The 1,153,433-nt window shown below is 45.6% G+C and overlaps 14 protein-coding genes, 4 long non-coding RNA genes and 1 other non-coding gene across 45 annotated transcripts; 9 read left to right on the top strand and 10 right to left on the bottom strand.

The window, feature by feature from the left end:
- The first annotated feature begins 140,462 nt into the window (after positions 1 to 140,462).
- Positions 140,463 to 143,313, top strand: LOC141569269 (heterogeneous nuclear ribonucleoprotein A1-like). The gene is made up of 2 exons (XM_074321804.1): positions 140,463 to 140,478; positions 142,691 to 143,313. The coding sequence occupies exons 1-2, from the start codon at positions 140,463 to 140,465 to the stop codon at positions 143,311 to 143,313; spliced, it is 639 nt and encodes a 212-aa protein (XP_074177905.1).
- Positions 143,314 to 199,028: 55,715 nt separating this feature from the next.
- On the top strand, positions 199,029 to 354,237 carry SRRM4 (serine/arginine repetitive matrix 4). 2 transcript variants are annotated; one of them, XM_074321011.1, is made up of 14 exons: positions 199,527 to 199,648; positions 287,149 to 287,220; positions 306,504 to 306,650; positions 313,056 to 313,142; positions 314,872 to 314,943; positions 316,986 to 317,012; positions 318,838 to 318,888; positions 322,052 to 322,150; positions 325,097 to 325,253; positions 338,319 to 338,623; positions 342,382 to 342,579; positions 345,245 to 345,355; positions 345,984 to 346,121; positions 347,850 to 354,237. In XM_074321011.1, exons 3-14 carry the CDS (start codon positions 306,526 to 306,528, stop codon positions 348,130 to 348,132), a joined length of 1,653 nt encoding a protein of 550 aa, XP_074177112.1. In that variant the 5' UTR covers positions 199,527 to 199,648; positions 287,149 to 287,220; positions 306,504 to 306,525; the 3' UTR covers positions 348,133 to 354,237. The 2 variants fall into 2 exon arrangements, with proteins under 2 accessions (XP_019609528.2, XP_074177112.1); XM_019753969.2 differs by lacking the exon at positions 287,149 to 287,220 and having other exon boundaries at positions 199,029 to 199,648.
- An 11,934-nt stretch (positions 354,238 to 366,171) lies between these two features.
- Positions 366,172 to 378,515, top strand: HSPB8 (heat shock protein family B (small) member 8). Its single transcript, XM_019753966.2, has 3 exons — positions 366,172 to 367,041; positions 373,246 to 373,309; positions 377,475 to 378,515. The coding sequence occupies exons 1-3, from the start codon at positions 366,672 to 366,674 to the stop codon at positions 377,632 to 377,634; spliced, it is 594 nt and encodes a 197-aa protein (XP_019609525.2). The 5' UTR covers positions 366,172 to 366,671; the 3' UTR covers positions 377,635 to 378,515.
- On the bottom strand, positions 373,855 to 669,079 carry LOC141569253 (uncharacterized). 5 transcript variants are annotated; one of them, XR_012492759.1, is made up of 5 exons: positions 668,925 to 669,054; positions 638,136 to 638,239; positions 599,247 to 599,341; positions 381,427 to 381,480; positions 378,623 to 378,969 (listed from the first exon to the last, which is right to left on the bottom strand). It is a non-coding gene; the product is annotated as an uncharacterized LOC141569253 (long non-coding RNA). The 5 variants fall into 5 exon arrangements; XR_012492758.1 differs by lacking the exons at positions 378,623 to 378,969; positions 381,427 to 381,480 and adding exons at positions 394,847 to 395,028; positions 397,349 to 397,463; XR_012492760.1 differs by lacking the exons at positions 378,623 to 378,969; positions 381,427 to 381,480 and adding exons at positions 405,644 to 405,857; positions 406,818 to 406,916.
- On the top strand, positions 465,882 to 592,610 carry CCDC60 (coiled-coil domain containing 60). Of its 2 annotated transcripts, XM_019753964.2 has the most exons (14): positions 465,882 to 466,397; positions 525,455 to 525,534; positions 553,159 to 553,329; positions 558,609 to 558,716; positions 562,289 to 562,396; positions 571,913 to 572,003; positions 576,425 to 576,659; positions 579,598 to 579,682; positions 582,965 to 583,036; positions 585,572 to 585,634; positions 586,243 to 586,365; positions 588,513 to 588,644; positions 590,764 to 590,953; positions 592,221 to 592,610. In XM_019753964.2, the coding sequence occupies exons 1-14, from the start codon at positions 466,308 to 466,310 to the stop codon at positions 592,320 to 592,322; spliced, it is 1,650 nt and encodes a 549-aa protein (XP_019609523.2). In that variant the 5' UTR covers positions 465,882 to 466,307; the 3' UTR covers positions 592,323 to 592,610. The 2 variants fall into 2 exon arrangements, with proteins under 2 accessions (XP_019609523.2, XP_074177832.1); XM_074321731.1 differs by lacking the exon at positions 588,513 to 588,644.
- TMEM233 (transmembrane protein 233) lies at positions 620,237 to 655,478 on the top strand. The gene is made up of 3 exons (XM_019753967.2): positions 620,237 to 620,519; positions 644,727 to 644,863; positions 653,480 to 655,478. Exons 1-3 carry the CDS (start codon positions 620,334 to 620,336, stop codon positions 653,484 to 653,486), a joined length of 330 nt encoding a protein of 109 aa, XP_019609526.1. The 5' UTR covers positions 620,237 to 620,333; the 3' UTR covers positions 653,487 to 655,478.
- A 63-nt stretch (positions 669,080 to 669,142) lies between the features above and the next one.
- On the top strand, positions 669,143 to 678,955 carry PRKAB1 (protein kinase AMP-activated non-catalytic subunit beta 1). Of its 2 annotated transcripts, XM_074321733.1 has the most exons (8): positions 669,143 to 669,270; positions 669,385 to 669,630; positions 671,921 to 672,084; positions 673,284 to 673,377; positions 673,645 to 673,759; positions 675,824 to 675,960; positions 677,306 to 677,374; positions 677,617 to 678,955. In XM_074321733.1, exons 2-8 carry the CDS (start codon positions 669,472 to 669,474, stop codon positions 677,692 to 677,694), a joined length of 816 nt encoding a protein of 271 aa, XP_074177834.1. In that variant the 5' UTR covers positions 669,143 to 669,270; positions 669,385 to 669,471; the 3' UTR covers positions 677,695 to 678,955. The 2 variants fall into 2 exon arrangements, with proteins under 2 accessions (XP_074177834.1, XP_074177833.1); XM_074321732.1 differs by having other exon boundaries at positions 669,194 to 669,630.
- Positions 678,956 to 684,108: 5,153 nt separating this feature from the next.
- On the bottom strand, positions 684,109 to 895,956 carry CIT (citron rho-interacting serine/threonine kinase). Of its 11 annotated transcripts, none has more exons than XM_074321905.1 (49): positions 895,933 to 895,947; positions 836,882 to 836,990; positions 832,535 to 832,676; positions 824,384 to 824,559; positions 819,189 to 819,290; positions 803,942 to 804,084; positions 802,919 to 803,012; positions 796,342 to 796,545; positions 794,749 to 794,902; positions 779,322 to 779,505; positions 761,944 to 762,049; positions 760,881 to 761,024; positions 759,479 to 759,598; positions 755,019 to 755,189; positions 754,683 to 754,733; positions 754,092 to 754,145; positions 750,611 to 750,751; positions 748,609 to 748,734; positions 745,153 to 745,248; positions 741,112 to 741,228; positions 740,039 to 740,148; positions 738,719 to 738,893; positions 735,014 to 735,211; positions 726,845 to 726,898; positions 720,161 to 720,358; positions 719,474 to 719,694; positions 716,867 to 717,002; positions 714,866 to 714,970; positions 709,845 to 709,985; positions 709,311 to 709,418; positions 707,398 to 707,560; positions 706,957 to 707,121; positions 704,001 to 704,138; positions 703,271 to 703,451; positions 702,487 to 702,578; positions 701,870 to 701,974; positions 701,465 to 701,634; positions 700,656 to 700,700; positions 700,133 to 700,213; positions 699,839 to 699,974; positions 698,252 to 698,391; positions 697,093 to 697,185; positions 695,417 to 695,525; positions 695,122 to 695,250; positions 694,443 to 694,523; positions 692,708 to 692,786; positions 692,395 to 692,574; positions 687,384 to 687,684; positions 684,109 to 686,548 (listed from the first exon to the last, which is right to left on the bottom strand). In XM_074321905.1, the coding sequence occupies exons 2-49, from the start codon at positions 836,975 to 836,977 to the stop codon at positions 686,525 to 686,527; spliced, it is 6,279 nt and encodes a 2,092-aa protein (XP_074178006.1). In that variant the 5' UTR covers positions 836,978 to 836,990; positions 895,933 to 895,947; the 3' UTR covers positions 684,109 to 686,524. The 11 variants fall into 11 exon arrangements, with proteins under 11 accessions (XP_074178006.1, XP_074178010.1, XP_074178007.1 ...); XM_074321909.1 differs by having other exon boundaries at positions 687,384 to 687,687; positions 707,398 to 707,515; XM_074321906.1 differs by having other exon boundaries at positions 687,384 to 687,687; positions 719,474 to 719,667.
- A 766-nt stretch (positions 895,957 to 896,722) lies between these two features.
- BICDL1 (BICD family like cargo adaptor 1) lies at positions 896,723 to 982,743 on the top strand. 3 transcript variants are annotated; one of them, XR_012492788.1, is made up of 11 exons: positions 896,723 to 898,015; positions 904,940 to 905,155; positions 956,829 to 956,945; positions 959,777 to 959,923; positions 965,418 to 965,597; positions 966,236 to 966,454; positions 967,573 to 967,716; positions 973,038 to 973,168; positions 978,502 to 978,622; positions 979,401 to 979,509; positions 981,307 to 981,442. XR_012492788.1 is itself a non-coding variant. In XM_019753962.2 (10 exons), exons 1-10 carry the CDS (start codon positions 897,587 to 897,589, stop codon positions 981,466 to 981,468), a joined length of 1,866 nt encoding a protein of 621 aa, XP_019609521.2. In that variant the 5' UTR covers positions 896,724 to 897,586; the 3' UTR covers positions 981,469 to 982,743. The 3 variants fall into 3 exon arrangements, 2 of the variants coding, with proteins under 2 accessions (XP_019609521.2, XP_019609522.2); XM_019753962.2 differs by lacking the exon at positions 979,401 to 979,509 and having other exon boundaries at positions 896,724 to 898,015; positions 981,307 to 982,743; XM_019753963.2 differs by lacking the exons at positions 967,573 to 967,716; positions 979,401 to 979,509 and having other exon boundaries at positions 896,725 to 898,015; positions 981,307 to 982,743.
- A 655-nt stretch (positions 982,744 to 983,398) lies between these two features.
- Positions 983,399 to 1,000,423, bottom strand: RAB35 (RAB35, member RAS oncogene family). 2 transcript variants are annotated; one of them, XM_074321916.1, is made up of 6 exons: positions 1,000,147 to 1,000,412; positions 994,931 to 994,981; positions 991,905 to 992,028; positions 987,212 to 987,336; positions 987,010 to 987,134; positions 983,399 to 985,704 (listed from the first exon to the last, which is right to left on the bottom strand). In XM_074321916.1, the coding sequence occupies exons 1-6, from the start codon at positions 1,000,196 to 1,000,198 to the stop codon at positions 985,576 to 985,578; spliced, it is 606 nt and encodes a 201-aa protein (XP_074178017.1). In that variant the 5' UTR covers positions 1,000,199 to 1,000,412; the 3' UTR covers positions 983,399 to 985,575. The 2 variants fall into 2 exon arrangements, with proteins under 2 accessions (XP_074178017.1, XP_074178018.1); XM_074321917.1 differs by lacking the exon at positions 987,010 to 987,134 and having other exon boundaries at positions 1,000,147 to 1,000,423.
- A 9,360-nt stretch (positions 1,000,424 to 1,009,783) lies between these two features.
- GCN1 (GCN1 activator of EIF2AK4) lies at positions 1,009,784 to 1,063,301 on the bottom strand. Its single transcript, XM_019727839.2, has 58 exons — positions 1,063,172 to 1,063,301; positions 1,058,846 to 1,058,948; positions 1,055,694 to 1,055,757; positions 1,055,042 to 1,055,173; positions 1,054,472 to 1,054,580; positions 1,051,696 to 1,051,794; positions 1,051,470 to 1,051,604; positions 1,050,643 to 1,050,711; positions 1,050,406 to 1,050,514; positions 1,049,408 to 1,049,482; positions 1,049,009 to 1,049,137; positions 1,048,492 to 1,048,542; positions 1,048,042 to 1,048,140; positions 1,047,653 to 1,047,826; positions 1,046,206 to 1,046,358; positions 1,044,892 to 1,044,984; positions 1,043,769 to 1,043,844; positions 1,043,466 to 1,043,625; positions 1,042,399 to 1,042,588; positions 1,042,179 to 1,042,303; positions 1,041,261 to 1,041,439; positions 1,040,859 to 1,040,952; positions 1,039,596 to 1,039,709; positions 1,039,312 to 1,039,510; positions 1,038,317 to 1,038,472; positions 1,037,695 to 1,037,876; positions 1,036,430 to 1,036,510; positions 1,035,449 to 1,035,592; positions 1,034,377 to 1,034,504; positions 1,034,018 to 1,034,207; positions 1,033,741 to 1,033,811; positions 1,032,910 to 1,033,075; positions 1,032,366 to 1,032,560; positions 1,031,059 to 1,031,305; positions 1,030,561 to 1,030,682; positions 1,030,087 to 1,030,201; positions 1,029,214 to 1,029,393; positions 1,026,825 to 1,027,045; positions 1,025,598 to 1,025,666; positions 1,025,261 to 1,025,399; positions 1,024,975 to 1,025,171; positions 1,024,690 to 1,024,832; positions 1,023,250 to 1,023,367; positions 1,022,902 to 1,023,117; positions 1,021,682 to 1,021,846; positions 1,020,231 to 1,020,392; positions 1,019,851 to 1,019,943; positions 1,019,492 to 1,019,635; positions 1,019,131 to 1,019,400; positions 1,018,780 to 1,018,893; positions 1,018,115 to 1,018,345; positions 1,016,190 to 1,016,383; positions 1,015,979 to 1,016,093; positions 1,013,495 to 1,013,591; positions 1,012,972 to 1,013,120; positions 1,012,398 to 1,012,505; positions 1,011,027 to 1,011,245; positions 1,009,784 to 1,010,495 (listed from the first exon to the last, which is right to left on the bottom strand). Exons 1-58 carry the CDS (start codon positions 1,063,187 to 1,063,189, stop codon positions 1,010,370 to 1,010,372), a joined length of 8,016 nt encoding a protein of 2,671 aa, XP_019583398.2. The 5' UTR covers positions 1,063,190 to 1,063,301; the 3' UTR covers positions 1,009,784 to 1,010,369.
- Positions 1,063,302 to 1,064,375: 1,074 nt separating this feature from the next.
- Positions 1,064,376 to 1,068,236, bottom strand: RPLP0 (ribosomal protein lateral stalk subunit P0). Its single transcript, XM_019727840.2, has 8 exons — positions 1,068,154 to 1,068,236; positions 1,067,789 to 1,067,890; positions 1,066,518 to 1,066,693; positions 1,066,318 to 1,066,405; positions 1,066,047 to 1,066,193; positions 1,065,746 to 1,065,931; positions 1,064,996 to 1,065,136; positions 1,064,376 to 1,064,608 (listed from the first exon to the last, which is right to left on the bottom strand). Exons 2-8 carry the CDS (start codon positions 1,067,840 to 1,067,842, stop codon positions 1,064,447 to 1,064,449), a joined length of 954 nt encoding a protein of 317 aa, XP_019583399.1. The 5' UTR covers positions 1,067,843 to 1,067,890; positions 1,068,154 to 1,068,236; the 3' UTR covers positions 1,064,376 to 1,064,446.
- A 2,904-nt stretch (positions 1,068,237 to 1,071,140) lies between these two features.
- Positions 1,071,141 to 1,115,038, bottom strand: PXN (paxillin). Of its 4 annotated transcripts, none has more exons than XM_019727841.2 (15): positions 1,114,841 to 1,115,032; positions 1,083,071 to 1,083,297; positions 1,082,683 to 1,082,798; positions 1,082,215 to 1,082,351; positions 1,081,900 to 1,082,101; positions 1,080,920 to 1,081,055; positions 1,078,560 to 1,079,453; positions 1,077,277 to 1,077,552; positions 1,076,694 to 1,077,008; positions 1,075,994 to 1,076,089; positions 1,075,553 to 1,075,723; positions 1,075,257 to 1,075,430; positions 1,074,544 to 1,074,625; positions 1,074,271 to 1,074,419; positions 1,071,141 to 1,073,278 (listed from the first exon to the last, which is right to left on the bottom strand). In XM_019727841.2, exons 1-15 carry the CDS (start codon positions 1,114,851 to 1,114,853, stop codon positions 1,073,012 to 1,073,014), a joined length of 3,255 nt encoding a protein of 1,084 aa, XP_019583400.2. In that variant the 5' UTR covers positions 1,114,854 to 1,115,032; the 3' UTR covers positions 1,071,141 to 1,073,011. The 4 variants fall into 4 exon arrangements, with proteins under 4 accessions (XP_019583400.2, XP_074177912.1, XP_019583401.1 ...); XM_074321811.1 differs by lacking the exon at positions 1,114,841 to 1,115,032 and adding an exon at positions 1,084,859 to 1,084,996; XM_019727842.2 differs by lacking the exons at positions 1,076,694 to 1,077,008; positions 1,077,277 to 1,077,552; positions 1,078,560 to 1,079,453 and having other exon boundaries at positions 1,114,841 to 1,115,038.
- Positions 1,086,644 to 1,091,704, top strand: LOC141569270 (uncharacterized). The gene is made up of 2 exons (XR_012492767.1): positions 1,086,644 to 1,086,964; positions 1,091,036 to 1,091,704. It is a non-coding gene; the product is annotated as an uncharacterized LOC141569270 (long non-coding RNA).
- On the bottom strand, positions 1,103,655 to 1,111,493 carry LOC141569271 (uncharacterized). The gene is made up of 2 exons (XR_012492768.1): positions 1,104,602 to 1,111,493; positions 1,103,655 to 1,104,281 (listed from the first exon to the last, which is right to left on the bottom strand). It is a non-coding gene; the product is annotated as an uncharacterized LOC141569271 (long non-coding RNA).
- A 13,298-nt stretch (positions 1,115,039 to 1,128,336) lies between the features above and the next one.
- LOC141569291 (U4 spliceosomal RNA) lies at positions 1,128,337 to 1,128,477 on the bottom strand. The gene has a single exon (XR_012492798.1). It is a non-coding gene; the product is annotated as a U4 spliceosomal RNA (small nuclear RNA).
- Positions 1,128,478 to 1,130,162: 1,685 nt separating this feature from the next.
- Positions 1,130,163 to 1,144,364, bottom strand: LOC141569175 (uncharacterized). Of its 2 annotated transcripts, none has more exons than XR_012492623.1 (3): positions 1,144,286 to 1,144,364; positions 1,142,013 to 1,142,142; positions 1,130,163 to 1,130,886 (listed from the first exon to the last, which is right to left on the bottom strand). It is a non-coding gene; the product is annotated as an uncharacterized LOC141569175 (long non-coding RNA). The 2 variants fall into 2 exon arrangements; XR_012492622.1 differs by having other exon boundaries at positions 1,144,207 to 1,144,317.
- SIRT4 (sirtuin 4) lies at positions 1,130,633 to 1,142,019 on the top strand. 3 transcript variants are annotated; one of them, XR_012492621.1, is made up of 6 exons: positions 1,130,633 to 1,130,687; positions 1,132,744 to 1,132,883; positions 1,134,493 to 1,134,990; positions 1,137,377 to 1,137,671; positions 1,137,759 to 1,137,968; positions 1,139,448 to 1,142,019. XR_012492621.1 is itself a non-coding variant. In XM_074321392.1 (6 exons), exons 2-6 carry the CDS (start codon positions 1,132,849 to 1,132,851, stop codon positions 1,139,453 to 1,139,455), a joined length of 1,029 nt encoding a protein of 342 aa, XP_074177493.1. In that variant the 5' UTR covers positions 1,130,633 to 1,130,687; positions 1,132,744 to 1,132,848; the 3' UTR covers positions 1,139,456 to 1,142,019. The 3 variants fall into 3 exon arrangements, 2 of the variants coding, with proteins under 2 accessions (XP_074177493.1, XP_074177494.1); XM_074321392.1 differs by having other exon boundaries at positions 1,137,776 to 1,137,968; XM_074321393.1 differs by lacking the exon at positions 1,132,744 to 1,132,883 and having other exon boundaries at positions 1,130,634 to 1,130,687; positions 1,137,776 to 1,137,968.
- Positions 1,144,365 to 1,146,797: 2,433 nt separating the features above from the next.
- Positions 1,146,798 to 1,152,836, bottom strand: PLA2G1B (phospholipase A2 group IB). Its single transcript, XM_019727877.2, has 4 exons — positions 1,152,678 to 1,152,836; positions 1,150,173 to 1,150,332; positions 1,149,546 to 1,149,673; positions 1,146,798 to 1,147,004 (listed from the first exon to the last, which is right to left on the bottom strand). Exons 1-4 carry the CDS (start codon positions 1,152,709 to 1,152,711, stop codon positions 1,146,880 to 1,146,882), a joined length of 447 nt encoding a protein of 148 aa, XP_019583436.1. The 5' UTR covers positions 1,152,712 to 1,152,836; the 3' UTR covers positions 1,146,798 to 1,146,879.
- Positions 1,152,837 to 1,153,433: the final 597 nt, after the last annotated feature.

The following is a 1,153,433-nucleotide window of genomic DNA, read 5'->3' as shown; positions in this document are numbered from 1 at the left end:
AGCAGGCTCTGATGCTTGTTGAGACTGCTCTTTATGTGTACCCCTTGTGGGGCTAATTGAGAGGTGCTCTGCTGCCGTCTGGAGCCAGCCTCCAGGTATGTTGGTTCTGGGGCCTCTCGGGAGGTGCTCCAGTGAAGGCCCACGTTGCCCACTGCCTGTGACCATCTGGGGACTCCCTGGTAGGAGCTACAAAGTGGCCTGTGGTTTTTCGCTGCCTGTGCCAAAGCCGGAGGCACACGGGAGAGTCCATGCTGTGAACCGAGGACATCCATCACCAGTACCAGGTTTGGGGTGGCTCCACAAAAAGCCAGGACACACTGAGTCCTGCTGCCACCTGCCAGCTCCCATATAATTCAGCCACTGATAAAGCCTTGTGCCGTATGCAGGTTGGATGAGGCAGGGTGTGAGGGAGTCACTATAGTGGGAAGCACTGTGGTCAGCAGGTTAATGCAGACTCTGGTTTGGTGCCGGTGCTGAGCCTGGAGCTACTCAGCAAAAGTCTCAGAGCACACCGAGGCCAGTTGCCTCCTGACACTGAAAAATATCGGAGTGAGGTGGCCAGATGGTTCAGCTGGTTAGAGCACGAGCTCTTAACAGCAGGGTTGCCGGTTTGATTCCCACATGGGCCAGTGAAATGTGCCCTCTACAACTAGATTGAAAATAACAACAGCTTGAGCTTGAAGCGGAGCTGCGGGTGGGTGGCCAGTTGGCTCAATGGTTAAAATGCGTTGCTACTAATACCAAGGTCACCAGTTCGAGTCCCACATGGGCCAATGAGCTCCGCCCTCCACAACTAGACTGAAAATGACTTGACTTGGAGCTGAGCTGCGCCTCCCCCGCCCCACAACTAGATTAAAAAAACAACTTAACATCCTGGAAAAACACACTGTTCCCCAATAATTAAAAATAATTTTTTTTTAAAGAAGCTTGTACTGACCACTCCTCGATGTACCTGTATTGCTAGGAGTCTGGGGAGCACAGAACTTTCCAAATCTTTGAGACACCCATGGGGTCTTCACCCTGTATCTCTAAGTTGTATAGTTGATAGGAACTGAAAATCCTTGATCAATTTATTGCCAACCTACTCTGTGCCAGGACCTGTGTGGGGCCCTGGTGTACAAACATGGACCCTGCCCTCTGGAAACTAATAGATTTCATATTGGTCACCCTGAGGCTCTAAGATCTTGAGGGAAAGAGAGGGTCAGATTTCCTCCCTGCTGTCTCCTCAGTTTCTAGAACAGAGCTTAGCACATAGTAGGGGCTCACAAATATTTTGAATAAAACAATGGGGACCAAAGACAAAGGAAGGGACATAGGAGAACAGCTAAGAAACATCAGAAGAGTGAATCTTCTGAATTCTGCTTCAACAGGGGGTGCCTGGCAAGGGTTCACTGCAGCGCATTCTCTGTGACACGCTTCCTCACACATGGCCTCACCCCCATGCCTCAAACTCTGGACAGCTCTCTACTAGGACCGGTTTCGGCTAGACAGAAAAACCGGTCAAGACCAGTTTCTGCTCCCAGAGGAGAGATTAGTGATTCCCCAGAACCTCAGACAGGCCTGAACCCACGTTCTCCTTCCCCAACTTGTCAGTTTTGCTTTTCTGAGAACACATTGAGTTTCTGGAGTCTGTTCCCTTGTGTACAGGGAGGACTCTACCTCTCTCCCCCACAGTGGGCTGCTGTGGGGTTGAATTTAACATCGTGGACATGGATGAGGCCGGAAGCTCGCACCTTTCTGGGGTTCTTTGATCTCTGAAATATCCAAGTTCATGTGTCATCCTAGAATCAATTCAGATCAGGCCTTGGCCGCCACTGCCCTAGGAAAAAAGGACTACCATGACATCTGTAGCTTTGGAAGTCCAAATGGCCGAGGTCTTGACAGGAACAAGAGTTTAAGATGATTTTCTGGGGAACCATTTATCTCCGAACTCCCTAAACTCCAGTCTGGAGGAAGGGAGGAAAGTTAAACACTTAGATACATGTGGGGCTCTGAACATTTCCTCTCTGGGGGCAAAGCTCTGGAGGGGTATTTGGGAGCAGGACCCCACCTTTAGTTTTGGGTTCTGTGGGTGACTCATTGCCCTGGTGAAACCCAGCCGTCTAGCTCCATCTCTTAATAGCCATGTAACCTTACACAAGGGACTTAAGCTTTTGACTTCAGTTTCTATGTCTAGGATAGGGGAATAATAACGGGTGTTTATAGAGCTGTTGGTGGGAGTAAATGAAGCACATATTATAAATCTGAGACTGGTGCCTGAGAAAGGCTCAATGTGTAGAGGAGGTAGAGGTGGAGGGAGAGAGAGAGAGACAGAGAGGGAGAGAGAGAGAGAGGGAGGGAGGGAGGCAGGGAGGGAGGGAGGGAGGCAGGCAGGCAGGAAGGAAGGAAGGAAAAGGAAAGAAAGTTAAAGCTAAAGGAGATGACAGCAGGCCTTGTGGAAATGTCCCCAATGCCCTCGTGGCATCCAGGCTGGAGAGAGCATAGACATGTGGGGGGTATGGTCAGGAACATGAAGTACAGCAAGTATCTTCCCAGTGACCCTGGGGTGCCATGGTCCCTGTCTCCCAAGTGGGAGTGGGGATTAGGAAGAGGGTAGGGAGAGAGGGAGACAGCAGGTCTGCAGGGCTCCCCCGGCCTGGATACAGGTATTGCAGCAAAGGAGGTGAGGACTAGATGAGTCTGTCCCATCCCAGGGGTCAGCCAGTGTGGAGGGGGACAGTGGCACAGGTGACATCACAGTGGGTGCCAGTAGAGGACACATACAGAGGAAACTACAGACCTGGCTGTCCCTCCTCACTGGTGGCATGGGGACATTTGCATCCCCCCCACCCCCCAGCTTCGCATCTTTCCCACTGAGAGGAAAGGAGTGACAAAAATGCAAATCTGATTTGCTTTAACCTGAAATCAATGAGAAAAATAAAAATTACGAACATGATTGAGTTTAGCTGGAAGTGACAAGATTAAATGTTCTGCTTCAGAGAGTTTGGGGGGCTCGAGACAGAAATTAAGTTCAGTGGCAGAACACACGCATGGAAACTAGCCTGTTTTCATTCCTGAGAAGGTGCTTAGAAATTCATAGTCACTACATTTGCAAAGGGCTTGGCACAAGGGACATGCTGCACAAATGGGAAATAAATAGAAATAATATTTTTTTAAAAGCTACTTCTGCTCATGGTAACGACCAGTATTTCCAGTTGCTCTAAGGGACAGGGGTTGGGGTGGGGGTGGTGGCGGCTGAGAGTCAGCCCAGGCTCCGTTCTCTCCCTCCTTCCTTCTGATTGGTCCCCTTGTTGGGCAACGCCCCCTCCTTGCCAAGTCTTGAGAGCAGAGTACAGAAAAGGCAGTGGACTCGGAGTGCCTGCCATCCCATAAATACTTCCAGTGGGAAGAGAGATTTATGGTGTTATAAATGCCAGTGGCAGGCCCAGTTTGTGTTAATAGCCTTATTAGTTACATTGCTGTAAAATCCAGATCACCACACTGTTTAACAGCTACAGTTCTGCTCAGCGGCATTAATTCCATAAATCGAGGCCCCTTGACATAAATCGTGAAGTCCCTGGGACCTGATTAGGAAATCCCTCCTGATAGGTTAGAGAGGGACAGAGGGCGTGAGGCCAACCAACAAGCTTCCAGCGGGAACGGTGCATCTCATGACAAAGCTGTCTCCTGAGTCTGTCACTGTGGGGCATGTCCTATCTGTAATCCCAATGGGCTCAGCCCTGCCCTTGAACATGGAAGGACTGAGCGGGATGGCTGACAATCCATGGGCAGTGACCTCAGAGCCCCATTAGCCCCTATAGTGCCGTTGTGAAAATTAGAAAAAGGTGTCCCCTACAAGTGGCTGCAGCATGGCTTGGTGGGAGGATGGCACTTCTGTGAACCCAGGTCCTTGACTCCATAGCACGTCCTCTTTCTAGTCCCTCCCCACCCTCCTTCCCTCCCAAATGGGTTCTGTGTGGGCTTGGGACACACAGCCCACACACCGGCTGCCCTCAGCCTAGAAATAGCCCGTATATAGGTTGTAGCTTGGACTGTCAAGTGTCCAATGTTTAAAAGTCCGGAGGTATCATGTGAAAATGCAGAGTATGAGTTTCTTCTTTTTTTTTTTTTGACAACGAAGGGGCACCATCTGCCCTCATTTGACTCGTATGTACGTCTGTGGCACTGTTGGCTGATGCAGCGAGTGGCTGCCTCTTTGCTGTGGGCTCTCAGGTCCTGCCTCTGCCTTTTGTACACGTCCAAGTCCACTTCCCTCACTTCTGTTCCCTGCCTGGCTCCTCTGTGCATTTGAGTCGGAAGCCTCTGCAGTGTCAGAGTTTCACTCCTTGTGGGTGTGTACCATTCTGAGAGGCCCTCTCCAGCTGGAGACCCTGCCTTCATGCTAGGGAAACCCAGCTCCGATGTGTTCCCTTGGCCGATTTTCTTTGCTATAAGATGGAGAGGGGGAGAGGGGGCGGGAGAAGGGGAGAAAGATGGTGTGTTAGTCAGCTAGGGCTGCCACAACAAAATGCCATTGACTGGGTGGTTCAAACCAAAGAAATTTATTTTCTCATGGTTCTGGAGGCTGGAAAGTCCAAGATCAAGACTCTGGCAGGGTTTGGCTCCTGGTGTAAACTCTCGTCTTGGCTTGCAGACAGCTGCCTTCTTCTGTGCCTCTTCTTATAAGGGCATCAGCTACCTCTGTCGGATGAGGGCCCAACCCTTATGAACTCATTTGACTGTCACCTTCTTATAGACCCATCTTTAAATGCAGTCACATTAGGGATCAGGCCCTCATGTGAAGTTTGGTGCAACCCCGACATTCAGTCCACAGCGGACAGATTGCCTTTTTTGGTTCCTATAGCAAACAAACGTCTGGTTCCTGTCAGGTGATTCCTGCGGTCCAGCTAATTCCTTGCCAGTGGGTTCTGTAGGAATCCCGATCCCTTTCTTTATAACAAACCCCCTTTGTGCCTAAGCTATCTTCCGTGGGTTCCTGTTACTTGGTGGGTACCTGCTACCGGGGTCACAGCAAGAGCTACACGTGATGGGTACTAATGCATGGTGGTTATGAGCATGCGTCTAGGAGCCAGCTGGCTTCTGCCACTTCATTATTCCCTACCCACAGGCAAGTGACAGACTCTGGCATCCTCAGTTGCTTCTGTAAAGTGGGGATGAAATAGTACCTAGTAGGCTGGGTTATTGTAAGGATTGAATGGCACGATGTGTGGAAAGTCTCAGCAGAGTGCCTAATACATAGTAAGCACTAAATAGATGATTGTTTATATAATCATGAGTTGTTGTTATCATTATTACTCAGTGGACCAGGCGGGCCAGCTCATTTCTAAGGTTTCTTTCTGCCAGTTCTGACGGCCTCATCCTGAGTTTTCACTTAGTCTCAGAATGGGGTTTTTAGAGTGTCTACCATGTTCCTGAAATTGTATCTAACATTTTGTGCAAAAGCGTGTTCTCCGGACTAGAGGAGTCCAGACTTTTCAACAGATTCTTAAAAGGGTCTGTGACACCCCGCCCCCCAGTCTCGGATCACGCATCTAAAATGTAAGGATTCCACGTATTTCAAGGTGACCCTGAGGAAGTAGAAGTCGATCCTCCTGAGGATTAGATCAGTGCTAAGACAGATTTCAGTGTAAAGCCTTCACGTGACCTCCTGAAAGGCTCAGCCGTCTAGGTCCACCATCAACTTTCTCAAAGCAGTTTAGCAGGGATGTGGCTCCCTCCCAGCAGCGTTTTCCCACAGGGAAGTAACAGTTTGGTGGGAGCGGCAAGGGCTGCGGTGTAATTGTGAAAGCTCAGCTTGATATGCGAAAGAGCCTTGTGGTGTGAGCCAGTGAGTGTGGTGATGGGAACCTCCCGGGATGAGGTCACAGGCTTGACCTCTTGTCAAGGTCTACATGGGATTTCAGGGGCATTTGTTGAAACCCTGACCCTGGAAAATGTGGACAAGGAGCATCATGGCCCAGAGTTATCTTCTGAGCGTCCAGTTAAGATCGGGTTGCACCACTCCACAGAAGCCTTTGGTGGCGGCCTCATGTTTCAAGCCCTATTTTCTCAAACTGGAGCACCCATAGCTCTGAAGATGGGTGACAGTGAACCAGGGGAGACAGAAAGCCACAGGGTAAACAGGAAGAACTTCCTGGAACGAACAACTTTCAGAGTTTTTTGGACGGGAGAATTTCTTAGACATTGAAACAACTGATGAAATCACACACACGCATATCCAGGGTAAGACAGGAGCTGCTGGGGACATTTTGCCGTTGAGGACATGGTTCAGAGCTTCCGAATGGACAGCCACTGAATGCTCTGCTGTGTACAGACACATTGGTGAAAAAATTGGAGATGGCCTCAACTTCAGAGTGAAGTCTCACACTTGTTAGCATCGTCTAAAGGGCTCTTCACAATTTAACCCTAATTGCAGGAAGCAAGATGGCCCCATGCAGCTGTAGGCTTATGATCTAGTAGCGGAGCCACACGGCAAAAGGGACTGTCATTCCGCAGTGGTTCGGTAGACAATAAAAGTCTCAGGGTTAATGTGCATTGACATTAATTAGATCACATGCACATCCCAAAGCAATGATTGTGATTTTGATTGGCCAAGCGTGGATCTGGGGGGAGTGGTCGTTAGCTCCATCTGAACCTCTCAAGGGCCGACAATGCAGGGGGTCGGTTGCTCCTTAAAGAAAATCAGGGTACTGTTACTGGAAGAGGGTGTGGATGCTGGGCAGGCCAAACCACAAATGAGGCCAAGCCTCACATACTGTATGAGGTCTGCTCGATCCCACAGCCCACACTTTATTTATATACACTCTCCTCATCCTTTTTATAGAGGCAGGAGCTGAGGTCAGACAGAGAAGGGCAAGGCCTTCCTGAAAGCCACGCACTCCGTTAGCAGCAGGGGTGAGTTTGGGACTTGGATGTCATGATATTCAGTTAAGGCGACACTCTGAGCTGTGCAGGAGACCGAGGAGCTCATTTGCTTGGCGAGCATGGAGAATGGTTATGGTGCATAGTGTCATAATTCCGTTTATTACCTTGCAAACATTAAGACTAACAGGAGGATAAAAAGCAATGAAAACTGATTGGATGGCTAATGGCGGGCAGCAGCCTTCAACCAAAAAACTGGGGCTGCTAATGTGCCTTTGCAGGTGGGTTGTCAGGATGTCTTCTAGGTGAGCAGAAGAGAGGCACCAGAACAATCTGTGGGTCTGGCTCAGTACAACCTTTTCCGTAGATATCCTCTTGCCCTTGTGGATCTAATGTGGCTTTCCTTTAAGGACATAGCTTCTCCTAGAGTCCTCCCAAGCGGTGGCTGTTTGTCTTGCACAGACCTCATACCCTTGGAATACTCTTAGAGGAAAGGTAGGTGTCCTCCTGTCTCATGCTTGCCCTTTCCCAGTCCTCCTTCCTCCTCACCCAGCTCTACATCTCCTGTCATCTCTTCATCACCCACTGTGTTGCGATCACCCCCCCTGCACTCACTCCCCACCCCTACATGCTAATGTAACAGCCTACTCACCATCAACACTTGGGTGTCTCATGAGCAATTCAAATTGGCTATGTCCAAAACTCAGTTCCTGATTTTTAGCCTCCCCCCACCTCATAGCTACTGTTCCCCAAATGTAACCTGTTGTGGTGAATGGCAACCCCGTCCTTTCAGTGGCTCAGAACAGAAGCCCTGAATCCTCACCTTCTCTCACAGTCCATCAGCAAATCCTATAGGTTCCATCGTGACACAGTGGAGTACTACACAGCAATGAACAAGAACAAGCTGTGAATACATGTAACAACATGATGAATCTCAGAGACATAATGACAAGTGAAAGAAGCCAGAGGCAAAAGAGTTCCGTCTATATGAAGCACCCTGTCCTTGTGTAGCCGTGCAATCATAACTCCTGGAAATGGAATTACTGGGAATCAGTGGACAAGAGCAGTTCAATTTTTGATAACTGGAGGGGAGTGGGCTCTTAAAAAATTGCTCCTATGCTGTGCACTTTGTATACATATTGGTATTATTACTGTTTACTCTTTTTACAGATTAGGAAACTGAGGTTGAGAGAGGTTAAATCACTTTTCCAAAATCATGCATTTGGAAAATGGCTAAGTTAGGATACAAATCCTCCCTCTTTTTGTGTTTAAGATAATGAACGTAAATCACTTAGTACCCTCCTTGGTACCGAGTCAATGTTGACTGAATATTGTTATTATTATACTTTTTGTTTTTGTTTTTTTCAAGGTATGAGAGTAGTATTGTGTATGATGAAATCAATAGGTATTTATTAAGTACCTACTGACCACACAGAGGGCTTGATGCTTGGGGGACAGCCATGAATACGTCAGATAAGGTCCCTGCCCGCCCAGAGCTCATAGTCCATCAGAGGAGACAGATTTTGGCCAAAGAATCCAACATGATGAGTGTATGGGTGAGAAATGCCAGTTGAGGGGGGCATTTGGGGGTAAGGAACCTTGTGGCTCCTTGTGCCTGGTAGGTGCGGCAAGCCTGGCCCTGCCCCCTCGCGTGGAGCATTCTTCAAACCTCCACATTAAGTAGAACAGTCCTGAGAAGTGATTTGTCATTATCAGGCCTTGGGGGCCTTTGCTAGGTTCTAAATCAAATTCAGAAGCTGAAGAGCCAGCCCTGAGTTTAGTGTGGATTTTACAGGTCAGTGAGGCTGAACAGCATATCCCCAGCTGGTGATAAATGTGTTGAGATCTCTCTCTGGCTCTGCCAAGGCCACTGTCAACTCAGTGTCTTCATTTTCCCAGACTGTTATGGAGAGGCTGGAAATAGTCATGTATTACTCGTCTCCATAGGGGGACGTCTATCAATCCCAGCTCTGACCCTGCTGGGTTCCCCATGTGCCCAAATCCACAGGGCACACTTTCTAAAGCTCAGTAGTCGTGTTGAGATGACATCATTCCTCAGTCAGACTCAGGCCTCCTTTTTATAAAAGAAAACAAATTCGTAACAGCCTCTTTACTATCCAGAAATGAATTTCACAGATAATAGAATCTATATATACACATACGTTCAAAAGAATCAATATAATGTCCTAACAGTATTATAACAGAATAAAGTGAAAGTAGTCTATAGTAAAATAGTATGTATTTCAATATGTAAATGCTTGGGTATGACGCTACAATAAAACATAATGATATAGCCAGATAATTGCTTATAATCACTGTGACTGTCGCAGCTACGAAGTTGTAGAGATGTGTTGTGTCCCCTACTGAAAAATATCACATACAGCGCTGCCGTCACGGACCTGATTTTCTGAAACAATGCACAACTTTTCATAAGATCCTGTACAAAGAAAAGAACAACCTTTGCCCAGTACCGTAGCACCTCGGTTTTCGAATGTCTCCGTGGACGAACATTTTGGCTTATTAACGCCGGAAACCCGGAAGTAAATGCTTCGGTTTTCGAACACGCCTCGGAAGTCAAACACCTCACGCGGCTTCCGCTGAGTGCAAGCTCCTGAGGCCTCGCTGTCGGCTGTTTGCCAACGTTTCAGAACTCGAATAGTCTTCCGGAACGGATTACCTTTGAAAACCGAGGTTCCACTGTAGTTGTATTCCTTTAAAATTCAATGTATACTGAAACCATGCAGAAAATAACTTTCTGTTGATATGTACAAAGGAGTTTAAGTTAGGCCCAGACGATTATGACAAATTTTTTTCTCAAGGACGTAAGGGTCTGGCAGGACACTTATGGGAAGGCATAGCACACCTCCACGCGTAGCCGCAATCTGAATCAGCCCTCCTCCGACGCGCATTTCCAGATCCCTCCCTAGGGGGCAGCACCCAGCCCACGGAGGACTTTTGCTTCAGGACAAAGGGTGCTTTTGGGCTCAAGGGCTTTTGTGAGACTTCATCGTAGAAACTGTTTAACCAGACAGTACATTTCTCCTTATCCAGTGCTTGCAGTAGGAGGTTTGTTTGTTTGTGGTTTTGCCTTTGTTTTTAAGGTAAAAGGCATTTCTCTGGGTGAGAAGAACTTCTTTTGTTCTCCTGGAGTCCACTGAGGGAGCAGAGATTTATTATCCCAAGCAAGGAAAGCCACAAAAATAAAAGATCTGTCAAAAGCACTAGTTATTTACTTAACACATATTTAATCATGGTAGCAACAATGGCTGCCTTTCTTTTGAAATTTTTATTGAGTTATAATTGACATATAACCCGGTTTAAGTTTAAAATGTGTTGCTTTGATACATTTGTGTGTGACCCCTGACCCCGCTCTCCCTTACTGTTTTTCCATAGCATTTCTCGCCTTCTAAAGGGCTAGGTAATGTACTCATTTATTAGGATTGTTGTTTGTCTTCTTCCTAGGATGGAAGCAACTTAGGGCCAGGATTCTTTCACTGTTTTCCTCATCGATACGCCTCACGTGCCTACAATGGTGCGTGGAGCATGGTAGATGCTCCATAAATATTTATTGGATGAATAAGTGAATTTCATGTAAACCTCATGCAAATCACCCTCCTGTGATGCTTTTACTATTCCCATTGTACAGTTGAGGGAACTGAGGCTCGGGCTATAAAGGGGCCTGAATCACACAGTGAGTGACCAAGCAGCATTTGCGCCTGGTCTCCTGACTCCCACGTCCTCCTTGTTTGATTGTGGCAGCTTGCGGGCGTGGTTAAGAGCATGGGTGCTGGGGCCAAACTGCTAGGGTTCAAATCCTGGGTCAGACTGTTCCTCGCTGTGTAGTAAGTTGCTCTGCATGCCTTAATAGAATCTCTCTAGGCCTGTTTCCACACCTGTAAAAATCAAACACCATGAAAAGACTAACCAATTAAACATAATGTGATCATAAACGCAGAAGTCACATGAGCTCTTTCCGACCCTTAGTTCAACATCAAATACAAGGTCAGGTCTTGACTTTTCTACCTTCAAAACATGCCAGTACACCTCTCAAATTGGTCCCATTCTCTCCATCTTCACCTCGATCACCCTAGTCCAAGCCACGCACATCTCTTGCCTGGACCATTGCAGTAGCCTCCTAACTGTTCCCAGCTTCCACCCCTTGCCTATGAATCATGTTCTACACGCCAGCCACGGTGGTCTTTTATGTGAACCAGATCACGTTATTCTCGTGCTTAAAACCATTACCTTCCTATCCGCTTGAGATCAAAACGTGGCCTCCTTACCTGCCTGCACAGCACTGCATGGCCTGGACCCTGCCTCCCTCCCTGGCCTCACTGCACACCACTGCCTCTGGCCTCTGTCACCGCCTAGGATGCACGAGGCTTTTCTGCCCCAGGGCCTTTGCACTTGTAGCTCCCTCTGCCTGGAATGCTCTTTCCTTGTCATTTATAGCCAGGCTCCAGTGCCATGTCCTCAGAGGACTACGGCAGCACAATGAGGCTTGGTGACGGTGCTGATGGTGGGCATTGGGGCAGGAGATGGAGCTGCCCTCCTCTCCTTCCGTGGCTACTTCTCCTATAGCTCAGGTCCGCCTTGTGTCTCCGTACCATGTGTAGAGTCCCATCCATCTCGGACATCAGACCTTGGCTAGGTGACAGACTTGGCTCCATGTCTGCCTACAAGTGAAACTGCTCTGAACTCCTCCCTGCGTTCCCCCAAGGAGCTTGTCTTGTTTTGCCAAGAACTGCTCAGCAATTGTCACTCAACACCCATTTAATCAGAAGCCAGCTGACCGTGGCACTTTCCTTTCAGTGAGTTCACTGTAGAGCAGGTAAGATGGAGCTTGGTGTTCCTCACCAAGGCTCTGGCACAGATTCAAGGGAAGGAGGTCACTTGGAGTAAGGGATCACCAACGACCTAATGGGTCCCAGCAGGCACCCCTAGATTCTGCTGTGGGTCAGGTCATCTAGACCAAGAAAGCCTCCCCTGCTGCTTCATTTCCAGCTGTGTCCCCAGATGCACCCTGGTCCTTAGCTCCTTATTCAATACTGTGTATTCTGCTTGGGAGGCTTCTCCTTCTAGCCACCTGGAAAATGTCTTCACAGGCTCCGAGGCTCTGCTCAAAAGGCACCTCCTCCTGGAAGCCTCCCCAGGCCTGCGACTGCATTTCTAATATGCACGTCTGCAGTTCTTTCTACATGCCTTTGTTATTATGGCATTTGTGTTAACATGCATGCAGGACTCAGTACAAAGACTGATTGAAGGGGAGTGCCACACAAATGCCAGCCATTAGGATGATGGTGATGGTGATGAGAGTGGTGACGACGATGAAGAGGAGAGGGTGATGGGTAATGATGGTGATGGCAATGCGATGATGGTGGTGACGGTGGTGATTGTGATATAATGGTGACAGTGATGGTGGTGATGATGGTGGTGATGCAGCAAAGACACTGAATTAAGCTCCAATTTGTTAATAGCAGATGTATGAAAAACTTACATGGGTTCCGACAGACCTGGGTTCAGATTTGGGCTCCACCATATTTTCAGCTGTGTGACCTCGGCACCAAACTCTTAACCTCTCTGAGCTTTAGGTCCTCCCTGTATAAAATTCTGATTGTCTCTCCGTTCCCAGTTGTCTCACATCCCCATGGTGCAGTGAGAGAGTACCAAGCAGAGGAGCTGGTACCTAAAAGTGCTCATTAAATGGCACACGTTTTTTGTCCCTTTCTTTTACTTCCTCATAGAATCTCTCATTAAATCCCAGGGAATAGCATATTCCCAAGAAAAGGGGTTGGGTCCTGAAATCTGTTTGCTTTGGCCTTAAAACTCTTTTTTCTCCAAATCAGAGAAATCTCTTCAGACTAGCGTAAGGGAAAAGTGGGGTTTGTTAACAGCCCACATGGCTGACTCAGGAAGCCCGTGGGGGAACAGGCAGCCTGGCCTTCCACGGCCCTGGAACCAAGAGCCAGAAAAGGTCTGGGACTAAAGCAAATTCGCTCTTCCTGCATTCTCTCCCCCAGTGGCAGACCTGGACAGACCCCTCTCTCCACAGACGTTTTCTCTGCTTCCTTGGTCACAAGGTGGAAGAGGGCATCCTCCTGGCTCCTGAGTTTACACCTTCAGTTGAATGGATGTGTCTGACCTAGCTCCTTCATTTCCACCCCAGGTTCCGGGGAAGGAGAATCTGATTGGTCCAGTTTGAGTGAGCTTTCTGCCATGGTCCACCCACCATTGGCTAGGAACTTTGGAGAGGAGGGCTTTAGATAGTATAAAAATGGATTCCAAAGATTGAACGGGGGTGCGACGTGAGGGACATTTTTAGAGAAGACAGACAAACACCAGACACGTTGCCTGCTACAGTGTGGGTTCAGATTTACTGCACACTTCCCAGGAGCCAGGCACTATACTAAGTGCTTCCTATGTGTTGTCATTTAATCCCCCCCACTTAGTCCTCTAAATCAAGCCCTGCTTTTATCCTCATTTCAAAAATGGGGAAACTGAGGCTCAGAGCAATACAGCAATGCACCCAAGGTCACATGGGTGGACCTGGCACAGCCTTTTTTCAGCTGCCCTTTCCGACAGGAGCTGCTTCCAGTTTGATGGGCTCTTGCTCTGTGAGTCTTGGAGGATGAGAGACTCCGTGTGTTGGGGAAACTCCGAATGCCTGATGCTGTCCGTCAGAAAGTTACAAACACCTGAGTTTTGATCACTCAGCATTAGCTATGCTGGTCATATCCTGTATTCCAGAACCGTGTTGAGAAATGCAATTCGTGGCATCCCAGGTGGAAAATTTCTGATTCTCTCTGACGGAGGATGCCAAGGAGAATTGGTCTCTATCCTGGTGGAAACATAAACATCAATCCTGAGAATGAAAGGGGAAAATGAGTCCTGGAAATTGATGGAAAGCTGGCTGTTTGGCATGTTGAAATTAACCAGGACTCTCCTTGTTGATGGCTTCTTGGGCTCTGTCTATGAGTTTCTGAGACACATTTTTTAATCCTCTTGTCATTTCATTTGACCTGGAAACGAATATAGATTGTTAGGCGCTCAGGCTGTAGGATTTACACACAGGGAGAATTGACCTGTTGGGGGCTGGCGTGGCTGTTCACTCACCGACCACACAGTTTCATGCACAGGTGATGGACGTGTCCAGGACGTTGGCTGGTACACAGCGGGTATTCAGCACATGTCCCTCTCCTCTCCCCTTTTCTCTCCTCTCCTCTCCTCTCCTCTCCTCTCCTCTCCTCTCCTCTCCTCTCCTCTCCTCTCCTCTCCTCTTCTCTCCCCTCCCCTCCCCTTTCTTCCCCTCATCTCCTTTCTTCTCTGCTCCCCTCCCTTCCCTCCTTACCCTCCCCTCTTTCCCCTCTCCTCTCTTCCCTTCCTTCCCCCTCCCTTCTTCTCTCCCCGCTGCACCTCTCCTCTCCATCAAACCTCATGGTATGTTTGGGAAGTTATCTGTCGCTACTGCCAGCTAGCAGAGGGTACTATGAATGTAACTAGTGCAAATTAACAAGAGACCATTCTAGGAAGGAGGAAGTAGTACAGCATAATAATATATTGCCCTGCATGGTAAATATCAGGGGTGCCAAAAAAAAATGCACACATTTTAAGAGATGTTATCTATGTATTACTTTTCAAAGTTGAATTGAATTACGGTAGCAATGTATAGTATGACGTTCACTCAAAAGATGGCGTTAATCAAATGAATGCTAGTGTCATTCATTGTATTCCAATGTTAATACCATTTTGTTCCTTTCTTAAAATGTGTATACATCTATTTGGCTCCCTCTGTATGTTGACAGTTAATGTCTCCAGGGGCACATTCCTCCAAATATTCAGCAACAAGATATTGAACACCAACTATGTACTTGACCCTGGGCTAGATGCTAGTAAGGCTGACAAGGATAATAAAAACTATAATGTAATAGCTATCATTTACTAAGCAGTCCCCATGTGCCAAGCATTGTGCTAAATGCTTTTTATGTATTATCTCACGTAAGCCATCCATAAACCCCAGACAATAGGCATTTTTACAGAAAAGGAAACTGAAGCTTAGAAAAAGAGGTCAAATAAATACATTCTTGAGTGGCAGGATGGAGAGCTAAACACGGGACTGTTTAGCTTCAAAGTTCATATGATTAATTTCAAATCATACGAGTAAGTGGCCTGGACAAATAGCTTAGGCAGTAGAGAGCTGTGACTATGGGGAATGATGCGAGTACCTGTTCTTTCCCCTTGGTGTTTCAGGTACTTACTCCTGGGCGTTTGGTTTTTAAGATTAAACTGTATGCCTCTTGGCACGCTGATTTCATGCTATAACATGATCGCAGGTCTGGAAGAGCGTATATAAAGCAAGAACGGGGACACACACACACACACACACACACACACACCTTTCTTAGTCCCTAAGAGTAAGAGGAACAGGGTGGCTGCTTAAATAAGTATAGTCTGGTGCACCCCACCGCCAGCATTTGCCCATGAATTGGATATTAAAGAGCCTGAATAATGTTTCACATTCATAAGGATCTTAGTTATCTATTTGTTTATTTATACCAAGCTTATTTCTAACAATATTCAAGGAGGCTTATAAAGATGCACCAAAAGCAGCAGAATAAAATGAAAATCAAAATAAATAAGACAAAGGAGGGAAACCACCCAGAAAACTAAGATGGGTTCCGGGAAGTGATTAATGCATGAATTACAAGGCACGTAGTGGTATCTTCTTGGTCTGTAAGCTTCCTGCAGCCAATGCAAAGGGGAAACATGTTAGTTACAGAATGCATAGGGTTCATAAGGCAAAAAAATCTGGTGGCTCAGGAGAGACACATCCATTATTGGTTCTAAGATCAAGAAGGCATTTTGTTTTTCTCCTGAAGCCTCCTAGAGCAGGCACTGTGTAAAGTAACAAACAATATCCGCCACAATGTTCTCACAGTACACACAATTTAATTTGACTGCTTCATATTACGTCCCACCAAAGTGCAATTCAGAAAAGTAAGAGGATCCTAGAGAGGGGAGGTAATACGATAAGATGCAAGTAGCCTGTCCATGATGACATAGGATGCTATTAAGCTCATGTTGTTAGAGCCAAAAAAAACAAAAACAACCAAGGAACTAGATAAGGAGATGATTTTCATCATGAAGACTACACAGGTAGTGTGAACATCTAGGTCAGGGTGGGAAAGTGGGTTTAATCTTGCATGGCACCCCCCAATTAACTAGTAGTAACTCGCTTTAGTCAACGGGATGAGAAGCATTCAAAGCTGTATCTGGGGGTGAACGTGTGCTGTGATTGATTAGTGATGTCTGCAGTGAGTGAGTGACACCATCTATGCTGGGCGTTTGTTGTTGGCATTTATGCTGGGATTGTTGTGGATGCTTGTTAAGGACCCTCGCTCTGAAGGACACCATCAGTCACCTTAGTCACCATGACCCCTTGCTTCGTGACAGTTTTGTTCCTCATTGATCCCATGTACATGGGTATCTCTTATCTTGATATACTTCTTAAATTAGCCAAATGTGGTGTTCCCTGAAGCCCTGGAGGAGATTCAGTGCATCCATCCTCGTGTCTACGTCCCGTCTTGCCTTCAGGAGTCTGGGGCCACAAGAGACATGTCAAGTCACTGAACTTCATCCTCTGATAAGACAGAGCTAGAGCTGCGAGAAGGGTGCTTAGCGGAGTGCTTTGGGCCAGGGAAGCGGCTTGGGGAGAGCTGGGTTTCTTGTGTGTTTCTTTCTTTTTTTTTTTTTGTTTTCAAATAATCCTAGTCCTAATTTGTACTCTTTTTTGTTTGTTTTATAAATTTTATTGGGGGACAGTGTGTTTCTCCAGGGAGTTGTCCTTCAATCTAGTTGTGGAGGGTGCAGCTCAGCTCCAGGTCCAGTCGCCGTTTTCAATCTTAGTTGCAGGGGGCGCAGCCCACCATCCCATGTGGGAATTGAACCGGCAACCTTGTTGTTCAGAGCTCGCGTTCCAACCAACTGAGCCATCGGGCCGCCCCTCTTGTGTGTTTCTGGAGTTCTGTTGTCTCCAAATTGGCAGGAGCTCTTCATTCTCCCAGGGTTTCAGCCCAGCCCCAGCCGCTTCCTGTTGGAGGGCCTGCCTCCGGAGTCCTTCACTGTCATAGGTGATCAGAATTGTGCCATCATTGTGACTAACGGGAAGGATCCCTGGCTTTCCTAAATCATCTCTCATGGCAATAGCCAGGAGAGAAAACCATGCTATTCAAGTACCAAAAGCCAGCAGAAAGGAATGCAGAATCATGGGTAAACATTTATCCTATAATTCATTCATTCATTCATTCAACACTTTCTGTGCACCCATCATATGCCATGGTATTTGTGTTTATTGAAGACACAAATATAAATAAGATACCTTCTCTGTCCCCTGAGCACTCAGAGACTAAGAAGGTAGACAGATATGTATATACTTCCCATGCAAAAGGGCAGTAAGGTTATGCTCAGAGCACAAAGGGGAGAATAATGAAAAATAATAATGGTCGTCCTTTACGACTGCTTGCTATGTACCCGGCACCGTGTGGACTGAGTCCGTGCATTAGCTTATTGAGTGTTCACAATAACCTATGAGATATGTAGGCTCAATTATTGTCCCCATTCTACAGGTGAAGAAATTGAGGCTTGTGGTTGGAGGTGCCGTGCCCAAGGTACCAAGTGGCAGAGCCAGTATATGATGACAAACCGTCTTTAGAGACACTGGTGGGACAGGCATACGTTAACCACTATAGACATTCTTGTTCATAAAGTGGGGAACGTGAGGCACAATGAGTCACCAGTCCTTAAAAATTCTGAAATCTAGCTGGAAACAAATGGGCAGTTCCTTGGTTCAGTCTCAAGGCCTGGCAACAATTCTTCATGATTCTTGGCTCCACCTTCCAGGCTCTTGGTTTCACCCTCTGAGGCCTCTTCCTTTTACATAAAAGGTAGTATGTGTTTGCATGGATCGGCTTTCTCAGCCCTCCTGCTTTGTACACTTTTGGTGACCTGAATGTTTCTTTTCTTTTCACTTTGTACTCTCGGTTCCTTTCATTTCAAGATCACAGTGATTCTTCAAAAGTAATTCACTTAAAAACTTCGTACATCTCCAGTGAATCTTGTCTAACCTAAACCAGCTTAAATTACTATGCTACCCTTCAAAGCTGGCAACTTTCCCCAGAAGGTCAAAGGTATCAGGGAAGAAACCACAGAGAAAGATGAAACCCTTGTTCTGTCTTTTTGTGATATTCAGAGCAATTGCAGCCATATTGCAACCATGAGGGGAGGGCCAAGAGAATTAAAGAGAAGTTGATCCAGGACCCTTATGTGGTTGGTCCACTGAAACAACCCCGGAGCCATGGATCCCTGTACTTCTTTCTCATGAAAGAAAAAGAGGCAACTACCCTGTTTTTGAAGCCAAAACAAGATGCAGCTGAAAGCATCCTGACTACTCACCCCCTCACCGTTTTTTTTAGGCTTGTCATGCTCCGCCTACCTGACCTTCTCTTGCCCAGCTACCGTGTTTCCCCAAAAATAAGACCTAGCCAGACCATCAGCTCTAATACGTCTTTTGGAGCAAAAATTAATATAAGACCCTGTCTTATTTTACTATAATATAAGACTGCGTCTAATAATATAATATAATATAATATAATATAATATAATATAATATAATATAATATAATATAATATAATATAATATAATATAATGTAATAATATAATACTGGATCTTATATCAATTTTTGCTGCAAAAGACGCATTAGAGCTGATTGTCCGGCTAGGTCTTATTTTGGGGGAAACATGGTAACTTCTATTTGTCCTACAAGACTCAGATCCATCCCTTTCCTGACCCCTCTTGACCTTCTTCCATGCCAGGTAAACAAAGGGCCCTTTCTCTTGGCTCCCACAGCTCCGGTGCTTACTTCTCGTCTAATACCTGTCACGTGTTTCCCTGAAAATAAGACTGGGTCTTACATTAATGTTTGCTCCAAAAGACGCATTAGGGCTTATGTTCAGGGAATGTCCTCCTGAAAAATCATGCTTGGGCTTATTTTCCAGTTAGGTCTTATTTTCGGGAAACACGGTAGGTCAGCACCTCAGATCCTTCCTGTCGAAAGCCATGGTTGAAATGAATAATAGTCATTATACGGGTATCATAACTGGGAGATTACTTATCTCTGTAATCTTATCCGACCCATAGACTGGGTTGTGTCTTTTTTCATCTTTGTTCCAAAGCCCACTGTCGGGTGCATAGAAGGATGTCTTGTAAATCCAAGTGTGGATGTGGAAGGTGCTTACTCTAGTTTCTCCTGGAAGAAAGACAGGCACGTTCTCTGCTCTCATCCACAGCACCTGGAAAGAAAAAAAGGAAGGAAGGAAGGAAGGGAGGGAAGGAAAGAAGGGCCTGGGTTTCTCTTGGCTGAACTATAGTTACTGTCTCCCTCTGAACTTCTTGTCCTGTGATGAGAACAGACACCGGTTTGTCCACTGTTACTTGCAGCCAGACACATTCGGAACCAAAAGGGAAGTGTGCTCTCTTTCTTTCTTATGTATGATTAATAAATGTTAACCATAGAAAAATGGAAAAGAAACAATGAACAAACACACAGTGATACACAAGAGCACCTAGACTAAAACTGATTGCAGGAGAGACGGGTCTGTCCTCACCAAGCCCGGCCTCCCGGGAAAGTGGGATGGTTCATAAGGAGAACCCCAGAGTCAGACGAAGGGGGTTCAAGTCCTGACTCCACCACACACATTTGGGCTTCACCCCTCTTAGCTTCCATTTCCTCCTCTAAGATGGGGATCCCAGGAGTGTTTGCCTCAGAGTTGAGTGGAGTAATTCATGAGTTGGTACATGTAAAACTCTTGGTCCATAGTAAGGGCTCAACAAATATTTGCTCTTGTTATTAGTAATTGCTGTGTGTCTGATAACGAGGTAAATGCTGTAAAACAGTCCCTTGCACAAAGGTTTCTGTTGGGAGATGCTGCCCCCACTTGCAGGTTCACAATGTCCAGGAAAGGGTCTGAGAACTTCTGGAGTGAATTGGGTTCTCTCTTTGGCTTTTACAATACAGTAGTCCCTCCCTGCTTTTCCACGGTCCGCTCCCCACGGTTCAGTTATCAGCGGTCAGCTGTAGTCTGAAAGTATTCAATGGAGAATTCGAGAAACCAACAATTTACAGGTTTTAAATTGTGCGCGCATTCTGAGGAGTGTGATGACGTCTCGTGCTTCTCACCGCCCGGGATGCGACTCATTCCTCTGTTCAGTGTATTCACACTGTATATGCCACCGGCCTGTTTGTCACTTTGTAGCTGGCTCGGTTATCAGATCAGTATCAGAGAGAAAGAGAAACCACACTCACATCACTTTTATTCCAGTTTATTGTTATAATTGTTCTATTTTATTATTAGTTATTGCTGTTAATCTCTTCCTGTGACTAATTTATAAATTAAGCTTTATCGTCGGTATTATGTGTAGGAAAAACATAGTAGTATATACAGGTTTGGTATGATCCATGGTTTCAGGTATCTACTGGGGGCTTTGGCACGTACTCCCCGCGGATAAGGGGGTCTCCTGTATGCAGCACATTAAAAGCTTGAGGAAACTGTGCGATGCAAAATGCTCCAGATCCTTGCTACTCAAAGTGGCATCAACATCACTCGGAAGCTTGTTAGAAATGCAGTCTCAGGCTCCGCTCCAGACCTACAGAATCAGAAGCTACATTCTCACTAGATCTCCAGGGGATTTGTGTGCTTATTACAGTGTGAGAAGGAAACATGTCTGTGGGGGATACATAGGGCATCTGAGCCAGAGTCTCAAACCATAAGGGGGGGACTCCAAGTCCTCACACACCTGACGCCAATCAGGTGTAATATAAAAAGGGTGGGGGCTAAATTGTTTGCTGTAGATTGTGAGTGTCATATAGATATAGAGATGGGAAAAGAGTAGGCTTGTGACAGGCTAGGAAGGCTTCCTGGAGGAGGTGAGCCCAAAGCTAAAAATCAGAGGACAGGAGTGGTGGGAAGAGATGGGGAGGGCACTGTGAGTAGAAGAGGAATACAAAGAAAGGCTGGTGCAGTGTAGACTCGCAGATTTGGAGAGGTTCTCCCTGACAGCAGCTTCCTTGAGAGGAAGGCTCTGCTGTGGCCTCTCAACCAGCTCAGGATCCGACTCAGTTGGCCCCTTTTGTCTTAGAGGCCCTTCAAAGAATGTCCAGGAGCTGCTACGCTCATATCTCCAAAGCCTCCACATTGGCTGAGAAAACCCTTTGGTGCAAAGATACCCCTAGGGCTTGGGTGAGAAGCCCCTTTCTACAGGTTTCTGCTGCTGTATGATTTTAGTAATATTTACCATTTATTGAGCTCCTGCTTTGTGCTGGCACTTTCTACACATTTTCTCTGATCTGCACACCAACTCTGTAAGCCTCCCAGACCCTCTGAGTAATACTGAGGAAAATGGGACAAAGTCCCTTCATTTGGGGCTCCCCCATCTGTCTCTCTTGGCAACAGTTAGGTCTTCATTCTTCAGAGCTCTCCAGGGCACTGCCCCCTTCCAACACACTGCACTGATGAAACTTGGGACTGATTTGTCTTGTTCCTTCCTATTATCTGTGACCTCATCCCTACTCCATTCTCAGTGAAAGAATAGTGAGACCAGAGACATTATGGGTTTTTTGAAGCCTCCTAAAGGTCATTAATCTGCACCAGTTTATTAGGAACTGGGTACTTAGAATCCCTTTAAAAGATTATTTGCGAGGGCTGTTTTCATTAGTGTGCTGGGTTTAGGTTTCTGTGAAATCATGCCCTGGAGAGCGAGTTGGAGGGAGACTTTCTTGTCAAAGGGAAAACGCGTTAATCAAGAGTACAATGCAGGCAGAAGTGGATTAAGAAGCAGGCAGTCGGGGCAGTGGTCCAACTTCCAGAGGGGCTGGCACATCCCTGGAAATAGGGTAAGATGGAGAAAATTGTGTTGGCCAGAGCGTCTCTCCGAAAGATTCCAGTGTGCGGTTGGAAGCAATACTTGGCAGAGTTGCTTCCATGGGGAATGGAGCACGCCGCCATAACAACACGAGCTCACTCAAGACTCCTAGGTAAGTGGAGGGTCATTGCCTGTTGGGTTTTGCCCAATAGGCTAGACAAGCTGGAGCTGAGTTTTCTGGGCAATGGGGCAGAGGTTCCAGGAGGTAGAGAGGGCTTGTTATAAACCTGTTAGGTTTGTTCATTCACTCATTTTTTCATTGCATTAATCTGTCCTTCAAGCATCTGTTCAGTAAATATTTATATAGCTCCTTCCTTGAGCCATGTACTATTCTAGACGCTGGGAATAAAACAATGACCTTAACAGACAAGATTCCTTTCCCCTAGGAACATACTAGTGGGGAGGGGGCTGATGATAAATAAATAAATGACCAAAGTACTTTCAGGTTTCACTAAGGGGTGGGCTGGCCAATGGCCTATGAGCTGCCCTTTTATGAAGACTCTGCTCAAACAGAAGAAGATGTGTCCCTCGGGCCAGTCAGGTCCTTTGTCTTGAGAATTCGAGCTAGAGACGTGGGCTGAGTTTGTCATTTAGTAGCTGCAGGAGGAAAAAAATCCCGTCCCTCTCCTGTCAGGTCTACCGTGGCCGATTAAAATAACAACGTCCACCCTTTGGAAAGTGCTGGGGAGGGGGTCAGTGTGTCCTTCCTCCTCATGCCCTCACCACCCAAAGTGGGCGAATAGGTGAGCTGTTGATGAATGTGGGAACAGGTCTGAATGCGGTGCGCTCAGTCTTTTCTTCAAGCGTGGGTTTCAGAGTTGCCCTGCTGTAAGGGACATCTGTCCTCCCTGCGGCTTCTGTGTAGTGAGGTGACCTGGTGTCCGCCTGCCCTGAGGACTCTTCTTGCTCAGCAGGTGTGGGGCAGGCTGACAGGGGAGCCCCACACTCTTTGTCAGGGGAGTGAGTCCCAAGGTCTAGACTATGGGAGAAGGAGTGGGGTTCTTGCCTCTGATCCCAAGTCTGGGCTTTGTTCTCCAGCCCGACGTTACCACCTCTGAAGCTGATGTCTTCTTCCGGATTTGACTCCTATGCCTACTTCTCAATTGGATCAGCACCCATGGGGGGAAGAGATATAACTGGAAAGTCAGAGACCGCAATGGAACAAGGAAGTTGTATAAAGAGCGGCAAGACAGAGAGAGCAGAGGAGTTGTGCTAACGATAGATTACTAGAGGGAGGGTACAAAACCACGCTGCAGCCCAGGGGTCGGGGGTGGGATGACAAGAGAACCCTCTCCCTAGGGCTGTTCTCGGAATCTCAGCCTGGCTGATTGTTCTTCAGTTCCCTGGAGAAGCCCGTCTCTATTCCGGCAGGCATATCCTTGAAACAAGCTTCCTGCTTGTGTGAGTTCTTGGCAACCAGAAGAACCTAAGTAACACGGAATGAAAAGGCTTAATACACAGCCTTCCTCCATCCCCAGAGATTCAATGAGCTTCAACCAGCCAACACTTTTGGAAGCCATAGCATATGCCAGGTCCTTTGCTAGACCTTGAAAATAATCAGACCTACTATTTATAGTGTTTTCTATGTATCAAGCACCTTTCCAAGCTCAACTGAACTCATGTCACCCTCCTAATACAATTCCATAAGTAAAATGATTCCCATTCATAGATGAGGAAACTGAGGCATAGAGAGTTTAAGTAACAAATTCAAGATCTCACAGCTAGGAGGTGGAATGTGTCTTCATTTGGATCCACCCAGAAGCAGCCCCTAAGACAAGGGTTTGAGTACAAGGAGGGGCGTGAAGGGGAGGGAGTTGGGGAGTGAGACAAGAAAGAGAAGGCAGCTACTCACAAGTGCATTACCAAGTAAAGCTGTTGATTTTATGGGCCACCTTGGCTGGGCTAAGGGGTGCCCAGATAGAGGGCAAAGCATTATTTCTTGTGTCTGTGAGGGTGTTTCTGGGAGAGATGAGCATTTGAATCTATAGTAAAGACGTACTCACCACTGAGGGTGGGCATCATCCAGTCCACTGAGAGCCTGCATAGAACAAACAGGTGGAGGAAGGGGATTTACTTTGCGCCAGGATTTCCAATAGATAATCTGGCTCAATCCCGATCGGAAATCTCCAGATGCAGGTTGTCCTTTAATTCCCATTTGCCCATGTGGAAGGTGAGTCTCCGTGAGAAGAGCGAGTGGATTCCGAGGTCGTGCAGCCAGGTGGCTCGGTGTCATGCAGGGACTCACATGGGGTCTCAGCTCCTGCTCCCCACATAAGAACACAGGACATGGTGAGGCCAAAAAGGAACACCCACGGAGCCATAGGTAGAGGAGTCACACCACTATAGTCTCGCTGGTGGCTGGTTGGAGACACAGGAAGCAGGAGCCACACGATCCGCAACCTGCCGTCTGCTTGTCTCTGCCAACCAACCTCACTTGCTAGCTGCAATCCACCGTGTGAAATAGCTACAATCCACTCTTGCCAGCTCAGCCACCATCTTCTTGCTAGCCCCCCATTTTCTGCTAGCGAAGCCACGGCAGTTATATTAGTGGCCAATGGCTCACTGGTTACAGCTGACGGCCAACTAGCTATAGCCGATGGCCATCCAATCACAGTTGATGGCCATTTACTACCCGAGTGAGCACCTTTCCATGTGAAGGCGAGAGCCTGGAAACTGCACTCCTGGCTCTGTCCCCACACACGGCCACAATTTGAACCCAGATAAGCTAACCTCTGAGCTCACGTTCGTACGCTTAAGTATATTATGCTCTCTTGAAAGGCCTTGTAGTTCACGCTGGAGATCTGAACGTGACTTTTTAGAACAGGGAACTGATGCAAGAAACTTTAGAGATGGAGCCAACAGACGTGGTGGCCAATCAACTAAATGTGGGCTGAGGGTGAGTGACCTGTGGGGACAGAGTCCCAGAGAGCAGTTTCCAGGCTCTTGGTGTCATGTGGAAGATTATATCTGATCAGCTGTAATTAGATGGCCATCTGCTGTGGCTGGGTGGCCGTCAGCTGTTACCGGTTAGCCACTAGCCACTGATATAACTGCCGCGGCTACGCTAGGGGGTTGGCTGGTTGGTTGGCAGAGAAGCGGACGGTGGATTGGGCATCATCCTGCCTTGTAAATACCAGCAAATGAGATTCTGGTGGGGGTGGGGGGAGATTTGGGAGTCTCAGGAGGGACCCTTAGACAAACAAATAAGCTGTTTGTGCTGTGTGTGTATGTTGCTTTTTTGACACCCGCACACCTGTTTTCTCTCAGCCCGCAAATGCCATAACGTAAGGAAGACCGTCCATTCAACTTCAGAGATGTTTATGCTACAGGGCAGGAAGCTCAACATCTCCAAATGGCTGTTGAGGGGGGGCTGCGGGGGGGGGAACGCCTGCAGATAGCGGCACGGAGCCCCTCCCACCCTCTGTCTCACTGTCTCCTTCCCCCACGCAAGCGGTAGAGGGAGAGCCCCGCGAGACCATCACAATGAAAACGCCAGCCTGTGTTCCACGCATGGAGGGACGTCGATGCACCGGAATCAGCTATTTTGCAACCTGTTTGTCCAGAATCTTATATCTAAATTATGTTCCTCAACATTTAATAAATGAGGTTTAATAGAATGCACTCAGGCGGCGCTGATGAAATCTGTCGTGGAAAATATTACGATTTCATTGTTTTTATATAACCTCCTTGGAACCTGCTTCTTCTTATTTCCACGCCTCCCGTTTTCAGGTTTTTCAGTCTTTGGCTTAGCTGTGGAGTCCGGTGAAGCCCCCTGGAGAGTGATTCCCTCTCTTTCTCCTCCATTACCCACGGCAGGGAGGGGCTGCGTGCCTCCGTCTAACCCTTGCCAGGCGAAAACAAAGTTGTAAACAGGTGTTTTAAAAAATAGTTGGTTTCAGATGAAAAATTTCTGTATTTGATCTGTCCTCTGTACCTACAAAGCCATGGTAGCACTTCTCCCCCAGGGAACGATGTTGGCTATTTCAGCACTGGTGACCAACCGGTCATCAATGTGGTGGAAATCCTGGGCTTGGAAGGGAGTGATGACGTCATCTCAGCCACAGAGAACCTTCTCTGTGCTGGGCACTGTGTGTTTCATCCTTATGACTACCCTCTGAGAAAGGTCCTCTTATTGTCACCACTTACTGAAGAAGAAATTGGGACTCAGAGACATTTAGTCACTTGCTCAAGTCACCCAGAACCGAGTGGTAGAAGCAGGATTTGAAATGAAGTCACTGAATTATTCAAAGCCTGTGGGCTTGGCTTCTTTACAACACTGCCTTCTGTTGTCTCATTTTATAGGTAGGGAAACTGAGGCTCAGGAAAGTGAAGTGTGGCTCATAGTTAGGAGCCCAGGTTCTAGAGGTCAAATTTGTGCTGTTTCATCTTGAGCAAATTATTTACCCTCTCTGAGCCTCAAATTTTACATTTTTGAAATGGGTTGTTGTGAGGAATTGGAGGGAATAGATGTAATGTGCTGAGTACATGCTTGCCACAGAATAAGTACTTGATACATAATAATTTTAAAAAGAAACGACAGTTTCATGCTCAGTTAGAATTGCACGTGGCTTCAAGTAACTGAAGACCTGACAAACTTGTCAGGGTTTTTATTTGGTCCATGAAACAAGAAGCTTGCTGGTAGCTGCTCAAGATTTCATACCCCACAACAACCTCGGAGACCTGGGCTCCCTCTAATCTTTCTGCTTTGCCCTTCTCCATTCTCGTAGTGTGGCTTTCTTCCTCATGGTTGCATGATGGCTGCCACTGCACCAGCAAGCATCTTGTCCATGATCCAGGCAAGGGACATGGCAAACCTTTTCTCCCCTTTTCATTCTGGAAGAGCTGCTCTTCCTAGAGACTTGTGTCTCCTCATTGGTCATAAGTACCTTGAGCTGTAAGGGCTTCAGGGAAGGTGAGGACTTAGCTTTCTTGCCTCTGTTGCGGAAGGTCTGTGAATGGCTATAGGGGATGAAGCCATAGTGTTGGACTAAATGTGTGTCTGGGTTGGGATTTGAACCAAGCTCTTACTAAAGCCAAAGCTGCAGGCTTTACCACAACTCCATCATTCTTCTTATTAACCCTCATGTGGCCTAATTGCACACGTGAAACCAAGGCCCCTCGAGGTCAAGTGACAGCCCTGTAGTCACTGGGTCACAAATTAGAGCTAAAACCAGTTTTCTGACTTCCAGCCCAGCCTTTTCATTGGGCCGAACAATTCTGTAAATGAGGATTTTCTATTTACATAAATTGAAAGCCTTCAGTTTTAAACACCAAGACCTTATTTTCAAAGAACTAGGACAGGATGTGACAGAGGCTGGAGGACAAAGTCATCTCAGGGGCAGTGCTGGCTTCAGGCAAAATCATTAAATAACCCTTCTCTCGCTTCCTGGTTTTCATACCCACAGCCCTTTGATGAGTCCTTAGTACCGCAGCTCAGCGCCCACCCTCACTCCCCGCTCTGGGAACCCTGTGACCAGGTCACTTACCATCCGTTCCCTTCCTGTGTCCTCATCCATGGAACTGCCTGCTGCTCTCCCAGGGGCACTCTTGTCACAAGGTATCCCCAACCCTGCACCCCTGTAGGCATCAGTGACACTGAATCAATCCATAAAAGAGCTCATTTGATAAGTGAACTGTGCAAATCTGTATAAGGACTCTCCTGAAAGGGCATTTGAACAGGGGCCTTTTATAGACCATTCTTTCCTCCAAGGAGTGATTCCACCAGCGCAGGTTCTGATTCAGTAAGAGGCTTTCCTGGGAGCTCTCCACCCTGGCACCTTTGGGTGGGGGCTATTTGGGGATGCTTCTAAGGGTTCTCAGAGCCTTCTGTCTCCTGCTTAACTGTCACCTTGTTGCTCTGTGCTGGCTGGGAGGTTGGGACAGGATGTGTAGGAGTTGCCCCCCACGGGTCACCCGACCTGATAGGGTTGAGTTAGAGATATTGCCTTCAGTGGTCTCCAGTCCTGCACCCCTGTAGTCATTGATGTCTACAGGGGTTACCTCCTGGGGACATTAATGGAGGCAGGCACACCGGCTGCGAGTGCCGAGGTGTGTTGAGGGATTGAGGTGTGGACGGACGAGGTTGGGCATCCCGGATGGTAGTGCATCTTTCCTTCCTGTGGACCTGCCAGTAGCAAATAGGAGAATTGCTACCTGCCCCGCCCCCAAACCTCCACCCTCGTTGGGATTGGCACTTCTAGTGGGAGTCCTATTGAGAGGATTTGGGATACTTGGTGGAGTAGGATCTTTCAAAAAGAAAACTTTTCCTCTGTATTTGTCAGTGTGGCAGTTATCAGCAAGGGCTCTAGAATCTCCTGCCTTAGCTCAAGTCCCATTTACCCCCCTTTACTCTGTGGCCTTAGGGGTAATTATAAAAATGATCTCATGTGACTATTGTGAGTTTTGAATGAGGTAATATATATATTTTTAGTACTTACCACATAGTAGGCGTTTGCATTAGTCAGGGTGCTCCGGATATATAGAAAAAGATTTCCTACGAGGAATTGGCTCAAATGATTAGGGAGGCTGAGCTGTCCCGAGATCTGTAGTCGGCAAGCTGGAGACCCAGCAGGGCCGAGGCGTAGTTCCCGTCCAAAGGCTGGTCGTCTTGTGGTGCAGGAAAAGCCAATGTTTCAGCCCAAAGGCAGGAAAACAGCAGTGTCCCAGCTGGAAGGCAGGCAGGAGGAGTTCCCTCTTACTCATGGGCGGCTCGGCCTTTAGGTTCTATTCAGGCCTTCCGTGGATTGCATGAGGTCCACGCACATGGGGTGAGGGCACTCTGTTTTACCCAGTTTACTGTTTCGATGTTAGTCTCACACAGAAACCCCCTCACAGACATACCCAGAGTATTGCTTAACCAAATGTCTAGGCACCGTGTGGCCCAGTGAAGTTGATACATGAAATTAAGCATCACAGCGTTCACAAATTATTAATCAGTATCATTATTTTTCTTTTAGACTGCACTTTAGTTTCCTCATCTCTATCGGGGGATAAGAATTCCGACCCTCTCTATCCCTTGGAGACGTTATGAGGTGTACCTGAGCGAATGTTCATGAAGGTGCTTGGTACCTTTTAAAGTGATACTTGACAATTCCAGACATTTTCAGGAATTGAAGGCAGAGGATTGGCCCAAATGACCTTGGGAAATCTTCTCTGCTTCTAGAATTCTGTGGCCATTGAAGAACATCAATTGTATGTTAAGCACCACCCATGGGCTTGAGGAGACTCAGAGAATAAAAAATATACCCTTATAATTTCATGAGGAGAATACAATCTTTGAGAGTCCGTATGTGCCTGGATTCCTGGCTGAGCCAAAGTGCAGCTTGGGTATATGGCACAGACTGGGTAGCTGCTCAGCAATCCCGTTTCCTCTTCTTGGGCTCGTCGGAAGAACAAGTGTCCCAGCTTCCTTTGTAATTAAGTTGGAACCACATGCCTGGGTTGTAGCCAGTGCAATGTGGGTGTCTCTTTGATGGTCCCTCCAGGCTTTCTCTCTCTTCTCACTTCTACAGAGACAGTGGAGGTCATGTGTTGAAGACTGCAGCAGCTCACGATGAAAAGAGCCTCGATCCCTGAGTTGGATCCCATCACTTGGAGGAGGGCTACCAGGAACGCCTCTCGATCTGCATAAACCTGTGAGGTCAGTGGGAAATACAAACACTGCACGAGCCTCAAGGACTGGAGTTCAGACACAATATACATACACGCGTGATAATGTGTGGGGAGAGAAGGCTCTGATAAGACGAAATTACAAAATGACAGAGGGGTCTGTTCAAGTGAATTTGCTGATCTGGGAAAAAATTCCATGGGCATAGTGACACAATCCCAGGAAAAAAGTCCTGGCATTGGAGGAAAAGAGTAGTTCTGGGAGGAAAAAAAAAGGTGTGGCTCTTACTTTTGTCATGCTGGACTGGGCACTGTTGAGAGAAAAGGGTTGTGTGTGTAACAATACTAATAAGTGAGGCAACACTGTGGTCCCAAACCCCAGTGCTATGGGGTCCTCCCGTGGGGACAGGGTGTGGGGTAAATTGTGCACAGTGGTAGGGAGGTTAGTGCCAGTCGGGAAGCTGAGTCCCCTGCTAGGCTCCCGTCCCAATCTAGAAGCTGGGAAGAAGCACTGTGGCAGCGGTGGTGGAAAAAGCAGCAGCTGCCCACAGCACTAAATGTGTCTGAGCTGTCACCCACTGGGGAATCCCCAGCTTCCAGATTGGGACTGGAGCCTAGAAGGGGGTCAGGGCTCTTCCCCCTGCCAGGGGTGAAGCTATGGAGCTGTAGAACCAGCTGGAGAATCCCGCCCTGCTCAGGTTACCATCCCCATCAGGCAGCATATCATTAAATGTGAAGTTAACACAGAGCAGCCCAAGCAGAGAAATACTGGCAGGGGAAAGGGGGATTTATAGCACAGAAATCACGGGGACACGAGCGGGCTGAGCCCTGCTGCCTGAGGACACCAGGAGATGGATTGTGGCTCTAAAACATCGCAGCAACGCCCAGCTGGTGGGGGCCCTTTGCTCCTCTTTCTTCCTTGTCCCAGACTGTTTGCCTTTCCAGACCTAGCTGGCAACTCCGTTCCCCTGCCATCTCTCTTTAGGAAATCACAGCCCTCATCCAGCACGGGTGTTCCATCTCTCACCGGCTTTTAGCTGCTTAGAATGTGAACACGAAGGGAAAATGCAATTTTAAAAAAAACTAACAACAAAAAACATGGCTGTAACTGATTTATTAATAGCCCATAATGCTGGTAATAGGCAATCTATAAGTCTGTTCTTAAGAATTTATAGGGCAAATATTCCAGAACCATATTAAAGACACCACTCATAAATGCCCGCGAGCCTCAATCTATTAACGGAGGTGGTAGGAGAATATCATTATCTGTAGGAAAACAGAGATCCTGCCCCCAGCTTTGAGTTCCTTAGATGCTCCAAAAAAGCACACAGTAAGTAAGCAAATTGTACGACACGCCATAGGCAAAAGTGTCCCGTGCATAGAAATCAGACGTTGGCTTTCTTAATATGTGTGCGCATGTTTCAGAAGGAGCCTGGGTTCGCGGGAGCACAGGGGGTGGGGGTGGGGGTGGGGTGGAGGGAGGGGTCAGGAAGTCCTAGCCTGTGAGGCCTGGATTGATGCAGAGGCTGAGAATGAGGTGAGGCATTGTGACCTTTTCCTTTCCTCTTTATTCCTTAATACTTAAAATAATTCTGAATATACAAGTAAAACATACGATTGGATATTTGACAAATATTCACAAGTGTTAAAAAATGGGGGGGAAATTACCCATAATTCAAGCGACTGTGGGTGACCTCCTTCTTTGAAATCGCCATTGCTTACAGAATGGTGAGTAGGCCACTTATATCAGAATTTCTGGGGATGAAGGATGGGGGCCTCCTTAAAAATGAAGATTCCCAGGCCCCACTCAAATCTGTGGAATCAGAATACCTGGAGGTGGGGCTCTGGCCTCTGTATCGGTAGCAAGCTCCCCAGGTGAGGCTGAGCGAGGCTGAAGTTGGAGAACTTTGGTGGTGGTGGTTTTACGTGATGGTTACCTCAGTACTGGTACTCAAACGGCAACTCTTCAAATCAGTGAAATCAAAATCACTTGGGGACAGCACTATTCATAAAAGCCAAAGCCACCCAACTGTCCATCAGCTGATGAACAGATAAATAAAATATGGTCTGTCTCCACAATGCTGTGTTATTCAGGCATAAAAAGAAATGAAGCACTGACACACGCTTACAGCGTGGATGAGCCTTGAAAATATTATGCTGAGTGAAAGAAGACAGACACAAAAGGACTCATATTGTAGGATTCCATTTACATGAAATGTCTAGAATAGGCAACTCCATAGAGACAGAAAGTAGAAGAGTGGTTGCCAGGGGCTGGGGGGAGGGGAGAATGGGAGAATGGGATACGGGGTTTCCTTTTAATGGGTGAGGACTTTCTTGGGGGGGGGTGATGAATATATTTTGGAACTAGATAGAGGTGGTGTTGGCGTTACATTGTGAAACACTAAGTCTACTGCATCGTACACTTTAAAGTGGTTAATTTTATGTTATGTGAATTGTACCTCAAACAAAAACAATCACTTGAGGAAATGAAAAAAAAAAATCCAGATTTCCTAGCTCTGTCCCAAGAGATTCTGCTTTAGTATATCTGGGGCAGAGCCCAGGACTCTGAATTGTGAAAGGAAACCTCCGCAGCAAGTTCTTATGCAAGACCAGGTTAGGGTGTCCCTGTCTGAGCTTGCATTCAAGCCATAAAGATCTAGAGAGAAGGCAGGGTCTGCCAAAAATATCCGCCACCTGCAAAATCAGTCTCCCGTTTTGCCCCCCTTGCCCACCACATAGGTCCACATGCTGGACTGACTGACTGTCTGTGTCCCCTTCCTGCCCAAATTCATATGGCGTCAAATTCATACTCGTCCCTAATGTGGTGCGTTGGGAGGTAGGGCTTTTGGGAGATAATCAGTTTAGACAAGGTCATGAGTGTGGAGCTCCCAGGATAGGGGGTTGGAGTCTTTATAAGAAGAGGAAGAGACAGGAGCTCGTTCTCTTTCCACCGTGTGAGGACACAGCAAGAAGGCGGCCATTTGCAGGCCAGGAAGAGTCCTCACCAGGATCTGAACCAATCGGCATTTTGACCGTGGACTTCCCAGCCTCTAGATCTGTGAGAAATCAATGTCTGCTGTAGAAACCATCCCATGTATGGTATTTGTTACAGCAGCCTGAGCAGACTGAGATGGTCTCCTAAGGGTCGACATTCCCACTCCCATGCCTTTGCCTGTGTAGTAAGTACACCCCGCCTGGTGTGCCCCTGCACCCCGCCCCGCCCTTCTTCTTGACCTCTCCAAACTTACCATAAAGCGCAGCTCGAGTTCCCACCTCAGAAGACTCCTAGAGCAGAGTCTCCTCCCTTCTCCAGAGCCGGGTATTTCATTATTACCTCCAGCACCTTGTGAGTTGAATAAGTCAGGCCTTGACTGCACTTGGCTTTGCTTCTTTCTGCATCTGGGTCTACAGGCTGTGTAACCTTTTCGTCATATGTTAGTTTTGTTTTAAAAAAATATGAGTTTCACACTTTTTTTGGGGTAAGAATTTATTGGTCTCTCTCACTCACCTCTGAGCTTCTCTAGGGCAGGGTCTCCACCTTGTTCACCCAGGGGTCCCCCCACTGGGCCCACACATACCCCAGCGGTTCTCTCTTCATACGGCTCTCATTTTCAACCAGCAGATCACTTCTCTTCCCCTCATCTTCTGCAGTAGTAACAACAGTGACAAAAAAGCAAAAGAGTGTTAACAGTTTGGTTTATTGGGCACTGATTGTGTCCCGGGCATTGTATCAATTCTTTACAAAAATCTTCTTCTTAGATCCTTACAACAGACTTCTACAAAGTCTATTACAATTATCACCATTTTACAGATAAGGAAACTGAAGCCCAGAAAGCAATTTGTCCAAAGTCAAAGATAGTAAAGTCAAAAATGATGCCGAATTAGAATTGAACTCGGCTCTGTCTGACTCCTCCCTCAGTCCATATTTCTAACCACTGCTCTCCACTGCCTCCCAGGGTCATTCCTTGTGCCTTAGCACTACTTGCCTTGAAAGCTATGGTTTCCCCATCATTCATTCATTCATTCATTCGTTAAGCAAACTGTGTGAGACACTGAGTCGTGTGCTAGAGGCTCAGAGGAATGGATGAGACAAAATCCCTGCCTATATTTGACATAGATTTCTATTGTTTCTTCATTGACCAACACCTACTTTTATTCCACAGTTCACTACGTTTATGGGGGTAACCTCTCCAGGGTACAGACAGTATGGTGGGGCCATAATTGGAGACTCTGCTGTACCCTGGTCCAGGGGTGGGCCTGTGTCATCCATCATCTCCTTGGAATTTGATTCTGAGCAGAGGGGACAAGGTTCTATTTCCATCCCTTCAGGGGTGTCATGCCTACATTCTACTTCCCGGCTCCCTGGGGCATCCTCGGTTTGTCTCAAGGCCCATTCTCCCATCCTTGGTTTCTGGAGCGCTGACATCCTTCCAATACCCTCCCTGGCTGCTTAAGTTAGCCAGAGGCTGTCTCTGTCACTCACAACCAATAAGCCCTGACCTGTACAGGTAAGTAGTGTGTAAACTGGGGGCACCTGGCAAGGGTACCAAATTCAGCCTGAAAGGGTCAGAGAGGCATCTTGGGAAAGGTAACATCTGAGCTGAATCTTGCAGGATGAACAGAAATTACTGAGATATAGAAGAGGGTGGGGTCTGGGTACCCAGGTGGAGGAAAAGGATGCCCAGGAATAGTAGCAAAAAGCAGCACCGTTGATTGGGTGCTGCTCTCACTTAGCCCCCACAATAACCTTTGGAGGTTGGTGCTCTCCTTGCTCCCAGTTTATAGCTGAGGCCGAGAGAGGCAGCGGAATTTGCCCAAGGCCAGCCAGCCAGTGAATGGTAGAGATGGGATTTGAATGTGGTTCTTTCTAGAGGCCCGATTTCACATTAGAGGTTCATGGTCAGTCGTGAGAGAGCCAGTCAAGGGGCCTTGTGCTGGGCTAAGCTCATCTCTCTTGGGGGTGTGGCTTTTCGGTCACGTGATCTCCATGTTGGCAACAGCCTGGGTAGTCCTCAGGGAGGCCTGCTGTGCTTACACGTGGAGCTAATGGCTGAGATGTTTTTATTTTCCTCGGAAAGAGCCATCATTTATTTCTTTTCAGGAGTGTGAGCAATTAGAGGAGCCAAGCAGCAGGCCGTTGGTAATTGCCTTTGTTTTCTATCTGAGTGCATCCTCCATTGTGGCCAGGCAGGAGGGGGTGCTGGGCATTAGATTTTGCGAGAAGGTGAAGGAGCTGCCAAGAGCAGAGCGATCCTGGAATATATCCAAGGGCAGGGCTAAGGAACGGAAGGAGGGCTTCCGGTGTGTGTGTGTGTGTGTGTGTGTGTGTGTGTGTGTGTGTGACGGAGGATAGAGGTGGGAGACACAGAGGGGATATTTCGGCAGCCTAAGATAAGTTCTCCTCTTCCTAGTCCCTTCCTTTCTTCCTTCCCACTTCTTCATCCAATTTATTCCTTTATTTTCTCCATTCTTATACAAATATCACAAGCTCTTTTTTGGAAATATTCAGTTAGGAAAACAGAAAAAAATAAAGTGGGACCCAAATTCACTGCCCTACACCAATCACTGTAAACAATTTGTGATTGCCCACTTTTATACTATTTTCTAATCTACCTTTAAAAAAAAAAAACAAGCAGTATATATCATAAATACCTTTCTATGGCAGGAAGTTTTGTTGGCTGCATTGTATGTATGTATGTATGTATGTATGTATGTATGTATGTATTTTTACCACTTTTTATTGAGTGTCTACTATGTGCCAGGCAGTGTTTCAGGTGTTGAGGATGCATCAGTGAACAAGAAGGCAAAAATCCCTGCCCTCTAATAAAAAGCCAAAGTCCTCGTGGTGACCTACAAAACCCTACACAATCTGCCTCTGCTGTTTATCGAATTTGAGTGATTGTATCACTCAGTTCTGCTTGATAGTAGTTGGAGGATGAATTACGTCACACCTATTTGGACTGACCGGTAAGCCAGGGGCCAGGGAGCATTTGAGTCCCCTCCTTTTTTTCTAGTTCTGGTTCAACTCTGACTCATGCAAAGAAACTAGGGACAGAACATGGGGATTGTAAAATGGACACAGTTCCTGCCCTCAGGGCGCTCACAGACATTTAGATACCTTAAAAATGTTCCCACTACTATTGTGTTGCAGTGAATAGTGGAGGATCATGTTGGCGGAAGAGGGGAGGAGATGTTGCCATTGTTCTGGGGAGACGTGGGAAGACGGACGACCTGTCATTCTAGGCCAGGGAAACAGCAGTGGAACATTATTCCAAGAGTCAAGAAAGCTGGACTTTGCTGCTTGTTCAGCCCCCGATTTTGAACTCCTGAGAGGATCTTGAGCGAAGCATTCTACCTTTCTGAGCGCCCCCAGAGTTCCCTCTGTAAAATGGGAACGATGACACGAGATCTATGAATCAGGACACTGTTTCCAAGTGGAATGGATTTTTTCCCTTGTTTAACCTAAACATAAAAAGCCAAAATGAGAGGCAGCAGCCCTTTATTTGGGATCACAAGGAATTGCAGCTCGGGAAGCACAGATTCAGACAGAAACCCAAATAGTGTCCCGATTACAGGCTAAGGGCACGGGGGTTTTTATGAGGATAGAAAGGGAATAATTACATAAATAGGAGAATGGCATTTCTATTGGTGCCAACAAGCTGAGTTATTCTTTAGCTACACATGGCTGGTTACTGCTTCTGTCTTCAGAAAGAGAGTTTGTAATCATCCGTCCTGGTGGCCAGGATGTCTGCTTTCCTGTTAGCTTTGGCAACAGTTGTTTGCAAGACACAGTTGGTTTGGCCCAGTCCAAAGTTATTTTTCCCAGTTGAAACATTCCAAAGGTTCAAGGAGCAAGACATACAAGGCAGTTCCTCTGGAATGGCTGCTCTGGCTCCGTAGTAAAATGGCTCCACTTATGTCAGATTTTCACAACCTCTGGATGACTGCTTCCCAGTTATGAGGATTCATGCCTTTTCTCCACCATCTGTGCTAATTACCATTTACTGAGCACCTCCTATGCACCTGGCGTTGTCCCAGGCACTTGACATAAGCTATGGAATTCAGTCCTATGAGGCAGGAATTATTATAAGTCTCCCTTTAAAGATATGGAATCCAAACCTCAGAGAGTTTGAGTAACTCACCCAAGGTCACACAGCCAAGAAGGGGCAAAGACAAAATACCTACACATGTCTGCTGAGTGCAGACCAGGTGTGCTTTTTTTTTGCTAGACATACTAAAGTAACCAGTTCTTTTTATTTGACAACGCAGGATGAAGTACAAAACTCTTCAGAAAAAGCTTAGCATTGCAAAACCAAGCATTCTGGAATGAAACGGTGAAAAACACATTTCAAAAGAGCATAACAAGGTTTTTTAAAAAAATGTGTCTCTTTTCATTGTTTTTCTTTTTTCCTCATTATGAAGCAATTCATGTTCACTGAGGAAATTTGGAAAATACAGAAAAGTATAAAGAAGAAAATAAAAATCACCCTAATCTTATTACAGAAGGAAAATTGCTGTTAACATTTGTTTTATATCCTCCCAGTATTTTTTCATATGCTTAAATGTACATATATATTTTTTTAACATAATTGGGATTGTCCTGCCAAATTGCTTTCCAGAAAGGTTGAACTAATTTACGATCCTACAGGCAGCGTTTGAGAGTGCTTTCTTTACTCTGGCCAGCATAGAGGTTTTGCTTTTTGTCTTTGCTAATGTAATAGGTTTAAAAGACAGTGTCTTGTTTCCATCTGCATTTCTCTGATTATTGAAAAGGCTGAGTTTTTAAAAAATTTCTTAGGCTTGTCAGACGTGTATTTATTCTACTGAGAATTGTTTTTCATGTCTTTTGTTTGTTTTCTTTCATCGGAGTTTTAATTTTTCTTTCATATTTCTTATTGATTTGTAAGAGCTCTTTATATAGGACAGAGTTTTAAAATTTGTCTGGAGGTAATTGGGAGAATGCATACATTCCCCTTGGTCTTCCATATTTTTTACAGTTTCTTTTTTAAGAAGTTGGCTGTTTGGCATCCTAATTTGGCTTATGATTTTGGGAAGAGCTAAAAAAGAGTTAAGTTTTTTTTAAATATTGTATTCAAATAGACTATTATTTTCCTTATGGTAAAGTTTACAATTGTGGATTTAAGACTTTACCCTATCACTATAGATCATTCACTAGTCCTAGTTTCTCTAGTTTACTTACTGGTCCTCAAACATAACTGCGAATTAGGATTGCCTGGGTTAAAACAACAACAAAAACAAAAACCCAATGCTTAGGCCACACCCAAGGGAATTAAATTAGAATCTCAGGGTTGGTGGGGAGGTGGGAGTTGGTCTTGGGCATCAGTGTTTGAAAATCTCCCCTGGTGACTGCAGTGGGTAGCTGTGACTGGACCACTGCTTTAGGCCCATTTTCCTACAGTGGGAAGGGTCATTGTAGGTAGTGACATAACCAGTATACATCAGTAATAATGCAAAGTCTAACCACCCCTATTTACCAAACACACAACATCAAAATGGATCTCTCTTCTTGGAGCAGAAAATAAGGTGTGATGAAGCCAGGCAGACCTTGGGAGGTGTGAAGGGGCCTGTTCTGTGAAGGGACATTCACTGGGTATTGTGCCATCCAGCCACCTTTGGGAGGAAGCTTGATGGGGGTCCTTCCTTCCAGGGTCTTGTTTGCATTTAGAACAACTGAGAGGACTGGATAAGTTGAATCTCCTTTTCTCATTCTTCACCCATGTTGAGGAAGTTCATGAAAACCACTAAAACCAAATATGCTTTTTTTGGGTTACTTTTGTCTAGGATTGCCCATGCCCGCATTTCTTGCCAGTGACACAAGGAATTAGAATTTAGTTATAGACTATCATGTTCTATTTTTAAAGGATGTGGGTCTGCAGCCAAGTTGGGGGACCTTCCTGAAGCCTTGTGGAGTCCCAACCACAATGACCTGTCAACTGGAGGCTAAACTGGAGCTTGTTTAGATGCATGAACTGTAATAAGACTTCATTCAATCTTCACAGCAGCAGGTAGCAGTTTTATTCCCATTTTACAGATAAGGAAACTGAGGCATACAGTTTAAGCCGCACAAAGCTCAAGGTCACCCATGCTGATGAAGGATGAGTGGAAATGCTGGCAAAGGATGGAATAATCGGCCTGCCTGTCCCTCAGTCCAACAAGCATATCTGCCAATAACAGATCGGTTACCACCTCCTTCCCCTTCTCATCACCTTCCTTCCCCACCCTCCACATGGGAGATCTGCCTCTCAAAGTCTTTTTTTCCTCATCAGAGGGTGACAGTGTTTGTCTCCAGAGTAGCACTTGGCTCTTGGCAGGTAATTACTAATCAGATGTAGGCAATCAAGCTGCATTTCCAACCCCCCACTTTCCTCCCCTCCTCCCCTCAAGGGACACCTTTCTGGGGGGAAGGTGACTCCTTCAGGAATTCAGATTAACAACAACAGGGGTGGGAAGTGGGAGAGGATGAAGAAAGGCATCAAACTCATTTGCAAATTGCAAATGACAAGGCATCTTCTGTGCCGGTTTGCTCCCTGCTATTTTCAGGGGTCTCATTTAGCATAATATTTGCATCTTTGGTGTCTTACCCGATAATTAGGAACAGAGACAAATTCTTCTTGTTCCCAGACTAAGGGCATTGGGGTGGAGAATCAAGGAAGCTCCAGAGACAGCAGTCAGGCAGTGAAACCTTGAAAAGTTATTCCCTCCAGCTCCCACCGTCTTGCTAAAATTCCCTGAACATGAAGACACTCTGAACCGGGGTCACTGCTTATTGTTTGGCTTCAGGGAGCCTCTGACCCCTCCGCAACTCTAAGCAGAAGTCTGTTTATGTAACTATTTGCAATTTCATCCCCCTGCCCCTCCCCCCCCCAGAAGTTCTGTAGCTTTCTTCAGTCTCCTACTCTGCAACTCTCCAATGAAGGAGGACTCACAGTGGGCATCTGTTCTTCTTCCCCAACATTCATCGGCCCTACAAGTCTCGGCATCTCGAATTTCTTTTGGAAAACCCGTCCTCCTCCATCCGTGCTCCATGTTAGGGCTGGCCAAAGGAACTCTCTGTGGCGATGGCCATGTTCCTCACAGTCCAGGCCTCTGCCGAAGAAGGCTGAGGCGCTCCTTATGGCTACAAGGATCCCTGATGGTCCACAGCTTAGTAACCTGCTTTCTTCCCAAGCCTGACAAATTCTTCCTCCCCTTCTCCCTCCCCTTTCTTGTCTTTCTGGTGGCTACTGCAGTAATTAGTCAATGGCTGAATATATTTGAATGCAAAATACCATTATCCGTGGTTAAGAGGTCTGTCACCCCTGGCCTTCTTGGGAGAGAGTGATTATGCTATTAAGGGCCACAACACATGGCCCAGGAATGACCATCCCATCCCAGGGCGCCTGCCTCCCTCTCCAGAATGGTCATCTTCTGACTCAGCTTCTTATGCCGATGAGGGCAAGGCAAAGAAAGCCCTAGGAAGCCACACTTGTAGTTGGGGAGGGTGCCGAGGGCCTCAGGACAATGCTGCCTGGTTTTCACCAGCCTGCCACATGTCTAGGCAGAATCCTGTTGCCTTCTAGAGGAGATCCATTTCCTATCTTTCTCACCGTTGGATCCGAATGCATGACTCGAAATCCTTGTTCTCTTTTAGACAATGTGACTCCCTGTAAGTCGTTCACCATTCAACTTTTTAAGGTCTCATCCATGCCTGGAATGGAATTTGACAGTAGTTAAAAGCACAGGCTTTGGAGTTGGTTGGGCATAATTATGATTACGATTCTGCCACTTCTTGCCCCTGTGACCTCGAACAAGTTATTTAACCTCTCTCAGCCTCAGTTTTTAACATTGCAAATGGGGAGAAATAGTGCGGCAGACATGGTTGGTTCCCTAGCCAACAGCCGTGCCCCATTTTTTTCTCATGTCCACCTCCCATGATAGAGGTTTAAAACACCCAGATATTTTCCCGGCCTCCCTTGCAGCCAAGAGTGACCATGTGTCTGAGTTTTCGATAAAAAGAAAGTTGGCATAGAGGATTATGGGAATGATTTTTTTTCTCCAATAAAAAAGAGAGCAGTACCTGAGGATAAATCTCCTGCTCCCTTTCCCCATTTCTGCTTTAAACACTGTTGTGTGGAGTCGTGATGTCTTGAGCTATGGTAGCCATTTTGTGACCACGAAGCAACAAACCTGTGTATAAAAACCAGCGTAATTGAGACAGGTTAGTTAGTATGATTGCTAGGTAGATAGGTAGAAGCAGAACAAGCCTGGTAGACGAATTTCATTAGAAGGCGCCAGTTCCCTTCTTCAAACTAGTTCCTTTCTCCAAACAGCTCCCCTTCCCCAAGCAGGCAAAAGAAGGTATAAAAGTAAGAGCTTTTGCCTCAGTCATGGGGCACCCCCCATTCGGGAACCCCTCCTTCTCAGGAGCTGCAACCTCTTCTCCTGCCTCGAATAAACTATCCTCTTTTTAAAACTTTTTGCCTCTCCCTGGTCCATGTTTCCATTCTTCAGCTTCACAAGACAAGATCCCGGCCCACACTCAGAAACTGCTAGCAGATCCAACATCACCTCCTTCACAATGAAGATGATGGAAGAGAAGGTACCTTGATGGTACCACTGAGTTGCTGAACCAACAGTTCAGCATCCAATTTCCTTGTTAAGAATGTCCTTATGGCTTAAGCCGTTGGTAGTCAGGATTCCTGTTCCTGGCAGCTGAAAGCATTTATAAATGATATGTCAAGCCCAGGGATTCAGGTTGTTGTGAGGAATAAATAAAATAATGTATGGAGAGTTCCTTGCACAGTCCCAAGAACATGATGGACATACAGTAAAATGGCATTTATAATGGGAGGAATAACTGCACTCCGAGATCCACAGGAAGCATTGGGAAATTTGTGATGTGCCAACGTCAGCCCTCTCTTCCTACCTGGATGGGTATTGGAATCATAAAATGTTAGCACCAGAAGGGACTCTTTGATCTGAAATTCAACTTAACCCCTTTACTTTCATAGACCAGAAAATTGGCTCTCAGAATGTGAAAGCGACTGTCCAAGGTCACATAACAAATCAGTGGAAAACTGTAGTAAAACTGGGGCTAAAGCTTGGACTTGGAGGCCCAAGTTCTTTCATGCACTCATTTGCCTTCCGTTTCCATTCCAACAAACTCAAAGGTTGTTACGGAGGGGAGAGATGGGTATAATATGAGACATCACGCAGAAAAAAAGTCTTGAAAATGTTGGGAAGCTGTCCTCATGAATAGAGTTATGATTCTTAGTGCAAATGGTTCATCATTTTGCTCTTTGGTCCTAGGAGTGGGAGGAGTCTAGGCTGGACGCTCTGATACCACTAGGTGGTACACCTATAGTCATTGGTTCACAATCCATTCATTGATTCCTTTATTCAAGAAATACGTACCAAGTCAATTTGTTTCAAAAGGAGCACAACAATATGACAAGGTGGTTAGATTGCGATGGGATGTAGAGGGGCAAGGATGGAATTGAGGAGCCCAGTGAGGAAGGAGATGACGGCAATAATCCAGGACAGGGTCTTGGACCAGCCGGAGGTGCTGAGGAGTAGCCAGATTCTGGACACAGAGACTAAGAGTTTTCAGCCAACATGAGGTTCAGGATTTATCTGCTCCACCTGTCACAGCTGTTCGGGTCATGGGGGCTCATGTAACTGGGATCCTTAGGTTCTGAAGGCAGCTACTAAGCACCTTGGCTCCTCCACGGGACTGCACGTGTCAGGCACCAAGAGTTATTGCTGGCAACATCTTTTCTCTCTCTGGCAGGGAGATCAGTGGAGGCTTTGATCTGAATTAGGTTACATAGGGTGCCATCATCCATCCGTCTTCCCCGATTAACTTGGGGGAGAATATGAGAGTGATGGTGGAAGGGAAGGCAGACCCAAGCTGATAAATATGAATCAGAACAGACTGGTTGGAGTCTCTGAGGACTCATCAGAAAGGAGAAGGAAGGCAAATAGGATTTGTCAAAGATGTTTCGGTGGAGAAGAGAGTGCAAAAGGCTGTCTTGTGGTGGGGGATTGATTTAGGAATTGCCCCAGTGGGCTAAGCCTGACTTAATGGGAGAACTCTGCCTGCATTCCCCAGACTTGGGACATTGCTTATGTCACCAGGCTGGTGGGAGAATCAGGATCCTGGAAATTCTACTGAATTCTGCAGTAAGAGTGGCTTGTATGGGCTGCCACAGCTGTTTGTAACACAGTGTATTATCCTGGATGTACATTAGATTCATCAGTGGAGACATAGAAAGAAGGAAGGGGGGGGGGGTGACAAAGGAAGGAAGCAAGGGAGGAAAGCAGAAAAGGAGGAAGGAGTTAGTTTAGGCCTCTAGCTCAGATCTACCGTATTGCAATCTGTTGGGCATCCAGGGATGAAACTCCCTGGAGCACGGACAGTGGAGCTCTGTCCAAGGTGCTGAATCCCCCAAGCACTCTTGATGCCTCTTCTTGCTTCCTTCACACAAATTTTAACAAATGTTTATTGAGCATTGACTACACCCCAGGTCCTGTTATAGACTCCAGGAATTCGACAATGAACAAAACTGACAGCCATCTTGGAGCTTATGTTCCAGTGGATGGAGTCGGGTGAGAAATTAAAAAATAGATATGTATTAGAAAGTGCTTAGGAAAAAAATAAAGCAAGGGAATGGAACAGGGAAGGCAGGATTTTCATTGCAGCTGTAGATAGGGTGGTCGGCTAAGGCCTTCCAGAGACTATGGCATTTGAATAAAGATTTGAAAGAGACGAGGGAGTGAGCTATTCAGATTTGCCTACAGTTTCACCCCAACCAAATGGTATTACTCATGTTTCCCATAAAATCCCTGTTCTTTTTCACAATGGTGTTTTTGCTTATGATGTTCCCTCTTCCTGGAATTTTATTCCCTCCAACTCCCATCACTTCTGTGTTCAAATCCTACCCTTTAAAAAAAAGACCTTATGTAAATATCACCTCTCTTGGGAAGCCTACAAGGGTTGTCCTGCTACCATGTTGCTGTGACTGCTTAGGTTCCCACCCTGGCTCTTCCACTAGTTCGGGAGTTCTACAAGGGTAGGAACTCTGCTTTCCTGGAATCACAATATCTACATTCAAATCAGATCAGTTTCTCTACTTGCTACCTCAGAGGCTTTGGACATTTGAGGCTACGGACAAGTCACTTCACCTCTGTGGACTCCTGTTTCTTTATCTGTAGCATGGACGTAATAATATTACCTGACTTCAGGAGCTGTTGTGATAATGAAGCACTAGTGCATCTAAGGCACTCAGCAAGGTTGCTGGAATATGGCTGGCGTTCAGTTAGTGGTAGCCAGCATTATCACTGCTTCTCCTCATTTCCCCTCTGCCTATCCCAGGTACGGGCATTTCATTTTTTACCCTGTAAAGTTTGCAAATCAACACATCTCTTTTCAGTCTTTCTCAAAGAGGGGTTTATCACCCCCCTCTACAGACTCAAGCAGGGGTTTATTAAAAGGCAGATTCCTGGGCTCTCTAGCCTTTCTGAACTCAGTGGGCGGGAGTTCAGAAATCATATATTTAAACAAAATGCCTGGGTGATTGTTGTGCACACTAAAATTTGGAACAACTGATGATAATAGTAGCTATGACATAGAGATCTTTAGAAATTATATATGTAATTAAATTAGTATATGTGAAATATCTATATCTATATCTATATATATCTGGCTTAAAACAGTGCCTGGAACACGCGGTGAGCCTTAGCTATTATTTTCTGTTTGCAGGCAACCTCGGTGACTAGTCAGTTCACATGAATTTGACCAGGGTCTCCCGAGCTTGCTTCAGAGGCCTCCTTGCCTTACAGCCTTGCTTTGCTCTGTGTACACAGCTGTTCTAAAGACATGAACCTCAGACAGAGAGAAAATGAACCCAAAATAAGCTTCAGGCACTTGCCCTACTGCTGCTGCTGCTGCTGGTAGGAAAATAGCATCATCTCTGCTCTTTAAAGGATTCCTCTGGCAGATGTACACACAGCTGTTCCACCTCCTTCCTGCAGGCAGAGAGCAGGGAGATACTGCCAAGAGTCCAGGAAACCATGCTATGCAAATAAGGCCCGTGATGCCTTGCCCCCTTCTCACTATTCTCCTCTTCTTCATCTTTATATCTCTCCAAGGAGGCTATGGGATGGGAGACATCTCTTAGTTCTAGGTGCTTCTAGAGGAGGAACTTGAGGGGAAGAAACCCCAAGCGGGGAGAACAGCCAGGAAAGGAGAAGGCGATGGAGAAGAGGAAGTCTGGGTGGATGCCGGGATGTATTATAGCAAGGTGTGTTGGTAGAGTTTCATTCCAGCAGCACTGTCTTCTGTGGGACCCTGGGCAAGTCATTTCACCTCTCAGATTTTTATCCCAAGCCAAACAGCACATTGTAGAGGACTGAGCATAAGCATTGGAGCCCAGTGTTTGTAGGTTGGAATTCGGGCTCTATCTGTACCAGCTATGTGACCTTGAGCAAATCTCTTCTTTACATCCTTAGTTTTCTCTAAAGAAAGACAGGATAGAGAATCTTTGTCCCGTGTGCCCAACAGGTTTATTGTAAGGAAGAAATGACCCAGTGGGTGTTAAAACACACCCTAACATGTGACATGCTGGAGATGGGTGAGGAGTCATTCATTCCATCCATGGAAACTTGATGCCCTTACTCCCTCCCCCCCACCCCCCAAGTCCAGTGCAACATTTTGCAGGACCAGAACACTTCAGACAAGTCACCAGGAGAGGACTCGCCTTCCTCTGGGGGCTGCCTGCAGGATGATCGAGTTGCAACACCCAGTTCACTCCATGAGCTAACAGGCTCAGGTGTGGACAGAGGGGAAGACGTGTCTTTAACCCACTGTGTCAATGCTGCCTGTTGGAGCATTGCGAGTAGCGGCAGTTTAGTGCACTGCTTAAGCGTGGGAGGCATAAGATGGCTCCAGTTTCAAATCTCAGGACTCTTGCTTACCAGCTGTGAGACTTTGGGCCAATAACTTAACCTCTCTGAGCCCCAGCTGCCTCCACATTTAAATGGGAATAAAAATAATTACCTCACAGCATCGTTGAGGATTAAGAGATAAAGTGTATATAAAATATTTTGCCCAATGCCTGGTACATAATAGGTGCTCAGTGAACAAATGCTAGCGCTTACTCATTCATTGACTTATTTTTGTGTCTGAGGGAAAGACAACCTTCTCGGGTTTGCCAAGTGACCCTGCAGCCATGAGGCACAGAGAACATTAGCTAGAAGTGTGAGGTGTGTTGGAAAGAGCCTCAGACTTGGGATTGCCATAGCCGGGGTGTGACACTTTAGATGTGTTCCTTCCTTTCTCTAAATTTTCATTTTCTCATCTGTAAAATGGGGGGAGGGGCTTTTATCTGTCTGCCCCACAGGACAGTTGTGAGGCTCCGATGAGTGACTTCATGAGAAAATGCCTTGCCAATTTGAAAGTGCCATGTAGCTGAAAAGAGCGAGCTTTGTGTGTGAGCCCTGGGTGTTTCCTCTTTACTACTCTGAAGCTTACTGTCAGCCAGGCAGATTAGACCAGGTGGAATTTGTCTTGGCAAAGGCCACACCCTCCTGAAACAGTGAGCTGCCCTGGCCTCTAAACTCCACCCCCTCTGACAGCATCATGTGTTGCACCCTCAACTGTACATGACTCTTTAAAGCTCCTCCCACTGGCAATTTACCTGAATAGCTGAGCCAAGACAGTCAAACTCCTTGAGAATAAATGCTATTGAGAATAGATTACACTCTGGCCTCCTCTGTAAAACACACCCCTCAATTCTCAGGGCTCCGTGAGGAAACAGAAAGCAGGGAGTTTGAAGAAAATTTAACGACACTGAATTCTACCCATAGAGAAGTGGGCAAGGTTAGGAGGACTAATGAGGGATGTTGAAACACCCAGAGACTAGCCATAGTTGGGAGCAGTTACAGGGCCTAGACTTGAATATACAAGGAGAGGAACAGGGTTACCAGATGCTGGTGAGAGGTGGAGCTGGGGAGTGGGTGACAGAAGCAGCTGTAGTTATAGAAGGACTTGGCCACAGTCAGAACTGCAGCACTGAGGTGGGGAGGAAGTGGGGGAGGCAATGCGAGAAATACCTCCAACTCTTTCTTCTAGCTTTCCAACCTCTCCCAGTGCCTCCCCTTCACCAAACCCATGGGGAAGCTAGAGGACAGGGGAGCCCATTGATGCTATCCATATGGATAACCAGACCACTCCCAAACGCCCCTTCCTGCTTGCCCTATTGGGCCCCTGACTCTTAGTGAAAGGTATCTTCTCCAATTTTCTGGAGCCATTTTAGAGCAGCGTTGGCTCGCTTGAGGACACCTGCTGAGAGAGTTGACACAGAAGGAAATGAAAAGTTCTGAGACAGGCCAGGATGTCAAATGCAGACTATAGGAAGAGCTGGAGTCTGCTTCAGGCATAAGCTGGGCAGTGAGCTCCTTGAGAGCAAGGTCAGTGAACACAGAGTCCAACTCTTCCCAGAACTCTTCTTACTTTTTCTTCATCCCATGCAGCTCGAGGGCATCTCATTTTCTTGGCTACGGCCTGGTGATTATGATCATGGCTTTAGAGTCAGACAGACCTGGCCCTTCCATTCCTGGCTGTTTAAACTGGGTGTGTTTGTTAACCTCTCTGAGTTTCGGTTCCCTCATGCATAAAATAGGAATAAATCTACTTTATAGAGTTGTTATGAAGGTTGAATGAGAGGCCAAAAGCAAGGATCTGGCCACCCAGAAGACTTGCAATATGATAGCTAGAATATCATACTGTTGCTGGCATATGACTTTCGCTGGGAGGGCTTCCATGGCTGGGGCACAGCCCCTTCCCAGCCCCCACCTCAGCAGCCTTCCCTCCACCCGATGCTCTCTGCTAGCCCTCTGCCCCTAGGAAGAGCTGCTGTCTGGCTCTGATTGCAGAGTGATGGGCAGGAGAGGCTGAAAGAATGCAAATGTGGCCTTATCTGAATGTGTGCACCTGCTCCTTTCCTTGAGTCCATTGCCAGGAACAAGGGCAAGCTATAGGCCCCCCAGGATTCCCTAGGCTTTTTCTGTCCCTGCTGAGTCTATGATATCAGCAACAATAATGATATCCGGCAATACTTCAGCTTTTCTATTTGTAAAGAGCTTTGATTTTTGTCATCTCATGGTCCCCTCACAATGACCCTGGATTATTATTACCCACCATATTGTACAGAGGAGGAAAACCAAAGCTCAGAAGGGTCATCAGGATTTCTGGTCAAGATGGTGTAGGTAAATGCTGTGCTTGCCTCCTCTCACAAGCACATCAGAATTACAACTAAACCACAGAAAAACCATCGTTGAGAATCTCCTAAAGTCTAGCTGAACAGAAGTCCTACAACGAAGGATATACGTAAAAAACCACCTTGAGACTGGTAGGAGGGGTGGAGATGCAGAATGGGCTGGTCCCACATTCATGTGTGACAGTTAAAAATTGGGAAGGATATCTCATCTGTGGAGGTATCCCCCAGAGGAGAGATAAGTTCCAGCCCCATACCAGACTCCCCATGTTCCAGTGCCAGGAAGAGAAGTCCCCACAACTTCTGGCTGTGAAAACCAGCAGCGATTGTAACTGAGTGAGATGAAGGGAGGCTGGAGTCCCACACATTCCTCTTAAAGGGCCACTGTTCACAGAGTTACTGATGGACTAATTCTCTCTGAGCTCCATCATTGGGGCAGCAGCTTGACAGGTACCAGGGACATATGGAAGGAATGGAATTATTTAGCTTCAGGACAAGGGCTCAAGGGGCAGCTTTCTCTCAGACAGAAGTGCTGGCAGAAAGCATTGTTCCTTTGTTGAGCCCTCCCCTCACCCAGCAGGTAGGTGCCATGTCTGAGTCTCCATCAACCTTGTTAACAGTATCCTGCCTGGGTGATTCCTTGAGACCCTGCCCCACCCAACTTGTGGGCCCACACAAGCTGCTTCCAGTGGCTTTTCTACACAAATGGCCTGTCTTGGCATGCTGTGGACTTTCCTAAAATCTCTCAAATGTTCACGAACCCCAAATAAGCAGCATCTGGTCTCACCATGCCCTGTACCCCTTGCTAAGCAGCTCCAAGCCTGGCACTACCAGCAGCCAGCCTCGGTTTGCAGCTTAGCCTCTCCCAGGCACCTCCAAGCACGGTGCGGGTGGTGACCATGTGCAAATTGCTTTGTGGCTCATTCTAGGTGGCCCCAGGAAAGCTATAGCTGAACTTGGACTGCAGCAGGACCCCTCCCAAGAGGCCCAGGGCCAGTATGCCTGGTGGCCAGCTTCCCCCAAGCCCAAGCATCACCCAGCTACCTCTATGGACAACACACCCAAAGGGCAGACTGGGCACGCACCAGAGCCCTGCTAAAGTGACTCCTGTTTTGTAGGATAAGCCACTGCATAATAGCTCCTCCACTGTAGTCATAGACAGTCCTTACAAACAATCAGCCCAAGGATCACCTCTCCTACTGATGTGCAAACAGCAACCAAGCCTCAGTTACAACAGAAGGGCACACACAACCCACACAAGGGACACACGTGGATTCCCTGGTTCAGGTGACCAGGGAGACTGTGCCACTGGGTTCCACAGGACACCTACTACATAAGGCCATCTATTAAGACTGGAAGACATAGCAGCTCTACCTAAGATAATATATAGAAACCAACACAGGGAGACAGCCAAAATGAGGAGACACAGAAACATGTCCCAAACAAAAGTACAGAACAAAGCTCCAGAATAAGAACTAAACAAAATGGAGACAGACAATCTGTTAGATGCAGAGTTCAAAACACTGGTTATGAGGATGCTCAGTGATCTCAGGGAGAACTTCAACAAAGAGATAGGAAACATAAAAATGGAGATAGAGAACATAAAAAAGAACCACTCATAAATGAAGACTAAAGTAACTGAAATAAAAACTATATTAGAGGGAATCAACAGTAGATTAGATGAAGCAAAGGATCAAACCAGCAATTTAGAAGATAACATAACAGAAAACACCCAATCAGAACAGCAAAAAGAAAAAAGAATCCAAAATAAATAAATAAATAAATAAATAAATAAATAAATAAATAAATAAGGACAGTTTAAGGGGCCTCTGGAACAGCATCCAGCATAACAACATTTGCATCATAGGGGTACCAGAAGGAAAAGAGAGAGAGCAAAGAATTGAAAACCTATTTGAAGAAATAATAATGGAAAACTTACCTAACATGATGAAGGAAATAGACATACAAGTCCAGGAAGCACAGAGAGTCTCAAACAAAATGAACCCAAACAGGCCCACACCAAGACACCCCATAATTAAAATGCCATAGTTTAAAGACAAAGAGAGAATCTTAAAAGCAGCAAGAGAAAAGAAGTTATTCACCTACAAAGGAGCTCTCATAAGACTGTCAGCTCATTTCTCAACAGGAACTTTACAGGCCAGAAGGGATTAGCATGAAATATTCAAACTGATGAAAAGCAAGGATCTACAACCAAGATTACTCTACCCAGCAAAGCTATCACTTAGAATTGAAGGACAGATAAAGAGCTTCCCAGACAAGAAAAAGCTAAAGGAGTTCATCACCACCAAACCAGTATTATAAGAAATGTAAAAGGGACTTATTTAAGAAGAAAAAGGGGGGAAATATGAATAATAAAATGGCAATAACTACATATCTATCAACAATTACTTTCAATGTAAGTGTATTAAATGCTCCAGTCAAAAGCCATAGTGTTGCTCAATGGATAAGAAAACAAGACGTTACATATATTGCTTATAAGAGACTCGCTTCAAATCAAAAGACACACACAGACTGAAAGTAAAGGGATGCTAAAGATAGTTCATGAAAATGGAAAAAAAAAAAAAAAGAAACAAAGACAAACAAACAAACAAAAAGACTGGAGTAGCAATACTTATACCAGACAAAATAGACTTTGAAACAAAGGCTATAACAAGAGACAAAGAAGGACCTACTAACCTCACTTCTGGGTATTTATCCAAAGAAACCTCAAACACTAATTTGAAGGGACATGTGCATCCATATGTTCATTGCAGCATTATTTACAATAGCCAAGGTATGGGGGCAACCTGGGTGTCCCTCAATGGATGAATGGGCAAAGATGAGGTGGTACGTATATGTGATAGAATATTAACTCAGCCATAAAAAAGAATGAAATCTTGCCATCTGTAACAACATGGATGGACCTAGAGGGTATTGTGCTGAGTGGAGTAAATCAGACAGAGAGAGACCAATGCCATATGATTTCATTTATATGTGGAATCTAAAGAACAAAATAAATGAGCAAACAAAACAGAAACAAACTCATAGATACAGAGAACATTTTGATGGTTGCCATATGGGAGGGGGCTGGGGCGATGGGTGAAAAAAAGCGAAGGGATTAAGAAGTACAAATTTGTAGTTTTAAAATAGTCACGGGGATGTAAAGTACAGTCAATAATATGAGAATAACTATGTATGGTGTTGGATGGATACTAGATTTATTGGGGTGATCACCTCATAAGTTATATAAATGTCTGATCACTATGTTGTATACCTGAAACTAATATGATATTGTACATCAACTGTAATTGAAAAATTAAACAAAATTATGCTTTTAAAAGGTGGGTCAACAGACTTGTCAAATGTCACATGGCTAATTGGTGGTGGAGTGGAGATTAGAACCCATGCAGTTTGACACCAGAATTTAAAGTTCATTGTACTGGTGAGCGTACTTCTGGCTGCAAGTAATAGAAAAACCTTGACTTAAGGTACTTAAATAAGAACTTGTGTGATGTCCCTAATGGGCAGTCCGGAGGACATTTGGTTGTGTGGTTCGTCAATCAGCATTTCAACAATGTTGTCTAACCTGGATTCTTTCCATGTCTAAGTCCATTGGAATCACCTTCAGCCTATCTCCTCTCAAAGTCACGTATGGCTGCTGTTGTTCCAGGAGTCACATCCACCTAGAACATCCAGGGAAGATGAGAGGCCTTCTCTTGATTATGTTTAAGAGCAAGGAAATATTTCCAGAAACCGTTGGTCAAAAACGAAGTCCTGTGTCCTGTTCCCAAACCAATCCCCTGGCGAGGAAGTGGAAATGGCTGAGACCAATTGGACTTGACTCCTGAGTCAAGCAGGGGAGGGAGAAATGGCCATGATGGGCAACCATCTGTCCTGTGCCTCCATGCTTGTGATTGCTATACTGTTAATTCTGGACCTGTGACATCATCTATCTCTGTCCAAACTAGGCTTCATGGTGTATAAGATCAATCTGGTGTGAGGACACTAGAGTTATGGTCTCAACCTGTCACTGACTTGGAGAATAACTGGGAGAAGAAGCTTTTCCTCCCTGGAGGGTATGAACTGTAGTGGGTGGGTACCCTGTCTCTGTGGTCAGAAAGCTTTGGTTCCCAATTCTGGCTGTGTGGTCCTGAGCAACCCCCACCCTGACTTCTTTTTCAGTAAAGGAGGCCTAGTAATGGTCTCTATCTCTAGACTATATCACTGTAGTCTTGAGATTATAGAGAAAACAGTGTAAAAGCACTGCACAGTGAGTGCCTTATGCATAGTAGATTCTCAGTAAAGACCAGGTAGTATTACGGTAGGTGTTCATTTTCCTCCTCTTGAGAATTAAGGAGTTTGGAGTCCCTTTGAGCCCTTAGGGTCCCTGGTTTGGTGTTTAGCCCTATGGCCAGCTTAAATCTCATTGCTCCCTTAGAAGAGAGGGGATGGCTGATATCCCTTTCCCGCTAGAGGAAACTTTTCCAGGAAGCCACCATGTTCAGCTCTATCTTTGCAAAGCAATTCCACAGGCTATGCGCCATGCAGAAAATCCGGCTGACATTTCCTTCCGCTTGGTCAATGTTATCTGAAGCTGGTGTGAAGGAGCCTAGAGACCCCAGCTTTTCGCAGACAGCAGCAGAGAGCTGATGGCATTTCCTCCCCACCCCCCCAAGGGGGCTGGGGACAGCAAATGACACTTAGGAGTCAACTGAGCTGCCCTGTGGCTGGTGAGTGGCTTGTGAAACTGTGGTCCTGGAGCCGGCACAAGAGTGATTGATTGGGACAAGCATGTTATCAACAGAAGCTTCCAGCACCAGGGATCCAGACTGGAAATGTCTGTGGCGTGTCTGCTTAGCAAGGAAGTGCCCTCCAATCGGGAGGTGGAGGCCCAGTCCGAAGTCCAGCCCTCCCCTTTGACCTGTGTGATCGTGGGCAAATCACCTTGTCCTCAGAGCCTCCGTCTTCCCACCTGAGCAGTGGTGTAGAGTGCTGCCTGGCTTCCAGTCCCAGCCTCACTTAACGTGTGACATTTGGCCTTAGACTTAACCCGTCTGGGCTGCATCTTTAAAACGGGCCCAAATCTCGGGCGATCTCTCATCTCAAAGTCCTTAACTTAATCATGTGCACAAAGTCCCTTGTGCCACGTCAGGTGACATAGTCAGAGATTCTGGGGATTAGGACGGGGACATCGTTGGGAGGTTATTATTCTGCTTATGATAATGCTGTCTGCTTCCACTGAAATAAAGCTCAAACCCAGCTGAATGGACCAGGACAGCGATTGGCCTCGGGGGGACATATGGGGACATCTGGTGGGTTACACAGCTGGTTACATGCCTATGATCGGTCTGTGCGTTCATGGACTTCCCCACTTATCATATGTGCACTTGTAAGAATATATGTTATGCTTCAGTAAAATAAGTTACTTAAAAAAACTGGGATCCGAATGGTACCAGTGTCATGAGCAGGTTGTGCATGTTGCATGTGGTGTGACATACAAAACGCTTATTCTTATGACAGGGAACAGAGGGTGATACCAACTGCATACGTTGTTCTGTCAGCAGACGTGTATGTGTGTGCGTGTGTGTGTGTGTGTGTGTGTGTGTAAAAATAGTCCATGCACAAAACATTAAAGGATACATTTTCATAATTCAGAGCTTTACACGAATCCCATCATGAAAGCCACTTTAAGGGAAAAGAAGAAATTCTTCTTTTCATTAAAATTGTTTTATTTGTATATGTTTATACGGGAACAAGACAAAAGTGGCGAGAAGCAGCTGTATGAACACGTGGTTTTAAAAATGTTAGATAATAAAAGGGAAGGAAACAGGAAAAATAATAGGATAATGTATGTGACAGAGAAAAAGTCCAGGCCCTCCAGGTACTTAAAGAAAATTCATACATGTTGACAATCGTGCAGTGAGGAACTGGGGCCGGTTACCACATGCTTTACAAAACAAGCTTCTAAGTCAATTTTACTCTTCAAAACCATCCTGTAAGGGATGTATTTTATTAGGTCAGTTTTACAGGTGAAGAGCTGGAGTTTCGGAGAGATGAAGGGAATTAGCCGAGATAGTTCAGCTAAAAACTGACAGCGCTGGTATTTGAACCTAAGTCTGGCGGACTCCAAAGCCCAGATGCTCACCTGCCCTGAACTCCAGGTGTGCATTTCCTACACCAGGCCTTCCCACTGGCCTCCACTGTAAAGTAGAACCATGGTAATTGGGGTGGCAGGGAGTTAGAGCCTAAATCCTTCCGTCCCCAGCCCAGGCGGAGGACCCACCCACTGCTCTGGTTTACCAAGGCTCCAGGCATCCCCGCCGCCTGGGCTGTGAATTCTCAGTGTCTCGCGAGAGTCTTTTAGGAAGAGCAACCATGTTCCCGTCTGGGCTCAGCTGGCTGCTGTCCGTCCCTGAAAAATCTGATGTCTGCCTTTCTGTTTGCGCTTGACAAACAGGGCAGACTCGGGTGCTGTGTTTTATTTAACCCAGTGTGAATGCTGGGAGGCTGGCAATGGGTTTCTGAGAGGCTGGAGCAGGGTGCCCAGGGGCCTGTCTGGAAGAAGCCTCTTCTGCCCCTCCAGCTGTTGGAAAGGAGATGAAAACATGTATCTTGGCTAATCATGGGAGAGCACAGATAGAATTGATTGAACCTTTCCCAAGTGCCAGGCTCTGTGACTCAGTGTAAAGCTTGAGCATCAGGAATTGGAAAAGCTCCCCAGGACATCGTAAGGGACCGCCCGAGTTGGACAGCACCAGTATTGGTGCAAACAGGGAGAAACGAGGCCAGACAGAGATGGGTGGCGCCACGGAATAGTGTCTGAAAGGGGTGGTTCTAAATGAGCAGGCTTTTTATCCTTCCTCTTCCTCTTCCCCTGCCCCTCCCTTTGTGCATTGCCATCACCATCACAGCTGCCATCCCCCTCCTCACAGCAACTATGCCATGTATTTAGCGCTTAATACACGCACTGTGTGGAGCTCTGACTACACCACCTCATTCTATCAGAAAATCTCATGTCAGCAGCTATTATCACCCCCATATGGGGTATGATAGGGGACTGAGCCTCAGAGAGGTTAAGTAACGTGCCCCAGGTCACACAGCCGGCAGAGAAAGGCGAAGAACTCAAACTTTGTTCTTCATTGCCCTCTTTTCTTCTTTCTTGCCTTTCTTCCTTCACATTCTTCTCCAATTTTCCTTCTTCCACCTCTCATTTTGTTTCCTTCAGTTCTCCCTTTCTTGGCATCTCCCTTTCTTCCCGCATTGATGTGAACTGTGAACACGCAGTGAGAACCACAAGGATGTTTGAGTTAAAGCCCGTGTTCTCAAGACGGTTTTAATCCTGCTGTGGAAATAATACTTTCATTCATTTGTTCACTCATTCATTTATTCAGGTTTTTTACTCAGCACCTACTGGGTGCCCCATACTGTCCTACGTACTAGGGCAATAGGAATAAACAAAGAAAACTCTCTGCCCTCGTAGACCTTACTTTCTAGTGGAACATACCCATGGGAAATACTATTGTCTTAGACTTCTCGGGCTGCCATGACAAAATGTCATAGACCGGGTGGCTTAAACAACGGACATTTATTTTTTCACAGTTCTGGACTCTAGAAGTTTGAGATCAGGGTGCCATCATGGTCAGTTCTGGTTAAGGCTCTTCCTGGCTTGTAGACAGCCACCTTCTCACTGTGTCCTCACATGGTGTGTGGGAGGGGTGGAGGGAGAGGGGGAGAGAAAGTGAAAACAAGTCCTCTGGTGTCTCTTCTTCTAAGGGCACTAATCCCATCGTGAGGGCTCCACCCTTGTGACATCCTTTAAAACCCATAACCTCCCAAAGGACCCACTTCCAAATACCGTCCCACTGGGGGTTAGGATGTCAGTATATGAATTTTGCAGGAACACGGTTCAGTCCATAGCAACTACGTAGCAGTGTAAGACTATATTGTAAGAGCTGCCACAGGGCAGTACAGACAAGGGGCATACAGAGGGAGCTGAAGGTGCTCAGAGGAAGAAAATGTGCGACGTGGGCTGGTAGGACAGAAGGTAAAGTCAGTCTGGAATAGGTAGTCTCTCTGGCCCTTTAGTGGTCTTGCATCTTTTTCTGCTCTCAACAGCATCTCAACAACACAGGGGCCCAGCTACCACTGTGTACAGACTCTGAGGTGTGCTCTTGTGACCTTCAGAGTCAAGATTCCTAGGCCTTTGAGGTCAAGGCTTGCAAGAACACTTTTTGGCGCCCAAAGACTTTTTATGAAAGACCCTGGACTTATTGGACTGTTCATTTTTAACCGACGCGAAAGTGGAAATGGGCCCCAAAAGCAGGCACCGGTGCCGTGTGCATTTTCATGTGGGAGTACGTAGGCGTGTGGATGCGTGATTGGCATGGGATGAATGAATGTCTGAGTGATTGTGGGCACGTTGCGTGTGTGCCTTTGTGTGGGACTAATGCACGTGTGCGTTACGTGTGTGTGCATGTACATGTAAGTCTGTGTGTGGACCTGTGTGGGCACGTGTGTACATGCAGATCATGAAAGGGTATCTGTGTTTGTGTCTGTTGAGGACATCTATGGGGAAGTTGATGAGATGAAACATGAGTGTCTGTAGGTCCATGGGGACAAATATAAGATGGATGTGAAAAAATATCCAACGTGTGTGTACACGTGCAATAGTCAGCTACTGCCACGTTCATGCTGTGTAGCAGGGGGCATTTAGAAGATGGCACGTGTGTGACAGACGGTATGTGTGTGTGTGGCTCTGTAGGTGTCCTGGGTGCATACATGTGAGGTGTGCGTGTGTGTCAGGGTGTGTCTCGTGCATATGCTTGGCTATGAGGTTGGCTCTGAGTGCCCATGTGTGTGGGCTGGTATGTATGTGGGGATGCATGCATTGGTTGTGTGTGTGGGGGGTGCACTGTGAGCCCCTGCATGCTGTTTAGGAGTGCGTGTACTTAGGTTGGCTGGGGGGAGAGCGAAGGCAGAGTGTGGGAGTGGGAGATGGCACGCGCTCCCCTTCCCCTGGCAGTCTCCAAACCCCCTCAGTCTCACAACGTGAATTTTTTGTAGCTAAGATTTTCTTATTTAGCATTTATGTGGCACTTTGGATCTGCAAAGTGCTTTGCAATCAGTTTTATTAGTTGTGCTTGTGTTATATATAGCAGCAGCCTCAGCTGCACCCAGAGACTCTCTCCAGAGATGTGAACCGAGCAAGGCAAACTTGACCCTCTTTCTCAAGCTTTGCCCGTTTCCCGGGCAATGACTGGTCTTTTGCGTGTGGACCGATGCGAAAGTGGGTTCTTGTTGGTGGTGATGCTGGAGGTGGGCTCATGTGGCCATGCCAGCCAAAGCTTCTCCTGATTCATGAGAAATCAGTGACTAACCACTCGACTACGTGCCTGGCTCAGCCCATACTTGTCTGGGCTAGTGGACAAGGGGCTATTTGCAAGCCTGGCTTCAAACTCCTTCCGTTTCTTGTGTTAACGCTCTTGTTCTTTGTAATTGCCCTAGCAATATGGCTATTAACCTGTCTTAGAGTGAGTTCTCCACCTCCCACCCCCCAAGTGGACCATGAGACCAGGACATAGGTGCAAATAATTTATTAGGAGGGGATCTCTGGAAGCATGAGCGAGGGAATGGACAAGTGATGGGGAAGGGACAAAAGCCAGGAAGAGGTGTGTTATTGAGGGGATTGCTGCTGTGGGCAACTGGACCTTCTTTGTATTATTCCCCTAGAGAACTGAGGAAGTGGGGTATTTAGTTATCCCCTCAGAGTTGCCCCTGCCACCCCATGGGTATGAAGTGCCCTACACATCTCGGTCGAGGCACGCTCTCCTGTTGCTGGAGGAAGTCCCTGGGTTGAGATGACAGACAGACAGACACAGACGCTCGAGATGGAAAGCTTGTGCGTGGAGAGGGGGTTAATGGCTGCCTCTACAAGTGGGCATAGGCAGGCCAAGGGCATGTGGGGTAAGGATCGACAGTGTCTGCCACACACCCCAGGACTCTAGCAAAACCTTATTTCAAGGTCACCCGTGACCGTCAAGGTCATACGTTCCATTCAGTTCTTGGTTCATTGTCCATATCCATTGCAGCAGTGGGCTGTCCTGACCCTCTGCACCTTACTGGTTTTTCTCTCTCCAACTGCTCTTTCTCTAGTTCTCTTTTTCCTTCCCCCAGACGTGGGTATTCTCACAATACCTTTGTTTTTTTCCTTGCCCAGACACAAGCTCACCAATATCCTAAATGATTGCCATATCGGAAGCTGTAGCCCCCACCTCCTTCTCCAAGCCCTGGCCCTGTGTTCACAGCTGCCCCGTTGAAATATTTCTTTCAATGAATCAGTTCAGCTACTCAAAGTCAACATATCCAACCCTCATGTATCATCTTTGACCTCAGCTGCTTCCTTGCGTCTCAAGTTTGCTCCAGAGCCAGTTCCATGAGCTCATCTGAGAACTCGTGGATACAGGATCTCAGGTCCCACCACAGACCCACAAAATCAGGATGTGCGTTTCCAACAAGTCCCAGGTGGCTCGCGGGCGCATGAATGTTTGATAAGCATTGGTCTACTCTATTGATCCACCAGATTTCTGTTGACGGTACCAGCATTTTAGCAATTACCCAGTCTTAAAGCTTTGCAATTATTCGAATCCTATGAGTAAGTGTCCACTAGCCTTTTCCAAACCACGATTCCTATGGGACCAAAGTAGCAATTAAGCAAGTAATAAGAATAATCTAACTGATATTGGTAAGGTTCAGCTGAATGAGTCTGTGACGATTCCATTGCACATATAATTTCACTTCAATACCTATTTCTGGAGGTCTTACTCCATGACTGGCTCCATGGTAAGCTGTGAGGGTGCAGTATCGAGCTAGACTCAGTCCTTACTCTCCAGGAATTCACAGTTCAGAGGAAGGAGACACAAATAGGCACTGGGTGATAAATGGAGGAGGCCTTGGAAACCAAAAGAAGGGTCCTAACACAGCCCCTGGGGTCAGAGAGGCTTCCTGAAAAGGGATATTGAGCTGGAAAGAACCTGAAGGAGGAATAACCATTCATACTGGGTTGAATAGTGCCCCCTTCCTCCCCAAATTCATGTTCACCCAGAACCTCCAAATGTGACTTGATTCGGAAATGGATTCTTTGCAGATAGAATGAAGTTATGATGAGGGCATGCTGGATTGGGGTGGTGGTGGCTAACAATCCAATGGCTTCTCTCCTTATGTGAGAAATTTGGACAGAGAGACACAGGGAGAACGCCACGTGACAACAGAGGCAGACGTTGGAGTGATGAAGCCAGGGAATGCCAAGGAATGCCAAGGAATGCCAAGGTTAGCCGGCAGCCACCAACAGCGGGGAAGGGGCAAGGAAGGGTCCTCTCCTAGAGTCGTCAGAGACAGCATGGCCTTGCTGACACCTAGATTTCAGACTCCTTGACTCTAGAACTGTGAGACAGTAACTGTGTTTTAAACCATCTAGTTTGTGGTAATTTGTCGTAGTAGCCCTAGGAAACAAAACTATGCCACTCAAGAAATATGTATAATTGCACAGTGGAAGCACAATGTAGGAAGCCGTGGTAGCCAGGAAAGGGGGGTGGGAGTGCACGCCAGGGGCATGGCAGCTGGGTTCTGAAGGTGGGGTAGGAGTTGAGTATGCAAAGACGAGAAGGAAGATCTAGGCTAAGAGAACAGGATGTGCCGAGGTTCTGTGGCTGGAGGATACCTGCCCCTGGAGGGATGGACAGGTCAGTGGGAGGGCCAGGGCCACTCCCCTCCCCACCTTCTGGCCCGTCCCTTCTCTCCTAGGAACTGTTGGCTCAGGGTGTCTGTGGATCCATCTACTGAGCACTCCTGTCTCCTTTTCTTCCTCCCCATCGTGCTTGTGGGGGGTGTCTGAGCCCTTGTCCTTGAGCACGGCCTGGAGTTGCAGGGAGAAGGCACAAAAGCGCTTTGCGCGGCCCTGTCCGACATCTTCTGGGCAGGGGAGCGGGCTCCGCTGTGAATGGGCCTCGGACAAAGGCATTGCCTGTGAGTACCTGTAATTGGAACATCCACATGTAATGCAAGGCACAAAGGGAAGATGAATGGCCGCGTTGTCTGGCTGCCTGTTGCTATGGTTTCTGTGGGTCTGGGAGGGAGCATGGTTACCAGGCAACGGGAGAGGGACCAAGACAAAGGGAGCTGGTGTGAGGGAGAGGTTTGGGGCAGGTGTGAGTGTAGGCAGGGTGAGGTGGGGAGGAGACAGAGAGAGGATGAGGAACAGACCCCGGCAGACACTGAGGACAGAGTGAGGGAGGAGACAGAGAGAAGGGGGACAGGGGGGCAAAGTAGGGAAGGGGAGGGCGAGGCAGAGAGAGACACAACACACAGAAAAAGACTTAGAGAAGCAGAGACATTAAAACCGAGAAAGAGACACCACACATAGAGAAAGACTGACAGAGAAATAGGGAGATACTCATTCACCCGTGGGTACCTGCTGTGTGCGAGGCCCTGGGCCCTCTGGAGACAGGGCTGTTAGCAAGACAGACACCATCTAGCAAGACTGACATCACTGGTACTCTTGGAGCTCACAGAGCCAGAGAGAGAAACCGCTGCTTTGATGAAGCCAGAAGGAAATGCTCCCTTTGCCCCTTGGAGTGACTGGGGCTTACTTTCCAGGCTGGTGGCTGTTTGAAGTGGGTGACCTCTGGATAGGACCTTTTCACCCTTCCTCCTGTTTCCAGGAAGTGTCTGCCAGCAGCTCCACCCCGAAGAGGCTGTTTGTACCAAGTGACTCTGGTTTAATAGCACTGGGTCTCTCCCCAGTAGCTTTCTCACTAGCCGCCCACCATGACGCTTGACTCTCCCACCCTTACGGCGACTGTGGACAAGTTACTTCATTTAATAATTATGTAGCTATAAAATGCTTTTACATGTGCTCCTCATTTGATCCTGGATGGTAGCTATAATCACTAGTCCCCCTATGAAGCAGTGGGCATGGGGGCCCCGAGGGATGACTCCTGGTCACTTCTCAGAGGGCTGAATACCGGGTTGGCCCCCATTACTGTGCCTTGGGCAGTGACACTCCTCCTGTCTTAGTTTCCTCTAGAAAATGGGGACCATAATAGTACCCATCTCATAAGCTTGCTGTGGGGCGTAAAGAATTTATTTTACGCAAAACACTCAGAATACTATGTGACACTGTTAAATATTAGTTATTATTTCTATTATTATTCTTCCTCATAGTAATTAAAAGTTGCTGGCTTACTTACTATGTGCCAGGCACTATGCATTACAGCCCTATAAATTAGGAGCTCTTAGCCTACTTTACAGAGGAGCAAACTGAGGCTTAGAGAGGCAAGATCATTTGTGCAAGGTCCCCTGGAAGTGGCAGAGTTACTATCGCGATCATCCTAAGAATGAACATAGTGGTCTGTATATGGTGCCACAGCCGCCAGAACCCAACACAGTCACCATTCTTTGGTTCTGTGCTCCGAGGCCCTCCCCTACCCCCACCCCCGAATCCTGGGCTGCATGTGAATCCTGGTTGGGGTGATGGATGAGCAGAGACAGCTCTTGCTGCAACGTAAACAGAGAAATATAGGTCAGTTCCAGCAGCTGACCCCCACCCAGCTTCCTGCTTGTTTTATTTCACAGCCAATCTCGTCAACTTGATCTTCTGCCATGAACTTCAGCTGTCCTCGGGAGGTTCTTGTGTTTCATGAATTATGCAGACTTAACAAAATGTGTGCGCCACAGATGAAAGCCTCTGTTCTCCGGACTGTGGAAGGCCTTTCTCTCCCCCTCTGGGTGTTTCTCTTCCTCTTGCTCTCGCAGCCTGCCTCTCTCGACCATGCAGAATGCCTTCTGTCTTCTTGTTCCATGGCTTTGTGTTAGTCTCACTACGGATTCTTTCTCACCAATGAAAAACACTTTGGGGGAATCCCAAAGGGTCCTGGATGAGCTTCTGGAAATTTCCCTGGGCAAGTTGAGTGGATTAGAACTCAGCATGGCTGGCTCTGATCATGTGGGTCAGGTCCAATCTGTAGAATAGGGGTACATTGGCTCTTCAGTCAAACAGAAAAGCCCTGATTTGTAGCATTTGCCAATTTCCACCCCCACTGTGGTGTATTTCAAACTACCAGTGTGACATCACTGAATGGGACCTTGGGAATAGATGCCCACAGTCAGCTCTCATAAGCTGGCTCCAGGACATGACTCTGGTCAGTTCCCATGAGCAATGTAGGCAAGTATTGTTATTGGGCTTAGGTTTGGGTCCTGACCCTGCCACTTATTAGCTGTGTGAATTTGGGCCATTGACTTAACCTCGTGGAGCCCCAGTTTTCTCATCTATAAATGGCTATGCTAATAGCCTTCTGTCTGGGGTTGTGGTCAGGGTGAAATGAGCTAAAATATGTAAAGTGTTTAGCACTTAATCTGCCACACACAGTTCAATAAATGGTAGCTGCACCAGGTCAGGCTGGGAAGGGCCTGCGTCAGTCAGGATAGGCTGGGTGTTGCTATAGTAACAGATAACTCCAAATCTCAGGGTCTTAACTTTGTTTTTCCTTCCTCTACTGTGACGAAGGTGTGTTGGCACAGAGGTCTTTGCTTGCCCTCGCTTTTTGGGAAAGCGGCTGAATGCTGCTTCCATGTTGCCATGTTTTCATGATCACCGTCACACGAAGAAGAGGAATGTGCTGAATTACGTGCTCTCTTTTAAACCTTTTGCCCAACGTGGCACACATCACGCCCACTCATATTGTATTAGCTAACGCAAGTGAATGGACATACCTAAATCCAAGAGGGTGGAGAGGAGGAACCCTACTATGTACCTGGAAAGAGAACCCATATTCTTGGTAGGCCGTCCTCAAGATTTCTCATAATCTCTTAGATACTGTTTTCTCTAGTGGCTCCTAATTTTTTTCATTAAGCATCTATTGTTAAAACTGAGCAGGGAGAGTAAGTGGGAAGCCCAGCTCTCAACATTTGCCAGCTGGGTAACCTTCGGCAAGTTACGGAACCTCTTTGGCCTCAGTTTCCTCATCTGTAAAGTGGGGGACATAGAGCTTTCATCTTTCAGAGTTGTAGGGAAGCTTACCTGGGTTAGTAAGCACAGGCACTGTAAGTGCTGTGTTAGGTACAAACTGTCATTATTATTAACCCACACCAATCCTATGAGGTTGGGACTATCATTACCTCCTTTTACAGATGGGGAAACTGAGGCTCAAAGGCGTGTCACTTGTCCAGACTCACACAGTTGGGAGGTGACAGCATCAGGATTGGAGTGTATATCTGTCTGACCCCAGTCATTCCACTTTTGAGGGGCCTGGCACTTTTTGAGAGGGAACCACCGGCCCCTCCCCTACCAGAGAGACGTCCTTGGCTGGGTCTGGGGGTTCTTCGGCAGACCAGGGACTATGGTGGCTAAACACAGCAAAACAGTGAACACTCATTAAAATGCAAACACACACGGGGTCCCTGCCTTGCCTAAAGGAAACGTCTCAATTAACACAGAAGACCTTGTTTTGTTCCAGAGCGACAGGCCGGTTTGCTGTTGGGATCAATTCAATTGTTGACAGTCAGCCCAGGGAGCTACATACAAATCAACAGCCAAGGTGCCTTTTGGCGCAGGCGAGCCTGTGCTCCAGCGGGGCTGTGCGAGCGGGGAGTGCACTCAAGTCAGGTCAGGTATTCCCATGCGATCCTTGGTAAGAGACCCATTTTATGTCACAACCAGTACATGGCATGTGTGCACATACGCTCACACACACACACACACACACACACACACACACAACTATTGCAGTGGGATATTTTGCAATCCACTCCATGCCATTCCATTCCACAAATGCTAGTTTTAATCTACTAAATCAACTTCAGAGCACCGTGAATAGGTTGCAGTCCACAGTTTGAAGACCTTGAACTAGACTGTGGTTGTCCCACCCTGTATGGGGGGGAGGTGTCCTGTGTTGCCAGGGGTTAAGGTCAGGTCTGCCCACAGGAGTGAGACAGACCCCAGCACTGCATGTCAAGTCCTACTGCAGCTTACAAACCCCGCCCTCCTCTCCGACCCTGTCCCCCCAGGTTCCCCCTTACGAACGTCACCCCAGCTACACTGGCCGCTTTGCTCTTCCTGTAATACACCAAGCACATGCCCATCTCGGAGCCTTCGTGCTCAGCTGGCCCTACTGCTCTGACCCTTCTGCCTCTCCAGTCTTTCTTCCTTCAGTCTGTCTGCTTATCAGTAGATTGTTCCATGACCCGCCCCCTATAAATGGCAGACCCATCAGTTTCTATATGATTACCCTGCTTTGCTTTTCTCTTTAACACGTAGCACTACTTAATACACGTTTCTGTGTTGTCTACCTCTCTCCACTCAAAGCACAGGAAATTTATTTAGTTTGTTGTTGTAGCTCATCATCTAGAGAAGTGCCTGGTGCAAAGTACAGACTTAAGTGTTTGTCAAAGGCACAAAATAAACACTTAGGAACTATTAATTTTTACCTTTTAGGTTCAATTTTTTTTTGTATATTCTCAAAAAAATTTTAATAAAACTTTATTGAGAAATAATTCGTATACTATATAATTCACTCATTTAAAGTACATAATTAAATGGTTTTTAGTATATTCAGAGATGTGTGCAACCATACCACAGTTTTAGAACATTTTTATCACCTCAAATAGAAAACTTGTTCTCTGTAGCTATCACCTCCCCAACCTCCCACCTTCCCAGACATAAGCAACCACTAATCTGCTTTGTGTCTCATAAATTTGCCTGTTCTGGTCATTTTATATAAATGCAAGCGTATAATATGTGATCTCTTGTGACTGACTGCTTTCACTTTGCATAATGTTTTCAAGGTTCATCCGTGTTGTAGCGTGGGTCCATACTTCATTCCTTTTTATGAATGAATAATATTCCACTGTGTGCATGTTACATTTTGTTTATCCATTCATCAGTTGATGGACACTTGGGTTGGTTTCCTATTCTGGTTATTGTAAATAATGCTTCCATAAACATTCTTGTACAGGTTTTTGTGTCGACATATATTTTCATTTCTCTTGTATAAATACCTAGGGTAGAATCATTGCGTCACAGGGTACCTCTATGTTTAACCATCTGAGGAACTACCAGACTATTTTCCAAAGTGGCTGCATCATTTTATATCCCCACCAGGCATGTGTCAGGGACCTGATCTCTCCACATCCTTGCCAACATTGTTATATCTGACGGTTTGATTCTCGGCATCCGAGTGGGTGTGAAGTGATAGCTCGTGGTTTTGATTTGTATTTTCCTGATGACGAATGAGATTGAGCATCTTTTCATGTTCTTATTGGCCACTTGTATGTCTGTTTTAGAGAAATATCTATTCAGATCTTTTGCCCGAGTTTTGATTGGGCTATTTATCTTTTCATTAACTCGTTGTAAGTGTTTCTCATATGTTTAGATAAAAGGTCTTTATCAGATAATGATTGGCAAGTATTTTCTCCCATTATGTGGTTTGCTTTTCACTGCCACAAAACTTTTTTAATTTGGTGAAGTCCAATGTATCTAGTTTTTCTTCGGTTGCTCATGCGCTTGGTGTCGTATTTTAGAATTCATTGTCAAATCCAAGGTCATGAAGACTTACGAGTATCTCTGTATTTTCTTCTGAGAGTTTTATAGGTTTAGCACCTACATGTAGATTTTTTGATCCATGTTGACTTAATTTTTGTGTGTGGCGTGAGGTACCTCACACTTCATTCTTTTGCACGTGGCTACCCAGTTGTCCAAGCACTATCTATTGAACACACTATTCATTTTTGTTACTTGGCTTGTTTGCTTGTTTAGTGACTCGGTGGAGTATTTCAGGGATGTGTACTCCGCTCCTCACTGCAGTGTGAAGCCTCTTCTGTTGCCTCTCAAGGCGGCAGCCTGGGCTCCGCCCACAGTCCCATTTGGATGACAGTGCTTTTGGCAACTCTCTTTGATTGTTTCTTTCCCTGACCACACCAGGAGAGCCTGTGAGGCAGGTGGAGCTGAGATGATTTGCATAACTATACTGATGCATATGAGAAGCTCAGAGAGGTGAAGTGACATGTCTAAAGCCATCCAGCATGTAGGTAGGAAGCAGGGCTGCCACTCGGTTTTCTGACCTGGAGTCTTGTGCTTCCACAAATAAGAACAGAATGGGCTAGGGAAGCTTTGCAAAGGCCAGCCCCAGCACTTGGGGACCCGGTCAGTAAGCTTACTCTGAGGGGTGTGTTTGTGTGTGTGTGTGTGTGTGTGTGTGTCTTCCCAAAAGCCACCAGCTTAGGGCCGTGGTTCTCAGACTGAAGTGTCTCCAGAGGAACATGTAAAAATCCAGTTGCCTGGGCCCCACACTCTTAGCTCTGATTCATAGACCTAGAAGGGCCCAAAACACCCCAGGTAATTCTCATACAGTTCTCCCACTTACCAAAACCCTTGCTTTAAGCAGCTCTTCTCAATCCCGGCTGCACATGAGAGTCATCTGGGGAGATTTTACAATGTGTAATGTCTAGGCCCTCCCCAGAACTACAGAACCAGAATCTCTGGGAGTGCAAAGAATTATTCCCCTATAAAGCGGAACCACAGGTTTACCAGCTCATCTACTCCCTCTGCTCCCTATGTTTCCTTCCTCTGTTACTTTGTATAAGTCTTGCTTTGCGTCTCTGTGTGTTTATTTTGTTTTCATCCCTTATGTTTCTTCTGTCTCTGTTTTTCTGTGTTTGTCCCTCTGTCTGTGTCCCCCTGCACTGCCCCCTCCTCTGTGTTCTGTGTCATTTCTCTGGGTGAATCCCCTCAGCCTCTCTGTGTCTCTCACTGTTCCCAGGGCGATTGCTGTGTGTATCTCTGTGAGTCTCTGCCTCTGATTCTTTTCTGTCCTGGCTGTCATTCTGACTCTGGGTCTCTCTTTTCTCCTGCCCACTGTGAATCTCTCTGTGAAGCTCTCTGTGCATCTCAGCCTGTGTGTGTGTGTGTCTCCATTCTTCTTTCTCTGTCTCCAGTCCTTTTCTTCTCTCATACAAAACCCCTCCCTTCCTCCCACCTCCTAGCCTGCCAGCAGCTTTCCTGTACAATAATAATAATAAAAAAACTCTCTGGTGGAGAAGCCTGAAATACCTGGGCCGGACCCAAGACCCCTACCCGCCTCAGAAGGCTCGGCTCTAATCAGCAGTCTCTAGTGGGCCGGTCCCACTCTCCTGAAGGGCTTATCTCAGCCTCCTGTGCTGCAGAGATAAGGTGGCCTTTGTGGCAGGGTTGCCTTGAGCATGACCCTCAAAAGACAAGATAAGAGAAGCTAAGCTGTAGGGATCCTGAAGCCCCGCCCTCTCACTCCCTCCAGGCTGAAAACTGACCTTCCGGTCACTGACCCTAAGTATCCCAGGGTACACACGAGGCTGATCTAAACAGCCCTTAGGATGATCAGACACTTCTTTTTCTGAGTTAATACTGCTAATTCATCATTAATTAAATAATTGATGTAGCCAATATTTATTAAACACCACTGTGTACCATGTTCGGTGCTGAGCATATAGCAGTAAAGACAAAAGATGCAATATTGTAAATCATAATAAATGAAATGGACAGAGTACCTAGTGTGTTCCAGGAGCTTAATTTATTTGAGGAACTTTATACCAGAATCCCTTGAGAAAAGACAACTGCCCCTTTTAGTGGAAAATACTTTAATTATCTGTTTGTAATTATTATAGCTATTAATTTATTGGAGCTATTAATACACTGGGCACTTAACTCCCCTGTATTCAGGAGTGATATTTAAAATGTTTAACAGATGATAAATTAACCAATAAATATATTTGCCTCACTTCTCATTCTATTAACAATTAGTTGCATGAACAGCAACTCTGTCATTCATTCATTCACGTACTCATTCATTTATTCTTTCTTTCAGCATGTTGTTCAGATCCCACTGGATATCAGAAAGAACATTGTTCGATCCTAGGCTCTCAAACACATGCCCGGAGAAGCCATGCTGGTCTGTGTTTCTAGAGCCTCGATGCTTTTAGAAGAAACCAGGAATCTGACTTTTCACATAAAACCTTCTCATTTTCATGTTGGAAACAAAGGTAAAACTTAAAAAACAAAAAAGGTCATTGCATACAGCAAGCCAAAAATCGATGGGGGCTGCCATGTTAGTCCGTTTGGGCTGCTGTAGCAAGCATACCACAGACTGTGCGGCTTACACAACAACATTTGTTTCTCACTGTTCTGGAAGCTGGGAAGTCCAGGATCAGTGAGCCGGCAGATCTGGAGTGTGCGGAGAGCCCACTTCTTGGTTCATAGATTTTTGGCTTGCTGTGTCCTCACCTGACAGAACGGGGAGGCTCTTTGGGGAATCATCCCATTCGTGAGGGATGATTCACTCACAACCCACTCACCTCCCCAAAGACTCCACCTCCTGATAGCATCACCTTGGGGGTTTAGGATTTCAACATAGTAATTTTAGGGGGACTCAAATATTCATTCCATAACAGCTGCCATTCCTGATTGAGAAGTTATTTCCTAAAATGGGAAGGGAATACGAGGAACTTATATTTACTATGCAGCAACGTTGCTCTGAAAATTGTACTACATGTTCTGTGGTGCTTCCTCGTGAATAGTCACTGCACAAATATCTCTATTATCTCGTCTAATCTTTTCAACAACCTCATGGGACTAGTATTCTAATCTCTGTTGAGGAAGATTGCCAAATTAAGTCTGCAGGGACCCACTATGAACCATAAGGAAGCTTAATATTCTAACAGAATTGGAAGTGAACTAAGAAGAGGAGAAGGCTTTTGAATTAGAGACCTGATTTTATAAGACCCACCAGGTGGTCTTAGAAAAAGCATCAAATAGCCAGATGTTTGTCTAAAAACTGTCCTGTTGTTGATTGAGTGTCTTCACTAATTACTTTAAATGTGACTGCTCTTTCTTGGAACTGTCTTGCTTAGAGAGTTTTAACATGCTGGTATAGGAACCTGGCTCCCCTGTTATGTAAAATGCATGTAACTCATAAAGTGATTCACTATTAATTAATTCATGTCTGTGGTATTTGAATTCAACCAAGCAACACCATGATTCCTCTAATTTCTGATCTCTCGGTGCTCCTGAGACAGTTCAGTTCTTTTACTGGATTGTCTGTAGGAGTTGCATCTCGGAAAAGACAATCAGAAAACACTTCCTTTTACCCCAGTTTTCTGTCAGTTTTGCCTGAAGGGAGCCTCCTATAACCCAGGAGTCTTAAGAATCTCCTGTACCTGTGAGGATTTCAGTAGATGAACTCCAAGGTCCCTGAGTACCTCTGAGTGAGGTCGTGGGCCTTCAAACCAAACCCATGGAGATGTTGTCTGTTCTAAGATGTGAACCCCACGGACGATTAGATAAAAGGAATTAATGGTCAGAGTCACTGGAAGGCCAGAAGCAGGACAGCCCTGTTCCTTAGCGGAGTGGATCTTAAATGCTGGTGCGCAGTAAGCCACCAGATTGCCTGTTCGAACACAGACTCTTGACCCTGTTCCTCCATCCTGATACCTCAGGAGAATCTATTATGGCAAAAGGCTAAGCTGTTGTATCAAGAGGTCCAATAATAACGTAGCTTAGAGGACAAAAAAGGTATTTCTCCCATAACATTAAAATCCAAGGCGAGTGTTCCTTATGTGTGGATATTTTGTTTCATGAGATGTGGCAGATTAAGGATGGCCACACATTTTTTGACATTCCTCTCACTGAGAAATGAGCTTGATGTCCCCTCCTCTAGAGTCTGGGCCGGCTCTGTGGCCACTTTGAACCACAGAATGTTGGGCCCAGGCCTTAAGGCTTCCATGTGTTTTTCTCTTGGAACACTCACTCGTGGAACTCAGCTCCCATGCTATGTGGAAGCCTAAAGCCTGTGGAGAGGAACTAAGGTTCCTGGCTGTCTCTACCAACTAAACTCTCAGCCAAGGGTTAGAACTGACTCACCAACCATGGGCAAGAATCATTATGGAGCCTTCCTTCCCACATGGGGGAAACCATCCCCATCAGTGCCTGCCCGAGTTGTAGATTCACGCCCAAACAATGACTGTTGTTTAAAGTGACTGAGATGTGGGGTGGTTTGTTGTGCAGCTATTGCTAACCAGACCACACAGGCACTCAGAGACTCAGGTTTCTTCCATAAGAGCCTCCCTGACCTTCTATAAACGTGTCATCTTCTGCTCAGTCAAAGCTGAATTCCTACCATGCTCAGGTTCCAGTCAATGGGAGAGGATGGAGAAGGTGCATCCATTTCTTATCCACATTGGCTTGGAGCTGGCACCCATCACTGCTGCTCACATTCCTTTGGTGAGAACTTGTCACATGGCCACATCTAATTGAAAAAAGAACAGGGAAATACAGTCTGTAGCTATGTAGCCATATCCTTGGCCACTAAGAAGAAAGGGGAGAATGGAGTCCATTGGAAGTCTACCAATCTGGACTGGGGCACAGAGATCTGCTTTTCTGCAAGCCCTCCAGCTGATTTTGATGTAGGTGGTCCAAGTATAGCATTGAAGAGTATGAGTTTTGAACTCAGTGAGAGCTGAGTTTAAAACTAAATTCTACCATTTACTATCTGGGTGACACCTCTGAGTTTCAGTTTCCTTCTGTATATAAAAATGCATGAAAAGTGTGAGCACAGAACTTGGTGCATAGAAAGGTCTAAAAAGTTGGGTGGAAGGAAGGAAGGTTTTTATCGCTAAGTGAATCAAGTGTTCCATTCTATCTTTTAAAACATCAATACACTCAGTTATTATACTTAAAATATCCCTTTTTACCCTCACATCAACCCTAGTCTTAGTCCCATTTTACAGACAAGGAAACTGAGACCCAGAAAAGTAAGCAGACCAAAAACAGTTAAATGTTGGTGTCAAAATTTGAGCCAAGATTTATTTCTGATGATGTTTGATTACAAATGCTATATTAAAAAAAAAAAAACAAGTAAAGAGGCACCGTTGATGGTTTAGGGGCAAGGAAGTGACATGTCAGAACTCTGTTGTGGCAAGATAAATTCAAAAGTGTCGCTATGAGATCTGTGGCAACTGGAGGCAGGGGAACCAGTTTAAGAATGAGGTGAGGAGTTTCTGAATGAGACTAAATGAAGTGGAGGCTAAGTACATTCCTGCCTCATTCTCTGCAGCTACTTATCTCCAAGGAGGCAATCCCAGATATAATAATTCCATTCTTCACTTGAGCATGCCTCTGCAAAACTGACTAGCCCACTCTCCCCCTCATTTGGGTATGGCTTCCAATGTTTGTGTATGGCTTTGGATCTAGACCCTGATAGGTGTTTTCTGTGTGTCTCAGTTTCCCCATTTGAACGATGGGAATTACAATGCCAGCTGTAGCTATTTCGTAGAGATTCTGTGAGGAAATATATGGGAATATATTTTGAAAAGATGAAGTCATCAACTTGGTGTTAAGATTTATTGTAAATTGAGCAAAACAAGACAGCAGAAAGCACTCATTTAAACTTCAATTTCATGATTGATTCTTTGTGTCTTAATTTTATAAATTAAAATTTTCAGATATTAAAGGGTGAAGTAGTGGAGAGAGATTGTAAGATAGATTTTCTTGTGTTGTGGTTTCCATGGTGACCAAATTTCGGGCATCAACCACTGGCTGAAGTACAGGTAAATAAGAAAATGATCGCAAAGTGCTTTGCACAGTGCCTAGCACATAGTAAACAATCACTATATATGGCATCAGAGTCACTGCCTACACCTAGATGCTTTCCATGAAGAGCATCATGGGAAATTCCCTTCTGTGGAATGCTTCAGCCTGAACATTCTGAGATTTTAAAAAGTTCTAAGGCCGTGAGACTTTAAGGGATGGGACTTAGATAATGAGTTTGATTTGTGGGATCCCCTTATTCTGAACCAACTGCACAATGGGGCTTTACCCATCCCAGTTCCTTTGTGCCCTGTTTAAGACAGCGTAAGAATATCAAGCTCAGCATATTCTCCTGTTTTCTTTTAGATGCTTTATCATTTTTTTCCTTCCACATTTAGATCCACAATCCACCTGGAATTGATTTTTATGTATAGTATGCGGTAGAGATCAGGATTCAGATTTTTCCATATGAATGGCCAATTGACCTAGCACCATTTATTGAAAAAGTCACTGTTTCTCCATCGCTCTCCAGTGGCACCTTTGTCATAAATCAAGTGTCTGAATGTGTGGATTTTTTTTTTCTGAGGGCTTTGTGCTGTTCCATTGGTCTATTTATCTTTCTTGTATCAAAGCATGCTCCATTAATTATTCTGGCTTTATAATAACTCCTGTTATCCAGTAGTGTAATTTATCTGACTTTGTTCTTTTTTTTGTGATAATCTTGGCTCTTTGATTTCCCACACATATTTTATAATTACCTTGTAAATTTCCACCAAAACAAGAAACTTGCTGGGATTTCGAGTGCGATTACAGTCTCTAGATCAATTTGAGAAGAAGTGACATCTTTACAATATGGGTTTATTTTTTTTCTCACAACAACCTTGTGAGTAGGTTCTGTTGCCATCCCCATTGATAGTTGGGGCACAAGAATGTGAACGAATCCAGTGACCGACCCAGGAAGAGAGGTGGCATGGTGTGCCCCATCTAGACCTATAGCTTTGACATGGTTTAGAATTACTGGCTCATGGTCATAATACAAAGCAGAGTGACTGTGGTCAGTTTTATTGTATTGCTTTTAAATTCCCTAGTAACCATGCACTCTCTTCCTCTTGGCACCAGGAGTAGACCACTTCCACTGCCCTTGGTAAGCCTATGATCTCCTCCTGCCAATCTTATTCCCCTATGCAGAACTTCAATTTGGAGATGAGCAATGTTGGTAAACAGACACTGGTGGAATCCATCTTTGAGTAAGCATGGGGGCAGACACGCCCATCTTTTTAGGGGCAGCAGTGGCAGGGGCAGGGGGCAGGGGAGGGGCATGGTGTTTCAAACCCTGAGTCAAAACGTTACCTGGGGTGTCCATACATCGTCTTTGCTGAAGCGATTACTTTGGGCTTCATTCCTGGCGATCTAATCCCCAATTATGATTCTTTGACCCTCATTAGCGAGACCAGAAACTTTTGGCTAGCATTACAATTTTTTTTTCCTGTTAAACTTGGTCGGAGTGCTTTGATTATGTAATTAAGGATCCCGATGGGTAGTGTCATTGCCAGTAGGATCGTTAGTCATGCCTCCTCTGCCCCACTTACACACTGCCATCTTTCTGTACCGCGTGCTAACCCAGATTTCCAGAATACCAACTCTTGCTCAGCCCACACCCGCCAGACACCTGCTTGTCGAGGGCCAATGATTAGACAAATACCAATTAGGACTTATATTGTCAAGCGGAAGGGTAAAATGAGTGGTGTCTCTGTTTGCAGCAACCCCACATTAGGAATGACTCCACGTGTTCAGGAGCCCTCCAACTCCCCTCTATTTGGCACGAGGTAAAGGATACCATGTGGAAGGAGCCAGCATGCTGCTGGCTAAAGGACCCATAAATCATGCTGTGGCCGTGGGGGAGCAGCTAGGCTTTCCCTGGAAAGGCTTTCTTGTCCAAGGTACCATTGGTAACGCAGTGATTTGCAATCATAATAAAAATAAAAGTAATAGGAAAACCACATAGAGGCAATTCCACTGCCTACCGGATTTTTAATTTTCTCGAGGACGCCAGAGGCAGTCTTGGGCCCATTCCGTCTCAGTGAGGCCCATTAGGAAAGGCTTGCAAAGTCCAAACTGCGTTTCCAGCCATTAATTAGCCCGACTTGTAAATAGGCCCATAAGATTAAGTTGGGTATGCTCTCCGGTCCCTAGAATGGGGTTGTAGTGTGCAAAGCATCAGATATCACTGCTTCAGTCATCAGTCTCCTGTCCTTCTCTCTCAGCTCAGTTCTAATCAGATGTTGCCTTTTTGGGGGTGTGGAGAGGGAAGGTACCGCACAACCAAGCACCGAATGAGAGTGGCTCTGAACCTCCCTGTCAGGCTGTGGGCCACAACCACAGGGGCGGATGGTATCTCACTCGTTTCCATATCCACACTAGCTTGTGGGTGTATCAGCCAGCATTCTTGGTGGCAAAAGACAGAAACCTAACTCTGGCTTTCTTCAACTAGAAGAGACTATATTAGGAGGATATGGGGGTGCAGGGAATGAATAATGGCCTGGAGGACCAGGTTTGCAAAGGAATAAGCATCAGGCATTGATTGCAGTGAATCCCCAGCAGCAGAAACGTCCGGTTTCACAACTTCACCGTCTCTGCATGCTTCAGTCATTAGCTCAGGGTTCCAAGGCCCCAGCAAAAGCATGTGACGAGAGGGACCCGAGTCATTCTCTTTCTCCTTTATGGCTCCCACAGTCGCTAGGGGCACTCATCCAGAACCACTCTCAATGGGAGAGCTCCCCAAACGGAAATCAGCATGCCAGCAGGAAGAGGAGTTGTAGACTGGATATCCCCCAGTGCCAAATGTCTCTCTTTCTGGTCTAATGTGGGCCATAAATGTTACATGTTGAACTGAATTTGCCACCTTCTAAGTGAGGTGTCTCCCCAAGAAGGAAGAAAGAGAAAATGTGATTTTTTTCCCCTTCTGCGTATGGACCAGAGACAGGTTACGATGTGCCAAAAACTATGGTAAACATTGCCCATACATGATCCTCGCAACCCTTGAGGTAGGAACTGTGACTATCCCCATTTCACAGATGAGCAAAATGCAGTTCACAAAGGTGAAGTCTCTTACCCAAAGACACACAGGGGGAGCACAGATTCAAACCTGGATCCATCAGACTCCAAGTCCATGCTTGTAACCATTCCACGTACTTCCTCTTCCGGCTTCTGCTTTGGGGCAGAGCACATGGTAAAAGACAAAAGGACTCTCAGTACCACAGACTTGATTGCGGCCTGACGGAATAAAGGAACATATCTAAACATAATATATAATAACGTGCTATCGAAAGTGAATGATGAGGCTGGGGAACAGAAAAAGGAGTGAGTGACAGGCAGGTGGGGACCAAGTCCTCTACTGTTCAGGTACGGGCGGCCATGGGCCATGGGGCGCTGTGGCACCTGAGCCTTTTGGTGGCAGGTACGTATGGTATGTATCATTTTGCAACTCTCTTTTTTCCTATTCAAAGGGCAAAAATCGGTTTTCCGAATTCCTTGGGAAGCAGTGTGACTCTTGGAGCCAGGTGGCGTGAGTTTCAATGGCCCGTATACTTGTGTGATCCTGGGTAGGTTACTTAATGTCTCAGTGCCTCCATTGCTCTCTGAGCTTAGTAACGAGAGAAACCCGCCTCCAGGGCTGTCATGATTATGGTATAGTCCCTTTTGCTGCTGCAGAATATTCCACAGCGTCACTACTCCCCTGTAGACGGATTAGATCATTTTCCAACTTTTGACGGTTACAGGCAAACTCGGTTCTGAAAGTCGTTGCGCACCCCTCCCTGTGGGCATCCCATCTATCTGCATTTTTCTCTAGGACAGATTCCAGGAAGAGAAATGTCAGTATCCTAGGGCACGGGCACTTTTCAGTTCTACTAGTAAGCACTGCCAACCTGCCCTGCCAAAGGTACGGAACCAAGTGCATCCGTCGTTAGAGTGGGATGGTCTAGTTTGTACCTGGTGGAATCTGCCTTTGAGGAGAAACCCAGCCTCCCTCTTGCTCATTAAGCCGTGTCTATTTTGGGAGCTCAGCTGACATCTCTGGCTGCGCCCCTCTCCACGGTTCCAGCTTCGTGTCCTCCAGCAGTTCCTTGCTATTGTTTTTCCTTCCTGACTCTTATTTAAGGCGGCCAAGCGCCTTTGGAATCCTGGGTAATCGCGGCAAACAGTGCGCAGATTGGAATGTGGACTCGGGGATGCTGAATGGAGCTTTTGTAAGGCGTCTTTGGCGTGATTTCAGCCTGAAATGGAGCACTTTGCACTCAGCCTAAATTGCTTCAATCACACCTGGCGTGCTGGGTGTGCGCTGCAGACAGGCTTTCTATTTTTCAGGAAGCGTTGGGCTGCTTTCGGTGGCTTTGGAAACAGGACACCAGCTCACCGGGGGAGAAGGGATTTAAGGTCGAGCACCGGGCTTCCAATAGTGCTTTCCTTTCCAGAGGGAGTAATTCCTCAAGGTAGAGAAAAGGGAAATGTAGTCACTTAGGGCCATAAACTGACCATCATAAAATTCCCTTTATTTTTTTTAAATTTATTTTTAGAAGTGTATTTGCCAAACAGAGGTTGAAAGAGGATCTAAACATCCAAATAAACACCTTAGCAGCTCCTTGGAAAAGATGCATTTAACGTTACCTTATATTTTCCCATTTCTTCTAAAAGTTTGCCCTTCACCCCTAGTTAAGGTGGCTGCATTTGGTCAGCTATCTCCTGGGGTACCTATTTCGCTCTATTTGCTTTCTCTGCCCAGAAAACAAGAAAGGTTTTGAAATAAATGTCTGCAATGATGTCTTGCATTCAGACGCTAATGAGATGGTGAGGCAGAGTATTAGGCACTCAATGTTTACATTCAAATGGAAATATATCATCGATTTTTCAAATAGGGCCTCCTATTCACTTTTTAAATACACTTATGGGACTAAAGCAAAATGGGGGAAAAAAATCACCACCTTTAAGTAATATTGGCTGAGGCAGCAACTTCCGGTGAGCTACAGCCCAAACTACATATAGGGATAATTGTTTCCACGAATGCACGAGTACACCAATGCGTCTTCGTTGTAATAAAAAAAAAGTGCATTTTATTTCTTCGTTGGGCATAGGGTTATTTTAGGCACTTTTTCTAATGCTGGTGATTGCTTAGTAAAATGACACTTCTTCAGGGGACAAGTGAAAACGTTGATCTTTCGAAATGAATAAAGGCGAGGTTCTATTAGTGTATTTCATTTGACCATTGCTAGATGGTTTGAGATGTGGGTGAACCGTGAGGGTTCGGGAATCTCAGAGATGTGGATTGGAATCCAAGCTCACCCATTTACCAGCTGGGCAGCTGAGGGTCTCTTTGAGTCTCTTCATCTACATCTGAAAAATGAAACAAAACAAAACAAAACAAAATGCTGAAAGAAGGGCTGCGTTATCAGAAAATGGAAGAAAACCCACTTTAGGTAATAATTCAAAATATTTTTCTATTATGGGGGTAACACGCTATGAATAATAATATTGACTCACCTTTATCGAGGGTTTATTGTGTGCCAGGCACTGAAGAGCTTTATTTGTAATAACTATGTAATTCTAAGAACTTTATTAGGTAGGTATTAGTAAGTAGGTACTAATATTATGCTGGCTTTAAGGATATTGGTTAATTTATTCAACAAATGTTTATTAAATGAGTTTGCATTCCTCAGTAAAGTAGGATTAGTTGGTTTGTGCATTGACATATTTATTGAGTATCTACTATGTACTAAGCAGTGTGCTAAATTCTGGAGCTGTGTTGGTAAGCAAAATGAGCCCCCATCCTTGCTGTCATGGAAATTAGAGTTTAGATGGGGAGGCAGATCATAATCAAATAATGTCAAAAAATGGGTGACTTGTTACAAAGTGAACAAAATGATAAGCATGGGAACTTATTTCTGTGAGAGCATCTGACAAAGAAATCTGCTCTAGACCTGCACTGAGATCTAACGGAGATGCTGGAATTAAGTGAGGACGAGGGCATGGGCGTGGGTGTGTCCCAGGCAGAGGGAGCAGCCCTTGCAAAGGCCTGTCGTGGGAGGAGCCCCACTATAGTGAGTGAGCCCCCCTCCCCTTCCCTTACCCATTTTGATCTCTGTCTCTCTGGTCCTGGACCGTGATAAGGATCAGGACATATTCCCAGCAGTGGGCAACGTTTTTCATTAAGTGGGTCACTGTGCTTTGTGGGGAAGAGGAAAGGTATGCTACAGCAGCTGGGGTTATGACCATAGTCCTCACTCTTGTTAGAAAACTTGGCTCTAGGAGCCTTGCCAAAATTTCCATGCATCCCTAGACGCGAAGAGACGAGACCCAAGTCAAAGTGAAGAGAAGTAACCAGTCGGGATAAAGCCTAAAGAATCAATATGGCGGCCCAATTGGCCGCTGGCAACATGTAAAGCCTTGAGGGGAATTGTTGTCGCAAACCTTGTGGAATGGTTACGTGACATAGTACAGGAATGATGGAGACAGGATCACGGAACTGTGTGACACATGTCCTGGGATCTTATTATACCGTATCCGACTTGAGCTGGTGCATCTCAAAATTGAAATTCCTCTCATGGGTGGTGAGTGTGTGTGCACATGCTAATGACTGAAAGTCTGCCAAGTATTTTAACACTTCTGAAACAAAATGGAATACAATTGCGAGATTTTGTAATTGTGATTGTTATTGATACTCTGCTTCTCAGCATAGAATATTCTTGTTAAAAGGCCCTGTGTTCTGCCAAGACCAGAACATGAGTTGGGGTATTGCCAGCCACAAGGTCCTTTCTCCTCTATGTGTGAGTACGTGTGTGTGCACGCGTGTGCACACACGTGCACTTGTGTGCATACATAAGGGTAAACACAAGGCATAGAAACAAGGAAGAATTTATCTGATTTGTAAAAGATCTCAGAAATCGCCACTGGAGCCTGCTTAATTGAGAAGTCTCCTTTCATTGAGGAATAACCATGAAATTGTTTTATTTTTCCCATTAACTGCTAGGAGGATAATCTCCGTTCCACTTCCCCACCCATGTCTTACTTTCCTGCTACCTGTTAAGCCAGTTAGGTCCCATAACTTTCCATCTCCTTGAGTTATGAAAACAGCCTAGTCGCCAGGCCATTTTTCAACTCCAATCTCATATTTTATTCTGATTTCCCCTTTTGCTTCCCAGCATTGGCTGGACTTAGGAGATGGATCTGGTCTGTCTCTCCACACTTTTCAGCTCTTTTTTCTTTTCCCTTCTGTATTGAGGTGGGAAGGAGGAAGAGGATATTTCTTTTTAATAGATTTTATTTTTTTTAGAGTAGTTGTGGGTGCATAGAAAAATTGAGCACAAGTCCAAAGAAATCCCATATACTTCCTGTCCCCCCCCATGCACAAGCCTCCCCCACTATCAACACCCCCACAAAAGTGGGACATTTGTTACAATCAGTAGATCCACATGGACACCATTGTCACCCAACATCCATAGTTTCCATTCAGATCACTCTTGGTGGTGTCCGTTTTATGGGTTTGGACAAATGTATAATGACATGTACCCACCATTACAGTGTCATATGGAAGAATTTCCCTGCCCTAAAAATCCTCTGTGCTCTGTCTATTCATCCCTTCCTCCTCCCTAATTCCTGGTCATCACTGATAATTTTACTGTCTCCATAGTTTTGCCTTTTCCAGCATGTCATATAGTTGGAATAATACACTATATAGTCTTTACAAATTGGCTTCTTTCACTTGGGAAGGTTCCTCCATGTCTTTTCATAGCTTGATAGCTCCTTTCTTTTTAGCACTGAATAATAGTCCATTTTCTGGCTGCCCCACAGTTTATTCATCCATCACCTGCTGAAGGACATCTCGGGGGCCTCCAGGTTTTGGCAATTAAGAACAAAGCTGCTATGGACCTCTGTGTGCAGGTTTCTACGTGGACAGAGTGTTCGGCTCCTTTGGGTAACTACCAAGGAGCGTGATTGCTGGGTCCTATGGTAAGAGTACATTTCGTTTTGTAAGGAGCTGCCAAACTGTCTTCCAAAGTAAAGTGAACTTTGCATCCCCACCAGCAGCGATTGTGAGTTCCTGTTGCTCCGTGTCCTCTCCAGGGTGAGGTGTTGTCAGAGTTTTGGGTGTTTGCCCTTCTAAGAGGGATAGTTCATTGTTGGCACATTTTTATTTGACATGTCCTTGTGAGCTGGCTGTCCTCTGTTCATTCTAACTGCTGTACCCATGTGGGAGCGTCTCCACGCTGGGGTTGGGGGTGGGGGGCTGTCCTCTCCCTACTGATCATTTCCACTGGCCTGGCTCACGGTCCATGGACTCCATGCAGGTAGATGGAGAGCCCCCAGACCCTTCTGGCGTGGATTCCATCTTTACACAGTGCTTTTGCTTTTGTTCCTCCTGGGCCTCAAGAGCTTCATAATCCCGACTTATACTTATGCTAATTTCTTGGCTGAGGATTTCTGTATCCCACAGGGGGTACAGAAATCAAATCCCACACCATGGTAGCTGTGTGCTTGCGATTCCCATTTCCAACAGGAGAAATCCCTCCCCCACGCCCCGTAGTAGATGCTTCACCTTGTATCCCTTTGGTCTGCCTGAGTTTGTCTTCATCTGCAGACATTTCTGAGGGTGCCGTTGACAGCTTTTCACCCCAAATACTTTCTTTTCTGCCTGAGAGCTTGTCTGCCTAAGCTTTGGTATAACCTGGAAGCACAAGAGAAGTTAACCCCTCAGAACAACCCTTAACCATTGGAGTTGATGGCTAAATGTCCCATCTGTCATCTTCCACGGGGTGATTCTGTGGTGTGTTATAAACAGTCTCCCCAGCAGGAGCCTCAGTTTCCCTGGCAGTAACTTGTATTTTGCAAACTTTACTGGCTTTATTCCTTTTTTCACTCACTTCTCCGACTGCCTCTATGCTTTCTGAGATAATCTCCTCAATACACAACCTGATCCCAAATCCTTGTTTCAGGATCTGCTTCGGAGGGACTCAGTCTGAGCCAACCAAGAGCTCAGGCAGAGGGCGCACTCATTTGCGGCTTTCCGGGGCTGCTGGGAAAGTTTTCCATTGTCTCTGAGAGGCCTGACTTTCTGCAGGGGTCTCACATCCAGCTCCCCTCCTTGCAGAGGCCCAGGGCCATGTCTCCTGTTGTCCTAGGGACATTAGAATGCCAGCCCTCAGCCCCTCGGGCTGTGTTCTGTGTGACACCCTCCGGGTTGCCCTGCCTTCACCCAGAGCTTCCTCCCATAGTGTTTAGTTCTCTTTTCACTTCTGCCCCCTTGGGATGGTCTGTTACGTATTTTTGAGTCTGGCTTTGTATTAATTTTTGTTTCTCATAACACGTGTGTGACAGGGGTTGTCCACATCAGGCAATGCTGGAAGTCTCAGTCTTTCCATCAACAGTACAGAGGGACACTTCTACTCACAGGGGTCACAGCAGTGGAAAAGCGGCCGTCTCTGCCCTCCTGGTATGTACATTCCAGCGGAGGGAGACCGATGACAAATGGGTCAATATGGAATATGCATACAGATCAGGTGACGATACGTGTTACGGAGAAAAAGAAAACAGAGTCAGGGAAGATGGAGGAGTAGGAGGGGATGGGGATTGATTGCCAGTTTACATAGGGTGGCCGGGGAAGTCCTCACTCATAAAGTGAGATTTGAGCAGAGACCAGGAAGAAAAGGGAGAAGGAACGAGGTGGCTCCCTGGAGGAAGAACATTCCAGGCAGAGGGAATAGTAGGTACAAAGATTGTAAGGCCGGAATATGCTTGGCATGTTCCAAGGTCAGCAGGGAGACCGGGGTGGCTGGACGGAAGGAGGGATGGGAGCAGGGAGGAGAAGAAGACAGAAGGTAGCTGGGGTCAGACCCTGTCAGGATGTGTAGGCCGTGGCAAGGGCTTTGGGTTGTACTGTGAGTGGGATGGGGTGCTGTGAGCAGAGAAGTGACATCACCGGACTTCTGCCTTAAGAGGAGTCCTATGGCTGCTGTGTTAGAAATAGAACATAGGGAAGCGAGGGTGGATAGGGGGCGTCAGTTGGGAGCTCATTGCAATTACCTGGTTGAGGGGCGCTGGTGGCTTGGATCAGGGTCGCAGGACCGAGTGTTGGGTAGTGGCCAGAATCTAGAAATATTTTGAAAGGTAAATTGCTGATGGAGAAAATGTGGGATATGATGAAAAGAGAGGAGTGAAGGGTGACTCCCAGGTTTTTTGTCTGCACCATTAAGTGATGGACTTGCCATTTGCTGAGATGAGAAAAGCGGTGGGAGGAACGGTTTGGGAGGGGGGCTCGGGACTTCAGTATCTCACGTGTTAAGGCTGACGTGTTCACAGGCATCCAAATGAAGACGTCACGGAAGCAATTGATCGTGGGATGGTGGGGCTCAGAGAAGAGGCCATGTAGCTCACAGACTAGTGAGGGGCACTGGTAAAGAGATGGCAAATTGTTCCAAAGGAACGTGTCGCTGCAACCCTGGAGTGAGTGCCGTGAGCTAGGGAAGCACAAGGAAGGGACACAGACTATGGTGTTGGGAAAGGCTGTTGGAGGAAGTAAGTGACCTTTAGGCTGTGACCTGAAGATCAAGCGGGATAAGCCAAGTGAAAATCGAGGGAGAACACATTTTAGGCAAAGGGAACAGCCTACGCAAAGGCCCTGAGGGAAAGGATAGCATGTTGCCATTTGGAACTTAATGTAGGTCAGTCTCAGTCAAAGAAGACAGGGATGGGGGAAGAGCAGAGAAAGAAGCACGCAGTGGCCGGGAGGCCATGTTGGGGAGTCTGGACTGTTCCATGAAGACACAGGGTATCACTGAAAATTTTTAAGCAGTGGTGGGGTCAGATTTAACAGATGCTGCTCCTCTAATGAGACCTCCCCCAAGGGGCATTTTGAGCCAAGTCCTTGAGCTCGTCTGCCTCGGTCCACCCCATTAGCCCCACTCCGACTCCCGTCAGGCCTGTCACATCTAAGTAGGTCGGGCCAAGCAGAGAAGTCCCCAGGGACTTTGTCTTATACTGGCCAGGCCCAGAGTCAGGGGGAGTAATTTGCGTGGACAGCCTGGCTTCTTGCATGAACTGGCTGCACTAAGGGGAAAGGTAGCCTGGGGTGCTCCCTAGGGCAACCTAAATGGAGTGTGTTGTCCATGAATTTTCTCAAAAAGCCTCAGGCTTTGGCAGGTGAGATTGCTGAAATCTGAGGTTCCAGTTCGGTGCTGATGACGGTGATTTTTACCCTGGACAGCTCTTTCTCTCTAAGTCACCAGATCATGCTAAATACTGTGGCATGTGGGCATTTAAAATGCTTGCGTATGTCGTTTTTTAGAAAGATCCTTAGACAATTTCTCTGTGGGTTCTGGAAGTAGAATAAATCTGGATATGGCAGATTGAGCACAATTGACTGAACCTCTGAAGACCCGAGTTCTTGTACTTGATCTGTCATTGACTATGTGACCTGGGCATGTCAATTGTCATATCTCAGTTTCTTCACCTTTAACGGGTTAAATTTGACAACTTAGGTGAAATGTACAACTTCCTCGAAGAATACAACATACCAAAAATTAACAGAAGAAGAAATAGAAAATCTAAATAGCCTTGTATCTATTTAAGAAATTGGATTCACAATGTGAAACTTCTCCTTGCCTTCCCTTCCCTACAACTACAGGTCCATTTTTATCAAATGTTATTTAAGGATCAAAGGATGCCAAGATTACACAAACCCTTTCAGAAAATAAAGAAGAAAATTGTTTCCAACCTGTGTCATCAGGCCAGCATAACTTACATAAGAAAACTCCGTTGAGGACATTATAAAAAAAAGAAAATAACAGACCGGTATCTTTTATTAACATAGACACAAAATTCCTTCACAAAATATTATCAAATAATATTCAGCAGTACATAAAAAAGAGGAGTTGAGTTCAGAACCACGGCCACGTTGCTTTCCACTCTCCCACATCAAACCCTTCCTTGACAGACATCATTAATCGATCGCTCAGATTTTTTCAGCTAAATCATTCTCAGCTTAGCTCTCCAGGAAGCCACTACCAATCAATGAAAGTAGGCATGTGAGAAGAAATCTATTAGACATCATTGAACTAAGTGGATTCTACCAATATAAGGCTGATATGCTATGATTCTATTATCCTATTAAAATTTTGAGGTCATCTTATTGGCAAGCATTTCCTTCATTCAGTGTGGGATGATTTACTCCAGATAAGACATGGAAGAGCAAGGGTCAGTTGTTTTGAGCAATTCACATGAAGGAAGACATAAAATATGAGATGCCTGTAAAGACCATAACCTTGTTTGTTCGCATGTACTGCTGTATCACCCGCCCCCATGCATGTTAGTGGTACACAATAACATCCAAGACTCTTGAATGAATGAATTTTGAAGGAAGCAGATAAGTAGTTCTATCTTCCTAGAATTGTTATGGTTACTGTCATCGAGTCAAGGATAACCAATCACAAATGATGAGATCCAAAACTGTTAGTTGAATGAATGAATGAATGAATGAATGAATGAATTCTGAGGGAAGCAGACAAGTAGTTCTATCTGTGTAGAGTTCTTATGGTTACTGCTGTGTTCAACAATGACGAGCAAATGATGAGGCCTGGGATTGGGGCCCAAGCCAAAGGCCGCAGTGTAAGGGTTGAACATCTATATTCTGATGATTCTTAAACTCATAACTTCAGTCTCGTCTCACCTCTGAGTTGCAGACACATCTGTCCAGCTTTCTTCTTGATATTTCCACCTGACTGTTTCAAAGATGTCTGAAGCTCACATTCTTCGATAGACTGTATTCCTGCTCCCCTACCCAAAGCAGTGTTTCCCGTTAGTGAACCCCACACCCATCCATCCAGTCATACAGGCCAGAAATTTGGAAGGCAGTCTGAATACCTCTCCCTTCTTCACATCCCACATCCTAATTAGCTCTCAAATACATCCGCTTTTCTCCGCCTTCCCCCACTGCCATTCTGGGCTTTGCTCCCACCTTCTCTCACTGGGAAGACTAATGGCTGGTGGGTCTCCCTACATCAGCTCTATCTCTGTCTACGCTCTTCTCCACATTGCATCCTGAGTAATCAGTTCAAAATGCAAAGTAGATAATTCACTCCCTGCTTAAAACCTGTTGGTGGCTTTTCAAGCAAACTCTGAACTGGTCAACAAAGCTCTGGATGACCTGGTCTCTGCTGTCCTCTAAAGCTGCATCTACACCACTCACCCCTTACTTTCTACGTGTCCATCCAACCGGCTTTTAGTTCCTCTAACACAACATGCTTTTCCCCACTTCTCAGCCTACAACTCTCTCCCCTCCCCCCTTTATTTAGTTAACTCCTACACAAGAATTCAGAATTTTTGTCACTTCCTTGGGAAAGACGTCCCTAACATTCCATCTCCACTCCAACAGGTTGTTATAGACGCTCAGAAAATCGGTTTCATTCTTTCATTTCTCTTAGTTTGTAATGGAACACGCATTAATGTGATTATTTGATATGTATCTATCTCTCCAAGTAGATTATAAACTCTATTTGAACAAGGATTGTATTTATATTTGCTTCTACTTTTTCCCCAGCACCTAGTATGGTGCATGGTACTCAATCGACATTCAATAAATCTCTGATGAGTGATGAATGAATGAGTGAATGAATGAATGAATGAATGAGTGAATGAATGAATGAGTGAATGAATGAATGAGTGAATGAATGAGTGAATGAATGAGTGAATGAGTAGAGAGCCCAGTTGCCTCTTGTAGTGGATTAGGGTTTCTCAATCTCAGCACTATTGACATTTGTGATGGGATAATTCTTTGTCGGGGAGGATTTTCCTGTGTGTTGTAGGATGTTTATCAGCATCCCTGGCCTCTACCCACTAGATGTCAGTAGCATCTCCCCTGCTGTGACAGCCAAAAATGCCTCCAGAGGTTGCCAAATGTTCCCTGGGGGACAAAATTGAGAACTACTGTGGTAAATTGTAGTAAGTATTCAAAATATTTGCTTGACATTTGGGGCTATCTAATTCTTTGTTGTCTGTGCATTGTGGCACGTTTAGCAGCATCTCTGGCCTCTCCCCACTGGATGCTACAGTCCTTCTCTAGTTAATAGACCCATTCCCTACAAAGCCCCTTTCTGTGTCCCTCCCTGTGGGATGAGTTCACTTCCTGTCTTACTGAGGTCCTACTTGGTCATGTGACTTGCTTTGGCCAATGGAATTTCAACAGCTGTGACTGTCATACCTGAGCAGAACCTTTCAAAGCCAACAGTGATTCCACTTGCGATTTTCCTCCTGACTCATGACTGAGAGTGGGGCTGCCTTTCCTTTGGTTCTGGAATAAAGAAGACATAGGGCAGAGCTAAAACCAATTTCAGATGACAGGTACTTCAGCAACAAATGAATGTCTGTTGTTGTAAGCCGCTGGTATTTTGGAGTTGTCTGTGACCACAGCATAATTTAGTGAAAGCTTACTGTTAAACTCTAAAGTGGTGGGCCAACCAGGACTCACTATCGGATGGTAATGGATCCCGTTGCATTCTCTGTTTTAGGACATGTGAGTGGTAGGTGAACAAAGGAAAGAAACACCACTCAGCTTCAGACTTCTGAGGTATTTATTCAGGTTCTTCATGAGGCTTCAAGAGTTTTGGACCCAGCATTATTGATGAAATAATTTAATCTTCTTCCACACGTCTATATATATCCTTTCAATAATCTCTGTTACCAAATCTGATCCTGCCCCTTTTTCGGTTTTTTTTTTTTTTTTTTTTTTTTTTTTTGCAACCTGAAAGAGCATGCTAAAGCAAGAATGTAAGCTCTCTATGAGCAGGAACAAATCTGTTTTATTCATTGAGATATCACCGGCATCGCGTACTGTTGCCTGGAATAGGTACTCATCCAATGTTTGTTGAGTGATTGAACAGCAAGTAGAGGTCACCAAATACTCCATGTGCTCTCCTACATTTCCCAGACTTCCCTCCTTGAGGTTGGGCTATGGCCAATGACCTATGAGCACAAGCAACACATGTTACATCTGGTCTGTGAAAGTTAAGGATGGGGGTGGGTTCTCCATTCTCTATCTCTCCCATATGTGGGGCAGGAGGCAAAGAACCCTGAGATGGCAGAGCTGCAGATGCAAGCGTCTTGGATCCCTGCTGTACCATTGCAGGGGAACTGTCAAGGACAGCTCATGACCCATATCCAGATTCTCATGAGTGAGAAATAAACTTTGTTGTCCTAATTCACTGGTTCTTAACTGGGGATTATTTTGTCCCCCTGGGTACAATGGGCAATGTCTGGAGACTTTTTTTTTTTCATGACTAGGGAGGTGCAACCTCCCTACCCCTCCCTAGTGGGTAGAGGTCAGAGATGTTGCTAAACATCCTACAATGCACAGGATAACAAAGAATCATCCCACCCAAATATTAATAGTGCCGAGGTGGAGAAACGCATTTTTAAGACACCCAAATCTCAGGATTTATTGTTACTGCAGCACAGCAGGTCCTTTCCTCATTAATATAACGAATGATTGACATATACTACACGTCTTCCTTCTTTAACTAACAGGATCTCTGTATTTTCCTCAGAGCTAGAGCCTTCTAGTGCACAATAAAGGAATTATAAACAAATTGAATAAACTAACTCCATGAGGAGCCAGCACATTTTCTATGTAGAAACAGACAAGTGGAGGGAACTGCAAAATCCAAATGTAGAGAGTTAGTGCTTTATAATTATTAAGAGGAGAGGTGGTCATGGTATGGTTGACCAAACCTGACTGTCTGCCTGTTTGTATAAATAAAGTTTTATTGGAACACAGCCACACACGTTTATTTATGTATCTCCTATAGCTGCTTTTGCACTACAAAGACAGACCTGAGTGGTTGTGACAGAGACTGTATGACCTGAAAAGCCTAAACTATTTAATGTATGGCCCTTTATAGAAAACATTTCCCGACTCCTGTTAAGAGCATGCATTTGAGTCCCAGCTCCAACACTTACTAGCTGGGTGACCTTGAGAATGTCATATCACCTCTCAGAGCTTTCGTTTTCTCATCAACCAAATGAAGACAGTGGCAGGCCCTGCCTCATATGGTTGTTGAAGGATTTAATGAGCTCAAATACTTTGTACCTTGCCTGGCACATAGAATATGCTTAATAAATGATAGCTATTATTATTAAGTTAGTACTATAAACAATGAATAATAATAATAAAACAAAACCTCCTTTTTGTGCCTTGGACATAAGTAGATGCTTCCCTGCAGACTGGCAGTAAGTTTTCTTCCTTCGTTCACAGGCGCTGTGGCAGCCCATACGGAACTGTGTTTATCTTGAAAGCACCTGGCAGAGGCGCCATGGAAGGGTCTGAGCTGGTGGAAAGACCCCATTTCTCAAACCCAGCTTTCTACATGGAATTATTCAAAGGGAAACCTTATCAAGCAGCCTTCCAGCTTGGTATCATCCATCTTCTAAAGGTAATTCAATAGCTTTTGGTAGCTGATGATTTATGGAACCAGTGGCCGCAGGGAGGTTGCTCTTTGTATTACAGCTTGTTTTTTATCAATGACCAGCAACCCACTGGCTGGAGCCAGAAGCAACAGGCTCTTTGTTTAATCCTGTTAACCCAGGCCATGGCTGCAGCCAGCTCCAGGCCAGCAGAGGGCCGCCGGCCACTGGGCAGATGAAGGACTTGGATCACTCTTGAGTTGAGAGCTCCCGTTGTTCAAGTAGGACCACTATGTCTGAACAGTAGTGGAGGCCTGTCTCCTGTACAAAGCTGCTTTAAGCCTCCAAACCTCATTTGATCAATGCTACAGTCCTGGGAGGGAGAGAATTATCCTTGCTTTACAAATGAGCCGCTGAAGCTGGGAGGTGGTTACTCATCTCGTGCCTGGATTAAGAATGCCACTGGCAAGTGCTGCCAGCTTAGCAGGATGCATATGTTCCTTGTGAGGCAGTCTAGGGTGTCGGCTGTCTCTGAGGTACTGGGCTTGGCTCTTGTCTCATTGCCACCTTCACATGCCAGGACAATCTTCATGAGGGTAGGGTCTTACCCTCTCCTTCTTAATTTCATTCATTGTGCCAGGCCTGGCATGTAGTAGGTACTTAATAAAGAATGAATGAATGTTTGTCTGGGCCTTTGCATATGTTTCCTCTTCCTGAAAGACCCTTCCCGTCCTCTTTGCCTAGTTAACTCCCGCCTGTCCTTAAGGTCACAGCTTCAGATGTCATCTTGTGTCAGTCGGTGTCTAATCAGGAAAATAGAAATCTTATCGGTTAATTTAACTGAGAAAATTTAATAAGGAGCCGGTTAAACACTTATTGGAATATGGAAAAGGTAAAAAGGGAACACTGAGGTCACAGAGGATTAGTTATCCATTGTCGTGTAACAAATTGCCCCACCGCTTAGCAGCTTAAAACAAGCGTTCATTATCATATTTTCCATGGGTCAGGAACCCGGGTATGGCTTAGCGGGATCTTCTGCTTCCAGATCTCTCACAAGGCAACAATTCAGGTGGCAGCTGGGGTTGGGGTCTCATCTGAAGGCTCAGCCAAGGAAGGATCTGCTTCCAAACTCACTCAAGTGGTTGTTGGCAGGACTCAGTTCCTCGTGGGCTGTTGGACTGAAGCTCTCAGTTTATCACGGGCTGTTGGCTGGAGGCTCCCCTCAGTTTCTTGCCATATGGGCCTCTCAGAGGGCAGCTCCCAGATAGCAGCTGATTCATCAGAGTGAGCAAGCAAGATAGAACACCCAGGACAGAGGCCACAGTCTTACCATTTAATCTCTGAAGTGGCATCCCGTCACCACTGCTGTTTCCTAGTAGAAGTGAGTCAGTAAGTCCGTCTTGTACTCCAGGGGAGGGGATCACACAAGGGCATGAATAGCATGGGCCACATCCAAGGCTGCCCCTCACAGGCAGAAGGAAGCTGATACTCACAGGGCTGAGGGACAAAGGGAAGAGGCGGAGGCTGTAGAATCTAGATGTTTGGGCCTTGGGGCTGAGAATGCCTCTGATGGGGTGGCCCTGGGCAGCGGAGACTGGTAACTCTGATGGGACACAGTGAGGCTGTTCCTGGGAGTGTGAGAAAACAACACGCGTTTGTGGGACCATCTGGACTGCCCAGGGTTGTGGGGAACCGCTGACACTGACAGGAACAGAATACGGACTGGAAGGAGAAGTCCCTTCTGCCCCTGGAATGGGTTGAATTGTTTCCCTCCCCCACACCCCAAAACTTCATACAGTGAAGTTAGCTAACTGTACCTCAGCATGTGACCTGATTTGGAAATAGGGTCATTAACAATGTAACTAGTTAAGATGAGGTCATACTGGAGAAGGGCGGGCCCCTGATCTAATACGGCTGGTGTTATAAAAAGGGGGAGATTGGACGCGGATACAGACATAGAGTCCCTGAGAACATGAAGCCGAAATCAGAGTGATGCTTCTATAAGCCAAGGAACACCAAAGATGGCAGCAAACCAGCAGAAGCTGGGGGAGAGGCCTGGACCAGCTTCTCTCTGGCAGCCCTCAGAAGGATCCAACCCCAATGACACCTTGATCTCAGACTTCTGGCCTCCCAAACTGGGAGAGAATAGTTTTATGTTGCTTCAGCCCCCCAGTTTGTGGTACCTTGTCATAGCAGGACTTGGAAACAAATGCGGCCTTCTGCTGCTCACAGTCTCCTCTAGCACCGTCTGTCTTACGGACCCTACCGGGCTGCGTCGGGCAAAGCAGACGTGTAGTTGCCGCCCAGCGTCACCACGCAGATGGAAAGGCAGGTGTGAAACTGGGCGATGAGGCGACCAGCACATACCTGTTCAGGGAAGGCTTTAGGGCCCCCACCACACAGGCCCTGTCTGGTCACCTGCCTCCTGGCTGTCCCCAGTCCTCTGTGATACCTTCTAGCATAGCACTTTCCACCTTCTCATAGTAACTGGTGATTTGTCTGTATTTACCCCTAGATTGGGAACTTCACGAGGGCAGGTGCTCTGTGCTATTTCCTCGCTGGCATCATCTGTATCAACACAGGCAACTATGCCCAGCATCCCATGTCATCCTCATGATAACCCCTCAGGGAAGATGATCTTTATCCCCATTTGCTTATGAGAAAACTAGAAATCAAAGGGCTGAAACAGCAGAACCAGGCTTGGGCTTTCTACCTTCCAACTCTTCCCTTCCCACCCCCTCCATTTTTAGAGCCACATAATACTAAAGATTTACAATATGCCAGGAACTGGGTTAAAAGTTATCTGCATATATTTCTCTATGTCCATATTTACATTAGGTGCATTATCATCGACTCCTCATTTATAGAGCAAGCATGGCTGATGGAGAGCTAGAAACCAACTTAATATTTCAGTTACACCCAAATCCACTGTGCAGCCAGACCGCTGAAAACCAACCAGTGTCCCTCCACCAAGCACAGATTAATACATTGTTGATACATCTAATGACTTGCTTAATTGATGGCTTCTGCCATGATTAGGGGACAGTTTTGTTTTGGGGGGAGGGAGTTATGATTATCAGACCCACGTCAATTAGCCTTGGAAACAAGAATGTAAATACAAAATGCTGTTTGTTTCGTTGCCCAGCAAAATAAGCACCTCTACTTGTAGCCAAAGCTTTAAGAATTCATTCGGCAAATATTTGAGCATGTGTCACATGTTTGGCACTGTTCTTATAGCTGTGGAGGATACAAAAGTATGAAACACATTTCCTCTCCCCAGGGAACTTACAGTGTAGTTAAGGAAAGGAGATACTGGACGCATGAAATGTTAATTAACAAAACGAGGCCATCTAGGGTAAATAGCCACTTAATGGAATGGACAATAGGAAAACGGTGCTTGTGGGAACTCAGAGGAGGGGCTGATAATGATGACAGTAATGAAGAAATTCGCCAGCATTTTATTGAGCATTTACTGCAGTCCAGGCACAGTGCTAAGTGTTTGTATACCTTAGCATTTTACAGATGAAGCAATTGAGGCTTAGTTGAATGACTTGTACAAGGTCACAGAGCCAGGGAATGACGGAGTGAGAATTTGATCCTGGGTTATCTCACACAGGAATGAGCTCTTAATTACCTGTCATTCTATATTCTGAGAGTGGATTATACTCTGAACTTTCACAGAAAGCAGTGAGTGTGTTGGGGGGCTAGGGAAGTTCATGTAAATCTTATAGTTGATGACGTGTAAACTGGGTTTTGAAGCATGAATAAGAGTTCAATAGTTGAAGAAAGAGAGAAGACATTCCAGGCAGAAGGAACAGCCTGTGCAAATAAGGTTTGTTCCTTATTTTTTTTCCCCTCTGTCCCTCGCTGTGCCCACCACACCCCCTTTTCTTAGCAATGGCCAGTAGAAGCCATCCTTACTCTCTTACCTCACTTCCCTCCAGAAAGGGTTTCAAGTATCAGGATATTCACCGTTTGACTCTGCTCACGCTGGGGCTTGATGCTTTGAGGGAGAGAAGCCTCTGCGATTCGACACCAGACACAGATCTCGTCAATTATTTTGAGCACTTGGAAGACGAGGTGGGACATCCTGTCTTTTCAATACATGTACCTATTAAAAACGTTAGGAACACGTTGTTGACTGAGCAATCCTTGGGAGGACTAAAGTGCTTATTGCCAATTTAAAAAAGGCATTCGGAGAGAAAACTAAAACAGATGGAAATAAATTGAATTTGCTGCCTTACGAGACCTTGAGCAGTGAAACCCATGTAATTGACCACCGGTCTTCAGAGGGAGGTGGGTGTGAGAAGGTGGTAGGAGAGGGAAGGGGCGCTCAGAGGAACATTTACAACGGAGGAAAAGATCATTTTGCTCCATGAGGAGGGCAGGAGCCCCCCGGAAGATCTGCTTCCTTCTGAGAGGCCAGAGGAAACCCTGTTAGGGGTGCCACACATACCAACCTCTCAGTGCTTCAGTTGCCGCACCAGTTAAGTGGGGGTAATGGCACCGAACCTTTGAGATCATAGACGATGACGCTCTTCCAAGTTGTCTGGACTGTAGGAGGAACTCTCCAACGTCAGTCATTATTAACACTAGTATTACGTTCGAGAATGAAACGCCAAGTTGCTAGGGTAGGTTGTCTAGATACAATGCGAGACTGCATGTGATGGATTGAGCGTGGAGGCAAGAAAGGGCAGGAGAAGATGCTAAACGAGGCTGTGATGGTCTGAGGTGGGGGGACTAGCTACCGTCTGACCCCAGAGGGAGCCCTGGAATATGGACAGTGCTGCAGAGTTGATGCTATCTGAGGTGAGGCGGCGAGTCTTTTTAAACCCCAGGTCAGCTGGTCATGGGCTAGAGGATGCCTTGGGGAGAGGGGGGGCCCGAGCTGGGCTTTCTGGGGCAGGTGGCTCCTCTTTGAGAGCGGTTCTCTCCTAGGGCAGATGTGAGCCTGGCAGCCAATACTCCCGGCGTCCAGGAGATGGATGCATTGGGCGAGTAGAGGGCATCGGGGTTGGGGGTACCAACGGGCTCCATTTCACCTGTCAGGGTGAAGGATGAGGAACGGAAACTGAACAAAGTGAGCGTGTCGAGCCTGCTTTTATGTAGCGTGAGGATGAACTTCTTGACACAAAGACGCAAGGAAGACCCCCCCCCGCCCCACCCCGATGTAACCCAGGATATTTCCAGCAGATTCCTCTTAGAGATCTTGACAGCTTCCAAAATCCCAGTTTCTCACCAGAGCCTATCTATGCTGCAAAGACAGGACACTGGTTGTTCTCATCTGTGAGTCTCGCGATGCAACTGCGGAGATGATGCCTTCGAGGCAGAAATCATGTCTTATCTTCCTTCGTATCCCCCATGGTACCAAGTGTAGTGCCTGGTATACAAGCGATACTCGGAAAGTGTGGTTGATTGACTCCCCTGGGCATTCTCGGGGATCCCAAGCTGCTGACCTTTTGGGGTGATTCGAGAAAGTGCCAGACTTCTTGCTCGTAAGGGCGTTTAAGATACCCCCACCCTCTTGATCTGGCCTCCAGGATCATTTCTAGTGACCCTCTCACCCACATTCACAAGCCTCACGCTCTTGTTCCGTGGTTTCCTACCTTTTGTTTTTCATTTTCTCACACAGTGGTTACAATCATCTATCCAGTTGTCTGGGCTAAACTCCTAGGAGTAATTGTTTATTCTTCTCTCTAGCTGACCCCTGCTCATCAAATCCAACCGCAAGTCTGGTTGGTGATACTTTCAGAATCTGGGGCAGACTCTGGCTCCTTTTCGTCCTTTGCTTTGCTCTCACCCCCTTCCAAGTCTCCTCCCCCTCCCTCACCCGTTACAGCTTCTGCCTCACACGTCTCTCTGCTCTGACTCTTGCTTACCACAGCGAGTTGTGTCTAGCACAGTGCCTGGCACACATGGGCTCTCAATAAATCCTTGTTGAATGAACGGGTAGGGATTGGCATGAGGTTTTCTTTTTGACATTAAAAAAAAAATTTCATGGATTTCCAAAATAACAGTCGATATTTTAGTGCTCTGTGCTTGAGAAACGCTTTGTTGTCCATTTCATCTATGAATTCGGTAATGCTTTTGAATAAATAGATCTACAGACAGTTGTAAAGTAATTGTCTTTGGGATGAGGCATTGGCAAATGGTATGAAAATTGGTAGATACCTTGCAGTACCTCTACAGCCCTCTAGGAGGCGGTGGTGCACGGATCGGAATCCACTACTCTGGTTCAACCAGGTCTTTTGCTTTTTCTACAGTTATGACTCATTCTGAGATTCTCTTCCCACCCGTGGACCTTTGTTCTGGCTGTGTCCTCTACTTGGAATGCCCTTTTGAATTTACCGCAAACTCTAGGTACACAAAGCCCATCCATCTTTAAAGTCTCAGCCCAAATGTCAACTCTTTGAAGCCTTTCTTCATTTCACCCAAGTGAGAAGACATCTCGCCCGCCTTGCTGAGCTCCCATACAGTTTTATCTGCACTGCCTTTATTTATAGCTGTGGGTGCCTGATTTAGAGATTTCATGAACCAATAACATTTAAAAATGCGGGGGGGGGGGGGGTCTGACATAGATTTGGTTACTTTTGACTTTGCCAAAAAGACCTTGAAAGAAACAAGTTTTGTTTTTCTTTCAGTTTCAGGTGTAGGATACAATGTAATAGTTAGACGTTTACACCCCTCACAAAGGAAACAAACAAGTTTTATCAACAAGAAACTTATTTAAACACAAAAAGAAAAAAAGGGAAGAGCATTGTTTCAAAATTAGGAACCATTTTAGCAATGAAATAAATTTAGTTCTATAAAAAATTCATACAGGGATGGTTGTCATTTTTCTCTTGTTTCTGAGTCTGGTCAAGAATTCATCACAGGTAAGCTCTGATCTAGAGAGGGCTATTTAGAAACGTTGTCTTCTAATTCTTGTGTCCCTGTTTCATCACCACGCCTCGCCCTCGCTGCTCACAGACGGGAAATGTTTCTAATTTAGCGCCAGCTCCCTGATAAAGCTTAAGCTGATCTTAGGCTATTTGAATGCACATCACAAAGGATATGGACCCGTCTCTTTCTCTGGGGTTTGGGTTCCTGATCATTTGGTCTCTGTACCACTGATGGTTAAAGAAAGCCCTTGCTGTAGAATTACCCTTTTCTGAAAGGCAAGGGGCCTCTTAGACTTTTGCCGACTAACTCAGCAGTGAAGGTGTCCATTTAGCCTTCCAGGAGGACATTGTCCATCCAATGTAGGGAGAAGAGGCTGTGAAGTTCTTGATTTGCAATATCAGAGTAGGTGCTCAGTTACTACTTGACACATCTCTGCGGATCTTGAGCTGCGTGACGTTGACTCTTGGTTTGGCCTTCTCTACTGAACCTGAGTCCTGCCAGTCTTGGCTTTAGAGTCCCAAGTACAGGTGTTCTTTGAAACAACGGCAAGACATAAATGGAGACCAAAGGGGGTGAGATTCTGGGTTCCTTCTAGTCACAGCACAGAGGGAGGCCTTGTGGTTCGCTCTGTGCTGCTTTTGATCACTGCTCTTTTCAGAGCCCTTGGGAGAACTGGGACAAAGACAGGCAGCATCTTCCCAGGTCAAGACCATGACCACAGACACCCCAGGAATTTCGGGGACAGAGCTGCCTCAAGGAGGCTGAATGCCTAGTACCCAGACTCTCTGTCTATGGAATAATGGATTCTCATTTGCTCATCTGCTGTGTAAATCACCAACGATGGGGAGTTAATCATGCATAGGAAATGAATCCTTTCTCTGAGTTAATGAGCACAGAGCTCAGAGCAGCATCTGTTTACTCCCTCTACTTTCAAATCTCTGGCAGTTGTGAACAATTAATTGTACCCAATAATCTCTCTTTGTTGTCAGGCATTTGGGGAAAAATTCCATTTCTCCCCAAATACACACATGCCACTGAGTAGTGAGAAAATATGCCTATACTCAGCCTCTTTGTCCACTTAAAAATGATGTTCTAAGAATCAAAAGATATATATATGAGTGTGGGGGGGGGGAGAAGGAAAGGGAAAGGAAAGGAAGGGAAGGGAAGGGAAGAAGAGAGAATCAGGAAGAAAGATTAAGATTAATTTTGGCTTCTGTTTTTATGAGTGCTGCATGATATACGAGTATCAGGCAGTGTACCAAATACTTCACTTGCAGCATCTTGTTTCCTCCTCATCATGCAATCACAGGCAGAGGTATCATTATGTTCTAGTGAAGAACACTGAGGTTCAGAGACGTTAGTCACTGGCCACGCTACCCAGCTAGGAAGTGACTGGGGGTGGGGGGGATTGGAGCTCGGGCTATTGTGCGTCTAAGGCCCAAGCCTTCGCTGTTCTTCTACACCTTCCCTTTCCTGTCAGGGGGAAACCTTACTCACCTTCAAGTCCCTGTTCTAAGGCCCATGCTCTGATCGCTTTTGGACAACCCCCAGGCAGAGGCCCTGAGGCTGTGCCGCTTTGCAGCGATGCGTGAGTCACTTCACTTCTCTGACCTTCCATTTCTTCATCTCTCAACTGGGAATAATTACAGTGCCTTCACATATGTTTTTATGAGGATTCAATGAGATGATATATATATATATATATATATATATATATATATATATATATATATAGAGAGAGAGAGAGAGAGAGAGAGAGAGAGAGAGAGAGAACAGAACCCTTCATCAGCCGTATTCTTATTACTCCTTATGGAACACTCACCACGTGCCAGGCTCTTTGCTAACCATAGTATATACAGTATGCATCGCTAAGTCTCAAACCATCCCAGGAAGTAGATATTAACTAATCAATAATCAATCCATCGTTTAGCAAATATTTACTGAGCATCTACTATGTGCAGGCATGGTTTTGGTGCTAGGGCTGGAGTCTAGTTGGGAAGACAGACAACAAGTAATACTTGTGTAATTAAGTGATGATAAGAGTTATGGAGGAATGTGCATCGTGCTATAAGAGCACGTAGTCGGGGAGGAGGTACCCGGCCTATTTTTAGAGAGGGGGGTCTCCAAGACGTTATTTTTTTGAGAAAGTGACATTTCAGATGAGTCCAGAAGTTAGACTAGAAGAAAGTCAAGGGAAAAAAGATGAAGGGAGAACATTCTGACCATAGAATGCGGTCATTGGATTCTTGTTGAACCAGCTCTTTCATATTTTAATCCAAAGGCGTGATCAAATGTGGGCTACTTTCAGATCTGTGGCAGACAGTTGGAGCTGAGGGAAGGGGGGCAGTTTGAAGCAGGGGTATGTCCTATTCAGATTGCCCAGACTATTTCCATGCAAATGATTAATGGTGTCCTCTGTTGATTTTATTCAGTGAATGTTCTACTCTCACCAGACCTTGGAAAGTGAAAGCTGGAAGGAAACTTTGAGGTCATCTGGGGCTCAGAAATTGAAAAAAGATTGCACTTGGGGTGGCAGCTGTTGTTGACTGGTAGTGTCTGCTTACAGTTTTCTCTTGGGAAGAGAGCCGATTCGTGGCACATAGTGGTAAGATTGATTAGTGATGTCTGTTTCAGGCACGGCATTGGAGATTTATGGCAGGTACTTGAATAGAGATCCAAGAAGCTATACACAGTTGGCATCAGAACTCCTCTTAGAGAGAAAACTGTCTTTGTCTTAGAATGTATTTTTATAAGCTGTTTTCGGTATTGAAGATGGAGCCCAAAGAACATAAACTATAAGACAGAACAAAATTGTTCTGCTTAATCAGTAGGAATTCAAGGCTGTGGATGAAGCAGGAGAGAGGAGGGGAAAGGAGCTTGTAAGAGAGGAGAGGCTGAGCCATGTGGTGGGCAGCTAAACCTCAAAGAGAAGAAAAGATAACGTGGAAACTTCCTGAAGCTAGAGCGGCCAAAGATTTCCAATCAGGACCCCTCATTTCCTAGTTTGCTTCATTGCCGTCTACAATTTGTTGACCCAAACTGACAACAAAAGTCAGTTTCACACAGTGACACTTGGTGTTGGTGGCAATTGGAAAAGCGAGGGAATGGGTCATTGTCTAGTATGAGATGCTATAATGTGGGGAAAAGAGAGAACACGTGGGATGCTACACCAATGATCCATAAACTGAACCAACTCAGCAAAATAAAGAACCGGAGATGGAGAAATACACACACGGCCCCCCACTCCGAACATTCCTGGACCAATCTGGAAGGAAGCTGGATCTGTCACTGTATATGGAATAAGGGTGTGGCTGATTTTTTTTAATTTCAAAGAATGGGGTAGTATCAATTGGTACCTGTGAGATACATACCTGTCTGTTTCCCTGTTCTAGCCTGTCTTCCTAATTTTACAGATGGGGAAACTGAGGCCCCGGTAGCGGGACAGAACCTAATGGAGGTCTCAGTCATTGGCTGCCAAATGAGCCTTCGCCTCCGAGGCTGTGGTAGGAGACATCAGGCCAGAGTAATGAGCCAGCGCCCTGTGTCTGCTCATCCTCGGTCTGCAGCACCAGCGTGATGTGGGCAAAATATCCTAGACTCTCAGACGCACTTTTATTTTTAAAGAGAAAGTTATCAGAACTTAAATGAAAGCTGTGTAGTCTTATGCATGTGTGTGTTGGGGTGTTTGGGCAGGTTATGGGGTGTCGTTGGCAATCTGGATCTGACCTGGAAGGAAAGGATGGTGATTTCAGGTGGTTCCATCTCCTGCTTTTAACTCCTACTGCATCTGTCCTCCCTGGAGGGGTCATTTCAGGAGAATGCCCTGAAACTTAGGTCTTACCGTGGGGGAGTCACTTAGGTAATGGTAATTTAGAGGAGCCAAAGGGCTGCCTACTGAGAAATTAGTTTCTCTCTGTGTCTCCCTGCGGTGCCTGACATTTCCACCAAAGTCACCCCTTTGGGATGAAAGATGGATATGCAAACATCTTTGCTAAAAAGGGAGCAAGCTCTGTACTACTCCCCAATGCCCTAGAAAGGATTCACGAGCAATAATCCCTCCAAATGTACTACTGTGTGCTTTGTAGACATTGTCATTTGAGCCTCATCACACTTCCATATCTGGAACGACAGACGATGCCCCCATTTTTCAGAAGAATTAAGTAAGTCCTGACAGATTGTGACTTGGCTGAAGCAACTAAGGAGCAGAGGTGAGAATCCAGCTCTCAGCATAATGACTCTCAGAGTCTTAGATGATTAGTTGTTTTACCTCCAAACAGGAGTACATTAAAAAAAATTTAATTAGAGTTTGATTGTACAAGTGATAAATTAGAAGAATTAGAAAATGGAGAAAACCCAAAGAGGAAACTAAATTTTAGCCATAATCCTACAAAAGGCTATCTCACTCTCAGTCTTCTTTTCCATAAGCATTATGGCTTTTTCACAAAAACAGAATAAGAATATGTAGAATTCTGTGATGTGGCTGTATCATTATTTAATAAGCTCTATGGTAGCAAGCATTTATTGAGCTTATTTGTTGAAAAAGCGACATGCCAAAATGATAAACTATATGATCAGGGTTAAAGCATGATTCTTATAATCCAGATTAACAGACTGCCAACAAGGTAGGGGCAGACAGGTCACCCATTTGTTCATTAACTAGATTGAATAGTTACTGCGTTCCAGGCACTGACCATGGTATGAGGGGTACAGCTGACAGCAGCATAGAAAAGGTCTCAGGAAGCTCATATATTGTTGGGTGGAGACAGATAATAAACTAATACATGAATGAGTAGATAGATGTGTGTGTATAAATATAATTAGATGGTGAAGGTGGTCTGAAGGACAACAAAGCCAGGTCAACAGAAAGAGTAGGAGTGATGAGACATTATTTTAAATACCCTCTTTGGAGGTGACCCTGGAGCAGAGACCGGGAGTAGGAAGTGAACCATATGAATATCTGAATGAACGATGGACCAAACGGCAAGTTCAAGGCAGGGAGGTGGAAAGGCGTTGGGGTCAGGAACACTCAAGAGCACGGTGAGCAGGGAGAGTGTCAGTAAATGTGGTTGACGAGGTAGCTGGGACCACACTGTGTATGCCCTTGAAAGCCACAGTGGGGTTTCTGGATGGTGGATGGGGACCTTTGGGAGGGTCTTCGGCAGATGAGCGAGGCGAGCTGATGTATATTTTCAAAGACTCACTTTGGCCTCCGTGTGGAAACTGAATATGGTGAGGGGCAAGAAGAAGAGCCAGAAGACCAGGCTGGGAGGGTGTTGTAATAATACAGGAGAGAAGTGGCTTGGACCTTGGTTAAGAGCTGAAGGGCTGTAAAAAGGGGCCGGATTTGAGATATATTGTGAAGGTCAAGCTCTCAGGACTTGCTGAGAATTGTCTCTGGGGATGAGAGAGGGAGGTGAGCAAGGATGAGTGAGCAACTTGGCAAATGGCGGTGCCACAGCTGAAGGGGGAGGGCTATGGGAAGAGAGTGGATGAGAGACGTTTGATTTTAGATGTACATTTAAGTTCCCTACTAGAGTCCCAAGTGGAGATCCTAACTGTGCAGTAGGATGTACAAGCCTGGAGATCAGGGGATGAGTTGGGACAGGAGATAGAAATGTCAGAACCATCAGTGCATGGATGCCCTTGAAAGCCATGAGACTGGAAAGGAAACTTACACTCTGGTGGTGGCTGGATGGGTCTTGATGGGAAAGCAGTCCCAGCTTTACCTCTAGAGAAAAGTGGAGGTCGGGAGCATAGAGCCTTCAAAGGAAGGTTCTAAGACCCCACAGAACAAGACAGAGAGGAAGGCAGGAAATTGAGAGAAAAAGGAGGCCAGGTGAGGGTGGAGAGTGGGAGAAGAGAGATAGGGCAATTATGTTCAATTGGGTAAAATGAGCCCAGAGGGGCCTGTTCTCTGCAAATAGGCCACGGCTGAAGGTTAATGCCTCAGGCCTAGGGAGCTAGTTACACAGACACAGGTTGTCATAGATGCCAACCGGTGCTTCCACACCTTGTGGCACAAGCAGGCCCCCCTCCCCCTCCCCAGTCCCTGCCTGTGTTGTCTATTAGTTGGTAAGGGTTTCAGTGCACCCTATAAATATAGACATCTCATCTTGCATTGCTTGCTAACTAAGATAGTACCCCTTATTTTATATCTGTGACATTTAAAAAAAAAATGCTTCTGAGGATTTGATGCAAGTTTGTGGGTAAACGCCAAGCTCTAGGAAAACCCAGCTTGATTTCTCACTCCCTTCTCTTCCCTTCCCTACCCTTCTTCCCTCCCTCCCTCCCTCCTTTCTTCCGTCTTCCCTGCACCCATGCATGCACCTATCCATCCACCATCCATTTCTCAATTCATTTAGCGAGTCAATAACTCTCATTAAGCCCTTGCTTTTTGGGCTACGTGTCAAGGACATGAAGAAAATAAGAAGCAATGACTCTTTAAAGGAAGTGGGAAGCACAAGAATTGCTCTGATCTGCTCTAGACAGACAGTGACAGCTTAATCTGTAATTCCCCCAAACGAGTCAAACCACGGACTAGCTGCATTATAATTGCTTGAGGACCTATTAAAAATACATGTTCCTGAACCCACCTCAGAATCCCAATCTTCCAGGGAGTACGTTTTGAAAAGGTCCCCAATTGACTCAGATACAGTCAGGTTTGAGAATACAGCTGAATGAGGTTCCAATGGGCTCTGAACCTCGGTTGCCTCCGATGGAAAATGGGAATGATTTCTAAATAATTCCACTTTACAGCATTGTTAGCATTCAATGAGCTCATGCTGGAGAAAATGGTCAGTTCAGTTGCCAAGTAGGTCTTCTGGATATATCTGGAGTCTTTCTTCTCCTTCTCCCTCTTCTTTCTCTCCTTCCACTTCCCTACCCCTTCCCCTCCTCTTCCCCCCCCCCACTCCTTCTTCTTCTCCTTCTTCTTTTTGAGGCATTAGCTGGGATCCAGAGCAGACAGCTGAATTGAGAAAGACCTGTCTGCTCCAATTAGGAGGAGGCCCACGGAAAGGCGATTGGTAGGAACAGGACTTTCTTTCAATAGAATCTTCTAGTTGAGAAAGTCTTTCCAGAAGTTTAGCTTAAGTCATGTCTGTTGCAATTGCATCACGCTATACTCTTCTCTCTTTTCCCACTCATGGGAATTCCAATTCTCCCGTTAGCCAAGCACAACTCTAACCCTCACCCCACTACTAGTATGTAGGAACCTCATTACTTAGGTACCAGAAGTAACCCATGGTTCAATTCGAGCTAATACTACACTGCTTGTAGTGTTTGTTTTTATTTTCTATCTTGATGACACTTGTGTGATTTCTACACACTATCAGACAACTAGTAAATCCATTAATTAATTAACTTTTTTGGCCAGTTTTGTTACATGTCTGACAGAGCCTTCACTTCCATGCTCAGATGCTAAATTCAGTCTAAGATAGCCCCTCTTCCCTGCTGGTTAGAATATTCCCAGCCCCGTTTCCCGCTCTCGGACAGAGTAGAGTCAGGAATTCAAACACACGCTAACGTCCTTCTGCTTTGTACAGGAGTAACTGAAAGTCTACTGCCTTTATATGCTGAGAGTAACATGAATTATCTTGTTTTTTCTTGACATATTCTCCTAGCAACTCACTCCTGAAAAACAAAAACAATCCACCTTTCACCTCAATTATTGGACTTCTAGCTTCTTGAGGTCAGTCACTGTGTTTCCTGTTTCTCAACTCTTATGCTCATTAGAACTTAGCACACATTCACCGATGCTTCAACAAACAAAACTGTACATGGTTTTAACATCAGGAATAATATAATAATGATGAAGTATGTTGCTATTATAATCATACTTCATAGCATTTTTCTAGCGCTTTGAAGTTTACTGACGCATTCCTTCACTATTTGATGTAACTCTAACATGTCACTTTTGGCAAGTGACTGATAATTAGAATCACCTTGGTTGTATTTCAAACATACACCTTCCTAGGACCCACTCCAGACCAGTTCAAAGATTGGAATAGGAAAGTCTGTTGTTTAGCACTCTCCCAGGGGAGTTTCTGCTTATGGAGGCAGGGGAACCACGAGCGTGGTGGCTGTGTGTGTGGGCTTGGAAGTCAGCCTGACCCGGGAAGGAACCCTGGCTGCTGTGGGACCACACGCACATCACTGCAGATCTCCAGGCCCTAGAGTTGCCCCATCTGTAAAATGGGGCTGAGGAGACCAATACCAGGAAGATTACATGAGAGCACATGGGTGCTCAGTAAGCAGACGCTGTGGCAGTGATTTATTTTCCCTTGTGGCACCATAAAATAGTAGCGAAGGCCATATACTGGGGCTCAAGCCCTGTTGTTTGTACTTATAACCCGAGTTGCCGCTGAGTCTCAGTTACCTCATCTGCAAAATGGCAATGATGGAGACATGTATCTCACAGGACTCTTTTGAGGATTAAACGAACTAGTTATGAAACGTGGGACATTAGAACAAGACCTGGCACCACAGCAAGTTTTACATCCACTTTTGTAGCGGAGGATACACATAGCTGCTAAGAGGGGAAATGAGACTTCAAACCCCGTCTTCTCAGCCGTAACTCTGGGTTCTTCCCACTCTACTAACTCTTCATGCCAACTTTCCTCAGACTGTAAAACCAGGTCAGTGAAGGCTCAGTTCTGTTTTTTGCCTCGAGGGAGAAAAGGATCAAGTCTTCCTCCCCCACATCCCATTGCCAGGTCTCCTTCCCTCCTGCAGCCCTTCCTTCTTCTCTCTTCCCAGAGCTGGGCCCCCTACCCACTTTTCAGGAATGTCAGCTTTTGGGTCCGCCACTCAGAGGGTGCCCAGTCCTAGAACAGAGTGATTTGGGATTCCCGACTCGTCCCTTCCTAGCTGCTGGAATCCGGGCAGACACCGGAACAGACTTATCTAATTAGTGGCCTCGCCTCCCCTGGGGCTTGGGGCTACTGATGCATGGCTGCCACATTTCCCAGGCTGAGACAAGAGGCCTCATCTTGACCAGCAGTCAAGGCTTCCCCACAAACACCTGAGAGAAAAGGGGTTTTCCAACTTCTGGAGCAGGGAGTCGGAAGCTGGGCAATGGAGAGTCAGAACCAGAGCTTACATGGATGGGGCTGCTGAGGACGTTATCTCCCCGCTCTGAGCCTCAGTGTGCTGACCTATAAAATGGACTCATAACTGGAGCTACCTCCCCGGCTCGTCGGGATTCTGTGCATAGAGTGATGATCTCAGGATCACCTGACCTCTACCTCACTCCTCACTCCCGCTTTTTCTCCCCTCTCCAAAACTCTTCAATGATTTAGTTAGAGAGGGAGACTATAGCAGTAATTAAGAGCATACACACTGAAGTGACCAGCTTAGGGATTGATCCTGGCCCTGCCTTTTTCTGCTCTGCTACCTCGAGCAAATCACTCCCCAGGCCCAGTTTCCTCATCTGTAAATTGGAGGTGATCATTCAGACCTGCCTTATATGGATGCTGGGATGCTAAAGTGGGGTCAAGTAGGTTGGCACATAGTAGTGCTCAGTCAATCTCCAATATCAGGAACGTGAAGCGAGCATGAGAATGGATTCCCAGTCCCATCCCAACATTCCTTTTTTTCGTATGGATGATAAACGGTTTTCTCTCGCTGGATCCTCCTGACCTAAGTACTTGGACAGCTTCAGGATTCAGCTCTTGGGGACCCTCCTCTGCAAAGCTTTCCCTGAGACTTATCCCCCTCATGCTTTTTCTTCAGCCTCCTGGGATTCCTCCATCCATAGTTCTTTGCACTTGGCATTGTCTGAATCCGCTGCTCTCCTGGACTTAGATTCCCTGGGGCAGGGCTCCTGTGTTAGTATTTGTGTTCAGCACCTCGGATAGCAGCTCGTACCTCTTTGGACGTTTGTTTTTGTTGAAAGAATGAAGACAACTAATGACCTGAAAGCATTTTTTGACCCTGATCAACAGAAAGAAATGCATTTTACACTGCGACCTGGTCATGGGTGTGTGTGTGCACACACAGTGGGAAACAAATGTTCCTATTTGTTTGACATTCTCTTCATATTTCATGACATAAATGCACTCTGATGATTTTTCTTCTCATCTCGCCTTTCTCTTCTCTCCTCACCTATTTAATTTTTAAAATTTTGTCTGCGATCTCTGAAATTCATTCCAGAACAAGTTGCCCTGGGTTGAGAAGCAGCCTCTTGTCATGCTAAGATCGTTGTGGACCACGGGAACAGTTGAATATGGGTTTGGACTCTAAGTCCACCTCTTACTGGTTATGTGCCCTGGGGACATCACCTTAGCTCTCTCAGCCTCAATGTCTTCATCTGTAAAGTGGAGCCAATACTTTACTTACTTCTTAGGTTTCTTGTGAGGTTTTAATGAGTCAATATCAGTAAAGGGTTGAGCACAGGGCCTGACATCTAGTCAATACTTGGCAAACGGTGGCCATTATCACAACCACTCTTGGAATCCTTGTATGACTGTACCCTTTTCCCTCCCAACCTTCCCAGTTCTCCTTCTTCTCTTGCGCTTTTTCCTTAGTCTTACTTACTTCTCTCCAAGGCCTACCTCACTGACGGTCATCTCTCCACACTCTGAAGCGTAAAAATGAACCATGAGTTCACGGTGTTGTAGGCTGCCTCCAAAGCATGCCAGGGAGGTGATTTGATGAAAGACAGCAGAAGTCCCATCATTTTGACACAAGTGGTGAAGGAAATACCCAGGGGAATAGAATCTGACATTTCTGTGATTCCTCCTGATGCTGGTGGGAATTATTCAAAGGTGTTAATTGCTACACCCGATCGAATCGCTTCTCCAGCAACTTGATGGAGCCCAAGGACTTCCCTTCCACACCCTCTGCCCCCAGCCATGTCAGTGCACAGGACCCAAGACAACATGAAGGGGAGAGTGGACACGAATACATACGAGGTCGGACAGTGAAGGTCGTGAACTTGCTGCAACGATGTTGCTAACCTTTTTTGACATCAGAGGGATTACTCATTATGAATTTGTACCAACTGGACAAACAGGTAACCAAGTTTACTATCTGGAAGTGCTGAAAAGGCTGCGTGAAAAAGTTAGATGACCTGAACTTTTCGCCAACAATTCATGGCTCTTGCATCACGACAGTGCACCAGCTCACACGGCACTGTCTGTGAGGGAGTTTTTAGCCAGTAAACAAATCACTGTATTGGAACACCCTCCCTACTCACCTGATCTGGCCCCCAATGACTTCTTTCTTTATCTGAAGATAAAGGAAATATGAAAAGGAAGACATTTTGATGACATTCAGGACATCAAGGGTAATACGACGACAGCTCTGATGGCCATTCCAGAAAAAGAATCCCAGAATTGCTTTGAAAGGTGGACTAGGCACTGGCATCAGTGCATAGCTTCCCAAGGGGAGTACTAGGAAGGTGACCATAGTGATATTCAGCAGTGAGGTATGTAGCACCACTTTTTCTAGGATGAGTTCGCGAAGTTAATTGTCAGACCTCAGTTACCTGTCTAAGGACCACAGATACTTAGCCATCCCCCTTAAGCCCACAATTGTTGTCAGAGAACAGGTCACCGAACTAAGTTAGCATCACTGCAATTCTGCCCCGCTATACTACCCCCTGGGCATGGAGATTACCTCACTCACAAACCAGTGCTTCTGGAATGAGCAGAGCGAGGCAAAATGGTTCCACCTCCCTCGTGGAGCATGGACCTGCACCATCACGGTATTCATGTGGTACCTCTTAGCATGGGGCCTGAGTCTGGAGGACCTGGTTCTAACACAGACTTTGCCACCAACCAGCTATGTGACCTTGGCCAATTAGCTTCATGTCTCTCTTCCTTTATTTCCTCATTGGTAGAATGGGAACATTCATGCTATTTAAAAATACTCCCCATTTTGTCATGAAATAATGTCAGTTAAGCATCTGACACTTTTAAGTCCTAAATAAATGTCATGACCATCATCCTCATTGTTGCTACTGCTGTTGTTTTAATTAGTGATAATCACACACGAACACATTAGCTTCTGAATGAGGAGCAGAGTATCTCTAACGTGAAGAGTCCTTGAGATACCACGTCCTCTTGACAAGAGGGAACCCAGCCATTCCTCTGGAGTGGCGGTCTCGGGGCCTTGTAGCAGAAAGCTCTAGATGCAGTGACATGTCCTTGAACTTTGGCCTCCTAGGAAGAAGGAAGCAGTTCTTTCATTCTGAGTACCAGGGGGTTTCTAACTCCTACTGAATTGGGCTGGAATAGAAATAATGGCTCAGAGAAGAAACACATACCCTCATTTCCACTATGGCTTCAAACTTTTCTCTCATCCCCCAAATTGGACCGATATCATTGCTATCTGGCCCCCTTCCCTTGCACTATGAGATTAAGGCCAGATGACAACTTATTTTACCCCAATGTCAAGGGCAGGGCTCAGTTAGCTCTTAGCTTCATATATCATGACTGAATCTGTGACCCCCCTGCTGCTCTGGCATTTGCTTTCTCTCCTTCACCATTGCCCCAAACTCAGCCATATTTTTATTTAACGAATTAGCTTAAAGAGCAGAACTTTAGCAAGCTCCCTCTCTCTCTCTCTGTGTGTGTGTCTCTCTCTGTCTCTGTCTCTGTCTCTCTCTCTGTGTGTGTGTGTGTGTGTGTGTGTGTGTGTGTGTGTGTGTGTCTCTCTCTCCCTTAATTTCAGCAAATTTAGAAATGGGGTGGCCCTGTTATCTACAAAGGCAATCCTGTCTAAGTAGAGCCATTTAGCATTTACATCTTCTGATGATCTAAGACAAAAAATTTTATTTTTTGCTTCTTTCATTTAATGTTATATTTGAAAGATTCATACACGTTGTTGCATGTGTTACTAGTCTGTTCATTTTGATTGCTGTGTAATTCATTGTATAAACACACACACTGCATTTATCTATCCTGCTGTTGATGGGCAGTGTCATAATTTCTTTACACGTTACGGTTGTTGGTGCCATTTTCTATTATAGATAATGATACATGAAGTCTTTACAGACACCCATAACAATCTGCCCAGCACACATTCCTAGATGTAGAATTTTTGAATCAAATACTATGGCCATATTTTAAGCTTCCTCCAGAATTGTCCTAATTTGCACTTTCACCAGCAAAGTACATTCCTATCTGTGTCCTCACACTCTTGCCAATGCTAGCTTATTTGCATTTGTTTTAATCATGCCAATTTGACAGGAGAAAAGATATTCTCTCCAGATTGTAGGAATTTCCATTTCTTTGAGTATAGCAAGGCTGGGCATCGCCCCTCCTTTCTGTTAATTGGCTATTTGTGTTTATTCTTTTATGGATTGCTATGTGTATATATATATACACACACAGATAGATAGATAGATAGATAGATAGATAGATAGATAGATAGATCGATCCTTTTGCCATTAAAAAGTTGTGGATTTTAATAACAGTTCACACTAGGGCTCAGCTCTGGTGAAGTGTCAATTAGACACATTTCAAGTTGAAACATTTGGGAAATACAGGGTAAATGGGAGAGGGAGGGGACTTCTTAGTGACTCATAGGTTTCAAGTGGATGTGCCAAGCAGAGGGTAATTTGGAAGTGCATTGTTAAGAAACCAAAGAGGACAGTTGTGCATTCAGCCCCATGCTGGGGGGAAAACAATGCTTCCCAGACCAGAAGTCATTTGAGAACTCGGGATCCTACTCTAATTGAATCTGCCTCCCATTTCCTTTGTGCCCAAAGAGTCTCTCTGATTATGAATGCCTGGGCTTCAGGAGCCAGATGGGGGATGTGGGAAAGGAGAGAATATGTGTCGCTTGGCTCGACGCTTAGGATTTGAATGAGCAGCGTCCTAAACTGAATGATACGTCTTCATTTTGTTGCCCCCGTCCTCGTCCTTTCTTCAGCGAACATTTCTTGAGATCCTACTATGTGCCAGGTAGTGTACTGGGTGTTAGAGGTCTTCTATCACCCTCACCCTGCCGTGTTTCCTATCTCAGCAATCGGCAACTTTATCTTCCCAGTTCAAGGGAAGAAGCTGGGGTTACCGTGACTGCTTTTTCTGCCATATGTTGCAGCCTATCCATCAGCGAATTCTTTCAGCTCTTCCTTTAAAATATATCCAGAATCTGTAAAATACCCCAAATTTCCATCAACAAGTAAATGGATGAACAAACGGTGGTACCTCCATACGATGGAATACTACCCCAGCATAAAATGCAGTGAACCATCGGGGCACGCCACAGCATGAGTGAATCTTAAAATAATTATGCCAAGTGAAAGAAGCCAGATATAAAAGAGGACTGTATGATGCCGTTTATGAAAAATTCCAGAAAATTCCAGGGGCTTCATATAGTGACAGAAAGCACATCAGTGGTCGCCTGGGGATGGGAGAGGCAGGGAGGGATTATTAAGGGGCACAGAGAGACCTTTTGGGGGGTAGGTGGGTTCATTACCTCGGTTGCAGTGATGGTTTCACGAGTGCATACCTACATCAAAGCTGATCAAGTTGTATTTTCAAGTTTATTTGCAGTTTGCTGAATGCCAGTTCTACCTTAATAAAGCTATTAAAAAACATACCCAAAATCTGACCACTTCTCACTATCTGTGTTGCTACCACTTCATCCAAACCACCACCGTCTCTCAGCTGATTAATTGAAATCGCCCCATGACATACCCTTCTGGCACCTGCCTTTGCTTCCTCACACTCTTCTTAACACAGAATCTGGAGTGATGCTTTCAATAGGAAAATGAGGTTATTTCACTCCTCTATTCAAAACCATACAATGGCTTCTCATGTCTTTCCATCACACCGAGAGCACTTATCACTGTCTGCCATTCTGTGTACTTGCCGAGTTTATTGCTTCTCCTCCCACCACGGTGACATAAGCCCCATGAGAGCAGGTCCATTTTTCTTCACTGCTATATCCCAATGTCTACAGCAGTATTGCATCACATAGATTAATATATATTTGTTGAATGAAACAATGAATATGGTATAGACTCTAAGAGTTTCCAGACTACTGAGGGAGACATATGTAAATACAGACAAACCATAGGGCAATAAATTCTATGATAAAGAGACTCCCCATGGAGGCACTTAAACCATCTTGGGGGGGGAAGTCAAGGATGGCTTCCTGGAAGAAGTGGCATCTAACCTGAGACCTGAAAATACATAGGATGCCATGGGGAAGAAGACACCATTCCTGCCTTCATAGAATTCTATTGTATGAGCAAATATATAGGTATATATCATGCCATGTGATAAGTGCTTTATCGGGGTAAGCATGGGGTCTGAAGAGCAGAGAGGTGGGGAGCTAACAGCCAAGAGGAGAGTCTGGCAACACTGCAAAGTTTCTTATGGCGAAGCTCTTCCTGGTTGGGATGTATCCATATCCTTTCACACCGTCTCCAGAAACCTGCATTTGGGAGACTGTTGCCTGGAGATAGACTATGGCCGAAGGAACCAATGAATTGACTCAAGATTTGGGAGCTAACCAGTCATCGTTGTTCCCTCTCACACTCGCTTCCTTTTTATGTAAATTCTACTGCACCAGTTTCCATCTAGTCCAGTCATTCTTCACCTTCGCTGTGCATCAGAATTGCTAGGAAGCTTTTTAAAAAAGATGATTGGGTCCCCCCCAAACTGATTAAATCTAAATCTCTGGGGGAGGAGCTAAACATGGGTATTTAAGAAAACACAAAACAGAAAAACTCACTGTGTAACTAGAGAACGGCAGATGTGATTCAAGGATCAGGGAGATTTGTCTCACTTGGAGTTCAGTCGTTCATTTATTCCTTCATTCATTCCCAGCTCAGGGCCTCTGCACTTTCTTTTCCCTTTGCCTGGAATGTCCTTCCCTTGGTTTTTTTTTCTTTGCACATCGACTTGCTTCTCATTTTATAAGTCTCAGGGCAAATGTAACTTCTTCAGAAAGGCTCTCTCTGATCTCCACTCTCCATCTAAAATAATTTTCATCCACTCCATCCACCTGGCTGTTACCTCTCTATCACCTCACCTGGTTTATTTCCTTCATAGCACTTATCATGCCTTGAAATTATCTTATTTCCTGCTGTATCCTTAAAGAAAGGAACTGTTTCAGTAAAGAATGAAAAGGTCTGACATACAGAAAGCACAGTGCCCTGCACGTGGTAATGATTAGGAAATTGTTGCAATTACGGTGTTTCCCCCAAAATAAGACCTAACCGAAAAATAAACCCTAGCATGATTTTTCAGGATGACATCCTCTGAACATAAGCCCTCATGCATCTTTTGGACCAAAATTTAATATAAGACCCAGTCTTATTTTTGCAAAAACATGGTATAATGAGTGGATTAATGAATTATTTGGGGGTAATATACAAGGCCTAGATGAAAAGGATTCTCTCTGGCAGCATAGGAAATATGAGAGACTGTTTTTTATGAATCATTTTGATGCTAAGCTCCCTGAAGGTAGGGGTTGTGTCTTGTTCCATCATTGTACATCCAGAGCTTAATAGTGCCTGACTGTGCTAAGATGCTCTGATTTAGCGACTCTTTGGTTGCAAGTAGCAGAATCCCACTCAAACTAACATAATCAGAAAACGGAATTTATTGGAAGGACAGATGGGTGTCAGAGAATTCAAGGAAGGGAAGGAGGTTGGGCTTGCAAGGAGCTCGAAGCAAAATATGGAAAATGACCAGGAACCCAGCAGTTTTACTCTGTGTCTTTCTAAGGCTGCATGGTGTCTCTTCCCTTCTCTTAGCAAACTGATTTTCTCTGCTCCATGAGCAGATGGATGAACCCAGCCCAAGGTTTATGATGCTTTCCACTTCAAACATCACACAGAGATTGAATGACATCTTCATTCTGAATTCCCAGGGAAGCAAAAATTTGATTGGCTTTAGCGCCTGTCAGGCATTCACACCTGGCCCAATCAACTGGAGCCAGGAGTGGGAGAATGACATCATGTGGTCTGCTGCTCTCGAGTTTGGGAGTATCTCTTTGCAATATGGAGGTCTTAGCTTAGAGTCTCCCCTGCAAGCAGAGCTTGAGAGGATGGCTTGCATGCAGGTAGTTTGATTGGGAAGAGATCTGAAGGAACAGCAGAGGGGGGGCTTGGAAGAGTGAAATAGGGAAGGAAGGAAAGCCAGTCCAAAGGTGTATTATTAAGCAGATGTGGGCAGTAGAGGCTCATACTCCACGGAGGTCCTCTGAGCACTGTGTAGAATGTACCTCAGAAACGCCCTGCTGAGAATGAGAGAAGGAAGAATTTATCCATCAGCTCTTGGCCTCCACTGATCAAAGGATTGCCTCAGGGGTGTCACCTCTACCTCATTTCCAGTGGCGTACATACACCAGCATGGCTCTTAGATCAAACCGTAGAGCAGAAACAAGAGGTACATGGAGCAGCTAAAGCAAGGTGTATACCTGTGAGCAGGTGAGCTGCTGCAGCAATGGCTGGAGCATAGAAAGGCAGACCAGGAATATGTGAGATGGAGCAAACAAATGGCCCAGCACAGAGGGATAACGGGCAAGAACAGAGTGAAAGGGTGGGCGGGATTCATTCATATCTCTGCTATCTGCTCAGTGAACGTCTTCCAATTGCATAAAGCGATGAGAAATGACGGAAAGCTTCTTGGAGGAAGCAAGAGTTGAAGGCCTCCTTCAGTGTCTGAAGGCTGAGTCCAGAGGCGAGCGGATAATGACCGTGTGGCCTCAAGTTTTCTTCTCCTGAGGACGACCAATTTCACTGACAAGCCTGTGATGTCCTAAGGAAGGCAGAGGATGTTTCCCCCATTTGGGGACGAAGAGCAGAGCTGGGGGTGCTGGCACCTTAGTATCGATGCTGTGTCAGCATCAGGTCAAGTTTCGGCTTTCTGTCAGCTTTACGCCCCTGCAGGTTACATGGCTACAGTTAGACTCCAAGCACATGTGAAGTACCAACTGCCCCTCCGTTTTCGTACTCTCTCCTCGGTGTATAATTCAGCACAGCGACTACAGAGGTTGTTAAAACCAAAAGCAGTTTCTAATTTTGTTTCATTATGAGTATGAATGCAACCCTCAGGACCCATCCCTCCAGCCTTAACTAAACGTAGTCTTTGAAGCTAGGAAGCGATGAGATAAAGCTCTGAATGGAGACTCCAGTTGGCAGAGGCCTGGGCTGACTCAGCCCCGAGAAACCCGCAATCAAGAAATCAATAGAGCTTTTTCAGAGTTGCCATTATCCAACAAGGGGGAAAATTTCAAAAATAAATTGTGGCGTGGCATAAAATCAGATTAAGTAGATAATGGGTTTGCTGACTTCAGGCCATGTTGGGGACGGCACCCGGAAGGAGAGAATTAGTGACTGAATAAGCTAAGTTCTCTCCCTGCTTGTGCTATGTAAGGGTTCACTCTCTGAACAAGAGAAGACAAAGGTGAGAAAACAAAGCTCCGTTTCTGTTTGAACTTCACCCCAAAGTCGACCCAGCCTGCAGTCTAGGGTCAGCTCACCATTGTTTGTGGTGGTCTTGCCAAGGGTCACGTGTTCTCATCAGTCTGCACCAGGCTGTGTGACATTGCGCCCGTTATTTCACCTGTCTGTGAGCCTCTGTGTCCTTATCTTGAATTGGGCTGCCTGTTGACTGAGGCTGGAGGAGAGTTACTCACCAGGGAATTGGTTATGATGTTAGAACGGGAGAGAATGGATGCTGGGCTGGAACAAGCCACAAGCGGGCACCAGTTACAAATCCGGCTGTCATTCTGTCTTGACTCCGGCATTTCTAGAACCCTCAAACATGTGCCCACTGAGGTCCTCTGTGGTTAAAGTTAATGCACGTACTCCCAGAGCCAGGTGGCCTGATGGAGTCCGGAGAACAAGTGCAGGAAGAATGGAGCTTCCCCTCAGGGAGTACTCACCTGCTTCTCTGCTCCCCTGGGCTCTGCTCCCTACCTGGTTTCAGAGCCAGTTGCTTCTCTCTACCCGTCTTAGGCAACCTCTCTGGGCTTCCTCTCTTGCCTGCTTCTCCTGCCATTCCTCCCAGACCCACCTGACTGTCCCCTCTTAATCCTGGTCCCTCCTTTCTGGTTAAGTCAGTGTTGTTTACAATGATACTCTAATTGTTGCCCAAGATATGGCTACCCCCAAAATCAACATGGATGCTTCATGTTGGCTGGGAGTCTATTCTAAGATATGCTCCCTCCTAGCACCAGCTGCAGGTCTTCTGAGTGGGTGTGGTTGATTTTTGTGGAGGCAGCTGTAGGGAGCACCAGGCACATCATAAGCCGTGTGAATGGAGCGCTCTGGAATTGTGCAGTGCACAACTCCGCTGACGGGATGAAGCAGCTCTGCCTTCCGCAGCTGAGAAGGAGGAAGATGCTTTTCACAATGTTTGCAAGTCACTGCAAGACGTTTGCAAGTACAGTTGGTCCTGAGGCCCAGTCTTGCTCACTTATGATGTTCTGTGATGCAAGATTCCTTCACCTACTGTGGTGGCTTTGGAAAGTGTCAACTCGGCCAGGCTGAACTACATTTCCCAGAATCTCCTCCCTAGTGTGTCTCCAGAGCCACAGGCAATATTTCTGTGAGGGATGTGACAGGCAGGAGTGAAGCAGCAGCCGTTTTGTTTTTCATCCTGTGGGTCAGGTAAGGCACTTTTGTAGCTCGCACATGTTGTCTGGGGTTCACCTCATAGGTAGGGGGACAGCTTCCCATGGATCCCCCTTCAGGCTCCTAGGCCAGGTGTGTGTTTGGTCCCATGATGAAGGCTACAAGCTTCTCTTTAAGGGCACCCACATCATCAAGGTCAGAGGCAGTAAGAGCCGACATGGGTTCCAGTCTTGTGTCCTTGTGGGTTCTAGTTTGTGCTCACGGATTCCAGCTTGCCCTTCTCTCCGCCACTTCCCATCTATCTGCCCTCCGGGACTGCCCTGCAGATTTCAAATTCTAGCCTCAGATGCAAAGAAAACAGCCGCCTTCCGGAGACTGTTGAATCAATCACAACTGAGTAAGTTCACGTGCCTGGGACACATTCTTTAATATATATATACTCTTCTTTGATTGCTTGCTTCTTTGACTGGATGCTGACTGATTCACCTACCGTGTGAGTTATAGTCCTAAAAGATGCATTCCTCCAAAGGACAACCTTTATGTATATACTAGGGGGCAGGTAGTTCATCTAGGAGCTGATCCCAATAAAGGAGCAGGGAGACTGAAATCAGGAAACAATGAAAAATCAATGAAGAATTCATTATTTACAGGCTGCTACTATGGGCAGTGGGGCTCCCCTCCGCTAAGCCATCTGGGAAATGTGCAGACTGCCTCCCAGAAGTCTCTGTTGGAAGCATGGGAGGCAGGAAAGCTGAGGTCTGGTTCCCTCGCCCCTCTGAGGGTTGCCCTGAGGCTGTGAACTGCCCCACACTGTCAGGATTCCCCTGCCGGAGGCTGAGTGGGCTTTTGAGCTTTAGGAGAACCATTCGGGCAGAGAAGCAGAGAGGTTCTGGGTTCTGGGCAGGCTCTTGAACTTGAATGGTGTTGGTGTGCCCTGGCTGCTGGGGTCCCAAACAGGGGTGAGCAGGAGGGCTGTTGCTTGGGTGTCAGAAGCATCCACTGTCCCTGGCAAAGCTGTTGTTTGCAAGAGCAAATCTCATAGATGGTACTGGGTCAGGACAAAATGATTCAAATGGCATTAAAGGTATGTTTGAAAGCCAGAATAAATAAAAGTTCCAGAGTTTTCTCGTGTTAAAGCTCTGTACACACACACACACACACACACACACACACACACACACACTCACTTTTCCCTGCTCTCTACCACCTCTTTACTTCCTAAAGTACTTTCTTGCATTGTTCAGAAAAAACATTTTCTGCAGCCCTGTGCTCTGCTCAGGTGGATGTTTTTGAAGCTTTTCAGGTAGTCCTTACAGGCAACTCAAATGAGGGCTATGAAAGAGCCCATCCATGGGTCTTTTAAAACGAAAACAACCCTTCACGTTTAAATAAAAATAAAACACTGGTATACACACGTGAAAACGTGGTAGCTCAGCATCTTGGGCGCAAGTGCATGACTAGCAAAGGGTTATTGATGATCGATTCACAGGCAGGGGTCAGAGGTCAGATAGGTTCGGGCCATGCCTGGTAATTAATGTCTGCGTTTGGTTGTCATCGGGTCAACTGCCATTTCTCATGCCCATTTGCCCACCCGGTGGCCTTTGCATTTTCTTTTCTACTCCAGGATCAGTGACAAATCAAATAATCTGTCCTCATCTCAGTTTGGGACTCTGCTGCGTGTCTGTGTCAGGATTGTGCTACCTGAGAGGCAAGACAGCATTCCCAGTGGGAAAGTCCCCGAGAGGGACAACTTCTTAGACACACAGAGTTTCCATTTTCCAAATGGATACTGACTCAGATATCCAAATGGGTTTCACTGGGTATCACTTGATACCCAGAACCTTCCTCCTAGATGAGAACATCAGTGGTCCTCTCCATGTAACAGGTGAGAACCCTGAGGCCCTGAGAGAAGAGATGAATTCCCCAAATCCCAACAAAGCGTTTGTGGCCTGACACCTAGTCGGCCCTCAATAATCAGTTGGTTATATTGATTAGCTATCATGGTTAAGAGCACAGGCTTTGGAGTCAGCCTGGGGTTATGCCCCTGACTCTACTTATCACTAATTAAGTGCTATTGGGTGGATAACTTAACCTCTCTGAGCCTCAGTGTTCCCAACTGTTAAGTGGGAATAATAACAGCCCTTGTGTAGGTTGTCGAGAGGAGTTAATAAGACCAGGAGTTGTGGAGAATGTTTGACAGATCGTAGAAGTAACATGATGTTGATGTTGGTGATGGTGACGATGATGGTGATGATGATGGTGATGATGATGATGGTGATGGTGATGGTGATGGTGATGATGATGGTGACGATGATGATGATGGTGATGGTGACAATGGTGATGATGATGGTGACGATGATGGTGACGATGGTGGTGATGATGGTGGTGATGATGATGATGGTAATGATGAGGATGATGATGGTGACGATGATAGTGATGGTGACGATGATGATGATGATGATGATGGTGATGGTGATGGTGATGGTGATGGTGATGGTGATGGTGATGATGATGGTGATGATGATGGTGATAGTGATGGTGATAATGATGACGATGATGATGATGATGGTGATAGTGATGGTGATAATGATGACGATGATGGAGAATTAGCCTGGGGCCTTAGGTCATTCTGCAGTGACCTGACCTCTGAGAGTCTGGCAACCTTCCCACCCACTGGCAAGTAGACAGGAGCAGAGGTCTCCCAATGCTGTTTTCCTGGCTCGCTGATGATTGTTTCGTATACAAGCCAGTGTTTATTGATTCACCATTGATCTTTGCATGGGGCCAGGGAAATTCTTGGGCCATGGAGACAAAGGCAGCATTTTCCAGCCCACGGGGTCCCAGGGGGGTGTCAGGGAGCATCACCTGCTGGCTTGAATGACTGGCCTCTGCCCTGCTTGGGACAACTTCTTAATCAGAGCCAGCTGCCCCCGATGGCCCCTCCCTCAGGTGCCCCTTTATTGCTTCCACCAACCCCTCCCCTGCTGGCTCCGTCTGACCTTTAATAAGCGCTGCTTTTGTGCAGAGCCGCTGATGACTTATTGTCGAGTAAGCAGCTCCCCAGGGCAAGCTGCCACCCCAGCCCCTGGCCTCACCGCAGCTTGTAAGGGAAAATTACATTTTGATCCACATTTCCCATTTCCGTTCTCTGTCACCTAGCTGTGGAGACAAAAGGAAGGAAAGAATGTTTTCTTGTCCCCACTCTTTCTATTGTCTCCTCCTGGATTATGCCTACATGTTGTTTTCTCTCCTTCCTTCCCTCTTTCTCAATTCTGTCCTGTTGGTCAGTTGGGGGTGATGAAATAGCCTGGCAGGACTTTCTTACCTAGGTCATTAAAGCCCCAGAGGTGAGGGCAAGACACCACCTGAAAATCAGCAGATGGGCTTCAAAAAGAATAAACAAGCCAGCCTTCCTCAGGTCGTGTGTGACTTCTCCAAACGAGATAAGACTCTCCCGTCAGGTTGTTCTTACCACATCTTGTACCTCTTCTTGCCCACCCCTTTTTAAAGGAGATAATAGTCACAGAGCAAAAAATCCACCCTTTTAACCATTTTAAAGTGTACAATCCAGTGGGTTTTAGTACCCTCACAATGTTGTGCAACCATCACCACTATCTAATTCCAGAATATTCTCATCACCCCACAAGGAAACTCTGTACCCATTAAGCAGTCACTCCCCATATCCCCTGGCAACCATTAATCTACTCTCTTTCTGTATGGAGTTGCCTATGCTGGACACGTCATGTGAATGAAATCATGCAATATGTAGCCTTTTGTGACTGGCTTCTTTCGCTTCGCGTGGTATTTTCAAGAGTGATCCATGTCATAGCATGTATCGCACTGCAGTCTTTCCCATGGCTGAATAAGATTCCATTGTATAGAAATACCGCATTCATTCATTGATGGACACTTGGGTTGTTTCCACTTTTTGGCTGTTAATCAATAATGCTGCGATGGACATTTGTGTAAAAGCTTTTGTTCTCTTAACTAGGGATGGAATTACTGGGTCATCTGGTAGTTCTGTGTTTAACTTTTTGAGGAACAAACTGTTTTCCATGATGACGGTACCATTTTACATTTTCAGCAGCAATGTGCAAGGGTTCCAATGATTCCACGTCCTCGCCAACACTTGATCATTTTCATTTTTAAATATTATAGCCATCCTAGTAGATGTGGAGTGGTATCTCTTCTGGTTTTGATCTGCATTTCCTTAACGACTAAAGATGCTGAGCAGCTTTTCATGTGCTTATTGACATTTTGTATGCCTTCTTTGGAGAAATGTCTATTCAGTTCCTATGTTTACTTACAAAAAAATTTTTTCCCCTCCACTGGTGTCGTTGAGCTGTAAGAGTTCTTTATATATTTAGATACTAGACCCTTATCAGATATGTAATTTGCAAATATTTTGTACCATTCTTTTCACTTTCTTGATAGTGAACTTTAATGTACAAAATTTTTAATTTTGATGAAGTCCTATTTGTCTACTTTTTCTTGTATTACTTGTGTTTTAGTTTTCACATTTAAGAAACTTTTGCCTAATGCAAGGTCATGAAGAATTATACCTACGGTATCTTCTAAGAGTTTTATAATTTAACTCTTACCTTTTAGGTCTTTGATCCATTTTGCGTTAATTTTTGTATGTGTTAGGTAGGGTTCCAACTTTATTCTTTTGCTTGTGGCTATCCAGTTGTTCCAGCACCAGTTGTTGAAAAGACTATTCTTTCCCTCCATTGAATGGTCTTAGGACCTTGTAAAAAATCAGTTGACCATAGACACATGGATTTATTTCTGGACTTTCAATGTTTTTCCATTGATCTATATGTCTAGCCTATGCCAGTACCCAGTTGTTTTGATTACTGTAACTTTGTAATTGGTTGGTGCAAATGTAATTGCGGTTGCAAAGGTTAAAAGTAATTTGTAAAAACCCCAATTACTTTTGCGCCAACCTAATAGTGAGTTTTGAAATCAGGAAGTGAGAGTCCTCCAACCTCATTCCTCTTTTTCAAGATTGTTTTTCCTAGTTCCAGAGCCCCCTGTTGGGCTTGTAGAGACTGTGGGATCTGCATTGGGGTCTAATGCCTCCTCCTACCCATCGAGCTTCCCCCCTTTTTTCTTTCCCCTGTGTAACTCCTTGGTAACCCTTTTGCATTCCTAACTCTGTTCTGGTGTCTGATTCCTGTGGAACCCAACTTGCAGACACTCCCCGTGTCTGGCACATTGGTTGGCACATCTGGTTGGAGTTCTAGAAACATTTCCAAACAGAGAGAAGGAGGCCGTCCTTGGCGGGGAGCTTTGGGTACACAAGAAGACTCCAATCCTGTTGTTCCCATCACGCTATACATTTTCATTACTTATTCACATAGTATGGTGGCCATAGGACAGACAGACCTCCAGGAGGCATCACCCTTTAAAGAAGATTTGGTCCGAGAAAGCCTGTTGATAGTGGGGTGAGACAGGATGGTTAGAGGACCTGGAATTGTGTCCTATGAGGAACGAGAATGTATGTGACTTTGGGAGAATAGAACTCCTCAGTGTGGACCAGCACGGCCAGAGCAGAGTGCGAGAATCGGGGCAGTAATAGGAAATGAGGTCTGAGACTTGACTCCAAATGTCTGGAAGGTAAAGGTTTTCTTCTGTGCTGCTCTGTAAGGGAAAACTTGAATGCCAGCTCCTTTTAGCTTTAAGACCTGGAGGCAGGTCTTAGCTTAAATGTCACTTCTTCCAGTTTGCCTCCTCGGAACCTCCTCCCCTCCACTTCCAAGACTGGATTAGGTCATCTACACCCTGTCACACTCTGCACGTCTCCTTTGAAGGCTTTTGTGAGGGCAAGTCATGGTCCGATTCATCTCCTGGTGTTTTCTCAGCACCAAGAACAGCTCCACACTCCCAGGAGGTGCCTAGGTATCTTCAATGGATGAAAGAAGAAAAAAATGAGCCAGTAGGTAGAAGTTAAAAATGGAACTGATGTGAATTCCGTTACAACACTATATAATATCGATCCATACCCAACAGGGAAATGGGCGGCTTCACGGTGCTGTACATGGTGTACAGACTCGAATCCCAGCCTTTTGCCTTCAGGTCCCATGAATTTCCATGACACCAAAGCTTCCTTGAACATGTGATCTCAACCATCCCACATTCCTTTTGCTTCCCTCTGGATCTTCTACGAAGGGGGATTTCAGTTGTTCTCTGAAGGGGAATATGGTGGAATAGAATTGTTTTCCCATCTGCTCTGAAAACAAATACAAGTCAGAATATTTAGGAGCTACCCAGAAGAATACATTTTTGGTCCTCTCAAGGGCTCATGTATTTATTTCCTTAATAACATTTACCATTTATTGGGCACTTACTAAGCATGAGACACTGTATTATAAACGTGACTTATCATTTGCAAATTCTCAAAACAGCTCTGCTAGGTGGGAATTGTTATTTCTCCAATACGAAAAATCCCTGGTTTTCCCGAACTGCCTTGGCCTTCAGAGCCCATGTCCACCTTCTAAGGAAGCCCCTGTGGACATAGAACCAGCTCAGGGGAGGCATTCTACTGTAGTATCAGCACACTGACCCCAGGCTACGGAGCCGAGTGTCTTCTCACCCCGTTCCTTGTGCCTCAGATGATTCTGATAAATCGCCCGAGAAACCAGACATGACATTTATGTTTGACTTAGTCCCACAGCCATGTAACATCCGGAAAGCTCCAACAAGCAAAGGTATGGCTCTAACTTTATTATGGGGTTTTTGTTTTTACAGTTTTGAATACAGGGGAGTGACATTCGGAAGACTCTCCTAAATCATTGGACAGAGATTCAATTATGTTGACAGTCATTTTTGTTAACTGTCCTTTGAAGCATGCCAATTTTCAGAGAAGTGGTTACCCGAGTATGCTTTTTTAAAAAAGTCTCTCCCTAATCAAGCAAGCTTTAGTTCCCTGAAAATTTCAATGGTGGGAAAATTCCAGCCTTGCAGCCTAGGATCTTCTCTGAGAAATTGGGCTATGCTGTGTAAGGTCACAAGTGAAAGTGTAAGAGTCCTGATCGATTTTCTTTTACATAAAATAAAGCAAAGGTGGCATCTAAAATGAGGGAACTGTCAGAGACAGGTCATGCATATTAAATTATTGATGATGGGTCATGAATAAGTAATCTTCATGCATCATCCTTGCTGCCCCAGAAAACGTATGCACCTACCTTTGCACACTTACAGGCAATTGGTCAGAGTGGGGGGCATGAGAGCTGTTCATAAGGAAATCCAGTCCCAGGGTCAAGGTACATACATTGAAGTCACAGGTGCTTTAGTCAGGTTGCCTTTGATCGGAGCCAACAGAAACCCCTCCAAGCTAGCTCAAGTGCAGTTGTGGCTTTGCTGAAAGATGCAAGAAGTTCTCATGGGAATCCAGAGAAAGCAGAACAGTGCGCCTCAGGAAGGGCAGGGAAAATACCTGGAACTAACAGGAAGATGGTTGCAAAGAGACTCTTCCAACTGCTTGCTGTGTGTCCTTGGGTGAGTTACTTCACTTCTTTGTGTCTCACCAGGGGAGATGGTACTGCATGTACTTCTGTGTCAAGTATTCAATGGGTTAATGACTGTGCCATGCTTAGCACATACGATCTGATCAATAAATGCTAGCTGTTATTATTATTATCGTTATATTTTTCCTACGTTACTTTTGTGCAACTGTTCCTTCTTCCTTTAGCTTCCTCACTGCCTCCACCTTCACAGTGGTCCCCGAGTCAACATGACCTTCTAAATTCTAGTGCCTGTAACCCCCTAGAAACTCTCCTCTCCTTCTCTTAGTTGAAGTTGTTAAGAGGGAGAATCTGATTGACTCATCCCACCCAAATCACAGGCTCCTGCCAGCCCAGGGCTGGGATCCTTTCAGGTCAGAGACTCTCCCTGCTCCTCGTGTCAGGGGACAGGGCCCCTCAGCAGAGCCATGGGTCGGGACTCTCCCACTAGGGCGCAGAGGTGAGCAGCAGACATCTGGCACTTGTCTAGAAGCTCAGGTGAGATCACCTCTGGCTGGAAAGTCAGGGAAAGTCTGCAGTGGGCTTGTGGACAAGATTACATGTGGGCAGCAGTTACCAGTGTGAACTTGATGTGGTACTTAGGGATAAACCAGCCTGGGGGCTGCAACTTACTTAGGAATGGAACAGAAAAGAACTGTGTATGTATGTGTGTGTGTCTGTGTATGTGTATGCATGTGTAGAGAGAATTTGATGAATCTAGGTGAAGGATATATAGGTGATTAGGAAACGGTTCTTTTAAATTTACTGCGGGTTTGAAATTTTTCAAAATTGAAAAGAGAAAAATCATAGCTAAGATGTTTACCAAATAAACATTTTCATAATAAATGCAAATAAATATATACGTATACAAAATGCGTAGTGAGCAAACCAGCTCAGGACTCAGCAAGTCCCAGATTTCCTTACCTACTCTGCGAGTCATTTTTTTTTTCTCTGAGCCTCTGTTTCAACATCTGTGAAATAGGCTCATACGACTGCCTCCTCTTGAGATGGTTCATTCATTGATAGATATGCCAAGCAGTGCAGATAGTCAGTGGGTAGGCACTGGGGCAGTTGTGCCGGTTATGGGCAGCTAGCACCCCCTCTCACTGGTTGGATTGTCCCCAATGTTAAAAATGTTCCAATATGGTCCTCAAAACCTGACAGACAGTGGGAGCCAAACTCATGCACACTGCTTTTAGTACCGTCATCATTCTCATGATTATCTTAACATCTCTCCTGAGCCCCACTGGCCTCTCTACCCTCGAGACATGTAAAGAATGAGACTTCTGGAATAACTGCTAGATCGGGGTTAGGGGCAGGTGGCTACAGCACTGGTGTTTTAGGCACTGGGGGACAATGCTGTCCCAGTGTGAGGTAGATGAAGAGATTTGAGTAGCATTTCAGGCTGGGGCACAGTGTACTACTCCCCTGACCCAGAAGAGATTAGCTCTGCTTGCAAACTAAACGCTGGTACAGGGGAGAGGGAAGGAGGCCCTCGGATACAGCTGAAGGATGGACACGGAGTCTTGGGCCTTCATCCCTGGGCTAGAAGGAGGAGGTGTTGGGAGTGGAGGGAGAGAGGCACATTCTTGAGTGGCCCCCCAGGCATATGGGGCTGATTCGGGAGGGTATTTAAAAGTGCTGGTGCTGTTGGAATCTCATGCTTTTAATCTTTCTGTTGTTGGTCAGCATCCTTTGAAATAAGCTTGATAAATGTTTGTTTAAACCATAAATAGATGTATAGATGGATATATAGGGGTGAAGGGATTCAATAGATGCATAGAAGTACGAAGTGTGAAATAATTAGAAAATCATTGAGAAAATGAACAGCTAAATGGCAGAATATTTGTTTCTGCCCCCCGCCCCCGCTTTTCTGAGATATAATCGATGTATAACACTGTACATTTAAGGTGTACAATATGACAACCTGATACAACCATTTTGCCACAATAAGGTTGGTTAATACAGCCTTCACCTCGCATAATTACCACCTTCTGGTGGCTGGGGTGGTAGTGAGAACATTTAAGACCAGTCTCTTAGCAACTTCCAGTATATAACACACTGTTGTTAACTATTGTACACGTTACTGTACATCATGCTGGCATTAGGTTCCCTAGAACTTATCAGTGGACGTTTATGCCATCGACCAACATCTCCCCATTTTCCCTGCCCCCCAGCTCTTGGCAGCCACCAATCTACTCTCTGTTTCTGAGTTCGGCTGGTTTAGATTCCACATTTAAGGGAGGTCACACAGTATTTGTCCTTCTCTGACTTCTGTCACCGAGCACAATGCCTTCCATGTTCCATGTGGTTACAAATGGCAGGATTTTCTTGTTTTTGTGGCTGAATAATATTCCACTGTGGATATATGCTACATTTTCTTTATCCATTCATCCATCGACAGACACTTAGGTTGTTTCCATCTCCTGGCTATTGTAAATAATGCTGTTATGAACATGGGGTGCAGAAATCTCATCGAGATCGTGATTTCACTTACTTTAGATGTTCACCCACAAGTGGAATTGCTGGGTCATAGGTAGTTCTATTTTTAATTTTTCGAGAAACCTCCATACTGTTTTCCATAGTGGCGGCACCAATTTACATTCCCACCAACAGTGTACAAAGGTTCTCTTTTCTCTACATCCTCGCCAGCCCTCATTATCTCTTGTCTTTTTGATAATAGCCATTGTAACAGATGTGAGGTGATACTTCATTGCGGTTTTAATTTGCATTTCCCTGATGATTAGTGATGTTGAGAACCTCTTCATGTACTTGTTGGCCATTTGTATGTCTTTTCTGGAAAAATGTCTATTCAGGTCCTCTGCCCATTTTTTAAATTGGTTTATTGGGGTGTTTATTGTTTTTTGTTTTTGTTTTTGTTTTTGTTTTTGCAATTGAGTTGTGTGTGTTCCTTATATACTTTGGATATTAACTCTTTCTCAGATACATGGTTTGCATTTTCTCCCATTCTGTAGGTTGCCTTTACATTTTGTTGATTGTTGCTTTTGCTGTATAGAAGCATTTTCTTTTGATGTAGTCCCACTTATTGATGTTTGCTGCTGTTGCTATGCTTTTGGTGTCAAACCCAAAACATATCCTTGCCAAGACCAATTTCAAAGAGCTCTTTCCCTAGGTTTTCTCCAAGGAGTTTTATTATTCCAATTCCATTACATTTAAGTACTTAGTTCATTTAGAGTTAATTTGCGAGAGTGGTGTTAGATAGACGTCCAATTTCATTAATTTGCATGTGAATATCCAGTTTCTCCAGCACCATTTATTGGAGAGACTCTCCTTTCCTCATTGAGAATTCTTGGTTCCTTTGTCACATATCAGTTGGCTGTGTGTGTGGGGTTTTTGTCTGTCCCGTTGGTCTACGTGTCTGTTTGTATGTGGTCACTGTACTGTTTTGATTACTATAGCTTTGTTATTAGCGTTTGAAATCAGGAAGCGTGAAGTGTTGTTCTTTCTCAAGACTGCTTTGACTATTTGGGGTCTTCTGTGGTTCCATATGAATTTTAGGATTGTTTTTCCTATTTCTGTGAAAAAATGCCATTGGAATTTTGATAGGAATTGCATTGAATCTATGGATGGCTTTGGGCAGTATAGGCATTTTAACAATACTCACTGTGTAGATGAATATTTGAATCAGTAAGTACCTGAAACAATTAATTGGGAGAATGATTTAATGAATTACTTGATGAATAACAAGAAACAACAGTGAAATTTATTGGGGGAAGCATTGATTAATAACATTAATAAGTTCCAGGTGTACGATTCTGTAAGACATCATCTGTATATTGCATTGAGTGCTCACCGCCCAAAGTCTCGTCTCCTTCCATCACCACATGTTTGACCCATTTTACTCTCTTCATCCTCCCCCTGCCCCCCTCCCCTCCGGTAACTGCCGTACCATTGTCTGTGTCTATGAGTTTGTTTGAGAAACAACTTTTCTTAAAGGATTCCGAAGTACCAGGCACTCTGCTGAGCAATTTACATACAATTAATCCTCATTTAATTCTTACAATAACCCTATAAAGGAGACACCATGGTCATCCCCATTTTATAGTTGAGAAATTGGGGTATACCGCGGTCAAATAACTCACCCGCGATCACACCGCCAGGAAATGACGTAGCGAGCGTCCTAGTGAATACTTTAATCTCTACCTTAACCACTATGGTATATACCATGAAACTGAAATGTGTAGACTTCTTTTACTCTATAGACAGAGGTTATCCCAGCACCTCAAGCCAGCTTAGAGATTTATTCATTCATTCTAAAGCTATAGAACAATGATCATCTACTATGTTGCAGGCATGGTTCTAGGCAGCAGGAATACATTAAGGAAAAAGCAACCACGGCTCCAACATACATAGCTTATGCTTTTGTAGGGAAGCACCAGCAATAAATAAATGTGTGTATATTTCCCTACTGAAGCAAATGTTATGAAGAAAAAACACATAAGGGGTTATAGAGTGATGGAGTGGTGGTGGTGCAAGAGGGAGCTGTTTTAGAAAGGGTGTCCAGGGAAGACCTTCCGGAGGAGGTACAGAGAAATGCATCATGAACAATGCATTGTGCAAAGAGCTATTTCAGGCAGAAGGAACATCACATGCAAAGGTCCTGAGGCAGGAATGGGTGTTGAAAGTTGGAAGACTAGCAAGGAGGCCAGCGTGGTCAGACTGATGTGAACAAAGGGGACAGTGAGAAGAGATGCAGTCAGAGAGGGAAACAGGTGCCAGATCTTTATCCTGGAAGCCATCCATTTGTCTTGGGCTCTCTTTTCTCCTGGGGACTCTGGGCATGGCGACTCATCCCAAAGCCCCACCCAACAGAAAAGAAAATTGACAACAATGTATATATCCAACAGTAGGGGATTGGCTAAGCAAATCCATTTACTGTAACACTTTGGGCCATCAAAAATAATGCTGGGGAGAAGTAATTGCTGATGTTATACCAATAATAATGGTAGTTACTCAAACATCTATTATGCAACAGGCTCGGTGTTAATAACATACATATTTTACTTCCTTTAATCTTCTCAGCACAGGGAGCTCAATTCCACTTTTGTCCCCAGTTTATAGATGAGGAAATTAAGGCTTAAGCCTGTTGCCAAGAGAACTAAATAGTATATGGTTCGGCAAGAGTAAAATGCAGGTCTGTCTGATTACAAAGTCCGTTAATGGATGCCATCTGCCTCCCATTGGAATAGAATTGTGTTGCATTGCTAAGTGAGGAGCTGGACCTGGAGAACAATGGCGGTGGGTGAGGCTTTGCTACCAACACCGAGACCTGAAATCACCCATGTGTCCTCAAACACCATCTCAGGGGATGGAGAGCTGTGCCCATCCTGTGTTTGGAGGTAATTTCAGTGGGAGGTAACTCCCAGGCCTGCTATTCATGCATGCATGCATTTATTCGTATAGGCAATATTTACTGAGCACTGACTGTCCAGCCCTGTGCGAAATGCTGGGAACTCAGCAGTCAGGACAAAAACCCACCTCTGCGAGTGCATGAAGTGGAGTCTCCAGGGAAGACAAACACTGAACAAATGTTCCGATGTTTGAATGTGACAGAAGGTGAAAATGCAGGCTGCTGCAGAGACACGTAGGAGAGGAGCTAGCGGAGTCTAAGAATTCAGGAAAGTCAGCCCCAGGAAGTGATGTTAAGCTGAGAATGAAAGGTTGTCTAGGAATGAACCAGATGCAGAAAGAGGAAGAAGAAAGAGTTTCAGGATGAGAGGTGCATATAGAAAATACAGAATGTGGGGGAAAGCAGGGTGCTACTTACCAGCTGAAAGACATATGACATGCACACACGTGACAGAACCGGCCACGGGATGAGCTGAAGGAGAAACCTCGGCCAGAACCAGGGGGCCCAACAAATCACATCACAAAGTTTGTATGTTATCCTAGGGACGATGGGAAGAAAGCTGCTGAAAGATTTTACTAGGAAAAAACACACAACTTTTATGTTTAAATGACATCACCAAACAAAGGCGTTTAGAACTGAGAATGAAATTGCTTCTTGGAATAAAGGATGTTTTTGTGATAACGTGTTGTTTCATTCAACAAATATTTATGCAGCGTCTATGACATAACAGACGCAGCTCTGAGTTTTGGGGAAATGGGGGGGAACAAAGGTCTCTAACTTTATGGCGTTTACAGTCTAGTGGGGAGAAAAGGACAATAAATAAGAGAATACTCAGAGTTACGGAGAAAGGCGAAGAAGAGTAAAGGGCTATGCACGGCCAGGGAGCTGAGCTGAGGCCCTGCAAGCGGTCAGAGAAGTCCATCAGAAGTTGACATTTCAGCAGGGACCTGGCGGAAAGGAGGGCACAAGCCAGACCTCTGATTCCCCAGACCTGCTAATGTCATCTCACTTCCATGGACTTTCTGGGTGGCCAGGTTGGGTTAGGAGACAAGTGAGGCTTTGGAATAGTTAGGAAGGAGGTTAGCCCCCTTGATCAGTCGGACCCCTGACCTTGGACTTTTGACCTTGGATGTGTTGCCCTTCTGTGTCTATGGTACCTGACCACACATGAAATGTCCAACCACACGGTTCACATGTAATATTGAGCTGAGCACCAATAATTATTGAACGGTTGCTTTAACTTTATGTCATGATCGCTACTCTAGTAGATGCATGGATTTGAAAACAGAGATGAGCCTGATCAAATGCAGGGTGGAAGCAAGGCTGCTGCCGGAGCACGATGACAGCACTGTATCGCTGAGATGGAAATCTCCCGGCGATATACCCGGCATCTATTAGGGAGCGGGGCCCAGGGCTCTGCTCATTGATCAGAGCCTCCTGATAAAGTCTGCCGCCAGGACGGCGGTGTGTTCTTTCTTTCTTTTAAAAGCTATAAAGCTATATCATCGTTTTTATCGATCCCTTCTTCTGTTATCATCAGAACATACTCTTTCAAAGTCACTTCCTAAGCTTCCCCTCGCACACCGTGTCCTGTAGCCTTGCATTCAGGGAGGCCGTGGCTGGGAGTGAGTAAGACTGGAGGGATGGTCATTTTCAGGGGGTTTTGTGAAAATGCTTCCTCGGGATACACTGGGAGGAACATTGCTCTATATTTGTGTCTGGCTGATTTTTTTCTCCTGCTGCTTCCTCATCCTGGATTGTGCAGTGTGCAGGCGTTCTGGATTCTGCCTTTCCTTTAAGACCTGCATTGGATGTCTTCTTTTCTATAATATCTATCCCAACTTCCCCAGGTTTGAAGGCATTTCTCTTTTTTCTGACTGCCCACTCAATTTTATCTCTCCTGCCTCATGGTACCTTCTATTATAGACAATGGACTAAATGTTATAGACTAAATGTTGTCTTCTAGAACTGTGAAAGTAATGCTGAGAGGATGTATTGTTACCTTCTAGAACTATGAAAGTAACTAGATATAAATTATGTACTATACAAGGTCAGACAATTAAGATCGCAGACTCATCCTAGAAAAAGTGCTACATACCTCACTGCTGAATATCACTACGGTCACCTTCCTAGTACTCCCCTTGGGAAGCTATGCACCAATGCCAGTGCCTAGTCCACCCTTCAAAGCAATTCTGGAACTCTTTTTCTGGAATGGCCATCAGAGCTGTCATCGTATTACCCTTGATGTCCTGAATGTCATCCAAATGTCTTCCTTTCAATATTTCCTTTATCTTAAGGTAAAGAAAGAAGTCATTTGGGGCCAGATCAGATGAGTAGGGAGGGTGTTCCAGTACAGTGATTTGTTTACTGGCTAAAAACTCCCGCATAGACAGTGCCGTGTGAGCTGGTGCATTGTCGTGATGCATTGTCGTGATGCAAGAGCCATGAATTGTTGGTGAAAAGTTCAGGTCGTCTAACTTTTTCATGCAGCCTTTTCAGCACTTCCAAATAGTCAACTTGGTTAACAGTTTGTCCAGTTGGTACAAATTCATAATGAATAATCCCTCTGATGTCAAAAAAAAAAAAAAAAAAAGGTTAGCAACATGGTTGCAACAAGTTTGGGAACGTAATTGTCAGCCCTGGTATATTACTTTTGTGGTAATGCAGATAACATGTTATATTATAATAGAGACAGCTAGCATACTTTAGAGATGTCTTCATTCATCCATTCAACTATATTCTGAGCATCTACTATGAACCAGGCAGTGTGTCAGCTATTGCGGATACCGCAGCGAGAAACACCGACGGGGCCCCTAGGCAGAGAGCCTAGAAACTGTTTGTCTCTTCCCTCGACTGCAAATTCTTGGCTCCTCCCCCTACATTAGCGCAGTCACCCCTGAACAGAACAACCGCAAGGTTTTCCCAGCCCACAGGCTGAAGCGAGGGCCATCTTCACCACACCTGCGTGATCCAACTTCTGTCTGTGACTGATGGTTAAACACTCTCCCCCGGAAATCGACTTAAATCTCTTTGTGGATTTTCATTGTTTAGCAGCCAAGCCGTGATCGCCTCCCCTGGGTTTGTACATTTGTCACATTTGTAGCAGCTGGACTAAAGTCTTATATATTCATCTCCTTCAGCTAATTTTTTTTTTTTGGATTTGACTGCTTTTTGAAAATTCGGTTTCCAAACGAGGAAGCGTTATAGATTCCTCAGTGATTTCACAATTTACGGCCTTCCATTCATCCATCCATTCATTCATTTGCCAAGAATTTATCTGACACCTCACTAGGCACTTGGGCACGGGACTGGCTGAAGCCTCGCCCTTCCGGGTGCTCAGTACATGTTGGTGGAATTGGGGTCACCCTGGCAGATACTCTCTGGTTCTGGCTCTGGGAGCGTTCTCTGTGCTTCCCTGGTGGTGGATGTGTGGGTATCGTAGAGCCCGTCATTTCTGTCATCCAGATGGAGGCCGATGGTGCGTTGACTGGTGTTGAGGCAGGGCCACCAGCCACATTAGAGCTCCATGATCGTCACTGCTCCAGGGTGTGTCGTGCAGGACCAAAATCCTGATGTGCCAACACGGGAAGAAAGGGAAGCAGATTTTTACATTTGCAATAAAACTCCCATCCATCACACCAAGATGTGGAGCAACTGAACTAATATCTGAGCTGTAAGATTGCACTTTCTCTGACTTTCCTGTCAATAGGAAATAGCTGTGCATAGCAAATCACCAGCTGAGGCAAACACTGAAAGCCAAGGGAGACGGGACATAAGAAAGGCCACAGAAACATCCTGTCAACCTGCCCCAAACGTGCTAATTACGTTTAAGGCTGTATTGGGCACGAGGTATATATTAGATCCATATCCATTCTTCATCCCGTTGGGAATGTTTCCCAGCCAATTAACGTGCTCCAAGAATGGAACAGGTGTAGTATCATTCTATCACTGATAACACCATCCGGGTAATAGTTACCACTGTGATCACAGCAAACACTCGTGCAGGTCTACCATGGGCACCAAAGACCATATACAGAGGGCGCCCAAAAAACGTATACACAGTTTAAGAGATGTGATCTTTGTATTACTTTTCAAAGTTGAATTGAATTATATAACAATGTGTATTATGACATTTGCTTGAAAGATGGCGTTAATCAAATGAATGCTAGCATCCATTCATTATATTACAATTTTAATACAGTTTTTTTCCTTTCTTAAAATGTGTATACATTTTGGGGGGCACCGTGTGTGTGTGTGTGTGTGTGCATATCTTTAATTCCTTACACCACTTGATAGAAGAGGTGCTATTATTATCCCCATGTGACAGATGAGGAAACTGAGGCACAAAGAGGATCACTAACTTTCCCATGTAAGTGACAGGGTTGGGAACTGAGCCCAGTTCTGTTCTTGGATACGCAAGGCAGGTGAACTGCCAGTTGCATCATTTGCTCACCAGGATGTCACAAGCTGATAGATTCCAGGGCCATTTGCTTCAGTCGGTCGGGTTGGTAAGATCAAGACTGGTAACTAGTCGATCTCAGGACCTCGATCTGAACCAAACTGGTGGCCAGGTCCTCTTTTGATGCTTAGCTCCCTGGCGGCTGAAGGAATGCTGAACTGACCTACAAGTGGGCCCCATAGGTTAATATGCCCGTAAATTCCAAGAGCCCGCCAACACTGATGTGAAGAAGACATAGTCCCCGCTCTCAAGCAGCTCAAAATCCGGTGGTGCAGATGGGGGATGGAGACAGGTTCTGGGAGGGGGGTCTGCCTCTAGCTTCCATAGGTCTGTGGGGCCGGAGGAGGAGCCACACACCTATTCTTGGTAGGATTCACAAAAATTCTATTGTAGGAATGATCTTACTCAAAGAACAGGTTGGGTGCCTGTCTTCTTGCCAGTTGTGCATTCATTAATTGCTTCCTTTTATAAAGCCATCAGGGAAAGATTCAGACCTCCAAGGAACAGAAGTCAATCCGTATAGCTTTTTCCCCCCTTCAACAAACCCCTTTCTTTTCTACTCGAGGTATCATTAAGAAATAATCAGATATTACCCCATTGGTTTCTCAACTGTCCACTCACAAGGCTCTGTTAAATGACTTCAAGGGTCTAACTGAAAGGAAGCACCTCCGTCTCCACTCCCCTGCCTTGGTCTTACAAAAATGGGACAGAACAGATTCATCCAGGTCAACTTCTTTGTTCACAACCTGGTCACTAGTTCATGCTTCCTCCCTAGGAGGGGTGTCCTGCCCTCCGCTTTGTATCCAAGATGATTGACAGTGATGGCATCCAATTACAATTTTTTATTTCTATTTGGACACTGAGGGGCAGGCTTCCTGTATTGCTGTGATAGAAATAACTAGCAAACATGCGAACATTTTTTTATGACCTAAAGCAAGATGAATGTAAAGGCTCATGATTTTGTGTTTTCCCTTGTTGTAACTCATAGAAATTATTCCATGGGCATGGAATGGCCCGAGCCTTAAGGTGCTATGATCCACAAGTGACAGTTTATCCAGCTTGGTATCTTCAATGAAAAAAAAAATAGAACAGACACATAGACACATAGAATAGACAATAGACACAGAAAATGCCCAGAGTTTTTCACCTGCTGAAACAAGACTGTCCCAGGGTCCCCTGACATAAAATCTAGGAGGAGGGGACTTCTAAGCCAACACCTGAAGGATGAGTAGGAGTTAGCAAGGAAGAGAGAAGGGATAAGAATGCCCCAAGTAGAGACGATGTACCTGCACAATCCTTGAGGGAGACATTAACCCAGTGTGTCCTCAGGTGTAACAGTGGTTGGAAGGTCGAGTGCAAGGAGTGTAAACGAATGGGATTGGTGAGGGTAAACAGGAGCCCGAAGATGGAGGAATGGCCTTGTAATAATAATTCTGATAATGTGAAGAGTTCCAGAACAGAGATGGATTTGATGAGGAAAGATTTCTGCTTTATGGAAAGAGTTCTATTTAGGGAAACACTTCAAGCATTTCTTCTTATGTGTTCAAATTCCCATTTTGTGATCAGTTTCTGATTGATACATTCATGTCAAAGAGGGTCCTAGCTCAGACGCCTTCGTTATAGTCTAGTATTTTCACAGGAGCACTAGCAGATGCCGTGTTATCTATAATTGGAGGTCTTCCACATCGCTGATGCCATGTGCATTATCAGCGTCACATTCAAAGTAACCCAGTCCACTTGTGTTTCCTTTTGCTCCCAGGACTTGCTTCATGCTCGGGTGGCTGTGGTAGGACAAGGGCGTGTCTTTCCACTGGCCCTTCCGTGACTGAATACTTTGGCCTCTTCAAGAGGAGACCGTGGTGGTCTGAGCCCTTGAGAAGGGCTTTTCTTATTAACCAAGGATTTTATCAGAGTCTACAGAGCTGAAGAAAACCAACAGCACCCCTCCCAATTTTGTGGAATGATGGGTTAATATTATTTCTGGAGGAGCGGTGGGCAGAAGACACATGTTACGAAGATGTGGTCATGGTAAGTCAGACCACATATGAACTTTGTATCAGTCTCACTGCATAACAAACAACCTCAAAGATCAGTGGCTTTAAACAATGAACATTTATTGCTGCTTACTAGTCTACAGGTCAGCTGGGCAGTTCTACTGATTTAGGGCAAGATGGGCTGATCTCAGCTGGGTTGACTCATGAACCTGTGGTCAGACTGCAGTTGGCTGGAGGCTTGCTACTCTAGGATGGCCTCACTCACTATATCATGTTTCCCCGAAAATAAGGCCGGGTCTTATATTAAGTTTTGCTCCAAAAGATGCATTAGGACTTATGTTCAGGGGATGTCATCCTGAAAAAATGATGCTAGGACTTATTTTCCAGTTAGGTCTTATTTTCAGGGAAACATGGTAGAAGTTATCTGGGCGTTGGATGGGGTAACTCAATGGTAGTGACTGCACCATGTATCTTTCGTCATCCAGTAGAGTAACCTACGCTTGTTACAAGAGGGAGAGTGGAAATGTATGTGCACGATCTCTTGGAACTGGCACACACTTCTGCTGCACTCAATCAGCGAAACCAAGCGACAGGACTAGTCCATAGCAAGGCTTGGGGGTGTCTCTTGGTGAGAGGAGCTGCAAAGTCACATCGCAAGGGTGTGGCTCAGGGAGGAGTGACGAATTGTGGGTACATTTGCTATTGATCTACCACAGACCTGAAGGGAGCAAAAGGTTTCTGAGAGACATAAAACCTGTGTGGTACGTTTCGTAACCTATGTAACTGACCTCGTGGATTTTTGACAAAGCTATTACATTTCTGTAATTTATAAGAGATTTTTTGAGCTCTGGGAAGGCCAACTAGGAGGGTAATATACATCCTCTCTCCCCCCCATCCTCTCTTACCTCCCCAGTGCTGTGATGACGCCCACTTTGTGCCCCAGACATCTTTACTCCTTGGTTAACTATACCTGTGTTTGACGGAGTCAGTGGGATGAAATCGGCAGATGGAAGGAGGATGCCAGGATGTGTAGGAAGCAGCAGAGGAACAAACCCAGACTGTTGCTCTGCTTCCCGACTCGCCCAGCTGCTGGTCCCCCCTCCAGATGGATGAATCAAAGCCTTTCCAGAGAGCTCAGCTCGAGTCTGCCATTGCCACGCAGATATTTAATATGGGAAAATTTTAATCACGTTTGTTTTCCCATGTTTCATCCTAACGACAAATCATTTTTAATGGGAGACTAGGGGGTGGAAAAAAGATGTAGCAAATCTTGGCTGACGGTTTTATCACCAGTCTCAGGTCTCTGGTCCCAGGGCTGAATTTGCCACCAACTGCAAATCATCTTGTGTGAGATTCACAGGAAATGGAAAAAGGGACCGATCTGAATTTCTCCTGCAGGGCCAGCAGTGCTCCCTCACCCCCCAGTAAGAATTTGGAGAGATCTCTGTTCCAGATGTTTCCCCATTTTAATCCTCTCCATAACTTGTAGGGTAAGGAAGTACTCTCCCCTTTCGGCGTTTATGGAAACTGACACTCTGACCCAGTGACTTGTCAGAGTTCACCTCGCTAGTAAATTATGGAGCAGGGGTTTAAATCCAGGGCTGTCTTACTCAAGAGTCTGTGTTCACCACAGCTCCATGCTGCTGCTCTTTGCAAATCACAAAACATTTCCAATTTCTTCATAGTTATACTTTCTAAGATTTGAGAGCTCCAAAATTAATCTCCCTTACAGAAGTCTGTTTTTCTAAAGCATGCTAACATATATGGAGACACTCACTTCCCCATGGATAAATGTGCCATTCCAGGTCCCATGTATGGATCCAGGTTTCCTCGTCACAACATATACACAGGGTCCCTTACCTCCCACATAGAAGATGGAATACTATGAACCCTTGCTCTGAGACCTCTCCTAGATCACCTGACACATGTTGGTCTTTGTGGTATAAAGACCATTGGTTTTAGGACTCCAAAGGAGACCTGGCTTTCTAAGATGGAATCATAGTGGTGAATCCTCTGACCTTTTATTTTATTTTATTTTTAAATTAAATGTATTGGGGTGACAATGGTTTGTAAAATTACATAGGTTTCAAGTGTACAATTCTGTAATACATCATCTTTATATCACATTGTGTGTTCACCACCCAGCGTCAGGTCTCTTTCCGTCACCATATATTTGACCCCCTTTATTTTATTTTTCAACTATACTTACCTTTTACTTTTTGTGTTTTAAAGAGTTTTATTAAAATATAGCTAACATAAAATATTATAATAGTTTCAGGTGGACATCATAGTTATTCAACAGTACCCACCTAGCACTGTCAGAGTTATTACCACATTATTGATTATATTCCTTATGCTAAAGAAGTGATCAGCATGGTAAGTCCAACAACCATCTGACACTGTACCATGCTCTCACAATATTATTGATCTTGTCCCCTTTTTTTTAATTAGAGTTGACATTCATCCCAAATGCCACTCTGTATCTATGAGTTTGTTTCTGTTTCATTTGTTCTTAGTTTCAAGTATACAGCATAGTGGTTAGTCATTTATATAATTTAGGAAGTGATCCCCTGACTAGTACCACCTGGCACTATACATAGTTATTACCATATTATTTATTATATTCCCTATATTTTACATCCCATACTGTTTTGTGACTACCAAGTTGTATTTGTTAATGCCTTCACCTTTTCACCCTGCCCCAAGCCCCCTCCCATCTATCACCCCGATAGATCTAGTACCCATCTGACACCATACCTAGTTATTACAATATTATTGACTATATTCTTTACGTTATACCTTACATCTCCATGACTACTGCGTAACAACCAATTTGTACTTTATAATCCCTCCCCAACCCCCCCATCGGGCAACCATCAAAATGTTCTCTGTATCTATGAGTTTGTTTCTGTTTCATTTGTTCTTTAGATTCCACTTATAAGTGAAACCATATAACATTTGTCTTTTGCTGTCTGACTTATTACACTCAGCACAGTACCCTCTAGGTCTGTCCATGTTGTAGTAGATAGCAAGCTTTCCTTCATTTTTATGGCTGAGTAATATTCCATTGTATATATGTACCACCTCTTCTTTTATCCATTGATCCATTCAGGGACACCCAGGCTGCCTTCATATCTTGCCTTATGTAAATAATGCTGCAATGAACACATGGATGAGCACCTCCTCTCGAAGTAATATTTTGGGTTTGTTCAGATAAATATTCAAAAGTGGGATCACTGGGTCCTTCTTTGTCTCTTGTTATAGCCTTCATTTTAAAGTCTTTTTTTGTCTGGTGTAAGTATTGCTACCCCAGCTTTTTGCTTGTTTGTTTCCATTTTCATGAAATATCTTTTTTCCATCCCTTTACTTTCAGTCTCTGTGTGTCTTTCGATTTGAAGTGAGTCTCTTGTGAGCAGCATATGTAAGGGTCTTGTTTTCTTATCCATTCAGCCCCACCCATCTTTTGATTGGAGCATTTCATCCATTTCCATTGAAAATAATTGTTGATAGGTATGTAGTTATTGCCATTTTATTATTCATATTTTTTATTTCTTTTTTTCATCTTAAAGAAGTCCCTCTAAGATTCCTTGTAATACTGGTTTGGTGGTGATGAACTCCTTTAGCTTTTTCTTGTCTGGGAAGCTCTTTATCTGTCCTTCGATTCTAAATGATAACTTGGCTGGTAGAATAATCTTGGTTGCACGTCCTTGCTTTGCATCACTTAGAATATTTCCTGTCAATCCCTTCTGGCCTGCAAAGTTTCTGTTGAGAAATCAGCTGCCAGTCTTATGACAGCTCCCTTGTAGGTAACTAACTGCTTTTCTCTTGCTGCTTTTAAGAGTCTCTCTTTGTCTTTAACCTTTGGCATTTTAATTATGATGTGTCTTGGTGTGGGCCTCTCTGGATTTATCTTGTTTGGGACTCTCTGTGCTTCCTGGGTTTGGATACCTATTTCCTTCACCAGGTTAAGGACGTTTTCTGTCATTATTTCTTCAAATAGGTTTTCAATTCCTTGCTCTCTCTTTTCTCCTTCTGTTACCCCTATAATGCCAATGTTGGTATGTTTGATGTTGTCCCAGAGGACCCTTAAACTCTCCTTTTGGATCCTTGTTTCTTTTTGCTGTTCTGATTGGGTGTTTTCTGCTATTTCTAAATCACTGATTTGATTCTCTGCTTCATCTAATCTACTGTTGATTCCCTGTAATGTAATCTTCATTTCTGTTATTGTATTCTTTATTTCTGACTGGTTCTTTTTCACGTTCTCTATCTCCATTTTTATGTTTCCTGTCTCTTTGTTGAAGTTCTCCCTGAGATCACTGAGCATCCTTATAACCAGTGTTTGGAACTCTGTGTCCAGTAGGTTTCTTGTCTCCATTTTGTTTAGTTTTTTTTCTGGAGCTTTGTTCTGTTCTTTTATTTGGGACATGTTTCTTTGTCTCCCCATTTTGGCTGCCTTCCTGTGTTTGTTTTGATGTGTTAGGTAGAGCTGCTATGTCTCCCAGTCTTAGTAGAGTGGCCTTATGTAGTAGGTGTGCTGTGGGGCCCAGTGGTTCAGTCTTCCTGGTCACTTGAGCTGTGCACTCCAGGTGTGTCTCTTGCATGGGTTGTGTGTACACTCCTCTTGTAGTTGAGCCCTGGTTGCTATTTGCACATCAGTGGAAAGGATTGACCCTCAGGCTCATTGATTGTGAAGACTATAGTGGAGAGTTGCTGTGCAGGGGCTGACTACAGAGCAGGATCTGCCTCAGCAGGACTCTGGTGCTGCCCAATCTGCCCCTTGGGTGTGTCATTCTTGGAGGCAGCTGGGTGATGCTCCAGCTGGTTTCAAACCAGGCCACTTGGGGCGCCAGCCCCAGGACCACCTTGAAGGGGATCCACTACAGGTCAAGTTCAGTCACAGCCTATGCCCCACCTGGGGCCATCCGGCAGGAGCCACAAAGAAATCCGTAGATGGCTGCTGCCAGTGCTGTGCTTGGAAGCGCCTTGAGAGGCCAAGCTGCAAACCAAGGCCGGCTGCCACTAATGTCAGGCTTAGGGCTGCTCAGCCAGAAGTACAGGACACACTCAGGCCAAATGCTGCTTGTCTGTGTTCCACGAATGTTTGAGAGACCCTAGGAAAGTCTGCAACATGAGCTAAGGCAGGCTGTTAATTAGAAAACGCCAGTGGAATTGGCTCAGGTGTGCCTGAAAGTTGGCTGGGGTGGGGTCTCAAATCACCAGGGCGTGGCCAATGAGTGGTGGAGACTCAGCTACAGCGGCCACCTGCGCATGCGCACTGGGAAGAGGGCGGGCTCAACAAGGAAGCAATGGCCTCCGTCAGTTCCTCCGCCCAGGAGAAAGCTGCCCTTCCAGCCCCTGTCCCAAGCCAGACAACTCAGTTCCCCACCAAATGTTCCTGCCGCCTTCCCAGGTGCTGCCCCAGCGCTGGAGCTCAGAGTAAGTCCTTGCTCGGTCCCTTTAAGAGGAGCAGCTGGGACCCTGGCCACCCTCCGTCTCGCTCAGTTACAATCTCCACTCATTTTCACAACCAGATATTATGGGCACTTCTCTCCCCGACACTGGAACCCTGGGCTGGGGTTGGCTGGGATCTGTCACTCCTCGGCGGGGGTGGAGGGACCTCCACAGCTGAGCTATCCCTCCTGATTTTTAATGGTCACGCATGGGTGTAGGGCCGGCCCGTTCTGCCCCTCCTATCAGTCCTGAGGTGGTATCTTCTGCACGTCCTTAGTTGTAGGGCTTCAGTTCAAGAAGATTTTAGGAGATTCTCAATGACGGATGTTTTGTAGTTTAGTTGTAATTTTGATGCGGCTGTGAGAGAAGGTAAGCACAGCGTTTACCTATTGCGCCATCTTGACCAGACTGTAGTGACCTTTCAAATCACACAAATAATACTCTACTACATCTAGAATATTTTAAAGCAGTTCCAAGATATAGCATTTCCTTCAGAAGCACTTTAGTGACTATCTCCAACAGATGAAGACTTTTGAAAAATAATATTCACAGTCATATGGCCCATTGTATCCTTAGCTTATTGAGTTGTGAAATGGCATGAAAAACCCAGAAAGTTCATTAAAGAGAACTCGCGCTCCAAGATGTAAGTGAAGAGTCAGGAAGTATCGCTGTGAAAATCGAAGGGTAGGAGAGTTGCAAGCAGAAGGCAGGTAGGTCAACAGCAGCAAATGTTACTGAGGGGGTCACGTAGGATGAAGCCTGGAAAGTGCCCATTGAATTTGGCCTTGAGAGGTCCCCAGGGCTGTCTAGAGCTATTTCAGTGGAACTGGGCGAATGAAGTCCAGGGTGAGAAAGTAGCAATGATGTATAGACGACATTTTGTAGAACTCTGACAGAACAGTAGAAGCTTGGGGGATGCTTCTACTCTTGGAGGGAGCCAGGACTGAGTGAAAGTTCTCTTAGGATGGGGAAGCATGAGTTTCTTGTTGTGAGGGAAGATCAAGATAAGAGAGTGAGCTTGAATGTATAAGAGAGAAAGGACAACTGAGGGAACAAGGTCTTACTGAAGTGGGGAGAGTTGGTATCAATAGAATGAGGGAGGAGTTGGCATTAGAAAGAAGGGAGAGCTGTTCCATCATCGGAGACATATTTTTTTAGCTGTTCTTGTGTGCCAACCACTGTCCTGGGGGATAAATGGGACACAAGGCCTGGCTTTCTTTTCAAGGTTTTCGTAGTCTTCCGGTTGTGAAGCGCCAACTCAGCAGGCAGTTACGGGCGCTGTGATACATGGTCTCTGAGCAAGTTGTTTAGAAAGGGTTGGAGAAGAATTCCTGAAAGAAAAACTCTGAGCTGAGACTTGAAAACTAAATACAAGTTAGCTGGGCGAAGGGGATGAGGAAAGGGTGTTCTTAGCAGAAGGAACAACGTGTGTGAGTCTGGTGCCAAAGCAAACGTGGTTCACCCTTTACCCTCAGGAGGAACCAGCATAGCTAAGGATGGCTAAAGATGCAGGTAAGTTTGGAAGCGGAAGTCAGAGTTGCCAAACTGCCTAATGAATGGCCTGTTGTGTTGGAGACTAGGAGGCTGGGAGAGCTAATGGAGGTGATAGAGATACAGTGATTAAGGGCTGTGAGAATGAAAACGAGATGAATGAATTTATTATGTGTTTGAAAGGCAGGCATTGATTCCACCCTATGTAGAATGTGTGTCTACTTTCACCTCCACCATCATCAATGAATCCCAGTTGTCCTCACATTTCCTCAACCACGGAAATAGCCTCCACATTGGTCTCTGCCCACCCATTCTTGCTTCCTCCAATTCCTTTTCTATGCATCAGCCTTTTAAATAAATAGCACAACCGTCCTGCTTAGCACCCTCTGATAGCTTCCCATTGCACTTAGAAAAAAACACCTAGACCCTTTGCCACATCCGACAAAGTTCTGGGTGATTTCTCTGCACAATTTTCCAGACTTATCTTGAGTCTCGTCCTCTCTTTGCTCCAGACACTGCCTTCTTTCAACCCTTCCTCAGATCTGCCTGCTATGCTTCCTCTTGCCTCCCAGCCTTTGCACATATGGCCTCCTGTGTCTCGGTCACTCTTGTGTCTGTACGATCTCCCAAACCTTGTAACCACCCCTAGCCTAGTTCACCCTGCGTAACTCACTCTTTAGACCTTAGCTCAATCATCACCACCTCCAGGAAGCACTCCGTGACCTCACAGAATAGGTCACATGTCCCTCTTTACAGCACGCAGGGCATGATAAACCTCTTCATTGTAGGCACTTTATACGGGAGCAATTTTACATTTAATTGCCTAACTATTTGACGGCATCATTCTCAAGCATTACTGTCAGATCCCCGAAAGCAGAAATGGTGTCTGTTTTTCCCCCTTCATCATTATGACCCCAGGACCCAGCACAGGGTCTGACACACAGTGAGCACTCAATAAATGCAAATGAATGAATATGTGAATACGTGACTATTAGTAGGCCTTAAAAAACCATTGCGTCCTTCGCTAATCTTTGTAGAGCTGTTGATCCAATCCAGTTTCATCTGAGCATGTGCAATCTTTTTCCCCCAAACATGTCCACGTGATGATTTTCCTCTTTGGTGCAAATATATCAACTCCTCGCAGGCCCATGCACGTGTGTTGGTGTGCGCAACCCCCCCACCCCACCCCTCCTCTCAGTAAGCACACTGTTTAGACAAGAGACAGCAGACACGTTCTCATCAAACCCTTGCCTGCGACCAGGAGGTGAAGCAGCCCTCATGGCTGTAGCACACATGTTTATTGATGATGCAGATTAAACTTTAATCATATTGCACAGTTTCAATTTCCAATTGAAATTGAAAGTCTGAGCCACGTATGGGTTTTTATTACCTTCCACTTACGCGGCTGATGGAAGCGAGCGGAGGGGAGCCATCTTCTCCGGCCTCAGGTGGGGTGACTGGGCCATAAATCAAATTAATCCTGCAGTGCAGCGGAGGCAATGCACAAGAGGCGACGAGAAGGGTTCGGAGCTGTTTCATGAGTGTGGGGCTTATTGGCGGGGCATGGTGCATGAGGTGAGGGGCTTCCGACATGGAGAGAGGCGTTTCTACCTCCGCTTATCGGCTCGGCGTGTGCCAGTGGCAGGCATTTTTATAAGCAAAGGAGAATGCTATTCAGCCATGCTTTCAAAAATAGCTACGCTGGCAAAGGTTCTTCTTGAGAAGATTATGACTCTTGAGTGTGTTTTAACATGTGAAACCCTAAGAGCAGCAAACCCTGCTGAAAGGGATGACGTTTGATGTTTATTTAACATTCGATCGTAAAGAATTTTTACAAATGTACTCAGTATTACTGTAATAACACCTGTTGCTCAAAATGTGGGTATCAGTATTCTCCCAAATGCAGAATATCAATGTCTGTGATTTGTAGCTGAGCTTTTATTCTCTATTAGAAAGATGTTTTCCATCTATTTGAGCAGACAGAAGTTGTCTTAGGCATCAGGCTGATACTGAACCAAGAAATAGAAGTTAATCACGCTGTCATGCCCAAGGGGAGAGTAACAGCAATAAGTAGCATTTATTGAGCACTTACTGTATGCCAGTCTCCGTGCTGAGCACTTTCTTACCTAGTTTGCATAACAACCATCTGAAGTAGGGATCATTAATAGTGAATATGTCTTTTCTGTCTGTGGACGCTGCCGAGGAAGCATCGTTAATGTCACCCCTCCCGCAGTGGTCCTGTCTAAGACAGAGTCTCCCAAAGAGCCTGAACAGCTGCGGAAGCTCTTCATCAGAGGTTTGAGCTTTGAAACAACCGAGGAGAGTCTGAGGAGCCATCCTGAGCAATGGGGAACGCTCACAGACTGTGTGGGGATGAGAGCCCCAAACACCAAGCGCTCCAGAGGCTTTGGGTGTGTCACCTATGCCCCTGTGGAGGGAGTGGATGCAGCCATGAATGCAAGGCCACACAAGGTGGATGGAGGAGTTGTGGAACCAAAGAGGGCTGTCTCAGGAGAAGATTCTCGAAGACCTGGTGCCCACTTCACTGTGAAAAAGATTTTTGTCGGTGGTATTAAAGAAGATACTGAAGAACATCACCTAAGAGATGATTTTGAACAGTATGGGAAAAGCGAAGTGATTGAAATCATGACTGACCGAGGCGGTGGCAAGAAGAGAGGCTTGGCTTTTCTAACCTTTGATGACCATGGCTCCATAGACAAGATTGTCATTCAGAAATACCACACTGTGAATGGCCACAACTGTGATGTAAGGAAAGCCCTGTCTAAGCAAGAGATGGCTAGTGCTTCATCCAGCCAAAGAGGCCGAAGTGTGACTACGTGTGAAGTACTCATTTAGCACATGGCAAGTACCCAATATTTATTAGCTGTTTATTGTTGTTGTCATTCCATTGTACACTTAGGGAAATGAAGATCCAGAGAGGTGAAGTGGCTCGGCCAAGGTCACAGAGCTAGGAAGTGGCACTGCTGTGATTTGACATCAAGAGGTCTGACTTCAGTGCCTGGATCTTTACCCACCATGCACTGCTGCCTCCTCACCTAGAAACCCGTCTCTGAAGAAGAGATCTGTGAAAAAAACCCACCTGGGTTAGGGGTGGGGACAAGGTTGAGACGATAACTGGGGAATTCCGTGTGGATGCGTCAGTGGAGGAATTTGAGGGCTCATGAGAAATTGAAGGGCTGGGTAAATAGCTGGCTGGCTGGATCCGTAACTTGGTCATTCTTTATAAGCTGTTTGAGGGAGGCTTTTAGGAAGCAAGAATTAAAAGACACAGGCTTGTCCTTGGGGGTCTTGGTCTGTAGGGGCATCCAGTGTTTCACACGGGTTTTGCCCAGTGCCTCAGTCTGTCTGCTCCACTGCAGACGCTTGCTTTGCCCAGATACCTTTCCCAGTATAAGTACTTCCGTGAGGACAGCTTCCCACCCAGCCTGTTCCCTTTTGTGGCTTCATTTCTGCTCAGCTCCATCAAACACACTGTGACGGAGACTGCCTGCATTCCATCTCATGCCTCTTTAAAGACTCTTTCTTCACCTAAGACCAATACCTAACAAGTCAGCACTGGAAAATCCCCATGCCACTAGCAGGTAGAGGAAAATGAGGAAGGAAGAATCTAAGCTAAACCATCTGAAATCTCAGCAGGATAACTAAAGATGATAACTTCGTCAACCTGAGTTCAGATCATAGCTTCCATGGTGTGCTGGGTATTTCACTGGGGGCATCAGCTGTAACATTACCACAAGCCTTCAGGGGAGGTGGAATAATCCCCATTTTCCCAAAGATTAAGCAGGCTCAGAGAGGTTAAGACACCTACCCAGAGTCACACAGCTGGAATCTCAGAGCACTGATATGTATGTCTGATTCCAAAGTGCATGCTCCTTCAACTATGCAACAATTGCCTTTCCTTTTTAGTCTTAATTTTAATTTCTTACCTTTTTGAATAACTGATGTCCGCAAATGTTACAAAATCCAAAGGTGCCGTAGTATGTAGAGCAAAATCTCCTACCCACCTCTATCTCCTGGTCCCAAAGTTTGACCGTGAACATTCTTGGATTGGAAGAGGTAAGAGGTCCATGGACCTTGTCCTTGAGGAGTTTCCTGGTGAGCTGAGTCCCAGGGAAAACACCCCAGAGGCAAACTTACTGGACAAAGCAAAGCGGTGTGACAAGTTCCTTCCAAGCTGGGCACAAATGCTTTGGGAGAAGAGCCAGAATATTTCTGGATATTAGAGAGAAAGAAATCATGGATGCCTACATGGATGAGGTAGTGTTTGACTTGCTTTTGACGTATGGATGTGCATAAGAGACCAGAAAGGAAGATTTAAGAAGAATGTCATCAAGTTTATGTGTTTTTTGCCCCGGAGTCTTCCCAGAGGCTGTTTCCAGTTACTTTCGCAGCTTCCTTCCCCTCTTACACAGCCAATTCCTATTTATCCTTTAAATCCCAGCTGGAATGTCCTATCCTTAAGGAAATCTTTCTTGATAAACCATATTAGGTTGGACATCCATCTTCCCTGAATTTGTATTTGTTTTCTTGGCACCTGGTGCATTTTTATGTATAGTACCACACTTTTATTGATTTGATTAATTATCTGACTGATGTCTGTCCTTCTTTAGATTGGAAGTCCCATGTTAGCAGGGGTGGTATCTACCTTGGTCCTTTCTGCATCTTTAATCACACAGCTGAGTCCGTGAACACAACCTGGGTTTAATCCTTGCTCCTGCACTTGCTAGCTGAATGACCTTGGGCAAACGACTGAAACTCTAATTGTTACATGTATTTTATAATAATAGCCACCACTTTTATAACACTTCTATATGCCAGGCCCCAATATAAGTGCTTCTGCATGTATTAACTCATCTAATATACATAGCAATCTTATCAGTAGGCACAAGTATCCCCGTTTTACAGATGAGAATACTGAGACCCAGTATGGAAGATATACTTCTCAGATAGCCTCCTATGGTTCCAGTCTCTTAGAATCCAGGCCTGTGTGTTATCCTCTCTTTTTTTGAGAGTGAACTCGACTAACAACTTGCTTCTAACCAGTAGAATGTGGCAAAGATGATGAGATGTCTCTTTTCTGATTAAGTTACAAAACATTGCGACTTCCATTTTGCTAGCAGACTGTTTCAATTGGCTTCTCAGCTTGCAGGCTTTGATGAAGCAAACCTGCCATACAGGAACTGAGGCCAACAACCCAACAACACTCAAGGAATTGAATCCTGCCAGGCTTGAATGAACTTGGCAGCCGATACTCCCCTAGTCAAGCACTGAGATGACTAAAGCCCTGGCTGACACCTTGATTATAACCTTGTGAGACATGCCGAATAAGAGGACCTAGCTAGACCATGCTCCAAACCGTGAGGTCAGAAATGTGTGTGGTTTTCAGCCACTAAGTTATGGGGTTATTTGTTACACGGCAGTAGATGACTCATACAACCAGAAAGCTTCAGCCACTTGCCCAACATCACACAGCTAGTAAGCAGAGGACCTGGATGTGAACTCAGGCTCCAGAGTTCACACTCTGAAAACCCCATTCTCTACTGCCTTACTGGGATACAGGGATATTCTTCTACCTACTTCAAAGGTTAAGAATTAAATGATGCCACGAATGTAAAATGCTTAGCCAAGCACACGACACATCGTGAGGGCTTAAAACATGTCAGCTACAATTATGATTATCTTTATTGTCATTTGGTATCTCCAAGACACGAGGAAGGAAAGCGGTCAGTCCCATAGACACAAAGGCTGAAAAGAGTCTCAGAGGAGCCATAAAGAGAATAACAGCCCTTTGCCTTCATTAAGAACCATGAACCACCACTGCTGGGGAGGCTGAAATGGCAGCCCCTGGGTGACCCACAAGTGCAGGCAGGTTCCCTTTTCCAGCCTGACCACCTCCTTCATAGTGTCTCCAAGGAATCCCCTGGGAGCAAAAAGGGAGGAATTGTGTGAAAATAAGCAGACGTCATAGCTGGACAGGAAGAGGCCTGAGGATGCTAAAACACACTCCCAGGATGCTGTTGTCCTCGAGTCAGGGCCTCGTGAGCAGAACTGGTCCAGGCTTGTTGAGGCTGCTTCCCTCCCCATTTTTCTGTGGGGGTCACAGGGCAGAGGATGTTTCTAGAGGCTGTATCCCAGACAAACAGCCACCATCATCCTGTGTCCGTCAACCAACCCTTCCCAGGGAGTGGCTTGGCCTGCTATCGAGGGTGAGGACACCCAGGTCATGTGCGGATATCTGTGCCTCAGGGTCTATGCTGGAACAACCCCATCTTTCCCTGCTGAGTGTCTCCTCTACCCCTCATACAGAACACGTCACTTCCTTCACTTCCGGTCCCCAATGTGTGGAGGTTGTTCCCACACCAAGTAGTTCTCCACGGCACCACTTGAGTGTCCTACAATTGGACTCAATGCTGACACTACCTTCCTGGAGACAGTGTCACATCCCACAGAGCTCAGTCCCACGAGACGGCTCCCACCCACTTCAGATGCCCATCACAGAGAGTAAGTTCCCAGGGTCCCCACAACTTCTGTCCAATGTGGTTACAAATCAGAGGTTCTCATGACCCCCTCCGTGGGTTCAATTAATTTGCTAGAGCGGCTCCTAGAGCTCAGGGAAACACTTACATACATTTACCGGTTTGTTAAAAGATGTGATGAAGGATAGAGATGAACAGCCAGATGAAGAGGTACATGGGGTGAAGTTTGGGAGGGTCCCAAGTGCAAGAGCTTCTGACCCTGTCGATTTGGGGTGCATCACCCTCCTAGTACACAGATGTGTTCACTAACCTGGAAGCTCCCTGAACCCTGTAGTCTTGGGGATTTTTATCGAGGCTTCATTACGTAGACATGATCGGTCATTAACTGCATTTTCAATCCTTCTCCCTTCTCAAGAGAATGGGCTGTGGGGCTGACAATAGCAAGTTTCTAATCATGGCTTGGCCTTTCCAGGGACCAGCCCTCATCCAGGAGCCATGCAGGAGCCCACCCAGAGTCTCCTCATTACAGAAAATGATGCTCCTATCACCCAGGAAATTGCAAGGGTTTCAGGAGCCCTGTGTCAAGAACTGGGATCGAAGACCGACTATTAGGACAAAAGATACCCCTAGGACTCTTATCACTTAAGAAATTATAAGGGTTTTAGGAGCTCTGTTCCAGGAATGAGGGACAGAGACCAATATATATCTCCTATTATCTCACAGGCACCCAGAAAAAGTGGGGAGGACGTGCTTCATTCAGAGGTCTGTCTTTCATTTCTCTAATCATAGTAGATTCTGGTGATAGAAAAGCTGTAACATTATTAACAGGAAGGACTAATATTCAAACATAATTGGAATGTATCCTTCCCAAGAGCAGGAAAGTGGGAAATATATTTTGGCTCCCTCTTTATCTGCCCCATCGGGAATTTTCATAAAGTTGACATTTATTCAATGTTCTTTATTAGCTTTCTTCAGTTAGTTTTTCAGTGTAGCTATCGTCTCTGATTCTACACTTTTCCTCTCCCAATAGAGACCGAGTTTTCTTCTTGGAATGTATATATACTCTAAATAATTTAGGATTCTTGATATATGACTACTGGCCTTTAGGAAAACACAGACACACACATTTACAATCGTATGAGTATCCAAGAAATTCAGACTGTTTGACAACACTGGTGGCGGGTCTGTTGGTAGCATACCTTGAAATGTCAAAACTTATATCCAAAGAAGTCAATGCCTGAATTCTTCCCTTATTTGTTATTCCTTCTACTTTTCGTTATAGTGTGCGTTGTTATGGTGATGGGCAGCTGGAATATTGAGAGGCCCTTGGAGAAAATATATAATCTATGTGAACCGATCCATTTCTAGGTCAGAATGAGGATGGCAAGTAGTCTCCTCCTCTAGCTCAATCAGTAAAGCATCGTAAGGTTAATAACATGTCTAAATGTTACTTGATACACACAGCTTTGTCTTTTTTAAAGCTCCTGGAATGCTGCCAGGTCATAGCCGTGGGAAGGGGAGGGTCTTTCAAACACACAGGGATGTAGGAGGGGTTGGCACACTCTGGCCCACAGGCCAAACCCAGCCAGCCACTGTTCTGTAAATGAAGTTTTATTGGCACGCAGCCATGCCTAGCTGTGTGTGTCTTGGGTATGGCTGCTTCTGTGTTATAACAGCAGAGTTGAGTAATCGTGACAGAGACTGAAAATGGCCTGCAAAGCCTAACATATTTACTCGCTGGCTCTTTAAGTAAAATTCTGCCAGCCTCTGGCAGGGTCATGGCGATGGCAGAAGCGGGATGCTGATGCAATAGCCGTGTAGAGAGATGATGAGTTCAGGAGACCGGAACTAATATCTCATCCTCTTGACTAACTGGCTGGGGACACTCGAATATGCCTCTGTCCTCCCTTGGTCTAGCTCCTCACTTGTGCAATGAAGATACCTCTGTCCTTGGCCTTCTTTCTTCCCCCATTTATTCCCAGAGGGGGGCTGGTGATGTATACAGAGCAGGAGCTGAACAAAGGTTTGTTGAGTGAATGTGCGTCCAACATTATTTCTCATGGAGTCGTCGTAAAGTTCAAATGGGATAATAGTGCACACAGTTTGAGAAATATAAGAGGCTTCACCTGAGAGGCTATTTTAGACGGATCCATTTCTGGCTTAAAGCTAGGGCCCGAGAAAATTGGAACCGGCTCACGTGTTCGTCAGCTCGGTCTTTATGTACTGGATTCTCTTTGTTTCACTTTGGTTCTTTTGGTTGCAAGAAGCAGATTCCTTCAAGTTATCTCAAAAACAGAGGTGTATTATTAGGACAACTGTGCAGTGTAATTAGAACTAGAAAGCTGTCAGGACCTGCGGCTGCTTTAATAACGAGTCTCTCTTTGTGCTCTCTCTCTCTCATCCTCTCTCTTATTCTCTCTAATTATTTCTTTAACTCTCCTTTCTCCCCATTGGCTAGTCTCCTCACACTCTTCATCTTTTCCACTCAAGTAGAAGTGTGGTTTATTCATGGTTTGTCTTTCGTATCTCAAGGCGTCTCTTCACCCTCAGCCCCTCTGCCATCTCAGTTTCCCAGCTTTATAATTTAGAATGCTTCAGAGCAATCTGATTGGCCAAATATGTCATTTCATCCCAGGTCACACAGGTCAGTAGTCATTGGCCAGATTTTGAATCTGCTGTGTTTCCCTGAAAATAAGACCTAGCTGGTCCATTAGCTCTAATGCGTGTTTTGGAGCAAAAATTAACATAAGATCCGGTCTTATTTTACTATAAGACCCGGTCTAATATGATATGGTATAATATAATACCGGGTCTTATATTAATTTTTGCTCCAAAAGAGGCATTACAGCTGACAGTCCGATAGGTCTTGTTTTCGGGGAAACATGGTATCGTTCTTAGGTCACGTGGTCTACACATGGCCCTGTTAGCTGGCAGGGTGGGCGGAGACTGTTGAAGCAATGGGGTCTATGAGACAGACAGTTTTCCTTAAATGGGTGTGTAGGGATAAGTGCTGACCTGTATCCCTAATATGACTCTCTCTCTGCTCCTCTTTCCTTTTATAGACTGTCTAACACCAGATTCGGTAACGTAACTTAATATTACCTTTGTAGCACCTGCTTGGTGGCAATTAAAGGAGGAAGACCAATTTCACAAACCTCCAATTTGTTTCCTGTCCCGTGGACCATTGGAAAGCAATGATATTTTCAGATTGGTGTCTCCACAATGTCCTTGATGTCTTCCCTCTGTGCAGCCTGTGAGTTTGGACCATTACGTAGGTATACGGTGGGGATCCCATGGCTGGGCACCTGGACCCTCTGGGAAAAGAGGCAAACAAGCTGGGCTCAAGGAGGACTTACGTCAGGAAGGCCTGTTGAGTCCTGTTCATCACGTAGAGTCCCTACCACCCTCCCTAAGGCTGAATTGAGTAGGATCTTTTGATTTGCTTGAGGTTGAAGCCACGCAAAATAGGCAAAACATTGGTTTCCTTTGCCTGGACTTTCCTGTCATTGTCTTTCTTTCCTATTTTTCAATTATAGTTGATATTCAGTATTATTTTATATTAGTTTCAGGTGTACAGAACAGTTGTTAGACATTTATGTAATTTACGAAGCGATCCCCCGATTAGTCCCCACCTGGCACTATACGTAGTTATTACAACATTATTGACTATAGTCCCTGTGCTGTACTTTACATCCCCATGACTGTTTTGTAACCATCAGCTTGTACTTCTTAATCTCCTATCATTTTCTTACCACCACTAGGACTTGTCATCCTCATAATTCTACCCTAATTTCTCTCCCCTCCTCTCTCTTACTAGATACTGAATTCTTTTGGTTTACTTTCCTTGGAAGAGGCCAGCTCATAAATGTGATAAATTATCTGTGTTATTGGATGAGAGTTTGGAAGTTCAGATGATACCTTACTTGTTGCTCTTCAACCCAAAAGGATCAGTTAGAGATCTTGGATTCAAAGACATTAAAACAGACTCAGGCTAATTTAAGCAGAAAGTGAATTTATTAGAAGGATATTAGATCATAGAATGCATGAGAAGGCGGGAGAACCCATCTCAGAAAAGGAAAGAGTGCTCTGGTATGGGGGCGTGGGGGAAGTGGACAACATTCTTCAAAAGGTGTCACCCTGGAAGAAGTGATGCAACCACTTTTTCCTCCTCGTGATATTCCATTCAAGATTCAAAGTCACAGCAGGAAAGGGCTGATCTGCTACACTTGGGTTATCCGCTCTAGTGTGGGAGGTAAAGTGCCTTGACTTTTGGTATTATTAAGACTACACACGTTGAACGAGAGGAAATTCATCCAAAGCTAAAGCTAGAGGGAATGGATGCTGGACTACCAAAAGCCAGCAATACAATGGAAGACTACTCAGCCATAAAACAGGATGAAATACTGCCATTTGCGACAACATGGATGGATCTTGAGATTATCATGCTAAGCGTAATAAGCGTAATAAACTTTTTCTCAACAGAAAAAGTTGAGAACCATATGATTTCACTCATATGTGGGATATAAAACCGAAAGCAACAAAGGAACAAGACCAACCAACATACAAGAACTCATAGACACAGACAACAGTTTAGTGGTTACCAGAGGAAAGAGGGGGAGGAGGTGGTAGATGAGGGGAAAGGGGGTCAAATATATGCTGACGCAAGGAGAACTGACTCTGGGTGGTGAACACACAATGTAATATATAGATAATGAAGTATAGAATTGTACACTTAACACCTATATACTTTTACTAACCAATGTCACTCCCAATAAATTTAATAAAAATTAAAAACAAAACAACAACAACAAAAAACCCCAAAGCCCACACATGTCTTTTACTCCAAAGTGGAGACTGTGATAGTAGGTTCTCACAAACCAGAGGGCGGGGGCCCGTGTGGGCAGAAGACTGACCCATTCAGATCGTGTCTTACCGGAATCAGATTGTATGTTGTCAGAACTTCACACATTGTGAAAATTGAGTGGTGTTCTTTGCTCCTAAGACAGTTTCTGTTCACTGAAGCCAGAGCAGCACGTAATCAGAGCAGAAAGACATTTACAGGCTGTGATTTGATGAGTTCTTTGAAGCCTCCCCTCCCTACACTCTCCCTTTAGCCTCTGGCCACTTCCTGATGCCGGGAGTCACACCGTGCATGAGTCATCGCTTTGGATTCAGTACAGTCATGCCCTGAAAAGCAACATTTTGGTCGGTGACGGACCACATGTACGATGGTGGTCCCATAAAATTATAATGGAGCTGAAAAAGTCCTATCACCTAGCAACACTGTTGCTATGGTAATGTCATAGCACAACACAGTACTCATGTGTTTGTGGTGATGCTGGTGCAAACAACCTACTGTGCTGCCCGTCATATAAAAGTATAGCACAGACAGTCATGAACAGTACATACTATTTGATAATAAATAACTGTGTTACTGGTTTATGTATTTACTATACTTTTTATCATCATTCTAGAGTATATTCTTTCTACTTATAAAAAAAGTTTGATCTAAAAAAGTGTGCTGTGTGATGACAGCACAGCCTCGTACATCTCGTGTTTACCACGTCTCTTGATGGCATCATTTTCTCTTGTGCTTGATTTAATCTCATGTTTTTTTTCCATTGTTGTCCCTAAGCGCACAAAACCCACTGCTAATGTTTCTAGTAAGGGGCCATGTCAAGTAATTGACCTGGAAACAAAATTAAAAGTTATTAAGGATTATGAAGGTGGAAAATCAGGGATGGTTTTATTGCTCACCAGTCAGGTATGTCCCATTCCACCATAGCTACAATCTTGAAGAACAAGAATAAAATGATGGAAGCTCTTAAGGGAACTGCTTCATTTCAGGCAATGTGACGAACAAAAATGTGAGAAGGGCCTGTATTATATGGAGAAACTTCTAATGACCTGGATTGAAGACAAGACACACAGAAGGGAATCCTCCTCTTAGAACCATGATGATCATGGCCAAAGCAGAAAGTTTATTTGCAGTGTTGCAAGGAAAGGCTGGACCTTACTATGATGTTGAGTTCACTGCTGGCTCTGGGTGGTTTAAACAATTCAAGAATTGTTATTCATTACATAATGTGAAACTGAGTGATGAGTCTGTGCTGATGTGAAGGCAGCTGACAAATTTTTGGAAGCTCTAGATAAGCTGATTATGGAGAAGAATTACTTGCCAGAGCAAATATTTAATACAAATTATTAAAACAGATGCCTGAAAGGACTTTCACCGTAAGGAAGCCAAGTCAATGCCAGGTTTCAAGGCTTTTAGGGACCGGATAGCAGTCTTGCTTGGGGACAATGTTGCAGGCTCACATTGAAACCCTTTGTGAGCTGGCCCAGTGCGAACCCCAGGGCCTTCAAGCTCATCCAGCATGCACTGCCAGTGTCCTGCAGGAGCGACAAGATACCGTGGATGACCTAACTTCTCTTCTAAGATGCCCTTCTGAATCGCAATGCCAGCAAAATGGAGAAACGTTTGGAGAATAACATACCTTTCAAGATTTTGCTCATCGTTGATCATGCTTTCAGACATCCTTCTTTTACCAGCGATCTTCATCCCAGTATTAAAGTGATGTTTCTCCTGCCAAACACCACCTCTTGGAACCAACCAATGGACCAAAGACTTATAGCAGCTTTTAAAGCCTCCTACCTGAGGAGGACCTTTGGCCAGACTATTGCTGCAACTGAGGATGGCACAGATGCGGTTCTGGAAGGATTACATTTATGACTGCATCAGGAGCCTTCCTTGGCTTGGGATAATGTCACCAAGGAGTGTATAGCATCTGGAAGAAGACACTCAAGAGGTTCATGCATGACGTCAATGGATTTGCCAAGGATGAGGAGGTTGAAAACAAAAATCAACAAGGCTGTGGCTGAGCTGGCAAATGCCTTGAACCTGGGTGTGGGTGAGGATGACCCTGGGGGGCCCTAGAGGTGGTTCCTGAGAAACTGAGTCATGAGGAGGCATTGGAACCAGAACTGGGACGCACAGCTGAAGAAGAGGCAAGAGAAAAGGAATCTACAGGAGAAGGAAAAGAAGAACCGTCCAGACAGTTCACGGTGAAGGGGTTGGCAGAAGCTTTTGCAGACCTCAACAAGCTCCTTAAAAAGTTTGAAAACAGGGGCTCCAACATACAGGAGAATGTTCACGGTGCATTAGCAACTTACAAACAAATGTATGATGAAAAACAGAAAGAAATCAAGCAAACCACCATGGGCATATTTCTGAAAAGGGTGCTGTCTTCTCAAGAAGAGCCGCAGGCAGGCCGTTCAGGAGGTTTTCCCGAAGAAAGTCTTGCTGCCCTGGGAGATGAGTTCCATGCGTGTGATTGCCTGGAAAGACATGCAGTGGGATAAGGTGTGGAAGACGGTGATATTAGGGTCCTGACCCTGTGGGGCCGAGGCGAACGCGGCTGTGTATTTGTTTTTAACAACAACAACAACAAAAAGTCTAAAAAGTAAAAAGCAAAAGGACACATTGTGAAAATAGGAATAAAGAAAGAGGATAGAAAGAAAATATTTTTGTACAGCTGGACCCTATGTTTGTGTTGTAAGCCAGGTGGTATTACAAAAGTCAAAAAGTTTGAGAAATTAAAAGTTCATGGAGTAAAAGCTACAATAAATTCAGGTTAATGTATTTTTTTTTAATTAAATTTATTGGGGTGACAATTGTTAGTAAAATTACATAGATTTCAGGTGTACAATTCTGTATTACATCATCTATAAATCCCATTGTGTGTTCATCACCCAGAGTCAGTTCTTCCATCACCATATATTCGATTACCCTCTGGCAACCACTAAACTATTGTCCGTGTCTATGAGTTTCTGTTTCTCATTTGTTTGTCTTGTTCTTTTGTTGTTTTGGTTTATATACCACATATCAGTGAAATCACATGGTTCTCTGCTTTTTCTGTCTGACTTGTTTCGCTCAGCATTACTCTCTCAAGATCCATCCATGTTGTCACAAATGTTCCTATATCATCTTTTCTCACTGCCGAATAGTATTCCATTGTGTATATGTACCACAACTTCTTTATCCATTCATCTATCGAAGGACATTTTGGTTGTTTCCATGTCTTGGCCACTGTAAACAAAGCTGCAATGAACATTGGCGCACACGTATCTTTATCTCTAAATGTTTTCAGATTTTTTGGGTAGATACCCAGGAGAGGGATTGCTGGGTCATACGGCAATTCTATTCGTAATTCTTTGAGGAACCTCCACACTGCTATTGAAGAAAGAAAAATATTTTTTTTTAATAAATTCAGTGTCGCCAAAGTGTCCAGTGTGTATGAAGTCTACAGTCATGTCCACTCGTGACCCAGGCTTTCACACCCACTCCCCACTCACTCACGGACTCACCCACAGCAACTTCCAGTCCTACAAGCTCCACTCATGCTAAGTACCCTATACAGGTGTGTCGTTTTTTTATCCTTTAGACGGCATTTTTGCTGTATCTTTTCTGTTTAGATACACAAGTGCTTATCATTGTGTTACAATTGCCTACAGTACTCAGTACAGTAATATGCTGAACAGGCTTGTAGCCCAGGAGCCACAGGCTGTTCCCTGTTGCTTCACGGGCTTTATCATCTAGGTTTGTGTAAGAGCATGCTGTGCTGTTCACACAATGACAAAATCACCTAACACGCACTTCTCCGAAGGTATCCCTGTTTTAAGCTATGCATGTATGACTGTATTGCTATCTCCAGTCCCCCTATCCATACGACACATGCCTCTAGAAAGGGCAGCATCTTCAGTCCTCAGCATCTGAGATGGAACAAGTTTTTGGCTCATTTACATTAAATCAATTCAAGACCACAAACACTGAGCATCTGTAATATGCCAGACACTTATGCTGCATGCTAGCATATGATAGGAAACAAGACAGAAGCAGTTGCTTAACTCATGGACCTTATAGACCAGCAGGAAGGACAGATGCATTAAAATGTAAAGATAATAAAGTGACAAGAGCTTTGAGAATAATAGGTTCCTGGAGGGAGTAGGGAAATAGGCATTGAACAAAGGGGCTGGGGGAAGATGAGGTGAACTCTGGGGCTTTTTGGGGTGCCCTGCAATTCCTCCGTGGCCCACGGGCTGCGGAGCGCTCTCCACGGTCCTGAAACACCTTGCCCGGGATGTTTTCCACCTTCCCCTTCTTTGGAAGCCCAGTGTAAGGATCCCAACAGAGAATGTTGGACCTGAGACCTGCAATTAGCACTCTGGCAGATCATGTGTTTGAAGAAAACCCTTGGTCATTCTAAAGACTGCCAGCCTGCAAGGGGTGAGGTGTCCCAGGCTGCTTTCCACAGCTGTTTGCTCTACATCTTGCAATAAAATATTACATTCGTATCCTTTTTCTTTCTGCCAGATCATTAATTCTCATTACTTTGGCATCTAAACATCTTTGCATGAATATCAGACAACTGAGTTTTGGGGTGAGTGGTTATAAAGAGTCTGTCAAGGCTATGATATATGAGTTTAAATCTTTTCTTGCCTTTTTTTTTCCTTTCAAGGGGTCTATTTTCCCCTTTTCATATTCCTCCAAGTATGAAGCTAATGTGGTTACAATAACAAAATTAGCTCATTGCTTGCTAACTGTTAATTTAATTTTTAATTGTCCATTAAATCAAGCGCTGGGCTGTTTATATTTCAATTTTTAATGTCAGGGAGTTAAATTGCTTTCCAAATGAAGGTTAACAAGGGAGGGCTGCTCCTGACTCAGGAAACAAGTGAAATCATGTGGAATCATAAGCATGGTGCCGCTGTTTGTGGGGTACTGGGTGGAGTGTCCATTAAAAGGAGACAAAAGCCACAGCAGTTTCTGCAACTATCTCTTTCGAGAGTGTATCTAAACATGAAGAATTTGGATGATCATAAGTATTTATTGGGTTCTCACTATGTCCTAGATTCTAGCTAAGTGCTCTAGATGCATTATCTCACTGATCCCTTACATACATTTTATGGTGTAACTTCTATTCTTATCAATATTTTATATATAGGGGAAGACATGCGTTTAAGCCCTGAATTTGTAACTGGCTGAGCCAGGAACTGACCAAAGTCTCTCTAGCACTCATTTGAGGACTCTGAACGAACATGTACTGCCTCAGTTTAAGATGGTGCTCTGAGGAAAGAATGGGAATAGACATAAAAGTGGGAAGACCGTGTAGTGTAATAAGAAGGGTCAGGACTTGGGGGGACCATCCTGGATTCCCCAAATATTAAGATGAAGAATTTCCAGAGCAAGGTGATCTGACAGGTCCCTTTGGGTTGTTGCATTCTCAGATTCTGACATTTCACCTGCAGCTAACAGCTATTAGTAGGTGAGGTTCTCATGGCCAGAGAAGAGGTTGGCGCTGTAGGCATTTCTGCTGACAAAAGCAGAGAGGTCACAGTGATTTTTCTCTCCTGAGTTCGTTTTTTTTTTTTTTTTTCTTTACAAAGAAGCTTTCTCTGGTTCTTTGTAGAAAAAAAATGCAGAACATGAGGTCTAGTGGCTGAGCTAGTTGGGCAACTGTGTTCTGTAGGGTGTGTGTGTGTGTGTGTGTGAGAGTGTGTTGTGTGTGTGTGTGTGCGTGCATGTGTGTGCACATGCGTGTGTGTGTGTGTGTGTGTGTGTGTGCGCGTGTGTGTCTGTTGAGCAGCAGTAAGTAAGGGATCTGGGAAGCCAGGAGGAAAAATATTGCCGAAGAAAGAGCCACCGGGGACAAAAGCCACAGCAGTTTCTGAAACTATTTCTTTTGAGAGATCTCAGGAAGAGAAACACTCCAAGCTCTCACCTCATCAGCTAACCCCTGACTGGGGATTAGATAATAGATAGCTGAGCTCTAGAAAGCTCCTTCCTTCGTCCTCTTCCTAGTTCTCAGCCTCCCTCTTCTTTTCCTCTCTTCCTTCCCCCTCTCTCTTCCTCCCTTTTCCCCTCACTCTCTTCATCCCTCCCTTCCTTTCCTCCTTCCCACTAATGAATTCTTATTGGGCCAACTCTGATTCAGGCCCTGTGTTAGCTGCTATGGAGACAGTGGTGCAAAGAGCAGCTCTCTTCCTGCATATTGGGAGCTCGCAGTCTAGAAGTTTCCCGGATGTTAAATATGGGAAAAGCATATTGTGTTCAACTTCCATCTCGGGAGGTAAAGTCTTTTCCTCTCATTCTGACTGGAGTCACAACTGAAAGAGAAAGTATACTATTGCCAGAGACAATCAATCAAGTTCACAGTTTTTCTAAGAGTTGATTCTTCCGTGACACCTTAGAAACATCAGAGCATAGAGGTGAAAAGTATGGTCTCTGGAGGCAGACTTCCTGGGTCCACATCCTGCCTTCTCCATTTCTAGCTCCTAGACCTTGGACAAGTTACTTCAGCTCTCTGTGCCTCAGTTTCTTCATCTGTAAAATATGGATGAGTTTCTATCTCAGAGAATTGTTGCCAGTATCACAAAAGTCAATATTTAAAGTGATTAGAAAAGTGTCTGGCACATAGTAAATGCTAGGTAAATGTGTGTTAAATGGACAAAATTTCCTTTGCATATCCCTACATATCCCCTGAACTAGTAACCCTCTCAGACTTCACTGATTTCCTCTTGCACTTTCTTGCACACAGCCCCAGGGTCTAATACAAAGGTAGTGAGACCTCCGAGTGAGCTTCCCCCTTTCTCTCTTGTCTCCTCTTGAACAGGCTCCAGGCACAGCCAGCCTTTGGTCTGTACCAGGAATGCCCAAGGACATTTGATTTGTAGAATTCTTGGAAACACTGCTGGACAATCGGGTTGCCTGGGTGACACGGACCATTTCCTTGTATGGTCCGGATTTTAGCTCCTGGGAATTAAGTGTGTATGCTCTGAACTATGCCCCTAAGGAACAGTTTGTATAGGTATAGAGTGTACATGTTCAGGAATCTTAGCGGGGGGGGGGGGTTGGGGGGAGGGTGGTGGGGGGGACGGCAAGCCTGCCTGGGTCCCCAGGTGCCCCTCTTTTTCTTAAGAAGAACATCAGGGAAGGTCCAGAAGAATGAATGGATCCAATAAAGCTAACACTGGTCCCGTCTCCCCCAGGCTCTTTGAGGCCCATCCAAGGGCTTCTGAAAATCAATTGAGTCCTAAAAGGAAACAAGAGGAGCAGTCAATGGGCCTTGGTGGTGCTGGCTAAATTCCCACTGTGATTAAATCTCATATTTTACCCTGAGCTGGGATGGTTTCCAGAGACCAGTTTATGAAAACAGCTACATTGAGCCAACTCTGTTTTCCTAAATAACTGAGATTCAGAGCTCTTTTCTGACTTGGCAGGGGCTCAGAGAGGAAGGGGCGCTCCTCGGTGAAAAACATACTAGCTTAGAGTCTGATACTACCCAGTTTCCCAGATTACTCCAGGAGATGTGCAGAAGGAGGCGTTGTCTTTAATTAGAATGATCTAGTAGCATGACCATGGTTTTGGGGGAGAGACATCCTGAGTTTGAGTCCTGGCTCTGCTAGTTATTAGGCAAGTGACTTTGAGAACGTCACTAATCTCTTAAAGCCTTAGCTTCTTTATCTGTAAAATGGGTATGTTAGTCAGCTTAAGTTAGTTATACTGTGGTAACAAAAGCCCTGCCCCCCCCCATCTTGACGACTTATAGCAACAGAGGTTTATTTATCACTCATATTATATTTTTGCTGTGGTCAACTCTCCGCTATGTCTGTGGTCCTTCTCCATGTAGATTCCCCGTTCTGAGATCCAAGATGGAGAAGCATCCACTTACTATCTTGGTTTTGTGCCTAAGGGTAAGGAATTATGGCAATGTCTCTTCAGCTTTTGCTCAGCTGTCTTCTTACTCGTGCTCACATTCCATTTGTAGTTGGGGGGTGGGGTGTTATCTTTCTCCCACAGAGAGGCGGTGTAAACCACGTGGCAGTAAGCAGGGTCATCCAACCCCCTTACAGGCAGGGTAGCAAATAATTTGGAACCATAATATAGCCTATCAGAATGAGATGATAATACGCCCTTCCTTCTTCACAGGATAGTTATGAAACCCAAATGAAATCGTACACATGAAAGTTTATTACAAACTATTAAGTTCTGCGTTCATGCTAATTCTTACTCTTTAATGCCAAGTTCTCTGTGGGTCTCATGGAGGTTGAATGGAGACATATTTTGTGCATTTTTCTATTCGTATGGAAATCTATTTATCTTCAAATATATTTCCCATGTGTTTTGAGGGCTAGCAGGATGATTTCAATATCCATTTCACCCCATCCAGAACTTTTTATAGAATCCTAGAATCCAAAGGGTTTAGTTAGTTTTGCATGCAGATAAATGCTCAGCCCAATATTTTGGAAACTCATGATAAAGAATTGTGTCATTGTCTGGCTTTGTATCACTAAGAATGACACTCTCTGGGATGGAGCTGGGCTTTGTCAGTTGGGATAGGACCCCTTATTGTCAACTACTCATTGATGGATTCTGTTCTTATTCCTGGAGAAGACATTTACATAATCACATCAGGACTGGCAAAAACTCCATGGACAATTGATTAGGAAACTGGAAGAGGAAATGGAGACACATGAAAATGCCAGGGAAAAAAACTCAGTTAAACTTATCAGAAGTCTTCATTAGTTAATAATTTACTCAATAAATTAGATTGAGAGCCTACTATATGTTAGGTAGTTGGTATTCAAATAATTTGCTCATCTGCTTGTTTATTCACTTATTGGACAAATATTTATTGGTCATCTACTATGCACCACATGCTATTTTAGACACTGGAACTGTATCAGTGAACAGAACCCTCAAAATTGCTTGTCATTAGGGGGCTTATCTGTTGGGGGGGCTACTCAAGAGACACGATAAATGAAAGAAATAAGCAAGTAAAATACATGTACAAAATTAAGAAAATAAGAAAGGACAATAGCGCGTGTGGAAGAAGGGGCTGCCATTTTAAATAGGGCATCTGGAAAGGTCTGATTGAGAGGGTGATATTCGAGAAAAAGACCTGAAAGGAGATGAGGGAGCAAGCCTTGTGGGAGAACAATCCATGCAGAGGAAATAATGAATGCGTCCTCTGTGAGGTGGGAGCCTGGCTGGGGTGCTGGAGGGAGGGAGGGCAAGGAGGACAGTTGGGACCGGTGTGGCATGAGCTGGCAAGGGAGCAGGAGGTGATGCCAGACAGGAAAGCAGGAACAGGGGCCACCTCACAGAGGGGCTTGCAGGCCATTGCTGGGACTTCCATTTTTTTCTCAATGAATAAGAAGCCCAATTTAAGGTTTTGAGCAGAGGGCCAACAAGAACTGAATTACAGTTTTTCAAGGTTCATTCTGGCTGCTGTCTTGACGATGGACTGAAAGGAAGACAGGGCAGAATCAAGGGAGACCCAGGAGAAGACTAACGCAACCGTGTAAATGAGAAATGGTGCTGGGTCCGGTCAAGGCCGTGTGTGGTGGTGATAACAGGTGGGTGGGTTTGGAATAGACCGCGTTTCCCCAAAAATAAGACCGAACCAGAAAATAAGCCCTAGCATGATTTTTCAGGAGGACATCCCCTGAACATGAGCCCTAATGCGTCTTTTGGAGCAAAAATTAATATAAGACGCAGTCTTATTTTGCGGGAAACACGGTATTAATATATTTTAAAGTAGCTGACGTGATTTGTACATGAATGGGATGTGAGGTGTGAGAAAAAGAAGAGTAAAATCGGGCTCTTGCTCTCATGGAGTAATAGACACCCAAGTATACAACCGTGAAGCAGAATGAAATGTAGACATAATGAAGATTCCTTCGCTGATTTTAAAGGATGAGTGGGATTTTCCCAAGAGAAAAAGAGGCTCTACAAATAGCATATGCAGAGAAAGGGAAGGCATTCAATGTTGGTGGAGGTCAAATTATGAGAAGTGGTGAGAGATGAGGCTGGAACATGGTCAGAAGCCAAACTTTGGGGGGTCTTGTAGGCTAACTTGAGGAGCAAGGGCCTTTTGTCTCAGGTGCTACCCCTTGCTTTTAGCAGCAAGTGACATGGTCAGATTTAGACGCCCCGAGCTGGCGCCCTGCAGTGTGAAGAGCGGATTGGAGACAGAGGCAGAAATTGAAGCAGATGTCCGAGTTCGGTGGGTCCTGAAAGGAGAGGGGATGAAGCTTCACTCGAGGAAACAGAACTGGGTTGACAGGCTTTGACATCCGGTCCTCAGAGGGGTCTCAGCCTCGAGAAAGAGCAGGACAGACTCCTGAAGCAATGCTTCCAGGATCGTGCTTCCCGGGTGTCCCACTTTCTTCCATATAATATAAGCTTCATAACCTGCAGGGAGGTTTTGCAGCATTCACGTGAAATTGTGCGGAAAGTGACCATTTTGAAGGGCCAGGGCCAATTTAAACTGTAAAAGCGTGGGGCATGCAAAGATACTGCGGCAGTCCCCAGATTCATATCTTCAGCTACTTACCCACAAGAGAAAAAAAAAAATCAATTTTCTCCAAATATGTCTGTTTAAAAAAAGCAAGGTAAGACACTGATTGGCTCTGTCTGGGTCACATGTCAACCCCTAGGCCAATCACAGTGATTAGGAAACTATGGAACGTGATTGGCTCATGCTGGGTCATATGATAACCCCTGGGGACCTGGAGAAAGTATGTCTAAACAGAGACGGAGTTGAGGAAGCCCCTACTAGGTAGACACTTATCAACAGCGTTCTTTTATGAACAAAGCTCTCCGGAGGGACGTCGCAGAAGAAGTGAAGACTAATGAGTCAAAAGTCCAAACTCACGTTCTTAACTGTTTCTTGCCTGACCACTTAGGCTACATTACAATCACACAGCTATCATTCACTTCCAAATTAAACCATGAGCTCTCAAGCTGCAGAAGCTTTTGGAGGATAACCTGCCCTTTTCCGACTTGGCCTCTTCCCAAACTCAACACAAATCTCTCCTCCTCTGTGAAGCATTTCTGTCATCACCAAGGTGTATTGATCGAGTTTCTCGTCTGTGTTCCTGTGGCAGTTTGTTCATACCTCTGCTATCATGCCTGGAATATTTCTTGTACTTACCTGCTTACTGTCTGCCTCAGATCTTTGCTTCCCAGACGGTGAACTTCTGCTGGAAGACGATGACTATATCTCACTCATTTTTGTGTCCAAGTTCCATGAACAGTAACAGGCACATAATAGATACTCAAAAATAGTAGCTCCAAATGATGATTTCCTTTTGCTGTTTATACAAAATCAGCACTTCATAAAGAACACTAGCCCAGTAAGATGAAATGTTAATATTTAGAGTGGATATATTTCTTTTGTAACCATCGCAACTCTTTTAGGAACACAACCCCCTCACGCCACCCCCGTCCCCCAAGGCTTACTTTATTTTCACCTGTCCAATCAGACTACTTCATACCCCTGGCCACAGAGATTGAATCAGACATGGGTCCATGACCCAAGATAGGCAAATGGGGGGAAAAGTCTTTTCTTTCTCTGTTTCATAGATTTTAAGCCTGAGACTTTCATGGAGCAATATTCCCGTGAAATGAAAAAGCCTAATAATGAAGCAAAACAGAGAAGAGATGTTCAAATAGATGAGGAGAGAAGGGGGAAGAGAGAGACTAAAGGAGGGAGGGAAGGGAGAGAGGGAGGAGAGGATAGATAATTAGATGGCATAATTTGAACCCCTGGACGCAAGTAACCTTAACTACATACATTCCTAGGATTTAGAGTTACATGAACCAATACATCATCTTTTGCTTAAGCTAAATTTAGCTGGGCTTCTGCCATTTGCAGCGGAAAATATCAAGATTAACAAAATATTATATCTGTCTCTTAGAGAGGCACAAATCCTATAGGAATGTAAAAGGCTCTGACAGGTCCTGCAGGAGAGAAATCTGTTTCACTTTGTTTAACCAGATGTCTCCCAAACTTTTTTGATCACCGATTCCTTTTTTTGCTAGTAACAAGTATTAATACTTGTAGGTCTACTATTTCCACACTTTGTGAAATACGGAACTGGAACATTTGCTAGTGAGGCTAAAAGACCAATAATGCAAAATGAATTTAACTAATATGCAGAGGGACAGGATCCATATTCAGGTCAGCTTAATGGGGAGAGAGCTAGCATACTGAGTTAGGGGAATTCTCTGGCCCCAGAAGCCTTTTCAGCGCTTGAGTTTAGTATACCAGCAATAGAGTAATAGTAGTATCAGTACTACTAATAGAAATTAAAACGACTAATATTGTCAGGCACTTACTATGTGCCAGGAACAGTGCAGAGGCTCAGAGAACTTGCGTGAATCGCCCATGGTCATAAAGCCAGGAGGTGGAGAGACCAGTGTTTGAAGCCAGGTCTGGCTGACATTGAGACCTGTGCTCTTTGCCATTAAAGGTTCATCCTCGAAAGCTGGAAAATACATCATCTAACCAGATGCATTGGATATCGCTGATAACTGCCGCTTAATTGGCACATCTACATTTCCAGTCAAAGAACCTCCTCACATTTTAACAAGCACATTTTCCACTGTACCCTGGCCGAAGCAGCTCGTGTGGATTATAAATATGGGCTATTACCATTATATTGTCATTTGTTTCAGTGCTCAATGGACCCAGTGTTTGCAGTTTCATAGAGGTACAGTGCAAAATAGAAATTTCAAAGGGAAAAAAACCCAAATCTAGCTACCCTCTGGACACTGCTATTTGGAAGGCGAGACTGTGATGTGAAGATAGGAACTGACGTAGGGGGATGTCTTGTCCGTCGGTAGATGCTGACTCCATAACAACACTGCACTACTTTCAATGTTATCACAGGAGGACCTCCCTCCTGCGGCATAAGAATCCGCTCAACCCTGACTCTGGTGAATGGTGGTCAGAGCTTGGCTTGATTACTTCCAGGGACAGGAAAGTCACTACCTGATATGTTATCAGTCACAGAGAAGAGGCAGGTGCATCGAATCAAGCAGAAGGGAGACCTACCTGGTAGGGATTAGGGACAAGACATTGAAAGGGAAGGGCACTGAATGAAAAGTCCAGGACTTTGAACTCTGGCTCTGTCATCTACAAGTGGAGTGACTTTCTTGGATCATCACTTAATCGCTCTAGGCTTTAGTCTTCTCCTCCGGAAATGGGCAAACAGAGCTTGCATTTGCCATCTGAGAAGGTGCTGGTGAGGGTGTAAAAATTCTGTTATGTGAAAGCACTTTTTAAACTCCTGAGTGCCCATAAAAGTGGCCCATGAGATGGCCATGCACTAGATTATTGATATTGGTTACCTGGGGAAGCGCAGGGAGGAGTGGAGAGGCATTAAAATTAAAAAAAGTATATTTCTAAAAGTCAACAATAAAAACTGCATGTATTATGTGCTCCATTTACATAAAATATACATATGTATGTATATACATAGAAAAATACACAAGAGGATGTTTTTGAAATGCTAGCAATTTTAGGTGGCTTTTACCTTTTCCCATTTCCTTTGCTATGTTCAAATTTTTACAATGGACATGGATTATTATAGTCAGAAAAGCAGAAGAAAGAAAACAGCACTCTTGATTTGGGACTTGGGGCAGACACAGAGGTACCTTGCTCAGATTGCCCCCTCAAGAGGGATTCACTGCCCAACTCTAAGGATTGTGGGTAGCTGACAGCCTCCCAGGTCACACTCTTTGAGGGGGGGTCCCAGCCAATGGTTAAACAAGAGAGGGATCAATGCCCAGCCTCTTCTGGCCAGGGTGACCTCTTTTTCTTCTTCTTTTTTCTTCTAAACAGCTTTATTGAGCTATAATTGATAGACAGAAAGCCAAATCTGTTTACTAGATAGGATTTGATGAGTTTGGACACATGTATATGCCCTGGAAACCATCACCATAATCAAGGTAACAGGCATCTCCTTCACCTCCAAAAGTTTCCTTTTATGTTTGTTTGGTTTTTTGGGGAGTAAGACCACTTAACTTGAGCTCTAACCTCTCAACAAAATTTTCAGTGCACGATCCAGCATGGCTGACTGTAGATACTGTGCGATGTGCCTATAGCGTATTTGATCTCTAGAACATATTCGTTTTGTGTAACTGAAACTTTATGCCGATTGAACAACAACTCCCCCTTTCCCCTCCCTCCAGCCCCTGGTACATCATGCTGAGTGAAATAAGCCGGGCACAGAAGGACTAATTCCACTTATGTGAGAAACCTAAAATAGTCAAACTCATGGACAAGAAAACAGGGTAGACACTTCTAAGGGGCACTTTTTGTTCCAGGAACACTGGGAATGGATGCAGGTCAAATCCAACAAACAATGTCCGCGGTCCCTGTTAGGATTCTATGCTGGGGGTGCTAGCAATGAAAGGAGGGTTGTAACCCAGTGAGGAAAACACTTTAGGCAAATGCAGGTCCTGAAAGTCAGATCAACGAGAGGGACTCCTCACTTTGGGAAATCAATCAGGAAATGCACCCTGTCTTTCTTTTGTATAGTGCTCTAGTATGTTTTAGTGTTTGCCTCAGGTTATCAAATGCACATCTGTACATGAAGCCATGGATGTGTGTGCAATGAGAAAGGAGGCAAGGTAGTAAATGAAATTCCTTCTAAAATAGAGAAGCTGTTGTACAGCTGCACCCGTGTCTCCTTGGTTCCTGTTTGGATGATCTGATAGGGCTAAACTGGAGACTTGTAAAGCCCGCCACCCCAGGGGGCACAGGATAACCGACCTCATCACAGTATGTACGATATTCCTAAGATTAATCAAGAGCGGGTCTCTGGGATCAAAATTGGGGAACATTTGTAAAGTGGAGGAGCTGGGATTTGAACCCAGGGAGGGTGGCTCCAGAATCCATGTCATCCAAAGCAACAGAGGTGATGGACTGGGAACTCCCAGGAGAGACCAGCCAGAGGAACCTGCCTATTCACATAGGATGATTGGGAGGAAGTCACTTCTGCAAAAGCAGCCACATCTGCCCAGCAGCTGGCAGGAGTCCCAAAGGAAACAAGCCTTGTTTATAAATCTGGCAGACATGATATAAGTGGAAGTCATTAACCTTGATTCCCTCGCCTCAAGTCCTTGGAACACCGGGAGTGATGGAAGCTGCCCTCCCAAGATCCAGAGCTCAGGCCCCCAAGTGTGTGAGACTCTCAGCTCTTCAGAGCTGCTGCCTGGGGAAAATCATTCAGCCTGACCCTCTGCCCCAGCTACGGATGAGCCCTCACAGTGAGGGGCTAGACCTCATAATGAGAGAGTCAGAAACACAGACCCGAAGGAAACCAGAGACCTGGTCCCTGCCCTCAAAGAGTCTGAAATTTATTTGAGGACGCAGCTCACATCAGCACATGAAAACCAGTTTTGAATATTTATGAGGCTGCCTAGGATTCTGTGTAAACAAACAGTGCATGCTGAGTACTGATAGAGACAGCCTGTCTTGGAGCGGGAAGGGACCTTGCAAATTCTCCAGTGCAGGGGTCACTTAATGGTGACTCATGAGCTGAACTGGCTTGTAGATGTGTGTGTTTGCCTCATACGGTGTTCTGTTTTATTCTGATTTTCTTTGAGCCGACTTTTAACCTTGGGAGAATGCCTATGGAAAAAAAAAGGGTTGGGCTTCTCTTGAAGTACGCAATGTGGCAGCCCTGGACTTCCATTCCTGCATAGCAACACCTGGTTAGCGCTAAGAAGATCCTCTCCAAAAAGGACATATGCTCTTCAATTTGCCAGAGTCTTCACCAGTCCCTATTGCCTCCCCAGCTCTGAGACCCAGTGTCATTTGCTATGTATTTTTGCACATGTGCTTTTGTTTTCCTTATAGTAGAGAAATCATTCTCTATTGACCTGCTTTTCTCACATAAATAAATGGCCTGTGTATTCAGCTTCTGAACATATGACCCCAACATGTAATGAAATAGAGGCTCAGAGAGAGAGGAAGGCCGATCTCTGGGCTCGGTTCGAGTGAAGAGGCCTGGCGGCCTGGGTCTGAAACCCATCACTAGCACCTGATGACTATATATTCCTGGGATGGTTGCCTCAGCCCTCTGAGCCTCAGTTGGCCCATCCATAAAATGGACACAAGAATAACCATCTTACAGGGCTTGTTGTGAGGATTAAAAGAGAAAATTCCATACACTCTTTATAGACTCTATAACACTCTTTATACACTCTTATAGACAGAGAACCATGATAACATGTTTGTTTATACAGTGCTCCGAATGTTCTAGTCTTTATAGTTTGCATTTAATGTGGGCCTCAGACCACTGGCCATTGGCTTACTTAAATCTTTGCAATGCTGGAAAGAACCTTCAGCCTTTTAAGACTTTTATTTGCCTCATCTCCCCTCTGTTTAGCTTGGATAACAGAAAAGTTATACTTGTGTCCCTGTATCATCTGTGCTTTAAATAAATCATTGATGCCTCTTCCAGGGCATATTTTTACAGGCACATTCCCCCGAGTGCTTGAATCAGAGCAAAGAGCAAATCATTTCTTTTTATGGCCAAAAATAACAATGAGTGGTATTTCCTGAGCTGTTATCATGGGACAGGCAGAGTACAAGCCAGATCTTTCACCCGCATTTAAAGTCACAGTGGCCCTATGAGGTGAGTGTACTAAGTATCCATTGCTATGTAACAAATCACCCCAGAACTTAGCATCTTAAAACAGCAATAAACATTTCCTACCTCACACGTAAGTTCTGCTGGTCAGGAAGGTGAGAGTGATTTAGCTGAGTGGTTCTAGCTCAGGGTGTCTCTTTAGGTTGCCGTCTCATCTGAAGGTTTGAGTAGGGCTGGAGGATCCTCTTCCAAGGCGTTTCATTCACATGGCTAACGAGTTGGCATTGGCTGTTGGCACGAAGCTTCCGTTCCTTGCCATGCAGACCTCTCTCCATATGGCTGCTTGAGTAGCTTCATGGCATGATGGCTGGCTTTCTCAAGACTGATTGATCCAAGAGAGAGCAAGCCTCCAAGGCAGAGGCTGCAATGTCCTTCATGGCAGGCTCAAAAGTCACACTTCAGCAATATCAATTGGTGGTATAAGTCAGTCTTATTCATTTTCAATGGGGGCTGTATAAGAAGTTGAATGTCAGGAGCGAGGATCATTGGGGGCTATGTCGAGGTCTGGCTAGCCCAGTGAGAATTCCTATCACTCCCATATCAAAAACAGAGCAACTAAAGCTTGGAAGGATTACATACCTTGTCTAAGATTTCGTGGACAGTGTTGGCAGAACTGGGATTCAAATCAAGATGTGTCTATTTATAAATATGCAAATGTATACTCTGAACCCCTCAGCAATACTACATCACAAGTACTTTTCAAAACGGCAAAGCACTCTGCAGACACATTCTAGTAGTCGACAGGATACGAGTATTCCAGGAATAGGTATAATTTTGCTGATGAGAAAGAGATCATTCATTCATTCATCCATGCATTCATTCATCTATGTAACAAATGTCCATAGAATGCTTTATGTATACTAGAATCTGAGATAAATGACTTGGCCGAAATCACACAGCTAATAAATGGCACAACAGGACACAATCCCAGGTCTGTATAACTCCTGATACAGTGATCTTTTCACCACCTATCAGGTTGTTTTGAATGTATTTTATATGTCTTCAGAGCATTTTGATGAGGCCCAGGGAAATGAAGTGACTTCCTTCGGTCCAAGAGAATAGACTGGAGAAAGTACCAGCTTCTTCCCTCTAAATGGCTCTGAGCCCTGGAGCCATTCAGACCTGCAAGAAAGATTCAGCTAGAGTCATGCACGATTTGTATCTTACAGAATTTGTAATTATGAGCATCAGGTCTTAGCCCCCAACATTTTCCAGGCTCTAATGAAAAATATTGTTCTATAAGGCCAACAAGCACGTGAAAAGATGCTCAACATCACTAATCATTAGGAAAATGTAAGTCAAAACCACAGTGAGATATCACTTCACTTCCATTAGGTTGGCTACTATAAAAAAAACCCTCAAAATAACAAATGTTTCTGGGGATATAGAGAAATTGGAACCCTTGTGCACTATTGATAGGAAGGTAAAATGGTACAACTGCTAAGGAAAAACAGTATGGCAGTTCCTCAAATAATTAAAAATAGAATTACTACCATGTGATTCAGCAATTCTACTCCTAGGTATATACTCAAAATAATTGAAAGCAGGGACTCAAAGAGATACTTGTATAAGCACATGTTCAGAGCAGTATTACTCGCAGCAACTAAAATGGGGAAGAAACACAGGTGTCCATCAATGGATGGATGGATAAACAAATGAGTTGTGTTGTATCCATACAACGCAATGTTATCCAGCCTTAAAGAGGAAGAAAATTCTGACACTTGCTACAACATTGACAAACCTTGAGGGCAGTATTCTAAATGAAATAAGACTGTCACCAAAGGATAAATACCGTATGATTCCACTATATGAGCTTCCTGGAACAGTGATTCATAGAGTCAGAAAGTAGAACGGTGGTAGTGGGAGGGAGAGTGGTGAATTGTTGTTTAATGGGGACAGAGTTTCAGTTTGGGAAGATGAAAAGAGTCCTGGAGATGGATGGTGGTGATGGTTGCACAACAATGCGAATGTATTTAGTGCCACTGAACTGTACACTTAAAAATGGTTACGATGGCAAATTTTATGTTGTGTGTATTTTACCACAATTAAAAAATACATTGTTGTGTCATTCAATTACATCTTGAAGTCATCCCAAATGGCAACCCATCTTACGGGACAAGGAGCAGAGGCTCCGAGATGCTAAGTCACCTGCTCAGAATCACCTAGTTGGGAAGAGACAGAGCTGGGTGATTTAAACTCAAATCCTTTCCACTAAAATACACAGCCTTTTTTATTCTTGCTCCTGGATTTGCGGCCAAAGGGAGGCCTGGTAACCATTTCAGCATTGCTGGGGTACCAATTTGTCAGTCACCGAATGCTTTGGGGAGGCAATTGGCTTTTATGGCCTGATATCAAGCTGGGGAGAAGCAAAAGCTGGGGCTCTAGGATCCTTGACTGGGGACAGCTGAAATCAGAGCAGCATGTCTGCTGTGAGCTAGTTCTCTCGAAAGCATCCCTGGTGGAACTTGGTTGCACAGCTGAGATAATTGGCTAGCCTGGGAACACCAGGAAAGACATTTACAGGTCCAACTGCTGTTGATGAATATTTTCCTGCGCCAGCTGAGCCAGATACCTAAGCTTTAAAAACTGGACAACTATAGTCAAAGCCAATCCTCACAACCAATCAGCCTGAGAGTCAGTCCCGCCCCTTGATGTGCAAACAGCAACCAAGGCTCAACTACAACAGGAGGGCACACGCAACCCACACAAGGGACACACCTGGAGCACCAGCTCAGGTGACCAGGGAGACTGGGCCCCTGGGCCCCACAGGACAAGTCCTACATAAGGCCACTCTACTAAGACTGGGAGACATATCAGCTCTACCTAATAATAGAAACAAACATAGGAAGGCAGCCAAATTGGGGAGACAAAGAAACATGTCCCAAATGAAAGAACAGAACAAAACACCAGAAAAAGAGCTAAAACAATCTACTAGATGCAGAATTCCAAACACTGGTTATAAAGATGCCAGTGATCTCAGGGAGAACTTCAACAAAGGGATGGGAAACATAAAGATGAAGAGAGAAAACATTAAAAAATAAGCACTCAGAAATGAAGAATACATTAGAGGGAATCAACAGTGGATTAGATGAAGCAGAGGATCTAATCAGCAATTTAGAAGATAAGGTAGCAGAGATCACCCAATCAGGACAGCAAAAAGAATCCCCAAGATTGAAGATATTTTAAGGAATCTCTGGAACATCAGGCACACCAACATTCACAATATAGGGGTACGAGAAGGAGAAGAGAGAGAGCAAGGAATTGAAAACCTATGTGGAGCAACAATGACAGAAAATTTCCCTAACCCGGGGAAGGAAATAGGTATACAAGCCCAGGAATCACAGAGACTTTCAAACAAGATAAACCCAAACAGGCCCACACCAAGACACATCTAATTAAAATGCCAAAGGTTAAAGACAAAGAAAGAATCCTAAAAGCAGCAAGAGAAAAGCAGTTAGCTACTTACAAAGGAGCTCTCATAAGACTGACAGCTGATTTCTCAACAGAAAACTTTGCAGGCCAGAAGGGATTGGCATGAAATATTCACAGTGATGAAAAGTTAGGACATACAACCAAGATTACTCTACCCAGCAAAGCTACCATTTTGAATCAAAGGACAGATAAAGAGTTTCCCAGACAAGAAAAAGCTAAAGAAGTTCCTTACCACCAAACCAGCATTATAAGGAATGTTAAAGAGACTTCTTTAAGAAGAAAAAGGGAGAAAAAAAGGTAAAAAATATAAACAATAAAATGACAATAACTACATATCTATCAACAATTACTTTCAATGGAAATGGATTAAATGCTACAATCAAAAGACATAGGGTAGCTGAATGAATAAGAAAACAAGACGCTTACATATTCTGCCTACAAGAGATTCACTTCAGATTGAAAGACACACACAGACTGAAAGTAAAGGGATAGAAAAAGATATTTTATGAAAAAGGAAACAAACAAACAAAAGTTGGAGTAGCAATACTTATACCAGACAAAACAGACTTTAAAACCAAGGCTATAACAAGAGACAAGGACCCAGTAATCCCACTTCTTGGTATTTTTCTGAAGAAACCTGAAACACTACTTCGAAGGGATGTGTGTATCCATATGTTCATTGCAGCATTGTTTACAATGGCCAAGATGTAGACGCAACCTGGGTGTCTATGAATGGATGAATGGGTAAAGATTGAGGTGGTAGATATATATATATATATATATAATAGAATATTACTCAGCCATAAAAAAGAATGAAATCTAGCCATCTGTAACAACATGGATGGACCTAGAGGGTATTGTGCTGAGTGGAATAAGTCAGACAGAAGGCAAATGCCATGTGATTTCACTTATATGTGGAATCTAAGGAACTAAATAAATGAACAAACAAAACAGAAACACTCATAGATACAGAGAACATTTTGAGGGTTGACAGATGCGATGGGTGAGAAAGGTGAGGGAATTAAGAAGTAGAAATAGTTACAAAATAGTCATGGGGATGTAAAGTACAGCATAAGGAATGTAGTCAATAACATTGCAATAACTATGTATGATGTCAGATGTCAGATGGGTACTAGATTTACTGGGGTGATCACTTCATAAGTTATCTAAATGCCTAATCACTATGTTGTTTACCTGAAACTAATATAATATTGTATGTCAACTACAATTTAAAAATTAAAAAAAATATTAAAAACTCCCAGACATACTGGGACTTACTATTGTTTAACTCGCAGGTAGGAGGGAGTGGTGAGTGGTAGTATCACCGTGACTCCAAGAAATGGGATAGGAGGGGACTGGGGGCTGTTCCCTTTTTCTTCCCTGTCTTCCATGCTTTGTGCTTGTACTTTCCACCTGCAGTCCCTTGCTGGGAAAAGTGACACTTTAATTCAGAACAAGAGAAAAGGAGGCTAAGCTTGGCTTAATGAGAAGTGACCGGGGAACATGCTGGATTAACCAAGGGAGATTGTAAAGTGCTGTGTAAATGTCAACTGCTGGACCACTAGGGGTGGGAAGGCATATGAGTCAGTCTGGAATCAGCAGTAGCTCCCCGAGGTGAGGCCGAGTTAGCAGCTTTGCAACCCACTGTAATTTGGGACTTGCTGGATGCTGTCTGAAACAGACAAGTAGGTTCCAAAAAGAGCTCCCACACTTTTCTGAGCCTGGCAAGTGCTTCTTACTGGTTACAGTTCTGACACCAATTCCAACATGTGGGTGTCCCCCACGACACCAAGCAATTCTCTGACACCAGCTGAGTAGTCCTGCAATTCAACTCAGTTTTGACACGATCTGAAATTGATCCCATCGATGAAGGGTTCAGTCTCACAATAATGCCTCCACTTCAGATGCCAATCGCAAGCCCAGTGTGTGACCGACTGGTTACAGATCAAAGGTTTCAGTGACCCTCTCTTTGGTTTCAATTAATTTGCTAGAGAAGCTCACAGAACCCAGATATTTTACTTACTATAGTATCAATTTATTATGAAATGATATAATTCAGGAACAGCCAGATGGAAGAGATGCATAGAGCAAGGAGAGGTGCTTCTCTTTCCCAACCTCCATGTGTTCGCCAATCTGGAAGCTCTCTGGATCCCTCCTTTTGAGTTTTTATGGAGGCTTCATTACGTAGGCGTGATTGATTAAACCATTGGCCATTGGGTATTGAACTCAATCTCCAGCTCCTGGAAAGCAAGGGGTTGGGGAAGTGGGACTAAAAGTTCCAACCTTCTAATCACATGGTTGGTTGCCCTGGAAATCAGCCTCCATCCTTAGGTTATCGAGGGGCTTTCCAAAACTCACCTCATTGACATAAAAAGAATCACCATATCACACAGGTTTACAGGGATGGGAACCCTGGTCAAGGAAAACCCAAGAAGATTTTATTTATGGAAAACTTATCCATTTCCTGACTCACCAGAGCCAGGACTCATGCTGAGTGTTTTCACACGCAGGAGGCTGAGGGCTTTGGAGCCGTACATGTGCAACTATGGATCGGGCATCTGTCCTTTGTTAGCTAATTGAACTTGGGTTTGCCGCTCGACCTCTCTGGGCCTCATGTTCATCATGTACAAAAGGGGTTCATAATGCCTATCTGATGGGTATGTTGGGGAAACTAGAGAGGACTCACCCCGGGCCTGATACACAGAGCACACCCAGTACAGGGAGTTTGTGAATGTCATTGCTTCTATCATCTTCTCCGGGGGGTGTCAGAATCCCAGTGTTTGTGAGAAATAATCAATCCCCGATGGATCTAGAGAGCAGCACAGAGGGTAGGCTTCAGCAAACCTTGTCTGTAAAGCGCCATGTCGTAAATATCTTTGGGTTACAGGCGGGGTGGTGTCTGTAGCAACTTCTCAGCTCAGAAACAGCCATAAGCACTCTGTGGACACGTGAGCATAGCTGTGTGCCCATCAAACTTTGCAAAAACAGGCCCGTGGCCATCGTTTGCTGGTTCCTATCTTACAGCCCTTTACTTTCTTGATGACCCGATCGCTTGTCATCTTGTGTTCCAGCGAGCGGCGCATGTGCCTTCTCTTTCCATTTGACTGTAAACTCCTGGGAGTCAGGATGCATTCTGGAATTGCTCTTGTGATCTTCACTTTCCTGAAAATGGGGAACTCGTTGGATCAGCATTGTGGGTGTGCTTACCATGGGATGCGGGCCAGTGGAGTGGTAAAGAGCATAGCGTTCACATTCTGGTGACTTTGGTCAAGTGCGTTCACGTCCCTGAATCTCAATTTCCCGGAGTGCGCACGTCCTTGGGTCGTTGGAAGGACTGAAGAAGATGATGCCTGAGGAAAACATCTCTTTCTTTCTCTGGGCCTCAGTGTTCTCATCTGTAAAATGGCAATAGGAAGATGTGTTGCAGGGCTGTCACGAGGTTCCAGTGTGACAGTGAGGTTGAGACCGCTTGATCGGTCATGTAGGATCTCTGACAACAGAGCTACTTTTAGCCTCGTCTTTAGTACTCTCTCCTCCTCCTTCTCATCTCCTCAGTAAACCCCCAGCCCTCACCTCTCCCTCCACTAACCCTTTTAGACAAAGGTTTATCGACCTTGGCACTACTGTGTATTATAGGAGATTTACTACCATCCCTGGTCCCTACCCATTTGATGCCAGTAGCACCCAGCCCCACCCCCCACCCCCAGTTGTGATAGCTAAAAATGTCTAGCGACATTGTCAAATGTCCCCTGGGAGGAAAAATTTCCCCCTGGTTAAAAACCACTGCATTAGAACAAGCCTAACACATATGGCAAGGCAAAATTTTGGAGGAGGCAAAAGCTTTGGAGGCGTCTGGGTTGTTGTGTTCTGTGCCGCAGAAGATACACAGGAAACGATTACTCTCTCTGCAGAGACTCTAGTGTAGTAGTGTGACCTTGGTCAAGGACTTAAACTCGGTAAGCCTCAGTCTCCTCCTAAGTGGGCGTAAAAATTCCTATTCCCCCAGGATAGGGGTGTGGGACTCTATGGAGTAATATAAACAAGTTGCTAAGCACACAGTAAGTGCTGAGTAAATCATAACTCTTCTTTTGACTGTGCTTTTGTCATTGTGGTAATTGATGCTATGTTAAAATTCCCTTCTCCCTCTGGAATGTTGAGTTTCTTTTCAACACTCATAGCACAATTTGCAAACTGGAATGAATGGACTGGATTTGACCTTCAGACACGTTTTCTTTGGCCTGCAATGTGATTTTAAAATGTTTGACTCCTTAGCTTACATTTAAACGTCAGCAGATTTCACCTAAAGTTCCAGATTTAAGGCTTTTTTTCTGGACAAGTGGGCAACTGGCCGTGCTGGAGCTGCAGACCCACTTGGCAGCAAGTAGCTGGGGCTGGTGGCTGCCACCTCCCGAAACTGGGGCGTGTGCTCTTCTGTTCCCCTAAAGCCTCACCAACCCCATTTCTACTTCACTTAATGGCGTCGATAGGTATTTGCGTTTGCAACTCCTGTGTCTGGAATTCTTTTTCAATACATTCAGAGCTGATGATTCTTACCCAGCTGTTTTAGTTTCTTAATTAAAGCTGAGCCTTCTTTCCAACCGGAGAGGGTGAGTCACTTACAACTCACCTTGTCTAATCTCAGTGTCCCTTTGAACTATCTCACACTTGACAAAGTCAGGCAGGACTGTCTTCAACTTAAGTCTGGGGTCTGTGCATGTCTGAGGTTCTGGGACCCCCATCCTGTCATCTCTTCGTGTTCTCCTGACCCATGTCCTCTCCCAATCCAATCTCCCCCAGCAAAACCAGAACTGGCAGCTTCTCGGCAACCGTTTATCAGAAGTGAGGAAATAACAGCTTTTAACCACGGTTCTTATGCTTGAAGACTGTGATCAAATTCCAAACCATTTCCAGAAGTGCCCCTTGGGGTCCAGGGGGAGACGTGGTTTCCATGATAACAACTGCCTTGCTGTCTCTGGCTCCCATCCCTAGGCAGGGAAGCGGATCTTACCTCCCAGTGGTGCTGGAGGAAATTTAACTACAAAAACCTGCCGGGAATGACATATACAGAGACAATCGCACCACCTTGATGGGGACGTATAATCAAATGCGTTGTCAATGACTGCAGCTGTAACAGACAGCCTCGCCAAACGGTTCCCTCCAGACACCTCTCCCAGTTTGCCTGGGACAGTGTGCAAACCGGCGAGTCGGAACTATGGATGGGAAGAAAGATACAAGTTCTTTTCCAACAGGGTTCTATCTCTGGTCTTAAGTGCTTTCACAGGCGTGATAAAACACTAAGTAGACAAAAGAGAAACCAGGAGATTAAACTAGGAAAGGCTGAGGTGGTAGGGAAGATGCTTCACAGATCTAAAACGATAATATATGCAAATTACTTGGAATGCTCTGCTATCGAGAAAGCACCCATATTAGTGATAATATTTATTATCATCTGATTGGCTCTGCTTCAGAGGCTGCAGTGACAACCTCTGAGCAAACATCTATGAAGCACTTCCTCTGATTTATGGCCATGATCTTATTTAATTCTCAATCATACCTGGGTATTGTTATTGCCTTTTTGAGATAAACGAGGCTCAGACCCATTAAATAGCTTGCCACACAGCCCATTCGTGGCAGAGAACAGCCCCAAACCCAGGTCTGTCTAATTCCACAGTTCGTGTTCACGAGCACCTCACTTCACTGCAGCCCCATAATTGTGTCTGGGTAGAGAACAGTGTTAAGTTTATAGGGAGAGGCAGAGGAGTTTGTGAACTTCTAAAGGCAGTGGATATAGGTACCTTACCTACCGTTTTATCCCAGTGTCTACTGCAGCACCAGACATAGAGTAGACACTCAACAAATATTTGTTGGATTAATGAGAGAGCCGTGATTAATTCAAATGGATGTATCTCTATCCGTAGACTTTCAGGCAAGGCAAAGAGATATGTTTCTATCATAATTGTCTGTTTAAGTTTCTCTCTCTGTCTCTGAATCGTGAACACCTGTGTCTGTGGGCATTTGCTGGGGCTGCCACAACAAAATACCACAGACTATGTGGCTTCACCGTCAAAACACCCTCTTCCTTCTCTTCGTTCCCCTCTTCCTCTGTCTCTTCTTCATCTGTTTCCTCTTCTTCTCATCTTCCCTCTTGTCCTTCCAACAGCTACTGTATATTTATTGCCATCAGCCTGCCTCTGTATCAAGAGTGTTACAAGTATTGTTCCATCGAATCCTTACAACGGCGCTCCCAGTCCATTCCATTCCATTCCCCAACCCTACCCTCCACCCCAATTTACTTATGAGGAGACTGAGACTCTGAGAGGTGAAATCACTTGCTCAGGTCCCACAGCTTGTTACCGGGCAGAAATGGGATTCGAACTCAGGTTGTCGATGCCGAACAAGCCCATGCTTAGAACACAAGAACAAACAAACCTAAATGCCTGCATGGAACATGTGGCAAACTGAAGCGCTCTTGCCCCATGTGGAGGAGGCTCCTGCTACGTATTTCTAGCTGAATGCTGCCAGGTGGGGGGTCTTCTGATTGTTCAAGAGAAGCTGATAATTCAAAGCTTTATGTGAAATCTCTTGGTTCTTAAATGTCAGCAACTAATTGATTTTTTAAAATTCTGTAAGTCACACATGCCTACAGTCGCATTCAGCCTGTGGATCACCAATCTGTGACCTGTCCTGGAAACATGCACTAGAGTGTAGCTCCTGTGGGCATGGAGTGTCAGGACACCCATCCGTTCAGGACAGATTCTGTGAGTTAGATGCGTCTTTGTCTTCTGTGTTACCCCATGACTCACACACAAAACTATGGCTACTGTCAAAGGGGAAGGTCCAGAGAACCTCCACATAGCATCCGGTAGAGTTGCACTGTGAGTGTAGTAGCCAGTAGTCACACATGGCGATTTATATTTAAATTAATTAAAATTCCATACAATAAATTTGGTTCCTCAGTCACACTAGCCACATTTTATGTAGTTTGTAGCTCTATATCGACAGCACAGGTAGAGAACACTTCCATCATCACCTTCTACAGGACAGCACTATTGAGAATCAGACTCTGGACCTACCCGCCCACCCCCCCTCCTTTCTGTTCCCTAATCCCCTAGGGAAATCTCTGCTGGTTACAAGGGAGCTTGTCTGGAGGGAGAACCGAAAATCATTTCCTATGTGTTGATGGTGGAAGGCTTCTTAATCAGCTCCCCTTCCTCTCTCAGTAAATATGTCCGTCTTTAGTGCCCTTCTGGTGACTTCTGCCTGCCTCTGATTGGTTCAGAATCCAGTCGTTCTTGGGAAGTATTTCAGAACGGAGGAGCAGCAAGCCCTTGGAAGAGGTGTTTCGAGGGCGCACATGCCAGCAGTCTATACCTGGGAACCTCCACCCTCATGCTGTGTGTACTGCTGCTTCTGCAAGGACGTTATTAGAGTAGGTTAGCCCAAGTCAGTGCTAGCTCAGTAATGGGAACGAAAATTAAACGGAGGCTCTCAAATGCATCAAGGAGAAAAGAGTTCTCGGTAGGGAATGTAGAAGAGCTACTAGAAGGTGACACACTTGAAATTAATGAGGATTCAAAAATGCTAACGTTACCACATTTTCTATTTTAAGGATTCAACGAGAAAGACAAAGGAGAGAAGTTGGAACATTCACCAGCTATGAAGAAATTGCTAGAATAGTTATCAGCCAAGAAGTAATTAGAAAAGACTTGGAAGAGTTGAGGCATCTGCAGGGTTGGCAGAAGGTAAGGCCTGGGTATAAAATGTATCTGCCAAATCGCTCCATGATTCAGGACGTGGGTGGGTGGGGAGCCAGAATATGAGGGGAGAAGAAAGACAAAGGAAGAGCTATCTTTGCAGAAAGTTTGCTTAGGATGGCCATCCGACATGGTGACAAGCAGACTTAATGACGGATTGGAATGAGCCTCGTGAAAAGAGAGGAGTGAACTTTTTCAAGTGGTGCAAAACTAATTGCAAGAGACACACAAGTCAATCAGATGGAGATCAAAATGCCAGTTTTAGTACTGATTAAACAAACAAACAAACAAACAACAACACAACCTCTTTTGGAGGCCAAAGCTTGCTAATACTCTTTTTAACTGAACTTACTCCCAACCCCAACTTCAGGGCTTAGCATGTTCACTTCCTTCTTCCAGATGCACTGATCAGGTGGGGTAAGCGCCAGGAGTGTCACTTTACTGGAGGTCCCCCTATAGGGAAACATGAGGAGGAGAAGATAAATGTTCCTTCTCCCACACTCCCCCTTCCCCCTCAAACAATATCAGGTTGTCTGAAGAAAGTGGCGTATTGGTTTTAAGGATATGAGACAATCATAATTACAAAATCATCCGCATCTGAGGGAAATGTATGGGGCCGCCTGGTCTCTTTCTCTCTCTCTTTTTAGGTTCCTCGTTATTACATTTTAACATGGACAGACTTACTGAGGCTCTTCAACCTCATGGCCAACTCTCACCCTCACAGCTCCTGCTTTCTATGGATTGTCATATTGACTCTATGAGTTAGGTGCTCTTATCATCTCTCCATTTTACTGACGTGAAAGCTGAGGCTCAGAGGTGGTAAATACCATGGCCAAGGTCCCTCAGCTAGTAGATGGAGGAGGCAGGACTTGAACTGAGGCCCGTGCCCTTAACCACTGTACTCTATTACTGCCCCAGGACAGACAGAAAACCTGACTGACGCAGCGTCTGTTCTTTGTTTCCATACCAGGCTGAGAGAGGAGTGTGTGGGTGAGTCCACAGGGATTTACAGACCTGTCCTATGCAGCAAAAGCTGGAAACCTCTCCCTTCTGAGTTGTCTGTGACAGCTGTGCACCAGGCAGTGGATGGCTGAGAGAGGGATGCTAGAATCGGGTCAATATTCAAATCCCAGCTTAGCCAGCAACTTGCTCTGTGACCTTGAGCAACTCACGTCTACTCTCTGAGCCTCAGTTTCCTCAACTATAATTGGAGAGTGTCCGTCTCATAGGAATGTTATAAGAATTCAGTGAAATACTGAGCGTTAAAACGTACCAGAGTGAACACCAACTAAGCGCATCTTGTTCTTTTGTTATAGAGGAGTCAGAGTAACTAACGCTAAACTTCTCATGTTTTACCTAATTATGACCAGCCTTTTCGTGCTGTTATGTCTTTGTCCACCATGTTCCTGTTACCAGGAATTCTCTTCCCTCCCTTCTACCCAGCTCCCTCAATTTGATGACCACCCCCCACTTGTGTGCCAAGACCTAGCTCAACTTTTTGGGAGCCTTCTCAGATTCTCCCAAGGAGAATGAACTGCTGCCTCTGCAAATCTCTGCTAAGTCCCTCTTCCATTCTCTGTTAGAATTCTTAAATGATATTACAGCGATCCGATGACTTGTCTCTCTTCCCAACTCCCAACTAGGCTGGAGCTTTTCAAAATTAGAGAACCATGAATGAGTCATCAAAATGCTCCCTCATTTAACAGGGACACTATGTTCATTAAACATTCAACACGTGTTTGAGTACATAAGTACGTAGTATATTCGTTATCTATTGCTCCTTTACAATTCACCCTCTTAAAAGTGTCCTTATTATCTCAGTTTCTGTGGGTCAGGAGTCTGAGCATGGTTTAGCTGGGTCTTCTGGTCCTGGCCTCTCGCAGGTTGCCATCAGCAATGACCCAGGGCTGCCATCGTCAGTCATCTCAAGGCTCACCTGGAAAGGACTCACTTCCAAGTCTGCTCATGTCATTTTGGGCAGGATTCAGTGCCTCGCAGATTGTTGGACTGAGGACTCACTTCTTTATGAGCTGTTTCCTGGAAGCCTCCTTTGATTCTTTGCCATATGGGCCTCTCCACAGAGCATTTCACAACATGGAACTGCCTTCCTCATAGTGAGTAAGAGAAAGAACAAGAAAGAGTGCCAGCAAGAGTGCTAACAAGAGAGTCACTGTCTTTTATAACCTGAGCATGGAAGGGACATACCTTAGCTGTATTCTGTTCATTAGAAGCAAGGCCCTCGATCCCTCCCACACCAAGGAGAGGGGATTACACAGGGTGTCGATATCAGGAGGCAGAGATCATTGGGAAACACATCAGCAGCTGCCTGCTACCCTTCAACATGCAGAAGGGAACAGAGGGGAGATAAAAGAAAAGAAGGAAATGCCAAAGGAAGAGGATGAGGAGGGGATGGGGAAGAAGAAATAGGAAGACAGAAGAGAAAGGAAGAGGACAGAAGGGGAGTCAATCGTCAAACACTGATTGGACCTCTTTTGTGTTCCCAGTGAAGTAAGACAAGAGACACACATCCGCTGACATGGCTCCTCCCCGTGGGTGGGTGTCAAGATGAAAAGATGAAACACCCACGTGAGGAATGACTACATAGCAACTCAAGGTCACCTGTGGGATAGGCTACGTGCTTCATCAGACCCCGAGTGTTAAGAGATTGAGATGAAGCTGAATTCATTGTGGCTGGTATGCTGAGAAAGGTGAGATGTGAGATGGGGCTTGCCACATGGGTAGAGTTGGGCGAGGTAACAGCCTAACAAGGAGTGAAGAACGGTGGAAGAAAAGGTTCAGAGGTGAGAGACTTCTTAAGTCAAAGAGCCTCCAATGTATGTGCCATGGAGGATTCCAGAAGGGCGTTGTTGGGAAACGAGATTGTGGAAGCGGATGGAGACCGGGCCTGGAAGGGTCTTGAGAGCCCACACGAGAATTCGGAGTCCCACTTGGTGGACCGCTGGGAGTCTGTGACGGTGCCTGAGTGGAGGCAGAATTGAGCAAGGTGGCCACAGAAGCACTGGCTTTCCATTCCCAGCTCTACCACTTACCAGCTGGGAGAAGCTCCTTGGACAAGTGATTTAAGTTCTCTGAGACTCGGTTTCTTCACCTGTAACATAACATCTCCCCTTGTGTTTGTTGTGAAGATGTAATGAAACAATGCTGTAAAGTACTTAGCATAACGCCTCTCCTACAAGAACGCTCAACAAGTACTTAAATAGTTACTGCTGCTATTATCATTATTATTTTTTTTGAAGTTTTTTTTATTATATATTTTCCCCATTTTTTTTAAATTAAATTTATTGGGGTGACAATTGTTAGTAAAATTACATAGTAGGGGGTGGGGGGCATGATACTCTGAGAGATGGGGAATTTCAAAATGTCCAAGTCTTCCTTCTAGTGGCAAATCGTTCCTTTGGCCTTTTCCCTTGTCTCTTCCTGGCCGTGCACCATGACAGATGAGCAATGGGGACCTAAAAGTGACAGATGTGTCCATCTAGGATAGGACAAAGAGGGGAGGGGCAGAGGGAGGCAGGACTGAGGAATGACCCCACAATGCCTGGAATCATGGCCAATGGAGCTACAAAGGTTTAAGGACCTGTCTTTACACAATTGTAATTCTGAGGCGAAGGTGAAGGCAAGATCCCAGGACTGGCCTGGGGCACGGGAACAGTAATTCTGGTCCAGAGGGAGAGGCCTGGCTTTCTTTTCAAAGACGGGAGGGTCCTTGGAGATCAATGCCATGGACATCCTCCCTTGTACTGTATTGTTACTCTTTGAAGGAGGTTGTCGCACAGAGCAATGGGGGAGAGACACTGGGGGCGGCGGAGGGGAGGCTCAGACTTAAATAAATTAAGATCCTGAGCTCTGGAGTGGAGATGTTATGTCCTTAAGTACGTTGAGAGTATGGGAAGTTTGTTTACTTTTTTGCATCCATCATTTTGCTCCCCCCCCAAACTTCTTTAAGCATTTTTATTCATATAAACTGTGCCTCCCTGGTGTCTCTCAAGCCGCAGTTCTTTCCTCTCCCCTTCTTCTCATCAGAACTTGCCGGTGTTGGGTTACATTCTCTCCAATTCTTTTTACTCTATTATCTTATAAAGCGGTGGTTCTCAGACTTTTAAATTTCAAGTGCTAGTGCATTTGCAGTGAATGCACTTGAAACTTCCTTGTTGAGACAGAGACAGAAATACAGGTAGGGATACAGAGACGTGGATATATATTTCAACACAGAGGTTGCTAACTCTGTATTTTGCCAAATACCTTTTAAAATTTGTTCCATAAAGTTTTTTTTCAGTCCACACAAAGAAGAAAGGATAGTTTCAAATAAAAGGCAATCCCTTAAATGCAGTAAGTTTAGTTTTTTGAGAAACTCGCCTATGCCGACTTTGGTGTGTATGTGTATAGACTACCTTTTGGAAGCTGCAGTCGTAAGTAATTTATGCCAAGGTGTTAATGGTTTGCTAACACGTGCATTTAGGAAATATCAAGCTCCTCCTTTGCGTTAAGCCCTGTGCTAAGTGCGGGACCTGTGGAGATGAAGGAAACTTAGCATCTGATGCCAAAAAAGGTTCAGTCTTGATTGAGAAAACATTTGTGAGCCATGATCCTGATTCTAGTATAAAACCCCAGAATGACATGAGCGTTTCTGGCAGTTTAGGCAACATGCTATGGATGCTATGGGGGGCGCCAACAAGAAAGGTGGCGAAAGTTTCACAGGTGAGAAGGAAGGGGAGGACATGCCAGGCAGAAGGAACTGCCTGGGGAAAGGTAGAGAAGTGCGATAGGTAAGAGCTGCCATTTGTCTTGGATCTGCAGTGTGCGGAGTGCTTTCATGTCACCTCATTTTCATCGCACCAGAAACTCTGTAAAGTGGATATTATGATTCTCATTTTCACCATAAAAAAGGAGGCTCGGTAGGGGAAGTCCCTTGCCGGAGATCACATAGTAAGAGGCAGGCATGGGTTGGAATCTCATCCCGGCTGACACCAAAACCCACGGATGTAACCCCGGGAACTTCCTCAGGAAGATTTCAGTGGCTCCCTGCTCTGACCCATGTTCCCAGTCCTGCTCCTCAGGAACAGAGACAGGACACGCAGGCCGACGTTAGATTGTCCATAGGAAATGTTGTCAAATAAAACACAGGAGGTCAACAGACCAACTCATTTCCATTCCAACCGGAACTTTCAGAACCGAAGAGTGATTTGAGTAACAAGGTCTTGCTTCCCGTGAAAACTCAAGTTCTCACACTGGATCTCAGTGAAGCAAGATGGATTTACGTCAGCCCCTTCCACTCCCCTCCCCCCCAAAGATAAAGGAGTCTGTCTGTTTTACTCAAGGATATGATCTCATATATGGAGAATACCATGGAACGGACTGGTTTCAAATGTTGCAATGTCCCTAAGAAGACAGGGCGGGCTGGGTGGTTGTGGGGGCAGTTACAAGAGTCCTAGACTTTCTCAACTTGAGGATTCTGTAACCCCGTGAGGGCTTTTTAGGGCCTCCCATCCCCATTTTCTCCTCTTTCTAGGCAGCTGAACCCCCGCTTTACCTCCCATCTCAAGAATAACTTCGTAGGCACGGTGCACCCCACCAGTGGGAACTGGGAGGGAGTACACTTTCAGAGCACTTAACAGTGCCAAGAGTGTCCCTTTCTTCTCTTCTCCCTGCGATTTGACAAGCAAGAGGGTTGTTTAATCACAGAAAGCAGACTGAAGTGGAGTTTTTATCTAGAGCTATTCACTTAAAGGGATCAAATTTGGGTTGCCTTTGAAGAAATGGAAAAGAGTGGCTTCTTTCCCTTCTTCTTTTCTGTTCTATCAGCTTAGAAAAAACAACAACAACAAAAAGACAGTTTGAAGGATGAAAATGCTTACAGCATGGAAAAGACAGAGAATTCCCTGTTGGTTATGGAGGCATAATCAAACCTTTTGGGTTAATGAAACCTAATGCTGTTCTACATAGTTTCTTTTTTGTTCTAACATTTTTCTGCAAACCCTCTGACCCAGATGGTCACATTTTTGCCCTTCGTTTTGTAGGGACTGCCTAGTATTTGAGGTCCAATAGTTAAGCTAATCTTAAGATTGCTTGGAAACATGGGCTAGGGTATATGGAGCAAAGGAAACATCAAGGCAGACACGTTGCATGCATTATCTCATATGTTCCCCCCAACAGTCCTAGCAGATAAATACTGCTCTCCCCCACTTTATAGATAAGGAAACAGAGGCTTATGGAGGTTCAGGCCAGGTGAGGTAAGATGAAGGCTTTGGAGAGGCATGGCCGTTGGGTAGGTGTTAGAAGGTGGAGGCTGACTCTGCTAACTTCACACCCACTGAGAGACTGTTGATTCGCCCCGGTTGCACTCTTTGCCTTCACAATGACTCATCCTTACGCTAATAATATTAAACCCAAAGCTGCTATTGTCACGTGAGTATTTTTCTTCTCTTCTCTCCATACGGGATGATACAGAACAAATGAAACGCTTCCCACCTTCCTGACAGTTCAGAAGGAATAAGCCAAATAAGGCAACTTGCTCATTAGAAAGTTGATTATCAGGATTTTCAAAATACAGGCAATGCGTGATGTGTTGGTGCTGGTCAGTGATGGGGCTTGCTGACCGCTTTGGAAAGGTCCCTGGATCCTCACCTATAGGCTGCATCTGCTTACTAAGCGATGAAAAACGTTGATAGGAGGCCATCGAGGCAGGCTTCAGACACCTGCTTGGTTTGGTGGATGACTTGCTGCCGTTTTTATCCACCATACTACAGGCAGGGGCCTACTGGTCTACCAGGGTCAGAGCTCAAAATACAAAATGAAGAGTTGGACGGGGGTTCGGTGAGGGCTAAGAGGGGAAAGGATTCGGGTGGTAATGACCAGCTATGCGACCCCACTCACCAATCAAATATTCACGCAATCACTCAGTCCTATTTTTCAAGGCCCCACTATGTGCCAGGACCTGTTCAGGGTGTCGATGTTATAGCTATGAACTTGACAGATGCTATCTTCCAACAAAGAGCGTTTATTCTAGTAGATGGGAGGGGTGCCGACACGTTATTCATTATGTAATCAGAGTGCACGGCAATTGTTTCAAAGGAGTTATAGGTGTGTGTCATGGGAGGGCGCTGACATCAGGGGCAAGGTCAAGCTTGTCTTCCCCAAGGGGGGAGATTTTGAGTTGAGAGCTGAAGCATGAATAAGAATTAACTAGGTGGGATGTGGGTGGCAGCGGAGGTGAGAAATAGTGTCTCTGGCAGAGAAGACTGATGTGCAAAGTTTCAAGGGCGAAGAAAGAACAGGGTGGTATGTTCCCCCTCTATTGCTGGACCCACCACCCCAATGTTTGTGACGGTCCCTCGCCTGTACAGAGCGAGCGCTCACCAGTGGAAGGCTGAGATCCCACCTCCAGCTCCCAGAGATTCCTCCCTATCTGGGGATCTGGAATCCTCTGGAGAGTGGTGGAAACTCAGTAGCTTTATCCCAGAATAACGCACATAGACACGGAAGCACACCCTGTGGGAGAGCCTCAGGGCGTTCATCCATAGACCTCTGGCTTCCAGAAAAAGTACAAATGTCTTAGTGCAACATTCAAGCCCTTTCTGTATCTCCAGATATTCTCTGACTGCATCCCAGTCCCAATGCCCACCCACTGAGCTGCTTCTGGAAAGAGGCTCTCTTAGCTCCTGTGTCCCTGCCTCAGCCTCCACTCTCCCCTCTGCCTGGGACCCTCTCTGCTCCCATCTCCGCTCCTGGATAACTCTTATTTCTCTTTCACCACTCTGCTTCCTCTCGGAATCATTCCAGAACGCCCTTGCGCTGGACCAAGAGCCCCTCTGAAGAGCTTCCCCCATGAGAGGGCCAATCAATCTGAATTCTCGTTTGCCTGTTTAATGGTTTGCCCCCTCCTATTGGCTTGGGAGGGCGCAGGCTTTGGTTATAGTTAGACCCGGTGCCTGGTACAGCTATGTGCTCCAGGTGTTGCTCAGGTAATAGTTCCTGAATACATTAATGGCCTGCCCTAATCTTGCCCCCAAATCTCACTTCTTAGCCTGATAGTTGATTTGCGTGTGACCTGAGCCTCCACGCATGAACCCAGACTCCAGCTGACTTCCAGGCAGGGGTCTGTGGTTCACAATTGTCATTTCACTGAGGCCTTCCAATTCCCATCTCTCTGAGCAACAGGAGCTGCTCTAAGGAATCATTCACTTCAAACAAAGCCCACACGGCAGCAGCAGGCCCCTGGTTTCTTCCAGGAGAGTTTGTGGATTTACTCCTACCACTGGGTCACTCCCCCTTACTTCAGACCCACTGAATAGCATTCCTTCTGAGCTGACACTTACCAAACACTTAATCTGGGTCAGACCAGGCCTAGACTAGGCTTTTTAAAACCAGCGTCCATGGCACCACAGGGGGACTAGTTAGAAATGCAGAATCTCTGGCCCTATCTCAGACCTCCAGAATCATGATCTGTATTTTAATCAGATCCCTAGGCAATTCTTAGAAAGCACTGGAACACACCATTTTTCAATTTTGGTTTGCACATTAGAATCACCCAGGGAGCTTAAAAGCAAACCATGACAAAAGGACTGGGCACAGTCTGTGACCAATTGAATCAGAATCTTTGGGAGTAGAGCCCAAGAATCGGGAATTTGAAGAAGATTCCAGGTGATTCTCATGTGCCACCTAGGTCCAGAATCACTGGGATTCCACAGTTCAGCAGCATCACATCACCACCATCATATCAATTCCCTATGAGGCAGGTGCTATTACTGCCCCGTTTTATGGATGTGTAAGTCGAGGCTTAGAGAGCAGGTTGTCTCTTACCAAAAGTCACAAAGTTGGTAAGCGGAAGAGCCAGGAATGTATATCCAGATCTGTAGGCTCCACCCCTAACCCACGCCCTTCACAAGGAAGCTTTTCTACTTCTTGCTGTACTAATGCTTACGTTTGTTTCGTGGGTGGGGAATCTTGTTCCTCCAAATTTTGCTTTTAATTTATCTAGGAGCAAGCCTTCCTTTTCCAGAATTAGCCCAGAGTTCTGAAGGCATGTCCCCATCAATTTTCTTGGCTTCCTAACTTCTCCCACGATGGAGGTGCCTTCCCCCGAGGCCCATGAGCAAAACTGTTTTGATTTGATTCCTGTTCATGGCGGGCCTTCCTTCTTCCACTCTCCACTGTTCACCCAGCCTGTTGGGCTTACATTTGTAAAGACTTGATTGTGCCCTTGGGCCAGTATTAGAAAAACTGACGGCCAAGGAGTGGACCCTTCCGCCCAGGGGATACCCAGCTCTGTGCCTGTGGCCCTCTGGTTTCTTCCTTCCCTTGGTTACTGTCCCCCATCGGGGATTGATTGGTAGAGCATCTGGGAGGCTAGTTACACCTTTAGCACCTCCGCAGTGCTGTATGACCTCAGGCAGATCCTGAACCCACTCCAGCCTTCTGTTCCTTGACATGTCAAGTGAGGGGCAGCTTCCTCAAACAAGGAAACATACTCGTAAGAGTTACCATATGATCGAGCAGTGACACTCCCAGGCGTGCGCCCAAAAGAACTTGAAGCCGAGGGTCAAGCACGTATGCGAACACCGATGTCCGTAATCACATTATTCGCAAGAGTCAAAAGGTAGACATAACCCCAGGGTCCGTTCATGGGTGGCTGGATGGGCAAAAGGTGGGAGATGCATAAAATGGAGTATTATTCAGCCTTCAAAAGAAATGAAATTCTGAGCCACGCTATCACGTGGACGAATCTTCAAAATGTGTGCTAAGTGAAATAAGCCAGACACCAAAGGTAACGTACTGTATGCCTGCGCTTGTATGAGGTCTCTAAAGTAGGAAAATTCATAGAGACAGAAAGTGGAATACAGGCTCTCGGGGGCTGGGGATGGGAGAGACAGGATTAGTGTTTAATGGCTACAGAGTTTCGGATGCTGGGAAGGTTCTGGAAATGGAGAGTGGTGATGGTTATACGACGCCATGCATGTATTGAACACCACTGAGTTGCATACTTAAAAATGGTTAAAATGGTTACATTTTAGGTTATGCATATTTTACCACAATAAAAAAGGCAAAAAAAGGGGTGAGGGGAGTGTGGACAGGTGGATCTGTAAGGTTAGTGATTCTGTGAATTTAATTTTGACTTTCCAGGATGGGTAAGAAGCCTCTGATTTCGCTTTTTATTTTAAACACTCATTTAATACCCGCCCACCCTCCCTTTGGGGCTGGCTCTATCATACCCAGGGCAGCGCTCCAAAGTGCTTATTTCTGGTCTGATGTGGGTCTTTCCCACCATTCTGTGGCAAAATGAGAAAAAGAAAACAGTACAGACGATGCTGTGGGTTTTTCAGCAAGTGAGATTTAGTCAATTTAGGAGTAAATTCTTTATTCTGAGATAATGTCTTTCTCTTTCCTACATTTTGGGTGCAAAATACACTTCCTTTCTTTTTTGAAATGATCATGATAATTTATGATAATTGATTCTTTAAAAAGCTGTCTACATTTGACAAAAAAAAAAAAAAACCCTCACGGTCTCTATTTATTTCATTTATTTATATGTTAAAATGTATGCTTCTTTGTAGAAACCCAACATCTAGGAATGTTCATTTCTAACTTAGGAGGGGTCAGAAGTCCGAGTGGGGTGGGTGGACGGGGGACAGACGGAGGTCAACACAACTTGAGCAATGGCTAAGGACACTCATTTGTGGCCTCCAAGTTCAGGAGGACCCCCTCATCCTCCCCTCACACCTGCCGTCCTGCTCCCCACCCACCTTCCTCATTGTTCCCCTTCTCTGTTTTGCCCTTCACACACTCAATCCACTTGGGCTCCTTCCCTTTCACGGGCTTATTTCGGCTTCTGAGCTCATTCTGGGTTTTCCTTCTGCATTACCTCCTCCTCTCTCCTCTTTGCCTCATCTTATTGTCCTGAATAACGTTTCAAACCTGCCCCTTTCTGGGCGCCGTCCCAGGTCACCCACCTGGTTGGGCGCTCCTGTCCTCTGAACTCCCTCGGTGTCTGTATACGTTGATGACGGTGGTGGGCGTTGTCATGGGCGTCATGCTGTTTTCATTTACGGAGTTTATTGAAAGCACCCACTATGTGCTGGAACTGTGCTGGGAAGCGGTGATGCAAAGGAGTGCCCGAGGCAGACTGCTTCCTCCTTTCTGGAGCGATGTTTTAGTCGAGGGAGACAGACAAGGAACATACAAACAGGATGACTGCAGGTGGAGAGAATGTGTAAGAAAACAGGCGGATGGGGAGAGGAACAGAAGGGCTGTTTATGGTGGGGTGATCAGAGGAAGTAGCATTTGAACTGAGATCTGAATAATGAGAAGGGGTTCATATTTTTTTAAATCTGGGGGTCGAATGTTCCAGGTAAATGGAACAGCAAACGCAGAGGCTTAGAAGCAGGAACCAGCTCAGCAGTTTTGAGGACCACGTAAGGAGGTAAAAGCAAGTGTCACGTCATGCTATTCTCACAGTTCCTCAAAAGCTCCTTGTCACCCTAAAGATAAAACCTTGATCACATAAGGCTTCTCCTGATCTGGCCCCCACCCTCCTCACCACCAATACTTCCGATCACTCAACCACAAAACCCTGTTCTCAGGGTTCCTCAGACTTGAACTTGAATTAGAGTCACCTGGAGGGCTGCTCAAAGCACAGATTACTTGGATCCACCTCCAAGAGCCTGCGTTTCAATAAATCTGGGGCGGTACCTGAGAATTTGCATTTTTATCCCTTTCCCAGGAGACGCTCCAGCTGTTGGTCTGGACTCCACTTTGAGAACCACAACTATACACTCAGCTCCGTCTTACTTCTGGGTCTTTGCACTTGAGAGCTGTCTCCCTGGAGTGTCCCCTCTCTCTCCCTGCCTCCTGGGCCTGGGTAAGTCGTACTTTGGGTCTTATGTTTCCCTGATGCCCCAATACAGAGACGCGTGCTCCTTCTGTGTGCGTCCTCAGTCCTCTGAGTTTAGTCCATAATATCATTGATCACAGCAGAGTCATTGCCAGTCTACTCGTCTGGGCCCCCCATAGCCCCCCACAGATTGTGAACCTGTCAAAGGTAGAGCGATTGTCTGACTTTTTGCTGAAATCTCAGCACTTTGTACAATCCCTAGCACATAGCCTGTGCCCAGTGCATTTTGTAAACGTGTTATAATCATTAGAAAGAACACGTAACTTGAATGACTTTTCTAAGACTCCTCTACACTCACTGTGGTTTGGGGGCAGGGCCATATTAAGTGGTCCATTTAATATTAACTCTGCCTCCTTCAGATCAGGTAGAAACCCACAAAGCTGTCTGTCCAGGTCACATCTACCTTCCTTTCTTATTTATAATTTACTGGAAGCAGAGAGTCTGGCTGTTGTTTCTGAGTTTCTCCACCTCCCCATCTCTCAGGAGATGCTGTCCACCCCCAGAATCACCTGGTATTGTTGCCCAATGGTCAGCACCATGTTCTTGGTGTTTCTCGAACGTGGGTTCTAAAGATACTTCAGATGCCTCTGACTCGGCATGACACAAGGTAAGTGGAACGGTTAAGAACACTGCTCACTAAGCCAGAAAGACAATTACAGCCACACCGGACCTTTAATAGTGAAGTACCTCCGTTCCACTTGCCGCATAGGTGCTCTCTGACCCCCCTCCGGAGCCCGTTGTCTGTGCTGTCCTGGCCACGCCATCCATCTGCCTGGAACCCAGGCCGCTGTGTGTCCAGCAGCCATTTGCTGAGTCAGCTCCGTACCATGCTAGCTGTTCCCTAGTTTGAATATCACTCCTGGGCTCAGAAAGACCTTGATCTAATCTCAGCTCTTCCATTTACGACTACCCACGTGATCTTGGGCAAGGCTCTTTGTCCCTTTTGAGTCTCAGTTTTCTCATATGCACAAAGGGGGTGGGGGGGCCACCGTAATAGCTTTCCCTTTGGATTGTTAGGAGGAGGGAACAAAATGATGCCTGTGAAGAGGGTAATCCCACGCAAGGCAGGCAGCAAAAGCACAACACATGCCCATTTCTGTTATTATTCACATTATTGTTATGAGTATTCTAAGCAAAGAAAAACATAATCTACCGAGTGTCACCCCTGGTAGGACCCTTGGGGGTGTCCAAGCCCAGGAATTGACATTGAGATGGGGTGGGAGTTGGGGAGGGGGATTAGATGTGCACCATGAGGAAGGCTGGGTGAGACGCTATTAGGAGTGGTAGGTCTGTGGCCACAAGGAGAGCATTGGCCTTTATCTGCAGTCATTCAAGTTCTCTGCTGTTAAATACCCTGTGGGCATCAAACAGAACACATCTGGAGGCCCGACTCAGCCTGTTTGAGAACCCTGACAGCCCAACCCCTTAATTTCACAGATGGGGAAACTGAGGCTTGAGTCAGGAGGATAGGAATCTCCACCCTTCACACCTCCGCCCTGCCCAATTGCCTCTGAAGACCCCTTGAAGGAGATGGAGTGGGGAGTCAGAAGCTTATTTGCTCAAATTCCTGAGTAGTTTTATTTTTCAAGTAGCATTTATCACTTTTGTAAAACCAAAATTCTATGGCACGTTTATTTAAATCCCCAAGAAAAGTCACAGGGAGACTCACTCTGGGCATTCTGGCTGTAGGCTCGGGCTGCTGCGAGAGGACAATGGGGAAATGTGTGGAAAGCGCTTGTGCAGAGAGGAAAGACCAAATGCTCCAGAAGTTTTTCTGGGTGGCGGGTTGTCAGCAGCCTGGGTAGAATCCAGCCTGCCTGTAAGGCAAACTCAGTTTGCAGGAGGAAAATGATGCATTAACAACCATGGTCACATCACAACAGACTATCGATTTGTTTGGTAATTATTTCAGCAACATCCAATCCAGAGGCAAGGAGAAAGGGAGTGGCTGCTGCAGAGAGCTATACCCAAAGTCCCTGGCTGCCTTCAGACCTGCGGTGTCTGCAGGAATGTGAAAAGCTCTGCTTTTCTCTTTCGTGTCCTCTTTTTCTTTTTTTCTCCCAAACCAAAGGTCAGTTGCCTTTGTCTTCCACTTCAAAGCATTCCAGGAGAGAATTCTGTATTCCTTTCAGTAGAAAAGAAGTAACAGACAAGACAAAGTAGCCACATTCAGAAGTCGTAGCCTATCTTGAAAAGCAGAAGGCACTGGAGGCGATATATAATATGCACACAACACGCACACACGCACACAAACCCACGAAGTCAGGTGAGCTATGACAAATGGAGGGTTGCTGTTAGATGCAAAACTGGATTCTCTTAGGCAAGTTCTCTTTCCGCCTTCCTTCTAGAAGAACACAGATTGTGTGTCCATATTTAAATATCATACGAGCTTCATACAGTAGATGAGATGACCACGGTGTGTCTATGTCTAATGCATGTTGCTAACACCTTTGTACAAAATGGCCGTCAAGTCAAATCCTGGCAGTGTCCCTTTCCCGTCCTGGAAGTGGGGGTGTCCTGCTGGCTATCTTACACAGGTGGGCGCTCTGACGTTAGTGGTTTGACTACTACTTTAGGATTTCAGCTTTGTCTCACCTGTGCTCTTGCTACTTGCACTTTTTAAAAAATGGAATAATTCTGAACAATAAACTTTTTTTTTTTTCAAATGGAAAGATACACCAGCCCTAAAAGATTTTAGAATTATATATGGAGACGGTGTTTGATGCCCACAGGGTATTTAACAGCAGAGAAAAGAGGGTGGGCAGGACAGGGTGTCTAGATTTGTCTGAATATACCTTTTCGGAAGTTTGGACTTCAGAACCACGTCACTATTTTACATAATTAAAAAACAAAGTTATGTTAAGACGCAGTCCCCCTAAAATCAAAAGTAAAAGTAAAGATAAACTTCGATGTGATTCTGTGACTTTAAAACACAGTGATTCGAATATACACCCAAGTGAGGGGTTAAAAAAAAAACCTCTTAAACGGATTTCAGCAGCCACATTAGAGGAGGTATTATACCTGTGATTGTTCTGAGAGGGGAGTGTGTGTATTGTGGGATAAAGGAATTGGGTAATTGTGTTGGTGTCACTAAACTTGGATTTTGGGCATGTCAGAAAGGAGATACAAATGTAAGATTTATGAGAAAAACCTGCAACCCTTATTTGAGCTAGAAATAACAGTAACAACTCCTGTGTTTCATCTTAAAATTTCCTAGGTTTCTACTCTAAAAAGTCTTAGAAACAATAACTAACCCCGTAGAGATGAACGACCCTGGCACCCACTCAAGGGAATCAGTGCTATTTGGAGAAATGGCTGATTCTAGGTATGGGGCAGGAAATATATAAGCTGAGGTTGGACCATCTTGACATATCCGAAAGAAAGCCATCAAAGGCTTCTAGGGTTGAATTTAAGGACTCAGGAACCAATGGAATAGACTGTCCTGGCTAAGTGTGGGACAGTTTGAGCATTAATAAGAATATTAACAGCAATTAATTGAAACACATTATATATTTAAATCTAGAGTTTCTCATAAGGATGAAAAAAACGCAACACTCAATAGTGCCTTGTAAAGATGTTAGTGTACCAACTCATTTTTTTTAAGCTAATAAATAAAGGGACAGGATCAAGTTTTTATTCTGTTTTTTTCCTATACTAGTGGTGCCCTGAATTGCCCAAATAGTTGATGGGGGAATATTTCTCTATAGAAGTATCCTAGCTAATACATGAAAAATAAATGATGGATTAGAACACCACCATTTTGCAACTGCTAATAAATTAATAAATTAGGCAAAGATCGTCAATGTCAGCTAGCATCAAAAGAAAAGAAAAAGTCATACATTATTAACCTCCTGGTGGAATTTCTTTTGAACTTAAATCTTATTAAACTTCTAGATCTTACCATCATTTAACAGGAAATAAAGGATGCAAAGAAACGTGTTATTAGTGCCACAGGTATGCGATCAGGAAAATACAGGTTATGGGAAACTCTACTAGATAAACAACTAAGGTTCTTATCAAAAATAGAGAAGAAAGAGAGGTAGAATGTGTGTATGTATCTGTGTATGTGTGTGTGAGGGGAAACTTAGATTAAAGGACACTTAAGGAGGCCTATCAACCAACCACAGCGGATGAGTCTTATTTGAATCCCAATTCAAACCAACCAACCAACGAACAAACAAACACTGACAAGACAATTGAGGGAAAGTGGACATTGGATATTTGATGATACTAAGAAATTATTGTTAATTTTGTCTAGTGTGATCATGATATTTCAGTTATGCTGAAAAAAGAAAGGGAAAAAAAGCAGTTCCTATCTTTTAGTAGTGGCTATCTCAAGAATGTGTTGAGAAGGATTCTGAGCTCTTGTCCCAGACAGAGTGCTGTGATGGATTAGTGATGTCTGCCATTGGTGGAGCACAGAGATAGGCAACAATTGTGCCACATATTTGTATTTACTAACCAGCATGTTCATATTAGGTCTCAGTTCATAGGGTGGACTGCTTGCATCTGGGAAAACACAGAGCAATAAATACCCTGAAGGAATGAGAACAAGATAGTTACATTTTGATAAACTGATGGAGGGACTGAAGCTTTAGTCATATTGGAGAAGCCAGACCAGAAGTATAAGTCATATGTGGCACATTTGCTGCTTGTCTCTATACTATGCCAGTGGCAGACATCACTAATCCATCACAGCACTCTTTCTGGTACATGGCCTCAGAATCCTTCTCAACACATTCTTTAGATAGCCACCAATAGTTGGTTTGAATTGGCTTTCCAGATTTGATAAGGTGGAAAAGGGACAAATGTTAGGCAATGGGGACCTAAAAGGTGAATTAGACTGTGAAATCCTTTAAGGAAGGGACAGTGCCTTGTTTATCATTGGAGCCTCCATGCCCAGAACTGTGCCTCACCAAATTTAGTCATCAATTAATGATTACTGAACCAGATATGGCCAAACTGAAGATACTCACAGGTGATGATTCCAACAGCATCAGCAATAATAGCTACATTTAATGGGCGTTCGCTATATGCCAGACACACTAAGTGTTTTACAGGTAATATTTCATTTAATCCTCACAACAACCATATGAAATGTGCACTAATATTTCCAATTTGCAGATGGGGAAACTGAGGCAGAGGTTAGTAACTAGCTCAAGGTCATCCAGCTAAAAAGTGCAGAGCTGGGCTTCATACCCTAGTTCTATCTAACCCTAAAGGCTATGCTCTTAACCATGCAAATAATAACTGTTATTTTTTAAGTAAACTATGTCCCAATCACTGTTCTATGACCTGTATGTGCATTAATTCCTTTAATCCTTACAGCTAGTCCACAAGACATTTAATTTTTATGGAATCTTTATATTACTAATGAAGAAACTGAGGCAGAGACAAGGGAAGTCACTCCTCCAGGATCACACAGTTGGGAAATGGCAAAGCTGGGATTTGAACCCAGGAAGTCTGGCTTTGAGGCTCTGCCTTTATGACTCAAGACTCCCAATTTAGAAATCACACTATGTGCTTTTCAGTATTTGACTTATGGGTGTCTGAGAGGTTTTACACAATCCGGGGCTGGAATGCTTGCTATCCTAAGGACCCCCAACTCCCAAGCAAAAACAAACTGTATTTTTCACAGACTTCCTTTGCTTCCTACAGAATCACCTTGGGCAAATCACTTGACCATCCTACATCGCCACTTCCTCACCTTTAAACCAAATAAGGGCAGCTTCACGCTCCTCACCTGGCTTCCCACTACTGTTCAGCCATCAAAAGAGGTAATGTTATGCAAATGAAAACTTTATCAACGTTGCAGAAACTTAGAACCGGAACGGGCTAGGAAATGTCGATCGATCTTGTGGGGGTAGGATGCCGGAGAGTACCTTTTCTGCGCGGGTGACTCAGTTCTGACCCCAAATGTCATGACTAAGGATGGTTTTAAATATCCCAGGCTACTTAAGGAGCCAGCTCTCAAAGTCATTTAAAATGACAACTTCAGGGTGAGAAATAGGGCGTGAGAGTGATGGAGGAGTGGGGGGATTTGGAGGGAGGGAGAAGGGGAGAGGACAGGTAGACACTTGTCTCCATTTTCCTCTACCTCCAAGCTCGCCAGCCCTAACCCCACCTCCTGGCAGCCGCCACCCACGTGAAAGAAACCAGCAAATGCATCTTTAGCGGTCGACCAGAAGGGGTCGCTGCAGAGCGAGCAGCGCTCCCAGGCACTCACGTACATCCAGATACACATACATCTGAAAGTATACGCGCTTCTAGACCAATACTCAGTTACTCCAAGGTTCTTTTTTCTTCTCCTTCCCCATCTTGTTCTCTCTGCGCTCCTTCTCCCCTGTCTGTCCCATTCCCCTCCTGTTCCCTTTCAAAGAATTCCTGAAGTTCACATCCTTCTCAGCATCAGCAAAAACCATGCGTTTATTCTTGTTGTGGCCGAGATCCGTGCCAGGCGCTTGAAGGCCATTGACTCTGTTAGGCCTCCTTCCGGGAGTTTGCAGCCTGGGGAGCGGGAGTAGCAACTCTGCTGAGATTAAAGAGCTCCGAGGGAGAGATGGGGTCCTGCAACTACCTCTTTTTTTTTTTTTAACGAAAACCCTGGGGGTGGAACTAGCTAAATTCTGCCAAGACTTTCTGTGTCTAGGGTTTATTTGTGATTCTAAGTTTCCAATTTGGGGGGTTGGGGTTGAAGGAAGCGATTAGAAAATGGAAAGAGAGCTCGAAAAATTACTCCCCTATAATCCTCAGATTCCCCCCTCCAATCTCTCCCCCAAGCGCTTTCTTTTCCAAAACGGACTCCTCTCCTGAGACAAGCTCTGTTAAGAAAAGTGCTGCAGCCGAATTCCCCAGGAGTGGATGGGGTGGGGGACTCCTTCCTTTGGACGGGTTTGGCAGCGGGGACGTTGGACTGGCTGGCTGTGAGGTACAAAAGCCTCACCGCATGCACAGATGTAACGCTGCGACCCTCTGCGGGCGGGGGCGCGGCTCGGCAGATGGCGAGAAGCCGAATTGGTGACGGATTGTCCATCAAAGGGCACTTTCTGGGTGGTGGGGACCTCCCGGCGCCCAGGCACAAAGAGGAATGCAGAGGACCCCCCCTTTGCCGACCTCGGCAATCCCTCCCTGAAGTGACGGGGGGGGGGCAGGTTGGGCGGATAGGTTAAGTTTTTTACTCCCCCTTCCATAAGAAATCCGCTACAAGACTTGCGAAAGGGCTGGGAAGGGAGGTGGCCAGGCCCAGATCACACCCAAGAAGGAGCGTTGGGCGAGGGGGTAGGGAAGGTCCGCGACAGTCGGGAGGAGAGAGGACAGGCAAGCAGGCTCTTTAGCCTGGTTCTGTTCGGGGCGCTCGGATTGCTTCTCTGAGCGGTCAGCGCTGCACCTCTGTCGCTGCGGGGCCTTGGTGACAGGCGCACGCCCCGCCCTTTCTCCTCCCAAGACCTGCGGGCTTTTGTTATGCAGATGGCGGCAGGAGGCTGAGCTGGGGAAGGAGGGAGTTGGTGGGGAGGAGGAGAGACGGAGAGGGGGGAGGAAAGTGCTGCTCGCGCGACCAGCCTCCTCTTCCAACGTCACATTGTGCGAGAGACAAAACCCGGGCGCGCCTGAGCTCACACGCGCACGCACACACGGACGACCCCTCGCCTCTTCTCTCCTGGCGCTGCCGAGAAAGCCAGCCCTGCCTTTCCTAACTGGGGCACGGAAGCTCAGCAAGCTCAGCGCGCAGCCTAGAGCCAACCCAGAAGCCGAAGAAAGCCAGCGGACAAGCCTTCTTTCTCTCCTGCCTGCCCGGCTGAAGCGCCCCATCCCCCCGCCCAGAACCTCGATCTTTCCCACCCCACCCCACCCCTCTGGGTTTCACCGCGGACAGAGCCCGGAGCCGGGTGTGCCCCGTTTGGAATCAAGGTTTCAGCACTTCGGACAGCGCCCGGACGCCCCATCCCCTTTGGGTTGGCGATGGCGAGCGTTCAGCAAGGCGAGAAGCAGCTTTTTGAGAAGTTCTGGCGAGGAACCTTTAAAGCTGTGGCCACCCCGCGTCCTGAGAGCATCATTGTCGCCAGTATTACAGCCCGCAAGCCGCTGCCAAGGTAATGACCTCCTTCCTAAGAAAGGGAATGCCTGTACCCCAGAGCCCGGAGGGGTGGTTGCAGCAGGCAGCTGGGCCAGGGCGCCAGTCTTTCCCCGTCACTACTCGTTATCTCCCGCTGGAACATAGGAACTAATTGATTCTATGAGGTGGAAGCTGGTGAGAGGGGATGGGAGTCTTTATCTGGGAGCAACGCTCAACTGTCTGCTGACCTGGCAGCTCCTATTCAAGAGGTTTCGCTTGCTTAGGGTGGGTGGCGTAGGTGGGATACGACTTGACTGAGAAACTTTTCTTGGAATCATAGAGCTCAGAGCACGGGTGTGTGTGGGGGGTGGGGGTGGGGGAAGGGTGGGTTTGAGGTGGTTGGGGGTGTTGTACAAAAAGAGATGCTGAGGGTTGAACCAGCTCAAGCAGTGTTCTATACTCAGCTCAGAAACTAGCGAGCTCTGAACGTTTTGACAAAAGCCCATATGCTGTTCCCTCAAATACACCCTAAACAGCATCCTCCTCCATGCGTTTCTGGTTGCTGTTGCTGCCGAATTCTCTCCTCTCCAGCATCCAAAACCAGGACTCTGAGCTCAAGAGTCAGCGAGGAGCCTTCCAAGACCACAAAGATGATCTTGGAAGTTTTATTTGGTGTTTTCCAAAAGAATCCGATTGCTTTGAACTCAGGCATAAGAAGAGATGCTTAAATGGTGGTGGAAAAGTGTGATGGGGGGTAGAGAATAAGGGAAGCAATGAAAGGAAGGCAAAAGGAGAAAGAAGAGGATGTGGGGTGAAACGAAGAGAGGGCTGAGCAAAACAGAAGCATTCCAAGACGTAGAAAACCCAATTCTTTCCATAAATCATTTAATTTAGAGGAGTTTGAGAACGAAAGAAAGGAGCCTGTGCCCTCTGTCAGGGAAAATGAAAGCAGTATGAAAACTCATCTCATGCTGGTATTCGATGCTGGTTTGGTGGGAGAAAAAAAAAGAAAAAGTGGACCAGGAGAGACCACTTGGAGCATTTATTAATCCTGGCAGGCTACAATAAGGGAGTCAATGGAAAACATGTCGGGCAAAGTGCTTCAGACAGAATGCCTGGGCTGATACAACTGCATGTGAACTTTCCCGTGGGTGGAGGGTGGAGGACGGATGGGGGAATCATACCTAAAATCCAACTCAGACTGAAGAACTTTCCGTGGTGTGATGAGGACCTACCTCATCCAGGTGTTTAGGAAAACGGATGCCCCACGTTGGCAATGGGTAGACTGACTAGAAACATGATGGGCCAGCAGGATGTGGCAGGCAGGCTGCAAGCCGCTGCCGCCAGTATTTGTGGCTGGGAGGGAAGAGACAATCCTGAGACACTGGCTGGAGAAGGGCAACAACACCAAATGCCGTCAAAAGCTGATGTTTCTCTGCTTGGAATGGAGGTTCTTTGTGGAGAGTTTTGACGTCGGCGGTTCTATCTTCCTGGGTTTCTGCCATCTATTCCACCTTTGGCTGCACCTACTGTTGGCAAATTACATGCTGTGCTGGCCAGAAAATATGCCCTTGTAGAAGGGACTAGAGGGAATTTCGTTGGAAACTAGTGTGGCATTAGGTACGGAGTCTCCCGCATAGTTCAGGTATGCAGGGAGAGGAGAGCAGATTCGGGTGGTATTTTCACTCAGAAAAGCATACCTGAGGTCCACCTGGCTTGCTACTTTCACTCTTTGCCTGTCAGTCTGTTACTGTCATGCCCTTTTCTTGGTCATATTCTCAATCGTATAAATTGCCCACAAGATCTCCCAACTCTTATGCTTTTTGTATCTTTGTACAAATCCTAATGTAATCCATCTGAGACTCTTACAATAATATACTCAACCCTCCCAACACAGGTGTCGTTTCACTCCTGGTTATCTTTTCATGTTCTGGGTCTCCTTCCCCCTGGCAACCAGCCCTGAGGTGAACGTCTGAGCCATAAGCCCCTCGCTCATGTCATGCTGGAAGGATTCTTTTCAGTACTTCTGTAACAGGTGTGGTCTCTGTGTAGAACAGATTTCAGTTTTATAGCTGTTACTCCTGGTTTGGGGCTGAGAGTGAGCAGGGAGCATTTGTATTCAAGTCTTCAGGAAAGGCTGGGTTTGAGTTGTCTTTTAACAGACTGTCTATCAAACTTGAATCATCCCCATTGTCGCCAAAGCCAGCCACATCTAGTGATGGTCAATTTCCACCTCCTTTTTAATGTCCTATGCTTACTTAAGGGTGGAGGTACCATGTTTCTAAAGCAGAGTTTTTAGGAAGGAAAGGGACAGAGGAATCAGCTGGCCCCAGTGGCTTCCTCTAGAGGCAATGTGGGGACTTGGTCTCATCAGAAATGTTGTTTGGGTCCATGAGTCAAGTCCAGCTCACAGTCACCAGATCTGCCCAAGTACCTGTCTGCAGGGAGAGGGGGAGGGGCCAGATGAACCACCAGCCAGTTTTGTTGGTAACACACTTAATATTTGTTTATAGATCAGGGCTACACCCTGAATGAATTTCCCTGGGATATTTTAAGTCTATCTCTGAAGATAATTTAGTACCGGGAGAGGAGCTTACATTCAATTCGTTGATTTCATAGCACTATGCATACATCATACAGCAGCACTCCAAGCAAAGCATCCCCTAGTCCCCTCTCCCCCTCTGTGAGGCATATTTGATGAGGCAATAGCTTTATAATGTATCAAATTGCAAGCAGATGTCTGACTCAAATGTCAGAACAGTATAGCAGGGAGGGAGGCAGTATATCAGATCTGTGAAGAGCTCAGCCCTGAGCTTCAGACAAACCTGGGTCTACCATTGAGCTGAGTGTCCGAGACAAGTGGCTCTACCTTGCTGAGCCTGTTTAGTCAGCTTGGAAATAGAAATCGTCATCTCAGGCAGGGAGTTCTGAGGACTGAGTCAGGCAACGTACTTCCTGCAGTGTGGGGGGCGTAGTGATTGTTTATTAGACATTGCTTCTAAAACAAACAGCTCAGAGCTTTGATGGCCAAAGGAAATCAACAATTCCTTCCAGTGTTGTGTTCTTGTGGCCACCCATGTCTCCTTACCCCCCTCACCCCCCGTCATGCTGACAATAAAAATTGTGGGATTGCAACTCCTGACAGGTAACTACTCAGAGATGAAACTAACACACAGGAAAGTGGAGTGGGAGTGTTCCCATAATTCCCCTCCTTGAGCGAAGGTGAGCTGCTTTCTGATCTGACTCTCTCAGTTAAGGGGTGGGGGGCTGCTGAAGAATCAATCATCTGGATTCAGAGTGGATTCAGAGCATCCTTACGGAGTTTTTTTTTAGTGTGTGTAGGTACTGCCCTGCCCGTCTAGAGAAGGCCCAAACTCCTTGAAAATCACAACTGGAATCCCTTGTTCCATCAAATCGAGAGTGACTATATAATTTATGGTTCCTCTAAGGAGTGAAAGGGGTTGCTGTGACTCGTTATTCCAGGATGGAAGAGCTACCAGGGACAGTGCCAGGCAAACCAGGCTGTAGGGTTCACCATAGCCACACCTCACCCTATACCAGCTGGAAGAGAGCCAGCAGGAATCGATAATATACTTGGAGTGTAAGAGACCTCCCCCTCTTTTGTTCCCACCGAGCAAGTATAGTCATTTTCCCTGGCATTAATTCATTCTTTGTTAATTGCTTAGTCCAGAAAGTTTGTACCCAAGAAGTTTAGGCTCAACGGGAAACCTAGAGGTGAGGCCAGTTCAAACTGTAATAATCATATAGATGAAGAGTAATAGAGGACTTTATGAATGTGTGAAAATTCTAATTTGTAATTAGCATACCAGTTGTTTGTGGATACATGCACGTTAGTTAGGAAAGTGCTAGAGCGGTTGCCCCCTTCGAGTAGAATAATCATTCCTTTTCCAATTCTTTTGGCAAACTATTAATTTTCTTCGAAAATCATTTCTATGTAGAATAGCCCAGAAGCAGACGTCAGCCCAGCCCTTGTCCAAAGGGTCATAAATTCCAAACTGTGGGAGATTTTACTGCAGAAAGGGAAAGATGGCCAAATTGTAAGTCAGGAGAAATGCCTTTGAAACATTTAATTCAAGACTGCCCCTCATGCCAAGAGATCAGTTTAGCACATTTATGCTGGCTCTGTCCTCAGGGAATAGGGTGAAGGGCTGTTGGGAGGTGATTTCCTGACAGCCAGTGGTTAAGAGCCAGTGGACCGAGGGGCAAAGCAAACGCCTGCTCTGGAGATGAGTGAATGCTTTCCTCTGGGAAGGGCGTGTTATTGTTTGGGTCCGACCTCTCTCCTTCTGAAAGGTGACATGTGTTGAATGGTGTACAGGGGTCAGTGGAGGATCGCATCGTCAGTCCGTGGGACACTGCAGTGTTTACTGGGTGACCGTGCTATCTTAAAGACACAGGCTGCCGTAGATGGTCAGTGAAAGTTGGATGCATTCGTTAGATGAGTGCATCTGGTCCAAATCCAGCCTCCATTAGCTCTCTTCCCATGCCACCCCCAGTCCTGACACCCTGGGGATTCTGATCAATGCAATCCAAGAGACACACACAGCAAATAGATCGGACTCCCGCTAGTGTCAGAATGAAGCTCCCTGGATACAGACGTCTGGCTGGCGGGCGAGTAGACATGTCGGCCGGTGTGGGGGCTGGAGGTTGGAGTAAATGCCACCTGGAAGGGCTTTCCAGGCCTGTGGATCTCCATGAACTCCACCCCCACTCCAAGCCACCAAGAAGGGGGAACAGTCCTAAACGCCTAACTCCTCTAAAGAAGCCTGGGTCACGTGCCTTCTGCTCCCTGAGCGTCTCAGGCATGCTGCAGGGGCACAATAAATTTAAAAACTGTCCTTTCTTCCAGAGAGGCTGGATTTACTTTTCTGTGAGGTGGAAGATCGCGCAGGGGCTTAATTGCTTGTTACTAAGACTTCCTGGGAGGGGTGAGAGAACATTTCTGAGGTGGAGGAAGCAGAATGGTTAAGAGCTTGGGCTCCGACATTGGATCTACCCAGGCTGAAATTCTGTTTTGGTGTTTCCTAGCTTTGGAATCTGTGAGTCACTTCACCTCTCTATGCCTCAGTTTCCCCCTCGGTGAAAACTCAGCTGATGGGGTTGTAGTGAGGAGTAGATGTGATAATTCCTATAAAGAACACGGGCACACTCCTGGCACAGACCCAAACCTCTGTAAATGGCACCTTTGTTACTATGACGTGAGCTACCTCACGCGACGCAGTAGAGAGAGAGTGCAAGCCCCTCCCCGCCTGGGCTGGGGTTGTCTGGTGGTGATGGTCAGGGTTCCTTGGCTTTGTCACTTGCCCACCTCAGGGCTCTGGATTCATTTTTGACTATGGTGTTGGCGTTCCGTAAAGAGCCACTGGATGGATGTAGAGCTGTTTAAAAGATCTGACAGGCCCCCATGGCAAACTAATCAAAAGGCATGTTTCCTTTCACTGTTTGTAAACACTTCCTGGGTATGTGACCTTTGGCAAGCAACTTGACCTTCTCAGTCTTGGTTTCTCCCTCTACAAAATGGGGCTAATAATAGTAGCCACCTTCTAAGAGCTGTGGTGAGGACGGAAAGAACTGATTTCTGGAAAGTGCAGTTTGGCACACAGTAAGGACTCCATCAACGTGAGCTCTTACTATTAATAATAAATTACAGTTTTTATCATTACCATGTGCCAGGCCCATCAGGAAGGAAAAGATGAATGAAATGCAGTCTCTCCCTTTGGGGGCCTCGGCGTTTAGTGGAAAGGTCTACGCCGACAAGAGTCCATGTGACAGGAGGCAGGCAGTCTGAAGTACCATTATATAGATGGGAATAAAGAAACGGGGATGTGGAAAACCAGAGCAGGGCGAGCCCACCCAGGAGGCAGAGTCCTTTCTTATCACACAGTTACCCTCAGTCATCTGATCTGTAAAATGGCAATTATGCTTTCATGTCATCAATTTTACCAATAAATACAAGGAACGATCAGAACAAATAAGGCCTTTCTCCCCAGGACAGTCTCAAGAAAGATCTTTTCTTTTGCTAGAAGGAAAGCAGTTTAAACTCTCTGGAGGGGACCTTTTCTGCTGGGGGCCCATTGTCAGAGCGAACGAAACAGGGCTGTGGAGAGGACGTGCGCATGTAACATAACATTTCCAACTCCTCTGTCACGGGCTCGAGGATACAGGCTGGCGTGGGCTGTAAGGTTTCTTGTCCCTCATGGTCTAGCTCTGGCTCAAACGAAAGCCAGTCTGTACTCCTTGAGCCCCCTCCGCTGCTGCGGGGATCAGAGTCAGCTGACACATGTCGTGGAAGGTAAAATAAGCCACAGGGGATGGAGTGCACAAAGCGGAAGGAAGAAGCTGCATGTGGCTAAACAATAAATGTGTACTTTCATTCATTCAACGACGTTATTGAGCTCCTATTCGATATAGCGGTGAACACTGAGAAGTCCATCCCTGCTCTCCTGGTGGAGAAAAGTAATAAATGCAGAAACAAACAAATAAGATAAGATCAGGTGCCAATAAGGGCTTTAGAGAAGGAGAAAGCAGGGGCAAGGGGTGGAGTGCGAGGGGCAGGGGAGGGGTGGGGGGAGGCTGCCTTGTTGGATGCAATGGTCAGGGACCCAGAGGGAGGGAGGGGGGAGGGAAGGAGTAAGCCATGGGGATAACTGGGGGAAAGGGTTTGAGACAGAGGGAACAGCAAGTGCAAAGGCCCAGAGGTAAAAGCCTGTTGGCTGTATTTAAAGACTAGCAAGAAAATCAAGGGTGAGTGAGGGGGAGTCGGACAGGAGATGAGTCCCTAGATGTAGGCAGAAAATAGATCAAGCAGGGCCTTATAAGCCAGTTAAGGGCTTCCTGGGTTCTCAGCTCCTAGACTGAGGGCAGGGAAAAGATGCCAGTGGGACTCCAGCCTCTCAGTCAGGATCCCCAGTCTGACCTGCTTCTCTTGCTCTTCTCTCCCAGGGATGACTTTGAGTAGTAATGTCAGAAGCTTAGCGGGGCCTCCATGTGTTATGGACAAGCATGAAATTTACAATCTCTCTGATTGTGATCAATCAGATTAGGAAATTGAAAAAGACACTGTTTAGACTGCCAAATAGCAGCGGCAAATCTTGTTCCTATGGCGGGGAGTGTTTGATGTATCTCTCATATTCATGCGTGTAAATCTAGATTGTTCCTCTTACCCAGCAGCGCCCCCCTTCACTGCACACCCACACACCCTTACACTACAGTCTGCTCTCTCTCTCTCTGTCTGTCTGTCTCTCTCTCTCTTCCTCTCCCTCCCCCAGCATCTCCATTTGAGATTTTGCTGAGGGAGCTCCCATATGCCACAGCCTGTGTGCGGAGCTCCGTGAAATAAAACACGGAATTAAGATGTCAGAGAGACAAAGCCAAACCAAATACAGGAACAATGCCGAACCCTAAAACAGTCATTAAATAATTCACGTCTACATGTGTCTGTTCAAAACAAATACTAAGATCCTCCGGACACAAATGTTTCTCATCAGGAGAATCCCCCAGTTGTTGGGTTCCCAGCGCTTACACCCCGCTGACAGCTTCACTGAGCAGAAACACCAGCAAATCACCATTCTCTGGCTTCATTAAAAGTTAAGCTCAGGCAAGTGAGCTGTGATTTTTACAAGACAGTCACCACTCCTGTGGGAAGAGAGGTGCCATCTGGGCCTGAAGTGTGTGCGTGCGTGACGTGTGTGTACCCTCACTCACGGTGGGAATGGGTTCCGTTGTTATGTGCCCAGCCCTGTGCTAAGCACATTTCATCTGTTCGTCTCATTCCATCCTCACAGTAACTCGAGACGACAGGTATTTCTAAGACCCTGTTCCACAGAGGAGGAAACTGAGGCTCAGCGAGTGAAAGTGACCTGCTCAAGGGCACGAGGCTGAATCGAGTCAGAATGGGGATAAGAGCCAGAGCTCTTAACTGATCTGTTTATAGCCTGGTGCACTTTGCAGAGGAGGAAAACCTGAGACTAGAGAGAAGAGGCGTGGCTTGTCTAAGGCCACACAGTTTGGAAGTGGTGAAACTAGGATCTGAACTCAGGCCCACCCGATTGCATCTCTGTTCTCTTCCATTCACTGTGGTTTGGCTCTTAAGGGTGTGGGTGTTTTTCATTTGTTTTGCTCATCTTGTTTTATGTCCAATCAGTTTAGGCAATCTCCATTGTTCCGGCCTCAGACCACCCTCAGGAATACTGCCTTCCTCTGTCCTCACTCTCCTTACCCATTCTCCATGTCTAGCCAGAGGAACCTCTTTGAAAGACAAGTCAGATATATGAGGATATATATATATATCCCCTCCCCCATCTAAAGACCTCCATCATTAACCCTTGGTTTGTAGAATACACAGCTGACTCCCTGCCAAGGCCTGAAGTCTCTCCAGGTCCGGCTCCTGCCCACCTTCCCAAGAACATCTCTAAAATGCTGCCCCGCACTCCCTCTGTTCCTCCTGCACCCTACTCCTTTGCTACTCCAGCTTTCCATGGCTTTCTGCCGCACGGCCTTTCCACATGCAGCCAGAAAAGCTCTCCCTTTGCCCTCGTGCCTAGTTTACATCTATTTCACTTTCAGGTCTTAGCTCAAATGCTGTTTCCTTAGGGAATCCTCCCATAACGCTCCAGACTAGGTCACACCCCACATTACAGATTTTCTCATCACTGCAGTATCCCTCTTTATTCTCAACACCTTTGTAATTTTATATTGATTTGTGGGATCATTGATTAACACGTACCTTTCCCAACAGACTGGACGTGTCATGAGGGTGGGACAGTGTGTGGCCATTGGTGTATCTCTTTCACCTGATACACAGCAGAGGGGCCAAACAAATGTTGGCTGAATGCATGAATTTTAACATTTCTCCTCATCAAATCACTTTCATGCCTGATAGTCTGAACCACATGGAATTCCCAATATTCAAAAACAGCCATGTTATTTCTTTCGAGAACTGTTTGAATTACTGAGGGTGGAGACCATTTCTGTCTCGTTTCTTGCTGCTTCTGGGCACCTAGGGCGGTAGCCCATGGTCAGGGATCTTTAAATATTTGTTGAATGAATAATTAATGAGGGCAGGCAGGCGTAAGCATATGGTACAGATGAGAAAGCTCAGAGACCTACAGAGGTACAGCATCACAATTTTAGAGCTAAAGGGGCCCTTGGGATCAGCCAGTCTCCTCATCTCCTCATTTTACATGTGGAGAAATGAGGGCTATGCTTTCTAATGAGCGTAATGTATTGGATCAAGAGTGTGCATGTATAATGTATAAGTAAATACACACACATGGGGGTTTCCTTCTCAGAATTTCTTCCTGAGAGACACGAGACCAAAAGATCTTTAGGGCCCACCGAACTCGCGCAGCGTCTTGTTTTGTGGTGGGGGAGACTGAGAGCCACGAAGAGAGTTTGCCCAAGAGCCTTAGCCTGAGTCGGCCTGCGTGAGCTCTGGGTGCAGTGAAGTGGTGCAAGGTTCATGTTTGAACTCCCTGCTGCGATCTGGTGACCCAACAGGCACCACTCTCTCTCCCCCCGCCCCTGAGAAGATGTCCATCTGGATCCAGCCTGTGGCTGGCAGAGCAGGTGAGCAGCTCTGGCTGTTTGTGGGATCATATTTCAGAGCGTCCAGCTGATAAGGAGGCTTTTGTTTGGGCAGCTTCTCGTCCACAGCCAGGTGGCTGGTGACTCAGGGTCGCAGCCCGCTCCCACAGGGGGCAGGTATCTGAGCAGGGACGCCGATTGGGCACAGGGCCACCATGTGCCATGGGAACAGTCATTTCCAGCAGAAAGCCATTCTCAGACTAGCACCAAAGTGGTTGGCTCTTTATAAACCAGCGTCACTTCACTGTGGCCTTTTGCCTGCAGTCAGGATGGGAGGGGCAGAGGGCACCTTGAGGAACTCAAATGCAGCCTCGTAGTTTTACAGATAAGGAGACTGATGCACAGGAAGAGCACGGGGCATTCCATGGTGCCTCCGCAGGCTGACGTCAGAGCGACAGCTGAAATATGGGCCACTTGACACCCACTTCTAACACACCACGCTGCTCAGAGTTTCTTGGGGAAGAAGGCAGAAAAATTCGTTTATTTCCAGTTGACACATAGGAAGGGCGAGTGAAGTTCAGAGATGTGAAATGACTTGCCCAAAGTCACATCGTGAAATAATGATATATTGTTATTATCGCTGCTGTTGCAAACAGTTACGATTGATCTCATTTGATCCCCTCAACAGCAAGTGCCAATTTTATGTCCATTTTGCAGATGAAGAAACTAAACCTCAAGGTCTTACAAAGACTGAGAATAAACCCCGGGTTGTCTTGTCTCCCAAGTTCAGTGTCCCCATCCCACTGGGGGACAAAAATCTCTGACCCCAGGAGCTTGTGCACTGAGCATGGATCCACCAAGCAGGGGAAGCAATGGCATGACCCTCTCCAGTCGTTGACCAGCCTGCATGGCCAGGCTCACCCCCATGAACCCCGCCTTATCACTGAGTGTTGCAGCCTCACACCCTCACGTCTGCTCCAGTACGTGCTGCATCTTTTTCCTAAGTGGAGACTCTCATAGAGTGACACTCTATTACTGGTGATGGGACCCGTACCTGCAAGAGGAAGCCAGAGCTCAGGAATCTCAGGAAGAAACATCATTGTACCTCGTCACTGCAGGGGCCAGATGGTGGGGAAACGGACCCCAAAGTGCAGTGGGAGGAGCATGAGTCTGGAAACCTTCCTTCCCTGGGGAAGCTTATGTATGACCCCCAAAGAAAGGACATCTTGGCAATTACGAGAGTTGGAGGTGGCCTTAAGAGTCTTGTAGTCCTGCCCTCCCTAACTCTTCCTTTTGTGGAAGGACTCCAACAGCCCACAATAGTCGAGTAACTTGCCTATGGTCTTATAAGCAATCAATGCCATAGACGGTGGGTTCATTGTAAAGCATCTGTGGGTCTTAGGAAAAGAAAAATTGCTAATAGGATTGCCATCTACTGCCTGCACCCATCCACACCCCAGAACGCTGGCTGCTCCACCCTGGATCTACAGCATTTATGTCCTGTTAGCAAATCAGCTCTCAAACTACCCCCAGTGGTGGTTTGAAAGCCGGAGCTAAGAGGTCCTAGGTACCTTTGATGTTTCTTATGAGAAACACAAGCACATCCCCTTGTGGTTTGGGCAAGATGCCATCAACATTTACTACTTCCTGCTCTGTCCCAAAGAGCCTGTTGTCTTCCCTTAGCTTGGGACATGTTGGTGCTGTGCCGTCCTGCCACCCACCCTGCCCGGCCCTTCCAGTCCTAAGGAAGGCATCAACTCCCATTCACCAAACAAATGTTAGCGAGGGGTGTTGCATAGTTGGATGCGTTCTGGCTCTGAGGCTAATGAACTTGGGTTTGAATTCTATTCTACTGTCTACCAGCTATATTACCTTGGACAAGTGATTCACTACTCTGAGCCTCAGTGTCCTTATTTGTGACATGGGGACAAAAATCTCTACCTTGGTTGATTGCTGATTCCTGGGGTGACTATTTGGAATGGCTGGACAGTCAGGCACACGTTCAGAAGAAAATCAGTCTGGTGGAGGGAAGGAGGCAAAGAGACACAGGGATTATCCCCCTAATCAAGAACCCTAAGTCTCAGAGCTCATGGGTTCCATTCCCTATTTTAGAGATGGAGAAATAAAGGCTCAGAGAGGGGAAGGCACTTGCCCAAAATCACACAGTGAGTGAGAACCCAGGTCTCCTGAGTCCCAGGGTTCACTTATCTGCCTCAGTAACCTCATAAATGTCAAATTTTCAACTTCATCTGTCTAAGTTTTAGTAATAGTGACAACAATAGTTTGAATGCTTACTATATGCCCACCACTGAGCAAAATGCTGTATGTGTACTATATCATGTAATCCAGTCAACCATCCTTTGAGGTAGTTAGATACCATGACAATTTCCATGTTGTGGATGAGAAAATTAAGGATCAGAGAAGTAAATAACTTGCCTAAACTCACACAACTAGATAGGCCAGAGAAGTGATTTGAATCCCATGTTTGTAACTCTTACTAATTCTTGTTGGGAATACCTGCTCTGCCAATCTCCTGGCAGGGGAAGGAAAGATTAGAAAAGTTAGGACCATCATATAGAAACAAGGAAGTTCCTGACACGCTGGTTCCATTTCTCAGCATGTGGCTCCATTCTGCTCCATCCTGGTGCTACCCTGATACATGAGAGGGAACAGGGCTCAGGAGGTATGTCCCCTAAGACTGCCAGTTGTTTTATTTTTGGGTAAGCAAACTCACTGAGGGAGTTTGATACCACATTAATGTGGCAACCTTCCTGGAAACAAGTTTCCCCAGGGAAGAGAGAAAGAAACAAAGAGAATAAGCCTTTCTTGGTTGATAAATCTGGGGCTTTTAATTGCAGTGCTTACCCATGATAACCCATGTAGGTGCAGCGATGATGCAATCATGGGCATTCTTCACAGGTACAATGCTCCATGTTTGCTGAGAACTTGATTCACACATCCACCCACCCATCCATTCATCATATATTCACTCATCATCTATTCCTGTATCCATTTATTTATCCAACCACTACCCAGTTATCCATCCATCTACCCTGCATCCATCCATTAATCAAGAAACCTTGCTTTCATTTATTTGTTTATTCATTCATTCTCCAACTATTTTTTTCTCCCATTTATCCAGTCACCCACCCATGACCCACCCACCCAACATTAATTTGTGCCTTTCTTCATCATTTTCCTATATTTATGGTAAAGTAAGGTTTATTCATTTTATTTAACAGATGAGAAGAAATAGCATCTCAGATAACTTATTTTCCAAGACCTTACAGAGATAAAGCCTGATTGAAGTTAGTCTCCCAATCTTAACTCTTTCCAAAACACCTACAACATTGTGGTCCCAAAGAATTTAGGCGTCTTCAATTTGCTTTTCTACTATGAGATCTTTTGCTATGGATATTTAAATGCTTCTCCATGTCCATGTCTATCAGAAACAAAGAATCACAACTGGCGTGATCCTCTTTTGATAACTTGTGCAAAGAGATTCCACACATCTCCCTTCAGATTGTCTCCCATACCTTCAGCTCTGAGCTTCTACTATGTGCAAAACATAATAATGAATACAATCTCCTCTGCCCTCAAGTTGCTTACATTCTAGGAGGGGAGACATGTCTATAAATAACTAGCAGTGAGCAGGCAGGACAGGAGTTAATATTCTCCAAAGGGGAATTAAAGTCTGAACAGGTAAAGTGACTTGCCCAAGGTCATACAAGTTAGTTGTCATGCTGTGCAATTTTAGATGTCTCCTAGTCATCACCTAGCTCTATGGCCATTTGTAGATGTTATTTCACTGTATCTTCACCCCAGTCCTATGCGGTAGGTACCATGGTCCCCATTTTGTAGATGGTAGAAGTGAGGTTCAGAGGATTTAAGCACCTTGGCCAAGGTTATCACCTTATAGGGGTCAGAGTTACGATTCTAGCCCAGATGTGCTCGCTGCCATAGCCTTCTCTCTTACCCAACACTCTGTTCGCCAGAGGCGAGACATGGACCACAAGATGTCACTTGTGAGGCCCACCTGTTCTCCTGCTTTCAAGTTTGGAAATGATCACTTCCGTGCAAGCTTACTCCAAGGCTGGGTTCAGGTAGATGAGGAAGGGACTGGCCGGCAGGGAGGCTGAGCTCAGGGCTGGGTGAGGGGTTGCCCAGGGTACTGACAGTCCCCTCCTACACTGGGAAATGACTCAGAAGGAGAATCAGCCAGCAGGAAGTGCCTTTTATGCTACGAGTGCTCTTCCCAGCAAGAAGATTATCAAACCGCGTATGACGTGGGAGAACCCTTCAAGACGAGGAGATAAGAGATGCTGGTAGTTAACCGTGTGTTTTGTTGACCAGAGCTAAATTCACAGATGGCAATGGCAGAGGACCATGAGCTGAATCACTGATGATGGGGAAGGGGCTGAAAGGATAGGTATTTGTTAACTACCAGGATTTCCCACTTCCTTGCACTGACTTGTACAGTGATTCAAAACAGCCTTACATGGTAAGTGAGAACACAAGCCCAGAGAGGTTATTTCACTTGCCCAAGGTTGCCCAGCATGGCAGAGCTCTGGCTGTTGACCATTAGTTCACACAACACGCTACCATGGTAACATCCATCATTCCTGCCTACTGGACACCATTCTCATCTTCAGGAATATCTCTCCCCTCTCCTCCCCTCCCCTCCCCTCCCCTCCCCTCCCCTCCCCTCCCCTCCCCTCTCCTCCTCTCCTCTCCTCTCTTCTCCTCTTCTTTCTTCTCTTCTCCTCTCCTCTCCTATTTCAAACCCAGAGGCAATCTTTTTCTACTCTAGCAAAAATTTTTGCCTTTGTGTTTCTTCGAGACCTTCTCTAAGTCCATCAATCCCCTTCCTCAAAAGGCTTTGACTTTTCCAAAAAGCAGAATCTAAAAACACTCTCATGTTCTTCCTGTTTTCAGTCCTGACACAGGCCTCGCCTGATGCCATGAGAGTAGAGCCCATGATCTGCTTCAATGGCAAAAAAGAAAAGGGGAAAATACAGGGAGGAAAAAAAAAATCACATAGATCAATATCAAAATATCATCCCATCGCACACACAATATCTCTTTTAAGCCCCTTAAGCGTCTGAGATGGCTCCTGTTACCATCTCCCATTAACAGACGAGAAAGCGGAAGTTCAAGGAGGTTATGTGACTTCTCCAAGGTAACAACAGCTAGGAAGTGGATCCAGGGTTCAAGCCCAAGTTTCTAAGGCTCAGGAGTCAAGATTTTCACCACCATGTCCTGCTAACACACTACCTGTGAGAAAAAAACACACATCAAAACTGTCCAGAGAGGAGGAGTGACTTGTTCAAGATCGTTCAGCAGTTAAGCAGAATGGGAGCCAATTTGGGGTTCAGAGGCACGTCGATCAGTACCTACATGGAATGGGTGCCCCCTGCATGTACCTGGGCCTACGCTCAAAGGAGTTACACTCAACACCCAATAATAAATGTGCAGAAAAGAAAGAGTGTCAGTCAAACTGCAGACCTACATGTGTGCATCTGAGTGGATAAGGACAGGATGGTGGGGGTGAGGGAAGATTCCACAGAGTGTCAACAGCTTCAGTTAATTATTAGGGGTTGCCGGAAGCCCTGTGTTGAGATGGCTTCTGGGGCTGTATCTGACATCAGTAGCAAAGAATGTGTTGATCGATTAGTGATGTCTGTCATTGGTGCAGGAAAGGGAAGTGGCATGGTGCATGCTAGATATTTATCTTTCCCGGGAAGAGAACGTTACAGCTTTTGGAAGGATCAAATCAAGTACCAACCACTGAATACTTACTATGCTGTTGGTGCCAGGCTCTTGGCCTTCATCGTTATTTCAATTAATGTTCATCAAAGGACACCCCCACATTTTACAGATGAAAACACAAGAACTTCAGAAAGGTGAAGTCACTTGCTCAAGGCTAAAGAAGCTAGTCACTGGCTAATCAGCTCTGATAACTACTGTTAAATACATAAACCATTAGGTTGATGAATAGAAATGTCAATAGAAGACCAATCCTGGAACCTTTTAATTAGTGTGTGAATGTATATATTTGGCCAGAGGGCATTGTCTTGTTTACTTCCACACACCCAGGAGCTAGCACGAGGCCCAGGACAGAACCAGTACCCCATTCATATTTGCGGAAAACTTTGAATGGGCACTGCGCTACACACCCTAGGAGGCGTGGTTTAGAGAATAAAGAGATTTGGCTACGATACTAGGAAAGCATCTAGTTCAGTGCTTGGCACAAAGTAGGTAAACAATAAATCTCGGTGAAGACAGGGCTCAAGGACCAGCCTGCCCACTACTGATTCACAAGATGCCACACCAAGCAGACACATCTGATGATCTCCTGAGGCACGTCAGGCAGCTGAAGCAGGACAGAGGAACACGCGGGTGTCCTGCTCCAAGGGAGCTATTTCTGGCTCTGTGTTCTGCCAGGATGCCGGGAGCCGGCAGGAGCTCTGCAACTCCAGTCAGGGCAATGCCAGCTCCCTCCTGCCTGGAGCACCTGAAGCCATGGAGGAGGGGGAGGCAGTGGGATGGGTGGCGTCAGGGAGCCCAGTCTTCTCCTAGTGCGTCTTTCCCCAGCCGTGTCCCTCCTTTGTTACGTTTGGGGGGTGACTTATCTGCAGAGTTGGCGTATTGCATTTTTAAAGAGTTTTACATCATGAAATCACTGTGAGGTGGGTAGACTTATCTTTTTTCCATTTCACAGATGAGAAAACTAAGACTGATAGAGTTCCGTATAGTAACAGTAACAACTACACCAACAGTGTAAGTTGGACATTGTACTAAGCATTTCGTGTATACTAACTCATTAAAGCTTCACCGTGCCCCAGGAGATGGGGAACCTTATCTCTGCTTTGTACATGAGGAAACTGAGGTTCAGAGCGGTCTGGACTTCATCAAACCCAGTCCTGTTTGATTCCCAAGCCCATGAGCTTAATCTCCACGCAATACCGCCTCCTTGTCAATCAACGAATTCACTTATTGAGTAATAACCTGCATTGATGCAGTGTTTTCCATTTTCCAAATACTTTATGTTTATCTGGGCCTCTGAGCTGTGCTCTAATGCTATTCGGTAGGTAGAACAGGGATTCTTTTCTCTTGACAGCTTTTGACACATCAAAAACGGTACCTAGGCTTGGGAAGTTACTTTCTGCTCTGCACTGTACTCTATAAAGTATGTAGGACATATGATGCTTTGAACAGTACAGCAAAGTCACCCGTCCTCTACTCTAGTTCACTTCCCCAAGCCTCGGTTTTATCACCTCTAAAATGGGGGAAATGATTTTCTTCCAAGATTCCAGGAGGCATTGGAGATGATCATTTGGGAAAGAACCTAGCCCACCTGGCACGTCACAGAAGCATCCAGTGACACACTGCGGAGTCTGCCATTTTGTAGGAGTGAGCAAATGCTTCTCCTTCTGCTTCTCTTTGAGGACAGGAATACAGTGACCGGCTCGAGTTCACCTCGTCATCTGTAACTGAGCAGTAGCACCAAGTTTATTCTTCGTATCTTCTTCTTATCCTGGTCACTGGAAAGGAAGAGACTCCGACCCAGGAGCCATGGAATCTCTACTGTATTTAATCCCAGTGGACGCTGTGTTTCTGGTCACTGGTCCTGGGCTAAAGACCTCAGTGTGTTGATCTCCACTTGGGCAAAGCCAGTGCTTTCACCAGGATTGGGTTAAACTCTTTCTAGGTGCAAGAGGCATCTCTGGGGAAATAGAGGCAAAAAGAAGAACACAGAGAATGTATTTCCCGTTGGAACATAGATGTTATGATTACAAGTCATCTAGCCATTCACAGCCCTCTTTGGAGGCTGTAATTATGTTTGTACTGAGCGTTCTCAAGAAACCGCTAGACATGGAGGCATTTCGCCAGAGCCTAAACTAAGTAGAAGCTTAGCACAGTCCATAGTCATGGGATTTTTTTTGACCAGTGAGGGGACCTGGGAGGCCAGTACCACTGGAGAGATGGGGACTTCCTTACACCTCCCATCTTCTTTCTTATGACTCCCTCAGACCACTAGAATCTATACCCAGCACTCCTCTCTAGGAAGCATATTCTGTGACTCTTAACAGTGCCCGCTGGCTGCATGGCTGTTTGGACTCGAAGAATAGGCAGAATGGATGCCATCTTGGATGTTGCAAGAAGGTCATTAAATGGGAATAGTGTAGCTAGGGTAACAAGATTGGCACTATAACAGACAAACCCTCGGATCTCAGTGGCTTCCTGTGATCCAATCGTTTCTTGTTCATATCTTAGTCCTATGTGGGTTGAAGGAGGGTTTTTCCATACAGAGACCCACCTCCATGATATGGCTTCAAGGTTATGTGGCGTGATCCAGCTGGAAGATGAGGAAAGTGTACCAAAGTGGAGGGGTCCTACTTGTTCTTAACTATCTCAGCCTGGAAGGGACCTGACACTTCTATTTACGTGCCATTGGTGAAAGCCAGTCACAAGGTCCCACCCGAGTGCTAAGAGAACTGGAAAGTGTAATCTATACCATGTCTGGATGGAAAGGGAAGGCTCCCATAAACAGAAATTGCCTTTCATTCTTGGAATCACATACTAGGGTGAACTCTGAAGCCTCTCTGATAAGTTCTTTCTCCATATGTGAGGAAGAGAACAGGAAAAATAACGGTTACTATTTCTTGAGAATTTACTATGGTCCAGGCACTGTGCTAAACTCTTCACATGCGTTAGCATGTTTCATATACGAACTCTGTCAATGTCAAGTATATATTGTAATTCCTGTTTTATAGACCAGTAAAGTGCCAAAGAGAGGAGGTAATTGATCAAGATCATGCAGCTGGTCCCTGCTGGAGCCAGGATGCGAACCGAGGTCGAATTCTAAAGTCAGGGCTCTCTGGTCATTAGATCACACTGCCTGTGGGAAGTACAACTTTCAAAGTGTGGTTTGGAGAAGCAAACGTGGTGATAAAGTATGAGGCCAGTGCCTGGCCAACCGTCAATGCTTATTAAACTAGTTACGAACAAAGAAAGCAAGAAAAGAAAAATCTCAACTCTCAGAAAGTTTCTCCTTGGTCTTTGGGAAGTAATCTCCCCAGATTGTTTTTTCCTTTACAAATTGTTAGCTCATTTATTCACTTACACGGGCAGTAACATATTTATTGAGAGTGTTGTATGTGCCAGACGTGGCACTGGACCCTTAGGATGTGACAATGAACTAGATACAGTCTCTGCTCTCAAGGAGCAGAGTGAGGGGATGGGAGGGCTTCATCCTCCCCAAATTCTGGGGGATTCTGAGAAAGGACAACAGCATTGTCAGAAACTTGGGGTCTGATTGGCCATTTGCTGTGGGATGGACACCCAGTGGATTGGAAGGGTCTGTTTCCAGTTCCTAGGGTACACCAAGTCAGGAATAAGGGACTGTAATATTTTTATTTAGAACTTTCTAGAAAGTTTTTCCTTTCCCTTATAGGAACAGAGCCTTACCTCCATACCAATGAGGACCACAGTAGACACAGTTATATTTCTCAGTTACTCCAGACACTATAATAGATGCAAGGCTAGCATATGATTCTCGGAGAACGCATCTCAGCCCTTCTGTGGGATGAGGTGCAGGGAGGGAACTCTCACTGGCTCTGGTGAGAAAGGCCATGCTGGACAGGCATAGTAATAGTAACACCCAGCATTTGCTGAGGGTTTGCCCGAATGCCCGGTCCTGTGCTAAGCACTCTCTAGGAGTTGTATTATTTAATCCTCACAACCACCCAAACAGTGGGTACATTTTCATCCTCCTCATTTTACAATTAGAAACCTGGGGCTCAGAGAAATGACAGCACTCATAACGGTTACAAGGCTCACAAAGAATGAAGCAGGGTTTTGAATCCCAGGCCCCTAACTATTATACCACATTGCTACCCATCATCTCTGTGTAGCTAGATCTGGGTCCCAGAGACGAAGGGAATTGGGGTAAAGCCTGTGTTCAGAAACCAGGGTTAAGTGGAGTGAACTCACCCACCTGGGCTGCATTTTCCGTCTCTCCTTACTCCCCAATCACAGTGTCATCCAATCAACACCCTAAGCTGCATGGCTCTGTCCCCTCACAGATTCCAGCAGCTCCCCAGCCTCCAGAGTTCTCTGGCACCCTTGATTCTCTCGGGGAGATGCCGCAAAAGATCGAAGTTAGCAATTGTGTAGCTTACTGACTATCAAAAATGAGGGCAATTTTATGTATATTTTCGGTTTCTATTTCCCCTAGTTCAGGGGTGTCCAAACTTTTTTCAACGTTTTTCACCAAGCGCCATATGCGGTAAAATACACAAACAGCCGGGCCACTCACTCGAGGTGAAGTACGTATTGCCTCACTTGGTTTATTTAAGTAAACTAAATATACTTTTGGAATTTGCTGCGGGCCAATTAACAATGGATCATGGGCCGCAGTTGGCCCGCGGGCTGCAGTTTGGACACCCGTGCCCTAGTTGCTTTCCCTCAAGGGTTTGGGATTGTGATGTAGGTGAGCTGGGAGGCCACCCCTAAAAATGAGATATTTTCTATGCGTGGATACCTAGATGTGGCTAAGGCAACATACCCAGCACAGCTCCAGCAGGAAGCCCTCTTAGTGGGCAGTGGGGAGACCTGTCCTCCCAGGTCACTTCTGAGCTTGTTGTAATGGCCTGACGTCAGTCACTTTGATGGATGCCCTCCACTTTCCTATCATTGGGACCTTTGGACCTCTCAACCCCCTGGCCCCTAAGTCTGGCGAAGCAAACCATCATAGAGAAAGTGCTGAATGATCTTTCTGTTCTCTCTACAGAGGGGACAATATTACAAAATTGTCATATGAAGAGGCAACCAGAATTGCAGCCAAACAATCTAGGGAATAAAGTAGGAGAGTAGTGTTTCAGGCTGTTAATTTAAAAATATGTTGTATTCTAGGTTTGAGGTGTTGGTGGGTTTTCTCAGCTTTTAAAAATGTATCGTGTGTTACTTATCCTCTCATTCTAAATATTCACTTTGGTACCTATTTTCATTTTTGAGATTTCATATACTTTTTCTTAAACAGGCACCCCCCCCAAAAAAAAATCCCCTGTAAGTTTCAGGCCCCCACACCTGTCTATGTCCCTGGTTCTAAGATTCTGAGCTCTTAAGATTCACTGGTTTTTATGGTCCATGGAACCAAGGTTTGTCATCAGCTCAGCCCTTTGGGGTCACTCTCGCCTTCCATTGGACATTGTCCATTAGGACATTTGAAACCTAGACTTCACAATCCTAGAAGTCCCCCCATTGGTCCCCCAAACATGTATGGACCAGGACTGTGAATTCTACATTCATTTGGGTTTCTCTGTGTTTCCATCCCACGGCTGACAGATGTGATGAGGGAGCTAGGCAGGTCATGGTCAGCCAGGACTGCTCCTCCCGACTTACAGGCAAGGAAACTGGCCCCAGTGTAGCAGCCACTGGTCCGAGCCTTCTCAGCCAGTCAGCCAACAGCCAGGACTCAAATCAATGAACAGAAGACCTTTCCTCTACTGGCTGCTCCCCAGGGAAGGTCCTCTGCGTCCTGCTGAGGAAGAAGTGGGGGATGATTTCCAGTGCCTGGAAAACACAAATGTCCCAGTTCTGACCACGCCACAGCTTCTTCCAGGATCTAGTTTCCTTTGTCCCCTTGGCGGCACCCCAGGCTCCCCCTCCATTATGATTTCGCTGTATTTCAGAGACACCCAACTGGTTTACCCAAAGATGACAAACACTGCTAGCAGCGTCATAGTCCCTGCGGCTGCAGATTCCCCTGTTTGCAGATGCACAAAAGCCTAATTCAAAATAAACACCATGAAAGTTTTACAGCAGTCTTCCCCATGTAGGCTCTCCAAACTCTAGCTGACTCTGGGGAAGAGGAGAGGGGACTGCCTTCTGGAATTCTCAGCTAGAAGCTCTGGGTCCTTAACACTTTCCTGTCCTGAGCCTGGAGAGGATGGATCCAAGTCTGTCAAAGCTGAAGGGGCTCCATTTTATAGATGGGAAAACTGAGAGCCCTTCTGAGATGATAAATGGAATAGTCTCTGGGGGAGAGCATAGTGTGGAGGTTCCCAAACTTGGCTGCGTCGTGGACTCAATCACCTGGGGATCTTTAAAAAATACTGATGCTTGGGCCCCACCCATGCCAGACATTCTGATTTAATTGTTTTAAGGTGATACCTGGGCGTCATGATTTTTTCAACGCTCCTTAGGTGATTCTAATGTGCAGGACTGATTGGGAACTGCTAGCACGGTGGTGCGGGGTTCGCTAGAACTCTATTTGAATCTTAGTTCCGTCCACTGCTTCCTAACTGTGTCCTTGAGCCAGTGATTTCATTCATGTGAGTCTGTCTCCTTCATCTGTAAATTGATGCTAATAGTAATATCTACTTCAGATAGGGTCAGAGTGGGAATTAAATGAGATAATAATATACGTTGAGTGCTTAAAGCAATGCCTATCATGGTGTAAGTGACTGGTATATATTGGTTTTATTATTGTTATTGCCGTTTTATCACTAATATATATCACCATTCCAAGTCCCCAGGTCGGGAAAGGGAAGATCGAATTACAAGTCCACTGATGGATGAATTAATATTCGGGAGACCTGATTCTTTTTATTTTTGCCTGTTCTGATAGCAAATGAGCTGTGTGACCTTGGGCGAACCTCTTAACCTCTCTGAGTGTAGTTGCCGCACTTGCCAGATGGGTCTCACAGCTCCTGGCCATCTACTGTCCAGAGGAGTTGTGAGATTCCAATAAGATAATGGATTCGAATGAGCCTTGAAAACTGGAATGCACCAGAAGAATTTGAGATATTATGATTATGAAGGCCATTTCGTTCCCCTCGTGCCCTGGCTGGCCCATCTGTTCTGGGAGCTTCTGGGTCTCTCTCTGCCTCCTTTGGCTGGCAGTCCTGAGCTGCTTGGCCTGACATTTGGGCAGTTTCCAGGGAGGATCCTGTCCCTACTCCATCTGCCCCTCCAGTTAACTCTTTCCTCTCCAGTCTTTTGGTCCACCAGGACCAATGTCTGCCCCTAGAGTGTGTGGTGATGGTGTACAAAGAGATACTCCCCTTGTTCTTTTTCCTGGGATCGGGAAGTAGCCAGGGCTTTTGGATTTCCCACAATGGAAGAGCTGGAAGGTCCCTGAGACCTTCTTCAGAGACCAGCAGATGAGGCAAAGTGGAGCGGGAGAGCTGGGATCCGATGGCCTGCCATGTGCTGTTCTCCTGCCCACCTCCATTCTTGCCCATTGCCCTGCACTCTTGGTGAGGGGCCAAGAAATAGGAGCCTCATTTAGCTTGTTTCTCTTGGAGGAGTTAGTGCCTCTGCAAGGGTATCAGAGCACGGGGGATTTGCTGCTGCTTCCCCCAGGAGCCTGGGCTTTCTCCCAAGGAGAATTTGTGTCCCTCAAGTCACTTGGCCCCTCTGAGACTCAATGTCCTCAGCTATACAATGGGAAAACCACCACCACGTCTCTTGGTCAAATGCGACCAGAAGTGAGAAGGTTTGTAACCTCTATTGCTTCCATGCAGATTGCTGCTGTGGGGATGGGAGGGAGATGTGATGATTCTGCCAGGCCAGGTTCCCTGGCTGGAGACAGAGGCCAAGGCAAGGGCGTCTGGGCTGCTCTGAGCGGTGTGTGCACTGGGGTGGAGGGTGGGGGGCGGTTGGGAGGAGCCTGGGAGAAGGCAGGGCCTGCCTGGGATTGGCAGCTGCTGGCCTGCTGGCAGATGGTCTCCTAAGTGGGCCACCCCAGGGTCAGCTTTATGGATTTGCACATTAACCCTTCCCTCCCCAGCAGCCCTCCCACGGTGGTTCTTTAGGACTTTGACCCCATGCGCAGGAGTGCTGGGTCTCTAACTGAACTGTGGACTTCACCCTGGCTCCCATCTTGTCACTCCCCCCACTGCCCCACGAGACAAACCATCCTTTGCGTGTGTCGGGCACCATGCTGTGTGCAGTGGCTGGCTCTGGATCCTCACAACACTCAGGGCTGGGCAAGACTGATGACAGAACACCCTTTTAATACTGGTCCCTGGGATGAATCCTAATTCATACTCCAAAAGTGAAAGTATCACTGCACAGAGCAACCACCATGAATATTTTGGAGTTTATTGTTCTGGGATCACCAACTCTTATTCTCTCTCATTTCCTTATCTTACTCTTTCTCTCGTGCGCTATGTCTTAATATGGAATGATGCTGGGCACGTTTTGTTTTATTTATTTATTTATTTATTTTTAAATTTTTATTTATTTATTTATTTTTTTAATTAGTTTCAGGTGCACAAGACAAAGCAAAACTTAGACGTTTATCATTTATATCCCTCACACTGTGTGAACCCCCCTCCCCCCATCCACTATCCCTCTGTACGTTCCCAAAACCTCTCACCTTCCCCTTATCCCCACCCCCCCGCCCCTCTAGCAACCCTCTGTTTTTCCTCCATGTTTCACATGGATGGACCTAGAGAACATTATGTTAAGTGAAATAAGTCAGAAAGAGAAAGACAAATACCATATGATCTCACTTATATGCGGAATCTAAAGAAAAGAATAAGTGAATGTTTTATTTTTTTAATTTCAGTCTGAGTGCCTTCCCATGTCAGCAAATATCTGTTCACCTCATCATTTTTAATGCCTGTTTAGTAGTACATCACAGGCATTTGTCAAAAGTAATTTCCCTTCCTCCATTGTTGGCTGACATCACAGGATAGAGGAGGAAACAAATTCAGAGAGGTTCAATGACTTGCCAAAGGCCACACAGCTTGTAAATAAGCTTGAACTTGAATTTTGGTCTTGGGGCCTGAAATTCAGTTCTTTTTTAGGGTAAAAGAAGTGAGGGGTTAAGAGTGCTGCTTCTCTAAACCATTAGGAACCCAACTTCACTCAAAAGGGTGTCCAGACAAGACTTGTTTGTTGATTGTTCTGTTCGTTCAGTTCTGGGTTAGAATCTCTCTGAGCTTCAATTTCTTCAGCCATTAAATAAAGCTATGAAGACCTAGCTTATCAGGCCATTGCGAGGATTAGATTAGGTAAGAAATTTTCTGTCCAGTAGGTGATACATAGTGGGGGCTCAGCAAGGAGGTTAACACTATGCCCTTGCTGCTAGACTTTTTGGTATTATTACTTACAAGGATATTATTAATATTGTCTAATACCTATTAGCATTATCTAATATCATCTAATGTTATCTAATATGTAATAATATTAGAGCTGTAATAGTAGTACTAGCCCCAGTCCAGGGTCTGTAAGACTTCCAGCAAGTCCCTTCTCCTCCCTGGGCCTCAGTTTACCCATCCGGAAGCAGGGTGCTGTCCTTGATGATTTCTGAGGGTGATTCTATTCCCCCCTCCTAGCTCCCTGTGAGGACACATGTTAACCCCTTGTGGGCTGTGAGCTGGTCTTGGCTCCCCTCCCCCACCAGTCAGAGCCAACTGGCCGCCCCTCCCCCACCAGCTCTTTGGGCCTTTGACACTAATTGATATGGAGTTTCCCTCTCTAATCCTGCCTCTGCCTCCAGGGCCCTTGTTCCTAGGGCATCTGCTTGGTGAGAGGAGGAGGAGGCAGGGCCTACTGGCACCCGCCTGTCTGCCATCTGCTCCCCTTCCCCTCCCCCCTCTCAGTACCACCAAGAAAAATCTGTAATGAATCCATGTCCCTCCTCCCCCACCCAAGGGGGTGGGGTGAGACCAGGCACATGCTGGCTGTGCACACACACACACACACACACACACACACACACACAGCTTGTAGACACGATTATTCTCAAAGCTTTTGTGAGGCCCTCCCAGGCCTGCTCCAGCTGAACAGCTGCCGGGAGGCTCAGGACCAGGATCCTAACGGGAGGGGAACGTTCATTATCCAACCGAATGGCACCTTTGGCAGCCCCAGGGGCCTGGACAAGATGGGGGCGGGAGAGGTGGGCCGGGGAGAGAAAGACAATTAAATAAGAGAATCAGGGGCAAGAGAGGGATGGGACACACTCGCTAATGGGGAGCCATGGCAGGAGATTCACAGCAGCTCCCAGCCTCAGAGAGTGGGGGGTCAAAGAAAAGATTTGGAAAAGTTACGATTTTCTTCTATCCTGAACCCATCCGCTCTGGGTGACTTCCTCTCACTCATCTATGCCATCAGGGCTGCCTTCTAACGCCTGGTGTCCAGAGCAGGACTTCGGACTCTGCACAACCGGCTTCTAACTCTCCTCTGCTCCTTGCTGGCTGTGTGACCTGGAGCCAATGACTTCACCTCTCTGAGCCTTGAGGTTCTTCTGTGTAAAATGGACATAATAGTAATAGCTACTCACAGGGTTAAATAAGATAAGATCATTTATTCAAAGTGCAACTGTTTATTGAGTACTTGTTGCATACCAGGTACTATGCTAGGAGTCAAAGACACGAGAGAACCTATGACAGATTGGGGGGTGTGGGGGTCGGGTGGGGGTCGGGAGATACAGACAATAAACAAGAAAACCAACTAATAAAAACATGGATTGTGAATAGGACCCAAACACCCATTGCTTCAAGCAACTTTTCCAGGTGTTTCCGCTAGTGCTCAGGTCAGTCAGAACAATTTTTTTCTCTTTAGCTTGGTTAGTTTCTGAGCTGATGTGTGTCTCCTTTCGCAACTCTGTGCTCTTACGTTTCATGACTTTGCCAGTGGGAGTATCTCTGCATCAGAACAGCTTCAAGCTACCCATCTTCCCAGCACCCAGCACATAGTAGATGCTCAGAAAACATGTCCTGGGGTGAACTGCTCAGATACCCTACGTAAATTAAGTGGTTGGAGGTAAAAAGTACCGGCCCTTTCGTAGAAGGCCAAAGAGGGGCTTATCCACTTTAAACACTGCTGATGACAAGTGTCACTGCTGAAGAAAGGGAGTGGGGAGTGGGTGGATGTATAGCTTTATCTCTGCGGCTTATGTATTTCATGAAAATGCTTTTATAAATTACAAGATTTTCCCCTGTATTAGTTATGTATATAAACATTAATTTAAAAGAAATAGGTGGAGGGCTCATAAATTGCACCTCCTGCCTTCCCGCGGGATTAGGCAGGAGCAGTTGCTCAGAGGGAGGAACACGTGATTAGAGTCTCAGTCTTCTCATCTGTAAAATAAGGAGACTACTGCCTCCTCCAGGCAGGCTGCTGTCAGTCTTAGGCATCTTGGTGCAAATGGCATGGGCTTTGAAATGAACAGATCTGGTTTCAGATGTCCACTGGGCATCCTTGGGCAGACCACCTCCCTTTCCTAAGCTTTTTCCTCATCAGTAAAAGGGGAATGCTGACAAGACCCCCCCTCAGATGTTGGATTTGCACCTTGGGATTACTTAAGATAATAAAGCGTCAGCAGTGTCCTGATATGGTTAAGTGTTCAGTAAATGGTAGCTAGGATGCTTTTGGTTGCAGTGTTTGTAAACTGTACCTTAGCCAATATCCTGATATAAGCCAATAGTATTTACATGGGGAAGAGGGTCAGAGTTTTTCTTTTTCATTTCCCTGGAAGGCCAGCTGAATGGGCACGATTCATTCATTTGTGCAGCAAGCATTTACCATATGCTCACGATGGGCCACTTCCTTTGGATAGAGAAAAAGCAAACACAAAGTCCGCCCATGGGGAGCTCCAGTACTCCATCGTCACCTGGCATCTGAGCTGGGACTCACCAGGTGTCTTCTCATCAGGGTTCCCATGACAAAATTCCCAGGAGGACATCCCTGACTTAGCAACATTCCTTGGGGACAGAGCTTTCCGTGAACTGTACTCTGCTACCCATCTTCCCTGCCTCCATTGTGAGCCTTCTCCACCTGTTGTTCTTTTCCCACTTTGGAAACGTAGGGCAAATTGATCGTCTTAAGAACACCGTTTTCTCTTTATCCACCAGCAACCCTCTCCGCCCCCACCCCAGGATGATGTTTGTTTGCAGCTGCAGCCCTCCCTTCCTTTTCCCGCTGCAGGCCTGCTTACTGGACCAACGTCTTCCTTCGATCCCACTATGGCCTCCATCTTTCCTATCTGACCCTTGATTCTTGACTGTTTCCTGGCAAAGTTCCTGTATTGTTTTTTGTCATCTGTTTCTCACTTAGGTGCTTAGGCATTTCTAGTTTTCTTGTCTTGTTGATAATACCTCCCCTGCTTAATGGTTTCCTCTGTTGACCTCAGCTAGGTCTCTGTTTACTCCTACCCAAGAGGGAGACTGACGCAATTACCTTCTCAACTTTAGGGAAGGTGTGAGAGAAACCAGGTATTTAATAGCGTGGACCCAGAAGGCAATGTTATGTACTCCCAGCATGCACTGGGCTACAGGTGGCATTAACAGAAGGGCAGGTGAAAACTGGATCAGCCTCTAACATCTCCAGATATACCTTCATGGTGGGGAAGCATCATTATCATTTTTTTAGCTAAGTAAGTGACATGATCTCTAAGAATATCAGCTCGATGTTTACGCATGACTTACAAACAAAACCCATGACTTACAAACAAAACCCATGACTTACAAACAAAGCCCATGACTTACAAACAAAACCAAGTTTGGAACCAAACAATGAAGCTGCTTACTTCTCTGTACCAGGTTTGCTCCTCCAGAAGCATAAAGAACATCAACAATGACAATCCCACCCACAAACCCATAGCATCTCCAGTTCAGTGATGAGAAAATCAGGCCCAGAGAGGTTGAGGAATTAACCCAAGGTAACACAGGCATAAATAGAACATCAACTGGGGTTGGATTCAGATGATCCAATTTCCAGATTTCAAGTTCAGTACTGAATCATCTGCTTTTATGCTAAATATTTTTAAGCAAGTTTTAATCATAAAAGTAACACATGGTAATCGTTTATCAAAAGCACCGCAGAAGTATACAAAAGTGAGAGTCCTTTCATCTTAATTCTCTACTCCCGATGGAGGAAACATACTTGTGCTATCGTGCCTTCTTACACATTCTTCCAGAAGCGTTTCATACGAAAATACAATACGTTACACTGGGAAACTTGCCTTTTCTTTTTAAATTTGCACCTTGGGTACAAATTTATTATATTACTATACTTAGAGCTGCCCCGTTCTTTTTGTAAATAGCTGCATTGTATTCTATTGTATACACATATCCTTTATTTAATCACTGTTCTCTTGATTCACAATCAGGTTGTTTTCAGAATTTTTGCTAAAACAATACTCCAATAAGCATTTTCATATATCTTTGCCCACTTTGGGGATATATATTCTATAAATGGAATTGTTATAAATTTCTAGAAGGAGATATTGCCCAATTGCCCTACCTAAACTCTCCACTCTCTGTTCCCTAAGCTATGAAAGTCTTTTTCCCTGACCTTTACAAAATCCGGGGTGATCAAACCCTTTCATCTATGCCAGTCTATGCTTGTTTTAATTTCCCTTCCTTTTATCATGAGTGAGGACCCACATCTCTGCATCTTTATTGGCCAGTTGGGAGTTTTCTGGATTGCTTTGCTTCTTCATCCACTTCCTGGAATTGGGTCTTTCTTTTCTTTTTTAATTTAAAAGAGCTCTTTGTATATTAAGGACATTATTCTTCTATCTGTCACGCGTGTTGTCTCTTAAACTGTTTTGTTGTGGTGGTTCTTTTCTGATGAGGATAGAGATTCAGAGGAGCCTAAAAAAAAATACTGTAAGTAGCTTTTGGAGAAGGGACAGGAAGTGAAGCTAGATTCTAGCTCCCTCCCCAGGCTTCGCTCTCTACTAAGAATGACTTGCTGGAACAGATGGAGAGTCTGAGTCAGAACAGGTATGAGAATCTAATCTCTCCTCCTGCTGGACCTGGGTTCAAACGAGGGCATGCATCTAGAGGAAAGAAAAAGCGTCTGCAAGGGGCAGGCCACTGTTTCCCAGATCCAAGCTCCGGTTGGCAGCCTGGTCCCTTTTCCCAAAATGCCACTCCTTGTTTTTAAAGACCAGACACAGGTAGCATAGGGCCCACAGGAACCCTATAATTTTAACATGTAGGAAGGCACAAGAAGTGTGTGTGGGGGGTTCCTTCTGGGACTGTTCAGCTTCAGAAGGTGGCGATGGGATGGGCATTCTCTGCTTACCGAGCACATCATGGCCACTGGCTTTTTGGTGAAACCCTCCAACCTATTACACGGAGAGTACCCTGCTACCCCGCTTCTAGTCTGGAGAGACCCTCAGACATGTGCCCAAATTCTGCTCAAGAAATTTGTCGAAGACAAAGCAATTGGATGTTTATTGCAGCATTCATGTAATTGAGAAATTAGAAACACCCTGAGTGTCCAACCATGGGACTTTATAAATAATAAATTGGGACTTACCCAAAAGATGGAATGCAAGGAAGCAAGGAAGAGGGATGCATTGGGGCATGGAAGAAGGACCAAGGTGTCTGCTCAGTGAAAAATGCCCGCTGCAGGTGACATGTGTACAGAATAATGCTTAGGACTGCAGGGCCACCTTGGCGCCCACAACATGTAGTCGCTCCATCAGCAAATCCATCAGGTATAACTAGAGGCTGAATGTCTTCTTCTCCATCCCCACGGCCACGGAACTAGGCAGAACTGCCATTGTCTCTCACCTGGACTCACAGGGACGGTCTCCCCGTTCTCCCACTCGCGCCCCTCCAAGCTGTGCTGCATGCGGCCACCGCTCTTTAAAATCAGGCCAGTTGGTGTCATTCCTCTGCTCAAAACCCGCACTGCTGCAGGAGGAATGAAATCCCAAGCTCCTGGCAATGACCCTGCCTCTTCTTATTCCTTCCTGTCTCCCCACGTGCCCCCTTCTATCCCCCTCCCTGTGCTGCTCCAGCCACGGGGGTCTCCTTACTGGCCCTCCAACACATTATGCTCAGCCCAGACTTGGGGGCTTCCTACTTCACCCTGGGCTGCTTCTCCCCCAGGTTTGTGCATGGCCAGGTCTTCTGAATTCTTCCAATTTCAGCAAAAATGTCACTTCCTCTGTGAGGCCCTCTCTGACTACCTGTAATGGGTTGAATAGTTTCACCTCCCAACCCCCAAAGTCATGTTCACCCGAAACCTCTAAATGTTACATTATTTGGAAATAGGGCCACTGAAGATGTAATTTAAGATAAGGTCATACTGGAGTAGGCTGTGCCCTGAATTCGATATGACTGGTGTCCTTCTAAAAAGAGAAGAGACAGAGACACAGAGGGAAGGCGGTCAGCGGAAGGCAGAGGCCGAGATTAGACATTGCAGCTGCAAGCCAAGGAACGTTAGCGCCACCAGAAACTGGAGGAGGCAAGGCTTACTCCCCTAGAGACTTTGGGGAGAGGATGGTCCTGCCAGTGCCTGGATTTTGGACTTCTGGCCTCCAGAACTGTGACAGAATAAATGTCTGTTGTTTTAAGCACCCCTGGTTTGGGGTGCGTTATTATGGCGGTCTCAGGAAACTAACAACCCCCCCCCCCAACATTTCCCAATACAGTAACACTTGGACATTATTCTCTGTCAGAGGACCCTTCATACAGATGAACAAGATGTGGTCTTTGCTCTCAAGAGTTCAGGGTTTAGTAATAGATTGTGTGTGTGTTGGGGGGGGGGGGGGTTAAGAAAAAAGAAATAAACAGACTGTTGCACTTCCCCAGAAGAAACTAAGTATCAAATCAGGAATTATGAAAATCATACAACTCAGACTTTTTATTTATTTTTTTTTGTCTGCCGGGAGACTCAGACCCAAGTTTGTGAATTAACACTAGGAACCCTGGGAAAGGATATGCCTTACAAATCCGTGCTCTGTTTTCCCCTCCATCACTTTAACTACGGAGTGTCATTTATTGTTCTTAATTCTGACTTTGCATTCTTTTTTGTATTTTTACTTGCTTCACTGTGTTTTGAGGGGCATATTGGCAGAATGCAGCCAGGCAGCCCACGTCTGCATCCCAGCTCTGCCACTTACTGGCATTGTGACCTTAGTCAAGTTACTTCACGTCTCTGTACCTCAGTTTCCTCATCTGAAAAATGGGGATAAGATAGAACCTCATAGGGTTGTGGTGAGGATTGAATGAGATAATATTTGTAAATACTTTGGCGTCTAGAACATGGTAAGTACTATTATGCTTGTTAAATAAATAGCCAACTCTAATATCCTCAATGAAATAAAAAATTCCTTAATATGGGAGACATACCATCTACAACCTAGACTACGTGCTCCTTGGGGCTGTTTTATTTCACTTTGTATCTCTAGCTCCTACGTCTGGCACATGATAGCTGCCTGGTAAATCTTGGATGGATGGATGGATGGATGGATGGATGGATGGATGGATGGATGGATGGATGGAAGAAACCTAGATCTTCCAACCATTAAGTGCATGATAGTAGACAAGGCATTCTCCCTTTCTGGACTTCACTCTCCCCCATCTGGAAACTGACACACCTCTAAGGTGTCTTCCCGTTCTAAAGTTCCCTGCTTCTATGCCCGAAACGGCACATTCGCACCCATTTCCTTGGGTGAGGCATTGCCCTGTCTCTGGGTGCTTTCTTCTGGAGCTTTTCCCTTAAGACTAGGGACGTTGGTGTTTGGGCAGAGGATTCAGCACATGCTTGGTGGGCAGGCAGCTGCTGTGCTTCCTGAGCTGGGAAAGCAGGGAGGGAGGCAGGAGGCAGGGTGGAGAGGTGGAGGGTTCTGGGCAGCAGTGTGGAGACATCTGTGAGTGTGTGTGGCTCTGCAAGTTTTGAAACTGGGAGACTAGACTCTTGGGAACTTGGAGAGTCTTAAAAGCAACAAAGAAGGAGTCGAGTTCAATGAAAGGGGAGTCAAGTGTGGTTTCTGGCATCCTTGGGGGGAGGGGTCCATCTCATCTTCGCTCTAGCAGAGGCCTCCTTCACCCCCATGCTTCCCACCCTTGACAGGCTCAGTCATTTCAATAGTGAACTGGTTCTGCTTCACTCCTCTCAGCCCCTGAGCTCCCACCTACTTACCAAACTGCAGCTCTGCTCTGCACTCAGGCTAACCCGGGTTCAAGTCCTGACTCTGCCACTTACCAGCTGTGTGACCTCGGGCAAGTTCCGTAACCCACCTGAACCCCGATCTCCTCATCATTAACACGGGGGAGAATGACTCAGTAGGGTTTTTGTGAATAGTAAATAAAATAATGTCAACAGAAGGCTGAGCACAGTATTAGGACATAGTATGAGTTCAAAACATGATGGCCATTGTATTAAGTTGGTGCAAAAGTAATTGCAGTTTTTGCAATTATTTTTAACCTTTTAAACCACACTTAAGTTTGCACCAACCTAATAATTATCTTGAGGAAAAGAGAAGCAGAGAGAGAGACACACACGCACACAGAGACAGAGAGAGAGAGAAGGGCAGGGAGGGAGAGAGAAATGCATTTGTTCAGACACCCAAAGAATGAAAATTGGAATGAATGGGTTTAATTGAAAATATTGGGAGGCCACTAGTATTGAAAAAAGCCCTGTGCTCAGTACTCCAGAGTAACGGAAAGAACCACTCTATCTAATAGGCATTGTTGTAATCTAGGAATTTTATATCCTAGATTTATTTAAAGTGGAGCGCCCTTACTCTCAAGTTCCCTAGGAGTCATGAGAATCTTGCTGAAGGTTTTGAGGCATCCCTCTTGCCATCTCTCACCCCCAGCGGTGGCTAAAGTTCGTGTGTCTCCTTTAGGATGGTTTGGATACAAGAATCTGAAACTTAGTCAGTGACACTTGAGTAGAAAGGGTTTATGCCAGGAAAATCTCCAGATCCCAATTGCTCCGAATCCCAGATTCAGCTCCCAACTCTCCATAATCTTCCGGGTCTGCTCCCCACAACCGAGGAACTCGGTCTCCTGGCCCCAGTTCCATACCCCCTGAAGAGAGGACCTGATTGGCAAAGGTGATGTGTAAATCAATTTGACATAAATCAAATCCTAATTTAAATGCTCTAGAGGCCAGCTGCTTAAATGTTTAATGGAGGCTTTAAAAAAAAAAAGTTGAGCACAAAATCTTTTGTGCAACGTGACCGATCTAAGCCCTAATCGAAGATGTGTTGACTCTCCCTGGGTTAAAATAATGGGTTTTCTGCAGGTGGAGGCTGCCTGGAGACTCAAGCAATCCCAGAAGTTCCCCAGGATTTCAATTTCCCCCAAGCATTTTCTCACCACCCACCCACCTCAGCCACGTTTGTTTTCATTTTTCCGCTCTCAGCCCCAAACCCCAAACAACTGCATCGTCTGTCTTCTCTGACAGCAGCTGCGTTTTGGAACTCATTTTATTCAGTTTTTTGCACCACCCCCCCCACCAAGTTCAGCTCCTTTCCCTGCCTGTGACCATTTTGCCTCTGTCTCCCTGGGGTCAGACTGCTTTGCTAGAAATGCAACAATTGCCCCAGCAGACATCCCTTCTCCAGCTATTTTATTTGAGGAGTAGGGCTCTGTGATTGTTGGTCATTTCCAAGCTAGAAGTGGGGTATTGGAAAGAGGAAGGAAATATTTATACCAACGATCTTGCGGAATGGCAGGGAAGCAAAGGGTCGGAGAGACGTCCTAAACTAAAGGTTTTGACTCCTTCACGGGGCCTGGGATGCTTTGAGAAGCTGGAAAGCCATTGCACTCTTTTTCCCAGAAAAATCAGGCACATACAACAGCACCAGGGCTGCTGCTGAACCCCAAGGCACCTTGAATTAGGGAAGGGAACCCCTTTCTCTGGGTGGACTTCTGTCCCCACTTAGCCCCTCAACAGAGTAACCCTGTGCAGGTAGCAACTTGTACCCTGAGGGTGGTGGCTCTGCATGGACTTCCTGTCACATGGCTTCTCTCCAATTCAGTGCACACCCTCTTCATTTTACTGATGGGACCCTGAGGCTCCCTCCCGGTGGGCAAGTGACATTCTCAAGGTCACACAGTGAGTCAGTTGCCTAGGATGAACGTCTTGACTCTCAGTCTTTCTTATTTTATCCCCTGCACCCCAGTACACAAACCCTCTCACCTATCTCCTGATTAAACAGCCAATTGATTCTCCTCCCTCTACTCAGAGGCAAAGGACCAGCGTGGCAGATAAGCATCTGTTGTCTAAATATCTAAATTAAATCCTCCGCAGAAGTTGCTTACATGGAAGTGTTGGTAAACCCAGTGGCCCCAGGCAGGAAAGAGCTATTCCTCTTATCAGTACAGTCTGGGTTGAATGATCTATTTCCAACAGTGAAAAGAATGAAATCCTGAAAAGGCGAAGAGTCTGGATGGAGGGGGTGTGAGTCGGGGCTGGTGGCATTGAAAAGGTGGGGCTCAGAGGGGAAGGCTGTCCTGAAGGGATGTGTTAAAGACAGGTCGGTGTGAAAGCACAAATGAATCACCCAAAATAGATGAGACTTCTCTTGGTGATAATTGCAAGCGGAGCTGGCGGGCTGGCGAAAGGTTTTATATGGAAAGCACAGGAAGGAAAGAGCTGGGGAAATAAAGAGGATTTTATTTTGGAGCCATGAATGCAGAAGGAAGGAAGGGGCTTTTCTGTGTTTTGTTTTGTTTTGGTTTTTTAATAGGTGCAAAGATGATCTTTCCCAAAGAGAAAACGGTCCTCTTGGGTGGACAGGAAAAGGAGAGGTTGGCACCCCCGTTCCCGCAGGGGGCACTATTCTGGCAGCAGGAAAGGATTCACAGAGACAGTGGAGAGCAGCCATGAGTTCCCATGGTTGTCAGGGTGACCTTGCTTGTGATTCCTCTTTCTCAGCTTTAGTGTTCTCATCTGTACAATGGGAATGCGTGAACTATTCCTATAGGTAACAACACTGATGGTCCTTACAACAATGGACCTTACAAAAAAGCACCTCCTGTATGATTCCATTTATATTCAGCACCTAAAACAGGCAAAACTCATCTGGACGTCAGAAAAGTCAGGAAAGGGAGATGAGAGAGTGACCAGAAGTGAGTATAGGAGGGGGACGCTTCTGGGTGTTGAGAATATTATGTTTTTTAATCTGGTGGAAATTCACCGAGCTCTACCTTGATGACCTGGGGACTCTTCTGTAAGTTTGTTATAGTTTACTTAAAAGTTTACTTTTTTAAAAAAAGAAAAAGAACTGATATTGTGTTCAAGAGAACCAGTAGGCAATTCTTGCTTCTAATTCAAGGCAAAAAAACAGAAGAGTAATGGCAGAGAGGCAGAATGATAATCAGGAGAGAGCAACTGATTTGTAGCTAGGGGAGGGGTGTGCTTTCATCAGTGTGTGGGTCCAGAGGGTAAGGACCCTTGGACACCCTGCGTCAGCTGGAAAGGGAGGAAGGGGCCTGAGCCCACCCGCACTTCCTAAGGACCAGAGATCTGTGAAGGAGGGTGCACACCACTGCCCCCCAGTGGCCACTGATGCCAAAATCCCTCTCATAGAGGGCTTGGCAACTCGGGCTATTGTCTTATTCCACCTGAGGCCCCATGCCTGAACTGAAATGAGCAGAAAGGGATGTGTTTGAGATGCAATCAAACAAGGAGAATGCTTGGTTTCTTTCTCCTCTAGAGAAGCCTCCTCTCGACCCTCTGTTGAAGACTTCATGTTTATTTGCTCATTAAGAAAAAAACAACAAAAAACTTTTCAAGACCCACTCTGTGCTGCAGACTGTTCTAGAGCCTCGGGATTCATCTGCAACCAAGGTTATCACTGAGTGGGACCCAGATTCTAGGTGGGTGTGTTGACCTTCCCAGGACTTCCTTCGCAGGGAGAGAGTCCCTAAAGCAGCAGCAGAAATTGAAACTAGGTCTCCCGACCACAACATTAGTCAGAAGTCTGTTTGATTTAGGGAGGGAAGCTTTACTGGACACAGATTTCATACACCAGGGAGCTGAGGTGCTAGCCACAGCCTACCTCACATTGGCAGAGGGATCATGAAATTTATCGAGTATTGTGACATACACCTCAAACAGAAGCCCAGAGAACCGGTACTAATAATCAAGGTGTTTTCAGTTGCAGATCTCAGAAAACACAACAGGAAATGGCTTACATAATAAGAGACTTGTATTCTCCCACTTCACAGAAGTCCCGAGGGAATGCTCGTTCATCCAGCAACTCATCTGGACCTCAGATTTGGCACTGCTGGTCTCAGGGTGTTTCCCCTCACCACTGCAAGAGGGCGGCAGCCCCTCCAGGCACTGCATGTAGACGCAATAGGACAGAACATCCTTTCTCATGTTCTAGTTTAGGAACAAGGGAAGCCTTTCCTCTGACCTCCCAGAATTATCTTACATGCTTGCACCCAAACCCGTCACCGGTGAAGAGAATGGACTTTCCATGATCATCTTCAGTCAATTGAGATGTATTCTGTGGTGCTACGGGAGGGGGGGCGGGGGAAGCCTTTCTACCCCTCTTCTCTTCCCCCAACCCAAATGCCTGAACAGAATAAGGATGCAGGTGAACAAGGGTGCCTCCTTGGATGGCCAAATGGAGAGCAGCTGGATGTCTTTGCAAAGGCCTGAGCGCTGCAGACAGTTTAGCATTTAGTGGGAGGGTTACTCTATTCCTCCGCCACTCCGTGTAGACCAGCCATTCCCCTGGGTGGAAGGAACCACAGAGAGATCCCATAAGGCATAGCAGCTCCTCTGGTCCCCGCTGAGAGTCCAGTGATAAAGAGGTCCCAGGTCTCTGGTTCCTGAAAGCAGCTAGCGTGATCTCAACGTGCACGTTGGATCATGTCATGCGGCTGCTTAAGCCCTTCCAACCCCTTTCCATTCTCCCCCAGAAGGAAACTCCAAATCCTCATCTTGCCACCCAAGGCCCTACATGATCTGGCCTCTACCTCCACCTTCCACATAAACTCATTCCATTTTCCCTCTCATCTCTTTGCTCCTGCCTCACTGGACTGCTTTCCCTTTCTTCACTGCTCCAGACCCAAGACATAATAGGTGCTCAATAAATATTTGTTGCACGGAGAAATGTGGTTCCCCAGCCAAAGTTTACCTCTTTTCTTCCACATTCTAGGTAACTCCTATTTATGCTTCTTCCTTAAAAATTCCTTCTCTTCTTGCAAATGAAATCCTAGAATTCTCTTTATAGAACCCTAGACTTTTCTGCTTATATTTACGTGGTTATTTGCTCCTGTTTTCTCCATCTATTTGTGCATTTCAAAAGGACTGTTTGTCTTTCTGTCTTTCCTTGGCTCTATTCCCGGTGCCTGGTCCACCAGGGGGCTCAAATATAATACCTGGAGCCCTGGGAAAGAAGGCAGTCTGCCTAGCGTCATCCAGCGTGTCGGGGCTGACCAGAGCCAGAACCGAACTCTGCTGGCTTCCAGCCCCACGTTCTGGCCTGCAGCTGGCCCCTCCTCGCTCAGAGGTGCCGCAGCCTCGTGGTACATCTCCATGTAGTTACCAAAGGTGCCCTCTCTGGGTGGTTGAATTCAGGGCGATGCAATCTGCTCTCAGGACACACAGAGTGGTGTAGGGAATGTGGGCTGTGTTTCAGCCCTTACAAACCTTCTAAGCTGGTACCTTTGGGCGATTCATCCATTGCACACACACAGAAGCCCTGCTCTTCACAAGCCCCTGCTTTGTGTGTGTTCTACTCCACACGTTTCCTTGTATGTCCTGGCTGGCCCCCTCCTCCACCCGGCAGCTTGTCAGCTTTGATCTTTTAATCCAGGATTGGCCAGAGCATGACTGACATGCATTTAAACTGAGCCTCCCCGGGGCTGAGACCAACCTGCTCCTGCTGAAGCACGCAGGGACAGACAGGCTGGCCCTGTCTCTAAGCTGGATTAGACTCTTTTCTGATCTCTCTACGTGCAAAGCAGACCGATGTCGGGGGGTGAAACAGGCACGGCTTTCAGGGCCCTATCGAGGACTCTCTGTGTCTCCCCAGCCATGAACCGGGGCCATAGGAGGAGAAAGGGACCATCAGTCAAGAAGCACTTAGCGGGTGGCAGGTCCTGCTCCACGAAGAGCTCGCATTCTCGGTGGGGAGACATCGGAGTCAAAAATTACCGCATAGATGAGGAGCGCTTTGGTGGGGGTCTGGGAAGAGTGCTGGGCATCTAAAGCCAAAGCACGTAACCTTGGTGTGTGTGTGTGTGTGTTTGTGTGTGTGTGTGTGTGTGTGTGTGTGTGTAGGGCAACAGAGGATAAAGAGTTCCAGAAGAAATAACACTTGCACTGAGACTTGAGCCAAACAGGGGTGGGGTAGGGGCCGTGCTGGAGCCCAGGAGCCTGTGTGCCGAGAGCAGGGAGGAAGGGGGAGCTGTCCGTAGTCCAGGATGGTCGGAGTATCGAGTGCGAGGGGTAAGCAGTGAGAGACGAGGCTGGACAGGTGAGCAGAGCCCAGAGCACAGAGGTGTTAACTCCATGAGTCCAGGTTCTCCTAGAAGCAGACGCCAAGACAGGCTTCCATACATAAGGATTTTACCTGAGACCTAAATGGTGGTAGGGTGCAGGGTCAGGGAAGGCTGGGAGAGCCTCAGACTTGGAATGAAGGAGAAAGGGGAGGAAGAAAAGTTGAGTGGAAGCGTCCTGGCCTGCCATGCAGGCTGGGAAGGTTTAGCAACGTTTTTTGGGGCACCCTCAAGCCAAAGTTGGCCATCAGAGGGGAGCGTGCATCCCTACCTTAGTATTCTGGCCACTCAGCTATTGACTGGAAGAAGCACATGGGACATACGAGGTCAGACAATTAAGTTCGCGAACTCATCCTAGAAAAAGTGCTACATACCTCATTGCTGAATATCACTACGGTCACCGTCGAAGTTCTCCCCTTGGGAAGCTATGCACTGATGCCAGCGCCTAGTCCACCCTTGAAAGCAATTTTGGAACTTTTTTTCTGGAATGGCCATCAGAGCTGTCATTGTATTACCCTTGATGTCCTGAATGTCATCAAAATGTCTTCTTTTCAGTATTTCCTTTATGTTCGGGTAAAGGAAGAAGTCATTAGGGGCCAGATCAGGTGAGTAGGGAGGGTCTTCCAATACAGTGATTTGTTTACTGGCTGAAATCTCCCTCACAGACAGTGCCGTGTGAGCTGGTGCATTGTTGTGATGCAAGAACCATGAATTGTGGGTGAAAAGTTCAGGTTGTCTAACTTTTTCACACAGCCTTTTCAGCACTTCCAAATGGTAAACTTGGTTAACTGTTTGTCCATTTGGTACATATTCATAATGAAGAATCTCTGATACCAGAAGCTTAGCAACATCGTTGCAATAAGTTCGCAAACTTAATTGTCAGACCTTCGTATGACCTTCCACAAAGGTCAGAGCTCAGCATTGGAGGACTTGGGTCAATTATGCTCCCTGTGGTTGAAACTCTGGGAGGTACATTCTCATGACCACCTCATCTGGGTTTGATTTTATTCTAGGGAGAATGGGAAGCCACAGAAGGTTTTAAGCAATTAGTGTTATAAAAAAAGAATCACATTAGTGGCTGTGGAGAAGATGAGTAGGATGAGATCAATAATACTATTTTTTTAAAACGTGGTGTGGATCTATTGTAGAGGTTCAAGAAAGAGATGATGTTGATCTGGATTTGGGGGCGATGAAGAAATGGACAAATTGAAGTTATATAAAGAGGCAGAATGTTTAGAATGTGGTGGTGGTGTGTGGGAAGTGGAAAAAAAGGACCCAAAGAGGAAGAGACAGAAAATGAGGGACCATCTATCAAGTATCACATGTGTGCTAGATGTAGCGTGTGGTACAATGAGCTCATTTAATTTCACAACCACCCTGTAAATTGGGTTCTAGGTAGTGGCCTGGTGAACCTCCAATCCATCCCCACTACTTCAAGCTAGTCATAGTAATCCAGTCCTCTCACCTGCAATTGTTTTAAGAATGGGTGTGTGACCCAAGCTATGGCATTGACATATAAAGAGAAGTCTGCTGGGGGCGGGGGATGGGAAAGATTTCTCCTTCTTAAGAAGGGGGTCACATTCAGAGATGGTCTCTTTTCCTCTGGATATTCTGGTGTCTGGCTATGACATCTGGGGCTGCCAGCCAACTTGAAATCACAACAGGGCAGCCTGAGAGCACAGCCCTCACATCAAGGAGGGGAGAGCAACAAGATGGAAAGAACCAGGGCTCTGAATGATATCGCTGTCACTGAAAAAACCAACTCTGGAGCTCACCCGAGCACTGGGCTTCTTGGAGTTAAGATCATATATTTCCTTAGGATTCGCACCAATGTGAAACAAGATTTTTTGTTTCTAAACTCATACAAAGCATGATCCCTGTTTTATAGGTCAAAGAATGGCATTGTAAAAATCACAGGACTGACAGACAGCAGAGTAAGGCTGCAGTGCCAGGTCTTCTTGCAAGATCTCTTCTTTTTGTCAATGAACTTTCCTCTTTGATGTCAACTCAAAATACCTGATCGTGATAAAGCTAGAGGTCTGACCCTGTGTGATATTAATATACAGGGCAATGAAAGTCAGATGTGCAAGCATTAATTGTGCCCTTGCTGTGTACTCTGCATGATGCAAATCATTGTGGAGGAGGTAAAGGACTTAGATATTAGCTCTGCTATCGAAGAGGTTAGGATATAACAGGAGAAATGAACATAATTGGAGACTAGAATAATAGATCACCTTTAGGGAGTGCTAATTACATGCTAGGCAGTTGGATAAGTATTCTATATATCTTTTCACAGTTTATGTCTCACAACAACAAACAACGGAGTATTTACTATTACTGTCATTGTCTCCATATACTACAGATATGGGGGCAGAGACAGGCTCTTAACTCACCCAAGATCACAAAGCTGGTATAAATGGAATTTAGGATGGTCTGACTCCAGAGCCTGTCCTCTCCACCACTATGCTATGCTGCCTCTCCTAACAGATACTGATTTCTGCAAGTCAGCATGAAGCCAGGTGGTGTGTGTACAGGATGGTAAGAGCTGAACTTAAACGCACACGTGCCCGTGCTTTGCACACGCTGCCGCTAATCCTTAGTGCTTCTCACACGTGAGCATGCAGTGGAATCTCCTGGAGGGCTTGTCAGAGCAGATTGTGGGGCCCTAGCCCCAGTTTGCGATTCCACAGATATGGGGCAGGGGCTTAGCATTTGCCTTTCTAACCAGTGCCCTGGTGATATTGAATATCGGAGACCACACTGTGAGAGCCCCTGCCTTAGAATAACTCTGTGAAGGAGGGATCACTACCCCCATTTTGCAGGTGGGGAAACTGGTTTATAGCAGGCAACTCATCTGCACACACCTTAGAGTGGGTAAGTGCCAGAGGCAGGATTCGAACCTGGCCCAGCCTAGCTTCAAGTCCACGTTCTACTATTGTACCATGCTGTCTCGAGATAGACGTGCATCCCAAATTCAGGAGGAAAGAAGACTGTGGGGGTGCTCAGGGAAGGCCTCCTGGAGGAGAAGGGCAAAATGAATTTAACTTGGCCATCACAGACTATAGCCATGACCAAAGGAACACTGGACTCACCACAGAATAGCTGTACAAACACTCTTGCCTTGGATTTCTACACAGTGGGAGGGATTGTGGTAAAGACGCAGTCAGGGTTGCTTCATAAAAGGGAGGCCTGGGCAGAATACATATCCTGGAGTAGGAAAATAGAAGACATCTCAGAGGCAGGAAGGGACTGATGAGGGAGACCACCACTGGGACAGATAAGTACAGGTGGGGAAACACGATGGCCCACACCCAAAGCTGAGCAACAACTTATAAAGTCTTTTCTTACGAGAGGGGGTGGGTAGGCATTACATCATCCCCATTCATTCTCTCGTGTGAGAAGGAAGAACAGGGTTTGAATATCCTCCCACCAGAACCTGCTCCCTTATTCCCACTCTAATTTCCTTCATCAAAGCAAAGGACAAGGACAGCGATTTCTCTTTTGTCATTGAGTGAAAAATGCGTCTTCATTCTGTGAATGAAGGCACTGGAGTTGTTAAGCCTCAGGGAAACAATGAAGACATGAAAACGCAGTGTTGGGAGCATACATTTCAGAAATTATATGCAAAAGAGAGAAGGTGTATTCTGTGTGGTTGCCAAGGTTAGAAGTTGGGCCAATAGGTGGAAATTCCAAGCTCAGAAAGAAGGTGCGAGTCACCCTTGATGTCCTCCATTCATCCAGTCATCGAGGCATTTGATAATCGTCCATGAGGAGTCCACAGTGTGCCAGGATGGTCCTAGGGGCTCGGTGAGTCAAACAGAAATGGTTCTTGGCTTCCTGGTTGGCCAAAAGCCACCTTGGTACAGCTCAGTCTTAGTTTTTGAAGTTGAAGTATTTTAAGTTCTTTGTCAGCGAGATAAATATGGATGGTCATCAACTCACCCTTCTCCTACACGTTCCTGCTTCCATTGGAATGAAACTTGCCCAACAGGCCAAAATTCTATCCCTCAGAGCCTTTTCTCCTCCAGGGAGTGGAGCCTCGGATTAAATGCAGACATGAATTGTCTAGGACACAGTAAGCGGGCTGTGCCAGGTAAACCTGGTAGGAGCATATTCTGACGTCGGGGACGTGTTTGTAGGTGAGGACGACCTCCCAGCTAACAGCCCATCCCTCAAGGACCCACACAACTATCCCAAGGCCCATCTGGGGTCGGAGAGAGAAAATCCATCAGCCACTCACGACAAAGCTGGGGAGCTTTTCAGCTCTCTAATGGGGTCATTAGCTGGGTAACAGATGAAAGTGAGTAGTGACAGAAGGGCAAAGGTAACTGAAACATGAGAGAAAAAGACACAGTGAGTTTCCACATTCTTTCAGAACACATGTTTTCCTCCAAATTCCCTCTACTGCCCAGCATTATGAAATGTCAGGAGCCAAGGGATTTGTAATGAGCAATTCAATGAACCTCGGGTATGCCACAGGATGAGAAAGGACCTAGCCACCAGGGAAGGGTGACAGATTTCGAGAAGACAGCAAGCTAACAGCTGTTGATGATATCACAGGGTGCTTTGACATGATTCTGTAAGCCCAGGAAATCAGGCAGAATGTCTCGTGGGAAACAAGGGACCGTGTTCTCAGATTAAAGTTTAGTTCTGGTTTAGGAGTTTATTCAATGGTTGACTTGTATTAATCACACTTGCTTTCTGACTATAAAAAATAATATATGTCCATTGTGGAAAGTACAGAAAAAATAAGAAAATAGAAATCACCCCAAGTCCCATAATTTAAGGATAAATATGATTAACTTTATAAAAAATATATTTTTTTTTTCAGTTACAGTTGACATTTCATATTATTTGATATTAGTTTCAGGTGCTGTAGCATAGGGGTTAGATATTTATACAGTTTATGCAGTGATCCCTTTTTATTGATGTACCTTTTGTGTATGCACATGCGTATATCTTTTGCAAAATGAAAATCATATTTTCAGAGTTTTATAAACTGTTTTTATCACTTAACAATATGTTATATAATTTTATGAGGTTTTCCTCCATATTGAAAGCTCTTTTTCATGAATATTATTTTACAGTCCACATTGCATGACTAACTAGGTCAGGTTGAAACATATAAAATTAGTGGTATTCGACCTTTTTTAACCTACAGAAATGACAATTTCATATGGTTCACCTGTATTTTAATTGATTTCTCCAGCCTGATAGTCACTGACATTTAGACTGTTCCTAAATGTTCTCAGTTATAAAAATTTTGCAGTGAACTTTCTGTCCAGATCTTGTGCACACACCCGGGATTATTTCCTTATGGTAAATCTACTACTTAAGTGCAGCTGTGTAACAAATTAATGCAGCACAAGTTTAGCAGCTTAAACAACACACGTTTCTAACAGTTTCCATGGGTCAGGTTTAGCCGGGCCCTCTGCTTCCTCACCTCTCACAAGGCTGCTATGTAGATGTAGGCCAGAGCTGCGGTCTCATCCGAAGGCTCAACTGCCAGCGGGGTGAGGGTGGGGGTGAGGACGTGGTGGGGAGGTCAGGGGGTAGGTTGGGCTGCAGTATCTGCTTTCAAGTTCATTGAAAATAAATGAACTCGGGCAGGATTCTGTTCCTTGTTAGCTGTTGACCTGAGACTTCTCTCAGCTCCTTACCAGGTGGATTTCTCCATAGAATGGCTCACAGCATGGCAGCTCTCTTCATTAAAGCCAGCAAGAGAAAGAGTCTGCTAGCAGGATGGAAGTTACAATGCCATGGAACTTAATCACAGATGTGACAGACCATTAGATGTGACATATTCTGTCGGTTAAAAGCAAGTCACATCCTGCCCACACTCAAAGGGAGGGGATTACACTCGAATGTAAACACCAGGAGGCTGGGGGGGGAGAGGGGGTCACTGGGGGTCATCTTAGAATCTGCCCACCACATTCTAGCATTACTATGTGAAATTATATGAACCGGCTTTTAGAGTTTCGAACAGTGGCATGAGTTTGTCTTCCCACTAGAGGTAAATGAAAGGGCCTAGCTGTCTGCAGTCTTGCCAATGCTGCCTGTTTTCATTTTTTTCAAAGGCTTTTTAATTTGATAGGGGAAATATTGTATCGCTTTTCATTTGTATTTTTTTCAAGAAAATTTTTTTTCACTTATTAACTAGTGATTGTGTTTCTTTTATATATTCCCAATTCATATTTTTTGCCCATTTAAAAAAAAACACAACCCTTCTCACTGTTTTAATATAACAAGGGTTTTATTAACCATTTTTCAGGCACATTTTGGATGCTGTTTTTTAGGTTTTGTCATTTGTTTTAAAATCTTGGTTACAAAACTTACAAAAATATTTGATATTTTACATGGTCAAATGTAACAATAATTTGCCTTACGATTTCTTCTTTTGCTCTTAGTCCTAAAAAGTCCCCCTTACCCCCAAATCAGATAATCACCTACAGTTTATTTTTTATAGTTATTTCATGGTTTCATTTTTTATCTTTACCTCTTCGATCAGGTGGTTCATCTTTCCCTCACCTGTCTCACCTGGGTGATGGTGAGATAGCATCTCAACTAGTGTAGATTCCTGACTAGGAGCAAGGGACTCCGAGAAGGGGTGTTAGAGTCTCTGTTACTATAGTTACGAGTAGTGTAAATTACCTTTACATACCGATCAACCAGCGAGATTTTGCCACATTTGCTTCATCTTTCCTTTTTCTTTGTCTTATTTGCTGAAGTATTTTAAAGAAAACCCTAGAAATCATGTTATTTCATCCCTACATACTTCAGAATGCATCTTCAAGAACTATATTCTTTATCTCCTTAGATGTGTTTTGTGGTTCTTTTTCCACCTCACTGGATTGATTTTTCTTAGTTTACTGATTTTCCATTCTTTCTTATATAATAAGAAAAGCATTTAAGACTATGAATTTGCTTCTGAGTACAGAATTAGCATCACATGTGAATTAATTTGATATGTAATATTCTCAATACCAATATGTTCAACGTTAGCTACGGTTACAGTTTTGATTCTTGGTCTACTAACTACATAGAATAAATACATATGTTCATAAATATCCTTCTGGTTTTCTTGTTGAAACATTCTAGAAGCAATTCTAGTTTTGTTGCAGGATGATCTAATTTTCAGGTAGGTCCCTGGGAAGCAAGATCTGAGATGGAAAGTAGCATTCAGGGGATTTATGAGTAAGTGACCTTGGGTCGTGACGCTTGTGGAAGGGACAGGAAGGAAGTACTAGGAATGAGCAGAGGGAAAAGTTGACCTACAAAGGGTCTCAGTGGAGGCCTCAGCTGACCCCACACAGAAGCTGGCAGGAGTTGTCTGGAGTTGGGGGCTTGAAGTCTGGCTTTTATTTCCCACATCAATCATGGAATGCAGGCTGCCTCAGGCAGGGACAGTGCTTTGGACCCCAATGTAGGCAGTCGCTGACCCTGCGGGGCTGCCAGCTGAGTGCTATCTGCTGGCAGAACTCCCAGGAGCTGGGAGAATCCACTCTTCACTCCTGAAGGTGCATCTCGGCAGGGCAGCGCAGCCCCCACCCCAGTTGAGAATTTCTAAGTTTGGGGATTTATCTTTTGTAAATGACCCACCTATGTTCAAGAATCATATTTATTCTTCAGAAGACTAAACATCTAATACATATGTATTACTCACACTGATTGTTACCTAGTACTTGATTGGTTGAGGAGTGTCAAAGCATTCTAATAAAATTATGATTTGCCCATTTTTCCTTTCTTTCTTTCTTTCTCATTATTTTTTTAAAGTTTTGCTTTATACCTTCGAAACTGCACCATTTAATACATAAATAGCCACAATATTGTATCTTCATTATGACTTGACTCTCCGCCCCATACAAAACCCCCTCTGACCATTTTTTCCTTTTCCCCTGAATTCTATGTTATTGATATTTTCACCCCTGGTTTCCTTTGGTTTGTCTGACATATCTTTGGCCATACCTTTATTCTCAACGATTTTGTGTCATTTTCAAGCTGTATCCCTTGTAAAAAGCTTCCAGCACATTTGGATTTTTCTCTTTGACCCACAACTGAGAATATCGGTGTTTTAAGTGGAATTTAGCCCCTATTTGTAACCCCAATTTACATATCAATAATAGTCATAACCAATAGAACATCTTATTTTGTCTTATTTTAATATTCATTTCCTGTTTTTTACTATATGAATGATATTAGTTTTTTTGATTAATTTCTTACTTGGCTGCAGTATGTTTTTGGATAATTTTTTTCAGAGTATATAAATTACAACATTTAGCCCTTTCATTTTTAAATTACGGACTCTGTTCTCTTCAGTTGGAATATCAGCTCCATTGAGTATGTAATTCTTGAATCATGATATTTTCCCCTTGAAACTGCATTGTTCATTATATTTCATGTTTTAGAGGAGAAGTTTGAGGCCTGCCTGGTTTTTTGTTTCTTAGTACCGTGTTTCCCGGAATATAAGACTAAGCCGGACCATCAACTCTAATGCGTCTTTTGGAGCAAAAATTAATATAAGACCTGGTATTACATTATATTAATTTATTATATTTATTGTATTACATTACATTGCATTATATTATATTAAAGACCGGGTCTTACATTATATTAATATAAGATTGGGTCTTATATTAATTTTTGCTCCAAAAGTCACATTAGAGATGATGGTCCGGCCAGGTCTTATTTTCGGGGAAATATGGTATTAACTTTTTTCCTCTGCTTTGTTTGTAGAATTGCTTCATTATTGAAATTGGAAAACAATTCACCAAGCTCTGTAGGTGTTTGTCTCTTCTAGTTCTTTCTTTCTTTTTTTCTTTTTTTTTTGCATGTGATTGCCTGAAACCTATGTATGTCTCTTCTAGTTCTTTTTTCCTGGAACTAGTTAGGTCCGTTTGATGGGCAGCTAGAAATACTTATTTAGCTCAGCAAAGTTTTCTTCGTTGTATCTTGGTGCTCTTGCCTCTCCTCCTCATTCTCCCACATTGGATGTTATGGATCCATTCTCTGTGTCTTTATTTCCCTGTCTCATTTACCTGTTCTGAATGAGGGGAGATTTTCTTGAGCTTATCTTTGCATTTTTCATTTGATCCTCTGTAATATGCAATCTACTGTTTCATTCTTCTACTACAATTTTATTTTTAATTCAAGGAACATATTTTTATTCCCATGGCATTCTTTTCCGTTTTAAAGATACCCCTCTCTGATGACCTCTTCTAGTTATGTGGACGCAGCACCTTTTTCCATCTTATCAAGAAAATTGCTGAACCTTTCTCCTTATGGTAACTCGACATTGTGGAGCCTTCGTCTGTATCCCCTGCTTCTGAACTGTGAGTGTTTTTCATATGGTCAAACATCGTTGTCTGTGGGCTCGTGTTATAGAGTGAGGTCCATGCATATCATAAGCTGGAGGCCTGTATGGAGTCTAAGAGGGATTTAGTAGATCTTCGATTGGATGTTTCAGGCCAGATGACGGGAAAAGGGAGACATTACATTTATTGTAATTTTCCTTTTCACAGATTCACCTGCTTAGAGAGATAAGAGAGGCAGTCAAAGCCAAAGCCATCTTTGGCAAGGAGATCTGCCTGTGGGAAAGGTTTGCTTTTTCTTGTTTGTGGGGAAACCAGAAGTGGCCGCAGTCTTTGGTCAGCAAGATCAAAGCAGGGTTCCTTTTTCACAGTCCAAGTACGAATCGGTGCCACTGTGGGTTGCACTTGTGTGGCCAATGGCTCCACTTCAATTTGCAAAGATACTGGTGGGTTCCAACATTGTCCCTTGATGACTTCATGGCCCACCCTGGCTTGCAGCCAGGTGTTTGTAAGGCCCAGCAGCGTCTTTCCATTTGCTTCCAGACCCATTGTGCTGACACACAGAGGCTTCAGCTGAGTCTGGGCTTTCTTCCACACTCGCTCTGTCAATCCTATACCTTGCTGATTGTCTTCAATGTTCCCCTGGCTGTGAGAGTTGCCCATCCTTAGCTTCTGGCAGAAACAGTGTGTTGTGGTTGAATAAAGGACCAACAAGGTTTCCTGTGTATATAGTCTGCTGGTCATCTCAATGGCACTTTGGGGACTGCAAGGGGAGGGAGGTGGGCAATACCCTTGGGGAGTTCTTGATTGCCAGTTTGATCGTGAGTAGTGCTCAAGGAATCATTCTTCTAGTTTAAGGGTGAAGGAAAGGGAAAAGAAGCAGTTGAGTGCAGACAGGCAAGGAAGCAGGGAGAAAGAAAGCAGACATAGAACAGGAAGGAGAATGACTTCACAAGATGGCCTGTGTGCCCGCGTGTGCCTTATGCTGCTTCCCATAGCTCCAGCCAAGTCTGTGTAGGGTTCCTAAGATGGTCCAGGTCCTCTGATGGCATTTGAAGACCATGGAGACGCCAAGGCTGCTGTTTGGGGGTGAACTCCTAGGCAGGCTCCTTCACTTCTGCTACCCACTCCTCTGGAGAAAGAGGGCACCCAAGGGATTTTTTTTTTTTATTTTTTTTTGTCTCATTCCTGAAAGGTCTTAGAAATGGGTTGTGATGGGAACAGGGGCTATAACAGATGTCCACGCCCCCTGCTGGTAAAAACAAGAAGTAACTTCACCTCTTCCCCCGCCACCACCCCATTTCTTGAGTCACTGGTTTGGCCTCTCTTGGGGGTAGGAGGATAGGGGCAGAAGGGGAAACGGAGGGAGGGAAGGAAAGAAGGAGGGAGACAGAGAGAAAGGGAGAAAAATACTCCAGGACTTAAGGACCAGTGTCGGAAAATAGATTTTCCTATCCAGAATGCAAAACAGATAGTGGGGCCTTGGAAGTGGGCCTGGAGGGGGGATTAGGAGACGGGGAGAGAGACAGGGCCCCACTAACCCTTCAGAATGAGAATTGGATTTCTGTTGCATTTTTTATAGATGTCTCTGTGCCTTCTCGTCACATTACAGTCTGGGTGAGACAGCATCCCAGGCCCTCCAAGGAAAATAGAGCTGCGTGAACCAAGATTTCATTGCCAAGGGCCGCGTTATCACATGGAATTTCTTTATGGGTCAGCATGGCTGATTTATTTATATGGGGACCCTGTGGGTGTCTGTTAGACCTCCTACACTGTGATCGCCATGGGGTTGGTGGCACACGGTGAAACCCCTGTAACACATTTGCTTAAAAGAAGGAGAAGGGAGGCGTGAAGATATAGCTGGGCTGCTTCTGAGCATTCAAGGCCTGAGTCCAGGGCTGGCAATTGAAATACCTGGGTTCTCTTTCCATCTCCAGCCATTGCCCGATACATCAACGTGGGCAATAGCATCACCTGGCTGAATCTCAGTTTCCACAACTGTAAAATGAGGATAGTCACATCCCCTGTTGGTCCAGCAGGTCAAAGAGGGATGATGGTGGCTGAAATACTGCAGGTGCGACTCCCATGAGTAGTACATCATAATCCTATTATAGCCATTTACTTACTCGTTCTACAGACATTTATTGAGCAACTACTATGGACCATGCGCTTTGATGGGTGTGATCAAGGTGGGCCCATCCCTGTCGTCGCTGTGTGCAAATTCCAGTGACTGAACAGACAACTAGCCTTTCTCCCCTGGCTTGCTTATAGACCTGCTTCTTTATTCTTCCAATTCAAAACGTTTGCCAAGATTTCTAGGTGTTTGCCTTTTCTCATTATTTATTCCCGGAACTTGCTACGTCTATTTGATTTGCCAACAGAGATTGTTCTTCAGTTCAGCAAAGCGTCTTCATTATTGCTGCATGCTCGCTTACAAGGAGTTATTAGACAGTATCGAGTGTCCTGAATCCATGCTCTACATCTCTTCTTTGTCTTCTTGGTTTTCATGTCTTCATGGACTGTTACAAGGGTTTGGAGTCACAACAGGTAGCATCTGCACCTTCGGTTTGGGGCACACGCTAACAGTTGCATCAGATCAATTCTCATGGCTTCCCCTGCCCATCTCGGAGCCCAGGGAAAAGGACACTAAAAATCAGTGACGTGGTCAGTGTTGCCACACAGCACAGTGCCGAGAAGGGACCCTGTACGGTGTAGGTGTGGAAAGTCCGGGTCCCACAGGACGCACGACTGTCCCCTGGTGGGCCTGGCTGGGGTAGCTAGTTCCTAAGTGATGTAATTACGGGTAACTTCAATTTCCTTGTTTCTTTCTTTCTTTCTTTTTTTTGGCATGTTTTACATGTCCTATAATTTTCACGTTTTACCACCAGCGTGACTATTACTATTATTATTCGTTTGCTATATCGCTCATCACTTCAGAGTTGGTGCAGGGTGACCTCTGCTGAGGATTTTCCCGGTTTGGACACTGAAAATTCCACATTTCAGGAACTGCCCCCTCCTTGCCCCCCTCAGTCCCCGGACAAACCGAGATGGTTGGATGTCCTAACGATGTGATGCGTAAATGGTGGCAGATGAATAACCAAATGAAAAGCACAGTGCTGCCAGGAACTCGGGGAAGCTGCAGGAGAAAACGTCACCTGCGTCTGAGGCTTTTTATTTTATTTTATTGGGGAACAGTGTGTGTTTTCAGAACCCATCAGCTCTAAGTCACGTCGTTGTTTTTGTTTTTCAATCTTGTTGTGGAGGGCACAACTCACTGGCCCCTGTGGGAATCGAACCAGCGACCTTGGTGTTATAAGTGCTGCGCTCTAACCACTGAGCCAACCGGCGTCCCCAGGACTTTGCGTTTGATACCGAAATTACATCCTGGAAATTGAGGTCCACATTTTCACATGTGGCTGGAGGGTGAGGCAGCTTTCGTCACCCATTCAGACATGGGAGGAGACAGCGTGTAGAGCATATGCATTTCCTTTGTGTACAGTGACCCACCCCTCCTCCCCCCCACGCCAGGAAAACATGATGTGGTTATTGCCATCCTCTGGCCAATTAGACTGACCATCTTTGCATGGAGAGGAGTGAGTATGGGGCTGGAGAGGAGGCCAGACATGAGAGAGTGGGTGCAAGTCACCTCCCCCAAGGGACAAATCGTACATGTGAAGAACGGAGGGACAAGCACCTGTCCCAACACCAACAGCAGTAAGAACAATGGTAAGAGCAGCTACCCTTCACCGATTGCTCATTGTGACCTACGCATCATATGAAAACTTCTTACGTGTATCAGCTTCTTTGACCTTTATGATAATCCTCAGTCTCTGAGAGGTACTCATATCACCTCCATTATTCAGATGAGGAGACTAAGGCACAGAGAGGTGAAGCCATGTGCCTAAGACACCTAGCTAGTAAGCGCAGAGCTGGGATTCAAATCCAGTTCTGTCTGGGCCTAATTAGGTGATGGGAGTTGTAATCACAAATCTACATCTGCGTGACTTTGGTTAGGCCCCTTAACTTGTCTATGCCTCAGTTTCTTCATCTGTCAAGTGAGGCTGATAACCCCTGACTAACCTTACGAAGGTCTAGTGAAATGGTAGAGGTGAAAGCATTTTCATAGTGTTACTCATATAAATTATTTTCCTATGGTTTCTATAATACCAATGACATTTCCATTCGAGAATACAAGAACGAACCATACAGGTTCAAAAAACAGGCCTGTGATATGGAGCCCGTGGACATTTCTTACTCTTACACAAGCAGAGTAAGGAGCTAGGGTGAGGTTTGTCCCCAGACCACGATTCCTGTTCTCTTTGGCTTCTGTAGGATGCCTCTGTGTTTTTAGAAGGATCTGAGGTACAGTGGGCACAAATGGAGCCCAACCATTGCCTCATTTGATTATTGATTGAAAAATCACCTCGTGTTGAGATTCCCATCTATAAAATGGGATCATGGGACAGAGGTAGTTAGATGCTCTGGAAGGTGGTCAGAGGGTAAAGATTGTTCTCGGTGAAAGGAGAGAGAGTAAATACCGTCTGTCACAATGAGCTGACCTCTGTCTGCTCAGCATGGTTTGGCCCTACTAAGGGCTTGCTCTGAGGGGCAGGGACCACATAGTCTCTCTAGGACCCTCACCTCTAGGAATCTTTGATGTCATCTGCCAGCACGGGTCACGGAACTGTAGACCTGAGAAGCTGGGAATGACCCTTAAAATCACCTGGTCCAATGCCTTCAACTGGCAGATGGCCAGAATCTTAGAAAGACTCCAGGACTTTCCCAACAACATACAGCCAGTTAGTGGCAGAGCCGAAAACTGGAACTCAAGTCTCCTGACTCCCAGTTCAGCACTCTTTCATCTGACCAACTGCCTAGAACATCGGTTGATTCCCAGTTTGGAGAAACGGGGTTGTGCAGTGGGGTCAGTGGGTGAAAAGAGCTGCAAGCAGGCCTGGTGGAGATGGAAAGAGAAAGGGTCTGAGGCTGGAGAAGAGAGAGAGAAGGGTGAAAGAGAAAAAAGAGCGATGGGGAGGGAACGAGAGAAGGCAGTGTGATAGAGAAACAAGATTTGCAGTAAATGTGAAGGGTGCTGTGGAAATTCCTTTTTGAATGGCATTTAATTGGTTTATTAGTGTAATTCAGTTGCAGTTTGATTTGATTCAGACCTCCGATGTGTGTGATCCACCGCCCACCAAGGACACCGCCAGCTTTTACAAACAGTAACAAAGACAGACATGAGTGGAGGAGGTGATGGTGGGTGATGAAGAGGGGAGCGGGAGAGAGAGAGAGAGAGAGAGAGAGAGAGAGAGAGAGAGAGAGAGAGAGACAGAGAGAGAGACAGAGAGAGAGAGAGGGAGAGAGAAAAGAGAAGAGAAGAGAAAGGGAGGACAGAAGGACTGGAAGAGAGAGAGACGGAGGAGAGAGAGAAAAACTAAGGAAAGAGAAGAGATGCAGAGAAAAGGGATGAAGAACAAGAAGGAAGGCTGGAGGTGGAGGGGTGTGACAGAGTGATTCTGAGAGGAGCGGGAGGGAAAGCAAGGAGCAGGGAGAGACTGAAGAGAGAGGAGAGAGAGAAGAGGGCAGGAATAAATACAGCAAAGGGGAAGTTAGAAAAACCTGGGAGACCTAGGAAGTCAGAAAGCTACCAGTAGGGATGCTCAGAGATGAGGAGAGGCAAACGCAAAGAAAGGGCAAACAAGAAAGGTAGAAGATTGGACACGGGGGAGAAGGAAAAAGTGTAGGGGAACAAGGAGCTGCAAACACACACACACACACACACACACACACACACACACACTTTTGTCTCCAGCATCTCTTGATGCCCCTGAGGACCCATTGGCTGGACGTTCTCTGGACTCCTGACACTAGGGTAGCACCAGGATCTTACCACCGCTGTCCAGGCTATTTCTGGTCCCCAGAAAAGGAAACGCTTCTACGTCATTGGCACTATCCCCATCTGGATGACGGGGGTCAGTGCGTAGATGAGCAGCTCCTTGTGGGAACCTTGGGAGACGAGGCGAGTGGGGCTGCAGAAGCACAGACTGGTAGCATCTCAGAGCTGCAAAGACCCAGAGTCTTTGGCAGATGGGGAGACGGGGGACCCAGGCAAGAGAACAGAGTCAGAGGCAAAGCTTCCAACCCTGCTTGTCTTGCCTCCCAGGTCAAGCTTGGAGCCCCCACTGCAGGCTATCAGAATAGTGTCCCATGACTGTGGCCACAGGATTTGGACCCAAACAATCCCAACTGTGTGGCCTTGACCAAGTCCCCTCACCGGAGTCCCTCTTTCTGCAAAAATGTAGTCCAAGGTTGTCCCTGTGTCATTAGGGTTGCTGTGAAGAATCAGGAAGATAAAAGTACGTGGCAAGGAGCCAGAAAAGGCCTGGCGTATTGAAAGTGCCTGATGTATTCTGATGTTTATTATTAATAAAAGCAGGTACCTTAGACCCCCAGCAGAGGCAGGTGGAGGTTCTCCAAAGCTGGGATGGGTGAAGGGCAGGATGGCAGTGTGGTTATGAGTGGGAACCCTATAAACAAGGATGTCTGGCTTTGGATCCCCAGCTCTGCCACTGAATGAACTTGGGCAAGTTAACTTCCTCGCTGTGCCTCCGTTTCTTCACCTGTGAAACTGGTTTCTACCTCATGGGATTGTTCATGAGGATCACATGTGATAATACAGAGGAGATTCCGAGAACAGGGTCTGGACCATCATCGTAGGTGTTACACATGTGTTCGGAGGCTCCCACTGTTAGCATGGGTGTGAGGCCGAGGGCGGAAAGGGGGGCACGCCCACAGTCACGCTGTTGGTGCAGAGCCGGGACTAGAACCCAGAACTGCCTGCTGGCTTAGGACTTCCCAAGACTCCGAATCCTGTTCAGGAATCTTCCCACATTGCCGTACTTTCCAAAGCTGCCCTACCCACCATTGCCCGTACCATGTGGTCTGTTCCTTCTGAACTGACCTTTAGCCACATCTTTGATTTAAACACCTCATTTTGAGGAGAGAGGACAGAGTGTATTGCAGCCCAGACTTTGGAACTCCCCAGCCTTCGTCACTGCCCCCCCACCCCATCTGCACATAGATATACGCACCCAGACACACACACACAGACACAGCCTCCCCCTCCATCTGTTATTACAGAAGCTAAGTTAACATGGCTGAGAGTAATCAGCTGGGAACACACGCAGGATGTATCCCTAATGCTGGTTCCAGGGACCTGTAATTTTCATCAGTGACACATGACTTTTTATGGAAAACTGGAAAAAAGCACGCACAGCTGATGAGCTCTAATTCTGAAGAGCTCCTGTCTTGATTGGGACTAATTACTTTTATAAATAAAATAATGAATTTGCCCCGATGGGGCAAAGAGGCCTGCTTGGGCACCAGTAATTATCCCAGGACAGGTTCTCATGACCCCTTCATTTCTTCTCAGCCTGGCCTGAACAGGGTGAGAAAGAAGCAGCGATCCTGTGTCAACTGCATGCAAGAGCCTTGGCCATTGCCCCTGGGGAGAGCAGGAGGAGGTGGAAGGCCCAAGTGTGACCCCTTAACCAGCAAAAAAGAAATCTCTTGGCTTCTATCCACATTGAAGCTCACCCAGGGAAACAGAGTTGAAAGGGACTCTAGAACCCTGGGATGAGTCTGGAAGTTCAGAATTGAATTCCTGCTGTGTGACCTTTAGCAAGTTACTTAACATCTCTGAGTCTCAGGTTGTCAGCAGGGCCTGGAAGGATCATTGTATGGATAAAATGAGATAGCCTGTGAAACATCCTAGAGTTTAATGGACATCTTATAAGTTATTTATGTTCATATATGATTCTCAGCCTTGTCATTGTGAAGTTAAGGCCCAGGATGGAAGAGAATTCGACCAAGGACACAGTCAGTTTGTTGGCTAAAGTGGGATCAGAACCCAGGGTTGTTGTTGTTGTTGTTTTGGGGGGAGGGGGGTCCATTGTTACTGCTTTTTGTTTGTTTGTGTTTAATTTCTCCATGGTGCCAGAACTCTTTGTTATCCAATCTCTCTTGAAATATCCAGAACACTAATGATATGGCATCCCTTTAGCCTGAGTTATCTGAATACAACTTGGCTTCTATTGCACAGGTGTAAGGAAGCAGCATAGTATAAACTGTGGGGATTCTGCACTCACATAGTGCAGTATTTTATGACTTGGCTGCACCGTTTCCCTGCTGGATGACCTTAGGCAAACCTCTGGAATTGTTCTCTGTTTCCTTATCTTTGAAATGGAGATAATCGTGGAATCTATCATATATTTCATGAGATACTGTCTATAAAGTGACATTTAGCAAGTATGTGTATCAGTCAGTTATTGCCACAATAGTGCTGTGTAACAAATCACCCCAGAAGTCAATGTCCTAAAACATTACTCATTTATTCTCATTCACACATCTGCAGGTTGACTGGGAGCCAGCCAGTTTAGGTTGCATCTAGCTGGGTGTGGGTTTAGATCTGCTTCACATGCATTCATCTCCTCGGACCAGGTGACTGCTCAGGACAAGTTCTCATGGGATGGTAGAAATGTAAGAGAGATAAGCAGGCATACGCAATGCCTCTTAAGGCCTCAGCTTGGAATTGGTACACTCTGACTTCCACTCACACTCTAGCGGCCAAAGCAAGTTAAATGGCCAACCCCAACACCAGTGGGGTAGAGAAATAAACCCACCCCTGAGGGAGGAACTATACAGTCACGTGAAAATGGGTTGCACACAAGGAAGCAGGAACAGAGAATAATAATACAATCTGCCACAATATACAATAAATGCTATCAGTCCTTACAAGAGACAAGCGCTTGAATTCAATGGCTTGAGAACTAATACTGCCTTATGTGTGCATAGCACTTCACAGTTTCCAAAGTTTCACTTTCTCAAATGTGCTTATATGTTACCCTCACCATGATGCTGGGAAGTAAGAGTTAGAGTCCCCATTTTACAGTTGGGGAAACTGGAGCTCAGCGGAGTAATGAATGGAGCTTGAACCCCTATCACACACCAGGAGAGTGTGGCAAAGCAGAACCTGAATCTGGGTCCCCCAACTCAGCCCCAGATCAGGGCTGGGTCTATGACCTCGTAGGAAGGACGTAGTTCCCAGTGTCCTTTTCTTCTTCTTTCTCCTTCTCCTCTTCCTCTTTCTCTTCCTCCTCCTTCTTTTTCTTCTTCCTAGAATCAGATCATCAAGATATATTCAGCCAGCCCATGTGATGGGTGAAGGAACGAGAGAGAGCAGCAAGAAAAAGCCTGAACTGTGGGCTGCGGGGGTTTTCCTCACAATCTTCCCACAGTAGAATTCTCCAAATACCTCCGAGTGTTCACGAGTATGAGACTGGAGCCAAAGAGAGCTGGGCTCAAGTCCCACCTCCAGCTCCCGTTTGTTATTGACCTTGGATGTGTGAATTAACTTTTCTGAGCCTCGGTCCCTGACTTGTAAAATAAGGATGATAATAATACCTATTGCATCAAGAGGTTGTGAGGACCCATTCATTTATTCACCACCACCCCCAAAAAAATTATGGAGGACCTACTATGTCCCAGACATTGTTCCAGGTGTTAGAGATGTAGCAGTAAATATAAGAAAGTGTTTGGCCTCATGGAGGGCAATGTATTGACTAAATTCTAGAGGAAGGAGAGAGGCCACAGGCAGATATGCAAGTAAACACACAATATTATAGACGGCGGTAAGTGTTCAGGAGAAAAATGAATCGGGGACAAGGGATTAGGGAAAGCCTGCATTGTGCGGGGCCCTGCTTACCGTCTACATCATGTTACATCACTGTTTAAGGAAAGCCTCACTGATGAAGTGACATTTGAGCAAAGATTTGAAGGGAGTGTGAGAAAAATCCAGGTGACATCTGGGGGAAAAGCTTCGCAGACGGATGTGCAAATGCAAAAGCCTGGAGGTGGGAACACACTTGGCCAACATGGTGGGAGCAACTTGGGAGAAGAGAATGATGAGATGAGATCAGAGAGCCAACAGGGGCCAATTCGTGCAATGATTTTTGGTGATTATTTGATTTATACTTTGAGTAGAGATGGGAAGCCTGGATTGGAGGAGACGAGTGACACAATCTGACTTCCGTTGAAAAGGATCATTCTGGCTTTGGGGTGGAGAATAGACTTCAGGGCACCAGGGCAGGATTTAGCAGGATAATGCGTGTGGAGAACTTCATACAGAGCCAGGTATGTTTCAAATGGCCAGTAGCGTGTTAGTCTGGTTGGGCTGCCCTAACAAGAGACCAGGGGGCTTAAACAACACATGTATTTCCTCGCAGTTCTAGAACCTAGAAGTCCAAGAGCAAGGTGTCGGCAGGGTTGGTTTCTCCTGAGGACTCTCTCCTTGGCTTAGACATGGCCACCTTCTTGCTGTGTCCTCAGGTGGTTATCCCTTGGTGCCTCTGTTTTTTGTGTCCTCATTTCCTCTTCTTAGAAGGCCACCAGTCAGGCTGGATTAGGGCTTTCCCACATGACCTCATTTTACCTGAATTACCTCTTTAAAGGCCTTATCTCCAAATACGGAGGTCCCGGGGGTTAGGACTTCAGCATATAATTTGGGGCGGGTGGGACACAAATCAGCCCGTAACAAATGGTAATAAGAAAAGTAATAATAAATGACTCCTGTTATCCTCAGGGCCCATTTAGGATGTCTGTCGTCTAGGCCAGTCATGTACTCTTCCTATCTGAGCAGCACCTCCCGGGACTGACACAGGCTTTGAGCTTTTCCCAGCCCACACTCTTTAGTCCATAAATAATTATTAAGTGCATCGTCTGTGCCAGGATACCGTACTGAGCAAGTAGAGGCAGGTCCCTCAGCGCTCCTTTGTTCCTGACATGACGTGGTTTTCAGAACCTTCGCTGTCTTTACAGACCATTCTGGATCTGTCCCAGATCTCCTTTCAAGAAGTCCTTGCTCATCACCCACCTGGGCCAGGCCCTGTGCCAGGCTCTGGTGATGCTATGCCTAGCAAGACGGGGCTCTGCTGTCAAGGAACCCCTGGGGATTTGTTCTGTGTAGCTAATCACATCAACAAACTCATTCTGACACATTAGTGGGTGTTCATATATTTTCCTCTTGGGATCACATATGTGTGTTTTACAGACCTTGTCATTCAAAGGCGTGCCTGTGGTGGGGTTTTAGGCAGAGCGACAGGCCTGGAAGGGAGGTATCTTTCGGCATGTGAACCCAAACACACGCTGTCGTGTATACTGGCTTTCTTGCTGGTGTCTACTAGTTTGCTGAGAACAGGAGTCATAGCTGTCATTTCTCACTACATAACCAATTATGGCATCGTGGTCAGCACATAGTAGGTGCTCAATAAATATTTGCGGAATAGATAAATGGACCTCAAACGGCACTGTCCAATATGGTAGCCCCTCACCACCTCTCGCTATGTATATTTAAATTAAAAATTAAGCTAAAGTTTATGATTAAATGTATTGTCATGTACGACTCAGATTAGAAATCCATTTCCTGAGTCACCCTATCCCCATGTCCAGTGTTCAGTAGCCATGTGTGTTTGTGCTACTGTCTCGGACAGCACAGATATGATACATAGGACATCTCTGTCATCACAGAAAGCTCGCTGATCTAGAACAGTGCTCTCACCCAGGAGCAATTTTATCCCCCGAACGACAGTTGGCAGTGTTTGATGTTTTGGGTTGGCACAACTAGGGGGTTGCTACTGGTCTCTAGAGGATAGAGGGCAGGGATGCTGGTCAACATCCTGCAGTGCCCAGGACAGCGCCCCCTCCCCCCCGCCAAACAATAGTACTGAGGTCCTGATGCTACTCTATGGGTGACAGACACACATCTACAATACGTAACGGTTTGCAAACTTGAGTTCTCCTATATAATTCCCCCAAATCTGAGAAATAATTAGGGCTAGCATCATTCCTTCTTTATGGGGGAGTGGAAAACAAGGCTCAGAGACGTGATGTGTCTCAGAAGGAAGCAGAAATGGAACTCATGGGTGCAAGTTATGGGGAGCCTATTCTTTCTCAGTTAAGAAAAGATTCTTCTAACGATCATTTTTCCCAAAGTGGAAGGAGTGAGCTTCCCCTCATTGAAGGTATTGTGACTGGGATTACTCCCTGGAGCATTAACCCCCTCGACCACAAAAAATGTTTCTGTGGCCACAAAGTTTTGATAAAGGCTGCGTTATACTTTCCCTTCCTGGATCTTCACACCGCTGTTAACATGTTAAAGGCTCTGATAAGTCCTGCAGCAACAAATCCTGGTACTATTTGTTTAACCTACTGTTTCTCAATCCCATTTGAGTACATAATTCCATCCCCATGCCATGATCAGAGGAACAAGTAAGTATTAATGTATTCTAGAACCAACGTCCAATAGAGCACATTTTCCTAAGTGCTGCTTTCTAGCGTCGTCAGGCATGGAATGAAATATCAAACAATCCCTTGGGTCTGCCTGTACTGGATATCTGTGTGACCATGGGCAAGGCCTGGTGTTTGGGAAGAGTCGTTTGGTGTGTCTGGATCTGGGCTAAATGACTTACCCAAGGCCGCACAGCTAAGATGTACATTTCGGAGCTTAGCAGTCATTTATTTCATTTATTGATCATTTTCCTCTTTCTAACTCTTGGGAGTCTATTTGAGTCAGTGTGAAGTCTTTCTCCCTAAGAGTCTGAATCAGATGCAGTGTGCCCCAATCAATGTTTTGTACCATATTCCCAAGGAGAATTACATCACCTGCCTTGTTTAGAATATATCACTGTGGCAACCGTGTCTGGTCTTGTGGTGTGGACATAGATGGCTCCTGTGTAGCAGTGGGTGGGTGCTGGCTCATCCAAAAGAAAGGGCTAGGGCAGTGAGTTTTAGCTGATAAGGACCATGTGTGTCTGTTGGGTGGCAACTGGGCAGGTGTTTATGTCACATGCAACACAGTGTTTCCAAGACTCACCTGGGGAAAGACCTTTATGAATTGAATACCTTTTTTTTTTTTTTTTTAAGCTTAGCTGATTTCCAACCAGCCACCAATGAAGAGGTCATCTAGGGTGCCCAACTGTTGAGAGAGAGAGGGGACATGATGGAATCCGGAAAGGGAGGGTCCTTAGAGCATACATAAATTGGAGTTTGGGCTGCTGTGTTTTCCAAAGTTTTGGACCCACATTCTTTTTCTGAGATACTTTAGGTGGCCCCATGGACACAGCATGTAATAGCATGGCGAGAAAGCAATTGCCCTTTGAATTCACTTTCTGTCCTTCCGATTGTCAAAAAGTTGCCTCAGTTTGGGACGACTATGTTTTTAACATCTCTCAAGACATGCTAACCTTCCTGTCTTAACAAAAGAAGGAGCAGGGATCAGGTTCCCAGCCTGGGGCAGGTGGCAGTGCACAGCTGGAATTTCATCATATTCTTGTACTTTCCATCATATCTATTTTTAAGGCTAGCTTCTATTTCTGAACAGGACACTTATTTTCCATTTACCGTTGTGATGTGAGGTTTCCTTTTTTAACTAAATGTATTGAGTCAAAAAGCAAGGCAATTTTCAAGAATCATATTAAGCAAATACTAGTACAGGACACACTTGCATCAGTGAACAAAAATCATGGTTGGTCTTGTGTGAGCCGCTGAGGTTTAGGAAATATGTTTTGAGGAAGATATGGCTTTGGAGAAAGCAAGTTGGGATTATGTGCCAGCTCCATCATGTATTAGCTATGTTGTCTTGAGCAAAGCTTTTTGACTCCCTGAGCCTCAGTTTTGTAGTCAATTAAATGGGGATAGTAAATTCCCTATCTTATATGGTTAATGTGAAATAATCATATAAGGCACATAGTAGGGGCTCAAAAAAGTGGAAACCCCCACTGTGCTTCTTTTGTGACTAACATATCCATTTGTACACATGGTGCCTCTGAGGGTCCCAGGTTTGGGGTAAAACAATTTATTTCTGATCAACTTTCCAATAATAATGTTTACGGAGTATAGTTCACCCTTGAACAAGGTGGGTTTCAACTGTGCAGATCCACTCATAACTGAGTGTTTTCAATTGGCCCGCACAGTTATACCCACGTTGTTCAAGGTTCCACTGGCAGTTGGGAATCTGTGTATGTGGAGGGCTGACGTGGATTTTCAACTGCGTTTGCGGTTAGTGCCCCTAACCCCCACCTTGTTCAAGGGTCAGCTGTACTCGCTCTGTGCCAGACACTGTTTTAAGCATTAACCATATATTATCTCATTTAACATCCCCAGTGATTCAGCAGGGTAGGGCATATCACCCCACTTTACAGATGGGACGCAGGTGGTATGTACCCTACCAAAAGTCACACAACTAGAAAGCAGCAGATGCAGTGCCCAAGCTCAAGCAGCTTGCATGCATGCTCTTAACTGTTCTCATGGGTACCAGAAGCTCTTCCGTTTTGTAGATTTGCAGTAAAGTGTTTTGCTGTTGATGATGTGACTGGTTGCATTGGTTAGTAGCCCTTTGGTTACCAGGGACCCACACCACACCAAAGCAGTGCCAATAATAAAGAGGATATCTTGGTTCTCATAACTGAAAAGTTGAATAGCTTCAGGTCTAGCTGGATCCAGGACCTTAACCAATGTTGCCCCACTCTTCATTTCTTAGACAGCCTCTCTGCTTGGGGTGACAAGAAGGCTGCCAGGAGCTCCACGCTTTCATCTTACCCTTCAAAGCAACTGCTGGCAAAGGAGGTCCTTTCTCCATGGTTTCAATAAAAGTTCCAGAATTGACTCTCACTGGCTCAGTTGGCCTGGTTTGGAAAGGTACCTATGTATGAACCAATTACTGTGGCCAGGGGCATGTGATGCTTTGATCGACCAGGGCTGGCTCATATGCTTGTCCTTGGAGCTGGTGTGAGGTACCTTTGCCTGAATCAGACGGACTGAAAGTAGAGAAGGAGATGGTCCAGAGAACTACCTGCTGCTCATATGTTAACAGCAGAGAACAGCTGCTCAGCAGGGAGAATTATGCCCGCTGTGAAAGCTTACTTTCAATCTTCATTGGGAAGATTCATGGGCCAGGGGTCTGTACCCGGCGGGAGGAGACTGAGGTTCCCTCACCTCTGCACCCCTGGTTTGCTCTGTGAGCTTGGACAACCCCATAACCCCTCATGTGTCTCCGTGTCTTCAGCTGTTAATGGGACAGTGACGTCTTGCCATCACACTTTGCAAGACTATTTTAAAGAGCGGAGCACATGCAATGGTGTTATTTATAAATGTGATTAGCACCGTGGCTTTTTTTCCTCCATGGTTTCTATACAAAACACACATTACTCCAAGTTTTGTTGTTTTCCCAATGGCTAATACCCCCCTCAAAATCCAATTTAGCCAGTTCCTGTTGGATTTTTAAGACCTGCCTTTACCTACCCCCCATCAAGAATAAAGTGGCATGTATTTGCTATGTACTTTCAAGTAAGCAGTTGCAAAGAAATTGAGTGACATCTCACCAAGATGTCCACGTGCCAAGATACGGCATGGCAAGTATTTTGCAGGGAGCGTCTCATTGAGTTGTCCTGACAACCCTGTTCTGTTGTGGGTAATACGAGGGAGGGAGAATAACACAGGACCGATGGTTTGCGGTTTGTGGAGCTGAGTGCAAATGTTGATTGTGCCTCTAATACAGCAGGACCATGGCAAGTCATTTAACCCCTGAGCTTCAGTCTCCTCCTCTGTAAAATGGGAACACAGAGGCTATGTCGTACGGGTGTGGGGCAGACACAGTGAGCTGATGGATACAAGGTACTTAGCACCGGCCTAACACCTAGTGGGGAGCTCCCCCAGGTCACACAGCAGGCATCCATCCCAGCCCTGCCTGTCTCGGGACCATGCCGTACTACCTTACAACAGAACTGCATCTCTGCATGTCTTTCAGGGCCATCTAGGGGTGCCCTTGAGCTTCCAGCAATTCAGGGTCTCTGGCCCCTCCAGTCTATTCAGCTTTGCTCTGTATGTCCACTCAGGCTATACATTGCCTGCTGCAATGTCCTGAAATAACTCTCCTCTTCCGGCCAGCCCTGCTCCCAGCCTCCCTCCCGCTAAGCCCAGAATAGCCACATACATCACGGCTCGAAAACAGCCTGCAGGATGCTTCCTCCCCTGTGATGATAGCTCAGCCTTGTCTGAATGCCGGCACAGCCAGGGCCATGGTGCCTGGTGCAGCCTCAGTCAGCCTTAGGTATGCTGTGCTGTCATGCAGAGATGTCGCTTGACTTCACTTGCAAGCAGATGTCATAGTCATTATTGTACCTGGTGGGGGGTGTGGCAGGACAGATGATGTTATCTCACCTTGCCAATGGAGAAACGAAAGACCAGTCACAGGTCCACCGCCATGGTCATATGTGACATTTCCATGTGACGTCACTTTTATTAAGAGAACTGATACCCCTTGTCTCACTTACAGTCTCCTTGCTGTGGCCTCAAAGCTTTGCCAGCTCTGGTTGCTGCTCACAGTTCTGACCGTATCTTACTCCCTCCTTCCTTTTCCTATTTTGTCCATGTTCTTCTCACCTCTTTTCAGTTCTTGAAACCCACTAAGCTGTCTCTCTCCTGCCTCAGGGCCTTTGCACATGCTGTTCTCGCTGCCTGAGATGCTCTTTTGAATGATTTCCTTCTTGCCATTCATACTTTCTAGCAAGTCTCTCCTAGTCTCTCCCACACTTCCTTTCCCTGTTTTGCATATATCACAAGTTATAGTTCCATATATTTTCCAGGACACTTATTTCTTTAATGTCTATCTCTTATGCGAAATTGCGAGCTCCGTTATAGTGGAGACTTTACCTATCTTGTTCACTAAGATTTCTTCAGAGCCAAGAACAGTACATGACCCTTAAGAGGAGTGCGGTACACATTTTTGAAGGAGAGGCATCTTTGATGACAATGTGATATGATAAACATCACCACCCCTATCCAACGGCTGACAAGGTAGAGATGCAGTGTCAGGGCTTTTCCAAGGTCACTCTCGCGGCTGGGAACAGCACATCCATGAAAATCCAAGTCCCCAGATTTTCAGTCCAGGGTTCTTTCTCCCCCAGCAACAGCTGTTTTTAGAATAGGGACATGACCAAAATGTTCCCTCAGGTGATGCTAGGAAGGACTCCTGGAAAATAGACTCTCTGAGCTAAATCTTGACTTATAGATAGACAATCACCAGGAAGGAAGCTGGGGAAGGGTATTCCAAGCAGAGGGAACAGCAGACACGAAGAAATGTAACTGTCTCTAGTAATCACTGAGCAGGTAACAGATGTATCCTTAACTTATTCATTCATCTATTCACTTTTGTGTGCGATATTTACTCGAGATCTGCTACGCTTCAGACATTTTAGGGGGCACTAGAATTACACAGGTAAAAAAATACCACAAGACACTAATAATGCTAGTTAATCTTTACTGAGCCCCTATTGTGTTCAAGACACTGTATTAAGTGCCTTATGTGGACTATCTCATGTTGAACCCTGATAATATATATATATGTCACAATTCCCTGAGATTGTTACATGAGTTCTCCCCATTTTACAGAGGGGTAGGTGGAGGCTTAGGGTTCAGTTAGATTGAGTAACTCCTCACATCACTCAGTGCATAGTTGGCAAAGCTGGAATTGTAATCTAGGCAGCACCAGTCAAAAACCCAACCTCATAACCCTTTAGAGCAACTCCCATAGCTCTTCTCATATGTAAGCACGTACATCAGAATATAGATTTCCAGAAATAATGGCATGAGCTTTCCTCAGAAGTATGAGCTGCTGTCGGAAATCACTTCCCCCTCCCCACCTCTTCTGATGTTCCCTCAAGTTAGACACCAGCCAGCCCCATTCCTCTGCCTCTCCTTCCCTCCCTTCTACCTTTTTCTTCCTGAGACTTTGTCCTCTTATCACCTTTCACCTCTCTAAGATTGTTCTGCCCTCGGGAGCCAAATTCAGTACCATCCACCCCACCCGCACCTGTCTCTGCTCCTCAGCGGGCTCTCCAGTGGAGAGGTCTGTGGTCACTTTTTCCCCTGAGCCGTGCCAGACATGGAAAAAGTTGCCTTCGAATCCTGCAATTACCACTCCCTAGATTGCAGCTATTTAGCTGGAGACACCTCTGCCCAGCCCTCCTCCGTGTCCAGCAAGCACAAGGCCTGTGAACAACAGAGCAGCATTTCAGAGCTTCTCCTCAGCCTTGAAATTACTTCTGTTTGGCTCTTAAGAAACATTGATTCTACCAATTAGGTCTCCCTTTCCCTACCCACTCACCACAGCTTCTACTTCACATTCATTCTCCTGCCAACTTTATTGAATAGACTCAGAGTGATTTGTTCATTTATTCATTCATTCAATTCATTCATTCATTCATTCATTCATTCATTCATTCATTCATTGTGACAGGCACTGAGCTAGACTCTGGGGCTACAATACTGAGCCAACCAGATAGAGATACCAGATAAGAACTTACCCTGGGTGATGGATGCAATAGAAGAGGGATACTTAGCAAGGACACTGGGAGCTAGGAAAAGTTTCCAGAGGAAGTAATAATTGGGACAAAACTTGACGTATAAGCAGGCGTTAGCCAGGAAAGAGAAGAGGAGTAGTGTGAGGTGTCCCCAATATGTGCAAAGGTGAGAAAGGGCGTGGCCCACCTAGGGAAATGCCGCATTGGCTAACGTGCGGGGTGGAGGTTGAGAGTTGAAAGAGAAGGAGCTGGGGAAGGTAAACGAGGGGATTGTATCCTCCTGAGTATCATACTGGGTAAGACCTCACCCTTAAGGCAATGGGAGCCACAGAAGGTTTTAGGCAGTTTCATCTTCTGTGTGTCTCATGTCAATCAAACCTGGCTCTGGACTTGTCTTTCTCTCAGGAGATATTTGTCCTCAACCAGAGCAGACCCTGGAGCTCAGAGCATGCTAGATTCCCAGGCTAAGCGCCCAGCCTCTCTGGGGAAGGGAGAGAGGGGGTAAGGTCCCTTTATATTGGAGGTCAGATGGAGATTTGAGCTGATTGGATAAAATGAGAGGATAAGTGGGATCTGAGATGACTGCAGCCTGAAAACACCTCACACATCAGCTCATGAGACAAAAACATTTTCCCCCTGGAATGAATCCACTTTGGGGGACAGAGGGACAAAACAGAAAGAAAAAAAAAACAAAACAAAATTTAAAACTGCCCAGGAGAAATGGCTATTGATATGACACTCCTACCCACACTGATGGACACTCGTGGGCAATTTTCCATGTGTCCATGAAAGCGTTCCCACATATCTACATGGCATAGATAACTGCATATGTGTGTTTTCACATACCCTCATCCATATACTCAACTCCCTGAGGATCTTTCTGTACCTCAGGTGTTCTTTACAGGGGTCAGATCTCTGCATGTTCTGCAGTCATATCTGGATTTGTTGTACACACACACACACACACACACACACACACACACACACAAGGCAGAGTCAGTCCTTGTGCTTTCTAGAGCCTACACAATGCAGAATATCCCAGGCCCTAAGATATCCAATCACGTTTCAGTAGCGACTAAGGAGTGAGGTCTGAGTGAGCTGACTGGGAATTAGTTGACTTCCTCGATGCATTTTCTGTAACTTCTTTGACAAGAACCCCTCCCACTGTGGTCCAGAGGAGCATAAGATGAGGGCAGGGACTGCAGCTCCATAACACTCAACTTCCCATCCCATCCTCAGCCCTGGAGAATGACTCCCATCTGTTGGAATCTCCACATCTCACATTCCACTGTCTTCCAGCTTCCTGAAGGACATAATGACCTCCAAAGACAGGTGTCTGGGTTGAGATCAGCTCACTCCTGATTTTATCAAACATCTTATCAACCTTAGCTCATCGTCTGACATGGGAGGAAGGAACATAATTCCCTTGCCAACTAAATCCTGGCCACTGGCTAATTTGCTTTAAGAATGAAGCCCTATACTCCATCATTTCAGTCCCCCACCTCCTTCTTAGGATACCCTACTTCCTGGTCTCATCCAAGCATGTCTGCTCCCTCCTGCACCTCTTAATGTGGAGTGTGTGTGTGTGCAACAGTATGTGTGGCAGGGCTGTGTATTCAGTGCCAGAAAAGTCCTTGAAGGTTGAAAGAATGAATAATGGAAGGAAAACAACAATCGCCACCTGGTCGAGCCCCACTCTGAAAATTCTTCAAGATGGACTCAAAAATAGCAATGTTTCCCGCATGTTAATTAACGTGTTCCAAAGGCGGGGTCAGAGTGTCCTTGAGATGTGGAGGCTAGAAAGCAAAACGGAATAGCCCTGCGTGTGCACTTGAGCGTGTGGGAAGCGCTTCTGCTCAAACCCAGGAGCTTGGCTGATTCAAGCCCCTGAGAGCCCGACTGTGGTTCAGCACCGAGGACAGAGGCCGCTGATTAACCGACTGAAGGCTGCGACGGTGAATCCTACGGAGACACCCCGCTGCATCTTTACCTGTAGATCCTTACCTGCCCCCCATCCTTACCTGTAGAACCTCTGAGTTACATCACCTTTCAGGTTCTCTCACTTTATGGGAAATGGGTGCTCCTGAGAAGTTGTGTGTAAATCTATAAGGGGATCAATTCAGAAACATATTTATGTATTTCCAATAAATCTTCCAGGAGGATGAGGTAGAAATGCTGATACTTTGGCCTCCCTGATTTCTGAAAAGATAGATGTGTCCAGAGACAGTGTAACTCAGTGATTAAGAGAACCGCAGGAATATATCAAGGTCTCCTGGCCCTGTTGGCATTTGGGGCTGAATAATTCTTTGTTTGGGGAACTGCCCTGTGCATTGTATGGTGTTTGCAGTATCCCTGGCCTCTATCTACCATTGTGCTTCCCCAGTTGTGACAACCAACGTCTCCAGACATTGTCAAATGTGGTCCCCCCCTTTGCCCCCCGAGGGCAAAATCTCCCACCTTCGTTGAGAATCTATGGAATAGATGTATCTGAACTTGAATCCTGGGTCTGCCCCTTACTAATGGCTCTGGTTCATTGGCTTCCATCGCTTCATGGCTCTGCTTTCTCATATGCAAAATGAAAACCACTTTAAGATTTACCTTGTGGGGATTCTGTAAGGAGCGAATAAGATATTCCTTGTCAACGTATTTAGCATAACGCTAGGCACATAATCAGCCTTTAAATGATGACGGTACCAGTAAGGTGGTTGCCGCCATCATCATCATCGTCGTCATCATCATCTTGGCCATTTAACTCCAGACATTATGCTGTCATATTTCTAAATCGTTCATTCAGAAAACGTTCCTGGTATCCACTAACTAGCCGGCACTCTTCTAGGTAATGGCTATTTAAAGATGAACAAGTCATAGTCTGTTTCCCCAAAGAACTAGAAGTCCTGGATTTGATCTCATGGCCATAAGTACATGTGACTCCCATGGGAATGTATGCGTGATGCTTGACCATGCGTCTGTCAGTAAGGACAGGCTTAGTAGCAACTAAGTGCGACAGTAACAACCAACCGCCAAATGTCAGGGGCTTAGAACAACAAAGGTTTCTTTTCGTGTTCGTACTATATGGTCCTCATGGGTTAACAGAAATTTCTGCTCTGTGTTGCCCTCTCTCAAGAGCCCAGACTGAATGGACCTCCACCATCTGGAGTGTGTGTAGTTACGAGGGTGGGGAGAAAGGGAAAAGGGTGAACCGTGCACTAGCCTTTAAAAATGTCTACCCAGAAGTTGCACACATCGATTCATTCTATACTTTGTGACTAAAGCAAGTCATGGCCTCCTCCCTATATTCAAGGGCCAGATAACTGCAATCCCACTGTGTGCCTGAAAGAAGAACAGGGATGTTAACTAACAGCCCGAATAACGACCACACAGCCATGTACAAGTACCAGCCATTGGTCTGTAGGGGGATGTTGTGAGTAAGAGTGAAAGATTCTGTTGAAAACCCTTCCCAGTAACCGAAAAATCTTGATAGTACATCCTCCTGGTAAGAGTAAGGAACATGATCACATACAAAATATGGCATTGTGTTCTCTTGAGCATGGAGAGGGAGAGAGAGGAGAGAGGAGAGAGGGGAGAGGGGAGAGGGGAGAGGGAGAGGGAGAGGGAGAGGAGAGGAGAGGAGAGGAGAGAAGAGGAGAGGAGAGGAGAGATTATTAGTGGAAGTTATGGGTCTGGCCTCCCATCTTCATTTCTAAGCCACAGTGTCAGGTCGCCAGAATTTAACAGGTGATGACACTGGGTAGATGCCTAAAGTATCAAAAGAAGAGTTCATGCCTTTCAAAAGAAAACAAGAAGCAAAACAATACCCCTACATCTGGTTGTTCTTATTATCTTCTGAAAATAATTAACAAGGAAATTTTAATAGGAGCAGGGAGAGCCCAACTCTATTGATTTACAGCTCAAATTGGGCTAATTCACATCAAGGCTCCATTGGCCATTTCATTTTGGCTTCTAAAGATTCCATTATTAATTCATTTCTAAAGTGATCTCTCTTACTCCCAAGGGGTATATCCCAAAGAACTACGTGCTTTTAATACTCCATTTGATTAAAATTTAACAAGCTATGTTATTGGCAAATAAACTATTTATCTCAGTGCTGTTACCAATGCCAAACAAAATGTTTTGAACAAAGGAATAGAATCGACACACTAAAGAGATTGTCATTAATAATTCACCATAGCCCAAAATGCCTGCATACACTTATTTTTTCCAGTGGTGACATTAGAGTATATATATATATATACCAGAGGAGTCCGCCAAAGTTCTCTGGTTTCCTATTTATCAAAAGGGGAAAAACCAAGAAATTGAATTAAGTCTCCTGTGGTATAGTGAAAAGAACAGTTAAGAAAACTTGCCATACCCCTGCTGTTAACTTGCTATGTGACCTTACGCAAGCCACTTAACCTCCCTAGCTTGTTTCCTGTCTTGGAAAATGAGCCTAAGGAAACTTTGCTTATTGAAAGCTCAGGGTTTCGTCAGGATGAAAGGAGAGGAACGATGTAAACATGCTTAGGAAATGCAAATAGTGCTTCATAAATATCAGAATTATATTGATAAATGCTTTTTTTCCTCGCTTCTCAAACCAGACACTGATTAATCTGGCAGAGATTTGTGGAAAGGGGGGAAAAGGTCATTTTGCCATTTTTTTAAGGGGGAATTTATATTCTCAGAGGTTGGCTTCAGCTGGTACCGAAGACGTTGATCTGAGCAAATTGCCCCATCGCCCCTCAGGTGCCCTGCTCCCCTGCGAACCATAGTTGATTTGTTTAGCATTTAATTTCTGTATGCCAGGAATCATGCCAACCTCTTCATATATATTATGTATTATCTCACAAGCACCCCCATGAGATGGGTACTGTTAACACTCCCAGTTTTCTAGAGAAGAACATTGAGGTTCACAATGCAGTTACTTGTCCAAAGCCCCTCAGGTGATAAGAGGTAGGGCCAGGTACTGGGAGTCCGCTTGGGCTCATTTCCAGAGCCTGTTGTCCAGCACCTCGCTCCTTTGGATTTCTTGTTGGTTGAGGACATGCTACTCTTTGTTGTCCCCTGCCTGCCTCCACTAGGGTGTAGACTGCCCTGGGTGAGTCAGGGCCCCTGGCTGCAACATGAAACTATAAGCAAATTGGATTTCTAGAAGGGCACAAATGCGAGATCCACTTGACTGAGGGTTGTTTTCTCCGTTGAGCTTCCTAGTAGCTAGGACAGTTTTTTTGCCCAAAGTAGTAGGGTTTAGAAAAATCTATGGGTAGGTGGTTGGATAAATGGATGGACGGATGGATGGATGGATGGATGGATGGATGGATGGATGGATGTTTGGATGGATGTTTGGATGGATGGATGGGTGGATAGATGGATGTTTGGATGGATGGAAGGATGGAAGGATGGATGGATGGATGGATGGATGGATGGATGGATGGATGGATGGATGGAAAAATGATGGATAAATGAATGAAGGGATTTCCCACTTAATGGATGGATAAATAGATAAGCTGTTTTAGGAGCCATGAAGAAATAGCCTCCCATTCCTGTCTGCCTCTGAAGTCTTGCTTGACAAAGAGTAACCTCTCAACACGTGTGACCGAATTTTTGTTATCACTCACCAATACTAGCTGCTTGTCACTTTAGTGGTCCCAGGCTGTGGGTGCTCATCAAAGATACCATTGTTTTTAGTCTCAGTCCTAATGTGTTATTGGCTAAGTGCTGGTTTAAGCTTTTCCTCTGGGTAATAATGGCTATTATTTATTGAGCCTCTCTTATGTGCCAAGTACTGTAATAAGCCTTTTATCTGATTTACTATAAATGCACAACAAACTCACAATGTTGTTATTGCTGGCCTCATTGTATAGACGCAAAAAAAATGTGGGCGAGGTTAATCCAGTTCTACCCAGGTTAAACAGGGGCAGACACTGGATTCGACTCGAAGGGAATGTAGCTGCAGAGTGGGTACCTTTTCCTCTCCACTGTTGGCTCTCAAAATGTGGTGCCCACATCAGCAGAAGAAGTTATCACCTGGGAGCTATTTAGAAATGCAAATTCTGGGGCCCCAGCCCAGACCTACCAAGCCAGAAGCTCCAGGCGTGGGGCCCAGCAAGCTGTGCTAGGATACACCCTCCAGATGTTTCTCGTGCACACTCCGCTTTGAGAACCACTGCTCTTGTCTAGACATGTTGCTTCCTTAGATTGCAAGGATGCATTTGTACCGAATCCTCCACACCTCTTCACGTGATGTTGCTTGCGAGTAGCAGCACTAACTGCATTTCGGGAAGGACCTGGTGCCGAGGAACAAATTACACAGTCCTTGCCTTCTTCCTCAGCCCCCATCATCTCTTGTCAGGAAACTTCGAGGTCCTCCCACCTGCCTTCCTACCACTGGCCCTGGTTCCCACTCCACACTGTTCATACCGCCATCCATAGACTGAAGCCAGGGGGTCTTTCCAAAGAGTGGACCTGACCGTGTCACCCCCCTCCCGAGAGCTTCCCATCGAGAGTCCTCCCCACTGTTCTCAGAATCCGGTCCAAACACCCACCCGTAGCCTGTCAGGCTCTGTAAAGTCAGTGCCTGCCTGCCCTTCCCATCCCAGTCTTCTCTCATTCATTTCTTTCTGCTCCTGCCCTCCCACTGCATGTCCACTAGAACTATGTGCTTTCCTTCATAGTTCTGTCGCATTGCCTACCTTTTGCCTCTTCCACTGAACTGTAATCTCCATGAGGGCAGAAACCATATCTGTTTTTCTCAACATCCTATCCCCAGGGCCTAGTACTACGCCTGACACATAGTAGGTCCTCAGTAAACATTTGTACCGATAAGACCTGGGCGCCCTGTATTTTTAATTATGATATACTTTCTTGTGACCTCCCTAATAAGGTCTGTTACCTTTTTTGTGAATCTATTGGGTCAGAGCTTGGGCTCTAGAAGCCAACAAGCCTGGATTTGAATCCCACTCCCTCCTCACACAGCCTATCTGACCTGGGCATGTGATTTAATTTTTCTGAACCTCCGTTTCCTTACCTGTAAAATGGGGGTAACAGAGTAGTTGGGGAGATTAAATGAGACCATACACGTGAAGCTCTTAGCGTAGCCCCTTGGATATTAGGGCTAATGACCTGCTTTTATTACATCCGACCTCCCCCGCTGTGTTGCAAGTTCTTGAAACGGCTGGTGGCACATGCCTGTCCAGCGGATGTTCACCAACTACAGGTTCACTGGGAATGTCCAAGTGGGGATGAGCCTCGGACCATAGCAGCATATCCTGGCCTTTACGTGTCAGACTCCAGATTCAGACTAGGAGACACCTAGCGCCTCCACTTCTCAGCTGCCTGAGCTTGGGCAAGTTCCGGAACTTCCCCATGCCTGTTTTCTCATCTGTAATCCTGTATTGGCAACACAGGTCCCATGTCACAGCTGATGCAAGGATCAAATGCACTGACAGCACATAGGACAGTGCCTGGCGTGAGCCAGCCCATGGCAAGCACTGAATACCTTTTAACTGTCGCCATTGTCATAAAAACCACCATCACTCCTATGTCCCAGCCTGATTGCTGGAGGACAGAACGGGAGAAAAAGCAGGCTTTGTGCAGACTGCTTACTCCACAGCCAAATCCCCTCTTCTACTTCTTTCTCTTTTCCTCTTTTTTCTAAATGGGCCGTTCAGCAAGCACCTCGATGGCGTGGGTCTCCACAGTAGGGGTGGCGCCTCCTCTGAACGCCACTTTCTTTTCCTTTTGTGTATGTGCAAAATCACCTTGAAGAGCTGCTGTTTCCATGGCTGTGGGAGTTTTAGATATTTATCTCCCATCTGCGGGGGACCCCTGGGCACGGTAATCCACACTTGGCATGCCAGCGTTGTCTGTTGCTTTAGATCAGAGCCGACTCCTTCCAAGTACCTGCCATGGAGGTGTCGGCAACCGCTGATGGACTTCCAAAGCTCATCGATAATAGGCACTGCTCCTATTAATGGATCCTAAGAGGAAGGGAGGCTTAGAAATGGAGAGGAGAGATGGCTGGGAGAAGGAACGAGAAGGTCTGGAGTCTACGAGAAAGCCCCATGCAAGGCTTAGGGTGGGGGAGGCAATACCTCTCCCCCAAGATACCACTGTGGGGTGTCTTTTTTTTTTTCCTGCCTGTATAGCACTGTGGAACTGGGAATTGAAGGTCTGAGCTAAGCCCAAAGGATATTTGATTGGCTGAGGGAGAGAAGCCCAAAGGATATCATTTGATTGGTTGAGGGAGAAAATAAGCCACAGAGCCCTCAGGCTTAGGGAGATATCCTTGGGGGGAGTTCAAGGTGAGGTAAAAATAGAAACAGGAGAGCTCCAAACAGTCAAGTCAACACTTAAAAAAATGAAGGCGGAACAGGTAGAACAAACTGAGCCTGTTACCTACGGTTCCCACCCCTTGCTGGGCCCTGGAATCACCCATCCAGACACCCTCCTATAAATATAGCTACCAAAGCCCACCTGTCCCCCACCACAACCTATTGGATCAGCATCCCCCCGCGTGGGGCCCAGGAATCTGTATTTACAGAAAGCGCCTACCGTGATTCTGAAGTAGCCCCCTCAGCACGGGCTGCGGACACACATTTGGGAACCGTGCATTTTGTTGATTGAAATGCAGTCCCAGCAGCTGGAGATCACGGTGTCAGCTTCACGACACTCGCCGAACCTGGGCAGGGCTGAGCCTGCATTTTGGAACCGGGAAAGAAAGAGTCCTATGTGAGAAAGGAGAAAGTGGGTGGCGGGTTGTATCTTATGTGCAAAGGAAATGAGGACCTTTGTGGATGCTAACCTTCGGGGGCAATTCCTGAAGCACCCCTCATCAATGAGATGTCAATCAGCTCTCTTGCTTCCTGGCTGGAAGTGAAAAGGATAGCACTAGGTTACCAGTTGTCACCTAGGTTATCGTTGCTTGGCAAGGCTAGACCCAGGTGTGGCTAGCTCTGTGCATTCCCACTTTTGAGAAAAGAAGAAACTAGCCTCTCAACTAGGGACTCACAAAATTAAATACCTACCAGGGTCGTGGGTACCGTAAAGAGATGAAGTGAGCCAAGTGGGGACTCGGATAAATTAGGGGGCCACTGCTACCTAGATCTGCCCGATGGCTGCCTTGAGGAAGCAATGCGGGTCCCTCGTCTCCAATCTTGATCTTTCTTGAAACTAAAATGTGTACATAAGATGCCTGATTTTGAAATGTCTGCCATGAATTTGACTTTTTGAAAATTAATGTGCTACCCAAGCAAAACATGTCTGCCAGTGGTTACCAGAGGGTAAGGGGGAGGGGATGGGAGAAGAGGGTAAAGGGGATCAAATATATGGTGATGGAAGGAGAAGTGACTTTGGGTGGTGAACACACAATGTGATGTATAGATGATGTAATACAGAATTGCACACCTGAAATCTATGTAACTTTACTAACTATTGTCACCGCAATAAACTTTAAAAAAAAAAAGCAAAAAAGCACATAAAAATGTGCTTAACATCATTAGTCATCAGATAAATATAAATTAAAACAACAATGAGATATCATTTCACACTCACTGTATTGGCTAAAATTTAAGACTCACACAAAAAAACAAAAAACAACAGCAATCAAACAAATCAAAACACATGTCTGCTGGCTTTTTTCCTACAGGAACTTTTTCACGCACGCAAGAAAACAAACAAAACCTGGACACTTTCTCCCTGCCCCCTAAATGGATAGGCTTTGGACTCACCTGTCCACTCAGCAGCTATTTACTGGGCCAGGCACTGTTTAGGCAGCGTGGGTTCAGGGGTGAACCTCAACTCTCTGAGCCATAGATTCTTCCTATTTTAGAGCTGGGCTGTCTTAGAGTTCACCGATGGCTCTAGTTTCCAACATGCATTCTGTGACCTGTCTCAGGCCTTGCCTTGAAGAGCGAGGAGGCTGAGAGATCAGGTATTCAAATTACCAACAGAAGCGCTCTGTTGATCTGTTTTATGTGGGGGAGATTTTCAGGGGGCCACCAAGTCGACACGCGGGAAAACCAGGGACCAAGAGGACGACGTGATGTGTCCCAGGTCACACACAAGTAGTCGGTCACAAAACCAGGAAGAGAAGCCTCATTTCCTGCCTTCATAAGAGCTAGGATGGGCTGAGAAATTGTTGCTTTAATTCCTGTTTGGGCTGTTCCTTCTTCTGGTGCAAAGCTCACGCTTCAACCATCCCCCTGGGGTCGGACTGCGCCATGTCTCCCCTACACCTGGAATGAGAACCAGATGACAAGAGACGGAGTGGTGGGGTCTTGGGACTCGTCCTCCCTAGCCTGACTTCAGAGATGCCAGACTCCATGTCTCTCCTCCATCTGCCTCTCAGAGGCTAAGAGATTAAACAGAGGGGAGAGGTACTGGCGTGAGCTAGGAGCTGATGGAGCAGGATGCATGGATGCCGCCTCTCCTGGAGGGCTGAGGTGTGCCCTCCCCAGGACTCAGGACCTCTGTGGCAGACCGTATCACACTGATATCATCAGTGGCTTCCAGGCCTTCCCTCTTACAAGTCTAGTAGCTTCTTTAGCTCAAAGCCTGGGGTGTGTTTTAATCCTGTGGCTCCAAACCTAGCCCCAGAGCACGGCACATCAAACATCTATTGGTTGAGTGAAGGAATTAATAAACACAAATGCATGTCACCATGACAAAGGGGAGGCAGGATAGCATGGTTAGTGGTTAGGACCACAGACTTTTCTGTCAGAAACAGACCTGGGTTAGAATCCTGGCTCTGGCCTTTTCTAGCTGTGTAACCTTGAGCAAGTCGCTTACCTGCTCTCCCTGCCTCAGTGATGCTGTTATGAGAAGTAAATTTATCAGCTAAACATGCTAATAATTGACTAACAATAGACTAACCTGCCACCGTTGTTATTTTTATTTTTCAATGTCTGTTCACAAGATTTTTTAGGGAGAATTTACATACAGTGAAATGCACAAATCTAAGCATACAATTCAGAGAGTTTTCACAAATGCACACACCCCTGTAACCCACACCCCATCAAGAAAATTTCCTCAGGTCTCTCCTTAATCTGTCCCCAACTCCCAGAAGCAATGACCGTCTTTAGGCCTTCTCATGACAGGTTAGATTTGCCTGTTCTAGAACTTTGTGAAAACAGAATCAGACTCTATGCCATCTCCGTGTTTTACGTTCAGTTTCTTTTACACTGGTATTTGTAAGATTCATCTCTGCTATTGCCACCGTTATTACTTGTCCTTTTCTTTCTTTTTTTTATTTTATTATTGTTTTCAGTTACAGTTGATATTCAATATTATTTTATATTAGTTTCAGGTTTACCACATAGTGTTTACACCTTTATATAATTTATGAAGCGATCCCCCTGATTTGTCTAGCAACCACCTGGAACTATATATAGTTATTACAATATTATCGACTATATTCCCTATGCTGTACTTTACATCCCCGTGACTATTTTGTAACTACTAATTGGTATTTCTTAATCCCTTTACCTTTTTCACCCAGCTCTCCTACCCCCTTCCCTTCTGGCAACCATCAGTTTGTTCCCTGTATCCATGAGTCTGTTTCTGTTTTGTTTATTCGTTTCTTTTGTTCTTTAGATTCCACATATAAGTGAGATCATATAGTATTTGCCTTTCCCGGTCTGACTTGTTTTCCTTAGCATAATATCCTCCAGGTCCACCCATGTTGTTGCAAATTCTTCTTGAAATGTTTGGTAAAATTTACCTGTGAAGCTATCCAGTCCGGGACTTTTGTTTGTTGGGAGTTTTTTTTTTTAATTATTATTATTACTGATTTGATTTTGTTAGTAGCAATTTGTCAGTTCAGATTTTCTGTTTCTTCTTGACTCAGTCTTGGGAGATTCTACTCATATGTTTCTAGGAATTGATCCATTTCTTCCATATTATCCAACTTGTTGGCATATAATTGTTTGTAATATTTTCTTATAATCCTTTGTATTTCTGGAGTGTCAATTGTCACTTCCCCTCTTTCATTTTTTATTTTATTTATTTGGGTCATCTCTCTTTTTTTCTTGTTGAATCTTATTAAAGTTTTATCAATTTTATTTATCATTTCAAAGAAGCAGCTCTTGGTTTCATTGATCTTTTGTATTGTTTTTTCTAGATTCTATTTTGTTTATTTCTGCTCTGATCTTTATTATTTTCTTCAACTCACTTTGGGCTTTGTTTGTTGTTCCTTTAAGTGTAAGGGTTAAATTGATTATTTGAGATTTTTCTTGTTTCTTGAGGTAGGCCTATATTGCTATGAATTTCCCTCTTAGGACTGCTTTTGTTTTGTCCTATAGCTTTTGGGTCATGTTTTCATTGCCATATTTCTGAAGGTGTCTTTGTTTTTTTCCTTGATCTCGTTGTTGACCCATTCATTATTTTTCTTAAGTGTATATTAGTTAATTATTACTGAGTGACAAATTACTCCAAAACTCAGTGGTTTACAGCAATCAACTTCCATTCACTGAAAATTTATGTTAGTCAAAAATACAAGAGAGGCTTAGCTGTCAGGTTGTGACTTACAGTGTCTCATGAGAAGGCAGACAAAACAAAGACCAGGGTTGCTAGTGGCATGTTATTTAGCTTCCTTGTGTTTGTGCGTTTTTCAGTTTTTTTTCTTGTAATTGATTTTGAGTTTCATATCATTGTGTTCAGAGAACACGCTTGATATGATTTCAATCTTCTTAAATTTATTGGGACTTGTTTTGTAGCCTAACATGTGGTCTATCTTGGAAAATGTTCCAAGTGCACTCGAAAAGAATGTATATTCTGCTGCTTTGGGGTGAAATGCTCTAAAAAGTAATCAATGAAATCCATCTGGTCTAGTGTGTCATTTAAGGCCACCGTTACCTTGTTGATTTTCTGTCTGGAAGATCTGTCAATTGGTGTCAATTGGTGTTAAAGTTCCCTATTTTGATTGTATTACTGTTGATCTCTCCGATTATGTCCGTCAATATTTGCTTTATATATTTAGGTGCTCATATGTCGTGTGCATAAATATTTACAAGGGTTATATCCTCTTGTTGGATTGATTCCTTTATCATTATGTAATGTCCCTCTTTGTCTCTTATTATAGCCTTTGTTTTTAAGTCTATTTTGTCTAATATTAAGTATTGCTAGTGCAGCTTTTTTTGTTTGTTTCTACTCACATAAAATATCTTCTTCCATCCCTTTACTTTCAGTCTGTGTGTGTTTTTCAAACTGAACTGGGTCTCTTGTAGACAGCACATGTATGGGTCTTCTTTTCTTGTCCATTCATCTACGCTATGTCTTTTGATTGGAGCATTTAATTCTTTTACATTTAAAGTGATTATTGATAGATATATAGTTATTGCTATTTTATTATTTGTATTTATGGTCTTCCCCCACCCCCTTTATTCTTCCTAAAGAATTGCCTCTAGCATTCTGTGTAATACTGGTTTGGTGGTGATGAAGTCCTTTAGCTTTTTCTTGTCTATGAAGCTCTTTATCTCTCCTTCAATTTTAAATGACAGTCTTGCTGGGTAGAATAACCTTGGTTGTAGGTTCTTGCTTTTCATCACTTTGAATATTTCATGCCAATCCCTTCTGGTCTGCAAAGTTTCTGTTGAGAAATCAGCTGACAATCTTATGGGAGCTCCCTTGTAAGTAATTAGTTGCCTTCCTCATGCACTTTGAGGATTCTCTATTTTTCTTTAACCTTTGCCCTTTTAATTATAATGTGTCTTGATGTGGGCCTGTTTGGGTTCATTTTATTTGGGACTCTCTGCACTTCCTGGACTTGCATGTTTATTTCTTTTGCCAGGTTAAGAACAATTTTCAGTCATTATTTCTTCAAATAGGTTCTCAATCCCTTGTTTTCGCTCTTCCCTTCTGGTACCCCTATGATGCAAATGTTGTTATGCTTAATGTTGTCCCACAGGTCCCTTAAACTATCCTCTTTTTGGGGGGATTCTTTTTTCTTTCTGCTGTTCCAATTGGGTGTTTTCTGCTACCTGTCTTTCAAATCAGTGATTTGATTCTCTGCTTAATCTAGTTTGCTGGTAATTCCTTCTAGTTCATTCTTCATTTCATTTACTGTATTCTTCATTTCTGACTGGTTATTTTTTTATGGTTCCTATGTCCTTTTTTACACTTGCTATCTCTTTGTTGAAGTTCTCACTAAGTTCCTTGAGCATCCTTATAACCATTGTTTTAAACTCTGTATCTGGTCGGTTGTTTGCCTCCATTTCATTTAGTTCTTTTTCTGGAGTTTTCTCCTATTCATTCATTTGGGACATATTTCTTTGTTTCCTCATTTTGGCTGCCTCTCTGTGTTTGTTTCTATGTATTAGGTAGATCTGCTACATCTCCCCAACTTGGCCAGGTGACCTTATGTAGTAGGTGACCTTATGTAGTAGGTGACCTGTGGGGCCCAGCACCATAATCTCCTTGGTCACCTGTACCAGGTGCTCCAGGAGTGTCCCTTGTGTGGGTTGTGTGTGCTCTCCTGTTATAGTTGAGCCTTGATTGCTATTGGAATGTCTGTGGGGTGGGATTGACCCTCAGGTTGACTGGCTGTGGGCTTTGGCCATATGTACAGCTTATGGGCTGCTGTGCAGGGGGCTTACCCCCTAGAGTAGGATTTGCACCAGTGGGCTCTTGTACCTGTTGAAACTGCCCTTTGGGTATGTTGCTTGTGGGCTAATTGGGTGGTATTCTACTGTGGTCTGAAGCCAACCTCTGGGTATGTTGGGTCTGGGGCTTCTTGGAAGGGGCTGTGGTGTAGGCACAGGTCAGCCACTGCCTGTGACCATCTGAGGACTACCTGGTAGGAGCTACAAAGCAATCCGTGGTTGGTTGCTGCCTGTGTTGTACCTGAGGTCTCATGGGGGTGGCCACACTGTGTACTGAGGATGGCTGCCACCAGTACCAGGTCTGGGGTAGCTCTGCAAATAGCCCAGGGCATCCCAAGGCCTGCTGCCACCTGCCAGTTCCTGTAAGGCTCAGCTACTGATAGAGTCTTGTGAGGTACATCAGTTGGCTGAGACGGGGACTTAGGGATTCATCAGGGTGGGATGAGTTTACCAGGTTAATGTAGATTCTGGTTTGGTGCCAGTGCTGAGCTTGGAGCTATTCAGCAAAAGACTCAGAGCACACTGAGTCCAACCACTGCATGTCTGGGGCCCACATACCCACAAGAATTGTCCCATTATTAAGTTTCAGTGAAGGTCTTGGCATATATCCTCCCATCAGACTTAGAACTCCTTGAGGGTGGGCTCCAAGTATATAGGTGTTTGCCTTCTTGGCACTTAGCCCATGTCTGGCACATAGTAGATGCTCGGAAATTATTAGTTGAGTGGGTGACTGAGTCTTAGGTGAAAAATAAGGGGTGAAGGTGACTGAAGTATGTTCTGGGTGAAAGAATTGAGGAGTTAGATGTCCTCTCGTACAAACCCAGCATTTTGGTTGGGAAGGGCAGCAGAGACAGAGAATGCAGCTTTCAGAGTTAGATTCAGCAGACTTTGATCCCTGGTTCTTACCATCTGGAAAATCTTCAACTTCTCCAAACCTTAGTTTCTTCATCTGCACAATGGGTACTAATATTAACACCTTCCTCACAGGCTTGTTTTGAGACAAAAGGAGGTAAGGCCTTCGCAGGCACAATAGTAACAATTCAATAAAATATAACTATGAGTATTTGTTTGTGCTGTTCTGTCCAGCCATCCTTTTTAACAAGTGGGCTTCCTTTCTCCCTACGTATTCACTCCAAACTCACGTAGCAATGGGACTTGTAAGGTGGGTGAGGAATGGCAGCCGTCACAGAACCTGAGACGCAACTGACCTAAAACTAGGCCCCTCCTCTCACCTTCCTTCCTTACATGCTCCCCAGGCAGCCTTTCACGTCGGCAGCCTTAGTCCCAATCTCACATTTGAGGGAATGATAAGCAGGGGAGGCAGAGAGGGAAGACATATTTTTTCCCCTCAGGCTGTTGGGGAAGGGAGGGTGAAACTGTGCTCTCTGAGTTGATTGATGTTGCGCTTGGGGATCTGAATTCTCTGATGTAATTACACTGTGTGCTCCGTGCGATAAGGAGATTAATCAGTCCATTACACAGGGGCTGTTTTACCCACAGATGGAAGTAATTGAACGGAGACATCGGACATCGCAGGGTCCCGGTCAGCCAGCCAGTCTGCTCCAGTTAAAGGCAGGTGGCTGGCCTCTGGGCAGCGAGGCCATCGTTTCCAAAGAGGAACAATAACTATTGTTACTACCACACACCAGCTTGTTTTGAGTCCCTTTTAGGTTCAAAGCACATGGTGTGCATTATCTCATCTAATCCTCACAGTCACCCTGTGAGCTGGCCCCATTGTATAGAAGGAATAACTGAGGCCCATCTCCTTTAAGACATTTGCCTGAGTCACGGAGCTAGTCAAAATTTATATTTGAATCTAGCTCAGGCGGATTCACAAGTGCCCACAATCATTATTGCCTCCAAAAGGGAATAAAGAAATGAGATGGGGCCAACAGCTAACAGCCATCTTATCTGAATATCTGAGTGAACAGGTGAGACAAGAGGCCTTGTGTCATTTCAGCTGGACGTACAAAGAAGGAAAGACTATGACACTCCAAGGACAGAATTGAGTCCAGCAGCTCGTTTGCAAAGTGAATTGCCTGTCCCTGAAAAATAGGGAAGTGTAGTGATGAGTATGAGGGCGGTAGTGAAACACAACTGGGTTGGAATTGGATGGACTGTGGTGCTCATTTCTGAACATATGCAAATACCAAGTCAGCACATTCTACACCTGAAACTAATACAATGTTAGTATTGTCGGTTATACCGCTAAAAAAAACAACAACACTGGATTTGACTCTGGCGTTACTACTTAATTGCTGTGTGACTTGAAGAAGTTGTATCACCTCTCAGAGCCTCCATTTTCTCATCTGAAAACCGGCATCACAATACCACCATTATAGGGTTGCCATTGGCTTAAAGGAAACAATATATGTAAAGTGCTTTTAAAAAAAGAGCCGGCACAGAGTTCGGGCTCATGGTTAGTAATGCGGTGTTCCCCTCAAGATAAGACCAGGTCTTATATTCCATTTTTGCTCCAAAAGACTCATTAGGGCATTTTTTTCAGGGGATGTCTTATTTTTTCCATGTACAACAATGTACATTTATTCAAATACAGTCATGTCATCTTCTTCTGTAACATCGTCATAACATACTAAATGCGTCCATCTTAATTGGGGCTTATTTTGGGGTTAGGTCTTATTTTGGGGGAAACATGGTGCCTGCTGCTGCTGGTAATGTGTGGTGGCGAGGTCTTGTGTACCTTTCCCACTTAGGTTAAATAGGCGTCTTACCTTCCTTTCCTCTGCGTGCCAAGGAAAAGAAAAACAAAAATTCACGTTTTGTGGGCATTGTTGATGTTTCTGGCTCTGTCTAGTCCCCTTTGCTCACATTCTCATTCAATGCTCACGATAAATAGTTCTAAGAAATATGTGTTATTCTCACCCTCGATGGAGAGGTGGAGAAACTGGGACTCAGAGATGAAACAGATCGGAAGCACCATCTTCATGCGCTAACATGGGTCATGGTGTTTAGTACAAAAGATCATTGCCACACATTTCAGTAAACATTTATTAAGTGCCTATTAACCCCTATGTGAAGACTGCGGATGCAGAGATAAATAAGACCCGTTCCCAGTGGGCTCCCAGTCAGGTCGGCTGGCAAATCAGATCTATAAATTATTTAAATGGTCTAAAGCAGTCGTTATCACTTCTGACTCTGTATTCAAATAAATTTCTGGGAGGAAGGAGGTACTTTTAAAAAATATCAAATATATATATATATACACACACACATATATATGCCCAGGCCCCTGCCCCAGAGGTTCTTTTTAATGGATCTGAGATAGTCCTAGACAACGGCATTTTTAAAAATCTCCCCCGGTGATTCTTATGGGAAGCCATTGTTCTAGAGACCTAGCAGGTTATTTAAAAGCCCTAAATAATCCTACAAATAAGCCAACTAACTCACCCCCTAAACTATGACACACCAACTCCAAGGAAAGTTGTGTTCCTTGGCCTCCTGATATCGTAGACACAGGAAGAGTGAGGATAACGAACCCCCCATAGGGGACAGAAGGGAAAATTTTCTCTAAGGCCAAGCAGTGCGGGAGCAGCTCAGAGGAATCTGGGATTGAGAAAGACTGCAGGCGGAGGGTGCATTTGAGTGAGTCTTAAAGGAGGAGCAGTGATAGAGTCCAGTGTCACTTCTGTAGAGACCAGTGTCACTTTGGCAGAGACCCATGTCACCTGTGTAGAAACCAGTGTAGCTTCTGTAGGGGCTGATGGGCTGTGTGAAGGTGAAACGGTCACCATTCCTAATCTCCAATTGAAATAAATGTTACAGGCCAGCCCGGTGGCTCAGGTGGTTGGAGCACTGTGCTCCTAACACCAAGGTTGCTGGTTTGATTCCCACCTGGGCCAGTGAGCTGCTCCCTCTACAGCTAAGATTGTGAACAATGGCTCTCTGCTATGAGCAGCCGGAGGTCGGCGTGGGCTGCCATGAGCTGCTGTGAGGAAAAAAAAAAAAGAATTTAAAAAAAAAAGAAACAAAGAAATGTTAAGTTGGTCCAAACCTTGAATGCAGTTAGTGATTTAGTGATTTTTGACCTTTCTCATTCATTAATAAAACATCCAACGATTTTTACTGAACCCTTACTCTGTTTCTTGCCAGGCATTGTTTCATCTTCAGAAAAAAAAAAATAGTGAGCAGGATTTTAAAAAATGATCAAATTTCCTGCTATTGATAACCACTCATTGATCAGCATGTGTTATGAATGACGTGATGATGATGATGGTGATGGTGATAAGCTGCCATTTGTTGAGGGTTTACAATGTTCCAGCCACTCTGCTTAGTACTTTGCATGGATTAACTCATTTAATGCTCACGATTGCTATTTGAAGTGAGTATTATCATTATTCCCATTTTACAGATGAGAAAACCAAGGCTCAGAGAGCTGTAGTAGCCTGCATAAGGTCCCAAGCTGGTAAGTGGCGGAGATCAGAATTCCAGGAAAAGCAACCTAGTGTAATTGAAGACCCCAGCCTGTTATAACTGATGACTCACAAGCAGCAAAGACTCACAAGACCCCTGCCTCTGCTCTGGGTCAGCCCCATTATTCACGTGCTTTGTCACTTCAAGCGAGTTATACTCCCTTTCTCTCAGTGCCTCAGTTTCCTCATCTGTGAGTTAAGTCTTGGAAACTCTCAGGTCTTAAAATGATGTGATTCAAAGATGTAAAGTACAAAAATATAATAAGAGCGGTTGGGGGAAAGGAAGTGGGGGATGGTTCTGCTGATGGAAGGTTTATTTCGGGAAGTTGTCGAGGTCTGGTGTTCAACCACCCCAAGGAAGTGTAAGAGTACATCTGGCACTTTGCTGATTCAGAGGTACGGCTGGCTGGCAGGGAGATGGGACCCAAATGCACTGAGAATCTGTGTAATCAGAGAAAATGTCTCTGTGATTTGCTATTATAATTCTCGATGGCAAACTCTGGGACTCCAGCATCAATACTAATAACTGGTTGAAGGCGGTGGGGGCTAGGAATGAATTAAAATTTTTAAACAACTGCTTTTTGGTAAAGCACTGCTGGGAAATGTTCTGGGCTCCTAAATTTAAAGGGGGTATTTTTAGTACCTGTAATCAAACTGACTTGCGTAAACACATCTGCTGGAGCACTAGGCATCAAAATGTCTCTTCATTTCACATCTCTTGCAGCCCTCCTGGGACTGAGAGAGAGTGTCACTGATTTCCTTCCTTTCATTACGGTTTTCCAAATCAAATGAACGAGGAAGTCAAACTGAATATTTTCTGGTGAAAGTGTCTGGGTCCCTGCCTACAGAGTGGCAACAAAATTCTCAAACTTCAGGGAGTATAAGGATCACCTGGGAGCTTTGTATAAAATGCTGATTCCTGGGCCTTGCCCTCATATTCTGGAGGTCTGTGAGGGCCCAGGATTCTGCATTTTACACAATGTGCCTGGTGAAACGGGTACAGGTGACCCATGGACCATGTGGAGGGTTACTGGGCTGGGGCAGACGTAGGATGAGATTCTTGCTCCATCATGGACCAGCTGTTGACTCTGAGCAAGTTCCTTCCTCTTTCTTGGTATCAATGATCTCATCTATAAAATGGGATAGTAATGGCACCTACCCCGTACCTTTATTGTGATGATGAAATTCAACATATTAGCTTCGCACAGGGCCAGGCATGTCATAAATGATCCACAGATGTCCATTATTGTCATGAGTGTTCGTGATAACTACCAGGAAATGTTCTGACTCCTTTCTGACTCTAGGGTCCATGTAGGCAAAGTGGGAATAATTATAATCATACCTTAAAATCAGCTTTCATTCAAGGGTCGTGTACTAAAGGAGAAAATGTCTGCAAAGCTCTTAGCACACTGCCTGGCACATAGTTAGGCATCCCATAAGTATTTTTTGAAAGGATGAATGAATGAATGAATGAATGAATGATTCAACACTTGCTGTCCACAAACTGCAGACAGTAAGATGATTTAAAGAGAACGTCCCCTCTCCAGCGCCGTAAGGTGGGCCTGTAGCAGAACCCCCATGTCCAGGGCTCTTGGTCACTAGGCGCCTCATTTCTTCTTGTCATTTGTGTCTCTCATTACCTCTAATCCTAATGTTACTCTAAACCTCACCTGCTCCCAAATGCACTCTGTCTTATCCATCCGAGGAGCAACTCACTGGGTCCGGCTTATTGGAGGGACTCTGTAGATTCTTCCCAACCTACAGATCACATGGGGACTTGGAAGGGAAGCAAGTAGGGTGTCCGTTATCCCTGCACCTGCCGAGCATCATATTTGTGACTCTGGGAAAGCCACAGCTCTTCTCTGGGCCTCAGTTCCATCCTCTGTGAAAGGGGCTGTTGAGGGAATTGATTCATCCCTCCTGTCCTGGTGGTGTAAGCATCCCTCTGCTCACCTGTCGGGCACTGAACTATGAGATACTGTAGGGAGAGCGCTCACAGACAATTATCATTTCAGGTCATGCTTGCCATGAGCAGAAGAAGCACAGCTCCTCTGAAAGCACAGAAAAGTGGCTTCAAACCCAGCCAGGTGAGGGGGTGGTTGAGGAGGATGCAATGTCGGGACAGGTGTTAGTCAGGTGGGGAAGGGAGGGAAGGGAGTTGCAGATAGAGGGAACTGCATATGAAAGGGGAGGGAAGGCATGAAATCATGAGCACAGGGAGGTTTGGGGGAAGGCCATTGGGTTGGTACGCTTGGAGCGAAGGGTGTGAGAGAGGAAGGCAAGGGCTGGAGAAATGATGAGCTGGCAGCAGGCCAGGCCCGGCCCTCTGAGCCACGGTCAGGAGACTGGACTGCTCTCACCTCGACAAGAAGCCAGTGAAAGGATTTAATCAAGGAAGGGACTCAATGAGATGTGCTTTAGAAAGAGGCCCTTAGCTGCAGTGGAGGAGAAATATTGGAAGGGGAGAGACAGGAGACAGGGAGACCAATTAGAAGGCTATAATCCGGGATCTGAATGGCAGCGATACTTGTCAGAGTAATTTCTTTGAGGCATTTGGTTGCTGATTGCTGGTGATCTTCTCCAGCCCCGTGTGTTTGCAGCAACTCAGAACTGTGCAGAGAAAAGCCATTTAATCACGCGCGCCACTGCATTGCACCCTCAGCTCTGCCCAGTGGTCACATTCTTTGTCAGGAGAACTGTGAGTGATACTGCAAGGAAAGGGGACCCCAGGGCCAGCTACCCCTCAACAAACTCCCAAAGCAAGCATCCAGTGTTGTCACATCCTTAAAAAGCTCTGGCTATTCGGCCTGATCACTTCTAGTTGTGACACTGTCAGGATCGCCTCGTCAATTACTAGTCAAGTGGGGTAATGGGCATTTCATTAGGAGCCTCTCGTTTCAGATACACAAGGCCGTATATGAAATGAAATGTGCTGGAGTTATTTTTTTGTTTCAGCCAGTGATTACGCGCTGTAATTAAGAAGCCATTGTGCCTGATTTCCAATCTTTTTTCTTTATTTAAATTTAATTGATTTTCTCCTTGATTTAATCAACCCAAATTCAGCTACCTGGTGCTTCTCTCCATTCAGATGCTCAAGAGACCTCTGGTGCTTAAAGATGTAGGGCCATGCCTAGAAAAAGTGGGGTGTCCGCTGGTCCCAAGCCTCCACCTTTGTTAGCTGGTGTGAGGGGTGTCAGCATGTTAAGCAGCCAGGTGGTTCAATGTAGAGCCAGAAAGGGAGGAGGGAGGGAGGGCTGGTTTCAGACCTTTGACACCTGGCGCTGCTGTGTGATCTTGGGTGAATTATTTAACCACCGTGTGCCTCAATTTCATCGTCTTTAAAAGAAGAGGAATTACAACGTCCTCATTGCATTCTGATAAACATTAAATGATGTGTGTGTGTGTGTGTGTGTGTGTGTGTGTGTGTAAACTTAAAACGATGATGGAAATATAAGTTCTAAAAATATTACTTATGTATTATTATTACCATATCATTGCCTACCCTGTAACTCATTTAATCCTCTGTGGGGTTAGGTTATTCCCATTGAAGGTACAGAACTGGAAGCTCACAGCTAGTGAGTGGCTGAGCCTAGATTCAAGTCTATCTCTCACTATTCAAAGCTCACACTCATGTACTCCGTTCTTCCTACCCAGTGGCTTCTTTCTCCCCATGTAGGACATAAGGAAACAGGTGAAATTAAGTTCTTTGGCCAAGGTCACTCAGCTAGTGGCTGCAGAATCAAGACCTGAGACAAGGTACTCTTGGTGCAATGACCATCCCTTTGTCCCTCAGCTGTCAGAGAGGGCAGGCAACTTCTGCAAAGCCACACAGCAATTAAGAGCTATGCAATACCCTAAATCTGCTCATTAATCCTATGGTTCTCAACTTTTTCCCCCCAAACAATCCAGACATATAACAGAATTTGTGCACACACACAATATCCCCCCCGGCCCCCGCCCAGGCATAGACCAAAGATCACATAATGTTAACATTCTCAGCACACAAACTTAATTCCAGTCCTTTCTTTCCTGCTCAGGGACACATAGCAGAACACAGCTCAGGGTAAAGAACTCTGTTGTAGGAGGACTCTTCAATCCATCCACTTATTCATTTAACAAATATTAAATGGGCCCTTACTGTATACCAGGCACTATTCAAGAGTCTGGTACATAGCTGTGAACAAGGGAAACAAACAAACAAAAAAAATCCCTGCCCTCATGAAAGTTAGAGTCTAGTGGAGGGGTGGGGGTGGGGAACTCATACAATGAACACAATAAACATGTGGTAAATGGTTAGATTCTATTACAAGACAATAAATACTACAGAGGAAAATATAGCAGGAAGAAATAACATACATTGACGAGGGGTTGTGACATTAAATAGGGTTTACATAGGGTTGTCAGGGAAGAAATGTCACTGAGCATATGACATTTGAGTGAAGACTCGAAGATGAGGGAGGAAGTCATGTGGATATCCGGAGGAAGAGTGTTTCAGGCAGTGAAAACAGCATGTGCAAAGGTCCTGAGGTATGATTATAATTGGCATGTCAGAGAAACACTAGAAGGCCGGTGGGGAAGCAGTGGAGAGAGCAGGAGAAAAGAGGAGGGATGGGCCAGACTGTGTAGGCCTTGTCATTCGTTTGCCTTTAGGGGAGCCACTGGAGAGCTTTGAACAGAGCAGTGCCATAATCTGGCTTCATTTTTTTTTTTTTTTTTTTTTTTTTTTTTTATTAATTAGTTTCAGGTGCACAAGACAAAGCAAAACTTAGACATTTATCATTTATATCCCTCACACTGTGTGAACCCCCCTCCCCCCATCCACTATCCCTCTGTACGTTCCCAAAACCTCTCACCTTCCCCTTATTGGCTTCATTTTTAACGGGATCCCTCCTGCTGCCTCCTTGGGAATAGATTGCAGGAGGGCGAGGATGGAAGCTGGGAGACCTATGAGGCATTTACAATAATGCAGGTGACAGACGATGGGGGCTTAGACCAGGGTGGTAGCCACCTAGAAGGAGAGAAGTGATGGGATTCTAGGGATATTTTGAAGGTAGCATCCAGATTTGCTGATAGGTCAGACCCAGGGTTTGAGAGAGAAGTCAAGGACAACTCCAAGGTTACCACTTGGAGCTGCTATTAACTGAGAGTATGAAGACTCATGGGTTTATACATTTATTTTAATTGGAAACCATGCGCAAAGTTTCATCTTTAATAATCATTAGTAACAAACCCATGACAGAGCTTACAATTGATCATGACAGATCCGTGTGTCACGCTGTAGCTGACAGTCCCTGTGTCGTTCTGCAGGGAGACCTTGCTCCCACGAGTGGCGACCGGCTTGTTGGTCTCAGGCTCAGCCTCGTTATTGCACAGGCATTATTTAGAGTGGGCTGAACTCCAGTGGGGCATCTCAGAAGGGCTCTGCCGCTCCTCTGAACATGAGCCAAGACCCTCCATCAAAAGAAGGAGCCCTGCACCCTGTCCAGTCTCTGTCCCCTCTGCTGTCCTTTTCATGTGTGAAGACAGACAGTGGAGCCCCTCCCCCTCCACTATGGGGGTGGAGCCCCCTTCCACCCCCAGCCTCATCACCCTTTTCGCTGTGTCCCCATCTTCCTCTCAGCTGATGTACTTTGCAAAAATGTGGCCCTGAGCAGGCTTTGGCTGGAATTGTTTGATTGCTCTTCTCAAAGGCGTGGCTGTCTGGTGAGAGGGAGAATGTGTTTTTAACTCCCCCCTTCTTTTAAATCGCAACAAAAGACAAAGTCCTATTTTCTTCCTGAGACTGTTCCAGTGCATAAAGGATCCGTTTCATATGCTAAGCCAAACCTGCCTGGCTGGTGATTCAGCCCCGGGCTGTGGTGGGATGGAGGCTTCGCTCCTGCCAGCCTGGCACCCAGGGGCCCAGCCTGAGCTCCTCATCCCTGTGCCCGCCCCACTGTGGCTCTCCAGCCAGAGGACGTGGCTCTGGCAGAATGGGATTCCCAGGAAAAGCCCTCATCAGAGTAGCCTAAAGCACAAGATATCAGGGGAGCAGGGGACCGCTTTCTATTCCGCCACTCACTGGCTGTGTGACCTGGAAGAGGTCAGATATCTTCTCAGAGCTTTAGCGGAAGAAGGGTTTGACTGGGGGGATTTAGCATCCTGCCCGGTCTCTACTCCCTAAGGATGCTTAGCAGAGCAGAAGCTCAAGAAATGTCTGGGGAAGGAGAGAAAGAATGCAGGAGGCAAGGTGAGAGATGTCACTTCTTAATTAGGGAACACAGAGCACTTACTATGTGCCAGGCACTGTTCCAAGAGCTTTACAAACATTCACTATTAATCCCCGAAATAACCCCATGAGGTTGGCACTATTGTCCACCTCTTACACGTGGACATCTGAGGCCCAGAGAGGTGAAGCTGATTGCCCAAGGTCACAGAGTGGCAGGACCAGAGTTTGAACCCAGCAGGCTGGTGCTAGGCTGTGTGTGTAAGTTCCACGCTGTGCTGCATCTATCAGGGAGAACGCAGGGCGCCAAGACGCAGGGGCTGTTCAGGGTCCTGAGGACGTCAGGTGGTTTGATGTCACAGAACATGACACACCTGGGCAGCTCAGCCCAGCCCATGGACCTCGAAGGCCATGAGAGCCACGTCAAGAAATCTGGACTTGCTTCTCAGGGCTCAGCGGAAGGGAGTGATACGATCGAATCTGTGTTCTGGAAAATAACCCCGCCTGCTGTGTGCAGAGTGGGCTGGGCAGGGCCGGAGTGAAAGAGGAGGCTGCTGCAGCTGTCTCGGGGACAGATGACGATGGCTTGGACTGGGGAGGGGCAGTGGAGATGGACAAGACATGATGCTGAGATGCTTTGAAGTGAGAATGGTGAAGATCTGCTAATGGGCTGGATGTGAGAGTCAGAGAGAGGAGGGTCCCGGGTAATGGCCAGCTTGCCACTGGGCAAGGAGGTAGAGAGTGGAGCCGGAGGACACAGGTGGTGGGGCAGTGATGTGTTGAGGTTTGGACAGGTGAAGTTTCAGGTGCCTGTGGTATTTCCATGAGGAGAGACAGAGGAGACAACTGGGCGCTGGAGTCTTAAGGTCAGAAACGAGAGACACCGGGATGACCATATGCCCTGGGTGCTTCCTATCTGTGCCCATTTTGACCCCCAAAGTGTCCCAATGTAGCCAATAAATTATATGGTCACCCTGGACATAACTGGCCCTGCCACAGGACACATCTTGATATCAAGAACATCTGGATCCAGCAGATAGTCTTAGCTGGAGACAAGTAAAAGTGTGACCATACTAAGCATTTCCTAGGGAGGCAGTTTCCTTATGGTCAAGGAGTGTTGGGCCAGTCTAACGCCCTTTGCTTCAATCCTACCACACACACTTCACCCTTGTCTAGGCCTCAGGTCCCACCCCACCAGGGAGATTTACACAGGGATCAAAGGCTCTGTCTATCCCCTACCGATCAAATGGGTAAATGGTGAAATCAAACCAAATTGATGAATTGTTTTAATAGTATGGCCTTTCTTTTCCATTCAAACCGTCTTCCAAAGCAACCCAAGTGGCCAATACTTCCCTCCATGAAAAGAAGGACGCTCTACTGCAAATCTACAAAGGCAAGTCGACAGTTGGGCTTACGCAAAAGTACGTACGAGGCAGCTTTTCCACAACATCCAGTCTCTGGCTCTACACACCAACCCCAAAGCTATGGAAGGACACACAACTTTCTTGTCCCATCGCATGGTACTTTCAGAGGCCCAAAGTAGGAGGCATTTAGTGGGTTCTGAGGGCCCACAAGTGGCCCCATGGTGCCCAGCCCAAGAGGCACTATGGTATATGGGGCATGGATTCTGGAGGCAGGCTGTCTCATCTCCACCACCTATTAGCAGGCTCCCCTCTTGCCTCAGTTTCTTCACTGGTACAATGGGGTTGATAACTGCCCCAGCCTGAAATAATTGTGCTGAAGATTATTGGAACAAACAAATGCAAAACCCCTAAATAGTGCCCCTCACATAGCTGGTGCTCCATGAATATCCACTGTAATTATTGTTGGTAGTATTAGCAGTCAGCTATAATCTAACACAAAAATGGATTCAGGTTGAAGAAACCAGGAGAAGGAACAAAGAGGAGAGGAATGGAAACAGGGTGTTTTGGCTGCCGAGACCTTGCTCAGAAGCCCCCAGGGGTCCATGTGATGACATTTCATTCAGACTTTTTTCCACTGGAATGAGAAATGCAGGTTATGTGTCAGAAATCATTGCAAATTCCAAATTAGTGAGGTTTCATGGTCTGCGGAAAGTCGCTGGAGGGAAAATTGGTGGACGGGGTGTTTTTTAGCTGTCAGAGCAAGCTGGCTGATTGATTGTCTCGGTCAATAGACTGTGCAGACAGCAGCCGGGGAACCAGGCACAGGCAAGGGAATAGGGAGAAGATGGAACACCAGGCAGCAGGGAGGAGGTGGAGATGTGGCCAGTAGTAGAAAGGGACATCGTTACACCGCACGCTGGGTAGATGCAACCTGGATGGCTTAGCCATACTCAGTGTGGAGGCCAGGGATACCCAGCCACAGTTCCTGGAGAACTCTGGGCTCCCTCGCTTGCTGTGTGTCCTTAGGCAAGTCACTCTACCTCTCTGAGCCTCAGTTTTCTCATCTAAAAACAATGCTTACAATACCTACCTCAAGGGCTTCTTATGGGACTTACATGAAATAATAGGTTTTAAATGTTTGATGCGGTGTTCAGCACACGGTAGGTGCTCAATAAACATGAGGTCCCTTTAACCCAGTGAGTTGGGGAGGTTGGCTGAGTCCATGCCTCAGCCTATGGACTCAGAAGCTGTGTTTGGAGGTGACAACTCTCATCCTTGAATTGGGGGCTAATGAGACAAGTTTTAGGGACTGGGCCCTATTGTGCCACCCCTGATATGTTCAAAAAAGAGGTAAAAAGATGGGGATGACTTAGACCCAGAGAATAATCTCACTCACCAAAATCTTGGAATTGGACAGGCTCTTTGGAGGTCATTGGGGCCGATCCCCTGTCTTCAGGGCCCCAAGCTATTCCAGGCAGATGGGAAGCCACACACTGCTAATGTGACTGGGAAAGGATAATTCATAAAGTTCCTCACCAAGCAGAAATTCTTTGCCACATGGGAGCTACTTTCAATAATAACTGCAATTATAATTACAATAATAAGACATCGTGCTTAGCTTAATAAGTATACATTTCTCACAACCACCTCAATGCATAAGGTATTATCCCCATTTTAAAAATGAGAAAACTGAGGCTTAAATAGATGAGGGACCTTGCTCAAGGTCATGCTGCAATATATTGGAGGGATTTACAAAGAGCTGCCAGAGCATAGTGGCGTTAAGGATTTATTCCTATGGGGAGATGGGCAGTGGGAGTCAGAAAAGGCGGGTATGGTAGTTGAGCCAAGCCTTGAAGGATGAATGAGGCTTCTCCTGACAGAAGGGAAGAGGGATCAGCTTGAGGAAAGCCAGTGAAGTTGGGAGCCTGTGTCCTAAAGCCTGTTTACAATGAATAATTACAATTACAATGACAGCGAACATTGATGAAATGCTTTCTCTGCACCAGGCATCGTGTTAAGCATTTTACACGCACCACCTGCACGAGCTGGACACTATCATTAACCCCATTTTGCGGAAGAGAGATGAAGTGACTTGCCCAAGATCACGGCTTGAAAATGCCAAAACCAGCCTGCCTGATTCCAAAGCTCCTGGTGGTTCCTGGTTGTTCAGTCACTGTCTACTGTCAACAGAGAAACCATGGAGTTTAGAGAGACCCCTGCCTGTGGGGTAGGGAGGGGCTGTCCTGACACCTCCAAGCCAGTTCCTGCCACAACCATCCTCCACCCAAGTCCTCTTGAAACCAAGGGGAACCCATCAGAGTTGGTGGGAGATAATGAGGAAGCAGACTGCCTAATAAAGATAAAGCTCTCTAATAAACTCGCAATCCTGTAGTAATGGGTTTGACTTTTAAAAGGCAGATAAAAGTCCCAGTGGAGGGACAGACCTTTCCCATCAACTCCTTAATTAGAATTACTGTGGAAGAGCCATTTCCTACAGGTGGGACAGTTGGCTGCCTGGGCTGGCATTGAAAAATGGTCACTTCCGTGTAAATCCAGACATCTGCTCTCTCCAGAGATCCCTCTCTCCCTCAGGGATCCTTTGTCAGAGGAGAATGGTATTGGCCAAAGATGGGTCCTCTGGGACAAGCCTAAAGGAGGGTGAATGGAAAGGGTGTGATTTGAGAACTCGCTGGTGATTGGTGCCGGCGCTGCAGAGGCGGAGTCTTCTTCTGAGAGCTTTCTGCTGATTGGTGGAGTTGGCGATGGCCCACCCTCTCCATTCACTCTGCCTCCGCTGTTACTACCATCAATCATCATCATCACCAAATAACATATTGGGTATTTATTGTGTGCCCGGGAAATGTGCTAAGCATGTTACAACTACCTTATGAGGCAGGTAGTATTAACACTCCCCATCCTCAGACAGGAAAACTTAGTCTTGATGACATTAAATAACTTCCTGTGCGTCAACACAGCCCGGAAGTGGCAAAGCAGAGATTCAACTCCGCGTCTGTCTGACTCTGGACAATACAGTACTTAACTATGGTTTTGCATTTAGTAGTTTGATAGAGAAAAAATTGGTCTGAGTGTATGTCTTTGATGGAATCCATAAGAATAATGCCTGAATCCGGGATTTGGGTGCACGTGACTTATGGAGGGCGGGCATGGTCTCCCGGAGAAGGGAGTGAGGAAGCCGGCTAGGGCGGGGGCAGAAAGCTAGGGACAGATGTGGTTTCACCTGGAGTGTAGCCTCAGCCTGATGCCACAGGGCGCTCTGGAGTGTGATTTGCACCATAGAATCTGCCCTACCTGCAGGTAAGGGGGCAGGTATTTGTAAGCCTACGTGGGTTACTCGTGGGCTATGGGCTACCTGCCCTCCCCCCGATCCAGAGATGGACATAAGCTTCTGGAACAGGGCACCTGTGAGGCGTTTGCAGCCAGCTTGTACCCACCTAGGATCTGACCAACAGCTTCCACTGCAGTTGCAGGAGAACTGAGTGGTCACCCTGCTTAGCCCCTAACTTGCTGAGTGCCCTTGAGTGTAGCACTTGACCATTCTGGACCTCAGCTTCTTCTCCAGGCTCAGGTTCAGTGTCGTCCAAGGGCTGGCCCAGTTCTGACAAGCTCTGACTCTGAGCTGGCAACACAGCCCCTGCCCCAGCTGGCAATCTCTGTTTCTGGAACCCAGGAGCAGAGACAGGCCCCTCCGGTGGTTCCAACAGTGTGAGGCAAGGCGCCTGACAGCTTCCTTCGCAGAAGCCCTTTATCTCATTTCTCTGCTGTGTTATTTTAAAACTAACGAGCCCAGACCTCAGGAGCTCACTGCCTGCGCGCTGCCTGCCATCGAGATTTGTGACTTGTCTGTGCTGTCCTCTCTGCAGATTTTTAGCGGCAGCTTACTCTCTCCTTGTTAGGAATTTTCTTCCAAACTTCAGCCTCAGGAAGGAGGTGTGTGTGTGTGTGTGTGTGTGTGTGTGTGTGTGTGTGTGTGCAGGAACATGGAGTCCCAGTTGAGCCATACTCAGAAGTCCCCCATGCCTCTATCGCCTATAGTTTAGCTGAGGAAAGGGTTTGGTGAGTGACCCTGGGAGGACAAGGGGAGAAAAATTCATCCCTGGGCTATTGAGAGAGAGAAGGAAGCCAGGACACAGCATGGAATGGGAAAAGACCATTCATTTCTAAGTTCAGAAGAAACCACTCAGCCTGGCGGTGGGCAGCCATGGCCCCAGTGTAGGGAGGAGCTCCTGGGACAGTCAAGGGCACTCCAACCTCCCTGCCCTTTCCCTTCCCAGAATCCCTTGCCTTGGGCCGTTTGAGGAAAGGGGATCAGAATGAGCAGTGTGAGTCCTCAGAGGCAAGTTTTGCAAGTAAGGCTGGAAACCTGTATAACCTGTTCCTGGAAAGTATGGATATTTAAAGGACCACCCTGTGCTAGAAACTGTCTAAGCACCGGTCATGCATCATATCAGTGCATCCTCACAGCAGCCCCTGAGAGGTGCATATAAGTTGTGATTTCACCAGAGAGGGGAAGAGACTTGCCCAAGGTCACCTAGCAGATGAGGGAATGAATGAATAATGAACGCGTGAGTAAGTGACTAATGAATAGATGAATTCATACATAAACCGTAAATGAATCATTGCATCTAAACGAATGAATGGGAGGAGTCAGACACCTAATGAGTATATTTTAAGAGCCAGTCCACGTGGCTGGGACACTTCTATTGAGCCATCTTGTTATCCCAAAATCCCACTGGTACAATGCCGTCAGAGCTTACCTACCTCTCCAGTTTCCCTCATTCTAGCCAGGTGCTCCATCGTACGCCCTGAAAGATCCAATCTCCTGGCTTGAAATACCATGTAAATGCTAACATCTCTCAAATTCTTCCTCCCAGTGCTAATGTCGTCTCTGAATTCTGGTCCCTGTACCCACTGCCTCCCTGACATCTCCACATGGATGTCTAGTTGACATCTGAGAACTAACATGTCCAAAACCGAGTTCCAGAGAACCTTTCCAAAGCACCCTCCTCCACCGGCTGCTGCCCTGGGCTCATTAATTGGCAGCTTCATCCTCCCACTAGTTCAGACCAAACACCTCGGAGTCCCCTGTGACCCCTCACACTCCACATCTAATCCATGAGCAAACTGTTGATTCCAACTTCAACATATGTCCAGAATCTGACCACTTTCTACCCCTATGGAGTGTTAACACTTATCCCAGCCACTATCTTCTCTCATGTGGGGTGTTGCAATCATCTTCTCACTGGTCTTCCTGCGTTTATCCCAACTCCCTCGCCGTCTACGCTCAGCAAGCTGCCAGAGAGACCCTTTAAAACCTAAGTCAGATTATATCCATCCTGTGCTCAGAACACTGCAACGGTTTCTCATCTCATTCAGAGAAAAAGTCAAGTTCTTCCAACAGCCTACGAGACCATCCATGAGCTGGTTTCTCATAACCTCTCTGACATCACCCCTTGATCCCTCATTTCTAGCCTCAATGCATCTAGTATGTTCCTACCCCAGGGCCTTTGCATTGGCCATGGCTTATGCCTATTGTGCTTGTCTCCCAGGCATGCACAAGGCTCACTCCCTCATCACCTTCAAGTCTTGCCCAGATGTTACCTTCTCAATGAGGCCTTCTCTGATCACCCATTTAAAATTGCAGCCCCCTCCCAGCAGCATGCCCAGGCTCCCTTCTCCTGCTCCATTTCTTTCCTCTATAGCAACTCATCGCCTTCCAACAATATCAACACTTGCCACTTAAAACGATGTGGATTTTCTGCTCTCCCCCTCCCTCTGCCCGTCTCATAGAATGCAAGTTCCACCAGGCAGGGATGTTTTTCTGTTTTGTTCTCTGTTGTGTCTCCAATGCCTAACAGTGTCTACATATAGTAGATGCTCAATAAATATGTGTTGAATCAGTGACTGAATGAAGAATAAGTGAACAGCTCCTGACAGCACTTTATCCTCTCAGCTCTTGAACGAAGGCTCCTCCTACCCTGGGCTGAAGACGTCCTATCAGGCGGAGGGCTTCTGCCCTGTTCCCAGCATATCTGGCTCGCTCTGCCTCCTCCAGCAGCGGCTGGAGTGATGCCCAAAAGGAACTTAGCACAGTTTCACTCATGCCAAGAAAATACAGTCAGCAACTTGCCCTCCCTGGAGAAATCGAAACCCCGTCTGCAATTCCAGCTGATACGAAGGTCCTGAGGACGTCCTGGGTGAGAGATGTTCTTCTTGCCCGCGGTGACACAGCTTGGCAGAATCAGGGCTTGAACCCAGGTCAGTGGGCCTCCAGGACCTGGGCGCTTTCTCAGCATCACCTAATTACCGTCTGCAACCTGTTCAAGTGGAAAACCATGACGTTTTGGAATTCAGCCATTTCCCAAGTGAGGGCAGCCTGCATTTCAGCCAGTCCCAAGAATGGAATCCAGTCTCCCTCTCAGCCATTTGATCCCTCACTAGGCAAATAGGCGATCAATAGGCCAGCCTGTGGAGGGAGAAAGGAGGGGGTGATCTGGGGTTGATTGGAGGGTTCTGTGATGAGCGTTCCAAAGCCAGGCAGGTTGGGGGCCTGACCTCCTTGGCTGAGCTGGTAGAAATGCTGAGCTGATTTTTCTCCATATGGTCCTTTTGTCCTTTGAGCTGGATTTAGGAACTGGACCGTTTTTGATATACAAGAGTGTTAACCACACACACATAACGGGGGTGCCAGAAAAATGTAGACAAGTGGACACTTGGGTCATTGTTGCTCAAGCAGTTGTGCGCTGTAATCAGAACTGGACACAGTCTGGACGCTGTCGGTAACCACTTTGAACGCCACTTATTGCAAACGTCAAACGTGACTTGTATTCTTGTATTCATCTTTGGGGATCAGTTATAGATTATTACAATGTTACTACAGTTTTCCTTTCTTAAAATGTGTGTACATTTTTTGGCCCCCTCAGTACATACCTGTTCACACACTCGCTCTCGGCCCTGAGAACTGAGCTAAATCTTTCACATCAGCTGCCTGAGGAGAGTGTGTGCTGATCTATGTAGGCCAGCCCTGAGGGTCAGGGCCAAATCCTCTGTAAAGCCTATAATCTGGCAACTCAAAGTGTGGTCCATGGACCAGCAACGTCACCTAGGAATTGGCTAGACGTGCAGACGCTCAAGCCCTAATTCGGAGCAGCTGAATAAGCACCTGCTTTCTTACAAGGTCCCCAGGTGATTCCTGGGCACGTAAAGGTGTGAGAAGCACCTGTCCACGTGGCCCGGAGGATCCAGCCCGTCTTCTTTCCCAGTCTCAACTTTTTTTTTCTGCTTCCCCATGTTCATTGCAACATTCTTTACAATAGTGTCCACCAATAGATGAATAAAGAAGTTGTGGTATCAATATATATAGTCAGTGGATTATTCGGCCATAGGAAAAGGAGTCCCTGCCCTCAGAGGCAACATGGAGGGATCTTTGAGGGCATGATGCTAAGTGACGTAAGCCAATCTCAACTCTCACCTTCCACCCTTCACCCCAACTGTCTCTTTCAACTTACTGCCTCCTCTGCGGTTACGTGAAGTCCACTGCTGTGTCTTGGGGCCACTTTGCACACGGCTCACTGTATTCCACTCCTCGGACCAATTTCCATACATCTTTCAGGAAGCTTTCCCTGGCCATGTGCTCAGATTCCCCAAGCTGCATTAGGTGCTCCCTCTGTGGCTCCCAAACCCTCTGAGCCCCTCCCCAGCAGAGAACTTGCTATACCACATGGTAGTTCCCAGCTGACGGCTCCGTCTTCCCCATCCAGGCCGGGAACTCCTTGATGGCAGAGACAAGTCTTAGCTACTGTTGGGTCTTTGATATCTGATACGAAGTAGGTATTCAGTAAACACCTGTTGACTGACGAAGGCAGTGATGAGGGAGATACCAGCCTCATAAATCTTTCTCTTCTCATTTAGTTTCTCCTAAATGATCAGGACTGCCCCCACATCCAAGTGATGCCATCCCAAGGGTGTCTCTGGAATTCCCTGTCTTTCCCCAGGCTCCTGTGTGTTTTCCAGCCATGAGAGCAAAGCTCAGTCACAGCTCCTGCTGATTATGCCCAGCGAGGCTTACTTACCCTGGAAAAGGACTTGGTAGTAAGACCTCAGGTCAGGATATTAACAGGTCCAAGCTGAAGTCCCGGCAGCCCAGGCACAAGTTAGCCAACTCCATCTTGCCTCTGGGCTGGGTCAGCCCCATGATAAGCCTTGGGATGCAGCCTCTTCTGCAAACACAAAAGGTTAAGTCCCTGTCCTGCAGGGAAATTACCAAGATTCCCCATATGCTCCTACGCATTACCTTGCAATTTCAAAGCGTTTTCTAGGTTGCTCTCCTTTATCCTCAGTTGACTCTGATAAACTGAGAGGGCAGGATGTTCTTGCCACTTACTCTTCTGGGTCTGTCTCAGTGTCTCCGTCCATACAGTGGGGATGACCATGCCTGCTCCTGGCTTTCTTTGGAAGCTTAAATGAGATGATGAATGAGAATTGCTTAGCTTGGTGTCTGGCGCGGAGTAGATGCTTGGTAAGTGCCAGCTGCCGCTGTGATCAAGTGACGCGGAAAGAGCACGGGACTGGGTCTCAAAAGGCCATGTTTTCAGCCACAGCTCTGATGTGAGTCACCTGTCATGTGGCCTTGGGCAAGACCCTTTGCCTCATGGGGCCTCAGTTTCCCCACTCTGTCAGAGGTGCGCCAGGGCTGGTGGCCCTTTCCACTCTGCTCCAACATTGTTTCTCTCTGATTCCCCAAGTGGTGTTGAACTCAATCTAATGCTTTTGGGGCCCCGGGATCTACACCCAATCCTGGGCTGAATGAGCATTTGGTTGGGAGAGGGGTGCTTTGATGCAGGAAGCAGGGATGTGGCTTGGGAGTCAGGCTTCTTGGAGAGTTTTTTGGAAAGTTCAGCCCTGACTCTCTCAGAGGCTGGGAATCTTTTGGTTGCCATGACTACGGAGAGCAGCAACTAAGCTCCAGGTCGCTGATTAGCAAGAAAGGAGCGGGGAGAGGCCTTGAGGAATTCAGCACTCATGGCTCCCTCCCTTCTCCATGAAGTGGAGCGTGCAGGCCCTTGACTTCACTGTTTTAGCTGTCCCCTGAAGATCTTACCTCCTTTTAAGTATTTTTTTTTATGCAACATCGAAGGGCTGCGTGGTAAAAATGGGGCAGCTGCCGGTACTCAACAAAGCTGGAACACAGTTTTTCTTAAAGCCTTGCAAGGATGCAGAGGTAGAGGCTGGGAAGGAAAGCAGGAGGGGCTGTGGGGGGAGGGGTGGTGCCAGAGCTGAGGTCTGAGTCTGCTGACGTGCTGTGTAACTTCAGACTGGTCCCTTTCCCCTGGGCTTCTGCTTCTTTACATGTAAGGAGAGGTGGAATCTGATCTGTGGTTCCCACGTGAGATCGGTCATCAGAATTCATTTGTTCGTTCATTCATTCAACAAATCTCTATCAAGCAAAAAACACACTATGTCAGGCACTCTATCCCTGGGGATTCCGTGGTGAGAAAAGAGATTAGTTCCCATTCTCCTGAAGCTTACATCCCAGTCCAGAAAACAAATGCGAAGCAAATAAACATAGTAACAAGTGCTCTGTAGGAAGTCAGCCTGGGCTACTGTGATGGGGGCAGGTAAAAGGAGGAGCAAGGTTACATAGAGGGTCAGGGAGGGCTTCTCTGAGAAGATGGCATTTAAATGAAAGGAAGGAGCCAGCCATGCAAAGAGCTGGAGGAACAGCATGCCAAGTGGAGGGAACAGAAGGGGCAAAGGCCCTGAGGAAAAGCAAGGAGGCCATGTGGCTAGAACAGAGTAAGGGACAGGGAGAGGGGTAGGAGACGGGATTCAGAGCAGGGCAGAGGCCAGATCAGACAGAGCCTTTTAGTCCCAGTCACCAATTTGCATTTTATTCTTGATCCCATAGGAGGAGGAATTAGCTGAGATGTTTCTTTAAGATGCAAATTCTGCGTTTCACTCCTTTGAGACTCTGATTTATTGTGGCTAAAATGGGACCTAGAAATCTGTATTGTTAAACGCTCTTTGGGGGGCTCTGATACTGTGCCAGGTTTGAGAAACCCCAGACTGTATGCTCCCTGAGTCTCTTTCAGTTTTAAGAAAACTGAGAAGCAAAGTGTTGGAACATCTTGCAAGAAGATCTTAGGTGTTATATTATGGAGGAGTCCTTTCTTCCTTTCCCCACCACTCCCTGTCTGCCTGGTAGAATGAATTATGTTTTTGTTTGCTTTATAATCTCAGGTGGGGTACGCCCCACCAGGAAGGTGAAGCCAGAGCTGTGGGTGAAAAGGACAGTCTACCTCATCAGGGAGGGTCAGGTTGTAAACTGCAGCAACACCGTTATACGGTTTGATATGTACTCATCAAAACATGGCCAGGGGCTCCCCATCCCTCATTCTGAACCCTGCTGCAGGCAGTGATGAATGAGGCGTTGTCCTCGCCCCGAGCCTGTCCCCCAGTGCCTGGCAGTCGCATCCACCATCTTTCCCTACACTGCAGATAACCCATGCCTCTGCTCCCTCCATTAGCACAAGTCACCAAGACCTTCCGCCCAAGGCCAGCCCAACTCACCGCGTATTTATTCACTGCCAAACTCCTCACATCAGCTCTCCATGTTTGCCTATTGGAGGGTTGCCTCTGGTTGCCACAGATTGGTGTCTTGGTTTCCTGCAAGGTCCCGGACAGTCCAAAATCCCAGCCTCGTGTGTGTCCAACTCAATGCTCTGCTGGGCCATACGATAAGCTTACTGATCGCTTTTCCTAGAGAAACACGGGGTAGATTAGAAAAGGCATTGATTGCGCCATCTAAGTAGACTGAGGCATTGGCTCATTTATTTCCACCAACTCTAACGTAAAGGGATTAGCTCAAAGTATTTCTAAAGCTTTTTACTAGCTTTTTGAAACAAATGTTCTCTTGAGTCAATGCATGTGCTCTTGCATTTATTTATTGAACAAATGTTGCTGAGTGTTTACTAAGCAGTGGGCGAGGGGCCAATAAGACATGATCCTTCTCTCAAGTAGCTCATAATTTAGTGAGAGAGACGACAGTGAAATGGCAACAACATATTATTAAGAGCTGCGGTAAGAGTGGCAAAGGGACTGTCGTATCATAGAAAAGGGGTTAGATCTCCCCAAAAGTCTCCTTCCTTCAGCACCATCTCCACCTCATCGGTGGTGGCTCCATCCTGCCAGTGGCTCAGGCTCAAAATCTTGGAGTTATCCTTGACCGTGTTGACTGGCAAAAAATAACTCTCCAGAAAATCCACCAAAAGAATGGTTTATTTGGGAAAAGAGAAAGAAACAAGGTCACCCCAGGAGCGTGCGGATGCACACATCCCACTGGTGCTCCAACCTGCAGCGCAGGTGAAGGAAAAGAGCCCCAGTCTAAGATGGCTATTGTATTTACTAGCATCCCTCCTCCAGAAGTTACCACAAAGTTTAACCGGAAGTCAGGACTAGAGCGTTAACAAGGGGCCCAGCTCCACCCATAGTCCTCCCAGCTCTGTGGTTAAGCATCTTACCCTGTTTCCCCAAAAATAAGACCTAGTCGGACCATCAGCTCTAATGTGTCTTTTGGAGCAAAAATTAATATAAGACCCAGTATTATATTATATTATATTATATTATATTATATTATATTATATTATATTAAAGACCAGGTCTTATATTATAGTAAAATAAGGAGGCCTAAGTTCTTCACATGGGCCTCTCCATATGGCCACTTGAGTGGCCTCAGATTATTGTTGCTAGCTTCCCTTGGAGTGGTCAATTCAAGAGAGTGAAGCAGAAGCTTTGTGACCTAGTCTTGGAAGTCACACAGTATCACTTCTGATGTATTCTATTCTCCATAGCTTATTCTATTCATTAAAAGTGACTCACTAAGCCCATCCAGTATTCAAGGGGAGGGAAATTAGGCTCCATCTTTTGAGGATGGGAGTGTCAATGACTCTGTGAATACATTTTAAAACTATCATGAACCTCAAGGTTAGTCCCTAATATTTTAAGTCTCTACTCCCATTACTTCCTCAGAAAGTCCTTTCCTGATTAGTCTATATAGGATAACAGTCACCCTCCCATTTCTTAGTCCCAATACACTGATTTATTCTCTCCATAATTTATTACCATCCAATAAGCCACGTTATTACTTGCTTACGTGTTTCTCACCTGCTCCACCATGATCACAGGGGACATCTCTGTCTTGTTCATTGCGTCCCCTCATTTCAAACTGGCCTGCACACATTGAAGACACTGAGGGAACTGGAGTTAATGAATGCAGGTTAGCCTAAGCCAGGACAAGTATGGGAAGAGGCAAGCCTTGCAGGGGACTGGGCAGAAATCACAAGCCTTGAGTTGTCTGAGAAGAGCGAGGACAGCATTCCGCATGAATAGACTGGCAGGATCTAAGGCATGGACATGGGACCCTCATAGTAGAAGAGGTGGGGCAGGGAGGTATAGAGAAAGCTGAAGCTGAGCATGGTGTATGGGAGTTCTGGAAGCGTGGAGTTGACAGTGAGGAGGGAAGCCCTGACTACAATGTTCGTTCTCCCTGGGTTTGCAGTCTCCCCCAGCTCTCCTTCTAAAGCTGCACCATAGTGGCTGCAGAGATGGATGTGTTTTGCTGCCCTTCCTTTGGTATCGACTGGGCTTGGCCTGCTCTCCTAGCAGCCCTAAGGAGCAGGGGGCTTATCAGATGCATTCATCCCGAGCCATAAAACCAATCTTGATGCACTGGCTGCAGGACTTTGGTGCTGATGTTTCTGATCGATGCTTGACCTGGACTCTGCAGGCAGTGTGAGCAGGGAGGGGCGTCTGCTGGTTGGTGCCAGAACCACCTGTGTCTCAGACTCCTGAGTCCTCCTGGCTAGGAGCCCGGAGATTTGAGTGATAGTCTCTTCAAAGACTGAGTATGCAACTTCCTTTCCCCCTCTGGCACTCACAGGAGGTGGCACTCGGATAATTTCCGTATGTTCAGAGCTCATCTTAGATGAAGGAGGGAACCTCAGGCCTTCATGGGAACTGCATCTCAAGTAGGTGGCCTCACACCTGCTAGGGACACCAAATGGGAGATTTGATTCATGGGGAAGTAAAGGGAAAGGACGCTGACACTTCTTAGGTCTTCCTGTTTACTTCTATTCTTTTACCTCCACAACAACTTAACAATATATGGACTGATGTTATTCCCTATTTTATGACGGAGAAAACTGACTCAGAGAGGTTGAGTGGCTGGCCCCAGGTCCTATAGCTACTAAATGGTGAAAACAGTATTTGAATTCAGGTGTCCCTGTACCATATAAGTCAGGGAAATGGAATAGAAATAACAAAGGGGAGTTGTTATCAGGCTTTGATCTCAAATTACGCCTTGAGGAAGGAAGTGACGTGCTGGTTTTCAGCCTCTCCTTGTGATTTAGTCAGGATAGGGCAGGCTATGCTGCAGTAACAAATGAGCTCCATCTCAGTGGCTTAACCTAAGGTTTTTTTCTATCATGCAAAATCTGATGTGGTTCAGGCATCTCTCCTCCACCAAATAGCTTCACCTTTCAGAGTATGTGGCCTCCAACATCCCTGTGACAAAGCAAGAGCTGGAGAAAGCACACAAATCTTACTGCATCAAAAGGAATTGACATATGTCACCCCCCCATTCAGAGACCATTGGTCAAAGAAAATCTCGTGGCCCCCAACCTAACTGCAAGGGAACCTGGGAAACTAGGACATCTATGAAAAGCTAATGAACATTGAGTCTGTATCATATGCTAATACATTTGCCTCCTTATTTCTGCCCCTGTAGGACAGAACCTTTGAGCAGCCCCATGGTCCCAGCTCAGGATGGACCCTCGGATAAGCTGAGCCAGCATCTGGCCACTGAGGCTCTGGGCACCAACAGCTGGGAGAGAGACAAGACCTGCCGGGAGTTCAGTCCTGCCAGAGCACGCAGGTGAGATGCTGCCCCCACTTCTCTCTTCAGTCCAATGAGAAAGTTCAAGTTAAAGATGTAGAAATGACGTTTGTCTCTCTGGCCTCCTCTTTCAGAACTTTAAATCAGGGATCAGCAAAATTTTTCCTCTAGATGACCAGGTAGAAAATATTTTAGGTCTGTGGGCGAGATGGTCTCTGCCATGCCTACCAACCCTGCCATTGTAGCACCAAACAGCCACGGATGACATGTAATCAAATGGACATAGCTATGTTTCAATAAAACTTCATTTATAAAAGCAGGCAATGGGCTAGATTTGGCCCATGGGTCACCGTTTGTTGCCCCTGCCTTAAATGACAGAGTAGTTCCTCTCCATTTTAATGACACCATGAGCCACTGACTCCCAAATCATGACTTCAGCCCAGATCTATGTCCCGAGTTCCAGATCTTTGCATTCATCCCTTAGTTCCGTTATTCAACCGGTATTTCGTGAGCACCTACCACGTGACTGACCCTGTGCTGGCATCTGAGGATACAGGATTTTACTGAGGCTTGAAGAGGTAAAGTGACTCACCCAAAATATGGCAGCCAGTAAGTGGCAGAAGAAAGTTTTGAACTCTGGTCTCTTATATCCTAGACTGGAGTCTTATATCCTAGACTTAAGCCTGCCACATTATGCTAATGTAAAAGCTGAGCTATCCCCCTACCTTCTACTTATAGACTTTGTGCTAGACACATTCAAAACCTGGCCTGCCTTTGGCCTTTTGAGAATTGATTCTCTTTATAACACTGGCATATAGTCTGGCTTCCCTGACTGGTTGAAGCTTTATTTCTACTCTTCAGCCAAATCACCACTCTTCTCGCTGCCCTGAGCCTGCATCTACCCACCCCACAGTGACAGACAGAAAATGAATCTCGTGTCCTTGTCAGCAATACCCCCAGAGACACCCTCTGCCCCCTTATGTTGAATCAGGGGGTGTCAAACCCATTTTACAGATGTGAAAATTGAAGTCAGTTGGTAGCAGGGCGAAGGTTAGCCTAAGGACGGCTGATCTGATCCAAATTCTCTTCTTCTATCCTGGAGTTCTTGGGTCATGAAGGTAGGGGTTGTAAGCCATATTGGTCACCCATTTGAGAATTAGATGAGTGCTGCCCCCAGGAAAACTGTATATGCTCCAGGAATGCTCCCCGAAGCAGTGTTCTGTTTTAAAGGATTCATAGCCTCTGAGGCTGATAAACAGGGACCTCTGGTTGAGAACTTAATTGTGAAGAAGTGGCTTGAAAAGCCAGGGTGGCGTTCACAGATGACGTCCACTCCTCTACCCAGTCTACTCCTTCCAGGTGTGTCCGTTTATAGAGCCATCATTGTTTAGTGCTGCATACGTACCCTCTGCATATTTGACCACTGGCTACTGAATTGCTGTATACATAACCACTGCATACTTAACTGCTGATATTTAACTGCTGCTGATATAACTGCGGTGTACTTAACCACTATTCTGGCTTTTCTAGCCCCGCTGTGAGGGCACACCTAGGAGAACTAATGCCAGGAAAGAAAGAGGTAGAGGAAATACAGACCTACTTGCATAAAGGCACTTGAGATTTATGAGGGGGGTGGATTATCTACCCTTGCAGACCTCAAATCTATTCAAAATTAAGGGATTCTTGGTTTTACCCTGTCACTTAAATCTGAGTCTAGGATAGTAGTTTCCAAACCTAGGATGCTGGGGTTCCAGAAAGACGTGGGAGTAATTGACTGAAACAACGAAATCTTTCTCTGTTTTATAAGACACACTTTTACAGTTCCAGTTAAGATAGAGGAGAAAGTAAATGTTGTGTTCACCTTTTCCCAGGACCACATTAAAATTACAACTAAATTAGAGAATAACCATCATTGAGAATCACCTGAAGTCTAGCTGAACAGAAATTCTATAACTGAGGATATACAGAAGAAGCTACCTCGAGACTGCTTGGAGGGGCAGAGATGCAGAACAGGCTGGTCTCACATCTACATGTGACTGTTAAAAATCAGGAGGCAAAGCTCAACTGTAGAAGTTCCCCTTGAGGAGTGAAGGGTCCCAGCTCCACCCCAAGCTCCTCAGCCCTGGGTTCCAGGGCCAGGAAGAGAAGTCCTGAGTCTCCATCAACCTGGCTAACACCATTTGCCCTGCCTTCATGTTCCCTGAGACCCCACCCCACTCAACCTTTGTGCCCACCTAAGCTGCTTCCAGTGGCTTTTCCATACAAATGGCCTGTCTTGGCTCATGCTGCTGACTTTCCTAAAACCTCAAAGGTTATAAACCCCAAACAAGCAGCATCTGGCCTCAGGGTGCCCCATACCTCTTGCTAAGGCAGCTTTAAACCTGGCACTAGTGGCAGCCAGACTCAGTTTGCAGCTTAGCCTCTTCTAGGCACCTCCACACATAGCACAACTGGCAGCCATTCTGTACATCACTTTGTAGATCATACCAAGTGGACCCGGGCAGGGCACAGGCAATGGCTGACATTGGCCTGCACCAGAACCCTTCCCAAGAGGCCCCCAAACCAACATACCTGATGACTTCTTTCAGACTACACCGGAGCACCATCCAGCCACCTCCACAAAAGACACACCAAAAGGGCAGCCTGGGAAGGTACCAGAGCCCCCAAAGAGCGAATCCTGTCCCATAGGGTCAGCCCCTGTAAAACAGCCCCTCCACTATAGTCATGGTCAGTCCTCACAACCAATCAGCCTGAGGGTCAATCCCTTTCATTGATGTACCAATGATAATCAAGCCTCAACTACAGCAGGAGGGCACACAGAACACACAAAAGGGACACACCTGGAGCACCTGGCTTAGGTGACCAGTAAGACTGCACCACTGGGTCCCATAGGACACCTCCTACATAAAGCCACTCTACCAAGATTGGCAGACATAGCAGCTGTACTTAATACACAGAGATAAAAACAGGGAGGCAGCCAAAATGAGGAGATGAAGAAACATGTCCCAAACAAAAGAACAGAACAAAACTCCAGAAAAACCAACTAAATAAAATGGGGACATGCAATCTACCGAGGCAGAGTTCAAAACACTGATTAGAAGGAAGCTCTATGATCTCAGTAAGAACTTCAACAAAGAGATAGGAAACATAAAAATAGAGATAGAAAACATGAAAAAGAACCAGTAAGAAATGAAGATTACAATACCTGAAATGAAGAATGCATTAGAAAGAATCAATAGTAGTACAGTAAATGAAGCAGTGGGTCAAATCAGCAATTTGGAATATAAGGTAGCAGAAAACACCCAATCAGAAGAGCAAAAAGAAAAAAGAATGTTTTTAAAAAATAGGATTGTTTAAGGGGCCTCTGGGACAACATCAGGCATAACAATATTTGCATCATAGGAGTACCAGAATGAGAAGAGAGAGAGCAAGGAATTGAAAACCTATTTGAAGAAATAATAATGGAAAACTTACCTAACATGATGAAGGAAATAGACATACAAGTCTAGGAAGCACAGAGAGTCTCAAACAAGATGAACCCAAACAGGCCCACACCAAGACACATCATAATTAAAATGCTGAAGGTTAAAGATAAAGAGAGAATTCTAAAACAGCAAGAGAAAAGCAGTTAGTCACCTACAAAGGGGCTCCCATAAGACTGTCAGCTGATTTCTCAACCAGAAACTTTGCAGGCATAAAAGGATTAGCATGAAATATTCAAAGTGATGAAAACTAAGGATCTACAACCAAGATTACTCTACCCAAAAAGCTACCATTTAGAATCAAAGGACAGATAAAGAGCTTCCTAGACAAGAAAAAGCAAAAGGAATTCATCACCACCAAACCAGTATTACAAGAAATGTTAACGGGACTTCTTTAAGAAAAAGATAAAAATATGAATAATAAAAGGACAATAATTACATATCTATCAACAATTACTTTCAATGTAAATGGATTAAAAGTTCCAATCCAAAGATATGTGGTGGTTGAATGGATAAGGAAACAAGACTCTTACATATGATACCTACAAGAGACTCACTTCAGATGGAAAGACACACACAGACTGAAAGTAAAGGGATGGAAAAATATATTTTTATGAAAATGGAAACAAACAAACAAATAAAAAAAGCTGGGGTAGCAATATTTATACCAGACAAAAAGACTTTAAAACCAAGGCTATAACAAGAGACAAAGAAGGACCCAGTAATTTCACTTCTGGGTATTTATCTGAAGAAAACCAAAACACTAATTCGAAAAGACATAAGTATCCATATGTTCATTGCAACATTATTTACAATAGCCAAGAGATGTAAGCAACCTAAGTATCCATCAGTTCACAAATGGATAAAGAAGAAATGATACATATATACAATGGGATATTACTCAGTCATAAAACAGAATGAAATCTTGCCATCTGCAACAACATGGATGGACCTAGAGGGTATTATGCTAAGTGAAATAAGTCAGACAGAGAAAGACAAATACCATATGATCTCACTTAGATGTGGAATCTATAAAAACAAAACAAACAAGCAAACAAAACAGAAACAAACTCACAGATACAGAGAACATTCTGATGGTTGCCAGATGGAAGGGGGGTTGAGGGGATGGGTGAAAAAGGGAAGGGATTTAAAAAGTACAAATTGGTAATTACAAAATAATCACAGGGATGTAAGGCATAGATAGCATAGGGGACATAGTCAATAATATTGTAACAACTATGTATGGTGTCAGATATGTACTAGATTTATTGAGATCATCACATCGTAAGTTATGTAAATGTCTGATCACTATGTTGTACACTTGAAACTAATATAATATTGTATGCCAAGTGTAATTGAAAAAAAATATTTAAAAAGTAAGACACAGTTATAAAAGTTTTTTGTTGGTTTGTTTTTTTTGCCTTAGGTATTTCTCCCTTAACTGTTTTAGGGTTGTTGTTTTTTTCCTCTCAAATTCCTGGCAGCTGTTACACTGGGCAATGTTTATATGAAACAAGATGATTTCATCAGTGGTTAAATGATTTCATCTATTCATCCTTCACTTGGTCACTCACCAAATATTTTTTAGGCTCTTACTCTGTGTCAAGCACTCGTTGAGGAAAAATTTGGAAGTGGCCTCCCACATTTACACAGGCAGCCTGTTTGTTTCCTGGAAATGTGTGCTCTGTCCTTTATAACGTGTAAGTGTAGTTAAGTAGCTGAGTACTTAATCCCTCTGATATTTATTTTTAACCTGCTAAAAGTGACTCTTGAAAATGTTCTAGATATAGCTATACGATTTTTACACGGGCAATGCAGAGATCGTCACATAAATTGTAACCACTTTATCATTACTTTTCTACTAACCGTAATGATCCAGATTCTTAGAATGGAATTAAACGTGGCCGCATTTTATGATGTTCTGTGAAGAGTTGGGTAATTTCCAAAAGAATGGCTACACAAACAAATTTGAGAGTGCAGCTGGTTTTGTGGAAAAGTTCTCAGGGTAGGACTCACACAGGTCTTGACCTCAGTTCCCAGCTCAGACACTTCCTCACTGTGCAGCCATGGGCAAGCCTGTTCAACTTTCTGAGCCTTAATTTCTTCATCTGTAAAATGAGACAATTAAAATCATACCATCCTCAAAGTGTTTTTGTATCAAAGTATATAAAACGCTTGGCACATAATAAGTGAATAAATGGTAGTTGTGTTATTCCCAATCATGACATTAATATTCTTATTAATATTACATTTTTCCCACTGTGGTCCAACTGGGTTGGCATGTTTCAATTCCCAAACAATTTTCCATCCCAACCATCTCCTTTTGCCATGGGATAATGTTTTTAAAAAATCCCCTGGAGTCTGCCCCAATTATAAAAGGAGATAACTTGACTTCATTTAACTGCAGCCTGAACATTTGAATTTAATTGAATGGGAAATAATTATTCCTGAAGAGCAGAGGTTTTTGAGGTTCTGTGAGGCAATATAAGATATGTATCTCATTACATTAGACCTCGGCAAATATACTTTTAATAATCAGCTGCTATTTAACATATCCGCCTCCTATTAAATTTCCAGCAGGAACTACAGACAAGATGTATTGGGGAGGGAAGGGGCTGGACTGCTGAGTAATTATTTAAAAAGTGATTTATTTACCGAGGTGAACCATTTGAAAATTCAATAATAAATCTATTAAAGAGCAGTTAACCTCTATAATTCTGTTTTAAATAATCAATTGGTGTTTGGGTAATGTACAGCGTCTGTCTCATTAGGTCGGCATTAACTCTTTATTTGAGGCACTTAATCTGAGGTAGGACTGAATCAGCCATGAGGTGGTAATTAGGTATTTGCTATGGGTCCTTCAGCCTCCAAGAAACCGGGTCCTTCTTCCCCAGCTGCAACAGCCGTGGTTGGGTGCTTGGGGAACCCTGGGTCCTCTAATGCCTGACTCTGCTCCCCACAGTGCCTCCCGCGACAAAGACTTGACGCCACCACCTTCCTCCAGGGGGAAGAAGAAAAAGAAGAAATCCACCAGGAAGAAAAGAAGGAGGTGAGGGACCCCCAGAGGAGGAGATGAAACCTTGAAGATGGGGGAAGGGACAAAACAGGGGTAAAATGGGTTTCGGAATCAAACAATGATTCCCCTTGGGTTCAGATTCCCTCTCTGCCTCTTAACTAGCTGTGTGACCTTAGGGAAGTCACTTCACCTCTCTGTGCCTGTTGCCACTTCTGTAAAGTGGTGATAATACCTACCTCTTGGGGTTTGGTGAGAATTAGGTGGGGGAAAAAAATGGAGAAGGAAAGAACTGTCACAGAGTCTGACACATAATAAAGAACCAATTAATTGGAAACATAGTCGTAACCATAAGTATTGATTTCTTTCTTTTTTTTGAGAACTGTGTTCTCCATGATCTCTTTTGCCCTTGACCACAATCAAGGGGCAGGCATTATTGTCCCCATTTGGAGATGAGAATATAAAAGCAGAGAGAGGGGCTGACAGAAACTGCAGGAGCTTGATTCCAGGCTCCTCAGGTGGTTCCACCACACCCATCTCGCAGGTTTAATTGACAAGGATAATGGATTTTATATTTTTGCCAGCTATTGATGTTTTTGTACCCTATGAATTATTTTTCTATGTACAAATTCCTTTAAAAAACTTCTTTTTATTTAAAGATTTCCAGATTTTCTTCTAGGCTGCTATTCATCAGGCTGAAAGAATGTCCAGAGTTCCAAACCCAAAAGGGTGGGCAGAAACTTTAGAGGGGCGAGTAGAAAATCACTCCAAACCTCAGAGGCAGTATTTGAAGAAGCCTGCAGGGGGCAGCAGAGAGGAGTGTCTGAATGGAAGCCCCAACTCCAGGTTCTCTGGGACCTTGTTTCCTAGACAACCCGTTAGCCTTGTTCTAAGAGGACAGACCCAAAGAGGACCCAAAAGGGAATGTGAATGAAGACCCTGAATTCCAGCTATTGTAGGATGAGTGATGGAATTGGGCCAAGTGGCTTGAGCTTCCTGGTCTTAGGGGTGGGCATGCGAACACTTTAAAGCAGGAAACCGCAGGCATCAGGCCTCACTAGCTAATTCATCCGTACATTCAATAAACGTCCACTGGGCACGTGTTTGGGAACGGGCAGTGTGGCTCTCTAAGAGTCAGGCTGTTCTCAACCCTGCATTTCCCCCTGCAGACAAGTTTTGTTTGAGCTGTAAAATGTGTGGGTTTTTTTTTTTGTTTTGCTTTGTCTTCTGAATTGATGGCCAGCATCTAAAAGCCAGGAGATTTCAGATGAAAATATGTTTTCCTGGCGACTTCCATTGAAAAGGCAGGTGTTCTAGAAGTCCCAGGCCTGCATTCCTATATGGGACCTTCAGGTGACCTGAGAAGCAGTGGCCCCTTCCGTCAGGCGCTCTCTAGTTCACCACCATCCCCACCATTCCCTACTGTCTGACACTCAGGCCGCTGCATTCATGTATTCTGAGAAGCCCCAGTTAGCACTGAGTTTGAGCCTTGGTATTTTATCAGTGGGGACATAACAGACCCAGAGAGAGGAGTGACATCTCCAAGTTAACTTCATGAATTGGTGGCAAGGTCGAGATTGGAACTCGGGTCACCTGAACCTCAGTCTGACGTTTAAAACAAATGCAAGCTCATATCAGTATTGGCGTTATCCTGTGTGTGTTACTGAAAGAGGTGAGACCTGCATGGGGGCTTGAGAAGGGTCTCTTTGAACCCAACCCTGGCTTTTGAGAACCTCCCTCTGAAGGGTCTCTCCCTCCCCCGCAGGTCCTCATCATATAGCCCATCACCTGTCAAGAAAAAGAAGAAGAAAAGTTCCAAGAAACATAAGCGACACAGGTATGGTCCTTCCTTGTCGGCCAACAGGATGACCCAGGTAGGGAGGAAGTTGGGAGGAGAGTGGATGGCACCAAGAGGTCATTTGGAAGCATGTCATTTCATTGGTGTAAAATATTTACCTGTGAATTGTTCACTATTTGCATCTAGTATACGTACGTTGGGAGGACCAGAGGTCCGCTACGGCTCGCTCAGGCCAGAGGGGACTTCTATGATAAGGAGACAGGGGTGTCTCAGGGATCAGCCAGGCCTCGGGGAGGGTCTGGGACCAAGGAGCGGAGAGCTGATAGGACCCATGCAGGATATACAGCTCCCCATTCCCTGTGGGAGACATGGCTGTACCCTGTTCCCATCTCTCCATGTTGCAGGCCCAGCCACGAGAGGACAGTGAACCTCTGTCTTGTCGCTTATTCCAAATTCCCAGGGAAGGCCTCTCTGGTTGGTTGGCTTAACTGTGTCCTCGAGGATGGGATCATGCAAAACATGGCCTCTGGATTGTCCACGTATGTGGACAGTTAAAGGGCATCCTGGACACATGTTCCAAAAGGTGCCCAACACACACACACACACACACACACACACACACACACACACGTATGTTTATGGGGGGAAGAAAAAGACTGGAAGGATATACACCAGAAGACTCAATTCTGTGATTCATGGGCCCAGCCAACATTTTATAATTGGGAGATTTTGCAATATGAAAAAATCAAATTTCTCAGTTCCTCTGTGAAATCAGAAGCTCTGTCTTCATTGAACCAGTTTTCCCACAGGCAACCCTGAGCTGGAGCTGAGGAGCTGCTGTGCGTAGAGACGGAGCGTGGGTGCTCGGCTTGCCACAGGCCTCACTTAGCCGGCTCCCCACATCTCCGCACATTTGACAAAGCCTGCTTGGCCCCTGGGGACAGGGAGTTTGAAGCTCCCTGTATAAGTTATTTGCTGTGGTCCACTGTGGGTAGGGAAAGAGTGGTTTATATTTTATTTTTGCTTATCTCTATCTTCCAATTTTCGTACGTCAATAGTAGGTTACTTGTGCAGTGAATCACGACAGGACAAAAGATCAAGGAGTCCATTTGGGTTTTCCCCCTGCATCTCACCCCTGGTTCAAAGTTGCCCCAAAGCAGCTTTTCCGAATCAAGGGGTGTGGTCACATGTCATCCGTTGTTGCCAGAATGGTCTCAACTCAGTTTGGTTTCACTGACTTCGTCCACCACCTGCCCAGATGTTCTGATTGATGCTGAGTTTGTGCTGATTACAAGACATGGACCGACCAATCAGTGAAATGTTGTGTTAGAAACCTTTGCTAACATGGAGTCCTTTGTAGAGGCAATGGACTTCCCATGACTGTGGACTGCCATCTTGTCACCTTCCTATACTGAACAGTTTGTCCCAGGTTGGGGGACTTTTCCATATATGGACCATGGAAGCCAAGTGACTTCTCACTCAAGGGTTTCTTCACATGAGAAAAAGACTTTGCCAGAAGGTTAAAAACAGGCTTTTTCCGCCCGTTCCAGTTGGCCCAGGGGTTGGAGGTTTATCAGGAAGGAGGACCACAAAATGCGAGGCTAAGAGGCGGAAACCTGACACCCATCCTTCCCAAAACCTCACTTACTGCTGGTCCATCTTCTCCAACTTCTCGGAATGTTTGGTTCATGATGGTTGACTTTTTTGGAAATAGAAACGAGGGGTAGGATATGTATTGAGATTACTTGTTTTCTCTCCTCAATTAACAAGGCTTCAGGGTTAAAAGAAAAACTCCCATTTTTCACATCTGTTTGTTGAATACCCATCATGTGTCATGAATAAGGATTCTGGGCCCCGGGAACAGAACAGTGACGAAAACCCAGCCTCTGACCTCAAGTTGCTCACAGTCTAGACGGGGAAATTCATCCCAGAAAGAGAAACCTCAAACTCATCTATATTTATTTTCTTCCTTTCCTCTCCTCCTCTCCCTCCTTCCCTCCCTCCCTCTGTTCCTTTCTTCCTTCCTCCTTTCTCTCCTTCCCTCCCTCCCTCTCTCTCTTCCTTTTTTTCCTTTCAATCAGGTCATTCTCCAAGAAGAGAAGGCACAGGTAAGAAATTTGTCACCTCTGGTTACTTGCTTCAGCTGTCTGTGGCTCCTGGGCTCAGCTCTCGGCCCCCACCTCTGTGTTCTTGGGGACATCCTCTTCATCTTCCTATGTCTCAGTTTCCTCCAAAACGAACATCTGGGCTGGTTTTCCTGAAAGTTCCAAGCCAGCTTCCAACATCCATCAGGGGTGATTTCTCCAGACCCAGCCCCTACCAATGGCCCTCCCTGGAAACACTCCCTACCCTTACCAGAGTCTGTTGGTTTTACCACTGATGGAAACCATGGGTTGGGGCATCTGGAGACATATCAGCCCCAGCCACCCTACCAAAGCCTTCCCAGATCCTGGCCAAGGGACACAGGCCAAGTCCTACTATGCTGGAAACACTGGGGAGCACAAATAAAGCTGTCACCTACGGGTCCTCCCTATAAATTGAATCCTGCACTAAGCCCCTTCCACGTGTGTGCGTGTTTAATCCCCATTTCTCCTCATGACCACTTGTGTGGTGGATATGTTTGTTGTTCCCATTTTACAGATGAAGAAACTGAGACTCAAATTGTCACCCCAATAAATTTAATAAAATAAAATTAAAAAAAAAAAAGAAACTGAGACTCAGACAAGTGAGATGTGACAGGCATGCTCACAGACACACAGTTAGAAGGGCAGAGGCAAAATGCAACCCAGATCTCTCAGACAGGATCAGGACACTCGGTCTGTGGCTTCTTAAATAAGAATAGCCACAGCTAGAGCAGTTGGGAGAGTGTAAATCCCTTTCATTCATTCAATTAACAAGTAGACGGTGGTTACCAGCGTCATCCATCCATTCAGCCCAACAGCCTGAGCAAGGGAAACTGGGTCTCCGAGAAGACAGGTAACATCCCCAAGGTCACACAGCAACTATGCAGTGAAGCTGGGACATGAACTTGAAACATTCAGTGAGGTCCTGGGCTCTTTCACTGCCCAGGCTGAGTCTCAAACATGGAGACAGATCCCCGCTCACGTCAAGGTATGATTTCAGTTGGATGAAATCAATTTTCCCATTCCCAGGACCTCGGCCAGTAATGCATTCTGGGTGACCCCCTGAAGCCAGTCTGACTTGAACCACCAAATAGTTTTCACCTTCTGGGGCCTCGATTTGATTACGCTGGAACCCCAAGTCATGATTGTCCATTCTATCCATATCCTAGCCCTCTGACTTAAAAACAAAACCAAAAACGATCAAACCCAGAGACTTGAATATTCATGGGCAGAACATTTCAGAATCTGCCAAGCTTCGTGAGGCTTCAGAGAATCTCCTTGAAAATTCCATTCTCTTCTCTTAGAAACTCCTCTGACAACAGCATGGGCTCTGGAGAGCCATGGTCTGGGGCCACATCCCAGCTCATCTGTGTGATTCTGAGCAAGATTTTTTGGGCTCATCTGAGGCTCAGTTTCCACATCTGTAAAATGAGTAGTTATTATGTTGTGTCTGTACCCATCGGGTGCAGGGAGAATAAAATGAGATTATTGACAAAAAGTATTTAGCAGCATTTCCACCCTATAAGAAAGCCTTGAAAATGTCAGATGTTACTCTTCGCTTTATTACGACTGTTATCATTCATCTACCAAAGCTGATCTTGGCGTCCCGCGTACCCCAAGTCGTGTCTCGAGCTGAACTTGCTCGGTAAAAAATTCAGCAGCTATTGCTCTGGTCTTGGGGATGATTGGTGTCCGTCTGCAAACTGTCTGGATCTAATGGCCACTGTGTGTTAAGCATTTTAACTATTTGTTTATTTTATCTTTAACTGGAATTTGGCAGCTTTCAATTAATTGGCCATTTCTCGTTTAGCTCCTCCAGCCCAAAAAGCAAAAGAAGGGAAGAGAAGAGGCACAAAAAACAGTAAGTAGAGACCACCTGGAATGTTCTGTCCAGTTGGGGCGGGGGCCTGTCCTCTTAACAGCCCAAGTGTTAGAGGTACTTACTTAACAGGAAGAGGGAAAGCGTGGGTGGATGAGCGGGAAGGAGGAAGGGAAAGACAGACCCGTGTGTGGACTTGTTGTGTGGGCCTGGGGCAGCGTGAGTGCCGAAGCTTGTGTATATGACGTGTGAGTACGCATGTGTGTTTGTGTGTGCATGAAAGTTAACGGTGTGTATCGCTGTGCCTGGCGTGCCCACTGTATGTGAACCCTATGTTCCTGTGCGTGAATTGTATATTTATTTATATGTAGCATGTGATGTGCACATTGTTTATAAATGTCTATACATGTTTCCATCACGCAAACATTTGTGTGAACTGTGTGCACAAATGTATTATGCATTGTGGGTAATTGGTGTGTGTGTGTGTGGTATATATTTGTGTCCACACGAATGCATTATATATTCCCGTGTGAACGTGTGCAGGGTACCTGTAGGTGCACCGTCTGTCGCTGGGTGTGAATTCTATGCACTCTGCGTGTGCACTGCTTATGGATCTGTGTGCATGATGTGTGTGGAGGGTGGGGGTGGTTTTTACCTGTGCACAGGTGTGTGCTGTGTGTGCACGAGTCGTTAAGGGAGCATGGTCGCGTGCATGCACATGTGGGAGCGTGTGCGTGAGTCCGAGACTTGGCTGCCAGGGCCTAGGGCATAGGGATATCAGTGCAGCTCCTGCCTGCATCTTGGAGCCCCCGCTGGTTCATGGTTTATAGCTGGTAGAAATTCAAATCAGCCAGTGCTGCCTGTGGAGTTCAGTTCCCAGCCAAATTAAAAGTAAATTTGGTTACAACCCACCTACTTTATACCCTGCAAATGTTAGTGTGTGTGTTTTCCAATCAACTAATATTTTATCTCCTGCCAAGAAGCTTCTAAAGTGAGAATCAAAGGCAATGGGATGAAAGGTAGTTGGTTGCTAGGGAAGGAAATGGGAGGCAGGGGCCCAGGGGGAGGGCACTCAGATTTGCTGCTCCAAAGGGTCTCTTCACCCAAGGTCAGTGCAAAGGAGGGCATTTCAGCCACTACCACAGGGCCTGGAGACAGTTCCAGAAGGAAGCAGTAGAGCTTCCCGACCATCAGCTTGTTCAATTCAATCAAGAGGCAATTATTGGTCATATATTGCATATGCTTTCATGCTAAGCACAGACATGTTCTCCGGGTCCTCAGCATGTCTTGTCCAGTGGGGCTGCAGTGTAGACACCCACTGAGCCAGGGGCTAGGCTCAGACCTTAACAGCACTGGGATGGATCGCCCCTGAGACCAGGATTGCCTACCTGAGGACAGCAAGGTTGCCGTCCTCCCCAGTGCCAAGAGCTGCATGAGTCCCAGAAATCGCTAGCAGGACATAAGAAAGGTCATGAAAGTCAAAGACAAGAGACAGGAGAGAGAAAAGCAAGGAAATCAAGGTGGCCCTGAAATAAATACTTGCCGAGTCCCACATCAGGACTGCTTCTAAACAGTGACCACCGGGGTGAGTTCACCGCCTTTTATTCAGCATCCCTTAGTGAGGCCCGAATGCACAGCACGTCCTGTGGGGGGCCCAGGACAGAAGTGACCCAGGTATTCATCCCGCCTCGAGGAGCTCACCCTGCAGAGGGGCAGGTCACAGCACGGCGGTGGCAGATGGAAGTGCAGGGTGCAGGGGGAGCCCTGGTGCTGGAAAGAGGGCTTGTTGGTGAGGGCAGGTTTCTTGCACGAGGGGTTTCTAGGCTGGGGGTGAGGATGCAGGGAACCATTCTAAGCAGCAGGTGAGGCAAGTGCTTTCAACTTCCTGCGCCTCAGTTTCTTCATCTGTGAAATGGAAATAATAAGAGAACCTACTTCATAGGTTGTTATGAAGAATAGATGGGTTCATTTAAGGAAAATGCTTAGAACACAGTGCCTGGCACACAGTCTGTGTTAGATACGGGGTACCTGTCATCCTCATCATCGTCATCGTCATGAGAACACCATGGACTGGGAAACGTGTGAGCCAGAATACAGGCAGCTCCGAGTTCTTGAGCCTGCCAGGCCAGGAGCTGTCAGGCAAGGAGTCTGGAGAGCCAGGCGGGAGGTGCCTGCTGAAGGTGCCTGGGGTTCAAGGTCAGACTTTGGACTGAGGGCAATGGGAGTGTTTTAAGCAGGGAAGGGACATGGTCTGATTATCACATCGCAAGAATCCCTGAGTCCTTTTTTGAGCTAACCTCCTGGTAGAATCAGCTCTAACTCCCACTGGCTTCCTGGCTGGGCCCAAAACACTGACGTTCCTTGTACATCCTTAGTGACCACTACCACTGCCACTGCCACTTCTGAGTCACTATTATTATTTAGAGAGCGCTGACGTGACCTGTAAAACTACCAGTGGTTGGAACAGTTGTTACTATAACGTGTGCTGTTGACGATGTTTGTAACTCACCCTGAAAGTGGGCTTCTGACTCCACGCTAAGAATCTAGGCTTCATTTTCTAGGTCTGAGGTTACAAATTGGCAACCCAAAGGCCTGATTTACTCCGCAAATGTGTTTTGTTTGCCCCAAACAATGTCATTTTTCAAAAACATGAGCTTCCATTTAAAACAGTCTGAAGCTTCCATTTTTCCATACAAATCTGAATTTCTACATTTGCTTGAAAAATTAGACGGTGCAGCAGCACACGACTATTCTGGGCCAAGCTGCTCCTTTCTCTCACCCGCGCCCGCCCGCCCTTCGGTTTCTATTTCTTTAGTTCCTGACTGATTCCCACCTTATGGTATCTGACTGGCCTGTGAAGCTGTCTGAAACTGAGGCTCCTGCCTTAGGCGAGGGAGAGGTGACACATGGAGGTGGCATTCCTGTCCAGGGCGTACTCGGCAGCAGACCTGCTCCCAGCAGGGTGGGAGGCTGAAGCATCCAGGCCATCGCCTCCACTGTCAGTATGGCTGGTTAGACACCCCAATTACCCATGTGGCCAGCTGGGGTGATGGGAGGGGTGAGGAGGGGTGAGATGACAATGTGTGTCACAAGGTCAAAATCAATCTCTCTCTCTGTCTCTCTCTCTCTCTCTCTCTCTCTCTCTCTCTCTCTTTTTCTCCCCACACACACTCTCTCTCCTCCTCGTCCCCACCCCCACCCCAAGATCACGAAGCCGGCCCCGAAAGTCTCACCGCCACCGCCATCACCACTGCCCCTCGAGGTCCCAGAGCTCGGAGTCCCGTTACTCAAGCTGTGAGAGCAGGTAACCCCTCACCCCAAAGAGCCTCCTCACCCCAGCCACCGCCAAGAGCCCTTCCACGAATCCATGACTCCATTCTCATGAGGAATGGCCCTACCTGGCACTGTTATCACTTCCCTTTAGAGAAAGGGCTGCAGACAAAAGGGGCTTGCTGTCTCCACAGTAAGGACTTGCTAACGTATATGCTTCCTAAATGCCACTAACATGGCACTGAGGTGCTAAGCACGCTTACTCTATCAACTGCATGCTTCCCTCAACAACCCTATCAAGTGGGCACTATTGTTATCCCCATTTTACAGATGAGGAAGCTGAGGCACAGAGAGGTTAAGGAACTTGCTCCTCGCTTAGCTACTAAGTGACAGCTAGGATTGAACTAGTGCAGTCTGGCTCTGGACTTTGCACTCTCACTAAGGGTTGCTCTAAGCACAGAGAAGCTAAGCAATCTATGAAAGGACACACAGCACAAACCACCTCATTCCGAGGCCCTTTCAAGTCAGGTTTCTCCTAACCTGGACCCGCTCTCTGCTGACACATTGGCTATTCCGGCCTGAGAAGGGGAGGAGGGTTCTTCTGTGGATGAGAACAAAAAGAAGAAGCTTTGTTGGCATTGGTTTGCAGTTGGTTGTCCAGTAGGAATTACAAGGCCTACTTCGTGGTCCAGGCCAGATTCCGGATATCAGAGGCTGCTTTATTCTTTCTTCTCACACTTGGCTACATGTCCAGGGAGATTAAAAAAATCTCTCTGTCCTGGTGCCAATGGATCCCAGTTAAATTGGTATGTCTCCAGGAAGGAGGGGGAGGAGAAACAGTGATCTAAGCCGTACTCCGTGCCAGGGACTCTGCTGCAATTTCAAATACATTTTTCTCTTAATCATCCCAGTAACCCCCTGAGTTAGTCCACGCCTTCTCCACTCTGGCTGAGCTTTGCAATCGCCTTGGAAGCTTTGAAAAATACCAGTGCCTGGATCTCACCCTCTAGACATTCTGATTTGGATGAGGTCGGGCCTAAGCAGCGAGACTTTTACATCTCCCCAAGTGGTATGAACGCGGAGCCCAACGTGAGAAGTATGGAAGAAAGAGAAAAGCAGCCCCTGACATCTGTGCTGGTTACTGGGAGGCTTGGTGTTCCCGTTGAATAGCAACAGTTTCAAAGAGCAGGGACATATGACAAAGCCACTGTGTGACCCTGACCTCTCTAGAATCAGGCCTGAGCCCCGACGAAACAGAAACTTTATGCAAAACACACAAGTGACCCAGCATCTCTCCCTCCTGGCTAACATGAGTGACAACTGCTTCTTTACCAGTGATGGCCTTGGCCTTGGGCTACTCTCCCCTCTTTGTATATAAGATTTGTAAAGACAACCAGTCAGAGAATTACCTCCACTTTCTGACAGTATCCAATCCAGAACGAAGCCCCAGTTCCTTCAAAGCTCCCCAAAGTGACCTACCACATGCCCACATGGGTTCTTTCTAATATTCTCATAGGCAGACGTCCTACGCTTCCCTAGGGTGTACAGTCTCCCTCACGGCAAGGAGCCATAAACATGCTTGTTCAACCACAGGCGTGTGCCTGGTAACTTTGTCTGGAGGACACTGACTCATTGAGCTCAACTGCATTACTGACGTGGCAGCTGGCAAAACTGCGTCTTGGTGGGCAAAGGGATCTGAGCGAGGTCACGGTGACTGGCAGAGCTGGGACGGGCACCCAGGTCTGTGACTCAGCCTGAGCCCTTTGCCTCTAGCCCAGGCCGCGTCAGCTCTCTGCAGGTAGCCCTGCTGGCCCGGGTCAGGGGGTGGTGCAGGAGCTGCCTGCAGACTCTCAGGGCAGCGCGCTCTACCTTCCCCAACTCACCTCGTAGGGAGGTGACCCCAGCCTCTGCCCTCCTTCTGCTGTCACCTCTCGTGCTGGTGGTGTTGCTGTCTGAACTCCCCCGTGCCTGCCGAGCTGAGGGACAATCCAGCAGGCATGGAAGCAACCTGAGGGCTGGCCCTCGGACCACACACCCAGTATAAATGATCTGGAGGCCACAGAGCAGAGAGGGACACTCTAGACCAAGAACCACGGGCATCGGTTCCCACAGGGGTGGAAAACTGCCCTGACCCTGGTTCTGCCACTTGTAAGCTGTGTGACCTCAGGCAAGTTCCTAAACATCTCTGAGCCTCAGCTTCCTCATCTATAAAATGAGAAAGCAATACCTGCCTTGTCTATGTCTTCAAGTTGTAGAGAGGACGATGAAAGCACCTTCAGAGAGGTTTACAGGTGCCATGCACATCAGTAAGGTTTATTTTTATTACCACGGGGGCTCAGAGTGAAGGGGCTATGTGGAATCCAGGAGACCCTTTCTGAAGAGTTAGATTCCTTTGGTTCCGCTGCAGACACAGCAGCCAGATCTAGGTCTGGCGGGCTTGCAGGATGCAGCCATGTCATTTTTGTCAGCCATATTTTTTCAAAAGTTTTGGGTGACAGTCAACAAGATGCCTCTGTTTCACAGATGGCGAAGTCACATACACGAAGACACACAGAAGTACGCCATTATATTTATAGGCAAACACATGAAAACACAGATGGACACGCCCAGACATACAGTCACATACAGACAAGGACAGACAGAGACAATCACAGACATGGGAAGGGCAATCAACTAAATCAGGATAGGGACCTTTCCTGTCTTCACAGCTGCATCCCCAGCTCCCCAAACAGTGCCCAGTATGTGAATAACATTTGTCAGATGAACAAATGAGAGAATGAATGAATGAGTGAATGCATGAGTGAGTGAATGAATGAATGAGTGAATGGGCAGGTGGGTGGGTGGATGGATGGACGTACACATAGTTCTTACGAACACACTCAAGCACACGCTATAGTCCTCAGATCCTCTGGGTCCTTCAACTACCCCTGTGCCATGCTCCCCTTCAAAAGCCCCTCAGGTCTCTCTCCCCTGACCCCAGGCACCGCAGCCAGTCCCACGAGGAAGGGCGGAAGTCCCACCGAAGGCACTCCCGCCGCTGCTCCAAGACCCTCGGCAAGGCCAGCCCCGAGGCCCGGTCCAGCCAGCCACCCAGCCAACCCCTGCAGATGCTCAGCCTCCTGCCAGCCAGAGGTGTAGTAAGTATTACGCACAGCCTCCTCGGCCAGCCTTGGTCACAGCTCTGGGGGGAGGTGGAGGCACAAGTTCAAGGCAGTTTGGGGCAAATATCCCACTAATTTCAGACCTCATTATTGATGAACCAAATGGTCATTCGCCAGCCTTTGGCAGCACTCGGCTTGGGGATTTGGAGCTGGGAGTGGGTGGTTAGAACAATGAAAATATCCAGGTTTGTTTGTCAGGGGACTTTTGACAACTATGTCTTGGTCTCCAGAGTGACGTCTGCAGGGATGGATGTGCGAGGCACCGTAGGAGGTTTCCTTGGGGAGGAAGGAGGAAGAGGGGTCTTGAGGTACCAGAGGCAGCTTTTCAGGGAAGTCCGTATCTTTGATGCCAGCTAGTCTGTATCTTTGATATCTTTCTGTCCTCTCATCTGTCCTCTCACATGTCTTGGGGGGTTGAGGGCACAGCTGCTCTCACTAGCACCTTCCACAGATGGGACAGAAAAACTGAGACTCAGAGAGTTAGGGTCTGGGTAAAAACCACAGAGCAAAGCAAGAGCACATACAATTTAGCAACGTGGCATTGACTGGACTCACGCAACGCTCCCTTGGGTCAGCAAGGAGGAGCTGGAATGTGGCTTCAGACAGTTGGACACCAGGACGTTTCCTGAGCAAGGGGATTTGGAGTTGGATCCGAACTCAGGTCCCTGCTTTGCCACTTCCTAGCAATGTGGCTTTGGGAAAGTCATTTGTTCACTCAGTTTTCTCATCAGTAAACTTAAAATAATACCAGTTCCATACGAGGTTGTTGGTGACATCCAATATGACAAAGTACGTGACGGCCTTTTATAGACTCGAAAGGGACAAACAGAAGGAGATTCAATGCTGATGTAGTCTTCACAGCTGACAGCTAGGCAGGGCCCTGTCTTCTCTAGCTCTGAGCAAATATGAACATTTCAGAGAGCTGCTCTCTCAGAAAGGGTGAGGTAGGGGTAAGGAAAAGCACGGGGTGCTTGCCAGGAGGTCAAGGAAGAGAAGGTGATGATAGACCCTAGTTGGGTCTGGTTGACACAGTAGTTTTCTGCAGGGCATTCTGGGAAACTCTTCTTTACCAGTCAAAGTACCCTACATCACCAAGGTCAAATTTTACCGAAACCCTCTGCCTAGCTGAAAGCATTCAGAACTCTCCCCAGCCCTCTTCTTTGAAGAGAGGCCTGTGGTTGCTGAGTATTTGCAGATGGAAAATGCCCACCTGCAGCCTCTCCTCCCCAAACTTCCTATGAAAGGTCTCCCCAGTATGGCAGAGTCCAGAGGCCTGGGTTCAAGTCTTCTTGGCTTGACTGAACCTTTTACTCCTTCTAGCCTCAGCTTCCTCACCTGAAAAATGGGCGTGATTATCTCTTATCTCCCAGGGGAAATGTTGAAAAGGTAGAAATAAATTTAAAATACGAGCAATAAAAGGGGGAAGAATGTTTTTAATTCACTGAAAGCCACCCAGTCTCCCTGGTCATGGGATTTGTGGCAGCCTATTTGGTGGTCCCAACTGACCCTAATTTAAAAATGCCATGGGGAGCAACTGTGTTTATGTTTGGGCACCTGCCTGTGATGGTTTCCTAACAGGTCAGGTCTGTCAAGGTGTTGAGGGGGAAAAAAAAAGTGGGGGCTGGTTTTCGTATACCAGCTAGTGAGATACCACATTGGCTATTGGTTCTTGAAGCCTTGATGCCCCAGTGGGTCTAGCCTTTCTCAGAATTGCTGAAAGCTCATCCACACCTAGAAGGCAGAGGCCCTGAGAGCTCCTCTAACTCAGTGCCCTGATTCCAAGAAGAGAAACTGAGACTCACAGAGAGAAATGACATCTATGGGTCATAGCAAGTCAGAGTTGTTAAAAACACGGGGCTATGAGTCTGTGGTCAAATCGTGGCTCTGAGTTAGGGATTGTTACTTGAACCTTTTGGGACCACAGTTTCCTTATCTGCTAAAAAAATGAAGACGTTACCTCTCCAAAAGCCTTGTTGTTAGGACAAAAGCAAAGTAACGTTGTAAACTGTTGAGCCCAGCGCTTGGCCTGGGGTGGGGGGGCAAAACCCAGCAATTATTAGCGGGTGTTCCAACGAACAGCATTCCAGATGTTGGCTCTACACTTACCAACTGTGGGACCTTGAGCAAGTTACGTAAACTTGCTGTGCCTCGTTTTCCTCTAAATCTGCAAAACGAGGATGATAAAGAGACCTGTCTCATAAGGGTATGTTATGAGGATTTCATGACTTCATGTGCATAAACCTTTTAGACAGCAACAGGCACGTGGTAAATGCTATTTATGGTTGATGCTAATGACGGTGGCAGCAGTAGTAGTGACGCTGGAAAGAGAAATAGTAGCCGCAGTACTGGTAATAGTAATGGTTGATAGTAACAGTACTAGACCCAATAAGTTCTAGACCCAGACTAGTCAGTGGATGAGTTGAGACTAGAGCCAAGGACCCTCCTCTCCCTGCCTTCAGTTTCCTTCCATCCAAGACGGTGGCTGCAGCCTACATGGTTGGTCCCATCCCACTCATGGTTGCCTGACATCTGGGGGCCTTGGATGGCCCCCAAGTCTGGTCCTCTGAGTGCCCTCCACGCTAGACCCTTTCTCATCTTATCTCCTGAAAAGGCAGAGTTGGAAGAAGGTGGCAAGGCGGACCAAAAATTTTCCTAGAGTCCCGGCCCCAAGATTTTCCTGAGCTCTCTGTTAAAGAGAGCAGCAAAGTCTGTCACTGAATGACCCCTTCGATCATTTGTTCCAATCTCCCATTTATCTGCTGAGCAGCTATAGGTAGACCCATCAGAGCAGGTAGATCTGTCTATAAAGAGTCATCTCTGCGTGGCTCACAGGGTCCGGTGGATAAGGAACAGTCTGTGCCTTCTTAAGAGGGAGACAGGCAGGTAAAAACTGTAAAGGACAATACACAACAATGACTGTGGAAGGTCAGCAGGCAAGGACGGGAATTAGGGTTAGGGTTAGATGAGGGCAGAGGAGGCAACCACTAACTGAGGAACTAAGGGGAGCAGGAGTTAGCCAAAAGAATCAGGAAATGAAGACTGGAGTCGGGGATGGAGACAGAATTCCGGGGCAAGAGATGGGGCTTTGGCGGTGATAGGAGCCTGAGAGCGAACGGTCTTCTATGCCTTGGTTCCTGTCACACGACATTGCAGGCATTTCATATGCACGGCTCTTTAAAAAATCAAGGACGGGTGCATCACATCAAGGGGCAAATTTGCATACATAAATATGCAAATTCAGGGTCGTGTCTTATTGAAATCCTACTTTGTGAGCTGAAGATAACCTGAAGCCCTCTTGCTAGGTCTGAGCCCAAATCCAAATGGAGGCCCCCAAGGAGACGATTTAGGGACCCTTCACAGCCTCACTCATGTCCCTCATCTCCACTCAACCATCTCTGTTCAAGTCATTAGGGAGACAGAGATGAATACAAGACTCCCCCTGAACTCCAGGGCTCACAGTCTAATAGTCAACAGAATGCTGCAGTACAGTGAGCTAAGTGTTGTAATTAGGGCTGAGATTGAGTCGGCGAGGACCAGTTCCTCCTCAGTTGTTAAAATATTCAAATACTTGCACATCAGTTGATAAATAGACCCTGTCACCACCCCATCCCCTAGTCAACAAAGCCATCTTTTTTCTCCCCTGGTACTTTCTGGACCTTGTCACAGTCCAGCAACTAAAGAGTGATACCTGACAGCACTCCAGTTCCCAGGCCAGCTACCTTCAGAAGGGGCTGTACCCACCCTTCACCAGTTGCTGAATATTTTGAATATCATCCCTGATGGTCACAGAAGCAAGTGCAATGTGTGTGCAGAAGGACCTCAGAGGAAGGAGCACACAGTGTTGTCTTGGTGTCTGAGAGGGCTTTGCAAATAAAGGAACATTTGAGCTGGGCTTTGAAAGATGGGTAGGAGTCCATTATAATTGAGATGGCTGATGAACAGAGGGAGGGGGAAATACCGCTATGTGCCAGGCAGTGTCACATACTTTATACTGATTTGTTTTTTCTCTCTCGCTCTCTCATCCCCTCCACAAAAACAGTTCTTCGAGGTAGATGCAATTATCATCACTATTTTTCAGATGGAAAAACTAAGGCTCAGAAAAGCCAAGTGACTTAGGCAGGTAGCCGATTGGGAGAAAGGGGAGCTGTTATGAGTTATGGCTTGTGCCTCAGAAGCCCTTTTCCTGTTGCATGTAACTGGAGAGGGAGTCTGGGAGGGGGCTGGTTGAGATAGAAGCTAGACCGAAAAAGAAGGGCAGTCTCCTCTTCTTCTCCTTCTGCCTCCTGCACTGGCCAATAGTTGCCACATACTCCTTGCTGACAAAAATCTGCACAGATGCCACAACAGAAGGAACATACGCAGAACTTGGGGTCCATTAAAGAGGGTCTCATGAAATTTGTCAGCAGGAAGAGACCATAGAGGGTAGTGATGAAGATACAGGCTTTGGAGCAGATCTGGATGCTCTGGACTTCTTGATTTGGTCTCCTTGTGAGACCCTGGCTAACAGCAATAACTAATGCTTTCTGAGCACCTACTGTGTGCCAGGGGCTAGGCTGAATTCTTCACACGTGTCATCTTATTTATCTCTTATAATAATCCTTCAAGGGAGCTTCCACGAATATTCCGATTGTACAATCAGGAAACTATAGCCTAGAAAACTTAAGTAAAAGGCAGCTATTAAATGGAGAGATTGAGATTCATACCCAGCAAGTCTGACCTCAGAGTCCATGTGTGTAATTCCATGACCTCCCTTGTGTCATTTCACTTTGCTAAGCCTCAGTGTTCTCATCTGTACCTTGGGCTACTCACCATAACTACCTCATAGGGTAGTTGAGAGGATGGAGTGAGATAAGGTATTTGTTCATTTTAAAATATGCACTAAGCACCTACTGTGTGCCAGGCACCATTGCAGGCACTGGGTGAACAGCAGTGAGCAAGACAGACAAGGTTGGTTCCTACCCTAATGAAGCTTCAGTTCTGTGTTAAAAAAATAGTCCAGTGCTGGGGACATAACCTTCAATATACGATAGTTGCCACTGTTATTATTTGTCGTCCTAGTGGTTTTATTAAACTTATTAAACCCAGACACATGAGGTTTGTGGAGTATCTCTTGCTTCCAAAAGCTTAATCATATCTAAGACCTCAGGTGAACTTCAGAACAACCCTAGGAAAAAGGCAGGATGGCGATACACTTTCCATTATGTTGACAGGGAAAAATGAGGCTAAGAGAGAGGGTATGGGTGGCCCTGGTCTTCGGACCCCTGACGTAGGCTCTTGCACATTCTGCACAAGCCTCCGAGCTCTCTGTCAACAGGAAGACTAAACATCCAGTGTCATTCACTGCAGTTTAGAGAAGAGAGGAACCAGAATGCAGAAAGCAGAAGAACGAGACTTGGGGATTTGTGGGACTGGTGGTTTTCTGTTTTTTCATGGAAAGTGGCATGGCATTGTCAACTTGTACTTTTGTCAAGTCAGGACAGGAGGGGAAAACAAAAGAAAGAAAGAAAGAAAAGAAAATCACCATTTTCTATGACACAAGTTGACATCTTAGCCCCAGAAGAAGGAAGTAGGACATGGCCTCAGAAGAAAGGATAGCCTTTAAATCAAGTCCATTTAGCTGGATGAAAAACTCACTACATTGAACTTAGTTTTCTCGTTTCAATTTGGGCGGGTGAAAAGTTTGTCTAACTGGATCCATGTAGAGATTTGTGAGAACCAGTGGGCTGGGGGCCAGCAGAGGAGCTTCAGAGAAATGGAGAAGCTAAAGCCACCGTTCCCGATGAGCTCCTGCCCGAGGAGGCGGCCAGACCACCTCCCTGGGCCAAGTTCAACTGTAGTGCACAGCCTGGTGGGATAGCGCCAGCCCTGAAGGAGTGTGTCCCCTTCCTACAATGCCCAGCAGGTCTCCCCGTCTTTCTCCATGCCCCGCTCCTCTCAAATGAACTCCCAACAGGTCAATGGATCCATTCTTTTGCTGATTAGTTTGCAAAGGAAGATGAACAACAGCGAGGAAAATAAACTTGATGTCTTAGTGAAACAACCGGATTTTTTTTTTAAGGAATAACCAGAACCCTCTAGCTAAAAGCTCTGCCACACAGCTCTATATTCACATGAGATTTTCCAGTCCCCCATATGGCAGGGAAGGGGGAAAAAAAAATTTATAACCGTCTCTCTCCATGGGGCCATTTGAAGCTCAGTAAATGGACTTGTTCAGTTTAATTGGAATTCTCGTCTTGATTATATTTTCGTAACCTATGAGGCTGTGCTGCCTCTTGATCTCAGAATTCAGCTGAAATTAAATTTTAAAGTATAAGTGAGAGGTTGTCTTTTTCCCCCCGTTCTTGATTAAATAATGATTTGAGACAAAAACAATAAATAACAGTGCGGCTTCCCTGGAGGGCTGAGAGTGACTCCCAGTGAAACGCCAGGAGCTGGAGTTCGTGGTGGGGGGATTTCATTACTTACTGGAAAAAAGCTCAAGTGTTAACATCGAGTATATCAAGGAACAAGGAGATGAGGCAAGTTTATGAGTTCAAAAGAAAAGAAAATTGGAGCTTTACGTTGGAGGGGGCAGAGGGAGTAAAGGGGAAATATTTGTTTGCTTTCTCTCAAATTGTGAAACACAATTTGTCAAAAAAAAAAAAAAAATCTGAGCTTGGCAATCCTGATCCAAAAGGGAGGGCTTATAATAATAGCTCTGGAGTCTGGGATGTGGCTTAATGGCTCTGGTCTCCTGGTTCCTTTCCCTGACAAAGGCCAAGAGGGATTCAAAGGGTCCAGATGGGGACATTGGAGCAATCCATGTATTAGGTTAGTGCAAAAGTAATTGCGGTTAAAAAGGTGAAAAAATAATTGCAAACACTGCAATTACTTTTTCACCTACCTCGTTCTGAAGGGGGAGATGAAACACCCAGAATGCACTGTGTCTGTTGTTTTCAGCGCGATCAGATTAGCAGCATACACTTAGTGTCACAAATTTAGAGGTCTCGGGGGCCAGGCAGCTAATAGATACAAGCAATGGAGACCCCGTGGGGCTTGGGGTCAGGAGAGCTCCTGCCTGTTGAAAAGCGGCAGCTGCCGTGACTCTCAAGGTGATTATTGCCAAGCAGGAATGTGGACCCAGTGTTGCCAGATCTTATTTTTTTCAACACAGACTAGAAATGGGATTGTTGTGCCCCACTTGGCAATGTCGACAGTTAATTCAAATTTACTATGGAGCATACTAAGTGAGCTAAAGAAAGTGTATCTGAAACAAAGCATAACTGGGTGCGTCAGTTTTCCAGTGGTGATTTGGGGGTTTGAAGCTGATTCTGTCCATTTATATCCCTTCACCCTCCCCATTTCAGGGCACACAGCCAACCTCTACCTCCCAGACAATGTTCTCTGGCCGCCAAAGACTGTGCTTGGCCGTGTGGCACGTTGGACATACCAGAGAACTGACCCCCTCTGGGTGCAGCCTTCAAGCCGTCAGTGGTGGGGACCTGGTGTACAAATACCCCCAGGTTGGGACTAACTCTGGAGCCAGTACTGGCTGCAGGGTGTGTGTCCTCCAGCCACGATGGCAGCTGATAACGCATCTTCTCTCCCTCATCTCGTTTCCCTGCTCCTCTACAGAGGTTCCGTGCCCTTTTGCATAAACTAGCGCTCAAATTCCTGTCTCACTCGCTGAGAGAATCTATGTTAAGACAGATGTTATTTCACTTTGTGATTAAGCATATCTTACAGGGGCTGAATTTTTATTCCAAGCCCCAAAGGCAGGGCTTTGTGAAGACGTGCAAGGAAGGGCAAGGCTGAGACGGAGGCAGGGGTCAGAGTGGACCAAAGAAGAGAGCCCTGGTGTGAGGGTTCCCAGTCTTACATGGGGGCCCCAGGTACCATGAGGGTGCTGTCACTGGACACCTGTGGGTCTGGGTGACTCCTCGTGAGTACCTTTTGCAGCCAAGCTGGGAGTAAAGCGGCAGACAACAGTTACGTGCCTAGGAGAGAAATTCCCAATGGATGAAGAAGAGGTCTTCAAAGATGAACTTGGAGAGGCCCGTTATCTAAATGAGCAGACAGGGAGGAGCAGTGGGGAGACGTCCTGTCACGTCAATGTCAAGTGGGCAACCATTTGCGTCTTTCGCACCAGAGAGAGTATCTGGCTAGGAGGGAGACCCTCAGAGACAGGAGGCCAGAGCAAGAGATGGAGGCCTCTGTTGTCTGCCTGTGGCAACATCCATGACTCATCATAGTTGCCATTCCCCCCCCACACACACACACACACAGTCTGTCTCTGGGTCCCCTCCACTGTATTTTTCCTCCTCTTTGTGTGGGGTGAATGAAAAGCTCTGGAGAAGGTGGAGTCTGAGGCAAGAGGCCATTAAACTATCCAGACATCTCTAATGAGTTTATTAAAATGTTCCTGTCCTCTGGAAATATAGACAGAGCCTATCAAGACATAAAGATAAAACCAAATAGATTTCAGCTGAAAGAAGCAGGAATGAATGTCTGCAGGCTACCACGTCCTCCCTCTCCACCCACTTCCCATCCCGAGGTAATGCTCTAAGCAGGTCAAATAGAGTGAGAAGAACTGTATTCAGCCCCTGCCAGGGATGTTATATGATGCTGGCTGTGTCCTGTGCCTTGGAGTGAAACTCCACCTTCCCTCCACTCACGGAGCCAGTTGTGACGACTGACCTCGCGGATGCCTCAGCCCAGAGAACAATGTCTTTTTTCTAATTTGTCTGGCCAGAGGGGGTGTCTGACCTTTTGATCATCCAAACAAAGTCACTGCACAGGCCAGCAGCCCGGCTGCGTGCACACGGCCAGACCCAGTTCATCGTTTGACCTACAGAATAGCAGAGGGTGGAAAGGAAGTAAGGAGATCCAGCACAGCTGGTGTCAAGCCGAAGGCTTCTCCGGTTTGGAACTTCTCACCCTCGCCTGGAACTTACGCTGCTGAGAATCTGTATAGATTGAGCCCCCGTGTGCCCTCTCTAGGGGTCTTGGGTCTGGAAGAGAAGCAGGAAGAAGAGCAGAGAATATTCCTTCTCTCTGCCATGGGCCTGGACCCAAAACCTGATTCTACAGGTTCTGTCTAGCTCACACACACACGCAACCCTGAGCTGGTCTCAAGAACCCAACCTTCAGCGAAGGGTCCAGCTCGTTTCCTAAACTATTTTGAGTATCACAGAAGCCAGTCCCTTCTTAAAAATCCATCACCAAAGCTGGCAGTCACCCAGTTGGAACCCTCCAGGGCCTGACTGCCCAGCTGTCTACCAATGAATTAAGTTTGGATGAGTCCAGGCTTCCAAGCTCGGGCTTTCAAGGGACTGTGGGGTATCTGTGTCCATTCAGTAAGATTTACTGAGCACCTACTCTGTGCCAGGTACTGGTGGGTACTTGGGTACAACACTGAACGAGTCTTGCATGGCTTCTGCCTTCAACAAGCTCCCTCCCACCCAGATGGACAGACAGCCAATAAAACCTAACAGTGCTGTGACACACAGAAGGCATTTGGGAATGAGTGAGTGAATGAAAGATTCAATGAGTGAAGGAAGAAAAGTTTTGTGCTTCCCTGGCCTGGGGATAAGAGAAGGCTTTCTAGACAAGGTGATGTGTAAACTGCAGGATGAATATATTTAGCCATGTGAAGTGAGGATGAGAGGAAGAGTGTTCTAGGCAGAGGAAGTGGCGCGTACAAATGGCCTGGGGTTGGGAGAGCAAGATGTGGTTGCAGAACCAAGAAAGCTCTTCAGTCACTTGGCTTAAGGTTGTGGGGGAGGGGTGTGTGTGTGTGTGTGTAAGACACGAGGTTTGTGAAGTACACAGCGCTGGGTTGTAAATGGCATTGTCGTTCCCATCAAAGAATGTAGATGCATCCAAAGACATGGGACTTTTAAACAAGCATGAGAGGTTGGTATTTTCAGGCACCAGGGTCAACCCAATGAGAACATTTGCATTATCTGGTGATGATGGAAAAGCACAATGCTTTGTAGAGTTCTCAGTTCTAATCACACAAGTTGCATGTGGATTTTGGTGATGGTCAGGTAGAGACACTGAGTATGGGGCTGAGAAAGTGGAAAAGGCAGAGGCTCCTTCTATCACAACTAGTCCTGAGGGGCCCCACATTGTTGAAATCCTTGCCCATGGGGACCCATGATGCACTAGGACAAATGCTTTTAAATTAATAGTCAAGGCTGGGAACAGCTAGTCAAGGCTGGAGAGAGAAAGGCTCAGCCTGGATGCTCCCAGGTAGCAAACCATGAGATAATGGGACCATTGTACTCAAAGTCCCCTTCACTTGAGCCTGGTTCCCTCCAAGAAGAGCTTGCCTGGTTCATTTGTGATGTCCTGGCCACCCAGCATTCACCGTCTCTGAGGCAAAGATTCTCTGAGTCCATTCCTGGACCAAGCCCCAGACTGAGACCTCAGGTTTCAGGGTCTAGCCAGATGGCATGCTGCTTTCTCATTCCTGACAGAAGTGGTAGAAATACACGTTACCTTTTCCACTCCCAGAGGTGGAAAAGATATGGCATCCAAACTGCAAACAGGAAGACAAAAAGGAGGCACTGAAATGGGAACAGAGTCTTTACATTATTTTTTTAAAAGTCTCATGCTAGAAAACTCTACCAGAACAACCTTATTTTGAGGGCCCTTCTCCCAAAGCAAAACCAGTCAGGTCACCAAGCAGGTAAAGCAGCAGCCGTGCTGAGTAGAACTTAGTAAAGCTGGACCATTCCCTTGTCTGTACACAAGGCCTCCTGGGAGAATCTGTAAAGGAAGCCCCACCTCCCCAGTCCAGGAGCTGACATCCTGAGCTGTTTGAGTTATCTCTGTTATTCTTGCAGTTCTGGTGTCTCTGTGTCTCACCCTCATGATCGACTGCTGAAAAGGCAGAAATGGTTCCTTAAGAAAGGCCCCCAAATCGCCCTCCGTTAGGTCCAAGGTACATGGGATAGAGTGGGGAGGAGGCAGGTTCTGGATGGTAAGACCTCCATTGCTATTTGTCAGGTTCGGGGCAAGCGTAGGAAGGAAGCCCACATACTATGTGTCTAAATGTTTATAAATCAAGCCAGCAAACTTACATGAAGTATGTTCTATCTTGACAAGCATACCCTCAAAACTGTCTGAAAAGTCAGATTGAAATTTAGAATCTCGGACCCCTGAGAGTGCGAGGCCACAACCTGGCAGTGTGGGGAGAACCTACGTGGGGCCCTGGCCCCTCCCTTTCTCCTCCCACCTTTTGCACCAACCAACACCATGATGGGCCTCCCACATATACATGTGGACACCTCAGCCTAAACATCCAAGTTCTGTCCAAAGAGCCAGACTTGGATCTAGGAGTGTGTACCCTGAAGCATGGTCCATCCCCGGGAGAAGAGATCCATGGATGAGTCTGCAGAGATCCTGGAGGGGGCTCAGGGGCCATTGAAACAGAATCCTGGGACCTCAGGTATCCAGACAGTACTCTCAGGGAGGTGGTTTCCAGGTAGTGCCATCTTGGCCACACAGATTTCTGGCCCCGTGGAAATGGTTATCGCTGGAAGAGGACCAGGGCAGGGGTGCCTCTTGCCCACACATGGTACTGTTGGTGGGGCCAGAACCAAACCCACTGTGTCATCCCAGCCGTGAGACCAGTCTGAATGTTGAAAGAAAACCATCCTTTGTCCTTCTAAACACACCACTGCCTTCCCAAGGGAGGGCTCTCCATCACCTCCTTTTCTCCTTCAGTCCTACCTAGGTCAGCCCCGAGCAGGATTCTGGGAACCCCTCCTCCTTCCCAGTCACCCCAAAGCCAAATCTCCAAGCCCCTCCCAAAGCCCTTTGTTGCAAGCACACCCTCCCTGTGTCCCCTTGATCTTGACACCTAGACGGATGCAAACTCTAGCCCCCATCTGCGTTTTCGGCAAGGGTTTCTTGATCTGACATGGGCATTAAGGGACAGACCGGAGGTTAGTGTTGATAGCTTGAGGTCCCCTTTCCTGAGAAAAACCAAACGGAACGGAGCCCTTCCCTGTCAAGAACACTGAAAAACCCAAACTCAAAAAGTTCAGGGCCAAGTGTGAGGATGTGCAGAAAGGTGTGTGTGTTTTCTTGTCATTTGCGACTCTAATGATGGACTCACGTTGCCCGCTCTTCCCTTTCTCTTACACCTTACCTACCTACTAAAGGAGGAGTTCTTGCTTGGTAAGTGGATATGATCCGCAAAGACATGAGAGAATTTATTAGAAGCCACTCGAGAGCCTTAGCTTCCTTCTCCAGGGGGAAAAGGACACGCACAAATATCCGTAGAGAGCTTTTTGTTTGTTTTCAGTCAGACTATTTGACTTCCTTGTGTTTTTTTTTTGTCCCCTCTTTCTTTTCCCTTTTAGTTGGAAACTGCTAAAATGTCATTTTGTGACCTCATAGTATCATAAAAAAAAAAAAAAAAAAGACTTTCTATTTAAAAACAAAAAAAAAATGTTTATTTCATTGCTTTTCCCCATGTGATATTTGTTTAGGGTTCTACTCAGACAACTTTTTATTTAAAAGAAAAAGTCCAATTCATTGAGGATTTGGTTGAAGTTTAAAATTTTGACGTTATCTCCTTTTTTTTATTTTTTAATTTCCAAGATATACATATATATATATATTTTTGAGGCCCATAGCCCCATTTCTTTTTCCCCTTCCCCTTTCTTTATTTTTATTATTGTTTTAGGTTAAGGGTGTTTACACCCCTCCCCCTTCTATTAAGTTGTCTCTTTGGTTTGAGTTAAGTCATTAGAAATTAAATTTTGTATAATTTCCTTTTTCTTTTATTTAATCTGAATCGCATGCTTTTTCTCTGCATGATACCTAAATCTTCCAGTTATCCTAGCAGGGGGTAAAAAAAAAAAATCTCCTTTCTGTGGTATTCTTTCAGGAATTTGTGCTTTTGTTTTTTGGCGTCTCTTCTTTCCTCTCTTTTCTCTCTCTTTCCTTTCGTTACAGTGCATCATGACGGTAAACATTTCTTGGTTATTTAGACACAGCCCACAGGCCCAGCGCTCAGCAGTGTCCAACGGGTGTTTTTGCTTTCAGATCACTGGGTCGGGGTCTGCTGCTGACCTCTTTACCAAAACAGCCAGCCTGCTCACCACCTCCCGAGGACGCTCCCAGGAGTATGACTCAGGCAACGATACCTCCTCACCGCCCTCCACGCAAATCAGCTCAGCCAGGTCACGGGGTCAGGAGAAAGGGAGCCCCAGCGGGGGTCTAAGCAAGAGCCGGGATCTCCACAGTGGCAACACCTCTGATTCAGGGAACTCCTTCACCACCTCCTCACCCCAGAACAAGGGGACCACCTTGGAGCATCTTTCCCCCACCAGCAGGGGCAGAGACTCGAGGTCAGTGTTCCTGGACAGAGGGAGGGAGGCCTCCTGCCTTAGTTCTGCCATCTCAGTCTCTCATCCTTGCCCTGCACTACCCACCAGGCTTCCCACCCAGAGAGAGAAAACTCAACTCAATCTGGCATAATTTTTGAAACATCCAAGGATATTCAGCTTTACATACAAGTGCATCCAGGGGCTCAAAAAATACATCCCTGGGAATCTGTCTTTCCCTTTACATCTCTTAGCTCTGCTCCCCCCTTTATTGGCTTCATGCTCAAGCAGACCCTCCCAAAGCATGGGCAAAAATGCCATCCAGCTACCATACAGTGTGTTTAGCCAGCCAATGGAAGGAAAATGCCTCTTTCCCCAAATTTCAGCAAAATATCAGGGCAGGTGCTCATCGGCTCTGCTTGGCCCAGCTTGGGTCATTGGCCCACATTGGACCAATCACTCTGACCCAGGTGACGCTGTGTTCTTAGCTAGAATTTGTCACATGCCACCCTAAGGACTCTTGAGTAGAGTTTTCCCATGTACACTATAACTGGGGGAGGTCTGGTTCTTTGAAGGAAAAGCCAGGGTAGTGATACTGGGAAGAAGGATGGAGGCTGGGCCGGAAAAAACAGATGTTAATTTTACCAATAATCTCAGGAGAAAGTCTAACATTCATCTGCATCACTGTCATTCAAAAATATACCACAATATTTACCCAAATGCACCAAAAATGTGTGGCCATACTAAAACCTGCACACAGATATTTTTATAACACCTTTATGCATAATTACCAAAACTTGGAATCAACGTAGACATCCTGTCAGTAGTTGGAATGGATAAATAAACTGTGGTCCATCCAAACAATGGAATATTATTCAGCACTAAAAAAGAAATAAGCTATGGAGCCAGGAAAAGACATGGAGAAAACTTAAATGAATATTACTAAGTGAAAAAAGCCAATCTGAAAAGGCTACATACTGTATGATTCCAACTGTGTGACAATCTGGAAAAGGCAAAACTATGGAGACAGTAAAAAGATCAGTGATTGCCGGGGGTTGGGGAGTAAATAGGCAGAGGACAGGGGGTTTTTAGGGCAGGGAAACTATTCTTTACAATATTACAATGGTAGTACATATTATACATTTGTCCAAACACATGGAATATACAACACCAAGGGACAACCCTAATGTAAACTATAGGCTCTGGGTGACAATGAGGTGTCAGTGTAGGTTCATTAGTTGTGACAAATGTCCCACTCTGGTGAGGGATGCTGATAGTGGGGGAGGCTGCGCATGTGGAAAGTGACATATAAAGGAAAAAACTGTATTAAAATTACGCTGATGGGAACCACGTTGAGCACCTCTTGTAATTTTGCAGAAGTCCAAAGTGACTTGTGTTCATCTTTTGTTATCAGTATATAGTAAGCATTACACTTTTAATACAGTTTTTTCCTTTCTTAAAATATGTATACATTCTTTGGCACCTTCTGTCTATATATCTCCCACAGGACAATTTTAGGCCAAGGGAGAGCAAGCTATCATAGAACACTGGGACTTCTCAACTTTCCTGCCCATCCCAAAACACATGCTATCAATAGATGCTGTTTTCCTGCAGAAAATGCTTCCGTGCAGCTGCCTATGAACCAGTTGTAATTCTACTACTTCATCAGCCCCTGACTCTTTTCACTCAAGAAATCACAGCCACATGCTAATGACTGTGGAGAATGTCACAGTAACAGCTACTCCAGCCCGCTGATCACTTACTCGTCACCATTCATTCAGTTCCTTATCCCTCAGCTGGTGACCAGGCACCTCCTGTACGCCAGACACGAGCTTGGTGCTGGAGATGCAAAACTGGTGTGGTCCTTCCCCTCAGGAGCGTGTAATTAACGAGGTAGATGCAGGAGAGCTGGGAAAAGATTTGCTGGTGCACTCTGCCATGCCAACAATGGGGTCTTCCTTCTCCTGGGGGTGGGGGCCTGCTTTTGTTCACAGTGGCCAAGGTTTCCGAAAGATAGCCAAAGCCTTGGCATTGAAGCAGTTCACTGCTTCTTTAAGGATAGAGCACCCTTTGTCCCCAACACATAGCCACTTCAGTCCTGGACAAACAGCTTGGCATCCACACATAGACCTGGCCTCTGATTTGTCTGCCTCAGGATATCCCTAGTCTCAGTTCACACCCAGGCTTGGCTGGGAGCCAGGGCTGGGTCACAGCAAATGTCAGTGTCTCTGAGAACAGGCAGTGACATTCCCAGATGGGAGGAGAGGACACGTGTCTAGTGATATATCGCTAAGGTGCAAGAAAAACTGAGAATAACAACAACAACAATAATAAAGGCAGCTAATAATTCTGGAGCCCTAACAAAATGCTAGGTACTATGCCGCGTGCTTTCCATAATCTTCCTTAACTCCTCAGAAAACCTTTATGGAATAGGTGCTATTATAACCCCTTTTTAGCTGATGGGGAAACTGAGGCTGAGATAGTTGAGAAACTCGGTTCATGAGGGCCAACACCTGTATTTAAACACAGATCTGTCCCCAGAGCTGGAGCTAAAGCTTAATCTACGTGGACAGCCAAACTAAATAATTTAGACCCAGCCTTTTACTTTGAGATATAAATGATCTTTAAATCCATGGCATTTATGTCATGTCAGCTCTGAGCAGAAGGCTGAGTGGGAGAGGCTTCAGCTCCCATTGTCAGTGAGGTAGGGGGGTGGCGACATGGCAGAGGTATGGGCTTCAGAGCTGGACAGATCCAGGTTTGGGAACCTGAGTGCCCTTGAACAAATAACTAACCCTTCTGAGTCTTCTCTGTAAACTGCGGATAATAATAGTGGCAGCTTCAGGAGGTTGTTGGGAGGACTAAATGAGGTCACGCTTATGAAGTGCCCGGGCCACTAAAAGGCTCAAAGTGTTTATTCCACAACTATTTATTGATGATAGATATACACACACATATATATCAGTCTCTGTCCTAGGTGCTGGGACACAGCCTCTGGAGAGTTCTGTTCCCAAATTGCTCAGTGTCTGGAGGAGGGAGAGATAATTATGAGACCAAGTGAGGTCTTACAGGGATCGGGGAGGTATAAGGGCTGGGGGCACCCAACCAGACTTAGGGGGTGTCAGGGAAGGCTTCCCTGAAAAGGAGACGTCAAACTAAAGCCCGAGCCATGAGTAGGAGTTGTCAGGTGAAGAGGGGAGGAAAGAGGGTTCCAGGAAGTGGGATTGTTCTAAGGCCTGGAGACCAGGGAAGGAACGGGAATATTCCAGGAGGAGCGAGTAGTCTGTTATGCCTGGAGTCAAGCGACAAAAGTGCCAAGAGCTGAGCCTGGATGCGTGAGCAGAGGCTGGGTCACGATGAGCCTTGAAACCACATTCACATGATTTGAACTTGACCTTTGGCCCAATCCAAATGAACCTGTCCTGACTGAGACCCCAACGGGAGCCCAGCACAGCTCTGGGCAGAGTGGGAATATAAAGGACTGGAAAAGACTCAAAAGGGAATAACTCTTTCAGCATGTGACTTGATGTTGTTTACCATCACACCCCTACCCGATGACCTAACCACTCTGAAGTGTCCCTGTGGCATGTGTCCCACTCTACCTCTACTCCTAAACCTGTGACTGGGGAAGTCTTCCCAGAGGTAGGATGGGAAAGGTGGAAAGAGGGTTCGGAGAGCACCGCAGCCTAGGCAAAGGTAGGGAGGCGAGGATCAGCCTCCAGACGCCCCCAGACCATCAGACTGACCGGTGCTAACAGATTTTCTCCCCTTCCCCCGCCCAGAGGATTTCAGTCACCGTGTCTGGAATGTGCCGAGGTGAAGAAGTCCGATTTGGTCCCATCCACAGCCCGGAGCTCTCCCATGAGAGGGTGCTCCCGCAGCTCCTCCTATGCCAGCACCCGCTCCTCCAGCCACTCTTCCCGCTCCCCAAAGGCCTCCCCCAGGTACACCCGGAGCCGATCCACCTCCTCTGGGAAAAGGTGAGTGAGGTTTTGACCTTGGCTTTGTAGCACTTTCCTCCTTAGGAAGCTGTTAAGGTAAACCAGAGATGTCCTTTGACCTTGCGTGTGGGACAGACTTGAATTTAAATGCCTATTTACCCTTTCCTAGCTGGTGGCCTTGGTCCTCAGTTTATCTCTCTGGGCCTCAGGTTCATCAGCAAAATGAAAACAGTAACAATGAGCAGTCCTTGGAGCATAATAAATATTAGTTATTATTGTTGCTATTAGCATAAAGATGAGCTCATGGGTGTCAGTTCGATTCTGCTGCTTAAAATATTACCACAAACTTCGCATCCTTAAACAAGTATTTATTTAATTCCTGATTTGATGGCTCAGCAATTTGGGCCGGGCTCGGCTAGATGGTTCTTCTGTTCTCTCTTGGGCTTGTGCATGTGTTTTTCATCAGCTGGGGGCTGGCTGGTTTGGATGACCACAGCTGACCCATCTGCACTCCGAGTGGTCTTGCTTCCTCCAGCAGGCTTGTCTGGGCTTCTTTACATGGGGATGGCAGGGTTGCAAGAGACAGAGTAGTATGCAAGGCCGCTTAAGGCTTGGAATGGACGTGACATCCCTTCTGCCATTCTATTAGCCAGAGCAAGTTACAAAGACCAATCCAGATGCAAGGAGTACTCCTCTTAGTGGGAGAAGATTGAAAGTCACATTTCAAGGGGCAAGGATACAAGAAGAAGAAAAAGAATTGTGCCTATTTTTGCATTCTAACACTCAGTCACAATAGTAATTGGCAATTGCTTGATTTTTCTCATGTGGAATAATAATGTAGCAGAATGCACAGACACAAGACCTCAGGAATTGGAAGATTCCATCCATTCTAATTAACTCATGGCTTCCTGGAGTCCAGCTTCCCTCTACAAACACAAATTCCCAACAGCAGTCCTACTGTTTCTCTTTTGCAATCATGTCATTAAAAAATAGTTGCTTACTTAGTTGGTTACTTCAAAACCAGTTCATTCAAAAAAAAGGAGACAAGGCAGCTGATAGGAATGTTCAACACGATAGAGTGACATAAAAGAAGAACAAATCAGAACTAAAAGGAAATTTAAGTCACGAGAAAGGTGAAGTCCCAAAGGCATGTCCATTTTGTATAGTTGCTTATGGAGGTGGGCTGCAAATGTGACTCTGAGCTCCCTGGCAGAAAAAGCAAAAAGGGAAATTGCTCCATTAATTGTGATCTTATTAACAAAAAATAATTGAATGAGTTGCTCAGCATATCAGTTATTTCTGATTTGTAAGTTTATGAAAAATGACCCATATGGCTCCACAGGAAAAGGACATTATGTGGAATAGTGGCTAGAAATGCCTGTCATCCTTTCAGAGTGTCCAGAAGCATGTTTCATCTTGACTCTTTCTTATAACGTCTCTCAATGCATAGCCAAAAAGCAAGTGGGCAACAGCAAATGTTCCAGGGGCCCTAGTCAGACACTGTCCCAGGGCACAGAGACTGGAGGAGCTATTCCTTACCCACACTTCTTCCATCACCCTGGGCAGCATGTCAGAACAGAATCCCAGAGCAGTATTTAAAGGTCATGGTTATTCTGATTGCCTAAGACAGCAGGAAGGGACTAAAGAACATCTAGGTGAAGGCAAGACATACATAGCAAGCCTTCTTTTCAAATCGGAAAGAATAGATAAGAAACCATTGGTGTTTCTGTGAAAGAAAGCTGGCAAAGGCAGAAAATGAGAGTCACTACCCATTGGGTCACTACCCATTCCTGTGACCACTGCTGATATCACTAGTCCATCGCAGCACTCTTTCCCACTGAACACAAACACAGCCATACAATCCCTCTCATTGGCAGGCACCACTAGTAGGTCATCATCAGCATATACGAAATAAACGTTATTTGAAAGCCTGACTTGAGGGAGATGAGAAAGAAGGGCAGGTGTCCCTGGGAAACTGGTCGAGAAACAAAGGCAGTAGTTCTCTAGAAGCGGGAGGCATTAGCAGAGTGGGGGGAGGACTGGAAGTAGGATAGGGGTTTAGTAATTCGGATGCACAACAATAGAGTCTAGCAGAAGTCAAGAGCACTTTGTAGCCAAACAGACCTGGGTTCAAATCCCTTACCAGGTGAGTGACCTTGAGCAAATTACATCACCTGCCTGTGCCTCTGTTTCCCCATCTATACAACAGGACTGATAATAGTCCCTAACCCTAGGATGTGCTGAGGGTTAAATGAGATAACGCACACAAAGCATTAGCTCAATGTCTGGCACAGAGTAAAATATGTAATGTGATAATACAGATACGTCATAGCTCACATTTCCTGTGTGCTGGCTAAGTAAGTGCCAATATGCCAAGTGAGTTACCCTAATTTACTCATTTAGTTTACAGTTCTATGGGGTACTTGCTATTATTACCCCCATTTTATAGAGGCCCAGAGAAGTGCAATCACCTGCCCAAGGTCACACAGCTAATACGTGGCCAGGATAGTAAGAACTGAAAGGAGTAAGTTGTTGATATCATTATTAAACACCTGAAAGGGAGGGGATTTCACTCTCCAGTGTGGGCCTGGTCCTTCTGACACAAAGAAGAAACCCTGGAGACCAGCTGAATAAAACGCTAGACATCCGGGACACCCCTGGCAGCGCTCAGCAGGCTCCTCAAGGGCGATTTCCTCTCCTCCAGGTCCTACTCGCGCTCTCCCAGCTACTCCTCTAAGTCTGGCAAGAGGAGCCCGCCAAGCAGAAGCTCTCGGTCCCGCCGCAGCCCCAGCTACTCGCGCTACAGCCCCAGCAGGTACGGGTCCCGCCCCTACGGACTAGGCCCCGCCTCTCCGGCCTCCGCCCCGCCTCCCCGGCCTCCGCTCCGCCCTGATCTGCCGCTGTGGTCGGGTCCCCCTGACTCACCTCAGCCGAGCCTCCCTAAGCCCCTCCCCTAATCCCCTCAGGTCAAGCCCTGCCGGAGTAGTAGGAACGGGATGATTGTTCAACATTCTTGTAGTTCCCTTTGTTTTAGCTGGAGCGGCAACGAGGCCTCAAATACATCCTGGTGTCCTAACGTACCCCCACCCCAAACGCTCCTACGGCCACACCCTAGCATTCATATCCCCACCTCACACACCCCATACTCCCCTCATCCCTATATTCAGAGCCCTGTATTGTTACACACCAGGGCCCGCGTAACGATCACATCACCCCTGCACCCCTGTAATGCCCACCCTCAAAGGCCGACACCCCTGCACACGCCTGGCCCCATCCCCACGGTGCTCCCCCAAGCACTCATCTCCACAGCCTCGTCATCTCCCCTCCTGCCCAGTGGGGTAGAGGCCGTGGGCAAGGGGAGGAAGTGAGTGCCCCTCTCCCACACGCTCGCACAGAAAAGCCAGGCCAACCCCAGCTCCCCGGTAACCCCCGCACCCCTTCAGGGAGCGGGACCCCAAGTACACTGAGGACTCGCAGCAGCGGGAGCGCGAGCGAGCGCGTCGGAGACGTCGGTCCTACTCGCCCATGCGGAAGCGCCGGAGAGACTCCCCGAGCCACCTGGAGGCGAGGAGGATAACCAGGTGAGGCCGGGAGGACGCGCGGTGCCCAGCGTCACCCTCACTCCCTCTCCCTTCCCACGCGTTCGGGCCTCAGGCTCCGTCCATGCCTCCTGGGGTTGGATTTCCCCCCACTCGCAACCACTGAAATTATGTTTTCATTGAAACACCTCGGGGCCAACTCAGGACGCCAGACCACCCTGCGGGGCCTGCAAGGGGCGGGGCAGTGGAGGCGGGGCCTAGGGCAGGGTGGGGAGGGGCTAGTGGGGAGGCCAGGGGAAAGGGATGGGGCCAGTCGGAGGAATAGTGTGTGGCTGAGGGGGTGTGGCCAGAGTTTGGATCCGGAGCTGGGGCCCGGGAGGCCAGGCTGGGGAAGAGAGTGCGGTCCGGCGGGGAATGGGGGCCAAAGCCATTGGACAGAGCTTTTGTCTGGGGTGGAGCCGGGCAGTGGACAGACCTTCCCCTTTAGCCCTCCATGCTCATATTCCAGGCTTAGAACCATCCGGAATTAAACCCTGAACCAAGTGTGCAGAGGGCAAACAGGATTGTTTAAGTGCCACAGGGACGAGGAGGTGGGTAAAGGAGAGAGCGCTGGATTTGGAGTGGAATCCTGGTTGTGTCACTTTCCAGGCACAGGAAAAATCTCTTCACCTCCAAAACCTCATTTGGAGGTTTCAAAATATTGGAGGAAATAACCCCCAGGAGTATGAGGCTAAAATGAAAGGAAACGAAGAGATGTGAATGTACTTTGTAAACAGAAGTGCAGAACGCTGGAACCAGGTGCCATTGTTTAGGACTGAATGGTCAGACTAGGTGACAAGGTTTCCTGTAACTGGTCAGGTGTTAGAAGAGAAACATGAGGTCTGAGTGGACACAGATTTCTCAGGCCTTGAAAGCTGGGAGAATGGCTGAGTGCTGCTCTAAAATTGTCTTTGACAATCGGTTGGGCTTTTCCACCTGACCCTCCAAGGGTCAGCCACTAGGCCCAGAGACCCACAGGAAGGAGGGGGTGGTTGTCCTGGCTGCCCAGTGCCTCCTCCTTGGAGATGGCCTGGAGGAGGATAAAGAACTTGTACCCCAAACAATAAGATGGGGTAATGGTGTCACCTTCTCCCTGGCACACAGGAAGGAACTCCTACACCCACCGCGTCATTGAGGCCTACTTGGGGAAGGGCTGAGATAAAGAGAGGGGCGTGTCCAAAAGGCTCTCTGGTTTCCTTGGTGGACCCCAAACAGTCCATCTTGATGAACCCATTCAGTGTTTCCCAAACTTCAGTCACCCACTGCTTTTGCCCCATCTGCGTATTACGTGTACGAGTGTTTACTTTTCTTTAAATAGATTTGCCCCTTTTTGGCACAAATGAAATAAATGAAATACATTTATTTCAAAAGGAAATTTGATACACTACAGTAAATGGAAAATCAGCCTCCCTTGCCATAAATAGAAGGTTCTAGTAAAAGTAAAAAAATAACAAAACCAAACTACATGAAAGTTTAGATGTAGAATTTGTTGCCAGCTGGAGCCTCTGAACCCCAGGCTTGCTGCGTTAAAAAGTGAAATTATCGCTTTCTGAGACTTGTCAGCACTAGGCTGAGACCGTCTTGATGTTCTCAGAACTGCAAGGGAAGAATTTTTTCCTAAGGGACTGGGGAATGGAAGGACACTGCTTTCCCTTGGGACACAGCTGACGCTCCCAGACTCCAGGCTGGGAGGAGTCTGGCCCTCACGCATGCTCCTTCCGGTCTCTGCAGCGCCCGGAAACGCCCCATCCCCTACTACCGACCCAGCCCCTCTTCGTCCAGCGGCCTCAGCAGCACCTCCTCTTGGTACAGCAGCAGCAGCAGCCGCTCCGCCAGCCGCAGCTACTCCCGCAGCCGGAGTCGCAGCCGGAGCCGCAGCCGCAGCAGCCGGAGCCGGAGCAGGACCCGCAGTAGCAGCAGCTCCAGCTCCCGCAGCCCCAGCCTGGGCTCCCGGAGCCGGAGTCGGAGCCGAAGCTACAGCTCAGCAGACAGCTACTCCAGCACGAGGCGCTAAGCAAGGGCCCTCCCTTGAGCCAGCTGCCTGGGGGGGAGGGGCCCTTTAACTCTGCCAGCCTCCTCCACTTCCTGCCCACCCTGCCTTCTCCTTGGTGACAGACATTGAGGGCTCCTGGACCTGTCCTTCGTGCTCTCCTGGGGAGGAGGAAAAGAGGGTACAGGGGCTTTGGCCTCTACGTCAAGTTGCTAGGTAGGAGCCTCCACCAGCACCACCTTGGGGCTCAACTCAGACCGGGGCATATGGAGAGAACCACCCTCTGTTGGCACAAAAAACCTCAAAGTTTTGTAAGAAGCAATGGGTCCATGACTCCAAAGTTTGGGCCTGGCCAGGAAAGTGTAGTCGGGTCCGCTAACCCACTGCTCACAAGATGCTATGGAAAGCCAGTGGTAATTCATCACACCTGCCCTCATTCTCCCCTCATTCAAGCTCATGGCTGCACGTTTATGGACGCCCCCCCCCCATGGGGATGGGGAGGTAGTGAGAGGAGACCAATGGCAATTCAGTTCCAGGAGAGGAGGTCAGGCCTTTCACCTCCCCAGACAGGCCAGAGCAAAGGCTAGCAGGCTCTTCAAGTCCAAGAAGAGGGGACGTATATGAGTAGGGGACACGGATGTTTCAGTTGGTAGTTGGGTCTTCTGATCATGAATGTAGAAACAAAAAGGAAGAGGTCAGTCCGCTGCTCCCAAGTATCTCAGCGTGGTCAGGAAAAGGAGCCCAGTAGATTCTAGCAATGGAGAGGTCATCACGTGGCACACACCAAATGCCTCTTGGCTGTTCACGGGGACCTTACAACCTCGCTGAGAAAGGACACAGTGGACAGTCGGGACAGCTTGGTCTACAGCCCCACTTCCCAAGTTTGCCTCAGCCTCACTAGCTGGCATCAACTTAATTCCACAGGACCATCTGCTGAACATTCCCAGTGCCGTGGCCAGCTGCCAGTCCCCAGCGCCAGTCAGTCTGGCCTTACCCTCCGGTTGGCGCCTATCTGCCCCCTCCCCACTGCCCAGACTGCCACACCCTGGATCCTACCCATTGTAGCCGAGCACCGACCCACCCTCAGCCTAAGCCACCCCCTTTGCCTCTCAGGAATTTTCCCAAGATGGGGCACAGTAGCTCAGGTTTTAGGAGAAAGACCCAAATCCAGAGAGTCTGGGAGTCTCGGATGCTCGGTGGCCTGGACTCCCAAGGTTTCTTGTCAGCCTAAGGAAGCCCCACCTTCCTTTCTGCCCTCACCCCACCTTCCCCCTGGCAAGGGTTGAGCCGTGAGGGTAAGTTGATCTGTTAACACACAAATACCAGCAGCTGCTTCATCCACAGATGGCGCTGAGAACAGGGGAGTGAGGGAGAAGGTCCCTAAAATAAACTCTTGGGCATCCCCCTCACCAGCTGACTGGCTTTCCAGAACCTTGTGGGTGAGTTTCAAGTTTGTGGTGGCAACAGCAGCAGGACAGGGCATGGAAGGCGGTGAGGTGGGGACAGTTGCCAGCTCTGGATACTGGGGCTTTGGAGAAACAGGGACCAAACGTTTGTTATCCCTCACACCCCAGGGAAAACATTTGGAAAAACTCCTTTTTCTTAGAAGCAGTGACCCTCCGCTCCCCAATCTTTCCCATCATTATCAGTCTGTTAGGCCAGAAACTACCCTGAAACCACCCAAAAGTCCTTTCTCCACCAGAAGAGTGGAGCAAGGCGGCCCCTGCCACAGTGGAGGACCAGACCTTCCCATGATGCCGTCTGGCGCAGACCTGGGCCCTGCCCACCAAGACTTTTGGATGCCAACGCTGTCACCAGAGAAGGCTGGATGGCAGGTGCCGGGGACAGGCGCAGGTGCCCTGGGAGGGCATGTACAGCAACTGTAAATATCCCTCTCCCCCGCCCAGGCACCCCGAATGGACTCCAGTCTCCCCTCATGGAAACAGAGGCTTCCCGGAGCCATGGAACCTCTTTAGCAGGACAGCAGTGAGAGGCCGAAGAGCCTCTCAGATGCCTTCGTTCAAGCAACTCTAGGGGACCATTTTGCCTGGGTCTGCTAGCAAACCTTTTATTTATTTTATTTATTTGTGTTTATTTATTTATTTATTTATATGATCTCTCAGTTACCATTAGCAGTATTCAACTATTTATTTATTTATGTATTTATTTATTTATGTATTTATTTGGAGACGTTGTGTGTGTTTGTGTGTTTGGGGAGGAGAGGGGACTTCTCATTATTTTTGTGCTTCTCTCCTTTTTTCCCCTGGTGTCTCTATGGATGGGGTTTGAGAGGCCAGATGTGGGAGGGGATGTGGCCTTGGCCCTGAAGGCAAGACCCACTAAGCTCTACTCAGCCCGGGACATCCTGGAAGTGGCCCAGAAGCACTTCGGCCCCAAGGTTCATTTCTCTGCCCACCGTGAGGTGCAGGCCTCTGCCTCAGCCCCCTGCTCACCCGCTGCCTCACGGAGGTATCGGGGAAAATGAAAACAGCCGAGAAGCTGATGAGCTCAGTACTGAATTGACACAGTCAAGTCACAGCTTACGTCGGGGGTGGAGTCTGAAGCAAGCTGATGAGGCAAAAGCTGCAGAGTCCAAATCACCCAGTGGGAGACAAATGTGCTGTCGCACATTTGGGAGACTGATGTTGGGAGACTGGTGAAGCGTCCATTAGTACTTATTGAAGTAGCTGCCTTGTGCTCCGGCGGCCGTGGTGCTTGAAAAATGACACCTGGTTCAACAGGTGGGATCGCACTTGGAGTTCATGAGATGCTCACATGATGAGAGTAAGGCAAGAATTAAGGTGACAGAGGGAAGAGAAGATGCACATCTTGATTTCACTCTTACTCCAGGGCATACATTAGTGGGCAGGATCACTCACTTGCTTTTCTGAGAATACCTACATGGTTTCATGTAAATTACTCCAGCTTCTGACGCCTGTAGCTAATTTCTCCCCATCCCCCGAGATGCTGCTTTATTCCTTGTGCAGTGGACACACGCTGCCTTGTGACGAGGTAGCAGCCATCCTGAGAGAGACACACAAACCCAAAACAAAAGTCTTTTTCTGTGATCTCTTGTCCTATCAGGAGAAAAAAACAAGGTATTTCAGAAATTAGGGGGAAGACGGTAAAAGTTGCAGCTAGAGATTCCCAGCAAGAAGGTCATTTTGGAACCCATCCTGGGAACCAGGACGCAGACAGAGGCCTTTATCAGTCCTGCCTCTGACCAACTCGCAGTGCCTTCCAGCTGCTGGTTGGAGACGACACCTGCTCTTTCCAAAGTCACTATTCACTGCCTTGAAATGGCCAGCTTGCCTGGTCCAGCTTTAGGTTTGGTGAGATGTTATTTCCCTGGCAATGTGACTTTACCCCGCCCAAACCCAAGCAGGGGGAATCAGTCCCCCGGCCTGGGGAAACTTTGCAGGAAGCCTGCATAAATGCCTCCTGGGGGGAAACCCTTACCCCTCCCTCTCACTTGGTGTGCGTCTCTGATTTCCTTTTTTAATTTATTTTTCCCTCCAGAACAAAAACTCTTGTTAGGGCACTGGCAACCTCGCTTAACCAGAACCCTTAACCCCTGGCATCGCTATTTCTTTGCCTACTTCACCCTCAGTACCTTTTGCTTCCAGGGAATGAAGCAGACCACCTGACCCCTGCTCATGGGGGGGTTAAGTTTAAGATACAATATGGAAAATGGGGGATGTGGCTGCACGCAGCCCTTTGACCTTCCGGCTGTGGCTATTCACTGGATGAGTGAACCTGGGCAAATTGCTCCCTTTCTCTGGGCCAAAGATCCCACCTTTGAGAAGTGGAGGAGTTTTGGAGATACAATCCAAAAGGTTCACTTGCGGCCTGGGTAGTTTTTCCAAGGCAGAGTGAATTCACTGAGATGTAGAGCAAAAAGGAAAACGTCCTTAAACATTTGTAGGCAGTACTCATGAGAGTTAACCCCTGAAAGCAGTATGTGAATTCCCTCTAGTTAATTAAGAAAAGCTAACTAATTCAAAGCCTCCATCCAGGAACATTCTAGCTCTTCCAGGTTTGACTGCATTCCTATCGCTACTTCTTCCCTTTCTTTGAAGGAAAGTCAGTCTTTCAGAAGCAAAACAAAATTAAGATGTTTGACAGACACAAGGGTCTCAGTCTTAGAGAACCCCCATCACTTCTATTTACTCAGACCCATCTTCCCAAAAGGCTTTGCTTGAAGTAGCCACAATTCGGGGTGCTCCCAAAGATTTGAATGTACTTTTTTTTTCTTCTCAAGTCTCACTTCCATCTTTTCTTTCACTGTATTCTTTTCCATGAATATCTTGCCTTGCTTTCCTCTCCAGCTGAATATAAAATTTTGTCTCATAAAACAAAACAACCAAAAAAAAAAAAAAAAGAAAACGCCACAGAATTCCTCAAAACACGCCCCCTCCTGTGTTGTCCAACTGAGTCCAGCTGAGGAACTATGCTAGCTATAATGTTATCAAGCAATGCTTTCTGGACACCTCTTCCTTCTCACTTCTGTACCATTGAGCCAATGAGACTGCAAGCTGTCTTCTCCCCCTGTCTATGGCTATTGATTTTTGTATTTTGGTTTTGTGTTTTTTTTTTAGTGGTGGTTGTTTTGCATTGTAAATACCATGATGGGGACCCCCTCATCAGATCATGGCTTACTTATTTAATAATTTATTTCCTATTTATTGGGTGATATTGGGAGCGGAGAGGAACTTCCCCTGAATTGCTGTTGGAAATCGGCCCATCTCCCAGCCTCTGGTAGAGCTGTGTGCAGCGGGGGCGTCATCTCCCAGGTAATGAGAGCTAGAATCACCGAGCAAATTGGAATTGGCAGAAACGGAGGCTTCAGTCATACAAATTAAGCTCAAATGGAAGTAAAACACTGGTTATCTCCGGGAAAACCTCATTTAGATGGAAATTAATTGAGGAATAAAATGCCTGTGCACGAACCAACTTCTATTAAAAAGTCACAACTTCTTGGAAAAAAAAGAGAGAGAGAGAAAGAAGATTTTAATCCTTTTTCTCTAGCCAAGAAAAGCTATGCCTCATCTTCTAATGAGCTGAGTCAAAGAGAATGGAACAGCATTCCTTTATGGGTCTCTTGCCTGTGTGTGTGTGTGTCTGGATGAAATGGAGGGGGTCTCAGGCCTCAGTTTTATCATCTGTAGAATGGGGTTTGGCCTAAGTGTTCTTGGCAGGGTGGAGGGAGCAGGTTCTAACTCTAAGGCCAGTGAGCTCCAACTGTCAAGACAAATAGTCCTATGTGTCCTCTCCTGCCTGTAGATTAAAGAGTGTCTCCTAAGGAAGGAAATGAAAAATGGCATGGACTTCATTTGCAGGGTGAGGTCACAGCAGCTGAGTCCTACAGTCAGATAAGGGGGCCCTCCAGGTGCTACCACCTTGATAACTCTGTGGCCTGGGGTAAAGCCCTCTATATTCAGCTTGAACTTCTCTCCAAATCCAGCCACCCAGAGTCATCAAAGAAAAGACCAGAATGGCTTTGCCGTGCTCTGGGTGTCACCACTGTTTATTGTGTCAGGCCGTATTTTACACAATTGTTCAAACAAAGCAGTGACATAGGTCACATAGCCATTTCTCAGATGAGAAAACTGAGGCCCTGGAAGGCGGGACTGACGTGCCCAATCTCCCTTGAGCTCAGATCTGTCTGACAACCTGCCCCACACTGTCTTGGGAGCTGTTTCTTGCTGGGGCTATGCTGTGAGGACTTCTCTGCTCGTGCTGTACCTTTTCTCTCCCAGTCCCGTTTTCTCAAGCAGTCATGGCCAAGGACCTAGCAGAACCTACCACATCAGCCTGGGGGTCTTGGTGCTCCCCAAGACCATTTCTCCATATCGGGGGCTGGAACTCCCATCTGGAAAACCCCAAACCAGGGGACCCACCACCAGCCCAGTTCAGCCTTTGCAGCCAGCCTCTGCCCGGAACAGCCACACCAGAAGGGTGTATCCTCCTGCATCTGGGGACCCTGTCCTCTACCCAGTGACACGTCAGCCATGGCTTGTTTGATTTCTGATGGTCACAGCTAAGCGAACCTTCCCAGGGTTCTCAGCCTTCAGCCTGTACGAAACATGTCTCTGTTCTAATAAAAGGTCCCATGGTATGGTGTTCTCATACATGGCCCAGGGTCCTCTGTTCATTATGGGGAGAGGCAGAGGGAGGGGGAGGGCGGCAGGGAGACAGCACGTGGGCCGCATGCCACCGTCGTCACCTTGCTCACAGTTTCCACGGATGCCTTAGGAAGCCTTTTCCTCTGCACTTTACATGCACTATGTTAGTCTTCACCACAACCCTATGAGGTAGGTATCAGGATCTCCTTCCTATAGAGAAGGAAACAGAGGCCCAGAGAAGCAAAGTTACTCGGCCAAGACCAAGGAGTTGATGACAGGATCTAGGCAGGCTGACGCCACGCCCCACTGCTCTGCTCCACAGCACCCCAGCTTACGTGACGAACAACCAGTTCTCTCGGCAGAATTGTTTTTCTCCAAGGCCTTGATGGTCAAGAGGACGTAGAGCGTAGGGTTCGGATTGGGGAGTCCGAAGACGAGGTGTAAATCTAGACCCTGCCATCACTAGTTGTGGGACACTGAGCAAGGATGTGTGGGGCTTGGTTCGCTCACCTGTGTGTGGGGACAGCAACAGTTACCCCCCTGGGCTGCCGTGGGAACAACGTGGAATGGTGGCTCTAAAAATTCAAATTAAAAAATGGGTGCGTGGAAAGCACTCAGGGAATGTCAGTGAGCAGGGTTACCATGGCCCACGTTGACGCTGAGCTCTGGAAGTGGGGCGTGAGGCTGGCCAAAAATAGCCCACATGGAACTTGGGGGCCCCTGCAAGGCCCTGTGGAGGCCTCCAGAGATGTTCCCAGTGCCCAGCTGAAACATTCTTGCACTGGAGAGCAGGGGCTGAAAGCACCCCCTGCGGGAGGCAGGTGAGGGATGAGGATGGGGTTAGGTCTGTGGGGTACGGGGCGAGCCCCATCTACCACTGTTGGAGAGCAATCTCCTAATTTCTCAAGAGAACCTGAATGTTTAGATAAAAATCTGACTTTGAAAAATTTGTAACTCATTTTTTTTTCCAAACACTATGTGAGTCAGAACTATTACACACACACACACACACACACACACACACACACACTCACACAGAGATAATATATACCGTCTCAGGGGCCAGACAGGAGGAGGTGTCTGCACCCCACACCTCACCCCCACCCCCAGGGCTAGGGATAGGTGATTTCAACCCTTGTCTACTACACAGTTTTGTCTACACCTGAGTAGGTTATCAGCTGAGGAAGAAAGATGCAACAAAACAGGTTCCCACTATCGCCCCCCGCCCTTGCACCCTACCCTTCTGGAAATCTCCCTTGGGAATCACTGGGACAAGATAATGTCCCTGGGGTAAATCCAGTGCTATCGACCATTATGACTATCACCCCCCCAACACACACACACACAGATTATTTTCTTTCCAAATAGAGTAATGCAACAACCATGTCCCCTTCTGAGGCTTCACCAATGAAGAATAGTAATAATACAATAATAATAATAATAATAATAATAATAATAATAATAATCTTTTATGTATTAGCATCTGCCAAACCCTCTTCATACACTTGTTTCATTTTCATAACAACCCCATTTAGTTCCTCCCATTTGACAGAGCAGAGAGTTGAGGCTCATAGAAGACCACATAGCTAGTGGATATTTGAACCTCGGTCTGGGGCTCCAGGGCATTTCTGCTGCACCCCTCCAGCTCTGAAGGTATGAGCCCCAAAACTCAGGGCTAGCCCTCTACAAGGGCCGTTGATGCCCTTTTCCAAGAAACGTGTCTGCCAGCAGGTTGTTCCCGTGACACCAGTCATCCCTCAGTGACTCACGGAGGAGGCGTTGGCCCTTCTATCTCCTGCTCTGGCTCCCAGTTACAGGAATTGGTGGCATGTGTTCTTTAGCGGTTGTTCTGAGCAGGTGCCCCACCCCCTCCCGGCCTCCACGGTCCTGGCCGCAGGGGAGAGAGACCTGCTTCCGGGGATGTCTCTCTTTCAGGCCAGATGGACAGCTGCCCAGGGATGGAGCGGAGGCAGGATGCAGCCAACACCCTCAGCTTCTGCAGCCCCAGGGGCACGCACAGCCCTTCCACTGGGGAAAGGCAATCAGACAAGCAGTGCAGTGGGAAGAAAATAAAACTTCCTAAGAGTAAAGGGCCAAGACCCCCAGCCCTGCTTGCTTTGTGACCTCAGCAAATCAAACCCTCTCTGGGCCCAGATTATTCCACTTGTTAAAAAAAAAGCTGGTTGATGTGGGCCAGTGGTTCTCAATCCTGGCTATGCATTAGGACCACCTGTGACCTTTACCTGGTTCCCACCCTACCCACATATAAGGAATTGCTGAGGGTGAGATCATACCAATATGAGGCCAGGACTGAGAAGCACTGAATGAAATGTCATCTGCTGCCCAGGTCTGGGATCCTACGGTGTGCTACAAGCTGCCATCATGGTGACAATAACACCAACGACACCACCACCCAACACCTACGAAGGGCCTGCTGTGTGCCACACAGGGTTCTGAGTGCTTCACATACATGAACATAAATGATGTTATTTCATCCTCACAACATCCTTATGAGAAAGGTACTAGTTTTATACCGATTTTACAGATGCAGAAACTGAGGCTTAGACAGGTTGCCCCACGTTACACAGCTAGTAAGTGAGGGTGAGTCCATAGGGACACCTCAAACAGCCTTGGAAGATCAAGGGTGGCGTGGCAGAAAAACTGACAGCTAGGCTGATGCCTGGGAATTGAGGAGAGTTGGCCAGGCCAGGAAAGGGGGCTCAGGAAAGAGGAGAGAGAAGAGGGGATCCCAGGGAGGGGTGACTGGGTGTGTGCGGGACCAGAGCAATGATTTCCATCTGCCTAAAGTACCTTTCCATGCCCCGCCTACCCACATGCTCCTTCCATCTGTAATTCATTTGTTTACTTGTTTACTGCCCATCTCCAAGAGGACAGAGCCTTGTTGCCCTTCTTCATCCCCATCCCCTATTTCCAGCAGGGAGGCCCCACCAGGCCAGGTGGCTGACAAGTGATTAAATCTGCCTGGAGTTGCCAGCTGTGCTCTCTTCCAAGTCCCGTGCATTTCTGAGCTGGTTAATTTTTACTTTATGTGGGGGGCAGGGAGTGGCTAGGAGGGCTGTGGCAAAGCAGTGACATGTCCCATACAGGGACTCTAAGGATCCCTCATGCACACACTCTTCCCACTCGGGGCTGTATCCCTCCCTGGGGGTGAAAGAAGGCAGAAGAGGGGGTGAGACAGACAGATGTGAACCCCTGCTACTCACCCAGCACTGTGCAAGGCTCTGAGGTATATTCCCTGAGATTAGAGAATGGCACGCTTTTAAAAGGCAGTGGCTGAGAGAGAGGGGCGTCAGAAAGACCTGGGTTGGAGCCTGAGGGCTACTGTCTTGCTGTGTGTCAGTGTGTGAGTGGCTTAATCTCTCTGAGTCTCAGGTCCCTCATCTTTCCAACGGGGATGATAAAAGTACCAAACTCATAAGGGTGCCATGAAGATTAGTAGAGGTGATGCACGTAAAGCACTTAGCCCAGTGCCTGATGGTTAGTATTGTTATCGATACTAAAAAGTTGGGGGACAGGCTCAGTTGCCTAGGTAAGCTCATGACAAGTTTTCCAGGGGGAATGCAGGTCACCTGGAGAAAAGGTCCAACAGCATCTGGTCTCACCTTTCATCACCTCGAACACCAGATTCTTAAGAGAAGCACTCCCGGCTGCTACCTCCATAAGTATCTCCTCCACTCGGAAGAATCTAGAATCTCCTAAACACTGGGCAATTGCCCCACATGTATCATCAATAGTTTCTACCGGAGTAGTTCTAACATCAGTGCACTAGGAGAAAGACACAGGGCACTGTTTAGGTGTTTCCACCCAGGGTGATGGGTTTCCACTCCCTCTGACTCCTGGCTCTAAACCATTCTATAGCTATGGCCAAATGTGGACAAATGACTCAGGGCACTTTTTGTTTCTGTCTTTGTTTTTTTCCATTGCCAATGAAATTTGTCAAATGCTTGCTCAAGGTGTAACACTGAGTCCCTTGGACAATCTACTCTTGAATCTAAAACCAAAATAAACAACACCAACCACATCAGACACAGTCATATTGCCAAATGGAAAAGGGTTGGAATAGGTGTACACACACACCTCCCCCCCCGCCCCAGAGTGTGTTTCTTCCCTTCAGTCTTCCTCATCTCCAACCCTATTTCTAAATTAAGTAAACTTAACCAATAGTAGAATAATAATGGCTTCCTGAGTTTGGGCTCCACAGAGTCTGAGAATCATTTGCAATCCCATACAAAATTTTATATGTAAAAACATCAGCATTTTGAGGCAGAGAAGTACATATTTCCCACTAGTTTCCCAAAGGGACCCAACTTGGAATCTTCTGCAAAATCTGCCTTGATATGGCAGAGTTTCTAGTTGTCTCACATCTGTCACTACCCTTTTGTCCATAATAATAGAATCCCTCAGTTTTTAACTGGGTTCATAGCTACCCAGAATAAAGACTGCATTTCCCAGCCTCCCTTGCAACTAGATGTGGTCATGTGACTGACGTTAGTCAATGAGCTAGAGGCAGAATTTTTGTGTGGTAGCTTCTAGAAATTTCTATAGAAGAGATTACTTGTGTGCTTTTTCCTTCTTCTTTTTTCCCTTCCTTCTTCTTGCTGGATGGAATGTGGATATGGTGGCTAGAACTCAAGTAGCTCTCTGGTCCATGCGGTGGCTTTGGGAATGGAGCCCACAGAGACGAAACAATAAGATGGAAGGGTCTCAGTCTCTGGGGATCGTGTGGAGCGGGGGCACCCCGTGCCAACACCAACAGAATATCTCCGGACTTTAACATTAGGAAGAACGAAACGTCTCTCTTGTTTCAGCCACTGTCATTTTGACTGTTATTCACAGGTGAAGCACATGTTATACTCATATTCAGGGTGAAACTAAGACGATGCCCCCCAAAAGATGTCTTGTTTAATTATATCTCTCCTTGTCCATCTCCGTATACGCTGCCCAGCGCCTCAGACTTTCCTCTTCCTCCCAGCACAAACCGTGAGAACCCTCTCAGGCAGAAACCTCTCAGGCTGAATCCTCTCAGGCTGAATCCTCTAAGAGCCGTCATTGGCAGACCTGAAAACAAACAAACAAACAAAACTGTTTCCAAAGTAGTTGCCTGGTGTCATGGTTACCAACTGGTCAAACCAGCTCTGCCCTGACCTCAGAGATATCTGGGAAAGGGCAAGATTACAGGCATTCCAGCTCTCCCTCCCCCAAAGGTCTCAGAGCCACCCTCTGCTTAAGTGCCTCATAATGGCAGCTACATAAATGTCCCAAACTGTGTGGACGAGGCACCGTGTTCCCACCCAGGTCTCTTGGCAGAGAAGGAGATTGGTTGACCAGTCAGAATAACAGGAGTTCTGAGAAAGTTCTTTTGAAGCAATACCAACCATCCCAAGAGGACAGAATCAGGAAGACGGTGCATCAGAATATACTTTAGGTTACACTGTAATTACTGCAATAAGTCTGGAATGTCACAGCCTTGAAAGAACAAAGCTCTGTTTCTCATCTGTGTCCACTGGGGGCCAGCAGGGGCACTCTGCTCTTTCATGCTGTAGGAGACCATCCTGCAAAAGGAAGAGAAATCACCCAAGGACGTGCCCTCACGGAGTCAGGGTCTCCCACGAGCTAGTCCACGAAGCGCTGTCACGTGGCAGTCACACACATCCCTTCTGCTCACAACTCCTTGGCCACATTCGTTCCATGGCTCTGCCCACCCACACAGCGTCAGGAAGCGCACTGTTACCTACCACCTACCTGCCAGAATTTTACTGTGCTAGGTGTCAGTGACACAGCCTGAAACACAGCCGAACGTCCCTGCCTGCCCCCAGCCTTCATGCAGCTTATGGTCGAATGGAGGAGGCCGATAACAAAAAATAATAGAGGTGTAACGTGTGTCATTTAGTGGCGAGTGGCTATGAAGAAAAAGAAGCCAGCTGAGGAGAGAGAATGTGACTGCAGATCAAGTGGTTGGAGAAGGTTTGCCTGAGTAGGTGAAATTTAAGCAGGGGCACAAATGAAGGGAGAGACCAGCCATGTGGCAATCTGGGGGAAGGGTCACAGGTAGTGGGGACAGCACAGAGGGTGGGATACGGGGTGGGGGGTCCTCTGATGGGAATATGCGTGGCTCTTCTGTCTGAGGGACAGAAAGGAGGCCACTGGGGTTGAGCAAAGGAGTGGATGGTAGCACGGAATCGGACCAGAAAGGTAGCTAGGAGCCCTTATTTGTTTATAAAACTTTTCAGCCTCTAACATTGCCTTGTGGCTTGGTTATTTGTTTATTGACAGATGTGACAGCAGAGGCTTTTGTCTCAATCACCACTTCATCTCCAGCCCCTCAGCGAGGGCTTTGCACATAACAATTAATAAATGTGTAATGAATGAATAAGTGAGGCTTCCACTCGACCACGTCTGCTCCTCCTCATAGGTCCACCGGTTGGCACCACCGTCTGCCAGCTGCCCAGGTCTAAACACCGGGCAATGTATTTGATACAACCCACCGCCATCCAATCACACGGTCAAAATGCTTCTGCTTCTTTACTATATCGAGGATTATGTCCACCCTTTACCTCTCCTCAGCCAACAACCTAGCCCAGGTCGCCATCTTTCCTGGACCCTACAACAGTCTTCTTTGCTGGGCTCCCTGAGTTTTCACTCCCCACAACACGTTCTCCACAAGCAGCTGGCGATTTTCCTAGAACTCACATTTCATCACTTCACTCTCCTTCTCCAAACAGTTCAATGGGTCTTCAATGTGTTCAAACAAATCTAATTCCTTGGGTGGGGGGGGAGGTCTAAAAGGTTCTGTGTCACCTGGGCCACGACCACCTCCCAGCCTGTTTCCCTCTCACAGTCCACACAGACCACCTGTGAGATACGTACTAGGAACACCCCCATTGTACAGATGGCAAAACAGAGTTTCAGAGAGGCTAGGTGACTTGTCCAGACCAGCACTGCTAACAGGATTCAGACCAGGTTCTGTTTAAGTTCTTACCTACCACGTTTTACTGTCTTTCTTAAACAGTAAATGCAAGCATTGTCACTTCTTGAAAAATCTGGTTAGTTGAGCTATAGGACACTAGCTGCAGAATAACTATTTGATACATGAAACAGGGTCTCAGAAGTCCTGATAAAGGTTCAGGAATAAGGAATGGGGCCCCTTAGAGCCCTTGACTGGGGGCGTCCATCTTTGAAGATGGGTGGAGAGGGGGTGAGATGAACCTCGCACCCAGAGCTGACCCTAAACTCCCTTATCCTGGGGCACGTGCAGCCAAGAGGCACTCCCATCATGTCCACTGAGCCCGTCCCCTGCCCTGGCTCTGAGCAGCTTTCACGTTGGTAACATGCATGGATCCCTCTGGTTGACACGGAGATGGCTTGTCCCAGCCAGCCTCCAGGCTCCCAAATGTCAGTATGTTCCTGGTGTCATTTGTTCTACTGAGAAAGTCTGGAAGGGCTGGAAGAAACTTCCAGAGGAGGAGGCCCGATGAGAAGATGGAGGGAGGAGTGGGCTGGCGATTGGAAGGTCAGCTGAGGTCTGTTGGGTTGGTCTGGGTTTGGAGAGCTGGTGCTCTGGCCGGGCATACAGTGGGGACCAGATGGCACATCCTCACTGGGCAGCTAAGAGTACAGGCTTAGGAGCCAGTCAGCTCAGATCTGACTCTGTGCCTAGACTTTTCTATATAAATTGGGGTTAACAATATACCACTGCCTCATAGGCTTGCCATGAGGATTAAATGAGATAAGGCATGCTAGGGCATTTAGTGGAGCTTGGCATATGGGCCTCAAATAATACCGGGGATCATTACTGTTTTGTTGATTTGGTTGTTATTCACAGAATCACACCGTGGTTAGGAGCACAGACTCTGGAGCCAGATGGCCTGCATTTGAATATCAGCTCTGCCTTTTAGTAGCTGTGTGACCTTGAGCAAGTTATTTAACCTCTCTGTGCCACAATACTGTCATATGCAAAGGGAGATAATAATAGCTATCGTAGAGCAATTTGGGTGAGGATGAGATAAGTTGATATGTACAGAACACAATTGGTACGAAATGTTCAATGTTTGCTATTTTTATTGTTATTTTGATTATTAGAATTATTTTTACAGGTAGTCAGAGGAAGTGATCCCCTGGAGAGAATTTTGGAGACAGTAATAGGAGGGAAGCTAGAGCTCAATAAATAAACATAACCTAGGACTGTGAGGACATAGACCTGTTTAGGGAGGGGCCATGTGGATTGTTTATTTTATTTTATTCATTAATCATTTGTGTTTGTATGAGTGTATGACAGAAAAGTGAGCTCTGGGCTTGAAGTTCAGACAGACACACCTGGGTTCAACCCACGAGCTGGCGACCTTGGACAGGTCATATCATGCCTTAAGCCTCAGTTTCCTCATCTGTAAAATGGGAATGAGGATAGTATAAACCTCGGGGGCTGTTTTGAAGATTAAGTAAAAACATGTGTGGAAAGCATTTAGGTTGGTGTTTGGCACCTCCTAAGTGTAATTGTGGTGAATATTCCAGTGCTGTTCTTGTGTGTAGTCTGTCACGTGTGAGCGAGGCAATTTGGACCCAGGATTGCCAATATGACATCATCTAGTCTGCCAAGATCTGCTGAGCACCTGCAATGTACCAGACACCCTTCTAAGCACAGGGGCTGCTGCTGTGAAAAAGATACCCAAAAGTTCTGCCTTCAGGGAGCCAAGTGTACTGAAAATTCCATTAGTGTCATCCATAGGGGGGTCTGAGAAAAAGAAGGAAAAAGGACACGAGTCTACTTACCCCCTATTTGCTGGAGGATGTGTTGGATCTGGGGGTGTCCAAGAGAGGGAACTTGGAGACAGGTCTTCCTGGATGAGGAGCCTGAATGAATGTCGGAGGCCACCAGAATCTGCCCCCACGCCCAGAAGAAGAGTCCCGAACCCCTGGGATTGTACATAAAACATTAGGCAAAAATGACGTGCAAAAACCCATGCCTTCCAGGGTGTCCCCGAAGCCCTTCCTTCAGCCTTTGGTTACGGCTGGGCCTGCAGGACAAGGCGTGTGAAGCTGAGGAGGGAAGGAACTTGGTTTCGTACTTCAGTGAAAGCCCCGCACACAGCGGGGCAGCTGACCAACCTGTGTCTTTGTCCTTCCTGGCACTACCTGTGTGACTTTAGGCAGCTGCTTCTCCTCCCTGGGCCCCAGTGTGCAGAATGCAGGGTGATGTCACCCTCCCCCTGGGCTGTCTGTTTGAGGATTAATTGTGGTACTTCCCACATGTAAGTTCCAAGAGAATGGAAGCCAGGGGAACCCTTGTTCTAGGCCCGAGGGGTCTAACGTCCCTTCTCATCTCCTCACAGTCTTTCCTTCCCTAAGGGAGACAGGCCACCTCCTCTTCCTGGCCTCTCCCTAGCCTGGCCCCATATTTTCACCTGGCTGATGACAGCCCATGGGGTTTACTGGCCTGACCATCTTCCTCATGGGCGAGCTGACTGCTCTCCAGGTGGCTGGGTCAGGAGGACAAACAGCTGCCTCCCAGCTCAGTTTCCCAAAACAGAAGGCTGGCCTGACCTACAAACACGCCAGCATCCAATGGCGAGGGGGACAGCAGGCATGTGAGAGGATCACTGGGCCCACCTGGGCAATATAGTCCCCTTCTGGTTCCCACTGGGGGCTCCCAAGTCCCACTGGCTCGGGTTCCCATCCTCAGCCAGCTGTGTGGCCCGGGAGAGGTGGCTTTACCTCTCTGAACCATAAGGATTCAATGAGGTCATAAATAAAAGTGCTGAGCACAAGGCCTGGCATACAGTCAGTGCTCAATAAATGTGAGTAGTGCCTATGATTCTAAGAGGCCGTACAGCAGAGGGATCCGTAGCCGTACTGCCAAGGTTCGGATCCCAGCTCTGCCACTCATCAGAAACTGTATACATGGGCAAGTCACATCATCTTGCTGTACCTCAGTTTCCTCTTCTGTAAAATGGGGATAATAAAAGTCCCTTCCTTGTAGGGTTGTAAGGAGGATTAGATGAGTTAATATACATAAATTTAGAGTGCTTAGAACAGAACCTGGCAGATGGAAAGTGGCAGATAAATGCTACTGATTGATATTTCTGTTTTCTAGCTGCACACCCTCCCCAGGGCCTCGATCCTGTAAGCATTCTGGAAATTAGAGGATGGAGCTGGCTATTGAGGTTGTGTTCCCCACATTCTCACCAGGCTCCGTGAGGTTGTGGAAGGGAAGCCTGGAGAAGAAGGAAAAGGAGGGTCTTCCAGAACCCTCCTACGGCAGACTTCCCCATAAACAAACACACACTCACCACCCCACCCACTCAAATCCACACAAAAACTCACTCGGGACACGCCGCCCCCAGCCCGTCCCACCCACGCAGAAACCTCACCCCCGGCCCCAGCCCAGGTCCCAGCTTTCTCCTCTGCTTCATGCAGGCATTCTTCCCCATCCTGGCTCCAAACCCAGGCCGCCTCGCCCCAGCAGTGATTACAGAAAGAGCTGCGGCGTCTGTGCCCAGCTGTGACGTCAGCCCGAAGCTTCTAGCCTGATGATCTCACCCTAAGTGGGGACCCAGTTACTGGGATGTGTGTGTGTGGTGGGTGGGGAGGGTGCCTCAGTCTCCCTCCCTCGGCTGGAGGGGGAGGCCAGTGAGGGCCTGCGTCATTCAGCTCTGCAGGGATCTGAGGTTCAGAACAAGCCGGGTTCCCTCCCCTGCGGTATCTGTGTGCAGGGGCCAAACCCTGCGCCTCCGTTCTTTCCTCACCTGCAAAATAGGGGTGGTGATAACACCCACCCTTGTTGTTGTGAGGGTTAGTGAGATAACGTCTACGACCTGCTCACCACAATGGCAGGCACATAGGAGGCAGTGAAGGATGGTGATTGTTGTTGTTTGCCATATTATTATTTTTAGCAAACTGCCTCATGCAGGCCCTGCTTAACATCCACTCGATTTCTCAGCCAATGACTCATCGAATTCCTTAGCACCGCCCCCTCCCCGGGAGGAAGGCAGGGCTGAGACCCTGAAGCCCACAGAGGGAGAGTGTCATGCCCCAAATTGCCCACCTGTTGGGGCAGAGCAAAGACTGGAACCCAAAAGCTCAAGGAGCCTTTTGGTCGAAGGACCATTTGTAAAGTCATTCTCCAAGCCACGTGGGAGGGCCAGGAAAGTCTTGAGAACAGGTCTTCAGACCAGACCCCCTGCCTGGGAACCATACCTTTTTCTAACTATCACTATTAACAGCCACAATGGTTATACTAAACGCTTCCATTGCTGAACACAGACTATGGCTGTCTCCTCATCTGTAAAGTGGTAACACCAGTATCTGTATATCTCTGATGCTGGTGAGGCTGAGGCGAGTTAATATTTGGTACAGCACCTAGAACAGGGCCTGGCACATAGCAAGCGTTAAATAATTGAGAACTCCACATTGAAAATCTGAGTGCCAGTCTGCGAAGGGCTTAGGGGGGACGGCCTCATGTATTCCCCATGACACACCCATGGGCAGGCTGCCATTGAGTCCATTTTACAGATGGGGAAACTGACAGCTCAGTGCTGGTGGGAGGAATAACGTGACTGCCCTCAGATGGTACTGAAGGCAAGCTCTGAGAGTTTGTAACTGAGGATTGCAACCCAGAGCCATCTGCCTTCAATGCCACTGGGCTCCGGGCTTTTTCCTCCCCCTCTGCAGGAGCCCTTTCCTCCCCTTCTGCAGGTCCCCAGCGCGGGAGGCAGGATGCAGCATGCTCAGGGAAAGGTATTTGCAGAGGGTGACCTGAGCTTTCAGCCAGGCGAGGGTTATTAATAGCCAGGCCTTAGTGCCCTGCTCCAGGAGGGCGGGCTCTGGAGGAGAGAGGGGGAGGGCGGAGCTGAGCCGTCAGGGGGAGGAGAGACTTGTCCAGAGAGCCTGGCTGCGTTGGAGGAGAAGGCCCCTCCCCGCCCCCTGGGAGCCCAGCTGTTCCCTCCACAGATTCTCCAGGGCTAGTTCATCACCTCCGAATACTCCTGTGACAGGAGGCGCTTACAAAACCCGCCTCCTGCCCCAGCAGCAATAAATAGAAGACTCCCAGCCCAGAAGCAGAGAGAAGTTTCTAGGGGTTTATTAAGCTCCCGGCTTTACTCTAGACCTCAGCGACTCTGGCTGCCAGCCTGGGCGGCCTGGGAGGACAGTGGCTGACTGATTTCTGGTGAGGCAGTGTGGAGAGGGGCCCTCTGGGATTTGGCTGGACCAGCGGAGGATTGCCTTTGGTGGCTGGAGTGTCGTTAGGGGCTGGGACCCTAGCCTGGTGTGTGCCTTGGTCCTTGGCAGTGGATGGTTCGGCATTTTCTGAAACTGAAGAATAAGCTTGGAAGGCTAGCCTACCCATATCACCTTGCTGTGTGACCTTGGGCAGGTGGCTCTCTCTCTCTGAGCCTCCGTCTCCCCTCCAGCTCAGCAGCCGCTATGGCGGATGGTCAGATGCCCTTCTCCTGCCACTACCCAAGCCGCCTGCGCAGAGACCCCTTCCGAGACTCACCCCTCACCTCCCACCGCCTGCTGGATGACGGTTTTGGCATGGACCCCTTCCCCGACGACTTGACTGCCCCTTGGCCCGACTGGGCCCTGCCTCGACTCTCATCAGCCTGGCCAGGGTCCCTGAGATCCGGCACATTGCCCCGGGTGCCCACTGCCACGGCCAGGTTTGGGGTACCTGCCGAGGGCAGGAACCCCCCACCCTTTCCTGGGGAGCCCTGGAAAGTGTGTGTCAACGTGCACAGCTTCAAGCCAGAGGAACTGATGGTGAAGACCAAGGACGGATACGTGGAGGTGTCTGGTAAGTGGGGGGCAAGAGGGGGAGAGAACCCTCAGCCCTAGGAATAGCCAAGAGGACGTTTCCTTAGAGGGGAAGCTATGACAACATGACACAGGTGACTTCAGGGCTCAGGAATGCAGCCCATGGAGGTTATCTTTAGGGAAGAGCTCTCCGCTCCTGGCTTCCAGGAGAAATCTTAACCTGACCTGGCTTTGGGAACCTTGGGGTGCTGTTTCGTCAGAACAGGCAGGAAAATAGAAACCACATCAGATATTCTGACAGAATTTCATAGAAAGAAGTGAAACTAATGTAGAAGGAAAAACAGGACAAAGAAGAAATGGGGTTCATTGCACCCAGCATCACACATAGTCTAGAAGGATGTTTCATGCTGAGTGTTGAGTGTGAGTAACCAGCACAGGTTTCAAGTGAAATGCTCCTTGTCCCAGATAAGGAAACTGAGGCTTAATAGCCATTATAACGACACTAATGGGTATCCTTGAGAGCTTGCTCCCTGCCAAGCACCACAATTCGTGCTTTACCTAGAGCATCTCAGGGAATACCACCAGAGGACAGGGGTCTTATTTGTGTCCTCTTTTTACAGATGAGGAAACTGAGGCACTGAGAGGTTAACGTAACTTGCCCAAGGCCACCAAAGATTCAAACCCAGGCTGTCTGGGAACTGGGAGGCCAGAAGCAAATTGATGATTTATTGAGTCCCTATCAGGGGCCAAAGCTGGGCTAAAACTTTTATGTCCCTTCTCCCAAATAATCCCTACTCTAGTCCCGAGAAGGAGAGGTATCTAGTCCCATTTTGCAGCTGAGGCTGAGGCCCAGGCGGGACTCATCCAAGGTCACGCTGTGAGTCAGCAGAAGAGTCTGGGCCTGTCCACGACTCCAGGCACAGCGCTTGTGTCACCGTGTCCCAGCCTGGGAGAGGGAATGCTCTGGGCAACAGTGAAGAGGAGACTGGAGTCTCAGCCCCAGTGCAGCTGGGCAGCAGAGGAAAAGCTTTCTCGCTTCCCTCCCAATTAAAGCTCCATTAAACAGAACATGTTCCCTGCAGGCTTTCCAGGCCCAGAAAATCAATAAAAACCATTGCAAACACAGGCTGGGCAGGAACAAGCCCTGGCAGAGCAGCGTTCAGGGGGAGTTTCAAAGCCTGACAGAGCAGAATTATAAACATCAGAAGCTCCGACGGGTGTGGTGGGCCAGGAGACACCTTGGGGCCACGTGCTGATGGAGGGGGGTCAGCCAGGGCTTTCCGAGTTGGCTGGGGAGCCAGGCAGGATTCTGGGACTAGCTCTACCACTAACCAGTAGGATGTGCGAGTTATTTCACTTCCCTCTCCTTTGTTTCATCTGGAAATTGGGGTTCAGAGGGCTACACAGCAAAAGGATTGTTGTATTAAATGAGGTGATGCATGCGACGTGTGTATATCATGCCTGAAACACAGTGGGTCAGTATTGTTGTTGATGTTGTTTTATTAAAATGCCAGCCACATAGTAAGGCCCTAATACATCCTAAATGGCAGCTAGTCTTTGATACCTGGGTTCATATCCTGGCTCTGCTGTTCACTCTCTGGAATGATGCGGACAAGGAAGTCTTTTCACTGCTCTGAGCCTCAGTTTCCTCATCTGCAGAATGGGGATCATAATAATATCTATGCCGTGAGGCTGTAGGGAAGACTAAATATATGCAGACAATATATGATAATAAATGCAGTGTCTGTAAAATGGAGCTAATATGATAGTGCCTGCCTGGCACTCTGTAAACAGATTATTTCTCTTCACTACTCCCTTCTTTGTTTTAACTAGGATTCCAGAGTCTTCCACCCCAGGGTGGAGGGTCCCCTATGCCCTATGGTCCCTCCAGGAGACGTCTGTCCAGCCCTAAGGTCTTTCTCTCCATTCTTCTTTCTAGGTGCTTCTTAACAAGTGGGGTGTGGCAGTTCCAGGCTGAGATCCCAGCTCAGTTTCCACTTGTGTAAAATGGGGTTGTTGCGGGACTTAAGACAAAGATAGACAAAACCTATAGTAACATTGTACAATTTTCGCTTGTAAAGTCCTCACAGGTCTGCACTTAGCAACCTCCACTTGACAGAATGCAGATCCCCTGAGAGTACAGCCAGACCCTTATAAAAATGGTTTAAAAGATCAGATCTATATCTAGGGCTCCATTGAGACAGCAACTCTCGAGGGAAGTCAGATAGATGTCAGAGCCAGTGTCCTACCTTACACCCGCAGACAGACCTCTTCTTCTTCCTCAAGTACTTTGTGTGGGATCCTGTGCTAAATGCCGACATAGGCCGGCGTGCTGGTTCTTCCCATGGACTTCTAAGGAAATATGGGTAGGTTTGTTACACCCATTTTACAGATGAGGGCCGAGGCCCAGAGAGTAACTCACCCGAGATCACCTGTATCTCCAGGGCCCACTGTCTGAAATTCAAAGCCAGGCCTCTTTAGTTCCAAGTCAGGATGGCTGGATTTGCTTCTGATTGTATGGCCCTGGGCAAATACTATCACCCCCTGGCTTCAGCTCTACTATTATCTTACGAAGAGGTGAACTAGATCAGTATTTGCCAAACGGTATGTGATAGGATGTCACTAGCCATCTGAGAAATGGAGGAGGGAGGGAGTCCAGAATTCTAGAAGGTGCCAGATGAAACAAAATTATAACCATGTGTCCTCAGTGCAGGACTTATCAGAGCCTTGAGTTTGTTAATGTAGTTTATGAATCTCTGAGAGACAGCCCTGTCTTATCTGACCATGTATGAGTGTCTAGTTCTAGGGAAGTGTTTGGATAATGCTGAACTAGAAGATTTCCATCATCATGCCTCACACACCCTTACCCTTACCCTGCTACCACCAGCCAAGAAATATCGCTTTCATGGGCCACTGGACCAGGCCCTGGCCAAGGAAAGGACTGGAAAAACCCTGAGGCTTTATTCCCGCCCCTTCGTCTTAATCCCAGGGCCTCTGCCTCCTCTGGAAACAGCGCTTTCTTTCTTTAGCTGGGCCAGTGGCTTTCCCTGAAGGGCAGATGCCACCGTCTTGGCACCTATATTTCTCGGAGGCCTGTTGAGAAAATGGTATCTGGGGCCCTGTTGCTGTCCCTGGCCTCCAGATGAGGTTTTTAAAAAATCTTTTTAAGTCATACTAATTACTTTTTTCTGTTTACAAAAAAAAAAAAGAAATATTTCCACGTAGAAAATATAAATAGGAAAACAAAATAAGAAATTAAAAATCACTCAGAATCCTTAAACTGCCCCAATAAATATTCAAATAATATGTAAATTAAGCTCTAAAATGCTCCTCTTAGCAACACCTTCTTTCAACCAGATTAGGCCCCCCTTTATGGAAATCTTGGAGCCGGCCCTCCCTCACCCCAATACCCTATTTTCAGAGCATGGACAGGGAGGGTTGGCTTCTGAGGAGCAGTCCTTTCCCCAAACATCAAAATAAAATATAAGCGTTTACCTTCACACAGTATTTTTACAACTTATAAAGCAGTTCTGTGACTCACTCTCATTTGCTCCTCACAGTAACCCAATAATTAGGAAGTTGTTGTCACCTCCATTTTAGAGAACAATAAACTGAGGCTCAGAGAAAAATAGGGGTGTGCCAGGAAATGTCCAAGCGAGGCCTCAAGTCCCAAACCCACATACTTGCCTTTGAACCTTTGCTCCCACTCTTCCAAGCTGTGTGACCTTGAGCACATCACTTAAACTCTCTGAATGTCCGTTCCCCACCCACAACATGGTAATAATCAAAGTACCTGCTTTCTAAGGTTGTTGTGAAAATTAAAGGAGTTGATATCGGTGGGGTGCTTAGAGCCGTGGCTGACAGCAAGTAGGGGCTGTATAAGAGTTTGCTATTATTGTTCTTATCATCATCGTCCTTTTAGTTATTCCCAGGACACCAAGGGTGTAAAAGGGCTGAGTCAGAGGTACTGGCCTGTCCCCAAGGGAAGCAGGCCTCTGGAGGCCCAGGCTTCGGGGTGGATGTCAGGGAACAGAGAGTGCTCCTTTGGGCATGGGCCTGGGTTAGAGCTGGGCAGTTGGTGGTCATGGACTTGGCAGGTCAGAACAAACTCTCAGAGCATCAGCACATTCACAGAATGGCATGTTCTGCTTAGCCAAACACTCCCGTTTCAAAACGGATTCCTATAAATGCAACCCATTCTGTCCAGCTGGTGGGAAAATACATGGATGCAGCCTTGTTTTCCTAAGGGCAATTTAGTGATCTACAGATCAAGCCTTAGAGATTCTAGAACTTGGAATTTATCCCAAAGAAGTCAGTGGGCAAAGACCTAACAACAAGAATGTTCAGTGCAGTGAGATTCTTTTTTTTTTTTTTTATTATTCATAATTTTTTTAAATTAAATTTATTGGGGTGACAATTGTTAGTAAAATTACATAGATTTCAGGTGTACAATTCTGTATTACATCATCTATAAATCCCATTGTGTGTTCATCACCCAGAGTCAGTTCTCCTTCCATCACCATATATTTGATCCCCCTTACCCTCATCTCCCACCCCCCACCCCCCACCCCCCTTACCCTCTGGCAATGGTTTGGTGGTTGCCAGAGATTCTTTTCAATGGCGGAAACCTCAGTGCCCAAAAGCCGGGAGTAGCTAAATGAACTTCTATAGCCTCACATTGGAACGCTGTGCAGCCATTAAAAATCCCGTTGAAGGCTATTTGCTGTAATACGGAAATAGAATTATCATGGGTTAGCAAGACATAAAAACAGGTTTTAAGCATAATGTACAATATGATCCCATTGGCTAAAGTACATGATATACATCTACGCTATATAACATTTACGCCTTTCTAAGCAACATAGAAAGAAAAGTCTGGAACATTTACAAAAATGTTGCCAGTGGTTTCCTCAGGGTGATGGGATTATGGGTGGTTCTAATTTTTTTTTCCTACATTTTCTAACATACACATGCATTATCAGGGAAAAAGTTATTAATAGAGGGATAATGAATAATAAAAAGTAATTAATAACGTAATTACCTATAAATTATCAGCTTTTAAAAATCTGGACTGTAGAAAGACACACTATCCTACAAGGGTATTTACAGTCTAGATTCCCAAGCTTCTCAGAAGGTTGTTCCTATGTAAATGAGGGTTTTTGGCCCTGGCACATGGCCCCATAAATGAGGACTATAATAGGAGCCAAATGGCTCTGCCAGGCACTAATTCTTTGCTTAAAGAGACATTAGAGACAATCTCTCCATTTAAAAAAATAAGAGTAGGGAGGGGCCGAGAGGTTCAGAATTTGTTATATAAATTGCAAAATGATACCAGTTTGGGCCCAAGCCTTTCTGTAATTTCGCCTTTTTTCCTTCCTAAAGAAAGAAAGAAAACCCTTCTTCCTCCTGCGCCCTGCAGGAGGTGGGGCAGGTGGAATTTCACATCCATAGTGCATAATATGTCATTTCTTAAGGAGAGTCCCCTTTGCAGAGTCTGGGTGGTTTTTGTTAGCAGACTGAAGCTTTATTTCCAGGCAGTTCTTTCAGTACTAGATACAGCTAGTGTGGCTCAGAGAACTACCATGTTTCCCCGAAAATAAGACCTAACCAGAAAATAAACCCTAGCATGATTTTTCAGGATGACATCCCCTGAACATAAGCCCTAATGCGTCTTTTGGAGCAAAAATTAACATAAGACCCGCTCTTATTTTCTGGGAAACACGGTAATTGGAAGCTGGGATGGGCAGAGAGGCATCAGATCCCAGTACTTGGCTTAGATTCAGAGCGAGCTGGGCTGGAGCCCAGGGTTGCCAGGAACCTGTTAGATGACCTTGGGCCCATCTAGATCATGATCTTGGACCCTTCAATGGGTGTCAGTTTCCACATCGGTAACCAAGGGAGAAAGAAGCCCGTCTTCCGAACCCAGAAAGGCTTCTCTGAGTGAGAAAGCCAGCTAGGTGGTAAACTCGCCCCACTGTTTGCTACCACCGATTCTGGGATGTTAGCCTCAGGGTTAGGGGAGTGGGGTCAGCTAGTCCATTGCCTTATTTCATCTTCACAACAGGCTGGAAGGTGGGATCAGGTGAGAACCCTTAAGGCCTAGATACCTGCAGCCTCTAGATCAAGCCCCAAGTCACACAGTGAGGGAGGGGTGGGCCCAAGAGTTGAATCCAAGCCCGAGTCCTGAACAGTGGATGTCCAAAGGGACTTAGATGGTGACATGTGGCATTCCTCTCCCTTCCAGGCAAACATGAAGAGAAGCAGCAAGAAGGTGGCATCGTTTCCAAGAACTTCACAAAGAAAATCCAGTAAGTAACCTGGCAGTGTGGATTGCAGGGTGAGGTGGAGGGGGGCAGTGCCTGGGACCTAAAATCTGGAGTCTGTACCCTTTTGGGTATCTCTCCTGGGAGACACCCCCTGGGGCAGGGAATTGAACCCTCACCCTGAAGGGGGAAAATGTTGCAGCAGACCTGCAATAGGATCCCAGGAAGAAGAGCACGTAGATTGTGCCATCTTGTCTGCTTAGCGCCCTGTGACATCAGTATGAACAACCCCATTTGGTAGACAAAGAATCCGAGAATAAGCGAGAGGCAAGCTGGCTCGTCCACAATTCCACGACACGTGGGGCACTTACCCAGCCACATGGTGTGGCTGAAGGAGGATGTCCATCACCATCAATAAAGCCCCTCCCCTGATGCCCCAAGTGCCCTCGTGGCATGTCCGGAAGGATTGTTGCTGTAACTCTCCCATGGCCAGGAGAGTGTGTACCTTCTCTAGGGCACCGACGAGAATTAAGCCGGAAGGTTTCCTGACACCACTGCTTCCTACCAGGAGGGGTTTTGCGGCTGAGAGATTGGGACCCAGGAAGGGCAGGTGTTGCTGAGGGGAGTGAGGAGGGCTCAGGCTGGAGGAATGATGAGGGCAGCCGACGACCACCAGGCTGAGCCAATGAGTCAAAGCCACGGAGGCCTCATGGAGGTGCCTGTAGGGAGAAGAGACACAGGGACGTGCTGGTGACTGGTGGTTCATGGCCACATCTTCTCCCTATCGGCATCCCTCTGCCACGTGCGCTTCCGGCCCCAGCGTCTTACCTCGTCATCGCTGCCTGTAGCCTTTGTTTGCAGCGAAGGTGTGCAGAGACATCACCCTCCTTATATTTGGGGGAAACTAAGTCTCCCAGAGGTGAAAGGACATACCCAAGGTCCTTACGGTTAAAATTTAGAACAGCCCCAAATTGACCCCTGAACTCTGAGTCCAGGGCTCATTCCTGAGCAAGGAATGCCCTTTCCTCATCTACAGGAGGGATGGGTGGCGATTCTAGCCTTGCAACTGAAAATGAAGTGAGTGCCTGGCCCAGCAATCGACACACAGTTGCTCCTCATAAGTGGTGTTTTGTTATTACTATTATTGTTGTTATTGAGTCTTAACTCCACCCCTAGCCCTGGTGGAGATGGCCTGTGTCTGGAGAGGTGGCACTAGCTGAATTCCAAGGCCTCTTTCAGCTTTGGGATCCTGCAGTCCTGTCTCTCTCTCTCCCCCACCCCCCACGTGTCCATTCTCTGCCCAGCGCCTCCGGAGTTCTGGGAAGCCTGTGGACATTTCCTGATAAGGCAAATGCCAAACAGTTTCTCTGCTCACTGGCTCGCCTACCATCCCTGAGCCCCACACCTCTCCCTGATCCAGCAGCCAGATCAAATGTTGAGAAGAAGGGAAAGAAAGGGAAACGGGAGCGGGAAGGAGCTGATGTTTCTTTCAAGAAGCTCAAATAAGGTCTCAGGATGGAGTCACAGACAGGGCACAGCTATGAAAGGAACTGAGCTGGAAAGAAGTCAGCAGATTCATCATTTAAAAAAGACGGCCGTGCATGGATTTCGCCATCTCTGAGGCCTCAGGGAAGACAGCTTGCTGGGAGTTACTTGACCAGATAGAAATACCTGAGGTTGCTGAGGCAGGGCTGCTATTCAGCTGGGACCCAGCAGCTGAACTGGGCTAGTTGTCAACAGTTCTGGACTAGCCAGTGCCCTGAATCCCTCAGGTGCCCTCCCTAGCCAAGAAGCCATCTTGAACTTGTCCCCAGGACCGTCCAAATCTCCCCAATTCCAACAACTAAAGGATCCCCAAGGACCGTCCTCCATCACTATGGCATGAATCCATCCATTCTGGTTGGTCAGTGTCCAGCTGTGCCAGTTGTCCAATATTCTGAGTCACACCCCTGGGTGTAGCAAGTCCTGGCTCCATGAGAAAGTGAGTGGGTAGCTTAGAGCTTCTGTTCCTGCATTTCCTCCTGGACAGATTGTGATGGGGAACGAGAGGACGTGTGTAAGGCATTTAGCATAAGGTATAGACTCGGTGCTCAGTCTGTGGGGACTAATCTTATTAAAACCTCCAACCCAGGTCACCTGGTGAGAGACCTTGAACAAGTGTATTCCAACTTCTCGGCCTCGGTTTCCCCATGTGTAACACGAGGCCATTGTCCTGGAGAATCAAGAAGATTCTTCTGGGCTCTGACATTCTATGGTTCAATGACACGGCAACTTGTGCTAAAATATTCACTATTGTCCAGGTGCCCACTTTTGGGCCAATGACTATAATCCCAATGTAGGAGCTAACATTTATTGAGCACTTACTGTATACCAGGCACACATAATTCTCATATCACCCGAAGAGGTAGATACTTTTGTTACCAGGTTTTCTCTACATAAATATAGGAAAGGGAGGCGAGACCACTAGCCTAAGGTCACACAATCAGGAAGAGTCAGAATTTGCATTCAGCTCTGCCTACCTGCAACGTCCATGCTCTGGACCATGGTTTCCCTGTCACATTGTACCAGGTGTCCATTGAGGTGGCACGCAAACAGTTAAACAGAGCTGGCCCATCCCAGTGCGGGGGGGGGGGGGGGGGAATAGCCAAGCTTTTGGCCTTTCTCTGCTGTAGAAGCTTGACTTGGCAGCCCTCCAAGTTCCCTCTTTCTCTTCCACCCTTCTCAGCAGGCCCCTTGTTAATCTCTGTGGCTCCAATTTGGCAGGCGTCTCCTGGGTAGGTGCAGCTCATGTGGCTACAGGTTGCATTCACAGCAGAACACTCCCTGGCTGCTCCAGGAAGCGCCCTACCCATGACTCTGAATGGGCTTACGTCACTTCTTGGTTCTTTCATCAAGACCTGTGAAGATGCATTTACAACAGGCAGACCCAGCCTGCGCCAGGAAAATGCTATGGCGCTGGAACCTTCCGGCCTCTCCCCATGGTCCTTTTTTCAAAAGTCTGGAACCAGAGAAGCAGTAGAACATCACAACCAGCTCCTCTGGGTTCCGATACCAGCATTCCAAGCCTATTCCCATCGGCTGCTTACCAGCTATGTGACCTTAGGCAAATCACTTCACCTCTCTGATCTCAATCTCCTCATCTGTAAATTGGGGATAGTAATTGAACTTGCCTGATGGGACTATTGTTCATAAATAACTCAGATGATGCAGGTGGGGTCCCTGGCACATAAAAAGTGCTCAGACGGCCCTAATTTTCATTATTTTTATCAGTAACGACATCCCACTTAGGCTGTCCACATGTCCTCACAATTCCAAGAGTTTGTTGAAGAAACTATGTCCCAGAAGTCTTGTTCACCCCCCCAAAATCCAAAACTCATAAAAGAGCTGTAGAGCTGGAAGCAGATTTGGGGTCAGAAATTCCATCTTTGATGCTTTGTCACTCACTGATCCGGTCTTTGATTTCCCCAAGTCTCTAGTAAGTGTCCTGAGCGACGGGCGTATTAATTCCTACCTATTCCAGGCCTATGATAAAGCTCTAACCAGGTAACACCCATGAAGGTGTTTTCGGAACAAAATGATCATCTCCTGCTACAAGATACTTACGAGGTGCCTCAAATCGTGACTCATTCTAAACATCGTAGCGATGTTGCCATCTGAGGTCTAGCCCTGTGGCCAGCCTGACCCCCTTTATCTACCAAGTTGCCTATTTCCCCATTAATTCCACCAGTAATTGTGTTTTGTAGTGAAGCACTCGCCAGCAGGCACATGGCAAATGAAAATGTGTCCCTAACTGATGCTGTACAAAGGGATGGTTGCGGTGGCCATTTCTGCCAGCAGCTGGTCAGTTGTGGGTGCTGAGCGGAAACCTGAACACTTGGGCCACAGCTCCCTTTTCAGTTACTGTTGGAGCAGCGTTTTACCATTTGCAAAGCATCTTCAGATTTCTTTGTCTCATTCTAGAGCCTCAAATATTGTACAGGTTTAATATTATTATCTCCATGTTGCAGAAGAGGAAACAAGCTCAGAGCAATTGAGTGGCCTTCCCAAGATCACACACAGAGCTAGAAAGGGGCAGAGCCAAGATTCAAGCCCAGCATTGTATATGGGCCAGAGCCTAAGCTCTTACCAAAAATAATTTCTTTCAAATGAATGAAAAGATGTTTAGGCCGCGTTAAAATAATAAATGAATAAAATCTTGTGCTTCTTCTAGGCTTCCTGCAGAGGTGGATCCTGCGACGGTATTTGCCTCACTTTCCCCGGAGGGCCTGCTGATCATTGAAGCTCCCCAGGTTCCCCCGTACTCACCGTTTGGAGAGAGCACTTTCAACAACGAGCATCCCCAAGACAGCCAGGAAGTCACCTGTACTTGAGACCCCAGTCTTGGCCCGTCTTTGTTCCCTCCCCAACCCCAGGGCTTCTCTGATTCCAGGGTACATACATATTATTTTAGCTGAACTCATAGATTTAGGGTGACTAAAAGGTTGGGGGACGGGGGTGAATTGACCAGTCCCTGCATAGTGTAGTGCTAGGTTTTTCCACAAGAGGGCGCAATTGGCAAGTCATGCTCAGTTGCGTTAGGCCAAAATGCTGGGAGTTTTTCTTTTCTTTACCTTTTCTATCTTGATAAAAAAATGTTGCACATTCTATAGTTGCAAAACAAATAAAAGGGGACATAACATTTCACATTGTACCTTACTTTGCAGTGACTGCAAGGTTTGTTTTTCTCTGGGGACCTCACACCACCCAGATTTCTATTCTGGGCTCCCAACATCCCTGCCTGCCCCTTGGTTGGTTGATGGAGCCCATTAGCTCACCCCACTGTGTTTCTCCAGCCCTAGCCTATAAAGGGTGAGAGACAGGTCTTCCATCTCCAAGTGGGGTTCATTCAACAACCACACGAAAACAAGTAGTGCCTTCTGCCCTCCGCCCAGGAGTTTATAGCATGTTGCCAAGCAGACACTCCCCGAGGACTCTGGAAGCCCCTCAGTTTCTCTTCTGGCTAAAGTTCCCCCTTCCTTGTGTCTCCTATGTCCACATCAGGATTTTTACAGAGGGGGTTGTCTCCAGACAGCTCCATCAGGAACCAAGCAAAGGCCAGACAGCCTGGCAGGCAGGATAGTGGTATTGTGTATAGGGGTGGGACGTGTGTGTCATTGTTATTTGAATTGTGCTGTTGTTTAGGGGAAAGTAACAGTAAATAAAAATAATAATAACAATAATAATAATAGTAATAAAAGAGCTGATGTTCTTAGCCATGTGTGTGTTTTTTAATTGGGGAATTAAATACTACACCACTTAGATTTTCAATATCAATTGGGAATGCTTGTGGCTGCAAATTAACACCCGATGAATAGTGGCTTAAATGACATAAACATCTATTGTCTAACCTTACAAGAAGTGTAGATATGATTTCACAGCTTTTTTTCCAGCTGTTGTGCCACCCAAACCCGGAAGTATTTCCACCCTTTTTCTCCTCCATCTCTGACAAGTCTACAAGGTCTGTCCTCATGTTTGCAAGATGGCTGCAGCAGCTCCAACATCTCATCCTCATAATGACAATGTATAGGAAGAGAAGGCAGGGGTGAAACGGTCTTCTCATCTGGCATTCTCTTTTATCAGTGGAAGGTCTTTTCGAAAAGCTCTCAGCAGACTTCTGTTATCTCATTGACCAAAACTGGGTCATATGTCTATCCTGAAGCCAAGCCCTGGCAAAAGGGAAAAAGATGGTCATGATGGGCTTCGACCAATATTGATTTATCCTCGGAGGCCAGAAACACTGCTGCCTACACAAAACAAGATTCTGTGAGGAAGGAGGAAAGGGGCATAGCAGCTGTGAGGGGCGTCAACAGTGGTGCAATGGCTGCCACAGACCACACCGCCAAGAGCCCCGAACCCTGAACGTGCTGTTAGGGAGCAGGGCTGCCGGCGCAGTGCATCAGCTAAAACTCTTTCTGTGCCAAGTGCTAGGAAACCCGACTCAAACTGATTTAAGCAAAAAGGGGTAATTATTGGTACACGTGGCTGAGAAGTCCAGGATAAAAGTTTCTTTCAGAGCTGGAATGATGTCAACAGAACTCCGTTTCTCTCCATCTCTTGGGCCTGAGGTGTTGGCTTCATTCCCAGTGTCCCTGTTGTCCCCTGCCTCCCCCGCTCCCCACCCTCCATGCCCCCATGTTCCTTCATGTCACCACAAGATGGCTGCAGTCACTACAGCCTTACATCTTCCCATGTGCCAGTCCCCAGAGAGAAAAGCCAGTCTTCTCTCATAGCTTTCGCCATATTCCCAAGAGTCATTCTTATTGGACCAGCTTGGGTCATGTGACCACCCTTGAGCTACAGCCCACAAAATCAGTGCTGTGATTGGCTAGACGTGAGTCTCCTGCTCCATCCCTGGAGCCAATCCCATCTAATCCCCACAACACCCTAGGAAGTAGATATTAATTTTACAATGAAGAAGCTGAGGCTAAGAGAGAAGAGGTGGTTTGGGTAAGTCACGTGGTGACAGCAGAACTGGAAGCTAGATGTTTGCTTTTGGAAGAGTTAATGAACTGCTGCTGGCCTGCTTTTCCAGAGCACCTCCAACCCCCCAGAAGGCATCAGAAGTCAGTGAATATTTCCTGAGCACCGACTCAGCTAGGTGCTGTGCTAGGAGCCATGGATATAGAGACCACAACTCCTGCCCACAGGGAGGTCACAGAGCAGAGGCAGGTGGAGAGAAAAAACGCCAGGCCCTCACTAAATCCTAACTGTGTGCCAGACACCCTGATAAGGGACCTAGTGTACGATAGATTCAATTGCCCTACAATTCTGTGAGGTAGATTCAATTCTTACCTCCATTTTACAGATAAGGAAACAGACATGGAAGAGATAAGTGCACTGCCCCACATCACACACCTGGCAGGCCACAGGCCCAGGCAGTCTGATGCCAGGACCTTCACTATGAACTATTAGTGACCCTGTCCGCCTTTCTCCCAACAAAGCAAAATGTAAGTGTCCCTTACGTGAAGCCTTCCAACTTGTGGGGAGAGAAGATAAATGATATTTCAAGTTGGGGCTTTGCAGGTGTGGGGGCGGGGGGACGTGAGGGTCAGGGATGGCTTACAGAGGAGGGGTTCCTCCTGTCGGGTTTGATGACCGGCAGGGTTGTAGGACTTGAATAAGCAGGGCTGGGTGGGAAGGTGCCGCACAAGTAGAAGAAAACACATGAGCCAAGGCGAAAGGTGTGTCCCTTTTAAAGTCCATTGACGGCTCCCCATTGTTCAAAGGATCAAATGCCCACGCTTGAGCTTGTTTGCAGGACTTATGATGCATTTGGGGAATCTGTCCTCAGATTGTCTCTCTCCACCCGACCCCAATCTCTCACCCTCGCTCTCCAGCCCCATCTAACTTCTCTCTGTTTTTCCAACCAGACAGGCGCTCTCTTGCTACCAGAACCTTGAATACACTGTTCTCTCTCTCCCAAACACTACTCTCCCACCCTCTTCACGGAGGGTCTGTCAATGGAAGAATGTCCAAACTGGTAGAGAATTTTTATAAGACTTTATTTGAGCCAAAACTGATGACGAATTCCTGGGAAGCAAGATCTCAAATGCTCCCTAGAATGGCAGTTTGGCAGCTTCTTTTATGCATTTGAATTAAGGAGCGAACATAAGGAAGATTACATGAAGGTGGGAGAAAGCAAGGTGGGGACTGGATTACAGGATCGTTAACAAGATTATGCGCTCTCTTGATGGGGGTTACATTTATTTCAAAAGTGTGTTAACCTAGATGCACAGAAACAGTGGACAGGGCTTACTTTAAGGTAAAGATAAACCTTTTACTAAAATGATTATATGCCTGGAGCAGAACTACCCACCATGACCTGCCCAGCTAGGAATTTACAATAAGATCACCCTGTGAGGTTACCTTCAGGGGAACCCCTTTTTTGTCCACAGGCCTCAGTTGGGACTCTCACCAGGCTGTCTAGAGCCCCTCGCCTTCCCCTATCCCCACACAGCACGCCTGGGTATTTGTGTAACAGAAGAAATAATAATAATAGTCATAAAACGCCAAACTGACTCTAGCTGCTCTGCTTACAAGGGTGGGAGAAGTAATCGTTCAAGCCAGGGGGGAAATCCCTACTCATTGGATGTTTGTTCAACAGATATTTACTGGGCACCTACCATGTGTAAGGTACTGTACTAGGTGCCGGGTTAGTTGCTTTCCACTCTGGGAGCCTGGTGAGAGAAGGAGGAAAACAAAGTTGTTATTTCACCAGTTCTAGCCCACTGAATGGTGAGACCCCAAGTGGGTAGCGTGGAAGGGGTGCCCAGGCTAAGGGCATTGAGGACCACACAGATTTGCCCAAGCAGGGTCTCTAAGGCTAAGGGGCCTGGCAGTATAAAAGTGGGTGGGTAGTTGGGGGTTGCCCTGTAGTGAGAGGTGACCAGTGAGGAGTGCCAGGTGGTAGGTGGACCCAGAACCTAAAAAATGCTGCACAATATTCAATTTTCAACTCTTTGCACTGTGAGATAAAGCTCATATGCCAATCCAAAGCTTAGGGAAGTTGTGCACCCACGGATGCTTTGTCTGGGTGGTCTGGGGACAACCCAGAGTGAAGTGAATGGAGAGGAGAATTCTCCATGGGCAGGAACTTGAAGTGAGAAGGGACCATGAGAATGGCCCTTCTGAGACATCACTTTGTTGGGTCACTGGACAGAGGTGTGATTCCGTTTTATTTAAATAGCTCAAGCGAGCTGGCCTGTTCCTCGGATAGACTACAGATCTCACAAAGGCAGAGACCGCATTATGTTGGTCTTTGCTGTATCTCTGACTCCTAACACAGCTCCTGGTACGTAGGCATTTCGTACTCACAGGATGCACGGATGAATGGATTGAACAAAAACATCCAAATTTCTTTCTATAATACCTCCTTCAAAGTCCTGCATCATCTGACCCCTGGCACCTCCCAGCTTCATCTCCCACGCTCCCTGTCTTTTCACCAAACACAGGCCTCCTTTCCATCCCTTAAACACACATGCTCATTCTCACCCCAGGGCCTTTGCACTTTCCATCCCTGTGATCACAAACACTCTGCCCCCAGCTCTTTGTCTGGCTGTCTCCTTGTATCAATTTCCTCAGGTCTCCCCTCAAACTCCACCTCCCCAGAGCAGCCTCAAAATAGCCCCCAACTGATGACTGACTACGAGATACATCATACAGCTGTAATTGATTCCAAAACACTTCTCAGAATTGTGCCTTCTTGGTTGCAAACACACATGCTTATTAAAATCGAAGCTGCCCTCAACACACATCGCATCCATAGATACACCCTAGAACGTAAGCTCCCAAAGGGAAGGGTTTTCTTTTTCTGTCTTGTCCACCACTGTGTCTTCTATGCTAAGTGTGATAGTTGGTGCCTCCAGTGATAAGTACATATTGAATGAATAGATGGATGGATGAATGAATGGCAAGTGTGAGTCACCCTGGGAAATTAAGCCAAAGGCATGATCTCAAACCCCAGAAACCCAGCTCATTCTGTTTGGAGAGCTTCCAGCTAGAAGACACAAGCTTTGTCATCCAAATAGACGACTGGCCCTTCCCAAGAGCTCTCCAGCAGAATGACAGAGGGATGTTGTTCTGGGCCCTCATTTTGCTGCTGCTGCCGAGACAGGATATGCAGAACCTGCTTCCCCCCTCACACTCCCTTGACCCTGCTGCCTGGGAAGTCTTATTTGCAGCCCACCTCCACTCCCGCATCCCCAACTGCCTGCCTGCCAGTGGCTGCCCATGGTGATATATGGAGATGCCTTGATTTGACCTTGAAGGGAAGAAACAAATTAATGTGTCTCAAAATAAATTCCGGGAATCAGTGCTGGCTTCTCCTCCACCCCCTCCTCTTGGTGCCTCATGAGTTGTGCATCATAATGTGAAAATCAATACTGTCTCTTAAATGAGCCAACACCGGGGCTGGCAGGGTGTAGAGCTACTGGGAGGTCCCCTCCCCGCCTAATGTCCTGGGCCCAGGAGTTGTGGGAAAGGGGTGGGGGGGCTCCAGGCTTGCTTCAGGCTCTGCTCTCTGGTTGCTGAGGGCTGGCTGAGTCACTCCGTCTGCAGCGAGGTCAATCCACTCAACCCCCTGCTCCAAGGCCTCCTGGTGGGAGCAGATATGGGCTACCCCGTGGCTCCTGAGGGAAAGAGAAGGGCAGCCACCCGGAACAGTTTTGCCAAGGCCACTCTCTGAGGATAACTGGGATATGGGGAGAGGAGGAGACTGCAAGGCCAGCCCCCCAGCTCAGCAATTCAATGTATAGTTACTGAGCACCTATGCGGGGCACTGATGCAATGGTATGCCCAGGGACACTGGTACCAGGTGCCCAAATATGGAATACTTCAGTGGCACTTGATAAATAGCACTGCCTGAGCCCCTAAGGTGCCCCCAGTGCCCTAGGCTGTGTTGAGCATGTGATTTTATTCTGATGCTTTGACATCTGGCTCCTTGCTGATCCTGGAGGGACTGCCTCCCCCCCCCCCCCCCCCCGCAAGCGGGGCTAATTCCTAGAGATTGTAAAGGACTCACCTGCAAGCACACTTTCTCATACAAAAAGCAGCTAATCCAGAGCCCACATCCTTTATCATGCTCTCACTCCCAGCCTACACTACCTGCCCTAATTATCTCCTGTACGCTGTACCCACTGAAATTGTCAAACTAGCCAATCCTAAACCTGTTTACGCTGCCTCACCTCTTCCTTCCCACAGAAACCACAATAAAGGCTCTTATTCACATTTCCCCGCATTCCCTCTGCCTCCTGGCCGACCTTGGTGCATCCCCATGTGGCCCCCATGGCAAGGCAAAGCCCCCTCCTCCTGGATCGGTGCGTGTAACAAGCTATCTTTTCAATGGCAATCGGGGCCTGACCTTTTGGCCTTGCCGTAACTGAAAAATAATAAAACCTACATGTTAAAATGTAGACATCTCCCTCCCCATTCCTCCTCCCCACAACCCCTTTAGGAACCAGCAGCTGCCTTTGGACCCACCCTTGGCGTTTCTGAATAGTCAGGGGCCTGGCCCTCCTCCTCTCCCCAGCCTACTGTGTGTCAGGTACAGCGCTGGGCCTTGGAGAACAAGACAGACGTGGGTCTCGGCCCTCGTGGGTGTCATAGGGGTCTCAGACAGTAAGCGAGTAAGTAAAGAAAACAGCAGGGGCCAGGGCAGGACCCAGTGTGGGCTCTGAGATCCCCGAGCAGCAGGGCCGTTAGAGATCTGAGTTCTGATCCCAGCTCTGCTGCTCGCTTCTGTGTGTGACCTTGTCACTTGACCTCGGCAAGTGTTTGTTTCCTCATCCACAAATGTGGGTGGTGGCAATGTAGGGCTGAGGATTAGACATTTGCATGCAAAGCGCTCAGCCCACTGGCGCCAACGCAGAGGAAGTCCACAGTGGTACCGAGCAGTGGGTGGCCTCCACCTGGCCCGCCCCCTGGAGGCTGTACCTATGACTGACGCTCTCCCAGCACCTGCCTCCCAGTTCTCACTGTCTCCATTTGGGAGAAGAAAAGCGCTAACTGGAGCATTGAGGGGGTTTTCGATCTTCCTTGTCAGAGATCTCGAGGTAACCATGACACCTCATGTACACAATCCTAGTTGCCAACCCCCACGCTCTGCCCAAGAATGAGGGTGTTCTTATAAATCAGGAGAAAAACTGCAAATATGACTTCGGGATCTGGATGACATCTTTTGAAAAAGAATGCCTTTAGCTCCTTAGCAGTCAGCACCGTTCCTAGAACATAGCAAGTGTTCAGAATATCATCTATTATCATCACTGTTACTGTTATTGGTTATACTGCAAAGCTGTGGAGAGGATACATGTTAAAAAAGAACACGGTGGAAAGGAGGGCCAGAGAACAGGCTGGCAGCAGACTGCAGCATTTTCTCCCTGGAAGACTTCGAAGCTGAAAGGAGACACAGCTGCTGCCTGGCTGGGCTCACGCCTTTCCCTATCAGGCCCCAAGGGGAGGTGTTCGGGTGCTCTCCAGGCTGGAGCCCAGATGCCCAGCCTCTAGCACCCCTCACTGGCCCCAGGGGAAAGTGAAGGGTGGGGAAAAACCTAGCTCATGCTCTAAAATACTTTCAGAGATCCTCATGTTATCGTCTGGGTGGGACTTGGGCATGGATACTTATTAAAAGCTTCCCAGAGTATTCTAATATGCAGCCAGGGTTAGAAACCACTAGAAAATTGGGTGCTGGGATGGGGGCTACACAGAGGAGGCTTGGACAGCGTGGGTGGGGTGGGAGTAGTTACCGGAGGCTTCTAGGAAGAAATGTTGAAGTTGAAAGCCGGAGGATGAGTATTAATAATAATGACATTATTAAATGTTTATTAGCTGCAAGGCGCTGTCTACACTCTTCACATCCATTTTCCCATTTAATCGGTAGCTAACCGGCAATGATCCAGAAATGTGTCCAAGGTCCCACAGCCAGGAAGTGGCAGAGAGTCAGTTCCAAACTCAGGCAGACTGGTTCCAGACCACTGTGTTTGCTAAACCAGGGAGCAAAATTGGGGGAAGGGGGGGAGAGGAAAAGATCAAGAGTGTCTGCCAGAGGGAATAACACAGAGATTTAGTAGATGTGTGTCTTTGAAAAATGTTAATCTCACTCAGAGCCTCAGTTTCTTCATCTGTAAAATAGGAATAATTCATCGGCAGCCTGACTATCCCCCAGAGGGTGGGAAGATGAACAAAAGAGTTTGTAAACCAAACAGAGCTATTGGTTAGTGATTATCACCATCCCAGCAGTGAGGGCAGAGGAAAGGCAAGGACCAGCTGTCTTGGAAACATTGCCTAGTGACCTGATATCATGGGACAATTTCATTTTTTGAATGCCTGTTTGTGTTCCATCAGAGCTGCGTGACAGACTGGCTTGTTCGGGTTCTAACAGTGACAACTTATAAAATCCACAGCGGACAGGATGACAGAGTTTACTGCCAATAGCTGCATGCGCATACACGATCTAAGCCAGCACAGACACAGTGTCGAAGGACAAAGAAGGTCTCTGCAGAAGTGACAGGAATTGAGAATCTCTGGGTGTGTCCAAGATTTCACGCTAGATCAGCAGTTCCCAAGGTGAGTTCCATAAAAAGAAAAGGGCATGGGGGTGGCTTCTGTAGTCAAATAATTTGGGGAAATGCTGGGTCAGACAAACTTAAACATTCTTCTTCAGCCTGGTGATGTGCCCTGCGTAGCTGCAAGAGGAAGATACAGCTGGTAGCTCTTGTTCCACAGCAGATGAGCCTAAAATTGAAGGCGTACAATAAACAGCCATCTCTGAGATCACAATATTGACGTATGTGATGTAACAACGAACCTTTATCATTGCACCGTTTCTAAAGTTCGGCTAAGGTTTAGCTGGGGAGTTCTGGTTTGGGTGTCTCATGAAGTTGAAGATGTCAGCCAGGGCTGCAAATCATCCGAAGGTCTGATTGGGGCTGAAGGGTCTGCTTCTAAGCTCACTCTCATGGCTGTTGGCTGAAGGCCTCTGTCCTTCACCGTGTGAGTGTCCTCATGACATGGCAGCTGGCTTCCCCCAGAGCAAGGGATCCAAGAGAGAGCATACAGCAGAAGACCACTATGTCTTTTGTGATCTATCCTTGAAAATGTCATGGTATCCCTTTGGCTATATGCTATTGGATGTCACCGCCATTTGGAACCTATAGTGGATGAGAATTTATTCCGAGCCAAGGGAGCTGGGCTTTTATACTCTCACACCAACACTCATTGGCTCAGGTCTGCCCTAGGGGTGCATGGGAGGGGGATATAAACTCCCCCATGAGGATAGAATATCAAGCTCTTGACCCCGTGAGCAAAGTAACTCCAGTCGCCCCTGGGAGGTCCTGCAAAAAAAGTCACAGGTGCAAACTGCTGGAAACAAGAGTACCCAGAGGCCAGGCGGGCATACACAGAAATGGTAAAAGGCATCCAAGGAGACTGGGCAGAGCAACAGCAGTGTCTGCCGCATTTATACTCATGCAACACTGGAAATGACAAAACGGCTCAATTATAGGGGATTAGTTGGACAAATGATGGTCCATCCATACAGTGGAAAAAAATATGCAGCCATTATGTACCATGTTCCGGAAGATGATTTATTGTCACAGAAATAGCACATGGGGAAAGCTGGCCTCAAACAATCAGTATGTATGATACCCCATTTAAAAGAAATATACATTCCTATTTAGATTTTAGTTGTTTTAAAGTGCCATTTTTTTTTAAAGGTGGGTATTCAAGTTATTTATTTTTTCTTTGTGCATTTCTGGGTTTTTCAAATATTCAGCATAGAGAATATATTGCCTTTAAGACAAGAAAAGTAAATCTAGGTGTTAAATCTAAGATCTGATTCTCATGAGGGACATCTGGATGTAATACTATATATCCGGATGCAAATTTCAATTCCCCTCCTAGCACATGGCATTTGTGTGGCTGTGTAGGGTCATGGTCACGCATACGCACTGCAGCTTGACTGCCCTGGTTTGAATTCTCCTCCACCGCTTATTAGCTGGGTGACCTGGGCAAATTTCTTAACTTCTCTGGGCCTCGGGCTCCTTGGCAATAATATATGGGTGGTGACAGTGCCTTGTAGAGTTGTGGTGAGGAATAAACAAGTTAAGATATGTAAAATACTTAGAGCTGGCATAGAAAAAGCACTTCAGCATGTAGACCTACCTTCCTCAACCCCGCCCTCATCCCTAATTAGTATGAATGGCTAAGGTCCTGATTTGCTCTCCCTCTTCTCCTCAAAGCTTTCCTGTTCTGCCTTCCGTTGCATCCCATTGGGATCCTGCCAGGTACAAGTGAGTAGTGATGAATTAACCAGCTTGCCCAATCACATTCATTTGTGCTCAAGTCTTACTTCCCCCAGGGAATGCCTTTTAACCCAGTTCCGGAAGCTCCAGGGAGCCCTGTGCAGGCAGGCCTGAGGAGTGTACACCTGTGGCTTCCACCTGGTGACATCCATGTCCCTTTCCTCGGGTCACAGCCCCTCAATATCTCTTTGGGGTATCCTCACTATTATGTGCAGTTTCACTAGGAATTTCCAGCACAGGGCCCCCCCTTCCTTCCCCACCGGTGGGCACATGGCCCAAGCTAAGGCAATCAGGGCCCAGAGACTTGAGGAGGGGAAATATGTGAAGCTGATTCATCCCCAAGACAGTGCCCTGAAAAGATGTCCAGTTTCCTTGCTCCCCAGATCCCCGGAGCAGCTCCATTCCTGTCCTTCCTGGAGTCCAGGGCTCAGCTTTCTTTCAATTACAGGAGGTATCCCATGTTCTTTTCCCATTATATTAGGTCAAGTCCATTCCTTTCACATGAAAACCAAGAACACAAGCTGAGAGAGAGATGGATATGGCGGCTGTGGGGACAGAGCCCCAGAGAGCAGTTTCCAGGCTCTCGGCCTCACGTGGAAAGGTGCTGGTTCGGGTAGTACATGGCCATCAGCTGTGACTAGTTGGCCATCCGCTGTTACCGGTCAGCCATTAGCCACTAATATAACTGCCGTGGCTAAGCTAGCAAAGGGTGTGGCGTGGTGGCGTGGCGTGGCGTGACGTGGCGGAGTGTGGATTATGGATTGCAGAGAGGCGGATTGCAGCTAGCAAGTGAGGTTGGTTGGCAGAGACAAGTGGACGGCAGGTTGCGGATCCTGTGGCTCCTGCTTCCTGTGTCTCCAACCCAGCCGCCAGCGAGACTATAGTGGTGTGACTCCCCCATCTATGGCTCCGTGGGTGTTCCTTTTGGGCCTTACCATGTCCTGTGTTCTTATGTGGGGAGCAGGAGCTGAGACCCCGCGTGACATCCCTCATGACAGTGGCTGAGTAGCATCTCCCACACCGCCTATCCAGTGACACCTGAGTTCTAATCCAGTCCAACCATTAACTCCTCCTGGGACCCTGGGCAAGACCTCTCCCCTCTCCCTCTGTTCCTCTGCCTCCTGGAACCGTCCCATAAATGCAGCAGTGTTGGGGATCCTGTCTGAAGCCCCCCTTCTCCCTGGGATGGACACACATTCCATAGCTGCAACAGCCTCTAATCTAACATACCCAATCTGTTTCCAGTCCAGATCGGCTCTCCAGAGCGCCAATACCTCCTAGACATTTACACCCAAAGGCTTCTCAGACTCCACACGTGCAAAACAGAATTCAGTATCTCTCCCTGCAAACTGCCCCCCTCCCTCGCTTCCCCCGCTTTAGGACACCATGGCATCAACAGACACCTCCCCCAGGAAACCCAGAACTCTCCTAGGTTTCTCTGTCCTTCTCAGCCTGTCACCAGGCAGTCATCTGACATCCTCTGTATATGAGCCCTCCTATTTGTCTAGCAATTGTCCCTCTACAACATCCAGTCATCTGTTATCTGTTTATCCCTTAACCCTTACAAGTCCAGGAGGTGGGTGATATTATCCCAACTGGAAGACATGGGGAAACCAGAGAACCGAAGCCATCTATCCAAGGTCACACAGGAAGTAGGAGGCTGACCTGGGATTTGAGCCCAGGGCTGTCTGAGCCCGTAGCCTGTGCACGGTCCTCAGGACTCCCTCTTGTCCATTGTGCCCACATTCAGAAGGGACAAGATTGAAGGCAGTCAATCTCTCTGACCGGTTACTAAGCTTCGCAGTGCAAACAGCAACAGTGTTGTTCATGAGCTCATCCGTTCCACTTTGCTCCACCCAGTTCCTAATCTGGGCTCGTGACCTTGCAACTCATCTCCCAGACAACGAGGAAGATGCAACAAACAGAGGTGGAGTTGCCAACTTGGACCTGAGCTGCCCGGGCAGAATGATGGTACAAGCCCAGGATGTGGGGCGGGGGGTGGTGGTGCTGACGTCCAAGGGCTGCACCCCAGAACCTCCCCTCTGTGTAGTTAGCAGCATGTGCCCCTACTGAGCCAGAGGAATCCAACATCCAATCCTGGCAGGGCCACCAGGAGCTGGAAGCATTGGGAGGCTGGGAACACGAGCACAAAGCCCTCACTGTGTGGTCCTGGGTCCTGGCGAAGGTTCAGGAGACTCAGCATCCACACCTGGCCCTTTGAATAAATAGCTCTGCCTCCGATCATCAGGAAATCCTAACTCCCAAGTGTACCCATCACCTGAGCACCTCTCACCTCCACCTGGATCTGAGCCTCTTAACAGCATAGGCTACTTCCACCCTTGAACCCACAGTCAACTTCTTTTTAAAATTTTTAAATTGTGGTAACATGTATAACAAAATTTGCCATTTGAACCGTTTTGACAAGTGCATCCGAGTCAGTGACATTAATTACACTCAATGTTGTACAACCATCACTGGTATTTATTTCCAAAACGTTTTCATCACCCCACACAGAAATTCTAGAAATTAAGCAATATCTCCCCTATTCCTCCCTCTCTCCAGCACCCGGTAAATTCTACTCTACTTCCTGTCTCTATGACTTTGTCTACTCTAGGTATTTCATACAAATAGAATCATGCGATTTGGCCTTTTGTGTCTAGTTTCTTTTACTCGACACAACGTCTGTAAGGCTCATCCATGCTGCAGTGTAGATCAGAATTTCATTCCTTTTTATGGCTGAATAATATCCCATTGTATGGTCGTACCCTATTTTGTTTATCCATTCATCTGCTGATGGATACCCCCCCCCCCCAGTCAATTCCACTGCAATAGCCAGACTCATTCTGGGGAAAACATTACTCAGACGATGGCACAACTTTACTCAAACCCTCCAATGGCTCCTGAATTTGTTCAGAGGAAAAGCTATAGTCCTTATTATGGCTACAAAGCCTGAACGGATTCTCTCTCCACATACACACTCCATTACCTTCCTGCCCCTCTGACTTCATCCCTTCCTGCTCTTTCCGTTTTTTGCCGTTCCATGAACTCAGGGCCTTTGCAATTGCTGTTCCTTCTGCCTGGAATGCTATTCCCCTCAGACATTTGCATGGCTGCTGACCCCCTCATTTCCTTGAAGCATTTGCTCCAATGTCGCCTTCTTTACGAGGCTTATCCTGAACACCCTCTTTAAAACTGCCACCTGCCTCTCCTTCGTCCATCATCTACTTTTGGTATCATCTATTTTGTTCACAGTATTTGTCACTTTCTAATATATTATACAGTTCATCTATTTATTGTTTTCCTTGTTTCTGATCTGCATCCCACCTCTAGAATGTAAGCTCTAGGAAGACAGGGATTTTTTTTTAAATCTTTTTGCCTGTTTCATCCATCAATAGATCTGAAGAACCTAAAACAGTGGCTGGTGGCAGTAGGTACTCAGTACATATTTGTTAAATGAATGAGTGTGGGTTGAAACAAGTTGCGGCAGTTCTCTGAGCCCGTTTCCCTATCTTTTTGAATCGGGGATTATGATTCATCCCTGGGACGGAGGGTGACATGGTGGGGATCATACCAGATCGTAACTGTCACCATCCTTTGTAAATCGGAAAGTACTGTGCGAGTAAGAGGGGGTGGAAGAAAACGGATCTCCATAGAATGCCTTCGAGGCCAGAGACTTTCCATGACGCATCTCATTTTATTATCCCCATTTTATGGATGAGGAAACTGAGGTTCAGAAAAGTGAAGGAACTTCTGCCACAAGATCACACAGTGTGAACGTGTCAGGGAGTCGGAGCTTCCACCCAGCTGTCTGACTTTTTCTACAGTTTGCTTCCAGCTCTCGAATTTGATAAGCCTAAGAGGAAACTCCCTTTTCTCCAAGGACCAGCTCTGAGCCCAGGGGAATACTAATGAGGACGAAGATATAAATAATAGCTAGCTTTTATTAGAAGCTTCCTCCCTACGTCAGGTTCACTTTACCATGTTCCAACTGCTTTACATATGCTATCCTCACAAGACAGCAGGAAAGAGGGGCTATTATTCCCTCATAACAGATGAGGGATTCAAGGATCAGAGAGGTCAGGCCATTTGCTTGAGGCCACACATCTAACAAACAGCAGAGACAGCACTTGAGCTCAGAGCTGTCTGACCCGTGGCATCTTGAAAACGTCCATGGTCATTGAGATGCGGTTTCTCTAATGCTACATACGTGTATGCTCCCTCCACCACATACACATGACTCCATCATCACTGCCAGGTGCCCGGTGGAAGCAGACCCAAGAGGGTGCTCCTGTAGGTGGGATGGTGGGCATTCTACAAACCCCTGGTGCTCAGCCCCTCAGTGTAAGCAGCGGGGTACAAAAGGAACAGGCATTGATGGGAGCTGGGGTGGGAATCCCACGGGGCTGCATTGCCAACAAAGACAAATGAACGAACCACTCAGCAAACCAGGGCACTTCCACCCCAGAGCAGAACTGTCACTGGTAAATAAATCATCGAAGCTCCACGCCGGACGTGCCAATTTCAGCAGGAGAAGATGAACACATTTATCTGCCTGGTGACACCTTGGCTGTCTTCAGGCACTGAGGGGTATGAAAATATTCCCCAGCATGCACTCTCCCCAGGACTGGATCCTGGGTGGTGCTGGTGGGATGGGGAGAGGGTATCTCATGACAGAAACCGTGTTTGTCTCAGACTTCCCACAGTGGCCCAAATGCAGGACCCTAACACTTTCTATGCCTTTTAAAATAGTCATAAAGCAATGGTTAGCACGCTTTGAGTGATTACTGTATGCCAGGTATTGTGGTGAGGGTGTTTTGTTGTTGTTTTTTTTACTATACATTATCCCACTAACTGGCTAAAAATAAAATATTGTTGAGGAGTCTCTGTTGCGAAGGAATATGACTCTTTGGAGGGTGTCTATTCTTTAGAATTATTCTCAAGCATTAAATAACGCTTATAAAAGGTGATCCGGCTCCAGGTCATTTCCAAAGGGCTTCACCAACCTTCCACCATTTCTGATCTCTGGCAGTAACATCCACCACACCAAGACTCTCCTCTGTGGTGGGTGGGGTGGGGGGAGAGAGAGAGAGAGAGAGAGAGAGAGAGAGAGACAGAGAGAGAGAGAGACAGAGAGAGAGAGAGAGAGAGCGCCCTGGGAGAGGGAAAGGGTGCGACTGACGCCCAGGGCACCAGGACCTCAGAGCCAAGTTCCCACCATTCACAGGAGCCGGGTCACACTGTCCTGCCAAGTTCCACCGCCCAAACGTTGCTGTCTTGGTGGAATGAAAGCTACTACACTCCATCGTCCCTGTGAGGGGTAGACCAAACCCTCCTGTGTCTCTGGAGGTGTCCGTGTTAAATAAACGGAGTGGAGCGGGAGAAGGGGGAGGTGCTGTGTGGGCACCTAGCAGATTTGTTTCACACAATTCTCAAAACAACCCCGTTTGGCAGAGGAGCCTAAGAAGGTGAGGGCACTTGCCCACAGCCTCATGCCATTGGCGGGATATTATTGTAAGATGTCCCGACAGGTCTGCTATCGGAAGTCTCCTGAGCCCTGAATGGCTGGGAGACACCACAGGTGACCCTTCCTCAAAGATCCGCCTGCCAAAGCTCTGCGAAGTCCTGTCCAAGGACACTTGGCCCTGAGACCAACATCCTCGTAGCCCCAAAGTGCTTCTCTATCTCTCACCTCTTTGCGGACAGGGAATAAATCACTGACAATCAGAAATCTGCAATAATAAAAATGATGTGAAGTGGTCTTTATGAATAGGATTATCATAAACGAAAGGAATTGGTTTTCCAAACAGCAGGTACAATATGGTCCCATTTTAAAATTGCATAAAATTAAAAGCTCTGGGGGGAAAATATACTCACTATTAATAATGATTTTTTTTGGAGTAGGGGAAGAAAGATTTAAGGGTGATTTTTATTTTATTATTTAGCTTCTACACATTTTCCAATTTATCAGCAAGGTACAGGTGGTGTGCATCTTACTTGGAAAATAAAGAACAAAATAATTTCCTCCCCCTCACAAGAAAGAATGAAGTGAATATGTCTATAAACGGGAAACTTCTACAAAGTTTCTGGGAAACAGTGCAGATGCATCATTGGCTAGCATTGTTCTCCACGGTTCTTTGTGCTTAGTTTCGGGGAACATAATACAGCCGGATCTGAGCTCCAAGCAATCACGTGATGATAGAACAAACAAATAGACAAGAGAGCACCAGAATTTCCATTATGTTTGTTACCACATGGCATAGAGAAAGGAAAAGGGGCATGTCCCTTGTGACTCACACTTTCCTCTGTCTGCTTTGCCTGGTTCCTCTAACACCCAAATGGACATGCCATCCAATCCCCATGTAGCTCCCGGATTCCTTCACTCCAAAGCCCCATCCATTCAGGTCCCACTCGCAGGTCCCCACCTCAACATCCGTTTCTTTGTTCACTGATTCAGTGGTGTTCACAGGAGGCCATCTAACTTTGTGGGAGAACGTACAGTCCAATGGCCGAGCCAAGGCCATTCAGCTGGACTGAGTTCTAATCCCACTTTGCCTAGGTTCAAATCCCTCTCTGCCTGAGTTCTAATCCCACTTTGCCTAGGTTCAAATCCCTCTCTGCCTGAGTTCTAATCCCATTTTGCCTAGGTTCAAATCCCTCTCTGCCTGAGTTCTAATCCCACTTTGCCTGAATTCAAATCCCACTCTGCCCTTGATGAACTAGATGGTGCTGGGCAAGTCGCTTCACGTGGGTGAGCCTCAACGTTCTCTTCAAGAAAAGGGGAGAATTTTCATAACCAAGTTTTGGGGGTTGGCAAAGGGAAATCATGCTTACCAAGCCCATGGCAGTGTGTCGCTGCCAACCTGAGCCCCAGCTCTTCCTTTTCTCTTGTTTTTCCTCTCATGGAGGCGACCAAAAGGGTCAAGGTGGTACCTGGGGACACAACAACGTTTTCTTATCCTCTGAGGGTCCAAACGCACCTCCTAACCTTCTAACAGAACCTGTTGACCCACCTCTGCCACAGCAATGAGAGCCGCATGGCCCCAGACTGGCACAAGAGGCCTCAGACCACCCCTGGCAAAAAGCCAGACCACCAATACACTAATTTGATATATTTGACAAAAATGTCTTGAAGACTAGCTTTCTTGAATATTTTCAATGAATGTGAATATGGTCTTCTTCTTAATAAATTAGTCTTGATTATATTCAGTGAATATCTTCTCAGCAGCATTTTCAGCTCAATTTGTCTAAAGCTAAATATCATGGGAGCCGTTTAGCTTTTTTTTATGACTATCTTCTAATGAAGAATATATTCTTGAATATCTTAAACTGAGTCTTGAATATGATTAAAACATCTTGAATAAATTTTTGGATAAGAGGATTCAAGAAGTATAAATTCACTGAATATTATCCAGCAAATTAAAATAGCATATGTATAAAAAAAATGCAGTCACTGACTATATTCAAGAGGAGTGTGTTCATATTCATTAACGATATTTGATAAGAATTTTCCTTCAGTAAGGTTTGATAAATTGGAAAATTTGACGAATTTGAGCAACTGGATTTCTGAGGGAACTACGTATCATGGATTTGATTTTGGGTAGATTGGCCAAAGTCCCTCCAAGGCTGCTGGGGAAGGCATCCAGAGAGCCTCCTATGAGGTCTGAGGGAAGTCCACTAAGATTCACCTCCCACTGTGGCCAGAGCCCTGACCCTCTGGAGCCCTTCACCTTCTGGAGTACCCCCATCCTCTCTGGACTCTGAGGTCAGCCCAATTTAAAAGGAGCTTTCATTCTTTTCAACTCACAGCATTTATTTATGCTCCAGGAATGTGGATTATGGACTAAGAGCCAAAACTCAAACATGTAACTCTGGATTTGAATCCCAGTTCTGCCACTGGCCATCTGTGTGATCTTGGGCAACTGACATAACGTCTCTGAGCTTTAGTTTCCATTTCTGGAAACAAAGGTCAAAATAGGGGCAACTCTAGAGAGTTATGGGGAAGATTCCATGAGATAATCACATAAAATGCTGAGCTTAGTGCCTGGCACATAGTAGGAGCTTCATACATGATAGTTTGTATTATCATTATTGTTTATCTGAAAAATTTGCTTCTACCGTTGGGTAAGTCCCTTCGTGTCTCTGGTCTTCCTGCCCTCATCTGTAAAATATAAAATGGTAGAGGTGGACTAGATCCACAGTTCTCAAAGTAAGATCCAGGGATGCCAGCCCCCCCCCCGCCCCCACTTTTCAGGGGTCCACCATATCAAACCTATTTTTATAATAATAAGATGTTATTTAATTTTTTCACTCTCCTACTTTCATGTGTGTAACGAGGCATTTTCTGGAGTCTACACGATCTGTGACATCACAGCAGACTCAGAGGCAGCCATGAGAATTCAGCCATCTTCTATCGTTAGAGATTAAAGAGCTTTTCAAAAGTGTAAAGCAATGGCCCTCTTCTCACTTACTTTTTTGGATAACATAGTTATTGTCATAGAAATATGTTGTTGTTGTTGATAACGTTTCATGGGCCCATTATTGTTGTTTTTAAATGGATTTATAAATAAGTATTGTTAAAACTTGGCAGTTTTAATTTCCAGTATGGTACATAATGATAACCACACCAACACAGTCTTTGGGGTCCTCAGTAATTTTTAAGAGTGTAAAGGGGTCCAAAGACCAAGAAGTTTGGGAACTGCTGGATTATGTGCCCGGCAGTCATTATGTCGCTCATTCATATTCATTCATTCATTCATTCATTCATTCATTCATTCATTCATTCTACAACAGATATTAGCATGTGCTTCCGACGCGTATGTGCCAGGCGTTTCTAGGTGCTGGGGATCTAATGAAGACTAAGATACAGTTCCCAGGAGGGAACAGATGGACATGAGTGTCCATTGAGTGACACAGACACAGATCTTGTGATGGTCCTTGTGAGGCAAGAGGAGGGGGAGACATGTATTGGCTGGGGCAGGAAGGGGATGGCCCCCCAGGCGGGGAGACCAGTGTTAGCAAAGCACGGTGGCGAGAATGTTCAGTTTGGTTTGCTGGAACACACTTGGCACAAAGAGGAAGACTGGAGCAAAGAATCAAGGTGAGCATGGGGTGTGCACAGGAGGTGAGGGTCCAAATGATCCCTGCCTTTGGGCCAGGTGAGATCAGTGCCTTAGAGAGAGGCAGCCTGAACAGACGTGGCTCCTAAATACCACAGGCTAGGTGGTTAAACAACAGAAATGTATTTTCTCACAGTTCTGGAGGCTGGGAAGTCCAAGGTCATGATGCCACCAGTTTGGTTTCTGATAACACCTGTCGTCCTGGCTTGCAGACGGCTGCCTTCTCGCTATGTCCTCATATGGCCTTTCCTCAATGCATGGGCACAGAGAGAACGTGTGAGTGAGAGCTTCTAAGGGCACTAATCCTATCGGATCAGCGCCCGCCCCCTCATTTAACTTTAAATACTTCCTTAGAGGTCCTGTCTCCAAAGGAAGCCACACTGGGGGTTAGGGCTTCTGAGGAGGACACAAACCTTCGGTCCTTAACACAGCCATTTCATTTCCACTTATTACCACCTCCCTGCTCTGAATTCTACTATTCACACCCCACTGAGAGAGAAACTGCTGGTGGTGAAAACAAAGCTTCCTCCCTCCTACAGGGGATAGAGAGTAAAGACACATGTGAAAAACATATTCACTCAAACTGCAAATATTTACACACTTGGCCAAGCCTTTGCTGATGGTCCCACACAAATGCAAACAGACACTCCAGAGGCTTTATTACTGCCTTCTTAGTTCACTGAGCTAAACATAGTGGCCACCGAAATACATTTATTAGTAGTATGATCAGAATTTGTTTTGTTCATCAGACAAAATCATTGTAGGATCAGGAGCCTGTGAACCACAGAAACACCACAGGGGAAGCCTAAGCTGGTGGCTTTTCCTCATTTCTTTCACAGAATCTACATCACTTTTCCCCCTTAATCGTATGATTTTTTTTTAACTACATAAAAATGTTTTATTGAAGGTGAATCAGAAACTCAGAAGACAACAAAAACCACCCACATTCCTCCTCTGCCAAGGAGATAACTACTATGACATTTCATTTGTTTCCCTTCAACGTTCATATGTTGAATATATAGAGATATTATTAATATTATTATTGTTATTTTAGAAAACTGGGATCAAGCGTGGATTGTATCCTCCTTTTTTTATTATATATCATGCTGATATCATGCTGATATAATATATATGTATATATATCATGCTGATATATAATAATAAACATTAGCGTTGGTTTTAATGTGTACTCACTCTACTGTTTCATTATATGGATGTCTTATAAGTTATGTACATTCCTATTGATACACATTTAAATTCTTTCTAATTTTTCACTTTTATAAGCAGAGCGGAAACAAGCAGTCTGGTAACTAAATATTTGTCCTCAGTCATGCTTTCTTTCTCAGGATAAATTCCTAGAGCCAGTATTTCTGAATTAATGGATATACACAGTTTTGCTAGTATTGTTACATGTCCTTAAATTGCACACATATATATTTCACTATCAAAATGGAGAGTTCTTTCCTCTCTTTCCTTGATCCTTGTTGGAAGAGATCTTTGGAAAGACAGAGGGAATAGTCAGAGGTTTTTTTTAAATAGAACAACACATCAATGTTATACTAAGAATTAATTGATTATTACATTGGAATTACATCACATATATTTAACTAACTTGAATTCAACTCTTTCATTAAGTACAAAACATTATCGATTTTAAGAGCCACTGTTATTTTATGTAAAATTAAGAAATAAAAAAAATAAAGCACTTCCAGTTAAGCACTACCCACTGCCATAATACTCTTATTATGGCATTAATTTGTCGCAGCATTCCTTGTTTGAAATTTCCTTCATCTATTTTGAGTGATTTGGCAATTTCTCTTACCTTTTGGTGGTATATAAAATGAATCCTTTTGCACATATCTCAGTGACAAAATGCAATACAGCCTCAAGAAACTTTTGGGTTTTCTTTTTAGAGGTTTAGGAAAGATTTGGTAGTGCCTTTGCAAGAAAATACGATACTGGAGTCATTCCCCAAAGACAAGGATTAGCTTCACTAATACCCTCTCTCCACCCCATGGCTGTCTGGAGGCCTTTCTGCGCTCACAGAAACTTTCCATTTTAAGGCCAAATCATATCATAGCATAATCTTTTTGAAGACATTTTAAGTGGCAATTAAAATCAACATGTGAGGGACCGGCTGTGTGCGTAACTCCGTTGAAATGACGACAACAGGAGCAGCTCCGGCCAAGTTTGTGTGGGCACAGGGAAAAGAATGTACACACAAAGAGCGAACACAAAATGCCAACTACGGACACGAGTCATTAATAATGTGCCAATATTGGTTCATGAATTGTAACAAAGGTACCACACAAATACAAGACCTTAATAACGGGGGGTGGGGGTGTTGTTTGGACAGGGGCATATGGGAACTCTGTACTTTCCGCTCAATTTTTCAGCAAATCGAAAACTGCTCAAAAATTGTCTATTAATTTAAAAGCACATAACCTTAAAAACCCATCAGGCAAAAACAACCACTGTTCACTGTTCAGTGGTTAAACTTCTAGTCTTGTTTTATGCAAATGTATGTTGAATGAGAGCACCCTGATTTAGGTCATGCGCATTTGTAAGAGCTTCATTACAAGGGGCCAAATTTTCCCCCAGAAAGATATTAAATTCCGTCCCCCACAGAGAACATGACTGCCCACCTCCCTGTACCAAACACCGATACTCCACCCAGGTCCAGAGGCAACCACGTGGCTTCTTAACATTTGTTTTATTTCCTCCCGCAAGTGTCTGGAGCTTAGGACCCGCTGTCGTCTGTACCTAGTTGTACGGGAGGGTACAGGAGATGGAGTTCACCTTGGCTGCAGCAGCTGAGCCCCAGGCCTGGCTATCTCCAAAGACCGCAGCTGCAGAAAATCTCAGAAATGGAAACCAGGAGGACCTTGAGGCAGAGGAGGTCTGGCTTTTCTCTGGGATGGGATTTTTGTCAGTAAAACTGTTGAGTCTTATAAGGTTCAACTCCTCACACTCCCACCTCTGCCCCAAACTCTGGCCCTCCTGGGACAATACCAGTCAAAGTCAATTCTGTAGAGTAGCACACACAATTCTAGCCCGAAGGCAAGACGCCCAGAGGTTGGGAGAGCAAGGCAGGCATCAGACTGACATTTTGGGATCACAGACCTGACTATATATGATCCTGGATAAATAATCTTCCCCAAACTGTAAGGTTAAAAATAATCCAAATCCTCAAGAGTGTTGGGAAGAAACCTAAAACAGAGCAATGGAGACTGTAAACTCCACTGCTGGCATACAGATCCCGACCCAACACTTCGTAGCTGTGTCACCTGGAACAAGTTACTTAACCTCTCTGAGCCTCAGTTTCCTGATTTGTAAAATGGGCATAGTAATGCTCACGTCATAAAATTCTTGGAGGAATTAAGTGAGAAAATCCATGTAAAGTGCTTAGTATATTATCAACCCTCCATAAAAGAATTTGTTATGAATATTCAAGAGCCATTAGGTACCAGTGAAGGTCCCCCTTTTGCATATGGGGTGACTGAAGCCCAGATAAGGTAACGTCTTGTTCAAAGTCACACAGGGATCCTGCCTGGAAGTTTGGCTTCTGAAGCCCCAATCCAACGCCCTTTTGGCTGAACCCCAACGGCCCCTCTTGCAGGATGCAAAGTGCTGAGACCATGACCCTCTGCCACTTCCTTGGCTCGGTTTCACCTCTGGGGACCTAATGAAACACGGGGTGGGTGTGGTGCAGTCAGCATCTCAGACGGTAGCTCTCCAGCAGAAACATTATTTACGACCTGAGTCTATTCAGCACAAAATGTAATCAATGGATCAATATTGTGACACAACTGTCAGAAAGCCGGGGACTGGCTGGGAGGCACCTGGTTGCTAAGAATGTTCTTATCTGTTCAGTTTCTCCTTTGGGAAACTTTTCTAGTTTCTCCTTTTGGGTCTTAAAGAGCCAGAGTCCCAAAGTGGGGACCAGGAAGTGGGGACCATGGATGCCCTGGGAGGGGCAGCTGGACTCGAATTCACAGAAAACCCGAAAACCTTTTGCATTCATCTCTTGTCACTCCCTAAAAGGACGGCTAGCTGTTTATATTCTCTGAGGATCGCTGTGGAGTCCCAACTCCGCACTTTTGGTCACTAGGGTCCCCCCACCTGGAGAACCATCCCCCGCCAGATCTTTCCAGCTTGTCTCTCCGCTTCCACTCTGACTTCCCCTCCCCGGGTTCACAGAATGACCCCAATAGGGGGCGCTATGCCGCACTGCCCAGAACCCTTTGAAGCAGGAAGGGTTTATTTCCTGAGCTATCGGTGGAGAGCTGCGTTGCCCAGGGTCGCGGTCCCTTTCCAAGACAGCTGGTATAGAGACTGGTCATTGCAAGCCTCCTCGCCCCATCTGGAATAACTCTGAAGGCCGACCCCTGGTTCAGAGCTTCTGATGGGGTCAGCTGAGCCCTGCTTTGGGATATATTGTACCCCAACGTCTCCTTTTGCCCAGTCTCGCTTCCTTCACTTCCTTTCTATGAGTGTAGACCCCAAGAGTACCCCTAATAAATTTCCTGCCACTGTTCTCTGTCTCAAAGCCTGTTCCTTGAGAACCCAACAGCCGGAGTGATCCTTTTACACATAGATCTAATTGTGTTGCTTCTCCATTTAAAATCCTCCTATGGCTTCCCTTGGCACTTAGAACAAGATTCAAATTCCTCAGAAGGCTTGTCAGGCTTCCAGATCAGTGCTGTCCAATAAAACTATCACGCAAGCTGTACATATCTGTACTGCATTAAAAAAAGTAAAAAAAAGAAAATCAGGTGAAACTAATTTCAAGAACATATTTTATGTAACCTAATATCAAAAACATCCCCATTCGCATGTATAATCAAAATAAAAATATGAATATTTTACATTCTTATTTTTTTCATACTAGGTCCCTGGAATCTGGTGTGTTTTTGCAATTATAGCACATCTCAATTCAGACTTGCCACATTTCAAGTGCTCAATAGCCAACCCGTGGTTAATGGCTACGAAAGCGAAAGCGGGCATGGGGGCTCTGCTTCCCGCCCACTCTCATCTCTACTATGGTCCCTGCTGCTACCTGTGCTCACACCTCCCCGCTTCTCTCTGCACTCCTTGTATACACCAACCCCATTTGTGCCTTGGAGACTCTGCACCTTCTGTATCCTCTGCCTGAAGGTACGTTGCACAGCTGGCTCCTTCTTCTCACTTAGGTCTCAACTCAAATGTCACCTCCTCTGAGAGGCCTTTTCCTGATAATTTTATCTAAAGAAGTTTCCTTCCCCCACCATCATCAATTAACAACTCCTGCCAGCTTATTTTCTGCATAGCACTTATCACCTTCTGAAATGATCACAGTTAATGCTTGTCTATGCATTTTGTTGTGTGCCTTCCTCTGCCAAAAGATAAACTCCAGGAGGCCAGAGATTTGGGATTTGGGAGCTGTTTTATTCAATGTTGCATTGCTGCGTGGACCCAGGACAGTCTGTCATTAACAGGAAGGAGGCTAACAGTTTTTGTAGGTATGCATATGTGCCACACACACAATGAGCACTCACACTTGGGTCTAACAAACATTTCTGCCTTCATGGAGCTTATATTCTAACGGGTAAAAAGGACAATAAAATAAATAATGTATATATACAAGTAAAATGGTGATCAGTACTATGGAGAAAAATCAGGGGACGTGAATTAGAGAGTGTCAGGGGGTGAAGTTGCCATTTTAAATGGGGTGGGGTCATGGGAGTCCTAGATAAGAAGGTGGCATTTGAGTAAAGACTTGAGGCGGTCAGGGGATGAGCCACATGGATATCTGAGGAAACAGTGTTTCAGACAGAGGGGTTAGCATGTGCAAAGGCCCTGAGGTTGGAGCATATGTGACAAATTTGAAAAAGACAGAGGTTAGTGTGGCTAGAGAAAATGAGCAAGGAGGAGAGTGATAGGAGATGAGGTTAGAAGTGGGTGCAAGTTGGGAATCTTATATGACTTGGTAAGCAATTCCAAGGACTTTAGTTTTTACTCAGAGCATATGGGAGGCCACTGGAGTATTCTGAGCAGAGAATAACGTTTTTACAGCATTCTGGCTACTGCTTTCAGAATATACTGAAGGGAGCAAGGGTACAGGTGGGAGACTATTAGAATAATCCAAGTAAGAAACTAAGGTGGAGCAGACCAGGTCCAAGACTGCAACAGATACTGCCAGTTTTTAACAAATTCCATTCTCCCTTTCTTCTATACTGTGTTTCCCTGAAAATAAGACCTAACCGGAAAATAAGCCTAGCATGAATTTTCAGGATGACATACCCTAAACAGAAGTCCTAATGCTTTTTTTGGAGCAAAACTTAATGTAAGACCCGGTCTTATTTTCAGGGAAACACGGTAGTAATAGCTGATCACATGGCTGTCCCACTGGGGACTACATTTCCCAGCCTCCCGTGGGGCAAGATGGGACCATGTGTCTAAATTTTAACCAATGGAATGTGAATGAAAGTAATGTGTTTAACATCGCTACCTTTACTTAAAAGAAAATTGTGCACTGTGTTATTTTTCTTCCTCCCCCTTTGTACAAAGGCATGAGATGCAGTTGGATGCAACTGAACCATGCACATGAGGACAAAGCTACAGAAGAAACCTGGGTACCTGAATGAGGGTGTGGAGCAAAGCCTGGCATATTCTGAACCAATCACTCACCTCAGGATTGTTTCATGAATAAGAAAGAAACTTGTCTTCTTTAACCCACTGCATTTGGGGTTCTTTGTTACAGCAGCTTAACCTTTACCTCAACTAATACACAGACTTTTATGGCCAATTTAGCGGTATCAGGAGTGAATTACAGCACAGTGTGGAATAGGAAACAACCTAACATGTAATACGCAACCATCTCCATCCTTAAAGCTCTTTAACTAAGACCCTGCAGGGAGTTCTCACAGACTGTCTTTCCCATTAGGTCCCTGCCTGATATCTTTTCCGTTTATACATTCACACTCCCCCTGCTGTACACACTTTGCCCGTTTCCCCATGCGAGGGGACGTCTACAAAATTCTATTTCATTTTGTTAAGCAAATGAATACTTTTTCCATCTCCATTGCAGACAAGCTCCAGGACCTTCCTTGGCATTACTCAAAATTCTTGGTGGGGTATCCTCAGAAAAGAAAGACGCATCTAGCTCAGGTCTCCCTCTTAACACTAAGAATTAGCAGACATTTTTAAAATCACAGTTTTCCTGTCATTTGTCTCATAGTAAATTTGTTGGTAGTTCTTCCTTCCCTAAAAACACCCTCAATAAGCAGAAGGGAAGGGGAACGGGGTGATGCAGGAGAAAATATACTTTCCTCTGGCCTGAGAAAACCTTAGCGTTTGCTCCTGGGGTTTTAGATTTCATTTCCCATTTACTCAGATGCAAATATTTATACAATGGGCACCCCTAGATATGCATCCATATGGTTCTTTCTCACGTACACACACTCAGGCACGCACAGACATACAGACAGCTGAGTTATGCAAAAGACCCTGGGCTGTCCATTCTGTTCTTTCCTGCTTTCAAACGCCAGCTCCCAAATATGCTCCCCTAGTCACCAGCTCTGTGTCCTTGCCACTCACTGATACTTTGGGTGTCTCACCAAAATTCACAATGCAGTCATTTTGCTGTCTCATTTCCTCCCTGCTTTTATGGGCTGTTACGTTCATTAATGATACTGTGAAATGAGTTGTAAAATGCATCAGAAACAAGGCCCCGGGTTGGTGACAGTCAGGCTTTGCTATCATATCAGACAGGGCCATCTTCTCCCCATGAGATGGCCGTGGTCGGCCAAGTGTCCACACCACATCACCCCTGGCAAAGTCAATGGAGGTAACATGGCACATGGGATTGTGGAGAAGGTCTCCAAGGCCCAGCTCAGGATCTGACCAGAATTAACCCCTGCTGCCTCCTGGGGAGGGAGGGGGGGAGGGAATGGAGGGGAATTAGTGAGGTTTTACATGTGTTTTTTTGTGCATCTCTGTATAGACACATGTGGATGCATATTTTGTATTGACTGGGTGAGTTGTTATATGCTTACAAATAGTGTGTGAGAGAGAGAGTGTGTGTGTGTGTGTGTGTGTGTGTGTGTGTGTATTTATATATTATTGGTCCCTGCTCATTTCTCCAGCCCATCTCACACAGTTTTTCTTCCGCTCTATGTTCTAATCACATGCTCCTCTTAAATTCCTTAATTCTCTCCAATCTCTCTTCCCTCTCTCTGACATTCTCTTTGCTTCTTTCTTTGTCTCTCTTATTCTGTGTGTCCCTTTCTCTTACCCTGCTTCTCTGTCCCTCCCTTTCTCTCCCCACCCACCAACCTTCTTCCTCTCTCTCTCTCTCTCTCTCTCGCTCTCGCTCTCGCCAGGGGCACGGGATCTTCATTCAAGACTCATGGAACCCCCATCACTCCTTGGAGCCCTCGCCCTCTGCTCCCCATCGCTGGTGAGGTTGGTACCCTGTCCATCCCTTGTCACACGCCAACACATGCCTCTCCATCGGTTGCAAACATCTGACTCACCACGAAGACGCCTTCACTGTAGCTTGGCCTCAGGGTGGAGCGGGTACAAGATAACGGAGCCTTTGGTATGGCCACACTGAATCCCTCGTAGCATAATAATCCAGAGAAATCCTTGTCCCTTCCTCTCCTGGAGTTACATTATCAAGACACCCCTTTTGTTAGCATAGCTTTGTTATGTACCTGATATTGTTTCTATACACTTATTTAGACGCATATTCATTTCTACGTGCACACTTACTTCTGTAAACACGTGTGGGCTGCTGCTTCCCACAGTATGTGTGCTACATCATTTTAAAATACATTGGGTACATGGATGTGACCCTGTGTGTATGTGGGCATATTTATGAGAGGATATCTGTGTATTAAAGTGTTTCTTCTAGGCCTGGAACTATCCAAGACTCCATATGATCTCACAAGGACCTTACAATATAGGTAATGCAATCTGCATTTTATAAGGAGGAAATTCAGGCCTAGAGCGGAAAGTCTTTTAGCCAAAGTGACATAGCTACAAACTTAAGTTATTTGTTGGTGGTACCACCTCCATTCCCACACACATCCCCTTTACCACTTGTGGGGACAGAGCCAGGAGTGCAGTTTCCAGGCTCTCTGCCTCATGTGGAAAGGTGCTCACTCGGGTAGTAAATGGCCATCAACTGTGGCTAGTTGGCCGTCAGCTGTAGCCAGTAAGCCATTGGTCCCTAATGTAACTGCTGTGGCTACGCTAGCAGCAAATGGGGGCTAGCAAGAAGATGGTGGCTGAACTAGCAAGAGCGGATTACAGTTAGCATGGAGGATTGCAGCTAGCAAGTGGGGTCGGTCGGCAGAGATAAGTGGATGGCGGGTCACGGATAGTGTGGCTCCTGCTTCTTATGTCTCCAACCCAGCCCCAGAGAGACTATAGTAGTATGACTCCCCTATCTATGGCTCTGTGGGTGTTCATTTTTGGCCTCACCATGTCCTGTGTGCTTATGTGGGGAGCGGGACCAGAGACCCTGCATGACACCCTGCATGACACCCTGCATGACACCAGTACACACATCACCCAACCACTGAAGATGCTGTCTGCTAACAGCTCACCACTGCTCACCCTGCTCAAAGATGCCCGGAAGTCTGCGTCCCTTCCCGGGGGATGATGTGGGGCCAATCATGGACGGATGTGGGGGTGTAAGCGCCCACCAGCTGTTACCTTACGGGACAAGGAGAGAGAGAGAAGCAGATTAAGGCAGAGGCACATGTCATTTCAGGACAAAGAGAGTCTGAATCCCCATCTTTGGCTCGGCTTTTCAGGATCTTGATCTACATATATTTTTTAAATTTGTATTAAATTTATTGAGGTGACGTTGGTTAGTAAAATTATGTAGGTTTTGAGTGTACATTTCTATACTACATCATCTATATATTGCACTGTGTGTTCACCACACAGAGTCAGTTCTCCTTCCAGCACCATATACTCATATTTGACCTCCTTGATCTACATATTAGTGAACAGAATTGGAACCTAGGTTCTGGCCAACTACAAAGCCTGGGGACTGTCTTCCACGCCACACTGCATCCTCCCCTGGTGTTTGTGTTACAACTCATGTTCAGCGGGGCTGGTTTTCCTATACCTTTCTCCAGAGGCAGCAATGAATGGGAATCGTTTGTTTGTCTAAAAGCGGAGTGGAAGCTAACTGTTTTAGACTGTGAAGCAGTGTAATGGACACTGCGCCTGTTACATTACATTTTATGGTTTTATAGCAATTACACTGCATTTTATGGTGTCATAACATATTACATTTTATGGCTTAATATCAGCTTTAATACAAGACACCACGGCCAGCGAGAATTTTAAAAAGGGGAGGCTTCTCCTGGTGGGATGGTAATGGGCTTTCTGCATGACAACACGCCTTCCAGCAGGAGGCTGGGGAAGGTGAAGCAGGGACCAGATCTCCCTCAAGCCTCCATACTACCTCATCCTGTGCCCCTCAGTCAAGCCTGGCTTTCTCGCTAGGGGTCCTTGCGCAGACTAGTTGAACAGATGCTCTGGGTTTCCAGCATCTCTCCCGCACCCATTTCCTTCTCCACACAACAGACAGGATGAGCTTTCTCCAGCACAAAGCTGATCTGACACCACCCTGCTAAAACCCCTCTAGAACTTCCCATTGCCTTCAGAGCCAAGTCCATACACAAGTCCAAACTCAGCCTGTGGTTTGAGGAGCTGCATGTTCTGATTCTCAGCCACGGCTCATCCACCCCCCAGCCCCATGCATCCTATGCGAAAGCCACAACGAGCCTCCTGCCATTCCCAAATGTGCTGTGCCCCTTTTCACTCTCATGGCTTTGCACATGCTGTTCCTTCTGCCTGGAATCCCTTCCTGGATCTTTCTCTTTCTTTGCATTCATTCAACGAGTATTTATCGAGCACCTATAATGCCGGGCATTGTTTGGACTGCTAGGGATGCAACAGTAAATGAAACACTTAAAGTCTCTGCTCTCATGAAGCTCACCTCCTAATGGGGAGAGGTGACATTGCATCAGCTGTTCAAAACTCAGCTCATGTCACCTCCTCCAGGAAACTTGTTCTGATAGCCCAGATAGTGAGGTATGCATTCCATGCCAGTGCAAGAACACTTAGCATCACCATCGTAGTATCTGTCCCCCTCTCTGCCTTCCCCGAAGGCAGAGACAATGCCTTACCCATCTTTAATTTTGCATTGCCTTCACCAAGCAAAGTTCCTGGTCCTTGGAAGTTAACCATAAGGTGAATGAATAAAGCAAGAGAGAATAAATGATTAGTGTGATTTAGGGGTGCCAGTGAGAGTCCACCCCCACCACAAAACATCTCCTGCACAGATGCCTCAAATCCTGCCAGCAGGAATTCATTACTTTGGGTTAAGCATAGTCCACTCCCAGCAGCTCTTCTGAATGCAAATGGCTCTGAGAGTAAGATGTTTGCATGAATTATTCCATCAGAACACTTGGGAGCTGCTTGGAGAGCACAAGACTTAAGTGAGCTGCTGCACTGGGAAATAAAGAGAGGAGAAAAGAAAGGGGGCTTTGCCCAGGGTTCAGGCCTGTCTGAGCTCAAGAAATTGGTTGCGCATGTCGACAAATACATTGACTAAAAAGCTCTGGCAATCTTAGTGCTATCAGAGAGGTGGTATAAGGCAATGAAAACAGCTCTGGGCTAGGCACCATGTTCCAGCTCTGGTTCTACTACTGATTCGCTGAGCAAACTTGGGCAAGACCTTTAGCCTTCCTGGGCCTCAGTTTCATGAACTATAAAACAAAGAGGTTAGGCAAGATATGATCAGAGCCTTTCAGGAGTTAGCAGAGTTCAGTAGTTCAAATTCCAGCATTGCCTTCACCAGCTGTGACCTTGGACATGCCTTGGTTTTGTCATCTATAAAATGGGTCGAAGTATAAAAAAGATACATTCCTCAGAGGCTTGTGTAAGGATATAATAAGTTTATATGGATAAAGCAATTAACACAGAAGCTGGGATATCATAAGCACCCTATAAATGTCACTTATTATTAAACAAGCCAAAGGGTCAACATTGCAATTTCTGCAAACCACAGAAGACCAGAGCTGGAAAAGACTCTAACAAAAATAATAGCAGACCCGTAATCAGGGGCTCACCATGTGCCAGGCACTGTGCCAAGGGCTTTATAAACACTGTCTCCTGTGAGCCTCATAGGAACCCTGTCACACAGGCTACTTGGTGAATTCTGGATTCTCCAATCAAGCCCAGAGCAGGTGAGTAATGGGCCCAGGTACACACAGATGGTAAGTGGCATGGCCAGGGTTCAAGCCAGGATCTACTTGATGCCAAAGCTTTTCATCCAATATGGTACATTTTCAGCCATTCTTTCTTCAAATATTTTTCAATCCCACCTTTCTCTCCTCTCCCTCAGGGACTCCAATTACACATACCTTATGCTGTTTAATGTCCCATAGCTGACTGATGCTCTGTTCTTTTTTATTATTTTTTTTATCTGTGTGTTAGACCTTCAATAGTTCCTATTATTAAGTCTTCAAGTTCATTAATCTTTTCTTCTGCTGTATCTAATCGGATATTAATCCCATTCAGTGTATTTTTCATCTCATACATGTCGTTTTCATCTCCAGAAGTTCAATTTGGGTCTTTTCTATGTCTTCTGTATCTTTACCTAAGATTTTCTACTTATAGAGTACAGTTAGAATAATTGTTTTAATGTCTTTGTTAGCTAATTCTGTATCCATTCTGAGCCAGTTTCAATTGACTGATATTCCTCCTCATTATGGAGTGAGTATGTGACCCAATTGTGGCCAATGCGTTGTAAGAAGAACTCTGCAGGGAGACACGTGGGAAAGGTTTCCCCACTCTTAGGAAAGAAGCCCATTTCTCTGGATGTGACCATTTCTGGATGGGACACCAGGAACTGCTGCCTTTATTGAATACTTACAGTGTACCAGACCTGTGGTAAATGTCTGAGGTCATGTGATCCTAACAGAACACCTCTGAAGTATTTATTACTGTGCTGCCCATTTTACAGAGAAGGAAACTGAGGTTCAGAGTGGTGAATGCCCTTTCCCAAGGTTACACGGGTAACACAGGGCAGAGATGGGATTGGAAGCCAGGTCTCTCGGATTGCAAAACTAGTGACCTTAAAATTCTATTCTATGCTGCCTCTTCGTAAAAAAAAAAAAATCCTGAGCCAGATGAGGCCCTTTCCTCTCACTGATCCATATTCATGTTTCTCAGAGCCAAGTAATTGGGGCTGCCAAAGGATGCCGAGAAGCCATCCTAATGAGCTTGCTCAGCTCCTGAAACTGCATAACCTGCTGGGCCGTGGGGCCTCTTCTGTCAATATTGACGTCTGTCTGAGACACTCGGAACCTTCCATGGTCGGAGGAGCAGCTGCTGCTGAGATTTAAAGGGAGAAATGAAAAAGAAAAAAATACAGATCCTCTCAACAAACCTACCACTTGTCAAGGCAGACCCCACAAACCCCTGTGCATCTGGGGAAACTGGGGAGGACAAGGCTAGATTAGTTGCCAGCTGACCTGCAAAGTGCATGGCTGGGCTCCTGCACCCAGGGTCTGCCCACCTGCTTATTCAGCAGGCCCCTGGAGAGCTGGGGAATCTGCTCTGGCCAGGAGAGGGTGCCTCCTTGCCAGGTGTGCTTCTGGGGGAGCTGAGATTCTAAGTTCCTGGACCTGCTCACGTGCACTGCCCACCCAGCCTGCAGCCCTCTGGAGGGCTAAAGACATGTTCCGGAAGGGCATATTTCTAGGGGGTAAGAAATCACGTGTTGGAACAAGTCCTCCTTTCAAGAAGGATGGTACAAGGGAAGGGGTACGGGCTATGGAGTCGTACAGTCCTGGATTTGAATCCCATAATAAGCAAGTTATCCTCTCTGGCAAATGGGATTTATTCACTCCACAAATATCCAGGCATCTGGAGGCAATGACAGTACAAGGTCACAGGGATATCAATAAAATGCCAAGCAGAGAGCCTGGCATGTCCTCAAGCAATGCAGACACTCCAGCTGCTTCAAGCAGGTGTCACCACCCCATGGCTGTCTTGTCCATAAGGCAGTAACATGGCTGTGTAAAAAGAGCCTTAGAGACAGTTTGCCATCCAGCTCTGGCACAGACACTGTCACACAACCTTGAGCCATTATTCCGCGGGATGGTTAATTTCATGTGTCAACACGACTGGGCCACAGGGTGCCCAGACATTTCACCAAACATTGTTCCAGGGGGTTATGTAAGGGTATTTCTGTATGAGATTAACATTTGCACCAGTAGTCTCAATTAAGCAGATTGCCCTCCCAAACGTGGGTGGGCCTCATTCAATCAATTAAATCCCTGAATAGAATAAAAGGCTGAGTGGGAGGGAACTGCTTTTGCCTGACTGTTGGAGCTGGGATATTGGTCTTTTCCTGCCATCAGACTTGGACTGAAACAGCCGTGCTTCTTGGATCTTGAGCCTCGTGGCTTTTGAACTGGAACTTACAACTTTGGTTCTTCTGGTTCTCAGGCCTTTGGACTCAGACAGGAACTACACATAGTCTCTTCTGGGTCTTCAATTTGCCAACTGAAAATCATGGGACGTCTTGGCCTCCATAATTGTGTGAGCCAATTCCTTATTTTATATATAGAGGGTGCCGGAAAAGTGTATACACATTTTAAGAAAGGAAAAAACTGTATTAAAATTGTCATACTCTTACCCTCTCATTTGTTTGTCTTGTTCTTTTGTTGTTTTTGGTTTATATACCACATATCAGTGAAATCACATGGTTCTCTGCTTTTTCTGTCTGACTTATTTCGCTCAGCATTACTCTCTCAAGATCCATCCATGTTGTCACAAATGTTCCTATATCATCTTTTCTTACTGCCAAATAGTATTCCATTGTGTATATATACCACAACTTCTTTATCCATTCATCTATCGAAGGTGATGAACACACAATAGGATTTATAGATGATGTAATACAGAATTGTGCACCTGAAATCTATGTAATTTTACTAACAATTGTCACCCCAATAAATTTAATAAAATAAAATTAAAAAATAAATTGTCATACTCAATATATACTGATCACAAAAGATGAATACAAGTCACGTTTGACTTCTGCAATGACAAGAGGTGCTCAAAGTGGTTACCGTCAGCGTCCAGACACTTCTGATGACGGCGCACTACTGCTTGAGCAACGTTGCCCAAAGTGTCCTCTTGCCTACATTTTTTTGGCACCCTCAGTATATCCTATTGGTTGATTCTCTGGAGAACCCTGATAAGACATCTCACTTCCCTAATTCTGTTTCATCACCTATAAACTTAGTGGAATTGTGAGGACAGGCAATTACAGTATCAATTACAATATAGTTTGCAATGTGCTATGAAATGGGTAAGTGTCGGGGGCTCGGGAGCCCAAAGGAACACATGATCCACTCTTAAATAATAGCTTCTTATAGGAAGAGAGTAGATAGATGAGTAGTTGATACCAGAAGAGGGTATGGAAAGGGTTTTACAGGAAGCGGGAACAGCATATGCAAAGGCCAGGAGGCCAAATAGTGTGTGGTCTTATTGGAACACTCAACATAGCTCGATATGTCTCGTGGCAGGTCGCAGGGCCCTCTTGTGTCACATTAATAGCTTGGGCTTTATCTTGAAGGCAGCGGGAAGCCACTGAAAACTTTTTAGGCACAGCAGTGACATGCATCTGTGGGGCTTTAAACAATGTATTTTAACCTCGCTGATTATCACTCTCCTTGCCACTGACATGAAATAGCTCCCTCCACCTGTCTCACTGCATCTTTGTGAAGATCGGATGCAGTTATGTACCGTCAAGTGCTTTGTAACTCATTGCGTCCTTGGCAAATAGAAGGCAGGATTCTCAACCAATAAGTCAATATTGTTATATCAACTTCAAGGCTTTTGTGTCCCTATCAGTTTCTCTAACCAACGCCACAAGTCAAATAAGATAATGGGGTCGGAATTTACTTGGCAAACTCTACAGCTTTTGATTAAAGGCGGAGATTTGTTAGTTGCTTCCCTAGCATCTGTGTTAATTTGGGTCTTCCAAGAAAAAGATGCTAAAATGGGGTGAAACATGCAAGAGGTTTATTAGGGGCAATGTCTGTGAGAGATGGGGCGGGAGCCAGGAGAGGCAGGGAGAGCCATCATCTCGATGCAAGTCTGATCCCACGTGAAGGGTAGAGAGAGGAAAGAAAGAGAGTGGATGGGAGCATCTTAGATTGCTATGCCATTCAGCGAGGCCACTAGGGAGTCGGTGAGCCAAAGTCACCTGTCGGGGGAGTCCCATGTCTCCTGGGAATGAGTCTGCCTTAGTATTCCTTCTGCACTCAGCCACTGGCTGGGTGTAAGGGGGCAGGTGACCTCTGCACAGACATGGTGATGGATTTCAGAGCACAGCAGCTGAGACCCTCAATCCATGATGCTTCCTGCACCCAGAGATCTGAGAGGTGCATGCCCCTGGTCATCACAGTATCCATTAACCCTTTTGTGACTACGACCCTGATTTTTTTTAGTAATCTGTTCCTTTTCTGCTCTCACCCCACATGATCCAGGCCTGAGATCCAGGCTGCACCTATAGCTTGAATAAAACCTAGATGAGTTGGATATTTGTGCTGCATAGACCCCAAATCCCCACTCCCCAAAATTACGTGAGCTAGGATGTCAGTCCAAAGATCAGTAAGGAGCAACAGTGGCCTAATTCATTTGATCAAACCAGTGAACAAAGACATAGGATCTGGTTCCCATGTGAATATGTGGGCCCCAAATTATTCAAATTATTTTACTGGACTGTGTGCGGAAGATGTCTGTCCTGTGACTGCCCAACCACAGAGACTCCCTCCATCCCCTGGCTAAGAGATGGGCCCAGGCAACCTTCTTCTTGGCCCACGGTCGATTGGACCACTCCTGATTAGATCTAACCCACCTGATCCCATCTGATTCAAGGCAGCCAGTGATGGACTGACTTGTGACCACACAGACCTTAACCTGGTGAAAAAGAGATGGTTTCAACCATTCAGTCTCTTTCCTGGAAATTTGGACTAAGGTGGACCCAGAGACTGAAATTTGGACTAAGATGTGCCCAGAGACAGATGTTGGCATTGAAGTAGCAAGGTCACGAGGTTGACTTCTGGCCGGGGAGGTTCTGATGGGCCAGGAGCAGGAAGAGGTAGGTTCTAAGGAAGCAGAACCGTGCATAAGCACAAGGCACAGTAAGTGGAAAGGGCACAAAGGGAACCTGCGGAGGAAAGAGGCCAGGCCAGGAGAGAACCCAGCTGCTCTGGGACCTGCTTTACTACCCAAATGTTTCCATCCCATTGCTGGCTACAATTCACAGATACCCCTTTTGGAAATAACGTTTTCTTTCCTGAACAGAAAAAGTAATGCATTATCACAGGGGGGGGGGGGGAAATCAAGAAAGCAAAAGCTCAGAGAGGAATATAAAAATAACCCCCGTTCTCATCTTCTCAGAGCATCGCATTTTCTTCTAGTCTTTCTTTCCAGGCTCCCATAGCCACATATATTCGTTCTCCATAAAACTGTGATTATACTATTCACTCAACAACCTGTCATTCTTTATGTCTTTCCCCCAGTCAATAAATATTCTTCTCTAATATGCTTTTAAATTATTTCATAGCATTCCCTCCTAAGGATATGCTGTCATTAATTTCTATAATTCCTTGTCATTGAACAATTCGGTTTTTCAAGGGAATTTTTTTCCGCTTTGCTTTTGTAAATAACGTTGCAAAGCCCACAGCTGTAGCTAAATCATTATCCCTTTATAATAAATTATTAGAAGGCAGATTTCTGGGTGAGTGGGCACATATCTCCCTTAAATCTTTTGATAGATCTTGTTAAATTACATCCAGGAAGGTTGCAAAAATTTATATACCCACCTGTAATGTATGAATGTGTTTGGCCCAAGGAGGTTTTTGATTGATTTTACCACATCCTGGAGACCATAGGGCGGGCTGACAATTAAGTTTGCGAACTTGTTGCTACGATGCTGTTAACCTTTTTTGATATCAGAGGGATTACTCATTATAAATTTGTACCAACTATACAAACTTAGTTAACCAAGTTTCCTGTTTGGAAGTGCTGAAAAGGGTATGTGAAAAAGTTAGACGACCTGAACTTTTCACCAACAATTCATGGCTCTTGCATCACGACAATGTACCAGCTCACACAGCACTGTCTGTGAGGGAGTTTCTAGCCAGTAAACAAATAACTGTATTGGAACACCCTCCCTGCTCACCTGATCTGGTCCCCAGTGACTTCTTTCTTTACCCAAAGATAAAGGAAATATTGAAAGGAAGACATTTTGATGACATTCAGGACATCAAGGGTAATATGACGATAGCTCTGATGGCCATTCCAGAAAAAGAGTTCCAAAATTGCTTTGAGGGGTGGACTAGGCGCTGGTGTCAGTGCATAGCTTCCCAAGGGGAGTCCTTTGAAAGTGACCGTAGTGATATTCAGCAATGAGGTATGTAGCACTTTTTCTAGGATGCGTTTGCGAACTTAATTGTCTGACCTCCTATCTCCACTGTGTGGCATGGTGTCGTGGTATACAGCAGGCACTCAATATGTGTTTGTTGACGTAAACTGAAGTCACAGGCATGAGTGAAGAGTCCTTTTTCTCTTGAGCTACACTGAGGGTCTTGTGCCCTTTTCAATCACCACTGGTGGCACATGACACACTTCCTGGCATGCTCTTCTTTGGGAAAACCACTTCTAATTTCATCAGGGAACACAAAACCCCTGGGCAGCAAGCAGGCAGATCTAAGCCAGAGACCCTCCCATCTTTGAGTTCATGTCCTCCCAAGAGTAGAACCTGTTCTTTCCTCTCTCTGAAACCCACTACTGAGTAGAGAAAGACAGGGAAAAAATCAGACAGATGGAGAGCTCATTAAAACAATCAATTATTTCAATGCATTTGGACGTGACAAAGGTACACCAGGGCGTGTGTGTTTTTAATAAGGCCTGTGCCGGGAGAGCAGCCGTGGGACCGACTGGCAGAGAATGAGACATTGCTTTCTAGACGGCACCTACTGTGATAATGTTACCTGCCGTTAACGCTGTGGCAGAAAATAGACACGGAATCAGAGAACGTTAAATCTGAGATAATGGGTTTTTTAATTGTTTTCAAATTTTGGATGAGCGTTTTAATTGAAGTGGTGGGGAGGTTAATATAACTTTTGTGTTTGATTATCTGGCAAGGAGAGGGGGGAATGAACAAAAGTAGGGGAAATTGAGGTAGTCTTTTTTAAAAAAAACAACCTCTCATAACACAGAGCATGATAAATTCCATTTCTCTACAATTGTTTTTATTATATGTGGCAGAAGCAAAATGATTTCTGTACATAATTAGTACCAAGATGAGAGAAATGCTGACAGTCTGAGCTTTTAAGTTAACTCTCTGCATACTGAGAAGGAAGGGAAATCGTCGTTCTTTCAATAAATTGTTATGAAGAATCCAGAAGGAGCTGGTATTTTGGAGTGGCCACTATTGACAGACGGAATGCTAGGCCCTTCCTGTATTTTCTTTTTCCATCTCACAATTACTCTATGAGAAGTTTTATTATCCCTCTTCCACAGAGGAGGGGACTGGGCTCAGAAAGTTGAAGTGACTTGCTCAAGGTCATACAGCCCGTAAGAGAAGGCTGGAGCTCTGACCCAAATCTAGTCGTCTCCAGAACAGCACAGAGTCAGAATAACAAAATGGAGTTACACCTACCTGGATTCAAATCCCCCTCTCTCATTGCCTCTATTTTATTTTCTATAAAATGGTAATAATAACGAAAAATAATAATAGCACTTACCATCGGGGCTTTGTTTTTCTTCTTTTGTTTTGAGGATTTATTGCGAAAGTGATTATCCAGTACTTGACATGGTTCCCGGAATGTAGCAAGTGCTCAATAAAACATTAGCTGTTAGTATTCACAGGACTCTGACTGCCTTAGTCTAAAACTCCTTACTATGTTCAAGGTCCTACAGGTTTAAGCAGTTGTTGAAACCTTGGTTCCCAACTTCAGGGAGTTTACAGTCTGTTGAGATAATGGACCAGGATCCCCACTTTTCCAGACTACTTCAGTCTGTGAGTGGACAGAAAGCTCGTGACCAAACACCCTCCCCCAGGTTTCCAGGATTTCCAATATTCTATTTTATCATCCAAACATGCCCACCTGCCCCTCTCCCCACCCCCACCACAGATCTCAATTCTTTATTTGCGAAAACATGATCCCTTTCAGCACCTAGAGAAGGATCTGTAATATTAGACTCCATCATCTGGAGACAGCGATGTGGGAAAAGTGAAACAGAAAGTCTTTAGCAATCATGGAAGGTTTCACTCTTCTGCATTTGGAGAAACTCTCTGGCAGGGCTTCAGGGAGCAGGTGGTCTGAGGTGCTCCGTCAACTCACTGGGGATGGAGGACCACTCCATAGCTACCGTCTCCCCAAAAATAAGACCTAGCCAGACAATCAGCATCTAATGCATTGTGGCTTTGTCTTCTCATCTCTACACCTCTCTCCATGCCGCTAGGATCCCGTCTCATCTCTTACACCTATTTCCAGCTCCCGCTTCTTCCCTGATCGGTTCTCACTGGGTCTTCTCTCCTGGTTTCTCAGTTCCTATCAGCCCCTTGATTTTCCTCTCTTCCTGCTACTCAGGGGAGTGGTCTAGACCTGCAGTTCTCTGGGATCCCCATTCTGTCTCCACTGGCTCTGCCTCACTCCCTGGAAAAGCGAATCATCGTGAATCACTTCTTCCCTGGAAGTGATTCCAAACACCAAAAGCATCCCTGACAACATGCACCGGTTCCAGCAACGGACCTTTTCAGAGGGAACAAGGTTCCAATCAATTTTCATTTCTTCCAGGTGAGAGAGGAAGTCTGTTTGGTGACTCGGGAGCCCTCCACGAACCTCCTGAAAGAATTCACTGTGGCTTCTACTTTTCTGCGCAGATGAGCTGCCGGCTTCTCTGTGAACTCAGATCTTTCTCCAAATGATTCCCAGAAACAAATGCTCCCAAAGGCAGGGGCAGGTCCTCCTCTGTGTGCTGGCATCCATGATAGAGCCACATTCATGAAAAACAATGACAAAGTAATGATGGCAATAGTAATGGTTGACCCTTAATACCTGGGAAACACTAACCAGGTGCCAGGTCCTAGACAGATATAGTAGCTTATTTTACCCTCAACACATCTCTTTGTGGTAGATACTATTCCCCCATTCTATAGAGGAGGAACACTAGGCACAGGAAGGTTAAATAACTTCCCCAAGGTCACACAGCCAGGGAGTGGGGAAGACTAGATTTCAATTCTGGCAGTCTGGCTCCAGCTAGTGAACATACACCATCTGGCCCAACACTGGGCTCGGTAGTAGGAATGTAGAAAAGAACAACAGAAGACACAGCCCCTGTCCTCATGGAGTTTATGATCTATGGGGTGGGCGAGGGCATTACACCATTACATGTATTAGGTTGGTGCAAAAGTAATTGCGGTTTAAAAGGTTAAAAATAATGGCAAAAACCGCAATAACTTTTGTACCAACCTAATACAAATCAGTACATTCTAGAAAGGGAAAAGAGCATGACAATCCCTTTGGGCTTCCTCTTAGAATGAACAAGAGCTTTAAAATTCACTTTCACGAGGACCCACAGGTAGCTTTTAGATCACAGAAGCCTGGGCTTAGACAAGCCAAGTGACTATTGTTTCTTGGGACGTGCTATGTGCCAGGTACTACATGGCACGATTTATGCCCAAACTCCCTTCAATCATTACAAAGAGGGAACTATTTTTGTCCCTTCTGATGGACAGAAAACTGGAACTCAAAGAGGTAGAGGGACTTACTCGGGACTGATATTATAGATCCAACTCTTTCTATCATATGATAGATTTCTCGACCTCAGCCCCGTTGACATGTTAGGCCAGATAATTCCTCATTGTGGGACTGTCCTGTGCATTGGTGAGCAACGTCCATGACCTCCACCCACTAGATGTCAGTAGCGCCCCCTACCCAGTTATGACAACCAAAAATGCCTCCAGGCATTTCCCAGCGTCCCCTCTGGGAAGAGAGAAATCACTCTTTTTTGAGAACCACTGCTATAGATGCCCACCCATCCCTCTCTCCAGACTCTGTTCATTCATCTCTGACTACTGAACACCTAGCACAGTATCTGTCCCATAACAGCTGCTCAACTAAAGTTCGTTATATGAAAGATGGAAGAAAGGAGGAAGGAAGGAAGACAAGAAGAGAGGGAGAAAGGGAGGGAAGGAAAGAGGGAGGCCTAGGTTCACTCAGTATTACTGAAAGTGTATAGATAAATCAACCCAAATTGATTTTGTTAGTCAAATTCTATTTGAAATACCCTGGGGAGAAGTCGGGGTTTTAGGGAGTCTTGTGAAAAATTCTTACATGACACAAGCAGTCTTCCTGTGATATGATTCAGTACACACACAACCACACATATTCACGGAGCACACACAGGCTCATGCACGCATGCGCGCGCACACACACACACACACACAGATGAAACTGCCCAGAGGGTTTGGCTTTCCTACATTAAGTTTACCTAGAGACCACCATTCAAAGTGCAGTAAGCCAAGCCATCCTTGCTGTCTCCTAGAAGAAATCCAATCATGCATTTGACAAAACACCCCAGCGATACCTCCAAGCTTCTTCATGGAACAATATTTATCAGTGATTGGTTGTTATGATGACCAAGAGGGTCCCAGTTGGTCTGGGTAGTTTGTCGCCACCCAGGCTCTCCCCATTTCCAGCTCTGCAGGATGTGGCTGATAATACCATAATCTCCTCAGCTCAGAATTTCCCTGGGCTTGGGCATAGCTTTCCCGTTTGTACATTTCAATCAACAGAAGCATCAGTGTTTCCAGGGCAGATGTTTCCTGTTGGTACTTTCTAGGTCCTGAGCGGGTGGCCCTGTTAAAGCTGTATCATTGGACAAGCCCTTCACTCGAGGTCTTTCTTCCTGGATATGAGCGAGGGGAGACAGGGAAGGCAGCATGGATGTCAAATCCAGGCAGGAGAGGATTGTGGGACCTACCGTCTTCCATGTGCTTCCAAATGAGACCAAAACGTGTCCTTGTGTTGGGTGCTTGGGGAAGAGCATGGCACATACGGGGACTCAAATCCCACTTTCAACACTTACTAGTTGAGTGACTTTGGAGGAGCTACTATAGCTCTCTTGTGTCACGGTGTCTTCATTTGTAAAATAGAGACACTAATTTTATCTGCCTCAAAGGGAGCTACATGTATTTTTGTTGGCCAGTTCCAGGAACTGTTGTGGTAGGCAGTTCTTCTTAAAGCGAATGGGAATCCTAGAAAAAGCAGTGTGATCTGCTCAGGGAGGTGAACGTCACAGTGATTTGATTTGTGACATAAGGAATTGACTTGCCAATTGACTTCTAAGTCACCTTGACTTAGAAGGGTGTGGGGCCGTGAAACTTTCTTCTGTCCACCTACTTCCTGTGATAACACAAGGGAATTCCCATGCACTCTGGACAATACCAAGGATTGGGTCACTTCCTTTATTATCTGGAGGTTGGGCTCTATGTTTTGAAAGTGCATAAACAGCAAGTTCCTGGCTCAGAACGATCTTCATGAGTTTTCCAGTGTTTTTCTAAGAACAGAGCTGGTAGGTAATTATGAAGGGTAGTGGGAACATTCTTGAGACTTCTAGAGAAGCCTGGTATTTACAGTACAAGATTTAAGACAAAACCCTGAATTTATGTTTTGCTACCACAAGTCAGTCTGTGTGACTTTGGAAGTGCCACTTAACCTCTTCAAACCACTGTGTAATGGACACTTTGGGTTATTTCTCCAGATCACTTCCCCCTGTCCCACCAAGAGCACTCACTCACATTTTCCAGTGGATAATCTTCAGCTCTATTGTTCAGCGCAGTGGAATTCATCCCAACCTCAGCTCTAGGGTGGACACTGATTTGCTTAAACCAATAAGTGCATCTATCCATCAGCCATTGTGATTGGTTGAGGGATGGACACCTGACCCAGTTCATACCAATAAGACATAAGGAGAGGATGCTGAAACAGACAAGTGTTCTGCCCTCTATGAGACATGCCAGAAGAGCTCATCTGTCTCCCTTTTGGGCTCTGTGATGTGAGGATATGAGAATAAGAGGCCACTAAGAGTCAACCTCAGGATGAAGCCAACAAAACAGCAGGCAGAATCATCCAGAAACAAAGCCATGAACTCCTGGATCAAACCATTCCTGAATCAGAATATCCCACGGCAATCTAATTATGTGAGCCAACAATCTTACCATCCCCTCCAATTTATTTTTTCCTTAGGCTAGTGTAGGTTGAATTTTCCGTTGCTTGTAACCAAAACATTCCCAACTAGCATACACTGCTTTCTCTGCCCCACTCCCTCTCCAAATTTCTGGAAGAATGAAGCAAGATAATAAGGTATGTGAAAATGGTATGTAAACTGTAAAGCACCGTACCAATTAGGTGTGATAAAAATCAAAACAACTATTATCATTGCTTCAAGGACTTCATAGCTCAGAATAATCCAATTTGCAGCAGATGTGGACTATTTCCTTTCATTCCTCTGAAATATATTAGTTTCATTATGTTGAAATTATCAGATCATACATTGATAATGGTGCTTAATGGGGCTAACAGTATTATTCTCCAATAAACAGAAATGTATATAATTATTAACTATGTTAAGATTCCTTGTATTCACTGATACTAATTACACCCACGCCTTCATCAGTGAGTCCAATCTGAGTGACAGTGGACACCCAACTCTCATGGAGAGAAATATGAGGGCTCAACATCTGCACTGACTGACAGCTGACAACCGTTGTTTGGAGAACACAGTCTCCTCAAGCTCCTTGTTGGACTATCTTCCTCTCCATCCCCCCCTCTGACATTCTACTATATTACCGCTGTCAACCTTTACAAGCCTGATCATGTTGGAAAATCGGAATACTCACCCCATTTTACAGATGAGCATAACATCGGCACAAAGAGTGAAGGAATGTCTCTAAGGTCACACAACTTGGAAGTAGCAGAATCAAAAACCAGAGCTACGGCCTTCTCTCCACTCAGCATCCCTGACTGCTACCACTGTGCGTCTCTCTACTCTCTCACAAGAAAGGATGGGCAGACACAGAAAGAAAAAAGCCCCAGATGCTCTAAAAGCTGACTTTGGTGAAAGGCTTATTAAATGTGTCTGGACAAAAGGCTGCCCCATCACTCCCTTCTTCCTTCCCTCCCACCTTTTTTTCCCACTTCCCAGAGGAACTTGATTAATCCATTAGGTTTAACCTCTCTTTAACTTCCTGATTAGTTACATTTATAAAACTCCATTTGTTTTTGCTTTCTCATCAAGCCAAGTCAACACCCCCAGAAAAAGAAATAGGCCAATTCTCAGTGCTACTGATTTACTGTAATTTCTGAAAATCAGACCGAACTGAGGAGAGACACGACTGGAATTTCAATTCCTCCTGTTCACATTGCAGGGCATCTTGCTGAATAGGAGGAAAATGTAACAGAAGAAAACTCAATAATGGCAGGATCTCAGATTTGGCCCAGGTGGCAAAATACCAAGCCTGTTAATAAAGCAGATTAATAAATTCTATAATTTCCATCTCCTGGCTGAGTAACAAAGCTACAAAGTACAACAACAACAACAACAACAACCAAAACTAAAGCTAAGAGATTATACATTTTTATTGGCAAAGGGAAATACTCAAAATGATGGTATTGGTTTCCTGTCTTCCATTTCCTCCCCTAGAGTCTGTGGTTCACACACAGCAGCTGGAGGGGATATTTAAAAATTAAATTAATTTTCATTTTGACAAAAATAATACATGGACATAGTTTAAAAGCCAAATTTGATTACAATATTTATAACAAAATTTCAGTAGTCCCCTCTACTTTCTCAAACAACGTCACTTCTCAGTCCTGTTTCACCAACCTAACTACATTCAATACTTTGAGCTGTCTTTTCTGATCTGTATCTCCACATTTTAAACCTTTTATTTTTCCTAGAGATAATAATTGCCTCTTGTTTTTATTTACTATGTACCTACCGTTCGTTTTTCCTAAAAAAAGTACAATTATAATACAAAAATCGTAGTACTATTTTGCCACATGCTCAAATGCATCATGTAATCTACCTCTTCTTTCTTCCTTCCTTCTTTCTTTCCTTCCTCCCTCCCTCCTCTTTCTCTCTTTCTCTGTCCGTGTCCTTCCTTCTTCCTTCCTTAAATTCCTGTATTGTTTACGTTAGTGAAAAATTGGAAATTTGAAGCCTTCTTTCTAAGCTTTTATTATGAAAATTTCAAAACCGGGTCAGATTCCTATCTGGTCACCTTTGGAAACGTCCACAAATCCTGACTTAGAAAAGGAGATGCTCATAAGATCATGGTATCCGGCCAATTCACACCCAAATTTCCCAACGTCCTGCAACCAGTAGTGTTACATGAATCTTAGGAGTTTCAGCTTGGACATTCCAACCTGTTAACAGTGGTGAACCCGCAAGCACAGCTCCTAAACCAGTACTTCTCAAATTATCCAAAAAAGTAATCCGTTTTCCCAATCCTTCATAAGCCAATACTTGTGTGGTCTACACTCTTTTCAACAAGATGAGTCAGCTGATCACACACTTGGATGTTGTAAAAATGTTAAATTGCTCTATAAGTTTATGAATGCTTAGCCTTGATTCCTATTTTTATCTCATCATGGCAAATAACAAACAGTTCCTGAACCAGTGTAGCCTCTATCAACATTTTTGGCCATTCATGGAGTGTGCAGCCATCATGGGTCCATGCTGTCCCGGCATCTGTTTCTTCCTCTCACTACTTCCCAGCAGCTCTTAATTCTCATCTGGGGACCCATATTGCTCTGGGGAAGATTGACACCATCCCTGGCTACAGGCACGGAACGTGTGACCTAAGAGAAGCCAATCAGTGCATTCATTCTATCCCTATAACTTCAGTGATTGATTCCAGGGTTGGCATGTGACCCAAAATGGTCCAATTGGCCGACTGGAGTGAATGTCAAAATAATTTCCTTGGAATAGTGGGTAAAGGCTACTCTCCCCCTTGGATTTGTGGTGTGTGGGTATGAGCCTGGCTCTCCAGCAGCTAATTTTGCTACCATGAGGCCAGCCCATCTGAAGACAAGGACACAAAGGATGGCAGATTTGAGAAAATGGTACTGAAAGGAAATCACAGCCCAGAATACATCATGAACCTCTGGGCCAAAATATGCCACAGCCCACCTTATAGCTCGACACATCTTTTTTGTTAAACCAGTTTGAGGTGGATTTTCTGTCTCTAGTAACTGAGAGCTTCCTTGCGATTCCTTGGTTGTGTGCATTTTGTTTTCCAACAGGAACCTATTAAGTATTTACCATGGGCCAAACACAGTGTTAAGTCTAGGAAGAATACTTCTCACAAAATAGATTGTGAAATGAGTCCAGAGAGGGATGGTGGCTAATATAGCTGGAAGCATTCAGAAATAACATCTGACTCACTTCAAGAGTCCTATATAATTTTAAGATAATATTTAAAGCTCCGATGTTTGCAATTTCTTTGCAAATTACTAACTTTGCAATTAAAAATTACAGCAATTTTAAGGTTATCCCTAGAAGGACAGCCTGACGTCTCTTTGTTACACTATCTGCTATTTTCACAATCTTTGCCATTTTTGCATATGATCGATCCATTTTTATTTTAATATTTTTAAATGGATTCACTTACAGAACTCAAATTATTTCAAGAGGAAACTTCTATAATATCACTATAAGTGGAAAACTAGCATCACATGACATGAATAGAAAGTAATCATAAAATAAATTCAATGAAATTATAAAATGTTACTGAATTCTGACTATAGTGATTTGACCAAAGCCCTGACCAGACAATCCTGTCTTTCATAAAAGGGGGAAATTAACAAGTGCTCAAAAGGTGTTAAACGCATCTGAGCACAAATACTGAGACTTCCTCTTTGCTGTGTTTAAAGGGGTTGAACGGAAATTGACAGGGATAAATCAATCACCAATAAATTTACTGTTAGTAATGTTGCTTCTGTGTATAACTGCAGTTTACCCCCTTTGCACAAATGTGTGACCCTTGCCACTCTCTGAGAAACAGTATCCTGACCAAATCCCATTTTATAGCTGAGCAAACTGAGAACTTAGGCAGTGGAACTCTTCTGATCCCCAGCCTGCTCAGCTCCCAATATTCTATAGTATTTGATTACTTTCATTGGATTCACATCGTCATTACCTTCTAATGATGGCAAGGGACTGTTTTTTGTTTTCTTTAATTTACAGCCATGATGTCAAATTTCCTTTTGTAATAAGCTTTGATTTTTGTTAAAACTTCCCACTGTTGAGACCACCTTGACACACGGGCCTTACCAAAGCTGATGGCTCTGAGCCCCCCTCCACCACCACCACCACCACCACCACCACCACCACCACCACCACCATCACCACCACTACCACCACCACCATCACCACCACCACCTCACTCCCTGAAGCGAGAACAGACACAGAGGATTTCCACCATCTTCCACTGCCCTGTACTGGAGTCCCCAGAAATGTCCCATGATTTGAATTCCTCCCACTCCAAGCCTGAAGGGAAAAACAGAAGCTGGGGTGCAGAGATTTCTCTAAAGTACTTGACATGTGAGACTGGATAACCCTTTGTTTTGGGGGGCTGTCCTGTGCCTTGTAGGACGTTGAGCAGCATCCCTGGCCTCTACTCACCAAATGCCAACAGCACCCTCCCTCTAGTTGCAAAGCCAAAAATATATCCAGGCCCTGTCCAATGTCCCCTCAATGCAAAGCCATCCCTGGTCAAGAACCACAGCATTATTCTGCACGGCTGACTTGTCCCTATCCCAGCCCTCCAAAATTTCCCAATAAACATGAAATACAGAGCATTCCTTTGCCACTAAATTTGGGGTCATTGAAGATCACTATTTTTTTACGACCAGGATAAAAATTTTAAGAAAAACAAGGGAATAATATCAACTTCCGGCCGGCCACAAAGTTCACTCCTTTTAGACAATTCATGTATACTCCCAGGCAAAGGAAGCTTACGTGGTGGCAGCTTCAATGGGTCCTCACCCCTGCCCACCACCAGGTGCTGTCCCAGCACCACTAAGCATGGATGACAGACGGGGGCTGCTGGAGTGGGTATTTTATTTTCTCAGAACCCTTTGCATCTTGACTTTGGAAATTTAAAACCAGGGGCATTTCCATGCGTCATCCTGGCATTTGGCATCTGTTCATGGCAAGAGTGTCGGTGACTGAATGCTCCACCTGAGAAAGCATGAGTAGGACTTAGGATCCCACAGAGCGATCTGCTCTTTAGGAATCATTAATGTTAAAAATATAGATACCAAGTATGAACGAAGGAATGAGTGATGTATATTTATCCACACATTATAATAAAATTCCATTGTTTTGTTTTGGGTTCCTCTACATATAGGCCCTGACAGGAGAAATAAGGCGCAAGGAGTTTATTTGGAAATGATCCTAGAAAGCACAGTGAGGCATAGAGGAAAATGAGACAGGAAAGAGAAGACAACAATACAGGATACCATAATGAGCTGGTTACTACTATGGCCCAGGGGGCTCAATCCTGCTGGAAACTTCTAGCAGACACTGTAGAACACGCTTCAAAGTTATCCCATTGAGGGGCAAGTTAGCTGGGATACCTCCACTTGTTCCTGTTTCTCACTGGTTGAGGCACACTCCTGAGATGTCACTCATCTAAAGGGGTACCAAGCAAACGGTCCTGGCCAGAGGACACCCCGAGGCTGAGAGACACAGGAAAGCATCAGCGCATACCAGAAATGTCCACAGACAATCTAAGGGGTAGGTCTAGGGGATGCAGGCGGGTACCAACAGCATCTGCTCGGATGAAGCACAGGAGGACGTTTCTGCACCTGGCCTGCCACCCTAGACCAGGACAGAGTCTCTGGGATGGCTGTCACAACCTAGTCTTCCTATCTCCATTGGCCCAGAGTAATCTTCCTAAAACACAAATCTATTTCACCCCCTCCTCTTAAACCTCTCTGGGCCTTTAAGATGAAGCCCCTACCTTTTCAACAACCCAATCTCACTTACCTCTGTGGTTTTATTTCTTACCATTCCCACCCCTTCTCCACTGAACTACCTGAAATCCCCTAATAGAGCACCTACTCATTCCCAAGCATTGGGGATGGAGAAGACCGTAAGATACACTCTCTGCCCTCACTGAGATCACTGCAGTCTGTGGTGCAGTCTATCAGGGTGGAGGGAGGCCCGGGGGACCAAGCTGGAACCTGGGAATTCCAAGATGGTGTGTGTCCAGGAAGCTCCCATGGAAGGAACACATCACCTAAATGTCGTCTACAAATACAGATTCACTTATTTTAGGATGAAGCCTTTCTCCTCTGGAGTTATCCAACAGGAAGTCCAGGATGGGACATGGGACTGTTACGTTTCAAAGGCGTCTCTCCTGATGGGTTTAACAGGTGGCATGTGGACACTGGCAGCAATGTGAGGGTGGCTGCACTGGAGGGAACCAAGAGGGGAAAACGAGGGTGCAGACTTTTGCCTCTTTCTGAGCAGCCTCCACAGCCCCGGCTGACAGCCTCCCCAGGATCTGCCACCCCAGCCCAGCCCTCTTAGGATTCTTGCAGACCTTCAATGGATTAGCCTTCGAGGAGGCTGGGCGATGCCCAGAGTCTAGACACAGAGGAAAAGTGGGGAGTGGGAGGGGGGATAGGTCTACTTATGCGGGAGCCATTTTCTGTTCCATAAACATATCTCGAGTAATCAGCAGTGATGAGCAAGAGGAGAAAAGAGCCTGCCTGAGAGTCTAAGGGTGTTATGATCAATTAAATGCCATCTCTCCCAGCATTTGCAGAGGGGAATTTTAAGGTGGAATCGACTTTAATTTGGCAAAGGAAACACGAAGTGTTTTTTCTTTGGGCTCCAAAATACAAGCATATCTGCTGTGCCTACGTCACTAGCTTCACAAAGGGTATATACACTCTGAGTATTATCACCTCTATATTTTTAGAGTGAATTAAAAACAAACAATCAGCATTACTCTCTCAAGATCCATCCATGTTGTCACAAATGTTCCTATATCATCTTTTCTTACTGCCGAATAGTATTCCATTGTGTATGTGGTATATAAACCAAAAACAACAAAAGAACAAGACAAACAAATGAGAAACAGAAACTCATAGACACAGACAATAGTTTAGTGGTTGCCAGAGGGTAAGGGGGGTGGGGGGTGGGGGGTGGGAGATGAGGGTAAGGGGGATCGAATATATGGTGATGGAAGGAGAACTGACTCTGGGTGATGAACACACAATGGGATTTATAGATGATGTAATACAGAATTGTATACCTGAAATCTATGTAATTTTACTAACAATTGTCACCCCAATAAATTTACTAAAATAAAATTTAAAAAAAACCCAAAAAACAAAAAACAATCACACTTCTCTAAGTTCTGAGGGTTTACTCTGGGCCGGGTGTTCTGCAAATATGATTTCTAACTTCGTGAAAACCCCAGAGAGATGGGCATTTTTAACTCCACTTTACAGGTAAGGAAATGCAGGCTTCAGGAAGTGAAGCAACTTGCCTAAGATTACCCAGGAAGTCCGAGGCATAGGGTCCGTTTTCACAACTATGCCAAGTTGGTATTGCTGCCATGTCTCATGGCCAAAGTCAGAGACAGGGCTGGGGAGCTACAAATTCACCACTCTTCCAGAGGACAGAGCTGGCTTAGAACGAGACCCTCAGGTCCCAGCCAGACTCCTTCTCCAGATTCACTGTAAGGCCAGGCTGGACGCCATGATAAGCAGGTCCTTCCAAACTCCCACACCCTCTGCGTGTCCGTGGGCTTGGCCATGGCCCTGTTGCTACGTAGATGTAGATCATCGGAGTAAAACAGCAAGGTAGACAGTATGTGCTCTAGAGCCAGACTGGCTCCACTTATAAGCTGGGGGACCTTAAGCAAGTTATTCAACTCCTCTGAACGCCACTTTTCACATTGGTGCATTGGAGGTGATATGTACTCTGCATGATCAGGGCAAGAGTCAATGTGACGATGTGCATTAAGTGCCTGGCCCAGAGTGGGGACTTATCACGGTGAAGCACCTCCCTGCCCCTTCTCTATCATCCTTCCTGGACCAGCCCCATACTTGGGGTCCTGTCTCCATCGTGCAGTAACACTGGCCTCATGGAGCTGCGCTGTGTTCACCATGGGTCAAGTCTGTGCGCTTAGCACAGCCACACACACAGCTCATAGTAAGCGCCAATGAGAATTATTGTCATATCATAAGCACCTAGAAGAAGACTTGATTGCATTATTATTGCTTAAAATACATCCCTATCCTCCAAAGATACACCTAATGCATTTTCACATATATTACAGATACGTAGAATAAGAGACAGAGAGCACGTTGTACTTCTGCCCTGCGTGGTCCACTTTACTTCCATATCATGGACCTCTTTTTGGGTCCATAAATATCCATATGCATCATGGTTTTAAAGAATGATACAGTGTTCCAGAGCATTTACAAATCCAAACCTTGGTTGTTGGACATTTAAGTTTACAGTCGTTGTGTTCTTTCGAAGAAAGCTGCAATAAAACCAGTGCCGCTAAGCCACTGTGCACATTCATACTTTCATTTATCAAACACAGTTTTAAAGCCTAGAAACACAGGCATGCCACAATTTATCATCTAGTCCTTTATTTAAACCAATGTCCCGCTGTTGGACATTTAGGTTACATACACTTTGGGGGCACCTATAGATAATATTGATATGAATATCTGGATGTCACATCTTACCTGATTATTTCCTTGGGATAAATTCATAAGGGGAATGAATGGAGTCAGAGGAAATCTGTATTTTTAAAGGCTTTGGACACACTCGGGAAAACTGTTCCTGGAAAGGGATGTGGGAGTTGATTCACCCACCATCTTACTCCGTCACTTGCATTCATTCAACAAACATTTACTTTGTTAGGAGGGGCTCCTAAGCTACCATTTCCTTCCTTGCTAATAGTGCAGTGATGTACCCAGGACCCAACTAGAGGTGCCCTGGAGGTCTACCCCTTGGCTCTGCCTGCCTCTCTTTAGGCTGTGTGACCTCGGGCAACTGCCTTCACTTCCCTGAGCCTCTGTTTCTACCACCTCATCAACCTCCAGCTTTATTGGGACGATCACAAGAGAAATGAGATTTGAAAGAGCTTTGAGAACTGAACAAATACATAGTAAGACTTATTGACAACACAAAGGGAACGTTTCGTGCAGTATTCTTATTATTTTGTGTTTGCAAACATTTTAAGTTTGCCTTGAGACTCCTTATTAGGTTTTCTTAACTCTCCCCTGCTGTGCTGACTAAGACACAGATTGAATATCATTTTTTAGGGATAAAACAAGCCCGAGAGACTCTGTGGCTTTCTCGAGACACATCAGGCTTGCAACTGCTACCAAAGTCATCATGAGCCTGCTCTTTCAGCCGTATTTCCTTTTTCTAGAATAGCAGCATAAAAATGGCTATTACCCCAAAAAGATGCACTTGTATTCATAGTGAATCAGATGGTACCAGCAATTTAAAACGTAAAAGCAATTTACCATTTCATGCTTTGTAGCCAAATAAAATGCAGTGATCCTTTCTTTCTCTTTCCAGAAGACCTGGAATTCTCTCTGAGAGTTGGAGGGGAGGAGAGAGAGGGACTAAGACTGCAGATTGCTTGAGCCCTGAGATTGCTACTTATTTCTGTTTTCCCCATGGCACTCAGCACAGTTCTAGGCCTTATCGAAGGGATCTATTGTGCCAAGGACGAAGCGTTCGTCTCAAAGCCTAAAACCTACAACCTGAATGGCTTTGCTGGTTACCAGCTGATCAATCAACACATAACTTATCAGTTGCCTACAAGATGTCAGACATGGCGCTAGGTGCTGTGCAGCTTTGGGCGAGTTAGTTCACCTCTTGGAACCTTTGTTTCCTCTTCTAGATAATGAAAATAATAATTCATACCCAACATGAGGATAAAAGGAAAAGCTGTGGAGAAAGGCTTGGTCACGTGGTAGGGGTTCAAAGACAAATCTGAATCTGAGTAAGATCCATAAAATGAACATTCAAATGACACAGTAACATCTCTTGATGCAAATATGTAGCTGTGCATGCTATGTGGAGGCACCCATGAGGCGCACCCCAAAACTTCGACAAAACAAAGTGTGACTGTCCTCCTAGAGTACCACTTCAAAGCTCGTAAATAAGTAATGCAGGGTCAGTAGCAGACAGCACAGCATAAATGCTTATGTCCCCCTCCGCTTGCCCACAGCAGACATTGCTAATCAAGCACATTGATAAGGATTGCCAGCCAGACATAACCAACAGAACAAGGTTGACTAGTGTGATGAAAGCTAACCAACACCAGATTTCATTGATCAGAACACAATTATTTCAAATAATCCTCCATGGAGGGTTTTCTTCCTGCAGTTGCTAAAACACAATGCCCCTTTAAAGACAATGTTGGAGAAGTACCATTTCCTCTGCACTGCAGGTCACCAACAACCCTTTCAAGAGTGATCTGGTAACCAAAGGGCTGTAAAAGTAGCTTCTTACAAATGCTATGGAATGCCAGAAACTCCTAAAGTCAGAAGCCACCCAAGTTCAGGCTCGTGAAAGACTGGGCTATGGTCCCAGCTCAATCAAAGTGGCCCTCTGTTCTGCCCTCCACCCCTCCCCCAAGAATATGTCCCGTCCAAAGAGATACTAGCCTTTCTACTAGATATTTGACCTTGAACAAGTTGTATAACCTCTCTGTCCCTCAGTTTCCTGAACTGTAAAATGGGACAATAAACAGTATCTACCTCACAGAGCGGATGAGCACATTAAATGAGATGATGTGTCCAGGTCCTGGCACGTGGTATGTGCACAGTAAACTTTATTTGTTATTGGCTAGTTTTATTATTAAGCACTTGCCAAGTGCTAGGCACCACTGAGCCTTATCTTAATTGTGTCTTGAGAACAATCATAGGAGGCAGGTTTCGTGTTGTTGAATTTTTCTCAAACTAATTGCTGTTGATTGATTTGCACAAGCATATGGTGTTTGTTGATATAAAGCATTTAATGATGAGTCTGTTTCATTCCCATGCCCACACATTCTTTCCGGGCAGGCCTAGCCCAGCGCTACAAGAACACTATGTGGTAGCTATTACGACCTGCATTTTACATAGCTTGAAACAGGTGGTGCAGCAATTCTGTTGTGGCGTCAAGACTTGGACCGTGTGGTGCCAGGAGGCCTTCTGTGGTGCCAGGAGGCCTCTATCCTCCCCACCCCCGGCACGTACACTTTAAGAGAAAACAAAGACGCAAAAATCAAACACCACCGGAAACCTAACATTTGTGTTCTTATTATGTACCAGGTCATTTCCTATGTTTATCTTCTCTGCTTGGGGTAATTGCCACAACAGCCCCATGTGGTAGCTACTATTAATATCCCCATTTTCCAGGAATCCCAGAGATGACGTGAGGACGAAAGGAAATAAGGGGCCTTGAAAACAGTATTCCTGGCTTGAGCCCCTCCCCTACTCACTAGCTGTAGGAACTTGGGTCCGTTAAGAATCCTCCATTTCTTTGTCTTAAAGATGGGAATAATTACCTCTACCCCACAAGACTGTCATGCAGTCTTTTGTTTGCTAAACGTGTATTGAACATCTAATGCCAAGAACTGAGCTATGCACTTGATATAAAGCATTCATACCATTTATACTGGAAAACAAACCATGCATCATCTCTGACTTCCGGGAGTTAGTTCCCTGTCCAGGCTTAAATGAAATTATTTGTATTATATACAACTCTCAGCACAAAGCCTGGCAAATAAGGCATGCTTCGTAATAGTTAATATCATTACGACTACTATTATTGTGGCCCAGTCAGGATTTGATCAAAAAATCTTTTTACTTCAAAATCCTCTGCATAAAGAGAGGGTTTTGTAGGGGGCCACCATGAGACAGGAATAGAAGGGGACTTGGGATTGGCCAGAGAAGACTTCAAATGCTACATTTTTATTCTGTGCAATAGCGATCTGCATAACTCCTAATACGTTCCAAGCATTTCAGGTCTTCTCATTTTCATTCTCACCATCCACCCCAGTCAGATGTATACATGTTTTTAAGGTTCCATAAACATATCCCTCTCTGTAGGAACAACTGTATGTTCCCTTGAAATGTGGACCCCGTGTGTTTGATTTGCCTGGAAAGGTGTGGAAACCACCCAGACACAGTGCTAATGGGATGTGACAGAACTCGCAGCTTTTCTGGGCCTGGAAGGAAGAATGTTGAGAAGGGGAGCTTAATGAGCTTCCACCCACATTTCAATTATCCTAACGAGCTGCCAAAGGAAGCCCTGTTTGTGGCACTGTATTCTGGAAACTTTTGACAAGCTCAAGAGGAATCTATCTGGGTGGAGGCTAAGAATGCCTAAGGAAGGAACACAGTCTTCCCCTGGGAGAGATGTAGACACAGGACAAGGCCAAGCAGGCAGTCAGCGTGGTCACGTAGAATTTGAGAGGGACTTCCGCTCAAAAATGCCTCCCTCCTTAGCTATACCAGTACAGTTGTGTCTGCTGTCATCTGCCCCCTTAACACTGCATAATAAACCCATACAAATCCTCAGTGGCAAACGATGGCAAACCATTATTTTTAATCACAAGTCGACGGGTCAGCGGGGCATAGCTGATCGTCTGAGGTGAGTTCAGTGGAGTTCGGACATGTGTCTGTGGTCAGCTACGTGGCTTTGCTGGTCATGGCTGGGCTTTGTCACGTGTCCAGGACAGCAGGGCTGACTCAGCTCTTTTCCACATGCTCTCTCATTCTACTCTCAGCCCTGTTCACAGGGCAGCAGGAGGGTTCCAAGAAAAAGGCCCAAATCACGCAGGGTCCCTCAATCCCAGGCTCAGAAAAGGTATAATGTTACTTTTGCTGAATTCTCTTGGTCAGAGTAACCATAAGGTTGCCAAATTCCAAGGTTTGGGAAATAGACTCCACCCCTTCATGGAAGGGGCTACAAAGTCACACGGCAAAGAGGGTGGATACAGGAAGACCACTGATTGGGTCCATCAGTGCAGTCAAAACAGTCACAACCATCACTGAACAGCAACTGTGTGCCTATTGGACACACATGAAAGAATGTTCACATGGGATGTTTCAGCTGAGACCCAACAGGCCAAGAGTAACGTGAGATGTTCAAATGCCTGGTATTTCCAAGCAAGATACTGGCCTTGCAGAGGCTCCGGGTGAAAATAGTTTTGTAACCCTTGGTCCAACACCCACCTCCAGGGTATAAAAGGTTGAAGGTGGGAACTGGGGAAAGAACTGTTTTGGAGGAAACCGTCCAGTGTGAATGAGTCTCAGTCCCTCCTGGGAAGGGGGAAGGTTATTATTCCTGACCACAGCCTTGTGAGAGGAACTTAAGGGGAGAACTCTAGTTTTCTATGTGTTCCCTGGAGTCTGGGGGACTGGTATGTGACTCAGACCTACAAAGTATATAGATTAGCAAACTGGCTGCAACCTGTCAAAATCAGAGGATGAGGATAGAAGGTAGCAGCGGAAACAGACGCCACGTCCACCTTGCGGTACCAAGGATGCATGGGTTTCTCATGAGTTGAATAGATGTGCAGAAACCGGGATGGAGACATCTTTAAAAATCCTGCCCAAAATGAGCAGAAAGAAGCACTGACGTCTACAACTTGGCATGGGAGCTCGAAGGAGGCATCATACAGGGGAAACTGCAGAATCCTCACCACGTCAGGGGACTTTGCCATGTGGAAGCCGTTAGCGGGAACTCCAAAGAACACACAACACACCTCAAAGAATAGACTCAGCTTTGAACACCTGCCAAACCCAGAGAAACTTTAAATGCCAACACCAAACTGTGATAAGAAAGGCCTTTTCTGCCCTTATCATTCTCCCTCTCTTCCTTTAGGCCTTTGGCCAGCAAGCAAGAAGGTGGGGACATTGGGAAGCCAACACAACTCCTTTCCCAATACCTGAGCTGAGGGAGGGGCAAAGCAGGGCTAATGATACCTGTGCTCATAGTCCACACCTTTGTTTGAACTAGAGAAAGGTGCCCCCCTGCAAGAAACTTTACTGTCTGAAGTGTGTCCTATAGACTGCATTAGTTAACTATTACTGCATAACAAATTTCCCCCAAACCTAGTAGTTTAAAATAACAGCATTTATTACCTCCCAGTTTCTATGGGCCTGGGATCTAGGCACAACTTAACTGGGTCCTCTGGCTCACGATTTCTCATCAGGTTACAATCAAGATGTCAACTCGGCTGTGGTCTCAGCTGATGGCAGGCCTGGGGAAGGATCCACTTCTAAACTCATTGACCTGGTTGTTTGAAGGCTGTGGGCTGGAGGCCACACTCTTAGTTAATTGCCATGTGGGCCTCCCCTAGAATTATTCTATAGGGCAGCTTGCTTCATCAGAACAAGCAAGAAAGAGGAGCAGAGAGGGCACCAGCTAGATGGAAGACAGTCTTTTATAATTGGATCTCAGAAGAAGCTCATCACTTTTACTGTATTCTGTTAGTTAGAAGCAAGGCACTAGGGATCACACATGGTATAAATACCAGAAGGAGGAGATTACTGGGTTGGGGGACATCATAGAAGTCTGCCTACCACATACATTGATTTTATTAGCAGAACACACCATTGACCAAAGATCTATTATAATAAATAGATACATCTTCAGTGTCTATAATATGAACAATACCCACTAGTCTTTTTTTTTTCTCTCTCAATTCATCCCACGGACTTTTATTTTCCTGTGTTTTTTTGTTTGTTTGTTTGTTTTACAAATATGAATGCATTGTTTTAGTCCTTATTTTTACACGAACACTGCAACCTCTGTACGTTCTTCTGCACCTGGCTTTTTATGCACGCTCTTTAGCATTGAAGCCTAACCGCCGTCCCCCAGATGCTGAGGTATAAAATGCATTGTGCAAGCTAACAGCAAGCACGGTCAACACCTCCAAGCCACCTCACCTCCTCAGTCCCACGTGCCCCCGGAGCCCCTTCCCGAGCTGTTTCTGGTGAGGCCTGTTCTCCCCACTAGTCTTATTGCTATACAACTTGCCAGTCATATGTGGTTGCCTGGAGGAGATGCTTTCACATCTTTTTCAAATGTTTTATTGATAAAGTTTTCAGCTATTTATAAAAGCAAGGGAAATAGTAACATAAAATAACAAAATAACCACGGCCATTCTTGCTTCACTTATAGGCTAACCCTCTCCCTGCAAGTCACCAGTGATGGAATAGGAAATCTCAGACATCACATTCCTTATTGCATCTTTAGTAATTCAGCATGAATCTTAACATACCATATTTACCACTACACAATTAGCAAGAATTCCTTCATTTCAGCTACTCTTCAGCCAGTGTTCAAATTTTTCCAATTATCTCAGAAATGTCCATTTTTACAAATGTCCGTTGGTGTGTTTGAAAGAAGCTTTCACTTAAAAAAAACAACAAACTGAATTTTAATCATGACTTAAGAGTTGGCATTTTAATTACTGAGACGGAACTATTCTGTGAGTGAAAATGACTGCAGAACATTTTACTATCCAGGAATGACCTGTAAAGTGACAGAGGTTGCTCCAGATTTTACCCAGGGGCCGAGAGAACTCCTGCTCTGCATGGCTTCGTCAGTGGACAGTGGAGAAAAGAATGAGGCTGCTTTCTTGCTTGTTCATCAGGATGGTGACCCAACAGGCTATGGCTAATCCTCCCTCCAGTCCTTTGAAGGTGAGTGTTATAATCCTTATTTGTACAGGTAAGAAAATGTAGATGCAGGCGAATTAACTTGCCTATAGTCACCCAGCTATTACTTGAGACAGCTGATACTCCAGCTCAACTCTGTTTGACCTTCCCAAGGGGCTCTGGGAGCAAATTATAAACTAACCCAGTCATACAGCTCCTAGGACATGAAAATACTGTGAATGCCTATTTGCTTAACCATCTCGCCTCCTCGTGAAAGCCTTTATACGGGATGTTGGCAAGAACAAAACCACATCTGCAATTCATTTTGGTTTCCTAGTACATGGCATGGAACTGGGTATGCAGTAGGTGCCTAATAAATGTAGCCTATATAAAGTCGGGCTGGCCTGCTTCAGCCCTGAAGCCGCCATAGCACAGACCCCTAGGCAAAGAAACCTCTGTTCTGCCAGCCAGCCAACCTGTCTGATAAGCAATTTGACACCACTGCCCGAGTCACTCTCAGCTTTATCTCAGCTCCTGTCCCCTTGACAATGGAGGCAGCAAGGAGCAGTAGAGGGGGGTGAGTGAGACAGATTCAAACTCACCTGAAAACATTCGATTTTACTTGGAAACTACAGGTCTTGAGAAGAGTCTGGTAGAGGAGTTCCCAGCACTGTTTCTTTTGATGGGGCAGCTCTGACCAGGTAAACTGCATCATTCGTTCCACGAAACCTTCTCCAAAGCTGTCTGAAACCATCCATACAGCCCACCCCCTTCTCTTTGCCTGAAAAACTCCTTCAGGGCTCAGCATAAACCTCATTTGCTCAGTGAAGCCTTCTCTGTCTTCCCAGGTAAAGTTGTGCCCCTCTTACATGTACCTACCACACGCTCCGTCTGTCTTTCCCTCAGAACTATAATAACTCTATAAAGCAAAGACTGCATCTATTTTGTACGTGGAATGAGTAGGCACTCAATAAATACTTCTTGATTGATTCTTTTTTTTTTTAATGAAGCCATTTTAAAACTGCATTTACTGGAGTTTCTTTAAACGTATCAGAAGCCAGAGGCATTCCATTCATAAAACAGAGCAAGACTTGAAATTCACTTTCTTCTCCCCACTGCTGTTCCCACAACCCACTCCACCAAATTCCTTTCCTCTGTTTTGTAAAGTCCCTAAATCTCCAAATCTTACCATGCCAGCTGTTTTGTGTTCTCCATCTTTCTCTTTCCATGCAACTTTCTCTTATTCACTTTGCCCTTGGGTGTCCTTTGAGTTTTTGCATCCACCCGGTATCCAGATTCCAGAAAGCAATGGACTAGAGGCTGACTGAATAACCCTACCTCCTTAGCAGGTGGGGCAGGATTGTAAACTTCTGAAGGTATGGATTTTTGCCCATGTTGTTCCTTGCTGTGTTCTTGGTGCTGAGGAGAGCGCCTAGCACATAGCTGGTGCTCAATCAAGATTTATTGGTGAAATAATATGTATTTTGTCATATTTTGTTGTTGTTGTTATTGTTAAATGAATGGATGGATAAGTAACAGGATGTATATCCAGAGGAAAAAAGGAAGCAAGGAAAAGATAAACAAAAAATATTTTCTGTTTGGATGTCTACGATGGGAAGTTTGCCAACCAAATAGTCGCACCCAGTAGAACACAGCCCCGGGTCATTCTCAGACTAGCCAGGCCATCTGCTGCTGACTCAGCAGGAAACAGCACTGGGGACACGGGCAAGGTGCAGCCTGGCAGCAGTGGCAGCAATTTAGCTGACAATTTCCTTCTCTGTTTCAGCATAATTGAATTAGCATCCATGGAGACCGTCTCCCAGACATCCGCAAATGCAATACTGTGGAGCAGGTGCTGTAATTCATCTGGCATAGGAGGCCCGGAATTGCCATCCAGTCCCGCACCTCGTTGCTTTGTGTGTGCTCGTTAGGGGAAATGAGGTGGATGCGACAAGCCTGGGAACAATTAAGATCTTCCCACTTAGGCGACCCCCAGCAGCAGCGCCCAAGTTCTCCTGATAAGCACCCAGGTTTGCTCAGCTGGTGAGCATGGCATTCCGGAGATGCTTTTGAATTCTGAGCAATGGGTACCCATTCATTTTGCTCCAGCCACGGATAGTTAGGGCACCGTGGAAAGAGGACTTACAGGGACAGCCTTGAGATGGACCACCCAGAATGGCATCCATAACGGAGAGAGCCACGACCAAGAGTCCTGGGGCTCAGTCCCACTGGGTAGAGTATTTCTCAAGACAAGTCTAAGCAATGGGGCTTAGACGGTGGGCCAAAGTCAGGGCAGGGAAGACAGCACCCAGCTTTGAGTCCAGAGGGCAAGTTAAGACTCCATGCTGGGAGGATTGAGAGCAGGATGAAGTGGGCAATAGAGAATGGCGTTGGGCAAATGACTCAGAACTAAGGTCGTTAACATCAAGAGAATGTTAGACTGAACATAGTTGGAGTCTTGGGGTGGCCCCTTAAAGGGCTGTGTTTTACCTGCTGGAGGGAATGGTTGACCGTTGCTGAGGAGCAGAGTGGTGTGGAAGAAAACGCAGAGTTTTGGAGAAATACGGATCTCAGGTTGAATCCCAGTCCTGCCATGTTCGATGGTTTCCCACTCCCCTCAGATCTTCTGCTTCCTCAGTGGAGAAAAGAAGACAGCCATCTTGCAAGATTTGGAGAGGTTCAGGGTTGTGCAAAGAACTGGAGGTATTTTATACGTAACGAGACTTTGTCCCGTCTTCCTCATCTTCAGAGAAAACCCCCAGACATATGGGTGCTGATACTGGCAGGTAGAAGTGGGCTTTTCAGCTCTAAGGTGGTGAGTTCTGACAGGGCACGGACAACTTCTGCTGCTGGGTGACACACTGTCCCCATTTGGACTGGGTCCTCTAAGCAGGCCAAGAACAAAACTTCTTTTCATGTTCCAAAGAGAGGCACAAGACCCCCAACAGGACTGGCAAAGGGGACAGTCCAACCCTGTTTTGTGACCCTTAGCTTCTCACGTAATTCAAGGGTACAATAGGGTTCAAGCTGAAATGTGGGAGAGCAGGGGATTGCAAGGAGGATTTCTTCAGAGAGAGTTGGTGGAGCGCTATGAAATTTTTTCTCCTCAACCCCGTGGGGGAGAGAAGGGGTGTGTTCCCCTCACTTGAAGCTTAGTGGGAGGAACTCTGAGGAGAATACTTGAGATCAGAATTTGTGTCTCCTGAAGATTGGGGGACCCTATGGACTGGAGTGTGACTTCTGTCTGAGAAATCTAAGGGACTCAAGGCTGGCTGAAGGGGGCTGCAGTCTGGCAACAACTAGAGTCCCACCAAAAACCAGTTTTTCTTGTGGGAAGTGAGGAAGAGGAAGAGGGGAGAGGAGAGAGCAAGATGCTTCCCCTAACAGACCTCCTGGAGGGATGATGACACCCCCATGTGTGGTGGTGGACCCCAGAGAACCAAGGCCAGAGGGACCTTCATTCCAGGACAACAGGAGAGTGCATATCTAGTGCCAGAGAACTACAGGTGCCCGATGTGCATCCAGGGTCGCTGCACACAGGTGTACACTCCATGCACTGAACAAGGGCCCTGGCTCAGGAGGGTGCAGGTTCCAGAAATGCAGCCCGGCTTTGCTCTTGGGGTGGGTACATTCACCTTCCTGGGAGTGGCCAAAACTGCAATGAAGTCTTGGTTTGTTGTCCTGAGGGTAACAGACTCCATCTTGGGCCTGTTTCTTTTTCGCAACAATCATCATTATTTTACACTGACATCTTCTCATTTCCTCACAGTTATGCTCAGACAGTTCTGGTTCTCTCACAGAATTTAGTGCAAAAATGGCCAGATCATTTATCTACTGAAGACGTTTCCCGTTTTTGGTACAAATCCTCAGTTACACAGTCTGTAGACACTGTCAGAGCTGAAAATACTTTTTCATTATGAGATAAGGAGGTCTTCCTGTCCCTTCTGCAGTCTCCTTGGGCTCTCAGTCTGCTGCCAGCTGGTCCTGAGGGGAAAGCATGGTCCTTCAGCTTTAAAGCCAAAATCAAATTTAGCACCCCAGTTCCCAGTGGAGCAAACCCAACATTTTCATGCACTTCCAAAATGCCAAAAAGAAGAGTTGCATCTTTTGTTTCAAGGCAATTTCTGCCAGGTCAGTTTTCTACAGAATAATTTATTTGAGCCTCAGTTGTTCCATCTGTAAAATGGAGCCAATGATACTCTCCTTCCTCCTAGGGTTGCGGTGAGGATGGATGGGTGACCAGAGAACTCGAGTCATTCACACTGTTGCTTCTACCATCTCCTGTTGGGTCAGTGGAGGAAATCAGTGGGTCTAGTCCATGATAGCTGGTGGCCAACATTACATCCAGGCTGAACTGATCATATCTGTTCTGTTGAGCAAAACTGACTCTGACACTTGATAAATTCTGTTGATCAAATCCCCATCTGATATGACTGCCGGGTTCTGTTTTGTGTTGATTGTTTAACCATTTCCTAACTCGAAGCTACAGAAAGAACATTAAAGGGAGGCAGAGGGCTTTAGGGGAGTAAAAGGGCCAGGTCACAGGGTTTGTGGGCGAGAGTGCTTAGGGACAAAGTTAAAAGGAAGCAGCACAGGATCGCGAAGGTGAAGAAGCTGGCTGCCAAGGGGAGGTGTCCAAATATTCTCCCCTAAGCATGGGGAGAGGAATCAGAACAGGAAAGAGTGCCTTTCCTTTGTCCAACTCCACCAAGTGACCACACAAGGAAAAGGGTGCATTTCTGGGGTGGAAAGTCCCCAAAGAAGGAAAAAGGAGAGGTGAGAAGACGGCACCTCCTGCAGCCTCAGTCCTCCCATCTGTAGAATGGGAACTATATCATATAGTGATTGTGAGGCCCTCACACAGGACCTGATCCACAGGAAATGTGCATGCTGTCCACACTCCTCGCCTCGTGGGGGTCTCCCACCTCATCCTCACCACTCTGTAGGAAAAGCAAAGACCACAAGGCCCTGGAATGGTGAAAGGAAGGCTGCCACTCCTTGCTGCCACGAGATGGCGGGACCCCAAGGCCAGGGCTGGGCTTTATTCATCTTTTTCCCACAGTGCTGGTCCCATGACAGACAGTCAGTCAATAAATGTTTCTTGTGAAAACTCTCTCTCACGCATACCCCCCCACACCCCCACACCCCCCACGCACACATACATGCATACCCACACATGCAGGACATGAAGGAAATATATCAGCAGGTTCCCCCGTTATCTCTGAGCTGTGGTATTTTATCTTCCTTTGTGCTTATCTGCATTTTTTGACTTCTCTAGAATGTGCACAAGATTTTGAAAGACACACACCCCACCGGCACTACAGGTCCAACGAGTACTACAGATTACCTCTGGGAAGTGGGATGGGAAGAACTAGTTAATCAGGGGAGGGTTGTTTTTTTATTTCATTTGTTTTCTTACTTTATGTACATTTTTGTGTGTTACTTTTGTAATTTTTTTAAAAGAGAAAAATATAAGCCATGTGGCACGTGATGGCAGAAATAGCTTGAATGTTGGCATGAGAAAGCCTTGCCTTCAAATCCTGCCCCACGCACTCCATCACCTCTCTAAATCTTGGTTTCTTCACCTGTAAAATGGGGGTAAAAATGCTACTCTGTAGAGTTTGTTGTAAGGATTAAAGATAACGTGTGCAAAAAAACAAACAAACAAACAAAAAAAAACACCTCTCCGCATATAGGAAGTAATCAATAATTTAAAGCAGTTGTTGAGGGCATATTTAGGCGTTATTTTTGTCTGTGGGCTTATTCTATATAAACAGATTCTTCTTTAAGAACTGATTTGGTGAAAAATAAACCTTTACTGATCACTCAATCAAAATTCTACATCACACTATGGTGAAAACACATTAGAAAAGTTAAGGCGCATCTGAAATAAAATATGTTTCCATTCTCTAGTATTAGACCTGACCCCTTGGGCTCCCTCCCTTAACCTCAAATCTTGGACTCCTGCAAGATGGGCAGAAAAATCGGGCATGTTTTGTTTTGTTCACATTTAATTTTTTCTTTTTCTATTCCACCACAAAGTTTTCCTCTGCCTAGAAAATTCACCCCTCGTCCATCCCCAAAAGATAAGCAGGAAGTGAGCTCCACCCCAGATACACAGGCAGAGCTGAGCGAATCTTTTCCCTTGTCTTCTGGAATTCACTCACCCATGCACCCACATGCCCTCCACACGCTCACTCGAACCTTCTGCCGAATTTCATTAGCCATTTAGGTTTCTGTGGTGCTATTCTGAGTCCCTTATTTCCTGGCATTGATTTAAAGCAACATTTTCTCACCTCTGTTGGCATGTTTCCATGAGTTACAGGCTTAAAAAAAGAATTACAATGGATTTTGTCACAAATTGCCTAAAATCAAAATATTTGGTTTCATCTCCCATTTCATTTCCAAATGATGAGCTGTAGCTTCTTGTCACACCTGTTAGGAAGGACTCTGAAAGCATTCCCATGCAAAAAAAAAAAAAGAGAGAAAAGAAAGAAAAAAGAAACCAAACAACCAAAAAGCACTATAACCTTATCAATTACTGTTGTCTGCCAGGTATGTGAGATCAAATGCTGGTGACATATCTGACACCCTAAATCTAATAAAGCACTTTTCTCCTTTCACTCCAAAGAACAAACCCGGTGGGAACGCCATGTGGTACAGTGTGGCCATAACAATAGCTATTATTTATGGGGTGCCACTACAAAGTAAGGGTTTTCCATACATAATCCATCTTAGAGCAACTCCCCAATTATCAGGACTGTTTTGGTTGTAAGTGTCAGACAACCAACTCACACTGGCTTAAGCAAAAAGGGAATCATTTGGACTCACGTAATTAAGAGAACTGAGTTAGGTGCTTAAAATCACAGGAAATATTTCAGAAACCAACCTCAGTTAACCGGCTCCAGAAACTTAACTCTCTCCAGCTCTCATTTTTACTTCGCTCTATTTGTCTTTACCTGTTGATCACATTTCCTCCTTCTACACACAGGCCAACTCTGTATGAAAAGGAACATGGCTATTATTCTCCCAATGGATATAAAGTGCTACATTTCCCCAACATGTGTATATCAATCTCAGGAAAAAACTCTGATTGGACTGTTTGGGTGACATGTCTATTCTTTTGACCAATCACCGTTGTCAGATGATTTGACCAGAATTGGGTATAACCCCATTCTTTGGGATAGAATAGAAGAAAGGGTAATAGAATAAAGGTTTAAAAGTCTTAATAGGCAGATAAAAAACAGGGCCGCCACTATGAACAGTTGCACGGGTTGCACGCTGCACAAGAGCACCAGCTGAGGGGCTAAGAAGGGAATAAAACCCTGCCTGCGCTCTGTTCAGCAAACCACAAACCCCGGCCACAGATGCATCTGCTAGAAGAAGGGAGCCTTTTTCTAATTCATACCAAGGTGTCATATGGCCCAGCAGTATCCCTGAGCAAAGCAACAGCAACCGCAGGCTACTACAATCTCTAGGAAGTAAATAATGATTATCCCATTTTTAAGATAAGAAAATAGAGGTGCATAGAGGCAAAGTGACTTGCTGAAGGTTATCCAGCAGGAAACAGTAAAGCCAGGATTGGAACCCATGACTGTCTGGCTTCAAAGTCCATGTTTCTCCCATAAGAACCCACTCAGCCACATCTGGGAAGAGTAGGGCTGACCAGGCTCCTAACAGCATGAGGAAGAAGTGAGAAAAGTGGATTCTTTGTGCCTTTTCTCTCTGAAAACCCAGCTAACCCCACAGGGACAGACAGTCTAACCAAGAAAGCCAAGCAAGGACAAGATATGACACTTCCCAAAAACTGTTTGCAAACAGCTTGAAAGTCATGGTGTGTTCCTTCAACAGATAATTTCTTGCTTGGAACAGTGTGAGAAATTAGATGCAATCTGTTTTGATTTCTTCCCAATGTAGGACACGCTTTAGTGACCAATCTGAAGACATACCAGCATCCTTCTGTCTGGAGGATACGTTAGCTTGGTTTATGTCTCTGTTCATAAAGGACGTTTAAATCATCCCACAGGGAAAGTGGCCCAGAATTTATACAGCAGGCATAGAGACAGGCTGAGCTGCCTCTTCCTGGATATTAATAATAATAATTAATAATAATAATAACCATTCACTGGGCATTTACTGTGTGTCATGCCTGGTGCTAAAGACATCCATCACCACACAGCCCTATTAAAAAGTCCGGGCGGGGGATGGGAGGGTATTTTGGCTCCTCAGCATCTATCTGAACACCCTTCTTGTTGGAAAATCCTTCATGGGGAGATTCTTGGTAGGAACTTGACCCATTCCTACCACAGAATCAAAAGAGACCAGACCCCAATATCCTTCCAGCACATTCCATTTTGCTTACATGAACCAATGTCTATTTCTGTTGTTTGCATCCAAGCACCTGCTACACAAAAGTGTTAGCAACATTTTTAGACTCTGAGACTCTATGAAAGCACAAGACTTGGTCAAAAAATAAAAGAAAAGCTATAGAAGGGCAGAGCCGAGCTACAGGAAGACACAAAAGGCATAATGCAGTCAACATCAGCGTAGCTTTGTAGGCAGGTGGGCTTGGCTAGGAATGTCAGCGTCATCAACAGTGCTGGGGGACCTCTGACAAGTTCCTTAACCTCTCTGTGTGACTCCATTTCTTCATAAAAAAAAAAAATGAAGATGGTTGTATCAATAACATGGGATGAGAGCATTAAAAGAAATCATGTTATGTATTGTTCTCAGCACAGTGTCTGGGACATTTAAAGCACTTAAAACATGCTAGCTGTCGCATCTGTTATCATCATTTGTGTTCATTAACCTCTTTCTATCACATCATGTTACAAGTGAGGGTTATCTGACCATCGGGTAGGGTTGTTTGCTTTATTTCTGTCACCACTTCCACCCCCAGAGACATGGTTGAAGGAAAGTGGAGGGTGAATAATAATTCCACCAGGAGTAATATTCCACACCTTGACACGGGGGTGACTTTGGAAACCTGACATACACTCTGGTTCTCTCCATGTCTCAGGAGGACCCTGGCACACAGACCAGCAGACGCTCAGCCTGCGCTCATCAATCACACTAATGACGATGGATTTCCACCCCTTTGCAACTTGAGCACCAACTGCCCGGGGTTTTATCACCATTTCAGAGCAGGCCAACCCTACTCCTGCCCGTGACGGCCTTTTTTTTCTTACTCCGTGTCACCCAGAACAGAGCCAATTAAGGAATTCATTCATTTCTCCACCCTCCACCCCTTTAATTACAAACAGTGCTGAGAGTTGAAAAACACAAAACAAAAGACAGATTTCTTTAGCAAGGATATAAACAAGATGATCAGAAACAAGCATTCAGAAGCCCTTAGCTCCTGGGAGAATTTTAATTTGCTGACCCCTGCCTTTCAGGAGTCTCGGGTCTTTTCACATAATTATGAAGCCCCAAGGGTTTCATCTGCCTGAGGTATTTGTTGGCACACTTCATCACCCTGGCTCCTGTTCGCATTGGCCAATTATAAGCATCTCCATCGGGCCCTTAAACCAGGCATGTTTGAGACAATGCAGGAAGCCTGAAAAAAATTCTCTTTTCCTGGTGAAATTTTCCCACTACAGGCCACCCAGAATGGCTGAGGTACATAAACAGGAGGGGGAGGAGGCAAAATTACATTAGCATGCTTTTGGTTCCAAATCATTTAACCTCCTAGCAAAATGGCATTTAGCCAATAAAAGGGACTCTATTGGCTCCTGTCACTAAAAAGTCGACTATTAATGCTACCTTCAGGCATGGCTCAATTCAGTCTCTCTCTACATCTCTCATCTGTTCTTGTCTGCATTGGCTTCTATCTCACAGAAAAGATGGTCCCCGGTACGCTCAAACTTCCAACCTAACAGTTCCTAGAATTGAGTGCCATTGGATCAAGGTTGGTCATGTGCCCACACTTGAACCAATCAGTGTGACTGGAGGATGAAATACACAGATTGGCTAGACCTGGGTCACATGCCCAATGCTGCATCTGGAGTATGAGGCCAATCTTATCTGAACCATATGGACTGACAGTCAGAGGGGTAAGTCCCCAAAGAAAAATCTGGGTACTGTACCCAGAAGAGGGGAGATGGATGTTGGGCAGAGAAAAACGACGGATGCCCATCAGAGTATTGCTCTGGGGTAGGGGTTGCAGAACACCTCACGGTGTTATAGGGGAACCTTGCAATGCTCCTTTAGCATCTGTTAAGGTTTGAATTGTGTTACCCCCTCCAAATGTGTATGTTGAGGTCCTAACCAACAGTATCACAGAATGTGACCTTATTTGGAGATAGGAGTCTTTACAGAGGTCATCCTATTAAAATGAGGTCATTAGGGTGGGACCTAATCCGATATGACAAGTATCCTTGTAAGAAGAGATTAGGACACAGACACATAGACAAGGAGAATGCCACACGGACCTGAGATGACCATCTCCAAGCCAAGGAGAGAGTCATGGAACAGATGCTTCCCTCGTGGTCCTAAGAAGAAACCAATCTTGCTGACACCTTGCTCTTGGACTTCTAGCTCCCAGAACTGTGAGACAGACTATCCTGGAACATTCAGTCAAGTCAGCACGAAAGTTGCAGCTTGTTCTGTGCTGCCACCATGGGCGCCGAGGTCTGTGCTGTGCTTGAGGGCAGGTGCACAGGGCAGAGCAGCAGCTGGAGCAGAAGGATGGGAGCTGAAGCAGGGAGAGAGCAGTGCCTCGTGGGGAATGGGAAGCAGTGGTCCAGAGAACCATGGTTGGCTGAAGTGACAAGCAAGATGAATGTGTGAAACATGCATGTGTTCCCCACTGGGGGAAACCTGGCTTTACAAAGGAAAATGAAAAGAGAGAGAGAAAAAACAAAACAAAAAAACAGAAAGCAAGGAAGAAAGGGAAAGGGGGAGGGAGAGAAGCTTCTAGAAATTGAGTGGGATGGGAGCTTGAACATCACAATTAAGGCCTTAAAAGGAAGAGTGGCATCACAGGCTGGTAAAATCTGCGGCCTACCGGTGAATGAATGAATGAATGAATGAATGAATGAATGAATGAGTGATGAACCATGTGCCCCGATGCTGGGCTGAGCCCTTTCACGGCTCATTTAATTTACTCTTCACAACAGCACTGAGGCCAGTATGATTATTTCACTTAATGGATGAGGATATTGAGGCTCAGAGAGGTTAAATAAATTACTCAACGTCACACAGCTAGGAACTAGTACAGTGAGAATTAAAGCAGACTCTGCTTCTTTACTGCTATTCTCAAGCTTCTTAAGAGGTGTTGTGCAGAACACCATACCCAGAAGTCTCTGTTAAAAAAGGGGGAGAGGGGGAGGAAGGTGGGAAGTTTAACCAAATAAAATTGGAAAATGCAGTATATTATCACCCACTTGCAAAGTCTTCACGTGCAGCAGGAAGCGGTAAGAGGCTGTTATATTTGGCTGCAGAACAAACCAGCCTATGATGGGTCCCTGTATGTGCCAACTTGGCTAGGCCATGGTACCCTGATATTTGGTCAAACTCTAGTCTCCATATTACTGTGAAGGTATTTTTTAGATGAGATTGACACGTAAATCAGTAGACTCTGAGTGAAGCAAATTAGCTTCCATGGTGTGGGTGGGCCTCATCCAATCAGCTGGAGGCCTTAAGAGAAAAAAGGCTGATGTCCCTGAGAAAGAGGGAATTCTGCCTGTGGATGGCCTTCAGACTCGAGCTACATCAACTCTTTCCTGGGTCTCCAGTCTCCAGTCTGTCAGCCCACCCTGCAGATTTTTAACTTTCCAGTCTCCACAATCACGTGACCCAATTCCTATATCTCTTATTGGTTCTGCTTCTCTGGAGGACCCAAACTAATATGCAGACTGAAATTAGCTGTGTGACTTTAGACAGGTCTCTGAACCTCTCTGGGCCTCAATATCCCCATTTATGCAACCCAGATATCCTCAGGGATCCTCTTTCCTTTAAGGTCTAGACAAGATTGATACAGACACCCTTTGTACAAATTGTAGAAAATCTGGGGCCCTCCCCAAGATTTCTGCAAATTCCCAAGTGGGGCTTTCCTTTTGTTCTTAGTTAGCAGGTAGCAAAAGGCCTATGGGGATCTGGACCTTTTGTTAAGTTGCCCCAGGCCCAATACTGGTGGCAGCTGACTTCGGTTCACAGAGAGGCCACCCCCATATGCCTCCAGGTCTAACACAGGCAGCAATTCATTACCAAAGCTTTGTAGCTCCTACCAGGTAGCCCTGGGCCAGTAACAGGCAAGGCTGAAATTGGCCTGCATGGGAGGCCCTCCCAAGAGGCACAAGAAACAACACACCCAGAGGCCGGCCTCAGACCGCATCAGAGCATTACCCCATTAGCCCCACAAGTGGCACACCCAAAGAGGGGTGGTCTCAAGAGGCACAAAAGGCCACTTGGGCGAATCCCCCTCTGAGGGGTCAGTCCCCACACAGAAGCTCATATGCTGTTGGTGTAGGCAGTCCTCACAGCAAGTCAGCCTGAGAGTCAACCCCACCCACTGAGGTGTCAAAATCAATTAAGGCTCAACTACACCAGGAGAATACATGCAACACACACAAGCAGCCCCTTGGACACATACACTGGTGATCAGAGAGATTGTGTCACTGGACCATAGAGGACACCTAGCTACATAAGGCTATCCAGCAAGGACTGGGAGACATGGGAGATCTACCTAATACATAGTAGCAAACACAGAGAGGAAGTCAGAATGAGGAAACAAAGAAACATGTCCCTAATAAAAGAACAAGAGAAAACTCCAGAAAAAGAACTAAATGAAATGGAGGCAGCTAACTTACCAGAGACAGAGTTTAAAACACTGGTTATAACAGTGCTTAAGGAACTTAGTGACAACTTCAACAAAGAGACAGTAAGCATAAAGGACATAGAAACCATAAAAAAGAACCAGTCAGAAATAAAAAATACAAGCACAGAAATAAAGGATACGCTAGAAGGAATCAATAGCAGATTAGATGAAGCAGAGGATCAAATGAGAGATTTAGAAGATAAGGTAGCAGAAACCACCCCAATGGGAACAACAAAAATAAAAAAGAATTAAAAAAAAAAATGAAGATAGGCTAAGGGACCTCTGGGACAACATCAAGCATAATAACATTCGTGTCGTAAGAATACCAGAAGTAGAAGAGAGGGAGGGCAAGGGATTAAGATCCTATTTGAAGAAATAATGACTGAAAATTTCCTTATCCTGGTGAAAGAAACAGACACACAAGTCCAGGAAGTGCAGAGAATCCCAGACAAGATATACTCAAATAGGCCCACCCCAAGACAAATTACATAATTAAAATGGCAAAGGTTAAAGACAAAGAGAGAATCCTAAAAGCAGCAAGAGAATGACAGCTAGTTACTTACAAGGGAGCTGTCATAAGACTGTCAGCTGATTTCTCAACAGAAACTTTGCAGGCCAGAAAGGATTGGCAGGAAATACTCAAAGTGATGGAAAGCAAGGGCCTAAAACTAAGACTACTCTACCCACCAAGGCTACCATCTAAAATTGAAGGAGAGATACAGAGCTTCCCAGGCAAGAAAAAGCTAAAGAAATTAATTACCACCAAGCCCGTAACACAAGAAATGTTAAAGGGGCTTCTTTAAGAAAAAGAAGGGGGAAACAAACAAACATCAAAATGTTAATAATAAAATGACAGTAACTATGCACCTGTCAATAATCACTTTAAATGTACATGAATTAAATGCTCCAATCAAAAGACAGGATAGCTGAAATGATAAGAAAACGAGACCCATGCACATGCTGTCTATAAGAGACCCACCTCAGATCGAAAGACACACGTAAACTGAAAGTAAAGGGATGAGAAAAGAAATGTCACACAACTAAAAATTTGTTAAAAGCTGGTGTAGCAATACTTATATAGACAAAATAGACTTTAAAACAATGACTATAATAAGAGAGAAAGAAGGACATTACATAATGATAAAGGGATTAATCCAACAAGAGGACATTAACACCAGTAAACATCTATGCACACAGCATAGGAGCACCTAAATATATAAAACAAATATTGACTGGCATAAAGAGCCCGACAGTAACACAAGCAGAGTAGGGGACTTGAACACTACATTGACACCAACAGACAGATCTTCCAGACAGAAAATCAAAAAAGAAACAATGGCCGTAAATAACACAACAAATTAATGTGATACACCACATAATACGAAAAATAAAAACCATATGATCATATCAATTAATGCAGAAAAACCACTTGATAAAATCCATTTATGATAAGAACTCTCATCAAAGTGGGAAAAGAAGTAACACATCTCAACATAATAGACACCATATATGACAAACCACAGCTAACATCATACTCAACAGGGAAAAGTTAAAAGCATTCCCCTAAGATCAGGAACAAGATAAGACGTCCACTTTCACATTTTTATTCAACATTGTGCTGCAAGTCCTACCCACAGCTCTCAGAAAGAAAAAGAAATAAAAGGCATCCAAATTAGAAAGAAATAAAACTGTCATTATTTGCAGATGGCATGATATTATATAGAGAGAACCCCCAAAATCCCACCAAAAATCTATGAGAACTGATAAATGAATTTAGTAAAGTAGCGGGATACAAAATTAATATTCAGAAATTGGTTGCCTTTTTGTACACCAATACTAAACTATCAGAAAGAGGAATTAAGAAAACAATCCCATTTACAGTTGCATCAAAAAAATAAAATACCTAGGAATAAATTTAACCAAGGAAGACCTATACTCAGAAAATTATAAGACATTGAAGAGAGAAAGTAAAGAAGATACAAATAAATGAAAGCATATACCATGCTCATGGATAGGAAGAAGTAATATAGTTAAAATGTCCATACTCTCCAAAGCAATCTACAGATTCAATGCAATCCCTATCAGAATACCAATGGCATTTTTCACAGAACTAGAATAAATAATCCTAAAATTTATATGGAACCATGAAAGACCCCAAATAGCCACGGCAATCTTAAGAAAGAAGAACAAAGCTGGAAGTATCACGCTGCCTGATATCAAACTATACTACAAGGCCATAGTAATCAAAACAGCATGGTACTGGCATAAAAATAGACACATAGATCAATGGAACAGAATAGAGAGGCAAGAAATAAATCCATGCCTATATGGTCATTTAGTCTATGACAAAGGAGGCAAGAATATACACTGGGGTAAAGACAGTCTATTCAATAAATGGCGCTGGGAAAACTGGACAGATACATGTAAAAAAAATGAAACTGAACTATCTTCTTACTCCATATACAATAATAAATTCAAAATGGAATAAAGATTTAAATGTAAGACCCAAAACCATAAAATTCCTAGAAGAAAATGTAAGCGGTAAACTCTCAGACATTACCCTTAATAATATTTTTATGATATATCTCCTCAGACAAGGGAAACAAAAGAAAAAATAAATAAGTAGAACTATATAAAACTAAAAAGTTTTTGCACAGAAAAGGAAACCATCAACAAAACAAAAAGACATCCTACTAAATGGGAGAAGATATTTGGCAATGATACATCTGATAAGGGGTTAATATCCAAAATATATAGAAAAGTCATACAGCTCAACACCAAATAAACAAACAATGCAATTTGTTTCAGGGCAGAGGACCTGAATAGACATTTCTCCAAAGAGGACATACAGATGGCCAATAGACATATGAAAAGATGCTCAATGTCATTAATCATCAGAGAAATGCAAATTAAAACCACAATGAAATATCATCTCACACCTGTCAGAATGGCCACTACCAATAAATCAACCAACAACAAGTGTTGGTGAGGATGTACAGAAAAGGAAACCCTTGTGCACTGTTGGTGGGATTGAAAATTGTTGCAGCCAATATGGAAAACAGAATGGAGGTCCCTCAAAAAATTAAAAATAAAGCTATTAGGGTGGTGCAAAAGTAATTGTGTCTTTTGGTTATTTTTAACCTTTTAAATCGCAATTACTTTTGCACCAACCTAACACCTTATGACCCAGCAATTCCACTCCTGGGTATTTATCCAAAGAAATCCAAAACACTAATTCGAAAAGATATATGTACCCCTATGTTTACTGCAGTACTATTCACAATAGCCAACATACAGAAACAACCAAAATACCCATCAATAGATGACTGGATAAAGAAATTGTGGTGTATATATACAGTGGAATATTACTCTGCCATAATAAAGAATGTACTATCACCATTTGTGACAATATGGATGGACCCAGAGGGTATTATGCGAAGTGAAATAGGTCAGGCAGAGTAAAACAAATACCATATTGTCTCACTTATATGTGGAATCTAAAGAACAAAATGAATGAACAAACAAAATAGAAACAGACCCACAGACACAGAGAACAAACTGATGGTTACCAGATGGGAGGAGAGTTGGGGGCTGGGTGAGAAAGGGGAAAGGATTCAGAAGTACAGATTGGTAGTTACAGGCGAGTCATGGCGATGTAAAGTACAGTGTGGGGAATATAGTCAACAGTATTGTAAATACTATGTACAGTGCCCGACGGGTAGTAGACTTATTGGGTAGATCACTTCACAAATTACGTAAATGTCTAACCACTATGCTGTATACCTGAAATTAATATAAAATAATACTGAATGTCAACTATAATTAAAAAAATGGTCACGGGGATGTGTAGTGCAGGACGGGGAATATAGTCTATAATGTTCTAATAACTATGTTGAGTGGGTAGTAAACTTGTCAGGGTTATCACTTTGTGAGTTATGCAAATGTCTGAGCACTATGTTGTTCTGTATGCCTAAAACTAATAAAATATGTATGTACATAAATGCAAATATATAAATATAGATAAATGCAAATATATATATATATAAATGCCTAAACATATACATAGTACATATATAAACGTGTAAAACTAATAAAATATATATAAATGCAAATATGTAAGTATATATATAAATGCAAATAATTTCCAATAGAAAAGATAACCCCAAAGATTGCAAAGATTTATGTCACTGGACTTGAACATGTTTGTTTCCTATCATTGGCTATAAATACCTAGCCTTTCAAAACCTCTTTGGTTTTACAACTTACTGGTTCTCTCATTAAACAATAGATTTAATAAAACTTTTGACACGTGTTCATTAACAGAAAAAAGAAAAGAAAAAAAAATACACCAAGTGTCAATGACATTATTTAAGGCCATGGACCCAGCCATGCCTGGTGCATTTAATTTCACAAGCAAATAAACACTCCGAGCTTATTTTTTTCTTAATCCAATTTGAGTTTTATTTCTGTCACTTGCTCCCGAAAGCAATCTAATATTAAACCTGACTGAAAACTTGTGAGGGTAGATGAATTTACAGCACAGCAATGCAAAAAATATCATTTCAATATGAGATGTTCTTGTTTCTAGAAGTTCTTTTGTTTTGTTAACTCAGGTTCTGCCCGCCTCTGGCACATTGCTCAATGTACTCTATTCCAAACACCTGTTTATTCCTTGGGTAGAAGGGTTCAGCTACTGCCACCGCAGCACCCTATCCCCCCACAAGCATATAATTGTATTCCTCCAAAGAGAATTTTTTTCCTGAGGGGAATTTAGGACCAACTATGGAGAAAATAAAATTTTCACTCCTCTGCATATAAGATGAAGAAGCTGGACAAGACTTCCTCTGTGGTTCCTATAACTTTAAAACTCTGGAGTTCAAAATACAATAAAGCCATTAAAATTGTGGCCTAGGAGAATGTTTTTCAAAATGCAAGTCGCAACCCATTAGTGGTCCTGGAAATCAATTTACTGAGTCATAACCAGCATTTTTTAAAAAATGAAAGCGAATAAAACAGAAAATAACAGAGTACATAATACATAATAGAGGTGAGTAGTGGTTCATGAAACTTTTATTTCAATTATAAATATAGAGGTACTGTACACGCACTGTACTGGATCATAGTTTAAAATGGATTTCTCACTGTGGTACCAAAAGTGTGAAAGCTGACAGTGTAAATCAGCATCCACTGACAGGGAAAGATGTCAATAATTTTTGTCAAAGAAAATAACAAAAGGGATAAGATATAAATGTAGATGTATCTGGAAAAAATATGGAATTGTGTATATCAAATGCTAAATTATTATCCCTGGGTGGAAAGATTATGGTGTTTTTCATTTTCGTGTGTATACTTTTTATGTTATCTAATTTTTAAAAACAGACATGTTACTTCCACAGTCAAAAATTTCTTCAAGCTTATTTTTATTTGGAGAGGTAAGTGTACTTCTAAAAACCCTCTTAAAAATATATCCAAAAGAAATACATCCAAATATTAACAAATGCTATTGTTTTTGGTTAACTCGTGTTTTATAATTTCCCCACAACAAACAAGTGTTACCGTAAAAATAAGAAGGGAAAGACTTGTTTTAATTTCGTGTTTCTTCAGTGGGAGACAGAAGTTTGCAAACAAAACTGGGAAATCAGAAAATACACTAAGGGGTGGGCCAGAGTGAGGGCTTGAGATGGGAGGGTATGCAAACCCTGTGAATGGATTTTCCACATCAGTGAGTCCCTTTTCTTCTTTTAGTTACTGTCTGGTGAAGGTATATGTTAGAATGCAGCCATTATATATTCCAAATGTCATACTCCTCGACACCTGTTTGAAAGAGCATATTTCAAGTGTCACTGAAGCTAAGAGAAAGAAAAGACAGTTTCTACCAAAGTGGCAGGAGTTGGGTGACTGCAAGACAAGAAACAGTCGTGTATTTCAGAGGTTGTCCTTGAACAGGATGCAGACAGCAGCAGAGGACAAAACCAAAGAGAGGAGGCAGACAGAGTCTCTTCAAGGAAGCTATTGTCAGGAAATTGAAAAATTGGGCCACACCAGCCAGGTTGTCTAAACAATGACGCCCGAAAGAAGGCAAGAGTGGGAAAATGGCCTCCCAAATGGTTAGCTGAATTGTGAGCTCAAAATTATAAGTTATATAAAGAAATTATAGGGGGAACCTAAGGGGCTGGGCAGGAGAAAAAGGAGGGAGAGACAGAGGAAACAGCAGTGGTAAACTAAATTCTTAGCTGTCACTTTTCAGAAGAGGGGGAAATGCAGCATGGGGAAGAGATGCATTTGGGGTCAGATAAACACAAATATATGGACATTTCTATCTTGCCTTCGTAATCATCAGTCTAGGTAATAATCATCTAGAATGCTCAGCCCTCTGGGGAAAAAACTGTTGTGCCCAAGCTTTGTGCCCTGAATAGGAAGCCATTTGTTCTTCCCTCTTCTTTTCAGAGGACACCGCTTTTCTCTTTGCTGCTGTGTGTCAAACGGGGAACAGAACTGGCACTGACTTTTATTTGGGTATTTTTAAAGTAGTGCATGAGTATAGGTTGGGGGAAAAAATGCAAACAGTACAAAAGACTATCCGGGGTAAAGTAGGTTACACGTTATGCTAGACATCTCCCGCTTGCCCATCCCCTGCACCATCCACTTTCTACTTGCATGGCGCCGAGAGGCTCTCATGCCCTCCAGCTTCTAGGTGGGTTGAGCCAATGGGAGGCGCTGGCAGGAGATCAGAGGAAAGGAGCAGGGTGTGTTTAGGGCATCTTCCTGCAAGGTTGCCTCCCATTGGCTGTATCCCTCAACTACAAATCATTGCTCCTATCTAGGAGGCCTTCATGATGTGATCTCTGTCCTTTAAGGGCGGGTCACCACTCCCATTGCCCACAGAAATGGTCACAGCTTCACTAATTCTAGCCCTCAGTTGCTGCACTTTCTCCTCTGGTCCACTATACCCACACCTGTGAAAATGGCCCCTTTGTAAACAAACGCTCCTTGTATCACCTTAATTTGAGTCTGTCATCTGTGTCCTGCTGGGCCCTGCCTCTCACACCCTCCATTTCTAATTCCTTCCCTCCATGCTACTGTTTCCACATTTCAAGGTAACCACTGGTACAATTTCCTTCTAAGGTCTTCCTCTCTCTCTCTCCTCTCACTCTTTTTTGGCTCTCTCCTCTCTCTCCCTCTCTTCCCTTCTCTTTCTCTCTAATAAAACGTTAGCATATGATATATTACTTAGTTCTCATCTCTTTTGTTTTGTAAACCTAATATATCTTGAAGACTGTGCTGGATATTTTCTATTCACACAACTTCTGCCTAGTCCATTCCCTTCCCTTTCCCACCAGTCTCTGGACTTCTGGAGGCGGCGGCCTGTATGGACTGCATCAACGGGCTCCTTGCCCTGTTACATCTAGTTGAGCCACCCTCATGGAAGGCCCATTGTAGATTGGAGGTACTGGCAATGGAAAAGAAGGTGAGAGGAAAGTGAGCTTTGGGTATTTACCTCTTCTGCTTCCGCCATGCCAGGTTGCTATGGTTGGTTGCTTTCCTCTTTAGGAGGCTACAGCTCTGCTGTTGGACAGTCCTTTTCTACAGGGACTTCTCATTCTGCTATCTGCTCCCTCCCCTGGTCCCTTCAGGTCCAGAGTTGGTAACACCTCCCCACTGTCGCCAGCCTTGAAGTACTACACAATCTCCTGCTAGGTTCCACTAACTCTGCCTACACCTTTGTAAATAACCCCTTCATTAAACTCTCCTCAATTATCTCCCTTCGACTGTCACCTTGTTCTTCCTAGGACCCTGACGGATGTCTCACAGGAGTACTTTGGAATTACCTCATTCTTTTTTTAACAACTGAGAATGTAACATAAATGATTTTACCAATTACCTATTAATCAATCATTTGAGTGGAAATTCAGACTTATTTACAACCTACTATGTGTCTGGCAGATATTTTGTATAAAATATCTCATTTGGTCCTCATATCCACCCTGTGGGATAAGTATGGCCATTGCATACATTTCTGAGAAGAGGAAACTGGGTGATTACAGAGGTGATGATAAGATTCAAGGTTATATATGTAGTACATATAGACACTGAATTTGAACCTAGGTCTGACTCCAAAGCCCACAGCATACTGGATTGTGGTGTGAATCTTAAGGTCTGCCCTCAATAACAAATGTTGAAAACTTGTTTTATTTTTGTAGTTGTGACTTATTTTTAAATAAACTTACTGAGGTATACCATACACACAGAAAGATACACAAATCATAATGCACAGCATTTAATGTTCACAAAGTGAGCACGCTCATAGAATCACCACCCTGACCAAGAGGTAGAATATTATCAACAGCACAGAACCTCCCAGGCCCCCCTCCCAGTTACCATTCCTCCCTCTTCTCCAAAGATAACCTCTATTCTCTTTTCTTCTTGGTCTAATACCATGGTATACCTACCTAGAGAGTACTTATCTTCAGCTATTTCACTATACAGTTATAGACTTTCTGGCCAAAGTGGAATAACAGGAATGCAATGCACTCTTCTGCCTGAAAACACACACACACACAAATCAGACAACATATATGAAACAAGAGTTTTGAGACATTAGATATGAAGCAATGAAAGACAGTAATCTCTGAGAGACAGTTAACAAACAAACTAGGTGAGTCCTGAGATTGCCTCTGTTTATTGAGGGTGAGAGTTTCCAGACTGCAGCACGGGGCATGGGAATGGCAGTCACTGCATGGAGGAAATAAACCTGGGCATTCAGGGAGGCCAAGGCATCAGAATTCATAGGGGAAGAATACTGGGAGACAGCTGCAAAGAAAAAGAACTCAGGAGACCTGCAGAAGGTTCCCCTTGAGTCTCCAGCTGAGTACTGACCAGTGATCGCATGTGAGGAAACTAACTGAGGCTATGAAAGAGCCACCCACAAGGACTCGAGGGGGCAATATCCTGAACTCACATGGGGCCAGGAATAGTGCCTGCTCCCACTAGCTAGACTGAAAAAGCTCACACTCTATGGGGGCATCACCTCGGGTACTCAGAAACATTTTCCTCAGTATAAGGGCAAGGTTAGCCCTAGATTAAATCTGTCTAATAAGCCTTAAGCAAGTCTTGAAAGGATCAAACTCAACTATGTTCCAGAACAAAGTTCATGAACATTGATTGGAATACAAAAATACCCACCCCCAACAAGGCAACATTCACAACGTCTAACATCCAATAAAACATCATCAGGCATTAAAAAAGTAGGAAAATGGGACCCATAATCATATGAAAATCAATCAACTGAAACTGACTCAGCTAGGATATCAAAACAAATATTAAGGGGAAGATTGAACATGTTAAGTAGGGGCATGAAATATTAAAAAACAACCTAAATTGAATCTCTAGAGATAAAACCTACAACATCTGAAAAATACACTGGATGGGATTAATGAACACTGAAGAGCGAAAGATTAGTGAACTTAATGACATAGTAATACTTATTTTCTTGAACACATTAGTCCCAGTTATTTTAAAGTTAGTGTGTGATAACTTTTATATCTGGATAACCTTTGGGTTTGCTTCTATTGTTCCTTGTTTCTCTTGATCTTTTGTTATCTGGCCTGTCTCCTACTTATGGGCAATTTTTTATTAATTGCCAGACAATGTGTATGAAAATATACATGTAGAGAGATATTTTGAGGCTCTGAATAATATCATCACCCTTCAGAGAGGAATACTTTTGATTTCTGGCAGTTAGAGGAGGGAAGATCACCTTAATATTATAGTCAGAGATTGAGTTGATTTGTAGCTGGCCTTTTCGTCTTTGCAAAAGATGGTCCATTTCCTGTTTACCATCATAGTGGATAGCCAGCCCATCAGTGGATTCCACCCACAAGAAAGAAGGGAGGAAACTTTCAGGAGGACAAAGAACTTGGGAGCTAATAATGATAGCTGAAGTGTATTTTGTATGTATTATATGTTATGTTTGTCACCTAGCATATGTGTTAGCATGTTTTTTCTAATGTATGTAGATGATAGAGATATATAGACAAAAAGATAGATAATTATGTCATTTAAACCCCTACTGGTCCTATAAGTTGGGTGATTTGATTTTTATTCTTCATCATGAGAAAACTGAAGCTTATATAAATTAAGAAACTTGCCTACAGTCACACGGCTAACATACAAGATTAAAAATCAGGATTTAAATTCCATTCTGTTTGGCTTCAATACTAGGCTTCCCCTGCTTCCCCATCCTACACTGCTTTTCTGCCTTTCAGTTGAATTCATTCTCAAGTCCAGCTCCCATGATCCTACAGTCAGATGTCCTGCCTCTTGTGTGGGAGTATACTTGTAACCCGCAAGTAGAATTTGGGGTGACTGCAGGAAATAACTCTTCAGGTAGAACAGAATTATAGTAGGCATCTCTTTCTAATGCAGGTGACAAAAATCTCAATTTCAAAATCTCCAAAATCAACTTTAGGAAGATAGTAACACCAACCCCAGCCACAATGCAATGTTATTCATGGACTCACATAAGTAGAAATTTTTGGATGGTGCTAGCCTCAAGCCCACCTGAATCCAGCCACATAGACAACTTTCATCAGAAGTCAGTTGGCCTGATTTTCCTGTGGCACAAAGAATGTCCTGGTACAGAGCCCATTTCACATCCTTCTAGCTCCATGACCTGAAAGGAAGTCCCCTTTCCTTGAAATGATTCTGATTGGCCCAATTTGGTTGACATCCTTATCTCTGGTCCACTCATGGTGGTCAGGGGGATCTGGGGTTCTCTGTTGGCCAGGTGTGGTGATAAACTTACTCCTGTGACCCTCACAAAAATCCCATGATCCAAGTAGGCTAGGACTTGTTCCCCAATGGAAGTGTGGATTCTGGGCAGAAAAAAGCAGCAAACGTCCACTACGTGAGGTCCTGGCTCTGTGTCCTGGTACTAGGGCCCCACAATGAAGGATGGATGACCAGCTAAAGAGAATCTCAGGTCTCTGCAACCAACAAAATGCCATCCCACCCAAATGGAACTACCTGACTGTAGAGCCAGGACGAAAATAGACTGGTGCCTGTTTAATACCAAGGAGCTGGTTGCACAAACTGTTGGACAGCCAGGAAATCAGAACTCCATTTTTGCAAGCACTGATTGAAAAACCATGATAAAAAAATGCATTGATAGACATGGGAGGCTGTTTGTATCTTGTTATGTGAAAAAGCAGCTCACAAACAGGATGCACGGCAGGGATTCCTATCCCTACTTGTGTGTTAGATTCACCTGGGAACTTTATTTTTATTTAATTGACTATTCACTGATGCCTAATGTTTAATTTTAAGTCGCTGACTCTGCAGAGCTGTGTGGTAGTCTTCTATTAGCCCAGTCAGGGGGGAGAAGGAAACAAAGCTGGAGCAAGACGGGTGCTGTATTTGTTTTCCGGGGCTCCTGTAACAAATGATCACCAACTAGGGGGGTTAAAACCACACAAATGTATCCCCTTATCATTCTGGAGCCAGAAGTCCAAAATCTCAGCACTGACAGGACATGTTCTCTCTAAAGACTCCAGGGGAGGACATTTCCTTGCCTCTTTCAGCGTCTGGCTATTGCTGGCAATCCGGGCGTTTCTTAGCATGTAGATGCCTCACCCCCATCCCTGCCTCTGTGTCAATGGCTTTCTCCTTGTGTGTCTTCTCTCCTTACTTCCAAATTTCACTCTTACAAGGACAGAAGTCATGAGATCAGGACCCACCCTAATGCAGCCTGACTTCATTGAACTTGATTATATCTGCAAAGACTCTTCCCCCAAATAAGATCACATTCAAAGGCTGTGGGGTTCAGACCTGAGCATATATTTTGGGACACAATTCCACCCATACAGGTAGGAAATCAGCTAGAGTGTGTCCTGAACAGGAAACTGCAAGCTACTTTGAAATCCATGGGAAAACCTGGCAGGGAAGTATTTTCCTACCTGACATGGCGGTTTGAGACGTCTTATGTGGATGTTAATGCAAAGGCTCCCCCCAAAGGCTAGAAGTGAAAGTCTTCTGGGTGGCTTGGAAATCCCACTTGTCTTGGCAGAGTTTGCAGAGATAATCCCAGGTCGTTCTGCTGAACTGAACACACACACACACACACACACACACACACACACACACCTTTCAGTGGAAGACCATCAAGACAGTGTGACAGAGTGCTGAAATACATCCCTGAATTTGGAATCATAAAACCTGGGCTCCCAGGCAACCTCCACCACTATCCCAGTACTAAATCCCAAGGGTTTCACTTTCCACCTTGGAACATGGGATTAATGATTCCATGACGCCCATCTGTCTCACTGCCCAGCATGCTGTGAGGTGAAGCCGTACAGATGGAGAGCATCACCCATGCAGATACCTTGGACCACATCCTAGATTTCCAGTGGGGGAAATTCACAAAGAATAATCCCGGAGGCCGTACTCCTCCACTATGGGGTCTGATGCACCAACGTAAGGAGAGAAAGAGGAGAGGGAGGTTGACATTATATTTTCTGCTCTTTGTTTACAAAGATCCAAAGTCACCTCCCCCTCTTGGGGTGTGGTTTGGAGGATGGGATAGGAATGGGATATGGGGCTCAAGGGACAGGGTAGCAAGCAGGAATTCTTCCTTAATCTGATGAAGTACAGGAATCCATGGATGTGATCCAAATATACGTTATCCAGTGTTATTTCATCAGGGAAGCCATTCATCAACAGACTGCCAGCTACCAAGTGTCAGGGGAGCTCCGAGTTTTATTCTTGCCCCAGGCCCCATAATTTGTAAACCCAGTGCTGACATTTCAGTAAAAATACCCAGAAGGAGTTCTTTGGGCGCTAGAGGCAACACGGAAAAGTATTCTAAAGATACTCAAAAAAATGATGAGTTTTCCAATAGGTTTTTTTATGCCAAATATATGTATTAATGACTAAAATGCGAGTGCTTAGCAGATTTTGAGATTTCACTTTGGCTACCCCAGTTCGTGTCGGGCACGTACCAAAATTTTTCTTCTATTTCAAATGCCTTCAGGTGCCTTTCTTTTTGGCACATTGGGGGGAGACAATGCCTGTCACTTCATGTCTTTCCATTTATATTTTGCATAAATCAACGAGGAATTCAGAATGAAACAATCACTCCATATCTTAGTTGACAAATATTTCGCTATTGGGGGGATGTGCTTGCCTATCTGAAAACATGTTGGCCTTTCCGTGTTTAAGGAACGTGGAGAATACCAAGAAACTCCTTGAGATATTCGTGAGAGCAATGGTAAGATGGTGATGGTGGGGCAATGTGATCGAAGAAGGTAGCTAGTCCATGGAAGATGAGGGAAGGAGAAACATCAGGGTCTGACTCAGGTCTGACCGCCTGGGTTAGCTCAGCCAGCGCTGACCTAGGTTGGGTTCTCCAGAAGCAGACCCCAGAACAAGGGTTTGGATAGAAGTGGTTTATTTGGGAAACCATGCAGAACCAGAAGAGCAGTGGGGAAGCGAATCAGGAAAAGGAAAGAAGCCAGTGCTGGGTCATCGGTGAGCAGGCAAGGGCGTTGTCCCTAACAGTCCTGAAGAGGATCTCTGGGGAATACAGGACCTGTCCTACCTGAGGGCTGTGGAGGTGAGAAATCTATCCACAAACTCCCGTTTGTCATGACTTGATGTCTATTCTTGTAGCTTTTAACTTCTTGCACATCCAGGCTGTTCAGCTCAGAGATAGAAAACATTCCTATAGCCCTGTGGTTCCCAAAGTGTGCACTGAGGCACCCCATGATGCCACAGAAAATTCACGGGAGAAGATAGGGATATTTTGAATTTGTGAGGGAAACACAGTTGACATCCATCCAACACGGTGTGTGCTATTAGCTTGAGGTTGCTCAGTGTGTACGGGTTGATTTGTGTCCCCTCGAAATTCATATATTGAAGTCTTAACCCCCAGTACCTCAGAATGTGGCCTTATGTGAACCGCTCCCATACTGGGGAGCTCATTCTTTCCCTATTTCCATTCCCCTTCATGAACAGAAAAGGGAAATAGCGAGCCTTGAGCCCTTATTGGGTACCAGGCTCTATACAATCATCATTTCTCTGAATTCTTCCAACTATATAAGGTGGGCATAACCCTCACTGTTCATAGACATGATGAAATTGAGGCTCAGATGGGTGAAGTGACCTGACCAAAGTCTCATTACCCGGAAATGGCAGAGGCAGGATTTGAGCACAGGTCCTTTCCATTCCAGAGCCCTTTCTGCTTCCAGTTCTCACATGACTCGGACAGGTGGGTATTAATAACAAAAGAAATAAGCATGAACATTTGTTGAGCACGACTTTTTTGTGCAGTGTTGTGCTCCCCATGGATTAGCGATTTGGTTTTTCTCATAGTCCTATGAGATGGTCATGGAGGCTGCTCAGCGGCCAAATCAGACTGTCTTCAGAGCTCACACTTTTTAAAACAGTGCTGTGCTGTGGATTTCCTCATTTTGAGCCCAAACCCTCTTCCTATTCTTTGGGCTCATATAGAACTAGTTGTTGCGTCCTTCGCCAAGACCGTCCCTCACTGCCATGTGAGGACAGCCTGTTGTTTCACTCAGGGCTAACCATGTCCCATTCCGTTCTGTTTTCTTATCCTCTCTCGTCCCCAGCACCATCTTCTGCACACGATGTAATGTCTCTGCATCCTCTCCAAGTGCTTGCTCATTGCTAGTGTTGCCCACAAAGGAAGCAGGGGACCAAAACTTCCTGTGAAAGGGAAGGTCAGACTCAGTCTTCAGACAATGGCAAGAAAAATAATGACTTCCAAGCGTCAGCAACTGGAGCTGTGTGGCTAGACATTCTGTATTCTGTGCAGGGTCATCTAGCAGCAGATACCTTCTAAAGAGAAGGCGGGGGGCCATTGTGTGGCCATGATGACATCATACTCCTCAGCCGTTCAAGGTTGAGAGATGAAACATGAGTTGGGTTGATCCAGTGTGAAATAATGCCAAGGAGAAAGCATGCAAATCAGAGCACGTGCAGTCAATCTTCTGCAAGCTGGCAACCGACCCCACAGTGTTATTGAAAGAATTAAATAAATTAATACATTTAAAGTGCTTACTAGAGCACCTGGCACAGAGCAAGAGATCAATAAATATTAGTTGATATTAATATCTGCTGTAAAATGAACATTGCACTGTAAAAGTGACTAATTCTTCCTGGGGATGGGGTGTCAGGAAAAAATGATAGTTGCCTCTTAACCTGGACTCCTCATGTGCTCAGTGTTTACATACGCTATCTGTTTTAATCCTGGGGTAAAGTTGTTTTCCTCGTTTTAAAGATACGGAAGCGAAGGCTCAGCAAAGTTAGGCACTTATCCTAAGCTGTGAGGCTAAGTGGTGAAGAGCTTGGGATTTAGACATCAAACAGGTCTGGCTTTGAATCCCAGCTCAGGCACTTTCTGTGTGACCTTAAGCATGTCATTCAATCTCTCTGTGCCTCAGTTTCCTAGTCTGTGAAACAGAGTCATAAAATACCTTCCTTAAAGACGTTTTGTGAGGATTGAGTTAATATATGTAAAAAAGAGCAGTGTCTAGCACATTCTAAGCAGTCAGTAAATGTCATACACATATATACATATACGTGTGTTGGGGGGAGGGTGGGTGTGTGGAGGGGGGCTTTGAAGGATGAGTAGGAGTTTGTCAGGTAGGAAAAGAGAAATAGACATCTCGGGTTAAGATAAATGCGGGGCTAAAGGGACACATGAGCTACCCAACCCAAGACACAAAACATCACTAGTGGTTAGTGGCAGGACAGAGCAGGGTTTGAAAATAAGGAGTCACTTGTTGTTAGACAGAGAGAAAGGGTCGAGGTCCTGAGGCTTGAGAGAAGAAACCAGAGTTTGCAGAAAGTGGCTCCTTGGTCAGTAGCCTGCTCCTGCCATTATCCCAAGAGCCCGCGAGAGTTCACAACCCCGCCCCCATCAAAGGCAGCCAATGAGGAAGCCCGCTACAGCGTCTCGTTGCCAGGCAACCGACTTGGTCCAGCCTCGCAGTTTGCGGCTGCTTTCTTTTGCAGTGGGAACCTGAGCCGCTTGTTGGGACTGCCTTAAAATGGGCATCTGGGGACCCCTCCATGGGCCCCCCTCAGACTTCTTCAGTGGAGTTTTATTTTTTTAGTTCATATTTTATTTTTGTTTATGGGAGAGTCAGATACTCCATTTCAAAGAGAAGGAAAGCTCACAAAAGTTTGTAACTTTCTAAAAAGTGAATAATTCCAGGTTTTCCTTATCGACCCTGTCTGGACTTCCTTATCCTGTTGGTTGGACCTGGATGACTTGCTTTCCATTACTGCTGGGTCAGAAAAGGTTTGGAGTCTCTGTAACTGACACTTGGGAATAAGGGTGAAATTGCTGGAGCCCCTCACACCAGTGGTGGCTGAGGTAGAAGCTTCTGGAAAAACTCTTCCCTTGGGGGCACAGACGAAGCCTGAAGGATTTCCAAGATGACCAAGGTATCAGCCACCAAGAAGATGCAGAATTCTCCCACCTCGGGGGCCCTCTGGCCCTTTTTTGCTTCAGAACTTCCGTCACAGGTAAGTCTCCCCACTTTGATGGAACCAATCATGTTTTCATGACCAAGTAAAATAGGAATTAGCCTCCAGACCAACAAGGGACGGGGGAAAAGAGAAGAATCATCGTGTAATTAAATTGTTGAGACACATCCCTGTTACTATCAATGGTTGGTTTCTCGTAAAGAATGAAAACAGCAGCCAGAACGGTGAGCTGGGCCATCCTATTAGCTAGTAATTCCAAAATGATGGGCTAAATCGGCAGTGACACTGTAGAGCATCAGAGAAAAATGAAGATGAATTGTAGGTTTGCCGTTGCAGAAATTTTCAGAGACCGCTGGGCTCGAGGTTCGTGCACGTCCTCTGTCTTACGAGAGGCTGCAGAGCGCCCAGCTCGGTTTGGAAGCCTGATTTTGCCACTCACCAGCTATTGACATTAGACAAGTTGCTTAGCCTCCCTGAGCCTTTATTTCCTCGTGTCTGAGAAATGAGAACAGGAACATCAAGTAGGAAGAGATAGTGTGAGGACTAAGTGAAGTAAGATATGGAAATTGTTTAGCATGATGCTAACACTTGATAATGTGTATGTGTGACATGAAATACTGTTGGTGATTCGAAAGACAAAGAACAATCCTCACTATGCATTTAATGACTAGAGTCAAGTGTTTCTGGTTTTGAATGATTGTAACAGAGTAGGCCAGTTATGTCTTTGTTAAGTGTGTCTGTGTTGTTACATCCATTTTTCACCCGTGATTGGCCAGAGTAGGTGAACAGTGAGAGAGAGGGTCAAAGGTCACACTGGATCACCTAGAATCCTGTCCTAGGAACGGGGACCTGGGGGGAAGTCAGTGCACAAAAGGGAGCTTAAAACTCAGCTGTGCTTACGTGGGAGTCCAAAGTGTTCCAGAGCTATTTTCTAAGGGTTAACATCGTTATTCACCCCTCGTCGCTCAGCCCTCTTAGTGAGCTCATTCTGCAGGATGCAGTTGTCACATGTCTTCTTTCATCGCAAAATGCTACACAGAAGTGGGTTCCATCCGGTGCAGCCCTCTCTGGGACTGAAACCCCCCGCATAGCAGTGGGGGGAAGAGAACATGGGAAAGAATGAGGAGCAAGGTGGCTGTTTCAGAAGCAGAGGTGAGTGTGACAGCATGGGCAACGGACCCAAAGAGCCTGGACTTGAACCCTGGATCTGCTGCTTAGCAGCGCTGTGACGTTGGGCAAGTTGCAGAACTTCTCTGCTCAGCGTTGCCGTCTGTAAAATGGGGCTATCATAGTGCCCCCTCGTGGCTTTGCTGTGAGCATTAAATGGTATGTCTGAAGCTCCTACAACAGCTCCCGGCTCACAGCAAGCACTCCCTAGATTTCAGTTATATTGTGATTTGATTCATTTAGCAAACATTTATTGAACCTTTGTTTTGTGCTCAACACATGCTCTTGTAACAGATGAGACTTGCCTTTAAAAATTTCACAATCTAGAGTGTGCATGTTTGGGATGGGGAATGAAAGAGATAAGACAAGATAATTATAATGCAGGGTGATTAGTGATATGCTGAGGAAGTATCCGTGGGTGTTGTGGGAACTCAGACTCGTGTGTGTGTGTGTGTGAGAGAGAGAGAGAGAGAGAGAGAGAGAGAGAGAGAGAGAGAGAGAGATTGAGATGGAGATTTGAGGGAAGAAGCCAAGTACCCAAGTAAATGTAATCGTTTTCCACCTTGCGATCGGGAGGTGAAGAAAGTAGAGGAAGATACAGAGATACAGAGGTTGGAATGATATCTCTTTCTTGGGAGGCTGGTAGGTGAGACTCAGGGAGGTCAGAAGGGGAGAAGGCATCCAGAAAACTGTGGGATGAACTCAGACCTCAGACACAAAAGACTCATGTATATCCTGCTGCGCCCCACTTTCTGGGAAATAATGAAGACCTCCAGGTTTCCCTGGTTTACATCTGAAGGATCACGCCTTTCGCATTTCAGTTTTTTGAGCTACCATAAAGCACTGATTAACCTAAACCAGGCTAACTCAAAAGTGACAAGCCATAAGAAAACGTGTCAAGATTACGATCAATTTCTGGTGTCACTCAAACCAAGAAGGATTGCAGTGGTGATGACAACAATGATGACAGTTAACATATATTGAGTATTACCACGTGCCACATTCTGAGCAAAAGTCTACGTGTGATATTCCAGAACCTTCTACAATACTTCAAGGTGTGAGCTGTTCCCTCCTGAGACAGATGGCAACACTGAGGTTCAGTGAGGATAGGTCCCTTACCCAAGAACACCCGGCCAACAAAGAATCGAGCAGGGATTTGAACTAGGATCCATCTGGCTCCAGGATCCGAGCCTTTTCTGCCTCGCCATGCTATCCACGCAGTGACAGTGGTTAGCAAGCGTCAGGGGCATACACAGAAGGCGTCAGGCACAGTCACTGGCTTCAGATAGTTTTTGTTTATTTTGAGGGGGGTGACATATAAAAAGAGAGTAACCAATGCCAGGCGGCCAGGTCACTGTCCAGTGCGAATTGTTCTGGGGCATGATCAGGCTCCGTAGACGATGCAGGTGAGGCCACAGGGGGCTGCGTGGTGATGCCACTTACTCCTGACTCCACCATGCACCTGTGTCACAGGTGACACTTTGGAAAACCCCTCAAAGGGGTCCGGAAGTCCAATGAAACGAGCTACTTTCCTTCTCACAGAGATGGAGGTTGCGACATTATAACTAATGTTCCTGTGACACTCTGCCTTGTACAACATCTTCATGTAGTTTTTTTTCAACAGAAGGAATATGAATAATATATGCAAATCCTCTGCTTGAATGTCTTCTCTCGAGGAAACCTGTGGGGCTCTGGCTCCCTAATCAGTTAGAGAATTCCTTCTCCCTTTGCTTCCCAAGGAAGCAAGAGAGGAGTCTAACGGGATTAGCCGCGGTTGGAGGAGGGAACAGGACATGTATAGATGGCATGGACCCACATTTTCTTCCTTGGAAAAGCCAAAAAAAGAAGAGGGACACTTAGCACACCTCCTCCATACTCTAGAATGGAAATGCAGAAATGGGATTTGGCAAAAACTATAATGGCATGGAATTCTTTATACAAGCTGTGTCTCTTGGTGCCTGAACTTTCTATCTCACTGTCATTGAAAAGCCAGACAGAAAGCTGCTTCCCTAATTTGTGCAGATCCTAAGACATCCAGGAATGACGCTGGGTGTTCTGCTCATACCCTCACTAGCTTAGTGATTAGAAGAGCAGATTCGTAGCAAACTCCATGGGTACAAATCCCAACTCTGCCACTTGACTAGATGGTGTGGCCTTGAGGAAATCCATGCCTCTCCCTGCCTCAGTTTCCTCAGCTGTGAAACAGGCACACCGTATTTTATCTAATCTAAGACATCTTTCATTTCAAGATGCATCATAATTTCCTTGTGCCGCAAAGAAAGAACACTGTACTGATTACACTATAACCTGTTTCAATGATAAAATGTGCCCCAGTTTCAGAGCTATTAAAATGTGGAAAGATGTGCATCTTAGAACAGATGACACACAGCTAAAAATACTCCTCTCTCGTAGGGCTGTTGTGGGGATTTGATGAGCTGATATGGGTGAAGCTCTTAGAACAGAGCCTGGCACAGAGAAAATACTATGAAATGCGAGCCATGATGACATTTTGTTTAATCCTTTTATCGACCCTATGATAGAGGTGTTGTTATTAACCCCTCTTGCACCAGGGTAGACTGAGCCTCGAGGAGCCCCACTGGCTGGTTCTCTGTTGAGAGGTGAGTTGTCACGTTCGGGGAGGAAGGGACAAATTAGGCAGAATTCCAGGTATGGACATGACCTTGGCCGGTGCATCTCTGACCCCTACCTTTGTGGTGAAAATGGAGATACTCAGAGAAAGTCTCAGAAGTCCAGCCCACTGTCACGCAGTCAGCTGCCCTGACTCAGAAACGGGAACCAACATATTTTAGAAAGATTTCCCCCAAGAGATACTTTGACTCCCAGCACAATATGTTTCCCCTGCGCAAATGAAATGATTTTCCTCCTTGTCCAGATACAAGAAATTGTGGACCAAAAAGGTAAACGTACAGGTGACTCATTGCTCTTTGTTCAAAGTGGGCTGGATGCTGGGTGATTTTTCTGGCCTCTAATCACTGAGACCACGCCCCCTGCACTGAATCACTGATTACCCTAAAAAAAATAATAATAATAATAAAAGATCTAACCACCACATGAAACCCAATTCTGAAGAATCCCGGCCAGTGGCAGCCTTCATTTTTATATGACACACGACTTAGGACAGGAAGATTACCAGTGAGTCCTTCTCTTTCTTCTGGCTCCATTGTGACGGCATGAGACAACTGCAGAATTCACGTTGTTGTTTTGGTTTGTTGTTTTCTTTCTGCCCTCATGCTTTGCACTGGTAATGCTTGCCTAGGCAAACCTTGCTGTGTCTAATTGCAGGCCCACTGGCTCCCCACCGTGATAAATCAGGATGCAGGCAAAGCATATGTTCTTTACCTCCTGATACAGAAGGAACAATAGGCACTGTCTTTACATTGGACAGAAGGAAGCGAGCTCTTTGTCTCAACTGTGAACAGGCAGATGCTGCACAAAGGGGAGCAGAGGGTGAGGGAGGGGGACGGTAGAAGAAACACATCAGTCTACCTGATGTGAGGTAAGCTTAGTGACTCGGTAGGGGCTCTGCCTTTGAAGTCAGACAAAGGTGAGTGCAAATCTCCTACCTGAGACCTCTCATCTGAGGTTCTGTGAAGTGGGTTGACTAGGAAGAGGGCCTATCCATAGATGTTCTAGAAGGAGGAAATAAAATAATGCATGCAAAACCACTGAACACAGTACTCAGTACACAGTTAGCCCGCAGTAAGTGATGACGGTGGTTATTATTCGTACTTGTGCTGCTCTCTCTTCTCTGAGGATGTGAGTGCCACAGTCGCCATTTTGAACACAGGGTAGGCCGAGAGATGAAGCCTGGAGGAAGCTGAGTATTAACTGGAAGGTCACAGAATGGGGTCCATCATGAGCAAGGCCACGTCCCAACCTAAGGGGCAGAGGGAAGAGGCAGGTCTAGGGCTGTATCTTTAGAACTGGTGTGAGAATGGATTTCCATGAAGGGTGACGTAGGTGCCTAGCAGGAGAGGGTTCATCCTGGTGGCAGAAATGCTTGCCCCCGTTAGAATCCTTAGTGACAGAAAAGGGGGGGGCCCTGATCCCTTAGGTTTAACTCTTAGCCCAGTCCCATTACTCAGTTTCAATCTCACGGGAACCAGAGGGAAGTGAGAAGAAAAGACCATGTGTTATCAGTTAGGATCGCATTTAGCTGCAAGGAAGAGAAAAATGAAAAAGCAGTGACATAAACACAATGAATTTGTTTTTCTCATCTAAGAAGTCTAGGCATTGGTTCAGGAGCTCACGAATGTCAGGGCTGACAGATCCTTTTACCTCCCGATCCTCACATTCCAACAGAAAGGAGAGAGGGAGAGCTACGTTTGCCGCTTTTAGGAGGCCAAGAAAGGCTTTCCTGGCCCCTTCCCAGCATTATTTTCTCTTATGTCTCATTTGCCAGAATAGCGTCACCTGACTTTTCTAACTGCAAGAATGGCTGGGGAAGTGTGTCTCTAACATGAGTGTGGAAAGCAGTGGCAAGGGGGACAAGTGAAGGTATTGGAAATGAGTATTGGACGGACCGAACAGCCGTGACTGGCACAAATGATTTCACAAAAACTCAGACACTGGCTCTCCCAAGCAACACACTGATGGAGAGTAACCTGAAAAAGAGAGAAATCCCTTACCCTACACAACAACTGCTTGGGAATGTCAAGCGCACTTATCCATAGTGGTACTTTAAAAAAACAGCACAGTATCCATGAGGGGGGGGCGGGGGGGCGGCAAGAGAAGAGTAGAGGCTCCCCATGAGAACATTCATTCCTTCAACTAATGTGTATTGAGCTCCAAGAATGTGCATGATTTTAGGTGTTGGGGATACAGCAAGGAAAAAAGACAATCACTGGAAACTCTCGAAAAATATATACTTACAGGGAATAACCTGAAAATAGAGCTGAGACAGTGGGATGTGTGCCATCTTTACTCCTGTGACCCCCATCTGTTTCCACAGTTTGTACGTGGCGGGGGGCGGGGGTGGGAGTAGGTCTCTTTCCACAGTTGTGCAAATGTGTCTAAACTCCGGTTAGACAAGCATTTGCACAACTGTGGAAAGAGACCTACTCTACCCCCCTTTCAGCATTCCCACAGCCTCCAAAGACTCAGCCGTCAGCTGTTAAATTTAAAAGCTGCAGAATCCATGTGGGGGTTCGGTGGCAAGTAGCACTTATATAAAATCTGACAGAAGCCAATTAAACCCTTCTTGGACTGAATAAACCAACATATTTTTCTCGGCAATCTTTCTGACAGCTAAATTCAAAATCATCATTGCTGGTAATAGGACACCTTCTATCAGGAGATGGTGGCATTTTTCCCTTCGAAATTCCTGTTTTCAAACTGTGCTGAGAAAATTTCTTACGGGGCTCAATTTTGATCTAATGTAGTTCTGCCTAAATTGGAATTTATGCAATCGGTAGTTTTATTTAATAACTTGAAAATTAGCCATGTCTAGCGGTCTGCTTGCAAGCCTGGAAGCGCCTTGGGGTTTCTGTATTTCACGAAGCGGAAAGATGATACAGTTGGGGTGGTTTCTGGGATGGGTTCAGTGTGGTCGAGGGCTTCAATGGGTCCAGGTGGGTCATAGCTCAGTGGCAGCAATGACAGAGAATAATACCCCTCTGCAGCCTGGGACACAGTCAGGGTGACCTCTGAGGTCTATATTGAATACCTAGCATGACAGACATTTGGGGTGCACTAAAATGAACCAGACCTGGGGTCTTGTCCCAAAGAACCCACAATTCCATTGGAGAGAACATTCATAAATAACCATGAATCGAGATAGTAAATAAGAAGTACCAAAAAAAAAAAGGCAAAAAATATATAGGAGCTTGGCGATAGAAATAAGTTGTACCGTGCAAAGAAATGTACAAATGTACACTGAATCTGTCTAATCTGAATCTTCACTGTTGGCTGGATGTAGTCTCATCTTATACCAATGAGACGCTGAACCAAAGCTAGAACTTATCATCTAATACATCGGGGATGGGGGCGTATCACCATTCTCCCCCCAAGAAACAAGTCCTCTCTGGCACCGTCTGACAAAATGTTCCCCCACAGAGCTCTGGTAAACCAGTCTTTTAATACTCTTTCTCTTCACATACAATGTTGCCCAAGTTTTCCTATCCCTTGGGATTGTCAAATTAGGGAGGACTCTGCTCCAAGAATTCCCACTAAAGCTTTTGGTAACTGGAAAGGTCTAATGTGTTACTTCTTTTGAGGCTTTGAGCTTCAGCAGAGCAGGCGCCTTGGTCCTCTAGACTTTGGGGGCCGACAGGCTGTCCTGTGCATTGTAGGATGTCGAAAGTTTCTGGCCTCTGGCCATTAGATGCCAGTAGCACTCTCCAGAGGTGACAACTAAAAATGTGTCCAGATATTGCTAAATGTTCCCTGGGGGGCAGAAGCACCCCTGGTTGAGAACCACAGCAGTGGAGGACGACTAAAGTCCTGAATACCTTTCCCTGATCGAAGGCTTATCTGATGGTGAAACATTCCCCATCTAAATAGACGACACAATCGTGTACCCACATGTTCAGGCAGAAACCTGAGCTTCACCTTGGCCTCTCCCTCTCCCTCACCCCTTATGTCCAATCAGCTGCCTCAGGGTCACTGTTCTACAGACACGCCTCCTTCCCCAAGGTCACTACCTGGTCAGGGCACGTCTCTACCCTGGACTATTCAACCTGTCCCCTACCTGCCCTCTTTACCTTCAATCTGACCTTCTTCCAACCCATTCTCTTTCAATGCAAGTACGATACAGTCATTTCCCTGGTGAAAACAATTAAATGGCCCTCCACTGCCCTCCAAATGAAGATTAATGTCTTTACCGAGGTTTAAAAGGCTGTGCATGATCTGTTTCCTGCCAACTTTGCCAGCCCCATCTCTCATTACTTGGTCTACACAGAAGCCAAACTCGTTTTCGAATACGCCATGACCTTCCTCTTCTTTCTCCTTGAATGTTCTATCTCTAGCTCTCCTTTTCCATGGCAAGATGTGTTCCAGAGCTCTGAACAGCGGTGGGGCACGCATGGCCCTCACCAGCCTAACACCAGCTCTCTCGATACCTAGCTGTGTGACTTTGGACAAGTCACTCAACCTCTCTGGTTTCTTCATCTTCGTGTGCATAATCAGGGAACCTAACCTGGCAAGTTTTGGATTCCCTCCTTGCCCTGTGACTCTTAAAGAGCAAATAATGGCTACCACTTATGGAGCATCTATTACGCACCAGGTACTTTACATACATTATTGAAATCAACTCCTCAGTCCCATGGGACAGCTACTCTCATTATCCCTATTTGTTGAGATGAGGAAACTGAGTCTTGGAGAGGGTGTATACCTTGTCCAGAGACACCCAGGTAAGTAGGTGTTGGAGTTAGAATCTGAATCCAAGACTGACTGACCAGAGAGAGACTGTGCTCTGAAGGTGAGCCTGGTTGGCTGCAGTAAGAGGGACAGTAGACAAGTATCTTTCTAATGGGGGCATCTGCCGGGGTGATTTTTAAAGAGTAGATTGAAAAGTCTGTGGCAGAAAAAAAGCAAAGTGCCAATTTCATCTGCAAGCAATGCAAACAAGCACGTAACTCTGTCCGTGACCACAGCCAAGGGCACTGGGATTTTCTTGAGCTCTCGGTAAAATTTGCTAGTGAGCTTTTCTGGAAGAGAAACAGCTAATGATGGGGTGGGGGGGGCGGGGCTGTATGTGGCTTAGACTCATCTTTCTGAATTATGCTCCTCTCAATGAAGATTTATAAGCCATTTCTAATTAAAATCACATTTCTAAGAAAGGCATAGTTTGATCCTGGGTCAATACCCTGCCAAAACCTGCTAGATAAAATGGAGGGGAAGACAGATCTAGCTAATGAGGAATGAGTTTCTGCGCTGTGTGTGGCTGCAATGTTGATCATTGTAAACAGCTTAATTGGGTTGAATAATTTGGGTAAATATCTAGTTAAATGGATTCAGTCCGAATCCAAGCTCTGACCCACTACATTTTTTTTTTTATTTTCTACAAAAAGAAAAAAAAAAATACCCTGCATCATAATTGCCTATGCATTTGTCTGATCCCACCACTAGGCTTGGAGTTCCTTGAGGGAGAGGACCATGCCTTGCTCATGAGCCTATCCCCAGAGCCTAGCACAGTGCCTGGAACTAGGGAGTTCATTCAGTGTTCTCTCGTCTTTATTCTCAGGACCAAGAACCTCTCTCCATACTGAGTGAGGCAACAACGCATCCCCCAGTTAACTGTAAATTCCATCTGGACAAGGGTCCACACATGTTTTATTCCCAGGTACATGCTGGGTGCTCCATAAATATGGATAACATCCCAGTACCTGCCATGTGTGTGACCTTGGGCAAGTGACTCTCTGTGCCTCAGTTTCCTTATCACCCACATGGAAATAACAAGTTCCTGTTTCATAGGGTTGTTGGGAGGATCGTTGAGATGATGCCAAGAAAAGCCCCTGGCACATAGTAAGTGCTCATTAAATGTTATCTCTTCATATTTCCACTTAGGGGTGGAAGCTGTTGGCTCCCAAATATCAAGATTACCACATTTAAATACTGACATTTCCAGAGATGATAACTCTCATGCTGATCATTTCTTATGCATTCAGGAAAAGGCAGCCCAAAGGGTAACATGATGAAAATGTTGCATTTCTAAGAGCCCTTGAAGAAAATGCCCGACAGGCAATTAGCACGTGACTGTCGCCTCTGTTGCAATTGCTTATTAGTGGATCTCATCCTGTACATCAAACTATTTCTCTGATATTTTTAGACCTTTTAAAAGAGGCCTTTCAAAACGCAGGAAGCAATGCTTACTGACGAGGAGCGAGGAATCTGAGAGAACATGAATCGGGCATCTGCATAGAGGAAGGATAAATGATGGGGTGGGGGAGCATGCTGCGAGGTTCACGGGACCTTGACACGCAGCCTGGATGATCTGTAACCCTAAAGAGCACCCCCACCTTTCCCCTCTCTGCCCCAAACCAATAAATACCCCTTTTCCTGTGGCTCCAGGGCTTGAGATTTAAACTGTATCAATAAAAGCACCTGACGTGGGACCCAGGCCAGGGAGCGTTGCAGGGTCCTGCCGCTGCTTCCTGCTCTGTGGCCTCAGTCTGTCTGCTTTGCTTTCCTGATGCTGAGTTTTCTCACCTGTAATTGAATCTTGAGGAGATTCAAGATCACATTTATAAGGACTGGATCCAGAGTAATAACTGAGATGGATTTATGATTAATGTTATCCCACCTTCTGGTGTCTGATACACATTTTCCCAAGCCCCACCACCACCACCACGTTCTGTCGTGTGTCATGACAACCTTAGTCTTTTGCTAATGAAAGAAGGGGTAGTACTGAGGAAAAAACCCTGTCTCCTCATGAATAGTCATTCTCTCAAAGTTGTCCCAGGGATAGCAAAACGAAGGATGCTTTTGTATCCTCTGTGAAGTTAAAAAAAAAAAAGGTCAATGTTTTAAAGTTAACTAATGTTTTAAAGGATACATTATATATATAAATGGCACCTGATGGTGATAATAAAAATAACTGGCATTATTGGTTGAGTATTTACTCTGTGCCATGTGCCATGTTAAGCCCTGATATGAATTATCCAATTCCATTCACTCTACAATGTTAAGAGATAGGTTTTATTAACCCCATTTTGCAGGTGAGGAAACTGAGGCTAAGAGAGGTTCACGAACTTGACCAGAGTCCCACAGCTAGTTAGTGGACCATCTGACGTTCAAACCCAAATCAGGTCAGAGTGCAAAGTCCTCATTTTTAACCATCACGTATTACTTAACAAAGCAAGAGTCTGATTTTATTTCCGGGGATGGGTGGATTGAGGGAAAATATGTCCCTCCTCTCAAAAGAAGAGCATAGAAAAGGAAAACCACCTACTTTGAGGACTTTGAGAGGATAGAGAAAATACTGACTGCATCGCATAGCCGACTCACTTCCAGCTCACTCACCAAGGCCAAAGTACCAGGGAGTGTTTGAGGACACACGCCACTTATCCCAGAAGTCCCGAAGTCAGAAAGTGACAAACACTCACAGGACTCTCTATCCACTCCAGCCCACCACTAAAAATCTCACGAACCTTGATCCTACCTTTTGTAATGTCAGTAATCACAAAAGTAACCTGTCCATTGAATAAAGCCTGGGATCCGATCAAAACATGAATTTATTTTTGCCTCTCACTGCTCCCTTCAAATATTTTCAGTGGAGGAAGCTTTCCTCAGGCCCCTGCTTAGAAACAAGATATCCGGTGCCTCTTCTTGCGTGGCAGCCAGTCTTGCAGTCTCTTTAAGTCACAAGACACAGTCGTGATGAAATGTCAGAAATTAAAAGTGTTGATCCCCAAAATTAATATACTAAGCAGCACTTCAACCTTCCTTCCTGGAAAAGACTGTGTTCCCTTTTCCTGCCTTCTAAGGATGGCTTTATGCAGGCCACCTGCCACCAGGGAGGGAAGCATGGGACATGCCCCCTTCTTCTACCCATGGAAATGCCCCCCTCCCCTTAGCTCTCTAACTGCAGAGGCTGGAAGGGAACATAGGGGCACAGGAAGGTTCTTTCTGGTGCTGTCATAAGATATGTCTAGTCTCCCAGGACCAGATGTCTAAAGCTGGCTCTCTCTCCTGTATGCACTTCCGTTGGCTCTTCGGAAGGTCTCTGCTACAGCCTTCTGATCTATTCCACTGCTGTCCACTGTCTACCAGCTGTGCTCACCCCTCAGATTCTGGTTTACTAGTAGCCGATGCCCCCCACCCCCCAGACTCCCAACACTGGGGTCTCCCAGGCCTCTGGTGGGAGCTCTTGCAGGCAGAATCCCAGGCTGATATTCCTGCCTTGGGTGTCACAGCTCGTCCCCAGGTTCCACGCACCCTTGACACCCCACTGAAGACAAGCACCACTTCCTAAGCCAGCACCAGCTACTCTCTGTCTCTCCGCCCTGCCCGGAAGTACTCCCCAGCCTGACTCGGTCCTCTGGAGTTTCCAGAGGGGTGTCAGAGCCCAGCCCCGCAGACCCCCAACTGCAGGGGGTCACATTTTAAGTTTTTGAGCCGTCAGCCCCATGGAGAAAGCCTCTCTCTCATTCTGTTTGAAGTGAGGGATAAGCACCCTTCTCCCTTTGGGTCAGGATTCAAAGCAGCCCAGCAGCTACTGCTGAAGAAACGACTTCACAAATCCCTCTCTCCCTTTCCACTCTTGTTTTTTATATTCTCCAAGTGGAGAAGAATCGGGGACCCACTCTCCTACAGCTACCTGAAGATTCCTTCAAGGCGGTCTTCCTCACTTTGATTTGGAGTTTGATGCCGATGGCATCTTGGTGCCTCAGTCTATACTATCCCACCTATTCCACCTGCTCGTGTGTCTTGTTACCCTACCCCTCACTGAGGGTGAACCTGTGCCAGGTGATTTCGAAACATTGTCTTGAGGCCTTAGCACAACCCTGTGAGAAAGGTGTTATCACCTCCATTTTACAGATGAGAAAACTGAGGCTCAGAGACAAAAAGTGTTTTGTGTGATGGAGAAGCTGAGACTCGAAACCAGGCCGGTCTGGCCCCAAAGACCCATTTTCCCAGCACGATACTCGGAGCTGCTAATGTCAGCCGGGGTGCAGACCTGGCTTCATTCTCAAGTCTCCAAGGTCAGTTCCAGACCACGTTCCTACAGCCAGGGTCCTGCTCATTTCCAAAGGCTTCTGAGCTCATCGGAAGTGACAGGAGCATTCTGGGAGAGGATGCCACACTGTCGACAGAAGTCACATCACATCAGCCATCTCATGGTTACTCACAAAGGTGTCCCATTTCCTCCTTTTTGACATTAGAACACATGGAAGGAAGCCAAACCCCGTTGTCCCTTGTCTGCCGATGAAGACAGATCACCCCTCCTGGCACCTAAAGGACCAGAGTTTAATCCACAGTAGGAGCCTTAAGGAAGCGGCGGGCATATTGGTCAGAGGTCAGACACCTCCTAAGCTGCCAGCCCTCATTCAGGGAAAATATAAAAAGATGTCACTCCCCAGAAAGCAGGTTTTATTTCACTGAAGGTTTGGAAGCTGCATATTAAAGATGTCGCCTCTCCTTTCCTCTCCCTCCCCTCCCCCTCCTCTCCTCTCCCCCTCCTTCCTCTCTCTCCTCTTCTCCTTTCTCTCCTCTTCCTCTCACTCTCTCCTCTCCTTACTCTCTCCTCTTCCTCTTCCTTCTCCCTCTCTCTCCCCACCTCTTCCCCTTTGTATCATGACACTTAATATTTGTTAGCTCTTCCTGTACTTGGTGTTTTTTTTAGCTGAATTATTGTAACAATTTTATCTGTTTAAAAAGAGAGAAGTAGACAGCCTGACCCAGGGAAGGCGGCTTTGCAGACCCACTGCTCAGCCGTCTAATCCTGCAGACTCATTAATGTTTTCTTTCTGCCCCGGAACGTAAGAAAGCCTGTTCTGTAATTGTGCACTTTAGGTAAACAGATCATTAGATAAGATTGATAACAGCATGGCCCAGGCAATGTTTTAAACCAAAAGCAGACAAGCACGAGGGTGTCTCCAGTTGTAAACGACAGGACCACAATTCGTGCAGTTTCGGCGAAAGGTATTTTGGGGTTTTTCAGCATACATGGCCTTTTTCTGAAGGCTCACTTTTCTGCTTTCACAAAGAAAAGGGAGGCTTTCTTTCCAGCTAGACACAGAGCACAGGGCTTCAGGCGAATGGGGGGGGGTGTTGTTTTGATAATGAACTTGATATTAGTTAGAATTCATTAATATAGACCACGCATTGTCATTGCAGTTAATGCCTTCATATTACAAAGCCTCGTTCTCAACAAAGCATACTACTGACTTCAGATGAATGAAAAAGAAAAAAAAGAGTAGATGGCACAAAGGCTTCCTTCCTTCTTTCCTTCCTTCCCCTTTCTTCGTGAATCATTTTTTGCTTTTTTGTTTTATTGATTTATTTTTAATCAATGTTTGGGCGTATCATTTAGAAACTATAAAATGCACACGTTTGAAATCTGCAGTTTAATGAGACTTGACAAAGGTATGCGTCCCCATAGCCACCACCCCATCCAGGACAGCAGTTCCATCCTCCCACAAGGTTCCCTCCTGTCCCTTTGTAGTCCATTCCTTCCTTCTACCTCCAGCCCCAGGCCACCACCCATCTACTTTCTATCTACTTTCTGTAGATGAGTCTTGCCTGCTTTCAAATTTCCTCTAAATTGCAGCAGACAGGCTATACTCTTCTGTCTCTGGCGTCTTTCATTCAGCATGTTTCTGAGACTCAGCCATGTTGTTGGGTAGTTTGTTCCTTTTTATTGGTGACTTGCATTCCATTGTATGAATAGATGAGAATGCATCCATTTCCCTGCTGATGGATGGACATTTGGGTTGGTTCCAGTTCTTCTTCCTTTATTAATATCTGAACTTGTCTGAGAAATTTGCTGGTGCGTCTTATAATTGACGCCCATCCTGGTAAACAGAGCACAGTCCCCACCCTTAAGTAAGTCTCAGCCTGGAGGGGGAGCTCGTGTTGGAAAAGTAATTTCAAGCATGATGAGTGTTGCACAAAGGCGAGCATAGGCCGTTATGGGAGCAAACAGCAGGAACAGCCCGTTTCGTCCAGGGCTTCAGGAAAAGCTCCCTGAAGATGAGACTCAAGGATGACTGGGAGTGAATGAAGTGAAGACTGAAGCTGGGGCTGGGGTGTGATAGAAAACTCGGTGGGCGTGGAAGGCTGACAAAAATTAGTGCACCACTAAACATCTACACAGTGAGAGAATACTGCGATAAACATTGAAAAATATTATTTCATCTCATCTTCAGAACAACTATGAGAAGTATATTAAGCTCCATTTAGCCAACGAGGAGCCCGAGATTCTGGGAGATGCGATATAATAACTTGTCCCAGGTGACACCAATAGTGGTAAAACAGGATTCGAACCCAGTTCAATCTGGCTCCTAAGTTCTTGGTTCTCCCTGAAGCCAAGCCTGGTTAGATTGATTTCAGGGGAGATGGAAAGAAAGAGACAGATAAGAGAAGGATCAACACATCCCTGGCATGTAACAGACACTAAAAAATCTATACATATTTATTAAATGACTAAATGTCTAAGAAAGGGAAATACTTTAGCATATTATTTGTATTTCCTCACTTGTACTTACTACATTGCTTGAAAATAAAAATAAAGAGACATGACTGCCAAACTTATCAAACCCTACTCATTCTGCCCTCACAATGTCACATTATACAAATGCAGACTGTGTGTGTGTGTGTGTGTGTGTGTGTGTGTGTGTGTGTGTGTTGTGGTCAGAGGCAAGAGCTAGACTAAAGTGGAATCAGAGAAATACCAAGAGGTGTTTACAAACTCAAGGGCAGAGGGATCTGTCAGTTAACCAAAGTGAGATAAATAAGACTGCCAATTAACTTCAGACTCCCAGAAGCAGTGAGCAGAGAACGCTGCCTGAACAAGAAAAGCATAGCTGGGAGCTTCCATATTGGGTGCCGTCTGCATGGAATTTGTTCCCTTTTCCATAGAAATGTGTGGTATCAACTGGGAGGTATGATTAGAACACCAACAGAGGCTTACTTTAATGGGAAAAATACAGGCGGGTGCCTAACAGCCAACAGAGATCAGAGATGGTCTCTCTCCAGTAAACTCACACACTGCAGAGCCCACAGTCTGCTTACTAAGTAAGGGTATGGGGCTGAGATCACCATGTTTCAAAGACCCAGACTTCCCACCTAGGGTCCTGGCCTCACAGTAATAGCAAAAGCTAAAATGCACTGAGAGCTCACCTACTATAGGCTAATTGCATCAAGGTGCAATTACATGACCTCACTCATTTCATTCTCAAACAAACATAGAAGGGAGATGCTCTTATTATCCCCATTTTAGAGATAAGAAAACTGAGGATAAAGAGGTTTAATGACTTACTCAAGGGTGTGGAACCAGGAGCCCCTTCACCTTTCACTGAAGCCCTTGGTTTTAACCTTTGCTCCACACCTTGTAGGGGAGAGCGAGCAGGGCAACACAGGATGTGGCATAGGATGACAAACTCTCCCCCACTGGAGGGCCTGAGAAACCCCACTCCCATGTAGACATAGAAATTGTGCTCTGGGCGGGTAGAGGTGTGTATGTGGGGGGTGGGGAAGTGCCTCCTCCATGAGGAAATTTAAGTAAAGAGAATCTTAACATTCTTAGAACACGTTCCCATTCTCCTAATTTTACATACAGGAAAACTGAGGTCCCGAGCAAGGACAGTGGGGCATTGAGGGTCTCTTAGACAAATATCATCTTCAGGGACCCACCTCTGTACCTGTTGGATCAAGGGGAGCCACCCCAGGAGACGTCCCCTATGTGATAATAGAAATAATGGCAAGCACACCTAGTGTACTCACTGTGAGCCAGGTACTGTTCTAACCACGTTGACAAAAATTAACTGACGTAGCCTCCAAACAACCCTAGAGGGAACGTACTCTCATCATCTCCACATTCCATATGAGGAAACAGGCAGAAAGAGGTTCAGGGCTTACCTGCGGTCGCTTAGGCCCCTGGTCCCACCCTCTGAAGTCAGTCCATCCCTGACCTTTTGCACAAGGGCCTTCTACCTCTCCAGAAAGAGCCAACAAGTCTCCTCCTTCCCTGGTTCTTCCCTGGTCGCTCAGAGTTTTCCTTTCCTACATGATAATTCCACATCGTACATCCCCTGAGTCCCCCAAACTCTGCACTTGCCGTAGAGGAGCTTCACATCTTTCCTCAACAATGTGCAACAAGAGATCCATTTTAGTGTTTGTGTGCACAAGCTCAGGAGGCAGGCCTGGGTCTGAGTCCCAGGTTTGCCCTTAACTGTGACCTTCAGTAAGCTCATCCGATGTAGAGGTCAACATGTGGGCTCTGCCCGAATATCTAACAGCTGATGAATGAATAAACACGGTGTGACACAGCCACGTGATGGAATATTACTGACCATCAAAAAGGAATCAGGTACTGATACATGCAACATGGACGAACCTTGAAAACATTCTGCTAACTGAAAGAAGCCAGTCACAAAAGGACACATACGGAATCATTGCCATGTATATGAAATGTCCAGAAGAGGCAAATCTACAGAGACAGAAAGATTAGTAGTTTCCAAGGGTGGGAGACTATAGAATCATGGGTGATAATGTAAAGAGTTTCTTTTTGAGCTAGTGAAAGTGTTTGAAAATTGACGGTGGTGACGGTTGCACATATCTGTGAAGATACTAAAAACCATTGAATGTGCACCTTAAATGGGTAAATCGTATGGTGTGTGAATTATATCACAATAAAGGCATTGAAGAAGGAAGGAGAAAAGGAGGAGAGGAGGGGGAGGGGAAGGGGAAGGGAGAGAAAAAGGGGGGAGGAGGTGGAAGAGGAAGATCAGAGCAAGATTACCTGGGTTCAAACCCCAAGTCTGGCACTTCATAGCTGCACAGCCTGAAGCTAATTGCCCGAGCCTCGCTTTTCCTGCCTAGTAACAGCTGAGGATGAGAGCAAATGATATAAAACGTGTTTAGCAACGGCAAGGACTCTGGACCAGCCGTTAACCCTTTTGCTGCTGGATCGAGAGAAGGTCCAGGGGGGTTGAGGAGACGGCCTGGGGTGGCCCAGTGGGGGCACAGGGCATAACTCTTTGGCAACCAATAAACAATTTCACGTTCAGACTTCTGAGCTGCAGAGTTTGCAACCATGAGAGAAGCCACCTAAAATTCCGTTTGTCATCAGTGGTGACCGAAGCCTTGACTTCCCGAATACATCAGGGCGCACTCCGGAGCACTGTTTTCAGTGCGGATAATTCCATGTAATTAACATGAGTTCCTAAATGTGCCCAACTGGGGTTTCCATGGTGACTCCCTGAACTTAATTAACGTGGCTGGGTCTGCTCCTCCATTCAAGCTAACCTCACTTACTCGCCTTTTTTTTTTCTTTTTTTTCCTTTTTTTTTCTTTTTCTTTCTTTCTTTCTTTCTTTTTTTTTTTTTTTTTTTTTTGTGGCCTATAAACAAATATTTATTTCTCACAGTTCTGGAAGCTGGAAGTCCAAGATCAATGCACTGACAGATTTGGTGTCGGGGGGACCTGCTTCCGGGCAGCCTTCTCACTGTGACCACATAGGGTGGAAAGGCGCCATTTTATTTTTCATTCCCTAAATTTGATCTGTGCTAATTATCACTCCTCCTCTCCCCGTGTTAACCTGATCACTTTGCAGTTATTTTTCCTCGTTCTTGTTCTTTCTTGCTTTTCCTAATTAATATCCTGAGAGGAGAAAGAAAAGAGTGGGGGTGAGGGGGAGAAACAAATCCTGTTCTCTTTGGTGACAGAAGAAGTAGGGAAAGGTGAAGCCTCAGCCTCCCAGCCCACAGTGACGTCTTGGCTGACAGAACTCGCCACAGCTGCAGAACTAGAGAAGCAGGAGATAAAACCAGGCGGGCAGGTTTGTACAAGGAGATGAAAACTACACAAGCATGACCTTATATGGGGCCTTTCTCGCCTCTGCTAGAGGAATGAATACTCAATCCAGGCCCAAGAAGTCGCCATATTTGGAAAGATACCAGCGTAGGTTTTAAGAAGATTTACAGCGCACAAAGCTCCTCGGCTTATATCTGAACAGTCTCCCACTAAGTCCAGAAAGGGGTGAAAATTACCAACGGAGAGCTGACAGATGGCATTCCTCAGTGGGATGAAGGAGCTTTCCAGTTTTCCTGGGTTAAGAAACACTTGCATCACACTGTATTTCTCAAAAATGCAGAGCAGGTGAGGTTCAGAAGGTGGCAGGGGTTTAAAGCCAGACGAATCCTTGGAAGCTAACGTAAGCTCCCCTGGGAATCAGTCTCACCAAAGAAAAGTGATGTGTGGTGGTTAGGAACATGGACTCGCCAGCTGTGCAACCACAAGCAAGTTACTTCACCTCTCTGAGCCTCAGTATCCCCATCCATAAAATGGGGACAAGAATAGTACATACTGGAGGGGTTGTTATGAGGACACATGGTCAGTGTTGAAGCAAGTAGTAACCATCCTCAAGTGTTAATTATTACTGTCCTCTGCCTCCCAGGTGCCCAGCATCAGGGCAGAGAGTAAATGGTTGTCTAATGAATGAATGTGATGAAATGGGCATCGGGAGGCCTGCCAAAGGCATCAGTAAGTGCCTCTGTTATGCAGACTTTTGTCTCTTAATCCACTTCCTGAAAACAGGGGTTTCAAATTTAAATGCCTTCGAGGGTCACGCAGGAAATACATGAGTAAAGGCAGCTTGGGGATGAGGACACATCTTTCTCTGCCACACACTAGGCAAGTCCAGGCCAGACACAGCCTGGAGACCCCATCAGGTCACTCAACCTGTCGAAAGCTGCCTGAACTAAACCTAAACCTGCTTACCTTCTGCTTCAGTGCAACGCCCCCCCCTCCCCCACCCCACCCCCCGCGCCACTGACCACCCACCCCCACTGTACCTACGTCATTCCGAATAACACAATCCAGTTTTTAAAGTTCAATTTCTCTCTAACCCTCCGTGCCCACAATGAATTAAGGAAAGCATATCAAATATAATCACGCATTGTTGTGAAGTTCTTGGCAAAGTGGCCGAATGAATGTCAGGCCCTGTGGGCGCCGGTGGTGCATGGTCCAGCTGGGACCACGGTTTCAGCTGTCATGATAATGAATTGCCGTGCTCACTTAGGCTTGGGAATGGATCCAGGACACAGTGCTGGGCTGAGAAAAGAGCTACACAGCAAAGGTGACACCTTGTAGCTCATTTACAAGGCAACAATCCCAAACACACATCACAGTTGGATGAGTGAGAGAAGGTTCTTTTCAACACAGCTCTTTAAAACTGTACTTGAGGGTCTGAAATCTATTAGAAGGGGTCACGTGGGTGGCGCATTCCACTCCTCCTGCCTGTCTCAGCCACGTCCCTCCATTGGCCTGGGACTTGAAGAATGCAGGTGTGGGTAAGAACAACAGGGGCCTGGAAGTGGTGGGGGCTTCGCCAAACACTCGCGCTCCAACCGTTTGGTTTAAAGTGTGTGAGCAGCTTTTTCATCAGCGAGAGCCCTAGAAGCTGATGCCTCGGCTCTGGGGCATGTTGGCTCTCCCTACCTGTTTGTATTTCTTGAAACATCCTCATATTTTTTCATTAAGCAACTATCCCTGGGAATCGATTCCTTCTATAGGAGAGCAAGAGCGTGGGGTGGTGTCTACATCAGCAAAACAGATACGTACTTGAGATAATTAACAAAACATGCAGTACCCCCCAAGTAATATCTGTGTTCAGCGGGGGCAGGAGGGTGGTGGGGCTCAAATCCAGAAAATTCCAGGGGTTTGGCTCCAGAGCTCAAAACTCAAATATAGCTCCCAACCTATTCCCAAGGCTTGGACAGAGCAGTGAGTGGCTCTACAGTTGTGGAAAGGAAGGGAAGGGAAAGGATGGAAGGGAAGGGAAGGGAATGGAAGGGAAAGGCAGGGAAGGGAAGGGGAAGAAAGAATGACCTATGTGTCAGGAAAACTGCCTTTATGTCAGAACTGGGTTAGAATCCCAGGTCTATCACTTACAAGCTATAAAATCTTGGTCAAGACACTTGCATTGCTGAGCCTCGGTTTTTCCCAGTGTCAGAATCTCAGAAGTTCTCCTAAGCTGCTATTTATATTTTCTAAAACAAGCCCCAGCATTCATTCATTTCTCCCAGCAGCAGTGCTTTCTTACCCCAAGGTCCCTCCTTGCTTCAAGGAACAGGCTTTTCGCTAGACCTCAAGAAAAAGACTGCCTCGGAATTCTCCCTGCTGTGGAACCTGGCAGGGTACTGGCCTCCCCGTTTCTGGGAAGCTCCCAACGGCTGCAGCCACAATTAAAATGCACTTCTGTTGAGCCCGTGTGCTGATCCCATCCAGGGACCCTCACAGACCTGGCGGTTCAGGGTGGGAGACATGAGGACAGAGTCCAGGAAGGCAGCTCAGCACACTGTTTGAGTCTGGGTTTTGAAGTTAGGCCAACCTGGGCCGGACGCTGGGCTCTTCCTCTTGCTGGCTGTGCCTCTGTGCCTCTCTGAGTTCTCACCTGTGAAGCTGGACTATAATGTCAATCTTTCAAGAGGCTGTGAGGTTTTAGAGCCAATGCATAAGGAGTTTGGTGATGGGGAGATATCCTCCCGTAGCCATGACTTGTGTAGTTCCCAGGGAACACACTTCAAGAGACCCTCTGGCAAAATCTTAGAGATCAAACTGACACGTGAAGAAGCCTCCGCACCACGGAAGCCAGGCAGTGCCTTGGTCCTCGCCTTCACCTCAGAAGTGCTCTGTCGTCAGCATCCATCAAAGAATCCCCACTCTGACAGATATCTTGGTGCTTGGGCCTTTCTACCATGTCAGCAGGCGTGACACAGATTTCATACAACGTCCAGGCCACGTTGCCCAGAGGTTGCTATACAAGCCACCAGTGGTAAACAGGATGATTTTATAAGTGCAGCCACTTTTCCTCTTAATGATTATATGTTCATTTGGATTGTGCATTAGGAAAACGCTAACAAGTGCTTCGAAGGCATAGTGTCACATATATTATTGCTTAGGAAGAAACTAAAAGTAGGTACGGTTTTTGGTTGAATGCTACTGTCAAGAAAAATATGAGTAGTAAAAGAGGTGGTGCGTGGATTCCACAGTAGACCGTGATGATTGTATGTGAATGACTGAAATTTTGGAAAACTTGGAATCAAGCAGAAAGGAACATGTCAAGTGTAAGCTGCAGAGCAGGTGGGTGGCAGTGTCTTTACAAAGTCCTGAAATGCAAGCAACGTGACTGACCTTGACCCAACCCTAGAGCAACTTTGACTCCCCAACACTAAATGGGAAGCTGAGACTACACCTCCCATTTCTTTCCAGTCCTGAAATGCCCAGCATAGAAAACGCACTCAATAAACAACTGCGGTTCTGATCGCGGCGCTCCAGAGGAAGTGGCTGTGGCCGACTGACCTCACACAAAGCTGGGTTCCAATCCTGTTCACCCCTACCAGCAGCTTTGAGCCCCCGAGCATGTTACTCAACCTCTCTGAGCCTCAGTTCCCTCAGCTACAGATGGGGCTTTTCATCAGACCAGCCCTGCTTATGAATTCTCAGGCAATTTCCTGAGACGCTCACTCCCATGTACAACCTGCTTTTTCACATGGGACTGTGCACCTGGCCCCGGGTCGAGCATTTTCTGCTGAAGTCGAGCAGTGTGATGGGCTTGAACCACACTGATGAGAGTTTAGACGCCAGCTCTGCCACCAAAAATCCGTGTAACCTTACGCCAAGTCTTCTCCCGCTGGGGGTCTCAGTTCCTTCATCTGTAAAGTGGAAGGGTTGCCCCCTTCATGTCCACAAGTTCTCCTTAAGAAAAGCTTGGCTCGGTCCCTTTTTGAACCATTCAGATGTTCCTAAAATATGACTGTTCTGACACCACAAAGACCAAACGTGGGTAATTGACTACATTTTTCACATTTCATTTGTCAAATAGACAGGCTTTAAGTACATGGATAATGAACTCAGAATTCCAAATGAATTTCAACCAATTCCTTTCTCACTCTCTCCATGAGGCAAAAAAGGTTTCTTTGAAGGAAATGAGAAGAACGCCATCTTTTTTCTGCTGAACACCTGTGCTTGCCCAAGGCTGAGTGGTGGGAAGCTGATTTGCCACAGGGAGAAGACACATGCTGTAGAGGGGGTTTAATGCGGTGATTAGACACACAGGCTGGAATTCCCAAAGGCCTGAGTTCAATCCTACCTCTGCCACTTACTGTCTGTGACACTTTCATCCAGTTACTTAAAATCTTGGGGGCTCCCTTTCCTTGTGTGGCTAATAACACCTATGTCCCTGGGTTACTGTGAGGACTGGACATATTGAAATATTAAGTACAATGTATTACACCACTCCTGCATGGCAACCATGAAGAACACTACTCTGTAAGGTTCGAGGCTCTTATTATCCCCATTTTATAGATGAGAAAACTGAGGCACAAAGAGGTTAATTAACTTGCCCAACTTCAGAGGTCATAAGTGGTAGAGCTAGGAAAGGCAGCATTGTAGAAATAATAAATGCATAGGTAATTACAATCTGGGAAGAAATACTGTTGAGGGAGGGTGGGGTTTAGGGACAATGCATCCTGGATATGGGTCTATACAGATAGAAACCTGCCCCAGTGATGTGCCAGTAAACAAAACACAAACAAACTCTTGCTTGTACCATTTGCCAATTTCTGTGGTGTAAATACTCCCACTGTGGCTGATTTCAAGAGACGAACGTGACGTCACTGAGCACAGAGCTGGGGAGGAGATGCAAGCGTCAGCTCACAGACTGTCGTCACTCTCAGAAGCTAGTAAACCATTTTTTCTTTTTTTTTTTGTCCCCACCTGACTCCTGATCATTTCCCTGAAAGAAGCCCTTGGCTGTCCTTCCTGGGCCTCCTCCCTCCACCTCAGCTACTGAGTCATCACAGAATGTGCTGGTGCAAATGAAACGCGTCCACAAGGCCCCCATTAAGTCTCCATGAGCAGCTCATGGAGGGCTGTGTTTGACTTGGTCAGTCCTCGTCATAGGGCGTGGGCTCAGGAAGTGGGGGAACAGTGTCCTTCCCTGACCTGAGTGGCTCTCTGCACCCAACAAAGACAGTTCTCAGCAGAGTGCACAGCAGTGGAGCTGCCCAGGGAAGTGGCTCTGATGTCATTGAAATGTCATGTACTTCCAGCGCACGCAGAATGCCAGGTGGGCGGCTGCCCAGGCCTGGGGGCAGGTTTTCAAAATGAATCAAGTCCACAGCTCCTTCCTTCGAGGGCCACTCCCTCCCTCAGGACTCTAATGTAAAGTCTGACAAATGGAGGGCCGCCCAATTAACTTGCCTATTGTCTCCTAAAAATACCTCTTCTCCTGGCTTTCCTTTGGCAAGAAGAGCAGAGTGGTAATCAGATGGAAAGGTCACATTATACCAAGAAATGTGACTATGTTGGAACAGGGCCCAAACACCCCACTCCCCCACCCAGATCCGTGTGTTGGACATATTTCCTCTCTGCATTTCAGTCATAACTAAGAAAGCATGGCCGCCTTCACAGAAACCCACGTGCTGCTACCTCAGTGAGGTAAACTGCTGTACAGCCTGGGGGCTGTACATGACCACCTTGCTTCCTCCTGCCCCGTCTTTCCAGGAATACCTGCAGATATCCAATTAACCGAAATGAAGGTGCCGACTCAAGTAGTCATGAGGGTTTGGGGCCTTCAGGAAGCAGGGATCAAGACAGAGGTAAAGGGCAAGAGATTTGTTGGGGGTAATCCATGTGCCAGTTCAAAAGGAGAGGGCGCAGGACTGAGCAGGGAAAGCCTTCAGACGGTGAGGAGGTTCGGGGTGAGAAGGGAGGAAGGGTTGTTGAGCTGAAATCGCGTCTGACTGCAATGCAGCTCTGAGAAAGTCTTGGCCAGCCCCGTGGAGAACTCTAGAACAAAGGGTGTCCATGGGAGGAGTCGCACGTTGGGCAGAAATGGCCAGGCCCTAGGACCTTCACAGCGCTCTGTCACTGACTGGGGCTGTCCGGGCAGTGAGTGTCCTCAGCTCTAGTGCTTTGTTCTTCAATAACTCAGGAGACTGACCTGCGGAGACGGCAGGAGTCAGCCCAGAATGCTCGCTTTGTTGGGTCCATTCTCAGTCCGCCTTAGGTTCCTATCCTGCAAGCAGTTTGCCCCGTGTATTCCCAACAGTGGGGCCACACTTTGGCAAGGGGTAGCCGTAGCTGGGGGTGGGAGTGACTCCCCCATTTCGGAACCTGGGGGGTGTTCTGTAGCTTCAAGGACTAAGAGCTAGAGAAAGACCTAGCCATGCTCTGGGCAGGAGAGTATCTGCAGGCTGCTGGATGCAGACCAGCCCCTCAATATCCAACCCAAGTCACAAGAGAAGAAGTAGTTCCCAATTGTCATAAAGCCTCCTCTCTGTGGCCCGCGAAAATCTGGGGAACTCAAATAACCAGTGCTGTTTTCTTTTCATTCTCGGAGTTTACGTGCACAAATAATAACATAAATACGTGTACATTAACCTTGTAAGCAGTTACAATATTACAAATAAGGTTGACGTCATCTTTGACCATCATCCCAAACCAGTTCTTACCCCAGGAGTAGGTGCTAACTATTTAGCACATGGATTCCTTCCATAGTCCCTCTTTTATGCACAACTACCATGTTTCCCCCAAAATAAGCCCTACCCCGAAAATAAGCTCCAGTTAAGATCGTCAGCCAGACGGATGCATTTAGTACATTATGACGATGTTCCAGAAGAAGATGACATGACTGTATTTGAATAAATGTACATTGTTGTACATGGAAAAAAGAAAGACATCCCCTGAAAATACACCCTAATGCATCTTTGAGAGCAAAAATTAATATAAGACCCAGTCTTATTTTCGGGGAAATATAGTATAAGACCCCGTCTTATTTTCGGGGAAACACGGTAGTAAATGGGAAAACCTGGAATCCAACCCAGGCAGTTTGGTTCCAGAGTGCTTCTGTTTTACCTCTACACATTTTCTCCTACATCAAATGTAACTAACTCTGTGAACACAGGCTCTTAAATGCTTTGCCAAGGAGCATAAAGAAGCAACTCACTGCACGCCAGACACTGTGCTAACTAAGTCCATCTTTACAAAAACCCTGTGTTGGGGGGTGTTATTGGACCCATTTTATAAACTGAGGCTCCGACAGATGAAGTAACTGGTTACAGAGCTAATATTAATAATTGTCAGAGATGGGATTTGAACCCAGGTCTGTCCATGTCTTAACAAAGATGGCACCTGCCTCCCAGGACACTGCTGAAGTTTGATCTCCCTCCAACAAGTGACAAGTGCATTGCTGAAATTTGATTTCTTTTGCCAAATTCCTAAGACACCGGCCTAGATAACATCACAGGCAAAGCCCTATGCGTGGGCCAAGCTTAACACAGGCTTGTCGAGGTAGCAGGCAGCGGGCTTGCTGGACGTGTGCAGAGAGCCAGGCCTACTGATGAGATCCCCCCTCTGTACTTGATGGCAAGCCACGAATCTCAGATGTCAGTAACCATCAATGCTCAGCGCAGAGCCAACACATTCTGGTGGCTCTGGGACCCGGGGGCACAGCGACCAGACAAGCCGCTTTATTCCAGCAGTTGTCCACTCATTCTGGAATCCCCCAGCTCAACCTGGCGAGGTCATACCAGACAGTGGCCAACGGCAGCACTGAAGGGGGGAAGGAAAAAAAAACTGTAGCAGGAGCTGGTCCAAACCTTTGCTAGGAAGCTAAAACTAGCTGTTGCTACGGATGGCCACAGATCATGAAATGCATATGCCACCATAATAGGTCTGTGTAAAATCGCCCCATGTGGGGTGTCCTCCAAGCCACTCACAATTAAGCCTAAGTGACGACATATAGAACATCATTTTCCAGGTGGAGGACACCCAACCCCAGAAAGTGTTGGGAGGGCTGGAATGGGCTGAAGGATGGCTACAGCTGGCATCTGGAGCCATTGATAGCCCCACGGTCCTCAAGGAGTATTGCTTGGGGACCCACAGGACCCACTGCACTGTTCTGGGATTTGTCGATTACAGGATTAAAGAGACAGCACAGCAGAACACGGCACAGCACCTTGGTTCATCCCCACCACAATTCTGTTACACAGACACTCTCGTAATCACATAATGCCTGGCACATAGTAGACCCTCAATGCAATGTTACTTAGACTCAGCCTTCCTGGAAAATATTTCCAGTGAAATGTGCAAACAGATCAGGTGAAGATTTAATTGCCACAGTAATGCACAGTCATTCACCTGCATCTCGACGCAGATGGTAATTGACATATGGGAGGTGGGAGACCTTGAAAGGTGATGACTGGTGTGAACTGACCCAGGGAAGCTCCTGGAGGAGGTAATAACTTAAAAGTTAAGCAGGCAGGAGCCTGAACACCTTGCATGAATACAAAGCAAAGCTGGAGTTGAGAATGTGCAGGAGGTGAAATGCAGATGGCGAATTAAATGCAGACATGCATAAAGTGGACAAATGGAAAGTCAAGCCCAGCTCTGGACGGTACGCCAAGGTCTGTATGAGGAGGCACGCAGGGAGGTCCCTCTGACATGGGCAAGAATGGAATCAGACTGTGAGACAGCAGGAAGTGTTCTAGCTCCTATCTCACACACATGCTCTAGGAGATGGCCAAGTATCTCAGAGGCATTTTGGAGACTTCCAAGTGTTCGATCTACATCTCTTGGATGCTTACCACTGTGGAGTTTGTGACAGAGGAGGAGGACAGAGTGTGCCGAGTGCTGTGGGAGCACCTAACTGGTGAACGGGGTGGAGGGAAATGTGTTCAGTATCTGTGAAGACCCTGAAGCACGAGAAAGCAGGAGAAGCTCAAAGAGGTCCGCGATGGCCCATACTCCAGGGCTGGCCCGCAGGAGGCGTCCAGCAAGGTGTGAGTGAGTGAGTGAGTAGAGTGTGTAAGGGAGGGCAGTAGAAGATGAGGCTGGACATGTACACTTTCACTAGCCATAAGGTCTTTGAAGTCTGCTACAAAGAATTTTGACCTTGACCATGACTTCCAGGGGAAATCATGGAAACATTCTAAACAACAATGATGTGATCATATTTATGCTTCTCCAGAAATACTGGGCCACTGAGCTGTGACTACCTCACCCGCCACCCACCGATAACCTTCCAATGTCAATAGGAAGCTTTATCTCTCCTCTGTGCCATGAGACAGCTGAAAATGCCCCAGACCTTTGGGAATTGTCTCTCCTTCCCTATCAGCCATTCCTCCAGCTGCTGAGGAGTTTTACACGTGGGGGAACTACCTTGTACCTGCCTGTGGGCCATGTTCTGGAAGCTCAGCTCGCAGGCATGGCTCTGGGTGGGGACGGCACTAGACCTTTCTCCTAGGTCAGCAAACCAACTAGCTAACTTACTATTTGCTTTAATTTTGGTTTCTGCAAAAGCAGAGCCTGAGACAAGGATTTGAGTGCAGGAAGTTTTATTTGGGAGGTGATCTCAGGAAGTAGAAACGAGGGAGCAAGGAGAATGTGAGAGGAGGAGGACAAAACAATAAAGCGTGCGTCACTGAGCCCGTTACCATCGTGGGCCAACCAGGGTGCAAGGCCCCCTGGGAAACCATTGCACAATGGGAGGAGGGAGCATTTATCCACTTGCTTCCATCCTCCATGGGTTAGGGGTTGCCCCAGAGGTGGGCACTCCTGCAAATCTGCGGACTGCACCTTGGGGGAGCTCAGCAGGCTCCCAAGGCTCTGGAGAAAGACTTAAGGCAGAAAGTGCAAGTGCTGGAGGTGGGGCACTACCACAGGGCCCAGGAACTGTCCCCACCGCTGCAGCTGAAGTTGGAGGCAGGCCCAGAGGAAGCAGTATGTGCCACTAAGTCCCATTTACCGGCCATTGACCACGTGCCAGATACGTTAAGCCACACTGAGATATGTGTTGACCCATTCAACCCACCCAATGACACTGGGAGGTACATTTTACCACTCCATGTGCCAGATGAAGACACCGAGGCTTAGGGAAATTAAATAATTTATCAAAGGCCACAAATCTGGAAGTGGTTGGATGAAGAGGGACTGAAATCCAGATCTGCTTTTGCCACCATAACATCTCTTCCTGGAAGTTCTAGAGAAGTCATTCTGGCTCCATTTACATTCTCTGCTTCTGAGATGGGACACCCTCCAACCACATAGTCCCACCCTCCAAGCCACAGATGATTGGACCAGAGGAAAGCACCCGATACAAGCTACACCAATCAGATTCTCTTATCTGGGAATTTGGACTTTGGACACTGATCCAGACCAGCAGCGGGTACAGAGAGGAAAGTCCAATAAACTCCAGGGCTGGGAACGCCATGTTGGCACAGCGATCACGGGCTCTGTAAGGGAACCAAAGGAGCCAGGATGCAGAGAGGAAGCATAAAGAAGCAGAGGTGCAGAAATAGCAGACCTGAGCTCCCATGCCTTTTTGAAGAGCCCCAGAGAGAACGAGTAGCTGAGCTTTCCTGCCAGTAGATTCCTTTTTCTGTTTTGTTTACTTGAGTTGGATCACTGTGTTTCCATTTCTGCTAACCTCACATCCCTGAATAAAACACAACCTAAAAAAGACAAAAATCATACAAGAGGGCACGTTCACGAGATGGGTGACCATTTTATAGACAGAGATGATGACCTGGGCATCTGTGGGTTTCTCTGTAATCTCTCTGCCTGGCCTCTTTAAAGAGACAAAGATCGTATGCAGACGAGGGAGAGTAATGGGAGGAAGGTGTCAAACGCTCCTCCGCTACAAAGTGAAAGATGCTTCATTGGGGGTTTGGTATCTACTTCTTAAAAATAGAAAAGGAGCACAGCCCAGGCCTCATCTCTCACCACAGCTTTACCACGAATAAAAGCAGCCAGATGATGGTCTTCCACATCCGGTGATATTCCCACTTCATTTTTCACCCCTCTGTTGGCTGCAATGTAAGACAGCTCGAGAAGAAATTAATACTAGGAGTCGCTGACAGCAGATCAAAGCTGAAAGACAAATTGCTCATTACAGTTCAGGGAGCTGGAGCCGGGAGAAGACAGCCGTACCATCCCCTGCCAGCTCCAGGCGGTTCCCACCAGTGACTTATCTACCACCAAGGACCTGCCCTTGGCTTCTCCCTGCCTGGGAGGTGTGGGGAGGGGGGGCGGGGGGCTACAGAGGGTCTGGTTCTGGGTCAGCAGCCCATTCGGACCTCCTCAGAGCCCCTCATCGGCCCTGTTTGTACCAAGTCACCATGTCACTGGTGCGAGCAAGACTTAAGCTTTGGACAAGCTGCCTGTGTGAGTCAACAGCCACCTGCTCGTCCTGGGCCATGGTGGTGGCGTCCGTGGCAGCAGAGCTAACAGGAAGGCAGAGCACCCTGGAGCAATGAGAAATCGGACGTGGAGAATCCCCGCTGCCCGCCTGGCCTTGCAGCCTCTGTCCCTCTCCTCTGCTAGTTTTATTTCTGGCACCTTGACCATTTGACAGTCAGAGATAGGGAGTTGTGTGGGTTGAGTCCCACGCACGCCCCAGACCCAAACGGCAAATAGGGGCCGATGTCCAGCCTGTGCTGCATTCAGTAACCACGTGCCCTGGCATGGACTGCATCTATTTGCAGAAAGGGCTGGCTTTTTCTAAATTGCACAAAGGTGCTGCTTGGATTAGTGAAGGTCCTGGCAATATTATGTTTTAGAGCTAGTGGCCTGTTTGTCGGCCAAGGAGAACATAAGCTCCATGAGGGCAAGGACTGTGCTAGAAATATTCCATTTGCCTCTCCGGGTCCACCTGCCGCCCTTCTCCTCCCCGCCGCTCCATTCCCTGGGGTGGGGACATGAGCTGAGTGTCCTGCTTTAATGAGCTCCCCAGCGCTGAGGCTTATGGTTGGATTTAGCCAGTAGAAGAGGCCATGGGGAGATCAAAGGACAGGAGGAGAGAGAGGGCGGAGTATCTGTTCCCTGTCTCTTTTCTGTAGTGTTGGGTGGTGACTCTGTACCAAAAGCCACAGCTCCCGCCCCATGGAGTGTCCCTCTTTCAGTTCTGGTCCCAGCTCCCTCACGGTGTCCTGCTCAGGCGTGAGGCTGGGAAAGGCTCCCTCCTGTTGCACACCCAGGTGTTGCACTATTTCTTTCAGGGTTCTTTACATCGCGCCCACCCCTTCGTAAATTGTCCCTTGAGTCAACTCTCCTCAAATTCCCAATATAAATACACCATCTCCTTTCTATCAACGAGAATACTTTGGTTAATTCACTGCTGTATCCCCAGCACTTAGAAGAGTACTCCGCACAGAGCCACCACCAGTATTTGTTGAATGGCTGAATTCTGACCCCCAACGTGGGGACAGGTCCTTGGTTTCCTGGCACTTTGTCAAAGGCCCACTGGCATCCTCCATTCAGCTACAGCCGGGCTGTTGAGAACTGGTCATCAGGACTGTCCTCCCCACCTCATCTTTCTGTGCCCAGCGGACCCCACATCTCCCTGGTCTCAACCATTCATTGTACATGACAGCTAGACCCCCGTCTGAAACATTTTGCTTTTCTCTCCCGCTGGGGGGGCGGGGGGGGAGGGTAAAAAGAATAAGCGACACACTTAGAAAAGCATCCTTTTGGATTTTCAGAAAAATATTTCCTGTCACTCTCCTTTTCTTTACACCCATTCGCCAGACCTCTCCCAAATGAGTGCCAGCGGGTGCCCCCTCACCAGGATAATTCCACTCTGAAAAAGCGTGGGGCCATACAGCGCGACCGAGCTGCTCAGTCTGGGGAGACATTGTGTGGCCACAACAAAGGCTCATGGCTTTCCGGGCAGCCATTTGAGGGCTGTTGAGCATAACGACCAGCTGGCAGCATTCCAGCCCCAGAGACTACAGTCGCCTCCCTCCAGGGTTTTGCAGAAATGACAGTGTCAGAGAAAACAACGATTTAATGGCCACATGACAGGAACCCTGAGACTAATGGTACCCAACCCAGAAATCAGAGCCAGGCAAATGGAGGCAACAACAAGAAGGTAATTATGAGGCAGCCTGTGCCTTTCTCTCTGTCATTAGTGTCCGTCCAAGCATTGCAAGGAAGCCTCTCCCCTCCGGAAGGTCAAGTTTATGTGGCGCCAAGTAGTTGGAAGACACGAGCTGGTGCTGGTAGACGCAGGGCAGATTTTTCTATAAAGAATTCTCCAGAATTATACATGGAGCGCCCCATCCACACGTCTCCCTCCGCCCCCCTCCCAACACACACTAATTCAAATGATGCAGCCCTTCCGCTTTCCACACCTCGTTCCCACAAAGCTTTGTTTAGACAGGCGAGAAAAAATGACACTGCCTCCTGAACAAGTAGCTTTTGATTAAAAACACTGAACCTCTGCCCAAGTAATTGTGCCACACGCAAGACAAACATTTGAGAGCCTGAGGAGAAGTTCCTCTTTGTTCCCAGGAAGCCTGAACTAGTGGTTAAAAAAAAGACCTCTGGCTTGCAGAGTTTGAACAAAACTTCTAGCACTTGCTATATTTTTCTATAATGAGCATGTGGGATGTGTCCTATACGTTATTTTTAATGACAAAAGTCATAAATGGAATCCATGTGTGTTGCCACAAAAGGCAAGTGCCATAGATAAAAAAGCAAAGTGTCTTGACGATCGCTTCCTGTCCATCTCCCATCTCTGGAGATGATACTTTTATGTGTGTGATTTGGTTCCGCCCACACTCTTCCTCTAGAGGATAAATGTATATATATGAATCTTTACCCATACTTTATTTTGAGGATGATTTTGTCATAAATGGGTTTCTACTACATGTATTCATTATTTTACAATTTTTTAAAACTTAAGACGATGTCTTGGAGATCTTTGCATGGTGGAATTAGTGCATAAGAAACGTATTGATTTTAATGGTTTCCTAGCATACAGTAATGTTCCCAAACCACAGTTTATGTCACTAGGTCCCTACTGAGGCACATTCAGTGACTCCTGACATCTCATTGTTACATGCAGTGCTACAATAAAATACCTGTACGTTGTCTACTTGGACATGTGGGTCCAATTAATATATGGAAGAGATAATGATATTAATTGGGATACTTTGGGCTGCAAATAAAAAAAGACCCAATGGCTAAACACCAAGGGCTTGATTTTCTCATGTGAATGAGAAGTCTAATGTAGGTTCGTTCCAAAGATGGATAATTCAGGGGCTCCATGCCATCATCATGGACCCAGGTGCTTTTTGCCCATGTTTACGCTCTGCCATCCTCAGTGAGTTGGGAAGGCCTCCCCCAGTGGTCACGTGATGGCTGGAGATGTCCTAGGTAACATGTGCAGGCATATCTTTAACTTCCTCTGGCCCCATCAGCCAGGACTGGGCTGCAAGCTAGCACACTGGTCACTGGCGAGGGGAATGGAACCACCCTGACCATTCTGATGCCTCTGGGTCTTGGAAGAAGAGAGGGAGAGAAACAGGATTTTGTTCATCCAAGTGCCCTCCAGAAAATACCAGGTCTGCCAAAAAAAATGTATAACCATTTTAAGAGCTATTATCTATGCTCAAGCAGTAGTTCGCCGTCATCAGAAGTGTCTGGATGCTGATGGAACCACTGTGAGCACCTCTTGTAACTGCAGAAGTCAAACGTGACTTGGATTCATCTTTTGGTATCAGTATCTATTGAGTATTACAATTAATACAGTTTTTTTCCTGTCTTAAAATGTGTATACATTTTTTTGGCACCCTCTGTAGGCACCAATTTGCCACCTACGGATAGTACTTGAGTACTAGTTTCTCCACATATTCACCTGCCCTTAATAAGGTGTTTAAATTTTCACCAATATGATGGGGAAACGGGATCTCATTGTTTTCTTGCATTTACCTACTTTCTAACGACATTGACAATCATCTTTAGATCTATTGTCTGTTTGTATTTTCTCTTCTGAGATTACCTATTTGTATCACTTGCCTTATTTTCTACTGGATAGTTTGCTGTGTTTTTATTGATTTTAAAAGGTTGTTCAGAATAAAGAACACTTAGATTATCTCTTTTTGTTCTTCTATGGAATCTCAAGCGCTTCTATAATAGTCCAGGAAACAATGGAAGAAATTCATGTCATGGGAAAGGATATAGTGACATGCTTTCTAAACTGTGTGCTTCAGAACAAAAGTGCCTTGCCAGATGTTAAAATGCAACTCAGAAACACCACCTAAAATGTCTTCTTTTAGCATCTCGCAATGCAGAAACCGCACAGGGACCAGCTCTGTTCTCATCGTGACCACTTCCTAGCTGTGTGACCTTAGGCCCATCATTTCACCTCTCTGAGCTTTGTTTTATTCATTGTAAAATAGTCCTTACGTGACTGTTAGGGGTGTAGCAGATGCATTCATGCCCTTCCTGTATCCTCTTGGCTCTCACCATGCTCATGTACCTCCATGGCTTCCTACAGCAGCACTCACGGCTGTCCACCTGGGGTCTGGGGCATTCCAGAAGGGGCAGAAAGGGGCCCCAAGAGTGGCCCTCCTCCAATGGCAGACAAATGCTGGTGGATAAGACAAATGCGACAACTCGGAGGCACAATCTATACCAGGATTCAACAAACTACAGCTCACGCACCAAATCCAGCCCACCATGTGCTATTATAAATAAAGTTTTATTGGAACACAGCCACACCCATTTGTTTACACATGGTACATACTGCCTGTGGCTGCTTTCACACTATAAGGATAGAGCTGTGCAGCAAATGTATGCCCAGCAAGGCCTAGAATATTCACTGTGAGCTCCTTTCCAGACAAGGTTGCTTACTCCTACTTTATATTATCCCCAGCAGGATGAGCCCAGGTTGCCCCAAGTGGCAACCTGCTTGCTCATTAGCACGCTTTCATATCCCTGTCTCACGTCCTTACTTTCTGGGATCACCTCCCAAATATATGACTTATGCTCAGAAAGCTGTAATGCCCTAGGCAGACTTGGAAAAGAAGTAGACAGAATGGAAAAAGGCAGGAGATGGCAGACTATGGTGGGTCTGAGATCTAGGGTGACGACACCTCCAGGGGTAGGGTGCCCCCTCTTTCCTGCCCCAAATCAATCTCTCTCTCTCTCTCTCTCTCTCTCTCTCTCTCTCTCTCTCAAACACACACACACACACACACACATGCACCACATGCATACACACATGTACAGAGAGCTTGCCACTTGCTTGGGGCGGTGTTTTTGCTCACCTTCCCATTAGTGGTTGGGGACCTGCAAACTAAGTGGAAAATGCAAATGGGGAGAGGAAGGTGCTTTTCTGTCCTCTGCACCAAGGAGGACACGCTGACTCTTGTCTGGTGAGTGGCCACGGGAAAGAGTAGAATTTCTGCCCAGGGAAGCATGTCTGTCTGGTCTGTAACCACACATATGTCCATATATAAAATAAACAGGTCATCAGACAGCTCCCCAGAGAGGGAGGGCCTTCTAATGCCTCACTGTTACCTGCAATGCCACGATAATGCCACTCTCAAAATTCAGGGGACAAGGCGAGCGTGTCATAAATACACCCAGCATCTTCCCACCTCCAGACCTCTGCACAAGCTGCTCCTGCTTCTGGAACACTCCCTTAATAAATGCGCTTTTGTCATTACTTGGGTCTCAGTGGAGATATCACTTCCCCAAAGAAACCATCCTAATCCTCCCTCCAAGTGTCCCCGCCATCAGTAGTTGCCACGCTTACCAGACTTTTCCACTGTGGTACTCACCATGATAACTAAATAAACGTTAGTTTAATATCCTCCTCTCCCCACCAGACTATCAGCATATACACTTCTCTTGGATGTTAACATACAAGTGGAATTGCTGGATCATATGGTTATTCTAGTTTTAATTCTTTAAGGAACTGTCACACTGTTTTCCACAGCCGCTGTACCATTTTACATCCTGCAAGGGTGCCAGTGGGTTGCTTGGCATGACTGAGTGTTCAAGACACCTACCTGTCACTCTACTGCTTTGTTCCACTGCCGGACAAAATTTTGCAAAGGGTAGACAGAGGCCAAAACTCAGGACGCGGCCCTGGAAACACTCAGAGATCCGTGATTTCAAGAACAGCTAACTCAAGCCCTCTTGGTCATAAGTAGCACAAACCCTTTCGGAGAAGCTTGATTGAAAGGGGCGGGGATTTATCCTGAGAACAAGGGGTGTCAGCAGCGGAAGGTGCAGTGCAGGCTGCTAACAGTGGTCTCACGACTAGGGATATCATTGGTCTCTTCCCAACCCTTCGTCTTTCCCCACGTCCACTCTCTGTAGACCAGCGTATGTGGAAGAAGGCAGCTGCTCCCAGAGACCACGCCTTCCCCTGGACAGCTCTGAAGTATGCGACACAGTTCCACCCTCTTTACCTCCGCTGCAGGCAGAGGTGACACCTGGCCCCCACTAGGCCAATCAGCTCTTCCCTATGAATTTGGAATTGAGGCTGATTGCTCGTGGCTGCTTTTCTCCTCTGGAAATTAGTGATGATAATAGTGATATTTGCCTTGTAGGATTGTGGTGACATTGGATAAGAGAACTCATGCCAGGTCCTTAGCCCAATGCAGGGTACTTCGCACGTACTGGTATTATCCCTGTCATCCCAAATACTAAGTCCCCTAGCACAGGGCCCAGCACAGAGGGGTGCTCAATAAATATTAATTGGATAGATGAACGAATGAATGAATGAATGAATGAATGAACGAATGAATCTATCAATCAACAAGAGAATGCCATAGGCTGCCGTCACACAAGCTTTTTGATGATGGTCAGTTACAGCAATACATGGACTGCATGGTTGTGTAGAACTTCTCTTTTCCAAACACTAGACTTTGTGTCCTCAATACAGCCACGCTGAATATCCCCCCCGCCCGGGATGGCATGTTAGGAGGTGCAGGTGCTATCGAAGGGTTTTGAGTGCTGCCAGGTGCTCATGACACATTTTATAGGTCGTTAAACCTCTAGTTAGACAAACTCAATCATGTGCATTCGTTAAAATGAGATTTGGGCCATTTCAAAGATTAGGCTCATAGTGCAGGAAATATGGTTGAAGTTCTCCGTTGTCAGGGAGGAGGGGGAACTGGATTCCCCCGTAGCGTCGGAGTGTTCCACAGCGCATTTCTCCTTTTACAGTTCGTATGGTCGGTCATTCTCTCTTCCAAACGAGCCCTTGTTCTGCTTTCACTGTCCCTAAAGGGTACTGATTTTGTCTTGAGTCTCCACCTACACCATAGGCTCAAAAATGCACATCCTGGAGATTTGTGCCTCCATTAAACAGGGGAATGTTTATATTTTTAAAATGTGGCTGCAAAAAAAAAAAAAAAAAACCCACAAAAATAAATGACTTTTGCAACGCACCTTGAAGAAACGCACACAAACGTGATGCATCAGCTTGGCCCCGGAGAACAAGTCCCAGTGCAGTGGTGCTGGTGGCATTTCCTCCCAGTGGTTCAGAAAAGAGCTTTTGATGTGCTACCTGTGTCCACACCTGGGCAGGTTTCAAGGGGAGAGAAATGTCAGTCCATAGCTTCCTGCTTCTGTGTGACATTTTCCGTGAAGGGATTCAGCAAGGAAACAGGACTCATTTAATGGAATTGCCCTCAGAGGTATGGACGGGATGACAAAAGGTCAGGTGGCCTTTTCTGGTCCAACCGGGGTACAATGGAGCCATCATGCGCCCTGAGGGAGAGTGCACTCATATGCACCTTCTTTGGTCTTGAAAACAGTGTTTCATAGTCCTAAAGCATCTGGAACCTAACCAGTTTAGAGCCTCAAGACCCCAAAACAATGACACGTCCTTAACAGGCCCCCAGAAAATATGTTTGGATTAATAATTAGTCCTGCTAGACAACACAACAACAACAACAAACTAGATCCCATTTACCGAGAGCTTGCTACGTGCCAGGCACTTTATGTCCACTGACTAATGGTCACAACCATGCTGCAAGGCAGGGTTTAGGAGCAGCGTCACCTTTTGATAGAGGAGAACATAGAAACTCAGAGGGATCAAGGACTTGTCCAAGGTGACTCCACCAGGAAGCAGAAGACTGAGGATTTGAAACCTATGTGTATGTGACACAAGTCCATCCTCTAGCCTCCTGTCCCCTCCACACCTCTTTAGCTTCTTACGTTCACTGCCTCCAGTTCTTCCTGCCTGTCGTGAAGGAAGCAGAGGGTCATTTCGTGGCCGGAGGGGTCCACACTCACGGCATCCACCCACTGTGTGGCAGTCCAGGCAGGGACCGCACTTCTTGGCGCCTGCTAAGCCTCAAGAGGCCTCCAACTGCTTCCCGGAGCCCCCTGAAAGCACAGTCGTACTTTTAATTGCTCCCAGAGGTGGCAGGCTTCTGGCTGTACAGAAAACAGTAATTCTCATGGGTGACCAGGTCATGGTATGTGTGACAACATGGGCAACTGGTCTCCCCAAGACTGATCACCTTGATCCTTCCTGTCCTTTACGTTCTGCCACCTCCCAGCTGTTGCATCTTCAAGAAAATGGTATCACTTCCCTCCATCTTTCATTACATGTTCCATAGAGTCATTTAGTTAACCCCGAACATTAGTTGATCCCTGACGAAGACCAGACCATGTAATCTCAGGAGCTCACAACTGGTATGAAAGCAGATGCATCAAACAAATACCTTTAGTGTGTGAGCTCAGTGTTCCAAGGAGAGAGACTCGTCTGATGTGTTATGAGAACAAACTGAGGTAGGACTAACATGGCCAGCAGAAAGGGAAGGCAAGAAAGGGGTGCTTGGGAAGGCTTCATGGTGGTGGGGACATTAAGTCTTGAAGGACGAGGAAGAGTTTTCCAAGTGGGAAAGGAGACAAAGGTCATTTCCTGCAGGAGACAGAATATGTTCCCTGGGGTACGCATGTTTCAAAGGTGTTTAGAGTGATTGGGAGACAGGGTGGGTGGGGGCAGAGGTGCAGCCAGCAGATGCCGTCATGAAAGGCTCTATAGAATACCCTGAAAAATGGGGACTTTGCTTAGAGGTGATTGGGAAACCATTGAAGGTTTTGAGATGAGTGACAGTAAGGTTTATTTTATAGAAAGGTGCTATATCAGTCTCCTAGGACCACCATAACAAATGATCACAAATTGGGAGGCTTGCAACAACAGAAATGTCTTCTTTCACCACTCAGGAAGTCAGAAGTCCAAAATCAAGGTGTCTGAAGGGTTGGTGCCTTCTGGAGGCCCTCTGGAAGCATCCGACCCACGCCTCCCTCCTAGCGCCTGGGTTGCCTGCAATCTTTGGCATTCTTGGCTTGTAGGCACATCACTCCAATCCCTGCCTGCGTCTTCACGTGTTCGTCTTCTCTGCCATCCTCTCCTTTTCTTATAAGGACACCAGCCAGTGTGTTTAGGGCACTCCCTAATCCAGTATGATCTCATCTTAACTAATTACATCTGCAAAGACCCTACTTCCAAATAAGGTCCCATTCTGAGGCTCCAGGGGGACATGACTTTTGCGGGGGGACCCTATTCAACCCATGATAGATTGTGAAGAGGCAAGAATGTCAGTGGGAACCCAGCCGAGAAGCCAGTTCCACAGAGAGAGAGCAAGAGGCCTGGATGTGACAGTAGAAGAGGGACCCCTCACCACACCAAGGACCTGCTCACAGGGGTCTTTTCTCAAGTGGAAGGTGGATATAACGACACAGTGAGTCCCGCTGGAAGGGACCTTCAAGATCAAATCATCCACTTTTCCCCTGTTTACCAAGGAAAGTGGTCACAGACGCTGTGAAGTGGTGGAACCAGTATTTTATATGATAATCTGTCTTGAGGATCCCTTTATATTCTTAAAATTGTTTAATGCATACTGGCTCTTCCCAGTAAGGTTTCGTTTAGATGGGGCCTTCCGGAGCCGAGGAGCTTATTAGCAGAGCTCATAATTGTCTTAATAGCCAACATTTATTAAGCACACACTAAATGCCAGGTGCTCTGAGAGATGCCTTGAATTTATGAGCTGTGATTCTCACAACGTCTCTGAAAGGAGGGCCATGTTACACATGTCTTCATTTTACAGGGGAGGAAATTGGTGCTCAGTGAGATTATAACTTGCCCAGGGTCTGCAGGTGGTGAAGCGCTACTGCAATCCAGGGCCATGGGATGCCCAAAGCAGTTAATAATAATATTAATAATAATAATATAATAATAATCCTACATTAAGAAAAATATATAGGATTAGGGAAGTGGGTTGTGCAAATTTGATGAATTCACGTGGCCTCCGTTAATCTTGATCCCAAAGAAAGAGTCTCCATGTCCCTAGCTTGGGATTAAGAACGAGTCCTGGAAGCGTGATGACAAACGGGTCATCCCCCCAGGCTGTGGGTGGCTCCAAAGGAAATGCACTTAGGACCCAGAAGGACACCCTCCTGTCAAGGGAGGGGCCAGGGCTCCAATTTAATTGATCCCCATCTCCCTGCCAGCATTTCCCTTGTCCTCCCGTCTGTTCTGTTCGAGAGAAGCCTGTTCCTCTCTGGGGACGAAGGGACCTTTTCAGTTCTAGTTTATTCAGAATAAAGTTCCTTCAAACGAGTGGCCAATTTCTTTTTTTCCCTTTGAGCCCGATGTGCGGAGCCAGCTGTTATATCAGGAAACGCTGCCAACAGGGCCCGTTGTGCCCAGATCTCATCTGGTGTCTGCTTGAGCATTGTGTGTGTGTGTGTGTGTGTGTGTGTGTGTGTGTGTGTGTTGTTTTTTTTCTCTTTTAATACTTCTAGGGATTTTGCCTTTTAATTATTCTTCTTCAAAGGGAATCTGGGACTGGCAGATGCAAAGATCAAAGCCTCCAGAGGCGCTGGGTCCCTCCCTAACAGGCCCAACAAGACTTCAAGGACACAGAGGGCAGGCCAGGGCGGAGGGTGACGCCACCATCAGCCTGACTCACCTCAGCCCTGCCTCATCCCACAGCTTCCGACGCATCTGCCTTTGCCCATGGCGGCTGCCTCTGGGCGCCCTGACCAACCTACTGGTCCCCTGGGTGAGGCCAGAGTAGGAAGTTGCCTCTGGGGTATAATCTGAGGATGGAGCAGCAGGTCCTGGCCCTAAAACATTCCCCAACACACTAACCCTGGCACATACCTGAAATCACACCATTTACGAAGCATCCCATTGGGTTAAGTATTGCCTACATCCTGCATCCTGTTTTTGGTGTGAAAATGCGACTAGGCTAGATGAGACCTTATGAGACCCCCCCCCTTAGTATACATCCATTTACAGGTGGGTTTCCACAGGTCAGAGCAGCATGAGGAAGTTTGGCAACTTGGGGTGGGGGTCAAGGAACAATTCATGGGAAAGAATAAATACTTAGACACCACTAGAGAAGGAAAGAAGGAAGCCAAAAGTTATGATGCACCTACTGCTATGTGCCCGTCCTTTCCATATATATTATTTCTACTTTCATAACAACACTCAAAGGTTGGCATTATCATTCACATTTTATAGTTGACGCACCCAAATCCATCCCAGCTGAGTCAAATAACCCAGTGGTTATTAGAATTTAGCAGGCATAAGAATCCCTGGGAGAGCTTACTGGAGGTGCCTGAGCCCTCCCCCAGACGTCCTGGTCTTGCATGTGGCCCATGAATTTGCAGGTATAAGCGCCTAAGGGATGCTGATGGAGGTGGCTCAGGACCACAGTTTGAGCAGCATGGGTCTAGTGACAGCAATCTTAGTCACCTAGCCAATGACTGGCTCAAGTGATGGGCCAGCCCAAGCCCATTTGGGCCAATGAGACACGAAAGGAGACTTGCCAGGAGCTTCTGGGAAAGAAGCCTTCAGCCTGATTGCTACCAGTAGCCATTTTACAAATGTGAGAGGCACATGTCCAAGGATGAAGCTGATTCTGTGCACAGCTGACCCTGCGGGCCGCTCAGTGACATGACACAGCCTCTAAGCCAATCCTGAATCCTACTCTAGACTCCCTCTTCTATGAAGTAATAAACCTCCTTCGTTTTTAAGCCAGGGTGATGGGCTTTCCTGTTAACTTGCAGCTTGAAGCATTCTAACAGACATTATTGTCATTTTCAAATAAAGAAAGAAAGGTTAGATCCAAGACCAAATTCACATAGCTGGTGACCCAGGTCTGTGCAATGCCAAATATGCTTCTAATTTGTCACACTGCCTAAGTGACTTTTTCTCCAATACCTGATGTGATTCCCCATCTACTTTGGCCCAAGGATTGGGGGCCATAACCACCCAATCTCCTATTAGCAAGAGGTTAACACTTCCATCCATCCTTCCTTCCATCCATCCATCCATCCATCCATCCATCCATCCATCCATCCTCAATACTTCCATGCATCCATCCATCCATCTGTTCATCCACCCACCCATCCATCCGTCCCTTCACCAATCATTCATCCTGTGCTTGCTGCATGTCAAGCTCTGTGCTCAATACAGGTGATTCGCGGGAGGACAAGTTTTAGTCTTAACCCTGAATGAGCTCAAATCTAAAGGAAGAGACACCCCTATGATCTCAGCATCTCCTTCTACATTCCCCAGACTCTGGCATTGCATTCAGCCCCTGATGCCCAGATGTCCAGTCCTATTTACTTGGCAGATAATAAAAGCCCAATCTTCTTTTATTCAACTCAGATTTATACACCTTTGGAAAGTTGGATTTTTTTATTTTTTTTTTAACATCAGGAAAGCAATTCAAGATGTTCAGTAACGGGGATTATATAAATATTCAACCATCACATTTCCATGTTTATAGAGCATCAAAGTGCACTGCACATTATAAAACTTCTAATTAATCCTCGTAATGCTCTGGTGTCATGAGTAAAGGGCAGATAATAACCCTATTTTATCGATGGGACCTACAGCCACTGTAATTCAGCGACTTGCCCGTGGTCATGTGGCAATGCACCTGCATTTTACACCTTCATTAACAGTACAGCTTATTAATTATAACAATTACATTAACAACTAGCATTTATTGAGAGACCCCATAAACCAGCTCTGTCCTGAGAACCTGACACACATTAGTGCACTGACTCTCCATCATAAGCCTGTGCAGTAGGCTCTGTGCATGATGAAAATTAAGCTCAAAGAAGTGTTGTGTTTGCCAGAGATCCTGGCCAGTGACTGCAGATCTATGTGACTCCAAACCACATGATTTACTGCACCTGCTGCTGGCATGCAGGTGAGGACTGGTGTGGGCTTGTCTGGCGTCTTCTGCGGCTTTACTGTGTGACCTCAGGAAAATGCTCAGCTTCTCTGGGCCTTGGGTTGCACCTTGGTTAGTGGGGCAGGGAGAGTGCAGACTTTGGGACCAAACTGCAGTTTGGATCTGAACCCCACCTCTGTCCCTGGTCAGGTAACTGGGGGAATGTACCTAACCTCTCTGCAAGTTCATTTTCTACTTGTAAAATGAAGTTAATCACAGTCCTATCCCACAAAATGTGTTGCAAGGGTGAAATGAGTTAATATGTGTAAAATGCCTACAACAGCACCTAGCGCTCAGTCAGCATTCAATAAATGGCCATTTCCGTAGACCTGTCATGTGACGGAGGGGCTGTGTTGGGTAATCTCTCAGTTCTGATGTTCTTGGATGATTCTAAACGGCTGCCTATGGATTTTGGTTTAGCCACAGGGAAGCAGTATAACTCTCCTGGGGTACAGTTTGGGGTCTTCCAGACAAAAATACTTGCCATGTGCTAACAAAATTATGGTCAAGAAGACCCTTTTAATTTCAAATGCTAGAAAAACCCAATTCAAAGTGGCCTAAGCAAAAGAGAAAGTTGTCTCAGGTAAACAGAGCCCATAGGTAAGTCAAGCTTCAGCTTATAATACCTGCCTCTCCTTCCTCACCACTCCCCCAACCCTGCCCCATTTGTATGCTCCACTTGGACTGAACCATCTTCAGTATCAAGTTCTCGGTCACCTCCACATCTTTGCACATGCCATTCCTTCTGCCTGGAACACCATCCTCCTTCCTCCTCTTTTAGACCCCTCCTAGTCCTTCAAGAATCCACTTGGACAGAGAAGTCACTTCCTTCATCCATGACTGCCCCTCTGCCCTTGCTTGGGCAGAAGTGCGCAGCCCTCAAATCCGCAGCCTATGTACAAGGTGTGATTAAAAAATATGGTGACCGTTTAAATTTTTAAAATTTTATTATAGTAAAAGACACATTGCCATTAATCCCCCTCAAAATACACCCCCTCGCTTCAAACACACTTATCCCATCATTCTTGCCAATTTCTGAAGCAGTTCTGGAAGTCCTCTTTCATGAGTGTCTCTAGTTGCGCTGTTATGGCTGCCTCGATGTCCTGAATCATTTGACTTTGGGGAAGAGCCAGAAGTCACATGGTGCCGGATCCGGTGAATAAGGTGGATGAGAACATACTGTTATGTTTTTATTTGACAGAAATTGCCATATACCAGAAGCAATGTGTGACATAGAGCATTGTCATGATGGAGGATGATTTACAGCACACTTTGAAACACACCTTCTCTCAACCGTAGCTCACAGCCAACTGACTGCACCAAACAAGTTGAAACTTGTCACACACTGTTACTAAGGTTCAATGTGCCACTTCCCGTATTGAAGATCCCTGCCTTTCCATTGGATGGCACTCGGCAGCAGCAGTCACCGTATTTGTTGATCACAACAGAAAAGCTCCATGTCACACATTGCTTCTGGTACGGCAAGTTCTGTCAAATAAAAACATTGTGGTGTGTCCTCATCCACCTTATTCACCGGATTTGGCACCATGTAACTTCTGGCTCTTCCCCAAAGTCAAAATGACCATGAAAGGTAAACGTTTTGAATCAATTCAGGACATGGAGGCAGCTATGACAGCACAACTAAAGACACTCACGAAAGAGGACTTCCAGAACTGCTTCAGAAAGTGTCAAGAATGATGGGATAAGTGTGTTTGTAGCGAGGGGGAATATTTTGAGGAAGATTAATGGCAATGTGTCTTTTACTGTAATAACTTTTTTTTAAACAGTCACCATATCTTTCGATCGTACCTCATATGTACCATGGATGGTAATTTGCTTGATTGTCTGACTACGCCCATGTGACTCTGAGGGGGACGTTTGGGAACCTAGCACTGAGCTGGCATCCTCAGAGGAGCTCCGTAAACTTTTTCTGAATGAAAAAATATCCAATACATTCTGGACAGAGGGGATGATTCACAGATAAATCCAAGAATCAGAAGAACCAAGAGCCAGGTACAGAGTGTGAGACAGAAACGAGAAGGCCCTACAATTGTCAAGAGGCCCCAATGTAGATGGAGACAAGTAGGTCTTCACTTCAATCTCAATCTCAACTCTAGATAGGATCTTAAGCCAGCCCAAATACCATGTCTTAGAAAGACCTAGAAGGCACGCCCAGTAGGGCCCCTTTGGAACAAAGACCTCCCCACCAAAGGCACATCCAAGATGGTTCTGCAGAAATCTTTGCAGTTCCCACACTGAATCTTCTGCTCAAAAACACAAATGCTCGCTCACCTACTTCTCTGCTGTTTGGGCCACCTCCCTGTAATTTGTACTAGGAACTGGCTTCTCCCCTGTTTAGCCCCAGGAAAGTGTGAAAATGAACATCTGGCACCATTCAGGGCATCCAGGCTTTCTTTGAAGAAGGGCTCTCTGTTCAGGCTTTCCCATTTAAAAATAATAAGTAGATTTAGCTTATTATTTTCTCCACCCCAAGCTGCCAGCCAGTCATGCCCGGTCTCTACTCGGCCCCCGAGAACCATGTTTGCTAACTATGAGAAGCAAGGTGTTTTGCTTTTTCAAACAAACCTGAACCCCAATTAAGTTTCTCAGCAACGTGATACTCATTGGTGGCGACCATGGTTTCTCACCTAGCATTGTTATTGATTTGGTCAGAAGTAATTAAGGAGATAATTCTCACCCAATTACCTTTCCCTCAATTTCCTAAGGTTGCTAAGTCCTCTCCCCGGCTGCATTTTCTTTTCCAAATTAATTTTGTCTTCACTCCGAACTGAGAATGGATATTTGTGTTTGTTCATTTTCGTGGGAAGCAAGTGGGGCTCTGTATTTTAATTCCAGCTAGAGCTCTCAACTTCCTGTAATTTGCTTTTTTAAGTTAATGTAAAACCTACACAGGTTTAACAGAAAACAAAACATGGGAAGTCTTCGACCAAAGAGGAACCCGTTCCTTGTCTGCTTCTCCCTCTGGATACCTCCCCCCCAGGCAGCAACGAACTCCTAACACTTTTCGTTGTGTCTCCCAGCGATCCATCTCTCCAAATTATTTAAGTTTCACCTCAGTTTCTCAGTTTATACGTGTAAGACTTTAATGTCTTTCTGCTCTGAAAGATCTGGCTTCTTTTCATCCTTACACACTCCTCACCCCCAACTCCCATCCCCCCAAAAGTATAACAGCATTGCCTTCAGTTCCTCTACTGGTTCATTCTGTAACTTTTAGAAAGACATTATCAGGGCAGTGAAACTCTTCTGTATGATACCATTAGGATGGTGGATCCATGTCATTACACATTTGTCCAAACCCACAAAACGGGCAACAGCAAGAGTGAACCCTCATGTCAACTATGGATTTGGGGTGACCACGGTGTGTCCGTGTCGGTTCATGAAGTGTAACAAACGTCCCACTCTGCTGGGAGACGCTGATAATGGGGGAGGCTGTGCCTGTGGGTGGCGGGGCATGTGGGAAACCTCTGTACCTTTTGCTTGGTTTTGCTGTGAACCTAAAACTTCTCCAAAAACAAAATAACATCTTAAAGCAACAACCACCACCACCATCTAGGTTACACTTGCATTTCTCGCCCCTCTCAGCACAGAGTGTCTTTGACCCCTTCCTTGGTAGAAGGGATTAGCTCCTCTTCAGCTGGCCACATGTCTGTTACTACTATTTGCGTTGTCAAGACTGAGAACACCCACATTCTGCTCTGGACCCGCAATTCCATTTTCCAGGCTTTGTCATGAGTTGGGTGTAAATGTCGAAAATCAATTAATGTTACAGTTTTGTTTTCACCCCTTCGTCCCCTCACTCAACAAGTAACTGCCAAGAAACCACTCTGTGTTTGGTATTGTGCCAGACCCAAGATGCAGTGTGACAAGGTCACACTCCCTGCATGCATTGCGAGGCTAGAATTTAGAGGAGGAGAGAGAGAGACACACACAATTTACAACATAAGCATAATAGCTGCCTACATCGGTGGTTTTGAACTTTATGTTAAACATACAAATATGAAATATCATACAGAGGTAAGCCGAATACAACAAAAAATACATCAGATGGAAGCTGCTTGACTTTCTTGTAACCTTGTTGATACAAGCAGAGCCTTGGTGCTGGAGCCTCAGCCCACCTGCCTTCCCCCACGGACCCTCAGGCTGAAGCCAGAACACTAGAGGATTCCACAGACCGGGGAGCGTGTCCCTCCTGCAGGGACGGACGAAACACATGTGGGTTGCAGCTGTGTTTCATCTTTGGAATGCTCCTTCACCAATAGGAAGCCTTTGCAGCACTGGATGCATTTGTCCAGGACACACTGGCTGGAAACACCACTCTGAGGACAGCTGGGAACAAACATCTGCTCATCGTGAGCGGGGCCAGACCAGTCACCACGATACCAATGGGGCCGGCGCAGGGCCATGGAGTGGGGTATTCTGACTGTACTTGGCATGAATGTCCCATCCGGGTAGGGAGGGGTGTGTGTGTGTGTAAGAGGGGGGGCGTGACAGCACTACAGGCCACATTGCCAAGTGCACCGGGAAAATCACAATTATCCAAACACACATGCATGTATACACACCAATTAAGAAAGTCCCAGATTGTTCTTCTATTGACTTACTTTGCAAACAATTCAATAGTTTGTTTACTGAATGATCACCATTGGGTCTCTTTCCCTGACTACATAGCCTTGATCTGTCACCCGACCCTCCATGACTTGGGGTTTTTTGAACCTGTAAAATGGGCATTTAAGAACATGTATTTCTTAGGGCTCTAGCCCAAAGTAGCAGCAAGTGGCAGGACTGGGATTTGAATCCAACTCTGTCTGATTCTAAAGTCTGTGCTTTTCCTGTACACTTGAAGCTGAAGCTGAATAATAATGAATGTCAACTACGAAGTGGAATACACCATTAGGAATAGAGACAGTGGAAACGTAATGGCTGTGTGCAATGTCAGAGGGGTAGTAGATGGGGGGTTATCACGATGAGGGATATAAATGATAAATGTCTAACTATTACATTGTTTTGTACACCTGAAACTAATGTTTTTTTTAAATAAAGTCTGTGCTTTTCAGTACTACAATCTACTGTCTCCTGCGGTCACTCAGTTATGGGAAGACCTTGCTGCAACCAAGGCATGCTGGGGCCAATTCAGGCCCTGAAATGGGCCAGCGCTTTTTCCTCGCCAATGGAAAAGACTGATCTATGTGGCCCAAGCACTCCATTAATCCTGCGTCCAGGCCCTAAAGAGAAATTAAATGAGTTTGTGTAACCCACGTCACCCGCTGTTCCTGCGGAAAGCTTATTCCTCCACGGCTGTGTGTTACTTATCTATTGCAGTGTAACAAGTTACTCTAAAACTTAGTGGCTTCGGACAGCAAACATTTATTAGCTCTTAGTTTCTGTAGCTTACCTGGGGGCCTCTGGCTCAAGGTGTCTCTGGATGCCACAATCAAGATGCCAGCTGGGAATGCAGTCGTATCTCTCTCTCTCTCTCTCCTTCCCATATTTCCCACCTCCCTCTCTGACACTTAATTCAGTACCTCAGACCTTATTCTATTCCATCCTATCCTCCGAGCTCCAGTCCAGTATCAGATAACTGCCTCTAGGCCACCACTGATGCCTCTGGTTCCAGGTTCAAAGACTCATGAGCTTGGTGTCATGTTTTCTCTGGCCTCCTATACACCCACAACACTCTGGCACTCTCAGGTGCATCGGTTATGGAGGGTAATTGGTGCACAAACAATACTGCCATTTGTGTGAAGGGGGGATGCTTGTGATGGGAAAAAAGTGTGTGTGTGTGTGTGTGCGTGTGTGTGTGTGTGTGTGTGTACTCTTATTAAACTATCAAATCTCTCTAGAAGGATACACAAGAACTTGGTAACACTGGTCATCTCCAGGGAGAGAAGAGAATGGCTTAAGGACAAGGTGGAAGTAATACTTTATAACTTTCATAACTGTATACCCTTTTGTATGTTTTTAAACCATTTGAAAATACTACCTATTCCAAAAAAAACTAAAACTAAAACATGAAATGAAATAAAACTAATGCCTCATCTTTGGTCCTTAGCTAGGACTCTCATCTCTAATCTTATTTTGCTGAAGCGGCTTCTCCTGGCTTTTCAGAAGCATTACCAGCTTTGGGCACGTTTTCGCCTGTGTGTGTTGGGGGGAGGGTGGCAGAGGAACTTTCATCGCCCGTCCCCCTCCCCCATCCTACTCTACATTCCACGTCCTCATGAGTCCCTCTGTTAGAGACATTTTTCCCTCCACTTTTTGTGTTCAGCTCAGTGTGCACCTCTGAACCTTCGGCCTCAGGCTAGGTTTGGTGCCTGCACTTTACCACATTGTAATTGAATTGTCCATTTCATACCTGTCTCCTCTACTGGACTCTGAGCTCTTTGAGGACAGGGTCAGCGTCTTGTTCAGTGTCATATCCCAGCCAGTTTTTTAACTCACAGGAGGTATTTAAGAACGATTTCAGCTAGTCTTGCCCTTCATTCAAGCTCATGATATGGTCCACGTAACTTGGCATCGAATGGCATCCTGCACCCGGCATCACAAGTCATATCGCGGTAGCTGCAGAGTCACGTGAAGGCTCATTCCAATAAGAATTCAAGCCCCAACCAGCTCTTCCGCATCTTGGCTCTTTCCCCCTTCACCACTGCACTGAAAATGGAGCTAATAGTTATTAACCAATGGGAGGCTGGGTTTCTTCGGGCCTTGCGGGGGTTCACTTGGATTTTGCAAAGATGGCCAACTTCATCTTCTTTCAGGGAGAGAGAAAAGGAACTGAAGCCACATGGGGACTTAACCCCTAGCTCACATATGCTTCCCACCAGGATACTGACAATATGAAAAGGGATTGACTTTCTTGGATCACAACTTGTTTCATTTCTCTAGGATGAACTGCCAAATAGTTTGTTTCATTTTCAGGAAAGGAAGTAAAATTATGGTGTAATAAGCAACGGAGGGAGCCCTTCAGTCAACTAGACTGGCTGAACTGATTCAGCTGGGTGACCTCAAGCAAGTTATTTCATTAATCTGAGTGTCAGGTTCCTCAGTCACTTTAACTTTGGGGGTCATCATGAGGACTCAGTGAGAAAAGGCAGGTAAAGTGCCCAGCATGGAAGTGGCAATTGTGTGTCATGATGCTGCTTTTCCTTGCTGGGACCATGGCAGACATTGCTAATCAGTCAAATAACTCTTTTCTGATGAGATGAGACTGCAGGGAGCTCCAGAGAGCCACTGCTACTAATGGGTAGCCTAGCACATTTCCAGACACATGGAAGGTGCTGAAAATGTAGGCACTATTATAGTTGTTAAACAGAAGTACCGTTGGTAAGGTTGTTGTTACATCCTGGGGCCGGTGTTACACCCTGAACCTCCTCCAAGACTCTGAACAGCAGCCCATATGGAGTCCCATTGGCTACTGGTGCCCAATAGCTGGACTGCTGGCCTCTCATATCTAGTCTTTCAAAACAGTTTATGAGTTTATGAGATGAATGTATTTCATTAAAGTTTCACTCTCTCTCTCTTTCTCTCTCTCTCTCTTTTAAACTGGGTGGATAGCACATTCGCTGCTGGCATGCCAACTCAATCCCAGAGATAATGGGGGCTCATTGAGGTTGGTAGCCAATTTCCATTTCAATCAAAGTGAGAAAGGTGTGAAATCAGGACTTGATTGAAAGCTATGGCGTCTAGCGCCACCTACTGTTACATTGCTGCATCGCCACCATTGCTGACTCAGGGTTGTGGGTGGCCTTAATCCGCCCTTAATGAGTTTATTTGGGAATAATTTTGTAATCTCACTCACATTACATTTTTTATGTACAATTTATGATTCAATTTCATAAAACTCCATATATTCATGATACAGTGACAATGATAGAACCATTTCCTTGGTACGTTTGCTTCACAAAGCCCTGTGTACTAAGCACGACTCTTAGTTCCGTCGCAACTCTTAGATGAAGACGGGGCAGGTGGTAGGTGCGACCCCTGAGGTACAGAGAAGGTGACTGACCTGGTGTCACACAACTAGCGGAACGAGGAGCTGGGACTCTGAGTCCACATCCTACTGTCCCCCTGCATCTGTCACTCCTCCACCCCTGGCTCTCACCTTGTCAAGCCCCTCAAAGCACAATTCCCACTCCAACAGTGCCAGTGCCTAATGTAGATTTCACTGGAAGTTGCATGGAAGAGATGGCAGGGAGGGTTACACTGCATCCCATGGAAGAAAAACCTATAAAACAGTCCTTTAAACTTGCACTCCCCCCACCCCCCCGGATGCCAGCTCCTCCCTCCCCTGGCCCCAAGGCTCCCTCCATAATACATGACTGTCTTTATTAACTGGAACCATTCATCCTCTCTCTGTGCTCCTCCAGTATCCATCTTTCATCCTCATCTTCCTTCTCAGCAAACCAATCACCCGCCTTAGAAAACAGAGAGGATTTAAGACACAAATGATGGAATGACATCTTTCCCTCTGACATGACGCATTGGAAAAGACTGTATTTTCAGGGAGACTTAATGGCTGAGGACCCAAGTTTTAGATACAAGGAGACTGGATGTGTCAGTCAGAAACAGGAGAAACAGGACCAATAGGATGCATGCAGGCAATAGGGATAGATAGATGAAGAGATGTATTATAAAAAATTGGTTCATGCAATTGTGCCAGGCTGACAAGTGCCAAGCTCGGCCGTTGGCAGACTGGAACAGGGAAAGCTAGTAGGGTAGCTCCAGTCTGAGTCTGAAGGCCTAAGAACCAGGAGAGCTGATGGTGTGGGTTCTAGTTTGAAAGCCTGCAGGCTTAAGACCCAGGAATAGTCAATGTTTCAGTTCAGGGAAAAAAACGGATGTCCCAGCTCAAAGGCAGTCAGGCAAGAGAAGCTCCATCTCACTTGGGACAGGTCAGCCTTTTGCTCTCTTCAGGCTTTTAACTGACGGGACGAGTCCCGCCCACGTTAGGAAGGGCATCCTGCTTTACTTAGTCTATCAATTTACATGTTAAATTCATCCAACAACATCCTCAGAGAAACACTGCATGTGAATGAGGTCACTCCTTCCAGGTTATCCCTATATAGGTAGGTACCTGCCTTATATACACAACTTATGACCAAAACACACACACACACACACACACACACACACACACACACACACACACACACACACACACACCCTTCACTCTCTCCAAAGGAAGTGCCCATCATCCCCATAAAACCACCAAAAGCTTAAATATCGGCGTGCAAGCTAAGCAAGATCTCTTTGATCCTACCTACTCTCTGCCTACCTCGTTCTTTGTAGCTTCTCCATAATAAGTCTGAAACTCATTCGTCCTGTTCTTTGCTCTTCTCACATGGCACGTGGTCCCCCCTCCTCCCCTATCACCCCCCCCCCCGCCCGTGGAACACCCCAGCTGTTCTCCTGACGTCTGTATCAGCCCAAGCACATTTAGCAGGAATTCATTTCCATCTTAATCTGATTCTAGGAAGTAGATCATATTTTAAGAAATAACAAAGACGGGTTTGGAACATTCTCTTACAAAAGACAAGAGAACAACAGATATTTAAAAGATTGGCTTTCTGGCCATAACCTTCAACAAATCATTCTGATTTTCTGTCATATGAAAATTTGTATGACAGAATTTAGCAAAATCCAGTGGGCAAGCTTTGGAGGTAACATCTATAAATTCATAACTAGCAACTTCTATCCCTTATTTAACCCCCACTATGCAAAATGGAAAGGCAGGGGCAGACAAAGTAGTGGATAAGAACACATGCTTTGATGTCACTTGAACTTGAGTTCAGATCCAGATTCTTCCACTTAATAGCATGTCATTTTCACCTTGTGAAGCCTCAGCTTGCTCCTCTATATAATGGGAATAACAGTATGGCAGGGTCTAAATGGAATCCTGTAGTTCAAAGAAGAGCAATTCAGGATCGTGTCTGGCATGGAGGTGAGCAATAACATGGTTGGTAGACACCCTTAGCTGTGTTGCACAGATGTGGAAATAGACTCCGGGAAGGTACGTAACTCACCCAAGATTACCGAACGTCTAAGTGACAGAGCCAGAACTCCAACCTGGGTCTGTCAGACGACAAAGCTCTTTCCATTCATTCCTGCCACCTCCCACTTCTGAGCTGTCACATTAAACCAAACCACTTCCAAAGCTACTATGTAAACAGTCCCAGCACATGAATAGTAAATGTGCATATACCTGCCCAAACAATCACCCCCACCCCATCCTCACTATGAGTCTGTGCTCTCACCTTCCCACACACATTTATCAGCTTTTAGCCTGACACATTACAGAACATCACACAACATTTCTCACAGTCCTGCTCTCAAAGACCCATTTACAGATCAACCAGAGAAAGGACACGTGTTGCACGAAAAAGACAGGGCAGAGATTGGACTTTATTTCCCAGGAAACCAAAAAATGGAGGCATCCCCCCCACTCTGCAAAGCAATGGAAAAGTGGAAAGCTCACAGAGCCAATGGTACTCCCAAGGGAAGCAAGAACAATTAACTAGGACGGCTTTTAGGAATCTGGGCTGGGAGTAGTCACAGAAAACAAGACAAAGGATATCCAAAGAGATGGTGCTGGGGTTATACTTGGCTTTTATTTTCTCCCCCCGCCCTTTTTTTTATCTTTTCCTAATTTTCTACAATGTTCATTAGTTTCAAAACCAGAATACAATCTTAAATGGAGAGTTGAATTGCAAATGTGTTACCTACCGTGTTTCCCTGAAAATAAGACCTACCCCGAAAAGAAACCCAGTTAAGATCGTCCGCCAGATGGATGCATTTAGTACGTTATGACAATGTTCCAGAAGATGACATGACTGTATTTGAATAAACGTAGATTGGTGTACATGAAAAAATAAGACATTCCCTGAAAATACGCCCTAATGCATCTTTTGGAGAAAAATTAATATAAGACTCGTTCTTATTTTCGGGGAAACATGGTAAGTAGCGAGATGTATTAATCAGTGTCAGTGGGGAGGAAATATTTAGCACCAGTTTGTTTATTAACGATAAGGCCCTATAGGGTGTGGGACACAGAACACATAGTGTGATGCAAGAGGAAGTGGTCTGCAAAGATAAGGAATATGCAATACCTCCCAAGGGAAAGAAACTGGGAGAAGTAGGAGGGTTCTGGATTCCCTAGAAATATAGGGGTTTTGATTACGATTCAGAGGGAGAAGGAGAGGGAGAGGGAGAGAGAGAGAGAAAGAGAAAGAATGATCCCAATTCTGGATAAGCCTCTAAATCACGGAAAATTCTGGGAATCTCAGGCTTAGGATCAAAAGATAAGGAATATATAAAGTTACCATCAGCAAAGGCGTCCTTGATTAAAGGGAGAACCAGCTTAGTAGTTCAAAAGTAGCTGGTCAGTGCCTGAAGCCAACGCATTTATAGAAGCTATAACCATAATCATTTGTTTTTGACCCTCTTTCCATTTCCTGCTCCCCACAGGGGGCTGATCCTTGCAAACTACATTTCCCAGGTGCCCTTGCCAGCTGGCTTCCAGGTGGGTTCAGCCAATAGGAGACGCAGCAGGAAATCACAGAGTGAGAGAAAGAAAGAGAAGCCAGGGCATTTCTCCCTCTCCTCTCTCTCAGCTCTGGTGGCACCTCCAACTGAAACCAGCTGTCTACTCCATGAGTCCAACTTCTGCCAAGGTGGCTCAATTCCAGAGCTTGTGAGGACCACTTCATCCCTTAGTCCCACCAGCCCTGGAGGTGGTAGAAGCTTCCTTTTTGCTAATCTCTAGCTTTTCTTTGTCATCCCCTACTTGGCTTTTTAGCTCTTTCAACCTTTGTAACTGCTCCCCTATATTAAATCGCCTCTATTGAACTACCCGGCATGAGCTCTGTTTTCCTGCCTAGACCCTGCATGACACAGTGTATTACAGTAAACTATTAACTTACATGATTCCAGACATTTAGATTCTCCATTTAAACCAGCATTGAAATCTTACATTTTGCTTATACTGGTAAAATTAGCCAGAATTGCTTTACAAACATGAAAAACCCTATTATTTTATTAGACAAGCAATATATGCAAATTATTTTAAAATTAGGAAGAGATAACCAAATTAAAAATTGCTGTTTACATATAATTCAAGCACCCTGAGATAATATTGCTATTGACAATTTGTTATATTTGCTTCCAGCCTATAATATAATTATACATATTCCCTGCCATATATCAATATTTTAAAATATACCTTGTTTCAGATGATATAAAGTTTTAGAAATTATGAATATAAATTTTAAAACTCTCTATAATCTAAGTTCTTTATATTTTATAACATGCATTTTAACTTGAAATTGTATTTCTTTCCATATCAATAAGTATACATCTATAGCGACATTAAATAATTGCACCAAATTCAAATGCATCGTATGCCTCTGTCTAGATAGACCGTGACTTATCCCCCCAACTGTCTATTGCTGGACATTGAGATGTTTTTCACTGTTATTCACATTTGCTATTATAAACATCCTCATGGGTAAGTCTTTTCATCCTTGTTGTATAATTTCCTTGGCCAGAAATGGAATTGCTGGGGTAAAAGGAAATGTATTTTTCAGGCTGGTCATACATATGGTGAAATTGCCATCCAACAAGTTTGTAGAGATAGTGATTCTTGGGTGCTTTGTAAACTTTTAATTGTGTTAATGTCACGTGGTGTTTGTAAATGTCCTGACAACCAGAACTCCCTCATTCAATGCCAGTTGTCACCACTGGCTTATTATAATTGTAATTAAACAACGGTCACAATGAAAGTGGTTTCCTGAGAATCTACTGCAATGCTGACATAATTGCAGGGTTTGTGGGGAGAATCTTGTCCTGCTCAAGCTCTGTGTCAAGTTGAGGGCACAATTTGGCTTTGCTGCTGTAAACTGTTCAGCACCAATTCCGGTCAATACAAATGTACTCTTTTATCGTAGTGTGAATCCTGCTGTATAGACAACTATCGCCATGTGGGATCTGGGGGGAGAGAGGGAATGCTTGAAATGTAGACAGTAGCATAGCTGCTGAGGAGGCTGTAACTTGAGACATTTAGGAGAGTGACAGGGTACTGGACTGTGACCTTAAGCAGGGTTTCAATCATGGATTTCATATTGTCTGGCAGGGAAATGTGAGTGTGTTTGTTTTTCCTGTGTTCTTAAGTATATTTAATTCACAGTGTCTTTTAAGAAAGTGACTTTGGTCCTGAAGGAAAGAATTAATGGGGTGCTCAAAAAAAATAGAGGGATGAGATAGAGAGGCCACCTTGATTTCAAATGTTTGATCTCAAAATGGTCAGTCTCGATGCTTTCACTGCAGGATGCACCAGAATGGAGGTCATCTGAACTTGATGCCCCAAAAGGGGAAGTGGTGGGGAAAGAGGAGTAGTTACAATAATTCTTGGTCGGCTGACTGCCGTGGCACACCCCAGGGAGGGACATATCTCAGAGAGAAATCTTGTGATTGCAGGAAAAAGAAAAGCCAGTTCGAATTGGTTTAAATAATAAAGGAAATGTGATGAAAAGTCTAGGTCCTTAGTGAAGCTTGATTAGTTCAGCAAGGCAGCATGGGACAAGTTTTTCTTTGACTCTCCTTTCTGCTTTCCCCCACACCTTCTTCAGCTGGAAAATGGCTCCCCTCCTGGGCACAAAATGGCAGCTACCAACTCCCATGAATGTCTGCTCCTCTGTTCGTAGTCAGTGAGGAAATAGAACTTCCTTGCCTGTGCTTCCTTAGAAGATCTAGGAATCATGCTTCCTAGAAGCCCCAGGAAAATGTCTGCTTGCATCTTATTAGCCCAAACTGGATCCCACGACCATCCCCAGACCAGTCACTGTGAAGGGGGATGGGCTCGGCCATTGGGGACCACCCGCTGCCAGTATCATGAGTATCTTAATGGTGCAAGAAAGTGTAACCAGGGACCTGGTATCGAGAGGGAGGGTGAAGGGATAATGGGGGAGGGAGAAAAGCAAATGTCTATTATGTAGAAGTGTTTTCAAGTTCTCCTGAAAATCCTTACATTCCTCCTTGGAGGTCTGTCTCTCCACCCACTTCACCCGTCCCTCAAGACAAAAATGATAGATCTGCCATCAATTTTCAGCCCAAGGGTTGAAACCCTTTAGTGTACTGAGATGAGCAAGACAGGTTCCCTGCAAGTCATTCTTAATAATAGCTAAAGAGATCAAGTTTAGAAATGATTTCCCTGTTTTATAGCCAGTTGAGCTTCTTCCAGGCTAGCCCAGATTCTTTTGTTTTGCGTCCTATTACTTAAGTTAGTGGGTGAGAAGAAGCTGCAATGATGGGGAATGACCACCGACTCCCAGCCTGCTCCTGAGCTGCCTTGCCCAGAACATGTGCTGGGGGAGCCAGGAGGAAAATGGCTGAGAATCAGACCGGCCAGGACCAGTCCCTTCACTCCACGGCAGACTCCACATTCCATCCCACTGCCCAAGCACAGATGTCACTCGCCTTTGATCCAGCCACACGCCTTACCTCCCATGTTCCATTTCAAAGGCGCAGAGAGGCAGGCATCCAAGCCCAACTTCATTTCAGAGAAAGTGCGTGGTGGTGGCTGCTGGGGAAACACCACGCCTCCTCCTCGCACGTGTCTGTCCATATTATGATTTCTGTTCACGAGTGTCTGACCCGTCCTCACTCTGCCTTCTTTCCTCAGAGTTAACCCAACCCTACCTACCACTCCTGAGACGGGGCTTCCAATCAGCCTTAGTCAAACTTCACTTGGCCGTTGAAATTTTTTAATTGTTTCTCTTTGTTTATTATATATCTGATGAATACTTATTGCAAGGTAATAGGAAATTCACATAAACAAAGAAAAATAAATAAAATTTGCCATGATCCCACCCCCGGAGAGAATCACTGCCCTTGGAGGTATGGCTTCCCATATCTCTTGATATGTGTACATCCACATAGATCATTAAAAAACAAAACAGAATCATCTGATACATATTACTTTGTGACATGTCTTCTTACTCAAATATATGTGTGTGTGTGTATATATATATATATATATATATATATATATACTTACATCATTATATTGTCATTGCATTGAATTGCTGCACAGTATTCTATTGTTTTGCTGCATCATAAGTGTTTAAGATGTATAGGCGGTTTCCAAGAGTTTGCTCTTAAATCAGCATCCTAGTGAAGAATTTGTTGGTGAACCTCTGTGCCCACACAGGCATACTCCCACAGGACGCTTGACAACAGAAGAATTGTTCGTTCCAAGGGCACACACACGTGTACAGCATTGACTGTACAGCATTGACTGACGAACTGCCCTTCAGAACAGGCATCACAATGTACCTCCCTCCAGCTGCACCTGAATGCATTCATTTTCCCGTAATTTCTTGGCCTTTCCTTTTATTAAAAAAAAAAAAAAAGAAAAAGAAAAAACTCCTAATGTTGTAGGAATTTAATTTCAAGACAGGATAATCCAGATAATAGCCTTGTTATTGTTCCACCAAACTGATGGCTGAGAAAAGTGACTTTCATATTAAAATACAGTTCATTTAACTCTCTTCTTTATGTTGACCTGGTATCGACTTCTGAGTAATGAGTTTAAGTCTTGGGAGGTTTCATCTATGGCTGGGCAAGGCAAATGAATATAGTGAATACAGGAAGGGGAAGGAAAAACCCAGGAACAATTACCTGGATAATTCACTCATAAAATCCCGCTATGGGGCCAGCGAGGGGGGAAAGTACAGTTGCATCTTTACATTGACGAGCTTCGGCTCTCCTAATCAGCCACCTATGCTGCCAACACTGATTATTAACATTTAATTCTTTGCTTTACGTTGAATATAATGCTAATCACAGAAGACTCCATTTTCCAATGCTTGTTGTAAGTCAGAAATTTGGCAATTAGTTTAATTATCACAAGGTAGGAATTATTCCCCTGGTCTGCTGAAGCAACGGAGGCCCAGAGAGGTTGAGTAATTGGTCCAAGGTCACACAGCCAGTCACCAGACAGAACCAGGATCAGAGCGGAGGTCTGCCTGTCTCCAAAGCCCTTGCTATTTCCACCACACCAACAGTCCCCCTTTGGTATAAAGGATGCTGTGCTGCCTAGAACCACCCCCACCCCCAACCTGATCACACATCTCAGATAAACGCAGGAGCCGCCTGCAGCCTGGTTCCACTTGTAACAGGTGCACTAACACTCTTTTCTTTCCCTTCTTGGCTTCCCTTCAGGTCCCAGAGAAGCCAAAAAACAGCATCAAGTATATGGACAGGGAAATAATAAACCTCAAAAAGGACCTTTCACGAAGCCGGTGAGTAAGGCCCGCATGGAATAACCCATGGACGACCTGACAGGGCTTAGCAGGCTATGGGGTGGTGCCTACAATCCTTGCCAAGCCCCACTGGCAGCCGCCCAACCCCAAACATTAAGCAGAAGACTTACAGGAGGGTAACCCTGTAAGGATCCACTTCCTGGTTGGACTTTTCAGAGTACCTGTATCAGACTTACAGCCCCATTCATGCACACACCAGTCCCCGGCCTAGAATTCCCTCTGCTTTCCTACCTGGACCTGAATCCAACTCAACAGAGTTCCCATATACCCCAGAAAAACCTCCCATCTTTCCTCCAGGGCTTACAGCATGGGAGCAGAGAGTCAGCTAGACTCGGTCTCAGATACTGGCCTGCGACCTGCTGGCTCGTGACACTGGAGGTGTTCCTTAACTTCCCTGAGTCACTGTTTCCTTACCAGTAAAACGAATATAATATGAGGCTGTTAGAAGGGCTGGGTGAAATAACGCACATAAAGTGCCCCTGATACAGCCTTGAATACAGTGCCATATATATCCATCCCGCCCCACCTTCCTCCATGATAATATGAGCAAATTCAGGTCTAGGACCATATTTTATTTATCCCTGTGGGGCAAGATGAGACTTGTTTTCCTCTCCCCTTAACTATTTCTTGAGACCTGGAATGATCCAAGGTGGGATCGTAAATGGGGCTCTTGGCAAAGCAACTCAAGGCAGAGTAAGTGATGGAGACTCGTTTAGCACAGCACATACCAGGATGTGCTAAGGGGGGGATGCAGGCAGCACGGATGCCTGTTTGTCTTATGTGTCTCCCACTCTGAGCCACATTGCAGCGAGACGTTTCCTTCCTTCACCTCCATCACCTACAAGTTCCTCCTTCTCCTCTGCTCACCTGCGTCTCCACCCTTGCCCAGTCCAGCAGCACAACTGGATGGAACTGGATGACTGAGCCCAAGAGGAGGCAGGAAGGTGTGGGCATTGAAGGTGGGGCAAAGGAAAGGGGTGAAAGGGACCAAGGGAGTGGTCAAGACAGGGCCGCACTGACCGCAGGTGGGATGGCTGTGACGGCCCTCGGAAGTGACGGCCCTGGACATCCACTATCTAGCAGAAACGTAAGGTAAGAGCCACGCATGTCATTTAAGATATTTGAGTAGCCACACTAAAAGCAGTATAAAGAAACTGGGGAAAACAATTCTAATAATACATTTTAACCCAATATACCCATTATCATCATGTAATCAATATAAAAAGTATGAATGATACTTTATATTCTGTTTTGAATACATGATGAAAAGTGATGAAAAATGATGAATGATGAAAAATCCAGCTTATATTTTGCCCTTAGAGCACATATCTGTTCGGACCAACCACATTTCAAGTGCTCAATAGGTGTCATGCCCTGAATTGTATTCCTTCCAAAATCCTTACATGGAAGCCCTAACCCACAAGGTGACTGTATGTGAAGATAGGACCATGAAAGAGGTATTTCAGGTTAAATGAGGTCATAAGGGTGGGGCCCTAACCCAACAGGACTAGTGTCCCTACACAAAGAGGAAGAGGTGAAAGACCCTGTGAGGACACAGCAAGAAGGTGCCATCTACAAGCCAAGGAGAGAGGCCACAGGAGAAACCACCCCTGCCAACTCTTTGATCTTGGACTTCCAGCCTCCAGAACTACAAGAAAATCAATGTTTGTTGTTGAAGCCCCCAAGTCTGTGTAATTCTGTTTTGACAGCCTGAGAAGACTAATATAATAGTCAGTGTTGGGACAATCCTACAAAGTATGTCCCCAGCTCAATGGGGCTGATGAAGCTCAGTCTCAGAGTCTCACATGGAGCCACGTTCCCAGGGGAAATCACCTCTCCAAAACATGCCAATCCCATGGCCCCATTTCCTGATATGAAATGAGGCAAATTATTAGCAAAAAAAAAAAAAAAAAAAAAAAAGTTGTCTTTTCCACTTCCTGTTTTTTCAAATCTGCTTCACCTCCTATTAGAATCTAGCCCGCCTTGAGCCCAACACCTTGACTATCTCCTAGACTTTTATTTAATACTTCGGCCCTCTTATAATTCAATTGCACCATCCCTGGTTTCATGGCCAATTTAACATGATGCTAAAAAGAATAAAACTTGAACTGCTTTCCTCTTCACCCGTTCCTCCAGATGTTTGGTGGCAATAAGCAGCTCGCTATGCCTTTACATGCCCGATTTCTCATAGCGCAAGGTGACAATGGGGCGTCTGCACAGGCCCAGTTCTTTGACTGGGCTGCCTGTGGAAGCCAAACACATATCTTCCTCCCAAGCTGCCAGTGCTTTTTTACTGGGAGTGTTTTAAGGAAAATAAACATCTCTGCAAAAACTGAAAACAACAGAAAAGTTGAACCTGAAGCCGTGATTTACCCATGGTAATGTTTACTTAGGTGGAGACAATTACAAAGAAACAGTGATGAATTAATCTCCCTCCCCCAGTAAGCCCAGCAGGGTACAGATTTGCAAGTGTTTATGGGGTCTGAGACTTTGCTCTCTAGCTACAGCTGATAAACGGTTGAAGCAAGGCAGTTAGAAATAACACAGGTGGATTTGGGCAAAGGAAGGAGCTTTTTTTTTTTTTTTTGTATGGGGTTAGACATTTCTTGGTCCTCCTCAGTTTTCTGTGCTCATCGTTTTCTTCAACAAATATTTATTGAGTGCCAGGTATCGCCAGGTGTACACCAGGTATCACTGTACTAGAGACACAGCCGTGAACAAAACAGACAAGATTCCTGTGAATGAGAGACAGTGATGCGTATTATATAATAGGGCAAAGGCCACAAACAACAAGTAAATATGCAGGATTTGGAGGCGTGTTGGCCGCATACTGGGATGAATATGACACAAGGTCATGTACATATATAGCACAGTGATGGGGAGACAGCTGCTACTTGAGCTAGAGTGGTCCGAGGAGGCAGTTCTGTAGAGGGGATCCTGGACCTGATACCTGAGTGGTGAGAAAGAACCATTCACACAAAGATATGGTGGGGGGCATATTTCAGAGGACAACAGGTGGATGGGGACCAAAGTGGGAACAAGATGGAAATGCTGCAGAAACAGAAAGAAGGCCAGTGTCGCTGGAGCAGAGTGAGAGAGGGTGAGAGAAGCAACCGATGAAATTAGAGAGATAAAGGCTGGGTCACACAAGGCCTAGGGTCTCATAGGCCATGGTGAAAAGTTGGGGTTTTAGTCTAGGTGCAATGAGAACCCATCAGAGGGCTCTGAACAAGGGAAGGATATGGTCTGATTTTTAAAACAACACCCCATCTGCTGCATGGAGACCAATTGGAAGACTACGGTTAAGGGATGACGATGGCTTGGACAGGCAAAGAGCAGCGAACTGGAGATAAATGGATGGAGTCAGGGTACATTTGGAGCCGCAGGACTTACTAGTGGATTGGATGAGACAAGGGGAAAGGCAGGATGAGTGTGCTACAATGACTTGTTTTTATCTCTGCCTCCCTCACTAGGACATAAAAGCTGTCATAGCCTAGAGTATACTATGTCCACTGTCATGGTCCCCGAGTGTTTACTGATGGGATGAATTAATTCTCTTGTCCATCCCTAGAACTTAGCAGTTAAAAATAAAGGGGGAGGCCTGTATATTAACTTAGTAGAGGAAGTGAGTCAAGGAGATGCTTTCTACATAAAGTTGTGGGATAAATCAGCTGATGAGATGGTTAGTCCATTGCTATTTCCATCGGGCCTTTTAGATGAACTCACTGACCTCTCCCTCTTCCACTGCCATTCAAGCAGGCGTGTCCGCTCTGGTTTATTGGTGAATGGCCTGTGGCTGGAAGGAGAAGGTACTAACATAATCCTAAAACAGAGCCAGCCTGTCCTGTGACTCCTCAGAGTCTAGCTCAGTGCTTGTCCTACAGCAGGCACTCAATAAATATGTGCTGAATCTTATATGTGCATAACATCTTTAAAATCTTCCCTGCGGCAAGCAGGGAAGGTCTTGTTGGTCCATTTCTCAGATGAGAAAACTGAGACTCAGAAGTTCAGAGATTCACCTGAAGTCATTGTATCAGTTAGCTATTGTCACATAACAAAGCACCTCAAAAACTCGGTGACTTACAATAATAAGCATGTGTTAGTGACTACAAGTCTACAGTGCAGTTGGGAGTTTCTCTGGTCTCAGCTGGGCATCCTTGAGCATTTGTAATCAGCTGAGGTTTGGGGAAGTGATTTTGCTGATGTTGGTTGGGGCTCCCTCGTACATTCGGAGGACAGCTGGCCAAAGGCAAGTCTAGGACGGCCTTGGCCCAAACCACGTGTTCTCTCATTCTCAAGCAGGTTAACTAGGGCTGTTCTCATGGTGGCAGGATTTTGAGAGAGAATGCAAGTGTGTGAGACCTTTTGAGCTTTAGGCTAGGAACTGACAAAACATCACTTCCCCCATATTCTTGGAGCCAAAGTGAGTCACAAATCCAACTCAGATTAGAGGTGGGGAAATAGACTCCACTTTTTGATGGGAAGAGCTGCAAAGTCACATTGCAGAAGGGTAGAGGATGGGGGTCATTTTTTTCAATCTGCCATAGTCAGATAGCCAATTCGGAACCAGCCTTTGAGACATGAGTTAGTATTACTAGATAGATAGATAGATAGATAGATAGATAGATAGATAGATAGATAGATAGATACACACACAATCACTCTTGAGAATGTAAAATGGAAACCGAATCAAGAATCGAGCAGGTAGCAGTGAGAGCAGGAGTTTCAAGCCAATTAGGAAGGGAGGCCAGGGGGCCATGGAGAGCCGTGTGGAAGCCAAAGGGAAAAGGGAAAAATGATGATGGGTGAGCGGATGCTATAAGTAAAGACGGAGAAGAAACCAAATGGGAGGTTTGAGGAGAACAGAACAAGCACAAAAGAAGAAAGTCCTTGAGTAATCAATGCCAGTATTCAACCTGAAGATTTTCGGACTCCTGCTACTGTGGTTCCTAAAGCTAGCTCCTGGAGAAAAGCTCTAGTTGCTCTCTGTATGAGGTTCTGATCTTGGATTCCCATGAGATTTGTTCCTAGCCTCTATGTGAGGACATGTACTCTTACAATAAACCCCTCTTGATCGGGCTAGCGTGCCAACCAAGGAGCCTGACTAAAATGATGTCTTAGTTCACAAAGATAGAGAAATCAAGAGGAAATATGATGCTTTTATCATCTCACACCATTTCTTAGGCTGTTTTATGAATTAATGGCATTTTATAAGGAACATTCACTTTGAGGTATGGTCTGTGCCTGAGCTAGGAGGTAGAGTGAGCTTCTCCCAACAAGAGATGAAACTGATAATTTAATAAAAGGTCCAGGATGATAGATGTATATGTGCCCCAAATCCTCTGTCCTGTGCCCAAAGCAGACATTACTAATGGATCACAGCACTCTTTCCGTTTGAACCCAGACTTGATCTAAAAAAATCCTCTAAACTAGAAGACCCTGGATTCAAATTTAAGCATCAAAATATCTTGAAGCCTTGAGCCTTTCGTTACAGAGCGGTTTGCACAAAACTTTGTTTTCTGAGATTCTTTCCCGGATGACAGGCAGTGTGCTCACTCTTACAGCCAGGCTTGGAGGGCTCACGTAGCATAGCTGAAGGCTTTGGAGTCAGCTCTGGGTTCAAATCCCAACGTTACCAGTTAACAGCAGGGTGGCCATGGAGCAAATCACTTCACTTCTGTAGACCTCAGTTGCTTTATGTGTGGTATGGGATATAACATACTAGGTTATTAATAAATGCCTGTTGAATGAATGAATGCATGCATGCTTCAGAATTCCTCTGGTATTTCTAGGCATCAGGCTGAGGGGACAGGAGGAAAGGTGACTAGATGTCTCCTTGAAAAGATCACGTGGCCAGGCTGAGCCAGGAGGGGACCTAGCTCAGAGCAGTAATCACAGGCCTGCCTTCTGTCCAATGAGCCCTGCAGGCTTTGAGCCTCACTGCTTAGGTTCAAATCCCAGCTCCTGCACTTACAAGCCACAGAGGGATGAACAAGCTGCCTCATTTCTCTGATCCCCAAAGTGGGGATTGCAAAAACACTTTCTCCCTCTCACAGGGCTGTTGTGAAGATTAAATGAGTTAATGCATACAAAGCACTTAGAACGGTGCCTGGAACGGATACATGGTAAGGGCTCAATAATTAGTCGCTGTGTGTATGACATCATTCATGTTCCCCAAGTGACTATAACTATTTTACTGATGTGAGGATGATCTCATCATGGATTGGTCTCTGTCCCCAACCATGGGGCTACAGCCAGCATATCACACCCGAACCCCAATCTGAACCCTACAAGGTCATGTTTTCAGCACAACTGGAGCAAACAGGATGGGAGGGAAAAGTCAGGATAGATAGCTCCTAAGTGGAGACTGCAAATGCAGCTGTTAGTACAGGATTTCCATATTCATTTTAAATCTCTTCCTATTGGGGTTGTTCAACAAGCCATTACTCTAATGGATGTAGCCACAGGCTGGACAATAAAGCACTAATCCACCACTTAGCGTACAGGCCGCCTGCATTAAGCCCTGCAATTTTGCTTAACTTTTTATTGAAATATAACATAATACAGGAAAGCACACAAGTCATTAAGCACACAGCTCAATAGATTTTCACAGAATGAACACACCCACGTAACCCACACCCACATCAAAAAGGGAACATTACCAAGCCCCCCCCCGAAAACCTCCTCACCTCACCTCCCCGTCACTACCCCACCCCAAAGAAAATCACTCTCCTGATTTTGAAGATTTAGTTTCTCCTGTTTTGAACTTTACATACGTGAAATTTTGCAGTTGGCCATCTTCGAGTATCTGGGTTTTTCCACTCAACATGTTTCTAAGCTATCCACACTGCCTCACGCAGTTGGGGTTCTTCTCTCTGTTTCTCTACAGTTTCCATTGCTAGAACACAGTGCAACATATCTACCTAGTGCTGACGGACATTTGGGTTGTTTCCACTTGGGGGCTGTTATAAACAGAGCTGCTGTGAGCATTTTTTTACATGTGTTTTGCTGAATCTATGCATGCACTTCTGTTGGGAATATACCTAAAAATGAACCTGTTGCTTCATAGAGTTCACATATGCGCATCTTTAACAGACACTACCAAACAGTTTCCCAAGCCCTGTATTTTAAAGGACTTTTTAAAAATACACAAATAAAACAATCTTGGAAAACTACAAAATATAGATAAGTAGAGATAAATAAATAATAGAACCACACACAATTACATCACCCAAGAATAATCCTTATTCATATTTTTGGCATATCAACTTTCAATAATTTTCTATATATACATGTGTATTTTTTCATTTTAAAAAAAAAACCCATTCTGCATATACCATTTGGTAACCTGATTTTTATTTAACAATAGATTATACATGTCTTCCATGTCTATAAATACACAGCCACAACTTCATTTCTTAAACTTTTTAGAGTGAAAATGTTCAAATATCTATAAAAGCAGACAGAATAATATAATTAACCTTTATGCGCCCATTACTCAGATCAATGATTATCAACTCATAGCCAATCTTATTTCGTTTATATATCACCCTCCTCCCGTTATTTTGAAGCATTTATCATTTTATCTGTAAATACCAGCGGTACCAAAAAATGTATATACGTGACTTGTATTCATCCTTTGTTATCGGTATATATTGAGTATTACAATTTTAATACAGTTTTTCCTTTCTTAAAATGTGTATGCATTTTTGTACCCTCTGTCTTTAAACAACTATCTAGAGAAGAGCTCTTTCTAAAACTGTTACCACAGTAATATTATCACATCTAAAACAATTGCAATAATTCTTTAATATCAAATATCCACTCAAGCATAACAACCATCTTCATGGTTGTGTAATATTCCATTGTAAGAATGTATTATAGCATGATTTATCTAACCAATCTCCTAGCATGATTTATCTAACCAATCTCCTATCATTGGACTTCTTGGTTGTTTTCAATTTGTTCTCCTGTTATATAAACAATACTGAGATGGACATCTTCGGAGTTACATCATTATATACTTCAGTTCCTGAAGATAAATTCCTAAGGTATGTAGCTTTAAAGTTTTCAACTGCTAACTGAAGTCCTCTAGATTTACATTGTGTTTCAGTTGCTGAAAAGTAGCAAGTTCATAAATGCTTAAAACAAAACGAACTTTTCTCATAAGCAATGAAAGAAAAGCAAGAAATAGGGTGTGGGAGGTTGAAAGTACTTCAGACATGACTTTTGCTCTTTCCACTTTGGCACAGTCACCATCAGCAAATAAGCAGTTTCTGGAAAGCAAGACGAAAACACAAAGGTTTCATGATATTACACCCCTCTAAATGTACTAGCAACGTCCAGCTGAGCCACAGACAGAGCCAGCCGGCCTCAGCGAGACCATTTCCCATCCCCAGGATCCCTCATGTAAAATCTTTGTCCTACTCAGCACTTCCTTTAATCCCAGCCCCTCCGTAACTGATTATTTTCATGGTTTCCACTCAGATGAGCCATTGCTGATGGTTAGAATCCATTCACCTTTTTCAGGTCAGGTGAAGACTTTTTCCCGAACTTTGACCACATCTTGGTCTCATTCTTCCCCATAATATTAACTGACATTTTAGGGTCATGATTTCATTTAAAAGTAAAATGAGATAAACATTAAAAAGCCAGAAACCCTGCAAGTTCACCAAGCTCATCTCAGAACATCTGCACAAGGCTTAGGAGCAGTACTCGGGATGCTAGACCGAAAATCATCTTGCAGCCCACTGTGAGGAAAGGGCCACTCTGTCGCTTGTCCAACCCACGACCCACATGAGTACGAAGCAATAATAATGCAATGGCAGGCAGTTTAAACCCTAGTATTCCAAAATTAATGCTTGGAAATATATTTCAACAGGTATTAATGTCCTCATGCCTCTATTCCAAAAGTACCAAGGAACAAAGAATCATCTTTAAAACCAGTTTCCCAGTCACCTACCCCTCACCTGCTCTAACATACTGACAGACAGTAAGATATATCATGGCTTTTGGAACCAGCCTGAATCTTGGCTCTACCACCAACAAGCTGTTTCAATATGGGCAAGGTACCTAATCTCTCTGAGTCTCTTTGCCCTCGTCTGTAAAATGAGGATAATAATAAAATCTACCTCACAGGGAAGTTAGAATTAAATGAGTTAAGACGCGCACAGCTGGCACTTGGATTATGTCAGTGTTAAACACACAAATACAACCAGAACAGCCAGTGTTTATACCTCATCTCAACTGCCCGACCATGCCACTGGGATTCTGTCCACTCTTTAGGGGAGATTTCCTTATTACCTTGTTCCTGTCTGATTGGAAAATCAGACGCTAGAAAGTACACAGCTAAGGAGCTTAGGATGCTATACTTTGTCGTTTGCCTTGAGAGACAAAGCACTAAGTACTTTTCAGACATTGTTTTCAAGATAACAGTAGTTAATAACTGGAAAGCATTCAGAATAGTTGCCACAGTAAGTGTTGGCTCTTATTATTAGTGTTTTTCTTATTATTAATACTATTGGACATAGAGTCAACAGCTTGACTCAATGGGAAAAGCCTGGATAAGAGCTGAACCAACCTATGTCCTTCTTCCCAACCCACAATCCTATCAACTGAGGGGAAAATGAGCAACTACATCATAAAGACCATTTCTTTAGTAACATGAACGAGGCTACACACTCAAATCACACCTTTTATTTTTCCAGTTAGCTACATGAGCCATCACATGAATTACTCGCAAGAAGTCTAGTGTCTCTCTCTAGGAGTTTCACCTCCCCTTTAACTGTCCAATGAACAGAAGGTTTATTGGTTACCTTCCGTACTCAGGGAAAGAAGAAGTTGTCCCTGTGTGCTCCAATGGCAATGCTTCTCACTGCCACAAGGTGTCGCTGTAGAGAACAGATCCTTCAAGATCATACTGGCCTTTCTTCACTGACATCTCACTGATCCACACCATTATAGGTCTCAAAACCCATAAGGTTTGATGAGACGCCTTCTCTCAGACCATCGGGCTACCTGCATAAGGGAGGTTACCTTTAGGGGCTCCAGGATGCCCCATTTCTGCTCAATATGAGAGAAGCCGCCCTAGTGTCTACCCAAAGTGGTTTTCAGACGCTTTTCTTGCTGAAAAGCTTACAGGGAGATCACAATTCTTTTTCTATGAGGCACTCAGGTATATTACAAATAGGACCATTTGTGACAACATGGATGGATCTTGAGATTATAATGCTAAACAAAATAAGTCAGACTGAAAAAGCAGAGAACCATATGATTTCACTGATATGAGGTATATAAACCAAAAACAACAAAAGAACAAGACAAACAAATGAGAAACAAAAACTCATAGACACAGACAATAGTTTAGTGGCTACCAGAGGGTAAGGGGGGAGAGGGGTGGGAGATGAGGGTAAAGGGGATCAAATATATGGTGATGGAAGGAGAACTGACTCTGGGTGGTGAACACACAATGGGATTTATAGATGATGTAATACAGAATTGTACACCCGAAATCTATGTAACTTTACTAACAATTGTCACCCCAATAAACGTTAATTTAAAAAATAAATAGATAATTGCCATCCTACAAAATAATAATAATAATAAGAAGAATTCCAATAGGTGGACGATAATGTGGAGTGACATGTTTCCCCAAAGTCAGGCTGCACCACAGCCACCCCTTTCCATCCCCCACTGGACTAGAGGGACCTCCTAGAAACGTGGCTGGACTTTACCCTCCCAAGGTTGCCCATGAAACAGAGAACAAAGTCAGCAAGAATGCTCACAGAAGCACTTTTCTGCTCTGCTAAAAAACGCAGGACGGCCAAATCAAACAGCCTGAGAAGTGTCAGGAATGATGCTTCAGCACGTCCCCTCGGGTTGCATCGGAGGCAGACAGAATTTGGGGGGTAGGAAATTCTGAATGTCTTTACGTTGCTCTGTCAGGCCCCTGGGTCCCATTTAAAGAAAATGCATGACCTGGCCCTTCAGCACATCTGACTGTGGGTTTGGCTTTAGGAATCGCCCTGGGTCAGATCAGCTCCAAACGAGAGCTTCCTGGCAGAACATGGGTGCAAAGTGAAAGAAACCAATTAGAACACTGTTTTGTAGGACAGTCTTTAAATCAGACGAGTTTACTAGGGAATCTATTCAATAAAGCCAGAGCCAAACCACTAGTTAAAGCGGAGATCTGAATCTCCATATCTGCCTTGAGCGCAGTGCCAAATTGCACATTAGTGGCAAAGCAACCCTGAGATCTTGTGAACTGTTCCTGAAGGTCTATGTTACCCAGGCACAGGACTGGGGTGGGGGTGAGGTGGGGGGAGGCAGTATATGCCCAGGGCAGGGCTGCCCCTTTGCACAATTCCAGGGGCTATTATTCACAATGCATGCTCCAGGGTGAATGGTAATGCAATTTGCAGAATATAATGTTAGTAATGCCTCAGCCCTTTAATGGTAGTTCCACAAATATAAAAATAAGAGCTTAAAGAGCTGGGGGCAGGGCAGGTAGGAGAGAGAGAGAAAATCATAGGCCAAATTATTGGTAAATGCCTATGGTGGTTTGCAAACTAGATACAGCATTAAAAAGTGTGTGTCCGGGCCTATTTACCTTTTACCTACAAGACCCCTCTAGTTCTTTGAGTTTGCACCTATCAGAAATGTTTGGTGTAGAAAAGGGAGTAGGAAATTACCAGGTAAAAAGCATATAGGGAGTCGGGAGAAGTATCCTAGGCAGAGAAAACAATCTACAGTCGATCACAGTCAGGACAGGACCTGGAAGGTTGGATGACGATAGAGGCCTTTCCCCAAGTTCCTGCTCTGTCAGGTATGGGGCTAGGAATCGATATAAGATCATCCGAAATGCGAGAGGAAGATGAGAGATGACTGCTGAATCCCAGGGAGCAGACAGTTAAGGGTACAGCTTTCAGATGCTGGGTGAGTGGGAGGGAGCTGGCCCGTGGTCCTGGGCAGAGCTTTCACATCTAGGATCTCTCTGAATGTACATGACAAGGACCAGCAGGGTCAGACAACCACCCCACGGCCAGGAGGCCATCAGAAGCTTCTTCTCATGATGTCAGGCAAGCTCCGAGCTGGGAATTCAGAAAGGATGCCTTTGACCTCCCCACCCCCATCTGCCCCACATCTCAGACGGGTCTGATTTCCCCTGTGCTGACGCTTAGTGAAAATGCCACTGCAAACTCCTAAGGAAATCTGGGTCTCCTGTACGTACTCCCCGCCATCAATCAAGCAGAAGAGCGTGGGTCAAAAGACCATCGGCTAGTGGTCTCGTGCCTTATTCCACCGTCTGTTGTCGGTCTTGAAATGATAAGCCAGGAGTGCTCTGGAAATAGCTGGTGCACTCTAGCAAAAGCCTCTCTGCCTGCTAATGCATTTTTTATGTCCACACTGGCAGGTCCATGAAGAATAATCCTCCCATTCCTTCCATTTAGCCATTAAGCACAATAGGTAATGGTGGGTACTGCAGGGTGTGTGTGGGGGGGGTGAGGGGGGGTGCATTCTGGATTCAGACAGACCAGAGTGCAAATCTGAGCCTTGCCGCCATCTTATTGTGTGACTTTTGGCAAGTGGCTTCAATGGGGGGAGCCTCAGTTTCCCCGTCTTTGAAATTGTAGTACCTGCCTTGTAGGTCTGTTGCAGGGCTTCAATAAACTAGTGTGTGGGGCACCAGGGCCCTGCCTGACAGACAGAAAGTGCTCTGTAAGTCGTGGCTATCGTTAGGAGGATTTTCCAAGCCTGCGTCTTCCCCAGGCCTTTGCTCTCAAGGATATGTAACTTCTTCTACACCCCCCTGAGCCATAATTTGCTACTCAATCAGATGGGGTAAGTAGACAAGAGCAGTAGGGAGGCGAGGACAGAAGAGGCACATCGGACTGCTTCGCGAGGCAGACCTGCCAATATTCCCTCCCCAGCGAGGTTCAGAACTCTTAATAACAGTTGCCTAGAAACCAGCGCCATGGTGGGCTTCTGCTGCCTTCCAGAAATCACCCTAATTGGGATGCATATAGAACTATTTGTTGACACTTGGCAGGTTTTTATTCGTTTTCTTCCAGAAGAGATGCAGTGCTCTCCTACAAATGCTGACTCACATTAATTAAAGAGTAGCCCTGGGCCCAGGCACTTTTAACCACATAGAAGCCAGTGGAGATGGCAGCCTCGGTCAGTATCCTCTGACAAAATGGCCATTTTAGGTCACCGTCATGATGTTTGCATTTCAGGATGTTTGCAAGGTCTGAGGTGACTTCTGGGGGCAGGACACTGTGTGAACAAGGGTGTGTGTGTGTGTGTGTGTGTGTGTGAACAGTGAGGTCATATAAAGCTTACAAAGTCCAGGAGACTGTACCATCAATCAAAGCACAACATGTGGGCACTGTGTAACTTGATATTAAATGCTGGATCTGTGTTCCCTTTGGCAGGGGGCAGGGGGCAGGGGTCTAAACATCACTTGTAATCGTTTGGCATAAGGTAGGTCAGAGACCGAATTTCAAGCTAAAGAAATAACTTTCCCGAGAGGCACGCGGGGAGCCTGCTTCATCTGATCACTTCTTCCAGAGCACATTATATATTCAGGTTCCCCGGTAAAAATATACATCTATAGATTTCAAAGGCATCCATTTATCTCTACCCCATTTGGATGACTCAGCTTCTGCGCAGAAAACATCTGCTCCATCCAAAGAGAATGTGAATGCACCACATCAAAAGTTGGGTGGCATCACTGGTAGGTGCCCCCAACTAGGCAGGCATTTCATTAGGACTTGAAATGCAAGACTTTCAAATGGTTTCGATATTCACACAATAAATGTTTTTTGAGGACTCTTTATGTGCTAGTTCTGGGGACACAGAAAAGATCCAGAAATCGTCCCTGCCCTGAAGGGGCTCAGTCTGAGGGTGCTGGGGGGAGGAGGGTAGACCAGTCAACCAGCAGTTCACATAGCATGGACGAGGGGTGCTGAAGCCAGCCTGAGAAAGGCAGAAGTAACTTCCGGTGGGGGGCGGGGTTCAGCAAGTTCTAAAGGATGAAGAGAAGTTAGCCAGGGGAAGGGGAAAAGAACTTCCAAGCAAGGGAACAGCAGGCACTGAGATGAGGAAGAACATGGGTGATGTAACAGAATCTTTGGTATTGCTAGTGCATCACATGGCAAGAAAGAGGCTAAGGAGATGGGACGAATCCAGCTCGTGCAGAGAGAGCCCTGTGGGCTGGACTGGGAAGCCTAGAAGTGATGTGCGCAGTAGCAGAAAGGTTCAAAGGGGTAAAGGGGTCCTAGGCGGGGAGGCCAGTGAGGAGGGAGTGGCAGTTACCCAGGGGAGAGACGATGGCAGCCTGACTTTAGACATTGGCAGCCAGGATGGAAAACTGGCCCCACAGAGAAGTAGGGTCCTGGGACAAAGCAGGGCGAAGCCAGCAGGGACAGAGGGGGACTTAAAACAGAATGTGCACTTTTCACAGGATGTGTATCTTCACATGTAAGAAGCTGACTCGGGCGCCCCATGAAGGATCAGAGGGGCCGAGCTACGGCGCGAAAAACGTTTTGGTCATTCCATTGCCTACATTTTTGAACTCCAAACCCCGAGCTAAGCATGTTATGCTTTTCAACAACTTGAGCTGTGCCCAAGGTGGCAGAGGGTTTATAAGCGAGACCACTGGACTGGAAATCCAGAGAAGCCATTATAGTCTTGGGTCTGCCTCTGACTTGCCATGTGACACCTCTCCCCTCTGGGCCTGTTTCCTCATTTGCAAAACGAGGGCTCAGGGCTTTCCCCAAGGTCTTCTCACCTCCAAAATGTTCAGTCTAGCTTCTGACTCAGGTCAGAACAATGATTCCCAATGCCACACTACGGGCACCAGGAATGGAGGGCTCTGGGCCCAAAATGCCAATTAGAGTGCAAATTCTTTGAAGGCAAAAGCCAAATCTTTTCAATTTTTATCTCTCACCTCAGCCTCGCATAGCACCTTGTTACCATGTCAATGTCCAGTAGAGATGTCAGGAAAGAAGAAATTAAAGGAGTTGCATTCAAAATGAGGCAGGATACATGGAAGTAGGATTGGCAAGCAGTGAAGAGATTTACATGAAACCCTTACTGACGGTAAATTTGTGAATCATGAGAAATATTGCCTGAAGATGTGGCCTCTAATTTTAGAGATAGCGAAGAATAGAATTGACCTTCAACAGGAGATCAAATAATCAACATAATCCTTCTTCTTGGGTTTTCTTTTTCTTCACTAAATCAACTCCACATTTTTTTAAATTGGTAATCCAAAATAATATTAGGTCCCCGCTATATGCCCCCAAACAGGAAGGGGACAGAAGTCATGAGTATAATATGGTGTCTGCCTTCAAGGAATTTAATTTCTAGAGATTAGTTTAAAACTGTAAAGCTGCTTCGCAGAGAGATAATGTGTTTTCATGTTAATCTCACTCACTACCTACTCATCTGCGTGTGTACCCAGCATTGATGAGAGGCTTTCCTTTTCCGATTGCGGCCCTTTTCAATTTGTAAGACTTGATTAGGTGTAAGGACCAATCCTTTCTCTTTATGAAGCAGTTTTGAATATCCAATTTAGAACTGCATTCTGTGTTGGCATGACATTTTTTTTTTAAATGCTTTCATGTCTATTTCCTCATTGTTCACCTTTCACAACAAGTCTGATAAGACAATATTATTTCAAAGAACCGACGATCAGGAAGACGTGCTCAGGCCTGGGTTCCAGTCCAGTCCACGCTCCACCCCACCTGGGTAACCCTGCACAAGTCACGGAACTTCTCTGTGTTTCAGTTCCCTCACTGAGAAATGGGGCTCGTAACACCACCACTAATAGTTGCCGGGGAGGATTATTTTCAGAAGCCAAAGAGATCAGTAGCCAAAAAGCTTGTCTCACAGTTACTGCCACATAGTAATTATTCACATTCTAGTTGTGATGGCAGAGGTGGTGGTGGGATGGTTATTCCGAGTTAATGGAACAGAGTGGTTAATAATTCTACCTAAGTCACACAGTCAGTTGTTGGTCGAGTTAGAATTATAACCCGGCTTTCTAACTGACAGTAATGTCCGTCCACTTTCGCCTAAACCCATATACTGTTGTCAGCAGTGTTGCCCTATCCACCAGCCTGTGATGTGGGTTCTTTCGATTCTTCTTTCTATACTTTCCTCCTCCTCTTTTTCCTCGTTCTCCATTTTCTTGAGTGAAAATCTGAGCTAGAGATTAATAAAGGAAGAACCCAGAAAAGAAAACCACTTAAAATAATTAGAAGGTTTCTGCACGTCATTTCTTTTTCAGCAGAGCAGAGGTTAATTCCCTGGCCCTTCAGCCTAATAAATTGCATTACTTCCATGGTAACCAAGCATTTATCCTACCACCGCCATGTATGGTAGATTCATAGGCCTTTCTGAATTATTGAGCAATGCAATTTACCAAATCCCCAAATAACCGCGGTCCAATTAGACTCTTTTTGCCGCCACCCACAGGGAAGAGAACCTCCCAAGCTCATCACGTGAACCAAGCACCACTTCCCAGAAGCCTGTGGGGCTTAGAGCCAAACCACCATCCTGACTGTGTGCAAAGCAAGAGAGATGTAACAGCAGTCACGGCTCTGATGGTGGTGGTGGCGGCAATGGTGACAACAATGATGGCTGTGACCATTTATTGCACACCTACCTCCAATGTGCCGGGTACCACGCTAAGCGCTTCTCATATATGAATTCCACAATATCCTAGGATGGGCATTCATTGATCCCAATTTTACAGATGAGAACAATGCATCTCAAAGAGGTGAAAAGGACTCACTCAAAGTCACAGACATGGAATGACAAGGAAACTATGACCAGTTAAAACGAGAACAGACCTTTTCCAAAACCAGTGTATTTTCTTCATGCAACCCTTTGGAATCAGGGCTACCTAGGTTTAGTTTTTGATTTTATTTTATTATTATTATTTTTTAAGGAGGGCGCAGCTCACAGTGGCCCATGTGGGGATCGAACCGGCAACTTTGGTGTTAACAGCACCGCGCTCTAACCCACTGAGCTAACCCCCTCTACCCCCCACAGGGCTACCTGGGTTTAAATTCCAGCTCCACCAGTTATTAACCCTACGGTCACAGACTAACTTCTCTGAGCCTTAGTTTCCTCATCCGCAAAATGATGATAACAATATCTACTTCACAGGAATGAGGGGCAGACTCAAGGCAATCATGCATAGAGAATGCCTCGCTCAGTGTCTTGGTGGAGACATCACCTTGCACACACCACCACCCACTGCCCCAGGCAGCATGGCTTCTCTCCAACACCTCTGCTCTCCCAGCTCTCACTCCTTTCCGGCTCAGATCCTCCTGCTACCTATTTCCCAGCTGCCCCGGGGCACCCTCAGTGGAGACTCTCCCAGACCTACTTCTCTGGGCAGAGTTTCATGCTTCGAAGTTTCCTTGCCTCTTTCTCATTATCCAAACCAACCTCTCCCATTATCTTTCCCTAGTTGATGGCCAATGATTTAGCCAAAGATGACGGCATTTTTAAATGTGATAATCATGAGAGAGGAGTCAAGGAAAAAAGAGGTTGAGAGTCAGAGACAGATAGAGTGACAGAGAGACTGCCAGCTGGGACTGCCTTCTGCTGTAGAGTAAACAGAGCCCTAAAATTATGACTTAAATAAATAAAGGCTTACCTCCCTGTCGTGCACGGAGGCCTGCTCGCCGTGCCATTTTTCAGGCAGGGCGGCCTGCGGGGTCTCTGCTCCCGCTCCCCACACAAGAACGCAGGATATGGTGAGGCCAAAAAGGAACACCCACGGAGCCATAGGTAGGGGAGTCATACCTCTATGGTCTCACTGGAGGCTGGGCCCACCGGACGCGCGACCTGCCGTCAGCCTTTCCGCCAACCGACTGACGACTCTCCTCCACTCTGTTCCTCTCCTCTCTTCCGCTCTCTTTGGCTCTCCTCTTCCGGTCTCCTTGGCTCTGCTCGGCTCTTCCTCGGCAATCCTCGGAAGTCCTCGGCTCTCCTCCGTAGCCGCAGCAGTTATACCAGCGGCCAATCGGCTAACCGGCCACAGCCAACAGCCAATCAGCCACAGCCGAGCCAGCACCTTTCCACGTGAGGCCGAGAGCCTGTAAACTACTCTCTGGGGCTCTGTCCCCACACTCCCTCACATAAAAGTTTACCTTCTGGAGGAAGTACTGGTATGGTGGCTTCATCCAGGGTCCAGGTACCTTCTATCTTGTAATTCACTACCTTAGTATTTGCTTCCATCTGCAAGGTTTCCTCATACTCACACAACAGCTGCTGACACTCCAACCATTATAGCTAAGTTCCAGGCAGCAGGGAGGAAGGAGAAAAAAAGGCCAAAGGGAACATACCATCCAGCTGTATTAACTCCCCTTAAAGTCTTCCCAGAAGCCCCTCCCACTGACTTCTACTTGTACTTCATTGGCCTGTCCTACCTGCCAGAGAAGCTGGAAAATGTAGTTTTGTTTGTTGTTGGACTTTTTCTGTTGATTTTTGTTTGTTTGTTTGTTTGTTTGTCTGTCTGGTGATGCCCCAGATAATGTGGTCTGTTACTAAGAAAGCTAGGGACATGGATATGTGGTAGGCAACTGGTACTTTCCACCATTCAGAGGAAGGGAGAGAGGTAGGAAAGGAAGACCAGCAAATGCGGATCGCCTGCTCTCTGCCAGGCACTGTCTCCAAGGAGTCCACCGCCCAGTAGAAAAGCAGACAAGCAAACAGGCGATCGCCATGTGTGTGATGAGCATAACGGGAAACACATGGGCAGAGGGAACTCTAGGGACACAGACAAGGCACTTAACCTAGCCTGGAATTCGGGGCCTGGGGGCAAGAATGGGATTGAATGTTCAACAGTTGACAGTTTTCCCCAAGCTTCGAAGGAGAAATAGAAATCAGTCAAGTGAAGAAGCAGAAGAGGGTACTACAGGAAGAAGCAAAATCACGTGCAATCTTGAGGGGTAGAGAGATGCAAACAGACGGCCGGGTAAGCGGTTAGGGATAAACCCAGATCTTAGAGGACCTTATGCGACGGGAAGCAGTCTGGACTTCATCCTGAGAACAGTGGGGAACCATTGAAGGGTTTGGAGCACTCTGATGGGAACGGTGAGTTTTGAATTTTAGAAAGAGTCCTGTGGCAGCCAGGTGGACAATGGACTGGGAAGGAGAAAGACCAGGTAGGAAGCTACTTCGCATAACAGAAGTAACAGTGATGGTTTCTGGCTAGGGTGGTGGCAGCGGGAAGACAGTCAGGTGATATTTAGGAAGTAGAGTTGACATCACTCATGATGGATTAATGGATATGAAAGGTGTAAAGGGGACTAAAGTAATCGCTCCAGTGTACAGGTGAAACAAATTGTTTTGCCGCCCTAGAGTGACTCCTGAACAGCACACATCCTTGGCCGAAAAACTCTCCAGGTTATGCCTTCTTCCAACTCAAACAGCATCTGCTAGGTGTGTGTTCACCCAGACCTCAGAAATGCCACCTGAATTTTGCAAAGGAGCCACAAAGAATACAACCGGAGCAGCTCAAGTGACTTCTCCATCGAGAGTCAAGTTTTCTGAGCCTTTATCACGGTCCCTGTAGCATCTTTCTTCCATCTGATTTATGATCAAAAGGAATCCACGCATGAATCCTTGTTTCTTTGGGCTGAGTCATTCAGAAAGGAGAGAAATCCACCTGGAACTTTTGGTCTGAGACGTGAAATCCTGACTTGGCAAAGATCCCACTGGTGGGGATTACAATTAGCAAATGACCTAGGGATGGTAACAGAATTCACCCGTGAGTTAGTAAGAATGTGGTTGCAATAAGCACGGAGAATATGTTTGCAATCAATTTGCTGTACACACAATATGCTACCAGAGCAATCTTTTGTGTATGCAGTTGACCTTTATCTCTGGCAATCTTGTCCTATAAAGAAGAGTGAAATCCTCCATTGCAAATCATTAGCACTCAGGAAATTATTTTAATTTGCATGCTGACAAAGATATTAACTTGTGTGTGGTGGGGGGACGATACAACACATCCTTTTGTCTGAAAGGCAGTTCAAAATCGGTGTTGTGACTACAGTTGACTGAAGTTCAATTACTGTAATAAATGTATTCCAAATTTCATCTCAATTGCATTTGCATTTTAATGAATGATTCTCACCTTCTTGTCAATTTGGCAGCCAGGCTAGATTTATTAAGTTATTGTATAAACAGGGCATTCTAATGTGGGAATTTAAATACAAACTATTTGCTCGGTGTGCGTTTGAATTGGGGCTGCGTTATTAATTTGCCTGTTGTATGAGTTGTCTGAAAATTCAAGAATTTAAAGCTAGTGGTTCAGACCCCTTTGTTCCATCCTGGTTGCCTTCTCCTCCTCTGAAATCAATATGTCTGGGAGGGCTGACACAGCAAGGTGTGAGCCAGCCAGATGAAATAAGCTCTCCAAGCCTCCAGACTCCACAAACTGGGGAGAAACTGAATTATTTGCTATTATTTGAAAAACAGTAAAATTTGTTAAGTGAAAATTTCCCACATAGGTAATTCCCTCCTGTAAGCGCAGGACATCCCTGAAATAAGATTGCTAGGAGTGTTTGTTCATCTAAATGTCATTTTTGCCTTTCCTGTTGAAGCACTCCTAGCTTTATAGCCCCATATTTCTTGCAGGCAGAGACAGAAAATGTGAGTGAAAACCACCTGGATACAGAGCCATAATATGATTAAAAGTTGTTTGGGTGTTTTTTGTTTTTTGTTTTTGTTTTTTTTTTTAGTTCATCTGGGCTGTTGGTTTTTAACAAAGTTATTTGTGGTGGTTAACCCCATACCCCTCATAAAAGAAAGGTTGAACTTGAGTTGCCTTCGCCACCTCCCAATTCTTCCTAACTCCGCAGTTTACCTGCACCTGTGAAGAGAGCTAGCCAGTGTCTGTTTTAGGTGACAGGCAGTCCTAGTTTCCTGGAGGGCTCCAAGGACAGACGTTGATTCAGGTAATGGGAGACTTATTGTACGCAGAGCGCCCTCAAGGCTGAGACTATCTACTTACTACAGATGAGTTTAAAGAACTTTCGGAGATAAACTGATGGCTGGTGTGTGTTCAGTTTTATTTCAGACTTATAGCAAGAGAATCGGGTTTATAACAAAACCAGTTCAAAGATTTCTTTCTGGAGAGAGCTTCGGTTTTGGTTTTTAAAAAGGGGAGGAGGTGGCTAGACCGGAGGAACTCAAATTTCAATGACTATGTGAATCACCTGGGAGTCCAGTTAAAATGTAGATTCTCATTCAAGAGGTCGGAGTGGGCCCCAGATTCTGCCTCTCTAACAAGCTCTCAGGTGACACAGATGTCGCTGGCCCAGGGGCTACACTTTGAGGAGTAAGGAGCTAGGTAGCATGACTCGAGCTTTATTATGAGTCTGATGTGCCAGCTGTGTGGGAAAGTCTAACGCCCCAGAAAGGACTCTTAATCTCATTAGAGGATATCAGAAAATCGCTCAAATATTTTATCAGACATGCTAGATACTTCTCAGAGGGGCTGTTAATTACCTTACGATCCAAGTTCTGTTCCAGACAGTCTTTTCTCAGGTCTGAGGCAATGTCTTTCTCAATACCACATTTTATCACACCTAAGAGGCACTTTTTTTTTTTTTTTTTTCTTTTCACATTTTAACATCTCTGAATTGGAGATGCAATGAACAATCAGGCCTAATTTAATTGGCATGGGTTCTTCCCTCTTTGTGGTTCGTAAAATAATAGTGTATCTTACAATGGATGATGTATTGATCAGCTATTTTCACCATAGTGCTGTGTAACAAGCTGCCCCATAACTCAGTAACTTTTAGTATTTCTTCCTTGTTTGTGAGTCTGTAGGTAAACTGGGGTTTGGCTGACCTAGATTGAGATTAGCTGCAGTCAAGTCTGTTCCATACTTTTCTCATTCTGGTTCAGTGAAACAGTGGTTTTCTTTTAAATAAACCTAAATGAGCAGGCTTATTTCAAGCTTCTATTCAAGTCATACCTGCTAACAACCCATTGACCAAAGAAGTCACACTGGTGAAGCCCAAGGGGATTACATATTACCTCTGAATGTAGGGGACAGGGGAGGAAGTGAGTATTTGCCGAATTGGGACCTAATCTGCTCCAGGTGGTATATGGACTGGGTAAAACATGGTCTACAGAGGACAAAGTAAGCCACCCGTTTCTCTTGTGCAGACCTAGACATCGACTCTGCACAACAGCCCAGAGATCCATAAACTCTAAGCTTTAAAGCTTCCTACTGAATGTGCTTGTGCTTGTGGGCGGAGAGACAGAAATTCTGCAATCAGCCCTACCAGCTTCCAATCCCTGCTTTACCACTTTCCAGCTCTATGACCTTCATCATTTACTTAACCGTATCCCTCTGTCTTCTCATCTGTAAATCAGACCAACCTCTCAGGACTGTTAAGTGAATTGACGATAAGACTAGTAGCTCCCAATCACAGAGGCCTACGTTCGAGGCACCACACGGAGCTCTTTACGTCCTTTAATCCATTTCATTTAATGCTCCCAACAGCACTTTGAGGCAAGAACTAACATCTGCAGATGAAGAGACTGTGGTTCAGAGAGGTTTCAGGCCTGCCTAAGGGAGTGCAGAGTAGAGAACCCACCAAAGGCTGTCCCCTTCAAGTGCTGCACATACTAGCCCTGGGGTCTGAAAGTGCTTGGAAGGGAAACCTGGCTGCTCTGTTTCCTTCCATCCCTGTCCCTTAGGTCTTTCTCAGCCAAGCCCTGCTGTGAGCATTCCTTTCACCAGAGTGAGTGTTCTGCATTCATCAGCTCACACAGACTCATGTACAGAGAACATATGTCCCTTAAAAATAAAACCCCACCCCCATGCATTGGTTAAGAGGAAGTTGTGCTGGGTAGAGGAAACTTTCCATTTTATAATCTCCCTCTTCCTCCGCTTGCCTGCCGCAGTTAATTATTTTCCTCCCCATCGTTCCTCTTGCGATGTTAGCCAGGGGAGTTTTACATCATGGAAAGCAGTGAACAGGGGGCCCCCAGTGAGTGGATGTAAAGGCAAAAACCGCTCTTCCCTGCAAATAGCTCCTTCACACAAATAGCCTGGTGATCAGCAATAATGATGAAGAAAATGGAGGGAACATACAGGGAATTAAGTGGGAATTTGCTAAAATATTCAGCATTTTTAAATGGGCCTCCGTGATACCAGGGGAGCACTTCACAGCTCGCTGAACGAACATCCCGCAGACTGAAGTTCCTGGAATAGACTGGTGCATCTGATATGAGCGCCCAGACCCTCCCCCGACTCTGTGCATCTCTCACCAGGTCTTTCCAGAAGCTCCAACAACAGGGAGTCTGGCTGCCTTGGTTGAAGAGGGGCTGCCATTCCATGGAAGACTTGCTTGCGAGAGCCCTCAGACTGGTCAACCCCGACTCCCCTATCCCGTTCTGAGAGTTAATTGCTAAGACAGGCATTTGTCACTCTATTTGCATCTAGGGGTTTGTTACGGACTTGGCTTTGTGCAGTGTCCTCGTGTACAGCTCCTTGAAAGAAAGTTCTTCCTAGTGCAGCACCAGGAATAGCTAGGCATCATCTGAACAGCTTTTTAAAAATCATATGGTCATTAGGAATCACGTGAGGGATTGAGTTTCCCTCTTTGCATTGGCCATTAGGAGGCTCACTAGATCAAGTGGCCTAGGTTTTCATACTTGTCTTACCTGACTTTGTTTTCTGGTTTTTCCTGCCTTTCTCACTTTCTTTTTTCTGTCTCTAATACTTTTTGGAATAAGGTCATAAAGCAGTCAAATAAATCTATTACCAACCTCTTAATTACTACCAAAAAATAGATAACTAAGATGCAGAGGTAAAGACTGAATTCTTGGAGGATGCATTCACCTTTGTAATGCCAGTGCCTTGAGCAGACCTTGACACCTAGTAAGTGCCTAACACTGAATCTGACACATGACAGGTGTCCAGCCCAGGGCCTGGATCATAATATTCAAGCCCCTTTGATTTACTGTGGCATCAGCCTGTCGCTTATTATAAAATTAATAAGAATGCTGTTAACTGCCACGGTCAAAGAAAACAGAGTTAGACTGTTCCACAAGTGCAGGTAGGCCTTAGCTATGTATCACACTGGATTAGTTTGCTAGGGCTGCCACAGCAAAGCACGACAATCCAGCTGGCTTCAACAACAGAAATTTACTTATTGCCTCACACTTCTGGACGCTACAAGTCCAAGATCAAGGCGTCGGGAAGACGGGCTCCTTCTCAGGGCTGTGAGAGAGAATCCATTCCATGCCTCTCTCCTAGCACGTGGTTTGCTGACACTCTTTGTGTTCCTCAACCTGGGAGAGCATCACCCCATTACTACCTCTGGCTTCACATGGTGTTTTTGTGTGTGTGTGCGTGTCTGTGTCCCAATTTCTCCCTTTTTATAAGGACACCTGTTACATTGAATTAGAAGTCACCCCTATTCCATATGACCTCATCCTAACTAATTATGTCTGAGTGACCCTGTTTCCCAATAAGGTCACAGTCTGAAGTACTGGGGATTAAGACTTCAACCTACGAATTTTGGGGGGTCACAATTCAATCCATAGCACATATATTTCAGGATCTAGTTGGTTACAGGTTTTGCAGGGAAAGACGGAGACTTTTGTCCAGTTATAGACTGAAATCAGAGCCCAACGCTCACTGAGCCAACTGGGTCGGCCCAATGGCCCTGCAGCTGCCCCCACTGTCATGTACCATCACCACACATGACAAGTATTCTCGGCGCCTCCCCCACACTTCTGAAGATCGTTGTCTGTCCCACGACCTGGCAGGTCTCACTGACAGCCCAGCCTTTCACTCCATGAGAGAATCTAAATAACAGCAAAGAAGCCCTCACAGCTAAAGGGGAGCCCCCTGACACCTGCCAATCAATAACAAGCCACCCAATTTACCCAAGGACCTCCACAGTCAATGAAAGCGATTTCCAGGACAAGCCGGTGAGATTTTCCTGTGGAAGGCCGACCAGCCCCACCGAGAAACATCCTGACGCTCTACAAACCAGCCCAGTGTACAGCTGGACTCAGGGAATCCACTACCTGGGTTCAGACCGCAGCTCTTCTCCTTTCCAGCTTTGTGACCTGCCCTTTCTGGACCTCAGTTTCCTCATCTGTAAATGTAAATGATAATCACGGCACCTACAACGTAGAGTTACTACGAGAATCAATAAGTTAATTCATGCTCCCACAAGTGAGGGGATTGGGAGAGCGGGGCACAGAAATACTGGCAGGCAGGGTCAAATTCTGCCACAGATGTGAAATTGCATCATTGCCTAGTTCAGTAAAAAAGCCTCTTAAGTGGATGAGTTGCTGCATCTCAAGAGCACACTGGAGGCACTTGACAAGTGTCATTGAAGTCCGATGGCAGAGAGGGACCCCTATAGCTCTGTTCCCAACGTCCTGCACATGAGGATACTAGACTGAGTCAGTCAGTAGAGATGAGCTTCGTAATGGAAATGGTAAAAGCTTCTGCCTCCTAGAGTAGCACCCTGGAGTAACGCTGTGGGAGGCAGGTGCCCAGGGCAGCCACACCACCTGGTACTTCCTAGGTTTTCCAGTCTGGGACATGGCAGTGTCCTTCCTTCCTTCCTTCCTTCCTTCCTTCCTTCCTTCCTTCCTTCCTTCCTTCCTTCCTTCCTTCCTTCCTTCCTTTTCCCTTCTTCCCTTCCCTTGTGTTTTAGAGTAGAACCTTTCTGTCAAACAAAAGCCTTAAATAGAACCCCAATATCTAAAGCAGGTAACTACAACATTTTAGTAGCACAAAATGTACTATGTGATATCACATAACATTTTATTCAATGAAAACTAAACTTTCCTTCATTTAACATTGTACTTGCCCAGGGCCCTTGCTCCTGCTCTTCCCCTGGACGTGGAACACTCTTCCCCCAGACCCCTGCGTGATTCACTCCCTCCCTTCCTCGCATCTCCCCCCAGATGCCACCTTCAGAGCTGGCCATCGATTTAAAGGAACTAACACTCCCCACTGCTGGCAGCCGCCCTCCCCACGGCCCGGTTTTATGTTCCTCCACAGCATATAGCCCGTCGTCTCCAGTTTACTTCTTTGTTTTGTGTCTGTCTCCACCCCTGTGGAATACAAGTTTTGCAAGGGCAGCACTTTTGTGGCTGTTTGGTTGGTTGCTGTATCTCAACACCTAGAACAGTGCCTGGCACATAACAAGTAGTCAATTAATTGCTGGTGAATATTTGATAACAATACCACGATTCAAGGCAAACACACATCGGAAATTGGGTGGGAATTAATGCAATAAAAAAGAGTCTGGCTCCTTTTTTGACATGTGACTGTTGACAGCTTTCCAGCCCCCCACCCCCCTCCAGTCCTCCCCAACATCCGGACAAGCTGATAAGAAAGCCCAGGTGCTCCTCTGCGTGCTGGCGGGGAGCTCGAACCGCGCTGCAACTAGGGAACCCTCGCCCCGCTCTGCTCCCCATGCACCGTCAAACCCTAAGCTAGTCACCCCTCAAGCTGATTTCAGCCCGTGCTGCCCAGAAAGCCTCAGGATGTGAGTGATAAGTCACTTCATACCCTTTCGGGGCCCGTGTGGTGTCAGTCTCGACCTCTGGACCAAATTTGGAGTCAAGGGTCTCTGTGCAGTAACACAGCAATGAAAACCCGCAGCTGTCCCATCAGCCCCAGCTCCCAGGTGAGCTCTGCATTTCCTTTGTTTATGCTACATCAAGAAAATCCTCATTTGTGAAATTAGGGAGGGGGGGAGTAGTAATGGTTTTCTTTCTACTGTGTTTCCCAGGAAATAAGACCTAGCCGGACAATCAGCGCCTTTTGGAGCAAAAATTAATAATAAGATCCGGTCTTGTTTTACTATAAGACTGGGTCTTTATAATATAATATAAAATAATATAATATAATATCGGGTCTTATATTAATTTTTGCTCCAAAAGACGCATTAAAGCTGATTGTCCGGCTAGGTCTTATTTTCGGGGAAACACAGTATGAGGTTATCTCGCAACATCAGGACACTCTCTAATGATGAGTGGATTTGGAAGCCTGAAAGACAGACAGAGCATTCGGGTGAATCTAAGAGAAAGCAGCCTTGGCCGGGAGCCCAGGCCACATAGCACCCGCTCTGTCGATTACCATGGATGAGCCCCTCTTCGGGGCCCGGCACCTCGCTGACCCCTTCCCCTGCATGAAGGAATCTGATCCTGTGGGGTGCAAAGTGCTACGCTCATTTCCCAGCACCTAGCAGAGTGCCTGGCACATAGTAGGCACTCAGTAAGTACTTGTTCAGTGATGGAGTGATGTAGGAATAGAAACCTGGAGAGGTGAAATAATTTGTTCAAGGTCTTTGGTAAAAGCTGGGTCCAGAATTCAAGCTCAGGTCTATCTGATTCTGGAATTCTAAAGGTGGGAAGGCTTCTGCTCTGCAGGCATGAGAGTTGCCCTTCAGCAATTAAGCAATTAGCAGTCCCAAGACAATAAGACAGTGTCTTAATGGTTCTCTCTCTCTCTCTCTCTCTCTCTCTCTCTCTCTCTCTCTCCCGTCCCTCCCTTCCTCCTTCCCTCCTTCCATCTCTCTCTAGTTTTTTGATAAAGTCCGTGAAGATAGGCCGCGGATATTTCACCATACTGAGGGAGGAGAGTGTATTGAAAAAGAGACAACAGCAAGTTCAGAAACTGAAGGAGGAAGAAAGACATAAATTCCAACCTGCCAGAAAGATCTCAGAAATCCATTACGGGGATATTCTTTTGGCGTAAGTAGGTGTGGCTCCAGTGGTCTTAGGAAGAACCACGGAGAAGGAACGCTGCCTGGTTGGGCTGAGGGATGGCAGTTCTCTCAGGGAGGGAGCCTCGTCTCAGGGGTCAAACAACGACTTGCCGTCTGGTCCAGCCTACCTTGCCTACCTTGCCAGCCTCACCTTCTGGGAGACAGTGGAATATCTTCTACCACATATGTCTGTCCTCATATCTGATGCCAAGAACTACACAGGACATCCCGCTGGTCCCCAAATATGCCTCTTTCCCTTTCCCTCTCCCTCCCAGGCTCATCCCTATCTCTCAGCCTTTCCCCGTGCTGTTCCTTGGACCTTCAATACTCTTCCCTACATCCTCTTCCAATTAAAGTTCTACTTATCATTAAAAGCCCAGCTTAAATGCCGCCCTCTCCTGGATTTCAGCCCAACCACCTCAAGAACCCATTTGGACTCTGGGTTCCCATAACATGTTTTATGCTCATTCGCTTTAATCCACATCAACATTCCAGACCTTCACCCAAAGCAGGGAGACAAAAAGTGTTTGTTGGTTTATTGACTAAAGTGGCCCCGCCCCCTTTTTTTAAATTTTTTATAAAAGTCTTTCCTCTCATTGGGAAAGGGTCATCATCAAGTCGATCCATTACGAAACATCCATGCATATAACAGTAGCAATTATAATAATAATAACTCAATAATTATGAGCGTCTACTATGTGCTTTATGCACATCTTTTTGTCCAAATTTCAAAACATTCCCATGAGATAGGTCATATTACTAACCCCATTTTAGAGATTAGGAATGAGACTTAGAGAAGACTCCGGTCATAAGTTAGAAAGCATCATCCCTGAGTCCCACACGGCATGACACCGAATTCCATGGACTGCGCCCTGCAGCCTGGACAAAAATCCTGAGATCCTTAGCTCGTGCAGACTAGATGAGGCACAAATCAGGGATAGAAACGAGGTGCGGAGGGAGGTAGAGGGGAAATACACGGTAGAAATGGCGGCCACTGCAGCCACTGTCCAATTAGAGCAGCGGTCTCAGCCCTGGCTACACGTTAGAATCCCCTGGGTAGTTTTTAAACTCCCAGCACTCAGAATGCACTGCAGACCAATTACACCAGACTCTATGGGGGTGTTACCGAGCCGCAGTACTTACTAAAGCCCCCCTAGATGATTCCATGGTGAAGGCAGTGTTGGCAGCCATTGTACTAGGGCTGTCTTCAGGGACCCAAATTGCCAAGTTGCTGGCTAAAGAGGAAATGGAACCCACAGCAGATACCCCGTCGACTGCACCATTTCCCAAACTCTGTTCTTCACAACGTCACCTTCAAGAAATAGGAATAGGAGTACGTGTTTGTAAAAACAAAATTCTACTGATCCTATCAGTAGAATTACAGAATATGGGACCTTTCTGTGTCTGGCTTCTTTCACTTACCATAATGTTTTTGAAATTCATCCCCTACAGAAAGCAGATTGGTGGTTACCAGGGGCTACGGGAGAAGGGTGTGGGTGGGGGGAGTGACTGCCTAATGGGTATGGAGTGTCCTTTGGGGGTGATGAAAATACTTTGAAACCAGGTTGAGGTAATGGTTGTACAACCATCTATTCAAATACCATTGAATTGCACCCTTTAAAACCCTTTCAAACAGTAAAGAAAGACCACTCCTGCCATATTTTTCTCCTTTACTCTCAGACCACAAACACATTCACAACACTTCTGACACCAGGTATAAGGGTGTTTTTTTTCGCCACACCAAGCAATTCCCTGCAACACCAGCTGGGGATCCTACCACCCAATTCAATCCGACACTATCAAACTGGAGACAGCGTCAGATACCACAGGGTAAGGGCTCAGTCCCACAAGAACGCCCCACCTCAGATGGCCATCACAAGTCCCAGACTGTCACCTGTACTTCTGACTGACCGACCGGCCACAAATCAGGGTTCCCGTGACCCTCTCCTTGGGTTTCATAATTTTCTAGAATGGCTCACAGGACTCAGGGAAACACTGATTTACATTTACCAATTCATTGTATCATAAAGGATACTGATGAACAGCCAGACGAAGAGGTACATAGACAGAGGTCTGCAAAGGTCCCAAGCTTCTGTCCCCATGGAGTTGGGGTGCCCCACCCTCCCATTATGTGGATGTATTCACCAACCCAGAAGCTCTCCAAACCCCATACTTTGGGGATTTTTATGGGGGCTGCATCAGGTAGGCGTGATCTCTCATGAAAGTTCCAAGCATCTAATCCTAGCTTGGGTCTTTCTGGTGACAAGCCCCCATCCTGAAAGCAACCAGGAGCCCACCCTTTAGAACAAAAGACCCTCCGATTACCCATGAAACTCCAAGAGATTTAGGAACTGTGTGCCAGGAACCAGGGTCTAAGACCAAAGATCAGAACAAAAGATGCTCCTAGAGAGATTATCACTTAGGAAATTACAAGGTCTTGGGAGCTCTGTGCCAGAAACCGGAGGCAGAGACCAATATGTATTTTTTTCTATTATTTCACAATGCCCATCCCCTCAAGTGTAGGGGATGAAAAGGGAATCTGGGGAGAATCCCCAGAGCTGTAACTTTTGAGCAGGATCTTTACCACTGAATGGGAGGTCCCCGGTTGACAAAAAAGAGGTGTGATTACACATATCCATATCAGCCCACCAGAAATTCCTGCAGCCAGCATTTCCGGTTAGGAAGCCCAGGGCTGAAGAAGGAGGATGTGACGGTGTTTGTCCCTTGCCAAGTCACAAACATTATTTTCAGGGTAGGAAAAAAAAAAGCTCAAGTCATGACTTAAGCCACCTCCATCCAGCCACTCAATGGGCCACCACTGATGTGTCCTCATGGGCCCCTGAAGGGGCATGTGATACAGAGAAGGCATCTCCATGAGCTGGGGGAGGGTGCTCTCCATGACGGTCCCAGGAGCTCAGGGCAAATTCTACCTTCCCTGAGTCGGAAGATGCTCGTCGAGTCCGCTACTCTTAGTGACACGAGCCAGCTGGCAGCCTTTCCCTGGGATAAAGAGAAGGAATGAACTCGTGGCTCTTTTTTGCAGGAGCTGTGCTCAGATGAATGAGCAAATGAAGAGGTGCTGGGAAAGGGGGTGGCCTCTGTTAAAGAGCCTCTTGTGGCGACTTAACTAGTTCGGTTGTAACGTGTCCCTCGTTTGCATGGGGTTTTTAATCCATGGTCACAAGACACAATTCTCCCCCCTCTGATCCATGTGTCGGTGTGCGAGACGTGGTTTATTTAAAGTTTAATAAGTTTAAATATGCACGAGATGGCTCCTCTTGTAGACATCAGTCTGGGTATGCCCTGTCTGGTGAGTTCTAGGAGCTGGACAGGGCTGGTTATTAAAACATAACTGGAGGCCATGACTGCAACACAGCCATGACACGCAGGCAGGTGGGGAGGCAGGGGTTATAAAACAGCATTGACAGACTGTCTGCACCAGTGAGAGCAGTGGTGACGAACACAGGACGGGGTTCATGTTCTGACTTCACCCATAAGACTGTTCCACTTCGGGCAAGTCTCTGTACCTCTCTGAAACTCCTTTTTTTCACCCACACGAATGGCGCCAAACTCCCAAGTTTGTTGTGAGGGTTACATGAAATAATGCTTAGCACAGAGCCTGGCATCTATTAATTCCCCGGTGATTGTGAGCTATTATTATACAGTAAAGAGAATGCGCTCTCTCTGGGTCTCAATGACCGAAAATCCTCAGATTTATGGCTAAAAATCTGAATTTCCAGGCAGTCTGAAAAGCATCTCACACATCTAAGAGCTATGCTTCTCTAATTCCAATCACAGAAGCATCAAAAGTGTAAGTGTTCGTCCTTAAGTACTTTTTTAAACAAGGTGTTTGATCTTGTGCATTATAAAAGCAAAAGGGATTATTTTTCTCCCCTCTGGATCTAAGACCATAGGATCAGTTCTTTCAGACAAAAGTTTTAAGTCTGACAAACGATGCAGGCGCAAAAGAAAATCAAGCATGTCCCAAAAGATTTCTGCCTGCAAGCAGGCCTTCCCACTGCGCTCAGTGACCTCGTTTTTCAGCTGCAAATTCAGCTGAAAAGGTGAAAAAAAAGAAACGGGTAGAACTTGTCTTATTATTGTGGTTGAGAGAAGACATAAAGCCAGAGATGAAGGAGTGTCAAATCTGGGTTAATTTCTACATATTCTAAACCACCGGGGGAAACCGTTGAGCCAGTAAAACCGGGCACACGGAGGTATGTCTTTCTGCTTGTGGCTTCCTCAGCTCTAGGGTTGAATCAAGAGCCCACAGACGTGGAAATCAGGGACCTCGATTCGGGTCCTATTTTTCAGTTCACTCTGTGACCCCAGGGTTCTCCTCACATTTCTAGGAGGAAGGTCCATTCCTACTCTGTGCCCCACTTGTCTTCTCTGCCCCCACAGTAGGTCATTCTCAAAACAGCAGCCAAAGGGATCCTTTGCAGATACAAGGCAGATCGTGCCGGCTCAGAGTCCTTTACTGTCATTCAGAGAAAAGACCAAAGTCTTTGCAATGGTCCCCCAGGCCCCTGGTCTCTCTCCGCCACCCTCTCCCCTCTCTCTCTATTGCTCACTCCACCCCAGCCACACTGGCCTTCTTGCTGTCTCTATAGCCCACTCCCACCTCAGGACATTTGCATGTGTTCTCCCTCTGTCCAAAAGGCTCTGCCCCCAGATATCTGAATGGCTCACTCTTACAGTCTGCAGATTTTTATCATATGCCATCTTCTCAGGGACACCTTCCCAATCACCCTGCTTAAAATGGCAACTCCCAGCACTTCCAGTCCTTCTGAACCCCCTGCTCTGCTTTTTTTTTCTCCCCGTAGCATTTATCACTAGTCAGTACGGGGAGGGCAGGCCAAATCCAGCCCCCAGGCTGATTTTGTGAATAAAGTTGTATTGGAACACTGCCATTACATGTTGTTTACATACCATCCATGGCTGCTTTGTCCCACAAAGCCATAAATATTTATCTGGACCTTTAAGAAAATGTATCCGACCCCTAGTCTAGTATCTTAGCATTCACACATTTTGCCTACCATCCTGTTCATTCTCTTTGCTCTTCCACCACAATATGTGCTCCACGAGAACAGGGGTGTTTAAATGCTCTGTTCACTGGCTGCATCCAGAACCCTCATCTCTCAGGTCATCATTATTGCCTGGCATGTGGGTGGTGCCCAGTCATATCTGCCAAGTAACCCCTGGCAAGAGGTGTTTAAAACTGCCGCCCCTTGTTCACTCTGTTTCTCTCTGCTTTTCCTTCAGCACGGACGATGACGAGAAGAGTAAGAAGGGGGGGCATGGAGTCATATTTCGCCCGTTCACCCCCATACACAGCTGCATCATTTCGCCCTCGCTACCTGAGGCTCACGTGTAAGTAGAGCTCACCCCTGGCTCAGCCGCCTTGCTAGCTTCTGAAGCAAAGCCAAGGTGAAATGACTCAACCAGCAAGAGCGTATCAGGAGCTGAGGAGCTGTTCCTTTGTCCTCTAGAAAGAGACACGGAGCCTGGAGCAGACAACACTATTTGGCGTATAAAAATAACAGAAAGCAGACGGGTGGTTTAGAGCTAAGTGGCAAATCAGCTGGGACTGAGTCATTCCATTCTTTCCCAAGCCAGACGCTGTAATGTCAAATAGTTTGCAAAGCCTGATAAAATCTGTCTCCAGCCTTTGCCAAGCGTGTGCGACAACACCTCAGCCAGGGCTCAGGGGACACGTTTTCCCCAAGACTCAAGGAGCCGTTTCCCAGAGAAGCCCTGCGGTCTTCTGACCTGAGGCATAAACTCCTCACTGCAGGTGTAACGGGCTAATCAACCCTCCCAAGAACACTCGCGCTTTCTAACACCTTGACATCTTGTTCCCCTTGTGTCTGTGCCAAAGAACTTCAAGCCCAACTTTTTCTTTTTTGCTGGTTGGCACTTTCCAATGGGAAGATTTCAGACACAGAGATGGAAGCTTCTGACTTTAGGGCAGGATTTGTCAACCTCAGCATGATTGACGTTTGGGGACGAGAAATTATTTGTTGTGAAGACCTGTCCTGTGTATTGTGGGGTGTTTGGCATACCCCTCCACGGCCTCTACCCACTAGATGCCAGTAGCACCCCAGCCCCCAGTGTGACAACCAAAATATCTCCAGACATTGACAAATGTCCCCTGGGGGCAAAATCGTACACCCACACACACCCCTGCCTCCTCCCCCTCCCTGTTGAGAACTACGGCTTTAGGGCAATGAACACGGTGCGAAGAATTTGAGATTTCTCTGTCCACTCATTTGTCAAATAGTTATTAGTTCCCTACAGCGTGCACAGTAATAATGGAGCACCAGACAGGTCTCTCTTGCAACTACTTAAGCTTGCCATTGCAGCATGAACGCTACAACGAGTGGATGTGGCTGTGTTCCAAAGAAGTTTTATTTGCAAACACAGGCAGTTGGCCCACTGGCTATAATTTGCCAACTCCTGGGCTAGACTGAGGGCTGCCCTCTCCTCTCCTTGGCTGTTAAAAGGCTCTGCTGCATTTGATGACCGTATCAGTGACCTACTACTGTGTTCCAGACCACCTCAACACGGGGTGGCTTAAGACAGCAACCATTTGTAATTGCTCACAGGTGTACAAGTCAGCTGGGTTGTTGTACTGGCCCAAGCCCGCTCGGTAGATCCTGGCTGGGCGTGTGTATGTGGGTGCACCCGGCGGTGGGCGAGCTGGAGGTTGGCCCATCTAGGATGGCCTCATTCACAGGTTGTTGGCGATGGTAACAGGGGTGGCTGAGCCACGTGTGTCTCTTCATCCCAGCCCGGGTTTGTTCACCTGGAGGTCATGAAGCTTCCAAGAACAAGAGCCTAAGCACCCAGTCTCTCGAGGCTTAGGCTCAGAATGGACACAATGACCCTTCCACCACCTTCTACTGGCCAACGCAAGACATCCGTCCAGCCCAGATACAGGGAATGGGGGCGAAGAGTCCATCTCTTGATGGGGGAGAGGCAAAGCCACACTGCAAAGTGTGTGGACGCAGGGGTGGAAGGGTGGAGCGTCAGGGCATTTTGTAATCAGTCTCCCAAAACGCATCAGGGCAGGGCATCTTGGTCAGTTCTCAGATTCTCAGTCATCCCATCAGCCAATGTGGAGCACAGCTGGTCAGTCCGTTCAATCGCAATGTCATTGATCCCCAAACCAGCTGAAGATTCTGAATTGACTGTAGCGGGATCAATCCTGCCATGTCAAAGGAGATTGGACCTTCATCTTTACAGGGGAAAACGAAATGGTGTCTAAGAATGAGAAACAGCCACTCCTGTCCTCTCTGAGATGGCTGACCAGTCCCTCACAGGCTTTGGTGAGCGACTGTGCAGCGAGAGAAGCGTCTGCCATGTGTGTCCAGGTTTGCCCCTGGCAGACAGCATGGAGCGCCTGGAATGCCTTTGCATGCAGTTCTCCAATTTCTCTTAGTGAACAATCAAAACATCACTGTCTTCTCGGGGATGCTTACGCCTACTCGTGTTCTGGTTGGGATGGCAGTTTCCACAGAGTGGCCACTGGGAGCTCGCCCTGACTTCTGCACACAGGGGTTTTCTCAGCAGGCTGTGTGCAGCCAGGCTGCAGGGGCTCTAAGCTGGGAACAGCAGAGGGGACACCTCTCCAGGCCTTTGGCACCTTCCCGGGGTGATGGTGAGGGTGACGTGTGGTGTCCGGCACAGGGCCAGGCACATGGCACAGCAAGCGGCGGCTCTTGTCGAAAGGCAGCACATGGCCCAGCGGCCAGAGCTACGAAAATGTGGTTACCTACAGGGACCAGGGTGGTATTACGGGGGAAAGAGACAACACCCAGAAGGCTTAGAGGCCCTTTACATTACAAGTGAGGAAATAGTCAATAATTGGTAGAAGGGAGGAAAGGTGGAAAGAGGGGGCTCCGGAGAAGAAAAAAGAGAACTGCTGACTCTGGTTTTCCTAAGACCTTGTGGACATGGCCACCCCAGTACCTGGGGAGGGGGAGTGGGGTGCATAGGGGCCGTTCCCCTTCAAGTTGAGTGAAACGGACACCTCTCAAGGGATTTCCAAGATACCCAGGGGTCAGCTCCACAGTTGAGCCCCAGGGCTTGGGCTCCACTTTCCAAGGTGGGGCCTTCCTGGAGCAGGGTGGGTAGATGCCTTCCTGTCCCTCTGAGCTCAGGCCTGGGAGCCCTGGGGAGTATCAATCAAGACAGGACGCAGTTTCAGAGAAGAGCAATTACACAGGTTCCTAATGGAGGCGTCCTGCCATTAGCGCAGGGGGAGAAATCGTTTGGGGAGGGTGTGGGTGGGTGAGGACTCCACCTTGTTTCCAGGAAAAACACTCGGACTGCAGGTTAACCCTCTGCTGACCTCACTGTCAGGGTGACCACTGTGTTGGCTTCGTCAGCACCTCGAACAAGCAGAGCTCAGGCCCATGAAAGCACAGGCTCTGGGGTGAAACAGACTGGGGTCCAAATCCTCATTATATCCTCAGGGTCAAATCCGAGACTGACCTCTGGCCACTCACTTTACCTCTCTGAGCCTCAAGTCTCTTGCCTGCAAAGAGGACACCATCATAGTACCCTCCTTCTACGGCTGTTGGGAGCATTCATGAGATATTCATATCCCATCTCTGTCACCAACAAGCTGTGTGACCCCGAGCACACTGACTGCACCTCTCTGAGCCTCAGTCTCCTCTTCTCAAAAATATGGATAATGACTCATACCCCAGCAGGCTGTTGGAAGAATTAAATAACATGTGTAAAGTGCCCTAGTCAATGAACACCTCACGGGCCCACTGCAAAGGTGTAATGAGCTGATGCATGGGAAACACACGTGCCGAGAACACAACCACAGCTCTCTAACTGGGAGCCAGCACAACTCCTCTCTCTGGCGCCATCACTGTGAAGAGGGCTCTTCTGACAGGATCCCACGGTGCTCTCTCTCTCTGTCTTTGCAGGGAACCCCTCTTCCGGCAGCTCTGTGCCCTCCACTGGCTTCTCGAGGCCCTGACGATCGACCACACCCACCACACCATGAAGCCCTTGATCACCTGCTGGAATCCAAAGTAGGTCTCAGCCCTTCGACCGTAACTAGCAACAGACTTGGCAGTGGGGGAGGAAAGGCCTATTGGTTCTTCCCCTCCATTTGCTGCTTTGGGGGGGTGGGTTGCTCTAGGAGTTTTCCTACGTGCTTTGTGGGATCCAAACGGGGTGAGCTGAAGCCCCGCACATACAGTTGTGGGAGCCACTGTGGACCTCTCCTCCCAGCACCTTTTCCTAACTCCACATTCGGTGACATCACACTGGAAGCTTCACATCAACCAGCCATGGTGGGAGTACTGACACCACAGAAACCGGCCCGCATGCCACTGGATGCTAAGCTAGCGTTCTCTCCGCCTTTCTTCTTGGAACATGTCTCCCACCACTATTTTTCACTTGCTCCTCTTCTTTTTCCTCCTCTTTCCCTTTCCCTTTGTTCTTATTTTTCTCCTTCCTCTCAAGGAATTCTTAAATTATAGACACGAAGTCGGGCAATGAAATTCGTGAACTTTCCACCGTGTAATCTCCACTTGGACCCAAGGGAGTACTCAGTGTTCTGGTCCCTGGAGAAGCTGGTTTCACTCAGGTAGAAGCTACAGGATACGTTGTCTAGGCCAAGAAAAGTGTGCGCTGCGTCCCCACCAGAGGGGAGAAGCCTTGAGGCCACTGCTGCAGGAAGTGCCCTGCACACACAAGGCAGAACAAGGGACAGGCAGGCATGGAACGGCATTGGTTCTTTAAGGAGAGTCCTGTGGTCTGCAAGGATGGAGCCAAAAAAGGTCCAGGCTCCGACTTGAGGAATTGGATTTGCTCTGAGAAAATCCCAGGCTGAGTTAAATGAAATAGTTCCCCCTTCAATGGGAACTCCCACTCCCACCCCAATAAGCTGATATAGGTGCCCTCTCACAGTCTTGTCTGGCAGGTGGATTCTGTCTTCTTTCTCTTCCAAAATCCTGAATTGTAATTCACGCCTTCCCCCTGAGGACATTTACCACCCATCGCCCAAATCCCCATCCTTCTCACACCTTTCTTGTCTCTTGTACCAGAGCACAGATCAATGAACCTCAAATGCAACCAGAAATATAAATCATGCCATCTAGCGGTAGACCAGCAAATCCAATTAATTCCACCTTTTGGGCTGGGACAAATTTAAAATTCTTCCTTCCTTTGGTATACAAGGGTTTATAACCTTTCCTTAATTTTTTTAAGCAGTAGAAATACTTTAAAGAAAAATGGAAACCCCAATAATGTAAAACAAATTTTTCCAAATGGAGCTTCTACATGAAACAGGAGGCTTGGGGGGTCTGGGAGACCTGAGACCCCTCCCACCCTCCCCATGGCACCTTAGTCATTTCCCAAATATTTTCGTGGCTCGCAGAATTTGTTTGAAAACCACAGCCTGAAAACATTTCCCACAATGTTTTCTTTAAAACAAAACTGCTGAAGTGATAAATGAATACAATTTATTCCTACTGAGATTTTTCAGATCTTCAGAAGTATATCAAGGATGAAAGCTTTTATCCTCCCTGACCCCCCCATTCATTCTCCTCCTTAGAGGAAACTCCTTTTGAAGGTCTGAGGCGTGTCCCTCCTTCAGATCTTTCCAATGCCTTCTCCTTATAAATATATAGAGAGATGTACAATTATTTTTACAGAAATGGGATCCTATTCCACATAGTCTTCTCTGTGTGATTTCCCTCCCCGCCCCCCCCCCCGTTTTACAAAGTCTTATGGACATCTTCCCATGATGGTATGTACAAAGTTTTCAAATTTTTGAAACAGTTTCCACATTCCTTTAATAGAACACTTGTAGAGAATTCTGTGGCATAGATGGGCCATAATTTAGGTAACCATTTCCCTATTGATGGTTCTCAAATTTTTGCATTTCATATAGTACTGTACAAAGCATCCCTGTGCATACATTTTGTGCCCAGTTGAAAATGATTCTGAGAAATGGAATTTCCAGGTCAAAGCAACATCTAATTTTTTTCACAGTTGACTGCTTAGATTCTAAGAAAAAGGCCCTTCAGCCAGTGGACGTCTAGTAGCATTTCATCTCCCCAAACAAGCTACCAGCGGCAACATTTTTGCCTCTGACATTTGGGCACCCATTCTCCCCAACGGAGGCAAGAACATAATGTAGAACTTGGACTGAGAAGATAAAAAGAACCGTCTTTCTTGCCTTTGGTTGGTTTTAGAAATGTGACCACACATTGTCACCTGCACTGTAAAAGATACAGTGGTCCCACTGAGAGGAGTCGAGGTTCTACTGTGATTGGCCAGGGCAGAACCTGAACCAGAACTTCAGCCAGACCTGAAAGAAACCTGCAGCCCCAGAAAGATTCCCACAGGAAGTCAGAATATTTGTTGGGGTTTGTTTTTTTCCTAGTGAGCCATTTGCTCCTGATGCTGATTTTAGTTTGGGGTCAATGCACTCATTTGTTGGTAAATGTTTAATAACCAGACCTCCAAGGGGGAAAAGCCATGCTTTGTAGCCGTGCCAATTTCCATGGTGGAAATAGTCCTGCCGTGGCTGATGCCAGGCTTACCAACATGTCACTGAACTTGCAGTTGGGAAGAGAGGCACAGGCTCAGTTTTTGTGAGTCAGTATGAGCCAACTCCAGCACCCTGCTATTTGGGATTGATTCAAAATAATTTTACGAATCTGAGGGTGGGAGATTGGGGTAAGGGGATTCCAGCTCCCTAGAAAATGCCAGAAAGCATCTTTTTAGCTAGCAAGAAAGGAGAGGGATAGCTTTCTTCTCTTTAATACTTAATCCCTGTTTATGATGTATCACCCTTTTGCCACAATGTGAATTTGCCCAAATCTTCAAATGAAATTTTTAAAGCCCAGAAGGATTGAGTGATGAAGACCAAGGGCTCTAGCATCAGATGGTCCTGGATGAGTCCGGGCCCTGCCATTTAACAGCTATGTGACCTTGGGCGAGTCACTTAACATCTCCGGGCCTCTGTTTCTTCATCTATCAAATGGGTTCCTTCCTGAAAAGAGTTGTAAGGATTACTCAAGACCAAGTACGTAGAAAATTCAGCCCAATATCTGAGAACACAATAAGTGTTCACTAAATAACAGCTATTCAAGATTAAAATCCCTATTTCAAAGAGCAGTTAGCGCTATGATTATCAATGCCATTGAGACTTTGGCTGGGAAAGAAATGAACTTCTGAGCAGAGTTTTACCAACAGGTAAGATCCGTGTTCACTGGATGAGTAGACAAACATACAGGTAGGAAAGAGGCTACCTGAGGTCAACCCAAATCTTGTAAAGATAAACAATCCAGGTAATGACCCCAAGAGGGAAATACAAAATTTTCAATTCTCCTGACTGTGATTTTCTAAGTTTCCACCATCTACCAGCCAGCATCTCCTATTATTAAAGCCTTCAACACATAAACCCTGGGCACTGACACCCACCATGCATTTTCCAGAAGACAACACCTGTCCTCTGGGACACAGAGGTCCCAGAGGCTTCATTTCTATCAGGTACAATGATGGCTGTCGATCCAATTCTGCCCCCTTATGGATTGTAGAGTAAGAAAGTGGGGTGGTTCAATACCTCAACATGGGCTTTTTGCAGGCAGCAAAATTTACTACCTGGCAGCTACTGTGTTGCAAACAATAGACGATCTTTGCGAGTTGCAGGAAGATCCCATATTTAGATGGCTGGCTAGCTGGTTGGGTGAATGGACAGATGACAGCTTTTAAGGTATCCTTAGGAGTTACATCTGAGTTTCCGCTTTATTTGCAAAATAATAATAATAATAATAATAATAAAACAATAAAAGAAGAAGAAGAAGGCCTTCCCAATTTCATCACGTGGCAATTCAAACACATTATCATTTCCCAGCATCCTCATTAATTCTACTGCTATCAGAGAGTTTATTTCAATTGACAAGATGATCGGGTCTACAACAGAGCAGAAACTGGGTCTTCTCTAATGAATGTACTTATTACTCAGAGTGAGAAATGCAAGGCTCTGATTAGGCTAAGGAAGACTTGCTTTATCTATAAAGACCCCCAAGTCTTTATCCAAACCTTTGGGATCAGCTGTGTTTCAGGATTCTGACTTTTTTTTCTCTATTTGTCATTTTAGAAAGCAAATATGGGGCATCTACCATGCAGAACATCACATTCTCAGAGGGGGCTGGGACAGCATCCTGTCATCAAACACTGTATTTCCACAGGGAAAAAAATGAATATTTACACTAAGTACATTAGTAAAGGTAAATAAAAGGTATCAATAGCCTGCCACCAGTTCAGGTCCTGTTTTGCTGCCAAATAAGTTATTAAACAGTTGTTTGGTTTTCAAGACCCTTTGAACTTTGGAGAAGGGGTGGTGACCGTGTATTCTCTTATCAGAGACCAGCTTCCCAAGGACTGACTAGAAATGACCGGACCTTTACAGGGAAGCAGATGAGACCAAGTGTAAACAAGCATTGCAAGCCTTAGCGTCACCTTTTCCCGTCCTACTCTCCTCCACCCTGCTGCCATCTTCCCTAGTCCCACTGGGCAAGAGTGGGGCAGACCCCTGGCCAAGAAGGGGAATAAAGAGTTACTGATGGACCTTCCAGGCCAGCTACAGGGGGAAGGGACGGAGTTACTCGGCTTGAGTCTCCAAAGTCAGTCAGTCATGTGCTCTCCCCTGGAGCTATGCATAGGGCTGTCCCACAGAGACACCGCTGGACTTAACTGGGGAGCCCAGCTGGGTATAATCCCGATTTTCATTAAGAGAGTCCAGACACTCAAGGGCTGGGCTGCCCAGGCACAAAGAACCCACCCCTCCTTTAGAAAAACATAGATGGCGACAAAGCAACCACCCTTTGACATTTCAAACATGACCCAGGCACCTAAATCCAATTACTGTGTTATAATGAAAACAGCTGGCATTTGAGTGCTTTCTATGTCAAGCGCTGCTCTGGGTATATTACCCCACTTGAGACTCATTCTAACCGACAGAGGAGGAAACTGAGGCACAAAGAATTGAAGTAAGTTGCTCAAAATTGCAGAGTTAAATGAGAGCTAAGTTGGAACTTGAGCTCAAGTAGACCACGCTGCAAAGCATGTGTGTTTAACCACTAAATGATTGTTTTCTCTGTTTCTAGCTAAAGTCCAATAGTCTTCAATTAATTTAGGGAACAATCTAGTATCAAAAATAAAAAAAGAGCAACTCATCACAAAGTAAGATTTGCCTGGGCACCCAGATACAAAAGGGACCCCAACATACCAAGATAATACGATCTATAAATACATCATTTTCTTTTAAAAGAAACAATGAGAAAAAGGCCATTCTATACTTACTGCTTTGCAACTCAATTTTTGTTAATATATGGGGGACAGCTCTCCATGTGAAAACCTTTTTTAATGACTGCAGAGTTTATCAACCTGTTCTGCCAATTCCCCTAAGATCTTTAAGTGTTTGCCAGGTTGTCGCTCTAGTAGAAAAAAAAAATTAGCAATGTTCTGAAGAACACACATAACAGCAATTATTATATTTAAGTTGCTTTCCTTTGTTATGCACCACACCCCTCCCCAACTCTGGAAAGTCTCCTTTTCATCAAACCTGCTCTTTTCAGGCACCACTGGGAAGAAAACAGACAACATCCCTGCTCTCTGGATTCTATCCTAGGGGAGGTGGGAGGGGCAACAGCTAATAAATATGTAATAAGCAGACACTTTGAGATAGCACTAAGTGTCATCAAGAAATTGACAGGGTGATGAGATAGTGACAGGGTGGGGGGACAATTTTTAAGTTGGGTTGTTAGGGAAAGACTCAGAAGGTGACAATTGAAAGCAATCTCTGAATTCGCCCCCCCTCCTCTCTGCACTGGCTTAGTCACATTTCTCCACCCCTTTACTGACGTGGCATCTCTACAGCAGCGAGGGGACTTGGCAGGAGTATGGCGTGCACCTGTCACTCGGGGGGCAGGACAGGCGTCCTGGGTGGGAGGGCCCAAGAGCTCTGATCACTATCTATCTCCTCCCTGGTGTAACTTCAGCAGTTCCCTCTGTTCTCCTTCTCGGTCGTGGATGTACGACCACCTCAGAAATGAGACGACAGGTTTTCCCCTCTGAGAAGCAAGTGTTTCACCCTACACGCAGGTCCAGAAAGAGGGAAGTATTTGAGAACAATTACTCTGCTGGCCACTGTGAATAAACAGCTTCAAGCGACCACAAGCAACAACATGTGCTTGGTGGAGAGAGTTAAAAGAGAGGTCACAGTGCTCAACACACTCTTCCCTGGGTTTATGGCCGATGGGATCCCCGAGAAAGCTTCAGCAGGTGGAAACTGTGGCCCAGAAATTAGCCACTTCTCCCGCACGCTCTGCCTGTGTCTGGTTCCCACCGCCAGCCCCTCCTCCAAGCCACACGAAGATCTCTGTTGAAAAACACATGTTGCTGTTAACAGCCCAACTGTATTCAGTTCTCTGTACAAGGCACCCCGCCAACTTCTTCACAGGCTCATGTCATTTTTACCTTCACGGACACAGCTAATGTTAGCCTGCCCCCATCTTATAGATGAGGACACGGAGGCCCCGAGGGGCTCAAGACCCTACACAAGCACACACCTAGGAAGCAGCAGGGCTGGCGGAGGGCTCAAACGGCCAGGAGGCCCAAATCTTAAATCTCCTCTTCACCACCAAGAGACTCCACTGGCCCGGTCCTGACGCTCAGAGCGACTGGCCTGAGGTCCCAGATGGTAAATCAGGAGCATCGATTCGGTTGCACTAGGTTAAGGCGCTGTGATGAACAACCCCCAGCTCTCGGCGGCTTGACACAACACAAGTTCATTTCCTGTTCGCCCTACTTGCCATCAACACTGGGACTCTGCTCATTAGAATTACACAAGGACCCAGGCTGGTAGGAACTGCATCTCAACACAAGCTTCCGCCATCCCTGCCTCGAGGACCGGCCCACCCACGTGTCACTTTCAGTCATGCTTTTTTTTTTTTTTTTTTTTTTTAACAAAGCAAGTCACAGTGCTTCAAGGAGTCCGGAGACCTGGGCCCATTTGGTGAGCAGCTCTAATGGCCATCGGGCCGAGTCATGGAAAGGAGCCCCCACTTGCTTTGCCCTTTTCCCACAGGGGTGGAGTCAGCCCACTGGGGACCAAAAGGCTCCTGTGGTTTATTTCTTTTCCTCCTCCTATTGATCTTCCCTTTTGGTTTATTTGCTACTGAAAATGAAACATCAGAGAGTGATTCTGTCTAACCAGGCCCTCTCTGTATCAATGGCTTTGCAAGAGCAAGGGCGCCGGCTTTTTAAGATCTCTGGGAGGCTTGTTGCATGTTTAGCTCATTTAGCCCACCGCCTGAAGCTGCGAGAGATTTCAGGTCATCTTGGAAGCCGGTGTGATCGGAAAACCTCTGTCTTCCTGATGCAGCCTGAATATTTAAGATTTTGAAAGCTTGGCGGGGACCAGATTTAATTTTACAAGGGGAAGAGGGTTGCTTTTGAACTTCAAGCAGAAGGCTGGAGGCACAGCAGGGGCTGCGTTCGCAAAGGGAAAAAGAAAAAAAAAAAAGCCCTGTGGTCTTGAAAGGAACGTTCTAAAGCGGAAACGCTAAAGCTTCCAGTTGGGGAGCCTTAAATCAGACTTCAAAAGTGCCACTAGTTTAAGTACTGTTTATAGGACAGAAGTATTGCTGCTCCTTCCTCTGGCTGGATTTTAAATATTCCCTAATTTGATTACTCGGGGGAGAGGCAGGCAGAACCAACGTTAAATGAGCTTCACTGTTAATTATTCAAAGGGCTTTTTATTGTGTAATCAAACATAAAGTCCTACAAGAAGCTTGGAGGCACATTCTCACCCCGCCCTCCCCAGCCCTACTTCCACCTTGGCGTGTGGGTGCATTTCTTGCAATGTGAGCCAGTAGGTGCTCAGAAAGGTTCTGCCAGGGACGGGTACACAGCCCCCTCCCCATTGGGGCTGGTAAAGGCCTTTGATTCTGCTCCTCACATCCCTGTGCCATGTGAAGCCGGTTTTAAACAAGATGGAGCTTGATCACCTTTTGCCTCCTACATCAGGGCATCTCCCCCAACCAGTGGCACTTGGCAGCCCCTGAAAACTCTAGACCTCTGTCAGTGCCTTCCTCCATCAAACTGGTCTGGCCATCTCCTTCCCTCAAGTCGTTGCTCTACGCTAGGTGACAGGCAGCCAAATGATTTAAAGGATGCCAACCATCTAAAAAGTCCTTTCTGCAGAGTAAAAGGGGATAAAGAGATTGGATGGATGGATGGATGGATGGATGGATGGATGGATGGATAAATGGATGCCAGGAAGAAAAGAGATCAATAGACTGATCAATCAATCGATCTACAGGTAGACGTAGTTGACAGAGCACACCTTGAGTCTTCCTTCTTGCTTATCAACAGACATCCACCGCCCCATAACACAAATCCAAAATCCAAAAGGCTCTGAAAACTCAGTTTTTCCATAACTCATTTGGCAGCAAAAGTTCATATGAACCAAACTGATTTGGTGGCAAAACTTGACTTGAAGCTAGTTAGAGTCTTTATTTATCCCCCAGTATGAATATTCATACATATCCTTGCAGAAATATTAATGTGTTTGATTACAGGATGCTGCCTTCAACCCCATTGGAGGGACTATATTAACATACGGAATTTGGTCATATATCTGGTCCCATGGGTTTCAGATAAGGGCATGTCACCACAGAGCCAGCTGGGGTTTCAGTCTCATACCCAGAAAGTTCCCTACCCATAATAGGAGGATCCAGGTTTTGTGGGATCTGAAGCTTATTTGAGGGGGAGGCTGGCGCTTTAAGAAACAGAATACAATATTACAATATAAAAAGTTAGGGACAGCGCCTTGGAGGGCCCCTTGCAAGTGACGGTCATTCAATTCATTGTAAATATGCATCATGGTAAGAGTGACTTAAGCCCCCACCCTGAGCTTGTTTTCTCATCTGTAAAAAGGGATGAGAATGACTGTATCACAAGGTTTTTGTTGATATGGTTCAGTGAGAACGCACAGAAGCATCTTGCATGTAACTTCACATAGAACTTTTGCTCAATAAACTCCCAACCAGTGCTTTTCATTGTGGAATGCACCCCCACAAGCTCCACCCAACCGCACCCAATAATTCTGTGTGTTACTTAGAAGTGTCCCTGATGGTGGGACACTTAGGCACCAGAGCAGGCAGAGATTCAAAAATGAACGTGGTTTTCAATTCACCCCCAAGAGCAACCGCAGACCTGCCCCGGAACCTATGAGAGCATCTGAGTCCAAAATGCAAATAGATGCAGAACGCATATGAGTACAAATTATCCCACCTCCCTCAGCCGCTACCCAATTAGCAGTGGTCTCTCCTAACCTCGATATTCACTCGAAAGACCCTGCAATGAAGGACTGTCCCTCCCATTTCTTCACAAATACAGGAAGGGAAAAAAATTATAACAGAGACCAGCCACCATCCATCGTCTATTTATTGCATTTCTTAAAAGAACTTGTAATAAACCGAGAGTCTGGCAACGGAAAACTCATTAAGCTGTTTCTCACTCAGGGACCCAGGTGGAAGCAAGAGCACGATAAAAAAAATCAATAAGGACAAGTCCATGGGACAGAGGTGGGAGCACTTCATCACAGCGCCAAAGGTACCAGACAGCAAGCACATGACCACACCGCCTGGTTACCAGCCCCAACTTGTGTTAGAGGCGATTGTGCCAGTCTTCTCTCTGATGGGATTTTGCTTTCCTGGTTGGTTCTCTGTATGAAGGGAAGTCAGAACCATATGCTGTTGGATGGTTTTCATAAATTTTAATTAAAATGGTTATCTGGGGATTATAGGAGAAATGACATTTGGCTGGACACCACTTCATGGAGAAGGAGAGCGGTAGGAAGCTGAGGAGCTGCTTAATAGGGTGTCACCAAAAGGAAATGGACTCACCTCATTCTGTATTTTTAATCAATAACAGTCATTTCTCTCTCTCTCCCTCCCTCCCTCCTTCCCTCTTAACTCAGGCAGGAACTAAGAAGTAAGTGATTTCAACAGACAGGCTTTTCTACAAACTAGAACATGTGTTTATTAAGAGAATATCAGAAGGTCTATTCTTTGCACCCAAAACTATCCTTTATCTAAAATCTCCCAAATTCATGCACTCAACAAACAAGCACCATAATAATAATAACGGCAAGAGATGACAATGAGCTACACCAGGGGTAACGGAGAAAGCACACAACTAGAGTGTCTGCTGAACCTGACCCCTTACCCACAAAATGGGTATGATGCCAGTCCCTGTCTGCCTCCCGACGTTAGTAAAGAACCCCAGAAACAATATGCAAACTCCCCCTGAGGACGTTCAAATGCTGAGCATTGTTGCGGGTATGTAATTTTTAGAAGCACTTTTTAACATAATTGCAAAGGGTCAGGTTCTGTGCTAAAAAAAGAAAAAGAAAAAGAAACAAGAAAAAAGAAAAGCTAGGCTGTCCTCTTCATAACCCCATGGGACACTATTCTTATCCCCAGATGGGAGCGGAGGAAGTTGGGGCTCAGAGAGGTTAAACAACTTACGTGAGGTCACACAGCTGAGTAATGACAGAGCCAAGAGTTCCTCCTGAGTCTGTTTATCAAACACTGTTTACTAAACACTGAGTTTTCAAATGCATGTTCTCCAGGATATCATGATTATAATTGCCCCTCATGAAGAGTTTCACCATTTTCTTGTTTTTTCATCAAGGTGTGCATAGCTCTGAGAAGTAAGAGCATTTGTTTTTATCACAGAAAGTTGCTATGGAGATAGCATGTGCATCTGTCTCCAGAGATGCCCTGAAAAAACAGCAGGAGCCACAAACCTTTAAAAAAATGTCCTTCAAGAATATACACAACAAAAACTGGAGGAGGGGAGAGTGAAGCGCTGCATTTGAACTCACAAAATTGAATTCCCCGGGCAAGTTTGTGGGTCAAAGTCTGGGCTGCAACGTGGTCCACTCTGAGAGTGGAAGAGAACTACATTAGGAGACAGGAGACCTAGCTCAGCCACTGTGACTCAGTTCCCTGGGTGGCATTGGACAAGTCCTTTCATTTCTCCTGACCTCAGTTTCTCCACCTATAAAATGAACACTTTGAAGGAAAGGCTCCAATGGAAGGAGCACTGACTCTGGGTGGTGAACACACAATGGGATTTATAGATGATGCTATTACAGAATTGTACACCTGAAATCTCTGTAACTTTACTAATAATTGTCACCCCAATAAGCTTTAATTAAAAATAAATTTAAAAAAGAAAGAAAGAGAGGCTCCAATCAACTCACATAGCAAGTGATATTCTTCTGTATATGTAGAGCTTGCTGGTGCCAAGGCAACTTGAGCAAATGAAGAAGACAAACAATCAGGCTGAGTAAGGCAAGAGGGAGTGGTGACAGAGTGGAGTCTGTGGCAAAGAGGAATACTCTTGCACAGCTAAAGGGAAGACCCTCTGCTCAGAATTTGCTCATTTTGCCCTGTGAGAATGGGAGTCCAGAGCTTATCATTTTCAAGAGAGGCCAATAGCCTCCGTTTTTATTTGAAAAAAACCTCCCCAATTTGTAAAACTCTGGGCAGGTAAACATGTTTCTCCATGGGCCACCCATTTGGAACCCCTGCTTCTAAGAAAGTATAAGGAATCACTGTAGTTCCTACTGAGGTGGAACACAGCAGCTGGTTAACACCACTCCTGAGTGAAATGCAAAAAGCAGAGAAGAAACATTTGGGGATTTAAGTCAATTCAGAGAAGAGTCAGTCCAATAAAGGGCAAGCAAGATGCTGAAATTGCCTGTCACATTTCCCCCGCCACATTTTACTTTTCTGCCACTCTTAATTAATCAGAAGTGTCAGCCCTTCACTCTAGATTTCCTGGCTGAGGTTGTTAATTGAATTTTAATTAATGGAAACTTTAGAAGCTCAAGATAATCCTAGCCCAAGGAAGATACACACAGAGCTCTGGATCTGGGAAGCCCTTCTGAGATCATCCCAGTCCCTCCTCTTTGTTTTATAGGTGGTGAAACTGAGGCAAGGCAGAGGACCCCAAGGCCTCCCTGAGGTCCCCTGGCACTGAGTCCAATGCTCATTGCAAGACTCCAGGCTGTCCGCATGACACAATCTGTCTAGCCTTCAAAAAATGGCATGGATCTAAAGAGGCTGGTTTCCAGAGTCAGGAATTCATATTATGCCAGATGAAAGAGGAAGAGGCAACTTCTACACGCATTACCCCCCAGGGTGGCAGGGAGTAGAGGGGCTTTCCACCTGTCTGGCAAGCTCTTGACCAGTTGCAATGTCAGGACAAGGGGGACATTGGATCAAGCTCCTAATTTATCCAGGGAGAGAACATGCCAACTTTTGGCATTTGCTTTTGCTTTAACACAGTCGTTTTGTAACCCATACGTCCCGTTGGAAATCTGGCTAAATGCAGTTCAAACTCCAATTGCCCAGCAGGTCACACTCTGAAGTGTTCCATCATTTGTGCAGAATTCCACTGAAGATTAGGGGTGGGAGTGGGACGGGTGGTGGGCGGGTGGGGAATGTCACAGGAGAGATCACATCTTAAGCCCCACAGCCTTTCCCATCCCCCCTCCTCCCTCTTCCTCCACCCGCTACTTCCCCTGTGCAACCAAGAAATCCCTCCCCTCTTCTAATGCAGGGAAGTTCCACCCATACTCAGGGCTCTACAAGGTAACCAATCACAAAAATTACTTCTGATCACAAACAGTGGACTCCCTGAAATGAATCCTGCTGGATACAATTCTCTCCACCCTGTTAGATATTTATCAAATGTTGGTGTGGCTACTTCTCCCTATCTTCTTCCCTACGGTACCAAAAACTATGAGTTTCATTGAAAGAAGACCTCAGTCTGCCCTGCAGGAGCTTTCATTTTAAATCTTATCAAATAAAATTGTTTCTATTAATTGAGTGTAAACTATAGCCCAGGCCCATATTGAGCTCTTATCCTGGAGCAGCTGAGGGCCTACTCTTCTCCACTGTAAACCTGGTATTTTAAAAGTCACAAAGAATCAATAACACTGGATCAGGGACACGTTCAATGCCACTGTAAAAGGCTTTTAAAGTATTTTTAAGCAAGACATAATAATTAGCTTTGGCATTAGCCTGACCTGGGTTTGAACCCTGGCTGCACTGCTTGCTAGCTATGCAATCTTAGGCACATTAGGAAGCCTTTCCAAGCCTTAGATTGTGAGTTAAATGACCACATGACTCCACACAGTGCATTCTGGAGTGACACCAGTTATGCAAGAGGATTTGTGTGTGTAACACACACACACACCCTATACCTGGTCCTCTCTGATGCCTTTCATTTTCCAGAAATGCACGTTCCCCTCGCAGGACTTCCCCTACCTACCCAGACCTTCTAGGATTTGTCATCCAGACCTTCCTGTGCACAATAACTATGGGTCTTCCCCCAAGAGTACCCCCCCCAGACAAATCTACCTCCCTCCACTCCACCTCCTAAATGTCAGGCTTAGAATTTTCTCCATCTTGTCTTCTTTGGAAAACCCACATTGACACAGCTCTTCATTCTTTGAGGCCCAGGCATCAACTTGGTGAACAACAAGTTGATACATGCAACCTGAGGTCAAAACCAAGAGGCAGAAGTCAGACCCGTGCTCTGCCACGGGTTAAAAATCAGTTCCAGTGATTATTACAGAAGAAAAGTCAAAACCTGTTCTGGGCCGTGGCAGTGTCACTGGAACTCGTGTTTGGCTTCCTGTGGTGACTGCCTGGGCAGCCATGGCACTCACTGACTAGAATAAGTCTCGTCACATTTACTTCAAAGACTGCACATTTTTAAATGATCTCCGTTTGTGACAGAAGGTCACTCCAGACTGAGGATATATTTCACAGTGATCAGAAAGAGCCTAAAGGAATTTACAGTCAGAGCCAGGCTTTCCCTCCCTCCATCCCTCCCTTCCTCCCTTCTTCTCTCTCCCTCCTTCCCTTCCTCCCTCCCTCCCTCCATCCTTTCCACCCTCCTTCTTCTTTCTCTCCTTCCTTCTTTCTAATATCCCTCGTTCTTCTCTCCTTCAGAAGAAATTCAAAATTCCTGCTCCACGTGCCACGAGCCGCAAACCAAGCCGGCGAGGCTCCATCCTCAGTCTGTCCCGGACTAGTGGGGGGTCATCTCCCCAGAGCAGCATGGTCTCCATGAACCCTGGCTCAGATGAGCCCCCAAGCTCATCTGTTACCCAGGCAACAGGCACCAAGGACGTTGAGGACAATGAGTCGTCTTCAACCAAGGCAGATGAAGAACCTCTCCATGTCAGTAAGTCCTACCTGAGATTTGACCCATATGAGACCTCAGCTACGTGATGGATGGAGAGAGAGAGTCCTCCTTCTCCTGCCCCCTCACCTCTCCCTCTGTTTATACTTTAACCTCTATCCCATTTGTCACAGCCTCGACGAAAGGAGATTCATTTCCCAGACTTCCATTGCCTTCTGAAACCTCCTTGAATTGATTCTGAATTCATGAATCCTATTCTGAGAGACACATTATTGGACCAAGGTCTAATTTCCAGGGCTGGCTGCATAATGAAGTCTTTGTGGATGCAAATCCCTGGGGACAGCAGGTTGTGGCCTCTGCATGGACGGATTCCCGCCCCGAATCAATGGCAAGAGGATTCCCGAGAAACCAAAGCTCAGGTCGATCCTCCTGCCAATCTTGAAGCTCCCAGTCTAGGCGAACCATTAGAGGAGAAATTCACTTAGATAGCAACTCAAAAAGAGGGGCCCTATGCCATCTAATGTTCCCCCCTCAAGCCAACCCCATACAACAAAAGACATCGTCTGTTTTCCTTCAAACAAAGGAAGAAGTGGATTTAGTCTCTTAACACTGAGCTTCTTAGGCTGGACATGGAAGATAAAGTCAGAATGTTTTTCTTTGGACAGGATTTGGTATTTAAAAACACAGGACGCCACTGTCTCTAGGCAATGGCTAATGACACCCCCATGGCTCTGGGAACCGAGAACTGAGTAGGTGCCTCTGCGTGGGGGCTTCCATCACAGGACCGTCTTCCTCAGAGAAACTCTATTTTGTGGCATCTGCCCCCTTGCCAAATAATTCCCTTCTCCCAGATGGTCTTGAGGAGTAGACAGAGCCTCAAAGCCCTAAGGCTTAGTTCCATTCCACACATATCCCACCTCGGCTAGGTGATGGATGGAGGTTAGTATTGGGGGACGCAATTAATGCCCACAGGCATTATTGCTAAGAAGAGAAAAAATTATGGGGTAATAAGGGATGTGTGGAGCTTCAGACATGATTCTGTAGGAAAGCTGCCCAATAGGCCAGATCAACGGGGGTCATTTGCTGGTACCCGCCCAGCCCTACACTGGTGGGGGAGAAGTCAGATGTTGCTGCGTGGTTACCAGGAAAGGGAAAGAAAGTGGAGGAACTAGATACAGCTCCCTCACTCACAGGCATCTGGACACACCCCAAGGATTCTAGGATGTGTGGCAGAAGGGGAGGTGGGCATGACAAGACAAAAATATAGGTCACACTCAGGTCAAATGGAATCATGACCACAAATGACTAGGAAAATATTTACTTGAGAATGAGGAAGGGAGCGTGCAAATGGCTAAATGTTGATGCTTCACATAGTCTAGATGGGTCCAAGGTCACTGAAAGGAATGCCCTTTCCCTGGCACCCAACGACTGCACTCATAAGCAAAGCTGGACACAAATGACCTTGGGAAGCCCTGGGCTTCACCCTTCCTGGTATGGCTTTTGAGACTGCGCTTGAACTGACTACAGGCACCTATGAAAGGTGAAAAGTTTCTCCCCTGGCATTGTCCTCCTTCGTTGATATCCCAACTCTAACCCATAGTCTCTCAAATCCTTCCCTCTTTTTCCTCCCTCAGCATTCACTTATTCATTCAGCGATAAATAATAACTGCGACCCATACACGACAAGCACAGAGCCAGGTACTTGCAAATCTGTATCCATAGAACACGCTTAGGACTTCCGCTCTCCCCTTTTCTTGAAGCACACAGCTTACTCCAAATACAGTTCATTTTTTAACTTCTGATAGTGTCATTGTATGCGTTTCCTAGGGCTGCCGTGACAAAGTGGCACAAACTGAGTGGCTAACTCGTACAACAGGAATTTATTGTCTCGCAGGGCTAGAGGCTAGCATTCAAAATCAAGATGTCAGCAGGGCTCTGCTCCCCCCTGAAACGTGTCAGGCAGAATCCTCCCTTGCCTTTTCTAGAGTCCGGTCCTGGTTGGCAATCCTTGGCAGTCTGCCTTATAGATGCATCATCAATCCAATGCCCGTCTCTCTCATCCCACGGCCATCTGCTCCCAGTGTCTCTCTCTCTCCTCCCGTTACGTTGGATTAAGAGCCTGCCCCACGCCAGTAGGACCTCCCCTTAACTAATGGCGACGTCTGCAATGACCCTGTTTCCAAATAAGAATGTGAATACCTCACATTCTGAGGTCCTGGAGATTAGGGCTTTGACATATCTTTTGAGAGGACCCAATTCAACCCAGAATCGTTGGGTCCAAAGAAATATTTCTCCGCTATGTGAAAAGCAACAATATTAAGTATGAAACAAAAGTCAACCAATACAATGAGGAGTGATGGGTGCCTTGGAGCTGGAGCGTGCACGCCGGGCTGAAGGCACAGCCAGCACGTAGCTGGAACAAGCCCCATCTCAGATTCTTGCCCAGGGAAGCTGGAGGTCTGGAGTTTTATGTGCAACCTTCCAGTTTTAAAAGCTTGGCATCTACAGCAAAGCAAACCAAACATGTCTGTGAGCGATATTCGGCTGTGGATCACCCACCTGGAACTTCAGGTCTATGGGATCAGAGAGGGCTTCCCAAACAAGAAGATGTCTTCTTGGAATTGTAAACAGTTCTCTCTGGCTACAGTAGGGTTTAAAGTGGGGACAGGAGGTGGAAGCGAGATGACACAGGCCAGAAGAAGAGCAGCCACATCTTACAAGGCCTCAGAGGCCATGTAGAGGGATTTAGATGGTGCCCAAAAGTCAAATGGAGAGTCACTGAAGGGTGTTAACGAGGGAGTGACACGGTTAGATTTACCACCTGCCAGACACTAGGAGCTGCCTCTTCTGGATCCCGAGCTAATCCCTCAGCTCCCCAACACTCAGAAGCAGAGGCAGTATTAGGCTGGGGGCTGGGCCCTGCCCTACACAACCCTGTCTCAAGAGAGCTCTCCAGACAGAGATCTTTCCTTCCCGTCAGATCTGCAGAAGCTCCTGGAGATGGTTCGGGGGGAGGCCCGGAGGACAATGACGATGGATAACTGGATGCCAAAAAAACTGCCCAGGTATGTTCTTTTGATTCCTGGGGCAAATAAAGCCTATCAGAATAATAGCGGTGACGTTCACAATAGCAGTTCCCAGTTATTGAGCATTTTCTCTGCGACAAGCACTGAGCAATGTACTTTTTTCATGTGTATCATCTCTCCGGGTTCTTACGTGCACCCTACGAGGCAGGGTACTATCATCCTTATTTTACAAATCAGGAAATGCAGCTCAGAGAGGCAAAGTAACTTGTGTGAGGTCATCCAGCTAATTAATGGTAAGACCACGACTCGAATTCAGAGCTTTCTAATTCCAAACCCCATTCTCTACCACTCTGCTATGCTGCTTCCCAGGACTTCTCAGGTTAGTCATTCATTCGGTTAGTGAATATTAACACATATGCAGTGGCAATATACTAATTATAAAGGAAAAGTGTTCTGGAAGGAAAGCTCAGACCCGTGAGAGTAAATAATAGGGGTATCCGATCTCATCTGGGATGGGAGCGGGGATCAGAGGAGGTTCCTCCAAGGAAGAAACTTGAAGCTGAGATTTTTGAATGAAGCATGAAAAAGAGCTAGACAGCCCCCGTTGAGGGTGGGGCAGGCAGGGGACACGGCAGAACATTACAGGCAGCTTACATGCAAACATGGTGAAAAGGGACCAGGGCACCTTCCAGGAACTGAAATGCAGCCAAAAACGATGGAAAGAGGCATCCGTCTGTCTGGGGACCGTGGGAGGCCACCGCAAGGGTTCTGGTGTCTATCCGATGTGCAACAAGAACCCTTTGAAGTTTCCAGCCGACCCCCAACGTGATTGGCTGACAGTGTCGGACTTGAACCTGAAGTGTCTTCCTTCCAGTGGGAAGGAAGCCATGTCCGCAGCGCTTCTGACCTCTATAAGCCTGGGCGAGCCTCGGCGCGCTGGAGCCAGAGTTCCCAAGTGTTGGTCCCTCTGAGGAAGCACATTGTTTCCTGAGAATAAACGAGGCAGGAGAAGGGGTTCATCACTGCCTTCAGCCCGCTGGGATGCCGGCTATGACTTATTGGTGATTGTTATTACCATAATTACAGCTCACCCGGCACTCTCACATGCATCACACCCCGCCCCTGCTATGAATGATGAATCTGTCTGCGGCTGCCTCAACTCGCGTCAGGCTCCAGAGGGTGGCACTTGGCAGGCACTCGGAGACAATGCTGGCCCTTCAGGCCCTGGCTGCCGTGCCTGATTTATCAGCATTAGACACAGATGATAATGATGAAGCACCAGCTCCGCGAGGCTTCTTCCTTTGTAGGAACTCACAGTGTGACACCGGCTTTAGAGTCAGACTGTCCTGGCTTCAAAACCTGCTACCGTTGAGTAAGTCACGCAGCCTTTCAGTCTCAGTTTCCTTGTCTATAAAATGAGATTGTGTAGCATCAAAGCATCTGCCTTGGAACCAAAGAGACGAGGGTCGATCTCCAGTCTCCTCATTTCATTGCTGTGTGATGTTAAGCAAGTTGCTTCACCTCTCTGAGCCTGATTCCAATTCTGTAAAATGAGGCTCATGAACAACCTATCCCAAAAGGTTGTAGTGAGGATTAAATATTATCCTGGTAAAGTATTATTATTGTTATGGAGATAATGTCTATCTATTTCAATGAGTCATTTCAAGCAGTTAGCGAGATAATGCATTTAACATATTAGAACGTGCCTGGCATTTTGTAAGCACTCACTACAGTGGCAGTGGTGGTGATGGCTGTTACTTTTATTTCACATGTAGTGTCCCCTGGAATCTTCGCAGCATGTTGGTGAGACAGGCTTATTACCCATTACCATTGTCCAATCTCATAGATGGAAAAGAATGGCAATGAGTGCCTTGCAGAAGGTCGTCAAAGACAAAGCCATGCGAGAACCTGGTTCTCACAAAATTCATCACATGGCCTCTGCATTCACTTTAGTGATAAAATAACCATGGTTACAGAGTAAGAACCTGTTCAAGTTTCCCATCCTCATCATTTCCTCCAGGAGAAAAATCTCCCTAATCTCTCACTAAGACAGCAGATACTGAAGGCTTCTTTGTGGAGCTGCAGAGACAGGGAAAGCTGCAGATTTTCTTTTGCCCTCCTCACTTTAGAATCTGTACACCTGAAATCTATGTCATTTTACTAACAATTGTCACCTCAATAAATTTAATAAAAATAAAAAAAATCTGGATTCCCTTTTCACTTTGGACATCAAATCTGCTCCCATTAAGGCTGACATAGAATTTGGGGGGTTTTAGGAATCTAAAAGCCAACCTGCCTAGCCTCCAGCCTCAAGGCCAGACAGCCCTATATCATCTGTTGTAGTCCATTTAAGCTGCTATAACAGAATACCACAGGGGTGGCGGTTAGCTCAGTGGGTTAGAGCGTGGTGCTAGTAGCACCAAGGTTGCCGGTTCGATCCCCGCATGGGCCACTGTGAGCTGTGCCCTCCCTAGAAAAAAAAAATACAAAAAACAGAATACCATAAACTGGGTGATTTATAAACAACAGACATTAATATTTCCCAGTTCTGGAGGCTGGAAATCCAAGACCAGGGTGCTAGCAGTTTCACTGACCAGTGAGGGGCCTCTCCCTCATAGATAGCTGTCTTCTCATAGTAACCTCACACGGTGGAAGGGAAAAGCTAGCTCTCTGGGGTCTCTTATATAAGGGCTCTAATCTCACTCATGAGGGCCCCACCCTCCTGATCTAATCACCTCCCCAAGGCCCCACATCCTAACCATCAACTTGGGGGGTTAGGATTTCACCACATGAATTAGGGGGGACACAAGCATTCAGACCATAACATCGTCTAGGAAGACAGCCTTTCTTAAATTCCCATAGCAGTGTTTTCCAAATGTCCCTAGAGATCAGAATCAGCTGGGGTGCTCGTGAAAAACACAAATTTCTATCTCATCCCAGACCCACTGAATCAGAATCTCTAAAAGAAACTGTATTTTTTACTAGGCATTATTTCACAATGTGCTCAGAAATTCTAAGGTTCCAAATGTGCTCTCTCTGCACACATGAATCAAAAGTGCATGAGAGAGCGAGAGAAAAAGAGAGAGAGAGGTTTTAAACGCAGCTTCTGGGGTGGGGCCCCACTCCAGGCCTAACGTATCCAAATCTCTGGGAGCGGGGCTCAGGAGTCTATATTCTTAGCAATCTCTCCCAGCGATTCCTATGCCCAGTTAAGCCTCAGGAGCCCTGTCTAGAAACAGAATTCTTCATCCTCCTGCAGATAACTGCCTCAGGAGCACCGTAGGTTTGGTGCCTTATTAAGAGACTCATCTTGCTTTGCAGTATCTTGTCCACCATCAGACAAACCAAGAGCGATTCTGCCTATAAAGACATGCAGACCACCCGCAAATCAAGGTAGGAAGGCCTGGGGCCCACAGCAGGGGGGTTGGGAGGCACCCCACAGTTCCAGGGACCAGGGCAGAGATGCTCCTCACTAAACTGTGGAAAGCAGGGTGGGGATGGGGGACTTTTTCCTTCTTCACTGGAAATAAGCCCCTTAAATCCCGGGGCTGCAGCGTGAGTACCCAGGCATTTCTCCCCAACAATTGTACACCACACCGTTAAAATCCTCCAATAGTGGAGGGATGAAGTAGAGACGATGCGTTACAGAACTAGTCCTTCCCTCTTTACTCGGGTGATCTGTCGTGAGGGAGAGGAGAACTGCCCCCATTTCATTTATTCATAACATCCCACCATGTGCCAGGAACAGCGCTAGGTTGGGGGGATTCAGCAGCAAATAAGACAGACGCAGTGTGCACTCATGGATCTCACTGTCTGGACTGGGGTGATAACTTTCTTTTGTGCCATGAACCCTTTGACAGTCTGAGGAAGCCTATGGATTCTTTCAGAAAACTGCTTTTAAATGCACACTGTAAATTACAAAGGTTTACAAAGAAATCTATAGTAATATACACCACGATAGTAAAATCAAATTTGGATGCAGTAATCTATGAGCTTCTTCCGCGATGCCCTATACAGCAAGACTCGGCAGCAGCTCCAGTAACTACTGTAATTTTGGATTCATGTGGAGTGTGAATGATTTTTCAAAGTATCTCCCGCAATTGTAATGGGATGTGCATATATCTGTGGTTTCCGTTTCCTTTACAGGCTATTTAAAACAAAGATGTAACCTTTTTTCCATCTGTATTTGTGGACTCCTTGAATCCTGCCCATGGTTAAGAATCGTTGGTCTAATGGGAGAGTCATGCATTTATCAAATAACCCCACAGACTTAGCCATATACTTGTGACGAGGGAGGGTTCTGAAGAAGTATGGAGGATTGGCTGCATGGTGAACACCAGAGTCCTAACCAAGACTGAATTTGACATTTAAGCTGAGACATGAGGAAAAAGAATTCTCCTCTAGCCTATGACTGGGAAAGGCAGGAACAGTGTTGCAAGCTGAGGGAATAGCATGTGCAAAGGGTCTGTGACAGGAAGCAACTTAGAGGCACTGAGCAAAGACCAGTATGGCTAAACATCAACGAGAGCCAAGGAAAGGGGAGACTGAGACAGGCAAGAGGGTCTTTTGTTGTTTGTTTGTTTGTTTATCACAGCTAATAATACTATTTCCCTCACCTCTCACCTCATCCCTGAGTCACACTGTCAGCTCTAGAAAAGAAGAGAGCCATCTACAGGAGGAAGGTCAAAGCCAACATGCTCCCCAAAGGATTCATTTGTAGGTGTGGGGCAGCTGGTTGGAATCCAACACAAGGCCTTCTGGGTACTAGTAGTGGGGCTCTGCATCCCAGCTAGGGGATAAGCATTTGTTCCATCACTTGCCAGCCCTAAGACCTCTAGGCCCAGTCCCATGAGCCTCTGGGAAAAGCAGCAAAGGCCACGACCTTTCCTATGGGTAGGGGACTGGGAAAGTGCCAGGCCTGCCTCCTTAAAGAAGTCCCACATGTCACAAGGCCAACAGGGAAGGGCTAACGACACATCATAGGGATAAGAAAACAGTCTGACCCTCTCGAACCACATAGATAAAGGAATCAAGTCAATTTTTGAGGCCTTTTTGGAAGAAGCAAAGGAAGACAGGGTGGGAGAAAAGGTGCTAGACCTTGGTGCTGAAAGCCCAGGTCACTAAAGGAGGACCTGGGAAAAGGCATAGAGGAGGGATGGGCATGAAAAGGGAGTTTGTCCCTCTCTCACCAGGAACACTGTCCAGGCAAAGTCACAGCAGGAAACAGCCCCCACGTAGAAAGGGTCGAATGGCAGTCACAGACGAGGAAGCTGACAATCCAGAGTCGCATTACTCGCTCACAGACGGAGGTGGTGGTACCAGGGCTGGACTCTGAACTCAGCTCTGTCTGCCTCCGAAGTCAAGTGAAATGGGGATTCAGCTCAAGGGGCCAGTTTAGAGCAAAGAATCCTTGAATGAAGAGGCAGTCGGGGGTCAGGGACACCCAAGACCACGTGACTAGCAGGACTCAACCAGCCCTTCACCAAATCTGCTCTCACCCCCGGTCAAGTGCTGATGGGCGTAGAGAGGGGGATGGATGGGTCCACGATGAGCTTATCCTCCAGGGAGAAACCAATTTTATATGAATGAAACTGAGATCCAGAAAATAGGTCATCCCGCCAACATGCAGAGGCAGAAGGTCAACGCTGGATGCTGGAGGAGAAGAGTCAGAACAGGCAAAACGTGCTGCAGACCACGGGACACTGTAGCATTTGGTGGAAAAGAAACAAGGCCTCTCCAGGCAGCGGGTATGGTAGCAGCAAAGGTGGAGAAGTGGGAAAAAACACACGGGGTTCTATGGTGCTTTGATTAGAAACCACCTCCCTTACCTGAATCCGGGAGGCCAGCAGGTGTCACGGGAACCCTGAAGGTGCCCTTTTTGTGAAAAGCGGGCTCCGGGCAACTTGAAACCCTCCCTTTGTGTTTCAGCGACAGATCCAGCAGTACAAGCGGAGGAAGCCACAGCCAACCAATCCAGAAGAAGTCTAAAAGGTAAGCGAGTGGGCAACGGAAGGAGCCAGGCCCCAGGGATGGTGGCGACCACACCCTCTGACTCCCCAGGGGTGTGGAAATAACCCAAGGCAGATGAGGCTCCTGTAGCCACAGACACTAGTGAAGGACAAGGGACTCCTGGGGCAAGGAGCTCATGGGCCAGATGCCAAGGGCCACACAGACAATGGCAACAGATGCTTCCGGGGTGCCAGGCTCTGGGCAAGGCAGTCCGTAGTGGTTATCTTGCTTGTTCCTCAAAAGCAGTCCTATGAGAAGGGAACAGCATCCCATCTACAGAGAAGCAGACTAAAACCTGGCCAGAGAAACGTCTTGCTTTACCCACATCATGAAGGGTGGCCCTGGAGTTGGAACCTAAATCACCCAGCTCCAAATTCCAGCTTCATCTCGTGGTCCTGAACATTTGCTGGACTCACACGACCCGATCTCTCCCTGGGGGCTCATGGAGTAAGGCCTGCCCCGCAGCCTGGTGGTGTTAAGGTCTGTCCTTCCTCCATCCAGGGGATGCCGGGGGAGGCTCCAGAGCGCCCCGCCTCATGGGTCTGTCCCTTGGGCCCGATGCCCCAAGCCCTTCTTCTCTGTGTCCCCAGCCGCACCACCCGTGACATCAGCCACTGCAAGAGTGAGGTGTGTACCACCATGAGGGCCAAGTTTTACAGCGTGGCCCAGGAGGCCGGCTTCTGTCTCCAGGACAAGATGGAAATCCTCATGAAGTAAGGCCACTCGGACATCATTTCACTCAAAGGACAGTCATCTGGCACCTACTCGATACCCACTCGATGCCCAGGGCTGGGGCTTTGAGAAGAACCTGTTCCCTGCCCTCAGAGACCTCAGAGCAGGGGTGTCAAAACTGCAGCCTGCGGGCCAACTGCGGTCCGCAATCCACTGTTAATTGGCCCGCAGCAAATTCCAACAATATATTTAGTTTACTTAAATATATTTAAGTATATGCCAGGTGAGGCAGTACGTACTTCACCTCGAGTGAGTGGCCCGGCTGTTTGTGTATTTTACTGCATATGGCCCTTGATAAAAAAACGTTGAAAAAAGTTTGGACAACCCTGCTTTAGAGCCTCTCTTGGAAAATACAAGCAGAAACAAAATAATGGAAATACGGAACAGGTGGAAATGATCATCACTGCCACACAGGCAGAGAACGGGGTGCTATGAGAGAGAAAGCATGAGGCCCTAACTCCGGTTGGGTAATCTGGGAGGACCTCTCTAAGGAGGAGAGCTTAAGGCTGAGCCCTGAAGGAGGAGGAGCGGGTGAGGTGACAAGAGGGTAGAAGGACATTCCAGGCAGCAGGAAAGGGGCACAGACAGTCCTAAGGCTGAAAGGGACATGGAAAGTGTGAAGAGGACAGAAAAGTGGTGGGTGAGAGCTGCATCGTGCACAGCCATGAAGGTCATAAGTTAAGACTTGGAACTTGATTTTAAGCGTCCCAGGAGGCCGTTAGAAACGTTTCTGTTCTGACAACCCGGGAACCTCCTTCCTTCCCAGGCTACCCCCTGAGTACAGTGAGCACTCACCCCAATGAACTCATCCCTTCCGGGAAGGTCACCTGGTGACCCTTTGCTTTCTCTGCGTGCATGAACTACCTGCTCTGGGCCACGGATTCGGGGATGATTTGTCCCCCCTTTCTGGGAGCTCCCAGTCTAGTGAGGGAGACAGACAAGTAAATATACAATTACCACACAGGGTGATGAGGGTGAACAGGGGGAGTAAGCAAGGGGGCTAAGGGAACACAGGAAGAGGATGTCCTGCCTAGCCTGTGACAGCAATCAAAAAGGTATTCCTGGAGGAAACGGCATTTTCAGTTTAATAAAAATAGACGATATGTCCAGGCACTTACTAGGTACCAGTCATGGGTGTTAAGAGCTTTGTGTTTATTTATAATCCAGTCCTCACAACAATCCTGTCGAGTAGGTGCTATTATTAGACCCATTTTATAGATGAGAAAAGTGGGCTCAGAGATGTCTCTTGTCGAAGGTCACTGCATGGTTAAGTAGGAAAGGTGGAATTCTAAAGGTGGAAGTCACACAGGAAAAATAGGATGGTAGAGAGTTCCAGGGGAAAGCACCAGCAAAGTCCCAGAGGCCAGAAGGGGCACAATGGGCCAGGATCTGCCAGTATAGCCAGGTGTGGCTGGGACTTAGGTTGCTTGCAAGGTAATCAGAGATAGAGGCCAGATCATAAAAGGTCTTACTAGCCTCGCTGTGGAGGTTGAACTTTATCTCAGAGACTTTGATCATGAGCCAAAGCATAAAATGCTGCGAGAAAAGGGATGGGAAGGATGGAGATGAAGGTGGAAAATGTTGTAGGAGCTGAATAATCCAGAGCCTTGGAGGGCAAATTACTCTGAGGGCTTTATTCTGACTAAAATGGGAAGACGTTGAAATTCATATATAGGTGAGTGATATGGTTATATTTATAATATAAAGTCTCCTTAGAAAGATAGGACATATACACAAAATGCTAAGGGGAGAGGGAAGAGAGGAATCAATATGAGTTAAAAATCTATTATGTGTCTGGCGCTAAGCTCAGCACTTAACACACATTATATTATTTAAACCTCACCTCTGAAAGCTAGGAACCTTTATTATCCTCCATTTTACAGATGAGAAAGTTATGTAAATACAATCAAAAGTAGACAGAAAATGAGCACTGACTTTTTAAAAAGTGACTGTATTTGGCAAGGAATGAACATTTCAGAACCTTGGAGAGAGCTGCAGCCTCTTGTGGCCAGAGCCCGACTGTAAATTAAAGAGTGGCTGGGATGGTTAAGAAGGACCTTGTGAAGGAAAAAGTGTTTAAGTCAGAATCTGATTCTTCTTCCTCTTTTTCATACAACCTGTAATGCAGGCGCCAAGAAGAGAGAGGTCTCCAGAAGTTCCATTCTTTTGTCCTTGTCTCGGATTTTAAACAGGATATAGCAAAAATGAGACATCAGGTCTCCACGGTAAAAGGAGATGCAAACGAAATTGCAGACCACTGGTAAAGATCCTGAGAACCAGATAAGATGGTCCTTGAAGGGAGTGAAGGGAGGGCTGTTGTACAAAATCACATTTGATCCTATTCTCCCTCAAGACATAGCGAGGCATCGCTCCAAAACTGTCCTTGGCTACCAGTAGGGCTCCCCAAACAGAGCACACTCAGGCAAGAGCCCCTCAGTTCCTAAACCACAAATAATCCAACCAGCTCTGTTTTCCATATTTATCTTGTGTTTGATTCAGACTTGCAAATAAGGACAAACTTGCCAGCCCCTAGGGGAGCGGCAGATGAGGCAAACCAACCTGAAAACTTTCCAAGTCTGCAGTCTCTGGGATGATTACTCTATTCCCCAAATAATTTAAGACCTTAAGGATACACAACGAGGAGGGCATATCCTGGGAACACTGTGCCCCAGCACAGGGCTGACAGATAACAAAGAGCAACATGAATTGAGTAATTATTGGATGGCAGGCACCACCCTGAGCAATTTTCAAAAATTATCTATTTTATTCCCGACAAAAATCCTGAAGGGCACATATTAATCCCCACTTTACAAACAAGGAAACTTCGGGATTTAAACCCCTGTCTGATCCCAGTCTTTATGCTCATCTGCAACACAGAACTGGAGGCTGATGAACTGATGTCACGAACCTATCGTATTTTGCCGTATATAATGCACAATTTTTTGCCCAAATTTGTGAGTGAAAAATAAAGATGCCCACTATACATGGGTGGTACTAATTCCATATCTATATACATACATATATATGTGTTTAATTCTTTTGTTTATGCTTATGAGTTAAAAATGTAACTCTAGAAATCAATAATGATATCCGTATGCAAAATAATACCCTAGAATATGATCATTGGTTTTGTTAAACTTACGACAAACTTGCAACAACAGAGTTCTTGGCCTTCTATGATGCGTCAATATCATAAATTTGTTGCCAGTACATAAAATTTCTTGTACCTTGTTTCTGTTGTTGTGTTTTGTAGTTATTTGTTACATAAAATTACTTGTACCATAATAGGTTAAAATTCCTTTATAATACAAAAAACAGTACCTAAATGTAAACAAATAAAAATTTGAATTAAAAAAATAAAAGGTTTTGTCCCTGAAAGATGGGGCCAAAAACGTGGATGCGCATTATACACAGGAATGTGTTACACACAGCAAGATACGGTAATCCTGGCAGGGCAAGTAAATCAAGACCTAGGAGTAAGATGAGAAAGTCTAAAAATGTACCCAGAATCCCTTCCGTGATTTTTAATAATGTGGAATGGGAGCTTACAAAGAGACATAAATACATATACAAATATGTATCGTAAAATATAAATGAGCCCAAAATGTATGGTGGATAATCAATTTCTTCTTCAAATTTTCCCACAATGGGTACATATATATCGGAGAACTAAAACCTTTTTTTAATAAAAGAGATGCCATCCTCCCCCTTTTTTAGAGAGACGCCTTAGACCTTGATCCCACCCGAACCACCTCCAAGTTAGAATTGACCCTGTTCCCACCATCGTGAGACTGGATCACCACACCACTCACACACTTTGTCACAGCACGCAGAAAGGTTCTCAAAACCCACTGAAACACACAAAGCTGTGGCCAAAGCTTACTCACCATCGGGGCTGTGGAAAATACATAAATACTTCCTCCTCCTCTCCTCCCCCCACCCGCTCCCCCCTCTTCTTCCATCTGGTGTGTGAGAGCCTCTTGCATGCGGGAGGGTATCCCACAGATGTATCCCATGTCCTCCCTGGCCTGATTAATTCTCAAAAGTGAAGCTTCAAAATCTCAGTGTCCCTTCGTTTCTTGTAAGCTTTTCACATTGTCTGTTTGATAGAAAAATCATATATGAGTCTCTTTAAAGCATGTCTCTAATTTGTTTCTTTAATAAGATGCAAATCATGCTCCAGCTTTTACTACCCTTAAAAATTAATGGCTTGCCTGACCTGGGGGCCCTTTACCTTTAGGGTGGAGGAAAGTCCCCCAGATAAAGACTGATGCTGCCCTGGGGACATCACACACGTGGTAGAGAGAGTTGAGGACCTGAGGTGCACAGACCTGCCTTCCAGCAGCTTCCTAACTGGTCCTCTCTTCTTGAAATTGAAGGTATTTTGATCTGCTGTCCAAACTCCCTGAAGATCTGAAGAATTTCCGCCCCGCCAAAAAGATCCTGGCAAAACTGCAGAAGTTTGGGGAAAACCTGGACCTGAGGATCAGGCCCCACGTTCTCCTGAAGGTGCTACAGGACCTGAGAATCTGGGAACTGTGCTCTCCAGACATCGCCGTAGCTATCGAGGTAATGACCATATCCTTTCCCCTCACAGTGCCCTGGGTACCCTCCTTAGGTCATCCTTCAACATCCAGGGTGCTGGGGACACAAAGAAAAAGACATCAAGATCCCTGCCTTCAGGGAGCTTATCATCTAATAGAAGAGGGCTTGTCACGTGACCTTGTCACATGCAAAGGCCCCAAAGCAGAACAGAACTTGACTTGTTGGAGGAACTCATGGCAGTCAATGGGTTTGGAAGAAAGCAAGCGAGGAGGTAGGTGGGGATTACAGAGGTCAGTCTGCTCAGAGGGAAGTTCCTAGTGCATCAAAGGCATCAGTGATGGCCGAAGGGGAAGGACTCCACACTAAAGTGTTAACAGATAAGGGTGTCACTTCCTTCATTTTTATCCGATGGCATATATACATTTTAATGGGACTTTCAAAGCTCAAGATAAAGAAGTAACTCAAATGGTGGCATTCTCAGGACTCTTGATGCCTTCATGCCAGGCTGGCTCTTCCACCGGCTGACCTGGGTGTGTGTATATGGGTGCAAGGTCAGCAGTGGGGGCAGGAGATGACCCTGTGGATAACTTCCTACATCCAGACTCCACTCCCTGCATCCCAGGAAGCTCTTTCAGGAAAGACTCCGTCTGGCTAGTCCAAAACTAACTCTAAGGCAACTATCCTACCTCCCCTTGCCACTTATGGGGGGTGTGGAAAAGGCAATCTCTGAGTAGTGAAGAGGAGGGGGCATATGGAGGCTTCCCCCATTTTCTGAGGTGAGTTCACAGCTCTGGTAGGTAAAACTTAGCACGCTCCTCTCCCGGTGAGAACATCGCGGGGATGTCTTCATCTAGAATCTGTGTGAAACTACATTCGGTGTCTCAACCCTTTCCTGGAAGGAAGCCCATAGTTGTCATCAATTCTCAAAGGGATCTGTGAACCCAAAGAAGTTTAAGGACAAATGACTTAAAAAGACATTAAGGAGTAGAAAAGAAAGAAAAATGCAGACAGCTGGGTTTGCCTGCTCTCCCCAAATTTCTCTGGGTCAATAATAACAAGAAGGGACTTAAAATGAGCCTACTGAACCAGGAAGCTAGGAAGGGATCTTTTTCTTGAGAAAACCACCCCCAGCGTGATGCTCAAGGCATGTGAACACCCAAGTCGCTGGAGGCACTCTGGGGCCACCAGCCTCAGTCACAAATCCTCCAGGATCTTGTGGGGGCTGGGGAGGCAGGCGAGGAGTCTGGCTTTCACACTCAATCTGAGGCTGCCGCTGTATTTGCCCCCGCAGTTTGTGCGAGAACACATCATCCACATGCCTCAAGAGGATTACGTCAACTGGCTGCAAAACCGGATCAGCGTCCCCATCAGGCCCCACAGTGCCCGGATGTAGTCTGGGCCAGGGTCGACCAGCTGTCCCTGTGGAGGAGGGCGAGTCTCCACTGTGTTCCAGCTCCCTGCCTACTCTCGTGTGTACTCACGACGATACAGGAAGGGTCCATAGGATACATGTGGAGGCTGCCTGCTGGCGACGATCTACAGGGAGATCCTCCCCGGCGGAAACTCGCCTCAACCTCACACCCCAGGTTCCACCTTCAGTCCTCATTAGTCCAGCCTGACTCTGCCCACTCCCTCTCCAGATTCCTTCACCCTGTTCCTCTTCCTCCAATTCTGGATAATAAAATTGAGCTGAATGTTTGATGTCCAGCTGCGAAAGCGTTGGAGCTGTGGCATTTGGGTGTGGTATTCATATTCTAATAACGGTTACCATTTATTGAGCTTTTGTTATTCAACAGGCCCGGCGTTGGGCAGTATTATTACCTGATAATATCATTTAAATCTCACAATATCTTGGTTAAATAGGTGCTGATGTTATCCTCATTTCACACCACTGAAGTTAGAGTGTATTTCTCAACATTATATGTACAGCCATGAATGGGTAGTTGGGTAGGTGGGTGGGTGGGTGGATGGATGGATGCATGCATGCATGGAACAGCCCCCAACACAAACAGTATGCAAGAAAATCTCATCTTAGGAGTCCTCATATATGTTCTGGTGGTCTTGGTTGCATAAGGAAGCTTAATTTCCTGTCATCTCAAAATGTGTATGGGCTCATTGTCATTGAACCTCTTGTGAGCTTGAACTGACGCTTACCTACACTCTCACTAAGCTGTGTGACTTGTAGTCCTTTTACCTCAGGACTTAGTAAAATGAAGAGTTTAGCTGGAGCAGGAAATCAGAGGGAGACTCCTGTCCCATGAGCGCTCTAGATTCATAGAAATCTTGGATGCACATTTGGCTTTGCACTAGACATGGCATGGCGACTGTGACAAACTGATATATATCTCATATACGAGTATATATATCAAATGTCGGCTGACATTTAGTTCCTCTGGAGAATCAGTGCAATGCTGCCAAATTAAAGCAAGTACAAGAACAGTCCAGGGAACACAGGGCTGGGAGTGGTGGGGGTGGGGGCATAACTCATACCTGAAATGTCAGTAAAGGCTTTCTCGAGTGGGTGATGATACCTGTAAGCTGAGCAGGAGCCAGCGGGAAAGGGGTAAGTGGACAAGGAGGGCGGGGAGAATGTTCCAGGTAGAACAGCAGGAGAAAGGCCTAGAGGCAAAAAGAAACCATGTCATTTGAGGAACTAAACATGAGCATGGCTAGACCGTAAAATCAGGTTGGCAGTGTAGGGTTGGGCGGAAGGTAGAAGTCAGATTTTCAGATGCCTTCTAGACCATCGTATAAGGTTTAGACCAACTTACTGGCAATTGGGAGCCATGGAAGGATTTAGAGCAGGGGAATAACCAAATGTGCATTCAGGGAATAAAATGGCACGGCAGGGAGCAGGGAGATCAGACGGGGCTACGGCAGTGACTGTGGGGACAGCAGTGGCAGCAGGCAGGGGAGACACTGAACGGATATTTAACAGGTGGTAGCAGCAGACCTGGGTGTGGTGGGTAACAGTGGACAGAAGGAAGGAGTGCCAGGAATCACAGTCTGTTTCCCAGTTTGGACCATTGGGGGGAGGAGGGTGTCTTGAATGTACCAGGAGGAGAGGGGGAAAAAGAAAGTTCAGAATGAGAAGCTGACGAGTTCTGTTTTGAGCATGTGGTGTGGGAGATGCTTGTGGGACAGTCGAGTAGAAGGATCTAAAACTCAGGAGAGAGGGCTGCACTGGGGACAAAAACATGACATCAACATCCTATGGGCCATGATGGTTAAAGTGGGCAGATGGAGGAGAGGCTAGCAGAGGGGAGAGAGGGCCCTGAGGACAGCATCACAGTCATCAAGCGGCCCACTCATGGTCTAGCAATGACGGAAGGACTGCTTTGTTCCAGACACTGTACAAAATGCTTGACACATGTATCTTTGTGATCCTGCAAAGCAGAGCTCACCCACTTTACAGATGATGAAATGGAGGCTCAAAAAGTGGTTTGTACTCATGTCCAGCTGAGTCTGAGTTCCCTCCCTTCCCAAACTGCTGCCCTCTGACCCCCAGCCTCACCGTATGAGACGAGGAGGTCACAAACGTTATCTTGCTTTGAGAATCATGCCCAAGGAAGAGCTCTGACGGCGGGGCTTCCTAGCATCATGTTAACTTCGATTTGCATCGCAACCCCCAGTTTGCAAATTAGATAATACTCCAGTGTTATCATAGCAGATGCTCACAGCATCCCTCTGAGGGGAGCTTTGTTATAATCCCCATCTTACAAGTAAGGATGCCCAAACTTAAGGTCATTTGCCAACAGCCACATAGCCGCTAAATGGCAGAGCCAGGTCCAGAATGTGTCTGTCTGTCTTGGGCAGGGGAGATGCTGAAATCACAAGACTGACTCCACCTCATGGCGTGCCACTTTCCGAGCCTATTTCTCAGAGCTACAGCACCATCTAGTGGCTGATATTAGTATTCCGCTCCCATCATGCTTGCCCGCGTAATATTACATAACCTGCCAAAAAGGAAGGCAGCAAGTATTACCAGCAGCAAGACCTCCTCTGCTTAGGTGGTCTTTATTTATGCAAACAAAAGAAGGTTTTATACTACTGCAATATGTTAGGGACTAAGGGGAGGCAAATACATCACCTCCCAGCTCCCACAGAAGAGCCACAGGGAGAAATTTAGAGGCTTTCGTCTTGGTATTCAAATTGGTCATCTTGGTGGGGGTCAGAGCCAGAGCTTCAGTAACACTACATTTTTAAAACCATTTACATCATCCAAATGGCGAAATTAACTATGCCCAAATCTTTCCAAAGACGTGAAACTCTTACCAAAGATATAAAATTTTCTCACAAAGAATTCGAGACGAGTTTTGTGGAAGGGAAGACACCCCCCAAGGTCAAGCAGTTAGAGGACATGACCCAGTTTAAGGTGTTTCACGAGGCACCTTCATTTCCAAAGTCCCAAGAACCTAAGAACAGAGGTGGAAAAGAAAAACTGGCAACTGGGGACACTTTCACCTTTACATGATTTGAAGACGTTCGTGGGAACAGGTGTGTGAAGGTGCAGAATGATTCACACTGATTGGAAAACAAGTCTGGGAGGTGGCAACTGGGAGGCGGGAGCTGAGGGAGGGAGATGTGCAGTGTGGTGGGTGGAAGGTGGGGAGGCAGCTCATGGATGTTTGGGGAATGTTTGAGCCAGGTGAGACCTTGTCATCTACTTGAGCTCGAGTAGCACCTACCATGTGCCAGGCCACGTGAGAGATGCCGGAAGTATAAAAATAGAGACACCTTGACACGATGCTCCAGGACTGTGCAGAAAGGTCCTATAGTATGATGGTTAGAGAGAAGGTTCTGGTGTCAGACTGAGAATTCAGATGCTAACTGTGCTCTCACCAGCTGTGTGACCTTGGGAGGTGTCTTCACTTCCACATACCTCATCTGTAAAATGGGTACACCACTAAGGAATCAATGAGACAGCATGCGTAAAGCATCCAACTCCCAGTAAGAACTCAATCAATGTTAGTTATGACAACATGGGGGTGTTGACAGAGAAAGTGGTGCAGACAGCGCACACAGAAAGCCACCTTCCCAATCTGGCAACTCAAGGCAGGTGTATCAGGCAACGTCTTTAGACCCATGCGATGAAATCACATTCTGGCTAATTTAACCCTGAGTTTTTACACGGCTACCTCCAAGAACATGAAGGGCTGATTGCCAAAGTCTAGGTCACATTATCACATGCAAGCTGCAAGAAAGCTTAAGAAGTTAAGTTCTGATTTTTCCAACTTTTATAATAGGAGGAGGATTAATCTCATCAAGTATAAGAGTCTCAAAAAAAAAAAAAAAAAGGAAAGGATTTCAGATGCTAGCCACAAGAAAATAGGTAAAAGTGTCCTCTAGAGAAAGCTCCCTGGGATAAGTACCAGCTTAGCTGAGTCAAACCCAATCCACATCCCATATTTTACCACTGAAGAAACTGAGAGGAAGACTCTTCCAAGGCCACAAGCTTTGGAAAGAGGAGAGGACAGGGCTGGGAATGGGAGCAGCGGGGTTCAGGAGGGGACCCAGAGGAGATCTTTGATGAGGTGGCGAGAGGAAGATGCTGAAAGCCTCAGCCAGAAGTTGCTGCTGGGTCAGAAGTGGTGGCAGCAGGGGAGAAGCGTGAACAGCGTTAATCTCCAAGCCTGGGAAGAAGCTGGGACCCAGCAGAGGAGGGTGGTGTATGATAAAAGATCTGTCTTGTTTTTATCCCCAGTTCCAGGGACAGAGCTTCTAAACCCTTGGAAGTTCCCAAATGAGAGGACTATCTTTGTCCTTCATGATGGGGCCCTCAGAGTATTACCATTTGCAACAGCTTGGATGGACCTAGAGGGTATTATGCTAAGTGAAATAAATCAGAGAAAGACATGCCATACGATCTCACTTATATGTGGAATCTAAAGAACAAAATCAACAACAACAACAAAAACACCAAACAAAACAGAAACAGACTCATAGATACATAGAACACATGATGGTTACCAGATGGGAGGGGGCTGGAGGGCTGAGTGGGGGAAAAAAGTCAATCCCTGAACTGTTGGATTGATGAGCACAAGGAGCCATTTTTTCCGGAATTGTTGACTATAAGGATAAAAATAAGCCAAGAGTTTCTGAAAACCACCACACACAGAGAGACTGCCAACAAAGAGAGGAAAACCAAGCTGAAAAATGCAGTAACCGAGATGATAAACACTGGTTACATCATTTGAACACCTGGATCGAATTAATGTAACAAGAGAGAGAAAAGGAACGTATGGACAAGCATAGCCAAATTCTAGACACCCCTGAGGAAGCACCCATCCTCCCTCAGCTGGTAGGGCAGTAGTGGGGGGGAAGGGGAGTTTATCATGAGATACATCATGCAGGTAAAGCTAAGAGAAAATCCTGAGTTAAACCCACAATATCAATCAAGAGGAAAAGGCTTAAGAACACAGATGTTTTATCACTCAGCTTTGCAGCAGGTGTGAAAGTGCCCATTTGGATTTAAAAGAGCATGAAATAAATGTAAGGTAGGGGATGTTATCAGAGCCAACTCTCGTGTGTCTACTGTGAAAAGAGGTTCTGGGTAAGTGAGCGTCTTAGCTCCACAGTCTCCAAAATGGGGAGGTGGGGGTGGGTGGTACATAAGATGACCCATTGGAGACCAGAAGAAAATACTGGGATGTATATTTATAGCTATCTTGTTTTATTTTAGTACATGCTATATACTCGTAGACAATGCTATAGTACTTTCAGGTGTACAACAGAAAGATTTGCTATAAATATATATTGTGAAAGGATCACCACAGTAAGTCTAGCTCACGTCCCTCGCCACACATAGTTACAATTTTTTTTCCTGAGATGAGAGCATTTAAGATCTACTCTCTGAGCAACCTGAAAATACAGCAGATCCCCAGTGGATGCCTGAAACCGCAGCGAGTACTGAACCCTACATATTCTGGGTGTTTTCCTCTGCACACAAACCTTTTCATGTAAAGGAAGCACGTCACAGCTTCCCTCTGCCATGTCGGGATTGCCAGCCTCACCACTCTTGTGCTTTGGGGCCACTATTAAGTAAAATAAGGGTGACTTGAACACAAGCACTGTGGTACCCCGACAGTGGATCTGATAACGCAGCCGGCTACTAAGTGACAAGGGGTGGGAGTGTACACAGCATGGACGTGACAAAGGCAGGAGTCACGTCCCGGGTGGGTCGGAGCGGGACAGTGCGAGATTTCATCACACTACTCAGTGTAGCACGCTATTCAGAATGGCACGCAATGTAAAACTTACAAATTGCTTATTTCTGGAATTTTCCATTTAATATTTTCAGGCCGTAGTTGACCGTAAGCAACTGGAAACTTGGCAAGAGAAAGCACACGTAAAGGGGGACAACTGTATACACTCCAGTATTGTGAACTATAGTTACCATGCTGTACTTCGTATCCCCAGGACTTTACCTTATAACTGGAAGTTCGTACCTTTGGGCCACCGTCACTCAATTCCACCCTCTGTATCTGTGAGTTCGGTTTTTTTCAATGCATCTTCTAAAATCTCCTGCCATGTTAATTCTAGAACACTGGGCATGCCTCTGAAATCGGCGTTGCTCTCTCTGTACCCCAGTGATGCTCTCGGGTACCGGGAGATTTGCCACTTGAACTTGCACTAAATCTCCAGACACCGGCTTTTCTCACTAACCCTTCCTCGGCCTCCCCTTGGCTCTCTGGCTTCTCTCCAACCAAACTGGGCTTGCCAAGAGAAACAATGGGCCAAACTCATTCAGTTAGAAAGGTACTTTTACATAAAGTTGTTTTCTTTATACCTTTGTCGCAGTTTAATGGTCACATTTCCAAATGGCTGAGACTACCCGGAAGTCAGATGGCCCAGCACCTGAATGAAACAGCGAGAAGCAACACTCCGCAATGTCTTTTAGTCATCGCCATGAACGGGCTCTTCCGAGCACCTTCTAATCATCTCTCTTAGCCATGATAACAAAGGGTTGATGCGTCAGGGGATCCTAGAGGCTAATAATCCACCTCCAACAAGTTTTACTTAGGGCGACACAGCTTTGCCGAAACGGCGGCAGCTTCTCCCTGGTGAGCAGTCCCCACCGGCGAGGGATGAAAACGTACACAAACCATAAACTTCATGCTTTCTTTTTCTTTATACCAGAACTCATAAGAGGATCCCATCACGCATCCAGCAACTCTAGGGCATCTGAAATGCCGTCTCATTTATATCCCTATTACTTACACTGTACGATTTCAGAAACCACTGATGATATAAAGCAGTTTCCTTTTCCTTCTCTCTTCTCCAAGCTAACATCATTTCACATTTCCAGAAAACTGACCTGTGAACAGTAGGACGGCTGAGTAGGGCCAGCCAGGAAATGGGCCAGATGGCAAGATTGAGCTCTTTTCTCTGATGGGACCTCAGTTTCCGCATCTGTAAAATGAGAGGGTTAGATCATGAGGTTCCCCAAACAAACATTTCTACAAACTAGGCAAGTAATAAGAATAAATGAATGGGACTGGTGTAATATAATGTGCCTGTCCCCTTTGACAGGCATTTAGTGAGAAAGGCACTGGGAGTGGACAGATAGATCAGCTGTGGTCCTTCCTTGGTGATGCTCTTGGCCTTGGGAGGGAAGCAAGTACATGGACAGGTACCAACAAATATGATAAAAGCTATGTTCAAAGTACCATGTGAATCCATAGGCAGGTTGAACTAACTCTTCCTAGATAAATCCTGGAAGGTTTTAGAAGGAGAAGCCATTTGAGTTGGGTCTTGGAAAGGAAAGTGTTTTCTAAAGAAGTGGAAAGAGAAGGAGTGACATTCCAGGTAAAGGAAAACATCTGAGCAAAGGCACAGAGATCTGAAAGACAAGGACGTATTTGGGAGAAAAGAAGGATGTTTGTTACAGATGGAGGTTCCACGCATGAAGAGATGGTGAGAAGACAGTCTAGAGCGGGGAGCTGGAACCCAATCACAGAGGCCCTTGTGGACTTATTTTGAAAGTAATGAGGAACCAGGGACATGTTTCAAAATGTTGAGAGCTGGGACATTTACATTCCAGAAGCTTCATTCTAGCTGCAGGGTGGAGGATGGGTTAGAGCCTCACTGTGCAGGAGGGTAGTCGTTACTCAAGTCACAGTTCCTGAGCATATCAAATTCGGCTGGTCGAAATGGAGACATCTTGTAACCATAAAATACACATGGCTCTTTGAACACTTATATGAGAAAAGAAATGTAGAGTATCTCGCTAATATTTCTTAATATTGATTACATATCCAAAGGATAATATTTTGGGTTTGTTGGGTTAAATAGAATATCGTATTGAGATTTAATTCATCTGCTTCTGTTTGCTCTTTTAATGTGATTCGTAGAAACTTTAAAATTACATACATCTGTGGCATGCATGATAATTCTATTGGACAGAGTTCAATGAGAGGCCCTGAAACCGAAGGCAAGAAGACCAATGAGGAGACTTTGGAAATGCCCAGTAGAAAACGCGAGAGAAGAGGCATCTGCAGGGAGGTGGATGGGGCCAGAGCATCAGAGGGAGACACTCAGGCCTGTGTTGCAGGGTGTAGTGCAGTGTTGCAGTTGCAATGTTGTACATTAAGAGCACGGACTCTGGGACCAGAGAGCCTGGTTCTAATCCTGGCTCTGACATTTACCGCCTGTGTGACCTTGGGTAAGTCAGTTAACCTGTCTGCTGTGCTTCGGTGCCTTCAACTGTCCAATGTGGGAAGTCACAGCATCTGCTTCAAAGACTTGTGAGGATGAAATGAGTTCATTCATAAGTCTCACACTCAACACTTGAGTATCTGGGGCGTTCTTACAACTCCGGATGCAGATATCCTGATTTCATTGGTGCAGGGTGTGGCCTGAGTGTCAGGACGTGTCTAAATCACCCAGGTGATTGGAACATGCAGCAACGTTTGTGAACCACTGACTTAGTATAGGTAGAGTGCTTAGAACAGTGTCTGGCACAGTATAACCAGGATTTAAGTGTTTGCTGTTATTATACTTTTAATGTCTTGAGCAATTTATAATACATTTAAAATAACAACTGACAGCCTACTATGTGCCACTAAATGCCATTACAGGAGCAAGACGTCTTCCAAGTTAATTCACAGAGCTCACGCTGAGCATTTCAACACCTCCTCCCTGGTAAATACAGGTAAGCCAGTTGGAGATCAGGGTTGGCTCTGACAGCTCATTCAGCAGTTCCTGCTTTGCAAAGCCTCAGTCAGTGAAATAATACAGCCCATTTCCCAAAACACTTAACTTCAACAGCAAGGTTTTAGTGTTTGGCAACACCCAAGCAGAATGCAATTAAGCCTTGGAGCTCTGCACTGAGTGTCTGCCTACCAGCTGCAGCCAAATGGGAATGGAGTGAGGTGGGGCTCCACTGGGTATGGACTAAGCCCATCTGTGTCTCAGGCCCCCGTGGTGGGAGACACCTCACTGAGACCTGGCTGAAAATGGTGAGGGACCTTGAGAACTCAGATGGTCATCAGAGAAGGAGGCATGGCTGGGCCGAATGAGGACCGGAAGCAGAGAGCTAGTCAAGTCATGAAGAAGGGTCCTACTCTCTTGGACAGAGCTGGAAGAATTGAAGCTGTCTCGTTTCTTATTCAGTTGAGCACCCACATTGTCTCCGGCCCGATGGATGCTGATTCAAACAGTAATCACTGTTAACATTTACCGGGCACTTACGATGAGCCAGGCACTATCATAAGCACTTTACATGCATCATTTTTTCAAATATCCATAACAATTCTATTATCATCACTGTATAATGAGAAAACGGGGGCTCAGAGAGGTATGGTGATTTGGTAGCAAGTGATGGAATCCCAACTCAGACTAACTTAGACTAGAGGGGAGTTTGTTGCCTCGAGGAATACAATATAAGGCTGAAACAGCAAGCTATGGGGGGACAAAGCTGCATTTGGCTCTCTGATGCAACTGGCACCAGGGGCTCTTTCTTTGTCCCTCCCCTCTTCTCTCTGCATCATTCATACCCTATGCTGCTGCATGCCCACTTCTTACACAGACAGCAATATGCTTTCTGGCTTCCCCCAGACTCTCCTCCTCTGTTCTGGTTTTAAAAATCCTAGGGAAAAGCTCTGATTGGCTCAGCTTGGGTCAGCTGTCCACCTTGAACCAATCAGCAGTGACCAAGAGAGTGAAATGGAAGAAACATGGCAGATCGTTCAAATCACAAGGGTTGGAGTTGGGGGAAGAGAAAAGGAAAACATTTTCTCAAAAGAAGGGTGATAGATGTTCCCAGAAGAAAGGAAAAACAGCCTCTCATAGTCCACTACTTCCAAGAATGAAAGCCAACAAGGCTTTTAAGGAGGGAGGAAAATGATTCCTCCTTAAGGTTATACCACTCTGAAATTCCTTGGAGAATCTGGAGTTCAGACCACCTATGACAGTTCAATTCAGTTTAACATTAATTGAACTTTCATGGTATACTAGCATTATGTTGCAAGGTGGCACGTAATGAGCTCAATAAGTATTTGTTGAATGACTAATACAAAGATGAATAAGGTATGTAGGGTCCCTCTGCCCAAAGAATTTACAACCTAGTAGGGGCTGAAGGCAAGGAAACAGTGCAAAAGGAACATAGCGCTCAAAAAAATTAAAGATCACGTCGATTTGTGAACAAATGGAGGGACAACAAGAAAAGTCACCAAGGAAGGTGGTACCATTTACGATGGGCCTTGAAAATGGAACAGGGTTTCAACAGAGGGAAATGTAAAAGTATCCACCAAGGAATGTAAATTCATACAGCTGCTATGGAAAACAGTATGGAGGTTCCTCAAAAAAATTAAGAATTACCATATGACCCAACAATCCCTCTCCTGGGTATCTACCCCCAATAATCTGAAAACATTTATCCACAAAGATATTTGTGCTCCGATGTTCACTGTAGCTTTATTTACCGTGGCCAAGACATGGAAACAACCAAAGTGTCCTTCAACAGATGATTGAATAAAGAAGTTGTGGTATATATACACAATGGAATACTATTCTGCCATAAGAAAAGATGAAATGCTGCCATTTGGGACAACATGGATAGAGCTTGAGATTATTATGCTAAGTGAAATAAGTCAGACAGAAAAAGTCGAGAACTATATGACTTCACTCATATGTGGGATATAAAACTGAAAGCAACAAAGGAACAAGACAAACAAAGAAAAAAAACCTCATAGACACAGACAACAGTTTAGTGATTACCAGAGGGGAAGAGGGGAAGCGGGTGGTAGATGAGGGTCAAATATATGGTGATGGAAGGAGAACTGACTCTGGGTGGTGAACACACAATGTGATATAAAGATGATGTAATACAGAATTGTACACTTGAAATCTATGTAATGTTACTAACCATTGTCACCCCAATAAATTTAATTTAAAAAAGAAGAGTGCCCACCCCCCGAGAAGAGCAAACTGTGAGCCAATGAATGGAGGTAAGGACGGGGAAGCCATGCTGTTGGGTTTGGTTTTATTGTGGTAAAACATAGATAACATAAAAGTTTCTGTTTTAACCATTTTTAGGTGGACAATTTATTGGCATTAATCACACCGTTGTACAACCATCATCACGACAGAACTTTTTCAACACTCCAAACAGAAACATTAAGCAATAACTTCCCATGCCCTGGAACATGGCAGCCTCTAGTCCACTTTCTGTCTCTATGAATTTGCCCATTGTATGTATTTCATGTAAGTGGAGTCATATACTATTTGTCCTTTTGTGTCTGGCTTATATCACTTAGCATCAGGTTTTCACAGTTCATCCATGTTGTAACATGGACCAGAACTTCATTCCTTTGTATGACTGAATGATATTCCATTGTATATAATGATACTCCATTGTATATAATGATATTCCATTGTATACATATATATGTGTGTATATATATATGGAATATATATCTGTGGAATATATATACACCACATTTTGTTTATTCATCCAGTGGTGGACACTTGACTTATTTCCATCTTTTGGCTATTGTGAATAATGCTCCAATGAATACTGGCATACAAGTATGTGTTCAAGTCCCTGTTTTCAATCCTTTGGGTATGTACCTAAAAGAGGAATTGCTCGGTTGTGTAGTTATTTTAAGTTTAGCTTTTTGAGGAACTGCCAAACTGTTTTTCACAAAGACTGCACCATTTTATATTCCCACAGGCGACGTATGAGTGTTCTAATTTCTCCACGTCCTTGCCAACACTTGTTATGTTCATACAGATATATATGTATACACACACACACACACACACACACACGGTGTCAAAAAGTGTATAGACATTTTTAGAAAGCAAAAAAAATTATCAAAATTGTAATACTCTATATTTGATCCCCCTTACCCTCATCTCCCACCCCCCATCCCCCACCCCCCTTACCCTCTGGCAACCACTAAACTATTATCTGTGTCTATGAGTTTCTGTTTCTCATTTGTTTGTCTTGTTCTTTTGTTGTTTTTGGTTTATATACCACACATCAGTGAAATCACATTTAATTAAAAAAAAATTGTAATACTCAATATATATTGATAACAAAAGATAAGTACAAGTCATGTTTGACGTCTGCAATGACAAGAGGTGCTCAAAGTGGTTCCCATCAGCGTCCAGACACTTCTGATGATGGCGAACGACTGCTTGAGCAACGACACACTAGAAGCAACCTAAGCGACGTACGTGCCGTCATAAGGACACACAGTGTGGTACAGCCTACATGATTACCTGCTCTCATCCGTAAGCTAAAGGTGCCGATGAATAAACGATGAAACAGGAAGATGTTCACAATATAGTCAGTGAACAAAAAAAAGGTCACAACACAGAACATCCATCATGATCCCATTTTTTAGGTAGATGGTTAGATATGAAGGGAAAGAGGACAAAAACTGAGGCAAAAAACACCTTGAAAAGCGTGCACATGAAAATGTGAGTAACGATCGTCTCTTGCTAAACTCGCCTCCTACCCATTTGCGCCATGCCCTTATCACCGTCTGAAAATATCTTATTCATTGCTCATCTGTTCATAAGTTCCAGGAAAGAGGAAGTCTGTTTCATTCTCCCTCTATTCCCAGAATCTAGAATCTAGTCATAAGAGAAGCTCCATAGATTATTTTTAAATCAAATCTCTGTGATTGAATCCAACTTTTCCCCTCTCACCTATACTTTTTAAACATATACAATGAATTTGTGACTTTCATTGTAAGAAGAAATAGCAAAGAAGAGAGACACAAACAGGCATCATTCTTACCGCTGCCAACACCATCGCCACCACCTCTGCCCATGCCACTGGTTCTTTGATCACGGCTGTTAATCCCCAGAAGGACCTTGCAGCCAGCAGCTCACCAAACACCATTACTGCAACACCAAGGTGCTTTGCTCAGCCGGTGAAGCCACCCAATGCCTCTCTTTCCTTCCTCTGGCTTCCTGGTCTCCACTTTATCCATCTGAGCCCACTCAGCACAAGTGGTGTGATTAACACCATCACACCCCCATGGGCTCAAGAGCCCAGAATAACCGGCCACCCGTAGGGCATACACTTGGGAGAACATTTCCAGGAAGTAGAGGTCACCAATCTATACCCACACTTGTCCTGTCTTCAGCCCCTCACTTTCTTTGTCCCCAATCCTGTGGACTATAGAAATCATTATGAAACACGCGAGCTGGCCAACGTTGGAACAGGAACCCAGACTGTCGGCAAGGAAAGAGGGCAGCCAAGTGCCCACTTGGAGATTCATCTCACAACTTTGGGATTAGCGCCTGCTTTCGGGTCCAGGAATCCCGAACCACAGACTAACCACCTCTGGGTTGGAATCCCTACAACGTGGGTAACAGTCACGGGTCACTAACAAGAAAGTACTGAAGTTTTAGAATAATTTAATATGTATAGTAATTGTACATAACTGATTATATATAGTAAATATGTTTGACTATATGATGTACTATATAAAGTACATATGAGGTCTGACAATTAAGTTCGCGAACTTGTTGCAACGCTGTTGCTAACCTTTTTTGATATCAGAGGGATTATTCATGATGAATTTGTACCAACTGGAAAGTTAACCAAGTTTACTATTTGGAAGTGCTGAAAAGGCTGCGTGAAATAGTTAGACGACTGAACTTTTCACCAACAATTCATGGCTCTTGCATCACGACAATGCACCAGCTCACACGGCACTGTCTGTGAGGGAGTTTTTAGCCAGTAAACAAATAACTGTATTGGAACACCCTCCCTACTCACCTGATCTGGCCCCCAATGACTTCTTTCTTTACCCGAAGATAAAGAAAATATTGAAAGGGAGATATTTTGATGATATTCAGGACATCAGGGGTAATACGATGACAGCTCTGATGGCCATTCCAAAAAGAGTTCCAAAATTGCTTTGAAGGGTGGACTAGGCTCTGACATCGGTGCATAGCTTCCGAAGAGGAGTACTTGGAAGGTGACCATAGTGACATTCAGCAGTGAGGTATGTAGCACTTCTTCTAGGATGAGTTCGCGAACTTAATTGTCCGACCTCATATATATTTATATAGTACTATGCACTACATATATTATACATGCTATGTAAAATTACATACATCATCATTATATTTTACCATATACACCTGTTTGTGTAGATAGAGTACATTCAATCATTCATTTATTCATTTATGCTATGAAACTGGACCCCTGATGTTGTACCATCTTGTAGGCTTAAAGTGGAAGACAAACCCCTATTTTAAAGCCATCAGTATTTTTTCAGTTGCTCCTCAGATAGAGGTTAACCTCATCACAGGAAGAAGAGGAGGGAAGCCTCCTGTTTGTTTGGGGAGAATCACGCTTGGGGCCCTCAATTTAGCAAAGCGAAGCAAAGGCCTCTTCTGAAAAGAACATCAGTGAGGGCACAGATGCATCTCTCTAAAGATACTTCTGGGTCCTCATGGAAGGAAGGATTCTCCTCTCTCTCTGCAACAAAGTGGGAGTTGGGGACTTTGACCCTGATTTGGGGAAGAGATGGTCAGATGCAACACCGATTGTGGGAAACAGGCTGACCCCACAATACGTGGCAACAGAGGGGGGCAGCAGTTGGAATGCCCATGAGTACGATGGATGAACCCTGGGGGTTACCCTTTCTATGATATACTTTCCTCCTCTGACTTCCAGGCTACCAGGCAGCCAGTAAAAGGTTTTGGGCTATGGCAATAGGATGTCCCACAGGTAACTTAGGAGCTGGAGCCCAGAGAAAGACCATTAAAACAGATCTGAGGAACACGGCATTCCTTAGGGACTCCCCGCAGAAATACCTGGGAAGGGCAGCCTGGTACATGACTGCAATTCCAGTGCCTCAAGAAGGAGAAGAACTCAAATAATTGCAATGCAATCATTAATGGAAGATGGAGAATCACTCCCAGGACATCCGGGTTACAACAAACTCACCAGAATTGGCGATCAATTATGTGTTCAGAACTAGAAAGATAATGGTGAGCAAAATGGACATGGTCTCGAACCTCACAGATATGACAAATATTCAACAAATATATACAAATATGAAGTTGAGTCTGTGAAAGTGTCAGCCAATTTTTTCTGTAAATGGCCAGATCAGAAATACTTTAGACTTTGTGGGTGATATGGTATCTGTCACAACTGCTCAATTCTGTCACTGTACTGGGAAAGAAGTCACAGACAAGGCAGAGGAAAACAGGCACTGCTGTGCCCTAATAAGGCTTTATTTATGTGCACTGAAATTTGAATTTCAGACAATTTTCACATGTCACAACATGTTTTTTCCAACTACTTAAAAATGCAAAAATATATACAAAAATAAGTGACAGGCTGGCCCGTGCCACTTTTCGTTTTTTTAGTTTGTCTACCCCCAGGTTGTAGGGTGAGCCTAAAATATACAGAATAATAATTTAAAATAGCATATGGTTTTGAGAAATTGCAAAGCATCAGGTACTATGTTAAGTATGCGTCACTATTACACTATTACACTTACAAGTTGGCTTTCCAGGGGACTTTCTTGAGTGGGAAAGAAGTTCTTTTCCAAGAACTTAGCGTAACTATGTCACCCTATGAACACCATCCATTATATCTGTCTCTTATTAAAGAAAGTGTTGAAACAGCTGCCCTCGCCACCTCCTCTCTAACTCACCAAATTCAAAGCAAGACGGAATCATTAAGTCCAATCTTGTTACTTTATAAAAGAAAATGAGTCTTGGAGGGAGTTACAGAAAATGCACCCAAACACAGCAGCCCCCTGTCACCTCTCCTGGCTCAGTTTACCACCATTTCCCCCCATCATCCCGTGACCATCCAACGTCCAGTCACAAACTGGCAAATGGGATCACAGGAAATCAGATGGCCTAGCAACACCAGAGCGTCCTGCTCAACAAGGGAATATTTGGTTAAGTGTGACTCTGTAGGGGGAAGAGACGAATTTAACAGGCAGCTGGGCAGAAAGCACTGCTGTTTATTGATGGAAAACTGTCTGCGAGAGTAAGAGCTCTTTAAAGACCTTTGAAGATATTTGGCAAGTCCCAATCCCAAAAGCTGCTGTGTGCTAAGAAAAGACCCATGGGTCTCTGACAACTGAGCAGCCAAAGGTTACCTCCCCAGACGCCTCTTAAGGGAGCAGCATGAAAAGTTCCCCATCCCAGGAGCATGCGTGGGCATGAGCTACCACGTCTTTAAGAGATGCCCGTCCTCCAGATGTTAGTCCAGCCCTCCACCCCAGTCCTGTAGCATCTCCTTTAGAGCGATTTGCACAGTTGTCATTAGTTATTTGCATGTATTTTACACCCACAAGTTCCAAGCAGTTCCAGGCACATGATAAAAATGTCTTGACCACAATAAGGTATCACCTCACACCTATTAGGATGGCTACTATCAAAAGAAACTGAAAAGAACAAGAACTGGTGAGGATGTGGAAAAACTGGACCCCTTATGCATGGTTGGTGGTAGAATAGTGCAGCCGCTAAGGGGAAAAAAAGTATGGCAATTCCTCAAAAAATTAAAAATAGAATTATCATATGATCCAGCAATTCCACTTCTGGGGATATACCCAAAAGAACTAAAGGCAGGGTCTCAAAGAGATATTTGTGCATCCCTGTTTATAGTAGCACATTCACAACAGCCAAAAGGTGGAAGCACCCCAAGTGTCCATTGATGGATGAACAGATAAATAAAATGTGGTCTATCCACATAAGGGAATATTATTCAGCCTTCAAAAAGAAGGCAATTCTGACACAGGCTACAACGTGGATAAATCTTTTTTCTTTTTTTTTTTGTCTCCGCCCTGGATAAATCTTGAAGACATTAAGTGTAGGTGAAATAAGCCAGTCACAAAAAGACAAATACTGCATGATTTCACTTACATAAAGCACGTAGTCAAACTCATGCAACCAGAAAGTAGAATGGCTGTTGCCAGGGGTGGGGGGCGGGGAAATGGGGAGTTGTTTAATGGGCACAGAGTTTCAGATTTGTGAGATGAAGAAGTTCTGGGGACCCGTTGAACAATATAAATATACTTAAGACTACTGAACTGTACACTTAAAAACGGTTAACTCCGATGGTACCCCAATACCAAATGGTTGAAAATATTTACAGCTCAGAAACAATTTCATGCTCCGTTTCCTGGAACTGCGCTGCCTTGTTCTGGTTTTTGTAAAGAAAACAAGCAAACGGAGCACCTCATAGTGCAAATCATAAAACAAAAGGATGTGTGCTTCATTACATACACTTTGCAAAAAAGATCAAAGGGACAGAAAGAAGACAAAGAAGTGGACGGGATTTGTGGGGAAGGCAGTAGATGGGGATAGAAAGAAAAGGGTCCCACATGGGCTCTACTGACAGTGGTTCTAAATTTCAAACACCCACTTTCACTGTTACTCAAAAGAACCATAGATATTTCCTTACCAAAAGCATGTTGTGTCTTCATTGGCCAAAAAGATCCAGGAAAGTTTTAATCCTTAATGCATGAAAATTTCCCAGGAGCCCCAGAGGAGCCTTTTTGTTGGGTTGTGATAGAAAGCCCACCCCTTCATGTATAATTGAAGACATTTAGGACAGCATTACAACCCTTTCTGCTTATCCACGGAGCTGCCTCCAAATCCTCGCTAATGTGCAGTTCTCCCAGGAAGCTCTTCTGAGCAATTAAAAATGGCTACTCTGCTGCCTAGCGAGAGTCTGAGCTCATCCCGGCCTTTGCATGGATTGCAACAGCACATTTAGGAGTTTCTGACTTCAACTATAATCATTCTACAAACTTTTCTCAAACTGCACTTGCTAAATATGTAGGTGAGGCTCATTAAAATTTGTTCCCAAATAACACAAACGACATGATTGTTTTTTGAGAAGTATTTCCTTTTCATTTATCCAGTTGATTTCTAATTTGCCAAGTGTAGGAAGTAAAACTATGTTATGTGTGGTCCCTACCCCACAGGAACAAATCTGCTTCTGAAGAGTTAGTGCTGGAATCCCGATCTTCCACACAGAAGACCTACTTTAATTTATAGCAAATACTGTACAGAATGAGGTGTTATTTTGCATCACAACTGGGATATACACAGTCTCCAAAAATGGAGGGCAGACATGGTTCCTTATCACATGGTGTAGTTTAAAGCGGTGTTATTCAATGGGTGGTCCACAAACCAGTATTACCAGGAGCACCAGAGAGCTTGTAGAAATAAAAAAATAAAATAAAATAAAATAGAATACAGCAAACAACAACACTGCTGTAGAGCAGTAATGTTCAGCTGGAGTGACTCTGCCCCCCAGGAGAGAACAGTGGATGTCTGGAGGCATTTTGGGTTGTCACAGCGGGGGGTGAGGGTGCTACTGGCATCTATCTGGTGGCTAGCGATGAGGGAAGCTGCTGAACGTCCTGCAATACACAGGGCAGCTCCTCCACAAGAAAGAATTCTCCAGTCCCAAATGTCAACAGTGGCGCTCTTGAGAAACTCTGATTAGAGGAAAGTGAACTAGAAATAGTGCGGTGGGAGCAGGGAGAGTAAAAATGAAGTGTTTTAAGCTGGGAAGGAATAGAGGAAAAAGGAGGAGACAAGAAAACATTGGCACAAGAGTTAAGGAATTTGGGCCGTGATCGTGGGGACTGTGCACCCTCAGAGAAGTCACTTACCCTCTCTCCATTTCATTTTATACATCTATAAAATGAAGGGGGAAAGACTGAACCAAATGAATGGGATTCCTAGCCCTAAGGTTCTTGTCCGAGTAGATGCATTGCAACTTAGGCAGTGCTGCCCAAGCTTGAGTAGTCCATAGCTCCCCTTCCCTATGGTTGCCATACCTGAGTGTCCTCTTGGCTATTTACGCGTTTTACTTTAATTAACGTATTTTAAGATGTGTTTTCAATGGAAATTTTAGGTCACTATTGTATATTTAAAGCCACTCCTACTTGCTGAAACTGGAAGTAAACACCATGAAAAGAAAACAATGTCTAGCTATTACCATTTTTTTCCCAAGACTTTGAGCCTGAGGCCAGGTTTTCCCTTGGTGAAACGGGAGATGAATGAGGGTTAGAGGGGTTCACGTCATGTTAGCACCGGCCTGAGACTCTCTGTGACACCCTAAGTGATTTTACATCCCACCAGTGATGCCTTCGTGCTTTGAAAGACAGTGGCAGGGCAATCGAGAGGGCAAACTTTGGAAGCAGAACCATTTGGGTCCCAGACTTATTATCGCCATGATTCACTGGCTGTGGGATGCTGGGGGGTTCCTAATAGGATCTAGGGTGTTATGGTAGGCAGCCCCTGAGATGCCCCCCCTGAGCTCCACCTTCAGGCATTTATCCCCTCCCCCTGACTGTGTGCTGGACCTACTACCTGCTTATAACTAATAGACTTATTGGGGGGATCGCTTTGAAAATTATATAAATGTCTAACCACTACGCTGTACTCATGAAACTAATATAAAATAATATTGAATGTCAAATGTAATTGAAAAATATAAGTGGAGTGAGATAATTAAAAAAAAAAAAACATTATTGGCTAAAATTTTGACATCCTGGAAAAAAAATTTGAGAAAATCTTCCAGAATATGAGGAAAAAAAGAGATGCAAAATATGGTATAAAAGCTAAGAGATATAAAGGTACAATTCAGGAGATTCAAAGTTCATCTAATAAAAGACCCCAAAAATAAGAATAGAAAATGCAAATGAGGAAATAATCAAGAAATAATAAAATCATCATCTCAATACATTCGGAAAGGCATTCAATAAAATCCAACACCTATTCATGATTTAAAAATCAATATACTAATGAACACTTTCTTAACCCAATATCTATTAAAACAAACAAAAACTAGAACAACTGATTATAAAACAACACTTTGAATTACCCAGGCTTACTGCTGTTTATTCTGACCAAATCTCAAAAAAAATACACATGCAAAATTATACCTTAAAGTTCTAATAAAACAATATGGGGAGCTCAGCCTACCAGTTTTTACCACATCATACAAAGTCACAGCAATACGAACCATGAAGTACTAGTATAGGAACTGGCTGCCAAACAAATCCAGAATCATAAACGCTTTGGAGAAACTAGCTCATTATTTGGACAAAAATGAAGTTGGACCCTTACCTCAGACATTGACAAAGGTGAACTCCAAATTCCTTGAGGACCTAAATGCCAAATGTGAGCCAGAAATCGAATACAAGAAATTGTCAGAGAATCTTTGTGTGGCCTCTAAATGAAGAAGGATTTATTAAATGAAATCCCAAATCTCATACAAAAAGTGGAAAACTGATAGTTCTGAATACATCAAAATTAAGAATTCCTGATTTTTTAAAAAAGCCACATAGTCAACAGGAAGATGGCATCCTGAGAGAAGATGCTTGCAACATATAAAACTGACAAGGGATTAACCCTAGAAAATAAAAGAAACTCTAAATAAACAAGAAAATGTGTAAACTCCAATTTTAAATATCAGGAAAAAAATGCTGACAATTTGCACGTGGGGAAACCTAAATGGCTGACAAATAAATGAAGATATGCCCAATCTCAGTAGTAATCAAAGAAATAAAAATTAAGACAATAAATGGCAATTTACTCCCATCAGACTGCAAAATAAGGTAATAACAGGAATCTCCACGCATTCCTGGTGGGACTGGAAATGGGTACCATCATTCTAGAGAACAACCTGGCACTTTTTGGTGAAAGTAAATCTATGTGTGCCCTAAGGCCTAGCAGCTCCTCTCCATAGAAACTCTCACACAGAACCGGAATCTGAGGATTCGTATTGCAACACTGTTGTGGGGAGCCAAAGACCACAGGCTGTCCATCAATGGGGGAAATGTCACCAGAAACAATAACAGATGCATGCTTTGGAATACTATGCAACAGTTGAAAGGAATTAACTAAATGTACATTCAGCTGCACAAATACATCTAAAAATCATGACCTTGTTTTTAAAAAGAAATAATGATATCGGTTGCACGAGAGTGTTTGTATCATTTAAACACATATATACACACAAAATAATAATATCCATTTTACAGTGATACACATGTACCCAGGCACATAGATCGAACACATGTGAATGGGTGCCTATGGCAGGGGCAGGATGGCAAGACACAGAAGTGGAGTGAGAATATGAGAATGGAGAGGTCAACAAACAAAACAAGGGTAGAGCCTTGAATGGGCCAATGATAATATACATAAAATGAACTGAGGAGTATAACTAATTCAGCTCTCTGGACTTGAGATCAAAATACCACGTCTCACAAGGAAGAAAACTGGGCCAAAAATAGCTAAGAGAATTTTGAAAAAGGAAAGCAAGGTGGTTGGGTTTGTCTTATCAAACATTAAGAGTTTTTATAAAGCTATAGCAATTAAGACGAGAGTGTAATAAAAACATATCCCAGGATGACAGCTATGTGGTGGGTATGGAAACAAATGGCCCAAATTAAAACAGGAAGTCAGAGAGCTCTAAAAAATAAATAATAATAATAATAATAATAATAATAGATAAATGATCTAATTATTGACACAGAATCTAGATGAACTTGATGAAATGGGATGGCACGTAATACAGGTAACAATAGCTATAGAGTTACTACAATACACTATGTCCTCTCCCCTTCCAATCCTCCCAACTTTTATTAAGTGTATCTCCTTTGATTCATTGTAATGGCACAGGATTACGTCCTCTATAAATCCAATCCCACAACTTGACTCTGCAGTAAATGATCTATAGTTTGCTGGGCCTGGAAGTAGAACATTCAAGATAGTCTGCCATGTCAGATGACAGGGGGGAGACAGGTGGAGAGTGGCTCTAGAGTTCAACAAAATATACCTAGCATCCCTTCTCCAGCCACCCCATCCAAAGTACCCCATGTCCCCAAGTCACTAGCACAATATCCTGTTTTATTTCCTGCATCACAGATTGTAAGTTGTCTTCTGTGTTTGTTCGTAAGAGTAGGTATTATGTCTCATTTGCCACTATGTCTCCAGCACCCAAACTAATGCCTGACACTGGTAGATTCTTGAATAAATATTTTTGAATGAATTAGACGACTTAACTAACAGAGTGTGATACAGGTGGACAAGACCACAACATCTGGTTTCCTTAATTCAGGTATCAAATGATATACTCCACACACAGAAACTCAGCTCTCCCTCTGTATCAACACATAAATACAATTCTTACCTATTCCACTTCAGTCTTCCTAACACCCTCTCCAGCCCACACCTGCCCATTTATTGCCTCCACTTCCCATTATTCCAGGTTGCAATTCCACCTGTCCACTTTCAGCCTTTCAGACCTTAAGTGCTTTGCAGTCCAGTTTCTTTGGAAATGATTCTGCATCAGGAGTCCACTCCTGGAGATTATACGTTTGGGGACCTCTAGTGCAGTCAAATAGAGACCTGCTTTGAATGTCTCCATTTCATCCCAAGAGGCCAAGGGACTGTCCTTGGTAGGGCGGTGAGAGAAGGAAGAAAGGGCCTCAGGTTTGTGAGCATCTCTAAAATTCCCTTCTTTCTTATTTCTAACACAAAAGATGACAGCGCTCCAAAATTACCCAACAAGAGAAAACCAGTTAAATTATCATAAAATTATTAAAGTCATCAGAAATGATTCGGCAGAGGATCACAATGTGGGAAGGGTTTAGCACAGAGCACTGAGCTTTTCTGAAAAGTCGAGACACAAAACTGTGCATACTATCATTGAAAGTGTGTAAAAACGTACCTGGACTAGAAGATAGAGGTAATGGAAGATGTCAATGGTTAGTCTACTGGGGTGTGAGTGATTTCTCATTATCGATAATTATATCATCTATAGCTATAGATATATCTAGATGATGGATGGATGGATGGATGGATGGATGGATGGATGGATAGATAAATCATCCAATCAGCAAAGTGATGTTATGGATACTGCCCTTCTCTGCTACAATGGAGGACAAATGGGAAGAAGATTGCATTTTAAGTCTGAGAACAATTGTGTTCTCTGTCCCTCTGTCCTGAAGTGGTCATATTAAAAGGAATGGCTTTAAATGCTTACAGTACACAATCTGTTTCCCCTCATACTCTCTCTCTCCTGTTTTGCATTTTCCCCCCTTGTGAGGGGATCCAAGTTGTTGGAAACTGGAAAGATAAATGGTTTTCTAATAATATTAGCCAAAAAGATACTGTTCTTTTGTAGCAAACCCCTGAGACCACAGCAGTTACTTTATGACTCCTAAAGGCTGGTACTTGAGACTAATGTGAAATTTGGCAGCAACCATACTCGACCTCTTCCCATTCCTAAAGATCTGGAATGTGTCTCTTGCATTTTCACAGATCAGCAGAATCTCGGTATCTACCAAGCCCTCTCTCCTTCCCTCTCCCTTCCTCCCTCTTTCTCTTTTGGAATCCTAGACATAGTAGCTAAGATTTAAAAGCATAGATTTCTAGTACATGCTTATAGATTCACTCCATTGAAGGTTATAGATTTGGAGATCCACGTGGCCTCATTGGGAGATTGTCCTTTGAATCCATTTCATTTCATCTCATGTGAATCATCTCATTTCTGTAGTCCACTGGATTTGTGATTGTTTCTTTGGCCTAAATTTTAATTTTACCTTCGGTACATATCTTATAATACAATGTCTCAGCCAGCCAATGCCAAGCTGGGTTTTCTCGTCCGTTGTAAAGCCAGATATCTACCCTTTGTAAGATCATGAGTCACAAAGAAGTGATCACATGTAGGTAATTTGGGTGCAAAAGATGTCCGTGACAACATTTTTCATAACAACAAAAACCCACTAAAAAACAACCTAGATACCTAATGATCAGGAAATGGTTACATAAATAACGTAACCATTACTTAATAGCCATACGACATTGAGTGAGAAAACGCAGGACACAAAACTGTATATAACCTCATTGTGTTGAAGAAAAGTATACACATATAGAAAGAACTGGAAGGAAATAACCCCTTATTTTTGTGGCGGTTACCACTGGATGGTAGAATCGAGGTGATATCGCTTCTCATTTATGCTTTTCTTCAAAGCATAAACAAATGAATGAATATATATTACTTTTACATTTGGAAATAAAACTTTTTTCAAAGGTCAAAAAAGGTTAGTTGCTGCATCAGGATCCACAAAGCTACAGCAAGTCTGTTCCTTCTCCTAGACTGGCTATTAGGAAGTCACTTTCTCTTCTCATTTCAAAGAGGCAAGGTGTTGCCACATTATTAAAGCAATCAGCCACTGGGGTTCTTTCAAGAGCAATAAACTGACCTCTCAAGAGAAAATGAGTGAAACTCAGGAAATTAGAGCTGGAGGCCCCTACTGAGTGGCCTAATGCATCCCTCAAGAGGCAGTGCCATATACATTACACTTTCTGGTGTGGGCACTCTCTTTTCCATTTAATTGTAAATATTTCAAGTGATTGCAATTTCACTGCTACATTTTAGACCAGTCAATAAGCTATTAATCCATCTTCCCTGAGCAGAATATAATAATTCCAGCAAACTTCAGAGGTGTCTACCTAATTCTCTTGCCTGGACCTGCTAGCTGAACAAGTACCTTAGACTTGGTTCAAATCCTGGCACCTCCACTTTCTTATGTAAAAGACCTTACAGAAGACCCTTTACCTCTCTAATCCTAGGTGTCCTCATTTGTAAAAAGGAAACGTCTCCACCTACTTCACAAACGGTGCTGTAGCAATTAAATGAGATGATGCCTCGAGAGAATGCATTGAGTGCACATAGAAAGTAATCAATAAATGCTCTGTGATTCTGGAGTGTTGTACCAGTGTTGACCAGTTGTTTTCCTGGCACAGGAGATGGGTTCTGCTGAGTCACCAACCCCTTCTTTTGTATTTTCGTGGATGACACGAGTGGCTTGGAGTGGACAGAATAGTTCATGATCTTGAAACAGCAAAATTCCACTGGGTACCCAAATCATGGGCTTACCCAACTAAATTCACCAGCCTCAGGTCACAAACATGGCTCAGACAATCCCCACTGAGCTTTTTCACCATTGATAAGAGCTGCAATTGGAACACTGGTCATGGGGAGGGGAGAAAGAGGATGGGTAAAGGGTCGTGCCTGAGATGGAATCAATAGGGTTTGATGGATCTTTCAGGTAGAGGCTGAGGAAAGAGAATAATGCCCCCAACTTCCTAACTTAGATGACTGAATGCACGGTTTTGACTTAACAAATATCTACTGAGTACCTACTAAGGGCCAGGAACTGTTCTGTGTGTAGAGGGGGAGAGGGGGGCACCACAGTAAATGAAACAGAAAAAAAAAATCTTGGCTCTTGTGAATTGCCGTTCTAGTGGAGGAGACAGACAATAAATAGTAAACAAGTAAATAAACAATTTCTTCTTGTGATAACTGTGATGAAAGAAATCAACAGGGTAATGGACGGAGACTAAGAGGATGGTAATGGAAGGACTCTCTCCAGAGGTAACACGTGAGGTGATGGGTCCTGAAAGATGAGAAGGAAGATAGGAAGGGAAGCATTACAGGAAGAAGGAACAGCGGGTGGAAAACCTTGGGGTGGGAGAAAGCTTATAAATGGAGGGACAAAGCCTATATAAATGGAGCATAGTGAGAGGAAAGAAGGCTGGAGAAGTGGGAAGGACCCACTGGCCAAGGGCTGAGCCTTGAGAAGCAAGCTCCTGGGGAAGACACTTGGATACCTCTGACGTGCTGGATATGAGGTGCTGGAGGGGGTCCTCAAACTAAACATCCAGGATTATGTCCTTAGAACTAGAGACAGTATTTGCTTTGGATTTGAGAAAATGCTTTGTTGCATCAAAATCATTGGGGAGTGTACTAAAAATACAGATATCTCAGGCATTAAAAATACAGGTTTCTGGGATGCCACCCTGGGAAGTTGTAATTCAAGTAGGTCTTGGTCAAGATCTGGAAATAATTTTTTCTTCAATACTCCCAGGTAATTAATTCTGATCCAATCATTCAAGAACTATTTCTTGCATTCCTACCATGTGCCAGGACAATTCTAAGTGCCAGGGATATGGCTGTGAACGGGTTACGGGACTTACAGTCTAGAGAAAGAACAGTCAGCGAACAAGTAAACAAAGTACAATAGTGATACACGCCACCAAAAAAAACTGGTAAAAACACAGAGTAATTATGGGAACCGACACTAGATAAATCTAAAGAGAAGTACTCCCAGGAAGTAACATTTGAGCTGACAGCTGAGACACAAGGAGCAGCCTGGGGGAACGGCATGCCAGGCTGAGGGAACAGCCAACGCAAAGGCTTGTTGAGAACTCAGCAGATGAATCTAATTCTTTGGTTTATTCCCACGTGATTAACCAACCAAAACGGACAAGGCATGGTGGAGAGGTGCTATTTCATCGTTATGTGCTCAGTCTGCAAGCGATCCGGCAAGCTATCCTAAGCACATACTGTGTACCAGGCACGGTGCCAGGTGGTGACACAAAGATGAGCAAGAGGGTCCCCTCGCTCAGGGAGCTGCAGTCCGGTAAGGGAGGCAGATCACTCAATTAATATGGCCCCATGAGATACGTGGAAACATCTCAGACGATCAGGTCATGTTCTGAGAAAGCAAAGCGCATGACTAACAGGAGGAGGAGGATGGGAGCAATTGTCTTGAGGCTGTACATGATGATTTGCATTTCTTTGCGGCCTTGCCAACTTAGCGCATCTGGATTTTGGTGAAATATTTGCCAAGGTGGATACTGTATCTCAGATACTGTATAACGACTACGTTTTGGGGAAATAGTGTCCTAATAATAGCTAACACTTAGGGAGCACTTAGATTCACCTGGCTCAGCATGCATTCTCAAAGCCTTCACAAGGGCCCTATGAGGCAGAGACTCTTCTTAGCCCCCTTTTTTTGAGATGGAGAAATGGGAGCTCAGCAAGGTGACTTTCCTGAGGTCACTCAACTCAGATGTGACAGCTCTGTCTGGGTTTGGAGTCTCAGTTCTGGTCCCCACCCCCTTTCATGAATTATGTAGATACTGATGCAATTGCTACCCTCACCCTGGTTCCCAAAGTGGATTCCCTCTCTTCTCCCCATCTCCATTATCCACCTGGGTTGTCTACACCAGCCAGATCTACCCGCTTCTCTGTCCAGGGGCCCTGTAGCTGGAAAAGTGGAGAGGAGATGGATTCCTTGTTTCCACGCTTGGGAAAAATTGGAGGCACCAGGGCCAGTCCTGGCTGGGCGGTGCCCACTGCCTGGCTAAACTGGACTCCAGTCTCCAGAGGCCCCTGGGCAGCGTGGAAGGGTTGGGCTCAACGCTAGGCACTTTGCTCCCTGCCCACCTGTGGGGGAAGAGAAATCACTTGGGCTCAATGTTCAAGATCTGAGTTGGAGAAGGGACTGGGGTAAGCAAAGCAAATGAAATGCCCCCTGAGCCAGACAATTAGGTCAATTGTTAAAGTCACGAGGAAGTAGGAACTCTGGCCAAATGGATGGAGTTAGGTCACCCTCGGGTCTTGTCTAAATGAATTCAAATTCAGCTGCTTACAAAAAAAAAAAAAAAAAAAGGAAGGAAGGGCTGGTCATCTTTAGCCCAAGGGCTGGCCAGCTTGCTTTGCTTCTCGCTTCCCGGAAACTCTTCTCCTCTTCCCTAGAACTCCTTTTAGGCCGGACTTAGAGTGAAGTCCGTGTCTGTCCGACGGTCTCTGGGTGTGTCCGCAAGGAGTGCCTTTCTCCCGTTTCTCAGGCTGACAGGCTCCCTCTCCTCCCAGCCGCCTCCCCTCACTCCCTCGCTCCCTCCCTCCCTCTTTGTGCGGAGGCTCTTGGCCCGGGTCCCTGAGCCCGGGCGGGTGCCAGGAGGAGTGAGGTCACGTCTCCCGTGAGCCTCGCTCCGCTGGCTTTTCAGAGCCTCGCCAGGAGTCGGCGGCCAGAGTCCCAGACTGCGCCGACCGTGCGCTCCTCCTCGCCCTGTGCCGCCGGCCTCGTCCATGTCTCAGTACGCCCCCAGCCCGGACTTCAAGAGGGCTTTGGACAGCAGTCCCGAGGCCAACACTGAGGATGGCAAGGCCGAGGAGGACGTGCCCATGCCCAAGAACTACCTGTGGCTCGCCATCGTCTCGTGTTTTTGCCCCGCGTACCCTATCAACATCGTGGCTTTCGTCTTCTCCATCATGGTGAGTGGGTTAGGACCAGGAGCGACACGGGAGTGGGGCATGGGTGGGGTTGCGCCCCTCCTGGAGACCCAACACGCTCTCCACGACTCCCGTCCTCGCGGCCCTGCGCGCCAGGGTTGTTTGTCCTCCGCACCTCCTCCTCACCTTTCTCAGGCCCTTGGAAGTCTCCCCTCAACCAGTTGCACCTCCTCTGCGCTTCTTGTGACGATCCGAGCCTTCACCAAGCGTCCCCCGGGCTGGCTTTCCCTTCTGTTCCAGCGCCCGGGGTGCACTCTCTCTCCAACCCGGGGAAGTTCCGCCGTGGACTTTGCGGCTTCTCTCCCTGCCGCCGACATTCCTGGGCACTCGTCGGGTTCTTCCGACCCCGCTTTTTCTAGAACCTCAATGCGCGCCACCTGGGCAGGCAACCGCACGCTGCATACTCGGCGCGCGCAGGCGCTCCGTGCCCTCCTGCCGCGCCCCGCGCTCTGCTCTCCAGCGCGCGGGGTTCTTTTAGCCTGTGGTCTTTCTGCTGAGCCCAGGGCGCCGCCTTGGCCCGGCTCTGAGGGTACTCAAGCGACTCCTGACGTCCTCTCCTTGACCCCTGGCCCCACGTTTTGGCACGCCCTCTCTGGGCAACAGTTCCTTCCTACGCCAGCACCCTCTTCGCGGATCTCTGGGGTAGCGCTTTGGCACCTCTTTCCAGCGCTCCCGCTCTCTCTCCAGGCCTTCCTTGGGCGCACGCTCGCCTTATACTCTTTCTACTCCAGCATTTTGTAGGTCTCCTTCATTTGCGGCGCACGGCCCCTGTCCCCGCCTCTCGTGGCGCCCCCCAAGGGTTCCCAAGCGCTCCTCCGCTGCTCTGCCCTGGGCCCGGGGTGCTCCCGGGAATGCATTGGGGACTCCGCGCGCCGTGCGGCTCTGCGCGCGGTTGGCGAACTGCGCGCCTCTCTGGAGGGGGGGCAGAGGGTTCGAGTCCGCTCTTCCGGGGCTCGCCTCCGCGGCCTCCTCAGCCCTGCTAGGAACTCCCGGCAGAACCCCACCAGGAGGGCGGCGAGCGCCCGCCAGGCCCTCGCCTTATTGACTGGAGCAGCTGGGCGGGGGTGGCGGCGGGGTGAGGTTCCCACCGCCACTGTCCCGGGACAACCCTGGCAGTGAATTCCCTCCCCCGCCGGCCCACCTCCTTTGCAGTTGAGCAACGGAACTCCCCAGCCATAGACGGGGAGAGTCCGGATTCAGATAAGAGAAGATGGAGAGCCACTGCTCTCCCCCCCCCATTCAAGTCTGTACACACTTGCCCGTGGGCGGCACCACATTCGCTTCGTGGAAACCCACAGACCTCATGTGCACACGCAACTCGCTCTTTCCCAAGCCCCGTTTGTAGGCTATCTGTACCATCATCCAAGTGTCCAGCCCCAGACGTTCCCACTGCTTGGGTGCAAACCCCAGTTCCACCACGTGCTAGCTGTAAGAGCTCCGAAATCACTGCATCTCTCTTAACCTCCGTCTCTTTGTAAAATGGGAGTCATCATAGCTGTTTTTCTGGGGGTTGTATTAATGCGATAATAGTTGTAAAATGCTTCAAACAATGCCCAGCACAGTGTTATTAAATCAAGTGTCACTTCCTGAGGACTTCTCTGATCCCCTCCCCCCCACATACAAGCTCTATTCTGCCTTCCCTGCTGCTTCTTGCCCAAAGCACTTCTCTCCATCTGATATATTATTTTACTTATTAATATGCTTCCTGTCTGTCCCCCCTCATTAGAATATAAGCTCTGTTAGGGCAGGGATATTTGTCATGTTGTTTGTTGCTGCATCTTCCCCTAGAAAAGAATCTGACAGATGGTAGATGCTCATTAAATATTGTGAAATGAATGCACGAATGAATGAATGAATGAATGAATGAATGAATGAATGAATGGTGTTAATAGCTCACGATGTCTGCTTCCACACCCCACCGCACTGGAGCCCCGGAAGCCACCTTATCAGGTTCCTTAGGACCAAACAGCCAGTTTCTTTTCTTCCTTCCTCTCCCAAGATATCCGGTCTTGGGTTTTTTGTAACACAGTTGGGAAGGATGTCACAGTCTAATTCCCCAGGCAGTAGCAGACTCTGGCTGGCATTGGTGCCCATACTCTATCCTGGTTTATTAATGAATCCACAGCCAGTTCACCCTTTTCCCAGAGCCAATAGAAAACTGCCTGCAAAGCCTTTCCCCCTCATTGATGAGATGAACTAACACTCCAGCTGGTGGTGACAGGTTGAATATTAATGATACCGCATGGCGTGTCCTAGGGGATAAGGTCTGTACCTGCTTTGAATAGAAACCTCTTTTTCTGACCCCTCGCCTCCCCAGTCCCTCCTCAAAGCCTTTTGAAATAGTTTAATAGCAGGAGGTCATTCTACTGCCAGAACTCAGACCCTGGGATCAGAAAGTTGATTCTGGGCAAGTTTCAAACCTTTTCAAAGCCTTGGTTTCTTCATCTAGAAAATGAAAATGGGACAAGTGTTTTAAGTTGAGCAAAACTGTTGTACAGATGAAGCAAAATACAGCCCGCTGCATCGTGCTTGGTACACACAATAATTGTCAGACAGATGGATGGGTTTGGTCCTGGAAACATCACTATGTCACATAGGAAAATAAACAGAACATCGAATAAGTGAAACCCAAATTCCAGAAACAGCTCCCTACACCTTCCCCACTGCACTCCCTCTAAGGGACTGGAAGTGTTTTCCCCCTGACATAGTACAGATCTGTACTTGATGAGTTTCCTGCTAAGACTTCAAAGTCCAAGGAACCCAGAGGAAGGGAAGGCTGTGCAGGAGGACGATGGCGAGCCAGCTCTGCCAGGTGTGCCCTCTCCCTGGGGTGTCTTGCGATGTTCCATCCTAGCTAAATCTCATTTAGCTGGAATTGGATCAATTCAGTCACACCAAAGCTGGGAGTGGTGCCATTCCTCAGGGAGGCATTTGGAAATGTGGTGGAGCCTGTGTGGCGTCTCAGTGATTTGGGGCCCTCCTGGGACTTGTTGGAAAGGACCAAGAGTACTAATCTCCCCCCCATTAAGAACTGGCCTACCCCAAACATCAATGGCACCCCGAACACTGTAAGATAATGCAAGTGGATGGAAACATAGATGTATGGAAAATATTAACAAGGCTAAAAATAACTAATTCCCAGAACTGAAAAAAAGAGCCATCCATCTCAAAACAATCGATATCTTTCTTTATTAAACCAAGCCTTCTATAAAATTACAAAGTTGGAGTAGGTGCTGGGGAATAATAGAACTGCTGTGAAAAATATCCATTGGAGAAGTGTCCTTCAAGCTGTGGGTGTCTGTGATGTTTCCACCACCCCAGTCCTGGGGGTTGGAAAGCAATCACAGATGAGAATTGATATAACATGGCGGTTGTATCAGAATGTCGGTGGGTCAAGCATTGCCAGCGGCGGGGACACAAAAGTCTTTGCTTCTCCATGTACTGAAAATCTATTTGTTGGAAGTGCACTGAACCTGTATTCCATTTCCAGAGACACATATCACAAGAATTCTTCCTAACCTCCCTCAAAAAACACTGGGTTACTGCTAGCCCACATTGCACGTGCATGTGAGATTGAAACTGGCACCCGTTCTCCATTCTGATGCAGCCCTGCACATGATGCAGGGCACACGGCTTGGAAAGTGGAGCCCAGGCTGGCTTTCGGGCCCTACTCATCAGGCTCCCAGGTCATCTGGGTGCATCCCTGAGTATCTGTTTATTCCACCTGAAAGGAACCTCCTAATTGCCATATGGCTTTTGACCCTGGAGAAAGGATGTTTGTTCATGCAACACATATTTATTGAGCACCTACTATGTGCCAGGCTCTATTCCAGACTTTGGTATACTCCTTTACCTCTATCGAGTGGTAAATAAGATCAAGAAGGTTTCTGCCCTCCTGGATCTGGAAGAAGAAAGGTTCCAGGCAAGCTGCAGGCGTGCTGGCAAATTTAGATTGAGTTCGGCCTCTGTGATTAGTTTTGTAGCTAGAATTTGCTACCTGACTCAAGAGACTGGAATTGAGTCCATACTGAGCCTCCATTCTTGATGACGTCATTTGATACAACCATTTGCACAACTGAACCAATCTGGTCCCTCTAAGTGTGGATACAAAATAACCAATGACTTTTGATTGAGTGATTTATGAGACTTCTTTCATCAGAACTTCTTCTTCCTACAGAACCTAAAGACCAACCATTGAGATTCAAATTATTTTCTGCTATTTGTTATGTTTGTGATTTCATGCAACTGTCTCAACCTTTGTGAGGCTTGGTTTTTCAACCCTGTAAAATAAGGGTTGTGCTATGATAATACCTACTCATGCGCTCTTGTGGAGACGAAATGGTAAAAGTTAAATGTTTTCACCTTAATGCCTAGAACACAGCTAGAACTCAACAAGGGCTGATAATGATGATGGTGAGGATGATGATGAGTATATTTTAGGGATACAAGCCATTACCTTTTCCAGTAGCAGTTTTTCTGTTTTTATTGAGACTAGTAAACTTGATAAGAATAAAAGCAATGGCCAGTAAACAGGTCATTGGAATATATAACTGCTGCCGCCGAAAGGTAAATATTAATGTTAAACTGAAACATGTACAAATAAACCAGGAAGACTTTTGGGTTAAGCATGGAGTATTGAACACACCTGTTTTTCTGCACTCCCTTCTGAAACCACCGAAAATGATAGTAAGTGAATTTGAAAGGATACAAACACCCAAGGACAAATTAGGAGAACAGAAAAAGAAATGAGAGGGGTAACAAGATATTAGAAGATGGAAAATGGCTAGTGGAGCCTTGACTAACTTGACAGAGTAGATGACATTGAACTCTAAACCCTACAGGAGGAGGAGCCAACAAAAAGAAAGTCAATTTGCCCTGCAACCCTCTATAGAGAGTCTCAGAAATTAGAGGTACCCACTGAAGATATCACTTTTGAAGGAAGAAATAAAGGTAGGACTGAAGATAGAAGGGATCTTTGAAAGTCTATTTAAGAAGTCATTAAACTACCAGAAATCATCTACCACCCCATGTAGTAGGCGCCTACTTCCTTAATAACCCTGATAGAAGATGTAAGGCTTGCTCTCTGGTGAGACTGAACGGAGTGGCTCTAGACACCAGGCACAGCTGAGAGTGCAGTTAGGGGGCCATGCTGAAAACAGAGGATTAATGGAAAGTCTGCATATTGAACAAGGAAGCCTCGTCACCGCCCCCTCCTGACACCTTTACCCTGGCACCCAGGAAGGAGATTGGAGAATTTCTGTCCAAGGATTGGAATCCAAAAGAAAAATCCCACAGATACAAACATTTGGGAATCTCCCAGAGAAATGATGACGTACCCATCCAATCACCCCAGTATGCCCACCCATTGGCAAGCCCCATCCATCATCATGCATAAAACTCAAGAACTTTTTCAGGAGCCGGCCCGGTGGCTCAGGCAGTTGGAGGTCCATGCTCCTAACTCCAAAGGCTGCCGGTTTGATTCCCACATGGGCCAGTGGGATCTCAACCACAACGTTGCCAGTTCAATTCCTCAACTCCTGCAAGGGATGGTGGGCTGTGCCCCCTGCAACTAACAACGGCAACTGGACCTGGAGCTGACCTGTGCCCTCCACAACTACAATTAAAAGGACAACAACTTGACTTGGAAAAAAAATCCTGGAAGTACACACTGTTCCCCAACAAAGTCCTGTTCCCCTTCCCCAATTAAAAAAAAAAAAAAAATGAAGAACTTTTTCAGTGTCTCACTTTCAAAAATGAAGACGCAAAGATTATCAGGCATTTGAGAAATTCTTCTGAATTAAGAGATCCGTGGTTTACAAAAAAAGTAATGAAATATAAGGAAATAAATAATAAGACAAGTAAGAAGAAAACTTCAACAATACGTGATCAACACCTCAGAGAAATAAGAAACTGTGTTGTGTCCACAAAACAAGAACAGGTAGGAAAAAAAAAAAAAACAATCAGAGGAGCCAAACAGAGCTCTCAGGAATTAAAAATATGAGGGTAGATATTTAAAAGGAAAAACAGTAGAAGGATTAGAAGTTAAAATTGAGGGACCCTCAAGGAAATAATACCAAAATCAAAAAGATGGAAAAGATGGAAGCAACTCAAACATCCATTGACAGATGGATAAATAAAATGTGGTCTATCCATGCAATGGAATATTATTCAGCCTTTAAAAGAAAGGCAATTCTGACAAATATTCTGCTACAACATACAGGAACCTTGAGGACATTATGCTAAGTGAAATGAGCCAGTCACAGGACAAATATTGTATGATTCCACTTACAGGAGGTACCTAGAGTGGTCAGATTCAGAGACAGAACGTAAAACTGTGGTTGCCAGGGGCTGGGGGTTGGGGGAATGGAGAATTACTGTTTGATCGGTACAGTGTCTCAGTTTGCAAGATGGGAAAGTTCTGGAGGTAGATGATGGTGATGGTTGCAAAACAATGTGAATGTACTTATTGCTGCTGAATGGTACACTTAAAAATGGTTAAAATGGTAAGTTTTATGCTATGTATATTTTACCACAATAAAAATATAGAGGAAGGAAATATTCCTCCAAAAAGAAGAAAATAGTCAAGAAAATCTGAGAGTCAGTCCCAGAAATCCAATATCTAATCAGAAAGTTCCCCCAAAAAAGAACATTAAAATGAGGAAATTATATAATAAATACATAGAAAAATTTCCAGAACTGAACACATGCGTTTCCAGATTAAAAGGGTCACCCAATGCCAAATAAAATGAGAGAAATGAGATGTGCACCAAAGTATATCATAGTCAAATTTCAGTTACTTAAGGATAAAATTTCTCTCCAATCCTACAAACTTTCAAGAAGAAGAAACATGACACATATGGATTCATAATGGCTTTGGAATTCTCATCAATTATCTTGAAAGCTAAACAATAGCGAAAGAATGACTCCAAAATCTAAAGGAAAATTATTAAGAACTTTGAGTTTAAACCCATCCAAACAATCATTCAAGGGAGAGGAAAGAATAAAGACATTTTCAAACATTCAAGTTCTAAAAACAAACAAACAAACAAAAAAGCACCCTGCCATATACCTTCTCTCAAAAAGCTATAGGAGGACGTGCTCCCCCAAAACAAGGGAGTAAATCAAGAAAGAAAAGACACAGGATCTAGAAAAAATGGGACCCAACACAAAAAAGAGGCAAAGCAAGGCAAAACAAGGCAACAGGTTTCAAAACCTGCAGAAGATGCGATTGATAATGATGGTTGGTCTGAAGCCATTGTCAAAACCCATTATCTGGCTGTGGGCTGGCACAGCAAGCCACAGCTCTTCCCCAAGCCTAACCACACCTGCTCTAGAAGACAAGGTATGTGGTCAAAAAAGAAAAGAAATACCCACAGGAAGAAAGACATACCAAGCTGGGTGTTTTTCCATCAGAGCTATGTTTCAAGTGGATTTCAATTAGGTTTAGAGGGGAGATTTTCAGTTTGTTTGGGGTTTTTTGGTTACCAAGGCAGAACTTGGAAATAACAGGTTTGGGTCCAGGCAGCTGACCCAGGAGGCTTAACACCGCTCACAAGTTGGAGCTCTAAATATTGTCATTCATTGGGTCTCTCAATGGGACTTAACCTTCTCTAGCTCTTTCCACGATTGTCAGCTAAGAAATGGGCTAGTGATTGGACCCATAATTGGACCCTATGACTTATTTCTTATGAATCCCTGAGCTTGAAGCTCTGAAGAGCAATAAGATGGTCCCACATGATAAAGACCTGACTTAAAGTGTGTCATTGTTGGAAAGCTCTTTGATAAGATACCCAGAGATGTTACAGACATGAGTGTCCCCCAAGCAGCCTTTGCCGTGTCGACTGCTTTAAAGAGTTTCCCCACGATGTGACAGAGGGTGGCCACTGACATTTGGCATTTGGGAATCTAGAATTTAAACTACTATTGGAATCCTTTCAGTCCTAAATTATTGGAGGTACAGGCTACATCTATTTCAAGATGTTAACCTGTGTGTTCCTATAAAAGAAAATACATTTTAAATGCCATTTTATTTTACTGAGGAAATGATAAAATGGTTTTGTCATAATATAAAGTGGGAGATATAGATAAAACAAGACTGACCATTAACGGATGGTTGTTGAAGCTGGGTTAAGGGAACATGGGGAGTCAGGATATTATTCGGTCTATTTTCTTATGTTTGAAATTTTCCATAATAAAAAGTGGGAAAAAAAAAAGAATGAAAAAAGAAGTCCAGACAGAACCTCCCTCCCACAGTCACTGAAATTGCCCAGATAACAAAACAGCAGCTATTAAATGAATTGGCAAAACAGGCTATGGTTGAGGTAGAGTTTGTCATTAATTAATAAGAGAAACTATTTCTGGCTTAAAATGTGTGAATTTTAATAATGACTTCAGAGGAAACCTTCAAATACTCATGAAGGGGAGGCCATGTAGGAAGACTCACATCCTGGAACAGCGCTTCTCAAACTTGAACCCCTCAAGGATCTTTGCAAAATGCAGAATTCACTCCTCTTTCATAGCTCAGCTGGAAAATCACCTCCTCCATAAAGCCCTTCTTGATTACCCTGTCCCTCACCTTAGACTGTACCCTACTATACTCTGCACAGAGTTCTCTTGGAGCACCTTCACTTCTTTGCACTGATTTGTTTATTTGAGCCCCTGGAAGAGTCTACTGTTAGCCTCAGCACCTAGCACAATGCCCAGCACATGGTCAGTATATAACAAATGTTTGATGAATGAATGAATGAATGATGAATGAATGGCTACAGAGGCCTAAGTTTACTCCTATTTTATCTATAAGGATTTCTCTCCTCCACCCCCACCCCACCCCCGTGTTCTGCGTTTCTGCTACAATTTTCTTGGAAAATATGCAGAAGACCCAGGCTAATGGCAGGGTCGCTGAGAGGTTTGGCCCGGCTTGGTTCCCAAGGACAACTTTCCTGGCTGGCCTGGGGCTTGCCAGCATCGGCAGCCCAGTGGGTCCACCCTCGGAAACTGGTCTCTCTTCTCTGCTTGCTAGCCCAGGGCATCACCCTCTGTAATTCAAAGCTGCTCTTCCAGAAGTGTGATGTCCTCAGGGCAAGAACCTGAACAGATCTGAAAACCTCCCATTCTGCAAGTTCAAGAATTAAGTCAGACTTTCCAAAACCATGCTTCTCAGACAACTGGCTCTGCCTGATGTTACCAAGTTTTACCAAAAAGGGGGCAGAGAAGAGGGGGATGAAGTTGAGAAGTCAAGGGCTAAGTTAAGTAAAAGTGAACTGTTTCACTTCCTTTAAGGGTTCTGGAAGCCTTCCACCCATCACTGTGCCCTGTGGCTGTTCTGTGGAACAGTCTGGCATTATACTGACCATGTTGCCCAGGACCCTTTGATCTTAAGGCTAATATGCCACAGAATACACGTGGGCAATACTGTCCTTAGTGATTCATGGGGTCTCACTTCTAATGAGTTGAGTCATTGTTGTTACAGGGGTATTGCAGGGTGTTCCAGCCTCACATTCTTGCCTTGTAGACCCACCTCTCCCCTTTTCTTCCAACACAGGTGTTTCTAATGGGTCTCTCTAGCCAGACTTTTGCTGATGTTCTTCCTCCCTCATTCTTTTTTTTCTTTCTACAGCTGATAGTCAGAAATTTGTCCTTCTGTTTCCTTTACCCTTTAGATCACATCTCCTACTCCCCAAACTGAAAGAGAACTCCTATATTTAACTCCCTCTTCCGATCACTTCATTTGTTCTTTGTTCTGGATAATTTTGATAGTTTGCTATTGCTGTTGTTATTATTATTACCGCATTTGTCCACATGTCTTTACTTCTCAAAGCATTTTCATATAGACACAGTATCACTTGTTCCTTGTAAAACCCCAGCAACATATGCAGAAAGTTGTTCTCCCCATTTACCCATGAGGAAATGGGGCTCAGAAAGGTGACACTGGTGGATGAAATCAAACATGACAGTCCTTGCCCCCATGGAGTTTACAGTCTAGCCTCTTGAAGCATTACAGTCAGACCATTATGTCTTGCCCTTTTGACAGGAACAAGCTCTGAAGTTCTGAAAGCTTTTTCTTTTAATAGATCTGCCCCATCAATATACGCAGCTCATGTAATACTCTCAATCAAGCCTGGCAGAATTCCTCTTTAGCTTTTTTACTTTAATGATAGACAGACAAAAGGACAATTCTCACTTTGTCCTTGAAGATATTTATGGGAGAAATGGCCCATAAGCCCAAAAAGGACAGAGATAAGCATGAATGAATGAATGAATGAATGAATGAGTGAATGAATGAATGAATGAATAAATGGTGACTATGAGGAAAATGCACCTGGTGATCCGCAAGCCCCGTCTGTGGATTCCCAATACTACCTTTAGGCACAGAAACTTAGGAGTAAGAAAAATCTAAACAAAAAATCCCAAAGTCATCTGAGCGCTCAGATGTTATTACTACATATTTGCCAACTGCCCACATCCATCAAGCTATTTAGAGAAAGCCTGCTGTCTAGGAGTTTGGGAATCTAGGACAATACGATCTACATGAAGAGGTTCCTTACACCCGGACAAAAGTATCGCAGACTATGTTCAGGCATTGATGTAAGCCTACACAGAGCGTGTGTGTGTGTGTGTGTGTGTGTGTGTGAGAGAGAGAGAGAGAGAGAGAGAGAGAGAGAGAGAGAGAGAGAGACTGAAAGAGAGAAAACCTCACTTCCCACTGGCCAAATATGTACTAAAGTGATGATAAAGATGACGAAGGCTTTCAAAGAGAGAAGAGGTGTTTTGAAGAAAAGGGAACATATTCTAAAATTAAGATTTCAGTATTGACAACTTAATAGATAAAAATATTGGCATATTTAGCAAACAAAAATAAAAATACCAGGAATAAACCTCAAAACCATGCAAGAGCTATACAATGAAAGCTTCCCCAAGAAATTAAAATTTAAAAATAAAAATTAACGAATGGAGAGGCATGACATTACGTATTTGATGTTCGTCCCAGTATTAATTACGAAGTGAATTATAAAACGAGTTCATAAACGTGAAGCATGTGCCTGGCAGAGAGTAACTGCTTAATTAATATTTGTCACTCTTGTGGTGTAAATGTGAAAAATTAGAGATGGCTGTAAGAATTGATTCCAACATAGACTAAATTAAATATATACATGTATAACAGGGAATGTTATATAAATTTTAAAGCATGCTTTTGACAAACTTTTATAATGCAGGGAAAGGTTTACAGTAAAATATCAAGTAGGGAAAAAAGACAGAACATAAAGGTGTTTGTGCAGTGAGATTCCACGTTCTTTATCAGTATCCACGTACCCATATCCACGCACTCACACTCATGAACAAGCATGGGGAAAGTGTTCCGAAACGTCTACAGTGATCTTTTCTCGGGGGCAGGATTATGGACAGTTATAATGTAAAGGTTAAGAGCAAAATTCTGTTATCAGGCGCCCCAGGGTTTGAATCCTGGCTCCACTGCTTTCTGTTATATGACACCAATGAAGTTACTTAACTTGACCTTGAGTTTCCTCATTTTCACATTGGAAATAATATCACCTACCGCCAAGAGATGGTTGTGTGACTTCAATGGGATAATATATGCAAAGGACTGGAAAAACCTTAGCTATTATAATTTCAAGTTTGACTATAAGTGTTTAGTATTTTCCAATTTTCTATAATAAACGTTTAGAGCTCATTTCTAGTCAGAAATAAGGATTTTTCTAAAGGTAATAAAAAGAAAAATCTTCAGAGAGAAGAAGGAAGGGGTTGGGACATAAGTGGATTCTTCTCCACCTCGAAGGGTGATTCTTGCTCTAAATCTATGTTCTTATCAAGCTGAAAGGTCAGCTCTATAGCTAACTCGAGACAAATGCTGTTCTATTCTGATGTTTTGTTCTAGCCCTGAAAATCTCCAAGGATAGAGAAAAAACAGCTTACTGCATACAGTTCCTGCCACAAAGTAAATGCTTGGAAAATGTCAGAAGTTTTGTTGTTTTGGTTCCAATTTTACTGAGTTTTTACCTAAGCAGAAGCTCACTGCCATGGCCAAAAAAAAAACACCCAATTTTTTTTTATTGAGACATAATTAATATGTAATTCTGTATAAGTGTAAGGCTTACAGCATGTTGATTGGATACTTCTATATATTGCAGTATGATTGCCATTGTAGTGTTAGCTAGCTAACACCTCTGTCACGTCACATAATTACCATTTCTTTCTTGTGGTGGGAATAATTAAGATGTAGTCCATTAGATCTTTGATGTTTAGAAGTTTGGTATTTATAATAGAGTATTCACTACATAATCACTATACTGTGTATTAGATCTCCAGCATCCATTTACTTACTAGTTATAAGTGTGTACCTTTAAACAGCATCTCCCCAATTCCTCCATTCCTCAGCCCCTGGTAACCACCACTCTACTATTTTTACAATTTTGGCTCTTTTAGATTCCACGTATAAGTGATATCATGGAGTATTGGTCTTTCTCGGTCTGACTCATTTCACTTAGCATATAATACCCTCTAGGTCCATCCATGTCGTCACAAATGGTGATATTTCATTCTTTTCTGTGGTAGAGTGTTAATTCCACTGTATATATGCACCACAATTTCTTTATCCAATTGTTTATTGCTGGGCACTTAGGTTGCTTCCATATCTTGACTATTGTGAACAGCGCTGCAGTGAACATGGGGACGCATATGTCTTTTCGAGATAGTGTTTTGGATTTCTTTGGATAAATACCCAAGAGCGGCATTGCTGGGTCATGTGATAGTCCTACTTTTAATTTTTTGAGGAGCCTCCATACTGGTTTCCATACTTAAGCCCACTTTTCTGTTCTGTCTCTCCGCCACCTAGAAGCCACCTGATGCTCCTGAGATAAGTCCTTCGTGCTTTTGAAGGACATGTGGCTCATATTTTCCCTTGAGTCACACTAGCTCCTCAGCGAGTAGCTGCCAACAGCGGGAAATGACAGACACCAGACAGAATATCTCCATCACTTCAAACATTCCATGAGGCCCCAAAATCTCTTCTGCATTTGTGTTGGATTGTGGCCAAGTCCAAGGCCCATTTTCAATGAGAAAGAAAATGGGTATCTATCCAGAGAAATCCAAAACACTAATTTGAAAAGATATATGCACCCCTATGTTTACTGCAGCGCTATTCACAATAGCCAAGACATGGAAACAACCGAAAAGCCCATCGGTAGACTGGATTAAGAAACTGTGCTACATTTATACAATGGAGTATTACTCGGCCATAAAAAAGAATGAAATCTTACCATTTGCAACGATCTGGTTGGACCTAGAGAACATTATGCGAAGTGAAATAAGTCAGATGGAGAAAGACAAATACCATATGATCTCACTTATATGTGGAATCTAAAGAACAGAATAAATGAGCAACTAACCAGAAATAGACTCAGAGATATAGAGAAAAAACTGATGGTTGCTAGATGGGATGGGGGTGGGGATGGGGGAGAAGGTGAAGGGATTAGAAAGTACAAATTAGTATTAGTAACATTGTAGTCACAATACCGCCAAGGGGATGTGAAAGACAGTTTGGGGAATATAATCCATAATGCTGTAAAGATTTTGTAGGGTGTCAGATGGGCACATGTCTTATTAGGGAGACCACTTCATGGACAGTGTAGGTGCCTGATCACTGCACTGTACACCTGAAGCTGAAGCTAAATAATATTGAATGTCAGCTATAATCGAATATCTATATCTATATCTATATCTATATATATATTTACGGGATGTGGAGTACAACATAGGGAACAGAATCAAGGGAATTGTAACAGATATATACGATGTCAGACGGGCAGTAGACTTGGGGGGGCGGTTATCACTTTGTGAGGGGTGTAAATGTCTAACTATTACATTGTTTTGTACCCCGGAAACTAATTTTTTTTTAAATGGAGGGGGCAGGGGGTGTGGCAATAGACATCTGCATGGCCAAAGACAGAGAGAGCCTTCTCGTCCATTTATGGCCATCCCTGGCTCCTGCCGCCATTGTGGAAAGCTGGCTTGGTACCAGTTAGCTCTGAAGTTCAAAGAGAAAAGCTGGGAAAAGGGATTCAGATGCGGGAGGAGCACTTTAAGCCAACACAAAGAAACATCACTTAACATCACGTCCCCTGAGAGAAGGCGCACGGCACCTGGGAAATTTTCTGCCTCTATTTCTCAGAGGAAGAAAGCAGGAGAGTGGTTCTCCCACATGCATTCAACATTTTTTGAATACTGACCATGTGTCAGATGCTGTGGCGACCCTGTAGATAAAGGCCAGCTTTATACGGCTGACATTTGGGGCATCTGTGTTCTCGGTGACTAGAAGCTGCCGACGTGTTGGGTCGGTGAATTAACCGCTCTTCTTCCCCTCAAGAATTCTGAACCAGTTAAGAAATATGACACAGGAAACCAGCAGATGAGCTGTTTGGAGAGTGTGGCTTCAGATCCACAGCCAAAGGGATCCACTCTGCCCCCAAATTGGGCAGAGACCCAATCTTCTATGGGCAGCACAGCCTTTCCCTGCTTGGCGAATGAGACAGTGAAGGTCCCAGCTCTCTGCGAACTTACATTTGAGTGAGGGAAAATGGACCATGCACAGGTTAGCACACAAAGAAGATCATTTCAGAGAGTGGTAAGCCTGGTGAAGAGAATAAACAGGGAAGTATGAGAGAGGACTAGTGGGGGGCAGGTGATGGAGAAGAGATTCTACTTTAAAAAGGGCGCTCAGCAAAGGATGAAGGATGAGAACAAGCCAGCGTGGGAAGATCGGGGCTGAGCCAGGATATGCAAAGGCCCTGGGGTGGAGTAAGCTTGGTGTATTCCAGGGACATACACTATGACATCTATGTCAGCTACTTAAAAAGAGTTTAACTCCCCCACGAATAAATCCCAGAATAGGCCACAAAACAGAAAGTTAAGATGCTGTTATCCAGTGGGGTGTCTGTCACACAAAAGCTCCTAACAGACCATTATTACTTCGCCCTGGTTTCAAGCCAACCTGCTCCCACCTTTAGCACAAATCCTTGGTTTCCTTCTACTTCAACCCTCATTCCAAACTAGAACAATGACTCGAAGCTAATGTGGTCACTGAAGAAGCAGGATCTATTTCTGTCCGGGTCCCAGTTTCCCTCGGCGTCCATGACCCATGAGTGTAAACGGGACTTACGTGAATGAACAATAACCCAGGTTTCACGCGTTCTTGTCTCTCCCTGCCAAGCCAACGCCTCGCAGAATTCCTTCCCATATTTCTAGGCGGTGTGTCTCACATGCTCACACAAAAGTCTGATCTGTCAACAGCTGCGGTGCCTGGCTGCTGCTCCCAAGCTGCTTCTAAGCTGCTTCTAAGCCCTACCACCGTCTCTTGCCAAACCTCACCAACTTCTCTGCGCTCCACCACTGGGGCACTGGAGCCCTCAAGGTGCAACAGCTCTGTCGCTAGGTCTGGCTTCTTAAAAAAGAAAGAGAGAGAGAGAAAGAGAGAGAGAGCGAGAGAGCGAGAGAGCGAGAGAGAGAGAGAGAGAGAGAATTGTACAACAATATACTAAGTAATTTTTAGTATATTCACGAGGTTGTATAATCATCCCCTCTATTTAATTCTAATAAACTTTCACCAGCCCAAAAAGAAATCTCATACCCATTAGAAGTCATTCCCTGTCCTTCCACCCTCCCAGCCCGCCCCTGGCATCCACTAATCTACTTTCTGTCTCTATGAATTTACCCATTCTGGACATTTCATATAAATGGAATCTCGTATTATGTGACCTTTCATGTTTCCCTTCTTGCCCTCAGCATAACGTTTTCCAGGTTACATGGATATGGTGTAGCATGCATCGGTCCTTCCTTCTTTTTAAGGCCGAATAATATTCCATTGTATGAATAGACCAATTTTGCTTGTTCATTCGTTGATGGACATTTAGGTTGACTCCATTTCCTTGGCTATTATAAATAATGCTGCTATGAACATTCACGTACGAGTTTTTGTGTGAATATACGTTTTCAGTTTTCTTGCGTATACACCTAGGAGCAGAACTGTTGTGTTGTATGTTAACTTTACGTTTAACTTTTTGGGGAACAGTTGCCAAAGCAGCGGCACCATTTTCCATTCCCACAGCAGTGAAGGAGGGCTCCAGTTTCTCTACATGCTCAGTAAGACTTGTCATTGTCTGTCTTTTTCATTCTAACCTTCCTAGAGGGTATCTTGTTGGGGTTGACAGTTCCCTAATGACTAATGATGGTGAGCATCGTTTCATGTGCTTATTGGCCATTTGCATATCCTGTTTGGAGAAATGTCTATTCACGTTCTTTGTCCATTTTTGATTGCGCTGTTTGTCTTTTTGTTGTTGAGTTGTAAGAGTTCCCTTTAAGGAATGCAAGGGATGCTAAGGGTCAGGCCCTCCGTTAAAAGCACTGGAAATAGAGTTGTGAGTAAAAAGAGACACAGTATCTGCCCTCATGGAGCTCCCAGTCAGGTGACAGAGACAAACATTCACCAAGTCAATAAGCAACAGAGTGAAATAACTGAGTAGCATCAACAGCCATGAAGGAATCAAACAAGGGCTGAATCAGAGCATAGGTCAGGGGACCTATTTAAGATGGGGGGGCCTGAGAAGGCCCCCCCGAGGAAGCTGACCAGTAAGCCAAGCCAGGAAGAATGAGCAGGCACTGGCCACCTGACAGAGAGGGAAGAGGGCTCCAAACAGAGGAGAGGACCTGGACGAAGACGGGGGACAGGAAAGAGGGAGAGGTGAGCAAGGGGAAGGCTCCAAATGACACTGGAGAGGCATGGGGGCGGGGACGGGTTTTCAGCAGAGGCCACTCGGGGCTCCCATCCCATCCACCCACACAATTGACTTCTCCTCTCTTCCCATAGGGCGTTATCAGGTATCAGGAGCTTTGCAGGAAAGCTACTTCCCACTAAGGTGTCACTGGCGGTTAAGGTTTCACTCTGTTACCCATCCGGGGAACAGAAATGTGCTTTCTGTGCCACACCAAGGAAAAGGGGGACCTCATGACAGAACTCTGGGCTTTTATTGAGATCATTTTCCTAAACACCGGGTGCAATCCTAAGGGAGAGACATTGGGCAAGGGGAATGTGGAAACATATCAAAGTCTATTTAATAGCTCATTTGTTTTCCTCTTCATCAATCAGCATATGACATAATAATATTATCAGTATAATAGCTAATGCTCATTGATACTATTTCCCAAGCACTGCTCTAAGCACTTTATGTGTATTAACTTGTTCAATCTATAATGTACAGGAAGCCAAAATAAAAAAAAATAACTGACAGTCTTCCATTGTTATCATTTTGTGTTTGGGGGCTAATTCTGTTTGAGTGTGAATGTGGAGATTCTGAGCACTTTTGGTCGTAGGTAAGAGCAAAGAAAATGCACATATTTTGTGAGGGGAATCAGTGGCACAGCTTAAAGATACCGTTTGCCCTATTTTTTTTTTTTTTTATCAGTGGCCAAATTTTTATTTAGTTAGACTCAAGTCAGCTACCTGGTGCTGGTATCAACAGTGCATTAAATCTAGCTCTTAGGTTTTTTGGGACGTAATGAAGTAGTTATTGTGAGGGCTTTTGAACTCACCATCTTTTGCCGAAGCTTGCAGCCTCATTAGAGAGTTGTCTTTGAAAGCAGAAACATTTGCTTCCTTCTCTCTGTGCGTCAGTTCTGCGTGTCAGTTTTCTCATCTGTAAAATGGGGGATACGTTTAAACTATAATGTTGACGTGATAATTCATTATTTTAACTAACATAGCCCCTGGCTTCACCTCCAGCCTCATCTCATCTCTCTCTCTCTGTCTCTCTCTCCCCTCCCTCTTTCACTCCTACATTTCACTTACACTGGGTTTTCTTGAATACCTTCAACAACAAATTATTTCCCACCTCTGGGACCTTTGCACTTGCATTGTCTTGGCCAGGCTTCTTCTTTCCCCTATTCTTTGCAGGCCTAGCACATTCTCAAGTCTCCAGGTCCCAGCCTACCTGCCCTGACCTCAGCGAGAGCTCCCAGCCAACACCCCATTTTTCTTGCCTGAATAATATTCTGTAATCATCTTGTTTATTTGCATATTTCATTATTTATTTTCCATGTGTACCAGAATGTAAGCTCCATGAGGGTAGGTAGCAGTGCCTGGCACATAGTTGGTACTCAATAAATAGTGTTTGAATAATGAATGAATGAATGAATGAATGGCTATTCATCTAGAGCAGTGGTTCTCAATTCCCCTCAACCTGAGATCAGATTCAAAAAATACTGATGCTGGAGTCCCATCCCCAGGTCTGGGATGGGGCTTGGGTAAAGAAATTTTTTAAGCCCCTCCAGGTAATTCTAAGGTGCAGCCAGGGTTGGGAAACACCAACATTGAGCAATATAACTTTGGAGGGTTTCCTTTTAAGTCGCCACCTGGTAGCCATCCCACAGGCGACACTGTCTCATCTGGCATCATGTGGGACGCAGCCAAGAGTTCTGCTCTAAAGACCAGGGGGAAAGGATGAAGCACGTTCCGTTCCGTCTTTTCCTGGCTCAGGGCAGTGGAACAGCTTTACCACTTGGTGTAAAGTGTTGCAAATTCCTAGTACCTTAGAGCCACTGGTGTTCAACTCCAGTGATCAAAATGTTTGGGTCTCTCCTTGGAAATACAGAAGCCAGGAGTTGCCTGTACTTTCTGACAGGTAGCCAGGAGTCTTAGCAGCATGGCCTGGTGACACAGTCTTGCTGCACCCCGCCAAAGCCTTCTTGAGGTTGGGTGGAGAAACAGTTGTCCTCATTTCTGGCTCCTGACCAACCTCCCTTCAGTGGGTCCTTGAGTATCAAGTGTCTGTCCAGGGAAAGGATGTATAAGTGAGCTTAAATAACGAGATATAGTGACCCTGATGTCATTAGTATTTGCTACAGGAGAAAGGAACTTGCCCTCTTTTCTGTCGAAATGTGACCTTCGCTGGCTCAAGGCCGCCGACCAAGACCTGGAGCTCTAATGAGTGGGATTTGTAATGACTGTTGTATTTTTCCAGCATCAGCGCAGGCCCAGCGAAAAGGGAAAAGGCACCGCTGGGGACTCCTGAGTGCCTTATACAATGTGTGATGACAGCACATTTGTTCTACATTCTGAGAAAGGTGCACTTGCCTCACAGAGGAGAATAAAAACTGTAAAGAAACTAAAAGCCCTTTCTAATACTTTGCACGGTGAACAGAGACAGGAACTTGCATCTAGCACCTTAAAATAATGGTGGTTGTGCAATCTAATTCTGAGGACTCCATCCTAAGGACAGGCTCGAATGTGTACAAAAATATATGACGAAGAATGTGCACAGCAGCCTATGATGTAATCGCCACAAACTATAAATAAGTGAAGTGTCTAGCGGTGAAGGGCGACCAAGCCATTAAAAAGAATGAGACAACCATTCTCACAACTTTTCTGTAAGTCTGGAGCTATTTGAAAACAAAAGGTTACCCCCCAAAATGCGCCATGACAAATTAAGATTTTTCCCCAAGAATGCAAGAGGGATGCAAGATTAGAAAGTCTATCAGTAAAACTCATTATTTTAAATGATGAAAGAAACAGGAATGAGACAGACCTACAAGCACTGGCTTAGAAAGTTGCCCACCCTGTATTAAGTGGAAAAAAGTAAGTTGCAGGACAAGTATAGTATGGTAGTATTCATATTTTTGGAATCAAGAGAAAAAGAAAACCACACACACACACACACACATACACACACACACACTTCACCAAGCTGGCTATGTGACTTTGGGCAAATCACTTTAACTTCTCCATGTCTCAATTTTCCCATCAGCAAAATGGAACAAGAGAGCACCTGCCTTATAGAGTTCTTACAAGGACTAATGAGATAATCCATGAAAAGAATTTAATACAGCGCCTGGCACATAATAAATGCTCAATAAATGTTATCATCAGCCTTACTAGTTTATCAAAGAAAGACTCAGAAGCTGAGACATTTAGAAAAGAAAACTTACTTGAAAAGAAATGCAAGGGAGTCCAACTTCAAAACAATCAGCTCGCCAAATGAAAAGCGCAACACAAGTATTTAAAGGAAACAAATGCAAAATTGCCAAGGTTACCAAGTTTTATATTAGTCTGTTCATGATTTTAAAAAAAAAAAAGCAAAACAGTATCATTCTCAAAAGATTACAATATCCACAAAAGAAGTGACCTATGTTTAGGCATCAACATCACAAAAGGCACAGATGAACTTGTCCTTGCCAAGGCTACGGGAAATACTGTTTTCAAATTGGAGGGGTGGGTGCAGGCTCGACAGACAGGCCCTGTTTTTCTTGGTGTATCGCAGGGTGCAAATTGCTGTTTCTTTCTCCTGAATGCAACACATAATGTGCTTAGTCATAATGAAAGCAGGAGAAAGGGTAGTTTTCCTTTCATATTACTTCTAGAAAAAAATCCAGAAGCAAATGCACCAACTGCTAACAATGCTTATCTCTGGGTAGTAGAATTGGAAGAAGAGCTTACTAGTTACTCTATGTTTCTGTAGCGTTTGAATGCTTTTCATGTTCACAAATTACATTTCTACTTTGTAAAAGAACTAACAGGATCATACAAATTTGAAATATCTAAGCCATCCCGTTTCTTTCTAGTTCTTCCACAGCATAGTTTGCTTTCTATGCTCTTCAGAACAAAATATATAAACCATGCGTTTTCTCTAAAACCCTTCAGTTTATAGCATCTCGCGAGAGAGCCAAATATGCTATTCCAATTGGGAGAGGAAAAGAATTGGAGAGGGGGAAACCAGTCCCTTTCTGCTCCATTGTCAGATCTCCACCCTGAAGCCTGAGACACCCCCCCACCCACCGGTGAAGTCCCGTAGAGTGAAATATTACAGTTCTAGAGTATCCACCCTCATCTCTCCCCCCACCCCCATCCTCATGTTTACCCAGATTTACCCGTGGGCAGCCCCTTCTCCAAGAACCAGAAAAGGAAAACTAATTCATCAGAGGACCTATGGGGAGACGAGAGTCCACAGTTGATACTGAAAGAGGCTTTTCATCTGTTTTTCAAACCAACCAAATCCTGGAATGAGCCCCAGAGAGATGCTGGTGTGCAGAGAAGAGGGTCACACAGGAGATGCCAGCTGGCAGCAGGTGATGAAGGTTGGGCAGGGTTTGCCCCTGACTTGCACCCAAATCCCCCACAGCCAGGTCACCAACATGGCTCTGCTGACCTGCAGCAAACAAGTTAAGTGGCCCAAGGACACTCCCCATGACCCCCCTCTCATTGGTGCTCCAGGGTCACGCTCAGGTGATAACTGTGCCTGTTCTTCCCACTTTTATAGTCAGTACTGCTGAGAACATGAAACTGCTTTCTCATCCGAGCAGCCAGGGGTTGACAATGTTTGGGGACAGAGGAGGTTTCATTATTTTTCCTCTGGTTACAGCAACCCCAGTGCACTGCCACGACTGATCTCAGAAAAGGGTTTCCCAAGGTACCACAGTAGAATCGTGACCAGTTTAAGAGGGTCTGACTACACCTAATTTGAAACTGAATTATGAGCTCAGAATTTGGGGTTCTGGAATTCTGTGCACTGGCTTTGACTGTAAAGACTCTAAATTTCTCCAACTTGAGTCCTGAAAGATTCTGCTCCAGCATGGGGGAGAGTCTGATCACCTAGGGTTCTGACAAGGAGCCCAGATGATCGTGTTGCACCCCAAGGATCTCAGCTTTAGAGGAAGAACAAGACAGGCAGTGGCAATTCACAATTAAAGCTAACGTTTATCGAGCATATATGACGCGCTGGGCCAACGCTCACTGCTCTGCATGCATTAACTCACGGGCTTCTCCAATATGGAGGAAGTGCTATGACTTGCCCTCAATTTACAGATGAGGACACCGAGACCTGGAAAGCTAGATAATTTGCTCTAACTCTCACAGCTGGTGAGACATGGAATTTGAACTCAGATCTCTCTGGGTTTAGAGCCCATGCTGTTATCCACGTCCGTAGGATAAATCTTAAGGCAGTGAGCATCTTGATCTTGCAGGACATTAAGGATCATCACCTAGACCAAAGGTTTTCAGTCCTGAGAAGCTTTAAAGAAAGAAAAAAAAACCTGGGGCAACAATCCAGGCATCCATCGATGGATGAATGGATAAACAATATGTGGTATATGCATGCAATGGAATATTACTCAGCCTTCAAAGGGAAGGAAATTCTGATACACGCTATAGCATGGATGAACCGTAAGGACATTATGCTAAGTGAAATAAGTCAGGCACAAAAGGACAAATATTGTATGATTCCACTTATATGAGGTACGTAGAGTAGTCAGATTCACAGAGAAAGGAGAATGGTGGTTTCCAGGAGCGAGAGGAGGGAAGAATGGGGAGTTAGTGTTTAGTGGGTACAGAGTTTTAGTTTGAGTTAGATAATGGTGACAGTTGTATAATGATGTGAATGTACTTAATGCCACTGAATGGTACACTCAGAGTTAAAACAGTAAGTTTTATGGTATGTATATTTTACCACAATTTTTTTAAAACACTGATGTCTGGTGCCCACACTGGTTAAATCAGAATTGTTCCAGGATAGGGCCCAGCTACCTGTATTGAAATAATAATAATAATAATAATAATAATAATAATAACAACAACAACAACAACACTAGCAGCAGCCAGGTGTTTCTAACGGGCACCCAGGGTTGAGAACGCCAGAATTCTGGAACTCACCCTGCTGCAGCCCCTCACATCGTCACAGGTTCCCGCTCTCCCATTCTCGTAAGAGGGCTGAAAGCAAGTACTCTTCACTGCCGAGTCTCCTGGCCTGTTGCTGACTAAGGTGGCCTGGATCCAAGAATTAATGGAAGGTTCCGGAAGCAGAAAGCTCTGTGGTATACTGGGTGTTTCTCTGGCTTGTAATTGTCTGCAGAGGCCTAATCCGCCTTAATAGTCCAGGAAGAGGAATGCTTATTACACAAGTGCTGTAATTTCTGGAGGAAGAGCAGAGGTTCCCACTGAAATCTACAATCCATGGCACTGATTGATTGAGTCCGTCTTTCCATAACTCATGAATGCGTCTTCTCAGGCTTTGGGCTGTAGCACACCTTTGGGGGGGTTCTCCCAGTGGGAGTTATGACAGAGAGGCTTATTGTACAAGAGAAGAATGGCATCTGGCCTTCAGCTCAGCAGCCAGCGTTCTCTGAGCACCTCCATTTTGCCTGGCACCGGGCTGGGTTCGAGGGGGACCCCAATATGCCCTTAACGAACTCACATTCTGTAGGGAAACAGATACGTTCATTCGGCCTATATATCTCTTGAGCTCCTACAGTATACCAGACACTGCTCAAAGTACTAGCAACAAGGGCAATATTTAAAATATTTAACAAGGGCACAGAATCAGGAAGGATGCTTTGGTGGGGTCTGGGGAGTTGCTGGATCTCAGGGAGGTCTGGGGGAATTCAGAGGAGGGGCCAGGATGGCAGGGACATTGGGCGGGATAGCGGCTGTTTACCAACCAGTACAGAAGTATTTCAATATTTTAACATCTGGGAAAACCATATGAGTAGGTACCAGTGAATGACAGCTTATCTTGCCACAGAGGTGAGCAGTTGAGTTAGGTCCCTGACTTCATGGATCAACCTTCTAGTGCAGGAGTAGAATTTTTTCCATCAAGGACCAAACGATAAATATTTCAGGCCTTGCAGGCCATAAAGTCTCTATCCCAGCTACTCAACCTTGCTGTAACACAAAAGCCGCCACAGACAATAGTAAACAAATGAGTGTGACTGTGTGCCAATAAAACTTTATTTATAAAAACAGGCTGGATGTGACCCATGGGTCATAGTGTGCAAACACCTGTTCTAATGGATGAGACAGACATACCGTTCATCCTTTCATTATACAAATATTTACCAAGTATCTTCTCCATGACAAATACTGCACTGGACTACCGTGCTGAACAAGACAGATAATGGTCCCTGCCCGCTCTTACACTCGAATGGGAGAGGCCAAATCAATCCTTCTCATATGCTATGGTAAACACTAAGATAGAAGTAATCAGGAAATGCGGAAGGGGAAGTTAATACCACCTGGGAGTTCAGGGAAAGCTTCCTGGAGGAGGTGATTACCTGTTGCCTGCTCCAATTGGCCTGAAGAGCACATGTCTTTCCTTGTGGGTTATCTGTCATCACCCACTCTTCCCTTGTGTCCCCCAGTCTCTGAACAGCTACAACAATGGAGATATCGAAGGATCCAAGCGGCTTGGGAGGAATGCCAAGTGGGTGGCCATCGCCTCCATCATTATTGGCCTTCTCATCATCGGTGTTTCTTGTGCAGTTCACTTCTCAAGGAAGTAAGTAGGCTTTTTTTTAATCCCTCCAGATGTAAAATGCCTTTTCTTGAATTCCCGTTGGAATCTGTTAGGATAGGGTAGGTTATGCTCTGGTGACAAATAATCCCCAACAAAAGCGTTTTCATTTTTTCTTCACTGTGGTTACATGGGCCATGTAGGTTACATGGGCCATGAAGGCTCTCTCCTCCATGCAGTCATTCAGGGTCCCATGCTATCTGAAGCTCCACCTTTTTGTAGCTGCTCTATCTAGAACAAAAGTCAACAAGCTTTTCCTATAAAGGGCCAGGCAGTAAATATTTTAGGCCTTGAAGGCTATATGGTCTCTATCACCATCTCAGTTGCACTTACTTAAATCTGCCATTTTAGCACAAAAGCAGCCATATACAATACGTACACGAATGGGTGTGGCTATATTCCATAAAATTTTATTTACAAAAACAGGTGGCTGGCCCGTGGGCCAAAGTTTTCCAATTTCTGATCTAGAATATCAGGCCTCCTCAGGCTGAGGAAGGGGAGAAAGACCAGAAAATTACACATGGGTTTTCACTGCCTCAGCTCTGGAGTGACAGCTGTCACTTAGGCTCACAATCTGTTGGCTAAAATAAATCACATAGTTCCACCTAACTGTAGGAAAGTGGGAAATGTGGGAGAGTAAATGGGATATTTAGGATTATTACTTGCTCTTACCATCTGATCTGATTTTACTACATGATTTTACACTCAACTAGCCTAACTGTTCTTAGTTTAAGGGCAGAAGAGTCACCACATATTTTTGGTATCACCAACGAGCTCTCATCTCATTAGGAGATGGATGCTGTTGATATTTACCTCTGGAGCTGGACAATTTTATTCTGATTTCTCCTGAGAAATTAGCTGATATGGGCTCCGTCTGCTAGATTCAATGGCATTTTCCATCAGAGCTTTGACAGAGGGCAAGGTCATGTGATGGACAACCAAGACTCAGAAATGAAGATCCATCTCTGTGTCACTGTACAATTTGCGGGATTGTAGAGGACAACTCTGAGGAATCCTTTCGCTCTTCTGTCAGAGCAGCATGGGTATTCCTAGACCATTTCCCTCAAGTTAAGAGGGTCAGACTCTTTGGCTGGATTTCATAAGGGTGGGGAAGGATTTCACTGAGTGGCTGAGGGAGGAAGGGGACACCCTTTAGCCTGCCAGATCAGCCAGCCCAGCCTTGGCAACCAGCAGTGTAGTGGATGTCACAGTAGGTCAACTTCCTGTCATACAAGCCAGGTCCAGGAGCAATCAGGGCAGTAGGATGGAGGAGACGCCAAAACAGGAAGTGTCACAAAGGGGAAAAATAGATGGCTTTGGCCAAAGAGAGGATAAAAGGACACTAAAACATCAAAGGAATCTCAAGGTTTCTTGTCTGAAAGATGACAAATGGATGATGATGGCCTGTGAAAAAGACAGTTGGGGAATAGATGTGAACACACCCAACTTTATTCTTTAAGGAAGGCTTAGTGAGGGGGGGGGAGGGCGGGGAGAGAGAGAACACGCATGGGGCTGTGGAGTATGGTGTTAGTGGTGCAGGTTTCATACCAGACTTCCTGGGTGCAAGTCCCCACCACCACTATTTACTGTGAAACCTTCAGCCAACTGCTTAAGGTCCCTCAGCCTCAGTTTCTTCCTCTGTATAATGGGGATTATAGTAGGACCCATTTAATAAAGCTATTGTGAAGGTGAATTAAATGATCCATAGAATGTGTATAGCTTGGTGTCAGTGGTACACCAAAAATACCAGCCATTTATTAATCCTATTGTTACTACTGTTACCAACATGACTGGGAGAAGACCTCAGGATTTAAGATGCTACTAAGTAGAGTTCAAGGCTTTGAACTCGTGAGCCAAACTCACAAGATGGTGTTCCAGGGGAAGGCCAAGTCTTGGCCTAACTACGAGGGACTTCTGAAAATACCTACTGCCCAGATGAGTGTTTGAGCTAAGTGGGTTATAATAATAGCGGCTGACACTGACATAGAACTTAGCATATGCCAGGTGCTGTTCTAAGCTCTTATGTGAATTAATCCTCCTTGAATCTTTACAGCAACCCCATAAGGTAGGTATTATCCCCATTTCGCAGATGAGGAAACTGAGGCTCAGAGGCGTGAAGAAATCAAAGACTTGCCTAATGTGTCACAGCCAGTTAGTGGTAAAGGCAGGGTTTAATCCTGGGCTATCCGGTCTGAAAACTGTGTTCTAAACCACAACACCACACTGCCTCAAAGCCAACAAGTCCCTTCTAGGACACTCAATAACAAAGGCCAGTAGATGGCACTTGCCTTGTGGTTACGTCTAGAATTGATTTTTATGGGGGATAGGATGGTGAGGTTGCAACCTACAAAAAAAAAAAAAAAATTGATGAGTCGGAGCCAAGGGTAACAAAATCAAAAGACTTCAGGAGTTAGGGACTAGACATGGATGAAGCAGCCTGATTGTAGAACAGTAGGGAGTGGTGAGGACTGTGGTGAATCGGGGGCACAATTTGAAGGGAGAAGTCACCCCTCTGCTCCAGCCAATTGTTACCACTTAGACTGCAGACCCCACATGGGGCCCACCTGTCAAAAGACATTAGAAAGCTGAGTTTTCATTTTCAAATCTCATTTTTAGATGTTGACAATCAGTTCACCTTCTTTAAATATGTGCTAAGGGCCAAAACCAAAAAACATACAAAAAGCACATCAGCAACCTGGAGATATCTACTTGCAGTTTCCGGTAGACAATTTGGCTTGCAAAGGTCCGTTTGCCCATGAGATACCATCCAAGCAGTTTTATAAGGGACCCAAAAGTCTTCCTATATGGGGACTTTGTCCATTATTAATATTTCTATCTGGAGACAAAGCATTGATGTACCTATGCTTGTGATTGAGGTTTTGTTAGTAGTTATAAAATATGAGAGTGGGTCACCTCTCCATCCCTTCTTCCTAAGAGGCAGTGTTTCGCAGTGGTTAGAACCCGGATTTCAGCACCATTTTTACCAAGATTCAAATCCCAGCTCTGCCACACAGACCACCCTGGCAAGTTATTAAACTTTCTGTGCCTCAATGTCCCTAACCATAGAGTGAGGATAGGATTACTTCCCTATCTGGATGGTCAGGTTCCTTTCAGACGGATACCTTTCCCTCCAAGTGATCAAAGAACACGAAAATGTTTGCCAGAGTTAGAATCCATGGGGAAACTGAAATGGAAAGCCTTTGTCGTGTGTGTGGGTGTGTGTGACTGCGCGCGCGTGCAAGAAACTAGAGAATGGAATCAATTCTATCTTCTGCTAAGACCAATCACAAGGCCAATTTCTCAGTAATCCTTTGAAATAAAATTCTCCAGCCCCAGGAGGAACTGAATGACAAGGCAGAGGTTCGGAAACTTTGGGCTGCGTACCTGCTGCCTGGGGAGGTTTAGAAGAAGTTGACATTCAAGCCCCATTTCAATGGAGTCCAACTCACTATGTCAGGCGTGAGGCCTGAAAATCTGCATTATCCACCTCTGCACTCCCTCCTGGGCTGTGGATACAGGTGGTCAGCAGAACATTCTTGGCCAAACCCTGGGACACTTCCTCCCTCCGAAACGGAAAAGGAAGAGCTCACGAACCGGAGCCAGCCGTTAACGGAGTGGTCAGTTTTCATTACATCAGCAACCAACCTCACCATCCTAGCGTGTTATATCTAACTCTGTGCCAAGGAGGGGAGTCAGGTTACCACCTAGGAGATGTACCCACAGGGAGGCTATTTTGTAACCATCCAAGCGGCTGGCTGCCAGGAGGGAGGGACTGGGAACATCCGACCTTTAGCGCTGACCGAGCTCTGAGAGGAGACAAAAGCCTTGATTTGAATATGGGAGTTTTCTGAGTCCCATTTAAAAAAAAAAAAAAAAGCTGTCTGAAGTACGCTATTCCCTTTTAAAAATCATCAGGTCCTTTCTTTATCATCAGGATAAAGAAAAAATTATTCTTTATCCGTATCAACAAAACAGTAACCAATCTCAAAGTCCCTGCCTTTTAAAAATTATTTTTAATCCTTATCAAGAAAACTAACCAATCTCTTCTCCCCCAAATGATCGAAATCCCAGATAGTTAATTTTCTTGGATAGGCTCAGGTCACGATAGTCTTTACCCGAACTCATAAAAATGTCTCATTCATCATCATTTTACAGGATATCTATGTAAGACACGTGGTGTTTGTGGAGCAAAGAAAGACAGTTTTGTGACAACAAACCCACAAGAGCTGGGAATCCCTGAACTAAAATATTCAGCTGTTTTGGAAAGAATACTGTGCTGACAGAGAGAGGCAGGCACGCCCCCACCGTGCATTAAAAATGCTTGTTTGTCATTCTTAGAAATAAGAGCTTTCATGTTCCAAGGTTTCCAGATGGAATCAGAAACTTGCAATCTCTCAGAGTCAGAAAATTCCCTGCTTTCAAGTTGCTGGGGAAAATGGAGAAGCAAATCACACAGCGGGGAAGCATTTAAATATTGCAGCTGTCTATGTATCAATCCTAATCATTCAAGTCCCCGCCGAAATCAACATGTCTGCAGGCTTCTACTTTCTGGGGGTGCCCTGAGAATTCGCACAAAGGTAGGTTGTTCTGGTTGGTTCTCAAAGCCTCAGAGCCACCTATGGCAGATCAGCTGAGAAGCCTGTAAAAATGCAGATTCCTGGGCCCCAATCAAGACCGAGTGGCCCTGAAACATGCATTGTCACAAGCACACTAAAGTTGAAGAACCACTGTTGTAGGGCTTTGCATTGAGTGGAGAACATTGCCTGTGTGGACGGATGCCACAAAGCAGGACATTTTTACATTCCTCGGGTACTGGTAGAAGCTTCTGTGGTTGCTGCTTCCTCCCTACTCCCTAGAAAGTTTGTTTACACACCTCCCAAGATTCCTCTTCCTTGTCTCCTCATGGTCAGGTTCATGGTCACGTGTCTGATGCTCAGTGGAATTCAGTGAAACTTCCTTAGCCGCAAAACCAGTGGTCCATGACAAAGCTTGGGTGTGAGGGAGATAAGTGTTGTCGGCCACAAAGATGACAAATGACATTCGGTGGAGCTTTGTCTCACGCAGGGGTGTGGTTATAACGTCAGGTCACAAGGTGAACTTTGAGTGTAATCAAAATTAATCTTGGCAGCATGCACAGGAGGGTACCCTACTAGAGACTCTCACACCCTGCCTTTATCAGCCCATTAGGGCCCGTGGTCCCTCCACTGCTGGAAGAGACGACATTCCTGGGGTGAGCATCAGCTGTAGTTGGCGGTAGGTTCACACACTGGAACCACGCTCTGAGTGCACACAAAAGGAATGGGAGTCACATATCCATCCATTCTCCTGAGCACTGAGCCAGGCAGTGGCCGGCCTCTCCAACCCCATTTAAATAGCTGCTTTTTTCTTTTGGAGCAACATGAATAGTTCATTTGCCATGAGTTAAACACATGAACAATGCAATTCCACTGAACTTCCATCTCTGGGTGGTCTTGTAGGTATCTAAATCGCCAGGCACGCCCCCCACCATGTATTAGAAATGCTTGTTTGTCATTCTTAGAACTAAGAGCCTCCCTCTTCCCAGGTTTCCATTAAGGAAGAACTTGACCTCTACACCAGGTTAAGGGTCCCCACAATCGTCTCCCACTGGCAGGCATGGAATTAGCCAATATTAACCTATTCTGCACTAGTAAAGCTTCTGTCTTGTAAATGGATGGGAATGAGTCCCTTTCTGGCCTCAAAGTAACCTTCAATTACAGTAGGATTGGAAGTAAGCACATATATCAAGGTGGGCAAGAAGACGTTGGCCTTTTTGCGAAAACATAAAAACAAATGCATATTTTTTTCCCCTGTATTATTGGCTGGAGTAAGGCTTTCTATGGATTGTTTAGCCCAGATGTGTCTTTAGAGAATTTCTGTGATTCCATGGTGAAAAATGGGGACCATTACCTATTTCCAGAAGGTCTCTTTGTTGGTTCAGATAAGTTGTAAAGATAATTTACAGCTAAGTCATCATCAACAATGGGAATATTTTTGCTTTGAAAATGATATAAATTGGTGGACACTGACAAAGGAATCATCAGAATAAACATAAAAAAGATGTTCAACCTTGCTGGTCACCAGGGAAACACAAACTAAAGCAACAACGATATGCTATGTATTTTTTGTCGGCCAGATTGAAACAGTTTAAAAGATGGAGACTATCAAGGTTGGCAAGAGTGTGAAGAACTGGATACTAATGCTTTTGGTGGAAGAGTAAACTGGAACAGACTTTGGGAGGTCAATTTGGTTGTATCTATTAAACTGTAAAATCTATGTCCTCGCACCCAGCAATCCAACTTCATAGTACCCACCCTACATACAGGTGCACAAAAAGGCATGTGAACTAGTAGTTCTGTTCCCTTCGCTACACATTAGAACCACCTGGGAGCTTATCAATGCCCAGGGCCCAGCCTGGACCAGTCAAATTAGAATCTCCAGTGATGGGGCTGGGCACAGATAGGTTACGGCTCTCCAGGTGATCCTAAATGTGTAGCCAGGGCTGAGGACCAAGGATGGGCAGTGACGTTCACTCAGCTGTTTTTGAAATAGGGGAAATTTTGGAACAACCTAAATGTCCGTCAGTGGGAAAATGGTTAAATACGTGGTGGTTTATTTGAAGGATAGGCTACAACACTGCAGCTCAAACACGGAACTCTCTCCCTTATTGTGGCTTTATAAGGCCCTGCATGATCTGGTGGCTGCTTCTCCCTCCTCAGCTCCCAGCACACTCCCCTCAACTCCTCCACTTGTGACACAAGCATGCTCCTGCCACAGGGCCTTTGCACTTGCTGGACCCTCTGCCTAGGATTTTCTTCCTCCTGAAATCCACATGGCTTATTCCCATCTCTCCTTCAGATGCCAGCTCATGTGTTACCTTAGGAGAGGCTACTGCTGACCAACTGTGCTACAACAGAACCCACCACCCCGCTTCTTCTTCTTCCTTCTGTCCCCTTATACTTTCCTTCCTAGTACTTACCACTCCCTGAGAAATATCTATATTTATTTATATTAAAATATATATTTATATATAAATGTACATGAATAAATTTAATATATAATTTATATAAATTATATTTAAATAAATTTATTTAGATATTTCTTATAAATTAAATATTCATTATAAATTTATATTATATATTTTATAGTTATATTAGTTATACAGAGGCTGCCAAAAACGTATACATGTTTTAAGAAAGGAAAAACCTGTATTAATATATACCGATAACAAAAGATAAATACAAGTTACGTTTGACTTCTGCAATTACAAGAGGCACTCAAAGTGGTTACCGTCAGCGTCCACTTTGTTTCCCCCCATGGTTTTAAATGATTTTAATGTTTCAAACCAACTGAGCATTTCATACACCAATTTCCTTTGCCTTTTTAAAATTAATAACAATGCCTTTCATGTAACTTGGTTCTTTTTTTCTTTTTTTTTAATGTATATAGTAGCCATTTTGGTTTTTTGTGTTGCTGGTATCATTGCAAGATACATACAATCCCTTTATGGTTTTGTCAACAGAATATCATTAGAAAAGTTTGGCCTAGAATGGGAATCCTGATTTTTTTTATAGTTAAACATTTATCATTTATATCCCTCACACAGTGATCCCTCCCCTGCCCCATCTACTGCCCTCTGACATCGCACACAGTCATTATATTTCCACTGCCTCTATTCCTAATGCTGTACTCCGCTTCTTGTAACTATATATCGGACACTTCTGATTACGGCGAACTACTGCTTGAGCAATGTTGACCAAAGTGTGACCATCGCTTAAAATGTGTATACATTTTTTTGGCACCCCCGGTATAGAATACATAATTATAATTTACATATTAATATATAGTCACATGTATTTTTATGGTCAGTTTCCTCCTACTGGAATGAAAACACTGGGAACATTTCCATTTCTGTCACTGCCCATAACAAGGGAACATAACACTTCAGGGTGCGTACTTTGCAGCTAGACTGTTTAAATCCAGATTTAAATCCAGCTTCTGCCTCTAATAGCTGTGTGCCCTTGGGTGCATCTTTTAACCAATCTGTGCCTCAGTTCTGTCATCTGTAAAATGGGGATAAAACAGTACCTCTCATAAGGGTGGTGGTAGCATCACAGCACCTGGAGTAGTGCCTGGCATGTAAACATTTATTGAATAAATGAATGAAGTTACACACACACACACACACAGTGTGTGTAACTTCATTCATTTATTCACCCCTTTACGTGAACACGCTCACAAGATGAATTTCTAAGTGCCTATTCATAGACTCAAATGCAGAGACAACAATGCCAAATGCCAATAGTGCTACTAACCCTTAAGGAGGAGAATGAGACCCCGAAATGCTCAGCAAGCATTTGGCTGCATCTGCATCATTTGGGTTTGGTTTTGGTTTTTTTGCATGTGCCACATGTGAAATAAAATGTGTCTAAACACAATGTTTCTCCAAAGTGCTTAGACTCAAAAGGATGCAAATCCACTAGTCCACGTCAGACTAACAGCCATGGCAGAAGGAAGGCCTGGGAGAGAAGGCCAGTGCCCCGCCTTCCTCTCTTTCTCACTCTGTGTGTTTGCACCCCACAGAGCCTGAGCACCCGGCGGCTGGCCTCAAGCATGGAGGACGGACCTCATCCACACGCACCCCAAAGGCGTTTCTGAGGAATGGATCCTCGACTTTCGACTGTGAGATCTTTTCCTCCAGGACTCTCCAGAGGCAGGTCCCTGGCAAATGAACTGAAAAAAGAAAGGTCCAACATGAAGGAAAACCAAGCAGCACAGCCGTATCAGCCAGAGCCATTGATTTAAAAAAAAAAAAAAAAATCAAGTCTCACTGTTTCAGTTGAGCAAAAGCCTTTGTGTCCATTCCTCTTCTCCAGAGGCAAGCCTCGGGACATCGCAAGACTTTTAATGGGGGGCGGGGGAGGATTTCCAGATTAGGGGTGAGAGGGAGGGTCTAGGAAGAGCAATGGATGCTGGTGTTTGCAATGTCAAGTACAAACATTTGCAGCATGTTTCAAGTTATCTAATAGAGCTAAATTTGTGCTTTTTTTTCCCTTTTTTTTTTTTTTACATGTTGCCACTTCACTTCAATCTTCAGTAGCTCCTCCTCCCTCATCAAAAGCTCAGACGCAGAGGCTTTCTGGTCTTCTGTCGTGGTCTCACTTTTCTTAATGGCCGCCCTCCCTGACTGGCATTCACCTTTGGTCAACTTGAACTCAACTTCACTTTTCGCTCAAGCAGATGTGAAAACGTACTTAGCGGTCAATTCTAGATACACGAGCACCTTCCCCATCCCAGTTTTGGGAATAAACTGGCTGTGTTTATGGAAGGTGCTTTTGTTTTTTCAAACTCTCTCTCTCTTTTTTTTTTTTCTTTCTAGCAAGTCTTTAGTTTTCCTGGATGCCACTTGGAAATGCCACCCACTGTATCTGTTTTCTGTCCAGTGTAAACCCTTTAGGTGTGACGGTACAGGTTTCATGGCGCTATTATTCTGCCCGCCAGAACACGCTGACCCAGTGTTTCCCAGACTGCAACACGGACGTACCACGGGTGGTCCACAAGATAATTTTTTAAGTCGTTTATAGACACTGAATCACAAGGAACATTTATTTCCCCTTCTCTATTCTTTTTCAGTCCTGATTACAGCAAGGAGAAAGTCTCTGTCCAGTGCTCACACATCCATACCACCTTTCTGATACTTGGGCTCTTTTCCCTTCTTAATAAAGAAGGAGCAGGCCTCTGGTTCAAAATGTTTTGTCTAGACGGAATTTAATAACATGGTTTTGTGTTTGTTGTAGTTCTTTCACTAATTACCTTCCATTTATGGTTTCCACTGAGGGATATGTTATGGTATCATTTCTGTTCAACTAAATTTACTCAAAGAAAATATCAAACGATTAACACAACAGGTGATATGTATATATGGCAAAAATCACTTCCAAGAATTAATATTAGAAACACAGTGATAATGAACTTTCCTAAGCAAGAGAAAAGGCAGCTTGTTCTAAGCGAATGAACATGAAACTTAGAGTTAAAACACCTGAGTTCCAATGCCTTTTTTTTTTTTCTGCCACTAACTATGCCAACTGATTTTAGGCAAATTTCTTAGCCTCTCTGTGCCTCGAATTTCTTCATCTGGAAAATGGAGATAAGAACATCTGCCTACTTACCTCGGTGTTGCTATGAGAATTAATCGCCATAATAAATGTGAACGCCCTTGGAGGGAAACTCTAAGTGCTATAAAATACAAAGCATTGTTCTTAGATTATTATGAATCTCAGGCATTGTTAAAATCCTGGACCCTCGCAAAAAATAAATGTTGATGGACATCAGACTCCATCTGTCATTTCATCCAGTTGTCCGTCATGAGCCAGCACTCGCCCCAGGAGGACACTGAATCAGGGCCACAAATTCTCAGCACACAGAGATCCTTGCGCCATTCCAGTATATCAGATCCTCATTTCTGTTCCTGACATCTTGGCTTCTGTTTGTTTGTATTTGGCTCCCTGATCTTTTACCCAAGTCAAATGCAAAGTGTTGCTACTGAGAGGCAGAATAAAAATGGTTTTAAGTAAGCCTGTTACCGTGGTGTGTACATTGTATTTTCTTGAAGTTGCCGACCTTCTAGACACTCTCATAACCAAACTGGGCTCCTGGATGCCAGCCCCAGCCTGTAGGGAAGACCATAGAGAGGCCAGGGTTGGAGCTAGAGAGACATCAACTCGGAACTAACTTATGGCCTGAAATGCCCTTCTAGGAAGCACTGTAAATACTGGTCCCACTAAAGTCACTAAGTGAGATAGATATCTGGGATCCAGAAGGGGCTGATGTTTGCTGGGCCCCAGGGCCTTGGTGTTCAGCATTATGAAGAACTTCTCCCTAATTTTTTTCCCAGCTTCAACTTCCTGAGTTCATTTTGGTTTCATAGTGGCACGACGGCTGTCAGTCGCTTCAGGCTTCATCCCACCAGCTTAGCGATGCCTGTGGAAAGAAACTGTCCCTTCCCTATTAGCTAGAGGAGGGAAAAAAGGTTCAATTCAAAATAATGTGCAATTGATTCAAAGCTGCAACCAACCCATCAGAATGGACACCAGCCATTCACAAAGAGGTGTGGCCACGCTTCCAACACAAATCGATGCCGTGGTCAGAGGTGTGTGGCGCCCGCTTTAGCCAGGCCTGGGTCACAATTCAGCCAGTGGACCTCAGGGTGAGGTCAGCTCCACCCAAACTTGACGGATTGAGGGTGTGGGAAGGGTGGTGTCCCAAAGGAAACCGGAGTGCTTTTACCAGGAGAGACCGACGCTGAACAGGAAAAGAAAACACCAACCACTGTCTGCATTAAGCATGCAGTATCTTTCTATGCCTGCCACACAGGACAAAAGTAATCTAATAGCTTTTCAAACAATTTCCCCATTCCGTTGTCACTCTTGTCTATTTCCTCCTTCAACCAGAGCACCGTTCAACCGTAGAAACTGGGCTAGGCTTTGGAGGTTCCAAAATGATAAAGAGAGACCTCTGGGAAGGGTTCACAGTCGAGCAGGGGAACAGGCACGTATGCAGTGAGAAGGCAACATGAGAGTGCTAAACCAGAGGCAGGAACAGTGTCATGCAGTCTCTGCATGAGGAAGCATTGGCTGTCCCCAAGGGGGGAAGCCCCGGGGAGAGGTTTCCCTGTCCCACCGCTCTGTGCATGGCTAAGGCTGATGTGACTACAGCTCTTGACATTACCCAGTCTTTGCCCACAAGTTATGGGCAGAAGCAGATGCAGACATAAAATCGCTGGCCTCAGCTCCTGTATCAGCAAATTATCTTTGGCGTACACCAGGACAGCTGCATTCAGCAAAACAGTATTATGCGTGTATCTTGATACGTAACCTTAGATCTGGGCTTCTAAATATAAGAGACAGTTTTGGGCCACTGACTACAACAAAAAAAAATTATTCTAAGACAACGTCCACATTCATTGGTTACTATCAATCCTTAAAAAATATTCATGGATATTGAATATTTGAACCTGGCGAGTTACCCTATAAAAACAGGTCTCTAAACCAAGACACTTTGAATACTGGTTTGGACAAATACAAGGAGAGCTACCATAAGGACGACTGCAAGCATCACCCATCATCCCTAGCGAAGCCGCAGAAAGAAGAAATCCCCTTTCCAACAGAGACTGATTTGTTTATTATTTGTTCCAGTAGAGATTTATTTATCAAGGGTCAGGAGAGGGAAGTACAACGACGCCCTGTGCATTTTGGGGCTCAGGCATTTGAGTTTCATCTGTGTACCTGTTCCAAAGATGAGTGGCCCGGTCAAACCTCTGATGGTCCAGTTACAGCATTCATCCCTTTCCTGTCCAAGTGGACACTTGCCCAGTTCACTCATACACTGGCTCACTGAGGTGCTCTGCCATTTAGATCTCCAGAGCTGTCTGCTCCTGGCACTGTCACCAAGTGTTGATTCCACCAGGTTGACATGCAATCCTCTGTTCAGGGACTTGCTGTGCTTCCGAGGGAGAATGTGGATAGGAGCTTGTGCGAGGCCAAATCCCGCCTCTGTAGAGGTAACAAATGGCCTGACGACCGGCATGAAAGCGGAGCTCACGCACATCCCAACACCCTGTAGGTAAGGTAAATAAATATTTCTTGAGCCAGTACCATAGCCTTCTTACAGATCTCCCTGTGTATCAGTTTCTGATTGATGCTGTAATAAATACTATAAACTTGTGACTTGGAAACAATCCATACTTATTATCTGACAGTTTGGGAGGTCAAAAGTCTGAAACGGGTCTCACTGGGCCAAAATCAAGATGCCGGCAGGGTTGTATTCCTTTCTGGAGGCTCTAAGGGAGAATCTGTTTTCTTGCCTCCCACGTTGCACAGGATGCCCACATTCCTTGGCTCCTGGTTCCTTCCATCTTTAAAGTCAGCAACGGCCACTGGACTCTTTCCCACAGTGCAGCACTCTGGTTCTGACTCTTTTGTCTCCCTCTTCTGCATTTAAGGTCCCTTGTGACTGCACTGGGTCCACTCAGGATAGTCTCCTCATTTTAAAGGCAGTTGATTAATAACCTAATCCCATCTGCGACCTTAATTCCCCATTGCCTTGTAACCTAACATATTCACAGGCTTCAGGGATTAATACGGGACATCTTTGGGGGATCATTATTCTGTCTATCACGCCCTCCTTTCACATTCATCCCCTTACAGGGCACCCTGGGTGATCTCAAAACCTAAACTGAACCACTGCTGAATCCCATCCCACCCACCCACTGGGCTCCCATGCAATGAAAAGCCAAACGTTTAACCATGACTCAAGAAGCCCTGGCTGCCCCAGATCTCAGCACCCGCCACGCCCCTCCCTCACTCTGCCATAGCCACACACTGGCCTTCTTGCTGCTGCCCAAACATGCCCAGATCATTTCTGGCTCAGGGCCTGTGTATGTGCGACTTCCTCTGCCCAGAACACTGTTGCCCAGATTTTCACGTGGCTGGCTCTTCCTCTTCCTCCAGGTCTCAGCTTCTTGGAGAGGGCTGACTGAACCCCCTATCTAAGGCAGCCACACTTCCTGCAGCCCCTCCCTATCATGTCACCCTGTTTTATCTCCTCTGCACCTAGAGAAGGATGTAGCACATGGCAGATGCTGTCTAAATATTTCCTGGATGAGTAAAAGGCTCTTCTGCCCTGTGCCCTTCCTAGCGAATGTCCGCTCTTTTGCTCTGGGTTAATGCCTCTTCTTCAGGGAAGGCTTCTCCCACATGCCAACTCTTCAGGAAAACAAGGGTGTCCCTTTTGTGTGCTCACACAGCCCTGCAGTTTTACCTCCAGGTCTTACCACAATAGTAATTAGATACAGTAATCAATTGTGGAACGGTCGTTCAATATCTGTCTAGCCCAGCAGACGACCCGCCCGGGAGAGCGGGATCCGTGTTCGTCTCTTTCTCCTCTGCTTTCCTGGTGCCTGGCATACAGAAGGTTTTCACTAATTCTTTGTTGGATATAAGAATGAATAAATATATAATGAACCAGGGCGCAAAGCAGGAAGAAATGGAAAAAGAGAACGGAACCAAAGGTTGCTCCATCACCTTGGCCTTGTTTCCATTGTGAGCTGGCAGATTTAAACCTGAGTTTTAAAGGAAGATGCGACTCACCAAGGACTCGGTTCAAAGTCCTGTCCCAAAACATTCTCACTTATTCCTTTATCACTTATCATGACGGTTTAGAAAAAGGAAGTTATGAAAATCCACGTACACCCAAAAGTCCAAGATCGAGACCCAAAGGAAACCCAGCTTGTGAGTGGCCTTTCCCCAAGGCCTCCTCTGAGGCTGGGCTGCCCCCTAGTGGAAGCAACGGAGAAAGGCACTTAGGGTGTCCCGGTGAGGAATGGCACGTTGCTTTGCTTTTTATAACCCTGTGTGTTTGTGTAACCGGATCCAGAAACGACCCAGAGGGAAACTGCACAACTTGGATAAAGAAGCAATAGTTTCCGGAGTAATCACCTTACAATAAAATGGAAACGGAACTAACGCTTTTTAAAGATCATATTGTGCCCCCGCACAGTTCTAATTACTTGGCAAACTGAAACGCTACTATTTATTGTCCACCTTTGATAAACAAGGAAACTGAGGCATGGGAAGGTTAAGTAACTCGCCCACGGGCCCATAACTAGAGAGTGGTAGAACTAGGATTTGAACCTGGGTGGGTTGGCTCGAGGGCCTCAGCTCCCAACCTTGGCAGGACTTGCCAGCAGGCACCAGTTCTAAACACTCAAGTATAGTCTGTTGCTTTTGAACCAGACTTTTGGCTGATTTCCAGGGTAATTTTCAGGCTAGATCACTCTAGGACTTACTTCAGGTCTTAAAATTCTCAAAAGCAATGCAGATACAATTATTCATGTCTGATTTTTAGAAACACCAAAGGCAGATAAGATAGTAAAAGTCCTAGTAACTGTGGAAGACAAAGGCTGGCTCAGTCCAACCTTATTCTTCAGTCTCTATATTCTGCAATTCTAGACTTAGCTCTTTTGCCCCCCAAAAGCTGCTTAATCATTTTTTTAACGTAGGTAACTATAAAAATAATACTATGGCAAATATTATGGCTTGTTAACTGCTAAGTATTGTGCTAAGCCCTCAAAATACACTTTCACTCAATTGTCATTAATAACCCTAGCTAGAAACACTACTATTCATTTTTGCCTTTGAAGAAACTGAGGCACAGAGAAGTTCAATTACTTGTTCAAGGTCACACAACTGCAGTGTTAGTATTTGAGTCCAAGCAATTTGATCCTAAAATCCATGTTCTTAATCATTACACTTGACTAAGTCCCATAAACCATAAACTGACTCTTATAGTTTATTCAAAACTAAGAAAAAAATAACAAGACTACTTTATACACATAATAGAATGAAATGACTTAATTGCCTGTTACCCATTTTCCCTAATTAGCTGTAAGCTTGACATAAATGTGTGTGGGCTGAACTTTTGGGGGCAGATTTGAGTTAATTACAACATATTTTCTGTTTGGAATCTCATCAGATATTTAAGAGGCCCTGAGGTCTCACCTCTATGTCTGAAATTTATTTTCAATAATTTATATCCATGGGAGAGAAAACAACTGCATTCCTATTGTTTAAAAATCCGAGCTAATCGGAGCGTATGATTTAGAATGCTCTTGGTTGCAAGCAACAGAAAATTGAATTGACATAAACAGTAAGAGAAGTTACTGCTTTTCATAATGGGAAATTTCAGACTGAGGACAAACTTCAAGACTGATTTTCTCCAGCAGATCATGAAGTCAGCAGACTATGGCTCTGTTTCTCTTTAATTCTCTCAGTTCTGTTCTCCTTTGTGTATTATTCTTTGTTCTCAAACTGGTTTCCGTCATGCATGGGGGGGGGGCCTCAAGGTAAAAGTTTTCTCATCGATATCCTGGGAGAAGGAAGGCCTCTACCCAAAAATATCAGACAAAAGGCCCACTCTTCATTCTCACTGTTAATACCTACGTCATAGGACCAGGCCTGAATCCAGGCTGGCATATGCCCATCCCCGAAACAACTTCTGTAGCAAGAAGAATGGGGTTATCCAGTCAGGACCTGGAGTTGTTCAGTAAATATTAGCTCTCATTAATTTTATTATTATGAAAATAAGATTTTGTTTTGTACCCAGGCAAAGTATAAGTAGAAAGACCAATAATGAAAAGTTGGTCCACCCTGCTCATAAATCAACACATGCATAGCAAAACAATGAGATTCCATTTTTACTAGTCAGGCTTCCAAAAAAATTTTAGAAATGTAATAATGCTCAGTATTGACAAGGGTGTGATAAACCGTCGTCCCAAACATAGCTGCTGCAATATTTTGGGGGATATGTTTGATAATTTCTAGCAAAATTTTAAAGGTATGTACTCTTAGATCTAGTGATTCTATTGTTAGGAATTATTCCCACTATTTTGCTCACAAAACTACACTAAGAAATGTGGCTTAGTCAGGTTGCTATACAATGGTAGTGTTATTTGTGAAAGTCCAAGCTGAGAAACAAAACTTCCATCAAGAAAGACTGTTGAAGGGGCAGCAAGATGGCTCAGTTGGTTAGAGTGTGAGCTCTGAACAACCGGGTTGCCAGTTCAATTCCCACATGGGCCAGTGAGCTGCACCCTCCACAACTAGATTGAAGGACAACAACTTGGAGCTGATGGGCCCGGGAGAAACACACTGTTCCCCAATATTCCCCAATAAAATTTAGGAAGGAAGGAAGGAAGGAAGGAAGGAAGGAAGGAAGGAAGGAAGGAAGGAAGGAAGGAAGGAAGGAGGTTGAACTCTGGCTTCCAGTGACGGAGTAATTATAATGGACTGAGTCTCCTGCCTGTACAGCTACAAGCTCAGGATCAAATATTTTAAATGCGATGGCCTTGAAAACAACCAACAGCCTGCAAAAACTGGAAAGGAAGTTCTTTCAAATGACCCTTGAAAAAAGGGAATCACCCACTGGCTTCTCTTTGAAGGGTCTGCAAGTCTGCATAGCACACAGAGAATAAAACTCAAGCAGAAAGGAACAGTCTTACTGGGCTGAAAAATCATAGGTTGGGGTTTGGGGCTCCCAGGGTGGCTGGAAATTGAGGGGAGAAATCCCAGAAAAGATAGAGACACCGAGCAGGGGCCCAAAAATGGGAATATAAACCCCCCTCAAATCCTTGGCTGACTCCTAAAGTGCACATGTGCAACCCTGCAGGGGAGGAGAAAAAAGCTGGAAAGTTTAAAGAAGTGAGCAGAGATTTCAGCAGCTGCTCATTGCTAGGGAGGCAGAATTTGGAGTTCAAGTTCCACCAAATGAGAGGAGCTTGGTAGCCCCTGAGGTGAAAAACCAAAATAGACCCAGACAAATGAAGCCTAAAATTATGCTTCCATAGGATAAAGATGAGTCACTAGCAATTAAACTGCCAGGTAAAACAAAACCCAACACTTTTCTGAGTAAGACAACAGAAGCCAGAGTCTCTGCAATACATTATCCACAATGTCCAGTACAACATTTTAAAATCACTAACCATGTAAAGCAGCAGGAAGGCATTATTGTCAAGAGAAAAAGAGCTAATAGAAACAGACCCAAAGATAATGCAGGTGTTAAAATAAGTGGGCAAGTGCTTTAAAATAACTGTGATAAATATGTCAAAGAATCTAGAAGAAAAGATTAATATAGTGAGGGAAGAGATGGAGAATTTCAGGAGACATATGGAAACTAAGAAAAACTGGAAATCTTAGAACTGAGAATTATCAATTCTGAAATTATTTGTATGGAATTAACAGCATATTGCACAGTGCAGAACAAAGGATCAGGAACTTAAAGATAAATCAATAAAAATTATTCAAACTGAAGCAGAGCAAGAAAACGATTTAAAAACAAAATAGAGCTTCAGTGATTTGTAGAGCAATATCAAGCATTTGCCATATATGTAATTGGATTCCTAAATAATAGAAGACAGAAAGACAAAGGGGGGACAGGAGAGGGGGAGAGGGGAGAGAGAGACAGCATTTAAAAAATTCTTAAAGAAATATCGACTGAATTTTTTCCACATTTTATTAAAAATATCAGCCCACATATTTAAGAAGCTCAAAAAACCCTGATCCAGATAATGTCATAGGAAAACACACATGCAAACTGCTGGAAAGCAACGATAAAGAAAAAATATATAAAAAGCAGCCAGAGGGAAAAAAGATACATTACATACATGGAAACAATAGTAAAAATAATTGACTTCTCATCAGAAACAATGGAATACAGAATACAGTGGAATGGCAATTTTAAAATACTGAAAGGAAAAAGAACTGTCAAGCTCCAGTGAAAATATCCTTCAAAAATGAAAGTGAAATAAAGACATTTTCAGCTAAACAAAAACTTAGAGAGTTGTGGTTGCCAGCAGATCTGCAGTACAAGAAATGCTAACGGAAGTCCTTTGGGATGAAGGGAAATGAAACCAAAAGGAAATTAGTATTTATGAAGAAAAATAAAAAGTACTGGAAATGTTAAATGTGTGAATAAATAAAAAGACAATAATCCTCATCAAAATCTCAACAGGACTATTTGCAGAAACTGATAAGCTGAGTCTAAAATTTATATGCAATGGCAAAAGACCCAGAAGAACCGAATCAATTTTGAAAAAGAAGAGCAAAGTTGTAGGACTCATACTGCCTGATTTCAAGACTTACAATAAAGCTACAGTTATCGATAAAGTGTGATATTGGTGATAAGATAGACACAGAGATGAATAGAACAAAAGAGTTGAAAACCAGACCTGCACATCTATGGTCAATCAATTTCTGACAAAAGTGCAAAAGGAATTCAATGGGAGGAAAGCATATAGTGTGTTCAACAGATGATGCTGGGAACAACTGAGCATCCATGTTCCAAAAAATAAACCCCAACCCATACCTCACACCACACATCTAAACTGACTCAAACGGATCATCGATCTCAATGTAAAACCCAAAATGATAAAACTTCTGAAGAAAATATAGGAGGACGTGGAGAAACTGGAACCATTGTGCACTGTGGGTGGGAATATAAATTGGGGCAGCCATGATGAAAACAGTACAGCAGTTCCTCAAAAAAATTAAAAAACAGAATTACCATCTGATCCATCAATTCCCCTCCTGGATATATACCAAAAAGAACTGAAAGCCGAGCTCTGAGATATTTGTACACCCATGTGCATCGCGGCATTATCCACAATAGCCAAAAGGTGGAAGCAGCCCAACAGTCCAACCATGGATGAACGGATAAACAAAATGCGGTATACACACGCAATGGAGAATTATTCACGCTTAAAAAGGAAGGAAATTCTGGCACTGCTCTAACGTGGGTGAGCCTTGATGGCTTTATGCTAAGTGAAATACGCCAGTCACAAAATGACAAATACTGTCATTCCACTCAGATGAGGTACCTAGAACAGTCAAATTCATAGAGACAGAAAGTAGGATAATAGTTGTCAAGAACTTCAGGGAAGGGGTAATGGGGAGGTATCGTGTAATAGGTACAGAGTTTCAGTTTTGTAAGATGAACAATTCTGGAGATGGATGGATGGTGCTGTCGGTTGCACAACTATGTGAATGGACGTGACGCCACTGAACGGCACACCTAAAAATGCTTAAAATGATACATTTTATGTTATGTACATGTATTAATCATGTTTTTTATTTTCTATATTTCATGATGCTTTGACATCTTGGGGCCTCAGTGACCAGGGAGAGACTGCCCCTCCCAAGGTTAATCAACCTCTACCGATAGTAAATGACTTGCCTGGAATATGCAAACCAACCAATCCAGAGCCCATACTCTGAACCACCTCCTCTCTCTGGCTTTTACCCTCCAGGAGGCCTCTGTCCTAATCATCCCAGGGCCAGGTACCAGACAACTAGGGGCCATCCCGTACAGCCCAGAGCCCACCAAAATTAGTCAGACTATCCAATCCCAAACCTGCTCAGCTGCTTGCCTTTCCTCGCCCATTCTTTTGCTCAGAAACCACAATGACGGCTTTTTGCACATGCTGTCCCCTCACTCTGCCTGCAACCAACCTCAGGGTTCTCTCTTGTGGCCCTGAGAGGCCTGGCATAACCCCTCCTCCTGGGAACTGACAGGAATAAACTATCTTTTCAACGGCAGTCGTCTCCTGATCCGTTGGCCTTACCACACGTGAACAAAATCAAAATCCTGGGTATATTTTACAGCAGCATATTTTAGCACAATTTTTAAAACATAAATACTGTTTTGAGAGTATTGAGAAAATAGAGACTAAGTCGCATATGATACATGTATGCTACAGGAGTTTAGCATGGTGGTTAAAAGAGTGGAGACTCAGGAGTCAAGTTCCCTTCATTTAAATGCTGGTCCACCAAATCCTAGCTTTGTAATGTTGAGCAAGTTACTTATCCACGTGCCTTAGTTTCCTCATATATAAAGTGGGGATAATAATAGAATGCACCTCGTAGGGCTTTGTGAGGATTAAATGGGTTAAAACAAGGACAGAGCTTAGGACAGTTCCAAGAATACAGTAAGCACTCTATAAATGTCAACTATTACTGTTACGGAGTCTGCAGCCATTTGAAAAAAAAATGGAGATCTGTATGTGTTGACATTGAAAGATATATTGAGGGGAAAAAGTCCCAACTGTGTCCATTTTTTAAAGGAGAGAGATATAAGCAAATACTTTTTCTGGGAAAAGTTACACAATTGTAACAAACAGGGCCCCCCAAAAGTATATGAGACACTCTCGTATACTTGAGTTTTGAGGGAAAGGAAATAGGGATCTAGAATAAGGTGTAAGGGAGACTTTTGTTTTTTATTCAACACCTCTTATGCTACTTGAAGTTTTTACCATGTTTATTCATACCTGAAAATGCAGACATGTAAGTTCTTGGAAGATCGTGGGAATATTTCTCATTGTTCTTTATTGCCTCCTAGTGGATGATGGGGGCATTGCCTGCCACAATCACTATCACTGCTGTTAACCTTATTCACTATTTAATAAGTGATCCCACCTACTTGATTTAGTATCTTACACCAAGCAATTCATGACCTCCAACTTTCAAATGTCAGTGAGTTTTGTAAAAATTAGAAACATGGATCCATAGTTATAAAAGTCATAGATGTTACAACACAACAACAACAAAACACCATCTAGTTTGACTTCTTTGCTGAGTGACGATTCCAGCTTTATATTTATAATCTGGATCAGCCTGACCCATTGGCTTGCCCCAAATAATTTCACCCTTCACCCAATGTTCTGTCCATAATGCCCACATTTCTGCATTAGTCTGGCTGCCTGCGTTTGAATACTGGTTCCATGACTTCCTAGCTGTGTGACCTTGAACAAGTCACTTCACCTCTCTGAGCTTCAATCTCCTCATCTATAAAATACAAGTGATAATAATAATAGAACTCTCACAGGACTCTTGGGGGATTATGAGTTGATATACCAAACACAATGCCACACCCATAACAGGGATTGATAAACAAATTTCACTGTTAACACCTACAGTCTTCAAATCTCAAATTGTCACTTCCTCCGGGAAACTTTCCCTGAATTCCTGACTAAGTCACATCCCTCTCACTAGGTCACATTTCTCCTTCCTAGTATTTGTCACAGATGACCGTTAGATGATTATACGACTAATGTATCTATCTATCTCTTCCCTACTAGATCATAAACACTACACGCATGGAATGTGGGTCTAGTTTTGCCCATCATTTTATCCCCAGGTCTACCACAGTGCCTGGCAGCCAGTAGTTGCACCACACATAATTACGGATAAAGAAACGAATTAATGAAGTTAGAAAACTGGAGGCCTCTAAAAATTAAATGTTAACTAGAACAAGTGTCATGACCCAGTTAGGTTCTGATGGTTGGGGTGGAAGGGTCGTCTTGCAAGACAGTGTGCATAAAATGAATTGGAAAAAGATAAACTGTACACCTCTACCATCTGTCCTAGGACCAGCCCCGGGTTGGTTTGTTTTACTTAATCGAGGCCAGGGCCACTGCTAGTCCCTATGGTGTATTTGTCCAAATTAGGAAAAGGCACCCGTTCCTCCAGGCAGGTGGAATCTCAGAAACTACTTGCCTCCTTGGGGAGGCATTCCTTTGCAGGGTACAGCTGCACAGCCCCAGTTAATGGGCTATCTCATTGGTTGAAAAAACACAGAAAGCATCCATGGGATATCAGTTATCTTATCCAAGCCAGAGCAGAAGTCTTGAAACTTTCTTCATGTGTGAAAGCATCTGCATAGCTCAGATTAGGGGTGTACAGCTCATGTGTTCTTCCTTATCTCTCAAGTAGTGTGGGAGAGACCCCAAAACTCATCATCTTCATGTCCTGACTATTATGAGCAAGAAAAACAGCTCAAAGAATGCATCCTGGTTATCCGTTGGCCTAGCCTGAGTCCCTTCTGGACTCCCAAAGAACCCATTGCCTACCTGTAGTATTGCCTTTCTGCGAGTCTATTTCCACCTCTACTCTATGGATCCTTCTCAGGCTGGAAACCATGTCTTATTTTGTCTTTTAATAATTGTTTTTAAATTACGAAAGTAGTATATCCTTGAGATAGAAAAGTTTTCAAATAAACTGAAGAGTGAAAGTTCCCTTTCTATCGGCTCCTTTTCCAATCCACGTCTCTTCCCAGAGGGGACCACTATTAACAGCGCGTTGTACGTCTTTCCAGAACTTTCAATTTGCCAACCATAATGAGGCCAATAAAAGTGCTAACGTTTATTGAATGTTTACTAAGTCGGGTGCTATGCTAGGCACTTTTTGTGCATGTTCTCAATTAATTGGCAAAACAAGACTATAAGGTAGGTGATATTTTTATTCCCCATTTCACAAGAGAGGAAACCAAGACGATGGTTACTAAGTGGTAAAGCCAGAATTTGAACGGAGGCAGGCTGACTCTTAACCTCCACTGTTCTGCCACTTGCTTTTAGGATTTGGAATGTCATAGGCACTTCTCCATTATTACCCACGTAATCCTCTTTCCTTTCCCCCTCCCCTTTTTTCAATATTCTGTCTGCTTTATTTTTTTATTTCTTCCTTTTCAAAGCTTACTCAGTATTCCATAAAATGGAGTATTTAATTCATTAAGCCATTCTCCTGCTGACAAACTTTTTAGGATTTAGCAGTTTTTCACTTCCTTAATTCATCAAACCTAAGATTCCAATGATTGTAAGAAGCACCCAGTTTCAGAGAGATTAAAATGTGCATCTCGGAATTAATGTATCATGGCACTAGACACAATGCTGCAAATGAACACACTTGCATATAATTTTCATGTGTTTCTGTAGAAGTTTCCTACAAGTAAAATTGTGCACCAAAATAACGGTGCGTTTTTCATTTTCATAGATGCTGCCGAATTCCCCTCTAGGAGGTCACATCTTAGTCATTTGTGTCTCCCATTTTACTTAGCACAATGTCTTGGCACTTTGTAGGTACAAAATAAATGTTTGTTCAGCGGACAAAATGCATGACCAGGCCCAGCAAACGCAAAGCATTTTGAGATACTCACAGGCGAAAACAAAACAAAACAAACAAAAAAACCCCACACAAGGAAACCATGACAGTGATACGAGTAGAATATTTTAGTACCACATGTTTACACACTTGCTGAAGCACTGGCTACAGTAAATGACAAGCGCTAATAAATAAATGCATTTTATGCAGAATGATGTGTGCAGAGTGATTACAAAATATCTTGCAAAATTACCTCTAAAATGGCTGTGCACTCACTTTTTAAAAAATACACTAATAACTCCAACATTTTACAGCGCCCAAGCGAGACACGGGAAACTTCCAGGAATCTTATGGTCTGTCATTTTACACTCGAGGTGATTCTAAGGCACTCAACGGTGTGAGAACTAACGCATTACAGGGCTTTAACGAAAGGAGTCTCTTAATTAGATTTGCCCTTTAGAACGAGCCCTTTGGCTGTACAGCGTAGAACCTACTGGAAGAGGGCAAAGACATCTAAGATCCCTAAATACCGCAGCATCACTCACCCCTGCGCGGGGAGGGCGGCCCAGACGGTCGGCGCGCTGCTGCGCCCCCTGCCGGCCTTCAGCAGCCTCGTTCTGGGTCGGCTAGCTCTGCCAACTGCGACTGCGCACTCCAAGGCCCAAGGAGGCCGCCTCACGGGGCCTGCGACCGCGCCAATCCTGACCGGAAACGGAAGTAAGGGAGAGTTAGCCTCGTGCGCTCCGCCGGCCCAAACCCTCCTACCCCGTGGGCCCCGCCGCTTTGCGGAAGTGCCGGAAGCGGAAGTTGCTAAGAGGTGGGGGGAGTTGTCGGGGAGACTGACGGGTTGTGTTCGCGCTCCTTGAGTTCGCGCCTCCGCTACGCGAGCAGGTAAAGGCACGATTGTGAAACCTTGCCAGTGGTGCTGATCCGGCTCAAACCGGATCCCGGCCAGGAACCCTGACCCAAGCGGTGCGGTACCCGGTGCTCCGATTCTTTCCTTAGGGTCCTTGTGACTCCCTGATTCCGGAAGTCCCCTGTACTTTCCCTGGAGTGAAGTCCGGCTTCCAGGTGTCCCGGAGACCCCCCGCCATGGGCAACACGAGCAGCGAGCGCGCCGCGCTGGAGCGGCAAGGCGGCCATAAGACCCCCCGAAGGGACAGCTCGGGGGGCGCCAAGGATGGGGACAGGCCCAAGATCCTGATGGACAGCCCCGAGGACGCCGACCTCTTCCACTCGGAGGAAATCAAGGTGAGGAGAGGGGGGGGAATCCGATTCCCTTGACTTATGTTGAGATCTAGATCCCCGCCACAACCCCTCGAAAACTCATCATCAGAAGTGGGAGGGAGGCGATACTTCACCCTCTGCGCTTCAAAGCCAGATGGCTCTGTAAGATCCCTCGTAGTCCAGGAGCCAGTGTCTAATTACCGATATGAGAAAGTCACCCTGAGGGAGGAGGAACTCCGTTGAACATCATTAAGGAGAGAGCGGCTCTGCGACAGTTTCAAATTCTTAATTAAGATCGTGGAGCTAGAAGTAGTAGCCCCGGTCTCTGCTTTTCTCTCGGGTATTCTAATTTGACAACTTTGAGAAACCGTCCCTCCCCTTTAGGAAGACTGGCAGTTGTTGTAATAGTTGTTTTTGCAGTTTATTGTCCATATTGGAGATAAACCAGAGCTCACACAAGAGGTCTTTATTTCTGCCTAATATTTTTGGTTCACCCTGCTTATTTAGAGCGGGCACAGAAAAGTCATTGGACTTCTGGGGGTCAGTGGGTTAAGTGAACTGTCCGTCTGAACATTTTTGCTTGGCCATATTTGAGCCTCCTGCTGCAGTCTGCTTTAACTTACCAAAACTCTGAAGATGATTCTAGACTCCTGTTTCAGCCACATTCCTGTTAACCATCTGATGTGGTCTGTTTCCAACTGGGAAGCCTGGTCCAAGGACACTTAATGATTCTGGCAGCTGATGTGTAATGTGGTATAGCTTAAAAAGCAAATAATAATAATAATAATAATTCCTTAAGGACAATGCAACAAAGTAGATTGAGGGAAAATGAAGGTGCATACCCACCCCTTCCACTCAGTCCAACATATTCTCTGTTAGTATTCAGTCGTATACTAATCATCATTGTCCATTAGGCTTATTGCCTGGCAAATCATTCCAACTTGACTCACATTTTTTCTCAGATGTTGGGCTGGGTGATCACATTATTATCTTACATCCTCATTCGGACCTTGGCTCTAATATAAAGAGTCTGCTTCTACTTGGCCTTCCATCCTGTGATTGAACTTGCTTTCTGACTCTGTTACATTCCTATGTGTTATTCCTAGGAGCTATGTGCAATTGAAATCCTGTTTCTCCAACGACTTGACATCCCTTCCCTGAGAAATCATTTTGGCCCAAGGATGGCTGTTTAAGACATCATCAAAATGAAACTATTTTCTTCAAGAAATATTTGTTGTTCTGTTGCTGTTCCAGAACTATAAGAAATGTCTAGCATACAGATGATCTGTGGAGGATGATTTTCAATAGTCCATTATCATTTCCTCAGAAGTTACTGAAATGGTGTAGCAGAGACACTGCATAGAATGCCCTAGATAGCAAAAAAAGAAAAAAAAACAAGTCATGGATTCTTTTAACTACACTAGTTTACCATTTTGGCTGTCGTTAGTTAGCACATCCTCGATGGAAAGTGGTTCTGGTCTGTTATTCTTAAATCTGTAGGTCTTTTTTAAGCTCAAAGAATGCAGGCATTTTTTAAGATATGCTCAGGTCAGTATTTGAAGTAAAGGTGCTCGAAGGCTGCTAGGCAGGCACCTTCAAGGGTCTTTCCCATCCTGGGATTCCTGCTGTTTTAAAGTCTTTGCCTTCTGATTCAGAAAAATATAAAAGATCCAAAGCCATATATATTTCACCCAGAGTTGAACGTGTTTATTTCTCTTATTCTGGAACACCTCAGTTATACATCACTTCCTACACTAGAAGTTCCTTTTTAACCATAATGAAGGTCAGTCTTTGTCTTAATCTTTTTCTCCAGCGTGGACGACTCTCAGTGAATAGTTTTTCCCTTCCTTAGAATCTGGATTTGCCAATTTTCAAGCTGACAGCTCTGGAATTACCCCTAATAAATTTTCATGTATTTCAAATCTTGCCTAATTAAGGAAAGAAAATGACCTTTATTAAGCTAGTTTTGAATTCATTGCAGCCTTCTTCCAAGTGAGTTTTATAGTTTCTCCTAGAATCTTAACATAGCCCTCTTTCAGTTAAGAAGAGTAGCTAATAATTTGTAACACACTTACTATGTGTCTGATACTATGCAGAGCATTTTGTGGACTTTCTCAGTCTTCACAATAATCTTAAATAGTTTCTATTATCTCCATTTTGCAAGTGGAGAAACTGAGGCACAGCTGGTCAGTTAACAAGCCTCAATATGATCCTGTGTAGTAACCACTGCCTCTTTAAAATGAATTGTCAGTGTTGGGGTAACTATAAGCTCATTAGCGACTTCCTGTCCCTGAGTAAACTGCTCTATTTCTAGGCTCCAGAGAAGGAAGAATTCCTGGCCTGGCAGCATGATCTGGAAGTGAATGATAAAGCCCCTGCCCAGGCCCGGCCAACTGTATTTCGATGGACGGGAGGCGGAAAGGAAGTGTACTTATCTGGGACCTTTAACAACTGGAGTAAACTTCCCCTCACAAGAAGGTAACTGCCCCGGGGAGTGTACACGTCTTAACCCAGAGATAATTCTGTTTCTCAATGATCTCTGCAGGTGGATGGAAAGCGATGTTTTTATAAAATGAATGCTGAGTGGAAAAATAACCTTGCCGAATAATTCATAGGGTTCAGATCTCACACCCAAGTGGTCTCTAGGTTTAGAGCACACTTAGAGAAAACATCTCTTGGTTACAAGTATTTCTGTTTCACAGACATCTTCTGCTTCAGATAGTCAGCTGTGTGTTTGCTCAGGCAGGACTTGTTCTTCAGAGAGAGAGAAATCTATTCCTAGTATAGGGGCGAGAGCACCAGGCTGGGAATCTTCGAGGCTGGGATTTGAGTCCACATTGGCAGAGCTAACCTGAGCCTCAGTATTCCTATCTGTAAGAGGGAATATTGGGCCAGGTGATCTCTGCGGTTCCTTCTAACTTTGAAAGGTACATGTTACGTAGGCAACGTTAGCAAGACTACACAGTAAAACAACTTATTGGGAAGCCTAGCATGGACTTCTGTCTGAAATTGTCAGTGAAAGAGCATCTTCGCTAGTGAGTACTTTGATGAAACGGAGAAATCATTCCCTGCTGGGCCAGGCTTGATCATTGTCAGGGCACTGCCTGCTTTTCTAGCGCTAACGTTAGTGTGGAGGGAGCTGCTGGGCACAGTTACAAGTCACTTCAAGTCAGGGCAACAAAACAGTCAAATGGAAGAGGTTTTCTGGAACCTCTTTAGTAGTTACGCCAGCTTCTTTGGGGAACTATTTGTGCATCCTATTAAATTGATCCCCTCTCCTGCCCAAGGCAAACTGACGGTGAAACTTGGCAGCAGGCCGTTGATCCTGTGTTGCCAGCCTCCTTGGCATCCAGTCTGCCAGGTGGTGGTTCGCTTGCAAGTTGACAAGGACAAGTACCTGTTTGTTGACCTTTCGATGTGGGTTGACCTAGGCTTGTAGGTTCCTGGTATTGAAGCAAAGGAAGTTTTCAAGAAAACCTCTTGCATTGCTGCTGCTTTGTGCGTCTTCTAGATTGAGATCATTGTATTGAGTTGTCTGAATTGGTTAAGCATGTTTATTCTCCTGCAGCTTAACTCTGGGTTTTACGTGGAACAGTTTTGTTCTATGGCTGGTTCTGTAAGTAAGCTAAGGGGGCAGCCCGCCCCGCTGAAAACCTCCGCTTCCTTTTTCCTCGCAGCCACAATAACTTTGTAGCCATTCTGGATCTGCCGGAGGGAGAGCATCAGTACAAGTTCTTTGTGGACGGTCAGTGGACACACGACCCTTCTGAGGTACTTCCTCCCGCCCTTGGTCTGTATAAGCCAAACAAGTCACCGTCCCGTAGAGATCTTCGCCAGGTCCCTCTGTCCCACTGGGAAAAGTCCCTGTGTGGCTGAGCTAGACAGCAGTGCTCATTGTCAGGCCCCTGGCATACTTGCCCAAGAGGAGCAGGTTGGCTAGCCAGGAGCTGAGCCCCTCCAGCCAGGAATTCTAAATCCTCCAGAGAAAAACCCCGAGGCCTTCCACGTTATGACGTCTGCCTGTCTGTCTCTTCCCAGCCAATAGTAACCAGCCAGCTTGGCACAGTTAACAACATCATTCAAGTGAAGAAAACTGACTTTGAAGTATTTGATGCTTTAATGGTGGATTCCCAAAAGTGCTCCGATGTGTCTGGTATGAACAGTTATTTTATACCACGTGTGTGCAGGTGGGGGCTGCGCAGTCTAGAAATACTCTTGTTTCTCTCACCTCTCACTCTTGAGCTCAAGCTGCCCAATCGGGTGGATGTTTGTAGCTCCCTAAAGTGCCACAAAACTAATTCCTAACTGTGTCAGGTCAGGTTGTTGAAATCTAGCCCCGAGGGGGCAGTAAGTCCTTTTGGGGGATGAAGGGGGCATCTCCAGCATTCAGAGAGCAGACCATTGAAATGGAACCAGAGCTTGGTCTCGGGCCGGGGCAGGGCCCAAGAGGCCCGGGAGAGTGGCCGTGGGTCAGTGGTGAGCCAGTGCCGGGAGGCCTGCCAGCTCCCTGCCTGCTCACAACCCACTCGGGGTAGTCAGCCTGACGGGTGATAAACGGACACCTCAGTGACCTTGGCCGTCACGGGTGTGGTACATTAGCACCTTGTTGGGAGAAAGGCTCACCACGGCAAAAGGCTACATAGCACAACCGGCTCAGTACAACCCTACTAAAACTTTCTCCTCTTTTAAGAGTCATCCAATCACATACCTTCCAGTAAATTGCTTTCCATCCAAACCCATAGGAAGAAACTGCCTGGAAACATGATACGTACAGGTCAGGGGCAAGGATGTGTTGTAATCTGAAGTGTCAACTGCAGGGTTTAAACTTCTTGCGGGGGTTAAGCGATTCCTGGACCCCTATAGGAGGCAATGAAAAGGTTGCCCAGGACGGCCTGCCAGTCTAAGGAAATGGACTCAGTTGCGTTCACAGGATGATTCTGCAGTGTCACCTGGCTAGGCCTGGAGGTTCTGCCAGCCCCATCCCTTCTCAGCTCAGAAATCAGTGGGAAATCGACCTTGCTGGGCTAGCTGTGGCTGACAAGTCAGGTTGTTGAGTAGGAATGCCAAAAATCACGTTCTTCTCTCTGGCTAGTTGCCTAATTTTTTGAAGAAATCATTTCTTTCTTTTTCAGATAGGTGGGCATTGAATAGAAGAAATGCCCAAATATCCTCTGCTTACCGATAAATGTAATTTGAGGCCATATACCAAAGCTTTTAGTCACATTTCTGCAGCATAGATCACCTGGGAAAAGAAAACTGACCCCTCACTGCTGGCAAACCAACTTCAGGCTCTCTGTAGACTTCTGAAAAGACACTTTCTTAAAATGTATATTTCCTCCTAATGGCTCAGTTTTCTGCACTTAATTGCTTTTCTCAGTTTCCTGCTGTGATATGGTTGGGTCACGTGAAGGGAGCTTGTTCTCTAGAAAATGATGTTGAAGGAACTGGCAGAGCCGGGCTGTGTCAGATTTATTCCAGACGGCCACGGACGGGGCACCCAGCCCCATCCTCGGTGTCCTTGGACTAACAGCTCCGTCCCTTCCCGCTGGCCAAATATCACTGAGTGAGCTGCTTCTTAAAGTTAAGAAACACTGGGCTTCTAGAAGCTTCTTTGTCTGTATAATTGAGATACTCAAGCAAGAGTTGGAAAGGAACCGGAGAGTGATGGAGTCTTTAGAGATCAGGTTTTCAGTTTTGTTTCGTTTTGAAATGGGCTGGTGCAGTGCCTCGCATAACCTGTTTTGGCCACTGCCTGTGTATAAACAGGCTGCTTTATCTTCTGTTTTATTCTGGCTGGTGGCGCTCATAACTTGGGGTTACCCCCTTCCGCCTCACTCGAAGCCTGAGCTTTGCAGTTTTTGCCAGCTCGGCTTGAAGCAAGAAGTAGTTTTATTCTGCGGCGGCATAGCAAGTTAGGCTACTGGGTACCACTTCCTCCTTAGTCTGCCGTCTGCCCCACACTCACTGGCTTTGCCATAGCTGCCATCTTCCATCACAGCACCTGAGTTCACTGCTGAATTTTATGCCAGTCACCCAAATTCCAGAAGGGTTTTCTCATGGCCTCTGCTCTTCATGCTTGAGGCCTGTATATCCTTCAAGAGAACGTAAGTCTGTATTGAGGCAACAAGAGACAGGGAACCCTAGACAGTGCCATCAATTAAATGAGACTGCTTCTAGAACTGATTGTCAAAGTAAATGTCCTGTCACCATCTCCCAGGAGAGCTGTCCAGTTCCCCACCAGGACCCTACCATCAGGAGCCCTACATCTCAAAACCAGAAGAACGGTTCAAAGCGCCACCCATTCTGCCCCCGCATCTGCTCCAGGTCATCCTGAACAAGGACACGGGGATTTCTGTGAGTACACAGGTGTCCGCCCATTCCATCCTCCATGGTCATGTTCCACTGCTCCTCTCTCTATCCACCTCTCACGAAACAGCTGGTGAAAAAGCTCAGTGTCACTCATCAGGGTTGGCTGCCAGAGTCCACCTCTGATGCAGGAACACGCCACACTCGCAAGCTGTTCCCGACTGTGGGGGCTGCCTCCCCAGTCCACAAAGCCTTTCACTCCTGCCTCAGCCTAGGCCCCATTCCTTTTCAATTTCATGACAAGATATCCAACTACCCCTGCTCGATAAGCTACATAATAGAATTCCTCATCTCGCCCCAATTTTTAGAATCTTGTTTTAATCACCAAATCACTTTCAGAAACATCACTGCCCCTGGATCAAAATTTGGGGTATCTGGGTAACACACACTTCCTCTGAGGTCAGTATTACCTGCAGAAAGAAGCGCGGATCCTCCTGGATCCTGAAGAACGCCTCATTCTTCCCTTGTGATTTTTCCACTCAGTTTAACCTGAATAGCCAAGCACCCCAGCTCTGGAATGCACGGCCTAAATCTTGAGAGTCTAGAGGTCCTTCAGCTTTGTCCAAGCCACCACCCAAAGGCACATGGTTATAAGGTGGGGATCACACGGCGCTGTGGCTCGGGCCCCACACAGAAGTGGGTGCACGGCCTGAGATGAGCTGCGTCCATATGCGTGCAGGTGACCCCTGCAGTAGCCGTGGTGTGTTAGCCAGGCACCCTCTGCTCGGGGCAGGTCTCCCCCTGTATGGAGAGTGTCCAGGTGCACACCTGACAGCTGAGCCGGCTTTTGCCCTATGCCTTTTCTGTTTGGAATCAGAAATGGTCAAATTGAGGAATAGACATGGAAAAAAACACCCAGATTTCTGGTTTCTCATAAAAAACTGGAAGGTGTGGCAACATTAAATGCCAGTCCTTTGTGAGCTTTTGTGGAGTAACAGTGCCTCTCCCACTCCCCCAATCATCCATTTCATTCTTCAGGCACCGTATCTGAGTCTTACAGACACGAGTTTGCAATCCACTGCTCAGGAGCATGTGGTGTAGTTTGTATCTTCCTGACCCTCCTGTAATGAGAGGACAGAGCCATGGCCAAGGTAAAGCCTGACCAGAGACACGCCTGTGAGCCCAGCAGGCATGCAGGGAGTACCCCATAGTTGATCAGTGAGGTGTGACCCCGCTCACCTCGCCCGTCATCCTGGACAGGCCGTTTCGCTGCCTGACAGGAACAGGTGGTCCTGAGAGCCCACCTACTTTCCTTTGCTATCTGGACTGTGAAACCAAGCGGGAAATCTTGATTTCTAAATCCTAAATACTGACGTCTTATGTTCCCACACAGTGTGATCCAGCTTTGCTCCCTGAGCCCAACCACGTCATGTTGAACCACCTTTATGCGCTTTCAATCAAGGTAATGACATGTCTGCTGCTGTTGGAATGTGTTTCTCAAAGTGTGCTCCGAGACCCCCTCCCAACAATTACAAGTTCTTACCTAAAGGGCGGCTTCCATGACCGGAGCCGACCCACAGGCTCCAGTCCTGAAGGCGGGCCCAGGAAGCTGTTTTTATTAAGCCCCCGGGGTGATTCTCGTGCACTCTAAAGTGAGCCCCCTGACTTATTCCTGTCCTTGACCATTTCCGCTCTCTTCCTCAGGATGGAGTGATGGTGCTCAGCGCGACCCACCGGTACAAGAAAAAGTATGTCACCACCTTGTTATACAAGCCCATATGAAGAGCTGGGAGCCAGCAGTGGGCCCCGGAACAGTTTGTACCACCAGGCCCCATGCAGGCGTGCTTCCCACTAGAGGGAATGGACTGTACATTTCTCATTTCACACTCTTCACATTTCACACCCGCCCTAGTCCTACTTGAAGGTTTGTTCCAGGAACAGCAGCTCCTGAAACGCCTCGGTCTGTATCGGTCATCCCAACGCACAGTGGCTGTGAATGGAGTTGAGGAAAGCAGGTCTGCAGCTCCCTGAGGAGCGTGAGGATGGGTGCAGTTCTAGACATCTGCTGAACTGGTCATGGAGATTTCTCTTAAGCCAAAAATCAACACTAGCCACTCTGCTAGTAAAAATCTGGGAAGCAGGGACCGAGGCCACATAAAATCTCTAATTGAGCATTTTTAGGGCCATCGACTTGTTGTTGTTGAGGCCTGGCTGTGGCGCTAAGTGTAACAAGTACAGTGTTGGTTTTGCCTGTCCTCTGAAATCATAGCAATATTATCTCCTGTTCTCTGCTCCTGGGAGGTGTAATTTCTGTAGGAATTAGAACCTGTCTGATTTCCAGATGAAGTTTTACAATTGTTATTTACATTCGTATGCACTAAGTTTTATTGTTTTGTTATTTTTTTAACCAGAGGTGGCTGACTATACAGCCTTAGGGCAATTTTCTAATCACCCGAACTAAAGATTATGTGAATGAACAGTACTCAGCAATAATCTGTTCTCAGAACAGACTTTGAAAACCACAGCCGGATTTCTCCATTAAGCTGGATGATCCTGTGACCATTCACTGGAAGGTTGTCCAGCTTTTTATTCTAATCGTGATGAGGTGACAGTGTTACCGTAAGGACTTTGGAGAAGCACTCTACTCTAGCCTGTGCCAGCTTGCTCAGAACCTCTGTCCCTACTTAGCAAAGAAGGCTGTAGCAGTTACTGTTGCCTATTCTGGAAGGATCTTAGACCTTGACAGCAGCCTTCTCCGTGTGTCTCGGGAAGACATCCTTTGGACCAAAGCGAACCTCTCTGCACTCGGCCTGGTTTCCAGGGAGATGCCGCAGATGTGCCCATTAGTGCAGCTTCCTGTCCCCGAGGCAGCAGCTGTCACTCGCTGTGCTCCTGCTGCAGGACGGAGGACTGAGCTTCCTGGTTTCCAGTGCTTGTTTGGTAACCTGGAGTCTGGATACCGTTTTTGTTACTGTTTTCAAAACACTGAATTACTATGACCTTGACATACCGGTTTCAATAAAGCTTTGTAAAGATAATGGGACATGTGCTTGGAGAAAGCTTTGATTTTTTTTCTCAGTCGTTTGCAGAAGAGACTGGAACTCTGTTCCAGCGGTTATTCAGTGCAGTGCATTTGAATCATTTTCACATCTCAGCACATGTTGGAAATGGTACCATCCTGTGGCAGTCGGGTGAGGCTCCGGCTGCCCCATGACTTAGGGCCATTCTGTGACCCACTGGTTATGTACAGAGTTTGGAAGGCTATTAAGGGGCCTGCAAAATCGAGCCCCTCTGAAGCACTCAGTCCTGAGGGGAAGGTGAGGAGAGGTAGCAGTGAAGGTTCCTGGTTTGGATGGTTGGCGGAATCCCTGGGCAGAGGTTTTGCTTCCTCTGGCTCATCAACAAGCACTGCAGGGGAGCCTGGGGTGTGACACCTGCTGGGAAGACTCCAGGACGCTCTGGAGTCAGAGCCATCTCACCAGCTAAAAGGGGCTCTGTCCCAGTTACAGGTGTCCCTTTAATAAGCCTTTTCTTCCCAGGAATCAGGAAACAAATGAATTTTAGGGAAAAGGGAACCTCCCGGTCATCTGGGCCACTTGAGGTAGAGAGTAACTTAGAAAGCATTTCAGGGGGACTAATTAGCTGTCTCACCCTAAAAACCCAAGTGATGTGGGAACCTTAGATTTTAGGGACTGTAGGAATTCTGTAAGTAGACTAAGGAAATATGCAAAAGTCCTCTTCTCCAAAACGATAAAATACTTTTTAAAATACAACTGAAAATACATAGCCAAGCTCAAAAGTATAAAACGGGTATATTCAAGCACCAGAAACAAGAAATCACTGCCATGTGGGTGAGTGGTGAGCATACCCCTAGGCCCATGGTGAGGCTTGGCAGAGGGTAGTGGGGCCAGAACCCAGCAATGGGCCTCCACAGCCAGGATCTGACACCCACAGCTGGGTGGGAAGGCCCCCCACATGAGTTGGCGCAGAACAGCACTGCCATTCGTGTAAGCAGGATGAGAATCTGGTTGCTGGTCTCAGCCACGGCTCAGAGAGAGCCATTAGCCCCAGGCTGCATGGGCAAACAGCAAGAAGTCGGAAAATCCAACCTGCAAATTGGGCTCTACCCACAAAATTCAGAAGAAGCCAAGCTGAAAATCCAATGTAAAAACTAATTTGGAGCCAGTAAACCGGTAAGAGTCCTCCACAGCCCTGAGGTCCCGGGGGAGCCAGCATAATGACTGATGGTGGAGGGGTGCAGGCATGACCACAAAACAGATGTGGCAGCATTCTCCACAGGTTTGTGTATCTAAAAGGCTTCATTTTCTTTGAAAAGCAACACACAAGGATGTCTCCTGTGGTCCAGAATTCTGCTCATAAACCCAAGTGAAAGACTATCCCGAGAAGCTAAAGGTAATAGAGACTGATTCACAGATGTGGAAAAGGAGAGCCTGCTTTGCCCAAATCACGGGTAAAGCCACACGTAGGACTGAGGCGTCTCATGACCGGGGTTCTATATGAACATTCCCATTATGGATGAGGACTGATTACATGTGAAAGCTTCAGTTGCTTTTGAATGAAGATAGATATTTGCCCTCCAGAAATTTATATACAAGTGAATTTATGGAGCCAAAGGTAAGGACTTTAAATTCCTAACATGTAAAATGGTACTGCGGGTAAACAGAACCATCTATCAACATACTGAAACCAAAGATCAAACGACCCAGGGCAAGGCTATTTCCTTCCCTCTGGCTCCACTTCTTACGGGTGTAACAGGGAAGTCAGCGCTCCGAGACCACGGCAAAGCCTGAGGTCACCCGAGTCTGCTGTCCCTCCAGCATCCCCTCCCAGTGTGCACACAGCCGAGATTAGGGACGTTGATCCAGGTCAGTTGCTAACTAGCTGAGTGACCTTGGGCAAATCACATGACCGCTCAGTCTGATTTCTTCCCCTGAAAAAAGGAGAGGGGTTAGACTAGCACTAGATGGTTGCTAGAGCTTATTTCATGTCACATTAGGAGCCACAAAGCCTTTCACCAGGAATGGGACGTGGCCACAAACAGGAAGTCAAAGGGCCAGGGGAGAAGAAAAAAGTGCCAGCATCTCAAGCTCAATGAACAAACCTCAAAGACTCCAAAGGTCAAGCCTGGAACCCAAAACCTCAAAGTGATACCGTCCACAGCTCCAGCACTGAGAGAAAGCTCAGTTACTTCCAGACGAGCATGATTTCACACCTGAGCGTGCACTCAGTCTGCCTGACAACCTGGCTCTCCACCAACGTTTACAAACGGTTTGAATGAATTCATGAAGACCCAGGCTATGGACCACTCATCTCCACCCAGCTTCTGAAGAGTCCCTCCTTAGCACCTGTTTATCAGCAAATTAGTGGAGAAAAACTAGAGCCTTCTGCCCTGGAACGCCCACTGTAATTGTCTTCAGGAGAAAACAAGGTTAGGAACATACTCGTATATGCATTTCTTCTAAAACCCAAGTCATCCCAGCTAATTGGAAAAACACCCACTACGGTCCTCCTGAGAATTGTCACTGCTGTGAGCCAGACCCTTGGAGAGGATCCTAAACGCTGGAATGGCCGGAGCCCAATTTCTGGGGCTGGCCCTGTCCCTCAGATGAACCGCTGGGCTCTGCCAGAAGGGTCAGCTCCCCAAACTCTTTTTTTTTTTGCCCTAAATACAGCTAAAGGGCTGTTGCCTGGATAAGGATGCCATCCCTTCCCGTTAACCTTTTCTACCTGCCCTGGAGTGAATTCACCCATCTCTTCTAGAAAACATCGGCAAGTGAGAACAAGAGACAGCTCCTGTTGTGCGTACCCTGGGTGGTTCTCTGAAAGACAGCCCGAGCTGTGTATTGTAGTCAAGTCATTTTCAAGGTTCTTTTCCTCTAACAACCCCTTCAAGGCAAACAGAGTTCCATTAATCATTGATAGACTCAAGGGAAAGCCAAGTGACCAACGCTGTACTTTACTTCCACTGCCCCCACCCTCCCCAGCTTCAGGAAAATAAAGCCTCACCATTTGATTAGGCAAGTGATAAACCATTTTTCTCTTACAAACACTGTGTGCCTCGAGCCACAGTCTGCAATACTTTGGACATCATAAGCAATACTTAAACTGCCACGAAAGAAATGTGACTAAAACAGGCCAAGTTTCCTCGCTTTGGTACTATTGACACTTTGGGCCTGATAATTCTTTGTGGGGGGTGGGGGCTATCCTGGGCATTGTAGGACATTTAGCAGCATCCCTGGTCTCTACCCAGTAGGTGCCAATGTGGGTACACCCCAGGTGCACCAGCCAAAATTGTCCTTGGAGAAGGAGAGCAGAGTCACCCCTAGTTTAGAACCACGGGAACAGGCCAATTTAACTGTTGTACTATGGGACTGAAAGCTGAGCGGGTGCCACCCCTGTGGGCCTAGCTTTAATGCTTTAGACTTAAATCTGCATGTTTTCTAAAGCAAATCATATTCAAGAGACCCAATTCTGAAGATAAGCTGACTATTCAGTTCTATTAAAAGCAAATCATCAGGAGCCGGCCCGGTGGCTCAGGTGGTTAGAGCTCCATGCTCCTAACTCCGAAGGCTGCTGGTTCGATTCCCACATGGGCCAGTGGGCTCTCAACCACATGGTTGCCAGTTCAATTCCTTGAGTCCCACAAGGGATGGTGTGCTCCGCTCCCTGCAACTAAAATTGAACACGGCACCTTGAGCTGAGCTGCCGCTGAGCTCCCGGATGACTCAGTTGGTTGGAGCACGTCCTCTCAACCACAAGGTTGCTGGTTTCGACTCCCACAAGGGATGGGGGGCTGTGCCCCCTGCAACTAACAACGGCAACTGGACCTGGAGCTGAGCTGTGCCCTCCACAACTAAGATTGAGAGAACAACAACTTGACTTGGAAAAAAGGCCTGGAAGTACACACTGTTCCCCAATAAAGTCCTGTTCCCCTTCCCCAATAAAAAAATAATGAAAAATAAGAAAAAAAAATTTTAAAAGCTTTAAAAAAAGAAAAAAGCAAATCATCTCTGCTTGGCCTAAGTCTCCCAATCCTAACGTTTCATGGTTATGAAATTTGCTATGCAGTCAGCCTCTTTAGTCTTGTGAAAATTAAATTGTAAGAGCCAAAACGTGACATCTAATTTTGTACTTAAGACAGGAATAGTAGCCTGGAGAGCTGGGCCTTACTTTATGGTGTGGCTAATTTGTCAGTTGTTTCTTTGAGGTCATTCCTTAGGTCCAAAGAACCTTTCTGGCACATTCCTTTGGAACAAATCATGCTTTTGAAGTATTTTGTGGCTGACAAGAGTCCTTAGGACAATAACTGAAATGGTTGATTGGTAGTTAATGGACTTTTCCTACTATTATAAGAAAGGTTCCAAAATTTTATTGGTTCATCCTCTGAATTACGTATTTCCATTCTTACAGTTAGGACCTTTGGCACACTTTTATCCCCAATAGTAAAATAGAAAAGAGGAGCAGAACTGCAACTATGGTTCCTGTCACAGCCATGTCAGATACGACCCTGTAAGTCAGACTTTTTGATTATGGTCAGATTACTTCCTTGGAAAATAAAAATCAAAGACTGAAAGTAACAGGAACCAGACAAAAAAAAATCACCATTTGCCAAAACTGCTGTTTTTGTCTAGATCAAGCAAAGTATTATTACTAACTGAAAAATAGAAAACATTTACCTTATAGACTAAAAATTCATCTAGTTAAAAATAGAAGTATTTACATTTTAAATTACCTCAATCTGAACTCCTCCCTCCAAAGAAATCTACATTATTAAATTCCCCACAGCCTTATCATAATGGATGAGAGAGATTTTAAGGTGACCTGTTTTCCTGATTCGAGCGGCATTCTAGGACAACTGGGTAAACCCATTCTAGAATGATCCTTTCAAAACGGCCTGGCTGCTTAAGGAGCTTTCTGGTTCTCAGTCCAATAGTGACCTCAATAAACACTTCATGGTTCGTTGGAAGTAGTAATTTTGACAACGTCACTGCTGGAAGATAATGGCGCCAGTCTCGAGTCCAGAAGGGCAGGGTGCTCTAACGTCTGTGTGACTCCCACACCCCCAGAGAAAAAGCCTCCTCGTAAAAGCAGTAAAATTCCATGTCATGATAACACAGGCCAGACTTAGGATTTTTATGGTCTCTCAAGAAAGGAAGAGGTCGTTGCACTGAAGCACACATTTTAGATCATTGCTTTATTTCACTATTGTTCAACAACAAAGTTCATTCCTCTCAAGGTGGATTTTGAATTTTTCCTTGTGTACTTTTCCTCGTTCTGAATAAAAAAGGTAATGAAGAAAAAGCCTGTACTTTTGGAGACCTAGAATCTTATTTATGCTGATAAGCTTTTGACTGCAATTTCGTGTTACAATATTTCCTGCTGGCATCGCGGTGGTCACACGGGGCTCCCCACCCTCCAGTGAAGATGGCGTCCACAACCACCACCGTTGAAACCAAAAGTAAGTGTTGAAAAATGCACCTTTTACAATAAAAAAGTAGAAACCAATTCAATTTCCTTTTTTTTGTTTTTGTTTTTTACGAATATAAAGTTTCTTGTAAATATGTACAGTCTTTTGAGCTAGTTCTATCGCAGGAAGCATTTCACAAATGAGACACACGATATACACTTTTGGGGCTCTAGAAGCCCCTTTCTCATGGAGATCCTAAATGAAATGCCAAGACTGAAAGACCAGTTTTCAGTGACCTTTCCAAATACTTGTGGACCAAGAGACAAAAACTTCAGCAAACATTCAGTCAGATCTGCCCTTGGGGAAGGAGGGGATGCAGTGTGACCCCAAAGACTAAGCAACGCGTAAAACACGACAGCATGACACTTGCCAAGGGAGCAACAACATGGAGGATCGTGGGCGTTTCAAATGAGAAAGCACTTAGGTTAAGAGACGAGCAGGAAGGAGCTGGGATTTGGGCCAGGTTGCAATCTGGAATGTGGCCTGAACTGTGGACACATGGATTGAAACACGTGCATGTTCACCTGCTGCGGTGGGAACAGGTCTACCTGTCGGCTTGCCTCAGATGTGCCTTGGTGGGTGGAGGCGTGTCTGAGAGTCGTGGAGAATCCGAAGCAAGAGATGCCTTGTGGGAAATTAAAGGCAGAAATAAGGCCGCTAGTTAGCTTGCCAACTGCAAAGCCTCTAAGTTGGTTCTTTACCAGTCCCCAGGGGTTTCGCACTCTGACAGGGTCGAAACAGTGAGCCGCACTGCACCTAAGGACGTCCTGACCCCAGCAGAGGGGGGAGAGTTGAGCTGCGGCTTCCTCCTCAAACTTCCTGGTCTTAGTCTAGCCCTAGGGAAAGGCTTGTGTGGGAAGTCACAGTTTCGTAGGGTAGAACCGTGCTGGGTTTTGTGTGAACAGAGTCATCCACGAGGGAGTCGGCAGGAAGCGTGAAAGTGTGAGGTGGTGGTTTGCTGAAATCCTTCTCTGGTCGTAAGGCTTGAGCGTTTGGTTTTTTTGTTTGTTCAGTGCTACCGACTGCAGCTTGTTTGTGGCCAGTTAGTTGGCAAGTCGTCTGAGGGTCTCGATTCGGCGGAAGCTATGGGGTGGTACTAGTACATTGGCAAAGCAACCCAAGGGGGGCAGCCAGGTTGGGGAGCAGCACATGCAGTGAACCGCCATGCAGAACTCCCAGACGGGTCTCTTCCCAACCCAGGGGGGCCCGTCACAGACAGGAGGTGGGCGCCCCGGTCCCCTCCCGGGCCCAGAGACCCATTAATGCTGGGCTCAGAGCAAGTCTATTGCATGCTTTCCTGGCCAAAGCTACATGGAAAGCAGGGACGGCAGGCTGGGGAGGTGACGCTGAGGGGCGGGGAGGGAAAGCTCCTCGAGGTCCCTTGGCCCCAAGTCACTGCCTTGGAGCTGAGGCCCGATGACCTCCATACATTCTCAGCTGGTGGGAGGGGAAGTCGTCAAGGCCATAAAAGGCAATGAGAACAGTAAACATTTGGCTAAGATGTTACCCTGGGTAAAACAGGGCCATCGGTGAGGATGGGTTAGAATGAGAATGAACTATGTGAGTGCGGGAGGCTAGCCAACCAGCGGGGACTCTTCCACGATACATTTTAGTAGCAAAGACCTGATGATGGTGTGATCTAGCTAAAAATGACTACAACAGGAAATACACTGCTATTCAAATCTAGTAAGAATTCTGTTGTCTTAAAAAAAAAAAAAAAGAAGTAGGAGGAGGGAAAAACAAAACAACAAAAAAACCAAACCAACCAACCCTAGGATCTGAAAGTAGCTATTAATTAGGGTTCTAACCAAGTTGTAGTCAGGTCCGGTTGGTTTTCTCTGATGAACTGGTACAGGCTGGAGCTGGGTACAAAAGGTTATGAATGCTTTGAAAGAGTAACAAAGTGTGGAGAGGGTGGCTGCAGGAAGGCGCTGACAGCTCCTAAGGGCCTCAGTCCCCTGCACCTCCTGGATGCAAGGGTGTCCGTGCTGAGGCGGGGCTGGGTCCAGCTGTGCCGTGGGTGGCAGAGCAGACAGGCGCTGGGATCCCCTTCAGCAGAGTTCCAGAGTGTGTTTGGTGTTTTCCTGCAGGTTAAGATGAGGAGTCGGTTTTTCTGACTGAGATTTATACTGAAGACTGGTCCCAGACCTAGGAGCAAAAGGAGGAGGAGGGGGTTAGCCACCAGAGGCCCGAACTGCTGTGCTCTATGCAGAATCCAAACAGGGACTTAGCAGTGCCTGGTCCCTCTCGGCCATTCATGCTGAGTGCTCTGCAGGTGGCACCAACTAGCAGAGCCAACCCTCAAAGCTGGGAGTCCATCAGGAACTGAAATTCACGGAGAAGTCCTCAATGTATTTCTACTGCTATACACACACACACACTTTATCAGTCAATCAGATGAGATAAGGAAAAACATTTAGATGGCTTTCTTCCTCTCTATACCAGCAGGGGTGCCAACAGTGACGTGCAGATGACATCAGAAGAAAAATGCAATCCAGAAAATCAGCTTCCGGTGACAGAAAATTCAAAGTCCTTCTAGAAGGCAGCCACTGTTACCAGTTTCTGTGTAGCCTTCCAGAAAAATTCTGGATGTACGTGTGTATATTTGTATGTGTGTCTGTTTGGTAAAGGTACGGCATAGAAGGTTTTGTCTAGTATGTTACCTGTGTTTAAGAAGAAGAATTGACACACACATGGCTTGGATGCATAGACTGTCTCTAGAAACTGCTAACCCCGGCTGCCTCTGAGGAAGGGACTGATACACTTTGGTAACTATTATGTTTTGAGGTACACACTTATACATACACATTATCTATCCATTTGCTTAGGAGGCTTCCTCCTAAATCAAGTACATTTTCTTCCTAACCTCGTCATATGACTCACAAACTCTGAATGACAGTAATGGAGTTCCTTTTCACAACAGTGCCCCTGAAGGGGCCTCAGCTCCCCAGGTCACCCCTCTGGCCTCCGGATGCGGCCTCACCTTGTTGACCTGGGACAGGGGGGTCCTCACGGCTCCCACAGGCAGCCGGCCCCTGCTGCTGTCTTCGAACAGCCTCCCGGGGGACCGCTCCCGCCGAGTGCTGAGCATCCGGCCGGGGGACTTCTCCCGCTCCAGGGGGCGGCCCGGAGACTTGTCCCTGCGCAGCTCGGTCCGCCCCTCTCGGTAGCGGTGGGGTGTGCTTGGCTCTCTCGGGTGGCTGGGGCCTTCGGGTGGCGCAGGACTGGAGGCCACGCGCTTGGTGATGTGCTCGTTGTACGTTGGCGGGCCTCGCTTGTTGGGGCTGCTGGCAACAGGAGAGGGAGGGGGCGCTGAGGTGTCACAACCCCCAAGGGGCATTTTCCTTTTCTGAGCAATCCCCATGCCCCAGTCTCACCAATGATCAGGAGAAAAACCTCCCGCCTGGAGTTCTTCAGGCTTTTAGTTTGTGTTATTTGGGTAGGGCGGTCAGGGAAGAAAGCAAAGACGACAACAAAAGAAAATCAAGCTTCCTGGTCTTGACAACAAAAAAAATCAAGCTTCCTGGTCTCGGAGCAGGCTTTTATTTACTGAGCACCTACTGTGTGCCAGGTCCTGTGCTAAGCTCTTTTGATGCATTATCTTGTTAAATCATCACAACAGTGCTACAAGCTGGGAAAAGGCAAGACTCTCACTGTACAGACAAGAAAATGGAGACACAGACAGGTTGGGCGGCTCGCCTGAGCTAGTGAGCTGCAGAGCTGGGACTCCAATACAGGTCAGTCTCAGGTCATCATCTTCATACTGTATCCACTGACCTAGTATTTTCCAGAGCCTAGAACGCCCAGGGGGGTTAAGCCTGCTACAAGGCCCTCGACACAACGAGCAGTTTTGAGAAAGCCTGTACTCATCACTGTCAGTTGACTTATCTGTCCCATTCCTGGGCCTGGTGTTTGCTCCTCCCTCCAGGTGGCTTTCCAAGAGTCTTTGTGGTACCCAATGATGATGCGAGAAGTGTAGGGATCAGGCCTGATATAATTAGGAAACTGAGCAGGACAGACAAAACCTGAGCAGGGCTGGCTCAAAAAATGTCCCTGATCCCAAAGATTGATGGTTAATAAGCAAACAACTGCACACACTGGGGCCTTCTTGTACGACGGGTCCTACCCTGCACCCAGGCCTGGCCCAGGTATTCTCGATAAAGATTTCAACAGACATGGCCCTAACCACCTCTCTGAAGAAGCAAGGTCCAGAAACGAGGCCTTCTGAGTCAATTCCTTCCTACCCCAATGAGCAGAAGAAAGAGTACTCGAGTCCTCACATCTGAGCACGGTAAGTGCTGGGAAAAGGCAACCTACTTAAAATGGGAACAAAATTTTATAGTGAATACTACTTGGAGACATGTTTTTCATTGATTGGGGCTTTATCTTGGAAAGTAACAGTAGAAATCAGGAAAATACATTTATTTTATCCTCGATATTTTTAAACTCTAAATTACAAACACAGTTATATGCTGATTCTCAGAATGAACCAAGTATAAATCTCATACTGATTTATTTTGCTGAAATTTTCTCAACAAAAATGTATGCTAACCTATAATATGACATTCTTTACGTCTGTGTTGGACTCATAAAGTCATTTCTTCAGAAATATTTGAGAGTGTCACTGGTTTTCCCAGAGGCCTAGCTTAATCCTTGAAATTTAAATCCTTCTCTTTGGAACAGGTTATCACTTTATCGACTTGTTGATGTTTCCCCCCTTCAGTTATTGGTCTAACTCCACCAGAACTTCTTTTGTCAATGCCCATAACTGAAAGCAACTGAGCAGCAAAGATACCAACCCACTGGGGAAGAGAGACCCTCGAGCAAGCTTGAGGGCCAAATCCAGACAGATGCCCGTTTTTATAAATAAAGTTTTATTGGAACACAGCCATGCCCAGCTGGTCATGCACTATCTCTGGCTGCTTGCCCACTACAGCAGAGTTGAGAAGTTGAGACAGAGACCATATGACCTGCAGAGCTGAAAATATTTACTATCTGGACCTTTACAGAGAAAGTTTGCCAATTCCTGCTCTACAGTAAAATGGAGCAGAGATCGTTTTATAAGTGGTCAGTTCACTGTGAATAGCTTCATGCCTTTCTCTTGCTTCCCGATGCAACTCTAATTGTGGAAATTCAGACAAGTGTTCAGAAAGCCAGAACCCTGTGTTGAGTATGCAGCAATCGAGTTGAGATAACTCAGATTTCAACAGCTTGAAATCAAGGTTTGTATTCATCTCTAGTTTTGTGGCTTTAAGATATGGAAGACAGATTTAAAAAAAAAAAAAAATGAATTCCAAGCAGGAGAATTACATTAAGCTTATTTGTAATGGAAGAGAAATTATAAAATGTGTCCACAGGGGCCCGTCATAAAGCAAGTGAGGGAGCTTACTGCCCAGGGGAAGAAAGATGGCTCAACAAAGGCCATTCGAGATGTCGGCTTAGATGAATGGGACGAAACACCCATCATTCTAGGGCGAGTGGGCAATCGTCCATCTCCGTGTCCGTTAATAACCGATGATCGACCACATCAATTTTATGTTTCTTGCCAAGAGTTACACGTCCCGCTCTGCTCAACAGACCAGGGCAACGTGGCCCGCAGTGAATCACACTTGGCCATGCTGGCCTTGTACATTCTGAACTGCCCAAAGCAGTCAGCAGCAAAAAGACCATTTTAGAAGCCAGGAGACAACGAAAGACTAACTGCTGATTTTCCAGACGTGCCTGGCAACTGCAGGAAAGCAACAACATTATTTCTTGTTCACAGGACCTGGAACCATTTTCGATCACAGAATAAGTAACTCATTACAGAGACTCCAGATAGCCTCAAAAGGAAGGTGCCTGGCCACCTAACCGGTGAGGCAATGCAGGGGGGAAAAAAACCATAATTACAGTACTTTGATTTCTTCTTGGCATGAATTGGGAACTACTTACATAAAATCTAGACATTTTCAGGGGACGACTAGAGACCTTTAAGCAGTCACTCTTGAGAGAGAGTCAAGCCGAAAAGAGTTGGGAGACGCTGGCTATTTGGCACTTCTGGTTTTCCAGTAAGTTCCTGGTATTAAAATCATCCTGACCAAACATTTCAGACTAAGGCCTATATTTCAGCAAAAAAGACAGACTATTTGTTAGGACATAGTCTCAGAATATTAAATTGATGACTCTTTTTCAGTATCTAAGCATTTTGTAATGTTAGAGACGGCTCCTCCACCAAATTGAGAGTCGCTTCGGAATAAAAACAGTGTCTTCTTCATCTGTGTAGCCCAGGTCCAGACACTGTGTTTGACACATGGTAGGGGGCCCACATAACTCTTTATAGACACATGAGGTTTGGAAACCAGTCCAAAAAATGAAAATCCTACGTCCAGTAAACATTCCCCTGGGTTAAATGATCTCAGACCTTCCTAAGGACCAAGAACTTAAACTTACACATGTCAAACCTACACATCAACCTGGATCTGGCTCCTAACCCTCTGTGTCAAGGCCAGTCCCACTTCCACACACTGCTGGTGGGATCACAAAAGGGTACATACAGCCTCCAGGGAGGGAAACTCGGCAACATCTCTCAAAATTATAAACTCATAACCAGTGTCACCCATCAATTCCTTTTCTAATTATGTATCCGACAGACAGATTCCTAAGCATCCAAAATGGCATTGGCAAAGTCATTTATACAGCAACAGACGAGAAACCACCCAAAGACCCGCTGAGAAAGGAGCAGTTAAATAAATGAAAGTCATGGGAAGGCATACTATGGAGGCATAACAAAAAAAGGAAGAAATCGTTTTTGTAACTGACGTGGAGCAATCGCTAAGATATTAAGGGACATGAGTATGCAGGGTGCAACCTATCACCTGTGTGAAAAAGAAGAGGAAGAGCCCCTCCAAATGGCAGGGTAAGGACCTCCCCACACCTGTCCCTCCACAAAAGCAACAAGAACACTGACAAAAATTGTCAATATCAACTTTTCTGGAAATGAACTAAAGGCTTGCCACAATTCGAAGAGTATTTATGTAAGAAAAACAGCTGAATCTCAGTAAGAACAACAAGCTCTGTGACATTTTTCACTCCACCTGTCCCCACGCCTCTCCCCTGAGAGCTGCAGTAATGTTGAAATCAACAGCCTTGTAACCAGCCACAGGAGCTGTGAAAACCAGCAGCCTCGCCGCCACTGGAGGGAGCCCCTCAGAACCGAAGCTCCCCAGAAAGGACCCATCCCCAGAAAATTGTCACAATCTCATCTGTCTGGCTACTCCTCGGAAAAGACTATTCTCAGGGCTGGTTTTGATTTGGCCTGACTCAGGGCTACGTCACAAGAACAGCCCATCCCCCAGAAACTTCAGTGGCAGCACATAATAAAGAACACAAACTTTACCACGGAATTAGTCTAGGAGAGTAAATAAGTAAACAGCAACAAACCCAGGGAGGGAAATCTGATTTCCAGAGTTGCCACATCATATTATTTGAAATGTCTGGCCTCCAACAAAACATTACAAGACATGTAAAGAAACAGGAAAGTATACGCAGGACATCATTTCTTCCGGGAAATCCTCCCGGGCCCCCCTCTGAGCTCCCACAGTGCCTTAACCGACCCCAATGCCAGCCTCGTCCTCCTAGCCTTTTGCGTGTGTCTCTCCCCTGGGGTTTCATCAGGGAAGGATGCATCTGGCTGACTCACCACTAAACCTCCCATAACAAGCCCAACGAGCCCAGTAGAATATCTGCTAAAACAATGAATTCCTAATTCCTGCTCCATTCCAAACAGAGCCAATCAAAATACCGAGCAGAGAAAGGCCAGACATTTCCTTCCGCCTTTTATAAGGGGGCATTTTTAAATACTCCTGACACTTACTGTGACTATGTCACTTCAAGGCCGTATATCTCAAAGAAAGGAGCTTGACTACTGGGAAACCTTCAGCCAGCTTAGCAAGACTTCCTCTGCTTTGCAGCAAGCACTTGGCCCCCTGTAATGAGGCAGAGGAAGGGCACAGTACCTGCGGGAAGTGGAAGGACCCCGGTGGTGGTCAGTGCCAGACTCCTTCACGAGGTTTCCTTTGCAGCAAATGACCCTTAATTTATCCTGGTACGAGGACGCCAGGTAAATCGCTCCCGAGGAAATTGCAGGGCCCAGGTAGCGTGGGTTTGGGATTTCCAAATACGCTCGGGCAGGGGTCCTGCGGAACACCAGACGAGAGTTTACATTGCAGGTTGCTTACATCCCTTGGCAGGATACGAAGAAACACGCACCCGGCCTCCACACCCAACCCCCACCGCCGAGCTCGGCAAAGCCTGGCGGGCAGTGCTTACCCCAGAGAGGAGCGCGCCTGGATCTCAATCACTTCAAGTGAATTGAAGTGGGTCACAAACAGGTAGGGTTCTCTGTAGGCTGGGTGGCCACCACGCAGGAAGAGCGTGAAGGAAGGGATAAAAGAAAGAAAATCAAAACCTGGCTGCAATGCATCCTTGAACCCAGCAATCCCACGTAAAGGAACTGATCCTACAAATACGTCCACGTATAACTCATGCAACAAACACACCCCGGGGACAGGAGGCATGTTTGTATTCATTCACTACCATGTTGTTAAAGTAGAAGATGGTAACCAACTCAAGGGTACATTCTAGGGGATCAGTGAAGTAAATCATGGTATATCTATGGAATTCTGCACAGCTGTGAAAATGCATGAAGACGCTCCCCATGTACTGTATGGGAAAAACCTGAGGTGCACAGTGCACAAAGCAAGGTCCAGAATAATGGATAGAGTATGCTGCCATACTGATAAAAAGGGGGGTTACAAAAGGGGGGAACAAGAGTATATTCTTTTATGTCTCTGTATTTTCACAAAGTACTAGAAGAATAAGAAACTCTTAATCTTTTTTTCCCTTAGGGAGTGGGCAAGGAGAATTTGGGAGACAGGTAATATGGGTGAGACTTTTCACTGGATACCTTTTTAAATTGATTGTATGCATTATCAAAATATTTTTTAAAAGACTGGGTTCGTAGATAATTAGGTATTTCTGGTCTTAGTACTACATATCACAGTGTCATTGAAACTAGGATCTGATAGGAGCTGTTTTCTGTCTTAAAAGAAAAAAGGAGATTATCACTCTTATTCCTTGTGGTAAACTATTGCTTTGGTATTAGACTATTAGTCGTGCCTGCTGGTTCTCAGGCCCCCATGGAGTCTCCTGGCTCTGAATATGGACTGGCTCTGTGGCTTCCTTTAAACCATAGAATATGGTGGAAGCAAGAAGACCTGACAGCTTCTGCTTTTGCACTCTTGAAAGAAGCCCTCTCAGAGGGGAACTGAGCTCCCACCAATTGCACCAACTGCCCGCCATGTCTGTGAAGCCATTTGGGACTTCCGAGTTGTCAGTGCATCCACTGACACCGCACGAAGCAGAACTGTCCAGTCAACCGCAGAATCATGGGCAATAAGCTGCTGGCAAGTCACTACGTTTTGAAACTTGGTATGTGGCAATAGATAAATGAAACAGCCTTGAAAGGTATTTCACCCGTAATGCAGTTTTAGAAGTCACACAGACAGGTATGTACGTAATTGTGTGTGTGTGTGTGTGTGTGTGTGTGTGTGTTTACACTTTCACTCAGCAAGTCCCCTGTTAGGACTTATGAGCAGAGGATACGATTTGACAAGTTCATAAAGATTAGTACAAGATGTTCATCACAGCATTGTTTACACTTACAGAAAGAATGGCTGTGATCTGAGTGCTCTGCCGAATGAGAGCTGATAACACAGAGAAGTGCTCAGCTATGCCATGGGCACTATGCTGCCTTTGAAATGATTTAACTCAACTCACAGAGAACGGGTCCTTTCTAGCATGAGAGCCTAACAAACGCTTCACTGGGTTTGGACGATGCAGCTTTGCCCCGAACACTCATTCAGGTGACTACTTCATGTGGTGTTTGGTGTCTAATGGAATCCACAAGCACAGTGCTTAGGCCAAAAAGAATCCCACCAGCAGTTCTTTCCCAGGACACACGCGGCTACCAGAAGACCGCCCCCCCACATCTCGCCTTACTTACCGAAGGCCAAAGGTAAGCGACTCCACTTGAGATCGTCTGTGCGGCTACGTCTCCCATAAGAATCCACGAACACCCCAAATTCTGCAAGAGTCAGAGCCCGGGGGGGAATCAGCATAGCCAGGCAGGGAGTGTCCACGACACACATTTTGATGGAAGAAGGAATCAAGCCCAGGGGACCACTGGCCAGATTTCACTGGCTCATTAAAACCTAAGGACCTCTGCTGAGCCACATCTCTGTGATTTGTTTAAAAAAAGAGAGTTGAAGGGAAAGGGGGGTGGGGTGGGGAGGAAATAGGAAAAGAAAAGGGAAAAGGAAGGAGGACGGGTGGGGAGAAGGACCGGGAGGAAGGGAGAAAAACAGAGACCCAGAGATAGGCAAGAAGAGACAGACAGACCCGGAGATTTGGAGGGGAAAAAGGAGAGGAAAAAAAGAAGGAAGGAAAAGGGGAGAGAAAAAGGAACGAAAGGGAGAGAAAGAAGTGAAGGACAGAGAAAGAAAGACCTGCCTGCTCTTTGGAGAGAATATAACAGAACTGTACCAGGCTAGCGCCCTGGCGGGGGGCAGGGGACCCCGAGGGGACCTTGGTGGCAGCTGGAACCCACGCCGCCAGCCCCCGTGGACCCAGGCTGGGACACCCGGTGCCCTTGAGCGCTCACACAGCAGGGGGCGCCAACTCACCGTGGAAGCAGAGCAGGTACTCCTCCCGCTGCCCTGCGCCATTCACCTGCACGATTGACACAGGGAAACTGTTGGAAGACGAGGCGAACACAGCCGGCGCCAAGGAGTGGTCGTTCTTATCCAGGAACTCTGTAAAGGCAGGTGAGAAGCGGGGCTTCAGGAACAGGCCGCAGGTGACGGCAGGGCCGGAGCGGTGCATGGGCTGGGAGCACGCGTGGGCTGGGGAGCACACGTGGGCTGGGGAGCACGCGTGGGCTGGGGAGCACGCGTGGGCTGGGGACCATGCGGGCCCTACCCTCAAGCGTGTACTGCTTCATGTCAATTTCGTAGAATTTATTGGTTCCGATGAGGATACTGTAGTTGGTGAAGTGGATGCAGCTGCAGGGCTCTGAGGTCTCTATCTCCTGAGACAGACAGAGGGCAGAAGAGGAGATTGTGACTGTTGACACAGGGCAGCCACATTTCTGCCTTGGGTATCTAACTGAGCCTCATGGACAGTCACCACTGGACTTGTTCAAGGGGTCGGTCACACAAAGCACATTCAATTTCCTCACGTCCACTGAGGACGGATGAACCCTTTGCTACCTTTGGGTCTTTGTGACGCCAGACTAAGAAAATAAGGTCAAACTGTGGCCAGACAAGGGTCACAAACAGCATGTCAACGAAAAGGTAGCATTGAAAAAAAGAGCTTTAAAAAGACAGCATCCTTATCAGAGGAAAATGCCTGGAAAAATACACCAACTATTAACAGCGGTGGCTGGAGGGAGTGGCTTTAGTTTCCTTCTTTTTTCCAGCTTCTACATTTCTATTTTGAACCTCTATTACCTATGTAATTATTACCATCACCATTGTTGTCACCGATCTGACTCATCTGCTTCCTAGTTTCTTCCACGTGCTTTCAGCCAATCCTAATGGCTTCAAAAACCTAGACAGGCTTATTCAAACTAGTGGCTAGGGATTAGAAAGAAGCAATGATTTATGAGAATTCCACTGAAGCTAACAGTTCAAATTCTAATCGGCATTATCATAACCACTGAATACTTATTGGATTACCTACTAAGTATGAAGAAACATTTCGGTAGCATGGCATAATGAAATGGTAGGGGAAAATCGCACGTTAGTTTTGGTCTCAACTTTGTAACTTGGGATCTCAGCCAGCCTCAACTGTCTTACCTGAAATTGGGGATTGCCACCCTTGCTTCTCTGAATTGTTGTGAAAAGTGTAAAGTAGGCAGCTCAGTGGCTGGCACCAGTAGGTGCTCAATAAAAACACAAAGTAAACTGACAATAGCCCATCCAGGATAAGACAGTTTCTCTAACAGGTAATGACCCTTATATATTCATCCCTCGTTTTACTTTTGAGACTAATCATGAAAGCACCTGAAATGAACCAGGCTTATGATGGGTGGAACATTCTTTGGCTAGAGACAACAGACAGCCTTCTCCAGAAGCAATACAAAAATAAGGAGCTAACGTGTAGCTTGTCCACACTGCAATCATCTTCACAACTCACTCAGCTCTGAGGAGAATCAGCTCCCTAATTACATACTGAAACACTGGCTTTTCCAAAGCTTATTAATAGAAACTTTTAGGATCTGAGAAAGATTCTGGTAAGTGCCACCAGGGACTGACAGCTTCTCAGAGAGATCTCTTTCCTTTTCCTCCTGGTTCAAAAGAAGCGTCTCCTCCATCAGCCAGCGTCCTTTCTGCCTTAACAAAAGGCTGGGTTCACTAGGCTGGCTGGAGAGGCAGCTCACAAACAGGAGAAGGAAAGGGAGAGGGAGAAACTGTAGCTATCAGTGGCTCTGGAGCTTCCTCCAGGAAGGAAGGCGTCTCTATATATAATATAACGAGGTCACCCAGGCTGAAGGACTGTACGGTGAAGGGACCAGACACACGCTGTCCCCTAAGCCAGCACACTTCCCACCCCAGCTCGCAGGGAGAGCAGGACAGGCGGGGCCTTGGACTTACTTTCCGAATGCAGTATTTGCTGAGGTTTTCGTTGTAACGGAGAATGACGACTTTGTTGGGCATGGCTGCACAGATGCAGAGCCCGTTCTCGATCTGAAAAGCAATTGGGGAAAAAGAAGCATGTCACTGGTGTATATACTGACCCGTAAGAAAAATAGGAAAAGAGCATCAATTTAGAGCCGGCTGTTTCAACCTTGGCACTACAGACCCTTTGGACCAAATAACTGATTATGATGAGCCGCTGTTCCGTGCATTACAGGATGTTTAGCAGCAACCCTGGGCTCTACCTATTAGATGCCAATAATGGCCAGTTATGACAACCAAAAATGTCTCCAGACATTGCCCAATGTCCCTGGGGGGCAGAATCACCCCTGGTCAAGAACCACTGACTTAACAGAGATGCAGAGAAAGGCTCAGGAAATCCACCTGCTCACAGACACATTTTCTGCGTATGTATCCTTTGCTGGAGATAGATTCTTTTGACCATCTTACCCTCAGGGAGGGGAAAGGCAGTAGAAATTGCTATAAGAATTTAGAGGAGGTTTTGGTCCAAAGAGAAAAGTTCTTAACTAAGATCTGTGTATACAGAGTTCTACATCAAAACTTTCTTTCTAGAACAGTTGAGTCCTTCTGACTTCACCTTGTACAACTAGATCTTTGTCATTTCACTAAGGGTGAAAATCTTATTGCTCAAATCAGTCCTGAGGTGAAGGTAAGCAGTTGGCAGGGTGAGTAGAGGGAGATGGGATGTGATAGGGGAGGAACACACAGGAAAATGCCCGTTGTTGGTAACGTTCTATCTCTCGGGTTGGGTAGTGAGTTTGTGGATGTTTATATTATTTGTTAAAATTTTATAACTGACATATATACTCCATACCTTTTTTTTATATTTCAAACATTATCATGAAATCAACTTACAATTTTTTTAAAACTGGTTTTTAGAAACTGAAATGCACATTTCTAAGTAACCCATTATTCACAGAAAAAAATTCATAAGAAATTTTAAAATACGTGGAATAAATAAAAATTTACAGAGTGCAACTAAAATCGTAGTTAGAGGAAAATGTATAGCCCTAAAATGTTTGTATTAGAGAGAAAAAAAAGACCTGAAAATTAATGAGCTAAACATTCCGCCAGCTGAGGCTCTGAGAGAGCTTACCTTGCCAGCAGCAAACAAGTGGCAGCCCTTGACAGCTTCAAAAATGTTGGGCGAGATGTCCGGCTGGGCAGGAAGGTGAGACTGTGCCAGGGACTGCTTTACTTTCTTCACGTCAACAAGACACAGAGCCCGCTCTTCTCCTAAGGAGAAAATGAACAGCTTCTTGGTCAGTGGGAGGCCGTTAAGCAAAGTCACGGGATGGCAGTTCTAATTCTATTCACAAATAAAAGCCAGCAAAGCCACACGGGTGGACTACGTTTTCCACAGATTCCTATAAGCACCGTTTAGGCCCAAGTTTTAGATCTAAAATGAAAGCATTTGGTGTCTTAGTCAAAATTCTGGGAGAAAAAAAATTCTGCAGACATGAAATTGGAGAACATGAACTGTACTTTCAAACATGTTCCCCACCAAAGTAAAAAAAGAATGTGCTAGGAACCATGAGGGGACCTTTTATATAGTTGTGCTACAGCAAGGGTTAAACTCCCTGGATTCAAAACTGTACCATGTGAAACTATGCCGTATGAAGCTATAATAGAGGGTACGTGCCATTGCCTATCTGTCCAATCCCACAGAATAGACAACACCAAGAGCAAACCCTAACGAAAACTATGGAGTTTCTGTGACAATGACACATCAATTAATGAAGGTTCATCAGTTGTAACAAATGTCCCGCTCCAGTGGGGATGTTGATCGTGGGGGGAAGCTCTACGTGTGTGGGGGAAGGGGTCTAATGGGAAATCTCTGTACTTTCTGTTTAGTTTTGCTGTGAACCTAAAATTGCTCTAAAGAAGAAAGAAAGGAGGCAGGCAGGAAAGGAAGCAAAGGAAGGAAAGCAAACAAGAAGAAAGAAACAAACAAAGCAGGCGAGCAGAGGAGAAGAGCTGAGAGTGCAAGAAAAGCCAGGTGCTGACCCTATTACTTCAGGCCCTGAATCCATCCAGTTGTGCCTAAAACAAGACCTAACTATGGACGTTTCAAATGTTGAGCCAATCAACTACTGTTTTTCCCTTTAAAAAAAATAAATAGTACCGCAAATAAAGAGAGAGAAAAAGAATTTTGCCATGATTACGCAAGAGAATAATGCCCTTGTTCTGAAGTGATACACTGAAGAACTTGGGGTCACAGCTGCAACTGACTCTCGGTTCAAAAACAGTGATAGTGTGGGCACATCTCTGCAGGGGTGGGGGGGAGAGAAAAAATGTGGCCAAACATGAACATGTGCATCTAGAAGGGTCTCTGAGAGGTCAAAGAGAAACTAGAGACAACGTACAACAGGGCAGGCAAGCTCTCAGAAGGTCATGGCTCACGGTGGGATTCACGTGATGAGGACAAAGGGTCTTCACGTGGCACAATGGTGAGATGTTCCTTGGGGCTGTCAGCCTGTGCTATCCTGGACCCCAAGGAAACGGGACTCTGAACAAAGAGAGCCATCGGCTTGGGCAGGCACAGGGACTCAGAGAAAAGAGCTGCCTCTGGTCCAGCCTGCCAACAGGAGGGCCAACCCCCGCATTTCACAAGCATGCCCTTCGCCTTTCAAACAGTTGTCCTTACAAGTGAAGAAACAGTGCCACGGCCTGGGCCTCCCACCTGCTATCATGAGTAGCTTCTCCAGGTCCTTGATGATATAAATTTGGAAGACTGCTCCAATGCCTGGGACGTGGGTGAGGGAGTTTTTCAAGACATTCAGTGCATAGAGCCCTTCCTCGGTGCCCACCAGCACCACCTGCGAGGGCAGAAGTCCAGAGGTAGAACATAAGCATCATCTCGTCACCATCACAACCCCAAATGGTAAGGGCAACAAAGCCGACGCAGCCCTTTCCTTCTTGACTGCATGTGGCTGTTGCCAGACGCCAGCTGACAGTGACCAAAATAGGTCATTACCTGGTCGCTGAAGGGCAGTGTGCAGTTCATGTCTAGACGGTCATCACCTTCCAGTTTCAGCAGGGAGTTTCCAAGCAATTTCTTTTCACATGTGAAAGAAAAAGGAGAAAGAAAAAGAGGACATGGTGAGCTTGAACTATTCATGACTACCCAGCCAGAGAGACAAAAGCAAGAATGGAGAGAAGTTTAACACCCGGAAGAACGCGAAGTTTCTCCTGAAAAAAGCTCAGAAACCGCACATCTGCTCATCTTTTGATCTCAACTCAAAAGGCAAGACGTGAATCTTATTGCTACTTCTGGGGTGGTTGTTAATGAAGCATCAGAGTTATAACTCCGCTTGGATGTAGAAATAAATGTGTAGTAGACGTAGAGAGATTCTTGGGCAGGAGGTCAGCTGAAGCTAAAGAGGTGTCACCTGCAAAGGGTTAATAAGCCACATGGACGGCTCCTTCCCCTGCAGGCTGCAGCCACAATACAAAGCAGAGCGTCAGCAGCAAACCAACAAGCTTCTGAATCTCTTTACCTGAACCCACGCAGGCAGAAGCTCGTAGGAAATACAGTCACGGCCCTATTGCACACATATTAATGTGGATTTCAGTAAAAGGTTTACACGTGTAACAACGAACAGGTCATTAAAACAAATCTACCCAGTGAGCAGAGCTCCTTATCAGGAGGCTCCTGGTTAACGATTTTCCAATCCTAACAAAGTGTTTATTAGGAGCTGAGTGTTTGAAAAGAGCTGTTGGGTCTTTGGTGCAGAAAAGGCCAATGAGCAAAGAGCCCTGTTTCTATCCTGGACCGTTCCAGGAGGAGTGCTGCCAATCAAAGCACACCTACGTTTCTAACATCTTGAGGATGAGTAGGATTTCAAACCAGCCTACGGAAGAGCAAATCGTGTGGCAGCAAGTGAGAAGGTTATGAAAGGCCTCCCTGAGGTAGGCATGGCTGGCAGCAGCCTTTTGTGCTGCATCATGACCAAAGTGCTTGTAACTTAAGCCGTTAAACCGAATAAACTTATCAGAGTAAACGAGAGAGGATTTCCTTCTAAGCACACGAGCTGCTGTGTTGCTGTCGTGAAGGTCTCTGGCACCCCACGAGTTGGCTGACGGTGCTGACGCCCCCATTCTAAAGGGCTGTGGCGGGAGCACCTGTGATGCCAGACACGCCGCCTCAGAGCCTGTCTCTCTATCACCACAAAACTCCAGGGCATGCCAGTCTCCAGCTGTCACCCTCCAGAGAAGGAGGCCAAGGGACATCATGGCAGCCAGCAGGACTCCCACCAGGTCAGCCCACTTTGCAAAGACAAGCTCCAGTGCCCGTTTTCATACTCACAGCATCGGCTTCTGCTTTTTCCCTAGAAACTCTCCCACCTGCGACAACTGATTCTAAGGCGGTGACCCAGCGCTGTTTGTCGGGGAAGCTGGGAGCTAGCAAGTAGAGGGTTCTCCCAGGCCAGCAGGTGGTGTGGGGGTGAGATTCCATCTTCAGTATGTATGGAACATCTAGGAGATTCGACAGAGAACACAGGGTTGGGTGTGGATTTCCCCCACTCCCGCTGGGACGGAGGGCCCTGAAATAGCAGAGATTGTGCCAAGTCCCAGGTACGGCGAAGACAGGGGACTTGAGATGGGTGGGCCTGCTCTGCAGGCCAATTGCCCATGTGGCCCCCCTCCTGCCCATGCTGATGTATCAAGCTCAAGCCCACCTCCGGGGTGGGGCTCCCCCACGTCTCCTCACCTGCTTTGGCTGTATTTGCAAGTTCAGAAGCACCAACGGCGCCATGAATAGATACGTCCCCGTCGGGAAGGCACAGCTCAAATTCTTCCACCGGCCTCTGTCCAGCTTGGTGCAAACAGGAAGGGCAGAAAGAAAAACCAAAGAACAGGAACAAGAACAAGGGGGAGAAGAGAGGAGAAGAGAAAGAGGGGGAGGGGCGAGAGAGACAGTATGCGTGGAAAGACAGGCAGGCACACGAGAACAAAGGAGGAAAGGGTGTGCAGAGAAGGCAGAGAGGGAAGATAAAAAAAAAATAATGTGTGTCAGATGAGTAGCACAGTCAAATTTCTGATGACGATGCGGATTTATGGGTTAGTTGACTGAGGCAGAAGTTCTCGGAAGGTGTATTAGCAGGTAGAATCTTCGGGGCAGCACCCTGCAGGGTCTTCAGAGGGGAGACCTATAGACGTGAGTATCGTACCAATAACCTTTAGCGAAGTCATTTGGTTTTTAATTTTCAAAAATGGAACATCGCAGAAGGCTTGCAACGCAGTCCGAAAAATAAAGCCTTCACGCCGAGACTGGGGAGACCTGGGTCAACCGCGTGCAATGAAATTCCCCCTGAACCACTAATTTACCTTCTCTGGCTTCATTGTCATAAATGAGGACTTTCGATCCCTCCAGGACAATGTACTTCCGGTCCCAGCCTTGCTGTCCTCGTTTGTTATTCCTGGGAAAATAGAGATGGAGGAGAAATGTTTGAACTTGGAAGAATCGGGTGGGAGGAAGGGGGCGGGGGTGGGGAGGAAATCCTAGACAAGACTTCCCTAGAATTCCCTAGAAAACACCAGGGATGGGAATGGCTTGTGGTCTTCCATGCCCGTGTCAGGAATGAAAAACTTCCTTCCACCCCTCTAGGTTCTATGGCTGGCCTAGGAATTCAACTGACATCAGACAGATGAGCAGGAAACAGGCATACACATTGTGTTTTACATGTACGTGGGCATTTCCATAAGAGAACAGAGGTCCCCAAAGCAGATAGGCCCAAAAGCTCGTCTACTCGGTCGAACCGAGTCATCACTGTGAACCAGTGACTAAAATGCACAGGGGGGCTATAGAAACATGGGGTTACTTTAACAGGGCCTGTCTGCAGATTTCTCTAGGCTGGCCTGGACTCCCCGCCTCTGGTGACTAAAAGGTGTCTTTTCCCCTGGGATGTGGAAGGGCAGTTTTGACGTGGCAGTTTCATGTCCTCCTTTCAGGAAGAGAAAGGGAGGTCACAGTGTCCGTCTCGTGCCTGCTGTTTTCTCAAGTGCCTTTAGCTCAAAATAATCTCTATCCCAGAGTGGCCTCTTTTGGGGTAGCATGTTCTGTCACTCTTCACCAGTACCCGCCCCAGCCCGAGCCACCCTGCAGTGATACCTGGGCACCTTCATCCACCCTTCCAGGTGCAAGCTGCTGCTGGGCTCCTTGGTCTGGAGACCTGGGGAGTTCATTTTGTCACGGCAGAAGGCCTCAGTGAAGTGCATGGCATATTCGGCGGGCAGGCCACAGGTAGCTGGCAAGCACGTGGAGCACTTTGGATGACACATCACCTGACATTCTAGGGCAAAGCAATGAACAACCTGAAAAGCTGCCTGGTGGATCCTGGACCATTTCCTTCCTCCAGCAGCCAACCCCCTGCCGGCTCAGTCAGCTTGGCCCTGTCATCCACGTAACACCTAACTTGCCCAGGAGCCAGGCTCCTACAGAGAGAGGAAATGAGAGAGCCAAGTGTTCTCAGCCCCATTTTCCTGGTTTCTCCCAGGCTGTCACAAACAGGTGTGTGTAAAGGATACATTTGCACGTTTCAGTTGGAGCAGGCACACAGCCTAAAGGTAGGGTGAGACCAGGTGGGTGAAAAGAAGGCTGGAAATTAGCAAAGCCCAAGGCATTTTGCACAGGGAGTTGGAGACATGAGCTGAAAACAGGTATAAACTCACTCTTTTCACGGGAGAAAAATAGCATCCTCCCACTGAAACTAAAAGCTTGCAAATGAATGCACTGCATGAGAAGGAATTTAAAACGGAAAAAAAAACCACCTCCACTGGATAGACTTCTTTAGATGGAGACACACAGGTGCCCATGACGAACGCACAGCCGCTGCTCTTACCGAGACATTTGGATGCCTGGCGTCCAAAGTGCACAGTATCCAGACACACAGCACACTTGGTGGCTCGCATGTTCAGTCCTACGTTAAATCGGTGAGGAATATTGTGGTGCATGCGTTCCTTAAGACGCCGACTGAATTCTGGAGGAAAATGTTTAAAGCTCATTAGAGTGCTGCAAATTATACCATCAAGAAAGTGAAACGACAACCCACAGAACGGGGAAAAACAACAACTTGCAAATCAGATCTCTGACATGGGACTATATAAAGAACCCTTACAAATTCAATAATAAAAAGACAAATAACCCAATTTAAAATGAGCAAAGGATTTGAATAGGCATCTCTCCAAAGAAGATCAACAAATGACCCACAAGCAAATGAAAAGATGATCAATTTCATTAGTCATCAGGGAAACACAAATCAAAACCAAAATGAGATACCAGTTCACGCTCCCTAGGAAGTCTAGAATTAAAAATATTGAAAATAAGTGTTGGTGAGGATGTGGGGAAACTGGAACCCTCATACATGGTTGGCGGGAATGTAAAACAGCATAGCCACTTTGGAACCCAGTCCGAAAGTTCCCAGAAAAGTTAAACAGGATTACCATATGATCCAGAAATTCCACTCATAGGTATATGCCCAAGAGAACTAAAAACATATGTAGCCACAAAAATCTGGACACAAATGTTCATAGCAGCACTATTTATGATAGCCAAAAAAACGGAAACAACCCAAATATCCATCAATGGATTAATTGATAAACAAGATGAACTATTCATACAATAGAATATTTATCCAGCCATGAAAAAGGAAGTGCTAATATACGCTACAACATGGGTGAACCTCAAAAAAATTATGCTCAGTGAAAAAAGCCAGACACAAAAGGCCACATGTGGTACGAATCCATTTTTATGAAATGTCCAGAATAGCAAATCCATAGAGATACAAAGCAGAAGTGTGATTCCCAGAGACTAGAAAGAAGGGGAAATGGGAAGTGACTGCTTATGGGGATAGAATATTTTGGGGTGAAAAAGGGTGGGGCCAAAAAAATGTTCAAAAATTAGAATGTGACGTTTGTACAACCTGGTAAATGTAACAAAAAAAAACACTGAATTGTACATTTCAAATAAGGAGATAGTGTGGTATGTGAATTTCTCTCAATAAATAAAGTTGTTCAACTACTAGACCAGGTTAATTACTGCTTGGGAAACTATTAACACTAACAGATGCAGCTAGATTTATATGAATGAACTTAAAATCTCCACTACCTGGTCATTAGGAATTAGGGTTCTTTAAAGAACATTACCAGTAGGAGATTGACGATGTGATAGTATAGATGTTTGTGGGCTTTTACAAAGAAACATATGCTTTTAAGTCAAATGACTGTAAATATTTTAGTCATGAGCACTTTGTGTTCCAGATGAAATCATGTATCTAGAGCATCTCAGAATCCAGTTTAAAAATCACTATTATGAATTACAGAATTTCTAATTATTAAATATAGAAACTGACTGAAGAATTCTCCCTTTATGTCGTCCTTTCATGAATAACCTCCTTTTGTGAAAAACCCAACTTTTAATCTTCAAAACACCGATTCTTATGTTAATATTCCTGTCTGTTAAAATTCAGATTGATTTTTTTTTTCATTGAATAGGCCCCTTCTCAATAATAACCTTGAACTAATTAAAGGCAGCTTTCAATGGAGAGAAAAGCTCAGGCTCCAAATTTCTGAATCCAAATTGTGTTCTCCATATAACGCCATCCCCCTCCGTCACGAAATTGGAAGGAATAAATAACATGCACGCACTTTGAAACTGCTCGCGTGCGACACACCCAAAGGAGGTGCTTAGTGTCACCAAACTACTCAGGTGACCACTACTCAGTGATCACTATGCAGCTGTGTCAATGGATGCCAGGGCCAGAAACCACTCTTTCCTGTGTTACCATCACCATTTTGATGTCTTTAAGAGAAAAGCTCTTTAATGCAGGGTTATATAAACACAGGAAACATGATGACATCACCATTAAAGAAAAACAACAACAAAATGCTATCCAGATTTACACCTAAAGTAGGTTTGATGGTGATACCATGACGCTAAATGACAGCTCTACTCCATTCAGCCTAAGACTTTCCAAACCACCTTCCTTGGCCTCGATGTCCTTTTCATCTCTAGGCGATCAGAGTACTTTTGAGACCACAAAGAAAACTCCTTACACTGTTAGTAGGAATATATTAGGTTGGTGCAAAAGTAATTGCGGTTTAAAAGGTTACAAAAATTGCAAACACCGCAATTACTTTTGCACCAACCTAATAAATTGGCAGAAACTATCAACACTCAAACTGCACATAACCTTTAAACCCAACGATTTAGTTCTTAAGAACGTATCCTACAACCAAAATGCCCATAGAGGGGCGAGACGTGGGTGTGTATGGTAACAAACAATTGGAAATAACCTAAATGTCCATCAATAGGGGTCCGACTTCATAGGTGAATCGTATACCCACACTGTGGAATACTATGCAACCCTTTAAAAGGATGAGGTCCACCCACGTGTGTGAATATGAAGCGGCCTAAGATGACATTCTAACTGAAAGAAGAAAGGTGTTTTGCACTGTGTAGCATAGTGTGCTATGATATTTACAAGAGAACAAAGGGCTGAGAAAAATATGCTTATTTTCTTATACTCTTTAAATGTAATTATATAAGATATATGGATAATATAGACATGCAATTCCATGCATGAACTATTGCTGGAAGAATACAATGGCTGATTCTGGGTAAGGGAACTAGGATTGGGGGGGATGGGAGAAGACTTCCTGCTCAGTCTTTATCCCTAAATATTATTACTTATCATTTTTACCATATGTTTGCGTTTCTTAGTCGATGGGGGGGGGGAAAAATGTTGACCAAAAAAAAAAAAATGTTGACAAAACCCAGATGGCTGCTTGGGAACATACCCTCTGGTGTTGAAGACTCCTTTCTGCGGCTGGATGGCGGGGCGAGCAGGCTCATGGCACTGGGCTGGTGCTCAGGCGACCGCACGATGGCAGACATGGCAATCTGCTGCCTCGCAGTGGCTGGAGTAGATGGGTGAGGGTGGTCTGCCGCTTTCCGGTGAGCAGCTGGGGAGACAGTTCAATGCCTTTCGATTAGCCGGGCCATCTAGAGGCCTAAGCCCAGCGGACTGCCCCTGGGCTATCTTTTCAAGGACCCCAAACCAAAAAGACACGCCTTGTACCAAGTCGGCCACACCAAGGATGCCGTGAATGTTTCAGACTTGGGATGTGCGGACTGAAAGCTTATGGGCCATAAATACTGATGCTGAACGAATCCCGGCCAATCTCCTTGAGATCGGTCCTCCGCCTTTTCACAGCACTTTGCACAGAGAGCCTCCCTACCTTCCTCCCGGGCGGACCGGAGCTCGATGCGGGTCTTCTGAAGGGCTTCCTCTAGCTCTGCACAGCGAGCTTTCTCCTTCTCCAGAGCCACCTTCAGCTCATTGTACTGCAGAGGAACCTGTGTGGGCAAAGCAGGGTCCTCTTTCCGTCGACTAAATAAACCCTAGCAATGGAAACAGAGATATCTCCTAACTCCTGGAAACTGGCACTTTAAACTAGCTAAAGGGACTCTGACTCGGGAGGGGCACACCACGAAAGCCAGGAACATACTCACTGTAAGCGGATTTAGTGAAAATGGCATGTGAAGGGGGGAAAGGGGGGAGACTGAGTCCCAGCCCATTCCAGCCGGCTGGAAAAAAAAAATAGGGGTGCGGAAGTTTTCACCAAGAGGGTTAAAGATGCTTGAATTGCCACCACCTCTTCCTTGATCATTCCCAAGAAGGAATCCACTTCCCGATTCTTTACCCTCATAAAATGGAAGTGGAGGAGGGAGTCAGGAGAGATGGTTCAGAAATCACTCTTGCCTTGAATTTGTCTCATGATGCTTGGTTACAAGACACAGAGAAGAGTGTTTAAAAAAAAAACAAAACACGGAGTTTGCTAAAATGATGTCAAAACAAGGGACTTCAAAAAAATGCAAATGGAACGTGGAATGTACGTGGAAGAAAAAAAGGAAAACAGAACAATGTGACTGAAAAAAAGTAACAAACAAAAAAAACAATGGAAACACCCTAACTACATCAAGTGACATAATCCGATAACAGTCCACTGCTAAAATAAAAAAGATTAAATATCATGAGCATAACCAGCACAGACAGTCACACAGCATGCAAGACACTCCTCCCCGGCAGCGACCACTTAGGAGGTGGCTGCTTCCGAGTGTAGCTCTCCTCCCCTTCAGCGCTGGGAACAAACACTGACACCAACTGCCCACTTCTGTCCACTCCTCATTATTCTAAGTCATCAGAGGCCCTTCCTGTAAAACTGCTGCCACTGCTACTCTGGTGCAGGAATGGCTTTGGAAGGAAACTGGGAGCTCCTCAGAGACCTTTTAAAACTGAGAACACTTGGCTAAACCCAGTAGGAGGGCTTCTGTGGTTTAGGGAAGCGTGTTTTGGGCTTATTAAAAGAAATCTTCCCATGTGTAGCTATATATATAAAACCTTGTCCATAGCTGTTTCTTCATGTCGGGTTTTTTTGGCGTTTGTTTTTTATTTTGTTTTTAGCCACAGTTTTTAATTTGTCTGTGACAACTTTCAGTGGATGCAGCAGTGCTCGGTGGAGGGTATACGTGTCCAGTTGGGCACTTAAGGCAGATCACTTCAACTCTCTGGGTCCCAGTCTGTTCGTGAGCCAATCAAAAGGACTGGCCAGATGACATCTAGTCTTTTCTAGAGCCCCATACATGTGACCTGTAATCTCTCTAGAATCTTCACACATGGCCTGTAATCTCTTTAGAGCCCAATACACGTGATCTGTAATCTCTCCAGAGTTCCATACACTTGATTTGTAATCTCTCCCGAGTTTCATACACGTGATCTGAAATCTCTCTAGAGTCCCATACAGGTGAGCTGAGAACCCCTCTGGAGTCCTATGTATTGACCTGCCTATAAACCTTTCTCTCTACTACCACCCCTGCCCCAGCTGCTTAGGAAAAAGAAAAATCACTCCCTTAACAAAGACAGGCACAATTTTAAAGGCCATGAACATAGTTTGTTACATACTTGATAATGATACCCTCTCTTTAAGGGCTATTCTGATGCTCTCAAAACCTATTTTTCAGCCCCCAAATAAGAAAATGTACATTTTGTTTTCTTCGATGTTCCTTGGATTGGCTATCACCATGGTATTCACTGAATCTTAATGATATGGCAAAAATGTCAACTCCCCACTTTCCCAACACTTTGACCCACCTTTTTCTTTTTAGCAGGTTGGTCCATTTTGGCTTGCAGAAAATCAATGAGTTTGGTTTGTTGAGAAATAGTACCTTCCATTTTCACCTTTTCATGAGAATAGAGAACCTAAAATTCATGAAAACAAAAACAGCCTCAGACCCAGAAAGAAGTGTGCTTTTAAATTTGGTACTTTAAGAAAATTAAAAAGTTGTTAGGATGCTAGCACGTGAAACTTCAACACAAGCACACAGGTTCAATATTTCTTTACTTCGTCTTATAGCAAAAAAAAAAAAAGAAAAAAAGGATTGATGGATGGATAGGGAGGTAAAAAAGTAAAAATAGCAAGTGGTTAATAGTAGAATCTAAAGGGTAATCATAATAGAAATTTTCCAACGTCTCTAAATGTTTGAAAATTTTCGTAATGAAATATTTGGGGGAAATACACAAGAGCGCACAACATAAAGATCCTGGCCATCTCACTAGATGGCTTTTAGCCATCACGCTTGGCCTCCACAGACGATTTTTAAGTAAATTCCCTTTGCCAGGTCTCACCTGAATGTTTTCTAGCTGATATTCCAGATCGCTCCTTTCTGTCTTCAGCAGATCAGCCCGATCTAGAGCTTCTTGCAGCCCTTGAGTCAGACGGAAAATATGACTCTTCTGCAGGTCCATCTGCTGCTGTAACTTGGCTTGCTGGTGGGAAGAAAGGCCAGAGAAAGGCTCCGTCCGTACCACTCATAACACGACTCGTTCCCATACTGTTCCTATTACCAAACTAATTTCAGGCCTGGCACCAAAAGTCCAGCTTCTGAAATCATCTCATTCCAGAATTACCAATTGTCTTCTAGTCCAAAATGATGTATGCACGGTTTCAAAGAATTTGCACAGAAATCGCTGATGGCCAGCAAGTCACAGGATGCCCTCCATACCAGGAAGTCCACGCTGGTGGGTCTGCCTTCCCAGTCAGAATTGCAATTAAGGGTACGTTGGTACTTTAGAGTCTGAGCTATCCACGTCAACATCTAAGGCAGTGCAACTTAGTACCTTGACAACTAAGTTCCAATTTGTCCTTATTTTTCGTTTTTAGGATTTCAGTTATGAGAAATCGCTTTGCCCGGCAGTGTGGAATATACAAAGGGGATCACATCACCTCTACCTTATAGGGCACCTCATCAGGATGAGGAACCCCAACAAGCACACCAATAGCCATAATTGTAGAAGATATTTTTACAGTGTGGAGAGGAAGGAAGAGGAAGACCCCAGATTCAGTACAAGCATTGGTAAAACCCAGAAAATAAAAAACTCAATTTTGTATATTGGAAATAGTTTTGTGCTGGAAATCTCTCCAATTTTTATAATGGAAGTCAACCGAAAAATAGGGCAGGCTATCAAGACACTGGTTACATGGCTCTCTCTCCTAACATGCTTGTTTGTAAAAGGCAGGAGAGAGCAGCTATCCGGACGAGACACTGCTAGGTTTCATCCAACCCCTGGGTTACAGCCTAACCACACTTGCTGTGGCCCAAATACTCTATTCCCTGGCAGCCCAAACCCTCTACAGACTTAAGGACAAGTTGCTAATAAAGAGCAATACACATCAGCATGGGGGTTTTCTAACAGACAATGTTCTCAGGCCCAGCAGGCCGAGAGCCACTGACCTCAGAATTCGCTGGCCCTCTCTCTCCGTCTTACTGCACTTCCCTCCATCTATGTTTTTCTTTCCATTTCTACTCCTCACCTGCCTTTGCTCTTGCGAGGTAGCTGATTCCTTGAGGCATCACAGTGTCAGAGAACGAAGCTGGGCTTTGGAAGATTAGAGACCCTGGCTTAAACAATGACTTTAACATTTATTCGTCAATGACCATGGGCATTTCTTACTGCCTCTTGGAGACTCAGTTTCTTCAACTGAAAGTGGATGTAATAACCCCCCCCCCCCCAATCACGGGGTGACATACTGAGCACCATGCCCAGCATATAGTAGGTACTTAATGAAGTTTCGTACTATCTCCTTTGTCCTTCTTTCTTGCCCCATCCAGTTCAGGTGCTCTCCTCCTCTCTTCCCCATTTGCCTTTCCTGCTACAACTTACTCTGCCAGCCCCTCCCCCATCAGCCCTCCACAAGGCAAGAGATACTGTTACTAACCAGACATCACCTGGCCTGGGTGCCAACCTGGAATTTCTGAATCAAACCACAGAATCCCCTAAAATTAGAACAATAATTTTAAAAAAAAGGAAGGAAAACAGCTAAGACACCTCTTCAAGGGAGCTTTCGTCCCCTGTGGCATAAGCGATTTCTTCTGCAAATTACTCTCTTTAGTTTCTTCCCACTATTTCAGGACAACATTAATTACTAGGCAGGAAGCAGAGAAGCAAGTGCTGGGGACGAGACTCTGTTTGGTGACAACCAGGCCCAAAATATTTTTCTAGAATAAACGTACCAACTGTCCATTAGCTTTCCAAGAAATAGGCTGCCCATTCACCATAATAAAAAAATAAGTAAGAGTGACATTTGCAATCAATGAATTGTTTTTCAAACCATGTATACCTGCTTCCCAGGGAGAGGCAAATGGAGGCTATTCCTGGTTAGTGTTAGACTACAAGGAAGGCTTTAGCTATGGGCTTAGATCTGTCCAACAATTTTATGAGGGTGACAGGACACTGGGAAGCAATATGAAGGATGTGGATGACGGAAACCAGAGCGTAAAACCACTCAGGTGGCTGAAAGGATGTGTCAAAACCAACTAGAGATAGTTCAATAGGGTGGTGTTTTAAAAACAAAACTAAATAAATACAGAACATAAAGATGTAAAAAAAAATTTTTTTTTTCTGGAAGGGCAGGTGGCAACTTAACGGGTCAATGGGTGTCAGTGGTGTGATAAAACCACCCAAAGTACCCAGGTCGTCGGCAGCGATTTACAGAGTCCAGAAGGGAGGTGGAGATATCCCACTGTATTCTGCTCTTCAGACCCCATGGACTCCTAGAAACTCTCTTTGGAAAGATAACTGTACCAGAAAAGAACATCGCCACCTTGAAATGTTTCATTTGGAAAAGACAAGGCGATTTGGAGTGGGAGAGCTATTTAGATATCTAATCAGCAGCTGGAGATAATAAAAGGAGTTACAGAATTGTTGCAAGGACTATATGCATTATTTCATGTAAAGTACTCAGGAAGGCACCTGGCACATAGTAAGTGGTAATTAAACGTTATTTTGATTAATAATCAAGTACTTTGAATACTGATCTCCTATTTTGTTGGAAATATCAGACTACTCTCTACTTTCAAATGTTTCAACCTAATAGAACCAATGGATGGAAGTTATAGGCTTTAGTTCAAAATAAAAAGAGACTTTCTAAAAAGTAGAGTTTCTGAAAAATGGGTTGCGATGTCCAAAGTCACTGTTAAGTATTTAGGCCAAGGTTTAAGGAAGTGAGGAATGTTGGGAAAAGGACTCTCTTCCTTGGACAGGAGATGACTTTGACCACGATTAGCAAACGGACTTTCATCTCCAGCATTACTTCCAGTGAACTGATAGTGGCCGTACTGTGCCGTGCCGAGAAAGCTTCTGAGGCCATCTCGGGCCCACGAGGAAAGATTTGGGAGACAGATCCATTAGTAAAGTCTGCCAGGGGCAGGGATAAAGAGAGCAGAGGTACAAGTGCTGGCAATTTGGACTAGATGACACATCAAAATCCTTTCCAGCTCTGAGACTTTGATTCTGGCCTCGTTTACGAATGAGTCTCTGTGCCTAATGAAGAGAGCGGCTGGGTTGAGCCCTTGGTCACGTGCTTACAGAGCGCACACCACAGGCAAGGATCCTGGCCATATCCGGACAATAAAGATCATTCTTTGTTTCACAGTGATTTTGACTGTCAGTGAAATCTGCCTCCAACTCAATGTCAGCCAGATGTCTGTGCTCAAACATCTATCTGTGAGGTATAGACCGGGAAACCGGAAATGTTCTCATGTAGTTTAGAAGTGAGAATCAGGGGACTGAATCAGGATTCCAGCTGTCTATTCCTAGCGTTGTCACTGACTCACCATGTAACCTTGGACCAAAGTATGGAGCTGTCAACCTCCCTTCCTCAGGAGGAAAATAGGACAGGCGAGATCACTGATTATTTCTGTTCTTTCTGTTTCCAACAGGTGCCTATTCATTCCTGATGAAAGTCTCTATTTGACCACCAGATAGACTTTTAAAGTTTCTACTGTAGTGTTCTTAGTGCTGCCTTCGGTGAACTTCCCACTGATGCATATACCTGGGGCGCCAAAAAAATGTAAACCAGTGGACACTTTGGTCAACATTGCTCAAGCAGCAGTTTGTCATAATCAGAAAAATCTGAACGCTGATGGGAACCACTTTGAGTACCTCTTGTCATTGCAGAAGTCAAACGTGACTCACATTTGTCTTTTGTTATCAGTATAGATTGAGTATGACAATTTTAATATAGTTTTTTCCTTTCTGAAAATGTGTATACATGTTTTTGGCACCCTCTGTATTTAATGCACTTTATTTAAAGCTTTTCATTGTTTATTTAAAACTTTTCATCATATCAAATTTAGCCATTTTTAAGTGTACAGTTCAGTGGCAATAAGGACATTGACATTGTTTTGCTACCACCACCATCTCCATCTCCTGGATTCTCCCAAACTCCCACCCATATTTTTTAAAGTATCGTTCTCTCAAACATTTCATACTTACCTGCAAAATTTTTGACCCATTTTTCAAACTTAATGGCATAGCAAGATTATTTCTACCAGCAGAGCCCTTTGGGGACTATGGGTACCATACAATAAAACCTCAATTCAGCAGAATAGGTACTCTGGTTAATTGAACTGTCAGGCTCACTGTGGGTTAAACAGAACACTCTTAGAGCCAACTTCTCATGAAATATCTTTATAAAGTGCGTTTGTCCTGGTGGGTCAATTCTAGTGAACAAAGCAGAATCATTAATGATCCAACACAGAGGGCTTTGGTTGGGAGTTGGAAGTAGGTATCACTTTAATTACCAATTTTTAGATCTCTGCTAAAAAGTACAGCAAATAACATAAGGGATGGGTTTAGGAGATCAATTTGAGCTTTTCATTTGATGTCTCAAAAGCAGAGCCTAATTTTTTTAATTGAATTAACTGAATGTTCAAAAGTTTTCATGAAATTTGGTACTCTGCATAATCTGATCAAGTCTCTGCCCTGTGCGTGAAGCTATTTTGCATGGATGTTTTATCAGCCTGAAAACTTAATATGCTTTGGATATTAAGGGCAATTTAACTCAACATTCATTCACCCACATATTTAATAAACTTCCACTTGGCACATACTCACCATGGGCTCAACACACTATTAAGCACCATGTGGGAGGACACAAATGACAAAGAGACCGTCTGGCCTTCCTGACAGTCTTTGAATGTGTTAAATACCTTCAAGAAAGTATTAACTGACCACCTTACTCTTCCTCAAAAATTCCAAATGCAAAATCTGAACATCGAATTTGGATCTGCTCACTTGAACACAACAAATTTTCACTTTTGAAATTCCACCTGGCTCTATTTACCTGGTGTTTTACACTCACTCACCTCCTCCAGAAGCCTCTGTTTGAGCTCGCGTTCAGTCTCCAGTTTCTGTTGTAAACTGCGGGCATTCATTTCAAGCATAGCATGTTTCTTCTCCAGATCGTTGAGCTGCACATTTGGAAAAATTGACCATGATACCACATTTAGAAATGTAGGATGCTAATAACTTTTGCAAATATCCACAAACCTTCACATGTAAAGAATAATCAAGTTCTAAAGGTCAGAACGTAAATACTGTTTTTCAAAAGTGTACCACAAAAGTCCACGTCACAGATAAGCTTTATATAGGTTATTCTTTGAAAACAGAATATTATATCTAAGGTATGGGTCGTGTGTGTGTGTGTGTGTGTGTGTGTGTGTGTGTGTGTGTAACTGTGACTAGTTCTAAGAGGATAAATGCTCAAGAATTTATCGATCTGACATACTTTGGCTGAATTAAATAATAAGCATATGCTGACTGCTTACTACTTGCCCAGGATAATATCAAGGGCTTTGGAGAGGAAAGGATGGACAAGCTTTCTCAAGGATCTCACATCAAGTCAAAGGCGGAGAGTGGTCTGTAAGTAGACATATACACAAATAATGTGACTGCTTTGTAAGATGATAATTTTGATAAGAGAGGTATGGAGAAGAGAAATTCATCCTGAATTACCAGGTATCAAGAAAAGATAGTGAAAAAAAAAAAAGAAAAGATAGTATCAGAATGTCTGGAGTCTTAAAAGGATGGGTAGGATTTTGCTGTAGAATATTTTAAGAACAGTCAAATAGAAAAAAAAAATTCTTCAAATTAAATACAAAAGAGTTCACTTATCTCTAAATAATATATTTATTTTCCTCATGGTTATAAAAATAATAAGTCAGTATCAAGGAACTCAGGAATATTCCTGAGTGGCAAGCCTCTACCCTTGATTCCAATAATTGTATTTCTATAAAATTCTGGTATGAAAATAATCATAGATGTCCATAAAGATTTATATTCATCACCATGTTATTTATAATGACAAAAAATTGGAAGAAGCTCAAATTTCTGACACAAGTGGAATGATTAAAATAGGTACCTCTCTGTAATTGCTTTTAGAACTGCATGTTCAAAAAACTTTCAATAATTCAAGAAAAGCCCCTAGTTAGGCGATATGTTTTTTAAAAAAGATGTAAAGCTATTTACATAGTAAGAACCTAAATTTGTGTAATATATATGTGTGTATATATATGTGTATGCATAAATATATCATGCAAAGAAATGACCACAAATAAATTCACCAATATAATAGTGATGACAGATTACCAGTCATTTTTTCTGTAGTTTTCTGTGGTTTCTGTATTTTCCACAATGACTCCAAATAATTCCAAATTATTACTTTTATAATCATGAAATAACAAAGAGTTATACAAAATACACAATTCAGATTTGTGTGGGTGTGTGTGAACAAGTGTGTCTGTGTGAATACCTGAAATGTCTCTGATCGAGAGCCACTGGTATGTCATTTTGTAAATACAACATGGAGGGCTACATGGACAGAAGACGCACATGTCCAATGTGGAATACTGAGGCCTTGCATTGGCATCAGACCCTATCATGTCCCTAGACTGGCAACACGGAGAGGCTGAGCTGCCTGTTCCCGCAGCGACGAAATGAGCATTAGTCCTTGCTACCAAGCACTTCCCGAAGATGCTTGACACTAAATCCATAAAGCCTTCTAGAAATCAAGGGCCAGGAAACGAGAGAGATGCACGCCCAGATCAAAGTTGGATCTCAGAGGCCCAGACAGGCTGACATTAAGAAGTCACTGGCTAATGATGATACGCCAGTACCCACCGCAGGCACCCATGCTACTGCCAAGGATGTCCCCGGGTGACACATAACCGTGGGGCTTTACTGCACTGAGCCCATGCACGTTTGTGAAATATGCTGACCACGGACTGCATTTGAACTTGTGTCAAGTATGCCTTCTAAAAGCAGGAAATGAAAATGTTTTCCTAAAAGGCAGAGGGGCAGGCGCTCACCTTGTCGGAGAGGCTCTCAGCTTTCAGCTTCTGTTCTTTGAGTGCCTGCTGCAGAGCGAGAATCTCGGCCTTGTGCTCCTTCACTGCCAGCTCTACCACCTGGCGTGACTCCGTGATCCGCTGGTCGGCTCTTGCCCTGCGGGAGAAACACAGGCCCACTTTCAGAAGCCCCACCATCACCATCTCTAGTCCTGATAAGTAACCGAACAGGGTGCAGGCTAGACAGATGCCCAACCCTGATTTCTAGTTCCAAATCATGTCTCGCTTTCTGAATTATTCCAGAGTGAAGATGTGACTCACTTTAGGCCTTGGGTAAATATACTCTTAAAAGATAAAGCTCCTGTGATTACTCGCTTGGAAAGGCTGAAGGGGGAGAGGCGTTTTTCCAAATACAACTGGGCTGAATAGAGTGTGTCAGGACTGTCACACCCTCCCAGGGGAGTGGAAATGGAATGAGGTCCCAAAGAAGGCCCACTGGGTGCAGAGGACCATAGAGGACCCCATTCAAGGACACATTTCCTCTGCTTGAAGTACATGCAAGCCATTAAGTGTTTTGGGTGCTCACCAGGAAACAAACTTGAACTGGGTGAATGTACATAAGTTTAGAGAGTAGAAAAACTAGAAGCAAACTGGAAACATCACTTCCCTCCCCCAGGTAGTTCTTATATGTTGCTACTTCCACATCTGGGCTTGTATAAGCTCCTCCACTGGCAACACTTTCCCTCCCTACCCTACTAACTCAAGTCTTAACTAGGCCTTCAAGGGTAAACTCGAATGCCATGTCCTCCATAAATAAAGCCTTTCCCCGTTTCTCCTCAGAAGTAACCTCTCCTTGCCCCGTATCCAACACATAAATGCACATCTCTCCTGGCACACCCCAATCTCTACTTTAGGTGATAAATATCTGAATGCATAATTTATCTCCTCCACTAGACTCAGCCTCTTGAGGACAAGAATTAAGAATTATATATTGTATTCATCTCAGTATCCCGTATCACACCAAAATGGGGCAAGGAAAGTTCGTTTATAATTGCCCCTGAAAGTATGCATGGAATGTCTACCTAAGCCCAGCCCATAACTATACTTCCCATGTGTTGTGTATCTCTTGATGCCGAAGCCAGCTTCCAACCCCCAATATTATCTCTGAAGGACTGCAGAAACAGCTGGGATAGGAGCTGAACTTGCGGGTAGGAAGAAGAGGTCTATATGAAAGCAGCCAGAATATACTGTGAGGACTTGGGGGGCCCAAGAGTTGGGAGGGAAGTAAGAACAGGACGTCTTAAACCAGCGGTCCCTCACATCAGCAAATACCCAGAGTGGGAGGATGTCCAAAAGGGGAATATTTCTACCAGTTTCTCATGAAATTTAGGAGTACCTATCTTTTGACTCCAATATTTTCTAGTTTAACTGACTCAACGTAGATTGAACATCCAACACAGGTAACTGAGTTTACTGCGGCCAAGTAAATGTGGTCAAGGAAATACTAAAATGAGTCTGACAGAATCCACCAAAATGACAGATATGCCCGTGCAGAGTTTATCTTGCTCAAGGAGTATCACAGGAAGGTAAGTTTTCGAGGAAGGTGACATTAGCGAGGTTATGAAAGCTGAATACAATTCAGCTGTGCAGACATGAAGTCATAGAGTTGACTCTAGTTGACGTGGTCCCTCTCTGCAAACTGGAATAAGGCATCTGTTCCTCAAGACCATTTATTTCCATCTGTTGGTAAACTGTCGTAATATAGCAATTTTGTTAGAGCAAAAACCACTTTCCTGCCACGAGCTGTAAAACCGTCCTAATAAATCTTCTAATCTATAATGTCTTCGGTGTGAACGGCACCCTCTAGAGAGGTGCAGTATACAAACTGTGCTATCGTGGCCCTGGCAGGAATGGGAGTCTAGGTGAGGGGACCGTGGAAACATACGTGGGAAAGCAGAGGAAAGACGCAGCCTGAATTTATTATTTCCTCCCAAGAAAGAAAGAAAAGAAAAAACTAAACTATTCTTGCAAAGCAGTTGTTCTCAACTGGGGGCGATTTTGCACCCCCAGGGGACCTTGGACAATGTCTGGTGTCACAACTTGAGGAGGGGGTGCTACTGGCATCTAGTGGGTAAAGACCAGGGATGATGCTCAACATCCTACGATACACAGGACAGTCCCCATGACAAAGGATTCTCTGGCCCAAACTGTCAACAGTACCGAGGCTGAGAGACCTCAGGGTAGAAAGAAGACCAGCCTTACACACAACCAGGGATTAAATGGTGATGGTCTTGCTACATGGTCACAATGATATGAAACCTGAGGAAAGAGTTTCTGCAAAGAAAGCACTGAGGTACTTGCCCTGCTCTGACTCCCAGGCCACTGCCCAGGGTCAACTGACACCAGCTACAGCCACAGACTCCAACTGACACTGACCATGGTCATAACCAGAATGACCAACCCATCCTGGTTTGCCCAAGAGTCTGCCAGGTTTAGCACTGAAAGTCATTTGTCCCCGGGAACTTTTCAGTCCTGGGCAAGCTGGGACAATTGGTCGCCCTGTTCCTAAGTGTCAGGGGTGATCCTGCAGTCATCTGTCATCGGCTTTCTACAAAGAGAAAGTCCCACCTGCTTTGTTTCTCAGTGTCCAGCATCCTCTGTAACTCGCGAACACGACACTCAAACTGGGACTTCTCGTCCCCGAGGACGCTCCTCCACGCCTCCCACTGCCGCTCCTTTTCCAGCAGCTCGTCATTCAGGGCCTCCAAATCCATGACCTGTTCTTCCAGCATCGTGCAGGTGGTTTTCAGAGCCTCCATCGTCTGCAAATCAGTACCACTGAGTTGTGCCTTGTATCAAATGAGGATTTCCTGGATGTTACTTTTGTCGGATTAGTTTCAGAAAAGCACAAGATTCTAACTACGGCATGAAATACACTTTATCTTTTCCTTCTACAGACTGAGGGGACCAGACGAGAAAGGACGGAGGGTGATTTCTGCCAACCATCGTCTAGGCAGAACCCAAAGCAGCCAGGGCGGAAGAGACCAAGCTTAAAATCAAGTGGCTCACACTAGCCTCCCCAAAGCACTGTATCTTATTTTTAATTTTTTAAAATCAAAACTAAGAAATTACACACTTTTAAAAGCTACTCTTAAAATCCCCAAACCTTCGAAACACACACGATTTCTGAAAAGAGCGCATTTACTGGACAGGCTCAGTCTGGGAAGCCTGGGGAGAGATGCCCCAAGCACTCATCCTAAAAGCTAAAGAGAATCAGTGTTCCCCGGATCTCTGACGCTGTGGAAGCTTCCTTACTTGCTTCTGGCTGGTGAGCTGCATCTCTCTCTCGGTGATCTCACGGCGGAGATGGTCCACTTCACTTCGTAGCTGTACTATCTCATCGTTGGCGCCGGAAGCCTCATCGAGTTGTTTGGACAAGTAGAAATTTTGATTGTTGAGTTCAGCGTTGTCCTCGGTCAGCTGGTTTAGCTGCTCCTCCAGGTCTGTGATTACCTAGGAGAGAAAAAAGGAACCCAGTCACATACCAAGCGAGTCAGTTTTAAATGAGAAATTGCTTCCAGGGCCACGGGTTTCGAACTGGCGTGACACTGGCAGTCAACGAACAAACGAACGAACGAATGTGCAGCTCACACGTTTGCCTATCCGACTGTGAGAGCCAAATCCAAGCTAACCATGCCCACCCACTGAGCGCTAAGACGCGCACGCTGTGGTAGACCAAGAAAAGGCTCTGCTTTCTTTCTCACTCAGGATTCATCTGGCAAATGTGGCAAAAGCAAATCAATCAAAAGTGAAGGCCACAGGGAAGAGGCAACTTTAAATGAGATCAAGTTCATGGACAATAATACCATGTGGAAAATGCAAACTGAGGAAAGAGGAATGAAGACTGGTCTCGCAATCCACTAAGTAAGCTGAAATGCCCGTGACTCCATCTATAGGACATTGTAATTGGAGATGGTCTTAGAAGGCAAAATAAAGTTCTTGTTGAGGAAGGCTGAGTGAAGGACACTAAGTTATTTCAATCATTATCTTGGGCAAGAAATTGAATTTCATGCAACAAAGGAAAAAGAAAAACTTTTAAGAGAAGCTCAGAATAATCCTGAAAATACAATATTGTACCACGGCATCCCTTTAATGGTTTTCACTATACAGTTAGCTATCAGAAAATGGGAAGGCATGTATGTGAAATTGTCATTTTATTGAGAGAGATTTAATCTGGTTTTGCTAAATTATATCCTTGCTCAATGGCGGAATGACTTCAATTTCAGTGCATTTGGCTTTCCTGTTCTCTTTGCTGAGGCTCAGTATCAGCACTTATAGAAAGCTTTTACATATAATACTTTAGAAGTTTAAGGGCAATTTTCTTATAATACTTGGAATGAGGTGCACACGCAGTAAATTAAATTTTATATAACAAAAAGATATAAATTAAAAGGAAAGGCCTTTAAGCCTATGGTTATTTATTGTTTCCGATTTTCAAACCTAGAGTAGAATTAGTATATGAAATGCTCCACTGTTTCCATGACTAATTCCCTATTTTAACCACCTTTGATTAGCAATTAAAACAAAACAATCTTCTCGGGCACACAGAATCAAAGAGCATCAATTAAGTACATTTGTTCTATGTGGCTTAGAAAACACAGCTTTTCATTTTGTTAACTGAGCTGACAGGCTTTTTAATGTAGTAAGTCGTCTAGGAATTTGTATTTTAATGTCAGAAGCCATGTTAATTCCTAAGGTACTGGTGTGAAGCACACTCAGCTACAGAAGCGGGAATAAAGGTTATCTGATCAGGTTCTTAGCTGAGACTCCTTCTTTATGGGGGGGAGGGGGAAAAGGCACAGGAAAGTATGGCAGGAGTGTCATTCCTAGCAGGCAGTAATGCCTTATAGGGATCCCTGTATCACCCTTTCTATGACATGGTTAAATCTCCTAAAACCATAAAGAATAAACAATGCCCGATAGTTCCACTGATCTCTCCCCTATGAGTAAACTCATCCCTTACGACAGTTTTCATCCTACACTGCAAATGTCTCCATTTAACCACTATGCTTCCTTCCACCTCTTTCCCAAAGAAAAACAAGACTGAGGCACACTGGCCTGGAAGCTATGCAGTCAAATGAATTTAGGAACCCCCCTATAAGCGACTCTGAACTCTGCTATGCTGGTTTCTCCATCACTGACATGGAGGTAAATACTGTATTTACTACCCGTCTATTTCTATTGTTTTAATGTTCTGAATTTTCTTGCATACCATTCCACCTTAAGTATCATGTAGTATATAAGGGATAAAAATTCATGGCCGAGATGATGCTTCATTGTAAAGATGACAATAGTGCCTCTAGGGGAGCAAAGAGACCACAGAAAATCTGTTCATGTAAGAATATATACATTGCCAAAATAATTTCCATGCCATTTGAAGATATATTTAAGCCTTTGGGTACCCACTTCCTTTCAGATTTATGAAAGAAAAACGTATTTTGTTATGAATACATTTCTGCCACCTCTTCTCTCTGTCCCAAAATTAAATTACAAAGTGCTTAAGAAGAAACGCATGAAAAAAGGCAGTGAGGTTCCAAGATTATTGCTCTCACTTCAACTGAGATGGACCCACTGGAGTAGGAAGGGTCTATTTCCTTTTTGTCATCTGGTTTTCAAGGGCTCTCATGTTTCCGGTTTCTATTTACAGTTTGTGATTGCTGGTTCTGTATTTTGTCATCATCTCTAGTTTGCCCATTGGACAAGAGAAAGATTATGTGTTTGTGTGAAGCGCCTAAGCACTCATTAAAGCATTTTAACTCATTCAGACATTTTACATATTGTTTCTGCCCAAGCCATAACATGTTTAGCTTATGACTGATTTGAGTTGTGGTGTTATGGTATTACGTGTTTTACACACACACACACACACACACACACACACTATGGAGTTTGCAGGTACTGAGTTGATGTGAGACACAGGCAATAAATTAATGGTCTCCATGGTCAAAAAAAAAAAAGTGTAATAATAGACAATTGGTGATTTTTGAACCAGGTAATGTGCAAGGAGAATTCCTGGGTTTACTTTATGGACTTCAGTTATTCTCTCCACAACAAGGGCAAATGATCTTTTTACTATATTACAGCTTGTTAACCTTTCAACTCCAAGGTCAGAGGATAAAAAATGATAAAGTGAAAGGCTGATTCCATCGTAACAGTAAAAAAAATGAGCCTGGGGAAAAAAAAAAAGATGAGAGAGACAGCATCATAATGCAGGGGCCACAAGAGCTCTCTTATATACTGCTTTTGCAGATAAGAGATCTTGGTGCAGTTCTCAGAGAAAACAAGGATATAAAAAATAATCTCCTCTCAGTGTCCAAAAAGAAAAAAAAAAACAATCGCTCTTTGAAGTTATTTGTTTTTCAAGGCTTTTACGCAAAAGTCAGAGTTCTGAGAAATAGATGTTAACCTCTCCCACCGAGCTGGGAGACCAGTAGAGGGAACGTTACCAGGTAAATGGTAACATTAGGGGGGAAGAAACCAGTCAGATAATGAGCATAAGGCTAGAAAGACACAGGACTGAAGTGCTATTTTAATGCCTGGTTCTTTCTTGAAGGGAGCTATTTGCATATTGTTTATTTTTAATCTTATAGCTGACAGATTGATTCATAATTAAAGCTGTGTCATATGTTTGCCCACCAACTCCCCTCTAAAACAGACTTAGGTAGGGTTTTAGGTGCCAGATTGATTCAAATCCTTTTTTAAATCCCTTCAAAATAGAGAAATGGTCAGAGCACAAAAATCTTACTGTTCATGAGCTTTTTAAAAGCTGCTAACCGGGAACTTCTATCAATTGAGTTCTTATAGGAGTTCCCAACAGTAACGAAGATGACAATCCCTAGCGGAGACAATCTCGGGCAGCGCCAACGAGAAAAGAACATCTACGACGTTCTTCTGGTGTCTACCCCCTGCCCCCGGAAAAAAATTTTTATTTTTTTATTAGTTTCAGGTGAACAAAACAATGTAATAGTTAGACATTTATCATTTATATCCCTCACACTGTGACAACGCCCCTCCCCCCATCCACTACCCCTCTGACATCGCACAGAGCCATTACATTTCCACTGTCACTATTCCTAATGCTGTACTCCACTTCTTGTAACTATATACATATATATATGGTGACTTGAAAGCAGCCTTTGAACTTGCAAAAGTATAATTAAGATCTACTACTGCTACCAAATATTGTACAAAAGGGGTGGTTTTCAAACTTTTTTAAGGAGCAGAACCCTTTTCTAAATAAAGATTATGTCACAAATCCAATAGAATAATAACAGGAACCAACACTGTTTAGCACTTTCCATGGATCAGGCCCTGTGCAAGCACTTTGGGGTGTTATCTCATTTCATTCACGCAGGAACGCCGTGCGTGAGGTATTATTACCAAAATTTCTGATTCTATGACTCAGTGTTTCCCAAGTTTTTCTGTTTCTGAAGTTTGAGTGGATGTCGGAACTAAGCAGCAGTCTCTCTTCCCTCCCCCAGTCACCAAAGAGTAGGTATTAAATGAATCATGTGTCTTGCAATCAATGGTATATTGGAATGGAGGACTTAAAATGTTATCCCCATTTTACAGATAAAGAAATGGAGGCTTGGGAGGATAACATCACATAGGTTACCAAGAGGCCAATCTAGACCTGAACCCAGTCTGCCTGACACCAGAGTATGTGGTCCGGACCACAAAGCCACCCAGCTCTTCTAGCTGAAATGTGGGTGGGAGTTCCTCCTTCCATGTGGAGAGGCCACCGGAGGTTTCTCCATAGAATGCCAGGGGTAAGCAAAGGAAGGATTAGAAGTCACTGTTCCAGAAAAAGCAAATTTGAGGGATAAAGAGTTTACAAGTGATGTAAGTTAAGAAAGTAACCAAATCCATTCTACATGTTGCCATATTCTATTAAAAACTAAACTTCCAATTTTAAAAATGTGGGGGACAGCCGATTACAATTGGCGCACAAGAAAACTTTTGAAGGTGATGGATATGTTCATTATTTTTATTGTTTTGCTGGTTTCATAGGTGTATCCACGTCAAAACTCATCAGATAATTGTACACCAATTATATTTCAATTGAACTATAAAAAAATGTTTTTTTAAGAAAAGTTCTTATGCCAAAAGACTGAAAAATGGAGAAAAGAAGCCTCCAGATGAAGCATTATTGATGTGCACATTTAAAATACATCCACGTTTATTTTAGGAAAAAGAGTAATATAAAAAAAAATCACAGTAATAAAATGATCCATATTTTACTCAGTGATCATTTAAGAGTATGTATGTAACATAAGGAGATAACTCTTGTGTAAAATAAGAAACCAAGACAATAAGAAATTTAAAAAGTAGGGCAAAAAGTACAGAAACAGAATGCATCACCTCTCCGAGGAAGGGAGGCAAGAATGGAGGAAATCAACAGGCATTTCTAAGTCCGGCCCACCCTGATCCAGCCATCAGCATCAGGAAATACAGACCACAAATCCATCCGCCAGGCGCCACTCGAGTCAACCAAGAGGCACACCTCCTGATCTAGCTATTCCACTTCCGGGTGTATGCTCATCAGAAACAAGTGCGTACAGCCACCCACCAAAGGACTAGTACAAGAATGTTTCCTGACAGCTTTACTCATAACAAAAACAATCCACATGTCCATCAACTGGAAAATGGACAGTTCCCTTCACATACTGGAAACACTACATCGTAAGGAAAAAGAACAAATTCTGATGGATACAACAAGGATGAACCACACAGACAACGGAAGTGAAAAAAAAAAAAAAAGTTAAACCTAAAAGAGCACATCCTCTATGATTCCATTTAATTGAAGTTCAAGAACAGGCAAAACTAATCGATGGTATCAGAGGTCAGAATAGTGGTTACCCTTTCAGCAAAGAATGCTGACGAGAAGATAGGAGGGAGCCTTCTGGAAGCTGTAAAGGTTCTGTATCTTGATCTATGTTGTGGTTACACAGTTGTTTATACATGTAAAAATTTCATTGAACTGCACACGTAAAATTAGTGCACTTTATACGTTTTACTGTATGCATTTTATATCTCAATTAAGGGGGGGAGCATATACTATCAGGACTTAATGTCCCATTTATAGTAGGTAAAGAGGAAAGAAAGAGTTCATTACAAGAACATAAACTATGTATGTGGGGGGGGAGGGTTCTGGAAATTCATACATACAAATAATGCAAACGGAGACAAGCTCACCAAGGACTGACTAAGGAGGTAATAAAGCAATGAAAGGACCAAAGAAAGGCAGTGGAACTACAAATAAAGATAACATCCCTAGCTTCTGAAAGGGGCCTATTTCAGTCCTTTGTTTTGGTCAAAAATAGACTTTGCATTTCCACTGACCCTACCTTATTACATAAGCTATGAAAGATGCTTATCAGCTTATAGAATTTATTTCTCTCGATATAAATAACATCTCCCAAAGAGTCCTAGATTTTAAATTTGCATGTCAGTGACTATATTTTACCTGTTAGGAAGTTAAAATGTCTACATTCCTCAGGAGAAGAAGTCATTGGCATTTCCTCTCTTAGAGGGAGCTAGCGGGAGAAGCCTTGCACATATAACTGACCCTAATCGCTGGACAGTCTCTGGCTTGGGCTGGCCTCAGAACCTTCTACATTAGAAAAGGAGGTGAAGCGGCCTTGGGGCCCTTGTTGCAGCTCCTGAAACCTATTAGTGGTTGTGCAGTGAGAATTACTTGAACCATTACAACTATCTTCCCTCAAACATGAAGAATGGTTTTAAGTTTTCAAAACTGGCAGAAACCCAAGAAACGTAAGTCATCTGGGGCTCAGAAAGGCCAAATCAGTTTAACAGCATTAACTGCTTCAAGCGGAAAGTTTGTATCAAAAATCAGTCCCTGATATCATGAAGAGATGTCCCCTTTGCCTTCTCGGTTTTCGTTTTAGGTTATTTTAATCATCTTTGGTTAATACTCACAGTACAGCTGTTACGAAGGGCATCAAATTTGCGCTGGATTTCATCTCTATGTGCCTAAAAGGTAAGAAGTTGATTATAAATTTTCCATAGGGAAGAATACAATTCTACATGCTATGGGTCAAATAAAGAGAACAGCTTTTGCCTACAAAGCAAGCATGCTCTTGCAGCAGTCCCGGCATCTGTTTTTCAAAGAATTAATTAATCAAGTCATCCCTAACGTCAGAAACAAAAGTTACAGGAACATATGAGGCTGTGTTAATAGCAGTGAACTACTTCTTAAAATCCATTTTTCAATTACAGTTGACATACAATGACCACACATGCCTACCCTTTACAAATATATTTGACCATTCATACTAATGCCTCGGGATGAGTGGAAGAAAAAATAATAATAAAGGATGAAGTTTTAACTCTCCTTCATTTGTCTTATTCCCCATTCTTAACCTTTGCCCTCTTCCCTCAAATTGACCCTCCCCCTCAAGCCTATTCCCGAGACACACACACACACACACACACACACACACATTCAGGAAAATAGTCAGGACAAAGTAGGGACTTTTTTTTTTTTTTAATCAAAAGCTGCTGAGATTCAGAAACCTCACAGTGACCTTGAAAGAAATATAAAGGCAGAGCTGCTCTAAAACAAGCAACATTCATTCAGTTGACAAGGATTTTTGGAGTGCATGCTATATGCCACACACTGTGGTAGGACAGAGCACCTTCATTCTGATGAGGGAAGATAGAACATAAACAAGTGATTGATGACAGTGACAAATGCTATAAAGGAAACAAACAGAAAAAGGGAATAAAGGGGATTAAAAGGAACTTACATACATGGGGTGGTCAAGGAGGCTTCACTGAAGAGGTGACATTTAAAGGGAAACCTGCAAGATGAGGAGGTGCCAGCCATGCAAAGAACGGGAAAGGGCAGAGGGAACAGCATGTGCAAAAACGCTGAGGCAAGAAAGGGTTCGGTGCATTTGCTGAACAGAAAAATACGTGAGTGGCTAGCGCAGAATTTTGTAAACTTCAAGCTGTGACCAAATAGTGAGATGACAGGTGGGATTTTTCTTTGTTTGTTTCATCCAATGAAATGGAATAAACAGGATAGAACAGAAAATATCAGAATGTACCTTGGATGATAAAGGTGAGCACTATTGCAGGAAATTTGTTTCAGATATCATAATTCATCAAGCTTAAGTTGCTACCAATTGTAAGACTATCCCAGTTTTATGTAACAATAAAAAAGTGCTATCAATTAAACTATAACATATTTATGTCTATTTGACTACATAATCATATATAGGTTATAATGACAAGATGCATCCTGATTTTAGATACCTTAAAATCAATGAAATACAGTATACATGCTCTTTTGCAAGGTAAAATGCATTCTTCAATGGTTTGTGGCCAAACAATTTTTAAAAACCACCTGGTTAACGCACAGCAAGAGAAGGAAAAACTGACCCAAGATGATGGTAGAGAGGTAGGTAGGGACCAAGAATCTTGAAAATAGTCTGGATTTCATTCAAAATGCAAAAAAAATTGCAAGCCAATGGAGGTTTCAAGAAGCAGAGTGACATGGTCTGATTGTCATTGTGTGAACACCGTAGGAAAATCAAAACAGGACAAAGGTAGAAAAGGTGCAGAGAAACACTGTCATTCAAAGAAGAGAGGATGGTGGCTTGGAGTAGGACAATGGCAAAAGAGAAAGAGAAGTGGATGAAACTCAGATCTCTTTCGGAAGCACATATGTAAGACCTGCTGATGGAGCCAAAGGAAAGCAGGCATCAAGGCTGCCCTGACAGGCTTTTGATCTGAGAGACATGGTGGACTGTGGTACCATTTGCTTAGCTATGAAAGCCCAAAGAAGAATCTAGCTTAGGGCAGAGGCAAAAGTGGTCCTTCTCTTTAAAAAGAAAAGGAAGGAAGGAAGGAAGGAAGGAAGGAAGGAAGGAAGGAAGGAAGGAAGGAAGGAAGGAAGGAAGGAATTAGTCTCCATCAGAAGGTCTATAAGACAACTAAGTCAAAAATATTAGAGCTGTGATGTATTCTCTTATATGTCTATTTTGCCATAAAATACTGTAAGTTTGTAACAGCAGATCAGACACTGCAGAAAAACAACTGTGAACTTGAAGACAAAGCAATAGAAACTGTAAAATGAAACATGCAAAGAAAAAAAAGACTTAAAAAAAATGAACAGAGCATCAATGAGTTGTGAGACAACTTCAAGCAGCCTAATACACATGTAATTAGAGTTCCTGAAGGAGTGTGGGGGTGAGCAGAAAAAAATATTTGAAGAAATAATGCCACAAGTTTTCCAAAATTGATGAAAACCATAGACTCACGGGTGCAAAATGTTCAGTGAACTTAAGCACAAGAAACATGATGAAATTTAAGCTAAATCAAACTGTTTAACACCAATAATAAAGGGAAAATCACCAATAATAAAGAAAAAAACAAGTTACATACATAGAAACAAAGAGACAGTAGATTTCTAACCAAGGAGGGGTGAGGGGGAAAGGTGGGAAGCAAGCTAGAAGACAGTAGAGCAACATCTTTGAAGTATTCTGAAAGGGAAAATACAAAAACAACCTGTCAACCTAGAATTCTATACCTAGGAAAAATATCTTTCAAAAATGAAGATGAACTAAAATCTTTTTCAGACATACAAAAGCTAAAAGAATTTGCCACCTGTACATCTGTACTATAAGAAACGTTAAAGGAAGTCCTACAGGCAGAAGGAAAATGACAACCAGAAACTTAAATCTACACAAAAGAATGAAGAACACTAGAAAAATGGTAAAACAAAACAAAAATAGATGCACAGACAGACTCACAAACAGATTCAAAAATAAAGTTATCATTTAGAATCAACTTCCAAAAAATTTAGCAGGTATTTTTATGGACTAACTTAATAGATTATAATTGTTTTCCAAAAATTGGTCTTCTTTATATCCAGCAACAATATGAGAGATTTATTAATTGAATGGGGGTAAGAATACTGTTTATCCAAAGTAGAAACGTGGGTATCTACACGGCTGTTAAAAAATTATCTGTGAGCAAGTAGCAGCCTGGACCCAAACACTACCCAATTCCCTTCAGTGCACCGCTTGGTCACCAAGGATAAAAGGCACGGATTCTTCCTAAAGGAAGAATAAGGCACTTAGGTTAATAAACTCTAGAACAGGAATGAGCAAATTTTTCCTTTAAAGGACAAGAGAGTAAACATTTTTGGTTTTGAGGGCCATTCAGTGTCTGTCACAACTACTCAATTCTGCCCTCACAGCACTAGAGCAGCCATACTCAATATGTAAACAAATGGGCATCGTTGTATGCCAGTAAAAATTTACTGACAGAAAACAGGAGGCAGACTAAATTTGGCCCACTGGTATAGCTTGCCGACCCCTGTTCCACATGTCTCTTTGGTGTGAAATCTCTCAAAGACAGAAACAGGAAGCTGAGGGTAGAGTTAATTCCTTCATAGCCTAAGCAGCGATCAGAACAAAGCTCCCTGGCTCAGACTTAGGGATAGATACGCTATTTCACTTTCTTAAGAGCAAAGTTTACAAATAACACCACACCATTAAAAACATGTTTAACTGCCCCCACTGTAGTCTGAAATTTTTATCACTAATATTGTTTTATTTTCTTTAAAATTTACCATTATAGGCCTTTGGAGCTTTTTGACACATCAAATGGCAATCCTCTTTGAAGTTATAATATCATGAATTACCATCATGACAGCTTTTGATTTATTATTGACTGTGAAATATAAACACAAAATGTAGAACTGATCCTGTTGTGACTGCTAGAAATACTATGAGCATTTAACAATTATTGGACTGAGCTAAGAAAATGTCAAGAAAATAAGTTCTTTGAAAATAAGTTGGAAACAAATACACAAAAAAGCAAAAGGTCACAAAACAGTATCTCTAAGAATAGTGAAATACGTAAAATAAGTTTTGGATTCTCTCCATGAAATATCGGAGTGATAATTTGGCATTAGGTGCTACCGGGAATAAAGACTCATGAAAATTGTTGAGGACCACAAAGAACTTTTGTTTATGTGGGTTACAGCTACCTATATTCACCACATTAGAAATTAAAACAGGTTTATTTTTTCAAATATTTGTATGTATTTTTTTAAAGTAACAATAACATTGCTTTTGCACCATCAGTGTAAATGTTACCACAATAATAAATGCCAAATGACATCTTAGTATTATTGTGAAAATAATCTGACCTGGGGGACCTCCAGGAATCCACAGACCCCCACTTTGCTGAGTGGCAAGAAGGCAAAACGGACAGGCCAGAGAGGCCAGAGAGGCCAGAAGACCAGAGAGGCATTCTCTTTAGGGAGTACTTATGTCTTCATTAATTTTAAGGAAACTTACAAGAGGGAAGAAGAAAAGAGAATTATAATGCAGCCTTGATGAGAGAAAACACCTGCAGAGCTGAGGAAAGGAAACCAATATTTACATGTCTGACCACCTCCTGGGATCCATGGTCAGGATTCTAGAACACAGGCTTCCAGGCATCCACCCCTTTCCCTGTGAAGGCAGGCACCGAGCAAGACTGTCACCTTACATACCCCACTTTCACATCTTGCCTATACACCGATGGCTTACTAACTAAATATAGGGTTTGATATATTTTTTTTTTTAAATGAGAGCGTGCATTAATTAATGTTTTTAAAATCAAAGAGGATGACTCTGGGATCTCATAATCCACACGATGCTGAGGCTGTTTCATTAGTGTCGCTAGCTTTAGACTCTTGATTATTCAGCATGAGTCATTTCACGACCTCGGTAAAAGAACGTGAGGGCACAGACACAAAACGTGTTTGTGGGGCCGTGCTGATGTACACTGGGCCCAAGCCACACCTCTACCCCGTGGCCCCCGTCTGAGCAACGGTTACATCGTGTCACACATCTGTGTGCTCCGAAGTGTGCAGACTCAAATACTCTTCCTTAAAAGAAGGGATTACATGGAATCTTAAATACCAAGTCCAAGCAGAAAATCCTCTCTTCTACCAATAAGCATCGAAGCATCTTAAAAGTGGATTTTTGTTTGAATTTGACTCTCCTGTTGGTCTCTACCTTGATTCAATTCAGCTTTTAATGAACGGCCAGTGAATTTCAGTGCAAAGGCAGTAGACAGGATGGGGAAAGTGAGAGTGGGAGAAAAGAAAGCCTGAGGTAGACCAACAATGGCTTCCCAGTGGCCTCTGACAAGCTCCTTCAATGCAGAAGTTCAATTGAACTGCACTCCATCTAATTTGGCCCGGGGCAGAGGCCTGACAGGGTAACTACTCCTTCCAGGGCTAAGAGATAGAGGCCTTTTAGAAATAAGCAATAATGGCCCATTTGACTATTCCCTTTTATTGATAAAAACAGCCTGCTGTGAAGCTCACAAACCTCCTGGAAGATAATTCTGGATCCAGCTGATTTAATTTGACTGATGCTTACACTTGGGTCTGAACTTGGGCTTCAAACAATGAGAGAGAGGGAGAGAGAGAGAGAGAGAGAGAGAGAACTGCATTTATGACCATTTTCTCTTTTGCTTGGAAAATACATTCTTTAGAACAAATTCAACAAAGCCATTCAGGCAACAACCACAAGCAGTCCATAACCAGGTTTATAGGACATGATAAAAAGGAGGGGAGAGAAAAAACCCACAGCCTCAAAACTGAACAGAAACACACTGACATGGGGTGAGAATTCCTGCATGACGGGCTTACAAACAGCTGTCTGACCAAAGGCCCTTGTCTGCCATGATTTTTAACAAGGCCCTGTTTCCCATGGCAAGACTGGTAGAGCCCTAGTTTCTAGACCTAGGGAGGTCTGCTTCTTTCTTTTTTCTAAGAAGATGCTCTGAGGCAGTGATCTCATCTGACTAAATTAAGTCGTGACTTGCTGCTGTGCTAGGCTCCCAGCAGCCATTAGACACAGCACATTCCAACCAGCAGCAAGACAGAATTTAAAGACTAATTTCCCCACAGATAAACAGCAGTGACACATGCTCTATTTTATACCCTTCTCCTTCCAAACAGAAGGACAGGACGCACCGCCACCACCCTCCCTCCTCATTCCAACAGAGCAGCGAGATAAATGTGTCCTCCTCCTCCAATGTAAAAGGATTAGAGGAATGACAGGCCAATCCCCTGAGGGGGAAAGGCTAAAGACACTGCAGGAGGCACATAGTGTGGACTCACTTAAGTATGGATTAAATTACTGATGTCTCCTCTCTTTCTTTCAGAGCTTGGGTGTTCAAACTGGGGCGAAATATTAATATACAATACACTACTTATAATAGTTGGATTTTTAGGAGTCTCCTTTAGTAGCTAAGGAATGTTATCTGGAGATCTTGCTCCCCATCCACCCAATTCCAGAAAGCGTATAAGCCTTCTTTACATGAACACTTACATATATGTTCATTTCACACCTGCCTCCATTTTTTCCTTCCGTGGACTTATTTTTCTCTTGGCCCTCTCTTTCTTATTGTTTCCTGTTACACTGTTTCGTATCTTCCCCAAATACTTTTAATACATTTTGAAACAAGGCAGAGTATAAACAGATATCACGACTACTTTCTTCCAAACTAATATTGGGGGCATGTGGCATCAACAAGTGTTTAATAAGTGTTCTCACAGAGACAATGAAGATTCAGGCTGCAGTCGATATCTGAACGCGACTTAAGTCCTGGAAAATCTAGGGTGCACAAGCACCTTCTACACAGGAGTTACTATGTACCCCCAGGAAGTCCCTGTGTCCCAGACTGCTCCATAAGGACCCTGGCACTATCCGATCACGTTCCCAATTTGGTTCAAATAATGGGCTCCCCAAACCCAACACTGGGTGATAACTTCTCAGAATGAAACTAGTTTTAAATAAACAAATTTATGTTAAACTAGTGATATATCTATATCTGTAGCTGTCACTGTAGCTGTATCTGCTTTTAAATAGGGTGAATCATAAGCAACAAAGGAGCATGGCCATCTGTAGAAGTAACCCCACTCTAAGAGATGTTTAGAGGTGTTTGCTGATGGAGATAGGGACAGTATCCAAGATGAATCAGGATGAATAAGGTACCCACTTAGGTGCCTTATTTAAAAAAAAAAAATCACTAAAGCCAATGAGCAGCATTGTGCCCTGCCCACGGGAAAGGGTACCCTGACCAGCTGGCATGAATGTACCCATCACTTGGCAGGTACAGTATGTTACTATTAGAAATGAAGGAGCTCGGTTGTCAACAGCCATTAAAACTTCTATGCCGAGTCCAGGGGCCCCAAGCAGCCTTCCAAGAGTAATGGGGTTTCTAAGTAGACCTCCCTGAAGGGGAAAAATGTGAAGATTAGCCACCCTGAGTATCCTGGTCAACTTGGTGGTTGTATTTCCCATGGTAAGTTGATAAGATGGCATTTTATAGATAAGATTCTTGTGAGTTTTGTTAGCCTGGATCAATCCCTGTGAGAAGGATCAACTGGGGGAAATGGGCCAAAAATATCGGATTTTTTTTTTCAGACTCCTAGAAAGAACTAAGGTCTAAATCCAATGACACCCCACCCCTACCCAAGGTCTACTTCCGAAGAACACTCTCCAGTTGAGTAAACTAGTCTCTCAGAAAGAGCAAGAAAGCCAGGTCCCTTTTAGAGACAGAATCTCTCATTCAGAAGAATCTTTTCCATCCAGATCATGTCAGATGCATACATAAGACATAAAGCAAAATCTACACCTTAAAAAAAAAAGAAGGTAAATGAGGTTAACCAAAACAAATATAGAAATATGGTAGAAAGGCTACTGTAAGGCTACTGTAAGATTATTTTTTTTTAATGATTATCGAAAACTAAAGCAGAAGACCCAGGTGAACAGACTTTGGCTGAAACTGAAATTCAAAATACAATGATTATTTTAAAAAGAGGGAAGATACATAAATAAAGGAGTAACTTTTCAAGATGCTAAGGAAAGCTCAGGTACTACCAACTGATTGAATTTTTTAATTCCAATGAAGAAGAAGCCTACGCAAGCCAATTTTCTGCCCATTCAACAGCTCTATGAATCTGTTTTTGCTCTCTTGAAATGTCTAAGAGCGAGCAAACACCCTGCGCGCCACACTCATCCGAGCTGAGGCCTTCAGCAAGCAGATGGGGCCCTACCCCAGGCTTACCGTGAGCGCCTGGATCTCTTCTTCTGCTTCCGCTGTCGTCTCTTCCAGCTCTGTCTTGGCCTGGCGAAGCTGGCTCTCCAGGGCTGCCCGGGCAGCCTGCAGGGCTGTCAGCTGGGACTCGCGCTCTTGCAGGGAGAGCTGCAGCTCGGTGAGCTGGCGCTTTAGTTCCAGTTTCTGCTCCTCATGCTCTAGACTGACCTGAGAGAGAGAGAGACAAATAGTTAAGCTCAGTTGACCTTAACTATAAAGAAACCCAGGATACGACCTGCTGTTCAACGTGCATCTTAAACTCGGTCATGGAATCAAATTCTCAGCGCTCAAGTGAAGGGGGGGGAAATACAATTAAATGGGTCTGACTTCCATGAGTCTCAAAAAACCACAGGAGCTAAGAAAATGTAAGAGAACGTATAAACAAACCATCCCTTACTTTTAAATATCCAAATGCTTGAGAAGGTTTCAAAAGAAAACCCCACAGCAACAATCTCCAGTGGAAATGGTAACACGTGCTCTTATTAGAAAAGCATTTAAAAATAAACAGATGTAAGTAACATCATATTAGTAATAGGGACAACTTCCTAATTAGAATACCAATGCAACAACTGAATTCTATTATAAATATTCTTGCTCTGATTTCTTCTCATTGGGTAACCTGCATTAATGTCACACTATGAACTAATCATTCTTCCTTCCATCTGTCCATCCATCCGTCTATTGACACAACACTTCATCCATTCATTTAAGAAAAATTTACTCAGCAACTTCTGTGTAAAAGGACTATGGAGATGAAAGACAGTCTTGCCTTCAAGCTGGGGAGGAAAATGAAAACCAACCATTACCATATACTGTGGTCAGGTGCAGGGGTCAGGACACGCAGGGATTAGTGGGAATACATCGGAGGGGCGGAGGAGACAACTCTGGATTTGTGTATTGAAGAACACAGGAGCCGGAGGAGCAGCTCAGAGGGGAAAGGAAATTCCAAGCAGGGGAAACCAGACATCCAAAGGTGTGGGGAGGAGGGAGACCGTGGCACATCTATTGATCTACCACAGACAGGAGGGTCCTAGAGACCACAGCCTGTGCCAGACACTGGGGAAGCCAAGCAAGTAAGAGGTACCCGCTGCCATCAGAGAGCTCACTATCTAACGGGCACTGCCAAGAGGGCCACAGGGAGACGAGCTAAACACGGAAGGCTGTGGGAACACAAAGGGGACATCCCATCCAGCTCCAGAGGGCAGGAGATGGCTCCCCAGAAAAGGTGACACCAAAGTCCCAAAGGCCACGGGGTGAAGAGAAGAAAAGCTTATAAAAGATTCAGCCTTGAAAACCAACAGGACTTAGTAGTTATTTCAAGGTGGGGCAGGAAACAAAGGACAGAGGGGAGTCAAAGGCGATGCCTGTGCTTCTGGGCAGGACAATGACACAAAATGAGGCCATTGGCCACGACAGGGAACGTGAGAGGAAGGGCCAGCCTGAGGAGAAAAAGAAGAGACTCAGTCTTGAAGCGTTGAACTGGAGCGACAAGGGAGACATCCAGGTGGAGATGTCTGCTGTCCACTGGGACGGTGGGGGAGAAACCGGAGAAAGGTCTGGGGGGTAAGTCAGTGGCAGCTGGAGCTGACACTGTGATCGCTCTCTGGTGAGGATGAGAACAGTGGCGACAACGAGAAAGTCACAACATGCCCGGCACGGTTTCAACTTCTTTCATCTTCGTGACAACCCAATGAGGGAGGTACTATTACCTGCGTTTTGCAGATAAGCAAAGTGCTGCATGGAGAGAGCAAGTTAGCCAAGCCAAGTCACATCGCTAACAAATGGCAGGGCTGGCTTCGAACCCAGGAAGTCTGGCCCCACCACTGCCTGTTTGCCTTATTAAAAGGCCAGCAGTCAGAGCAGCCTACATCTCTACCAGCAGGCCTGAAAACTTCCCTGATGCCACTTGGCAAAACCATGACAGACAGGTGACAGCGAGTCGAGTGGAGGTAGGTGAGCAGGATGCTGTACAGTGACAGGAGGACAGGAGCCCTGCACCTTCAGGACTCCACACACTTTGCTAGAGAAGAGCTAAGACTGCACACACGGGGTGGGGGAAAGCCCAGGGCCCTTTAAGGTGAATCAAACCCGAGGCTGAGGCCTCTGTCCCCAATCTCGATAGAAGCAGGTGGGAAAGAGAAGATGGACTTCACCTTGTTATACTGAAAGCTAAGCTTCAGAACTCCCTGAGTTTATACAACCCTGAGCCTCTCACAAGCATTGTCAATCTCTCCCACCTTCCTTGGGGGGCTAGCTAGACTCATTTAAGAACAAAGCAACAGGATTTCCCTGGGGCGTTTTCATTGCCCAGATGAGCTACAGCTGCAGGCCAGGCGAGGCAAGAGAGCCATTTGTTGGAAAGGCAAGTCAGGACAGCCAGCCAACGTTCCCCAGCTCAGAGAAATCTGAGTTATTTACACTCACACGCTTAAGGCAGCCACTATGGGGAAATGTTGTTAAACTTACTGAAGAGTAAAAATATAGCCTGGATAATAAAAGTTAAACCACCACCTAAGGCTTTTGGACGACCTAGAACAACAATTCTTAAACTCCAAAAGTGTAAGAACTACCTGGGGCCCCTGTTAAAAATGCGAACCCCTATTCCCCATTCCATTCAAACAGGCTGAGGGAGGAAGAGGCCCAGGAATCTGCATTTCGACAGACACACCAGGTGGTGAGCTGGAGGCGTCCACACCCACGACACTACTGTCCTTTAGAGAACTGGCCTCATTGTAATGCTCCACTGCAAACTAAGACATACCTCAACATGAGTATCCCCATATTCAGTGCCCACATCTCTGCTTAATATTCATGGTCTTTTCCTTAACAGTGATATGATCACTGCTCTTTCAAGAATTCCATCACAAATATCAGAGCACAGTGTCTCCACTGCCAGCCCGGATGTCCCACTTCCAATGACCACTCTCCTGAATTCCGGTCCTGCCTCCACTGGTGACAGCTAACCCTACCCGCTAGGCTGTCAGTCCCAAGATCAGGGACTGGGTCTGTCTTGTTACCACTGTATATCGGGCTACTAACTGGCACCCAGCAGGCATTTAATAAATATGCAGCGAGGGAGTACATGCATGTAACTCCCAGCTTCAATCAACTTCAACCTGTTTACAACCAAATGTGTTGTAGTTTCCTCCCCCAAACCTGGCTGCCCTCCCCAGCTTCCTTATACCTCTGAAGAGAACCACCTTCCATCAAACAAACCTAACGTTTGGGTTTGTCTTTTAATCTCCCACTGTCATTATGAGACCTCTGGCACTGTCATTAAGCCACATTGTGTACCCAACACTGTGCTAAACTCTGGGCATGAACTTGGTCATGTGACCCTTGCTAAATTGGGATAAAGGAGGAATCACTCTGCCCCCATTGGAAGATGCACCAAATTACATAAGCCCCACGTGACCCTGTGAGGGAGATACATTTTCAAAGCCACTTTACAGGTGAGGAAACTAGACTCACAGAGAGAAGGTATCCTGCCCGAGGTTACAAAACTCTTAAAAAGTGGCGGTGGAACTCTAACCCAGGGCCCTGGGCCCAGTCTGTGCGTTTCTCTACCATGCACAACGCCTCTCAGGTAAGTACTGATTTGTGCCTGACACTTGGCTGGTTTGGGGGCCCTGAGTCCTCTAACAAATCCTCTCGGGAGACCCCCCTCACTCTCACCTCCCTCAACCTTGTCTCCAGCTCCAGCAGACGATTCTTGTCGCTGTGGTCTTGGTGGCTGATTTTTTCCAGCTGCTCCTCCAGCTTTCGGTTCTGGGCCTCCAATTTCCCAGCTTGTGTCTCCAGGTAAAACTTCTGTTGCCTGAGTTCTGAAATCATCTCTTCCTGGGCCTTCCTGGTAGGGGTGGTGGGAGGAGCCAAGTAAAATCACCGTCTCATCAGAGGTGAGCATGTCCCCTCGGAAGGACAGACAGAAACAGAGCAAGAGATGTGTCTTAGTAAGTGGACCACCGTCATTCCCAGGTTAGATCTGTCCCGACCCGGCCTCATGGTCATTCCCAGGTTAGTTCTGTCCCGACCCGGCCTCATGGTCATTCCCAGGTTAGCTCTGTTCTGACCTGGCCTCACGAGTATGGTCCCAGCATGGGGACCTGGGGCTCATTTAGTCCTCATGGCTCAGAGTCCCTCACCTATGGGATTAAGTATGGTCCAGGGCGATGCAAGAGAGAGACTAACATTTCACTCCTTTGGTAGACCTTTTTTTTTTTTTTTTTGAGTCTGTACAGGACAGTGAAGATGGCCTCCTTAGAGTACAGAGCAGCCTAATGACACATTAGGCGAGCCCTGGGGAAGAAAGGGCGATGAGGAGAAAGAATGCTATTCTTCCTACTTCTCTGTGGAGCATGCTGACCGCTCCACCAGACTGCTCAGAAGCACCAGAAACTGGAATGACTAAGACCGAAAAGCAGTCTACCAAGATGGTTTAAACTAAGATAAAAATGTTCTAGATCTCTGAAGAGAGATAGCTCAGGGGGAAAAAAATCCTGAAGATTGTACTTCTTTGGGGGAAAAGATTAAGATTCAATTGCCTCTGGAACACAGAGAGTCCTTGCTGAACCCCAAACTTCATCCCCCAGGGCCTAACTTAATAACAGCAAAATGATGGCCCAATTGGGCACACACAGGATCACCTCAGGCTAATCACGGGGAGGCAGTCTGGGGAACAAGGACCACAGCTTTCCAAAAGCAAACTATAAATAGCCTCATTAGAGAAAGCAAAATGCTCTAATCTGACGGCAATTTGAAGCATGTAAGAAAACCCAGCTCAAAAGAGAAGACAATGGTAGAATGAGACCACCACTTAAGAGAGGGCAAAATTACATTAAGTATGGGGTTGGGGGAGTGGAGGGGGGGCGGCTGGGCCAAACTACAGAAGTGATTAAATCCGTTCCAGCTCCATCAGACAGAGGAATGGAGTTTATGCCCCAGGAGAGAAGGCCAACGTGGAATCATGCATCCAGTTGGAATCTGAATACTTACATGTTCCTCTGGGTAAAAAGACTGCTATTTGCTGCAAGTTTATTGGCTTCCGACAGTTCCACAATCCTCTGTTCCAGGGATCTGATCTTGGAATCCATGGCATTGATCATCTGAAACACAGGGGACCTCTGAAACCTCAGAGACGGTTGTCCCAGAATAAGAGACTTTTATCACGTGGGCTGGGGGAAAAGTCTCACCTGAAATGCAGGTAATCTGACCAGAGGTAACAAGGGACTCAATTAGCCTGTACCCTGAGGATCACAGATGTCACTGCTCAAAGGGATGGCACTCACTCGTTTTACCAAACAGAGATTACACATGACCACACTAGCTAAGTGGCTTGCATTAAAAACATGCAGGACTTATTCAGAAAACTGACATTCTGCAGGTAAACAGGCCTCGTTAGATCCCCGTGTCACCTGCATGTGACCTGAGCCTGCAGGAACCTCTAAGTTGAATCTGCAAGTTCATACTTCTCATCCCCCATGGGGTTGTCATTTTCTGAGTGATTCCTTCTCACCCAGCCACTACTGTCCTAGATTTTCTACATCAAAGTTTCCCCAACATAATGAATCATAAAAATCGGGGTGGGGGTGGGGAGGCGGTCATGATTAAAAATACAACTTCCCAGGACCCTCCTTTAGGGATTCTGATGTGGAAAGTCTCGGTGGGGTCTGAGATAATATGCAGATTAACAAGCACCGTGGGTGAATCGTATGCGCAGCAAGTTTCTGAAACATCTGCCTACATGGATTAGAAAGGAGAGAAAGGGGCAAATGAAAAGAAGACACAAGAGGGCGACCAAGGGCCACTGGGCATTTTGAAGGAGTTTTCTAGATGATGGCAGCTCAGCAATAAAAGAAGAGCCTGAAGGGCAACACTGGCCCCCCCTGAGCCTCTACCTCCACTGCTTCTAGGAAAGGTGCAGAGAGAGCTACTTGTTAGCAATACGCTCCGCAGGAGAAAACACAAAGAAAAGTCCATCAGCTGAAATGGACTCTTCTCAGGTGTGTGATCTCTGGTCTAGTTCACAAACCCTCCTTCCAAAACTGACTGCCACTCCCCATACCTACCGCCTTCTGCTCGCTGAGAATTTTGCCTTTCTCATGAGCCTCCTCTTCGTGTCTCTGCATCATATTCTCCAGAGTCTCTTTATTGGCCAGGTCCTTCTTTATCTGATTGTCCAACACCTATGGGAAACAGAAGAAGTTAGTTTGCTGAGTAGCAAAGCTGAGCACGGATGACACGGGTGCACTAGAGACTTCGGGGGGAAAAGAAGGGAAGGAGGCAAAAAAGCAGTGGAGAGGACAAGCCCTCCAAGCTCAGGGGAATTGGAGAAAAGAGAGGAAATGGAAAGCTGTTTCTCAGCCAGGATGAGATCAAGGAGCCAGGTATTACCATAAAACGGCAAGTACGCCATGAACTTGTACTAGTAAGAACTTATTTTACCATCAGGAGTCAAAAAGCCCCGAAAGGTCTATCCAAAATGGAGGTGGCCTCCAAAATGAGAGGGGGGGAAAAAAGCTTTCTACAGACCTTACCATTTGCCAATATTACCTGGGGACAACTTTATCGTAGCCGAGTAGTTTTCAAAACACTGCTAGCTCTTAATGTGTACAAAATTAATCTAGGTATCTCTGGGCTGTGTACAGAGAGACAGAAAGCTGAAGACTGAGGAAGTCTGTGTGACCAAGGCTGATGTTCAGAAACAGCCACGGATGAGAGGATTTTGCCCGCCAATAACGTAGGTGGAGAGTCAACATAAAAGGGGAAAAAAAATGCCTCTTTCCTCTGATCCAGCTGCAAAAAAAGTCCCTGGAAAGAGAAACCTTTCCCAGAGGAAGAGAAATCATGTGTTCTCAGTGCTGAGAACACCACTGTAAGCACCTACTGTTCCCAAGAGGAAAAAATAAAACAGTAACGGTGTCACCATCCACAAGCTTGATCTAATGTTCTGCGAGGCTCACAGTCCTACCGGTTGCCAAAACAACAAGCGAAAAAGAAAGGGAAAAAGACCACATCCTAACTTGTCCAAGCCTTTGACCACAACCCCATGTTTCTCATCTGAGAGAAGCCACTCTGCTTTTCTGGACGACACCAACTGCATCAGATACCGGGAAGAACGCTGAAAGAATTGGGGTTACTGATGGGATTGAAATCTGCCTTCCCCACAATGTCTATTGTGAAGGGACCTGCACATAACTCATGGGAACATCATCCCTAAAAAGAGCCAATCAGCAGGGAGGGGTTCTGCAGGGTAAAGAAAGGAAAGAACAAATTTCAAAGAGGGCTTTAAACTAGAACCGACTGATGGAAAAAAATAGAATGAGAGTTGGTAGAGAAGAACAAAAGGTGGAGGATAGGGTCACAGGAAGACGGGAGACGCTCACTAGGACAGGTGGCCCCTTCTCTCAGATGTCAGGGTGTGATTCTAAAATTACGAACAAAAAAAGGATTGAATCTAGGGTATGATCATACTTATTACTAAAATGGCCTTACAGAGGCTGGGACAGGAAACACGAAGCAGAACAGGCTAAAAGAAATGCTTTCATCAAGATTCCAGGAGGAAAAGAGAAGAAAACAGATCTTTCCCTAACATTCCAGAGAGTCTATAAAACAAAGTTCTTTCCATCTAGACAGCAGCAGAGACCACGTCACGTCTACACAGGGTATGCTCTTTGTTTTACAAAGTGCTAAAGCGATGAAGCACATTTTCAGGGGGCCTCTTCTCAAAGTAAGACCCTCCTTTGGCAGTGATGCATCCCAATAAGAGGTAAGGAACAAGAAGGGCCAGAAGGAACAAGTCTCTGTCAAGAATGCATCTCAGCTTTGATAGGGTTCAAGTAGCAGAAGGACGAACAAGAGGTAGGGAAGGAAGCCAGGAATTTGTTTGAGAGCTGCCACTGCAGACATTTGTATCAATTTAAGACAGAACATGGCTTTTTGACACGAAAGTCAATATAATCACACAAATCACAGAATGAGTTTTGCAAAGGGCTACTTTCATCATGCGAAGCTGTCAATGGACTCCTGTATACGGTCTCGTAATTTTCTGAAAGTTAGTTTATTCCAAAGATAAAAGTCTGGAAGCCAGTAAGAATTCAAACCGAAAGGGTTGGTATATACAATCTAAAATGCACTAAGGTAGGACGGGTCATGCCAAAACACTTTGAGGTCACTTCTGGGTTATTTTCCTTTTTTGTTGTTTGTTTTTTAATGAAAAATAATCAAAAGTAACACCGGGGGTAAAAAGAAAGAAGGTGCCGGGTGGTGAGGGTGATGATGCTGTGTCAGCATATACATGCTTGGTTCTCCAAAAAAGGAAGTCAACTCTTTGAGGATACCAATCAAACCAATACAAGCAACATCACAAAAATGAAACGCCTCCTTCACTGTCTGATTTGGAAGGGGAAGAAATAATATTTGAGATGTGATGACCAATGTCTGATTCTCAAGAACCTACGAATTGAGTGAGAGGCTTAGTCTGAAATCATAATGAAAATGTAATGTGATTTTAAAAGGAACTAGATAGGCTGGCATCCATTCCTGACCACTGAGTTGATTAATAATAATCGAATTGAAATAATAATTTCAATAATTGAAATAATTGTTGTATTATTTATGTAGTGGGCTAAATGATTTAGGTCAGCTCTTCTACAGAGAATAACTTAAAATGCTAGATAAAATATAGAAAACATTTTCCCAAAAACATCTAAAAGAGACGAAGAAATTATGGACTAAAATCTAAGTGAAGGTAGAAACCCAGAAAGGTAAAAAGGCCATGAAGCTGTTGTTAACTTGAGGCATTTGCTGAATCAAATAAACTTGAGCTTCATTTTTAATAGCCTCCAAGGGTAAGAAGAAAGACAAAGCAAAGCCCAGGGCCACACCAGGGCCACCCCAGGGTGGGCACACATTTTCATTCAAGATCTCAAAGAATTCCCATTAATAATTTTCCAAAGAAAATGAACAGCACACAAGACAGGCACCATGAAAAAGAACCAAGTAAAACAACGGAGCAAAAACAGACCTTCAAATACTTCAGATAAAAGACAAACTTAGAAATAAATGCAGGGAATAGAAAATTATTGTCTTAAATAATCTAGGAAACTTGGGAAAGAACAAAATAGAATGTGTAGAAACAAAAAATACAATAACTAAAATTTAAAACTCAATTGGGAGGTTTAACAGCAGATTAGACAGGTAAGAATTAGTAAGCTGGAAAATCAGTCAGAACTTGCCCGGAATATAGCACTGACAGATAAAGAAATGGAAAATAGGAAAAAAGGATACATTGGAGGTGATCTAACACATGCCTAATCAAATTCTCAAAAATGAAGAAAAGGGAAAAGGGGAAGAGATAATATTTGAGATATAATGACCAATAATTTTCTGAAATTTATTTTTAAAAAAACACAATATGTTCAAAATCCAGTATATCTCAAGCAAGACAAATAAAAATAAATCTACATCTAGCCACATCACCATAAAACTTCAGAAAATTAAAGACAAAGCAAAATTTTAAAAGGAGCCCAAGAAAAAAGACTGATTACTTTCAAAGAAAGCAAGTTAGATGACAGCTGACTTCTCCATAGCAATAATGAAAACCAAGAGTCAATGGAATGAGAACCGCCTACCTAGAATTCTATCCCCTGTCAAAACATCTTTCAAGGATGAGAATGAAATAAAGACATTTTCAGACAAACAAAACAGAGTGTTTCTTATCAGCAAAGAATGTCCTCAAGGATATGCTTTAAACAAAGATCCCAGGTCTGAGATACTTCAAGAAGGAAACTGAAAGCAAAGAATGTGGTGAATCTAAATCTAAATTATCGTGGACTAAATGACAGTGAGTCAAAAACATATTATCTTTTAAGGATGAAACTAAGATACATGATGACCAAATTTTTAAAAATATGTATTTTTTTGAGCCTCTGATAGCCAAAGCCTCCATATGGATGACACCCCCAAAACCTCCCACCATGGCCTGAGGGACAGCATTTACCCCAAACAGTCCTTGGTCTAGCAAGGAGTGACCCAAAGTGCCCAGGAAGAGAGAGAAGCTATGCGGTGCTAGAAGAGGAATGCCAGGGAAGATCAGAAAGTGTCTTTACTTTAATTTTTTCCTCGTAGTGCTGTTCTTTCTGTTTCAGGTGCACCTCTAGATGCTGGGCTGAGAGCTGCGCTTCCCGGTGCTTCTCCTCCAGCTCCTGGACACAAAAGAACAAATGGTCAGGTGTGCAAAGGGCAGGACATAGCCACGTATGTTAGACATTCACAGGAAACATGACTTTGGCACAGGTACCACAGTCAACGGGCATCTGTTCCTTCATCACTAGCCCTAAGGCTCGTGGGATGGAAACCACCACCGAGCCTTGGCCTTGAGTTTCCCAAGTCCAAGGAGTCACACATATATACACACAGCTGGTGTGCTGGGGTCAGAAACCTATCGGTGTGACAGGTCAGAGCAAGGCAGCTCTTCACCTCTGCACAGAGAAATACGAGTAACAAGGCAACATTTGAACGTTTAGTTCCACACAAAGCCCCTGACCACTCTCTTGAACCTCAGGCCATTTTCACTGCTATGACAGCCTTCCATGAGAAAAGTAATTGTCATTTCTTTTAAATGTAAAGCTAATTTAGTATGATGATAGACAAAATATCTTCTTTTTTCCCATTAACGAAAGGACTGCTCAAGAACCTTAGCTAAGAAGGAAAACTAATGTTACAATTCAAACACTTTACGTTTTGAATGATTATTTTAACTGTTATGTGGTATATGTGAATGGAGACATTCATGGGCTATAATGTTTATATGATACAAGGCTAATAGGGACAAAGCAGAACATAAAATACACGGATAACGATGTAAATATGTATGCGTACACATGAAAGATGGGAAGAGAATTTGGAGTAATATAAATAGCTCAAATTTAATGTTCTCTTTATTCTTTTATTAAGTATTCTGATTTTATAATTCATTTGAATTATAATTCATTTGAAAATTATACCAATTCATTTGCCAATGTATTATAAGCTGATCTATAAAAGGCAGCGTTCAATTCACGGAAACATTCTCTAAATGCAGATTACCACATCTGCATCTACATTAATTCTTATGAATCTGGACCCATTAGTTAATTACTAATATCAAAAGACATTACTCCAAGTTTTCATCTCTTCACAGTATTGTGAAAGTTTTCTTTGAAGTGGAAGTAATTATGAGAATTTTGAAGAATGAGGAAATTATACAGGCTATGTCCATAAAATGGGAAGAAAATACTTTCAAATTCACATGCACATAAAATGTTACTGATGAAAGTTTCGAAATTCTAACGTCTGTAAGCATTGCCTTTGCTTTGGGGGCCAGTAGAGTGTTCGATTTTAAGACCAGGTGCACACGCTCTGTTGCAATCTAACAGATGTGATCTTGAAAAGTTGAACGTAAACAGGATTTTAATTCATAAAACCATACTTAAAAAGAGCTTTATGTGTACTAATGGATCTCCTGTGATGACTTCTTTTATGAAAGCAAAAGACTTTGCTATAATGAGAACCCCAATGATCTGTTTTGAAAGTTCTTACCAGAATAGCAGATATGTTAAAGCGAATGACATTTTGGGATCTGTTTCGAAGCATCATCATTACATAACGGTGTGAAGGACCACCCTTTGCCCATGTCCTAGATACTCTGCAGCCTACGCACTGTTCTTGAGCAAAAGGCACCTTCCAATAAACGAAGGAACAACTACAAAGGTACTCGGGCAGGTGGCAAGATACATTAGGACAAAGAAATCTGCTTACTTTTCCTTTTTGTTAGAAATCACTTGATAACCATCTTTTCTTAGTTTCAGTCCTCATTAAATAGCATGGGAATGGAAATCAGAATTGAAAAACAGGTTGAAAACTCAGATACCTGAGACTGACAGTGCTGAGACCAAATACCTGGTCTATCGGCCTACGTATGAATGGGGGGTTTACAACATACAATCAAAGAATGCAGAATTCTATATGCCTACATTTTAATTACAAGTGAACCTCTGGAAAAGCAGATATTCTAAGATCTGACTTCTTGGTGGTTTGGCATTTTTTGTTGTTGTTGTCATTTTTTTGAACATTAACTTTTCTACATGTATTGGATGAAACTCTTCAGTCCTGTTACACAAGCACTGTTTTTCACGGCCGTATTTCCAGCTCCTATGACAGTCTCTGGCGTATAGTAGAAGCTCATTAAATATTTGTTGAATGAATGAATGAACACATCACCAGTAAACAGAGAAACACTTTGCAACCACAAGAGACTGAACCACTTTGTTTGCACCAAGGGACAGCGGTGGTATCTCGGTGGGATCCTATTTCACTCACGATAAAATTCACACACTTGACAACTACCAAGAGAAACTCTGATGACGGAACAAGAGAACAACAAGGGTAGACTAACAGTCACACTTGCCTTTGTACATACATGTATATACGAAGACTCTGTGTCAAAGCAAAACAATCTAACCAATTTCTCTTTCACCTGATTGCTCAAGAGCATCCACAGTCTCATGGAAATATACAAACACAGAAATGTGAAGTTTTGAAGGACTGTGTGTTTATGGGTGTGTGTGTGCGTGTGTGCACTAAGTAAAGGCCCGTAAGTTGGCCATTCTTGAGTTCATACAGTTGCTGGTGACTCATTTCCCAGAACTGACGCAGAGAGAGAGAGAGAAAGAGATGAAGGGACCTGCTCACCACCTCGCCTTCTTATGGTGGGGAGGAACAGCCGACTACTCCAGAGTCTCTCCTGGGGCGGGGGAGGAGGGAGCTAGGAACAGATTCCGAGTCATCACTAAGTGGCATCAAATTTCTGGCTTTGGGACTGACTTTGAGGAGAGTCCTTCACATGTTCACCTGCCTTCCACCCTGGCAGGGGAAAAACTGTAACACAGCAGCAAACACTGCCCAAGCCTTCCTTGATTACGTTACTTTGGTCCTTGAAGCCAAAAACAGAACCACGACAGTTACAAACCTAAAAAAAGAAGACCTGCTACCTCTAAGGAAATTGAAAAAAACAATAATAACCAGCTGTAGCAAAGAGAGTGAGTGGGTGAACATGGATCTGTGACAAATACTACTCTGAGAAAAACAATTCTGCATGACTAATTTCTTTCTTCTCCAAAAGCAAGAATCTGGGTTTTGGTCTTAAAGATCAAAACCCCAACTGCTTTTTAAATTGGCATCGCAAAGTTAATGGCCATACAAAATTCTGCTGATAGAAGAGTACGTAAACACTCCTGTAAAAATCTATTGGAAATGACACAGTATGCACATTCATATTTTAAAATGTCAGGCAGTAGCAAACAGAGCCAAAAATAATATTTGTGGATCTATTACCAGTGCTGAAATGTCCAACATTTGGTTACTCACACTATTCTCTGATGTGGCGTACGCTGAAACCACTTCTCTTAGTTCACCTACTCGGTGGTACCTCCCCTCTGACGGTGTTTAATGCTTCTTTTTACCCCCTTCCCTCTGCAACCTCTAACCTGTTATCTTTTAACTTTTCAACTTCCGTTCCTGCTCACCAGAATTTTATCAGCCATCTGCTGGATCTGTTGGGATTTTGTCTGGATGTCATCCTTCAGTCTGTTTTCTCTACGCTCCATGGTCTCTAGCCTCTTTACCTTGTTCTCCAGAGAATGGCGGCGTTCCTGTAGATCGTGAATCAATCAGAGAGTTTTAATGGAGTAACCGCTACAGGCATAACGCCTGCACCAAGGGAGAGAGCCCTCAAGAAGCATACACTCGAAGCGGGAAGAGAAGTCTCAGGCACCCGCAGCAACAGCGAAGAAAATAAGACTCTAAAATTCAAGTACTCGGTTGTGTAGGTTACAAGAGTGCATTCATTCATTCAAATATTTACCAAGCACCTACTATCTGCAAAAGTACCACACTGGGCATCATGTAAAGTACAGAGAGGAAGCTGACATAATTCCTGCGCTTGGAAAAGATAAGACAAACACAGATAAACAATATAGGTTAAGAGAGGGAAGAGCCATAAAGCAAACAGATACAGACGGCTGTGGGAGGGCCTCGGCAGGAAAGAGGACTTTTCACCCAACAGGTGAGGGGAAGCCATAGAGACATGAGCTTTGGAGAAGGCCGGGATATGGGGAGGGCAGAAGAGGAGAGGGGACGGCCTTTCAGACAAAGGCAGGCACGTTGGCAGAAACATGAAGGTGGTCGAGAGCCAGTTTAGGCCCCAGCTGAAGCCTAGACTGGCTACAGCTTAAGATGAGTGACAGGGAGAAACAGGAGAAAAGGTGAAAGGGGAGCATTTGTGGGTCAAATAGTTGCGAGTTTCATGTACCAGGCTCAGGGGTGCGCCTAAGACATATGGAGGCCCTGAAAGGTTTGGGATGGGGTAGGGGTTACTGATGAGCCTTCTGTCTGAGGTCCACGAGTCTTACGTCGCATGAGCTAGCTGGGAGCAAGGAGAGACCGGAAGCAGAAGGGCAAACAATCACTCTATTTGCTCAGCTAAGAGAAAGAGGGCCTGGTCTATAAGGCGGCCTCCAGACATGGCCCGCAGGGGTGAGCAGGGCAGACGTGTGGCTGAGCGCCGCACTGCATGGCAGGCTCCAAGGAGAAGGAGATGACGCCCAGGTTCCAAGCCGGGGGTGGAGAGATGAATGATGGTGACCCTGAGGAGGCAACTGGGCTCGTGGGGCAAGATCCCAAGCTCCTTCCAGGTTTGAGGCACTATTCAGACACCCAGTTGAGATATCAGGGGAGCAGTGGGAAATACTGCCTAGCACAGGGGTGAGGATGGCCCCAAAGAGACGTGTGCAAACCGGTTCATGCCAGCACTGTGATAGGGAAAAGCGGAAGGCCCAGTCACAGGGGGAGAGTTAAATCAACTACGGCATGTCCGTTTTGGAGACCAATCCAAGGCACTAGGGGAGGTGGAGGGAAGAAAAAGGGAAGCGTCACTTTTTATTCTATATTCTTCAGTACTGTTTCACTTTTTGACAAATGAGAAGGCACTCGTGTATTTCCTGTATAATTATATAAATGATTTCAACAACAACAACAACAACAACAAAGAATCTGAGGGAGAGAAGAGGCCCAAAAATATAGATCTGGGAAGCCATTGACACACAGGTCATAGCTGAAGCCTTGAAAATTAGTACATTATTAACACTGTGGGGAAGGCAAGGAAAAACAAGGGTACAGAGGGAAGAAAAGGAAAAACTCAGGGATGGCATTACAGTTTGTCTGTATAAACATAAACCCTCCCAGACTAGTGGGAAAATCAGAGGAAAACAAACAGAAAGGGAAAGCTTTGATCAAAATATCTTTCTACTTGAAGCCGCTGTGACAAACCTTTCTTCCTTTGGGGAAAACATTTCCAAGCCTCTCAAGCTTCAAAGATAATTTGCAGAAGGGAAAAGCAGTTTGGTCAAACATAGACATGGTTGTGTATTTCCTCTCTCTTGGCACAGCCAAAGGCCAGTCACAGTCGCTCACCCGTGGCCATGCTGGGACCAAGGTCAGGCCACCGCTGGCTGGAGGTCTCCTACTCACCTCAGCCTCAACGAGCTTCTTTTTTATGCCTTCGGAAGAATCCTCGCGGTTCTGCAGCTTCTCCAGCTCACGTTCAGCTCGCTCCTTTGCCTGGCGTATATTCTGCAGCAGCTCAGTGGCCTCTGTGCTGGCTTTTACAGCCTACCAGGAAAGAAGGGACAGGGCATGGATGGCCAATTTATTCAATCTTCTAAATGGAAAAGATCAGGGAACACTGAGCATACACAGTATATCCATTTTTCAAAACATATAAACATTCATTTTATGCTGTGTTTCATCTATTCTAAGGTGTACTTATAAATGTATTTTTTAACATCGCTGAATTTGGAATGCATCCTACAATTAAAATTGACAGTGTTTTCCTCTTCTTGGGGTACAGATGATGATGTGTCTGACAATCATCAGCATCTTAGATTTAATGCAACATTATAAATGCAAACACAAAAGTCTAGAAGGATTTATCTACCCAGGTATTAATGTATTTACCTCGGAGCATTAATTTTCTCCTTACTTAATTATCTCACTTGCTAATTTTCCTATGGGAAATTTGTACTACATTTATAAGAAAACAAGACAAAAACTATAATTTAAACTTTTTTTTCCAAATACCTTTACAAAGGGCACAACAACCACAGTTTCATGGTAATTTGCAAATCTGTGTTTAAAAAAAAAAACAACAGCTAGACCTTTTGAAATTAATGTTTATTTGGGTCTTAACTATACTGCAGCTCTTACAGCAACATAATAAAGATCTGCGTTTAAGAGACTGACAACCTCATACTTACTTGCTTTAAATTAAGATTTTTAAAAAGTAGAAGCTTAAAATTTTAAAGTGGAAACTGCAAGAAAACTCCAATTGCAAGACCAGCACTGTCCAATATGGGAGCCAACAGCCACAGGTGGCTCTTGAGCACTTGAACGTGGCTGATGTGACTAGGAAATAAGTTTTTAATTATATTTAATTCATTTAAAAACTGAAATAGTGTAAATGTTTTAATATGGATACATGCTACCAGGATATTTTGGAGATATTGGATTAAATAAACTATATCATTCAAATGATACCACTTCTTTCTTTTCTGCTTTTTCTAAATGTGCCTGCTAGAAAAATTTTAATTACATCTGTGGCTGACATTTGTGGCTTACATCACACTTCTGTGGAAGAGCACAGTGCTAGATGAAAACTTCACAAGCTTCTAGCTGAAAGAGGGCAATAGAGGCTTTCATGAGTGAGCTCAATAGATAAGAGGGCTAAGGCAATACATATAGATTCAACACAATTCCTATCAAACTACCAATGACATTTTTCTCAGAAATAGAACATATAATCCTAAAATTATAAACCAATTGGAACCATAAAGGACCCCAAATAGCCAGGACAATCTTGAGAAATAAGAACAAAGTGGGAGGTATCACACTATCCAACATCAAATCATACTACAAGGCTATAGTAATCAAAACAGTATGGTACTGGCATAAAAACAGACACATAGATCAATGGAACAGAATAGAGAGTCCAGAAATTAATCCATTCTTATATGGTCATTTAATCTATGACAATGGAAGCAAGAATTTACATTGGGGTAAAGACAGTCTATTTAATAAATGGTGCTGGGAAAACTGGACTGACACATGCAAAAAAATGAAACTGGACTACCTCCTTACGCCGTATACGAGAACAAATTCAAAATGGATTAAAGACTTAAATGTAAGACCCGAAACCATAAAACTCCTAGAAGAAAATATAGGGAGTAAATTCACAGACATTACCCTGAGTAATATTTTTACTGATATATAGCCTCGGGCAAGGGAAATAAAAGGAAAAATAAAGATGGGATTACATCAAACTTAAAAGTTTTTTCACAGCAAAGGAAACCATCAATAAAACAAAAAGGCCAAAATGGGAGAAGATATTTGTCAATGATACATCTGATAAGTCAGTTGGAAAAAGACAAATACCATATGATCTCACTTATATGTAGAATCCAAAGAACTGAATAAATGAGCAAAGTAAACAAATAGTCTCCGAGATACAGAGAAAAAACTGATGGTTGCTAGAAGGGAGGGGGTGGACATGAAGGAAAAGGGGAAGAGATTAGACAGCATAAATTGGTAACTACAACATTGCCACGGGGATATGAAAGACAGTTTGGGGAATATAATCAGTAATGTAAAAATTTTGTAGGGTGTCAGAAGGGCACATGTCTTATTAGGGAGACCACTTCATGGCGGTGTAGATGCTTGACCACTGCACTGTACACCTGAAGCTGAAGCTGAATAATGTCGTATCTCAACTATGATTTAATAAATATATAGTCATGGGATATGGAGTACAGCATAGGGAATAGAGTCAATGGAATTGTAATAGATATATACGATGTCAGAGGAGCAATAGATTGAGGAAGGGGGCGTTACCACTTTGTGAGGCGTGAAATGTCTAACTATTGCATTGTTTTGTACAACTGAAACTAATTTTAAAAAAAAGAATAGGTAAGAGAGGGAGAAATGAATGGATAAAGAAAATGTGGTACAGACAGGCGATGGAATATTATGCAGCCTTGAACAAGGAGATCCTGTCACATGCTACAACATGGATGAAATTCAAGGACATTATGCTATGGGAAATAAGCCAGTCACAAAAGGTCAAATACTGTATGATTCTACTCATGTGAAGTTTCTAAAGCAGTCAAAACCATTGAAACAGAAGACAGGCAGTTACCAAGGGCTTGGGGGAGGAAAAGGGGAATTAGTGTTTAGTGGGCATAGAGATTGTTTTGCAAGATGAAAAAGTTCTAGCGATCCATTGCACCGCAACGTGACTACACTTAACACTACTTAACTGTACTCTTAAAATGGTTCCGATGATAAATTTAATGTTATGTGTCTTTTACCACAATTTTAAAAAGGGGGGGGCTCTATTTAACTGAGCCAGTAAATACATTCACAAACATTCACAAGGCATGTTTGAGAACCACATTTATTCCGGCCCTGAATTAGCGTTTCCTGCGTTCAACTAGCACAAACCTTGCAGGAGGCCGTAAACTAAACTCACCCCCTTCCCCAACTACAAGACGACGCCTCGGTTCTTCCCACCTTCCAGCGCACAGCAATGCTGCCCACAGAGTTCCTGATTGAAAGCAGTCTGCGTCGAGAACAACACACACATCCCTTACAAATGTGCAAAATCGGGAGACTGGCCCCATGAAGGGAGAGAAGCCAGTTTCTTGGCTTCTGTCACAGTATAATTACAACTTTTACTTGCGAGTCTCACACAGCATGGTTTTTAAAAATAAACACTGCTGACACGTCTCAAAATGAAAAAGTATACTCAAAACTCTCATATTTTCAGGTAACAGCTCACTCCCCCTTAATTTTCCTCAGTGCTGGGTGACTAATTCTGTTTCATCTTTCATGCTCCAGGACACCAAGTAAAGGATTTGAAAATGGGAGGTAAGCTCCCCAAAAGTCACCTCGGGCTTACCTTTTCCAGCTTCTCTTGGAGCTCCTGAATTTTGAGCTGCTGCTCAGCATTAATCTATAATTAAAATCCCAGGAAACAAAGCAAAAGGCAAATCGGTATTAAGATCTTGCTACATTTATTGCAGTCCTATTTTCTTGAGGTTTCTGTGGGGTCTTTTTGGTTTGTTTTCCAGTACCTACTAATGGAGAGGAAAAACAGTGGCCTATCAGAAGAGACTTTGAGTGTCCCATTGCAAATGTCCCATTGCTGTCTCCACACTGACTATTTCTCTAGAGCCAGCAACATACAAATGGCAAAAACAGAACCAAACTCGCCCAGGGCCTTAAAACAAGGAGAATTTTCCCACGTATTTTACTAAGAGTCTGGGTTTATTTGTTACTGTGAGCAGGCATGACCAAAAAATGAGGTGTCTTCTAGCTCTTTCAGAACTACAGCCAAAGTTACAAGGGGTCACCCAGAGGTTGACCATCAGAATAAACCTGGGAGAACGTTCTCTGTTCATGGCCAGCATATTCTTACCAATGACTGGCCACCGATAGTAACATTGAAAAGATTATCTACCCAAAACAGCAAGACTGAAACGGAACGTACCTTCTCCAGCTTGGAATATTCTCCCACTTCAGGCTTCCCTTGATCCTTGGCCTGTAATGAAGAAGACACAACATGATGGGCAGTCTCAAGAACATAAAAGTCTTAGAGATAACACTACCTGCTGTAGTTCCTTGGTCTCTGGAGCCAAAATAACAATGACGATGCTCATGATGTGAATAAATAGGTTATCTTCTCTAAATAAAGACCAGGAGCTTTCTCCAGGGAACCCCATTACTCCCCAAACGTACACTCATTCAGCTAGTATTTCCCTCTATTCTTGCTAAGATCATCCACGATTCTACCCCCAAAACACCCTCCTGGCGGGTGGCCGGCTACCTTCATCAGTTTATGCTGACACTCTGTGGCTTTCCGCTTGAACTCTTCGGCGGCGAGCCGAGACTCTCTGAGCTCGGATTCGTAGAGATCACTCCGCCTTCTTGCTGAAACCAGGTCTTCTTCCAATTGATTCATCATCAACCTCATTTCTTCCACTTGAGCCTGGTACTCCTAAAGAGCGGGCAATGGAAGGAAGGGGAGCTTTAGAGCCCCTGCAAGACGGGCAGGGGAGGTGGAAGAACTTGGACCGCAGAGGGAAGACCAATACGGGAGAGAGAGAGACTGAGCACAGACCTACAGAGGTGAGTAGACAGATGGGCAAAAGGGATAGGTGTGGGGAAAAAAGGGTATTAAATCTTTCAACTGTTTTAATGTGGGACATGTATCACTAGTAACACCATTTGGAACACGTGCCTATAATAAGATGCTTTGAGCAAATAATACCACAAATGAGCACAGAACTTTTAGGCATTAACACAGAAAAGCTGGAAGGGATGTTCTTTAAACAACCAGGATAAACTGCTTACATGCAGCTTTCCTCCAAGGGTAATCGTTTGTATAGATTTGTCCTTTAGAAGTCATGTGCTCCTAACATAATTAGATATGGTACTAGTTTAAAAATTAACCTTTCAGACGGCACAAGGGGGTAATTGGAAAGCTCAGTGGAAAGAATCTTGGAAGGTGAAACTCATCATGTCAGTTTCTCGCCATTAATTTCTCTGGCCCCAAAACTGAATGATGAACCTAACATTGCTCTTGAAATGCAAGTCACCCTGAAACTTGGAAAAGTCACAAAACTCTGGCTCTGGTCAAAATAACTTGTGAAAAAAATTACAAAGAAAAAATTATCTTGTTCCTTCAAGCAAACCTTTTAAAGTGATCCAAACAGCCTGACCTTTTCCAAAATGCATTTCGAAAATCAAAACAGAACATCTGAATTGAGGTTTTACAAAATTGGATGTACCAGAAGAATGGGCAATGGTTTTGAACACTTTTGGCCAAAATGGGAAAATATTCTTTGTTAGCAAAATCAAAGTTTATACATATTAGGATTATGAATGAGCATTTATGTAATCCAAGGTGCCTTGTGGGGGGTGGTGTACAAAATGAAAAGAACAAGGAATTGAATCAAGACTGTGTTTGACATTCATAATATACAGTGACTATCTCTAAGAACCATTCCCCATGAAATAATTGAAGAGGTATCAGTTGAGCAAGGATATGGTTTCTTTAATCACAGGGCAGAAAGTAAATCTTTCATCCTATTGTAACAGGCAATCCCCCGCCGGAGCACACAAAAGGGGAGGTGAAGTTCTTATGAAAATGGGGTCATTTTCATGCAAGCACACCTCTCTCTATATCACTGGTAGAGGGGACAGGAAAAATATGAGCCCAGAAGGAAGCACAGTCTCATTTCACTCCACCCAAAAATATACAGTTATTGAAGGTCAATCCTAGAAGTGATGGGGCACCAGGTGTCCAGGTGGTACATAATCAATGGGTGATATGCGGTTATATAAGCAAAGGTCTTTGTAACCTGCTCACAATGATCTGAAAACACAGAGTAGAACATGAGCCGATTATGTGAAACAATACATCTTCTACTTGTGGTTTTTCTAGACCCCTTGGCCAGGGTCGCGTTATGAGTTTTGTGGCTCTGGGTACTGTGCCTTCCTGGACCCCTTCCTCCATTAAAAAATAATAATAATAATAAATATATATATATATATGACTTTCATATAAAGACAAAAACAATATTATCTATGAAAACAGTCTCGTTGACCTAAAAGCTCAATTTTTTTCTTCTAAAAGTGCCATCCGCCCTACCCACAGCCACAAAACACCCAACTGGAGGAAGCAGAGCTGGGAGAAAATCTTGGACATCTTTTATCCTCAAGCTCCCTTTTCTTTCTTGAACTTACGTCAGCAAGAAGGGAATGTAATTTTCTTGTTTTGTCAAGAGCAAGGGCAGAGCGGCTGTTCATCCCCCCAACATCTCTTTCCTCAGCTGTCAGCACCCAGGGGGGAGGAAGGCAAGAATCAGGCAACAGTTCTGTCAGCTCTCTGAGCTCTTCAAGCATCCAGCCTGCCACAGGCCTCAAAAGGAATTCTGCCTCATTTGTTGAGCTGCTGTTATTTTGCTGGATACTTCAAGGCACTCTTATAAATGCGACAGCTAATCAAATCCCTGCTTCAGGAAAAATCTGAGCCATCAACAGGTCAGTTCCCAAGGACAGCTGAGAGAGAGCTGTCATATCTCCACACAGACTGAATAGTGGGTCAGAGATGAGCGGGGTCAGAATAAGGGCCCATGGATGATTTCGGAAGCCTAAGGTAAGTCTTCTGAATGGAGCTTCAGAAGTTTGTGGAAGGGGCAGACATAGCCCTATTCAATCAGAAATCCTGAAACACGAATGCCTTCTGTGCTACCTGAACTTCTATCTCCCTTCCTGAGGAGAGTAGCAAGGGAAATCCGGAAACTGCTAGTAATGGTGCATGACTCAAACTGTCACGTGAGACTCTTAGGTGTTTTCTTTTGAACCAAATCCAAATACTCGATAAGGGGTGACTAAACAGAAGTAAAACATTAAAAAATACATAGCTATATAGACATTAGCTGTTGCGATCCAGCGTGGGGCCAAAATGCCAAATCAGGCAGGAATTGGCATGCTGCAAGCCAAATGTCAGGAGTTTGCCGAAAGCATGAAATGCTTTTTCCTGGACTGCAAACATCTTGCTCTCACAAAACTTACCAAAAGTCCTAATAAATCCTTCTTCCGATGAGAAATAAAATCTGAAACCGAGATGTTCTCCCACCACCCCACCCCCGCCAAATGGAACTTTTAACAGTCATTAAATCTAAAACTCCACACACATGCCAACTGTGATATGAATCATAAAAGACGTTTCTTTGAACTCAACCACCTTTCAAAATGTCCTGATAATCTATAGAATTCATGGATACCAGCTGCTCCCTCTGGTGGCCAAACACAGCTTTCATTTCCCCAGGATGTCACAAAAAGCAAACTTCCAAACACATTGAGCTAATGGGAGAAAAATAAGCCCACCTCTTGAAACTTTTAGGATAAAAAACTGTTGAAAGGAGCAGTGAGTCAACTATCAAAGCAGATGTTTCAAACTGTACGCGTGGGCTTCAAAATCTCTAAGATTAATATTGTCCAGAAACCTGATGACCAGATTGCTACGCTTCCTCTGCATATTTACTTTTAACATTTTTATCAAGCACAGAGGATATTAACCAATCATTTTAAAATATTAGGGTCTTAAATAGTTATGCCAACAAAAACTCCCAAAACAATTAATTCCGTCTTTAAAGAACAGTTAATGGATCAAATTATTTGCAAGAGTTTCTTATGTTACTTTTAGCACCACCCAGATGGCTAAGTTTGTACCACCCGGAGACAAAAATGTTCATGACTGTTTACATTAGATTTTCTGAAGTGAATGAGAGTTGCCTGGCAGCTGATCACTCAGCTCTCCAATTGCTCACTGTCATTTCTTCATTAAAGCTTCTATTTACAGTTTCTTCAAAGGACAGAAAATCCATGCTAAAAAGGAAACAATGCAGAGAAATAAAAATGAACCATCTAGAAAGAAAACCCTTTTAGAAAGGGGAAAAAAGAAAGAGTGGGCTTTTTAAAGGTCTCAATGCTGTTTTCTGAACACACAGGGATGGCTTTCTGCACTCAGATGGGCCGTGTTACGTCTTACTCTCAGCCTTAACTGCTCAAACTCTTCTTCTAGAATATTTCTCTATTGTAAGTAAAACTATGAACTATCCTAGCTTCTCTCAAAAATTTCAAGTGTGTCTGAAAAAGCTATAAAAATATTTAAGTTGTTTTAATGGTCTAAAGCAGAGGTTGGCAAACTTCTCCAGTAAAAGGCTAGTCAGTAGGCAATTTCAGCTTTGCAGGCCATGTGGTCTTTGTCACAGCTACTCACCTCTGCCAACTGTAGCATGAAGAACTATGGACAATACGTGAGTGAATGAGCATGGCTGTCTTCCAATAAAACTTTAATTATGGACACTCAAGTTTGACTTCCATGTAATTTTCACATGTCGTGAAATGTTGTTCTTCTTTTGATTTCTTTGTTTTCCCCCAACCGTTTAAAAATGCAAAAACTATTCTTACCTTGTGGCCACAGGAAACAGGTGGCGGGCCAGATTCACCCCATAGGCTGCAGTTTGCCCACCTTTGCTCTAAACCTATGCCTTTAATTGAAAAGAGTAGCCACTATGGAGCGCAGATTTCCAAGGACCTAGAACGAGCACTCTACAGTTTATATAAACTATGAGGAATCTAACATTTCCAAATGACCTACCTACATACCTCTCTCTCCCCACCCTCCTTTCTCTTTCCCGTCTCTGCCTCTCAAACACACCTCTCCTGAAATCAGAGGTCAGAATTGTCGCCCGGCTCCGGGGCAGGCAGTCATACCTGCTCTTTGATTTCTTGGAGCTTCCGGCTCTGCTCTCTGATATCGTGGAGAAGCTGCAGTGCTTTGTCATCCTCCTGGGACACCTCCATCCTTGCTTGCTCCAAACTTCGCTTTAAGCTCTGCAGAAAGCAAAAATTTTAATAGGGATGCCCTGTGGATCCTGCTCTGCTTGAAAAGATTCATTAAGGGAGCTGCAAGCTGCTTCACAGACACCAAGACGGTTTCGGGTGACGGACCAAAGTTGACTACTTCCGGTTGGTTGCCGATTCCAGTTTTCATCCTGTAAAACCCCTGGGTTCGAGAAACATCATCTCAACCTTGTGACCTTGACCTTGTGGGTCCAGCCTGAAACTACATCGACCTGTCTCCTACCACCATCTACCTGTCCTAGCAGATACTTACTTGTATGGTCAGGACTAAAAACTAGTAAGATCCCTTAGCCGTTTTAACCACCATTGAGATGGCTACAAAGCCTTTTCTGTAGTATCAGTTATTCAAGGACTATCACGTATATAGCTCTCTTTCAAAGTAGCAATGACTTCCTTCTCTGCCCAGTTGTCACTTAAGACTCCAAGCACTCTATTTCCATCTCCTGGCTTCCGTCTCCTGGACACCTTTCATCCATAAGTTTCCCTCAATGCTTCAGTGGCACTGAAATATAGATCTGAAATACAGAGCTGAATAACTCCACCCACCACTGAAAGGCAGCCAAATCTGGAATGGAAACATAGCAGTTATTCTTAATTAGCCACGTCCTATAGATTTCCTCTCTCTTGTGAGGAGGAAAAAAAAAAACTTGAAAAATGTGTGATTCAACTTCTTAAGACTGTTTAATTGGGCACATTAAAAAAACACCTGAATGAAAAATTTAACGAGACAATGGAGAAGACAGTCTACTCTCGTGAAGGAAAGAAAGGAGAAAAAAAAAAAGCCACATGGTAAATAATGACAGAGGGTCTGGGTTTTATGTAAAGGCTGAGCTTTCTTGTTGCTACGCTGGTTGTAGGCAAGGAAAATTGATTTCAGGCAGATTAAAAATACATTTTCTTGTACTTATTTGCGAGTTTGGTTCCTGAGGCTGATCGTGTCAGACACGGTGTAGACCGGAGAGGTCAGGATGGGAGGTGTCACGACCCTTTGTGACTTGCTGTAATGACGACGCCCATCTCCGAGCTCGGCGGCCTACCTGGACTTTCTAGGGTCCAGTCTTACTTCTCTGGGACCTCTCACTTGGCCTCACACTACTCTGCAAATCACAGAAGCTCTGGCTTTCGTACTCGCCCTTCCTCTACTCTCTGCCATTGGCTGTGATGTGCCTCATGAAGCTGTCATGAAACAGGATGAGACACACACAACAGGAAGTGCCACCTCCAAGGGAAGGGGACTTTGGGGGAGGCTCACACTGCATTCTGTGATGTAGGTAGCAAGGTCCTGCTCCAGGAGGGATCTCTGAGTCTCAGAGGCCTTCAGCTCCACCTCCTTCTGACTAAGCACAGCCTCCACCTCTGACACTCTCCGATGTAACCGCGTCATTTCCTGTTCCATCTGAAATAAACACATCGACAGGTTAAAAAGGCCCATGGAGTTTCGTTGGGAGCAATCAAATCTCAAGTAGCCTCCGAAACCACCTGGTGGTCTGGGCTGGCACTATTTCGCCAAAGGTTGGGAGGTAAATACCATGGTTTCTTCGCCTGGGAGCGCACAGTTCTTCGTAAGGATTGTCACCAATGCTAAGTCACTCCTCTCTTTCAAGTCTCGGTTCACACTTGATCACTTCTCTAACCCAGTGAGCAAGGAAGCCACAATCATCATTTTTCACCTGTTTGCTTTTTGGGTTTGGTTTGGTTTTTGCAGACGTCACTTTAATTTTATCCCAAATCCATCTTGATCCCCCCCATCTCCTTGCAAAGATCTAGAGGACAAATCCAGGACAGGGCAAGGAGATATGTATTCGTCTGCACTCTTAGGAGTCCCGGACAAGCAGTGACTTTTATGAGCTTCCAGAAAGCTGCCCCTGGCCGGGAACAGTGAGTGTTAAGAGACGTAGAGCATAATCAACACCGTGGCCGCAGTTACATAAGCAGGAGTTTTAAAAGACTAGGAAGAGAGACTTCGCATCACTCAAAGCAGATGGGATGCATCTCGGCCACAGGTGAGGACCCACGCCACCTGCCGGAAGAAGCAGACATCTGGCTGGGTCATGCTGAGGAACGGGCCGGGCCGGGCCGTGTTAAATCCAGGGCCTCCTCTGGTTAAGATTTAAAGGATTTACAGCAACGTCAAGGCCCGAATTCATCTCCCTCTGAGCTGCTGGAGGCGTGACTTCAGCGAGGGAGGGAGCACCTCGCTCGCTCTGTATGGATCAGGTGGCTCAGTGCCAGCAGCGGCCCCGGGCGGCTCCCTTGGCATATATTGACGGGAGGATCCTGGAGCAAGGAGAGAGGCCGGCTGCGGAAATAAATACCTTGTGACACTTGTCCTGGGAGTCTTGCAGCTCTTTGCTTTTGATGAGAAGTTTCTTTTCCATGGAGCTAGTCTTGGCAGGGGAGTCCAGGCCCAACACAACAGACCTAGGTAGAAAAAAACCAATGTCAAGGTGGCAGGTAGGTGGGCCTGAAAAGCTGCATTCAAAAACGACAGCACAGATGAGGGACCTTCCAGGGTTCTGAGGCTGTTGGCCGAGCTTTTAGTAATGACATCAAGGCCATGAGGCAGGGAGGTGGAAGGAAGCAAGAACTCTGTACACAGGCGGACCTGGGTGTATATTCAGTCGCCACTGACCTGAGGCAATGATTCAGACTCTGAGTCTCAGTTTCCGCATCTACGAGGCAGAATGATCATAACAGGACCTACCACACAGGAGCATTACACACAGCATCCTTCCTACATGGCCTCATTCACTCACTCAGCAGGTCTGCAATGTGCACCTACTGTTTTCCAGAAACTGTCCCAGGTCCTGGAATGGCAGTAAACAGGACATCAAGGTCCCTGCCCTTCTGGAACTGACATTCCACACAGGGCAGAAAGAAGGCATCAGGCAGACACACAGACAAAATGTTACAGATGGTGATAACTTCTGTCAAAGAAGGAAACAGGGTGATCTGATGATAGAGGACACGGGTCGCGGGTCTGCCTGAAGCAATGGTAATCAGGGAGGGCTTCTCCGAGGGGGTGACATTTGAGCTGGCGCCTGAAGGATCAGAAGGTGCTGGCCACCCAAAGCTCTGGAAGGAAAACAAGCTCTAGGGAGGAGGGATAATACATGCCATAGTCCGAAGCTAATACAGACAGTAGCCAATAAATAGTTGGTCATTATATATAATACTATAGGGATCACATTATTGTTTATTCAATCCCCAATAGCCAGTTGGTTCTGTTTCATTTTATAGACACTGCTAAGGCTTATGGTAGGCCACATAATGTCCCTCCCCCCAGATGTCCACATCCTGATGGTTCCTGGCATGGCAAAAAAAGACTCTGCAGACGTGAGGAAGTTAAGGATTTTGAGATGGGAGGGGATGGGGTTATCCTGGATTATCTGGGTGGGTCTGATGTAATCAAAAGGGTCCTTGTAAAATGGAAGCAGAAGAGGGAAGGAGATGTGATGACAGAATTAGGATCAGAGAGAGACAGAGACAGAGACAGGAAGACGCTACACTGCTGGTTTTGCAGACGGAGGAAGGGGTCCCACACTGAGGAATTCGGGCAGCCTCTGGAAGCTGGAACAGGCAAAGACACTGATTCTCTTACAGGTTACAGAGCGTGCAGCCTTGTCGGCACCTTGATTTCAGCCCAAGAAAACCCATCTCAGACTTCCGACCTCCAGAACTCGAAGGTAATAAATCGGTGTGGTTTGAAGCCACTAAATTGGGGGTGATTGTTATAGCAGCTGTAGAAAACGCAGACACTTATTAAGCACTGATGACATGCCTGGTTCTGTTCTAACTCTAGACATGTTTTAAGTCTTTATTCCCCACAACTACTCTATGAGGCAGATACAATTTATTATCCTCATTTTATAGATGAGGAGATTGAGGCCCAGTGAGGTTAAGTAACTTGCCAGTTACTCAATGGTTTCTGTTGGTGTCAAAGAGAGCTGGGGTAGGGAGACTGACTTGAGGCACCTTAAAGAACCCTCAGGAAAATATCATCAAAAATAATGCAGTGTGACCTCGTAAAAGTGGGCTAGAAGGATGCTCTCTCCACACACACATACACACACAAAACTGATCCCCACACGTGTGTATAATTCACACACTCTACCTCATCTCTGGAAGCAGTTAATTATGGGTGGAGATGACAGTTCTCATCCAGGGCAGCTGCCCCTAGTGGTTGGCTCTCTGGGCACAAACACTGGGACTGGTGAAGGGCAGGACTGGGGCGACAGCGGCGGAGGTTCTTACACAGGGAGGGACGTGTGGCAGAGCCCACTGCTGCCCCACAGCCCCATCTTTGTTGCCTTGGCAACAGGGTTGCAGGAGCTGGTTGTCAATGAGCATCCGCATCTTACCAGCAGGTGAAAGTTCTGCTTCCTGCTGCCCCAAACCATGTCCCTGCCTAAAAGAGGTAAGTTTCCTGCAGCACTGACCCAGAACACCTGTCCCCACGGCTCCCGGCCCAGTGCCAGGGCTGGCGTGATGGTGCTGGCTCACTGTACACCCCAGGGACAGCTCCCTACACACACACTCCCAGGGCAGCCAAGTGAGTCGACACCCAATCAGGCTGCTCTGTCCAAAATCTGACTGTGCCACTCCTAACTATATGACCTCTCTGAGCTTCGGTTTCCTCATCTGTGAAATGGGGGTAATATCAACCTACGTCAAAGAGTTCTCGCGAGGATTAAATGAGATGCCCTGTGTAAAGCCCTCAGCAGAGTGCCTGGCTCGTCATGAGGGTTCCATAAATGTCAACCTATTACCAGTCCCACTGTCCTTTTGATCACCACCCCCTATGCAAATAGCACAGGCCTCGCAGACCTCAGTTGCTTGAAATAGTCAGACTCAGGGGGCTAAATTCCCTCTGTGCCATTATTCATGTTAAAACAAATGTTGATTATTCATAGAAATGGGCAGCAGGGACTGAAATCCAGAAATAAATCCTTTTTAAAATCTAACTTTTGGCCAGAAATTTTAACCAATTTCTACACCTCTCACTAGCCTGTTTTCTACCTAAATCCAGCCAAACACACACACACACACACACACACACACACACACACACATATTTTTTTTTTTTTAATCTGAAGTGAAGTGGGTTGCTTGGTATGGCCTTTGCTATTTGCTTTATTCCTGACTTCACTCGGGGGATGAGCTAGAGAAGACCCAAACCACCCAAGGAAGAAGGGATGAGCGACATAGAGGGGCTCCCTGGTCCTTCAGTAATCCAGAGTCACCCACATGTCACTAAGTCACACGCATTGACATGAGTCAGAGGTGACAACACAGGCCACAGCTCTTTGTGCCCAAGCACGAAACTGGCAACCTTTAGAAGAATAGTTACATGGATGCGTGACCATGTGCCCAAAACTTGATGATACATGGAAGACGGGCTCCAGCGGTGTTGAATGTTTAAAGTGTGCTGCTGTGGTTACAAAGCTGATTACTTATTTGCCCAAAAAAAAAAAAAAAAAAAAAAAAGTTTCTAGGTCACTCATTAATGGGCCCAGAATGGAGGGGACGTGCGGCCCACCCACAGGCACTTGTGGGAGACAATGCCACAGCCCTCCTTGTCACGCAAGGTGCAACTCCCTCATTCTGCTATTTTGATGCTTGACAAATGTTCACTGTTTCGAAGTTCTAAGTACGGCAATTAAGAGCTCTTCACAATAAAGGTGCTAAAGAAATCTTTTTTTATTTTTTCAAAGAAATAAAAATCACATCTAAAAAAAGCTATAGTAAGAATTCTATGACTAAACCCGGCTTGTAGCAACAATCTCATAAACAATAATGGGATTGGAGCATGAGACTGGAGGAGAGGAGGGGAAAAGGTCATCGCAGCTTTCAGGAACTTCCCTGAACAGTATAATCACCTGAAGAGCTTTTGAAAACTACTGATGTCAGACAATGAAAATACTCCACGTGATACTATCATGATGGATACATGTTATTATATAAATGTCCAAACTCACAGAATGGACAATACCAAGAGTGATTTCCTAATGTAAACGAGGGACTTTGGGTGACAATGATGTGTCCATGTAGGATGTGTCCATGTAGGTTCATCAATTGTAACAAATGTCCCTCTCTGCTAGGGGATGTGATGGTGGAGGCAGGGAGAAGATGGGAAATCTCTGTACCTTCCTCTCAATTTTGCTGTGAACCTAAAACTGCTCTAAAAAAAAACAGTAAAGCATTAAAAAAAAAATGGCCAACCAACCAGTCTGTCTGTAAGTGAGAGACAGACAGACTGGGGGTGGAGCCTGGGCAGCTCCTAGGTGATTCCAATGTACAGACAGGATTGGGGAACCATGGTGCTAATTAGAAGAAAGTGCCTGCGATTTAGGGTCTAAGCATTTACAGCTCATAGTATGACTGTCCCCAACATTTGATGCTAGGTGGCCTTCTGGCCATGCCATTTGGAACTGGTGCCTTTTGGTCCCTCATTGAGTGGAAACACAATTTTGAAGTTAATCATGGTGGGCTAGGAATTTCAGACCAGGACTATTCCTACCCCCCACCCCCAATTTTAATAAGTCAATTAAAATAAACCATTTCTATGAATTTCTACAAAAGAAATATACGAGCGATAGTTAACATGGCTCAACTTAGCATATTTGTATTCTACTCACTTTTCATGTAGACACTGAGGCCAATTCAATCTCTAGGGCCAATGATAGGCTCTCAATGATAGGCTCTCTTCTTGACGGCGTCGATCCCCCCAACAGATATTCTAAAATACTATCACAACTTATTCTTTTCTAGGATTTCATTCGCCATCCTTCTGACTTTCAAAACAACACCAAATTATTGTAGACAATTGCATTATTCTAGAATTGACCATAATGCATATCACAGGTTGGGAAGTTACATCCAACACAGACTATGAGGACCGTGTCCTCTTCAAGTAGCAACTCTGCCGGTCGAAAATCACCTTGAAACACCTCATTTCATCAAGAGTAGTACTATTTCAAGAGCTGATGGTAGTGTTGCTTGAAGGAAAGTTTGCAAAAAGCCCTGCGGAACTCTAAAGTTATGGGTAACGGGCACAGAAGTACTATTAGATTGAAACTATCTGATCACCAAGTTCTGTTGACCCTGGAATAGGACAGAGGCTACCTGCTAACTAAAGAGTCTTCCAAGAATTTCCTTTTGTTTTCAAAATTCTCAAACTTCAACAAATATTTTTTGGCCACCTTCTCTAAGTGGCCACCTTCTGTAAGTGACTGTGTATGTGAGATAGATAGATAGATAGATAGATAGATAGATAGATAGATAGATTAGATAGATTAGATAGATTAGATAGATTAGATAGATTAGATAGATTAGATAGATTAGATAGATTAGATAGATAGATGATAGATAGATAGATAGATAGATAGATAGATAGATAGATAGATAGATAGATAGAATATATAGAGGGCCGGCCTGGTGGCCCAGGCTGTTGGAGCTCTGTGCTCCTAACTCCAAAGGCTGCCGGTTCGATTCCCACATGGGCCAGTGGGCTCTCAACCACAAGGTTGCTGGTTCAACAACTCGAGTCCCACAAGGGATGGTGGGCAGCGCCCCCTGCAACTAAGATTGAACACAGCACCTTTTGCTGAGCTGCAGCTGAGCTCCCGGATGGCTCAGTTGGTTGGAGCGCGTCCTCTCAACCACAAGGTTGCCGGTTCAACTCCCGCAAGGGATGGTGGGCTGTGCCCCCTACAACTAGCAACGGCAACTGGACCTGGAGCTGAGCTGCGCCCTCTACAACTAAGACTGAAAGGACAACAACTTGAAGCTGAATGGCACCCTCCACAACTAAGATTGAAAGGACAACTTGACTTGGAAAAAAGGCCTGGAAGTACACACTGTTCCCCAATAAAGTCCTGTTAACCTTCCCCAATAAAAAAAAAAATTCTTTAAAAAGAGATTATATACATACACACATACATGAATATACAAGTCCTGTGATCACATGAGAGGTACCTGTAAACCAGTGTTTCTGAACCAGGGACAATTTTGTCGCCCAGGGGACATTTAGCAATGGCAGGAGACATTTTTGATTTTCCTGACGGGGTGGGAGTGCTAGCAAATCTAGTGGGTTGAAGCCAGAGATGCTGCTCAACATCCTACAATCCCCAGAACAACCTTCCACAAGAATTCTCCAGCCCAAAATGTCAACTGTACAAGGTTGAAAAACCCTGCTGTGGATGCTACACGATTAATGAAGCTAGAAGTCCTGTCTCAAGGAAGCAGCAATGTAGGTGAGAGAATTAATGCCACTACCTTTATCATTGATAATAATGCACATTTCCTGAGCACTTACTATGTGCCAGGCACTGTGCTTGGTGCTCTATGGGTTACCTCATTGAATCTCCCCAACAATCCTATGAGGTGGGTACTACCGTGTTTCCCCCAAAATAAGACCTAGCCGGACGATCAGCTCTAATGCGCCTTTTGGAGCAAAAGGCGCATTAGAGCTGATCGTCCGGCTAGGTCTTATTTTGGGGGAAACAGTATTATTATCCCATGGCACTGATACTCAGGAATAGCTTACCCTATGACCTCTACATTTTCCTACATTATGATGATTGGGGTGCACGTTGGGGAGGGGGGCAGTAGAGCTGGGCGTTCAAAGTTGAACTCTGCAACCCAACAGTTGTGGGTTCAAATCCCAACTCTGCTACGTCTTGCCTGGATGGCCTTGGACAAACCCAAGAAAAGAAACCCAAGGAAAGCATTGGCGAGGCTCAGAGGAGTGAGGTCACAGAAGAAAGGGAAAGGGAGCCCTAGAGGGAAGGAAAATTCTATCCATGACTGGCTGTGTGCGATGCTGGGAGGGCAACTCTAAGCCTGAGCCCAGGACAGCTGGGTACCAAAGAGCACCCATAGGCCAGGTCAGTCCACAGCCACCCCCAGAAACAACTCAACCCACACACGAAGAACAACTCTTCCTCCATCGCTTGGCAGCTCAGGGGTGGTAATTAAATAGGAAACAGTACAGATTTTTGAAGCCCAGGCTGGTTCATGCACCAGGCTCGATGAGATGGCAGTACAATAAGGATGCTAAGAAAAGAACATGCCGCCTGCCCACACATTGCTTGCCTACTCCTCCTGGCCACATCTCTGATACACAGCCAGTTATCCCATGGAGAGAAAAGGCACTTCTGAGCAGCGGGTGTATGTAGCCACCCACCCACACACAGCAGTGCTGTCTCTTCAAGCACGAAGCCAAGTTTGGGTTTTCCTTTTTTTTTTCCCCAGCTTCTATTTTCTAGAAAAATTTACTCTGAAATCAACATCTCTTCCTAATATACACATCTGCTTTATAATTATGGAGGCCCAACGAGTACTGATAGAGGGAATGGCATATGACACAGAGGGACGGTTCAGCTTGGTTGTTCCTGCTGCAGCAAAAAGAACGTGGGTTTTCAGGGGTTTTTTTAAATGTTAGATGTGACCTAAAAATTGTCTTCCATGTAACTTCAACATTTAAGTAACAAAGTGATAAAATGCAGTTTTCCCAATGTCTATAAATAATCCACATAACTCCAAAAACACCCTTAATAAAGCTATCAACAGAATGCTTCCTATCAAGAGTGTACAATCTATACTTCCATCCGGAAAGCAAGTATATGCGTTGAGTATTCTAATCACTACTGTAATCATTAAGATCACACTTAAGCATCAAGCCACCCATTTATTCCCTTAGGAAAAGGACCCCAAGTTTGCAGAAGATGCCACCAATTCACAGATCACACACATCGCAAACCACAGATATTCTTGAGATAACCAAGAATGGACACTGGCGGCTAAAACGAGGGAATCAAAATTAGCTTAGCAGAGGGCCCTACCTTAATTGTGGCCAGCAGCACTAAAAATACTTGCAACTGCAAGATGTAGCATGGTGCAAAAAAGAAAAACCTCATCAGCACTGTTCCAAAAATATACTGGCTTTTAAGATGGAGCATTCTGAAATTTATGAACTAACTTTATAAACCAATTTTAAAACACACAGTGGAACTCCATCATGAACACTTGAAAATATCAAAAATACTGCTCTCCTTTGAAAGAGTTTCAGAGTCTATCCAGCTTTGGGGCTCTCCCCCCCACCCCCAACAGCCGCCCCCCCACACACAGCACATACTCACACATACATACACCCTGACGCACACACATAACCAGCCGTGGACTCCAGATGAATTAGAGCTTTTGCTTTGGAATGATTACTATGCCATTCAAGAATCATTTATTAAAAACCGTGTTAATAAAAGCAGAGCCTCTCATGGGATCTCTGATGAAGTCACCTCCTCTAAGCTAGTGCCTAGCTTTGCAGGTTAATTTCACTGACACATCTCCACTTCTTGCCTGGATGGCTGCAGTCACCCAACTTACTTCCCTGAATCAACCTGTTGTCGCCCTACTAGCCACCACGCAACCTCAGAGGGATGCTTTGTAAAAGGAGAACCAGATATTCCACGTCCCTACTCACAATCCTGCAGAGGCTTCCTGCTCACTGCAATTATAGATGCCCCTCGACTTCCAATGAGGTTACGTCCCGATAAACCCACTGTAGGTTGAAAATATTAAAGGTCAAAAATGCATTTCACACCCCTGACCTACCGAACATCACAGCCTAGCCTAGCCTACCTTACACGTGCTCAGAACACAAATATCCAAAAATCACTGGCCACACAGAGTATCTGTTACCCTGGTGATCAGTGACCGCATGGCTCACCGGGAGCTGCGGCCGCCCATCATCACAAGAAAACAGTCGAAGGCCCTGTGGCCAGTGAAACCTGGGACAAGGTAAAAATTCAGACGTCCAAGTACAGTTTCTCCTGCGTGCATATCGCTCTCGCACCATCGTAAAATCAAAAACTCTAAGTCGAACAATCGTGAAGTCAGGGACCATGTGTGGAGCCCAATTCAAACCTAAAGTTCCTGCCTACCTCATTCAGACCTCGTTGCCCAGGCAGCCGAAGCTCCGGCCACCTCAACGTGCTGCTTCCCTGTTCACTGGACAGACACAGGCTAGTCCTGGCCTCAAGGACTAACGTGGTCATTCCCCATCTCGGCTCTGATTTATTCAGAGCCCCAACCACTATCAGAAACGTTCTTATATATGAGCTCATTTATCCTGTCTTCCCCCCGACAGAATGCTAACTTCTTGCAGGCAGGGGCAGTATCTGTCTTGTTCAGTTATGCCACAAGGCCTAGAACAATATGTTTGTTGAGTGAGTGAGTGAGTGAGTGAGTGAGTGAATGAATGGTGTGGCAAGACCTTCTGTGCCCCAGGAAGCCTGTTTAAAGGTCACGATGGGAGAAGGAACCCAAAATAAGCAGTGTGTTGAATTGACGCTAGCATGAGAAATCTTTCTGGTCCTTGCCCAGGAGATGCGCAGCATAAGTTCTGGGACAGCAATGTCACATACACACTCTTCTATCCAGAGGCTACTCCAGCACTCGAGGGGGAGCGGGTGACAGCTAGGCTGGGCACAGCGCACATGCTCCTTCCCCAGCATGGAGTTCCAGACTTCACTGGACCTGGATCCTACCAGAAGCCTCGAGCATGTTTTATGGAAAGTGCGGGTTTAACTGATGCATCACAGACTCTATTCAGAGTAAGAAATTGGATGGAGATATTAGGACATCTGTCAGGCACCCTACATGGAGCCCGATTCTCTCAATAGGCAGAAACCAGCAAGATGTCTTTATAAAGTGGAAGCAGGAAAGAAAAGAGAGTCAAAAGTACCCTTAGGCCATCCTTACCCCTAAATAACAATAACAAATATGAAATGCATACTCACTCTGCCCCAGGAGCTACCACTGCATGCTCTACGTGTCCCCGCAACAAACCTACCCAACAGGCACTATAATAACCCCATTTATATGTCAGGGAATTGTGGCTGAGGGCTGCTACATGCCTTGTTCACACAGCGAGGGGTGGAGCCTAATTTGAGCCCATTTCTATCTATTCCAAAACCTGGACTTTGAATGAGTGTGTTATAGTTCGTCCCAAAAAATAATGCTCATATACACTTTAAAGTTCAAAGCTAGAAAAAAGTTGGCCATTCCTCTGCCGTGTGCAACCTGCGTGAACTTAAGTAACCTGAGCTTCTGATCATCAGTTTTCTTACCTGTGAAACAGTAGGTCATTGCTGAAATTAAATGAGAATGCTTGTTGAGCACTTAGAATAGTGCCTGGTACAGAGTAATTCTCAGTAGAGTCAGCTCTTTCACCTTGATTATTAGGTGACTATAGATCCTGCATAATCTAGTGAAGTCATGACTGTTACAGGCCGGGTAGTGCAGTGGTCCTGGAGGCAGCCAGCTATGGGTATACGTCTTAAGTCTCTTACTATCTACAAAACCTCAGAAAAATAACTTACATTGCTGAGCCTCAGTCTCCTCATCTATAAAATGGGGTTAATAGCAGCTATCTCATAGAGTTACGGTGAGATTGTGGGACTTACTGAGACAATGCATGTAAGGCGCTCAGCATAGTTCTGGGCACACAGGAAGTCCTCAATCGATGACAGCTTCCATTAGCAGTTGTAGAAACTGTGCAGAAGGAAATGGTGTTATCCCTGGCCACTTTGGTCTAATTCAATTTGACAAATGTTCACTGAAGACCTGCCAGGGGCAAGACACAAGGTAGAAAACACGGTCCCTGTCTGTCCTCGATGAGCATTGAGCAGGTTGCCTGGACACAGGGGACAAGAATGAGATGCAACTGAAAGGCAGGCTGGGGTCTTGGCATACCAGGCTTGAAGACCAAGTTCAGGAGTGGCCATTAATTCTGTGCACACTGTGATGCTATTAAAGCTCTGAGCAGAAGAATGACATCATCCACCCGTGCTTTGGAAGCATTCCACCTTCTGTGGAGAAGGGATGAGAGCCAGGGAAACTAGAGGCAGAGAAATCAGCTAGGAGGCTACTGCAATAGTCCAAGCAAAAGTCAATGAGGGGTGGCGGTGTGGACAGAAACATGGGTATAGATGCAAGGGTCATCCTAGAGGCACAAGTTAAAGACTTGACAACTGATGGGATAGCAGGGGGAGGTAGAAAAGAGTTTACGATGACTCAGTTTTCTTGCCTGGAAGGGTAGGGAAAGTGGCAGTTTCTTAAAAGAAATGAGGAAACCAAAACCAGCACCTAGTGGCTGACTGAGGGAGCGAGTCTGTCTGTGTTGAGGACAGAGGTGGTGAGAAACTGGGCGAAAGCGTGGCAATGACGAACACAGGGCACGCTGAGGGGTAGGCCATGGGGAAGCAAGAGTTCAAACCAAGGGACTAAATGAAATCACCAAGAACAGGCTTACAGGAGAACCCAGGAGGGAACTCGAGGGAATGGTGTGTCCATTTCAAGGGTCTGTGACCGAAGAGGACAGCCGCGAAAGAGTGAGAATGGCAGTCAGAGGGTTTGGGGGAAAACCAAGTTTCCAGAAGAAAGTAGAAAGTTTCAAGACAAATGCGGCATCCCGTGGCAAGGCAGAAGTCACTGGAGTTGGCGGTTGGGTGGAATCAGCAGTTTCTGAGACAGTAATTCCCACAGAGCTAGTGAGGCTGAGGAGGACGCTGCGTGTAGGCTATTCTTGCTGGAAGTTTGTCAGAGAAAGGAAGGTGAGTGAGGTCAGGAGATGAAAGAGAAGTCAAACAGAGAGAACGGAGAGAAATCCACTTAGGCAAAGGAAGAGCTGCCAAACTGGCACACAGCTTGGGAACATATAGCACCATTTAGTCAATTACTGTCTTCTTCGGGGATCCGAGGCAACCATGCAAATTAGCACGTGTAGGCCAGCAGAAACGGCGCTTGACAGATCTTCGGGAGCCTGATCTTTGGGATGGGGCTAGGATGGTTTGGATTAGATTTCCTGAAGGGATCTTGAAGACGAATGAGAAGGCGGCAGGATGGTCCTGCCAGGCCTGCCAGGCAAACACGCACAGTCTAAATCGAGAACAGAATAAGGCAAGTAGAACAAAATGTGCTCGACGAAGAGAAGGAAGAAATTGAAGGATCAAGAAGAGAGACTCTAACACAACACACAGCGTGGAATGTTAGACGCCTGGTCCACAGAATGGCAGAATGGAAACAGCACAGGGCACCTGGGGGCAGTGACCATGGCAGGAGCTAGTTATGGGTTTTTTAACCTTTTTGGGAAGTACACCTTCGTGTACCAGAGCAGATTCTGTTACGGTTGCTGACTACGTTTTTCCAACTCCAAACACAGCTGAGGCTCTTTGCAATAGGGATCTGGCAGGGGTGCACACAATCACAGACACACAACGTGGTACAGCGTGGACAGACACACAGAGTGGTGACACAATGACAGACAGCCTTGGGCTGGACGTGGACAGGAAAACAATTTTTAAGAGTATTTTAGTGAAAAGGAGGTAGGGCTGATGAGAGAGGTCAGGCTGTCTTCCACTGGAATGAGCCATCCCAGGATAGATGACCGGCGGCAGCTGGAAGTACAAAATGCAGATTTGAATAGACACGGATCATAGAGTCATCAACAAACGGAGAGCTGCAGCCATAAAAATGATGTGGCTCAATTCACCAAATGCTTATTGAGCAACTTGTTCATGATTGGCCTGAAGATATGGTGACGAGCAAAGTCAACGCAGTTCCCTGTGCTCGCCAATAAGAACTCTCAGGGAGAGAGTATATATGTATGTGTGTAAACACACACACACACACACACACACACACCAGGTAAAAGTCTCAAAATAAGAAGAGTAAGAAATCTGAAAAATCCAAGAGCTGCACAGTCCATTTACTCAAGAAACTCGCAGACACGGCCTGTTGGTTCTCATCCCACCTGCCCCAACCCCCCTGCTCATCATTCCCCACAAGAGACCGCCACTTCTGACCAGCGTGTGACCCTGGGGACCTCACACAAATTTCCTAATTTCTCCTGTCTGTGGCATTTATACTTGGCAGCATAGCACAGTGGCTAAGAGCCGCTGCCGTCATGTAGCCTGGCCAGGTCCAAGTCCTGGCTGAGCCACTCCACTGAGCTGCTCAAAGCGCACGGCCTTGGGCAAGCTGCTTAGTCTCTCCCCGCCTCAGGTTCCTCACATGTAAAGTGGGGAGAATGGCGGTGCCCTTCCTTACGGGCTGCTATACAGATGAAATGAGTTCATCTGTATCAAATGCTTGGAACAGAGCCTGGTACCGAGCTGGTACCCTGTAAGGATGAGCCGTTGTTATCACTCTGCCTACCTGAAATTCTCTCTGCGTTCCTCTCCGCTTATCCAAAGCTGTCTTTTAAAACACCAAGCCCAATATGTTACCTTCCATTAGTGTGCTTATAAGCTCAGTTCCCACACACGTATTTAACGAGGGTCTACCGTGTCCAGTGCTCCAGGAAACGCACGACGAATAAGACCCTGCCCTGCCCAGGTGAGCAGAGTCGACTAGGGAAAATGGACAGACATGCCAACGAAGATCATCACTGTAATTTGGCAAGAATGGTCAACCGGCCTTCCCCACTGAGTGTTGCTGCATCGGATTTTGCCTTACTCTCCTGAATCTCCTAAAACAGGTAGATAGCCAATATGTACCGGGATATTCTGCAGCAAAGAAAGGGGTTTGGTGGGTGTTCCCTGAATTGTCTCACACATATATGCTTTGACTTGTTCAATTTGATGGAAAGGAACCCATTCTGGGCCTGGACCTTCTAATTCTATCCCCCAATCCACTCCACCCCAACAACCACCTTCTACCTACAGGTATTTGGCAACTGCATATTAATTTGTGGCTGGTCAGGACGTTTAAGCTTCTCGAGTAGAAAATTCCCAGGGCCTGGGAAGCTGGGTTTCTGGTCTGGCATGACTTTGGACTACATAATTATTGCTGAGTTCCTTTCCTATCTTCTTGGCATAAGTAGAAAGACACTATACATACATAAAACAGTGTATTAGTAATAACAAAAATAAAAGTGAACATTTACTGAGACTTTTCCATGTGCCAGGTACTAGACCAAGTACTTTATATATTTCATATAATCCTCCCAACAGCCATAACAGGAGGTGTCATTATTACCCCACTTTGCAGAAACTGACATGCAAAGAGGCCCTAGCAGAGCACGGAAAAGGCACCAAAAACTGGTTCTCTGAAAATCCGGGAAGGCAGTGAGGGCAGCCATCTTTCATCCCCCCCCCCACCAAGTTTGGAGGGCTGGCTCCAAAATGAAATTTTCAAATCCACCCAAAAGGAAAGGAAAAAGCCCTGAGCCAAAAGGAAGAGCAAGCCCCCTTCCTAAAAACAGCCTATTCAGACACTGTCATCCCACAGATTCCAGTCTCAATGAGATCCCATTGCTCCTCTAAGATTTCCAACTTCTCCAAAAGCGTAAAATCAGCATGTGTAAAACTAACACACACTATAAAACCAACCGGCTTTTTCCTTTGAGAGTTCATACTGAAGGTTTGCAGAAATGCACTGTTTCAACAAGAGCTTAAATAAGGTAGTACCTCAGATCTAGGAGGAAGGGGAAAGGACCTAAAGAAATGCACCCCACGCTGACAGGGAAGGGAAGAGAGCTGGGATCCATTTTATTTTTAAACCTTTAACACACTGATTTCTGTAACTATCCTACTATTGTAAAGTCCAAGCAAATAAAGGCTCACAGGAACATCCAGGCATTCAGAGCTTGGGAATTCGGTTTGGGTTACTACTGCTTAAAAAGAGAAAGAGGCACCAGACACTCACCCACTCTCCAGCACCAACTCACCATAACCCCACCCCAAAGACAACCAAAACTAGTTCTTGTAGACTCTCTCCTACTCCCTCCAACTCAAGCTGTAAGAAACTCCCACTAAAATCTCTGACATAGAATGCTGAAATCAAGATTCTCGTTAAACCTTAAAATAATAATGCACTCACTGGCTGGCTTAGAAATAGTGTCGGGTCCCACAAAAAGGACCCTAAAAAGTGACAAACGATCACAACAATTAAAATCATTCTCACTGCCAGAGTCTCCATGAAAATTCCTTGTTCAGTCATCTCCACCTCTGACCATTTCATTCAATTCACTGGTAACAGATCTAGGGTCAATTTACCCTGTGCAATAGAGCAGCATCTGCAATTTCCTCAGTGGTGTGAAGAGTGAGTAACAGCACAGGTAATCGATGTGTGTAAATAAAAACCTGTGACGCTGAACACAGGGAGGGGAAAAGGAGAAACTCAGGAAGGAAGACCAGGTCTCCTGGTGGCAATGGTGGGACCCCCAGAAAATGCCTCCCCCTCCCACCTCCAAATGAATTTTATGACTACATGTCAACAAAACGGCAGGGAATTCTAAATAATTCCATCCCTGCATCTCCTTTATTGACTTTCTAACTAATGATAACCTGACATAAGTCCAGGGTCACCTACATCCAACAGGTGGAGTGAATTTCTAAAATGGTGCTGTACGTTTTACCCATAGGGGCTGCCTGTGGCAGAACAGCCAAATCCGATGGCCAGATTACATTATAAGACATAAGATGAAGGGAAATCTTTTTTATTCCAACCCCGAATTGCCATGGAAAAGGCATTCAAATTCCCCCAAAGACGGAGACAAAAATTCCATCTTCTAGACAAGAAACACACCGTTTTGTTTGCATGGACTTTTTTTGTTTTATGAGAATCTTATTATGCATTCTGTTGGGGCATGAACAGGAGCTCATTTTATGCTCTAGAGATATATTTTGAACTACCAAAGGTGAAATAGCGTGTCTTCAAATACAGTGAGCAATATAAATACAACCTGGGGAAAAGGATCACAAGTAAATTAAATCAACAAATATTTATCGAGTGCCTGGGCCTTCACACTGAGATGCCCTGTCAGTGGGTTCCCTTAACTGAGCTTTTGGTGAAAAGCAGAAAGATGCGATTACAGTCTTCCAGAAAAAAATAAGCAATTAATCACACACTGCTTCAGATGAACTGCTGTATCTAAGATTCCTCCCCGCCCCCGCCCCCCAACATCATTCTGCTTTTGCCCCTGAAATCTAATTCCCTGCAGTCCTCTCTGGTTTTTCAGATCACTGATTAGCACCGTAAGCCAGCTTTCATTCTGACCCGGACAGCCCACTACTAACCAGAACTAGAACTCCCCACACACCTTCTGATCTGTGACCTTCAGAGTGCTGTGTGTGTCAAGGTTAAGCTGCCCACTAACCACACATCCTTTCATGTCGGGCCTCCACTTCTGCCCTGCTCTTCGACGCCAGTGCAAAATCTTGCAGCCTTGCTGGGCCATTTCAAATCCATCTGACGGCACATTCAACAGCTAGTTAGCTTTCTGCCTCTCCTCCCATCATCCAGATTGCTTTGGGGTTGCAGAGCGAATTAGTCAGAAAGGTACAGCCAATACTACCAAAATCTAACCCCAAATTGTAAAACCAGCCCACAGGCAGGAGGGAAAAAACAACCACCTCAGCATCTCTCAACAGAAAAATCTCTCTCAAATTCAATCACAGCCCTCAACCCTATTTCATAAGTGCCCAATTCCCCACAATAGTCTGAAATCTTTTCAGGAACATTACTGTCAAAATAGCACCCAAGGGGAGACACCATCCAAGAACCAACATGACATCTCTTCAAATTGATATCTAAGCTACAAGCACAACAAATCGGGAATGAATGCTACCAAGGAGAAAATAAAATTCTGCTCTTCTCCTAAGTGGGCAGCAACTAATTATCCAACATTAATCCAAGAGCCTCCAAGTGAGGGAGCCAGGCGTCAGGGGAATAACACAGCCGGTCCAAGACCTGCCGGGGGAACTCACAACTCTGAACGCAGAATGTCATCGGAATATCAGAATGAAGCAAGACACTGAGCTCCTACATCGAGGCTACTGCATGTTAGGGACATTCCAAGAGGCTGGAAGGCAGGACCCTCCAGTCCCAAGTGCCACGCTAACGCGTTGTTTCATTAGCTTTTTCAAGAACGGAGAAAGACCTATCATTTCGAGAGGTTTACAGTGATATTTCTACTTCCATTTTCTAGTCTCCTGGTTTGTTTTGGTTTTTTTCCCCCTGTGAAGCCCCGTTTCTGGGAATCCATGACTCGGCGACATCACACTCCCTCCCGGTGGCTCACGGTAACGGGGCTTTCTCTGGCCGCCAGTGCTATGCCAGCTCAGAGGCTCAGCTGCCAGACCCTGATCTTGCAGCAGACTTCGAGCCGAGGGAGCTGGGCACCATCTCTCTATTGGCGCTCTGGTACAGCCACTTGCAGCTCAGCTAAAGCTATCGGGAAACCTTGAGACACGGTTTTTAGGATTCTTTCAAGACAGCCAAGATAGCAACCTCCACCCACCCACCTGAGAGAGAGATGGATACATAGGTGGACAGATAAATAGATGGACAGCTCCTCTAAACCCTGCACATTTCTCCTTCCAGTGAGGATCTGAACTGCCAGATATCTCCCCCTACTTCCTCCCCTCTAAAGAAGAGCAAAGACTAAAAAACTAACCCAAAGTACCCAATTGACAATTACGACGATGAGGACAGGAAGAGATACCTTAAACACAGCCAAATGAGAATATTAACAGTCCGTCCACCAAAGCCCAAACAGGTCAACTGCTTTCCAAACGCAGGCTGACGAACAGCTTCCCTCCACCACACATCCCCCCACCCAACCACCTTTGAGCTCTGTACACCTTGCATCAAGGAAGGTCCCTTAAAAAGTCAAATTCTCACTTACTCAGATCTACCAAGAATCCCCAGTGCCTTGCTATACGAAAACCCCACAAACGGCAGTTCTTCCCCGGAGAAACCTGAGGGGTTCAGCTGGCACGGAGAGGATGAAACCCACGAATTCTTCTCTGGTTCATCAAAATTGGAGGTGTCATCATCAGACTTGAGGGTGGGAACGAAGGGGGGAGGAGCTGGTTAAAGAAAAACAAGAAGGAGGGGGGGAGAGAAAAATTCAGGCGGATTCAACACTGTTGCGGAGAAAATCATCTTACTCCTTCAGCGTTTGCAATGGCACTGCAGCGCCTGCTTTCAATCTCGCTCACACAGCATCGGCTCTTACAGCAACAAGAGATTAACCCCTTCTCTGCCAACATGGCCACCCACCGGCAGACAGGCTGCCTTCCCTACTGGGATAAACTGAAGGATAAACTCAAACAGGTCACTTGGTGGAACAAAAGCACTTGGAGAACTCATGTGAGCAAGCCGCTCATTCCTGATATTTCCAGAAAGCTTCTTCTACAGAGAAGGCATGCTGAATGGGGCCAGCTTGCCAGGTGACCTAACCCTATTTATTTCCTCTTCCAGACAGATCTAAATTATTAATATTTAGTGCTCATCACTAAAATGAGAGGGAATTTCTACGCCTTGTGGATTAACCAGAAGGAGAGGAAGGAGCCGGAAAGAGGGTTGGAGAGGCATGTACCAGTTCACGTTAGGAGAGCACTGCAGTCAGCTCATTCATGTCCGGATGAGTATACTCAGAGCTCTTATGAACCACTTTTTTTTTCAGTTCATTATCCCTCCTCCCCAGCTGAAGCATGGCCCCTGAATCCACCGCAGTTTAATCAGCATAATGAAACACCAGCCCAATAAAGTTCTTCCCCACGATTTACGGCTCTCCTGCGCGCGGAGGGTGTGAACGCACCGAGAACGCACGGATGGACATCTGCGTCCTACCTCGTTAAGGCATGACTCCTGGGGAGGAGCATCGTTTTATTTTCTCCACTTCCTGCAGACCTACTAAACTCTCTCAGTCAGGGAGGTGACACTCATCCATCAGTCACCAGCAGGCTGCCCTTTGTGGTGGGCTCCCGGGGGTGCAGCCGGCCAGAAGTGTTACCATGGCTGCGGGCTGAAGCGTCTGTGGCAGTCTGTGGCAGCCCCGCGGGCCGGCCGAGGTGGCTAGCTGGGCATCACATCCCCCGCAGTGCAGGCTTCATGCTCCCCACTCCGTGAGTGCGTGCTCTGGCTGTAACCCCACCTGGCCGCCTGCGTGACAGGGGCCAATGCTGATCCGAGTGGCAGAGCAGCATGAGTCACTGCTGGAGTTCGCCAGAGCGCCCCCTAGGACAGTTGTCACAACCCTTCGCAGTCCAGACTTCTTCTTTAACTCCTTGTTTTCTGGACAAAGCTGTGTGCCAGATCTGAGCAGCAGTCTGTCTTCTGCTTACACTCCAAATGATCTGCCTGTTTCCAGAGTTCCCCAACGACAACCACCTCTGAAGCAGCGTCCGGAAGTAAATGGAATGGTGAAGAGATGTGGAGGAGAGAGGAGACGATGCCACAATCAGGGGGTCTGGCTGCTCCCAGGAAGTACAAGAGTATTCTCAGAGCTTCAGGTGCATTGAGATGAGGTTGGAGATGGAAAAAGTAAAATGTGCACTGCTAGAAAATTATTTAACACCTCCAAGAGCTCAAGAGAACTTAAACCTTCCCTGTTATTAATGGAATCTACTTGCTTAATACTTTAAAATTGAACTGATGGAAAGAAAAGTTACATTGAATGCTTCAGCCTATCCCATGTGTATGTCCATCAACACAGCCGCAAATCCAATCTAATTTCAATTACCCAATGCCTTTTTTAAGAAAAAAAAAAAATGTTTTTTTTTAATGGAAATTGCCTGTTTTAAGGATCTAAAAGAGAAGTTTTCCATCCCCAAAGAAGAAAACTCAGATAAAGACTGAGGAAATATATAATGAGAGATGTGCACACGATAATAATATGGGAGCATTGTAGTTAATGACACATACTTTGGAATCTGACTGAGTGAGTTCAAATCCCAGCTCCACCACTTACCAGCTCTGTGCTGTTGGGAAAGTCACTTAACCTCTCTGAGCCTCAGTTTCAATATAGAAATAACTTCTTCTAGGGACTGTTGGAAGGTTTAAGTGAAAAAGTCTATATAAAGTGTTTAGCATAGTTCTTAGCATACAGTAAACACTCCATAAAGATTACCTGCTACTACTATTATTGCTCATGTGAGATACATGTGTATATGGCAGATCAATCCTGCAATTATTGAAGTCTAGTAACATACAGCAGAATCTACACAAAAATCTTTTTTCCTGCACAAAACACAGACATGCTCATGTGAATGTTTGTTACTCATACTGTACCATTTAATTCCTAATAGAAGTTGAATTTCCTTTCCAATATATACTAATCTATTATCAGGAGACTGGAATAGAATTTCATTTCTGAGTGAGGAGTATGATTAATATAGGGGTAGAAGCCACCTTCTGTGAAATAATTATGATTTAGAAATTCCATATTATAAAATAAGATTCCTCTTCAAAATTCCATCATGCTCAAAGCTATAGCCCATGTGGTCAAGATTAGAAAAAGGGTCACATAATCTTCAATAAAAGGAAAGAGAAGTCAACATGAAATACACCGGCTGGTAACAGCTTAGATATTCACAGGACAGATTAAAAGCTAAGGATGTAAACTTCCAGGCAGGTAGTCAGTTGAGTACAACAGGAAACTCAAAAAAGAAGGGCTCCTAAGGGCCACATCTGGGCTGGGAAGAGAGCCACAACTTCAAGCCAAAGAGAAGTGGGGGAACTGGAAATTCTGAACCCACCAGAAAGTGACGAGGATACTCACCCTTGGATAGGGCCCTTGTGGGGGAAAGAAATAAGGCAGCTATTAAAATTGTAATCCCAGGTAGGGTATCTACCTTCACAGTATCCTGCATGGTGTGGGAACTATAAGGCAAGAAATTAACATCAATATTGGTCCAGAATCACTGAGCTCTCAGGGTACTGGCAGACACAAGCAGAAAACTTATAGGGGTATTTTCACAAGCCAGAACACATAGGACTATCTCTCTCTGTCTCTCTCTCTCTCTGTCTCTCTCTCTCTCTCTCTCTCTCTCTCTCACACACACACACACACACACACTCCCTACTAGAAATGAATTCACACAAAAAAAGTAAAAACCAACAACTACACAGAACAAGGAAAAAGAGACCACCCAAACTACCATGAAGGAGCATCAGCAGATACAAGAAATGGGAAACTTAGCCCTTCAAAAACTGCAGATAAAAAAAAAAAACCTGCAGATAAAAGAATAACCTACACTGGACCATAAAATAAATTTTAATTTATTATCAAGGTAAATGAATAGAAATTCTAATTTAAAAAAAAAAAGATACTCTAAAAAAGGACTAAGCACATTTGAAAGGACCCAAATAGAACTTTTAAAAATGGAAAGTATTGTTATTTAATTTAAAGTTAAAAATTTGCTGGATGTGTTAAATAAAAGATTAGGCTTCTCAAAGTGTAATCTGTAGACTGGCAGCATTAGCATCACCCTGTGTTGGTTAGAAGTGCAGAATCTCAGGCTCTGCCCCCATGGCCAGGGAGTCAAACCCATATTCTAACAAGATCTTCAGGTGATTCGTGAGCACATTACAATTGGAAATGTGTGCATATCGAATGCAACACATAAAGAGACAGAAGACATGAGAGGTCAAGAGACGAAGAATGAGAAGGTTCAACACACATCTAATTGGAGCACCAGAAAGAGAGAGTAGAGAACTAGCTCAAAATCTGGATGCCACATTTTAAAAGGATTATGCAAATCCTGGTCAAGTCAAAAGACCATCAAGTATTTGACCACATCTATCTTGAGGGGCTAATGCACCTCTTTCTTATACTTTATATAAAATATTCCTTTTTTGATACTCAGAAATTGTAGTATTTTCTGCTTTAAAAAAAGTATTAATAGGTCATTGAAATCATTGGATTTGCATCAATGTTGATGGAGGTACACACTGCACCTGACAACATAGCATAGCCAGGAACATAGTAGGTGCACAATAAATATATACTGAACAGATATATTAGAAAATAGTTCTTGCAAAGACAGCACCGAGCATAATACAAGCCACAAAGAAGTTACTTGATGTTTGAGTTAAATGAAGTGGCTTTAAAAGTGGAAATTGTTCTGTCTGAAAAATATGTTAATGAGTGCCTATATTAATATTTTCTGATACAGTATTATGAAATCATCAAACCCCCGCCACATACCCACCACACCCACTAATGCCAAATAAGAAGCCATATATTAGGACCTATTTTTCATTGGCAAAAACCACTAAGAAGAATAGAAAAAAATCTTTCCATGTATATTTTAAAATAAATCAGCCTCACTTAAGGTCACATCAGGGCACACTCTCCTTAGTGGCAGGGGCTATACAATTAAGTCCCAGAGGTTTTTCTTTCCCCTCCCCCAGTTATAAGATAGATGGCAAAACAAGGCTTTCAAAAACAAAGAGCTATTTTAAGAGCTGTAGTTACTCTCTCTCCTATAAATTCTCTTTTCAAATCCTGACATTCATGGGAAGCTTTAGGGGAAAAAATTTTATTGGCTTCAAAAATATTCAAAAAATGAAAAAACAAGGAAAGGAGAACCAAATGGATTTGTCCTTTTGGCCCTACGTTTTCTAACATGCTTAATTGAGCTCCATTTACCCAATTCCTACCTTTAATTTTTCAGCATGCCGGACAAACAACATTAAAAACATAAAAAGATTTTCTAATTTTGGTGTAGTAGTTATTGTCTGCTTTCCCCACTGGAACACAAGCTCCATGAGGGGAAAGACTGTTGTGTTCACCATTAGACAGCGAACACGGAGAGTAGTTCCTGGCTGTCCTTATTTAATGTTTAATATCTGGTTTACTAAAGGAATGAATGAATAATGTGGGATAATTTCTTAGACCTAATGGGTTATTTCAGGCAATATGCCAACGTTAGGAAACTCAGAGTAAGAATACCCAATTTAGTCACGAAAAATTGACACGTTAAAAAAATAAATAAAAATAAACCTGAGCCTAGAAATAGCTCATAAAATTACTATGATTTTTAATCATCACTATGGGTTACATTGGTGCTGAGTTGTGTGTAACAGAAGTAGAAGATGAATAACAGCCAACATAGTGTCATAAAGGACAAAGGCACATAAATAAATATTGTGTAATGAGCTAATGGATCAGGACTGTACCTGGAACAGAGTGGGCATTCAATAATATTAAATCAAAACCATTTTCAAGTTCCTCCTATCTACCATGATGTCCCGCACCTTAAAAAAAAAAAAAAAAAAAAAAAAAGACTTAACTCATTAATTAGAGGCTATGTCCAAATCTAAAAGGAAGGCTACCAAAAGATTAGCTATCTTCCAGTTCCTTAAAAATCCGCGGTATCAATGTAATCGCACTTATCTATGGTAAGAACACAGACATGCACAATAAGAGGTTATTTACGTTATTTAGAGGTCAGGATGTAGGTGTGAAAAGTAAAGAATACACAAATGGAGTAATAAGGATACTGAGTTTTGTGTGTGTTCCTGCAGGAAAGAGTCATGGGGGTGATTGAGTCTCAAGTGTTAGTTAAAACGGATCTTCCCTGGGCTGGAGTGCAGAAGAGTGCTACTTTAGAAAAGCCACAGAACACCAGCCCAAGAGGCTGTGGGTAATGAAGCTGGGAAGTAAGTGAAAGTGAAATCTTGGCTGAACCTTGAAAGGGCGGAACCCTGGATTGGATTGACAGAAGGGAGAGAGAGTGAGTTTGAGAGTGCTGGGTTGGTGTCAGTGCCCGAGAATGATACGATTGTTTCAGTAGGGATGGTTGGAACAGTTCGATGCTAGAAACCTCTAAAGGACAAGTCTACCACAGCAGTCAACATGACAAATTCTATACTAAGGAAGTGACAACAGAAACAGAGAGGATGTGGATTAACAGGAAAAAGGCTATAGAAAGAAGTGGCAAAATGTGACAAGTGATGCAATAGCAGACATTTTAGGAATATCAGCGACCAGCTCTTAGGATGGGAAAGACTCCTAGAGAAAAGGTGACGACAGAAAGAAGAGCAAGATATCCAATATCAAAGGTCTCATCAGAAGGAACCAAGAGAGTAAGTTAGGGGATAGGCAAACAGAGTTAGTTACTAAATACACATAAATAATTTAGCCCATGATAACAGATTATATTCCTGAGAGCCTCAGACAAGTCCCCTACTCTCTCCCCTCCAGGTAGGAAGTGACCAGATATAACTCATCCAAATAACACATTGTATAAGAAATTCAAAAAGAAGACAAATCAGATCCAGTTTCCAATAGAGTTAAGTCAATTAAAAGTTATCCCATCTCTTTGTTTCCTAAGAGAGTCATAAACAAGATTAGGGTAATGTTGATTTGGCTGGTGATCAATTTTTACAATGGTGTTTTCAAAGCAAATGAATAAGAAGTCACTAAAATATGCTTCCATCAATCCATCTCAAGGATGCTAGGGTCTGGCTGCCAGCAGTTAAGCACGTTTCCTCTCTGGTAGCAAATAAGAGATCTCGATAGAGTTGTGTGTTCTATGTGAAGCTCGCCATTCTCAACAGCCATGTTCCTACCGTGTTTCCCTGAAAATAAGACCTAGCAAGACTATCAGCTCTAATGCATCTTTCGAGCAAAAATTAATATAAGACCTGGTATTATATTATATTATATTATATTATATTATATTATATTATATTATATTATATTATATTATAGACCCAGTCTTATATTGTAGTAAAATAAGACAGGGTTTTATATTAATTTTTGCTCCAAAAGACACATTAGAGCTGATGGTCCGGCTAGGTCTTATTTTCGAGGAAACACGGTACCAGGCTGCTTAAAATCAAGTTCTTTGTTAACAACTTATGTTTTCCCACAGCATTATACTTTAAGAGATGCTTTCTCTCAATTTTGCATGGCACTTTAACCAGACTTCAAACATTCTTAGCTTTACTTTGCTTTTCTGCTCCCTTTCAGTCTAGGTACTCAGCGACCTGTGAAACATCTAAAAACACTCAAAGGACAGAATCTTTGCAAACTGCAACTAGGCATGATGGCATTTTCTCTGCAAAGTTGGGTTTGGATATATCCCATTTTTGGTCCAGGTGAAGGTCCCTGGAACCTATTTAAACAATAGCAAAGGAGCTGGTTCGTCGGCTTCCATCCCATAGATCGGCTTGCTCCAGCCCCAACAACTCTGCCTTCCAGCACCTTCCACCTTGAGATTACCTACCCCCACAAACACATCAAACTAGATTCATTCTCTGAATGAATCTTTCCTCCAACATTTTTTAAAAACTTTTATTTATTTATTTTTTATGAAAACATTCACATGTACGAAAGTATTAATAGCAAGGTAGAATAAAAGAATTCCCACAGGCCCATCACCCAGGATCCACAACTAGCAACTGCCATTCTCATTTCATCTCACCCCCATCCCTATCTCGTTTACATGCTTGTTGGTTATTAAAAGCAAGCCCCAGACAGCATATCACTTCACCTATAATTACCGCAGGAGATGTCTCTCACACAGGGTTCCTCAACCGTGGCACCACTGACATTTGGAATTGGCGAGTGCTTTGTTCTAGAAGGCTGTCATGTGTATTGTAGGGTGTTTAGCAGGATCCCTGACCTCTACCCACTAGATGCCACAGCACTTCACGTCGTAACAACCAAAAATACCCACAGACATTGCCAAATGTCCCCAGGAGGGCAAAATCACCACACCACGCCCCCTCTCCCGGTGAGAACCCCCTCTTCCACAGGACTTTAAAAAAAACAAAAAATGATCACAATACTGTCATCACACCCAACAAAATGAACAGTAACTCCTTAAAATTACCTAATACCGTTTTTGTGTTCGATTTTCTCCAGTTCTCCCAAAACTCGCTCTTTACAGTTGGTTTGTTTGAATCAGGATCCAACCAACGTTCACACGTTGATTTGGCTGGTACGCCGCCTAATCTATAACACTGACCTCTTTCCTTTTGAAATGCCATTTATCGGTTCAAGACACTGGATCCCATGTCCCTGTAGAATTTCCCACATTCTGGACTTGGGTGATTGTGTCTTTGTGTGATTGTGTCCTTGGGTGATTGACATCATGTACCATGTGTCTCTGTCCCCCATGTTTCCACAAACTGGCAGTTAAATCCAGGGCCTTCTGTATATTCATATTCATATATTTCACAGGATGTGTCATCTTCTTACTATGGCCTGGTATTAGAGGGCACACAATGTCTGCTTGTCTCCCTTCTTGTGATGTTAAGAATGAGCCATGGGATCTGATGATATCAGCCTGACGCCTCCATCATAAAGATCCCTCCAAGCCTTCACTTCATGGTTTCAGCAGCCATTGATGATCACTCTTTAGAGCTATAATTTCATTAAGGGCTGCAAAATGGTGGTTTTCTAACTGCAGCATTCCTTATAAATTTATCAGCACACAAACAATTTGGTCACCCACATAGTTCAAATAGGAAGGCGGGATAAATGCTCGGTTCTAGCCCTCTATTTAGCAATATTCAAAGTAATGAGTTGGGGGGGCACCCCCAGAGCTGGACATTCGTCAGGCTGTTTTATGGGAAGACAGGGTTACTGTGCCTTGAAAGCCGGAACCAGTCTGAGCACTTCCTGTCTTCTTGCCTCTGTCCAGCCATGGCAGGCACTGAGTCACGTGCTGCTCATGTCCTCACTTCCATTAGGCCCACTGTGGCAAGGCCCCTCCCCCAATCCCGTCTATGAGGGAAGGTCCACCCTTCTTCTCTCTTCGGTAGGGTAGGTGAATTTAACAGACCCCTGCATCAAAGGTTATTGAGCACTTGCCTTGCCAAGAATAAAGTGGATATTTGGGTCCCTACCTGGCTATCAGTTCTTTGTGTTTATCCTTTGTTAGTCAGAATTTTGAAGGACAGGAAGGGGGGTGGGTCTTAGACCCCAATGTGCCAATGCTGTAGTTGAATGCTATCCTTTCCTTGCGATCACCAGAGATCAACAGAATTGGCCACATTTATTTTTCTGAAGCGAGACACTGAAAATCATTTCCAAGCCCTCAGTCATGAACCACCTGGACCTCCTATTCTTTGTCCTAGGTTTTAATCTCTTCTGACTCCTGCCAACCACTCTCTTTAGTTCTATCCAAACTTCATTCTCAGAAAATGAGTGTAAATGCAATCACCACACTTCACAGAACTGACTAGAAAGTTGGCTGCTGAATACAGTCCCAGATGTTTAATATAATTTTGAATCTTTGGCCAAATCATTTCCGTGTTCGCTTGGTCATGGAAGGTTTCCTGGCAAGTGACAATTTAAGGGTTGAGGACTCCAATTTATAGGCTTTCTCTACAAACCTATTTCCTGTTTCCCATCTTCTCCCAGGAAAGGCCTTAATTTACCTCATTTAGAATTGATTCTCCAAACTGGAATTGAGCACTGCACTGAGGGCTGAAACTAAGAGGTACTATAAGAAGAATCACAAGGAAATCCCCAGGGGACATATTGGAGGGACGTGATCCATCATGTCACAAGGGATCGCATGTCACAAGGAACCCAATGATGAAATTTCCCAGGGCTCAGTAACCAGAAAATCGAGTCTTTTCTGAGCAAACCGTTCCGGAATTTTTTCTCATGGAACTGAGCCTCTTGGAACTGGTCACGTTCTCCTTTTCGCTTTGGCCACTAGGAGACTGAAAGTCCCAAATCTGTCCTCCTCTAGCAACTTGACAATGAACTTGTTTGTTTTTACCTTTAACCCTGACTTTATTTCCTTACCCTGATACTCCCTTCACCCAGATTTGTACATTTATTTCTTTTTAATCCCTTTAATATTTTAATCATTGCTAAAAATAAGCTGCTTCGATTTATCTTGGATTAAGTAAATTATTACATATGTGTAACATCGCTGAAGGTAGCTTCTAAATTCAGACTAGAGGGAGGAAATCCTATAATCCTAATTCATAAGCATTTAGCTTTTTTCAGTCTGTTCTCCCCTATCAATGACTTACTCTCTAAAAACCCAAACAGCCCCCAAGAGACACAAAAGTGTTTTGACCTGTATATCCCACAACACCCTAAGAGCTAGCAGATGGTGCCCACATGCTCCTGGTCCAGGAAGCTGCGTTTCTGCCATCACTACTGTAACATTCCCCCTCTTTCTTCCCTCCTCATGCTAATTCCCCAAAACAGCCCCAGCTCCTTTTCCTTACTTCCTCCTGCCCCTGAAGTGATTGGATGGGTGTCTAATAGGAAGACATATTTAAGGGCCAACCAAGACTAACAGAGAGGTACATCTACCACCCTCCTCGAACTAGCTTATAAAACAGCCAGGGCCGGCCCGGTGGCTCAGGCGGTTAGAGCTCCATGCTCCTAACTCCAAAGGCTGCCAGTTCGATTCCCACATGGGCCAGTGGGCTCTCAACCACAAGGTTGCCAGTTCAACTTCTCGAGTCCCGCAAGGGATGGTGGGCTCTGCCCCCTGCAACTAAGGTTGAACACGGCACCTTGAGCTGAGCTGCCTCCCGGATGGCTCAGTTGGTTGGAGCACGGGCTCTCAACCACAAGGTTGCCAGTTCAATTCCTCAACTCCCGCAAGGGATGGTGGGCAGCGCCCCCTGCAACTAAAATTGAACACGGCACCTTGAGCTGAGCTGCCGCTGAGCTCCTGGATGGCTCAGTTGGTTGGAGCGTGTCCTCTCAACCACAAGGTTGCCGGTTCGACTCCCGCAAGGGATGGTGGGCTGTGTCCCCTGCAACTGGCAACAGCAACTGGACCTGGAGCTGAGCTGCGCCCTCCACAACTAAGACTGAAAGAACAACAATTTGAAGCTGAACAGCACCCTCCACAACTGAGATTGAAAGGACAACAACTTGACTTGGAAAAAAGGCCTGGAAGTACACACTGTCCCCCAATAAAAAAAGTCCTGTTTCCCCTTCCCCAATAAAATCTTAAAAAAAAAAGAGAGAAAAACCCTAACGCAAAAAAAAACAAAAACAAAACACAGCCAGATGCCTGCTCAAATGACAGAAACCCCAAACAAGCAGGCCTTGAAAAGGCCCAAAACAACACACACACACACACACACACACACACTGCACAAGCCACTGAGATAATGCTATTTGAAAAGCAGAACACTAGAATAAGTAACTGAAATATTCATATTAAAACCAGAAGGGGTTTTCATTTGAGAAGAGCACACTCACTGTTCATTAGAAATCAAAGTTGGAGTGACAAATTCAAAGGATGAACATGGCAGCGTTTTACAAAAACCTCTCCCTCATTTACTCAATGATGCAGGAAAATAACCTGACAATAAAAACTCCTGAATTCTTGGGAGGCAGTATAGCAATGCTGTTAAGAGTTCAGGCTGTACCGGTGTTTATAGGTATTAGCGGAGAAGATTATGGAAAGTTAGACAAGAAACTGGCAGCAGTGGTTCACTTTAAGGAGAGGCACTAGACGTGTGCTGGGGAAGGAGACATTTTTCATTGCATAACCTTGTGTCACTTGAATGTTTTACCATGGACGGTACTATTTTTTCAAATAAATAAAAGATCGGAGAACTTGGAGTCAGGGAGACCCGAGTGTGAACTACTGCCAACTACTGGCTCCGCGACTGTCACCACGTGGCTTCATCTCCCCAGGCCTCAGAATCCTCACCTGTATGTGGGACCTAGTAATAGTATCTGTCCCACAGAGGTTTGGGGAGGAGTACGTGGGACAATGATATGCCTAAAGAACTTTAGCGGAACCCTTAGCACATACTAGGTGCTCAATAAATGGCATAGCACGGTAATACCTACATAAAAAGGGTTAATGATGAAAACTTAATTCACCCTTAATTAAAAGTAAATACAGGACAACAGTCAGCTAAGGGGTGGAGAGGCATAAAAATGCCTTTTTACAATCACCTATTTGCCATCAGGAGGTGGAGATTAAGTTTAAACCACCATCTTGAAAGAGAGGGAGGATGTAACCTCCATCTGAGAGAAAGACCTTTAAATTCCTCTAAAGCAGAGCCTCAACTCAGGCGTTTCTAGGCAGTTCTATCCACCAATGGAAGTCCTTAGCCAAAAAGTGCTCCCTCCTTACCCTGAGCTCAGAGGACATGACCAGGAAGACCCCGCCAAGATAAGTAAGAAACGCTAGGGCTGACAGATCTAATTTTCTCCTCCTGCAGTGCTTCGCGAACGCTAATATGCACGGGACTCTTATTCCTGGGACCTTATTAAAAGGCAGCTTGGACTCCGCGTCTGGGGCGGGGCCTGAGTGTCGCATCTCTAACGAGCGCCCAGGTGAGGCCAATGCTCTTTGTCCATGGAGCACACTGCGACCACAATGGCTCCACTGCTTGTGGGCAACAGCAGGCTTGAGGGATTCCGATTACGATACTATTCTCTCTCCTGCTAACAACCCAGTCGATTCTTCTAAATCCGTGGTTCTCAACTGCAGGCGACTGAGTCCCCCAAGGGACACTGGGCAATATCTGGAGACATTGCTTGGTTGTCACAACTGCAGGGGGAGAGGACCATCTCAGTGTTGGCAGGGGACCATCTCAGTGTTCATCAGCAAGGGACCCCCCGAGTCACTCCCAGATTGAAACGAGATGTATTCTCTGCTAACAAAGGCTAAGGACCTGAAAACTCAGAATAACTTTGCAAGAACTGTGCCTTTCTGAGAATGGTGAAAGGAAGACAATTCAAAACAAAAAGCCTAGGTCATAAGTAACAGACAATACAAGCTCTCTGGAGTGTTAGCCATAGATGTTCTAGGAAATAATCCATAATCAACACTCGCACAAGACATTTCTCACTGTCAAAACATGGCGGTCTTGGATGAAATGTGCGAGCGTTCCAGTCCAATGGACATCACTATGCCTTTGGTGGGGAGACAGTTAAAAGATGTGACTTAGAAGACAGCACCAGACAGCAAAACTTTCCCACTGACAGAAGCAGGTGCGTAATGCCAGGAAAGGTAAATAGGCATCACCCCAAAGGCATGAAAGATGAGCTCTGATCGGCTTCCGCTTTCCAGAGCCCAGAAAATCAGCCTGGGCACAACTAGATTACTGCCCAGTACCTGAAACGTCACCAGAGCTGCACATCTCAGGACAGCGAGTACACTTAAGAAGCCCCCTCCTGAAATGTGGAAAGCAGCCTTGAAATCATGATCATAACCAGCAGCTGAAAACCCAACATAACATCTGAGTGTGTAAGGCTGGGAATGAAGTTTCAGGGTAATGGGCGCCCGGGGACCTTTGAGTGTTGGCAGTAACTCATCACAGAGCTTTTGACGTGCTGGGAGAATAAACATTCCTGAACTGGGTCAGATTCCTGGTTCGTGTGGTGTTGCCCGTGTCAACCCCAAGGGGTAGGAGGATCCGGAAGGGTGTGGATGCTCCCTCTGACCTCAGTGTCAAAGCCAAGACAGGTCCAAGTTTCTCTGACTAGCCATTCCCAACGCTGTCATTCACGAATTTGCCCAGACCCTTCTTAAATGACATTCATATATCCTGCCAGGACCACCTCTGGAGATAATGAGTTTTAGAAGATTATTACCTGCTGTGTTAAGCAGGACTGCCTTTCTTTGGTTACAAAAAGGAAAAAGAAGAATTAGGGGTGAAACAGCAGAGAGGTTAACGGTTGCTTTCATCAAGGGACAATCTTGTGTATGGAAAGTGGAATATTCAACAGCTTGGAACCACAAGGCATTTAAGTAGCAACCATGAACTTGGGATACTTAATGACTTCAAGTGTTTTGGTTGATGAAAGTCACTCAACATGTATTTATGAAAAAAAATAAAAAAGACTGGATGAAGGCATAATTTCTGTTATAAAGATAACTATGGCCTTCATAAGATGGGCCTCATGATGGACACACAGCAGGGGCCGCATTGTACACTGACATGTATCCATGGGCAGAACAGTGGTTATACTTGGAAACCCAAGAAGCCTAAAACCTATAAACAGCCCGAAAGGAAACGACTAGAACAAAATCTGAGAATTCTGACACAATACTAAAAAGTCAAGGTTTACCAAAACACAAAATAAAGTTACTCAGGTAATTAATCTCCATTCACCGACTTACTTGAGTGAAGATATGTTGTTAGATATAATCAGCAAGTACATGTATAAAAAATTAACTGCTTATTCAAGAAGATTACAGAGATAAAAAGGCAAGGTGGGAAAAGATTAAGTGTTTGAACAGCAACTAAAAGAAACTGCATCAAATCTTTCTAAAAGCAAAAATGGAAGACTGCACTGAAAATATATTCTAATTAAAAGCTCTGAACCTTGGAGATTTGGGGGTTGAGGCCTCAAGATTAGGAAAATAAAACAATGTGACTAACCAGAAGAAAAAGAAAATTTGCAAGACAGTTTTATGGAAATGCAGCCTACTTAAATGTATTTTGGCAGGTTAGAGAAACCATCAAAACGGCTTTCAACTAGAGGATACTAGATTTTTTAACCCAACTCACACATTTCAAATGAAGGTGCAAAAGGTTATAATTACAACATCATTCCAACTAGAAGCCTGGTTTTGACATCTAGAAATGGATTCCATGTTCCCACCTCCCCTCATCACCAAAAATAAAACACACACACTCAAACAGGCCAGCGGCTTTCCTACTGGCTCTAATCTATGCTAATCATTGAGTCAGGTCACTAGAGCACATTCAATCAACAACACATCCAAGAATGAAAAAAGGTTAAAAACAAAAATTAGCAATTCGTAAAAAAAACAAGCATTTTAGTTTTGTGGACAATTAGTCAGGTTTTTGTTTTCAATGGATGTAGTTTGCACTAATTGACTACAAAGTGATACATGAATGAATCCACTGTGCATATACATTATAGATTTTACATGCTTGTGAGCAAAGACAAAAAATTTAGAGGGAAACAAATGTACACAGCGAGGCATTTATGGTTTTAGTACAGGCTTGGCCATTATTAGCAAAGCAACTGGGCGCTTTGCCTAACCTCTGTGTCCCTTCCCTAATCTGTGAATGAAATACCTAGGTCCACTTTTCCTCTGAGAAACTCGGTCAAACCAAGTGACAACCTTTCAACTCCTACTGTCTAACGTACTGAGGGATAATATTCTAAAGGCCATATAAACGCAGAGTTTGATAAATGACCCAGTTCTATGCAAACAATTTTAAAGTAGAATTATTACTCAAAGACAGCTACACTACATCATTAGCGTTTTCTATTCCTGTCGATGAGTAAAGCTCTTATTACACCATTTATGCCAGCTTCTGTGGGCCAGAATAACTGCAGACGTTTCTTAATCCCAACACCTGAACTGAAGGAACGGGGTTCTACTTACAGTTACGAATGTCATTCCAGTCGATTTTTGAGAAGAACGGATGGCAGCAAAGGCCTTCAAACTTCAGTCTCTCTTTCTGGCCACACAACAAACTTTGAATCAGATCCAGTAATTCGCTGCTAACTTTGGGGTCATCTGGAAACTTCAAAAACCGCTATTCCAAAAAATAAAATAATGATTTCCTTAGCAAATTCAGCTTCACGTGTCCCAAAGTGAAGAAAGTATTTCTCATATGTGCAAGTTTTTTTTTTTCCTGTTTTTTTTTTTTTTTTAAAGAAAGAAGTTTCGTGCCCTCAAATTTGGACCAAAGGCATATTCCCAAAATAAATGGCCTGTTCACATCAATAGGCCTGGATCCTTTGCAAGGGTTCAATACTTCTCATGGCCTGACCCCTGCTCCCCTCTTCGTCTCATCTAGCTATACTCCCCATCTTGCTCTTTGCTGTCGAACAATGATGAGCTATTTAAAGCTCCCTGAACGAATCACGCTATTCTGTCTGCCTAGAACACCCTCGCCAACTCCAGCCCTTCTCCCCTGCCCACCTCTTCCACCCTGCCACTCCCTCCTGCGTGCTCCCTCTGCACTCTGCTTTCGCACATACACAACGTATTTTGATTTCTGTATGATGGTGGAGGAAGAAGGCAGAGAGCCTTCTCCTTCTCGCTCATCACTGTAAACCTGGCACCTAACAGTATCTCACTCATTGCTAATGAGTGAATTGCAATAAAGGAAATACATTAGCCCTAAGAAGCATCGAAGGGGAAACTTTAACTCAAAAGGAGACTCAAGAATAATATGCATGTATTAAGCAAATACAGTAGGTATTATACATATAAAAACATATATTAAGCATTCCAGAAAGATGAAATGGGGTGACATACAAAATCCTGTGAAATAAGTTCTCTTTTTCATTTTGGTGGACACTAAAACACATGTATTTATCATATCCTTAAGAAATGGACTTAATACAGTGGAAAATCTGTTATTAGAAAAAAGTTTTAAATTCTACTTTATACATGTATTACTGTATTTCTAATTCATGTCCTCAATCTTATTCCATAGCTGTTAGTACTAAGAAGCGGCATATAGCATAATATTAAGGGCATGAACTTCAAAACCAGACTGCCTGTGTTATTTTGGGCAAGTTACTTAACTACTCTGCGCTTTGGTTTCCTTGTCTATAAAATGAAAATAATAATATCTACCTCACAAGGCTGTTGGAGAATTTGCTGAATTAATAAACTATATTTCATCGATTCAAAGACTCCCATTTATTCACATTTAACAGCCCTGATGTCAAAATACATTTCATAATCAATCAAAGATCATAGATTTGTAGGCAGCAGTTTTTCTTTTTTAATGGCACATAAAATAATGGTGTAGGCTTACAATTAATTAGTGGCAGATGAAAGTCAATAAAATACAATTAACAAAGTGTTTAGAGCAGCGGTTGGCACAAAATCAGTGCTATGTGAGTCCTATCTACGACGGTTATTAACCAATACTGCAGGCTTATACTACAAACGTTCATTGGCACAACCTTTAAATGACATTTCTCAATATGACTTTGAAATCTACAAATGGCTGTTTACCTGGAAATTCATGATGTTATTAAAGGTTCTGGCTGAGGTTCCCTCAGTGAATGGGGACCTTCCATAAACCATCTCATAAGCAATAACTCCCACAGACCACCAGTCACAGTCTAGGCTGTAGACGCCTTTGCCATCCCCATTCATCACCGTCAGCACTTCTGGGGCCATGTAATCTGGGGTTCCAATCGGGAGTTTGGCATTCACCTGGAAACCCATAAATAAAATCAACACAGAAAACTTTCAATTATCCTCAAACAGACTGCCAACAGCCACATTGCAGATACGAGCTGATTTGCCACTGATTACTATTCTCCCAGACACTTAAACCTTCTGTCAAGTGGCACACTGTCAGGAAATGCAAATGTTTACTAATTAAAAAAAAAAAAAAAGCTCATAATATAATCCAAAGGCAAAGAAAGGAGAACGAGTTGTTGATATATACCTTTTGGTTACACAAATTAGAGTGGGGTGTATATTGGGAATGGAAGATCTCTCTTCTGCTTCACGTTCCTGATAGAACTCTTACTTATGAAAATAGCAAAATGGTAATAAGGCCTAAAGATGAGTCTGGAAGCTCAATCTACACATTACTGAAAAACTGGCAGCTAGCTGGCAACACACAATTACAAACATATTATATCTCAAGTTTAAATATTTGGAATCAACATTCTGATGCTGACCCATCCACAAGGCAAGATATGATAAATAACTTTCGCCAGAGGTCAAATGTTAATGAGTTCATTTTCCTCACCCCCAAATCCTGTTCCTTGGTTCCCCCCCACCCTACCCTACCCCACTGTTCAGAAACTAGCGCCCTCCAATGCAATGGCACCCAAGCACCTGACCTGGGCAAAGGAAGATTACAACAACGTAGGAGGTCTTTTTATAAAGCTAAATATATTCCATTTAAAGAACTGTCCTTTTTGTGACACTTTGTCCTTCTGGCTTTTTTTGTGTGTGTTTCAATGTCCTTGTTTCTTGAAATGATGCTCATGATGGAAGTAGGTTTTCTGTCCCTCACCCCCATCCCTTCTTAGGCAACCTGTAAACTGGCAACCCTTTTGGTCTTCAAAATTGTGTTAAAAGTTTTATTGAGCCATGAAATTTGAGGTCTAAGGCTCACCTCTCTAACCTTCTTCTCCATAAAACAGAGAAGGCCTGCTGATAGTCATATACTGTGTCGACCAGTTGTCCAATAACCCTACATCTAAAAAGGCTTCTCTCAAATTGGCAGTTCCATGAGGCCAAAGGACTTTCTCCCCATTAAAGTGAGCTGAGAGATTTTATAGGTAAGGCAACACGTCTTTAATGCTGGGATTTATATCAAGAAAGTAAATATCCTTTGCTTTGATTTGACTGGGAATGGAGGGAAAGGGAATGTGTAGAGAGGGCACTAGAAGTCTCCTTTCCCCAGGGATGAAGAACCAAGCTCTCCCAGCCTGTAACTTGAACCCTATTCTTCTCCTGCCCCTCAAAGACCCATTATTATAGGAAATGAACTCATTCTCCCTACTCCCTCTTTTTACTGCCTCCCTCCGGCCCAACATTGGTTTTTCCAAACCCTAAACCCAGAAAGCAGTGTGATACTGTTATTCTTGACACCAGTCATCCATTGCTTTAGGCAATAGGATTTCCATGGCAAGTACCCATTTGGGAAAGCCAGATGATCACACCACCCAAGAAACCCCCAGGCCTGTGGTGATGGACAAAAGTGAAGAGAAAGGAGAAAATATTTGGTCTAAGACAGGGCACCTTACTTAAGCTTGAGGAACTGAACGTAGCTTAAGTCAAGAGGAAGCCTTGACGCTGGAAAGCCTGAGCCAAGACTTCCGTCTTTCAATGTGTGTGTAAATGTTAATGAGCTCTGCACGAAATGAGGATTAAACTACAGGGTTTTGGTAAAATCAGTATTTCGGTAATACTGACAATGAGAAATATCTTTTAAATATCAAAACATGAGAAGAAAAACTGTAATATCTTGATCAAACTTGGTATTGCTAATGCCACTGTATCACTGATGAACTGCTTGCCCTTTATGCCTAATTACCTTGCAGAACCATTAAATAATACACAATCCTCAAATATGCATCATTTGCTCTTATTGGGTTTTATTTTATCATCACACCAGGTGGTTGGGAATATTCAGTTATCGTTGTTTGTGACTCACAGGACGCGGTCACTTTCACAACCAAAGAGTTGAAAGGAACTTGATTTTGCCATGTTTATCAGCATGACACAGCAAAGGGTATAAAGTGTCGATGCCTCGTTTCCAAACTCATGATTAGACGTATTGAAGAGTCAGCTAACTTCCCAACTAATTCTTTCTCCATAATAGACATGTGATTATATACACTTGTCTCATCATTTTATAAATTTTAAGGAAAAATACCCCCTAGAGCTTGCTTTTTGTACATCTCCTACTGTAGTAATTAACTAAAACTTTTAATGACAATTAACGGTGACTAAGTTTCCATTAGCTACTGACCTCCAAGCACATTAAACCTGTTTAACATGCAATCTCCCACATTCCGATAAGGGTTTTGCAAGGTGCTTTCACTCTCCTGGAGGGCAATTCACAGCCAGCTAATCTGGGTGAGATATGAAAAGTGAAATCATGTACAGCATGCCTGCAGGACACCGTCTGACACAGCCCCAGTGTTACTAAACTTGGGTTCACTTTACTGTATCGACAAGTAAGAAACTACACCAGTTCAGGAGCAGACAATAAGAAAATGGCTAGGAGACAGAAGAGTCAGTCACATTTGGAGAGAGAGAGGATTGAAAAAAGGAAAGGATTAATCTACCAGATTCTTTTACAAGGAGAAAGCAGATGAGAAGTAAGAAAAACACTGTCTTCCTCCTCCCAATTCCCTTTCCATAAAAGGCTTAAATATAAAACTCTTTCAATCTAATTTTCCCCATCTAGCTGCCCAGGGCATAAACACACACCTGCAGAAGCAGGGGGGGCGGAAATTGGCTATGCTGTTCCTCTTGTGAAAAAGAAATAAAATCTTTTCACTCCTATATAAATCTCAGAAAGGGCTATCTCCTATGGGTTTCCAACTGCTAAATGGGGCTGATTATCACTTAACATGTTATAATGCTCTTTATTTATAATCTCCTTACAATTGTTTTTCAGGAGAGCTGAATGAGACAGGTTGGAAATGTTAGCTGTTTGCCATTCTTTGAGATTCTAATAAGGTGAAGTGGGTGATCTAAGTCACACAGCAGGTCAATGTCACATCTCAGCTCAGTACCCAAATCTCCAGGCAGTACAGGCCACCTGTGTTTACTGACAAAAAGATTCCAAAGCAATAGTCTGATTAAGCAGCTTGAAATAAAGACAATGGAAGATGGAAAACTCAAGAGACCTAAGATTCACAAATGTCCAAAATACATAGATAATATTTGGGAGTGGTAGGGAAAAGGATTAATTGTTTTGGGGTAACATACAGCAATGTGGATTCTATTTTATATAGTATATTTTGAGTACAAAAAAAAAAAATCAGAACCTACTTTAGGCCGGTAAAACATTGGATGTAAAGGAAACGCATTTTTAACCCACCACCACTGATCAAAAATACCAAAAAAAAGATATTAATTCTACATCCATACTTGATCTAGCTTGCAGATTCTTGGTCTTCTGTAAGAAAAGGGCCTTTGCACTTAAAATAATGCCAAAAATTCCTTCTCTGCTGGACACGTTCTGGCCCTAAAAACAGAACGTTCTAGAGAAATGATTCTCTCTCCAAAGGAGAGGAGGTACAATATTCTCGAGTACATAGGACTGAGTGTCGTATCTCATTGACCAAAATAATCAGGGGTGAAGCGTGTTGAGCTGCAAATAAAACTGAGTGTTCTGGGAGGCACCCTGCCTGAAGTGAAGGTCGCTACAATTAGAAGACCTGAAAAGGGCAACCTGAAGCACTGAAAAAGAGAAATCTGAAATGAACGGGAGTCCTGTCTCTCCGCCAAGGGCTGTGAAGAGCGTGACTCCGAATGCAGAGATGGGGCCTTACTCTTAATTCCCATTTATGCTCCAAGCAGGGCCTTTGGATCTTAATCTAGCCTTCCAAGGTTTTCTTATTGCAATCGCATAGTGCGAGCTCTACTTAACTAGCTTCCGGATGCTTCTCAATCTATTGCAATCATTCTCAACCAGGGGTGCTTCTACCCCCCCCCCCAGGACATTTGGCAATGTCTGGAGACATTTTCGGTTGTCACAACTGGAGGGGGAAGGTGCTATTGACATCTAGTGGATAGAGATCAGGGATGCAGCTAAACACCCTATAATACACAGGACAGCCAGCCCCACAACAAAGAATTAGCCAGACCAAAATGTCAGTGGTGCTATGGGCCTATGCTTCACTTATTATCAGGCTGTATACCCATGCTTCAATTTGTTTCTAGATGCATGAGTTTTGTTTTTTTAAGATTTTCTTGGTGAAGGGGAACAGGACTTTATTGGGGAACAGTGTGTACTTCCAGGCCTTTTTTCCAAGTCAAGTTGTTGTCCTTTCAATCTTAGTTGTGGAGGGTGCCGTTCAGCTTCAAGTTGTTGTCCTTTCAGTCTTAGTTGTGGAGGGCGCAGCTCAGCTCCAGGTCCAGTTGCCGTTGCTAGTTGCAGGGGGTACAGCCCACCATCCCTTTAGGGAGTCGAACCTGCAACCTTGTGGTTGAAAGGACGCGCTCCAACCAACAGAGCCATCCGTAAGGCAGCTCAGCTCAGCTCAAGGTGCCGTTTTCAATCTTAGTTGCAGGGGGCGGAGCCCACCATCCCTTGCAGGACTCGAGGAATTGAACTGGCAACCTTGTGGTTGAGAGCCCACTGGCCCAAGTGGGAATCAAACCAGCAGCCTTCGAAGTTAGGAGCATGGAGCTCTAACCGCCTGAGCCACCGGGCTGGCCCCCTGCATGAGTTTTTTTAAGGTCACTAATGCAATGTATAAGTTTTTTAATCTTAGGTGATAAAACTTTGGCTTTAACTTTTTTTCTGTGCTTTATTCCAGTAAATTCAATATCTAAGTTTTCATGCCTATTTCCAAACTGTACATAATTTTTACAACATAAAATGCTTTCATTCTATGATTTAATTCTTAACTTAATGATCAAGTGGAATCGATTACAAAAACATCATCTGAAATAATACTCACCTTTCCTCTAAGGAATTTGAAAAAAAAGGCAATTTTGCATTTTGCCCTTACATAAAGGACTTAACTCTCACAGCTGGGGAATTTCAAAGAGAAGTTTCTCTAACCTCTTAATTTGTTCCTTTTTACTAGAATCAGTATTTTTAGAGAAAGAACAAAAGGCCAAGTTCATAAAGTCACCAAGTGGTAAAGTTGTGAAATTAGTCTTAAAACCTAAGTTGATTTCCTCTTATATCTACCTTTTTTTTTTTTTTTTTGCGTAATTGACTTCAAAATTCACATTTTAGTATGTATCAACTATATTAGAAGATTTTTTTAATCTAATTTTTCTTTTTTAACTTTGTCATCTTTTTTCTAAAGTATTCTCATTTTTTTATCTTAATAGCTACCCTCTTGCCTTCCTACTTAGCACATGGAATATATTTTAATTTTTACTAAAATTCCAAGGACTTAGAATTGACCTTTTGAGCACTTGGTTCTTAACGCTTAAGGGTATTTGGTTCAAATGCTCTGGTGATTAATTTAAACTTTGCTGCACAGAAAACAGAGGATTTGAAATAAAGAGGGCTACATTTCATAAAAATATTTTAAGGTAAAAAAAACTAGTATTGGGACCGGCCCGGTGGCTCAGGCAGTTAGAGCTCCATGCTCCTAACTCCAAAGGCTGCCGGTTCGATTCCCAAATGGGCCAGTGGGCTCTCAACCACAAGGTTGCCAGTTCAATTCCTCGAGTCCCGCAAGGGATGGTGGGCTACGCCCCCTGCAACTAAGATTGAACATGGCACCTCAAGCTGAGCTTCCGGATGGCTCAGTTGGTTGGAGCACGTCCTCTCAACCACAAGGTTGCAGGTTCGACTCCCACAAGGGATGGTGGGCTGCGCCCCCTGCGACTAGAAAATGGCAACTGGACCTGGAGCTGAGCTGCGCCCTCCACAACTAAGACTGAAAGGACAACAACTTGAAGCTGAATGGCACCCTCTACAACTAAGATTGAAAGGACAACAACTGGACTTGGAAGAAAGGCCTGGAAATACACAGTTACCCAATAAAGTCCTGTTCCCCTTCCCCAATAAAATCTTAAAAGAAAAAAAACTAGTATTAACAGAAAACAGTTTATAACAGGCAAGAAAAATGAATGGAAAAACAAAATAAGCCATTTTCCTTTCTTTTTAACCAAACTTTAAGAATTTTCCTAAAAATGTCTTGTAGGGTATGAACAGTTATTATGTTATATATAAAAGAATGCCAAGGTCAAGTAAGTCTGGGAAATAGCTCTGTGTCCCCATACCCCTCAAGAAGTCATTTCATACACGCAGAAGTCTTCCAAAATGTCTCTCAGGTTTATCCCAGTATTTCCCAAACTTTTAAGGATTAGAGAACGCTTTTCAGTACAGCTTTTATTAAGCTATCTTATTGCGTTTCGTTACCATCTTATTTGAGTTCATTTTAGCAGCTGATCCAAAATCCACTAGCTTGATGTGTCCTGTTCGATCAATGAGAATGTTCTCAGGCTTGATATCTCTGTAAGAAAATCAGGGCGACGAATTAGTGTTGTCTTCTCCATGCCAATCAGCGAGCAATTGCTAACCTAGGATATTGATTTTGTCAAAAAATTTTAGTATCTGTACTCTGCTAGACAGACCTCCCTATTGATGGACATAAATAATGAGCATACATTTTGCAAAACAAATTAAAAGAAAAAAAAAAGGAAGAATTAGAAGAAAGAAAATAAGGAAGGGAAGGAGGGAGGAAGGGAGGGGAGGAAGAAAGGAGGGAGGGAAGGAGTGGGAGAGAGAAAGGAAGAGAACAAATGCATGTTATTAGATGAACTATTTCTCCTAGAAACATACATTTTACATTACAAAAACTAACACCAAAAGTTGCTATGGGACCTGGCCAGTATGCAGCTAGTCAATGGAAAAGCTGAGACTCTAGTCCAGGTTTTGTGATTCCTGGTCTAACTATCATTCCATCCCCACGACATTTTCAGATGCACATAAAACATTAGATGAGTGAGGATGTAAAGAAAACACTTGTCAACTGAGGATTTTGTGGAACACCTTTGTGAATTACTAACAGATGAGGTAAGAAGTACAACTCCATGGTCTTCCAGTCCTATGTGGTCTTCCGGTTCCTTCTGCAAATCAAATTCCAGTTTTCTACCATTTAACTCAAAGCACCCATACAGGAGTCCCCCATCTATTAGCTACATTGACAGATCTTACTTGCAAATCTGAGAACGTTACAATTCTAGATCTACTTCCCTGTTGAATGAGTAAGCTGAAAAGTCTGCTACTTTGGAAAATTTATTTTCAGCCAGTTATAGTTAAGACTGGCTAAAAAGTGGATGGATTGTTATTTTGATGCTGAAATCATCCATCCGTTTTATTGTTGGAACTCTTAGGTGATACCGAGAAATTCTCAGTACATGACCAGAGAGTCTCACTTACCGATGTACATATCCCATCTGATGAACACTGTGAATGGCCAAAATCAGTTCAGCTAAGTAAAACTGAATCAAATTTTCATCTAATTGGTCTTCATATCTATTCAAAAGTGACAGCAAGTCCCCTCCAGGCTGATATTCCATGACCTGTAGAGAATGCCAAAGTTATTAATTCTGCGCACACCCCCAAAAAGGAAATGTCTCAATTAGATCCTCAAACACTGCCTGACGTGTTATAATTACAATGTCTCTACAAAGTAATGAAGATGTGTGAAACATAGTGTAAATCACGTAGAATGAGCTCCCTGCCCTAGGGAAATGACATCCATTCCCCAAGAGATTCAATATAATGAAAGCCTAGTTCCAGACACCATGCACAATGCTTGCAAGGCAAAGCTTGAAGAGTGGAATTATATCCACCCACTCACCCACCCACTCACATCAACACCCTAGACGTGCCCTAGAAGTAGTAGGTACACAGCGTAGATGGAAATCCTTGGAGGGCAACAAACCCTCTTGTTCCCTTTCTGCATTCCCCTCAGCACCCAGCAGAATATAGGAGGCAATAAAGGTGGGTGGTACAATCTTTTCCTGTAAGTCAGTGTGAAAGACAATCTGACTATTAAATATTTAAATGTGACTATATGCCCTTTGACCTCAGAATTCCACTTCTGACAATTTATTTTATAGGACCTTGTAATAGTTTGCAGAGAAATAAACAGATTCGCTGCAGCATTATTTGTAGCATGCAGGGGGGAAAAACCTGGAAATCGCCCAAATATCCATCATTAAGAGAGTGCTAAACTATGACATAGATAAATACTGGGGTAAGATGCAAATATTAAAATTGAAATGGACTCGATACAGTCATACTGCCATGGAAAGCTGTCCATGAAAATATATAGTGACATGCTATACAGAATAAAGTACAACCCCATTTTTGTGATTTAAAAAATTATTATATTTGTTAATATATACATAGGGAAAAAAGTCTGGAGGAAGACTATAAAGTACAGCCTCAAGTAAAATGTTTGATTAGCAAAAACTTTCTTCCACCCCAAGGAACTGAAATCCTTCCTTCTTTTGGTGATAACCTGAGTTATCACCAAAATTCCTGAGTCAACATGTGGATTTGAGGCCAGTTTGCCTGGGTGGCTTTAAACTCCCGTCCAGTGACCTCACCTCTCTGCCTTTCAGTTTCATCCTCTGCAAAATGGGGCTAAGACTAATTTCCTCATATACTGAGCCTGCCATCAACAAGGTCCTTCACACTATTCAAGTGCATTCCTTTCCCTCCCTTTACTGCAAGATGCTTTGAGCTCTCGCTGGGAGAAGCTGGGACCCATTTTGACCATCTTTGCAACCATGTCAACCCTTACTGAGTTCTCCTGTCCTTTGCTCCAATTTCCCATTTTAAGAGACACGCGATAAATGTCTTTTGCTTTAAGTTGTCTCAAATCCTTTCTGGGAAAAGGAAAGATCCGAATAAATGTCTACTAAATCTCTCGAACGATTGCATTCCAGAAGCCAACTCTGGGATGTGAATTTTCTCCACCCTACTCCAAACTCCTGTTTGCCTTTAGTCTAGAATTAGAAGGATGCTCCAGTCAAGGCAGGGGCACCTGCACATCCTCCGAGACCACCCCCCCCAGGCTGGTCCAGTAAAAACTCTGCCCAGCACCATGTCAAACCCACACCAGAGACCCCTGGAGGAATTGGTGACTGGCGTGCCCTCCCAAGGGCTCCATCATCACCTGGAAGTCTCCCCCATTCACATGGCAGATTTTAAGCAGATACTAGACAATTTGAAGAGTAAGCTTCCAGTTGCTGAAAAAAATTGTGTTATAAACTAACAAGAACAGCAACACCCAGAAGGGGCGGCAGCTAAAATGCAGACTCTATTTCCCAAATTCACAGCAGACATTAACTACTTGCCCCGTCATGGAGGAGCCCGAAGGCGCTACCTGGTTGCCGGAAGCTCACCCACTCATCCCAACCTGGTTCTCCATAGGCCTTGGGTATGTGGGTGAATGCTAATTTTTACGTCTGTTTTAAATATATATTGCCATTAAAAAGGTCTTAAACAGCCCCAAAAAATTCACAGATATGAACAGAAATACGCTTTTAGAACGGAAATTTCTCAAAATAAGAACAATGCATATTTATGACGACACACTGCAGGTATAAATTTTCTAATCTGGCTCCATTAAAGATGTAAAAAAATAGAACAGCTTTTGAGTTTAAGGATGAGAAAGTCAAACACGTAGCAGCCACTGGCGACTTTTGAAAACTCACAAACTGACCACTATTTGGTCTTGGCAGCTACTCCTGAAGAGTCTATTTGTAATAACCAGTAAAAAGTCATTCAGAAAATAAGAACCACCTCTTAGGCAAAAAGATATGCACACTTTGCTCCGATTCAGAAAATGAAATTTCCTGAGTGGAAAATCCCCGCCCAAACTAGATTAGTCTTTTCTACGAGTCAGACAACTTTTCAATGTCTTCAAAACCAGGATTGATTGAGAAGACAAGCAACACAAATTACAACAGCTGCTTGGCGGCTTGCTCCACAACACGAGGCCAAAATAGACGTACGAAATGACAAACCTCTAAATAGACTGGGCCTTTATCAAAGAAGTTAATCAAACTTGACCCACCAACACGATTCCGGATTACCATACAAAAAATTCCAACTGTGCACCATTAGGAGAATTTAGCTTGGCTATGTATGTACTGAGTAAACTTGGCTACCTCAGAACGCTACCCCATCCTGAAACGATCCTACGGGGGGAGAGCCGCTCATCCTGGTCTGAGTGGAGCCCACGGGGAAGACGGCTTGGGTATGGCCAAAAGCTTACTCAATCATCTTGCTGTTGAGCTTAGAGACACGATAAAGAACCAGGACTCAGGTGCTTTCAGAAAACACTTTTGGGCTTTTAAAAATGGTACCAAATCAAGAAGCTTCAAAAGCATTATCAAAAGTCACAAACTAAGTTTTCGAGACCACGGTCAACAGAACACTATGAATAAATTAAGGCACAGTCACCACCCAGGCTATGCTAGACCGTCCATTCACTGTACCTGGTTTTGTCCAAAAATGTGATCCCATCCCTGACTTTCACTACTCAGCAATGCCCAGGGAGGCGCTGATCCCCCAAATATGTGGTTTCTAAGCTAATTCGACTGGTCAAGTCCAAAGGCTTCTCAAACTTGCCTTTGGGGAATCACTTGGTGAAGCACTATTTTGAAATACATAAAACACATTCATCCAAATAAATCAGGCAATGTTCTAGAAATTAGGAAAACAGCAGTGACTAAAACAGACAAAAATACCTGCCTTCGTGGAGCTGGAATTCTAGTGGAATGAAAAAGATTAAAAAAAAAAAAAATGAAGCAGTATGTCTCCTTTCTATCCCAACCATTCAGGGAGCTGGTTAAAAAATATGGATTCCAGAGACCAGCCCAGACTTCATGGCTCAAGCTCCCAGGGTGGGGTCCAGGAATCTGCCTTTTGAAGGAACTCCCAGGGTGATTCTGACACAGCCAGCCCAGCACTGTATTGAGACCTGCTGCTGACCAAGTTGTGGAGCCAACGTGGCTCCCTGCTCCGGACCAACTGGAAAGTTCCTACAGCAAAGGGGCCCTGGTTTGAAACCTGGCCTTGATACAGCCATCACTTCTGCTGCTTGCATCTTTTCAGTGACTACCTGGAATCTTTCTGCATATCAAGACAAGATCACTGACAACAGAGGGCTGGAAAATAACCGGCCCATCAGCACTGAAGCAACGATCCCCCATCCTTGCAAGAACAAGGGGTGACCCTGCACCCAATCAACAGCTGCAGGTCACCTACATGGTGATCACCAAGGCCAAGGAGGCGGGAGGGAGGAGGAAAAAGAGCCCTAACCAATGTGACAGCCCCGCGGATGGCAGAGAAAGCACAGCAGCTGACAGACGAGTCTGGCTTGGAGCTATAACGGACTTGGTCCTTTAAAGCAAAGACGTTTACGCCAACAGAGACAGACCCTTCTGATGGCACCAGCTGCAGATGCAAATTAAAGGGCAAGTCTTACACGGGTTCAGTTTGGAAGGAGTGGCTGCTTCTCTGTTGGTATTTGCATCCAGACCCCCATGTACTGGGATGGCAGTTCCCATCAGCTGCGTTGTGTTTGAAACAAAGGACGTGTGTGTGTGTGTACATACACACGCATGCATATACCTGCACACTTGCATGCACATGTGTGCATACGAGTATGTGGGCAGTGTGAATATTCAGTAGTCCTTTAGTTCTCTCCTCCAATTTGCATAGGGTGTCATTAGAGGCACGCTGTGCTGGCCACCACTTAGCAACGTGTCCTTGAAATGCTTGCACCACAATTACCGTGAGTGCAAGTGCCATGAAAACAAAAGGATGCCACTGGCATCACAATCCGCTCTGCCCAGGGTTCCTTCTCTTTGGCATAGGGGCCCGGAGGAAGGGATCCTCTAAGCAGAGAGGCCCCTGGCAGAGACCCGAAATGATTCTTCTGGAATGGCAAGATGACCAAGAGAAAAGGCGAGGAGGCCCTTTATATTTCGGAAACTGTGAACCCCGGCATGATTCATCCGTCTATTCAAAAAAATCCTCACTGAGTCTTGAATCATCCAGAGTCTTGGCCAGAAACAGACAGCACACACAAGCAAGGTAATTGAGAACATGAATTAATGAAGGGGCTATTGACAAAGGTGTGGGCAAGATTAAAGGAAATAAACATGGGATGGTGAAGCACCCCAGGGCTAGTTAACAGCAGGGGAATAGGTACCATTCCTTGGCCTAAAAGAGAGGGGGGAAAAAAAAGGATCTCAGCTGTGTACACTGTTACTGAAGGAATGAGGGGAAGACGCAGTAACCAGAAACTAACTCTAACGATAGTAACAGGACCATGATTCTCCAAGTGAAGATCCCAGACCAGTAGCAGCAACAGCAGCAGCCGCCTCCCCTGGGAACTAGTTACACAAGCCAATTCTCGGGCCCCACCCCAGACCTACTGAATCAGAAACTCTGACGGCGGTGCCAGGCAAACTGGGACAAACATAACTAAACAGTGACTCCTAAGATGGTAAAACTCTAAATGCACTCACTTGAAATACACCTCAAAAGACCAGGACACACGACAACAATTTCAAAGGCACGAAGAACTCAAAGAACGCGCCCCCCACCCCCAAGGCAATAACATACTCAGCAATTGAATTGGGGTCAATTAGAGGTATCAATATCTCACTGCGCCAATGAGAAAATTGAAGCCGAAAAGGCCAGTGACTCCAGGGAGACAAAACAAGGAACAGTGATGAAACAAGACGCTATATTCTAAGTAACAGCTTCCTTCTGATGGGCAGCCGTCTTCCAAACCCTGGCTTCTGAAGCAGTAGCACGTGAACACGCTGGCGAGTTGTCTGAAAACTGGATAATCTCACCCGGGAGATGAAAACAGCACATGTCTCACTGTCAAAACTACCATAAGCTGCCGCATTTCACTAAAATAAACAATGAGGTTGTTGTATTCGTTAACTCTCTCCAGACTCCCAACCATAGCACAAACTGGTGGTCCCATAGGTGGGGGCGGGGGTGGGGAGCGGGTCCCTGCCTAGAAAAAGCCCACCTCTGAACTGCTCCTACATAGAAAGGAAACTGTCCATGAAATTGCACGGCTGTGGGTTGAACGCGAGAGAGGAAATACAAAGAACCAATTCCAAGCAGGACATCAGAACCAGGGTCATATTAGAAGTGGTTTCAGGTGCAACAGTAAAATGTAATGAGTAAGCGTATGGGAGGTGGCTCTCAGGGGCGGCCTGGCTTCACACCTACTCCTTTAATCTCTGTGGAAGACGGTGCTCATCCCCCAAATCCATTCTTATCTTCTTCCACACTAATAAGAATTTTAGCTGGATATAGGCCACGCAGCGGGGCAGTACAGTTGTGCAGTCCTCGGATGAAGTTCTGCTCAACAAAATGTGAAAGGAAATGGTCCAGCCCACTTCCATATCATTCTATGTAAAAGAAATTTGCTTGCTCCGCCTTTCTGCTCTGTTCTCCTACCAGCCAGGTGGAACAAAGGCATGAAATGGCCCAAGTTCAAGCATAGCAAAAAGGACAACTTCCTAAGGGATGAGGGAACCACAAGATGAAAGGAACCTGGGTCCCTAAATTATCGTATAACAGAGCTGCTCCACCAGCCTGGACTGTATTTGGGGTTTCTTTTTGTTATAGTAGCTTAGCCTATACCTTAATGAATACATTACTATGCGCAACTGGGGGAAAAACATTGGGAATAAACAGGAGTCAGTTATAGGCTCAGAGTGAGGGCAGCCTGAAGAGACCCACAGTATGAAAACCATCAGTACAAAGTCAGCGAGCTTTAAGAATCTCACAAAGAATTTAAATAACAATACTACAACTAGTGAGTTGCAAAACAATGTTTTCTTTGTAAAGATCAGCTCCTTTGTGGAAGGACACTGCTGAAAGCATCTGTTATACAGAACTGAACAGATTTCATCGTGAACCAGTTTAACAAAGCACTGTTTCCATGGGCCGAATGCCAGAATGCGGGACTAGCCTTGTTACATAGAACCAGACGTTACAATGGACTTTGCTACATTTTTCTACAGACCAGAAAATGGTAAGCCACATTCATTGGTATGTGACTACAAGTGGGAAATTTTTAACCATTAAAATTCAAAAGGACCCAAGTTCAATGTCCTTGCATTGCAGTCTAAATTTTGAAAATCCCACAGGGTCTATCTCGAATTACATACTTTAGAGAAGATAACTCACATTGCTAACATATGATCTCCATAACCGAATAAATAAAGCTGTATGTAAATAAAATGTCTGTGAAATTAATCATGCATTTATCCAGTAAATATTTCTTAAGCATTTACTTGAGGAAACTCTACTGGAAGGGAGGGAGACAAAATCCCTCCTGTCATGGAGGGAGTGACCTGGGGAGGGAGACCAACACCTACTCAGGAAGAGGAAGTACTGGGTGCTATGGGTCCAGGAGAAGTTCCAGAAAGAGTTTCTAGAACAAGTGACATCTGGGCCAAGCCCAGAAGGAGAAATATCAAAAGAGATAGCCAGGGAAACAAGGAAAGAGGGAACAGCATGGAGAAAGGTCAGAGGCAAGTTGAAAGAACTACAGGAAGTTCAGGATGAATGTTAAGTGAGAGGAAAGAAATGGTAAGCAACAAGGCTGGAGGCATACGCAGAAAGTCTGGACTTCATCCAGAGGGCAGCAGGGAGTCTTGAAGGGTTCTAACAGTGGCATGACTCCGCTGCACTTTGTAGAAGACCCAAGGGAAAGGCCAGGCAGATGGCAAGGAGAACACTGAGGAGGTTATTGCAGTAATGTCGGCAAAGGAAAAAAAGATGGCAGCCTAAACTCATGCAGTAGAAGCGGGGCTGGGGATGAGACATAGCTTTGAGAACCACATCAGAGGTAGAATCCTGTATTTTTTTCACTGACATAAAATGTATCTTCAATTAAACTGCATTTGCATTCCAAATTAATGTTCAACCACCAGGGGAGCTCACCATGATTTGTATGTTACCCCAAACTTCAAAGGTTTTGTGATCTATAAGTCGTCAACGGATACAATGAAATTTCAGTACTTTACGATGCCAATAAAGATCTACAGTCCCCTGATCTTGCAGCAGAATGTGTTCCCAGATTTAGAAAGGTAAAAGGGTGCATATACATTATATTATGTAACACCCTAGGGCAGTGCCTGGGATATCATCCTGTAATAACAGGCATTCATAATTTCACAGCAGAACGTATGAATAGTCACACTAAAGGGAATGAATAAGAGAGTTCAGGTCAGGTTTTGCTAGAGTTCAAGTCAGGCTTTGCTGCCAAATAACTAACAAAAGAACTTGAGGTTATTCAGAGCTCTGGGCCTTTCAGAATTGCAGGTAAGGGATGGTGGATCTATAATCATATCTTAATTCGTTTGCTAAGTTTGGATTTTTAAATGAAAAACTGTACCCTTAGCAAGCATTTTACGCCAAAGTACCAAAGTACTTGAGAAGGCAATGCAGACAAGGAGATAATTACGAGATCCCATCAGTGCTATCCAACTGAGCTACGGAAGAAATGTCGGTCGTTGCAGCCAGGTATCAATGTGCTGAGGCAACCAGAACTCCAGAAAGCAGCTGTTTTGAGATCATTTCCTTTATTGCAAGATGGCGCGTGGAAGACCTGAGAAGATGGTTGTTAAGCTAAGCCCACGCCAGCGGCAAAATCCAGAGGAAAGCGTCACAGCCAAAAGGCCCCAAAATGAAGGCCCCCGCACCTGGGAGCCATCCTAGCAGAGGAACAGCAGGTATTCCCAACCCCTGAGGTAGTCCAGGCAGGCTATGTCCAAGCAGACGTCCACAGCAGAAAAAGAAAGGGAAGGTTCTTACTACTGTGACAAAGCACGCTGGTAGGGATAAAAATGGTGATACCAAGAGTTTAACATATTCAACATGCCCAAATATTACCCTCCTGAAGATGTGCTTCGAAAACTATTGAGCCATGGAAAAAACCACTACAGTCAACATAAAGAAAACGATGAGTGAGTGCCACTCCCGGAGCCCCTCTGCTCATTTTCACGGGCCACCGACCGTGGAGACAAGCAGTGGCTTCCCTGAAGCGAATCAGCTTGCCACACGTGACCAGGCCACTAGCTATCATCTGAGTAACACAGAACCTCAGAACTTGTCCTCATTCCTTCCAAACTGACCTTGATGGCTTGAGAGCCCCAAAGTATCTCAACAATGCATACACTTAAGAAGCTACATGAGATTGGACATCAAGAAGGTGAGTTCTTCTACCCAGAGGAAGAGAAATAGGAGCTTATTACAGAGAGTAGCACCAGGCAGGCCACAAAGCTGTGGACTCAAATTCTGCCAAAAATCAGAGCCCACTCTGGTTCCAGGACTGCCTGTGTTCTGAGTTGCCTTGAAAACGAAGCTTATCCTCACAAGCTGGTCTTTTAAATCATTTGCAGAGCTCTAATGAAAATATCCAAAACAACAATAACAAACAAACAAACCCCTGCTGTTTCAAGGGAACTTCTTTTCTGAGAGCTAACGAAGAAGTCTGGTAATACACCCAAACATAAGGGGCTCCTCCGTAAGATACAGAGAGCACGAGTCAAATGCTGCATATGCAACAAATATCCTAGAATTATCAGTGAGCCTCAAAACACACCAAGGTGATTTGTGAAGGTCAGGGCTCCAGGCCTCAGGTCTCAAGGAAGAAAAGCTTCCAAGACAATATTGCAGGAAAGGAAGTTTCAGGCCATAAACACAACAGGCGTGGTGTTGGTTCTGACGGAGCATGTGGTTAGTGCAAGGCCAGGCTCCCAACACATTCCTACAAGAATGTCCTCACCTAGAAGGCTCGATGGGGGTGGGAGTAGCGGGGGGTACTTCTCTACCAGCATGGGTTCTCAACCAACATGAAACCAAGGCAAATAAACTGTTTATTCCAGGTCAGAAATAAAGGCAGTAAAGTCCACCCAAAATTTCAAGATAAATAAGAGTCTCTCTCTCTCTCTCACAGGAGCCTGTATAAAAGTTTATATAGTCTTGTTTTGAGGACTTAATCAGGACAAAACTTGTTTCTAGGATACATTTTTTTACTTTAGGAATCTAAACCCCCAAGAACTTAAACAAGGCCCCAAAATGAATTTTAGCATTCTGCAAGTTATTAGCTACGTGTGTCAGGAATACTATGGCACCGTTCAAAAGAATGAGGCAGATCTGTATGTACTGACATAGAAAGATGGCCAAGAAAAATTGTCGAAAAGCGAAAAGCAAGCTGAAGAGCAGAGCATAGAATAATATACCATTTTTGTAAAACAAACTATATACATGTGTTATAAATATAGACATAAAAATATTTTATTCATGAGGCATAGTTAAGGATCAGAAAGAAACCTGCATAGCTGTTAATATTTGTTTCCCTAGGGAAAGAGATTAGAAAGAAAGGTAAAGAATTTTCTATTTCATACAGTTCTGCAGTGTTTGCCTTTTCTTAATAACTATGCATTATCTCAATTTTTAAATTAAAAATTCTAACTAGACTGATTCACAATATACACATATAGCGAATCATTATGTTATACACCTGAGACTAATATAATGTTAAATATCAATTATACCTCAATAAAAATAAATTCAATCAAGATTCTATTAAGGTGCTATCAAACTATTCACAAATAGATGACTTCTCATTGTTGCCCTCTAAGCCATAATACCCAACAATATGTGGAGCTATTTCTAAATGGGCTATGCATTAACTTTAGGCTAGGAGAACCGGAAGACACCGGAAAGTCAGGAAAGCAACTGAATGAATGAGAGGTGGCAGGGTCCAAATGGGCAGGAACTACATTTAATTCTAGGACTATGATATCACAGAATCCCAGCACTGGACGAATTGCAGAGAGATGGACATAAAGACTCACCAGATAACACCTAATTAACTCAAGCTCAACAGGTCTTCTCCAAAGCACACTGTATTGAAGCTGTCAAAAACTAACAACAAAGAAAGAATCTTCAAGGCAGCCAAGGAAAAGAAGACGGTAACCTACAAAGGAAAGCCCATTAGAGTATCATCAGATTTTTCAGCAGAAACTCTACAAACCAGGAGCGAGTGGGCTCAGATATTCAAACTACTGAAAGAAATTATGAGCCAAGAACAATACATCCAGTAAAGATATCTTTAGATGTGAAGGAGGAATAAAGACCTTTCCAGACATACAGAAACTGAAGGAATTGTCTAACCCACGACCTGCACTACAAGAAATACTGAAGGAGGCTATTCAACCAGCATAAATAGGGATAATTTGTGACAACAAAAACATAAAAGGGGGGAGAGTAAAGGTCTGAACAGGCATAAGGGAATGGAGAAAGTAAGCATGATGAAGAAAATGGAATACTCTAAATATGAAACTTTTTTTCTTTTACATAAACTTAATGGTAACCATTCAAAGAAAATCCAGAACTGAAATATATAACGTAATAAAAGAAGAAACAAAGGGAAAAAATAAAAGAAATAATAACACACTGAAATAATAAACAGCACCAAAAAGGCAAAGAAACAATGGAGACACAGCCCTACCGGAAAACCAAAGACAGAATGATAGGAAATCCTCATGTATCAATAATCACCCTAAATGTAAATGGACTGAACTCACCAATAAAAAGGCAGAATAGCAGATTGGATCAAAAAACTAAACCCAACCATATGCTGTCTCCAAGAGACACATCTCAGCTACAAGGACAAATATAGACTCAAAGCGAAAGGGTGGAAATTGACACTCCAAGCAAATGGCATCCAGAGAAAATCAGGTGTAGCTATACTGATATCAGATGAAACAGACTGCAGGATAAAAAAAATAAAAAGAAACAAAGATGGACATTTCATAATGGTAAAGGGGACTATACAACAAGAAGACATAGCAGTTATCAATATTTATGCCCCCAATCAGAGAGCACCGAAATATATCAAGCAACTACTAACAGAACTAAAGGAAGAAATCAACCAAAACACAATTATAGTTGGAGACCTAAATACATTATTGACAGCTATGGGTAGATCATCCAAACATAAAATAAATAAAGAAATATCAGCCCTAAATGACACATTAGAGGAAATGGACATAATTGACATTTATAGAGCACTTCATCCTAGAACATCAGACTATACATTTTTTTTCTAGTGTACATGGAACATTCTCAAGGATAGACTGTATATTGGGACGTAAAACTAAGCTCAGCAAATTTAAGAAGATTGAAATCATACCAAGCATATTCTCTGATCACAAGGCTTTGAAATTGGATGTCCACTGCAAAAAGAAAGCAGGAATACCACAAATATGTGGAGATTAAACAACATACTTTTAAAGAAAGACTGGGTCAAAAAAGAAATAAGAGAGATCAAAAGATACATAGAAACAAATGACAATGAAAATACATCCTACCAAAATTTTTTGGATACAGCGAAAGCAGTTTTAAGAGGGAAATTTATATCATTACAGGCCTATCTCAAGAAACAAGAAAAATCCCAGATAAATAACCTCACAGTACGTCTTAAAGAACTAGAAAAAGAAGAACAAATGAAACCCAAAGTCAGCAGAAGGAAGGAAATAAAAATCAGAGCAGAACTAAATGAAATAGAGAACAAAAAGACAATAGAAAAAAATTAATGCAATAAAGAGCTGGCTCTTTGAAAAGATTTATAAAATTGACAAACCCTTGGCTAGACTCACTAAGATAAAAAGAGAAAAGACACAAACAAAATCAGAAATGAAAGAGGGGAAGGTATCACGGATGCCACAGAAATACAAAGCATCATCCAAGAATACTATGAAGGACTATATGTCACCAAATTCAATAACCTAGAAGAAATGGACAAATTCTTAGAAACATATAGCCTTCCTAGTCTGAATCACAAAGAACTGGAAAATCTAAATAGACCAATCACCAGTAAGGAAATTGAATCAGTCATCCAAAACCTTCCCAAAAGCAAAACCCGGGACCAAATGGCTTCCCTAGTGAATTCTACCAAACATCCAAAGAGGATCTAATACCAATCCTACTCAAACTCTTCCAAAAAATTGAAGAAGAGACAATACTCCCTAACTCATTTTATGAGGCCAACATTACCCTGAGACCAAAACCAGGTAAAGATAACACGAAAAAAGAAAACTACAGACCAATATCTCTGATGAATACAGATGCAAAAATCTTAAACAAAATTCTAGCAAATCAAATGTAACAATGCATTAAAAAGATTATTCATCACGACAAAGTAGGGTTCATTCCAGGGGCACAAGGATGGTTCGACATATGCAAATCCATCAATGTGATACATCACATAAACAAAATAAAGGACAAAAATCATATGATTTTATCAATAGATGCAGAAAAAGTATTTGACAAGATACAACATCCATTTATGATAAAAACACTTAATAAAATAGGTATAGAAGGAAAATACCTTAACATAATAAAGGCCATATATGACAAGCCCTCAGCTAATCTCATAATTAATGGAGAAAAACTGAAGCCCTTCGCTGTACATTCAGGAACATGACAGGGCTGTCCCCTGTCACCTCTGCTTTTAAACACAGTGTTGGAAGTCCTCGCCAGAGCAATCTGGCAAGAGAAAAATAAAAAGGCATCCAAATTGGGAATGAAGAAGTTATATTGTCATTTTTTGCAGATGACATGATGTTATATATAGAAAACCCTAAAGACTCCACCAAAAAGCTATTAGTAACAATAAATGAATACAGTAAATTTGCCGGCTACAAAATCAACGTACAAAAGTTTATTGCATTCCTATATACTAACAATGAAATCTCAGAAAAAGAAATTTAAAAAAAACAATTCCATTTGCAATTGCAACAAAAAATAAAATACCTAGGAATAAACTTAACCAAGGATGTGAAAGACCAATATAGTGAAAACTGTAAGACATTTTTTAAAGAAATTGAAGAAGATACAAAGAAATGAAAAGACATTCTGTGCTCATGGATTGGAAGAATCAACATAGTTAAAATGGCCATATTATCCAAAGCAATATACAGATTTAATGCAATCCCCATCAAAATCCCAATGGCATTTTTTAAAGAAATAGAACAAAAAATCATCAGATTTGTTTAGAACCACAAAAGACCCCGAATAGCCAAAGCAATCTTAAGAAAAAAGAACAATAATGGAGGTATCACACTCCCTGACTTTAGCTTGTACTACAGGGCTACAATAATCAAAACAGCATGGTATTGGCAGAAAAACAGACACATAGACCAATGGAATAGAACTGAGAACCCAGAAATAAACCCACATAAATATGGACAGATAATTTTTGACAAAGAAGCCAAAACATACAATGGAGAAAAGACAGCCTCTTCAATAAATGATGCTGGGAGAATTGGAAAGCCATGTGCAAAAGAATGAAACTAGACTGCTATCTGTCACCATGTACCAAAATTAATTCAAAATGGATCAAAGACCTAAACATAAGACCTGAAACAATAAAGTGCATAGAAGAAAACATAGGTACTGAACTTAAGGACCTTGGGTTCAAAGAGCATTTTATGAATTTGACTCCAAAGGCAAGAGAAGTAAAAGCTGAAATAAATGCATGGGACTATATCAAACTTAAAAGCTTCTGTACAGCAAAAGAAACCATCGACAAAATAAAGAGGCAGCCAACCGAATGGGAGATTTTTGCAAACAACACCTCTGATAAGGGGCTAATATCCAAAATATATAAGGAACTCATACAACTCAACAACACCAAAAAAAAACAATCCAATTAAAAAATGGACAGAAGACCTGAAAAGACATTTCTCCAAAGAGGACATACAAATGGCCAATAGACATATGAAAAAATGCTCAACATCACTAATCATCAGAGAAATGCAAATAAAAACCACAATGAGATATCACCTCACCCCAGTTAGAATGGCTATCATCAAGAAGACAAATAGTAACAAGTGTTGGAGAGGCTGTAGAGAAAAAGGAACCCTCATACACTGTTGGTGGGAATGCAGATTGGTGCAACAGCTATGGAAGGCAGTGTGGAGTTTCGTCAAAAAATTAAGAATAGAATTATCATATGACCTAGCAATCCCTTTTCTGGGTATCTATCGAAAAAATCTGAAAACATTTTTCCATAAAGACATATGTGCTCCAATGTTCATTGCGGCTTTATTTACAGTGGCCAAGACACGGAAACAACCAAAGTGTCCTTCAATAGATGAATGGATAAAGAAGTTGTGGAACATATATACAATGGAATACTATTCGGCCATACGAAAAGATGAAATAGTGCCATTTCCAACAACATGGGTGGATCCTGAGATTATAACACTAAGTGAAATAAGTCAGACAGGAAAAGTAGAGAACCATATGATTTCACTGATATGTGGTATATAAAACAAAACAACAAAAGAACAAGATAAACAAATGAAGAAACAAAAACTCATAGACACAGACAATAGTTTAGTGGTTACCAGAGGGTAATAAGGGGGGAGAGGGGTGGTAGATGAGGGTTAAGGAGATCAAATATATGGTGATAGAAAGAGAACTGACTCTGGGTGTTGAACACACAACGTGATATATAGATGATGTATTACAGAATTGTACACCTGAAATCTATGTAACTTTACGAACAATTGTCACCCCAATAAACTTAAAAAAAAAAAAGACTCACCAGATAGAGGTGATTTCTGTCCTGAAAGGCATACTGTAATTGGGGGATCCAAGGACTTGTACTCCGAGATAATATGTTCCGTTCTTCCTCAAAAAATGAAACCTAGGGGGCAAAGAAACCTTTTAGATGATTATAATATAAAGATGATTATAATATAAAGAAATTCTCCAAATCTTGTCCATTTGCCTACTGTGCTCACAATATTTGCCAGATCCTATATTACCTGTCCAATTATTTACTTAATGTCTTTCTTTAAAGTCAACTGACTTCTTTTAAATCTAAACATCTTTCTCTTTCTCTGCCTCTTCACCTTCCCTTCTGGAACAACTCAGTCCTAAATCCATTAGGTAGAGCAAAACAAGGTCAGCATCCACGACAGGTGGTAGGCAGAGAGCTATAGTGGCCCAGAGCAGGGTGGCACGCCCAAGCAGGGAGAGGAGGGCAGCAAACACGTGTGGGGGTGTCCAATATAGGATATCGAGGGCCCACGCAGGGTGAGGAAAGCACTCACAAGTGGGGATGGCCTGGAACACAGCATGTGAGCCCACCAAGGAGAGGGGGCAGCAGCAAAGCCAGTAGATGAAATGCACACAGATGTGCAAATTAAGTTAAAATATTAAGGGTAAAGTCAGAGAAGAGAGTTACAAACATGAAAAAGGTGAAAACTAGAACGAATCCTGTGAAGTTGGACTGGACTTGGAGGTACTAGTGTGAACGCATGGTTTTCAACATATACACGTAGAGATATAGAAATACAGATGTAAGTGTGTGTGTGTGTGTGTGCGTAAGTATATGATGCATATAAATATATGCATATCTATATATGTACACATATGTGTTCTCTAGCTCTGTCCACTAAAAACAGTCTGTAACACCCCAATAGCAAGAAAACACCTAGTGCCCAGATCTTGGCCTCTAAATACCATTTTACACTAAAGGAAACAGGGCGCCTTGGGGCGGCCGGATGACTCAGTTGGTTAGAGCGCGAGCTCTGAACAACAGGGTTGCTGGTTCGATTCCCACATGGGCCAGTGAGCTGCGCCCTCCACAACTAGATTGAAAGACAACGACTTGGAGCTGATGGGCCCTGGAGAAACACACTGTTCCCCAATATTCCCCAATAAAACTTAAAGACAAAAAAAAGTTTAAAAAAGAAAAAGAAACAGGGCACCTTGAAGAAATAACTGATTGCAGGGCTGGGGCAGATAAACTAGGAGTACAAGAGCTTAAACATCTTATTGTACCAGAAAGTAAGATAGAACTCAAAGATGGGGATATGTCAAAAGGACAAAAAGCCAACCTGAAAAGATTCTTATTGGCAACCTGGAGACCAAATTTGAGTATAAAAATATATAATGACAGTAATGAATCATAACTCACTGACTTAAATAGGAAAATGCAAGTCAGTACAGATACAAATAAATGAGTAAGTTGAAAGCTTTATGAGGAACAGGTATTGCCATAGTATGAAAGCAACTCCCTACCAAATACTTATGTAATTACAAAGGGAAAGGAATCACCCCACAGTGGAGAAGCCTGGCAGGTACCAAAGGGAACATCAGCATGAATGTGACAAACTGAAATTGAGAGCCACCTGCTAGGACACAATGAGAACAGAGCACCTCCACTGTGACAGTCCAGGCAAAGAGCTATAATCTGAATCTAAAATGAGCAACATCAGACAAATCTAACTTTTACAAAATCACTGGCCTTTGATATTCAGAATCACCAAGGTCATGCATGAGAGTTCCGGAAAAATTAAGGCATTTTCCCAGATTAAAAATGACTAAAAAGACAGGACAACCAAATGCCACGTGTGATTAACTGGCTCCTTTTGTTCTAAAAGACCATGAAACAATTGGTGAAACTTGAATAGGGTCTGAGGTAGACGGTAATAATGGATAACTGTTAATTTCCCGATTTTGATGGTTATATTGCGCTTCATAGAAAAACATCCTCATTGGAGGAAATGCACGCTGAAGTGTTTGGAGGTAACCGGGCATCGGATTGGCAACTTTTTTTCAAATGGTTCAGGAGAAAAAAAGTTCTTATAATATTGTATATGATAGTTTTACAGTCAACTTAGTTAGGCTTTGGCTCCAGTTAGTCAATCAAACACTAATCTAGGTTGGCTGTGAAGGTATTTTATAGGTGTGGTTAAGATCTACAATCAGTTGACATTAGTAAAGGAGATTATCTTTGATAATCGGGGTGTGCCTCCTCCCCTCAGTTGAAAGGCCTTAAGAACAAAAGTGAGGCTTCCCAGGGAAAGAAGAAATTCTGCGAGACTGCATCCTCAGCTCCTGCTCACAAGTTTCCAGCCTGCTGGCCTGCCCTACAGAGTTCAGACTTTCCAGCCCTCAAAATTAGGTACTAAGTCATACATGTATGTGTATGTATGTATGTATGTATATTCAGTGTATGTAAGTACATATATTCAACGTGTATATATAATATAGAGAGAGTGCCAAAAAAATGTATACACATTTTAAGAAAGGAAAAAAACTATTAAAATTGTAATACTCAATACATATATACTGGTAACAAAAGATGAATCCAAGTCACGTGTGATTTCTGCAATGACAAGAGATGCTCAAAGTGGTTCCCATCAGCGTCCAGACACTTCTGATTACAGCAAAATATTGCTTGAGCAACGTTAACCAAAGTGTCCTCTTGTATACACTGTTTTGGCACCCCTGGTATACACATATATATAGAATATAGAACCCTGACTGATACACTGTACTTGCAACTTTTCTATAAATGTGTTTGTTTCAAAATAAAAATAATTAAATTTCAAATATACCTTCTTCCATTTAGTTCTAACAATAACATCTGTGAAAGTCCCAGGTTCTGACATGCTAGTTAACGTTGAACTATTAAATGTTTTGAAATAGTTTTGTCTGTGTACTACCTGAAGTCACCTTGCACATCACCAGTGATTTAACTAACACGTTTGGGAAACACCAACACAACCCCAAAACCGACTGCACCCAATGTGCCAATCCTTTTTTTCTGGTACATAAAGAGTATTCAGTGAAGGCTGGCTAAACTGAAGAGTGGACATCTTACTTGCTCACCATCGCCTCCTCATCAGACCCCTGAATCATAAATTAAAATAAACAGTTTCTGAGGACCTCTTCCGGTTCTCACGGAGCTCTGGCTGGGTGTGCTGGCCTCTCCTAGGTGACAGGTCCTGTCTGCAGGATACTACCTCTCCCTGCCCTCTCTCTGGCATTTCCTTTCAGTCATTCCCTGTGCTGGCTTCTCTTTTCTCGTGCTCTGAAATTTCAAAGCCTCACCATGACTCAGTTAAGGACCCTACTTTTCTGATATTCACCCTCTTAAGGAATGGAAGGGCAGTTTCAATTAGACTCTACCCTGTACATGTATGGTATTTTTTAAACTCAGCCCGTACCTCACGAGGGGTCATCTCAAGTCATTCACCCGGGGGAGGCACACCTACTTGAACATCTCTAACACTTGCCAACAGTGAGCTATGCTGGACTGATTTCTTTTACATGCACTATTTATTTCCCATCTAAAAAAAAAAGCATCGCAATGCCTCTTCCCAAGGACCTAGGAACACAGCAAACGCAACAGGCACCCAGTAAGTGTGCACAGACAGATGAGAGTGTTAGGAGGGTGAGAGAGCATCTCCCACTCGTCTCTTTCAGATGATTTGCCACGTCCTGTCATTTTTCCTTTCTGTGAAGTTGCTCACACTGCATTCCAAAACACAGGCTCCATCATTCTAGGGCTCTGACAAACAGCTTCCTGCCGTCCGCTACTTCTTTGATTGGAGGCCACACGAAGTCTTCAGACTCTGAAGACTTCAGACTCTGAGGTCTTCAGACTCTGATCCCAACTTCCTCCTTCCAACAGCCAAATGATCCCCAACCATCTCACATAACAAACTGCCATTCCAAAAACTGGTTTGGGGGGAAATGGTGAATTACCATTGGATGGGTACAGTTTCTATTGGAGATGACAAGTTCTAGCAATGGATAGCGGTTGTGGTTGCACAACACTGTGAATGCACTGATACCAACGAATTGTAGCTTAAAAAAATGGTTAAAATGATAAATTTTATGTTATGTATATTCTGCCACAATAAAAATAAGGTTCTTGAGATTTCCCACCAATTACCCCCATCCCGCCCAAATGTCCTCATTTCTCCCCATTCTCCAGTCTATTTGTTATAAACCACTAAAAAAAACAAAAACCTCTAGCACTCAAACCTCCACAAGTCACACACACCACACTTCAACCTGGCACACTCGTTACTTCTCTCTGCCCAGAACCTACTCAGACATTCACTCTCAGCAGTGTGAACGTTCCCTAACTCTCCCTGGCTCACCCACATCTCTCCTCACTCCATTGTTCTCAAATTTGCTAACTGCTCTACCTCCTGTGATGTTTTAGCTGGTAAGCGCCTGCTTTATATATATAGTATGTGCGTGTCTCCTCTGCTTTCCAAGGTTGTTTTTAAACCCTGAACCTCATAGCCGTGGAGCTTCAATTCCTGATGCAGGCTTCCCACGGAACCGGGTACATTATGAGACACATGATGTGTACTCAAATGTCTGTAACTAATAAATTACTCTCTGAACTCCAAGGCTGATGGCCGTCTCTCTAGAAACACGGCAAATGAATCAGTATGTCTGGAGTAGCAGCCTTGTTGAAAAGAAAGAAAAATACCACAACCTTAAAGATACCTTCGTACCTGCTCTCAAACAAGCAACTCCGTAGCCACATACCATTTTATTTCATTTCTTCAAAGGCCTGTTTTGAAATCAAATATACATGCCCATAACACAAATATATAAAATGTGTTCAAAAGCAAATGCTCAAATGCTGACTCACCCCATAATAGGCTCTCGCTAAGTCCCCAGCTGACACCCATGAAAGATCGTCTTAAACTCATTAATGAAAAGGCCAAGTTGGTTCTGGATAAAATACAACTATAAAAACATGATGGAGAAATCCAGGGGAGCTTGTGAGCCTTCAAATGAGTCAGTGTCAATTCAAGAAGAGCGAAGAATGGGAGAGACTTTTCTGCCCATGCCACCGTAGTTAACTAGAGTCCCAGGAAAACGTGCTTGATCCCAGATGTCAGTTCAGCAGATGACTGTCTCCACAATGAACATTCTGGTACAGAAAGGGAAAAGAGTGTGATGCTAAAACGCGCCTACCTGCTCCTGGGCCAACAAGGCCTTCTTCTTCATGACTTTCATGGCATAGATGTCGCCAGTTGCTCTCTCTCTTACCACCTGCACTTGGGCAAAGTGTCCACAACCTACCAGGCTTCTGACTTCAAAGTCCTTTGCCGAAGGCTGGAGCTCCTGTAACTCAGCTATGGTGTCGGAATCTGCAAAAGATGCAAGAGTCACCCCCAGGTAAATGCTTCAAATAAAAGCATCTTTGAAAGCCAAAAAAGAAAGATGTGAGGATTCGTATGTCTTCCCTCACTGTCAAAAGACATTTAGTCACTTTCTCATCATCGTGAACAATTATAAAATCAGCACAAACGTGTTTTTTATATGTTAAAATTAAGGGCTCCAGAAATTCTAAAGCAGTTTCCATGGCAGCTATAATTTAAATCTGTAGACTTGGAAAATAGGGGAAGGAGAATACAGATCATGCTTTTCTTCCTCCTCCCTGAAGGCTGCAGGGCAGCATTTGGTCCAAGATGCTAATCCACATGTAGACGGGTTTACGATGAAACATAAGCAACATGATTCCCATCTCAATCAGCTTTGGAGTTAGTTGGTTTCCAGATCATTTTTTTTTTCTGACTACATGTGTTCTCTGCTCAGTTTTCTCCAAGTATCTTCTTTTAACTCCCTTGGATTGTGTCACTACAGTAAGGCCTTCCTTGCCTTAATATGTGGCAGTGCTGGGCTGGCCCAGCTGGTGGTTCAGGCAGTTGGAGCGCTGTGCTCCTAACGCCAGGGTCGCCAGTTCGATTCCCACATGGGCCAGTGAGCTGTGCCCTGGCGACCAACTGCCTCAGCGGGGGAAGCACAAGGCTCATCATACCAGTTGGGGCAGGGAACTGTGTCCTACACAACTAGACTGAGAAACAATGGCTAGAACCAGAGGGGGGGAGGAGGTGGAAGAAAGGGGAGGAAAAAATTATGTGGCAGCTACAAAAAAAAAAAAAAAAAAAGCCTCAGCCCAAAGAACTAAATGGAGCCCTGACATTTGCTCTGCAGAGGTGACACATCATACATCTTGAAGGGTTTGCAACTACCTTTTCTTAACATATAGTCTTAAACCTTTTCCCTAGTGTAATCTTTCCATCGGTGTCTTAGTTTGCTTGGGCTATTATAAGGTAGTCACAAGGTGACTTAAATAACAGGCATTTATTTCTCATAATGCTAAAGGCTGGGAAGTCCAAGATCAAGGCGCTGGCAGATCCAGCTCCTGGTGAGGGCCCACTTCCTGGCTTACAGCCAGCCACCTTCTCACTGTATCCCCATGTGGCAGAGAGAAAGGGAGCGCTGGTCTCTCTTCCTCTTCTTGTAAGGACATTAAGCCCACCTTGGAAGCCCCCCCGCTCAGCATCTCATCTAAATCTAATCACCCCCCAAAGGTCCCACCTCCAATATGAGCCCATCGAGCGTTAGAGCCTCAACACATGAATGCGGGCGGGACACAAACATTCAGTCAGAGATCCTCAATGTATGAAGTATGGATGAAATAAATGGATGGCAGATTTGGAATCTCAACATATATTTTTTAACACTTTAAGAACACTAGGCTGGGGCATCACTGGATATGCAACAACTCTGGCAAGACTGGAGGGGAGCCGCTGTGACTGACGAAAAAACTAATTCAGTCCTTCACATTATAGGGAAACTGCACTGCATACAGGGGTTACACTCCAAAGGAAGATAAGAAAAACATCATCAAAATTCCTGGAGAATCCCTCAGAAAGGTGCCACCTTCAATCCCAGATGGACGGTGGAGTCGTCCAGGCACGGAACAGATCACTATTTCCACAGGTTGGGCACCAGAGAGGGTTGAAAACTGCATTCTGGAGTTTCACTCAGCTTGGCAAGTTGTTCAGACAATGTCAGGGACTGAGTCCATCCAAGGGGAAAGTCATTTCACACCCAGAGTCATCGAGTGACATATTGATGAATTAGCCAATGCAAACGCAATTGTTGTTACCCACCCCGTTTCTCTGGTGCCTGGGTGGAGATGAATTCACTTGGACCAAAGGCACAGATGACGAACTCTGCTGCAGTCTTCCCACCCACAGGCCACACCTCTCACCTAAAAACACCCTCCTTTGGTCCCTTGGAGAATCAGGCCAGAGTGGTCAACAGACCCCCATGAATTCACCACTGTGACCACTGTGAATTCAGTGACCACTGTGAAAAAAATAAATCTAGCACGCCTCTATGGAGCATTCCATGCAGAAGCAAAATTGAACGCTGCGCAATATTTTCCTTTTAACCTGACATCACAGTGCCAAGCCCCATCTCTCTTCCCTGTCCCCTTCCAAGTTTCTTTCAGATCAAGCATTTGAGTTTTGAATTATAATTCCACACATACACTGGCTTGCAACTCTCTGGGTTGAACCAATTTCATTACTGCTCGCACACAAGGCCAATCACTCGATTCTGTTAGGCCTTGGGCCGCCAATTCGCTTATAGCACTTGCCCAACTTACCACCTTTGGGTCTGTCACTGCCAACCAGCATGGCTCTCAATCACCCAGGTATTCAAACTACTTACAGGCAAAAACCACCACAATACTCTCACAATTCTGAGAAAGCATTCCAAATCTCAGTGTCTTTTTCCAAAGGCTTTGAATTATTAAGATAAACAGGTGAGATACTAAACTCACGTCTATGACTATTAAAATTAAAAAAAAAAAAAAAAAACCTTCACAACTTCCCTCCATACCAGCAGCTGTTGTGTCTCTAAAACCACATCACCCTTCATCCCTGCACATTGTTACAGCATGGAAAGCTTAATGGGTGCTGAATATTGAGGTGGAGATAGACTCAAAGCACTGTAATGAAATGCAGTCACAAAGAATGACCTTGTCAGATAAGGGCAAGGTCAAAACATAAGACGCAGAGGGCAAAAGCCAACACAGCTGAGTGCATTGCTTACTTTTTGAAACTCAGTAATTCAACATTTCAACTTCTAGTAATTCATGCTTCACAGAAACAGTAGCACATGTGCTCGGAAAAGATACATATGAAAATGCTCTAGGTGGTGGTGGGGGCTCTAGAAGAGGGTAAACAGGATCTGACATATGGTGATGGAAAGAGAACTGACTCGGTGGTGAACACACAATGTGAGATATAGATAATGTATTACAGAATTGTACACCTGAAATCTATGTAACTTTACTAACAATTGTCACCCCAATAAACTTTAATTTAAAAAAACAAAAATGCTGTGATGAGCAGAGCTTATAACAGAAAAATAATCAGAAACAACCTAAAGGTCCATCAACAGGAAAGTGGAACCAACCTAAAAATCCACCCACATAAAAGAATATTAGGCACATGCTTAAAGAATGAGGTAGCTCGGGCCTGCCTGGTGGCTCAGGCGGTTGGAGCTCCGTGCTTCTAACTCCGAAGGCTGCCAGTTCGATTCCCACATGGGCCAGTGGGCTCTCAACCACAAGGTTGCCAGTTCAACTCCTCGAGTTCCGCAAAGGACGGTGGGCTCCGCCCCCTGCAACTAAAATTGAACATGGCACCTTGAGCTGAGCTACCGCTGAGCTCCCGGATGGCTCAGTTGGTTGGAGCGCGTCCTCTCAACCACAAGGTTGCCAGTTTGATTCCTCGAGTCTCACAAAGGATGGTGGGCTGCGCCCCCTGCAACTAGCAACGGCAACTGGACCTGGAACTGAGGTGCGCCCTCCACAACTAAGACTGAAAGGACAACAACTTGAAGCTGAACGGCGCCCTCCACAACTAAGATTGAGAGGACAACAACCTGACTTGGGGAAAAAAAAAGGCCTGGAAGTACACACTGTTCCCCAATAAAGTCCTGTAAAAAAAAAAAAGAATGAGGTAGCTCAATCTCCACTAGAATATATATTCTTTAAGGGCAGGGATTTTTATCTGTTTTGATCACTACTGTAAACCCAGTACCTAAAACGGAACCTGGCACATGGCAAGTGCTCCATAAATATTTGTTGAGTAAATATACGGCTAAGTGAGCAAAGCTGGTGGCAAAACATTACACACATTTGCAAACAATAATATAAACGGAGCCACTTTAAAATGGAGCTGGAGTTGCCATGCCAGAGAAACTGCCTTGCATGTCTTACGTCTCAAATCTTTGGAATGTTAACACAGGGCAAAATAACCTTTGGACTGTTTGCAAAAATAACAAAAAAGCAGTTGTTATGACTACGGGACTGATGACTTCTGGACTGAAAATTAAAAACATTATTTAGAATTAACATCACTATATTATGTTATCTGCACCAATAGAAATGCCTTCCCTTCCCTTTCTCATAAATATCCCTTGGCTTTGTCTCCTAATCAGAACTCTTTGGGCTTCTGCCTGAATCTGTGCGTCCCAAATAGCTATTCTTATTGATTTCAAATAAACGCTTCTCTCTCATTTTGAAAGGCCTTTTTATTTTGATGTTAACACATATGATCCATTTTGTGTAAAATTAAACAAGCGTAACATTAGAACATGCACGGAAAAGGGCTGATAAACGCTAGAGGTAGTTGATTGTTACACAGGGATTCACCATTCTACTCTCTTTACCTTTAGATACCGTGTTTCCCCAAAAATAAGACCTAGCCAGGTAATCAGCTCTAATGTGTCTTTTGGAGCAAAAATTAATATAAGACCCAGTCTTATATAATATTATGTAAGACCGGGTCTTATATTATACCCGGTATTATATTATGTTATGCTATGTTATATAATATTATACTATACTATATTATACTATATATACTATACTATAGAATACTACACTATACTACATTACATTACATTACATTACATTACATTATATTATAGACCCAGTCTTATATTATAGTAAAATAAGACCAGGTCTTATATTAATTTTTGCTCCAAAGACACATTAGAGCTGATTGTCCGGCTAGGTCTAATTTCCGGGAAAACATGGTATGTTTGAAAATTTCCATAATAAATATTTTATAAGGACAAAAAAAATTGTAATACTATGCACCAAACTATTAACAGTGGTTATCTCAGACAGGTAAGATTTTGAGGGATTTTCTCTCACTTTGACCTTTTATATTTAACATTGTATTATGTTTACAATTAAGGGGAAAGAACTCCTCAAAGTTATAATTTGCCCACAAGTACGGAAGTTGGGAACATAGTGAGGCTCTTACTTAAGGTGAAGGTAACTGAAACAGGGGAGACTTCCAGCTACTGTCGAATCACCAAGAAAAGCCCAATTTGGATAATTATCAACACTTTTCTTTGCATATTTTAACATATCACTTGCTGTTTACTGTTTCACACAAATTATGAGATGCTGTGCATAAGGTTTGGCCGCTTATTTTGTTCACTTAGGAATATAGTCAGTCAACCAATATTTATTGTGTGCCAGGCGCTGTTTCAGACACTGGGGATAGAACAGTAATTAAGAAACAAAAATTCCTTCCCTAGTTCCCTGCTAGCTCCCTGCCCTCCCTTGGCCCAAGCTCCGGGCACCGCTTCAGGGCTATACTCTCTGTCTCATTTCCTCCAATGGTCCCCAAAGAAAATCTCCACCTCTACAACAAGATTCAAAAAATTTAGGTAAAAGCAGTAGTTGGACCCTTCTTCCCCTGGGAAAACAAAACTTACTTTCCAAAACAGAAACTCAAAAGGGGGCCGGTGGAGAAACTCATACGAATATAATCACCCTTTTTCAATCATAGTCTCTCAACTATACTCTCCAGGAGGCCTCTTCAAAAATATGTAACAGTTGCTTGGAAGAGAATTCTAGTGGAAAAATCTACATTTCACCAAGCCCAGCCAACTGATTACTGCAAGAATCTAGAAGATCCACTGCTAAGGTAACCAGAGGGCAGACAAATGAAGGTGCCTGTAGATGGCTTGATAAATTAGTCTGTCACATAATTTCCCTTCCCCTCCTACTCTCTATTTGAGAATTTAAATATTCAAGAAAATAAGGTGGGAGTTTATTCAAGAAATAGCCCAGGTATACTTTAAAGTTAAAAATACAATATATGTTAACATTGGTGAGGTTTACGGCTATCATTGTCAGGTTAACTATTTACTGAGTACCTCTATGCACCAGGCAACATAAGCTGGGTCTGTGTACTAACTCATTCAATCCCTATACGGCCTTATTAGATATGCATTTTTCCCCATTTCGCAGATGAGGAAACAGAACAGACAAGGTTCACACCTACATACCTACAGTCACTGTAGTGGACATACACTGATTTTTATCTACTCAAAACTCCCAGCTCCTTTGGGAACTTGCACATGCCCCACCCCGTGAGGTCCTGGTAATAACCGTGCCCTGAAATCCTGGGCACCCAGATGAAGCCGATCACATTACCTCACATCCTGGCCCAGTGACTGGTCAAAGGGTGGGCAAATGACCCCAAGCAGAGCCAATCAGAATCTTTCCTGAGACTGATTAATATAAATAGCGGAACATAAATGTTGCCAGTCTCCAAAGCCGGTGCCCAGTGAGCCATGCCTCCTGGAATTTATGCTCCTGTATAGTTAGTTCCCTGGCACATGGAATCTCGGCAGCCCCATGACTCACTTCAAACAATGGAATGCAGCCAAAGAGATCCTATGTCCCTTCCAAGCCTAAGCCCTAAGGAGGCTGGCCCCTTCTACTTTTATGCTTTTGGAAACCCTGAGCTGCCACGTAGGCAGTCTAGACATCTCTGCTAGAGAAACCACACACATCAGGGATCGGCAAGCATTTTCTTAGGGGGCCAGACAGTAAATACTTTAGGCTCTGTAGGCCTCAAGGTCTCAGTCACCACTACTCAAATGCCATTGTACTGTGAAAGCAGCCACAGGCCGTGCCAAAGCAGCCACAGGCCAAGCCGAAACAAGTGGGAGTGGCTGTGTTCCAGGAAAACTTTGTTTACATAGCAGACAAGCTGCAGTTGGCTGATCCCTGATGGAGAGACCACAGAGAGGAGCCACAGATAGTAAGAGGCCCTGAGCCTTCAGGAGAGAGAAAGGCCCCAGAATTCCAGCTGAGCCCTGGCTTCCAGCCAACATGTGAGACAGCGGGTGAGCTGTCTTGAACATTCCAGACCCGGAGAGACCCTGGGGACTGAGATCTTGGCAACATCACAAAGAGCAGAGGAATCCTCAGCTGAGCCGAGTCAACCCGCAGAATCATGAGAGGTACTACAATGATCATCATTTAAGCCACTCAAGTTTAAGGTGGTTGGTTACACTGCAAGGTTGTATAAAGCAGGGTTCCCCAAACGTGGCACTACTGATGCTTTGGACCCAATATTTCTGTTGTGGAGGACTGTTCTGTGCACTGTAGGATGTTTAGCAGCATCTCTAGCCTAACCCATCAGATGCCAGGGGCAACCCTTCTCACCAGGTTTTGGCAACCAAAAATGTCTCCAGACATTGCCAAGTATCCCCAGGGTGCAAATTCACCACTGGTTGGAAAACACTGGTGTGAGGTAAAAGAATATAAAATTGGGGTACCAGCAGCCAACTTCCCCACCATGTAGAAGTCAAGCAAAGTCAAGAACAGGGTACGGGGAAGGGCCAATTTATGACTTTTATCGGCCCGAGCCACTTTTGCTTTCATCAGCCCCTTCCTGCGTTAAAAAATCAATCAATCAATCAATCAATTTTATGACTCCAGTGGCAAAAAGGTGAATATAATCCAGAACCATTACATATTATTTCTACATTCATGTTTCTTATGATTATAAAATAAATTACAAGTAAACTAATTAAAATAAAATAAATGTATTAAAATTAAATATTATGGGACCTAAGCCTGTGCCCCCTGTGCCTAATGGATAAGTCTACCCTGAGTGACTAGAAGGCTGGGCCAGAGGACATTATTTCAGTCCCTGGAAGCAGCCATGCCTAAAGTTAACCCACCCCTGGATTTCTCAGTTTCGTGAACCATAAATTCAACTTTTTACCTTACCTAGTTTGAACTGAGTTTCTGTCACTTATAATGAAGGGGACTGACTTACCTGGTCTCCCAGCTACAACAGGTGAAACCTGACCTTGCAGCTGGGTCTGTCTAAGAGCACAGTTCTTACCTGCTGCCACCAGCCACGAACTCATTCTGCCTCTGGCATCTTTCCAGTTTTCTCTAGCGAGATAATTTTCCAAGACAAAGTTCTCCCAACTTACACTTCCGGACAAAGTTGCTCACATGCTTAATCTTCATCAGAGCAGGCTGACTGCATTCTTCAAAGAGAACAAAGAGGGCATCTAATATCCCTTCTCGGGAAAGAGGAGACATCTGCTGTTGAGTCAAAAAGGGTGGTTTCCCCTAAAAGCAGCAAACAGCAGATGGAGACACTGTCAATAATGAAAAGCTTTGATCAATAACATCCACACAGAGTACATTACACGCCACCAGCTCGACTAACTGCTCACGACACACACTAACAGCACAATTCTGTGGCTTCATTCTTTAAAGAGACACCAATTGACAGTCATTTAATTTATCACTTGTACTATTCCATTACCGTGGGTTTCTTTCACCAGCATCTGGGAAGCAAAACTTCACAAACACGCCATACATTAGAGAAGGCCCTTCATTCTTAATGGTCTCAGGCTCTCGGGAACATTTACTCTGGACCCTGCTGGTCCTGACATGTCTCCACAATAGGAATCAACGACTGCCACTTCTTTCATGTGTGCCCAGATGTTTATTAATATAGCTGCAGTTTCTTCAATTCAATGAGACAATCTAGACTAGTATGAATGGAGTGACTACACTAAAGCTGAATTTATTCATGATCTGCAACAACAATTGCAAACTGACAGACTGTAGCTAGCCCACAAACATGTTTCATTTGGCATGTAGTATTTAAAATAATTTGGGTTATCTGCCAATATTGAAAAATCAGATTTCACCAAAATGGGGCGGGGAGGAGACAGAGTTCTAAAGCACTGGCGGATCTAACAACATCGCCCCACACTCCTGTCTAGTGACTTTGAACTACAGGTACGTAGCGCTGCCCCTCTGGGTAGAGAATGTGTTCTGCATTTCACTGACTTGCAGTCTTCCATCTGGTCCACCTGACTCATTTGTACTCTCTGCCTGGCCCCCAAAGACATGAGTTTGCAATCCCTGGTCTGGAACAATGGCTCCAGGTGTCAGGCCATGGATTATGTAGGTCTCTCTGCAAACATGGCCACCAATTGTTCCTCCAACTCTGAAGGTACTTGCTGCTTCTCCATCAAGACCTGAAGCCTATTTCCCCTCCCGTTGAATCTGTGACTTGCTTCAACCCACAGAATGTAACTCAGGTGACACTGTGCCAGCTCAGTATGGAGCCCTTAAGAAGTCTGGCAGCTTCTGCTTTTGCTCTTTTGGGAAGCCAGCCACCATGTAAAGAAGCTTGGGCTAGACCAGGGGTCAGCGAACTATAATCCATGGGCCAAATCTGGCCTGCCACCTGTTTTTATAAATAAAGCTTTATTGGAACACAGCCACACTCATTAATTTATATACTGTCTATGGCTGCTTTTATGCTATGATGGCAGAACTGAGTAGATGCAACAAAGACCGTATGGCCTACAGGGTCTAAAATACTTAATTCATAGAGAAAAAAATGGGTAAGATTTACTGAATAATGAGAACCTCATAGAGAAGAGGAATTGGGTGGAAGACCTCTGAAGTGCCCCAGACAGCAGTCAGCACCCAGATGTTCTAGTCCTGGCCTGGCTCCCAACTCAATATGGCCCCTTGAGAGACCCCAGCTGATGTCACAGGGTGGAGCATACGTTAAATCCCGCCAACCCACAGAATCATAAGAAAAAAGAAATCATTGTTGCTTGAAACTTTGTGAGTCATTTGTTACACAGCACTGGATAACAGAAATTGACTGGCTACATTTAAATATAGAGAACAGGAGAACTTAAAAAAAAAGCAGATTCGCTGGTCCTATCCCCAACCTACCAAATTAGAATTTTCCAGTTTGTAACTTGGAATCTGTTTTATTAACAAGCTTCCCAAGAGAGTCAAACCTCAGCCAGGTTTGTGAAGCACTGGGTCACAAGTGCTTCCACATTTGACAATGCCATCATATCTGTCACTTTACAGTTCTGCCACTAACTCAGACAAATAAGATTATTTGTTTCTTCTATTCTTTAATAAGTGTAGACTCACTAGATCAGCAGTTCCCAAATACAGTAATGATTCTTAATAGTCTCCAAGTCTGCTGTGAAATGAGAAAAAAATGAACACTACATAATGACTCTTTTATAAAGCTAAATGTATTCAAATTTAAAATCGTCCCTTATTCTGAAATATCCTTCCTTCCTTGGTGTTTCTTAAAATGTTATTTCTTTATGAAATAAAAAGACCAGAAGATAATAGGTTTTTCTTTTTGTCTGTTTGGTTTTTTTATATACTTTACTTGGTAAAATAAAAAGTTGGCAAACCTAGGTCAGCCCAGCAAATTTGTGAAATTTTACTGGCTCAAAAATCTAAAAGTGCCGGTTTGCTCAGTGGTTAGAGTGCAGTGCTCATAACACCAAGGTCACAGGTTCAATTCCCACATGGACCAGTGAGAAACAACGGCTTGAGCTTCGAGCTGAGCCGCCAGTAGGCGGTCAGTTGGCTCAGTGGTTAGAGTGCAATGCTTATAACACCAAGGTCTCCGGTTCGATTCCGACATGGGCCAGGGACTTGCACCCTCCACACCTAGATTGGAAACAACGACTTGACTTGGAGCTGATGGGTCCTGGAAAAACACACTGTTCCCCAATATTCCCCAATTAAAAAAAGTTAGAAACAAAAAAAATCTAAAAGTCTGCCAACCACTGACCTAGAACTACCACTGGCCTAGAGCTTGTTGGGAATAACTATGAAGTAGAAACTGAGACCAGTCTAAAGTTTTCACCCAAATGGAAAACAAAATCACTACTCTATTAAAACCTCATTATAACAGCACTGTATGGGCAAAGAATAGTATCCTCCCTTGTTTACATTAAGCAAATGTTAGGTGTAAACTTTCCTGGGGGTGGGGAGGAACTCATTAAAAAAAGATGAATTGGGGATTTACCCACAATCCTTCCTGTTATGACATTTAAATATAAGATACACTTAAACTGACATACACTGGCAGTGTTGCCCAATGGTTACAGGACTACCCTCTGGAGTCAGACAAACCAAAAATGAAGCCTGGCTCTGCCACTTCCAAGCTGCATGATCCTGGGCGAGTCCTTGTCTCCCTAGGTATCTGTCTCCTCCTATTTAAAATGTAACTAAGGATAGTCTCTCCCTCTGTTATGAGACTGAAGAAAGATAATCAGGAACATGCTGGCTCTGTGCCCAGTACATTGGAAGCCACAGTTAGTCCATAATCAGCACATAATAAGCCCTTAATAATTCTGCAATAGTTGGGAAAGTTTTGGAGTAAAACGATAAAGGTGCTAAAAAATGGAAGCACTCTAGTCAGTTAAGGTTAGAGACAGACTATTTATTTGTGAAAAGTATCTCATAACTTAAAATGGCAATGGGGACAGTTCCACAGAACCACCTAAGCTTTCAATCTGTCTTCATCCTGATCTGTTTGACCATTTCCCAATACAAATATTTTGACAAAAAATGGCATCAAGAACATATTCGTATGTATCATATGCAGGTATCCTATGTAAATACTTTCCTAAATATACTCATTGCCAACTGAACATAAATTTATTGTTATTATAACTAATACCATTACTATTTCTACATTTAGTAGAAATAATAGTTCCCATTTATAAAGGGCTTACCAAGAATGGGCAAGGAGCTAAATGCTTTACTTGGATTGTCTCATTTAATCCTCACAACAATCCTGTGAGTTAGGTGCTATAACCTGGATTTTAAAGAGTGGCAAATGGATTCAGAGGTGACAAGTGACTCACACCAGGTTACACAGCTAACAAGTGCTACAGCCGGGATTCAAACCTAAATCATCACCACTATCTATGTCGTCCCCCAGACTTATACACTCGTAAGTCAAACAAGAACTGTGTTCCATCTACATCGGACAAAAGAATTAGAAATCTACTTGGAAATAATCTCATGATATTAAGTTTTAATAGTACTGGGGTGATGGAAATGTTCTTAAGAGGAATATGGGTTTCACAAGCGTGGTATTATCAAAATTGGTTTTGTTTTTTTACTCTAAAACATAAACACCTCTTGAATGAAAAATAAATAGGATTACACCTACAGAAATTTTAGTCAAAAGAGTACCTTTGGTCTTTCGCCTTCTTTCTTTAATAAAAAGACAAACTTTTGTACAGAAGTATAAAGTGTATGAAATGATTTTAAAAAAAAAGATCTCCCTTCAAGAGCTAGTTCGGCTGTCTACTCCTTTCTGCACAATAGCTCCTTTTTCCAATATTACCAGGGCATATAAAACACCAAATGGGATTTCTCCTAGATTAGCCTCAGTCCTATAATAAAAGCAAAGGTAAGTGTCAAGGAGATGCCAAGGAAATAAACTCAGGTGAGCAGAGTTGGCAGCCTGTTACCTGGAAGAAAAGATTCAGTCTGGAGGCCCGGCTGGCAATGGGCTCCGCTGTACCAGTGTCCGGCAGATTCCGTGCTCCATACTTGAACTTCAACATCTCCCCACCAGTGCTGAAGGAAGATAGGAGAAGGTCAAGTGTATAATGCCAATTTGAGGAGGAAGGGCTTGAGAGATCCTGCTTTCCCTCAATATATCAGGATATGGAGGTAAAGATCCTCCAGCACACAGATCTTTGGAAAGCTCAGTCTGGCGATGGAGATTAAAAACCAAATTTTTATTCACTGTAACAGGAGGTGACACATTTATCTGACATACTCACAAGTTTGTTTATTTTCTGCCTCCCACCCTTCGAATGTGAGCTCCACTGGGCAAGGATTTTTATCCTTACATAGTGGGTACACACACAGCCTGGCACATAGTAAGCGCTAACAGTTTTTGAATGAATGAATGAAAACAAGCAAATTACATAATATGTTGGAAAATAAGTGCTAGGGGGTTAAAAATTTTTTCAGCAAGGTGAGGGCAATTGGGGCGTATGGCAGGGGGTGTACACGCAATTTTTTACAGTGTAGTCAGAGTAGACTTCACTGAGAAAGTACAACATTTGAACCAAGACCTGAAGGGGTGAGCAGCAAGCCTCGCTGCTATCTAGAGAAAGAAAAGTACCCCAGGCAGAGGGAACAGCCAGAGCTAAGGTGCTGAGGCAGGACTAGGCCTGCTCTATCAACAGCAAGGATACCAGGGAGCTGGAACAGAAGCAGGAAGTGATGGATGGATAAAAGACTACGAAGATACTAAAGTAAATTGTTATGGTCACACAGGTAATTAGCACCTGCCGGACTCCACTAGACAGAATGATGCAAGTAACGTTGACAGGAGACAGGGCAGAACACCACAGGCCCCCACCCAGCTTCAGAGAGAAACAATTCCTCCTGCTCCGCGCACCCTCCTGGAAGACCTTTCGGCTCTCGTGGGAGTGGGCGCGCGCACTACCAGCCTGGGAAGACCCTTCTGACGCCCGGTAGCCCTGGAGACGGGGCCGTCACCCTCCCCACTGCGGGAGGGAACACGAGATCGGTGTGGGTGGAGGGAGCCCTTCTCCTGGTCTTGCAGAGTGGGGTGGAGAAAAATTGGGCGTGGGGTGGGGGCTCAGACTCACCCTCAGAGGACCCGGCCAGTCTGAGCTCTGCTCCTCCCCGCGTCTCCCGCCGCCGCGTTTGAACCAGGGGCACGATGTGGGCGGGACCCAGCCGTATCTAAACCAATCAGAGTGTCCGTTCCTATGATGGACAACTATATCTCAGCCAGTCTCCCCCCACCAAGTCCTTAAAGGGACGGAGGAAATGAAAGGGAAAGCCAATCAAGTTGTTTCTCCCTTTGACTCATAACCAATGGGAAACAGAGAAGGGCAAACCCGGCAAGGCAGGTCTTGGAAGTTTGAAATTGGCGGTTAGGGAGGATACAGTGTTTGTGGACGCGTCTGTTCGTGTCTAAGATCCCTAGGGAAGTCGCCAGGGCGATGTCCCCGGCTTTCATAGCCACGATGAGGAAGATAGCCAGGCCTCTCTGCCTGGTCTTGTTCCTCAATTTTGGCTCAAGTCGAAGTACTTGCTACTTTGGTAAACCAACAGGTTCTGTGACACAGCTGAGGCAGCAAATGTTTTGAGCTTGAACTTCCACCTGCCTCCGCGATACCATCTCTGGGCTAACTGTCCTGCAACGAGTAGGTGAAGGTATTGAGACTGTCTGAAAGGATATTTTAAAATAAGTTAAAGGCAAGAGACTTAACAAACACTCCACGAAGGAGGAAATCCAAATGGCCAACGAACATACGAAAACGTGCTCCACCTCATTCGTAATCACGAAATAAGGAAGCCACAGTGAGATACAATAATATGCACCCAGATTAGGAAAAAGAAAAAAAGGGGCGGGGGGTGTCTGTTTCAAAGAAGTGGAGCTACACGCCTTCATACATAGCTGATGGGAGTGGAAATTAGTACAGTTTTCTAAAAAAGGAGTTTAACACTATTTGCTAAAATTGAAGACATGCACATTCTATGACTCACTCCTGGGTATTTACCTTAGAGAAACTCCTAATTATGTAGACTAGGAGACATGTACAAATAGTATTGTGTGGCAGAACGGCAAAAAAAAAACCAAATTGGAAGCAACCCTAATGTCCAGCAGTAGAAAGGATAATTTTCTATGTTGTGGTGCTTTCATACAGCAATGAAAAGGAATAAACGACAGAGACAGTGACATAATGTGTCTCAAAACAATGCTGAATGAAAGACATAAGACAATGAAGTATGATTTCATTAATGTAAATTTCAAAAGCAGACAAAACAAAACAATGTTGTTTAGGGAGGGATGTACATAAAGGTAGTAAAACCATAAAGAAAGCAAAAATCAGGATCATGGTTGCCTGGAGTTGGTAACCTTTCAGGGTGCGGCTATGATCTATTTCTTTACCTGGGTGGTAATAACATGCAGGTTTGTTTCATAATTATTAAATTGCATGTATATATGTTCTATTTAGGTATATAAAAATATTTAAGGAGGAGGCAGTCCCTTCCGATCCCTACACCAAATAGAACAGATGATGTGTTATCACAGTCACACATGCACACACACGTCAGTACAAAACGAAAGCTATAGACTTGTTTAATACAGTTTTTTCACCCAAACATAACTTGCTATTCATTCCTAGGACAGTAATGATAGCTACTATTTATCAAGACCCCCTACTTTCTTTCTCATGTACTTTATCTCATTTTCCTTACCACAACCCTGAGAGAGAGGAACTATAATCCATGTTTTACATAGTGAAGCAGAGAGTGGGGAAGTGACTAATCTTGAGTCAGTCATCTTTAGGTGGTGGGGCTGGGTTTGGAACTCCGGGACTATCTGATTCCAAATCCTTTGATCTACACAAAACCTGCTTCTCGGAAGACATTAGAGATTCTTCCAGCCCCTGCTTTTGTCATGATGCAAGGGCTGACCCAATCCAGAAAAACATATCAAAGTAAATGCTTCTAATGACATTTGATAAAAGTTTGAGGATGGCAAGGTGAGGAGAGACACAAAAAGAGCTGTAGCCAGTTTTTGTTGACTTGATATAAAGACTCTCAGGAAAGCTGTCAAGGTGAAGCTAGTCAATGCTTCTGCTGATTTTTCTAGTCCAACAAATCTGTTAGTTTCTGGATATCACAAATAGAAGCCTTTACCAGAATCTTGCAATTTATTCATCCTAAATTAGAACACAGTGCTAACAACCGTTTTGCGCTGTCCTGAATCCTGCCTAGATATCCTATTAATAATTTCCCATTAGAACAATTACTGGCCTTTGCAAAATCCTTGATGAAACAAGACAGGGAATAAACAACAAACAAAATGAATAAAGAAACATAAAGCAAAAACCACATGAACTCTACCACTTTTCTTTTAGGGGTAGTAACTGCAAGAAAGTGTCGGGGGGAAGAAAATAAGAATGGACCAATAGTGGCTGTGCCAATACTAAAAGGATAAGCCACTGCCAAACAGGATGAATTGTCATTAAAACCAGACTGATAGAAACCTTATGTTTCTTGCACAAAATCAAACAATGACCAATTGCATGCCGAACATGAATCCATGATGATTGCTGTGATGAAGATTCTGGAAGATCATCGTAACTGAGTCATAATGAAGGACATTATGATGTTCTTACATTTAATTATTCATTTAGTCAGAACACATTTATTGTGCCACACACTGGAGGTACCAAAATGGAAAGGACACCCACCTTGCCTGTTTTTGAAAAGCCGAGTATGGTGGGGAAATAGAGCTGTAAGCAAATAATTGTGAAATACTGTGATATGTTCCTGTGGCAGTGGAGAGACTACAGAGGGCTGTGGCAACCAAGGGACAGGTGGTGTGTGACAGCAAATACCCGAAATGTGAAAATTAAAGAAATGGGATTGCCCTCAGAGCGTTCAACTGGGAGATAACACAACCAGAGATATGCCAAGGCACCTTAAAGAGATAGGATGAATGATTACAAGACTCAGTGGGACATTAAGAATTGTACCATACCATCCTCCCAAAGGACAGAAAAAGAATCTGAGAAGCTAACCCCATTCTAGACATCAAGAGACAAAGCTATTCTGGTCCCTTCGGCAAGAAAGAGTTCCTCCAACTATTTTAGCTGCAGGCAACTTCGAAATAATAAAAATAATTACCACTCGCTGAGTGCTTTCTAAGAGCAAGCCATATCCCAGGTATTACCTGTTTCCCAAAATTATGTCCCCACAGCTAGTATGAGAGATACTTTCAGGTCACATACAAATGTCATTTTTTAAAATTATGTATTTTACTGTGTGTCAAGGGGAACTATTGCTAGGCCATCAAACCAGTTATTTCATAGATTATATCACTTGGGGTGAGGCAAAAAGAGGTAATTTAAGAAAAAAAATTGTAAGTGAATAAAGAAAATGTTAAGTAAACAGTCTAAGTGGTACAAAGATATAGCTTTTTAAAGCTCTTGAAATTTGAGAACCACACATCACTTAGCCTCTTTGAGCCTAAATTGACGTCTAGTTATTGTGACATGAAGAGCTAAGCAATGTGAAACACGCTTTGTAAAATCTAAAGCCAGCAACCCCACCGACTGAGAGAAAATATTGTAAATCGAAATCAAATGTCTGATAAGGGTCTAGTATCCAGAATATACAAAGAATTCTTACAACTCAATAATAAAAAGACAAATAACCAAATTTTAAAATATGCAAAAGATTTGAATAGACAGTTCTTCAAAGATACGCGAGTGTCCAATAAGCCCATAAAAAGATGCTGCACATCCTGAGTCATTAGGAAAGTGTTAATCAAAGCCACGATGAGATACCACCGCATAACCGCTAGGAGGGCTACAATCAAAAAGACAGCTGACACGGACTACTGGTGAAGATGTGAAAAAGATTGAACCCTCCTACACTGCAGGTGGGAATGTAAAATTATAGAGTCACTTTGGAAAACAGTTTGGCAGCTCCTCAAAAAATTAAACACCGAGTAACCATGTGACCCAACAATTTCACCACTAGGTACATACCCCAAGAGAAATTAGAACATAAAACCGCACAAAAACCTGTACACAAATGTTCCTAACAGCATTTGGCATTCTTAGTAGCACAAAAATAGAAACTAATCAAATGTCCACCAACAAATGAATGGATAAACAAAGGTGGTATATCCAAGCAATGGAATATTATTCTGCCATAAACAGGAATGAACCACTGACACACGCTACAGCATGGATGAATCTCAAACACATCATGCTCAGTGAAAGAATCCAGATGCAAAAGGCCACATATTACATGATTCCACTTGCATGAAATGTCTAGAAGAGGTAAATCCATTGAGACAGAAGGCAGACTAGTAATTGCCAGGGACTGGGAAGATGGAGGAATGAGGAGTGACTGCTAATGAGTAAGGGGGGGTGAAAATGTCCTAGAATTAGACAGCAATGCTGATAGTTACACAACTTTGTGAATATACTCAAAACCACTGACTTGTAAAGTGGAAGTGTGAACTTTATGGTATGTCAATTATCTCAATTTTCTAATGTAAAAAACTCTAAAATGAGTAATTAAATATGAAACGTCATTATAACTCAGGATTTCTCATCTTGGACAATACTGACATTTTGGTCCAGATAATTCTTTGTTGTAGAGCACTATCCTGGGCATTGTAGAATGATTAGGGGTATCCCTGGGCTCCACCTACTAGCACACACCCCCAGTTGTAACAACCAAAAATGTCTCCAAACATTGCCAAATGTCCCCTGGGGTGGGAGGCAAACTCATCCTGGGTTGAGAACTGTTGTAACTGTATGAAGTGAAAATTCCCAACAAATACATTAAATATACTTTATGTAAACCAACAGAGCTCACAAACAAATCCAAACACATTTTTCAGATTTTAAAGGTTATGAAAATTTTAACTGATTGTTACAAGTTTCATTCTGACACCATTACTTTTCCAATGTTTTGTCCAAGTTGGAATGAATCATTTCCTATCTATGTTTTTTTCCCCTTGTTTGACCTTAGACAAAGCTTCTAATAAGGAAAGATAAATTTTCAAAACTCAATTAAATGACAATTAGCCTTCCTGCCATTTGAATCGAGACAATTACTCTAGGATGCTTAGACCTGTCAGTTAATTATGTTTCTTCAAAAATGTTATAAAGGGCCAGCCCAATGGCTCAGGCGGTTGGAGCGCCGTGCTCCTAATGCCGAGGTCGCCAGTTCGATTCCCACATGGGCCAGTGAGCTGCGTCCTTTACAGCTAAGATTGTGAACAATGGCTCTTCCTGGAGCTGGGCTGCCATGAGCAGCCAGAGGTTGGTGTGGGCTGCCCTGCTGCCAGGAGCTGCCAGAGGCCAGTGTGAGTGGCCGGCAGCCGGCGAGAGCCACTGTGAGCGGCCGACCGACAATTGCCTCAGCCAAGGGGAGCGCAAGGCTCATCACACCAGCATGGGCCAAGGAGCTGTGTCCTACACAACTAGACTGAGAAACAATGGCTTGAACCGGAGGGGGGGGGGGAAGAAGAAGTGAGGAACAAAAACAAAAAACAAAATAAGAAAACAAACAACCCAATTTCCAAAGAGCTTAACAGACACCTCATCAAAAAGAGATAGGTAGAGGGCAAATAAGCATATGAAAAGATGCTCCACATAATATGTCATCAGGGAAATGCAAATTAAAACAACAATGAGGTACCCCTACACACCCATTACAATGACCAAAACCTGGCACACTGACAACACCAAGTCCCGGTGAGGACGTGGAGCAACAGGAACTCTCATTCATTGCGGGTGAGAATGCAAAATGGTACAGCCACTTTGGAAGACAGCTTGGCAGTTTCACACAAAACTAAACATACTCTTACCACACAGTCCAGCAATCACACTCCTTGGTATTTACCCAAAGGAGCTAAAAACGTATATCCACCCAAAAACTTGCACACAGTTGTTTACAGCAGCTGTATTCATAATTGCCAAAATAAATTTGGAAGCAACCGAGATATCCTTCAGCAAGTGAATGGATAAATAAACTAAGGTCCATACAGACAATGGAATATTACTCAGTGCTAAAAAGAAATGAGCTATCAAGCCATGAAAAGACACGGAGGAACCTTAAATGTATATTATTAAGTGAAAGAATCCAGTCTGAAAAGGCTACATACTGTGTGACTCCAACAATATGACATTCTGGGAAACACAAAACTATGGAGACAGTAAAAATGTCAGTGTTTACCAGGGATTAGGGAGGAGGAAGGAGTAACCAGACAGAGAACAGGGAATTTTAAGGCAAGGAAACTCTTCTGTGTGACACTGTAACGGTGGGTACACGTCATTATACATTTGTCCAAACCCACAGAATGTACAACACCGAGAGTGATCCGAATGGAAACTATGGACATTAGGTGATAATGATGTGTCAGTGTGGGTTCATCCATTGTAACAAACATCACACTCTGGTGGGAGATATTGATCATGGGGGCGGCTGTGCCTGCGTGGGGACAGGGCATCTATGAAAGATCTCTGTATCTTCTTCTCAATATTGATGTAAACCTAACACAGCCCAAAACAAATGGAATCTTAAGAAAATTTCCTACAGTGGTCCAGCTCCTTTCTCTCTGGATAGTTAATATGATTATTATTGACAGTGGACTGGAAAACCCGTACTCAAAAGAGATTAGATGAAAGTCAATCTCTCAAAATCAATGCAAGCATATACTTGTTATAAACTGTGTCTCGCGCCTTGGCTGAGCTCCAAGAAGCCAGACACCTGGTCCTGGGAATATTGTCCCATCCCTTTCGTTGAGATTTATGTTAGGTCTGCATGTAATAATGACCTTATTTTTTAATTGGCTCTCTACCCTTCTTGTCTATCTAATGTAGTGGGGGTGCCAAAAAAATGTATAAAGTGGACACTTTGGTCAGCGCTGTTCAAGCAGTAGTTCGCCGTCATCAGAAGTGTCTGGACGCTGATGGGAACCACTGTGAGCACCTCTTGTCATTGCAGAAGTCAAATGTGACTTGGACTCATCTTTTGTTATTGGTATATATCGAGCATTACAGTTATCATACAGTTTTCCTTTCTTAAAATGTGTATACATTTTTTTGGCCCAAATGTATACACATTTTAAGAAAGGAAAACTGCATGAAAACTGCAATACTCAATATATACCAATAACAAAAGATTAATACAAGTCACGTATATACTTTTTTTTTGGCACCCCCGGTATTTTTAAATCCCTCTCCTATGCCCACCCACACTCTAGCTGCAGGAAGGCAAAGGTCATGCCCATCTTGCTCCCAGACATCATCTTCAGTACCTCGCACAGTGTCTGGACCTTGGTAGGCCCTCGATCAACTGATATTCTCTGAATTAATGTGTGCATGAATGAACAAATGCACCTATGCTTTCAGTAAAGTACTAGATTTAAAGTTCAGGTGAAAAACCACTCTGATTTAAGTTTTACTTAAAAAAAATTTTAGTCCTTTTTGCCATGTAACATATTCACAGGTTCTGAGGATTAGGACATGGACATCTTTGAGGGGCCCCTGTTGGGCCTCCCACAACCAGCAAGGTTGAAGAAGAATTAGTACAGGCAAGAATAGTGAGAGATAAGGTAAAGGTACTTTTTTTTTAATGACTACAAAGCTTAGTTGTGAAAAAAGAATTGTCTTCATAATTTCATTCTCTAAAACTAACTCGGTTGGAAGATTCAACACACCCAGAGAGCAACTCCAGACCAAACCAGAGTATTACCTGGTTTGACTTACAAGTGACACACCCAGAGGGAATCCTCTACAAGCACAAGAGCCCATAGAGACCAAGCCTCATTTTAGTGGTCAACCCTCACGCAGTAAATCATCCACTGTGGGCAGAGCCTAGTCTCACAGCTAGTCAGCCTAGGAGTCAATCCCACCTACTGACCAAAAGCCAAAAGCAATGAAAGCCCAACTTTAACAGGACAATATACACAACACAAGGGTCACCTTTGGAGCACATGCACAGGAGAATAGGGAAGTGGTGCAAGTCAAATATAAAGGACACATACTACATAAGGCCACCCAGCAAAGACCAAGAACCCTAGGGGATCTACCTAATACACCGAAGCAAACACAGAGAGTCAGCCAGAATGGGGAAACAAAGAAACATGTCCTAAATAAAAGAACAGAAGAGACCTCCAGAATTGGAACAAAATGAAATAGAGGGAACCAAACTATCAGAGACTGAGTTCAGAACACTGATGATAAGAATGTTTAAGAAGCTTAGTGACGACATAAAGAAGGATAGAGAAATCATAACGAACAACCAGTTAGAACTAAATACAATAATTGAAATAAAGAACACACTTGAAGGAATTACCAGTAGGTTAAATGAGGCAGAGGATCGAGTCAGCGACTTAGAAGACAAGTTAGCAGAGATCACCCAAGTGGAACAACAAAAAGAAAAAAGAATAAAAAACAACAAAAATGGTTTAAGAGACCTCTGGGATAACATCAAGCGCAACAACGTGCGCATCATAGGAATACCAGAAGGCGAAGAGAGGAGGCAAGGGATTGAGAACATATTTGACGTAATAATGTCCAAAAAACTTCCCTAACCTGGTGAAGAAAACCAACATACAAGCCCAGGAAGTGCAGAGAGTTCCAACCAGGGTGAACCCAAACAGGTTCACACCAAAACACATTATAGTTAAAATGGCAAAGGTTAAAGACAAAGAGAGAATCCTAAAAGCAGCAAGAGAATGACAGAAGGTTACATACAAGGGAACTCCCATAAGACTATCAAATGACTTTTCTACAGAAACTTTACAGGCCAGAAGGGAGGGGCAGGAGGTATTCAAAGTGATGAAAAACAAAGGCCTACAACCTAGATTGCTTTATCCAGCAAGGCGATCATTTAAAATTGAAGGAGAGATCAAGAGCTTCCCAGAAAAGGATAAGTTAAAGAAATTCATTACTACCAAGCCAGCAATGCAGGAAATATTAAAAGGGCTTCTGTAAGATAAAGATGAAAACAATCTAACTACAAATAACAAAATGGCAATAACTATGTACGTATCAATAATCACTTTAAATGTAAATTGATTAAATGCTCCAATCAAAAGACATAGGGTGGCTGAGTGGATAAGAAAACAAGAGACTCACCTCAGATCAAAAGACACACACAGGCTGAAAGTGAAGGGTTGGAGTAAGAGATTTCATGCAAAAGGCAATGAGAAAAAAGCTGGAATAGCAGTACTTATATCTGACAAAATAGACCTTAAAAAGAAGAATATATTAAAATACAAAGGTAAGCACTACATAATAATAAAGAGATGGATCCAACAAGAGGACATAACCCTAGTAAATATCTATCCACCCAACATAGGAGCACCTAAAAAAAAAAAATTAACTGGGTTGGTCTTTTCCACAATAAATAATATTGGATTGCACTTTTCTATTCCTGCTGTCAGACAGCTTTGCAGTGTTCTCTTTATTTCTCAACGTCTAATAAAGTAAAAACACTCGGAGAGCCTGCAGTATAAATTATTTCAGCTTTCCATACGTGGGTGTTGACAGAGGCTGTTCAATCCCAAAAAGCAAACCTAGATGGGAGGACTTTGAGAAGAAAGGAAACACAAAACACAAGGTGGGTAGGAAAAGATGTATTCTGTTGTTCATTAGCATCACTTTGCAGAAAGCCCCAAGATCTCTCATTGGGGGCTTGTATAAATTGGCGAAGACACTGTCCAGCCTTACATAGATCTTTTTTTTTCCCATTTATTTTTAAAGTATGGTTAAATACACCTAACACAAAACTTAACCATTTTAAAAGGTACAGTTCAGTGGCATTAAATACATTCATATTCTTGTGCAACTATCACCACCATCCATCTCCAGGGTGCTTTTCATCTTGCAAAACTGAAATTCTGTACCCATTACACAATAACTCCCCATTACCCCCTCTTCCCAGCCCCCCGGTAACCTCTATTCTTTCTGTCTGTATCAATTTGCCTATTCCAGGGACCTCACATAAGTGGAATCACAGAATGGTTATCGTTTGTGTCTGGTTTATTTCACTTAGCATAGTGTTTACAAGGTTCAACCACATTTTTTGGTAACATGTATCAGGAACGTCATTCCTTTTTATGACTGAGTAATATTCCATTGCATGGATATGCCACACTTTGTTTATCCACTCAGCTGTTGATGGATCCTTGGGTTGTTTCCACCTTCTGGCTCTTATGAATAATGCTGCTATAAGACAGTCATACAAGTATCTGAGTCCCTGCATTCAGTTCTTTTGTGTATACACCTGGGAGTAGAATTGCTGGATCATATGATAATGCTACATTTAGGTTTTTGGAGAACTGCCAAACTTTCCCACAGAAGCTACACCATTTTACATTTCTACAAGCAATGCATCAGGGCTCCAATTTCTCCACAACTTCACCTAGTTTCTGTGCTTTTTTTTTTTTAAATAATAATAGCCATCTTAATGGGTATGAGTGGTAGCGCCTACTTATTTTTACTTTCCTTGTTTTAGCAACAGAAAATTTTCATATGAAATGCAGGCATTTCTCCAGGTCACACTCATTCCACACTGTGTAACAAACACCTATATTTCACTTCCAATCGCCTTTCGTCTCCCGCTTTCAAAATTACTTCCATCACTGGCTTCCTTTTATTTCAAGTGCCTAAAGCGCCATTGCTTACTCGGCATTTTGCCTCACTGAAGCAGACGCGCCATCTAGTGGCCCAACGGGGTAACTGCAGGTTCAGCCCTCACTTTCACTAGTGCCTGTCCTAACAGTCCTTGGTGATACTTATTTACCTGGTGATGCCCGTCTAGCACTGCCATGAAAGGCAAAATCCAAGTCCAAAGCAGAAAGGGATGCTTTTACAAAGATTATATAGATGGGCTTTCACCCCAAATGACAATGCCTTCCCCAGTGTCCTTTTAATTGCAACCTTTCCTAAAATAGGAACAATAGAAGTGCAGCTGACATTTTAAATGTAACTGGTTTGTTGAACAATCTGTCCAAAAAAGAAATAATTTTATTTTCTTCCATTCTCTTTCTTCAACCACTGTCTATCGACTCTCCCTTTTCCACCCTTTAAAGACATCCCTAGCAAAGCCCATAGCTTTCAGGGTTCTTCGAGTTTTCACAAAGTCCCTGCAGGGCCAGCTGATACTTCGCCTCCCCCACCCTCCAGAATAGGCTGGGCTGCGGAATGCGGAGGAGCAGGGTCTGCTTTTTCATGCTGTTCACCCTTCTTTCTTTAAAACTCCTCTGATGTTTGGGGCAGAGATTAGAAACTAGGAGGACAGGCCCCACGTTACACACTTTTCTGATCTAGGAAATGGACACCTACTTGGATGTTCCCAACCACCCTCCCCTCAGCTCACACCCCTGGCTAAGTTGCAAGGTATCCATTTCCTTCATTCATGCCCCACCCAACAGTGAGAGCTCAACTTCTTCAGTTTGCCCCCTCTCTCTGCCTCTCTGCCTGTGCACCCAGCCATTTCCCTCCCTTTTCCTCCCTCTTTTCAGAGATCACAAGAGTAAGGAAAAGGCATAAGTATCATTCTTAGTAAAGGAGATAATGTTATCATTAGATAGGACTGTAAACCTAAAAAATTCAAGAGAACACAACTAAGAAATTATAAGAACCAACAAGAGTTCCAAACGACAGCCCAATGTAAGATGAATGTACAGAAAAAATCAATAACTTTCCATTATACCAGCAATAAATATTGAGCTAATGTGAAGGAGAAAAGATTCCATTCCAGTTACAACAAAATACCAAGTTCCTAGAAATAAACTCGACAGGAAAAGAGCAGAGCAGAGGCCACCGAAAGAAAACTAATAAGCTTGACTACAGACAGAAAAACAAGATTTGAGTTAAGAAAAATCGAGAAGTATGGCTTGCTCCTAAACAGGAACAACACTGTCAGAATTCCTTTTCTTCCCAAATTAACATAAAAATAAAAAGCAGGATAAACAAACCGTGTGGCACATCCACCCATACAATGAAATTCTATGCAGCAATAAGAAGGAATGAACTACAGATAAATGCAACAACATGGATAAATCTCAAGACCATTATGCCACAAAAGAGTCTGTACTGTATGACTGGTTTTATATAACATTCTCGAAAGGGGGAAAAGTGAAAGAAAGCGGCTGGGGTGGGGGGTGGAGACTAATTGCAAAAGGACCTTTCAGAGGCTGATGAGAATGTTCAGTAGCTTGACTTCCCTGGTGATTACACGGTGTATACATTTGTCAAAACTCATCCTAACGTATCCCTAAAATGGTGCATTTATTGTATGTAAAGTATTCCTCGATAAAGTTGAAAAAGTGAAATGTAATTCCAATTCAAAAGCAATTCAAGAAAACCCCCAACGTCAGGGTTTGGGGGAGAGGCATGGCAGAGACTTAAGAAACTGAAAATAAAATTCTTTGGGAAGAATAAATGCATGAGACCAGCTAAGAAAACAAGCATAAGCTATGAGAATCCATTCACCTGATGCCCAAATAGGTGGCCACCCTAGTCCCCCTGGGAACAAGATGCCTCCAGTTTTCTCTTCTGGTAGGCACCCTCCAACCTCCATCTCTGAGAAAGCTGCCCCACAGGGAGCCAGTCTTTGCCCTGTCTCCACCCCCCACACAGCCTGGGATGGGTGTCAAGGGTTAGAGTAAGGCTGCAGGAAGCAAAGGAGTTTGGTTCCTTCTTATAGAAAAGGGAGACCCCAATTGTGGGGTCTTTTCTCTTTGGAATGTGGGGTCCATGAACCTTTTTCTATTCTCAGCTTTGAGTCCCGCTGCCTCCTCCTTCAGAGTCATTCTTATACAAAAGGCAAGCAAGAGGTTCAAATTCCTTTAGGATGCTCTTTTATCACGGAGGGCTCCAAGAATATACAATTTCACGGCATACAGACAAGGGCCACCTGTAAACTGAAATAAATTCTAGGGATGTAAACGGGGAAATGTGCAAACATCAGATGGTAGATGCCAGTACACACTGAGCTGAAAGCGGAGAATACGGATGAATTGATTTTGTAAACTCCCACAGTTCGCTGTTATTTAGAATGAAACGCTTGAAAAGGGAGAACAATGGGATGGTGCTTCAACACATTTTGTATTCACTGCAGACAAAAGTAAGACAGTCCTTAATGTGACCAATTTTTCTGGGCATAGCGATTTTCCACAACCGTTAAGACATTTTTCTTTCAATTGGTATGCTCGATGGTATATTTTTAGAATTGAAATTTCTTGTTAAGGGGTGACGTGGTTGGCAGATAATCACTCTTCTGAGCTAGTTTTCTCTCTGCTCCCCATTCGCCGGCTCTAAAAGGCCGACTTGGAAAATGAAGGCTTTGTGGCTTCAGGAGAGTAATTCCCAGCTCACTTTCCTTTGCCAAGTAAAAATCATTTCCAGCACTAACAGAAAGGTAATACATACGTCTGAGATCTTCTAGCAGTTTTTCTCTGTGTGTAACTATGATTCTTCAAGGATCAAGAAATTATTACGATTTGAATTTATTGGAAATATTCACGGCAGCCAATCAATGACAGAAACTGGGGCCTATCTCTCCATGGGAATTGGTGGAGACAGTCTTGTTTTCTGAACCACTGGAGTGTCTCTCTATTTGCTGCTAGTCAATAACATGAGAACAACCCTATAAGGTTTGCCTGAGTGCCTGCTGCAGAGTAAGTGGAGCGGATCACTCAGGTCCGTCTGTATTCGTTATCTACTGCTGCGTAATGATATTGCCACAAAGTTAGCAACGCGAAACAACAAATGTTTGTTATCTCACAGTTTCCGTGGGGCGGGCGTCCAAGTGTGGCTGAGCCAAATGCTGCAATCAAGGTTTCAGCCAAGGCAGCGGTCTCATAGCGAGGTTGGACCGGGGAAGGATCTGCTTTTAAGCTCATGTGGCTGCCGGCAGCTTCGGCTCCTTGAAAGCTGCATCTGTAGCTTCTTGTTGTCTGTCAGTGGAGGCTGCCCTCAGTTTCTTGTCTTGCGGCCCCATCCACAGAGAATCTCACAAGACAGCCGCTTGCTTCCTCAAAGCCAGCAAAGAAGACAGTCATGCAGCCAGGCAGACGTTACAATCTTAGGCAATTTCATCACCCATGCGACAACCCATTACTTTCACCATGTTCTCTGGGTTAGAAGGCAGTCACAGGTCTCACCCACATTCAAGGGGAGGGGTCATGCTAGGACAGGAACCCCAGGAGAAGGAAATCATGGGAGCCATCTTAGAGTCTGTCCTCCATGTTGTCCAAATCAGCTGCCAACATCACCTTGGTTTAAATGATCATTGTGTTTAAAAGGGGATGACTCCATCCGCCTGACTGACAGCTGGACTGTTCTATGCCACGAATCCTTTAACTCAAGAACAGCATTTGACACACAATTGAGGACAATCTTGGGTGATTCTCTCATCTTCTTACCTGCTCCTTCCTACTCTTTCTCCTGTCTATCTCCCCTCCAAATACTGAGAGTCCACACTGCTACTGTACTGGGCACGTCACCCTCACTGTGCCACTTGGGTACCCCCTGCCCCCACAGTGGGGCACGCCTGTCTCTGGGAATGTAACTACGTGTACGTGCAGGTATCACCATCACCACTATGACTGCTGCTTTTATTCCTCCAGTTCACACCCACCAAGAAGCATCAGGTTACCTCTCAAGTTCACCGCCCTCTTAGCTGCTCCCAATGATGGATACCTCCTGCCATGGGCACCCACCAAGCCAGTCTGGGAGAGAGGGTGCCCACGTTTGCTGCAAAGGCACAGGGCTTGATGTTGTCTGCCTCTATCAATGTATTTTGTAGCTGCTAACCAGCCATCCAGCCTTGACTACTCTCCTTTTTGCCTTCTAAAGTTTCTGCCCTTCTTGTTTCTAGGCGTCCGCCTAGACTGACACACAGCCTGGCCTGGGTCCCCAGCTGCAGATGCAGGGTTTTGTCTCATGCTTGCCGCCTGGTTCCACACTGGCTGCGGACCACTTCCAAGACTGCAGCTCCCCAGCACAGCCCTGATGGTTAATGTCACCCCACTTTGCTAAGTCAGGTCACTTCCAAGGCTCAAGCTTTTACTGTGTATCCTCCATCTGGTTCTGTTGGCCTAATTTGTGCACCAGAAGGGACAATAGGAGTCAATAAAGAATAATGGGTAAAAAAGCGGAACATTGGATATTAACCACACATAGAATGCAATGTGAATGGTGCCCCCTGCAGGAAAGTTCCAACATTGTCATCCATGTGAATGATTTCCCCTCCCTTTCGACAGGGTTATGGGATAGGGGGCCCTTACAAGCTGTGTGACTCTGAACAAGTCAATTCATCTCTTCGTGCCTCAGTTTCACCACTATAAAATGGAGCAAATATATAGTACCTACCTCACCTTAGAGTCAATGAAATGCCAAGGAGAAAATGAAACGCTATGTAAAGTTAGCCTGGTGCCTGGTACTTTAAAAGCGTTCTCTATGTGGCAGTAGTTATTATTTTCCGAGTATACACACATGGCTCTTCTTTAATCTAAGTCTAAGTTGCATCAGAGATGCTGTGTTTCTACATATTAGTGGGACCAGCAAGTCATACTTTGGGGTCCTATTAGTGTACAGACTGGAGACATGATTTTTGTTTTTATTTTGGTTCTTTTGCCAGAAGTTATGCTTGTCTAGATTTATTCTGCACATTTTGGCCAAGTCCCAGTGTAAAAGCAGTGCTTCTCAAACTTCAATGTGCTTACGAATCACCTAGGAATCTTGCTAACAACGCAGCTTCTGGGTCAGCAGGTCTGGTCTGGGGCCTAGACTTTTCTAAATCCTCGTAGCTCCCCAAGTGCTGATGCTGCTGGCCCATAGACACACTCGGGACAGCAAGGCTTTACTGAGGGGTGACGACGGATCGTAAAGCTCACCCGTTCTAGGTGTACAGTTCAGTACTATTTTCTAGTGAGTTTATCAAGTTGTGCAGCCATCACTATAACCCAGTGCTGGAACACTTTCCTCACCCCAGGAAGATATTTTGTGGCCATTTACAACGAATCCCCATTCTCACCTCCATCCCCAAGCAACCACTAATCTATTTTCTGTCTTTCTAATTTGCCTTTTCTGGGTATTCCATACATAAGGAATCACACAATATGTGGTCTTTTGTGTCTGGTTTCTTTCAATGGGCGTGACGTTTTGGGGGGGTTCATCCACATTGGAGCATACGTCATTACTTCATTCCTTTTTAATGCGGAAGAGTGTGGCCACAGCACATTTTGTTTCTCCATTCACCAGTTGCTCGGTTTCGGGTTGCTTCCACATTTTGGCTCTCATGAATGACGCTGCTGTGAGCAGACACGTGCAAGACTTTGTGTGGAGGTTATGCTTTCATTTCTCCCGGGTACACAGCTAGGAGTGGGGTTGGTGGTGAGCAGTCCGGTTTAGAGCACGGTAAAACGTTAGACTCAGTGTTCTGTTGAAACACAGGGCTTTTGTTATTGTTTACGACTATTCTAAGGCCCAGGGAAGAGGTTGTGACTCCTGTGCTATCTACCAATTTTATTTCCGTTAAATCCCTGGCCTCCACCCACTAGATGCCACTAGCATGTCCTCCCCAACCCCTGCCCCAGTTGTCATAACCAAAACTACCTCCAGACATTAGCAAGCGATCCTTGGGGGAGCAAAATCATCCTTGGCTGAGAATCACGGTAGTGGAGTTTGCGTGGTAAACGGGAGTGGTTCCAGGAGGTCTGCTCTGACCTGGGAGTGTTGAGTGGTTGAGCGCAGGGCCAGTCTGTCCTCCACACTCAGAGCAGGAGTGTGTGTCCTGTCTTGGAGCCCTCAGTGTTGACGCCCGACACGTTGCTTTATTGAATGTGTCCTCCATTGGTAGTTCTCTTGTGGTTCAGTGGGTATGTGTTTGTTCTCAAATTGGGCCAAGAGAAGACGGAGACAATTACAGATGGCATAGACTGTGGTTTCTGTCTATTTAATTCAGATCAGTCCATCCTGGAGGAAGTCATCCCAAAAGTATGAGTTTAACACAACATGGAATAGGTGCTCGGTGTTTATACGTCTCTGCCTGCAAGAAGCACAGAGCAAAATAGAGTGGATATCTGTTGTTTTCTAAATGACAGGTATATTATTTCTCTCTTCCAAACAGTACCCTGCTTGCGTATTGAAGAACTTGTCCCAGACTGTGGGAAGTTGGTGGAGCAGACAATCCAGGACGCAGTCCAAGCCAAAAGGGGTTCCTGGAGTCCCCTCCTGGCAGACCCGTCCTCTCCAGCACCAGGGGCTGGGCATATATTTCAGTTATCTATCGCTGAGCAACAAATAATCCCAAATTTAGAAGCTTAAAACCAACAGTGATTTATAATTTCTGATGATTATGTGGGTTAGCCATCGGAACAGATCTGCTGGGCTCAGCGGGGCTCATCCCCACCGCTGACTTCCGCTGGGCTGGGCGGGGCGGGACTAGATGATCCACTCAGTAACTGGCAGTGGGTACTATCACTTGCGGCGTCCCTGTTCTGTTGCACGTGACCTCTCATCTTCCAGTAAGCTAGCCCTACAACCTGGAGGTTTGGGGGCTTCAGAAAGGTGAGAGCTGAAGCTGCAAGCTTCTCAAATCTGAGTTCAGCCACTTATTTACCTGTGTAACCTGAAACAAGTTAAGTTCTCGATGTCTGTTTTCTTCTCTGAAAAACGAAGATGATAATAATATCTGCTTCATAGGGTTGTTGTAATGATTCAATGAAATAATACTTGTATAATGCTTAGAACAGTGCCTGCACATAGTAGGTACACAATTAAGTGTAAGCTATTATATTGTTGGTTTTAAATTTAGAATAAAACCCAAACTCTTTGCCAATAACCTACAGACCCTGTTTGAACGTTGTCCACATTCTCCACCTCATCTTCTGCACTACTCACTAACTTACCCCTCAAAAGCCACACTGGCCTTCTTTTTCTGTCTTAAATATGCATGCCAAGCTTGTTTCTGCCTCAGGGCCTTTGCACCTGCCATTTCCTACACCTAGGCTCTTCCACCAGCCCTACAGATGGCTAGTTCTGTTTTGTAGTTTATTTCCCGGTTCAAATTGCCCTCCTTACACAAATATTGAATCATTGCATCGTACATCTGAAACTAATATGCTGTCAATGTCAATTATATATCAATTTTAAAATGCCTTGGCCTTTGTGGGTGACCGCACAATCCAAAATTAGACACTCCTAGTTATTTAATTATTCTCTCCCACCACCCTCGCATTTTTTCTCTCTGTAATTGCCCTGTTCATCTGTTTATCAGTTTATCTTCCTAATCACCCATACAATGTCATCTTCTTAAGAGCAGGGACCTTGGATGTCTCCTTTACCACTGGAACCCAAATTCCCAAAACAGTGCCCGAAGCATAAGTCAGCCCCCCACAAATGCATGTTGAACAAGGGACCATGCTTCCCTCTTGAGATATGGGCACCCTGCTCCGCGAAAAGTAAATATCGTGCCTATGCACTTGAGATGACAATGAGTTGCTGCAGCAGACACATTTTTCACGTTAAATAAATGGATCCAAAAATGAAGTGCTTCTGGGACCCACGTGTTGAAGAAGCGCCATTTTTAACAAAGGCCTCCCAGGGTCACCGTGGCCGCTGATCCACTTCACAGCGTCATCACAGATGCCCCGCAAAATATTGTACTCACAGCCCAGTTATTTTTGCACTTTACTACACTAGAGCCAAGTACAACGTCTTAACAGTTGTGTGGAGATGCACTTTCATGAGAAAACCAACATTTCTTATAGGTCTGAAAAATTTCTGATTCCAGAAGAATCGCAAGCTCATTGTAGAAATTTTGGAAAATGGAGAAAAGCTTAAAGCACAAACACAACTCCAAACTTCCAAACAGTGAAACATTTTGATGTATATACTTCCCAGTCTTATTTTCTATGAATGTTTTAAAAACAAGTCTATTGTATAAACTGTTTTGGAGTCTAATTTTTCCCTTTGTAGTGTATCAGATATAATTATTTACTTAATATCGTCCCTACAAAAATTTTTGCATAATGTATTTAAATAGTTTTGAATATATAAAAATATATACCCTCGGTAAAAAAATCCAAATATACAGAAGAGTAGAAAAGGAAAAAGAATTTCATGACACTTTTACTGTAAAAAGTTTCTTGTGTCTCCTGCCAGAATATTCTGTTTACATACACATACACGGAATCACTGTGTTATTGTTCAACAAATTATTATTTAATCTAACAATATATTTTAGATCTCTTTTATGGCTATTGCATAAATATGCAATAATTTTTAGCTCTATTTGGATACTTTTTCAATTCTTGCTTCTTTCTCTATCATGCCCTATCTCTCTCTGTCTCTTTATTTCAGATAGATAGACATAAACATGTTCATGTATAGCTATCTATCTATATATTATATCGTGTAAATTGCTTAACACAGTATAGTATGTGATGTGTGTGTGTATGCATGTGTATAAAGCAAACTTGGCAATATCTACCAAAATTTTAAATGCGTATTTCATTTGACTTATTAATTCTGTATACTTTGCAAATCTATAAATTTTTAGCTACAGAATTAATAAGTCGATAAAATACATAATTAATAATGTATTTTAAATTTTGTTAAATATTGCCAAATTGCCCTCCAAAAGATGTGCTACCTTGCACTTCCACCAAGAATTTATGAAAGTCCCCATTTTTCTACCCTTTCTCTACCCTTCCCAAAATTGGAGAGTATCAATTTTTTAGATCGTTTAATCTGATAGGTAAAAATTATATTTCATGGTTGTTTTTATTTGCATCTCCCTAATTGTTAGTGAGCTTGTTTATTTTATAGATAGGTAGAGAAATAGATATATAGTGCTCATTTGTTGTTTTTTTCCTGAGAATTGCTTTTTTATGTCCTTCATGCAGCTTTCTATTATTTCTTCTCTTTTGTTCTTGATGTTTAATCTCTTTACTGTACTCAGGATATCATGCTATTATGAAACTGCCAGATTTATGTAACTAGTGTCTTGTTGCTGATTATATAAGTTATTTCCAATTTTCTTAATATAAATACTGGATGTTCTCCAGTCTGACAGCACAGTTACAGGCTGACTGTTATTATTTAAATACCAGTGCTCTTTCCCCAAAGTTCCTGATGGAATGAATTGGTCTGAGGTAGAACCCAGACCTCAGTACACTGCAGTTCCCTAACCTCAGTACTACAGATATGTGGGGCCAGAGAATTCTCTGTAGCGAGGAGCTTTTCAGTGAGATGTTTCACAACATCTTTGGCCTTTACCCATGAGATGCCAATAGCACACTCCTTCCCAGGTGTGACAACCCAAAATGTCTCCAGATAATTGCCAAATGTCCCCGAGAGGAAAATTCTCCCCAACACCTCCCCCTTGCCTGAGAAGCACTGGTATACTGCTTTTAACTCCCCAAGTGAATCTCATGTGCAAGCAGTGTTGAGAACCACTGATGTACATAATGCTGCAGCGAACATTTTTAAGCACATCATGTGGCAGACATCTCCAATTGTTTCCTGAGGAAAAACTGAGAAAGTTTGGACATCAGCTTAAGGCTTCTGACACAATTTTGTCAATTGCCCTTCAGAAGGATTGTACTATTTGTTTTCTCATCAACAGCGCCTGAGAGTATCCTCTCCCCCTCACCTTAGCCAATTCTGAATATTATCATGATCCTTTCAGATCGATTTGATAGGTGAGAGATAATAGCACATTTGAAAGTTGATATTTGTCGGCTGCATTAAAAAGAAAATCCGGGGCCAGCCAGTGGCTCAGACTGTTAGAGCTCCGTGCTCCTAACTCCGAAGGCTGCCAGTTCGATTCCCACATGGGCCAGCGGGCTCTCAACCACAAGGTTGCCGGTTCAACTCCTCAAGTCCCGCAAGGGATGGTGAGCTGTGCCCCCTGCAACTAGAAAACGGTGGCTGGACCTGAAGCTGAGCTGTGCCCTCCACAACTAAGACTGAAAGGACAACTTGAAGCTGAACGGCACCCTCCACAACTGGGATTAAAAGGTCAACAACTTGACTTGGAAAAAAGGCCTGGAAGTACACACTGTTCTCCAATGGAGTCTTGTTCCTCTTCCCCAATAAAATCTAAAAAAAATAATAATAAATCTATGTAGACTGTACCAAAGGTAACACTCAGATCAATCTTTTTCTTCACAGTAGCTGGTTGTTTCTACCATTTGTGAAAGCCTGAAGGGTTTGGGTAAATCTCTATGCTGACCTAGTACCAGTGGTGTGCTGGTGAAAAGATTTAACAACTGGCTCTCCGGGTGTTAAAAATAACAATAACAACAACAACAAAATCTGATTTGTTGTGTTTGCCAATTTCTGTGGTGTAAATATGCCCATTGTGAACAATTTCAAATTATCAAAGCGATGCCATTGGACGTGGAGGCAGGAAGAAGTGTACACAGTTGGCTCTTGATGGCTAGTCTGGCTCCAGCCCACCAGGGCCTTGCACAAACGTTGAAATGACTGGTCCAGGTCCTACATCTGATAGTGAGCACTTAATCTATTGCCATTAGATTGGGTCTATATTAGCCAAGTGGACACAAACAATTAAGTGATGGATTTGGCCTACGGGTACAGCTTGTGTAATGAAAACTTTGAAGGGGGAATACAAGGGATCTATGGGTTGGTTCACAAACTCAGGGACTTCCCAGGTGAAATCTGAAACTGGCTCCTATACATGAAGGGCAAGGAGAGGTAGAAGAAAGAGGCAGACCAGTCCAGATTGGTAGGTGGCAGGTTTAATAAGCAAGGAAATCTACATACGAGGCTTGTCTTGGGTGGCTGCAAGACAGGTCGATCCCTGCACCCAACTGCTAGAATCTAAAATGTTTACATAGAGGCCGTAACAGGATTCAGTCACGTATTCAGTCCAGATGGTCTCAACAATACATTGCTCTCTGAAGGCTGCATCCTTGAAAATAGCTCCCACTGTGGGAACGGTGGGCAGAACGTACATTCCAAGGACAGGGGAGGGAGTGAGGCGCCCCCAGTTGCCTGGAGCCAGCTTGCAGGTCAGCTGACAGTCACGTCCTCTCAACTACCTCCTCCAACACTATGTCATGCAAAACGCTTATTCTAAGTGCCCAATTGCCGAGCATATTCTCAGCTGACCACTTTGTGCTGTATAGAACCTGGCTTTAGAGACTCTATCTTTGACTTTGACACCTGCAAGATATCCAACCTTGAGCAGCAACCTTAAATTTCTGTGCCTTACTTTGATCCCCTGAACCGAGGAGGAGAAGAGGTAATTATTTCACCAGAGGACTGTGCAAAGCAGTGCACAGACATCAGGGATTGCAGTCAGGCCATCTGCCCCACTGATTACCATGAAGCCAATGAATGAGAAGCCAGCCAGTTCCAGCTCTGCCCACGCTGAAGACAATTTCGAGCCCTTAATAATCATCGTGACTTGCACAGAACACAAGTGCATGACTTGACTTGCTAAGCAGTTTCCCACTGACAGCAGTCAAAATAAGAAGGCGCTTTCCTCCTTCCCAACATACAAAAAAGCAACATAAAAGTTCAGATTCCAAAGAGAGCACTACCTATTAACAACAGTAAACATTCAATTCCACTGTTCAGGGATTGTCTCGCCAGTTTAGGAATTTCCTAAACCAGTAGTTCTCAATCCTGACTGCAAAGCAACATCACCTTCAGAGGTTTTATAAAACGCAACGTCTAGGCCACACCCTCAGAGATTCTTATTCAAGAGGTGTGGGGCCGGGTCTACTACTTTAACATTCATTGGAATCTTTTGGGGGAAACTTATTGAGCATGTAGGGTTCTGGTTCCCACCCAGAAATTCTAATCTGGTGGGGGCCCAGGAATGTGCAAACCTGCAAGAATTCTGATGCCCTTTTCCTCAGTTATTTTTTCTTTTAAGATTTTTTTTTTTAATTGGAGAAGGGGAACACAACTTTATTGGGGAACAGTGTGTACTTCCAGGACTTTTTTCCAAGTCAAGTTGTTGTCCTTTCAATCTTAGTTGTGGAGGGCGCAGCTCAGCTCCAGGTCCAGTTGCCGTTTTCTAGTTGCAGGGGGCACAGCCCACCATCCCTTGTGGGAGTCGAACCGGCAACCTTGTGGTTGAGAGGATGCACTCCAACCAACTGAGCCATTCGGGAGGCAGCTCAGCTCAGCTCAAGGTGCCGTGTTCAATTTTAGTTGCAGGGGGCAGAGCCCACCTTCCCTTGCGGGACTCGAGGAATTGAACTGGCAACCTTGTGGTTGAGAGCCCACTGGCCCATGTGGGAATCGAACCGACAGCCTTCGGAGTTAGGAGCATGGAGCTCTAACCGCCTGAGCCACCGGGCCGGCCCTTTCTCAGTTATTTTTAAGGTTTTTGATTTTTTTTTTTTTTTTACTTGCCCAGCCATATTGTACCAGGGGTGGAAAAAGAAAGGAAAATAAGTTGACATTTGAACCCATCAGTATTACAGGTGGTCCAAAGCCCATTGAAAGAGCTGGGTAAAGCTACTGACTAGAAAATGAATTGGGATGAGCAATAGATTGCACAGATCTGTGCTCTTAACCTAGCCAGACAGACACACGTACACATACATCCACATGCATGTACACACACATGCTTCCACACAAGTGGCTACTCGTTAGCCACTATGTACATACGGATTGTTAAAATGTTGAAATACCTGCGCGCCAGTTAGTGAATAGCTGCTTCTTTCAAAACCTTGTTCCTCTCCTATACCTCCTCGCTACTATGACCAGTCCTTCCTGGGATGACTCCCCCCACAAACGAGGCACAAGAGTGACTCAGTCTTCTGAGTTATGACGGGACTGGTCAACATGCCATAATGCTGTTGAAGGTTTTGAACAGCCCGTCCACCCATTCCTCTCCATAATAAACATGTGATACTGGAGGTTTGTCCAGAGTGGTGTGGGAGCATAGAGAAGGGAATGATTGACTTTACCTGGAGGGGTCAAAGAAGGATTTGAAAAATAAGTAGCCTCTGAATTGAACCCCAAAAGATGAGGAGGTCTTCAACAAGTAGGGAAAAGAGAATATTTTAGATTTGGAGAATGAGCAAAGGTACAGAGGCATAAACTGTAGTGACGAGGATGGGTAGCTGAGATCCTAGAGGGTGGGACAAGAAAAAGGTTTAAAAGGCGTAGAAGGAGTTAGGTTAGGAAGAACACTGAATGCCATGTTATATTTATCTGGTATTCTAGGGCTTCTCCAAATATGCTCCAAGAACTGCCCCACAAACGATAACCTGGGTATTTGTTGGTTAAATGCAGATTCTAGATCTCCATCTGACAGGAAATGAATTGGAAGCTCATCTCTGCAGTGGGACCCAGAAATCTGCGCTTTTAACAAATTTCTAAGTTCAAACCCCACAGTTCATTTGGACAGTGGGGAACAGTCCAAGGATTGAGCCTTGGTGGGAGCTGATGAGATCAGGATTCCAGCGAGGTGATTCTGGAAAAGAGAGACACAGGAAGACTCATCGGGGTGTTGTGAGAGAATTCCAGGCACGTGGCTCTGGGATTGGAGGGTAGGAGCTGGACCTGGGAGAGACGCGGGACGTGGTATTAGCAGGATTTGGTAATTGACCGGGCATGGAGAGTGGAGAAGAGGAAGGAGTCACAGATGACCCGAGGTCTCTCCGTTTAGACTGGTTGGGTGGTGGTACAAATAAGGACAGAGGAGTAAAAGCAGATTGAAAGAGCAAAGCAGTGTGCGCGGTGCAGACCGGATGCCTTAACATACCTCTGGGAGAGCCAGTGTGGATATTCTGTGAGTGACTGGATGGTCTGCTCTGCCTGACCATCAAGAAAGATGGGTGGGGGGAGGCGCAGACGGGTGGGTCAGTTGGTTAGAGTGTGAGCTATGGGCAACGGGGCTGCCAGTGCGATTCCCACATGGGCCAGCGAGCTGCGCCCTCCTCAACTAGAATGAAGTCAGTGAGCTGCCGCTGAGCTCCCGGATGGCTCAGTTGGTTGGAGAGCGGGCTCACAACCACAAGGTGGCCGGTTCGACTCCCGCAAGGGATGGTGGGCTGCGCCCCCTGCAACTAGCAATGGCAACTGGACCTGGAGCTGAGCTGCGCCCTCCACAACTAAGACTGAAAGGACAACAACTTGACTTGGAGAAGAGTCCTGGAAGTACACACTGTTCCCCAATAAAGTCCCGTTCTCCTTCCCCAATAAAATCTTTAAAAAAAAAAAAAGAAAGAAAGATGAGGGGGCTGGAGGTGGAGCCCTGAGCATCGTTGGAACATAGGCAACACTTGAAAAACTGGAAATGGATGAGTTCACGCAGGGCTAACTTCTGCATCAGGTGCGGCAGCCCCAGTGTCTAGGGCCCACAAAAAAGAAGGTTTTAGTTACTTTTTAACAGCAAAAGAAAAATAACTATAATAATAATAATGAATCCAGTCTGGATTACATGCATCTTTATACCCACATAGTCGTAAAATGTAATTTTTTTTTTTGTAAAATGTAATTTTTAGTATCTTTTATGGAGGAGGAGCCCCAAAGGCAAAAGTGTGTCAGGCCTACCAAAGTCATCACATGGCCTTGAGTCCACCCAAAAAGAGGAGAGCTGAGGCCAAGCTCAAGGAATTCTTGGGTTTTACTGAGGTTTCTCACCTTTTCTGTGCTTGGAGTCCCTTTGGCAGGCCTGTGACGCTCAAGGACCCTCTCAGAATGGCTTTAAGCGCCTAAAATAAAACACTAAGGAATGGACTACATTGAAATACAGTTCTCAAAATACTTTCAAAAACTAGTTTGGGATATAGTAATATGGGTGTGTTTACTAATGCACTAACTAATACCATTCGGCAGCAACTCTAAAAACTGCCATAATTTCATAGTGGTGAGCGTTCACTTTGAGAGATCAGCAACAGTTACACCTGTAACATGCAAATATCTGTGGCTTCCACAGGTGACAAAGTCACAGGCACCACGACCACGCCTGTGTTTCGCTGCCTACATTCATAATGGAAGGGGAGACGCTGCCCTTCAATGAGAACTTGATGGAAATAAAGAAGTGATTGTTTTCCTCCAGCCAAGTTCATGGATGCCTGACTTCCATCCATAGTCCCCTTGGGGGGGGGGGGTCTGTGAATTCTGGTTAAGAACCCCGAGTCCAACAAGAGTTGGGGGAGAGGTGACGAGGAAAGGTCAGAGGAATAGGAACACGGATCCAAAAAAGACGTTAGCAAAACGTGGCAATGTTTCATATGAGCTGCCCTGAAGTTAAGCCAAAGAGAGTATGGGGGGAGGTACCCAGTGTTCCAGCTGATCTATCAGCTCCGTGAAGACAGGGATTGTGTATACATGATGTTATAATAAATAAAAAAAGAAATGTGTTAAGTGTCCTTGAATGCTGGTAGCTTTTGGTCATTATACATTTTCTCCACCAGATTGTTCTAACATTACATGAAGGTTATTGGTCCATTAAGAATGTGATTGCCTCTGTGTAGAGGGCTCTTATCCACTCCCTGCCCTCATTTTTCACCTTGCCAGCTCATATTCCTCCTTGGGTCTCAGCTCAAGCATCACTTGTCCAGACAGGCCTATTCTGACCTCCTCTAAAAATTAGGTCGTCCCATTATAAGCCCTCAGGGTTCCCTAGATGGCCTAGCTCACATCACATGTGTAATTAATTACTTGTCCAATATTTGTCTCCCTTTCTCCACGAGGACTGGGGCTGCTTCTGCATTCCCAAGCCAGGAATAAATGTTTGTGGAATGGATGAGGGGTGGATGGATGGTCCACCTCAGACAGGAACTTAGAAAACAAGTAATCTGTTTAAGTATTTTCATTTTCACCATTGCCCCATCAATTTTCACCCATTTTGCCTGAAATTTATTTCATGATTCCCCTAGGTTTAATCCCCATTGCCAATTCATGTTAACTTGAAGCTCTGAACACAGAAATTGCTGCCTCTTCCAATTTGCCTGTCAATACATTTTTGGGGGTTGCGGGGGGATACCATTCCCATAGTAGGAATTGAGAGAAAGAGAAAAAAGAAGACGCGCGGGTGGGTTTGGAGTAGGGAAGAGTTGGGGAAGTGGGAAGTGACGAAGGGACTCAACTTGATAGAAATCAGGGCGACCCACCTAAAACCTCTCAGGGAGCTTCGGAGGGAAGCTTGCTCTTTGCTGCCATCTGGTGGCTGTTACTGGTGCAGTTCCCACAGGAAAAAATGCCACCCAACAACAACTATGCCGTACCTACTGTGTTCTAGGCTCTATGCCGGTTGATCTATAAGTAATTCCTTAGGTGTTTGTGTTCCTTTATCAATGATGAAGCATTTTCACATACAGTATTGCAACTCAACATCACAGCAAGCAACCCTGTGAGGTAGACCCTGAGCAGGTAAAATTATTCCCATTTTGCAGATGAGGAAACTGAGACTCAGCTTGCACAGGCCCTGCAGCCAGTCAAAAGCAGAGTTCAAATGAGGCTGGAACCCATGTTATCTGACTCCTAGTTCACCGATTACAGCAAAACAGATACTATTTCTTCGTTTTATTCAGGGTAGAAGACAAAAGAAACATACTAAATTCTCCAGCAGTGAAGGCATGTAGACCCTGGAAAAGGACAAGGAAAAGGAAAATGGACCAAGAAGAGAGAGATTTTTTTTCCAGCTCTAAATTTATTAATTTCAAGTAATATCCCTAAATTTTAAGAATTCAGATCATTGAGAGACAAATAAGAATCAACTAAGATGACAATACTTATTGTATATTTGAAAGTTGCTAAGAGAGTAGATCCTAAAATTTCTCATCACAAGAAAAAACTGTGGGCCGGCCGGGTGGCTCAGGCGGTTAGAGCTCCATGCTCCTAACTCCGAAGGCTGCCGGTTCGATTCCCACATAGGCCAGTGGGCTCTCAACCACAAGGCTGCCATGATTCCTCGAGTCCTGCAAGGGATGGTGGGCTCTGCTCCCTGCAACTAAAATTGAACACGGCACCTTGAGCTGAGCTGCCACTGAGCTCCCCGATGGCTGTTGGTTGGAGCGCATCCTCTCAACCACAAGGTTGCGAGTTCGACTCCTGCAAGGGATAGTGGGCTGTGCCCCCTGCAACTAGCAACGGCAACTGGAGCTGGAGCTGAGCTGCGCCCTCCACAACGAAGACTGAAAGGACAACAACTTGAAGCTGAATGGCACCCTCCACAACTAAGATTGAAAGGACAACAAACTGACTTGGAAAAAGTCCTGGAAGTACACACTGTTCCCCAATAAAGTCCTGTTTCCCTTCCCCAATAAAATCTTTTTTTTTTATTAAATTTATTGGGGTGACAATTGTTAGTAAAATTACATAGATTTCAGGTGTACAATTCTGTATTACATCATCTATAAATCCCATTGTGTGTTCATCACCCAGAGTCAGTTCTCCTTCCATCACCATATATTCGATCCCCCTTACCCTCATCTCCCACCCCCCACCCCCCGCCCCCCTTACCCTCTGGCAACCACTAAACTATAAACCAAAAACAACAAAAGAACAAGACAAACAAATGAGAAACAGAAACTCATAGACACAGACAATAAAATCTTTGAAAATAAAAAACTGTAATGATGTGTAGTGATGGATGTTACCTAAACTTAATGTGCTCACCATTTTACATAATCATTACAAAATGATTAGATACATAATCATTTGCTGTACACCTGAAACTAACATAATGCCAATATAACCACCACTCCATACTAAGCTTCATATTGCATATGACACTGATTTTGATAAAGGGGTAGAGAATTGGAAATAATATTATACTAATACACAGTACTTACGTTTTGGGCACTGTTCTAAGTCCTTTATGTATATGAACCATTTAACTCTCACAGTAGCTCTATAGGGAGGTAGTATTATCAGCTCCATTTTACAGATAAGGAAACTAAGGTTAGATAAGTAAGTTGCCCAAAGTTACACCAATAATAACCAATAGAGGCAGGATTTGAATCCAGGCAGGCTGGTGCCGGAGTCCCGCCTTTTATTGCTTCATTATACTACTTCTGAAAAGAAGAAGTAGTTGGTACCATTAGTTGGGGTTGATGGGTGGAGGGAGACGGTGAGTGGTGTGGAGAAAGATGCAAAATAAGGAGGCTAAAAGTTAAAGATAGATTATATTCTGTTGTATAATTTGTTGAGGCCACACTTTGTTAGTGGGTTTTTCTAACATTCTATTTGTCATGCATTACATTTCCTTAATGGACAGTAAATGACTATTATTTTCCAAGTGTCAGAATGGAAATAAACCAAACATTGGTAATTCTCATATTTAATCGTAATCTGAGCTATCCCTCTTTTGCTAACATGCTTTAAATACCACCTGTAAAACAAAGAGTCCAACAGAGCTTGGAAGAGTGAGTTTTCTGAGCAGATTAGCCAAACACCTTGAAAACATTTACTAGCCTTATTCATTGCCTTCCTCCCAAGTTAGAAAAACAGGCCTTCAGGTTTACCTGAACATGTCAAGACCAGCTGCCAAAGTTTTCCTGTCTAGGAAAGTCTTCTTGTGGCAACTACTTTATATTAAAAAATAAAGACCATAGCTGTTTGTATAGATCAGAGATATTCAACTTCCGAACTATTGAGATTTGGGGCCAGATAATTCTTCGTCGCGGGGAGCTGCTATCTGTGCATTATAAGCTGTCTCGCAGCGTCCTGTCTACCCACCCACTAGATGCCAGTAGCATCGTCCCAGCTTTGACCGTCCAACATGTCTCCAGACACTGCCATTATCCCCTGGGAAGGAAAAATCACCCTCAATCACCAGCACAGATCAATGACGGTTTACAATCCAAGAATGCCCACCACCATCTGTGTGTGGCAGTACACACTGGCACGAACTTTTTGAAGAGTGATTTTGAAAGTAGGCTTTGGAAAGCAATCATTAAAATATTCAAAATATTTGCACTTGGAAAGGAAAGGATTTACTATTTATAGCCCTGGACATGGAATTGATTCATTAAGAATAAAGGTATGATGATGTATAAGACTTTATTTTCCCTGAAAGATATAAAATCTGGTGGCTGCATGGTCCCAACAACCCCTGCAGCCACCGTGTATGTGAGAAGTCCTGAGGTATGGGCTCCTGGCTTAGTCTATACATTACTCCCCAGACTACAGTGGTTGGTCCAAGGGCAAGCCAATCAAAGTACTTCCCTAGGGTTCTTCTAACTGATACGAGGGGGCAGCGCAGGAGAAGAGGGTGTCTTTCCTCCCTGATCACAAGGCTGTAAAGATGACAGCCCAGCATCCACTATCCATGCCTCCACCTAGTGAAGTTGTTCATGGAGAAAATGAAGCCAATATGCGGAGAGCAGCATGTAGGGTGATGTATTGGCACAGAATTAACCCCTGGTCGTTCACAGAATGTGAAAGATTTTACGAGACTCTAGAGTAAGAAAAGATTTATTGAAAGTCAAAGAGAGAGAGAGAGAGAGTCCTGTTCGGAACTGGCAGAAGAAGTTTTGCCAGGGCAGTCAGAGAGAGAGAGAGAGAGAGAGAGAGAGAGAGAGAGAGAGAGAGAGAGATGCAGAGACAGAGGGGTAAGAGAGATACTGGCAGAAGTTTGCCAGGGCAGAGTCTGATGGAAACAGCTGCAGAATATCTTGAAAGTTACTGGCAAAGGGAGGTTTGCCAGGGCAGTGCCCAACAGTGTGACAGCTGCCCCGATGAGGAGTGCTGGGGTTTTACATTTTTCTAAGCAGGATGTAGGGTACTTATCAGCTTGCCGGGGGGGCTGCAATTACAATAGTCTTCTCCTGGGAACTGTGCTGTTCCCACCGATGATGGAGGTAAGGTGTTTGTCAGCTTGCAGGTGCAGTACAAGCCGGGGGATTCAGAGCCAATTGGTTAATGTTCAGCTCGTGCCTGTTAGCCCACAAGCTCACTCATGTTAACTCTTTGCCTGTCCCATCCTGCCAGCTCACAAGCCCACTCCTGTTAACTCTTTATTTATGTCATCAGGTGAGAGGCACAGAGAATCCCTGGGATATTCAAGTCCCAGGTTCTACCCATCCCGGTGGCCAGCTCCAACCAAGACAATCTCATGGTTTCATTATGTGAGCCACTTTATTCAAGCGAATTCATGTTGGATGTTTGTCTCTTGCAATCATTGGGTCCTAACACATCTTTAGCAGAGATGTAAAGTGAATTCACATTGTGACCAGAAGCACTGGGAAAATCTGACTCACAAATGCTCTGAACAAAGAATCCCTGTGCAAACTAGACGGGTGCAAATTCACGGATGGTCCTATGTCGTAAATCCCAGCATGCTCTGGAAAACTCTCAGCAAATTCGGCTGTGTCTTGCTGGATACAAACAGCCCACGCAACAGCTCCCACGTGTTCAAGGTTTTACACTTCCCAAAGCGTTCACATTCATTCTCTTCTGTGCCTTCCACCATAACTGAACCCGAGAGGGAAGGAGATTTTACCATCCCCATTTCCAGGTGAGAGAATGGGGACGCCAGGTGGCTACATGACTTTTTTTTTTTTTTTTTTTTTTAATATCATCAGGGGTTTGGAAGGAGATCAGCAGTTCTCAGATCCAATCAGTCATGAAATGTGCCACGAGTGATTGGATGTTCACGGTTAAAGCACCGAAGCTTGAGAATGATTTATCTTTTCTTAAATAATATATTATCCTTATAACAACCTAATTCTTACCGGCGTTCAATATGCTTTCCTGGGTGGCAGAAAAAGGAGTGGAGTGACAGCCGGCATCTTGGGAATTCCACGGGAGTGTTACGTGTGTGAATATGGATATTCAGGCAGGTGCATGTAACAGAGAAAAGGCTGAGTCCCTGGGTGGGCTAAGCCCGAAACTTGCTTCCAGCTCTATGGTTCAATGATTCACCCAAACAAATAATGAGCTGATGGCATTCAAGATCAAAACTAACCACTTGTCCCTGTCTGGGTGTCTTATTAGGGGTCGCTCACTTGGATGACCATAAAATGTATCATCCAAACCAAGGTACTTTTAAGAGAAAAATGGGCATTGATGGAATGGCATGCCAGGGTAACAGACTACACAGGAATTGTGTTGAGCAAACCAGGACTTCATCACCCTAAGTGTAGGAAATCAAGAACAGTGAACATACATAACCAGAAACCAACGCACCTGCCCCGAGGAGCATCACTCTAAAGGTGAGTTGGTTTCAGTTCCCCCAGAACCAGACCCTGAGACAAGGATTTGGGTTCAAGTGGTTTACTTGGGAGGTGAAAGAAGTACCTGGGGAATGGGGAAGTGAGACAAGGGAAGGAAGGCAGCCAGTTAGAGTGTCATCAAGCCGGCTGCTACAGGGCACCTGGAACATGAGCCCTGAGGTGGTCACAGTGACGTGCCGCCCACATCCTCCTTCAAGGGAGGACTTGCTGTCCAGTTGCAGGGAATGTGGTCAGCAGATGGCCTCCAGCTGTCAGCGCCTTCGGGGTCTGCCTCAGGGGCAGAGAGCTGCCTCACTCAAAGCCGTGTCCTTTCCAGAGCAGCCTGTACCTGCTAACCAACCAAGCAAGGCAAGGCTATACAGGTTGGACATTTCCACCTGATGTGGGACATTTCGATGGACCGTCCTCATTCCAGAGCTTCCCTTTGGGGTGGCCAAGCCTTTGTCCTAACCTGTATCATAACTAGACTTTTCCTTTCATTCCAGAGGGAAATGATTCCCTAATAACCATTTTGTATCTCAAATTCCACATAAGCATCTGCTTCTTCCAGGGAACCTAACCTAAATCCATCTCTCTAGGGCAGGGGTGTCCAAACTGTGGCCTGCAGGCCAACTGCGGCCCATAATCCATTGTTAATTGGCCTGCAGCAAATTCCAAAAATATATTTAGTTTACTTAAATAAACCAGGTGAGGCAATACGTACTTCACCTCGAGTGAGTGGCCTGGCTGTTTGTGTATTTTACCGCATATGGCCCTTGGTGAAAAACGTTGAAAAAAGTTTGAACACCCCTGATCTAGGGAAACTCAGTATCTTAATCATATTGTTTTAGTTTTCTGTATCTTACGATGTTTTGACATCTTGGGGGACCTTTTAGATGGAGAAAGACGGCCCCTACCAGGGCCAGCTAATTCCTAGGGATGTAAACAGCTTGCCTGGAGCATGCCCAGTCATGTGCAGACCACCCGACCGAGGGGCATGCCCCCAGCCACCGGCTTACCCAACTCTCACACACCAAGCCAATATTTCCCCTGCCCTAAATCAATGCAGAATCAGGTACCAGGCACCTGGGGCAGCTCCTATGCCCCAAAGTCCGATGGAATTATTCAAACTAGCCAATCCTAAACTGTTTACCCTGTCCTGCCCTGCCACTCCTGCAGCAACCCCAATAAAGGTTCTTGCTTAGCTTTTCCCCTCGCTCCTGCTTCTGCCTCCTGACCAAAGCCCGACGCCTTCCGTGTGGCCCTGAACGGGATGGCATGCCCCCTTCTCGCAGGAATGCAATAAAAACCTTTCAGTGGCATCGACCTCTCTCTGTCATCACCCAGTCACCAAATGTCTACAGCAGCTTTATTCATAACTTCCCCAAACTGAAAGCCACCAAGGTGTCCTTCCAAAGATAAACAAACAAATGACAGAAGCCAATCTGAAAAGGCTGAGTACAGTATGATCCCAACCACATGACATTCTGGAAAAGGCAAAACTATAGTAAAAAGGATTACAGTAAGAACAGATAGTAAGAGATCAACAGTTGCCAGCAGTTTAGGGGAGAGAGGGAGCGTGGAGGAGCTTCACGGCAATAAAACTATTCTGTACGACACACGATAATGGTGTTTACACGACACTATATTTGTCAAAGCCCAGACAACTATGCAGCACAAAGAAGGAACCCGGGTGTAAACTAGGGACTTTAGCTAATAATAATGTATCAATAGTGGTTCATCAATTGTAACAAATACATCACACTAATGTAGATATTACAGACGGGAAACTGAGCAGAAGAGAGAAGGGGTATACGGCAACTCTGTACTATCTGCTCAATTTTCTGTAAACCCAAAACTCTTCTAAAAACAAAATAAAACCAAAAAAGTATGTGAAAGAGGAAAGATGAAAGAAAAAAAAAAACTCACAATGGATGTATGCTCCACGACAGGTGTATTTAGGCTCAGACAGGACAGAGGGAAATTAAAGCTTACAAAAAAAATAACAGAGGTAAGCTATGAGATACCACTTTACACGGATTAGGATGGCTATAATTTAAACACACACACACACACACACACACACAAGTGTTAGCCAGGATGTGGAGAAATTGGAATTCTCCAACATTGCTAGTGGGCAAGTAAAATGACGCAACCACTTTGGCAAACAGGCAGTTAGTTCATCGAAGAGTTAAACAGAGAGTTACCACGTGACCTTCTCAGGGATTCTACTTCTAGGTGTACACCAAAAGGAATCTGAAAGCAGGGATTTGAAGAGATACTTGTATGCCAGTGTTCACTGCAACATTATTCCTAATAGCCCAAAAGTGGCAACAAACCGAGTGTCTGTCTGCCTATCCACGGGTAAACAAAATGTAGTCCATCCATACACTAGTGGAATATTCTTCAGCTATAAAAAAGGAAGTACTGATACAGGTGACAACATGAATGAACCTTGAAATCATCATGGTAAGTGAAAGAAGCCAGACAGGAGAGGTCACATATTGTGAGATTCCATTTATATGAAAGGTCCAGAATAGACAAGTCCTCAGAGACAGACAGTAGACTGGTGGTTGTCAGGAGCTGCAAATGGGGACGGGGGAGCGACTGCTGATGAGTCCCAGGTTTCTTTTGTGAGGGATGGGACTGGACCGTTCTGGAATTAAATAGTGGCGATGGTGGTATAACATCGTAAATACACTAAAAACCACTGGATTATTCACTTTAAAAGGATGAATTTGCAGCTGGAGCTGAATAATATTGTATGCCAACTATAATTATATATACACATATATATACATATATATATATATGTATTCACGGGATATGGAGTACAGCATTAAGGAATAGTCAATGGAATTGTAATAGAGATATACGATGTCAGAGGGGCAATAGCGTGGGGGAGGGGGTTATCACTTTGTGAGGGGTGAAATGTCTAACTATTACACTGTTTTGTACACCTGAAACTAATAAAAAAGAAAAAAACGGGTGAATTTTATGTTATGTAAATGATACCTCAATTTAAAAACATACATAACAGAAGCTCCAAACCATCTCTCTCCTCCTTTGTTAAGATTTCCATGAAAATGGAGCACCCTACAAGTAACCTACTTATGGATCATGCTGTCTCTTGAACATCAAGAATTCGTCTTTCGAAGGCTAGACTTCTTAGCTTCTAGTTAGTGTTTTATTAAATAAAATTACTGTGCTTGCCTCTCAAGGGAAAAACATTACAGCACAAAATGCCACATACCTACACGCCCGTGACCCACCGCTTCCTGATTCATGGGATGTAAAAAAGTCCCTCAACTTCTAGCATCTGAGGTTCCTGCGGAGCCCTGTTTCCCACATTGCTGGTAATTCCTTTCTCAATAGGGGTGTCATTGAAAACAGTTTGCCAGGACACCTACAAGCAAAGACTAGGTTCATAAACAGGCTGCATCTGAATTACCGTTGAATGTTCTCAGAGGCACATCGCCTGCTGGGTATACATTTTCAAACACCATCTCTAGATCTATCTTTAGTCCCTACCTCCCAACTTGTGCTCATGAAAATGAGTACATCCACAGGATAGTTAAGTGCAAGAATAACCTTGACCTTATGAAACACACAATGCCAGTATGTTGGTGGATTTCTAATTGGTGGTCTATGAGACGCCTTAGTGCAGATAGGTCCTAAAAGTCTGTCATTCATTTAACGAATGTTTACTGAGCACCTACTAGGTGGCAGGCCCCGTTCTAAGCACTGAGTTCAAGAAAAGGGACCAGAAAGTCCTGTGCCTCTGTGTCCGCATCTGGTCACAGGGTCAGTTTATCAAGAGTCTATGTGTCTTTGTGTATGTATGATGCTACAGAACAATCGCCAAATGCTTTCAACACGCCCAGCATAGTGCTAGGAACAGATGAGGAAGGCTCTGTTCCAAGAAATTCACAGAAGGGTAAAAAGGGTCGATAAATAAAGGGAAAATGTTAAGCCTCACTAGTATTTATTTGTTTATACCCTGCTGGGTTCCCCCCAAAAAAAGATTTAAGGCAGCTGACAAGGATACATAAAACATAGCCAGGTAGCATAAATTATAAGTAGGAGAGAAGGAAGGAAAGAAAAACAAGAGCGAGGACTGAAATGGGGCCAAAATGAGACTAACACAGAGATAAATATGATAAATGCCTCTGTGCTCATCGCCTGGTACAGTCACTGGTGTAGGAGATGCTGCTGGGGCGCTGCCCAGAACCCCTTCATACTCATCTCTACGCACCAAAGGATACTCATTGCTACACCTGTGCCTCTGAATGCGGGCTTTGTTCTGGCTGTGAAAGCACACGTGGCCAGCAAGCAGGACAGCCCGGAAGTCCCAGAGAGTCCATGTCCCTGGAAAGAGCCCCGTGCGGTGATGGATGGGACTTGGCAGACGAGTGTCCCAGCTTCCTCTCCCTCCACTGGGATATGTGAGGCATGTTCCCAGCAGTCTTCCAGCGCTCCCCAGGAGCACGAGCTCCAGCTGCCCATCACAGGAACCTGCCTGGCTTGTTGGCTCAGTAAATAGTCGTTAAATGAATGAGACTTTTAGGACCTATCTGCACTAAGGCTTCTCATAGACCACCAATTAGAAATCCACCAACATACAGAAATTGTGTGTTTCATAAGGTCAAGGTTATTCTTGCAGTTACTGTCATGTGGATGTACTCATTTTCCTGAGCACAGTAACCCTTTATTGACTGTCTTCCTTTCTGCATCTCCCTTTCCCTCTCCCCACGCTGTTGTTCCCTGGGGTCATCTCCCAAATAAACTACCTGCCTTTGAATCTTTGGCGCAGCTTATGCTTCTTGGGGAACCTAACCCAAGACAGCTCACCACGCCCTAATCAGCTATTTACTGTAGAACTCCAGGCTCCTGCAAAGTTTACTCCCGGCTAGAATTTCTGGGAGTGCTCAGAAACAAGTCTAGTCAGCTGCCAAGTTTGTGGATTTTCCCTCCTTTTCTCCTGTTCTGGGCAACCCTGATATTTCTGCTAGTTATATCTATCTCAGTTGTCTTCCACTTTATCCAAAAGACATCGCCACCTTGTATCACCGGGTACCACTTTTCCTAGCAGCCACTGCTACCTCCTGTTGGGTACCAACTAGTACAGGTGCCAGAGTTGTTTGATGTTCAATGATGATGATCAGGAGAGGGGAATGCCTGCTACCCACACTGTGTTCCTCCATGCTGACAAGATGCCACAACAACGTTGCTTGGGGACCACAAAGAGGTTTTCATTAAACAACCCCTTCAGTTTTTACTTATAGCCAAAGCCACATAGAACTCAGGCATGGTAAGACCGTAAGGACTGGTCCAGAGAATTAATCCCAGGGACATGGACCCCACGGTCCTCAAACATCACCCATCCAAATTCTAGCCAAACATAAGCCTTGTTTTGAGTCTAACTTGCCTGAATGATCTTGTCTTTACTTTTGATGAGTTATCTCCTGGGAGGCCCCTTGGTCCCTTGGGGAAACAGAACCCATGCAAAATGTACAAGGCGACTTGGTATATGGGCTTATTGACTAAAACACTGTTGAATATTGGAGGACAGCTATCAAAACGAACGGGTTCTTCGGTCTTCTTTCTGGCCATTAGAGAACAGGGTCAACTGTCCATGGAAGCTACTCCTGGATCATCTGGATGAAAAATGTATCTGGTTACTCTTGTGCTCTAAAACCATCAATGGCTCCCCATTACTCTTACCATAAAACTTAGACTTCTTAATATGACCTACTGGCTCCTGCTTGCCAACTCTATCTCTTAACCCTTTCCCTTTTGCTCACCACATCCTAGCCATGTGGCTTCCTTTCCGTTCCTCAAATACATCAAAGTCTCTTCCCACCTCGGAGCCTTTGCCTCTGCTGTGCCTTCTGCATGGAGTGTTCAGCCCATGGCTCTTTTTGTATGGCTGGCTCCTTATTCTACAAATATCAACTCAGATGTGATCTCACAGAGATTGCCCAGCTACATTACCTAAAATAGAGCCCCCACACACACTTCTTACAGTGTCTCCCCAAAAATAAGACCTAACCGGAAAATACACCCTAGCATGATTTTTCAGGATGACATCCCCTGAACATAAGCCCTAACGCGTCTTTTGGAGCAAAAATTAATATAAGACTCAGTCTTATTTGCGGGGAAACACGGTACCATTTGATAAAGTTACTCTTTATTTTGTTCATAGAACTTGTCAGAATCTGTGATGGTCTTACTGATTGTTTCTGTCCCCTTGCACTGGGGTATAAGCTCGAAGAAGGCAGGGACTTTGTTTTTTGCGCCTAAATTTCCAGCATCTACTACAGTGCATAGCACACAATACTCACTCAATATGCTGATGAATGAATGTATATAAACCAGTGTTTATCCTTCCATTCTCAGTAGCCGAAAGGTTTATGCTTTGGTTTCATCCAAAACTGGTAATACATCACTATGAGTTAAAAAGTGGAAAAGCCAGTACACATCTCTCATTTCCCCGCACTTAAAACATTTAAGTGATTGTATCATAAGACCGTGATTCTGACTCTATAATAAGCATCAGTATCTGGAAGAAGAGGAGGAAAGTTTCCTCAGACTCCTTCAACTTAACCCTTAAACAATTTCTGATCCTAAAGTCTAAGGCAGGTTAATAATGTTGGGAGGTGTATTATTTCTAACCCACTTTTTCACAAAGTAGCAAAAAATATAAAAGCTCATAGTAGGTTATCAAAATAATTTTTTTTGAATTAGCGTGTACCTCAAGTTGGGTGTTTTGACTAGACCAGCCCTGCCCAGAAGAAATATGTGAGCTACTTGCAGAATTTTAAATTTTCTAGTAGCCACAATGAAAAAAGTAGGAAAAAAAGAGTTGAAATTAATTTCAATAATATATTTCATTACACCCAATATATCTGAAATACTATCATTTCAATATGTAATCGATATTTTTTAAAAGGATAAATGTGATCTTTTACAGCCTCTTTTTCATACTAAGTCTTTGAAATATGGTGTAGTCTTAAACATTGATGGCATATCTCGACTGGGATGATAAATTTGAATTGGAAATAATTGCTCTGTATTTAAATTTCAAAACTTAAAGAGTTGAAAAGGTAGATTCATATACCCAAGTAATTCTAAACATACTTAAAAGTTTTCCAGTAACAGAATCAAGTATTAGTTTTTAAATTTAAAATGGAAATTAATTACATTATGCTAAGTAAAAGAAGCCAGACACAAAAGCTCACATATTGCATGATTCTATTTATATGAAATATCCAGGATACATAAATCCACAGAGACAAAACATAAATTGGTGGTTGCCAGGGGCTGAGGGAAGAGGAAATGGGGAGTCATTGCTTAACGTGTACTGGGTCTCCTTTTTGGGTGATAAAAATGTTTCGGAGTTAGATAGAGGTGATGGTTGCACAGCATTGCATGGAATTGCTCATTTCAAAATGGTTAATTGGGGGGGGGGAATTAAAATAAAATAAAAAATGGTTAATTTTGTTATTTGAATTTCATCTCAACAAAAACTAAAATTAATAGAATTTAAGTGAAATTACAACTTCGGTTCCTTCGTCACACTAGCTATAATCAAGTTGTCAACAGCATTAGGCTATGACATTCTAGGACACGGAACTAGGCTATTTGCTATGTAGAGGCTACGACTTTTTTTAATCATTTTTTTCTGTTTCTACGAGACGCGCCTTCCCAGTGCTTACCGAAACTTTCAAGGTGAAGTGTCCCAGTTTACTTAAGCACCACCTGGCAGTCACTGAAGTGTCACGTTTCCATTTCACAAGAGGTAGCCATGAATCTGATTGCTAGTGTTCTGTATGATTAGCTCGTTTTGGGTGACAGACTGTGAGGTTTGCCACAATGTTGTGACTCTTTAATCGTTTTTCCCGAAGGGTGCAAGGAGACTGCCCAAGCTTGTGGTCTGTGCTTCCAGAACTGAGTTATAATGGTTCCCAGCAGCCCTCCCCTCCAGTTGGGGGGAGGTGGGGAAACAGAGAAGGAATGAATGAAGTGACAGAGAGCAGGCACTGCGCTGGCAGTAACGAATATTAAAGGAGCAGTTTAAATGACTAGGGGCACAAAACCTTAAGAAACCTTCCAAGATGATTCATAGGACACTGGAGGATCTGATGACCTCATCTGGTCCATCCCAGGGGAATAACAGCAATTTGCCCTTTTTTTTTTTCAACTCCCCAGAGATAAAGATCCACAACCACTCTTGTTTTCTCCTCACACTGAATCATACCTCTCAGGTATCAAGAAGTGTTTCTCTAAGTCTTTCTTATCAAAACCTCTCCTATTAGTTTATCTTTTAAACCTCTTAACTAAATCTGATATCATTCAATGATGGCCATCCCCTGGATATCTGGACTCTTAACCTGGAAAAAAATCTCTCCAGTATTTTCTCATTTTTGATGCTTCTACATCCCAATATGATTACTCAGTTTACAGATTGCCTGAACTGTTTCTTCTCTAGCTTCCTTGCTGCCCATTTTTCCCCTCCTCCTTTATCAGATTGGAGAGAAGAGTAAATAAAATTTCCACTGGTTAGTTTTTATTGCCCAGTCCAATAGTGGAAATGTATTCAAATTCTTCCTTTCTGATATTGAAATGATAGCTATAGCCATAAATCTATACCTCTCTTATTTATAACACAGGCCTTGGGTAGTTTCTTTAAAAAAAAAAAAACCCAATAAAATACAAATCATGATATCACATTCTATCTTGTTGCTGACAAATGTAATGGCTTTTACAGGTGCCTCAGAAGAAATCACAAATATTTCTGAAAGAGTCGCTGTCATGTATGACTCTTTCAAGGTTAAGCTTGGCTGTTTGCAATGTTGTTGTGTTTTTTTTTAAGATTTTATTGGGGAAGAGGAACAGTGTGTATTTTCAGGACTTTATTGGGGAACCGTGTTTTTTTTCCCAGGATCCATCAGCTCCAAGTCAAGTTGTTGTCCTTCAATCTTAGTTGTGGAGGGCGCTGCTCAGCTCCAAGTCCAGCCGCCGTTTTCGATCTAGTTGCAGGGGCCGAACCATCCAGCCTCCCGTTTCAACGTTTTGTTCGCAAACTTTTGATTGCAAGTCACAGAAATGTCCGATGGCTAGCATACACAATATAAGAAAAACAGGGCGAGAGAGAAGAGGAAGTTAATGAAAGGATGCTGGAGGTATTTTGTGGCATCAATGGAAGAGTTGACAACTAAAGTCTAGAAAAGGAAGAAACCAGGGTAAGTTTTGATTCTTCAGTAGCAGCTCATGAATTTTTTGTCCAAAGCACAGCCATCAACATCACTTTGTTCCAAGTCTCCTCCTCCTTCGTTCCTATTTCCAATTTCTGACTCCATATGAATGGGGGGAGGGGCCACATTGAATCAAGCCAGCAGGAAGCTCTGAGGACAAAACAGCCACCCTCTTATATGTCCTCATCCTTTTAGCCCTGGAAAGGTACTGATCTTAGGTGAAGCCAACCCTGACGGAGCTGACGGCTGGAGGCCATCTGCTGACTGCACTCCTGGCAGCTAAGCAGCAAGTCCTTCCGTGAAGGGGAACGACACAACTTTGTGTCTGGCAGAATCCACCTCTCGCTCTGGCTGGACCATGTCTCCATGGAATCTCAGGGACTGGCTTGTCCTGAACTCCAGTGGGCCACTCTTCCTGAGGGAGAACTCACAGGAGGGGATTAGAGGGATGAGCCACAGCCCCCGCCATTGCCATTGGTCTCCAGGCTGCAAATGATACTCATTCTTTCTCTCTTCCACCGCACATTCCGGAGTCACCTCAGCCTCAGCTCCCACCTCTGCTGGCTTTGGTTTCTTAACTGATACAATTCTGACCCTCATCGCTAGAGCTGAGCGTGCAGGATGTTGGTTAGAGAGAGCTCTGAGCATCAACACCTGGGGGGGGAGTGAAGGCAGCAAGATTGGACAAAGGGACAAGTTGTGATACAGTCACAATGAGATTTCAGCCAACTCCACGGGGAGCTCTGAAGTCGGGCTCATTCTTCAAAGCTGTCACCAGCTGGGGTGAGAGGACCCCGCCTTTTCCCACATTAACATCTCGTTGGAGGATGCACGCTGCCCTGAGGACGTGGGTGTGACACCAGGTAAGATGGCTTTCTCCAGCAGACGGCAATTCCCACGAAGGCCTGACCGCTGAGGGCTGGTGATTATGCGATGGTGGTGTGTCAGCCAGCAGTACTCCCAGCTGCTGGGGCAAGAGTCCTTCAGTCCTGAAGGGGGTGTGGGGCGGGGCCACCCACAACAGCCCCATCTGCGTCCAGGACCCAACACGTCTCTCCTGTCACAGCCTCACTCCTCCTCAGGGTTGGCCTCCACTGACTCCTTGTTCCAGGATTATTTTTTAATTGCAGCAAAATACACATAACATACAACTTACCGCCTTAACCATTTTTGAGAGTACAGTTCAGGATTGTTAAATATAGTCACAGGGTTGGGCAGCCAATCTCCAGAACTTTTCCATCTTGGGAGACTGAAACTCTACAGCCAGCCATTAAACGTCTCCTTCTCCCCTCTCTCCAGCCGCTGGAAACCACCATTCTACTTTCTGTCTCTAAGAATTCGACTACTCTAGTTAACCTTATATAAGTGGAATCATACGATAGGTGTCTTTTTGAAACTGGCTTCTTTCACTTAGCCTAATGTCCTTAAGGTTCATCCATGTTGTAGCACGTGACAACATTTCTTTTCTTTGTAAGACTGAAAAATACTCCATTGTGTGTATACATCATATTTTGTTTATTCATTCATCCATCAGCAGACAGTTGGGTTGCTTCCACAATTTGGCTATTGGGAATAGTGCTGCTATGAACATGGACATACAAATGTTTCTTCAAGACCTCACGTTTTTGGCTACAAAGCTAGATCTAGGATATTTTTATCCGAGGTGTTTTTGTTCAAGATGGGTTTATCTCTCACTGGCTTAATTCCTTTTAGGCCCAGACAGAGGCAAGGATAAACTACGCACTATCTTCTTAGGGAGGTAAATCTTATAAATCAGAACACTCTGGTAGGGTCAGGTTGACGGATATATCAAACCTGGCTCATGAATAATTATATGGCATATAATATATGCCATCTAAGAGTTTCTGTTTTTTCCACCAAAGAGTAAGAAACCATCTGTGAAGGAAAGTTCCCACATGCTGCTTGAACTGCTTCACCTTTTGTTATCCTAACCGCCAAGGTTAGTTAATCACAAACAGGACTTGGAGAAATAGTCTCTGTGATGAAAGAAAATAAGGCGAAGTGGCTGGCAGGGGGCCAGCTCATTACATCGTACTGAAGCTGATGAGGGTATCTTCGTGATGGTGAGGGGAAAGCAGGGGTGGACAAAGCGGAGAGAGACAGCAGGAAGGGGAGGCTGGGTGGAGTTGAAAAAAATTTTGCCAAGAATTGAACAGGATGTCATTCTGTTGGCCTGGTGGTAGCCTTCAGTGAAGCGACACCTGGGATGGCAAGCAGCAAGAATGAAAAGTGCATTCTTTATGAATTTTTAAGACCAACTCCGGCTTCTTGTCTGGGACCTATAAATGTGAACCATCACATACACATCAGGGTTTATTGCTCCTGTTTTTATTAAAGTTAAATCCTACCTGCATGACTCAAATGAAAAGTTAAAAGCGGCATCAGATGTCTTTTGAGCTTTTCTTCACCCCAGGTAGCCAGCTAAAACGGGAAAGTGATCAAAAAAACCTTAAAGTTCAGAATTCATTTTCTTAAGGAAATTCTCAACTTTGCAGCTCACCCACACAGAGCTGTGTGCAAGTGGATAATTTATACTGAATACATTAATGGCAAAATTGGATGCATGTTTCCTAAAATAAGCAGAACTGTACCGCCATGGATGGGAAGGAAGCTTCAAAAATAAATAACAGGAAGAACTTCCTACCACAAAAGACTCATTTTTAACCATCATTTGAAATAATACTAGATGACTATGCTAGCTATTCCCAAGAATGTGCTCTGAAAAGATCAATCAAATGTTTAGTGAGCTGTAGGATAACTAAATTTGGTGACTTTATTCTCTTGGGACATCCCTATTTTTTATGACAGCAGTTGTATATGATAGTGTATACAGACTCAGTTTTGTACAATGATTCTATACTTTAAAAATAACTTGCCTGATGTTCATTTCAATGAGAAAAAGAAATACAAAACAAAAAACCCAGCACATCTCTGACTTTCTCAGCAGTTCTCCCTTTAAACATTGGCCAAAACATGGACAAATTTAAAACTCCCGTTCCCTTGTTCCCTGTAGGAAAGATGAGATCTATAATTTTTAAAAGAAGCTGCACTAGTAAACATAGAAAGTACCAAAAACAAGAAAAGAATAAAGGCAAGTTGAAAAATATAGGTTTCTGAGGTTCTGCTCCTATAAAAGCTTGCTAGCTTATTGAGACAGATGGTTCTGTTCAAACAATTTTGTCATTCAATTTTTCTGCTCTTCCACCTCTGGCTCCCATATTTGTATCCACCCGGAAGGGGGTCCCACCCACTCAGAACCTCAAGGGAAAATGAGTGGAAGGTAAGTGAGGTGGGTGGCCTGAACCTATGTGAACAATGCACTTTTCACTCCTCTCCAGGCGGCTTCAACATAGAAAGTCTCCCCCATCCCTAGGAAATGGTCTAGGGTTTGTTTGTTAGAGTAACAGCCTGTGAGCATACCTAATTTGGAGTATCTACTACACAAGAATCTAAGAGCACAAACCAACTTAAGTCCTAGAGACTTAATCTTAGCCTTAAAGTAAAATTCCATTTGTGTGAAAAGTACTTTTTATCATGGAAGTTGCAACTGTCTTTGATATGAAATGTATCCTTTACTTTTCAAGTTCAAAACAAACCATCCTCATCTGTTTTTAGACATCTCAAAGAAACCCAGTTACCATAATAACCAAAGTGTTAAATTAAGTGCAAGAACTTTCTGAGACTGTCACTACATGTTGACAAATGACCAATATCAAGATGAGTTTAGGTTAACACAGACTGATTTCTGTTTTTATGATGAATTATGATAGAGTGATAAGGCCGAAGAGACTAATGAAAAGCTCATTTGTGTATCATTCATTCATGCTTGGATATTTGCCATGATCACACCCAAGCCCTCGTGATATAAACTACCTGTTTCCTTGAAAATAAGACCTAGCCAGACAATGAGCTCATTTTCCGGGAACCAGTACATTCTAGCCCTACCACATCAAATTTTTTTTCTGTTTTTAAGTTTTTTGTTGGGTAATATTGGGGAATAGTGTGTTTTTCCAGGATCCATCAACTCCAAGTCAAGTTGTTGTTTTCAATCTAGTTGTGAAGGGCGCAACTCACTGGCCCACGTGGGAATCGAACCAGAGACCTTGGTGTTATGAGCACTGTGCTCTGACCACTGAGCCAACCAGCCGCTCCACCACCACGTCAATTTTTAAAAGCAGTCCAGAGTCTGTAAACTCAGTAACCGATTTCAGAGTCAGCCATCCAGCACTTTCAGAAACTTTTCTTTGATATTTAATTAAAATCTTCAGTGCAGTTAGAAGTCATTGATCACCACCACGATGGTTAATTTTATACGTCAACTTGACTGCGCTAAGGATGCCCAGCTGATGAAATATGATTTCTGGATGTGCCTGTGAGGGTGTTTCTGGAATAGATTAGCATTTGAATCAGTAGAATGATCAAGAAGATCCCCCTCACCGATGAGGTTGGGCATCATACAATCCATTGAGAGCTTGAACAGAACAAAAAGGGAAAAGAAGGTACTTTTGCTTTTTTTGCTTGAGCTGGGACATCCATCTTCTCCTGCCCCTCGGAAATCAGGGCTCCTGGTTCTCAGGCCTTTGGACTTGGAGTAGTTTTCTTTCTGCAGTGGGCCCAGAATTCTTTAAATGGAGAATAGAGAAAACCACAGACATGAAGAGGCCTCTTATGACCCAAAAGTTTCTTCCCTATTGGCCAATCTCAGCCAATTTAATTCAACAATTTGAGAGCATTCCCTTGGAAGTTGGTAATAAATTTCTAGGAAGGTTAAAAACGTTCGTACGTGTAATCCATAGCCATTATCAGTCATGACTACATTGGCATCAATACATTTTTCATACTGGGTCCAGCAACCTTGCCAGTCCCAAGCTGGGTTATGCGAAGGTCTGAGCGTGGGGTTCTGCCTGCAGCGTGCCGGCTTTGTCTTGCCATGGTAGAAAATCCTAAGGGTATGTGGTGCTTGGAAGTAGAGGGAGAGGCACCAAAAGAAAAGGCAGGAAGACAATTGGAGGTAAATTGCAGATTCCAGCAGAAAAGAAGTGTATGTGCTTTGTGAGATCAGACTTTGTCTACTAAGAAATCTCATAAGGTAACTTTCCACGAGTAACAAGACTCAACACTTATATACTGTTTATTATGTGTGAGGCACTGTTCTAAACACTTTATATGAATTTATTGAAGCATTACGATAACTCTGTAAGGTAGGCAGTTTCTTTTTTTCACCCTTAACCCCTAATATTTTCTTTTCTCTCTTTTTTTTTTTAAGGGGAACAGTGTGCACTTCCAGGATTTTTTCCAAGTCAAGTTGTTGTCCCTTCAATCTTAGTTGTGAAGGGCGCAACTCAGCTCCAGGTCCAGTTGCCATTGTTAGTTGCAGGGGGTGCAGCCCACCATCCCTTGCGGGAGTCGAACCGGCAACCTTGTGGTTGAGACGACCCGCTCCAACCAACTGAGCCATCCGGCAGCTCAGCGGTAGGCAGTTTTCAATCTCCATTTTCAGAGAAGGAAACTGAGGTTCAGAGGAAGGAAACTGTCCTGGGCCTGGTATTTGGTCTAAAAGGCTTAGAAATCTGATTTAGCCAGCACATCAAAAGCGGCAACATATTTAAAAATTGCACTGACATTAATTAGAACTTAATAAGTCCAATGTTCAAAACCGGGATGCCAGATGATTAATTTATGATGAGAACTTTAAGCTCTCAAAGACTACAACGCTGAGGTTGGCGTGACTAAAAGCATTCTCCCTTTGTAGACAGAGAAGCCAAATTGCAATCAGAACACAGCTTAAGGAGCATATAATTAGAACCAAGAGAATTAAATGAATGAACTGAAAACTTGTCCCTCCGCTTAGTTTTTTTCGACATACTCTGCCCTTCTTAGGATAGCTTCACCAGTGAGTCTGGAATACTAGAAGTCCATCGCTGAGCCATATTTTAATAAGACTCTTGATGGTTACCTCTGTGAAGCTCCTTTTTCTATGCTTCCAAACTGACCAACTTCTCTCGTGATAGACAAAATTTTTTAAGAATTGTGTTGAACCCCTGAATTCAAACCTTATTCTGGCTTAGGAGTGATTGGATCTCTCTATTCTGATACACTGTGTATTTATTGTATAGATATATTTCTTACTACCAAATTAGTCTTATTTATAAACTCCACAGAGCCTAGCAAGTAATTATATAAGGCAAGTCCTCAGTAATGTTTGTTGAAAGAATGAGAGTGAAGGAATGAATAAATAAGTGCATCTCAATGTCAGATGACATAAATAGCTCACCATCACTATGGGAAACAATATGGACATTTCTCAAAAATTTTAAAAATAGAATTACCATATGATTTGACAATTCCACTTCTGGGTATGTACTCAAAAAAAAGTAGGGACTTGAGAGATTTGTACACTCGTGTTCATAGCAGCATTATTCACAACAGCCGAAAGGTGGAAGCAACCCCAGTGTCCATCAACTGATAAATGGATAAACAAAATGTGGTCTATACCTACAATGGAATATTATTCAGTCTTAAAAAGGAAGGAAATTCAGATAGATGCTGCAACATAGATGAAGCTTGAGGACCTTATGCTAAGTGAAAGAAGCCAGTAACAAAAGGACAAATACTGCATGATTCCATTTATGCAAGGTACCTAAAACAGTCAAATTCACAGAGACAGAAAGTACAATGGTGGTTTCCAGGGGCTGGGGGAAGAAAAGAAATGAGGAGTTATTTATTGTGTAATGGGAACAGATTTTCAGTTTACAAAATAAAGAGTTCTGTGGATGTTGGTGGTGATAGCAGCACAAAATGTGAATGTACTTACTGCCACTAAACTGAACACTTAAAAATGGTTAAAATGGTAAATTTCATGTTATGGGTATTTTGCCAAAACAGAAAAAAAGAATAGCTCTTCCACGCTAACTCATGGCTTGTGTTTTTAAAGCTGAGCTCTGTTTCCATAAAATCAATGTATCAGCTCCTATATTTGTCCTCACGCAGTGCAATGGTTTGCCCTGTTGAATTTCATTCTGTTTGAGACGCCTTAGTTTATGGTGTCACTGCATCAGCTATACACAGAATTATGCAATACAGGATACAGCATTTCAAAATAAAGACACAAACAATAGTATCTCTACTTGCCAGTTAAAAGGACAGATTGTCAATCAAGAAAATAAATACAGTATTCAGGGTTGATAAACAAACCAGTTTGATACTGGGTTGATACCAACTTTGACAGTCTCAACATGCTCGTTTTTTTAGATCCGCAAGAAACAAATGCTATCAGCTAGTGCTGTTGAACAAAATCATCACAGAATTAGCAGTTTTCTGACCCACTTACTAAAAAAGGCTAAATCACTCCATTGAGACCCGAGGGAAATGCAGATTTACACCTCTGAAACATTGCTTGGTTTTTCTTCAATTAAATTTTGTAACCAGTTTTTGAGTTCTTGCCATCTTCTCTTCTTTTAATGGGTAATTTCATATGTCTTCTTGAATATAAGCCTTTGCAAATGCTTGATTTTTGTAAATGCAAATGCATAGCAAAACATGAACACAACTTTCTTCTAGGCCATTATTTTCTAGACCCATCCCAAAGGCCAGCTTCTCTCCCTCATCCCTTGCTTTATTAGATTGGTGGGTGGAATGGGCCGTCAGACAGAGGCCCAATGCGCGCTGCTGCCGATGGGAATCCGGGAAGATGGGGAAGATGGTCACTCCACCTGTGGTCACACTGGCCCCATAAAGGGGAGAAGCTTCCATTTCCCCGGGCATGCAGCTGCGTTCCCACTGCCAGGCCTTCACCAATGCTTTTTCAAACACCGAGAGCAACCTTTCTCTTCCTGTCCGTATTCCAGCCCTTCTCCTCTATACATTACAGTTTTCCTTTTTGAAGCTTTCTTCCAGATGAGGAAACTCTTCACTTGCAAACCCGTTAACACAATTCCTTTACCAGTATCTCATCAACAACACTCATATAATTGCTACATGGATACTGGTTCCATGTTTGTCTTATTTCCGGGTATAGGCCAGATGTCCTTGGCCATAGACAAACCAAGGGCCTACCTGTGTAATTATCTCTCTTTTTCTGGGTTTCCTGTTCTAGCAATAGCACAATCATTCTGTTGCCCAGGTCAGCAACCTCAGAGGCACATCTGCATCTCCGTCCTCACTCCTACTCCTGACCATCCAGTCTCCAAATCCCAGCAATTCTTTCTTTACAACTTCTCGGACACCTTTTTATGCCCCTTTCCACTGTACCTTCTAGCTAGACTTTTCCAGCAGCCTCTAAACTGGTTTCTCTGATTCCTGACTCCCACCTGGAGTTCATCCTTAATACCAGCACCAGATTCACCTTCCTACAGTACAGCTTTGAATCCCTTAACGGTTTTAAAATCTTCAATGACCCCCCCATTGTCTTTGGCTTATCATTCAAGGCTATGTAGGTGGAGAGACCACAGGGTTTTGTAAGCAATCTGACCTCTGTTCAAATTTCAACTCTGCCCTTTACTAGTTGTGGGACCTGGGGGAAGCAAGACCCTTAGCCTGTCATAAGCTCAGTTTCCTCATCTATAAAATGGGTTAATAGTACCCATCTGAAAAGATTGTTGTGAGGTTTAAGCAAGATAATGTAAGCCAATCCTTCGGTTGCCCAGAGTAGACACTCAATAAATGGCATCTTTTCTTCTTCCACAAGCCAATGCCAACCTATCTTTACCTTTACAACTTTATTATTCTTCCTCTTTTGCTGGTCTCCAAACACAACTTTCTGGGCCCTGTGTCTTTGGAGAAGCTGTTCCCTTTATGTGCCTTGCCTTCCATCTCTGGCAGTGGAATCCCCGGTCTCCTTAAAGGGCCAACTTCATGAAGTGTGCCTTGATCTATTTTGTCAAATATTGTCAGTGGCGTACCGAGGGGGGAGGTGACAGTATGTTGCCAGTGATGTTGTTTAGAATTGCCAGCTCATAGTGATAATAAAAACCATGCAGACTTCGACTTTTATGCCACCTTATCTAGTACCAGCTCCCTTTTCTGAACTAAAAAATACATAGTATAATTTATAAGGTATTGAATATACTGTTAAATATAATTCAACACTGGTTATAATCATAGATATTTCTATTCAGGTTTCCTATCCTTTACTAATCGTAAATTTTTTGAGAGCAAGTATCATAGCATACACATCTTTGTTTCCCACATAATATCCAACACCACAGCTTCCATATGATAAATGTTCTGAATAAATGAAGAGGTTGATACCAGTCATGCAGCCATGTTAATATGTAACAAATCCAACACATGCTGAGATCAAGGTGTGCGTTTTGTTAACATCTTATAGCGTGAGCACTGACTCTGAGCTAGGCAATGTGCTAAGTGCTTTGCAGGCATCATTCATTCATCATAAAAATATATCAAGTTCCTAGTATATCCTAGACATGGTGCTATGCCTTAAGAACACATTGGGGAACAAAATTATTTACTTACACAATGCCTGGTGGTCAGAGGTTAACTAACGCGCCCAGGGTTATTCAGCTATGGGGTTAAACCAGCTAGTAACTGGGGGAGCTTCAACTTCAAACTGGGTCTTTCTTTGGAAACCACGTTCTTAACCACTATATTTCCTCTTCTGTGAGCTATTGACAAGCCACATGATACTGATGAATGCCCAGTCTGACCACAGTCTCTTATGCAATCAATGATGGAATCCTCCTTGAGAATAGGGATTACATTTTCATAAATCCTCAAGGTCTCATATAATGTTAGTATCAAACCCATACCAACTTTTGATGGTTACTCAAGAAATACTTACTGGCCAACTGCCCTGATAACTATATAACCCATTGGGTTTCATTAAAACATGGGAATTTTAAAAAATTAATTCACCCATAAAAATATTTCACCACCAATAAAAACTTGCTTCTCTCAGTCACTGTCAAGTATAAATTAAATTACCAGTATTAGCTAGGGCATTATGCCAACTGTCTTCCCAGAACACTTAACATGCCTACATATACACCCAGATAAAAACAGCTACGTGCTGCAGGACATGCAGTTAAATCTTGACTCTTCACAAAATGATGATTCCTCTGATCACAGGAAGACAGCAAGAAGCCCATAAAGGCTTTACTAAGAGCAAGGAGGGTAGCAATAGCAACCATAATACAAACTATGAAAAATAGATTAAAGGCATCCTATCTATCCACCAGCAAAAGTTTCCAGTTGTCCTGGCAACTGGATGATACACTATTTCTACAATAAGTTTGCTCTGAAATTGACAAAGTGTGGGAGGGACACTCACTTAAGAAAGGGTGTGAGTAATGAGCAATATCAATAAGGTATAAATAACTTGCCAGCCAACAGATTAGACCAGAGTATGATGCAGAAAGAACAAGGCATAACAAATGTTTGGGAAATTCTTGAAATGAAATAAAACTAGGAAATGCCTAAAAATAGCTTCAGAAGAATGATACATGTAGCAAAACACATAACAGTGTTTTTAGGGCCAAGATCATTGAAAAGCAGCAGAAAGATATGAACACAGAGAAAATTAAATCACAAATCTTTCTAGATATAGGCATTGGAAGAATGAAAAATAGCCAACTCTTGGGCATAAAGCAGTAATTTTCTGATGAGTTTGGGCAATGGAAACAGCAAAATCATTAGAGGAGGGAAGGGGAGAGTAGGGAGCAAATTTTGTCAATGTTGGGAGCAATTCTGCCCAAAACACAAGGGTTTTGTTGTTGTTGTTTGTTTGCCTACGTGGTATGGCTCTATTATGGACTGGTTTCCCCACAGGAATTTCTAGAAGCAGCCCACAGCACCGTGGGGCTCACATCATAGACTCTCTTGTCTATATCCCATTTATATCCTTTTCAAGCAACAAATCCCATGGTCAAATGGTAGAAGCCTGTCATTGTAGATCAGGGTTTCTCAACCTCAGCACTATTAACATTTGGGGACAGAAAATTCTTGTTGTGGGGACTGTCTTACATTGTAAAGTGTTTAGTAGCATCTCTGGCCTCTACCCACCAGTCGCCAGTAGCAAAACCCCCAGTCCCAGTTGTGACAACCAAAAATGTCTCCAGAGATTGCCCAATGTCCCCAGGGGGCAAAATCACCCCCAGATGAGAACCACTAATTTAGAAACTAAAGGATGATCATCCTGCCCAAACGCTCACCTACCGATGAGGAAACCAAAGCCCAAACATGCTGAATGTCTTGCTCAAATGTACACAGATGCTTACTGCCCGACCTAACCCACGAACCTCAGACCACCACTCTCAATAACTCCATTATACTCCAACTTCAGTTGCTTGCATACCACCATCATGATTTTCCCATACCCAGTGCCACCTATATTATGTATTATTTTCATTTGAGTTGACTCATTTTTTTTAAACTTAATTTTAAAAGGAAACAAGCAAGATTGTGGGTGGTGAACACACAATGCAATACACAGATGATGTATTATAGAAATGTATACTTGAAACGTATATAATTTGACTAACCGTTGTCACCCCAATAAATTCAATACAAAAATAAAATAAAAGGAAACACGCATATAAGGGAAGGGAAGACAGACATAAAAGTTAGGGAAACGTGTGGTTTCAGAGGGAGAGATCTGTACTCAGTGATTTTATCCACTTATTGATCAAACACCCACAGTGTGCCTACCACGTGCCATGTACCATTTTAAGTGCTTTACATACATGAAATCTTTTTGTCTTATTAACTCCCTTATTAAGTAAGTACTATTATTATCCTCATTTTATAAAGGAAGATACGGAAGCATAGAGATCCAAGATCGTCAAAGTCACAAGTGGCAGTCACAACTGGGATTCCAGCCCAGGAAGTCTGGCTCCAGAGTCCGAGGTCTTAATCAGTACGGAGAAAGACTGGAAATGCCTGATAAGGGACAGATGGGTCTGGAGCTGAAACCTCCTGAGTATTCATTCCCTGAGTGGTGAGGAAATAATGGACACAGGTAACAAGGCAGGTAGACCTGGGGTATTAAGCAAATCCTTGGGAGAAGGGAACTTTCATCTGGCAGAAATGGTGGTGGGAAGGGACAGAAGCTGGGGGGAGAGGAATCAGGGGGAGGGGCAAGATGAGTGTCACATGGGGTTCATGGGGTGTCTCTGGTCCTGCTCCCCGCACAAGAACGCAGGATATGGTGAGGCCAAAAAGGAACACCCACGAGCCATGGATGGGGGGTTCATACCACTATAGTCTCGGTGGCGGCTGGGTTGGAGACACAGGAAGCAGAAGCCACACAATCCGCAGCCTGCCGTCTGCTTCTCTGCCAACCAACTCCTTGCTAACTGCAATTCCCTTTCTCACTCAGCCACGGTAGTTATATCCGTGGCTAATGGCTGACCAGTAACAGCGGACGGCCAACTAGTCACAGTTGATGGCCATCTACTACTCGAGCCAGCACCTTTCCACGTGAGGCCAAGAGCCTGGAAACTGCTCTCTGGGACTCTGGCCCCACAGAGACTTTGACTGGTACCAGGCACTGAGAAAAGCAAGGAGCTTGGTAGGGTGAGGAAATGGTGAGGCTGGAGGTGAAAACTCAGGCAGAGTGGTGATCTGGGAAAAAGGTAAAAGGGAGTGTGAGGTGGGGGTCAAGGGCCAGGAGAGGACCCTGGGAAGGGTGAGGGGACTGTGAGTACCTAGAGATAGAGGGCTGTCCTGATTTAGGTGGGGCTGGGAAGGGGTCCCAGCAAGGTGAACTGGGATAACAGATACCAGAGGAAGCAGCCCCCCCTGCCCCACGCCAGGCGTAACAGGGTGGGTGCCTGACTGACGCTGGTGAGCACCAGCCACTGAAGTTAATTTTTTCCCCTTAAAAATCAAGTTGAGAATCACTAGGGGTATATACACCACATTTTATAACATTTTGAATCGGTTCATCTCCAAAAATTATAAAAAGCTTTTGGGTAACATTTGAGAAAATTTTGAGATTTTTACGTTCCCTCTACTAGTTCATAAATAAAATATACAACTTACAAAATGCAAACACACTTGTAATTGCTGAATGAAAATAAAATATAAAGTGTAGAAAGGCTTTATAACATGTTTTGCCAGCTCCTCGTGTTTCTTCAACACTTGACTTTTCAAATTTTTATGGAAAATGTTTTGCCTTGTACACTTTCCAGTTTTTACAAATCAAGATGTTAATAAGTAGGGGGAATTCAATGAGCGTTGCCCTATTTAGAAACAGGATTTCTAAGAAGAAAAATTTCATGTTTTGCCCTTAGTGATATAACAGAACTTATGTAGAAATCCATCCATAGTATGCTAAGGTCAGTAATCCTAGTTCAACCAGGATATTCAGGTACCAAAATCATGTAATGCAAATGTATTTAAAGGGATATATGAACGATAAAAATGTGAAGTGAGGCATACTAATTAAGAGCAAGCACTTTGGAGTCAGTCAGGACTAAAACATTAGCATCATAGCATATGCACTAGTACATATTGGTGTTACATACTAGCATTATAGGGTTATTGTGAGGATTAAATGAGATGTCGTCTAAAGGATTTAAGGAATGTAATGCTAAATATATTTTAGCTACTATTATTCTAGTATGAAGCAGAATAAACTAAGTAATAAGCTTCTTAGAAGCCTAAGGGTTTTCATAACTTTGCTTTGATGAGTTACAAATCCTGGCATTAATTTCCACATCGGCAGGTACTTGTTCATTGTTCTTAGCTCAAAGCTGACCTAATGGTCTTGAGTGGTTCTAAATCAACAGTTCTCAAACTGGGGTTTACCAACTCCTGAAGGTCCCGAAGACCCTTTCAGGGGATCTACAAAGTAAACACTATTGTCATAACCATTGCAATAATAGTAATTCTAATTTTATTAATAATAGTAAAACTATTTCATAGTAATACTAATTGTCTAATACTTTCATTTTCATTTTTCAGTGTGTTGACTTTTGCACTGATGGTGAAAAAACAATGGTAGGTAACATTACTGATACCTTAGCATGAATCCAGGCCGGGATACCAAAGTGTTCTGGTGGACATGTTCTTCATTACCATGTGTTCATAGGAAGAAAAAAAAAACCACTAGTTTCACTGAAGAATGTCCCCGATGGTACTTTTACTTAATCCTGACCCTTCAGTACACATCTTTTTAATATTCCATGAAATACTTCTGCTGCATACCTAACTACAATGGTTGTCTTGAAATAAAGCATTAGTACCACCATTTGAGTCATGAGTTCAACTAGCCATGTTTTTCCTGGAACACTATTTTTACTTGAATGAATGACTGACAAACTATAGTATTCAGATTTGGGTATTTGGCAGACATTTTCTCAAACATTAATGAAGCAAATCTGTCACTTCAAGGAAAACAATAATACTGTTACCAATGATAAAACTGGAGCTTTAAAGTGGAAAAAAGAATTTTGGAAGACTCATATCTGCCTCAAGAGCTTGATAGCTTGCCAATACTTAAAGACATGTGACAATATGTGGAAGATCAGTATAACTCAGTGAAATTTTCCAAATGACTAATACATGTTATTATAAAATTACTCATACATGGGTAAAAGTGGAAGACAGATCAGTGGATTTCCTTGATATGGTTTTAGATTCCACATTACAATTAACCTTTAAGAAGCTACCACTTGTTGAGTTTTGGTGTAATATCAAAAAAAAAATCCACAATGATCTGAAAAGACTATTAAAATATTCTTCCTTTCCTCAACCCCATCTTTGTGAGATCAGATTTTGTTCATATATTTCAATCAAAATATCACTGTATTGAATGGAGAAGCAGATACAAACATCCAGTTTTCTACTATTAAAGTAAACATTTCTGTTATTTTTTTAAACACTTTTTTTTATTAGTTTCAGGTGCACAAACCAATGTAATAGTTAGACATTTATCATTTATACACCTCACACAGTGACAACCCCTCCTCCCACATTTCTATTACTAAAGAGATCTGCAAAAATGAAATATAATGCCACTCTCCTCGATCGTTTTTTTAAATTTGGAAATATATAGTGAGTCTTCATTAAAATACATTATGTTAACATGTAATAGGCTTAATGTAAGTATTTTTAAGTGAATTAGTAAAGTTTTTAAATGTTAACCATTTTAATTCTCTTTTTTTTTTAGAATACTTTTTTTTGTACTTCTAGGACTTTTTTCCAAGTCAAGTTGTTGTCCTTTCAGTCTTAGTTGTGGAGGGTGCAGCTCAGCTCAAGGTGCCATGTTCAATCTTAGTTGCAGGGGGCAGAGCCCACCATCCCTTGCGGGACTCAAGGAATTGAACTGGCAACCTTGTGGTTGAGAGCCCACTGGCCCATGTGGGAATCGAACCGGCAGCCTTCGGAGTTAGGAGCATGGAGCTCTAATCGCCTGAGCCACCAGGCCGGCCCACCATTTTAATTCTTAATATGGTAAATATCAATATCTAAACCCATATAAACTAAAGGTTTTTAAGATCTTCAATAACTTTTAAGAGTGTAAAGAGGTTCTGAGACCAACAAATGTAAGAACCACTATTGTAAATAGTTCTCCAAACTTGAGCTGGTCTCCTTTGACTATTCACAGGAAGATAGTACTTAGGGCAAACCCTCAGTAGAAAAGGATCACTTCCTAGTCAAATTAGGCAGTGGTACATTGTGAGAAAGGTTCTTCAGAAGCTACAGTTAACACGGTGATAGTTCATTCTCACAGAAACAGGTAAGTCTAATAGAGTTAAGACCATTAAGTTTCAAGAAAGGAGGGCCAAAGACCTTTTTGGAAAGATGGGCTGCAAGTCTACATCAAAGAAAAGTAAATAGCTGAAACCCATTTTGATTAGGAATTCTGTTTGCTCGTGATATGTGTGCCTGTACAAATAGATTAGGAAGAAACTTTCCTGATGAAAAAAGACAAAAAGGAATTGCAATTGGATCTCACCCACAATTTCTGCTTAAGAAGGCATAATAAAAAGTGTTAGAACAGTCCATTGTTGGAATGGTGCCATGGTCAAGTTCCAAAATTCAGCTCTTAAGAGGGATGTGGGAATCCCTCTATTGTCTGTCTCCTTTCCAATCAACAAGTGAACAAAGCCAGCCCTGAGGTTCGGGGCCTTTTCAGTTCTCACTCTCAGTCTGAGGCTAGAAAATGATGTATATACCTGAATATTGGTAGGCTCTGAATTTCACAAGGAATAAAAACCTTAAGAAACCGGTTGACCCATTTCAGCCTCTTATCCTGAAATTTCCATCTCACTGTGATGAAACGAATCAGGGCATGATCTACTCAAAACTGGGTTGTTGTCCAAGAGGAAAGGGAAAGAACAGGGATCGATTCTAGCTTCAGACAGGATAGTTTCTGAAAACAGGAGACAGAGCACAGCCAGTGAGGTCAGGGCAAACTGAGTGGAATCACCTAGTAGGCTTCTCAATCCTTTTGATCACTGCAAGCTTTCCTGATACCACCTTCTATATTGACCCAGGCCATCTTGATCACAAATTACCATTTATCTTCCTCAAGACTTCTCATATGTGAAGAAAACAAAGAATAATAATTTACCTGAACCCTGGAGTCAGCCTGCCTGAATTTGATCCTGTTGTAATGACCTGGGCAGATGACTCCATCTCTTGAGGCCTCAATTTCCTCTGCAAAATGGGAAGAATAACAGTACTTGCTTTATAAGGTTCTTCTGAGGTTCTTATATCTTAGATATAAGACACTATGAATAAAGAACTTAACACAAGACTTGGCGCATACTAAGTGCTTAATAAACGGAAGCCATTATTAGGGGGATTCTTTGCTTCATATTCCCCTCTGTGAGCAGTTTGTTCCGTTCTCAACATAACTCCTTTCTCTCGGGGCTATTATTTCCGAGGTTCTGGTCCCTCATATCCCTGAGTCATCTTCATTAAGATGCCGGGTTTCTGAGATCATCCCGTCTACTGCTCTCTAGGGCTCCCTCTCCTGACTGCTTAGCTCTCGAGGGGGCCCAGACCTAACTTCCATGACTGCGAGTCTCTCTCAGGGTTTGGCCACCTGCCTTGGAGGAATGTCCCCAGTCCCCTTGGAGACCACGAAAAAAGGCGGCGACAAGACTGAGCCCCACCAGACTCTGAGAAAAGCCACAAACCAGAAGCAAGAGTGAGGCCGAGGACCCGGCGGTGCCCAGAAGTGAAAACGAGGCTGGGGGCGGTGCTGCTCACCCAGATGGGACCAAGGCTGGGGGCGGGGCCGGGCTCCGAAGTGAGAATGACACTGCGGCGGGGCGGTGCTCTGAGGTGAGAGCTAGGCCACACCCTGAGGCGAGAATGCTGGCGACGGGGCCACATCCTGAGGTGGACGTGAGGCCGGGGGCGTGGTCGCGCAGGGGAGCGGCTTGGACCCTTTGGGATGAGCCAGCCGCCTCCACAGGCGGCGCGCGTAACCGCCCCAGTGCGAGAGGCTGCGCAGGGGTTAAGGCTGCGGCGCCACCTGGGCGCCGCTGAGGAGACCCACGAGCTGGCGAATCCCGCGCGGGCGCGTCGAACAGGTGCCCGCGCGCGTCAAGCGTCGGCAGGGGCGGGGAGAGGGGGTGCGGCCGGAAGCCCGGGGCGGGGTGCGGCTCGCCGGGTGAGCGGGAGGAGCCAAGGGAGGCAGGAAGGAGTTCGCCGGGCTGCGCGGTGCGCGATGTGGAGTCGCCGCCTCGGCGCCTGCAGCAGCCGCCGCCACCGCCGCTGCTGCTGGGGCTGCCGCCGAGCCGAGGGACATGGAGCGCGGCTGCAGAGAGCGGCCGCCGGCAGCAGCATCAGCAGCAACAAGCATCGCAGCGACAGCGAGGCGCAGCCCGCCCCGTGAGGCGCTGCCCGGCCGGCGGCGGCAGCGGCAGCAGCAGCAGCAACAGGGCGGCTGAAAACCCGGCGGCGGCGGCCCTCCCCGCAATCTCCCGTCCCGCTTCGCGGCCCCCCAGTCTTCCCTTCCTTAGCCTTCCCTTTGCCACCCCCCTTCTCCCCAGCGCGCGCTGAGCAGCTGAGCCCGGGGGCGGGGGAAGGGGCGCGTGCCGCCGACGCGGGGGAGGGGCGGGCAGGCGCGCGCCGCGCCCAGGGCTCGCGGGGATCCGGGGGACGCGTGCCGCGGCGCGAGGCGAGGCGCGGGGCGGCGCGGCGGGGCCCCTCCCCCCTGCAGCCTGGCGCGCGCCGGCCGGGCCGCACCGCTGCGGGCTCCGCGCGCGCGGGCCATGTCCGCCTTCTGCTTGGGCTTGGCCGGCCGCACTTCAGCACCCGCCGAGCCGGACAGCGCCTGCTGCATGGAGCTGCCAGCCGCGGCCGCGGACGCAGTCGGGAGTCCCGCCGCCGCCGCCCTTGTCTCCTTCCCCGGGAGTCCCGGGGAGCTGGAACTGGCGTTAGAGGAGGAGCTAGCGCTGCTGGCGGCCGGGGAACGGCCGTCCGACCCCGGGGAGCATCCTTCGGCCGAGCCCGAGTCTCCGGCCGAGAGGGCCGGACTGCAACCGCCGCCCGCCCAGGACAGGGAGCTGCTGTCGGTGATCCGGCAGAAGGAGAAGGATCTGGTGTTGGCCGCCCGGCTGGGCAAGGCGCTGCTCGAGAGGAACCAGGACATGAGCCGGCAGTACGAACAGATGCACAAGGAGCTGACAGACAAACTGGAGGTGAGCACGTCCCTCCTGGGTTGGGTGGGAAGCAGGGGAGCCCGGGCACCCGCCCGGCCGGCCCTGGGCAGCTTCTGGAGCCACTCACCCAACCCATTCCACTCCACCCCTTCCTTGCTCGCCCTACCTCACAGAAAACCGCGTGGAAGTGGGCGTAGGATGGAGGGTTTCGGATTATCAGACCAGGGCATTCCTTGAATACACCCGACTTTCCCATCCTGCTCACAACAAATGGGCGCATGCACAGCTCCAACCGCTGTGGGCAGTTCTATGTATGTACTGTACACAGCATCTAAAATAGAGCTTACAGTATGACTAATTTATACAGCACTGAGGTGATGTCTCACACGGAGAAATGAGAAAGGGGAAGCATTTAAAATACGTTCACGTTTTCAGAGTAGTTAATCTCTAATCAGGGTGTTAGCGTAAAGCTTTCTAGTTTTGGCTGTTAAGGCCTCCAGATGCCCTTGTCTTAACTTCCCGGCAGCTCAGACTTGTGGGAAACAAGTGCCCCTAAAGGAGCTTTATATAGCTTTCAAATACTCAGGGATTAGGAAATGTGGTTCCATTGCAGTCAGGCAAACCTGTGCTCAGCATGTGACCATTGGTAGTGGATTTAATTTGGACCTCAGTATTTTTATGTGTATTTAAACAGTACCGTTCTGGGTCTCACATATGCAATTGCATAGCCAAATGCAACCTAGGAAAACCCTATTACTTCAATTATTGTTATAAATACCCCTTAAAGTGTGTGCAAGATTTCTGCCAAAGTCTTTCAGAGCTATGCCCGTTTGTTTTCTTGCCCTTAACTAGATAGAAAAGAGTTGAAAGTAGTGTGGAACACCACCATTTCTAAAAATTAGATTTAAAAAGGAGGCAGCATCTGTGGCAGTGGAGACAAGCTTATCTTTTTCTGCCTGTGCATTTACTATTGTTACCCACTTTGATTGCAACCACTTTTTTTTTATTAGTTACAAGAGAATAGTACAGTCCTGAATAGGATCTGAAATTGACCCTAGTCTGGTTCCGTATCACTATTACTATTGAACAGTCAGAATGTAGATTCAGAAACTTTTCTAAACCAAGATTTAAGTGTGTCTGTAGTCCAACAACATATCAAAAGTAAATCAGGGAGAAAAAAGGAAACCAATGAGTGCCCTGTAGTTCAGTTGGCCTGTTAACTAGGTCTGCCAGTCGATGAACTCCTGAGATACCTCTCTGAAAAGTGGTTTGTGAAACCTATAGGTAGACTGCCAAAAAGCAACCCAATGAATTGGATTGTTTAATTTTCACTTGAAGTAGAGGTCTAGAAATAAAAGGGTGTCTTTTTTTTTAAAGAGATTCGATTACATGACTCTATAGAAGTACTACTGCAGAGATTTATACTTGTGATTTGAAATTCCTTCAGTGAGGGACCTGATTGAAGAGACAACAGACTTGAAAGGAACATCGTATCAGTCAGTTTGATTAGTGATAGATTTCAGAGTAATCCTGAGTGTGCAGTTACACACATCCTGGGTTCCATGTGGAGGGAGCCATTATACATTTCTTTAACAAAGGGAAAATTTCAAAATTCTGTAACAAGAAAGGTTCTATTGTAAAAAGAATAATTCACCTATGACTTTTTGCTATTGACTTGATAGACGATAATAAAATAATTTAAAGCTCTTACCCTGTTTTTTAAAAATCTTTACTCCTCTGTAGGTCAGCATATGACCTCTAGTATTAAAAGTTTAAATATCTGGAAGTTGATTGCACAAGTGTGAATGTACTTAACACTACTGAACTGTACACTTAAAAATGGTTAAGATGGTAAATATTATGCTATGTATACCATAATCCCCCCTTATCCAAGGGGGATACATTCCAAGACCCCCAGTGGACGCCTGAAATGGCAGATAACACTGAACTCTATATATACTGGTTTTTTTCTATACATACGTACCTGTGTTAAAGTTTAATTTACAAATTGGGCACAGTAAGAGATGAACATAAATAATAACAAAAGAGAACAATTAAGTTGAGAACTTTCATCTTTCACTTACGGTAAATACTTTACAGCTTCTCTGGCATATCTGAATTGCCAGCATTACTACTCTTGCACTTGGGAGCCACTATTAAGTAAAATTAGGGTGACTTGAACACAAGCACTGCAATACAGCGACAGTTGATCTGCTAACCCAGAGGGCTACCAAGAGACTAACTGGCAGGGAGCGTAGTATACAGGGTGGATACACTGGGCAAAGGTATGATTCACTTCCCAGGCAGGACAGAGTGGGAGGGTTCGAGAGGTCATCACACTATTCAGATGGGTGCAAAATTTAAAACTTGTGAATTGTTTATTTCTGGAATTTTCCATTTACTATTTTTGGACCGTAGTTGACTGTGAGTAATTGAAACTGTGGAAAGCGAAACCGCAGATAAGGGGGGATTGCTGTACTTTACCACAATTTAAAAAATAGCATTTTTTTAAAGTTTGTTTTTAAAAAGCAAAATATTAATCATTGTTGAAGCTGAGTGATGGAGAGTTCAGTTACTTTATTTCTTCCAGGTATGTTTGAGGATTATCATTAAAAATTTTCAGTTTTTTTTTAAACACATTTTTAAATACCCTATAAAGATATTGTCAAAAGAAAAAGAAAGAAAAAACAAAACCCAAAATTTTCTAAAGAAATTAAAAAAAAGATACTGTCCTTAGTTCCTTGTTAATTCTTTTAGTATCAGTATGAGAGTGGCAAACCTGATTAATAGGGGCCTGTTTCATTTGATACTTGCAAGGGAATTTTCCCCACCATATATTTTTTCAGGCAGCTTAGATTTTAGAAAGTCTGCTTAGACAAAATACTTCCTCAAGTTGAACACCACCGCTCTGCTGTATTTCAATTAAATTAAACACTTAGAGGTAGAAAACCAGCTCTTACTTTTAAAAGCGTTTGTAATTTTCCACAAACTGTCAGTCCCGTGGAGTCAAACACACTTTCTCACAGGTTGGTTTAAAAGATAAACATATGAGTGGTTTCTGAAAGAATGTTGGTTTGACTATTAAATAATGAGACTGGTTTTGTTTCAGTCCCATCTGCTCCCTTACTACTTCAAAATCGGCACCTTTCTAACTTCAGGACCAACAAGCCATTTTGAAGATCTTTTCTACCTATTCACTAGTTAATATTGAATACCTCTCCAGTTCCGTGTGCCAAAGCTAAGATTTTGTTTTGTCATTTGAAACGTAAAGTGCTTAATCTTACACTCTTCTCTTCTTAAAGGCACAGTCTTTAAAGTCTTTCGTTTAAAGGTTAACAGAAATTTTTTAGTGATACATTTCTTAGGGCTAAAATGAAGAGTCAAATTAATTTGAAAGACTGTAAAGTTTTGGTCATTTTTAACATCCTTAATTGAATGTCCTGTATTGTACTCACTGAATCAGATTTTCATATGCTGAAAGTTCTACAGACTTTTTTTAAAAAATGTATTTCTTTACATCTGAAATTAGCCCTTTTGCTTTTAAAACTTACATTTGGCAGGGTCCTTAGTTTTTTCCCCAGAGTATGAACTAAGTCAGTAACTTGCATTTATACACTTTTTTCTTCAGAGATTAAATATTTAGTTTTTTAAAAATACTGTTTTTAATGTATAAGATCCCCTTTTTTCCCAATCCAGCTGAGAATGAATTATCTCTTACTGCAAAGGTGGTCTTTCCCTCAATAATGTTTTCTTCCCCCTTCCCTAGGCCGATTCTCATGCTTCTAGTACTATTTTTTTAAACAGGGCAAAACAAGTAAGACGAAAATGATCATGTAATGGGAGTTACTAGTAGATTTTGAGAAGCAAACACGGGGCCCTTATTGGCATTAAGTGCTTGGTCCACTTAAAAAAAATAGTAGTTTGTATTTTTCAAGAACCATATTCTGGACTTACAAGAATGGTGTTGCTTTTTTGGTTCTTTGCAGAAATCCGTTTCTGTAATAAATAATGTTAGCTAGGCTAATGATACTAGCTTCGGTTTGTTCAGAGTTTTAAATAAACTTCATTTTTTTAGAATAATTTTAGATATACAGAAAAATTGGAAAGGTGCTTCAGAGAGTTTCCATGTGCCCTGCACCCAGTTTCCTCTATTATTAATGTGTTACAGTAGTATGATACACTTGCCATAATTAACGAACCAATACTGATATGTCATTAACTAAAGTCCTTAGTTTATTCAGATTTCCTTAGCCTTTACCTACTGTCTTTTTAATTCCAGGATTCCATCGGGGATACCAGTTTACATTTAGTTTTCGTATCTTCTGAGTCTCTTCTTTGCTCTAACAGTTTCTTAGACTTTCCTTGTTTTAGATAACTTTGGCAGTTTTAATGTTTTGTCTTTTTCTTTATTGAGGTATAATTGACATGTAACATATTAGTTTCAGGTGTAGATACTGACTTTTAAAATACTATATAACCTCAAGAAACAAGGAATAGCATTGGGCAGAGCCTCCTGACCTCCACACTTACTGATAAATCTGCCTAGAGTTTACTGGTTAATTCAGCGATTAACTGAAAATATAATACTAGGAAAAGCCTTTATTTTTTTCAGAGGAGACAAAAGGCTAAATTCTGTATGTTTATTAATAGGAAAGTCTTGATTTTTTTTTTTCAGAGTGTTGGGAAACCTGAATTAGGAAGTTTGCCACATGTCCAAAGAAATATAAGGACAGAATAGATTCATCAACACCACCTGTCCTCAACCCCTCCCCCCCAAGTGGATTGGATTGTTTTAGTTGCTTGGTTGGGCTGTTCACTAACAGCTGTTTGCTGAATATTTTTAAGTCTCTCTGTTCTTTTACAGCATAAGCCTAATTTATCTGGCCTCTCAGTAACAATGTAATTACCGAGTTCTTGCTGTTGCCTTCTGCTCAATCTTTTTCATTTTGGAAAAATTCAATATACCAAGAATCACAATTTTAGGAGTGTAATTAGCGTTTGTTTCTGCATTTCATCTTTCTGAAGTGTCCACAGTGACTGAAACATTCTCATTTTGGAAGTTTAGCAATGTGAGCAAAGCATAGATAGAGCAGAAAATTATGCTGATGAGTAGAAGTAAAAGTCCCTCCCTTGTCATCCCTGTTCCTACATGCTCCAAACTGGGGCTGCATAAAGTATAACTATAATGCGACTTTTCAACAAATATACTGGAGTGGCTATATCCAAATGAGTTACTCCCTTAAAGTGATGAACTTGGGGAGGGTGTACATTGATTTCAGTGAAAACTGCCTTTGCTAATGTGTGCAGAATTTTAATCTTGCGTCACATTAAATTAATTTTAATTTTATTTTTTGGCACATTATTTGGACTGCTCTGTCATGGTACGTTTTCATCTTTTGGGGGTAACTTCGATTTTCAGAAATATTTACAAGTCACCCAGAGCAAAGTAAGAGGAATAAGATGACATGATGAAATGAGATAATCTCTTTTTCAGACACATCTCAGATGTAAAGTGATGGGACTGATTTTCTTTTTTAGCTATACACTAGCCCTGAAGGCTTTCCAAAAGAAGCATTCCAAAAGTATTTGAAAAATGAGACCTTGGATAGAGTAAGAGCATAGCTTCCCACGGTGAAGAGATGACTGAGAACTCTGAAGAAGATTTGTATGCTCATGTTAGCTTGTAGAAATAATCTCAGTGTTCGATATCAACCTTCAGTGCATTAGGATTTCCTGTAGAGCATAAGTAGGTAGGTAGGGAGAGAGACAGACCAACAGGCAGACAGACATGCGTGCATGCATACCTACGTCTCATCCCATTCTTAACTGAATCATAATTTTTGGAATTGGGGTTCAGGTGGGTATATTTTGGACTGTTGTACCAGAGCTTCTCAGAGTACCAAAAGTTGAGGTACTTTAACTTATATTTCATATACTGCTTGACATATAGACTTAGATTTTTGTACATACTATGTTTTATAAGTAGAACATACTTGCCTCTGAAAAGAGGCATCCATATTTATCTCACAGAAACAAAAAGATGTTCTTAATTCCTTCAGTCCGAAAGAATCCTTTTCAGTTGAGCTGCTGCTTCATACCTGGACTTTTCCAGCATACCGTTTGTCACACACAACTTATTGCTTGTATAAGCATCTCCCACTAGAATGAAAACTCCATAGAGGCAAGGACCATGTCTGTTTTGCTCACCATTGTGTCCTCAGCACAGTGGCTGGCCTATGGTATGTAGGCACTCAAGAATGAATGAATGGATCAGAAGTAAATATGCAAGGCTAATAGGCCATGATTTAAAGTAGGCCTGATCCTGAACTTGCCTTAATGATTTTGAAATACAGTGATATATACAGCAACAAACATTATTGAGTTGTGATTTAGAACACTAAACAGAATCAAGTGATTTAGACACAAATCCCAGCTCTGCCATTTACTAGTATTGACCTTGAGCTTCTCACTTAACCTCTTGTCTTATGTTGCTTCATTTGTAAAAAAATGACAGTTGATCCTAAGGATCTCTGGAGTGCTTTGCATCTCTGAAAATTCTATGATTCTAAGTGCCTGGTATTATGCCAGGTGTGATAGATGATTTCAAGAGAAGCCTTCTTAAGGAGTCATTTATGTTGTTTAAATATATAGTTCACCAATTAATTAGATGACTTGCTAAATTTCAAGTGAATTCCCAAGTCTAGAACCCCATGCTCAAGTCAAGAATAAACAATGACATTAAGTATTTTCAATAGGAGTGGTATTCTCTTTGTGAAACCGACTCCTTCCCTACTCTGGAAGAAGGGGATATTTTCATAGCTGTGAAATGGGCAACTTTTCATATGTGGCAGTGTTTTGTTGTGCTGACTGGGAAAAAAAAACAAACAGGAGTGTGTGGAAAGAAAAAAATGAAAGGCAGTAGAACTTTTAACAGTTTTTAAATCCTCTTCACTTTTCACCCAGCACTTAGAACAAGAGAAACATGAACTAAGAAGACGATTTGAGAATCGAGAAGGAGAGTGGGAAGGACGTGTGTCAGAGCTGGAGAGTGACGTGAAACAGCTTCAGGATGAGTTGGAGAGGCAGCAAGTTCATCTACGAGAGGCAGACCGAGAAAAAACACGGGCTGTCCAGGAATTATCAGAACAGAACCAAAGGTTATTGGATCAGCTCAGCAGGGTGAGTTATAAGTTATGAATTTATGGTACAAAATACTGAAAGTTGAAAGAGAGCTTCTGTAGAACGTCAATCATGTATGTGGTAAGAGTAGTTCTGATTTTTGTTGCTTTTGGTGTTATATCAACAAGTTAAGTATTTTTCACCTACAAGAATTTTAGCTGTGCCAAACTAGGAGTCGGGAGCTAAGACCCTTGCCTGTCATCAACTAGCTTGACAATCACTTAACTTGGGAGTTTTCTCATTTTTTAAATGAAAGAATTGGGCTTAATGGTTTCTGTCATTCCATATAGCTCTGAAAGTCTGATTCTATTACCTAGAGGAAGTCTGTCACTGGTAAAATCATGTTAATGTGTTTAGTTCAAACATTTAACAGTACCGTCTTTAAACAAAAAGCTTACGAAAAATTTCTAAAGCAAATCATTTTTATTAATGTCACATTTGTGAATGTACATTCCTTCATAGTATTTAAATATGAAAGGTGGTATGTGTATCTGTATTTTAAATTTGTTCTCTTCATTTCCACATTAAGTAAAAATTCTTTACTTGTACTTTTATAGGGTGGTATCATGGAAGTACTAATTAATTAACCAAGGTCAAGACTGCTAAAATCATTGCAAAGGAGTTTGAGGGCTGAGTAGGTGGAAATCTAATCTAAATACAAGGACATACCTTTTTAACAAAGGCAGGAATGTTGCTAATGCCTTGGTCTCCAAATCCACCCACTTTTGAATTAAGAGCTGGATTTACACTACTGTACCTCAGTCCCTCTTACATATTGAAAATAAAACTACTGACTCTTCAGGTACCAGTGCAAGAAAGAACTTCTACTCTGATCTCATCCCTAAGCACGAATGCTTTCAGGAGAGCGCTGCCCTCGTCCGCCTGATTAGTGTTTGGTGCCTGGGTCTTTGGGAAGGGCTTAGCCAGAGCAGCGTATGGTCAATTCTTGGTGCTTCCACTAATGTGATGGGCAGTACTGTATGAAGTTATTTCGGTAGTTTGTGTCCTGGTTGCTTCCCGGGGGTACTCTGAGACTGGTCAAAACTTTCCTGCCTCACAAGGAAATGTGAGGTAAGTGCTACTACTAGAGAAAGGGAGAGGAGGAAGGAGAGGTAGAGAAGGAAAGAATGGAAGATAGGGAGGGAGAGGGAGGGAAAAGGAAGAGAAGGGGTGGGGGCTGATAACTTGGAAAACAGCTAGTTGCAGGAAATACCAGAATGTATACGAAAGGTGAGAATTCAGGTGATAGGGACAGCTAAAGGTCTTGCCTGCAGGTTTCCTTCTAGGGAAGCAAGTCACCATTTGATTGGCTGGAAAGGAAAATTGGGAGTTCTTCAAGAAGTCATTTACAGGGCCAGCTCAATAATAACATTTTTGACTCCGTTTTAAAACCAGTTTCAGCAACTGGGAAGAGAATCTCTATTCTTGTAAGATTTTTTAGGTTTTTGAGTCTTCATTCATTATTCATAAAAGATTAAACTAACTAGGTAGGCCTGGCCAGATTGATTTATTTGTCCAAAAACATTTATTTCGTTCTGAGCAAGTGTGTCTTGTCTGGAGAGTTAAAGGAAGACAACGAACCAAAACAATTTAAGGGGAAATTATTTCTTGAGAGCTAAGTTCATGTTACCAAGTAACTGCTTTCTGATCTGGCAAAAGACAGGTGGCCAAGAGAGATGAAGGGAGAAAGAAAATACCAGCATGACATAGCAAAAGAACACAGAGCTTGGAATTTAGATGCGTGTTGAATCTTGACTCTGCTTCTCATTAACTGGGTGACCTTGTTTGTGCCTCACTTTCTTTATCTTTAAAATGGGGGTAAATGTTTGTATCTTGTGCAAATACTGTTGACATGAAAATGAGATAATGTGTTTAGAGTAAGGAATACGTGTGAAGGTAAGGATTTGTTTCAGTGTTTATGATTATTTTACTAATGCGGTATCTTTATAGTTGAGGTTCCTTTGCCTAATTTTTCTGTAGAAAATCCTGATAAGCTGCTCCCAAAAGAATATAGGAGGATAACATTTCCACTAGATCTAGATTCTTCTTATCCTCTCTGGCCTTGAATGTAGGCCCTTAGTGAGTTTTGTGGCTTTTTTTCCCTTTCTCTTCTTAAGCAGGACAAGCCCCTGGGGTTTCCATCAGCTGCCAGTTTAGATTGCATTTTATTATCATTTTATTAACTGGGTATTCAGGAACTAGAAGAGTTGAGTAGTCCTTTGAAGTGAATTAAGATTCTCCGAGGGCAAGAAAACAACCAGCAGAAGTAATAGAAGGCCATGCTTTTCTTACAATATATATATGTAATGTGTTTTTATAAGCAAGAAATGTATAATATCTAAAATATAGTACAACATTTCTGTGATGCTGTTGTCCAGAGTATTTTTTTAATTAATTTTTTTTTTGCACCCGCTCCCTCACTCCAGAATATTTTTAAATGTTTCCTTTGTTCCCATGGCCTCTAAGGTTTTTGTTTTGTTTTGTTGTTTTTTGTTTTTAATAATAGCTCACTTGAGATGTAATTCACATGCCGTAACATTTACTTTTTTAAAGTGTACAATTCAGTGGGTTTTAGTATATTTACAGAGTTGTGCAGAGTTGTGTAATTATAGAACATTTTACCTCCCCCCAAAAGAAACCCTGTGCCCATTAGCAATCACTCGCCCGTTCCTCCTAACACTCGTCCCCATCCCCTGACCCTAACAACCATTAATTTACTTTCAGTCTCTACAGATTTGCCTATTCTAGACATTTCATGTAAATGGAATCATACATATGTGACCCTTTGTGACTGGCTTCTTTCCCTTAGGTAATGTCTCCCAGGTTCATCCACATTGTAGCATATGTCGGTATTTTATTTTTATGGCTGAAGAATATTCCATTGTACGGATATAACACATTTGTTTATCCATTTGTTACTCGAGGGACATTTAGGTTGTTTTTTCACTTTTTGGCTATTTTGAATAAGACTGCCATAAACATTCATGTACAAGTTTTTGTGTGACCAAGCTTCTTTTCAGCTCTAAAATAGGACGCTGTGAGCATATGTATCCTGTGTACTTCTGTATCCTCATTATGATGAAGGAAGGGATAGGTATTATTCTAATTTTATAGCTGGGAAAACTTGAGGGACAGAAAGATACGTGACTTGATTAAGGATCTTTCAATTCAAGACTGATTAAGGTTTCTTTGCCTCAATTTTAAATTTATGAGGCAGCAATTAAAATCCCAGGCTTCAGAGCCAGACAGCCCTGGGGCCATATACCGACTCTCTTATTTACTAGGTGGGCAAACATGGGAAAGTTTTTCACCTTTTTTAACCTTAGTTTCCTCCTCGGAATAATGGAGACAATTGCATTATTACTGTTCACCTGATAGTGTTATGAAGACTAAATGAGATCGTGTATGTAAAGCTCTAATCACAATGTCTAGCACATAGTAAGTGCTCAATAAATGGTAGCCATCATTATAATTATCAGATCCTCATCCTTTAGATGGGATTTCTGCGTTTGTCAAACATTGATTCTCTAACTTGAAAGTGGAAGAATCTGAAGTGCCCCCAGCACATATCAGTGTGTCAGAATGCGTTGTTTAGTAGTTAAATCTCTATCCAAAAATATTCGTGTAAAATTGATTCTCCTGGGAGTCAAGTTAGGTTTAATCTATGGCACCTGGACACTGCTGCCTATACCCTGGGGATACCTTTATCCCTGTTTATTTTCTCTGAATTCTCTCAGTGTCAAAGATTCTGTGAGTATCCTCCAAATACATCAGCCTGTCAGTCTGTGTTGGGACAGTCTGTGTTGGGACAGGACTGACAGGCTGATGTATTTGGAGAAAGTGTAACTCACTGTCTAAGTTGGAAAGTCACACCACAGCAGCACTGACAGTGAGCTTGAGTAGGACTTGTTAGACACTCATCCTGAGTATATCAGAAGTGGAGGAATACAGTGGGCCTTGCTTCCAGAACGGAGAGGAGGGACATGGGCTATGCTTGTTGCCTAAGGAGAGCATGAAAAGCTTCAGGTGGGAGTTTTGTGAGAATCCTTCTGATACATAATACAGCACGTTTCACTGGCATGACAGCAGAAACCTCCAGAGTTCCCAGATGATTTTCTCCCAAACATCAGCCGCAAAGATATCAGAGTTCTGACCAGTGTTAAACAGTCCTGAAGTGATTATTCACTAATTGAACCGACCGCAGCTTAGAACACAGTTTAGACACTGGAAAGTTCTTATATTCTGCTGGTACAGTAGGAAAGCAAAGCAGTGATTTCAACAATGTAGAAACAGTCTTGTTCATAATAATGACAATATCAGTAATAATGAGCTTCTTATTTAGACTTTTCATTCTTCAGAGGCAGTTGAAATAAAGATATTCTTCAAATGAATCTCAGTAGTGTTAGAAACTTCGGTAAGAGTTAAAAGAAGGCATTTTCACAGTTCTAATAAAACATGAACTCATGTTCTTGCAAACACTAAGGTCAGACTTGAGCATCTGTTGACCAAAGATTCAGGAAAGCAAGTGATTTCTTTTAAAAGAATAAAAAGAAGGAATTTAAAATTGTTTAGGAACATCTAAGGTTTTCTTCCCCAAAAATATGTAGCTTTAGAGTTTGTAGAAATTGGCTAGGAAATTTTTTTACACTTTCCCTATAACTTTGTACATGATATATCAGTCATACCTTTTTTTCTGTCTCTTCACCCTTAATCCTACCCACTGCAGAAACCATACTTGTGGTCCTAATCCTATTTTCTTTACTAGGAATTAGGGCTTCAGTTCCCTGCAGACTGAATGTATTCAATCAAATTGAGTCTTTGATTATTATGTATTGGATTGTAATTATTGGATAATAATAGATTTTTGCTTTTTCTATTTAAAAAAATCATGAGATATTTCAAGCATACAGAAAACTGCAGGGATAATATAAATCCAGCTTTGTAAAATCTTAACAGTTTTCATATTCAGATTTTTTTAATACATAAAACTTTATTGATATATTTGAGGCTCGCTCTCATCTCAGTGCTCTCCACTTTTCCAGTTATTGTCCTTGCTACTCATGTTTTTATATATATACTGTACACACATGCATATATATGAGGTCTGACAATTAAGTTGGTAAATTGGTTGCAATGATGTTGCTAACCTTTTTTGATATCAGAGGGATTATTCATTACGAATTTGTAACAACTGGACGAACAGTTCACCAAGTTTACTATTTGGAAGTGCTGAAAAGGCTGCATGAAAAGTTAGACGACCTGAACTTTTTACCAACAATTCATGGCTCTTGCATCACGACAATGCACCAGCTCACACGGCACTGTCTGTGAGGGAGTTTTTAGCCAGTAAACAAATAACTGTATTGGAACATCCTCCCTACTCACTTAAGATAAAAAATTTAGAAGGCTATAGAAAACTGTATTAATTTGCTAGGGCTGTCATAACAAAGTATTAGACTGAGTGGCTTAAACAACAGAAAGTTATGTCTCACAGTCCTGGAGGCTGGAAGTCCAACATCAAGGTGTCATAGGGTCGGTTCCTTCAAAAAGTCCCAGATTCACCTCTGTCACCATTCCCCTTTACTGACTAACTGGCATTCTATTCTTTTGAGTAAAAATAGTGAAACCTTTGTTATTTTTTTAGACCTTCTTTAAGGAACACTCAGCGAATATTTATTGAGCAAAGCCTTGGGGATACAGCGGGTAACACGAGACCTCTGTCGTGTGAAACTAATAGGAAGAGATCTATAAATAACTAGACAAATCCACAAGGTAATTATAGATTGTAGTAGGTATTATGAAGAGTGATGTGATGGCACATGACCAGAAAGAGGAGAGCAGCTTTAGAAAGGGTAGCTGGAAAAACCTCTCTGAGGGAATAACATTTGAGGTGATACTTGCAGGATGAGCAGCCCGCCAGAGAAGAGCTGGAAACAACCTTCTTTGATGGATACTGATTGATTGTAAACTCTTTGAGAGCAGGGACCACATCTGGCTTGTTTATTCTTATAAACAGGTATCTAGCAGAGTGGACATTCAATAAAAAAGAAAAGAAAAGAGATTGGTGGTTGTTAACTTTTGTTAAGTGACTATCTAATGTACCTAAGAAAGAAATGGTTAGACCTGTGTATCCCTTTCTGAAGAATACACTGTCCCTCCGTGCACTCTCAACTCTTGCAAACTCACTCTTCTGCTCTCCATGTGCCATTTGAAAACCAGTGGTCAGAAGGACTGTGGACGTCAGTGCTGTGACAGGCAAGCTGTGGGTAGTGAGCACTCAGGCGTTGTCTGCATAGATACTCCTTCTGGAATTGCATGAACACCCAGCTTTCCATGAATTGAGAAGAATGACTACAGAAGGGGCAGAGCTTTTGTGGATTGACTTACAGCTGGCAAGTACTTTTGCATCGCGCTGTTTCTCCAGTGGTCTGTAGGTTGGGTGGTTACTGAGTGGCTCTGTAGTCCCCAGACCTTGCTGAAGGAGATGGAAATGAGCGTTTTAGCTTTTACAAAAAAAAAAAACAAAAACACAAAACTGTCTCATGGGAGGGTTGGCCATGATTTGGATTTGGGCATCGTGTTGGCTCCCCACCCCTTACCAGAAGCATACACTCTGGACAGAAGAGCTCTCTGTCTCCAGCTGTCTGTCAGTTGTCTGTCTCTAACTGGCTGTTAGAACCCAAAATGGTCTGTAGTGTGAAGCAGGAGGCAGTCAGAGATTCCCCTTTGGAAAGCTGCATAGTGACTGCTGTTGAACAGAGCCTGATTGAGGATGTATAGTTGCTCCTGGATGTAAAACTCTTGAGAATTCACCTTAAAATCATTATTTTTGCCCTTCTTATTATTTGTTTCAGGACTGTGCTATGTATATTCTCGAAGCTCTTGTTTCCCAGTGCCTTCCCTATTCCTTTTCCCCTTCATTGCATCCCTACAAGTATCTCTAACAAACCTCTCCCGGATTCCTCACATCCAGAATCGTGGTCACATGCCTAGTCACGATGACTTTGGGTATTACTATTTCATTATGCCAAAGGCAGGAACTGTATTTGGGGCAATATACAAAAAGGGCTGTTCCAAAGGCTGGGTGAAGCCAAAAGTTGTCACTATAGAATCACAGATAGGGAGGGGGATAAAAAGAATTCAGCAGGAAGTTAGGCCTAGGTCCAAGGCCAGGAGAAAGCAAAGCTTGCATTTTAAACAAGAAGGGCTTAGGCCAAGAGGTAGCTGGAGGGATAGTCTGAAGATTGGCGATGGAGAGATTGAAATAAAGGAACAAAGGTCCACTTGTAGTTCAGGTGAAGCCAGGCAGTTTGAAATCTATGTCTATGAAAGCTTGGCACCCAGTGGGATGTTCTTTTGTGATACTTGGTTTATCTAGATAGGGTAAGGGTGACTTCTTAAGGAACTAAGCCTTACTGAATGTCTCTTACTAGATATTCAGGAATTCTAATTTGCCTCTGCTCTAAGTTTCTGCTCATAGATTTTTAAATTTAAAAAAAGTACATATACATTGTTTTTTCTGACAGCAAAAAAACTCATGTTCATTGTAAAATAAAATTCAGACAGTACAGAAATGCTCAATGTAAACGGTGAAAATCCTCCATGATCCTCCATCAAAGAAAATACTAAAGACAATTTGGTGTTAATTTTTTTTGTATTTTTTATAGTATATCATACACACATACAGGTGAATAATTTTCCATTTATTTTTGCTTCATTTAAGACAAAATGGTTTTGTTAACATTGTTCACTTACTATATCTTAGACCTTTTTTCATATTTTTAATAGTTATATATATGCCATGTTTCCCCAAAAATAAGACCTAGCTGGACAATCATCTCTAATGCGTCTTTTGGAGTAAAAATTAATATAAGACCCAGTATTATATTATATTTATATTTATATTATATTATATTATATTATACCCAGTCTTATAGTAAAATAAGACCGGGTCTTATATTAATTTTTGCTCCAAAAGATGCATTAGAGCTGATGATTGTCCGGCTAGGTCTTATTTTCGGGGAAACACAGTCGTATTCTGTGTACATAAGGATGTACCATGGTTACTATACCATTTCCTATGGAAGAACAAGTGTTAGTGTTACAGTGTTACACATACTGCAGCAATAAACATCCTTATTCATACAGCTTTGCATGCTCATATTAGCATTTCTCTAGATGGATTCCTAGAAGTGGGATGTCTAGGTCAAAAAGTATGTACATTTAAATATTTAATAGATATTATCATACTGCCCTCCAAAAAATTTTAATATACTTTTCCTAACAACATTATCATTATTAAAACTGAAAAACCTGTCATTTTGCATGCATAAGCAGTAACACTATAAAGAAAACTGAGGTGATTTTCACCATAAAAGTCAGGATAATGCTTACCTGAGGACTATATGTGGGGTGGGTGGGGGGGGGTTGTTGTCATCGTGGAATAGTGCTTGGGGAGGAGGCTTGTGGGAAGTTCTACTTCGTGACCTTGGTGGTAATTACATGGGTGTTTGGTTTACAATTATTTGTTAAACAGTACATATATGTTATTTGTATGTTATATTTTGCAATGAAAAAAGAAATCAGTCTTTCAACAAATATTTATAATGTGCACTTGCTATGTATGAAGGCACCGTTCTGGGTAACAGAAATACTGCAGTGACCAAGGTGAATTCCCCGTCATAAAATAATGCAGGAAGCAAAGAAGGAAATACATAAATAATACAAATCAGGTAGTGATAAGTGCTATGAATAAAATAAAGCCAGGTAAGGGGGAGAAAGTGGTAGCTGAAGGGACAACTTAATTTTTGAGAGGGTTGTCAAGAAGGAAGCTTTGAAGAGGTGAAGTGTGAGTAGACACCTAATAGATAAAAAGCAGTGAAAGAATGTTCTGGGCACAGAGAAGAGCGTTTAAAAGCCTAGGAATGAATGGAAAGCAGGCTGATGTGACGGGTGTAGTCAGCTAGGGAAGAGTGTAGGAGGTCAGGTCAGAGGGGTAGTCAGCAGCCAGATCAGGTGGGGCCTTGCCAGCATGGCACAGATTTGGGGTTTTAGTCAGTGAGCTGCGAAGCCAGTGGCGTGTTTTTGGTACAGGGAGCATCATGACCTCATTGATAACTTTTAAAAATATTACTCCAGTTGCTGTGGGAGAATGGATTATAGGCACCATGGAGATCAGTGAAGAGGCAACTCTCCAAGGGGAGAGTTGGTGGTAGCTTTGATCATGGAGGCGGTGAGAAGGGTTAGACCGGGTGTATGTTTCGAAGGTAGAACCCACAAGGCTTACTAATGGATTGGACGGATGTGAGGAAGGGAGTTAAGGAAAGAAAAATAAAAAATGACTCCTAGATGTTTCTCTCGAGCTGCTGAAGGAACAGTGGCATCATTAACCTGAGAGACCAAAGACTCTCAAGAGGAGGGGTAGGGTGTGATATAAAAGTGAATAATTGTTTTTGTTCTGTTAAATTTGCACTACTCTTTAAACAGCCATGTTAGTTTCACATAAGTAGAACCATAAGAATTCTGTTGTACCGAGGTGAAATTTTGAGTTAAATTTCCCATCCAAGCTCTGTCAGTACCTAAGACTCTGTTCTAATACCTTTTGTTAGATTGTCACGCAAGAATTTACTCCTTCAGAGTGACTGAAGGTGTACTCAGGTGAGTGCCTACTCCCCCTCCCCCACCATTGACTTCTGCCCTCTGTGGGCCCCTATCTCCTCACCCACACCACACTCTCAGCTCCTAGAAGAGCCACTCTTCTTTGTTGTTGTCCGTGGGGTGACATGTGTAGGAGGAAGTGATACAGACAGGTGCTTTGTCTGTTTCCTGCCTGTTGGGAGCTGTATTCCTCAGTCCGCCTGTAATACCTTCTCCACACACAGAGAATACAGTTTGCATACTAGCTGGAGCTAATCTTCCCTGAAAAGACGAATTTTCCTCTGAAGTGTAAACAGATCCTTGTTTTTTCAACAGCTCATTTGGGATTAACAACTCTGCATCTGGTACACTTCACTTCTTGAAGCAAATTTTTCCCGGGTTTCTTTCTCGGGGTTAAAGGCTTTAAAATAGTGGCCATTAGTGTCACAGTTGCTCTGCCTCTAGTGGGTGACACATAGCCATTTTTGCTTCTAGGACCCTTTACAGCTAACAACAGCTGCTCATCAGAAGTAGGTTTAATTGCTGAATAAGTTGTTTTTTTTTCTTTTGGGGTGGGGACTGTATTATTATTTGTTTTCTTAAATTCTGTTTCATTTACAGGTGTTGTGTTGTAGGAAAAAGACATGGCAGTTATTAGTCAGCCTATCCTTGAAAGAAGTTATGAAAACAAGATTATTTCCCAACCAAATAAGGATAATTTAAATTTCCAACAGACATTCATATATGGACCTCCTCTCATCTCATTACCACTCTGGGACAGAGTAGCGGTAATTATTCTTTATTTGACAAATAAGGAAACTGAGGCCCAGAAGTTTAGTGACAGTGCCCAAGGCCTTGCACTGGTTACAGGTTAAGCACTGGTTTGAAGATGGGTTTTTGTACATCTTCAGGGCTGGGGAGTCAGAAATAAAAAACCTCCTCATGTGTGTTGCCATCTCGTTGGCTTATTTTTCAGGTGATATTTGCTGGACGTTATCATTTGGATTCCCCTTGACTTCAGAGTCACTGAGTAAAATGAATCCAAAGGTTTGAGATCTGCTTTTAGCAGTTTTCGTTTATGTCAACAGTGTGCTAAAAGGATTGAGAATGATTTGTTGAGAGGATCACTTCAGCTAGAACAGAAAAGGGGCTTTTGCATATGGGAGCTCTCCTTTATGAAGACATCATTTCCAGCTTTTTCCAGATTGGTACTATTGCTAATTAATAGATTAAACACATTGGGATGGTAATTACTTATTCTTTCAGCATATGGGTGTTTTTATTGGTAGATTCATGTCTTGATTTTTTTTTTTTTAGCTTGTTCTTATTTACCCAGAGAGAGCCATGCCTTATTTAGGATTCTTCAGGTTGGTTGTGTTAGTTACAACTGTATCTGGTTCTGATTATTTCTTTCAAAAGAAGACAGCCTAATGTTCGTGGGATTAGATCTCATTGATGCTGCTAGGTTTGACTTAACACAAAGGCAGTCAGCTTTTTTTATTTTTTTAACATTGAAATCTGGATTCCCGCAGTCCCCGTAGACAGCTTAGTGTATTATATTGGAATGAGGAAAACAGTTACATGAGCTGCCCCTGCCTGACGTGAGGTGGGCCCTCCAAATTTTATACCTGGCAAAGGGGGTAGCAGGTAATAGGAAGGTTGGACTTGAACAGCAGAGAAAAAACAATTGGCAGCTAACTATGCATTCTTTTGTTACCTGTGCAGAATAACCCCTAGTTCTGGCCCCTAAATATTGTAGTCTTGGAAAATAAAATATCTGTATTCAGTAAGTAAACATCATCAGGAGAAAAGCAGGTAATGTTTTGACTTTGATAGATTCTTCTTCATTGTTCTTCACTGGAGTCAGGACAATAATCCAGTGCAATTATATAATTTTTAGAACTGGAAAAGACCTTCTAGTCTGGCTGGACCAGTGGTTTATAAAGTGTTTGCTCTTCAGAAGTTCTGCAAATTTGATTGTGTTTTTAAAAAAATTGTAACACTTTGAAGAACCATTACCAAAATGGATATCATGCACTGTCTTGAGAGAGATGTCACATGTAACGGATGAAAGACCCTGGTGCCTCTTTTTGTACTGCCAGCTTAACTTGCCTTTCTGGAGACATTGGCCTAGAGCCTTTCTTGCTGTGTCTGTTAACTGAAGAGTATTATGCTGTTGTGAAAACTGGTCAGAAGAAAGAGGCCTGGACTTTCCTTTTCTGGGCATCAATTTTCTGAAGGACTTGGGGTGGCTGATTGTTAAGATTCCACTACTGTGTGTCCCCGAAAATAAGACTTAGCCGGACCATCAGCTCTAATGCATCTTTTGGAGCAAAAATTAATATAAGACCCGGTCTTATTTTAATATATTAAAGTAAGACCGGGTCTTATATACTGTAATGTAATATAATATAATACCAGGTCTTATATTAATTTTTACTCCAAAAGACACATTAGAACTGATGGTCCGGCTAGATCTTATTTTCGGGGAAACACGGTAATTCTAACTAGCATGGCAGACACAGTTGTCACAATACCACCCTTTTTTATACACGTAAACCATTCAGTCCCAAGTAGAAAAACTGTTGGCCTTTTTGTACTCTGGTAATCACAGATTTGGGTAAATTTCTTTGAAGCTGTAACTTGATCCAGAATCTCTAAAATTAAAAAAAGGTATGTTTTTCAGATTGCCTTGGGGTAGGATAGATCCATTCGTGGTTATATTAGGTAGGATAAAACTGTTATAACAGATAAACCTTAAGGTTTCAATGACTTTATATAGTAGACGTTTATTTCTCATTCCCATAAAGTCCAAACATTATTCCTGTTTAAATATGGGGGAGAACGTCATGTATGAATGGAAAGAACTAACCTATTCTCTGTCTCTTACTGACCTTAATTCCTCACTTTGGGTATCAGTTTCTGTGTCAGTAAAACAAGGGGATTGAACTAGATGGTCCTTTCACTCTCTAAATGTTCATATGATCTCTATTAAAAAGAAAATTCTTAAGGGGACAGTCTCACGTTACGTGTTATATTGTGAGCCTGGTAGCTTTGTAATGCTGCCGTCTTATGTACAGAACATAGCATCTTTCTCTGGCACCAGGGGCGGCTTCTCTTCTCACCAAAATTCAGTGCCTCTGTATAATGAGAAATAGAAAGAGGGTGAAATGATTGGTGCTACAACAGAATTTATATTCCATTCCAGTCATGACACATCAGGTACTTTCCCTGAATACAACTTATGATGTGGGCAATGAGGAGGTGTTTCCATGCTTTTCCTGTTTAAAATTATGCAGCGTAGTACTAAGGTTTCCTGAGGCCAACATTCCCAGCCCTACAGATACTCAGATTTTCCACATTGCCCTCGCATTATTAGTTGAATTCAGTGCGGCATGTTTGTCGTTTGCAGAACTGAAAGAATTCCCCCTGCACACACCTCTCATCATCAGTTGCTAGGTTACAGCTTTTTACATTGTCCCAGTCTGGTGATGTTGCTATGGATACCAGTTGTTCCTCCTCCTATGACACTGTTCTGGTCAGGCTCAGAGTACAGGCAAGACGTAACTATGATGTCAGAGATGTTTTAGTATATGGCTTTCCCTCTATTTAATGATAAGATCTAAGTCATAGATATCAATTTCATGTTTTCTAATATTACGTACATGAAGGAAAAGAGGCATGGCTCAGTCCTGCACACACTCCCTCACGTAGAAATAAAACAAACACTATGAACCGTGAATAGGAGACCTGCTGCCCTATGTCCAGCACATGCGCACACAGACCAGCGTTCTGCCTCCTCACGAGAGGGCTCTCCATGGAATATAACCATCTCTGACGTTGCCCTCAGAGGTTAGGGACATTTGGGGATGGCCTTGTCAGACAATTGATCTAAATGATGAGGCCTGTTGTCTAAATTTTATTGCCATTTAATAGCAGACATGGTTATGTTTGTTTTCCTGCTAAGTTTTAGACAGCATGAAGGCAGGGGCCGTGTATTTAATTGGTTTTCATCCCCAACAGTACTTCAAATAGTGCCACACACGGCAGTGGTCCCGAAAAGGCTTATTGATCTAGTTTGAAAACTGAACGAGTAGGAAATTACTAATTTGACTTTCGATTTCTGGCATAATGTTTTAAGATGGTGAGAACCCCTTCATTTTACAGTCGTTGAAGGTCGAGACTAACCCATGTTGCTTAGCTCTTACCTAGTCTGACCCTTTGATCTCACAGTTGAGAAAACACCTAAGGCCCTAAGAGGATGTGACTCATCTAAGGTCACAGAGCAAGTAAAGCTACGGTTTCATACAAATGTGGGTTATAAAACGTCTGTGAAAAACAGTTTAAAATCTTTGCAGTAAAAATAATTCTGTTTGCTTCAACAATAGTATTTTGTTTTATGCAGTCTGTTTACTTTAAAGGCTGGCAGATAGACATGTATTAAAGAGGAATTTCAGTGTTTAACAGGAGCTCTATGAAGAACATGGCAATTTTTATTTGAAGTCACCTGAAAGTCTTGCAGTGTACTTAAATATTTGACTTCTTCCTCAAAAACCATATTGAAATTGAACATAGTATAGGACTGAGGGCAGACTTTAAAAATTAACATCCTGGATCAAATAAATGATGATGGAAGGAGAACTGACTCTGCGTGGTGAACACACAATGTTATTTATAGATGATGTAATACAGAATTGTACACCTGAAATCTATGTAACTTTACTAACAATTGTCACCCCAATAAACTTTAATTTAAAAAAAAAACACCTAACTGTAGAATGTTAAAAGTCATTGAGATAATATATGCGATATTATACTTTCAATAAATGGTGGGTATTTTTTTTTAAATTAACATTCTATTTTAAAATGGGCAGTATTTGAATTAAACAGGTATCCCTTGCATGTTATGGCACGTCCCTAAAATGAAAGGAATTTATTTACCAAATAGAATCTTTTTGTTTGGGGAAAAAACAAAATGAATAAAAATGTACCTTCTGAAATACAGACAGCCAAAGGTGTCAGTTATGGACTTTAACTGTCAGAGAAACAAGACAAATCCCATGAGAGTCCAGGAAAGTGACAAAGCAGAAACCCTCAAGATATGACATGTCAGTCAAAATGAATCTCCCCTCCTTCCCAGGACCAAAGAATCAGAGTCTGCCCCCTCCTTTCTCTTCTCACTGCCCCATCCCTTGTTGCAGCTCTCTGAACTTTATGCAGTAATCCCCCACATAGCTTTCTGCCTGTATGCGGTGCCCTTCCATTTTTTTCCCATTGTCAGATTGCCTTCCTCCATAGAAGTTCTGAACAATTCACTGCCTTCAGGGGACTCCCTTTGCCTACCAAATAAAGTTGAGACTCCTTGGCCTGGCAGTCAAAGCCCTGTACCATCTGCACCTAGCACACGTTTCCAGCCTTGTTTATCTGTGCCATTTGCTTCAAACAAATGAGCCTGTTTCCAGAGAATGCCCTGTGCTTTCCCAGCTCACACTGTCTCCTCCCATTGCCACCTGTTGGAATTTTCCCCACGCTGAGTTGCCACGTCCTTCATGAGGCCTTTCCTGCTCTTCCCCCACCAGTTTTCATCTCTCCTTCTACTGACCACAAAGAGCACTTTCATAACCTTTTGTGTTTTGGCACTTACATCAACCATCTAGTATGGTTAATTCTGGTACTTGACTCCGGTAAGGACAGTGCACTCAGGGTACCTCCTACAGACAGCTGAGCACCTTGTCTGGAACACAGATGCTTAGTAAGTATTAGAACTACATTCACAAGGCAAGTAGGCATATTTGCTTGTATTACTTAGTTCTATGGTTCAAGTGGAACAAATTTGACCATTTACTAAAAGGTTTCACCCACCTAGAGAATTAATATTTTACTTATTTTAATGTACACTCCTTTTTTAGGAAATGTTTATTAACTTTTTAAAAATTATTGAAAGGTGATTGACATAACATTATATTAGTTTCAGGTATACAACGTAATGATTCGATATTTGTATATACAATGTATTGCAAAATGGTCACCAAATGTACACTCATTTTTGCTGAATTCCTTCACCATTGCTTATATCACGGATTACCAGTCTCTCAGTATGAGGACCCTCCCCTTTTAAAAATATAATCTAATGACTTTACAATATTTTTGAACAGCTTTATTGAGGTATAATTTATACTTTATAAAATTCACACAATATAAGTATACAGTTCAGTTATTTTTAGTAAATGTATAGAGTTGTGCAAACATCACTGTAATCCAATTTTAGAACCTTTTCATAATTCCCCCCCAAAAAAAGTTCCCCTGTGTCCTTTGCAGTTAGTCCCCACTCCCACCCTCAACCCCAGGAAAACACTGATCTGCTTTCTGTCTGTATTGATGTACCTACTCTGGATATTTCATATAAATGGAATTAGACAATATGTAGTTTTTTTTGTGTCTGGCTTCTTTCTTAGTATAATGTTTATAAGGTTCACTTGCGTTATAACATATCAGTAGTTAGTTGAATAGTATTTCATTGTGTGGATAGGTGCATTTTGTTTATCCAGTCACCGGTTGGATTATTTCTAGTTTTGCCTATTATCAGTAGTGCTGCTGTGAACGTGTACTTGATTCATACACACTTCTTTTTGTGGACAGGTTTCATTTATTTTGAGTAGATATCTAGGAATGGGATTGCTTTGTGGTATATCTCTGTGAAACTTTTTAAGAAACTGCCAAACCTGCTTTCATAGAGGCTTCTGCTATTCCCACCAACAAATGTATGAAGACTCCAGTTTCTCCACAAGTGGGCCCCTTCTTAATATTAAAAAAATTGTAGACTCTCACGTGATAACAGACGTCATTTTAGTATCTGCAGATTGATAAGAAGTATAAAAATGACACATTATTAGGGATTTAATAATACTCTTAGAAGGATTATACAGACATATCTTGGAGATATTGCAGGTTCGGTTCCAGACCACTGCAATAACGTGAGTCGTAACCTTTTTGCTGGTGGGTCTTGCCTTCAATTTATAAAAAATGCAACGTCTTTGGAGCGCAATAAAGTGAAGTGCTTTATTGGTATGCTTGTATTCTATAATCACAACAGCATTTTATGATATGATGTATTCATGTTACAGGCATTGCTTTGTGTGTACTCTTACAGCAATTCAATGTCCCCCACGGATCTGTGGTTGGGAGCTACTGGTCCAGATGTCTTGTTTAGAAATAAATATAAACTATCTTGTGCCTTTTTTGTATCATATGTCAAATAGAGGACTATCTTATACAGTTGTTTGAAACATGTCAAGCATTTGGCCCATAATAGGTGCTCAGTTAATGACAGCTGTTATACTACTAGGGCTAAGACGCTTAATAGAAAGAGGTTAGGCTTTGGAGCCACACAGGTGAGGATCTTAACCTATCTGAACCAGACGAAATTAATTGTAGTCTCTGCTCAAACTGCCTGGGAATGGAGGCTATGGATTCATTCTTGGAAGCACCTTTTCCCATACTTAGTTCTTGCTGACTTCAAATACCTGTTTGTTTCTACCCATTTCCTTTGGTTTCATCTTTTTTGCATAGGAACCTTCTTCTCTTTCCCGCCCCCAGTTTGTCAGTGTCGCTTAACAAATGCTATTCCTGTGTTCTAAAGATGTAATTCTTATCCCTTTTTGCACATTAGAGTCACCTGGGCAGATTTAGAGCTGAATACAAATGCCTGGGTCCCACCCCCAGAGATTCTGATTTAACTGCACTGGAATGTGACCTTGGCATCAAGAATTTTCAAAGTGTGTGACCAAGGATGAGTATTACTTTTCTAATATGAAACCAGGATTGGTGACAGCTGTTCTTGCCTAACTTAGTATCAGCAGCCAATGTCACAAGTATAAACACATCTCATTTTGTTGTACTTTGCTGTGTTGCATTTCATGGATGTTGCGTGTTTTTTACAAATTGAAGGCACAACCCTCCACCAGCAAAAAGATTACAACTTGCTTTACTGTGCTGGTCTGGAACCAAACCTGCAATATCTTCAAGGTGTGCCTTTATCTTAATTCCTTTGTCAGTAAAGGAATTGAACAAAAGGGAGTTTCTGGGATACCCTGTTAGAATGACACCGAGCCACTGGACCAGCCTTACCGGTCCGACTTTCTTCCACCCGAGTAGCCAGTCAGTGTCTAAAGAGATGTGTGGAATGAAAGTAAAAACCTTACACCTTGCGGAAGTCAGGGCATATTTCATCCATCGTCACTTATTCTAGGAGGCAGTGTGCATAGTGAAATGCATTCAGGTTTTGGCACTAGAAGAATCTGGGTTTGTTTTGGCTCTGTTGATTACTGGCTGTGTTGGTTGAGGTTCAGAGAGTTTGCAATTGCACACTGTCCTCCTCTGGAAGAAATCGGGATTATGAAAAACCAGAACAGAATCATACAACTCTCAGGCTTGTTAGGATTTTAGACTATACATAAAGTCCTTAGCATACTCCTGGCTTAGTAAATAGCACCTGTATTTGTATTAGTACTCATGCTATATCTCACCAGCCATTCAAGCCAGGGGCTATAAAGTTAGAAACTGTCTTGGACTCATTTGTATCTCCAGTGCCAATCATAGTGCCCTATGCTCAGAAGGTTACAGTGGTACCTCGGTTTTCGAACGTCTCCATTGACAAACATTTCAGTTTACGAACGCCATAAATTTTTTGGATCTATGGTATCATTAGATAGTAAAATTCATGCTAAATGTGCAGTTTTAGGGGTTGATTTTAAAGGTCTGGAACAGATTAATCCATTTTGCATTACTTTCTACAGGGAAACCACGCCTTGGTTTTCGAACGTTTCAGAACTCGAACGGTTTTCCAGAACGGATTGCGTTTGAAATCTGAGGTCCCATTGTATAAAATGTGATGATGTACAGAAAATAGAAAATTTGATTTCTTTTTTTTAAAAAAACCTGACTTGTTGATCTCATAGGTAAATAATTAACATGTAATTAACATAAGTAAATAATTGAACATAATGTGGCATTATAACTAATGCTCAGCAAGTAATTGTTGCTGCACATTATTTTAACAGCAATATCCATTCATTTTTGTTTAATGAGATTCATGGTCAAAGTCATACAATGTCATACAACCCAGGAACTAAAATGGTAGCACATAGTATTTAGGAAAAAAATGCTTCAGTGGTTACAGCAAGTTTGATGTAAGCAAGAGAATAGGTATGAGGGACAGCTATAAAGAATAACCAGGCAAGGAATCAGAGGTCAAAACAGGTTAGGATGGATAGACAAGCCAAAATCAGAACATACAAGAGAAGTGCACTTCATCGTACTTTTTTTCCTAGCTCTGTCGGCAAAGGGCCTAGAAGCAATGAAATACTAGTAGTAATGAGCACCCCTAGTACCCAGGTTTTACTTTCTAAATAACATTCCCCATTGAGAGGAACCAAGTTTGGAGTAGGAACTTGACAGGGTGAGCCTGAGACATCCTCTTGTGCTAGAAGCAAGAAAGCTTTTAAAATCTAATAGAATAATTAACACTTTAAAACAAAAGAACTAATGGAGTTGTGTCAAAAGGACACAGAAGTCAATTTGAAGGGCCTCCCACTGGCTAAAGTTGGGATAGTTGGAGCATTAGGGAGAAAAATGACTGCAATTGATTTATACACATGAATATATAAAATTCCACAAGTCCATATTACTACTCAGAAAAGAGGAAGCTCACCCATCCAACTGTCAACATTAAAAATTAATCTGATATCGACTCCTTACTCTAAATATTGATGAAAGAAATAACAGCATTTTTCCAGGAGCTACTTTTTTTTTTTTAAGTAACTGAGTAACTCTAGGTGATGAGGGTATGCTCTTTACATGAGACTGTCAGCTAGTATTTGTAGAAGTATGATACACAGGCATACCTCAGAGATATTGTGGATTCAGTTCCTGAGAGATGGCAAACAAAAGAGGTGAGACCTACAGTTGCCCCATTCATTCTGCCTTGAGTTTCCAGGCTCTGGCATCAGGAGCAGGAACTGAAGCAAAGCCTGAGTTGACACGAGCTGTGAGTCTGGGGAGACAAGTGCAACTACCATTCATAGGACAGAGTACCGGAAAGACGAGAGATACCTGGAGAGAAGTGGAGAGACCGTGTGGGTCTCCCTTAAGTGCTCAGCAGAGACTGATTAACACAGGCATGTGAGCAACCTGCTCAAGATTGGGGATTCGAAGAGATCAGAGGGAATGGTGCCCAGTGCTTGCAGTAGTAGCAACAGGCACTGTTACTACCAGCTAGACAGGAAAATTTCATAATTCCTGAGGCATTGCATAGAATACGTGGGTAGGTCTTGCCTTAGTTGGAGGGAGTAATTAGTTCTAGACTGAACACGGCTCTGGACCTGCCTAACAAACCTTAACGGCAAGATTCAGAAGGATCAAACTGTATCCAAGTAACTTAGCTGTATCCCAGAACAAAGCTCAAGAAGATTTATAGGAATACAAGAAATATCCAATCCCTTACAAGGTAAAATTTACATCTGGCATCCAGTCAAAGATTATCAGGCATGCAAAAGGGTAAGAAAACATGATCCATAATAAGGAGCATAATCAATGGAAACTGACGCAAGGCTGACACAGATATTAGAATTAGCAGAAAAGAACTTAAGAAAGTGATTATAACTTGTATTCTGTATGTTCAGAAGTTAAGTGGAGACATGGAATGTATAAAACAGACCCAAATATATCTTCTAGAAATGAAAACTGCAATGTCGGAGATGAAAAATACACTGGATAGGATTAATGGCAGATTAGATATTGCAAGAGGGAAAGATTAGGGAATTTGAAGGCACAGCAATAGAAATTATCCACAATGAAATGCAGAAAGACAAAAAAAGAGTATCTCTAAGCTGTAGGACAATTTCAAGGGGCCTAATATACTATGTATAATCAGAGTCCCAATAGAGAGGGGGTGTATAGAAAAAATTTTTTTAAGAAATAATGGCTGAAAATTATCCAAACTGGATGAAAAGTATAAACCCACAGAATCCAAAAAGCTCAATGAACCCCAGACACGAGCAATGTGAAGAAAACTACACTGTTATCAATTTATTTCCATTCAGCTCCAAATCAGCCTTCAATATATGCTCTGAGATGAGCAAAGGAATTCTTTTAAGTCTGCCTTCTTTAAAGGGAGCATGATTTTAGGTGCAGGGTGGTGGCTCTAGAGGGATATTGTAGGAGAAAGAGGCTCTCCTGATGTCTCTGGTGCTGATTGGGGGTCGGAGGTGTGGACGTGAGGACATCTAGTGGAGCCATCCCCAGAACATGGTCTCTCTGCAATGTTTGTGTCCTTGTCCTTCCTTCAGCTCCCTCAACATAGAAACTAGAATTTCCATGTGACCCTGTGCTCTGAAAGCTTCCTGCCCCCACCAACACTTGGACTTCCTACTGCATGTCATTGGTTGCCAATTACTTGCTCTCCCACCTACACTCCAGAGGGTAGCTTATTGTTTGCCTGGAAACTCCAGACTACCTCTGGCCTGGCCAAACTAGCATGTTTCTATCTAGTGGGCTACCATACCTTCTTCTCCCAATGAGATCTGAACCCTTCCAAGTTTGTCCTTATGGTTACTCTTGCTCAGCTATGAGGTACCATATAGAGTTTCCTTATTTCCTTTAGCTACTCTTTTCATAGTTAATGACCCTTTAAATTTCTTTTTTATTCTACTGTGTGATTTCTATTTCCTGATTGGACCCAACTGCTTGCTACATACACCAACGCACATGACAATCAAATTGCTCAAAACCAATAATAAAGAGAAAACCTTAAAAACAGCCAGAGAAAAAGACACACTATGTAGAGGAACAAAGACATGAATTACATCAGATTTCTCATAAAAATAGAATGCAGGTAGGAATATAATTGAGCAATGTCTAAAAAACTGAAGAAAAAACTCTATCACCCAGTAAAAATATATTTCAAAAATGAAGGTGAAATACGTTTTCAGACATACAAAAGCTGAAATGATTCATCAGCAGACCTACACTACAAGAAATGTTAAAAGAAGTCTTTCAGGCAAAAAGAAAATGATACCAGATGGAAATCTGGATCTATACAAAGGAATGAAAAACACTAGAAATGGGAACTATGTAGGTAAATATTTTTTTCTTTTTATTTAAACCTCTTTATAATCAACTCTTTAAACAAAAATGATGGCAGTGTATTATAAGATTTAGAACATTTATAAAAATAAAATGCATGACAACAATAGCCTAAAAGCCAGAAGAGGAGAAATGAAAGTATACTATTATAAAATTCTTACATTGTATGTGAAGTGTTGTGGTATCACTTGATGATGGACTGTGATAAATTAAAGAGGAATACTATGTACCCGAAAGCAACCCCTAAAATAACAAAGAATTGTACCTAATAAGCCAACAAACATGATAACCTGAATCAAAAATACTTCATTAATTTTTGAAAAAGAGAATGAAGAACAGATGGCTCAAGTGGAAAACATATACAAGATGAAAGACTCAAACCTAAACTTATCAATAAATCACGTTAAATATGAATGGTCAAAATGCCAGCAGTTAAAAAGAAGAGACTGGTCAGATAAAAATGCAAAAGATTTAAACGTTTAAAATAAAAGGATGGAAAAATTATAGCATGTTAACATTAGTCAAAAGAAAGTTGGAGTGGCTACATTATTTAATATCAAATAAAGAACATTTCAGAGTAAAGAATATTAGCAGCAATAGAGAAGATCATTTTATAATAATGAAAAGGTGAATCAAGAGACTATAACAATCCTAAATGTATATGCCTTTATTAACAGTTTCAAAATAAATGAAGCAAAAGTGATAGAACTGCAAGCAACTATAAAATTCATAATTCAATACATCTCTCCTAATAATTGATAGAGTAAGTAAACAGGGAAAAAGAAAGGATATAGAAGACTAGAACCAACTATCAATCAACTTAACCAAATTAGAACTAGACCTGGTGGAACATTCAGTCTAACAGTAGCAGAAAATACTGTATTTTCAAGTCTACATTTTACCAAGAAAGTCAATATTATGGGCCATTAAAAGTCTGAATAAATTTGTAAGGATTCAAGTCCTGCAAAGTATGTTTTTCTGACCACAGTGGAATTAAATTAGAAATCATTAATAGAATGACCTGGAAAATACAAAAACATTTGGAAAGTAAATGACACACTTCTAAGAAAACTATGGATCAAAGAATAAATCAACATGGAAATTAGAAAGGTGTTAGAACTGAATGAAAATGGAAACACAGCGTACCATAATTGATGGGATGTTATTAAAGCACTGCTTGGGGAAATTTATAGCACTTGATTGCCTATATTAGGAAAGAAAGAAGTTTCAAATCATTGACCTCATCTTCTAACTTAAGAAAGTAGAAAAAGAAGAGCAAGTGAAACCCAAAGTAAACAGAAAAAGAAAATAAAGACTGAAGTAGAAGTCAGTGAAATAGAAAGCAGAAAAACAGTAGATAAAACCAGTAAAACCCAAAGCTGGTTCTTTGAGATAAATAAAATTGATAAACCTCTAGCTGGACTGATTAAGGAAAAAAGAGAAACTACAAACTACCAGTGTCAGGAGTGGGAAAGGTGACATCACTACAGACTCTACAGATATTAAAAGGATAATAAGGGGATAGTATGAACAACTTTATGCCAATAAATTTGACAACTTAGGTGAAGTGGAAAAACCCCAGGATTGTTGGTAGCAGCCAAAAACTGGAAACAACCCAAATATCCATCAGCAGGTGAACAGCTAAGCAAAGTGTGGTATACAAAGAAATACTATTCAGTAATAAAAAAGGAAAAGTTCTCGTGATGCATAAAATAACATGGATGAATCTAAAAAGTAATTATTCTAAGTGGAAGAAGCCAGACAAAAAAGAACATGTATAATTCCATTCATATAAAACACTAAAAAATATGTCCTAATATAAAGCAGATCAGTAGTTAGAGGGGAGAAGGCATGGTGAGTGAAAGGGACTTCAAAAGGGTATGGGGACACTTTGGGGAGTGATAATGTTCATTATCTTCTTTATGATGATGGTTCCGTGGATGTATACTTTTGTCAAAATTTACCAGAGGTACACTTTAAATATATACAGTTTATTGTATATCAATTATATATCAATAAAACTTTTAAAATAAGCTATAACAGTACAGTTGGTGTTTGAATATATATACCGTGTAGCAAATGATATTAAGGAATTATTTTTCATTTTTATAGATGTGAAATGGTATTGTGGTATACAGGAAACATCCCTTTTTTAGAGCTTCATATTGAAGTATTTTTTTATAGAAACTGACAAGTCTACTCTATCAATTTGTTCCAAAATTCATATGGAAATGCATGTAAATATAGATTCATAGAGATGAATATCCTAATGTCTGTGATTTATTTTATATACTTTAGAAAATATTGACAAAGCAAAGAAAGCAAAACATTAACACTTAGTACTTCTATATAATGAACATATAGGCATTCATATAGTATTTTCTCTACTTTTCTGTATGCTTTAATTTTCTTCCTATAAAAATTTTTTAAATGAATTAAAAAGGTATGTCATTCAGAATAGTGGGTTAAGAATTAAGTACATAAGAGCATGGAAGACAACAGGTGCTATGGAGTGAATTTCCCCCCCAAAAAAAGAACTCATGTGTTGAAGCTCTAACCCCCAATGTGATGGTATTTGGAGGCAGGACCTTTGGGAGGTAATTAGATATAAATAAGATCGTGAGGGTGGGCCCTCATGATGGGATTAGTGTCCTTATAAGATGACAAAGACCAGAGCTCTCCCTCTCTCCACTGTGTGAGGACACACAGCAAGAAGGCAGCCATCTACAAACCAGGAGGAGTGTCCTCACCAGGAACTGAATCTGCCAACACCTTGATCTTAGACTCCCCAGCCTCCAAGAAATAAATGCCTGTTGTTGCAGCCACCCGGTCTGTGGTATTTTGTTATGGCAGCCTGAGCAGACTAAGACGGTACATAACAGAAGCTGTGCCAAGTCTAAAGCAGTAGGAAGCAGGCACTGATCAGGAAAAGGGTACGGTAGCTCCCGTGTCCAGTGAGGGCCTGCTGCCTGGCTTGTAGGTGGTTGTCCCCTCACAGAATCTTCACATGGCAGAGCACCAGGAAGAAACAAGCTGTCTTCTTATAAGGGGACTGTTCTCACTCATGAGGGCTCCACCTTCATGAGCCAGTCACCTCCCCAAGGCTCCACCTCTTAATACCATGACACTGGGGGGTAAGATTTCAATACAGGAATTTGGGGGGGGCACAAATATTCAGACATTTAGCATCATAAAATGATTTTTCATGAAAGTGAGCCAGGAAAATGGTATGATTGGTCAAGATATAATGTTAATATAGTGTTGTTATGGATTGATTATTATGTAAAGCACAACACCAAAAATAGTGGTTGGTAATATATAATTTGTTGTAACTCATACAGCTTCGTTACTCCTATTATGTTTTATAAGTAATTAAATATTTTAAAGGAAAAAAGAAAAAAGGCAATGACCGTAGAAGATAAATTTAAAGCACCTACTAAAAAGGAAATGCACTGAGGCCAAGGGCTGCTTCATGCTTCAGCTCAGAAGGTTTTGTGGATGCCTGTGGAAGGAAGGACCAGTCACTAACCCTTGGGACCAACTTCCCAACCCTAGGCTGGAGTGGGGTGTGCGAAGGAGGTTTCTGCTGCATTGTCGGTAGGCTTTAGCTTCTTAGCCTTTTTGCTTGCTTTGCCGTCTCTATGGATGTGATTATTATTAGGCTGGTGCAAAAGTAATTGCTGTTTAAAAGGTTAAAAATAATTGCAAACACCACAATTACTTTTGCACCAACCTAATAGTATGAGCTCTCTATGCTGTGGCCTGACAAGCACTTGGGACAAGTAGTTGTTTTCTACACATCCCACTGATTGGAGCTGGTATTAAACTGTGGTGGAAATGCCATGAGGAAACTGGGATTATATAACAAATATGAATTATTGGCTATTTCAGTGCTTAAAATGAGAAGAGAATAAGAGTGAGGGAATAATCTCAAATCCCTTAGACATAAAGTTGACTCATCCCGCTCCCCTTGCAGTACCACTTTCCCTTGAAATTGCCTAGTAATATCATTTCTGTGCTTTATAGCTTGATATATTTTCATATATTATCTAATTTCACACTCACAGTTATATCGTAAGTTAGATATTATTACCCCTATTTTACAGACAAGGGAACAGAGACCCCAAGAGGCTGTGGTTTGCCCAGTGTTACTCAGCTAGATCCTTCACAAACTGTCATATTATTGTCACTTCCTATGTTCTATCATGCATGTTTTTCCTCAGACGTCTTTGAGATATTTAAAATTCCAATTTGCACTTCCCAGGTATTGTTAAAAACACGGCTTTTCTTGTGGTACAATTTATGCCCCAGAATTTTCTCTTGGGTGTAATATAGTAAGTATCCAAAATATCTTTGGTCCCTGTAGGACTAGTTTAGCTATTTTCATCCAAGACAGAGCCTAACCACATTTAATACCATTATTCCTAATCGATAGATCTGTTTACTCTTAATTTGCAATTACAGTACGAGATAGGCTAACAGCAAGAAGATTGCGGTTCAGAAGCACTAAAATGTTGATTGTCATGCTCCTAAATGGGTGTTATTAAGACCGAGTTTTAATCGAGGCGGTGGTGGGCATTCATCTCACTCTGCCTTCCCATACCCCTCAACTGTTAATGACTCAGAATTCATCCAAGAAATTGGCTACTTTGGAAGGCTCGCTGTTAAATGGCTTTGTTTTTCTCCTAATGTCTGATCACTAGAGTCCTGACTGTCAATTTAGTCAAAGGTCTGAAATTGGAATGTAGCTCAGTTGTTATCTGGGACTACAGGCTTTCCTAAGAATACCACTTGGGTAGTACCATCAAGTCTCATTTTCACTAATTTTAATTAATATGAAAACATCTCTAATTCTGTGTTTTGCTCTCTATGTTTCACTCTTCCATTTCATTGGCTTTACCAAATGTTTCAAAGGCCCATTGTCAGTCACCTATCCAAGAACTGATTCACCCAAAAAAAAAGATGAATATTGAAAATAACAAGAAAATGTGGTATTTTTTGAAATAGGCAACAGTGGTACAGAAGTGGCGAGGGACTGCGCTATTTAGGCACTGTCTCCGTATCCCATAGTTACAGGGAAGCAAGGAGTCAAATTGGAGGACAGCAGCTCACTTAAGAAAAAGCAGGCTGGTAAAAAAGGGTCGCTGAGGTGGCCGTGCGCCCAGAAGCCAGGCAGGAAGCTCTACCAAAGTGTGCTGAGCAAACAGTCGGCCCTGACCTGGGAATGTGGGGCCTTGGAACCAACCACGGCCTTTACTGCTTGTGGTCAGAGGCCCAAAGCGGATTTGCTCTCAGTCATGTAAGGGTAGGCACGTTAAGATCACAACAGGTACGAACAGAATGTGCTGTGGAACCCCCAGGGCGGTATTCTGCTCTGTGCCCTGAATCGCATAGCTGTAATTTTACCTAAAGGCGAGAACCGTGTTTTCCTCTCAGTAGATCCCTCAGCTTCGTTCCATGGAACACAGCCTCTGACATTGTCATTATTACAACTAAGTGTTCTTTTTTTTATTTTTAACTTGGTTGCCATCAACGGAGCCCTGAATTGAAATGTAGATCTATTTAGAATTTCCCAAAGCATTTACAGCAGCTTTCCCTCAGGGTGTGCCATTGGAGCATCAATCCCAAGAAATATGTCTCAGAATGTTTAAAAAGTCCATGGTCAAGTGAGTCCAGGAAACATTTACTATTATATCTCTCTCTTGAAGATTTGCACTGTATATTATTGGTATACTAAAAGTTTTTGTAAGTCTTACAGTAAAGAAATCTGTTTGATCCAATGTTTCCAAGCTTTTTTGACCCCAGAATTTTGTTTTTTGTTGCTAATACCTAACTTTCTTTTGAACTAATATTTCTTAACCTGGGAACTAGAACATACTCCAGGAAATAATAGCTATATGCCAAATGAATTGAGCTTGAAACAAGTAGAGGAGATCTATATTATCAGTTATATAGCCCCAGGATGTAGAGAAAATTTCAGACCCTCACTAAGGGCATAGATAAGCCCAAGAAAGGGACTAGCAACAATGATCTGCTCTGTTGTCCTGATGACATGGGTATGTTTTGGAACGTGGGACAGGCTTATGTCACTTACACTTAATAGGATGAGGATGATACCTCACATTTGTATTACGCTGTAAAATTTGCAGAACTGACATTCCCATGATCAGAACCCTGTGAAGTAGAAAGGTACATATTGTCCCCATTTAACAAAAGAGAAACCAGATTAAATGACTTACCCAGAGTCACATGACATGACCAATATGTAGTAAAACTAGTATATCTAGAACTCTGCATTTAATCTCCAAGTCCGGGGGTTATGCCCACATCACCAAAGTGCCGCTCACATCTATGCTAACGAGTGCAACTTCTTTACAGAAATGCGCATTCTCTCTTACTGTCTTTCTTTTTCCCTTATAAGCACTTCCAATTGCATTTCTACCCCTGAGTTCTTTTTTGCTTTTGCTACTTCCCACAGCATCTGAGTGATGAGCAGTCTAGACATAACATACCCGGTTTGTCTCCAGGCAGCCTACTTCTCAGAAGATCGAAACCTATAGCCTGGAGCAAATTTCAAATGTCTCTTATAGAACAAGATTCCAAATATGAATTTAGAACCTACTGTGTTCAACCGTTTTTTGGTTTGAGTTTTCATAAATTCAGCAAACATTTGAGAACTGACCACCAGCTATAGGCAAGGCATCTAGTTTTCCAACGCTCTGTCTTATTTTCTCATGCATCTCAAAGTAAGTTGGCATTGTCATTATTATGACTTAAGTGTTCAGTACACTTTGCTTCTGAAAACTTCAGGCCGTGTAGCATTAACTAGAGTTCAACATGTGTTTACAGTACTTTTTTTCTGTTTGTGTGTGTGACTTTTTGTGTGCCAGGCACATGCTAGGTGCTTATCAAAGGTCTATTGAGTGTGTGAATGACTCAATCAGATCCAAACACAGGACGGAAGACTGGAGAGTGCACATTCGTGAAAGTAGTAGCACCCTTTACACTTTGAAAAGGCCATTTCATGTCTGCTGTCTTGACAGCCTCCAAATAAAATTCCTGCCACCGTATCTTCCCTTCACCCCATTACATGTGTACCAGGCCCCACACATGCCTGTATTAGAACATCCATTCATTCTCAGAGGCAAAGCATTCCATTCTCAGAAGCCAGGAAGGGGGAATCTTTCAGGAAAATGAGGCTAAAATAAGTCGGAGCGCCTCTTCCTGGTAAGTGGCTTTGGAGTCATAAGCAATGACAAAAAGAAGGAGCAGCTGATTTAAGACTTAAAGGGAGGTTGGTTTGTGTGTTTGGCACAAGTATCTCAGGGCCTAGTCAAGCAGGCCTCCACACAGCCCTGTCACATGTAGGCTGACTGATGGGTCAAAGGATCAATAGTTTCTTCTTGTCCAAATCCTTCCCATTTTTCCAGGACCAGCTGGCAGTTCATCTCCTCCTGACGGCTTCCCTTACCATTCCAGCACAGTGATTGCTTCATTTTCTGAGCTTATAATGTACTTGGCACTTATTTATTCACTGCCTTGGAGATTTTTTTTGTTTAACTATTTTTTAACCTTTTTATTGTTACAAAAGTAGTACATGAGCACTGAAGAAAATTATAAAATACAATGAAGTAAAATAATTAAAAAATAAAAATATCACATTTTTCACCTTCCAGAGATCACCACTGAAACAGTTTAGTGTAAATCGTTAGGGACTTTTTGCTAGGCATATGTAATTACATCTGTAATTTTTTTAAACTGAAATCGTATGCTGCACATACAATTTCGTACACTGATTTTTTTAAGTCAGTAATCTCTACCTTTCCGCTCCAGTAATTTTTTCAAGTCCATATTCAGATTTCCCCAATTGACCTTAAAAAATGTCCTTTACTCTTGGTTTGCAAGTCAGGATCCAATCCAGGGGACATGCCTTCTGTTTGTTGCATTTTGTGTTGTCCCTTAAGTGTTAGTTATTTTAGTTACAATTCCCCTTTTCCGTTGACATGTTGAAGAAACGGGGCCAGTTGTCCTGTAGAAAGTTCCAGCCTCTGAATTTGTCTGGTTGCTTCCTTATGGTGACATTTAGCTCATTCTTTTATTCCCTAGCATTTCCTCCTGTTAACTGGAGGTTAGATAATAAAGCTTGATGGATTCAAATCAAACATTTTGGGCTAGATGTGCACTTCTGAAGCAAAGCATCAGATGACACATAACGGGTTGTCCCTCAGTCAGTAATTCTGAGACTGACCACTGGGCCATGGCGATGATGTGAGGTCCTCCATTGTTCAGTTGTGTTTTCCCCCTTTGACAAGAAAAGGAGTCTGTGGAGTGTTCAGGCATTGGTTTTTTGAAAGATTCTTCTTTCAGCACCACCAAATACTAGAACATCCTTTGAGGTCATTGAGCATTTTAATGAAAATAACACGTCACTAACTAAATTTTCACATGTAACTTCCCTACATGGTTTGGGCCCATATACCTTAGCTGTTCTGATTCTGGAAAATGAGCCAATGTTAATTGTAAAATAGTAGAAATTTTACTTTATCTCTAAGAATGAATGAAATTAGGAAGACTTCAGATGTAATGAATGAGATCTGCCATCTGTAGAAATGACAAACTAAGAATTGTCTTTTAATGAGTACAGGTTTGGGAATATGCAACATACTAGGAAGGTTATTTACATGTAAATTCAGGAAGACGTGGCTGGGCTTATTTTTAACTAAAATTATGATACTGAAATTAACTAAACACAAAGGGTTGGAGAGCTGCCGTCCAGCAGGGAGTCTCCTTCTCTAGATTGAGAGCGCTGAGCTCGAACAGAAACTTTTGGTTCTGGGCAGTTGATCCCATGTCATGGGACTTCATGACGCCATTTGGGACTTTAAAAAGTCCAGTTCCTAACTCAAATTAGGCTTCACACACCAATTTCTTTGAAGAGAAGCAGGGATCAGTAAGCTTCTTATTTATTATTTCACTGTTGCTAGTGGTCAGGGGTTGGGCACGAATGAACTGAGCCCTTTGCCCCAGGGTCTCACAAGTCCCTCCCCAGCACAACCCCCATCTTCTTCCCAGAGGAACCACTATCCAGACTTGTATGGTAATCAGTCCTTCCCTTTGCTTTATAGTGAGTTTTACTTGCTAAGTGTAGCCATAAATAATACCATTTTGTTTTTCTGTTTTGGAATTTTGCGTCAGTTGAATTATAGTATGAATTATTTTGTGTCTGACTTGTTTTGCTTAACAATTTGGTTTTACAGTTCCTCCATGTTGATACATGTAGCGTAGGTAACTTATTTGCTTCGGTATATTTCATTGTATGAATATATACTCTGCCCGTTCTACTGCTGATCGTTGTTTATAGGTCTTAGCTATTAACGAATATAACTGTTATAACCAATCTTGGGCATATATTCTGGTGAACATAAGCACACATTTCTGTAGGCTATACACTTAGGGACTTACTAGTACGTAAATCTTTGACAGCTTCTTTTATTATTCCTGAAAATAGATTCCTTGCAGTAAAATTAATGGATCAGAAAGTATAACCATGGAAGCAGATTTCAGAACTGCTGTGATTTTACTCCATAATCAGTAGGATAGCCTTTATTCTAGTTTAATTCTTTCTGCTATAGTGTAAACCAGCTACACTTTGTTCAATCTGTGGAAACAAGCTGTAGAATCAGTAAGCAGTTTTTTTGTGCTGGGAGATTCAAGCTTCATTTTCCCTAAAGTTCATCTGGAAATGTAGTTCTTTCGTGCTGCCCATTCTTTTGGGTTTATGTAGTAAATACGTCTGATTGGCTGGAAAGCCTAGAATTGCTGGTGAATCTCATTGTATAGAAATACCAATTCATGATGACCTAATGTATAAATAAATACATTGATTCAGTATGCTTTATTTGAGGATTCACTTTGCAAAACTTAAGATCTATTTATTGAGTGTTTTCAGATATGTGCTTCTGTGTTGTTGCTTTGACTTTAGCAAACGTATCTCTAGTTTTTTCTTTGTGTATTTCATGTCCTTCCTTGAATGCCGGGCTGTATCTTGTTCTTTGCCTAACATAGCGCCTTGCCGGTGGTAGGTGTTCACTAGTGGTAAGTGGAAATGGGCGACTGCCACAGTATTTGGAATTGATGTCTTTGTTGCATTTTTGCTCTTCCTCAGTATGTTGAGTTTATTAATGAATGATCATTTTGATTTGTAGAGCACCTTCTCTGTCACCTAGGAGCCCTAAGGTGATAAGTTATTTACATTCTTTTTGGCTCAGAATAATTATTCTGGCATTTAGGTGAGCCTTTGAATGTGCTCCAAATTTTCATTTCTATCTTTTCAAGCTTCCCTGATCCCGAGAATTTTCAGGCTTATAAGACTGCAATTAATTAATAAGCTTCATCATGGCATCCCAGACAGACATGGACGCTGACTGATAGAAAGGAAGCGGAAACAAGTTTAAATCGAACAGTGCATAGCAGTGAGATAGCACTTTATACCTGAAAGCCTTCACAGACGTTAGCTTATCGATTTTCCAACACCTTGGTGAAGTAGGAAATGGGTTTTCGTTATATATTTAATAGCTGAGAGAGTGAGATATGCTTTTAATCTCTTAACTTCCTGAGAAGTGGATGTTCACTTGGGAAAAACTTACTTTGTTTAAAATCATAAAGACATTTATTTGTAGCCTGGTTTACATAATACATTTCTATTTTTTCTCAATCTGAAATTTTTTTAGCAGACTCATCCTTTGACCTTCCATTTTTCTCAGAAGGCAACAGCTGAGTCAACTTCAAAGCCTACTGGTTTTATTTTCACAAAGCCAATCCAGTAGGCAGTTTCCAGAAGTAGTAGCTACTCTTGCTCCCTTCCCATCTTTGGAGAAACAAGAAAATAGAACCGACGCCAACTCAGAACACTGAGTAAAGTCTAGTTGCCCCTGAAGGATGGTCCAGCAGTGGGTAGAGTTAGTTAGTCCCATATTTTTTAAAGGCCTGAGGGAACAGGCCCAATGGCATCCATGAGTTGTTTACATTCACCCAATGAACCAGGAACAGTTAGGAATGGAGTCCAGTGATAGATGATCCGTGTCCCAGTACTTTTTTTCTTAAACCGGTGGTTCTGAACTTTTTCCCCATGAAGACACATGCTGAAAATGCTTCTGTAATGTTCAGTTTGCTCAGAGGGCTAGCTGTAACTATACCTTTTCTCTCCCACTCAAGAAAACATGATGAGTGAACATTTTGAATTTGCTGCTATTGATATTTTTTAACTAAAGTATTTACTTCATTATTTTATTAGTAATCACATATTAGTAGCATATATCACAACTGATCGTGGCCAAACACCAATATGTTCATAATTAAAGCCGTGTATAAGATTTTTAATTTTTTTTCAAAATGGTACATGGCATTGTTAGAAGTCTTTCAGTACGTTTGATTTCTTTAAATAAAACAGTCTCAGCCTTCCCACCTACTCACATCATAAGTAGTTCTTGTTTTTTTTTCATTGTTTATGTTCTTTAAATCATTTTTTGTCAACTGATTGCCTGTTGTGAGCCAAGCTCTTTCCGAATACCGGAGAAGTTGAGCCACCATTTCCTTTGAGGAGCCTACAGTCTACTGCCAGTGACAAAGCTTGTTTGGGAGAAATAACTTGTCATACCAGAAAAGTCACTTAACCTCTCTAAAGTATAGTTTCCTCATTTAAATACTGGGTTAATAATATCTACCTACCACGTGTTATTATAAAGACTTAGTGAAATCATCCACGTGACAGCATTTAGCACTGGTGCCTGGCCCAGGGTAGGCCCTCAGTAACTGTTCATTCAGTTTGCATTTATTTAAGGAACCATGCAAGATACTATCATTGGGTACTTAGGTTATGATATCGAGGCCATTCTTTAAAAATATGAATTGAGAGACAGAAGCAAGAACTGAGAGCTAAAGTTTATTAGGAAAGGCTTTACGGAGGATGGAGGGTTTAAAGGGACTCAGAACTTGATGATCAAGCTGTAGGTATTATAAGGATAAGGAATGGATAAACTCTTGATTTGAAGGAAAAATTGGGGCGCCCCTCTCATCCCCTACTTATAGGGAGTCTCACCAGCTTTTTATCCCCATATAATACCTGTGTTGCTTCCCCAGTGACTTCACGGAAAATACTATTACACCTAGTGATAAAACCCTGTGATGCTAACCCTTGTTAGCATTACTACTGTTTCCACGGCAACCATCAGATGACATATAATCTTTGTGAGGCAAGAAGTATTTTCATCAACAAATGCCCAAATTTGCTGGTAGAATGTCCCATTGGGAGATTACCAGACGACTTAGCTGCTGTCTCCAAAATCTAAACTCAGCTTTTCCATATTTCCATGTTTAAACATTCAGTAAAAGATACTTTTAAGACAAAAATGTCGCCATGGATTTTTTTTTTCCTGTGAGGAAATAGCATGCTTGAATTCTGTTTGAATAGTTTTTGCAAAATGGACATAACAAATAAGGTAAATCTGAAGAAGGGAAAAGGTTTTATATCTAATTTATGTAGTTTTTGTGACACTGACTAGTTATTAGAGGCATGATTCATCTTCTGTCAGTTTTGTTCAAATAAAAGGAGTTTAAATAAAATTCTTAATATTTAAAAATATAATGTTTCTTCTGAAAACTGAACTCATTCTATAATATGGGAATTTTATAGAATTTGTTCCATTCTCTGTGACATTTAGGAGTATGTTATAGATAACCATGAGTTGAAGTGGGTGAGTATATACATTTTCCCTGTATTTATCGAATTTGTCTGCAGTGTACCTGGCACAGGTCTGAGCACTGGGGGTTATAGCAGCAAAGGAAACAAAAGCCCTGCCCTTTTGGAACTGTCATGAAGGGCTGAGAGAGAGGCAATAATTCAGTTAACAAAGAGGTATATATCTGGTGCAATAAGTGCTATATAGAAAAACGGAGGAAGGGAATAGAGATTAACGTGTACAGGTAGGGTGAACAGAGGAGGCCTCTCTGATGAGATGACATTTAGGGGGGAGACCTGAGTGAGTGAGGGAACAGGCCTTGTGAATATATCTAAGGGAAAAGTGTTCCAGGCAGAGAGGGATAGCAAAAGCGCAGCTCATGATGTAAGAGTGTGCTCACCAGGGCCGAGGTCTGCAAGGAGGCTAGTATGAGTGGGACGGAGAGAATGCACTGGATAAAAGAGAAGCTCAGAGAAGAGGTTGGGTGGGGGAAGGAATCTTGTGCAATCTTACAAGCCATGATAATGACTATGATATTTTATTCTGAATACGATAGAAAGCTTCTAGATGATTTTGAGCAGTGACCTGGTCTGATTGGGGTTTCAAATAATTGCTCTGCTGCATGGAGAATAGGCTGTAAGAGGGCAAGGTTGGAAGCAGGAGGACCGGTTAGGTGATTACTGCAGTCGGTAGTCTAGTGAGCGAGCCGTGGTGCCGTGCCGGCTGGGACTCGGGTGGGAGAGTGGAGGCAGGAAGAAGTGGTAGGATGCTGGATCTTTATTTTACTCAATAAATATTCATACAGTGCTTATTATATGCCAGACACTGTTCAAACAGTTTTAAAATATCAACTCATTCATGCTCGTAACAGCCCTTGAGGTAAATTTCAAAGGTACAGCCCACAGGATTTTGTAGATGGATTAGATGTGGGTGTAAGGGTGGAGGAAAGGAGTCAAGGGTAATTCCTGTGTTTGGGCTTAAAAATCCCAAAGCATGGAGTTGCCATCTCTTGAGAAAGGGAATACCCAGAAGCGTGTTTGGGTGGAGGCCTTAGGGTCAGAAGTTTGGTTTTGTGTTTGTTGAGTTTGAGTTGCACACTAGCTATCCAAGTGGACAGGTTGAGTAGGCAGTTGGCTGTAGGAACTGAAGTCAGAGAAGAGGTCAGGGCTGGAGATAACTTACAAAGAGGTCTCAGCGTTCAGGAAGAAGCACCAGCTGGATGTCTGTTTTTGTGCTGCAAAACCTAACCAGTGGTGCATGTGAGGGCAGTCTTTTCTCTTGGGCGTGGTTGTGTGGTGGCATTTTCATTGGCTTTCGGATCAGGCCTGCATTTGAACACTAGCTCCATCGTTTACTAATTATGTGACTTAACCTCTTCTAGCTTCAGTTTCTTCATCTATAAAATGGGTTAACAGGAGATACTCCATAGCATTAAGATAAACAAATGAAATAACGTGTCATCTAGAGCAGTATTTTGATATAGAAAGTGCTTAATAAATATTATCTTTTCTTCCAGCTTAATTTGTTGCATTCAACTCAAACTAACAGAACATGAGCTTCCAGGATAAAAGAAATCCGAATTTAAAGCCTACTCCCACATAGACTTTTTTTGGGAAGTGACTGTTTAATAACAAGCTACAAAAAGGATTTAAAATGTATCTCCTATTCAAAAATAATGACCTTATAAAAGACAGGACTTTGATGAGGCCTGTAGAAGACTCAGGGAAAGAAGTCGTGGGTTCCAAGTATTAAAATGCTCCACATGCCGAAGCTGAGTGAAGGTGTGTAAGCCAGGTAGCAGCACCAAGCAGCAAATCCACGGATCAGTCACAGGCAATTTACATCAAAGCCTAAGTAAATCTGCTGGAGCCATGGTGATGGCCTCTAGAAGGAAATAGTGCCCTTTCTGGGGGAGGGGTTATTTAAATCAAAGGGAATGATCTCATTAATTCCCTGATGATCCTGCTGGAACTTAGCTAAAGAGAACACTCCTGGGGTTTAGCTTAATCCCACTTCTATTTTCTACAGTCATAGCTGGACTGTCTCAAAAAGTACTCCCATAAGGTGTTTAGGTTTTATCTCATACAGTAAACATTTGAGCACCTACTGTGTGTCATGTACTTTTTTTGGGGAAACAAAGATAAATAGGAGATATAATTCCTGTCCTTAAGTTCTTCACAATGTAAAAGAGAAAACAGACATGTAAACAAATAAATATAGCAGTGTTTGGTAAGCAAAAAAAGAGAGTGTGTAATACTAAAAACAAGAGTATTATAGGACTGCAAATAATTAGTAATTTTACCCTACGAGATTGTAAAAGCAATACAGAGGTCACCTCTGAACTGGGCTGTTAAAGACTTTTCTTACCCCTTTCTTCCGCCTCCCACCCCCCCAACTCCTGTTCAAGCCGTTAATTTCTCTGTCTCCCTGGCCCATGCTGGTATGATGAGCCTTGCGCTCCTCCTGGTTGAGGAGGTTGGTTGCCACTCATTGGTTGGCCGCTCACAGCAGCTCACGGCAGCTCTGGGCTGCTGGCCACTCAGGACAGCACACGGTAGCCCACGGCAGCACTCAGCAGCTCGTGGCAGCTCACGGCAGCCCAGCTCCAGGGAGCTGTTTTTCACAATCTTAGCTGTAGAGGGCGCAGCTCACAGGCCCATGTGGGAATCGAACCGGCGACCTCAGCGTTAGGAGCACGGCGCTCCAACCACATGAGTCACTGGGCCGGCCCCAAAGTTAAGAATTTATCAGGTGAAAATTTTCAGGGAAAGACATTCCAAAAGGGGAGTATATACCATAAGCAAAATCAAGGAGGCATGTTCAGGGGGAAAAGAAAAAGGCATCATTGGATTAATAGTTCTGTTTTTATGGGGCTGGGAAGAAGAAATTGGCTAACAATTCGGAAAGCAATTTCTCCCTAATCCTTTTCCAACTCCAAACAAGAACATTTGGACTTTTTAACCTTCTTTTTAAGGTCTAGATGAGTTCCCTGGTGAGCCATATGACCGAAAGAGAAAAAAAAGTACTAGAATTTTCTTTCTTTATTAGAATTAGACATGACAGTTATTTTCTGAGGGAGTCCTGAATATGTCCCTGTGACACCATTTGTCTTCCAGTGAAGGACTCCTAAGTGTTTACGCCAAGCTCATTTCCCCACCACCGTCCTAAATTAAAATTTCTAAGAATGTCATTCAAAGTGTCTACCTTCCCCTCAGCCTTCCTGTTTATTATGAAAAGGTTCTCAGTTTCTTTTCCAAGTATCTCTGTGTAATCTCCTTTGGAAAGCGTAAGTGTTTCACGTTCCAGGAAGTCCTATGGTACCCATAGTACTTTCAGCCCTGAGGGAACAGGGAGGCCTGTTCTAAGGTAGACATGTTCTTGGGGACAGTGCAGTGCCTTCGTTGATCTGGACTGTAATTCTTTTAGCTTGGCTATGTTTCTGTATCCACTTTCCCTTGTACCCCCAAGACCTTTCACGGTTTCTCGATAATTACCCTACCACCATCTATGGATAAAAGAGAGTGCCTGCATCCTCTGCAGCGCTGCCTCAGAGCTGTCTTCTCCATCCTGCATCAATCCCTACACCAGATTGCCTTAGACTCTTTAAGATCTGCCCTCATTTACATTGATTTAGTCGTTTAAACTTTTCTGTGCCAGACTTAAACATCGGGTCCTAAATCAGGGTCGATTTCTCTGAGATTGTTAGAGCAACAAGAACAGCTGGCACGTATAGTACTTGCTGTACCAGACACTGTTCTAAGCACTTTGCATGTGTTAATTTACTTCATCCTCACAACAGTCTTTTACAGTAGCTACCACTTTAGCCTCCTTTTCTAAATGAGAAACTAAGGCACAGATAGTGAAGCAATTTGCCTGAGATCACACCATGTGGTAACTGGTAGAGAAGAAAGACGATGTTTTTTATGGACCTTGAGTTTGGAAGGCAGTTTTCCCGCAAGAACTGAGTCTTATTTATCTCTGTATCCTCTGTTCAAAACACAAAAAGCAAGTGTTCCATCCAAGTTGGAATTAGTGCAAAGTGCCAACCCATCAAGTTACCAAAGAGAATTGTGTCCTTTTGGTTAAAAAAAGGAAAAGGAAACAGACTGAGTGACTCCAAAGCTCTGATTGTGACTACAGTCTAGTAGTATTATCTGGGGCATATTTTATTGTATGAGTCCTTGTAGAACATTTATAAATGAAATTTGAAAAATCTCTTCTCTCTGACTTCAGAAATATTTTGTATTAACTAGCAGTAGGGGTCTGACATTGCGTGATGGCCTATTTCAGAAGCAAGCAGATTAACATTTGTCCTTTTTGCTTTCTCCATTAAAGCCTGTGCTGCCAAAGTGGCTGCTCTTTGATGCTGCGGGATTACATTTGCGACAATGATTAAAAGGATGATAATAAAACTGCTATTGTGCTCTAATTTTAAAGTTAGTTCAAATAAAACTAAATTAGACATGGCCTCTATCTAGTGGGTGTACATTTTCTAAGTGTCCAAGAGCAGCTTTTAACAAATACCTCGTCTGAACAATAAAGCATTGATTTTATCAGGCATTCCCTCATATGAGTAATAAACATGGTTAAGTGGCATCAAACTTTCCTCATTCCAGGGGGTGAGGTTTTTGGCATCCCTGAAAATGGTCCAGTATGTGGCTATTCATTTTTGTCTTTAAAAAAAAAAAAGAGTGGTAATAAAATAAAAAGAAACTGAAATGAGAGTTGAGACCTGACTGGCTGTCTCTCTGATATTAGGCAGGAGTCTTACCTTCACTCACTCAAATCATACCCTGGTCGGCCTAACCTTGTTGACCCATGTCTCCGTTTCTTCACGTGCTGAATTAGGGTTTGAACCAGATAGTCTTGGAGGTTTCAACTTTCTCATTGCATGTTGTCCTTTGAATAAATGTCAGTATCCTATCTGGACTTTTCACTTCATCACAAATACTAGTAATAGCTGTAACATATGACATATTTAATCTGTGCCAAACCTTTTGTCTATATTATTGTATTTTCCCCCCACAATCTAAGCTTATACTGTCTGAGGTTTATTGTGATTATTCTGTCGCTTTCCCCAGCATCATTATTACTAAAATCCCTGGTTCTCTTCAGTGTTAACAATGTACTTTCCTTTCCTTCACCTTTCTCCCTAGCTTGATGTTTTAAGAATTTGCCTATTTTTAAAAAATAAAAATAGTTTTATTTTTCCTAATTATTAAGATAATACCTACTTCTGTAGAATGTGCAAAAATTATCAAAAAAAGTAACTTTTCCAAAGTGAAAATTGCTAGAAATCTCGTCATCAAAATGTTGTCAGTGAACAGCCCTCTAGACATGCATTTGTGCACATAAATAAATAACAAGGTCTGACAATTAAGTTTGCGAACTTGTTGCAATGATCTTGCTAACTTTTTTTGATATCAGAGGGACTATTCATTACGAATTTGTACCAACTGGACAGTTAACCAAGTTTACTATTTGGAAGTGCTGAAAAGGCTGTGTGAAAAAGTTAGACGACCTGAACTTTTCGCCAACAATTCATGGCTCTTGCATCACGACAATGCACCAGCTCACACGGCACTGTCTGTGAGGGAGTTTTTAGCCAGTAAACAAATAACTGTATTGGAGCATCCTCCCTGCTCACCTGATCTGGCCCCCAATGACTTCTTTATCCAAAAGTAAAGGAAATATTGAAAGGAAGACATTTGGATGACATTCAGGACATCTAGGGTAATACAACGACAGCTCTGATGGCCATTCCAGAAAAAGAGTTCCAAAATTGCTTTGAAAGGTGGATTAGGCGCTGGCGTCAGTGCATAGCTTCCCAAGGGGAGTACTTGGAAGGTGACAGTAGTGATATTCAGCAATGAGGTATGTAGCACTTTTTCTAGGATGAGTTCGCGAACTTAATTGTCAGACCTCGTATATACACATAATTTTGTGTAAATGGAATCAAACTGCTATTTTTTTTACTTTATATTACGTTATTAAAATCTTTTGATGTTAATGCAGGTAGATACATATAGCATTTCACTGCACTGATATACTATAATGTTTTTAATCCAGTCTGCTAACAGTGAACATTTAGGTTGCTTCCAATTTTTTACTATTAAAAACAATGCTGCAGTGAACATCCTTGTGAATAAATCCTGGGTGCGAAGTGAGTTTCATCTGCCTGCATCACATATCTGAACTAAAAATGTATTCATTGGTACAGTAGTACCACAGATGTCCATAACCACGCCATTATCACGTAACAGCATAAACTTACAAGAACCTAGTAACATGGATTAGATGGGTAAATGTCTACCTTTACAGGCATTGAACTTCAGGTTGTTCAGAATAATGGATTCCCATTAAACACTAAAATAAAATGAAAAGCTTAAACAGTATGAAACTTATCTTCATTTTGTAAAAATTTTCAAAAGAACGTGTAGTCTGTCATTTGGGGATGGAAATTTCTATAAATATCAATTAAGTCCATTTGGTCTAATCTATCATTTGAGGCTGATATTTCCTTATTGGCTTCCTGTCTGGATGCTCTATCCATTGCTATGAGTGAGGTGTTCGGGTCCCCTACTATAATTGTATTTGTGTCATTTTCTCCCTTTTGGTCTGTTAGTAATTGCTTTATATATTTTGGTGCTCCCGGTTTGGGTCCATATGTATATTGATAAGTGTTATGTCTTCTTGATGAATTGTCCTACTTATCATAATAAAATGTCCATCTTTGTCTCTTGTTACCCTTTTTATCTTGAAGTACTTTTATCAGACAAAATATTTTGTCTGATAAAAGTACTGCTACATCTGCATGTCTCGGGATACTGTTTCCTTGGAGTATCATCTTCCACCCCTTTACTTTGAACCTCTGTTTGTCTTTGGAGCTAAATGTCCTGCAGGCAATATACTGGGGGTGCCAAAAAAATGTAGGCATATGATTTGTATTCATCTTTTGTTATCAGTATATATTGAGTATTATGATTTTAATATAATTTTTTCCTTTCTTAAAATGTTTATACTTTTTTTTTTTTACTCTCTGTATAATCTGGTTTTTTTAAACCATCCCACTACTCTGTGCCTTTAGATTGTTCAGGTCAGTCCGTTTACATTATTGATATTCGTATATGAGGAGTTACTACAGCCATTTTATCTTTCATTGTCTGGATGTTTATATCTCCATTGTTTCTTTTCCATTGTGATTTTATCTGCTATTATAGTTTTGTGGTTTTCTATTATTTTTTTCTCCATTTCCTCTTTTTTTATTTTTCATTTCTCAGCTCTGGATTTTTGTTTTCTGGTTACCATTAGGTTTGTGTAAAATGTGTCACACATTCCTACAATGGTCCTTTTTTTCTGATTACCTCTTATTTTTATTCACCTGTACATGTTCGGTCTTTTCCTCTTCCCTTTTTAAGGTTTTGTTTTCACAAATTATCTTTTTATGTTGTACATTCATTGCAAAATTACAGTAGTTATTTTTAATGTCCTTTCCCCCCTCTTTAACCTTTATGTTATAATTAAGTGTTTAATATCTGCTCCTGTTAGTCATCTTACTCAAAATTTTTTGTATTCTTTTGTCTTTTGGTTTCTGATAGAAGAGCTCCTGTCAACATTGCTTGTGATGCAGCTCTTGTGGTGGTAATTCTCTCAACTTCTGTCTGTCTGGGAAAGCCCTTATTTCTCCTTCATATGTAAAGGATAATTCTGCTGGATATTATCCTTGGCTGATAGTTAGTTCCTCTCTTTCACTATTTTGAATATGTCTTTCCACTCTCTCCAGACTTGTAATGTTTCTACTGAAAAATCTGGTGATAACCTAATAGGGTTTCTTTTGTAGATTAGTCTCTTTTTCCCTGGCTGCCTTGAGCATTCTTGCCTTGTCATTTATTTTTGACAATTTTAATAAAATGTGTCTTGGGGTGGCCAGTTAGCTCAGTTGGTTATACCGTGGTACTAATAACACCAAGGTTGCCAGTTCGATCCCCACATAGGCCACTGAGCTACACCCTCCTTAAATAAATAAATAAGTAAGTAAAATGTGTCTTGTTTGATTTAATTAGGTGTTCTGTTAGCTCCTGCTATCCTAAAGTCCACTTCTTTCCATAGGCTTGAGAAGTTCTCATCAATTATTTCTTTGAGTGCGTTCTGTTTCCTGCTCCCTCTCTTCTCCTTCTGGTATACCCATTATCCTTATGTTGCTTTTTCTGATGGAGTCAGATGGTTCTCACAGAGTTCTTTCTTTTTTTTTTTTAACTCTTAGCTCTCTTTCTTCCTCGTGGGTCATTTCAAGGTGTCTATCGTTGAGCTTGCTAATTCTGTCTTCTCTCTGGTCTGCTCTATTTCCACTGCTCTCTAATGCAGTCCTCGTCTCATTTATTGAGCTCTTCAACTCCAGAATTTCTATTTGAGTCTTTTTTATAGTTTCAGTCTCTTTGGCAGAATACTCCTTTTGTTTATTAATTTTTTTCCTGAGCTCAATGAACTGCCTTTCCGAGTTCTCCTGTATCTCATTGAGCTTCTTTATAATTGCAATCTTAAAATCCCTATAATTTAAGGCACAGTATTCCATGACTTTAAGTTTGGTTTTTGGAGATTTTTCATTTTCTTTCTGTGCTCCCATGTTACCTTGGTTGATCATAGTATTTGATGGATTGTTTCTGTCTGCTCATTTGAAGTAGTGAGCTCTTGCTTAGGTACCATTTTGCTCTCAACAATTCAGCAGGTTGATAGGTAGGGTACTTTTGTTTTTCAGTGAATAGTGTTATAGTGCAAGTTTTTGTTTTCTTTTACCTGCATTGCTTGCGCCTCTAGGACTACTGCTTCTGCCCCTTACAATCCAGGCCATAGTGTGAAGGCTGCAGCCCAGCATCTCACCGTTACTGTACTCACTGGAGCCGCGGAGGGCGCTGAACTGTGTCTGCAGTCACCTACCCTTCCCCTCGTCCCACCTCTTCTACTCATTGCAATCCGCCTGCCGTCAGATGTTAGGTCCCCTGGACCTTTTAGCCATGTTTGTATGTTGAGCCAGGGATCCTTTGTTGAGTTATAGTTGTCCGACTTATACATTTAAAGGGAGAAACAAAGGCATCTTCTCACTTTGCCATGATGCTGAAATCACTCCTTAATCTTGTCTTTTATTTATCTAAACATAATCAACACAGTTGTCTTATAATCTATATCTGATAATTCTAGGGTTTGAAGTCTTTATGGATCTGATTGTGCTATTGTTTATGCTGTTTCATGAGTCTTTGTTTCCATGAATATTTTTTTGTTTTACTACAATCTGCTTATTTTTATTAGAAAATTATTTATGGAGATTATTTGATCTTTGGATGAAGTTTCCATCCTTCAGAGATGATTTAGTTTCTTCTGCCAAATGTCTAGGGGCACTATCCGTCTGGTATATTTTGTTGTTAGATTTACAGAGAAGTTACAAAAACAATACAGAGATTCTCATATACCCTTCACCTAGTTTCCCCTAATGTTAACATCTTATGTAGATGGTAGAGTAGCAAAACCAAGAAATTAACATTGAGACAATATTGACTAATCTACATACCTGCAGGAATTTTGCTACTTTTCCCACTAATGTTCTATTTCTGACTCAGAACCAGTTTAAGCTCCTATATTATATTTAGTTGTCATGTTTCTTTGGTCTCTTCCAAACTCTGTCAATGCCTCAGTCTTGCTTTGTTTTTCTTGAACTTGATACTTTGGAAGAGTACTTACCAATTACTTCATAGAAAGTCCCTCGATTTGGGTTTGGCCAGTGTGTTGTCACGATTAGATTGAGGTTATGCAATTTTACACCAATAGCACAAAAGTGCAGTTGTTCCCTTCTCAGTGCATCATACTGAGGACACGTGCTGTTGATATTTATTTTTACTGGTGATTTTAACTTTTATCACTTGGTTAAGGTCGTCTGCCAGGCTCCTCCCCTTTGAAGTTACTGTTTTCCCTTTTGTAATGTATAAATCTTACAAAGAGGTACTTTGAAACTATGCAAATATCCTGTTTCTCATCACACTTTTGCCCACTAATTCCTAGAATTCATCTTCACCTTCTTGCCTTCAAGAAGTTATTACTGTGATGCTTGCCTAGTGGCAGGTTTCTACTTCCATCATTCCTTCTACATTTATTAATGGGAATTTTTCAGTAAAAAAGAGCTGCCCCTCTTCCTTTCCTCCCATTAATTTATGTATTCAATTATTTATTTATCAGTGTAGACTCGGGAATATTTACCTTACTCTATGCAGTATAATCCTTTACTATCATTATTTGTTTTATTGATTAAATGGTCCCAACCTTCGCCATTGGGAGCTCCTTCAAGTTGACTCCTATGCCCATTCAATATACCGCCATCATTTTTTTGAACTCTTGCTTTCTTTCTGGCATCACAAAATGTTGCAGGCTCATTTTGTATTTTTTCTGCTTCAGCCCTGGAACAAGCAATTTTACCAAGGAGCCTTGGTTCATTTATTAGAGATCAGTAGTTAGAAATAAAGACAGGAGCACTAAGTGCGTTTACAGCTACCAGGACGTTTATTGCTACTATCACTTTTGGGCCTTCCCAGAGGACAGCAGGAGGAAATGTATATACAGTAACACACTTATAAACAGACATCTGTAATTATTTCTCTATCTGTCCATTTGTGTGTGTGTGTGTGTAAAACCATAAGTTCATAATGTATCTTCAATTCCGGTCTAACACCAGAGTTCATTCTAGTCTCTTATTTATAACTTCTTTTTCCACTAAAGAAAAACCTGGTTCCTTATTCATGATATATTTATTTGTTTGTTCTATTAAACACATACAGTACTGTCAGCATCACTAACCCATACCTCTGTGAAAAACAAATTTATTAACTGCAGTGCAATATCTGTGTATAGTTCCTTTTTCTTAAACCTTGCGATATACAGCCAAGATTCTTTTCCAAAGGTAGTTATGTTACCTTCTTCTCCACCCCCTTCAGTTTGGTTGTTACTCATTTGTGCTGTCATTGGGTTTATTTGTTAATGTCTGTGTTCCATTTGTTCGTTTTAATAATCTGCATAAATGAAACATTAACATGGTTCTATCACTGTCTTGTCAGCTCTTTAATGCTTCTAAGAAGTCTTTTCTATTTTCTATGGCATTTTTAGCGCCTTTTAATAGAAGGCTCCGACCAAATAATCCATCTCACCATATTATTAGAAATAAAACCTTTTCTTTGGAAAGATATTGGTGAAAATCTTTTTGTCTTCATACGTTAACGAAAATACATGTACCATGTATGTGACAAACTTCACTTCTGAGTTGTACTTTGAAAGGCTCTGGTAGGAATTGGCCTCCTGAAGCCTAGTGAAAGCAAAAAGGCTATTTTTCATTTTTTGCATTCATTTATCATCCAGGAGATGGCTGTCACTTTTACTGTTATAATCAAAATAGTAAAAAGGGGGCTTATCATGTAATATGCTATCAATAGACTCTCAAGCCACCCATTACCGAATTTGAAAAGTTTAAACAATAAAACCTTGAAAATAAGAAATGCAGACTTCTGGTTAATTGGGTTTTCCAGTTAGCAAAGGCTACTCATAAACTCATTTTTGGTTTAAATTGGTATCTATTTTCTTTTCTAAAGTATATTCATCTACAATTCTGACACAGTAAGATTGCGCATTCCACTTCTACTCAGGTAAAATTCTACTACCACCATCCCAGTAACATGTGTTCATTATAATTGCAAAATATGGGAAAATCCCAGATACCTAACAGTTAGTTAGGGAGTGGTAAAGGAAATTATAACACAGCTACTTGAAGAACTATTATGCAGTCATTTAAAGCAATGATTAAGAAAAGTAATAACAACATGGAAATGCTTTTGATACAATGCTACACGGAAAAAGAAAAAATCTATGAACTGTATGATCATAACTAATTGTATATACACACACAAAGCCTGCAGAGAGGAATCAGCAAAATGCTAACGATATTTTTAAAGCATACCAACATGCTGTAATGGGGTTCTCTTACATGAAAATTGAAAAATAAATTTAATTATTTTGAAAGTAGTATTCTAAAGCAACCGCAGTAAGTTTTAAATAATTCACCCTTTGTCTTACATTAGAACAAACTCAAGGTTGTTGCTCTAATAAGCATTTTTAATAAGCATTTTTGAGAGGGAGCCAAGGGACGATAAAAAACGTGTTAAGGCTAAGAGTACTGAGTGTAGGAGCCACAGATCTGGGTAGGAATCCCAGCTCAGCCCGTGGCAGCACAAGTATGACCTTGGGAAAATGACTTCACCCTTAATATCCTCATCTGTTAAGTGGAGAAAGTCAGACCGCCTCCTTCTTCATAATTGTGAAGATTAAATGAGATAAATGGGAAATGCTTAGAACAGGGTAAAGCGCATAACAGATGCTTGAGAGGTGAGCCGCTGCTGTAGGTGTTACCCTCACCCTCATCGCCGCTCTCACCGCCACCCCTGAGGTATGTCAGACCGATGCCTGTTATACATCATACCCTGGCAGAAACAAAGGTTGAGAATTTTTCTCTTAAAGTAAAACTCAGTAAATCAGGTGGAGTATTAAAATAGTATATCTTTCCTATTACAATTTCTAAGTTGATTGGTTCTTTTTTTTTTTCCTTTTGACAAATAAGTTAAATGGATGCGCGTATGTAACTAATGCAATTTCCTTTCCTCCATTTAACAAGAAAGTATATAGTTAATAGTTCTGCTTTGGCCAGTTTAAACAAATTTATTCTAAATGTTCCAGTTTGGGGAAATGTTCATATGTTATTAATCACTTCAGTAGGAGTAATCATGGAACAGCTCTGCTCATTTGGGGGAAAGTAATCTGTCCTAGATGGTCTCTGATCAAACCAAGCACATCAGGCAGAAGGAACACACTGTCAGGTTTGTTTTGCCAGTTTGGAGATTAATTAACAATAATAACCCAAGCACTCAGATTACAAAAGGAGTTCATTTCAGATAGCTCAAGGACTATATAAGTGTTAAATTTTTCAGCATTCTTTAACAGAACTAGTTATTTCTTGAATGTCTTGTTTTTTTTAATCCTCAAGTCTGTATGCAATGAAAGTAAAAGAGATGTTTTGACAATATTTAGAAGTAGCTAAAGACGTTTCATAATACCCAGAGTGGCAAGGTATTGGGAAGCAGACATATTTGTACTCTATTGGTCGGGATATAAATTGAGGCAACCTTTTTTGGGGGGGACAGTTTGGCAGTACCTATCAAAATGAATATGCATATCCTTTTACCTAGAGATTCCACTTATAGGAATTTATTCACTTCTAGGATGTTCTCCCACAAACACAAAGATGGGTAAGCAAGGATGTTTTTGCAGTAATGTTTATAACAGCAAAGAATTGGAATACTCTAAATGCTGATAAGTAGGGACTAGTTAAATAAATTATGGTGTATTCATATAACTAAATACCATACAGTTGTTAAAAAGAATAAGGTAGATCTACATGTTGACATGGAAAAATGTTAAAATATATGAGTATGTATTTTTAAAGCCAAAATTTTGGGTAATATTTTTGATAGCTATGGGTAGAAAATTTGTAGAAAGACTCACAAGAAAAATCTCCAATATAGATTATATTAGCGCTATCACTAGAGAGTGGCACTGATGACTAGAGATAAGTGAGGATTTTAAATTTCATTTCAATCCTTCGGTTCCCTTTAAATTTTTTTTTTTTATATAATTTTTATAAGAGTTTATTTGAGCCAAATTTACGACATATGCCTGGAAGCAACATCTCACATGTTCCTCCCTTTAATTTTGTTTTACTCTGAACATTTGTTACTTTTATAGGACAAAAAATTTAAGAGTTTAAGAAGAAAAGAACAAATACCTGAGCTAAAATCATGCCATCTTTTTTATATTCACCTATAATTACAGATGTCATTCTTTGCCACAATTTTGCCACAGCTGTTACTGGCTGCTTAATCATGCGTGGTAGCCAAAACTCATCAATTTGAGAAATAAACTGTAAGTCCCATGCCTGCCATTTTCTACTATCAGAATGAATTGTCCTAATATCACCACCACCACCACCAAAACCCAGAAGTAGGAAAATTTATGTCTCCAAGAGAGGTATGGCTCCTGGATGTTTGCTGGCTATTGAATAGCTCTGAAAGGTCACCAGGAGACCAGACCTGAAAGATATGGCTGCTGAATATGTCTGTATTTCCCCATATAGTTTAGCTTGACACATCACCTTCACGATATTGGCTGAGTCACTTAACAGGCTGTTCTCAGTGCAGACCCCGGAAGGGGACGGTGTATGTGACAGTACTCTGTGACATATACACGGTGTTCTCAGTACCTGGTTTTTAAGCAAACAGCTGATCCATGGATCTTTTACTATTTCTCACAGTTGCCCTGAATTTGTAACAGTGGAATATTTCTTTCCTTTCTTTACTTCCCTAACCTTAAGTGATTTGACTCAGTCCCATAAACTCCTGAATTAGAAGTAGGGAAACGGGTGTTCCTTTAGACTTGCCCTTTTTGTGTTTCTATGTAAAGGAGGAATGTGTCTATAATTTGTGAAACGGAGTCACATCCATATGGTAGAGCGGGAACTCCAACCCTGGCCATCTGACTCGTAACTTCCTTTTCCGTTGTGCCATCTCTCCCCTCAGCCACAGAGCAGATCCTTTCAGAAAGACCACTGTTACCCTAGCAAAATCCTGCTTGAAGAACTTCGTAGAAGCTTTGAAGTTCATTAGAGAGTTAAAACTGGCTGTGTGGGCTTCCTGATACTTTGATCAGAAAGCATTTAGAACATTAGAGTTGTGTACAAACTTAAGAGATTATTATTTAATTTATGCACAGAAGTTGATAATACTTGTTCTGTTAGCCAGGTCTAAAGATCTGAGCCAGATTCCATCTCTGAAAAATAAGAAAGTAATTTTTTTTGAAAGGTGCATTAGTTCCTTGCAAATGGTAGATTTATATGTCTGGTTGATGCCTCTCCTCCATCAGCATCATCTCAGGCAAATGATTGACCACCTGGCTGGAGGTGTCCATGGTGTGGTGGGAGAGCACAGAACGGGGACCCCAAAGACGAGGGCAGTGCTGCTCCCCATTTCAGCCTCCACCTCCTTGGCTGCAAAACCAGGCCAGCAATTCCCACTTAGGGCTATTGGAGATTCAAATGAGAGACGTAGGTTAAAAGCATACCTCCCTCCCTGGGCATCAGATGTTAAGGGAGATATTATAGCTTCGTGGTTAGGAACTCAGATTCTGCAGTCAGGTTTCCTGGTGGGAAGAGACACATTTTATTTCTCGGAAGATTGCTGTGAGAGGAGACTAGTCCATAGCAGCATGTCTGATACCACCTGGCAAGATGTGTAGCCCTCGGTGCATCTCTGTGGCTTGGTTGTCTCATGCTTCATGTCTAGGTGGTGCTGCTCAGAATAAGGTCAGCTGCCTGAATTCCCCAGCACCTTGCAAATCTAAACATATTTGAAACCTGGATACTCAACTGAATTCAGTCCAGGCAATCAAACTGCAGAACTTAGGCGATGGAAATGTCCTCATGGGCCCTCCATTCTATTAGGAGAAATTTCAAGAGTCTTAAATAAAATAGCTTAGTGTTAAAAGAAGGAAAAAAGCCTCACTAAATTAAACTGGTAAAGTTTGGTTTTAACAGTGAGCAGATGGAAATAGGAAAAACTATTTCAAGAAGGCAGTATGGCAGTCCTAATTTGGGGGAAAGACGGCCCGAAGTTTACCATTCTGATGTCATCACTTGCTGAGATAGATGTTGGGCAGGTTTCTGTACTTCCCCAAGCCTATTCCCGCAGGAGTAAATTGAGGGTGACAGGCCCTACTTTGGTTTTGACAATTGATATAATGCATTTAAAGCTTTTAGCACAGTCTTGGCACATAGTAAGCACTCAGCAAATGTTATTAATGTTATTTTTAAGCAAGGATAACTAACATTGTGTTTCTAAGTGATTAAGAAGTCTAAAACAAACAAATTAAATTTAGAATAAGGAGGAAAAAGAGATTGTTTGATTTTATTTTGTTGTGTGTTTTTTGTTTTAAAATTAGAATTATAGGTTAAGATTTTCATGTGCCGCTTTAGTGGGGGGGGCAACATTTGTTGAATCTATGGGACCAAAAAAAATGATGGATAATTGATTATATAGCACTTGAAGGTAAAAAGAACTATTGAACATGTAACCTTTACTGTGACTGCCTCATTGAACAGCTAGCCTACCATTTCAACATTATCACCTTCCCATTTCCTCCAAAAGCCTTTCCTAACCCTTTCACCACACAGTGATCTATCTGTCCTGAGAACCCAGAAAGCTTACTAACCCCTTTTGACTTCAAGAAAGCACTGAGGCCGTTACCCTGTCCGCAGCTCTCCGCTCTACTGGGCAGTGTTCAGGGCACTCCTGGTGGCCGGGCTGGACTATGCCCTCAGGAGGGGGTCTAGAGGTCATGGCCTACCAAAGGAGCATCCTTTTAAGACTCTCCAGCATATTCAAGAGAAGGTGCTGACACACCAAATGGTGTTTGGTTTTTGCTATGTCTCAGCATTAGAGAATAAATGGATCAGGGTGGGAAATGAGTACCTCAGCTAGCACTCCCTAGAGAATTAAAAGTTGCAAAAAATGTCTTTAATGAAAGGCAAACATCTTAGCAGACTTGACGGAATTTCCAATAGTGCCCATGTAGAGTGGAAGTGAGAACTGCAGACAGGTGATTTTCCTGGGCCCCACTGAGGAAATGGAGAAATAGAGGAATTTCTAAGGTAGTAGGTATATCTGTCGTAGTCTTTCATGTAAAATACTGAGACTTTGTCTCCATTCGTAGCTGTTTGCAGAGCCTCTGCTGTGTGCAGAGGGGTAATGAGGACAAGTAAATCTGAGAGTTTACTGTTTCCTAAAGCTGTTTCCTCTGATCCGCAAAGTGGTCTTGGACCTAGATAGTCATTCATGGTAGAGGAAGGGGTAGGGGTTCATCTTGTTTGGGCCCAGAGAACAAATGGACCAGGGTGAGGTGGGAAGGGACCTGCATCTCATCTATATTCCTTATAGAATAGAGAGTTGCAAAGAGACTTGAAAAATGAAAGGCAAAAATCTGAACAGACTTCCTTTGCACAACTGGTGAGTCTCCTCTGCTTACAGGCCTCAGAAGTTGAGAGGCAACTCTCCATGCAAGTACACGCCCTCCGAGAAGACTTCCGGGAGAAAAACTCATCAACCAACCAGCACATCATCCGTCTGGAAAGCCTTCAGGCCGAGGTGAGCTGCCCAGGCAGCAGTGCTTGGAGGTGGAGGTGCTTTACTCATCCGAGGCACTGCAACCGGTCTTATAGATAAGGAGCCCTCTGAACTGGGAAACAAAAGCCTGCTCTTACCAAAATCTCTAGAGAGACGTATCTGTGAGACACTAACCGGGGAACACTTGATCCACATTCTCTGGGTAGTCTGCCGTCTGGAAAAATAGGGTTGCTCAGAGTTACTGCTGAGTGTTTTGAAATCACGAGTGACCTACTTTTTCCTGAATGTGTTGATCCCTCCACAAACATCCCGGCCGATCCTACCTAGAAGATGGGAAACGGCATCTTCCCTTTCTGCCGGATGGGAACAGCACCCTTCCGTTTGGGTGCGGTTCAGTCCACCTTCAGAGGGACAGGGAGAGTCATAAAAGTATCTGCTTCATAGGGTTGTTCTGAGGATCTGATGAGCTGATACGTGGAAGCACTGAGTGTGGTGTTTGGAAGACAGTGATGTTATTAAAAGCGTATGAGAGGCCATCAGGGTCAATGACCCTGAGTGTGGGCCAGAGGGAAAAAGAAAGTAGCACTTAGGAGACACCATTGTGAGACTCCAGTTGTGTGAGGTGAGGACAAGTTGGGGGTTCCTGTCGCCAGCCCAAACGGGGGTTCTTTCCTGGGGAGGCTTCCACCTCCTCTACTCATGAGGACCCCTCAGCCAGGTGTCTCAAGAGCAGCCCTTCGGCCAAGTTAGACTTTGAGGGACAGGCGAGGACCCGAGGGGTGTGCGCCCTCGCTGTGGTCAGGCCCGGGTAACGGGCAGCTCCCCTGCTTCGTAAACAACCTGACGTTGTTTTTCCTAAAGTCTGTCAATATCTTCTCTTTTCTCTTGCCTCTCATTCCCTTCCTTCCTCCCTGCCCTTGGAATTCCTACTGGGACTGAGCAGCAGGTTCTGGAAGTAAGTAGCGTGTCGCTGGGTTTGGCATGCCTGCCTGTGACCATTTGTGTGCATGACTTGCCTTTCGACCGCCTCTGCCAAGGGCGGACTCCTCTGAGTTGCCTGGCTTCTCTCCCCTCCCCCACACACCCCCTTCACTATTTCTAGCCCCTCGTGACACAGGTTCATTCCCAGGAATGTTTATTGCCAGATTGGGTCACAAGTTTCAGGGTGTGTATGGTGGGGTGAGGGAGTTGGCCACCTAAGGCCCTGTTTCGTCCGGTAACACTACAACTTTTTAAAACCAGGCTATGAAATCGTTCATTTCAGATAAGTTACTTCATGGGGTGGGGGTCGTGTATCAGAACCATATTGCCTCATTACTTCACTGAGTGGAACTTGGGAAACAGAGATTCTCCATGGGAAGGAAAATGTAAAGGTCAGAGGGTATTTAAATGAAAATCAACTAGAGTAAGAATTCCCTTCATGTGGGTAACGTTGCTTCAGTGTGGGGAATAGTGGGCCCATTCACAAAAGGGGCCTGCTCCGCTTGGTCCCTTACCCAGGTGCACACTTGAGAGACAATATTTCTTTGTTTGGCCAGATACCTGATCTCTCTGGACAAAGGCCACATACTTCATTTCCCCAGGACGGCATCCTATCTGATTGATTGGTGGCCAGGGAAGATCTGTGCCCTCTGAACAGAGTTCTAGTGCTGAGAGTGAGAACAGCCAAAAAGCAGAGGGAACGGTGGATTTCAGAGGACCTGGGACAAGTTAGACATTCATTTTGAAATCTCCCCTAGAAAAGGTCTGAGGTTGGTCCCCTTAGTGAATTGTTATCCGCACTAGACCAGAGAGCAGAGAGCCTCTTAACCACATCAGGAGGATATTTACAAGCGAGAGGCTGGTTAAGAAATCAGTCCATCAGGCAATTAATAAGTAGGAGGAGCCAAGGGGACCTGCAGGACTCCAAAAGTCCACCAAGGCCACCAGCAATCGGCGGGACTTGTGAAGGTGCCCCATCGTCCAGAGCAGGGCACTGTTCTCGGGCGGAAGTGTAGCTAGCCTCGGGGAATGCTAACGCAGCTTCTCATTCTGCGAACCTTGCGGCCAGAGAAAACTTGGCATCTCTTTTCCTCTGTTTTCCAACTGAAACTGAAGAGACTAGACAGACATTCCTAAAAGGTTTATATCTCTTTGGAGGCGGACTAGACAGTGTACAAACATACCAGCCTTTTTAATAAAAGGAGAGGAATTGCTTCTGCTCACAAATTACTTGCTCAAGCAAAACGTACCTAGAGTGAAATCAGTTCTTCACGTGTGGCCATGCCCTGTTCCGTCCCAGAACACAGGCTGATGCACGCGCTGCTGTGTGTTCTATACCCTGCTGGCTCCCCCTTTAACTCGGGTCTGCACTGGGACCTCTAGAGCCAGACCTGCCAGCGCTGGGAAAGGACAGAGAGCCATAGAGTATGAAAATACAGCAGCTCCAGAGGCTGTCGTGGGCATTTTCTTGTGCTCATGACTTGAGAAGGAAGAACAGTACAGAAGGTTAAGCTCCACGCCCTTGTCAATTGTGGGGTTGGAGTCAAGTCGTGGGCAGGCAAGGTGGGGCCCTTTTCTGTCTTATCTGTGGAATTTCCAGAGCACTAACCTTCCCTTCCTCTACCTGGCATCCCACATTCCAGCTTCCCCAGAGCTCTACTCCCACCCCTTCCCAGACAGGTTTCTAGAGGGGAGGGGTTTTCACTTCAGCTCAGGAGTTCACAGCTGCTGTCTCCGAGATGCGGGCGCCGGGCCCCTGGGCAGAGCACTTGGAGAGACGCAGGCTTTCATGTCTGGGGGCTAGTCCCTCCCTCCCTGCTCCTCAGCCCGGTATAACCCCACAGCACCCCCGTGGCTCTCCACCCTTTCAGATCAAGATGCTGTCAGATCGGAAACGGGAGCTGGAGCATCGTCTCAGCGCCACCTTAGAGGAGAATGACCTGCTCCAAGGGACCGTGGAGGAGCTACAGGACCGGGTGCTGATCCTGGAGAGACAGGGCCACGACAAAGACCTACAGGTACTGGCACAGAGAAGCTGTCCTGTCGGACTAGGGCCAGATAAAAGGAGCGCTTAGCTGCCCAGCTAGAAGGAAGGGCTGGGAGGCCATTGCCACCTCCGGGGTCAGGAGTGGGTGAAGCCTCCCTGTGGGCCTGGTTGTGGCTCTCGGCGCTCACTAACGCGGGTCTGGCTCTGCCAAGAAGCAACGCATCGCTACCCACAGGTCATCCTTCCATTTTGTTCTAAGCCACTAGCCCCTCAAGCAGTTTTACCGAGTTCTTTCTGGGCTATTAATATGGCTGGAACACAGGGGGTGTTATTCTGCCTCCTGGGGTTTGTGAAATTTGCTAGGGATTTCAGAGGGAGCCTGTGACTTTCTGTGCTTGGTTCACAATGCTCTCCACTGCTGCTTTCCCAGGCTGATGGATTTAGTTGGCTGGCGCTGAGCAGAAACCAAGAAGCTGCCCACTGAACACAGTAAGACTTATATCCTGCTTCTGCCAGTTACTAGAAAAGGCACAAGCTGACCCTTTTGTGAACCTAATTAGCCTCTTTTTCTCCCCTGAAGGGAATTGTTTCATGGCCATATTTGTCCTTATTTGGGAACTGCCACCAGGCCTCAGCTGAATCCCCAGGCTCACGCTTGACAAGCAACACCCCCTAAATAAGACAATCACTCCCAGCAAGCTCCCCAGGAATAGAGTGTAGCATCTGCTCCCAAGAAAGCTTTGCGGGGCTGGCCGAGGAACACCCAGGGCGAGTGGAGAAGAGGGCATGGCTTCCCCTTGGTCATGCTCTGGGCATATGCCAGGGAGTGGAATCGATTGCAGTAGTGGCATTTGTGTGGAGGTGCTTGGCCAAGTTGCTCGAGCATATGGTGGGTCCCTGCCCAAAGACCCCTGGAAGGTCCCCTGGGCTTAATGGTCAGCTGCTGCGGAAAGCCCTGGGGGGGCGATAAGGAGACACGTTAGGCTAAGGTGACTTGATACTGACCCCATAAGCTAAGCTACCATCTGAGTAATTAAACTCTTAAGGGCAAATGAGCAATTTGTCTTTGTGTTTTTTTGTACCTTCGGTTCCTAAGTTTGTATATATCAGGGCCTCAATAACTATTGAATAGAAGATGATTCTTGGCGAAAGCCTCACAGCAGTTTTCAAGATGGAAAGGAGTTTGCTCTTATTTTAAGGTTGATGATAATAATAGCGATGAAGGTTCCTGCGCTTCATTACAGGGAACAGAGTGAGTTTGCTTACATTATAAAACAGGCTTAGGAAAAAAATGAATAATTTATCCAAAGTAGTATAGTAAGTCCTTGGTAAAATCGAGAATGGAACCTTCCCACCCGTCTTATGTGGTGCTCAGGGATGACTTCCAGCCTCTCACTTGGCTTCTGGAAGTTACGTGTCTCCCCAGCATTTATTACCCCATCAAGCACTCTCCTGAGGGTTGCCAAGGTCAAGTACGGAGAGGAGAAGAGAAAAAAGTACCCAAAAAATGGAAAAATTGCCACTGCCTAAAAGAAACGTTCAGTCTAGCATGAATTCGCAAATGAAAAGTCTTTATTTCAAATCAAGAATTGGGGACCTGGGCATATAGAAGAGCCAGGACCAGTGTGGACCATCCAGGACCAGCTGGCACAGTGGGCTGTCAGTTCTCTAGCAGCGAGAGTCCTCTAGCAACGTGACGTTGCACTCCTGTCCTCGTCATCTGCACAGCCACTTTTTCTGGTTGAACTTCTTCTCTCACCACAGGGCCTGTATCGGTTCAGGCAGTTCCTGCTTTGATTTGGAAAATCTGCATTTATGGGCTGAATCCTCTTTCCCAACCATTTGTAATCCTTGTTCTTCATACGCAAGTGTCCTTGAGCTGCTGCTAATTTCCAGTGTCCTCTGGAAGACCCTTTCTGTTGCGGAAGTGGTCTGTACTGATACAGAAATACAAATTCTGGCTTATTCAGCTAGTAGTTGAATGGTCAGAAATCATAGACTTGTGAAGTGTGGAGGTCGTGGCTTTGGAATGTATATAATCCCATGATTTTAATCCTTTCCCTCCGATGAGGGATGAGAGGAAGGCTGAGCAGGCAGGATAACAGGTCTGCACAGTCGCAGTAGCTCCCCCACCCCACTTTGATCTGGTTCACTGTGTAATTGGAGTTCTTCTGTCAAGCACAGATTTTAAACCACCGATCAAATCTAGATCTGCTTTTTTATTTCAGGCTGAGAATAGGGATAAAAATCATTATTTATTGAGGACCCAATAAATTTTTTAAATCGGGCATTTTGCTAAAGTCTTAATACCCAGTAAAGGTTTTTATCCCTTTAAGGGCCACTTAACTGCCCTACTTCATACCCAGCTGGGCATCTTACACATGTGTGCAGGGGCCTCGTCCCAGTGAGTGGGCGGATTTCATCAGCAGAGGGCACCCCACTGTGGGTGACCCAGGAAGCAGGTGACCTAGAGTCTAGCCCTGTCTCTGCCGCTGAGCGTGTACCATCAGGCAAATCATTTACCATCACACTGTCTCAGTTCCCTCAGTGTAAAATAGGGAGAGTGCCCCCACCTCTGCCGATGGTAGGGGCTGTAAGTACTGTGAGCTTGAACTTGGTGTACTGTACACGCACAAGGCATTTGGTTTCGTCCTTATTCATACGTGTAAATGCATTTAGTGCCATCTTCGTTATATAAAGGCTGATATTTCTTGTTTTAGAGGGTTCTTATATTTAATAGGCTCCTCCGTGGTTTGGTTCTGTTTTTCTGCTTAAGTCTGTGGATCAGTTATTGACCAGAGGGCAGACCTGTCCTGGTCTTTTGTTCTCTTGCTGTTACAATTAATGAAGCCCCTTCGAGTGCACCTGAGTAATTGAACTAATTTTATCCAGTGGAGGAGAGCTTGTGCTTGTCTGTGCTGCGCTTCTCCTGCTGAGGAGGACGTGGAGCGCCGAGAAGATCATTGTAAAGCGCTTTGCCAGTTGAGTGTGCCGTTTGTAATCGTGCCAAATGCTTCCTAGGAATGTCTTTTTTTTAAAGCCTAATTTCTTTTTTTCTGAGTTTCCTCAAAACGGGGGCTGGAGGAGTTCCCACCGGACCAGCAGGTGTTGCTGATCCATGGAACCGTGCAGAGCAGCCTTGCTAATTCCTTTTTCGTTCTCTGAGCCACCAGGCTCCAAACTCTTCTAGTTAAGGCACTTCTAGGCCAACCGTTCTCCAATACTGACCCGCAGAAGTGAGGCTCCCAGGACAAGTAACGAATTGGCTGAAGGCTCTGCAAGGTAACTTGCTCCGCTCACAAGAACTACAGAGCTCAGAGTTGCTGCCTGCTCCCCCTTGGTCTCTGCATCTCTGCTGCAGCCACAAGCCCACCTCGCCAACAGTCTGGAAAAGACAGCAGTGTCCGCTCTATTTTTAGTGAACAGGGATGACCCCAGAAGTACTATTTTGTAAGAGGATAAATTAAATTTAAATCCCAGGAAGTTCTTCCCCCCCCCACTCCCCCAGAAAAATATTTTGCGGAGGCAATCTACAAATACAAGAGTAGGAAACAGTGCTTCTGTGCAGGTGTGGTATGTGGACATAAGTATGGTGCTTAGCAAATGGATAAAGGTGCTGCAATAGGGTCTTATGTTAACACGTGGCGTACGGCGGGGTTTAAATCCCTCGTGAAGATTCTCGTGATCCGTATGCAACGTGTTAAAAGCCAGTGTGGTGATGGAGTGCTCTAGTAAGAGTGTGGCATTCAGCAATCATGGTGGAGTCGACCCGCACCTTCAGCAGTGGTGATGTCACCAGCAAAGGCTGACAGTTTGGACTCCTCAGGGAAAGGGCCACAGAGAATGCAGAGAGGGGTGAAGTAGCCACAGGGAGAGAGGGAAGGAGCCCTCCCTCCTATAAGCTGTGATACCTGCATTGCCGTCCCCTCTCTACCACTGGCATCGCTCTCCTCGGAGCCAAAAGGAGCCGCAGATGCTGTGTCAGGCCCTTCCCAGGCCTGGGCTTTGTAAACAGTGTGGTGTGACCTAAAGGGAGAGACTGCTTTTCCCATGGGCTTGGAAACTCTTGGTATTACTACCCAGATGTTACTCTAATCCCACCCCCAGCTCTTCCAGACAACCTTAACTTTTTCATTAAAATACAACATACATATAGTAAAGCGAGCAAATCTTAAGTGGACAGCCTAATGAATTTTTACAAGTTTATACACCTGTGTAACCACCACCCGGATCAACACACAGCCCGTTACGAGCACCCCACAAGCCTCCTTCTTACCCCCACCCAGTCAGTACCCTGCCACTTCCTCAAAAATAAACCTCTATTCTGACTTTCTTGTATCTCAATGAAGTTTTGGCACTTCTTATAAATGGCATCATACAGTATATATTGTCTTATGCCTGGCTTTTGTGCAACATCGTGTCTTACGGAATTCATCCATGTTGTGGCCTATGGTAGCAGTATTTTCTTTTCTCACTGTGGTCTAATATTCCAGCATGGGAATATAACCGTGCTATTTTTATTGGCGTTTGGATTGTGTCCCATTTGTCGCTCTTACAAACAATGCTGTTACGAACATCCTGTTGGTCCTTTGTGCACATATGCGGTCATTGGTGTTGGGTCTGCATCTCAAGAGTGGTCCCGCTGGGTCATAGGATGGGCATATGTTTCACTCATCGGAAATTGCGAAACGGTTGTCCAAAGTGGTTGTACATCTTCCATTCCCACCAGCACTGAGAGTCCCAGTTGTTCCATGTCTTCATTAATACTTGAGACTATTTTGTTGTTATTTATGAATTTATTTCAGCCAGTCTGGTGAGAGTCTAATGGTGTCTTACTGTGTGTGTGTTTAAATTTTTATTACGGAGAATTTCCGACAAACTCAGAAATAGAATAGTGTGATGATGCCCCAGGTACCCACTGCCCAGCTCTACAAACTGTCGATCCCTGGCCGGTCCTGCCCCGTCTTCGTTGCATCCACTGGCTCCTCTCATGCACTATTTTAAAGTAAACCCCAGAACTTTTATAATTTCATCTGTAAATAACAAATACCTCTGAGTGATAAGAACTTTAAAAAAATATACCCACAGCACTAGTATACCTAAAAAATTCAGCAGGGTTTCTTTAGTATCATCACATATGTAGTCAGTGCTCAGATTTTCAGGTGTGTTATAAATGTCACAGTTGTTTTTCACATTTTTCATTTGAGTCGAGGTAAATTATAATAGGCCTACATTGCATTTCGTTGATGTCTCTTAAGTCTCTTTTAATCCATAGGTTCCCCCTTTATCTTTTTTTCCCCCTTGAAATTTATCTGTTGAAGAAACGGAGCTGTCTGTGCTGTAGAGTTTCCCAAATCTGATTTTGTTGACTGTATCCCCCTAATGTAGTTACCATGTTCCTCCCGCCTCTGTATCTTGCCGTAAATTGGTGGATGGATCTAGAAGTATGATCAGGTTCCGGGTCAGTGTTTCTTGTTTGTTTTGGCTTTGGCAAGCCTCATTACCATTTGCTGTCTCTTTGAAAGCTGCACCAAAGCCAACTGGAGCTCCAGGAGGTGCGGCTCTCCTACCGACAGCTGCAGGTGAAGGTGGAAGAGCTCACCGAGGAGAGGAGTCTGCAGAGTTGTGCCGCCACCAGCACGTCCCTCCTGTCCGAGATCGAGCAGAGCATGGAGGCGGAAGAGCTGGAGCAAGAGAGAGAGCAGGTGCTGACATCCTGTCGCTCTGGCACGTGAGGTTGCCCGGGGGTCCTGGGGGCAGGCCCCGGACTTCCAGAGCCCGTCAGTCCTCCCTGTGGCCCAGTGCCTACTGTTTCAGCTTCAGCCCGGCAAGGGTCTGCAGCCCTGCACCTCTGTAAGCCCCTCGGCCTGCTGGCTGGAGCTGTCAGGAAGCAGGCCCTGACCGAAGCGTGTCCTTGGCTCACTGTCACCCCAGCATGTCTTAGGAAATGCTTTAATCATCAGCCTCATATCTCTGGTATTGACAGGGTTCTAGATCATTCGTGATCCATCCTGTTGGCTTCTTTTCATGCTACTCATAACCACTCATCCCCCTAATCATGCGCAAACTCCCACCAAAGTAACTGACTAATATAAAGAAGGGCTTTCTTTGGCAAGTGGGAGGGGCTAGAGGGCAGGGACAGTAAGAATTGGGAGTCTGCATAGATGTACTGGGCCCAGAGTAAGTATCAGTATTTCTTGGGGCAGGTGATTTAAAAAAAACAAAAACAAAACTTTCTCCTTGAAGTAGTATCTTGGATGCTTGGGTTCATGTACTAGAAAAAGATGACCGGGTGGCAGTATTCTCTAGAACCCATAATCAAGAATAATTCTTTGTGATGCAGCTGAGACTGCAGCTCTGGGAAGCCTACTGCCAGGTTCGCTATCTCTGCTCACACCTTCGAGGAAACGACAGTGCTGACTCGGCCGTCTCCACAGACTCCTCCATGGACGAGTCTTCAGAAACCTCGTCTGCCAAGGATGTGCCAGCCGGCAGCTTGCGCACTGCCCTCAGTGAGCTCAAGAGACTGATACAGAGCATTGTGGATGGCATGGATCCCACGGTAAGAGGCCGGGCTGAGAGGCTCCTTTACCCCACAGAACCCGGCTAATGGGAGGCTGAAACCAAGCGCAGAGAGTGAGGCGAACCCTGGAACCCAGAACCTTATAAAATCTGCAAGAATTTTTTCTGAGCCCTTATTGTTTGAGAGCCCTGAACACTGGTGATCGAGCAGAGGGACTGAGTACCAGGGATGGAAAGCTCCACGGGCATCGCCCTGCAGCCACCAGGACACAAATGGAGTCTCTTGTCCATATAGTATGTACAGGCCATGGTGGCCTCTAGTTCCAGGGCTTTCCTTGGAAGCTTTGAATGTAGAGATTTGGATCCAGGTAAAAACTCTTAAGTTACTTTTCGGGAGCCATTGGTCCTAGTGGTGGGGTTAGCTATGAACAGGCACACTTAAGAGGCAGATCTGAAGCTTCTGCTAAATGGATGCAAGTGAGCACAGAAAGTTGAGACGACCAACAGGAAGGGCCCTTGAGAATTCCAGCTGTGGCCCTTGTGGAGGAGAGGAATGTTCCCGGGGGCCTCCTGGCAGACTGGTATTTCTCATGGCTTCCTGAGCGGTTTCTGCCAGCCTCACTCTGCACTCACTCCCAGCTCTCAGGCTGTTGCTTCTCCTGAGGTTTAATCCTCCTACAGACTAGTTGTGTCTTTCTCCCCATATTAGATGAAGATGAAAGGGTGGTTGTCCTTATCTGAACGTGCCGTGTTGATCTGTGAAATGTGTTGCAGTATGGAGGCCGGGGTCCCGGTGGGAAAAGGGAGCTGTTAGAGTGAGGTGTACTGTTCACTCCACATAATTTCCCTTCCCTAAAACCTGAAACAAAAGTGAAATAAATGTCTAGGTATTGTTTGCGGATTGGAATTGTGCAATGAATCACTCTCCTCTAACCCTTTCTTTCTTTCCTCTTTTGTCTTTTCTCTCCTTCCCGCTCTCTGCCCGTCTCCTGCTTTCTTACTGCCCCCCAAACAACCATCTCTTCACTCCCCTCCCCATCATTTCCCTCTCCCCTCCCCAACTCTCCCGTCTCTTCATCTCTCCCGCGAACCATCTCTTCACTCCCCTCCACTCTCACCATCTCTCTGGGTGTCTGGCTCGCTCTCTTTTGCTGTCAGAGCTCTCGGAGAATTGATGATGACTCCTTAGAAGAACAGATAAGGCAGACCAGTGAGGATTCGAGAGCCCTAAGGGAACTCATGGAGGGAGAGAGGGGTAAACTGAGGCAAAGCCTAGAAGAGCTGCAGCGACTCCACAGTCAGGTGAGCACCTCCATCCTCAGTCCAGTTCAGGGAATAGGCAGGTGTCCCTGGGCTCTCCTGGGACCCTTGTGAGTTTCCCTCTCCCATGTGTATTTGAGGAGCAGGTTTCCTCTGACAGATCCTCGGACCTGAAGTTGAGATGAGCCAGGTGTCTTCAAGAGAAGAAGCCAACCCTCTGGTTTAGCCCAAAGTAAAATTGTCAGGGATAAGAATAGATGACCCTCTGCTTCCTCCAGAGACACGCGGCCTTCTACAGAGCCCAAGTCATCTGGTGGAGCCTGACGTTTAAAGTGCCACAGCTCCCAGGACACTTGGGGCTCTTTTTCCAGCAGCTTTTGAGCCAGGAAGTTTGCAAACCAAGGATTGATCTTCGCAGGCCTTTCCTCTCTTTGTGAGTGCCGTCACCTCTGCCAGCCTGTTTTTCAGCTTTAGAAGCACTTACTGCTGCTCTCGCTGTCCTTTTCCCATTTGATCATGGTTTCACCTCTTGAGAACACTGGCGCAGGACATCTGTATTCTGATCTGAAAAGTTTTACTAAAGGGCTTAGTAGCTAGCCCCACCCAGAAAGGAGCTTCTAAAAATTATCCTAGGAGGTAAATAAAGGCTTTTCCTTTTGACTAGGGTCATTTGTACAGGTTCTGTCCCATTTGTGGGGAACACCAGACAGGCAGCATTTTAAACCCTGCCCCCACCCAGCCTGCCCGCTTCTTGCCTTGTCCAAAGCCAGTCACCCTTCCTGCTGCATAAAACTGCTGAGAGATGGAACTTAAGCCTGGCTTTTGCTTCAATCAGTATTTCTTAAATTTAAAGAACCTTATAGAAATAAACTCCTGTCTTTTCTTGGGTTGCGCCCATTAGACTTCCTAATATTATTCTCTTGGAAGCTATTGGGAGTCCCACACACAGCCACCACTGCACTCATTGTGAATGACCAGGTAACAAGGACAGAGAGACGCAATTGAAAGCTGTAGCTTGTTCCTGGCAAAATGCGGGCAGTGGGTTTGAGCCGCCAGAGACATTCTCATGCCTAAAACCTAAGTCCTTCAGGTGGTCGTTCAGCCAGGGAGTGGTTCAGACTTAAGGACAGATCTTCCAAACTGGAGAATAAAATGCAAAAGAAAGTGGATCTAAAAGTTCTTGGGATTAATAAAAGTTTTACCTATTTTAAAGCCTATTTACATCTCTGTGGGGTGCTTCTGCTTATCAGCTCTTTGAGAAGGGCAAGCTTCTCATTTTGTTTTGCTTTGCTGCTTCTCAGAATTATAAAACTGGAAACACCAGAGGGCATTATTTCATTCAGAAACCTCAGCAAGGTGCCGGTTGCTGTGCGTTGGCTGTGGAACTGTTTAGGAAGCCATCTCCGCCAGGGTCTTCCTTATAAGTTCAGCTGACCCCTCGTGAAGGCCACTTCCTGTGGATTCCCTCTCAGATAGCTCATCAAGCAGATGATATGCTGTGTCCCACGTGGAGTGGAGTATTGGGTCTCTCCCATAGGTCATCTCTTCCCAAAAGCTCAGTCAGAGCAGCAAACCTCTCAGCCAGGCTGTGTCTATGCAAAACTGTCCCATGGGAATAACTGCCCTCCAAGGCAGTGGGCTGGGACACAGATTGAGTTCCAGAATGACAGTGGCAATGACAGCCCTCACAGCGGGCACGCTGTTCCTCAGGTAGTGAGTTCAACATCTGTTGTGCACCTGCCATGTGCCTGTGCGGCACGAGGCCCTGAGAGGCACAGCGTGAACGTAACAGCGCCCCTGCACCCCAGGACCCCCCACATCGTGAGTGCAGTCAGACCAGCTTTGTACCCTTTGGGGGCAGGGTCCAGACAAGGTTTTGTGGAGCCAAGGTTCTAACAGACAGTGCAGAGACCAGGGTCCAGCCTCATCTGATGGACAATCCAGCCTCCCTCCTGGAAACTAGGCCAGAGGTAAAAGATGTGTGCCCGACGGTGAAGTGTCCAGCAGTACCCCACGCCCAGAAGCCCACGCAAGTTTTTAAGTGAAAGAAAGAGAGCTCAGGTTTGATAGAACTCATAATTATCTGTTTGAGGCAACAACCGGAGCCAGATCTGAAGATTTGCCCCACACCCTGGTGCCGTGGAGAGCCCCCTCTCACCCCCTCAGCCCCCTCTTCCCCACTCCCCACAGCTCTCTGGGCTCCTGCTTTTAATCCTGGTGAGGGCTGCCTGGGGTCTGGAGCAGCTGCTGAGAGGACCTTCAGAGCAATGTGAAAACTAGTTACCCGTGGGACCCCTCAGCCAATGCCAGGGCCAGTAAACCAGGTTGTGGGGGTGCGGTAAGAAACAGTCCTGGTCTGGGCGTTTGGCTCCTTCGTGCTTGACTGGGGTGCACGCCAGTTACTCCACGAGGGACATTGGGAGACACAGGGAGCGTGGATGGGAAACAGTCTGGGCCTTCACGGATGAAGCCTGGTGACCCTCCTGTGTGAACCCTCAGTGTGGCCTCTCCTCTGTTGACCTAGCCACTGCCCGACGGCACACCTTCGTTCTTCCTCTCCCTGGCTTGGATCATACTTCCCGTGTCGCTGCCTTCCGCCAGCCCACTCCGCATGATTTGGGTTGATCTTCCTGAAGCACGACTTGAAAATGGGGCCCCCTTTGCAAGTTCTGGACTGACTGCCCATCAGCAAGTCCTGGGAAGCTGCTCGCCATCTGGCTTCTTTCCTCTTGTTTCCATTTCACGTCCTTTGCTTGAGCAGAATTGAATATGGGCTATAAAAGGGCCTGGCACACGCTCCCCATGCTTTCTCACATCCGGGTGTCTCTGCCCGGAAGACTCGCCTCTGCCACCTGCCCATGTCTCAGCCTTACTCATCCTTCCAGTTCCCGATCAGGTTTCACTTCCTCCTCGAAACTCCTCGAAACTCTTGACTCCCTTCCTCATGGAGCTGCCCTGGCCCTGCTCTGTCATGGTTGCCCACACTCCCATCTCGTCTTCCCAGACCGTGGGCCCCACGACAACGAGCTCGAGGCCTGACTTCTAAAGCATCCAGCACAGTGCCTTGTGTAGAGTAACTCAGGTAACTGTCAAAAGGGCAAACAAAGCCCTAGATATTTAACTTCAGGATGCTTTCTTTGATGCTGTTCAGTTGTGAGGACACCAACCTTATTGGGAAAAGTGGATTTCGGGGTGGCTGTGACTTGTCATTGTATAAACATGCCAGGTCAGTCCTCATGGCAGCCATCAACAAGTAGGTCCCGAAAGGGGGGTGGGGTGTGGGTGGAACTTACAGTCATGTGCCAGGCACTGAGCTGAGTTCTGGGTGTTACTCATCTTGTTTGAGTCTCACAACATCTTGATGGTGGGGAGTGGTTATTTGTTTTCTCGTTATGAAAAGTATTAGAGCTCAGAGAGGGTAAGTCCCTTGTCAATTCTGAGGCCATAGCTGGTAGTCTCTACCTTGACCAGGTTTCCCAGGTCAAAGCAAAAAGTTCTTGTGGAGTTTTATGTGGAACACATTAAGTGTTGGCATTTCCTGCCTAGCCTGTACTTGAATCTGTCATTTACTCAGCTGGCAGAACACCTGGCCGGCCCACGGCCAGCCCGAGGCCATGTCAGCTCTCATTTGGTCTGAGGAGGTCTGGCTGTCTCTTCCAAGTGCTTTCTGCGTCTTGCGTTCTGGCCTGTGAGGCTACAGAAGCTGCTCACAAATGGGGTGAGGCTGGGCTTCTCACCTGCTGCCTGTCTGCCTCAGGGCTAGCCAGCCACATATGCATGCTAGGGCCTCGGCAGGTAACCCAGCCCGTTCTTCCCTAAGGCTTCTGTCCCTGCTCGCCCAGCTGGCCCCACCACAAAAGCCCCCGGAGCTGGCAACTCTGCTGTCTTAGTCTGGGGAGTCTGGAGTGTCTCCGCAAAGCTTGATCTTCAACCTTAGTCCTGGGGCCTTTGCTCAGTTTCATTCTGTCCGAGGATGATTAGACGTGGGACTTGAAAAGCAGAGGAATGTACTAAAAGGTGACATCTGTCCCTTAGTGGGAGGGATAGATCTATATGGATGGATCCTCCCTTGGAAAAATGTCAAAGTATGTGTAATATTTAACAAGAGGGCAGGGTCAGGTATCCCGACTCCAGGCTGATGCTATCGGCTATGAGAAGGGACCCCCACCCTTCCATTCATTCAACAAATATTTACTGAAAGCTCTACCAGTCAGGGTTTCTAGTTGCAAACAACAGAAACACACTCAACTTAAGCAGAAAGAGAACGTATGGGAATTAAATGTGGTAGCTTATCCAGTCAGCAGGACGGCTGGAGAACGGCTCCAAAGGAAGGAGGAAGGCGCTGTGGGAAGTGGGGTGACACTCTGCTGTCCATGTAGTAATTTCCCAATGGCCTGTGGCTTTGCAGTACCCTCAAGAGGTGCAGTCCCAGGTCTCATACCCCTGCCCAGGTGCCTAGGAAATGGCACAGGTCTCTCCCTTTGGGCTTCTTTAGTGGGAGAGGGCATGTCATGTCTGCCACCAAGACTGACACAAGCAGGAATGCCCCCAGAATAGGGATTTTTGGATGGTGACTAGCCAGAAAATGACAACTGTCCACTCAGTGCACAGGCATTTTGGGATTAAGCATCATACCCAGCCAGGCTCTGAGATGTACAAATAGATAGGGCACACTTCCAACCCTCACAGCGCCCAAGGTGTCAGGGGTTACTGTACAGTGTGAGTTGTGGCCACCAAGGAAACCACTAGGAAGGCACCTCACCACCAGTAAACAGGCTATGGTGCCAGTCACGAGGCCTGCACCACAGAAAAGCTAGCAGGTTTGAAGTAAAAGGTGATAACATCATTTAGGTGTCCACACTCATGTGGCTTTGACCTGGGGAACAGCATGAAGATGGACGAGCCAGGCTGCATTAAGTGCTGTCACAGAGATGGGAGCCAGGTCCCAGGCTGTAGGACCAGCCAGGGCCCTGTGGAGAACAGTGCTCCATGTGGAGGGAAACAAAACTTGAATCCCTACCCAAAAAAAATGTGTTTCAGAGCCCTGATGGACGTGTAGTCTTCACTTCCTGGGACTCTGCCTTGAAATGAAGGAAGTGGTGTGGTGTTTGGTGTACACAGGGGATCTGACCCCATGGCTGCAGTACACCCAGCCCTCGGCCTCCCTGCCACTGAGCTGCAGCCTAGCATGTGGCATCCCTTCTCGGGCAGAGATGGGCCTCCCTCGGAGCAGGGGGCAGCGGGAGGCTACCACACCTGCGTGGCACACAGGCCCCGCGGCTACCTGGGCTTCTCGGAGGGAGGTACCCCAGGCCAGCAAGAGTTATGACATCATTACAGGCATCCCTTTTGTCTCCCTTTAGGTGACACTGCTGAGTGTGGAGATGACTGCACTGAAGGAGGAAAGAGACCGACTCAGAGTGACATCTGAGGACAAGGAACCGAAGGAGCAGCTTCAGAAGGCCATCAGAGACCGGGATGAGGCCATTGCAAAGTGAGTGCGCGTGACGGGTTCCGGTTTACACTAACTGCAGCAGTACGATTGTGTGGTCAACTTGAAGTTGAGTCGCATAGAATATAAAAGTGAAAGTGAGTTTCCCTGCTTCCCATCCCTACCGCACCCCATTCTCTCTGCACAAACACTGCTATTGAAAGTTGGGTATGGATTTTCTGCAGATCTTTTTCCTCTATGTATGCAGGCATAGGTACAATACAGTTGTCATGGATTTTCTTAAAACATCAAAGGTATGATGCGCTACATGTCTTGTTTATTTCCAACTTATATCTTAGAGAGCCTTCCAGTTTCTATACACACACACACACACACACACACACACCACCTCAGCTTTTTTTTATTTGTGGGTTGTTGGGTTTTTTTTTTTACTTTCATTATGGACATTTTCAAGCACACACTAAAGTAGGAAACATAAGATGAATCCCCATTTACCCACGTCTCAGCCTCAACACTAGTCAGCACATGGCTAGTGTTTGACGTCTGTGTCCTCCCACTTCCTCCACCTCCCCACTGGACTGTGCTGAAGCAGATCACAAGGGCATCCCATCAGTTCCTCCATAAACATTTCAGCATAAATCTCTACTAGAAAAAGATTCTTTTTGTAAAACACACAACCATAATACAGTTATCACACTTGACAAAACCTTACAATAATTTCTTAATATGATTTCTTAGTATCCAGGGTTCAAATTTCCCCAGTTGTCCCATAAATGTCTTTTTATAATTGATTCGAATCAGACTCCAAAGTCCGTGTATTCCATTTATGCCCCAAAAATCTGTAACACTTCCCCCTCCATCTTTTTTTCTCCTTTTTTTTTTTTGCATTTATTTATTGAAGAAACTGGATCATTTGTCTCATACAGTTTTTCTACATTCTGAGTGTGATTGCATCCCGAGTGTCATTTAACGTTTTTCTGTCTGTATTTCCAGTAAAGTGGGTCATTTTTTTTGTTTGTTTCTGGGTTTTCTAAAGCAGAAAAGAATGCATAAATGCATTCTCTTACATTCAAAAAATGTGGAAATACATAAGCAAAACCCCTATTTACATATTCCCCACCCCCCTGTAAATTATTTATCGGGCACTCAGACTACTACCCTATTCATTGAGTGTAAGGAGATAAAATGTACTGAAAATGTGTCTGCTTAGGGGGCTCTTTACAACACATAATAACAGCATTTGTGCATCACTGTACTGCTTACAGAACACTTTCATCCTTTAATCCAGCCACAGCAAAAAGTAAAAATTTTTAATCCAAATTTTACAGATGCGGAGACAGAGACCTTTTCCCCAGGATCACAGTCAGTGGTAATCACTGGCCTTCACCTGGGGTCTCTGACTCCTGTCCCTGCATCCTTTCCCCTTACCACGTGGCTGTTTGTCAAGATGCTAAAAGGAGCTCAGTTGAAACAATGTGTAATTAGATACTACGTGCCTTTTAAAAAAATAATACGACGCATTTTAATTTCTGACTTTAACATTCCCTATACCTCCCCCTTCTCACTTCCACACGCACTTGTCCCCACCCTAATGTTCTCTGTAATCATTTTCATCATCTCCATTTCTTAGTGTTACCTTTGGGCCCCCTTTTCTCGCTGGTCAGAACCTCATATCAGGTTATCAGTTTTCTAGTTCATTTATACACACTGATGCTCACCAACCTATGTGTTACCGAACGAACTCAAAGAGACTGGAGGCTTTGGCTAGAAATAAATGTTAAAGATTTATTCAAGGCGCTTAGAATTTGCAGACTGGGAATACAGCTAAGCAAAAACCCAGAAGTGTTCCAAAGTAAAAAAGGAAAGTTAAGAGTTCCTAAAACTGCATTCTTAGCCCTAGGATTCGTCCAGGACAGTTGTCAGTCAGATGTCAGACGTCTGGATGATGAGTGCCAGGTTGTTTAAGGATGGGTTCCAGGAGGTCTGGTCACACCTGGTGGTCTGGATACATGAGTCCTTCAGGAGGATAATCAGAGGGTTATCTGGAGGCCTGGTGTATGTCCAGATGTATATCCAGGCATTGACCCAGGATAGGAAAGTTGAAAACATTTAAGTTTCCAGGCTAGTAAAGCAAGAATAAAGTCTCCTCATTCCTCAACCTTCATAATGTTAATAATTTTAGCAGCTTGATTAAAGTGACTCCATTTTATATATTCTTTGTCTTCACTCTTTCCTCAGTATCTTTGCCACTGGATTCCTGATAGATTTAATTAGTGGATACTTAATAACAGTGTGATATTTTGGAGTGGGAGCATACTTTGATGAACAAAGGGTGAAATTATGTCACACAATTAGGGCATAAAATGATAAAAATTAAAGTACTGATTGTGGCAGCCCGTTGGGAATAAAAAACAGAAGGGAGTTAGAAGTAGAGACTGGTTGATCACCTTTTTCTCAACTAGACAAGTAGAATAAAGCTGAACATCAAGCTCTGACCGTATTCTATAATCAGCATGGGAGGTGGGAGATACAACCAGAGAAAAGTACCAGGGTGCAGGAAAGAAGAAGCAAGTTGTCCAGTCCCCCTCTGTTAAAATAAGTGGAACCTTACCCTGATACCTGAGTGACAGCCACACAAACTCCATGAAACCTTGAAATACATGACTCTGTTTGCCTGCATTCAAGGAGGCCCAGTTAACCTCCTGGAGTCTGAGCAGGTTTGCAAACTCTCCTCCCTAAGTCCTGTTCCAAATTCTCCTCCCTGATCAGGGGGGACTCTGCAGTGAGGCCCCTGTCCTTCCGGAACCCTGTAGAACAGGGTTGGACCTTAGGGAGGGGTGAGATCACTCCGGAGGATAGTTCTCTTTTTCTGTTTCTGAGAAATGAAATTCTTGGCATAAAAGAATTGAGATAACAGACCTAAGGAATCATTTAAATGTGGACCTTAAGAGTTTGACAATATGCTTTCACATACATCTCTGATTCTCCATCCTGGCTGCGCTTCAGAATCATGTGGGGAACTCCCAGGATGCCAGGGCGCTCTCCAGAACAATTCAGCCTGAATCTCTGGGTCTGGGGCTACTTCTACAAAGTGTCCCCCTGACCCACCTTGTGATTCTAATGTGTAGTCATGGGTGATTGCAAGAAAAATAACCCCCATGAAAAATAACTTCCCTCCCTTCACTGGGCTGCAAGAATCTTAAGGCACTTCTTATCCTATACGATCAATGAGTTCCAGAAAAGTTAAGTAACAAATTTTATCTCCTGGCAGGTGAAAAGGCCCTCACTAAAAACAAAAATTGGGGGCTAGCAGTCTGCTTTATAAATACAAAAGGAATCAGTCAGTTACTTGTGGTTTCACTTTATAGATAAAGACTTCTTCTAGCCCTTTGAAATATCCCTTTTAAAAACTGTGCTTAATATACAGAGGGTATATATATATATATATATATATATATATATATACACATTTTAAGAAAGGAAAACTATTAAAGCTGTAATAATATATACCAATAACAAAAGATGAGTCCGAGTCACGTGTGACTCCTGCAATGACAAGAGGTGCTCACAGTGGTTCCCAGCAGAGTCCAGACACTTCTGATGACGGCGAACTACTGCTTGAGCAACGTTGACCCAAGAGTCCACTTGCACACATGTTTTGGGGGCTCCCTGGTATTGATCAGTGGTTTCTGTAGCTTTGCTTTTCTGGCCTCGGGTTTCTCGTGAATGACAAGCACCAAGATTCCTGCCGGTGCAGTCTGAGGCCGGGATATGGAGGGGGGCAGGGCAGCACCTGCTTCAGGGGCTTTCTGGAAGGGGACCCCTCCAGCCAGCGGCGTTAACCCACTCCAGGGTCCCCGGGTTGCTCATGGCGCCACCTGCCGGGAAACACCCGGGAGCTCACGAGGCTGCGGCGGGGCGGGGCGCCAAGGGTACTGACGTTCCAGTACCGAGGGAGTGGGCGGCTGGGCGTCCATGACAACCGGCTCCATGCGAGGATTTCCGCTGATTGCGTTGACCAATGGCAGCGGCCGTGACAGGGCAGCTGTGGCATCTGAGACGCCGGCGCTCATTGGACAGGCGCGACTCCTGTCCCCGCAGCCGCAGTGCGGGCGGAGCAGAGTGCTGCGGGCTGTCCCGAGCCGCGTCTCTAGGAAGGGTGGGCGGGGCCGTTCTGGGGCAGTGAGGTGTCAGGGGAGGTGGACTGGAGGCCAGAGAGGAAGTGCTGGTCGAGGTGGCGGCCTGAACGCTTTTCCCCAGCTGCCCGGTCTTGGGGCCCCGCTTAGCTTAGTGTAGTGGGCGTTCCTGAGGCCCCAGCTAGGCGGCCTCTGCAGGCGAGTCCTCTAACTGTCCTTGGGCTGTGCACATTGGTCGTTGGCCCTGTGCAGTGAAGACACTTTTACTAGTTTTTGTCGTTTCAAATGTGAAAGGTAACGTTGATGAAGACAAGGGCTAAATAATGCTCATTTTGGCATCCAGTGCCTCCTCCGTAGAGGCTGCCTGGTTAGTCTCCTGCACTTTTTATTCCCGTCCTCCCTCACGAAAAAAATTTTCTTTTGCATTGCACTATGATTTAGTGTTGGGGAAGGTTTACAAAGTAATGTGAAATATGTCAAAATATGAAAATACAAAATGCAAAAGTGTGTTACCCATCAGCGATCATTATCCACAGATAACCAAATAGATACTTTTGTCTGTGACCTTCAAATACACACAGGCAGTTTTTCTTTTACAAAGCAGGTATCATATTAGACCTTATTATTTGGTGCTTTCCTCCCCCAGGCCCAAATACATAATGAGTATTTCCCCACTGCCAGTGAATAGTCAACGTCATGGTTGTTACTAGTGACCATATTCCATCATAGAATTTACCACCAGTCCCCTAATTGTTGGCTACTGTGATTAGCTAAGCTGTGGTGATCACCCGTGTGGCCACCTTTGCACACGTGTATGTCTCTAAAGTCCCTTAAGGGGGGTATTGCTAGTGAAAAGGAGGGGACCGGGAGGCCAAGGTCCCCACCTTCCATGGCGACTGGCCTCTTTGGGGAAGGATTAGCAGCTCCCTAGGCTGTGTGAGGCCTTTGATTTCCTCTGGGTTCTAGTCCTGATGTATCACCCTCTTAGCCACTTCTGTGAGATGGGGGTGACAGATAATCCCTTCACCTACAGGTTGGTTAGAAAAATGAGAAAATGTCTGTGAAAGCGTGTCGCAAACTTCCCAGCCTTCTCCAAGTGGCGTCATAGTTACTGTTGTTGTGAATTTGGAGTCAGAGCCTGCCTGTTTCCTCATCCTGTGGACTCCAGGTGCCCCAGGTAAAGAACCTGATGCTTCTGGCACAAGGTGTCCATGCTCCCTCTGGCTTGTCTGTTTGCAGGAAGAATGCTGTGGAGCTGGAACTGGCCAAGTGCAAGGTGGACATGATGTCTCTGAACAGCCAGCTGCTGGATGCTATTCAGCAAAAACTGAACCTCTCTCAACAGCTGGAGGCTTGGCAGGTAAGGGGAGGGAAGACCAGACTCCAGGAGTCTGGGAACTCAGGCCAGCAGTGTAAGGAGTTTGGTATTGGAGGGTCTGATGCGCGTGGGTGAGCAGCGACCCCGAGCTTCCCCTGGTGAAATTCAGAACTCATGCTCCCCCAATCCCTGGGAAGAATGCCTGAGGCTGTTCTCTAGAGCGATGAACCGCAGGTTGCGCTGTTTGGGGCTTGGAACTGGGGCCTCCGTAAGCTAGTCATCGTCGTGGCTTTATTTAAACCAGCTGTTAACGTGGCGGGCCCAGGAAGCCCTATGTGACTGAGTGAAAATTCACAGGCAGATATAGTTCAGCAGCCCTCAGGTTGCCGGCAGCTATGGCTCTTCCCTTTCTCAGAAGCCAGCTGCCTTTTTCCGAAGAGTACTGTCATGCTGCAAGCCCGGGGAAAGTGTGAGTCCGGGTGTCTTGCTCTAGGACTGCCGTTTTCAGAGTCCATGCAGCCTGCCCCATCCCAGGCCCAACATGGCCCCCGGGCCAGGGCTGTACTTGATGGTCGTTGATGAGGTTAGGGTAGTACAATTTCAGGATATGGGTGTAATGATTCACAGAACTCCCCAAGAACTCCTAACCAGACAGATGGAAAGCCACCTTCGGCTTTACCAGGCAAGCCCCACCACGGAGGGCAGGTTAACGGTGACCAGTCCTGCAGGGGTCCTGTGCTGAGCTGGCTGCGGGAGCCGTCACCCCGAGCTGGGCCCTGGCTTACTGCTCCTGTTCTCTTCTCTTCTCTCCTGGCTACAGTTTGCTTCCTCAGGGCTTTTTACTATCTGGCTCCTTTGGTTTCTGATCTAGTGGCCTTTCTCAGTTCCCGTATCAACAGCTTTAGTTGTACACCCCTCCTGCCTTTGAGGTGAGCTTGAGCCCTCATCCCATTCCCCTTCCCCCTGCCGCCGTTGAAGTTCTGCCCCTGCCACCTCCCTCATGGCCACTGTGTTGTGTGTGCTGGAGTCCAGCGTCATCTCTGTGCAGCGCGGCGTGCCATGGAGCCCCGGCCTCCCTCCTCCCATCACCATCACACCTAGTGAATGCTGCAGCATGTGACCCAGTACTGACAGGATGAGCTATTTCTCACCAGCTGACCCCTGGTTTCTTGGTACCACCTCTTTATATAAATGGATTGTTTTGCCCACAGAACGGCAGGCATGGAATTATGAGCAGCTCATGTATGTGTGTGTATACGGTTCTAAAGTGATATATTCCATGGGGTTACCTGGACAAATTTGAAAGTATCAAAATGCAGTTTGCAGTGTGCCAGAAAAAAACACTGGCAGCTTTGAAAGCATTTCTGAAGAATGCTTTAACATTCCTACTGTTGTATTTAACAACATAGCTTTTACTGAGCACATGTTAAGTTCAGGTGCCGAGGGTTTGAGCTGGAATACTGGAAGTAGGGACTGTCTCTCCTATTTCTGGAAGGAGGAAGAGGGGTACAGGAAGGAAGTTGAGTATAAAGAAAGACGAGTAGGAGGAAAGGAGAGCAGGACATGTGCAAGGGAGGAAACAGGTTCATACCTACTGCCATGAGGTGACATGGCCAAGAAAGTCCCTTTGTTTCACACTGAAACCTGCAAACATTTGAGTGACACCCACTGCTGAGAGCTTGGGTGAGTGTGTAGGAGGTGATGGACAAGCTGCTGAGGGAGAGAGGCCCCGCCAGCCCCACTTCCTGCCCTCATCAAGTGAGTGGCTGCTCAGACCCCGCGGGGTTCAAGGCCGAAGGAATCAGGCAGATACATGCTTGTTAGGTTTCCTGCTGATTTGAACAGGACAGGGCTGCTTATCTCTCCAAAGCAGTGCTTTTCATACTTTGTTAGTGGCAGAACGCCTTTGTCTGATGGAGTCTTGCACAGAATTGGAATCTAGCAACTAGAATAGAGTGCAGCTGCTCTGTCGGGGAGCCCCTCTGGAGGAAAAGCTCATGTTTTGTAAGGTAGAGTCTGGGTGAGGGGGCATTTTCTAGGCAACTTGAACAAATTGGAAGGGGAACGGTGCTACCCCAGTAAGGAAGCTAAAGAAATGGGCCTAAGTGGGAGCAAGACAAACCCTGAAGATGGTGATGCCTAGGTCTCTGCCTCATTTGGGGGCCTCGCCAGTAGGGAGCTTATGCCTGTGCTTGGCAGTGAGCCAGGGTGGCACCCATGGAATCTGTCCTTGCCATGTGCAGCTGCCAGTGGTGTAAGTATCAGCAGCTCAGGCTGGCAGTAATTTGAAGGAGAAAAAAGGGGTAGAAGGCCCCTGGTTAGCGGCGGGGTAGGGGGTATACCAAGCACAAAGGGGGTGTATGTACCAGCCTCCAGAGACTCAGGAGACAGGGCAGAGAGGGCAGGTCCCAGGCAAGGCCGAGCGCTGGTGTGGGGCTGGTGGCTGTGTGGACAGACAGGGAGGTTCTCTGGGCCTGTAGCACAGAACATGTGGGGTCAGCCGAGGTAACACTAGCGAGGAGAGGCCAGCCCGAGCCCTGAGGAGACTGGCTGTCCGGCATCGCATCTGCACTTGCTTTCTTGGTCAGGGCAGCCCTGGCCGCAGCCACTCATCTCACCCTCATCCTCATCTCCCATCCTTGTGACCTGTCACCTCGTCACTTCCCTGCCCTCGCGCAGCGCCAGCTCAGTGCCCTGCTCACCCCTTTCCACTCTGCCCCCTGCAGGACGACATGCACAGGGTCATTGACCGGCAGCTGATGGACACGCACCTGAAGGAACGGAGCCGGCCTGCTGCTGCCGTCTCCAGGGCCCACGGCGCCGGGCGCGGGGATGAGCCCAGCACCGCTGAAGGCAGACGGCTCTTCTCATTCTTTAGGAGAATTTAAGTGGGGAGGAGTCAGGCCAGCAAGGATGGGTGGACTGGAGGCGACTTAAGGGGTGCGGGTGAGAGCCCAGTGTACAGTGTTTGCATGCAAGGCCGAGCTCAGTGGCTGCACTGCCCACCCGCACGAGGCCAAGTCGTCCCTCCACACGGGGACAGGCAGGGCCCATCCCCACTGCTCGGCCAAGCTCTGCCCAGGTTTCCCCAGGATCCGCTGTTGTTGAGCAGAGCTCAGGCTGCCTCCGGAGTGACCCACCCACCCACCCCTCAGGGGCTCCCCGTGCCATCCCAGGCGCCACTGCCCTCCTGTGGTGGAATCTGGGGGACAGGAGAAACAGAGGCCCTTTCTGCATGCCTTGGGGGGCTATTCCCCCCCCCCCCCCGCTGTCCGGAGCCTTGGGGGCCTAGTCCTGCAGGGCACCCAGCCCAGGCCTGAGCCTCCAGCTCTCCGTCCCTCCCCAGCCCCTGGCCGGGGAGTAAGGGGAGGTGGCCCCTCACCCATGTGCATGCACCTCTGCCAGGAGCACGTCTGGGCAGAGACCCAGCCTACGCGGCCTGACGGCTGGGGCTGCTCCAATGTGCTCAGCCACAGTGGGATATGGCGTTCAGGCTGGGCCCAAAGGAGGAAGGGCCTGCCCCTGGCTGCCACTGCTCTCCCTCCCGGCCTCCGCCAGGCCTTGGCGGGCCTTCCCCCGCTGCAGGCTTTAGTGCGCCAGCCCTTTCCCCTTCGTGGGGCCAGGGCTGCGAGGGGTCTCATCCTCCTCCCACAGCACCCCCTGCTCTCTCACATACACAAGTGCTTGGTTCAGCCAAGCAAGTCCAGGCCACAGAATGGGCCCAGCAGGGTCTGCGGTCAGCCACCTCCACCTCAAGGGCAGCGTTGTCACACGGGGTGGATGCCTGCAGATACTGCCCACCAGGCCTGCAGGAAGGATGAGTCCTGCAACTGCTGCTTCTGCTCCTTCCTCAGCAGCCACTCCACCTTCTCTGCTGAGGCCCTAACTCAGAGGTGCCCCGGGCTGAGCCAGCCACAGGCTGCTTCCCAAGGGTCATCTTCCTTCCTCAGCTGGGAAAGCACAGCAGGGATGAGCAGAAAGAATGTGCCTGTAGATATGTACATACCACAGTGCTGTAATTTTGTATGTAGCAATCATGTAAATACATGTATGGATTTTATAATATACATATTATATAAATCTATAAAGGCATATTTTTAGAAAAACAGCGCACCACTGCTTCTTTTGAAAATAGTCTAAGAATAAAAAGAATTTCTACAGAACTTCCCGCCTCGGTCCTTGGGTACCTAGAGGGGTAGTTTGGTCGGAACGCAGCTTATACCTTCCAGAACCGCCACTGGCTGGCTTGAAGACGCAGCAGTAGTGAGCCACCCCACACACCTGGAAGGGCACTTCAGACAGTGGGACCCAACCAGCAGATTCTGCCAGGAAGGGGCCCCTCCTCTGGAGGGTGGAGACGTCCTGTCAGTGACAGCTGTTTTGGGAGCATTGGGAAGGCGCCGCCTTCCATGCCCACCCTGCCTGCCAGTGGTGCAGTTGCCCAGCCACAGGCAGGCCCTCGCGGCACTGCTTCCCAAGCCTTGAGCAGGCCCTACAGCTTGGCAGAAACTTCAAGCCAGAAAGAAATCACTGTAGGCAAAGCTTCCACTGCATCCTTCCGGGCACGCAGAGAATAAACACAGCGCTTCCCCTGGCATCTTACCACGTGTGCTCCCAGCCAATACGTCAGACCGGGGAAGCTCAACCTGGACCAGCCCTTCATGGAGAAAATGAACTTGGCTTCTACAAGTGACCCTGGGCCTCGAGCGGCACCTGTGCAGGACTCAGATGAGAACAAACGAGCGGGACACAATGGGTGGAAGAAGGCAGGCCCACCCAGAGCACAGCTGGCGGGAGGAAACAGAGCCTGGAAGAAAATTTGGCAGCTTGAACCTTTATTTTTAGTACTTTTTTTTAAAAAGCATAATTAGAAACTTTCAATACAGAAATAATCCTAGCAAACCATTTAAAAGTTTTGTTGTTCAAGAGGAATTTCACATCAGGTCTAGGTCCACCAGGACATCGGTCCAGCCCTGTGAGCCCCCCACCCCCACCCCCCATTCATGCGTACTAACATTCAGCGGGACAGGCACACTGTCGTCACCAAAATCACCCCACCATCTGGGTCTGGATGTCCAGCTGCCAGAAGCCATGATGGTTTCTAGCCTGGGCTGGCAGCTTCCAGGACCCCCCTCTTGTTGCTTGAATCTGCAAGCACTGCCACACTGGTATCACCTTACTTCTCAGAAGAGTGTGTGCCGCCCACACCGGGAGCCCCGAGCTCTGCGCAGGTGCACAGGACCCGTGGTCAGCCAGAGCAGTCTGAGGACAGACCAAGCTTTTGCCCCTGGCCCCCCAGCCAAACAGGGCTGCCTACCAGTGGCCCTGCAGCCACCCTCCACAGCACCGCCTTCCCAGGCCCACCGCTACCCATGGCTCCAAAGTGAGGGCCTGTCACACGGAACCGCGATGTTTTGGCAGTTTGGGGAAGTGGAGAAACAGGTCAGAAGAGAAACCCCCAGTTCTGATTAATTAAAAATCCACCAACAGCGTTAATGTGGAAAATCTGCAACCGTGATGTGATTGTCCAATCAGGGCTTCGCCTGGTAATCGCATAGGAAAGGAAATCTAATAAAACACGTCATGGTGTTGAAATAAATTATCCCAGGTTACGTGATCCTTTTAGGGGCAAGGTGAAGGAAGTGTCCCGAGGGAGAGGGAAGGGGACAGTAGAATCAAGTGCAGATAACCCTGGTTTTTCTTCCAGGGGACCATGGTGGGTCAAAGCCAGGTTCCCAGCCCCACCTGCTAAGAAATCCTCAAGCTACCTTTGTACTAAAAGTCCTATCAATGATCCAAGACAAGGCTGCCTACCATCCAACTCAGAGGCTTCGTCTCCAGAGTCCAGCAGCCCCTGGCACCCATTCCCCACATTCAGAGGTGCCTGGTGCTGCATCGAAGACCCAAGAACTCAGTGGGAGGCCCTGGACCGACGCAGACAAGGGCGAGAGGCCCCTTCTCCTTTCCCAAGAAACGTCCAGGAAGGCAGAGCTGCTGTGCCGAGAGCCCGGCCCCACAATGACAGAAAGCCATTCACTTTTTCTAAAAACACGGGACCCAAAGTGAGGAGGCTACAACTTTTGCTGCTGTGCCAACCAAACCTCAGGAAGAGGGGACAGAAAGTCTGAGGAACTTAATTCATTTGATTTGGCTTCATTGTATCTGTTAAAATAACATTCCTAAACCCCACCCCTACATGAACACACCCTACCTTTCTGCTGGAACTGAAACAGGTTGGGATAAACAGAAGCTATGGCTCCCCTGGGTTTGTAGCTCAAAGCTGTCTAGAAGGCAGGACAAGAAATCCGTTGGCCAAAGGGCAGGAGTGATCCTGCGGAACCGAAGGGCTGGGCCTGTAACGGGAACCCCGGGCCTACCTCAAGGCCAGGCTTCCCCAGCTGCCAGAATGGCTAGGAGCAGGGGGCGGGGATGGAAGGGGGCTGGGCACAGAGATGGCACAGGCCCTGGAGACGGGTGACACCCAGGGACAGAGGCTGACGACGGCCTGCAGGAGAGAACAGGTAACATGGAGCCCATGCCACCAGCCCAGGTTGGCAAAAGACGTGGCTAGAACACAATGCTGATCCTCAGGAAGCTGCTGGCGGCAAGATGGGAAAGGAGGGCGGGTCTTGCAGCAGGCCGGCATTAGGGAGGCAAAGCCAGAGCAGGACGAGGGTGACGCGCTGCTTAAAGCAATCAATATACATTATGTACAAACTCTGGTTAATCAGTCCGTTCGACTGGCAGCGTCCTCACTGGGCCCAGGTGCCTTGGCCAAGGGGCAGGGGCACCAGAAGAAGGGAAGGGCAGGTTGTCCAACACCTTCTTGGTACTTGAGGGGGAGGGGAGGAAGTGCCGATGGCGCCTCCAGATACAAAACCGTGGAGAGAATTCTTTAAATAACGGCACGATACTGAGACTGTCCCCCAGGAGCCCGCAGGCCTCGGGCCGGGACGTGGCCGCAGTGCAGTCTCTGCAGTGGGCTGGGGGGGGCATTAGCAGCAGCGTTTCTTTCGTTTATTGTTCCTTGTGAGCTTCACCACATCGTTCTGTTGTTGCTGCTGCTGTTTCGCTAAGTTGTCTTTCTTTGCTCGGAGGACCAGCTCTGTGATGCAGTTGAACATCTGTGAGGAGGAAGGAGGCAGGGCAGGCCTCAGACCCGGTGGGGCCTGCGCGCTGCGGCTGCGTGACCTCTACTGGTCACCTCGCGCCTCCCAGGGCCCCACTTTCTATTTGTACTCAGGAATTTTTTGGTATGTATGTCCTCAAACCCTTGCTAAAACGAGGTGGGGAAGAATGAAGGTCAAAGAGGAACAGCATCAATGACCAATGAGCTGTGTCCTAGGGAAGTCAATCTCTCAGGATTTTCCAGTCTTTTAAAGAGAAGGAACGAACCCCTTTCCTTCAGCTAGACTCTTCAGACAAGACAAAGGTGCCCCTGCTCTGGTGATGGCCTAATGGACCCAGAGCTTGCTCACTCCATGCCACCTCACTGCACGTCCTGCCTAGAACCTTCTCCAGACGACCCTAAGACGTCCCTGCAATGCCCGGATCCAGTGGACTCACCTACCACCCCCCCAGACCTGTCCCCCACTCTGCCGGGAAAGCACCAAGCACTCAACACAAGCAGCTTCACTTGTTCACAAGCCAGGAGGCAGGGACGCTCGCCCCACCCCAATGTACAGAAGGAACAGCTGCAGCCTGGAGAGCTTAAGTCTCTGCCCAAGGTCACACGGACCCACCACAGGCTCCCAGGCAGAGGCCTGTACTGTGATCCTAGTCTGACTGAGGCACCCGGTGTCGAGGATGCAGTGGGGATCCCAGCTTCCTTAGGCCTCTGGACCCCACACACCATGGGACAGGACTCCCCCAAAGCCCTGCGTGTGGCCAGCCTGGGCTTGTGGCAAAATGCCGGCTTTCGTCCCCCAGACTCCTGACTGCTCTCCAGCAGGCCCTGAGGAGATGAAGGGAGGCCGCCGGAAGCTCGGCCGGCCTGCAGGGCTGTGCGTCCCTCAGCGGGGCCCCCCTGAGTTCTGGAGGCCACAGGAAAGCAACCTGGTCTCTGAGGAGGCCGAGGCCCCAGGAAAGCCAGGAAACAGGAAGAGGGGACAGTAGTGGGGCCAGGGCAGCAACAGTGAGGCAGAGGACTGAGTGGAAACTGGGTCAGGTCTAAGTCTGACAGCCTAGTACGAGCTGAGGGATATTCCTTCCGTGGGAACCTCAGTCTCCCATTTGAAACGTGGGGCTAATTGACCTCCGAAGACGGGACATAAGAGATGAGCTGACACCTCTGATGGGCCTAGCACTGTGCCTGGCACACAGCAGCCACTCAGTAACCAGCAGTTTCTGTGTTGTTTGCTGTGGGCCACAGGGGGGCCCTGGGCAGATGAGCAGTGGGGGGCCCCACTCCGGCCCCAGCCCAGGCTCACCTCCTCCACGTTGACATTCTCCTTGGCGCTGGTCTCAAACAACTGGATCCCCATCTGCCCGGCGAATTTGTAGGCATCTTCCGTCTCGACCACCTTCCGCTCAGGGTCGTCGTTCTTATTTCCCACTTCAAGGCAAAGCAAAGTCAGCCCGGCCCTGCAGGAGCACAGCCCACTGTCCCCACCCTGGTGGCTCCAATCTCACCTAATATTCGACACACATCATCACAGTTCTGGTTGATTTCGTGAAGCCACCGCTTGACGTTGACGAAGGATTCGGCACTGGTGACGTCGTAAACCACGATGACGCCGTGGGCCCCCCGGTAATACCTGCAGGCCAGGCTCTGCATCAGCCCCTCGCCCGGACCCGCCCGCCCACATCCAGGCAGAGGCCGGGGCTTGGCAAGGGGTACACGCTGTCCAGCCAGACCCATCTCCTCTCCACCAGGCCTGGCCGGCGGGAGGCTCATCTCAGCAGCACGGCTGCTCACGCTTGTCACCAGGGCTCCAGTGAGGAGGGGGTGGCCAACCAGGTTGTTCAGAGTCCGCCACTAGCTTGAAATTTCTCTGAAGTTCTTGTTTTAATTTTTAAATTCAGGAAACTTGCTTTTGACGTATTATTACTGTCCTTGTTTTAAATTTAAGAAATTTTTCTCTCCACAAGTCTTACTAAAATGCCATTCCTAGAAGCCGTACCATTTGTGAAGGCTGCGCTCTGCGCTCCCTCCCCGTCCTGCCACTCCACGCTCATCCACGCCGGCGGCAGGCAGGGCCTGGGCAGTGTGGGCTGCAGGGACGATGGGGAAGCCGGCGGCCCACACAGGCCGCCATCCCGCTGGAAGGCGGGGGCGTGTAACCATTCCCCCAGACACCTGTCCCCACTCAGCCACGCACTTCAGGAGGAAGGAGGCCACTCCTCACACTGCCCCGGAGCCCGCCCTGACCCCACAGCCAGGTGACATCCCACCCAACACTGTGGCCCCCAGGGCTGCAGACATTCTCAGCACTGGGACCTTGTGAGAAAACGAGGTAAGAACCATCGCCCACAAGAGGCCACTGCTCCCTCCCCCAAGCTGGCTGCCACCTGGCCCAGCCCCAAGCGCCCCCGTCCTCCCAAGGCTTAGCAGGGCCTGAGAGCTCGGCCCCGGAGCCCAAGGAGAGCTGTGGTTCTGAGGCACCAGGCCTGGCCACGACAGGGCAGCTAAGCCACTGGCTGCAGCTCCGTTCTCATCTGCCCGTCTCCTGCCCATCTTCTGGCCAACTCCTCACATTCGAGGCCCAACCACAGGGCAGAGGCTAACCCAGCTCCATCTCTGAAAAGGCTGCGGGACCCTGGGCAGGTCACTGCGTGCACCTTGTCACACCTGTTTCCTCACCTCTAAAACTCGGTGTGGTTGTGAGAAATGAAGGAGACAATACATTTTCACCAGGGCTGATGAGTAGTGAACAGTCAAGGGATGGTGGCTCTTTATTATCATTATTAATATTCCTTCAATGACAACCTGGGGCCCCTGACACAGGTGAAAGAAAACCAAGGGATGGCATGGCAAGGCAGCAGTGAAGGCTGCTTCCGTGGGCTGTGGACAAGAGGAGCCCCTGCTGTGCTCTGGGGTCAAGGGCACTAGTCTCCCCCACCCCACTGCTCCACACCGCAGACACCATTGAGGTCTCCCGGGAATCCACGCTGCCCCCACTTTGCCCCCCAAGGACACTGCCCCCTGCCTTGGGGAGCCCTAGCAACGAGCTGTCTAGGCCCTGGGCCCTCAGCACCAGCTCCCGGCCTGGCCCCCGCCCCCTGCCCTCCGGCAGCTGCTGCTGACAGCGCCAGGTTACCAGCCTGGTGGACGCCCACCTGAGCGGGTGCCAGAGTGCAGGCCAGGAACCAGGGGGAGACGGCTGTCCCCGGCCAGCAAGGAAGTGTGAGCAGTGGGGTGCTTCCCACCTCTCCTTTGCTGGAGACTATTGAAGATGCCAAGAAGTGCCTGTGGCCACCACCCCAGCACAAGGCCCCTGCTTCTCCCGGGGCACCTCCACCTTTTGGGGGCCCAGGTAAGGGGCCTTTCTAAGAGACAGAGACACAGAGAACTAGTCCGGGAACGAGGTCAGGGGCTCAGAGCGCTGGCAAGGAGGGCATCAGTGCCTCTGGGCTTCCTCTCACCACCGCCACAGTAATCACGTCCACTGACCACAACTCAGCTCTGCCACGCACAGCACCCAGCGCTTTACAGCCACTACGTAATTAATCTTTGCAACAACCCGGTACGACAAACAGGAAGGTGGGCATTTTACCAGTAAAGACGTAAGGCTGAGGACCTGCCTGAAGTCACACAGCCGATGTCACGGCACCTGGTCCAGGGCCAGGTATGGAAGGAGCTTCCTGTGTCACCGTCCCTCTCATCTCACTGTCAAATATGTCACTTACGTTTCCTGAAACCCACACCCCAGCCACACCTCTCAGGGTCAGTAAACCCCGCTACCACGACAGCAGGAACTGTGACAGGGTGACAACAGGACTCTTTCTGGTCAGGCTCACAGGATGCAATCTTAGTTTCTCTTTTAATGCCCTGAATCAGAAAAGGCCACACCACTGTACGCTGACTGCCCCAACCCCTGAAAAGAGAACAGACTCCTAAACTCGTCCAAGACGCCTTCCTTCCTCACCAGTACCCTCACCGGGTGTCAAGTCTTTCCATGGTCCCACGGGTGGCCTGTAGTGCCTCCTGCCTCAGGAAGGGCAGAGGTGGGGACCCCGAGATGGAGCTGCCCTCAGCCTCCCCAGACCGACAGGATGGCCCACAGGCTGCCCGCCCCCTTTCTCAAGCTCCCTGAAACAAACACACACTGCCCTCAGGCAGCTGAGTAACTGTCTCCCCAGTAGAATAAAAGAGGCCGTTCACCCCCTTCCTGCCCCACCCTGAAAGGAGCTGACCACATGGCGGCCAGGGGCGGGCTGTGGCTCCTCTGCTAAAATGGCCCAGGCATCCGCGTCCCACTGCCCTGCGTGAAGCATTTCTCATGCCACAGGCCCCATATTCTCGGCTGCCCTGAACTCCGTGACTGATTTTAACCCACACGAGGCACTAGAGCATCTGCCACCTGCCTCAGCCCGGGGCCCTGGGGAGGGAGGGCAGCAGCGAGCAGGGACTGGTTAATGGGAAGGCTTTGGCATCGGGTGGACCTCAGTTCAACTCCTGACTAACCAACCAAGCTACGTCACATCACCTCTCTGGGTCTCACTTTTCCCATCCATGAAACGGAGACAACCACAGGCCTCTTTTTATCAGGATTAAAGGAAACGAAGGAGGTGATGCCGTTAGCAAGAGTCACGGCCCAGAGTAAGTATATGCGGGGTCAGTGCCTGGCGCTGACCAAGAGGTCTTGTTCTGGTTCAGGCCTGGACACACAGGCCACCCAAACAAGTCCCTGCTCCCCGCCCAGGAGCCTCTGACCCCAGCTGCCCTCTTTAGGGCCTCGCTGGCAGACACACGGGGGCTCAGGCAGCTCATCAGCAGTAGCTGCAGAAAGCTGCACAGGGCAGCCCAGGACGGGGGACCCCTGGGGTTCAGGGAGTGAGGGACCACGGCACACATGTGCTCGCTAGCCCAGTGACAGAAACCCACAGAAGCTGCTCGAGATCCAGCCTCTCAAACCCCTTGACCAGGGCCGCCCACCCACCTGCCTACCCCCCTCCCCGCCCTGCCAGTAACCCCTGGAGTCCCCCCACGCCCCCAGCCATCACTGTAGGGGCTCTTCACCCTTCACACTTCCCTCAGAAGATCGTGCAGCCAGCCTGAGGTCCGCCCCGCCTCCAGGTAAAGGGAGGAAAGGGGCCTCTGGCAGGGGCACTTCCTCGCATACCTTCCCTAGAGCCCCCATTCACAGATGGATCGCTGGGGGAGGCAAGGGAGAAGCCTACCCACAAAGCACCTGCTCGGGCCACACAGCGGCTCCTACTCTGCATACACCACCGAAAGCAGCTCGGGCTCTGCCACTCACTGGGAGCGGACCCTGCCAGGAGTTCCCTGGTCTGTAAAATGGGGACAATAGCACCGACTGCAGAGGGCTCAGTGAGCTCAGCTGCATGAAGGCCAAGCACAGAGTACCTGGCACACGGGACTTGGCATTACAGCAAAGCCTAAAGTCTCCGTCTGGGAAACTGAAGCACAGAGAGTTTAGGCAGCTTGCCCAAGGTCACACAGTAGAATAGAAATGTAAATTCCGAACCGTTTGTCTTCAAATCCCTGCTTTCCTGGAACCTGTTCCATCAACAGCCCAATAAGCAAGAGCCCCTCCACAGGGCTGCTGCCGTCTGGAGCTCCAGCTGGGTTCTCCTGTTGGCAGCTAAGAACCACCAAGGTGCTATGGCAGCAGCAGAGGAGGGCAGCCGGCGGGGAGAGCCGGGTTCCCAGTAACCAGTGTCAGGGAGGCCCCCTGTGCACCGGTGCCCCTTCCAGGCTCCCCACAGGGAAGCCAGCTCCAGGAAGTCAGGGTGGCTACTGGGAGGCTGCACAGCTGCCCCCAGCTGTCACAACTGACACCCAACAAGAGTAACTCTGACTAAGTATCTGACCACCGGCTGAAGCCAGTATCACTATATCCCATTTTACAGACAAAGGAACCAAAGGCCACAGGGTAAGCTGACTGACGCGTACTGTCCTGCCAGCCCTGGAGCCACGGTGCTCAGCCACTGCCCACCCACCCACGGGGGGCAGCCACAGCTCATCCTCGCCTCCTCTCACAGCTTCAAGAAGAGGAGGGCTCAGCTTGACCCCACCCGCTGTGACCAGCAAGGAGCTCACAGCCCAACAGCCTCAGGACCCACCCCAGACACTTCTACCAACACCCAGGACTAGTGGCTCCAGTGTCCGCATGGCCCTGTCCCCGCCGGCCTGACTCACGTGGAGGTGATGGTGCGGAAGCGTTCCTGCCCGGCCGTGTCCCAGATCTGCAGCTTCACTTTCTCCCCATTGATCTCCACCGTCCGAATCTTGAAATCCACTCCGATCGTGGTGATGTAACTGCCTGCACACACATGCGCCCTGGTCAGACTGGGCCCTAAACTGCACAGGTGACCCCAGGTTCCACCAGCCCTCCCCACTCACGCTATGGGCCTGGCACAGTTAAGGTCCCTGAATAAGAAAACACCTGGTCCCTGCTGTGATGGAGCCCCACGGAGCCCACAGCTGAGGTGAGGGCAACGGACAGCATACAATGAAACTAAGTGATAAAGAAAACAATTTCAGGAGTGATGAGTGCCACAAAGGAAATAAAACCGAGAACGTGACTATGGGGAGGGCCTTGAGTTCGAGGGGCCGGCCCCAGACAGGTTAGCTGTGGCAGGAGAATGCTGGGAGACCTACCACTCGCTCAGGGCTTTTTCTTTTCTATTCTATTCCAAACATTTCAAATGACCCACAAAATGAACATCCTAACACACAAACAAGTCACGACCTGCAATTTGAAAAGCACTGCTCCAGGCAGAGGAGACAGAAGCAAAAATAGCAATGGGGGGAGGGAAGGTCATATGAGGTCACGCACACAGTCTGGGGCAGGTAAGGGGACTGATTTCCAGAGCTTGGACTTCCTCTTGTGCGTGACGGGGAAGCACTGAAAGGTTTTCAGCAGAGCGTGAGCTGCATCGTAAATAGCTCTCCTGGGGTCTCTGTGTGAAAGATGGAGCTGAAGAGAACTCGCGGCCGATGGAACAGTCCTGTCCAGGCTTACAAAGGCCTGTATGCCAAGACGGCATGTTCTCACTCCCTGCAGAGCTTACAGTATAACACAGAGCTGCAGAAAGCACACACACACACAGACACACACACGCACAAAACAGTCTCAAAAGTGTAGAGGAAAGGTCAAAGTTTAAGGTGCGGTGGAGATCAAGGAAGGCTTTGGGGAGGAAGTCACATTTGGGCCTAGCTTGAAAGAATAGATAAGATTTCAAAGGTTGAGATTAGGTGGGGGAAAGACATCCCACCAGAGGAACAGAAGGGAGGCCAGGCACAGAGAGCAAACGTTCAGAAAACAAGCCAGCCCCTGGGACTACGCGAGCCCTGGATGACGCCAAGGAGTGTGGCCCAGCACGAGGCGGGCAGCACTCAAGCAGCTGGTGGCTGAGGGAGCAGGAGCATGAAAGGAAACAGCGCCAAACAGCACGCGAAGGAAGTTGGAAAGGTGAGCTGAGAACAGATTACGAAGACCAGTGGTTTTCACCCGGGGATGACGGGGTCCCCACAGAGGACACTAAGCAGTGTCTGGAGACATTTTTGGTTGTCACAACCGAGCATGGGGGCAACGCTACTGGCATCTAACAGGTGCAACCCAGGGGCTTTGCTCAACATCCTTCACGGAATGGCCCCCACAACACAGAACCCCAGGGCCCAGAGTGTCAACGGTGCTAAAGTGGAAAAGCCTTGCTATCAACTCTGCTGACCCACGAGGGCCGCAGACGTTTTCATAGAGGGAAGCCCCTCTGCATTAGCAAGACGAGTTCAGCCGTCTGGGCAGGAGCTGCTATAACGCTGCAGGCAAGAACAACGAAGATGCTGGTAGTAGAAACGCAGGGAGAGACTGCAAAGGACAGCCGTGCCAAAGGACGGGGAGCCAGAGGGACAAAGGAGGAAGAGGAATGTTTTCAGCATAACGAGAGGCTGTCCGTCAATTACCATTTTGAACAGAAGGTACCAGCAACAACACACCGCGGGGATGTACTGACAGGTTACTGAGCCCCAGGCACCTTGACCTGCAACATCGCAGGGGACCCTCGCAACACCCCTTGTGGGCGAGACAGTGAGCAGTCCCACTTACAGATGAGCTGAGACTTCGTCACCTCTACAGTCACACAGTGAACACAACTCTTTCCACATCACACCACCGAGTTGCTGCCGGGCTAGTCGGGAGAAACCCACTTCTCCCCTGAGAGGCGCTGGCCATGGAATCACTTCCTAATAGTAGCTCACCCCTCCATCACCTCACAGGGAATTCCCTACAATTCCCTACAAGAAGTCACATCTCGTCCTTGATCAGAGAGGCCAGGCCAATGCGAAGCTTCTGCGATGAACCCAATGTATTCAACAAACGAGAACACGTCCCACTTCACCAGCGACCAGGGAAACACACATGAGATGGCACTTTTTCCCTGACAGGCTTAGCAAAAATGACTACCGACCCAGCTTTGATCAGTGCTGATCAGGGCTCTTTTACCCCCGTCCGTGGGAGTGACAGTTCATGTAGAGCAGCCTCTTTGAAAGCTGAGAGTAGCGTGAACATTTTAAATGTACACACCCCCCGACCTAGACACTCCACGTCTATACAGGGGTAAACATACAATGTGTCCCAAGAAATGCAGCGCCACTGAAAACAGAAGCAAGCAGGAAGCGCGCAGGTATCAAGAGCACGGGGAGCAAAAGCTCCAGCCACTCCAAAGAGCCCGAGGCCTGCAGCAGCCGTGGGAGGTGACCCCGACAGGCTGAGGGCTAGCAAGCGGCTGCCCCACCACACGGGAGTGGAGAAGACAAGTTGGAAAGACACACACCTCGCTGAAGAGAGGCAACCCGGGCACCAGAGGGGGGCCAGTGAAGGGACAGCTTTCATTTTTCACTTTATTGAGTCTTCCTGTTTGAAACTGTACACAGGCATGTCCCAACTTGTAAATTTTTTTAAAACTTTTTCTTTTTTTAAATATTAGGGCACAAAAAAGACCCTGTGTGGCAAAAGGATGGGCCTCTAAAGATTCTCTGGAACCAGACCGATTAAGACCGACCACAGAGCCTTGTAACCTCCGCCTCCCCCCGCTTCTCCTTCCCTCGTCCGGATTCAGAACGACAAGGTTTCCGACCTTAGGCAGAGGCAGGTGTGTTCTGGCGCCAGGGAAAGGGATTTCAAAAACCGAAACACCCCAGCAGCACCCCAGGGGCACACTTACCTGAGAAAGTGTTGTCTGCAAAACGTAACAGTAAACTGCTCTTGCCCACACCTGCAGGAGAAAAAGCAGAAGATGAGAGAGGCACGGGTCCCATCCCTCCAGCCCAATCCTTCCTTCTTTGGGGAGATGATGGGACCCCTCTCCCTCCTCAATGCTGCTTCTGACCTCCCCAAGCAGCCAACACCAAGGACGTCTCTCCCACTCATCTGTGACCTTCTCTCCTCCGTCCTCGTGTAAGACAAGCTGCCCCCAAATGCCCCAGGGAGAGATGAGAAAGGGGCTCGTGGCCAGGCCCCGCGCTGAGGACTAGCCCCAGGACAGAAATAAAGCAGGCGAAGGTCAACCAAATGATACTGGCCACCAAGTGTGTCTAAAACATGGTCCCTAAAAAACTGCACACAGTGTGTGGAGCTTCAGTTCGTGCACAATGAGAGACGAGGCACTGCAGAGCTGGAAAGAACCCTTGAGATCTTCAGGGCTATTTTGCAGGTGAGGAAACTGAGGCCCAGACAATGTGAACCGACTGGCAGCCACCTTCCGCTGGCTGATGTCACTGCCAGCTGGATCAGTGGGGAGGGGGTGTCCACCCGACAGCTCTCAGCCCAACAGCTCCCGTGGGCTCAGAGCCTTCCACTTGCCATGGCATCTCCTGGCATACGGGTTCCCAGAACAGGCGGGGCCCTTGTAAGCTTGAGTTCCCCTTCCTTCCACATATAGCAGCTTCAGCCTGCCAGACGCACCTGTTCTGTGTCCTCCTGTCCCATCCCTACCCCTGCCACCCCTAGGCAGCTGGGTCAACCAACCACAGACGGAAAGAACTGGCACGCACAGAGCGTTGCGTGTGGTGGGCACTTTGCTGCTCCTATCATTCCAGCTGCATCTCTGAAGATGAGACAACAGCTCCAAGGAGCTCGGCAGCTGGCCTCGGGGCCTCCGCAGGAAGCAGGAGCTGAGACCTGAATCCAGGGCGGGCTACAGCGCTTTCCAGTACGTACTGCTTGGCCAGTCTTCTTGTGTCTATTTCAGGAAGTAGAATAAAAAGACCCCAAAGGGGCTCCTGCATCTCACACCTGGTCAAGATATCAAAGCCAGCTATAAGGAGACCTTAAGCTAGGGTCTCAGAAACCCCGAGTCCCTAAGTACAACTTTTGAGTCTATGTGGATACTCATGGGGAGGAGCCGCTAGCTTTCAGCAGCTCCTCACAGAGGGGGCGTTGCCTCCATCCCATCCTCAGCTGTGCCTCACTAACCCTAACGAACCCAGACACCCTCTCTGGGCAGTCCTGGCTGCTGATCTCAGCTGGAGCCTTCTTCAGGTGAGTCCATTGTCCTGGAAGGCCCAGGAAAACTTGTTTCATGGAGTGAACTTGATTCTGACCTTCCCACAGGCAGGATGGGGGTACCTGCTGCCCGGCCCCTGTGCCTGCAGCTTTCTTGCTCAGAGCGACTTCCTCATTGCTGCCTCTGCAAGGCTTCCTGCTGAGGCCAAGGAGAGCCCAAGTCCTGGGCTGGGTCCCTCACGGCGCTCTGCCCAACGCCAACACCCCATGGGCCCTGCCGGCTCGGCTCCTTTGCTTCCTCCTGGAGCCTTCTGGCTCCGCTTACTCAGCTAAAAGCTGTGTCTAGGCCACTAGGCTGTGAGTTCCTCTAGGAAGATGTCGCCTCACTCGCCCTGGACATTCAATGTGCTGGAGCCCAGGCCCAGCACTTAGTAGGCGCCAACAAAATACTGTGTAATGAATGCATGCCTAAATGAACACCAATCACCCTGACAGCTCTGCTATCTAACGCTATGACTGCAGCATTAACAGGAGCCAATGCCACGGTTATCAAACTTTTTTTCTGGGGGGGAGGGGCAGCAGACTCCTTTTTTAAAATTAAATTTTATCTGACTCCCATGTAGCTAAAGCAGATAAGGGGGAGGTGCTCTCTGCATGAAGCAATGAAGCAGCAGAGTCCCCTTCACTCACCCCCAAGCTCCTCTGCAGAGCTGCTGACCCACTAAGCTAGAGAGAGACCACTACAGTCACCACATTCACTGCTCCTCCGGGCCTCAGTCTGGGCCTGACACCGACCTCCAGGTTCCTTTAAAAGGAACAGACACCCACCCTGAGAAATGCCATCTCCTAAATAGACCTGGTGAGGCCTGCTTGGGAAAACACACTTCCACCATCCATCCCCCAGCACCAGCCTCAGGGAGGAAGTGTGTTCCCCACAACCAGTCAACAGCTTCCCAAGGGCCATACCTGGCAGGACACCCAACCAGTCCGCCCATCATCTTTCCCCCTGCAAGGAGCACAGGCCCGGCACACAGCACCTCTTGGCAGCCAGGAGACGTAGATTTATTCTGCAAAAACCTCACACACCACTCTCGGTCATCGCTGCTTTCCCTGCATCACGCTCCCCACCGCCCCTGCTTTCTGCCTCTTGGGCTACACAGATGCCTCCACCGAAGTCCCCACCCTCAGCCCTGCTCCTCCCTTGGGCTACAGTTCCCTCATTCCTCTTTGCTTCATTTTCAGACTGTTGAAGACCTTTAGACCTTCAAGTGAAGTGTTTTCACTTTTAAACCTGGCTCAGCAACTAATTCACTGTATAACCTCCCACAAGTCACTTCCCCTCTCGGAGCCTCAGTTCACTGATCTGTTGTGAAGGCTTTACCTAGATCTCTGACGGCCACTCCAGCCTCTGGATTCTAAGAATGGGGATGGCTAGCCCAACGAGCAGATGAAATGCTGTCACACATCAGAACCCATGTGAGAAGAGCATAAGAGCAAGTGTAGAACCTTAAGCATAAAGAAGAGCTGCAGAAGCTCGGAGAATGTATTCCAGAAGCATGTACAATATGGGAGAGTAGGAAAAGCTCTAGATTTATAAAGAAGGAAACCAGCATTAATTGAGGGCCTGTTTGCCAGATCTGACACCAGCTGCTCACACACCAATTGCTGTGCGTTAACTCCTGGCCTTGCCTCTGACGAGCTGTGTGACTTTGGCCAAGTCAGTCAGCTCCTTGGAGCCTTAGTTTACTTATCTGACAAACCACACAGCTAATAGGTGAGAACCAGATGAGAGAATGTCTGTGAAATCATTTGATAAACCTTAAGAAAGCACCCACATAAGGAGCCCGGGTCAGGGGAATGGTGTTTGTCTCCTCGCTCAGCAGCCCAAGCTTAGTTTGAACTTCCATGGCTACTACCTCCCAGTCTCCTGGGCGTTTGGCTATGAGTATCAGTTCACTACCAGGAGAAATTACTCTACAAAGCATCTGCCGCCTCTACACAATATAGTCGTCCATGCTCAGACTGAACCAGGAGTCAGGCCACATAAATCTTGACTCAGAGAGTCTTCCCCGACACCTGACTTCTGAAAAATCAATAGACCATGCAAAATGTACTTTGAGAAAGGGGGGCAAAACCATCCCCTGGGTGTTGTGCAGAAGAAAAGACAACAAGCGGCATCTTCTTGCTGAGTTTATGCTTTTCATTTGTGGGTATCAACACAGGCCCTAGATGTCTTGCAGAGGAATAAGGGCCGCTGACCACAGTGGGCTGACTGTAACTCCAAAAGGAGAGAGCTCACCCAGGTGCCAGCCCCGCAGAACCCAGGCCGGGGGTGAAATCAAAGCCTGAGGAAGGCCAGGACCAGAGGAAGGCCAGAGGCCATCTCCAAGAGCAAGTCTATGAAGCTGGTCTGCGTTTCTTTCATGCAAACCACAAACTCCTCCTTTCTAACGCCTTCCCCAACCACCGCTACCCTTTAGCCAGAGTTAGCCTAACTTTTCCCCTCACCTCTCCCGTCTACCAGTAACCACGGAAACCTCAGCCATCCTTCACCTGATCCAAACCACCAACCACATCCCAATCCAGCTCCACAGAGAGACCAAAACCCACCCACTTCCCTGGCAGAGTTATAACACTGTCACCCAACACTCCTACGTCAGGGTCTTACAACTCCTTCGATTCAGTCGCCTCTTTCCTTAACAATCCATGGGCTCCACCACCAGCCTGGCCTGTGCCTTCAGTCACGTGACCCCCTTGCCCACACTCAGCTCAGGTCAGGTCTATAAACCCAGCGTGTTCCCTAGGCTTCTTCCCCATCATATAATCCCAGCTCCTCAGCTATGCTCCCATAAACCCCCTGGGGCCTCTCCCTGACCTCCTGGTCACCCCATAAACCTGCTTACCTGCCACACTCCAAACACCTCTAAAACCCTCCACCCTTTCCCAGAAACCAATCTATCCCTTCTAAGGACACTTAATCTTCATTCATTCAACAAATATGTGTTGGGCACCTACTGGGTGCCAGGCATTGCACTAGGCCCGGGAGATGCTGCAGTGCACTGAGCGAGGAGCTCTCCGTGAGCGTGGATATGGCCAAAGCACTTCTGTCATGCTGGCTGACCCCCGTCCAATACACACCTACTATACCGTATCCACGAGCAAACACGCACTGAGCACTGACTATGTGCCAGGCACTGTTCCCAACACCATGTGTGCATTTATCTCACTGACCACTCAACCAGCGCAGTGAGGCAGAGCCTATTATCCCATTTTACAGACGAGGGAAAGGAACCACACAGATAGTAATAATCATTCAGCAGGAATGGGCTAGGCCCTGTGCGAAGCGCTCTACCTGCCTTACCTCATTTAAACCTCACAGTAATGCCAGGAGGCAGGTTCCGGGAATATCCCCACTTCACAGAGGAAGAAACTGAGGCTTAAAAGGATACTGACAATCACATCAGTAGCTTAACAGCTAGGCCAGGTCGAGTGCTAAGCACTTTTCCAGCTTTACCCCATCGAATACTCACACCACCCAGCGAGGCAAGTCCCCACTTCTCAGATGAGGAAACTGAGGCTAAGAAAGGCGAAACAACTTGCCCAAGGTCACAGAGTGAGGAAGCTGGTAGTCCCAGGACTCGAACCCGGTTCTCTCCAACTCCGGAGACCGCGCGACTTGACCAAGGTCACACGTGAGGTAGTGGCAGGCGCGGTGAGCGGACCGGGCGCCCCGGCCCCGGTCCCCGCGCGCCCGGCCCTCTCTCTCCTCCGCACGGCCCGGAGCCCCTTGCTTGGCGCGCCCTGCGACCGGCGGCCGCCGGGCAGCCCCGCCCGCCCCGCGCGGGCCGGCACCTCCCCGCCCGTCTGCCCGCCCCGAGGCCCTCGCGGGCCGCGCCCGGCAGGGCCCACGCCGCCTCCGGCCGCCGCGGCCCTCACCGCTGTCGCCGATGATGAGCAGCTTGAAGAGGTGGTCGTAGTCCCGGGCCATGGCGGGCGGGGGAGGCGCGCTCGGGCGGGCGGGGTCGGTGCTGGCCTCGCTATCCGCAGCTCCCTCCGGGCTGCTCCGGCAGCAGCGGATCCACTTCCCGAACAAACAGCCGGAACTGACAGAAACACCTCCCTCCGCTCCCCCTCCTCCTCCTCCTTCTCTTCAGCAGCCTCCACCGCCGCTGCCGCCGCCGCCACTGCCGCCTCCCTCCTTCCCGCCCCGCCCCGCCACTGCGCAGGCGCAGCGTCTGGCACCGCCTGTGCGCAGCCGCAGCCCCGACCAGCCGCGCCCTCTCCGCGGTCGCGCACCGCGCATGCGTCCTGGCAGAGTACTGCCGGCGCGGGCCTGCCTGGTTAGTGTCTTCTTGGTGAACATTGCTGCCGCCGCCGCCGCCGCCGCCCTCGGCCCTACAGCCTCGCAGTGCGGAGCTGCTGTCGAGCCCTAACTGAAAGAAGTCGAGAGTGCCGGAGAAGCCCAGCTGTGGCCCGGGTGGGACTCATTCCTTCATCTTGAAGCCCCGCAAGTGATGGGGAGAAAAAGACAGGCGCGCACTGATTGCGGGGCGGGGCTTACGCCGAATTCCCGGTTCCTCGAGGCCGGGGACTGGGACACCCCACCCCCTTTCTGCATCGACGCCGCCCCCGGGTTGCTGGTGCTGGCTCCGGTCCCCCCACTGTGTCTCGGACCTGTGAACGGGACGGCGATGGGGCTGGTGCCTGCCGAGTTTTACTGAGTGGGAATCGGCTGCCAGAACTTAGCTGTTAGGAATGGCTTTTGGTGTCAGCGCTGGGTCGAAAGCACATCCTGTGACCTCTTGGAGCCTGAGTTGACTTCTGGGTAAAATGGGGAGGATAGTTCGATTAAGAATCCTGTCCAGCTTGACGCTGAGCCTGGGGGATGGATGACCCGGTGTGTAAAATGCGCCCCGGAGACCGAAAGCAGCAGCTCCGTGGGCTTCAATTTCACATCACCTGCAGATACACAGCTCAGAGTCGTGCGGTTAGCAACCAAGAGCTGGGCCGTCAGAAGTTAAGCGGTCTTCGCTTTATCATCAGCCTGTTCTTTTGCTTTTTTTTTTTCTCTCCCCAGTTCTAGAGTAAGTTCCCACCTGCCCTAAAAGTAGGATGCTCCTACTACCATTCTCATACAATTGCAGAGATCTTTAAGTTCCTTATAAGTTCTTTATAGCCCTGTCCCTTTCCAGTCAAGTACCTGTTGGATAGTTCTACTTTATCAAACTTCCTTTTTCGTGAATCTTTATATATATAAAAAAAATGTTCAAGTTTTGTTATTGTTTTTGACGTACAGAAAGAAGCTTGCCAAAAAGTACAAATTACTGTTTTTCCTTCAGACTAGCTCCTCACAGATACTAAATGAATACGTGTCTTTCGGTGAGATTTCTGTGCCTGTGCAAATACATATATGTACAGACGGTGCCTTTCCTCTTTAACAATAGATATCTTACTGAACAGCTGCATGGTGTGGTACTCTATATGGTGGTAATAATTTAACCACTTTGCTCTTGATAGGCATTCATGTTTATAGTTTTTTTGTTATAACAGTGTTTCAGGGAAGATCCTTCAACAGCACACGGAGTGCCTGACTCAAGCTTTGAGTTGTTTTTCCAGGAGCTGGAAGAGGTGGTCGTAGTCCCGGGCCATGGTGGGGACTTGCCTGCATGTGTCTTCTGGAAAATGTCAAAAGAACCTGGGCTCCTGATCACTGCGCTGTACACCTGAAGCTGAAGCTGAATAATAATGAGTGTCAACTATAATTTAATATATATATATTATATATATATATGGTCACAAGTGGAGTACAGTATATCGAATAGAGACAGTGGGAATGTAACGACTGTATGCAATGTCAGAGGGGTAGTAGATTGGGGGAGAGGGGATTATCACTTTGTGAGGGGTGTAAATGATAAATGTCTAACTAGTACAGTGTTCTGTGCACATGAAACTTGGCTTGGAATCCCACTAGCTCGGAGAGGAGCTGCTCATATGACCATTGAAAAATGGTCGGTCCTTCTTGGTCTGGGAAAAGTTAGTGGGATCCCCTTTGATCCAGCCATTTTATTTAGGAAATACATATACGTGAAGAAGCAGCCTCATTGTAGCCACCAGGCAAGCACACTCAACCCTGACCAGCCAGTGAGGCAGGTCACTCCCCGTCATCTTCTCAACCTGCTCTGGAGTCAGAGACTTTGGTTGGAGTGCTCACTTTGAAATCCTGGCTCCATCCCTTAAAAGCTTGGAGATCTTGCATAAGTCTCCAATGTCACAATGTCTCAGAGCCCCAGTTTCATCACAGGGTGGTTGTGAGGATTAGAGAGAGGTTTATAAATCACCTGGCACATACAGGCATACCTCATTTTGCTGCGCTTCGCAGATACTGAGTTTTTTACAAATTGAAGGCAAAATCCTCTACTAGCCAAAGGATTACGATTCACTACAGGCTCGGATGATAGCATTTTTTAGTATTTTTTAATTAAGATATGTACATTTTTTTAGACATAATGCTATTGCACTCGTAATAGATACAGCATTGTGTAAACATAACTTGTATGCACTGGGAAACCAGAAAATTTGTGACTCGCTTTATTGCGATATTCACTGTATTACAGTGGTCTGAAACCGAACCCACAATATATCCAAGGTATGGCTGTGTAGGGATGTGATAAATAGTAACTAATGCAGTTAACGAAGGTCATTTTGCACTGACTCATACTTTCAGCCATTTCCGATTATGGACTCCAGCACACATTTCCAAGGCACCCGCCTGATAGCAGGGCTGCTGGATACTTTTGAGAAGTAGGGCAGAATTGGCCATTGTGAAGATCAGATTCCTGACTTGCCTGCATGTGTCTTCTGGAAAGCAATAGCCATTAACTCCTTTATTTAATAACTTGTCAATGAGTGCTTATTTATTATATGCCACAGATTGCAGAATAGAGCCTTTTCCCTCCAGGAGCTTATAGTCTCGTCAGAATGAGACATCCTCATGAGGAATTAAAAATATAAGACAATATGATTAAAAAATAGCTGTCAAATAAGCAGTCTAGACTTCGGAGGAGGAACACTTTCATTTTTAGCTCAAATGATGGGGGAGAGATTTCACACTAAAAATTTCATGATGGAAGAGTTTTGAATGACAAGTATATTTAGACAGCCACTGTCACAGCCCATGAAAATCACCAGGTTTGGCTTTGAGGGGGAATTCCCTACAGGCCAGGATATGTGCGTGGCTTCCCAAAAATGAAACTCTGAGCACATTGCTTGTAGAAAGTTTTTCATTTACTTAAACTGCAATTCAATGACTGGAGCTATATGATGGTAGGTAGGTAGGTAGATACTTTATATACATAAACTTTTGTGACCTGAGGTTAAGATTCAATATGTGCTACTGTCTCACCTATTCTGAACAGCCAACTTACAGATGTGCTTTTGCAACACCACCTGTTTGTACATTAGGAACTACACAGGGAGGAGACACTGAAAGTTTTTGAGCACAGGAGCAATATCAGAATATTGTTTTAGGAAAGTAATCTGGTGCAAGCATGCAGGATGGATTTCATCTGCTTTAAAGGAGGTTACTGCTGAAGCCCAGGTATGAGGGAACAGCAGGAAGGGACAGATGCAGAAGGCGATAGGCAAACAATATCACCCAAAGCAGCATTAAAAAAAAATCATGTAACTTACCTGGCAGCTGGATTCAATCTCTAGTTCAGTAAATATCTGGGCCTACTAGGTGCCAGGCACGGAGCTGGGCACTGAAGATACAACATGAGCAAAACAAAGTCCCGTCCTCAGTCATGTCATTGACAAATAACGTGAAGGCTCACTGTGTGCCAGACACTGTGTCAGAGCTGGAGACTCAGCAATAAATGAAACTGTAAAATCCCTGTTTTTGTGGGGCTTATGTTCTAGTAGAGAATGCAAAAGAATATGTTTCTAAAGAGAAAAATCAGGGAAAATAAGGGAGACAGGCGTGTGCAGAGGTTTACAGAACAGTGACACTATGAAGGTGGTGGGGATATACTACTATTCATTCAAGAATTTTGGCAGTGAATGGAAAGAGAAAAAGAATGGTGGTAGAAATAGACTCAGATACAGAGAACAAATTGATGGTTGCCAGGTGGGAGGGGTGTTGTGGCGCTGGGTGAGAAAGGGGAAGGAAGGGATTAGAATACAAATTGTTAGTCACAAAATAGTCATGGGGATGTGAAATACAGTATGGGGAATATAGTCAATGTAAAAACTGGTGTCAGATGGGTACTAGACTTACCTGGGGGACCACTGCATAAATTATATAAATGCCTAACCACTGCGCTATACATCTGAAACAAATATAAACTAATATTGAATGTCAATTATAATTGATATATGTAGTATATATAATTAACGTATTTATAATTATATATATATATGTCAAAGTACAGCATAGGGAATATAGTCAGTGATATTGTAATAGCTGTGTACAGTGTCAGAGGGGTAGCAGACTTGTTGGGGTTATCACTTTGGGAGGGATGTAAATGTCTAATCATTATATTGTTTTGTACACCTGAAACTAGTAATAAAAAAAAAGAAAGAAAAGGTGGTTGGTGAGAACAGTGGGGTCGAATGAAGTGTTTTTCAGGATAGCAGAAGCAGAAGATTAGAAGCCAGCGGACAGTAAGGACTGAGTAGTGGGGGCTGAAGAGGGTTTAAGGGAACTTGAAAGAACTGGCAAAGAGGAGAGTCGGGAAGTGCGGTGTCACCCATGGGGAGGCTAAGAGGGTAAAGGAGAGGGAACCTCAAACCTGAGGCCCTGAAGACAGAGCCGGTAGCCCCTCGAGGGTAGCAGTAGGAGGGGTGAAGGCTAGTGCAGCGGGGCCTGGAGGGGCCTGTGAAATCCAGATTTCAGACTGGCCAGCAGCAGTGGATTCTAAAGTTGCTGAGATAGGTGGCAAGGGAGGAAGCTGCAGTCCTATAGAAGGCAGACGTGCGTATGAATGAGAATTTAGAGGAACAGCCAAGATGGGGCACCATCCAACATACTAGCCCAAGAGGGAACAAATGCAAGAAATTGCATCTTGTCTCTCCCTTTGATGGAACTGGAAACTGGCCCTTTATCCCACACCTGCGCGCCTGCTGCCATACCAGGAGACGTGCCAACGGCCTTGCCCTGCCCCTAGGTAGCCCCCCAAATCAAGTGGACATTAAGTACCTGATTACAGGGACCATCCCGGTATCCTCTGGAACCTAACACATGGTAGGGACTTGGTGTCTGTTGAATTAAAGTGAGGAGCCACACATGGAATTTCAAGAGTTAGAAGGAGTATCATAAATTATCTAGTTGAACTCTACCTTGAGATTGCTTTATATGGGGTGCAGGCCAAATTTGGGGTTTCTCACTATAACTCAGGCTCAATCCCCTCCACACACACCCTCCCACTAAACCCTTCTGTAGTTCAGTCCCTTCACCTTTTAGATTTGATCAGTGGTTCTCCAGGTGTGGTCTGGGGCCCTCGGGGCTAAGACCCTTTCAAAGGATCAGTGAAGTCAAAACATTTCATACTAATACTGAGATGTTATTTGCCTCTTCCACTTACGAGTGTACAGTGGAGTTTTACAGAGTGCACAGCAGAATGACTGCAGAAGCAGACTTGCAAAAATGTAAAACAATGCCACTGTCCGCACTAAAATGGTTTTTGTTTTGGAAGACCTAGACTTGCTATGGTTATTTGTACTAATGTAATAGATTTATTATTTTTAAATTAATACAACTTTTAAGTTGACCAGTTTTGAGGTCTAACATGGTAAATATCAGGTCAGATACGTATAAGCAAGAGCTCTTTGGGGTCTTCAGTAATTTTTCAAAGTGTAAATGGGTTCTGAGGCCAAAATGTTTGAGAAACGCTGGATACTGCTGCACCCCAGCTTCCTGTCTCCCTTTTTTATGGGACTCTAAATGATTAAGAAGGATTTACTGTAGTTTATGACTAGGATGCCATCTCAGCCAGAGAAATCTCTCAAGTAGCAACAGAAAGTGACTGGTATATTCCATGCGGGTACACTCAGGAAAGTCTCACCCAGAAATCCCACTGAGGTAATAATCTTTGGACCAGTTTTTCCAGTTTCCTCGGCTTCCTTGTTATCACCACTACCCTTCCAGCCCCGCGGGCTGCAGGGAACCTTCCTCACAGAACCGAGGGGCAGCTCGGACCCACCCAGTGAAAGAACTGGGCTCTCCCTCTTCTGAAAAGAGAAACCCAGTCACTCCAGAGCCACGTGCCAAGAGGTTGACCAGTTTCTTTTGTTAAATTCACCTTCCAAAATTATTTTTATAGCAAGAAAATACGGTTTTTGTTTTTTGTTTTCAGTTCTGCAGCCGACAGGCTACATGACCTCAGAGAAGCTCCTTTTCATCTGTCCCTCACCTTTACTCCTCAGAAAGTAAGGACCAGCTCTTGGTCTCTCCCACGATTGCACCGGAAGCACTGCCCAGGCAGTGAGGAACCATCCATTTGCTTACGTACCTCTCGTTCAGTGTTTTCGATGGCCCAACATGGTCATCATTCCTCAAGAGAAACCGGATTTTAAGTTAGCCTTTCAAACTTCAGGCTCAAAAAGTGAATACATCTGCAAATTCTGGGCCCAGCAATTACCTCCTGAATATGAGAGGACTGTCCTTACGACATGGTAAGTGGTGCCGAGTGTTCTCTCTTCACTGACACCTCGTTCTGCTCACATCAGCTGCGTGAGCACCTTCTGTGTGCCCGGCCTTGTGCATTATCTCCTTCACTCCAGACAAGCCTGTGTGACTGCACTGCCACTGTACAGGGGAGGGCATGTGGGCTCAGAGGTTAAGGAATATACTCTGAGTCTCCCAGCTTTATACTAAATGGTCAAGTTAAGGTTCAAACCCGACTTCAAAGTCCACGGAGCTCCACTACAGTACACTGGCCTTGAACTTGAAAGTGCAATCTGCATTTCCTTACAAAATATTTAGATCTTTAAGTTAGGCTGCTTCCTGTTTCTCCCTATTGTTCTAATTTAGAAAGGCCTAAGGCAATTTAAGACTCGTCCACACTAAACCATACTTAGAAGACAAACATCCCTAACTGCCAATCTTGTTCCTAAATCGGCTCAGCAAAACTTCTCCAAGTCCTCGCAAATAAAAGCGTCCCTCCTGCAGGTCCCTTCCCATCTCCGGGCCCTGTGGCATCACAGCAGTGGGACAGAGGGAATTCCCCTACAGGTTTGCTTCCCGGAAGTACTATGAACCATGTCATCCTCTCCCACATTGTAAAATAATCTTGACACTCAGGATTCCAGAGGTTCTGAGTCCGCTGAAGGACTGAGAAGAATGCTGTTTTATTGTCCCTGGATTAGCTAAGGGTGCATCATCTTGTCACTGCCTTTCAGGCATATGGCAGGGAACACAGGAGTCTCCTCTCTAGAAGATCACCGAAAGTCTGAGAAAATAAGTGTCTTTTCGAAAAGACTTGCCCAGCGAGTGTCCTGTAAATGGGGTGAGGTATTTATCGATCAGGCCGCAGAGCAGCTGGATAGGACCTGAGGCGGGAACAGCCTGGGGCCAGTCACCCAGAGCCACCTGAGCGTTTGCCTAGCCTGCTGGATCGTCGTTATCTGTGTGCCAGGATGTGAAAGGTCTGGAGGCACTGCTCCAAAGAATGAAACGCTTGTGCCTACCTAGCCAGCACAGTAGAAGGAAGACAAAGGCTAATATGAGCTCTGGGGACAGCCATTTATCAGCTATATGACCCTGGGCGGGTGATTTCTCTGTGCCTCAATTTCCTGCTCTGGAAAATAGTAGTAACGAGAGAACCTACTTCATAGGTTGAGAGGATTAAATGGAAAAATGCCCAATGTCATCTAATCACTAATGACCCCTAAAGGATAGCTTTGAGAACAGGCGATTTTTAGAGCTTCCACTCTAAATGCCCCCATTTTACAGATGAGAAAACTGGCCCAGAGAGGCTGGATGACTTGCCCAAGGGTAAACAGTGCTACTAACCACCAGGGCAAACAGCTTTGCTTCTCTACTGCCATGCGTCATTTCCTCCAGGGAGCTCAGTCTGCTCCGCTGCTTTCAGGACTGCTGACTCTGGGCTGACCGGGTCCTCTTTGCCAGCTCCACTGACTGTCATGTCTGTGACAGCCCTTCACAGCTCACTTCCAGGGAGCTCACACCCTCCTTCCAGACTCAGGGAATGTAATTCAACATGCTCTGGAACCTTTGAGTCATCTCCGTCTGTGAATCAACCTTCATCCATCCATCCTGAACAGAGAGATCTCATCCTCCTCCAGTTTCTAGAATTGGAACCTGGTGTTTTTCCTTTATGTTTTGCTTATTGAGTGTCATCCACCTCTAAGAACATCAGATTCCCCTCCCAACTGCAGACAGGGGACTGAACACAAGGTGGACGTAAGCGTCAACTCTTAAGATCCCAGAGGAAACACTGAAGACCACCTCATGGGCTTAACAAAGGGTGCCAACCTAATGCCCCTCGCCCAGAAACTTCATCTGCCTCCCATGGCTAGCTGGCAGAGGTGACCACACATGCAGACAGCCTCCTGGACATATGCCCCAGGCAGCTGCAAGGACACCAATGACCATCTGAATCCCAGAGGCAGGGAACAGTTACCATGGTTACCAAAAGCTGTAACCATTGGCTGCTTTGGCTATGGGGACCAACTCAGCTGACCTCTCAAGGTCCCTTCCAGCTCTGGGACTCTACAATTACATTGAACCAGCTGAGACCATGTCTGCTGCAAGAAAATAGGAAGTCCTGTGACATATAAGGCCCAGGCATCGAAAGCAAGGACTTCATCAGAAATATCTTAGAGGTCACCTTGCCTTATTCATCACAAGTGCTGATTCACAAGGCTACTTTCTACCTCTGCCACATTCATAAGTGAAGCCTTGCTTTTTTTTGGTATAGCATTGTAGACCTTTTAGAAAATGAGTTCGCTCCCACGTTTAATTTTTCTTCCTTTTACAGCTCTGACCAGTAATTTTGCTAGAGGTTTGTTCCGTCTTGTGACCAAGGAAGCGGCCCAGAAAAACTTGCGTCACTGGGCCCACAGGGGTGTGTTCCATCAGACAGGGCGCGGGATCACGAGCCTTCTAAGAACCAGGAGGAAGGAAATCATTCATAAAGGAGGCAGATGCTGAACCGGAGAGGACTTGCCAGGCCACTCCGGTTTCCTCTGGCAAGTCCTCTGACTACAAGAATGCGGTTCTTTCTCACTCCACAGAGGGCATGGAGTCCTCTGTGAGCCTGACTACAGAAGTTCTCTAGCTTCCTGCGTCAGAGCAGGGACGTGGCTCATTCGACCCCTGCCTTCTCCACACCGGCTGAGGTCACAGGCCTGGCTACGCACCTCTCGAGACCTGACCTCAGAACAGAGAAGTCTGCAGGTACCTATACGTCTTCCGAGAGTGGGAGAGAGATGCCCAGAAATCAGAGTGCTGCCAATGTTTAACGAAAACACCATCGGCCTCGCCTTAGTTCTACCAGATGTAGGAAGCTTCATGTTTAAGGGATGTTTGGAGATTTTTAAAAATTGGCGTCTATCAAGATTAAATCAAAGCGTTTATTGAACACTCCTCCTTCAAACAACCTGCATTTAAACCCTTCCCCTGACCAGTGAACTGCCAGGGCTGCGAGAGTATCGTTCCCACCTGACAGGGGTCAGATCCAATCGGGCCACACAACATTGAAAAGCCAGGCCAAGACACCCCACACTGGGCAGACCTCCACAGCTCGGTGCCCCACCTGGGACCGAAGCGAAAGGTTGGTAGCGTGGCTCTGGAACCAGAGCTCAAGCACAGGAGAAGAGGAGCTGGGCGCCTGACCCTACGTGCGCCAGACCAGCCATGCTACGCTGGACGATCGGCTCTTGGCTCCCATGTGGTGAGGCTCCCCCATGTGCTTTGTCTTCTCTTCTCCAAAGGAAAGGGTGAGAGATGGAGGAGGCAATTTTGTGTGGGTTTGATTTAAGGCTTTGGCTGTGGTCTGTTGATGTATTAAAATACTTTCTGGGAAGGCCATCTCCTAAGCTCCCTGTCCCGTCGGAACAAACGTTATTTTCAAAAATGAAAACACTGAACAGACGAGTGGAGCTGAAATGCTGCCTTGCAGCGGGCGGGGCCAGGCCCCTCATGTCAGAATGGTGTCGTCTACCGGCTCTGTGGAGTCGGCCTGGCTGGCCAGCTTCTTCAGGGACCTTCGGTTGCACTCATTCAGCACCTCCAAACTGGCCACATCCAGGATCTTGGAGAGGGACTGTGGGAAGATGGCAATGAGGAGACCCAGTCAGAAAATAGGGCTTCAGATTTCCCCAATCAAAGGCAAAGCTGAGGTTAACCTCAGAACTAGAACCACTAAAGGGAATCTGGCAAAATAAGGGAATCAGACGGGTCCAGGGAAAGCCAAAAAAACCACTCATCATGCTTTTCACGTGGCGAGGCAGTCAGTGGTGGTCAGCGTTCTCAGTGCTTTAACGGTGGCCTGGGGGCAGGGACTCAGTGAGCAGGGCTCTGGGCTTCACAGAGCAGCCTGGCTGGCCTGTTTTAGAGGTTTGGGTGCCACATGAGATTTTATTGGAAGAAAGGGCTCTGTTGCTGGAAGAAGTCTCAACACCACAGGAAGAGAGGAATGTGTCTGCAGGTACCCGGCCAGTCACCGGACCAGGTCTGCCCCGCCACACCCACGCACCCGGGGGGCAGAGGAGACTAGGGTCACGCAGAAGGAGCCCTGCAGGACGAAGGCCCACAGCACAGCATGCCCCGGGAGGCCCCAGGCCCAGGCTCCCACCTGAAACACCTCTTCTCCCTGTCTCATCTTGAGGAGGTTGACAATCGCCTGGTCGCTGTAGGCCCGAACGACAGTGTTTTTATCCTTGGTATTGTCGAGAAGAGCCTTCAGGATGGGTTTGATGGCTTGGGGGTCCAGGGGGGGCAGTGGGTCCTTGTTTGCCCACCAGATCATTTTCTCGGCCACCAGCCTGATGTCACTGGAGGGGTTCTGCAGACACTGAAGAGGAGCACGGGCTTTTAGTCAGGCATATCCAGTCTGTTTCTCAAAAGAGCCCACATTTCCGCCCTGACACTCTTTCTTCTTCAGGGAGACTCACCCCACTGCTCCCTTCAGACACCTTCCTGCCATGGGAGGGTAACAGGGCATGATGCCCACTTCATCTTGTGCCATGCTCCCCTCTGCTCAGTACCCTTGGCCCACACAGGGCTTTCACTTCCTCAAACATACCACGCACCTTCCTGCCTCGGGCCTCTGCACTGGCTGGTCCCACTGCCTGGGACGTGCTGGCCCCGGATCCTTGCTTGGGTGGTTCCTTTTCATCCTTCAGGTCTCAACTAAATGTCAGCCTTCAGACGTCTCCCCGACGGCCCTATCTAAGTTAGGGCCCTCCCTGGGCTTTCTGTGCATATCCATCTCCAGAGACCTTGTCTGCCTGGTTCATCTCTACACTTCCAGAGTGCAGCCCAGCCAGGCGAACAGCGGGTCCTCCGCAAACAAATGCTGATGAACGGCTGCCTGCCTGCAGGGTGATGCCATCAAACAGGGCCCTGGGGGTCTGCAGGGTGGAGGCCTTGGCTCCATCCCCCTTTGGAACTTCACTACTCAAAGTGAGGCCATACCAGCAGCACAATATCACCAGGGAGTGGGTTCCAGAGGCAGAGTCTGGGTTTGGCTGCATTTCTGAAAAGGCAGGTTCTGCTTCTGACTTGTGTGCATATTCACGTCTGAGAAGCACGTTTTATTACAAGGGGTAGGGGTCCCATGTCCGGTTCCCCACCTTATACACCCCATAAGAGCCATACCTGTAAGAGCCAGGCCAGCAAAAAGGAGGCAGGAAAGAGAAGATTTATTAAGACCTGAACCCAGATCTATCCCCAATCTTACAAAATTGGGATGCCTAGAAAACAATGCCTAAAATCCTGGTTCTTAACTTGATTTGGGGGTCACAGGTCTATTTGAGAATCTGACAAAAAGCTGGGCACTCTTCAAGGGAAAAACGCACACACAACTGCTCTGCACTCCATCCCTACGCGTCCAGAGACCCCGCCAACTCTCGGTGGACAGCTCCTGGCACACAGCTGGTCTGAGCGCTCACCTGCGGTGTTCTCTGCTCAGGGGGCCTGCTCCCCGCCCGCTGCCCCCGCTCACCTTAATGAACAGGCTGGAGAGTTTGGTGGGCAACTGCCCTCCTCCTGTCTCGATGTGATACTTCATCAGGAAGCCCATGCCCCGGACCCCGCTCACCGCGATGGGGATCTGTGGGGAGAGGGGATTGCTGGACAGGGCGGCATCTGGCTCGTTCCTCGGAGCAGAGGGCCAGGCACCACGCCATCCCCCAGGAATCTGTGGGACCCTGGCTCTGCACCCCCAGCTGCCTGCCCCCTTTACAAACACTTCACATCCAAGCCCCCTGGACAGAGCTCATGCGGACAGGCTGCCCTGGTTGTGAGGCAGACGAACAAAGCCTGCGTCACGGGTTTCAGGAACAGGGATCAGAGACTTTATCCCTAGAAGGGAACTCTAGATGCTCTAACCCAAACTCATTGTTCAGATGATGCAACGGGGGCCGAGGGAGAGCAAGTCCTGGTCCAAGGGCACAGCCAGTTACCAGCAAAGGTAACACTCAAACCCAGGCCTCTGACCACCCGTCTGAGTTCCCCGTGCTGGGTGAGCAAGGCTCTGGCTGCGGGAGGAGGGCTGTGTGGCTGCCCCAGGGCCTTACCCTGTCTGCCACGGCGCTGCTGAGGATCATCTCCTGAACTTCTCCGCTGTATCTGCCGGCACAGAGTCTGCTGGGAGCCACATTCACAGCCACGGAGAGAGCCAGGCTCCGCCCGTGCCGGACCATCCAGTCAATGCCGGACACGTCCGCTGCACAGAAGAGCACACTGGGGTCACCCTGCCCGGGACAGCATGCCCCCTGCTCCCAACCATGGGCCCGCCCCGCCGGACAGGAACTGGTAGAACCCCCAGTGCACACTGCACACAGGCCTCCCCCCCAAGTGGCACGTAAGGAGAAAGCTCTCAGAGACCACTTCGGACTGCAGCTGTGTTCTTTGAGCAAAGATCCCTGGTGCTACTGGAGCACTGGAAACTCTATTTTGTTTAAAATGCTGGAGTCCCAAGGAGAGGGAAGTCCAGCTACCAGAAGACGCTGAGGGGAAGGGGAGACAGGCCCCAGTGGTTCTCCCCCAGGACTGAGAGGCCCCAAATGGGAAGTCCCCTGGTGTACAAAAGAGACCTACCCAGCAAGCACTGCTGAAGAACAGCGCTAAGCTCCTCTTCAGTCAGAAAGGCACACAGTTCCCCCAGGCATCCAGCAGAGGAGATGCGGGTGTTGTCCTGACAGGACAGAGAAGGAAGTGAAAGGTGGTGCGAGCCCCCCCACCCCCGCCGGGGTAAGCAGGGAGACATGCCCAGGACGGAGGACAGGGAGGAAGGCGGGACAAAGCCACGCAGGAACTCCAACTCCAGGCCCTCGGTTCCCGCTGCCAGATGGGGGCTGCCATTCACCGCACTGCCACTCGAAGAGGAGGAGTTAAAAATTACACACCCAGCACGCCCTAAATGTGTGCGTATATGGTAATCACCATCACAATGGCAAGAATCACCGTATTTACATAGCACCTCTCTTCTTAGGAAGTCTGAATGCTTTCATCATGATCTCAATTACTATCCACAGCCCTGTGAGGCAGGGAGGGGCAGAGGGAGGCTCCATCACCAGAGAACCTCGCTGGAACTCCTCTTCCCCACAAGTCTTGTGTCCAGAGTGACTCCCTGCTCTCTCTCTACTGTGTCAGTGTGCCACTGCCACCTACACTACTTTAGGGTTTGTCGTAGGAAGTCACTCTGAAGCCACTAATCAATCCCAGGACGACAGGTAAAGGCCAAGCATTTTGTCAGTCCACGCCAGATGCTGGAGCGGCCCCTTACCGCCCCTCCCTAGCCAGCTAACGAAGGGACACTGAGCGAGTGCATTTTAGGTTAATGTGCTGCATTAGCAATAAGTGCCAACTGGATGTGCGTCCCTCCAAACAAAACAAAACAAAACAACCAGGGACTCAACGGCTTGTGGAGAGGCTGATGCCAGGTGGGCACCTGGATTGCCACCTTTGATCGGGGCAAGTTCTGAGGGGGAGGAAGGTGCTCTGCCAGTGGTTTGGGCCTCTGCGTTCCAACCAGCAGCCCAGGTGCCAAGCAAAGCCAAAGCTGGCTCTCTAGACACCCACTCACTCCAATGGGTTCTATTTTAAACTCCATTGTGGTGAAATGCAAATTGGTTTAAATACTCACTTTTACTTGCACTGTCAATGGCCCTATAAAAACTCTGACAGACTGTGACCGAAAGAAGGAAGAGTGTCCCACCTGTACCCCAGAAAGGCCGGGGCTTTCCTCAGAGAGCAGGTGGCTGGGGATTACACCACACTTGAGGAGCCGTGATAAGTGCAGCAGAAACAATGGCCGACCCCCGTCTGGGGGCCCACAAGGAAGTGTACACGTGAACCCAAAGTCCTCTCTCCAGAGATTAGCCCCACAAGTATAAACTAAGCCATACAACAGAGGGCTGTTGTCAAAGGAGAAAGAGAAAATTCTTATCCACAGACGCGGCCCCTACTGGACCTGCCACAGCACCGCGCAGCCAATGGGTTGTTAACAAACGCTTCCCAGACTGGGCGAGGAAGCGCCACACTGACAACCGGGACAGAACCAGGGGTCTCACGGCTCAGATTCTGGTTCTGAGTCTCCCACTGGCTGAGGAGTGGCCCAGGCTGGTCTCACCCTCTCAAACAGTGCTAAGAAGACCGACCACGGGGACAGATACCAGACACTAAGTTTCCTGAGGGCTGTGCCCAGGCTTTATTCACCTCTGGGCTGGGCCCTTCAGCTCAGCAAGTGTTTCCTGAACCAATAAACAAAACTCTCCCTTTTATAAACACAGAAATAAGGGGCAGAGAGGGAGAGTGACTTGTTTAAGATTAAAGAGCAAATTAATGAGAGATGTTGTAACGGACAGAGACCCTGTATCTTCTATTTTTGAAATTTAAACCTCTGATATAATTCAGCTTGGGACTTTTTGAAAGTTTTTTTTCCTTCTTTCTTTGTTCCCCTCCCCGCCCCCAAACCTTGATGACAGTTGACTACGCATACCAGTTCCAATGGTTCTGTTTCCTTTGGACCAGTGTGCACACCTGGCCAGGTAACTTGGGAGGGTTTTTTGCATCTGTAGGGGAGTCACTTCCGACCCTGGGGCAAACCAGCCTCTGGGAAGTGCTTTTTCCTGAAGTTGCCTGGCCAACTTCTCCTTCCTTTGTTCTGCCCCTCCTTACAGGTCTATAAAACCTTTGGAGCCTGGAAGGCAGTCTTTGTGACAGGGAGTCTACTATCTTCCCTTAATGCTGGCATTTTGGAATAAAATCTCCTTTTCTTTCCACCAACCTCGCCTCTGGAGTTTTGGCTTTCGTGAGGTGAGCAGCTGGACCTTTTGAACAACGTGGGACTTTAAAAACCTTACATTCCTTATCTATAAAACAGAATATCAGTATCAACACTACGCATCTTGCCTCCCTCACAATCAAATGCTGCTAAACCATGAAGAGTTACATGAATGTCAGGGATGACTATGAAAACTGACCAGTGGGCAGCTGTACCAAGGCTTCTAATGCAAAGCAGAGACGCCGGCCAAAGAAAAGAGCCCACCAGCCCCGCCATGGTCCTGCAGCCAGTGGTACCTCATCGTGTCCCAGCATGCTCAGCAGGAGCGAGATGATGTTTTTCCGGATGACCGCATCCACTTTGGCCCCTGCTCCCTGGATCACAAACCTCAGGGCCTGCAGCATGGTGTCCCTGCAGAACCAACACGTCCAACTCAGAACCTGGCTCTGTCCCACCACTGCTCCCGCCACAGGCACGGCCCAGCCCGGGGCTGCTTCAGCCCCTCACCTGACACCTGGGTCCTCCATAGCACGGATTCCATTCAGCAGCTCTGTGAAGAGGGGATCCACCTTGATGTGGATGGAAATGAGCTTCCCCAGCGCATCGGCGGCCTTCAGGCGCACGCCCCGGTTGGAGTCCTGCAGAGCTTTGGTAAAAGTGGTCTGCAGCTGGGGCAGGAAAGGCTTCAGGGCGATCCCAACCTGAGAGAAAAACCCACACCTGGAAGCATAGCTGTGGTGGCGCCCAAGGCCACAGGGTACTACAAGCATGAAAACAAACCACCAGGCGCTGATCCCCCTCATACACAGGCTAGGAACAGGGGTCCCGTAAGAGCGAGCCACGCACAGACAGGTCACGCTCAGCCTCCTCTTTCGTTTTCAGCATCCTTTGCAGAAAGGCACAGAGGAGAGGGGGAGGGGGAAGGGGAGGGGGAGAAAGACCACCACCACCACCACCACTACCACCACCACCACCGAGGGAGCCGTCAGCTTGGCTTAGTGGAGACCTGTCCATGTGGACAAATGACTCGAAACCTGTCTCCAAATACATGAAAGAGTGGCTGTCAGCACCACTGAGGAACTGTTTTATTGCCAAGACAAGTAAACGGACTACGTGTGCAAGGGAGGGTACCATCTACTGAGCAACTGACACATGAGCTAAGCAGTTGACATTTAGCCCCCAGAACAATCCTAAGAAGACAGCGACCTCAGAAAGTCATGCCTGTACACATGTGCACCCCTCTCCTTAAAACCCAGTTTAATCTCTGACCATATGTAAAAAAAACGGGCACACTTAGAAATGGGTCCAAGACTAAATAAAGATTTACTTATTGCTAAACAGGAAAATCAAAGTTACTGTCTAGAAGTCTGGAAATACTGGGGTCAGGAGTCTGTAGCCTGCTGGGAGGCACAGCAGAGTGAAGCCGGTAAATCTGTGAGGTGGGAACCATCTGCCCATGGGTGACATCTGACTCAGAGCCTAAGGGACAACTCCCATGAGGGAAGAAGGCCTCATCTGTATGCAGAGTTGCAAAAATACCACAGAAAAGAACAGCACAGAAAGCAAAGTACAGATGATGCTTAATTTTTTTTTTTTCTTTTTTTAAGAAAAAGACAATTCTGCAGAACGAGGCTGGTGCTCGCAATCCCATTTTTACCTGGGAAGTTGCTCCCCATACCTTTCTCCCAAAAGGGGAAAAAAGAAAGCTACAAGTTTTAAGCTTGCTTCTGTTTCCAATCCTCAAGTGAGAATTCAATTTTTTTTACACAAATTTCTTGGCTCTGTTTATACTTTTTTAAACCTAAAAGGTTAAATTATTGCCCTGTGAAACATCAAAAATGGTTAATGCTTTGCATCTTTGCTTCTTACACTTTTAGCAAAAACTGAAGTTATTCCAGCTGCCCTCAACTTCCTTTTCCTTCGTTCATCAGATTCTCTGCATCTCCCTTTACGAGGAGAAAGAATTAAATAATAAAGAACGAGAGCATATTTAAACAATGTTTTAATTGTATTTACGTGGCCCGGAATTTTTTTTCCTTTGAACCAGTGCTTAAAAATAATAGCAATTAATGTGTATCAAGTGCTTAGAATGTATCAGGCATCGTGCCTGCTATTTCATGTAAGCCCCACATTTCACAGGCCTACCTAAGACAGGCAGTATTACAACTCTCCAATTATAGTGAGGAAGCAGGGTCAGAGGTCACGTGACTTTCCTAAGGCCGTTGTGGCCACACGGCTACTAAGCGGTAGACTGGACCTGACCACTGCATAGCATGAGTCTAGAGTCTAAGTTCTTCACCCCCTTTGCGGTGCCATTTCTCCGTAATAAGCTGTAACTCTCCGCCATGGAATTCCTTGCGCCAGTCTCCTGCAGACAGATCTGTTCTCTAAGGTCCAAGTGGACCAAGACCATGAACTCATCACTCACTTACCTTGGCTAGCAAGAGGCTGAGTGTCTCGAGCAGAGCTGCCTTCACGTTCCAGCTGAACCGGTCCCCCAGGATGCGAATCAGAGGGCCAGTAATGCTGACCACTGAAGGCCTCAGGGCGTCCGCTGAGGTGAGGCGGATCACCAGGCCTAGAGCTTTGGCTGCTTCCTCCTTCTGTTCCGGGCTGCCAGTCAGGACGCCCTCCCGCAATACTGGAAGGATGGAGGTTACTCCCTGACAAGAAAACCACACCTGAGAGTCAAATCTCCAAGACAGCCCCTGGGTGCTTCCCACCCAAAGCAAGGCGCTCCTATCACCCATCCTCTTCATAGCTCCATGAGAGACAGACTCAGGCTGCCCGATCACAGCCTGCGAAGGTGCTGGGTGGGGAATAGTCTTGACAGTGACCAGGCCCCAACCGGCCTGTCACACAGGTATATGCATTGCTGTCAGCTCTGTGACACCCGCAGCTTAACCCGAAGGCAGCAAGAACCCTGCCCCCACCTGGCCACCACGGGGAAGAAACATGCTGGCTGGGAAGGTGCGGAACAGGACCAAAGCACTGTCACCTGACACGCGGCTGCTGCAGCTGCCCTGCAACCTGGGCCCGAGAGGGAAGGCAGAGGGTGGCCATGTGGCCCCGGCACCGCACACGAGCCCTGGCTTACCTTCTTTGGGAGGCAGAACCCTGGCACATGCTGGCCTTTGCTCTCATTCCCTATGAACCGGATTTCTTTGTGGAGCTCTTCAATCAGTGCCAGCTGGTTGCCAGCATCCAGCTTCTGTGAGAAGCCAGGAAAAGGCAGAGAGGCTGTCAGAGTTCTAAGTACAGCCCTCTTGAGACTGCTTCAAAATATGACAGCAGGGGGAAGGGTGTGGGTGGCAGCAGAAACAAGACCGGCCGTGACTTGCTACATGCTGAAGTTAGGGGACAGGTACACAGGGGTTACGAATCTGGCCTTATCGGCGTCTGGAACCATCTACAGTCAAAGGCGGTGGTGGGGTCAGCAGCCTCTCACCTTGGTGATGGCATTCAGGGCATCCCAGCTCTCCTCCAGAACCACAGGGCTGGAGTCGTTGAAGAGGCGGATCAGGCCCGAGACCAGGCTGCGCAGGTGGCTGGAGTAGTCCGCCTTCGAGCGGGAGCAGTAAATGTTGAGAATGATGGCGGCGGCCTGCCGCATGCCCACCTCAGGGCTGCGCGTGGCTTCCAACAGATCCTCGATGATAATCCGGTGCCCGACGTCATCCTCGACTGACAGGATCACGGCCTGACAGTTGGCCATCTCCTACAACACGGGACAGCTGGGCTGAGCACGGCTCCTCCGGGGCAGGCCAAGACGGCCGTCAGAAAGCCCACGCAGTGATCACGACACTCACCAGCTGCTCGCCCGGAGTCCCAAGCTTCTCCTTCAGGGCCAACATGACCGCCGGGAGGATCACTCCAAGGTGACGGGTCAGGGCGTCGCCTGCCACGGATGACAGGAAGGCCAGCACCCGGGTATTGACAGGCGGAGTTGTCAGCTGTAGAATGATGAACACCGTCGACTCGAGGAAAGCGGCCCGTGCTGGCTGCACTGGGCTCTGGGAGCGCCCATCCCCGCTGTCAGGGCTGAGTGTCTCTCTGGGCACCTGCCCCCACCACCAGCCTCCCCCAATATCTGACTTCAGAACTGGTCTTCCTGGTGGGCCCAGGGACGATGACGTGGCTGTGGCTTCTGGGCCCGAGCAGGGTTTACCTTGGGCACGAGGTAGGGCAGCACCACACGACTCTTGATGGCCATGACTTGCTTCAGGCCGTCCAAGGCGAATTCTGACACCTCCTCGTCATCCTGCAGAGGGACATTGGGGGCAACACAGAGGAGCTGGCTCACGCCCCACCTCTGCTCTCTGGACCAGCCACCACCGACTTCCTTCTCCACAGATGAGAAGGAAGTCCCTCCTCCCACGGCACCCACATTCACTGCCTGTCAAAGGAGAAGCAGAGCCAAATCTGCTCCTGCTGCACCCACCCTCCCAGGGCCCACACTGCGGCTGCCTTGGCAGAATGAGCCCTCGCGCTTCGCTTCTACAGAGACAGTAAAAGCCAAAGAGGTAGGTGTGCGGCAGACCCACTCACCAGCTGCTTCAGTAGAAACGGGAGGATGTCCTCCAGGGCCTGGTGGCCGATGGTGGAGTGCAGCTGCTCAAAGGTCTTGGCCGCCGCCTCTCTGACCTCCTCCAGCGGGTCGCACAAAGCCTTCCGCGCCGTGGGCACGAGGGACTCGGAGAAATACAGCACCTGCAACAGCACACGCGCGCTGGACCTGATGTGGCAGTGGGCAGAGAGGGAGCAGGAGCAAGCGAGGACCTCCGGCCCAGCCAGGCCACCACCACCCCCAAGGCTCAACTTTTCCTTCAACTTAGCTGGTTTCTGTGAAAACGTGCAAGTGTAAAAAGCAGATGTGTAATCTACCCGCGAGGAGTCTAAACCCAGAAGTAATCATTCACAGCTTGATTTTTAAGGTGAGTTCTCCAGGTACTCTCGCTCTCCTTCAGGAACGTCAAACCCCTTCCCACGTAGAGGCCCTGCGTGACATGGCCTCCTCTCCCCCAACTCTTTCTTTTGCTTATCCTGTTGGAAAACCCCAAGTTCTTCTTTAAGTGCAACTCAAATACTTGCACCTCTATGACGTCTTGGGGCTACGGTAGGGCCCAGGACATTTCTGGTGCCCTTGTAACCGATTCCACCAAAGCAGAGCTCATCTTGAACTTAGGGCTGGTTATACATTCTAAGTTCAGCATTTGGGGACTTGGTAACTATTCAATGAATCACAACTCTATCTGCTGACAGAATTTACTTGTATTCTTGACCAAATACAAATATAAACCCCAAATGTAATACTTATACTGACGCACACAGAAGGATCCAGTACCTCAGACGAGGATGCCCAGGGTAAGCCACGGGCTACATGCTTACATTTCTGACTGGCCACCCACCTCATCGCATTGGTGATTTCCTTCCACACTGTTTACACACTCAATCTAGTCCCCAGGAATGTTTTGAGGCTCAATTACCTTAGAAAGTAAGGCCAGCAAAAAGGACTCCAAACCCCTTGACTGTTGCTACTATGGAAACTGGACTACTGCTGGAGACAACACATTTCCTCCCACTGGGTACTTACTCTCATCCACTCCACGCCTAAGAATGCGTGCACGCCCCCCCACCCTCCACCACTCACACACAGGCACTCCCGCCTTTCCCCACTCAGGGTACCACGTGCTTTAATGGAATGATACACTGACACAAAAGGGATTCACCTAGAACAACCTCAGGAGTGGCAAGAAAAAGATCACTTCCAATTTTCAAAGGCTGCTGAAGGCCTCTAAATCATTTAGCTCTTAGCCAGCGAATCTGACAGGAAGCCCCCATCCACATGTACCCCGGCCAGCACCCCGCTGCCAGCAGTGCCCTCCAAAGTGATGTTCAGGTGTCCTCGCTCGGGTGAAGTGAATGGGGTGTCCGTCGTGGTGCAGCTTCTCCCATGACCTCCCCGCAGCCCTGGGTAAGGTCACTTGGAAGATACTCACGGCGTCCCGGCTGGTGGACTTCATGATCTCGCTCAGCCCGATGCACACGCCCTGCCTCTCATCGCTCTTCTGAGATCTCAGGCCTTCCTCAAGGATGGGGATGATCTCAGGCAGGATTTTCTCCCCTAACTTCCGGACGAGGTCTCCTAATGTCCTTGCTGCAATCTGTCAGCAGACATCAAGTCAGGACATCAGCTCCCTGCAGACTCCAGAATGAGGGCCCCAGAACCTCCTAGACTTTATCCAAGTCACTGACTTAACTTCCCCAAATGCTCTTACTCATCCCTGAGGAGCTTACCCCAAGGTGCTTGCAACACTACAAAATAAAATGATCTCGGTATGCCACACACACCAAACACAACCTACAGCAAGGGCCAGCACCTCACACATGAATAGGAATATAGCATCTGCTGCCCAGTCAAGGGCCAATTTCCCTCGATTGAAAACTGCAGCCTAGAAGTCACTTAACCCTGAGCTCTTGCCCAAGGGGAGCTGAATTTGGAACAAATGCTTTAAAGAAAAAACCACCTCCTCTGAGGCCTCGTGCAAACCCTCCTTTAGAGACAAATACACAGTTTGCTTGCCAGGGATGAAGGTTCGGAGTGGGCCAAAGGGAACGGCAGCAGTGATTGTCAGCCTGGGCTGGGCCCCTCCTCCCAAGCACACGTTTGCTTTCTCACTCAGTCTCTAGTGTTGGCCATGTGCCTGCCCACCACAGGGCCTTTGCACATCCCGTCCTGGTATCTAAAGCACTATTCCTTCTGGCGGGGACAGTCCTTCATCACCTCCTCACCTGCTTAGTGCTTACTCATCTTTCATCTTCAAGCATCATTTCTTCTGAGAAGCCTTTCCTGACCCTCTCAGTTAGATCAAATGCCCGATATAAGCACTTGCAGTGCCATGTAGCACTTGCCACAGTTACATCTACATATGTTTGTGGGATTATTTGGTTAACATCCATCTCCTTTACCAGACTGAAGCTCCACGAGGACAAGGAATGAAGCTACTTTTCTTCTCCATTATAACCCTGGTCTTACGCCCCTGCTTAGCACACAGCAAGCTTAATGAATATTTGTTGAATGACTAAGTAAATAAATAAATGTTCCCTGTTAGACAGGGGTCCCTGGGCCCTTTCCCAGTCTCTGCAGACCCAGCTTTCTCGCCTCTGAAAGGAGGCATCGGGGGGCTGCTGGATCAGAAGCAAGGCCCGGGAAACTTACCGTTCTTTTATCTGCGCACGTGCTGGCCAAGAAACCCAGCAGCAGCCCAAAGAGAGTGGGCAAGATCTCACGCAAGGTGCGGGGGGTATTGGAGACCACGATCTTCCAGACGTGCAGGGACGCTTGCCGCACCACCAGCTGGGTGTCCGAGCGGCCCATGTACAGCCCGGCCAGCACCCGGTTCCGCCGATCCACCCCCAGGGCAGTGATGATCGCCTGCAGCCAGCAGAGAGGAACAGAAAACGCAGGATGGTGAAGCCCCCATAGCATGAGTGCCCGGGCATATCCCTCTGTTAGCTGAGCCCGGGCTTATACCTCTGTTAGGGGAAATCGACTCTAGGCACGCACCTTGTTAGACTGGGCAGTTCCAAAGTTGTCATCTTCGGAGGCAGTTTCCGTGGTCATCTTTCCAGTGACTCCTGAGATGTGGAACAGGAGATCCCCGAGGAGCTGAACAGAGCTGAACCTGAGAAGGGTGCCAAGAACGGAGTCACACGGGGCAGTCTCAGGGCACAATCAAGCACTGGGCACAAAAAAGACTGTGAGGAAATGCACCCCAAATATTCCTGGTGGTTATCTTGGAATGAGAGAAAAGTTACAGGTGTTTTTCATTTCTTTACACTTTCCCACAGATTTTCTTGCCAAGTTTTCTATCAATGAACTTTAATAATGGGGAAGAATAAACACTTTAAAAAATAAGTGAAAATTTCTATAATAAAACTTATTTAAAAAAGAGAGCGAGAAGGCAGCCAGATGGCTCAGTTGGTTAGAGTGCGAGTTCTGAACAATAGGGTTGCCGGTTCGATTCCCACATGGGCTAGTGCACTGCACCCTTCACAACTAGATTGAAGAAAACCAGCTGCCGCTGAGTTTCTGGAGGGGAGGCCGGATGGCTCAGGTGGTTAGAGCAGGAACTCTCCACAACAAGGTTGCTGGTTCAATTCCCGCATGGGATGGTGGGCTGCGTCCCCTGCGACTAAAGATTGAAAACAGTGACTGGACTTGGATCTCAGCTGTGCCCTCCACAACCAGACACAACTAGATTGAAGGACAATGACTTGGAGCTGATGGGCCCTGGAAAAACACACTGTTCCCCAATACTCCTCAATAAAAAAATTAAAAAGAAAAAAAAAAAGGAGAGAGAGAGAGCAGGAGAGAGAGTGCACAGAGAGAAGCATGTAAACAATCACCTTAAACCCCCACTACTCAGGCAACCGTCTGACACTCCAGGGACATCCCTGTACAAGCGCCCACTACAAAGACACGCACGACCCCACACCACGTGGGAAGTGAGCCCGCACCACAAGTGCTGGGCCACAGCCTACACTGTTATGTCAACTATCGGTTGAGCTTTCTGCATCAGCTGATGTAACTTCTGACAGCAGCCTTTGTAATGGCTGAAGAAAAAGTTCACGGTGTGGATGTGCTGTGACTTTTTTCAACCAACCTCAAATTTTTCAAATGATAAACATCTTTCTATAACACATCTTTAAGCACCTGACCAAATCTGTCCCTGGAATCAATTCCCAAAACAAGAATTTCCCAATTAAAAGGTATTCGCGTTTAACATTTTAATACAACTGAAAACCCGAATAGAAAGAACTTTTAAAAAGAGAATCAGAATGAAGACATTGCTACAGGAGACTGGAGAGTCACAAAATGGTTACAAGTCACAAAATGGTGTGGAGAAAGCTGCGAGTTCTTGGTGACGCTCTCCTCAGCATTTCTCAATGAGAGTTCCCCAAATGCAAAGCTGGGGCCCCTGGGTCTTTCTGCCCGAGCTCTCACCTGATTCTCCAGAGGTCATCGAAGAGGCCTTGCTCCAGCTGGGGCAGCAGCAGGGCGATGGCCGTCTCCGCGTACATGGAGATGAGACGCTGGCCCGCGCGCAGGGCGGTATCACGCACAAACTCGTTCTCGTCAGCGAGGGCCTGTGCACACAGAGTGGGGGTCAGCCAGGGCTGCCTCCCCAGGCACCAGCCCAGGTCGGCAGGGAGCCCCAGCTCTCCAGGACCGCACAAGCACCCTGCCCTGCTCAGTAACGCTCTCCTCGGCATGGACATCGGTGCCTACTTTGAGGATACAGGGGATGATGGGTCCCACATAAGGCGTGAACTTGTCCCCGAAGGTGATGGGCAGGTAGTTGAACATCATGATGTAGCCATCTCGGACGTGGGGCGCAATGTCCACTTTGCTGGCTGTAGCCACTATTTCTGGCATCAGCTTCTCCAACTTCTCCACCCCCAAGCCAGCCATGACCTCAGCCAATCCTGCAAGCAAAGGACAGAATGAAGCCACCAGATCTGAGGGCCCCTGGCGGACATTCGTGGACTGGCCCCTGGGGCTGCATTGGCCTCACCCTGGGCAGCGCCTGAGCGATCCACGGAGCTCTGCTCATAGGTCAGCGTCTCCATCAGCCACGGCAGCAAGTCCTCAAAGCACGACTCCCCCATGCCCTTCACCATGGCCCCAAGCGCCTTTGCAGACACCGTCCGCACCTGTCAGGTAACCGAGAGCAGGGATGGGGAGTAGACGTGGCTCAAACTCAGTGACCAGGCAGGAGCAAGGAGGGCTCCCTCGGGTCTCCTTCTCTTTATCAGACAGACACAAAAGCAGCTTACAGGGAATTTTCAGGAACGAATTTTCTGGGGACTGGGCTAAAATAATGAGCTCCTGCCCCATCCTGCCAGACTCACCTCAGGTACAGGGTCCAAAAGAGAGGCTTTCAGGCCAGGCGTCACGCTTGGCAGGTAAGGAGCCAAGTCCTGTAATAACAACGCAAGAGGCGACTCAGGTGGAGACTTGACTCCTGCTTTCTCCGGGATCGTTCTGCTATGGACCCTGACCTCACCCTTCTGCTGACGAGGAGCGCTCAGCAGGGCTGCTTGCAGAACAGCCAGGAGAAGGGTAACAGGCTGGTCCCTCGGAGGCACCCCGCAACTGCTCAGGGAAACCTACTAAGGACCTGAAGCTCATCCTCAAGAGGTCGAGAGAGCCACCAGCTACACTTCAGTGCTTAACGCTCCTGTCCTCCTCTTGGGACCGAGGCCTGCCCAGCCTCTGGAGTCTTTAGGAAATGATTTCAGGCACTTTCCTTTCAGAACTGCATTAACATCTTCCCGTTTTTCACCTTAGAAGGTTTATGTCTCTTAATTCAGCATTCAGCTTTAGGGAACAGCTTTAAATATAGAAAAAGCCTTATGTTCATGGCAGTGACATTTAAAATGAAAAAAAACAAACCTTGGATACTACATGACCAACGATAGAATTATGTAAGTTACAGTATGTAAACTTATGAGAACGTTATACAATTATTAAAAATCCATTTTACGAGTAACTTGGAAATAAGTTTATCTTCAGGAATATAATTTTTTAAATATAATAAAAAACATGAACAGCAATTTTTTTGATGTTGAAGAACTATGGATAAAATTTGTCGTTTTTCCAATTTTTCAATTTCCCAAATTTTCTAGGATTGCTGTAACTTCCCCACTTTCTCTCTTGTGCCAGCTCAGTAAGCCAAGCAGAACTGAGGTAGATAGATAGTGAGATCACACATGTAAGCCCTTGGGAGCAAGGAGACAAATAAACAAAGTCAATCTCTCCTAAGTTCCTGAGAGGCTTACAGAAGCACCTGCTTGAAATAAGAAAACACTGCAAACAGTCAAAGCAGCAGCCTCCTTCCCCACACTCCTGAGAGGTCAAAAGTGAGGCTGGACCTTTCCTCCACCTCCGTCTGCAACAGGGGCCGACTGGGATGGGCCTCCCCTGGGCTGAGCTAATGGGGACTCGATCACTGTTCTGCAAGATGCCCAGATTCCCACCCTGCACCCCCAAATGATCAGGGACCCAATGCCCACACCCCTCCCCCGTCTACTGGGCAGGGACTCTGTGCCCTACACCAGCATCTGCTGGGCTGCTACCTTCTGGTCTGTGAGGGAGTACATGTTGCCAATAATCTGGGCTGCCATCTTCCGTGTGTCCGTGGACCGGTCCTGGAAGGCTCTCTGGACAATGGGCATGACGAGGGCCAGGGACGGGGCATCAATGAAGTGGACAAACTTGGTGTCCAGCAGGGTCTGCAAACACTTCTGGGTCTTTCTGGAGGGGTCTGTCAGGGCGTCCAGCAGGACAGGGGCAATGGCTGCATGTCCGAAACAGAGGATGGTTTAGAAGACTCTATGGTGTGGCAAAACCACTGGGTCCCCAGACCTAGAGGGGTCAGAAGAGAAAGGAGCCCGGGGCCACGCCTCCCTGGAGCCCCGCATCTCCGGAAGCCAGCCTGTCTGAGAAGGGCCATCCTTGTGTCACCCAGAGGGAGCAGTGCAGAGACGGCACCCGTTTGCACTGCGGAGCTGTGCTCTGGCGGGGCCCAGAAACTGGCTTCAAGGGGCATTAAGCTGCAGTCACACTGCTGGACCTCCACAGGAGCGCTGCTCAGGCACCATGGATCTTATTTAGGAAGCAGCAACCCTAAGTCGTTTTGCGAATGACGTCCGAGACACCAAAGGCCCCTGAACCAGTAGTGGGAGTGAAGCAAACCATGCTCAGAGCAGCTGGGCCCAGGTAAAATGAGCTCTCAAGTTCAGCAGCACCAGCCTGGCAGAAGGAATTCCAAGAGGAATACCTGGTTTATCTTGCCCACAGGCCCAAGGAATTCAGCTACTATAAAACCCCAAGCTGGCGGTCAACAATTACAAAAAACAAAACAAAAAAACAAATGACCCAATTTAAAAATGGGCAGAGGATTTGCACAGACAATTCTCCAAAGAAGATATGCAAACGGCCAATAAACACAAGATGTTCAACATCACTAGTCATTAGGGAAATGCAAATCAAAACCACAATAAAATGCCACTTCGCACCCACTATGCTGGCTGTCACCCAAGTGTTGACTTTGCAGACGATAATTGTTGGCAACTAGAATTCTCATACATCACTGCTGGGAACATCAAATGGTCCAGCTGCAGTTACTCAAAAAGTTAAAACAGTTACCATAGGACCCGACAATCCCATTCCTAGCTATCTAACCAAGAGAATCGAAAAGATGTCTACACAAAAAAACTTGTACACAAATGTTCGCACTACTCTTTACAGCCCTAAGGTGGAAACAACCCAAATGTCCATCAACAGACGAATAAACAACATGTGGTCTATACGCACAATGGATTATTACTGGGCTGTGAAAAGGAATGAGGTACAGATACATCTACAGTGTGGCTGAAACTTAAAGACGTGGTTCAAGTGCAAGAAGCCTCACGCAAAAGGCCACGTATTATATGACTTACATGAAATGTCCAGAGTAGGCAAATCCATAGAGACAGAAAACAGATTAGTGTTTGTCAGGGGCTGGGGACAGGGGAGGATATGAACAGCGATGCTAATGGGTATGAGACTTCTTTTTGGGGCGATAAAAATGCTCTGGAATTAGACAATGGTGATGCTTGCACAATTTTGTGAATATACTAAAAGCCACTGAATTGCACGTTTAAAAAGTGAATTTTTACGTTTTGCAAATTATATCTCAATTAAAAAAAGAGAGAAAAAAAGACCCAGGCTGGATTCTCAGAATGAAGGCATTTCTACTCATTTGATAGAGATGAGACTGTTCTGGGCTGTAGAAATTCCCAGAGCTGTTAGACATCATAACAAACAACAACAAAATCCAAGTAGACCTAGTCATCCCTTAAACAAACAAAAACTCCCATCATTTTCTGAATGGAAACACACTCTGGTAATAACCTCGCTGAAGTACCCTGAACGGACACCGACGCTCCACACTGAAGCTTAAAATACAACAAACAATGGGCCAGTCAGGGTGGCTGAGGGTTCTGCTCGTGGAAACCAACCTCAAGAAAGGCTCATGCTAAAGAACAGTTAAGGGGAACAGCCTGTCCCCAACCTTCCCCTCTATCCCACATCTCCTGCAAGGAGATAGATTAGAAAGTTCCCAAAGAACCTAACACTTCAGATAACGCTGATGTGGTCCAGACCTTGTCATTCGATTCTTTTGACCTCAGGGCTCAGCTGAGTGCACAGCGCTCTCTCAGAGTCAAGGTGCTTCTGAGCTGATGACTCAGTCTCCCTACCTGTGCAGTCAGTGACGGCTGCTCTAGACCAGCAGGAAAACAGACCACTTCCAAACTACTTTCTACTTACTGTTCTAGGAAAAGGGCTTCCCAGACTTTAGCGGTTATTTCACTGTGAGCACATCTGTCGCCAGAGGGCACAACCCTTTGCTGAATGGGTGCATGTGCCCCGAGTGCCCAGGGACAGGAGGAGCCGGGGCCAGGCCCCATGGGCGAGGCGTACCCAGGATCTCCGGGTTCCTGATGACGGAGCCGATCTGCCTGAGCGCCTGCTGTCCAGCCTTCTGCACCTTGACGTGAGAGTCGGTCAGCACCTCCGTGAGCTTGGGCACGATGTTGGGCAGGCAGGACGACAGCTGCTTCGGGGCACAGTACGCCATGGCCCCCAGCAACTCCACCGACCCTGCAGATGGCAGACATACGCTCAGTGTGGAATCCCTGAGCACAGGCTAAGAGTCGCCTGGGCTCACTGCCCAGGCAAGGGACAACCGGCTGGCTCCAATGCAGGCTGGGCACAAGCCACCCCCAGGAGGAGAGCAGAGGGGACCGGCTCCAGCAGAGAACAGGGGACACCTGGCTTAGTCCTGCCAGTGATCCAAGGCCAAGGCACTGCATGTCTCTGGCCTCAGTCTCTCAGCCACAAATGGGTAAACTGACTTCGATCCGTCATTTTTCAAACTGTAGGGAAGCCTGAAGGACCGAAGGGGAAGCCACATGGGAGGGCCCCAGACCTTGACCCTCCCCAAACCTGAGCAGCTCTGCTTGTATCTTTCGTGTATTAGGATTCCAGATAAGATTATGTTTTAAAAAAGGGGTTTAATGGGAGAAAAAGCTTTAAACTCATTGAAGTAGCCACAGACTAGCTTTAAAGCTCTAGGACTTCCTGATTTAGGGCCGCGGCCTCTGTCACAGGCCTGCACTTTGCATGTAAACACTCAAACTATGGAAGAATGGGTGGCTCAATGTCAGAGTCTTGGCCTTATCCCTGGGTTGGGGGGCACACACACAGGACAACAGCTGTCACTATCTGGAACCCCGAAAGGGCAGTTTTCAAAACAGGAAGTTGAGACAGAGCCATGGAAAGCAGTGGCCTTACCAGCTTTCGTCCTCCAGGACTCCTCCTCCAGGGCAGCCAACAAGGAGGGGAGCACCAGCTTCACCCCGTGAGCACTCAGGTTGCTCATCACAGCCTTGGCACAATCATCTGCAGCCTCAATGGAGGAGAAAAGACATTCAGGGGTCGCCTCGCCCAAGCAAGGGTCAAGGCCTGACGCTAGACCATGTGTTCCCCCAGTGACCAACACTTACGGGGGGTCCACTGTGTCAGACCCTGCGCCTGGGCCTGCAGACATAGCTGAGGAGTAGAAAAGGCTTCCATCTCATAAAGCCTCAATACTCTACTGGGAACCAGGGGAGTCCACACCAGTAACCGGGACCCAGTGTGCAGGCAGAAGGGGTTCTGACAGGAGGGGCCTTGTCCCACCTCTGACTGCCTGCCAGTCTCACGCCAGCGGCCAGCCCCCATTGTCAGCAGCTGCCAGCAGCGGGCACACGCAGCCTCAGGACTTACCTCACGTACATACTGGTTCCCATCCCCGAAGCACAGCAGCAGATGGGGCAGCACGTGAACCACGTATGGCTCGAAGAGCTTCCCCAGCATGGTACAGAGCATCTCGAAGGCAAAGAGGGCTCCTGGGGGAGAAGGCGGGGCAGCTGGAGCAGCACAGGACAACCTCCCTGCCACCTCCTCGCCCTCTGGAAACACTCTGGGCTGTGGGAGTGAGTGGCTGCCCCGTGATGGAGCAACACCCTCTGCCTCCCCCAAAGCAGAAGAGGGAGGCAAGAGGGGAGCATCCATGGTTTCCCGGCACTAACGGCCAGAAAGACAACATCTCTCTCAGCTGGGGTACTGCTGAGTTACAAAGTCCAGGCCACATCAGCAAGGACCAGATGGAATGGGAGCCACACAGCTGCCCCTTGCAGCGCACACACATACACCAGACCTCCAGAGGGGAAGGGAAGGCCAGATTCCTCCCTCTGGCCGCTGGGTAGCCCTGAGCTCACTCACCCTCTCGCCGGCGGAAGTTCTTCTTATCCTGGATGGCATCGGTCAGCGCTGCCATCATTTCCTGCTGCTTTAGTGACAGGATGCCCAGGCCCTTCACCAGGCCGGCCAGCCCGTATGCGGCCCCTTTGCACTCCGCGTACTTGTCCGACTCCAGCAGCTGCTGCATCAGCTTCTGGATCATCCCTCCTGCATCTTCCTTGATGGCTGGCACGAGGGGTGGCAAGCAGCTGGCCACGGATTCCTGGACCTATGGGATGGGCCCCCCTCGTCAGGAACCACCAGGAACCACAGCCTTCCTCAGTGGGGGACACAGTCCCATGCAGCACCTCACCACACGACGTCCCCACACCCCATCTCGGCCACTCTGACGACACAGGGCATCAGAGAAGCAAACGGTATTACACACTCATGTACGATGAGGACCCCTGCAGCCTCCATACCGCATCTGGTAGTGACATGAGCATCAACCATGCCGGTGCTATTTCTGGTCTACAGGGAGAACCTGGGCCTGGGGCGGGGGGAAACGCCAGGCAAACTAAACCCACTCACAGAGAAAGATCCAGAGAAAAGCATGCAACTGTGCCTCCACAAAAGTGACCCACATCTCTGGCCTTACAGGGCCAGGCCCACACTCTGTGGTACCAAGACACTGGCAATCTCTCCTTCTAGCCACAGCTCACTGAGCCCGACTCGAGAGCAGAAAAGCATCACACTGCCAGGGGAATGGGCAGGACCCTTTGTAGGCGGGGTGTTCTGACAATTTCACCACAATTTTGTGAACCTGCATTTCATGAAGACACTCTGGGAAGTCCAAAATGCAAGGCGCAGAAAATCTATGTAAATGTTTCTCAAAAAAAAAAAAGAAATCCATGCACTGTGGCTTGGAGGCTGCATTAAAAGGCCCCTGAAACATGTAACAAACACATAAAGAAGGTGAGAAAAAAAGCTGACACGAGGCAGCCAGCTTTTTTTTTTTTTAAAGCTTTGTATCACCAGTGCCAGGTTTATACTATTGGGTTGGTGACAAAATAATTGCCGTTTTTGCAATTATTTTTAACCTTTCAAACCACAATTACTTTTGTACCAACCTATACACGCAAAAAAGACTGTTAGTAAACGAGTAGGAAACAGGAAACTATCCACGTCCTACTAGAACAATGTGACAAAACAACCACCTGTTCAGGGGTATTCTTGACTACAAACCAGGCCATCTTTTAAGAGAGGGGACTACTCCTGGCAAAGACCTGGGCCTTCGGGACCCTGATACTCAACTCTGTCCCTAGGATCCCACTGCCCACCCCAGGTACCTGCTGGGAGGGGGTGGAGAGGGCAGCGATGAGCTTGGCAACAATGGGCTTCACTTTGGGGTCGCTCTTGTCCAGGTGCTTGGCCAGAGAGCCCATCAGGACCACCACGCTCTGCCGCACGGCGTCGTAGCTGGCGTCGTTGGGCGCATCCTTCAGGAACTCCTCGAACACCGGCAGCAGCGAGTTGACGTTCTCCTGGAAAGTCAAGTACAGAGCCTCACGTCAACCCTACAGGCCGTGTCTGGGGGACGATGGCGCACGCCCAAGGACCAAGCCCAAGTCTGCTCTGGGACAGCCATCCTGACAAACCCCAACAATCCCAGTGGGTTTCCCAGTTTTCTGGCAGGACTGCACCAGACTTATAAGAATGTAACAACCCTTTGGGGTCTTTCTAGCTCAAAAGAAATACAAATGAATTTTCCATGGGGACTGGTGCCCTGCCCAGACTTATGGCACTCTTTCTCCCTGTGTCACCACTGCTCAGCCCCACCTGCCTTGGGCGTTGAACCTTCTCCCCAGCCCCTCAGCTGACTGAAATCTTTACCTTCCCATGGGCGTTGAGCGTCGCAAGGGCTGCATCTAACATGCACTTCCGGACATCGGGGTTTCGGTCATTGAGGGCATCAGGGACAAAAAACTGAAAGAGTGGCTTCACTTGAGAGCTGTCCAAACACTGGGAGAGCTTGTTCAGGGCCAAAGCCAAGCCACACCTGGGAAAGAAATGGGAGTGTATCGGAGGCAAGAGCTAGCCAGGGGCCCCCTCTGCTAGTGGGATCGATCTACCCCGGTACGCCACAAGTGGGGGGGCTTGCCACCAGCAAATATGCTCTGGGGAGCAGAGCACAGCACGGAACCTACTGCCCATGACCCACCAGTCTACACAATGTTCTGGAACAACCCACTTGCCAAACAGAAACCCGCCATCTGCCCAGTTTCCCTCCTACAGGGTGACTTTGGGCAGGGGACCAGCTCCGCATGCTTCCCCATGTGTGAGTGCAATGCCTACCCCGCTACCTCCAGGGCAGGTTGTGGGAGGAGAGAGGGGGTGAACCAGATGTGAAGGCCCTCGGAAATGGACAGACATAGCCTACAAAGGTAAAGCGCTGCTGTTCTTTTCGGCTACAGAGCAGTAAGAAGGTCCCCAGGGACCTCTGAGGACACAGGCCCAAAGGAAAGGAGAAACATGCCCAAGGCCACACAGCTAGCCTGGGAGGAGGCAGCACTTGAACTCTGGTCTCCCGGACTCAGGGGGAGGTCTTGTCCTTTCCTTCCACTGTCCCATTAATCTATGCTGCCTCCTCACAGCACCCAGCCCAGCCAACCTGCTACCTCTCAGGCAGCTCTGAGTGGAACAAGATTGCAACAGCTCTTGTACCTGGCTTCCCACTGATCTGGAGGAGATTCTGAGATAACTCGTCCCAAGGCATCCAGCACTGGGGGCGGCCGCTGCAACAGAAGGTTGATAAATGTGCTGCAGTGTCCTCCCAGCCCAGCCCAGCAAGCCAGCGACCCAGGTGTGAGGCTGTGGTCAGTCCCAGCCACCCTGAGCCACGGGGGGCTCCAAACTCCTGCCTGGAGCAAGTCGGAGGCTGGGCAGAGTCCAGGGCACCGTCACGTCGCCCAGACCACCTCGGGCCACGCGGGCTACTCACATACAGCTTCTCCTGGTAGATCTCCATGAGCCTGCCCATAACCTCCGCCGCCTGCCGCTGGTACCGTGCCACGGCGTGGGAGAGGGCTTCAGCCCCAGCCTGCCTCACCGCTGCCTCGTGGTAGATGACGTCGTCGATGAGCAAGGAGCAGAGGTCTGGCTGCAGATCTAGGCCCATCATCGCCCAGAGCCTGCAGCAGACCCAAGGCGGGGCTGCTCAGACAAAGAGCTACAGCACCCCACCCACCAAACCCGAGCACCCAGCCCTTCTCTCGCAGCAGGCCCAGCACTCTGGGTCCAGTTATGTCCTGAGGAGAGAGAGCACGGAGCGGGAAAGAACAACCTTCCAGTGGCTCTCACCTCTCAGCCAGCTTCCGGATCTCCTCCTCCTGGTCAAATTTGACCACCCAGAGCCTCCGCAGAAGATTCAGGCCATTTTTCTCGTCGGTATCAGGCACTGGCAATACCATGTGGAGTTCCATCAGCCCCTGGGAGGGAGCAGAACTGGACTGTGAGGCACGACCTTTCAGAAGAGGCCCGACCTGCCTAACCTCCACCCAGGGCTGTGCTGGCCAAGATGCAGCCACCAGCCGCACGTGGGTCTTCAAAGTTCAATCAACTAAAATGAACTATAATTCCTTAGTCACACCAGCCACACTTCAAGGGCTCAATAGCTACACGCTGGCTAGCGGCTGCCGCATTGGACAGCACAGATATAAGTATGTCCATCACTGTAGAAAGTTCTGCTGGACAGCGCTGGTCTGGGAAGAGCCGTGAATCCACTCAACTCACGAACTGCTGTCTCCCTCAACAGTGTCTCTTTTGTGACACGATGGTGTGTGGTGGTACAATGTTTTTTTAATGTAAATATTTAGAAATTTAACTCTAAATATGCAGGGCAGACAAAACCTCAGGAAAAGAACATTCGCTTTGTTTTGTCTTTAAGAAAAACACATTGCCATTGTTTCTCAGATTATACTAAGGACCAGTGGAAACTCTGTCACTGATCAATGGGGGGAGGCTGCAGACTAGCATTTGGGAAGCACTGTCTCATACTCCAAAGGGATCCTTTCGTTTTATGGTCCAAAAGCACCAAGAGGAAATACATACAAGGTAGTGAGCTGCAAAAATAAAGTAATCCCGTGAGTTACAGCTGTCTATAAAAGTACCAAGATCCACATTCCAGTTTAGAAATCCGGTGAAGAAAAAACAGCAACATAGCATGACAACTGCTTAGTGGTCCCAACTCCTAGAATGACCCCAACCCACACCGTGTGACCTCTTCTCTCCGCCGCCAGGACACCCTGGTGCCAAAGTGAGACATCTCCCATCAGGCTGAGGGGCATTCTTCCCAATGTCCCTCACGCAGCGCAAACACTGGCACTGAGCCACAGGGACGCCGTGGAGGCCCCGTGAGGAAGCAGGCACGCACCCGGAGGGCAGTGTCCCGCACGCTGGCACACGGGGACTGCAAGGCACAGAGCAGCACGTCCACCTCCTCTTGCTCTGCGAAGGCACAGCCATCCTTGCCACTGCTGCTGGCACACAGGGTGGTCAGAGTGTCTGAAGCCAGAACCTAAGGGGGACATCAACCCACTGGGCTCAGTTCAGCAAATTATTTACTACTGTGGGATCAGGCAGGGGGCCAGGCGATGGGTTAGGGGCCCAGAGAGGGATTTGAACTGAGAACGCCCACCCCACAGCCCACCTACAGCTGAGACGCCAGCTCCAGGTCAAGGCCAGTGGCAGGACCCGAGCAAAACCCCACTAGCTGAGAACAGTCAGGTTGGCTTTCAAAAGCAGCCCTTCTGCTCGAGTCCAAAAATGAGGGCTGAGACAGAAAACTAGGACTCAAACCCAACTACCAGGATCTGTAGTTGGGGTCACAAACGAAGTCACAGCAACAGCCAACAGAAAAGCAGATCACGGGGCCGGCCCAGTGGCTCAGGCGGTTGGAGCACCGAGCTCCTAACACCGAAGGCCGCCAGTTCGATTCCCACATGGGCCAGTGAACTGCGCCCTCTACAGCTAAGATTGTGAACAACAGCTCAGCCTGGAGCTGGGCTGCCATGAGCACCCGGAGGTTGGCGTGAGCTGCCGTGGGCTGCTGTGTGCTGCCGTAGGCTACAGTGTGCCAGTGACCGGTGGCCAACGTGAGTGGCTGGCAGCCATTGTGAGCGGCCGGCAAGAGCTGCCATGAGCTGCTGTGAGCGGCTGACTGACGACTGGCAACCGATTGATTGCCTCAGCTGGGGAGTGGGGGAGTGCAAGGCTCATGACACCAGCATGGGCCAGGGAGCTGTGTCCTACACAACTAGACAGAAACAACAGTTTGAACGGGGGGGGGGGGGGGCAGACGGGGAAAAGGGGAGGGAAGGCAGAAGGAGGGGGAGAAAAAAGAAAAGCAGATCACCTGCAGGCGGGGGGAGCCCGTCCCGATCACCCAAGTCAGAAGGCGCAGCATGGCCACGCGAGGCAGCAGCTCCGGGCCATTCTAAGAGGGAACAGCAGGTAAGTCAGGTGAGGCTCTGGGGAAGGGGCTGGAACCAAGCCCTGTGGTACATGAAGCAGCATCCTCTCATCCCAGACAACATTCTAGGTCACACTGCAGCCAACTCCACTGTAGAAACCCCATCAGATTTACATCTCAACCTACATGAGCCAACCCCAGTCAACAATGATCCTAAGGGACTCAAAATAAATTAATTCTGAAACTTGCATGAAATTCACACAATAAATATGAAAAACATATGGATACTTAACTTTATGAGTAAATAAACACAAAATAAAAAGAGGCACCATTCTTCCACCCATCGTTGGCAAGATGTTTTTTTAATACTATCTGAGGTTGCATTTACTTTGGAGAAAAGGGAACTCTTAGTGAGGTTGGAGCTCAGAACATGCCATATCCCCCTAGCGATTCCACGCCAAGAATCTGTCCTACGGAAATGCTCCCATGGGTGTGCAAGGGGCATATATGTACACGGGGGCACACCACAGCACTGTTCAAAATGGGGCGAAGTTAGAAACAGCCTTAAAATATCCATCACAAGTAAAGAGTTAATTAAATCATGGTGCATCCACAGCAGCATCCCACACAGACTGTAAGGTCAACAAAGCAGATCCACGTGCACTGACGTGGGAGGAGACCCAGAGGACAGTCATATGAAAGACACAGGACCAGCCATTTTTGCTTTGCTGTGTGTGTGGGGGTGTGTATTCTGCGTGTGCATAAAAAAAGGTCCACATGGGTATACACCCAACTGTTAGCAACCATTACCTCTGGAAAGTGGCACTTCTTTCTTTCTGCCTCTGTATTGTTGGAATTTTTAAAAAATACGCATGCACTCCTTTGGCTAATTTTTAGAACGTAATCTATTAAAAAGAAGACCCCCTCAATGAATGAGGTCCAATCTCACAAGTATAAGCCAGTCAAAGGGAGAGTGGTCAGTACTATCTTCTGAGTTAGAAACACAACACAATAAATTAATACAAAATCCTTCTTCTTCAGGTCAGAAACTCTCAGACACAGGAACCTGTACGTTTCTTGGAACCTGGCAGGTGCACTAACAGCTGCTGCTATAGGTATGAACGCACTCTCCACTGCCCCGCCAGAATCACTGATGGGCCCTGCCTCCCGACCCCTCCAGCCAAGGGGAGTCCAGGCCCCCTGCTGACCTCATCCACACGCCCAGGCGGGTTGCTGGGGGAGGCCCTCAGCTGGGCATGGACAGTCAGGATCTGGAGAATCTGGGCCATACGTTCCTCCTCCTCCTCGCTGTGCTGGGGCATCTCAGTCAGCACCATCTTCAGAAATGGGAAGACTAAGGAGAAGGCTGGGGCGGACAGCGATGCAGCATCTGCAAGATCAAGAAGCAGACACAATCATGCAGGCAGGGCACCGGGAGCGGCTGCCTCGGTGTCCATCCTCAGGGCGAGTAGGCAGCGGGAAGGCTGGAGGCCCTTTCTGATACCCAGAAGCACGTGGTATGACGACAGGGTGAGAGCAGATAGCCCAATTCTAAAGCAAATCCTGCGCCCACCCCAACACCACCCAGCTCCAGAATATGAGAGTTAAAACAGACAAGGAGACTCAATGCAGGTCGCACTGACTCACAGGATATCAGGACTGAACTCAGAAGTCCTCCATCTGGTCCAACCCCCCCATTTTTCAGATGAGGAAACCAAGGCCAGGGCAGGAGGAGACTCACCATGGCCACAGCCTCAGGAAGCCCCAGGGGGTAGAAGCTCAGGCATCCCCCAAACCAGCTCACCCCACCTCATGTCCTGCCGTCCTTACCTGGCTCACCCTTGCCCACCCTGCTGCTGATGGTGTGGCTGTGCAGCAGGGTCACCGCCCTCTTCACGGCCACCGACAGCTCCTCCTGGCACCATGACTTATCCAGGGCACACTCTGGCTTCAGCAGGCGCAGAGTCACATGGCTCACCAAGGTGCCTATACCCGAGAAAGAGATCAGCAGGGGACGACCCACACAGACACGAAGAATCCGGCCCCGGACAGAGCAGCCACGTCCCTCTAACTTAATGTCATCAATTCTGCTCTGCCAGAACGTCCTCAACCTAATTTCTCATTTCCTTTTCGAGACGCGGGCAGGGGGCTGTCCTCCTGACACTACGAAATTAAAAGTGAGCTCAGAGGAAGCATGAGCCACCCAAGGATTATTCAGCCAAGAGCAAAGCTCTAGCCGTATGGTCTTCCCACCTTCTAGCCAGCCAGGTAACAGTTCTGGCAGGCTCCATACGCACTGGCTCAGAACTGTTTTCCAGACTCATTTTTCCAGAACTCATTTTCACTCAGAACAGTTCCCAGATTCCTGCCTCACCCATGGGAACATTTCCTTTAAGCTAGGAAGTCTGCTTAATTCACAGCCACCCTACCTGGTCTTTGTTTCACCGCAGCAAACAGAAAGCTAAAGGTCACAGAGACCTCTCGTCACGTGGCTGCTTGGGAGCTCTGGGCTGCACTGCCGGCCCCGTGGCACCAAACCACCCCTACTGCCACTGAATTTCTGACTTCTACTTTTAAAACTGCCACAGAAAGATCACACTGTCTAGCATCTAAAACCTGGGCCTGAGTGAAGGCACAACAGACGTAAAACGGGAGAGAGGCACTACGTCGTTCCTAAGAAGATGCAGCTGGAGGTTCCCAAGGCCGCTTCCACAAAAATCAGGAGCCCAGGTCACCCAGTGGCTCCCCACCAGAATTCAGGGGCATCCTCGCCCACCTCCCAACCCATGCAGGGCCATGCTCACAGCCCGCAAACAAGGACTAACCCAAAGCCTTGAGCCGAGGGGGCATGACACAGGCAGCCAAGGACAGGAAAGGGTTCTTGATCCTGGGAGCGGCCAGGGGAGATTTCAGCAAGGGCAGAAAAGAATCGACCAAAACAGGGATGTACTGGGTCAGGCCGGACGGGTTCTTGGCTAGGAGGGTCTCCAGCAGTCCTAGTGCCACCTCCAGCTCACTGTCCATCTGCAAGCAGAGTCACCCCAGGAGGCAGGTCAGCGGGCCCTGCTCCGGGCCAGCGAGGAACGGGCCCGGGCCGCCCAGCACTCACCTCCTGCAGCCGCCTCCGGATCTGCGCCTCCTTGTCCAGCTGGGCCTGCAGCATCTCCTTCTGCTTGCTGGTCAGCTGCACCTCCTCTTTTATGCCTTTCTTCTTCTTTATTTCCTAGAGGCAACGAGCAAAGCAATTCCATCTCCAGGAAACAGACCTCCTTCCCAATGACAGGAAGTCGAGCTCAGTTCCACAGTCAGCACCACGCTAGCTCTGTCTGTGACCTGAGCCCCCAAACCTACCATGTGGCTTCCCCACCGCCCACAAAGTCCACAGCCACCTGGTTCCTACAGAACAGAGAGAAGCAATTTCTTATTGGATTCTCTACCGACAAACGCCATGTGAGAGAAATGAAAAGTCCCTCAACATGCTGAAAAGGGCATTCGGGTAGCCACACAGCTTCAGAATCAAAACTTCAGCCTCCCTGCTGGCCGCCCCTCCCGACAGACACTCTCCCCAGTGGAAGCTGAAGCCTGGAAAAGGCCGAGAGAGCACTCCTTCATTCCTCAAGTGCTGACTGAGCTCCTGCGCTGTGCCAGGCATAGCTCTAGACGCTGAGGACACTGAGGGACAAGACCCAGCCCTGTCCTCACCGAGCACACATCTAGTGGGTGAAAACAGACAACGAACATGCAACCAGATACATAACAACACGACTTCAGGTCATGACAAATGTTAGGAAAGGGGTAAGTACAATACATAGTAACCAAGGAGAGGGGCAGGGTCCACTGTGGACAAGGTGGGCAGGATGGCACCTCTCTGAGCAGCGGACACGAGGACACATGCTGCGATGTGAAAGACAAGGAGGACCCAGAACCGTAAAGACCGAGGGAACAGCAGAGGCTCTGAGACAGGGAAGAGCACTGCGTATTCTGCTACAAGCTGAATACGACCATGGAACCACGATTCCCCAGAGGCTATACTGTGCCAGGCCCCAAGCCTGCTGTCAGGAGTCAAGACAGACCCCAGCCTGACAGGAGGTGGGTGGGCAGGCATGCATTCAAGCAGCACCACTTAGCAGAGAAAACGTATGCACCGCCGCCGGCACCCAGCAGAGAGCGCAATTGATTTTCCGTGAGTCTGGGATGGAGAAACTTCCTGAGAAAGGGTAAATAAAGGTGACACAGGAGCACCCAGGACGGGTGGGCGGGATCAGAGGAATGTGCCATGGGCCTCAGGATGACCCAAGAGAAGAGCACATGTGCAACAGGAAAAGCCACCAGCCTGAGGCCACCAAGCTCAGCAGGCACTCCGTGTACTCACCTCCTTCAGCTCCAGCTCGATGATCTGCTCCTTGAAGGAGTAAGCTTTGTTCTCTCGCTTCATGTTGGCCTTTTTCATGCTGTCCTGCTGGGCACTGAAATACCAGAGCAGGTGATCGCCCAGCTTCAGAACAGCCACGAGTCCCTTCAGCCTCCCAGCGCCGCGAAATCCCAGCTAGCCTTTAAGCAGCACGCGCCGGGCAAGCGCCGGGTACTTGACATGCTCTTGCACCCCAGACCTAAGCTCGGGCCTGGAACAGAGCAGGCACTTGTCCAATGAATGGACACATGGATTCATCCATTTCTCCCAACAACCCTGCAAAGGAAGTGTCGTCTCCTTCTAATAGGCAAGAAAACTAAGGCTTGGGGAGAAAAGGCAACTGAGCCACGAGTGACGTCTCACCTCTGGATGATGGATTTATCGTACAGCTCCCCGGCGGGGGTCAACATGATGGCAAACTCCTCCCGTGTCACCTGGCACAGTGCAGGGTTCTGCACCGAGGCGGTGATGGTACTGATGAGCTGCGGGAGGACCCGGTCCGGGGACAGGATGGAGAGGGAGCCCACGGCATTCATGGAAGCCTGCCAGGCAGACAGTCAGTGTGCGCCACGGCTGGCACTGGAGAGGAGTCCGGCCCCACTTCAACGCCCCTGGTAACTGACTCCTTTTTCTTGCCCCTGCCCATTCCTTCTGAGCACTGCCCACTGGAGTGGACAGCTGTGGCCTGTGCCTGTCTTCTCGGCACACATTTACTACTTTGGTACTACCACCCTAATTTGGGGGGACACACTCCTCCCCCACTCTCAATCTGTGGTTCAGGTGGAGCTACCACCACCCTTTCCAGGGGTGGGCATGAGACCCAGACCAAAAGGACAGGCCCAGGGATGAGCACAGGACCCACGTCAGGTCCCCCAGGGCCAGTGAGACCCCAGCTGAAATGATTGGAAAACATAAGCTTCTCCCACTGGAGCTGATGGGAGACAAGCTGTAAGGCTGGAACTCTAGCAGCCACCCTGCTACCAGAAAAGGAAAGACTGTCGGAGAATACAGCCAACATCGTGGAAAGCAGAGACGGGACACAAATGGAAGAGACAGACATTGCAGGCACCACCTACAATGTCCCGAGGACCTGAGTCCCCGTCCAGTCAGATCCTGGCACTTAGTCAGTAAATCCCTTTTGTGCTCAAGCCAGTTTGCATTTTTTGTCATTTGCAACCCAAGGGTCCAAACCCACATTTCATCACACTTTCATCTGTTTCTCTGAATCCTCTCCCTCCCTGCGCTCTGACCTGAGGCCAGAACCAGCTCACGTGCCATCACCTGGTTCAGGGGACTCTGGGTGGTGATCCTCGGAATAATCTGATTCAGGTGCCTGGTGATGAAGGCTTCTGGATCAATCTTCATCCTGGCGAGAAGCGCTGGCCAGAGTCCAGACTGCACTGCCACTGAAGGGGAGGGGAGCAACTTGAGGCCTTCTGCTTGGCCCCCCTCACCCTGCCCAGCAAAGCCCTGCCCTCCTGTACCCACCCCAGCCACAGACCTAATGACGGGTGGTGGGAGAGGATCAGCATCTCCTGGGCCAGCTGCTCGGTGTTGGTGATGTCCCCCTGCAGCCCTGGCACCCCCGAGATGGTGCACAGAGCTTCCTGCAGGACCCGAGGAGACACGGAGGCCTTGCCTGCCTCAGTCACCTCCCCAGCATCAGTCACCAGGGCCTCTAAGGGCAGCACCTGCGTGGAGACAACACGTGAGAACCCAATGCTCAGAGCCCTGTGCTGGCCTGGTCCACAGGGACACCGCTGCCTCTCACTCACGTTGTTCTCTGGGGCCCCTGCTCAAGTGGAGGCTGATGCCCAGCTCCCTGCACTGGGGCCCACGGGCTGTGAGATATGCCTGGAAGGAGAAGCACCTGCGACTCTGCACCTACAACACTCATGGAGGAAAAGAAGTCTACTCCTAGTTCTGCCCCTCACCGGCTGTGAGACCCTACGCAAGTCATTTCAACTCCTGGAACCCTGGACAACTCATAAAAAAGGGTAGTAAGCCTGGCTGCCCTTTAACGACATTGGGAAAAATCCAAAGGGAGAATGGGCAGAATATGCTTTACAAATTACAAAACGCTCTAAAAATATAAAGTGTTACTCATTACTCAAGAATGAAAGGTTGAGCTATGTATCAAAAAGCACAGAAGAAAAAAGAAGTCTTTGGAAAGGAATTACCGTTGACCCTTGAACAACAAAGGTTACAACTACACAGATCCACTTACACGTGGATATTTTTCAACTGACCACAGTTCAACTGACCTGCTCAGTTCAAAGGGTCAACTCTGCAGTTGAGAATTCACGTATGCAGAGGGCCAACTGTAGTTACTGTACTCAGATTTCTGACTGCGAGGGAGGTCGTGTCCCCTAACCCATGCGTTGTTCTAGAGTCCACTGTATATGAAATAAGATGTTACTGGAGCTTAAGGGCAGGGGAGAAGATTCTGGCACCACAGAGTCTGAGTGAGAACAGCCCCAGAGCGGCCCAGCCCAAACAAACCCCACGGCACACGCAGTGTCAGCGAGGCTGGTCTGAGCCCCAGCTCTGCGGCCCAGACGCCCTCACCTTGTGAGAACTGAGGACAGTCTTCAGCTCCTCCAGGAGTCCGTACGCCAGTTTCAAGCCCCCGAGAGAGGCCAGCAGCTTCCGCACCGTCTGCTGGGCCTGCCTGCGCACGTGCCAGGGGCGGCTCAGGAGCACGGCCACCAGAGCCCGGTGGTACTGCCTGCAAGCACAAGCGCAAGCGTGCTGTGGGCAGGCCAGCGCAGGGCTCTCCATCGCCACCCACCCCCCGTACACCCTGCTTCTCAGCTTCCTGCCAGCTTCGCCTCCTTGGCCCAAGGAGAAAGGTCAGTGAGCCTCACGTACTGGACTTTGCTGCCGGTGAGTCTGTGCGGGTGGTCAAGGAAAAGTCGCTCTGTCAGATGCAACACGGTACACAGGGCTAGGAGGGGAGAGAAGCAGAAGTGTTTCTAAAATAAAGAACACACCTGGAAGGACTGGGAAATGAACACCAAACTGTACGTGTGATTATCACTCGATGTGCAAGGATAGCTCATTTGAATTCCCTTCCCTTGGCTTACTATGTACACATGTGTGTAGAAAAAGGAAAAGTATATACTTCCTGTTAATTAATTAAAAATTACTATGCAATTCTAAAAAAGAATAACACGCATTATAACACACAGATGTGGAGTGATTTACAAGTCTGGACAGCACACTGTGTATAGTAGGCACGCTACCATTTGTGTAACAAAGGTAGAGAACTAACACAGAACAGATATTTACTGGTATAAAAACAAAATATCAAGGACACATAGAAGTTGATAAAGTGGGTTCTCCATGGCCAGGAAACTGGGTGGCCAGAGATCAAAGTAGGAGTATAATTTTAAGTATAGATTCTCTTGTATCTTTTATTTTTTAGTTATGTGAACGTATTTCCTATCGAAAAGCTATTTTTTTAAATCAGGAACTGACTAAAAGTTGTACCTCATTAACAGGATGTTGTGATTTGTGAGTCAAAGACTCACAAATCACCAATTAGCAGCAGACACTCCTCAGGCAACACAGAATTTTAAACACACATTTAAAGGTCAACTCTTCCCTCTCTGCCAGTAGTTTTTGTGTCTCCTGGAGGGGGAGTAGAGCCAACCACACTCCACCCGAGCTTCTCAGCTGCTTCTTAATACAAAAAAACCTCCAAGACAACACCAATTACCCCATCAGCTATAATTATACCTAGTATCACAGCTCCACAACCATCAGTGCTCTGTCTGCACAAATCTCCCACTTCCCCCCACTTCCCTAGCCTTCCACACCCCACAGGAATGAATTCATTTGCATGACAGCCACGCTCTTGGCCAGATCACTTTGGTCCAGGTTTTTGCAGAACTGACTGGTCAAAACAATAGGCAGTCAGGGAAGGGTCTTCTCTGAAGACCCTCCAGAGAGACTCGGCCCCAATTTCGAGTTCAACAAGGTAATAACTCACCATCCTCTGAGGCCATGAGCAGGAACTTCTCAGACGTGAAAATCTGCTTCTTCTCATCCACAATCAGCTGCCAGAAACTGCTCAGTTTGGCCTCTGCAAGAAAGAAAAGGTCACCCCACGACACAACTCACCATGCCCACCAGGGCTGGTCCCCTCCACCCTGAAGCTGCCAGGGCTGGCTTTGCGGACAGACCCGCCACTGCAGGGACAGGTCACTGCTAGACTCTGCCCATCCCGGTCCTGCAATCTGACCAGTCCTTCTGGTATCATCGCCCACATGAAAACCTTCAGTGGTTCTCTGCTGCCCACAGGAGCCCAGGCGAGCTATTTGCTTCCCATCAATTCCCACTTAGTCCAGCGCCAGGCTGAAAGATTTGACTTTCACGCATGGTGCTTTCCCTGCCCTTCCCTGACTGGTGCTGGTTTGAACTCACACCGCGCGGTTCCTTCCACCTGGTGAAATCCTTCCTAGCCTTCCAGGCCCTAGTTCAAATGCTCCCTCCTTCATGAAGCCTTTCCTGATGATACTCAGCCCCTAAACTAAAAAGAATCCTGCCTTCAAAACTGCTTCAGGGCCACATTTTGCCTTTTGCATCTCCTCTCCAACAATAGAGTAAAGCAGCCTGAAATTTTCTGAAGCAAGGTCATGTTCATCTTTCATCCCCCCAGGTAGCCCAGTGTCTTGGCATATACCCAGATGGCACACGGTAATACATGAAAAAAGCTGAACTCCATTTCTAACCACAGGAATAAGTCCAGGCATGCCCACATACAGAGTAGGAGGTGGGCTAAAGAAAGCACAGAATACCATGTAGCCATTTAAAAGAATGAGGAAGCTCTTGTTGCTGTACTGACTGGAGTCTTCTTCAAGCTACGTTCAGCACAAACATGGCCTATACACTACGTTAGCCAATGACACAGTGACTATCTATGGACACGAAACTTGTGATACTATCCAGAGGGGAACTTAGTGGCTGGAAGACAAGCTTCCATGTTACAGTCTAGAAATGTACAGCCAATTTTTTAGTTAAAAGTCCCACTACTAAACCCAGGTCAGTCGGCATTATGTACAAGCCTCCGCCCCAGAGCACTGGAGCAGCAGGTGAGGGAGGACAGTGACAGAGGCCCCTGGCTGCATTCCCATCGCCCAGTGTGACCCAAAGGCTCATCCCTGCAGATGACAAGTGGCCCTGTGGCTGACCCGGTGCAGTAAGTGGTCAAGCTGATGCTGTCAAATCCTTAACATCAAGATACTCGTCCCTAGGACTCTGGAAGGGGTCCTTGTCTGCTGCCCCTGGGCATCTCTGGACTCACCAGCCTGGGAGTCGGCCACCGAAAGCTTCGAGAGCAGCAAGGCTGCAGCGACCCCTTCGGTGACTGTGGGCACCTGAGTGCTCTGGGAGGCTGCCTTCTCCACTGTCTGGATGAGCAAGGGCAGTAAGTCCAGGGCCTGCAATAGCGTGTCACCTGTGGAGAGAGGCCCAGCACCTTACAGCACCCGATCCCGGGCAGTGACAAGATCACTCGAGAAAGGAGCTGTCCACCCAGGTCTGAGCTGGACGACTAAACCCTTCAGTCACCTTGTGAACTATTACGAAGAACTGGAATCAGAACCTGAGGCTTAAATCAAATTCTACAACCATCAGGTTAGAGCTAGAAGGATCCTTACTATATAGTAGCAAAGCTATTCACTGGACGGATAAGGAAACAGGCTGAGAGAGAGGTTAAGTGAGCTGCCCAAGGCCACACAGCTGGTTTGAGAACGAGCCAGGGCCACCCTCGAGCCTACCGATTTCCTTTTGGGGCTCTTCCCCCATACCACAGGACCTCTGGGCCCAAATTCCAAAACCAGAACCAACCTGCTGATCTATAAATTAAACCCACTCTAAAAAAAAGTAGGAACCTGTTTAAAACTATAGCTAAACCCAACTTAACTACTAAACTGATCTATCAGAACATTTCACAATGAAACAAGTATTTCATCCGGATGATGTTATGCATTCAAATCCAAGAAATGTTTATTTTATATTTATATTATGTTTATTTTAAAAGCACCGAGCAGAACTAGCTCAAGCTGGAGACGAGGTTACTCTCTGCTATCTAGAACTCCAAAATCAAGGTTGACGAACGTAGCAAAATTACAAACTGATATACGAGTACAGAACTGTACAGAAGGGTATCCCGTCTCTAGAGGCAGCTCTGGAAACTACCAGACATGTCTTTGAATAGGCTCATCCTAAGTTTAAACTTTAGAAAAAAGAAATACAAGCCCATTTCAGAGGTAGAAGTCAGTGTTAGAGATTTTTACCTTGGGATCAAGCCTCCATACAGATCTGAAAGGTTCCCCCAGCTGCTGACGAAGGAGGTGGATGCCCAAGCCCAGTGACAGCTTTGTTAGCACGGAAGCAAGTACAGTGGTGTTTTCTTAAGAGGTCCACATACAATTCATATGAGGCTGGACCTTCTGAATCAGTCCTATCAGAATCATTTCTCCACAATTTCAGATAATGGATAATGGAGTGACAGATTCTGCTTCTGGGGCCTCTTGGAACAAAGCTTTATACTTTGAAGATCTGATAAGGGGGACAAGCCAGAATTTGTTGTGAAAACTGGGCTGATTCCAGCCTTTATGAATGACTAAGCCTGATGCTCCCAGAGGCTCAGGAAGAAACGATGCAAAATCAGCTGGAGCAAAAGGGAAAGCCTGGAATGGTGATGACGCCCTAAAAACTCTACCACCTCTGCGGGGGAGGCGTCTCACCTCGGAAGCAGGCCAGCATGCACTGCAGGTAGGCGTGCCTCACTGCGGAGGTGGAGGTTTTAAGGCTGAAGGCTTTCTTGAACCATTCGATGAGCTTCTTGGGCACTTCTGTGGTGAACCGGTTACACCAGAGAGCCAGGACAGAGACGGCATGCACCAAGGTGCCTTCGTGAACTAGGGCAAGAAGCAGAAGTCCTATCAGTCCAAGGTCTTAGACTGGCCTCCAATCACTGCCAGCAGCACACGAAAGCAAACAGAAGAACAAGGGAAAGTGACGCTTTGGGGGAGGTGTGCCTTCAGAAGGGGTTCGTGGCAGGCTCCCACTTTGAAAACTAGGATCAAAGAAAGATGGGTCCAGACTGCATCCTCACCATGCTGCAGAGAATTACCTTCCTGCTGGAGGAACGGTATGAACAGCTCAGCCACGGTCCCATTCAGGACTTGACTGGACGGCCCAGACACCACGTGATGGCTGACACTCCCGATCCCTGAAAGGCAGATTCGCTGCTCAGCCCCTGGTCAGCACCAAACCCCCTACATGCGCGTCTCCCTGCCGCTGCCCACCTCACAGCAACCAGGCCTCTCCCAACCACCAGTGACCCTCCCTCAGCTCTCCATCCAGACATCCTGCCTTTTATAGAAGCCATGCTTCCAGCTACACTTAAACAGAGCCCGCTCGCCAAGCAGGCAGGCAGCAGAGTCCCGGGAGCCAGGTTGGGATGTCCCTGCTCGTCACAGGAGTCAGGATGCAAAGAGGGACCCGCCTTACCCAAGAGTCACATCACACCTCATCTACCACCACACTTCCTGCTACCACTACCCGGGGGGAAGTTCTGTACCTGAGAGGACGCTGATCTTCTGGGCCACAACAGTTAGTTTTCCCTCCGAGCCTAAGAGGAGAGACAGCGAAGATTCACATCTGCCACATTTCCCAAAGGGGTGGGTAATGCAGTCATGTGTGTGAGATACAGTTTCTGATTCCAGAAGGAGCCTTTCTATTGTGAAGCTGGATTTAAAATAATATTTACTAGCTTCCCCCCACCAAATAAAAAAGCAGTATGTTCTTACAGAAAACCTGAAGACATTATCAACATTTTGGTGTACTTCCCTCTAGTTTGTTTTCCGCTATGCACACAATAACGCATACACTTAACATATAAGTGAGATTGCTCCGCCGACGCTGGCCTGCACGTGCTTCTGTTCCTTCACACACGGACACTCTACCTGCACATCCTTCTGGCCGCATGGCCGAGCCACCAGCAGACTTGGAGCACCAAGTCCCAGGCAGACCCCAGTGTACGGGGAAGGCCAGGGACCATACCTCGGCCATCCCCACAACCACAAAGGCTTGCTCACCTCCAAGGACAGCAAACAGGTGCCTCGTCAGGGCTTCCATCGCAGAAGAGTCGCTGCACTGGTGAGCCAGGTTCCGCAGGGCCAGCACGGCTTCGTCCATCAGGCGGGGACTGTTGGATTTCAGTTGACCTGGACACACAGAAAGCTGCTGCTCAGAAGCTGCCAAGAGCTGAGAATGTGGGCTTTCATCTTTGTCTTTGCAATGCTCCCAACTCTTCAATCCTAGCTCTATGTTCTAATTATAAAGGATCTCAGGGAAGAAACTACGCAAATATAGTTTAGGTTAAAGCCTAATCTATAACCGGAGAAGTCCCCTACTGTTTTCTACAATTAACGGGAGCCATACCACCGAAACTCAAGGTACCATTCTCAGCGCTGGAGAGGGGTCGGGATACTCACTAGCCAGTCCTTTCACGATGTCCAGGGCATACTGGCTGAGGTCGAGAGTCACTGATGCCAGGAGACTGGAAATAGCTAAGTGAGACAGAAAGCACTGGCCATGTCAGTTTCAGGCATAATGCCCATCTGTGCCCTACTGCCCACAAATGCCGTCAGGCCCGCTATCTAGCCACACAGAACCATGGCCACTCTTTACATGGTCACGAGTGGTCACACCTTTGTCCCAAAGGTCTGCTGTAAAGCTGTGCACGGCTCCATCCCAATCAGCAAAAACGTCCCTCCAATATTCCACATACACCTTTTACCAAGATCAAATACCATGTTTCCCCGAAAATAAGACCTAGCCAGAAAATCACCTCTAATGTGTCCTTTGGAGCAAAAATTAATATAAGACCCGGTCTTATTTTTACTATAAGACCTGGTCTTTTATAAGACCGGCTATAATTAATATAATACTGGTCAGCACAAACCCCCGCACATGCGAGTCTTCCTGCCGCTGCCCACCTCACAGCAGCCAGGCCTCGCTCACTAGTGCATTCCCAAAGAGTGATCTTACATAAGACTCAGGCTTAATATTAATTTTTGCTCCAAAAGATGCATTAGAGCTGAATGTCCAGCCAGGTCTTATTTTCAGGGAAACACAGTCAGGACAGAGACTCAACCCTCAGATCTTATGGTTTTAAGTGCCACCTCCATGCCAAGTTCAAACTACCCAGAGCACAGGCTCTGAACTTGAATGGTCTCCAGAAGGTTCTTGGACCTCTACAATTGTATGTCGTATTCTAAGCTGCTACACTTTTGTGCATTCTTCCAGAGAGAGGGCCCATGACTTCCAGCATATTCTAAAAGGGTTCCTGATCTCTCCCCCAAAGTCCCACTGAGATAAACAGTGACTACATCCCTCACTCCCATCCCCAGTGCTTCCTGCTGCCAATATCGGGATGCTGCTTATCAGGCAACTCGTCTCCCTCCCACTGTCCCGTGTGGCAGCAACTTACTTTCAATAACATTCTCTGGACTCCTCAGTAAGGACTTCTGGATGGTGGGCAGGACCAAATCCTTAAATTCCGAGTGGGACATATATCGGAGCAGAGGGGCACAGTTATCCTATAAAGAGAAAGGAGTCAGGCCCCCAGCCCTCCTGGGAACAGACCCAAGAATAAAGCACAGTTCCGAGTCACGAATTTAACGTGGATTGAACTTGTCCAGGTGAGTAAGGCCCACATCTCACTCACCAGCAGATACTTCTGAGGCTTTACTTTGCTCATCAGGATGTTCTTCACATAAAAATCCAGCAGGGCACTCTAGAGAAATCGAAGATCTGGTTAGACCTTGACGTTCTGAAGCACCTCATCGCTGGCCTAAGAGATCCCTCTAGTGGGAGGGCCTCCAAAAAATACAAAACATTGCTCCAAATTTCAGTGTCAAGCACAGAGGTCCCACTGATCATGCCAATCCCCATTTAAAAACCTTCCACAGCTTTCCATTGCTCTTGGGATCAAGTCCAAGGTCCTTGGCACAGCTCAAGGCCTGCCTACTCCCTGGCCGGCTGCATCTCACACCTCCCTGACCCACTCGCACTACTCGAATCCCACTCACCTCCTCTACATTCCTGCCCAAAAGGCTCCTCCTCACCTCTTGACCTTGCTAACGCCCTTTAGGTTCCTTCATGAGAGATGACCCATAACCGAAGGCAGGTCCCCGGTTACAGAATGCCATGGCTTCTTGCACTCTTCCTTTGTCGTGCTTACCGGGTATAATTAGGGCAGGGATCACAGCTGCCTTGCTCACTAGTGCATCCCCAACACCTGGCACAGTGCTTGGCACGTGACAGCTGCTCAACTGCAGGACAGCAAATGACCGCACAAACAGGCAAACTAGCATCTCAGTAACTACGCCAGGATTCACCTCAAGCCAGAGGTGGAGTGAAAACGTTCCAGATCCCCAAAGTTCATGTATCATGGCAAGAGGCTGCGATCCCAAGTGAGAAACCCAACAAGCTGCAGGTGAGGCCAGGCTCACGCCAGGGCCCCCTCTTCTCCCCTCCCGCGAGTCCACCTGCCTTGTGCTGGTTGACCACGTCCAGCTCCTTCTGGCTCGTGCAGAACTGGACCAGCAGCCCCAACAGGCCTGCATAGCTCTGGCTGGGCTCTAGGCTGAGAATGGCCGACAAGTACTGTTCCACCAGCCCGGGGTTCTGAGGAGGAAAACGTATAGCTTGCGTATCAGACAGCAGGGGCGACGGTGAGGAAGAAGCCATGCCACCACACCCTGCTGCCTCCTGTCACCTCTCTCCACAGCTTGGTGAGCTTCTTCACGGCACCATCCACGGCGTGCTTGTGGGAGCCGCCCAGCACCTCCAGCAGGAGCAGGCACTGCACCTCCACCTGCCAGGATCAGGAGAGGCTCAGGTGAGGGCATGAGAGGGGCGTGGAGGTCCCGTGGCCCTCGCGGCCTGCCCACGGCCTGCCCACGGCCTTCGTCAGGCCCGCCAGAACCTGGGCTCATCTCCACTCAGCTCCGGCCCGACCCTTCCCTCCACCCCGCCCAGTTAGCCCATCCTGCAATTACATCTGTTCACTCAGACACTTCACTAATAAATGTTTCTTGAACACCTACTAAGGGTCAGACAATGAAAACACATGGAGAACAAGAGACGTGATCCCTGCTTTCATGTACCTTGCAGCCCAGAGGAAGAAAAACGTATTAAATAAACACACAAATGAATATATAACTCCAGAGAGGTTAAGTTCCACGCAGGAAAAGGACAAGCATTCCCTTTCATTTCTTTCTTTATCTGCCTTGACTTTTCCTCCGTTAATTCCACAAATACTTACTGAACACTGACTAAACAGCAAGCGCAATGCTAGGCACTGTGGGTACAGAAGAGAAGACGGGTGGAATGAGCCGGGCCTGTGTGGAGCTCACTGCCCAACCCAGAGTGACGCACATAATAGGTGCTCAACTAAAAAACCTCAGACAGACTTGATATGCCACAGACGCCCAAGGTTAGTGGTGAGCAGTGGGAATGACCACCCTGAGAAAAAGGGCATGCTTAAGAAGTCTGCTGAATTCCACGTGCATGTGTACAAAATGGCATATGTAGACGATTTATTGCAATGCTTTTTATAATAAAAGATTGTAAACAATATAAATGCCCATCAATAGGGGACTACTTATATATACCGCGGTTCATTCACTCAAAGGATTAGTAAACAGTCATACAGAACAAGAAACTCGATGCACTACTCTAGAACAAATTCCAAGACTGGTTAAAGAAAAAAAAAACAAGGTGAAAGAAAAAAGTAGGTATGGTACACTACCATTTGTATAAAAAAACCTATTTGGTCATATATAAGGAGACTATAGCTACACACGGAAGAAACTAGTAATAGAGGGGTCCTAGGTGGTAAGGACAGGGGTGGGAATGAAACAAGTATATCCTTCTACAACTGTTGAATTTTAAATTGTTTATTTTTAATTAAAATAATTTTTAATGTTAATTAAAACACTAAGCTTGCTGATCATGCACTCAGAACTCTATTGCTGTTCCTTCTTTCTGGAATGTGCTAACCCTTGATCTGGGCTTGGTGTATTCTCTCACATCCTGCAGGTCTCTGCACAAATGATACCTCCTCTGTGAGGCCTTCCGCCCACCATGACCTTCCAGCACACTCTCTCTATCCTCCTACCTGCTTGTCTGTCTGCAGCATGACTTTACGTCTCATCATTTATTTGTGGACCTGTTTGTTGTCCACCGTCTCCATAGGAGTGTAAGCTCCCTAAGAACAAGGGCCTGTGTCTTCTCTGCTTTGGCCCCAGGGCCTGGCATGTGGGATGGCCCTCAACAAATATTTGAGCAACTGAATTAACTACAACTTATATGTAGCAATGAGCAAAGGATTCAAGATACAGAAAAAACCAACATGGTCTCAAGTTCCAGACGCATTCTGTCCCATAAATAAAACACTCTGGTGTGGACCTCCCACTCAGGAACCCACAGGATACTTACTTACCTCGGACAATGGTTATAAAAACTCACTGGCGATGAGCCAGAGGGAGCCCGTGATGAACCATCTTATGAGGAGGCCTTTTGTTAACAATGAAACCTGCATTTTAAAGGGAGTTCGATTCCAGCATATCCACTACCCACGAGGGTTCAGTGTTCTTGTCCTTTAATCAATCACCGATGGCCATTCCATCGTCATCCCTAGATGTGTCCTGGGTAAGCTCCCAAGGACGAGGCCATCAATATGTCTTACTACTGGCTGCTTCAGGGAGAGGTGCTTCTGGTTTTCTGAGGCCTTTCTCTCCTCACAATTTGCCTGCACGGCCCTCTTTGAGTTTCTACAGTCCTTTCACACCTCGTCTCGGCCCATCTTCCTGACAATTCTTGGAGGTGGACAGGGGAGATGAGGACACAGCTCAGAAGCAGTCAGCCAAATCTCACGGCCAAGTTCCAGGCCCACACCAAGATCCTCAGACTCCTTTTCACTAAGCCACAGGACGTTCCTCTTACCCACCACTAAGCACACCTAGACATCCAAAAGGGCCGCCCAACCTGGCCTAGTGGCCATCTCAGCTTAGTGGAAGGCAAGGCAGGGGAAGTGGGAGGAGTCAGCATAGACTGGGAGGAGAGAATTTAAGGACCAAAACACGAGGCCTGAGTTGTATTCTGTGAGCTGGTTCAACACTGAAATCCAAGCACAGGGAAAGGAGTGAAAAGCTGGAAAAAAACCAAAATGCTTCCTTTACTTCGGTGTGTTTTCCAGATTACCTGTTTTCTGGCCTGTCACGTCTTCCACAGTCACCATGAAGGCAGGGACCACGTGTCCTTGCTCATCACCGTAACCCCAGTGCCTAGCCCCATGCCTGACACTGAGCAGCTCAAAGATAGTTGATAAATCGATGAACGTTACTATGTTGCACTCATGCCCACCCAGCAAAGTCACACACCTTGAGACCTGGCACCGAGAAGAGCCCTTGGCACAGAGAAGGTGCCTGAACATGTCCCAACTCTGCAGAGAGCTGACCATCACTACTCCAAAGACCCGAGGAACCTACCAGTTTGTTCCAGATGTCTCCCTGCCGCTTGGTTCTCGAAGGAAAGACAATGCGCACCAGAAGGCAGGTCCAGGACAGGGCCAGCAGGGCGGCCGAGCCGCTGCTCTTACTGCAGAGGGCAGGGAGGGCAGGCGAGAGGTGAGGGCAGAGCTGCAGCCTCCATCTTAAAGACACATGGTCACCGCAAGGCCCTGCACGGGACGTAGGACCCTCCTGTGACCTACACCTGGGCAGACCTTGGAACCAGCTCCCCAGAAATCATCTGTGACAATTCAGGACAAGGAATGCAGGCCTCACCAGCTAAACTGCCATCTCGTGGCACTCACAGCTATAGAGACAAAAACAAAGACAGCTCCTCCCATTCACTGCCTGGTGGGCAACTGCTTTCCCCTCAAAACAGCCTGCCACCCTGGCTCCTCCCTCCATTCGGAAGGCAAACTGGGCGCCATTCTGAGTTGCCCAGGGAAAGAGTCGGGCATGCTCAGAGCGACTCAGTACAGCTCACCGGCACCGGATTCTCCCGAGTGGGACGCCACCAACCCCCAGCGGGCCACCACCTTTACATCTCACCTGGGGACACCTGCTTTGGAGCCAATGCCTGAAGACTGCAGAGAGTGCAGAAGGTTCTTAGCAGTGGCTTCTGGCTGGGCCTCAGCCAGCTGCTGGATGGCTGCCTGCAGGGCCCTGCGGGAGGCTGCATCTCTAGAGGGAAGAATGGAGAGAAGGGGGAACCGTGGACGTGGTGCAAAGGCAAGAAGGCTCAGGCCAATGCTGGTCTCCTCAGGAAAATCGGGCTGCACTGTATTCCAGGGCATCACAGATGATGCGATTAGGAAATAAGTAGATAAATCCACCTCCGGGAATTCTGGAAGTAGCTAATGAGGGCAAATGAGCCATGAAGGGTGTAAGGGCAACACCAAGGCCAAGCGCTTTCACAAGCATGACTGATGACAGCATACGGCCTGAGCACTCACGGCGTGACAGGCCCTGTTCTGCCACGTCACACTTACTAACCACCACCTATCAGGTAGCTGATAGCATCACGCCCAGTCTGCAGATGCGGAAACTGAGGCACAGAGAGGTTAAGTAACTTGCCCAGGATCCAACAGCTAGGATGTGACATGGCCCAGGTTTGGACCCAGGCAGTCAGGCTCCAAAGCCTGGGCTCGAACCACCTCTCTGCACCAAGTGTTCCGACACTGGGCCTTTGGTTGGGACTCACCTGTATCGATGCAGAGTCAAGCAGAACAACTTGCAGAGCCCCTTCACTGCTCCCTCTGGCAGATCTGAAAGCAAAGGTCACCCAGCGATCAGTCAATAAGAGCTGCTTCGTGAGCATCTGCTTCAGCCAGGCACTGTCAGACATGCTCTCTGCCCACTGCACGTGCCCCATTTGTTTGACAGACAATTGCCAAGAGGAAAAAGCAATGGCAAAACAGGACTCTCGGAAAACACCTGGTATAGAAAAGCTCTCAGGTGGACAACTGTTACATGAATGAAACTAAGGCAATACAATGGCCTCAAAATTTAACGTGCTATCGAGTGTGGTGCTGGCATGCTGGGACTATTCTGCTTCTTGATCTGGACGCACAGGTGTGTTTGCACCTGTGAGTGCAAACATCCAGTGAGCTGTTTGCAGGCATCCAGTGAGCTGTTCCCTTATATGTGCACTTTTCTTTATGTATAGTCTAATAAATGGTTCTAAAACCTAGGACCAAAATTTAAGTACTATGAGGATCGGAAAAGGAAGAACACCTGTACCTTGAGTGGTTTCTGAAGGTTTTAAGGACACAGACGCTTGGCCTGATAGATAGATTAGGAGGCTATGGGAAAATGGAAAGAGAGGGACATCCATGCCATGTGGTGTTAACGTGAGCAAAAGTGCAGGGGTAAGAATGCATAATGCCTTTTCAAGACACACGAGGAGGAATAATAAAACCCTCACAGGCTGCCAGGCCAGGCTCTAAGCAGTTCCCACACATTAACTCATTTAATCCCCAGGAGGTGGGTTCTGTGATTGAGCATATTTTAAGATGAAGAAACCGAGGCCCAGGAAACCGAGCAGGCCAGCTGAGTGAAAGAGAAACTTTGGTTGAACAATAATGCTCCGTATTGGACAGCCAGACTGAAGCACGCAGACAAAAGGGAGAAGGTCTGAGGAGGGAAATGTACGCTGCAGTATAGGACAGACTAACGTGGAAGGCAGTGTCAGCAGGAGGGCTGGCACAGTGCCTCACCACGAAGGGCTGGCACAGTGCCTCACATTTCAGGCACCACCTGATGGAAGGGAAGTGAAGGAGGGGCAGGGACCCAGTTCCCCCAGGGCCCAGGACCCTGGATCGGTCCACTGGATTGGGGCTATTGCAGTAACCGAGGAAAAGAGTAACTGAGGTCAGAGACAGGTTGTAGCTAAGAGAACAGTACTAATAACAGCTCGTATACACCTAAGCTCACCAGAGCCCGGCACTGTGTTAAGCACCGTCCATCATGCTCTCACTTACTCCTCCCACCAACCCCGGGAGGGAGGCTCCGCTGCTATCTCCATGCTCACAGCAGGTCAGGCTCAGACAGCTTAAGCAGCTTACAGGTCTCGCAGCCTGTAAGGGGCAAAGCCATGGCTAGAATGCAAGCCCGTCTGACCCAGAGCCGAGCCCTTCATCACTGACTGCTAATTAGACCCTGTAACTGGGAAGATTAGGCACAGGAGATGCTGCAACAGCGAGACTCAGGGTTCAGGTACATAAAGGCAGGAAGGAGGTGAGCATCAGCGAGGTCACAGGGCCAGGCTGGGCCGAGCCATGTGGACCGCGTGCATCTAGGGTTAGACAGCTCTAAGGTTTTCAACTCCTCAGCCTGGCTGAAAACATCTCACCCCACCTTTGGTGAACGCACTTGGTTATCTGCTACCCTAACAAAAGGAGGGGCCACAATAATGACCACTGTGCGAATTGGAAAACTGAGAACTAACAACTTCACGAGGGGGTGGTTACCTTCCCACAGTCAGCTAGCACGTCAAAGGCTACCAACATTTTACAAACAGAATTCGCCCTGAATTGTAGAATTTCAGGGTGACTGAAGAGTAAAATCTCGCTGAAAAGGTCTGGAGGGGTTCATAAACTTCACCCATGCAAGTCAAACTCCTTACTCCATAAAATGGGGGAAAGTGTAGTATTCAGCAGTCATTTAGCAGGGAGTCAACCATTATAGTTCAGGTGTGTATAGCTAGTAACTGGTTACATGGCAGCCTTTTCTAGAACCCTGTTGAGAAAAGTGACCAGAAAGACTTTTGATGGTGCCATAAAAGTCAGACACTAAAGCATTAACACATGGGAGAATCTCTTAGAAGCTCACAAAGAGCAATTTACTTCATTTACACACAACTTTAACAAGCTTGGGTATGTTACCAGGCAACAGTAGATCAGAAGCAGCAAACGAGAACTTGAATGAAAGACTGGTAGAAATTAGGCTCTTGACTAATAAGAGGTGAAAGCTGAAAGAAAGGGAGACCCAACTCTACACAGCCATGGTTCTCGAACGTCAGCGAACAATGGAATAACCGAGAGGGCTTGTTACAACACAGATGCTGGGCTCCAGCCCCAGGATTTCGAAATCAGAGCTGCTGGGGTGGAGCTGAGAATTTGTATCTCAGGGTCTGAGGTGATGCCGGCACTGCCGGCCTAGGGACCCCACTGTGAAAACTGCTGCCATAAAGCAAAAACACACCAAAAAGAAACTCAAAAACTAATTTATTAGATGCCAGCAAACTAGTTTTACACATCCCAATAGGTCACAGGGATAACCCTCAGCTATGGTCCAAAGTCAGAATGACAGCATGTGCTCAGCATTTCCTAAAATGTGTTCCCCAGACCCTAAACAGGTTTTAAACAAAGAGAGGTTCAAGGAACACATGGGATTAAAGAAAGCTCACTAAAATTAAAACACCTTCCTGGTATATGTTGTGACTCTTCCAGAGGACACTGGAAAATATGGCATCTCCTAGACGTATCTCACCTTGGAGTCCTTTACTGGCCAATCACAGTTACCATCTTGCTGACTTCCATGAAAGAGAGACTGGGAAAAATCATGCCCCAAGTCAGAAAGAAAATGTTTTTGCACCAGTAAATTACTTAAGAAAGACTGTTGGTATCTTTTAGAACTGTTTCCAATCAAAAAGGTTAAAACTGTAAAAAGCTTTGGCACCTAAATGGATAAACTCTCTAATCCATCTATTACAATGCAGATTATAACGAGCAAATACAGAACGCGAAGGTAGAAGTTGTTGCGAGGGGAAAAGAAGGCGATGGTCCTAAACAGAAAACACAATGTATTGTGAAATGAAATCGTCTCTAGGCCATATGGATGGAAAACAAATACCTTTTCCAGCAACACATTTCCCCAGTTCACTGAGGATTTCTCTCCGTTCCTTCACACTGGCTGTTGTCACCTTCCCTGCAAAACGCTTTAGTGTCTCAGAAACCTGTGAAGACCAAACCCACAGAGAAAATGTCACCAGTCAGACTACAAAACAATGAGTGTGTATGCGCCGGGAAGGGAGATGCAAAATTGTGACAAGCTCTGGAACCCAGGGTTTCTCAACCTCCGCACTACTGACAATTAAGGCCAGAAAACTCTGTTGTGGGATCTATCTTTATAGATTGAGGCCAGCGCTCCTGGCCTCTACCCACTAGATACCAGTAGCAGCATTCCACTCCTTCCACCCCAGATGTAACGATCCAAATTGTCTCCAGATGTCATCAAATGTCTCCTGGGGGGCAAAATCACCCCAAGTTGAGATGTGCTGCTTTAACCTAACCCATCAACTAGCAATATACCTTACTACTTACATTTTGGCAAAAAGAGGCAAGACAAAAGGCAAAACCTTAGGACAGGAAAAAAATGAATTCGGGATTATGCAAATTCTAGTGAAGACCTACTACGTGCCATGAATGTTCCCTTTATATTATCTCATGTAAACCTCCCCAAAGGGGAATGTCAGTACTCTGGCAAGTCAATAGCATAGCACAAGAAGAAAAGGTGAGATTGAATCCCAGCTCTGCCTCTTACTACCTGGGGACACTCAAATTATGTCATCTCTTTGATCATCAGTTTCCCCATGGATACAGCGTAGATCCTAGTACCTACCTCACGACTGTTATGGCTCATATGACTATATATACGTGAGATCATGTATGCAGAGCATTTACTCTCATCCCGGGGACAAAGTCAGCTACTGCTACCAACTAGCCTTTGAGGTCGGCAGCAGCATCCCCATCTTACAGGTGACGAAGGAACTAACTCCAAGAGGGGAAGCCATTGCTCACACAGCACCTGCATTTCCGAAACTAAACCTGAAACCTGTATGTCTGTAAACTGATGCTAGCAAGTCTTCAGTTTTCAACCACCATCCAAGTTACCACAGCTGCATCCCCCACGCAGAGAGAAGGGCAATTTGCAAAAATTCCTGAATCTGCGCCTGAGCAATATTCTACAAACTACAAAGTGGGCAGGTCATGGATACACGAGTAGAACAGGGCATAACAAGGTGAAGTAACTAACACACCGGTGCCGTCATCTTTTTCTTTTGAGTGTATTTCACAGACAGGCCTTACTAGTAAAATAAGATTCAAGGGTACATAGAGAAATAAAATGCTGTTTTTCTTCTACTTAAATCCCTGATATAATTCTATTGGCAATGAACAAACTCATGTCCAAAACTGTCTTCTACATAAATGATTTAGTTTTAATATGTATTGTCTTTTGTCTTTATAGTCATATAAGCATATAATTAAAGAATCAAAGTCAAAGAGTTCTGGGAACTTTGCTATAAAAACCAGTCCCCTGCCCTTACTCCCCAAAGGCAACCTCTTTCACGAATTCTAGCTGATTATTTTGGTACTTATCTCCGTATCTCTAAATAATTTGTGGGGCTATTTGCTGATTTTTCAGTATTGCCTTTCCACCATAGCGCTTTCCTTCTCCAAGCCCACCACACACCCTCCCCACTTCCCCAATATAATTCCTCAGCTTCATAATACAGGCTCACTAGTCAGTGTTTACATTACATGAAAATAGTATTCAACTTCCGTTTAATAAACTGTGTTTACTGTTCTGCAGAGCTTTTTAATGAACCCTGGACTTAATCTTTGCCCTTTGCCACCTCACCTCCCTTTGTTTTACCTGTTCTAATGAGTAATTCAATCCTAAACTTTTTGCCTCGTGTCTAAATCTCAATACATTTGGGAAGATCAGGTATTCTACCAAATTCCATCTTCCTAAAGAAGGCTCTCGCAACGCCTTCTGACCGGCCCCAATTTGGTAGGTCATCCTCCATAGCTGCCTCGCAGTTTTATCACCCTGAAAATGTAATCGTTCTTGTGTTTGGGCGAAACACATGCTCCCTTTTGTGAAGTCCTTGCAAGTTTGAAACTGTTCTAGCCTCACACTTGATTTAAGTTAGTCTAGATACAGAATTCTAGGTTGAAATCATTTTCCTTCAAAAGACTGGAGACATTTCTCCACCGAGTTCCAGCTTTCAGTGTTAAGTCCAACACCATTCCAATTCTTGATCCTTGTATGAGACCTGATTTTTCTCCCTGGAAGTTTCTAGGATCTTCTCTTTGTATCCAGGGTTCTAAAATTTCACATGAATGTGCTTTGTTGTGAGTCTATTTTCATCCACTGGGCCGAGCATTTTTTGGTCTGGAACACAGTTCAGGAAACGTTTCTGGAATCATTTTCTTGATGATTTCCTTGGCTATTGGACCTCTTGCACTAGTCCGCCCAGTGATCCCGTTTTACACTCTCAAGACAGAAAACATCCAGTCCTTTGTCAAGGTGGAGAAAGAAAGCTGGGGGGTCTGACTGCATCTGAAAAAGGCTTTCAACTAATTCTCTTAATTTAGCCCCACCCACTCATCCTTACTCCCAGAGGTTAGCTGATACCCCCCTTTCCCATCTGTCAGAGATTCCAAAATGTAAATCCGGTTGGTTCACAGCTTTCTTAAATGTTGCCTTAGGACTCATATTCCTCCTGTCTGCTAAATCCTTTCCCACTCATCACTTTCTAGCTTCTAAAAGTTAGCTGCTGTTTTCTATTCCTTATTCTCCCAACCCTTGTGGGACTTTTTTAAACCCTTTACTAGTTTTCCTGAAATTTGAAGAGACAGCAAAAGTACACCAAGTATACAATCTACCCTCTACCTAGAATTCCCACACAGCTGTCTTTCCACGATAATATTAAATTCCTGTCTATAGTTTCCGTCACAAAAATGAAAGAGCTTTTCAGCTTCAAGGCTCTTTTCTTTCTTAATCAGAAAATGAATGTTACCCACTTGAGACCCTGTCAGAACAACACTGAGAATGAGCACACTAAGATCCTTCAGAAAAGTCATGGGTTGGTGGGATCAGATGCAAACAGCTTTCAAGTTCACAGGTTTCTCTCCAGAGTAGCACTGTCCACTAGAACTTTCTGTGATGAGGGACATGTTCTTTTGCACTACCCAATACAGTAACCACTAGCCGCATGCGGCTACCCGTGCACTGAAATGTGGCTAGTGCAAATCAATTTTTAATTTCATTAATTGTAACTAACTTAAGTAGCTGTTTGGCTATTAATTAGCCACATGGCTAGTGGCTACCATATTGAACACAGCTCTAGAGATACTTGTTTTTGCACTTGAGTATTAATGTTAAACATCTAATATGTGTTCCCCCCAACTCCTTTAGAAATACCCAACAGACTAAGGTTTCCAAATAACACAACTTGAAACAAAATACCAGGCTCTTGCACAGGATACGTTCAATAAGTATCCTTTGAACGTTCCGGTTAAGTGGTCACTCTGGCACCAGGGCCACCATATCATAATGAATTCATCTCCTCACCTTGCAGACCCAAGGGAGCCAAGCTGTCCTTTAGACACCTGCTTCTTTTTCCCTTAATATTGTATTTTCGCTCTAAAACACAACTACAAACGAGGCTGAAACAAAAAGGTTTCCCCACGTCCTCCCCTGAACTACAAGGTACCCACAGGTAACACTCGAGGATGAGAAAACTCTTCTTAGGTAGTATTTTTCATCTAACCTTGGACCTACGAATAACAAGCAACTTACGAGGAGCCCCACTCTAGCCCATTCAATCCTCACAACAACCCTATCGGATCGGTATTATTTTAACCTCATTTAATAGATGAAAAGACAGACTTGGCGAAGGTAAGTCACTGGCCAAGACTCTCAGAAATCGACGAGCTGGGAGTCAAACTCGATCGGTATGAATCCAAAGACTATGCTGTAAGTCCCTGCACGTAGTAGGTGCTCCAAAAACATTTGCTGAATGTTAAGTTTAAGAAAGACTTGGTGTTGGCCGGGCTCACTGCCGGTGGCTTGGCAGAAATGAACCAGAGTCTCGGAAAGGTGAGCTTCTGCTACTCCAGGGCCGGGAAGGGCCTCGATGGGCTCCACCTGCCGAAGCCGAGGCCGGAGACCCTGACTCGAGCCCGGGGTCGGTCTGAGCCCCCCGGGCCAGGGGCCGGGCCGGACCCGCAACCGGAGCTGTGAGGAACCGGCCCCAGGCCGCCTCGACGCTGCGCCCTCCACAGCTGCCGCCCCCCGAATCTCTAGACTAGCGGCACGAGGGGTCCGGCCCGGCGGCCGCCGTCCGCGCCCACTCGCCGGCCGCGTTGGCCCCACAGCTGCCCGCCTCACCTGCGTGTCCGCCGCCATCCTACCGGCGCTGACACCGGAACCGCTTCCGGAGTGCTTCCGGGTCACAGCGCGGGCCCACGCGGCAGGGCGAGGCCAGGAGCGCGCTGGGGCCAGGGCCTGGCGCCCCCGGGCGGGACGGCGGTCACTGCCGCACCCCCGGGCTTGGAGGCGGACAGCTGGTTCCATTGCCTGGCCCGGCGCCGGGGACGATCAAGGCTTCCTCCCCAGGACCCGCTCTTCAGCCCCGGGATCCCGGTGCCCTTCTCAGCCAGGCTTCGTGGGAAACGAGTCTCTTGGGGATTTGTAACGCAGTGAGACCGCCCTGCATCCTCCAATTCACTTGAGTCCGCAGGTTCAGCCCGGACTCCCCCACGTGGGACCTTCATGAGCGAAAACCGTTCTTTACAGAAATGTGGCGTTTCCTAGATGGCAGGAACTGAGCTAGGAAAAGGGAGACAGCGAACTACGTAGTGTCTTGTCCCCAAAGAATCTGTAACACGATGTAGGAGTTAGAAAACAAGGGTAATACGCTGTCAGGGAAGGATTCAGGAACTCCGAGGAGCCTGCCCTGGAGAAATGCTGGATGCTCCAGGCTGACAGCTTAACCCACGGCTAGAGGGTGGCAGGCTGGAGGAAGGAAAAGGCCCTCAGGGTTCAGAGTTGTCTGAATTTTATTGTGTGCAGATCTGTCAACTCTATTCCAGACTAGAGAAAGGGGTCGGCACAGCTTAGTTGCTGGCCTTCTATTAACGGCTTTCAAACTTTTGACCAGAGACCTAGTTTCAAGAAATATATTTACATCATGACCCAGTACAGATTTGTAAGACAACACCCACCCTCCTTTCAGCAATCAGATGTTTTCTCTGTAAGTGGTCACCACCTACTCATGAATTGGAGCACTATCGTTTAGAAAACTCTGGCATTGAGTGATTATCTCAACTCACACTAAACCTACCTCAAGTATCTTAGACCCACAGGCTAGTGGGCAAGTGGCCACAGAAGTAAGAATTCTGGTATAATAAAAAGACAGTTAAAGCTGGGCCTAGTGAAAGTATCAGATGCTAGAAAAGTACTTCACTTACAAAGAGGACCCAAATGTCAACACCAAAAAAAACTCTAGGATTTTACCACGGCTTTATAGTTTCTCGCATACAACAATACAGTAAACCTCAAAATATACAAAATGAAGAAAGAGTCCAGAAACTTTTAGAGAAGTATGCCTTTATTTTCCTTGTTTCACAAATAAAGTTGGCTGTGTTGGTTGCTTTTTGGGCATTAGTCAAAGAGACCAAATCCCATATCCTCGTCCGACTCCTCCGACTCTTCCTTTGCTTCAACCTTGGCTGGGGCGGCGGCAGCAGCAGGAGCGGCAGTGGTGGCAGCGGCCACAGGGGCAGCAGCCACAAATGCAGAGGGATCAGCCAAGAAGGCCTTGACCTGAAGCGACAGGGAAAAGTTCATGGTCAAAACAGTCATCCACAGCCCCTACTACCCACAGCCCGTCAGCCTTTGCAGAGCTCTAGTTTAATAACCAACAACTTCCAAGCCCGTAAAGCCTTCTCTAGAAGTGACGAGGGAGGGCAACACCTTGGGTATGGCCTGGTGAGCTTCGGCCCAACTCTAACCCCTTAACTAACCCCTCTTAGGGCCGCTTGTCATTTCTAAAGTCAAGGACACACCTCCCCTGCCCCCCACCACTTCTCAAGTCTACTTTTAAAAACGTATCTGCTATGTAAATTATGACCATAAGAGCACTCACTCAAGCAGGCTGTCCTTTATCTCCCTTTCAGGCCAAGCCCACTGTGGTCCTGGTAGGTTTCTTACCTTTTCAGCAAGTGGGAAGGTGTAATCAGTCTCCACAGACAAAGCCAGCACCCGCTTGTATCCATTGATGATCGAATGGGGTACTGATGCAACAGTTGGGTAACCAATCTGCAGGCACACGCTGGCAACATTGCGGACACCCTGTGGAGGGAGGGAAAAATACATGTTAGGTGATATCGTAGAGAAAATACAGTGAAGTCCAAGCAAAGCTCAATGGCAGACAAGACTTGCTAGGTGAGCATCTCACACAGGACACTTCCCCTCACACCAAATGCTTCTCACAGGGCAATTCAGACCCAGTAATTTATTCCCGACATGGGTATTCCCTATACCACCATAATGATGGTGTTTACTTCAAAAGTCACCATGTTGTTGTGAAGAAAATATAAATTGTTCACTTAACTGTTGAGTTCCATGAGAGAAAAATGTTAAACCCCAGATGGGAATTTTTTATCCACTAGTGTGATTTCCATAAAGTAGTGAGAGTAAACCTCATGTTTTGTCGCAGGTCCTAGACTAACCCTCACTATGTGGCCAGTAATGTTCTAAGGCTTTGTCCTCATTCATTCATTCATCTTCAACAATCTTATAGTTATTGCCATTTGACAGACGAGGAAACTGAGGTAGGCAGATTAAACAACTGTCCTTGGTTACACAAGCTGCTTTCAACTACATGGCCAGGATTCAGTCTGAAGCTAGACACGTTCTCAACCATTAATGTAAGAAGGGCCTGGAATGGGCGCCGTGTACCTCCAGGAAGCGGGCATGCAGAGTTTCCTCTGTGATGTCAAGCACTTCCGGGTTGTAGATGCTGCCATTGTCAAACACCTGCTGGATGATCAGCCCGAAGGAGAAGGGGGAGATGTTGAGCATGTTCAGCAGGGTGGCTTCGCTGGCTCCCACTTTGTCTCCAGTCTTAATCAGCTGCACATCACTCTGAAGAACAAGTAACAGTCGGCAGTTAACACCCAAACATCCAGCAGATCCATGGCCACCCAGGGGAGCCCCCACTACCGGCCTGACTAGCACTGGTAAGCCAGGTTCCACTCACCAGGATTTCAATGGTGCCCCTGGAGATTTTAGTGGTGATGCCTAAAGCCTGGAAGAAGGAGGTCTTCTCGGGCCCCAGACCAGTGTTCTGGGCTGGCACAGTGACTTCACAAGGAGCAATGGCCCCAGCACGGGCAGCAGCTGGCACCTTAACAAAAACAAGAAACGTTGAGAAGTCTTCTCTCCACAAATACATCCTGAGCGTGGTCAGTTTTGCCTTTAAGGAACGCAAATGGATAAGGTCTCTTAGGCCGACCTGTTTCTCCTCTTACCTTATTGGCCAGCAGCATGTCTCTGATCTCAGTGAGGTCCTCCTTGGTGAACACAAAGCCTACATTCCCCCGGATATGAGGCAACAGTCTACAAAGAGAAGTTTACAGAGAGACGGTCACCTTTCAGCCGCATTCTTCTCCAGGAAAAGGGAGAAGGGCACAGAGGAGGAAAGACAAAGATGCCCAAAGAATGAACTGACTTCTCCAGAGCCGGGTTGTTTTCCAGGTGCCCTCGGATGGCCTTACGCATCATGGTGTTCTTGCCCATCAGCACCACCGCCTTCCCGCGCAGGGACATGCGGATCTGCTGCATCTGCTTGGAGCCCACATTGTCCGCTCCCACAATGAAGCATTTTGGATAATCATCCAGAAGTTGCTATGAAAACAAGCCAGAAACAAGCAAAGTTTAACGGAAGGGGAAAGGGGGGGGGGGAATCAGGAGAACCCAAACCCCCCAATAGCTGGTTTCCACCTCATCCCCCTCCTCCTATGCTTTGGAAGTGACAGAGATTGGGCCCATTCCTCCCACTAGGAGCCAGCTGAGTTGTAGCACTGCCAGATTTGTCCAAGACTTGCTTGCTGAGTATGAATGGTGAAAATTGGATTCACACGTTCAATCAAAAAAGTTTAATTTTTTTTCTTTTTTCCCCAGTTTATTGGGGTGACAATTGTTAGTAAAATTACATAGATTTCAGGTGTACAATTCTGTATTACATCATCTATAAATCCCATTGTGTGTTCACCACCCAGTCAGTTCTCCTTCCATCACCATATATTTGATAAAGTTTTTTAATTCCTGATTCACTAAAATGGCTGAGTTAACAAAAAACAAAACCTCTTCCAAGTAAGGTTAGATTTACAGCATTCGAAACACAACATAAAGCAAATAGAACAAGGAGCGTTACTTGAAGTATTTAGTTTGTGGTTATGCTTGTACATTTCTGTTAAGCATTGTGTCTGAAAACCTCCACGATAAATGAGGGAGGACTTAAGACAAAGCTCCACAATGCAGCCTAATGCACGAAGAACAGCATGGTCAGAATTTCTGGGCAGGGTAGACCCACATCAAGGCCTTCCTGAAGAGTAACATTAATTGGACACTGGGTTTCTTGACTGACGAGACCTAAATATGCCACAACTTGTTTTATGAGTCACTCATTGCCTCAGACCTTCTCCAAAGATGGAGACAGGAGTAAAAGTACAATGAGCGATATCTGGAAGCCAGACAAACCACGGTACAAATGCTACCATCTTAGGAGCCACTTAACCCACCTGAACCTGTTTATCTGCAACACTTGGGCAAGGGGACCATACGTCTCAGGAAATTTTAAAATTGAGATTTGCCTGAAATGACTTAACTCAGCAGGTGATACCTAGTATGCGCTTAGCACATGACAGCTGATTGTCCCAACGTGTTAGAGCTGAGGGCCGAGGTGGCTTAATGGGCGGCCGCGACCCACCCCGCACTTACGATGATCTTAAGGAAGTAGTTGGACTTCCAGGTCGCCCTGTCTTCCCTGGGCATCACGGCGGTGCGTCAGGGATTGCCACGCAGGGTTTAAAGACGATGTCACTGAGGAGAGAAAGGGTACTCAGACACCCAACACCCGTCCCCACCGCCCCGCCAGGCTCCAAGACCGCGGCCTACGCCGAGCAGGCCACGCGTGAGCGCCCGCTGGCCTGGCCTGGGGCTGCCGCCGCCTCTCGGGGAGCGCGAGCCGCCGCCGAGGCCCCAGGCCGAATAGGCCTGAATTGCGCGGCCCCCAAGTCGCCCCCACCAAAGACACCCATTTTTCCTGCCGCCAGTTCCCCGGACCACTCGGCGGCCGCACGAACCTCTCACGAGGACGCCTGGCGAGAGGAAGGCCGCACGCCGGCGCGCAACTTTTATATGTGGACGAAACGGCCAATCATACGGCGCGGACAGCGCCCCGGTCTATTGGCTGGCGCCGACTCTTGTCTCGCACAGCAGACCTGATAGAGACATCCATTGGGTGATATCGCTGCCACTCCAGCCTACGGGAAACCGCCTCTAAATAAGGAAGTTAAGGAAGGGCTGTTTTGTGTTGGAGAAGCTTTCTCAGAGCTGCTTCCCTCTGCTGGGCTGGAGCTGCTTTTGTGTAGGCGCTGGAGTTTGTGAACTACGGGTAAACCGTTGCCCCACCACCTGTGCATGTCGCAAAATAAAGAGGATGACGTGGAACTAAGAACTAATTGCACATGCTTTACAAACAGCATGGTCTCTTGTCTCCTCTACAGTTTGTTTTTCGAAGCCCCGCCAAAACAGAAGGACCCTTTAAAACCTAAGTCGGATCATTTCCTCATCTGCTGAGAATTCTTCAAAGGCTCTCCTTTCCCTCAAAGTAAAAAGCCGAAAACTTAAACTACCTACAAAGCCCTACATGATCTGCTCCCCAACTCTACCCCTACAATCTCTTCTCCTATTTTTCTACCGACTCGTTCTCTTCCAGCCAGACGATCCGTCTGCCCGCTTTAGGGCTATTGCACTAGCTCGTCCCTCTTCCTGGAAGGCTCCTTGCTGCTTTAACGCCTCCATTTAGTCTTGGCTTAAATATCACCTGCGCAACGAGGCCTACCCTGATTACCCTATTTAAAATTACAAAAACGTTAAAATAAAAAATAATCCAGGTCCGACCTGGTGGCTCAGGGGGTTAGAGCTCCATTGCTCCTAACTCCGAAGGCTGCCGGTTGGATTCCCACATGGGCCAGTGGGCTCTCAACCACAAGGTTGCCAGTTCAATTCCTCCAGTACGGCAAGGGATGGTGGGCAGCGCCCCCTGCAACTAGCAACAGCAACTGGACCTGGAGCTGAGTGAGCTGCGCCCTCCACAACTAAGACTGAAAGGACAACTTGACTTGGAAAAAAATAATAATAATCCTTTCCCACTCCCCACTTACTCTATTTCTTCCGTAGCACCTACCTCTTGTAACACACTATATAATTTGTTTATTACATTGTTGTTTGTCCCTGCAAGAATGCAAGCTCCACAAGGCAGAAATTTTTGCCTTGTGCCTAGCACATAGTAGACATATAATAAATATTTGTTGAATGAATGAATGAATGCAGGGTTTGCAGTCAGATGACCTGGATCCATATCCTAGCTCTGCGACCTGCTATCTATGTCATCTTGGGAAGTGGTCTCTCCTTGCAGACACTCTGCTTCCCTTTTCTTAGCCGTAAAACGGGGACTGTATCCACATTCTAGAGTTGTTATAAGGATTCCATGAGATATGTGTTAAGATTAACACAGTTCCTGGAATGCAGGAGGAAGTCACTAAATGTTAGCTTCTTTTATCATACATTCATTCAACGTCTATTTGAACAATCGTGGTATATCAATACATTTTTAAGAATGAGCTTAGACCCTAGGGCAGAAGGGTTTCTCCCTATCTCTACCCTTTGCACTTGACCAAGTTAGAAATCTCTGTATTTTGTGTTAAAGGCTCCAAGTGCCTCTGATGATGAATGGGTTTCCAGAACTGCTGGAGTGGATTACTGCTAAGATCCCTTTTTGATGACAAGGCATTACTGCACGCTCAGTATTGTGCCAGGCACTTTGTGCACATGGACCGCTGTTAATCTTTGCAACCATCACCTGAGGAGGTAGTTTTAGTACTTCCTTTTTAGTATTTCCAATGAGAAAATTCACACAGAGGTTAAATAATTTGCCCAAGTCCCTCAGTCAGTAAATGATAGCTTCAAAACTGAAATCTCGGAGCAAGTTCAAAGCCCATGGGCCTCACTATGCTGGAGTCCCTTCCAAACGCTGAGAGTGTCTCCCCCTAAATGCATTTGCCAAGTATACACATACTCACGTGGTACCTTTTCAAGGATATCCCTGCTCTGATGATATAAATATCATCTCTAATTGTAGTACATCAATATAATGGAGTACTATGGAACCATTAAAAAGTGATGCAGCTGTCTATTTATTGACATGGGAAAATACTCACAGAGTACCCGTGAGTGAAAAAGCAAATTACCAGGAAGTGTACCATATCCATTTCTATAAATAAAATAAATCCGACAGGGGCTGTTAAGAATAAACCAAGTACTTATCTTTGGGTGAGGGTTAAAGGTAATTTTCACTTCTGAGGTCACTGGGAAATGGGCAGGGTTCAGACAATTCAACATGCTGCTTTTGGAGGACCATTCCAAACAACAGGGAAACTGTGAAAGCTTAAGGGGTAACAAAGCTGTCCAGGAAGCTCCCGTGGGGCCCAGGACTAGAGTTCTGGCTCTGACAAGAGCAAGAAGGAAGCATGCAGATATGAACATGACCATCAGGAGGCAGGAGAGAGCAAGTCAATGGTAAATCCACTTCCTTCAGTTGGGAAGGTTCTACACCGGTCTTGTGCCAGCACGTGGGGGTGGGAGTGTCTGGTCACAGGCAGAGGCAGGCCCTGGGTTCACATCCTGTCTGGGCGCACTCAGAGGTTTGTCTTGTGCATGTTGGTTCTCCTCTCTGAACCTCTTTCCCCATCTGCAAGTGAGTGTAAGCCACCCACAGGTCTATGTGAGGATGCCCTCCAGGAATCATGGCAAAGTATGCATCCCCACCCCCACAGGGGCCAATAAGGCTGCTCCCCAGCCTTCCCCCACCAACAAAGCTCATACAGGGAGGCAGGAGGAACTGTGGCCATGTCTCGTGAGGCAGGGGTCCCATCCTCAGGGCTTTTTGCCTCAAGGGAATGTCAATGATTTACCCTCAAACTGTGGTCCTTGTGAATCTGGGGAGGGTTTGGTCTCTTCTGGGACTAAGCTGTGACCTCAGACTACAAAGAAAAGGCACTAGCACAGGTTAAAATAATGGCAAACTTTATTGGCATAAATCACAGGAATTGAAATAAGGAAAAGCCAGGTTAAAAGTTTACAGAGAAAAAACTTAAAATCAAATCATCAAATAACCATTGACCCAGAGGGTGGACCCCAGAAACCCTAGTCCTCCAGAGGAGGGGTCTGGGGGAGGTCACTGTAAACAGAGCGATAAGGCCTATGGGTGGAAGTGGAGACGTCAGACCTTTGGAGGGGCCTAGCTGACCTCCCCGGACCTGGCTGCTCCCAGCCCTGCCATGAAGGAGGGACCCTCTTCTGAGACCCCAGGGAACTCAGCATCTGCTACGAGGCTAACAGAGTGGTCTGGATCTTCCTTACTTTTAGACCTGACTGGGCCACTTTCTGCTGACTGGGAGCCCCAGGCCTGCCTGCACCTGTTTCGTCCTTGGGGGGGAGAGCTCTGGGGGCTTCCGATGGCTTCAGCAGGATCCTGTGCCTCTGTACAGAACCCTGTCAGGTGACCTTGCAATAACCTGGGCCCTTTTCCCCAGACCTCCAGTTTCCAGGGAGGGCAGGAAATTGGGGGAAGAGATGCGCCCAGTGGAATCAATAAGACCGATGGTCAAAATCAGGTACCAGCTTTCCTGAGAAGGCAGAAGGAGCCCCAGAGAAGCACTGAGGAGGCGTAGAATGTTCAGTGGGTTCTTTCTGATGCCAAAGAGTTCATAGAGGAGCAGACGCTCCTAATGGTTTGGATAGGAAACAGCACCCCCAAAGTGTACTTTCCCCTTCTCCTCCCTCAGGAACAGGATGGATGAGGTTCGGACTTCTAGGCCCAAAAGGGCAAGATACCCTTAGGCTAGTTTCGGTTAAGAGCTTGCTGGCCTGGGTAGTAAGGAAGGGGTTTCAAAATACAGCAGTTTATAAAACAGTCCTGGTGAGCCGTGAAGTTAAAGAAGGGGAGACTCAGAGCTGCTCCCAGTTCACCTGCTTATGCTAAGAAAAAATAAAATACAAATTGCTTCCCCACCCCAAGCCCTCAGTACAAGGCAAACCCCACGCCACAGCCACTGTCAAGGACCAGTGGTAGTGGATGAGGAGGAGAATACAAAACGGGATGTCTTTAAAATCTCTTCGAAATCATTTTGTAGAGAGAAGTAAAAGCAACTCAGAATATGAATTCAAACCTCAGTGTAGAAATCAGTCGGTACAGTGTCCAGGCACGAGGTGAAACGCCCCACCTCACGCCGTCCCCAGAGACGGAGGAAGTGACTATAAAACATTATTGCTGGAGAGGCCTGTCTCAGTAGAATCAGAGTAGTTATGGGGGGTGGAGGGCAATCGCCCAGGCCTTGGGAGACCGGAAGGGCAGGAGAAGCACAAGGAACCTTTCATGGCCCCTGGGCACTTCAACCCTTGGATGGATGGGTTTATGCTGGCATTGTCTGGAGGGAGTCAGGTGTCCCCCACTATTCTCAGAACAAGGATAATTAGGTCGAGGGGAAAATAAGGATAAAAAGAGACCCCATCTGCCCCTGCCCGCCCTCCCCCTGGCTACGCTGCCAAAATATGAGTAAGAGATGGCTCCAGTGTGGGGTGCTGGCCTGGCCAGGCAGGCTCGTGGGGTGGGGCCTCTAGCCCCCATCTCCAAGGAGGATGAAGAGCTGGCAGCCTGGGGAGAGCTGCAGGAGGTGGGAGGACGCCCAGAGGTTCTGGCAGGTGGGGGAGAACAGCAGGCGGGACCCTTCGTGGCCCTCCTGCCACCCTACACAGCCGAGGACACGGGTTCCAGTTTCAGTCGGGCTTGGCCCTTCACCCCTGGGTGAGGCCTCTGGGTCACAGTAGCAGTTGGGAAGGCTGGGCCAGGGGACAGGGCGGATGGAGTGACGAGGGCGCCTAGCAGAAGAGCTTGAGGAAGCAGTTCTGACAGTAAGGCTTGTCGTTCTGCTCCTTGAAGGTGCCCTTGTTGAGCTGCTTGAGGCAAAAGGCACAGACGAAGTGCTCCGGGTGGAACTTCTTGGCCATGGCGGTGATGCAGCGGCCCGTGATGGGCTTCTGGCAGCCGGAGCACAGCGAGCCGCGCCGCTCGTGGTAGTGCACCTCACAGTAGGGCTGCCCGTCGTGCTCGAAGAAACTGCCGTTGATGAATGGCGTGAAGCATTCCTGCCAGGCGGAAGAGGGGGTGAGGTGGAGGGAAGGGGGCTCAGCCCCGGGCAGAAGACGTCATGGTCACACTCGTGAGGACCCCCACTGACTAAGCATCTCCTACGTGCCAAGGGCTGCACTAAACACCACTGAATTCTCCCAACAGAGGAGGCAACTAAGGCACCAAGTGACGTCATGCAGCTACTACGTTGCACAGACTAGATTCAAACATAGGTCTGACTCCTGGGCATTTAACCAGGAGGCTGTAACGGTGTGCCCCAAAACTCTGGTGCTGAAAAAGGGGTTCCAAGGTCAAACTCTGCATCCTGCTGTGTTTCCCCGAAAACAAGACCTAGCCGGACCATCAGCTCTAATGCGTCTTTTGGAGCAAAAATTAATATAAGGCCCGGTCTTATATTAGGCGTTATGTTATGTTATGTTATCATGTCATGTCATGTTATGTTATGTGTCATGTCATGTCATGTCATGTCATGTCATATAAGGTCTTATATTAAAATAAAACCAGGTCTTATATTAACTTTTGCTCCAAAAGACGCACTAGAGCTGATGGTCCGGCTAGCTCTTATTTTCGGGGAAACACGGTAGATTCCCGTGTGGAGATTTACATGTAGGTATAAAAGACCCTGAAAAGTCCTGCAGTGAATAGTGTTTCCCAAACCCATTTGCTCAGAAGACCCTCGCTGGATCCCTGATCACATCTGTGGGCTCCCATCAGCCCCCCAGATTGCAGTTTGGAAATCAATGCCCATTTCCATGGAGGCTGTTAAATGCTTGCATTATCTCATTTAATTCTCACACGCCCTTCTCCCGAATGTAACCAGTCCCAGAAAACCCCTGGACTTGAAGAAGTGTACCCCCTGCCTGCTTACCCCATTAATAAGCCCAAATGAGGCCACCAAGTTGGATCTTGAGAGCACAGTGAGGGGGGCCCTTCTCTTCCCACTGCCCGCTTCTGGGTGCCTCCAGATGCGGGGGCAGGGGCTCCTTACCCGGCACACAAAGCACTCAGGATGCCAGAGGGTGTTGAGGGCCGAGATGTAGTTCTCCAGGATGGCCCGGGTGCAGCCGCCACACTTGGGCGCAAACATGTCAAAGTAATCCTTCCGGCAGTAGGCCTTGCCGTCTTTCTCGTGGAACCCTAAGGAGTGGGGTTTGGGGGGCAGGGTTAGGCCCTCCAGAGGTGGAGACCCTGGCTCCACCAGCAGCAAAGCCCCACCCCCCAGTGCTCCCAGGGAGCAGCAAGCTAGTCTGCTGGTCTGTACCTTCAGGACCAAAGAAGGCGCCACACTGGGCACAGAAGAAGTGCTCGGGGTGCCACGTCCGATCAAGGGCTGTCACCACTTTCTGTGAAAGCAAAATGTGGGGTCAAGAGCTGAGCTGCCACCCCACTGGACAGATCCTACAACTGAGACTCACAGGCAAGGCTATCCTTCCCACATAACCCCCACCCCTAGCTCCCAGCCAAGGAAAGAGCAAACAGTGCCAAAATGGGGGTCTCTCCTGACTGTGCTCTGAATACCGCTGAGAATTCTGACTTATTAAAGGAGGTGACATGCCAAGCACACTCTCTCTCCTTTAATCCTCACAAGCAGTCAAGGTCATAGGTTCCATTATGACTCTAAGTGAAAAAACTTAGGCTCAGAGAGCCTAGGCATTTCCCTAATGTCACACAGCAGGAGAGGAGAGACTTACCCTCCTCTCCATTTATTTGGGCAGGGCTCCTAACCTCTGGGAGTCTCTGAGGCAGGGAATCTGGGATGGGAGGTGGGAGGAAGGTGGGCTGCCTGACGTGCATTCGGAGGCCATGCCATCAGGGTTGGGTTTGAATCCCAGCCCCCGTTTCCCAGCTTTGTGAGCCTGGGCATGTGATGTGACCTCCCTGAGCCTCAGATGGCACCACCTGCACCCTCCGAGGGTGATGGTGAAGCTGCAATGAGCTAGCGTGCTGCCCCTCCCACCGTGCCCAGGAACTCACATCCAGGATGGGACCGTTACAGTAGTAGCAGCGCGGGGAGAAGAGGTTGTGATAGTCCTTTTCACAGTAGGGCTGTCCGTCCCGCTCAAAGAAGTTCCGGGACCCGATCTCCTCCTGGCAGTGGGTGCAGACGAAATGCTCCGGGTGCCACGTCTTCCCCATGGCAGTCACGACCTGAGGAGGTAAGCAGAATGTGGCTCAACGCCTTGGCCTGCCACGGGGCACCCTTCCTGGAGGAGCAAAGGTCCTCAGGCCCACCTGCCACTCCCTCTTTCCCTGCCAGGCTCTCCCATCACCTGTCCAGCGATGGGCTTCTTGCAGGCCCCACAGACCCCTTTGGCGACCGTGGCAACCCCTAGTTTGTTCAGGTCAGACTGCAGGCTCCCCAGCATGCTGTCTAGCTGACTCCCAGGCTTCGGGGGTCCCCCTGGCGGAGAGCTGCTGCCCGTCTTCCCCTGGGTCATGAACTGTAGAAACAGAGAGGGCAGGTCAGGATTTCTGGGGCTTAGGATGGTGTCTCACAGCATTGTGGCACTGGGGGCTTTCTCCCTCCAGACAGGTGGGTTGATGGAAGCAAAAAGTGCAACCTCCTCCAAGGGGCCTCAAGAGCACTAGAGGTAGGAATGACATCTGCAAGACATGCTGGCGGTCAGAGGGGCTCACGGCACCCCACCAGCCTGACCGAGGCCCGGGAAACATGGCAAGCAGGACACTGAGCCCCCAGCCTTGGCACTGACCCCTCCCTCGTCCTGCCCTTCGGGACTGCTCTGCCTGCCGTTCGGAGGCCAGCCGGCTGCCAGCTCTCCATCCGCTCTTTGTTCCAGGCCCTGGATCTTAGATAGGGGAAGAAACGAGGATAAGAAACTTTTTTTTAATTAAGGAAGAAAAAGAGACCTTGTTATTGGACTACTTCACAAAAGGGAATTTAGAATGAGATAAGAGGATTTATCTCCCCACCCCCACTGGCAATACCAAAATCAGGAGAAAAAGTCTAGAGAAAAACAACCCGGAGAGAGAGGCCCAGGGGGAGAAGAGAGAGAGGCAGGTGAGCCAACCAAAGGCAGGGGACCCAGGAAGGGGAGGAGACTTGGGCCAGACAGCATAGGGGACTTCCAGGTACTGGGCCTGGGGGCTGCAGAGGCAGGGACAGGTACTGGTTTCCCTTCTGGGAATGGCTTCTTCAGCTGGAGCCTGAGGCAGGGCTGAGGGGCAGTGGGAAGAGGCCAGCAGAAGGAAGCCCCACAGGGAAGCCAGACAGCTGATGCCCAAGGTGGGAGTGCAGACAGCACGTTAAACGGGGGTCCAGAGTCAAGGCAAGGTCTAAGGAGGGACTGTGTTAGGTGCTGTGCTGGGTTTGTGGATGGAGGGGAGGAGGGTATGTGTACACGCGTGCAGAGTGGGGACAAGCAGGGCTCGTGCTGGGGCCCCAGGGCCTGCCTGCATCGGGGGGAAGAGCGGGTCCTCGTCGGTCTGACAGCCCACGGATCTCGAAGTGTGGGGCACAGGAGAGGGAGGAGGGGGGCCCTGTGCATCCTCCTGCCGTGGCCCTGCCCCAGCACCCTGGACCTCAGGGGAACCACGAGGGATTGCTGAAGGCCCCAGAGTGGAAGGGGTAGGCAGGCCGGGTAGGGGAGCAGAGCTGCTGGCCGAGGCGTCTCTGTGATGTTGGAGCAAAGGGACAGGAGGAGGAGGAGAAGGCAGAACAGAGAAGGTTCTTCTCAGGGGAATGGGAGAGCCAGGAGGGAAGACAACCTGGAGAGAAGAAAGGAAGGAAAGAGATGAAGAAGACAGAGGAAATATAAGCTCAGCAAGCAGGAGCTGGTAGAGGTGGCATCCCAGGCTCCCCCAGGCCTTCCCACTCTGATACCAAGAATGAGACCAGCCGTACAGGGCCAAGGATACAGGACCCGGCCCTCCCCCCTCCACACACACACACAACCTCCCCTCCGGCCAGCGCTGGGGAAGAATCGGAAGGCCTGCTGACCTGGCCCTGGCCTAGCCCTGGGCATCTCCCCACTACCTTCTCTACCAGCTGCCCCCCAGCCCGCCTCCCTCGCGGCTGCACAGTGATGACGACGCCCTCGGTCATCCAGTCCTCCGTGGAGGCCCCCGCTGCCCTTGCTGCATCCTCCACCTCCGGCTGGATGCCCAGCCGACCCTGCAGCTCTGCGATGAGCCGCTCCTGAGATGGGGTCCTGCTCAGGGTGGCAGGGTCCAGCCGGCGGCGAGGGGAGGGCTCCCGGGACATGGGGTGCGCATGGCCCGTCTCCCGGCTCCTCCTGATCACGGAGCGGATCTGAGGGGGGAGGGGGAAACTGTCACAGTCCCACTCTGGGCTCTGCCAGTGCTGCTCAGTGCACACTCGGGTGCCCCAGGGAGGGAAGGGCAGCACAAAACCACCAGAGAAGAGCCAAGCTGAGGTGCGGTGGAGGCAGGCGGCACAGCACACTCCCTGCACCCAGCACTCACCTCCAAGTCGGCAATGACCTTGGGCAAGACATTTCATTTCCAGGGGCCTCAGCTTGTCCATCTTTGAAATGGGGTTACAGTATTTTCTTGGCTGCCTTACAGGATTATGAGAATTCTTTGAGAGAATGTAAGTGGACATTCTTGAAAGGGCATAGGTTTTTTTCTTTCTTTTTTTGACTTGTAATAAAAAATGCGGTCTTTCCTTCCAAATCTTTTAACCAGTTTTTCATGTTTATATCATAACCTACTAGTTTGTAGTGGTTTTGGTTTTTTGTTTTGTTTTGTTTTTGGAAAGGGCATGAAGTTTTAATCAAGCAAGAAGCAAATAATAACAGTAGCAAATAATAATAATAGTAACGTCAGCCACAGCTTTTTGACGACCGTGTGCTATGCTCTAAGCACGTTCCAGGCATTACCTCATTTAATCCTCTGGACAACCTCGGGGAAAAATGGTCTATTATTACCCCCATTTCAAAGATGAGAAAACTGAGGCTGGTGGGGGTTTGCCCAAGGTCACACAGATATTCAGTTCTACCTGGTCCCAAAGCCCATGCTTTTAACCATTTCACACATATCACCTCAAGCTGCCAGGGGGAGCTCATCTACAGGGAAAAGCCTTAAACAAGCAAGAGGGGGGTTGTCACTAGCAATTCCACTGGCCCCGTGGAGCCCACTGCCGAGTGCTGGTCGTCAGGGACACAGGCCACCATATATTGGGATTTGCTGGCCAAGCAGACATGCGCAGAGTGGGAGGCTGCATGCGGTTAGCCAGGAGTGGCCCACACTCAGGCCCGCCGGGGGCCATGCCCAGCAGCCGTGCGAGCTTGCGCCTGCCTGGCCAGAGGTGGAAATCCTCTCGGTGGCGTTGGGTGTGTCCATGACTATGGCATGTGGAAGCTCCGGCTGCTCCCTCTCGGCCGCGGCAGCAGCTTCAGTAGTGCCCTCTGGTCTCCTGGGGATCTCGGGTCCCTGGCTTGGCCCGACCAGGCTTCCCCTTGTGGATGTCTCTCCACCTAACTGCTCTTCGTCAACTGGGGCAGAGCAGTTGCTCTCCAGCCCCGCTGGCTCTGGCCTTGCCCTCTCCTTCTGCTGTCCACGTTCCTTTGTGAGACTCCAGGTATCTGGGAAGATGGCCTGACGGTCCACAGCCACGACAGCTGGCTCGGTTAACTCCTGGAAGCTGGGTGTAGCTCCGCGGGGAGTCTCAGGCCCAAACGTCTCCAAAGCCCACGGCCGCTCCCACGTGACAGCCACAGCCTCCTCTGGATGCCCACGGTTGGCTGACAGCCCTTGGGGGTCTCTAGGCTCCTGGGAACCTACACACCCAGCTCCGGGTGGAGTGTGGCTGTGGGGAGCCCTGGAACGCTCACTGGTGAGGCTTGTCAGGCTCCGAACTCGAGCCTGACTCGCTGTACCAAATGGCCCCCGAGAATCCTCCACAGAAGGACACCTTGAGTCGGGGGTGTCAGCTGTTACTCCAAGGCCGGCCAAATCAAGCCAGCTGGGGGCCGCAGGAGGTACAAGGCCCTGTCCTTTATCATTAACCGCAACACAGAGGCCCTCCGGGGTGTGACAGTGGCCTCCAGGGGAGGGTTTAGTAGCAGATGGCAAGAAAACAGAGGGCCCAGGAGGAGGAGGAGGAGGAGGAGAAGGAAGTATGTGGTGTGAGGATGGAGCTGAGCTGGGCAGCAGCCCCAGGGAATTCAAGGCCACAGCCGAGGAGCTGGTCTGGAGGAGGAGAAAGACAAAAGGCAGAGGGGAGAGGAGAGAGAGATGGGAGCGGTGAAGAAGGAAGCTCACTGCAAGGGGTGCGCTAGGCCTTAGGGCTCTGAGAGCTACCACCTACACTGACCAGGGTAGCTGCAACGCTGAAGCATGATGGCCAACAGGGTTTTCCTGGGCTCCAAGTCCTTGGCCCCCATCAAACCCAGGCAGCAGAAAGCAGCCACTGAGCAAAGCCTGGGAGGCCACCCCCGTCAGAGTAGTAGGACGGAGAAAGGCTAAGGGGAGGTGACCATGAGAGACAGGTGACCAGGGAGGTCAGCCCAGGAACCACCAAGGGAGAGTCAGCCACAGGCAGCTGCTCTGCCCCCTCCAACCTTGGCTCCATGCTCAGCTCGGTCTCTTCCAGACAAACCCAGCTTCCCTATGTCCCTGAAACCTTGCTCTAGGGGCACAGCGAGAACCAGCTCAGCTTCTCACGGGGCATCATGACATGGGCTCTCAGAGAGCATCATCGCACCAAAGGGTGTTCGGGCAAGGCTCCCTTAGGCCAATGCCTGGGTCCAACACACTTGATCCTGACCTTGGCTGCTCAGAACTGCTAGTAGCTCAGCCCCCTCCCCTCAGGCTCGCTCCCACCCCCCACCACGAAACCCCAGCTGAAGAGAGGTTTGGAGGCACCATCAGGGCCAAGAGCACATGGACCACTCGCTCCCCTTCTCAGATTCCCTAAGTCACGCGCCAAAGGTCAACCCACATGGAAGAGTGCAGTCAGCAACTGTTGGAGAGCTCAGTCAATACCAATCCCATGGAGGCACCACATCTTTTCAATAAAACATCTCGGGCCTGGCAGGCCTGGGGAGGCCCGGAAGGGGAGGGGAAGAAGTGCCGCATGCAGGACTGTCCCAGCAGCCCGACAGGTTAGGTTTTCCACAGACAGAACTTGTGGGGACTTAGAGGCCCATGGAGGGAGAAGGGGCCGGACAGGAGCCAGGCAAAGGAGGCCTCTGGATGCAGAAGCCAGAGGCAGAAAGAAAGACGACGTGTTGAGGACAGCCAGCGTGGGAGATGGGGCTCTAGGGCAAATGACCTCTCAGGCACAGAACCCCAAGGCTCACATGGCCCAGCAGAGAATGCCCTCCCCCACCAAGGGCAGCCATCAACACAGGGCCCTTTGTCCCAGCCTCCTGATCCCCTCCCTGGGTGGCTGGGAGCTGAGAGCACCCCGGGGGGAAGGAATGTCCCTGCTGAGCGCTTTCCTGCCTGCCCAGGCTGCAAGGCAGCTCAGTCCCCACCAGCCTGGCCTGGCCCTCCCTCCCCCGCACCCTGGCAAGGCCAAGGCACTGCAGGGTCCCTGGCTTGGGGCAAGGCATCCAAACTGAGGGGCCGAGTTCCAGCTACTCACACTGAGGTACAGGAGGAGGATGGGGGAGACAGAGGGTACGGGGCAGGGAAGAGGGGCCTCCAGGCACCTTAAAATCCGACAGTGAGGCCATCAGCTCATCCAGCTCCCGGGTGGCAGAGGAGGCCGAGATGCGTGTCTGCTGCTGGCTGGAGGTGACTCGCTGAGGACTGCTCATCTCCGCCTGGTTCACAGTGATGGCGGGGCTGCAGGCCAGGCAGGACATCAGTGGGAACCCCAGAGCCGAGCCCCACGCTCCCCCAGAGTGGCCCTCCCCTCCTCAGGGAATCAATGTCAGCTCTAACAGTGGGGTCCTGTCACCCCCAACCACTGGGAAGCCCACCAACTCCCAGTATCTCCTGGGGACCCATCGTTGGGAGGGGGCTGCTGTCAGCCCGGGGGACAGAGCTCCAAGGTGAGTGGATGTGGGAGATGAGAGGGCCGCTCAAACGGCATCCTTCCCAGGAAGATGCCTCTGGCCCTCCAGCCCAAGTTCAAGCTTGCCTGTTAAACAAGCCAGAATACCCCGCGTACCCTCCACAGCTGTGCATGTGTGACTGTCCTAAAGACACGGTCACACTGAGAAGAGCTAACATTTAGAAAGCACTTACCATGTACATCATGTGCTATGAGCCAGAAACCATTCAATGTGCTTTACATTTATGATTGGGTCTCACCCTTATTGAGGCGGGTGGCCTTATCCCCATCACCCCACAGCCCCTAATAACACTTTATAGGTGGAAAAACTAAGGCTTGAGAGATGACACTTAGTAAGGGCAGAGCCAAGGTTTGAACCCTACTGTGTGGCTCCTAAGCTGCAGGCACCCTCAGCGAGCACGATGTGTCTTTCCTAAAGGATGGCAGGCTTACTGAAGGCAGGAACGGAGTCCGTGTAACTCAGCAATACCCGCAGTGCTTGCTGCAGGGCCTGGCAGACAACAGGGACTTGTAGAGGGAAGGAGTGACGAGGGGGCTAAGTGGGCAGATACTGGAGCACGGACACTGGCTGGACGAGGCCTCTCTGCCTGGGCAAGCCCAGAGGACACTCACACAGGGCTGGGCACAGAGCTCTCCAGCTCATCCAGAAGACTCTCCACGCTGGGCCGCACGTCCTCCAAGCCCCGGCCCCCGTTCCGCTTGGGCTTCTCTTTCATCAGGGGCCCAGCTTTGCCACCCAGCAGGCTGTTATTCTCTGGGATGCCATAGTGGGGGCTCAGAGTCCCAGGCAGCAGGGGGCTCGAGTTGGCCTCATCTAGGGAGAGGGCGAGAGAAAGGCTGCTCAAACCTGAGGTCTCTGGGGAGCCAGTAGCCAGCGGGTGGGTCTGGGGATTCTGGCAGGCCCCCGCCCCAGGGACTCAGCCCTACCTGCAGGGAAGCCTGGGGGGTTATGCTGCACAGCGTTCAGTTCCAGCAGCAGGCGGTCAAGTTCAGAAAGGTTGCTGCCCAGGGAGGAGCTCATCACGGTGGGTGAAGGCTCAGTTGACTTTTGCTTGTTGGGGAAGCTTTGAGAGGCAAAGAGAAGACCCCAGTGAGAGACGTTCCCCAGCTTTAGCGACCCCCAAATTCTCCAGAATAAGGTGAAGGGGATAGAGTCTCCCCCCGCAAGAGGGCAGAGAGTGGGGAAGGGATGTGCTAGGAAGAGCGGAGGAAGGAAGTCTTGCCTCAGTTCCCAGCAACTGGGGTGATGTAATAGCTGCTACACGGAGATGTTAGCCCAATGACCCCTGAGGCAGCACAGCCCCTGGCCCTGGCCGCAGCTGCCTCCAGCCCCAGCTGGTCCCTGGAGTTTCCAAGCAGGAGGGACAGGTGCGCAGGCAGGGGCTGGAGCAGTACCTGTAGACGTGCTCTTCTTCACCGGCTCGGGGACATGGAGGGCCGACGCCGTCCTGGGGGATGGAGGCACTGGGCGTTTTGGCACCGGAGCCGTACACAGGCGGCGGGGACTGAGGCTATAGGAAGGAGAGTGCTCTGAGCCTCCCCGAGGAGAGGAAAAGGAACAGCCCGAGTCACCCCCAGGAGGCTGCTGCTCACCAGGGAATTTCCACACTCCGGCTGGAGACAGGTGATTAACACTTGGTCACCGCCCCCCCTCACGAGGTTCCTGGTGGGGACAGCTGGCCCCTCTCCCCTTGCCCTGAGCCCACTCCTCCCCTGGCTCCCCAAGCTGCTGCCAGATAAGCTCCTTTAGCCTCTAGGGGCTACAGCCCCTGCCTCTACCTACCTGCTGGTGGATGAATCGGGAGGCACTGGGCTGCCACTGGTCTAAGGGGTCAAGGATCGTGCCGTTGAGGGCCTCGCTGGATGGGGGTGGAGGGACAGGAGGTGGCACAGCAATCTCCTGGTATGTGTGGTTTCCAGTTGGGTAGGAGTAGGGGGTCTCCTCGGACAAGAACACAGGCCGTTTGGAGATGTGGGAGGTGGTGGACTCCAAGTCCTCCAGCAGGGCGTCTGCAGAGAGAAGGCACGGGCGTGGGTAAGAACCAGGGATCCTGGGAACTAACTCTCCACTGGCAGTGCCCTCCCTGCCTGCATTCAAGTGTTAATGACTTCTGAGCACCTGCCAGGCCCATGGGGAAAAATGACCAGCCTCAGGTCAGGAAGATACCAGCCCAGCCCAGCCTGGCTAAGAACCAGCTCCCACAGCTGACCTCTTATCCCAGCCCCAGACGGAAGTTGCTCTGGAGGCTCCGGGGGCTGCCCGTGGGGCTCTCCTACCTGAGAATCAGGCACCTGTGTTCCCTCCAGACAGGGCTGTGTAGCTGGCTGACTGAGAGTCAGAAATGCCTTCCTGGAACTCAGTGCTCTGACTCCACAGGGCAGGCGGAGAGAATGGGCGGGAGGGGCCCACGTCATGGGGAGGGGCCCAGGCAGTGCCAGGTTCCACTTAATTTCCAAGAGCTTAAGCTTTCTCAGCCCCCAGACTGGAGGGGCTCTGGGGTGGTACTGTCTTCCTGACCAGGTAGAAGCAGAAGCCCAGGCTCCGAGCTCCCGAGCTCCGTCCCAGCTATGGGGTGAGGTGTGTGAGGAGGTGGAGGTGGGGGCGGGGACGAGGCTGGTGCAATGTTCCCTACCCCCTCGGCCAAGGTGGGGGGGTGGGGGGGTGAGGACAGGACTGCTCCATAGGCTGTTTCTGCAGAGCCTGGCAAGCAGCCTGGCCCCAGAGGCTCCAGGGCCCCACCATTCTGCTTTTAACAGCAGCAAGAGAGCGGAATGGCCCTCAAGTGAAAGCTTCCATTACCCTGGCACCGGGCACACAACAGAGGGGCCCTGGATCTCCCTAGTCTCCTGACAAACAGGGTACAGTGAAAGGGGCAGGAGTAGAAAAGCCTGATCTCCCCCTCCCTCCCCTTTCCCCTCACCCCCACCTCCCCCCCACCTCACCCCTCTCCCCCTGGGACCCTCACCAGCCCCACAGCCCAGAGAGCCAGCCCCACATGCCACACCCTCATTCCTGTCGTGCTCACGGGCTTGCTCACTCTCACCTCCCTGGTGACCTGCTGGGGGCTCAGTCCCAGGCCCTTAAGAACCTCAGAAAGCAGTGGCTGCACTTGTTGCCAGGCACTGAGGACACACACAGGGCCGGGCACTTGGCATTCACCGTCTCAGTGAATCCTACCCCTAGAGGTGGGATTCTGATCCTTCCTGTATGGATGGGGGGACCAGCGTGGAGGGTGGTGGGACTCGCCCTACATCACAGAGACAGTGCATTGCAGGATAGCTGGCTCCTCAGAAGCCCCAAATCCCAAAAATCTGCTAAGAGGCTGCTTCCTGTGATCACAAGATGATGCCATATTTCAACAATACAACTTCCTGAATGACGGGCCGGGCTCTGAGAACTGCCATTCTGATCCTTCCTCAGGGCCCCAGCCCCAACCCTACCCCTGCTCGAAAGAAGTAAGTGGGAAGCAAAGCCCTTACCAGGGCCTTGGTCTGTGGGCCCGTACTTTCTCCCAGCTGCCTGCCTGTTCTCCTTCCCCCAAGGGCAGCAATACCTACCCCCAGCACCTACCCAGCTGTGCAAAGGGGAAGCTGGCTCCAACGCGCAGCACAGGTCTCCTAACTTCTGAGGAAGGTCAGTTCATGTGGCCCCCTCCCCCTCCAAGTCCTGTGGAAGAGGTCTGGCTTCCTGTCTCTAATAAACCGGAACTAGAGGGAGTCAGTGTGTCTAGGTAACAGCAGAAAAGGAACCAGTGTCCAGGGCCAATCCCAGGGGCCTCTGCATGGCCACACCTGCTGCCTTGGCTTCGTGCAGTTCCCACTTCCTCTAGGCCCGACCCAGCCAAGGCAGGGTCTCTCCTTCTCCATCATGGGCAGGGCCAGGGGGCTCCCCAGAGCAGGCAACCAGTACAACCCCAGAGCGCTAACAGGAGCAGCTGCCGTGCCTGGACACCCGCCACGTGCCAGTGTTCCCGCCCTCACAACACAAGCACAGATGGTAAAACTGAGGTTCAAAGGTAGTCATACCCCCACACTGCCACAGCGGGTGCAAGGGACACAGCTGGAATCTGAACTTGGGTCTCTTGGTCTCTAAACACTCAACAGAAGACAGATAGTTAACCTTCCCTGTCAAACCCGAGTCAGGGACACCACTGCCCTCTGCATCAAATACCTCCCCCATCGCTCGTGACCTGACTCTAAATCTGGCTTATTGGTTTATAGACTGGCTTCTGGTTTATGGTTCAATGGGCTCTTTTCGACATGGACACATCTGTTGGTCAGAAGGCGCAGTCCTGGGACAGAGAGACAAAAGATCTCAAGTTTTAAGTCCCAGCTGCTCTCTCCATTATCCATGGCCACACAGCCAATCACTTAGCTTCCCTGAGCCTCAGTTTCCTCAGTCAACTGGGGTAGTTGATAGGGGATAGCAGATGCTATAGTGCACATGTGAAGCTGCAAACATCAGATCTTATTTGCTCTGTGAAATTCAGAAAAACATCTTCCTCCAAGGAGCTCAGCGTGAGATGCAAAGTACTGACTTCTCCTAAGTCTTCTGCGGGTAGAGTCTGAGCAAGACACGAAAAGAGTGGCCTTGAATGAAAACGCAAAGTAATACACTAACATTCAAAGTGAAATGTGTGGATGGCAGGGAGAAGGCACATCATTTTCCAAACTTCAGAATGAGAGAGATGAATCCAGAGGAGGCCACACGCAGCCACAGTCTCTGTGGTGTAACTTCCTTCTCGCTCTCTAACCTTAGTCTTTGATCAGTGACTGGACAGGGCTTGGGGTCACTGTCCCCCCAAACCCCATACAAACGCCTCAGAGGAGACAGCCAGAAATATAGGAGGCAGCCACGGAGTACACTCTGAGCACTATGGTGGATTCCTGTGGGTGCAGAGCCTGCTGTCTTCCCACAGGCTGCACAATGGTTACAGGCCAAAGTCTCCTTGCAAGCTCAGCAAACTCCTCCCCTTCCTGAGTAAACAGAGGCGGCAGAGGGAAGCCAGGCACAGAGGACTCCAGTTGCAGGCAGTGCCCCATGGGGAGGGGTCCCGCAGTTTTCAGCTATGGCTACTGCCTGGCACCCAGCTCTAAATACCCTCGGGGCAGGCTCCGAAATTCCTTCTACTCAAAGAAGATGTCAGAGAATGTGGGGCCCACTGGAACACAGAAGCAGTGTCAGGAGTAGTCAGGGCTGCTCATTCAGGCTAAGGAAGGCTTCAAACTTCCTCAGCACCTCTCCAGGCCTGAGGCCATCCGGATGAGTCAGAGCCACCAGGACTGTCCCAGTCATGCTGCAGAAGGAAGCTCTCCCTGGGGTTTCCAAGCCCCTTTCCGGAGGAAACCACACTAGACTCTGAAAGCTTTTACCTCTCTGGGCGTTCAGAATCAGGCCCTGGAACTTCCCAGGCCCTGAAGAGGGGTTCTCCTCTGCAAACTGGGGCGAAAGGGGATGACGGCACTGAGTGCAAAATCTCCAAACCACCAAGGAGCAAAGGCCACTCAGCTACGCCCTGGTGACGAAGGGGTGTGGACCTTCCGCAGCTTCCCGCCAGAGGGCGCCATCGGTTCGCAGGCTCCCAGCCCCGGGGGGAGTAACCGAAGGTAACCTCACGCCATCACAGAATTTCTGGCTGGCGAAGACCCGGGAGCCCCACTGCCACCAATGCACTGGGTAAGTTTCAATGCGAGAAGCTCCGCTAAGCTGGAGGGACAGAGCAGGCTCGGAGGAGGAGCACGAGACCACCTAGGTGCCAAGCCTCCAGCCCGTGCCTGTTAACACACTATGATTTGAAGGGGCGACCCAAAAGTGACGCAGCCCGCGGGGCTTCGGAGACCCACAGGACGGACGCCCTGGCCGTCAGCGTCCCCTCCGCATATGCAACACCAGCAGGTGCCCCATCCCCACCCCGCGGCTGGAGCCACGCTCAGAGCAGCAGGGCTTCGTGCCGGGAGGCGGCCCCAGGGCAGGCGACTGGGCGGCACGGCGCACTGGGGCCAGGCGGAGACGGAGACGTAGAGGCCTTTCCCTGGCCCCATCCACTGAGCCAAGGAGTATATTCCTGAGAACGGGGTGGGAGCCACCGGGTCTGCAACCCCCCAGGGGTTTAAGACATAGGAGTTGGTCTTGCTGCCCCTGGAGGGAGGGGACGTAGAGGCCAGTCTGTCCGCATTCCAGGGCTACCGCATTCCAGGGCTAATAAGCAGCTGCCCCACCCCCTCATGCTCCCCAGGTAGGAGATGCCCCCCAGACTGTGGCTCTGGGGACCTAGGCTGACCCACTGACACATGGCACCCAATACGGTAAAGAGAATCTATGAACCCTTTTTCTACCTCCACCCCCAACTACAGTATAAAAACAAGTCATCAGGGCTCTTTCACGAGACTGGTTTCTTCCTGCCACCCCAGCCACTTCTCAGTACGAGATAAAGACTGTCAAGACCAGAGGCCTAATGCTGAATAGACGCCAAGAGTGTCAGATAAAGGCCCATCCAGGATCCCTCAAGTGTACGGGGTGGGGGTGGGGGGCAGGAGGACCCAGAGCCATTCACGCCTCCCAGGCTCTAAGCACACTAGCGGGTAGAACTCACACAGGGGGACTCTGAGTCACTGCTCAGTGGCCGGATTGCTCATCCAGGCTGATTAACTGCTCTGTGCCTCAGTTTTCTTGTCTTTTGGATGGGAATTCCATCCCCTTACAGGAATAAGGATTACATGAGAAAATGCATATACACAGTGTTTGCTTAGCACAGTCCCTGGAATAGAGCACATGCTCAGTACACGGCAGTGATTAGCCCTGGAGGTGAAAGAGAAAGTGCCTCGCGATCCCATCCCACTCCTGGAGGCAAAGGATGCTGCAATTCAGGATTAGCAGTTAGCGGCACCATTCTGGGGACAACAAAGTCACCCCATAGAAGCCTCCCCAGCAGGTCTCCATGGATGAGGACAGGTAAATGTGGGGCATCATTGAGTCCCAGAGTCCACGCTGCCATTCCCACCCCAGCGCTGGGCCCCTCGTCACTCTTCCACCTGGCAGCCCCAGCAGAACTAGAAGAGATGGGGTCCTCTGGTCATCGGGAAGACCCACCTCGACAGGTCTAGGACAGGCGCACAGTAAGAACAAGATAGTTTCAAGACCTGGTCACCCATCTTCTTTCTGCAAGCCAATTTAACTCAGCTCTCATTGCCCCAAGCAAAGGATGGCAGTTTCCTTAGCAGCTGACAAGCAGAAGGAAAGAGCAGCAAACAAGCACCCCGAAAGCTCCAGCACAGGCAGCTAGGGACTGTCAGAGCACAGGGCTTTCCCAAAAGTCCAGGGCCAGCTGTCCATCCCTGCCATTTAATACGAGACCTGGACTCGCAGAGATAGCACCGGCTCAGCAAGTCTCTTCCCCACGAGTCCTGGAGAGGCTCAGCCTTACAGCCTGTCTATCCTGCTGGGCTCAGAACTCTGAGTAAGGGAAGTTTGGGGGCCCCCTGCTGAGCACCTGCTGGGCTTTGGTGTCAGAGAAGCTGCCCGGCCTCCTTAAGGCTGCCTGAGCCCAGGGACATAAGCAGTGAGTGGGGCTGGGCCTTCCTAAGGAAGGAGCTATGTAAACAGCAGGACCAGTGCCTGCAGATGGTCTCATCTCAGCCCCTTTGCTGAAACTCTTCCAGATTAGGAAGGAAAGCAGAACAAAAAGGCGCGTCTCCCCTCCCCCAGCCCTGAGCACAAGAGCAGAGGTAATCTAATCCCCAGCAGCGGGGTACTTTTGCTCAGTGAGTAACTCCCCAGGAATGGGGAGCTGGGTATATTTATCCTGATAACTGTCCTTGGAGGGAAGGCAGATTTGTGACCAGTAAGGACCAATCTACAATTAGGCCAGATCTGCTCTGCCCCAACATAGCCCAGGGATCCAGGGCCTGGACACTGACTAGGAACTCAATCTCCTAAAGGGGCCTTCCCTGCCAATCTGGATTCTTGTCAGCTGACTGTCTCCTCTCCAAGAATTCAGCTCTAGAGAGCAGGGGCCTTGTCTTGCTGGATTCCACATCCCCAGCAGCTGGAATGAATAGCTGACTGACAGAGGGACCACGAGGAAGAGGAAGACGGGCAAGGAGCAGTGAGCAGACAAAACAGCCAGGCTCAGCCTGCTAGATGCCCATCAATGGGTCCTACACCTAGGGTCGTCGTCTCTCTCTGCGGAGTGGGCAGAACCCAATTTGTCCTTATTCTAGTAGCAAGCTCTGAGGAGATAATACAATTTCGGCTGAAATTTAGATAGCACCTTTGAGCTCTTCGGAATTTGTCTAAATCTAAGATATTGCCATTATCTGACTCCCGGACAGGAACTGCCCTCCCTAAGGGGCTGGATGAGAACCGATCAATACTGTACTGTCACCTAAATATTTAATAACCGTGCCTGGAGGTTATGAAGACTCAGCCACCTTTCTCCTTGGCTGACTCATGCCTCACTCAACAGGAACTGCCATTCTACTCTCATAGCCCTGAAGGAAGTGTGGGCTGGGGTGACACACAGGAAACCAGGGGAGAAGGCCGACTCTTCCCATCTACTGCCGGGAGAGGTGGGAGAGGTGGGAGGTGGCCCGTTTCTTCCCTGGGCTTCCCACAGGCCATGGGAGGGTGGTTTCCTGTCTGCTGAGGAGCCCTTTATTGCAGGGCTGACACGTAAAGTGTGCCGACAGGTTCGCTTTCTTTATTGGGTGCCTGGCTTGCGCCCAAGGTCACAGAGCACAAGTAACCAGAGACTTGAGAGAATAAAGGCGGAAAGGCAACTCCAGAGGTCACCCTGAGCACCAGACAGAAACCCAACCACGCCAGGCCCCATCTGCACCAGGCACCCACCCAGGGGCCCCGCTGATCATCAGCCTTCCCCATCTGATGGGGCTCCGGGAGCTTAAGCAACAGCAGGTGCGAGGAGCTCCCCAGGTTTACTCTGCACACCTCCAGCCCCCCATAGGCACAGGAGCAGGTCCAGGCTGGCCGGCCAGCAGAGTCTCTTTTCTACTGTAAATGATTCTCTGTCCAGGGTCAGCGGCTCAGCCCTCCCCCACTGGTCCCAGAACACCACTGGAAGCATTTCATCGGTCAGATTCATCCACCTCGTCAGGTCACTCAAAGACTATAGACTTTTTAAGGTCAAGTCTATAGGGCCTATCTCCAGTCCCATCCCACAGTCCCTTCAATGGGTAAAGCACCGATTTACACACAAAAAGACAGCCTGGAACCCAGGAGGCTCAGGTACTGGAAATTTTCTCAGCTCTTGCAAATCCATCCAATCCATCCCTGCATCTAAGTTTTTTGAGGCGAGTTGGTCTGTTGCAGAGCAGGGCGGCTCCTTGGGCCTCTCACCCCTGCTAATCACCAACAGAGGTTAGGAGGGGCTCAGAAGTGAGTCATCTGCCCTACAGAGAGAGATTGGGACAGAAAGTTCAAAAGTTTGCCTGTTTCAGGAATGAGCTGTAGTCTTTCCATGATGTTTGTGGATTTCACAGTACTAGTTACCCACTCTGTGCCAGTCAGGTTCTGACCAATGAACACAGCCCAAGGTGGCCACAGAACAGGTCAGTGCTTCCCGGTCGCAGGCAGCAGGGTCACTGCCCTAACTCAGCTCTCTGACCTGCCTTTCCCCGTTCTCCTATAGCACCTCTTCTAGCTCCCACATTTCACTCGTCACCAAGTCGCATCAATTCTTCCTTCCCGGGGCCTCTCCCCATCACTTTCCTCCCTTTCTTTTCATCACAGGAAGCCAACAACCTCGATGAGCGCGTTCGGATCCATGCTCAGCCCTTTCTCAACTCCACCCGCAGCATCCTGCTCTGGGCTGTCCCACTCCGACCCTGTAGGCAGACACCAGCAGTGTGACTGCCTCGGAACCCCACCTATGTGTGTGCATCCACATGACTCTCACCTCTCCCCCTGAGCTGCACGCCCTCTGTGGACAGACACCGCCTTCCCCTCGCCGGATCCCCGGCATCAGCACCTCCGTGGCCTCCCGTACAGTGAGTGGATGTGAGCCAAGCAAGGAGGACTCACAGAACTCAGCCACAAATCGCCCTCTCTGCCTATGGGATAAGATCAGACCCCTGGTCTTGAGCTTCTCAGAATATGGCCCCAAACTAGCCCTTACCCCCCCTTCCTCGGCCCCCGCACTGCAACCTGACTCTCCAACCAAACTGGGCCGCGCTACCCTTTCCCAGCCGTGTGCCGGGAGTACAACAGAGCTGTATATTCATAATACTGAACGTGCTGGCCCCCCATCTCCTGCAGAGCTATCCATACCCCCAGGGGACAGATGGAGGCCAAGGGCGCAGAAACGACCTCAGGATCAACCCAGAACACCTTCTGAGGATCAAATTTACTCAGGAGCAAGTAACTCTAACCACTGCCTTAAATTAAAACAAGCAAGGCTAATTTAATTGTTAAAACAAGCGTGGTTATGGAGTCAAATGCAAAAAGCAAATGAATTGTAAGATAAGAAGTGAGGCTTCAAAGAGACTTTTTGCACATGCACTTGGGGACTCTGGGGAACAATTTTAAGAAGCACCACAAAGCCACCCTTGTCCATACCAGATTTGGCAGCTCTGGTGGTGCTGGGAGCTGGGATGGGAACATAGCTATATCCCCTTCTGGCGTTCCAGGCTGCATGGCAGTGTGGCAGAGTGGCAAGAACCCGCCTCCAAGTAGTCAGGCAGACAAGTTCAAGTCCACCACTTACTAGCTTGGGGTGGCAATTTACTGGACCATTCTGGGCTTCAGTTACTCAGACACGCCATAGAGCACACAGTGAGTAATCAATGAAAAAGTGCGAAAGCCACCAGGAAGGCTAGGGAGAATCTCCTCTGCCCTCCCACTGTGACACAGATGAGACACTGGGTAAATAAATCCACATCACTGATTTTTATCTCCCTTAAGAACAGGAGGGGGAGGAGGTGGAGCCAGGAACTGCAGCCAGGAATCTTGGGAGCTGTGACAGGCCCGTCACTATCTTGGGCCTCCTTGCTGAGCAAACCACTGACCTCACTCCTCCCTGCCTCAGGTTCATTCCAAGTCCTCCTCGGAGAACATCAACTGAGTCCAGATGCCTCCAACTCACTCCCTAGCAAGGACAGGGGCAAGAGAGAGAAGTGTCAGGGCTCCACTGCCTGCCGGGAAGTCACAGCTGTCTGAGAGTCCTGTGGCTTTGAACCTGGAATGGGGACAACAGCAGAAGCTTCCCAAGCTCCACGTTAGCTCTCAGTTTCTGACCTCCCAGGGGAGCACACCCAGGAAAAAGCAGCCTCTGCTTCTGCCAGTAAGGTTCTGAGCCCAGCACAATGCTATGAAGGGACCCAAAGATAGGGCTGCGTGGCCAGAAAGCTCAGACAGGGGAAGGGAAGAAGAGGAAAATAATCCTCATTAAGCATCTACTAGGATCCTGGCTTCACACCCCCATTTTACAGACAAGCACAGAGGCTCAGGGATGTCCGATGAGAACGCATTGCAGGCAGGCCGAGTGCCCCTCGAGGACAGCTCTGCCTGGCTGCAGAACTCATCCACGTTCTTTCCATGACACCCCACTGGGAGAGGCTGTCAGCAGCTGTCTCTCATTCTGCCTGTCACCACTGTCCAGCTTCCAAAGCATAAGTCCCCGGAGCCCCTGGAGCAATCCAAGAAGGCTGGCCGCTGGGGTGCTATTCCCCCACGGTCTGCTGCACCACTACCTCCGGGCCCTTCTTCTCGGCCTCCTTCCTTTCCTCCCTCCTTCTCTCCTTCACCCTCAGCCCGAGGCAGAGTCCTGACCCACTGAGGAGCCCCTAATGGTGGCACGGGGAGCTCAAGAATTCAGAGAAGGCTGGAGCCCCATGGTCCAGCTAACTTGCTGCCGTACAGGTCAGCCTGCACGAGTGGTCCCTTCCTGTGTCACAGGGCCAGCGGCCTCATCTGAACAGCATGATGCAAGACAGGGCTGTCCCAGGCACTGACCTCTACTCTCGCTCACTGCCAGGCAGCCTTCTTATCTGGAAAAGGGAGGAGCCTGGGCACAAACAGATCAGTGGCAGTTGGCACCCTCAGAAACAGGAAGGGGAGGCAGGAGAATCATCAGGAGACAGATGGTGGTCAGGGCTCCAGGGAAAGCACCCAACAGCCTAGGGACAAAGCGAATCTCAAGCCTGATGTGTAATCCGTCAGCCGTGAGGTATGCCACCACCAGTCCCTGGCTAGAAATCATAAAGTACTGACATTTGTAACGTATTTGCTTTTAATTTTAGGAAACAGACTGAAGCAAGCTCAAGATTACCCAGGACCATCAGCCCCGCCCACGTGTGTTTCAGTATGACAGAAAGAGCTAGGAAGTGCACAGAACCCCAAGTGTGCCCTCACGGATGGGCAGCGCATGGTCCTTAGCTGCCACAAGTGTCATCTGTAGGGTACGTCACTGCGGAACGTAGATTGGAACCACTACTAGCTGAGATAATCAGAGCTCTGAGAAGTGGCACATTGGAGAGGAAAAGAGCCAGGGCCAGCTGTCCTCTGCATCCCCCAGGTGACCCTCAATGACATTTTCATTTCCCTGGAGGCATCCATACCACCCTTCTTGGTCTCACAGGTTTTGGAAGCCATCTGCTCAGCTCTGGGCAAGACAAAGTTCTGGGGCCACTTGACAGTTGGTGTCATGACTGACTGCCGGCACCTCCGGAGTCGGGACGGTCTAGGGGCATACGCACAGGAGCTCCAACTCCTGTCCCAGTCCGCCCAAGCTCCCCACGCTCATCCCCATGCAGGTGGGCCGCTGGCCTGACCTGACCGGAGGCCCTGGTGGGATGGCGTCACTGACCTACAAAGGAGGGAAATGCTTCAGCCATCGTCCCGAGGACACCAATTTCTCTGCAAGCCCAGACCCTTGCCTACTCTCCGCACTGGGAAACCGGCCTCTTCCTGGACAGGGAGGAAGAAGATGGAGGCTGTAGTCCTCACAGCCTTGAGTAACCAGAGTCATACTGGGAAAGCACAAGAAGAAAAAGGGAGGAAAAAGGTGACTTTCCTGAAAAAAGCATCTAGGGAGACCTCTGGGCTGTCAGTCTCGCTGGCAGGGCTCACATGTAAGGACGTCAAGGTGCAGAGGAGGACAAGGTGGGAACAGGACGAAAACAAGACCCTCTAGTCCGCCTGCAAGAAGCCTACCAACCCCAGAGCTGAGGCAGAGAGCCAAGCAGATGGCAAGCCTCAGGGGAGAACTGAGTGAGTGGTCTGTGCCCCGGGCTCATGCGTAGAGAGGGTCCCCAGGTTCCAGCTTGGCTTGGTTTGGCTTGAAGTGGCCTAGTGTGGCCGGCCTCCCTCCCCTACGCACAGCTGGTTACACCAGGAGACTGATGGGGCCAGGAAGGTGTCCACCTTAGCCCTGATTTGGATTTTATTGGAGGAGACACTCTAGGGCTCTGGGAATCCACCCCAGCAGAGCAAGGAAATATGGCAAGAGCAATGCCCAGCCATAATGCCGAAACATCACATAGAAGCCCCCAATGTACACACCTGGAGAATTCCAGAAGTCTGTATGGAAGATGGATTTTGAACTATAGGGACTGTCTTCTAATAGAAGCAACATTCTGAGGGGGAGATTTGGGTGAGTTCCACTGGACGCTAGGTTCTGCAGTGTTTTCACAGAACGCTTTCGCACTCTGGGGGGCCAAGGAGGGCCACTGGGGTGGGGGGCAGGCCAGCATAACTCAGGAGCACTGAACCCCATCACTCCACACTCACAGTGCCTACTTTGTGGCCAGCAGTGTGCTGTGCACTGAGGGGTACAGCTGCCCGAAACTTCCCAGGAGCAGACGGGACTAGAAATCCTGTGCTCTGTCCCGGAACAGCTGTATGAAATACCGGGGAGCCTGGGGTTAACTGGGCAACCTCCGATCTGAACAAAACCGCCAGCTGGGGTGGCTGCCTCTCCTCCTGTCGCTCTCTACATCCAGACAGGAAGTGGTCACCAAGGAAGTCAGTGAGCTGATCAAGTGCTACCTGCTGCTGCCCTTTCTGACACCACTTCTTTCTCCTCTTTAAAAGTGGAGGTCTCGGTCCCCACCCACTCTTCCTTGACCCCCACTGTGATGTCTCCCTCTGTGGGCTGTCCCTTGGGAGGCGCTGCCTACAAGCAAAGGGTGCCTGGCCCCCTCCACTGTCTTACCCCTCACCTGGATGAGGCAGGAGCTGGGAGGAAAGGAGTCAAATCTCACTATGAACAATGACTCCTGTTTCCGACTGACAGGAACAAATTTCAAAAACAGGCCCAAAGAGCGGCCACGGCACTCTCCCCTAGTGTGCGGGTCTTCCCAGAGGCCTCACCACCCTTAGTACCCACGGCAGGTCAGTGTGGGGCGGCAGACAGCAGGAAGTACCGGCACCCTCCAGAGGCATCCCGGGGAGCTGGTGGCCGAGCCCAGACTGCTCAGGCCGCTGAACGTGGATGGCCAAGCACACATTTTGTCCTCCCTTCTGTCCGATTCTACAGTTCCTTAACTTTCCACCCCTATCCATCTTTTTGGTGAAACACGAATTGTAAATTGACCAAGGGTTGGCCCAGGTCAATTTTCCAACATCACTTTTAGCAATGAATTCTGATTCTTCTTCCAGGGGGATCCGAGAGGCAGCAGGACCAGGGGTGGGGGTGAAGGGAGGCAAGAGAGAATACGGCAGAGGTCACCAGCAGGAGGCCTGCAGGTTGAACCCCACCCCCCGCACGGATGTGTTTGTGCTTTTTAAGAAATCAGAATTAGTCTTAAGAGATCAAGAGATTGCACACGAAAGCCAGGATTTCTGTCTTCCCAGGAGTAGTCGGGGGAGCTAGCAATACTGGTCTGCTTCTCTGCAGGGTAAGCTTGGAATCCAGGTCCCTTTCCTTCTTGGCCCACTTCATCTATTCACAACCCCTGCCCGGCCTCAGCAGGTACGTGAGTTTGCAACATAATGTGGCACAGGCTTTTCACTTGAACACCTTGGGTTCAAACCCCAATCTGCCACTTGCTAACACTGCAGTTCTCTGAGCTCACTTCGCTCATCTATAGAACAGTGGAGACGGTGGGATTCCCAAGGCTTGCTCAACCAGCTGGAACAACAAGTAAGATAATAAACATAAAGCAGGCCGAGCCTATCACAAGCACACATATCACTAATGCCTCCCTCACCAAGTGACACCAGGTGACAGACGGGGGCTGAGTGGCTGTCCCACCCACAAAGCTGACATCCCTGACTCCCCCACCTGAGCAGGTGCAAAAGAAGCACAAGCCAGAAGCAACTGCAGAGAAAGTGCTCTGAAAGGTGTCAGGTGGGCCGCCCCACTCTGCCACCTGCCCCCCCACCCCCCCAGCTCCATTTGTTAACACACCAGAGTGAGATCACTGGCCTCTGCCCACAAGGAGATCTTGGGTAGAAAGATGAGAGGCTGTGCAGGACCCAACCAAAACTCATCCCTCTCCCCTGCTTCAAAGCCATCCCCAAGTTCAAAGACGCGCCAAATGGGAGCATCCAGGGGCCCTTATGCTCAGGGCATGGGGAGCTCAGGACACAAAGTCACAGGGAGGACAGGCACAGTTGTCCCTCCTGGAGTCCGGTCCAAAGGCCAGCCTCCTAGCCCCACAGTGCCACCTGCTCTGACAAGTCGAGCTCCAAGGAAGGGGTCCAGGGGTGACCCAAGGTAGTCCTTGCTGCACTCGCCCATCTGAGCTCTCTAACTCTTAACTTGGCCAGAGGGTTCAGCCTTTGTGGAAGCACTGAGCTGGGCTGCCCTGGATTTACTCCAGAGGCCGAGTGTCGGGCATGACAAGCGCCCACTTGCTTGGTGTGGCCTGTACACGGCCACACAATCCCCCCTCCCTCTGCTGACTCAGTTCCGCTCCCCACCCAAGGGCAAAAAGACTCCTCATCCCCATTTCCAGGGCAAAGGAGCTCAGCCGTACACCAGAGGTCTGAACCTGGCCTCCATGGATGACCCTCCAGGGCAGGGGTGTCCAAACTGTGGCCCGCGGGCCAACTGCGGCCCATGATCCATTGTTAATTGGCCCGCAGCAAATTCCAGAAATATATTTAGTTTACTTAAATAAACCAGGTGAGGCAATACGTACTTCACCTCGAGTGAGTGGCCCGGCTGTTTGTGTATTTTACCGCATATGGCCCTTGGTGAAAAACGTTGAAAAAAATTTGGACACCCCTGCTCTAGGGGCTATGTGGGCTGCCTGAGACTCCACACAAAATGTCGTGCACGTGTCCCCATAGCACCGCTCTGGGGAGACGGGTCATAGTGCTCAGGGTCCAGAGGGATTGTGACGGTGCACAGGTGAGACCACTGCCGGGACAATAGCTGGCAGTGGCCAGCCTGCCCCTCTCCACTCACTGCTGGGTCCTCTGACAACAAGTCTGATCATGGGGCTGAAGCAGCCTCATTGTTGCCTCAATCCCAGGTGAATGAAATTTCTGGAATGAGCCCTGCTGGGCACTGCCCCAGGCACCAGGCAGCACATACACTCCTCTCCAACAAAGCTACCACCTTTGCAGGAGGCACAAACCGTGTGGGTCACTTGGGTCCCCAAGGCCAACTTGGAAAAGGGTGAGTGCTGCACCCCGGGACCTGTCCAGCTGCGTCCTCCGGCCCTTCCATCCCTCTCTCGGGTGCCCGTGACGGCCCTGACAGCACTGGGCACAGGCGCTGTGCTGGGCACGAGGGAGACAAACATAGTGTCTGTCTCCAGGGAGCACTAACTGGTGGGAGACTGTCATAATCAGGTCAGGGGGAGAAGAAAGGAGGGCTTTCTGGGCAGGGTAAGAAGCAGAGGCAGAGGTGTGAAGCAGACAGAGGGGCTGGAATTCAGGGTACAAGTCCCGGCTTGGTGGGAGAGGAGTCAAGGACCCGGGCCTGCTGTGGAGTCTGGACTTACAAGGGCAAAGCCCGGAAGACTCTCAGCAGGAATGGCAGGACCGGGCTTGCGTGTTGGCTCAGGCAGGCAGCATGTACCGAGAGACACGAGGGAGATGGGGTTTGGCTGGAGGGAGACCAAGAACTGCAATGCTCTGAATAAAACGAGGTAAGATCAAGACCTGGTCATGGAGTCGCTGTGGGGAAAGCGGGAGGAGCGCAGGATGCCTCTCACGTTTGTTTCCTGCGGGAGGACGGAAGTGCCACCAGATGAGATAAGAGAAGACAGGCGCAGGAGCTGGACACCCAGTGCATGGGACGGTCAGGGTGGCAAGGGCAGCGAGGGAGGTCAGGCCGAGCCACAGGGCTACCAGAGCCAGGGCCTGCTTTCTCTTCCCCTGGTCATGTCACCTATGAATCTCTCAGGGGCCCAGAACGCAGCGGTTTGGGAAATAATGCAGGGTTGTCGCTGCAGTCTGCTCTTCCTCTGAAAACAAGTAGTTCTCCCAGCCCAGCCTTGAGGGAGCTGTAAACTGCATGCTGCCAGCTCCCCAAATTCTCAGAGTGCCCAAATTACCAAGGGTTCCCTCCCTCTGCCCCTGCCCTTGTGGTGCTGAAGGCCACCCACCCCCGACAGCCCCTCAGGAAGAGGGGCGAGGCCAAGCCCCTTATCACAGGAACCAGGTGCTTCCTGCGCATGAGCACGGGGGCTTACCACGGGCCCGGCAGGTCCAGGATGCAATCTCAGGCCCCAAAGTCTCGTGGAAATGCCCCTCAGAACTGGCCCAGGGCCCCACCTTGCTGAGCCCAGGAAGAGTTTGCACAGACTGAGCCTAGTATTTGACTGGAGGATAACAGAAGCCCCAGAGGGCATCCCCACCTCAGCTGTCACACCCAGGCCACCCCAAAAGGTCATCCCACTGAGGAAGCAAAGGCTAGTGACTGTCCCTGGCCTCGTGGCTCAGGCTGAGTTTGACTGTTTGTAAGATCCAATTGGGAAGACACAGGGTGCGAATCACAGCCAATGAGCTTAGTGCGTGTACACACGCGCACGCGCACACACAACAGCCTCCTCTCCAGGCCTCTGCATGTACCGTTCCCTCTGCTTAGACCACCCTCCTGTCTTCTTTAACAAGCCAAATCATTTCTTATCCCTTCAGACTCCACACAGTTCGTTTCCTCTTCTGCAATGCGAGGATAAAAAGATCTTCCTTGCCTACCTACAAAAAAAAAGGAATGCGTAGTTTTTATGCTGGGGGGGCCTCTTCTGTAAGAGAATCGCAAATCTTACCAGGGAAATCTTTATTATCTAAGTAAAGGATGAAGGTTGAGGGCTTTCTCTGTGCCAAGCTTCCAATTAAAATAATTGCAATAATTGAAATAACTGCACAACAGAGTCAGGTTAGGGTGCATTTCCTCCAGGAAGTCCTCCCTGACCATATTCCCTGCACAGGGTTCAAGACCCCTCTCCTTTGAGTTCCCAAAGTACTGTGCACTTCCTGAGACCTCATCTCAACCAGGTAGGACTTGTCTGCCTAAGCGGACCACCAGCGAGCGACAGCTCAGCAAGGGCAGAAAACGCGCGTTATCTACCTTCACCTCCTCGCGCAGGGCAGCGCCCAGCATATATGAGGTGCTCTGTGGACGACTGCTGAGCGAATGAATGAATGACACCCACTCCCCCACCACCCGCCAAGCCCACGTGCTACAGAGATCTGCCCCATCGCTTCAGTCCACGCCACTTCCAGCCTCTGAGTGCTCACCACCACGTGCAAAGCACGATGGAGAGCAACACATGCACAGAGGGCCCAAGCCCTCCCTACTCTTCTGACCCAGGCAATTCCCCTCGACTGTGATCTAGTTACCACTACCCCTCCCCAGCAGGCACCACTCCTACCCTTAAAAAAAAAAAAAATCAAAGGAACACTCCGTAAGGTTTTGTGGCCAAGGCATAGCAGCCCCTTGTGGGTACTTAAGGTTTAAACTCACTGTGTGGCCTATCTGGCTTCCTCTGTGGGTGGGGGAGGGCAAGTCCGTGAGGTGGGCTGGGCTCACAGGAGGGAGTCTGGGTCCCAGGCAGAGTCAGGACCTGGGACTGCGTGGCTGGAGGAGGCAGAGCAACAGGACAAGAAGGAACAGGGACATGGCAGCCCCAACATCCTGCCCATCTCATCTTGTCACACCTCTCCCCATGGGGAAGAGGAGACAGGAGTCGCAAGGCGGAATGTGCAGAGTTTCTGACACGTGCACTCCTGGAATGTGTTAGCAGCACCAGCCGTGGGGCTCCGGAGCTGGGAGTGGCTGATAGCAGCACTGATTCTCCTGACTAAGCTGCACATCAGACAAAGCGAACCACAAAGCACGCCCTGAAGACTAGCGGTGCTGAGGGAAGCTCCACGCGGGGAACACCAGCCAGGGGAAAGAGGAAGACACGTTTTTGGAAGAGAAACTGAAAGAGAAGAAGGGGAAAAAAGGATGCTTTGCAAACATTTTGTTGTTGTCCATGTCTTGAGACTTTAAAAGGCCGTTTTTACAAAGGAACAAAAAGTGCCAGAAATAGTAAATTTGTGGGTAAATATAAAAGACCAACAACATAGTGTGGGTTTTTATGATATATGTAGACATAAAATTTATGACCAAAATGACACCAAAGACCACAGGGAGAAATGGAAATATACTGTTGTAAGATTCTTACATTATACATGAAATACTACAATATGATTTGAAGGTAGACTGCGATAAATTAAACTGTAACCCGCACAGCAACCACTAAAAGAGTAAACCAATGAAGTATAGCTAAGTAAGCCAAAAGTGGAGATAAAGTGGAATCCTACAAAATGTTCAGTGGCTCCAAAAGAAGGCAGGAAAAGAAAAAAGAATATAGAACAGATGCACAAATAGAAATCAAATTTTAACATGGTAGACAAACTCAATCAGACTGATAATTACCTTAAATGTTAAAACGGCTATACACTCCAATTAAAAGGAAGAGCTTGCCAGACTGGATAAAAATGCAAGATTCAATCCATGCTGTTTAGAAGAAATACTTTAAACATAAAGACACAGATAGACAGCTCCTACTGGTGTGATACATGTAAAACGAGAAAGAAAAATAAACCACGCTAATGCTAATATTAATATTAATAAAAGTCGGGAGTGGTTCTGTTAATAGCAGACAAGGCAGACCTCCAGACAGGAGGATATTACCAGAGAGAAAGAGGGACACTTCGTGATGCTAAAAAGGTCAAGACGTAGTATCCTAAACACATATACATCCAATAACACAGCTTCAAACAAGATGAAGCAAAAACAGACAGAACAGAAAGGAAAAAGAAACAAATCCACAGTTGTAGCTGGAGATTTGGGGGGGGAAAAGCCAGAGGAAGATATACGCAAATAACCTGCAAGTTAAAGAACAGCAGGACAGAGAGGGCGAACCAAGTGCCGGTCTGAGGAACACGAGGGACCCCAGGCCTTTGCTCCCTGAAGCAGAGGCGGCTGGGGGGCTGCCACAGAGCGGGAAAGGCTCCCTTCCTTTTGCTGGAACCGCAGACTTCCCCTGGAGGTGAGAGAGGCACCTTTGCTCACGCCACACTTCCCAGTGGCTTGCCATCCCTGACAAATCTGGGTGGGGGGGCGTGTTTGATACCCATCCCCATACATCTGGTTGATCAGCTTCTCAATTACTACATTCCCAATACACTGTGACCCACACACAGGATCTACACCACAAACACACGCCAGCCTGTCCCCCTCCCTCCTTCCTTCCCCGTGGCACACAGTGGCATCACTAAGTGGCAATCAGAATGGGAGTCTACAGCATAATCAAAGGGATGGTATGAGACAGCGGACTAAAGCCGTCTGTCTCTGGATTCCAATTCGGGCTGGCCACTTCCCAGCAGCTCCCCTCAGGCAGGTCACATCCTCTCCGGGCTGTGGTGTCTGCATCTGTAAGAATACCTCCTTCATAGGGTTGTTGTGAGGAGAAAATAAGGTAATGCAAGGAAGGCACTTAGAACAGTGCCTAGCACAGAGTAAATTACATTAATGATGATAATATTATCTCAATTATGCAATATATATGCACTAAAAAGATCTTACAGAAATGCATTAAAATATTAATCGTGGTTATGACTGATTATCTCTAAGAGTTTTTTTAGTTATTTTCTTCTTTGGGCAGCTCTGTGGTTTTCAAATTTCTACAATCAGTAAAAAAAAGTTAAATGTTAAGAGGAACATGAATATAATTAGTCCTTTTAACAGACATTTATATAGAAAAATAAACTTTAAAAACAAGGAAGAGATATAAACCCGAAGAACTGAAAACAGGTGTTCCAGTAAATAGTTGAACACGAATGTTCACAGCAGCATATTCACAACAGCCAAAAAGGTGGAAACAACCCACATGTCCGTCAACAGATGATGGATAAACAGAATGTGGTCTAGCCCCACAACGATATAGTCTTCAGCCATTAATACGGAAGGAAGTCCTGACACAACGTGGATGAACCTCAAAAAACATGATGCTGAGAGAAAGAAGCCAGTCACAAAGGGCCGTGTACTGTATGATTCCATTTACACGACATGTCCAGAATAGGCAAATCGACAGAGACAGAAAGCAGACTGGTGATTGTCAAGGGCTGGGGGAGGAGGGAAGAGGAAGAGACTGCTTACTGGGTACGGGAACTCCTCTGGGATGAAAATGTTCTAGAACTAGATAGAGGTGATGTCTGTACAAATTGTGAATGTACTAACTGCCTCTGAGTTGTACACTTTAAAATGGTTAATTGTATGTTAGGTGAATTTCATCTTAGTTAAAAAAATATGATGAAGAGCATGTATATTATATGCCTGCTTATACATTTAGAAATGTACAGCAAATGGTTGGAAAAGATACATACCAAACTATTAATAACAGTTACCCCTGGTTGGGGAAGGAAGAAAGGACTTTCACTTCTGTACCTTTTTTTCCTTCTTACATTAAGCATGTTATCTTATTTGACATAAAAACTTTTACAAAAATAAATAACAATAGGAAACAAAATGACATCAGAAGAGTCTCTAGGGGAAAAAAAACAAAGCTCAAGGTGACACTGTGGCAGATTTGTTGTTCTAGAAATGAAGAAAACTAGGACCCCGGACATTTCCCCAAAAGGACTAGAAAGAGTTAAAAGTACAGGCCTGCAGTGCTAGTAAGTGTCCTGGGCAAGTGCTTTCTCCTCAGAAGGCCTCCATTTGCCCATCTACAAAACAAGTGGGTTGCTGGGCAGTCGGTTGGCTCAGTGGTTAGAGCACAGTGCTCATAACACCAAGGCCGCCAGTTCGATTCCCACATGGGCCAGTGGGCTGCGCCCTCCACAACTAGACTGTAAAACTACCACTTGACTTGGACCGGATAGGTCCTGGAAAAACACACTGTTCCCCAATATTCCCCAATAAAATTTAAAAAAACAAAACAACTGGGTTGAAACTCACAAGTGATTTTCAAATGTTCTTACATTTTTATTTTCAGATTTCTTAAAAGTCACAAAAGCCCTTTTACAATCGTAATCTTCAAGGGGAGACCAACACATAAACATAGAAAGTGAGCAGCTCTGAGTAAAGAAGGTGATGGTCACAGACCTCCCCACCCCCAGGGGTAAGAGACACCGTAAGGCTCCTTCAAGCTCTAGAAGCACAGCCGTCTAAGAAAGACTGAATCCATCCAGAACCACAGAGAAGGGAGTGTTGACTGATCACACCCAACACAACATCCCGAGGAGAAATGTCCCCGGCAGCAGAAACAGGGAGCAGAGGAAGGGCAAAGCTGGGATGAAACCCAAGGCCGTCAATAGCCAGTGACCAGCGAGCCAAGGGTCCCGGAGGCAGATGAATTGTGACAGCCCCGGCCCCCACACCTCTGTGAGGTCAGCCAGACAACAACTGTCTCCAGGTCAGAGTTCCTGCTGCTCTAGAGGCGCAAACAGGATGTTTGGACACAGATGAGCAGAAGTGACCACAGGAAGCCATGACAACCACCTCCAGGTGATGCGTTCTTCTCCCCCCAGCTTGTTTCCGATGTGGCTCTCTCAACAGACCAGGCAAAAAGACTTCAAGTGCTGACTTCTAAAGAGAGACAGGGGGCAGGAATTCTTGGAAAGTTCAGGACACAGCAGAAGAGGCCGTCTGAGGTGGTGAGGCAGGGAGGAAACGAGGCCACCCAGCCATCCCAACAGCTGCCCCCAAAGACGCAGCTAGGTTGACGCTACTAAGAAGGGGTCAGGAAACCACACAGCCACTTGTGGGCACACAGGACTTTCCAGGTGGGCAGCATAGGACCATGCGAGCCCAGGAGGGATGCCAGCTCAGGTCTTGGAGAGTGGTGCTCCAGGTGTCACAGCCACTCCTTCACATCCACCTCAGGGAGCCGGCCCGACCTGACTCACCAGTGATGAGAAACCACCCTGGAGATCCAGCAAGCCAGGAGTCCACGGGAGAAATGGCAAATCCTGAGGAAACCAGTGCAGGCTGTGGGACAGTCCCATTTCCACAGAAAAAAGAGGAAAGTTCCAGGAAACAGAGAGTGAAAAAAAGCCCGGCCAGGACGCTGTGAGCTACTTCAAACCCCCAACGAGGTCCAGGGTGACCCAACAGACCGACTGCCCCTAAAAGGATTCAGAGGCAGCAGGGCAGCCTGCACTGGGCAGGCTTCTAGCTAATAGCTGTGCCCACTCAACTGGCAAAAAAAACACAGTTCACAGTCCAGAAAACCAAACTCTCCCTTTTTCTAATGCCACTAGGTGCCGCCCTGGCCTACACCCATCCTATGAGGCTTCCCTGATATCAGAGCAGCCCTCACGCCCTGAGGGTTCTGGGAGCAGCCTGGACCTGAACTGGAAGCGGTCTCGGAGGGCTCTTGGTGAGCTCTGATTTTAGTGTTAGATGAGCAATTAGGTTTTTTTCAGTCTTTTTTTTTTTCCCCCCTTCTTCCACCTCCGCCCCTCCCCCTTGTTTCTCAGTCTAGTTGTGTAGGACACAGTTCCCTGGCCCACGCTGGTGTGATGAGCCTTGCGCTCCCCCCCCGCTGAGGAAGTCGGTTGCTGGTCGGCTGCTCACGGTAGCTCTCGCCAGCTGCCAGCCACTCGTGATGGCTGCCGTCCATTCACGCTGGCCATCAGCCGCTCCTGACAGCACATGGCAGCGCACACCGAGCTCCAGTTGCTCACGGCAGCCCAGCTCCAGGGAGAGCCGTTAGCTATAGAGGGCACAGCTCACTGGCCCATGTGGAAATCGAACCAGCAACTTTGGTGTTAGGAGCACCACGCTCCAACCACCTGAGCCACCAGGCCGGCCCAGTTAGTTTAAACCAAGCCATGAAATGACCTCCTCCCCTAGCCACTTCCTCCTCAAAGCCACCAAAGAGGCTCAGGGGAAATGACATGTCACAAAACCAAAACCCAGCTAACACCACTAGCACTGGGGCACAACCGTTTCACCTGTAGAACACAGTCCCCAATACTCCCTACCCCACGGGGCCATGAAGCGTCCCAAACCACATTGCTACCCAAGGCCTAGCTGAACAGCCACCCAGGCTCATGTGCACTGAATGCCCTCCACCAAGGCCACAGCAGACACAGGCCGCAGGTTTGTCAAGTGGAGGGGTGATAGAGACAGCCAAGCCCCAGAGCAATGTGTGGAATATTCCAAGGATGAATAATAATCAGAATCGTTACCATTTACTGAACACTTTGAAGCATTTCAGGAAATGCATCTATTTCACAGATCAGGGACTGAGGCTAAAGGTGTGGTGACCTGCCAAAGCCACGCCGTCGGCAAGTGGCAGCAGCGATACAGACCCAGGAATGGCTGATGGCAGAGGCTGTGTTCTGTCCAGGTACCAGACTGCCTCCCCACCCACCTGAAACCCAGAGGGTTTCTTGCTCAGATTCTCCAACGGAGGAAGTGGTTTGCTGGAGGTTATGATGCCTTCAGAGTGGGCATCCACAGTTCAGACCCATTTAATCAGCAACCACCATCACATATTTATTAAGCAACCGCAGAGAGAACTGAGCCATACTTGGCAGTAAGAGACACTTGAAAGGCAGGTAAGATCCCTGTCTTCAAGGGGCTTCCAGCGCTGGGGGAAGACAAACGGGAGGAAGGCCAATTTACACAGATCTGTGACGTTTTATCAAAGCGGGAGGGTAAAGAGGTTAGGGATTTTAACCAGAAAAAGCCTTCTCAAGAAGGTGGTCGCAGCTGAGATCATAAAGGCGGAGGGTCATGGGGGACAGAGGCTATTTTCTGCAAAGTAGACAAAGATCCAGACTCCAGGTAGACGTAAGAGCTGGGAGTGGTCCAAAGTCCAATCTAACTCGGAGAACAAACCCCCTAGACTTGGCAACTGTGGTGTCTACTGTGCTTGCCATAGATACAGGGCAGAAAGAACATGCTCAGAACCTCCCTAAGCAGAGCCAGGTAGAAACACGCACGAGGGAGCTGGGCCCTCTGCAGGCAACGGAGAGAGCCAAGGTGAGGGCTGCAGCCATTGAGGTCAACCAAGTGACGCCGCGGAGGACGGATGTCTAGCACAGCCAACTGTCACTTCTCAAAAGAAACAACATGTGGAGTTTTAGGTGCAACCCACGGATGCCTTAAGTGTTGGCAACTAATTTGGCATATTTTTAAATACCATGAAGGCCAAGCAACACAGGTCTGCAGGCCAAGTCCAATCTGTGATTTCCCATCTCTGCCGAAAGGCGTCCAGTATGAAGAACCAAAAAAGAGAACGAGCTGGGTGACACAAGACCTAGGATCAAATTCTTGCATCGTTATCTGTGGCAAGAATTTGACTGGGTGTGTCCCCTTCCTCTGAGTCCCCTTCCTCTGAGTCCCCTGAGCTTCAGTTTTTGTTCCTCAGCTGTCAAACAGGGAAAACTACCATCTACCCACAAAGGGCTGTCAGGAATCATATAAAAAAAATGACAAAGCACATGAAAACGTTGCCTAAATGCGAAAGTGTTGCACAAGTGCCCATGATTTCACACAGGCCAAGAGAAGAGAGGAGACAGTAATAGAGAAAGCAGACAATAGATGAGGCCACAAGGAGAGAGTGAGAAGGAAATGAGTTGGGTCTTTGCTGGTGTGCAGACCGGAAGAATCTGGACAATGGCATCCACGTCAGAGGTGGAAATATAAATTTAGGAGTCACCAACACGCCGTGAGAAAAGAGGTCACGCAAGTAGATAAACTGACGTAGGTACCTAGAGAGAAACAGGGAGCCCAGCAAAAGCCTGTAGGAAAATGCAAAACAAGTGGATCTTAAGGAAGGGAGGAGGAAATATGGCCGCCAAAGAGCAGGAGGTGTTCCTAGCAAAAGGGAAGACGTGGAAGAATGTGTTAAAAAAAAAAAAAGAAAGAAAGAAAGAAAGAAAAAGGAGCAAACAAAAGAAGGTAAGGGCAGAAACGTAAAAAGAGGGAACCAGAAGAAAAAGGAGTTGAGGTAAAACTGCAGATGGAGAATATTAGGTCACCTCAGGCCATGGCCATCTACAGTGATGGCATATAGGGGCCGGGAGGGCCCGGGAGTAACGAAAGGTACCCAGGTAGAAAAAGACACGTAGGGGGTGGAGTAAAGAATGAATAAACAAAGAGAGTCGTGGAGGGTCTGTTTGCTGTGTTCTGCATACGTCCACGTCCCTCATCTCACACGGCTTCCCACTACGCAGAAGACAGGCTTTGGGACCATTTTACAACCTGCTTTCAACAGGGTTTTTCTGTTGTTCCAAGAAGCCCAAGTCTCCATGGCTCATTCAAAGAGACACAGACTGGGGGCCGGAGGAGAATCAAGCCACCTGAGGATCCCTGAGCTAAACTGAAAGGAGCTCCCTGGAGGCCTCCACCCACCTTGCTCTCACTCACCCAGGGTTCTCCTATTCGAAACAGCTGGAAATGTGTGCCCCGCTCTCCCCAACAAGAAAACAGAACAGAACATGGCTGTTTCTGCCAAGTGAGTTCTGAATAAGCTGCATTCCATTTCATTAAAACAATTACCTGAGTCCCAGCCAAGAATTACATAAAGCTTCCTCCCGGCACCACCCCTCCCCCATAAAACACACATCGTGCTGCTTCTCAAACAGGCAGAGGAAGGCCATGACACACCACTCTGAGACCACGCTAGGAAGATCCCATGATCCCGACCAAACGGCCAGCCTCTGAGTCCTTGCACACTGAGAGATGTGAAGCTTAGAGAAGTGCTCCCTGGATGAGGGCCTGCTAGCGGCCCAATGTTTCTGTTGGTACCAGGACCCTCAAAGCCAAAGGGGGCCACTCGTGTCAGAATCCAGCTCTTTTTCCCAAAGAGATGGGAGACCCAAGTGGCCCACCAACAGCAAACGAGACAAGAGGGACCTGGGAGTGGGGATTCCAGGAGAAGTCTGGAGAACTGGACAGCTATTAGGTCTGAGCTATAAGCAAGAGCCTGGGGCCACTCCAGCCCGTGCTGCCCACAGGCGAGTGGTGTTCCTTTGGTCACAGATAAGAGGTTCATGATGTGAATTGAATGGCATTTCGTCCCATCCCCCAGGCTCCAGCTGCCCACAGGCTGTTCTCTGCCTTTATAAAGCCTTGTTCTGCATCCCACCCAGGCAACCCCTTGGCCGACCCTGGTCACCAGACCCAAAATAACCCCGGAGGCTGCCTCCACACTGTGGAAGCTCTCTCTGGCCACGTCTGGTCCTCTTTTTTCTGCAGGGTTGTGGGGGCTGGGTGCCCCCACCCCCAGCTGCCAGTCACCAATCACTATCATACAGACTGGCTCGGCTGCGGTCTCTGCCCACCCCGTCTTTACAGCACCTTCGCGTCACAGGAGGCTGAGTCACTCCAGTCAACCACAGGTAGACAGTGGCTGAACAACTCTGAGCCCACTATGAAAATGCAGGGTTTTCATACGCTTTTCCAACTTTTTATCATGAAAATATCTAAATATGTAAAGTTGAAAACGATTACAAAGAGCAGTCATCAACAGGTTGCCATTTTGTATAAAAACGTGTGTGCTCGCTCGCTCTCTCCCCCTCTCTATACACACACACATATTTACCTCCCTTTTTTTTACCATATCATTTAAAACTAAGTTGCGGACATCATATTACTCCAAAATACTTTAGTATGCACCTAACAATAACAATGTTCCCCCATAAAACCACAATACCACAATCACAAAAGAAATAAGCATTAGGAGGCCGTCTTTAAGGGAAAATTTCGCCCCCGGAGCTCTGCCGGGCCTGGCCAACCGCACATTCTGCCTGCCACTGGCCCAACATCCAAGGCCTCCCTGGAGAGACTGGCACAGAGCCCCACTGGTTAGGCAATCCACCCATTAGCAGAAAGACTTATCAGGATGTGAACGCACACTGGAGGCCACATGTGAGACTCCCAACAAGACCCCACCTGAAAAGGCAAAGTGGGCCCGGGAGGCTGTGGGGAGGTTCCAGGCCTATCCCAGGCAAAGAGTTCCGATACTGGACACCCCTTTTAATCAGTTGCTTTGTCAAGATTTCCTGGAAAACTCAGCTTCCTAACTTTTCCTCTCCCTCTCTCCCTCCCGCAGGACATCCTCAATTCTCTACCTTAAAAGTCGTCGACGACTTCCTCCTCGAAATGGGGTGGCTCCAAATGGCAGCCCTGTACAAACACTTGAACAAAGGGGCATGTTTCTATGGGGCGGGGGCCCGGAGGCTTCTGATTCCACCCAGAAGGGGTAGGAGAGGACCTTGGAGGACTGCCCCAGGTTCCCCTCCACAGCTCTGCAGGAAGTCCCAGGTAACTGGGCTGGTGACAGGTAGAAGAGAAGTGGGGCCCTCCACGGAGCAGGAGACGCTGCCACAGGGGTCTGCCCAGCATCCCTTCCTGAGTCCCCAAGACAGAACAAAGGAGAGGGAAGTCACAGAGAACAGGAGAAGAACCGAAGTAGGAGACTGAAGACAGAGTGGGAGGGGTGGGGAGAAAGGGGACAGAGAAGATTTTTAGCTCCTAGAAACGGAAAGCAATCAAACCAACAGGCAACCAAGATCCAATCTAGTATCAGAACTAAAGGGTAAAGAATGGTTGCAAGCTCGACTCCACATTTAAACCCCAGGCCTGGGTTTAAACCCCAGCCCTGCCATTTATTAGTTATAATAAATGGGCTCACCCTCTCTGTGCCTGTTCTGTCGTCTGTAAAATAGGTACTTGTAATAATCATAGAACCTGCACCTCATATGGCCCACTTGATTCAAGGAAACAATGTGTGTAAGGTGCCCAGCACAGGGCCTGCATATAGTAAGTGCTCAGTAAATCTTACAGAAAGAGTTCAGTAAACACTGAAAAAAGAAAAGTGTTCTACAGAGTCTGTTATTATGAATGGAGGCACTGAGACCCGGACAACCCAGGGAAGGGCTGGAATGAGAGTGAAGCCTAGAGGAAGGTTTTCCAACATCTCTGACCTTGGAACAAGGTAAGGGCCCCAGGGAAGCTTTGGAGTCAGCACACTCCCTGCGGGATGACGAAGGGAGGAAGAGCCAAGAGCGTTGCTCAGCACCTCCGCGGTAACTCTGGCCTTCCATCGGCCCCTCCGACCTCACCAATGCCAGGCCATCACTGGGGAAGCTGGAAGAAAGGAAGACAGATGCTCCCTCGGAAGACCTCAAAACCACAGCCTCCAGCAGCCTAAACCTTTCCCCACGGAGCTGTGGCTGCCAGGGCAGCAGACAGCTTGGCACAGCACCGCAGAAAGGGCACCTGCTAAGACTCAGACACACCAGGGTTTGAATCCCAGCTCTGCACCTCACTAGCGTACAGCCCAGGAGCCTCTCTGGTGCTGACACAGAGCCCACATCACTCCAGGAGTGCCTCTGCCACAGGCCCAGCAGCTGGGTGCCCTGACCCTGGCCCAATACACAGAGGCACCACAGACAGGCAAGTCCAAAGTCCAGCCTTTCCATGGAAACAGGGAGGCTCCATAGCCCAGAATGCCCCAGGCAACTCCCCTGCCCCCCCCAGTACCCCCAAAGACAATGAGGCACTGTTTTCCAGAGGGTCAAGACTGCTGAGAAGCTGAAAGAAGACATGTCCAAATTCCAGCTGCAACAGGGCATTGCCAACAGCTGGCTGTTTCCCCTGGGTGAGATGGGGAAGGCAAAACTATCAAAGCCTAAAGTGGACCCACCCTCTGCCACAAAGGCCATTCCCAGGGCAGAAATTTTAAAGGTAACTAGAAATTATTCAGCAGGCCTCATGGCTCATCCCCCTGGTTAGTCATTAATCACTTAACCATGTTTCCCTGAGAATAAGACCTAGCCAGACCATTAGCTCTAATGCGTCTTTTGGAGCAAAAATTAATATGACCCAGTACTATATTATATTATATTATATTACATTATATTATATAAGACCCGGTCTTATATTACAGTAAAATAAGACCAGGTCTCATATTAATTTTTGCTCCAAAAGACGCATTAGAGCTGATGGTCCAGCTAGGTATTATTTTCGGGGAAACACGGTCCTACCTTGTTATGATTAACATGACCAAATCTGGAATTAGATCAGTCTGGGTTCCAAGCCCAGCTCCCCCAGTGAACTTCCCCGAGCTCAGATTTCTGCAGCTATAAAGCTGAGATAAAACACCTCCCTCTCAGAATGACCGTGATGAAACGCATAAAGTGCTGAGTCCGGTGCCTGTCTCCCATCAAGCAGGAGTGATCATTATTGGACCACAGCTGTGGTCACGGCCCCCCCCCCAAGCGCACTAGGGACCAGAATGAGGGGAAAGCAAGGAGCTGGGTCAGAAAACGTAATCAGAGTGCATCTCAGTGTTGTGGGAACTCTGTCCAGGAAACTCCGGCCAGAACTCGAACAGGGCAAACTCCCGGCCAAACCATCGTCTAAACAGTAATGAGAAAAGCCACCAGCAGCCACCCCACAGCACAAAGCAGAGAGAACACACAGGGAAGGGCTGTGTTTATGTTTTTCTGCCCAAAGAGCTATAAATTTGTAACTTATTAAACAGCACATGGTGAGTCTGTCCCTTGCTATGGGGAGGAAAGTGTTACCTGATTTTTTTTTTAGACCAAAAAACAAAGTCACAGTGGAGACTCTTGCCCCCTCTGGCCTTGCCACAGGACAGACTGTAAGCTCTCTCTGGTTTCAGGGACCCAGAGGTTCACAACTGAGCACACTCCGGAGAAAAATAAAAACAAGAGGGCTGGCCTTTGTGTCTCCCCTAACTAAGGAAAACAGCTGACAGGCACGGTGCTGAGCAGTCAGCCAGACAGCTGATGGGGCCTGGGCATACAGGCAAATTCCTCTCCCCTCCTGCACGCCCCATTCCTCCCACCCCAGGCTCCGGTCAGCCAGGCCAGCCAGGCGTGGCTGGCCCCCTGGGAGCTTAGGCCAAGGAAGTCGGGCAGCCAGGCTCCAAACAACTGGGGAGCCTGAGGTAGAAGGCCAAAGTTACAGGTGGCAGCCATCGCCCTGCTGCAACCTCTCCTTCCCCTGCGGCTTGCCCCCTCCTCAGGAAGAAAGGCCTCTTGGTACACAAGAGCTGCAGATCTAGGAGCTAGGGACTGGGCTTCTAGTCCTGGTTTTGTCATTTTGTGGCTGTGCAGCCTTGGGCAAGTGAATCAACCTCTCTTAATCTCAGTTTCTCAATTTGTAAAAGGCGCGTAGTAAATGACAGCAGTGGCCCAAAGGGGTTCTTATAAAGGGTGGCTGTGAGAACTGGACAAGTTGAGGTACGGGGAAGTATTCCATAAACAGCAAATTTCAAATCCTACAATCCCCTCTGCCACTACACTCTCTTTCCTTTCAGAGACTAACTCAGTTTCCTGGCCCTAAATGGAAGATTGTCAGAAGACAGGAATTCAGGACTTCAACTGCAAACGCTACAAAGACTTTCTCAGTCTTTCAAACAGCACAGGGACTGTGTAGAAGCAACAGAACCACATCAGCATTTTAGAACTGTAACTCTGCTCCTCAGTTCCCACTGGGAAAGCCTTGAGACTTTCAGATCCTGATTTTAAAAATAACCCCCAACCTCCTTTAAGCTTAGTTATTTTTATGTGAAAAAAAATACCTGCCTGGAAGCCATGCCAACCTTGAATGTGTTGGAAAATGGGTGCCAAACCTGACCCAAAGGTATAACTATGCTTGGCAGCCATCACACGCTGCAAAACAGGCAGGACTGTACACCATCCCCAGCTCCAGGATCTCTTGGAGGTGGGGGGCTGATCCCAGAAGGAAGCTGCCAGGAAGCAGTAAAATCCCAGTCCTCCTCCCTGTCCTCTTGGAAGTCCATTGCCTACAATTAGCCAGTCTTAACTTAGGGCCCTGTGCGCTTGGGGGAGGCTGATCAGTTCGGTCTGATGAATCCCCTCCTCAGAGCCTGGGACAGAGAAAACATCAATGATCACATAAGCCACCCACAGTCCAGAGAGGAAAGACAAGGCTCCTACAGAGAAGAAACTTCCCCCCCTCTTTACCTCCCCAGCTCAGAGGCCCTCCAGCCACAGGCGTGAAAGGGGAAGGAGAATGAATCCTCCGGCTGCAGGGTTCACACCACGCAAGGCATTCCTAGAACCCTGGCACCAACCCCCTTGGGTTTGGTGTCTGGTTCCAGGAGACACTTTCCCCTGCCCTTACACCAAATCGACTGGACTGAAAAGAGTAGTTTTGGAGCTCCAATAACATGAAAACAGTAAAAGTCTGTTCTGGGCATCCTGTCCTGCTTTCCTGTGTGGCTTCCAGCAGGGTCTGATGCTAGAGGGGGTGGGAGGACTCTACCAGCCAGGACAAGTTCAGAGATGGCCATAATTTGGGGCCCACTTCCCTCCTTACTCCCCGGGCATTTTACCAGTCTGGGAGTGGGGAAAGAATCATGTCTCCCCTCGGCTACTCTTCTAGGATTAGGCTGGTCTAGGATATGAAAGGGGAGAGGCTGGTCCACAGGGGGGAGAGGGCAGTCAGTGAAATGGAGTGACCAGTCCATGAAACAGGGTGACCAGACCTGAAACAGAGGGTTAGTGGGGCACATGGGAAACTTGTCTTTGTATGAGGTGTGGTCATCAGAGGCTCATCTCTAACTTGTGAATTTGACTAGTGACATGAAAGGGGTGGGTTCGGAGGGGCTGTATCTGAAGTGGGATCGGTCCTCGAGGGGGTGGGAGCAGATCCTGGAATTGAGGGACCAGCCTGTGAGATTAGGCAGCTGTTCCCCTAATTGGGCAGTCCCTCTGTGAGGTGGGGGTGGGAGAGCGGTCTGTGAAGTGAGGGTCCCATAGGTAGAGAGGTGGTCTGGCCCAGGCACTGGGGATCTCGCCCCTGAAGCGGGCAGGGAGGGTCCCTAAGGTGCAAGCTGGTCCCTGGGACTGGTCTGGGAGATGGGGGTGGGTCCCCGAGGTCGGGGGTCCGGAGGTGGGGCCGTCCCCGAGGCGGGGGGTGGCGGCTGTGAGGACCGCAGCAGGGCCGGCCTGACCCAGGACTCAGGCCCAGCTTGGGATCCCGGCCCCGCGGAACCCCAGCCAGCAAGGACCGGTGCGGGGAGCCAGGCCACCGGGGGTGGGATCCCGCAGCACCCACCGCTCGCTCGCGCCCGCCCGGCCCGGGGCCGCGCGCCCCTCTCCGCCTCCTCCCTCGGCCCTCCGCTCACTCACCGAGGTCGTCCATGGCGGGACCGCGGGCGCCGGGAACCGGCTCGGCGTCGTGCTCGCTGCCCGTCCCGGGGCCGCTTCTCTCCGCCCCGCAACTTTTCCGCCGCGAGCCTTGGCCCGGAACGGAACGCGCCGCCACCGCGCGCGCCCGCGCCCGCCGCGCGCCCCGCCCCCGGCTGCCACCGCGAGCACGCGCGCCGCGCCCCGCCCGCAGTCGCCCCCGCGAGCATGCTGGCTCCGCCCCGTGCGCACACTAGCCCCGCCCCCCGCCGGCCCGCGAGCGCGCACCCAGCCTGGATGGTGGGCAACGCTGGGCGGGGCGGCGGCGCCCCCTCTTGGCCGAGCCAGCAGGTGGGCGGCTCCCAGGTCTTCTGCCATCCGGTCAGTCTTTCTGTCCGTCTCAAAGTCACATGCCTCATCGTCTGGCTGACAGATCCATCCGCCTGTCTTGGCATCTCACAGTCTGACCTGTGTCTGTCCATCATCAGTCACCCACTCATCACATGTCTGTCCAGTGGAGAATCAGATTTGTCCACCTGTCTGTCTCCCAGTATGTCACCTCCCAGGAGGACCCTAAATCAATACCAGGCAAGGTCAGGAATCTTTGGAGGACTTTTCCTGGGGTCGCCCTCTGGGCCGATGGTAGTGCAGCTCGCCACAGCCCACCTCTGGGGCCAGATTCAATACTTTCCAGGCTATATGTCCCTTAATCTTTCACATGTCCACCCTCACCAGAGGGAGACTTTTCCAAAACTCCGCTTGAAGCGGAGGGGACCCCATCTCACACATTAAAGGAAAAATTATAGGGTGGTTATACCCAGAGCCTGCTTCCATGGACTCAGAAATCAGATAATCGTAACAGCTGCCATTTATTATTATATTGAGTTCCAGGTACTATGTAACTACAGTATATTATCTAAATTCTATAGAGGTAGTTATTACTACCAGCCCTTCCTCACACTTTGGAATGGGCAATGGTAGTTTGTCGATTTTATATAAAAATGCCCTTTAAGCACAATTTCAAAGCTCCCCTTCCCACAAGAATCCAGCCCCCAAGGCCCCCTGTGTCAGGCCAGGTCCTCCAGGAAGCAGATGCTATGATAGGCGGCCTGTGAAAGAGGAAGGGGAAGAAACAGGATTGAGCAAGGAGAGGCACAGATCTGACAAAGATAGGCCAACCCAACCGGGAGCCCCAGGACAAAAACCCATGAGAGGAGTCCTCATTGGGCAGAAGTGTCCAGGCCCCAATTCCCCACCATGTTCAGCCACTGGCTGGGGATGCCCAGGAAGTGAGTGACCTGGCCCTAAAGGCCTTACATCTGGAAGTTGTCATTCCTCAAGCTGGATCACAAGCTCTCTTTCAAAAGTGGAACCAAGCAGTTCATCTCCCTGGCTGCCACATCCTCCTAAATTAAAATTCAAGAGCTAAGACTGCTCCCCAACTAGGCACTCTATTTCATGCCATTTCAACAACTTTCATGTATCTCTATTTTGTAGGCACTCAAAACAGTACCTCTGTTTTGTAGGAGTAGGCACTCCTCACTGCTACAATTTACATGTAGTGGTGGGATTATCTGATAAATATCTCTCTCCCTATCATACTAAAAGCATGTAGAGGCAGAAACCATGTCCTTTTATGCCCACCACATAGCCATACTTAGTATGTAGCACATAGTAGGTACTCAATATATATTTGTTAGATGACTGACGGGCATTGTGCCTGACACTTGGAACACAGCAAACCACAGTCCCTTTCCTCAGAAAGTTCACAGTTTAATGGAAGAAGCAGAAGATTAAGCTGTGAGATCAGTCATTCATCCACTCAATGATGAGATATTTAATGGTGCTCACTCTGTACAGACCTTGTGCTGGGGCTGGAGATACAATGATGAATAAGACTGATATGGTGCCTGCCTTCTTGGGGTCTATAGTCCAAAGGGACAGGCAGAAGAGCAAACAGACCAGTATGAAGGATGAATAGCCTCACACCATTCCCAGCTACCTGGAACAGCATATGCAAAGGCCTAGAGGCAAGACAGAGACCATGGTGCATTGGAAGCACCAAAAAGAAATTGCAGCATGGAATACAAGGTGAGGAATGATAACGGGGGGACAGAGGGGTCTGCAGGGGCACCTGTCCTGCATCAGACACTGGGCTAAAGCTGGGAGAAGCAGAAAGAAGAATCCACAAATAGTCAAATCCGTGTTAGGCCCTGGAGTTTCTGGGGTGAACAGTATTCTAATGCTGTAATGGAGGAAGATATTACAATGGGGATGTAATGTCACGTTTCCTCTAGAGGAGGTCAAATGAATTCTCAAATGATAACAGCTATTCTCAACATAAAGAAGAGGCTCTGGGCTGGGTGCTTGCCATACTCTTTTTAATTTACTCCTGACCACAAGACTAGGAGATGGCTACTATCATCCCCTTTTCCAGTTGAAAAAGTTGAGATCAGAGAGAGACTGAGCTATCCAAGGTCTCAGAGCTCATAAATAGGGAAACTGGGATTTGAACCTGGTGAGGTGTATGCTGAGGCCTGTGCAGGAAGCCTGCCAGGTGACATTGCTACTCCTTAGACCCATCCCAGGGCACATACTTGTTCACATTTCAAAGGTCTCAAACCTTTCTTTTTCAAAGCAATGTTTGCTGGAGGGGAAACTGAGACACCAACTGAGCAGGGGATTTTGCCCCGGGTGGAGTTCTAAAGAGAACAGAGGCTTCAGAGTTCAGTGCTGGTGACCTTGAACATTCAGGCCCCTTCCTGGGATTTCCTCGTGTACCTACATAGCCCCTAAACTCCACTTCCTCCCCTTCTTCCTCCACCCCTCTGGGACTCCGATCCCCACCAGACTTGGTTGACTCAATCCAGGTTTTCGCATCTTCCTAAAGATTAGTTGACATTGATGGGGCAGGTAGACAGCCCTGTCAAAACTGAATTCAGGGACCCCATGGTGAGGAAACATCCCCCAAGAAAGCAGATCCTCTGAGAGAATCACTCCATGGCCAAAGGCACGGAGACCCATCTAGTCCATGGAATGTCTATCTTTTCACATGTGCTGTTCCTTCTGCCTGGATTGTTCTGGATGCCTCTTCCTGTCCCAGCCCACGGGCACCTCTGCTCAGTAGTGTGCCGTAGAGGTTAAGTGCATAGACTATAGGACTGACTCCACCCACGTTCGAGTCCCAGCTATGCTCCTGTTGGCGATGAGTCTCAGGCCAGTTATTCTCTGTGCCTCAGTTTCCTCCTCTGCAGAAAAAAAAATTAATAATAGCTACCTCTCAGGGTCATCATAGGATGACCCCTAGAAACAAAATGCAAATTACATACATAAGTTAAAATTTTCTAGTCGCCCCTTAAAAAGGTAAAAAAAGAAACAGAAAAAATTAATCTTAATATATTTTATGTAATCCCAAATATCCTAAATGTTATCATTTCAACATGTCATCAATATAAAAAATATCAATGAGATCGCTCACTTTTTTTCGTACCAAGTCTTTGAAATCTGGTACGTATTTTACACTTATAACACATCTCAGTTTGACCAGCCACATTCCAAATGCTCAGTAGCCACATGTGGTTAGTGGCTACCACACTGGCTACCACACAGCATAGCTTTAAATGTTATCTGTCCTCATGACTTTTTGGAATTTCAATCTAAAAGCCATTTGCTTAGAAAACCATTTCCTCACCTGCTAGACTGTCAGGGCTCCTGCATATGAAGATATTTATTTAGCGCCCTGGAAGCACTCATCATAATTATAATTAAATAACTCTTATGCATTCATTGTTTGCCCCCGTCCATCTCCTACTAAACTCTAAACTTCAGGAAGGCAGAGACCACGTCTGTCTTGTTCACTGTTCTACCCCAGTGCCTGGCACAGGGCCGAAGACACAGTAGGTGCTCAATAAAAATATGCTGTGTGAATAACATTTATTAAATACCATTTAAAGAAATAAGCTTAGCACTGCACTAACTGTTGTTGGGAAGAAAGTGGAGATTAAAGGGGGGAAAAAAGATTTAGGAGAATAAATTCCAGAACTTACAATATAGATGTGGAAATTTTTTTTACAAAAGCAATAGTTATTCATTGTAGGAAGAAATTTAGAAAAAAAGTAAGATAAATTAAGAGGTGAAAGTTGAAAGTATCCATAATCCAAAAAAAATGAATGACCAGTGGTACAATCTTCTAGGCCATTCTTTTCACATATATACTCATATAAATATCTATACCACATATATAAAATGTTTAAATATGCATTTTTATATTTCTGTGCACTGCTTTGAAACCTGCTTTTTTTTTTCCACTTAACACTATTTTGTGAACATCTTTTCATGGCATTCAATATTCTTCTAAAACATCATTTCTTTGGGCGAAATAGCATTCCAGGATAACTGTACCAGCATTTACTTAACCAGTTCCCTGGCTAAATTCAGCTATTTCCAACTTTTCACTATAATTAGCAATGCTGAGAAGAACTTCCGTGTAGCTAAATCTTGGACACATCCTCAATTATTTCCTAAGATGGATTCCTAGAAGCGGAAGTGCTATATTAGAGGTTATGTGCACTATTGTTAGTCCTTTTGCTGGGTGCTGACAAAGTGCTTTCCATAACAACTGCATCTACATAAATAGATAATATATTTTATGTACACCAACTCACACACAATACTTTAGGGTGACCCCATGAAGAATTCCCCCAAATGTGGTACAAGTGCCACCAGTGCAATGAGAGATGTGTAAATGGTACATGGACAAAGATTTCTTATTTTAATAGTTACGTATTCATGCATATTAGAAAAATAACTAATTGGCACATAAAACCAATATAGTTTAGGATGAGACTAACTTTTAAAAATTAGGTCATTGACAGGAAAATATTAAGTAAGTTACAGCACAGTGGGTTCTCACTTACAGCAAAAATCATCACTGGAGTTTGAGACGCTTCCTGATGTGTGATCACTCCCCAAAAGTATTGTGTAATTGAAGAAGTTAAGCTGGAACAGAAACACACTCAGGAAAAAACAACTTCATTGAGGCATAATTTAAACCCAGTAAAATGCTCCCATTCAAGCAGACTAGTTTGATGAGCTTGGACAGATATATACACCCATGTAACTACCACATCAATTAAGATACAGAACATTCCATCACTTCCTCATGCCCCTTGCAGTTGACCCCCCCTCCACTTTTGGATCTAGGTAACCACTGATTTGCTGTCACTATAGATTAGTTTATATTTTCTATAATGCATTTATATAAATGGAATGATACAGTATGTATTTTCTTTTCTTTTTTTTTAGATTGTGGGAGGTCTGGCTTCTTTGGCTCAATGTGTTCTTGAGATTTATCCAGGTTGTTGTATCAAGAGTTTGCTCCTTTTCTTTTTCTTTTTTTTTAACTTTTTTTTTTTTTTAATTAGGGAATATTGGGGAACAGTGTGATTTTCCAGGACCCATCAACTCCAAATCAAGTCGTTGTTTTCAGTCTCGTTGTGGAGGGTGCAGCTCACTGGCCCATGTGGGAATTGAACCGGCGACCTTGGTGTTATGAGCACTGTGCTCTAACCACTGAGCAAAGCAGCCACCTGAGTTTGCTCCTTTTCATGGCTGAGTGGTACTCCATTGTGTGGATATGGCACCGTTGGTTTCTCCATTGTCCTGTTGGTGGATATTTGGATTGTTTCTCTCATTTGGGCCACTTTAGATGAAGCTGCCATGAACATTCGTATAGAAGTCTTTGTGTGGACATGTGTTTTCATTTCTCTTCCATACATTCCTAGAACTGTAATGGCAGGGTCACAGCCTAATGTTTTTAAAATGTGTATTAACTATCATCCTCATTCCTCTGCTGAACCATTCCAGTGGTTTCCTATTCCCCTTGGAGTAAACTCCAAACTCTTCACCAGGGTCTCCGAGGATATACCTTGGATCTTGTCTTCTACCAGTTTCCCCTGCTCATTATACTCCAGCCACACCGGCCTCCATTCTGTCCCTAGATCATAACAAGCTAGTTCTGACTTTGGAGACTTGCAGGTATGAGCCCCTTTCTGGAACGTTCTTCCCAGATCTTGTCATGGCTGTTCCTGCTCATCATTGAGGTCTCAGTTCACATGTCACCTCTGAGGTTCCTGAACATTTTAACTAAAGTCTCGCCATCCCCGTCAGACCCCATCCTCTTATCCTGGTTTACTTTGTTTACTTTCAACTTCTGACTTTATGTTCTGTATTTATTTGTTTACCTGTTTATTATTTGTCTCTCCCTCCCCTGTGAAAATGTCAGCACTCTGAGGTGAGGGATTGTGCCTATCTTGTTCACCAGTGTCTGGAATAGAGAATGCTCCATTCTAGCTGTGGACACCAAGGTACAAAGAGCTGAGTGGACTGGGTCATGGAGTTAGTTGCAGGATCAGGTGGAGAACCCCAATATCCTGGCACCCAGCCCAATCCTTTCTCTAACACAGGCTATTCACAGAGCTTTCCAGGATGCCAACAAGATTCGAGTACAGGGTTCTTAGTGAGGTGCTGTTTTTAAGAGCAAAGGACTAGAAACAACCCAAAAGTCCATCAGTAGGAAATTAATTAAATAAATTACATGCAGTCCTGCAATGGAAAACTATGTAGCCACAGAAGACATTGAGGAAGCTCATTATGTACTGGTATGAAACAGTCTCCAAGATCTAAAAAAATAAAACTGAACAGTGTGTGTAACGTGCATCTTTGCGGAGAAAGTAGGAAACAATCTATTTATTTAAAAGATGGTTATACATGCTGGAACATCTCTGGAAGAATACGTAAATAGTAGTGTCACCTGGCAGGGGTGGGAATGGGGGAATGGGGTGGCTGGGGGTCAGGAGTGGGAAGGAGATTTCACTAAATATCCTTTGGAATCTTTGGAATTTCGAATCACATATGCAAGTTTACCTATTCCCAGAATGAATTAATATTTTCAAAATCAAATACAATTGCATTAGAAAAATGACACTGCAGACATTAACATAAAAATCAACTGCTTAAGAGTGATTCAAATGAGGCCTGGAAAACGTTTCCTGGAAAAGAGCTAACTCTGACCTGATTTTTGGAGAATGGGAAGCAGTGGGAAGGGCATTCCAGAAGGAGTTCAGAAAAGTATGCAGAGGGCCCCAGAATAGGGGCAGCCAAGACTGAAAGGTTTTAGCCTCCTGTGCTTGTCTCAAGGATGAACCAGGTGATCCAGAGAGTGGGTCCTAGCAGGCTCTCCAGACCTCTGGGGGCAACCCTGTAAGTTCCAGGAGTCCTAAGGCAGACAAGGGTTCAAATCCCAGCTCTGCCACCTGCCAACCATGCAGCCTTGGGCATGATACCTCATCTCCCTGAACCCCCGTTTCTCTTCAGCACAATGGGCCTGAAGTTCTGCAGGTTTGATTAGCTGGGTGATTTGGGGCAAGTGTTTTAGCCACTCTGAGCCTCAGTTGCCTGAATTATAAAATCTGGCTAATACAACATATGCCTCCTAAAGTTGTTATGTGGATTCAACAACAACAAAATTGCAGGAAAAGCACTGAGAAATTATAGCTATAATTATCACAGGAGAACCCAAGTGGGACTTTAGGGCTAGGAGAGAAAATGACAGATTTGGAGATTTATCCAGCCACGAAGGGGTTGCAGAATCTAAGTCGTGAATATTATTAATCATATTAATAATTATTCATATAATTATTATTGGGAATATTTATTGTTTAACATATGGGTAGCACCATGTTATCTCATTTAATCCTCACAAAGAATCATGGGGAGAGGGGTTATGCCTATTTTACAGGCCAGGAAACTGAGGCTCATAAAGTAACCTGCCCAAGGCCACACAGGTACGAAAGGGCAAGGTCAGGATTCAAACCCAGGACTGTCTGACTCCAGAGTCCATGTACTGGCTCATGAAGGGGAGTATAGGGGTGTGTCACAGCCCCTTGACAACTTCAAGCTCCCCAGCTGGCTTGAGCACAGTGTCTTGAAAAGGCTTTGCTGCCTCTGAATCTGGGGGGAGGATACTGTCTGGGTCACTCACTGCCCTGCTTACACTCTTCATGATGCCAGAATAAAGTCCAGTGATTTTCCATGATCTTTGACCTCATTAGAGGACCCAGTGTAATGTGCCTTCTTCCCAACTCTCCCTTTCTCCTTTTGCAGCTCTAGTCAAAGGGAATGACTTCCAGTTCCTCCAAGAGGTCACATTCTCCTGGTTTGAGACCCCTGCAGGGGCCGTTACTCTTGCTGAAAAGTGTCCTGTCCTCTTTCTTCTGGTTAACTCCTTTCCTCCTTCAGTTTGCAGGTCAGCCACACCCTCCTCCAGGAAGCCTTCCCTGACTACCGCCTAGACGTGCATAATTGGTCCCACCACCCCCACTAAAGCATTTAACTCTTTATCAGGCACTATCAGAAGCACTTTTCCTCTATTATCTAATTTGACACCCACAAAATCTCTATGGCAGTGAGCCTCATCCTTGGTGGCACATTGGAATCACCTGGGAAGCTTTAAAATATATTTTTTTGCTCAGAACTAACCTTTAGAAATTCTGATTCAGTTGGCCTGGAATGCAGCCTGGGCATCAGGATTTCAAAAAGCTCCCTCAGGCTGTTCTGATGTACAGCCAGGGTGGAGACCCACTGGCTTCTAAGATAGATGTGATCCTGACACTCCTTTTACAGCCAGGGAATCTGAGGCACAGAGAAGTTCGTTAAGTGGCTTAGGGTCACGCAGTTAGTGAATAGTAGAGCAAGGATTTGAACCCAGAAATTCTGGCTTCAGAACTACACAAGAACAAAACCAATTGGCCTCAGTTAATTTCCCCACCGATGGAGAGCTGTGAGCCAGTCTCTTCTGAGACAGACACTGAGGGCCCCTCGGGCATGAGATATTTTTAACCTAGAGAAGCTAGGATTCTTGCAGACATCCTGTAGTGACTTGAACACTGAGAAGATTGTTTAGAGGCCAGGGGACCCTTTCCCAGCTGAAATATTCCTCAGTGTCCAGCCTTTCTGTCCCCTGGGGCCAGTGGGTCCAGGCTGGCCTGGGTGACAGGGTAGGAGGGTGAGTTAAGGGTTGGTTCCATCAGGGGCTGATGTTTCCAAAGATATTTCCATACACGGAGGAGGCGGAGAGGGTCAGGATTACCTCACCCAACCCAGCCCCTTCTCCCTGCTGTCTGCCTGGGACGGAACTAGAGAACAAACAAGCGTTAGAACTGGATATGAGTTCACCCTCCTCCTTTTCCCTTCCCTAACCCGGGAGAGTTCCGTGAAAACTGCAGAGCACGTCCAAACATACACATCGAACATTCTCCAGATGCTCTTCTCTGTGGCTTTGCGGGCGAATACATTGGTACAGTGCTGGAGGAGGGAACCTCTAAAAATGCAAAATATGTATGGCCTTTGAGCAGGCAATCTCACCTATAGAAATTTCCCGTAGAAATACCCCACAAGTAGGCAAATTCCCTGGCTAGGCAAAGGCGCACATCCAAGGATGTTCATCGTAGCATTGCTTATAATCATAAAAAAACTGGAAACAACCCAAATGCCCATCCATAGAGGATTGGTTAGCTGAAGTGGGATATATTTCGTACAGGAAGAGGGGAGCTGTGTATTGACATGGAAAATATGTCCTCGATATATTGTTTAGCAGAAAGAAAAAGGAAGTATTAGAACTGTACGTAGAGTGTGATTCAATGTTTGTTCATAATTATGTTGACATATGAATAGAACAGTTTGGAGGAACAATCTCACCTACCTGTGCCTATCTCCTCTAGCAGTGGAAGTGGGATTATGGTGGGGTTCTTTGTCACTGCTACGTATGTATAATATTTGGATTTTATATACAAATGTGCTGTAATTTTGTAACTAGAAAAGAATTAGTTGTGAAACAGAAAACAATACTATGTAAACACCCAATGGGTCCACTTTAAAATGGTTAATTTTATGTTATTTGAATTTTACTTCAATTGAAAAAAAAGAAGTCAGTGTAACCCAAACTACCCAGCCCAAGGAAGATTCCAGTAGAACTAAAAGCAAAATATCACATGCATGTTTCAGAAATTTTATCTTTAAAAAAATTGTTTTGCTTTCCTTAAGTTATTTACTCAATATTTCGATGGTTTTTCCAGGCTTTTCTTTCTTGTATTTGCTTACAAATGAGTCATTATTTTACTTACTTGCTATTATAAATTCTAAGAAAATCATACACACACACACACACACACACACACACACACACACACACGTCAGTGTTTGCCAGACCATCATCTGAACTTTCTGATCAATACAAAAGTTGCGGTGGGAACAAGCTTCCATCTTCTATTTCCTCCAGCGCTGATCTGACACCCAGATTATCCATCTTGGCAAACAGCTAAGATGGAAAGAAATGGTTGGAGTGCATTTTCAGACCACACTATCAAGGATATTTGTAGCTCCTGGAAATTTCAGCTTCTGGGGGGTACACATTGGCAACTTTCACAGTTCCTATAATCAGTGTGGGGTCTCCAGGATGCCCCTTTGAACAGTTATCACTGATCTCCTCTTTCCACCACACTTCTGACACACTGGCTTTATCAGGGGACTCTTCTTGACTTCCTGGGACCACAGGTCCTGATCACAGGCCTTGATTCCAGGAAACCTATCCTGGGTTCCAGAAAAGAAGTGACGTTGATTTATCTTACTCAGCCATGACATCTTTTTTTTTTTTTTTTAAGTATTATTGGTATATAATCTTATCTTGGTTATATTAGTTTCAGGGGCACAATATGGTGATGCAACATTGTTATACTTTACAATGTGTCATCCCACTAATTTCAGTAATCATCTGTCACCATGCAAATGTATCACAGTATTATTGACTAAGTTCCGCTTCCCCTTTGCACCCATCCCCTGTACCCCCTCCCTCAGCCATGATATCTTGATGCCTGATCAGGAAGTGAGTGGTTCAGGGAAGTGGTCGTGGAAACCGAAAGGCTTTTAGCATCAAATGATTCTTATGTGAAGGGTTGTTCACAAATTACTGATTACATAAGGAAAAATGCACTTTTACAGTAGAGAGAGCACAGTTACTGCCTTAACTAGGTGCTTAAACTCAGCATCACTAATAGTGGAAGACGCAGTACAAAGTTCGCAACGCCACCTCTGAAGTTATATTTCATCTAATCAAGCTTCAAGGTCTAACTTCCAGTTTACAGGAAGTACAGGGGACAGAGGAAAACTGTACAACAGTTTTAAACAGCACTGCAGGGGACGCTATCAGGTGAAGCCAGAAGGTAGAACATTCTACAAGATAACTGTCTTGGACTTCAAAAAATCAATGTCATGAAGGAAAGAAAAAGGCAGGGGAACTGATCTAGCTTTTAAAAGAAGGCAGATGGAATGTGAAAATGGTACAGCCGCTCTGGAAAGTAATCTGGCAGTTTTTTATGAAACCAAACATGCGATTTACCATGCAGCCCAGAGAATTAAAAACATGTTCACACAAAAACTTGTACAAGAATGTTCTTAGCAGCTTTATTTGTGATAGCAAAATACTGGACAATCCCAATGCCCTTCAGTGGGTAAATGGTTGAACAAACTCTGGTACAATGGAATTGTGGGGGTTCAGAACGAGTCACCCGATACTCTGGCATGCAGATTATTTCAAGCTGAAAACAATAAAAGCTCATAAGGCTCAGGAAGAAATTTTGGTTTTCCCATGACTGCTTAAAAGAGTTTAAGACAGAGGAACTGCTCCAGGAAGGGAGTAACCATCATAGACAACTATTTTTTAACCTGAACTAGACATGATAGACAGGGAGGAACCTAGCAAAGCCCATTTGATCAAAGTGCCCCTGTGTTCCATTGTTTCAAGATGACCCAGCAAACATTTGTTAACTAAACATTAACTCTTTTCATCCCCTTGTAAATTTGCCTTATTTCCCTTTGAAGTCCCCAGACCCTTGCCTCCCCTTCCTTGGTCCAGAATGGCATATATACCTCCTTCTGCTTTTCTGCCTGTGGAATTTTCATGCTTATGTGAATTCTCCATATGCATGTATTAAAACTTGATTTTTCTCCTGTTAATCTGTTGTATGTCCTTTGAATTATTCAACCAGCCAGAAGAACTAAGGAGTACAGGGCAAGTTTCCCCATCCCTAACAGAATACTACTCAGTAAGGAAAAAGGATGAACTATTGATCTGTGCAACAACGTGTAAGGACCTCAAGGACATTATATTTAGTGAAAAAGTCAATCTCCCAAAAAATCACGATTTCATTTATATGAAATTCTAGAAAATTCTAGAAAATGCAAACTAATCGGTAGTGACAGAAGGGGGGAACGGGGAGTGGGGAGAGACTGCAGTGACGGATGGATTACAGAGGAACACCAGGAAACTTTTGGGAGTGATGGATTTCAGTAATGGTTTCATGGGTGTACATGTTTCAAAACTTATCAAATTGTATGCTTTAAACATGTACAGTTTATTGAATATCGATTATATCCCAGTAGAGTTTGTTTTTAAATGGGGAGAATAGTTTTTGTGAGAATTAAATGACATGAAGCATAGTAAGCACTTTGTGTGGAGTCTGGCATAAAGTAAGTGCTCAATAGTTGTTGGAGTTTGGCTGGTCTCCTGGATGGCTCCATCACATCTCCCTGTTTATTTTCTTTATAGCACTGAAATCTGTAATTATCTAGTTTATCTGTTTGCTTACTTATTTGTGGTGTGTGTCAAGACTGGGGGTTTCCACCAGTGCCGCTTTAAACCAATGAATGCTGGTTCCACCGCCTTCATCCTTAAGTAACCACATCCTTTTGCTTACAGGCCAGAGGAGCGTTTATGGGTGGTAGCCTAAGCAGGTGCAGCTGGACTGCCTTGCCCAGGGGTAGGACTTCTGCAGCCTTCGATCCAGGGATACTCTTGGCCTTCCTAAGAGGACAAGACTAGAGGTAAGCGGGTGTAGTGGAAACCAGTACACCACTAGGGATAAGAGGACTTGGTTCCAGGCTCATCTCTGTCCGGGACTCCATGGTGAAACCTGAGCAAGTCTATTACATCCGTTTCCCTCCTGGTCGCTTTAAAGGAACTATGTGGATGAGACGCTTTCAGATTCGCGTCCATTTCTGAGAATCTGTGACCCTCTGGATGAGGTTGCCTACTACAACGGGGAAATGGGGACTGCCATTTGCTAATAACTGTGAGCTTTGACGTAAAGAACAACTAGCTACAACCAAATGTACATTCCCTGCACTGGAAAGCCTTCGAGCTGCACTCTGAGGCGTATGAGAAAGTGTCCACGTTTTTTAAAGACCCAATGTCATACGACTCCAGCAATACCCGAAAAACTGAACCCTAAACTTCTATAGTGAAAACACTCCACAAACACACGCGAGAAAAAAACTAAAAACTAAAATAAAAACTCAAAGCTTTAAAAAAAAAGAAAAAAGAAAAAAAACAGCGAAAAAACAGCTAATTGTCTCAAACCACCTCTTTTTAAACCATTAAGATTCAGTCTCCGTAGAGACTGTCAAAAATTGCCAATGCCGACTATATTTCAAGTCGTCATGGCGGGGTATTGGGAAAAGTTTTCAATTAGCAATAATCGCGCCTCGGATAAACCTCATTGGCTACGATACTGCCACTGCGCAAAGCTAATGAGCAACGCCCCCTACTCATCACTGCCAATAAGCAAGGTTCCTATTTCAGAAAGGCGAGCTTGAGTCTCATGGAAAAACCTTCAATTGTTGTTTGGTTGAAAAATTATATGACCATATGACGATCTCGTGGAAATGCATAGGCTGTTTCTGAAGATTCTTGCTTGATTTTACTTAACTAGGTTTTGATGGAGCATAAAGCAAAGCATTATGGGAGGGAACATGCTAAGAAATGAATTGGGCGAATGAGAAATAGGCTTGGTGTCAAGGTACTATTCACGTGGCTCCGGATTCACAGTGTAACTATCCTCTCAAAAGTAGGGTTGTGTTTTTTGGGTTTTTTTGGGGGAGGGGTTAATTATGGTCAAGTACACATCACATAAAATTTACTGCTTTAACCATTTTTAAGTGTACAGTTCAGTAGCATTAACATTTAATTGTTGGCAAACTTCACTGCTATCTCCAGAAATTTTTCATCATCCCAAACTGAAACTCTGTACTTATTAAACACTAACTCTCCATTCCTCCCCCCAACCTCCCAGCCCCTGGCAACCTCTATTCTACTTTCTGTCTCTATGAATTTGATTATTCTAAGTACCTCCTATAAGCAGAATCATCCAATATTTGACCTTTTGTGTCCGGCTTGTTTCATAGCATAATGTTTTTAAGGTCCACCTATGTTGTGGTATATATCAGAATTTCATTCTTTTTTTTTGACTGACAAATATTTGATTGTGTGGAATTTTGTTACCCATTCATTCTTCCATAGACACAAGTTGCTTCCACTTTTTGGCTATTGTAAATAATGCTTCTATGAACATTGGCATGCAAGTATCGGTTTGATTTTTTGTTTTCAATTCTTTTGTGTATATACCTAGAAGTGGAACTTCTGGATTATGTGGTAATATTATGTTTAATATAAAAGAGTTTTCTGTGGACAACTTAATTCCGAGGAGAGAGGCTAAAAGAAAGAGGCTATTTCCACAGAAATGTTCATAGTTCATGAAGTTTGACGTAACTTTCACTCTCGTTGCTTGTTTTCTCTCCATACAAGTGGAGAGTTGTTAGAAACCTATATCTGGATATGTTTCCTCCCTTAATTATATTTTCCAAAATACTTTTGGTTTTGGTAATCATTAAGATGCAAATACTGGGGCCGACCGGGTGGCTCAGGCGGTTAGAGCCCCATGCTCCTAACTCTGAAGGCTGCCGGTTCGATTCCCACATGGGCCAGTGGGCTCTCAACCACAAGGTTGCCAGTTCAATTCCTTGAGTCCGAAAAGGGATGGTGGGCAGCACCCCCTGCAACTAAGATTGAACACGGCACCTTGACCTGAGCTGCCACTGAGCTCCCGAATGGCTCAGTTGGTTGGAGCGTGTCCTCTCAACCACAAGGTTGCTGGTTCGAATCCCGCAAGGGATGGTAGGCTGGCGCGCGCCCCCTGCAACTAGAAATGGCAACTGGACTTGGAGCTGAGCTGCACCCTCCACAACTAAGACTGAAAGGACAACAACTTGAAGCTGAACGGCATCCTCCACAACTAAGATTGAAAAGACAACAACTTGACTTGGAAAAAAGTCCTGGAAGTACACACTGTTTCCCAATAAAGTCCTGTTCCCCTTCCCCAATAAAATCTTTAAAAAAAAAAAAAAAAAAAGATGCAAATACTAGTCTCCAAAAAAGTGACACTCTCCCCAACATTTTATTATAAAAAATTTCAAACATGAAACAAAGTATTGCTCAGTGAATATTCGTGTAGTCGTCATCTAGATGCAAAAAGGAACATCTTTGAAAGGCCTGTGGAAAGGATCATAAACACTGAAGTTGAGGGCGACTCAAATCTAGATCCGTTGTTAAAGCTTCTCTCTTAAGAGAGTATGAATTCCTAAGTTAGCGCTGTTTGGATGCACGTTTTCCCACTCAGGATACTAGCATCAAGCTCTAAACAGTTCTCTCAGAGACGACAACGCATTGGCTTAGGTGAGAGCAGCACGTCGCGAACCAAGCTTCAAAACCTCTGACCAGGAAGAGCCCACAGGGGGCGCTACTGGACAAACTGGGTCCCTCAACTATGAAACCTAGAGAATTGTGGGACTTGTAGTTTTTCTTGCATCATTTAAGTTCCGTGAACTACATTTCCCAAAATGCAAGTGTAGCTAGTCAGTTCCACTGTCGGACGTGAAATGTCCCTTAAGCTGTGAAAGAAAGGTAAGTGTGTTCTGGGCAGGCTGCGTGGATTCCTTGTGAGGGATTTTTCCCATTTCTTCTCTTTGCCCATTGATGGGACCTGAGAGAAAGCAGCTGTTCTTATAAAGCAGGTTTTCCCAAGCCCTCTGGTCTCAGGAATCGGGACTCTTCACGTGTCGCTGTGGAATGTCAAGGAGAAATCGGGGTCCTGAACCCAGATCTGGAAATCCAAGCATAAAATAATGTTTACATATGGGGTGCATGTCACTAGAGAATTTCTGCATTATATCAAGTAATGTCAAAGCCTTGTTTTTACGGCTAGAAAAGCGGAAACGCTAGAGTAGAATGTCTCGCCAGATCTCACTACTATTTGCTGTGTAGTAGCAGAGTTTGCAGTTGAGGGTAAACTAAAAGAATATGGGGGGAATGAAAGAATAAAAGATGTGCATGTGCTTCATTACATTAATAAAATAAAAAGCCTAAAAAGTCTGAGCAACTTCAACACCTGGCATACTAGAACTCAAATGTGCTTCTCTTAGTGTATGAAGAAGTAAGATAATTCTAATTTCTAAATGGGAAGTAGGTTTATGGAACACACAGTCCCCCAAGGGGTGGTATTAACTAAAAACATAAATATATTCTTATAGAGACGTCTTTAGATGTAGTCATAGATGGAATAACAAGGTATTAAGGAATTTAAAGGATATTGGGGTAAGCCATTAACCTTTTGAAATTTATAAGGAATTCAGTCTGACCAGCCAGGTGTTACTGGGAAACACACTATAGGCCTTACATTATGCTGCTTTACCAATTTTTACTTCACCTTCCCTCTTTTAAATAGATTATTTTTTTAGAGCCCCATTTTTTTTTTTTTTTTTTTAACAAACCAAAATATAGTTTCCCTTGGACGCAGAAAGCCTTGGCAGATTCACCAGCCATTTTAAGTTAATTTCCATGTGATGAGTACAACACAGAACCCTGGTTATAGGTTCTTAGGAGGTCAGGCAGGTAAGATTGGCTTGGGCTGTTATGAAATAGTCCAAGGTGGAGACAAGATTTTATTTTGTAGTAGGTATTAGAAATTCTTGACCAAAATAGATTATTAAGAAGATAATAAAAGGGTAGGCTTGTTGTTTCAGACTGAACTTCAAAGGATGCAGAAAGGTGTGCTGGTATCTGTTTGTACTGTGAGGGCCAGTTGTTAAATATTCAGGAATTTGCTAGCCAGTATTTAAACCATTGGTAGCCTGAAATTGGCCATGTAATGGATTGTTTTCTTTTATCTTTTTTTGAGGGGGAGGGTAGGCGGGGAAGCCAGTTTACCAGCACACTCCTGGCAAGGGTCAGTTTTCTCTATAAGCCTGGAGCCCCAGTGTTCAGATGCATCGAGTCATCAGATTCTGAGCTAGCTCTCACCCTTTCAAATTTTACAAAAGATTGATTTGGATTTCAAAGTAAGATTATAAATACATTCTACGTATGTTGGGAGGGAAGGGGGCTGTACCTTTCTAGTGAAAGATATTCTTGTTTATTTTGGGGCCATCCTTTGAGGTTACTGGAGTCATTGATTAATTCATTATCTATAGGTTGTTCAGATAAGCACGAAATCTGCTACAGGAAGTAGTATGATCTGGATGGATAGCTTTCTTAGATATGTGAAAACCTGTGCTCTTTCCAATACATTTTTCTAATACCTAGATATTATCTTCCAGAAGACAGTATTGTATGCAATGCCAACAAATTCCTACCCTCCAGCCCTTTCTCACTATCCTGCTCTCTCTCATCACCCTTCTCCTAACATATTTCAGTGTGCAAGTTTGCTAATTATTAGATACCTTTTGGGTTGGCAGCCTCCAGATACAAGTTGGAGAGGTCTTGAAATCTCATCAGGAGCCTGCTCCAGAATCCCACTTAAGGTGGACTATTTTGGGGAAATAAGGATGCTACCCAAGCTTTTATTTGTGGTTTCTTGTTTAGAGTTATTTAGAGTTTGCCTATATTTTTTAAGGCTAAGCTTAGCCCTTGTTTATCTCTGTATTTTTGATAATCATATGCCCTTACTTTCATTTTTATCTAGGTCTAGGGCAAAATGAGGAAGATGTACTTTGAAGTTACCTGCCCTTATTAACTTTGTACATTTAACTTCACATACGCTTTCTCCAAACACTGTCTGACTGCTGATATGGTCCAGATATTGGAGTTTAGTCTTCCTTTAAGGTAAAGCATTCCACATTTAGCTTCTCTTCAAACTTCTCTATTTCTTTTTTTCTTCTTCTCACTCTTCTGATATCTCTTAAGCTTTTAAAATATTTGAAAGATATAATCATTTTCCTTCATCTCATGGCTTTTGGCATTCCTGTACTACCACTATCCAGAGCATACTAGGACATCTGCAAGCCACACATTTCGTCTAAGGGATTACCTTTTAAAACTTTTTTTATCGTGGAGGTAGAATAATATAACGAACCCACATCTATGGACCCATTACCCAACTTCAATGATTAACAACTCTTGATTAAACTTGTTCCATTTATATATTCCTATCTACTCCACCAGCCCCGTATTATTCTGAAGCAAATCCTCCAAGATATATCATTTCATCCAAATATTTCAACATGTAACTATAGGATGAGGACTTTTTTAAGTTAATGTTTAATTTTCCAATTGTCTTATAAATGTCATATTTTAAAAGTTTGTTTGGATCAGGATCCAAAGAAGGCCTAGATATTACAATTGGTTGGTCTTTAAATCGCTTTTCATCTATAAATTCGGCTTCATATCTCTTTCTCTCTCTCACACACAATTTATTGGTTGGAGAAACTGATTTGTCTGTCCTTGTAGAGTTTCCCATAGTCTGGACTTTGCTGATTGACAAATGGTATCATCTACCACATTGCTTTGGGCTCTGTATTCCTAATTGTTAATTAGCTCTAGAGACTTGATTAGAATCAAGTTCAGTTTTTTTGTCCAGACATCTTGGGTGGTGACGTGTTCGTCCATCAAGAGTCTCATAATTCTGGTCCTTTATTTTTATAATGTTAGCAGCTGTTGGTGTGCAGTGCCTAGATCCTACCTTTGTTTTTCAGCTATAAAAATGAACGAAGTTCTGATACATTCTCCCTTTCTCCAGCTCCTGGCAACTACTAATCTACTTTCTATCACTACAGATTTGCCAATTCTGGACATTTCATATAAGTGGAATCTTATATTTGTCCTTTTGTTACTGGCTTCTTACACCTAGCGTAATGTTTTCAATGTTTGTCCATATTGTAGCATATATCAGAACTTCATTCATTTTTATAGCTGAATAACATTCCATTGTGTGGATAGACCGCATTTTGTTTACCCATTCATCGGTTGATGGTTACCTCTGTTTTTAAAAACCAGTTTCTAAAAGAACAAAACAAACCCCAAGCTCACAGATAAAGAGAACAGATTGGTGGTTGCCAGAGGTGGGGGTTGGGTGGTGGGGGAAATGGGTGAAGATGCTCAAAGGTATAAAATTCCAGTGGAGAAATAAGTAAGTCATGGGGATATAATTAATGTACCGCCTGGAGACTAGAGTTTATAATACTGTATTGCATATTCGAAAGTTGCTGAGAGAGTAAATCTTAAAAGTCCTCATCACAAGAAACAAAATTTTTTTATAACTGTGTGGTGACGAATGTAACTAGTTATTGTGGTGATCATTTCACAATATATACAAACATTGAATCATTATGTTGTACACCTGAAACTAATACGTTAATGTCCATTATACCTCAGTAAATCAATCACTCACTCAATCAATCAATCAGTTTCTCACATGAAGTTTCTTTCTCTCTAGAATGAGGATGAATTTTGGGTGGACTTTCAGGGCAGTGAAAGGCCTTTGCGTGGTGCAGCACAGCCGGCAGTACTCACATGCATCCACTGCGTTATTTGTGCCGCCAAGTCCTCCTGTGGACCCTGAGAAGGTCAAAGAATTACAGCGCTTCATCACCCTTTCCAAGAGACTCCTAGTGATGACGGGAGCGGGAATCTCCACCGAGTCGGGCATCCCAGACTACAGGTCAGAAAAGGTGGGACTTTATGCCCGCACTGACCGGAGGCCCATCCAGCATGGGGATTTTGTACGGAGTGCTCCAATCCGCCAGCGGTACTGGGCGAGAAACTTCGTGGGCTGGCCTCGGTTCTCCTCCCACCAGCCTAACCCTGCACACTGGGCTTTGAGCAACTGGGAGAGACTCGGAAAGCTGCACTGGTTGGTGACCCAAAATGTGGATGCCTTGCACACCAAGGCGGGTAGTCAGCGCCTGACAGAACTCCACGGATCCATGCACAGGTGCAGGAAGGTCTAAGCAATTTGAACGCAGAAGTGTGTGTTCTGTGAGCAGGGACCTTGGCCATCTTGCTCACTGTTGTCTTTGTTAGACCTTGAGAAAAGGATTTGGGAGCAAGGTGTTTATTTCGGAGTTGACCCCAGCAAACTCAGTGAGGGAGTGAAACAGAGAAGGGAGGAAAGCCAAGAACGGTTACTCCTATGGGCAGCTGGAGCTCCATCCAGTGAGGGGCCCTCTCACTGTCTAGGGAGGATGCTTCAGAATTGTCTCACTGAAAGTGAAGGAAGCTGGGGTGTTTATCCACCATCTCCCATCCCTCACTGGTTGAAGGTCACTCTTGGGGCATTGACTCCGATACTGATTCTGCTCCTCCAGAGGCGGCTTCCTTGGCCACAGGAAGTTGCTTAAAAGAGAACTGTGTGCAGTGGCCTTTAGGTGTCCTGAGGGGACGACGAGCAGAGCACTAACAGCATATGCTACAAATGGCTGCATCTGGTGCCTAGACACGTAGAACACAGTATAGCCTGGCATATAGTCAGAAGCCAGTAGATATTGATGGAATGAATACATGTGGCCCTGGCAATAACTTGTAGCTAATTGGAGACCATTTCCTTATCTTTTAAGCCCCAGAGATCCTCCTGCCGATCATAAAATGTTTATTGGGTGCCTGCAACATGTGGTGTGTACTGGTGTGCTACTTGGTGGTGTGGAGGGATCAAAACCAAAGTATAACACATGGTCTACTTTATACGTGAGAACTTTGTAATCTGTTTGGGGAGACCCACAAATAACATGTTTAATGACAACTCCACACTATTGTTAAATTGTGGTCCTTGATCGACATGCTTTACAAGGTTAGAGAAACAGATTTAGTAAAGACTGGAGAAATGAGGACAGCTTTTATGGGTAAGGTGGGGCTTGAGACTGACTCAGGCTTGACTAGGCAAAGGAAGGGAAAAAGGGCTTTCTGAATGACAGGAATTTGTAGAGCCCAGGGGAGTCTGGTCTGGCCTCCAGACTAGTATGAAATCGGATGTCTGGAAAGGCTAGACCCAACTCATGGATGCATCTGAAAATCATGCAGTGCAATTTGCGTCTCTTGTGAGACCGAAGGGGTCTATTAGTGGTTTCTGAGCAAGAGAGCAACATGATAAAAGTAGCATTTGAGGAAGGCTAAACAGGACTAGAAAGAGTGGCTCAGGGTCAGCCAGACTAAGGTGACAACAGGGGAATGAGAGTATTAATGATGGCTTTGGGTCTATTTTAAAAGTTGTGGGGTTTTTTTGTCTTTTTTATGATGATGAAAATTTCAAACACCTACAAAAGTAGAGAATACTGTAATGAATTCCCCTATACTATCACCCAGATTCAAACATTTTATGTTGCCTTTATCCCTTCTTTACTTATCTCTTATTAACTATTTTAAAACGAATCCAAGACTGCTTGTCATTTCAGAGGGGACCTTTAAAAAAAATCAACATAATTTGATGGTTGGCCAGATAAAAAGGAGTAACGAATTTTTCCAAAGGTTTCAGCCCAAGTAACGAGAAATGATGGTGATGGAGAAATTGGGGAGGAGTGGTTGAAGACAGAAGGTAAACTTGATAGAACAGTCAAGACTGGGACTTGGACTTGAGTTTCGAAGAGAGAGCAGGAGGGGAGTCCTATGCAGAGGAGGAAACCATTAGCACAGAGGCATGGAAGCAGTGAAAATGGAGTGTCCCCAAGGTTACGAACATAGAAAGAAAACAGGCTGGAGGATTGAGGAGCAGAGGGGGAACCAACTGAACAACCGTTTGTTCTTTCAACAGCTATTGAGTGGGCACTGTTGTAGGTGGTGGGCAGAGTGGTGGTCAAGAGCAGTGGTCTTGCGACAGGGCAAGACTCAAAGTTCTTGCTGTCATGGAGCTCACGTTCTCTTGATTAGACAGGTGACAAGAGAACCAGAAGGCACCATGTCACAGACATCAAGGGAAGAGAGAGTTAAAGAGAGGATGGTGATGGATAGTGACAACTACAGCTGATGAGCACAGCAGAGAATGGAGGGGGAAACTGGTTTGGGCACTAAGGAAATCATTTGGTAAAGAATTTGCAGTCGTGTGAAGTATAAAAATGAGCTGACCAAAGGTTAAGCAGAGAGTGTGTAGTAAGGAAACGTACATATGTGTATATTACTCATTCTAGAAGGTTGGCAGTGGAAGGAAGCTGAGAAACGGTGGTAGCTAAAGAGGTCATGAGAAGGTGTTCCTACAATGGGGAAAAAACTGGGGGTGTTAGGACAAGGAAACGATGATGGAGGGGCTGAAAAATGGTTGGGGATTACACATTTCTGGCCGCTTTATGCCTCCACAGGACAGATCGTTCAGTTGGCCCCCTTTTTGGTTTCAGGGTCCTCTGCTTGCATTGCGGTGAGCAGACTGCCCGTGGGGTGCTGCAGGGGCGCTTTGAAGCCCTGAACCCCACCTGGAGTGCGGAGGCCCAGGGCCTGGCTCCTGATGGTGATGTCTTTCTCACGGAGGAGCAGGTACAGAGCTTTCAGGTCCCGTCCTGCGCTCGATGTGGGGGCCCTCTGAAACCAGATGTCGTTTTCTTCGGGGACACCGTGAACCCTGACAAGGTCAACTTTGTGCACAGGCGCGTCAAAGAAGCGGACTCTCTCTTGGTGGTGGGATCGTCCTTGCAGGTACCTGACTTGCTCAGGCTGGTCACTGCCCCGGTTTATGTCTTTCTGCATCTTGAAATCTCTTACCTGTGTCTCCTCCTCGTACAGGTGTACTCTGGTTACAGGTTTATCCTCACTGCACGGGAGAAGAAGCTACCAATTGCAATACTGAATATTGGGCCCACACGGTCGGATGCCTGGGCGTGTCTGAAACTGGATTCTCGTTGTGGAGAGTTGCTGCCTTTAATAGACCCACACTGACCACAGCCTGTTCCCGAGCCAGGAGCTGGGACTTTCACTTGCATCTTGCTGCTGAAGGTAAATGCCTTCTCAGGTATCAGCTTCCAGTCCCTATTCAACTGAGAGCACTGACAAAATCTAGAAGGTTCTAGGCTTCTTAATGTATGGCCATCCTTAGTTTTCTAATTACATTAAGCTATAGTGTTTGAAATACTATGGTTTTCAAATTCTAGGCACATAGCTATTTAAAACAATGGTCCAAAATCTGCCATAACTTGTTTCCGTTTCTTAAAAATAACAGCTTTATTAAGGTATAATTCATATACCATAAAGTTCACCCTTTAAAAGTATACAATTAGTGTTTAGTACATTCACAGAGTTGTACATTAACCACCGCTATCTAATTCCAGAATATTTTCATCATCTCAAGAAGAAACCTATATCCATTAGCCGTCATTCCCCACCCCCGTCCCACCCCCAAGTTCCTGGCAACAACTAATCTTTCTGTTTCTACCTATGCTAGATATTTCATATAGTATATAGCCTTTTGTACCTGGCTTTTCCACTTGGCATGATATTTTCAAGGTTCATCCATATTATAGCATGTGTCAGTACTTTGTATCTATTTTCATCTGTGAGTACAACCACTTAAAAATATAAGTAGACGTTACTGAGCTATAACTCACATACTATACAGTTCCCTCACTGAATGTGTAGTGTTTTTAGTATATTCCTAGAAGGGTACAACAACTGTTTAAAATAGACTTTATTTTTCAGTGCAGTTTTAGGTTCACAGAATTGAGCAGAAAAGTGGAGAGTCTCCATATGCTCCTTGCCTCTGTACACGCACACAGTATTTATCCATCACCTATTGAAGGACATCTTGGTTGCTTTTGAGTTTTTGGCAATTATAAATAAAGCTGTTATAAACATCCGTGTGCAGGTTTTTGTGTGGACTGAAGTTTTCAACTCATTTGGATAAATACCAAGGAGTAAGACTGCTGGGTCATGTGATAAATGTTTCATTTCGTTAGAAACTGCCAAACTGTCTTCCAAAGTGGCTTTGCAATTTGCATTCCCACTAGCAATGAATGAGTTCTTGTAACAACCACTTTTTAATTGAACTACACAAACGGAGAAGTGCATGTATCATAAGTGGGCAGCTCCATGATCAAGACATCTAGATCAAGGAACAGAACATTCAGCACGTGAGAAGTCCCTTTGGCACAACTACTTTTTTAACTAGTTTCTTATTACTTGAATAATACATATTGTAGAAAGTTTAGATGATACAGATAAGTAAAAAGGATATAATACAAATTACCCATAATCGCACCACTGAGATACCAAAGTGTAACATTCTGTTATAACTAAATCTGTTTTTACAAGAAGTGAATCATACTAGTTTATTACATCCTATTTCACTTAACAACATATAGTGGCCATATTTACATGTCCTAAATGCTGTATTTGTTTGAACGGTAGGCTGATGTTCCCAATTGTTCCTCCCACCCCCCTCGGCTTATTTTGGCACTAACTCCTTTCATTTCTTTTCAGATCCCTAAGGATTCATCCCTTCTTCCTCCAACTAATCGAAGCTCTCGAGTGCCGCCTGTAGAGGGCAGCAAACCAACATCTCTCTGCCTGCCCATCTCTGAACACCTCAGGTTTCAAAGCCAAGGAGTTAAGATCTTCAGGCTGATGAGATTTGTCCCTGAAGAAAGACTTTTTCAAAGCAGCAGCTTCTCCTGATAGGAAAAGTGCTTTCACTTCCTTTTTATCTCACCGGCAGAAGAGATGGCCCAGGAAATATGTAGGCCAGAATGGTCTCTGGAGTGCTAACCTAGGGATCTCACTAATGTGGGAGGTAAGGGGAGAAGGAAATGACTTCATTTATAATTCCAAACGGTTAAATGTCTTTAACTGAACCGGTTTAATATATTTTTTGAAAAGATGAACAATGCTATGAATGAATTTATTAACCAAGAAATAAGGGAATCCTTTCTTAAATAGCACACCAGGTATGTGGGCTGTACGTTTATATTTTTTAATCAGCTAAAAGTAAATGGGGCTTTATGACATGGTTCTCTAAGGATTTCTGCTTGATTTCAGCCAGAAAGAGACACCTGCCTTGAACCTGGTCTGTAGAGAGGAAACAGTGAATTCCCAAGTGGGATCTTAAATTGATTTGTTTCTGCCGAGGGAAGCAGCAAGACTTGTTTGATTACTGTGTTAGCCAGGAAGAATCACTGTACCAGGCTAAAGCTTTCTGCACAATCTCATCAAAAGGTGAAGCGGATGAAAGAATCACAGCCTATTCCAGGTAGTCTTTTGTCTACAAGTAGGGCAAGCAATAAATGTTCATCCTGCAGCTGCCTAGGAAGCAAATTTCAGTTAACTGGGATAACCCAAGATCTTGAAAACACAGACTTCTTTTCACCTCTACCACTGTAGGTTTACTCATCACCAAAAACCTTGCTCATAATGTTGTTGGAAATCTCATTCCAACTGTTTTTGCAGACGGAGATCCTAAGGTGCTCTGAACCAGATTTGCTCAGTTGTCCAAAGTCGTACCAATAACTGTATTCAAATCTGGGTCTTTTGAATCTCAAGCCATTCTCATCCACAAATCTCACCAATGGTTACTGATAGAAACTATATGAAGGTACTAAGGCTACAAAGATACAACCTCTTTCCCTCAAGTGGCTCTCAGAGGACGTGCTATTTCTCCCACCCTTACTGTCTACCAGGAAATGTCACAGAATCATGCATAGAATGACAGGATGAGAGAAATTTACTCCCTCGCCCCTTCATTTTTGAGAAAACTAAGACCCAGACTTACCTAAGGCCACAGTACATAGTTTCAGAGCCAGGACTAGAATCCAAGTGGATTTTCCTCCCAGTTCTTTTCTTTTTAAACAACAATGCTTCTCATTTGTCTGAAGATTATGATTAGAAAGAAGTCAGCCTGGAGGAGAAGCAGAAGCTAGCAGTACACCTGGCCAAGGAGACCAGGAACGGTTAAACTGTGGTGGGCAGTACAGAGGAGGTTAGGTTTTCAGGGAGGGAAGGCAGGTTGTTTCATCACCTAATGCTGGCATGATTCATGAAACCAAGTTTTGAGGGCCTTAGGAATGTTCCGTTTGCTCATATTTCCTCCTGATAATTTTTTTCCAAAAAATTTAGTTCAAGAGGAACGTGGTATTTCCTGAAGCTGATGTTTGTCATGTCTCCTTACTTTACATCTTTAGCTTTCTACCAGCATGGCCGTTCCTAACCCACTATAAGTGCCCTGGGTTTAAATAACATCTACTAGCTGGCACTACCAGTTTGTCACTACCCTGCTTACATGGGTCTAACGGCGTAAGCCCAGCTTTAGGCATGACTTTTCGGTCACGCTCTCCTTCAGGTGCTTCCACATTTCTGCTTAGCGATCCCAGTTTTAGTAAGTAGGTGTTACAAAGTCAAACAGGTACATAACACTTGAATCCTCCTTCCCACTGACTCATATTTTCTTTCTTATGCCGTCATAAATTGAATATCCTTCTCTCACCTCTCCCTTAAATAATAGCATTTAGTGAGCACACTATACCCACAGCAGCTGGTGAAGCATTTACAACACATTAGTTCAATAAGAATTAACCCCCCCAAGAGATGCTTGGGCTTGCATAAAGGTCAGTCTTCAGTGAATGCTGAACTTTTCCCCAGAGGATCAAAGGAAGGAGCGATAAGAAATTCAACACTCTTACATCAGGTGACCAACTGTCCCAGATTACCCAGTACTAAGGGGTTTCCTGAGATCCAGGCCTTTTCAGTGCTAAAATCAGGATGCATTGGTCTCCCTGCTCCTAGGAACAGCAGAGATTGCCACCAGATATAACAGTTAATTCTGGATATATTATCCTTTCTGAGATTCAAGATGGTACTCTAAGATGCAGATTTTTTACTTATTTTTCTCACAAAACAAATACATTCTACTTCATGAGGAAAAAAAATTAAACTCATCCAAGAAAAGAGAGTGGTTTATTTCCCTCTCAATTTATCAGTAAAGGAATGCAGCATGGAATTTAAACTCTTAAGGTACAGACAGACTTAGATTTCCATCCATTTCTTGCTACTTACTAGTTAGGTGAACTTGGGCCAAGTTGTTTGATCTTCAGTCTTTTTATAAATGAGGATGATAGTAGCTACCTCATTGGGCTGTTATGAAGCTTAAACAAGGTAATGATGTGTGTGAAGCTCACAGCAGTGCCTGGCAAACAGTAAGAAAATGTCAGCCATTGTAACTAGGATACAGGAGGAGGGTGGGATGGTGGGAGAGGAAGCCATGATACCTGCCAAACTTTTGTGCCCTATTTACTCCTTTAACTAAACTCACAGGAATCTTCCCCAGAGCCACATTTCTTTTTGTGTATCTTTGTGTTTGTCTTTTTAAGCCTTTGTAAAGAAAATAAATGAATATCCTTCCTTCTCCATTCCCTTGGGAAAATACGAAGGTCTGACAATTAAGTTCGCTACTTTATCCTAGAAAAAGTGCTGCATGCCTCATTGCTGAATATCACTATGGTCACATTCAAAGTACTCTTTTTGGGAAGCTATGCACCAACACCAGTGCCTAGTCCGCCCTTCAAAGTAATTTTGGAACTTTTTCTTTTCTTTTTGTGTTTAACTTTTATTTACTTGTGTGTTTTTCTAGAACCCATCAGCTCCAAGTCAAGTAGTTGTTTCAATTTAGTTGTGGAGGGCACAGCTCACAGTGGCCCATGTGGGGATCAAACAGGCAACCTTGATGTTAAGAGCACTGCGCTCTAACCAACTGAGCTAACCAGCTACCCCCTGGAACTCTTCTAGAATGGCCATCAGTGTTGTCATCATATTACCCTTGATGTCCCGAATGTCATCGTAATGTTTTCATTTCAACATTTCCTTTATCTTCGGGTAAAGAAAGCAGTCACTGGGGGCCAGACCAGGTGAGTAGGGAGGGTGTTCCAATACAGTGACTTGTTTACTGGCTAACAACTCCCTTTGCTTTTGTTCATTGGTAGCTCCTTCGGAACCATTTCTGCACACAGCTTTCTCATGCCAAGATTTTCAGTTAAGATTTTCCGAACTGTTTCTCTATCGATGTTTACTTGGTCTGCTATGCTTCTCACAGTCAGCCCAACAATTTTGACGCACAATTCGAGGAGTTTTTGCAATGTTTTCGTCAGTTCTGCTTGTTACTGGCCACCCTGACTGCTTTTCATCAGTGACGCATTCTTTCCCCTCAGTAAAATGTTTAATCGATTTGTACACTGCCGTTTTCTTCATGGCACTATCCCCGTAATTATCCCTGATTTCACTTCCACTCTTGCCAAGTTTAACAAGAAATTTAATGCTTGTTTGTTGCTCTAATTCAAGCTCATTCTCACAACAGCACACAAAACCACGCAACGACTATAATGAACGCCACTCAGTAAGACCCCGCCATACGTCGACATGAACACACTCTGAGACACTGATATACCAAGGTTATGAAACCTTACCGAGCTGTTAGCACAGTGCTGCCAACGTAAGCACATTGGGTAGTTCGCAAACTTGTCAGACCTCCTAGTAGTTGTTAAACACTTACTATACAAGAAGCACTGCAAGACGCGTTTTACAACGCACTGATTCACCTAACTCCCACAACCAACCCTATGATCTGCACAGTTATTTCTTTTGAAAGATAAGAATCCTGACGCTTATGTAACTTGCCCAAATGTCACCTAGGGTGATCAGGCCAGTAATCAAACCTGGTCGGGCCAGTTCTGAGTTCCCTCTCTTTAATGCTGCAGAAACCCGGTGGGGTAACCGAGCAACTGTACTTTGGGAGGTAAGAAACTTCCCGAAGTGACCCAAGCTAGGTCCTGTAAGATGAACAGGCAGGCATTCACCCCGCGGAAAAGGAGGAGCATCCCAAGCGGAGGAAACAAACGCAAAAGCATGGAGGTTAGACCTGCAAATCGCTTCACCGTGTTTTTTTTTTGCTCTTGAAGGTGGAGGTGGGGATTCAAGTGTGGGCTTGGGACGCCCCAGAGGCCCTTGGCTCCACCCAAAACTCCCTCACCCCTCCTTGGCCATTCTTCCTTTTCCCCCCACTTTGATTCCCAACACCCCATTTCCCGGCCCCCTCTGGCCCTCTCCGGTCCCCGGAATAAAAGCTAAGAAGGAGTTAGACCATCCGGAAACTGGCAGGGGGAGCTGGGGGAGCAGGAGGGTGTGCGCAGGGAGAGACCCGGAGAGGGACGAACATGGCAGGAAAGTTGCACCCATCACCACACCCACGTGTGTTCACCTTCTTTTCACACTCGACCCGCCTACTCTGTCCTTCCCGCGGGATTCTGCCTCAGGAGAAGAGCGTACCACGTACTCACTTGCCTGAGACGCCACCTCAGGTGACCATTACCAACCACTACGCAGGCGCTGTGCGCTGGCTCGGGACCTATACCAGGGAGAGGCGGGGCCTGAGACTGGGTGGCGCGGAGGTAGGTTAGAAGCTGGACTCCTGTTCACCAATAGAAAAGAGGAATCGGGAGCCACGTGCCCACAAGCTATCCAATCACATTTTTTTTACTTCGAATTCCCTCCAGCCCTGGAGTGTGGCTGGCGGATTGACAGGGTTGGGCGCGGAAGATCACGTGATCCAAAAGGTAAATACGGCCACGTGGTTTTTCCCTCGACTGCCGCAAACCATTGCGCGGCCCTGTATCTTCTTTAAGCAATCATTGAATGAGCATGCGAGATGTACTAAGCACTGTGAAGATATTGTGGCTGCTAGGATATAATCCAGACTTCAAATTACTCTCAGTCCAGTTTATTCCATTATTTATTCATTTGAATCATCCCACCCACTGTTCTAGTGTTTCCCATATTGTTTCCTATAATGGGAACAGCAGATGCTCATTAAAAGAGTGTTAAAGGAATTTGTTCTCTGTCTCCCCAAACCCTTGGGATAATGAAAAAGGAGGAAGGTTTCTACGTCGGGATATTTTTAGAGCCCAGCTTGAGAACTCGACTGAGTTCTCTGTTGTTTGTTTTATCATGGGGAGGGGGGGAGAAGTGGGAATAAGCAACTTTTTTTTTTTTAATCTGACCATTCTTCCATCCAAAAGGGGCTTGCAGTTTTTTTCCATTGAAGAAAGACATTTATGACCTTTACAGTTCGTGGAAGGCTGAGGCCAAGTCTAACGTAATTTTTCTATCCCTTGCAATCCTACTGTAACACAGTGTGAACAGAATGGCCATCAATCTAAATGTGTTAAATTTGAAAACAGTTGAGCGCTAACGACCAACACATCATTCAGCGTTTAGCAACTATTTATTGAGTGCCCCCTGTGTGTCAAGTGCAGTACTAGGAAGGTAGGGATACAAAAATCATTAAGACACCTACCTCACTCTGCCTCCAGCAAGTTTGCAATGTGATGGCACTTTTCCTCTAACTTATCCAGATTTGGGTTCCAATCTCAGCTATGCCACCTATGAGTGGGTGATCTTTGACAAGTCACTTGCCGCTGAGCGGGTTACTTCATCTGTAAAATGAGGAGGTAATATACCTACAACTATAGCACTGTGGGGAGGATTAGGGAGTAATTGTTCACAGTGCTTGGCACTGTTGAGAGCATAGAGCATAGCATATAAAACAACATACACCAGTTTGAAGGGAAGAAAATTAAAGTCTCAGAAAACATTAAACTACAGGCAGCTACCAACAATAAATTATTGTCTTGAGGCCAGCCCTAAATTCATTGTATTCTCAGCATTTTCTACAGTGTCTGGCCCAGAGTGAGTGTTCAATAACTATTCATCGAATGGGTGAATGAAAAGAGGGAGTAATTGGGCGAAAAGACAAATCCACACACATCCCCTTCTTTGAAAGATGAATCCACACACTCCTTTGCTGCCCACCACATACACCCAGCAGTGGCTGCTATTCTGTCAGCCTTCAGTGGTTTAAATCTACTCAGTGGTGGCTTCTCATAGTCCACATTGTCCTTTCTCATCTTTGCTTTTTCTAATTCAGTTCCCTTCTCTTCCCCTCCCCACTCTCTCTGGTGAATTTTGGTGCCAGTATAGTCATAAATCCTAATAGAGAAACTTAGCCCAGTAACTTAGTGGTTAAGAGCTCAGGCGTTGCCATCAGACAGATCTGGTCAAAACAAATCCTGACTCTGCCATTTGTGTGATCTTAGGCAGGTGACTTAACTTCTCTGAGCTGTTAGTTCCTCATCCATAAAATGAGGGCAATAATATCGATCTCACAGAGTTCGTCTGAATATTTAATGAGATGAGATGTGAAAAGCCCTTAGCACAGTGAAATGCAGCAAGTGCTCAAGAAGTAGAAGCTGTTATTGTTTATTACATTTAATGACTGCAACGTAAAAATCAGCTTGTAGAGTGTGGTGAAGTCTTTGAAAAGAGTTGAAAAAATTGTTTTTTACATAGTTGGAAATGGAGGCAGAGAAATGAGAGAGGGAGAGATCTGGCTCCCATTGAAACCAGAGCCCACCGCTTCAGGCAGGGCAGGGTAGTGGTTAAGAGTGTGTGTCTGTTGGAGTTGCTGAGTTCAGATCCCTTCTTTGCTACTTACTAGATGCATTGCATCGGGCAAGTGACTTCTCTTATAGAGGCTTAGCTTAGAAAAGTAGGATTTGCTAATAGTGTCAAAACCTTACAGGGCAGTCCAGAGAATTTAGAGACAAGACACACAGTGCTGGCACAGAGTTAAACAGTCAACAGTTGTTAATCATTATTCTGGTCTCATGGTGCTCACTTCCTGGAAATATCTGTCTAATTCAACATCTAAGACTGGAAGGAATGATGCTCATAAAGGACTAGGAAGAGGCTTAGTCATGTTCAGTATATAGAGAATAAAACAATCTCCAAATGTGAGCCCTTTCAACACGGTGCTTTATTGGAGGGTACAGCGTAAGGTGAAAGCCATAGGGATGATGATTTCCAGAGGGAATACTCAGTCCTGACAGTACTTCTTGGTGTCCAGGTTCTTGTGCTCCTTGTTGTATGGGGCCTTTGAAAAGCAGATGGCAGCATTGCGGTCGCAATTGCAGATGAAGGCCTGGCACTCTTTGTTTTTGCCTGGAAAAGAGCAAGAGGAGAGGACTGAGCCAAGGTGGATCCTGCTTTGTACAATCCAGGGGCAGGAAGAATTAACCGGAGTAATTCAGTGGCCATTCCATTGGTGCACATTCAGGGCTGACAGATTAAGCAAATAAAAATACCAGAATTTCAGCTAAACAATGAATGCAATGCTTGGGACAAAGGCTACGACATTGCTCATTGTCTATCTTAAAGTCAAATTTAACTGGGCAACCTGTGATTTATCTGGAGATCCTAGGTGTGATGGTTGCCTTTTGGAAAGTCTTGTCTATTTCATACCCCTAAATGAGCTCACTGCTTTTAACACCCATGTAGCTACAGATCTCTGATAGCCTAGGCAAACAATTATAAACCACATGGAAAACACTAACACATACACTTAAGGCAGCAAAGCATTGTACATTTCAACTTAGTGAAGTTTAGTAACCCAATTGCTCTACTTTAAAGCACATATTTTTAAAATTACAGAATAGCATTACAATAGAATATTATACAGACATTTAAAAGAATCAAGTATGTCTGTATGTGGAAACATTTCCAAGATATTTTATTAGAGGAAGAAATAACTAGGAAATCCTTAAAAATTTGAAGATATCTATCTATCTATCTATCTATCTATCTATCTATCTATCTATCTATCTATATAACTGGTTATCTTTGGGTAGTAGGATTACAAGTGCCTTCCACTTTTCATGACGTATATTTCTGTAGAGTTTGAAATTACATTATTTTTTTGCCTTGTTTACTTTTGTAACCAAAAGAAATAGTACAGATAACATTTAAAATGCATTTGAATTTTATTATCCATAATTTAATTGTGTATCTCTGCTTACCTTCAATAATCTTATTAAAATTTTGTTTGTCTCTACTCCTTTCTTTTAAAAACCACAAATGTTTTCTTTGCCCAGCGAACATTCATTGAAGCATAAATTAGCAATTAGATTACAAAGTGAACAATGAGATAATTACTTAGCAAGTTATTGTTAATTAATATGAACAAACACCCTGTGATGCAGGCTTTTTGACCTGGTGGGTGGGGGAGGGCAGCTACATTAAAAAGAAATTATTTGTAAAAATATATGTGTGTGAGAGTAAGTATGTTTCCCCTGGGGAGAGGCTCCAGAGCTTTCATCCGATTTGTAAGGAAGTCCGGAATCCATAGCAAGGAAACTTTGCCAGTCAAGTTGTAGTGTAAAGATATGAGTTCCCATATATTTGACTTTCCAATGTGGAGCAGAACCTGTTAGCAGGGGACTATGTAAGCAAATTAAGCCACATTATGCAGAAATTAAAGGAATAACAATGGAGACTATGGGGGAATACAGGAAAATGGTCATAATATAGTGATAAGTGAGAAAAAGCAGAATGCAAGGTCGTATCCAGCCTCTGCCTTCATCAAATATTTACTGAGCACCTACTACATGCCAAGCACTGCTCTAGATTCTGGAGATATAGCAGTTAAGAAAACAGATAGCAATCCCTGTTCCTATGAATCCCACTTTCCGTTACAGAGATAGAAAATAAAGAACTAAATATATCGGATGTTGATAAATTCTGTGGAGAAAATAAAGCGGAGAGAGAAGACAGAGAATGCTGGAGAGATGAAGGGAGTATGCATGTGATTTTAAAAAATGCAGTGAGGGAAGACCTCACTGAGAAAGCTACATTTGAAGAAAGACCTGGAATAAGGTTGTGACCCAAGCGGATATTCCATGGAAAGTGTTTTGTGAGGAAGGAACAAAGGACTTGAGATTAGGGTTAGGGACGCAGGTGTAGCCACAATTCAAATGGCATAAACCTTAATCCAAAGACAAGGGCAAAAAGGAACATGGCAACATGAAACCATTTATTTCTTAGGATGGTGAGATTCCAGGTAACTTTTTTCTTGGTATGTTTGGATTTGAATTATGGTTATTCCAGTGTTGTTTGTACAGTAGTGACAATACCTTCATCTCTCTGAATTGTCTGTTCTTCAGAACTGCCTTCATGGAGGGACACATTTCACCATGAGAGCTGCAGAACTTAGTGGTTAAGACCAGAGACTTTGAAATCAGAAGCAACTGAGTTCAAATGTCCACCTTATCACTCATAAGCTATGTGATTTGGGGCAAGTGACTATTTTTGAGCCTCAGCTTCCTAACCTGTAAAATGGGGTTAATAAAACCTATCTCATATACACGCCTCACCTAGTAACTGGCATATATTAAGACTTTAATACATGCTAGTTCTGAGCTCTTTTTATGCAATAACAAAGCAGTATAGCATGGCAGTTAAGAGGAGAGGCTTTGGAGTCACATAGACAGACCTGTGTTCAAAACTCAAATGCCACCATTTACGAGCTGTGTGCCCTTGGGCAAATGGCTCAGCCTTTTGAACCTCAGTTTCCTCGTCTGTAAAATGGGGATGATCATGGTACACTTTCTGGCACCAAAAAAATGATCAATAAATTGTGTCTATCGTTACCATTATATCCCCCCTTGCCTACTGAGGGCCTACAAGTCAACAAAAGGGTCAACATACTGCTACAGGTGATTTCTGAGCCAGAGCAGGAGTATGCGTAGTGTTTAGTATAGGGGTTGTCCAGGAGGAATTTGCAGCTGTCCAGCTTCTTGGCTTGGTCGTAGCACCGGTCATGTATCTGACAGCACCTGGAGAAGGGGAGGGACAGAGCTGAGGCAGGAGAAGGAAGCACAGGGCAGCCGGGCAGCCTGTACCCACTCTCTCAGGAACAAGTGGTGGTTTAGCTGACATGCTCGGGAAGATATTGGCTTTTTGGCGTGAAAAAAATTTAAGTCCTTTTATCATGTTTATTGAAGGAGACTTTAAAAATGGTTGCAGGGATACAGTACGATCATATACTCTGAAGATGACAATTGAGTAGCGGTTGTGATGTTCTGTGTTGCAATGTCCTGCCACTAGAGGGCAGCAACATCCAGTACCTCACATCTGTGACGTTCCGCTTTCCGTCCCCAATAGGGAGCATTGGATTCATGGTCCTCTTAGACCATAGTTGTTTATAAGAGGTGAAAATATGTTATTCTTAGCAAATCTGCAAATCCTCTTTCTGTGCCTCCTTCTGAGCTCCTTGGCTTGTGCCCTCCTCCCATAGCACCAGCACGCCACTCTCCCTGCACTTCAATCACTCACGCGTCTAGTTCATCCACAGGGGTGCCGGATCCACCCAGGCCACAGTAGCAGCCGTAGTTGTTGTAATCTTTCAAGGGGTCGCTCTCTGGCATCGTGCATTTGATCATGTTGCGGAACTGCCACACTGCCCGCGGACTGATGCCGCACTCGACGGCGCCCACTGTAAGAAGATACAGCAGGAGTTCAAAGCTGTCCTGGTTGGCTCTGCCAACACCCCAGGACCCCACCGCCTTCTCAGACCCCACGCTGACCCATCCCACCCCCAGTCCTCCCACCCACCTACCCCCCATCCTGACCTCTGCCAGTTCTCTCCTCAGAAGAGAGCTGGAGACAAAAACTTGGTAAAGTGATTACAGATTTTTTTTTTTATGAAAGCTTAACAATTTTTTTCACTGAGATCAAATTCACATAAAATTCACTATTTTAGCCACTTAAAGTGCACACTTTAGTGGTTTTTCGTATGATCACAGAGTTGTGCAAACATCACCACCAATTCCAGAACATTGTCGTCACCCTCCAAAGAACACCCTGTACCCATTAACAAGCTCCCCTTTCCACCCTTTCCACTCTGGCAACCACTTATCTGCTTTCTGTCTCTGTGGATTTGCCTATTCTGAACACCTCAAATAAGTGGAATCGTACCATTATGTGGCCTGTGTAACACGGGCTTCTTTCACTTAGCATCATGTTTTTGAGGTTCCTTTAGGTTATAACATATATTAGTACTTCTTCCCTTTTCATAGCTCAATAATCTTCCACTCTATGGATAGACTGCGTTTTGTTCATTCATCACTTGATGGACATTTGGATTGTTTCTACTTTTTGACTATTGGAATAGTGCTGCTATGAACATTTGTGTACTGTTGTCACACAGCAGCATGCCCGTCTGTCCCCTCGTGCCTACCCCTAAAAAGAAAGAAGAGTCTGTGAGACTATTCCTTTCAGGGACATTGCTTCACCTTTCTGCTATCTCCTTGTTTGGCCCCAAAGGATGGCTGGGTAGCCAATGATGGGTAAGATTCCTCAAGAAAGGAACGACCTAAGACAGGCACAGTCGTGTGGGGACCACCAGGAGAATTCACGGGTTGATAGAGGTGGGCACAGCCCCCCATCTTTCCCTGTCTAAGGAGAGCGTCTGCCTCTGTGGCTGTATTCCTTCCCACATCCTACTTGGGAAGTGGTTCTAGATGTGATAACATCAGTTCTCCATCTCAGTAAGTTTTCAACATAAAGGCTTTGTCCCCTGGGGAGGTGCAAACAATAATTATTTATACATCATGGGACTTTCGACAGGCAAGGGTGGTTGGTTTGAACCAGTGTTCTGGTATCGTGTATGAGACTCACAGACCCTAGAAAAAACAATGCTACTTTCTTGTATGTGCATCAATAAAAGCCACAAGGCAGCCCGATTCGGGGCTCTTAGTCCCTTGAGGCTGTGAGACCGTTGGCCCCTGTTTCAAAACTTTCTTGATTTCTGTTTCTTTCTTAACCCTTTGCCACCCCTTCTCGTTCTCTCACTGCCCGTGTTACGCTGGACGCGACAGTATACTAGTTTTTTGTGTGAACATGCCTTTTCAATGGAGATGGTTTTAAATTATCCCCACTATCTATCTAGCAAATATTTTTGAGCATCTACTATGGGCCAATCACTGACCTAGGAGCTGGAGATACATCATTGAACAAATAAAAGTTCTATAACCTTATTGAGCTTAGATCCTAGTGGGGAAGAAAACCAATAAGCAATAAATGTAATAAATAAGAAAATCAGATATTGTGTTAGAGGGTGGAAAAATTGGAGCAGGGTAAGAATCTAAAATGGGGGGTTGAGTGGGGGATGGTGAGGTTGAGGTGGTGCAGGCAGGAGTGTAAGGAATAGCGAGGAGGCCTCTGTGGCCTCCCATCTTCAACCTCTTTTCTGCCTCAAGGCCCACGCACCTGCTGTTCCCTCTGCCTGGCACACTTGTCATCTTGCTTTTTAAAAGCCTGGAAGATCTTAGTTTAAATGAAACTCCTCAAAAAGGCCCTTCCTACAAATAAAATTTTAAAAAAAGCTTTTCCTGACCACCCAAGCTAAGTGGCTCTTCTGCTATCACTTTTCTTCATTGTCACTTTTTGTCATGTTCTTTGTTTCATAGTACCTCTCACAATCTGTATCCACTTGTTTATTGAATGCCTCTCTTTCAAAGGACCATAAAGTCAAAGACAGGCTTTTATTCTCCAGGGCTGATATTCCCCAGGGGCCTGACACACAGTAGGCACTCAATAAATATATGATGAGTTAAATGAATGAAATAATCAATATGTGAATTAAAGAAAGTGCTTGGCTGGTTGAAAGGTGCCAGCTGTAAGGGGATTTGAGGGAACCCCAAGATGGGAGTTCTTCAGGCCCACAGAGGGTCCTTGATAAAAAATTCAGGTATGGCCAGCCCTGGGACCTGTGCCCCCCTTTCCAGAGGACTAAGACCTTAGCCCATGAAGTGGGTGGTGCGGGAAAGACTTGCCTACCTGTGAGCAGAGCAGCCAGCACAAGGAGTTTCATCCTGTTGTCAAGCTGGTGATGAAAAAAGACTGAGGACACCTAAGGTCTCCCTCCTTATAGTCACCAGGAGGCCCCAAGATAAGGCTGTAGTATTTGCTTTTCTCCCTGCTGACTTCAAGTTGTCCTTGAGTCTGTTACGCGAATAATCCTGATGGACTAGTTAGACCAGCCAGTAAGAGGTCATGGAAGTGGTATATATTGTTCATCAACACTTTTTTTTTTTAAGGTTTTTTTCTTATTGGGGAAGGGGAACAGGACTTTATTGGGGAACAGTGTGTACTTCCAGGACTTTTTCCCAAGTCAAGTTGTTGTCCTCTCAATCTTAGTTGTGGAGGGTGCCGTTCAGCTTCAATTTATTGTCCTTTCAGTCTTAGTTGTGGAGGGTGCAGCTCAGCTCCAGGTCCAGTGGCCATTTCTAGTTACAGGGGGCACAGCCCACCATCCCTTGCAGGAGGCGAACTGGCAACCTTATGGTTGAGAGGACGCGCACCAACCAACTGAGCCATCCGGGAGCTCAGTGGCAGCTCAGCTCAGGGTGCCGTGTTCAATTTTAGTTGCAGGGGGCGCTGCCCACCATCCCTTGTGGAACTCGAGGAATTGAACTGGCAACCTTGTGGTTGAGAGCCCACTGGCCCATGTGGGAATCAAACTGGCAGCCTTCGGAATTAGGAGCATGGAGCTCCAACCTCCTGAGCCATCGGGCCGGCCCTACTTATTTTTCT

Source organism: Rhinolophus sinicus, linkage group LG16, assembly GCF_036562045.2.
Source record: "Rhinolophus sinicus isolate RSC01 linkage group LG16, ASM3656204v1, whole genome shotgun sequence".
Taxonomy (NCBI): Eukaryota; Metazoa; Chordata; class Mammalia; order Chiroptera; family Rhinolophidae; genus Rhinolophus; species Rhinolophus sinicus.
The sequence above is the reverse complement of the archived record's forward strand: the minus strand, read 5'-3'. Positions and strand labels throughout refer to the sequence as shown.

Coding starts and splice junctions, on each gene's coding strand:
- SRRM4 (XM_019753969.2), top strand. CDS start 199,518: ATGGCGAGCGTTCAGCAAGGCGAGAAGCAGCTTTTTGAGAAGTTCTGG. Junction 322,151..325,096: donor TACTCAAGCTGTGAGAGCAG/GTAACCCCTCAC, acceptor CCCTGACCCCAG/GCACCGCAGCCAGTCCCACG. Junction 346,122..347,849: donor GAGGCGAGGAGGATAACCAG/GTGAGGCCGGGA, acceptor CGGTCTCTGCAG/CGCCCGGAAACGCCCCATCC.
- GCN1 (XM_019727839.2), bottom strand. Junction 1,049,138..1,049,407: donor CATCGTGAAAGGACTGGCTA/GTGAGTATCCCG, acceptor CTGTGTGTCCAG/GTCAACTGAAATCCAACAGT. Junction 1,025,667..1,026,824: donor ACTCCCTCACAGACCAGAAG/GTAGCAGCCCAG, acceptor TTGTTATTACAG/GACTTGGCTCCTTACCTGCC.
- HSPB8 (XM_019753966.2), top strand. CDS start 366,672: ATGGCGGATGGTCAGATGCCCTTCTCCTGCCACTACCCAAGCCGCCTG. Junction 367,042..373,245: donor CGGATACGTGGAGGTGTCTG/GTAAGTGGGGGG, acceptor TCTCCCTTCCAG/GCAAACATGAAGAGAAGCAG. Junction 373,310..377,474: donor AACTTCACAAAGAAAATCCA/GTAAGTAACCTG, acceptor TGCTTCTTCTAG/GCTTCCTGCAGAGGTGGATC.
- TMEM233 (XM_019753967.2), top strand. CDS start 620,334: ATGTCTCAGTACGCCCCCAGCCCGGACTTCAAGAGGGCTTTGGACAGC. Junction 620,520..644,726: donor CTTTCGTCTTCTCCATCATG/GTGAGTGGGTTA, acceptor TGTGTCCCCCAG/TCTCTGAACAGCTACAACAA.
- RAB35 (XM_074321916.1), bottom strand. CDS start 1,000,198: ATGGCCCGGGACTACGACCACCTCTTCAAGCTGCTCATCATCGGCGAC. Junction 994,982..1,000,146: donor GCTCATCATCGGCGACAGCG/GTGAGGGCCGCG, acceptor TTTCTCCTGCAG/GTGTGGGCAAGAGCAGTTTA. Junction 985,705..987,009: donor AGAATGTCAACGTGGAGGAG/GTGAGCCTGGGC, acceptor TCCTCCTCACAG/ATGTTCAACTGCATCACAGA.
- PLA2G1B (XM_019727877.2), bottom strand. CDS start 1,152,711: ATGAAACTCCTTGTGCTGGCTGCTCTGCTCACAG. Junction 1,149,674..1,150,172: donor CCTGTGGATGAACTAGACGC/GTGAGTGATTGA, acceptor CCCCTTCTCCAG/GTGCTGTCAGATACATGACC. Junction 1,147,005..1,149,545: donor CTCAGAAATCACCTGTAGCA/GTATGTTGACCC, acceptor GCTCTTTTCCAG/GCAAAAACAAAGAGTGCCAG.
- BICDL1 (XM_019753962.2), top strand. CDS start 897,587: ATGTCCGCCTTCTGCTTGGGCTTGGCCGGCCGCACTTCAGCACCCGCC. Junction 965,598..966,235: donor TGGAGCAAGAGAGAGAGCAG/GTGCTGACATCC, acceptor TTTGTGATGCAG/CTGAGACTGCAGCTCTGGGA. Junction 967,717..973,037: donor TGCAGCGACTCCACAGTCAG/GTGAGCACCTCC, acceptor GTCTCCCTTTAG/GTGACACTGCTGAGTGTGGA.
- SIRT4 (XM_074321392.1), top strand. CDS start 1,132,849: ATGGTCCAGATATTGGAGTTTAGTCTTCCTTTAAG. Junction 1,132,884..1,134,492: donor GAGTTTAGTCTTCCTTTAAG/GTAAAGCATTCC, acceptor CTTTCTCTCTAG/AATGAGGATGAATTTTGGGT. Junction 1,134,991..1,137,376: donor CTCCACGGATCCATGCACAG/GTGCAGGAAGGT, acceptor TTTTGGTTTCAG/GGTCCTCTGCTTGCATTGCG.
- PXN (XM_019727841.2), bottom strand. Junction 1,082,102..1,082,214: donor CCCCCCAGGCTTCCCTGCAG/GTAGGGCTGAGT, acceptor CCCTCTCCCTAG/ATGAGGCCAACTCGAGCCCC. Junction 1,081,056..1,081,899: donor AGCTCTGTGCCCAGCCCTGT/GTGAGTGTCCTC, acceptor CCTGGCCTGCAG/CCCCGCCATCACTGTGAACC.
- PRKAB1 (XM_074321733.1), top strand. CDS start 669,472: ATGGGCAACACGAGCAGCGAGCGCGCCGCGCTGGAGCGGCAAGGCGGC. Junction 673,378..673,644: donor GGACACACGACCCTTCTGAG/GTACTTCCTCCC, acceptor GTCTCTTCCCAG/CCAATAGTAACCAGCCAGCT. Junction 675,961..677,305: donor ACAAGGACACGGGGATTTCT/GTGAGTACACAG, acceptor GTTCCCACACAG/TGTGATCCAGCTTTGCTCCC.
- RPLP0 (XM_019727840.2), bottom strand. CDS start 1,067,842: ATGCCCAGGGAAGACAGGGCGACCTGGAAGTCCAACTACTTCCTTAAG. Junction 1,066,406..1,066,517: donor AACAACCCGGCTCTGGAGAA/GTCAGTTCATTC, acceptor TTCTCTTTGTAG/ACTGTTGCCTCATATCCGGG. Junction 1,065,932..1,066,046: donor GGGGCACCATTGAAATCCTG/GTGAGTGGAACC, acceptor CTTGTTCTTCAG/AGTGATGTGCAGCTGATTAA.
- CIT (XM_019753968.2), bottom strand. CDS start 836,977: ATGTTGAAGTTCAAGTATGGAGCACGGAATCTGCCGGACACTGGTACA. Junction 759,599..760,880: donor CCTACATCACAGAATGCAGT/GTGAGCCTCCCC, acceptor TGCTTTCTGCAG/AGCTTAAAGCGAAGTTTGGA. Junction 692,575..692,707: donor CAGGCGCGCTCCTCTCTGGG/GTAAGCACTGCC, acceptor GGTGTTCCGCAG/GACCCCTGCCCGAGCGTATT.
- CCDC60 (XM_019753964.2), top strand. CDS start 466,308: ATGACCAAGGTATCAGCCACCAAGAAGATGCAGAATTCTCCCACCTCG. Junction 553,330..558,608: donor TACGGGGATATTCTTTTGGC/GTAAGTAGGTGT, acceptor CTTTTCCTTCAG/CACGGACGATGACGAGAAGA. Junction 583,037..585,571: donor CAGACCACCCGCAAATCAAG/GTAGGAAGGCCT, acceptor TTTGTGTTTCAG/CGACAGATCCAGCAGTACAA.